The sequence below is a fragment of the Scyliorhinus torazame genome, chromosome 1 (assembly GCF_047496885.1).
Source record: "Scyliorhinus torazame isolate Kashiwa2021f chromosome 1, sScyTor2.1, whole genome shotgun sequence".
NCBI lineage: Eukaryota > Metazoa > Chordata > Chondrichthyes > Carcharhiniformes > Scyliorhinidae > Scyliorhinus > Scyliorhinus torazame.
This window is the reverse complement of record NC_092707.1, coordinates 21,863,386-23,016,818: the sequence shown is the minus strand read 5'-3', so window position 1 is coordinate 23,016,818 and position 1,153,433 is coordinate 21,863,386. Positions and strand designations below refer to the sequence as shown.

Below are 1,153,433 nucleotides of genomic sequence, written 5' to 3'. Positions count from 1 at the left end.
CACCCAACACGGAGAGCCCAACACCCACCGTCCAACACCCAACACGGAGAGCCCAACACCCACCAACCAACACTCAACACGGACAGCCCAACACCCACCGTCCAACACCCAACACGGAGAGCCCAACACCCACCGTCCAACACCCAACACGGACAGCCCAACACCCACCGTCCAACACACAACACGGACAGCCCAACATCCACCATCCAACGCCCAACACGGACAGCCCAACACACAGTGTCCAACACCCAACACGGAGAGCCCAACACCCACCGTCCCACACCCAACACGGAGAGCCCAACACCCAGTGTCCAACACACAACACGGACAGCTCAACACCCACCGTCCAACACACAACATGTACAACCCATCACCCACCGTCCAACACCCAACACGGACAGCCCAACACCCATCGTCCAACACCCAACACGGACAGCCCAACACCCACCGTCCAACACACAACACGGAGAGCCCAACACCCACCATCCAACACCCAACACGGAGAGCCCAACACCCACCGTCCAACACCCAACACGGAGAGCCCAACACCCACCAACCAACACTCAACACGGAGAGCCCAACACTCACCGTCCAACACCCAACACGGAGAGCCCAACACCCACCGTCCAACACCCAACACTGAGAGCCCAACACCCAGTGTCTAACACCCACCATCCAACACCCAACACGGAGAGCCCAACACCCAGTGTCCAATATCCAACACGGACAGCCCAACACCCATCGTCCAACACCCAACACGGATAGCCCAATACCCACCGTCCAACACCCAACACGGAGAGCCCAACACCCAGTGTCCAAGACACAACACGGACAGCCCAGCACCCACCGTCCAACACCCAACACGGAGAGCCCAACACCCATCGTCCAACACTCACCACGGAGAGCCCAACACCCAGTGTCCAACACCCAACACGGAGAGCCTAACACCCACCGTCCAACACCCAACACGGACAGCCCAACACCCATCGTCTAACACACAACACGGACAGCCCAAGACCCAGTGTCCAACACCCAACACGGAAAGCCCAACACCCATCGTCTAAAACCCAACACGGAGAGCCCAACACCCATCGTCCAACACCCAACACGGAGAGCCCAACACCTACCGTCCAACACCCAACACGGAGAGCCCAACACCCAGTGTCCAACACACAACAGGGACAGCTCAACACCCAGTGTCCAACACCCAACACGGACAGCCCAACACCCACCGTCCAGCACACAACACTGACAGCCCAACACCCAGTGTCCAACACCCAACATGGACAGCCCATCACCCACCGTCCAACACCCAACACGGACAGCCCAACACCCATCGTCCAACACCCAACACGGACAGCCCAACACCCACCGTCCAACACACAACACGGACCGCCCAACACCCACCGTCCAACACCCAACACGGACAGCCCAACACCCACCGTCCAACACTCAACACGGACAGCCCAACACCCACCGTCCAACACCCAACACTGAGAGCCCAACACCCACCGTCCAACACCCAACACGTACAGCCCAACACCCACCATCCAACACCCAACACGGAGAGCCCAACACCCACCGTCCAACACCCAACACGGAGAGCCCAACACCCACCAACAAACACCCAACACGGAGAGCCCAACACTCACCGTCCAACACCCAACACGGAGAGCCCAACACCCACCGTCCAACACCCAACACTGAGAGCCTAACACCCAGTGTCCAACACCCACCATCCAACACCCAACACGGAGAGCCCAACACCCAGTGTCCAACACCCAACACGGAGAGCCCAGCACCCACCATCCAACACACAACACTGACAGCCCAACACCCACCGTCCAACATCCAACACGGACAGCCCAACACCCACCGTCTAACACACAACACGGACAGCCCAACACCCAGTGTCAAACACCCAACACGGACAGCCCAACACCCATCGTCCAACATCCAACACGGACACCCCAACACCTACCGTCCAACACCCAACACGGAGAGCCCTACACCCAGTGTCCAACGCACAACACGGACAGCCCAACACCCACCGTCCAACATCCAACACGGACAGCCCAACACCCAGTGTCCAACACCCAACACGGAGAGCCCAACACCCATCGTACAACACCCAACACGGACACCCCAACACCTACCGTCCAACACCCAACACGGAGAGCCCAACACCCAGTGTCCAACACACAACACGGACAGCCCAACACCCACCGTCCAACATCCAACACGGACAGCCCAACACTCACCGTCTAACACACAACACGGACAGCCCAACACACAGTGTCCAACACCCAACACGGAGAGCCCAACACCCACCGTCCCACACCCAACACGGAGAGACCAACACCCAGTGTCCAACACACAACACGGACAGCTCAACACCCACCGTCCAACACACAACATGTACAACCCATCACCCACCGTCCAACACCCAACACGGACAGCCCAACACCCATCGTCCAACACCCAACACGGACAGCCCAACACCCACCGTCCAACACACAACACGGAGAGCCCAACACCCACCATCCAACACCCAACACGGAGAGCCCAACACCCACCGTCCAACACCCAACACGGAGAGCCCAACACCCACCAACCAACACTCAACACGGACAGCCCAACACCCACCGTCCAACACCCAACACGGAGAGCCCAACACCCACCGTCCAACACCCAACACGGACAGCCCAACACCCACCGTCCAACACACAACACGGACAGCCCAACATCCACCATCCAACGCCCAACACGGACAGCCCAACACACAGTGTCCAACACCCAACACGGAGAGCCCAACACCCACCGTCCCACACCCAACACGGAGAGCCCAACACCCAGTGTCCAACACACAACACGGACAGCTCAACACCCACCGTCCAACACACAACATGTACAACCCATCACCCACCGTCCAACACCCAACACGGACAGCCCAACACCCATCGTCCAACACCCAACACGGACAGCCCAACACCCACCGTCCAACACACAACACGGAGAGCCCAACACCCACCATCCAACACCCAACACGGAGAGCCCAACACCCACCGTCCAACACCCAACACGGAGAGCCCAACACCCACCAACCAACACTCAACACGGAGAGCCCAACACTCACCGTCCAACACCCAACACGGAGAGCCCAACACCCACCGTCCAACACCCAACACTGAGAGCCCAACACCCAGTGTCTAACACCCACCATCCAACACCCAACACGGAGAGCCCAACACCCAGTGTCCAACATCCAACACGGACAGCCCAACACCCACCGTCTAACACCCAACACGGAGAGCCCAACACCCATCGTCCTACACCCAACACGGAGAGCCCAACACCTACCGTCCCACACCCAACACGGAGAGCCCAACACCCAGTGTCCAACACACAACAGGGACAGCTCAACACCCAGTGTCCAACACCCAACACGGACAGCCCAACACCCACCGTCTAACACACAACACTGACAGCCCAACACCCAGTGTCCAACACCCAACATGGACAGCCCATCACCCACCGTCCAACACCCAACACGGACAGCCCAACACCCATCGTCCAACACCCCACACGGACAGCCCAACACCCACCGTCCAACACACAACACGGACCGCCCAACACCCACCGTCCAACACCCAACACGGACAGCCCAACACCCACCGTCCAACACTCAACACGGACAGCCCAACACCCACCGTCCAACACCCAACACTGAGAGCCCAACACCCACCGTCCAACACCCAACACGTACAGCCCAACACCCACCATCCAACACCCAACACGGAGAGCCCAACACCCACCGTCCAACACCCAACACGGAGAGCCCAACACCCACCAACAAACACTCAACACGGACAGCCCAACACCCACCGTCCAACATCCAACACGGACAGCCCAACACTCACCGTCTAACACACAACACGGACAGCCCAACACACAGTGTCCAACACCCAACACGGAGAGCCCAACACCCACCGTCCCACACCCAACACGGAGAGACCAACACCCAGTGTCCAACACACAACACGGACAGCTCAACACCCACCGTCCAACACACAACATGTACAACCCATCACCCACCGTCCAACACCCAACACGGACAGCCCAACACCCATCGTCCAACACCCAACACGGACAGCCCAACACCCACCGTCCAACACACAACACGGAGAGCCCAACACCCACCATCCAACACCCAACACGGAGAGCCCAACACCCACCGTCCAACACCCAACACGGAGAGCCCAACACCCAACAACCAACACTCAACACGGACAGCCCAACACCCACCGTCCAACACCCAACACGGAGAGCCCAACACCCACCGTCCAACACCCAACACGGACAGCCCAACACCCACCGTCCAACATACAACACGGACAGCCCAACATCCACCATCCAACGCCCAACACGGACAGCCCAACACACAGTGTCCAACACCCAACACGGAGAGCCCAACACCCACCGTCCCACACCCAACACGGAGAGCCCAACACCCAGTGTCCAACACACAACACGGACAGCTCAACACCCACCGTCCAACACACAACATGTACAACCCATCACCCACCGTCCAACACCCAACACGGACAGCCCAACACCCATCGTCCAACACCCAACACGGACAGCCCAACACCCACCGTCCAACACACAACACGGAGAGCCCAACACCCACCATCCAACACCCAACACGGAGAGCCCAACACCCACCGTCCAACACCCAACACGGAGAGCCCAACACCCACCAACCAACACTCAACACGGAGAGCCCAACACTCACCGTCCAACACCCAACACAGAGAGCCCAACACCCACCGTCCAACACCCAACACTGAGAGCGCAACACCCAGTGTCTAACACCCACCATCCAACACCCAACACGGAGAGCCCAACACCCAGTGTCCAACATCCAACAAGGACAGCCCAACACCCACCGTCTAACACCCAACACGGAGAGCCCAACACCCATCGTCCTACACCCAACACGGAGAGCCCAACACCTACCGTCCCACACCCAACACGGAGAGCCCAACACCCAGTGTCCAACACACAACAGGGACAGCTCAACACCCAGTGTCCAACACCCAACACGGACAGCCCAACACCCACCGTCTAACACACAACACTGACAGCCCAACACCCAGTGTCCAACACCCAACATGGACAGCCCATCACCCACCGTCCAACACCCAACACGGACAGCCCAACACCCATCGTCCAACACCCCACACGGACAGCCCAACACCCACCGTCCAACACACAACACGGACCGCCCAACACCCACCGTCCAACACCCAACACGGACAGCCCAACACCCACCGTCCAACACTCAACACGGACAGCCCAACACCCACCGTCCAACACCCAACACTGAGAGCCCAACACCCACCGTCCAACACCCAACACGTACAGCCCAACACCCACCATCCAACACCCAACACGGAGAGCCCAACACCCACCGTCCAACACCCAACACGGAGAGCCCAACACCCACCAACAAACACTCAACACGGAGAGCCCAACACTCACCGTCGAACACCCAACACGGAGAGCCCAACACCCACCGTCCAACACCCAACACTGAGAGCCCAACACCCAGTGTCCAACACCCAACATCCAACACCCAACACGGAGAGCCCAACACCCAGTGTCCAACATCCAACACGGACAGCCCAACACCCACCGTCCAACACTCAACACGGAGAGCCCAAAACCCATCGTCCAACACCCAACACGGATAGCCCAACACCCACCGTCCAACACCCAACATGGAGAGCCCAACACACATCGTCCAACACCCAACACGGACAGCCCAACACCCAGCGTCCAACACCCAACACGGAGAGCTCAGCACCCACCATCCAACACACAACACTGACAGCCCAACACCCATCGTCCAACATCCAACACGGACAGCCCAACACCCACCGTCTAACACACAACACGGACAGCCCAACACCCAGTGTCAAACACCCAACATGGACAGCCCAACACCCACCGTCCAACATCCAACACAGACAGCCCAACATCCACCGTCTAACACACAACACGGAGAGCCCAACACCCATCGTCCAACACCCAACACGGACGCCCCAACACCTACCGTCCAACACCCAACACGGAGAGCCCAACACTCACCGTCTAACACACAACACGGACAGTGCAACACACAGTGTCCAACCCCCAACACGGAGAGCCCAACACCCACCGTCCCACACCCAACACGGAGAGCCCAACACCCAGTGTCCAACACACAACACGGACAGCCCAACACCCACCGTCCAACACACAACATGTACAACCCATCACCCACCGTCCAACACCCAACACGGACAGCCCAACACCCATCGTCCAACACCCAACACGGACAGCCCAACACCCACCGTCCAACACACAACACGGAGAGCCCAACGCCCACCATCCAACACCCAACACGGAGAGCCCAACACCCACCGTCCAACACGCAACACGGAGAGCCCAACACCCACCAACCAACACTCAACACGGAGAGCCCAACACTCACCGTCCAACACCCAACACGGAGAGCCCAACACCCACCGTCCAACACCCAACACTGAGAGCCCAACACCCAGTGTCTAACACCCACCATCCAACACCCAACACGGAGAGCCCAACACCCAGTGTCCAACATCCAACACGGACAGCCCAACACCCACCGTCCAACACTCAACACGGAGAGCCCAACACCCATCGTCCAACACCCAACACGGATAGCCCAATACCCACCGTCCAACACCCAACACGGAGAGCCCAACACCCAGTGTCCAAGACACAACACGGACAGCCCAGCACCCACCGTCCAACACCCAACACGGAGAGCCCAACACCCATCGTCCAACACTCACCACGGAGAGCCCAACACCCAGTGTCCAACACCCAACACGGACAGCCCAACACCCATCGTCTAAAACCCAACACGGAGAGCCCAACACCCATCGTCCAACACCCAACACGGAGAGCCCAACACCTACCGTCCAACACCCAACACGGAGAGCCCAACACCCAGTGTCCAACACACAACAGGGACAGCTCAACACCCAGTGTCCAACACCCAACACGGACAGCCCAACACCCACCGTCTAACACACAACACTGACAGCCCAACACCCAGTGTCCAACACCCAACATGGACAGCCCAGCACCCAGCGTCCAACACCCAACACGGACAGCCCAACACCCATCGTCCAACACCCAACACGGACAGCCCAACACCCACCGTCCAACACACAACACGGACCGCCCAACACCCACCGTCCAACACCCAACACGGACAGCCCAACACCCACCGTCCAACACTCAACACGGACAGCCCAACACCCACCGTCCAACACCCAACACTGAGAGCCCAACACCCACCGTCCAACACCCAACACGTACAGCCCAACACCCACCATCCAACACCCAACACGGAGAGCCCAACACCCACCGTCCAACACCCAACACGGAGAGCCCAACACCCACCAACAAACACTCAACACGGAGAGCCCAACACTCACCGTCCAACACCCAACACGGAGAGCCCAACACCCACCGTCCAACACCCAACACTGAGAGCCTAACACCCAGTGTCCAACACCCACCATCCAACACCCAACACGGAGAGCCCAACACCCAGTGTCCAACACCCAACACGGAGAGCCCAGCACCCACCATCCAACACACAACACTGACAGCCCAACACCCACCGTCCAACATCCAACACGGACAGCCCAACACCCACCGTCTAACACACAACACGGACAGCCCAACACCCAGTGTCAAACACCCAACACGGACAGCCCAACACCCATCGTCCAACATCCAACACGGACACCCCAACACCTACCGTCCAACACCCAACACGGAGAGCCCTACACCCAGTGTCCAACGCACAACACGGACAGCCCAACACCCACCGTCCAACATCCAACACGGACAGCCCAACACCCAGTGTCCAACACCCAAAACGGAGAGCCCAACACCCATCGTACAACACCCAACACGGACACCCCAACACCTACCGTCCAACACCCAACACGGAGAGCCCAACACCCAGTGTCCAACACACAACACGGACAGCCCAACACCCACCGTCCAACATCCAACACGGACAGCCCAACACTCACCGTCTAACACACAACACGGACAGCCCAACACACAGTGTCCAACACCCAACACGGAGAGCCCAACACCCACCGTCCCACACCCAACACGGAGAGACCAACACCCAGTGTCCAACACACAACACGGACAGCTCAACACCCACCGTCCAACACACAACATGTACAACCCATCACCCACCGTCCAACACCCAACACGGACAGCCCAACACCCATCGTCCAACACCCAACACGGACAGCCCAACACCCACCGTCCAACACACAACACGGAGAGCCCAACACCCACCATCCAACACCCAACACGGAGAGCCCAACACCCACCGTCCAACACCCAACACGGAGAGCCCAACACCCACCAACCAACACTCAACACGGACAGCCCAACACCCACCGTCCAACACCCAACACGGAGAGCCCAACACCCACCGTCCAACACCCAACACGGACAGCCCAACACCCACCGTCCAACACACAACACGGACAGCCCAACATCCACCATCCAACGCCCAACACGGACAGCCCAACACACAGTGTCCAACACCCAACACGGAGAGCCCAACACCCACCGTCCCACACCCAACACGGAGAGCCCAACACCCAGTGTCCAACACACAACACGGACAGCTCAACACCCACCGTCCAACACACAACATGTACAACCCATCACCCACCGTCCAACACCCAACACGGACAGCCCAACACCCATCGTCCAACACCCAACACGGACAGCCCAACACCCACCGTCCAACACACAACACGGAGAGCCCAACACCCACCATCCAACACCCAACACGGAGAGCCCAACACCCACCGTCCAACACCCAACACGGAGAGCCCAACACCCACCAACCAACACTCAACACGGAGAGCCCAACACTCACCGTCCAACACCCAACACGGAGAGCACAACACCCACCGTCCAACACCCAACACTGAGAGCCCAACACCCAGTGTCTAACACCCACCATCCAACACCCAACACGGAGAGCCCAACACCCAGTGTCCAACATCCAACACGGACAGCCCAACACCCACCGTCCAACACTCAACACGGAGAGCCCAACACCCATCGTCCAACACCCAACACGGATAGCCCAACACCCACCGTCCAACACCCAACACGGAGAGCCCAACACCCATCGTCCAACACCCAACACGGACAGCCCAACACCCAGCGTCCAACACCCAACACGGAGAGCCCAGCACCCACCATCCAACACACAACACTGACAGCCCAACACCCATCGTCCAACACTCAACACGGAGAGCCCAACACCCACCGTCCAACACCCAACACGGAGAGCACAACACCAACCGTCCAAATCCCAACACGGAGAGCCCAACACCCACCGTCCAACACCCAACACGGACAGCCCAACACCTACCGTCCAATACCCAACACGGAGAGCCCAACACCCAGTTTCCAACACCCGACACGGAGAGCCCAACACCCAGTGTCCAACACTCAACACGGACAGCCCAACACCCACCGTCCAACACCCAACACGTACAGCCCAACACCCACCATCCAACACCCAACACGGAGAGCCCAACACCCACCGTCCAACACCCAACACGGAGAGCCCAACACCCACCAACCAACACTCAACACGGAGAGCCCAACACTCACCGTCCAACACCCAACACGGAGAGCCCAACACCCACCGTCCAACACCCAACACTGAGAGCCCAACACCCAGTGTCCAACACCCACCATGCAACACCCAACACGGAGAGCCCAACACCCAGTGTCCAACATCCAACACGGACAGCCCAACACCCACCGTCCAACACTCAACACGGAGAGCCCAACACCCATCGTCCAACACCCAACACGGATAGCCCAACACCCACCGTCCAACACACAACACGGACCGCCCAACACCCACCGTCCAACACCCAACACGGACAGCCCAACACCCACCGTCCAACACTCAACACGGACAGCCCAACACCCACCGTCCAACACCCAACACTGAGAGCCCAACACCCACCGTCCAACACCCAACACGTACAGCCCAACACCCACCATCCAACACCCAACACGGAGAGACCAACACCCACCGTCCAACACCCAACACGGAGAGCCCAACACCCACCAACAAACACTCAACACGGAGAGCCCAACACTCACCGTCCAACACCCAACACGGAGAGCCCAACACCCACCGTCCAACACCCAACACTGAGAGCCCAACACCCAGTGTCCAACACCCACCATCCAACACCCAACACGGAGAGCCCAACACCCAGTGTCCAACATCCAACACGGACAGCCCAACACCCACCGTCCAACACTCAACACGGAGAGCCCAACACCCATCGTCCAACACCCAACACGGATAGCCCAACACCCACCGTCCAACACCCAACATGGAGAGCCCAACACACATCGTCCAACACCCAACACGGACAGCCCAACACCCAGCGTCCAACACCCAACACGGAGAGCTCAGCACCCACCATCCAACACACAACACTGACAGCCCAACACCCATCGTCCAACATCCAACACGGACAGCCCAACACCCACCGTCTAACACACAACACGGACAGCCCAACACCCAGTGTCAAACACCCAACATGGACAGCCCAACACCCACCGTCCAACATCCAACACGGACAGCCCAACATCCACCGTCTAACACACAACACGGAGAGCCCAACACCCATCGTCCAACACCCAACACGGACGACCCAACACCTACCGTCCAACACCCAACACGGAGAGCCCAACACTCACCGTCTAACACACAACACGGACAGCGCAACACACAGTGTCCAACACCCAACACGGAGAGCCCAACACCCACCGTCCCACACCCAACACGGAGAGCCCAACACCCAGTGTCCAACACACAACACGGACAGCCCAACACCCACCGTCCAACACACAACATGTACAACCCATCACCCACCGTCCAACACCCAACACGGACAGCCCAACACCCATCGTCCAACACCCAACACGGACAGCCCAACACCCACCGTCCAACACACAACACGGAGAGCCCAACGCCCACCATCCAACACCCAACACGGAGAGCCCAACACCCACCGTCCAACACGCAACACGGAGAGCCCAACACCCACCAACCAACACTCAACACGGAGAGCCCAACACTCACCGTCCAACACCCAACACGGAGAGCCCAACACCCACCGTCCAACACCCAACACTGAGAGCCCAACACCCAGTGTCTAACACCCACCATCCAACACCCAACACGGAGAGCCCAACACCCAGTGTCCAACATCCAACACGGACAGCCCAACACCCACCGTCCAACACTCAACACGGAGAGCCCAACACCCATCGTCCAACACCCAACACGGATAGCCCAATACCCACCGTCCAACACCCAACACGGAGAGCCCAACACCCAGTGTCCAAGACACAACACGGACAGCCCAGCACCCACCGTCCAACACCCAACACGGAGAGCCCAACACCCATCGTCCAACACTCACCACGGAGAGCCCAACACCCAGTGTCCAACACCCAACACGGAGAGCCTAACACCCACTGTCCAACACCCAACACGGACAGCCCAACACCCATCGTCTAACACACAACACGGACAGCCCAAGACCCAGTGTCCAACACCCAACACGGAAAGCCCAACACCCATCGTCTAAAACCCAACACGGAGAGCCCAACACCCATCGTCCAACACCCAACACGGAGAGCCCAACACCTACCGTCCAACACCCAACACGGAGAGCCCAACACCCAGTGTCCAACACACAACAGGGACAGCTCAACACCCAGTGTCCAACACCCAACACGGACAGCCCAACACCCACCGTCTAACACACAACACTGACAGCCCAACACCCAGTGTCCAACACCCAACATGGACAGCCCATCACCCACCGTCCAACACCCAACACGGACAGCCCAACACCCATCGTCCAACACCCAACACGGACAGCCCAACACCCACCGTCCAACACACAACACGGACCGCCCAACACCCACCGTCCAACACCCAACACGGACAGCCCAACACCCACCGTCCAACACTCAACACGGACAGCCCAACACCCACCGTCCAACACCCAACACTGAGAGCCCAACACCCACCGTCCAACACCCAACACGTACAGCCCAACACCCACCATCCAACACCCAACACGGAGAGCCCAACACCCACCGTCCAACACCCAACACGGAGAGCCCAACACCCACCAACAAACACTCAACACGGAGAGCCCAACACTCACCGTCCAACACCCAACACGGAGAGCCCAACACCCACCGTCCAACACCCAACACTGAGAGCCTAACACCCAGTGTCCAACACCCACCATCCAACACCCAACACGGAGAGCCCAACACCCAGTGTCCAACACCCAACACGGAGAGCCCAGCACCCACCATCCAACACACAACACTGACAGCCCAACACCCACCGTCCAACATCCAACACGGACAGCCCAACACCCACCGTCTAACACACAACACGGACAGCCCAACACCCAGTGTCAAACACCCAACACGAACAGCCCAACACCCATCGTCCAACATCCAACACGGACACCCCAACACCTACCGTCCAACACCCAACACGGAGAGCCCTACACCCAGTGTCCAACGCACAACACGGACAGCCCAACACCCACCGTCCAACATCCAACACGGACAGCCCGACACCCAGTGTCCAACACCCAACACGGAGAGCCCAACACCCATCGTACAACACCCAACACGGACACCCCAACACCTACCGTCCAACACCCAACACGGAGAGCCCAACACCCAGTGTCCAACACACAACACGGACAGCCCAACACCCACCGTCCAACATCCAACACGGACAGCCCAACACTCACCGTCTAACACACAACACGGACAGCCCAACACACAGTGTCCAACACCCAACACGGAGAGCCCAACACCCACCGTCCCACACCCAACACGGAGAGCCCAACACCCAGTGTCCAACACACAACACGGACAGCTCAACACCCACCGTCCAACACACAACATGTACAACCCATCACCCACCGTCCAACACCCAACACGGACAGCCCAACACCCATCGTCCAACACCCAACACGGACAGCCCAACACCCACCGTCCAACACACAACACGGAGAGCCCAACACCCACCATCCAACACCCAACACGGAGAGCCCAACACCCACCGTCCAACACCCAACACGGAGAGCCCAACACCCACCAACCAACACTCAACACGGACAGCCCAACACCCACCGTCCAACACCCAACACGGAGAGCCCAACACCCACCGTCCAACACCCAACACGGACAGCCCAACACCCACCGTCCAACACACAACACGGACAGCCCAACATCCACCATCCAACGCCCAACACGGACAGCCCAACACACAGTGTCCAACACCCAACACGGAGAGCCCAACACCCACCGTCCCACACCCAACACGGAGAGCCCAACACCCAGTGTCCAACACACAACACGGACAGCTCAACACCCACCGTCCAACACACAACATGTACAACCCATCACCCACCGTCCTACACCCAACACGGACAGCCCAACACCCATCGTCCAACACCCAACACGGACAGCCCAACACCCACCGTCCAACACACAACACGGAGAGCCCAACACCCACCATCCAACACCCAACACGGAGAGCCCAACACCCACCGTCCAACACCCAACACGGAGAGCCCAACACCCACCAACCAACACTAAACACGGAGAGCCCAACACTCACCGTCCAACACCCAACACGGAGAGCCCAACACCCACCGTCCAACACCCAACACTGAGAGCCCAACACCCAGTGTCTAACACCCACCATCCAACACCCAACACGGAGAGCCCAACACCCAGTGTCCAACATCCAACACGGACAGCCCAACACCCACCGTCCAACACTCAACACGGAGAGCCCAACACCCATCGTCCAACACCCAACACGGATAGCCCAACACCCACCGTCCAACACCCAACACGGAGAGCCCAACACCCATCGTCCAACACCCAACACGGACAGCCCAACACCCAGCGTCCAACACCCAACACGGAGAGCCCAGCACCCACCATCCAACACACAACACTGACAGCCCAACACCCATCGTCCAACACTCAACACGGAGAGCCCAACACCCACCGTCCAACACCCAACACGGAGAGCACAACACCAACCGTCCAAATCCCAACACGGAGAGCCCAACACCCACCGTCCAACACCCAACACGGACAGCCCAACACCTACCGTCCAATACCCAACACGGAGAGCCCAACACCCAGTTTCCAACACCCGACACGGAGAGCCCAACACCCAGTGTCCAACACTCAACACGGACAGCCCAACACCCACCGTCCAACACCCAACACGTACAGCCCAACACCCACCATCCAACACCCAACACGGAGAGCCCAACACCCACCGTCCAACACCCAACACGGAGAGCCCAACACCCACCAACCAACACTCAACACGGAGAGCCCAACACTCACCGTCCAACACCCAACACGGAGAGCCCAACACCCACCGTCCAACACCCAACACTGAGAGCCCAACACCCAGTGTCCAACACCCACCATGCAACACCCAACACGGAGAGCCCAACACCCAGTGTCCAACATCCAACACGGACAGCCCAACACCCACCGTCCAACACTCAACACGGAGAGCCCAACACCCATCGTCCAACACCCAACACGGATAGCCCAACACCCACCGTCCAACACCCAACACGGAGAGCCCAACGCCCATCGTCCAACACCCAACACGGACAGCCCAACACCCAGCGTCCAACACCCAACACGGAGAGCCCAGCACCCACCATCCAACACACAACACTGACAGCCCAACACCCATCGTCCAACACTCAACACGGAGAGCCCAGCACCCACCGTCCAACACCCAACACGGAGAGCACAACACCAACCGTCCAAATCCCAACACGGAGAGCCCAACACCCACCGTCCAACACCCAACACGGACAGCCCAACACCCATCGTCCAACACCCAACACGGAGAGCACAACACCAACCGTCCAATACCCAACACGGAGAGCCCAACACCCAGTGTCCAACACCCAACACGGAGAGCCCAACACCCATTGTCCAACACTCAACACGGACAGCCCAACACCCACCGTCCAACACCCAACACGTACAGCCCAACACCCACCATCGAACACCCAACACGGACAGCCCAACACCCACCGTCCAACACCCAACACGGACAGCCCAACTCCCACCATCCAACACCCAACACGGACAGCCCAACACCCACCGTCCAACCCACATCACGGACAGCCCAACACCCATCGTCCAACACCCAACACAGAGAGCCCAACACCCAGTGCCAAACACCTAACATGGACTGCCCAACGCTAACTGTCCAGCAGCCAAGACTCAACTTCTATTGCAGATTTCCTAACACCCAGCAACGAACAACCACTGTCCACCGCCCAACACTGACCACCCAGAATCCACTACGCTACTGCAACTGCTCAGCACTCGCTGCCAACACCTGCTGCCTCACACCCAATACCTGCCATAAGGACCTATGGATCAATTATAATTGATTTTCATCAAAGAATAATTAATTTTGAATTGTAACATAAAGTCCTTCATTCCCCCCTCCCACCCATCCTTCCTCCTCAATTTCTCCCCGTCCCTCCCACCCATCCTTCCTCCCCAATTTCTCCCCCTCCCTCCGATCCTCCCGGTTCCTCTCCCTCCGATCTTCTCCCATTTCTCCCCCCTCCCTTTGCTTCTCCCTCTCTTCCTTCTTCCCTCCCTCCCTCCACCCATCCCTTCTTCCCCCCTCCAGCCATCCCTTCTTCCCCCCTCCAGCCATCCTTTCTTCCCCCCTCCACCCATCCCTTCTTCCCCCCTCCACCCATCCCTTCTTCCCCCCTCCACCCATCCCTTCTTCCCCCCCTACCTCACTCCCTCCATCCATCCCTTCTTCCTTCCCTACCTCTATCCCTCCTTCCCTCTGGTCCTGCTCTCTTGCCTCCTGTCCTTCTTTCTATCCGTCAAAGCAGAAAGATGTCCAAAAAACAAGAACCATTCATAAATGTGAAGCTGCACTTGAAAAGGCTTCTCAGGGACTTCTTGTTACTTTCCTTCCGAGAAACTCAGACTTACTTTAATTCCATGAGATGTAGCCTTCCATCCACTGAGGCAAGCTGTGAAATTGTGCCTACTGCACATGCACAGTTGCTTACATTCGTGCATCAGTTGATAGAGTGACAGTTCTGGAAACAAAACCGACTACGAGCTCTTTTACAAAGAAGCTTTTCCCCACAGATAAGAACATTAATCAAAGTACTTAATCATTAGAGTAAAAAAAAACAGTTTTGTTTTGAAGTTTCACCATGTTATTACAAAATATGTAAATCTGGAACATCCTTAATGTGTTACAAATCTCATTTTCATTTACTGTGGAGGAACATTGGCTGTGGACAGATATATCTGATGACTTTTTCAAAATGGTCTTTTGTGTGACTCGATTGATGGTTCACCTTCTCCTGGCTATGAAATTTGCATTTGCTGAATTCCAATTTGCATATTGTAGAGGAACCTGACTTCAGGTGGGTGAAATTCAGCAACTTGTGGAGCACAAACTTGCGTTAGTCTGTGTGTGACTGACATCTGGGGCGAGATTCTCCGCCCCCCGCTGGGTCGGAGAATCGCCGGGGGCTGGCGTGAATCCCGCCCCCGCCGGTTGCCGAAGTCTCCGGCACCTGAGATTCGGCGGGGGCGGGAATCGCACCGCGCCGGTTGGCGGGCCCCCCCGCTCGATTCTCCGGCCCGGATGGGCCGAAGTCCCGCCGCTAAAATGCCTGTCCCGCCGGCGTAAATGAAACCACCTACCTTACCGGCGGGACAAGGCGGCGCGGGCAGGCTCCGGGATCCTGGGGGGTGCGCGGGGCAATCTGGCCCCGGGGGGTGCCCCCACGGTGGCCTGGCCCGCAATCGGGACCCACCGATCCGCGGGCGGGCCTGTGCCGTGGGGGCACTCTTTCCCTTCCGCCTCCGCCACGGTCTCCACCATGGCAGAGGCGGAAGAGACTCCCTCCACTGCGCATGCGCGGGAATGCCGTCTGCGGCCGCTGACGCTCCTGCGCATGCGCCGCCCGGAGATGTCATTTCCGCGCCAGCTGGCGGGGCACCAAAGGCCTTTTCCGCCAGCTGGCGGGGCGGAAATTCGTCCGGTGCCGACCTAGCCCCTTAAGGTTGGGGCTCGGCCCCCAAAGATGCGGAGCATTCCGCACCTTTGGGGCGGCACGATGCCCGTCTGATTTGCGCCGTTTTGGGCGCCAGTCGGCGGACATCGCGCAGTTTCCGGAGAATTTCGCCCCTGAATGGTGAAGAACAGAGGATGACACAGCGGCTTTGACTGTTCGCTTCTTGCCATAATAATATTACATTAACACTGCAATGAAGTTACTGTGAAAATCCCCTAGTCGCCACACTCCGGCGACAGTTCTGCTACACAGGGCGAGAATTCAGAAAGTCCAATTCACCTAACAAACACGTCTTTCGGGACTTGTGGGAGGAAACCGGAGCACCCGGAGGAAACCCACTCAGACACGGGGAGAACGTGCGGACTCCGCACGGACAGTGACACAAGCCGGAAATAGAACCTGGGACCCTGGCACTGTAAAGCAACAGTGCTAACCACTGTGCTACTATGCCTCCCATTTGTTGTAGCTGAAACAAAGAGGAAAATTTAACAGAGGGCATTGAGGTAAGTTCGATGGCATGCTGGTTTATCATGACAAGGTCATCATTGCATGTTGTGTGATTCTCCTTAAAGTGAAACTATGTGTAGCCTAGCCGACTGTTTAATCTCATAAAGTCTAACTGTTGTATATAAGAGCATCTGTCATGTTGAGCAGACAAGAGAATCTTGCAAACTGTTAAAAACCATGTTTCTTTTGAAAATGGATATTGCTGGGCTTTTAAAATGGCTGCCAGAGATCACCTGACGTCTTTTGGAACTTCAAGTTGGACAAGCTTCAGGAAGCTTCTCATTGGGATCTACCGGCGGCGCTGCTCTTTGGGATCTACCGGCGGTGCTGCTCTTTGGGATCTACCAGCGGCGCAGCTCTTTGGGATCTACCGGCGACGCTGCTCTTTGGGATCTACCGGCGGTGCTGCTCTTTGGGATCTACCGACGGTGCTGCTCTTCAGGAGCTACCGGCGGCGCTGCTCTTTGGGATCTACCGACGGTGCTGCTCTTTGGGATCTACCGACGGTGCTGCTCTTCGGGATGTACCGCCGGCGCTGCTCTTTGGGATCTACTGGCGGTGCTCCTCTTCGGGAGCTACCGGCGACGCTGCTCTTCGGGATCTACCGGCGGCGCTGCTCTTCGGGATCTACCGGCGGCGCTGCTCTTCGGGATCTACCGGTGACGCTGCTCTTCGGGATGTACCGGCGGTGCTGCTCTTCGGGAGCTACCGGCGACACTGCTCTTCGGGATCTACCGGCGGTGCTGCTCTTCGGGAGCTACCGGCGGTGCTGCTCTTCGGGATCTACTGGCGGCGCTGCTCTTTGGGATCTACCGGCGGCGCTGCTCTTTGGGATCTACCGACGCCGCTGCTCTTTGGGATCTACCGACGCCGCTGCTCTTTGGGAGCTACCGGCGGCGCTGCTCTTTGGGGTATACCAACGGTGCTGCTCTTCGGGAGCTACCGGTGGTGCTGCTCTTCGGGATCTACCGGCGGCGCTGCTCTTTGGGATCTACCGGCGGCGCTGCTCTTCGGGATCTACCGGCAGCACTGCTCTTTGGGATCTACCGGCGGCACTGCTCTTTGGGATATACCGACGGTGCTGCTCTTCGGGATCTACCGGCGGCGCTGCTCTTCGGGATGTACCACCAGCGCTACTCTTCGGGATGTACCGCCGGTGCTGCTCTTTGGGATCTACCGGCGGTGCTGCTCTTTGGGATCTACCGGCGGTGCTGCTCTTCGGGATCTACCGGCGGCGCTGCACTTCGGGATCTACCGGCGGCACTGCTCTTTGGGATCTACCGACGGTGCTGCACTTCGGGATCTACCGGCGGCACTGCTCTTTGGGATCTACCGGCGACGCTGCTCTTCGGGATCTACCGGTGGTGCTGCTCTTCGGGATCTACCGGTGGCGCTGCTCTTCGGGATCTACCGACAGCGCTGCTCTTCGGGATCTACCGACAGTGCTGCTCTTCGGGATCTACTGCCGGTGTTCCTCTTCGGGATCTACCGGCGGCGCTGCTCTTTGGGATCTACCGGCGGTGCTGCACTTCGGGATCTACCAGTGGCGCTGCTCTTCGGGATCTACCGGCGGCGCTGCTCTTCGGGATCTACTGCCGGTGTTCCTCTTCGGGATCTACCGGTGGCGCTGCTATTTGGGATCTACCGGCGGTGCTGCTCTTCGGGATCTACCGACAGCACTGCTCTTCCGGATCTACTGCCGGTGTTCCTCTTCGGGAGCTACCGGCAATGCTGCTCTTCGGGATCTACCGGCGGAGCTGCCCTTCGGGATCTACCGGCAATGCTGCTCTTCGGGATCTACCACGGGGCTGCTCTCTGGGATCAACCGGCGGCACTGATCTTCAGGATATACCGGCAGCACTGCTCTTTGGGATCTACCGGCGGCACTGATCTTCGGGATATACCGGCAGCACTGCTCTTTGGGATCTACCGGCAGCGCTGCTCTTCGGGATCTACCGGCGACGCTGCTCTTCGGGATCTACAGGAGGCGCTGCTCTTCAGGATATACCGGCAGCACTGCTCTTCGGGATCTACCGGCGGCACTGATCTTCGGGATATACCGGCAGCACTGCTATTCGGGATCTACCGGCGGCACTGATCTTCGGGATATACCGGCAGCACTGCTCTTCGGGATATACCGGCGGCGCTGCTCTTCGGGATCTACAGGAGGCGCTGCTCTTCAGGATATACCGGCAGCACTGCTCTTCGGGATCTACCGGCGGCACTGATCTTCGGGATATACCGGCAGCACTGCTCTTCGGGATCTACCGGCGGCACTGATCTTCGGGATATACCGGCAGCACTGCTATTCGGGATCTACCGGCGGCACTGATCTTCGGGATATACCGGCAGCACTGCTCTTCGGGATATACCGGCGGCGCTGCTCTTCGGGATCTACCGGCGACGCTGCTCTTCGGGATCTACAGGAGGCGCTGCTCTTCAGGATATACCGGCAGCACTGCTCTTCGGGATCTACCGGCGGCACTGATCTTCGGGATATACCGGCAGCACTGCTCTTCAGGCTATACCGGCAGCGCTGCTCTTCAGGCTATACCGGCAGCACTGCTCTTCAGGCTATACCGGCAGCGCTGCTCTTCGGGATCTACCGGCAGCGCTGCTCTTCGGGATCTACCGGCGATGCTGCTCTTCGGGATCTACCAGCGGCGCTGCTCTTCGCGATCTACCAGTGGCGCTGCTCTTTGGGATCTACCGGTGACGCTGCTCTTCGGGATCTACCGACGACGCTGCTCTTCGGGATCTACCTGTGGCGCTGCTCTCCGGGATCTACCGGCGGTGCTGCTCTTTGGGATCTACTGGCGGTGCTGCTCTTTGGGATCTACCGGCGACGCTGCTCTTCGGGATCTACCGGCGGCGCTGCTCTTCGGGATCTACCGGTGGCGCTGCTCTTCGGGATCTACCGGCGACGCTGCTCTTCGGGATCTACCGACAGCACTGCTCTTCGGGATCTACTGCCGGTGTTCCTCTTCGGGAGCTACCGGCAATGCTGCTCTTCGGGATCTACCAGCGGAGCTGCCCTTCGGGATCTACCGGCGGTGCTGCTGTTCGGGATCTACTGCTGGTGTTCCTCTCCGGGAGCTACCGGCAATGCTGCTCTTCGGGATCTACCACGGGGCTGCTCTCTGGGATCAACCGGCGGCGCTGCTCTTCGGGATCAAACGGTGGCGCTGCTCTTCGGGATCTACCAGCGGCACTGATCTTCGGGATATACCGGCAGCACTGCTCTTTGGGATCTACCGGCGGCGCTGCTCTTCGGGATATACCGGCAGCACTGCTCTTCGGGATCTACCGGCGACGCTGCTCTTCGGGATCTACAGGAGGCGCTGCTCTTCAGGATATACCGGCAGCACTGCTCTTCGGGATCTACCGGCGGCACTGATCTTCGGGATATACCGGCAGCACTGCTCTTTGGGATCTACCGGCGGCGCTGCTCTTCGGGATATACCGGCAGCACTGCTCTTCAGGCTATACCGGCAGCGCTGCTCTTAGGGATCTACCGGCGACGCTGCTCTTTGGGATCTACAGGAGGCGCTGCTCTTCAGGATATACCGGCAGCACTGCTCTTTGGGATCTACCGGCGGCGCTGCTCTTCGGGATATACCGGCAGCACTGCTCTTCAGGCTATACCGGCAGCGCTGCTCTTCGGGATCTACCGGCAGCACTGATCTTCGGGATCTACCGGCGACGCTGCTCTTCGGGATCTACAGGAGGCGCTGCTCTTCTGGATCTACCGGCGGCACTGATCTTCGGGATATACCGGCAGCACTGCTCTTCAGGCTATACCGGCAGCGCTGCTCTTCGGGATCTACCGGCGGCGGTGCTCTTCGGGATCTACCGGTGACGCTGCTCTTCGGGATGTACCGGCGGTGGTGCTCTTCGGGAGCTACCGGCGACACTGCTCTTCGGGATCTACCGGCGGTGCTGATCTTCGGGAGCTACCGGCGGTGCTGGTCTTCGGGATCTACCGGCGGCGCTGCTCTTTGGGATCTACCGGCGGCGCTGCTCTTTGGGATCTACCGACGCCGCTGCTCTTTGGGATCTACCGACGCCGCTGCTCTTTGGGAGCTACCGGCGGCGCTGCTCTTTGGGGTATACCAACGGTGCTGCTCTTCGGGAGCTACCGGTGGTGCTGCTCTTCGAGATCTACCGGCGGCGCTGCTCTTCGAGATCTACCGGCGGCGCTGCTCTTCGGGAGCTACCGGCGGCGCTGCTCTTTGGGATCTACCGGCGGCGCTGCTCTTCGGGATCTACCGGCAGCACTGCTCTTTGGGATCTACCTGCGGCACTGCTCTTTGGGATATACCGACGGTGCTGCTCTTCGGGATCTACCGGCGGCGCTGCTCTTCGGGATGTACCACCAGCGCTACTCTTCGGGATGTACCGCCGGTGCTGCTCTTTGGGATCTACCGGCGGTGCTGCTCTTTGGGATCTACCGACGGTGCTGCACTTCGGGATCTACCGGCGGCGCTCCTCTTCGGGATGTACCGCCGGTGCTGCTCTTCGGGATGTACCGGCAGTGCTGCTCTTCGGTATGCACCGGCGGTGCTGCTCTTTGGGATCTACCGGCGGTGCTGCTCTTCGGGATCTACCGACGGTGCTGCACTTCGGGATCTACCGGCGGCACTGCTCTTTGGGATCTACCGGCGACGCTGCTCTTCGGGATCTACCGGTGGTGCTGCTCTTCGGGATCTACCGGCGGCGCTGCTCTTCGGGATCTACCAACAGCGCTGCTCTTCAGGGATCTACCGACAGCACTGCTCTTCCGGATCTACTGCCGGTGTTCCTCTTCGGGAGCTACCGGCAATGCTGCTCTTCGGGATCTACCGGCGGAGCTGCCCTTCGGGATATACCGGCAGCACTGCTCTTCGGGATCTACCGGCGGCACTGATCTTCGGGATATACCGGCGGCGCTGCTCTTCGGGATGTACCGGCGACGCTGCTCTTCGGGATCTACAGGAGGCGCTGCTCTTCAGGATATACCGGCAGCACTGCTCTTCGGGATATAGCGGCGGCACTGATCTTCGGGATATACCGGCAGCACTGCTCTTCAGGCTATACCGGCAGCGCTGCTCTTCAGGCTATACCGGCAGCACTGCTCTTCAGGCTATACCGGCAGCGCTGCTCTTCGGGATCTACCGGCAGCGCTGCTCTTCGGGATCTACCGGCGACGCTGCTCTTCGGGATCTACCAGCGGCGCTGCTCTTTGGGATCTACCAGCGGCGCTGCTCTTTGGGATCTACCGGTGACGCTGCTCTTCGGGATCTACCGGCGACGCTGCTCTTCAGGATCTACCGGTGGCGCTGCTCTTCGGGATCTACCGGCGGTTCTGCTCTTTGGGATCTACTGCCGGTGCTGCTCTTTGGGATCTACCGGCGGCGATGCTCTTTGGGATCTACCGGCGGCATTGATCTTCGGGATATACCGGCAGCACTGCTCTTCGGGATCTACCGGCGGCACTGATCTTCGGGATATACCGGCAGCACTGCTCTTCGGGATCTACCGGCGGCACTGATCTTCGGGATATACCGGCGGCGCTGCTCTTCGGGATCTACCGGCGACGCTGCTCTTCGGGATCTACAGGAGGCGCTGCTCTTCAGGATATACCGGCAGCACTGCTCTTCGGGATCTACCGGCGGCACTGATCTTCGGGATATACCGGCAGCACTGCTCTTCAGGCTATACCGGCAGCGCTGCTCTTCAGGCTAAACCGGCAGCACTGCTCTTCAGGCTATACCGGCAGCGCTGCTCTTCGGGATCTACCGGCAGCGCTGCTCTTCGGGATCTACCGGCGACGCTGCTCTTCGGGATCTACCGTCGCCGCTGCTCTTTGGGAGCTACCGGCGGCGCTGCTCTTTGGGGTATACCAACGGTGCTGCTCTTCGGGAGCTACCGGTGGTGCTGCTCTTCGGGATCTACCGGCGGCGCTGCTCTTCGGGATCTACCGGCGGCGCTGCTCTTCGGGAGCTACCGGCGGCGCTGCTCTTTGGGATATACCGGCGGCACTGATCTTCGGGATATACCGGCAGCACTGCTCTTCGGGATCTACCGGCGGCATTGATCTTCGGGATATACCGGCAGCACTGCTCTTCGGGATCTACCAGCGGCACTGATCTTCGGGATATACCAGCGGCGCTGCTCTTCGGGATCTACCGGCGACGCTGCTCTTCGGGATCTACAGGAGGCGCTGCTCTTCAGGATATACCGGCAGCACTGCTCTTCGGGATCTACCGGCGGCACTGATCTTCGGGATATACCGGCAGCACTGCTCTTCAGGCTATACCGGCAGCGCTGCTCTTCAGGCTATACCGGCAGCACTGCTCTTCAGGCTATACCGGCAGCGCTGCTCTTCGGGATCTACCGGCAGCGCTGGTCTTCGGGATCTACCCGCGACGCTGCTCTTCGGGATCTACCAGCGGCGCTGCTCTTCGGGATCTACCAGCGACGCTGCTCTTTGGGATCTACCGGTGACGCTGCTCTTCGGGATCTACCGGCGACGCTGCTCTTCGGGATCTACCGGTGGCGCTGCTCTTCGGGATCTACCGGCGGTTCTGCTCTTTGGGATCTACTGGCGGTGCTGCTCGTTGGGATCTACCGACGCCGCTGCTCTTTGGGATCTACCGACGCCGCTGCTCTTTGGGAGCTACCGGCGGCGCTGCTCTTTGGGGTATACCAACGGTGCTGCTCTTCGGGAGCTACCGGTGGTGCTGCTCTTCGGGATCTACCGGCGGCACTGTTCTTCGGGATCTACCGGCGGCGCTGCTCTTCGGGAGCTACCGGCGGCGCTGCTCTTTGGGATCTACCGGCGGCACTGATCTTCGGGATATACCGGCAGCACTGCTCTTCGGGATCTACCGGCGGCACTGATCTTCGGGATATACCGGCAGCACTGCTCTTCAGGATCTACCGGCGGCACTGATCTTCGGGATATACCGGCGGCGCTGCTCTTCGGGATCTACCGGCGACGCTGCTCTTCGGGATCTACAGGAGGCGCTGCTCTTCGGGATATACCGGCAGCACTGCTCTTCGGGATCTACCGGCGGCACTGATCTTCGGGATATACCGGCAGCACTGCTCTTCAGGCTATACCGGCAGCGCTGCTCTTCAGGCTATACCGGCAGCACTGCTCTTCAGGCTATACCGGCAGCGCTGCTCTTCGGGATCTACCGGCAGCGCTGCTCTTCGGGATCTACCGGCGTCGCTGCTCTTCGGGATCTACCAGCGGCGCTGCTCTTCGGGATCTACCAGCGGCGCTGCTCTTTGGGATCTACCGGTGACGCTGCTCTTCGGGATCTACCGGCGACGCTGCTCTTCGGGATCTACCGGCGGTGCTGCTCTTTGGGATCTACCGGCGGCGCTGCTCTTCGGGATCTACCGGCGGCGCTGCTCTTCGGGATCTACCGGCGGCGCTGCTCTTCGGGATCTACCGGTGACACTGCTCTTCGGGATCTACCGACGGCACTGCTCTTCGGGATCTACTGCCGGTGTTCCTCTTCGGGAGCTACCGACAATGCTGCTCTTCGGGATCTACCGGCGGAGCTGCCCTTCGGGATCTACCGGCGGTGCTGCTCTTCGGGATCTACTGCTGGTGTTCCTCTTCGGGAGCTACCGGCAATGCTGCTCTTCGGGATCTACCACGGGGCTGCTCTCTGGGATCAACCGGCGGCGCTGCTCTTCGGGATCAACCGGTGGCGCTGCTCTTCGGGATCTACCAGCGGCACTGATCTTCGGGATATACCGGCAGCACTGCTCTTTGGGATCTACCGGCGGCGCTGCTCTTCGGGATATACCGGCAGCACTGCTCTTCGGGATCTACCGGCGACGCTGCTCTTCGGGATCTACAGGAGGCGCTGCTCTTCAGGATATACCGGCAGCACTGCTCTTCGGGATCTACCGGCGGCACTGATCTTCGGGATATACCGGCAGCACTGCTCTTTGGGATCTACCGGCGGCGCTGCTCTTCGGGATATACCGGCAGCACTGCTCTTCAGGCTATACCGGCAGCGCTGCTCTTCGGGATCTACCGGCGACGCTGCTCTTTGGGATCTACAGGAGGCGCTGCTCTTCAGGATATACCGGCAGCACTGCTTTTTGGGATCTACCGGCGGCGCTGCTCTTCGGGATATACCGGCAGCACTGCTCTTCAGGCTATACCGGCAGCGCTGCTCTTCGGGATCTACCGGCAGCACTGATCTTCGGGATCTACCGGCAGCACTGATCTTCGGGATCTACCGGCAGCGCTGCTCTTTGGGATCTACCGGCGGTGGTGCTCTTCGGGATCTACCGGCGACGCTGCTCTTCGGGATCTACCAGCGGCGGTGCTCTTTGGGATCTACCGGCGGCGCTGCTCTTCGGGATATACCGGCAGCACTGCTCTTCAGGCTATACCGGCAGCGCTGCTCTTCGGGATCTACCGGCAGCACTGATCTTCGGGATCTACCGGCGACGCTGCTCTTCGGGATCTACAGGAGGCGCTGCTCTTCTGGATCTACCGGCGGCACTGATCTTCGGGATATACCGGCAGCACTGCTCTTCAGGCTATACCGGCAGCGCTGCTCTTCGGGATCTACCGGCGGCGGTGCTCTTCGGCATCTACCGGTGACGCTGCTCTTCGGGATGTACCGGCGGTGGTGCTCTTCGGGAGCTACCGGCGACACTGCTCTTCGGGATCTACCGGCGGTGCTGATCTTCGGGAGCTACCGGCGGTGCTGGTCTTCGGGATCTACCGGCGGCGCTGCTCTTTGGGATCTACCGGCGGCGCTGCTCTTTGGGATCTACCGACGCCGCTGCTCTTTGGGATCTACCGACGCCGCTGCTCTTTGGGAGCTACCGGCGGCGCTGCTCTTTGGGGTATACCAACGGTGCTGCTCTTCGGGAGCTACCGGTGGTGCTGCTCTTCGGGATCTACCGGCGGCGCTGCTCTTCTGGATCTACCGGCGGCGCTGCTCTTCGGGAGCTACCGGCGGCGCTGCTCTTTGGGATCTACCGGCGGCGCTGCTCTTCGGGATCTACCGGCAGCACTGCTCTTTGGGATCTACCGGCGGCACTGCTCTTTGGGATATACCGACGGTGCTGCTCTTCGGGATCTACCGGCGGCGCTGCTCTTCGGGATGTACCACCAGCGCTACTCTTCGGGATGTACCACCGGTGCTGCTCTTTGGGATCTACCGGCGGTGCTGCTCTTTGGGATCTACCGACGGTGCTGCACTTCGGGATCTACCGGCGGCGCTCCTCTTCGGGATGTACCGCCGGTGCTGCTCTTCGGGATGTACCGGCAGTGCTGCTCTTCGGTATGCACCGGCGGTGCTGCTCTTTGGGATCTACCGGCGGTGCTGCTCTTCGGGATCTACCGACGGTGCTGCACTTCGGGATCTACCGGCGGCACTGCTCTTTGGGATCTACCGGCGACGCTGCTCTTCGGGATCTACCGGTGGTGCTGCTCTTCGGGATCTACCGGCGGTGCTGCTCTTCGGGATCTACCAACAGCGCTGCTCTTCAGGGATCTACCGATAGCGCTGCTCTTCGGGATCTACTGCCGGTGTTCCTCTTCGGGATCTACCGGCGGCGCTGCTCTTTGGGATCTACCGGCGGTGCTGCTCTTCGGGATCTACCAGTGGCGCTGCTCTTCGGGATCTACCGGCGGCGCTGCTCTTCGGGATCTACTGCCGGCGTTCCTCTTCGGGATCTACCGGCGGCGCTGCTCTTTGGTATCTACCGGCGGTGCTGCTCTTCGGGATCTACCGACAGCACTGCTCTTCCGGATCTACTGCCGGTGTTCCTCTTCGGGAGCTACCGGCAATGCTGCTCTTCGGGATCTACCGGCGGAGCTGCCCTTCGGGATCTACCGGCAATGCTGCTCTTCGGGATCTACCATGGGGCTGCTCTCTGGGATCAACCGGCGGCACTGATCTTCGGGATATACCGGCAGCACTGCTCTTTGGGATCTACCGGCGGCACTGATCTTCGGGATATACCGGCAGCACTGCTCTTTGGGATCTACCGGCAGCGCTGCTCTTCGGGATCTACCGGCGACGCTGCTCTTCGGGATCTACAGGAGGTGCTGCTCTTCAGGATATACCGGCAGCACTGCTCTTCGGGATCTACCGGCGGCACTGATCTTCGGGATATACCGGCAGCACTGTTCTTCGGGATCTACCGGCGGCACTGATCTTTGGGATATACCGGCAGCACTGCTCTTCGGGATCTACCGGCGGCACTGATCTTCGGGATATACCGGCGACGCTGCTCTTCGGGATCTACCGGCGACGCTGCTCTTCGGGATCTACAGGAGGCGCTGCTCTTCAGGATATACCGGCAGCACTGGTCTTCGGGATCTACCGGCGGCACTGATCTTCGGGATATACCGGCAGCACTGCTCTTCAGGCTATACCGGCAGCGCTGCTCTTCAGGCTATACCGGCAGCACTGCTCTTCAGGCTATACCGGCAGCACTGCTCTTCAGGCTATACCGGCAGCGCTGCTCTTCGGGATCTACCGGCAGCGCTGCTCTTCGGGATCTACCGGCGACGCTGCTCTTCGGGATCTACCAGCGGCGCTGCTCTTCGGGATCTACCAGCGGCGCTGCTCTTTGGGATCTACCGGTGACGCTGCTCTTCGGGATCTACCGGCGACGCTGCTCTTCAGGATCTACCGGTGGCGCTGCTCTTCAGGATCTACCGGTGGTTCTGCTCTTTGGGATCTACTGCCGGTGCTGCTCTTTGGGATCTACCGGCGGCGATGCTCTTTGGGATCTACCGGCGGCACTGATCTTCGGGATATACCGGCAGCACTGCTCTTCAGGCTATACCGGCAGCGCTGCTCTTCAGGCTAAACCGGCAGCACTGCTCTTCAGGCTATACCGGCAGCGCTGCTCTTCGGGATCTACCGGCAGCGCTGCTCTTCGGGATCTACCGGCGACGCTGCTCTTCGGGATCTACCGTCGCCGCTGCTCTTTGGGAGCTACCGGCGGCGCTGCTCTTTGGGGTATACCAACGGTGCTGCTCTTCGGGAGCTACCGGTGGTGCTGCTCTTCGGGATCTACCGGCGGCGCTGCTCTTCGGGATCTACCGGCGGCGCTGCTCTTCGGGAGCTACCGGCGGCGCTGCTCTTTGGGATCTACCGGCGGCACTGATCTTCGGGATATACCGGCAGCACTGCTCTTCGGGATCTACCGGCGGCACTGATCTTCGGGATATACCGGCAGCACTGCTCTTCGGGATCTACCAGCGGCACTGATCTTCGGGATATACCAGCGGCGCTGCTCTTCGGGATCTACGGCGACGCTGCTCTTCGGGATCTACAGGAGGCGCTGCTCTTCAGGATATACCGGCAGCACTGCTCTTCGGGATCTACCGGCGGCACTGATCTTCGGGATATACCGGCAGCACTGCTCTTCAGGCTATACCGGCAGCGCTGCTCTTCAGGCTATACCGGCAGCACTGCTCTTCAGGCTATACCGGCAGCGCTGCTCTTCGGGATCTACCGGCAGCGCTGGTCTTCGGGATCTACCCGCGACGCTGCTCTTCGGGATCTACCAGTGGCGCTGCTCTTCGGGATCTACCAGCGACGCTGCTCTTTGGGATCTACCGGTGACGCTGCTCTTCGGGATCTACCGGCGACGCTGCTCTTCGGGATCTACCGGTGGCGCTGCTCTTCGGGATCTACCGGCGGTTCTGCTCTTTGGGATCTACTGGCGGTGCTGCTCATTGGGATCTACCGACGCCGCTGCTCTTTGGGATCTACCGACGCCGCTGCTCTTTGGGAGCTACCGGCGGCGCTGCTCTTTGGGGTATACCAACGGTGCTGCTCTTCGGGAGCTACCGGTGGTGCTTCTCTTCGGGATCTACCGGCGGCACTGCTCTTCGGGATCTACCGGCGGCGCTGCTCTTCGGGAGCTACCGGCGGCGCTGCTCTTTGGGATCTACCGGCGGCACTGATCTTCGGGATATACCGGCAGCACTGCTCTTCGGGATCTACCGGCGGCACTGATCTTCGGGATATACCGGCAGCACTGCTCTTCGGGATCTACCGGCGGCACTGATCTTCGGGATATACCGGCGGCGCTGCTCTTCGGGATCTACCGGCGACGCTGCTCTTCGGGATCTACAGGAGGCGCTGCTCTTCGGGATATACCGGCAGCACTGCTCTTCGGGATCTACCGGCGGCACTGATCTTCGGGATATACCGGCAGCACTGCTCTTCAGGCTATACCGGCAGCGCTGCTCTTCAGGCTATACCGGCAGCACTGCTCTTCAGGCTATACCGGCAGCGCTGCTCTTCGGGATCTACCGGCAGCGCTGCTCTTCGGGATCTACCGGCGTCGCTGCTCTTCGGGATCTACCAGCGGCGCTGCTCTTTGGGATCTACCAGCGGCGCTGCTCTTTGGGATCTACCGGTGACGCTGCTCTTCGGGATCTACCGGCGACGCTGCTCTTCGGGATCTACCGGCGACGCTGCTCTTCGGGATCTACCGGCGGCGCTGCTCTTCGGGATCTACCGGCGGCGCTGCTCTTCGGGATCTACCGGCGGCGCTGCTCTTCGGGATCTACCGGTGACACTGCTCTTCAGGATCTACCGACGGCACTGCTCTTCGGGATCTACTGCCGGTGTTCCTCTTCGGGAGCTACCGGCAATGCTGCTCTTCGGGATCTACCGGCGGAGCTGCCCTTCGGGATCTACCGGCGGTGCTGCTCTTCGGGATCTACTGCTGGTGTTCCTCTTCGGGAGCTACCGGCAATGCTGCTCTTCGGGATCTACCACGGGGCTGCTCTCTGGGATCAACCGGCGGCGCTGCTCTTCGGGATCAACCGGTGGCGCTGCTCTTCGGGATCTACCAGCGGCACTGATCTTCGGGATATACCGGCAGCACTGCTCTTTGGGATCTACCGGCGGCGCTGCTCTTCGGGATATACCGGCAGCACTGCTCTTCGGGATCTACCGGCGACGCTGCTCTTCGGGATCTACAGGAGGCGCTGCTCTTCAGGATATACCGGCAGCACTGCTCTTCGGGATCTACCGGCGGCACTGATCTTCGGGATATACCAGCAGCACTGCTCTTTGGGATCTACCGGCGGCGCTGCTCTTCGGGATATACCGGCAGCACTGCTCTTCAGGCTATACCGGCAGCGCTGCTCTTCGGGATCTACCGGCGACGCTGCTCTTTGGGATCTACAGGAGGCGCTGCTCTTCAGGATATACCGGCAGCACTGCTTTTTGGGATCTACCGGCGGCGCTGCTCTTCGGGATATACCGGCAGCACTGCTCTTCAGGCTATACCGGCAGCGCTGCTCTTCGGGATCTACCGGCAGCACTGATCTTCGGGATCTACCGGCAGCACTGATCTTCGGGATCTACCGGCAGCGCTGCTCTTTGGGATCTACCGGCGGTGGTGCTCTTCGGGATCTACCGGCGACGCTGCTCTTCGGGATCTACCAGCGGCGGTGCTCTTTGGGATCTACCGGCGGCGCTGCTCTTCGGGATCTACCGGCGGCACTGATCTTCGGGATATACCGGCAGCACTGCTCTTTGGGATCTACCGGCGACGCTGCCCTTTGGGATCTACCGGCGGTGCTGCTCTTTGGGATCTACCGGCGACGCTGCTCTTCGGGATCTACCAGCGGCGGTGCTCTTTGGGATCTACCGGCGGCGCTGCTCTTTGGGATCTACCGGTGGCGCTGCTCTTCGGGATCTACCGGCGGTGCTGCACTTCGGGATCTACCGGCGGTGCTGCTCTTCGGGATCTACCGGCGGCGCTGCTCTTTGGGATCTACCGGTGGTGCTGCACTTCGGGATCTACTGGTGGCGCTCCTCTTCGGGATCTACCGACGGCGTTCCTCTTCGGGAGCTACCACCGGCGCTGCTCTTCGGGATCTACTGGTGGTGCTCCTCTTTGGGAGCTACCGGCGGTCCTGCTCTTCGGGATCTACCGGCGACACTGCTCTTCGGGATCTACCGGCGGCGCTGCTCTTCGGGATCTACCGGTGGTGCTGCTCTTTAGGATCTACCGGCGGCACTGCTCTTCGGGATCTACCGGCGGCGCTGCTCTTCGGGATCTACCAGCGGTGCTGCTCTTTGGGATCTACCAGCGGCACTGCTCTTCGGGATCTACCGGCGGCACTGCTCTTCGGGAGCTACCGGCGACGCTACTCTTTGGGATCTACTGCCAGTGTTCCTCTTCGGGATCTACCAGCGGCACTGCTCTTCGGGATCTACCGGCGGCACTGCTCTTCGGGAGCTACCGGCGACGCTACTCTTCGGGATCTACTGCCGGTGTTCCTCTTCGGGATCTACCGGCGGCACTGCTCTTCGGGATCTACCGGTGGTGCTGCTCTTCGGGATCTACCGGCGACACTGCTCTTTGGGATCTACCGGCGGCGCTGCTCTTTGGGATCTACCGCCGGCACTGCTCTTTGGGATCTACCGGCGGCGCTGCTCTTTGGGATCTACCGGCGGCGCTGCTCTTTGGGATCTACCGGCGGTGCTGCTCTTTGGGATCTACCGGTGGCGCTGCTCTTTGGGATCTACCGGCGGCGCTGCTCTTTGGGATCTACCAGTGGCGCTGCTCTTCGGGATCTACCGGCGACGCTGCTCTTTGGGATCTACCGGCGACACTGCTCTTTGGGATCTACTGGTGATGCTGCTCTTTGGGATCTACTGGCGACGCTGCTCTTCGGGCGCAGCATGACTGATAGATCTCGCCCCTAGTTATTGAAATCTAACCGTTTTACCGAGCCACAAGGATTAAAGTTTATGGCCTCCTCAAAACCTGATTCCAAAAGACCCCGCGTGGGTTTCTCCGTAGCCCGATGCCGAAATCAGGATGGGCGATTGGGCAGAGAAAGGCTTTCGATGCTGGAATCGGGGCAGGCGCTGGTCTGAAGCCTGTTCCCAATGCCCCCCCCAAATCGGCATCATCGGGGTGTGCGCTGCGCACAACCACAGCCCCGTTGGCATGACATCAGCCAGCCCCCCGGAAATGCTCCGCCCCCAATGGGCTGAGTTCCCGATGGCGGGAGCCATGTGTGGGCCCAGCGGTTGGGAACCTGCCGTGCCAGCTGAAGAAAGTGTCCAGCGCCACCACACCCGCCTGGGATCTGTGCCGCTGACCGCGGGGCTCATGCTAGGGCTGGGGAAGTGGTGGGGGGTGGGGGGGCGGGTGGCCAGGGGATGGGCTGTCGGGTCGGAGTGGGCAGGTGCGCAGTCCAGCACGGCCTGCACCATGTTTCCAGCGTGACCGGTGGGGGCGTAGGCGTCCGCGGCTGCAGCTTGTCAGCCCAGCACCTGCGTGGCCCGGGACCCCGAGATCCGCCGGCCGTTCACCATGCGATCCGCGGGTGTTCCACACTGCGCCGGTGCTGGCCCCTCACTGCACCGGAATCGGTGAGGGGTTTGCGCCAATATTTATGTCGTGGAGCACCACGGATTCTCTTTTGGCGTCGCCGTTTAGCCTCAGAAACGGAGGTCCCAGTCCCCTAGATTCACCTGGAAAAGCAGACAGGTCCTCTGGCTGTAAATATTCTCAACATGCTGCACATCGCTTATTCTGAAGGAAACTTCACAAAATCCTGCCTCCAGCTGCCTGAATTGTAAATCCGGAGGAAAAAACCCCTCTCACTGGACGACTAACTATTCTGTTCGGTTTTAATATTCACAGAGTAGAAGTGAAACTTCTTTCTCTTACCGATACCTTTTGCGTGTGTGTTACATGTGTGTGTGTGTTGCATGTGTACACGGGCAGGCATGAATGTATTGCGCGGACGCATGTAGTCGCAACAAAAACCTTCTTCTGAGACATTGGACTGGATTCTCCGATTTTGAGGTTATGTCCTGACGCTGGAGTGGGAATGGTGCCGTTTTCCGACCGAACATTCGGCGCAAAATGGCTACCCATTCACAGTGTTGCTTGGGGCTAGCAGGCACGCAGCGTAGAACCCCCGGCGCTAGCTGCCGATACCGCCGGAGAATTGCCGGGTCCGTGGCCGCGCAGGCGCACGGCGGTGGCCTTCAGCGGCCGCATCGTGCAACGTGCCTCTGGCCACGCACGGACCCGGCCTGCAAAATAGCGCCCCCTTCCCTTGGCCAGCTCGCGATCCCCGGACCATGCCCCCAACTGTGCCCCCAGTACCGACCAAAGTCCCCCTGCCCGCGGATCGGCCCTCGCCCTCCTGTGACAGCGCTGGACTGACTCCGCAGCCGCCACGCCGAGTTCCCGACTAATAATAGCACGAGAGAACCACGCTGTCGGGAACTCGGCTGGTCGGGGGCGGGGCCTTGGGGCACGGCCTCAGGCATCGTCCTAAAGTACGCCGCTTTGGAGGGGGAATTTCGTCGGAAACCGATATTCTCCAGCCAATCGGCGAACGCGATTTCGCCATCGGCGACCGGAGAATTGCGCTCGGTTATGAGAATAAATTATGCTTCTGCCTTAAAAATACAAGCGAGTAACTTCATAAAAACTGATCGCACACCAAAAGGCTTGTGGGAAACCTCAGGCTTATCAAAATTAAGCCACTCTGGTCACGGACAGGTTAGCAGAATTAAGGAGTTCAGGCTGCCTCTCTACACTGTCCGTAACAATCTTAAGATCAAACAGAGCCCAATTGTTGTTGCTGGCTCAAATCTGTAGATTGGCAGCAACTTGAAATTCTAGCTCCAGGTCAAAAAAAACTACCAGGAAATTATTACCTTTCTTTATCTGACACTTTTTCTATTTATTTAGCTGTTCTTAGTTGTTGTTATTTTTATAGGAAATCTTTCATGGTTGGTATTTATTACTCATCCTTAGTCAGCTGAGTGGCTTGCCAGGCCTTTCCAGGAGCAAATTAGGAGTCCATAAGACCATCAGACAAAGAAGCAGAATTAGGCCACTCGGCCCATCGAGTCTGCTCCGCCATTCAATCATGGCTGATATTTTTCTCATCCCCATTCTCTCCTGTCTTCTCCCCATAACCCCTGATCCCCTTATTAATTAAGAACCTATCTATCTCTGTCTTAAAGGCACTTAGTGATTTGGCCTCCACAGCCTTCTGCGGCAAAGTGATCCACAGATTCACCACCCTCTGGCTGAAGAAATTCCTCCTCATCTCTGTTTTAAAGGATCGTCCCTTTAGTCTGAGATTGTGTCCTCTGGTTCTAGTCTTTCCTACTAGTGGAAACACCCTCTCCATGTCCACTCTATCCAGGCCTCTCAGTATCCTATAGGTTTCAATAAGATCCCCCCTCATCCTTCTAAACTCCAACGAGTACAGCCCCAGAGTCCTCAACCGTTCCTCATACGACAAGCTCTTCATTCCAGGGATCATTCTTGTGAAGCTCGTCTGGACCCTTTCCAAGGCCAGCACATCCTTCCTTAGATACGGGCCCAAAACTGCTCACAATACTCCAAATGGGTCTGACCAGAGCCTTATATAATTTTGGAAGTTAAGGGTCAGAAAATGGAGTTGCTTTTCCATGTTGTCCAAGGAAACTTTCCAGTATTATTTGGTAGATTATGGTTGAAGAATATTAAGCTCAACTGGGCTACCATGAACCAATCCATTGATTCTAATTATGATCTACAACCGCTTCTGAATAAGTACGCTGTGGTATTTGCAGTCAATTGGATCCATGAGTGGAGTGGAAGTGAAACTCAAGATCAAGTGCCTAAGTGTCTTAAAGCACGTAATGTACCATATGTTATCTGGTCAAAAGTGGAAAAGGAGCCTGAGAGGTTAATTGAAACAGGAGTCATTGAGCCTGTTACCACCAGTGACTGAGTGACACCAATTGTTCCTGTGCTATAGAAGGACGGATCAGTAAGAATATGTGGGTATTTCAAAACCTCAGTCAATCCAGAATTGTGTGCTTGACCATTATCCTCTATTGATTATTGAAGATTTGTTCACTGGACTCTCAGGAGACCAAACATTTAGCAAAATAGTTATTTCTCAAGTACCTCCACAGATAAATGTGGCTGTAGAGTCACAACCGTTGCTTACCATTGTGACACATAAGGATCTTTTTCTTTATCGGTGACTCCCATTTGGGATAACTTGGGCACCTGCTCTTTTTCAGAGATCCACGGATCAAATTCTGAGTGGGCTATCTGGTATGTAATGTAACCTAAAAGATCCTTATTTCAGGTTCGAATGATGAAGTGAAGAACTTGGAAGGAATTTGAAGGTTACTCTTCCACGTTTGCAGAATCACAACCTTCGAGTCAAGAAAGAAAAGGGTGAATCTGATAAGTCTAACAGCTGTCTGTGACATATCATTGACAAAGATGGTTGACAGAACGAACCAAAGAGGGTGACTGAGATTCTAGAAGTTCCACAATGACAAAATGTGATGCAATTAAGGTCATTTTTATGACAATGGTTGGCACTGTTGCCTCACAATACCAGGGACCCGGGTTGAATTCCAGCCTTGGGTGACTGTGCGGAGTTTGCACTTTATCCCCGTGTTTGGCTGGGTTTCCTCCGGGTGATCTGGTTTCCTCACACAGTCCAACAATATGTACATTAGATGGATTGGCCATGATCAATTGCCCATAGTGTCCAAAGATGGAAATGGAAATCGCTTATTGTCACAAGTAGGCTTCAAATGAAGTTACTGTGAAAAGCCCCTAGTCGCCACATTCCAGCGCCTGTGCGAGGAGGCTGGTACGGGAATTGAACCTGCCCTGCTGGCCTTGTTCTGCTTTACAAGCCAGCTGTTCAGCCCACTGTGCTAACCAGCCCCTGTATGTGCAGGTTAGGTGGGGTTATGGGGTTGCAGGGAGTGGGCCTAAGTAGGGTGCTTTTTCAGAGGGTTGGTGCATACTCAATGGAACAAATGACCTCCATCTGAACCGTAGGAACTCTCTGATTCTATCATATTATGGCAAATTTGTTCCTAACTTAGCAACGAGGCTGAAGCATTTTGCTTTGTATCAAACAAACTTGGCACTGGAATGTGAAAATCTTTATCAGAATGTCAATGAAGTTTGAAAGAAGTCGGGAGTTATTGGCCCAGTACAACCCAAAGCTGATGTCACAGTTTGCTTGCAACGTATCACCCTATTGGGTTGGAGCGGTTGTCTCGCACATAATGCCCTCAGGAGAGCAATGACCAATAGCATTTGCCGCTAGAACATTAACTAGTGCTGAGTAGAACTATGCTCAACTGGAAAAATAAGCTAGAAGCATGACTTTCGGCAGATGAAGGTTCCACCATTACCTTTATGGAAGTTAGTTTACACTCCTTACTGACCATCAACCCTTAACTACAACCTTGGGGTTAGAGAAGAGTATTCCTTCTTTGGTAGTTAGTCAATTGCAAAGATGGCCTTTGATCTTGTCGATACACAATTGTGACATCCAGTATCATAAGCCAGAGAAACAATAAAATGAGGACGCGTTGTCTAGACAGCCGCTACAAATCAAATAAGATCAGGAAGTCAAACAAGAATCTGATGAAAATTTCAGAAATATCTTCTTCTATCTCTCTCACATTGAACACATACTGGTAACTTCAGCTCAAGTACAAAGTACAAGAACCGACCCAATGATGGGGAAGGTTGTGGAAGGTTATTGGCTATGCCAATCCTGCTCTACGTTAAGGAATACTCCACCCCTGCAACCTTTGCATCAGTGGGAATGGCCCACACAGCCATGGCAGAGAATTCATATTGACTATATTGGTCCAATTGAGGGACATTTGTTGGAGGTGATGGTTGACGCACACTCAAAATGGTGTGATGTCACAATCATGAACCCCGCAACAACCGGACAGACAATTGAGAGACTAGATGAGATAGTCGCAAGGTTCGGAAGGCTGGAGCAACCTGTGATAATAGGTCTCAATTTACATCAACATAGTTCTAAGATTATTTGAAGGGGACTGGTATCCGCCACATTAAATCTACGCCGTATAATCACTCAAACACGCATTAATACAGAGATTAAGGTTTTTTACCCGGATCTGTTAACAACTTTCCAATGTCAGATAAAAATTCATTTAGCAACTGTGTTGAGTGTAGGAATTTTTTATATAGATTGCAATTTTTTTCAAATACTAGTTTATCGTGCAAGTAGACTCTGTGTCTGAAAAGGGTGCAATTATGAAGTCATAAAATTGAGATCATCATTCATTCCAGCCATCTAATTATTTACCCATAGGGGGATAATATACTTTTGTTTATATAAAGAAGGTTCCCTGGAATCTAGATAATTGCAGGATTGTGGTTAGCCTTAGTCAGATGGTCATAACCCACTTAGTGGGATAGAGATGATGTAATTAATGTAAGTCCCCATCCTACAACAAATCCTGTTCTCCAGTCAACTCGGATCTCCCTGCTACTGGTCCAAGACCTCCGTCCGCTGGGACCATATGCTGGTTGGTGTGCAATGACCAGCCCATGTTAAAAGAATCCACACGCCGGCGTCTTCCACCCTAACCCCACCCCACCCACCCAAATGCATTTCAGGACCTGAAATGTCAGGATCCTCATGGACAATCCCAACAGCAACACACCTGAATGTCATGCGACTATCATAGCCCGGGAGCTCCGATGCCACAACATTGACAGAGGCATGACTGGCAGCAGTAGGCCGGCTTAAAGGACAAGGTGGTGGGTATACATTCTCCTGGAAAGGCAAACCAGAAGAAGAGTGCTGTCTCTATGGGGTTGGCTTCGTCATGAAAAACGAGTCGGTCGGACGTCTCAAGGAACCCCCTGCTGGGTGAATGAGCGACTTATTGCACTAGGGCTCACCCTGGCCCGGAAACAGCACATCACAGCTGTCAGTGCTGATGCCCCAACCTTAGATGCAACAGAGGCATTCGACTCCAGCCTCGACCAATCGCTGTCCCGCATCCCAAAGGAAGGCAAGCTGATTCTCCTCCGCAACTTCAATGCAAGAGTCGGGATGGATGCAAACCTTTGGAAAGGTGTGTGGGGAAAACAAAAGCCAATGGAGACCTCCTCCTAGCAAAATGTTCAGAACAAATCATTGGTCAGACCACATTTGAAGTATTGTGTTCAGTTATGGACAACTTATTTAATGAAGGATGTTAAAGCGCTGGAGAGAGTGCAGAGGAGATTTGCTAGAACGAAGCCAGGAATAAGGAATCGTAGATACAAGGAAAGATTGGAGAAATTGGGCTTGTTCTTCTTGGAGCAGAGAAGAGGTGACCTTATTGAGGTGTTCAAAATTCTGAACCATTTTGTCAGGATAAAGAAGGATATTCTGTTTCCACTAGTCGGTATGTTAGTGACGAGGGGGGTCACAATTTCAAGAAGATTAGTAAGAGAGCTAGGAGTGAGATGAGGAGAAACCTCTTCTCTCTGAGAGTTATTGGGGTTTGGAAAGCACTTCCTGGGCAGCACGGTAGCCTTGTGGATAGCACAATTGCTTCACAGCTCCAGGGTCCCAGGTTCAATTCCGGCTTGGGTCACTGTCTGTGCGGAGTCTGCACATCCTCCCCGTGTGTGCGTGGGTTTCCTCCGGGTGCTCCGGTTTCCTCCCACAGTCCAAAGATGTGCAGGTTAGGTGGATTGGCCATGATAAATTGCCCTTAGTGTCCAAAATTGCCCTTAGTGTTGGGTGGGGTTACTGGGTTATGGGGATAGGGTGGCGGTGTTGACCTTGAGTAGGGTGCTCTTTCCAAGAGCCGGTGCAGACTCGATGGGTCGAATGGCCTCCTTCTGCACTGTAAATTCTATGATAATCTATGAGAGTGGTGGAGACGGGTTCCATAGGAGGCTTTAAAAGAGAGCTGGATATATATTTGAAGATGATGAATTTACAGGGCTACGGAGATAGGGCGGGGGAATGGGACTCACTGACAACCACAATGTGCTTCTTCTTCAGCACAATCAAAACCATTGACGGCCCAAGTACCCAGCAGCCCACCCCACTGAGAGCCAGAACAGAGAGTTGCTTCACAGCTCCAGGGCCCCAGGTTCGATTCCCGGCTTGGGTCACTGTCTGTGCGGATTCTGCACGTTCTCCCCGTGTCTGTGTGGGTTTCCTCCGGGTGCTCCGGTTTCCTCCCACAAGTCCCGAAAGACGTGCTGTTAGGTCATTTAGACATTCTGAATTCTTCCTCAGTGTACCGAACAGGAGCCGGAATTTGACGATTAGGGGCTTTTCACAGTAACATCATTGCAGTGTTAATGTAAGCCTATTTGTGACAATAAAGATTATTATTATTAAGACAGAGAGGCAGTCAACGCCCACTGGAGAGAGCATTTCGAGGACCTCCTCAATCAGGACACAGCCTTCGACACAAGCGCTGTCGACACCATCCCGCAACACGCTACCCGTCACCATCTCAGCACAACCCCAGCTCGCCATGAGGTGGAAAAAGCCATCCGGCAGCTGAAGAACAACAAGGCTTCCGGCACAGATGGAATCCCGGCAGAAGTCCTAAACTGCAGTGGCGATGAACACTTGACAAGAATCCGCAACCTCATCACCCTTGTTTGGAAGGAAGAGAGCATACTGGGTGATCTCAGTGATGTCTTATATTCTGACCATCTTCAAGAAAGGAGACAGATCCGACTGCAGGAATTACAGAGGGATTTCCCTACTCTCCACCACGGGATAGGTCATCACAAGGATACTCCTCAACCGCCTCCCCCCAGTGGCTGGACAGCCCCTCCCCGAGTCTCTGTGCCCATCAAGGGGCTCAATGAACATTATCTTGTAGCCACGTAAAATGGCTGACTCCCGATTAGAATGGTCAAAACCCCGATTTAAAATGGCGAACGAAAGAGGCTGATGGGAAAATCAGCCAACAGGACTCAAACAGACAGCTGCAGGTAAAACAGCATATTCGCCTCTGGGGAAGTCAGTCCAGACCGATACCTGCAGCCATCAACATCACAACAACCCAGCCATCTGCATATTAAGCAGCCATCCCCGGGAACAATTGCTACAAATTAGCAATTGGAAAGCCAACCCAGACCTTTCGGCGCCAGCAGGGGCTGACACAAAGAAAGGTAAACGACCACCCCCCGATCAAGGAATCGCCCCATTATTGGAGCATATCGAACCAAGTGATTGGGACCAAGTCCAATCACTTGGAACCAGGTACGAAGTCTGCCCCGAGAGGCGGGAAGCCCCTGGGGACTATAAGAATCGGGGCCAAGTTCAAATCGGCCCTTCTTCTCCTGCTCACAACCTTCGAGACCCTTCAGCAAAGAAAACTGGAAGTGTTACTCCAGCGATCGCTACCAGATAGGCGCTCCTGACTATCGACTTGTACCAGCTTTTGAATCACGCAGGATCAGAACCAATTCGAAAGACCATTCGTTTCCCTGACCTGGTGGGTCATTTCCAAAGTTAAGTATTGGCCTTTAGTGGTAGGTAGTAGTCTAGAAGTAGGATTATTGTTTCAGTATTTATTGCTGTATATAATAAATGAGCATTGATTTAACTCTTACTAAGCGGTGTGTTGCATTATTAATCATTACTTGGACTTGAACCATGTGGCGGTATCAGAAAGATACCTGGTGACTCGTGAGCAAAGGTGACAGAATAAGAATAAAGTAAACTAAGGCTAAAACGAGCAACAATCTTCAGCATGCGACAAATCCAGGGAAAGTGCAGAGTGCAGCATCAACCGCTGCACATGGCCTTCTTCGATCTCTCAAAGGCCTTCAACTCTGTCAACTGTGAGGGATTGTGGGACATCCTCCTCAAACTCGGCTGCCCGCAGAAATTCATCGTCATTCTCTTGCCTGTTCCACGATGACATGCAAGCCGTGATCCTCTCCAATGCAACCTCGCAGACCCAATACTTGTGCAAACTGGGGTGAAACTGGGCTGTGTCATCGCACCAATGCCATCCTCCTCACAGCAGCACTCCACCCTGTCACCCTGAAGCTCCCCTCTGGAGTGGAGCTAACCTATCGGACAAGTGGGAAACTTCAACCTCTGAAGCCTCCAGGTCAGAACCAAGACCACCCCCATCTCTGTCATTGAGCTACAGTACGCAGACGATGCCTGTGTGTGCGCACGTTCAGAGGCCGAGCTTCAAACTGTTATCGACGCATTCACCGAGGCAAATGAGAGAATGGGCCTCAGACTAAACATCCGGAAAACAAAGGTTCTCGACCAGCCCTCTCCTGCCACACAAAACTGCCCCCCAATCATCAAGATCCACGACGAGCCCTTGGACAATGTGGATCATTTCCCACACCTCAGGAACCTCCTCTCGGTGCGAGCAGACATTGACGGCGAAATCCAACATCAACTCCAATGCGCCAATGCAGATTCCGGACGCCTGAGGAACAGAGTGTTCGAAGACCGAGACCTCAATCCCAGCACCAAGCCCCTGGTCTACAGAGCAGCCGTTGCCCCCACCCTCCTGTATGCACCAGAAACATGGACAATGTACAGCAGACACCTCAAATCCTTGAAGGGATATCACCAACGCTGCCTCCGCAAAATCCTGCAGATCCACTATGGGGGCCTGTTTAGCACAGGGCTAAATAGCTGGCTTTTAAAGCAGACCAAGGCAGGCCAGCAGCACGCTTCACTTCCCGTACCAGCCTCCCCGAACAGGTGCCAGAATGTGGCGACTAGGGGCTTTTCACAGTAACTTCATTTGAAGCCCACTTGTGACAATAAGCGACTTTCATTTCATTGTTCCTTTTTCATTTCACTGGCAGGATAGGCTTACAAACGTGAGCATCTGCTCCCAGGCCAATATCCCGCTTTAATTATAACATCTGTTTTAATACACCGTTTCCCTATTTGTCAGTGGAATCACTCCTGGAGCAGGAGTATCCATTCCTCATAGATTTTAGAAATTTTAAAGGAAGTGTTTGGTGTCCTTGTCCAGTACGCTGCTAAATGTTGGGAGCTGGTCCGGTAGCTCATCGGCAATGATCCTATTCAGGCAGGCCAGCAGCACGGTTCGATTCCCATAACAGCCTCCCCGAACAGGCGCCGGAATGTGGCGACTAGGGGCTTTTCACAGTAACTTCATTTGAAGCCTACTTGTGACAATAAGCGATTTTCATTTCATTCATTCATTTTCATTCAAGAGGAAATTGAGCCCACAATTCGACCTCTTGACACCATCTACAACTGACTCTTATAGGTGACAACGTCAAAGAAGAGGAAAGAACTCGTAGAGAGGAGTCTTTAACTTTTGAGAACGTGTTTTACATAAAAATTATACCACGAGTCAGAAATGGACCCCAGCCTTCATTCTCGCCCAAAAGAAGTTTGATATCTTACATAGTTCAAACTGTCAAGACATCCTTGGCTAGTGCAAGGTCAATTGCAGCCCCATTTGACCCGGAGTCGCAACACAGGTGAAATTAGGTTTTATTTAAAATACCCGAGGTCTTTGGCTGAGCCCCAATAAACTACAGTCACTAGGTTTGTAACTTTAACACATGTAACCTTTTATTATGTACAGCATTGTGATCAAATGGGCAGAAAATTTTACTGAATATCTAATACCCACCCCCTCCCTAACCTCTCTACACACACACACAGGACAAACAACACAGAGGGAAAAGGGTGGTAGAAAGAAAAAGAGGATATTGATGAAAATAAAAAGATAAAGATCTTTGGCGTACTGGGATGATTTCCTGTTCGTGTCTCTCCGAAGTTCAGTTTTTTGTTTTGATACTTCTTCCTTCTAGGTTTGAGACGGTTTTCTCCTGCCAGGTTGTCTACCTTCTCTGTAGACTCAGCATCATTCCAGGTTCACATCAAGGGATGTGCCGGGAACTCATTGGTTTCAGAACAAGAGAGCAGTTTTTTCACTTCAACAAGCAGGAGAAAGAGAGGGGCATCATTGCTTTCACATCCAAGGTATAAATGCTTCGGCCCAGTTCTCTCAGAAGGCATCGCACAGGAATCAATCACTGACCGTTGTCAGGCAGAACACCATCCCTGGCCAACCTACCAGTTGACAGCCAACCATTCAATCCAGCTCCCTCCACACCTGGTTCCTATGATCCACTCGGTACCGAGGAGTCTGATTTCTCCTTTCCAAAACCTGGGAACACAATGCCCCAGCAAGCTGGCTGCGTCAACTTTAAGTCTTCTGCTTAAAGGCACCAGAGATATTCGCATCTGAGGGTGTGAACAGTGATATGACAAACTGAAATCGAGTGCGGCAGAAGTAACTGAATCCACAGCATCGTTAGTACCAATAGAGACAGATACTGAGTTAGTGTCAGAAGATGTATCGCCAACAAGTAAACAGGAAGGCACTTCTGTGATCTCAAAGAGCCAAATTTGTGAACGTCCGATATTACCTAAATGAAGCAGACGTCCACCAGAGAGACTGTCTTACTGATGTATATATGTATAAATAATAATTATATGTAGTGTAATGGATATTGTGTTAGATCTGTTGTTTAAGTATTTGAAAATAAAGACCATGGCTGAGATTCTCCGAGCCCGCGCCGGGTCGGAGAATTGGCAGTGATGCGGGAAATTCCAGCCACTCCGCTCTGACGCCCGGAAGCAATTCTCTGGCGACTGGAGAATCGGCGCCAATCGCGCCCGCCCGGTCAACGTGGCACCGGTCGGGAGCAACCGATCGGCGGGCGCCCGCGATCTGGAGGGGGCCTACCTCCTTCCGCGCGGGCCCGCTGTAGGTCTCCGCCATGTTGCGCGGCGCTTGCGCAGAGACAGCCACCACGTGCACGCACGGCGCGGAGACGGCCACCACGCGCATGCACCGTTGCGGAGATGGCCGTCGCGCACATGCGCGGACACACACCGGCAGTGCAGGTCTGCGTATCGGCGCAAGAGCAGCACGCAGAACTCCACCATCGTGCTGGCCCCTTGAGGGCCGCTGAATCGCTGGGCCAGGAGGCCCCTTGATGCCGGCGTGTACCACTCCGGTGTTTACACCGGCGTCAATGCTTGGCCGTAGTTTACCATCTCACCCTGTAGAAGCAACATCCCTGAATAAACCTGCACTGTGTTTTTATAAACTTAAAGTGTGGCACCAGTCCTTTTTCTTCTCTTTGCGGCAACAACAAATATATAACACCTCTAATGAACTATTCTTGCATAAATGTGATACATACTTTGTGATGTCTTGGATGCAAAACATTAGATAGCCGTTGACATTGCTCATTTTAATTCAGACAATATAAGGCTGCATTCTATTTTATAATGCACAATGTATTATTTTACATAGACGGAGTATCCTTTAGGGAAGGAAATCTGCCATCCTTACCTGATCTGGCTTACATGTGACTCCAGACCCACTGCATTGTGGTAGACTCTTAAATGCCCTCTGAAATTGCTTGGCAAGCCACTCAGTTGTATCAAACTAATTCCCCGCTGGGTCAATGTCTGTGCGGAGTCCCCTAGTGACCAAAAAAAGGTTAGGAGGAGTTAGGGGATAGGGTGGAAGTGAGAGCTTAAGTGGGTCGGTGCAGACTCGATGGGCCGAATGGCCTCCTTCTGCACTGCCTGTTCTATGTTCTATGTTCTAATGCAAAGTTGAAACAAAATGAAACCAGACGGAACACCCGTTGTCAGCCTCGGGCACTGGAAACAAGAACGGCAAACCCCTATCAAGCCTGCACAGGCCTCCTTACTCTCTCTGGGGGTTGTGTGCCAAAATTGGGAGAGTTGTCCCAGACCGTTCACGGCACAGCTTTATCGAGTCACATTCACCTAATTCTACCCTAAAGACAATAGGCAGGATGTTCTGGTCCCGCAACAGGCCCCTCTTTTCCTTGCAATCTTTCACCCTCTTTCACTCACTTTGTCCTTCTTTTAGATGGCCCCTCTTTCTTTTGTCTCTCCTTCATTCCTTCTTTGAATTTTTGCTTGCTCTTCTATTTTCTCTCATACCAAAATCTTTATCTCACACTTTCTTTCCATTGTCAAGACCCCCTGGGCTTGTGTGCAGTCAATTTCAGCCCCATTTGACCCGGAGTCGCAACACAATTGACATTCTAATTCTTAGAAAAACACCCAAAGGTTTTGGCCCTGATAGCTACAGTCACCAGGTTTGTAAATTTAAACACAATTAATATTATTAATAGCAATAACTATAATTAAATATGGAACAAATACAAAAGGTTAAGAATTATCTAATTCCTAAACCCTCCCCATCACCCCCACTTAAACGCGTCCCACCCTCTACAAACACACAAGACAGACAAACACAGAGGGAAGGAGAGGGGTGTAAAAATAATAATGAAAGTGAAAAATTAAGAGCCTTAGTTTCAGATGGTTGTTGCTGGCACCTTTCTTCAATATAGGCTTTCAGTTCGGGGTTTCCACTGCAGACTCATTTGGGTCTCTGCAGTTTTAGAAGGTCAGCAGCTATCCAACGCTTCTGCAGAAAAACAAGGGAGGAAGATAGAGAGTGTCCAGGTCTTCAACTGCCTTTCCTTTAGCTCTCTGCAAATCATCCCACTCAGGCCGGACACATCACCGCCTGTTACTGTGCGGAGTGCGGCCTTTTGGCCAATTCATTGGCCACCAGCAGACCAATCGAACCGAATCCCTCCGACCTCTCGGGTGCCAAAAAGTCTGAGTTCCACTGTCCAAAACTAGCCGAGCTTTCTCTTTTGTAACTTTTGAATTCTTCATTTCCCCTGCTTGGCTTGAAGATATATGTCCATTAAGCATCCATGGACCAAAATGAAAGCAGCAAAAATAAAAGAAGGGAAACCAGGGAATCACCGGAAGGGCCTTTACACTATTTGCACGTTATCTTTCTCCCTAAACCTGTTGATTTGTAACGGGTGGCAAAAGAACACACATTGTGAACAAATATAGTCACACTTAACTATAAAACCTGCTCTTGGAGGAAGATGTCACCGTGTGTTCAAAATGCTGTACATATTTTACTTACCTGTGGTTCATACAGAATGGGGTTTACTAGCGCAGGGCTCACTTTGTCACTGACTTTGCAACAAGTGAGAAAACTTGGCTCATTGTTCATCGCACTTCCAGCTGCCCACAGACTTTATGTGGATCTTGTATGGCGACTTATGGTCAGTCAGATACAGCCAGGTGTCCTTTAGACAGGGTTCATGGAAACGATAGCACGTCTCTTCAACCAACCAGATTAAAGAATCCTTACCGAGGCATGAGAATCGAAAACAGGGAGAGTCGTAATGTTTAATAATAATCTTTAGTGTCACAAGTAGGCTTACATTAACACTGCAATGAAGTTACTGCGGAAATCCCCTAGTCGCCACACTCCGGCGCCTGTTCGGGTACACAGAGGGAGAATTCAGAATGTCCAAATTACTTAACGAGCACGTCTTTTGAGACTTGTGGGAGGAAACTGGAGCACCGGAGGAAACCCACGCAGACACGGGGAGAACATGCAGACTCCACACAGACAGTGACCCAAGCTGGGAATCGAACCTGGGACCCTGGCGCTGTGAAGCCACAGTGCTACCCTAGTTCAATTTAAAATGATGGGTAGAAAGTGGCCTAAAGAGAGGGAAAGAAAGATGGGATTAAGAGAGAAGGCTCAAAGAGACAGAAAGAAAAAGTTTTTGTTACATTTTCTTAAATCTCCAATAATAGAATCTGAAGGAATGAGACCCTACATTTTTGTGACAGTATGTTTTCAGTGCCAGAGAGGTTGGTTGTGAATAATGACTTTTCACATCATTCAGAATTCCTTTACACTTGAATGGACCAGCACTCACACTTCTGGAAGGTTCAGTGGGTACCTAGTGGGTAAGTGCTACAACCTCATGCCCTTCTCAACCTGAGGAAGGTTCGGTGCAGCTGTTGGAGGAGCAGAGCTATTTTTGTATTTGAAAAATATATTTATTGGATTTTTAACGTTTAGTAACAAGATTTTTACACGACAGAGACAGCCATTGTCAAAAGCACAACAGAAGGCACCAAACATAAGAAACATCATAAACATCTGGGCAACATGTTGTCACTTTTCCTGTGACCCAGTTTCCTGTGTTCGCATTGTCTTGTTTACATTTGTATTTACAATTAATGCCAGAACTCTTCGTTTATTTATATTTATGCTCGTTTTGATGGCCAAGGGAGTCTTCTTCTCCCCATTGAGTTTTCGAGAGAGGTTAGGATGGTCTACCTACTCAGTGTTCCATGTGTGGGAGGGGTCTATGTCCCCTCCACCGAATGGCCTTCCCCCCCTCTCTTCTGCTGTACACGGACTCCCATTTATCCTGGCGGTACTCCCTCCCCCCCCAAATCTCCGTGCCCTTCCTCCCTCCCTTCCTATCCGGCCGCCCCCTTCCTGCCTGCTCCCCCCTCCCTGTGGAGTTGATCCTGCGCAGCGCCTCGCTCCAAAGTCCTCCCCCTATCTCCATGCCTAGCTCCTCCCCCTATTTCTGTCTGGTCTCATCCAGTGAGGTCCTGACCTTTCCGATGAGTCGTCCGTAAATGTCGCCACGTTTGTCTTCCCCTAACCAGTCCAGTCCTAGCATTGTGTCCAAAAGTGTGTGTCCGGGTCTCCGAGGGAATGTTTTTGTCTCCTCGCAGAGGAAGTCACGCAGCTGCGGGTACCGAAGCTCGTTTCCTTTTGGGAGTTGGAACTTCTCCGAGAGTTCCCCCAGGGGAATGTCCCTCTCAATGTCCCTCTATCCTCCCTCCACGTCCCTCATGTGGTGTCTATCTTCGCCGGTGTGAACCTACGGTTGTCGCAGATGGGGGCCTCTATGGACTTACCACCAAGCTTGAAGCGGCGGCTGAACTGGTTCCAGGTCTTTCGTAGGGCCACTACCATCGGGTTCCTGGAGTGCGTGTGCGGGGGCCCGGTGGAGGGGGGAGGGGGGGGCGGGGGGAGTGGGGGGGGGGGGGGTGAGTGGTGCAGTTCCCAGTGCATGGAGCAATGTGCAGGAGGCTTCCTCCATTTGGACCCAGTGCACCTCCGTTCATTCAGCCACCCCCTCTTCACGTTTCCCGCTCAGTGGATAGGTTCAGTAGGGCCAGGCCTCCCACATGTCATCTCAATGCATGATGGTCTTACGTATCCTGACACGGTTCCTGTCCTGGGGCTGGATCTGTCCATTGTCGGGTCCTATACACAGTTAAACTCCACCCCCCCCCCCCCATGATAAGTGGGGGGTGTCTAGGCCGAGGATTCCGGCAGTTGTTTTATTGACAAACTCTGCTCCATCCCAGTTCGGGGCGTATATATTTACCAAGACTATCGGGACCCCTTCCAAGGTCCTGCTGATCATCACATATCACGGCCCCCCTCCCGCACCCCCACCGAGTTCTCACTCTGCTCATCACCGTGAATGATACTGTCCTGTTGATTCCCTCTTATCATGGTGTTGAAACATGAATGAAACATTTATCCCACCCAGCCCTTCCTTACCTGCAGTGGTTCCTCTCTCTTAGGTGTGTCTCCTGTAGGATGGCCATGTCCACCTCAGACTTTTGAGATAGGTGGGGACTCTGGATACCTTCACCGACCCGTTGAGGCCCCTCACTTTCCATGTTTTACATCTGGATGGAGGGGGTGGGGGGGCAGGGCTGCCGCCCCCACCCTCCCCTTCACCCACCCCCCACCCTCCCCTTCTGTGGGGTCACTCATACTCACCCTGAGGGCCTGGTCCTGTTCGTCCGGGCCTCCCCTTGCTTACGGGCCATTCAAGATGGCGGCCGACTACTTCTTCATTTTCGCCTTCTCCCCGTGCAACCTGTTGCAAACAGCTCTCTACCCTCCCCTAACCGCCCGCCCCTCTGCTTCTCCACCGGCACCCCCTATCTTTGTGCTCCCCCTCCTGGTCTCCCCCTCCGCCCTTGGCTTTGTCCCCTTCTCTACCCCCCTGCCCCCTTCTTGCGCTTTGTTTTCCCTGAAATTCTGTTTTTCCCCTCCTTCCTGCCGGGCGCTCCCTCCTTCCAGGAGGCGGGCTGCAGCCTCCTCCTTCGCTATACCTCCACACACCAGCCTGTTCACCGGTGTAGCGGCTCCCTTAACAGTCGGACTCCACAATCTAACCCCGTCAACCCCCCCCCTCCCCACTCCACTCCCCACCCTCCCCCCACACCTCTGCATGTGGTCGCCATCACCCCTCTCGGATTCTTATAGCCAGAATTCTGGCCATTGCCCTCTAGTGTTGGTTGCCCAGTCCATTTTTTTGGACAAACCTGTTGGCTTAGGGGCATCAAAGTAGTGTTCTTTACCCTGTTACGTGACCCATAGCTTGGCAGGATAGAGCATGCCAAACCGCACCCCACTTTTGTCCAGAGTGTATTTGACACGGTTGAATTCTGCCCGGTGCTTGGCCAGGTCAGTTCAGCACCAATGTCCTGGTACAGGCGGATGGAATGTCCTACCCACCTGCACCCTCTCATGCCCTTCAGCCACCTCAGCATCTGCTCATTGTCCTGGGACCTGTGGAGCCTCACGATTATCGGCCGCGGTGGTTCCCCCGGAACTGGGCCGCTGCCGAAGCGACCTGTGGGCGCGGCCCACCTCCAAGGACTTGGCGAGGCCCTTCTTGTCGACCAGCTTCCTGAGCATCGCGACCACGTATTCTGTGGGGTTTGTCCCTTCCATTCCCTCCGGCAGCCCCACAATTGTCAGGCTTTGCCGACGTGATCGGGTTTTTCGGTCGTCGACTTTGTCCTTCAACTCCTTTTGAATCTTGACCAGCCTCACCACATCGGCCTCGAGTGCCACGATCTGGTCCCCTTGGTCCATGGCGGCTTCTTCGAGTTCCTGTGTCATCATCTCCTGGGCTTCTAGCGTCGGCTCCATATTATCCATTTCTTCCCTCATGGGGGCCATCGCGGCCTCCACTGCCACCTCGATGGCCGACAAGAAGTCATCACCTCCCTATGTTTCTGGAACTTGGAGGTGATGAAGCCCGTCATTCTGCCCATCAGCGCCTGGGTATGTGCTTGGAACTCTGCGGGGTCCACCCTCGCCGGCTCTGTGCCTCCACACGTGTTTCCCCATTTCCGAAGCTGAGGCTTCCCTCCCCTCGTGTCTACTAGCTTTTCGGCTGGCTGGCTGATTCTTTCCCATCTTGGTGGGCAGTGCGGTCGATAGGGAGTTAGTTTGGGAGACATTCTGTACTTCTGGTGCCCGTTTGTTGGGGTCAAAAGGCCTTAGTCAACGTTCTTGGGCGAGAGCCACTTTGCGTGCGACCGCTCAGCTCATGGCCGCCACCTGAAGTCCGGAACAGAGCAACCTTTCACCGTGCATGTGTAGACACCCCAGAGTCGGATGGTATTGTCCAATTTGCTGCTGAACAACAGAGAGCGCTGATCGCCTCATCGCCATTCCTGACACAATATCTGGCCCATGTGCTTTTGGAATTTGATTCGGCAGACTTGTACCGGCCACGAGCTTGTTTCCGTGACTCTTACAAAAAAAAAAACCTGCCCTCGTCCTCCCAAGTTGCGTTTGCTTTAATCTTAAGTCTTGCCAGCCCTGTCTGGCAAGCTAGTGAAGCTTTGAGGGATGAGGGCCCCTGACAAACAGTTCAGAAAGGCAACACTTGAAGGGAGGTAGCGAAGAAAAGGAAACAACGGGGAATTCTGACAGAATTCCTGCTCCGACTGGGATTGCAGGCATATTGAGAGAGAGCTAGCCAGCAGCTGTTCCTCGGGGGAATTAATTTAAGTGCTAATGGACAGGCCTTCGTGAATTCAATGTAGGCTGGATAATTGAAGAATAAAACCAAAGGCTGAACAGCCCAATTTATTTGTTACTTTATTTAGCCCGCATTGCCTCACTGGGATGACAGTTTGCTCTGGGGATGGATGCAAGTGCGGCATATATACATTAGTGGTTAAAACAAATAAAAACAGAGATAATCATAATAGGACTGTGTAAATGGCATAAAAAAGCTCCGTAACTAATAACTGAACTGTAATAACAACTGCCAGTCCTGTGCTGGTACCAAATAAGCAATAAAAGGAATACAATAAAGCAAAATATAGAAAAGCAGACTGACGCATTCTGGTACAGATTTCCCAGAGATAGCAAAGCCTCAGGACGAGTATATTTGGTATGTTTATATTGGGTGCTGTTTTTCTCGAGAATGGCATGTCTGCAGTCCTTCTGGTAAGATGTCGGACTCTGCAGTCGGAACATTGGCGAGGCTAACAGCATTGACTTCTACTTGCAGGAAAATTCGACGATGTCTGGACGTGTGCGGGTAAACGTGCGGAATGTTCCTATTCGAGATAAGCCATTCTTCCGAAGATGTGCAGTACTGTGCCAGCATCCCCCTATCTGGCTCGCAATCCCAATACATAGAGTGTTGTGAAATTGCCGTATTTAACCTGATGTATTTGGATTAAACCTGCGAGAAAAAGTCAGGGTTCATCCATTTTCCGTCTAAGTATCCATTTAACAAGTGGTCATTCTTAATTCCAGCCAAGCAACCTCACTGCAGTGAGAATTCATTATCACAAGCATGGAGTCTTATTCCCTCAGATTTTAATTATTGTTGGAGAGTTTTTATTTCAAATTAAAAACATTTGTTTTCACTTTCTGCATCTCGACTAGTCACGTTAATACTGTGGCTGCCAGAGCAGGTCAAAGACTAGGAGTCCTACGGCAAGTAACTCATCTCCGGACTCCCCAAAGAATGTCCACCATCGACAAGGCACATCTCAGGAGTGTAATGGAATACTCTCCACTTGCCTGGGTGAGTGCAGCTCCAACAACACTCAGGAAGCTCAACACCATCCAGGACAAAGCAGCCCTGCTTGATTGCTTCCTCTTCCACAAACATTCAAACCCTCCACCACTGACGAACAGTGGCAGCCGTGTGAACCATCTACGAGCTGCACTGCAGTAACTCTCCAAAGTTCCTTAGACAGCATCTTCCAAACCCACAGCCGCTAACATCTAGAAGGACTAGAGCAACAGATACCTGGGAACCCCACCACCTGGAGGTTCCCCTCCTAGTCACTCACCGCCCTGACTTGGAAATGTATCGCCGTTCCTTTACTGTCACTGGGGCAACATCATGGAACGCCCTCCCTAGCAGCACAGTGGGTGCACCTACATCCTAAGGTCTGCAGCGGTTCAAGAAGGCAGCTCACCGCTACCTTCTGAAGGGCCACTAGGGATGGGCAATAAATGGTCGCCTGACCAGCCCGTAAATGAATTTTGAAAAAATCACCCTCTCAATCGATTGCTTGCGTTATTTCACTTCCTGCACCTGATTTAACATTGCCCTGAGGTGACAATTCCTCATTCAGGCTGTGCTGCTCATTAACAATTCTTCAGTTGGCTAGGTTAAGGAGTAGCACAGTTGCGTGCACTTTCATGCTGGTCCCAAATACCCCGTGGAAAACACTTCATTTTATTGGATGGATATGGATGCCAGTAACTTCCCATCCAACAGCTTATGGAATCATAGAATTTACAGTGCAGAAGGAGGCCATTCGGCCCATCGAGTCTCAGAAGTTCAATCCAGCAAGCTGCAGGTGCTCGGAGCAAAATCCATCCCAGTATATTTGCCCTTGCTTTCATAAAAGTTGCGAATGGGATAATTTTGATGCCAGTTTCAGCACCATGTGTTCCGAGATAAGGCAAGACTTGAATATTGGCTGCAGGATGAATTGCTGTTATTCTGGATCAGGAACACACTTTAATACTGACCTCAGCAGAGCCGTCCACTCACCACCAACCTGGATTTCCATATTTCTCACATCAGTCATGCTTAAAATCATTGGGGAACAGATGGAAGGGGAAACACATTCAACATAATGCCAGTGAGAATCTAACGTGCCTGTGCTACTTGACGGACACAATGAATACAGACAATGAACAAAATGAATACACAGATAATGGAAATGTGAAGAAAATCCCAAACAATAAAATGGGAGATTACATGCAGGAGGCAGCTAATAAATAACAGTTGAAATGGTAAAATTGACCCAAGATTCAGGTGACCTCCTTGAAGGTTCTGAATTCACCCCTGGAAGTTTAGAAAGTACAAGTCCCTCCCACGCCTCGCCCAAATGGCGGTGGGAGTTGTCGCACTATTTAATTGCCAACGGCATGATAGTCAATGCCACTCCCATCGCCAATCCATCCTCGGCAAATGCTGCCGACCAGAATTCCTGAAATCGGAATGCGGCTAAACGTTTTCCTCTGGCCTCAGACCAATTGGAAGGCCATTGGCATTGGCTGGGCTGATTGAGGCAAAACCATTCCACCCTTTGATTGAAAAATAGGGCAGGATTTTACGGATTGGATTGCATTTGTTTATTGTCACGTGTACCGAGGTACAGCAAAAAGTATTTTTCTGCGAGCAGCTCAACAGATCATGAAAAGAAAAGAAAATACATAGTAGGACAACACAAGGTACACAATGCAACAACATAGACATCTGCATTGGGGTGTAGTGTTAATGAGGTCAGTCCATAAGAGGGTCGTTTCGGAGTCTGGTAACAGCGGGGAAGAAGCTGTTTTTGAATCTGTCCATGCGTGTTCTCAGACTTTTGTATCTCCTGCCTGATGGACGAAGTTGGAAGAGTGAGTATGCCAGGTGGGTGGGGGTCTTTGATTATGCTGCCCGCTTTCCCCAGGCAGCGGGAGGTGTAGATGGAGTCAATGGATGGGAGGCAGGTTCGTGTGATGGACTGGGCTGTGTTCACGACACTCTGAAGTTTCTTGCGGTCTTGGGCCGAGCAGTTGCCATACCAGGCTGTGATGCAACCAGATAGGATGCTTTCTATGGTGCATCTGTAAAAGTTGATAAGAGTTAATGTGGACATGCCAAATTTCCTTGGTTTCCTGAGGAAGTATAGGCGCTGTTGTGCTTTCTTGGTTGTAGCATTGACGTGGGTGGACCAAGACAGATTTTTCGAATTTGAAACTGCTAACCATCTCCACCTCGGCCCCATTGATGCTGAAAGGGGTGTGCACAGTACTTTGCTTCCTGACGTCAATGACCATCTCTTTAGTTTTGCTGGCATTGAGGGATAGATTGTTGTTGCTGCACCAATCCACTAGGTTCCCTATCGCCCTCCTGACTCGTCATTATTCGAGAGCCGACCTACTATGGTCGTATCATCAGCAAACTCGTAGATGGAGTTGGAACCAAATTTTGCCACACAATTGTGTGTGTACAGGGAGTATAGTAGGGGGCTGAGAACGCAGCCTTGCGGGGCCTCGGTATTGAGGGCTATTGTGGAGGAGGTGCTGTTGCTTATTCTTACTGATTGTGGTCTATGAGTCAGAAAGTCGAGGATCCAGTTGTAGAGTGAGGAGCCAAGTCCTAGGTTTTGGAGCTTTGATATGAGCTTGGCTGGATTATGGTGCTGAAGGTGGAGCTGAATAGGAGTCTGAGGTAGGTCCCGCCGAAGTCGATACACGGGTCGCCACGTTTTACGGTCCCGCACCCCACCCCCATGCCGTGGCCATCAAATTACGCCCCGTAAACTTTCAACGTTCTTCCAGCCGGGCGACATTGCAGGCTTATTCCAGAATCGCAGCCTGCAAGCCAATCTTCTCTTCAGCCGCCGAACAAGTGTTAATGTTCACGGTGCACTGGTTCCATCCTGATGCAGAAGCAATGACAAATTCAGCATCAGACTGAAATACAGGTGAGGCCATTGTCATTTTGTAGCCCTATAAACTCAGACTTCCCAGCTGCAGTATCCTTTTCCATCCCAATGATGTATATGCCGGGTTAAGGTCAACTCCATAAATCGAAACCATGCCAGCCAGTCAGCTCTGCGTCGGTCAGCTCTTTTGAAAGTAAAGTCATCGGCAGCCGGCTGTTTTAATAAAATTAAGCGAAAGCATTTGAAAGGAACGCGAGTGGCAAATGAAATAATGACGGGAATTAAATGGAACCGCCGAGTTTTTTTTCTTTTTCATCTTGGCCTGCAGAAGCTTGAGAATCTGGTATCCCAGCTTTAATCTCTTTATATTCCAAATGCAGTGACATTGATGACACTTCTGCTGCTAAATATTATTGATATCCTCTGCGGAAGTCTGATGCTAATAATATGGGGATGTCTGTGCTAATGAAATCTTACTGATGTTTTCAGATCTTCTGATGACTATTAATCTTCTGCCCTTAAATCAATGCAGCAAGCATGGATGGCAGGAAAGAGTGTAGCTATTTAGAAATCCATAATCTGATTGGCGATGAGCCATTTCATTACAAAGGATCATCGTTCAAATCACGAGATGCAACAATAGAACGGCTGCACTGGAGTTACTGGCGGGCCAGGCTTCGCTATGAAAGGCTATGGGTAAGACCTTCCGGCTCTTCACGCCAGCGGCATCTTCCAGTCCCGACGATGGAGCGCCCCCGCCACAGGTTTTCCAGCGACGTGGGGTGGATCCAATGGGAAGTCCCGTTGATAGCAGAAGATGGAAGGATTATTATTATTAATGACCCCCCCCCCCCGCCCCCTCCCACATAACCCCCTCCCCCGCACACCCACCACAAGATTTCCTTATGTATTTTCTCACTAATATTGATGGTGCTGAGTCTGAGAACCCCGCGGTCGGAAGGGTTTGGAAAGGAACGTAATACCACAACGCCAGCTTAAAGCTGTCCAAAATTACTTTGTGAGACTTGGATTGGGTTGGATTGGATTTGTTTATTGTCCCGTGTACTGAGGTACAGTGAAAAGTATTTTTCTGTGAGCAGCTCAACAGATCATTAAGTACATGAAAAGAAAAGGAAATAAAAGAAAATACATAATAGGGCAACACAAGGTACACAATGTAACTACGAAAGCGCCGGCATTGGGTGAAGCATACAGGGGTGTAGTGTTAATGAGGTCAGTCCATAAGAGGGTCATTTAGGAGTCTGTTAACAGTGGGGAAGAAGCTGTTTTTGAGTCTGTTCGTGCGTGTTCTCAGACTTTTGTATCTCCTGCCCGATGGAATAAGTTGGAAGAGTGAGTAAGCCGGGTGGGAGGAGTCTTTGATTATGCTGCCCTCTTTCCCCAGGCAGCGGGAGGTGTAGATGGAGTCAACGGATGGGAGGCAGGTTTGTGTGATGGACCGGGCGGTGTTCACGACTCTCTGAAGTTTCTTGCGGTCTTGGGCCGAGCAGTTGCCATACCGGGCTGTGATGCAGCCCGATAGGATGCTTTCTATAGTGCATCTGTAAAAGTTGGTAAGAGTTAATGTGGATATGCTGAATTTCCTGAGGAAGTATAGGCGCTGTTGTGCTTTCTTGGTGGTAGCGTCGGCGTGGGTGGATCAGGACAGATTTTTGGTGATGTGTACCCCAAGGAATTTGAAACTGCTAACCATCTCCACCTCGGCCCCGTTGATGCTGCCAGGTGTGTGTACAGTACTTTGATTCCTGAAGTCAATGATCAGTGGTGAGAGTTTGAAGCGGTCTCTGAAAATTGAAATGATGGATTTCCCTTTAGGCAATTCCATTGTCTCTTGTCCTTTGCACAGCAGGGTGTTAACATGGAGGAGGGATGTATTTTGTAGCTCCATATAGGTATTGTGACCCCACACCAGGGGTGGCACGGTGGTGCAGTGGTTAGAACTGCTGCCTCACGGTGCCAAGGATCCGTATTCTATCCTGGCCCCGGGTCACTGCCGTGTGGTGTTTGCACATTCTCCCCGTGTCTGCGCGGGTCTAACCCCCACAACCCGAAAAGATGTGTAGAGTAGGTGGATTGGCCACGCTAAATTGCCCCTTAATTGACTTTTTTTTTTAAAAGGTATTGTGACCCCCATAATATGATGCAACTCCATAGGTGTACTGTCACTCTCAATAAATGTTAACCCACTGGCTGTACTGTGATTCACCACATTTATGTTGTAAAACTCCACAACTACTTCCATTGCTGCATTGTGAAACCAAAACCATTACAAAAAAACCCGTAACTGTACTCTAAAACCTCTCACAGTATTCAAAATCATAAATTATCCCCTTCCTTTATTAGCCAAAATTCTCCGTGAAGATTTCAAATACTTTTCAGCTACAATGGCAAAGGAACAGTTCTACGCTGTCAGTACATTACCAAATTTTGCAAAGCTTTAAGCCGGGATTAGTACTTATTGTCGCTATAATTTAAGATTTAATCAATACACGAGGTGTAGTATCAGAGTCTAGCATAGACATGGTTATTGTGCACAGTGTGAGATAAAGGAATACATGACCCAAGTCCAGAGGGCAGTCATGTACTGGACAGGAATGTGTGCAGAGGCAAGCATGGAGACGGTTCCTAGCTTAGACCTCGACATGTGTACATAGTTACAAGTAGTTAATAAACACTTATTGTAAAATTGTACGAGGCTCAGAATTGCTTTGTGAGATCTATTAAACTACACAATTACTGCACAAGCCAGCACGGTAAAGTGGAAATCTACTCCAGAGCTTTGAGCACATATTCTAGGCTGACGCTCCCAGTGTCGTATCGAAGGAGTGCTGCACTGCTCGTAGTGCTGTCTTTTGGATGGGGTAATGAACTGGTGCCTTGCCTTCTCTCTTGAGTGAATCTCAAAGATCTCATGGCATCATTCAAAGAAGAGCAAGTAGGTACAACTTAGTGTTCTGACCGATATCTATTCCTCAACTGCAATTAAATGGTTTAGCTGGTGGTTGTCACCTTGGTGTTTGTGGGGGTTTTCTGTGTATCACTCCGCAGGGAGAGTGATGCCTGGGACATTGTCTGCAAGGTGGGAGTTTGTGAGTGACTCGTTAACACGGTGGCACAGTGGTTAATCTTAATAATCTTTATTGTCACAAGTGGGCTTACATTAACACTGCAATGAAGTTACTGTGAAAATCCCCTAGTCGTCACATTCAGCGCCTGATCGGGTACACAGAGGGAGAATTCAGAATGTCCCATTCACCTAACAAGCACATCTTTCGGGACTTGTGGGAGGAAACCGGAGCACCCGAAAGAAACCCACGCAGACACGGGGAGAACGTGCAGACTCCACACAGACAGTGAGCCAAGCCGGGAATCAAACCTGGCATACGTGGTGCTGTGAAGCAACAGTGCTAACCAATCTGCTACCGGGCCGCCCATGGTTAGCACTGCTGCCTCAGAGTGCCAGAGAACCGAGTTCAATTCTGGCCTCGGGGGACTTTCTGTGTGACGTTTGCTCTTTCTCATCAGGTCTGCGTGGATTTCCTCCGGGTGCTCCAGTTTCCTCCCACAGTCGAAGGATGTGCAGGTTGGGGTTGGCGGGGGGGACATGGCATTCACAGTTAAGATATAAATGGTGTGAAAGGCTTTGTACAAAGGGGAGTGTTTCCTTTACATGCTGATGCAAGTCCCTGCCAGAAACAACTGCAAAATATTCCAATTGAACAGGGAGAGTTGAAGTATGTTCTGCGTTTGTCAAAAGGAAAATGTAAAAAAAATAAAAATAATATACTTTGCAATTAAAATGATCGAAGAGCAAAAGTAAATCAGTGTGAAAACAATAATTAATTTTGAGGCGAATAAAATATTGAGGCATACAAGATGATCAGAGGATTGGATAGGGTGGACAGTGAGAGCCTTTTTCCTCGGATGGTGATGTCTAGCACGAGGGGACATAGCTTTAAATTGAGGGGGGATAGATATAAGACAGATGTTAGAGGTAGGTTCTTTACTCAGAGAGTAGTAAGGGCGTGGAATGCCCTGCCTGCAACAGTAGTGGACTCGCCAACACTAAGGACATTCAAATGGTCATTGGATAGACATATGGACGATGAGGGAATAGTGTAGATGGGCTTTAGAGTGGTTTCACAGGTCGGCGCAACATCGAGGGCCTGTACGGCACTGTAATGTTCTATATGATTTTAGTTTCCCACTGTGGACGTAAGCGGTAACTCGATAGCCAGTCTTCTCGGTTCATGGGAATTGAGCTCAATGTTACCAGTTATTGAAGGATCACTTGAATTCTAACCCATTACGTATTGATTACGGCTGTGAGGGACGATGCCTCAGAAATTGGCAACACTGTTCATCTAGAAACACTCAATAGCATCTCACACTGACCCCGTTGTAGAATGCAACCTGTCACCGCGCCAATTTGGTGCTCGCCCACGTGAAAGTCTTAAGTTCTATCAGAAAATGTTAGAAATAGTCAGCCGGGGAAGACAGCATCTGGAGAGAGTAACTAAGTTAACGGTTCAGATCAATGACCTTCCAGTATTTTTTTAAAATTTGTTCATGGGACGTGAGCATCTCAGGCTGTGCCAGCATTTATTGCCCTTCCCTAATTGCCCATGAGGGGGCAGTTAAGAGTCAACCACATTGCTGCTCTGGGTCTGGAGTCACATGTAGGCCAGACCAGGTAAGGACGGCAGATTTCCTTCCTGAAAGGACATTAGTGAACCAGGTGGGTTTTAGGACTGTCGTTCCATGGTCAGCATTAAACTTTTAATTCCAGATTTTTATTGAATTCAGGTTTCACCATCTGCAATGGCGGGATTTGGAACTGCCGCCCCAGAGAATTACTCTGCTGGTACTCTGGATGACTAGTCCAGTGACAATACCACTTCGTAACCACCTCTCCATTGCTCTGGAGGAAGAGGTGGTGCGGCGGTAATGTCACTGATGACTAACCCAGAGGCCCAGGTTAATGCTCTGGGGACCTGTGTTCAAATCCCACCACGTTAGATGGCGGAATTTAAATTTAATTAATCAAGATCTGGAATCGATAATGATGATCATGAAACCATTGTTGATTCATGTAAAACCCACCTGGTTCACTAGGGAAAGAAATCTGCCACTCTTATCCTGGTCTGACCTACAATGTGGTTAAGTCACAGATGGCCTAGCTGCCATTCAGTTGTTTTAAACCAACTGTGACACCAAAAAGGAACGAACCTCATTGGCATCGACCCAGCTTCTAGAAGTGACAACGGCACACCCAGCCTGTCAACCCTGCATCTAATAAGACCATAAGACATAGGAGCAGAATTAGGCCACTCGGCCCATCGAGTCTGCTCCGCCATTCAATCATGGCTGATATTTTTCTCATCCCCATTCTCCTGCCTTCTCCCCATAACCCCTGATCCCCTTATTGATCAAGAACCTATCTATCTCTGTCTTCAAGACACTCAGTAATTTGGCCTCCACAGCCTTCTGCGGCAAAGGGTTCCAAAGATTCACCACCAAGTGTCCCGTACGTCTTTTTCACCTCTCTATTAACCTGCCCCTCTGCCTTCAGAGATCTATGGGCAAATGCTCCAAGGTCCCTTTGTTCCTCAGAACTTCCCAGTGTCAGGCCATTCAATGAATACTCCCTTGTCAAATTACTCCTTCCAAACTGTATCACCTCACACCTGGTTAATTGCCACCTGCCACTTTTCTGCCATTTGACCATCACGTCTATATCTTCCTGTACCCCAAGACACTCAGCCTTACTGTTAACCACCCAGCCAATCTTTGTGTTATCCGCAAACCTACTGATCCTACCCCCCAAATAGTCATCTGAAATGAAATGAAAATCGCTTATTGTCACAAGTAGGCTTCAATGAAGTTACTGTGAAAAGCCCCTAGTCGCCACATTCCAGCGCCTGTTCGGGGAGGCTGATATGGGAATTGAACCCGCGCTGCTGGCCTTGGTCTGCTTTACAAGCCAGCTGTTTAGCCCACTGTGCTAAACCAGCCCCTATGTCATTTATATAAATGACAAACAATAAGGGACCCAGCACAGATCCCTGCGGTATGCCACTGAACATTGGCTTCTAGACACTAAAGCAGCCTTCGGTCATCACTCTCTGTCTCCTGCAGCTAAGCCAATTTTGAATCCACCTTATCAAGTTACACTGTATCTTCTGTGCATTTACCGTCTTTATAAGTCTCCCATGTGGGACATTGTCAAAAGCTTCGCTGAAACCCATATAAACTACATCAACTGCACTACCCTCATCTACCCACCTGGTCACACGCTCAAAAAATTAAATCAACTTCATCGGGCATGACCTTCCTCCGCCAAAGCCAAGCTAAATATTCCTGATCAACCTTTCCTCTCCAAGTGGAGATAGATTCTCTTCTTCAGAATTTTCTCCAATAGTTTCCCTCCCTCTGATGTGAGACTCATTGGTCTGTCGTTCTCTGGTTCATCTCTACAACCAATCTTAAATAGTGGGACCACATTCTCTGTTCTCCAATCCCCTGGCATAGCCCTGGTGGCCAGCAAAGAATTAAAAATTTGGGTCGGAGCCCTTTCAGCCTCCTCCTCCGCCTCCTGTGACACAATTCATCCGGACCTGGAGACTTGTCCACTTTTAGGCCTGCCAACAACGTCAATGCCTTTCCATTCTGGGGCACGGCAGCATTGTGGATAGCACAATTGCTTCACAGCTCCAGGGTCCCAGGTTAGATTCTGGCTTGGGTCACTGTCTGTGCAGAGTCTGCACATCCTCCCTGCGTGGGTTTCCTCCGGATGCTCCGGTTTCCTCCCACAGTCCAAAGATGTGCAGGTTAGGTGGATTGGCCATGATAAATTGCCCTTAGTGTCCAAAATTGCCCTTAGTGTTGGGTGGGGTTACTGGGTTATGGGGATAGGGTGGAGGTGTTGGCCTTGGGTAGGGTGCTCTTTCCAAGAGCCGGTGCAGACTCGATGGGCCGAATGGCCTCCTTCTGCACTGTAAATTCTATGAATTCCCTGTGACAATTTGCTCAAGAACCTCACAGTCTCTCACCATAACTACCTCCTCATTCTCTTGGGTGAAGGTGGCAAGGTCATAGCATGAACTGTGAGTGACAACTTCAATGGCCATCACCAAGTGTGGCTCGGTAGCATCACTACCGACCGAGCTGGCTGAGGCCTAAAGGACATTGCTGCAAGACTGGGTCTGTGGCAGGTGGTGAAGGAATCAACAGGAGGGAATTTCAAATTCATGAGGGAACTGGATAGAGTAGATGGGAGAAATCCTTCCTGTTGATAGAAGGGTCAACCCTTCTACTCTATCCAGTCAACTAGATAGGAGCAGTCAACTCCAAGTTAAAGTGATTGGCAAAATTGATAAAGACAAGCAGATATATGAGGAAAAGTTTTTTTTAAATGTAGCTGAAGTGGTTAGAATCAGAAATGCACTGCCAGAGAGTGTGGTGGAGGCAGATTCAACCAAGGTTTTCAAAAGGCAACAACACCTGTACAGATATAAAATCATTGCCAGACTAACAGGAAAAAGCGGGCAAGTGGGATTAGCTGATTTGCTCCTACTGAGGGCTGGCACAGACCTGATGGGCTGAATAGGCTCCTGTGTTGTGCCCAATATATGATTCTGAAACAGGGGAGAAGGGATTTCTTTCCCTCATGAATTTCGCTGAATATAATTTAGGAAGAAGCAGATTCAATGTGACTCTAAAATTCTACAATAACTGCGAGCTGGTATTTCAGCAGGAGAAATAGGAAGGTCACATACTCCTTGGAAAGTAAGTGTCCACATCGGGTAGAGGAACAAAGAGAGCGAGGGCCACAGATACACATTTTAAGCAGCAACAGAGATTAACAGGACATAAAAGTGCAAACGAAACACTTGGGTTCATTTCCAGAGGAATATAATTGAAAAACAGAAACATTTGCCTAGAACATTGGTTAGATCAGGGTTTTCCAAAGTGCGGGTTGCGGTCCTGCAGGCGGATGTCGGGAGGATCGTGGATCGATCAGTCATGCCGTTCCCGTGATGTTCCCGATCACGGGAGACGCGTCCATCGGCCGCTACTGACTTTTACATTGAGAATGACGGCCACTGCCTCCTTTTACCTGAAAATAAATGAGGCTGTGTGCAGTCTCCTGGCCAGAAGTGGCAGCAGACAGCAGGTCACGTCCCTGCCTGTCCACTTGACGCCAAGTGTCCTCCATATACGTGCTTTTGGCGCCAAATCACGGAAAAGAGCTGCTTCCGTTTTCCAGTTGTTGGCAAGAGGATATTGAAGATGGATCATTTTCTTAAAAGTAAGAGATGGCCAGAGACACAAGTAGGCAGTGTAACAATAATCACTTATTGTCACAAGTAGGCTTCAATGAAGTTACTGTGAAAAGCCCCGAGTCGCCACATTCCAGCGTCTGTTCGAGGAGGCCGGTACGGGAATTGCACCCGTGCTGCTGACCTTGTTCTGCATTACAAGCCAGCTGTTTAGCCCATTGTGCTAAACCATCCCCTGGTTTAGCAGTGTGGGCTACCTACTGGGCAGGATCCCACAACAGAATCTGCTGGAGAAAGCTGCACAGGAGAGTCCAGGAGCAGGACAGAGCAGTGCTGGTGTTAGTTCTGTACAGAGCTCCAGGGCCTCTGGTTAATAGCCTACAAAGAAGAAAAATGAAAATTGCTTATTGTCACAAGTCGGCTTCAATGAAGTTACTGTGAAAAGCCCGTAGTCACCACATTCCGGCGCCTGTTCAGGGAGGCTGGTACGGGAATTGAACCGTGCTGCTAGCCTGCCTTGGTCTGCTTTAAAAGCCAGCGATTGAGCCGAGTGTGCTAAACCAGCCCACAGTAGCTGTACAAAACTTTGGTAAGGCCACATTTGGAGTACTGTGTACAGTTCTGGTCGCCTCATTTTAGGAAGGATGTGGAAGCTTTGGAAAAGGTGCAAAGAAGATTTACCAGGATGTTGCCTGGAATGGAGAGTAGGTCTTACGAGGAAAGGTTGAGGGTGCTAGGCCTTTTCTCATTAGAACGGAGAAGGATGAGGGGCGACTTGATAGAGGTTTATAAGATGATCAGGGGAATAGATAGAGTAGACAGTCAGAGACTTTTTCCCCGGGTGGAACAAACCATTACAAGGGGACATAAATTTAAGGTGAAAGGTGGAAGATATAGGAGGGATATCAGAGGTAGGTTCTTTACCCAGAGAGTAGTGGGGGCATGGAATGCACTGCCTGTGGAAGTAGTTGAGTCGGAAACATTAGGGACCTTCAAGCAGCTATTGGATAGGTACATGGATTACGGTTAAATGATATAGTGTAGATTTATTTGTTCTCAAGGGCAGCACGGTAGCATTGTGGATAGCACAATTGCTTCACAGCTCCAGGGTCCCAGGTTCGATTCCGGCTTGGGTCACTGTCTGTGCGGAGTCTGCACGTCCTCCCCGTGTCTGCGTGGGTTTCCTCCGGGTGCTCCGGTTTCCTCCCACAATCCAAAGAGGTGTGGGTTAGGTGAATTGGCCAATGATAAATTGCCCTTAATGTCCAAATTGCCCTTGGTGTTGGGTGGAGGTGTTGAATTTGGGTAGGGTGCTCTTTCCGGGGGCCGGTGCAGACTCGGGGGGGCCGAATGGCCTCCTTCTGCACTGTAAATTCAATGATAATCTATGATTAATCTAGGACAAAGGTTTGGCACAACATCGTGGGCCGAAGGGCCTGTTCTGTGCTCTATGTTCTATGTTAACTCAGGGACAAAGCAGCATGAAGATGATTTATTTATGTATGGTTGTGTCAATTGTGCCGATGTAAATAAAAATGCACAGCCCGTGTGTGCCATATGCAGGGAAGTACCGGCAAATGAGAGGATAAGTTTCAGATTTTGAAAGAGAAGTGGTGTGTGCTGATTAATGGGAGTGTTCCACAATGCAATCACCCATTCTGTGTTTCCAATTGCGGAAGAGGCCACATTGGGATTCCTGAATGCAGTGTACGAAACTGAAAGGACAAGTACATTAATTCTTTCTCCGGGGGTTGTTTTATTGATTTGTTTCATTACCAGCTCCTTTTGTCTTGCAACATTGTCACTGTTGCCATTTAATCTCTCTGCCTTCCACCCTATCGCAGACTTCCCATTTTGTTCTTTCCCTCTCTCTCCCTCCCATTTCCCTGCCTCAATACCCATTGCTTGTTACCTATCTGACTTTCCCCAGGTATGGTAAACCGCTCTGACACATTGAGTCAGTTTCTCTCTTCATAGAATCATAAAATTTACAGTGCAGAAGGAGGCCATTCGGCCCATCGAGTATGCACCCTTGGAAAGAGCACCATACCCAAGCCCACACCATCACCCAGTAATCCCAGCCAACACTAAGGCAATTTTGGACACTAAGGGCAATTTAGCATGGCCAATCCACCGAACCTGCACATCTTTGGACTGTGGAAGGAAACCGCAGCACCCGGAGGAAACCCACGCACACACAGGGAGAATGTGCAGTCTCCGCACAGGCAGTGACTCAAGCCGGGAATCGAACCTGGGACCCTGGAGCTGTGAATCAATTGTGCTAACCACAATGCTACCGTGCTGCCTCTTCACAGACACTGCCTGTCCCGCTGAGTGTTTTCCAGCATCTTGTGTTTATATTATGCCAATAAATCCCCTGCGTTGCGCCACATGACCAGAGATAATTGTTTTGTGCTTTGGGTAGTCAATCTTGAGCTCTATGTCTATTTTTCCAAACATGCAATTGAGGGACGTTGAAAGCAACCTCAAAGGCACATTCCAAATTCCATGAAACAAAAATATATTTTACATGTCCAAGGAACCCAAGAAACCTGTTTCACGAGGTGAAAGGTCCTTCCTCGGGAGGATGGGAGGGTGCGAGGAACATCAGGCCAGATCTTGGGGATCTTGCCTTAACGATGAACATCTCTCCCAGGGGTTGACTACAGAGTCTGCTGACTCGGCGTCAAACTCTCTCATCTCAGCCTCTGCTGGGTTTTTTTTTTGCGGCTCACATTGAATCAAATTACATTCAAGGATCAGTACACATTCCTGCCTGGCAGCCATCTTCACGGAATCATGTCAGGCTTGTCAACTGACAACTGAAGTCTGGTGACCTTTCTGCTCTCTGCGAAAATTAAACGAGAGGAATGAGTATGCATTGGCCTGTCGAAGGGAGATCCTTGTTTAAACTTCAAGGTACAATGTTGTAGCCATCAGCTCAGTGAATTGGAGCCTTGGTTTCCTCGCACCCCCCCCCCCTCCAGTTTACCTCCAACTCATGTTAGCTGTGTGGGTGGTAGCCCTCGCACATCTGATTCAGGAGACGCGGGCTCACGCTCGAGTGAGTTAAGCACAAACTTTTACGCTGGCGTTAAATCTATTGAGTGGGGGCTGCACTGAGGTGTAGTGTTCTTTGTGTTGCTTAATTCAGGATAAAATCAAAAAATTTACAGTGCAGAAGGAGGCCATTTGGCCCATCAAGTCTGCACCGGGCCTTGGAAAGAGCACCCCAGTTAATGCCAAGCCTCCACCGTAACCACAACTAACCTTTTTTGGACACTAAGGGCAATTTTGCACGGCCAATCCACCTAACCTGCACATCTTTGGACTGTGGGAGGAAAACGGAGCAGCCGGAGGAAACCCACGCAGACACGGGGAGAACGTGCAGACTCCGCACAGACAGTGACCCAAGCCGGGAGTCAAACCTAGGACCCTGGAGCTGTGAAGCACCTGTGCTAACCACTGTGCTACCGTAGGATGGTTGGCACAATGTTCACAAAGACCCCAAAATAGCATGAACTTAAACAACGCTATAAATTTATTAACACGACTAATTTGGATTTGACACGTACTCCTAAAGAATACACAGTTGATTATTAATATTTAAACTACACTCATCTACAGCTAATCTTTAAACTGATATAAACTATGATCTGCTCTCACTCACGCTATTTGTACTTCTGACTCTCTCTAGCTAACTCCTGCACACACTCTCCCACATCACTGCCTTATATATTTGTAATTGAAGCTCCCTCTCGTGGTTACTCTAGACACTTCATTAACCCATGCAGTTCTTACAGTTATGCTAATACCACATGAGGAAGAACATATTTTACACGGTGAATAGTAATGACCTGGAACTCGCTGCCCACAAGGATGTTCGAAGCAGAGGCAATCAATGATTTAAAAAATAAATTCAATGAGATCTTGAAAGAAAGAAATTGCAGAGTTTGGAGGATTCAGCGGGGAGGGTGGGGTGGGGTAGGTTTTTTGGGGGGCCGTTGGTGAGGAATTGGGTGGGGGGGGGGGGGGAAGAGTGCATGTTGCATAGATCTTTGAAAATGGCAGGAAATAGCGAGAGAGTGGGTAGCCAAGCACATGGCATCTTGGGCTTCATAAATAAAGGTGTTCAGTGCAAACGCAGGGAAGCTAGAAAGCTCGGGTTAGGCCACAAGGCGACTATTGTGTCCCGTTCTATCAGCACATGCAGGAAAGATGCGCGAGTCATTGGGAGGACGTTTACCAGAATGGTGGCAGGGACGCAGAGTTCTGCCTTCTAGCTTAGTTTGGAGGAGCCGGATTTCTTCTCCTCAGAACAGGGAGGATTGAGGGGTGATTTGATGGAAGAGCACAAGACGAATACAGTTCTAGATAAAGTAGACAAGGAAAAACTGTTCTCATTAGCGGATGGTACAAGGACCGGTTTAGCTTAGTGGGCTGGGCAGCTGGTTCATGATGCAGGACAAGACCAACAGCGTGGGTTCAAATCCCGTACCAGCTGAGGTTATTCATAAAGGCCTTGTATTCTCAACCTTGCCCCTCGCCTGAGGTGTGGTTATCCTCAGGTTAAATCACCACCAGTCAGCTCTCCCCCTCAAGGGGGAAAGCAGCCTATGGTTATCTGGGACTACGGTGACTTTATCTTCCCTTACCAAGGAGCACAGTTTCAAGGTTTCTGGGAAGAGATGCAGGGGATATGAAGTGTGGTGTTCTTTGTGTTGCTTAATTCAGGATAAAATCAAAGAATTTACAGTGCAGAAGGAGGCCATTTGGCTCATCAAGTCTGCACCGGGCCTTGGAAAGAGCACCCCAGTTAATGCCAAGCCTCCACCTTTTTTGGACACTAAGGGCAATTTTGCACAGCCAGTCCACCTAACCGGCACATCTTTGGACTGTGGGAGGAAAACGGAGCAGCCGGAGGAAACCCATGCAGACACACGGGGAGAGCGTGCAGACTCCGCACAGACAATGACCCAAGCCGGGGGTCAAACCTAGGACCCTGGAGCTGTGAATCAACTGTGCTAACCACTGTGCTACCGTAGGATGGTTGGCACAGTGCTCACAAAGACCACAAAATAGCTTGAACTTAAACAAAGCTATACATTTATTTACACCACTAATTTGGATTCGACACGTACTAAAGAATACACAGTTGATTATTAACATTTAAGCTGCACTCATCTACGGCTAATCTTTAAACTGATATAAACTATGATCTGCTCTCACTCACGCTATTTGTACTTCTGCATCTCTCTAGCTAACTCCTGCACACACTCTCCCACCAGGCTTAGCATCACTGCCTTATATACTTGTAATTGTAGCCCGCTCTAGTGGTCACTCTAGACACTTCATTAACCCATGCAGTTCTTACAGTTATGCTAATACCACATGAGGAAGAACATATTTTACACGGAGAATGGTAATGACCTGGAATTCGCTACCCACAAGGATGTTGGAAGCAGAGGCAATCAATGATTTAAAAAATAAATTCAATGAGATCTTGAAAGAAAGAAATTGCAGAGTTTGGGGGATTCGGCAGGGGAATGGGATTGATTGGATTCCTCTCTGGTGAGCCAACATAGATGCAATGGGCCAAAAGGCCTCCTTCTGTGCTGTATATGACTTTCTGGCTCTACTTCATTAGTTGTAAACGCATTTTATGATTGTAGTGCTGTGGGCCCTGTGAGCAATTGTATGCTTAGACATTGGATGGGGACAGGTTCTGGGTGAACTACACTACCCACTGGCTTCAATAAATCACCATCACTCGCTCTCCAGGTGCACACTTGAAGAATAGCCGTATGGGCGGCACGTTAGCACAGTGGTTAGCACTGTCGCTTCACAGCTCCAGGGTCCCAGGTTCGATTCCCGGCTTGGGTCACTGTCTGTGCGGAGTCTGCACGTTCTCCCCATGCCTGCGTGGGTTTCCTCCGGGTGCTCCGGTTTCCTCCCACAGTCCAAAGATGTGCAGGTTAGGTGGATTGGCCATGATAAATTATCCTTAGTGTCCAAAAAAGGGTAGGTGGGGCTACTGGGTTATGGGGACAGGGTGGAGGTGTGGGCTTAAGTAGGGTGCTCTTTCCAAGGGCCGATGCAGGTTCGATGGGCCGAATGGCCTCCTTCTACACTGTAAATTCTATGATTCTATGACAGCGAATTTGAGGACTGCAACCTGTCACTAGAACAGTACCCCAGCAGTTATCTAGGATGTGGAGAAAAAATTGAAAAGAGAAAAATATATTTAAGTCTCTTTTCCTAAAAGCTATCGAAGAACCTTTCCTCGCAGGCCGAAATTCTAGAGTCTCTCTCCCTCTCGCTCGCTCTTTATCTTGGAATATTGCCACAATTCTGGTCGCCACACTACCAGAAGAATGTGGAGGCTTTGGCGAGGGTGCAGAGGAGGTTTACCAGGATGTTCCCTAGTCTGGAGGGTGTTAACTATGCGCGGAGGCTGAATAGACTCAGATTGTTTTCATTAGAAAGATGGAGGTTGAGGGGCGATAGAGGTCTACAAGGTTATGAGGGGCATGGATAGAGTAGATGGACAGGCACTCTTTCCCAGCATGGAGGGGTCAGTCACCAGGGGGCACAGATTTAAGGTCCATGGGGCAAAGTTGAAATGAAATGAAAAATGAAATGAAAATCGCTTATTGTCACAAGTAGGCTTCAAATGAAGTTACTGTGAAAAGCCCCTAGTCGCCACATTCCGGCGCCTGTTCGGGGAGGCTGGTACGGGAATTGAACCATGCTGCTGGCCTGCCTTGGTCTGCTTTCAAAGCCAGCTCTTTAGCCCTGTGCTAAACCAGCCCCTAAATCACTTATTGTCACAAGTAGGCTTCAAATGAAGTTACTGTGAAAAGCCCCTAGTCGCCACATTCCGGCGCCTGGTACGGGAATTGAACCATGCTGCTGGCCTGCCTTGGTCTGCTTTAAAAGCCAGCTCTTTAGCCCTGTGCTAAACTAGCCCCTAGAGTTTAGCGGAGATGTGCGAGGCAGTTTTTTATACATAGAGGGTGAGTGCCTGGAACGCGTTGCCAGGGGAGGTTGTGGAAGATACATTAACAGCATTTAAAAGGCATCTTGACAACCACATGGGTAGGATGGGTATCGAGGGATACGGCACAAGGAAGTGCTGAGGGTTTTGGCCAAGGTTGGTATCATGATCGGTACAGGCTTGGAGGGCCGAAGGGCCTGTTCTTGTGCTGTATTGTTCTTTGTTCTTTGTTCTTTATCAGGTAGCCACGATGTGGAGATGCCGGCGTTGGACTGGGGTGAGCACAGTACGAAGTCTTACAACACCAGGTTAAAGTCCAACAGGTTTGTTTCAATGTCACTAGCTTTCGGAGCGCTGCTCCTTCCTCAGGTGAATGAAGAGGTCTGTGAATGAACAGACCTCTTCATTCACCTGAGGAAGGAGCAGCGCTCCGAAAGCTAGTGACATTGAAACAAACCTGTTGGACTTTAACCTGGTGTTGTAAGACTTCGTACTGTTCTTTATCAGGGAAGATTGTCCAGGGATAGGGAGCAAAATCAAGTGCATGGAGTTGAGGGCAGATCGATACGGTCCAATCGAATGGCAGAGCAAGCCCGAGAGGACAAAATGCCCTGTTCCACATCTGTACTGTTGCTGTGGTGCTTTTTCCTGCAGTTGGGAAGTATGTTCACAGCATTCCCGAGCCTCCTTCTCCTTGAGGGTAAGTAAAGGAGAGGACCAAAACTGCTGATCATGGCCGACGCCTTCACAGCCAATCACGCATTGAATACACACCCTGAGAAAGATGAAGCAACACTGTCACTCGTCAGAAGCAAAGGCAAGGTGCATCACAAACGCTGTACGTGCTGTGTTGTGAATATCAACGGCTTAAAGGAACGCCAGGAGCAATTTGAAAAGCCATTAACATCCTACCCTTCTCCTTTCGCTTTTAATGGACCAGATTATCTTGAGGTAAACTAGCGTTCGGACATGTCCTATTGGCAGTCTCTTGTAAACTGTACCTATGTGCAGCTAAATCACTGCAGTCCTATTTTTTCAGTCTGCTTCATGTTGATTGATAATTACACATCAATAGCCACAGATCTGATAATAAGCATCCACACTCAGGGTCTGTCAATAATAGTAACAAAGCAGATTAGTCTCCCGGTGCAGCCATGCTCAGTGACAGCCATGTATCATTGGCTAGGATAATGAAATCCATTCGTCAATCATGTGTTTATTGACAAGTGTCTGCGATACTCCAGTTAGTTGTAGCAAGGAAAAGAAATATGTTCCAGTCCACAGGCTCCGGTAATGGGATATACAAACCCTGGCCTGCCACTGGAAAACAATGCACAGGACAGGTCCTGGTGAGAGAGCTTCTAAACACAGTAAACATCGTTTGTGTTATTTGTGGCACCAATGAGTCAACATATCATTTGTAGCTGGCACAAAATGAATGTTTGTCTTTCGATCTTGGCTTGGAAATCAGTAAGCCCAATTTCTGCATCTGTGCAATTTTCCATACATTAGTTTTCATACACTTGGGAAGCTCTGAACTGGATGCACAGATGCACCTCAAGTGGGTTGGTCCCATACTTTATGAAATGAAAATTGAATGAAAATCAGTTATTGTCACAAGTAGGCTTCAATGAAGTTACTGTGAAAAGCCCCTAGTCGCCACATTCCGGCGCCTGTTCGGGGAGGACGGTACGGGAATTGAACCCCCGCTGCTGGCATTGTTCTGCTTTACAAGCCAGCTGTTTAGCCCACTGTGCTTTTACAAACCTGACTCAAAGGTCTTCAGTCTTGGGTCAGTGCGTCATACATCTTACCTGATGGAGGTTGAAGAAGGAGAAGGGCCGGGAAGTCAAAGCTTGGAAGTCCCATCCCAGAAGTTTGAACACAAAATCCCGACAGATCGCGATACCCTTGTCCGACAGCCCTGTCGCTGGACCTGCCCCCAAGGACCCCCGCAGGTCTGCAGAGCAACATTACTTGGAAATTTGATTATATACTAGATGACACTGTTCTAGGAATGAATACCCAGCTATCAATAGATAGTCAACATCCTTTCCCAAAGGTAGAGGAGTCTAGAACTAGAGGACATAGGTTTAAGGTGAGAGGGGAGAGATACAAAAGAGACCAGAGGGGAAATTTCTTCACACAGAGGGTGGTGAGCATCTGGAACGAGCTGCCAGAGGCAGTGGTAAAGGCGGGTCCAATTTTTTCCTATAAAAAAACAGTTAGACAGTTACATGGGCAGGTTGGGTATGGAGCAATATGGGTCAAATGGTAGCAAGTGGGACTAGCTTAGTGATAGAAACTGGGCGGCATGGAGAAGCTGGGCTGAAGGGCCTGTTTCCATGCTGTAAACATCTATGACTCTATGACCTTCGGAATTTGCTTCGCTACATCTGGCCCAAGAAAGTTATTGCTGGGATGAAGAGAAAAAATAATGTGCAGTATCTGTCATGACCACAAGATGTCCCGAAGTGTTTTCCAGCAGATGCTGTACTTTTTCGAAAGGAATTCGCCGTTGTAATGTAGAAAACGCAGCAGCCAATTTGGACACAGCAAACAGCAATAAGATCACGCCCAGGTAATTTGATCTTGGTTGGGGGGGGGGTAAAGATTGAGCAGGACATCGAGAATTACTTCCCAGCTCCTTTTCAAAATAGTGGCGGTGGGTGTTTGACATCCACCTGAGAGGGCAGGTGGGACCCTGGTTGGAAGTCTCACATATAAACTAGTGGCAGGCGATCACCTTCAGCGACGAAGCTGAGGTTTGGCCCATGAGAGAAAGTAGATGCTTAACCATTAAAATAAAATGAGATTTTCTTTCTGTTAAAGCATGTTTGGGGAGGGGGGGAATTATATTGAAGGGAAGACAGTTATGCTAAGATTGTGCTTTCCTCACTGTTTTTTACATTTCTACATTTTCCTTCTGTCATAATATGCACTCATGCACATAAAGAGATACAGACAGGCAGTGACAGACACCCAGTACAGCCAATCAACACACAGGACAGAACACAACCAATCACCAGGCAGAACACTAGAAGGTGGTCTCCCACTATAAAACACACGAGGCATCAACACTCTGCATCTTTCCACTGGTGACAACTGTAGTGACAGTCAGGGTGTATATATCAGTTAGCACCTTCTACACGTGGCTCAGAGCTAGTCTGGTCTAGTTAGTTACAGTAAGCACGCTTAGATTAGTAGAGTGTCAAACCCACAGCGAACTGTGTGCACTGCTTAACAAGTTCAATAAAGCATATTGAACCAACACCAAAGTTTGGAGTCTACTTTCAAGTACAACTGCATCCAGTTGCAGTCCGTATTACCCCAGGGTGATTAACACGACACCTTCCACCCCGCTTTTGGCTCTGTTTATACAACACCCCAGAACTGGAAGGGTTGCCAGTTCTCCTCGGATGTATTCCTGGAGATTTCGTTTCATGACCTCCTGCTCCCGGACAACCAAATTTCCCATTTCCAAAGGCGTTGTAACTAATAGCAAATTTGTTCAAAGAAAATGAAAGAAAAATTGACTTTTTAACAATGTTTTTTTTTTCCTTTGGTAGGTGTTGATTGCAGCTCTGTGGGGAATTTATCTCGAAGACTCCAGAACAATGCCGAAGGGCTGCCAACCATACAGAACGGAGCTGAATGCAATGAAAATAGAAGTGTCTGCCTTTATTTTATAACAGCTGAATTAAATAGAGACTACTTTCAGTGTGTTTGCTGCACAATAGTAGACACAAGACGTGATAAACTGATAAAAGGATTTCCTTTGTTGGCGGTGGCGTCAGTTTGACATACAGAGATGTAATTTCTTTAGAAGCCCACAGATTTCACATTAACTGCTGGATGCAGACAGCCTAGTGTGCTACCATTGAAGTAATTGGAGATCCATTGTGTAGTGTGGTTTGAAACATTGCTCCATCAGAGGGACCAGGATAAATATGGTGACCTATCCCACATATTCTCCAGCAAGTGGTTTAACGTAAGCTGAGGCTGCTTCTCAGAGCTCGGTTACCTTCTCTAATACCAGCAGAAAATAAAGGCCAACGCTTTAGCGCACAGCAGAACCTAATGTATAATGGGAGCGGTGACCAGATTGTACTTATTGGGTAGAGCTCGTGCCTGTAAGTGAGACAGTTGTGGGTTCAAATGCCACTCCAGAGCCTTGAGTACAAAGTCAAGACTGGTCATTTGGTGCCCTTCAGATGAAATTCTTCTCAAGGAGGACTTGAAAGATCCCATGGTACGATTTCAAAGGGTTTTTCCTGGTTGTCGCGGACAATATTTAGGTGGGGGCCTCCACATCTCCCACCCGTGTGTGCTAATATGCCTGTGCAGAGTTCGGTATATAGTTAGTCATGCGACTTCCAACCAGCTGGTGGCGATAGAGGTCCATCACGTGACTCAATATACCCAGCAATTGGTAGTAAGTCGTACAAGAAGTCAGTCACACTTAACGTATCTCCAGGAGAATTTACTGAATTCATTTAGTAGCCATCACCTGTACAAAGAACAAAGAACAAAGAACAAAGAACAAAGAAAAGTACAGCACAGGAACTGGCCCTTCGGCCCTCCAAGCCCGTGCCGACCATTCTGCCCATCTAAACTAAAATCTTCTACACGTCCGGGGTCCGTATCCCTCTATTCCCATCCTATTCATGTATTTGTCAAGATGCCCCTTAAATGTCACTATCGTCCCTGCTTCCACTACCTCCTCCGGTAGCGAGTTCCAGGCACCCACTACCCTCTGTGTAAAAAACTTGCCTCGTACATCTCTTCTAAACCTTGCCCCTCGCACCTTAAACCTAATCCCCCTAGTAATTGACCCCTCTACCTTGAGAAAAAGTCTCTGACTATCCACTCTGTCTATGCCCCTCATAATTTTGTATACCTCTATCAGGTCGCCCCTCAACCTCCGTCGTTCCAGTGAGAACAAACCGAGTTTATTCAACCTGTATCATAGAATCATAGAACTTACAGTGCAGAAGGAGGCCATTCGACCCATCAAGTCTGCACCGGCCCTGACAAAGAGCACCCGACTGAAGCCCACGTATCTACCTTATCCCCGTAACCCAGTAACCCCCACTTAACATTTTTTGGACACTGAGGACAATTTAGCATGGCCAATCCACCTAACCTGCACACCTTTGGACTGTGGGAGGAAACCGGAGCACCCGGAGGAAACCCACGCAGACACGGGGAGAACGTGCAGACTCCGCACAGACAGTGGACCCAAGCCGTGAATCGAACCTGGGACCCTGGAGCTGTGAAGCAACTGTGCTAACCACTGTGCTACCGTGCTGCCCCCTGCTGTATAGTAGTTCCTTAGTTATATTTCGGGGCAGCGGAGGTGGCCCGTCATTGGCTAACGGTAGGATCTTTTAGTTTGCCCTCTGTCAACCCCTTTCTGCCCCCCCCCATCCCCGTCACTGAGAAAGCTGGGTGTGGGTTCGTCGCTGGCGGGATTGGGAGCTCCACCAATGGGAAGAGTGGGAAGATAACGACCATTAACACTCTCTCTCTCCCTCTCACTCTCTCTCTCTCTTCACAGATGCTGCCAGACCTGCTGCGTTTTTCCAGCATTTTCAGTTTGTATTTTGCATTTCCAGCTTCTGCAGTATTTTGCGTTTCAAATATTGAGGTAGAGGAATTGTGAGCTGAAGATTAAATTACCTTCTCTAAAGGAATGTGAATTTGAGCCATGAGGATTTTATGTCCACTTTTTTGATTCCCACATGCTTTCCATTAATTAAAAATAAACGGATCTCCTCCTCTTGCCTGGATGGGCTCCGAGCGTGTTGGCAACCTTCCAGTAACTTACTCAAGTGGCTCGCCTTCAAGGGCAAGCCTAGCCGATGTGACTCCACTGGCAGCTTGTGACGAGTAGGAGGAGACACAGTTCGCATGACAGCAAGAGCTGTTTGTTACTGATCTGGAACAGAATTCCCGGCTCATTGTTCTCTTCCACTCCCCTTCCTCCGTGGGGGAGGGGGAGGGGAGGGGTGGTCAGCCGCCAGACCTCGCTATCGGGCAGCCCGCTCAAAATGGCGGCCCGATCGGGTGATTTGCGTTGGAATTCCTTGCGACCCTGCCAGCCATAAATTTGCACGGCATGGGGAGAGTGAATCGCTGTTGGGCACCACGCCCACCGCCAGCGCAAAATAGACGTGATTCAGCTCCAGCGGGAGAACACACCCAAACGATTAATCCGGCCCGTGATATGACAAGAGAAAAGGCTGGAAATGCCCAACAGGCCTGGAAAGGACTTGCAGAGAGAGAGAGAAAAACAGAGCTAACAGGCACGATTTAACGGACAATGATCCAAGTGTCGTTTCGGACACGATTGGCGGGGTGTTTCCCGACGGCCGCGCCTGGAGACCGCGGGCCGTATTTAACGATACTCAATGCTGGAAATTAACCCCACGAGCTTCCCGTCACTATTGGCTGTCTCGCCGTCTGATTCGCCAGGCTCGTGCCTGGCTCGTGCCTCAGTGTCTCCCCAGCAGAGGGCAGTAGAGCGGAGATGCTGATTGGCTGTTGCGGGGGAAATTTGCATACGTGCGTGTGGTCACCCTAACTTGAAGGTGTACCTGTGCAAGAGACCTTAGCTGTTCAAGTGAAGACAAGCATCCAGCAGAGGGCAGTAGTGCTGAGCTGCTGATTGGCTGTTGCGGGGCACCCTAACTTGAAGGTGGTTTGTGGAGGCGCTGTTGTCAAGTGACATTTAAACCCGAAACACTTATTCAGTGTTTCCCTCCCTACACGCTCCTCTAACCAAAAAAAAACAACCGCTGTAGAGATCAAGAGGAAGGCTCGAGGGCAGGTAGAAGTAGAAAGAAGTTGAACCGTGACATCACAGCCTGCAGGTAAGGGATTGGCTGGTGACTGGTAAGTCGTTTTTCTTTTGTTTTCCCTCAGGTGTTATCATGCGGGGCGCAGAGGATGCTGAGAAGGGGAGTAAATATTTTTTTTAAACTTACTGTAGGGAGTTTCCAGCTGAATCCGGTCGGAGTGAGGACAGAGTGACTGCTGGGTAAGTAGTAAAGATTTAAATTGTTTGCGCAGGCCAATAACAGCTGATTGCTGTTTTTGTGAGGGGTGCAGTGGTTGCTGGTTAAGTGTTTTATTTTTATTTGTATTTAAGTTGGGCAGTTTCTGAACCCTAGACACTACACTTGTAGTGTTCCCCCACCCTTCCACCTCCTTTAACCTAAGGGGTAGAGTGAGTAACAGGTAAGCTCTTTCTTTCTTTTTCTTTTTTTATCTAGAGGGGATGGCAGGGAAGGCAGTGCAATGTTCCTCCTGCAGAATGTTTGAGGTGAGGGACGCAGTCAGTGTCCCTGCTGATTTCATCTGTGGGAAGTGCACCCATCTCCAGCTCCTTAGAAACCACGTTAGGGAACTGGAGCTGGATGAACTTCGGATCATTCGGGAGGCAGAGGTGGTCATACATAGCAGCTTCAGGGATGTAGTTACTCCGAAGAATAAAGATAGATGGGTGATGGTGAGAGGGGCTGGGAGGAAGCAGTCAGTACAGGGATCCCCTGTGGTCGTTTCCCTTAGTAACAAGTATAGCGCTTTGGATACTGTTGGGGGGGGTGGGGGGACTTACCAGGGGTAAGTCATGGGGTACAGGTCTCTGGCACAGAATCTGTCCCTGTTGCTCAGGAGGGAAGGGGGGGAGAGGAGTAGAGCATTAGTCATTGGAGGCTCCATAGTTAGGGGGATAGATAGGAGATTCTGTGGGAACGAGAGAGACTCGCGGTTGGCGTGTTGCCTCCCAGGTGCCAGGGTCCGTGATGTCTCGGATCGTGTTTTCGGGATGCTTAAGAGGGAGGGGGAGCAGCCCCAAGTCCTGGTCCACATAGGTACCAACAACATAGGTAGGAAAAGGGATAGGGATGTAAGGCGGGAATTCAGGGAGCTAGGGTGAAAACTTAGGTCCAGGACAAACAGAGTTATTATCTCTGGGTTGTTACCCGTGCCACGTGCTAGCGAGTCGAGGAATAGGGAGAGAGAGGAGTTGAACACGTGGCTACAGGGATGGTGCAGAAGGGAGGGTTTCAGATTTCTGGATAATTGGGGCTCATTCTGGGGGTTGGTGGGACCTCTACAAACAGGATGGTCTACACCTGGACCAGAGGGGTACCAATATCCTGGGGGGGAAATTTGCTAATGCTCTTCGGGAGGGTTTAAACTAGGGGCTTGGGAACCTGAATTGCAGTTCCAGCATACAGGAGGTTGAGAGTAGTGAGGTCATGAGTAAGGTTTCAAAGTTGCAGGAGTGTACCGGTAGGCAGGAAGGTGGTTTAAAATGTGTCTTCTTCAATGTCAGGAGCATCCGGAATAAGGTGGGTGAACTTGCGGCATCGGTTGGTACCTGGGACTTCAATGTTGTGGCCATTTCGGAGACATGCATAGAGCAGGGACAGGAATGGTTGTTGCAGGTGCCGGGGTTTAGATATTTCAGTAAGCTGTGGTAAAAGAGGGGGAGGGGTGGCATTGTTAGTCAAGGACAGTATTACAGGTGGCAGAAAGGACGTTTGATGAGGACCCGTCTACTGAGGTAGTATGGGCTGAGGCTTGAAACAGGAAAGGAGAGGTCACCCTGTTAGGGGATTTCTATAGGTCTCCGAAAAGTTCCAGAGATGTAGAGGAAAGGATTGCAAAGATGATTCTGGATAGGAGCGAAAGCAACAGGGTAGTTGTTATGGGGGACTTTAATTTTCCAAATATTGACTGGAAACGCTATAGTTCGAGTACTTTAGATGGGTCCGTTTTTGGCCAATGTGTGCAGGAGGGTTTCCTGACACAGTATGTAGATAGGCGAACGAGAGGCGAGGCCATATTGGGTTTGGTACTGGGTAATGAACCAGGACAGGTGTTAGATTTGGAGGTAGGTGAGCACTTTGATGATTGTGACCACAATTCGATTACGTTTACTTTAGTGATGGAAAGGGATAGGTATATACCGCAGGGCAAGAATTATATCTGGGGGAAAGGCAATTATGATGCGATGAGGCAAGACTTAGGATGCATCGGATGGAGAGGAAAACTGCAGGGGATGGGCACAATGGAAATGTGGAGCTTGTTCAAAGAACAGCTACTGCGTGTCCTTGATAAGTATGTGCCTGTCAGGCAGGGAGGAAGTGGTCGAGCAAGGGAACCGTGGTTTACTAAGGCAGTCAAAACACTTGTCAAGAAGAAGAAGGATGCTTATGTAAAGATGAGACATGAAGGTTCAGTTAGGGCGCTCGAGAGTTACAAGTTAGTTAGGAAGGACCTAAAGAGAGAGCTAAGAAGAGCCAGGAGGGGACATGAGAAGTCTTTGGCAGGTAGGATCAAGGATAACCCAAAAGCTTTCTATAGATATATCAGGAATAAAAGAATGACTAGGGTAAGAGGAGGGCCAGTCAAGGACAGGAGTGGGAGGTTGTGCGTGGAGTCCGAGGAGATAGGAGAGGTGCTAAATTAATATTTTTCATCAGTATTCACACAGGAAAAAGACAATGTTGTCGAGGAGAATACTGAGATTCAGGCTATTAGACGAGAAGGGCTTGAGGTTCATAAGGAGGAGGTGTTAGCAATTCTGGAAAGTGTGAAAATAGATAAGTCCCCTGGGCCGGATGGGATTTATCCTAGGATTCTCTGGGAATCTAGGGAGGAGATTGCTGAGCCTTTGGCTTTGATCTTAAAGTCATCTTTGTCTGCAGGAATAGTGCCAGAAGACTGGAGGATAGCAAATGTTGTCCCCTTGTTCAAGAAGGGGAGTAGAGACAACCCTGGTAACTATAGACCAGTGAGCTTTAATTCTGTTCCGGGCAAAGTCTTGGAAAGGGTTAAAAGAGATAGGATGTATAATCATCTGGAAAGGAATAATTTGATTAGAGATAGTCAACATGGTTTTGTGAATCATAGAATCATAGAATTTACAGTGCAGAAGGAGGCCATTCGGCCCATCGAGTCTGCACCGGCTCTTGGAAAGAGCACCCTACCCAAGGTCCACACTTCCACCTTTCCCCATAACCCAGTAACCCCACCCAACACTAAGGGCAATTTTGGACACTAAGGGCAATTCAGCTTGGCCAATCCATCTAACCTGCACATATTTGGACTGTGGGAGGAAACCGGAGCACCCGGAGGAAACCCACGCACACACAGGGAGAACGTGCAGACTCCGCACAGACAGTGACCCAAGCCAGGAATCGAACCTGGGATCCTGGAGTTGTGCAGCAATTGTGCTAACCAGAATGCTACCATGCTGCCCGAAGGGTAGGTCATGCCTCACAAACCTTATTGAGTTCTTTGAGAAGGTGACCAAACAGGTGGATGAGGGTAAAGCAGTTGATGTGGTGTATATTGATTTCAGTAAAGCGCTTTATAAGGTTCCCCACGGTAGGCTACTGCAGAAAATACGGAGGCATGGGATTCAGGGTGATTTAGCAATTTGGATCAGAAATTGGCTAGCTGGAAGAAGACAAAGGGTGGTGGTTGATGGGAAATGTTCAGACTGGCATCCAGTTACTAGTGGTGTACCACAAGATCTGTTTTGGGGCCACTGCTGTTTGTCATTTTTATAAATGACCTGGAGGAGGGCGTAGAAGGATGGGTGAGTAAATTTGCAGATGACACTAAAGTCGGTGGAGTTGTGGACAGAGCGGAAGGATGTTACAAGTTACAGAGGGACATAGATAAGCTGCAGCGCTGGGCTGAGAGGTGGCAAATGGAGTTTAATGCAGAAAAGTTTGAGGTGATTCATTTTGGAAGGAATAACAGGAAGACAGAGTACTGGGCTAATGGTAAGATTCTTGGTAGTGTGGATGAGCAGAGAGATCTCGGTGTCCATGTACATAGATCCCTGAAAGTTGCCACCCAGGTTGAGAGGGTTGTTAAGAAGGCGTACGGTGTGTTAGCTTTTATTGGTAGAGCAATTGATTTTCGGAGCCATGAGGTCATGTTGCAGCTGTACAAAACTTTGGTGCAGCCGCATTTGGAGTATTGCATGCAATTCTGGTCGCCACATTATAGGAAGGATGTGGAAGCATTGGAAAGGGTGCAGAGGAGATTGACCAGAATGTTGCCTGGTATGGAAGTAAGATCTTATGGGGGAAGGCTGGGGGACTTGAGGCTGTTTTTGTTAGAGAGAAGAAGGTTAAGAGGTGACTTAATTGAGGCATACAAGATGATCAGAGGATTAGATAGGGTGGACAGTGATAGCCTTTTTCCTCGGATGGTATGTCTAGCACGATGGGACATGGCTTTAAATTGAGGGGAGAGAGATATAGGACAGATGTCAGAGGTAGGTTCTTTACTCAGAGAGTAGTAAGGGCGTGGAATGCCCTGCCTGCAACAGTAGTGGACTCGCCAACACTAAGGGCATTCAAATGGTCATTGGATAGACATGTGGACGATAAGGGAATAGTGTAGATGGGCTTTAGAGTGGTTTCACAGGTCGGCGCGACATTGAGGGCCGAAGGGCCTATACTGTGCTGTAATGTTCTATGTTCAATATTCTATGTTCTACCAAGGGGAGCTGCTTTTAAACGCTCCCTCACCACTCACTCAGTCAACACACAAGCACGGCAGCGCGCAGACCTGTTTCTCGCTTTGGCAATGCCGACCGGGCCAGGCTTCGACGCAGTGGATATGAGATGGGACATGTGTCCCCCCGAGGGGATCGGATGACCAGCAGCAGAGTTACTGCTCATGTAGAGGCAGGAACACCCAAAGGAGTCAGTGGTTGGAGGTCTGCTCGATCCCCGGACTCAGTCAGATGTCAAGTCTCTGGATGCAGCAGCTGGTGCCGGCAATAGGTGGCACCGAGACTAACACTGCCAGGGTGGCGACCGCAATGGAGAGCCTGGAGCATGAGGTCAGTGTCTTGAGTGCTGGTGTCCAAGGTGTGGCTCAGTCTGTGATGGCCATGGCTAAGGGCCTCTGCATCGTGTCCCAGTCGATGAGAGACATGCCCCATATGCAGGTGGACATTGCCGAGGCACTGCAGAGCATGTCCCAGTTGCGGAGGGACGTGTCCCAGACATGAGGGACATGTCCCGGATGTGGATGGAGATTGCTGAGGCACTGCAGAGTATGGCCACGTCAGAAAGGAGCAACACTATGGTGCAGACTATGTGCAGGCTCTGGGGCTGGGGGAGCTGAATAACGCAGGCCCCTGGAGTTCACTTCAGCTGCCTCTCCATCCCATGGAGCCCCCAGGGCACAACGGGCACCGTCAGGGTGGAGGAGGAGCGGGAGGCCAACTTGGGGCCTGCCACGAAGCAGACGACGGCGGACTCCAGTTCCTCCAATTCCCCCCCACCCCCCCCCACCCCCCCCCCACCCCCCCCCCCCCCCACTTCCTGACATGCCATAACTCAAGGGCCGCTTGCAGAACAGGGTGGCACGGCAACGCCTGTGACATTGGTAAATCGGCATGGGCCCTCCAGATCTAGGCCCTCCAGAGGACCTCCGCCAAGGGCATAAAAGACGATAGGGTGCGAAAAGCAGCTGGCTGCCTCCACCTCTGATGTTCATCCTGGGGACACACCTAGGCATAGCAATAGACCATGAAAGGTTTGAGCCGTTGCGCCAACTTCATGTTTTTAAAAAGGACTACTAAATGACGCCCGCTGGGGAGCCGGTTAATTCCCGGGAGACACTTACATTCAACTCAATCTCGCTAATGAGATGGAAATTGGTCCTAATTGGGGTTAATGATATACACGCAATATTTGGGCATGATCTGGAACTCGCCATTGTGAGCGGCTCGGTTAGATAGCCAACTGATTCATGTTTGGCGCGAATCTCCATTTTGGCCTTTCCCACTATTTAACCGACTGCTGCCTCACAGCGCCGAAGTCCCAGGTTCGATCCCGGCTCTGGGTCGCTGTCTGTGTGGAGTTTGCACATTCTCCCCGTGTCTGCGTGGGTTTCGCCCCCCACTACCCAAAATATGTGCAGGGTGTGTGGATTGGCCACGCTAAATTGCCGCTTAATTGTAAAACAAAATGAATTGGGTACTCTAAATTTAAAAAGAAACATTTCAGTTTGGAACTGATGAAAGAGAAATGGGGCGAAATTCTCTCGGAACTACACCGGCGCCAACGCCCACATGCACAGTGGTTGAAGGCGGTGGTTAGAGGGGAGCTGATATCAATAAGGGCACATAAAGGGGAGCAGGAGAGTAAGGAACGGGAGCGGTTGCTGCAAGAACTTTTGAGGGTGGACAGACAATATGCGGAAGCACCGGAGGAGGGACTGTACAGGGAAAGGCAAAGGCTACATGTAGAATTTGACTTGCTGACTACGGGCACTGCAGAGGCACAATGGAGGAAGGCACAGGGTGTACAGTACGAATATGGGGAGAAGGCGAGCAGGTTGCTGGCACACCAATTGAGGAAAAGGGGAGCAGCGAGGGAAATAGGCGGAGTGAGGGATGGAATGGACGGGGATCTGCATATTTTCGGCTCCATAGAGGGACAGGGCAGGGATGCCCTCTGTCCCCATTATTGTTTGCACTGGCGATTGAGCCCCTGGCGATAGCGTCGAGGGGTTCCAAGAAGTGGGGGGGTGTACTTAGAGGAGGAGAAGAACACCGGGTATCTTTGTATGCGGACGATTTGCTACTATACGTGGCAGACCCGGCGGAGGGGATGCCAGAAATAATGCGGATACTTGGGGAGTTTGGGGATTTTTCAGGGTATAAATTGAACATGGGGAAAAGTGAGTTGTTTGTGGTGCATCCAGGGGAGCAGAGTAGAGAAATAGAGGACCTACCGTTGAGGAAGGTAACAAGGGACTTTCGTTACCTGGGGATCCAGATAGCCAAGAATTGGGGCACATTGCATAGGTTAAATTTAACGATGTTGGTGGAACAAATGGAGGAGGATTTCAAGAGATGGGATATGGTATCCCTGTCACTGGCAGGGAGGGTGCAGGCGGTTAAGATGGTGGTCCTCCCGAGATTCCTCTTTGTGTTTCAGTGCCTCCCGGTGGTGATCACGAAGGCTTTTTTTAAAAGGATTGAAAAGAGCATCATGGGTTTTGTGTGGACCGGGAAGACCCCGAGAGTGAGGAAGGGATTCTTACAGCGTAGCAGGGATAGGGGGGGGGCTGGCACTACCGAGCCTAAATGAGTATTATTGGGCCGCTAATATTTCAATGGTGAGTAAGTGGATGGGAGAGGAGGAGGGAGCGGCGTGGAAGAGATTAGAGAGGGCGTCCTGTAGGGGGACTAGCCTACAGGCTATGGTGACAGCCCCATTGCCGTTCTCACTGAGGAACTACACCACAAGCCCGGTGGTGGTGGCTACACTGAAGATTTGGGGACAGTGGAGACGGCATAGGGGAAAGACTGGAGCCTTGGGGGGGTCCCCGATAAGAAACAACCATAGGTTTGCCCCGGGGGGAATGGATGGGGGATATGGAATGTGGCAAAGAGCAGGAATAACGCAACTGAAAGATCTGTTTGTGGATGGGAAGTTCTCGAGTCTGGGAGCGCTGACCGAGAAATATGGGTTGCCCCAGGGGAATGCATTCAGGTATATGCAACTGAGGGCTTTTGCGAGGGCTTTTGCGAATTCCCGCAGCTCCCGACACAAGAGGTGCAGGACAGAGTGATCTCAAAGACATGGGTGGGGGATGGTAAGGTGTCAGATATATATAGGGAAATGAGGGACGAAGGGGAGACTATGGTAGATGAACTAAAAGGGAAATGGGAAGAAGAGCTGGGGAGGAGATCGAGGAGGGGCTGTGGGCAGATGCCCTAAGCAGGGTAAACTCGTCGTCCTCGTGTGCCAGGCTAAGCCTGATTCAGTTTAAGGTATTACACAGGGCGCATATGACTGGAGCACGGCTCAGTAAATTTTTTGGGGTGGAGGATAGGTGTGCGAGGTGCTCGAGAAGCCCAGCGAATCATACCCATATGTTTAGGTCATGCCCGGCACTACAGGGGTTTTGGATGGGGGTGACAAAGGTGCTTTCAAAAGTAGTGGGGGTCCGGGTCGAACCAAGCTGGGGGTTGGCTATATTTGGCGTTGCACAAGAGCCGGGAGTGCAGGAGGCGAGAGAGGCTGATGTTTTGGCCTTTGCGTCCCTAGTAGCCCGGCGCAGGATATTGTTAATGTGGAAAGAAGCCAAGCCCCCGGGGGTGGAGACCTGGATAAATGACATGGCAGGGTTTATAAAGCTAGAGCGGATTAAGTTCGTTCTAAGGGGGTCGGCTCAAGGGTTCACCAGGCGGTGGCAACCGTTCGTCGAATACCTCGCAGAAAGATAGATGGAATGGAAAAAATAAGGCAGCAGCAGCAGCCCAGGATCGGGGGGGGGGGGGGGAGGAGGAACCAGAAGGACTCTCAGGGTTGTTAATATATACTGTATAATATGTATAGGTCGTTGCGACAGATAATTATATATTGGACTGTTAAATTATATTTTTGGAGAGTGTTACTTGTGATAAGGCAGTTGCCAATTAGGGTTAGTTTTCATTTTTGTTATTTATTATTTATTCATTTTTTGTTTATAAAATAGGTCATTGTTATTTGTGTTGTTATAATATTGTGTAAAGGATGCACAATGTACTGTGTTGGTTGACCAAAAATTTTCAATAAAATATTTTTTTAAAAAACATTACTGAGATGGATACAGCTTCACATCCCACTCCAGCACTCCTACACAAAATCTAGGTTGGCATTTCAATGTAGCGTGGGGGAGTGCTGCATTGTTGGGAGTGCTGTCTTTTGGATGACAGATTGAATCGAGGCCCTGTCTGCCCTCTCAGCTCCCGCAGCCCGCAGATTGAACGGCATTATTTTGAAGAAGAGCAGGGCAGTTATTCCTGGTGTCCTGATCAATATTTATCCCTCAATCGACGTCACAAAATTATCACAGATTATCCAGTCATCATCTCTTTGTTTCTTGTGAGAACTTGCTGTGAACTAATTGGTTGCTTCATTTTATAATAATCTTTATTATCACAAGTAGGCTCACATTAACACTGCAATGAAGTTACTGTGAAAAGCCCCTAGTCACCACGCTCCGGCGCCTGTTTGGGTACACAGAGGGGGAATTCAGAATGTCCAATTCACCTGTCTTTCGGGACTTGTGGGAGGAAACCGGAGCACCCGGAGGAAACCCACACAGACACAGGGAGAATGTGCAATCCATTTACAGGATACGGGCTTCGCTGGTTCGGCCGGCCTTTCTTGTCCATCCCTAATTACCCTTCAGGAGGTGGTGAGGAGCTGCCTGCTTGAACTGGTACAGTCCATGTCATAGAATTATCATAGAATTTACAGTGCAGAAGGAGGCCATTCGGCCCATCGGGTCTGCACCAGCTCTTGGAAAGAGCACCCCACCCAAGGTCAACACCTCCACCCTATCCCCATAACCCAGTAACCCCACCCAACACTAAGGGCAATTTTGGACACTAAGGGCAATTTATCATGGCCAATCCACCTAGCCTGCACATCTTTGGGCTGTGGGAGGAAACCGGAGCACCCGGAGGAAACCCACACAAACACGGAGAGGATGTGCAGACTCCGCACAGACAGTGACCCAAGCCGGAATCGAAGCTGGGACCCTGAAACTGTGAAGCAATTGTGCTATCCACAATGCTACCGTGCTGCCCTATGTGGTGTAGGAACACCCACGGTGCTGTTAGGGAGGGAATTCCAGGATTTTAATCCAGTGACAGCAAAGGAACGGTGATAAATTTCCAAGTTAGGAGGTGAAATTCAGGTCGAGCTGTTCCCGTGCTGCTCTTGTCCTTCTCGATGGCAGTGGTCGTGGGTTTGGAAGGTGCTGTCTCAGGTGACTTGGTGAGTTCCTGCAGTGCAGCTTGTAGATGGTGCTCAATATTGCCACATTTCGACATTATAACTGTAAAAACACTTCAAAATGCACTTTATTAGCTGTAAAGTGCCTTGGGGCATCTTGTGGTCATGGAAGGCACCATTTAAATGTAAGTCTTTGTGTCTTTTCTTTCAAAACCTCAGAGCTTTCCTTTGCAGAACTATCACTGTGGAACCATTCATCACTTAGGACCAAAGGTTGCTACTTGTCAAAATATCTTTGCAGGAATAAAGTGTCACAGTATTCGATTTTAGCATATCTCTGGATTCTTGTAATGTTTGTGTTACCCAACATGTTCAAATATGCTTGTTTACTGAACTGTGACAAAAAAGCTACATATAAACTATTAAAAAATCCCTCCTCGCCCACTTGCTGCTGTTTTAATCATTCAGTAACTCCACAGTCCGAAAGAAACCCTCTGGGCGCGATTCTCCAGAAAGATTTCTAAATGCGGTAGCGAGCGGGGAACTCGCTACTCAACGTTAATTCACCCACTTAACGAGGCCCCCACGGGCTTCTCGCCGCAAATGGAGGCTTGTCAGCTGATTCGGCAGCGCCGCGTTCGCCAGCCCCCCCGCTAACAAGGTCGAGCCGCGTTAAGCTGCACCTGCTCAGCCAACCCCAGCCAGCTCGCAACAATGGCGCCGAGGAGACCAGGCCCAAGACTCGGATGCAGGTCTCGGAGGCCAGTGGACACAGTGGAGACCGGGAGGGTTGTCCTGTTCCCCCGAGGGTCCCGCAGTGTGAGCCACAGGGCAGCCAGAGCTGCCTGGGACGAGGTGGCGGCGGCAGTGAGCTCGGGGAGTGTGACCAGGAGGACTGGCCTCCAGTGCAGGAAGAAGGTCAATGAGCTACACCGGGCAGCACAAGTGAGTAGACACCAACATCTCCGCCCCGCCCCCCCCCCCCCCTCCCCCTGCACCAGCGCAGACACACCCACCTCGGTGGGACATGTTAATGGTCAGGTTTTTGGGGCACAATCTGGTGAGCACCACACAGCTGCTGATGCACATCAGGTGGAGGCAGGAGCCCCCAGGCGAGACAGCAGTCAGAGGTCCCAGCCTAATGCTGAGCATCTGGTACAGGGTGACCCGGAGCTGATGGAGACGTTAGGGTATGGTCAGGACATTCAGAGGGAGATGTCAGTGACACTTCGGGAGGTACATAGTTGCTTGGAGGAGTCCCAGAGGCTATGGGCGCAGGAGATGGTGTCAGCGATGTGTGGCACTGAGGCCAACACTGCCAGGGTGGCGACCGCAGTGGAGAGCCTGGTGCATGTCGGCTGTATTAGTGGAGGTGTCCAAGGGGTCGCGCAGTCGTTGATGGCCATGGCTGAGGGTCTCGGCAGAATGTCCAAATCACTGGGGGATGTCACCCAGTTCCCAGGCCGACCTTGATGAGGTTCGGCAGGGCATGCTCTCAGATGGGAATAGCCGAGGCGTTGCGGAGCTTGTCCCAGTCGCAGGTCAACATTGTGCCATCAGCAAGTGAGCCGGGGCCCTCCAGCCCCAGAGCCCCCAGAGGATACCTGCCAGGGGCACTGAAGGCCACGGGACCTGATAAGCAGCTGGCTGCCTCCACCTCTGATGTACATCCTGGGGGCACACCTAGACGTAGCGGTAGAGCGAGGAGGGCCAAGCACATTGAGGATCATTGAGGGTGCCGGGGGTGGGGGCAAGGTAGGTGGTGAGGAGGATCAGAGAGTAGGGGGCACCATTGGGAGAGTGGAGAATTATATAAGACATTAAACATCCTTGAGCACAACCATTATGATGCCTCTGTCACTTTCTTCTGCAATGTGGTACGACCTCCGAACCCTTGGTGCATCAACGTTCTAGGCAATGACTCCCACATGTTATTTGGCCCGCCCACCCACAAGAATCCACTTGGGTTGTGTGAAATGCTCAATTAACCACGAATGCCAATTCGCTATTCGCGCCAGCCTTCAGCAGCACAGCCAGAGGCCTCAGCAGTCAGTGAGGGTTATGGGTGTTGCGTTAGGTACACTGGTATAACACTGGCTGCAACTGGATGCAGCATAGATCAAAAAGATACTCCAGACCTCGAAGTTAGTTCAATCAGGTTTCTTGAACTAATAGCACAGTTAGCACAGTTCTCTGCGAGTTCGGCTCTCTGCTAACTTAAGTGTGGTCACTCTGTCTGACTGAACCAGACTAGCTCTTAGCCACGTGGTGGGGGTGTGAGATTGTAACAACACCCTTGACTGACTCTCTAGATGTTCATCAGTGGAAAGAGGCGGAGTGTGAGTGCCTCGTGTCTTTTATAGTCAGATCCCACCCCTGAGTGTCCTGCCTGCTTATTGGTCATGTCCTGTTCTCTGTGTCCATTAGCTGCTTGTCTGTATATCATTATGTGTCTGTCCGCATATCATGACAATGGGTAGTCGGTGAAGCAGACGGTCAGGGACACGGGTTGCCTCTGGAATGGATACACATGATCCAGGGGTTGGCATGCTGGTTTCCCACCCATTTCCCCCCCCCCTCCCAGCGCCTCTGCCACTCCCTCCGATGGCAGTCTACCCATGCGGAACTGCCCCAGCCCCATGTGGGTTCCCCCCCCAGCCCCCCACAGCCAAGGGTCCACCTCCCCACCCTCCCTGAGCACGGCAACAATACTCTGCACTCTACCTCGGTACACGAGACCATAAACAAATCCAAATCCAAACATATTTGTTATCTTTGCTTCATCTCCGAATTCTGTTTCTTTATGTCTTTTTGAGTCTGTCTCGCTCTCCCTGATAGTTTTTATCCCTCTTTTTTTAGTCTTCCTTTTAATCTTTTTGGGAAAACGTGATCAGTAATCACTGGGCTGGATCTCCGGCCCGCCAGCCGCGTTTTCCTGGGCGGCGGGCCCTCGCCGGCAGCGGGATTCTCCGCTCCCGCCACCGGCAATGCGATTTCTCATTGCGGCCACCCCACTCTGCCGGGAAACCCACGGGCGTGGGTGCGCTGCCGGCGCTACGGAGAGTCCCGCTGGAGAAGAGCCCGCCCACTGTTCCCCACTCTATTCTCACATCGTCCCTTTTCATGGAATCATAGAATTTACAGTGCAGAAGGAGCCCATTCGGCCCATCGACTCTGCACCGGCTCCTGGAAAGAGCACCCTACTTAAGCCCACACCTCCACCCTATCCTCGTAACCCAGCAACCCCATCTAATCTAAGGGCAATTTATCACGGCCAATCCACCTAACCTGCACATCTTTGGACTGTGGGAGGAAACCGGGGCACCCGGAGGAAACCCACGCACACACGGGGCGAACGTGCAGACTCCGCTCCACACAGACAGTGACCCAAGCAGGAATCGAACCTGGGACCCTGGCGCTGTGAAGCCATAGTGCTAACCACTATGCTACCGTGCGGCCCAAAGGTGGGGCAAGACATTTCCAATTTGTTCCCCTGTGTAGTTCTCCCACCTTTTCAATATCACTTTGCTTCTATTATGTCTCTGTCTCCAGTTCTCTGTCGTCACCTATCCATCTCCTTCTTACTCTATGTAGGTCTTCTTTCATTCTCTTCATGCTAACTCTATGGCCGGAATTCTCTGGCCGCTGGATTCTCTGCTCCCCCGGCAGCGTACCCCCCCCCCCCCCCCCCCCCCCGCAGATTTCCCAGTGGCGTGGGGTATCTTCATTGAAGGCGGCAGTAACAGAGAATCCCGTCAGCAGCGAACGTCGCGCCGCCTCCTGCTGCCGAGAAGCATGCGGCTGGGAGGCCAGGGAATGCCGTCCGATGTGTTTTGTCTTTCTTCTCCCTCTTGCTTTCCCTCTCCCCCTCCACTATTCTTCCCCACTCCTTCCTCTCTCTCCTACCTCTGCCACTCGCCACTCCTCCCTGTCCCAACCTCTCTTTCCCCAACTTGCCTTCCCCTCATACCCTCTCTCTTTTGCTTCTCCTCTTTTCTCCTACACCCCTCTCTAACGCACCCGTTTCCCCCTCTCTCCATCCCTTCTGCAATCAGCACTGCAGCCTCACATTGAGGGTAAAGCATAGATACAGACCATTCAGCCCAACTGGTCTCTGCTTGCATTTGGAAACGTGGAAACACAAAAAAATAGGAGCAGGAGGAGACCATTCGGCCCTTCGAGCCTGCTTCACCATTCATTATGATCATGGCTGATCATCCAACTCAGTAACCTGTTCTCACTTGCCCTGCCCCCCCCCCCCATATCCTTTGATTCCTTCAGCCCCAAGTGCAATATCTAACTGCTTCGTGAGAACATACAATGTTTGGTCTCAACTGCTTTGTTTGGTCATGAATTCCACAGGCTCACCACTCAGGGTGATGAAATTTCCCCTCATCCCTGCCATAAATGATTTACCTCGTTTCATCAAACTGTGACCCATGTTTCTGGACACCCCCATCATCCTTCCTGCATCTACTTCATCTCGTCCTGTTAGAACTTCATAGATTTCTATGAGATTCCCTCCTCATTCTTCGAAACACCAGCGAGGACAATCCTAACCGACTCAATCTCTCTTCATCGGTCAGTCCCGCCATCCCAGGAACCAGCCTGGTAAACCTTCGCTGCACTCCCTCCATAGCGAGAGCATCCTTCCTCAGACAAGGAGACCAAAACTGCTCACTTCAGGTATGGTCTCAGCAAGGCCCTGTTTAATTGCAGCAAGCCACCTCTGCTCCTGTTCTCGAATCCTCTTGCTATGAAGGGCAATATACCATTTCTACTGCCTGCTGCACCTGCATGCTTACTTTCAGCGGCTGGTGTGCAAGGACACCCAGGCCTTATTGCACTTCCCTCTCTCAATCTATAGCCATTTAGATAATAATCTGCCTTCTGGTTTTTGCTACTAAAGTGGATAACCTCGCATTTGTCCACATTATACTGTATCTGCCATTCATTTGCCCACTCACTCAATTTGTCCAAATCACACTGAAGCAACTCTGTATCTCCCTCACAAGTTACCCTCATACCCAGCTTTGTGTTATCTGCAAATTTGGAGACATTACATTTATTTCCTCATCTAAATCATTAATATATATTGTTAATAGCTGGGGTCCTGGCACTAATCCCTGTGGTGCCCCAGGAGGTACTGCCTGCCATTAATGTCCAATCGGGGAGGAAATCTGCCATCCTGGTCGGTCTGGCCGACAAGCGACTCCAGACCCACAGCAATGTGGTTGACTCTTCAATGCCGTCTGAAAGGCCTAGCAAGCCACTCAGTTGTATTCAGCTGCTACAAAAACACGAATAAGAAATGACACCGGACGGACCACCCGGCATCGAACCAGGCACCGGAAACAACAACGGCAAATCCAGCCCTGTCGACCCTGCAAAGTCCTCCTTACTAATGTCTGGGGGCTTGTGCCAAAGTTGGGAGGGCTATCTCAACGATTAGTTAAACAACAGCCTGAGATAGTCATGCTCGCAGAATCATACCTTACAAACAATGTCCCAGACAGCACGATTACCATTCCTGGATATGCCCTGGATATGTCCTGTCTCACCGGCAGGACAGACCCAGCGGAGGTGGCGGCAGAATGGTATACAGTCAGGAAAGAGTTTCCCTGGGCGTCCTCAACACCGAATCTGGACCCCGTGAAGTCTCGTGGTTTCAGGTTAAACATGGGCAAGGATACCTCCTGCTGATTACCACGCACCATCAGCTGAGGAATCAGTACTCCTCCATGTTGAATACCACTTGGAGGAAGATCTGAGGGTGGCAAGGGTGCAGAATATGCTCTGGGTGGGAAACTTCAATGACCATCACCAAGAGTGGCTCGGTAGTACCACTACAGAGCGAGCTGGCTGGGTCCTAAAGGACATAGCTGCTAGACTGGGACTGCAGCAGGTGGTGAGGGAGCCAACAAAAGAGAAAACCATACTTGACCTCATCCTCACCAATCTGCCTGCTGCAGATGGATCTGTCCATGACAGTATCGGTAGGAGTGACCGCCGAACCGTCCTTGTGGAGTCCCCTCCTCACATTGAGGATACCCTCCATCGTGTTGTGTGGCACTAGGGGCTGGTTTAGCACAGGGCTAAATCGCTGGCTTTTAAAGCAGACCAAGGCAGGCCAGCATCACGGTTCAATTCCCGTACCAGCCTCCCCGAACAGGTGCCGGAATGTGGCAACTAGGGGCTTTTCACAGTAACTTCATTGAAGCCTACTTGTGACAATAAGCGATTATTATTATTATTAGTACCACCGTGCTAAATGGGACAGACTTCAAACAGACCTCAAGACTGGGCATCCAGGAGGTGCTGTGGGCCATCAGCAGCAGCAGAATTGTATCCAACCACAATCTGCAACCTCATGGCCTGGCACATCCCCCACTCTACCATTACCACCCAGCCACGGGAGCAATCCTGGTTCAATGAAGAGTGCAGGAGAGCATGCCAGGAGCAACATCAAGCGTACTGAAAAATGAGGTGTCAACCTGGTGAAGCTACAACACAGGACTACTGGTGTGCCAAACAGCCTCAGCAACAAGTAATAGACAAAGCTAAGTGATTCCGCAACAAACGCATCAGATCTAAGCTCTGTAGTCCTGCCACACCCAGCCGTGAATGGTGGTAGACAATTAAACAACTCACTGGAGGAGGAGGCTCCACAAATATCCCATCCGCAACGATGGAGGAGCCCAGCACATAGGCGCAAAACACAAAGCTTCTTCAGCCAGAAGTACTGAGTGGATGATCCATCTCGGTCTCCTCCGGAGGTCCCCAGCATCACAGATGTCAGTCTTCAGCCAATACGATTCACTCCACATCGTATCAGGAAATGGCTGAAGGCACTGGATACTGCAAAGGCTACGGGCCCTGACAATATTTTGGCAATAGTACTTGAAGACTTGTACTCCAGAATTTGACGCGGCCCGAGCCAAGCTGTTCCAGTACAGCTACAACACTGGCATCTATCCGGCAATGTGGAAAATTGTCCAGGTGTGTCCTGTACACAAGAAACAGGACAAATATAATTCAGCCAATTAACACCCTATCAGTCTACTATCCAACATCAGCAAAGTGATGGAAGGGGTCATCAACAGTGTTACCAAGTGACACTTACTCAACAATAACCTGCTCATGGTCGCTCAGTTTGAGTTCTGCCAGGATCACTCAGCTCCTGACCTCATTGCCAAACATGGTTCAAACATGGACAAAAGAGCTGAATGCTCGCGGTTAGGTGAGAGTGACTGCCCTCGACATCTAGGCAGCATTTGACCGAGTATGGCATGAAGAAGCCCTCGCGAAACTGGAGTCAATGGGAATCAGGGGGAAAAGTTCCGCTCCAGGACATCACTGCAGGAGCTCCTCAGAGTAGTGTCCTTGGCACAACCACCTTCAGCTGCTTCATCAATGACCTCCCTTCTGTCATAAGTCAGAAGTGGGGATGTTTGCGAATGACTGCACAATGTTCAGCACCATTCGTGACTCCTCAGATAATAAAGCAGTCCATGTCCAAATGCAGGAAGACCTGGACAATATCCAGGCTTGGGCTGACAAGTGACAAGTTACATTTGTGCCACACAAGTGCCAGGCAATGACCATCTCCTACAAGACAGGATCTAACCATTGTCGCTTGACATTCAATGGGATTACCATCGCTGAATTCCCCACAATCAACAGTCTATGGGGTTACCATTGATCAGAAACTGAACTGGACTAGCCACATTAATACTGTGGCTACCAGAGTAGGTCAAAGGCTCGGAATCCTGTGGTGAGTAACTAACCTCCTGATCCCCCAAAGCCTGTCCACCATCTACAAGGCACAAGTCAGGAGTGTAATGGAATACTGTCCACTTGCCTGGATGAGTGTAGCTCCAACAACACTCAAGAAGCTTGAACCATCCAGGACAAAGCAGCCCCGCTTGAATGCTCCCCCTTCCACAAACATTCAACCCTCCACCACCGACGAACAGTGGCAGCCGTGCGCACCATCTACAAGACGCACTGCAGTAACTCATCACAGTTCCTTCGACAGCACCTTCCAAACCCAAGGCCACTACCATCTAGAAGGACAAGAGCAGCAGATACCTGGGAACCCCACCACCTGGAGGTTCCCCTCCAAGTCACTCACCACCCTGACTTTGAAATATATCACCGCTCCTTTACTGTTGCTGGGGCAACATCCTGGGACTCCTTCCTAACAGCACAGTGGGTGCACCTACACCTCAGGGACAGCAGCGGTTCAAGAAAGCAACGCACACCCACCTTCTGAAGGGCAACTAGGGATGGGCAATAAATGCTGGCCGAACCAGCGACGCCCACATCCCGTAATTGAATTTGAAACATTGTTTTTTGAAAAAGACCTATTTATTCCTCCACTCTATTTTCTGTCTGCCAATCAGTTTTCTATCCATCTTAATATGCCACGCCTAATCCCATGGGTTTTAATTTTACACGCTGACCTCTTAATGGGACTTTGTCGAAAGCCTTCTGAAAGTCCAAATAAACCACATCCATTTGCTCCCCCTCATCAACTCTATTAGTTACATCCTTGAAGAATTGCTGTAGATTTGTTAAATATGATTTCCCTTTCGGAAATCCATGCTGACACTGTCCGATCCAATTTATGCTCCTCAAGAGCTTCCTCCAGCCCTACGTCACTTAACCCGATTATAACATATCAGCCTCCCTGTAGCGCAACAATTACTCACTCAAGTCGAGAAGTGATGAAGTCAATCGAGGCTTTATTAAGCAAGACTTGTTCCCCAGCAGCTCAGTTACAGAATGCGGCTGCTGGGAGAACACGAGCTCTTATACTCCGCCTTCTGGGCGGAGCCAGCAGGCGGCAGATCCAACCAGGACCCGGGACCCGTCAGCCAATAGCCTCTCGGCTTCACAGGTACCGTACTACCCCTAATACATACCACCACACTCCCCTTAAAGGTGCCTTTGCTATCCACTTTGACAACTGCTTGTGGCAGCAAATTCCACATCCTAACTACTCTCCGGCCAAAGGAATTTTTCCTGAATTCCCTACTGGATCTATTTGTGATTGTTGCATATTTATATTGAGCTTTGGAGCCCTCCACAAGTGAAAACATGCAGTTTCTTGGTTTGTGAATGTAAATCCACAAGGGGTTAGATTGACCCTGCTCAAACTGTCTTCAATGCCCTATTCTCAGAAGGAGCGACCATTCTATCTCTCTCAGTTGAGTCTGGCTACAAGTCAAGGGATCAAAGGTGAAAGGGCAATGCTTCACCCCACTGTGCCTCCCAGATCTCTTTAAATCAAGCCTTAATGGATTATTATCAGTGCGAATAGCAAGCTACAACAAATTCTTCGCTTGCAATGAATAATAACTGTCTTGCTTAATGAGCTGATTATATATTGTGCAAGAGTTTTATACGTGCTTCCAATCTCAATTTCAAATAATAGCATTATAATGAGAATAAAAATGAAGGGGATAAAATATATTTTTGCTCTGACTGTTTGGCTCTATATTATTTTATCATCTGCTTTTCAGCATCTGTTCTGCGTATCTTGTGCATGCCACCATGGAAATGCCATGACCGGCATGTTGGGTGCCCCAAATGCACTTTCTGTGACATTGACCATGCAGGTGAAGTCCGAAGTGGAGGCAGCCAGGATCCCACCCCCAGCTGAAAGGACCATGAGTGTTGTACAGTCTCGCTCCAGGCAAACAAACAGGGACAACAGAGAGAAACTAAGTCGCTGGTTGGGGAGTCTAGGAATAGGGAGTATGGACTATAAAGAAGCCCGCTTCTCAGGGATGGAGTTACAAAACACTTTGACACAAAAAGTATGAAAGAAGTTCAGAACTGCCCTCTACAGCTCCACCTAACCTGCAGATCTTTGGACACTGAGGGGCAATTTTGGCATGGCCAATCCACCTAACCTGCTTTCGATCGTGGGAGGAAATGGAGGGAACCCACGCAGACACGGGGAGAAAATTATGTTACCATTATATAGTTATATAGAACGTTGGTTCGGCCACATTTGGAATACTGTGTCCAATTCTGGTCACCGCCCGACACCAGAAGGACATGGAGGCTTTGGAGAGAGTACAGAAAAGGTTTACCAGGATGTTGCCTGGTATGAAGGGTATTAGCTATGAGGAGAGATTGAATAAACTGGGATTGTTCTCCCTAGAGAGACGGAGGCTGAGAGGCGACCTGATAGAAGTTTATAAAATCATTAGGGGTATAGATAGGGTGAACAGTTGGAGGCTTTTTCCCAGGGCGGAAATGACAATTACAAGGGGGCACATGTTCAAGGTGAGGGGGGATATGTTCAGTGGAGATGTGCGGGTGAAGTTTTTTACATAGAGGGTGGTGGTGGCCTGGAATGCACTGCCAAGTGAGGCGGTTGAGGTGAGCCATCTTTAAGACTTATCTGGATAGGCACATGAACCGACGGAGTATAGAAGGATATCGGAGGTTAGTCTAGATAGGACACGTGATCGGCGCAGGCTTGGAGGGCCGAAGGGCCTGTTCCTGTGCTGTATTGTTCGTTGTTCTTTGAAAGTGAAAACGCCACACAGTCACCCGAGGCCTGAATTGAACCCAGGGCCCTGGCGCTGTGAGTCAGTAGTGCTAACCACAGTGCCGCCCATGGTGCCATTGATGGCAGATTAGTTTTGAGGGACTGAATAACTTCCTCCTATATCCCTCCATTTCTGTGTTCCTCGAGGCTTCCGTTCATAGGGTGCGTGGTTACGGCCTATCTTCATGGAGCGATAAGAGTGACCCTGTAATAACAGCAGAAAGGACTCAGTAGGATGCGACATAGTTGCCCACCCCAGTCTCATCTGACAGGGGTAAGAGCTACAAATGGCCTTTTAAAAGCACCGCGAATAATAAGCTCACAAGTGTCTGAATTAAACTAGAAGGCTTACTCATGATGGAGTTTCTTTCCACAGGTATCCACAGACTATTTGGCTATAAAGGGCATCACCGTGATGACTAATCCTGCCCGATCCTGCACACATATCCACGAAATTCTAAACTCAAATTACGGATACCAATCATGAATGATACTCAATGGTTCTTTCAGGGACTTCACACCTCCACCTATACCCTGCGGCACTGAGGCCAATTAGAGCACTTGTCTCTTCACTGACGAGCTGTGGCTCTGTGGCTAGCACTCTCATCTCGTTGTCAGAAGATTGTAGGTTCAGGTCCTGCACTCCAGGCTGAAGTTTCATTGTTCTGCTGCCTATCGATTCAGATGTTAAGCGCTTTCTCTCTTGGCTGTATGTGAAAGATCCCATGACGTTATTTTGACGATGAGCAGGAGAGTTCTTCTTCCTGTCCTGTTTAATAGTTATTCCTCAAGCACTACCACGAAAACAAGCGATCACATTGTTGGTTGTGGGACCTGAACAGTACACAGGTTTGGCTGCCAACGTTTTAACAGTACTTCGAAATGAAATCATCCTCTGTGAAATGCTTTGGAGTGTCGTGAGGTTGCCAAAGGCGCTATATAAATGCAGGTCTTTCTTTCGCCCAGATAGGTGTGCTAATAATTGCTGTCAGCATCTAAAATAGGTAACTCGCACTCCAGGTGTCAGCATTTGTTTGATTCTGAGCTGATTACGAATAGATTAGATCCTTTAAGCCGCGTGCTGCGGATTAGAATTTGTACAAAATGGATATTAATATTGGGGGCTGGTGGGGAGGGATCAGCATCATCTAGCTTTTTTTTTCAATGTATTTACTCTCCCACAGCCGCCTTCTGTTGCCTTCCAGCTCGGGCTGATTGCAAAGTTCGTCAGGCCACCTGAACCTCTTACTATGAATTTTGTGTTAATTTGTGAAGATTCAACTCCCCCACCTGGCTCCATATTTAGTTCACACCATTCAGGTGATGCCCCTTTCTGTTTTAAATCGAGCATCATCGTCCTTCTCCTCAAAAGAACAAGGAATTTTCATCTTTTATGTCATTGTTTCACATTTGACATAATTCCATTGAACTTGCATTACCTGCGTTTTTATTTTTGTAATAATCTTTATTGTCACAAGTAGGCTTACATTAACACTGCAATGAAGTTACTGTGAAAATCCCCTAGTCACCACATTCCAGCGCCTGTTTGGGTACACAGGGGGAGAATTCAGAATGTCCAATTCACCTAACAGCACGTCTTTCGGGACTTGTGGGAGGAAACCGGAGCACCCGGAGGAAACCCACACAGACACGGGGAGAACGTGCAGACTCCGTACAGACAGTGTCCCAAGCGGGGAATCGAACCAGGGACTGTGCTACCGTGCTGGTCATTTGCAAGGCTTTTTGAATTTTGCTTATGAATTTCAGAGTGCATAGCTAATATCACTGTGATCAACATTTATTGAGCAAAGACGGAATCCGAGTGCTATCTTATCGTGATCATTGCTTTATCCTATAAACAAAAGCTTGTATATAATTGAACCAACATTACACTCGAATAATAACTCTCAAAAATAACCTGACACCCACCACCCCAACACCACCCCGCAGTCTGTGCAAACTACCGCCCTATTTTCAGCCTCTCATTCCTCCTCAATGTACTTCCTTCCCGGAAACTTTGGCTGGAATTCTCTGGCCATTCGCTGGCGGCGGGAATCTCTGGTCCTGCCAACAATGCACTCCCGCTTGGGGGTTTCCCAGCGGTGTGGGTTGGCTTCCATGGGAATTCCCATTGACAGCAGAGGGAGCAGAGATTCCCGCTGGCAGCAAACGGCGTGCCCCCTCCCCCTGCCGGGAAACAGATAGCCGGGGGGGGGGGAGTGGGGGGGGGGGGGGCGGAGGATCTTGCCCCTCATGTGGAATCCCTCCAATCAGGTTTGGTCCCCTGCTACAGCTCTGAAACAGTTAACAAAGTGGCAAAAGACATCCTGTGCAACTGTGACAAAGGAAAAATTTCCTTTCTCATCTTCCGCGACTTGTCCGGAATCTTTGGCACACCATCCCTCTCCAACGCACCTCGACCTTCGTCCAGCTGGGGGGCACTGCTCTCACCTCATTCCATTCTTATCTATCCAATCGTAGCCAGAGAATGACTTGCAATGTCTTCTCCTTCCACTCCCACACAATTACCTCTGTCGTTCCGCATGGCTCTACACTCGACCTCCTCCTATGCCCATCTACATTTTTAAAAATTCATTTATAGGATGTGGGCATCGCCAGTATCCATTGCCCATTCCTGCATCTTGCCCTTTGGCGACATCATTCAAAAACAGTGTTGGTTTTCATATGTACGCTGACGGCACCCAGCTTGACCACACCAGCACCTCTCTCCGTTCCTCCAAAACGTCAGACTGCTTCTCCAGCATCCAGCACTGGATGAGCAGAAATGTCCTTGTATTTAGAATTGGGAAGGCGAAAGCCATTGTTTTCGGTCCCTGCTCCAAACTCAATTCCCAGCTACCGTCTCCACCTCTCTCTCCGGCAAAATCAGCTTATTCGTAACTTTGGTGTCGTATTTGATCCGAAGCCTGAGCTCCCGACCACATATTCGCTCCATTGCTAAGGCTCCCACTTCCAGCTCCATGGCATCACCCAATTTCAGCCGTCTGCCGTTGAATTCTTCACCCATACCATCGCTACCTCAAGACTTGACTCTTCCAATGCATTCCTGGCTGTTCTCCCACATTCTACCCTCCATAAACTTGAGCTCACCCAAAACTCTACTGCCCATTTCATATCTCGTGCCAAGCCTCATTCGACCCATCGAGTCTGCACCGGCCCTTGGAAAGAGCACCCAGCCCAAACCCACCTCTCCACCCTATCCCCGTAACCCAGTAACCTCATCTAACCTTTTGAACGCTAACTGCAATTTAGCATGGCTAATCCACCTAACCCGCACATCTTTGGACTGTGGCAGGAAACCAGAGCACCCGGAGGAAACCCACGCAGACACCGGGAGAAAGTGCGAACTCCACACAGTCACCCGAGGTCGGAATTGAACCTGGGATCATGGAGCTGTGAGGCAGCAGTGCTAACCACTGTTCCACCATGCCGCCCTGTGAAAGAATAAAAACAATTCTAGCTTCCAGCACATCTCCCTTTTCATTTCTCCACCATTGAGGGCAGTACCTTCAGCTGCCTGAATCCTGAGCTTTAACATTTCCACCCTAAACTTCTATATCTTTTACCTCTCTCTTTTCAGACACTCAGTAAAACTACCTCTTTGACCAAGTGTGGTAAACCACTGTTAGTGTATTATATGTATTGTGGTAAACTGTTACTGTACTACATGTATTGTGGTAAACCACTGCCTGATGACTCCGCCCGTGGCTCCTCCCCTCGGGCTCGGTCTAAAGGTGGCTGACCTCCGGCCCTGCCCCAGTTCGGGATCAGTGGCCAGGAGGCTTTCTGTTTAGCTTATTAAAGCCACAGTTTCGTTCACTACTCATCTTGTGTTAATTGATGGCACATCACCAAGCTTTTGATTACTTTTTCGAATGCCTCCTTATGGAGCTTGAATCATGCTCCTGTGAAGATCTGTGGAAGGTTCTGCTACAGTAGAGGAGCTCAGTAAATCTGTGTTTCTGTTGTCATTTGGTATGCTCACAATTAATAGTTAGAAAAATGTTTATATCATGGAAAGAAAATGGCTTTTGATCCCATTCTTTATCATTTAAGCGGTTGCTGGAGTCCTGATTTGGCTGAAATTTCAAAATGCTTCCACTTTGATAAAGACAAGACTGAGCATTTTCTTTTAGTGTCCTTGATTCCACCCCCTCACCATCTGCATTTCCTTTTCTCCCTTCCGTCTTTCTTGGAAGTTACAGTTCCTTTCTGAGTGCTGGTTGCATCTGCTGTTGACGACAATTTGGCAAATTTCATTCTCTAAAGGATATTGGTGAGCCAGATGGGCCTTTATGACAATCAGATCGTTATATGGTTACTATTACTGATACTAACTTTCCCGCACTTCATTGAAAATGTAAGCTCCCCAGCTGCTGTGGTGGATTTCGAATTGAATGCCATTCCTCTCACATTCTCAATCGACAACAATGTGCTTCAATTTCTGGACGTAGAAACAAACACCAGCGGTTTTCCATCTTACAGTGAGAGTCTCAAACAGTTGCTAGGCTTGCTATTTTGCTTATGTGACCGCACTGTGACTCCGCGCGAGCTCTGCACAGTACGAACTGCAGCAACTCATCGTTGCTTCTTGAAAAGCAATTCTCAAAGAAGCGACCTCTGCCCCCTAGAAGGACATCCCCAAAATCATCTCCACATTCCCCTTGGAGGCAGACGCTATCCTGACTGGAACTATACAGCCATTCTTCCATCCAGTTCGCTGGGACAACAGCCGACATCTCCCTATCCTCACAGCACTGAGGAAGTAACATCACCATCTGGGCTGCAACGGTTTGAGTAAGTCTTCATGTGGCCCTGTCAGCAACATCGCTATCCCAGTAGGAATTAAATAAATGCAAAGGGATCAACACTGGTTTGGGGCATGTCATTTTATTCGGACATTACCAAGATGGTGGTTTGCCACTAGCATGCACTTCTGACCCGCCATATTCGAGATGTTGGAGACCCATTCAGTAGCTGAGAAGAGGACACTGCAAAGATGAATTTTTAACTAGTAACTTTAAGTACCTCCATCAAAATCTGAACTAGGAATCCCCAGTGAGCAGAAAGTAGAATCATAGCATCACTCTGATACAGAAGAAGGCCATTCAGCCCATCACCTCCTTGCTGTCTCTTTGTAGGTCAATCCAGCCAGTCCCAATCACCACTCTATCCCCATAGTCATCCTAGTTTACCTCACTGAAATGTCCATCTAATTTCTTTTTCAAATCATTGATCATCTCTGCTTCAACCAGCCTTTTAGCCAGTGATTTTCAAACGCAGTGCGCAGGGCTGGTAGTGCCAGTATTATAGGAGTAAATGTGTGAGTGTCTAGTTGGGTTTGAGGAGCACAAATGGCAATAGAATGTGGAGTCAATGTAATAATGAGGGCTTATAACAACAATAATTTTTGTTGTCACAAGTAGGCGTACATTAACCCTGCAATGAAGTTACTGTGAAAAGCCCCTGGTCATCACATTCCGGCGCCTGTTCGGGTACACAGAGGGAGAATTCAGAATGTCCAATTCACCTAACAAGCACGTCTTTCAGGACTTGTGGGAGGAAACCGGAGCACCCGGAGGAAACCGACACAGACATGGGGAGACTCCGCACAGACAGTGACCCAAGCCAGAATCGAACCTGGGACCCTGGCGCTGTGAAGCAATATTGCCAACCACTCTGCTGTGCTACGGCTTCAAGAGCAAACGACATGACCGTGTGAATTGATGCAGCTTACAGCACTGAATTGGGTTTGAAAAACAATGAAGAAAAGATTTTCTGCTTTCTTTGAAAAGTAACTACATTTTCCATTAGATTTTTAGCAATGTTTAACCGAGGCATTTTCCAGGGTCACCCCAGGCTGCCAGGACGTCTCGTAGGAGACGTTGGATACCCGCTGAGGTTTTGGCTGATGACGCCTGTGCGGAGGCCTAAGACCGAGGCGGAATCACGTTACAACGAGGCTCACAGTGCCCCACGGACTGTGATTGAGTGGAGTATCGGCTGACTAAAAATGCACTTCCCCCTATCTCAACAGGTCCAGTGGCGTTCCATCAGTACAGTCCCCAGAGGATCCCCGCATTATTGTAATGTGCTGTGCCTTCCACAACGTAGCGCAGCAGCGTGTCGCGAGCTTGTGGAGGACCAGGAGGAGCAGAATGTTTCATTTGATGGAGGATGTCCAGGGCGGAGTGGAGAGAGATCCTGAGCAGAACCAGGAGGATGGAGGACAAGCAACGGCAAATGTTCACATGGGCAGGAGGACCAGGGCTGCCTTCATCTCTTCCACAGTCAGAACATCTTGTTGTCTGGCAGCTCTACAACACCCCACCACCCCCGCTAAAGACTTTGTGACCACATCCCAGGACCTAGAGGGACCCGGCCAATGTAAGGGTGGCACCGGTGTAGCTACATCACCCAGTTCTGCCCGCTGCCCTGAGATGCTCCAGTGTCATTAAGAGCTGGAGATCATCCGAGTCTCCTAGTTGGAAGGCCCCGGGATGGGCTCCTGCGCTTCCTCCTCCCTTGGGGCACTCATGGGCCCTTGGATTACTCCAATTGGAGAGAGGGGCAGCTAGAATGAGTTCCATGAGCCTCAACACCATGTGGCACTGCCAGTCCTGGCAGCCCGCTATTGTCTGCACCATGGTGTCGAAGTCCTCAGCAATGATCCTCAGAGACTGAGCCATGCCTTGGAGTTCACCAGTCTTGGCTCTGACATCTTGACCCAGATTTTCCACAGCGGTCGCCACCCAAGCCGTGTTGGCCTGGGTGCCACACAATGCCGGAGTCATCTCCTGTGACTGAAGGCTCTGAGACTCCTCCAATCAGCCTTGCAGTTGCAGGAATGTTGCTGGCACCCCCGCCTGTTATTTCTGGCTTTACCTTTGCATCTTAAGCAGCTGAGGGGCAAATGTGTTCAGAGGCACGGCACCTGGCTGGGGCTCAGCTGTATCCTGGGATCCAGCAGACCTCCAAGTGCCCAATCCCTGGGATCCACCTGATGTGCATCAGAAGCAGTGCGGTGCTTCTGAAAGTGACCCAGAAGCCTGCCAGCTGGATTCACGCACCGAGGTGATGGTCTCTGCGATGGTGGATGGTATGGGTGATAGATGTGACGCGTCGTTGATGTCATCCTTGGAGATTGCCTCCAAGGTGCTGTCGAGGGTTGACCCTGCTGGTGGATGATCCGGGCTCATCGGTTAATGTTCCAGCCAGGCAAGGCACATGATTTTAGTAATTGGCAAGATCAAGGGTTTGGTCACTTAAATACTCACTTGAGACAGGTCATCTGGATGAAGATGCAGTGGGTGCTCACTCCTCTGTTGCAAGCCAACTTCATTGTCAGTGCAGACCCGCTCCTGGTCTTCCCCTGTGAGCTCCTTCGCCCTTTCTTTGAATGGAATCAAAATCCTCAAGTCGGGCAAACCCCTGCCCATCTTCTCCCTGTTATGCACTATCGTCTCCTGCTGGTACACAAAAGGGGATATTGTGTGCCTGGTGGGAAACTGGCATGTTTGGGCAACATACCTAGGCTGGCAGGGGTTCTGATGAGTAGTGTTGTAGGGGGTTGAGGATGATGTGGAGAGCTTGGGTGCTGTGAAACTGAGAATAGGTGGCATGTGGGTTCAAGGTGACATTCTGGGGGTAACAGAAGTGTCCAATGACAATGGTAGAAGATACTGACCCTTGTATATCGCAGGAGGTCCTTCACCTTTAGACGACATTGGACTCCTGTCCTCCAGCTCATGCTGCTCGCACTGATCACTGCTGTACCGCCTTCTGGGCGGGATTCGTCACATTGCTGGAGAGCCTACTGCCAACCCGTGGGTCGATCGTTTCCCACCTCTCCTCCATCGCATCCAAAAGTCTTGTTAGAGCCCCTTCCAAAAATCTTGGAGCTGGTTTGCAAACGGCCATCCTCCTGGCTTGAATGAGATCAAGTGCTGTTCAAATGCAGTGCCCCTTGATTGACGTGCTCGGATCACCCCCACGATGGGCAAATTAGATGCACTCCACCTCAGGTGCTGCATTTTTCACGTGGAAAAAAAAACATTTTTCAAAGTGCCTAAAGATCACGGGTGGGATTCGCTAATAATGGGGCTACGTCCCCACGCCAGCGTGAAAACCGGCGCCAACGACTCCAGCGCCAACGGCCCCTGAATGTGAGGAATTCTCCCCTTCCTAGGGGGGCTAGGTTGCCGCCGGAGTGGTCCCCGCAGCTCCAGCCAGCGCCGAAATGCCCGCGCGAGTCCATACATACGCGGGGGTTCCCTTCTCCGCGCCGGCCCCCGGGCAACATGGCGGAGGCCTACAGGGGCCTGGCGCGGAGTAAGTAGGCCCGCACAGAACCAGCCCGCCTGTCGATCGGTAGGCCCCGATCGCGGGCCAGGCCACCGTGGACCCCCCCACCCCCACTCTGGGTTCGGATTCCCCCGCATCCCTCCAGGACGGCCCCCGCAGACTCCCCTTCCAGAGTAATCCACGCCGGCGGGACTCGGCCAAACTCGCCGGCCACTCGGCCCATCGGGGCCCGGAGAATCGCCGGGGGGGGGGGGGGGGCAGTGGCCGCTGTCAACGGTCCCCGACTGGCGTAGCGGCGATCCAGCGGGCGCCTGGAAATCGGCGCCGGGGAATGGGAAAGGCCCCGCCACCCCCCGGGGATTCTCCGACCTGCCGCCGTGTCGGAGAACCCCGGCCCACATTCTGGATCGCACCACCAGGGGCGCCAGAATTCGCACCAAGTTTCACACCGGAAATGACACTTTGGCATTTTGCAGGGAAATTGCACCCGCAATAAGAGTTCAATATGACCTTTCTTTACGGAGTTTTAACGTTTGTTTGTGAATTAAGCATTCAAATCACAGTCAGACTTGACTTGATTTCCACCCCATGTGTAACATCACCTGGTCAGGTTATCATATCTGTGCATACGACATCCTGTATTGCGTGGCACGTTCATCACAGATCGTAATTAATTGAGTGCGGGTTATTATTGTATTGAACCCAGGACATTTTGATTAAAATGTTGCCACAGTAGAATAAATTTGGGTTTTAAAAAAATGTTTAATGTGATTGCAAGAGAAAAGGACTTTGCAGTGACTGCTTTTGTAATTCTGGGGCTGCCAATTAAGCAATTAAATGGACATTTGATGGCATTATACGAGTAAATGCGTGAGAAGATTATTGAATTAACCTGAAATGACATTGTGTTCCTATCATCCATCAGTGGATAAAGGCCATCTGGAAGTGTCATTGGATTTTGCTATTTGAACAGAATGATTGCAGCATTTACAAAGTTCTCCAAAGTGAGCAAGTGTATTGCCCAGTGTGGTACCGAATCCCTGGCACTGCATTTGGAGCTCCTGGAGGACTGGGAGCAACAGAGAATTTCAGGAGGTTGTATGCCAGAGGGGTGCCGGGCATCGCGTGAGGAAGTACAATATTAAACAGCCTGCTTGATGCACTGCGGCAGCTCGCCAAGTGCGCCTTCAACAGCGCCTTCCAAAACCGTGACCTCTGCCACCTAGACAGACCAGGGCACCCGCCACATGGGAACACCACCTGCAACTCCCCCTCCACCCCCCGCCCCCCCACCACCCCACGCCATCATGACTTGGAGCTGTTGGAGCCGTATCGCCGTTCCTTCGCTGGCTTAAACTTCTGGAACTCCCTCCCTAACTGCAGCAGTGTAGGAGTACCTGCACCACGTGGCCTGCAGCAGTTCAAGATGGCAGCTCCCCCACCACCTTCTCAAGGGGCAAGGGGCACTCCAAGTGTGTAATTTGATGACATTTTCAGTTTCCGGTTTAGCTCAGTGGGCTAGACAGCTGGTTTGCAGTGCAGAACAAGGCCAGCAACGCGTGTTCAATTCTCATACCGGCCTCCCCGAACAGGCACCAGAATGTGGCAACTAGGGGCTTTTCACAGTAATTTCGTACTTGTGACAATAAAAGATTATTATTTTAAGATAAAGATAGATAGTTTTTTGAAGAATAAAGGGATTAAGGGTTATGGTGTTCGGGCCGGAAAGTGGAGCTGAGTCCACAAAAGATCAGCCATGATCTCATTGAATGGCGGAGCAGGCTCGAGGGGCCAGATGGCCTACTCCTGCTCCTAGTTCTTATGTTCTTATGACATTTAGTGTTGGGGGACCACAGAAGGAACAGGCAGAATGGAGTCTAAACATTCAAAGGTCGTACCTTATTTTCCTGATGCCTCCCTGGATTTGCTGCTGGGGTTTCCAAGGTCCTTCTGGCAGATAATCTTCCCGACTGAAGAGACGAGGTAACTTCCATGAAACAAAGCTGGAGGTTGCACCTAAGACCAGCAGCAGGAACGTGGAGCCAAGCTCATGGATTTAATGCCGGAAATAGCTTATTGATCTGGGAAGTACAGGAAACGTGGGCGCAGTGTCATGTTCAGCTGAGCACTGATGTGAGCATCATTGCAACTCCCTCACTTCAGCATTGTCACTTACCCTCACACTGCATGGTGGCACAGTGGTTAGCACTGCTGGCCCGCAGCTCCAGAGTCCCGGGTTTGCATCCGGCCTTGGTTGACTGTCCGTGTGGAGATTGCACTTTCTCCCCGTGTGTGCGTGGGTTTCCTCCGGGTGCTCCGGTTTCCTCCCACAGTCCAAAGATGTGCAGGTTAGGTGGATTGGCCATGATAAATTGTCCTCAGTGTCCAAAAGGGTTAGGGGGGGTTACTGGGTTACGGGGATAGGGTGGAGGTGTGGGCATAAGTAGGGTGCTCTTTCCAAAGGACTGGTGCAGACCCGATGGGCCGAATGGCCTCCTTCTGCACTGTAAATTCTATGATGCGAACATACGAATCGGAGCAGGAAGAGGCCATTTGGCCCCTCAAGCCTGGTCCGTTATTCAACAAGATCAATGCTGATCTGATTGTGGCTTCAACACCACATTCCTCCTACCCCGCGATGGCCTTTGATCCCCTTGTTAGCCAAGAATTTCCGACCTCCACCTTAAAAATAGTTAATGACCCTGCTTCCACCGCTCTCTGGGGAAGAAATTTCCAAAGATTCACGACCCTCACCTCCATCTGGGGCTGTTTAGCACAGGGCTAAAGAGCTGGCTTTGAAAGCAGACCAAGGCAGGCCAGCAGCCTGGTTCAGTTCCCGTACTAGCCTCCCTGAACAGGCGCCATAATGTGACGACTGGGGGCTTTTCACAGTAACTTCATTTGAAGCCTACTTGTGACAATAAGCGATTTTCATTTTCATTCATTCTTAAATGGGAGGCGCCTTATTTTGAAACCGTTCTCCACCCGCCCATCTCTTCACCACATGCCATGACCCTCACTTGCCAGCCTCTCCTTTCCCCCTTGCAAGTGGAGAGTGTGAAGAAGAGAATACGAGGCAGAGACAGAGAGCCAGCGATGATCCTCGCTCTCTCTCTCTCAACGGACAGCTGCCGAGGACATCAGTGGAGTCTCAGCCTCACTGCCGATTGGAGATAGAGAGATGAGGATCCAGGCACAGAGAGGTTGAGGGCAGGTGACAGCCACTGGGTGCTGTTACGCATCAGGATTTGGGTGAATGCGCCACTGCACGCACCATCCTGACCTTAGAGGTCTTTAAAACTTGTGACCTTAATACTACCATATTGCTGTAAAAACCCACCTCGTTCACTAATGGGCGACACGGTAGCACAGTGGTTAGCACTGTTCCTTCACGGCGCCAAAGACCGGGTTTGATTCCCGGCTTGGGATTCCCTTTCTGTGCGGAGGCTGCACTTTCTCCCCGTGTCTGCGTGGGTTTCCTCCGGGTGCTCCGGTTTCCTCCCACAAGTCCCAAAAGATGTGCTTGTTCGGTGAATTGGACATTCTGAATTCTCCCTCAGTGTACCCGAACAGGCGGCGGAATGTGACGATTAGGGGCATTACACGGTAACTTCATTGCAGTGTTAATGTACGCCTACTTGTGACACTAATAAAGATGATTATTATTATTGCCCAGTAGGGAAGGAAATTTTTATTAGTGTCACAAGTAGGCTTATATTAACACTGCAATGAAGTTCTGCTGTCCTTGTCCATCTTTCCCAGAATTCCTGGTTTAATCCCTCCAATCAGATTACTCCCCTGTGCCATAGTGCCAAGATGGCTCTCATACGAGTCACAAATGTGACTGTGACAAGGGTAAACCTTTCCTCCTCCACCTGTCCATAACCTTGCCACAGTTGTCCCTCAACAATCCTCCACTGGCGTGCGGCTAGGCAGGGCTACTGTCACCTGGTTCCAAATCCCAGCCAGAGAATCACTTGCAATGATTGTTGGGGGTGGTTTAGCACAGGGCTAAAGAGCTGGCTTTTAAAGCAGGCCAAGGCAGGCCAGCAGCGCGGGTTCAATTCCCGTACCAGCCTCCCCGAACAGGCGCCGGAATGTGGCGACTAGGGGCTTTTCACAGTAACTTCATTTGAAGCCTACTTGGGACAATAAGTGATTTTCATTTCATTTCATTCTTTCTGCTCCTGCACCGTTACCTCCCATGCCCCTCTCGGATCTATCCATGCTCCCTCCTATTTCTCATCGACATGCTGCCCCTCAGTAACATCACCCAAAAACGCAGCACCAGGTTCCACAGGTACACTCAAGAAGCCCAGTTCTACCTGAAACGCTGCCCATCTCAACCTCTTCACAATAATTGGTGTGACTGTTTGTCTGACATCTACTGGATGAATAGACGTTTCCTGCCATTGGACGTTGGGATGGCTGAAACCATTGTCTTCAGTCGATGAGACAAACTATGTTTTCTAGTTAGTGACTCTATCCCTCTTCCAAGTATCTGCCTGAGCCCCACCCAGTCTGTTCACAACCTCAGTGTCATATTTGTCCTCGAGATGAGCTTCCTATACACATCCTCGGTGTTACTATAACTGCCTATTTCCACCTCCGTAACTGCTGATTAACTCCTCATCCATTCCTTTGTCACTCCAGATTTGACTATTCCAATGCACTCCTGGTCAGCCTCCCATGTTCTACCCTCTGTGTACTTGAGATCGCTCACCGCTGCTGTTTGTCTCCCAACTCACACCAAGTCTCATTCACCTATCACCCCAGTGAACCAGTGTGAGCAAAGCCTCGATTTTAAAATTCTCATCCTGGCTTTCAAACCCTGGACCTACCCCTCCCTATTGTACTCTCCTCCAGTCTCCCCGACCTCGATGATCTCTGTGCTTTCCCAATTTTGGCTCCTTGAGAATTCCTGATGTTAATCACTCCACTATTGGTGGTCATGCCTCGGTCCTAAACTCTGGAATTCCCTCCCTAATCCCATCAATCTTCCGATCTCTCTCTCTCTCTTCCTTTAAAATGCTTCTTTAAACAAACGTTTGGTGACTTGTCCTAAGATCTCCTTAAGCGACTCAGTGTCAAATGTTTCTGTGAAGCACCTTGCGATGTCTCACTGTATTGCAATAGCTGTATAAATGCAATTCATTGTTCTTCTGTAACTGAGTTCAGCTGGGGTAGTGATAGGGGCACTACAATTGGTGTTGATATCCCTGAGCTCGGATGCAAACAGATATGTTACTACCTGACTAACATGCAATGATACCGCCGAGTAGGGCAGCACGGTGGCGCAGTGGTTAGCACGGCTGTCTCATGACGCCGAGATCCCAGGTTCGATCCTAGCTCTGGGTCACTGTTCATGTGGAGTTTACACATTCTCCCCGACTTTGCGTGGGTTTTGCCCCCACAACCCAAAGATGTGCAGGGCAGGTGGATTGGCCACGCTAAATTGCCCCTTAATTGGAAGAAATGATTGGGCACTCTAAATTTATTTTTAAAATTGATACCGCCGAGAAATGGTATGTGTTCATTAATGACACTCCATGAGGGCGGCACGGTAGCACAGTGGTTAGCACTGTTGCTTCATAGCGCCAGGGTCCCAGGTTCGATTCCCGCTTGGGTCACTGTCTGTGTGGGGTCTGCAAGTTCTCCCCGTGTCTGCGTGGGTTTTCCTCCGGGTGCTCCGGTTTCCTCCCACAAGACCCGAAAGACCTGCTTGTTAGGTGAATTGGACATTCTGAATTCTCCCTCTGTGTACCCGAACAGATGCTGGAATGTGTGAGACTAGGGGCTTTTCACAGTAACCTTGTTGCAGTGTTAATAATATCATAATAATAATAATAACAATAATTGTTTATTGTATTATTATTATTATTTCACAGTAACTCCATTGCAGGAAGCTTACTTGTGCCAATAATAAAGATTATATTATAACTACAAGTTGTCATAAACTATAGGTGTCTTGTTAACTTGCCCAGATATTCAGTAATCTCTTCTCCCTATTGTGTTGTCAAATTTTTCAATCCCTATTGACGAACCGAAGAATAGATGTGATGCAAGGGACTTTTGAGATTGTTACGATCCCAGCTGATGTTACGACTGGACAATCAGGTCCCAGAATGGAACCCTGGCACAATGGACCGTAACTTTTCTGTTTTGTTTGGAGACATGGATGAACGGGTACAGGACTGCCAATAAACTTTGAAGAGAAAGATAAAACATTTATTGAACTATAATATAATACTCCTTCACTCCACCCATATTTTCCACAGATGAATACCAATTGTTAAGGATAATACAAGTTACAAAGTATATCTTACGCTATAGGATTCTCGGTAAGTACACAGTCCATGTAAACCAACAGGCCAACTGTGGTCAGCCACACCCCACTCTGAAACCAAAATAGGAGCCATCTAATGGAACTTCTGTGGATTTCCCAACAAATCCACCCCACTCATCCAGATACGTACCACCCTGTGAGTCAACTGATCTCACTAGAACTCTGATTTCCACATGAGTGTTTTCAAACTGAGCTCTTGAAAAACATGCCTCAGAATTTTCTCCCCAACAACAACTTCTCTCAGATGCCTTCACCAAAGATCCACTTCCAGGCGTTCAATCTCTCCTTTCAGTATTCCTTTGCCCTGGATTGCCACATGCATTCCACACAATGTCTCAGGTGCCCAGCCATACCCACAGAACACCGCTGCTTTGCAGTCTGTATTAGAACATAGAACATAGAACATAGAACGATACAGCGCAGTACAGGCCCTTCGGCCCACGATGTTGCACCGAAACATAAGCCATCTAACCTACACTATGCCATTATCATCCATATGCTTATCCAATAAACTTTTAAATGCCCTCAATGTTGGCGAGTTCACTACTGTTGCAGGTAAGGCATTCCACGGCCTCACCACTCTTTGCGTAAAGACCTACCTCTGACCTCTATCCTATATCTATTACCCCTCAGTTTAAAGCTATGTCCCCTCGTGCCAGCCATTTCCATCCGTGGGAGAAGGCTCTCACTGTCCACCCTATCTAACCCCCTGATCATTTTGTATGCCTCTATTAAGTCTCCTCTTAACCTTCTTCTCTCCAACGAAAACAACCGCAAGTCCATCAGCCTTTCCTCATAAGATTTTTCCTCCATACCATGCAACATCCTGGTAAATCTCCTCTGCACCCACTCCAAAGCCTCCACGTTATTCCTATAATGCGGTGACCAGAACTGTATGCAATACTCCAAATGCGGCCGTACCAGAGTTTTGTACAGCTGCAAAATGACCTCCTGACTCCGGAACTCAATCCCTCTACCAATAAAGGCCAACACTCCATAGGCCTTCTTCACAACCCTATCAACCTGGGTGGCAACTTTCAGGGATCTATGTACATGGACACCTAGATCCCTCTGCTCAGCCACACTTCCAAGAACTTTACCATTAGCCAAATATTCTGCATTCCTGTTATTCCTTCCAAAGTGAATCACCTCACACTTCTCTACATTAAACTCCATTTGCCACCTCTCAACCCAGCTCTGCAGCTTATCTATGTCCCTCTGTAACCTGCTACATCCTTCCTCACTGTCGACAACACCACCGACTTTAGTGTCGTCTGCAAATTTACTCACCCACCCTTCTGCGCCTTCCTCTAGGTCATTGATAAAAATGACAAACAGCAACAGCCCCAGAACAGATCCTTGTGGTACGCCACTTGTAACTGAACTCCATTCTGAACATTTCCCATCAACCACCACCCTCTGTCTTCTTTCAGCTAGCCAATTTCTGATCCACATCTCTAAATCACACTAAATTGACGTGTCATCAAACTTTTGATTTGCCTCCAGTTGATAGGTTCCCCACTTAAATCTGGTCACTGCTGCTGTCTCTTTAGAGAGCACGTTCTCTGCCTGTTACTTGAATTCTGCCAAACATAACCTTGTCAAACCTTTTTGTTCTTTGTTCTTTGAACTTAACTGTCTTTCTGAGACATTATTTTTATCCCAACTCCCTAGTTATCTGGACTTTGTCTGGTAATTTGGGAAGTTTGCTTTTTACAGTTCCGTGGTGCTGTCCTGCCTTTGCCCAGCTTAAAAATTAAACTCAAAAGTTCTAACCTAAGATGGCCCCTGGTTGCTAAGCAACAGCATAGTCTTTAATTCACCCTGTTTTCCTTTTTTTAAATTCATTCATGGCATGTGGGCATCACTGGCTCGGCCAGAATTTATTGCCCATCGCAGAGGGTGTTTAATCCACATTGCTGTGGACCTGGAGTCATATATATGCCTGACCAGGTAAGGATGGCAGAATTCCCAGATTTATTTCCCTAAAGGACATTTGTGTGCCAGATGGGTTTTTACAACAATGATTTCATGTGACAGCATTAGGCTTTTAATTCCTGTTTTTTATTGAATTCAAATTTCACCATTGGCGATGTTGGGATTCGAACCTGGGTCCCCAGAACATTACCCGAGGTTTCTGGATTACTGCCACTGCCTCCCCTCCATTTCTTTCACGTTGTAAATCCTTTAATTACAATGCCGGCACACTTTAACATGAGGCCCTTTCTCAGCACACAATTACAGGGACACAAATTAAGCTTAAACGCAGAAGGTCAGGGGAGTTGGAGTGGAATTGAAGGGTCAGTGGAGGGTCACAGGGTTGGGGTTCAGGGAGCGTTGGAGAATCACTGGTGGAGTCAGAGTGTCAAGGCTGAGTCGAAGGGTCAGGGTTAGGCAGGTCAGAGGGTCCGAGGCACCGGAGAGGAGTCAGAGGTGGTCAGAGGTCAAGGGGCAGAGTCAGAGGATCAGGAAGGTCAGACGTTCAGGGGAATCGTAGCGAGGTCAGAGGGTTAGGGGGTCAGACGGTCAGGGATGGAGTCAGATAGTCAGGGAGTAAGACAGTCAGGCGGATCGGAGTGGAACCAAAGGGTCAAGGGTCAGAGGTTCAGGGAGATGGAGGAGAGTATGACGGTTATGGTAAGGAGCTAGTGAGGAGTCGATGGGTCAGTTGAATGGTTGATTGTTTTTTCAGTCTAACAGTTCCTCAGTCACTATCCAGCCAGTAATCAGAACGCTCCGATGTCTCTGACCCTACCTCAGAGTTGGAGATTTTTTTTCCGAGAGCGCATCGGAAGTTGAACCTTCCTGAGCAGCTCCCATGGTGCTCTTGCATTGGGACTTCCAAGAGGTCCCAAAGCAGATCTTCAGGGGTACACCCAGTCTCCAACCACCCAGATAGCAGAAGATCAGGGCCCATATGTGCAAGGGACACAGATACCCAGTTAAGGTAATAGCAATAGATAAGAAAGAACTTGTATTTATGTTGAACTTTCATGTCTTCGGGACATTCTAAATTGCTTTGCTTGCCAATGTAATCAATGTTGTGCAAGGTAGGAATCATAGTAACCAATTTGTGCAGGGCTAGGTCATAGAACCAAGAATGTGATAATGACTGTTACGTTCTTCTTCTTCCTTGACATGAATGCACCAATCATATACGAGGATTGGCAAAACAATACTGTAGGGTTTATTTGAAGATAAGGCTATATACAGATAAAGTTCACTGTGAGACTGTGAGGCACATCCCTGGCCTCGATCACTGATTCTTGTGGACTGTCTGCAGGTAATGGAACTCGCCATCGTATCCTGTTGCAGTATGTAATGGTTGACAGTAGTTCAACATACGCACCCTTAAAAATATATTCACATCACATCACATCAAAGACGAGAAAACCTACTTCAGTTGACACGGTAACCTCTCGTGGTTGAGCAAGATATATTGGCCTGGACACCATGAACTCTCAATCCTCGATGACATGATGGTGCCCTAGGATCTCTAACATTTACCTGAGATTCTCTGAGTTCATCCCACCACCGCTGCCAGCGAGGACGGGGAATTTGGCGCACCGCCAAAACTCCATTCACTGCGGCAGGACGTGAAAATCCCGCCAACTTGAACAGACGGAGCACTCTGGCCAGCATTTGCAACAGTGTAGCCCTCCCCTAATATTGCGCTGGACTGGCAACCTGTATTTTTACACAACAGAGAGTCAGGAGAGGAAAAGCTGCGAAAATGTAGCCAAACTGTTGGAGAGAAAACACAGAGAATGTGACAGCTTAGTGGGTAAAAAGAGATCATTTGCGAATGAATGTGAAAGCGATGGAGGGAATAAGAACTTCAAAAAGGCAGAGAGAACAGGAAGGTAAATGGGAACCATTGCTAAATACAGAAATGCGAGAATGAGCAGCAGATGAACCAGCATTTTTCATGGAATCCTTACAGTGCTGAAGGGGGCCATTCGGCCCATTGAATCTGCACCGACGCCAGACTTCCGGTGGCGGCTATGGAGGACTAAGTCGCACATTTGGTGGCACCCGCTCTGGTCGGATTTTTGGACCATTCCCCCGGACCTTTCTTTGGTTTTGAACGATGGACTCGAAGGCTGAGGCAATTAGGCACCGTTTCCACGTATTAGTGTACGGAGCAAAGGAGCAGAAGTGCACAAAAGGGCAGAAAAAAGAAGTTAGCCACGAGCTGTGTTGAAGCTGCAGCGGGGGACTGTAAAGCCGAGGACCGGACCCCTGGGGTGGCAGCGCAGCGACCAAGAGACCCGGTGATGCAGGCCATCCAGGATGGTTTCGCCAAGCAGAAGCGGGGATGTTTGGACCCGGTTAAAGAATCGATCGCTCGGCTAGAGCGTAGATTGGGCGCCCAGGATCGGGAGATTCAGAAGGTTGAGAAGGTGCTGGATGAGCAGGAGCAGCATCAAACAGCGGTGAAGCTGGAGGTGGGGATGCTTCGGGAACAGCAGAAAAGGCTTCTGGAGAAGGTGGAGGACCTTGAGAATCGGTCCCGCCGGCAGAACTTAAGAATTGTCGGGTTCCCGGAGGGGGCTGAGGGAGCAGACGCTGGAGCATACGTAGTGGGTATGTTCTAAAAACTGCTGGGGGAGGGGGCATTCCCCCGACTGTTGGATGTGGATAGGGCGTACCGAGCGCTTGCAAGGAAGCCGCGAGCGGGGGACCCTCCGAGGGCAATGGTGGTGAGATTCCACAGGTTCCTGGACAAGGAATGTATTCTTCGGTGGGCCAAGCGAACGCGGAGCTGTAAGTGGGCCAACAGCATCCTGCGGGTGTACCAGAACCCGAGCGTGGAGGTGGCGAGGAAGAGGGCAGACTTCAACCAAGTCAAGTCTATTTTCTTCAAGAAGCAGGTGAAGTTCGGTCTGCTGTATCTGCCGCGTTTTTGGGTCACACATGAGGACCAGCCTCACTATTTTGAGTCACCCGATGAGGCGCTGGACTTTGCTAAAAGAAAAGAACTGATGGGGGTCTGAGAACTCTCGAACTTTGAGACATCTTGTTGGCCTATATTGGGCCCCTTTGTTCTGTTTTTCCCCCTTGGTTTTGGGGGTTTTGTCTTCCTGTTTTTAAATTGGTTATGCCTTCTCTTACCGTTTCGTGTCTGTTTTTGGGGCATTTGAGGTGGGGAGGATAGTGTCGGATATGGGAGGTCGATATATCATGGTCAGTGGCAAGCTGCAGGGGATGAAGGTAGTGCTGGTCAATGTATATGCGCCAAATTGGGGTGACGGGGATTTTATAAAGAGGGTGCTGGGAAGATTCCGGACCTGGACTCTCACAAGCTGATCATGGGAGGGGATTTTAATACAGTTATTGATCCCGGTCTGGACCGGTCATGCTCGAGAACGGGCAGGGTGCCAGCAATGGCAAAGGAGCTGAAAGGGTTAATGGAGCAGATTGCGGGGGGAGGGGGGGGATCATGGAGATTTAGGCAGCCGAGGACGAAAGAATTTTCTTTTTCTCCCACGTGCATAAGGTGTATTCCCGGATCGATTTTTTGTTTTGAGTAGGGCCCTGTTGGCGGGGGTGGTGGACACGGGGTATTCGGCGATTACAATCTCGGACCATGCCCCGCACTGGGTGGACCTCCAGGTCAGTATGGATAGCAAGCAGCGCCCACAATGGAGGCTGGATGTAGGGCTGTTGGTGGACCAAGCGGTGTGCGAGAGGCTGAGGAAGTGCATGCTGAACTACCTGCAGGTAAATGATACGGGGCAAGGCTCAGCAGCGGTGGTCTGGGAAGAGCTGAAGGCAGTGGTGAGAGGAGAGCTGAACTCGATCCTGGCTCACAGGGACAGGACGGATAGGGCAGAAACGGACCGACGGGTAAAGGAGATTTTACGAGTGGATCGGAGGTATGTGGAGGCTCCAGAGGCAGGGCTTTTAAGGGAACGCCAGAGGCTACAGGCGGAATTTGGCATGTTAACTACAGGGAGGGCAGTGGAGCAGCTCAGAAAGGCGAGGGGGGCGATATACGAGCACGGGGAGAAGGCCAGCAGGATGCTTGCACAGCAGTTCAGAAAGAGGGAGGCAGCTAGAGAAATAGGGAAAGTCATTGACGGGGATGGGAACTTAGTAGGAGACTTGGCAGGGGTGACCAGGCCTTTCGGGACTTTTGTAGCAGGTTGTATAAGTCGGAACCCCCTGCGGGGCCAAAGGGGATGAAGCACTTCCTGGAGGGGCTGACTTTCCCGAATGTGGATGGGGAGCTAGTAGAGGGGCTGGGGGCCCCGATCGGGCTGGAGGAGATAGTGGGGGGTTTGAAGGCCATGCAGTCGGGTAAGGCCCCGGGACCGGACGGGTACCCAGTCTAGTTCTATAAAAGGTTCTTCGGAATATTGGGGCCGGTGCTGATGAAGGTCTTTAACGAAGCTAGGGAAAGAAGGGTTCTGCCCCAGACGATGGAGTTTAAGAATAGGGAGGTTATGCTGCAATTGTATAAGGTGTTAGTGAGGTCACACCTGGAGTATTGTGTTCAGTTTTGGTCTCCTTACTTGAGAAAGGACGTACTGGCACTGGAGGGTGTGCAGAGGAGATTCACTAGGTTAATCCCAGATCTGAAGGGGGTGGATTACGAGGAGAGGTTGAGTAGACTGGGACTGTACTCGTTGGAATTTAGAAGGATGAGGGGGGATCTTATTGAAACATATAAAATTATGAAGGGAATAGATAGGATAGATGCAGGCAGGTTGTTTCCACTGGCGGGTGAAAGCAGAACTAGGGGGCATAGCCTCAAAATATGGGGAAGTAGATTTAGGACTGAGTTTAGGAGGAACTTCTTCACCCAAAGGGTTGTGAATCTATGGAATTCCTTGCCCAGTGAAGCAGTAGAGGCTCCTTCATTAAATGATTTTAAGATAAAGATAGATAGTTTTTTGAAGAATAAAGGGAATAAGGGTTATGGCGTTCGGGCCGGAAAGTGGAGCTGAGTCCACAAAAGATCAGCCATGATCTCATTGAATAGCGGAGCAGGCTCGAGGGGCCAGATGGCCTACTCCTGCTCCTAGTTCTTATGTTCTTATGTTCTTATGTCACAGGCCCTGATCTCACTCATCCTGAAACGGGACAAGGAGCCAGAGCTATGTGGGTCTTGCAGGCCGATTTCCTTGTTGAACATGGATGCCAAACCTCTGGCCAACATTTTGTCCTCCAGGATTGAGGACTGTGTACCGGACGTTACTGTGGAGGATCAGATGGGGTTCGTTAAGGGCAGGCAGCTGGTGGCCAATGTAAGAAGGCTGTTAAACGTGATCACGATGCCCCCGGAAGGTAGGGAGGTTGAGGTAATGGTCGCGATGAATGCGGAGAAAGCTTTAGACCGGGTTGAGTGGGATTATTCATGGGAGGTGCTGGGGTGGTTCGGTTTTGGGAGGGGCTTTATTGACTGGGTTAGGTTGCTGTACCGGGCTCCGGTAGCAAGTGTACGGACAAACAGGACGACTTCGGAATATTTCAGTCTGCACCGGGGGAAGAGAGAGGGTTGCCCCCTCTCCCCAATGCTGTTTGCGCTGGCAATTGAGCCGCTGGCAATTGCTCTGAGGGCCTCAAGGGGCTGGAAGGAGCTGGTACCGGGGGGGGCGGGGGGGGGGGGGAGGGTGGAGCACAGAGTCTCGCTGTATGCGGTTGACCTACTTTTGTATGTCTCAGACCCAATGGAGGGGATGGAAGGAATTATGGGAGTTTTAGGGGAATTTGGCTGGTTTTCGGGGTATAAGCTCAATATGGGAAAGAGCGAGATGTTTGTGGTCCAGGCGAGAGGTCAGGAGAGGCGACTGGGGGAACAGTCGTTCAGAGTGGTAGGGGACAGTTTCAGGTACCTGGGGAACCAAATGGCGAGGGACTGGGGCAGACTTCATAAATTGAACTTGGCCCAGCTGGTGGGTCAGGTGAAGGAGGCTTTCCGGAGGCGGGATGCGCTCCTGTTGTCTCTGGCGGGCAGAGTCCAATCGGTAAAAATGACGTTCCTCCCGAGATTCCTATTCCAATTTTTGGAGTTTTCCAATGCCTCCCCATTTTTCATCCCGCGGTCCTTTTTTAAGTGGATCAATAAAGCTATTGCAGGCTTTGTGTGGGGGGGCAAGTCCCCGTGAGTGAAAAGGGCAATGCTCGAGCGGAGTCGGAGCGAGGGTGGGCTGGCGCTGCCGAATTTCAGCAATGATTACTGGGCGGCTAATAGAGCCTTGGTGAGGAGGTGGCTAGTGGGGGGGGGGGGGGGGAGCCGGCGTGGGTGCGCATGGAGGCGGCTTCTTTCAAGGGCACAAGTCTGGGGGCGTTGGTAACAGTGCCTCTGCCATTCCCGCCGGCGCGGTACTCCACCAGTCCAGAGGTGGTGGCGGCCCTGAGAGTCTGGGGGCAATGGAAGAGACATGTGGGAGCAGAGGGAGCATCGGTGTGGTCCCCAAACTGTGATAATCACCGGTTTTCCCCGGGGAGGATGGACGGTGGGTTCCGAATTCGGTGGAGAGCGGGGATTGAGAGGATGGGGGACTTGTTTATAGAGGGGAGCTTCCCAAGTATGAGGGCGCTGGAGGAGAAGTTTGCATTGGCGGGGGGAAATGAACTTCGATATCTGCGGGTGCGGGACTTTCTGCGGAGGCAGGTACCAACCTTCCCACTCCTGCCGCTAAGGGGGATTCAGGGCAAGGTGGTTTCTAGAGGATGAATAGGAGAGGGGAGGGTTTCGGACATATATAAAGAGCTTATGGGATCAGAGGAGACGCAAACTGAGGAGCTGAAGCGAAAGTGGGAGGAGGAGCTGCGGGGAGAGATAGAGGAGGGCCTTTGGGCGGACGCATTGGGTAGGGTCAACGCGACCGCAACATGCGCCAGGCACAGCCAGATCCAATTTAAGATTGTTCACCGGGCTCACATGACAGTGGCCCGGATGAGCAGATTCTTTGGGGTGGAAGGCAGGTGCGAAGTGTGCGGGGGTGGGGGGGCAGCCAACCGTGTCCACATGTTCTGGGCATGTCCAAAACTGAGGGGATTTTGGCAGGGGTTTGCCGACACCATATCCACGGTATTAAATACGAGGGTGGCAATGAGTCCAGAGGTGGCGATTGTCGGGGTGTCACAGGATTCGGGAATCCAGGAGGAGAAAGAGGCAGACGTTCTGGCCTTTGCTTCCCTGGTAGCCCGGAGGCGGATATTGCTGGCATGGAGGGACTAGAAGCCCCCGAAGTCGGAGATCTGGCTATCTGACATGTCTGGCTTCCTCTGCCTGGAGAAAATTAAGTTCGCCATGAGAGGGTCTCTGTTAGGGTTCGCCAGGAGGTGGCAACCATTCGTCGACTTCTTCGCAGAGAATTAATCGTCAGCAGAAGGGGATGGGGCGGGGGAGGGGGTTAGGCTAGCGTAGATTAGGGGGGTAAGTAATGGTGGGACCTGTGGGAGAAGGTGGTGGTATTTGCATTATGTTAATATTTTCCTTGTTATGTACATTGTTGATTTTGTTGCTGTTACAATGCCAAAGAAATGCCTCAATAAAATGTTTATTTTTTAAAAAAGAATCTGCACCGACCCTCTGAAAGACCACCCTACCTAGGCCCGTCTCCCGCCCTATCCCTGCAATCCCATGACCCCACCTAACATTTAGACACTAAGGGGGCAACTTTGCACGGTCGATCCACCTAACCTGCACATCTTTGGACTGTGGGAGGAATTCGGAGTGCCCGGAGGAAACCCACGCAGTCATCCGAGGTTGGAATCGAACCCGGGTCCCGCGCGCTGTGAGGCAGCGGTGCTAACCACTGTGCCACCGTGCCCGAAAAGCTGATGGTTTGAGTGCAACATTTGGTCAGAACTGTCTTGTCCGGTTCCTGTGCAGCCAAGCAAACGATTCCTTTGCTCTCTCCATTTTGGCAATTTTGTGTTTTATCGTAACTTCACAATGGTGCCTTAATCTGTTTACACATCCATCAACCCCTTAGCAAAACAGTCAGCAAATCTTTGCAGTTCAACCGGCCTCTCCTTCAACTTCCTCGACTTAACTCAAGTTGAACTCACCAACAACAGCTTCTCCTTTAACTGCGCATGTTACCAGCTCGCCTCAAGTGGCCTGAGGTATCTACCGAGGCGTGGAGGTGTTGCGACAGCCTGCTCTGAAATACGATTCGCAGTATGATTAAAATACTTTTTAAATACCAGTATAGTTTTTCACATTACTACAATGCCCGCCTAATGACTAGGTGCCTTTGCAGATTAGAAAAACGGTCCTTTAAAACTCCTTCATATCACTGAAAGAGTAAGGGAAAGTGAAACACTGTTTTCTGTTGAGGGCTCCTTCCCTGCAATTGAACCAAATGTCCCCCCTTGTCGGGCAATCTAGAACGAGAGGTCACAGACATAGGTTGAGAGGCGGTAGATTTAGAACTGAGATGAGGAGGAACTACTTCTCGCAGAGGGTGGTGAATTAGTGGAACTCGCTGCCCCATAGTGCGGTGGAATCTGGGTCATTAAATGGTTTCAAGAAGGAGATAGATATATTTCTGATTTTAAAAACGGGTTATAGGGATATGGGGAACAGGTAGGGAGGTGGGTTTGTGACCAGGAAGAGATCAGCCATGATCTGATTGACTGGTGGAGCAGGTTCAAAGGGTTGAATTGCCTGCTTCTGCTCCTAGTTCCTATGAACTATTTCAATAAGAGTCCTGAACTGCCCTGCCTGCGATAAAATATACTTGTTCTGGCCCCCTGGTTACATGCATGTTTCCAATTCAAATGATAGCAAAATTAAATTTTGTACTGGCGCTCCATTTGCATTGGGTGAAGTTGTAGCTGAAACCTGACATGATTCAGAAGCAAAGCAGAGCGAAATGAAACCATTTTACCTGGTGCTATATGTTCAGGCCAATCAAAGTCTTTCACCTTAATCTCACTTGAAAGGATTCACAGTGGGAAGTGCTCTTGGGAATCTCAATTCGCTTTCTGATTGAAAAGTGTTCCAAGCCAATTTTTTTCGTGAGTGTGTGAAACAAGGAGCAATGGCTTGTCAGTCGTTGCGCTGAAAATGTAAGACCAAATTGAAAAATACAAGTTTCCCAAGTGGAGTTTGGTTCGATGAATGGAATAACGCGGCTGGTTATTGATCTGGCAATAACACCTGCGTGTCAATGCTTCTAGTTTACTGCACCCTCCAGTGGACAATTACTGTACTGCACAGAATACAACAGGATGGCTGTCCTCCATCGATCAGCATTTGCCGCATATCCCAGCTTCTTCATTGTTCGGTGCATTTACACTACAACATGTGCATTTTCTTAATGCAATTTTGCTGTGCACATATACGCAATTAAGGTCAAATAAACCTGGAGTTAGCACAGTGGTCAGCACTGTCGCTTCACAGCACCAGGGTCCCGGGTTCGATTCCTGGCTTGGGTCACTGTCTGTGCGGAGTCTGCACGTTCTCCCCGTGTCTGCGTGGGTTTCCGCTGGGTGCTCCAGTTTCCTCCCACAAGTCCCAAAAGACTTTAGGTGAATTGGACATTCTGAATTCTCCCTCTGTTTACCCGAACAGGCACCGGAATGTGGCGACGAGGGGCTTTTCACAGTAACTTCATTGCAGTGTTAATGTAAGCCTACTTGTGACAATAATAAATATTATTTATTTATTTTGGGACTTGTGGGAGGAAACGGGAGCTCCAGGAGGAACCCACGCAGACACGGGGAGAACATGCAGACTCCGCACAGTGGCCCAAGCCGGGGATCGAACCCGAGTCCCCGGTGCCGTGAAGCAACAGTGCTAACCACTGTGCTACTGCGCTGCCCACCTGCGCCGACGCTCCGAAAGAGCGCTCAACCTAAGCCGAAGACCCTTCCCGATCCCTGTAACTCTGGGAATTGATCATGGCCAGTCTACCTAACCTGCACATCTTTGGGCACTAAGGGGTAATTTAGGGGTGACACAGTAGTTAACTCTGCTGCCTCACAGCGCCAGGGATCCCTGTTTGATTCCGGCCTCAGGTGACTGTGTGGAGTTTGCACTGTCTCACCATGTCTGCATGGGTTTTTTCCGGGAGCTCCGGTTTCCTCTAGTGGTGTTCTTTGTGAATCTTGTTCTCAGGATGGATGTTGGATTGTTCACAAAGACCACAGAAGCTAAGTTCATTAACAAAGCTAACTTTTTACTTCCACTACTTATTAAAACTCAACCAAGTACTCCTACAGTAAACAATAATCTAGTAATCTACAATCTACACTCAACTAACACTAGTCTCTACACTCTATCTATAACTACACTGATCTCTCTCACTACTTCTATGCTCTCCTCTCCTGCCTTCTCCCAGAAGTCTGAGAGTTGTTGCTTCATATAGTTCTGAATTATGATATGACATTAGCCCTTTGTATTCTGAACATTTCCCATAATGTCATACCTCCCACTGTCCAAAGATGCACAGGTTAGGTGGATTGGCCATGCTAAATTGGCCGCTAGTGTCCAGGGATGTGAAGATTAGGTGGGGTTCTGGGGATAGGGTGGGAAGTGGGCCTGAGTGGGTTGCTCTTTCCGCGGGTCGGTGCAGGCTCGATGGGCCGAATGGCCTCCTTTTGTACTGCGGGGATTCTAATTTAGCACGGCCAACCCACCTAACGTGCGCAATGTCCGGGTGCCAGCGCGTAGGAGAAATACTAATATCCTTTACCATGATGAAAATAAAATTGACCAACCCGCTCCCAAACAATATCATGCACAAGCTTTACACAGGAATTAAACCCTCAGTCCAGGCGGGTTGACAGATGATTCAAGGTGAGGAGGGAAGGGATGATGTGTGAGAAAGAACAAATGTAATCAAAACTAAATCCCTTTTTTATTGTCTGCTGATTCTTGACTGAGAAAAAATTATTTTTGTCTTTGTGTCCCTGCTTTTAAAAAAAAAATCAGGCTGTAGTGTCTCATTCCAGGAAACATTTCAGATATTACAGTCAGGATCTGCCAGTCTGGGAAAGTCCACATAGGAGAAAACAGGCTTTTAATACCAATGCTTCAGGTGACAGGGGACCCAAGAAGGCAATGTTTTAAGACCATAAGACATAGGAGCAGAAGTAAGACCATTCGGCCCATCGGGTCCACTCCACCATTCAATCATGGCTGATTTCAACTCCATTTACCCGCTCTCTCTCCATAGCCCTTAATTCCTCGAGAAATCAAGAATTTATCAACTTCTGTCTTAAAGACACTCAACGTCCCGGCCTCCACCGCCCTCTGTGGCAATGAATTCCACAGACCCACCACTCTCTGGCTGAAGAAATTTCTCCTCATCTCTGTTCTAAAGTGACTCCCTTTTATTCTTAGGCTGTGCCCCCGGGTCCTAGTCTCCCCTGCCAATGGAAACAACTTCCCTACGTCGCATGTGAGAGCGAAATAACCCATATTTCTCCTCATTCCTTTCACAATATCTCCAGGTTAAATGCAACTTTTGAAATGTAATAGCTCTGGGACAGAAGTGCCTGCTTGCCTGATTTGAGTTAGAAGTTTGTGGGTTCAAAATCACCTAACCTCTTATAGTGTGAGGGTCGGGTGAGTAAGGGTTAATGTGGGACAGAGAACAGTACCGCCCACATGTGACCCAGAGCTCGGGGCATTCTGGAGATGGGCAGAGTTGAATAAAGGCCAAGGACTGAAGTCAACTCCACACCTGTAAACCACAACTTTAAATATGCAGTTACGAGTTGGGAATAAAGGCTTGGTGTTCATACGCCCAACGTTGCGAAGCCTTCTTCATGATGTCCGAGGCAGGATTCTTCAGCATATAATCTAGGCTGGCAGTTCTGAGGGAGTCCTCCATTGTTGGACGTGCCATTGTGTGGAAGAGATGCTTAACCAAGGCTCCGCTTGCTTGTCCGGCTCAATAGAAATGATACCATGCCAACATTAGCTATTCATTTCATTACTGTTTAAGCAGCTTGCAGTGAACAGATTGGCTGCCAGGCCTGCCTTCAACAAAGACCACACTTTAAAAAACATTTATTGGTTGCTTTGGGGCATCTGAGGACATGATAAGAATCTACTTCAATGAAAGTCCTTTTTTTAATAAATATTTTATGAATGTATTTAAGCAGCGACTTGTCAGTTTCTGGCGCAGCATTCTGGGGCGAGGTCTCCATGGGACGTAACTTCCATTTGCCCACAGCGTTATCGTCAGATCCCGGAGGCGCGATTCTCCAAAATGGAGACTAAGTGTTCGCGCCGTCGTGAACGCCGTCGCGTTTCACGACGATGCGAAATGGGAGTGGGGACAACCGATTCTGGCCGGCCAGCACGGCGCTGGAGCGGTTCACGCCGCTCCAGCCTCCCTTCCCGGCGCCAAATAGGCGCCGCGCCAACCCGCGCATGCGCGGGGGACTTCGTCAACGCTCCGGCCCGGACGCAACATGACGCGGTGGTTCTGGGGTCAGAAGCGGAAGAAATTAGGCCGGGGGGGGGGGGGAGAGGCCAGCCCGCCGATCGGTGAGCCCCAATCGTGGGCCAGACCCCATGGGAGCCCCCGCCCCCTCCCGAGGCCCCCCCGCCCCCCCCCCCCGGTGAAGGAGCCCTGTTCCCCGCCCCACAGGCCGCCCCCCGACCCTTCGCGCAGAGTTCCCGCCGGCAGCGACCAGGGGTGGATGGCGCCGGCGGGACTCTGCCATTTCCGCGCGGCCGCTCGGCCCATCCGGGCCGGAGAACCGGCGGCACGGCCGCGGACAGCGGCCCGTGACCGCCGCAGCGCAAAGCACGCCGGCGCAAATGGCGCCGATTCTCCGCACCTCGGAGAATCGCGCCCCGGCGTCGGGGCGGCGGGGCGCGGTTGCGGTGCTTCTCCGGCCCGGCGCGGGGCTGGGAGAATCGCGCCATGGGTGTCTACACGCGGAAGGTAGGCACCAGAAACACTTGCGGGGACTCGCGTGAGGGGCAGAGGCATCACAATAGCACTGTGCCACAACATAAACGGGCACGCAATCCTGCGCAAACTCAAAGGGAAATGGAAAACCTACCCAGCTCCTTTGTATCTGCAGGTGTTCAATAATGCCCCTTAAGAGCACGGACTGCCCAGAATAGAATAGTCATATCCAGACCCCGCACATCCCCTCCCCCCTTTATTTCCTGCCTCTACCTTTTAAAATGATGATTTTTTTTTCACGTTCCATTGCCCAGGACATTCAGTGCAATAGTGTCATCATTATGCTTCACAATTGATGTTGGTCCATTTTTATTGCACCTACCATGGAATAGAATACACTTGATGTGCTTCAGTGAAATTGTATTTGATTAGATTTTAGACAAATGGATAGTCTACAGGTCTATAGTTAATGCATTGAGAAGAGAGGGGCTGACAAAAGGAGCCATGTTAAAGCTCAGTGAGTTGTCCCAAAGGCTGTGCGCCGCGGAACTGCACAGCAAGATTCCATTCAGGCGGGATTCCACACACGTGAAGCTCTCTCCACCCAACTGTGCTTCTCTGTGAGAGGGAGGGGGAAACGTGCAGCGGATCTTGACAATCAGATGCGCACCCTGCAGTGGCTCGTCCGGGAGCAGCGTTGGAAAGTCCGCATTGCGGCCAGTCAATGAGTGAGGAGAGGTCTCGATATAAGGAGGAGAGCCGATTTTCCCCCCCGAGGTCACGACTCGGGAGAAGAGGCGTTACCATTTATCCGACTAATGTGTCTTCAGTCTGTCCTGCAGGAGAGCCCACCCAGTGTGATATTCATGACATCAGCCATTCTTGCAGTAGGCTGGCGTGTGATGGACAGATCAGTGACATCACCATGCCAAGCTGTGGGCCTTCCTCATTGCTTTGGATTCCAATCCAATTGAAAATAGGTTCTCACCAACGCAATGGTAGAACACGAACGGGAGAGACAACACGAACAGACAGTAGGGGAGAAATGAACGATTGGTTTGTTACAGGATGCACAACATAACAAAACTCTTCTCCCCGAAGGGCCCCTTCCCTGACCTGCACCCTGGTCGGGCTTTTTAGACTGAGTACTTTCCCCTTGTTAGGGAGAATCCCCGTCCCCAATTGGCAGGGGAGTTCATACTCAGCTGTGTAAGGGGGTAATCGAATTGAGCACTGTCCTTGGCCCCCAAGGGGGTCTTGGGCATCACGGTAGCACAGTGGTTAGCACTGTTGCTTCACAGCTCCAGGGTCCCAGGTTCGATTCCCGGCTTGAATCACGGTCTGTGCGGAGTCTGCACGTTCTCCCTGTGTCTGCGTGGGTTTCCTCCGGGTGCTCCGGTTTCCTCCCACAAAAGATGTGCTGTTAGGTAATTTGGACATTCTGAATTCTCCCTCCGTGTACCCGAACAGGCGCCGGAATGTGGCGACTAGGGGCTTTTCACAGTAACTTCATTGCAGTGTTAATGTAAGCCGACTTGTGACAAAAAAGATCATTACATTATTATTATAACACCGACAATCAATGAAGCCACCATCAATTGGTGAAAGGACACTTTTTAAGCTTCAGGGTTTCTTAGACTGGATTAAACATTTTTGACTTCATCCTGAGCAGTGGCATCAAATACCATGGCTCCAGACCGGCCTCCTCCCACCCTGCTCTATCTAGCTGCCTAGTTGGCATGGCTTCCTAACCCTCTCTCCCTTATGTACAGGTCGAGCTTCCCTTTAAGTGCCTCGGGTTAACTCTGCTCAAAGTTGGACCCCGCACAGGATTACTCTCCCAACAGCCTGCCACCACAAACACCAGCAGGCAAGTTGCTCCACAGGGAAAGAAGGAAGCTCCTCGTCTGGTACCTGTCACCTTTTACATTGGTTTACTGTCAATTAACCAGGGAGTTGAAGTATTGAGTGGTGATCTGTGGATAAACATAGACTGGAATACGCACCTCTGCTGTCAAAATACATTCTGCTAGCGTCTCCAAGCTTTCATTCAAAATCATAGAAACATAGAAAGGTTCCAGCACAGGAGGGGGCCATTTGGGGACTGCTATAGCACACTGGGCTAAACAGCTGGCTTGTAATGCAGAACAAGGCAGCAGTGTGGGTTCAATTCCTGTACCGGCCTCCCCGAACAGGCGCCGGAATGTGGCGACTAGGAGCTTTTCGCAGTAACTTCATTGAAGCCTACTTGTGACAATAAGTGATTATTATTATTATTGTCCATGCCAGTCCAAAGACACCCAGGTGCCCTCTCTAATCCCACCTCCCTGCACCTGGTCCACGGCCCTGTAGCTTAGAGCACTTAAGGTGCAGATCCCGGTTTAGGGTCTCTGCCTCCACCACCAACTCAGGCAGCGAATTCCAGACTCCCACTACCCTCTGCGTCAAAAAGTTCTTCCTCTTGTCCCCTCTACACCTTCTGCCACTTAGCTTGAATCTATATCTCCCTGGTTCGAGAATTCTACATCAAGGGAAACAAATTTATCCTGTGCACCCTATCTCTTCCCCTCTTGATTTTGTGCGCCTCCATGAAGTCACCCCCTCAGCCTTCTTTGTTCCAAGGAAAATAACCGCAACCTATCCAATGCCTCCTCGTAGCTAAATAAAGTCAGTAAGAAGTCTTACAACACCAGGTTAAAGTCCAACAGGTCCTTTAACCATTTCGCCGGAGGAAGCTCCGAAAGCTAGTGGTTCGAAACAAGCCTGTTGGACTTGGTGTTGTAAGACTTCCTACAGGAAACCTGGTGTTGTAAGACTTCCTACTGCACTCACCCCTGTCCAACGCCGGCATCGCCACATCACAAATAAAGTCATATCCCTCCGGACCCAGCAGCTAATGTCACACTTGCGAAAGAGCAGTGCTCCCATTCCATGAATGGAACTTGTCTGGGTTCCTCTGAATGTTCCTTTGGCCCACCCTGTCCCTGAGCGTGGGGGAAGCAATTAAACCTCGTGCAAACATAGCAGCGGTTTGCCTTCGGATTTCGGCAGAGCTTACCCTTGCCTGAGTTGTTGTGCTTGTGCTGTGAAAATCTGCATTCGCAGGGAAGGAAAATATTGTCATAAATCCACTGCCGATTGTATATATATTTTTTTTGCATTGAAGCACAGAATTCCTGCCTGTCATAAATTGTTGGTGCAGGAGCCGAGAGATCTCGGTAACATTAAAGCTGGGGACAAATCAATCCTGTCGGGCCTCTGGAAAGAGTAGGAGGCAGGATGGGCTTAAGGATAGGAAAGTAATAACATTTAAAGTAAGGTTTGGTCTCTTGTTTTTTGTAACCTTGGTAGCCCGAAGGCTGAGCTGCTTTAAAAAAAAAAATCTACAAAGAGGCAATGCGTAAAATATTTAATACAAGGAATTCATTTATTCCAATGAAAACAAAATCAATAGAAGAGAAAGCAGTAAAGCGTCCCAACAACAGCTAAATCAATCGCAATATATATTAAAACTCGACATATACTCACTTTAGGTGCCTGGGGGTGCAGATTGCCCGGGAGTGGGGGGGGGGGGCTCCGCAGGTACAACATTTCTAGTTTGGTGGGGAGAGTGAAAGTTGATCAGGCAAGGTGGGATGGTCTCCCTCTGTCACTGGCGGTCTGGGTACAGACGGTTAAAATGAACGTGTTGCCGTGATTTCTGTTTATTTTTCAATGCCTGCCGATTTTCCTGCCAAAGGCTTTTTTCAGAGAGATTGAGGGAATGATTACTTCATTCATATGGGGAGGGAAGGTGGCCAGAGTTAGAAAGGTGCTGCTGCAGACGGGAAGGCAGGCAGGGGGTTTGGGTCTTCCGAACCTGATGTATTACTACTGGGCGGCGAATGTGGAGAAGGTGCGGAGCTGGGTCAGTGATTCCCAGTGGGTCAGAATGGAGGAGAGTTTGTGCAGAGGGTCAGGATTGAAAGCACGAGCAACAGCGCCACTCCCGATGGCCCCGGAGAAATACTCAGGGAGTCCAGTAATAATAGCTTCATTGAAAATTTGGAGGCAGTTTCGCCAACACTTCGGGTTGGGGGCAGGGTCAAGGGAAAAAGAGGATCAATTATGAAGGTAGGCTAGCCAGTAACATTAGGAATGATAAGTAAAAGTTTCTTTAAATACATTAAAAACAAACGGGAGGCAAAAGTTGACATTGGGCCGCTCCAAAATGACGCTGGTAATCTAGTGATGGGAGAAAAGGAAATAGCTGAGGAACTAAATAAGTACTTTGCATCAGTCTTCACAGTAGAAGACATGAGTCATATCCCAACAATTCAGGAGAGTCAGGGGGCAGAGTTGAATATGGTAGCCATCACAAAGGAGAAAGTGCTAGAGAAACTAAGAGGTCTAAAAATTGATAAATCTCCAAGCCCAGATGGGCTACATCCTAGAGTTCTAAAGGAGATAGCTGAAGAAATAGTGGAGGCGTTAGTTATGATCTTTCAAAAGTCACTGGAGTCAGGGAAAGTCCCAGAGGATTGGAAAATCGCTGTTGTAACCCCCCTGTTCAAGAAGGGAACAAAGAAAAAGATGGAAAATTATAGGCCAATTAGCCTAACCTCGGTTGTTGGCAAGATTCTAGAATCCATTGTTAAGGATGAGATTTCTAAATTCTTGGAAGTGCAGGGTTGGATTATGACAAGTCAGCATGGATTTAGTAAGGGGAGGTCGCGCCTGACAAACCTGTTAGAGTCCTTTGAAGAGATAACAAATAGGCTAGACCAAGGAGAGCCAATGGATGTTATCTATCTTGACTTCCAAAAGGCCTTTGATAAGGTGCCTCACGGGAGACTGCTGAGTAAAATAAGGGCCCATGGTATTCGAGGCAAGGTACTAACATGGATTGACGATTGGCTGTCAGGCAGAAGGCAGAGAGTTGGGATAAAAGGTTCTTCTTCAGAATGGCAACCGGTGACGAGTGGTGTCCCGCAGGGTTCAGTGTTGGGGCCACAGCTGTTCTCTTTATATATTAACGATCTAGATGACGGGACTGGGGGCATTCTGGCTAAGTTTGCCGATGATACAAAGATAGGTGGAGGGGCAGGTAGTATGGAGGAGGTGGGGAGGCTGCAGAAAGATTTAGACAGTTTAGGAGAGTGGTCCAAGAAATGGCTAATGAAATTCAACATGGGTAAGTGCGAGGTCTTGCACTTTGGAAAAAAGAATAGAGGAATGGACTATTTTCTAAACGGTGACAAAATTCATAATGCTGAAGTGCAAAGGGACTTGGGCGTCCTAGTCCAGGATTCTCTAAAGGTAAACTTGCAGGTTGAGTCCGTAATTAAGAATGCAAATGCAATGTTGTCATTTATCTCAAGAGGCTTGGAATATAAAAGCAGGGATGTACTTCTGAAGATTTATAAAGCATTAGTTAGGCCCCATTTATAATACTGTGAGCAATTTTGGGCCCCACACCTCAGGAAGGACATACTGGCACTGGAGCGGGTTCAGCGGAGATTCACACGGATGATCCCAGGAATGGTAGGCCTAACAAACGATGAACGTCTGAGGATCCTGGGATTATATTCATTGGAGTTTAGGAGGTTGAGGGGAGATCTAATAGAAACTTACAAGATAATGAAGGGCTTAGATAGGGTGGACGTAGGGAAGTTGTTTCCATTAGCAGGGGAGACTAGGACCCGGGGGCACAGCCTTAGAATAAAAGGGAGTCACTTTAGGACAGAGATGAGGAGAAATTTCTTCAGCCAGAGAGTGGTGGGTCTGTGGAATTCATTGCCACAGAGGGCGGTGGAGGCCGGGACGTTGAGTGTCTTTAAGACAGAAGTTGATAAATTCTTGATTTCTCGAGGAATTAAGGGCTATGGAGAGAGAGCGGGTAAATGGAGTTGAAATCAGCCATGATTGAATGGTGGCGTGGACTCGATGGGCCGAATGGCCTTACTTACACTCCTATGTCTTATGGTCTTATGGTCTAAATGCCGATTCGGGGGAATCACAGATTTGAGCCAGTGAGGTGGGATGGAAATGTTTTGAAATGGGAGGAGAAGGGGATTAAGACGCTAAAAGATTTGTTTCTTAAGAGTCCTTTGCAGGATTGAAGGAGCTGGAAGCGAAGTATGGGCTGGAGCAGGGGGAAATGTTTAGATACCTGCAGGTTCGAGATTTTGCCAGAAAGGAGATAGATCTTCCCGGTGGAGCCGGCCTCCACATTGCTGGAGGAGGTGCTGACGACAGGGGGACTGGAGAAGGCACCACTGGAAGGGATCAAAGCAAAGTGGGAGGAAGAGTTGGGAGAGGATATGGAGGAGGGGTTCTGGTGTGAGGTGCTCCGGAGAGTGAATGCCTCCACCTCGTGCGCGAGGTTGGGGTTGATACAGCTGAAGGTGGTATATAGAGCTCACCTCACGAGGGCGAGGATGAGCCGATTCTTTGAAGGAGTAGAAGATGTGTGTGAACGTTGTGGCGGGGGGGGGGGGGGGGGGGTGGCGCTAATCACGTTCCTATGTTTTGGTCCTGTCCAAAGCTAGACGATTACTGGAAGGAGGTTTCTGGGGTCATTTCTAAAGTGGTACACGTGAAACTGGACCCGGGTCCCCGGAGGCCATATTCGGGGTGTCGGACCAGCCGGGGTTGGAAATGGGTGCGGAGGCAGATGTTGTAGCCTTCGCCTCGTTGATCGCCCGAAGGCGGATCCTGATAAGTTGGAGAGCAACCTCTCCACCCTGTGCCCTGGCGTTGCGGGGGGACCTGTTGGAATTCCTGACTCTTAAGAAGGTTAAGTTTGAACTGAGGCGAAGTTTGGAGGGGTTCTACAATTCATGGGCACTATTCATTATGCACTTTCAAGAACTGGAAAACATCGAACATTAGTTGGGGCGGGTGGGTGGGGGGGTTTGGGGGAGGGGGGCGGTGTGTGTTAATGGCGACTATGGATGATCCCTAATTCCTTTTTGTCATTTGTTTGTGTGAACATGCGGGCTAATGTTTGGGGGTTTGGTGGGAGGATGGGATCGTTGCTATTGATATGGGGAGTGACATTACATCCGTTACTGATTATTGTTTATTGTTGGTGGGTGTAAATTTGGGAGAAAAAGGAGGAGAATAAAAAATATATTTTTTAAAAGCTCTACTTATTCCTCCACTGGTTTGGTCTCTTAATTTGTTCCAGCTATGTGTTCGGAGGGGCCTGCAGCTGGAGGGAAATGAGGGGGGAGGGAGTTGGAGATGGTGGGAGGAAGGAGGCGGGTGGTGGGAGGGAGGGGGGTCATGTTTTTTTTAATTTGTTTTGTTCGTGGGGCATCGCAGGCTGTGCCAGCATTTGCTGCCCATCCCAAATTGGCCTTAAGGGGCAGTTAAGAGTCAGCCACATTGCTGTGGAGTCACATGTAGGCCAGACCAGGTAAGGACGGCAGATTTCCTTCCCTGAAGGACATTAGTGAACCAGGTGGGTTTTTACGACAATCGCTAATGGTTTCATGGGTCATCATTAGCCTTTTAATTCCAGATTTAAAAAAAAAATTGAATTCAAATTTCACTATCTGCAGTGGTGGGATTGGAACGTTGGTCCCCAGAGTATTACTCTGAGTCTATGGTCTACTAGTCCAGTGACAATACCACTACACCACCAGCTCCCCTTTTTTTAATGGGGATCAAGAGATGGGGCTGCTTGTAGCAGCAAATCCTTTATTTTATCCAAAAAGAGTTGCTTGTGGCTCTTCCGGGTCTGGTTCAATGGTTAATAAACATGGTTTGTTCGTAATCAGGGTCAAGAAAAGTATAGTTGATGCCTGAAGCAAAATCATTTCCGATGTCTGTAGCTGGTGCTTCACATTCCTGAAGTCTTGTGGCACTGTAATAGATATCCGATAGGTAAAGACAACTAACCGAGGAATCAGAAATACCTCACAAAATAAATCACCAGGTGCATACATTTTTAAAAATGTTTTCTGCCCTGGTTTCATGTGTTGATTGACAGGAGAGATGAGGTTTGTTTGAAGAATGTAACAATAGCCCAGATGTTAGAATGGGCATCTCACAGAGTGACCTATTCACTTCACTTTTGTTTTTCCTTCTTCAGCATAAGGAATGTTTTTTCTCCGTAGCTTGCTGGAAATGCGAGCTGTAAACAGCACAGTAAAGGCAACAGGGTATCGGAGCCCGCAGGCTTCCCAGGAAATGTGCACGACAGCTACACCCTGGGGCACTCGGACGTTCCCGGCCTCTTCAAGGACCACCGCAGGATGGGCGGCTGATTCTTGGGGGATAAAGGGTACCCGCTGATGACCTGGCTAATGACGCCAGCACGGAAGCTGGAGATTGAAGCGGAGACTCGATACAAGAGGCCCATGTCATCGGACTCCTCAATATGCGGTTCCAATGCCTCGACCGCTCTGGTGGTGCCCCCTGCAGCACACCCTCTCGAGGGTCGCCCGCTTTGTGGACCTTCTGCCACTAGAAACACTCTCTCTTTATTTACTCTTACTAAACGGTAGCACAGTAGTTAGCACTGTTGCTTCACAGTGCCAGGGTCCCAATTCGATTCCTGGCTTGGGTCACTGTCTTGTGGAGTCTGCAATTTCTCCCAGTGTCTGCGTGGGTCTCCTCCGGGTGCTCCGGTTTCCTCCCACAAGTCCCGAAAGACGTGCTGGTTTGGTGAATTGGACATTCGGAATTCTCCCTCAGTGTACCAGAACAGGCGCCGGAATGTGGCGACTAGGGGCTTTTCACAGTAACTTCATTGCAGTGATAATGTAAGCCTACTTATGACACTAATAAAGATTATTATTAGTAAAACCTCATCCAGTCTCCTGGGATTATCACTGAGATTTCACTACAGGAGCTTAATAGAAACAGTCAGTATCTTACAATATAAACATACCAGAAAGCCAAAATGCAACTCAAATATCAAATGGTTTTCCAAATGGTCTAATATTATGGCGAGGTAGAATATCAATGGAAAATATACCCCGAGAATGTTTTATCCCAACAAATCAACTTCGCTGGTGGTTTGGACCGAGAACCATTATTTTGAAAACTGTCGAGGGCAAGAATTTGTGTTCTCTTACTGACTTTGTAATAAACCTCAATTTATTGCAGGTCAGGAGTGAACCCTTTGCCTATTATGGAGAAATTGGGTAATTCTCAAGTGTCTTACAGACTATAATTCATTCTGAGTGATCGAGTGACATTTATAAATGCTTGTCATATTTTCAACCCCTCAACGGTTTATCGCGCACTTCGGAGCGTAAGAAAGAGTCAGGCCTATGACTGCCTCAGCAGCCCATCTTGTGGCTCCTGCTGGTCCCAATCGCCCATTCCCTCAAACATCTCTTCAATTCTCCCCTCAATGTTTCAACAATTTTCTGTCCTCACTGGACTGTTCATTGCACATTTGCATCCTTCACCGTGCAAAGTAATTAATGTCTATGGCCTATTCCCCCATTTAAGATTGAGACCGTGTCCCCAGTGCTAGAGAGGGCTACAACTGGGAACATTTTATCAAGGCTCAGTGCATCTGGGTCCCTTAAGAACATGTTAGATTTGGCATGTTAGGTTCAGTGCACTTGTGTGTGAACATTTACCTAATTTCATGTGTTTAAATCTTCAGCTTTGTCCTGAGGTGTGTGCGTTTATACTGGGATTGGAAGTCCCAGTATAAACGCTTCTTAACCGCAAGCTCAGTTGGCTGGACAGCTGGTTTGTGATGCAGAGCGAGGTCAAGACCATGGGTTCAATTCCCGTACCGGATGAGGTTATTCATGAAAGCCCTGCCTTCTCAACCTCGCCCCTCGTCTGAGGTTAAATCAACACCAGTCAGCTCTCCCCCCCTCAAAGGGGAAAGCAGCCTAATGTCATCTGGGACTTTACATTTGCTTGACTTTCTTTTACCTCCACTGTTCTGCCGCCACAGTCCTATCCGTTAGCAATTGGGTAAAATGCAGTAAGCACTAGCAACACGGCTAAGACGAGGTTTGACTTTTACCCAATTGTATCTAAAAGTAAGTGCTTGGCAGGTTAATAAATGGAAGAGTTTTACAAAGCACAAAGGCGAGCTGTCAGGGTCTGCCATGTACTTGGAGATGCAAAACATATGACAAAATTGGGAGGATAAACCATTAGCTGAGGAGGAATGGGTCCGGCAGCCACCTAATCTCACGTTAACTTTATACGTTGTGATTCATTGCTTTTGTCAGGTGATGTGCCATAGGCCAATGGAAAGGAAGGTCACGAGATGAGACTCACTATAAATAAAGTGCTCAATCATGATTCCTCAAATATTGCATTTAATATAAGGGTAAAGGCCATCAAATATTGCAGCAATGAAGGCATCACAGGCAATGGAAGAAAAAGGACAGAGATGTTCTCGATAAATGGAAGTTAAGCTGAGCACAAGTCAGAGGAATGACATAATTCAACTTAACATCAAATATTATTGACCAACTCAATGATAAAATTTAAGGGAAATGCTCCTGTGTCAACCAACCTATATCAATAAAAATATGTTCCAATTATGTGAGGGGATTTATATATATATGTATATTTATGTTCCGCCCTTCAAAGTGAAGAATGTCAGTGCTGGGAAATGAAATATTTTTTCCACTTTGCGCACACGGTGGCATCATCAAGCACTCCTGGGGACAGCATTATCCAGACCTCCTTCAGGTCTACTTCAGAATGTACATCAGCCCAATTTTTACAAGATGCAATTCATTCCCTGTACCAGCATTCCAGCGATATTTCTAAATTAGATTGCCAATCATTGGCAGATGAAGGGTGGTTTTGTGCGAACCTTTTGAACGAGATGTTAAATGGAGGCTCCCTCTCCTCTCTCAGGTTCACCTGGAAGATCCCAAGGGACTATTTTGAAGAGGTACAGAGGAGTTGGCCCGTTGTCTTGACCTATATTTATCCCTTAATCAACACCTAAAGCAGATTACCTGCCAATTTATTCCCCTGTTCTTTACGAAATCTTGCTGTGCGAAAATTAGTTGTTCTATTCTTATACAGCATTGCCGACATTTCAGTGGCTGTGAAGTCCATTGGGGACACCCTGAGGTTGTGAAAGGAGATAGGTAAATGCACCTTCTTTCTTTCATCTGTCTTCTAGGAACTTAGTTGAGACTACGGAGTAAAACCCCTACTATTCTGCCTCAAAAAACGTGTCTTTATCCACACAGCAACTCATTGGGTGTTTCGATTACATTTCCAGTTCCAGAAACAATCATCATTGTTGTTATTCAAGGAACAAAGGTAATATTGCAGGCCATTCAGCCCCTCGAGCCTATCCTGTAATTCAATGTCAGACCTGTGTTCTAACTCCATCAAGCTGCTCAAAGCAGGAGGAAGAGGAAGAAGGCTTTCAGCAGGAGGCCATATCCCATTCAAGGTCTTCATGAAGCTCTGAACTCAACCTCAGCGAGATACAGAGTGTGTGATGTCTCTGTTTCTGATGAGGTGCCCACAAAAATTAAGGGCGGGATTCTCCGGTCCTCCAGCCTCCTGTTTTATGACAGCGTGCCTTCGTTGGCGGCGGGATTCTGTCCTCCCACTGCTTGTCAATGGGATTTCCTATTGAAGCCACTCCACACTGCCTGGAAACTCGTGGGCGGCGGTGCGCTGCCGGCCAGAGCAAGGAATCTCAACAGCCAGAGAATTCCGGCCCAGATACCTGTTGCAGGCAGATGCTCGGTCTTGGAGAAGAGTAAGGATGGCAATGCCAGTGACTGTTAACGTGCAAAAGTGACTGTGCCCTTGTACCTCTTTGTCTCAGGCTGCTTTGAGGCTGGGGAGGATGACATGTCCAGCATCTCACAGTTCACGATCCCATTGTTGTATAAGGAAGGTCTCTAATGCTTTGCATGCAAAGAGAGGGAAATGCAGGGAATACTCTCTTCCCAGAGAGAAGGAGGCAGAGTGAGAAGAGGAGGGGAAATGGAACTGGGGCACAGCCCTTTCTGTTCTGTCGGTGGATGATCAGCTCATCCAACCATGATACCGATGGACCCAACACCAACTCTCCACTCAGCACCAGTCCCACATCTTAACCTTCCCACTGATACTGGCCATTAGTGTCCTCTTCGCCACAAGAAGTAAAGATTAGTTTAAAAAAAACAATAATTCCAAACCAACTTTATCAGTCAACCCATCTCATATTCCACCCAAGAATCAATTAACCGTTCTTGCGTCTTCCCTTGAGTTCCTGCCTTCTCTGTGACTTTACCTGGCCTAATCTTCCTACACAGTGCACGCAGCATGGCTGCCAGAAGACTTGCTCACTTTGAGTGGGGCAGGCTGTGGATGGTTTTGTAAGATGGCCTTGCTCAGTCCCAGCCCTGGCAGGCCCAGCTTTAGGCTACACCATGTCAGCATGGGCCGCTGCGGCCTGGGCCAGCTGGCTGATAGGCAACAGCGAGGGCATTGCCAGGATAGCAGTGGTGGCTGCCATCTTGAGAGAGGACGGCAAGTTTTCTTTTTATTCGTTCATGGGATGTGGGCTTCGCTGGCTGGGCCAGCAATTGTTGCCCATCCCTGAAGACGTTTAAGAGTCAACCAGATTGCTGTGGGTCTGGAGTCACATGTAGGCCAGACCAGGGAAGGACGGCAGATTTCCTTCCCGAAAGGACATTAATGAAATGAAATGAAAAAAAAAAGAATCATTAGTGAATCAGGTGGGTTTTAACGACAATTGACAATGGTTTCATGGTCATCGTTAGACTTTTAATTACAGATTTTAAAAATTGAATTCAAATTTCACCATCTGCTGTGGCGGGATTTGAAGCGGGTCCCCAGAGCATTACCCTGGGTCTCGGGGTTACTAGTCCAGTGACAATACCATTATGCCACTGTGTTCCGTGGAACAACATCCACCGACAAGCTCGAATGGAGTTGGCCAACAAATCCAAGGTGGAAATGATGGTCACCCTGCTCTGCACAAAGCCTCGACAGTGACCACGGGCTTTCTGTTCTAACCCGTCAGCCTTTTACCACCACTCCATTGGATTCCTCTGAAGGAACTCGTGTGGGGCCTCAACGTCCAGTGAACTGACATCCGCAACATTCTTTCGCCACGCCAGATTGCAGGCCACTCCTGCCCAGTGACTTGTGCCGATCCCACTCCGAGCTCCACTCCACATTATGTGCAATGCCAGCTTCTGAGTATGTGGCTGTGAGGATAAGAGCGAGCGATGGTGTTCAATCTTCAGCACTGCTTTCTACTTCTTTCTTTCTCACCACTCCCTGGCCAGGCTAAGGTCCTTTGGTATCCGAAAGAAGAAAGACACAAGCATACACCATCCACAGCTTGTAAAGTCAGAAGAGGTTGACTGATGAAACAGGAATGGACTGTGAGAAGTTGTCATCCACGGCAGTTTCAGACCTGCCGCTGGCCACAGGGTCAGTCGCAGATATATGACAATCACCGTCTTGTCCACTGGGGTGAGGGCATGCAGCCATGCCCATGCCCCACTGGTTAGATCCTGCTGACTGTCCAGCAGGAGAAAGGCTGGTCCATCAGTGAGCGTGGTGCATATATTCGGGTGATGTGGCATCACAATGGAATATTGGCCAATGGGGGCAAGCTGTGAGATGTGGGTGTGAGGTTTTGCAGCAGTGCTCACAGAGTCGTTGGGTCATAGAGGTCCACAGCACAGAAAATGCCTCTTCGGCCTAGTGTGCAAGGATGAGGTGAAGCTATCAATGTGAGGTATGAGTCCTGATTGCTGGATATTAGCAGGTGACTGATGGGAAGGTGCTGTATTGAGCAGTGTGTGAGGCTACTAGTGCAGGTAGTGGTATATGGCATTTGAGGATGCATTCTCTAACTTAGTCACCCATGTAAGGTCATTGAGCTTCTTGCTATCCAGGTCCTAGGGGTCAGACTGCCGACATTGACTGCAATGGTTTTCTGCACCCACTTCCTTCACTATGTCTGTTTGCAGGGTCTCATGATCTAAGGCCTCCAGTGGTGTGTTGGAAAACCTTGGACCTTATTCTCTCCCGGCTGAATCAAAGTCACTCTTCTTGCGGGTCAGATGAACTTCCCCAGCCATTTCCAGCATCTACTCCAGTCCAAAGACACCTCCCCTTTAGGAGGAGCAGGGCTGGCTTTAAGTAAAGCAGGCTAGCTTCCTTCTGCACTGTATGTCCTATGTTCTATTTACAGCTTGAGCTCGATAACCTCTCACAGTTTTACATCCCCAGCTCAGGCAAGCAGTGTGCTTATTCCTGGTTTCACACTGCCGTCATGTAAATAAAATGAAAATGAAATGAAAATCGCTTATTGTCACAAGTAGGCTTCAATTAAGTTATTGTGAAAAGCCCCTAGTCGCCACATTGCGGCACCTGTTCGGGGAGGCTGGTATGGGAATTGAACCCGCGCTGCTGGCCTTGTTCTTCTTCACAAGCCAGCTGTTTAGCCCACTGTGCTAAACCAGCCCCAGACGTGATTGCAGCAGGACGCCTTTCCCAGACTGAACATAGAACATAGAACATACAGTGCAGAAGTAGGCCATTCGGCCCATCGAGTCTGCACCGATTCATGGGCAGCACGGTAGCATTGTGGATAGCACAATTGCTTCACAGCTCCAGGGTCCCAGGTTCGATTCCAGCTTGGGTCACTGTCTGTGTGGAGTCTGCACATCCTCTCAGTGTGTGCGTGGGTTTCCTCCGGGTGCTCTGGTTTCCTCCCACAGTCCAAAGATGTGCAGGTTAGGTGGTCTGGCCATGATAAATTGCCCTTGGTGTCTAAAATTGCCCTTTGTGTTGGGTGGGGTTACTGGGTTATGGGGATAGGGTGGAGGTGTTGACCTTGGGTAGGGTGCTCTTTCCAAGAGCCGGTGCAGACTCGATGGGCCGAATAGCCTCCTTCTGCACTGTAAATTCTATGATAATCTATGACCTACATTAAACCCTCACTTCCACCCTATCCCCCGTAACCCAATAACCCCTCCTAACCTTTTTGGACACTAAGGGCAATTTATCATGGCCAATCCACCTAACCTGCACGTCTTTGGACTGTGGGAGGAAACCGGAGCACCCGGAGGAAACCCACGCAGACGCGGGGAGAACGTGCAGACTCTACACAGACAGAGACCCAGCGGGGAATCGAACCTGGGACCCTGGCGCTGTGAAGCCACAGTGCTAACCACTGTGCTACCGTGCCGCCCATTGTGACTGCTTCACTGTGACTCTGGCTGCAGCAGGATGCCGTTCCCTGATGGAAATGATGTGCATACAGCCTGAGGTTTGCCTCCTGCAACGTCAAAATCAATGGGCAAGGGGTAAGCGCTCATCATGATCCCTGCACCCACTTCAATACCTCTTTGAATATTGCGACCAAAGATCCCTCACCAGTACGGCAGAGTCTTCTTCAGTGGCTAGTTTCAAATAGACATTCTCAACTGGTGAAGACTTTTAATGACATGCCGTATAACAGCAATGCCTTTATAATCAGTTGTTTGCCTGCTGACATTTTGTCGCTGATGATATCTAGCGCTTCCCCTCCATTTCACCACGTCAATTAAAGAAAATACATTTGGTGGCACGGCATTGGCAGAACCTACTGAATGGTTAGCTTACCGCAAAGACCAACGGGCTAGGTTTTGGTCAGGAATGATAAACAAAAGTGGGATTTTAGAGAAAAAAGGGACAAAGATTAGGACTGAGTTCCTCCACAATGAGAGAGGCATATTTCAGTTTTTGAGAAATCCAACACACTCGGGCTGGAGGTCACTTTATTTATCTCCTTCCTTCCACATTCACTTGCTATGTTAGTGCATAATTACAGACACAACTTGCCTCTCTACAGGGACATTTCTAGTTGGACCTGAGCAAAGGCAACAATTCAAATTCCATTCAGGATCAGAATTGATAGATGATGGGCACTAAGGGATATGTAGATAAGGCACGATGATGGAGTTGGCCCAGAAGTTCACCCATGACTTTATTAAATGGTTGAGCAGTCTTGAGGGGCTCTATGAGCTTATGTTCCGGGAGATGGTGGTGTGGTGGTAATGTCACTGGACTGGCAATCCAGAAGTCCAGGCTAATTCTCTGTGGACATGGGTTCAAATCCCACCATGGTTGTTGGTGCGATTTGAATCCAAACAATAAAATCTGGAATTGAAAGCTACTCTAAGTGATGGTGACCACCAAAACCATTGTTGGCTGTTGTAACAACCCATCTAGTTCATTAAAGTCCTTTCGGGAAAGAGATGGGGCGAGAGTGACTGCCCTTGACATCAAGGAGCATTTGACCGAGTATGGCATCAAGAAGCCCTAGCTGAACTGGAGTCAATGGGAATCAGGGGGGAACCTCTCCACTGGTAGATTCATGGGCAGCATGGTAGCATAATGATTGGCATGATTGCTTCACAGCTCCAGGGTCCCAGGTTCGATTCTCAGCTGGGTCACAGTCTGTACGGAGTCTGCACGTTCTCTCCGTGTCTGCGTGGATTTCCTTCGGGTGCTCCGGTGTCCTCCCACAGTCCAAAAATGTGCAGGTTAGGTGGATTGGCCATGATAAATTGCCCTTAGTGTTCAAAAATGTTAAGGAGGGGTTACTGGGTTACGGGGATAGAGTAGATACATGGGCTTCAGTAGGGTGCTCTTTGTAAGGGCCGGCGCAGACTCTATGGGCCGAATGGCCTCCTTCTGCACTGTAAATTCTATGATTCTATGGTTGGAGTCATACCTGGCACAAAGGAAGATGGTTGTGGTGGTTGGAGGTCAATCATCTCAGCTCCAGGACATCACTGCAGGAGTTCCTCAGGGGAGTATCCTAGGGCCAAGCATCTTCAGCTGCTTCATCAATGACCTCCCTTCCATCATAAGGTCAGAAGAGAGATGTTCGCGGATGACTGCACGATGTTCAGCATCATTCGCGACTCCTCAGATAATGAAGCAGTCCCTGTCCAAATGCAGTAAAACCTGGACAATATCCAGGCTTGGGCTGACAAGTGGCAAATTACATTTGTGCTACACAAGTGCCAGGCAATGACCATCCTCTACAAGAGAGGATCTAATCACCGCCCCTTGACATTCAATGGGATTACCATCGCTGAATCCAACACAATCAACATCCTGGGGGTTACCATTGATCAGAAACTGGACTGGACTAGCCACATTAATACTGTGGCTACCAGGGCAGGTCAAAGGCTCGGAATCCTGTGGTGAGTAACTCACCTCCTGATCCCGCAAAGTCGGACCACCATCTACAAGGCACAAGTCAGGAGTGTAATGGAATACTCTCCACTTTCCTGGATAAGTGCAGCTCTAACAACACTCAAGAAGCTTGACACCATCCAGAACAAAGCAGCCCCGCTTGATTGCTCCCCCTTCCACAAACATTCAAACCCTCCACCACCGATGAACAGTGGCAGCCGTGTGCACCATCTACAAGACGCACTGCAGTAACTCATCACAGTCCCTTCGACAGCACCTTCCAAACCCAAGGCTACTACCATCTAGAAGGACAAGAGCAGCAGATACCTGGGAGCGCCACCATCTGGGGGTTCCCCTCCAAGTCACTCACCACCCCGACCTGGAAATATATTGCCATTCCTTCACTGTCGCTGGGGCAAAATTCTGGAACTCCCTCCCTAACAGCACAGTGGGTGCACCTACACCTCAAGGACTTCAGTGGTTCAGGAAGGCAACTCACCACCACCTTCTGAAGGGATGGGCAATAAATGCTGGTCTCCCCAGTGACGGCCACATCACATAAATTATCTTTTTAAAAACCTGCCATCCTTACACAGTCTGGCCTACATTGGGTTGAGGCCTAACTGCCCTCAGAAGTATCATAGCAGGGGCAGCATGGTGGCGCAGTGGGTTAGTACTGCTGCCTCACGGCGCCGAGGTCCCAGGTTTGATCCCGGCTCTGGGTCACTGTCCGTGTGGAGTTTGCACATTGTCCCCGTGTTTGTGTGGGTTTCACCCCCACAACCCAAAAGTGTGCAGGGTAGGTGGATTGGTCACGCTAAATTGCCCCTTAATTGGAAATAATGAATTTGATACTCTAAATTTTTTTTTTTTTAAGTAGCATAGCAAGTTATACATAGCATAGTTCAAGGGCAATTAGGGATGGGCAACAAATGCTGGTCTTGCCAATGACACCAACATGCCGTGAAAGAAAAATAAAATGACCTACTCCAGCTCCTATTTCTTATGTATTTATACTTTGCCCTTTGCATTAACTGGAAGCTGGGATCTGTAAACATTGGTCCTTAGGCCCGAATGATCTAACGCTAATTCCCTATGCTAATCTGCGATGAAGGTCACTTCCAATTCATTTCGACAAAGAAAAGCAAGTGAAAACACCGCAATCTCTATTTCACATCTCTGAAGCGCACTAACGTTAGGATTGCATTTCGGGGTGGCTGGAGGCATTTTTGTCACTGCGCCCTTTATCACAATGTTATTAAGAGAGAGAGCTCAAGATCTGCTGGAGCTCATCTGTTGGGATTTGACGGAAAAAGATGTTTGCAGTATTGGCCCCCGATGAACACAGGCTGCAGTTCACTTCAGTTGAATTTAAACTGTGGGATTCTGAAGATCTATGACAATAGCATTTCAATATAACCGGAGGCAATTGAAGGGGTGAGAAGGGGCTTAAATCAAAATTTATTAGCCGTTTTGGAAAGGGCAGCGGAAGAGCTTTGACATTGAAACTTGGCTGAATTTGAATGCCCTGGTACACGACACGTAAGCATCCAACACAATTTCTTGACGGTACTCTGTATGGAAAACAGAAGACATTTCTCTTCACCGTAAAGGTTTGAGTAATTGTTGCTCGCGACCAATGCAGAGCCATCCGTTCAATTAAAGAATTTCACCGTGATTCGATTGGGCAGGCATGCCACTACACGACAGAGTTCACATGCCGTACAATCAAAATCAGGAGGGTAGAAGAAAAAAAACATGGCATTTGGACAAACCTATTTTACCCAAAGGATAGTAAAACTATGGAACGAATTAGCAGGGAAGTCATTGCAATGGACAGAATTAATAGATTCAGAGATAATTGGATGCATTTTTTGGAAAGAACGAGGACTGAGGGAAAAGGTGAAGAGGCAAGTGTCTGGAACTTTCAAAAAAATGACAGGTTTATTGGCCCGATTGCAACATTTTCGGTTCATTAACTGAGCAGGTTTTGTGTACGAGTGAGTGGAAAGATGTTCCTTTGCTCCTCAGCTTCAATTCATGGTTTTCAGTACGCACAAGAGCAGGGATTGGTGATAGCTACGGTTCATGTGCCTTTCATTCTGCCAACAAGTGTCATTAGCTCTGTGATTACCCCCACTTTTTCTCTGAAACCTCCTGCCTGTCATGTTGGATGTGCGTCAGTGTTTCTTGACTACTTTAGATCAAGTGAATTGTACGTACTGACAGTGTTGCTTCTCGGGAGCTTTAATCATGAAGCGAGCGCATTTGCTCGGACTTTTGAGGGCAATGTTAGATTATGTGCAAACAGGCAGGGCTGCTTAAGAATAGAATAGAATCGGTACAGTACAGAAGGAGACCATTTGGTACGTCGAGTCTGCACTGACCCTCCAAAAGAGCACCCTACCTTGACCCTACCTATCCCCATAATTCCACTAAACCTGCACATCTTTGGACACTGAAGGACAATTGATCATGGCCAATCCACCCAACCTGCGCATTTTTGGACTGTGGGAGGAAACCGGAGCACCCGGAGGAAACCCACGCAGACACGGGGAGAATGTGCAGACTCCGCACAGACAGTGACCCAAGGCCGGAATTGAACCTGGGTCCCTGGAACTATCATAGAATTTACAGTGCAGAAGGAGGCCATTCGGCCCATCGGGTCTGCAGCAGCTCTTGGAAAGAGCACCCTACCCAAGCTCACACCTCCACCCGATCCCCATAACCCAGTAACCCCACCCAACACTAAGGGCAATTTTGGACACTAAGGGCAATTTATCACGGCCAATCCACCTAACCTGCACATCTTTGGACTGTGGGAGGAAACCGGAGCACCTGGAGGAAACCCATGCACACACGGGGAGGATGTGCAGACTCCGCACAGACAGTGACCCAAGCTGGAATCGAAGCTGGGACCCTGGAGCTGTGAAGCAATTGTGCTATCCACAATGCTATCGTGCTGCCCACGGCTATGAGGGCGCAGTGCTAACCACTATGCCACGTGCCACCCTGCTCTTTGAGCATAAGTAAAAGTGAGGAAATGAGCCATACAGATCCAAATCTCAGTCAGGATAACAGCAGAGAGCAACACAAATATCTGTGCATACCTTGGACTCTCAAAAATGGAAAGAAAATGAACATGGGTTTCCATTTTGTTGTGGCCTGCTGGAATGTACGTGAATATATATGGCGGATGGGGAGAATATTGTGCTCAGATACAATGGGCGCAATTCTCCCATCGAGAGACTAAGTCCCGACGCCGGAGTGAAAACCGGAGATCCCAGCCCCCTATTTTCCCCCGGGGGGCTAGGAGCGGCGCCGCGTCATTTACGCGTGCCGGGCCTTGGCGCCGCGTAAAAGTGGCGCCGCGTAAATGACGTGACAGGCGCCCCATAAATGGGGCACCGATCGGCACCGGTGGGCACCGATCGTGGGCCAGACCCCTTTTGAGCTCCCCCCCCCCCAACCCGGTGAAGGAACCCCCCTCGCCACCCCCCCACAGGCCGCCCCCCCCCGCACAGCATTCCCGCGCTGTTCCCGCCGGCAACGACCGGGTGTGGATGGCGCCGGCGGGGACCTGTCATGTTGGGCAGGCCGCTCGGCCCATCCGGGCCGGAGAATGGCCGCTCGCCCATTACCAACGGCAAGCCGCGATTCTCCCAGCGGCCAGCCGGTTTGGGGGGGGGGGGGGGGGGTTGGGAGAATCACGTGCGGGACTCGCACCTGTCGTGGGGGGGGGGGGGGAGAATTCTGCCCAATGTCTCTTTGAGTGAAATAGTCCACCTGCTCATTGGCTTAGGAGTATCCATGAAAGGTTTGCTAATTGTGTAAAGCACTGCCTTCAGAATGAACAAAAAGGAAATTGGAACGTGACGCAGCGTGTAAGGCAGTCAAGTGGTTGGATGGTAGCGTAACACAAGATTAGAGCGTCTGAGGTTTACAATGGCACTGGAACAGAAATATCGGGCTGAATCTTACCTCCCAAAAAGTGGGATGGGGTCACGTCAGAGGTCAGGGGAACAGCAAGTGAACCCGCTTCGAAATTGTCCACTAATAATATGCTAATAATATTGCATGCCTTCATTTAAAAAAAAATAATCTTTATTGTCACAAGTAGGCTTACATTAACACTGCAATGAAGTTACCATGAAAAGCCCCTAGTTGCCACATTCCGGCGCCTGTTCGGGTACACAGAGGGAGAATTCAGAATGTCCAAATTACCTAACAAGCACGTCTTTCGGGACTTGTGGGAGGAAACCGGAGCACCCGGAGGAAACCCACGCAGACACGGGGGGAACGTGCAGACTCCCCGCACAGACAGTGACCCAAGCCGGGAATCGAACCTGGGACCCTGGCGCTGTGAAACAACAGTGCTAACCACTGTGCTACCGTGCTGCCCAAAAAGGGGAATTTTGACAGTCATTTGATTTTTAACCACGAACGACAGCTGAAATAAAGTGAGAGGGGCCAAATCCATCAGGCATGTCTTTGAAGCACTGCTTGTGGGCCAAGAGAAGCAGGATTTTCTCTCTCAGTCCGACCTCCCTCTGCTCCACCTCCACTCCTCAACACCAACCCCCACCCCCACTATCATAACCACACCTCATGTCCCCCAATCACCATTGGGGCCGCTCAATAATCCACATGCCCCCTTCCCCCAATCAGGACCACCGCCTAGTCTCTGTCACTCCGCCAATGCAGTTTTGCGCTTTCAGTTAGGCTTTAGCTTTGTGACGCAGACTTTGAGCCAAAAAAGAAACTTCCAAAAAGGGCCCTCACAGAAATACATTTAAAGTATGTATAAAGTATGGAGTTAAATTCTGCTGGACATGTAGCAAATCCACTCTTTTGGTTTTCACAACCTCACAATAGATTGGGGTTATTTTTTGTCATTTTCTTTGAACATTTCTTTTTATCAGATATAAAAATATTGGAGCATTTGGCTGCCAGTCAAACATCCTCCAATTGGGTAACGAGTCTTTTCGTTTTCCCGCTGGCGTGGGAAAGCAGCACGTCACAGGGATGGATATTTTTGTATCCGTGTTGGCCAAATAATGGCTGCAGCATGTGGGTGGCGAGTCATGTGATGAAACCTCCAGTAATACATGTAGCCACAGTTGGCAACCCTTTCCCACACGGAACGTCAAGCTAAAATTCCAGACATTACTGTTCACCCACATACTACCAATTGAGCCCATAATCTCTGAAGTTTGGAAGAATGGGAAGTGATCGCCTGAGACATGTAAGATTCTGAAAGGGCTTGACAGGCTGGATGCTGAGAAGTTGCTTCCCCTGGCTGGGGAACCTGGGACACAGTGGCACAGTCTCGTGATAAAGAGCGGATCACTTCGGACTGAGATGAGGAGAAATTTAGAAATTTGTTCACTCAAAGGGTTGTGAATCTTTGGCATTGTCTATCTTAGTCTATTGTGGATGCTCCTTGCTCATCACTGAATACATTTAAGACTGGGATAGACAGATTTCTGGCCTCTCTGTGAATCGGGGGGGCGGGGGGGGGGGGGGAGGTGTGTGATACAGGGAGCGAATGGCAAGTGGAGTTAGAATCATAGAATCACCAGAAAGCAGAAGGATAGCATTCGGTCCATCGGGTCAGCACTGACCCTCCGAATGACCCGCGCCCCCACCCTATCCCCGTAACCCGGTAAACCCTACTAACCTTTTGGACAGGAAAGGGCAAATTTAGCACGGCCAAACCACCTGACCTGCACATCTTTGGACTGTGGGCGGAAACCAGAGCACCCGGAGGAAACCCACAAGGCAGAAGATCAGCCATGAATGACGACGCAGGGGCCAAGGAGTCATACGGTCTATTCCTGCTCCTGTCGTATGTTCTTATGAAATCACATTTATGTTCGACCCTGCCTGAGCTGTGTTTTGCCGATGATGATATGCAGCGAAGCCAGACTTGCAGTGTGTCTTAAGAGGAAGGTTGTGGTATTTTTATGATGGCCTGCGAGAGGACAAAAAATGGAAATTGTTTCATCTTGGGATGGCATCATATGGCAAGAGGGAACAGACAAGTCACAGGGGATATCTGATGACTTCGATCAAATATGCTTCACCAAAGTGTCGAAAATCCAACAGCGAGCTTGAATGTTCTTTAGCTTGACCTTCTAATTCGGGACCACCTGGCTTGTGACGGAGACTAGAAGGCTGAACACAACAATGTTATTGCTTGCTACATATATGTTCACGGAAGAGAAGAAAGCGGCTGGCATGCGAGGAACCCATCACAGTCAAGATCGATCCTGTGTCACAAAACAGTTTGCTTCTATCAACTGTGGCACATCAAACGCTTTGCGAGTGAATGTGGCAAGCTCTAATAAATTAACTTGAGATGATTGAGAAGCCTCATATAAAATATGATAAGGACGGTGGGTGACTCATCTGTTACGATAGTGTCATCTCTCATCTTTTCACAATTATTACCCCCTGATGCAGAGTGCTCTGCCATATGGAGCATGTGCAACTGAGGGGAATTAGAGTTGAGACAGGGAACTGCTGCGTCTCCTATGATAGATTTCTGAGTTAAGGATAATTGTGTAAGATCGGGACAATTTCATCTATCATACTCGATGGCTGCATATGCATGTCAGATGTCATTGGCAGGAGTTCTGCAGTATAGTTTGCTGACTTTTAGAGCAGGGCTGTGCTTGCATGGGGGGGGGGGGGCCTTGAGCAGGAGAGCGGCTCTGTTAAAGGAGGCATTGTTGGTGTAGGGATAGGAATAATTGTAATGATAAGAAGAAGAATTTTGATGAATGTAGGAATTTCTATATAGATTGTAGTATATAAATCTGTTACAGTAATATTTTTTCAAATCCTGGTGCAGATTCTGTGTCTGCAAAAGATGTAACTAAGGTGTCGTAAAGGTGAGGTCATCATTCAATCCAGCCATGTATTAGTTTACAAAGAGCGGCCTGGTGAAATTGTGTTATGATTGCTGGAGATTCCCTGGAGAGCTGATAGTTTGAGACATTGGGCTGGATTCTCCAAATATGTGGCTATGTCCCCTCGCCGGCTTAAAAACGCTGGCGTTTCACGCCAGGCTTTCCTTAAAAACCGCTATGAGGAGCGGTTGAATAAACTCGGTTTGTTCTCACTGGAACGACAGAGGTTGAGGGCTGACCTGATAGAGGTCTACAAAATTATGAGGGGCATAGACAGAGTGGATAGTCAGAGGCTTTTCCCCAGCATAGAGGGGTCAATTACTAGGGGGCATAGGTTTAAGGTGCGAGGGGCAGGGTTTAGAGGAGATGTACGAGGCACGTTTTTTACACAGAGGGTAGTGGGCGCCTGAAACTCGCTGCCGGAGACGGGGGTGGAAGCAGGGACGATAGTGACATTTAAGGGGCATCTTGACAAATACATGAATAGGATGGGAATAGAGGGATACGGACCCAGGAAGTGTAGAAGATTTTAGTTTAGTCAAGCAGCACGGTCGGCACGGGCTTGGAGGGCCAAAGGGCCTGTTCCTGTGCAGTACTTTATTTTGTTCTTTGTTCTAAAACATTCAAGAGCTATTCACCTACCTGCAGGGGGCTGGTCGGGCCCCGTGTGCTTCTTGCAGCTTTAGCTGCAGATACGGGCCCCCGCACTTCCGGTTCCAAGTCCGCGCATGGCAACGGCCTCCAGCGGCTGAGCCGAACGCGACGGAGGACTCAGCTGGCGGACCTGGACCAACAAACAAGGTTCCAACGATCTGCCAGACACCGCTCCATCTAACCCACCCGCACGAGGGTCCCGACCACCCAGACATGGTTAGAACCACGCCGTCGTGATTTCAGCCAGTCGGGACCGGATAATCGCTGGGAGAGCCTCTGGCAATGTCCTCCAAGCTGCACCGCGTAAAGCGTGCGCGAGCAGTTCTCCGGGGACTGGAGAGTTGCGGGTACGGCATTGGGCCCAATTCGGGCGTAAACGTGGATTCTCCGTCCCCGCGCCAAACCCAATTTTGGAGCGGGGCTGCGGAAAATCCAGCCCATTGTGTTTAGATTTAGGTAAGCAGATCATAGGAGCTGAGTGGGACACAGATTATGTAATTAATGGGAAGGGCCAGAGCTGTCTGTAGTTTTGCCGTTTGATTTAGGTTTGGCAGTCTGCCAAGAGTTTTTAAGTTGCGCACCAGTTTTTGCCAGATTCTGTCAGGTTGAGCAGTAGTCTGCTAACTTTATTTATAAGTAGCTTTTGACCTGTAATGGGCATTGCTTAATTGGACATAGAGAAGGTATAAGTTAGTAGTAAAAATGGCTTCCCTTTATTTTAAGAATTATTTAACTGTTAATTGAAAAATTATATTCTCTGATGTTGATATGTTCAATCCTGTGTTGATAATAAAGTTTGCTTTAATATAACATGTCCCTATTTGTCAGTGAAATTACTCCTGGAGTGAAAAAGTGTTTGTTCCGGTGTCCTAACAAATGTTGGGATCTGGTCTGGTGTCCGAACAGAAGTAAGAAGTCAGAAGAATAATTTAGTGAGGTTTACTGGAAAGTACTCGCGCCAAGTGGAATAGTTTTGAACAAGCACCTCTGGCTTGGGTGAATGAGAAAGACCCGATGTCCGTGTCCGTGGCCGCACATGCGCACGGTGGCCTGCGGCGGCCGCGCCGTGCAACAGGGCGCCGGCCGCACGTGGACCCGGTCTGTCAAAAGCTGCTTCCCCTGTAACCCCCCTCGCCACCCAGGACCAGCCCCCACCAGTCCCCCCAGTCCGCAGCCGCCATGCGAGGTCCCCAAACGTTGTGAGGATACCGCCCCCCGTTGGGGCAGAGCCTCGGGGAAGGCCTCAGGTGGCGTCCTGAGGCCATTCCGGTGGCATGCCGCACACTCCTCGAGTACGCCGTTTTGAGGGGGCGAGCACCGCAAAACCGCCGTCACCCCCAATTCCAGCATAAAAGGGAATTCTCCGGCCGACCGCGATTTTGGTGTCGCCGATCGGAGAATCCCGCTGTGGTGATATGCGTCACTGTATGTACACAAGGGGTTAATGTAAATACACTACAACTAAGTAACCACTAGAGGGATGCCCAGAGATGTCATGACATGCAGACATGCAGCCAATGGGTCATTAGAACAGGACACAACCAATGGGTAATCAGGACACCCAGAGGTGGCATTACCACAAGGGGGCACTTCACAACCCATGTAAGAGGACAGGGCACACATGCTCTGCCTCTTTCCACAGACAGACGTCTAGAGAGTGCATCAGGGTTGATCAACAGCATCACACCCAGCACGTGGCTTAGAGCAGGTTGGTAAAGATAGACTGAGTTACTACAGCTAGATTAGCAGACAGTCGAACTCATTTAAGAACTGTGTTAATAGTTCAATTAACAAGTTGAACTCATTTCATAGTCTGGAGCTTCCTTTGTCAAAGCATACATCAAGGAAGCAGCTTATGCTACACAAAGCAGCAGAACACAACACCCGCCCCAAGTCTTTTCCCCCTTGAAACGTTGGCCAGCCTCGTCCCGTTGTAAGTTGGGCTGAGCAGAACTGGCAGATTAGCTTCGGTTGTCAGCAATGGTGGAATTCAACCTACAGATACCTTGCTTGGGATTTAAACGCTGATCAGCTTCTGTCACCATTCCTGACATTGCCCCCGTTTCAAGGTGGCAGGCCAGCAACTTGTAAACTCCTACCTCACAATCAACACAAACTAGAGTCTGTGCGGGAGTCATTAAAAGTGGAGAGGGGGGTCATATAATGTGTGACCGCCCCAATTCAGGCAGCAGGGACACCTGCTGGAAAACAGCGGGGTCCTTCTTTGAATTGGCCAATCGGACTGCACTGTGATGCTATTTTAACCTGTGGCTTCCCTGCCATACCAATGCTACAGGGATCTGCACCCGTGGGCCTGAGGAAAACTGGTTTGTTTTAAGAATGTACTTTGATGTTTTTCTGTGAATCAGAGGAGCAGGAGCACTCTTGCATGCCCCATAAGGGCGGAAAGGGACTCCTGTGGCCAGTCTTCCCTCCATGTCTGCCATTTTCGCCTGCCCAACCACTTGTGTGCATTTATCGATCTGAAAAAAAAGAAGACCCATTTTAACAGCTGATTCCATAGGGGCTGGTTTAGCACAGGGCTAAATTGCTGGCTTTTAAAGCAGACCAAGGCAGGCCAGCAGCACGGTTCACTTCCCATATCAGCCTCCCCGAACAGGCGCCGGAATGTGGCGACTAGGGGTTTTTCACAGTAACTTCATTTGAAGCCTACTTGTGACAATAAGCGATTTTTATTTCATTTCATTTCATCTGACCTCCTGGCGGTTTTGGTCAGTGCCTGCTGTACCACTCCTGGACTGCGGAAAATCCAGCCGGGGGGGGGGGCCTCACCACTCTTTGTGTGAAGAAATGTCTCCTTATGTCTGTCCGAAATGGTTTACCCTGAATCCTCAGGCTGTGACCCCTGGTTCTAGACACACCCATCATTGGTAACATCTTCCCTGCATCTACCCTGTCTACTCCTGTTAGAATTTTATAAGTCTCTATCAGACCCCCCCCTCATTCTTCTGAACTCCAGCGAGAACAATCCCAACCGAGTCAATCTCTCCTCATATGACAGTCCCGCCATCCCTGGAATCAGTCTGGTAAACCTTCGCTGCACTCCCGTGACAGCAAGAACATCCTTCCTCAGAGAAGGAGACCAAAACTGCACACAATACTCCAAGTGTGGCCTCACCAAGGCCCTGTATAATTGCAGCAACACATCCCTGCTTCTATACTCGAAACCTCTCGCAATGAAGGCCAACATACCATTAGCCTTCTTTACCGCCTGCTGCACCAACATGCTTAACTTCAGCGAATGGTGCACAAGGACACCCAGATCCCACTGCACACTCCCCTCTCCCAATTTACAACCATTCAGGTAGTAACCTGCCTTCCTGTTTTGAAGAATGGTCAACCTGGTTCCTCAAACAGGATTTGAATGACGGAGTGAGCTTTGATTGGCTGAGGGTCAAGTCCGAGAAGTCTGGACTGGCTTCTCTCTCGCCTCCTTTCCGACGCTCTAACTTTTGGTTTCACATGCTGGACTTGTACTCCCAGAGAGGAACGCGGCTTACCAAGCAGGCAGTCCAGGAGTGGTGGCAGCAGGCCCTGACCAAAACCACCAGGAAGTTAGAAAGAATCAGCTGTTAAAATGGGGCTGTAAAAGGAGAATTGCGAGTTCTAGATGGTACACACTTGCTGCTACTGGACGTGGGTGGTGGAGGGAGTGAGTGTTAAAGGTGGTGGATGGGGTGCCGATCAAGCAGGCTGCTTTGTTCTGGATGGTGTTGAGCTTCTTGAGTGTTGTTGGAGCTGCACTCATCCAGGCAAGTGGGGAGTATTCCACCACACTCCTGGCTTGTGCCTTGTGGATGGTGGGCAGCCTTTGGGGAGTCAGTTGGTGAGTTACCTGTAGCAGAGTTCCTAACCTCTGACCTGCTGAACCTACAGAGCATGAAGATCCCACGTTGGAGTCTTGGGGGCCGGGATTCTCCCGGAATCGGCGGGGCGGCACGTACCGGCGCCAAAGAGCGGCGTGAACCACTCTGGCATCGGGCCGCCTGGAAGTTGCGGAATCCTCCCCACTTCCGGGGGCTAGGCCGGCGCTGGAGGGGTTGCCCCATGCGCAGAACCGCTGCCGTGATTCCTGCGCATACGCAGAGGGTTTCTTCTCCGCGCCGGCCATGGCGGAGCCTTACACAGGCCGGAGCGGAGGGAAAGAGTGCTCCCACAGCACAGGCCCGGCCGCAGGTCGGTGGGCCCCCTTTGCGGGCCAGGCCACCGTGGGCCCTCCCCCTCCCCCCAAGGCTGGATCCCCCTGCGCGCCCCCCCCCCCCAAAGGACCCTGCTCAACTCCCTCCAAGCCAGGCCCCGCCGGTATGGACCATGCCTAATCCACGCCGGCGAGACTGGCCGAACATGGGCGGCCGCTCGGCGCATCGGGGCCCGGAGAATTGCCGGGGGGGGGCTGCTGCCAACGGCCCCCGACCGACGAGGCACGATCCCCCCCGCCCCTGCCCGAAAACCGGGCTCACTCTCACTCACATGTATATGTGTGTGTGGGTGGGTGCGGGGGGTGTAATCCCGTCATGTTTACTATGTCAGTCACACAGACCTGACAGAACCGACAGGCAAGAATACAGAAAAATCCCACTACATCCCAGTTAAATCAGAGAATCTGCGAATGATGCAGCAAGGAGGCCATTCAGCCCATCTTGTCTGCTCTTTGAAAGTGCTAAGCCATGAATTTCAATCCCTTGTCAATTCCCATATTCCAGCAAATATTGTCCCTTGAAATATTTACCCAAAACCCTTTTGAAAGTAATCATTGAATCTTCTTACAGCCAACACACATGGGGCGAAATTCTCCGTTATCGGCGGAAACTCCGCCGATCGGCGCAAAAAACGGCGCAAATCCCACTTGCGTCATGTCATAAAAATGGGCCGATAGTCTGCGGCCCGAAATGGGCTAGCAGCGACGTAACGGGATCCGCGCTTGCGCAGTGGTTCACGCCGTGCAGCGTCATAGGCGCTGCACGGCGTGACGGCTCATAAGGCCGCGCAGCTCCCCCCCACCCGACCGGAACAGCCGACCGCAACACCCGACTTGATGGCTGGCCGTCGCTCAGCCCCGAGGTTCGAGTCACGCGATGTGGAGGCGCTCCTGGATGCGGTGGAGCAGAGGAGGGACGCCCTGTATCCCGGGCACGGCCGCAGAGTTGCCCCACGCCACAGCCGGCGTCTGTGGAGGGAGGTGGCAGAGGCCGTCACCGCTGTGGCACTAACACCACGGACAGGCACCCAGTGCCACAAGAAGGTGAACGACCCCGTCAGAGCAGGCAGGGTGAGCCTCCCCCATATCCCCCATATCCCCTCTCCCCCAAATCCCCCCTCCCCCATATCCCCCCTCCCCCATATCCCCCCTCCCCCATATCCCCCATATCCCCCATATCCCCCCTCCCCCATATCCCCCCCTCCCCCATATCCCCAATATCCCCCCTCCCCCATATCCCCCATACTCCCCCCTCCCCCATATCCCCCCACCCCCATATCCCCATATCCCCCCTCCCCATATCCCCCATATTCCCCCCTCCCCCATATCCCCCCTCCCCCATATCCCCCATATCCCCCCTCCCCCATATCCCCCCACCCCCATATCCCCCATATCCCCCCTCCCCATATCCCCCATATCCCCCCTCCCCCATATCCCCCTCCCCCATATCCCCCATATCCCCCCTCCCCCATATCCCCCATATCCCCCCTCCCCCATATTCCCCATATCCCCCCTCCCCCATATCCCCCATGTTCCCCCCTCCCCCATATCCCCCCTCCCCCATATCCCCCCTCCCCCATATCCCCCATATCCCCCTCCCCCATATCCCCCCTCCCCCATATCCCCCCTCCCCCATATCCCCCATATCCCCCCTCCCCCATATCCCCCATATCCCCCCTCCCCCATATCCCCCATATTCCCCCCTCCCCCATATCCCCCCTCCCCATATTCCCCATATCCCCCCTCCCCCATATCCCCCATATTCCCCCCTCCCCCATATCCCCCCTCCCCCATATCCCCCATATCCCCCCTCCCCCATATTCCCCATATCCCCCCTCCCCCATATCCCCCCTCCCACATATCCCCCTCCCCCATATCCCCCATATCCCCCCTCCCCCATATCCCCCCTCCCCCATATCCCCCATATCCCCCTCCCCCATATCCCCCCTCCCCATATCCCCCATATTCCCCCCTCCCCCATATCCCCCATATTCCCCCATATCCCCCCTCCCCCATATCCCCCCTCCCCCATAGCCCCCATATCCCCCCTCCCCATATCCCCCTCCCCCATATCCCCCATATTCCCCCTCCCCATATCCCCCATATTCCCCCCTCCCCCATATCCCCCTCCCCATATCCCCCCTCCCCCATATCCCCCTCCCCATATCCCCATATCCCCCTCCCCCATATCCCCCCTCCCCCATATCCCCCATATCCCCCCTCCCCCATATCCCCCATATCCCCCCGTCCCCATATCCCCCATATCCCCGCTCCCCCATATCCCCCATATTCCCCCTCCCCCATATCCCCCCTCCCATATCCCCATATCCCCCCTCCCCCATATCCCCCCCTCCCCATATCCCCCTCCCCATATCCCCCATATCCCCCCTCCCCCATATCCCCCTCCCCCATATCCCCCATATTCCCCCCTCCCCCATATCCCCCCTCCCCCATATCCCCCATATCCCCCCTCCCCCATATCCCCCCTCCCCCATATCCCCCCTCCCCCATATCCCCCATATCCCCCTCCCCCATAACCCCTATATTCCCCCCTCCCCATATCCCCCCTCCCCATATCCCCATATCCCCCCTCCCCCATATCCCCCATATTCCCCTCTCCCCCATATCCCCCCTCCCCATATCCCCCCTCCCCCATATCACCCATATCCCCCCTCCCCATATTCCCCATATCCCCCCTCCCCCATATCCCCCATATCCCCCCTCCCCCATATCCCCCCTCCCCCGTGTCCCCCATATTCCCCCTCCCCCATATCCCCCTCCCCCATATCCCCCTCCCCCATATCCCCCATATCCCCCCTCCCCCATATCCCCCCTCTCCCATATCCCCCATATCCCCCCCTCCCCATATCCCCCATATCCCCACTCCCCATATCCCCCATATTCCCCCCTCCCCATATCCCCCCTCCCCCATATCCCCCCTCCCCCATATCCCCCCTCCCCCATATCCCCCCTCCTCCATATCCCCCATATCCCCCATATCCCCCTCCCCCATATCCCCCCTCCCCCATATCCCCATATCCCCCCTCCCCCATATCCCCCCTCCCCCATATCCCCCATATACCCCCTCCCCATATCACCCCTCCCCCCATATCCCCCCTCCCCATATCCCCATATTCCCCCCTCCCCCATATCCCCCCTCCCCATATCCCCCATATCCCCCCTCCCCCATATCCCCCTCCCCCATATCCCCCATATCCCCCCTCCCACATATCCCCCATATCCCCCCTCCCCCATATCCCCCATATCCCCCACCCCCATATCCCCCATATCCCCCCTCCCCATATCCCCCATATTCCCCCCCTCCCCATATCCCCCCTCCCCATATCCCCATATCCCCCCTCCCCCATATCCCCCATATTCCCCCTCCCCCCATATCCCCCCTCCCCCATATCCCCCATATCCCCCCTCCCCCATATCCCCCTCCCCCATATCCCCCATATTCCCCCTCCCCCATATCCCCCCTCCCCATATCCCCCCTCCCCCATATCCCCATATCCCCCCTCCCCCATATCCCCCCTCCCCATATCCCCCATATCCCCCCTCCCCCATATCCCCCATATCCCCCCTCCCCCATATCCCCCATATCCCCCCTCCCCCATATCCCCCATATTCCCCCCTCCCCCATATCCCCCCTCCCCATATCCCCCATATCCCCCCTCCCCCATATCCCCCCTCCCCCATATCCCCCATATCCCCCTCCCCCATATCCCCCATATCCCCCCTCCCCCATATCCCCCATATTCCCCCCTCCCCCATATCCCCCCTCCCCCATATCCCCCCTCCCCCATATCCCCCATATCCCCCTCCCCCATATCCCCCTCCCCATATCTCCCCATATCCCCCCTCCCCATATCCCCCATATCCCCCCTCCCCCATATCCCCCCTCCCCATATCCCCCATATCCCCCCTCCCCATATCCCCCCTCCACCATATCCCCCATATTCCCCCCCTCCCCATATCCCCCATATCCCCCCTCCCCCATATCCCCCATATCCCCCCTCCCCCATATCCCCCCTCCCCATATCCCCAGTGAATCCAGCCCTAACCTTAACCTCTGCAATGCACGCGCAACCGATGGCGTGCATTCATATACCTGCCTAACACTGTTGCCTTTTACCCCTGCCACCACCCCCCCCCCCCACAGGAGAAGGCGCACACAACACCAGGGAGCATGTGAGGACTGGAGGAGGGCCCGCTGATGAGAGGCCACTGACCGTACACGAGGAAAGGGCCCTGGACTGCTGGGGCTGGCGGACCTGAGGACCGGGAGGTTGCTGATGCAGAGGTCGGGGCCCCACGAGCAAGTGAGCCACCAACAGCCCGTCCCCATATTCCCCCCTCCCCTATATCCCCCTCTCCCGTATCACCTGATCACTGCCTGATGTCTAACCATGCATGCTTCATTGTGTATCGCAGGACCAAACGTCCAGGCACCCATCCCCGCAGATGCAGACCGCCCGCAGGATGCCCCTCGGAGACCACGGGAGACGGAGAGACCCGCACCCTCCAGCATGCGACGCCCGCAGGATGCCTCTCGCACACCACGGGAGACGAAGAGACCCGGACCCTCCAGCATGCGACGCCCGCAGGATGCCCCTCGGAGACCACGGGAGACGGAGAGACCCGGACCCTCCAGCATGCGACGCCCGCAGGATGCCTCTCGCACACCATGGGAGACGGAGAGACCTGGAGCAACAGGGAGACGACACCCCCGTCACGTGCGGGAGCGACCACCCAGCGATGAGGGGGGCAGCCACAGGCCCCCGTCACATCCGAGCCAGGACACCACTACCCAGGACACCACTATCCAGGACACCCCTACCCGGGACACCACTACCCAGGACACCCTACCCGGGACACCACCTACCCGGGACAGCACTACCCGGGACAGCACTACCCGGACAGCACTACCCGGACAGCACTACCCAGGGACACCCCTACCCGGGAAGACGAAATACCGGACAGTGACTCAGAGTGGACGGGTGGAGACGAACCCCCACCCCAAAGTGCCATGGACTCAGAGTGGGACGAAGAGCACGACACAACGCCACTGCTGTCACCAACACCCTCCACCATCGCAGAAACACTCACCACGGTTGGGCACTTTAGTGATGAGGCGTCTGGTACACTCACTGGTGCGCACAACACAGCCGTCCCGGTACAGCAGGTGGAGGTAGGAGCAGCAGAGGGACCGGGCGGTCGGAGGGCAGCCCAGGCCAAGCGAACATCTGCCGCCCAGATGGATCCCGGGTTCCTGCAGTTACCACACCCACACATAGATCCGATGCAACACCGACACGGAGACGAGCGAATAGGGTGACGGGTGGCTTGCGGCGGCTGCGGTCGCAGGTGGAGGAGTCCACCCGCGTCCAGGAGCTGGGAGTGGTCCCGGTCATGCGTGCCACCCAGGCTGACACCGCACGGGTGGCGTCCGCGGTGGAGGCAATGGGTGCGACGGTGTCAGACATGGGGAACGGTTTGCGAGGCCTGGGGCCTTCCGTGCAGGCGGCGTCTGTGGCCCAGGAAATGGCTGCCCTCTCACAGGAGCCATGAGCCAGTGCCAGCGCCAGATGGCAGAGGCGCTCAACGCCATAGCCCAGTCTCAGCAGGCCATGGCCCAGTCTCAGCAGGCCATGGCCCAGTCTCAGCAGGCCATAGCCCAGTCTCTGCAGGCCATGGCCCAGTCTCTGCAGGCCATGGCCCAGTCTCAGCAGGCCATCGCTGAGGGCATCGGCTCCAGTGGCCATGTGCGAGCTGGCGTCGCACTGTCGCAGGACAGGGTTCGACAACCCCCTGGGCTCCATGGCTGCAAACCTGCAGACCCCTGTCGATACCAGCACGGGCCTCCAGGACTGGCAGCGCCAGATGTCGGGGGCGCGTCGGATGGCCAGTCCGTTCGCATCCCCCACCCATGTAGAGGCCTGGGGGCCATCGGGCACCCCGAGGGAGGAGGAGGTGGTGTGGTCCGTCCCGGCTCCCTCTGTAGGGGAGGTCCCGGTACACCGCGACACCTCGGACTCCCCCCTTCCGTCCCAGGTGCATCGGGTGGGCAACGGGCAGGACAGGCTGGCAGCTCGCCATCCCAGTCGCCCGGGCCGCAGCCTGGCCCATCTAGGCCAGGACGCCCCAGGAAACGGCCGCCAAAGGGATCCAGTGTCAGAGGGCAGGAATCACAGGAGTCCACCTCCAGTTCTGCTGTACCATCTGGGGAACCACGTAGACGTAGTCAAAGGGCCCGTAAGGCCAAACAATTAGACACTGAGTAAGTTGGCACGGGTGCAGGGCACAGATGAGTTTTAGGCGCTAGGGCACGTGCATGAACTCCTTTGGTTATTAAAGTCAATGTACACCTACCGAAGCTGCCTTTGTGCTCTGTCCAAAGTGTGCGGGGGTGTCATGTACGTTGAGCGCAAGTGTGTGTGTGAGGGGTGTCTTACCTCAGCCCCAGGTGAGTCTGCCCCCTTCCCCTTGGGCCGCCATCAACATCCCCCGAGCAGAAGGACGGAAAGACCGTGCGCTGCAGTGTCACAGCCGCATGCAGGGATGGTCCGGGTGGATGGTGGTACTGTGGCCATGGGTCAGACATAGTCCAACGATGTAGAGCCAGGAGCTCATCGGAGGCGGGTTGTCATCATTCTCCATGGCCTGCGATAGACACGCGTCCACCCGCAACTGGGTGAGCCCGGCCCGTTGTGCCGCCGGTGGATCGGCAATTGGGGGTGGGGGGGTGGTGTGCATGCGGGTGGGGTGTGTGGGGTTGGGGAGGGGGGTGAGGGTGCTGGGTGGGTGATGGGTGGGGGGTGTGGTGGTCGGCTGTTGTCATGGTGTGCGGTCTGTGGCCATACTACCCGATTCCCACGCCCATCTAGTCAGTGAAGCGGCGTCTATCAGTCTGTCCCGTGCCCGCTGGGCCAGCCGGTAACGGTGGACAGCCACCCGTCTGTGTCTACCCCGTCTGCCCTGACCATTGCCCCCATCCCCCTCATCTGGGGAGGACTGGGCCTCTTCCTGCTGCTCCTCCACTCCGCCCTCCTCTGCCTGCGGCACATCGCCCCTCTGCTGGGCTAAGTTGTGCAGGACGCAGCACACCACAATGATGCGGCCGAGCCCTATCTGACCGATACTGGAGGGCGCCCCAGAGAGGTCCAGGCACCTGAAACGCATCTTCAGCACGCCAAAGCACCTTTCGATCACTCCCCTTGTCGCTACATGGGCATCATTGTAGCGGTTCTCCGCCTCATTGCGTGGCCTCCGTATAGGCGTCATCAGCCACGATCGCAATGGGTAGCCCTGTCGCCCAGCAACCAGCCCCTCAGCCGGGGATGGCGTCCCTCGTACATGCCGGGGATGGATGACCGCGACAACACGAATGAGTCGTGTACACTGCCTGGGTGACGGGCGCAGACGTGCAGGATCATCATGCGGTGGTCGCAGACCACCTGTACGTTCATCGAATAGGTCCCCTTCCTATTAGTGAACACGGCCCTGTTATCTGCAGGTGGCCGCACGGCGACGTGCATCCCATCGATCGCAGCCCCTGGACCATGGGGAACCCGGCAATGGCAGAGAAGCCCACGGCCCGGGCATCTTGGCTGGGCCCGGTCCACGGGGAAGCGGATGTAGCGGTGCGCCATGGCATAAAGGGCATCTGTCACTGCCCGGATGCACCGATGCACCGATGTCTGCGATATGCCGGACAGGTCCCCACTCGGTGCCTGGAATGACCCCGTTGCATAAAAGTTCAGGGCCACCGTAACCTTGACGGACACGGGGAGAGGGTGTCCCCCGCCAGTGCCACGCGGTGACAGGTGTGCCAGCAGGTGGCAGATGTGTGCCACGGGTTCCCGGCTCATCCGGAGTCTCCTCCTGCATTCCCGGTCCGTGAGGTCCTGGTATGACTGCCGGGGCCGGTACACACGGGGCGCCCTCGGGTGCCTCCGTTGCCGTGGGGCCGCGACGTCCTCCTCCCCCTCCTCGTCCTGTCGGTCAGGTGTCCCTCCAGCCTGGGCGGCTGCCGCCTGCCCCTCTGCGGCAGCCTGCGCCGCCTCTCTGGCACGCTCCTCCTCCTCCTCCTCCTCATCCAGGGCAACATAGACATGAGCGGCTGCCACCACGGCGGCCAACATCGCTGGATGGTCTGAAAAACATGACGGCCCTGGTGGGGGGGAGGGGAACGACGACATTTCATCATTGCCCATATCCCCTCCTCCCCCAGCCAGGTGGCATGGACCGCATGGGTCCAACTGTTGGAGTCTGGCACCTGGCCAGGTGGACCAACTCATTTGCCCTCCCATCACCCACCCCGGCACGGCCCCCTCCCCAACCTCCACCCCAGCACGGACCCCCCCCCCCCCAACCTTCACCCCGACACGGACCCCCCTCCCCCAACCTCCACCCCGGCACGGACCCCCTCCCCAACCTCCACCCCGGCACGGACCCCCCCAACCTCCACCCCGGCACGGCCCCCTCCCCAACCCCCAACCTCCACCCCAGCACGGACCCCCCCCAACCTCCACCCCGGCACGGACCCCCTCCCCAACCCCCAACCTCCACCCCAGCACGGACCCCCCCCCAACCTCCACCCCGGCACGGCCCCCTCCCCAACCCCCAACCTCCACCCCAGCACGGACCCCCCCAACCTCCACCCCAGCACGGACCCCCTCCCCAACCTCCACCCCGGCACGGGACCCCCTCCCCAACCCCCAACCTCCACCCCAGCACGGACCCCCCCAACCTCCACCCGGCACGGCCCCCTCCCAACCCCCAACCTCCACCCCAGCACGGACCCCCCCCACCTCCACCCCGGCACGGACCCCCTCCACAACCCCCAACCTCCACCCCAGCACGGACCCCCCCCCAACCTCCACCCCGGCACGGACCCCCTCCACAACCCCAACCTCCACCCCAGCACGGACCCCCCCAACCTCCACCCCAGCACGGACCCCCCCCCAACCTCCACCCCGGCACGGACCCCCTCCCCAACCTCCACCCCGGCACGGACCCCCTCCCCAACCCCCAACCTCCACCCCAGCACGGACCCCCCCAACCTCCACCCGGCACGGCCCCCTCCCCCTCCCCCTCCCCAACCTCCACCCCGGCACGGACCCCCTCCCCAACCTCCACCCCGGCACGGACCCCCTCCCCAACCCCCAACCTCCACCCCAGCACGGACCCCCCCAACCTCCACCCCGGCACGGCCCCTCCCCAACCCCCAACCTCCACCCCAGCACGGACCCCCCCAACCTCCACCCCGGCCCGGCCCCCTCCCCAACCCCCAACCTCCACCCCAGCACGGACCCCCCCCAACCTCCACCCCGGCACGGACCCCCTCCCCCAACACCCAACCTCCACCCCAGCACGGACCCCCCCAACCTCCACCCCGGCACGGAGCCCCTCCCCAACTCCCAACCTCCACCCCAGCACGGACCCCCACCCAACCTCCACCCCGGCACGGACCCCCTCCCCAACCTCCACACCGGCACGGACCCCCCCCCCCCAACCTCACACCCCGGCACGGACCCCCTCCACAACCCCCAACCTCCACCCCGGCACGGACCCCCTCCCAGCACTCCCCCGGAGCCACAGCCTACTCTAACCACCCCCCCCCCCCCCCCCCCCCGCCGCACACACACACAAGCCGAGACACACCTCTCCTCAGGCAATCAGTCTGCGGCCACGCCATTTCCTGCCCAGAGCCAACCCCCAGGCCGTCACTCACCTCCTCGCTGGTCGGCCGTGAGCCTGGAGCACCGGGTCACGCCGATGAAAAGGAGGTTTGATTGACGTCGACGTGAACGGTCATCACGTCGACGGGACTTCGGCCCATCCGGAAGGGAGAATATCGGCAGGCCGAAAATCGGCTGCCTTGCGCAGACCCCGTGACATTCTCCGCGGCAGCGGCGCCATTAACGCCCCGCCGACTTTCTCCCTTCGGAGACTTCGGCGGGGGGCGGGGGGCGGGATTCACGGCGGCCAACGGCCATTCTCCGACCCGGCGGGGGGGTCGGAGAATGACGCCCATGATATCTGTGCATATTTACAAGATACCTCAGAACAGCAACAGGCCATTCAACTCCTCAATTTTCACGACTTCATAGAACTGTAGAATCCGTACATTGCAGAAGGAGGCCATTCGGCCCATCGAATCTGCACCGACCCTTCAAAAGAACACCTCGGCCCAGGCCCATTCTTCTGTCCTATCCCCAGACATGCACCCAACTCTTGGACTCTCAGGGACAATTTAGCACGGCCAACCCGCTTAACCTGCACGTCTTTGGACTGGGGGAGGAAACCGGAGCGCCGGACGGAATCCATGCAGACACGGGGAGAATGTCAGACTCCGCACAGTCAGTCACCCAAGATCGGATTTGCTGTGGATCTGGAGTCACATGTAGGCCAGACCAGATAAAGATGGCAGATTTCCTTCCCTGAGTTTTTACATCAATTAATGATATTCATTTGTTCCCTATTCCTGATTTATTAATTATGTATGAATCCACTCATGGGATTCACCACCTTCTCCCCAATTAAACATTTCATGGATCATCTGTATCTTAACTCGATCCATCCAACTTAGTACCCTGACCCTTAACGCCCGTGATTGATAAAAATCTCATTTTTGACATTTACACTTGAGCCCCTCTCATCACCGTGCAAACCCCCCCCCTCCCCCGCCGCAGCCTCAACAGCTTATTGGAGGAGAAAATTCCAGATGTCCAATGAGATCATAGAGTGGTGACACCACAGCAAGAGGCCATTCAGCCCCTCCAGCCTGTGCCAGCTCTCCACAAGACTAATTGAGCTAGTCCCAATCCGCAGCTACTTCCTCACAGCCCTGAATATTTTCCTCTCTCTCACTCTTCACACTGCCTCTTCTGTGAGGATATACTTCCTGTGGCTCCCCCTCCCTTTGTCACCCCCCCCCCCCCACCACCACCACCACCACCACCCCCACACCACTTCCCTCACCGGAGGAAATAGGTTCAGCGAAGGAATCTGCCATGTCACCAGGAGCTAATATTCCTGTTGAAATGAACAACATATTAAAGGGGGAGGGGCAAGTATGAAGACCACCCAGTGCTGAGTGGGGGCTGGTAAGGGGGATGACCTTTTCATGAAACTGATCATCGGCTTAGACTAACTTGCCATGAACAGCTCCAGGCAATGGATGACCGAGAGGGTGGCGCGACGGGACAGTCTACCCTCTTCCATGGCTGGGTGCCCCTGGAGAGGGGGGCGTGCGGTGACCACGGGCAAGCTCGAGGCCTTCCATACCCGGTGGGCGCAGCAGGGGTTAGACTGTTTCATCGACTACTCTTCCCACATTTGATGTTTCTTCGTAACTTTCCATTTCCCTTAGTGATTTTTTTTGGTGGGGGGGGGGGGGGGGGGGGGGGTTGCTGTTCTCCTATTAGGGCAGCCTCCTTTTAATTTGTCCCTGAGTTGATTTCTGTTCTTCTATTCAGTTGTGAAACCATAAAAAAAAGACTACTGAGGGGGAACATTGAGGGGACAGATCCATTGCTGGGGGTTTGGAGTGAACATTGAGGGACAGACCCATTGCTGAGAGTTTGGAAGTGAACATTGAGGGACAGACCCATTGCTGGGAGTTTGGGGAACATTGAGGGACAGACCCATTGCTGGGGGTTTGGAGTAAACATTGAGGGACAGACCCATTGCTGGAGATTTCGAGTGAACATTGAGGGACAGACCCATTGCTGGGAGTTTGGAGTGAACATTGAGGAACAGACCCATTGCTGGGGGTTTGGAGGGGAACATTGAGGGACCGACCCATTGCTGGAGGTTTGGAGTGAACATTGAGGGACAGACCCATTGCCGGAGTTTTGGGGAACATTGAGGGTCAGACCCATTGCTGGGAGTTTGGAGTGAACATTGAGGGACAGACCCATTTCTGGGAGTTTGGAGTCAACATTGTGGGACAGACCCATTGCTGGGGGTTTGGGGATCATTGAGGGACAGACCCATTGCTGGGAGTTTGGAATGAACATTGACGGACAGACCCATTGCTGGGGGTTTGGAGTGAACATTGAGGGACAGACCCATTGCTGGGAGTTTGGGGAACATTGAGGGACAGACCCATTGCTGGGAGTTTGGGGAACATTTAGGGCCAGACCCATTGCTGGGAGTTTGGAGTGAACATTGAGGGACAGACCATTGCTGGGGGTTTGGGGAACATTGAGGGACAGACCCATTTCTGGGAGTTTGGAGTCAACATTGTGGGACAGACCCATTGCTGGGGGTTTGGGGATCATTGAGGGACAGACCCATTGCTGGGAGTTTGGAATGAACATTGACGGACAGACCCATTGCTGGGGGTTTGGAGGGAACATTGAGGGACAGACCCATTGCTGGGGGTTCGGAGCGAACATTGAGCGACATACACATTGCTGGGAGTTTGGAGGGAACTATGAGGGACAGAACCATTGCATGGAGTTTGGAGTGAACATTGAGGGACAGACACATTGTTGGGAGTTTGGAGTGAACATTGAAGGACAGAGCCATTGCTGGGAGTTTGGAGTGAATATTGAGGGACAGACACATTGTTGGGGGTTTGGAGTGAACATTGAGGGACAGACCCATTGCTGGGGGTTTGGAGTGAACATTGAGGGACAGACCCATTGCTGGGAGTTTGGGGAACATTGAGGGACAGACCCATTGCTGGGAGTTTGGAGTGAACTTTGAGTGACAAAGCCATTGCTGGGGGTTTGGAGGGAACATTGAGGGACAGAACCATGTCTGGGAGTTCGGAGGAAACATTGAGGGACAGAACCATGTCTGGGGGTTTGGAGTGAACGTTGAGGGACAGACCCATTGCTGGTGGTTTGGAGGGAACATTGAGGGACAGACCCATTGCTGGAGGTTTGGAGGAATCATTGAGGGACAGGCCCATTGCTGGAGGTTTGGAGGGAACATTGCGGGACAGACCCATTGCTGGGGGTTTGGAGGCAGAATTGAGGGACAGACCCATTGCTGGAGGTTTGGAGGGTACATTCAGGGACAGACCCATTGCTGGGAGTTTGGAGGGAACATTGAGGGACAAATCCATTGCTGTGGGTTTGGAGGGAACATTGAGGGACAGACCCACTGCTGGGAGTTTGGAGTGAGCATTGAGGGACAGACCCATTGCTGGGGGTTTGGGGAACATTGCGGGACAGACCAATTGCTGGGAGTTTGGAGTGAACATTGAGGGACAGACCATTGCTGGGGGTTTGGAGTGAACATTGAGGGACAGACCCATTGCTGAGAGTTTGGAGTGAACATTGAGGGACAGACCCATTGCTGGGAGTTTGGGGAACATTGAGGGACAGACCCATTGCTGGGGGTTTGGAGTAAACATTGAGGGACAGACCCATTGCTGGAGATTTGGAGTGAACATTGAGGGACAGACCCATTGCTGGGAGTTTGGAGTGAACATTGAGGAACAGACCCATTGCTGGGGGTTTGGAGTGAACATTGAGGGACCGACCCATTGCTGGAGGTTTGGAGTGAACATTGAGAGACAGACCCATTGCCGGAGGTTTGGGGAACATTGAGGGTCAGACCCATTACTGGGAGTTTGGAGTGAACATTGAGGGACAGACCCATTTCTGGGAGTTTGGAGTGAACATTGAGGGACAGATCCATTGCTGGAGGTTTGGAGTGAACATTGAGGGACAGACCCATTGCTGGGAGTTTGGAGTGGACATTGAGGAACAGACCCATTGCTGGGAGTTTGGAGTGAACATTGATGGACAGACCCATTGCTGGGGGTTTGGGGAACATTGAAGGACAGATCCATTGCTGGGGGTTTGGAGTGAACATTGAGGGACAGACCCATTCCTGGGAGTTTGGAGTGAACATTGAGTGACAGAACCACTGCTGGGAGTTTGGAGTGAACATTGAGGGACAGACACATTTCTGGAGGTTTGGAGAGAACATTGAGGGACAGACCCATTGCTGGGGGTTTGGGGAACATTGAGGGAAAGACCCATTGCTGGGACTTTGGTGTGAATATAGTGGGACAGGCACATTGCCGGGGGTTAGGGGAACATTGAGGGACAAGCCCATTGCTGGGAGTTTGGAGTGAACATGGAGGGACAGACCCATTGCTGGCAATTTGGGGAACATTTAGGGACAGATCCATTGCTGGGAGTTTGGTGTGAACATTGAGGGACAGATCCATTGCTGGCAATTTGGGGAACATTTAGGGACAGATCCATTGCTGGGAGTTTGGGTTATATTGAGGGACAGACCCATTGCTAGGGGTTTGGGGTGAACATTGAGGGACAGACCCATTGCAGGGGTTTTGGGGAACATTGAGGGACAAACCAATTGCTGGGGGTTTGGAGTGAACATTGAGGGACAGACACATTTCTGGGGGTTTGGAGTGAACAATAAGGGACAGAGCCATTGCTGGGAGTTTGGAGTGAATATTGAGGGACAGCCCCATTGCTGGGAGTTTGGAGTGAACATTGAGGGACAGATCCATTGCTGGGAGTTTGGGGAACATTGAGGGACAGACCAATTGCTAGGGCTTTGGGGAACATTGAGGGACAGACCCATTGCTGGGAGTTTGAAGGGTACATTGAGGGACAGACCCATTGCTGGACGATTGGAGTGAACATTGAGGGACAGACCCTTTGCTGGGAATTTGGAGGCAACATGGAGGGACAGACCCATTGCTGGGGGTTAGGGGAACATTGAGAGTCAGACTCATTGCTGGGAGGTTGGAGTGAACATTGAGGTACAGACCCATTGCTGGGGGTATGGAGGGGACATTCAGGGACAGACCCATTGCTGGGTGATTGGAGGGAATATTGAGGGACAGAACCATTGCTGGGGGTTTGGAGGGAACATTGAGGGACATGCCCATTGCTGGGAATTTGGAGGGAACATTGAGGGACAGGCACATTACTGGGGGTTTGGAGTGAACATTGAGGGGCGGACCCATTTTGGGGGATTGGAGTGAACATTGAGGGACAGAACCATTGCTGGGGTATTGGAGTGAACATTGAGGGACAGACCCATTGCTGGGGATTTGGAGGGAACATTGAGGGACAGACACATTTCTGGGGGGTTGGAGTGAACATTGAGGGACAGACCCATTGCTGGGGGTTTGGAGGATACATTGAGGGACAGAGCCAGTGCTGGGGGTTTGGACTGAACATTGAGGGACAGACCCATTGCTGGGACTTTGGAGGGAACTATGAGGGACAGACCCATTGCTGGGAAATTGGCGTGAACATTGAGGGACAGAACCATTGCTGGGTGTTTGGAGGGAACATTGTAGGACAGTCCCATTGCTGGGGGTTTGGAGGGAACATTGAGGGACAGACACATTGCTGGGGGTTTGGAGTGAACATTGAGGGACAGGCACATTGCTGGGAGTTTGGAGGGGACATTCAGGGACAGACCCATTGCTGGGGGTTTGGACTGAACATTGAGGGACAGACCCATTGCTGGGAGTTTGGAGGGAACTATGAGGGACAGACCCATTGCTGGGAAATTGGCGTGAACATTGAGGGACAGACCCATTGCTGGGTGTTTGGAGGGAACATGGAGGGACAGACCCATTGCTGGGGGTTAGGGGAACATTGAGAGTCAGACTCATTGCTGGGAGGTTGGAGTGAACATTGAGGTACAGACCCATTGCTGGGGGTATGGAGGGGACATTCAGGGACAGACCCATTGCTGGGAAATTGGCGTGAACATTGAGGGACAGACCCATTGCGGGGAGTTTGGTGTGAACATCGAGGGACAGACCCATTGCTGGGAGTTGAGGGAACATTGAGGGACAGACACATTGCTGGAGGTTTGGAGTGAACATTGAGGGACAGACCCATTGCTGGGGGTTTGGGGAACATTGAAGGTCAGACCCATTGCTGGGGGTTTGGAGTGAGCATTGAGGGACAGACCGATTGCTGGGAGTTTGGAGTGAACATTGAGGGACAGACCCATTGCTGGGAGTTTGGAGTGAACATTGAGGGACACACCCATTGCTGGAGGTTTAGAGTGAACTTTGAGGGACAGACCCATTGCTGGGGGTTTCGGGAACATTGAGGGAAAGACCCATTGCTGGGAGTTAGGAGTGAACATTGAGGGACTGACCCATTGCAGGGGTTATGGGGAACATTGAGGGACAAACCCATTGCTGGGAGTTTGGAGTGCACATTGAGGGACAGACCCATTGCTGGGAGTTTGGAGTGCACATTGAGGGACAGACCCATTGCTGGGGGTTTGGAGTGAACATTGAGGGACAGACCCATTGCTGGGAGTTTGGAGTGAACATTGAGGGACAGACCCATTGCTGGGAGTTTGGGGAACATTTAGGGACAGATCCATTGCTGGGAGTTTGGGGAACATTGAGGGACAGACCCATTGCTGGGGGTAAGGGGAACATTGAGAGACAGACTCATTGCTGGGAGTTTGGAGTGAACATTGAGGTACAGACCCATTGCTGGGGGTTTGGAGGGAACATTGAGGGACAAGCCCATTGCTGGGAATTTGGAGTGAAAATTGAGGGACAGACCCATTGCAGGGGTTTTGGGGAACATTGAGGGACAAACCCATTGCTGGGAGTTTGGAGTGCACATTGAGGGACAGACCCATTGCTGGGGGTTTGGAGTGAACATTGAGGGACAGACCCATTGCTGGGAGTTTGGGGAACATTTTGGGACAGATCCATTGCTGGGAGTTTGGGGAACATTGAGGGACAGACCCATTGCTGGGGGTAAGGGGAACATTGAGAGACAGACTCATGGCTGGGAGGTTGGAGTGAACATTGAGGTACAGACCCATTGCTGGGGGTTTGGAGGGTACATTGAGGGACAAGCCCATTGCTGGGAATTTGGAGGGAACATTGAGGGACAGGCACATTACTGGGGGTTTGGGGAACATTGAGGGACAGACCCATTGCTGGGGGTTTGGAGTGAAAATTGAGGGACAGACCCATTGCAGGGGTTTTGGGGAACATTGAGGGACAAACCCATTGCTGGGAGTTTGGAGTGCACATTGAGGGACAGACCCATTGCTGGGGGTTTGGAGTGAACATTGAGGGACAGACCCATTGCTGGGAGTTTGGAGTGAACATTGAGGGACAGATCCATTGCTGGGAGTTTGGGGAACATTGAGGGACAGACCAATTGCTAGGGCTTTGGGGAACATTGAGGGACAGACCCATTGCTGGGTGTTTGGAGGGTACATTGAGGGACAGACCCATTGCTGGACGATTGGAGTGAACATTGAGGGTCAGACCCATTGCTGGGAGTTTGGAGGGAACATGGAGGGACAGACCCATTGCTGGGGGTTAGGGGAACATTGAGAGTCAGACTCATTGCTGGGAGGTTGGAGTGAACATTGAGGTACAGACCCATTGCTGGGGGTATGGAGGGGACATTGAGGGACAGACCCATTGCTGGGTGATTGGAGGGAATATTGAGGGACAGAACCATTGCTGGTGTTTTGGAGTGAACATTGAGGGAGAGACCCATTGCTGGGGGTTTGGAGGATACATTGAGGGACAGAGCCAGTGCTGGGGGTTTGGGGAACATTGAGGGACAGACCAATTGCTAGGGCTTTGGCGAACATTGAGGGACAGACCCATTGCTGGGAGTTTGGAGGGTACATTGAGGGACAGACCCGTTGCTGGACGATTGGAGTGAACATTGAGGGACAGACCCATTGCTGGGAGTTTGGAGGAAACATTGAGGGACAGACCCATTGCTGGGGGTTAGTGGAACATTGAGAGACAGACTCATTGCTGGGAGGTTGGAGTGATCATTGAGGTACAGAGCCATTGCTGGGGGTATGGAGGGGACATTGCGGGACAGACCCATTGCTGGGTGATTGGAGGGAATATTGAGGGACAGAACCATTGCTCGGTGTTTGGAGGGAACATTGAGGGACAAGCCCATTGCTGGGAATTTGGAGGGAACATTTAGGGACAGGCACATTACTGGGGGTTTGGGGAACATTGAGGGACAGACCCATTGCTGGGGGTTTGGAGTGAACATTGAGGGGACAACCCATTGCTGGGACTTTGGAGTGAACATTGAGCGTCAGACCCATTGCTGGAGGTTTGGAGTGAACATTGAGGGACAGACCCACTGCTGGGAGTTTGGAGTGAACATTGAGGGACAGGCTCATTGCTGGAGGTTTGGAGTGAACATTGAGGGACAGACACATTGCTGGGAGTTTGGAGTGAACATTGAGGAACAGACCTATTGCTGGGAGTTTGGAGTGAACATTGAGGGACAGACCCATTGCTGGGTATTTGGGGAACATTGAAGGACAGACCCATTGCTGGGGGTTTGGAGTGAATATAGAGGTACAGACCCATTGCTGGGGGTTTGGAGGGAACATTGAGGGACAAACCCATTGGTGGAGGTTTGGAGGGATCTTTGAGGGACAGACCCATTGCTCGGTGTTTGGAGGCAACATTGAGGGACAGAACCATTGCTGGAGGTTTGGAGGGAACATTGAGGGACAATTCCATTGCTGAGTGTTCGGAGGGAACATTGAGGGACAGACACATTGCTGTGAGTTTGGAGTGAACATTGAGGGACAGACCCATTGCTGGGGGTTTGGGGAACATTGAGGGACAGACTCATTGCTGGGGGTTTGGAGTGAACATTGAGGGACGGGCACAATTCTGGGTGTTTGGAGGGAACATTGAGGGACAGACCCATTGCTGGGGGTTTGGAGTGAAAATTGAGGGACAGACCCATTGCAGGGGTTTTGGGGAACATTGAGGGACAAACCCATTGCTGGGAGTTTGGAGTGCACATTGAGGGACAGACCCATTGCTGGGGGTTTGGAGTGAACATTGAGGGACAGACCCATTGCTGGGAGTTTAGAGTGAACATTGAGGGACAGATCCATTGCTGGGAGTTTGGGGAACATTGAGGGACAGACCAATTGCTAGGGCTTTGGGGAACATTGAGGGACAGACCCATTGCTGGGTGTTTGGAGGGTACATTGAGGGACAGACCCATTGCTGGACGATTGGAGTGAACATTGAGGGACAGACCCATTGCTGGGAGTTTGGAGGGAACATGGAGGGACAGACCCATTGCTGGGGGTTAGGGGAACATTGAGAGTCAGACTCATTGCTGGGAGGTTGGAGTGAACATTGAGGTACAGACCCATTGCTGGGGTTATGGAGGGGACATTGAGGGACAGACCCATTGCTGGGTGATTGGAGGGAATATTGAGGGACAGAACCATTGCTGGGGGTTTGGAGGGAACATTGAGGGACATGCCCATTGCTGGGAATTTGGAGGGAACATTGAGGGACAGGCACATTACTGGGGGTTTGGGGCACATTGAGGGACAGACCCATTGCTGGAAGTTTGGAGTGAACATTGAGGGGCGGACCCATTGCTGGGGGATTGGAGTGAACATTGAGGGACAGAACCATTGCTGGTGTTTTGGAGTGAACATTGAGGGAGAGACCCATTGCTGGGGGTTTGGAGGATACATTGAGGGACAGAGCCAGTGCTGGGGGTTTGGGGAACATTGAGGGACAGACCAATTGCTAGGGCTTTGGCGAACATTGAGGGACAGACCCATTGCTGGGAGTTTGGAGGGTACATTGAGGGACAGACCCGTTGCTGGACGATTGGAGTGAACATTGAGGGACAGACCCATTGCTGGGAGTTTGGAGGAAACATTGAGGGACAGACCCATTGCTGGGGGTTAGTGGAACATTGAGAGACAGACTCATTGCTGGGAGGTTGGAGTGATCATTGAGGTACAGAGCCATTGCTGGGGGTATGGAGGGGACATTGCGGGACAGACCCATTGCTGGGTGATTGGAGGGAATATTGAGGGACAGAACCATTGCTCGGTGTTTGGAGGGAACATTGAGGGACAAGCCCATTGCTGGGAATTTGGAGGGAACATTTAGGGACAGGCACATTACTGGGGGTTTGGGGAACATTGAGGGACAGACCCATTGCTGGGGGTTTGGAGTGAACATTGAGGGGACAACCCATTGCTGGGACTTTGGAGTGAACATTGAGCGTCAGACCCATTGCTGGAGGTTTGGAGTGAACATTGAGGGACAGACCCACTGCTGGGAGTTTGGAGTGAACATTGAGGGACAGGCTCATTGCTGGAGGTTTGGAGTGAACATTGAGGGACAGACACATTGCTGGGAGTTTGGAGTGAACATTGAGGAACAGACCTATTGCTGGGAGTTTGGAGTGAACATTGAGGGACAGACCCATTGCTGGGTGTTTGGGGAACATTGAAGGACAGACCCATTGCTGGGGGTTTGGAGTAAATATAGAGGGACAGACCCATTGCTGGGGGTTTGGAGGGAACATTGAGGGACAAACCCATTGGTGGAGGTTTGGAGGGATCTTTGAGGGACAGACCCATTGCTCGGTGTTTGGAGGCAACATTGAGGGACAGAACCATTGCTGGAGGTTTGGAGGGAACATTGAGGGACAATTCCATTGCTGAGTGTTCGGAGGGAACATTGAGGGACAGACACATTGCTGTGAGTTTGGAGTGAACATTGAGGGACAGACCCATTGCTGGGGGTTTGGGGAACATTGAGGGACAGACTCATTGCTGGGGGTTTGAAGTGAACATTGAGGGACGGGCACAATGCTGGGTGTTTGGAGGGAACATTGAGGGACAGACCCATTGCTGGGGGTTTGGAGTGAAAATTGAGGGACAGACCCATTGCAGGGGTTTTGGGGAACATTGAGGGACAAACCCATTGCTGGGAGTTTGGAGTGCACATTGAGGGACAGACCCATTGCTGGGGGTTTGGAGTGAACATTGAGGGACAGACCCATTGCTGGGAGTTTAGAGTGAACATTGAGGGACAGATCCATTGCTGGGAGTTTGGGGAACATTGAGGGACAGACCAATTGCTAGGGCTTTGGGGAACATTGAGGGACAGACCCATTGCTGGGTGTTTGGAGGGTACATTGAGGGACAGACCCATTGCTGGACGATTGGAGTGAACATTGAGGGACAGACCCATTGCTGGGAGTTTGGAGGGAACATGGAGGGACAGACCCATTGCTGGGGGTTAAGGGGAACATTGAGAGTCAGACTCATTGCTGGGAGGTTGGAGTGAACATTGAGGTACAGACCCATTGCTGGGGTTATGGAGGGGACATTGAGGGACAGACCCATTGCTGGGTGATTGGAGGGAATATTGAGGGACAGAACCATTGCTGGGGGTTTGGAGGGAACATTGAGGGACATGCCCATTGCTGGGAATTTGGAGGGAACATTGAGGGACAGGCACATTACTGGGGGTTTGGGGCACATTGAGGGACAGACCCATTGCTGGAAGTTTGGAGTGAACATTGAGGGGCGGACCCATTGCTGGGGGATTGGAGTGAACATTGAGGGACAGAACCATTGCTGGTGTTTTGGCGTGAACATTGAGGGAGAGACCCATTGCTGGGGGTTTGGAGGATACATTGAGGGACAGAGCCAGTGCTGGGGGTTTGGGGAACATTGAGGGACAGACCAATTGCTAGGGCTTTGGCGAACATTGAGGGACAGACCCATTGCTGGGAGTTTGGAGGGTACATTGAGGGACAGACCCGTTGCTGGACGATTGGAGTGAACATTGAGGGACAGACCCATTGCTGGGAGTTTGGAGGAAACATTGAGGGACAGACCCATTGCTGGGGGTTAGTGGAACATTGAGAGACAGACTCATTGCTGGGAGGTTGGAGTGATCATTGAGGTACAGAGCCATTGCTGGGGGTATGGAGGGGACATTGCGGGACAGACCCATTGCTGGGTGATTGGAGGGAATATTGAGGGGCAGAACCATTGCTGGGTGTTTGGAGGGAACATTGAGGGACAAGCCCATTGCTGGGAATTTGGAGGGAACATTTATGGACAGGCACATTACTGGGGGTTTGGGGAACATTGAGGGACAGACCCATTGCTGGGGGTTTGGAGTGAACATTGAGGGGACAGACCCATTGCTGGGACTTTGTAGTGAACATTGAGCGTCAGACCCATTGCTGGAGGTTTGGAGTGAACATTGAGGGACAGACACATTGCTGGGAGTTTGGAGTGAACATTGAGGAACAGACCCATTGCTGGGAGTTTGGAGTGAACATTGAGGGACAGACCCATTGCTGGGTGTTTGGGGAACATTGAAGGACAGACCCATTGCTGGGGGTTTGGAGTGAATATAGAGGGACAGACCCATTGCTGGGGGTTTGGAGGGAACATTGAGGGACAAACCCATTGGTGGAGGTTTGGAGGGATCATTGAGGGACAGACCCATTGCTCGGTGTTTGGAGGCAACATTGAGGGACAGAACCATTGCTGGAGGTTTGGAGGGAACATTGAGGGACAATTCCATTGCTGAGTGTTCGGAGGGAACATTGAGGGACAGACACATTGCTGTGAGTTTGGAGTGAACATTGAGGGACAGACCCATTGCTGTGGGTTTGGGGAACATTGAGGGACAGACTCATTGCTGGGGGTTTGGAGTGAACATTGAGGGACGGGCACAATGCTGGGTGTTTGGAGGGAACTATGAGGGACAGACCCATTGCTGGGAAATTGGCGTGAACATTGAGGGACTGCCCCATTGCTGGGAGTTTGGAGGGAACATTGTGGGACAGACCCATTGCTGGGGGTTTGGAGTGAACATTGAGGGACATACCCATTGCTGGGGGTTTGGAGGGAGCATTGAGGGACAGACCCATTGCTGGGGCTTTGGAGTGAACATTGAGGGACAGACCCATTGCTGGAGGTTTGGAGTGAACATTGAGGGACAGACCAATTGCTGGGAGTTTGGAGTGAACATTGAGGGACAGACCCTTTGCTGGAGGTTTGGAGTGAACATTGAGGGACAGACACATTGCTGGGAGTTTGGAGTGAACATTGAGGAACAGACCCATTGCTGGGAGTTTGGAGTGAAAATTGAGGTACAGACCCATTGCTGTAGGTTTGGAGTGAACATTGAGGGACAGACCCATTGCTGGGGGATTGGGGAATATTGAAGGTCAGACCCATTGCTGGGGGTTTGGAGTGAACATTGAGGAACAGACCCATTCCTGAGAGTTTGGAGTGAACATTGAGTAACAGGCCCACTGCTGGGAGTTTGGAGTGAACATTGAGGGACAGACCCTTTGCTGGAGGTTTGGAGTGAACATTGAGGGACAGACCTATTGCTGGGGGTTTGGAGGGAACATTGAGGGACAGACCCATTGCTGGGAGTTTGGTGTGAACATTGAGGGACAGATCCATTGCTGGGAATTTGGGGAACATTTAGGGACAGATCCATTGCTGGGGGTTTGGGCAACATTGAGGGACAGACCCATTGCTGGGAGTTTGGAGTGATCATGGTGGGACAGACCCATTGCTGGTGGTTTGGAGGGAACATTGAGGGACAGTCCCATTGCTGGGAGTTTGGTGTGAACATTGAGGGACAGATCCATTGCTGGGAATTTGGGGAACATTTAGGGACAGATCCATTGCTGGGGGTTTGGGCAACATATAGGGACAGACCCATTGCTGGGAGTTTGGAGTGAACATGGAGGGACAGACCCATTGCTGGTGGTTTGGAGGGAACATTGAGGGACAGACCCATTGCTGGGACTTTGGAGTGAACATTTAGGGACAGACCCATTGCTGGGAGTTTGGAGTGAACATTGAGGAACAGACCCATTGCTGGAGGTTTGGAGTGAACATTGAGGGACAGACACATTGCTGGGAGTTTGGAGTGAACATTGAGGAACAGAGCCATTGCTTGGAGTTTGGAGTGATTATTGAGGGACAGACACATTGCTGGAGTTTTGGAGTGAACATTGAGGGACAGACCCATTGCTGGGGGTTTGGGGAACATTGAGGGAAAGACCCATTGCTGGGAGTTTGGTGTGAAAATAGAGGGACAGACACATTTCCGGGGGTTAGGGGAACATTGAGGGACAAACCCATTGCTGGGAGTTTGGAGTGAACATGGAGGGACAGACCCATTGCTGGGGGTTTGGACGGAACATTGAGGGACAGACCCATTGCTGGGAGTTTGGTGTGAACATTGAGGGACAGATCCATGGCTGGGAATTTGGGGAACATTTAGGGTAGTACCATTGCTGGGAGTTTGGGATACATTGAGGGACAGACCCATTGCTCGGGGTTTGGGGAACATTGAGGGACAGACCCATTGCTGGGACTTTGGAGTGAACATTGAGGGACAGACCCATTGCTGGGAGTTTGGAGTGAACATTGAGGGACAGACCCATTGCTGGAGGTTTGGAGTGAACATTGAGGGACAGACACATTGCTGGGAGTTTGGAGTGAACATTGAGGGACAGACCCGTTGCTGGGGCTTTGGAGGGAACATTGAGGGACAGATCCATTGCTGGAGGATTGGAGTGAACATTGAAGGACAGACCCATTGCTGGGGGTTTGGAGGGAACATTGAGTGACAGACCCATTGCTGGGGGTTTGGGGAACATTGAGAGACAGACTCATTGCTGGGAGTTTGGAGTGAACATTGAGGTACAGACCGATTGCTGGTGGTTTGGAGTGAACATTGAGGGACAGACCCATTGCTGGGGGTTTGGAATGAATATTGAGGGACACACCCATTGCTGGGGGTTTGGAGTGAACACTGAGCGACAGACCCTTCTGGGATTTGGAGGGAATATTGAGGGACAGACCCATTGCTGGGGGTTTGGGGAACATTGAGAGACATACCCATTGATGGGAGGTTGGAGTGAACATTGAGGGACAGACTCATTGCTGGGGGTATGGAGGGAACATTGAGGGACAGACCCATTGCTGGGAGTTTGGAGGGAATATTGTGTGACAGACCCATTGTTGGGAGTTTGGTGGGAACTTTGAGGGACAGACCCATTGCTGGGGGTTTGGAGTGAACATTGAGGGACATACCCATTGCTGGGGGTTTGGAGGGAGCATTGAGGGACAGACCCATTGCTGGGGTTTTGGAGAGAACATTGAGGAACAGACCCATTCCTGTGAGTTTGGAGTGAACATTGAGTGACAGACCCACTGCTGGGAGTTTGGAGTGAACATTGAGGGACAGACACATTGCTGGAGTTTTGGAGTGAACATTGAGGGACAGACCCATTGCTGTGGGTTTGTGGAACATTGAGGGAAAGACCCATTGCTGGGAGTTTGGTGTGAATATAGAGGGACAGACACATTGCCGGGGGTTAGGGGAACATTGAGGGACAAACCCATTGCTGGGAGTTTGGAGTGAACATGGAGGGACAGACCCATTGCTGGGGATTTGGAGGGAACATTGAGGGACAGACCCATTGCTGGGAGTTCGGTGTGAACATTGAGGGACAGATCCATTGCTGGGAATTTGGGGAACATTTAGGGACAGATCCATTGCTGGGGGTTTGGGCTACATTGAGGGACAGACCCATTGCTGGGAGTTTGGAGTGAACATGGAGGGACAGACCCATTGCTGGGGGTTTGGAGGGAACATTGAGGGACAGACCCATTGCTGGGGGCTTGGGGTGAACATTGAGGGACAGACACATTGCTGGCAGTTTGGAGGGTACATTGTGGGACAGATCCATTGCTGGGGGTTTGGAGGGAGCATTGATGGACAGACCCATTGCTGGGAGTTTGGAGTGAACATTGAGGGACAGACCCATTGCTGGAGGTTTGGAGTGAACATTGAGGGACAGACACATTGCTGGGAGTTTGGAGTGAACATTGAGGAAAAGACCCATTGCTGGGAGTTTGGAGTGAACATTGAGGTACAGACCCATTGCTGGAGGTTTGGAGTGAACATTGAGGGACAGACCCACTGCTGGGAGTTTGGAGTGAACATTGAGGGACAGACACATTGCTGGAGTTTTGGAGTGAACATTGAGGGACAGACCCATTGCTGGGGGTTTGGGGAACATTGAGGGAAAGACCCATTGCTGGGAGTTTGGTGTGAATATAGAGGGACAGACACATTTCCGGGGGTTAGGGGAACATTGAGGGGCAATCCATTGCTGGAAGTTTGGAGTGAACATGGAGGGACAGACCCATTGCTGGGGATTTGGACGGAACATTGAGGGACAGACCCATTGCTGGGAGTTTGGTGTGAACATTGAGGGACAGATCCATGGCTGGGAATTTGGGGAACATTTGGGTAGTACCATTGCTGGGAGTTTGGGCTACATTGAGGGACAGACCCATTGCTGGGGGTTTGGAGTGAGCACTGAGCGACAGACCCTTCTGGGATTTGGAGGGAATATTGTGGGACAGACCCACTGCTGGGGGTTTGGCGGCAACATTGAGGGACAGACCCATTGCTGGGGGTTTGGGGAACATTGAGAGACATACCCATTGATGGGAGGTTGGAGTGAACATTGAGGGACAGACTCATTGCTGGGGGTATGGAGGGAACATTGAGGGACAGACCCATTGCTGGGAGTTTGGAGGGAATATTGTGTGACAGACCCATTGTTGGGAGTTTGGTGGGAACTTTGAGGGACAGACCCATTGCTGTGGGTTTGGAGTGAACTTTGAGAGACAGAGCCATTGCTGGGGGTTTGGAGTGAACATTGAGGGAAAAACCCATTGCTGGGGCTTTGGACTGAACATTGAGGAACAGACCCATTCCCGTGAGTTTGGAGTGAACATTGAGTGACAGACCCACTGCTGGGAGTTTGGAGTGAACATTGAGGGACAGACACATTGCTGGAGTTTTGGAGTGAACATTGAGGGACAGACACATTGCTGGGGGTTTGTGGAACATTGAGGGAAAGATCCATTGCTGGGGGTTTGGGCTACATTGAGGGACAGACCCATTGCTGGGAGTTTGGAGTGAACATGGAGGGACAGGCCCATTGCTGGGGGTTTGGAGGGAATATTGAGGGACAGACCCATTGCTGGGGGTTTGGGGAACATTGCGGGACAGATCCATTGCTGGGGGTTTGAAGGGAACATTGAGGGACAGACCCATTGCTGGGAAATTGGCGTGAACTTTGAGGAACAGACCCATTGCTGGGAGTTTGGAGGGTACATTGTGGGACAGATCCATTGCTGCGGGTTTGGAGGGAGCATTGAGGGACAGACCCATTGCTGGGACTTTGGAGTGAACATTGAGGGACAGACCCAATGCTGGGAGTTTGGTGTGAACATTGAGGGACAGATCCATGGCTGGGAATTTGGGGAACATTTAGGGACAGATCCATTGCTGGGAGTTTGGGCTACATTGAGGGACAAACCATTGGTGGGGGTTTGGAGTGAACATTGAGGGACAGACCGATTGCTGGTGGTTTGGAGTGAACATTGAGGGACAGATCCATTGCTGGGGGTTTGGAGGCAACATTGAGGGACAGACCCATCGCTGGGGGTTTGGGGAACATTTAGAGACATACCCATTGATGGGAGGTTGGAGTGAACATTGAGGGACAGACTCATTGCTGGGGGTATTGAGGGAACATTGAGGGACAGACCCATTGCTGGGAGTTTGGAGGGAATATTGTGTGACAGACCCATTGTTGGGAGTTTGGTGGGAACTTTGAGGGACAGACCCATTGCTGGGGGTTTGGAGTGAAGTTTGAGTGACAGAGCCATTGCTGGGGGTTTGGAGTGAACATTCAGGGACATACCCATTGCTGGGGGTTTGGAGGGAGCATTGAGGGACAGACCCATTGCTGGGGCTTTGGAGAGAACATTGAGGAACAGACCCATTCCTGTGAGTTTGGAGTGAACATTGAGTGACAGACTCACTGCTGGGAGTTTGGAGTGAACATTGAGGGACAGACACATTGCTGGAGTTTTGGAGTGAACATTGAGGTACAGACCCATTGCTGGGGGTTTGTGGAACATTGAGCGAAAGACCCATTGCTGGGAGTTTGGTGTGAATATAGAGGGACAGACACATTGCCGGGGGTTAGGGGAACATTGAGGGACAAACCCATTGCTGGGAGTTTGGAGTGAACATGGAGGGACAGAGCCATTGCTGGGGATTTGGAGGGAACATTGAGGCACAGACCCATTGCTGGGAGTTTGGTGTGAACATTGAGGGACAGATCCATTGCTGGGAATTTGGGGAACATTTAGGGACAGATCCATTGCTGGGGGTTTGGGCTACATTGAGGGACAGACCCATTGCTGGGAGATTGGAGTGAACATGGAGGGACAGACCCATTGCTGGGGGTTTGGAGGGAACATTGAGGGACAGACCCATTGCTGGGGGCTTGGGGTGAACATTGAGGGACAGACACATTGCTGGCAGTTTGGAGGGTACATTGTGGGACAGATCCATTGCTGGGGGTTTGGAGGGAGCATTGATGGACAGACCCATTGCTGGGACTTTGGAGTGAACATTGAGGGACAGACCCATTGCTGGGAGTTTGGAGTGAACATTGAGGGACAGACCCATTGCTGGAGGTTTGGAGTGAACATTGAGGGACAGACACATTGCTGGGAGTTTGGAGTGAACATTGAGGAACAGACCCATTGCTGGGAGTTTGGAGTGAACATTGAGGGACAGACCCATTGCTGGAGATTTGGAGTGAACATTGAGGGAAAGACCCATTGCTGGGAGTTTGGTGTGAATATAGAGGGACAGCCACATTTCCGGGGGTTAGGGGAACATTGAGGTACATACCCATTGCTGGGAGTTTGGAGTGAACATGGAGGGACAGACCCATTGCTGGGGGTTTGGACGGAACATTGAGGGACAGACCCATTGCTGGGGGTTTGGAGTGAACATTGAGGGACACACCCATTGCTGGGGGTTTGGAGTGAACACTGAGCGACAGACCCATTCCTGGGATTTGGAGGGCACATTGAGGGACAGACCCATTGCTGGGGGTTTGGAGTGAACGTTGAGGGACAGACCCATTGCTGGGAGTTTGGAGTGAACATTGAGGGACAGACCCATTGCTGGAGGATTGGAGTGAACATTGAGGGACAGACACATTGCTGGGAGTTTGGAGTGAACATTGAGGAACAGACCCATTGCTGGGAGTTTGGAGTGAACATTGAGGGACAGACCCATTGCTTGAGGTTTGGAGTGCACATTGAGGGACAGACCCATTGCTGGGGGTTTGGTGTGAATACAGAGGGACAGACCCATTGCTGTGGGTTTGGAGGGAACATTGAGGGACAGACCCATTGCTGGGAGTTTGGTGTGAACATTGAGGGACAGATCCATGGCTGGAAATTTGGGGAACATTGAGGGACAGACCGATTGCTGGTGGTTTGGAGTGAACATTGAGGGACAGACCCATTGCTGGGGGTTTGGAATGAATATTGAGGGACTCACCCATTGCTGGGGGTTTGGAGTGAACACTGAGCGACAGACCCTTCTGGGATTTGGAGGGAATATTGAGGGACAACCCATTGCTGGGGGTTTGGAGGCAACATTGAGGGACAGACCCATTGCTGGGGGTTTGGGGAACATTGAGAGACATACCCATTGATGGGAGGTTGGAGTGAACATTGAGGGACAGACCCATTGCTGGGAGTTTGGAAGGAATATTGAGGGACAGACCCATTGCTGGGAGTTTGGGGAACATTTAGGGACAGATCCATTGCTGGGGCTTTGGGGTACACTGAGGGACAGACCCAGTGCAGGGAGTTTGGAGTGAACATTGAGGGACAGACCCATTGCTGGGGGTTTGGAGTGAACATTGAGGGACACACCCATTGCTGGGGGTTTGGAGTGAACACTGAGCGACAGACCCATTCCTGGGATTTGGAGGGCACATTGAGGGACAGACCCATTGCTGGGGGTTTGGAGTGAACGTTGAGGGACAGACCCATTGCTGGGAGTTTGGAGTGAACATTGAGGGACAGACCCATTGCTGGAGGATTGGAGTGAACATTGAGGGACAGACACATTGCTGGGAGTTTGGAGTGAACATTGAGGAACAGACCCATTGCTGGGAGTTTGGAGTGAACATTGAGGGACAGACCCATTGCTTGAGGTTTGGAGTGCACATTGAGGGACAGACCCATTGCTGGGGGTTTGGTGTGAATACAGAGGGACAGACCCATTGCTGTGGGTTTGGAGGGAACATTGAGGGACAGACCCATTGCTGGGAGTTTGGTGTGAACATTGAGGGACAGATCCATGGCTGGAAATTTGGGGAACATTGAGGGACAGACCGATTGCTGGTGGTTTGGAGTGAACATTGAGGGACAGACCCATTGCTGGGGGTTTGGAATGAATATTGAGGGACTCACCCATTGCTGGGGGTTTGGAGTGAACACTGAGCGGCAGACCCTTCTGGGATTTGGAGGGAATATTGAGGGACAACCCATTGCTGGGGGTTTGGAGGCAACATTGAGGGACAGACCCATTGCTGGGGGTTTGGGGAACATTGAGAGACATACCCATTGATGGGAGGTTGGAGTGAACATTGAGGGACAGACCCATTGCTGGGAGTTTGGAAGGAATATTGAGGGACAGACCCATTGCTGGGAGTTTGGGGAACATTTAGGGACAGATCCATTGCTGGGGCTTTGGGGTACACTGAGGGACAGACCCAGTGCAGGGAGTTTGGAGTGAACATTGAGGGACAGACCCATTGCTGGAGGTTTGGAGTGAACATTGAGGGACAGACCCATTGCTGGGAAGTTGGAGTGAACATTGAGGGACAGACTCATTGCTGGGGGTATGGAGGGAACATTGAGGGACAGACCCATTGCTGGGAGTTTGGAAGGAATATTGAGGGACAGACCCATTGTTGGGACTTTGGTGGGAACTTTGAGGGACAGACCCATCGCTGGGGGTTTGGAGTGAACTTTGAGTGACAGAGCCATTGCTGGGGGTTTGGAGTGAACATTGAGGGACAGACCCATTGATGGAGGTTTGGAGTGAACATTGAGGGACAGACCCATTGCTGTGTGTTTGGGGAACATTGAGGGACAGACCCATTGCTGGGAGTTTGGAGTGAACATCGAGGGACAGACCCATTGCTGGGAGTTTGGAGGGAACATTGAGGGACAGACGCATTGCTGGAGGTTTGGAGTAAACATTGAGGGAGAGACCCATTGCTGGGGGTTTGGGGAACATTGTAGGTCAGACCGATTGCTGGGGGTCTGGAGTGAACATTCAGGGACAGCCGCATTGCTGGGAGTTTGGAGTGAACATTTGGACAGACCCATTGCTGGGAGTTTGGTGTGAACATTGAGGGACAGATCCATTGCTGGGAATTTGGGGAACATTTAGGGACAGATCCATTGCTGGGGGTTTGGGCTACATTGAGGGACAGACCCATTGCTGGGAGTTTGGAGTCAACATGGAGGGACAGACCCATTGCTGGGGGTTTGGAGGGAACATTGAGGGACAGACCCATTGCTGGGGGCTTGGGGTGAACATTGATGGACAGACCCATTGCTGGGACTTTGGAGTGAATATTGAGGGACAGACCCATTGCTGGGAGTTTGGAGTAAATATTGAGGGACAGACCCATTGCTGGAGGTTTGGAGTGAACATTGAGGGACAGACACATTGCTGGGAGTTTGGAGTGAACATTGAGGAACAGACCCATTGCTGGGAGTTTGGTGTGAACATTGAGGGACAGACCCATTGCTGGAGGTTTGGAGTGAACATTGAGGGACAGACCCACTGCTGGGAGTTTGGAGTGAACATTGAGGGACAGACACATTGCTGGAGTTTTGGAGTGAACATTGAGGGTAAGACCCATTGCTGGGAGTTTGGTGTGAATATAGAGGGACAGACACATTTCCGGGGGTTAGGGGAACATTGAGGGACAAACCCATTGCTGGGAGTTTGGAGTGAACATGGAGGGACAGACCCATTGCTGGGGGTTTGGACGGAACATTGAGGGACAGACCCATTGCTGGGAGTTTGGTGTGAACATTGAGGGACAGATACATGGCTGGGAATTTGGGGAACATTTAGGGTAGTACCATTGCTGGGAGTTTGGGCTACATTGAGGGACAGACCCATTGCTGGGGGTTTGGAGTGAACATTGAGGGACAGACCCATTGCTGGGGGTTTGGAGTGAACATTGAGGGACAGACCCATTGCTGGGGGTTTGGAATGAATATTGAGGGACACACCCATTGCTGGTGGTTTGGAGTGAACATTGAGGGACACACCCATTGCTGGGGGTTTGGAGTGAACACTGAGCGACAGACCCATTCCTGGGATTTGGAGGGCCCATTGAGGGGCAGACCCATTGCTGGGGGTTTGGAGTGAACGTTGAGGGACAGACCCATTGCTGGGAGTTTGGAGTGAACATTGAGGGACAGACCCATTGCTGGAGGATTGGAGTGAACATTGAGGGACAGACACATTGCTGGGAGTTTGGAGTGAACATTGAGGAACATACCCATTGCTGGGAGTTTGGAGTGAACATTGAGGGACAGACCCATTGCTTGAGGTTTGTAGTGCACATTGAGGGACAGACCCATTGCTGGGGGTTTGGGGAACATTGAGGGAAAGACCCATTGCTGGGAGTTTGGTGTGAATACAGAGGGACAGACCCATTGCTGTGGGTTTGGAGGGAACATTGAGGGACAGACCCATTGCTGGGAGTTTGGTGTGAACATTGAGGGACATATCCATGGCTGGAAATTTGGGGAACATTGAGGGACAGACCGATTGCTGGTGGTTTGGAGTGAACATTTAGGGACAGACCCATTGCTGGGGGTTTGGAATGAATATTGAGGGACACACCCATTGCTGGGGGTTTGGAGTGAACACTGAGCGACAGACCCTTCTGGGATTTGGAGGGAATATTGAGGGACAACCCATTGCTGGGGGTTTGGAGGCAACATTGAGGGACAGACCCATTGCTGGGGGTTTGGGGAACATTGAGAGACATACCCTTTGATGGGAGGTTGGAGTGAACATTGAGGGACAGACCCATTGCTGGGAGTTTGGAAGGAATATTGAGGGACAGACCCGTTGCTGGGAGTTTGGGAACATTTAGGGACAGATCCATTGCTGGGGCTTTGGGGTACACTGAGGGACAGACCCAGTGCTGGGAGTTTGGAGTGAACATTGAGGGACAGACCCATTGCTGGAGGTTTGGAGTGAACATTGAGGGACAGACCCATTGCTGGGAGGTTGGAGTGAACATTGAGGGACAGACTCATTGCTGGGGGTATGGAGGGAACATTGAGGGACAGACCCATTGCTGGGAGTTTGGAAGGAATATTGAGGGACAGACCCATTGTTGGGAGTTTGGTGGGAACTTTGAGGGACAGACCCATCGCTGGGGGTTTGGAGTGAACTTTGAGTGACAGATCCATTGCTGGGGGTTTGGAGTGAACATTGAGGGACAGACCCATTGATGGAGGTTTGGAGTGAACATCGAGGGACAGACCCATTGCTGGGAGTTTGGAGGGAACATTGAGGGACAGACGCATTGCTGGAGGTTTGGAGTAAACATTGAGGGAGAGACCCATTGCTGGGGGTTTGGGGAACATTGTAGGTCAGACCGATTGCTGGGGGTCTGGAGTGAACATTCAGGGACAGCCGCATTGCTGGGAGTTTGGAGTGAACATTTGGACAGACCCATTGCTGGGGGTTTGGGCTACATTGAGGGACAGACCCATTGCTGGGAGTTTGGAGTCAACATGGAGGGACAGACCCATTGCTGGGGGTCTGGAGTGAACATTCAGGGACAGCCGCATTGCTGGGAGTTTGGAGTGAACATTTGGACAGACCCATTGCTGGGGGTTTGGGCTACATTGAGGGACAGACCCATTGCTGGGAGTTTGGAGTAAATATTGAGGGACAGACCCATTGCTGGAGGTTTGGAGTGAACATTGAGGGACAGACACATTGCTGGGAGTTTGGAGTGAACATTGAGGAACAGACCCATTGCTGGGAGTTTGGTGTGAACATTGAGGGACAGACCCATTGCTGGAGGTTTGGAGTGAACATTGAGGGACAGACCCACTGCTGGGAGTTTGGAGTGAACATTGAGGGACAGACACATTGCTGGAGTTTTGGAGTGAACATTGAGGGTAAGACCCATTGCTGGGAGTTTGGTGTGAATATAGAGGGACAGACACATTTCCGGGGGTTAGGGGAACATTGAGGGACAAACCCATTGCTGGGAGTTTGGAGTGAACATGGAGGGACAGACCCATTGCTGGGGGTTTGGACGGAACATTGAGGGACAGACCCATTGCTGGGAGTTTGGTGTGAACATTGAGGGACAGATACATGGCTGGGAATTTGGGGAACATTTAGGGTAGTACCATTGCTGGGAGTTTGGGCTACATTGAGGGACAGACCCATTGCTGGGGGTTTGGAGTGAACATTGAGAGACAGACCCATTGCTGGGGGTTTGGAGTGAACATTGAGGGACAGACCCATTGCTGGGGGTTTGGAATGAATATTGAGGGACACACCCATTGCTGGTGGTTTGGAGTGAACATTGAGGGACACACCCATTGCTGGGGGTTTGGAGTGAACACTGAGCGACAGACCCATTCCTGGGATTTGGAGGGCCCATTGAGGGACAGACCCATTGCTGGGGGTTTGGAGTGAACGTTGAGGGACAGACCCATTGCTGGGAGTTTGGAGTGAACATTGAGGGACAGACCCATTGCTGGAGGATTGGAGTGAACATTGAGGGACAGACACATTGCTGGGAGTTTGGAGTGAACATTGAGGAACATACCCATTGCTGGGAGTTTGGAGTGAACATTGAGGGACAGACCCATTGCTTGAGGTTTGGAGTGCACATTGAGGGACAGACCCATTGCTGGGGGTTTGGGGAACATTGAGGGAAAGACCCATTGCTGGGAGTTTGGTGTGAATACAGAGGGACAGACCCATTGCTGTGGGTTTGGAGGGAACATTGAGGGACAGACCCATTGCTGGGAGTTTGGTGTGAACATTGAGGGACATATCCATGGCTGGAAATTTGGGGAATATTGAGGGACAGACCGATTGCTGGTGGTTTGGAGTGAACATTTAGGGACAGACCCATTGCTGGGGGTTTGGAATGAATATTGAGGGACACACCCATTGCTGGGGGTTTGGAGTGAACACTGAGCGACAGACCCTTCTGGGATTTGGAGGGAATATTGAGGGACAACCCATTCCTGGGGGTTTGGAGGCAACATTGAGGGACAGACCCATTGCTGGGGGTTTGGGGAACATTGAGAGACATACCCTTTGATGGGAGGTTGGAGTGAACATTGAGGGACAGACCCATTGCTGGGAGTTTGGAAGGAATATTGAGGGACAGACCCGTTGCTGGGAGTTTGGGAACATTTAGGGACAGATCCATTGCTGGGGCTTTGGGGTACACTGAGGGACAGACCCAGTGCTGGGAGTTTGGAGTGAACATTGAGGGACAGACCCATTGCTGGAGGTTTGGAGTGAACATTGAGGGACAGACCCATTGCTGGGAGGTTGGAGTGAACATTGAGGGACAGACTCATTGCTGGGGGTATGGAGGGAACATTGAGGGACAGACCCATTGCTGGGAGTTTGGAAGGAATATTGAGGGACAGACCCATTGTTGGGAGTTTGGTGGGAACTTTGAGGGACAGACCCATCGCTGGGGGTTTGGAGTGGACTTTGAGTGACAGATCCATTGCTGGGGGTTTGGAGTGAACATTGAGGGACAGACCCATTGATGGAGGTTTGGAGTGAACATTGAGGGACAGACCCATTGCTGGGTGTTTGGGGAACATTGAGGGACAGACCCATTGCTGGGAGTCTGGAGTGAACATCGAGGGACAGACCCATTGCTGGGAGTTTGGAGGGAACATTGAGGGACAGACGTATTGCTGGAGGTGTGGAGTAAACATTGAGGGAGAGACCCATTGCTGGGGGTTTGGGGAACATTGTAGGTCAGACCGATTGCTGGGGGTTTGGAGTGAACATTCAGGGACAGACGCATTGCTGGGAGGTTGGAGTGAACATTGAGGGACAGACCCATTGCTGGGAGTTTGGAGTGAACATTGAGGGACACACCCATTGTTGGAGGTTTAGAGTGAACTTTGAGGGACAGACCCATTGCTGGGGTTTGGGGAACATTGAGGGAAAGACCCATTGCTGGGAGTTTGGAGTGAACATTGACGGAAATACCCATTGCCGGGGTTTTGGGGAACATGGAGGGACAAACCCATTGCTGGGAGTTTGGAGTGAACATTGAGGGACAGACCCATTGCTGGGGGTTTGGAGTGAACATTGAGGGACAGACCCATTGCTGGGAGTTAGGAGTGAACATTGAGGTACCGACCCATTGCTCGGAGTTTGGGGAACATTTAGGGACAGATCCATTGCTGGGAGTTTGGGGAACATTGAGGGACGGACTAATTGCTAGGACTTTGGGGAACATTGAGGGACAGACCCATTGCTGGGAGTTTGGGGAACATTTAGGGACAGATCCATTGCTGGGGCTTTGGGGAACACTGAGGGACAGACCCATTGCTGGGAGTTTGGAGTGAACATTGAGGGACAGACCCGTTGCTGGGGCTTTGGAGTGAACATTGAGGGACAGACCCATTGCTGGGAGTTTGGAGGGAACATTGAGGGACAGATCCATTGCTGGAGGATTGGAGTGAACATTGAGGGACAGACCCATTGCTGGGGGTTTGGAGGGAACATTGAGGGACAGACCCATTGCTGGGGGTTTGGGGAACATTGAGAGACAGACTCATTGCTGGGAGGTTGGAGTGAACATTGAGGTACAGACCGATTGCTGGTGGTTTGGAGTGAACATTGAGGGACAGACCCATTGCTGGGGGTTTGGAATGAATATTGAGGGACACACCCATTGCTGGGGGTTTGGAGTGAACACTGAGCGACAGACCCTTCTGGGATTTGGAGGGAATATTGAGGGACAGACCCATTGCTGGGGGTTTGGAGGCAACATTGAGGGACAGACCCATTGCTGGGGGTTTGGGGAACATTGAGAGACATACCCATTGATGGGAGGTTGGAGTGAACATTGAGGGACAGACTCATTGCTGGGGGTATGGAGGGAACATTGAGGGACAGACCCATTGCTGGGAGTTTGGAGGGAACATTGTGTGACAGACCCATTGTTGGGAGTTTGGTGGGAGCTTTGAGGGACAGACCCATTGCTGGGGGTTTGGAGTGAACATTGAGGGACATACCCATTGCTGGGGGTTTGGAGGGAGCATTGAGGGACAGACCCATTGCTGGGGCTTTGGAGAGAACATTGAGGAACAGACCCATTCCTGTGAGTTTGGAGTGATCATTGTGTGACAGACCCACTGCTGGGAGTTTGGAGTGAACATTGAGGGACAGACACATTGCTGGAGTTTTGGAGTGAACATTGAGGGACAGACCCATTGCTGGGGGTTTGTGGAACATTGAGGGAAAGACCCATTGCTGGGATTTTGGTGTGAATATAGAGGGACAGACACATTGCCGGGGGTTAGGGGAACATTGAGGGACAAATCCATTGCTGGGAGTTTGGAGTGAACATGGAGGGACAGACCCATTGCTGGGGATTTGGAGGGAACATTGAGGGACAGACCCATTGCTGGGAGTTTGGTGTGAACATTGAGGGACAGATCCATTGCTGGGAATTTGGGGAACATTTAGGGACAGATCCATTGCTGGGGGTTTGGGCTACATTGAGGGACAGACCCATTGCTGGGAGTTTGGAGTGAACATGGAGGGACAGACCCATTGCTGGGGGTTTGGAGGGAACATTGAGGGACAGACCCATTGCTGGGGGCTTGGGGTGAACATTGAGGGACATTACTGGCAGTTTGGAGGGTACATTGAGGGACAGACCCATTGCTGGAGGTTTGGAGTGAACATTGAGGGACAGACACATTGCTGTGAGTTTGGAGTGAACATTGAGGAACAGACCCATTGCTGGGAGTTTGGAGTGAACATTGAGGGACAGACCCATTGCTGGAGGTTTGGAGTGAACATTGAGGGACAGACCCACTGCTGGGAGTTTGGAGTGAACATTGAGGGACAGACACATTGCTGGAGTTTTGGAGTGAACATTGAGGGACAGACCCATTGCTGGGGGTTTGGGGAACATTGAGGGAAAGACCCATTGCTGGGAGTTTGGTGTGAATATAGAGGGACAGACACATTTCCGGGGGTTAGGGGAACATTGAGGGACAAACCCATTGCTGGGAGTTTGGAGTGAACATGGAGGGACAGACCCATTGCTGGGGGTTTGGACGGAACATTGAGGGACAGACCCATTGCTGGGAGTTTGGTGTGAACATTGAGGGACAGATCCATGGCTGGGAATTTGGGGAACATTTAGGGTAGTACCATTGCTGGGAGTTTGGGCTACATTGAGGGACAGACCCATTGCTGGGGGTTTGGAGTGAACATTGAGGGACAGACCCATTGCTGGGGGTTTGGAGTGAACATTGAGGGACAGACCCATTGCTGGGGGTTTGGAATGAATATTGAGGGACACACCCATTGCTGGTGGTTTGGAGTGAACATTGAGGGACACACCCATTGCTGGGGGTTTGGAGTGAACACTGAGCGACAGACCCATTCCTGGGATTTGGAGGGCACATTGAGGGACAGACCCATTGCTGGGGGTTTGGAGTGAACGTTGAGGGACAGACCCATTGCTGGGAGTTTGGAGTGAACATTGAGGGACAGACCCATTGTTGGAGGATTGGAGTGAACATTGAGGGACAGACACATTGCTCGGAGTTTGGGGAACATTTAGGGACAGATCCATTGCTGGGAGTTTGGGGAACATTGAGGGACGGACTAATTGCTAGGACTTTGGGGAACATTGAGGGACAGACCCATTGCTGGGAGTTTGGGGAACATTTAGGGACAGATCCATTGCTGGGGCTTTGGGGAACACTGAGGGACAGACCCATTGCTGGGGGTTTGGAGGCAACATTGAGGGACAGACCCATTGCTGGGGGTTTGGGGAACATTGAGAGACATACCCATTGATGGGAGGTTGGAGTGAACATTGAGGGACAGACTCATTGCTGGGGGTATGGAGGGAACATTGAGGGACAGACCCATTGCTGGGAGTTTGGAGGGAACATTGTGTGACAGACCCATTGTTGGGAGTTTGGTGGGAACTTTGAGGGACAGACCCATTGCTGGGGGTTTGGAGTGAACATTGAGGGACATACCCATTGCTGGGGGTTTGGAGGGAGCGTTGAGGGACAGACCCATTGCTGGGGCTTTGGAGAGAACATTGAGGAACAGACCCATTCCTGTGAGTTTGGAGTGATCATTGAGTGACAGACCCACTGCTGGGAGTTTGGAGTGAACATTGAGGGACAGACACATTGCTGGAGTTTTTGAGTGAACATTGAGGGACAGACCCATTGCTGGGGGTTTGTGGAACATTGAGGGAAAGACCCATTGCTGGGAGTTTGGTGTGAATATAGAGGGACAGACACATTGCCGGGGGTTAGGGGAACATTGAGGGACAAACCCATTGCTGGGAGTTTGGAGTGAACATGGAGGGACAGACCCATTGCTGGGGATTTGGAGGGAACATTGAGGGACAGACCCATTGCTGGGAGTTTGGTGTGGACATTGAGGGACAGATCCATTGCTGGGAATTTGGGGAACATTTAGGGACAGATCCATTGCTGGGGGTTTGGGCTACATTGAGGGACAGACCCATTGCTGGGAGTTTGGAGAGAACATGGAGGGACAGACCCATTGCTGGGGGTTTGGAGGGAACATTGAGGGACAGACCCATTGCTGGGTGCTTGGGGTGAACATTGAGGGACAGACACATTGCTGGCAGTTTGGAGGGTACATTGTGGGACAGAACCATTGCTGGGGGTTTGGAGGGAGCATTGATGGACAGTCCCATTGCTGGGACTTTGGAGTGAACATTGAGGGACAGACCCATTGCTGGGAGTTTGGAGTAAACATTGAGGGACAGACCCATTGCTGGAGGTTTGGAGTGAACATTGAGGGACAGACACATTGCTGGGAGTTTGGAGTGAACATTGAGGAACAGACCCATTGCTGGGAGTTTGGAGTGAACATTGAGGGACAGACCCATTGCTGGAGGTTTGGAGTGAACATTGAGGGACAGACCCACTGCTGGGAGTTTGGAGTGAACATTGAGGGACAGACACATTGCTGGAGTTTTGGAGTGAACATTGAGGGACAGACCCATTGCTGGGGTTTGGGGAACATTGAGGGAAAGACCCATTGCTGGGAGTTTGGTGTGAATATAGAGGGACAGACACTTTTCCGGGGGTTAGGGGAACATTGAGGGACAAACCCATTGCTGGGAGTTTGGAGTGAACATGGAGGGACAGACCCATTGCTGGGGGTTTGGACGGAACATTGAGGGACAGACCCATTGCTGGGAGTTTGGTGTGAACATTGAGGGACAGATCCATGGCTGGGAATTTGGGGAACATTTAGGGTAGTACCATTGCTGGGAGTTTGGGCTACATTGAGGGACAGACCCATTGCTGGGGGTTTGGAGTGAACATTGAGGGACAGACCCATTGCTGGGGGTTTGGAGTGAACATTGAGGGACAGACCCATTGCTGGGGGTTTGGAATGAATATTGAGGGACACACCCATTGCTGGTGGTTTGGAGTAAACATTGAGGGACACACCCATTGCTGGGGGTTTGGAGTGAACACTGAGCGACAGACCCATTCCTGGGATTTGGAGGGCACATTGAGGGACAGACCCATTGCTGGGGGTTTGGAGTGAACGTTGAGGGACAGACCCATTGCTGGGAGTTTGGAGTGAACATTGAGGGACAGACCCATTGCTGGAGGATTGGAGTGAACATTGAGGGACAGACACATTGCTGGGAGTTTGGAGTGAACATTGAGGAACAGACCCATTGCTGGGAGTTTGGAGTGAACATTGAGGGACAGACCCATTGCTTGAGGTTTGGAGTGCACATTGAGGGACAGACCCATTGCTGAGGGTTTGGGGAACATTGAGAGACATACCCATTGATGGGAGGTTGGAGTGAACATTGAGGGACAGTCTCATTGCTGGGGGTATGGAGGGAACATTGAGGGACAGACCCATTGCTGGGAGTTTGGTGTGAACATTGAGGGACAGATCCATGGCTGGAAATTTGGGGAACATTTTAGGACAGACCGATTGCTGGTGGTTTGGAGTGACATTGAGGGACAGACCCATTGCTGGGGGTTTGGAATGAATATTGAGGGACAGACCCATTGCTGGGGGTTTGGAGTGAACACTGAGCGACAGACCCTTCTGGGATTTGGAGGGAATATTGAGGGACAGACCCATTGCTGGGGGTTTGGAGGCAACATTGAGGGACAGACTCATTGCTGGGGGTTTGGGGAACATTGAGAGACATACCCATTGATGGGAGGTTGGAGTGAACATTGAGGGACAGACCCATTGCTGGGAGTTTGGAAGAAATATTGAGGGACAGACCCATTGCTGGGAGTTTGGGGAACATTTAGGGACAGATCCATTGCTGGGGCTTTGGGGTACATTGAGGGACAGACCCATTGCTGGGAGTTTGGGGAACATTGAGGGACAGACCCATTGCTGGGAGTTTGGAGTGAACATCGAGGGACAGACCCATTGCTGGGAGTTTGGAGGGAACATTGAGGGACAGACGCATTGCTGGAGGTTTGGAGTAAACATTGAGGGAGAGACCCATTGCTGGGGGTTTGGGGAACATTGTAGGTCAGACCGATTGCTGGGTGTTTGGAGTGAACATTCAGGGACAGACGCATTGCTGGGAGTTTGGAGTGAACATTGAGGGACAGACCCATTGCTGGGAGTTTGGAGTGAACATTGAGGGACACACCCATTGTTGGAGGTTTAGAGTGAACTTTGAGGGACAGACCCATTGCTGGGGGTTGGGGGAACATTGAGGGAAAGACCCATTGCTGGGAGTTTGGAGTGAACATTGACGGAAATACCCATTGCCGGAGTTTTGGGGAACATTGAGGGACAAACCCATTGCTGGGAGTTTGGAGTGAACATTGAGGGACAGACCCATTGCTGGGGGTTTGGAGTGAACATTGAGGGACAGACCCATTGCTGGGAGTTTGGAGTGAACATTGAGGTACCGACCCATTGCTCGGAGTTTGGGGAACATTTAGGGACAGATCCATTGCTGGGAGTTTGGGGAACATTGAGGGACGGACTAATTGCTAGGACTTTGGGGAACATTGAGGGACAGACCCATTGCTGGGAGTTTGGGGAACATTTAGGGACAGATCCATTGCTGGGGCTTTGGGGAACACTGAGGGACAGAACCATTGCTGAGGCTTTGGAGTGAACATTGAGGGACAGACCCATTGCTGGGAGTTTGGAGGGAACATTGAGGGACAGATCCATTGCTGGAGGATTGGAGTGAACATTGAGGGACAGACCCATTGTGGGGGTTTGGAGGGAACATTGAGGGACAGACCCATTGCTGGGGGTTTGGGGAACATTGAGAGACAGACTCATTGCTGGGAGGTTGGAGTGAACATTGAGGTACAGACCGATTGCTGGTGGTTTGGAGTGAACATTGAGGGACAGACCCATTGCTGGGGGTTTGGAATGAATATTGAGGGACACACCCATTGCTGGGGGTTTGGAGTGAACACTGAGCGACAGACCCTTCTGGGATTTGGAGGGAATATTGAGGGACGGACCCATTGCTGGGGGTTTGGCGGCAACATTGAGGGACAGACCCATTGCTGGGGGTTTGGGGAACATTGAGAGACATACCCATTGATGGGAGGTTGGAGTGAACATTGAGGGACAGACTCATTGCTGGGGGTATGGAGGGAACATTGAGGGACAGACCCATTGCTGGGAGTTTGGAGGGAATATTGTGTGACAGACCCATTGTTGGGAGTTTGGAGTGAACATTGAGGGACAGACCCATTGCTGGAGGTTTGGAGTGAACATTGAGGGACAGACACATTGCTGGGAGTTTGGAGTGAACATTGAGGAACAGACCCATTGCTGGGAGTTTGGAGTGAACATTGAGGGACAGACCCATTGCTGGAGGTTTGGAGTGAACATTGAGGGACAGACCCACTGCTGGGAGTTTGGAGTGAACATTGAGGGACAGACACATTGCTGGAGTTTTGGAGTGAACATTGAGGGACAGACCCATTGCTGGGGGTTTGGGGAACATTGAGGGAAAGACCCATTGCTGGGAGTTTGGTGTGAATATAGAGGGACAGACACATTTCCGGGGGTTAGGGGAACATTGAGGGACAAACCCATTGCTGGGAGTTTGGAGTGAACATGGAGGGACAGACCCATTGCTGGGGGTTTGGACGGAACATTGAGGGACAGACCCATTGCTGGGAGTTTGGTGTGAACATTGAGGGACAGATCCATGGCTGGGAATTTGGGGAACATTTAGGGTAGTACCATTGCTGGGAGTTTGGGCTACATTGAGGGACAGACCCATTGCTGGGGGTTTGGAGTGAACATTGAGGGACAGACCCATTGCTGGGGGTTTGGAGTGAACATTGAGGGACAGACCCATTGCTTTGAGTTTGGAATGAATATTGAGGGACACACCCATTGCTGGTGGTTTGGAGTGAACATTGAGGGACACACCCATTGCTGGGGGTTTGGAGTGAACACTGAGCGACAGATCCATTGCTGGAGGATTGGAGTGAACATTGAGGGACAGACCCATTGTGGGGGTTTGGAGGGAACATTGAGGGACAGACCCATTGCTGGGGGTTTGGGGAACATTGAGAGACATACCCTTTGATGGGAGGTTGGAGTGAACATTGAGGGACAGACCCATTGCTGGGAGTTTGGAAGGAATATTGAGGGACAGACCCGTTGCTGGGAGTTTGGGAACATTTAGGGACAGATCCATTGCTGGGGCTTTGGGGTACACTGAGGGACAGACCCAGTGCTGGGAGTTTGGAGTGAACATTGAGGGACAGACCCATTGCTGGAGGTTTGGAGTGAACATTGAGGGACAGACCCATTGCTGGGAGGTTGGAGTGAACATTGAGGGACAGACTCATTGCTGGGGGTATGGAGGGAACATTGAGGGACAGACCCATTGCTGGGAGTTTGGAAGGAATATTGAGGGACAGACCCATTGTTGGGAGTTTGGTGGGAACTTTGAGGGACAGACCCATCGCTGGGGGTTTGGAGTGAACTTTGAGTGACAGATCCATTGCTGGGGGTTTGGAGTGAACATTGAGGGACAGACCCATTGATGGAGGTTTGGAGTGAACATCGAGGGACAGACCCATTGCTGGGAGTTTGGAGGGAACATTGAGGGACAGACGCATTGCTGGAGGTTTGGAGTAAACATTGAGGGAGAGACCCATTGCTGGGGGTTTGGGGAACATTGTAGGTCAGACCGATTGCTGGGGGTCTGGAGTGAACATTCAGGGACAGCCGCATTGCTGGGAGTTTGGAGTGAACATTTGGACAGACCCATTGCTGGGGGTTTGGGCTACATTGAGGGACAGACCCATTGCTGGGAGTTTGGAGTCAACATGGAGGGACAGACCCATTGCTGGGGGTTTGGAGGGAACATTGAGGGACAGACCCATTGCTGGGGGCTTGGGGTGAACATTGATGGACAGACCCATTGCTGGGACTTTGGAGTGAACATTGAGGGACAGACCCATTGCTGGGAGTTTGGAGTAAATATTGAGGGACAGACCCATTGCTGGAGGTTTGGAGTGAACATTGAGGGACAGACACATTGCTGGGAGTTTGGAGTGAACATTGAGGAACAGACCCATTGCTGGGAGTTTGGTGTGAACATTGAGGGACAGACCCATTGCTGGAGGTTTGGAGTGAACATTGAGGGACAGACCCACTGCTGGGAGTTTGGAGTGAACATTGAGGGACAGACACATTGCTGGAGTTTTGGAGTGAACATTGAGGGTAAGACCCATTGCTGGGAGTTTGGTGTGAATATAGAGGGACAGACACATTTCCGGGGGTTAGGGGAACATTGAGGGACAAACCCATTGCTGGGAGTTTGGAGTGAACATGGAGGGACAGACCCATTGCTGGGGGTTTGGACGGAACATTGAGGGACAGACCCATTGCTGGGAGTTTGGTGTGAACATTGAGGGACAGATACATGGCTGGGAATTTGGGGAACATTTAGGGTAGTACCATTGCTGGGAGTTTGGGCTACATTGAGGGACAGACCCATTGCTGGGGGTTTGGAGTGAACATTGAGAGACAGACCCATTGCTGGGGGTTTGGAGTGAACATTGAGGGACAGACCCATTGCTGGGGGTTTGGAATGAATATTGAGGGACACACCCATTGCTGGTGGTTTGGAGTGAACATTGAGGGACACACCCATTGCTGGGGGTTTGGAGTGAACACTGAGCGACAGACCCATTCCTGGGATTTGGAGGGCCCATTGAGGGACAGACCCATTGCTGGGGGTTTGGAGTGAACGTTGAGGGACAGACCCATTGCTGGGAGTTTGGAGTGAACATTGAGGGACAGACCCATTGCTGGAGGATTGGAGTGAACATTGAGGGACAGACACATTGCTGGGAGTTTGGAGTGAACATTGAGGAACATACCCATTGCTGGGAGTTTGGAGTGAACATTGAGGGACAGACCCATTGCTTGAGGTTTGGAGTGCACATTGAGGGACAGACCCATTGCTGGGGGTTTGGGGAACATTGAGGGAAAGACCCATTGCTGGGAGTTTGGTGTGAATACAGAGGGACAGACCCATTGCTGTGGGTTTGGAGGGAACATTGAGGGACAGACCCATTGCTGGGAGTTTGGTGTGAACATTGAGGGACATATCCATGGCTGGAAATTTGGGGAATATTGAGGGACAGACCGATTGCTGGTGGTTTGGAGTGAACATTTAGGGACAGACCCATTGCTGGGGGTTTGGAATGAATATTGAGGGACACACCCATTGCTGGGGGTTTGGAGTGAACACTGAGCGACAGACCCTTCTGGGATTTGGAGGGAATATTGAGGGACAACCCATTCCTGGGGGTTTGGAGGCAACATTGAGGGACAGACCCATTGCTGGGGGTTTGGGGAACATTGAGAGACATACCCTTTGATGGGAGGTTGGAGTGAACATTGAGGGACAGACCCATTGCTGGGAGTTTGGAAGGAATATTGAGGGACAGACCCGTTGCTGGGAGTTTGGGAACATTTAGGGACAGATCCATTGCTGGGGCTTTGGGGTACACTGAGGGACAGACCCAGTGCTGGGAGTTTGGAGTGAACATTGAGGGACAGACCCATTGCTGGAGGTTTGGAGTGAACATTGAGGGACAGACCCATTGCTGGGAGGTTGGAGTGAACATTGAGGGACAGACTCATTGCTGGGGGTATGGAGGGAACATTGAGGGACAGACCCATTGCTGGGAGTTTGGAAGGAATATTGAGGGACAGACCCATTGTTGGGAGTTTGGTGGGAACTTTGAGGGACAGACCCATCGCTGGGGGTTTGGAGTGGACTTTGAGTGACAGATCCATTGCTGGGGGTTTGGAGTGAACATTGAGGGACAGACCCATTGATGGAGGTTTGGAGTGAACATTGAGGGACAGACCCATTGCTGGGTGTTTGGGGAACATTGAGGGACAGACCCATTGCTGGGAGTCTGGAGTGAACATCGAGGGACAGACCCATTGCTGGGAGTTTGGAGGGAACATTGAGGGACAGACGTATTGCTGGAGGTGTGGAGTAAACATTGAGGGAGAGACCCATTGCTGGGGGTTTGGGGAACATTGTAGGTCAGACCGATTGCTGGGGGTTTGGAGTGAACATTCAGGGACAGACGCATTGCTGGGAGGTTGGAGTGAACATTGAGGGACAGACCCATTGCTGGGAGTTTGGAGTGAACATTGAGGGACACACCCATTGTTGGAGGTTTAGAGTGAACTTTGAGGGACAGACCCATTGCTGGGGTTTGGGGAACATTGAGGGAAAGACCCATTGCTGGGAGTTTGGAGTGAACATTGACGGAAATACCCATTGCCGGGGTTTTGGGGAACATGGAGGGACAAACCCATTGCTGGGAGTTTGGAGTGAACATTGAGGGACAGACCCATTGCTGGGGGTTTGGAGTGAACATTGAGGGACAGACCCATTGCTGGGAGTTTGGAGTGAACATTGAGGTACCGACCCATTGCTCGGAGTTTGGGGAACATTTAGGGACAGATCCATTGCTGGGAGTTTGGGGAACATTGAGGGACGGACTAATTGCTAGGACTTTGGGGAACATTGAGGGACAGACCCATTGCTGGGAGTTTGGGGAACATTTAGGGACAGATCCATTGCTGGGGCTTTGGGGAACACTGAGGGACAGACCCATTGCTGGGAGTTTGGAGTGAACATTGAGGGACAGACCCGTTGCTGGGGCTTTGGAGTGAACATTGAGGGACAGACCCATTGCTGGGAGTTTGGAGGGAACATTGAGGGACAGATCCATTGCTGGAGGATTGGAGTGAACATTGAGGGACAGACCCATTGCTGGGGGTTTGGAGGGAACATTGAGGGACAGACCCATTGCTGGGGGTTTGGGGAACATTGAGAGACAGACTCATTGCTGGGAGGTTGGAGTGAACATTGAGGTACAGACCGATTGCTGGTGGTTTGGAGTGAACATTGAGGGACAGACCCATTGCTGGGGGTTTGGAATGAATATTGAGGGACACACCCATTGCTGGGGGTTTGGAGTGAACACTGAGCGACAGACCCTTCTGGGATTTGGAGGGAATATTGAGGGACAGACCCATTGCTGGGGGTTTGGAGGCAACATTGAGGGACAGACCCATTGCTGGGGGTTTGGGGAACATTGAGAGACATACCCATTGATGGGAGGTTGGAGTGAACATTGAGGGACAGACTCATTGCTGGGGGTATGGAGGGAACATTGAGGGACAGACCCATTGCTGGGAGTTTGGAGGGAACATTGTGTGACAGACCCATTGTTGGGAGTTTGGTGGGAGCTTTGAGGGACAGACCCATTGCTGGGGGTTTGGAGTGAACATTGAGGGACATACCCATTGCTGGGGGTTTGGAGGGAGCATTGAGGGACAGACCCATTGCTGGGGCTTTGGAGAGAACATTGAGGAACAGACCCATTCCTGTGAGTTTGGAGTGATCATTGTGTGACAGACCCACTGCTGGGAGTTTGGAGTGAACATTGAGGGACAGACACATTGCTGGAGTTTTGGAGTGAACATTGAGGGACAGACCCATTGCTGGGGGTTTGTGGAACATTGAGGGAAAGACCCATTGCTGGGATTTTGGTGTGAATATAGAGGGACAGACACATTGCCGGGGGTTAGGGGAACATTGAGGGACAAATCCATTGCTGGGAGTTTGGAGTGAACATGGAGGGACAGACCCATTGCTGGGGATTTGGAGGGAACATTGAGGGACAGACCCATTGCTGGGAGTTTGGTGTGAACATTGAGGGACAGATCCATTGCTGGGAATTTGGGGAACATTTAGGGACAGATCCATTGCTGGGGGTTTGGGCTACATTGAGGGACAGACCCATTGCTGGGAGTTTGGAGTGAACATGGAGGGACAGACCCATTGCTGGGGGTTTGGAGGGAACATTGAGGGACAGACCCATTGCTGGGGGCTTGGGGTGAACATTGAGGGACATTACTGGCAGTTTGGAGGGTACATTGAGGGACAGACCCATTGCTGGAGGTTTGGAGTGAACATTGAGGGACAGACACATTGCTGTGAGTTTGGAGTGAACATTGAGGAACAGACCCATTGCTGGGAGTTTGGAGTGAACATTGAGGGACAGACCCATTGCTGGAGGTTTGGAGTGAACATTGAGGGACAGACCCACTGCTGGGAGTTTGGAGTGAACATTGAGGGACAGACACATTGCTGGAGTTTTGGAGTGAACATTGAGGGACAGACCCATTGCTGGGGGTTTGGGGAACATTGAGGGAAAGACCCATTGCTGGGAGTTTGGTGTGAATATAGAGGGACAGACACATTTCCGGGGGTTAGGGGAACATTGAGGGACAAACCCATTGCTGGGAGTTTGGAGTGAACATGGAGGGACAGACCCATTGCTGGGGGTTTGGACGGAACATTGAGGGACAGACCCATTGCTGGGAGTTTGGTGTGAACATTGAGGGACAGATCCATGGCTGGGAATTTGGGGAACATTTAGGGTAGTACCATTGCTGGGAGTTTGGGCTACATTGAGGGACAGACCCATTGCTGGGGGTTTGGAGTGAACATTGAGGGACAGACCCATTGCTGGGGGTTTGGAGTGAACATTGAGGGACAGACCCATTGCTGGGGGTTTGGAATGAATATTGAGGGACACACCCATTGCTGGTGGTTTGGAGTGAACATTGAGGGACACACCCATTGCTGGGGGTTTGGAGTGAACACTGAGCGACAGACCCATTCCTGGGATTTGGAGGGCACATTGAGGGACAGACCCATTGCTGGGGGTTTGGAGTGAACGTTGAGGGACAGACCCATTGCTGGGAGTTTGGAGTGAACATTGAGGGACAGACCCATTGTTGGAGGATTGGAGTGAACATTGAGGGACAGACACATTGCTCGGAGTTTGGGGAACATTTAGGGACAGATCCATTGCTGGGAGTTTGGGGAACATTGAGGGACGGACTAATTGCTAGGACTTTGGGGAACATTGAGGGACAGACCCATTGCTGGGAGTTTGGGGAACATTTAGGGACAGATCCATTGCTGGGGCTTTGGGGAACACTGAGGGACAGACCCATTGCTGGGGGTTTGGAGGCAACATTGAGGGACAGACCCATTGCTGGGGGTTTGGGGAACATTGAGAGACATACCCATTGATGGGAGGTTGGAGTGAACATTGAGGGACAGACTCATTGCTGGGGGTATGGAGGGAACATTGAGGGACAGACCCATTGCTGGGAGTTTGGAGGGAACATTGTGTGACAGACCCATTGTTGGGAGTTTGGTGGGAACTTTGAGGGACAGACCCATTGCTGGGGGTTTGGAGTGAACATTGAGGGACATACCCATTGCTGGGGGTTTGGAGGGAGCGTTGAGGGACAGACCCATTGCTGGGGCTTTGGAGAGAACATTGAGGAACAGACCCATTCCTGTGAGTTTGGAGTGATCATTGAGTGACAGACCCACTGCTGGGAGTTTGGAGTGAACATTGAGGGACAGACACATTGCTGGAGTTTTTGAGTGAACATTGAGGGACAGACCCATTGCTGGGGGTTTGTGGAACATTGAGGGAAAGACCCATTGCTGGGAGTTTGGTGTGAATATAGAGGGACAGACACATTGCCGGGGGTTAGGGGAACATTGAGGGACAAACCCATTGCTGGGAGTTTGGAGTGAACATGGAGGGACAGACCCATTGCTGGGGATTTGGAGGGAACATTGAGGGACAGACCCATTGCTGGGAGTTTGGTGTGGACATTGAGGGACAGATCCATTGCTGGGAATTTGGGGAACATTTAGGGACAGATCCATTGCTGGGGGTTTGGGCTACATTGAGGGACAGACCCATTGCTGGGAGTTTGGAGAGAACATGGAGGGACAGACCCATTGCTGGGGGTTTGGAGGGAACATTGAGGGACAGACCCATTGCTGGGTGCTTGGGGTGAACATTGAGGGACAGACACATTGCTGGCAGTTTGGAGGGTACATTGTGGGACAGAACCATTGCTGGGGGTTTGGAGGGAGCATTGATGGACAGTCCCATTGCTGGGACTTTGGAGTGAACATTGAGGGACAGACCCATTGCTGGGAGTTTGGAGTAAACATTGAGGGACAGACCCATTGCTGGAGGTTTGGAGTGAACATTGAGGGACAGACACATTGCTGGGAGTTTGGAGTGAACATTGAGGAACAGACCCATTGCTGGGAGTTTGGAGTGAACATTGAGGGACAGACCCATTGCTGGAGGTTTGGAGTGAACATTGAGGGACAGACCCACTGCTGGGAGTTTGGAGTGAACATTGAGGGACAGACACATTGCTGGAGTTTTGGAGTGAACATTGAGGGACAGACCCATTGCTGGGGTTTGGGGAACATTGAGGGAAAGACCCATTGCTGGGAGTTTGGTGTGAATATAGAGGGACAGACACATTTCCGGGGGTTAGGGGAACATTGAGGGACAAACCCATTGCTGGGAGTTTGGAGTGAACATGGAGGGACAGACCCATTGCTGGGGGTTTGGACGGAACATTGAGGGACAGACCCATTGCTGGGAGTTTGGTGTGAACATTGAGGGACAGATCCATGGCTGGGAATTTGGGGAACATTTAGGGTAGTACCATTGCTGGGAGTTTGGGCTACATTGAGGGACAGACCCATTGCTGGGGGTTTGGAGTGAACATTGAGGGACAGACCCATTGCTGGGGGTTTGGAGTGAACATTGAGGGACAGACCCATTGCTGGGGGTTTGGAATGAATATTGAGGGACACACCCATTGCTGGTGGTTTGGAGTAAACATTGAGGGACACACCCATTGCTGGGGGTTTGGAGTGAACACTGAGCGACAGACCCATTCCTGGGATTTGGAGGGCACATTGAGGGACAGACCCATTGCTGGGGGTTTGGAGTGAACGTTGAGGGACAGACCCATTGCTGGGAGTTTGGAGTGAACATTGAGGGACAGACCCATTGCTGGAGGATTGGAGTGAACATTGAGGGACAGACACATTGCTGGGAGTTTGGAGTGAACATTGAGGAACAGACCCATTGCTGGGAGTTTGGAGTGAACATTGAGGGACAGACCCATTGCTTGAGGTTTGGAGTGCACATTGAGGGACAGACCCATTGCTGGGGGTTTGGGGAACATTGAGAGACATACCCATTGATGGGAGGTTGGAGTGAACATTGAGGGACAGTCTCATTGCTGGGGGTATGGAGGGAACATTGAGGGACAGACCCATTGCTGGGAGTTTGGTGTGAACATTGAGGGACAGATCCATGGCTGGAAATTTGGGGAACATTTTAGGACAGACCGATTGCTGGTGGTTTGGAGTGACATTGAGGGACAGACCCATTGCTGGGGGTTTGGAATGAATATTGAGGGACAGACCCATTGCTGGGGGTTTGGAGTGAACACTGAGCGACAGACCCTTCTGGGATTTGGAGGGAATATTGAGGGACAGACCCATTGCTGGGGGTTTGGAGGCAACATTGAGGGACAGACTCATTGCTGGGGGTTTGGGGAACATTGAGAGACATACCCATTGATGGGATGTTGGAGTGAACATTGAGGGACAGACCCATTGCTGGGAGTTTGGAAGAAATATTGAGGGACAGACCCATTGCTGGGAGTTTGGGGAACATTTAGGGACAGATCCATTGCTGGGGCTTTGGGGTACATTGAGGGACAGACCCATTGCTGGGAGTTTGGGGAACATTGAGGGACAGACCCATTGCTGGGAGTTTGGAGTGAACATCGAGGGACAGACCCATTGCTGGGAGTTTGGAGGGAACATTGAGGGACAGACGCATTGCTGGAGGTTTGGAGTAAACATTGAGGGAGAGACCCATTGCTGGGGGTTTGGGGAACATTGTAGGTCAGACCGATTGCTGGGTGTTTGGAGTGAACATTCAGGGACAGACGCATTGCTGGGAGTTTGGAGTGAACATTGAGGGACAGACCCATTGCTGGGAGTTTGGAGTGAACATTGAGGGACACACCCATTGTTGGAGGTTTAGAGTGAACTTTGAGGGACAGACCCATTGCTGGGGGTTGGGGGAACATTGAGGGAAAGACCCATTGCTGGGAGTTTGGAGTGAACATTGACGGAAATACCCATTGCCGGAGTTTTGGGGAACATTGAGGGACAAACCCATTGCTGGGAGTTTGGAGTGAACATTGAGGGACAGACCCATTGCTGGGGGTTTGGAGTGAACATTGAGGGACAGACCCATTGCTGGGAGTTTGGAGTGAACATTGAGGTACCGACCCATTGCTCGGAGTTTGGGGAACATTTAGGGACAGATCCATTGCTGGGAGTTTGGGGAACATTGAGGGACGGACTAATTGCTAGGACTTTGGGGAACATTGAGGGACAGACCCATTGCTGGGAGTTTGGGGAACATTTAGGGACAGATCCATTGCTGGGGCTTTGGGGAACACTGAGGGACAGAACCATTGCTGAGGCTTTGGAGTGAACATTGAGGGACAGACCCATTGCTGGGAGTTTGGAGGGAACATTGAGGGACAGATCCATTGCTGGAGGATTGGAGTGAACATTGAGGGACAGACCCATTGTGGGGGTTTGGAGGGAACATTGAGGGACAGACCCATTGCTGGGGGTTTGGGGAACATTGAGAGACAGACTCATTGCTGGGAGGTTGGAGTGAACATTGAGGTACAGACCGATTGCTGGTGGTTTGGAGTGAACATTGAGGGACAGACCCATTGCTGGGGGTTTGGAATGAATATTGAGGGACACACCCATTGCTGGGGGTTTGGAGTGAACACTGAGCGACAGACCCTTCTGGGATTTGGAGGGAATATTGAGGGACGGACCCATTGCTGGGGGTTTGGCGGCAACATTGAGGGACAGACCCATTGCTGGGGGTTTGGGGAACATTGAGAGACATACCCATTGATGGGAGGTTGGAGTGAACATTGAGGGACAGACTCATTGCTGGGGGTATGGAGGGAACATTGAGGGACAGACCCATTGCTGGGAGTTTGGAGGGAATATTGTGTGACAGACCCATTGTTGGGAGTTTGGAGTGAACATTGAGGGACAGACCCATTGCTGGAGGTTTGGAGTGAACATTGAGGGACAGACACATTGCTGGGAGTTTGGAGTGAACATTGAGGAACAGACCCATTGCTGGGAGTTTGGAGTGAACATTGAGGGACAGACCCATTGCTGGAGGTTTGGAGTGAACATTGAGGGACAGACCCACTGCTGGGAGTTTGGAGTGAACATTGAGGGACAGACACATTGCTGGAGTTTTGGAGTGAACATTGAGGGACAGACCCATTGCTGGGGGTTTGGGGAACATTGAGGGAAAGACCCATTGCTGGGAGTTTGGTGTGAATATAGAGGGACAGACACATTTCCGGGGGTTAGGGGAACATTGAGGGACAAACCCATTGCTGGGAGTTTGGAGTGAACATGGAGGGACAGACCCATTGCTGGGGGTTTGGACGGAACATTGAGGGACAGACCCATTGCTGGGAGTTTGGTGTGAACATTGAGGGACAGATCCATGGCTGGGAATTTGGGGAACATTTAGGGTAGTACCATTGCTGGGAGTTTGGGCTACATTGAGGGACAGACCCATTGCTGGGGGTTTGGAGTGAACATTGAGGGACAGACCCATTGCTGGGGGTTTGGAGTGAACATTGAGGGACAGACCCATTGCTTTGAGTTTGGAATGAATATTGAGGGACACACCCATTGCTGGTGGTTTGGAGTGAACATTGAGGGACACACCCATTGCTGGGGGTTTGGAGTGAACACTGAGCGACAGATCCATTGCTGGAGGATTGGAGTGAACATTGAGGGACAGACCCATTGTGGGGGTTTGGAGGGAACATTGAGGGACAGACCCATTGCTGGGGGTTTGGGGAACATTGAGAGACAGACTCATTGCTGGGAGGTTGGAGTGAACATTGAGGTACAGACCGATTGCTGGTGGTTTGGAGTGAACATTGAGGGACAGACCCATTGCTGGGGGTTTGGAATGAATATTGAGGGACACACCCATTGCTGGGGGTTTGGAGTGAACACTGAGCGACAGACCCTTCTGGGATTTGGAGGGAATATTGAGGGACAGACCCATTGCTGGGGGTTTGGCGGCAACATTGAGGGACAGACCCATTGCTGGGGGTTTGGGGAACATTGAGAGACATACCCATTGATGGGAGGTTGGAGTGAACATTGAGGGACAGACTCATTGCTGGGGGTATGGAGGGAACATTGAGGGACAGACCCATTGCTGGGAGTTTGGAGGGAATATTGTGTGACAGACCCATTGTTGGGAGTTTGGAGTGAACATTGAGGGACAGACCCATTGCTGGAGGTTTGGAGTGAACATTGAGGGACAGACACATTGCTGGGAGTTTGGAGTGAACATTGAGGAACAGACCCATTGCTGGGAGTTTGGAGTGAACATTGAGGGACAGACCCATTGCTGGAGGTTTGGAGTGAACATTGAGGGACAGACCCACTGCTGGGAGTTTGGAGTGAACATTGAGGGACAGACACATTGCTGGAGTTTTGGAGTGAACATTGAGGGACAGACCCATTGCTGGGAGTTTGGTGTGAATATAGAGGGACAGACACATTTCCGGGGGTTAGGGGAACATTGAGGGACAAACCCATTGCTGGGAGTTTGGAGTGAACATGGAGGGACAGACCCATTGCTGGGGGTTTGGACGGAACATTGAGGGACAGACCCATTGCTGGGAGTTTGGTGTGAACATTGAGGGACAGATCCATGGCTGGGAATTTGGGGAACATTTAGGGTAGTACCATTGCTGGGAGTTTGGGCTACATTGAGGGACAGACCCATTGCTGGGGGTTTGGAGTGAACATTGAGGGACAGACCCATTGCTGGGGGTTTGGAGTGAACATTGAGGGACAGACCCATTGCTTTGAGTTTGGAATGAATATTGAGGGACACACCCATTGCTGGTGGTTTGGAGTGAACATTGAGGGACACACCCATTGCTGGGGGTTTGGAGTGAACACTGAGCGACAGACCCATTCCTGGGATTTGGAGGGCACATTGAGGGACAGACCCATTGCTGGGGGTTTGTAGTGAACGTTGAGGGACAGACCCATTGCTGGGAGTTTGGAGTGAACATTGAGGGACAGACCCATTGCTGGAGGATTGGAGTGAACATTGAGGGACAGACACATTGCTGGGAGTTTGGAGTGAACATTGAGGAACAGACCCATTGCTGGGAGTTTGGAGTAAACATTGAAGGACAGACCCATTGCTTGAGGTTTGGAGTGCACATTGAGGGACAGACCCATTGCTGGGGGTTTGGGGAACATTGAGGGAAAGACCCATTGCTGGGAGTTTGGTGTGAATACAGAGGGACAGACCCATTGCTGGGGGTTTGGAGGGAACATTGAGGGACAGACCCATTGCTGGGAGTTTGGTGTGAACATTGAGGGACAGGTCCATGGCTGGAAATTTGGGGAACATTGAGGGACAGACCGATTGCTGGTGGTTTGGAGTGAACATTGAGGGACAGACCCATTGCTGGGGGTTTGGAATGAATATTGAGGGACACACCCATTGCTGGGGGTTTGGAGTGAACACTGAGCGACAGACCCTTCAGGGATTTGGAGGGAATATTGAGGGACAGACCCATTGCTGGGGGTTTGGAGGCAACATTGAGGGACAGACCCATTGCTGGGTGTTTGGGGAACATTGAGAGACATACCCATTGATGGGAGGTTGGAGTGAACATTGAGGGACAGACCCATTGCGGGAGTTTGGAAGGAATATTGAGGGACAGACCCATTGCTGGGTGTTTGGGGAACATTTAGGGACAGATCCATTGCTGGGGCTTTGGGGTACATTGAGGGACAGACCCATTGCTGGGAGTTTGGGGAACATTGAGGGACAGACCCATTGCTGGGAGTTTGGAGTGAACATCGAGGGACAGACCCATTGCTGGGAGTTTGGAGGGAACAATGAGGGACAGACGCATTGCTGGAGGTTTGGAGTAAACATTGAGGGAGAGACCCATTGCTGGGGGTTTGGGGAACATTGTAGGTCAGACCGATTGCTGGGTGTTTGGAGTGAACATTCAGGAACAGACGCATTGCTGGGAGTTGGAGTGAACATTGAGGGACAGACCCATTGCTGGGAGTTTGGAGTGAACATTGAGGGACACACCCATTGTTGGAGGTTTAGAGTGAACTTTGAGGGACAGACCCATTGCTGGGGGTTGGGGGAACATTGAGGGAAAGACCCATTGCTGGGAGTTTGGAGTGAACATTGACGGAAATACCCATTGCCGGAGTTTTGGGGAACATTGAGGGACAAACCCATTGCTGGGAGTTTGGAGTGAACATTGAGGGACAGACCCATTGCTGGGGGTTTGGAGTGAACATTGAGGGACAGACCCATTGCTGGGAGTTTGGAGTGAACATTGAGGTACCGACCCATTGCTCGGAGTTTGGGGAACATTTAGGGACAGATCCATTGCTGGGAGTTTGGGGAACATTGAGGGACGGACTAATTGCTAGGACTTTGGGGAACATTGAGGGACAGACCCATTGCTGGGAGTTTGGGGAACATTTAGGGACAGATCCATTGCTGGGGCTTTGGGGAACACTGAGGGACAGACCCATTGCTGGGGCTTTGGAGTGAACATTGAGGGACAGACCCATTGCTGGGAGTTTGGAGGGAACATTGAGGGACAGATCCATTGCTGGAGGATTGGAGTGAACATTGAGGGACAGACCCATTGTGGGGGTTTGGAGGGAACATTGAGGGACAGACCCATTGCTGGGGGTTTGGGGAACATTGAGAGACAGACTCATTGCTGGGAGGTTGGAGTGAACATTGAGGTACAGACCGATTGCTGGTGGTTTGGAGTGAACATTGAGGGACAGACCCATTGCTGGGGGTTTGGAATGAATATTGAGGGACACACCCATTGCTGGGGGTTTGGAGTGAACACTGAGCGACAGACCCTTCTGGGATTTGGAGGGAATATTGAGGGACAGACCCATTGCTGGGGGTTTGGCGGCAACATTGAGGGACAGACCCATTGCTGGGGGTTTGGGGAACATTGAGAGACATACCCATTGATGGGAGGTTGGAGTGAACATTGAGGGACAGACTCATTGCTGGGGGTATGGAGGGAACATTGAGGGACAGACCCATTGCTGGGAGTTTGGAGGGAATATTGTGTGACAGACCCATTGTTGGGAGTTTGGAGTGAACATTGAGGGACAGACCCATTGCTGGAGGTTTGGAGTGAACATTGAGGGACAGACACATTGCTGGGAGTTTGGAGTGAACATTGAGGAACAGACCCATTGCTGGGAGTTTGGAGTGAACATTGAGGGACAGACCCATTGCTGGAGGTTTGGAGTGAACATTGAGGGACAGACCCACTGCTGGGAGTTTGGAGTGAACATTGAGGGACAGACACATTGCTGGAGTTTTGGAGTGAACATTGAGGGACAGACCCATTGCTGGGGGTTTGGGGAACATTGAGGGAAAGACCCATTGCTGGGTGTTTGGTGTGAATATAGAGGGACAGACACATTTCCGGGGGTTAGGGGAACATTGAGGGACAAACCCATTGCTGGGAGTTTGGAGTGAACATGGAGGGACAGACCCATTGCTGGGGGTTTGGACGGAACATTGAGGGACAGACCCATTGCTGGGAGTTTGGTGTGAACATTGAGGGACAGATCCATGGCTGGGAATTTGGGGAACATTTAGGGTAGTACCATTGCTGGGAGTTTGGGCTACATTGAGGGACAGACCCATTGCTGGGGGTTTGGAGTGAACATTGAGGGACAGACCCATTGCTGGGGGTTTGGAGTGAACATTGAGGGACAGACCCATTGCTTTGAGTTTGGAATGAATATTGAGGGACACACCCATTGCTGGTGGTTTGGAGTGAACATTGAGGGACACACCCATAGCTGGGGGTCTGGAGTGAACACTGAGCGACAGACCCATTCCTGGGATTTGGAGGGCACATTGAGGGACAGACCCATTGCTGGGGGTTTGGAGTGAACGTTGAGGGACAGACCCATTGCTGGGAGTTTGGAGTGAACATTGAGGGACAGACCCATTGCTGGAGGATTGGAGTGAACATTGAGGGACAGACACATTGCTGGGAGTTTGGAGTAAACATTGAAGGACAGACCCATTGCTTGAGGTTTGGAGTGCACATTGAGGGACAGACCCATTGCTGGGGGTTTGGGGAACATTGAGGGAAAGACCCATTGCTGGGAGTTTGGTGTGAATACAGAGGGACAGACCCATTGCTGGGGGTTTGGAGGGAACATTGAGGGACAGACCCATTGCTGGGAGTTTGGTGTGAACATTGAGGGACAGGTCCATGGCTGGAAATTTGGGGAACATTGAGGGACAGACCGATTGCTGGTGGTTTGGAGTGAACATTGAGGGACAGACCCATTGCTGGGGTTTTGGAATGAATATTGAGGGACACACCCATTTCTGGGGGTTTGGAGTGAACACTGAGCGACAGACCCTTCTGGGATTTGGAGGGAATATTGAGGGACAGACCCATTGCTGGGGGTTTGGAGGCAACATTGAGGGACAGACCCATTGCTGGGTGTTTGGGGAACATTGAGAGACATACCCATTGATGGGAGGTTGGAGTGAACATTGAGGGACAGACCCATTGCTGGGAGTTTGGAAGGAATATTGAGGGACAGACCCATTGCTGGGAGTTTGGGGAACATTTAGGGACAGATCCATTGCTGGGGCTTTGGGGTACACTGAGGGACAGTCCCAGTGCTGGGAGTTTGGAGTGAACATTGAGGGACAGACCCATTGCTGGAGGTTTGGAGTGAACATTGAGGGACAGACCCATTGCTGGGAGGTTGGAGTGAACATTGAGGGACATACTCATTGCTGGGGGTATGGAGGGAACATTGAGGGACAGACCCATTGCTAGGAGTTTGGAAGGAATATTGAGGGACAGACCCATTGTTGGACGTTTGATGGGAACTTTGAGGAACAGACCCATCGCTGGGGGTTTGGAGTGAACTTTGAGTGACAGAGCCATTGCTGGGGGTTTGGAGTGAACATTGAGGGACAGACCCATTGATGGAGGTTTGGAGTGAACATTAAGGGTCAGACCCATTGCATGGAGTTTGGAGTGAAAATTGAGGGACAGACCCATTGCTGGGTGTTTGGGGAACATTGAGGGACAGACCCATTGCTGGGAGTTTGGAGTGAACAGCGAGGGACAGACCCATTGCTGGGAGTTTGGAGGGAACATTGAGGGACAGACGCATTGCTGGAGGTTTGGAGTAAACATTGAGGGAGAGACACATTGCTGGGGGTTTGGGGAACATTGTAGGTCAGACCGATTGCTGGGGGTTTGGAGTGAACATTCAGGGACAGACGCATTGCTGGGAGTTTGGAGTGAACATTGAGGGACAGACCCATTGCTGGTGGTTTGGAGTGAACATTGAGGGACAGACCCATTGCTGGGGGTTTGGAATGAATATTGAGGGACACACCCATTGCTGGGGGTTTGGAGTGAACACTGAGCGACAGACCCTTCTCGGATTTGGAGGGAATATTGAGGGACAGACCCATTGCTGGGGGTTTGGAGGCAACATTGAGGGACAGACCCATTGCTGGTGGTTTGGGGAACATTGAGAGACATACCCATTGATGGGAGGTTAGAGTGAACATTCAGGGACAGACCCATTGCTGGGAGTTTGGAAGGAATATTGAGGGACAGACCCATTACTGGGAGTTTTGGGATCATTTAGGGACAGATCCATTGCTGGGGCTTTGGGGTACACTGAGGGACAGACCCAGTGCTGGGAGCATGGAGTGAACATTGAGGGACAGACCCATTGCTGGAGGTTTGGAGTGAACATTGAGGGACAGACCCATTGCTGGAAGGTTGGAGTGAACATTGAGGGACAGACTCATTGCTGGGGGCATGGAGGGAACATTGAGGGACAGACCCATTGCTGGGAATTTGGAAGGAATATTGAGGGACAGGCCCATTGTTGGGAGTTTGGTGGGATCTTTGAGGGACAGACCCATCGCTGGGGGTTTGGAGTGAACTTTGAGTGACAGAGCCATTGCTGGGGGTTTGGAGTGAACATTGAGGGACAGACCCATTGATGGAGGTTTGGAGTGAACATTGACGGAAATACCCATTGCCGGAGTTTTGGGGAACATTGAGGGACAAACCCATTGCTGGGAGTTTGGAGTGAACATCGAGGGACAGACCCATTGCTGGGAGTTTGGAGGGAACATTGAGGGACAGACGCATTGCTGGAGGTTTGGAGTAAACATTGAGGGAGAGACCCATTGCTGGGGGTTTGGGGAACATTGAGGGAAGACCCATTGCTGGGAGTTTGGAGTGAACATTGACGGAAATACCCATTGCCGGAGTTTTGGGGAACATTGAGGGACAAACCCATTGCTGGGAGTTTGGAGTGAACATTGAGGCACAGACCCATTGCTGGGGGTTTGGAGTGAACATTGAGGGACAGACCCATTGCTGGGAGTTTGGAGTGAACATTGAGGTACCGACCCATTGCTCGGAGTTTGGGGAACATTTAGGGACAGATCCATTGCTGGGAGTTTGGGGAACATTGAGGGACCGACTAATTGCTAGGACTTTGGGGAACATTGAGGGACAGACCCATTGCTGGGAGTTTGGGGAACATTTAGGGACAGATCCATTGCTGGGGCTTTGGGGAACACTGAGGGACAGACCCATTGCTGAGAGTTTGGAGTGAACATTGAGGGACAGACCCGTTGCTGGGGCTTTGGAGTGAACATTGAGGGACAGACCCATTGCTGGGAGTTTGGAGGGAACATTGAGGGACAGATCCATTGCTGGAGGATTGGAGTGAACATTGAGGGACAGACCCATTGCTGGGGGTTTGGAGGGAACATTGAGGGACAGATCCATTGCTGGAGGTTTGGGGAACATTGAGAGACAGACTCATTGCTGGGAGGTTGGAGTGAACATTGAGGTACAGACCCATTGATGGGGGTATGAAGGGGACATTGAGGGGCAGACCCATTGCAGGGTGTTTGGAGTGAACATTGAGGGACAGACCCATTGCTGGGGTTTTGGAGGGAACATTGAGGGAAAAGCACATTGCTGGGGTTTTGGTGGGAACATTGATGACAGACCCATTGCTGGGGGTTGGGGAACATTGAGGGACAGACCCATTGCTGTGGGCTTGGAGTGCACATTGAGGGACAGGCCCATTGCTGGGGGTTTGGAGTGAACATTGAGGGACAGACGCATTGCTGGAGGCTTGGAGTGAACATTGAGGGACAGACGCATTGCTGGGGGTTTCGGGAACATTGAAGGTCAGACCCATTGCTGGGGGTTTGGAGTGAACATTGAGGAACAGACGCATTGCTGGGAGTTTAGAGTGAACTTTGAGGGACAGACCCATTGCTGGGGGTTTGGGGAACATTGAGGGACAGACCCATTACTGGGGGTTTGGAGTGAACATTGAGGGACAGACCCATTGCTGGCAGTTTGGAGTGAACATTGAGGGACAGACGCATTGCTGGGAGTTTGGAGTGAACATTGAGGTACCGACCCATTGCTGGGAGTTTGGGGAACATTTAGGGACAGATCCATTGCTGGGAGTTGGGGAACATTGAGGGACAGACCAATTGCTAGGGCTTTGGGGAACATTGAGGGACAGACCCATTGCTGGGAGTTTGGGGAACATTTAGGGACAGATCCATTGCTGGGGCTTTGGGGAACACTGAGGGACAGACCCATTGCTGGGAGTTTGGAGTGAACATTGAGGGACAGACCCGTTCCTGGGGCTTTGGAGTGAACATTGAGGGACAGACCCATTGCTGGGAGTTTGGAGCGAACATTGAGGGACAGATCCATTGCTGGAGGATTGGAGTGAAGATTGAGGGACAGACCCATTGCTGGGGGTTTGGAGGGAACATTGAGGGACAGACCCATTGCTGTGGGCTTGGAGTGCACATTGAGGGACAGGCCCATTGCTGGGGGTTTGGAGTGAACATTGAGGGACAGTCCCATTGCTGGGAGTTTGGAGGGAACATTTTTGGACAATCCCATTGCTGGGGGTTTGGAGTGAACATTGTGGGACAGACCCATTGCTGGGAGTTTAGGGGAACATTGAGGGACAAACCCATTGCTGGGGGTTTGGAGTGAACATTGAGGGACAAACACATTGCAGGGGGTTTGGAGGGAACATAGAGGGACAACCCCATTGCTGGGGGTTTGGAGGGAACATTGAGGGACAAATCCATTGCTGGGGGTTTGGAGTGAACATTCAGGGACAGGCACGTTGCTGGGATTTTGGAGTGAACATTGAGGGACAGACCCATTGCTGGGAGTTTGGAGTGAACATTGAGGGACAGACACATTGCTGGGAGTTTGGAGGGAACATTGAGGGACAAACCCATTGCTGCGGGTTTGGAGTGAACATTGAGGGACAGACCCATTGCTGGGAGTTCAGGGGAACATTGAGGGACAAACCCATTGCTGGGGGTTTGGAGTGAACATTGAGGGACAAACCCATTGCAGGGGGCTTGGAGGAAACACAGATGAACAACCCCATTGCTGGGGGTTTCGAGGGAACATTGAGGGACAAATCCATTGGTGGGGGTTTGGAGTGAACATTCAGGGACAGGCACATTGCTGGGAGTTTGGAGTGAACATTGAGGGACAGACCCATTGCTGGGAGTTTGGAGTGAACATTGAGGGACAGACATATTGCTGCGAGTTTGGGAGGGACCATTGAGAGACAGACACGTTGCTGGGAGTTTGAAGGGACCATTCAGGGACAGACCCATTGCTTGGAGTTTGAGTGAACATTGAGGGACAGACCCATTGCTGGAGGTTTCGAGTGAACATTGAGCGACAGACCCATTGCTGACAGTTTGGAGTGAACATTGAGGGACAGGCCCATTGCTGGGGGTTTGGGGAACATTGAGAGACAGACCCATTGCTGGAGGTTTGGAGTGAACATTGAGATACAGACCGATTGCTGAGGGTTAGGGGAACATTGAGGGACAGACCCATTGCTGGGGGTTTGGAGAGAACATTGAGGGACAGACCCATTTCTGGGTGTTTGGAGTGAACATTGAGGGAAAGACCCATTGCTGGGGGTTTGGAGGGAACATTGAGGGACAGACCCATTGCTGGGAGTTTGGGGGGAACATTGAGGGACAGACCCATTGCTGGGGGTTTGGAGTGAACATTGAGGGACAGACACATTGCTGGGGGTTTGGGGAACATTGAGGGACAGACCCATTGCTGGGGGTTTGGAGTGCACACTGAGGGACATACCCATTGCTGGGGGGTTGGGGAACATTGAGGGACAGACCTGTTGCTGGGTGTTTGGAGTGAACATTTAGGTACAGACCCATTCCTGGGGGTTTGGGGAACATTGAGGGACAGACCCATTGCTGGGAGTTTGGAGGGAACATGGAGGGACAGACCCATTGCTGGTGGTTTGGAGTGAACATTGAGGGGCAGACCCATTGCTGTGGGTTTGGAGGGAACATTGAGGGACAGACCCATTGCTGGGCGTTTGGAGTGAACATTGCGGGACAGACCCATTGCTGGGGGTTTGGAGGGAACATTGTGGGACAGACCCATTGCTGGGGGTTTGGGGAACATTGTGGGACAGCCACATTGCTGGGGGTTTGGGAAACATTGAGGGCAAACATCTTGCTGGGGGTTTGGAGTGAACATTGAGGGACAGACCCATTGTTGGTGGTTTGGGGAAAATTGAGGGACAGACCCATTGCTGGGGGTTTGGGGAACATTGAGGGACAGATCCATTGCTGGGGGTTTGGAGTGCACACTGAGGGACAGACCCATTGCTGGGGGTTGGGGAACATTGAGGGACAGACCCGTTGCTGGGTTTTTGGAGTGACCATTTAGGTCCAAACCCATTCCGGGGGGTTTGGGGAACATTGAGGGACAGACCCATTGCTGGGTGTTTGGAGGGAACATAGAGGGACAGACCCATTGCTGGGAGTTTGGGGAACTTTGAGGGACAGACCCATTTTGGGAGTTTGGAATGAACATTGAGGGACTGACCCATTGCTAGGAGTTTGGAGTGATCATTGAGGGACAGACCCAATGGTGGAGGTTTGCAGTGAACACTGAGGGACAGACCCATTGCTGGGGATTTGGGGAGCATTGAGTGAAAGACCCATTGCTGGGGGTTTGGGGAATATTGAGGGACAGACCCATTGCTGGGGGTTTGGAGGGAACATTGAGGGACAGACTCATTGCTGGGGGTTTGGAGTGAACATTGCGGGACAGACCGATTGCTGGGGGTTTGGAGTGAACATTGAGGGACAGACCGATTGCTGGGGGTTTGGAGTGAACATTGGGGGACAGACCCATTGCTGGGGGTTTGGAGTGAACATTGACGGACAGACCCATTGCTGGGGGTTTGGAGTGCACACTGAGGGACAGACCCATTTCTGGGGGGTTGGGGAACATTGAGGGACAGACCCGTTGCTGGGTGTTTGGAGTGAACATTTAGGTACAGACCCATTCCTGGGGGTTTGGGGAACATTGAGGCACAGACCCATTGCTGGGAGTTTGGAGGGAACATGGAGGGACAGACCCATTGCTGATGGTTTGGAGTGAACATTGAGGGGCAGACCCATTGCTGGGGGTTTGGAGGGAACATTGAGGGACAGACCCATTGCTGGGAGTTTGGAGTGAACATTGCGGGACAGATCCATTGCTGGGGGTTTGGAGTGAACATTGAGGGACAGACCCATTGTTGCGGGTTTGGGGAAAATTGAGGGACAGACCCATTGCTGGGGGTTTGGAGTCAACATTGAGGGACAGACCCATTGCTGGGAGTTTGGGGAACTTTGAGGGACAGAGTCATTGCTGGGAGTTTGGAGTGATCATTGAGGGACACACCCAATGCTGGAGGTTTGCAGTGAACACTGAGGGACAGACCCATTGCTGGGGATTTGGGGAGCATTGAGGGACAGAACCCATTGCTGGGGGATTGGGGAACATTGAGTGACAGACCCATTGCTGGGGGTTTGGGGAATATTGAGGGCCAGACCCATTGCTGGGGGTTTGGAGGGAACATTGAGGGACAGACCCATTTCTGGGGGTTGGGAGTGAACATTGCGGGACAGAACGATTGCTGGGGGTTTGGAGTGAACATTGAGGGACAGACCGATTGCTGGGGGTTTGGAGTGAACATTGAGGGACAGACCGATTGCTGGGGGTTTGGAGTGAACATTGAGGGACAGACCCATTGCTGGGGGTTTGGAGTGAAAATTGAGGGACAGACCCATTGCTGGGGGTTTGGGGAACATTGAGGGACAGACCCATTGCTGGGGGTTTGGTGTGAACATTGAGGGATAGACCCGTTGCTCGGTATTTGGAGTGAACATTTAGGTACAGACCCATTGCTGGGATTTTGGGGGAACATTGAGGGACAGACCCATTGCTGGGAGTATGGAGGGAACATTGAGGGACAGACCCATTGCTGGGAGTTTGGAGTGAACATTGAGGGACAGGCCCATTGCTGGGGGTTTGGAGTGAACATTGGGGGACAGACCCATTGCTCGGGGGTGGAGTGAACATTCTGGGACAGACCCATTGCTGGGAGTTTGGAGGGAACATTGAGGGACAGACCCATTGCTGGGGGTTTGGAGTGAACATTGGGGGACAGACCCATTGCTGGGGGTTTGGAGTGCACACTGAGGGACAGACCCATTGCTGGGAGTTTGGAGTGAACATTGAGGGACAGACCCATTGCTGGGGGTCTGGAGAGAACATTGAGGTTCAGACCCATTGCTGTTAGTTTGGAGTGAACATTGAGGGACAGACCCATTGCTGGGAGTTTGGAGTGAACATTGAGGGACAGACTCATTGCTGGGGGTTTGGAGGGAACATTGAGGGACAGACCCATTGCTGGGGGTTTGGGGGGAAGATTGAGGGACAGACCCATTGCTGGGGGTTTGGGGAACATTGATGGGCAGACCCATTGCTGGGGATTTGGTGGGAACATTGAGGGACAGACCCATTGCTGGGAGTTTGGAGTGAACATTGCGGGACAGACCCATTGCTGGGGGTTTGGAGGGAACATTGTGGGACAGACACATTTCTGTGGGTTTGGGTGGAAAATTGAGGGACAGACCCGTTGCTGGGTCTTTGGAGTGAACATTTAGGTCCAGACCCATTCCGGGAGGTTTGGGGAACATTGAAGGACAGACCCATTGCTGGGAGTTTGGAGGGAACATAGAGGGACAGACCCATTGCTGGGGGTTTGGAGTGAACATTGAGGGAAAGACCCATTGCTGGGAGTTTGGGGAACATTGAGGGACAGACCCATTCTTGGGAGTGTGGAGTGAACATTGAGGGACTGACCCATTGCTGGGAGTTTTGCGTGATCATTGAGGGACAGACCCATTGCTGGAGGTTTGCAGTGAACATTGAGGGACAGACCCATTGCTGGGGATTTGGGGAACATTGAGGGACAGACCCATTGCTGGGGGTATGGGGAACATTGAGTGACAGACCCATTGCTGGGGGTTTGGAGGGAACATTGAGGGACAGACCCATTGCTGGGGGTTTGGAGTGAACATTGCGGGACAGACCCATTGCTGGGGGTTTGGAGTGAACATTGAGGGACAGACCGATTGCTGGGGGTTAGGAGTGAACATTGAGGGACAGACCCATTGCTGGGGGTTTGGAGTGAACATTGAGGGACAGACCCATTGCTGGGGGTTTGGAGTGAAAATTGAGGGACAGACCCCTTGCTGGGGGTTTGGGGAACATTGTGGGACAGACCCATTGCTGGAGGTTTGGAGGGAACATTGAGGGACAGACCCATTGCTGGGAGTTTGGAGTGAACACTTAGGTACAGACCCATTGCTGGGCTTTTGGGGAGCATTGAGGGACAGACCCATTGCTGGGGGTTTGGAGGGAACATTGAGGGACAGACCCATTGCTGGGAGTTTGGAGTGAGCATTGAGGGACAGACCCATTGCTGGGGGTTTGGAGTGAACATTGGGGGACAGACCCATTGCTGGGGGTTTGGCGGGACCATTGAGAGAAAGACACGTTGCTGTGAGTTTGAAGCGACCATTCAGGGACAGACCCATTGCTGGGAGTTTGGAGTGAACATTGAGGGACAGACCAATTGCTGGACGTTTCGAGTGAACATTGAGGGGCAGACCCATTGCTGGCGGTTTGGAGTGAACATTGAGGGACAGGCCCATTGCTGGGGATTTGGGGAACATTGAGAGACAGACCCATTGCTAGGAGTTTGGAGTGAACATTGAGGGACAGACCCATTGCTGGAGGTTTGGAGTGAACATTGTGATACAGACCCATTGCTGGGGGTTTGGGGAACATTGAGGGCCAGACCCATTGCTGGGGGTTTGGAGTGCACACTGAGGGACAGAGCCATTGCTGGGGGGTTGGGGAACATTGAGGGACAGACCCGTTGCTGGGTGTTTGGAGTGAACTTTTAGGTACAGACCCATTCCTGGGGGTTTGGGGAACATTGAGGGACAGACCATTGCTGGGATTTTGGAGGGAACATGGAGGGACAGACCCATTGCTGGTGGTTTGGAGTGGACATTGAGGGGCAGACCCATTGCTGGGGGTTTGGAGGGAACATTGAGGGACAGACCCATTGCTGGGAGTTTGGAGTGAACAATGCGGGACAGACCCATTGCTGGGGGTTTGAAGGGAACACTGAGGGACAGATCCATTGCTGGGGATTTGGAGTGATCATTGAGGGACAGATCCATTGCTGGGGGTTTGGAGTGCACACTGAGGGACAGACCCATTGCTGGGGGGTTGGGGAACATTGAGGGACAGACCCGTTGCTAGGTGTTTGGAGTGAACATTTAGGTCCAGACCCATTCGGGGGTTTGGCGACCATTGAGGGACAGACCCATTCTTGGGAGTTTGGAGTGAACATTGAGGGACTGACCCATTGCTGGGAGTTTGTAGTGATCATTGAGGGACAGACCCATTGCTGGAGGTTTGCAGTGAACATTGAGGGACAGACCCATTGCTGGGGGTTTGAGGAACATTGAGGGACAGATCCATTGCTGGGGGTTTGGAGTGAACAGTGAGGGACAGACCCATTGCTGGAGGTTTGCAGTGAACATTGAGGGACAGACCCATTGCTGGGGATTTGGGGAACATTGAGGGACAGACCCATTGCTGGGGATTTGGGGAACATTGAGGGACAGACCCATTGCTGGGAGTTTGGAGTGAACATTGAGGGACAGACCCATTGCTGGGGGTTTGGAGTGAACATTGGGGGACAGACCCATTGCTGGGGGTTTGGAGGGACCATTGAGAGAAAGACACGTTGGTGTGAGTTTGAAGGGACCATTCAGGGACAGACCCATTGCTGGGAGTTTGGAGTGAACATTGAGGGACAGACCAATTGCTGGAGGTTTCGAGTGATCATTGACGGACAGACCCATTGCTGGAGGTTTGGAGTGAACATTGAGGGACAGGCACATTGCTGGGGGTTTGGGCAACATTGAGAGACAGACCCATTGCTAGGAGTTTGGAGTGAACATTGAGGGACAGTCCCATTGCTGGAGGTTTGGAGTGAACATTGTGATACAGACCCATTGCTGGGGGTTTGGGGAACATTGAGGGACAGACCCATTGCTGGGGGTTTGGAGTGCACACTGAGGGACAGACCTATTGCTGGGGGGTTGGGGAACATTGAGGGACAGACCCGTTGCTAGGTGTTTGGAGTGAACATTTAGGTCCAGACCCATTCGGGGGGTTTGGGGAACATTGAAGGACAGACCCATTGCTGGGAGCTTGGAGGGAACTTAGAGGGACAGACCGATTGCTGCGGGTTTGGAGTGAACATTGAGGGACAGACCCATTGCTGGGAGTTTGGGGAACATTGAGGGACAGACCCATTCTTGGGAGTTTGGAGTGAACATTGAGGGACTGACCCATTGCTGGGAGTTTGGAGTGATCATTGAGGGACAGACCCATTGCTGGAGGTTTGCAGTGAACATTGAGGGACAGACCCATTGCTGGGGATTTGGGGAACATTGAGGGACAGACCCATTGCTGGGGATTTGGGGAATATTGAGGGACAGACCCATTGCTGGGAGTTTGGAGTGAACATTGAGGGATAGACACATTGCTGGGGGTTTGGAGTGAACATTGGGGGACAGACCCATTGCTGGGGGTTTGGAGGGACCATTGAGAGAAAGACACGTTGCTGTGAGTTTGAAGGGACCATTCAGGGACAGACCCATTGCTGGGAGTTTGGAGTGGACATTGAGGGACAGACATATTGCTGGAGGTTTGGAGTGAACATTGTGATACAGACCCATTGCTGGGGGTTTGGGGAACATTGAGGGACAGACCCATTGCTGGGGGTTTGGAGTGCACACTGAGGGACAGACCCATTGCTGGGGGTTTGGGGGGAAGATTGAGGGACAGACCCATTGCTGGGGGTTTGGGGAACATTGAGGGGCAGACCCATTGCTGGGAGTTTGGAGGGAACATTGATGGGCAGACCCATTGCTGGGGAATTGGAGGGAACATTGAGGGACAGACCCATAGCTGGGAGTTTGGAGTGAACATTGCGGGACAGACCCATTGCTGGGGGTTTGGAGGGAACATTGTGGGACAGACACTTTTCTGTGGGTTTGGGTGGAACATTGAGGGACAGACCCGTTGCTGGGTCTTTGGAGTGAACATTTAGGTCCAGACCCATTCCGGGAGGTTTGGGGAACATTGAAGGACAGACCCGTTGCTGGGAGTTTGGAGGGAACATAGATGGACAGACCCATTGCTGGGGGTTTGGAGTGAACATTGAGGGACAGACCCATTGCTGGGAGTTTGGGGAACATTGAGGGACAGACCCATTCTTGGGAGTGTGGAGTGAACATTGAGGGACTGACCCATTGCTGGGAGTTTGGAGTGATCATTGAGGGACAGACCCATTGCTGGAGGTTTGCAGTGAACATTGAGGGACAGACCCATTGCTGGGGATTTGGGGAACATTGAGGGACAGACCCATTGCTGGGGGTATGGGGAACATTGAGTGACAGACCCATTGCTGGAGGTTTGGAGGGAACATTGAGGGACAGACCCATTGCTGGGGGTTTGGAGTGAACATTGCGGGACAGACCCATTGCTGGGGGTTTGGAGTGAACATTGAGGGACAGACCGATTGCTGGGGGTTAGGAGTGAACATTGAGGGACAGACCCATTGCTGGGGGTTTGGAGTGAACATTGAGGGACAGACCCATTGCTGGGGGTTTGGAGTGAAAATTGAGGGACAGACCCCTTGCTGGGGGTTTGGGGAACATTGTGGGACAGACCCATTGCTGGGGGTTTGGAGGGAACATTGAGGGACAGACCCATTGCTGGGAGTTTGGAGTGAACATTGAGGGACAGGCCCATTGCTGGAGGTTTGCAGTGAACATTGAGGGACAGACCCATTGCTGGGGATTTGGGGAACATTGAGGGACAGACCCATTGCTGGGGGTATGGGGAACATTGAGTGACAGACCCATTGCTGGGGGTTTGGAGGGAACATTGAGGGACAGACCCATTGCTGGGGGTTTGGAGTGAACATTGCGGGACAGACCCATTGCTGGGGGTTTGGAGTGAACATTGAGGGACAGACCGATTGCTGGGGGTTAGGAGTGAACATTGAGGGACAGACCCATTGCTGGGGGTTTGGAGTGAACATTGAGGGACAGACCCATTGCTGGGGGTTTGGAGTGAAAATTGAGGGACAGACCCCTTGCTGGGGGTTTGGGGAACATTGTGGGACAGACCCATTGCTGGGGGTTTGGAGGGAACATTGAGGTACAGACCCATTGCTGGGCTTTTGGGGAGCATTGAGGGACAGACCCATTGCTGGGAGTTTGGAGGGAACATTGAGGGACAGACCCATTGCTGGGAGTTTGGAGTGAACATTGAGGGACAGACCCATTGCTGGGGGTTTGGAGTGAACATTGGGGGACAGACCCATTGCTGGGGGTTTGGCGGGACCATTGAGAGAAAGACACGTTGCTGTGAGTTTGAAGGGACCATTCAGGGACAGACCCATTGCTGGGAGTTTGGAGTGAACATTGATGGACAGACCAATTGCTGGACGTTTCGAGTGAACATTGAGGGACAGACCCATTGCAGGCGGTTTGGAGTGAACATTGAGGGACAGGCCCATTGCTGGGGATTTGGGGAACATTGAGAGACAGACCCATTGCCAGGAGTTTGGAGTGAACATTGAGGGACAGACCCATTGCTGGAGGTTTGGAGTGAACATTGTGACACAGACCCATTGCTGGGGGTTTGGGGAACATTGAGGGACAGACCCATTGCTGGGGGGTTGGGGAACATTGAGGGACAGACCCGTTGCTGGGTGTTTGGAGTGAACATTTAGGTACAGACCCATTCCTGGGGGTTTGGGGAACATTGAGGGACAGACCATTGCTGGGATTTTGGAGGGAACATGGAGGGACAGACCCATTGCTGGGGGTTTGGAGGGAACATTGAGGGACAGACCCATTGCTGGGATTTTGGAGTGAACATTGTGGGACAGACCCATTTCTGTGGGTTTGGGTGGAACATTGAGGGACAGACCCAATGCTGGGGGTTTGGGGAACACTGAGGGACAGATCCATTGCTGGGGCTTTGGAGTGATCATTGAGGGACAGATCCATTGCTGGGGGTTTGGAGTGCACACTGAGGGACAGACCCATTGCTGGGGGGTTGGGGAACATTGAGGGACAGACCCGTTGCTAGGCGTTTGGAGTGAACATTTAGGTCCAGACCCATTCGGGGGGTTTGGGGAACATTGATGGACAGACCCATTGCTGGGAGCTTGGAGGGAACATAGAGGGACAGACCCATTGCTGGGGGTTTGGAGTGAACATTGAGGGACAGACCCATTGCTGGGAGTTTGGGGAACATTGAGGGACAGACCCATTCTTGGGAGTTTGGAGTGAACATTGAGGGACTGACCCATTGCTGGGAGTTTGTAGTGATCATTGAGGGACAGGCCCATTGCTGGAGGTTTGCAGTGAACATTGAGGGACAGACCCATTGCTGGGGGTTTGAGGAACATTGAGGGACAGATCCATTGCTGGGGGTTTGGAGTGAACAGTGAGGGACAGACCCATTGCTGGAGGTTTGCAGTGAACATTGAGGGACAGACCCATTGCTGGGGATTTGGGGAACATTGAGGGACAGACCCATTGCTGGGGATTTGGGGAACATTGAGGGACAGACCCATTGCTGGGAGTTTGGAGTGAACATTGCGGGACAGACCCATTGCTGGGGGTTTGGAGTGAACATTGGGGGACAGACCCATTGCTGGGGGTTTGGAGGGACCATTGAGAGAAAGACACGTTGGTGTGAGTTTGAAGGGACCATTCAGGGACAGACCCATTGCTGGGAGTTTGGAGTGAACATTGAGGGACAGACCAATTGCTGGAGGTTTCGAGTGATCATTGAGGGACAGACCCATTGCTGGAGGTTTGGAGTGAACATTGAGGGACAGGCACATTGCTGGGGGTTTGGGCAACATTGAGAGACAGACCCATTGCTAGGAGTTTGGAGTGAACATTGAGGGACAGACACATTGCTGGAGGTTTGGAGTGAACATTGTGATACAGACCCATTGCTGGGGGTTTGGGGAACATTGAGGGACAGACCCATTGCTGGGGGATTGGAGTGCACACTGAGGGACAGACCCATTGCTGGGGGGTTGGGGAACATTGAGGGACAGACCCGTTGCTAGGTGTTTGGAGTGAACATTTAGTTCCAGACCCATTCGGGGGGTTTGGGGAACATTGAAGGACAGACCCATTGCTGGGAGCTTGGAGGGAACTTCGAGGGACAGACCCATTGCTGGGGGTTTGGAGTGAACATTGAGGGACAGACCCATTGCTGGGAGTTTGGGGAACATTGAGGGACAGACCCATTCTTGGGAGTTTGGAGTGAACATTGAGGGACTGACCCATTGCTGGGAGTTTGGAGTGATCATTGAGGGACAGACCCATTGCTGGAGGTTTGCAGTGAACATTGAGGGACAGACCCATTGCTGGGGATTTGGGGAACATTGAGGGACAGACCCATTGCTGGGGATTTGGGGAACATTGAGGGACAGACCCATTGCTGGGAGTTTGGAGTGAACATTGAGGGATAGACCCATTGCTGGGGGTTTGGAGTGAACATTGGGGGACAGACCCATTGCTGGTGGTTTGGAGGGACCATTGAGAGAAAGACACGTTGCTGTGAGTTTGAAGGACCATTCAGGGACAGACCCATTGCTGGGAGTTCGGAGTGAACATTGAGGGACAGACCAATTGCTGGAGGTTTCGAGCGAACATTGAGTGACAGACCCATTGCTGGCGGTTTGGAGTGAACATTGAGGGACAGACCCATTGCTGGGGGTTAGGGCAACATTGAGAGACAGACCCATTGCTAGGAGTTTGGAGTGAACATTGAGGGACAGACCCATTGCTGGAGGTTTGGAGTGAACATTGTGATACAGACCCATTGCTGGGGGTTTGGGGAACATTGAGGGACAGACCCATTGCTGGGGGTTTGGAGTGCACACTGAGGGACAGACCCATTGCTGGGAGGTTGGGGAACATTGAGGGACAGACCCGTTGCTGGGTGTTTGGAGTGAACATTTAGGTCCAGACCCATTCCTGGGGGTTTGGGGAACATTGAGGGACAGACCCATTGCTGTGATTTTGGAGGGAACATGGAGGGACAGACCCATTGCTGGTGGTTTGGAGTGAACATTGAGGGGCAGACCCATTGCTGGGGGTTTGGAGGGAACATTGAGGGACAAACCTATTGCTGGGAGTTTGGAGTGAACAATGCGGGACAGACCCATTGCTGGGGGTTTGGAGGGAACATTGTGGGACAGACCCATTTCTGTGGGTTTGGGTGGCACATTGAGGGAGAGACCCAATGCTGGGGGTTTGGGGAACATTGAGGGACAGACCCATTGCTGGGGGTTTGGGAAACATTGAGGGACAAACCCATTGCTGGGGGTTTGGAGTGAACATTGAGGGACAGACAGATTGTTGGGGGTTTGGGGAAAATTGAGGGACAGTCCCATTGCTGGGGGTTTGGGGAACATTGAGGGACAGATCCATTGCTGGGGGTTTGGAGTGCACACTGAGGGACAGACCCATTGCAGGGGGGTTGGGGTACATTGAGGGACAGACCCGTTGGTAGGTGTTTGGAGTGAACATTTAGGTCCAGACCCATTCCGGGGGGTTTGGGGAACATTGAAGGACAGACCCACTGCTGGGAGCTTGAAGGGAACATAGAGGGACAGACCCATTGCTGGGGGTTTGGAGTGAACATTGAGGTACAGACCCATTGCTGGGAGTTTGGGGAACATTGAGGGACAGACCCATTCTTGGGATTTGGAGTGAACATTGAGGGACTGACCCATTGCTGGGAGTTTGGAGTGATCATTGAGGGACAGACCCATTGCTGGAGGTTTGCAGTGAACATTGAGGGACAGACCCATTGCTGGGGATTTGGGGAACATTGAGGGACAGACCCATTGCTGGGTGTATGGGGAACATTGAGTGACAGACCAATTGCTGGGGGTTTGGAGTGAACATTGAGGGACACACCGATTTCTGGGGGTTTGGAGTGAACATTGAGGGACAGACCCATTGCTGGGGGTTTGGAGTGAACATTGAGGGGCAGGTCCATTGCTGGGCTTTTGGGGATCATTGAGGGACAGACCCATTGCTGGGAGTTTGGAGGGAACATTGAGGGACAGACCCATTGCTGGGGGTTTGGAGTGAACATTGAGGGACAGACCCATTGCTGGGGGTTTGGAGAGAACATTGAGGTACAGACCCATTGCTGTTAGTTTGGAGTGAACATTGAGGGACAGACCCATTGCTAGGGTTTTGGAGGGAACATTGAGGGACAGACCCATTGCTGGGTGTTTGGGGGGAACATTGAGAGACACACCCATTGCTGGGGTTTTGGGTAACTTTGAGGGACAGACCCATTGCTGGGGTTTTGGAGGGAACATTGAGAGACAGACCCATTGCTGGAAGTTTGGAGTGAACATTGAGGGACAGACACATTCCTGGCGGTTTGGGGAACATTGAGGGACGGACCCACTGCTGGGGGTTTGGGGAAAATTGAGGGACAGACCCATTGCTGGGGGTTTGGGGAACAGTGAGGGACAGACCCATTGATGGGGGTTTGGAGTGAACATTGAGGGACAGACCCATTGCTGGGAGCTTGGCGTGCACATTGAGGGACAGGCCCATTGCTGGGGGTTTGGAGTGAACATTGAGGGACAGACCCATTGTTGGGGGTTTGGAGGGAACATTGAGGGACAGTCCCATTGCTGGGAGTTTGGAGGGAACATTGAGGGACAAACCTATTGCTGGGGGTTTGGAGTGAACATTGAGGGACGGACCCATTGCTGGGAGTTTAGGGGAACATTGAGGGACAAGCCCATTTCTGTGGGTTTGGAGTGAACACTGAGGGACAGACCCATTGCAGGGGGTTTGGAGGGAACATTGAGGGACAACCCCATTGCTGGGGGTTTGGAGGGAACATTGAGGGACAAATCCATTGCTGGGGGTTTGGAGTGAACATTGTGGGACAGACCCATTGCTCGGAGTTTGGAGGGAACATTGAGGGACAGACCCATTGCTGGGGGTTTGGAGGGAACATTGAGGGACAGATCCATTGCTGGGGGTTTGGAGTGAACATTGGGGGACAGACTCATTGCTGGGAATTTGAAGTGAACATTGAGGGACAGACCCATTGCTGGGGGTTTGGAGTGAACATTGGGGGACAGATCCATTGCTCGGGGTTTGGAGTGATCATTGTGGGACAGACCCATTGTTGGGAGTTTGGAGGGAACATTGAGGGACAGACCCATTGCTGAGGGTTTGGAGTGAACATTGGGGGACTGACCCATTGCTGGGGGTTTGGAGTGCACACTGAGGGACAGACCCATTGCTGGGGGTTTGGAGAGAACATTGAGGTACAGACCCATTGCTGTTAGTTTGGAGTGAACATTGAGGGACAGACCCATTGCCAGGGCTTTGGAGGGAACATTGAGGGCAGATCCATTGCTGGGTGTTTGGGGGGAACATTGAGAGACACACCCATTGGTGGGGTTTTGGGGAACTTTGAGGGACAGACCCATTGCTCGGGTTTTGGAGGGAACATTGAGAGACAGACCCATTGCTGGAGGTTTGGAGTGAACATTGAGGGACAGACACATTGCTGGGGGTTTGGAGGGAACATTGTGGGACAGACCCATTTCTGTGGGTTTGGGTGGCACATTGAGGGAGAGACCCAATGCTGGGGGTTTGGGGAACATTGAGGGACAGACCCATTGCTGGGGGTTTGGGAAACATTGAGGGACAAACCCATTGCTGTGGGTTTGGAGTGAACATTGAGGGACAGACAGATTGTTGGGGGTTTGGGGAAAATTGAGGGACAGTCCCATTGCTGGGGGTTTGGGGAACATTGAGGGACAGATCCATTGCTGGGGGTTTGGAGTGCACACTGAGGGACAGACCCATTGCTGGGGGGTTGGGGAACATTGAGGGACAGACCCGTTGGTAGGTGTTTGGAGTGAACATTTAGGTCCAGACCCATTCCGGGGGGTTTGGGGAACATTGAAGGACAGACCCACTGCTGGGAGCTTGAAGGGAACATTGAGGGACAGACCCATTCTTGGGAGTTTGGAGTGAACATTGAGGGACTGACCCATTGCTGGGAGTTTGGAGTGATCATTGAGGGACAGACCCATTGCTGGAGGTTTGCAGTGAACATTGAGGGACAGACCCATTGCTGGGGATTTGGGGAACATTGAGGGACAGACCCATTGCTGGGTGTATGGGGAACATTGAGTGACAGACCCATTGCTGGGGGTTTGGAGGGAACATTGAGGGACAGACCCATTGCTGGGGGTTTGCAGTGAACATTGCGGGACAGACCAATTGCTGGGGGTTTGGAGTGAACATTGAGGGACACACCGATTTCTGGGGGTTTGGAGTGAACATTGAGGGACAGACCCATTGCTGGGGGTTTGGAGTGAACATTGAGGGGCAGGCCCATTGCTGGGCTTTTGGGGATCATTGAGGGACAGACCCATTGCTGGGAGTTTGGAGGGAACATTGAGGGACAGACCCATTGCTGGGGGTTTGGAGTGAACATTGAGGGACAGACCCATTGCTGGGGGTTTGGAGAGAACATTGAGGTACAGACCCATTGCTGTTAGTTTGGAGTGAACATTGAGGGACAGACCCATTGCTAGGGTTTTGGAGGGAACATTGAGGGACAGACCCATTGCTGGGTGTTTGGGGGGAACATTGAGAGACACACCCATTGCTGGGGTTTTGTGTAACTTTGAGGGACAGACCCATTGCTGGGGTTTTGGAGGGAACATTGAGAGACAGACCCATTGCTGGAAGTTTGGAGTGAACATTGAGGGACAGACACATTCCGGGCGGTTTGGGGAACATTGAGGGACGGACCCACTGCTGGGGGTTTGGGGAAAATTGAGGGACTGACCCATTGCTGGGGGTTTGGGGAACAGTGAGGGACAGACCCATTGATGGGGGTTTGGAGTGAACATTGAGGGACAGACCCATTGCTGGGAGCTTGGCGTGCACATTGAGGGACAGGCCCATTGCTGGGGGTTTGGAGTGAACATTGAGGGACAGACCCATTGTTGGGGGTTTGGAGGGAACATTGAGGGACAGTCCCATTGCTGGGAGTTTGGAGGGAACATTGAGGGACAAACCTATTGCTGGGGGTTTGGAGTGAACATTGAGGGACGGACCCATTGCTGGGAGTTTAGGGGAACATTGAGGGACAAGCCCATTTCTGTGGGTTTGGAGTGAACACTGAGGGACAGACCCATTGCAGGGGGTTTGGAGGGAACATTGAGGGACAACCCCATTGCTGGGGGTTTGGAGGGAACATTGAGGGACAAATCCATTGCTGGGGGTTTGGAGTGAACATTGTGGGACAGACCCATTGCTCGGAGTTTGGAGGGAACATTGAGGGACAGACCCATTGCTGGGGGTTTGGAGGGAACATTGAGGGACAGATCCATTGCTGGGGGTTTGGAGTGAACATTGGGGGACAGACTCATTGCTGGGAATTTGAAGTGAACATTGAGGGACAGACCCATTGCTGGGGGTTTGGAGTGAACATTGGGGGACAGATCCATTGCTCGGGGTTTGGAGCGATCATTGTGGGACAGACCCATTGTTGGGAGTTTGGAGGGAACATTGAGGGACAGACCCATTGCTGAGGGTTTGGAGTGAACATTGGGGGACTGACCCATTGCTGGGGGTTTGGAGTGCACACTGAGGGACAGACCCATTGCTGGGGGTTTGGAGAGAACATTGAGGTACAGACCCATTGCTGTTAGTTTGGAGTGAACATTGAGGGACAGACCCATTGCCAGGGCTTTGGAGGGAACATTGAGGGACAGACCCATTGCTGGGTGTTTGGGGGGAACATTGAGAGACACACCCATTGCTGGGGTTTTGGGGAACTTTGAGGGACAGACCCATTGCTCGGGTTTTGGAGGGAACATTGAGAGACAGACCCATTGCTGGAGGTTTGGAGTGAACATTGAGGGACAGACACATTGCTGCCGGTTTGGGGAACATTGAGGGACAGACCCATTGCTGGGGGTTTGGGGAAAATTGAGGGACAGACCCATTGCTGGGGGTTTGGGGAACAGTGAGGGACAGACCCATTGCTGGGGGTTTGGAGTGAACATTGAGGGACAGACCCATTGCTGGGGGTTTGGGTAACATTGAGGGACAGACCCATTGCTGGGGGCTTGGAGTGCACATTGAGGGACAGGCCCATTGCTGGGGGTTTGGAGTGAACATTGAGGGACAGACCCATTGTTGGGGAACATTGAGGGACAGACCCATTGCTGGGGGTTTGGAGGGAACATTGAGGGACAGTCCCATTGCTGGGAGTTTGGAGGGAACATTGAGGGACAAACCTATTGCTGGGGGTTTGGAGTGAACATTGAGGGACAGACCCATTGCTGGGAGTTTAGGGGAACATTGAGGGACAAGCCCATTGCTGTGGGTTTGGAGTGAACATTGAGGAACAGACCCATTGCAGGGGGTTTGGAGGGAACATTGAGGGACAGACCCATTGCTGGGAGTTTGGAGGGAACATTGAGGGACAAATCCATTGCTGGGGGTTTGGAGTGAACATTGGGGGACAGACCCATTGCTGGGGGTTTGGAGTGCACACTGAGGGACAGACCCATTGCTGGGAGTTTGGATTGAACATTGAGGGACAGAGTCATTGCTGGGGGTTTGGAGAGAACATTGAGGGACAAACCCATTGCTGGGGCTTTGGGGGGAACATTGAGAGACACACGCATTGCTGGGGTTTTGGGGAACTTTGAGGGACAGACCCATTGCTGGGGTTTTGGAGGGAGCATTGAGAGGCAGACCCATTGCTGGAGGTTTGGAGTGAACATTGAGGGACAGACCCATTGCTGGGGGTTTGGGGAACAGTGAGGGACAGACCCATTGCTGGGGGTTTGGAGTGAACATTGAGGGACAGACCCATTGCTGGGGGTTTGGGTAACATTGAGGGACAGACCCATTGCTGGGGGCTTGGAGTGCACATTGAGGGACAGGCCCATTGCTGGGGGTTTGGAGTGAACATTGAGGGACAGACCCATTGTTGGGGAACATTGAGGGACAGACCCATTGCTGGGGGTTTGGAGGGAACATTGAGGGACAGTCCCATTGCTGGGAGTTTGGAGGGAACATTGAGGGACAAACCTATTGCTGGGGGTTTGGAGTGAACATTGAGGGACAGACCCATTGCTGGGAGTTTAGGGGAACATTGAGGGACAAGCCCATTGCTGTGGGTTTGGAGTGAACATTGAGGAACAGACCCATTGCAGGGGGTTTGGACGGAACATTGAGGGACAGACCCATTGCTGGGAGTTTGGAGGGAACATTGAGGGACAGATCCATTGCTGGGGGTTTGGAGTGAACATTGGGGGACAGACCCATTGCTGGGGGTTTGGAGTGCACACTGAGGGACAGACCCATTGCTGGGAGTTTGGATTGAACATTGAGGGACAGAGTCATTGCTGGGGGTTTGGAGAGAACATTGAGGGACAAACCCATTGCTGGGGCTTTGGGGGGAACATTGAGAGACACACGCATTGCTGGGGTTTTGGGGAACTTTGAGGGACAGACCCATTGCTGGGGTTTTGGAGGGAACATTGAGAGGCAGACCCATTGCTGGAGGTTTGGAGTGAACATTGAGGGACAGACCCATTGCTGGGGGTTTCGGGAAAATTGAGGACAGACCCATTGCTGGGGGTTTGGAGAACAGTGAGGGACAGACGCATTGCTGGGGGTTTGGAGTGAACATTGAGGGACAGACCCATTGCTGGGGATTTGGGGAACATTGAGGGACAGACCCATTGCTGGGGGTATGGGGAACATTGAGTGACAGACCCATTGCTGGGGGTTTGGAGGGAACATTGAGGGACAGACCCATTGCTGGGGGTTTGGAGTGAACATTGCGGGACAGACCGATTGCTGGGGGTTTGGAGTGAACATTGAGGGACAGACCGATTTCTGGGGGTTTGGAGTGAACATTGAGGGACAGACCCATTGCTGGGGGTTTAGAGTGAACATTGAGGGACAGACCCATTGCTGGGTGTTTGGAGTGAAAATTGAGGGACTGACCCATTGCTGGGAGTTTGGAGTGATCATTGAGGGACAGACCCATTGCTGGAGGTTTGCAGTGAACATTGAGGGACAGACCAATTGCTGGGGATTTGGGGAACATTGAGGGACAGACCCGTTGCTGGGGGTTTGGAGTGAACATTGAGGGGCAGGCCCATTGCTGGGCTTTTGGGGATCATTGAGGGACAGACCCATTGCTGGGAGTTTGGAGGGAACATTGAGGGACAGACCCATTGCTGGGGGTTTGGAGTGAACATTGAGGGACAGACCCATTGCTAGGCCTTTGGAGGGAACACTGAGGGACAGACCCATTGCTGGGTGTTTGGGGGGAACATTGAGAGCCACACCCATTGCTGGGGTTTGGGGGAACTTTGAGGGACAGACCCATTGCTGGGGTTTTGGAGGGAACATTGAGAGACAGACCCATTGCTGGACGTTTGGAGTGAACATTGAGGGACAGACCCATTGCTGGGAGCTTGGCGTGCACATTGAGGGACAGGCCCATTGCTGGGGGTTTGGAGTGAACATTGAGGGACAGACACATTCCGGGCGGTTTGGGGAACATTGAGGGACGGACCCACTGCTGGGGGTTTGGGGAAAATTGAGGGACTGACCCATTGCTGGGGGTTTGGGGAACAGTGAGGGACAGACCCATTGATGGGGGTTTGGAGTGAACATTGAGGGACAGACCCATTGCTGGGAGCTTGGCGTGCACATTGAGGGACAGGCCCATTGCTGGGGGTTTGGAGTGAACATTGAGGGACAGACCCATTGTTGGGGGTTTGGAGGGAACATTGAGGGACAGTCCCATTGCTGGGAGTTTGGAGGGAACATTGAGGGACAAACCTATTGCTGGGGGTTTGGAGTGAACATTGAGGGACGGACCCATTGCTGGGAGTTTAGGGGAACATTGAGGGACAAGCCCATTTCTGTGGGTTTGGAGTGAACACTGAGGGACAGACCCATTGCAGGGGGTTTGGAGGGAACATTGAGGGACAACCCCATTGCTGGGGGTTTGGAGGGAACATTGAGGGACAAATCCATTGCTGGGGGTTTGGAGTGAACATTGTGGGACAGACCCATTGCTCGGAGTTTGGAGGGAACATTGAGGGACAGACCCATTGCTGGGGGTTTGGAGGGAACATTGAGGGACAGATCCATTGCTGGGGGTTTGGAGTGAACATTGGGGGACAGACTCATTGCTGGGAATTTGAAGTGAACATTGAGGGACAGACCCATTGCTGGGGGTTTGGAGTGAACATTGGGGGACAGATCCATTGCTCGGGGTTTGGAGCGATCATTGTGGGACAGACCCATTGTTGGGAGTTTGGAGGGAACATCGAGGGACAGACCCATTGCTGAGGGTTTGGAGTGAACATTGGGGGACTGACCCATTGCTGGGGGTTTGGAGTGCACACTGAGGGACAGACCCATTGCTGGGGGTTTGGAGAGAACATTGAGGTACAGACCCATTGCTGTTAGTTTGGAGTGAACATTGAGGGACAGACCCATTGCCAGGGCTTTGGAGGGAACATTGAGGGACAGACCCATTGCTGGGTGTTTGGGGGGAACATTGAGAGACACACCCATTGCTGGGGTTTTGGGGAACTTTGAGGGACAGACCCATTGCTCGGGTTTTGGAGGGAACATTGAGAGACAGACCCATTGCTGGAGGTTTGGAGTGAACATTGAGGGACAGACACATTGCTGCCGGTTTGGGGAACATTGAGGGACAGACCCATTGCTGGGGGTTTGGGGAAAATTGAGGGACAGACCCATTGCTGGGGGTTTGGGGAACAGTGAGGGACAGACCCATTGCTGGGGGTTTGGAGTGAACATTGAGGGACAGACCCATTGCTGGGGGTTTGGGTAACATTGAGGGACAGACCCATTGCTGGGGGCTTGGAGTGCACATTGAGGGACAGGCCCATTGCTGGGGGTTTGGAGTGAACATTGAGGGACAGACCCATTGTTGGGGAACATTGAGGGACAGACCCATTGCTGGGGGTTTGGAGGGAACATTGAGGGACAGTCCCATTGCTGGGAGTTTGGAGGGAACATTGAGGGACAAACCTATTGCTGGGGGTTTGGAGTGAACATTGAGGGACAGACCCATTGCTGGGAGTTTAGGGGAACATTGAGGGACAAGCCCATTGCTGTGGGTTTGGAGTGAACATTGAGGAACAGACCCATTGCAGGGGGTTTGGAGGGAACATTGAGGGACAAATCCATTGCTGGGGGTTTGGAGTGAACATTGTGGTACAGACCCATTGCTGGGAGTTTGGAGGGAACATTGAGGGACAGACCCATTGCAGGGGGTTTGGAGGGAACATTGAGGGACAAATCCATTGCTGGGGGTTTGGAGTGAACATTGGGGGACAGACCCATTGCTGGGGGTTTGGAGTGCACACTGAGGGACAGACCCATTGCTGGGAGTTTGGATTGAACATTGAGGGACAGAGTCATTGCTGGGGGTTTGGAGAGAACATTGAGGGACAAACCCATTGCTGGGGCTTTGGGGGGAACATTGAGAGACACACGCATTGCTGGGGTTTTGGGGAACTTTGAGGGACAGACCCATTGCTGGGGTTTTGGAGGGAGCATTGAGAGGCAGACCCATTGCTGGAGGTTTGGAGTGAACATTGAGGGACAGACCCATTGCTGGGGGTTTGGGGAACAGTGAGGGACAGACCCATTGCTGGGGGTTTGGAGTGAACATTGAGGGACAGACCCATTGCTGGGGGTTTGGGTAACATTGAGGGACAGACCCATTGCTGGGGGCTTGGAGTGCACATTGAGGGACAGGCCCATTGCTGGGGGTTTGGAGTGAACATTGAGGGACAGACCCATTGTTGGGGAACATTGAGGGACAGACCCATTGCTGGGGGTTTGGAGGGAACATTGAGGGACAGTCCCATTGCTGGGAGTTTGGAGGGAACATTGAGGGACAAACCTATTGCTGGGGGTTTGGAGTGAACATTGAGGGACAGACCCATTGCTGGGAGTTTAGGGGAACATTGAGGGACAAGCCCATTGCTGTGGGTTTGGAGTGAACATTGAGGAACAGACCCATTGCAGGGGGTTTGGACGGAACATTGAGGGACAGACCCATTGCTGGGAGTTTGGAGGGAACATTGAGGGACAGATCCATTGCTGGGGGTTTGGAGTGAACATTGGGGGACAGACCCATTGCTGGGGGTTTGGAGTGCACACTGAGGGACAGACCCATTGCTGGGAGTTTGGATTGAACATTGAGGGACAGAGTCATTGCTGGGGGTTTGGAGAGAACATTGAGGGACAAACCCATTGCTGGGGCTTTGGGGGGAACATTGAGAGACACACGCATTGCTGGGGTTTTGGGGAACTTTGAGGGACAGACCCATTGCTGGGGTTTTGGAGGGAACATTGAGAGGCAGACCCATTGCTGGAGGTTTGGAGTGAACATTGAGGGACAGACCCATTGCTGGGGGTTTCGGGAAAATTGAGGACAGACCCATTGCTGGGGGTTTGGAGAACAGTGAGGGACAGACGCATTGCTGGGGGTTTGGAGTGAACATTGAGGGACAGACCCATTGCTGGGGATTTGGGGAACATTGAGGGACAGACCCATTGCTGGGGGTATGGGGAACATTGAGTGACAGACCCATTGCTGGGGGTTTGGAGGGAACATTGAGGGACAGACCCATTGCTGGGGGTTTGGAGTGAACATTGCGGGACAGACCGATTGCTGGGGGTTTGGAGTGAACATTGAGGGACAGACCGATTTCTGGGGGTTTGGAGTGAACATTGAGGGACAGACCCATTGCTGGGGGTTTAGAGTGAACATTGAGGGACAGACCCATTGCTGGGTGTTTGGAGTGAAAATTGAGGGACTGACCCATTGCTGGGAGTTTGGAGTGATCATTGAGGGACAGACCCATTGCTGGAGGTTTGCAGTGAACATTGAGGGACAGACCAATTGCTGGGGATTTGGGGAACATTGAGGGACAGACCCGTTGCTGGGAGCTTGGAGGGAACATAGAGGGACAGACCCATTGCTGGGGGTTTGGAGTGAACATTGAGGGACAGACCCATTGCTGGGAGTTTGGGGAACATTGAGGGACAGACCCATTCTTGGGAGTTTGGAGTGAACATTGAGGGACAGACCCATTGCTAGGCCTTTGGAGGGAACACTGAGGGACAGACCCATTGCTGGGTGTTTGGGGGGAACATTGAGAGCCACACCCATTGCTGGGGTTTGGGGGAACTTTGAGGGACAGACCCATTGCTGGGGTTTTGGAGGGAACATTGAGAGACAGACCCATTGCTGGACGTTTGGAGTGAACATTGAGGGACAGACACATTGCTGCCGGTTTGGGGAACATTGAGGGACAGACCCATTGCTGGGGGTTTGGAGTGAACATTGAGGGACAGACCCATTGCTGGGGGTTTGGGTAACATTGAGGGACAGACCCATTGCTGGGGGCTTGGAGTGCACATTGAGGGACAGGCCCATTGCTGGGTGTTTGGAGTGAACATTGAGGGACAGACCCATTGTTGGGGAACATTGAGGGACAGTCCCATTGCTGGGAGTTTGGAGGGAACATTGAGGGACAAACCTATTGCTGGGGGTTTGGAGTGAACATTGAGGGACAGACCCATTGCTGGGAGTTTAGGGGAACATTGAGGGACAAGCCCATTGCTGTGGGTTTGGAGTGAACATTGAGGAACAGACCCATTGCTGGGGGTTTGGAGTGAACATTGTGGTACAGACCCATTGCTGGGAGTTTGGAGGGAACATTGAGGGACAGATCCATTGCTGGGGGTTTGGAGTGAACATTGGGGGACAGACCCATTGCTGGGGGTTTGGAGTGCACACTGAGGGACAGACCCATTGCTGGGAGTTTGGATTGAACATTGAGGGACAGAGTCATTGCTGGGGGTTTGGAGAGAACATTGAGGGACAAACCCATTGCTGGTGCTTTGGGGGGAACATTGAGAGACACACGCATTGCTGGGGTTTTGGGGAACTTTGAGGGACAGACCCATTGCTGGGGATTTGGAGGGAACATTGAGAGGCAGACCCATTGCTGGAGGTTTGGAGTGAACATTCAGGGACAGACCCATTGCTGGGGGTTTCGGGAAAATTGAGGACAGACCCATTGCTGGGGGTTTGGAGAACAGTGAGGGACAGACGCATTGCTGGGGGTTTGGAGTGAACATTGAGGGACAGACCCATTGCTGAAATTAGGGGAACATTGAGGGACAGACCCATTGCTGGGGGTATGGGGAGCATTGAGTGACAGACCCATTGCTGGGGGTTTGGAGGGAACATTGAGGGTCAGACCCATTGTTGGGGGTTTGGAGTGAACATTGCGGGACAGACCGATTGCTGGGGGTTTGGAGTGAACATTGAGGGACAGACCCATTGCTGAAATTAGGGGAACATTGAGGGACAGACCCATTGCTGGGGGTATGGGGAGCATTGAGTGACAGACCCATTGCTGGGGGTTTGGAGGGAACATTGAGGGTCAGACCCATTGTTGGGGGTTTGGAGTGAACATTGCGGGACAGACCGATTGCTGGGGGTTTGGAGTGAACATTGAGGGACAGACCGATTTCTGGGGGTTTGGAGTGAACATTGAGGGACAGACCCATTGCTGGGGGTTTGGAGTGAACATTGAGGGACAGACCCTTTGCTGGGTGTTTGGAGTGAAAATTGAGGGACTGACCCATTGCTGGGAGTTTGGAGTGATCATTGAGGGACAGACCCATTGCTGGAGGTTTGCAGTGAACATTGAGGGACAGACCCATTGCTGGGGATTTGGGGAACATTGAGGGACAGACCCGTTGCTGGGAGCTTGGAGGGAACATAGAGGGACAGACCCATTGCTGGGGGTTTTGAGTGAACATTGAGGGACAGACCCATTGCTGGGAGTTTGGGGAACATTGAGGGACAGACCCATTCTTGGGAGTTTGGAGTGAACATTGAGGGACAGACCCATTGCTAGGCCTTTGGAGGGAACATTGAGGGACAGACCCATTGCTGGGTGTTTCGGGGGAACATTGAGAGACACACCCATTGCTGGGGTTTTGGGGAACTTTGAGGGACAGACCCATTGCTGGGGTTTTGGAGGGAACATTGAGAGACAGACCCATTGCTGGAGGTTTGGAGTGAACATTGAGGGACAGACACATTGCTGCCGGTTAGGGGAACATTGAGGGACAGACCCATTGCTGGGGGTTTGGAGTGAACATTGAGGGACAGACCCATTGCTGGGGGTTTGGGTAACATTGAGGGACAGACCCATTGCTGGGGGCTTGGAGTGCACATTGAGGGACAGGCCCATTGCTGGGGTTTTGGGTGAACATTGAGGGACAGACCCATTGTTGGGGAACATTTAGGGACAGACCCATTGCTGGGGGTTTGGAGGAAACATTGAGGGACAGTCCCATTGCTGGGAGTTTGGAGGGAACATTGAGGGACAAATCTATTGCTGGGGGTTTGGAGTGAACATTGAGGGACAGACCCATTGCTGGGAGTTTAGGGGAACATTGAGGGACAAGCCCATTGCTGTGGGTTTGGAGTGAACATTGAGGAACAGACCCATTGCAGGGGGTTTCGAGGGAACATTGAGGGACAACCCCATTGCTGGGGGTTTGGAGGGAACATTGAGGGACAAATCCATTGCTGGGGGTTTGGAGTGAACATTGTGGTACAGACCCATTGCTGGGAGTTTGGAGGGAACATTGAGGGACAGATCCATTGCTGGGGGTTTGGAGTGAACATTGGGGGACAGACCCGTTGCTGGGGGTTTGGAGTGCACACTGAGGGACAGACCCATTGCTGGGAGTTTGGATTGAACATTGAGGGACAGAGTCATTGCTGGGGGTTTGGAGAGAACATTGATGTACAGACCCATTGCTGTGAGTTTGGAGTGAACATTGAGGGACAAACCCATTGCTGGGGCTTTGGGGGGAACATTGAGAGACACACGCATTGCTGGGGTTTTGGGGAACTTTGAGGGACAGACCCATTGCTGGGGATTTGGAGGGAACATAGAGAGGCAGACCCATTGCTGGAGGTTTGGAGTGAACATTGAGGGACAGACCCATTGCTGGGGGTTTGGGGAAAATTGAGGACAGACCCATTGCTGGGGGTTTGGAGGGAACATTGAGGGACAGACCCATTCCTGGGGGTTTGGAGTGAACATTGCGGGACAGACCGATTGTTGGGGGTTTGGAGTGAACATTGAGGGACAGACCGATTTCTGGGGGTTTGGAGTGAACATTGAGGGACAGACCCATTGCTGGGGGTTTGGAGTGAACATTGAGGGACAGACCCATTGCCGGGTGTTTGGAGTGAAAATTGAGGGACTGACCCATTGCTGGGAGTTTGTAGTGATAATTGAGGGACAGACACATTGCTGGAGGTTTGCAGTGAACATTGAGGGACAGACCCATTGCTGGGGATTTGGGGAACATTGAGGGACAGAACCGTTGCTAGGTGTTTGGAGTGAACATTTAGGTCCAGACCCATTCCGGGGGGTTTGGGGAACATTGAAGGACAGACCCATTGCTGGGAGCTTGGAGGGAACATAGAGGGACAGACCCATTGCTGGGGGTTTGGAGTGAACATTGAGGGACAGACCCATTGCTGGGAGTTTGGGGAACATTGAGGGACAGACCCATGCTTGGGAGTTTGGAGTGAACATTGAGGGACTGACCCATTGCTGGGAGTTTGGAGTGATCATTGAGGGACAGACCCATTGCTGGAGGTTTGCAGTGAAAATTGACGGACAGATCCATTGCTGGGGATTTGGAGAACATTGAGAGACAGACCCATTGCTGGGGGTATGGGGAACATTGAGTGACAGACCCATTGCTGCGGGTTTGGAGGGAACATTGAGGGACAGACCCATTGCTGGGGGTTTGGAGTGAACATTGCGGGACAGACCCATTGCTGCGGGTCTGGAGTGAACATTGAGGGACAGACCGATTTCTGGGGGTTTGGAGTGAACATTGAGGGACAGACCCATTGCTGGCGGTTTGGAGTGAACATTGAGGGACAGACCCATTGCTGGGGGTTTGGGGAACATTGAGGGACTGACCCATTGCTGGGAGTTTGAAGTGAACATTGAGGGACAGACCCATTGCTGGGGGTTTGGAGTGAACATTGGGGGACAGACCCATTGCTGGGGGTTTGGAGTGCACACTGAGGGACAGACCCATTGCTGGGAGTTTGGAGTGAACATTGAGGGACAGACCCATTGCTGGGGGTTTGGAGTGAAAATTGAGGGACAGACCCATTGCTGGGGGTTTGGGGAACATTGAGGGACTGACCCATTGCTGGGAGTTTGAAGTGAACATTGAGGGACAGACCCATTGCTGGGGGTTTGGAGTGAATATTGGGGGACAGACCCATTGCTGGGGGTTTGGAGTGCACACTGAGGGACAGACCCATTGCTGGGAGTTTGGAGTGAACATTGAGGGACAGACCCATTGCTGGGGGTTTGGAGAGAACATTGAGGGACAAACCCATTGCTGGTGCTTTGGGGGGAACATTGAGAGACACACGCATTGCTGGGGTTTTGGGGAACTTTGAGGGACAGACCCATTGCTGGGGATTTGGAGGGAACATTGAGAGGCAGACCCATTGCTGGAGGTTTGGAGTGAACATTCAGGGACAGACCCATTGCTGGGGGTTTCGGGAAAATTGAGGACAGACCCATTGCTGGGGGTTTGGAGAACAGTGAGGGACAGACGCATTGCTGGGGGTTTGGAGTGAACATTGAGGGACAGACCCATTGCTGAAATTAGGGGAACATTGAGGGACAGACCCATTGCTGGGGGTATGGGGAGCATTGAGTGACAGACCCATTGCTGGGGGTTTGGAGGGAACATTGAGGGTCAGACCCATTGTTGGGGGTTTGGAGTGAACATTGCGGGACAGACCGATTGCTGGGGGTTTGGAGTGAACATTGAGGGACAGACCGATTTCTGGGGGTTTGGAGTGAACATTGAGGGACAGACCCATTGCTGGGGGTTTGGAGTGAACATTGAGGGACAGACCCATTGCTGGGTGTTTGGAGTGAAAATTGAGGGACTGACCCATTGCTGGGAGTTTGGAGTGATCATTGAGGGACAGACCCATTGCTGGAGGTTTGCAGTGAACATTGAGGGACAGACCCATTGCTGGGGATTTGGGGAACATTGAGGGACAGACCCGTTGCTGGGAGCTTGGAGGGAACATAGAGGGACAGACCCATTGCTGGGGGTTTGGAGTGAACATTGAGGGACAGACCCATTGCTGGGAGTTTGGGGAACATTGAGGGACAGACCCATTCTTGGGAGTTTGGAGTGAACATTGAGGGACAGACCCATTGCTGGGGGTTTGGAGTGAACATTGAGGGACAGACCCATTGCTAGGCCTTTGGAGGGAACATTGAGGGACAGACCCATTGCTGGGTGTTTCGGGGGAACATTGAGAGACACACCCATTGCTGGGGTTTTGGGGAACTTTGAGGGACAGACCCATTGCTGGGGTTTTGGAGGGAACATTGAGAGACAGACCCATTGCTGGAGGTTTGGAGTGAACATTGAGGGACAGACCCATTGCTGGGGGTTTGGGGAACATTGAGGGACTGACCCATTGCTGGGAGTTTGAAGTGAACATTGAGGGACAGACCCATTGCTGGGGGTTTGGAGTGAACATTGGGGGACAGACCCATTGCTGGGGGTTTGGAGTGCACACTGAGGGACAGACCCATTGCTGGGAGTTTGGAGTGAACATTGAGGGACAGACCCATTGCTGGGGGTTTGGAGTGAAAATTGAGGGACAGACCCATTGCTGGGGGTTTGGGGAACATTGAGGGACTGACCCATTGCTGGGAGTTTGAAGTGAACATTGAGGGACAGACCCATTGCTGGGGGTTTGGAGTGAACATTGGGGGACAGACCCATTGCTGGGGGTTTGGAGTGCACACTGAGGGACAGACCCATTGCTGGGAGTTTGGAGTGAACATTGAGGGACAGACCCATTGCTGGGGGTTTGGAGAGAACATTGAGGGACAAACCCATTGCTGGTGCTTTGGGGGGAACATTGAGAGACACACGCATTGCTGGGGTTTTGGGGAACTTTGAGGGACAGACCCATTGCTGGGGATTTGGAGGGAACATTGAGAGGCAGACCCATTGCTGGAGGTTTGGAGTGAACATTCAGGGACAGACCCATTGCTGGGGGTTTCGGGAAAATTGAGGACAGACCCATTGCTGGGGGTTTGGAGAACAGTGAGGGACAGACGCATTGCTGGGGGTTTGGAGTGAACATTGAGGGACAGACCCATTGCTGAAATTAGGGGAACATTGAGGGACAGACCCATTGCTGGGGGTATGGGGAGCATTGAGTGACAGACCCATTGCTGGGGGTTTGGAGGGAACATTGAGGGTCAGACCCATTGTTGGGGGTTTGGAGTGAACATTGCGGGACAGACCGATTGCTGGGGGTTTGGAGTGAACATTGAGGGACAGACCGATTTCTGGGGGTTTGGAGTGAACATTGAGGGACAGACCCATTGCTGGGGGTTTGGAGTGAACATTGAGGGACAGACCCATTGCTGGGTGTTTGGAGTGAAAATTGAGGGACTGACCCATTGCTGGGAGTTTGGAGTGATCATTGAGGGACAGACCCATTGCTGGAGGTTTGCAGTGAACATTGAGGGACAGACCCATTGCTGGGGATTTGGGGAACATTGAGGGACAGACCAGTTGCTGGGAGCTTGGAGGGAACATAGAGGGACAGACCCATTGCTGGGGGTTTGGAGTGAACATTGAGGGACAGACCCATTGCTGGGAGTTTGGGGAACATTGAGGGACAGACCCATTCTTGGGAGTTTGGAGTGAACATTGAGGGACAGACCCATTGCTGGGGGTTTGGAGTGAACATTGAGGGACAGACCCATTGCTAGGCCTTTGGAGGGAACATTGAGGGACAGACCCATTGCTGGGTGTTTCGGGGGAACATTGAGAGACACACCCATTGCTGGGCTTTTGGGGAACTTTGAGGGACAGACCCATTGCTGGGGTTTTGGAGGGAACATTGAGAGACAGACCCATTGCTGGAGGTTTGGAGTGAACATTGAGGGACAGACACATTGCTGCCGGTTAGGGGAACATTGAGGGACAGACCCATTGCTGGGGGTTTGGAGTGAACATTGAGGGACAGACCCATTGCTGGGGGTTTGGGTAACATTGAGGGACAGACCCATTGCTGGGGGCTTGGAGTGCACATTGAGGGACAGGCCCATTGCTGGGGTTTTTGGTGAACATTGAGGGACAGACCCATTGTTGGGGAACATTTAGGGACAGACCCATTGCTGGGGGTTTGGAGGAAACATTGAGGGACAGTCCCATTGCTGGGAGTTTGGAGGGAACATTGAGGGACAAATCTATTGCTGGGGGTTTGGAGTGAACATTGAGGGACAGACCCATTGCTGGGAGTTTAGGGGAACATTGAGGGACAAGCCCATTGCTGTGGGTTTGGAGTGAACATTGAGGAACAGACCCATTGCAGGGGGTTTCGAGGGAACATTGAGGGACAACCCCATTGCTGGGGGTTTGGAGGGAACATTGAGGGACAAATCCATTGCTGGGGGTTTGGAGTGAACATTGTGGTACAGGCCCATTGCTGGGAGTTTGGAGGGAACATTGAGGGACAGATCCATTGCTGGGGGTTTGGAGTGAACATTGGGGGACAGACCCGTTGCTGGGGGTTTGGAGTGCACACTGAGGGACAGACCCATTGCTGGGAGTTTGGATTGAACATTGAGGGACAGAGTCATTGCTGGGGGTTTGGAGAGAACATTGATGTACAGACCCATTGCTGTGAGTTTGGAGTGAACATTGAGGGACAAACCCATTGCTGGGGCTTTGGGGGGAACATTGAGAGACACACGCATTGCTGGGGTTTTGGGGAACTTTGAGGGACAGACCCATTGCTGGGGTTTTGGAGGGAACATAGAGAGGCAGACCCATTGCTGGAGGTTTGGAGTGAACATTGAGGGACAGACCCATTGCTGGGGGTTTGGGGAAAATTGAGGACAGACCCATTGCTGGGGGTTTGGAGGGAACATTGAGGGACAGACCCATTCCTGGGGGTTTGGAGTGAACATTGCGGGACAGACCGATTGTTGGGGGTTTGGAGTGAACATTGAGGGACAGACCGATTTCTGGGGGTTTGGAGTGAACATTGAGGGACAGACCCATTGCTGGGGGTTTGGAGTGAACATTGAGGGACAGACCCATTGCCGGGTGTTTGGAGTGAAAATTGAGGGACTGACCCATTGCTGGGAGTTTGGAGTGATAATTGAGGGACAGACACATTGCTGGATGTTTGCAGTGAACATTGAGGGACAGACCCATTGCTGGGGATTTGGGGAACATTGAGGGACAGAACCGTTGCTAGGTGTTTCGAGTGAACATTTAGGTCCAGACCCATTCCGGGGGGTTTGGGGAACATTGAAGGACAGACCCATTGCTGGGAGCTTGGAGGGAACATAGAGGGACAGACCCATTGCTGGGGGTTTGGAGTGAACATTGAGGGACAGACCCATTGCTGGGAGTTTGGGGAACATTGAGGGACAGACCCATTCTTGGGAGTTTGGAGTGAACATTGAGGGACAGACCCATTGCTGGGAGTTTGGAGTGATCATTGAGGGACAGACCAATTGCTGGAGGTTTGCAGTGAAAATTGAGGGACAGATCCATTGCTGGGGATTTGGAGAACATTGAGAGACAGACCCATTGCTGGGGGTATGGGGAACATTGAGTGACAGACCCATTGCTGCGGGTTTGGAGGGAACATTGAGGGACAGACCCATTGCTGGGGGTTTGGAGTGAACATTGCGGGACAGACCCATTGCTGCGGGTCTGGAGTGAACATTGAGGGACAGACCGATTTCTGGGGGTTTGGAGTGAACATTGAGGGACAGACCCATTGCTGGCGGTTTGGAGTGAACATTGAGGGACAGACCCATTGCTGGGGGTTTGGGGAACATTGAGGGACTGACCCATTGCTGGGAGTTTGAAGTGAACATTGAGGGACAGACCCATTGCTGGGGGTTTGGAGTGAACATTGGGGGACAGACCCATTGCTGGGGGTTTGGAGTGCACACTGAGGGACAGACCCATTGCTGGGAGTTTGGAGTGAACATTGAGGGACAGACCCATTGCTGGGGGTTTGGAGTGAAAATTGAGGGACAGACCCATTGCTGGGGGTTTGGGGAACATTGAGGGACTGACCCATTGCTGGGAGTTTGAAGTGAACATTGAGGGACAGACCCATTGCTGGGGGTTTGGAGTGAACATTGGGGGACAGACCCATTGCTGGGGGTTTGGAGTGCACACTGAGGGACAGACCCATTGCTGGGAGTTTGGAGTGAATATTGAGGGACAGACCCATTGCTGGGGGTTTGGAGAGAACATTGAGGTACAGACCCATTGCTGTTAGTTTGGAGTGAACATTGAGGGACTGACCCATTGCTAGGGCTTTGGAGGGAACATTGATGGACAGACCCATTGCTGGTTGTTTGGGGGGAACATTGAGAGACACACCCATTGCTGGGGTTTTGGGTAACTTTCAGGGACAGACCCATTGCTGGGGTTTTGGAGGGAACATTGAGAGACAGACCCATTGCTGGAGGTTTGGAGTGAACATTGAGGGACAGACACATTGCTGGCGGTTTGGGAAACATTGAGGGACAGACCCATTGCTGGGGGTTTGGGGAAAATTGAGGGACAGACCCATTGCTGGGGGTTTGGGGAACAGTGAGGGACAGACCCATTGATGGGGGTTTGGAGTGAACATTGAGGGACAGACCCATTGCTGGGGGATTGGGGAACATTGAGGGACAGACCCATTGCTGGGGGCTTGGAGTGCACATTGAGGGACAGGCCCATTGCTGGGGGTTTGGAGTGAACATTGAGGGACAGACCCATTGTTGGGGAACATTGAGGGACAGTCCCATTGCTGGGAGTTTGGAGGGAACATTGAGGGACAAACCTATTGCTGGGGGTTTGGAGTGAACATTGAGGCACAAGCCCATTGCTGTGGGTTTGGAGTGAACATTGAGGGACAGACCGATTGCAGGGGGTTTGGAGGGAACATTGAGGGACAACCCCATTGCTGGGGGTTTGGAGGGAACATTGAGGGACAAATCCATTGCTGGGGGTTTGGACTGAACATTGTGGGACAGACCCATTGCTGGGAGTTTGGAGGGAACATTGAGGGACAGATCCATTGCTGGGGGTTTGGAGTGAACATTGGGGGACAGACCCATTGCTGGGAGTTTGAAGTGAACATTGAGGGACAGACCCATTGCTGGGGGTTTGGAGTGAACATTGGGGGACAGACCCATTGCTCGGGGTTTGGAGTGCACACTGAGGGACAGACCCATTGCTGGGAGTTTGGATTGGACATTGAGGGACAGACCCATTGCTAGGGCTTTGGAGGGAACATTGAGGGACAGACCCATTGCTAGGGCTTTGGAGGGAACATTGAGGGACAGACCCATTGCTGGGTGTTTGGGGGGAACATTGTGAGACACGCCCATTGCTGGGGTTATGGGGAACTTTGAGGGACAGACCCATTGCTGGGGTTTTGGAGGGAACATTGAGGGACAGTCCCATTGCTGGGAGTTTGGAGGGAACATTGAGGGACAAACCTATTGCTGGGGGTTTGGAGTGAACATTGAGGGACAGACCCATTGCTGGGGGTTTGGAGTGAACATTGAGGGACAGACCCATTGTTGGGGAACATTGAGGGACAGACCCATTGCTGGGGGTTTGGAGGGAACATTGAGGGACAGTCCCATTGCTGGGAGTTTGGAGGGAACATTGAGGGACAAACCTATTGCTGGGGGTTTGGAGTGAACATTGAGGGACAGACCCATTGCTGGGAGTTTAGGGGAACATTGAGGGACAAGCCCATTGCTGTGGGTTTGGAGTGAACATTGAGGAACAGACCCATTGCAGGGGGTTTGGAGGGAACATTGAGGGACAACCCCATTGCTGGGGGTTTGGAGTGAACATTGAGGGACAGACCCATTGCTGGGGGTTTGGAGTGAAAATTGAGGGACAGACCCATTGCTGGGGGTTTGGGGAACATTGAGGGACTGACCCATTGCTGGGAGTTTGAAGTGAACATTGAGGGACAGACCCATTGCTGGGGGTTTGGAGTGAACATTGGGGGACAGACCCATTGCTGGAGGTTTGGAGTGCACACTGAGGGACAGACCCATTGCTGGGAGTTTGGAGTGAACATTGAGGGACAGACCCATTGCTGGGGGTTTGGAGAGAACATTGAGGTACAGACCCATTGCTGTTAGTTTGGAGTGAACATTGAGGGACTGACCCATTGCTAGGGCTTTGGAGGGAACATTGATGGACAGACCCATTGCTGGTTGTTTGGGGGGAACATTGAGAGACACACCCATTGCTGGGGTTTTGGGTAACTTTGAGGGACAGACCCATTGCTGGGGTTTTGGAGGGAACATTGAGAGACAGACCCATTGCTGGAGGTTTGGAGTGAACATTGAGGGACAGACACATTGCTGGCGGTTTGGGAAACATTGAGGGATAGACCCATTGCTGGGGGTTTGGGGAAAATTGAGGGACAGACCCATTGCTGGGGGTTTGGGGAACAGTGAGGGACAGACCCATTGATGGGGGTTTGGAGTGAACATTGAGGGACAGACCCATTGCTGGGGGATTGGGGAACATTGAGGGACAGACCCATTGCTGGGGGCTTGGAGTGCACATTGAGGGACAGGCCCATTGCTGGGGGTTTGGAGTGAACATTGAGGGACAGACCCATTGTTGGGGAACATTGAGGGACAGTCCCATTGCTGGGAGTTTGGAGGGAACATTGAGGGACAAACCTATTGCTGGGGGTTTGGAGTGAACATTGAGGCACAAGCCCATTGCTGTGGGTTTGGAGTGAACATTGAGGGACAGACCGATTGCAGGGGCTTTGGAGGGAACATTGAGGGACAACCCCATTGCTGGGGGTTTGGAGGGAACATTGAGGGACAAATCCATTGCTGGGGGTTTGGACTGAACATTGTGGGACAGACCCATTGCTGGGAGTTTGGAGGGAACATTGAGGGACAGATCCATTGCTGGGGGTTTGGAGTGAACATTGGGGGACAGACCCATTGCTGGGAGTTTGAAGTGAACATTGAGGGACAGACCCATTGCTGGGGGTTTGGAGTGAACATTGGGGGACAGACCCATTGCTCGGGGTTTGGAGTGCACACTGAGGGACAGACCCATTGCTGGGAGTTTGGATTGGACATTGAGGGACAGACCCATTGCTAGGGCTTTGGAGGGAACATTGAGGGACAGACCCATTGCTAGGGCTTTGGAGGGAAAATTGAGGGACAGACCCATTGCTGGGTGTTTGGGGGGAACATTGTGAGACACGCCCATTGCTGGGGTTTTGGGGAACTTTGAGGGACAGACCCATTGCTGGGGTTTTGGAGGGAACATTGAGGGACAGTCCCATTGCTGGGAGTTTGGAGGGAACATTGAGGGACAAACCTATTGCTGGGGGTTTGGAGTGAACATTGAGGGACAGACCCATTGCTGGGGGTTTGGAGTGAACATTGAGGGACAGACCCATTGTTGGGGAACATTGAGGGACAGACCCATTGCTGGGGGTTTGGAGGGAACATTGAAGGACAGTCCCATTGCTGGGAGTTTGGAGGGAACATTGAGGGACAAACCTATTGCTGGGGGTTTGGAGTGAACATTGAGGGACAGACCCATTGCTGGGAGTTTAGGGGAACATTGAGGGACAAGCCCATTGCTGTGGGTTTGGAGTGAACATTGAGGAACAGACCCATTGCAGGGGGTTTGGAGGGAACATTGAGGGACAACCCCATTGCTGGGGGTTTGGAGGGAACATTGAGGGACAAATCCATTGCTGGGAGTTTGGAGGGAACATTGAGGGACAGATCCATTGCTGGGGCTTTGGAGTGAACATTGGGGGACAGACCCATTGCAAGGGGTTTGGAGTGCACAATGAGGGACAGACCCATTGCTGGGAGCTTGGATTGAACATTGAGGGACAGAGTCATTGCTGGGGGTTTGGAGAGAACATTGAGGTACAGAGCCATTGCTGTGAGTTTGGAGTAAACATTGAGGGACAAACCCATTGCTGGGGCTTTGGGGGGAACATTGAGAGACACACGCATTGCTGGGGTTTTGGGGAACTTTGAGGGACAGACCCGTTGCTGGGGTTTTGGAGGGAACATTGAGAGACAGACCCATTGCTGGAGGTTTGGAGGGAACATTGAGAGACAGACCCATTGCTGGGGGTTTGGGGAAAATTGAGGGACAGACCCATTGCTGGGGATTTGGGGAACATTGAGGGACAGACCAATTGCTAGGTGTTTGGAGTGAACATTTAGGTCCAGACCCATTCCGGGGGGTTTGGGGAACATTGAAGGACAGACCCATTGCTGGGAGCTTGGAGGGAACAGAGAGGGACAGACCCATTGCAGGGGGTTTGGAGTGAACATTGAGGGACAGACCCATTGCTGGGGGTTTGGAGAACAGTGAGGGACAGACGCATTGCTGGGGGTTTGGAGTGAACATTGAGGGACAGACCCATTGCTGGGGATTTGAGGAACATTGAGGGACAGACCCATTGCTGGGGGTATGGGGAACATTGAGTGACAGACCCATTGCTGGGGGTTTGGAGTGAACAATGAGGGACAGACCGATTTCTGGGGGTTTGGAGTGAACATTGAGGGACAGACCCATTGCTGGGGGTTTGGAGTGAACATTGAGGGACAGACCCATTGCCGGGTGTTTGGAGTGAAAATTGAGGGACTGACCCATTGCTGGGAGTTTGGAGTGATCATTGAGGGACAGACACATTGCTGGAGGTTTGCAGTGAACATTGAGGGACAGACCCATTGCTGGGGATTTGGGGAACATTGAGGGACAGAACCGTTGCTAGGTGTTTGGAGTGAACATTTAGGTCCAGACCCATTCCGGGGGGTTTGGGGAACATTGAAGGACAGACCCATTGCTGGGAGCTTGGAGGGAACATAGAGGGACAGACCCATTGCTGGGGGTTTGGAGTGAACATTGAGGGACAGACCCATTGCTGGGAGTTTGGGTAACATTGAGGGACAGACCCATTCTTGGGAGTTTGGAGTGAACATTGAGGGACTGACCCATTGCTGGGAGTTTGGAGTGATCATTGAGGGACAGACCCATTGCTGGAGGTTTGCAGTGAAAATTGAGGGACAGACCCATTGCTGGGGATTTGGAGAACATTGAGGGACAGACCCATTGCTGGGGGTATGGGGAACATTGAGTGACAGACCCATTGCTGCGGGTTTGGAGGGAACATTGAGGGACAGACCCATTGCTGGGGGTTTGGAGTGAACATTGCGGGACAGACCCATTGCTGCGGGTCTGGAGTGAACATTGAGGGACAGACCGATTTCTGGGGGTTTGGAGTGAACACTGAGGGACAGACCCATTGCTGGCGGTTTGGAGTGAACATTGAGGGACAGACCCATTGCTGGGGGTTTGGAGTGAAAATTGAGGGACAGACCCATTGCTGGGGGTTTGGGGAACATTGAGGGATTGACCCATTGCTGGGAGTTTGAAGTGAACATTGAGGGACAGACCCATTACTGGGGGTTTGGAGTGAACATTGGGGGACAGACCCATTGCTGGGGGTTTGGAGTGCACACTGAGGGACAGACCCATTGCTGGGAGTTTGGAGTGAATATTGAGGGACAGACCCATTGCTGGGGGTTTGGAGAGAACATTGAGGTACAGACCCATTGCTGTTAGTTTGGAGTGAACATTGAGGGACTGACCCATTGCTAGGGCTTTGGAGGGAACATTGATGGACAGACCCATTGCTGGTTGTTTGGGGGGAACATTGAGAGACACACCCATTGCTGGGGTTTTGGGTAACTTTGAGGGACAGACCCATTGCTGGGGTTTTGGAGGGAACATTGAGAGACAGACCCATTGCTGAAGGTTTGGAGTGAACATTGAGGGACAGACCCATTGCTGGGGGTTTGGAGTGAAAATTGAGGGACAGACCCATTGCTGGGGGTTTGGGGAACATTGAGGGACAGACCCATTGCTGGGGGTTTGGAATGAACATTGAGGGACAGACCCATTGCTGGGGGTTTGGAGTGCACACTGAGGGACAGACCCATTGCTGGGACTTTGGAGTGAACATTGAGGGACAGACCCATTGCTGGGCTTTTGGGGAACATTGAGGGACAGACCCATTGCTGGGAGTTTGGAGGGAACATTGAGGGACTGACCCATTGCTGGGAGTTTGAAGTGAACATTGAGGGACAGACCCATTGCTGGGGCTTTGGAGTGAACATTGAGGGACAGACCCATTGCTGGGGGTTTGGAGAGAACATTGAGGTACAGACCCATTGCTGTTAGTTTGGAGTGAACATTGAGGGACAGACCCATTGCTAGGGCTTTGGAGGGAACATTGAGGGACAGACCCATTGCTGGGTGTTTGGGGGGAACATTGAGAGACACACCCATTGCTGTGGTTTTGGGGAACTTTGAGGGACAGACCCATTGCTGGGGTTTTGGAGGGAACATTGAGAGACAGACCCATTGCTGAAGGTTTGGAGTGAACATTGAGGGACAGACACATTGCTGGCGGTTTGGGGAACATTGAGGGACAGACCCATTGCTGGGGGTTTGGAGGGAACATTGAGGGACAGTCCCATTGCTGGGAGTTTGGAGGGAACATTGAGGGACAAACCTATTGCTGGGGGTTTGGAGTGAACATTGAGGGACAGACCCATTGCTGGGTGTTTAGGGGAATATTGAGGGACAAGCCCATTGCTGTGGGTTTGGAGTGAACACTGAGGGACAGACCCATTGCAGGGGGTTTGGAGGGAACATTGAGGGACAACCCCATTGCTGGGGGTTTGGAGGGAACATTGAGGGACAATCCCATTGCTGGGAGTTTGGAGTGAACCTTGAGGGACAGACCCATTGCTGGGGGTTTGGAGGGAACATTGAGGGACAAACCCATTGCTGGGGGTTTGGAGTGGACATTGAGCGACAGACCATTGCTGGGAGTTTGGAGTGAACATTGAGGGGCAACCCCATTGCTGGGGGTTTGGAGTGGACATTCAGGGACTGACCCATTGCTGGGAGTTTGGAGTGAAAATTGAGGGACAGACCCATTGCTGGGGGTTTGGAGGGAAAATTGAGGGACAGACCCATTGCTGGGGGTTTGGAGGGAACATTGAGGGACAGACCCATTTCTGGGGGTTGGGGGGAACATTGAGGGACCGACCCATTGCTGGGCGTTTGGGAAACATTGAGGGACAGACCCATTGCTGGGGGTTTGGGGAACATTGAAGGACCGACCCATTGCTGGGCGTTTGGGGAACATTGAGGGACAGACCCATTGCTGGGGGTTGGAGTGAACATTGCGGTACAGACCCATTGCTGGGGGTTTGCAGCGAACATTGAGGGGCAGACCAATTGCTGGAGGTTTGGAGGGAACATTGAGGGACAGACCCATTGCTGGGAGTTTGGAGTGAACATTGAGGGACAGACCCATTGCTGGGGGTTTGGAGTGAACATTGAGGGACAGACCGATTGTTGGGGGTTTGGGGTGCACATTGAGGGACAGACCCATTGCTGTGGGTTTGGGGAACATTGAGGGACAGACCCATTGCTGGGGGTTTGTAGTGCACACTGAGGGACAGACCCATTGCTGGGGGTTTGGGGAACATTGCGGGACAGACACATTGCTGGAGGTTTGGAGTGAACATTGAGGGACAGACCCATTGCTGGGAGTTTGGAGTGAACCTTTAGGTACAGACCCATTGCTGGGAGTTTGGAGGGAACATTGAGGGACAGACCCATTGCTGGGGGTTTGGAGTGAACATTGAGGGACAGACTCATTGCTGGGAGTTTGGAGTGAAAACTGAGGGACAGACCCATTGCTGGGAGTTTGGAGAGAACATTGAGGTACAGACCCATTGCTGCGAGTTTGGAGTGAACATTGAGGCACAGACCAATTGCTTGGAGTTTGGAGGGAACATTGAGGGACAAACCCATTGCTGGGGGTTTGGAGTGAACATTGAGGGACAGACCCATTGCTGGCCGTTTGGGGAACATTGAGGGGCAGACCCATTTCTTGGGGTTTGGGGAACATTGAGGGACAGACCCATTGCTGAGGGTTTGGGGAACATTGAGGGACAGACCCATTGCTGGTGGTTTGGAGTGAACATTGAGGAACAGACCCATTGCTGGTGGTTTGGGGAACATTGGGGGACAGACCCATTGCTGGGGGCTTGGACTGAACATTGAGGGACAGACGCATTGTAGGGGGTTTGGGGAACATTGTGGGACAGCCCCATTGCTGGGGGTTTGGAGTGAACATTGAGGGACAGTCCCATTGCTGGGAATTTGTGGGAACATTGAGGGACAACCCCATTGCTGGGAGTTTGGAGTGAACATTGACGGACAGACCCATTGCTGGGAGTTTAGGGGAACGTTGAGGGACAACCCCATTGCTGGGGGTTTGGAGTGAACATTGAGGGACAGACCCATTGCTGGGAGTTTGGAGTGAACATAGAGGGACAGACCCATTGCTGGGAGTTTGGAGTGAACATTGAGGGACAGACCCATTGCTGGGGGTTTGGGGTGAACATTGAGGGACAGACACATTGATGGGGGTTTGGGGAACATTGGGGGACAGCCCCATTGCTGTGGGTTTGGAGTGAACATTGAGGGACAGTCCCATTTCTGGGAATTTGTGGGAACATTGAGGGACAAACCCATTGCTGGGGGTTTGGAGTGAACATTGAGGGACATACCCATTGCTGGGAGTTGAGGGGAACGTTGAGGGACAACCCCATTGCTGGGGGTTTGGAGTGAACATTGAGGGACAGACCCATTGCTGGGGGTTTGGAGTGAACATTGAGGGACAGAGCCATTGCTGGGAGTTTGGAGTGAACCTTGAGGGACAGACCCATTGCTGGGGGTTTGGAGGGAACATTGAGGGACAAACCCATTGCTGGGGGTTTGGAGTGGACATTGAGCGACAGACCATTGCTGGGAGTTTGGAGTGAACATTGAGGGACAGACCCATTGCTGGGGGTTTGGAGGGAACATTGAGGGACAAACCCATTGCTGGTGGTTTGGAGTGGACATTCAGGGACAGACACATTGCTGGGAGTTTGGAGTGAACATTGAGGGACAGACCCATTGCTGGGAGTTTGGAGTGAACATTGAGGGACAGGCACATTGCTTGGAGTTTGGAGGGAACATTAAGAGACAGACACATTGCTGTGAGTTTGAAGGGACCATTCAGGGACAGACCCATTGCTGGGAGTTTGGAGTGAACATTGAGGGACAGACCCATTGCTGGGGGTTTGGAGGGAACATTGAGGGACAGACCCATTTCTGGGGGTTGGGGGGAACATTGAGGGACCGACCCATTGCTGGGCGTTTGGGGAACATTGAGGGACAGACCCATTGCTGGGGGTTTGGAGTGAACATTGCGGTACAGACCCATTGCTGGGGGTTTGGAGCGAACATTGAGGGGCAGACCAATTGCTGGGGGTTTGGAGGGAACATTGAGGGACAGACCCATTGCTGGGAGTTTGGAGTGAACATTGAGGGACAGACTCATTGCTGCGGGTTTGGAGGGAACATTGACGGACGGACCCATTGCTGGGGGTTTGGGGGAACTTTGAGGGACAGACCCATTGCTGGGGGTTTGGGGAACATTGAGGGACAAACCCATTGCGGGGGGTTTGTGATACATTGAGGGAGAGACCCATTGCTTGGGGTTTGGATTGAACATTGAGGGACAGACCCATTGTTGGGGGTTTGGGGAAATTTGAGGGACAGACACATTGCTGGGGGTTTGGAGTGCATACTGAGGGACAGACACAATCCTGGGGGGTTGGAGAACATTGAGGGACAGACCCATTGCTGGGTGTTTGGAGTGGACATTTAGGTACAGACCCATTCCTGGGGGTTTGGGGAACATTGAGGGACAGATCCATTGCTGGGGGTTTCGAGCGCACACTGAGGGACAGACCCATTACTGGGGGGTAGGGGAACATTGAGGGACAGACCCGTTGCTGGGTGATTGGAGTGAACATTTAGGTACAGACCCATTCCGGGGGGTTTGGGGAACATTGAATGACAGACCCATTGCTGGGAGTTTGGAGGGAACATAGAGGGACAGACCCATTGCTGGGGGTTTGGAGGGAACATTGAGGGACAAACCCATTGCTGGGGGTTTGGAGTGGTCATTGAGCGACAGACCATTGCTGGGAGTTTGGAGTGAACATTGAGGGACAGACCCATTGCTGGGGGTTTGGAGGGAACATTGAGGGACAACCCCATTGCTGGGGGTTTGGAGTGGACATTCAGGGACGGACCCATTGCTGGGAGTTTGGAGTGATCATTGAGGGACAGACCCATTGCTGGGGGTTTGGAGTGAAAATTGAGGGACAGACCCATTGCTGGGGGTTTGGAGGGAACATTGAGGGACAGACCCATTTCTGGGGGTTGGGGGGAATATTGAGGGACCGACCCATTGCTGGGCGTTTGGGAAACATTGAGGGACAGACCCATTGCTGGGGGTTTGGGGAACATTGAAGGACCGACCCATTGCTGGGCGTTTGGGGAACATTGAGGGACAGACCCATTGCTGGGGGTTTGGAGGGAACATTGAGGGACAGACCCATTGCTGGGAGTTTGGAGTGAACATTGAGGGACAGACCGATTGTTGGGGGTTTGGGGTGCACATTGAGGGACAGACCCATTGCTGTGGGTTCGGGGAACATTGAGGGACAGACCCATTGCTGGGGGTTTGTAGTGCACACTGAGGGACAGACCCATTGCTGGGGGTTTGGGGAACATTGCGGGACAGACACATTGCTGGAGGTTTGGAGTGAACATTGAGGGACAGACCCATTGCTGGGAGTTTGGAGTGAACCTTTAGGTACAGACCCATTGCTGGGAGTTTGGAGGGAACATTGAGGGACAGACCCATTGCTGGTGGTTTGGAGTGAACATTGAGGGACAGACTCATTGCTGGGAGTTTGGAGTGAAAACTGAGGGACAGACCCATTGCTGGGAGTTTGGAGAGAACATTGAGGTACAGACCCATTGCTGCGAGTTTGGAGTGAACATTGAGGCACAGACCAATTGCTTGGAGTTTGGAGGGAACATTGAGGGACAAACCCATTGCTGGGGGTTTGGAGTGAACATTGAGGGACAGACCCATTGCTGGCCGTTTGGGGAACATTGAGGGACAGACCCATTTCTTGGTGTTTGGGGAACATTGAGGGACAGACCCATTGCTGAGGGTTTGGGGAACATTGAGGGACAGACCCATTGCTGGTGGTTTGGAGTGAACATTGAGGAACAGACCCATTGCTGGTGGTTTGGGGAACATTGGGGGACAGACCCATTGCTGGGGGCTTGGACTGAACATTGAGGGACAGACGCATTGTAGGGGGTTTGGGGAACATTGTGGGACAGCCCCATTGCTGGGGGTTTGGAGTGAACATTGAGGGACAGTCCCATTGCTGGGAATTTGTGGGAACATTGAGGGACAGACCGATTGTTAGGGGTTTGGGGTGCACATTGAGGGACAGACCCATTGCTGTGGGTTTGGGGAACATTGAGGGACAGACCCATTGCTGGGGGTTTGTAGTGCACATTGAGGGACAGACCCATTGCTGGGGGTTTGGGGAACATTGCGGGACAGACACATTGCTGGAGGTTTGGAGTGAACATTGAGGGACAGACCCATTGCTGGGAGTTTGGAGTGAAAACTGAGGGACAGACCCATTGCTGGGAGTTTGGAGAGAACATTGAGGTACAGACCCATTGCTGCGAGTTTGGAGTGAACATTGAGGCACAGACCAATTGCTTGGAGTTTGGAGGGAACATTGAGGGACAAACCCATTGCTGGGGGTTTGGAGTGAACATTGAGGGACAGACCCATTGCTGGCCGTTTGGGGAACATTGAGGGACAGACCCATTTCTTGGGGTTTGGGGAACATTGAGGGACAGACCCATTGCTGAGGGTTTGGGGAACATTGAGGGACAGACCCATTGCTGGTGGTTTGGAGTGAACATTGAGGAACAGACCCATTGCTGGTGGTTTGGGGAACATTTGGGGACAGACCCATTGCTGGGGGCTTGGACTGAACATTGAGGGACAGACGCATTGTAGGGGGTTTGGGGAACATTGTGGGACAGCCCCATTGCTGGGGGTTTGGAGTGAACATTGAGGGACAGTCCCATTGCTGGGAATTTGTGGGAACATTGAGGGACAACCCCATTGCTGGGGGTTTGGAGTGAACATTGACGGACAGACCCATTGCTGGGAGTTTAGGGGAACGTTGAGGGACAACCCCATTGCTGGGGGTTTGGAGTGAACATTGAGGGACAGACCCATTGCTGGGAGTTTGGAGTGAACATTGAGGGACAGACCCATTGCTGGGAGTTTGGAGTGAACGATGAGAGACAGACCCATTGCTGGGGGTTTGGGGTGAACATTGAGGGACAGACACATTGATGGGGGTTTGGGGAACATTGGGGGACAGCCCCATTGCTGTGGGTTTGGAGTGAACATTGAGGGACAGTCCCATTTCTGGGAATTTGTGGGAACATTGAGGGACAGACCCATTGCTGGGGGTTTGGAGTGAACATTGAGGGACATACCCATTGCTGGGAGTTGAGGGGAACGTTGAGGGACAGACCCATTGCTGGGGGTTTGGAGTGAACATTGACGGACAGAGCCATTGCTGGGAGTTTGGAGTGAACCTCGAGGGACAGACCCATTGCTGGGGGTTTGGAGGGAACATTGAGGGACAAACCCATTGCTGGGGGTTTGGAGTGGACATTGAGCGACAGACCATTGCTGGGAGTTTGGAGTGAACATTGAGGGACAGACCCATTGCTGGGGGTTTGGAGGGAACATTGAGGGACAAACCCATTGCTGGTGGTTTGGTTTGGACATTCAGGGACAGACACATTGCTGGGAGTTTGGAGTGAACATTGAGGGACAGACCCATTGCTGGGAGTTTGGAGTGAACATTGAGGGACAGGCACATTGCTTGGAGTTTGGAGGGAACATTAAGAGACAGACACATTGCTGTGAGTTTGAAGGGACCATTCAGGGACAGACCCATTGCTGGGAGTTTGGAGTGAACATTGAGGGACAGACCCATTTCTGGGGGTTGGGGGGAACGTTGAGGGACCGACCCATTGCTGGGGGTTTGGAGGGAACATTGAGGGACAGACCCATTTCTGGGGGTTGGGGGGAACATTGAGGGACCGACCCATTGCTGGGCGTTTGGGGAACATTGAGGGACAGACCCATTGCTGGGGGTTTGGGGAACATTGAAGGACCGACCCATTGCTGGGCATTTGGGGAACATTGAGGGACAGATCCATTGCTGGGGGTTTGGAGTGAACATTGCGGTACAGACCCATTGCTGGGGGTTTGGAGCGAACATTGAGGGGCAGACCAATTGCTGGGGGTTTGGAGGGAACATTGAGGGACAGACCCATTGCTGGGGGTTTGGAGTGAACATTGAGGGACAGACTCATTGCTGCGGGTTTGGAGGGAACATTGACGGACGGACCCATTGCTGGGGGTTTGGGGGAACTTTGAGGGACAGACCCATTGCTGGGGGTTTGGGGAACATTGAGGGACAAACCCATTGCGGGGGGTTTGTGATACATTGAGGGAGAGACCCATTGCTGGGGGTTTGGAGTGAACATTGAGGGACAGACCCATTGTTGGGGGTTTGGGGAAAATTGAGGGACAGACACATTGCTGGGGGTTTGGAGTGCATACTGAGGGACAGACACAATGCTGGGGGGTTGGGGAACATTGAGGGACAGACCCATTGCTGGGTGTTTGGAGTGGACATTTAGGTACAGACCCATTCCTGGGGTTTGGGGAACATTGAGGGACAGATCCATTGCTGGGGGTTTGGAGCGCACACTGAGGGACAGACCCATTACTGGGGGGTAGGGGAACATTGAGGGACAGACCCGTTGCTGGGTGATTGGAGTGAACATTTAGGTACAGACCCATTCCGCGGGGTTTGGGGAACATTGAATGACAGACCCATTGCTGGGAGTTTGGAGGGAACATAGAGGGACAAACCCATTGCTGGGGGTTTGGAGTGGACATTGAGGGACAAACCCATTGCTGGTCGTTTGGAGTGGACATTGAGCGACAGACCATTGCTGGGAGTTTGGAGTGAACATTGAGGGACAGACCCATTGCTGGGGGTTTGGAGGGAACATTGAGGGACAAACCCATTGCTGGGGGTTTGGAGTGGACATTCAGGGACAGACACATTGCTGGGAGTTTGGAGTGAACATTGAGGGACAGACCCATTGCTGGGGGTTTGGAGCGAACATTGAGGGGCAGACCCATTGCTGGGAGTTTGGAGGGAACATTGAGGGACAGACCCATTGCTGGGGGTTTGGAGGGAACATTGAGGGACAGACTCATTGCTGCGGGTTTGGAGGGAACATTGACGGACGGACCCATTGCTGGGGGTTTGGGGGAACTTCGAGGGACAGACCCATTGCTGGGGGTTTGGGGAACATTGAGGGACAAACCCATTGCGGGGGGTTTGTGATACATTGAGGGAGAGACCCATTGCTGGGGGTTTGGAGTGAACATTGAGGGACAGACCCATTGTTGGGGGTTTGGGGAAAATTGAGGGACAGACACATTGCTGGGGGTTTGGAGTGCATACTGAGGGACAGACACAATGCTGGGGGGTTGGGGAACATTGAGGGACAGACCCATTGCTGGGTGTTTGGAGTGGACATTTAGGTACAGACCCATTCCTGGGGGTTTGGGGAACATTGAGGGACAGATCCATTGCTGGGGGTTTGGAGCGCACACTGAGGGACAGACCCATTACTGGGGGGTATGGGAACATTGAGGGACAGACCCGTTGCTGGGTGATTGGAGTGAACATTTAGGTACAGACCCATTCCGGGGGGTTTGGGGAACATTGAATGACAGACCCATTGCTGGGAGTTTGGAGGGAACATAGAGGGACAGACCCATTGCTGGGGGTTTGGAGGGAACATTGAGGGACAAACCCATTGCTGGAGGTTTGGAGTGGACATTGAGCGACAGACCATTGCTGGGAGTTTGGAGTGAACATTGAGGGACAGACCCATTGCTGGGGGTTTGGAGGGAACATTGAGGGACAAACCCATTGCTGGGGGTTTGGAGTGGACATTCAGGGACAGACACATTGCTGGGAGTTTGGAGTGAACATTGAGGGACAGACCCATTGCTGGTAGTTTGGAGTGAACATTGAGGGACAGGCACATTGCTTGGAGTTTGGAGGGAACATTGAGAGACAGACATATTGCTGTGAGTTTGAAGGGACCATTCAGGGACAGACCCATTGCTGGGAGTTTGGAGGGAACATTGAGAGACAGACACATTGCTGTGAGTTTGAAGGGACCATTCAGGGACAGACCCATTGCTGGGAGTTTGGAGGGAACATTGAGGGACAGACCCATTTCTGGGGGTTGGGGGGAACATTGAGGGACCGACCCATTGCTGGGCGTTTGGGGAACATTGAGGGACAGACCCATTGCTGGGGGTTTGGGGAACATTGAGGGACAGACCCATTGCTGGGGGCTTGGAGTGCACATTGTGGTACAGACCCATTGCTGGGAGTTTGGAGGGAACATTGAGAGACAGACACATTGCTGTGAGTTTGAAGGGACCATTCAGGGACAGACCCATTGCTGGGAGTTTGAAGGGACCATTCAGGGACAGACCCATTGCTGGGAGTTTGAAGGGACCATTCAGGGACAGACCCATTGCTGGGAGTTTGGAGTGAACATTGAGGGACAGACCCATTGCTGGGGGTTTGGAGGCAACATTGAGGGACAGACCCATTTCTGGGGGTTGGGGGGAACATTGAGGGACCGACCCATTGCTGGGCGTTTGGGGAACATTGAGGGACAGACCCATTGCTGGGGGTTTGGGGAACATTGAAGGACCGACCCATTGCTGGGCGTTTGGGGAACATTGAGGGACAGACCCATTGCTGGGGGTTTGGAGGGAACATTGAGGGACAGACCCATTGCTGGGAGTTTGGAGTGAACATTGAGGGACAGACTCATTGCTGCGGGTTTGGAGGGAACATTGACGGACGGACCCATTGCTGGGGGTTTGGGGGAACTTTGAGGGACAGACCCATTGCTGGGGGTTTGGGGAACATTGAGGGACAAACCCATTGCGGGGGGTTTGTGATACATTGAGGGAGAGACCCATTGCTGGGGGTTTGGAGTGAACATTGAGGGACAGACCCATTGTTGGGGGTTTGGAGTGAACATTGAGGGACAGGCACATTGCTTGGAGTTTGGAGGGAACATTGAGAGACAGACACATTGCTGTGAGTTTGAAGGGACCATTCAGGGACAGACCCATTGCTGGGAGTTTGGAGTGAACATTGAGGGACAGACCCATTGCTGGGGGTTTGGAGGGAACATTGAGGGACAGACCCATTTCTGGGGGTTGGGGGGAACATTGAGGGACCGACCCATTGCTGGGCGTTTGGGGAACATTGAGGGACAGACCCATTGCTGGGGGTTTGGGGAACATTGAAGGACCGACCCATTGCTGGGCGTTTGGGGAACATTGAGGGACAGACCCATTGCTGGGGGTTTGGAGCGAACATTGAGGGGCAGACCAATTGCTGGGGGTTTGGAGGGAACATTGAGGGACAGACCCATTGCTGGGAGTTTGGAGTGACCATTGAGGGACAGACTCATTGCTGCGGGTTTGGAGGGAACATTGACGGACGGACCCATTGCTGGGGGTTTGGGGGAACTTTGAGGGACAGACCCATTGCTGGGGGTTTGGGGAACATTGAGGGACAAACCCATTGCGGGGGGTTTGTGATACATTGAGGGAGAGACCCATTGCTGGGGGTTTGGAGTGAACATTGAGGGACAGACCCATTGTTGGGGGTTTGGGGAAAATTGAGGGACAGACACATTGCTGGGGGTTTGCAGTGCACACTGAGGGACAGACCCATTGCTGGGAGTTTGGAGGGAACATGGAGGGACAGACCCATTGCTGGGGGTTTGGAGTGAACATTGAGGTACAGACCCATTGCTGGGGTTTTGGGGTGAACATTGAGGGGCAGACCCATTGCTGGGGGTTTGGAGGGAACATTGAGGGACAGACCCATTGCTGGGAGTTTGGAGTGAACATTGAGGGACAGACTCATTGCTGCAGGTTTGGAGGGAACATTGACTGACAGACCCATTGCTGTTGGTTTGGGGAACATTGAGGGACATACCCATTGCTGGGGGTTTTTGAAACATTGAGGGACAGACCCATTGCTGGGGGTTGGGGGGAACATTGAGGGACAGACCCATTGCTGGGGGTTTGGGGAACATTGAGGGACAGACCCATTGCTGGGGGTTTGGGGAACATTGAGGGACAGGCCCATTGCTGGGGGTTTGGAGTGAACATTGAGGTACAGACCCATTGCTGGGGGTTTGGGGTGAACATTGAGGGGCAGACCCATTGCTGGGGGTTTGGAGTGAACATTGCGGGACAGACCCATTGCTGTTGGTTTGGGGAACATTGAGGGACAGACCCATTGCTGGGAGTTTGGAGGGAACATGGAGGGACAGACCCATTGCAGCAGGTTTGGAGGGAACATTGAGGGACAGACCATTTGCTGGGAGTTTGGAGTGAACATTGCGGGACAGACCCATTGCTGTTGGTTTGGGGAACATTGAGGGACAGACACATTGCTGGGGGTTTGGGGAACATTGAGGGACAGACCCATTGCTGGGGGTTTGGGAAACATTGAGGGACAGACCCATTGCTGGGGGTTTGGAGTGAACGTTGAGGGACAGACCCATTGTTGTGGGTTTGGGGAACATTGAGGGACAGACCCATTGCTGGGGGTTTGGGGAACATTGCGGGACAGACCCATTGCTGGGGATTTGGAGTGCACACTGAGGGACAGACCAAATGCTGGGGGGTTGGGGAACATTGAGGGACAGTCCCGTTGCTGGGTGTTTGGAGTGAACATTTAGGTACAGACCCATTCCTGGGGGTTTGGGGAACATTGAGGGACAGACCCATTGCTGGGAGTTTGGAGGGAACATGGAGGGACAGACCCATTGCTGGGGGTTTGGAGTGAACATTGAGGGACAGACCCATTGCTGGAGGTTTGCAGTGAACATTGAGGGACAGACCCATTGCTGGGGATTTGGGGAACATTGAGGGACAGACCCATTGCTGGGGTTTTGTGGAACAATGAGTGACAGACCAATTGCTGGGGGTTTGGGGAACATTGAGGGACAGACCCATTGCTGGGGGTTTGGAGGGAACATTGAGGGACAGACCCATTGCTGGGGGTTTGGGGAGAACATTGAGGGTCAGACCCATTGCTGGGGGTTTGGGGAACATTGAGGGACCGACCCATTGCTGGGAGTTTGGAGTGAACATTGAGGGACAGGCACATTGCTTGGAGTTTGGAGGGAACATTGAGGGACAGACCCATTGCTGGGAGTTTGGAGAGAACATTGAGGGACAGACCCATTGCTGGCAGTTTGCAGTGAACATTGAGGGACAGGCCCATTGCTGGGGATTTGGGGAACATTGAGAGACACACCCATTGCTGGGAGTTTGGAGTGAACATTGAGGGACAGACTCATTGCTGGAGGTTTGGAGTGAACATTGAGATACAGACCGATTGCTGGGAGTTTGGGGAACATTGAGGGACAGACACATTTGTCGGGGTTTGGGGAACATTGAGGGACAGACCCATTGCTGGGGGTTTGGGGAACATTGAGGGACAGACCTATTGCTGGGGGTTTGGAGTGAACATTGGGGGACAGACTCAGTGCTGGGAATTTGAAGTGAACATTGTGGGACAGACCCATTGCTGGGGGTTTGGGGGGAACATTGAGGGACAGACCCATTGCTGGGGGTTTGGGGGGAACATTGAGGGACAGACCCATTGCTCGGGGTTTAGAGTGAACGTTGAGGGACAGACCCATTGTTGGGGGTTTGGGGGAAAATTGAGGGACAGACCCATTGCTGGGGGTTTGGAGTGAACATTGAGGGACAGACCCATTGCTGTGGGTTTGGGGGGAACATTGAGGGACAGACCCATTGCTGGGGGTTTGGGGGGAACATTGAGGGACAGACCCATTGCTCGGGGTTTAGAGTGAACGTTGAGGGACAGACCCATTGTTGGGGGTTTGGGGGAACATTGAGGGACAGACCCATTGCTGGGCGTTCAGGGAACATTGCGGGACAGACCCATTGCTGGGGGTTTGGAGTGCACACTGAGGGACAGACCCAATGCTGGGGGGTTGGGGAACATTGAGGGACAGTCCCGTTGCTGGGTGTTTGGAGTGAACATTTAGGTACAGACCCATTCCTGGGTGTTTGGGCAAGATTGAGGGACAGACCCATTGCTGGGAGTTTGGAGGGAACATGGAGGGACAGACCCATTGCTGGGGGTTTGGAGTGAACATTGAGGGACAGACCCATTGCTGGAGGTTTGCAGTGAACATTGAGGGACAGACCCATTGCCGGTGGTTTGGGGAACATTGAGGGACAGGCCCATTTCTGGGGGCTTGGAGTGAACATTGAGGGACAGACACATTGTTGGGGGTTTGGGGAACATTGAGGGACAGACCCATTGCTGGGGGTTTGGAGTGAACATTGAGGGACAGACCCATTGCTGGGGGTTGGGGGAACATTGAGGGACAGACCCATTGCTGGGGATTTGGGGAACATTGAGGGACAGAACCATTGCTGGGGGTTTGGGAAACATTGAGGGACAGACCCATTGCTCGGGGTTTGGAGTGAACGTTGAGGGACAGACCCATTGTTGGGGGTTTGGGGAAAATTGAGGGACAGACCCATTGCTGGGGGTTTGGGGAACATTGCGGGACAGACCCATTGCTGGGGGTTTGGAGTGCACACTGAGGGACAGGCCCATTGTTGGGGGTTTGGAGTGAACATTGAGGTACAGACCCATTGCTGGGGGTTTGGAGTGAACATTGAGGGGCAGACCCATTGCTGGGGATTTGGAGGGAACATTGAGGGACAGACCCATTGCTGGGAGTTTGGAGTGAACATTGAGGGACAGACTCATTGCTGCGGGTTTGGAGGGAACATTGGCGGACGGACGCATTGCTGTGGGTTTGGGGAACATTGAGGGACAGACCCATTGCTGGGGGTTTGTGAAACATTGAGGGAGAGACCCATTGCTGGGGGTTTGGAGTGAACATTGAGGGACAGACGCATTGTTGGGGCTTTGGGGAAAATTGAGGGACAGACACATTGCTGGGGGTTTGGAGTGCACACTGAGGGACAGACCCATTGCTGGGGGGTTGGGGAACATTGAGGGACAGACCCGTTGCTGGGTGTTTGGAATGAACATTTAGGTACAGACCCATTCCTGGGTGTTTGGGGAACATTGAGGGACAGACCCATTGCTGGGAGTTTGGAGGGAACATGGAGGGACAGACCCATTGCTGGGGGTTTGGAGTGAACATTGATGGGCAGACCCATTGCTGGGCGTTTGGAGGGAACATTGAGGGACAGACCCATTGTTGGGGGTTTGGGGAACATTGAGGGACAGACACATTGCTGGGTGTTTGGGGTGAACATTGAGGGACAGACCCATGGCTGGGTGTTTGGAGTGAACATTGAGGGACATACGCATTGATAAGGATTTGGGGAACGTTGAGGGACAGACCCATTCCTGGGGGTTTGGGGAACATTGAGGGACAGACCCATTGCTGGGGGTTTGGAGGGAACATTGAGGGACAGACCCATTGCTGGGAGTTTGGAGTGAACATTGCGGGACAGACCCATTGCTGGGGGTTTGGAGGGAACATTGAGGGACAGACCCATTGCTGTGGGTTTGGGGGGAACATTGAGGGACAGACCCATTGCTGGGGGTTTGGGGGGAACATTGAGGGACAGACCCATTGCTGGGGGTTTGGGGGGAACATTGAGGGACAGACCCATTGTTGGGGATTTGGGGAACATTGAGGGGCAGACCCATTGCTGGGGGTTTGGAAATCATTGAGGGACAGACCCATTGCTCGGGGTTTTGAGTGAACGTTGAGGGACAGACCCATTGTTGGGGGTTTGGGGAAAATTGAGGGACAGACCCATTGCTGGGCGTTCAGGGAACATTGCGGGACAGGCCCATTGCTGGGGGTTTGGAGTGCACACTGAGGGACAGACCCAATGCTGGGAGGTTGGCGAACATTGAGGGACAGTCCCGTTGCTGGTTGTTTGGAGTGAACATTTAGGTACAGACCCATTCCTGGGGGTTTGGGGAACATTGAGGGACAGACCCATTGCTGGGAGTTTGGAGGGAACATGGAGGGACAGACCCATTTCTGGGGGTTTGGAGTGAACATTGAGGGACAGACCCATTGCTGGAGGTTTGCAGTGAACATTGAGGGACAGACCCATTGCTGGTGGTTTGGGGAACATTGAGGGGCAGACCCATTTCTAGGGGCTTGGAGTGAACATTGAGGGACAGACACATTGTTGGGGGTTTGGGGAACATTGAGGGACAGACTCATTGCTGGGGGTTTGGAGTGAACATTGAGGGACAGACCCATTGCTGGGGATTTGGGGAACATTGAGGGACAGACCCATTTCTGGGGGTTTGGGAAACATTGAGGGACAGACCCATAGCTCGGGGTTTGGAGTGAACGTTGAGGGACAGACCCATTGTTGGGGGTTTGGGGAAAATTGAGGGACAGACCCAGTGCTGGGGGTTTGGGGAACATTGCGGGACAGACCCATTGCTGGGGGTTTTGAGTGCACACTGAGGGACAGGCCCATTGCTAGGGGTTTGGAGTGAACATTGAGGTACTGACCCATTGCTGGGGGTTTGGAGTGAACATTGAGGGGCAGACCTATTGCTGGGGGTTTGGAGGGAACATTGAGGGACAGACCCATTGCTGGGAGTTTGGAGTGAACATTGAGGGACAGACTCATTGCTGCGGGTTTGGAGGGAACATTGACGGACGGACGCATTGCTGTGGGTTTGGGGAACATTGAGGGAGAGACCCATTGCTGGGGGTTTGGAGTGAACATTGAGGGACAGACCCATTGTTGGGGCTTTGGGGAAAATTGAGGGACAGACACATTGCTGGGGGTTTGGAGTGCACACTGAGGGACAGACCCATTGCTGGGGGGTTGGGGAACATTGAGGGACAGACCCGTTGCTGGGTGTTTGGAATGAACATTTAGGTACAGACCCATTCCTGGGTGTTTGGGGAACATTGAGGGACAGACCCATTGCTGGGAGTTTGGAGGGAACATGGAGGGACAGACCCATTGCTGGGGGTTTGGAGTGAACATTGCTGGGCAGACCCATTGCTGGGCGTTTGGAGGGAACATTGAGGCACAGACCATTTGCTGGGAGTTTGGAGTGAACATTGCGGGACAGACCCATTGCTGGGGGTTTGGAGGGAACATTGAGGGACAGACCCATTGCTGTTGGTTTGGGGGGAACATTGAGGGACAGACCCATTGCTGGGGGTTTGGGGAACATTGAGGGACAGACCCATTGCTGGGGGTTTGGGAAACATTGAGTGACAGACCCATTGCTGGGGGTTTGGAGTGAACGTTGAGGGACAGTCCCATTGTTGGGGGTTTGGGGAAAATTGAGGGACAGACCCATTGCTGTGGGTTTGGGGAACATTGCGGGACAGACCCATTGCTGGGGGTTTGGAGTGCACACTGAGGGACAGACCCAATGCTGGGGTGTTGGGGAACATTGAGGGACAGTCCCATTCCTGGGGGTTTGGGGAACATTGAGGGACAGACCCATTGCTGGGAGTTTGGAGGGAACATGGAGGGACAGACCCATTGCTGGGGGTTTGGAGTGACCATTGAGGGACAGACCCATTGCTGGGAGTTTGGGGAACATTGAGGGACAGACCCATTGCTGGGAGTTTGGAGTGAACATTGAGGGATAGACCGATTGCTGGGAGTTTGGAGTGAACATTGAGGGACAGACCCATTGCTGGGGGTTTGGAGTGAACATTGAGGGACAGACCCATTGCTGGGAGTTTGGGGAACATTGAGGGACAGACCCATTGCTGGGAGTTTGGAGTGAACATTGAGGGATAGACCGATTGCTGGGAGTTTGGAGTGAACATTGAGGGACAGACCCATTGCTGGAGGTTTGCAGTGAACATTGAGGGACAGACCCATTGCTGGGGGTTTGTGGAACATTGAGTGACAGACCCATTGCTGGGGGTTTGGGGAACATTGAGGGACAGACCCATTGCTGGGGGTTTGGAGGGAATATTGAGGGACAGACCAATTCCTGGTGGTTTGGAGTGAACATTGAGGGACAGACCCATTGCTGAGGGTTTGGGGAACATTGAGGGGCAGACCCATTGCTGGGGGTTTGGAGTGTACATTGAGGGACAGGCCCATTGCTGGGGGTTTGGAGAGAACATTGAGGGTCAGACCCATTGCTGGGGGTTTGGGGAACATTGAGGGACAGACCCATTGCTGGGGGTTTGGAGTGAACATTGAGGGACAGACCCATTGCTGGGGGTTTGGGGCGAACATTGCGGGACAGACCCATTGCTGGGGGTTTGGAGGGAACATTGAGGGACAGACCCATTGCTGTTGGTTTGGGGGGAACATTGAGGGACAGACCCATTGCTGGGGGTTTGGGGAACATTGAGGGACAGACCCATTGCTGGGGATTTGGGAAACATTGAGTGACAGACCCATTGCTGGGGGTTTGGAGTGAACGTTGAGGGACAGACCCATTGTTGGGGGTTTGGGGAAAATTGAGGGACAGACCCATTGCTGTGGGTTTGGGGAACATTGCGGGACAGACCCATTGCTGGGGGTTTGGAGTGCACACTGAGGGACAGACCCAATGCTGGGGTGTTGGGGAACATTGAGGGACAGTCCCATTCCTGGGGGTTTGGGGAACATTGAGGGACAGACCCATTGCTGGGAGTTTGGAGGGAACATGGAGGGACAGACCCATTGCTGGGGGTTTGGAGTGAACATTGAGGGACAGACCCATTGCTGGGAGTTTGGGGAACATTGAGGGACAGACCCATTGCTGGGAGTTTGGAGTGAACATTGAGGGACAGACCGATTGCTGGGAGTTTGGAGTGAACATTGAGGGACAGACCCATTGCTGGAGGTTTGCAGTGAACATTGAGGGACAGACCCATTGCTGGGGGTTTGTGGAACATTGAGTGACAGACCCATTGCTGGGGGTTTGGAGGGAATATTGAGGGACAGACCAATTCCTGGTGGTTTGGAGTGAACATTGAGGGACAGACCCATTGCTGGGGGTTTGGAGAGAACATTGAGGGTCAGACCCATTGCTGGGGGTTTGGGGAACATTGAGGGGCAGACCCATTGCTGGGGGTTTGGAGTGAACATTGAGGGACAGGCCCATAGCTGGGGGTTTGGAGAGAACATTGAGGGTCAGACCCATTGCTGGGGGTTTGGGGAACATTGAGGGACAGACCCATTGCTGGGGGTTTGGAGTGAACATTGAGGGACAGACCCATTGCTGGGGGTTTGGGGCGAACATTGAGGGTCAGACCCATTGCTGGGGGTTTGGGGAACATTGAAGGACAGACCCATTGCTGGGGGTTTGGAGTGAACATTGCGGTACAGTTTGGAAGATTGTTTATTTTTTCGGTGTAGAGGGTGAAGTTGGAGGGAGGGGGGAGGAGGAAGGGAGGGATTGGGGGGCGGGGGGTGTCAATGCTGGGCTTGCTTTAAGTGCTGTGACTATAGAGACACCTCTGCCTGCTGAACGCTAGTGGTGCGAGTGCCGAGGAGCTGCCGGTTTGAATTCTGGCACATCCCACAGAACGGGGCTTGAACCAAGGGAGGGAGAGACCGAGAGGCTGGCAAGGAGGCGACAGCGGGCTTTGGGAGGATAAGGGGATAGACTCCCGGACAAGGCAGCTTTGCCACCTTCCAGATGTGACTGTAAATGGAGGCAGACAGCTAACTCCTGGAGACTGGGACTCTCCCTTCATCCTAAACAGGAGCCTAGATCCGCTAAGTCCCAGAACTGCTGCGGTGCCTGTTCAGAGTTGGTGCGATTGGGACAAACGGTGTGGATCTGTCTCTCTGGACAGAGGCGACTGGGATTTGGAGCGAGAGAGGTTTATTTCGAAGCGGAATCCTCGAGGAGAAGCCGCTCTCTATATCTACATATATAAATATATATTGCACTCTGTGTTTGAACTCCGAGGCTGCAGTTGCTGCGGGAATTTCCGGGAAGGTTCGTGTCTTCCAGCAGGAGCAGGTGAGAGAATTGCACTTGTTTCCAAAGCCCGGCTCCGGGGGGGGGGGGGGGGGGAGAGACTGAGCTTGAATGTGTCAGCTTGTAACACAGGGAACAGCAGCAGCTTGGTCCTACTGCATCCGCGATAGGGACACACAGACTCACAGACTGATACACACACAGACTGACACACTCACAGACTGATACACACAGAGACTGACACACTCACAAACTGATACACTCACACAGACTGACACTCACATACTGATACACTCACACAGACTGACACACACACAAACTGACACACTCAGATTGATACACACACACAGACTGACACACACACAAACTGATACACTCACACAGACTGACACACTCACAAACTGATACACTCACACAGACTGACACTCACAAACTGATACACTCACACAGACTGACACACACACACACTCAGACTGATACACTCACACAGACTGACACACACACAAACTGACACACTCACTGACTGACACACACATACACACAGACTGACACACACACTGATACACACACACACAGACTGACACACACTCACACAAAGACTGACACAGACTGACACACTCACAGACTGATACACTCACACAGACTGGCACACACACAGACTGATACACACACTCACACACAGACTGACACACTCACAGACTGACATACTCAGATTGATACACTCACACACAGACAGACTGACACACAGACTGATACACACACACACAGACTGACACACACACAAACTGATACACTCGCACAGACTGACACACTCACAAACTGATACACTCACACAGACTGACACTCACAAACTGATACACTCACACAGACTGACACACACACACACTCAGACTGATACACTCACACAGACTGACACACTCACTGACTGACACACACATACACACAGACTGACACACACACTGATACACACACACACAGACTGACACACACTCACACAAAGACTGACACAGACTGACACACTCACAGACTGATACACTCACACAGACTGGCACACATACAGACTGATACACACACTCACACACAGACTGACACACTCACAGACTGACATACTCAGATTGATACACTCACACACAGACAGACTGACACACAGACTGATACACACACACACACAGACTGACACACACACAAACTGATACACTCGCACAGACTGACACACTCACAAACTGATACACTCACACAGACTGACACACACACACAGACTGACACACTCACAGACTGACACACACACAGACTGACATACTCAGATTGATACACTCACACACAGACTGATACACACACAGACAGACTGACACACAGACTGATACACACACACAGACTGACACACACACAAACTGATACACTCGCACAGACTGACACACTCACAAACTGATACACTCACACAGACTGACACACACACAGACTGACATACTCAGATTGATACACTCACACACAGACTGATACACACACAGACAGACTGACACACAGACTGATACACACACACACAGACTGACACACACACAAACCGATACACTCGCAGACTGACACACTCACAAACTGATACACTCACACAGACTGACACACACACACAGACTGACACACTCACAGACTGACACACTCACAGACTGACATACTCAGATTGATACACTCACACACAGACTGATACACACACAGACAGACTGACACACAAACGGATACACTCGCACAGACTGACACACACACAGACTGATACACTCACACAGACTGATAGACTGACACACACACACACAGACTGATATACACACATAGATCATAGAATTTACAGTGCAGAAGGAGGCCATTCGGCCCATTGAGTCTGCACCGGCTCTTGGAAAGAGCACCCTACCCAAGGTCAACACCTCCACCCTATCTTCATAACCCAGTAACCCCACCCAACACCAAAGGCAATTTTGGACACTAAGGGCAATTTATCATGGCCAATCCACCTAACCTGCACATCTTTGGTCTGTGAGAGGAAACGGAGCACCCGGAGGAAACCCACGCATACACGGGGAGGATGTGCAGACTCCACACAGACAGTGACCCAAACCGGAATCGAACCTGGGACCCTGGAGCTGTGAAGCAGTTGTGCTATCCACAATGCTACCGTGCTGCCCCTACACACACACTAACACACCCACACACAGACTGACACACAGACTGACACACTCACAGACTGACACACACACAGACTGATATACACACACACATTAAACTGACACACACACACAGAGTGTACAGACTGATACACACACAAACTGACACACTCACAGACTGATACACAGACAGACCTACACACAGGCTGACACGCACACACACACAGACTGACACACAGACAGACACACACACAGACTGACACACACACAGACTGACACACAACCTGACACACAACCTGACACACAGCCTGACACACAGCCTGACACACAGACAGACTGACACACTCACAGACTGACACACTCATACATAGCCTGACACACACACACAGCCTGACACACACACACAGCCTGACACACACACACAGCCTGACACACACTCACACAGATTGATACACACTCACACACACATACTGATAGACACACACAGACTGATGCACATACACACAGACTGACACGCACAGACTGACACACACACACCTGATAGACAGACACAGACTGACACACACACAGACTGATAGACACACACAGCCTGACACACACACACACAGCCTGACACACACACAGCCTGACACACACACACACACACAGATTGATACACACACATACAGACATACTGATAGACACACACAGACTGATAGACACACACAGCCTGACACACGCACTCACACAGATTGATACACACACACACACAGACATACTGATAGACACACACAGACTGATACACACACACAGACTGACACACACACAGACTGATAGACACACACAGACAGATACACACACATACAGAATGATACACATACACACACAGACTGATACACGCACACACAGACTGACGCACACACACACACACACACATGGACTAATATAAACACAGACTGACACACACACACACACAGATAGACTGATAAACACACACACACTAAATACTCACCTCGCTCAATCACACCCACGCACATTAACTGTCCATCCTCTTAATTTGTCCTTCTATCTATATATGAATCAGTCCAGATTCCCTGTGTCACACAGGAGAGAAGTGGGAGGGGAAAGAGGTGATTATCGTTACTTGTAACTTTGCCCCTTATCCCCACTGCCTCCATTGCAAAGTTTGTGTTGTTGGAGAGACACGACCTTAATCTCACATTTCATGTGCAGAGGGGAGGGTTTACGGGAGTCAGGCTGATGACAGTGTGACTCTCCCCCCTCTGCCCCGTGCCAGGCAAGGGGGTGAAGAGGTGGGGGTGGGGGCAGACTGGGGCAATTGTTGGAGTGTCTGTGTGTGGGGGGTGGAATGAAGTGTGTGTGTGTGTGAGGGGGGTGGTATGGAGTTTGTGTGGCGGGGGGGTCACTGTGTGTGTGTGTAGAAGGTGGGGGTATGGAGCGTGTGTGTGTGTGGGTGGGTGGAATGTGTGTGGGGGGGATGGAGTGTGTGTGGGGGGGGGTGGAGTGTGTGTGGGGGGGGTGGAGTGTGTGTGGGGGATGGAGTGTGTGGGGGGGATGGAGTGTGTGTGGGGGGGGATGGAGTGTGTGTGGGGGGGATGGAGTGTGTGTGGGGGGGGTGGAGTGTGTGTGGGGGGATGGAGTGTGTGCGGGTGGATGGAGTGTGTGGGGAGGATGGAGTGTGTGTGGGGGGGTGGATTGTGTGTGGGGGGATAGAGTGTGTGTGGGGGTATGGAGTGTGTGTGTGTGTGTGGGTGGGTGGAGTGTGTGTGGGGGGGTGGAGTGTGTGGGGGGGGTGGAGTGTGTGGGGGGGATGGAGTGTGTGGGGGGGATGGAGTGTGGGGGGGGGATGGAGTGTGGGGGGGGATGGAGTGTGGGGGGGGTTGGAGTGTGTGGGGGCTGGATGGAGTGCGTGGGGGGGGGTTGGAGTGTGTGTGGGGGGCTTGGAGTGTGTGTGGGGGGGTGGAGTGTGTGTGGGGGGATGGAGTGTGTGGGGGGGATGGAGTGTGTGGGGGGGTGGAGTGTGTGGGGGGGTAGAGTGTGTGGGGTGGATGGAGTGTGTGTGGGGGGATGGAGTGTGTAGTGGGGGGGGGGTGGAGAGTGTGGTGGGTGGGGGATGGAGTGTGTGTGTGTGTGGGGGGGTGGCGTGTGTGTGGGGGGGATGGAGTTAGTGTGGGGGGGATGGAGTGTGTGTGGGGGGGATGGAGTGTGTGTGGGGGGGGTGGAGTGTGTGTGGGGGGGTGGAGGGTGTGTGGGGGGGTGGAGGGTGTGTGTGGGGGGGGTGGAGTGTGTGTGTGGGGGGGGTGGAGTGTGTGGGGGGGTGGCGTGTGTGTGGGGGGGATGGAGTGTGTGTGGGGGGGATGGAGTGTGTGTGGGGGATGGAGTGTGTGTGGGGGGGGATGGAGTGTGTGGGGGGAAGGAGTGTGTGTGTGGGGGGGGATGGAGTGTGTGGGGGGGGATGGAGTGTGTGTGGAGGGATGGAGTGTGTGTGGGTGGGATGGAGAGTGTGGGGGGGATGGATTGTGTGTGGGGGGGGGGATGGAGTGTGTGTGGGGGATGGAGTGTGTGTGGGGAGGAGTGTGTGGGGAGGGGGATGGAGTGTGTGGGGGGGATGGATTGTGTGTGGGGGGGATGGAGTGTGTGGGGGGGATGGAGTGTGTGTGGCGGGGTAGTGTGTTGGGATGGGGATGGAGTGTGTGTGAGGGGGGATGGAGTGTGTGGGGGAGGGATGGAGTGTGTGGGGGGGATGGAGTGTGTGGGGGGGATGGAGTGTGTGGGGGGGATGGAGTGTGTGGGGTGGGGGGTTGGAGTGTGTGGAGTGGATGGAGTGTGTGTGGGGGGGGATGGAGTGTGTGTGGGGGGGGGATGGAGTGTGTCTGGGGGATGGAGTGTGTGGGGGTGGATGGGGCGTGTGGGGGGGGGGTTGGAGTGTGTGTGTGGGGTGGATGGAGTGTGTGTGTGGGGGGGTGGGCTGTGTGAGGGGGGGATGGAGTGTGTGAGGGGGTTGGAGTGTGTGCGGGGGGATGGAGTGTGGGGGGGGATGGAGTGTGTGGGGGGTTGGAGTCTGTGTGGGGGGTGGAGTGTGTGGGGGTGTGGAGTGTGTGGGGGGGATTGAGTGTGTGGGGGGGATGGAGAGTGTGGGGGGTGGATGGAGTGTGTGTGGGGGTGGATGGAGTGTGTGGGGGGGTGGAGTGTATGGGGGTGATGGAGTGTGTGTGGGGGATGAAGTGTGAGGGGGGGGATGAAGTGTGAGGGGGGGGGATGAAGTGTGAGGGGGGGATGAAGTGTGTGGGGGGGATGGAGTGCGTGGGGGGGATGGAGTGCGTGGGGGGGATGGAGTGTGTGTGGGGGGTGGAGTGTGTGTGGGGGGGATGGGGTGTGTGTGGGGGGTGGTTGAGTGTGTGTCAGGGGGGTGGAGAGTGGGGGGGGATGGAGAGTGGGGGGGATGGAGTGCGTGAGGGGGATGGAATGTGTGTGGGGGGGATGGAGTGTGTGTGGGGGGGATGGAGTGTGTGTGGGGGGGGATGGAGTGTGTGTGGGGGGGGATGGAGTGTGTGTGCGGGGGTGGAGTGGGTGTGGGGGGGGGTTGGAGTGTGTGTGTGGGGAGGTGGAGTGTGTGTGGGGGGGTGGAGCGTGTGTGGGGGGGATGGAGTGTGTGTGGGGGGGGGGGGTGGAGTTTGTGTGGGGGGGGTGGAGTGTGTGTGGGGGGGTGGAGTGTGTGTGTGGGGGGTGGAGTGTGTGTGGGGGGGATGGAGTGTGTGTGGGGGGGTTGGAGTGTGTGTGGGCGGATGGAGTGTGGGGGGTTGGAGTGTGTGGGGTGGTTGGAGTGTGTGTGGGGGGGGGATGGAGTGTGTGTGTGGGGGGGGGTGGAGTGTGTGTGGGTGGGGGGTGGAATGTGTGTGTGGGGTAGTTGGAGTGTGTATGTGGGGGTGGAGTGTGTGGGGGGGATGGAGTGTGTGTGGGGAGGTGGAGTGTGTGTGTGTGGGGGGAGATGGAGTGTGTGGGGGGAATGGAGTGTGTGTGGGGGGGTGGAGTGTGTGTGGGGGGGAATGGAGTGTGTGTGGGAGGGGAATGGAGTGTGTGGGGGGGGTGGAGTGTGTGGGGGGGATGGAGTGTGTGCGGGGGGTGGAGTGTGTGGGGGGATGGAGTGTGTGGGGGTGGGTGGAGTGTGTGGGGGGTGGTGGAGTGTGGGGGGGGGGGTGGATGGAGTGTGTGGGAGGGGGTGGAGTGTGTGTGGGGGGCGGGATGGAGTGTGGGGGGATGGAGTGTGTGGGGGGGATGGAGTGTGTGTGGGGGGGATGGAGTGTGTGTGGGGGGGATGGAGTGTGTGTGGGGGGGATGGAGTGTGTGTGGGGGGATGGAGTGTGTGTGGGGGATGGAGTGTGTGTGGGGGGGTTGGAGTGTGCGTGGGGGGGGTGGAGTGTGTGTGGGGGGATGGAGTGTGTGTGGGGGATGGAGTGTGTGTGGGGGGGTTGGAGTGTGTGTGGGGGGGTGGAGTGTGTGTGGGGGGCGGGATGGAGTGTGGGGGGATGGAGTGTGTGGGGGGGATGGAGTGTGTGTGGGGGGGTGGAGTGTGTGTGGGGGGCGGGATGGAGTGTGGGGGGATGGAGTGTGTGGGGGGGATGGAGTGTGGGGGGATGGAGTGTGTGGGGGGGATGGAGTGTGTGGGGGGGGATGGAGTGTGTGTGGGGGGGATGGAGTGTGTGTGGGTGGGATGGAGTGTGGGGGGTTGGAGTGTGTGGGGTGGTTGGAGTGTGTGTGGGGGGTTGGAGTGTGTGTGGGGGGGATGGAGTGTGTGTGGGGGGGATGGAGTGTGTGTGTGGGGGGGGGGATGGAGTGTGTGTGTGTGGGGGGGGTGGAGTGTGTGTGGGTGGGGGGTGGAATGTGTGTGTGGGGTAGTTGGAGTGTGTGTGGGGGGTTGGAGTGTGTGTGGGGGGGGGTGGAGTGTGTGTGGGGGGGTTGGAGTGTGTGTGGGGGGGATGGAGTGTGTGTGGGGGGGATGGAGTGTGGGGGGTTGGAGTGTGTGGGGTGGTTGGAGTGTGTGTGGGGGGGGGTGGAGTGTGTGTGTGGGGGGGGATGGAGTGTGTGTGTAGGGGGGTGGAGTGTGTGTGGGTGGGGGGTGGAATGTGTGTGTGGGGTAGTTGGAGTGTGTATGTGGGGGTGGAGTGTGTGGGGGGATGGAGTGTGTGTGGGGAGGTGGAGTGTGTGTGTGTGGGGGGGATGGTGTGTGTGGGGGGGGGGGATGGAGTGTGTGTGGGGGGTGGAGTGTGTGTGGGGGGGAATGGAGTGTGTGTGGGAGGGGGATGGAGTGTGTGGGGGGGGTGGAGTGTGTGGGGGGATGGAGTGTGTGGGGGGATGGAGTGTGTGGGGGGGAATGGAGTGTGTGGGGGGAATGGAGTGTGTGGGGGGACTGAAGTGTGTGGGGGGACTGGAGTGTGTGGGGGGGGATGGAGTGTGTGGGGGGGGTGGAGTGTGTGGGGGGGGATGGAGTGTGTGGGGGGGGTGGAGTGTGGGGGGGTGGATGGAGTGTGTGGGGGTGGGTGGAGTGTGTGGGGGGTGGTGGAGTGTGTGGGGGGATGGAGTGTGTGTGGGGGGCGGGATGGAGTGTGGGGGGATGGAGTGTGTGGGGGGATGGAGTGTGTGGGGGATGGAGTGTGTGGGGGGGTGTTGGCGTGTGTGTGGGGGGTTGGAGTGTGTGGAGGGGGTGGAGTGTGGGGGGGGTGGATAGTGTGGGGGGGTGGAGTGTGTGAGGGGGTGTTGGCGTGTGTGTGGGGGGTTGGAGTGTGTGTGGGGGGGATGGAGTGTGTGTGGGGGGGATGGAGTGTGTGTGGGGGGGATGGAGTGTGTGTGGGGGGGATGGAGTGTGTGGGAGGGATGGAGTGTGTGGGGGGGATGGAGTGTGTGGCGGGGGAGGAGTGTGTGGGGGGGGGTTGAGTGTGTGGAGGTGGATGGAGTGTGTGTGGGGGGGTGGAGTGTGTGTGGGGGGCGGGATGGAGTGTGGGGGGATGAAGTCTGTGGGGGGGATGGAGTGTGTGGGGGGGTGTTGGCGTGTGTGTGGGGTGTTGGAGTGTGTGGGGGGGGTGGAGTGTGGGGGGGGTGGAGTGTGTGGGGGGGGTGGAGTGTGTGGGGGGGTGTTGGATTGTGTGGGGGGGGTTGGAGTGTGTGTGGGGGGGATAGAGTGCGTGGGGGGGATGGAGTGGGTGTGGGGGGTGGAGTGTGTGTGGGGGGCATGGGGTGTGTGTGGGGGGTGGTGGAGTGTGTGTCAGGGGGGTGGAGAGTGGGGGGGGATGGAGAGTGGGGGGGATGGAGTGCGTGAGGGGGATGGAATGTGTGTGGGGGGGATGGAGTGTGTGTGGGGGGGATGGAGTGTGTGTGGGGGGGGATGGAGTGTGTGTGGGGGGGGATGGAGTGTGTGTGCGGGGGTGGAGTGGGTGTGGGGGGGGGTTGGAGTGTGTGTGTGGGCAGGTGGAGTGTGTGTGGGGGGGTGGAGCGTGTGTGGGGGGGATGGAGTGTGTGTGGGGGGGGGTGGAGTGTGTGTGGGGGGGGTGGAGTGTGTGTGGGGGGGTGGAGTGTGTGTGTGAGGGGTGGAGTGTGTGTGGGGGGGATGGAGTGTGTGTGGGGGGGTTGGAGTGTGTGTGGGGGGATGGAGTGTGGGGGGTTGGAGTGTGTGGGGTGGTTGGAGTGTGTGTGTGGGGGGGGGGGGTGGAGTGTGTGTGGGTGGGGGGTGGAATGTGTGTGTGGGGTAGTTGGAGTGTGTATGTGGGGGTGGAGTGTGTGGGGGGGATGGAGTGTGTGTGGGGAGGTGGAGTGTGTGTGTGTGGGGGGAGATGGAGTGTGTGGGGGGAATGGAGTGTGTGTGGGGGGGTGGAGTGTGTGTGGGGGGGAATGGAGTGTGTGTGGGAGGGGAATGGAGTGTGTGGGGGGGGGGGGTGGAGTGTGTGGGGGGGATGGAGTGTGTGCGGGGGGTGGAGTGTGTGGGGGGATGGAGTGTGTGGGGGTGGGTGGAGTGTGTGGGGGGTGGTGGAGTGTGGGGGGGGGTGGATGGAGTGTGTGGGAGGGGGTGGAGTGTGTGTGGGGGGCGGGATGGAGTGTGGGGGGATGGAGTGTGTGTGGGGGGGATGGAGTGTGTGTGGGGGGGATGGAGTGTGTGTGGGGGGGATGGAGTGTGTGTGGGGGGATGGAGTGTGTGTGGGGGATGGAGTGTATGTGGGGGGGTTGGAGTGTGCGTGGGGGGGGTGGAGTGTGTGTGGGGGGATGGAGTGTGTGTGGGGGATGGAGTGTGTGTGGGGGGGTTGGAGTGTGTGTGGGGGGGTGGAGTGTGTGTGGGGGGCGGGATGGAGTGTGGGGGGATGGAGTGTGTGGGGGGGATGGAGTGTGTGTGGGGGGGTGGAGTGTGTGTGGGGGGCGGGATGGAGTGTGGGGGGATGGAGTGTGTGGGGGGGATGGAGTGTGGGGGGATGGAGTGTGTGGGGGGGATGGAGTGTGTGGGGGGGTGTTGGCGTGTGTGTGGGGGGTTGGAGTGTGTGTGGGGGGGGTGGAGTGTGTGTGGGGGGGATGGAGTGTGTGTGGGGGGATGGAGTGTGTGTGGGTGGGATGGAGTGTGGGGGGTTGGAGTGTGTGGGGTGGTTGGAGTGTGTGTGGGGGGTTGGAGTGTGTGTGGGGGGGATGGAGTGTGTGTGGGGGGGATGGAGTGTGTGTGTGGGGGGGGGGATGGAGTGTGTGTGTGTGGGGGGGGGGTGGAGTGTGTGTGGGTGGGGGGTGGAATGTGTGTGTGGGGTAGTTGGAGTGTGTGTGGGGGGTTGGAGTGTGTGTGGGGGGGGTGGAGTGTGTGTGGGGGGGATGGAGTGTGTGTGGGGGGGATGGAGTGTGTGTGGGGGGGATGGAGTGTGGGGGGTTGGAGTGTGTGGGGTGGTTGGAGTGTGTGTGGGGGGGGATGGAGTGTGTGTGTGGGGGGGGATGGAGTGTGTGTGTGTGGGGGGGTGGAGTGTGTGTGGGTGGGGGGTGGAATGTGTGTGTGGGGTAGTTGGAGTGTGTATGTGGGTGTGGAGTGTGTGGGGGGATGGAGTGTGTGTGGGGAGGTGGAGTGTGTGTGTGTGGGGGGGATGGTGTGTGTGGGGGGGGATGGAGTGTGTGTGGGGGGGTGGAGTGTTTGTGGGGGGGAATGGAGTGTGTGTGGGAGGGGGATGGAGTGTGTGGGGGGGGTGGAGTGTGTGGGGGGATGGAGTGTGTGGGGGGATGGAGTGTGTGGGGGGGAATGGAGTGTGTGGGGGGAATGGAGTGTGTGGGGACTGGAGTGTGTGGGGGGACTGGAGTGTGTGGGGGGGGATGGAGTGTGTGGGGGGGGTGGAGTGTGGGGGGGTGGATGGAGTGTGTGGGGGTGGGTGGAGTGTGTGGGGGGTGGTGGAGTGTGTGGGGGGATGGAGTGTGTGTGGGGGGCGGGATGGAGTGTGGGGGGATGGAGTGTGTGGGGGGATGGAGTGTGTGGGGGATGGAGTGTGTGGGGGGGTGTTGGCGTGTGTGTGGGGGGTTGATGTGTGTGGGGGGGGTGGAGTGTGGGGGGGGGGTGGATAGTGTGGGGGGGGTGGAGTGTGTGAGGGGGTGTTGGCGTGTGTGTGGGGGGTTGGAGTGTGTGTGGGGGGGATGGAGTGTGTGTGGGGGGGATGGAGTGTGTGTGGGGGGGATGGAGTGTGTGTGGGGGGGATGGAGTGTGTGGGAGGGATGGAGTGTGTGGGGGGGATGGAGTGTGTGGCGGGGGAGGAGTGTGTGGGGGGGTGGAGTGTGTGGAGGTGGATGGATGTGTGTGGGGGGGTGGAGTGTGTGTGGGGGGCGGGATGGAGTGTGGGGGGATGGAGTCTGTGGGGGGGATGGAGTGTGTGGGGGGGTGTTGGCGTGTGTGTGGGGTGTTGGAGTGTGTGGGGGGGGTGGAGTGTGGGGGGGGTGGAGTGTGTGGGGGGGGTGGAGTGTGTGGGGGGGTGTTGGATTGTGTGGGGGGGGTTGGAGTGTGTGTGGGGGGGATAGAGTGTGTGGGGGGGATGGAGTGGGTGGGGGTGTGTGGAGTGTGTGGGGGGAATGGAGTGTGTGTGGGTTGGGGGTGGAGTGTGTTTGGGGGGGGTGGAGTGTGTGGGGGGGGGGTGGAGTGTGTGTCGGGGGTGGAGTGTGTGGGGGGTGGAGTATGTGGGGGGGTGGAGTGTGTGTGGGGGGGATGGAGTGTGTGTGGGGGGGATGGAGTGTGTGGGGGGGTGGAGTGTGTGTGGGGGGATGGAGTGTGTGGGGGGACGGAGTGTGTCTGGGAGGGGTGGTGTCTGTGTGGGGGCTGGAGTGTGTGTGGGGGGTATGGAGTGTGTGTGGGGGGATGGAGTGTGTGTGGGGGGAATGGAGTGTGTGTGGGGGGGGATGGAGTGTGTGGGGGAGGGGTATGGTATGTGTGTAGGGGGGATGGAGTGTCTGTGGGGGGTTGGAGTGTGTGTGGGGGAGTGGAGTCTGTGTGGGGGGTTGGAGTGTGTGTGGGGGTTTGGAGTGTGTGTGGGGGTTTGGAGTGTGTGTGGGGGGGTGGAGTGTGTGTGGGGGGGAATGGAGTGTGTGTGGGAGGGGGATGGAGTGTGTGTGGGGGGGGGTGGAGTGTGTGGGGGGGATGGAGTGTGCGCGGGGGGGTGGAGTGTGTGGGGGGATGGAGTGTGTGGGGGGGATGGAGTGTGTGGGGGGGGGATGGATTGTGTGGGGGGGGTGGAGTGTGGGGGGGTGGATGGAGTGTGTGGGGGTGGGTGGAGTGTGTGGGGGGTGGTGGAGTGTGGGGGGGGGTGGATGGAGTTTGTGGGGGGGGGTGGAGTGTGTGTGGGGGGCGGGTTGGAGTGTGGGGGGATGGAGTGTGTGGGGGGGATGGAGTGTGTGGGGGGGTGTTGGCGTGTGTGTGGGGGGTTGGAGTGTGTGGGGGGGGGTGGAGTGTGGGGGGGGTGGAGTGTGGGGGGGTGGTGTGTGTGGGGGGGGTGGAGTGTGTGAGGGGGTGTTGGCGTGTGTGTGGGGGGTTGGAGTGTGTGTGGGGGGATGGAGTGTGTGGGGGGGGATGGAGTGTGTGGGGGGGATGTAGTGTGTGGGGGGGATGGAGTGTGTGGGGGGGATGGAGTCTGTGGGGGGGGGTTGGAGTGTGTGTGGGTTGGGGGTGGAGTGTGTGTGGGGGGGGTGGAGTGTGTGGGGGGTGTGGAGTGTGTGGGGGTGGATGGAGTTTGTGGGGGGGTGGAGTGTGTATGGGGGGCGGGATGGAGTGTGGGGGGATGGAGTGTGTGGGGGGGATGGAGTGTGTGGGGGGGTGTTGGCGTGTGTGTGGGGTGTTGGAGTGTGTGGGGTGGGTGGAGAGTGGGGGGGTGTGGAGTGTGTGGGGGGGGTGGAGTGTGTGGGGGGGTGTTGGCGTGTGTGGGGGGTTTGGAGTGTGTGTGGGGGGATGGAGTGTGTGGGGGGGGATGGAGTGTTAGGGGGGATGGAGTGTGTGGGGGGGGGATGGAGTGTGTGGGGGGGATGGAGTGTGTGGGGGGATGGAGTGTGTGTGGGGGGGGGGTTGGAGTGTGTGGGGGTGTGGGTTGGAGTGTATGGGGGGGATGGAGTGTGTAGGGGGGTGGAGTGTGTGGTGGGTAGATGGAGTGTGTGTGTGGGGGGTGGAGTGTGGGGGGGGTGGAGTGTGTGGAGGGGGGTGGAGTGTGTGGGGGGTGTTGGATTGTGTGGGGGGGGTTGGAGTGTGTGTGGGGGGGATAGAGTGTGTGGGGGGGATGGAGTGGGTGGGGGTGTGTGGAGTGTGTGGGGGGAATGGAGTGTGTGTGGGTTGGGGGTGGAGTGTGTGTGGGGGGGGTGGAGTGTGTGGGGGGGTGGAGTGTGTGTCGGGGGTGGAGTGTGTGGGGGGGGTGGAGTATGTGGGGGGGGTGGAGTGTGTGTGGGGGGGATGGAGTGTGTGTGGGGGGGATGGAGTGTGTGTGGGGGGGATGGAGTGTGTGGGGGGGTGGAGTGTGTGTGGGGGGATGGAGTGTGTGTGGGGACCGAGTGTGTGTGGGAGGGGTGGTGTCTGTGTGGGGGGTGGAGTGTGTGTGGGGGGTATGGAGTGTGGGGTGTGGAGTGTGTGTGGGGGGCTGGAGTGTGTGTGGGGGGTATGGAGTGTGTGTGGGGGGATGGAGTGTGTGTGGGGGGTATGGAGTGTGTGTGGGGGATGGAGTGTGTTGGGGGAGGGGTATGGTGTGTGTGTAGGGGGGATGGAGTGTCTGTGGGGGGTTGGAGTGTGTGTGGGGGGGTGGAGTCTGTGTGGGGGGTTGGAGTGTGTGTGGGGGTTTGGAGTGTGTGTGGGGGTTTGGAGTGTGTGTGGGGGGGTGGAGTGTGTGTGGGGGGGAATGGAGTGTGTGTGGGAGGGGGATGGAGTGTGTGGGAGGGGGATGGAGTGTGTGTGTGGGGGGGTGGAGTGTGTGGGGGGGATGGAGTGTGTGCGGGGGTGTGGAGTGTGTGGGGGGATGGAGTGTGTGGGGGGGATGGAGTGTGTGGGGGGGGATGGAGTGTGTGGGGGGGGTGGAGTGTGGAGGGGTGGATGGAGTGTGTGGGGGTGGGTGGAATGTGTGGGGGGGGTGGAGTGTGGGGGGGGGAGTGGTTGGAGTGTGTGGGGGGGGTGGAGTGTGTGTGGGGGGCGGGATGGAGTGTGGGGGGATGGAGTGTATGGGGGGGATGGAGTGTGTGGGGGGGTGTTGGCGTGTGTGTGGGGGGTTGGAGTGTGTGGGGTGGGATGGAGTGTGGGGGGGTGGAGTGTGGGGGGGTGGAGTGTGTGGGGGTGGGTGGAGTGTGTGAGGGGGTGTTGGCGTGTGTGTGGGGGGTTGGAGTGTGTGTGGGGGGGATGGAGTGTGTGGGGGGGGATGGAGTGTGTGGGGGGGATGGAGTGTGTGGGGGGGATGGAGTGTGTGTGGGGGGGGTTGGAGTGTGTGGGGGTGTGGGTTGGAGTGTGTCGGGGGGATGGAGTGTGTAGGGGGGTGGAGTGTGTGGTGGGTGGATGGAGTGTGTGTGGGGGGGATGGAGTGGGTGGGGGGTGTGGAGTGTGTGGTGGGGGATGGAGTGGGTGGGGGGGGTGGAGTGTGTGGGGGGAATGGAGTGTGTGTGGATTGGGGGTGGAGTGTGTGTGGGGGGGTGGAGTGTGTGGGGGGTGTGGAGTGTGTGGGGGTGGATGGAGTGTGTGTGGGGGGGTGGAGTGTGTATGGGGGGCTGGATGGAGTGTGGGGGGATGGAGTGTGTGGGGGTGGGGGTTGGAGTGTATGGGGGGGATGGAGTGTGTAGGGGGGTGGAGTGTGTGGTGGGTAGATGGAGTGTGTGTGGGGGGGGTGGAGTGTGGGGGGGTGGAGTGTGTGGAGGGGGGTGGAGTGTGTGGGGGGTGTTGGATTGTGTGGGGGGGTTTGGAGTGTGTGTGGGGGGGATAGAGTGTGTGGGGGGGATGGAGTGGGTGGGGGTGTGTGGAGTGTGTGGGGGGAATGGAGTGTGTGTGGGTTGGGGGTGGAGTGTGTGTGGGGGGGGGTGGAGTGTGTGGGGGGGGTGGAGTGTGTGTCGGGGGTGGAGTGTGTGGGGGGGGTGGAGTATGTGGGGGGGGGGTGGAGTGTGTGTGGGGGGGATGGAGTGTGTGTGGGGGGGATGGAGTGTGTGTGGGGGGGATGGAGTGTGTGGGGGGGTGGAGTGTGTGTGGGGGGATGGAGTGTGTGGGGGGACCGAGTGTGTGTGGGAGGGGTGGTGTCTGTGTGGGGGGTGGAGTGTGTGTGGGGGGTATGGAGTGTGGGGTGTGGAGTGTGTGTGGGGGGCTGGAGTGTGTGTGGGGGGTATGGAGTGTGTGTGGGGGGATGGAGTGTGTGTGGGGGGTATGGAGTGTGTGTGGGGGATGGAGTGTGTTGGGGGAGGGGTATGGTGTGTGTGTAGGGGGGATGGAGTGTCTGTGGGGGGTTGGAGTGTGTGTGGGGGGGTGGAGTCTGTGTGGGGGGTTGGAGTGTGTGTGGGGGTTTGGAGTGTGTGTGGGGGTTTGGAGTGTGTGTGGGGGGGTGGAGTGTGTGTGGGGGGGAATGGAGTGTGTGTGGGAGGGGGATGGAGTGTGTGTGGGGGGGATGGAGTGTGTGCGGGGGGTGGAGTGTGTGGGGGGATGGAGTGTGTGGGGGGGATGGAGTGTGTGGGGGGGGATGGAGTGTGTGGGGTGTGTGGAGTGTGGGGGGGTGGATGGAGTGTGTGGGGGTGGGTGGAGTGTGTGGGGGGGGTGGAGTGTGGGGGGGGGAGTGGATGGAGTGTGTGGGGGGGGTGGAGTGTGTGTGGGGGGCGGGATGGAGTGTGGGGGGATGGAGTGTGTGGGGGAGATGGAGTGTGTGGGGGGGTGTTGGGGTTTGTGTGGGGGGTTGGAGTGTGTGGGGGGGGATGGAGTGTGGGGGGGGGTGGAGTGTGGGGGGGTGGAGTGTGTGGGGGTGGGTGGAGTGTGTGAGGGGGTGTTGGCGTGTGTGTGGGGGGTTGGAGTGTGTGTGGGGGGGATGGAGTGTGTGGGGGGGGATGGAGTGTGTGGGGGGGATGGAGTGTGTGTGGGGGGGGGTTGGAGTGTGTGGGGGTGTGGGTTGGAGTGTGTCGGGGGGATGGAGTGTGTAGGGGGGTGGAGTGTGTGGTGGGTGGATGGAGTGTGTGTGGGGGGGATGGAGTGGGTGGGGGGTGTGGAGTGTGTGGTGGGGGATGGAGTGGGTGGGGGGGGGTGGAGTGTGTGGGGGGAATGGAGTGTGTGTGGATTGGGGGTGGAGTGTGTGTGGGGGGGTGGAGTGTGTGGGGGATGTGGAGTGTGTGGGGGTGGATGGAGTGTGTGTGGGGGGGTGGAGTGTGTATGGGGGGCGGGATGGAGTGTGGGGGATGGAGTGTGTGGGGGGGATGGAGTGTGTGGGGGGGTGTTGGCGTGTGTGTGGGGTCTTGGAGTGTGTGGGGGGGGTGGAGTGAGGGGGGTGGAGTGTGTGGGGGGGTGGAGTGTGTGGGGGGGTGTTGGCGTGTGTGGGGGGTTTGGAGTGTGTGTGGGGGGATGGAGTGTGTGTGGGGGGATGGAGTGTGTGGGGGGGATGGAGTGTGTGGAGGGGATGGATTGTGTGGGGGGGATGGAGAGTGTGGGGGGATGGAGTGTGTGTGGGGGGGGGGTTGGAGTGTGTGGGGGTGTGGGTTGGAGTGTGTGGGGGGGATGGAGTGTGTAGGGGGATGGAGTGTGTGGTGGGTGGATGGAGTGTGTGTGGGGGGGATGGAGTGGGTGGGAGTTGTGGAGTGTGTGGGGGGGATGGAGTGGGTGGGGGTGTGTGGAGTGAATGGAGTGTGTGTGGGTTGGGGGTGGAGTGTGTGTGGGGGGGGTGGAGTGTGTGGGGGGGGTGGAGTGTGTGGGGGGGGATGGAGTGTGTGTGGGGGGGATGGAGTGTGTGTGGGGGGATGGAGTGTGTGGTGGGACGGAGTGTGTGTGGGAGGGGTGGTGTCTGCGTGGGGGGGTGGAGTGTGTGTGGGGGGGATGGAGTGTGTGTGGGGGGTATGGAGTGTTGGGTGTGGAGTGTGTGTGGGGGGGTGGAGTGTGTGTGGGGGTATGGAGTGTGTGTGGGGGGATGGAGTGTGTGTGGGGGGTATGGAGTGTGTGTGGGGGGGATGGAGTGTGTGGGGGGAGGGGTATGGTGTGTGTGTAGGGGGGATGGAGTGTCTGTGGGGGGTTGGAGTGTGTGTGGGGGGGTGGAGTCTGTGTGGGAGGGGATGGCGTGTGGGGGGGTGGAGTGTGTGTGGGGGGGGTGGAGTGTGTGTGGGGGGGTTGGAGTGTGTGTGGGGGGTTGGAGTGTGTGGGGGGGGTTGGAGTGTGTGTGGGGGTTTGGAGTGTGTGTGGGGGGTTGGAGTGTGTGTGGGGGGATGGAGTGTGTGTGGGGGTGTGGAGTCTGTGTGGGGGGGATGGAGTGTGTGGGGGGGTGGAGTGTGTGTGGGGGGGTGGAGTGTGTGGGGGGTGGAGTGTGTGTGGGGGGGATGGAGTGTGTGTGGGGGGGATGGAGTGTGTGTGGGGGAGATGGAGTGTGTGGGGGGATGGAGTGTGTGTGGGGGGGTGGAGTGTGTGGGGGGTGGAGTGTGTGTGGGGGGATGGAGTGTGTGGGGGGACGGAGTGTGTGTGAGAGGGGTGGAGTCTGTGTGGAGGGGTGGAGTGTGTGTGGGGGGGTGGAGTGTGTGTGGGGGGTATGGAGTGTGTGTGAGGGGGATGGAGTGTGTGTGGGGGGGATGGAGTGTGTGGGGGGAGGGGTATGGTGTGTGTGTGGGGGGGATGGAGTGTCTGTGGGGGGTTGGAGTCTGTGTGGGAGGGGTGGTGTCTGTGTGGGGGGTGGAGTGTGTGTGGGGGGTATGGAGTGTGGGGTGTGGAGTGTGTGTGGGGGGCTGGAGTGTGTGTGGGGGGTATGGAGTGTGTGTGGGGGGATGGAGTGTGTGTGGGGGGTATGGAGTGTGTGTGGGGGATGGAGTGTGTTGGGGGAGGGGTATGGTGTGTGTGTAGGGGGGATGGAGTGTTTGTGGGGGGTTGGAGTGTGTGTGGGGGGGTGGAGTCTGTGTGGGGGGTTGGAGTGTGTGTGGGGGTTTGGAGTGTGTGTGGGGGTTTGGAGTGTGTGTGGGGGGGTGGAGTGTGTGTGGGGGGGAATGGAGTGTGTGTGGGAGGGGGATGGAGTGTGTGTGGGGGGGATGGAGTGTGTGCGGGGGGTGGAGTGTGTGGGGGGATGGAGTGTGTGGGGGGGATGGAGTGTGTGGGGGGGGATGGAGTGTGTGGGGGGTGTGGAGTGTGGGGGGGTGGATGGAGTGTGTGGGGGTGGGTGGAGTGTGTGGGGGGGTGGAGTGTGGGGGGGGGAGTGGATGGAGTGTGTGGGGGGGGGTGGAGTGTGTGTGGGGGGCGGGATGGAGTGTGGGGGGATGGAGTGTGTGGGGGAGATGGAGTGTGTGGGGGGGTGTTGGGGTTTGTGTGGGGGGTTGGAGTGTGTGGGGGGGGATGGAGTGTGGGGGGGGGTGGAGTGTGGGGGGGTGGAGTGTGTGGGGGTGGGTGGAGTGTGTGAGGGGGTGTTGGCGTGTGTGTGGGGGGTTGGAGTGTGTGTGGGGGGGATGGAGTGTGTGGGGGGGGATGGAGTGTGTGGGGGGGATGGAGTGTGTGTGGGGGGGGGTTGGAGTGTGTGGGGGTGTGGGTTGGAGTGTGTCGGGGGGATGGAGTGTGTAGGGGGGTGGAGTGTGTGGTGGGTGGATGGAGTGTGTGTGGGGGGGATGGAGTGGGTGGGGGGTGTGGAGTGTGTGGTGGGGGATGGAGTGGGTGGGGGGGTGGAGTGTGTGGGGGGAATGGAGTGTGTGTGGATTGGGGGTGGAGTGTGTGTGGGGGGGTGGAGTGTGTGGGGGGTGTGGAGTGTGTGGGGGTGGATGGAGTGTGTGTGGGGGGGTGGAGTGTGTATGGGGGGCGGGATGGAGTGTGGGGGGATGGAGTGTGTGGGGGGGATGGAGTGTGTGGGGGGGTGTTGGCGTGTGTGTGGGGTCTTGGAGTGTGTGGGGGGGTGGAGTGAGGGGGGTGGAGTGTGTTGGGGGGTGGATTGTGTGGGGGGGTGTTGGCGTGTGTGGGGGGTTTGGAGTGTGTGTGGGGGGATGGAGTGTGTGTGGGGGGATGGAGTGTGTGGGGGGGATGGAGTGTGTGGAGGGGATGGATTGTGTGGGGGGGATGGAGAGTGTGGGGGGATGGAGTGTGTGTGGGGGGGGGGTTGGAGTGTGTGGGGGTGTGGGTTGGAGTGTGTGGGGGGGATGGAGTGTGTAGGGGGATGGAGTGTGTGGTGGGTGGATGGAGTGTGTGTGGGGGGGATGGAGTGGGTGGGAGTTGTGGAGTGTGTGGGGGGGATGGAGTGGGTGGGGGTGTGTGGAGTGAATGGAGTGTGTGTGGGTTGGGGGTGGAGTGTGTGTGGGGGGGGTGGAGTGTGTGGGGGGGGTGGAGTGTGTGGGGGGGGATGGAGTGTGTGTGGGGGGGATGGAGTGTGTGTGGGGGGATGGAGTGTGTGGTGGGACGGAGTGTGTGTGGGAGGGGTGGTGTCTGCGTGGGGGGGTGGAGTGTGTGTGGGGGGGATGGAGTGTGTGTGGGGGGTATGGAGTGTTGGGTGTGGAGTGTGTGTGGGGGGGTGGAGTGTGTGTGGGGGTATGGAGTGTGTGTGGGGGGATGGAGTGTGTGTGGGGGGTATGGAGTGTGTGTGGGGGGGATGGAGTGTGTGGGGGGAGGGGTATGGTGTGTGTGTAGGGGGGATGGAGTGTCTGTGGGGGGTTGGAGTGTGTGTGGGGGGGTGGAGTCTGTGTGGGAGGGGATGGCGTGTGGGGGGGTGGAGTGTGTGTGGGGGGGGTGGAGTGTGTGTGGGGGGGTTGGAGTGTGTGTGGAGGGTTGGAGTGTGTGGGGGGGGTTGGAGTGTGTGTGGGGGTTTGGAGTGTGTGTGGGGGGTTGGAGTGTGTGTGGGGGGATGGAGTGTGTGTGGGGGTGTGGAGTCTGTGTGGGGGGGATGGAGTGTGTGGGGGGGTGGAGTGTGTGTGGGGGGTTGGAGTGTGTGTGGGGGGGATGGAGTGTGTGTGGGGGGGATGGAGTGTGTGTGGGGGAGATGGAGTGTGTGGGGGGATGGAGTGTGTGTGGGGGGGTGGAGTGTGTGGGGGGTGGAGTGTGTGTGGGGGGATGGAGTGTGTGGGGGGGTGGAGTGTGAGGGGGGGGTGGAGTGTGTGTGGGGGGGTGGAGTGTGTGTGGGGGGGTGGAGTCTGTGTGAGGGGGTGGAGTGTGTGTGAGGGGGTGGAGTGTGTGTGGAGGTGGATGGAGTGTGTGTGGGGGGGATGGGGTGTGTGTGGGGGGGATGGAGTGTGTGTGGGGGGGTATGGAGTTTGTGTGGGGTGGGATGGAGTGTGTGGGGGGGATGGAGTGTGTGGGGGGGATGGAGTGTGTGTGGGGGGGTGGAGTGTGTGTGGGGGTGATGGAGTGTGTGTGGGGGGGTGGAGTGTGTGTGGGGGGGTGGAGTCTGTGTGAGGGGGGTGGAGTGTGTGTGGAGGTGGATGGAGTGTGTGTGGGGGTTATGGAGTTTGTGTGGGGGGATGGAGTGTGTGTGGGGGGGTGGAGTGTGTGTGGGGGGGTGGAGTCTGTGTGAGGGGGGTGGAGTGTGTGTGGGGGGGTATGGAGTTTGTGTGGGGGGGATGGAGTGTGTGGGGGGGGGATGGAGTGTGTGGGGGGATGGAGTGTGTGTGGGGGGGGATGGAGTGTGTGGGGGGTATGGAGTGTGTGTGGGGGGGATGGAGTGTGTGGGGGGGATGGAGTGTGTGTGGGGGGATGGAGTGTGTGGGGGGGGTGGTTGGAGTGCGTGAGGTGTGTGGAGTGTGTGTGGGAGGTTTGCAGTGTGTGTGGGTGGGGGGGGGGGGGGGTTTGGAGTGGTTGGGGGGGGGGTGGCTTGGAGTGTGTTTGGAGTCATGAGCCCGAGGGGAGGGGCCACAGGCGGAGCCAGCAGGGGCAAGCCCAGGCATGTAACAATACAATACAATACAGTGGTTTACCACACTGGGAGAGAGAGAGAGACAGGAGTGCTGGAAGAGAGAGAGAGCCAGGAGCGCTGGGAGAGAGAGAGAGACAGGAGTGCTGGGAGAGAGAGAGAGACAGGAGCGCTGGGAGAGAGAGAGAGAGCCAGGAGCGCTGGGAGAGAGAGAGACAGGAGTGCTGGGAGAGAGAGAGGACTGTTGGGAGAGAGAGAGAGAGACAGGAGGGCTGGGAGAGAGAGAGACAGGACTGCTGTGCGAGAGAGAGAGAGAGAGGTGTGCTGGGAGAGAGAGAGAGACAGGCGCGCTGGGAGAGAAAGAGAGACAGGAGTGCTGGGAGAGAGAGAGAGAGTGAGACAGGAGTGCTGGGAGAGAGAGAGAGAGACAGGAGTGCTGGAAGAAAGAGAGAGACAGGAGTTCTGGGAGAGAGAGAGAGAGAGGTGTGTGGGAAAGAGAGAGACAGGAGTGCTGGGAGAGAGAGAGAGAGAGACGGGATTGCTGGGAGAGAGAGAGAGACAGGAGTGCTGGGAGAGAGAGAGAGAGAGAGAGAGATAGGAGTGCTGGGAGAGAGAGAGAGACAGGAGTGCTGGGAGAGAGAGATAGGAGTGCTGGGAGAGAGCGGGAAACAGGAATGCTGGGAGAGAGAGAGAGAGAGAGGCATGCTGGGAGAGAGAGTGAGACAGGAGTGCTGGGAGAGAGAGAGGACTGTTGGGAGAGAGAGAGAGACAGGAGTGCTGGGAGAGAGACAGACAGGCAGCGGTGCTGGGAGAGAGAGAGAGAGAGACAGGAGTGCTGGGAGAGAGAGAGAGACAGAAGTGCTGGGAGAGAGAGAGAGACAGGAGTTCTGGGAGAGAGAGAGAGGTGTGTGGGAAAGAGAGAGACAGGAGTGTGGGGAAAGATAGAGAGAGACAGGAGGTGCTGGGAGAGAGAGAGAGAGAGAGATAGGAGTGCTGTGAGAGAGAGAGAGGGGAGTGCTGGGAGAGAGAGAGAGACAGGCGTGCTGGGAGAGAGAGAGAGAGAGACAGGAGTGCTGGGAGAGGGAGAGAGATGGGAGCGCTGGGAGAGAGAAAGAGACAAGGAGTGCTGGGAGAGAGAGAGAGAGAGAGAGAGACATGAGTGCTGGGAGAGAGAGAGAGACAGGAATGCTGGGAGAGAGAGAGAGAGAGAGGCGTGCTGGGAGAGAGAGAGAGACAGGAGTGCTGGGAGAGAGAGAGAGAGAGAGACAGGAGTGCTGGGAGAGAGAGAGAGAGGAGTGCTGGGAGAGAGAGAGAGAGAGGCAGGAGTGCTGGGAGAGAGAGATAGACAGGAGCGCTGGGAGAGAGAGAGAGAGAGACAGGAGTGCTGGGAGAGAGAGAGGACTGTTGGGAGAGAGAGAGAGAGACAGGAGGGCTGGGAGAGAGAGAGACAGGACTGCTGGGCGAGAGAGAGAGAGAGAGGTGTGCTGGGAGAGAGAGAGAGACAGGAGTGCTGGGAGAGAGAGAGAGAGAGACAGGAATGCTGGGAGAGAGAGACAGGAGTTCTGGGAGAGAGAGAGAGAGAGAGAGGTGTGTGGGAAAGAGAGAGACAGGAGTGTGGGAAAAATAGAGAGAGACAGGAGTGCTGGGAGAGAGATAGAGAGACAAGAGCACTGGGAGAGAGAGAGAGGAGTGCTGGGAGAGAGGGAGAGAGACAGGAGTGCTGGGAGAGAGAGAGAGACAGGAGTGCTGGGAGAGAGAGAGAGACAGGCGCGCTGGGAGAGAGAGACAGGAGTGCTGGGAGAGAGAGAGAGAGTGAGACAGGAGTGCTGGGAGAGAGAGAGAGACAGGAGTGCTGGGAGAGAGAAAGAGAGAGACAGGAGTGCTGGGAGAGAGAGAGAGAGAGAGGAGTGCTGGGAGAGAGAGAGAGAGGAGTGCTGGGAGAGAGAGAGAGAGACAGGAGTGCTGGGAGAAAGAGAGAGACAGGAGTTCTGGGAGAGAGAGAGAGAGAGAGGTGTGTGGGAAAGAGAGAGACAGGAGTGTGGGAAAGATAGAGAGAGACGGGAGTGCTGGGAGAGAGAGAGAGAGACAAGAGCACTGGGAGAGAGAGAGAGGAGTGCTGGGAGAGAGAGAGAGACAGGAGTGCTGGGAGAGAGAGAGAGACAGGAGTGCTGGGAGAGAGAGAGAGACAGGCGCGCTGGGAGAGAGAGAGAGACAGGAGTGCTGGGAGTGAGAGAGAGAGCGAGACAGGAGTGCTGGGAGAGAGAGAGAGACAGGAGTGCTGGGAGAGAGAGAGAGAGAGAGAGGAGTGCTGGGAGAGAGAGAGAGAGAGACAGGAGTGCTGGAAGAAAGAGAGAGACAGGAGTTCTGGGAGAGAGAGAGAGAGAGGTGTGTGGAAAAGAGAGAGACAGGAGTGCTGGGAGAGAGAGAGAGACGGGATTGCTGGGAGAGAGAGAGAGAGACAGGAGTGCTGGGAGAGAGAGAGAGAGAGAGATAGGAGTGCTGGGAGAGAGAGAGAGAGACAGGAGTGCTGGGAGAGAGCGGGAAACAGGAATGCTGGGAGAGAGAGAGAGAGACAGGCATGCTGGGAGAGAGAGAGAGACAGGAGTGCTGGGAGAGAGAGAGAGACAGGAGTGCTGGGAGAGAGAGAGAGGAGTGCTGGGAGAGAGGCTGGTGTGCTGGGAGAGAGAGAGAGAGACAGGAGTGCTGGGAGAGAGAGAGAGACAGGAGTGCTGGGAGAGAGAGAGAGAGAGAGACAGGCGCGCTGGGAGAGAGAGAGAGGCAAGAGTGCTGGGAGAGAGAGAGAGAGACAGGAGTGCTGGGAGAGAGAGAGAGACAGTCAGGAGTACTGGGAGAGAGAGAGAGACGAGTCCCTGCTGATTTTACCTGCAGGAAGTGCAGCCATCTCCAGCTCCTCCAAGACCAAGTTAGGGAACTGGAGCTGGAGTTGGAAGAACTTCGGATCATTCGGGAGGCAGAAGGGGTCATAGATAGCAGCTTTAGGGAATTAGTTACACCAAAGATTGGAGATAGATGGGTAACTGTAAGAGGGACTGGGAAGAAGCAGTCAGTGCAGGGATCCCCTGCGGTCATTCCCCTGAGAAACAAGTATACCGCTTTGGATACTTGTGGGGGAGACGACTTACCAGGGGTAAGCCATGGGGTACAGGCCTCTGGCACGGAGTCTGTCCCTGTTGCTCAGAAGGGAATGGGGGAGAGGAGCAGAGCATTAGTAATTGGGGACTCGATAGTCAGGGGCACAGATAGGAGATTTTGTGGGAGCGTGAGAGACTCACGTTTGGTATGTTGCCTCCCAGGTGCAAGGGTACGTGATGTCTCGGATCGTGTTTTCCGGGTCCTTAAGGGGGAGGGGGAGCAGCCCCAAGTCGTGGTCCACATTGGCACTAACGACATAGGTAGGAAAGGGGACAAGGATGTCAGGCAGGCTTTCAGGGAGCTAGGATGGAAGCTCAGAACTAAAACAAACAGAGTTGTTATCTCTGGGTTGTTGCCCGTGCCACGTGATAGTGAGATGAGGAATAGGGAGAGAGAGCAATTAAACACGTGGCTACAGGAATGGTGCAGGCGGGAGGGATTCAGATTTCTGGATAACTGGGGCTCTTTCTGGGGAAGGTGGGACCTCTACAGACAGGATGGTCTACATCTGAACCTGAGGGGCACAAATATCCTGGGGGGGAGATTTGTTAGTGCTCTTTGGGGGGGTTTAAACTAATGCAGCAGGGGCATGGGAACCTGGATTGTAGTTTTAGGGTAAGGCAGAATGAGAGTATAGAGGTCGAGCACAGATTTGACGTCGCAGGAGGGGGCCAGTGTTCAGGTAGGTGGTTTGAAGTGTGTCTATTTCAATGCCAGGAGTATACGAAATATGGTAGGGGAACTGGCAGCATGGGTTGGTACCTGGGACTTCGATGTTGTGGCCATTTCGGAGACATGGATAGAGCAGGGACAGGAATGGATGTTGCAGGTTCCGGGGTTTAGGTGTTTTAGTAAGCTCAGAGAGGGAGGCAAAAGAGGGGGAGGTGTGGCGCTGCTAGTCAAGAGCAGTATTACGGTGGCAGAGAGGATGCTAGATGGGGACTCATCTTCCGAGGTAGTATGGGCTGAGGTTAGAAACAGGAAAGGAGAGGTCACCCTGTTGGGAGTTTTCTATAGGCCTCCAAATAGTTCTAGGGATGTAGAGGAAAGGATGGCGAAGATGATCCTGGATAAGAGCGAAAGTAACAGGGTAGTTATTATGGGAGACTTTAACTTTCCAAATATTGACTGGAAAAGATATAGTTCGAGTACATTAGATGGGTCGTTTTTTTGTACAGTGTGTGCAGGAGGGTTTCCTGACACAATATTTTGACAGGCCAACAAGAGGCGAGGCCACGTTGGATTTGGTTTTGGGTAATGAACCAGGCCAGGTGTTGGATTTGGAGGTAGGAGAGCACTTTGGGGACAGTGACCACAATTCGGTGACGTTTACGTTAATGATGGAAAGGGATAAGTATATACCGCAGGGCAAGAGTTATAGCTGGGGGAAGGGCAATTATGATGCCATTAGACATGACTTGGGGGGGATAAGGTGGAGAAGTAGGCTGCAAGTGTTGGGCACACTGGATAAGTGTTGCTTGTTCAAGGATCAGCTACTGCGTGTTCTTGATAAGTATGTACCGGTCAGGCAGGGAGGAAGGCGTCGAGCGAGGGAACCGTGGTTTACCAAAGAAGTGGAATCTCTTGTTAAGAGGAAGAAGGAGGCCTATGTGAAGATGAGGTGTGAAGTTTCAGTTGGGGCGATGGATAGTTACAAGGTAGCGAGGAAGGATCTAAAGAGAGAGCTAAGACGAGCAAGGAGGGGACATGAGAAGTATTTGGCAGGTAGGATCAAGGAAAACCCAAAAGCTTTCTATAGGTATGTCAGGAATAAGCGAATGACTAGGGAAAGAGTAGGACCAGTCAAGGACAGGGATGGGAAGTTGTGTGTGGAGTCTGAAGAGATAGGAGAGATACTAAATGAATATTTTTCGTCAGTATTCACTCAGGAAAAAGATAATGTTGTGGAGGAGAATGCTGAGACCCAGGCTATTAGAATAGATGGCATTGAGGTACGTAGGGAAGAGGTGTTGGCAATTCTGGACAGGCTGAAAATAGATAAGTCCCCGGGGCCTGATGGGATTTATCCTAGGATTCTCTGGGAGGCTAGGGAAGAGATTGCTGGACCTTTGGCTTTGATTTTTATGTCATCATTGGCTACAGGAATAGTGCCAGAGGACTGGAGGATAGCAAATGTGGTCCCTTTGTTCAAAAAGGGGAGCAGAGACAACCCCGGCAACTATAGACCGGTGAGCCTTACGTCTGTAGTGGGTAAAGTCTTAGAGGGGATTATAAGAGACAAGATTTATAATCATCTAGATAGGAATAATATGATCAGGGATAGTCAGCATGGCTTTGTGAAGGGTAGGTCATGCCTCACAAACCTTATCGAGTTCTTTGAGAAGGTGACTGAACAGGTAGACGAGGGTAGAGCAGTTGATGTGGTGTATATGGAGTTCAGTAAAGCGTTTGATAAGGTTCCCCACGGTAGGCTATTGCAGAAAATACGGAGGCTGGGGATTGAGGGAGATTTAGAGATGTGGACCAGAAATTGGCTAGCTGAAAGAAGACAGAGGGTGGTGGTTGATGGGAAATGTTCAGAATGGAGTTCAGTTGCAAGTGGCGTACCACAAGGATCTGTTCTGGGGCCATTGCTGTTTGTAATTTTTATCAATGACCTAGAGGAAGGCGCAGAAGGGTGGGTGAGTAAATTTGCAGACGATACTAAAGTCGGTGGTGTTGTCGACAGTGTGGAAGGATGTAGCAGGTTACAGAGGGATATAGATAAGCTGCAGAGCTGGGCTGAGAGGTGGCAAATGGAGTTTAATGTAGAGAAGTGTGAGGTGATTCACTTTGGAAGGAATAACAGGAATGTGGAATATTTGGCTAATGGTAAAGTTCTTGGAAGTGTGGATGAGCAGAGGGATCTAGGTGTCCATGTACATAGATCCCTGAAAGTTGCCACCCAGGTTGATCGGGTTGTGAAGAAGGCCTATGGAGTGTTGGCCTTTATTGGTAGAGGGATTGAGTTCCGGAGTCAGGAGGTCATGTTGCAGCTGTACAAAACTCTGGTACGGCCGCATTTGGAGTATTGCGTACAGTTCTGGTCACCGCATTGTAGGAAGGACGTGGAGGCTTTGGAGCGGGTGCAGAGGAGATTTACCAGGATGTTGCCTGGTATGGAGGGAAAATCTTATGAGGAAAGGCTGATGGACTTGAGGTTGTTTTCGTTGGAGAGAAGAAGGTTAAGAGGAGACTTAATAGAGGCATACAAAATGATCAGAGGGTTAGATAGGGTGGACAGTGAGAGCCTTCTCCCGCGGATGGAAATGGCTGGCACGAGGGGACATAGCTTTAAACTGAGGGGTAATGGATATAGGACAGAGGTCAGAGGTAGGTTCTTTACGCAAAGAGTAGTGAGGCCGTGGAATGCCCTACCTGCTACAGTAGTGAACTCGCCAACATTGAGGGCATTTAAAAGTTTATTGGATAAACATATGGATGATAATGGCATAGTGTAGGTTAGATGGCTTTTGTTTCGGTGCAACATCGTGGGCCGAAGGGCCTGTACTGCGCTGTATCGTTCTATGTTCTATGCTCTGGCAGAGACCGTGACAGGAGTGCTGCGGAGGAGACAGAGAGAGAGGAGCGCAGGGAGAGAGAGAGAGAGAGCGAGAGAAAGAGAGGAGTGCTGGGCGAGAGAGAGAGCGAGGAGTGCTGGGAGAGAGAGAAAGAGAAAGAGAGGAGTGCTGGGAGATAGAGGAGTGCTGGGAGAGGGAGAGAGAGAGAGAGAGACAGACAGAGAGAGAGGAGCGCTGGGAGAGAGAGTGAGATAGAGAGAGAGAGACAGAGAGAGAGGAGTACTAGGAGAGAGAGAGACATTAGTGCTGAGGAGAGAGAGGAGTGCTGGGAGAGAGAGTGAGAGACAGGAGTGCTGAGGAGAGAGAGAGAGAGAGGAGCACTGGGAGAGAGAGAGACAGAGAGACATTAGTGCTGAGGAGAGAGAGAGAGAGAGGAGCGCTGGGATAGAGAGAGAGAGAGAAACACAGGAGTGCGAGAGCAAAGAATAAAAACAAGTACAGCACAGGAACAGGCCCTTCGGCCCTCCAAGCCTGCGCCGACCATGCTGCCCATCTAAACTAAAATCTTCTACACTTCCTGGGTCCGTATCCCTCTATTCCCATCCTATTCATGTATTTGTCAAGATGCCCCTTAAATGTCACTATCGTCCCTGCTTCCACCACCTCCACCGGCAGCGCGTCCCAGGCACCCACTACCTTCTGTGTAAACATCTTACCTCGTACATCTCCTGTAAACCTTGCCCCTCGCACCTTAAACCTATGCCCCCTAGCGATTGACCCCTCTACCCTGGGAAAAAGTCCCTGACTATCCAATCTGTCTATGCCCCTCGTAATTTTGTAGACCTCTATCAGGTCGCCCCTCAACCTCCTTTGTTCCAGTGAGAACAAACCAAGTTTATTCAACCGCTCCTCATAGCTAATACCCTCCATACCAGGCAACATTCTGGTAAATCTCTTCTGCACCCTCTCTAAAGCCTCCACACCCTTCTGGTAGTGTGGCGACCAGAATTGAACACTATACTCCAAGTGTGGCCTAACTAAGATTCTATACAGCTGCAACATGGCTTGCCAATTCTTATACTCAATGCCCCGGCCAATGAAGGCAAGCATGCCGTATGCCTTCTTGACTACCTTCTCCACCTGTGTTGCCCCTTTCAGTGACCTGGGCGAGGGAGAGAGACAGAGACAGGAGTGCTGGGAGAGAGAGAGACACGAGTGCTAGGGAAAGGGAAAGAGAGAGACGCGAGTGCTGCGGAAAGAGAGGGAGATGGACGTGAGTGCTGGGGTAGAGAGGAATGTTAGATGGGGATGAATAGGTCGCAGGTGATTTCTTAATGTTTATGCGTGGACAGAGCAACTCCTCCTGTATGAACACTGCGATCAAGTGCAGAAACACATTTTTCTATTTTTAAAAAACTAATTCTAAATTTAATTTTTTTTTTAACAAATGTGAAACGATTGTTGCAATTATAAAATAAAATGCTACAGGGGAGCAAATTGGGTTGGCTGCCTAATAAACTCGTTTTGGAGAGATGGAGAGGAAATCAAGGGTTAAAGCAAAGAACTTAAAACAGAAGAGGGCATCTTGGCTCGCACACACATACTCTACACACATCCACACAAACCTAGTCTCATACACACACTGAGACTGATACACAGACACACACACAAACACTGAGACTCATACACACACACACACACGAGACTGATACACACACACACCGAGACTGATACACACACACACAGATACACACACACACCGAGACTGATACACACACACAGACACACACATAAACACCGAGACTGATACACACACGCACACACTGAAAATGGTACACGCACTCACACGCACACACCGAGACTGATACACACACACAGACACACACAAACACCGAGACTGATACACACACGCACACACTGGAAATGGTACACGCACTCACACACACACCGAGACTGATACACACACACACACAGCGAGAATGATACACACACACACACTTAGACTGATACACACACACAAACACTGAGACTGATACACACACACTGGGAATGATACACAGACACTGGGAATGATACACACACACAGCGAGAATGATACACACACACACACACACCGAGACTGATACACACACACAGACAAACACTGAGACTGATACACGCACACACTGGGAATGATGCACAGACACTGGGAATGATACACACACACACACACACAGCGAGATTGACACACACACACAGCGAGACTGATACACACACACACTGAGACTGATACACACACACACTGAGACTGATACACACACACACAGCGAGAATGATACACACACACACACTTAGACTGATACACACACACAAACACTGAGACTGATACACACACACTGGGAATGATACACAGACACTGGGAATGATACACACACACAGCGAGAATGATACACACACACACACACACACCGAGACTGATACACACACACAGACAAACACTGAGACTGATACACGCACACACTGGGAATGATGCACAGACACTGGGAATGATACACACACACACACACACAGCGAGATTGACACACACACACAGCGAGACTGATACACACACACACTGAGACTGATACACACACACACTGAGACTGATACACATACACACAGCAAGACTGATACACACAGACACACCGAGACTGATACACACACACACACAACGAGAATGATACACACACACACACACACCGGGACTGATACAAACACACATTGAGACTGATACATACACACAGGCACACACACAAACACTGAGACTGATAAACACACACACACAGACCGATACACATACACACCGACACAAATGCACACACACTAAGACTGATACACACACACACACACACACCAAGACTGATACACACACACACACACACACCAAGACTGATACACACACACTGAGACTGATACACACACACTGATACACACACACACACAGACTGAGACTGATACACACACACACATTGTCACTGTTACACACATTCACACAAACTGTCACTGTTACACACACACACTCACTGTTACACACACTGTCACACACAGTCACACACTGTCACTGTTACACACACAGTCACACTGTCACACACACCGACACACACACACTGTCACTGTTACACACACACACACACTGACACACACACTGTCACTGTTACACACACTGTCACACAGTCACACACACTGTCACTGTTACACACACTGTCACGGTCACACGCACTGTCACAAATTATTTGACACGCAGAGTTGAGGCAGGGCAGTGTTGTGCTCTGCAGTGTGTGTGAGAGCGAGAGAGTGACTGGGCACTGGTGCACCTTGCTACTCTTGGAGGAAGCAGCGTCCTGCAAAAAGGAGCGATTGAGAGCAGTTACTCTGCCGGCTGATGTGATTTTCAGGGCGGCGATGCTCCAATGCAACATTGTAAACCCAGTTAGCGCTGAAGCCGGTTGGTTGCTGCTGATTGGGGAGACAGTGGGTCACTTGCCCAAATGTCTTCCCAGACAGACGCTGACCATGAATTAAGTGGTTGCTATTTCCCCACTGCAGGCCCGTATTCAAAGTTATAACGAGGGGGGTGGGAGAGATGTATTAAAGGGTTAAAGCGTATGCCCGACCAGGACACTGACTCCGGAGTTGTGGATGTTCAAACATCAGCTTGAAGCTATTTTGTGCAACATACAGCGAACAATGTCTTGATCAACCTTCCGCTCCCCTCGCTTTCCGCAGACAAGACCCACTGCTGGCCTCGCCCACTTAAATCAACACATTTCGAAGTCATCAACCCTTTTAAAATGCCTTTTGCAGGGGGGGGGGGGGTTAAAAAAAACTTGCCCGTTGAATCTTACGGCTCAAAGGGAGGGTCATTCGGCCCATTCCGCCTGTGCTGGCGCTTTAAGAGTCGACCACCCCTTACATTGTCCTGTAAATGTCTTCCACTCTTTATCCAATTAATTCCCTTTTGAAAGTGTGCATTAAATCTGCTTCCATCACCTCTACAGGCATTCCACATCACGTTGTCTGGCTGAGTTTTAAACAACCTCTCATCTTCTCTGCTTGGCAATCTGAGTCATCCTTGTTTTCCAGTTGTACTTATCCCGGGCAGTTGTGGGGTTCTTTTGCGTTTAGTGCACTCTGGTTGGATGTCGCTGGTGTAAAATGGAATCCCGACCCAGATGGTCAAATCCAAGACACCAGTGTTTTTTTCTTGATGGTGGGTTTATTTACAGAATGCAGCATTTTGTATGTCTGCCTCCCAGCAATCTCTCTTTATAAAGAACAAAAAAAATGAAACAAAACAAATGACAGTGAGGTTGGCGCCCCTGGTGGGGCACTGCAACCACGTCACGGAAGGCCTGGGACCCGTCGGTTGACTCCGCACATGCTCCCTCTCCAAGATCACACCGCCGTGAATGTAGACGCGGTTGAGGGTCAAACAGTGGGGATCACAATCCCCTCGGCCGCCCACTGCCTGGACCTGTTAATGGCCAATACCGGTCTCTCTTTATATGTGCTCTAAGTACTTGATTAAACAATGTCCTTCACCTGTGTATCTCAGCAATATGAATAATATACCATTGACACCTGGTAAGGTCGGCATTTATTGCCATGAGTAAATGTTGATATAAGTGAAGATCTTGCGAGGCCACTGAAACGGGCAGTTAAGACGCAGCCACATGCGTCTGGAGTCACATATAGGCCAGAGTGGGTAAAGAAGCCAAGTTGTCTCTGCTAAAGAGTTTTGGGCTTTTCTGGCACTCCACCAGTTTTGTGGATGCTTTTGCTGAATCTTTGCATTAAAATTCTCAAACTACCAGGGTGGGAATTAAACTCCCATTTTCCGGATTATTAATCCAGAGCTTCTAGAATCAATGACATGACCACTACTCTGAGTCAAAATTCCGAAACTCCCTCGCTAACTGCACCGTGGGTATACCTGCACCAGGTGGGCTGCAGCGGTTCAAGGAGGCAGCTCACACCCACCGTCTCAAGGGCAATAAAATGCTGGCCGAGCCAGCAACACCCAATCCCGTGAAAGAATAAAATAAAGAACCTAACCATCACACTATTCTCTTCCTGTAGCAGTGGCCCAGTGGTTAGCACTGCTGCCTCACAGCGCCAGGGACCCGGGTTCAATTCCGGCCTCGGGTGACTGTCTGTGTGGAGTCTGCACGTTTTCCCCGTGTGTGCGTAGGTTTCTTCCGGGTGTTTCGGTTTCCTCCCACTGTCCAAAGATGTGCGGGTTAGGTGGATTGGCCATGATCAATTGCCTGTTGATGTCCAGGGATTTGCAGGTTTGGTTACGGGGGGGACAGGACAGGGTAGACTGGGGGGAGTGGGTCTGGGCAGAGTGCTCTTTCGAAGAGGCAGTGCCGACTCAATGGGCCGAATGGTCTCCTTCTGCACTGTACGGGTTCTGTGATTGCACTTCAAAAATACATCATGGGCTGCAAAGTGCTTTGAGCCACCTGACGGCTGTGAAAGGCGCTATTTAAATGCAAGCCTTTTTTTTAGTTCGGCAGTGAGTCGACATGTTTGAAAAAGGATGCAGCAGTGTTTGAAAGGAAAGGCCTATTGTGAAATTGACCCCCCCCCCCCCCACCCCCCACCCCGTCCCGTTGCAGCTTGTAACTGGTTGGCAGTTTTGCATAAAGTTGGAGATCTCCAGGGGGTGGGATTCTGACAGTGGCTGGCGGCCTTTCCGTCTCTGGAAACAACGGCTGAGGAAAAGGCTTGGTTGGTTTGCTCGTTAGCTCTTAAGTTCCTAATGTTAGAAAAAGAGGCCAATGCCTCATCATCTCTTTTTTATGTACAACGTTACAAATTCTCAGTGACAGCTCAAGGCCAGCGAGCACAGTGTATCACTTGCATTCCACCCTGAATACAATGAGCTCTGCTTCCCTGGTTATTCAGCAGCATGGGCAGTATTCCGGTTGCCAACTCCAGGTTGCATGTACTCCGTGAGGTTTTGTCACATGAACTTGCGTCACCGATCAGTCCACCACTGGGCCCCTTTGGGAACAGGGCGTGGATGAGAACTTGTCTTCGCGACTCCCCTACTTATGTCAGTGGTGGAGAAGGTCGCGATTGCCCTCCCTGTTCCCATGCCACTTGGGGCCCTCGCTTGGTCTTGCCACCACTGGTATTTTACCAGCGGCATGGTAAGAGAGGGGACATTACCACGAGGGTGGGCTGCCAGACATGAACTAGCAGACTGGGGAGATGAGCCCTCCTGTTCGGGCACCTTACCCTTCAAACTGCCCCTGCCCCTCCCCCACCTTACATTTGGGTTAGCGTGATGACCTGAATGAGTATGCCCCACTTGCCTGCACCCCCGGGGTCCCCCATGAGTGTTCCTTCTTCCCAGCCTCCTGCAATACCAGTAGTGGCCACCGCCCCCGCTGGTGCTGCTGGGTCAAAAGAGCTGCCAGTGCTCTGATTGGGCCTGCAGCTCTTGGCGACTGGATCCTTACCCTGAAGACCCAGGGAACCCTGACGGCAGGCGAGCCGGTGCCCGATTTGAGAATAAATCACATTGGGATCCCCCCCAAAAATGGCAGGATTGCCATTGACTCCCCAGCCAGCCAGGGGGCCCATTGTGGCGGCCATTAAATTCAGCCCATGCACTGCTTCCTCGTCCCCCAAATGGAAAGTGAACCGTGTCTTTGTTCTCCAACTGGACAATCCTATGAATCAAGCAGCCTTTTCCCTATCTCCCATAAAATAAATGAAGGCGTTCAATGAAAATGAAAAAAAATGCAGATACTTTTCTGAAGGCCCCGAAGGTTTTCCTTCTGGGATTTTGTTCCCAGTAGTGTCCTGAAGGTAATCTTCAATTCCTGAAGTCTCCAGTGGAATTCTGTACAGCAGTATATATAACCGGTATATAGCCGTGCTACTTACCCATAGCTGTTCTACATCTGGATATAGTGTCAAATCTTATAGCCTCTTTTACAACAATGTGCAATCAACATACAATTTAAGGATGCTTTTGTATCCAGGCATCCTTTCAAGGTTCCATACTGATCATGATATACAGCCAACAAAAGAAACTTGATGACATTGATTTATTAAACACAAAGTAGACATTTACTTGACATTTAGTTGAATGTACATGGCTATGCGAATTGACAATACTATCGAGACTACAGAGTGTACTCTTGCAAAATAAGACAGCATATTGAGATCAGGCTAATCGCCCCTTCCAGAATATCCTTTTTCACAGCTCCCATTGGGTTGCTTCTGTGAAGTTGTTTTTGGAATAGAGCCCATTAGCCTTACAGATTTTTACTGTCTTATACCATTGGGGAAGCAGAAAGTGTTGAGTTCTTTGGGTTTTTCTTTTCTTAGTCTGGTTTTGAAAGATGTAGCATTGCAGAGATTCAGGGGAATATTTTCAATCTAATCTTTGAAGCGAAAAGAGAAGCTGGATTTATATCTTTATACTAAAAGTTCGATGTGGCATACCTGAATATTCAATTGGGAAAACATAGGGCATGGAGGCATCCTCCAGGTTAATAATATAAATCCGAAACCTACTCTCTTGTGTTGTTGCAGTTAGTCAGTCAATGCGAGACCACTATAATTGCATTGGGTTGAAGCAGTAGAACAAAGACCAATACAGCACAGGAACAGGTCCTTCAGCCCTCCAACCTGCGCCCATCACGTGTCCTATCTAGACTAACCGCCTGTATCCTTCTATACCCCGTCTGTTCATGTGCCGATCCAGATAAGTCTTAAAGGTGGCTAATGTATCTGCCTCAACCACCTCACTTGGCAGTGCATTCCAGGCCACCACCACCCTCTGTGTAAATAACTCCCCCCGCACATCTCCACTGAACCTTTCCCCCCTCACCTTGAACTTGTGCCTCCTTGTCATTGTCATTTTTGACCTGGGAAAAAGCCTCCCACTGTTCACCCTATCTATACCCCGAATGATTTTATAAACTTCTGTCAGGTCGCCCCTCACCCTCCGTCTCTCTAGGGAGAACAATCGCAGTTCATTTAATCTCTCCATGGTCCCCCTTCCTGATTGCAGAACCGTGATCTCTGATAGAAAATTCATGTCTGTACAAATGTCAGAGGAGAACGGAATCAGGCTAGTTCCCCCTTCCAGCAGTCAAATAGATCCCTGATGCTCATTGCATAGCCAGAGTGGCCACTTTGTTAAGCTATAAGAGGGCTGCTGTCACATTTGAACAGTGCGGCCCACCACCTTCAAGAAGAGTTAATTTTGGGAGCTAACAGAATGGGGATAGAATACTATACCTTCCAAATAATTTGCAAAAATTACCATCGACCAATCTCCAACAGAACTCGAGAATAAATAGCTTGGGATTCATTTGTGAAACTTGTGTTTTCATCTTTGGAATCTGTTCATCTGCTGTTTCCCTGTTGTTTGACCTTTCACACCTTTTGTTCTCTCTGGGGACTGCCATTGGCACTCTTTCCCCTTGGCTTCTGTGGCCATTAGCACCCGGTTTCCCTGGGTTTCTGTGGCTATGACTCATCTTTCATTCTCACTCCACAGTATAAATATTTCCCCCTTTGTCTATTAGCTTTGACAAAGAGTCATCGGACCTGAAAGGTTAGCTCTTTTCTCTCCCTACAGTTGCTGCTAGACTTGCTGAGATTTTCCAGCATTTTCTCTTTCTGTTCTTCGCAGACTTGCTTCCTCCCACCATAGGCACTTCAGTGATCAAAGCCCAAAGTCTTTAAGATTTGCCCCTAAACCTCTCCACCTCGCCCTGCTCCCCTGATGTGCTTCTTAAAACCTATCGGCTGCATCCAACGCTGGCGTTGTCTGTTAAATCCAGCGGGTGACCTGCCCACTGCCTACTCACTCGCTTTTGCCCCACCACAATTTTACCAGCGGCAGGGTGGCATTAGACAGCCCATCTGCTTGTGGGCCAATTTATACTGTTACAGGCGAGGCGTTTTCAGAACCCCAAAATGTATCATGGAGTTCAACCAACCTCTCCCTGTAATGGATTTGTTGCTTTTCCTAGCACGCGGCTTTTTCCCTAGGTGTGGGATTACAATTATGGACACGTGGGTTTTTAAACACAAAACACTCTTTATTCCATGAACTCAACTTAACATCTGAAATAAACATTGGATCTCTTAACACCCTTTATTTTCAAAGATAACTCAGAATATATTGCAACAGTAAATAACTCCTTAAAATGTTCCTTCAAACTTCCAAGAGACTTTCAACCTGCAAAACCAAACTGCAAAAACAAAACAGCAAAATGGCTGACCTGACCTCAGCTCCACCCACTCTCTGACATCACTGTTTTCTTAAAGGTACATTGCTTAAACATCCATGTCTCACATGACAATACCCTTAAGTAGGCAGTTCAGACCAATTTATGGCCACATCCTGCCACCACTGGCATTTAACCTGAGGCGGGCGAGGCCTACACTTAGGAGTCAGCCTGAGGGTTTCCCTGCGTGAGCTGATGGTAGAGCAGGGATTGTCACCCTTAATTGAATTCATAGAATTCATAGAATTTACAGTGCAGAAGGAGGCCATACGGCCCATCGAGTCTGCACCGGCTCTTGGAAAGAGCACCCTACCCAAGCCCACACCCCCAGCCTATCCCCATAACCCAGTAACCCCACCCAACACTAAGGGCAATTTTGGACACTAAGGGTAATTTAGCATGGCCAATCCACCTAACCTGCACATCTTTGGCCTGTGGGAGGAAACCGGAGCACCTGAAGGAAACCCACGCACACACGGGGTGAACGTGCAGACTCCACACAGACAGTGACCCAAGCCGGGAATCGAACCTGGGACCCTGGAGCTGTAAAGCAATTGTGCTAACCACTATGCTACCGTGCTGCCGTTGACACCATCAAAGGGCGATACGGTAGCCCAGTGGTTAGCATTGCTGCCTCACGGTGCCGAGGTCTCAGGACCGATCCCGGCACTGGGTCACTGTCTGTGTGGAGTCTACGCATTCCCCCCCGTGTCTCTGTGGGCCTCACTCTCACAACCCAAAGATCTGCAATTTAGCGTGGCCAATTCACCTCCCCTGCACACCTTTGGGTTGTGTGAGTGAGACCCATGGAGACACGGGGAGAATGTGCAGACTCCACACCGACAGTGTCCCAGTGTCAGAATCGAACCTGGGACCTCGGCGCCGTGAGGCAGCAGCACTAAACACTGTGCCAAGAGGATTGTAATGTTGGTACAATGCAATTTGAACCTGAAAAGTGTAATTTGAAGAGTTCGCCTTTTGATGTGGGTGTGCAGTTTGGCAGGGGGTCAGGGGTACTAGCCCTCACAACCATTGCGCAAATACCACAGAATCTGGAAATATACTGCTGTGGACAATTTTCTTGCAACGACTCGAGGAACTTTTGTCGCTTTCTGCACAGCAATTATCCCAGTCTATATTTGAATAAGTCCCCCTTATAACTGCTCTATAATTCTTGCAGTTCTCTGCATCTTTCCCACTGGTTGGTGACCTATGGGCTATAGCAAGCAATTTCATTTCACCATGTTTGCTCCTCGGGTCTAACCAAGTACATGGGGGCAGCACGGTAACACAGTGGTTAGCACAGTTGCTTCACAGCTCCAGGGTCCCAGGTTTGATTCCCGGCTGGGGTCACTGTCTGTGCGGAGTCTGCACTTTCTCCCCCCGTCTGCGTGGGTTTCCTCCGGGTGCTCCGGTTTCCCCCCACAGTCCAAAGATGTGCAGGTTAGGTGGATTGGCCATGCTAAATTGCCCTTAGTGTCTAGAAATGTTGGGTGGGGTTACTGGGTTACGGGGATAGGGTGGAGATGTGGGCTTGGGTAGGGTGCTCTTTCCAAGAGCCGGTGCAGACTCGATGGGCCGAATGACCTCCTTCTGTAAATTCTATGATTCTATAAGTCTCTCTCTCCCTTCTCTGAGCAAGGACTTGCTGCAAATTGCCTTTTACTTTAAGAAGCGTACTGGCCTCAGATTTCCACCAGATGCTTTTTGATGGTGTTACGAATGTGGTTAAAATACAGGACTTGTCACCACATGGAGCAGTTGAAGTGAATGGGGAAAATTGCCTTCAGGGGAAGTCAGACAAACACGGGGGAGAACGGACTATCAGGAGAAAGGAATTGGTTCAGATTGGGTTAGATAAATTGGGATTGGAGGCCCACCTGGAGCATAAATGCTGACAGAGAGAGAGAGAAGAAAAGACTTGTACTTCTGGAGCACCAATCACAGCCTCAGCATGTTCCAAATTGTTCTACAGCCAATCAAGCACTTTTGGCTTGTAGTCATTGATGAAATGTGGGAACCAATTGAGCGAAATGGTCTCTGTGCTGCACATTCTACCTCATGTAGAGGTTTTTCTGTTGGACCTCCGGCTTTCAATCCCCAAATTCCTCACTACCGCGATATCACTGACAGAGGGGCGCCTTCAATGCCAGCCTTCCCTCTCAGTTGGTAGCAGCCTCATGTCTGGATCAGTGTCAAGCATCCCCTGCCCCCTCACCCAGAGAATTCAGCACGAAGCCAAGGCTAGTGCTCCGAGTGCTGGACTGAGGAGTGCTACACTGTCCGATGAGATTCTAAACTGAGGTCACATCTCCCTGTTCAGGTGGCCATGAAAGATGCCATGGCACGCATTCAGAGCAACGCAGGGTTGTTCTTCCCAGTGTCCAGGCAATTATTTACACCTCAACAAATATCATTAAACATGCAGCCTCTATCGCTGGCGGGCAGGGTGCAAGCAATTAAGATGATGGTCCTCCCGAGGTTCTTATTTGTATTTCAATGTCTCCCTATACTAATCACTAAGACCTTTTTTAATAAAACAGGCAGGAGCATCACGAGCTTCGTGTGGGCAGGGAAAGTTCCGAGAGTAAGGAGGGGGTTCCTTCAGCGTAGTAGGGACAGAGGAGGATTGGCACTACCGAACTTGGGCGATTACTATTGGGCCGCCAATGTGGCAATGATACGTAAATGGATGATGGAGGGTGAGGGAGCGGCGTGGGAAAGACTGGAGAGAAAGTCCTGTAAAGGGACGAGTTTAGAGGCGCTGGTGACGGCGCCGCTACTGATCTCACCTAAAAGGTTTACCACGAACCCGGTGGTGGCGGCAACATTGAATATCTGGGGACAGTGGAGGCGACAGAGAGGGGTGCGGGGAGCCCTGGTGGGGTCCCCAATCAGGAACGACCATAGGTTCGCCCCAGGAAGAATGGATGGAGGATTTCAGAGCTGGTTCCAGTTGGGAATTAGGAGGGTGGGAGATTTATTTATAGATGGGACTTTTGCGAGCTTGGGAGCATTGGAGGAAAAGTATAAGTTGCCCCGGGGAAATTTCTTGAGATATATGCAGGTGAGGGCATTTACTAGACAACAGGTGAGGGAATTTCCGTTGCTCCCGACACAGGGGATACAGGACAGGGTGCTTTCAGGGGTGTGGGTCGGAGAGGGCAAGGTGTCAGAGATTTACCCAGAGATGAGGGAAGAGGGGGAGGAGTCGGTGGGCGAACTAAAAGGAAAGTGGGAAGAAGAACTAGGGGAGGAGATAGAGGAGGGTATGTGGGCTGATGCCCTAAGCAGGGTAAATTCCTCTTCCTCATGCGCCAGGCTTAGCCTGATTCAATTTAAGGTGCTACATAGAGCACACATAACGGGAGCAAGATTGAGCAGGTTCTTTGGAGTGGAGGACAAATGTGGGAGGTGTGGCGGGAGCCCGGCAAACCACGCACATATGTTTTGGGCATGCCCGGCACTGGAAGGGTATTGGAAGGGAGTGACGGGAGTGATTTCGCGGGTGGTGAAGGCCCGGGTCAAACCAGGCTGGGGGTTAGCTCTATTTGGAGTTGCGGAAGAGCCGGGAGTGCAGGAGGCGAAAGAGGCCGACGTTGTGGCCTTTGCGTCCCTAGTAGCCCGGCGCAGGATCCTACTCATGTGGAAGGAGGCGAAACCCCCCGGACTGGAGGCCTGGGTAAATGATATGGCGGGGTTCATTAAACTGGAGCAGATAAAGTTTGCCCTGAGAGGATCGGCTCAAGGGTTCACCAGGCGGTGGCAGCCATTTCTCGACTACCTAGGGGAACGTTAGAGGGAAGACAGATGACCAGCAGCAGCAACCCAGGGGGAGGGAGGGGGGGGGGGTTAGTTTAGGTCAAAGATAAAGGGGTTTTGTTACTTGTGTATTGTTTAAAATTTCTGTATTGTTATTGTTGCGTTTGCTTTGTAAGAGGGGAAAAATTGTTGTTTGGGAAAAAATTTTCAATAAAACATTTATAAAAAAAAATAAAAAAAAAATATCATTAATAAAAAACACCCAACAGACTCACCTCTTCCCACGGCACCTTCCCATGCAATCGCCGAAGGTGTAGCCACCTCTTTGCTCATGATCCAAGGGCCTAAGCACTCTCTTCAGATGAGGCAGCACTTTTCGTGCAAGTCCTTCAATCTGGTCTATTGCATTCACTGCTCCCAATGCAGTCTACTCTATATTGGAGAGACTAAACGCAGACTGGGTGACCGCTTTGCAGAGCACCTCTGATCCATCCGCCAGCAGGACCCAGACCTTTCTATTGCTGCCATTTCAACTCACCGGCTTGCTCTCACATCCACATGTCCGTCCTTGACCTGCTGCCATGTTCCAGTGAAGCCCAGCACACACTGGAGGAACAGCACCTCATCTTCCGAATGGGCACGTTACAGCCTTCCGGACTTCACATTGAGTTCAACGGTTTCAGACTGTGAACTCTCTCCTCCACCCCCCATTTTTATTTTGACCAATTTATTTTCATTTCTTCGACCCATCTGTTTTTCCCTCACCATTGCCCCCTCCCCTCCCCCACTTGGTGCCACCCGCTTCCAGGTTGCCCTTTGACACACCACTCACCTCTGCTCTGCCATTACCACATTCTGATCTCTTCAATGTGCCACGATCAGCTCCCTTCTTATCTCCCCCATTTACATTCCCTTTGTCTTTCTCCACAACATCTTTGTCAATCTCCACCGATCGTTGGCCCCTACCCAGTCCCCCCATTACAGTATAAATCTGACCCCATTTCCAGTTCCCTCCACTTTGACAAGTCATCCAGCCTCGAAACATTAGCTCCCTTCTCTCTCCACAGAGGCTGTCAGACCTGCTGAGATTGTCCAGCATTTTTTTTTTCGTGTTTCAGATTCCAGCATCCGCAGTAATTTGCTTCTATCATTTTAAAGAAAAACAGATCCTCTGATCCTTTTCTCATGACTGTGCTTTGGGATCTTGCGAATTGTCTGCCATGTTTCCTACAATACAACAGTGACTACACTTGCCGGGGGGGGGTGGAGGGGGGGGGGATGCTTTATTGTCTGTAAGGCACTTTGGATTATTTTGAGGTTGTGACAGGTGCTGTGTAAATGCAAGTTTTTTTTCTCCCTCCCTGCTTGTTGAGTTCAGAGCTTCTTATCATTGCGCCTCTCCTTTCAATGTACTTGAACCCCCAGCTCCCGTTGTGCAGCCCGGCGACGCATCCATACCTCCTCGCTACTTTGTCGTTTGACCTCCGACAGAGAGATTGCTAAATCTGTACTAATTAATGCCAGACTTGACAAGAGTGTCACGCTGTCTACTCTGGGGCCCCGCTGGGGAATGGATTGAACTGTCCAGGTCTGCTGTATCTGAGCAGTGGCTGTGAATAATCATTGACGTGATTTCAGGAGGCAAGGCTGGATTGAGCCCATAGTCAGCCTTTGTGGAATACTTTAGCAGCTTTGCAATGAACAAATTGGATCAGCATTGGCAAAGGTAAGGAATGTCTGAGAAATTAGATTTAGGTTCTGGAGCCTACGCTCATTCTCTTACTGGTTCTCCTATTGGAATGTGCTCCAACTAAATTTACACTTGTGACTTCTGCTTTTAATTAAATTTTAACGCATTAACTTTGTTAAAAATACACATTTGCATGTGGACAGCACCACACAGTTTATCCCCTCCTTCATGTCTTGTACCTGTGAAATTAGCTTTGCAATCATTCCACTAAGTGATGGAGCCCACTGAGGTGCCTTCTTATAATTAATTCTCCTACCTTCCCCTTGTCCCCCTCTTCTCCTCCCCACCAGCAAAGTTATTTATTTGTCACGAGGCTAAAGTTTGATGAATGCTAACTTGTCCTCCCACAAATAACTCAAGCGTTCGAATCATTGCCCAGGAGCTTGGGGAAATAAGGGTTGAAGTTTTCTGAGATTTCATAGAATCCCTACAATGCAGAAGAAGGTCAATCGGCCCATCAAGACTGCACCAACCCAGGGCAGCAGGGTGGCGCAGTGGGTTAGCCCTGCTGCCTCACGGCGCCCAGGTCCCAGGTTCGATTCTGGCTCTGGGTCACTGTCCGTGTGGAGTTTGCACATTCTCCCCGTGTCTGCGTGGGTTTCGCCCCCACAACCCAAAGATGTGCAGGGTAGGTGGATTGGCCACGCTAAATTGCCCCTTAATTGGAAAAAATAAATTGGGTGCTCTAAATTTGTAAAAAGAAAGACTGCAGCAACCCTCAGAAAGAGCACCCTGACCCCCCCCCAACCCTCCCTCCCCCCCCCCCCTCCCCCCCCCCCCACCCTTGCCCTATCCATGTAACCCCACCTAACCATGTGTGACACGGTAGCACAGTGTTAGCACAGTGTTAGTCCCAGGTTCGATTCCCGGCTTGGATCACTGTCTGTGCGAAGTCTGCACGTCCTCCCCGTGTCTGCGTGGGTTTCCTCCGGATGCCCCGGTTTCCTCCCACAAGTCCCGAAAGACGTGCTTGTTAGGTGAATTGGACATTCTGAATTCGCCCTCCGTGTACCCGAACAGGCGACTCGGGGCTTTTCACAGCAACGTCATTGCAGTGTTAATGTAAGCCGACTTGTGACAATAAAGATTATTATTAGTAACCTGCACATCTTTGGATACTAAGGGGCAATTTAGAATGGCCAATTGATCCACCCTGCACATCTTTGGATCTTTATCCCAAATCAGGAATACAACATCTAGGTTGCAGGGTGTTTAGCACAGGGCTAAATCGCTGGCTTTGAAAGCAGACCAAGGCAGGCCAGCACCACGTTTTGATTCCCGTAACAGCCTCCCCGAACAGGCGCCGGAATGTAGCGACTAGGGGCTTTTCACAGTAACTTCATTTGAAGCCTACTTGTGACAATAAGCGATTTTCATTTCATTTCATAAGTGCAGTATTGAAGCAGTGGTTGAGGCTGGAGGTTGGATGAGATGTTTATGTATATGAGAGAGGAGTTCTCTCAATGTCCCGACCAATATTCCTCCCTCAGCCAACATCAATAATCCCGATTAACTTGCCATCTGGTTGCTGTTTGTGGGATCTTGCAGTGCACAAATTGCCTACGGGCACTTCCTACATTCCAACAGTGAGCACACTTTGCTTCGCTGGCTTTATGGCACTCTGGGATTTCCTAAAGTTGTTCAAGGTGCCCTATAAATGTGAGGTGTAGGGTGTATGGTGGTATGTATTAGGGGTAGTACGGTACCCAGTGATGCCGAGAGGCTATTGATGGACAGACACTGGGTCCTGATTGGATCTGCCGCCTGCTGGCTCCACCCAGTAAGGCGGAGTATAAGAACCTGGGTTCTCCCAGCAGCCGCATTCTGTAACTGAGCTGCTGGGGAACAACCCTGCGTAATAAAGCCTCGATTGATTTCATCTCTTCTCGCCTCATGAGTGATTGATTGTGCTCCAGGGTGCATTCCATGGTGCTAAACACAACTGCAACACACAAACACTTCTTGGAAAGGCAGGATTGTGTGTTGTGGGGGTGTGGGGTGGTAGGTGATTGGGAGACCACGGTGGGGGTGGGGGGCAATCAACGGTTTTACAGGTTCGATAATCCTTCCCACAAATTCTCTGGTGCTGCTGTTGCTCTCTGAGGGAATTCTAACAAAATCATCCCCTTGCATTCCTGCCTCAGAAATTCGGCAGTAATTCAGTTCGCTATTAAATCTGTTAATCTTCCGCTATTCAGATGCAGATTATCGCTTGGTCGTTCTGTTGTGATTTATGTCCCTGTTCATCCCTCCGCTACACCGTTCTGATGTAACTCGCTGCAAACAACAGAAATGGAAGCGCAACATTTCTGATTCGGGCAACAACTCTGTCACTGAGAGGAAAATACAATGAGACTGTAACAAGGAGGATGGAAAAGTACTCTTTCTTTTTTTCCGTTCATGGGATGTGGGCATCACTGGCTGCACCAACATTTATTGCCCATCCCTAATTGCCCTTGAAGGGGCAGTTAAGAGTCAGCCACATTGCTGTGGGTCTGGAGTCACATGTAGGCCAGACCGGGTAAGGACGGCAGATTTCCTTCCTTGAAAGGACATTAGTGAACCAGATGGGTTTTTACGACAATCGGCAATGGTTTCACGGTCACTTTTAATTCCAGGTTTTTATGGAATTCAAATTTCACCCTCTGCTGTGGCGGGATTCGAACCCGGGTCCCCAGGGTCTGGGTCTCTGGCTTATTAGTCTAGTGACAATACCGCTGAGCCACCGTCTCCCCTTGTGCGTTGATGTCCAAAAAAGCAGTCACCATGAGACAACAGGAGCAGGAGTAGACTATTCGGCCCCTCGAGCTGGTTCTGCTATTCAATAAGATCATGTTTGATCTGATTGTGGTTTTAACTCCACGTTCCTGCCTGATCCCCATTACCCTTAACGTCCCTGTCGTGTCCAACACAGCATCGAATGCATTCAGTGGCCTAGCCACCAGTACTCACTGGGAAAGAAAATTGCAAATACTAACCACCCTCTGAGAGGAGAAAGACTTCCTCAGCTCCATCTTAAAAGAGATACCCCTTTGCATTTAAACAGTGCCCCTTGATTGTGTGTTCCCTCACAACAGGCAACCTCCCCTCAGCATCTACCCTGCCAAGCCCCTTCAGAATCTTATATTTTCCAACACAAACGCTTCTCGTTCCTCTAAACCCCAATGGGTATCAGCTCAATCTGTTCAACCCTTCCTCAAAAGGCAACACCTTAATTCCAGGAATCATCGTAGTGAACCTCCTCTGAAACTCCGTACTATATGATGTTGTCCATATGGATTGGGAGTTGGACTTTGCAGCCAGGCTGAAGAGAGCTTCCCACAAAAATTTCGCAAGTTTGGTGACATGGATTATCCCTTTTCCGATGTCATTTTGAAGTTGGAGTCCAGTCAAGGGGGGGGCCTCCGGGTTGCCAGTGATGTCAGTCAGCAGCCAATCACATTACAGTATTCTCACAGACAGCAAAGCAGCAAGGCAAAAGCATTTTATCCTTCGTTTTGAATTTTAAATTTGACACAATAATTGATTGGGGCACTTGGATGGGATTACAGTAGGATCCAAACATGGAAAACTTCATTCAAAAATATTAGCTTAAAAATATGGGGAACTTTTTGTCAGAACGGAGAAACTAGATATTCAATAAATATAAAGTTACTCTACAGGGCCAATGAAGGCGCTTAGCAGTGATTATCAAGTTTGTACACTGCTACTAGAAACCTAGTTACACCTCATTCAACACAGTGTAACCTTTTCAAGGGCTCTTACAATGAGACAAGGGGCTAGACTTTTGATACTGAGGTGGGGGGGGGGTAGATCAAGTCAGGAAATTTCCCAACTCGGGAACACGCTTCAGTTTAAAAGGTCTCATTCAACCCAGGGGCTGTTTAGCACAGGGCTAAATCGCTGGATTTGAGAGCAGGGGCAGGATCTTGCCTGGCCTGGCCAATCCCGGAAGCAGATCCTCGGTGGTCATGGGGGTGGTGAGTGCCAAGGTGGGCTGGTTAGAAGGTCCACCTCGGTTCTCTGGGACTTCACGCATGCGCATGTTTCCTGGAGACAGCTGCCAAATAAATAAGCAGCTGCCCCCAGACAAGTTGGATGTTGGTCTCGGAAGCCCATTTGCAGAGTAAATCTGGTAGGAGCACATCTGAACATGTCATGTTTCTTTGGATAGCCAGAGCTAACCTCTCTAGAGAGGTACAGACACCCCTGTGGAATTTCCTTGAAACCTGTCCTAACTGTCCTAAATGAGCAAAAATGCAATTCAAATAGTCTGGGTTTGCCCAAGCGTGTTAGGAAAGAGGTAATGTTCCCGAGTACTTAAGTTGGAATTGGGGTTTTAATTGTTCAATAGGCTGCAATTTTTGGATAATAGACTGCACCAGTATATAAAGGGGATACAGGTGGCACTCCTTTGTTGTTGAGGATGTGATTACTGAACACAAACTCTCAGTCAAAGATGTCAAGACTTGCGTCCTAGGTCCTTTTATGGAGTTACCATTGGAGCTTAACAATGGCAGCAGACAATGGTTTCTGCCTGTAAGAAAAAAGGATTGCAAACTAAGATTCCGTCGAACAAAAGATCTGGGCCGGGATTCTCCCCTACCCGGCGGGGTGAGGGGTCCCGGCAGGATGGAGTGGCGGGAACCACTCCGGCGTCAGGCCTCCTCAAACGTGCGGATTTCTCCGCACCTTTAGGGGCCAAGCCCTCACCTTGAGGGGCTAGACCCGCGCCAGAGTGGTTGGCGCGCCGCCGGCCGGCGGGAAAGGCCTTTGGCACCACGCCAGCCAGGCCTGAAGGGACTTCGCCAGCCGGCAGAAGTCCGCGCATGCGCGGGAGCGTCAGCGGCTGCTGACGGCATCCCCGCGCATGCGCGGGGGGGGGTCACCCACGTCGGTCATAGCGGAGGCTATGGCCGAGGTGGAAGAAAAAGAGTGCTCCCACGCCACAGGCCCTCCCGCGGATCAGTGGGCCCCGATCGCGGGCCATGCCACCGTGGGGGCACCCCCCGGGGCCAGATCCTCCAGCCCCCCCCCCCCAGGACGCCGGAGCCCACCCATGCCGCCAGTCCCGCCGGTAAGGTAGGTGGTTTGATTCACGCCAGCGGGACTGGCATGACAGCAGCGGGACTTTGGCCCATTGCGGGCCGGAGAATCGCCAGGGGGGGCCTGCCGACCGGCGCGATTCCCGCCCCCGCCGAATTTTCGGTGCCGGGGAATTCTGCGGACGCCAGGGGCGGGATTCACGCCGCCCACGGTGATTCTCCGACCCGGCGGGGGCTCGGAGAATCCCGCCCCTGAATTCTAACCTGAAGAGTGATTTAGAGTAACTTGGAAAATAATTGGCTGAATCTAACGGTATAACATCGGGGTATGACTAGCATCAACCTGATGACTAATGGAAGATTGACGTTACCATGTGGACATGGGTTAGGTCCTTGCCCAAGAAAGAGCAATGGCCTTTCGCTACCATATGAAAACAAAATGAGTTGCAAGTTTGTGTCAGAATTGGAGCTGGAGTGTTTAAACTCAGATGAGGGTTTGGATACATTATTAACTTTCATGGATCAGATTTACCAAACTACTAACTTATTAAGTGCTTATAAGGCTTGGTCATATTTTAACAAATTTGGAAAGTCTGAGGATTCCTCCATAGAAGAGTACATAACAGAATTTAACACACTGTATACAGGGCAGCAAAAATTCCCCCTGGAAATTTCTCAATCGGTGCTAGCGTTCGGGTTTTCGGACTGTGTTAAAGTTACAAATATAGACATGGGCCGGGATTCTACCCAACCTGGTAGGGCGGGGGAATCCGGCGTAATGGAGTGGCGGGAACCACTCCGGCGTCGGGCCGCCCCAATGGAGCGGACGTCTCTGCACCTTTAGGGGCCAAGCCCTCACCTTGAGGGGCTAGGCCCGCGCCGGAGTAATTTGCGCTCCGCCGGCTGGCGGGAAAGGCCTTTGGCGCCACGCTAGCTGGCGCTGACAGGATTTCGCCGGGCAACACATGCGCGGGAGCATCAGCGGACGCTCACGGCATCCCCGCGCATGCGCAGTGGAGGGGGTCTCTTCCGCCTCCGCCAGGTGGAGACCATGGCGAAGGCGGAAGAAAAAGAGTGCCCCCATGGCACAGGCCCTCCCGCGGATCGGTGGGCCCCGATCGCGGGCCAGGCCACCGTGGGGGCAACCCCCGGGGCCAGATCGCCCCGCGCCCCTACCAGGACCCCGGAGCCTGCCCGCGCCGCCTTGTCCCGCCGGTAAGGTAGGTGGTTTAATCCACGCCGGCTGGCGAGGGTTGACAGCGGCGGGACTTCGGCCCATCGCGGGCCGGAGAATCGCCGGGGGGGGGGGGCCGCCAACCGGCGCGGCGCGATTCCCACCCCCGCCGAATATCTGGTACCGGAGACTTCGGCAACCGGCAGGGGCGAGATTCACGTCAGCCCCCGGCGATTCTCCGACCCGGTGGAGGCGGAGAATCGCGCCCATGATTTTCGTTTTGACACAAGTTAAAATTGCAGAAAGATACACCCTGCTAGAACAAATGTCGGAGGCTCTAAAAAATGTCCCTTCCGGCAGACTTCATGACACAAATGGGCCAATTGGCAGGAAGACAAACTATGGAAGACACGATGTTGACGAGATTTAGAGGTGGTCTAAAAACAGGCGTCAAACATCAGTCCGAAAGAAGATTTGTAACTAAAAATAACGAGAACGGAAACACTCTTACAGCAGAGGAATAAATTGGGGAAATTTCAACAGAAAACTGAACCTAAAAATGCCCAGGGTGTTGTCAGTCGGTGTTTTTGGTGTGATTCAAAGTTCCATTATGCAATAAACTGTCCTAAGCGATATAATAGGGTGTTTGGAACCAAACACGTGAGAGAAGATTCTGAAGAAAAGGAAGGTATTAATCAAAGAGAAGACCTGTAATGAGAAGTTGCAGCCCGGTGACGAAAGTGCCGGATGCAGAGCCCTTCAATTGTATCACATTTGTCAGCGGAAGTACATCTACAGTATGTGGAATAGACTGGTTGAAAGGCTACCTGGGCTCCAAAGTGACAAAGATCGAAACAAGGTTGAGGAACTTGGAGGTTCCACAAGTTTCAGATTTGGGGATAATAATACCCGTAAATTGCTGAAAAGAGTAGTGATTCCTTGTAAAATCACCAGAAGGAATCAATTTATTAGCACAGATGTTGTGCAAAGCGAAATACACTTACTATTGAACCAACCAGCGAGGAGGAAAGCACATATGACACTTGACATGAAAAACGACAAGGCCATCACATTTGGAAAAATTGTGGACTCACAATAGTGTCCTGTGTATATTGTATCCAGTTAATTCATTCTAATTTCTCTTGTAAAGAAATTAAGGAAGTACTGTCAGGATCAGAGAACAGGGGCGAAATTCTCCGTTATCGGCGGAAAGTCCGCCGATCGGCGCAAAAAACGGCGCAAATCCAACTTGCGTCACGTCGGAAAAATGGGTCAATAGTCTCCGGCCCGAAATGGGCTAGCAGCGACGTAACGGGATCCACGCTTGCGCAGTGGTTCACGCCGTGCAGCGTCATACGCGCTGCACGGCATGACGGCTCACAAGGCCACGCTGCTCCCCCCAACCCGACCGGAACACCCGACTGCAACACCCGACTGGATGGCTGGCCGTCGCTCAGCCCCGAGGTTCGAGTCACGCGATGTGGAGGCGCTCCTGGACGCGGTGGAGCAGAGGAGGGACGCCCTGTATCCCGGGCACGGCCACAGAGTTGCCCCACGCCGGCGTCTGGGGAGGGAAGTGGCAGAGGCCGTCACCGCTGTGGCCCTGACACCACGGACAGGCACCCAGTGCCACAAGAAGGTGAACAACCTCGTCAGAGCAGGCAGGGTGAGCCTCCCCATATCCCCCCTCCCCCATATCCCCCCTCCCCCATATCCCCCATATCCCCCCCTCCACCACTCCCCCATATCCCCCCTCCCCCATATCCCCCTCCCCCATATCCCCCCTCCCCCATATCCCATATCCCCCATATCCCCCCCTCCCCATATCCCCCCTCCCCCATATCCCCCCTCCCCCATATCCCCCCTCCCCCATATCCCCCCTCCCCATATCCCCCATATCCCCCTCCCCCATATCCCCCCTCCCCCATATCCCCCCTCCCCCATATCCCCCCCTTCCCCATATCCCCCCCCATCCCCATATCCCCCCTCCCCCATATCCCCCCCTCCCCCATATCCCCCCTTCCCCATAGGACCCTCTGGGGGGGTCGGAGAATGACGCCCCAGGAGTCCAGAAAACAAAGTTGATTGTGTTAAAGTTGCATCAGCAATTTGCTCGTCCGTCTTCCCAAAGATTAAACATTTTGCTCAGGGATGTGGGTATAAGCGGTGAAGAATACACCAATCTTATAGAACAGATAAGGGATAGATTTGATATATTTACAAAATCTGGAAATGCGTATACTCTTAGTGACAGATTTGAATAAAGTTGTGGCCATGGATCTTTAATGCATGGGATAAAGAAAATAACATTTTCATTTTGCACTTTGGAGACTTGGCAACGAGGTTTATACAAAGTAAAGAAAATAACAGATAATGGAAAAATGGATAGGAACAAAAGTTCCTCACTGATAATTGGCGGGGGGGGGGGGGGGGGGGGCGGTGGGGGGAATTTGCTAACGTTGAATTTCGGGAGGTGTGAGAACGTGAATATAATAGTTATGAATACAGCTACAAAAGCCCATTGAGTATCTGGGTGTGCGTGGGAAATTATGCTGTGATAGGTGAAATGCCTTATAAAATTGTGACAGATCAGCCAAATTGTAAATTAACTTCGGCTTTACCATGGGCAATCCAGGCAAAGAATTCACTGTAGGTGGTTGTGGGCTACAGTCCATATCAGTTGGTGTTTGGGATAAATCCCCAAATTCCTAGGTCATGAATGATCATCCTCCAGCTTGGGAGGGGACTATGCTTAGCTCTACCGCTTCTGAATATCTGAATGGACTACACATGGGGAGAAGAGCATTCCTTAAAGCAGGAATCTCAGAAAGAATTCAAAGAGCTTTGAGGCACAGCGTACGGCCATCGTAAACTATTTTCAAACAGGGAGACCTGGCATACTCTAAAAGAGAATGGATTTAACAAGTGGAAAGGTCTAGGAAAGGTTAGAGGTACAGATGGTAAAACAATCGTTTTGCAGCACGGAAACCCGATTGTTCGAGTACACTTGTCAAAATTATTGGGCACAGATTACAAGTTTGCAGATTCAAATAGGGTTATTGAACATGCTGAGGAACCAAGTACTTCTCATACACATATGCTACAGAATTATGAGGACCAGTTCGTGAAATTTGGCAGGGTATCTGAAGAGGGACATAATTATTCTGACGAACCAGGGGCGTCATTCTCCGACCCCCCGCCGGGTCGGAGAATGGCCGTTGGCCGCCGTGAATCCCGCCCCCGCCGAAGTCTCCGCTCCCGGAGATTGGGCGGGGGCGGGAATCGGGCCATGCCGGTTGGCGGGACCCCCCGTTCAATTCTCCGGCCCGGATGGGCCGAAGTCCCGCCCAGAAATTGCCTGTCCCGCCTGCGTAAATCAAACCTGGTATTTACCGGCGGGACCAGGCGGCGTGGGCGGGCTCCGGGGTCCTGGGGGGGGGCGCGGGGCGATCTGACCCCGGGGGGTGCCCCCACGGTGGCCTGGCCCGCGATCGGGGCCCACCAATCCGCGGGCGGGCCTGTGCCGTGGGGGCACTCTTTCCCTTCCGCCTCTGCCACGGCCTCCACCATGGCGGAGGCGGAAGAGACTCTCCCCACTGCGCATGCGCGGGAAATTGACAGCGGCCGCTGACGCTCCCGCGCATGCACCGCATTTCCGCGCCAGCTGGCGGGGCAACAAACGCCATTTCGCCAGCTGGCGGGGCGGAAATCCCTCCGGCGTCGGCCTAGCCCCTCGATGTTGGGGCTAGGCCGCCAAAGATGCGGAGCATTCCGCACCTTTGGGCTGGCACGATGCCCGTCTGATTGGCGCCGTCTTTGGCGCCAGTCGGCGGACATCCCACCGTTGGGGGAGAATTTCGCCCCAGGTGAGGCTATTTTTCCTATAAGTTGGCACTGAAGTGACATACTTGCCAGAAAGGTACAGACTGTGGAAGGAACTAACTATCATTAGCAGAGCAGATAAGGCCACCGTAAAATGTAAAAACTGGTTGACTGTACAAAATAAAGGGAAGGAGGTTAGGCCCAAGGATTGAGAACATGGAAGTACAAAACTGGAGAGGACAGGAACGTAGTGTCAATTCGGACTGTAGGTCTGGCATTGAACATGCCCACAGGAACAGATCAATAACTGTTGAAAGACCACCTCATTAAAGGAAGGGGAGATGATGCAGTAGCAGTCTGGAGCAAGATATAAGGCAGGATAGAGGATATAGGCAAGATAAAGATATATGGTACAGACTAGGGATGCTACAAAAGAGCAGAGATACAAGGAGCAGAAACCCAGATGATAGTAAGATACTAGTGACTTCCAACAAATTAGATGATAAAGTAACAGAAGATGCAAAACTGCAAATTTGTGGTGTACACGAAGGTCCCAGATAGGGGACGAGGTTGATCGCTTAAATGGCTATCGTCGGAAAAGGTGATTCCTGATGGAAATTATAAGGCCAAAGCCAGGCTGGTGGCACAAGGTTTTGGGGGTGACCAAGAAGTAAGGGTAGATTCACTCATGACAAGAAAGGCAGTGGTTAGTACGGCTGCCTCGCAACAGTCTGGGACCTGGGTTTGATTCCTGCCTCGGGTGACTGTCCTTGTGGAGTTATCACGTTCTCCCTGTGTCTGCGTGGGTTTCCTCCAGGTGCTCCGGTTTCCTCCTATAGCCCCATAATGCGCAGGTTAGGTGGGGTTACAGTGCTCGGGTCGGGGAGTGGGCCTAGGTCGGATGCTCTAGGTAGGGTCGGTGTAGACTCCATGGGCCCAATGGCTTCCATCTGCACTGTAGGGTTTCTATGGTTGTAAGTCGGCCACTGCTCCTACATCCTATGGAACAACCTATCAAATGGGTCTTTCTAAGGGCCCGCTTCCTATCTACACCAGAGTCGGGTCTGCCTCTGACCCTTCCACTATTTCTGGGGTAGCCCACCCCAGGCCCGAATACAGCCCACCCACCCCGGATCGAAGATCTGAATTGCGGTCGGACATTTAAGTTGGTTTCGCGGAGACAGGGATTCTCCCGACTCTGCAACCCGTCGCATGGATGGAAATCTAGGCCAAACAGTTTTGCCATCAATAATACAGCAAACATTCCACCATAAAATCATACACCGAAGGAGGAGTTTCTCACCCGTGTTGGGCCTACGTGGCTCTTCGTCCATTCCCACTCCCCTGCTATTTCCCCATACTCTGCAAATGTTTCCCTCCTGAAGATCAATTTCCCTTTTTAAAATTTACGATTGAATCTGTTCCCACCACCCTTTCAGGCATAGCCTGCTGAGTTTCAAATAAAACATTCTCTTGTCAATTATTTTAAATCCATGCCCTGTGGTTACTGACCCTCCTTTCAGAAACTTTTTGATGTTACTGTTTAATTAAACTTAAGCCAGGAGCAATGCAGGGTAGATCCTAGATCCAGATAGGAAGTTGCTTTCAAAATAGAGATCAGTATCAAATATTAATGACAGGTGCTACTGCGCAGAATTCTGCAGGTCTAGTGCTGGGAGATGCTTATTTCTAATTAACGTAAATGACTTGAATGTTAAAACCCTCTCTTCAATTTCCAGGTAGCACTAAACAACAACAAGAACGTTCATTTGTAGAACATGTTTTAAACAGAAAAAGATCCCAAGTTTCTTCGCAGGAACAAAAATTGACACAGAGTAACTTAGGGAGATTTCATAGAATTTACAGTGCAGAAGGAGGCCATTCGGCCCATCGAGTCTGCACCGGTCCTTGGGAAGAGCACCCTACTTAAGTCCCACAACTCCACCCCTATCCCCGTAACCCAGTAACCACACCTAACCTTTTTTGGACACTAAGGGTAATTTATCATGGCCAATCCACCTAACCTGCACATCTTTGGACTGTGGGAGGAAACCGGAGCACCCGGACGGAAGAACGCGCAGACAGTGATCTAAGCCGGGAATTGAACCTGGGTCCCTGGAGCGGTGAAGCAACAGTGCTAACCACTGTGCTACCGCTCTGCCCAGATATTGGAATGGGTGAGCAAAAGATTGAGAGAAATATTTGGCCAGTTTTAAGACAGGACTGTAGCCATTTGGCCCTTCAAACCTGCTCTTCTACCTCACTAAGTTCAAGGCTCAACTCCCCCTTCCCACACTATCCCCCAAACCCTTAATGCCTTTAAAAAATGCCCTTTAGGAAAGTATATTCTTCCTTGGGTGAGGAGACTTAACCACTTTACTCCAGGTGTGGTCTTACCAATGCCCTTTATTATCGTAGCAAGACTATTTTATTATTTTTAAAATAATCTTCATTGTCACAAGTAGGCTTACATTAACACTGCAATGAAGTTACTGTGAAAATCCCCTCGTCGCCACACTCCGGCGCCTGTTCAGGGTGAATTCAGAATGTCCAATTCACCTAACAGCATGTCTTTCGGGACTTGTGGGAGGAAACCGGAGCACCCGGAGGAAGCCCACGCAGGCACGGGGAGAACCTGCAGACTCCGCACAGACAGTGACCCAAGCCGGGAATCGAACCGGGGACTCTGGCGCTGTGAAGCACCAGTGCTAACCATTGTGCTACCATGCTGCAATGCTTACACTCCAATCCCCCTTATCACAAAAATTACAATTTGCTTTCCTCATTAACTTGCTGCACGGGAACTTTGCGCGATTCATGTCCAAGGCCACCCGAGTTGCTCTGAATATAAACTTAGCCGAGTCTTTCACCACTTACAAAATATTCTGTTTTTTTATATTTTTCTCACCAACATGGATCGCTTCACACTTCACCACATTGCATTCCATCTGCTGTCTTCTTGCCCACTCACCCACTCTGCTTACTTTGCCAACAAACTCTGTATCATCTGTTGGATGCGTTTACGCTTGGTCTCCTTAAGGAGTGTATTCGAGGTGGCGCAACGTTCCGTCTAGAATGCGCGGGTTCAGGGCTGCACAGGAATCCGGAATGCTCACTGCGCGCAAAAGAAAAATAAAGGAAACTTTGATTGAGAGTTGCGGAGGTTTGGGGAGGGAATTTCAAAATTCATAACCTTGGCTGTGGAGGCCGATACTGGCCAATGATGCAGGGTTGAAAATCGAGGATGCACATGAGACCAAAATGTAAGTAGCACAGAAACATGGGAGGATTTTAGGAGCAGAGGAGGTTGCAGAGATGAGGAGGAACACGATTTATGTAGGGAATTGGAAACCAGGATAAAGGGAAGGAAGAAACAAAGGTTCCAGTGTTGCCTCAGTTGTGCAGTTAGGCACTCGGAGGAGGAAATGCGAGGACAGATTCACCACAAGGTGACCACAAAGTTACTACCGGATGAAGAAACAAAGGTTCCAGTGTTGCCTCAGTTGTGCAGTTAGGCACTCAGAGAAGGAAATGCGAGGACAGATTCACCACAAGGTGACCACAAAGTTACTTTGGTATCTCCTTCAGTGTCTCTGCATTGTGCTACAGCAATTATAAAATCTAACCGAATGCAAAGATATTGGCCAGGGATGTCGGATAAAGGTCGATGAAATTGTGCGAAAAAGTTGACAGTGCACCAGTCAGACTGAACTTGAAAAAAGTTGGGTTTGATTCTAGTCCTCCCATTGTACTAAAAATGAACGAGTGGCAATAGGAAGGAATATGAGGTTTGCAGTCCGGCTGGAAGACATGTTATAATTATAGGTTTTAATCGCGTAAAAGTGGTGTGGGTGGAGTAAATGTGGTGAGAAAGTGGTGTTATCTGCATTGTTTTAGCATTGTTCTTCTCTCTTGGCATGCTGTTCCTCCAACAAGGAGGAAGTATTACTTGACCTGGCTTATTACGTTCCGGCCTCAAAAGTAAGAGAACAGTTAGGAGGCAGTGACTACAGTATCATTAGATTCAATCTCTGAATACAAAAATAAATTGAACAGGCAAGAAATGCGCCTGCGGTTATTCTGTTACCTTTATAAATCCTCTTGTAATATGGTTCCATTAAATGGATGAAATAAGTTATCAACAATAATAATCTTTATGATTGTCACAAGTATACTTACATTAACACTGCAATGAGTTTACTGTGAAAATCCCCTACTCGCCACACTCCGGCGTCTGTTCGGATACAAAGGGGGAGAATTCAGAATGTCCAATTCACCTAACAGCACGGGCGGGATTCTCCGACCCCCCCCCCCCCCCCCCCCCCCCACCGCCTGGTCGGTGAATCCCGCCCCCGCCGGCTGCCGAATTCTCCGGCACCGGGGATTTGGCGGGGGCGGGAATCGCGCCGCGCCGGTCGGTGGCCGCTGGCAGCGGCACCCCCGGCGAATCTCCGGACCGCGATGGACCGAGAGGCTGCCCGTTTTCGGCCGGTCCCGCCGGCGTAAATTAGAATAGGTACTTACCGGCGGGACCTAGCTGCGTGGGCGGCCTCGGGGGTCCTCGGGGGGAGCGCCGGGGGATCTGGCCCCGGGAGGTGCTCTCACGGTGGCCTGGCCCGCGATCGGTGCCCACCGATCCGCGGGCGGGCCTGTGCCATGGGGGCACTCTATTCTTCCGCGTCGGCCACTGTGGTCCTCCGTCATGGCCGACGCAGAGATGAATCCCCCCTGTGCATGCGCTGGGATGACGCCAACACATGCTGGCGCTCCCGCGCACGCACCAACCCGCGCAGGCCGGCGGAGACCCTTCGCCGCTTTTGGGGCGGCCCGACGCCGGAGTGGTTCACGCCACTCCTCGGCGCCGGAGTTGCCCGCCCCGCCGATTCCCGCAGAATCCCGCCCCACGTCTTTCGGGATTTGTGGGAGAAAACCGGAGCACCTGGAGGAAACCCACACAGATCCGGGGAGAACGTGCAGACTCCGCACAGACAGTGACCCAAGCGGGAATGGAACCTGGGGCCCTGGCACTGTGAAGCAACAGTGCTAAACACTGTGTACCGTGCTGCCCGACTATGAGCTAAAAAAGGGACTCTCATCATGTTGAAAAGCAGGAAAGGCTGATGACTAGAAACACAAATCAGTAAGGAAAATAGTGAGTGTAAAATGAGTTCCATGGATAAACAAACGGCCAGTGGCGGGATTTTTCACTCCCCCGCAGTTTGTTTTGCGGTGATGGAGACAGCCCATCATTGGCAGGATCTTCGAGTCCCGCCTCTGTCAACAGGTCGCTCAGTGGTTAGCACAGCTGCCTCTGAGCGCCAGGGACCCGGATTCAATTCCCGTCTTAGCTGCTTGTGGAGTTTGCACCTTCTCGCATGCGTTTCCTCTGGGCGCTCAGATTTCCTCAATTGTGCAGTTAGGTGGATTGTCCAGGCTAAAAATTGCCCCTAAGTGTCCAAAGATGTTCAGGGTGGGGTTAGGTGGACAGGGTGGGGAGTGGGCGTAGATAGGGTACTTTTTCGGAGGGGCTGAATGGCCACCTTTTGCACTGTAGGAACTCTAGTTTTTTTCTGTTGATCGCTCCTTCCACTGCTGGGATTCGGGTGGTGGGAATGAGTTCCCCCTCGAAGTCGCACACCATCCTGACTTGGGACGGTATCACCTTTCCGTCACTGTCACGGCATCAAAAACCGGAATTCTTTGCCGAACACCCACGCCACATGGACTGCAGCGGTTCAAGCAGTGGCTCACCTCTACCTTCTCAAGGGGCAAATAGCAATGGGCAACAAATAGAGTGATTTTCACATCCCCAAAGTAATAAAACAAACCTTCTTTAGATTTATTATCACGTGCCCTGAGGTACAGTGAACAGTATTGTTCTGCCTACAGTTCAGGGTTTATAGGATTGAAAGTGAATAAAAACACTGAATTAAATATAAAGAATATTGGAACATTATAAGAAGAGAAAATACAAAGGGTGAGAGGGCATATGAGGAAAAATATAGCTAAAAATAGAAAGGACAATAAAGACACTTTCTATAGGCACATTAGTAGAAGGAGGATAGTCCAGGGTACGATTGCAAAGAGATAGAAATGAGCATTCTGGAAATGGGTGCAAACGAATGCATGATACAGACTGAGCAACTTCCTTTATTTTCACTGAGGAGATCAGCATTGAGATTGTCGAATTGTGAGCTTGTCGAGTAGAAGAGCTTGCACAGGGTGTTGTTATTCAAGGAGGAAGAATGTTAACAAAGTTGCACAGGGATTAAGTCGATAAATCACAGGCATCTGACCGTTTGCAGGCAAGGGTCAGGAGAGAAGCTAGGACGAAATAACAGATGTTCTGACGATAATTTTCCGAAACTTGGTAAAAAGGAAGAAGGCGTCAGAGGACGGCAGGAAAGGAGAAGCCAAGAAATTGTAGGTCAGCATGTCTGTCTTCTGTTGTTTGCAGACAAACGTGATTACAGTATGGAATGGAATTATGAAACACTTGAACAATTCGCCACAGATTTCTAATGGGTATAAATCAGTCTTGATTTGAAGAAATAATAGAAAGGATAGATAAAGAACAATGGGGATGCAGTTTATATGGATTTTCTAAATGGAAGGATGTGGTGGCATTGGAAGCAGTTCAGAGGAGTTTCACCAGATTGATTCCGAGGATAAAAGGGTTGACGTATTGTTTTTGAAAACTCACCACTATTCTTAGAATTCCCCCTATACCAAAAAGGGCCAACATTGTAAATGGTGATCAGGGATTCTCACTCCCCGACTCCGATGCAAGCTTCAGTGGGTGCTATTCAGGTCAAACTATGTTTTCAAGTTATCCCCCGGTATAACCCATACCTTCCCCGAAGATTTCATCTCCTTACCACTTAGTAGCATCGATCCTGGGTCCCACATTGCTAAGTAAGTAAAGTAGACTAATAACCACTGTTTCAGGTTAAAATTTTTAAGTTATTTTATTATTTTATTTTTTCTCTTTTTAAAAGATGCAATCACTGTCTTTACAGAAAAGTAAAAAGATCGTACTTCTGGATCCTTCTGGTTGGTTGAAGGGACCTTCAGGCCCAACTTGACAATCAATCTTCTTTTTAAAATCTGGTCTTCTTTAGATGTATTCGCTGATGAGCTCGATTGCTGTGTCCTATCTTTCCCATGTACAGAGATATGAGAGCTGACTCTGCTGGCTGTCTCTGAGCTGACTCTGCCTACTTTTTAAATTCTAGTCTTCCTTAGATGTATTAGCTCTTTTAGCTCAGCTGCTTTGCCCTGTCTCTTTCCCATGACCGAGCTGACTGTAATCTGACTCTGAGCTGCTTCTCCCCCTCTCTCTCTGAGTTCTGGTTCTGCTTCTGCTTCTGCTTCTGCCTGCTATCCCCTTTCTTCGGGTTTATGTTCTCTTTCTAACAGTTACGTTTTTATGACATTATTGTAAAGTAACTCTTATTTTCTTTGATTGTAAAAAGTATCTTTGATCTAAACCAACTAAGTATTCATTTTGACATGACTTCATCTCATAGATCTGATTACATTGTGTCCTTTGTGATGTTCAAAATGCTTTGACTTCAAGAGGTGTTACTTTTAATTCCTGTCATTTCTATAGTTTTATTTTCCAATTGTGTCCTCAGCTCATAATTTTGACTTTGATTTTGGCTTTCAATTATGTTTCTCGTAGACTGATAGTCTCCAGTTTTCTTTAATTTACCTGGTATTAGCAAATTTTCACACCTAGAATTCTCACCAAATTCAACTGAACCTCATCCATTCTTTTCCAGATCCTTACTAAGATCGTTACTTTCAATGAAGGTGTGAGCCATTGTTTTTGGCTTCATTCAAAATCCTGTTTGTCTTGTTAGCTCAGCTTGCTTGACCAAGGATATCTGCATTTTACAATCCTTCCCTGACAGCTGCTGTTAACCCTTTGTGGGATCTTGCCCTGTATTCTCTCCTGTTTCTCTCAGACCAGATATTGCCAGACTTCCATGTTTCAAATGACACATCTTTCCATATTTTCAATAACAGTATGAGGAAAAATTAACCAGTTTGGACTTATTCTTGCTGGAGTTTAGAAGGATGAGAGGGGATCTAATCGAGGTATATAAAATACTAAGAGGGATCAATTACACGTAGACCAAATATTCCCATGTAGGGAAATCTAGAACAAAAGGCCACAGATCTAGATTGTGAGGCAGTAGATTTAAAACTGAGATGAGGAGGAACTACTTCTCATTTGTGGAACTCGCTGCCCCACAGTGCGGGGGAATCCGAATCATTAAATGATTCCAAGAGGGAGATAGATATATTTCTGATTTTTTAAAACAGGTTAAAGGGATATGGGGAGCAGGTGGGGAGGTGGCTTTGAGACCAGTAAGTGATTGAAAGGTGGAGCAGGCTTGAAGTGCTGAATTGCCTCGTTCTTCTAATTCCTAAGTCCCCATGAATTTGAGAAGCTGTCAGAAAGCAACACCTTGAATGTGTACAATAATTTTATCAAAGTTGAACATTCCATCGGGGGCACGGATGTGATATCTAATGGGATTTGGCAGGCATCCGCATATTAGAATAGCTAAATCGAAGCGTGGATGAAGAGGCAGATTGTAAGGAGCAGCTTAAAGGAGGAGAGGTAGAGCGGCTCTGGAAGGGCATCTGAAGCTGAAGGTGGAGCCGCCAACGCTGGCATGATTAAAACCAATTCCAAAGATTATGGCCCGGGGAGTGAAAGAGGAGGAAATTGGCCACATGGATAGAGAGGTTATTGGAGGGCAGAAAGCACCTGGGATGGAAGGAGGTGTCTTGGATTGGGAATTTCCTGAGGGTGGAGCTCGGGATCTGCCTTGCGTTCCAGTGCCATTTACTTCATACATCATAATCCGGAATTTGTCAGGCGAGAGAACACTATATTAACATTTGCTAATGACGCCACATTAAGGTTTATCGCAACATCGGACAAAGATTGTAGGAGGATGTAGAAAGAGAGACAGTCTTGGCAAAAAACATTTTAAAGCCATGGAAGGGGGCAAGGGGTGGGAGGGGGGAGAAAGATGAGAAATGGTTTTATTCTTATGAGTTGTTATGACCTGCAATCACTGCCTGGCGGGGTGGTGAAAGTAAATCTAGTAGTGTCATGCGAGTGTACCTTTAGGAAATGTTTTATCTTATCACATGACTTCAGTGATGTCATTGTGTGGGTGGAGCTGGGCTGTGGCTCTGAGTTTTACTTTAGTTTTTGAGCTGGGAGCTGTTGTGTGGCTCTGAGTTTTTTTGCTTTCATTTTCACATTTGACTGCTGTATTCAGACAGACAAGGATCTTGCAGTCTCTCTCTTTCTGCATTTTAAAAGCTGCTTCCAGATTACGTGATGACTTAAAAGTGATAACTGTTCTCTGGAAGGAATTCAAACCTGCTGTTTTGGACAGGAAACAAGAAGTACCTATACCGGGTCTTGAGTGCTGTGTGCTGGGCCACACCTTTGAAAAGGGTTTTCTGGTTTATGGAACCTTGTTATCAAATTGGAACAGCTAAAGGATAATTTATTAAGTGGTATACATAGAGTACTGTAGCTGTGTGGGGTATTTATGTTTGTAGTTGAGAAAAATGTCTACTGTGTGTGTTTATAAAAATGTTAACTAAATTCGTAGAATAAACTTTGTTTTTGATTAAAAGTGCTTAAGGCCTCTGTCGAATAACACCTGAAAGGTAGGCCCTTGTGCTCCCCACAACCAAAATTAATAAACAGTTGTAGTTCAGGTGAACCCCATGATATACTTTGGAGTTTTCTAAACCCTGGCTCATAACAGTAGTCACGTTCCAAAGGGAAATTGGGAATTGGAAAAAGGTAGCACAATGGTTAGCACTGTTGCTTCACAGCATCAGGGTCCCAGATTCGATTCCCGGCTTGGGTCACTGTCTGTGCGGAGTCTGCACGTTCTCCCAGTGCCTGCGTGGGTTTCCTCCGGGTGCTCCGGTTTCCTCCCACAGGTCCCGAAAGACGTGCTTGTTAGGTGAATTGGACATTCTGAATTCTCCCTCCGTGTACCCGAACAGGCGCCGGAGTGTGGTGACGGGGGGATTTTCACAGTAACTTCATCCAGTGTGAATGTAAGCCTACTTGTGACAATAATAAAGATTATTATTATTATAAGCACTTGGAAACAGTGAAAATAAATTGCAGGCCATGGAAAAATAGAAATGGGGAGACGGAACTGATTGCAGAGATGGCATAAGCGTGATATGCTTGACTGCAATTCTTCTATCTTGCACTATCCAATTCTAATAATAATAATCTTTATTGTCGCAAGTAGGCTTACATTAACACTGCACTGAAGTTACTGTGAAAATCCTCTAGTCAATAAATGAATATCAAACTGTACTTATTTCATTATAGAGACATGGCTGCAGGAGGACACGGATTGGAACGTGAATATTAAAGAGTGCAGGATATTTAGGAAGGACAGGAAGCAAGGCAAATGTGTGTGTGGGGGGGGGGGGAGGGGGGGCTCTGTTAATTAATGATGGCTTTAGCACAATAGAGAGGGATGACCTAAGTTCAAGAAACCAAGATGTGGAAATGGTTTTGGTAGAGATGCTAAATGGTAAAGGCAAGAAGTCACTTGTGGGAGTCATGTGCAGGCCTCATGACAGGAGCCACAAGGTAGTGTGGAGCTTAAAGGAATAAATCATATAAGCTTGTCAGAAAGGCATGGTAATAATCATGGAGGATTTTAATCTACATATAAACTGGAAAAACAGATGGGCAAGGTGTTCTGGGATAGTAGGTTGTGGAGTCAACCAGGCCTTTTTAATTTATTTGTCCATGGGATGTGGGCATCGCTGGCTGGACCAGCATTTATTTCCCATCCCTGAGGATGGGATTAATTAATGATCTCGTGGAAAAGGCACCCCTAGGTAACAGCGATCATAACATGATTGAATTTTATATTCAGTTTGAGTGAGAAACGAGTGGGTCCGAGACGAAGGCTGGAATTCTCCGGTTGTTGGAATTCTCTGTTTCTGCCGGCAGCCGCCCCCCCCCACCCCATGGGTTTTCCGGTGACATGTGGTGGCTCCAATGGGAAATTCCATTGACAGTGACAGGAGTTGAGAATCATGCTGCCAGCGAATGGCGCACCGCTGAGACACACACCGCTGGCATACGGGACAATCCCGCCCTGAGTGTTAAACTTAAATAAAGGCAGCTATGAGCTGGCTAAAGTGAACTGAAAATTAGGATAAGGGACAGGTTAATAGCGATGCGGTGGCAAACATTAATAGGAAGGTTTGCAATAGTAACAAACTTAGTGCAAAGATAGGTGGAAGGCCAGAAGATTGTCAGAATGACAAGGATGACTAAAAGACTTAAAAGGAAGGAAGTACAAGAGAAAGCTAACCCGAAATCTAAAAACAGATAGTAAGCATTACTATAAATATTTTAAAAAGGAACGACTGTAGTGTTCATCCTATAGCAAGCGGATCCGGAGAGTTGATAATGGAATGCAACGAAGAGGCAGATGAATTGAACATCAGTCTTTACTGTAGGCCTATATCCCAGCTAGTGACATCGAAACAAACCTGTTGGACTTTAGCCTGGCGTTGTAAGACTTCTTACTGTGCTCACCCCAGTCCAATGCCGGCATCTCCACATCATGTATATCCCAGAAGCAGCATTAAACCAGGAAATGAAAGGAAGGAAGAAACTCAAGAGAATTACAATCACCAGTGAAGTGGGACTGAGTGAGTTGTTGGGGTTGTGGGCTGACAAGAGCCCGGGTCCTGATGGACCTCATCCTGGGGCCTGAAAAGTGAGATCGTTAATGCATTGGTTTTAATTTTCCGAAATTCCTTAGATTTAGATTTGATTGGAAGATAGCAAATATAATTCCAATATTCATAAAGGGAGGATGACAGAGAGTGGGAGACTGCAGGCCAGTTAGCTTAACATCTGTCAGAGGGAAAGTGGTAGAGGCTATTATTAAAGAAGCTACAGGAGGGCACTTGGATAAGTTCAAGATAACCAGGCAGAGTCAACATGATATCTATGTGTAACTAACTTATTGGAGTTAGTTGAGGAAGTCACGTGCTGTGATTAAAGTGGGATCAATGGATGTACATCAATGTTTAATAAATTTAGAGTAACCAATTCTTTTCCCAATTAAGGGGCAGTTCAGCATGGCCCATCCACCTAAGCTGCACATTTTTGGGTTGTGGGGGTGAAACCCACGCAGACACGGGGAGAATCTGCAAACTTCACACACACAGTGACCCGGGACCGAACCTGGGTCCTCAGCCCCGTAGGCAGCAGCGCTAACCACTGCCCCCACCACATCAAAGGCAATTGCGGAAAATAAAAGGTCATGGTTTAAGGATTAGCATATTGGCAAGGATAGAAGATTGGTTGGCTAACAGGAAGCAGAGAGTAGGCATTAATGGGTATTTTTCAAACTTGGCAAGATGTAACGAGCAGTGTGCCACAGGGAGCAGTGCTAGCAGCACGGTAGCACAGTGGTTAGCACAATGGCTCCACAGCTCCAGGGTCCCGGGTTCGATTCCTGGCTTGGGTCACTGTCTGTGCGGAGTCTGCACATCCTCCCCGTGTGTGCGTGGGTTTCCTCCGGGTGCTCTGGTTTCCTCCCACAGTCCAAAGATGTGCAGGTTAGGTGGATTGGCCATGATAAATTGCCCTTAGTGTCCACCAAGGTTGGGTGGGGTTACTGGGTTTGGGGGATAGAGTAGAGAGTGTGGGCTTAGGTAGGGTGCTCTTTCCAAGGGCTGATGGGCCGAATGGCCGCCTTCTGCACTGCAATTCTATGATTCTATGAAATAAATATAGATAGATTAAGTGAATGGGCAAAGATTTGGTAAATGGAGCATAGAGTGGGGAAACGTGAAACTGGCGATTTTGGCAGAAAGGATGGAAGAGAAGCATGTTATCAAAATGGTGAGAGATTGAAGAGCTCGGAGGTGCAGAGGGATCTGGGAGATTGAATCGCAAAAGGCTGGTGTGTAGGTACAGTAAGTCATTAGGAAAGCTAATGGAATGCTATCATTTATTGGGAGGGGAATTGAATACAAAATTAGGCAAGGCCTGCTTCAGTTATACAGAGCAGTATTGAGACCACATCTGGAGCATTGTGTACAGTATCGTTTAGCACAGTGGGTTAAGCCATTGGCTTGTAATGAAGAACAAGACCAGCAGCGCGGGTTCAATTCCTGTACCGGCTCCCCGGACAGGTGCTGATCTAGGGGCTTTTCACAGTAGCTTCATTGAAGCCTACTTGTGTCAATAAGCGATTATTATTATTATAATGTATTGGCCACCCTATTTAAGGAAGGATGTAAATGCAGTGGGAGAGAAGGTCGATCAGAATAACATCTGGAATGGAAGGGTTGTTTAAAAAGAAAGGTTGGACAGGCCAGGCTTGTAATGCGTTGGAGTTTAGAAGAGTACGAGATGACTTGATTGGAACATCTGAGGAAGAATCTAGAAATAGGAGTTTAAAAATAAGGGCTCGTCCATTTAAAATGTAGAAGGGGCGACATTTCTTTCTCTCAGAGAGCCGTGAGTGAGTCTGTGGAACTCTTCTTGAATAGTTGGTGGAAGCAGAGTCGTTGAATATTTTTAAGGCAGAGGTGGATAGATTCTTGGAGGCAAGGGGGTGAAAGGTTATCGGGGGCAGGCGGGGTGCAGATTCGAGATTATTATGATCAGCCGCGATCTTATTAAATGGCGGAGCAGATTCGAGGGGCTGAATGGTCTTCTCCTTTTCCTTGATCGTATGTTTGACATGCATGTTGTAGTCTAGAGCTGTGGGTTGTGACCGTAGAGGCTTTAAGAATTGTTTTATTTGTCTTCTATTGATTACAATTGAAAGTCATTTAAAAGGCAATTCGTAGACAATTGAAAACTTTCAAAGAACCACAGAAATGATTTTCTTGCTTAGGCAAACAGCTCGCAATAACTTCAGAAGTCAAAGCCTGAAAATGAAATATGGAGACAGTGAATAGTTCAGATCAAAGTAGAGATGATTCATGAAAGAGAGAGAGAGAAAGTGATCCAGCTCCAGCTAAAAATGGCCGGCCGAAACTTCACAGTTATATTGTGTCATATCTGTCTTTAGCCATGTAATTACACCCCAATATAATCCTAATTGGTTTGGGTTGGACTCAAACACATCTGATTTGACGGCAAGCTGTCCATCTTTAATATGCAACATTAGTTTTAATTGTTTCGCGTCTACATACTTGTGTATGTTAAGGAATGCAGTATTGTGCTGTTATCAAAGACTATTTGAACTGGCCTTTTGCTGACAGCTGTTGTGACAATAGAGCCTTCATGTTACTGTGTCGTTGCTCTGCTGTTGCTATGGAGCCTGCCCTGTCCTTGGACACTGTCTTGAAAAATGTATTCATTAGTTCAGCTAAAGTGTTTTAATCTCTACTGCTTTTGCATGTATCAGGTTCTTTTGTGTTTCTGTTGTTTTTATGTTGTACTGTCTTGCTAGAATAATGGAACTTAGTAAAGTGAATTATGCTGTGTTATGCTGTTTTGTAAGCTGTATGTTTTGAGATGATCTGAGGTTATGAGAGTGTTGAATCCTTAATTTAAAATGGGTAAAACTGGGGCTTAATATTTATCCTAAATAGCTATCTTTTACCTATCAGGTGTATTCGGAAATAGTTGACTTCTACAGGCTTCAATTCTCTTTCCATCATCTGGCTGATGAGGAATCTCTTCCATTCTTACCAACTGCTATTGGCATAAGTTGGAAGGACTTATAGGTTGACACCCAACCGGATTGGCTGAATTATGAATGAGACTTCCTTGGTCATCAAGTGCCGAAGTGGGACTCAATCCTGTAGCTTCTTGCTCAGAGACTACCCAGCATGCCACAACACTTCCTGTAGTAGCAACGAGGGCATGCATTTAATATCACAACAACTCATAAAAAGAGAGGCTCACGGCTTAAAAAGTGGGATTCTCTGCGACAAACCTAATGAAGCAGAGTCGATAAATTATTTTTGAGAAGAAAACTGCAACCTAAAGGGAGAAGCTTCACAGGGATGAATTGCCTTTCCGTGTCCTTGACCATCGTCACCATCAGCAACTTCTGAAGCAGATCCATAGGATTGATCGCGAGGCAGAATTCTAATCTTGCCATTGGAATGGTTATTGTCAAGTATGTGTGCACATGTATATTTTAACAAACTCACATTAGGACGAGACCGGTTTTATACCTGGACTTTATAGTTTAGGACTGTTTCAGGTTTAAGTGATTCCCTGTTATACTTGGGGCTGATGGAATGCAGTGCGTTTATACTGTGCGGCACTGTGGCACAGTGGTCAGCACTGCTGCCCCACAGCGCCAGGGACCCGGGTTCAATTCCGGCCTTGGGTGACTGCCTGTGTGGAGTTTGCATGTTGCCCCCGTGTCTGCGTGGGTTTCCTCCCACATTCTAAAGAGGTGCAGGTTAGGTAGTTTGGCCACGCTAATTTTGCACCTTAGTGTCTAAAGATGTGGCGATTAGGTGGGATTACGGGGATCGGGTGGGGGAATGGTCCGAATGGTGCAGATCCAATGGGCCGAGCATCCTCTTTCTGCACTGGAGGGATCGCATGATTCTATGTATGTACTGGGCTAGATCGTTGTCTACTAGAGCCTTCACATGGGCATCACGATTATAACAAAAATAGACTTGTTACGTGAATATGTTATCCACTTGGATTCGATTTGATTTGGATTGGATTTAATTTATTTCACATGTACCGGGGTGCAGTGAAAAGTATTCTGTGTACAGTCCAGACAGATCATTCCATACATGAAAAAACATAGGACATACAATAAATACAGACACAGACATCGGGTGAAGCATACAGAGTGTAGTGCTACTCAGTAGGGAAGATGCGTGGAGAGATCAGTATAGACTCGATGGGCCGAATGGCCTCGTTCTGCACTGTCAGGAATCTGGGAACTGCGGGGAAGAAGTTGTTTTTAAACCTGTTGGTGCGTGTTCTCAGACTTTTGTATCTCCTGCCCGATGGAAGAAGTTGGAAGAGTGAATAATCCAGGTGGGAGGGGTCTTTGATTATGCTGACGCTTTCCCCAGGCAGCGGGAGGTGTAGATGGAGTCAATGGATGAGAGGCAGGTTCGTGTGATGGACTGGGCGGTGTTCTCGACTCTCTGAAGTTTCTTGCAGACTTGGGCCCAGCAGTTGCCATACCAGGCTGTGATGCAGTCAGATAGGATGCTTTTAATAACACTAATCTTTATTATTATCACAAGTAGGCTTACATTAACAGTGCAATTAAGCTGTTGTGAAAATCCCTTAGTCGCCACACACCGGCACCTGTTTGGGTACACTATGGGAGAATTCAGAACGTCCAAATTACCTAACAAGCACATCTTTCGGGACTTGTGGTAGCAAACCGGCGCACCAGGAGGAAACCCACGCAGACACAGGGAGAACGTGCATACACCACACGGACAATGGCCCAAGCCGGGAATCGAACCTGGGACTCTGGCACTGTGAAGCAACAGTGCTAACCACTGCGCTACTGTGCCGCTCATTTTCTCCGATGCATCTGTAAAAATTGGTAAGAGTCAATGTGGACATGCCAAATTTCCTTAGTTTCCTGAGGAATTTTCGGCGCTGTTGTGCTTTCTTGGTCGTAGCGTCGACGTGGGTGGATCGGGACAGATTGTTGGTGATGTGCACACCTAGGAATTTGAAGCTGTCAATCCTCTCCACCTCGGCTCCATTGATGCAGACAAAGGTGTGTGTAGCACTTTGCTTCCTGAAGTCAATGACCAGCTCAATGTCTTGCTGACTTTGAGGGAGAGATTGTTGTTGTTGTGACACTACGCCACTAGTTTCTCCATCTCCCTCCTGTATTCTGACTCATCGAGATCCGACCCACTATGGTCATGTCATCAGCAAACTTGTAGATGGAGTTGGAGTCACATTCTGTCACACAGTCGTGTGTGCACAGCGAGTATGGTAGGGGGCTAAGTACGCAGCCTTGCGGGGCCCCTGTATTGAGGACTATCAAGGAGGAAATGTTGTTGTTTATCCTTACTGATTATGGTCTATGGGTCAGGAAGTCGACGATCCAGTTGCAGAGGGAGGAGCCAAGTCCTAGGTTTACGAGTTTTGATATGAGCTTGGCTGGGATTATGATGTTGAAGGACATAAATAGGAGTCTGATGTAGGAATCATTGTTGTTGAGATGCTCCAGGGATGAGTGTAGGCCAAAGTGATGGCATCTGCTGTGGACCAGTTGTGGCGATATGCAAATTACAGTGGATCAAGGCATTCTGGGAGCATGGAGTTGATGTGTCTCATGACCATCCTCTCAAAGCACTTCATAATGATGGATATCAAGGTCACCAGGTGGTAGTCGTTGAGGCACGTTGCCTGGTTCTTCTTTGGCAACGGTATGAAGGCAGTCTTCTTGAAGCAGGTGGGGACCTCGGAGCAGAGCAGGGACAGGTTAAAGATGTCCACGAACGCATCGGCCAGCTGGTCCACGCAGGCTCTGAGTGCACGATCAGGGACGCCGTCCGGACCCGTTGCTTTCCGAGGATTCATTTTCAAGAAGGCCGATCTGTCTTTGTGACGGTAGATATAGGTGTGTCTGAGGCTCCTGGGCAATTGACAACGGTTTGTTGGTTTGCTGCTCGAAACGAGTATAGAATGCATTGAGTTCGTTGGGGAGGGGTGCGCTGCTGCCGGAGATTCTCCTCGGCTTTGCTTTGTAGCCCGTTAAATGTTTAAGCCTTGGCACAACGGACAAGAGTCCTTGTCATTAGTCTGTGACTCGAGCTTAGTCTTTCCCATTATTACACGGTCAACCCAATGACTTCACTCTTGAGGCTTCTATATTAAGCAAATTATTACAAATTGCATTATTGCAGTGCTGGAAAGATCACAATTCAGCATCTTTAATAGCGTAGGGGTACGAAAAGCAATCTGCACACCTCACCCCCTCACAGAGCAACAAAAGCAGCAAGTGAGACATCAGTAACTTTCCACACACACAGAATAATACATGCCACTCTTCTCATCTCTCAGTCGCTCAGATGAGTCAGCGGCTGGCAACAGACTTTCTCTCGACGCACCCTTCTGGTTGTTGGATGACTTGGATTTCCTTTTGGGGTATTTTTTGCAGAAGAAGGCACAGTTAAATTCTTACAGCAGATGGTGATCAAGCATGTTTAGTGCAAACATGACCTCACTCCTCTGCACCAGATTTTCCATTAGTAGAAATTAGACGGTTATTCGAAAAAGGAAGAAGGTGCAGAGTTACGGGGAGAAAGCTCTGGTGATGTGAAATATCCATTCGGAGAGCCAGCGCAGATGGGCCGAATGGCAGCGTCCTGTGGTGTTTCTGCGATTCCTCTGAATGTCATTTTCAGTTTGTCTGCATTCTGAAGTGAGCTGAGATATCACAGCAGCAGCGTCTCTGGAATTCTATAATATCTAATCTCCAGTATTATAATCTGCTTGTGAACAGTGAATGTGTCCCTTGCTTTGGCGCTGCCTCATGTGAAATGAATGAAATGAAATTCACTTATTATCACAAGTAAGCTTCAAATGAAGTTACTGTGAATAGCCCCTAGTTGCCACATTCCGGCACCTGCTCGGGGAGGCTGGTACGGGAATTGAACCATGCTGCTGGCCCGCCTTGGTCTGCTTTCAAAGCTAACGATTTAGCCCTGTGCTAAACCAGCCCCAGATGTCTTCCCTGCTTCATGCACTGCACGTGGGGAAGGCTTTGTTGAGACAGGGGTCAGCTGTAGCATTCTCACCTCTGAGTCAGAAGGTTGTGGGTTCAAATTCCACTCCAGAGACTCGGGCACAAAATCCCGGCTGACACTTCCACTGCCGTACTGCGGGGTCATTACGCTGTTGGAGGTGCTGTTTATTGGATGGGAGGCCTTATCCGCTCTCTCAAATTGGCTGATAAAGATCCTTTGGTGGGGGTCACGTGATGTGATCATGGGAGCAGCTGCATTTTTGCACGTCTTTTAACCCTTTATATTTTCCTAGCGCACATTTCACAAATTGTTTTTTGGGGGGGGGATATATGTCTTCCATTATATCCCTGAATGACCTTGATGGGAGTTTTTCGATGATGAGCCGAGTTAAATCGTGGAGAATCCTGGTTTGACCGTGGCGGTGGTTGGATTTGGCTGTGGTAGGGACCAGCTTGCTGCGGCATTGTTGCTGGCCAGCAGACATTCGCCCCGGCAGAACTGTGTGCATCGGGATGATGGCTGCCATTGAGATGTCGTCGAGCCGAGGATTTCTTGGTGCAAGTCTTTGGAGGTCACTCTTTGAGGATCTGCCAGGTATCCTTGGGAGAATGGTGGAGGCGCAGGAGGGAATCCTTCTGTTCGAGAGACCACTTTCCCTGGGAGGGACCTGCCTTCCATTTGCTGCATGGTCTGTTGTTCATCCTGATGGGTTCGGGAGGTAGGGCCCGGAGAGGAAGTGTCCGTGATCCCGGTCCCTGGCGAGGAATGGGAGGCGGGTTCTCCGATAGTTATTGAAAATTGCTTTAGTAATTTTGATCTGGAGGCTGGCTGTAAGAGGTTCGACGGAGCACCGTGTATCTGGTCTTCAAGGCCTGGGGTCGGTTTGGCCACTGACCAGTGGACCTATATTATCCTGTTCTCGATGCTCTTCGTGAGAGGCTGGAGGTGGTCAAGCATGTCGAGTCGTTCCCACCCCCACACCCACTCTGGGGCTTAGGCTGTGCATTGGGCGTCGGGAAGGTGCTTCGTTCGTTGGCATCCTCGAGAGATCCTGAGCTGTTGGGTGATCCTGTCGTGGCTTTGGCCTTTTCGAGTCAACGTAGATGGTGCTATTATCCTGCAATTCTTCAATAATCCCAGACGCGGATTATCTTGGCGATTATTTATTGTTGCCTTTTCTCCTGCAAGGGCGAGCGAGATGTGAGCCCGAGGGTGAGAATCGCCTGTCATCCTGTTCTAGCAATGCATACATTTGCATGGGGAAGGAGAGGGGATCACTCTTGGGCGCTGCTCCCTGTGGCAGCAGAGTCCAGGAGAGATTCTACTCTGGCAGGATGGAGAATCCAGCCCTCAGCCTCTGTTGAGGCAGTAGGGTCATTTCCCTTCATATCCTTGGCATGCAGTGCGTAATATTCCACGGTAAGCTCGGGCAACCTTCCCCTGAGTTTGTTTTTTCTTCTTTTTTTGATCTGGGCGAGCAGTGTGCTGTCATAAATCCTGGCCCGGTAAGGAGATCTATGGAAGGTTCCCTTTAATGAACCCGTGGGGGGGGTTGTCCAATCGTCTTGACGATTCTTCTTCTCTATGGTGATGGGGTCTCCCTGGCTGTGGCTGGCATAGTGTAAATGGGGGGGGGGTGCAGTACCCTGGCTGTGGTTGGTGAGGTGCAGGGTCGGCTGGGGTGTAGGTTTTGGGGTATGCTGGAGGCCTTGTGGGTACTGATTCCTGCATGTCAGAATGTGCTGGACTAGGCCAGGTTCAGTGCTGTGGTTAGCATCCTGTTTCCCCGTGGAGCTTGAGATGTCCGTTCTCGAAGACACTGATGAGGGACATCCTGAATGGCTGGATTGTGCATACTCTGTGCACAGGGGGCCTGGGGTTGAGCCGAGTCTGGTACTTTGGTTCATATCCTGTTGCCCCCCCCTAATGGTCGGGTAGCTTACTTGTTTGAATGAACAGCTTATTCTCTTCATCAACAGGCGATGGGCGTGCGCCGGGGGATTACGGACACATGGTGGGGTCCTGATCCTTTGTTGTCCCGTTATCCACTCCTGGGAGTTCTGGTTCTCCTTAATTTTTGTTTTCCCTGTGGGGTATTGATCATAATCCGAACATGCTGTTGCTGGTCCTCTCTGTATAAATGTACAGAGTGGTGTTGGTTCTGTACTGGGCCTGAGATAGGGGTTATGTTGCATTGTGTGATATATATGTAACACCCTTTCAGAGCTGGGGGTTCTCGTGTATTTTCGTTGCATGTTTCCTTTTTTTTAAGGGTGGGTATAAAGAATCCGTGAATGGTTCTTGCAGGGGTGCGGATAGGTCTGATATCCGAGGAGAGGGGGTCGCGTTGCGCCATAGGAGCCTCCAGAGCTGCTGGAGTTGAGGGAGATATATATTGGTACGAGCTGAATATGGCGCGAGAAATCTATCCTGAACTCTCGCGGCAATTGCGGGCAATCGCTGTGTGGCCAAGTAAGACCAGAATAAGACCATAAGAAATAGGAACAGGAGGAGCCCGTTCAGCCCCTCGAATCTTCTCCGTCATTCAATAGGATCATGGCTGATCCGACATTTTTCCCGTCCACCTTCCTGCCCTTTTCCCGTACTCCTTGATTCCCTGACTGATCAAGAATCTATCTCAGCCGTAAATATACACAAGGACTCTACCCCCTACAGCTCTCTCTGGCAAGGAGTTCCAAAGACTCACAACCCTCCGAGAGAAGAAATTCCTCCTCATAGAATTTACAGTGCAGAAGGAGGCCATTCGGCCCATTGATTTTGCCAGCCCTTGGAAAGAGCACCCTACCTAAGCCCACACCTCCACCCTATCCCCGTAACCCAGTAACCCCAACTAACCTTTTTTTTTGGACACTAAGGGCAATTTAGCATGACCAATCCACCTAACCTGCACATCTTCAAAATATCCAATTCACCTAACAAGCACGCCTTTCGGGACTTGTGGGAGGAAACCAGAGCACCCGGAGGAAACCCACGCAGACACGGGGAGAACGTGCAGACTCCGCACGGACAGTGACCCAAGCCGGGAATCGAACCTGGGACCCTGGAGTTGTGAAGCAACTGTGCTAGCCACTGTGCTACAGTGCCCTCCACCCCCCGAATCAGCAGCCTTAAAATGGCATCCCTTTATTCCGAGACGGTGCCCTCTGGTCCTAGACTCTCCCAAGAGGGGAAACATCCTCTCAGCGTCTCCCCTGTCAAGCCCCTTAAGAATCCTGCCAGTTTCAATGAGATCACCTCCCATTCTTCTAAATCCCAGTGAGTAGAGTCCCAACCTGTTTAACCTTTGCTCTAAGGCAATCCCTGCATACCAGGGATCATCCTCGTGAACCTTCTCTGAACCGCCTTCAATGAAATAATGTATTTCCTGAAATAAGTGAACCAAAACTGTCTAAGGTATTCCAGATGTGGCCTCACCAGTACCTTGTACAGCTGCAGCAAGACTTCCCGACTCTTATACTCCAACCTCCTTGAAATAAGGGCCAACATTCCATTAGCCTTCCTGATTACCCGCTGTACCTGTGTGCTAGCTTTCTGTGTTTGTGCACAAGTATCCCCAAGTCCCTGTGTGTTGCAGCTTTCTGCAGCTTTTCTCCATTTAAATATTACTCTGTTCTTTTGTTCTCCCTTCCAAAATGAATAACTTCACACTTTCCCCACATTATACTCCATTTTGCCATGATTTGCCATGATCCCGCCCCGCCGGCTGCCGAATTCTCCGGCGCAGGGGTTTTAATGGGAGCGGGAATCGCTCCGCGCTGGTTGGCGGCCACTGGCAGCGGCCCCCCCCCCGGAGATTCTCCGGCCCGTGATGGGCCGTGTGGCCGCCTGGTTTCGGCGGGTCCCGCCGGCGTAAATTACGACAGGTCCTTACCGGCGGGACCTGGCTCCACGGGCGGCCTGCAGAGTCCTCGGGGGGGGGGGGGGGGGCGCATGGGGATCTGGCCCCGGGGGGTGTCCCCACGGTGGCCAGGCCCACGATCGGGGCCCATCGATCCGCGGGCAGGCCTGTGCCATGGGGGCACTCTTTCCCTCCGCACCGGCCGCTGTCAACCTCCGCCATGGCCAGTGCGGAGAAGGACCATCCTGCGCATGCGTGGGAATGACGCCAGCACACGCTGGCGCTCCCCGCGCATGCGCCAACTCGCGCCGGCCAGCGGAGGCCCTTCCATGCCGGCTGGCATGGCGCCAAACACTCCGGCACTGGCCTAGTCCCTGAAGGTGTGGTGGATTCCAACCTTCGTGGTGGCCCGACACCGGAGTGGGGCACGCCACTCCTCGATACCGGAGTGGGTCACGCCACTCCTCAGCGCTGGAGTGGCCCGCCCTGCCGGTTCGCGGAGAATCCCGCCCCTGGAATTAAAAGTCTAATAATGACCATGAAACAATTGTCGTAAAAAGCCATCTGGCTCACTAATGTCATTTAGGGAAGGAAATCTGCCCTCCTTACCTGATCTAGCATACATGTGTCTCCAGACCCACAGCAATGTGGTTGACTCTTAAATGCTCCCAGGGGTGGGCAATAAATGTTGGCACAGCCAACATCCCATGGACAAATTATTTGTTTTTATAAATTTAGAGTACCCAATTCATTTTTCCAATTAAGCGGCAATTTGGCGTGGCCAATCCACCTACCCTGCACATCTTTGGGTTGTGGGGGCAAAACCAACGCAAACACGGGGAAAATGTGCAAACTCCACACGGACAGTGACCCAGCGCCGGGATCGAACCTGGGACCTCGGCGCCGTGAGGCAGCAGTGCTAATCACTGCGCCACCGTGCTGCCCAACAAAAACTTTTTAAAACTCCTAAATAAAATTTTTAGAAAAAAGGTTGTGTGGTACGGTTTTGAAGAGGAACTGGAGCGTTCCTTCTGGTCTCCTGGTCAATATTTAACTCACGCCCACCATCGCAAATTTGGTGCTCACCGGCACGTTGCTGTTTGTGGGCGCTTGCTGTGCGTTCATTTTCTGCATTTCCTGAAGTACTTCCATTTGACTGTAAAGTATTTTGGGGCATCTTGGATTGTGAAAAGCGCGATATAAAGGCACCTTTTTTCCGCAACTGTATGTTTATTGATGCTAAATGTGGCCGCATAAATACAAGTTCTGGTTTTTGTTTATTTTTCATTCCACCAAGTTTGCCATCTGCAGCCGCAGACTTTGTGACAAACCGTAAAAAGTAGATTGACCCAAACTGCTCCGTGGGTCCTAAGATCACCTGGGGGTTAGATTAGAGTTCAGCACCCATCAGTAAAGAGTGCAGTCGTACGCGCTTAGCTGCTCAAGATAAATGAGAGAGGAAATGTGCATTTACACAACGCATTTCACAACCTCAGGATGTCCCCGAGCACTTTTCAGTCAATGAAGTACTTTTAAAGTGTCTTAATGGAGAAAACGTGACCCACAATTTGCACTGGTCAGTGAATGTTTGAGGTTCTCTCTCTCTGAAGGTTGTGAATCGATTGAATATTTTTGGTAGATTCTCAGATTCTAAGGGAATTAAGGAAATGCAGGGGCAGGGTAGAAAAGCAGATTTGATGTAGAATTTCAGCCATGGTCTGATTGAAGTGGGCAGCAGGCTCGAGGGGCTGTATAGTCGAACCCCTACTTCTGTTTCAAAATATTTGCTTTAGTGCAGTGTTGGAGTCAATTCTTTCTCCCAATCACTGAGTCGGACTCGCTCTTTGGCCTTGGCAATGGGTGGCAACCCCAGGGTGGCGTCATGGTGACCAGTTGGCTCAGATACACCACTAAAAATAACCTCTTTTGTTTTAACCCGTCCTGTAGATGGAAATCGCATACACTGGAAACAGTAGCAGCCTCCCCAGATGGCTTCATGATCAGGTCAAAATCGTACCTTCTCCATCTGACCCCGTCATGCAGTTGGGAAAAAAGACTGCAAGTTTGCTTTCTTTGCAACACTTGGCAGATTATTTTGTTGATCAACCTGCTGAATTCCGTTGCTAGGCAACAAGCCCGTCCTCTGCTTAAAAGGCTCCGAGTGACCCTCGCTGATTGCTTAAATGAGCTACTTTTTTCATGTATTCTTGGGATACGAGTGTCACAGGCAAGGCCAGGGCCCCGCTTCCCCATTCCGGAGTTTAAGTGCTCCCGCCAGCAGAGAATCGGGACTGGTCTCTGCTAGTGCTGGGAGGAGTGCCCAGGTGGGAGTCGGTCTCCTTGAACATGCAAATATATGCAGGGTGTAGAGCTCACTGGATTCCATCAGAATCCCAGTATCGGGCCGCCATTTTGAGTGGGTGGCCCAGTCTCGAGAGCTGGCGACAGGCTGCGTTCCCACGCCCACAACCCAAACCCTGACCCCCCCCCCCAACAACAAGTGGAAGCACCCTCCCTCCCCTCCCCTCCCGCCACGGGAATAATCATCACACCCCACATCGGCGCCCCATTTGAGATCCCCATCAGCCACGCCTGCCTTAAAGCTGAAGAGCAGCCTGGGCAGCAGGGTTAAAAGTCACTGCATTTTCACTTACCCTTCCTTAACATCTGCTGCTTCAGACAAAAGTGTTTAAGGCAGCAGTCGTTACAAGTGTCGGAGGCTTCCTCGAAAGACAAGTACAGTTGATAGAGCTCCAAATTCCTCGACAGCCTTTGAAGTGCAAATCTCCCATTCAATTTCACACAGCAATAGTTGTACTAGCCAGTGATTGACAGTTTTGTTGGTGCAGAGACAGGTGCTTGGTGGATGGTTTGTCTATCTTTCCCTTCATGCTTGAATGCATCTCAAGTACTCTGCTTTGGTGCTAACCACAATGTTTATAAATACTCTTGCTATGATTGACAGCTCCTCACCACATCAAAAGGAGCTAAGTGCTTTCACTTCCCCTTATTCGCAACAGAAAGCACTTGGCTCCAATCGCGTTTTTCAGGCAATCCACCTTTTTCCACCCGATCATAAATCCTGATACCAGCATTGGGCAATGGAGACTCCACCCCCAGCAATTATTACCCCATCTTGTGAAGGCGGTGGTGATCTCCCAGTGGGTACATCCACAGAGCCAATTTGCAGTGGCTTGATTCAGCTGAGTGTCTTGCTCGGCCTTTCCAGAAGGCAGTTCAGATTCAGACACATTGCTGTGGGTCTGGAATCACCCGTAGGCCAGGCAAGAATGGCCCACCTCCTTCCCTTGGTGAACTGGATGGTATTTACAAAAATCCAATAGTTTAATGGTCCTTATTAATGAGACTAGCATTTTTATTCCAGAGTTATTAATTAATTGAATTTAAGTTTATCCCAACTGCCATGGTAAGATTCAAACTCATCCCTGCAGAGCATAGGCCATTAACATTACCACTCTGCTACCAACTGTCTGTTAAGATTAAAAATAAGATAGAAGCCCTGTGTTGGTTTTATTGAGCAGATTATATATTATTGTATTATTTCTTTGCCATATTATACTGTCCATTTCGCCCTTTCACCGTTAAAGCCTTTGCTCTGGTTGCTAATTTTGTCGTACAGTCAAGATTAATTTTCAGGATATTGCCATGAGCAACTTGGGGGGGAGGATATCACAGGTGCACTTAAAACATTTTTTTCCATTCTTTTAAACCTTCTGTTTGTTGGTTATAAAATATATTGGCAAAGCTCTTTGACTATCAGCCCAAAACCATCCAAAGAACAAAGAGAACAAAGAAATGTACAGCACAGGAACAGGCCCTTCGGCCCTCCAAGCCCGTGCCGACCATACTGCCCGACTCAACTACAATCTTCTACACTTCCTGGGTCCGTATCCTTCTATTCCCATCCTATTCATATATTTGTCAAGATGCCCCTTAAATGTCCCTATCGTCCCTGCTTCCACTACCTCCTCCGGTAGCGAGTTCCAGGCACCCACAACCCTCTGCGTAAAAAACTTGCCTCGTACATCTACTCTAAACCTTGGCCCTCTCACCTTAAACCTATGCCCCCTAGTAATTGACCCCTCTACCCTGGGGAAAAGCCTCTGACTATCCACTCTGTCTATGCCCCTCATAATTTTGTATACCTCTATCAGGTCGCCCCTCAACCTCCTTCGTTCCAATGAGAACAAACCGAGTTTATTCAATCGCTCCTCAAAGCTTATGCCCTCCATACCAGGCAACATTCTGGTAAATCTCTTCTGCACCCTCTCTAAAGCCTCCACATCCTTCTGGTAGTATGGCGACCAGAATTGAACACTATACTCCAAGTGTGGCCTAACTAAGGTTCTATACAGCTGCAACATGACTTGCCAATTCTTATACTCAATGCCCCGGCCAATGAAGGCAAGCATTCCGTATGCCTTCTTGACTACCTTCTCCACCTGTGTTGCCCCTTTCAATGACCTGTGGATCTGTACTCCTAGATCTCTTTGACTTTCAATACTCTTGAGGGTTCTACCATTCACTGTATATTCCCTACCTACATTAGCCCTTCCAAAATGCATTACCTCACATTTGTCCGGATTAAACTCCATCTGCCATCTCTCCGCCCAAGTCTCCAGACAATCTAAATCCTGCTGTATCCTCAGACAGTCCTCATCGCTATCCGCAATTCCACCAACCTTTGTGTCGTCTGCAAACTTACTAATCAGACCAGTTACATTTTCCTCCAAATCATTTATATATACTACAAATAGCAAAGGTCCCAGCACTGATCCCTGTGGAACACCACTGGTCACAGCCCTCCAATTAGAAAAGCATCCCTCCATTGCTACCCTCTGCCTTCTATGGCCTAGCCAGTTCTGTATCCACCTTGCCAGTTCACCCCTGATCCCGTGTGACTTCACCTTTTGTACTAGTCTACCATGAGGGACCTTGTCAAAGGCCTTACTGAAGTCCATATAGACAACATCTACTGCCCTACCTGCATCAATCATCTTAGTGACCTCCTCGAAAAACTCTATCAAGTTAGTGAGACACGACCTCCCCTTCACAAAACCGTGCTGCCTCTCACTAATACGTCCATTTGCTTCCAAATGGGAGTAGATCGTGTCTCGAAGAATTCTCTCCAGTAATTTCCCTACCACTGAAGTAAGGCTCACCGGCTTGTAGTTCCCGGGATTATCCTTGCTACCCTTCTTAAACAGAGGAACAACATTGGCTATTCTCCAGTCCTCCGGGACATCCCCTGAAGACAGCGAGGATCCAAAGATTTCTGTCAAGGCCCCAGCAATTTCCTCTCCAGCCTCCTTCAGTATTCTGGGGTAGATCCCATCAGGCCCTGGGGACTTATCTACCTTAATATTTTTTAAGACACCCAACACCTCGTCTTTTTGGATCACAATGTGACCCAGGCTATCTACACCCCCTTCTCCAGACTCAACATGTACCAATTCCTTCTCTTTGGTGAATACTGATGCAAAGTATTCATTTAGTACCTCGCCCATTTCCTCTGGCTCCACACATAGATTCCCTTGCCTATCCTTCAGTGGGCCAACCCTTTCCCTGGCTACCCTCTTGCTTTTTATGTACGTGTAAAAAGCCTTGGGATTTTCCTTAACCCTATTTGCCAATGACTTTTCATGACCCCTTCTAGCCCTCCTGACTCCTTGCTTAAGTTCCTTCCTACTTTCCTTATATGCCACACAGGCTTCATCTGTTCCCAGCCTTTTAGCCCTGACAAATGCCTCCTTTTTCTTTTTGACGAGGCCTACAATATCACTCGTCATCCAAGGTTCCCGCAAATTGCCGTATTTATCTTTCTTCCTCACAGGAACATGCCTGTCCTGTATTCCTTTCAACTGACTCTTGAAAGCCTCCCACATGTCAGATGTTGATTTGCCCTCAAACATCCGCCCCCAATCTATGTTCTTCAGTTCCCGCCTAATATTGTTATAATTAGCCTTCCCCCAATTTAGCACATTCATCCTCGGACCACTCTTATCCTTGTCCACCAGTACTTTAAAACTTACTGAATTGTGGTCACTGTTACCGAAATGCTCCCCTACTGAAACATCTACCACCTGGCCGGGCTCATTCCCCAATACCAGGTCCAGTACCGCCCCTTCCCTAGTTGGACTGTTTACATATTGTTTTAAGAAGCCCTCCTGGATGCTCCTTACAAACTCCGCCCCGTCTAAGCCCCTGGCACTAAGTGAGTCCCAGTCAATATTGGGGAAGTTGAAGTCTCCCATCACCACATCCCTGTTGTTTTTACTCTTTTCCAAAATCTGTCTACCTATCTGCTCCTCTATCTCCCGCTGGCTGTTGGGAGGCCTGTAGTATACCCCCAACATTGTGACTGCACCCTTCTTATTCCTGATCTCTACCCATAAAGCCTCACTGCCCTCGGAGGTGTCCTCTCGCAGTATAGCTGTGACATTCTCCCGAACAAGTAGCGCAACTCCGCCTCCCCTTTTACATCCCCCTCTATCCCGCCTGAAACATCTAAATCCTGGAACGTTTAGCTGCCAATCCTGCCCTTCCCTCAACCAGGTCTCTGTAATGGCAACAACATCATAGTTCCAAGTAGTAATCCAAGCTCTAAGTTCATCTGCCTTACCCGTAATGCTCCTTGCATTAAAACATATGCACTTCAGGCCACCAGACCCGCTGTGTTCAGCAACTTTTCCCCGTCTGCTCTGCCTCAGAGCCACACTGTCCCTATTCCCTAGTTCTCCCTCAATGCCCTCACCTTCTGACCTATTGCTCCCGTGCCCACCCCCCTGCCATACTAGTTTAAACCCTCCCGTGTGACACTAGCAAACCTCGCGGCCAGGATATTTATGCCTCTCCGGTTTAGATGCAACCCGTCCATCTTATACAGGTCACACCTGCCCCGGAAGAGCTCCCAGTGGTCTAGATAACGGAAACCCTCCCTCCTACACCAGCTGTTTAGCCACGTGTTTGTCTGCTCTATCTTCCTATTTCTAGCCTCACTGGCACGTGGCACAGGGAGTAATCCCGAGATTACAACCCTCGAGGTCCTGTCTTTTAACTTTCTGCCTAGCTCCCTGAACTCCTGCTGCAGGACCTCCTGCCCCTTCCTGCCTATGTCGTTAGTACCAATATGTACAACGACCTCTGCCTGTTTGCCCTCCCCCTTCAGGATTCCCTCTACCCGTTCGGAGACATCCTGGACCCTGGCACCAGGGAGGCAACATACCATCCTGGAGTCTCTTTCACGTCCACAGAAGCGCCTATCTGTGCCCCTGACTATAGAGTCCCCTATTACTATTACTCTTCTGCGCTTTGACCCTCCCTTCTGAACATCAGAGCCAGCTGTGGTGCCACTGCTCTGGCTGCTGCTGTTTTCCCCTGATAGGCTATCCCCCCCGACAGTATCCAAAGGGGTATATCTGTTCGAGAGGGGGAGAACCACAGGGGATTCCTGCACTGACTGCCTGCCCTTTCTGGTGGTCACCCATTTCTCTGCCTGCACCTTGGGTGTGACCACATTTACATAACTGCGATCTATGACGCTTTCCGCCACCTGCATGCTCCTAAGTGCATCCAATTGCTGCTCCAACCGAACCATGCGGTCTGTGAGGAGCTGCAGTTGGGTGCACTTTCTGCAGATGAAGCCTTCCGGGACGCTGGAAGCCTCCCGGACCTGCCACATCTCACAGTCAGAGCACAGCACCCCTCTAACTGACATTGCGTCAATTAATTAAAATTAAAATTTGTCTTTTTTTTTTTTTTTTAATACTTTTTTTTTTAAATTGCAAAGTTACTGTCAACTATCTATTTCCTAGCACTAGATTTCTACTAGAAATGCGATAGCTAACTATAATACTCTCCGATCTCTGGCTTAGATATCCTCTAAATTATAATTAAGTTATTATGTTTATTTAGTTCTCAAATACTCAAATTTTTTTTAAATTTAGGTTAGAATCCAAACCAGCCACTCTGGACACAGCTTTTCTGTGATGTCACTTCAGTTTCCACCCGACACACACAATTTGAAAAAAGGTATAAAAGTAAAAATCACTTACTTACCTTCTGAGTGTCTGAGATGTTCTCAGGTTCTCTCGCTGACAGAGACTGCTCCTCCACCTCCGATCCTTGACCTGCACAATGCTAATAATATAATAATAATATAATATGGCACTTACCTTACACCAATGGGTCTTATTATTAGGTTAGAGGAGGAGGGCGGGTGGGAGACACTACACGTGTAGTGTCTCGGGTTTCCTCTCCACCAGAATTTATTGGTTGATGGGGGAGGGGGGGGGGGGAATTGCCAGAGGTCGAACTTCCGGTTCCCGCCTTATATAAAAACAAATAAAACAGAAAAGAAGAACAGACACGCCAGGTAAGGCTTTTTAAATTCACTACTCACCTCCCAGAAGGCCCCTGCGCACCGCTGCCGCCGAAATCCAAAGGGCTGCTCCTGTAAAGGTAAGGTTTTTAAATTCACTACTCACCTCCCAGAAGGCCCCTGCGCACCGCTGCCGCCGAAGTCCAAAGGGCTGCTCCTGTAAAGGTAAGAGCTTTTAAATTCACTACTCACCTCCCAGAAGGCCCCTGCGCACCGCTGCCGCCGAAATCCAATGGGCTGCTCCTGTAAAGGTAAGTGCTTTTAAACTAACTACTCACCTCCCAGAAGGCCCCTGCGCACTGCTGCCGCCGAAATCCAAAGGGCTGCTCCTGTAAAGGTAAGAGCTTTTAAACTCACTACTCACCTCCCAGAAGGCCCCTGCGCACCGCTGCCGCCGAAATCCAAAGGGCTGCTCCTGTAAAGGTAAGAGCTTTTAAACTCACTACTCACCTCCCAGAAGGCCCCTGCGCACCGCTGCCGCCGAAATCCAAAGGGTATCCAATTGGATAACAAAGACTATTTGGGCTTTCTGATTGGCTGTGGATGCGAGGATGAACGTGCCAGCCCACGGGAGCTCTTCCAGGGCAGGTGTGACCTGTATAAGAAGGACGGGTTGCAGCTGAACGAGAGAGGCATAAATATCCTGGCCGCGAGGTTTGCTGGTGTTACACTGGAGGGTTTAAACTAGTATGGCAGGGGGGTGGGTACCGGAGCAAATGGGTCAGAAGGTGAAACAATTGAGGGAGAATTAGGGAATAGGGCCAGTTTGGCTCTGAGGAAGAGCAGACAGGGAGATGTTGCTGAACACAGAGGGTCTGGTGACCTGAAGTGCATATGTTTTAATGCAAGAAGCATTATGGGTAAGGCAGATGAACTTAGAGCTTGGATTAGTACTTGGAACTGTGATGTTGTTGCCATTACAGAGACCTGTTGAGGGAAGGACAGGATTGGCAGCTAAATGTTCCAGGATTTAGATGTTTCAGGCGGGATAGAGGGGGATGTAAAAGGGGTGGCGGAGTTGCGCTACTGGTTAGGGAGAATATCACAATTGTACTACAGGAGGACACCTCAGAGGGCAGTGAGGCTATATGGGTAGAGATCAGGAATAAGAAGGGTGCAGTCACAATGTTGGGGGTTTACTACAGGCCTCCCAACAGCCAGCGGGAGATAGAGGAGCAGATAGGTAGACAGATTTTGGAAAAGAGTAAAAACAACAGGATTGGTGTGATGGGAGACTTCAACTTCCCCAATATTGACTGGGACTCACTTAGTGCTAGAGGCTTGGATGGGGCAGAGTTTGTAAGGAGCATCCAGGAGGGCTTCTTAAAACAATATGTAGACAGTCCAACTAGGGAAGGGGCTGTACTAGACCTGGTATTGGGGAATGAGCCCGGCCAGATGGTAGAAGTTTCAGTAGGGGAGCATTTCGGGAATAGTGACCACAATTCAGTAAGTTTTAAAGTGCTGGTGGACAAGGATAAGAGTGGTCCTAGGGTGAATGTGCTAAATTGGGGGAAGGCTAATTATAACAATATTAGGCGGGAACTTAAGAACCTAGATTGGGGGAGGATGTTTGAGGGTAAATCAACATCTGACATGTGGGAGGTTTTCAAATGTCAGTTGAAAGGAATTCAGGACCGGCATGTTCCTGTGCGGAAGAAGGATAAATATGGCAAATTTCGGGAACCTTGGATAAGGAGAGATATTACATAAGAACTAGGAACAGGAGTAGGCCATCTGGCCCCTCGAGCCTGCTCCGCCATTTAATGAGATCATGGCTGATCTTTGTGGACTCAGCTCCACTCTTCGGCCCATACACCATATCCCCGAATCCCTTTATTCTTTAGAAAGGCATCTATCTTTTTCTTAAAAACGTTTAAAGAAGGAGCCTCAACTGCTTCACTGGGCAAGGAATTCCAGAGATTCACAACCCTTTGGGTGAAGAAGTTCCTCCTACACTCTGTCCTAAATCTACCTCCCCTTATTTTGAGGCTATGCCCCCTAGTTCTGCTTTCCCCGACCTGTGGAAACAACCTGCCCGCATCTATCCTATCTATTCCCTTCATAATTTTATATGTCTGAATAAGATCCCCCCGCATCCTTCTAAACTCCAATGAGTACAGTCCCAGTCTACTCAACCTCTCGTCATAATCTAATCCCCTCAACTCTGGGATCAACCTAGTGAATCTCCTCTGCACTCCCTCCAGTGCCAATATGTCCTTTCTCAAGTAAGGAGACCAAAACTGAACACAATACTCCAGATGGGGCCTCACCAACACCCTATATTGTAGGCCTCGTCAAAAAGAAAAATAAGGCATTTGTCAGGGCTAGAAGGCTGGGAACAGGCGAAGCCTGTGTCGAATATAAGGAAAGTAGGAAGAAACTGAAGCAAGAAGTCAGGAGGGCTAGAAGAGGTCACGAAAAGTCATTGGCAAATAGGGTGAAGGAAAATCCCAAGGCTTTTTACACATACATAAAAAGCAAGAGGGTAGCCAGGGAAAGGGTTGGCCCACTGAAGGATAGGCAAGGGAATCTATGTGTGGAGCCAGAGGAAATGGGCGAGGTACGAAATGAATACTTTGCATCAGTATTCACCAAAGAGAAGGAATTGGTGGATGTTGAGTCTGGGAAGGGTGTGTAGATAGCCTGGGTCACATTGAGATCCAAAAAGACGAGGTGTTGGGCGTCTTGAAAAATATTAAGGTAGATAAGTCCTCAGGGCCAGATGGGATCTACCCCAGAATACTGAAGGAGGCTAAAGAGGAAATTGCTGAGACCTTGACAGAAATCTTTGGATCCTTACTGTCGTCAGGTGATGCCCCGGAGGACTGGAGAATAGCCAATGTTGTTCCTTTGTTTAAGAAGGGTAGAAAGGATAATCCAGGGAACTACAGGCCGGTGAGCCTTACGTCAGTGGTAGGGAAATAACTGGAGAGAATTCTGCGAGACAGGATCTACTCCCATTTGGAAGCAAATGGACGTATTAGTGAGAGGCAGCTTGGTTTTGTGAAGGGGAGGTTGTGTCTCACTAACTTGATAGAGTTTTTCGAAGAGGTCACAAAGATGATTGATGCAGCTAGGGCAGTATATGTTGTCTATATGGACTTCAGTAAGGTCTTTGATAAGGTCCCTCATGGTGGACTGGTACAAAAGGTGAAGTCACACGGGGTCAGGGCTGAGCTGGCAAGGTGGATACAGAACTGGTTAGGTCATAGAAGGCAGAGAGCAGCAATGGAAGGGTGCTTTTCTAATTGGAGGGCTGTGACCAGTGGTGTTCCACAGGGATCAGTGCTGGGACCTTTGCTGTTCGTAGTATATATAAATGATTTGGAGGAAAATGTAACTGGTCTGATTAGTAAGTTTGCAGACGACACAAAGTTTGGTGGAATTGTGGATAGCGATGTGGACTGTCAGAGGATACAGCAGGATTTAGATTGTTTGGAGACTTGGGCGGAGAGATGGCAGATGGAGTTTAATCCGGGCAAATGTGAGGTTATGCATTTTGGAAGGTCTAATGCAGGTAGGGGATATACAGGGAATGGTAGAACGCTCAAGAGTATTGAAAGTCAGAGAGATCTAGGTGTACAGGTCCACAGGTCACAGGTGGAGAAGGTAGTAAAGAAGGCATTCAGCATGCTTGCCTCCATTGGCTGGGGCATTGAGTATAAGAATTGGCAAGCCATGTTGCAGCTGTATAGAACCTTGGTTAGGCCACACTTGGAGTATAGTGTTCAATTCTGGTTGCCACACTACCAGAAGGATGTGGAGGCTTTAGAGAGGGTGCAGAAGAGATTTACCAGGATGTTGCCTGGTATGGAGGGCATTAGTTGAATAAACTCGGTTTGTTCTCACTGTAACGACGGAGGTTGAGGGGCGACCTGATAGAGGTCTACAAAATTATGCGGGGGAATGACAGAGTGGATAGTCAGAGGCTTTTCCCCAGGGTAGAGGGGTCAATTACTAGGGGGCATAGATTTAAGGTGCGAGGGGCAAGGTTTAGAGGAGATGTACGAGGCAAGTTTTTTACACAGAGGGTCGTGGGTGCCTGGAACTCGCTGCCAGAGGAGGTGATGGAAGCAGGGACGATAGTGACATTTAAGGGGCATCTTGACAAATACATGAATAGGATGGGAATAGAGGGGTGAGGACCCCGGAAGTGTAAAAGATTTTAGTTTAGACGGGCAGCATGGCCGGCACGGGCTTGGAGGGCCGAAGGGCCTGTCCCTGTGCTGTACTTTTCTTTGTTCTTTGTTCAATGGTGGGAGTGGATCCATGTGATAAAACCTCCAGGAATCCATTCAACAGGGAGTTGGCAACCCCTTTACCGAAGAGGAAAGCTGACTGCATAAGGACCTCTTTGGTTTTCATTGAACCCGGTAACCGAGGGGAATGTGACACTTAAGTTTCAAAAGCCTGCATGTGAAATGAAATTGGACCCAGTGCAGACTTGTGTACTTTTCAAGACTTAGATCTTCAGTTGCAAGTGAGTCTCCAGATTTTCAATGGAGGCGACTTGGCCCTGGAGATAAGGGGCTGGATTCTCTGATTTTGAGGCTGTGTCCCCACGTTGGCATGGGAACGGTGGCGTTTTACGACAGAAGAAAGTGGCTTAAAACGGCCACCGATCCTCCGTTTGGCTGGGGGCGAGCATGCCGGCAGCACAGAGCAGCCGGCTCTAGCTGCCGATACGTCCCGCAGAATTGCCGGTTCCGGGGCCGCGCACGTGCATGGCGGCGGCCTGCGGCGGCCGCGCCGTGGCACGTCGTGTTCTTGCGGGGATTAGGTCAGCCCGAGGGAGAGTCGTAATTTTTTTTTAATGCCCTTTTGGTCGAGGTGGGGCCTATTTGGACTTGTGTGGCCTCAAACAGGTGGTCACCTTGGAGACCCTGAGGTAGGGGTCTGGAGTCTGCCTGTGAGTGGAAACCATACTGATCCCCATTCTGAGGCTGTTATCACCTAATGGTGGGCGAATAGAGTCACATTCACCCTGATATCTTTTCTGCATAATTCTGTAAATCTGAATGAGATAACTGTATTTTTAATGAGCCTGTGTCATTATCTCAGTCCGAGCAAATCATCTGAAGCTGCATCGTAAGGCTTCATTAAACCTAGCACTGTCAAATCCAGCAGATGTATCATCTCACTATTTTCCCCTAATGGATTATGTTATTCAGCTTCATGACTCCTTTGCATGGCCATGTGACAACTGAAGGTATGGTAAGCCCACCTGCTGCCTGGCATATGCTACTGCTGATTTGCTGGCCGCAGCCAGGCGGTTGGTGAGAGTTACCCAGAGCAAAGTATCCCCTGCCATCTCAACTTGGCACACACATCGACTTGTGCAGGCAGCATTGGAGAATGTCCGCCCCCCCCCCACCCTGTGAATGTGGGTCTTCACAGATAATTGGCTGCTTTTACTTTTCACTGTGGCACCCTCACACATTCACGTGCACACATACCTTGCACAGGCATACACCCATCGCATACATGCACCATGCACACTCACACACTAGTGCGCACACCGCACATGTACACTGCGTGCGTACACACACTGTGCACACAGATACGCATAAGCATACACACATCTCACAGCCACACATACACGTGCACACTAACACTGCACATACACACACTGTGTACACACTAACACCACAGGCGCATACACACCCTGCACACGCACATCTACACTGCCTATACACAAGCATGCACATTGCATGCACACTGGCACTGCAAACACACACACCACACACACACATGCACTACATGCACACACACATTCACTGCATATACACACACCACAGCGAGCACACACACCGTATGCACACATGGACAGACTGTACAGAGAGACAACCCAAAAATGTGCGTGCGTACACACACCGTGCATTGTTTTCCCATGGAACCATTAAAAATCTGGCGGGGGGGGGGGGGGGGGGGGGCGGGGCGGAGGGGGCCTTAATTTGCACCCCATCATTGGGATGTAAGTGAGGTTCATGCCAACCTCTGGTGGATTTTCCGACAAAGACGGGCACCAACGTAAGATCTCATTGTAAATTCATGCCAGTGTGAAACTGATTTCTGTGCCTCCCACCATACTATCCCCCCACACCCACTCGAACCCACTGGCAAAGGCTTGGGAGAATTCTGCTCATGCGCGTACACACACCGCATTCATGCACTTGCGCACCCAGCTCTCACATGCACACCGCACATGTACACACATACTTGCACAACACATGTGTACCACATGCACACACGCACACTGCACGCATACATACACACTGATCACACACTCAACATGCACACCAGATACATACACACTGGTTATATGCACACGCAGTGCACAGACTTGCACATATGTGCATACTGCGCACAGCGCACACGCAGACACCGCATGCACACATTCCACATGTGGATGCACATACTGCACAGATATGCACACCGCGCGCACACTGCACACACTCCACATGTACACCCATGCACACAGACTGAATACACCCTCCACATGCATACATACACCACATGCACACACTCCACATGCGTACACACATATTGCACATATGTGCACACTGCACACACGCACACACGCACACAAAGTCAATCTTGCTGACCTCTACGAATGACAGAATGACTTAAATTGTGTTTGCAATTAGTTTGTGTTTGCAACGAGTTTGTCGGTCCGGGGAGAAGAAACGGATGGTCGTGGATTATAGCCAGACCATAAACCGATTCACGCAGCTTGATGCGTACCCCCTTCCTCGCATCGCGGAAATGGTAAATCGGATCGCCCAATACCGAGTCTATTCCACGGTCGACCTCAAATCCGCCTACCACCAGCTCCCCATCCGACCAAAAGACCGCCCCTATACTGCCTTCGAAGCAGCCGGCCGGCTCTTCCACTTCCCCTTCGGTGTCACAAATGGGGTCTCCGTCTTTCAAAGGGCGATGGACCAAATGGTGGACCAGTACGGTTTGCGGGCTACATACCCGTACTTGGACAATGTCACCATCTGCGGCCATGATCAGCAGTACCATGACGCCAACCTCAAAAGGTTCCTCCTGACCACCCGAGCCCTTAACCTGTACCTTTGACGAGGGCAAATGCGTTTTCCACTCCACCCGGCTGGCCATCCTCGGCTATGCCGTGGAAGACGGGGTCCTAGGTCCCGACCCCGACCACATGCGCCCCCTTAAGGAACTCCCTCTCCCCTGCAGCCTCAAGGCCCTCAAACGGTGCTTGGGGCTTTTCTGCTATTACGCCCAGTGGGTCCCCAAGTATGCGGACAAAGCCCGCCCACTCCTAAAGACCACCACTTTTCCCCTCTCGGCTGAGGCTCAATTGGCCTTCAACCACATCAAGGCCGACATCATCAAGGCCGCTATGCACGCGGTGGATGAAACCATCCCTTTCCAGGTAGAGAGCGATGCATCAGACATCGCCCTGGCTGCTACCCTCAATCAGGAAGGCAGACCAGTAGCGTTCTTCTCCCAAACCCTCACCGCCTCCGAGGTTCGACACTCTGCAGTCGAAAAGGAGGCACAAGCCATTGTGGAGGCTGTGCGGCGCTGGAGACACTACCTCACCGGTAGGAGGTTTACCCTCGTCGCCGACCAACAGTCAGTCGCCTATATGTTCGATAACACGCAACGCGGCAAAATAAAAAACGATAAAATTTTGAGGTGGAGGATCGAACTCTCCACCTACTCATACGATATCAAGTATCGTCCAGGGGAGTTCAACAAGCCCCCAGATGCCCTGTCCCGTGGCACATGCGCCAACGCGCAGGAGGACCGCCTGCAAGCCATCCACAATGACCTCTGCCACCCGGGGGTTACCCGGCTCATCCATTTTATCAAGTCCCGCAACCTACCTTACTCAACCAAGGAGGTCAAGGCCATGGTCAGGGCCTGCCAAGTCTGTGCGGAGTGCAAACCGCACTTCTATCGGCCAGACAAGGTTCGGCTCGTGAAGGCCTCGGGTCCCTTTGAGCGACTGAGCGTGGACTTCAAGGGGCCCCTCCCGTCCACCAATCGTTATGCCTATTTCCTCACCGTGATCGATGAGTTCTCCCGTTTCCCATTCGCCATTCCCTGCCCCGACATGACCTCAGCCACTGTGATTAAGGCACTGCACAGCATCTTCACCCTGTTCGGTTTCCCTGCTTATATCCACAGCGACCGGGGTACATCATTCATGAGCGATGAACTGCGTAAGTATCTGCTCAACAAAGGCATCGCCTCGAGCAGAACGATGCCAGTGCTTATGTAGTTATATTGTATATGTTGTGTTGCCCTATTATGTATTTTCTTTTATTCCCTTTTCTTCTCATGTACTTAATGATCTGTTGAGTTGCTCGCAGAAAAATACTTTTCACTGTACCTCGGTACACGTGACAATGAACAAAATCCAATCCAATCCAATCCAATCCAGTTATAACCCGCGGGGAAATGGGCAGGTGGAGAGGGAGAATGCAACTGTGGAAGGCTGTCCTTCTGGCCCTGTGGCCGAGAAGTCTCCCAACCACCCGTTGGCAGGAGGTCCTAACCGATGCCCTACACTCCTTAGTTCACTCCTCTGCACGGCCACGAATGAGACCCCTCACAACCGATTGTTTGTCTTCCCCAGGAAGTCTACCTCTGGGGTCTCACTTCCACCTTGGCTGATGGCTCCGGGACCTGTTCTTCTCCGGAGGCACGCGAGGAGCCATAAAACGGACCCCCTGGTTGAAAGGGTCTGGCTGCTCCACGCCCACCCCAGTTACGCCTACGTTGAGTACCCCGATGGCAGGCAAGATACGGTTTCCCTCCGGAATCTGGCACCCGCTGGATCCCACACCACAGACGCCCATTCCCGCACCGCTTCCCTGCAGGACCCGGCACCCCCTACAACACACCGCCTTCCGGCCCGTTGGTGAGCACCTACCGCGCGCCCTCCCTTGCACCCTCCCTTTACACACCCCGCCGGCGCTGGCACCGCTACCCCCGGCCCTGCCTAGTCCCCCTGCCCCGACCCAGACCGAAGCTCCGACCGTTGTGCTTCCGGATGTGCCCTCAACCGGGACGTCCGTGCCCGCCGCACCACCGCCCGAATTGAGGAGGTCGCTGAGGATGATCCGGCCACCGAGACAGATGGACCTATGAAGGCACTTCACCCCCACCGGACTCTTTTTAAACAGGGGGTGAATGTGATGAACGATTACTGCCTTATCATCATGTAAGGTGATGTCCCCTTTAAGACCGGGCTTGGAACACTGGGGACTCCGCCTCTGGCTCCACCCATCTGTGAGCCATGTATAAAGGGCTGCCTCATGGGCTGTGTAGCAGTCAGCACTTGTCTCAGCTCTAACATAGTTCTTAGTCTAATAAAGCCTTCTTTACAGTTTAAACTCTAAGCTTCGTTATTGAGGGTACCTCACCCCCCAGAATCCAACTGAGGGCCACCCCCACCCCCCAGAGACCGCCTAAATAAAGAGACCCCCAGAAAAGCAACCCCCGTTAGAAAGCCCCCCCCAGAAAAATGACCCCTGTGTGGAAGCCAGAGAGGCAATGAAAGCAATTACTGTCGTAACATACACCTGGACAATACACCTGCGGATTAAGGCAGAGGAAGCGTCTCAATTCCTGGAAAGACAAAACAGTGAGATTTGACTGCATTCCAATCACCCCCTTCCCGCTTGAGTGATTTGGAACTGCTCAGCTGGAAATTGACAGCACTTAACCCTCTGCAAAGTAGTTGATGTTTGTATGCTGGCCTTCCTTGCGGGAGGATTCGAGTACAGGAGCAGGGATGTCTTGCTGCAATTCTACAGGGCCTTGGTGAGGCTGCACCTGGAATTTTGTGTGCAGTTTTGGTCTCCATATCTGAGGAAGGATGTTCTAGCTGTAGAGGGAGTGCAGCGAAGGTTTACCAGATTGATTCCTGGGATGGCAGGACTGACGTACGCGGAGAGATTGAATCGGATAGGATTGTATTCGCTGGAGTTCAGAAGAATGAGGGGGGAATCTCATAGAAACCTATAAGATTCTAACAGGACTGGATAGGGTAAATGCAGGAAGGATGTTCCTGATGGTGGGTGTGTCCAGAACCAGGGGGCACAGTCTGAGGATACGGGGGAGACCATTTAGGACAGAAATTAGGAGAAATTTATTCACCCAGAGAGTGGTGAGCCTGTGGAATTTGTTACCACAGGAAGTAGTTGATTCCAAAACATTGTATAATTACATAGAACATAGAACTTAGAACAGTACAGCACAGTACAGGCCCTTCTGTCCACGATGTTGTGCCGACCATTCATCCTAATCTAAGATCAACCTAACCTACACCCCTTCAAGTTACTGCTCTCCATGTGCCTGTCTAAGAGTTGCTTAAATGTCCCTAATGACTCTGACTCCACCACCTCTGCTGGCAGTGCATTCCCACACCCACCACTCTCTGTGTAAAGAACCTACCTCTGACATCTCCCCTATACCTTCCTCCAATCACCTTAAAATTATGTCCCCTCATGACAGCCATTTCTACCCTGGGGAAAAGTCTCTGGCTATCCACTCTGTCCATGCCTCTCATCACCTTGTACACCTCTATCAAGTCACCTCTCTTCCTTCTTCGCTCCAGTGAGAAAAGCCTTAGCTCCCTCAACCTTTCTTCATTAGACATGCCCTCCAGTCCAGGCAGCATCCTGGTAGATCTCCTCTGCGCCCTCTCCAAAGCATCCACATCCTTCCTATAATGAGGCAACCAGAACTGGACACAATATTCCAAGTGTGGTCTAACTAGGGTTTTATAAAGCTGCAGCAAAACCTTGCGGTTCTTAAACTCAATCCACGTGTTAATGAAAGCCAACGCACCATACGCCTTCTTAACAACCCTATCAACCTGGGTGGCAACTTTGAGGGATCTATGTACGTGGATCCCAAGATCCCTCTGTTCCTCCACACTTCCAAGAATCCTGCCTTTAACCCTGTATTCAGCATTCAAATTTGACCTTCCAAAATTAATCACTTCACATTTATCTACGTTGAACTCCATCTGCCGCTTCTCAGCCCAGCTCTGCATCCTGTCAATGTCCTGTTGTAACCTGCAACAACCCCCAACACTATCTACAATTCCACCAACCTTTGTGTCATCGGCCAACTTATTAACCCACCCTCCCACTTTCTCATCCAAGTCATTTATAAAAACCACAAAGAGCAGAGGTCCCAGAACAGATCCCTGCGGAACACCACTGGTCACCGACCTCCAGGCGGAATACTTTCCATCCACTACCTCTCGCTGTCTTCTTTTGGTCAGCCAATTCTGCATCCAGACAGCCAAATTTCCCTGCGTATTTCAACAAGCAGTTATATGTAACACTTGGGGCGAAGGGGATCAAAGGATATGGGGGAAACCAGGACTAGGCTATTGAGTTGGATGATCAGCTATGATTAGAATGAATGGCGGAGCGGGCTGGAAGGGCCGAATAGCCTCCTTCTGCTCCTATTTTGTTCGATGTTTTTACTTGTGGTTAGAGCACGTCAGAGTTACTCAACATGAGCATGTGTGTGTGTGGAAGCTGTGAATCACAACGCAGTGAGGGGAATGAATGAATGGTGTGCAGCTGAAAGATCTGAGGCGTTTAAACACAGGTCACTGCTTTCTCTTTCCAGGAATTGAGGCGTGGTGCATCCTCTGCCTGGACCGGGAGGTGTATTACCCAGGTGAGTGTTACAACAGTAATTCTCTTCACTGCCTCTGTCTGGACTGCTCTCTAGCTTTTAGATAGGCGTTTCTTTCCTGGTAAGCTACCTGACAGGGTCTTTTTTCTGGGGAGCCCCGATGAGAAGCGCTCAAGCTTTTTTACAGGCCAGGGATGACCTCACTTTAGACCAGTGTTTTTCAAACTTTTTTTCCGGGGACCCATTTTTACCAACCGGCCAACCTTCGCGACCCACACCGGCCGACCCTCGCGACCCATGCCGGCCGACCCTCGCGACCCATGCCGGCTGACCTTCGCGACCCATGCCGGCCGACCTTCGCGTCCCATGCCGGCCGACCTTCGCGTCCCACACCGGCCGACCTGCGCGACCCACCATTTTCTGTTACCTTGTTTGTTGCTGACAAAAATGGAGGAAATGGTTTTGGGTCCCTTTGGCCCCAATGGTCCCTTTGTCCCCCCCGAACCTGAAAAAGAAAGGCTGCGACTATATAAAGAAAAATGGGGGCGCACTGTGCAAGCATGCCCGATGATCGGGCACGCATGCGCAGTGCGACCAACTTTTAAAAATCTGTTCCTGGCCGTTTTGAAGGCCGCTCGTAGCCAGCATTATTAAAAGCAGGCTGTTGCGCACGGATTTGCGCAATTGGGAGCGCCGCGACGGACGGCTCTGCGACCCTCCCGACACCCACCGGCGACCCACCCGCGGGTCGCGCCCCTGAGTTTGGCAATGCCTTCTTTAGGCCAAGCTGCTCAATAGGCGAGGCAGTCCGAGTTTGGACTGAGAAACGGGGCTGTAGTCTGTTGCAACACCGAGGCTCTAGGTGGCTCCGTTAGCTGGGTAGGCCCAAGCGGGAAGACCGTCTTCAGCTGGGGCGGAATTGTGGGCGTCAACTGACTTTCACCCATCGAAACAGGTGCCACCAGCACTCTGGTAGTCTGACTTTGGCGTGGCATCAAGCACGTTGTTCTCCCTGGGCGAGTCTGCATGGGTAACCAAAGATCTTCAAGATATTGCAGTGGTAGGTTCGGTGATGGGAGCTTGCTGTGTGCCAATTGGCTGCCAACCTTCCGACACTACAACAGACTTTAAAAGTCCTTCATTGGCTGTAAATTGATTGTGAAGGGTGGTACTTAAATGTAAATCCTTCTTTTCCTTTCTCAAAAAATAACTGCAAATTGTTGAGTTATACAAACCAGAGGGATGCAGCTTCCATTGCAAGCCCGTTCCCAAGGTGAAGGGGCAGCTGTGGGGCTGAATCTCACATGGGACTGACACCCCCAGAAGAGGAGGGTTTGAGAGAGCAGCATTCGATAGTGGTGGAAATACTGCTTCAATCTTGAGTTTGTATGATTTTCGGGCACGTCACTGTCGAAATGCAGGGCCTATTCTGTATCGCACGTCTTAACCTATTCTCAGTAAGTAGGGAGCAGGGCCTTTTTGAATAGCCAGCCATTTTCCTGCACTCTCAAAGCCAGCATTAAGAGACAATTGAAGCAAATCACAAAGTGAGATTACTCACAGTAATGGAAACCCTTTCGGAAATTATAAGAGTTCGGTTGCTACATTCTCCTCGTTTATTCCATTGGCGGTGGCAATGTATTGAACTGGGGCTTTTGTAATCCTGCTCATTTAAGGTGACCCTTTTGTAGAGCTATGTTTTTTCTTGGCGAAGGTGGAAATGTTTATTGTGCTTGGGGGTTGGCAATGCTGATTAAATTCTAGATAGGGCTACATGGACAGTTGCTATGGAAACACAGGAGGAGGCAACACGGGGAAAGACGGCACAGCTGCCAAGGACAATTGGGTGGGTAGACACCTGCCTAGAAGGAAGTCCCCAGCTGGCAGTAGGGGCACAACTGTCAGATCTTTAGCCCAGCGGCATTGAGGGACAACACCCTCCACAGGAAGGGTGTAACCCCTGGCATCAGGAGGGCATGGGAGAGAAAAGAGAGGCAGGTGGCCAAGAGAGGCAAAACTCTCAACACAGGATTGATCGGAGGAGATGGTTCTACCTGGAGATGGCCGAGAACCAGTGTCACAGGCAACTGTTCTGAGACAACTGTTCACAGACGTTTGTGCCCTCGATCCCATAGACCTGGCACCTTGTAGCACTGGTCACCATGCCATGTGGGTAGTTGCCAATGTCATTGTGACTTTGAACCTCTTCACTTAATACTGGCTCAGTCCCAGGTATCGGTTACTGATCTTGGTGACTTCTCGCAGGTTGGTCCACATCACGCCACCCTACAAGACACTGGTGTACTGTTTGTCAGGGTGGCATCGAACATTTATCTCACAGCAGACATGGCCTCACAGTGACCATGAGCAATGGGTTTCAGTGCCATTGCTGGATTTGTCCAAGTGCAGGCCAATATCATTTGAACCCTTGTAGGCATCAAGGCGCAGACTGACTGACCGCCCTCAGTTCCATCCACTCCCTGAACGTCCAACTGGTTTGTGACCACCACAGAAGCTCCCACTCTGTGTGCGCTCACTCTCCTGGAAGCTGCCAGGATGCCTTCCCCCTCTGCCAGTCTGGGCTTTCTCAGATCTTCAACCAACCCTCAATATGTTGATGACCGGATGGACCCTCGGGGACATGGGGTAGCCTGTCAAGACATGGCACCACAAGGTGACCTCTTCCTGCCACCTTCCAGGATGACGACCTCCCTCTCCTCCCTCACAGCCTCCAACATCAGATGGATGAAGTAATCCTTGCTCCAGGTTGCTGTCCTCTGGCTCTGCTGCGACATCGCACTTCCCTCTGGTGCAATGGAAAGCACAAACCACAACTTCGTCCCTCAACCTATCCAGTAGCCTCAATGATGGCTGCAGTGGGTAACTCAGTGAATACTTCCAAATCAACGCCAATTCCTGTCCTCACTGGCTCTAAGTGGACAGAAAACCAGTTTCCATATCGATTAAGGACTCGCCCCCTGGCGTAAATCTGAACTGTTAGTCAATTTTCCACCGGGGATCTTCTGATCAGAAACAAACCCAGATTCTGTTTCATCCCTCGAGGCGGAATCTAAGCGGGACTTGAGCCCACGTTTCTCTCACTTGGAGGCTACCATTCAGCCATGGTCGACACTCATGAAGTCACACCTACACTTGCGAGTAGCATGGTGGACAGTAAGGGTAACTGCAACTGTCAGCCTCCCAGAGTTGGAAATCTACTCTTTACATTCTGAACACTTTGTCCTGAGTGAGAATTGAAATGAGTTTCATAAAAGTAGTGGACACTAGGATCTTGAGGTAATCTTTCCAATCTTATCATCAGGTCGATCCCTCTCTCAATGGTTAGTTAGCACTGCTGCCTCACAGCGCCAGGGACCCAGATTCGATTCCGGCCTCGGGTGACTGTGCGGAGTTTGCACTTCCTCCCCGTGTCTGCATGGGTTTTCCCCGGATGCTCCGGTTTCCTCCCATAGTCCAAAGATGTGCAGGTTAGGTGGATTAGCCATGATGAATGCATAGGGTTATAGAGCTAGGACGGGGGAGTGGGCCTAGGTAGGGTACTCTTTTAAATGGTTAGTGCAGACTCGATGGACCGAATGGTCTCCTTCTGCACTGTAGAGATTAATAGAATCATAGAACTTACAGTGCAGAAGGAGGCCATTCAGCCCATCGAGTCTGCACCGGTCCTTGGAAAGAGCACTCTACCCAACCTTTTTTAGTCACTAAGGGCAATTTATCATGGCCAATCCACCTAACTTGCACATCTTTGGACTGTGGGAGGAAACCGGAGCACCCGGAGGAAACCCACACAGACACGGGGAGAACGAGCAGATTCCACACAGGCAGTGACCCAGCGGGGAATCGAACCTTGGACCCTGGAGCTGCGAAGCAACTGTGCTAACCACTGTGCTACCGTGCTGCCCTATTTGTTCTATGGCCATGCATCAGGGGATAAAGATAATTGCATCAGAGTGTAATGGCAGCCAAGGCAAACACACACACACACAAACAGCCTTAAAGCAAAACCAAATAAAAACACTATAGGGGTCTGAGGTTTACCACTTTGGGTCAATCAAAGCTCATATTGGTTCCAGACATCTGTTTTTAGTGTGTTCAATGTGATGGTTACGGTGAAGGGATATTCTACTGTAATTTCTTGTGGGGAAAAAAGTGTGATAATCTGAGGGCAATTAGGTTTGTGGCCGTGTTGTATGTGGTCCCACGCTGAGGAGAGCGGGAGAGTTCACCTGATGTGACAACATTTATCCTTTATCCAACACTACAAATAGATTATCTGCGCACTTACTTCACTGCTATTAGTGGGAGCTTTCTGTGCACAAGTTGGCTACCATGTTTCCTACAGTAGTGACTACGTTTAAAAATGGGCTGACGCTGTAAAACGTGATGTATCAATGCAAGTTCTTGCTCTTTCTATGTCTCACTAACTCTCTTTCTGTCTAATTCTAATTCTCTGCCTTTAGTGTGTCTCTCTGTGTGTCTCCGTCTCTCTGTGTCGCTGTGGGTCTCTCTCTATATCTCTCTCTGTGTCTGTCTGTGTGTGTGTCTGTGTGTGTCTCTCTCTCTCTATCTCTATCTCTGTGTACCTCTGTGAGTCTCTCTCTGTGTCTCTCTCTCTCTGTGCATGTGTGTGTGTGTCTCTCTGTGTCTCTCTCTGTCTCTTTCTATGTGTCTGCCTATGTGTGTGTGTCTCTTACTCTCTCTGTCTCTCTGTCTCTGTGTGTGTATGTCTCTCTCTATATATATATATATCTGTGTCTCTCTCTGTGTCTCTGTGTGTGTGTGTCTCTCTCTGTGTCTCTCCCTATCTCTTTCTATGTGTCTGTCAGTGTGTGTGTGTGTCTCTCTCTCTCTTTCTCTCTCTCTCTTTGTGTGTCTCTCTCTCTGTCTGTGTGTGTGTCTCTCTTTCTCGCTCTCTCGCTCTTTGTGTGTGTCTCTCTGTCTCTCTCTCTCTCTGTCTCTCTGTCTTCCTCACTGCTCTGTGCTCTCTGGCCAGGATTCTCTATCGAGAATCCCAATCGGGCGTCCCATGAGAGGCGGTATCGGTGCCAGGTGCCAGACCTATTGCCATTTTCCATTGCCCCACTGCCAGCACGTTGTGTACCCCGTGCAGGATAAATGCGTGAATAAGCATGCAGTTAATGGTCTGGAAGCCCAAATCTCTTCCTCCCGCAACCCCCCACCCCCCCCCCCCCTCCCGACCCCCACAGTGGGAAATCCACTGAGTGTGTTGTGGCACTGCCCTGGCGTGGTAGAGCCCTATGGGGGTCAAGGGGGTCAGGGCACTGATAAGTTGCCTCTCTGCCAGGCTGTCAATCACAGTTTAATGGTTCAGACACAGCTGCTTGGTGGGTTGTTTATTTATCTTTCCCTTCAAGCTTGAAGGCATCTCAAGTTCTGCTTTGATGCTAACCACAATGTTTATAAACACTCTTGCCATGATTGACAGCTCTTCGCCACATCAAAGGAGCTATGTGGTTTCACTTCCTCTTTTATCACAGCAAAAAGCACTTAACAGTGTCTAACTAAGTGTGCAAAATATCCTTGGAGTTGTGGCTAAAACATCCTGCCATTTATTCAAATGTTTAAACTGTGTGGATGCAATGTCCTGCTCTGCAATCGAACTTTGTGTGTATGTGTACACTGATAAGTGTGAGGTGATTCATTTTGGTAGGACAAATTTGAATGCGGACTACAGGGTTAACGGCAGGGTTCTGAAGAATGTGGAGGAGCAGAGATATCTCGGAGTTCATGTCCATAGATCTCAGAAAGTTGCCACCCAAGTGGATAGAGCCGTGAAGAAACCCTATAGTGTGTTAGCATTCATTAACAGGGGGATTGAGTTTAAGGGCCATGAGGTTATGCTGCAACTGTACAAGACCTTGGTTAGACCACATTTGGAGTATTGTGTGCAGTTCTGGTCACCTCGTTATAGGAAGGATGTGGAAGCATTGGAAAGGGTGAAAAGGAGATTTACCAGGATGCTGCCTGGATTGGAGGGTAGGTCTTATGAGGAAAGGTTGAGGGAGCTAGAGCTTTTCTCATTGGAGCAAAGGAGGATGAGAGGTGACTTAATTGAGGTGTATAAGATGATGAGAGATAGATAGAGTGGACGTTCAGCGACCTTTTCCTCGGGTAGATGTAGCTGTTACCAGGGGGCATAACTATAAGGTTCATGGTGGAAGATATAGGAGGGATGTCAGAGGTAGGTTCTTTACTCAGAGAGTGGTTGGGGCGTTGAACGCACTCCCAGCTATGGTAGTGGAGTCGGACACTTTAGGAACTTTCAAGAGGTTATTGGATAGGCACATGGAGTGCACTAGAATGATTGGGAGTAGGTTGATTTGATCTTAGTTTCAGAATAGTTCGGCACAACATCGTGGGCCAAAGGGCCTGTACTGTGCTGTACAGTTCTATGTTCTAACAATCTAAAACCTTTCACTAATCTAAATGTTGATAGAACAAAGAACAATACAGCACAGGAACGGGCCCTTCGGCCCTCCAAGCCTGTACCGGTCATGATACCAACCTTGGCCAAAACCCTCAACACTCCCTGGTGAAAGATACTTGTTGATATGAGCAGTAGTACACATGTTTTTATGGGGATGCTAATCAAACGCACTGGGGAGGAAAGGGAATTGAAAGGTGTGCGTGGGCTTAAATGAAGCAGAGGAAGTGGAGGCTCATGTAGAATGTAGACACTGACATACACTGGCTGGGCCGATTTGGTCTTCTTCTGTGATTCTGTTATTCAGAACCCTGTGAATTCCATTGTTTTTAAATGTCATTGAATGTACAGCACAGAAACAGGCCATTCGGCCAATCGTGTCTGCACCTGCTCTCCAAACGAGCATCATGACTTATTGCCATTCTCCTGCCTTTCCCCTGTTGCTCGTTTTAGCCGTAGTTTCATTGCTCTTGTTCTATTACCTTTGCTCTTGAGTCGCCAGGTATCTTTCTGATACCGGCAAGTGGTTCAAGTCCGAGTAATGATCAGTAATCCAACACACCGCTTAGTAAGAGTTAAATCAAGGCACATTTATTATATACAGTAATCAATACTTATACATTAATTCTACTTCTAAGCTACTTCCTACAACTAACAGGCCAATACTTAACTTTGGAAATGGCCCACCAGGTCAGGGAAACGAATGGCCTATCGTATGGGTTCTGAGCCTGCGGGATTCAAAGCTGGTACAGGTCGATAGCCAGGAGCGCCTGTCTCGTAGCGAGCGTTGGAGTAAGACTTACGATTCTAGCGGCTGTTGTAGAAGGTCAGCAGAAGGGTCTCGAAGGGTGCGGAGAGGAGAAGAAGGGTCGATTTGAACTTGGACTCTATTCTTATAGTCTCCAGGGGCTTCCCGCTTTTCGGGGCGGACCCTGTACCTGGTTCCAAGTGATTGGACTTCGTCCCAATCACTTGGTTCGATATTCTCCAATGCTGGAGCGATTCCTTGATCGATGGGCGGTTTTGGGGTGGTCGTTCACCTCTCTTTGTGTAGGCTCCTGCTGGTGCCGAAAAGTCTGGATTGGCTTTGTGTGTCTAATTTGTTGCACATTGTTCCTGGGGATTGCTAATTTATATTCAGATGGCTGGTGTGTTATGTTGATGGCTGCAGGTATCGATTCTGTCTGGCCTCCCCAGAGGCGAATACACAATTTTACCTGCAGCTGCCTGTTTGAGTCCTGTTGACTGATTTTCCCATCAGCCTCTTCCGTTCGCCATTTTAAATCGGGGTTTGGCCATTCTAATCGGGAGTCAGCTATTTTACATGGCTACACCCCCCACACCCCTGCACATTGCTTCCATTCACACAATCAGCTAAATGTCCTGTTGAACGCCTCGATTGAAACCTGCCTCCACCACACTTCCAGCCAGCGCATTCCAAACACCAGACACTCGTTGCGTGAAAACGTTTTTGCCTCTTTCACAAATCACTTTAAATCTGTGACCTCTCGTTCTTGATCCTTTTAAGAGTGGGAACAGTTTCTCCCTATCTCGTCTGTGCAGCCCCCTCATGATTGTGAACATCTCTATCAAATCTCCTCTCAGCCTTCTCCTCTCCAAGAAGAACAGTGCCAACCTCTCCAATCTATCCTCATAACTGAAGTTTCTCATCCCTGGAACCATTTCTGTAAACCTCGTCTGCCCTCTCTCCACTGCGCTCACATCCTTCCTATAGTGTGGCGCCATGAACTGTACACAATATTCCAGCTGAGGTCTAACTAGTGTCTTGTACAAGTTCAGCATAACCACCTTGTTCTTGTACCCTCTGCCCCTATTAATAAAGCCCAGAATGCTATATGCTTCATTAACTGCTCTCTCCAACTGTCCTGCCACCTCTAATGACTAAACACATCAATAAATGGGAACCGAGCAAATTGGTCGAATGGATTGAAGTGGATGGTTTAAATTCCTTCCATAGCCACCGCATGTAAAGTCTGCTGATCTTCCCACTGTTCAGCCCAGGCCTGGTATTCAGCAAGCACAGCAGAACCCCCAATCATATATCAGCAAGAGTGAGATTTCAGAGAAGAGCTTTTTGTTTGGACGATGTAGTTAATCAAATAGTGTGATCGCGGTTTGGTGCAGAGGGAACTTGGCCTGTCCGCACCAGGGCGGGATTTATGACCAGAGGGAGACATTTTGCCTCATTTCCGTGCTGCAATGCAATGCTGTTTGCAGCGAATGGCTGGTGTCAGATTTTCGTATTAAATACAAGCGACTAAGGCAAATGGTGCAATAATGTCTTGCCTGTCACTCCCCAGACGTTTGAAGTGTGTCCCGCTTCAAAAGAGCACCGACATTAATGGCCATCCATGGTTGCTAGGCAACAAGATTGAAGAGGGCAGTGTTTGAAGGGGCGGTGAAAACAAAACTGGTTTTGGCCTTTTGATTGATTGATTGATTTGATTTATTGTCACATGTACCGAAGTACAGTGAAAAGTATTTTTCTGCGGCCAAAGGAACGTACACAGTATGTACATAGTAGACAAAAAAGAATTGACAGAGTACATTGACAAATGGTACATCGACAAACAGTGATTGGTTACAGTGCGGAACAAGGGACCAAACACAGCAAATACATGAGCAAGAGCAGCACAGGGCGTCATGAATAGTGTTCTTACAGGGAACAGATCAGTCCGAGGGGATGTCGTTGAGGAGTCTTGTAGCTGTGGGGAAGAAGCTGTTCCTATGTCTGGATGTGCGAGTCTTCAGACTTCTGCACCTTCTGCCTGATGGAAGGGTCTGGAAGAAGGTAATGCCTGGGTGGGAGGGGTCTCTGATAATGCTGACTACCTTCCTGAGGCAGCGGGAGGTGTAGACAGAATCAATGTGGGGGTGGCAAGCTTGTGTGATGCGTTGGGCTGAGTTCACCACACTCTGCAGTTTCTTGCGATCTTGGGCCGAGCAGTTGCCATACGAGGCTGTGATGCAGCCGGATAGGATGCTCTCTATGGCACATCTGTAGAAGTTTGTGAGAGTCGATGCAGACATGCCAAATTTCTTTAGATTCCGTTGGAAGTGGAGACGTTGTTCGGATTTCCTGACTGTTGCATCAATGTGGCTTTTCCAGCAAGCCAAATCATGCCGGAAAGGCATTGGTGTGTTAATGTCGCACACTGTTACTAATGTGCAAATCCGGCAGCCAATTCGTTCACGTTGGAGGTGCACTCTGAGTCACAAATCTCCAGAACTGATCAGTCGATTTCTGCATCTTGCCCTTGGCCGCTCAGTTATTTTTAAGGATTTAAGAATTTGGGGATTTGTGTATTAGCTGATCTATAGACTCACTGCAGTGAGCTAGAGTTGGCGATTAAGTACAAGTTATGGCATTAAATATTTTTGAGATCAACAGGTGCAGGAAGGGTACAAAAAGGCTAACTCAAGGCATTTGCCATGCGATGCCATGTTGCAGCACGATTTGGCCCCAAATGGCCTTTATTGGCTGCCCTGACTGACATCGATGGGAATCCATCCATTTGAAGTGGGAGCTGAAGATCCAGTGCTCTCAGGATGCCAAGGAAGGTTGGCCAGCATCAGATTAGCCTTATGCGTGCCCGGCCAGTGTCTGGAGTTCCAGGCGCGCAGCAGACTTCACTTTGTTTGTGCATAGCGCAGAGACTTTGAATGAAGGCTGTGTTGGCACAGATAGCTGCCCAGGGCCTGGAGAACCGCTATGCTTGATGGGGATGCTCCAGGCATTTTTTTTTGCAGCATGTTTATTCTTTACACGGAATGTCTGAATGGGTGGCAGAAGCAAGTGAGAGTGCCCGTCAGCGCAAATCATGATTGGTTCGCATCTGCAGGGTTGTCACTGACAGCGCTGTCAGTCCTCCCGGGGACAGTTCGAGGGTCTCACTATTGTGAATAATTCATGGCAAAAACCCATCTGGGCATGGAAAAAGGCAGTTCGTCGGACATTTGCTAACTCAGCAGATAGTTGCCTAATACCCATAATTGTGTATTTTCCCCAGTGGACATTATTGAAGTCTTGAATTGTGACTCTCTGAGACCATCAATTCAAATGTGTAGTTTGAAAGGCATCGCTTGACTGGTGCAAAGCGTTTAATTATTTTGATTTATACTTTGAGGAGTTCACCATCGGATCGTTCGACCAGCCTTGCTCAAGAATGCTCTTCTTCAAGCCCTCCGCCCCTCCACCTCTTTTCTGTTAAGATGCTCATTAATTCCTATCCCTTTGACCAGCGGTGATTGGTCACCTTTGAGCATAGAACATAGAACATACAGTGCAGAAAGAGGCCATTCGGCCCATCGAGTCTGCACCATCCCAGCCCTCACTTCTACCCTAACCCCATAATCCATTAACCCCTCCTAACCTTTTTGGTCACTAAGGGCAAATCATCACGGCCAATCCACCTAACCTACACGTCTTTGGACTGTGGGAGGTAACCGGAACACCCGGAGGAAACCCACGCACACACGGGGAGAACGTGCAGACTCCGCACAGACAGTGACCCAGCAGGGAATAGAACCTGGGACCCTGGCGCTGTGAAGCCACAGTGCTATCCACTTGTGCTGTCGTGCTATCCTAATGCTGCCTGCTGTGGCTCAGTGTTTGTAACAGGCCTGTGAAGAACATTGGACTGCGTTAAAGAAGCCATATCATTCTTGTTGATTGTTGCTGTTGACTTAAATCTATCTGATGCTCATTCAATGGGCTGGATTCTCCCCCGGATGGGGAAGCCCACTTCCAACGTCGGGCAGAAGGCTGCCGATCCTGTTCCGATGCTCCAGCCCCCCCCCGCTGGCGTCGGGTCGAGGTTTGCGCCCTGCGCCAGTGAGAGGATGCAGGTCTGGACACCATGGGCGAAATTCTCCCCCAACGGCGGGATGCCCGCCGTCTGGCGCCAAAGCCGGCGCCAATCAGATGGGCATCGCGCCGGCAAAAAGGTGCGGAAGTCTCCGCATCTTTGGCGGCCTAGCCCCAACATTGAGGGGCTAGGCCGACGCCGGAGGGATTTCCGCCCCGCCAGCTGGCGGAAATGGCGTTTGTTGCCCCGCCAGCTGGCGCGGAAATGCGGCGCATGCGCGGGAGCGTCAGCGGCCGCTGTCAGTTTCCCAGCGCATGCGCGGGAGCGTCAGCGGCCGCTGTCAGTTTCCCGCGCATGCGCAGTGGGGAGAGTCTCTTCCGCCTCCGCCATGGTGGAGGCCGTGGCGGAGGCGGAAGGGAAAGAGTGCCCCCACGGCACAGGCCCGCCCGCGGATCGGTGGGCCCCGATCGCGGGCCAGGCCACCATGGGGGCACCCCCCGGGGTCAGATCGCCCTGCGCCCCCCCCCAGGACCCCGGAGCCCGCCCACGCCACCTGGTCCCGCCGGTAAATACCAGGTTTGATTTACGTCGGCGGGACAGGCAATTCCTGGGCGGGACTTCGGCCCATCCGGGCCGGAGAATCCAGCGGGGGGTCCCGCCAACCGGCGCGGCCGGATTCCCGCCCCCGCCCAATCTCCGGGAGCGGAGACTTCGGCGGGGGCGGGATTCACGGCGGCCAACGGCCATTCTCCGACCCGGCGGGGGGTCGGAGAATGACGCCCCAAATTCTCCGGGCCCGTGTGATTCCCCACCTCTCTGGGCTGGACATCACATGAGAATTGGTGCAGGTCTTGACAAATGTAGACCGGACATGGTGGACCAACGGGGTAACTCTTTTCAGGGAATTTCCCCCCAAGTCCATCAGAGGGCCCTCCCCACCCACATTGCAAGACCTGCCCACCCTGCACCCAACAAACCCTCTCACCAGAACCCCCCCCCCCCGCCCAAGAATAGAGACCCCTGCCTGGAAGCTAGAGAGCAGTCCAGTCAGAGACAGTGAAAAAAGATCACTGCTTTAAAACCCACCTCTGCAATACACCTGTCGGCTCAGGCAGAGGGAACAGCACCTGTCAATTGCTGGAAAGAAAAAAGTCAGCTGGGTTTAAACCCCCTCAGATCTTTGATGTGGTTGACTCTTAAAATCCCCCGGGGTAAACGCTGGCCTGGCCAACGATGCCCACTTCTCATGAACAATTTTTAAAAAAAAATTTGCCTGATCCACGGTTTGGTACATACCAGTTTCAACTTGGCTTCCAGAGTTTAATTCTGACATTTACCTTGCGTAGGTCAGCAATTCTGCTCCCCCAGGATCATTGAGAGTCAATCGGTCCCATGTTGCAGACACACATACAAGGAAAACAGCTAATACTATTTGGGGGTCTCACAAAATGCACATGGGATAACATCAAGCTGATCCTTGAGACCATGCTGATGGTTGATAAAACCTGTGTTCCCAGCGCTTCACTGTGTTGCGGTGAAACATGGACAACTTGCAACGATCAAGAAAAGAAGCTCAGTGTTTTCCATCTTTGATTGCGGTGCATTTATGAGCGTGTTCTGAGGAGGACAACACCATAAATGCGGCAGTCCTCTGGTAGGAGATGCTCCTGAGCTTGTTACCATTTGTCAGACAGAGCTAGCTTTGTTGGCTCAGGTTATGGAAGACAGTCAGACACCCGAGGGTACTTCTGTACGGTGGGGTAGCGGGAGACAGACGACCAGCGGGACGTCCAAACCTCCACTTTAAGGAAGCTTGCAAGCGTGACCTGAAGGCCCAAGCATCGAGCATCACACCTGGGGTTCACTGGCCGATGACAGAGGGAAATGGCGACACCTCCTGTGGGCTGGCACGCACCGCCACCATGACTTTCATATAATTTACAGTGCAGAAGGAGGCCATTCGGTCCATCGAGTCTGCACCGGCTCTTGGAAAGAGCACCCTACCCAAGCTCACACTTCCACCCTAACCCCATAACCCAGTAACCCCACCCAACACTAAGGGCAATTTTGGACACTAAGGGCAATTTATCATGGCCAATCCACCTAACCTGCACATCTTTGGACTGTGAGAGGAAACCGGAGCACCCGGAGGTAACCCATGCACACACGGGGTGAACGTGCGGACTCCGCACAGGCAGTGACCCAAGCCGGGAATCGAACCTGGGACCCTGGAGCTGTGAAGCAATTGTGCTAACCACTATGCTACCGTGCTGCCCCGACCAGTGGGTACAATGGCTTGGCAACAGACTCCGAGCGCCAGAAACAGTAACCCACGACGACACCCGGCAACCTCATGCGTGGCACCCCTGGAAGAATCTGTCCCCCAAGGATCGGCCTCTTCAGCCACCAGCAAAGGTGCTCGCGAGGAGGACCACTCCAGGGGCTGGTTTAGCACAGGGCTAAATCGCTGGCTTTAAAAGCAGACCAAGGCAGGCCAGCAGCACGGTTCAATTCCCGAACCAGCCTCCCCAAACAGGCGCCGGAAAGTGGTGACTAGGGGCTTTTCACAGTAACTTCATTTGAAGCCGACTTGTGACAATAAACAATTTTCATTTCATTCATTTGAAATGGAGTTGTTTGCTGCCTGTTAATTATCTTTCGTAAACGGAAGGATGTCGAAGTGGAATTTGCATAGGCAGAAAATGCAAGCACACAAACCTACTGAACGAAAGCAGGCCGATATTGGAGGTGTTATCTTTTGATGAAACTTGCAAAAGCCCCAGGTCTGTTTAACTGTGCATAAAATATGTCAGGGTAGTATTTGAAGAGCAGCCTGGAGTCCTTCCCAGTCACTATTAATCCTTCAAGCCCTTCTTATTTACTGTCTCTCAGACCTTGCTAGCTGCAGACCAGGTGCCGCATTCCCGACATAACGGTGACTTCAAAAGTAATTTGCTGCTTATGAAGCACTTTGGGAAATCCCAAGGGCTTTGCAGGCAATCAAAGAAAGTTCTTTCCTCCTCTTCACAAACTACCCGGCGTGCAGCCGAATAAAATCATGTCCAGCGCCACTGTGTTAACTTGCTTATTTAAAGTCGATTGGTGACACCGAATGGAAGGTTGAGGTGTGCGGCACTCGTGCTCTGTAATTACTGTTTACTATGCCACTGAGTTATGGCAAGAATTTCAGGAGCCCAGCATGAAATATGGATGTGCCTGAATTGTGAAATAAATTGTCGCGCCAATTTCCCATCTCATCCCCTTATCAAAGATGCTGGAGAAAGGAAGCCAAGCATTAACCTCTATTTCCCCATAACACTATTATATGGAAAGACACAGCGTGAAGTCTTCGCAAGCACTGACTTCTCCTTTGTCGCAGGTTAACATTGCCCACCTTTTAAATCTCTTTCAATCAAAGCATTTGTGTTGGGTCAAGGGAGGGCAGGGGAAGCCTGTTGATTTGCAACACAGAATGCAAATCAATTTCAATTGCAACGTCTGAAGAAGAATTTTCATGCAAGATTCTCCTGTACTGAACTATTATATTTATGTGACAATAATGAGTTTGGTAAGATTGTTATGTTTTGGGACACTAATGCTCATAATCTTTTATTGTCACAAGTACAAAATTACTGTGAAAAGCCCCCTAGTCGCCACATTCCGCCGCCTGTTCGGGGAGGCCGGTATGGGAATTGGACCCGCGTTGCTGGCCTTGTTCTGCACCACAAACCAGCTGTCTAGCCCACTGAGCTAAACCGGCCACTGTCTATAAACTTAAGGTAAAATGAAAGGGGACCAAGTGATCCAGTCTGAAGACATTGGTGGATTGATTGTTAGAGATTAAAAGGAGGTGGGCAGGGGAGGCATATTGTTCTGCGAGGAAGCACGTGCAGGGTGTTTGAACTTGGTGGCAATGATAGCAACCTGTGTATTAACAGTGGATAGACTGTGAGTCTCCAAAGTCCCAGAAAAGTGTTGAGAATGTCAGGTTGTAAACAGTTGTGCTTTGAACTGTCCATTTCACCAAAGTAAGTTGGGGTCTCGGGGATGGCTAATCAGCATTTCTACCTGGATACAAAGTCATGTGATTCACATTGTTAGTGGTTACCCCTGCTGTCTCACAGCGTCTGGGATTCGGGTTCGATCCTGATCTTGGGTAACTGTGTGGAGTTTCCACTTTCTCCCCATGTCTACGTGGGTTTCCTCCGGGTGCTCCGGTTTCCTCCCACAGTCCAAAGATGTACAGGTTAGGTGGATTGGCCTTGATAAATTTACCCTTAAGACGGGGTAACCGGGAGGGGGATTGTGCCTAGATGGGGTGCTCTTTCGAAGTGTCGGTGCAGACTCACTGGGCGGAATGGCCTCTTTCTGCACTGTAGGGATTCTATGAATCTATGATTGTCATGGTGATGGACTTCAAGATGGGAAGGGTACAGAGGAAGCCATTGTGATATCACATTATAGATCTTCTTAAAATATCACTGAAAATATAGACAGGTTAGTCTGGTAAGGTTGTGAAGAGAAAAGGGAGAGGGTCTTTATGGTCATCACAGCTGAATACTGGTGAAAGCTGACGTTAAGATTGTAAAGACCAAAGTGTGAGGAATTAAAATAATGTTGTGAGATTCACCTAGTTTATGTTTATGCTAAAGGGAGGATCTCCAGCCATACTCTCATTGTGAAGTCAGAAGTTACCAGGCTGAGAGAGGGAGAGAACCGAAGGCCGGTCTCGACGCATTCACTCCGTTTCTCTCTCCACAGATGCTACCAGACCTGCTGAGTTTGTCCAGCATTTTTTTGTTTTTATTTTGGAACAGAAGTAAAACCCTTGTGAGCTGGCACTCACTGATTCCGGGAGAATCGAATGTCTTCTTCAAGGAGGGTGTGACAGGGCGGTGGGCAACCAGCAGTCCGCGGGCTGAATGCGGCGCACCAGAGTGCAGCCCACGAGACGTTTTGTTGGCTGTTGTTCACGTGCACGGTTTCCAGACGCTGCCGGTTTCTGACCTTGTAGATTTTTTTCCTCCTGGTATTGCCAAAGCGCCACGCATGTAAAACAATGGTGCGTGAAGTGAGGTGCGTGCCGATTGTCCACAATGGATGGGGGGGCTGTGCGTTCCCTCCGCGCCCATGTTCCGTGCTTGACGCCCAGATTTCTTTTTTTTTTACCATTTGAAGTTGATGACAGTTCTATTAATGTATGATTGGTTAAACATTTTCTGTCACTTGTTATGGAACATTTGGTGTGTATTAATTGCATTTAATCTTATTCATGGGGTCATGATTCGTGAAAAGTCCTGATTTCAATCTTGTGGCCCACTGAGGTGAAAGAGGTTCACTCATGCGGCCCACTGACCAGCCTAGGTTGCGTAATACTGTTGTAACACATATTTAATTGTATTTTTCAGTTATGCTAAAAGTCAGAGGGGGTATTCTGTTTTGTAGTTTATAGTAAATGTTGCCTACAAAAATAGTGTTTAGTCATTGGAGTTTGTAGTCTTTTATTACAGTAAAAGTCTCAATGTGAAACCTTGTCATGTAATTTATTCATCTATTAACTGGAAGTTTCAATTTCTTAAAAGTTATTGGTCTTCAAACTTAGCATTGATATATAACATGCATCGTGCATTTGATCGTCGTTGGCGCTTTAACCTGGTCGCCACACTACCAGAAGGATGTGGAGGCTTTAGAGAGGGTGCAGAAGAGATTTACCAGGATGTTGCCTGGTACGGAAGGCATTAGCTATGAGGAGAGGTTGGAGAAACTTGGTTTGTTCTCACTGGAACGTCGGAGATTGAGGGGCGACCTGATAGAAGTCTACAAGATTATGAGGGGCATGGACAGAGTGGATGGTCAGAAGCTTTTTCCCAGGGTGGAAGAGTCGATTACTAGGGGGCATAGGTTTAAGGTGTGAGGGGAAAAGTTTAGAAGAGATTGTACGAGGCAAGTTTTTTATACAGAGGGTGGTGGGAGCCTAGAACACGCTGCCGGAGGAGGTGGTGGAATCAGATATGATAGTGACTTTTAAGGTGGGTCTTGACAAATACATGAATAGGATAGAAATAGAGTGTAGATGGTCCCCGTTTCGCACCGTCTTGAAACGCGACGGCGTTCACGACGGCGTGAACACTTGGGCTCCATTTGGGAGAATCGCCCCCGTAGTGTTCAATTGTTCTGTGTTTGATTATCTGAGTCTGTTCACTCTTGATATTTGATTAGATGAGCCTGGATGTGGACTGGGGGGCGGGGGGGGCGGGAGGGAAGGGGGGTGGGGGGGGTGGGGGGGGAGGGGAGGGGGGGGGTGGGGGGGGGGGGAGGGGAGGGGGGGGTGGGGGGGGGGAGGGGAGGGGGGGAAGTAAACAAAGCTGTGGAAATATCTGGAAGCTCGAGCTAAAAGCATGGCATAGAGACTTTAAAGCATTGTTAAAGCCCTTGCAAATAAAGTTCCTGCACACATAGAAACTTGTGTCATCTGTGCTATGAACCAAGGTATATAAAATACATAACAGAAGATATTATTAGGTTACACCGATATATAAACTACAAATCTATTCTGGAATAAAGAACAAAGAAAAGTCCAGCACAGGAACAGGCCCTTCAGCCCTCCAAGTCTGTACCGTTCATGATTACCACCCTTGGCCAAAACCCTTCGCACTTCCTTGTGCCGTATCCCTCTTTACCCATCCTATCCATGTATTTGTCGAGATGCTTTTTTAAAAAATAAATGTTTTATTAAAGTTTTTCCAATCAGCGTTTTTACATAACAAAAATAGAAATACAGATGGTAATTAAAAAAAATAATAAGCGTAGCCCAAAGCTTATAATACAACTAATTACAAAACAGATTTTTTTTTTAAAAACAGAGCAAGGTGGGTTTTGTCTCCATGCCCAACTCACATGATATCAACAGTATCCCCCCCCCACCTGAACCCCCCCTCCACCCGAGGATGCTGCTGCTGCTGACACTTACTGCTCCCCTAGAAAGTCAAGGAAAGGTTGCCACCGCCGGGAGAACCCCATCAAGGACCCTCTCGAGGCGAACTTTATTTGCTCCAGGCTGAGGAACCCCGCCATATCGCTAACCCAGGTCTCCACGCTCGGGGGTTTCGAGTCCCTCCACATTAACAAAATCCGTCTCCGGGCTACCAGGGAGACAAAGGCCAGTATCTCGGCCTCTTTCACTTCCTGCACTCCCGGATCCTCCACCACCCCAAATATCACTACTGGTGGACTCGCCTTCACTCGAGCGTCCAAAACCCTAGGCATCACCCTTGCAAACCCCTGCCAGAATCCTTTAAGCGCTGGGCATGCCCAAAACATATGGGCATGGTTCGCCGGACTCCCTGCAAACCTCGGGCACCTGTCCTCCACCCCAAAAAACCTACTCATTCTTGCCGCCATTGTATGCGGCCGATGCACCACCTTAAACTGGATTAATCCGAGCCTGGCAGAATGATGAGGAGGAGTTCACCCTGCCCAGGGCATCGGCCCACAGGCCCTCATCCAGCTCCTCGCCCAGCTCCTCCTCCCACGTATCGTTCAACTCCCCCACTGAGGCTTCCTCTACCTCCTGCAGCTCCTGATATATGTCCGACACCTTCCCCTCCCCTACCCAGATGCCAGCCACCACCCTATCCTGGATCCTATGTGGGGGCAGCCGCGGGAATGTCCCCACCTGTTTTCTAAGGAAGTCCCGAACCTGAAGGTACCTGAACGCATTCCCCGGGAGCAGGCCGAACCTTTCCTCCAGCGCCTGCATGCTGGGAAAAGCTCCGAGTGTAAACAGGTCCCCCATCCTCCTAATATCTGCCCTATACCAGCCTTGGTACCCCCCATCCATCCTACCCGGAGCAAATCTGTGGTTATTCCATATCGGGGTCCACACAGAGGCCCCCTCCTCTCCCCTGTGTCTCCTCCACTGCCCCCAGATCCTCAGTGCCGCCGTCGCCACTGGACTTGTGGTGTATCGTGCCGGCGAGGACGGCAGCGGAGCCGTAACAAGTGCCCCTAGACTGGTGCCTCAACACGACGCCGCCTCCAGCCGCCCCCTCCTCCATCATCCATTTCCTAATCATGGCCACATTGGCCGCCCAGTAATAACTGCAGAAGTTCGGCAGAGCCAGTCCTCCCCCGGCTGGCTGTGCTCCAAGAATACACTTTTGTCGAGATGCCTTTTGAATGCCGTTCTGGTCACCGCATTATAGGAAGAACGTGGAGACTTTGGAGCGGGTGCAGAGGAGATTTACCAGGATGTTGCCTGGTATGGAGGGAAACTCTTATGAGGAAAGGCTGATGGACTTGAGGTTGTTTTCGTTGGAGAGAAGAAGGTTAAGAGAAGACTTAATAGAGGCATACAAAATGATCAGGGGGTTAGATAGGATCGACAGTGAGAGCCTTCTCCCGCGGATGGAAATGGCTAGCACGAGGGGACATAGCCTTAAACTGAGGGGTAATAGATATAGGACAGAGGTCAGAGGTAGGTTCTTTACGCAAAGAGTAGTGAGGCCGTGGAATGCCCTACCTGCTACAGTAGTGAACTCGCCAACATTGAGGGCATTTAAAAGTTTATTGGATAAACATATGGATGATAATGGCATAGCGTAGGTTAGATGGCTTTTGTTTCGGTGCAACATCGTGGGCCAAAGTGCCTGTACTGCGCTGTATCGTTCTATGTTCTATGTTCTATAATGTATCTGCTTCCACAACCTCCCCTGGCAACGCGTTCCAGGCACTCACCACCCTCCGCGTAAAACACCTGCCTCGCACATCTCTTCTAAACTTTGCCCCATGGACCTTAAACCTTTGCCCCCTGGTGACTGACCCCTCCACCCTGGGAAAGAGTGCCTGCCCATCCATTCTATCCATGCCTCTTATAACAATTCTGTGAACTGCATGTTCTGGATCCGAAGCAGATACAGGGATTGCACCACGGATAAAGAAAGAAAATATTTTGTGATACTAGTAATTGAAAATGAATTAATCGAAGGGAACAAAGATACATTTGACAATGATGATTCACATATTATCTTGGAGGCCTTTCTGTTTCAATATATATACGAGATAATATTTCAGCTTTCATCACTAATTGGCCACATGGGGTGGAGGGAAGGAGGTGTGTCTTCACTATGCCTCATCTGTCCTGGTGTGGGGCAGGTTTGATGGACCATCCCGACCCATCAGGTTCATACTCGACTTATCTCTTCAGCAGATGTGCTACATCAGTGATGGGAAAATGATTGTTGGGGGTCAGAGCAGGTATCAAAAGCAGCTTGTGAGGTCTAACTATGAGCATTAATCCCAGGAGATTGGTTAGTAAAGGCGGTAAGTATGAACGAAAGGCGCCCTGCACAAAGGGCTCAGTGTTTCTCTCTGCGATGGATTCGCTTTCTCTCAGGCCGCGGAGCAGCTTTATGTCTCCGCTGCGGTCTGTGACTGTGGCAGGGTTGGACGGTCAACGCGTCTTCTCCATCAGTGAAGCCAGAGAACACAGACAGATTGCGCAGCAACAGTTGCTGGTGAGGCCCAGCCCTCCTTGCAAAGAGAAGCAGCTTCTTCCTTCAGCTGTTACACGGAAGCAACAAGAAAGATTATTTGCAGGATTGATTTCGCTTGGTCCGCCTCGCGTGGACAAGGCAGCAGTGGCCTGGAAATGGTTTACCATTCCATTTCTCTCCATCACCACCACCACCACAGAGCTTGGTTCAGGCAGGAGCCGTTTGACGGTGCAGGCCCTACTCAATTTAAGCTGGCAGGAGGTAGAAGTTTCAAGTTATTATTCTGGGGCTCGGAGAAGCAGGATGGGCTCCTCTGGTTTCCGTAAGAATTATACCCCACCGTCCCTGCTCCTCACTCCAGCCTGTGATTTGCCTCCTCCAGCCCCCTCCCCGCCCTCCTTTCTCCTCGACCTATCTACCTTTTTGCTGGCCGCGTCGGCCTCCGAGCTTAATGGAGGCTCACTAAACGCCATGGCAACGAGGCCTGCTCCTCAGAATGAAGTGGACCTCCAGTTAACATAACTGATGACCAGGTTCATCAAGAGTTAAAATCCACTTGTACTCCTGTTGTACATTTTAAGCTCAGCATCGTCCCTGCGTTACTTTTGAAAGGGGCTTTAGTGCCCAGGAGAAATATTAGTACTGGTGCGTTCTTTAACCGGGCACAAATACCAGAGAGCCAGTCAATTCTGGATCCTGTGTGGTGTTGTTGCAATAATCTGGCCTTTGTGTACCAGTAAATAGCGCTGCCTTGTCTATTGATGGAGCAACGACTGAATGTCTAGTATTTGGCGACAGCTAGCATATTCAGAAACATTCTCCAGATCTCCTGGGTTGTTCGATAGTAAGCACTCTCTACAGTGTGGCTTTGAAGCAGTGAATATTCAATCTCAAAAACCCACGAATGGTGGGGGAATTCATTTTTTCTGAGCAGACGGAATTAGTTGTCGCCAGGTATTGCTTGGCAGAAAAGTTGTGCCGGTCTGCATTGACGGTGGGTGTTTGGAGTGTACCACCCTCCTCCTGAGGTTGTAGGGAAGGTCCTTGTAGAGGGTCCAAGCAATAGGCGCCTGAGCCAAATGGCCTGTTTCTGTGTTTTAAACGTTTCACAGTAATTGTAATATTTTGAAAAACGTTGGAAGAAATGAGTTGCAATTTTTTTTTAAAATGCCCCCCCCCACCCCAATTGAAATGGGCTTGTCAACTGTGGGCGTGCGGCACGGTAGCACAGTGGTTAGTACAGTTGCCTCACTGCCCCAGGGCCGCAGGCTCGATTCCCCGCTGGGTCACTGTCTGTGCAGAGACTGCACGTTCTCCCCGTGTCTGCGTGGGTTTCCACCGGGTGCTCCGGTTTCCTCTCACAGACCAAAGATGTGCAGGTTAGGTAGATTGGCCACGCGAAATTGCCCTTGGTGTCCAAAAAGGTTAGGTGGGGTTACTGGGATAGGTGTGGGGTGCTCTTTCCGAGCGTCGGCGCAGACTCGATGGGCCGAATGGCCTCCTTCTGCACTGTAAATTCTACGTCTATGTCTAACTTTCTTGAATTAGTGAAGAGAAACACCTAAAAAAGAAAAAAAGGGGGCGGAATTCTCTGACCCTGAGGCTAAGTGTTGACGGCGTCGGAAACGCCGTTGCGTTTCTCGACGCCGTCAACACGGCCTCAGGATCAGCAATTCTGGCCAGGGGGTCAGCACAGCACTGGAGTGATCCACATCGCTCCAGCTGCTGATCCTGGCATGAACTGGGCGCCACGGGGTCCGCGCATGTGCAGTGGCATCGGCGCCAAAGCGCGCATGCGCAGTGGCTCCCTTCTCCGGCCCCGACGCAACATGGTGCAGGGCTACAGGGGCCGGCGCGGAAGAAAGGAGGCCCCCAGGCAGAGAGGCCAGCCTGCCGATCAGTGGGCCCCGATTGCGGGACAGGCCACATCGGAGGACCCCCCCCCCCCCCCCCCCCCGGGGTCGGCCTCCCCCCGCCCCTCCACACAGGCCGTCCCCGGACCCTTCCACGCCAAGGTCCTGCCGGCTGAGAGCAGGTGTGAACGACGCCAGCGGGACTCAGATCTTTTTACAACGGCCGCTCGGCCCATCCCGGGCTGAGAATGGGCGGGGAGAGGGGGGGGGGGGTGGGGGTGCGCGTATTCAGCCCCGGATTTTTGAAAGTAAAAGGAGAAGAATAGATCAAGTGGGGCTTGATGGCCGGGCCGTCTTTTGCACACATGGTCACAATCTGAGAATAAGGAGTTGGCCATTGAGGACAGAGATGAAGAAAAACGTGAGCACTCAATTACTGTAAATTTCTGGAATTTTCTACCCCAGAGGTTTGTGGGTGCTCAGTCATTTATATGGTCAAGGTAAGAGACCAATAGATTTTTGGATATTAAAGGAAAATGAGAGTGATAGTGTAAGAAGATGGTGTTGAGATAGACGGTGAACCATGATTTTACTGATTTACCGGGATGTCTAGAATTGCCTACTTGAGATCACTTTCTATGGATGTTTTGCATAGAACTTCATGAAACGTTGATAAAACAATAACACCTGGAATGCCATCGTTTGTTTGCCATATTAAGAGCATTCCTTCCGTCAATGGTCGCCCTACTATGAAAAGAAGTATAGCTGCTTATGGTGATTCCTTAAGGTGTGAAAAGGAAAGAGACATATTATAGCTGAAGGGAAGAAAAATGAGAGGGGGGGGTGTGAGACCGGTCTTTCAGATGATGGAAGGTATTCATGAAATTGAAGTAAACACCCTATTTAATGTGGCTAATGTGTCTTGAAGACAAGAGGACACACACACACAAAATCACCAGCTTAGAGATCAGACAAATTTGCTTTTCCCCACAGGATCCTGAATGCACAGGGAAGGCTCCCAGACATGCCTGGTAATTCAAGGTTGATTGACTTCTTTGAAAAGAGCTGGATCAATATCTGTTGAGGAAGCAGATTGAGAGTTATAGAGATATTAGCTGGTTTGCATGCGTTTTATCTCACAGTGGAGCATCCTCAGGCCCAAGGCAGAAAACAGGCAAAGTTTGGCCCACAAAAAAAGTTCTGAAAACTGATGATTCATAGAATCCCTACAGTGCAGAAGGAGGCCATTCGGCCCATTGAGTCTGCCGGCACTAGTGCACCCTACTTACCCCCACACCTCCCCCCCATTCCCCTAACCCCACCTAAACGTTTGGACACTAAGGGCACTTGATTATGCCTAATCCACTTAACCTGCACGTCTTTAGACTGTGGGAGGAAACCGGAGCACCTGGAGGAAACCCACGGAGACACGGGGAGAAAGTGTAAACTCAGCACAGACAGTGGCCCAAGGTTGGAATTGAACCCGGGTTCTTGGAGCTGTGAGGCAGCAGTGCTAACCACGATGGCACCGTGGCGCCCTTTGTGATGTTGATTCATTAAAACCGTGGCCAGGGTACCAGCAAAGGTTCCCCTGTCTTTCTCCAAAATAGTACCATGGGATCATTAACATTAACCTGACAGGGGTCTCCATTTAACGTCTCATTCAAAAGACTGCGGGTGGGATTTTCCAGCTCCTCCTGTTGGCAGGATCTTCCAGTCGCGCCAAAGTCGACCCCCCCCCCCCCCACCACACACCCGAAGTTGATTCCCCCCGTCCCTGACAGCAGGTACCCTGGCAGTGGGGCCAGCAAGTTATGCAAATAGCCGTTGCCTTCGGCAAGCCAAGAAGATCCCGCCGGCAGCCACTAGCTTCACACCTGGGAGGCAGAAAGTCCTGGCCTGCATTTCCAACAGCACACACAGCACTCCCTTGCTGCTGCACTGGAGCATCAACCCTGGAATAGGAATTAAACAAAGAGCTGTGTAAATCAGAGTCAAGAGTGCGACCAACTGAGTCAGGCTGATCTAAGCAGTTAGACTGAGAGTGCAGTGCGATATACGTTTGTCACAACGGAAAGCAGCAAGAATATACAAAATTCCACCATTTTTTATTTGAACGTGATTGGGACCAAATTTGCAAACTCTTGCAGCAGTGGGAAACTTAGAATAAAGAGGATGTGGACATGCTGAAGGTATGATATTCACTTGTTCAGAGTCTGGGGACTCCCCTACACAAAAAAATGTTGGGCGGGATTCTTCGATCGGTGACGCTGCAATCGCGTTCGGCCGAAAATCCCCTTTTAAGCTGGAATCGGGGGCGGTGCTGTTTTTGTGATGCTCCGCCCCCTCGAACACGGAGTATTTGAGGAGTATGCCGCACGCCGTATGGGCAGCCTCAGGACGTCACCTGAGGCCCTCTCCTGATGCTCCGCCCCCCCCGATGAGCCGAGTCCCCGACGGCTTAGGACACGTGTCCTCACACCGTTCGGCGACCTTGCCTGGCGGCTGCGGACTGAGTCCAGCGCCGCCACAGTCGGCGAGGGGGAGTCATTCCGCTGGAATGGGGGGGCATCGGCGGGCGCTGGGGGCACTGTTGGGGGGTGGTCCGGGGATGGCGAGGCTGGTTACAGGGGGGCAATTTTTGGCAGGCCGGGTCCGCGGGCGGGCGGCGCCATGTTGCACGTTGCGGCCGCCGCGCGCTTGCGCGGACATGGACCCGGTCATTGCCGTATCCGCAGGTAAAGCCGGGACCTTTACATTGCGCGGCTGCTAGCCCCCCACTGGATGGAGGGTCGGTGCGGAGGCGGTGCCGACTTTCTGGTCGTAAGACCAGACAGATCCTGCAGACATAGCCCCAGGATCGGAGAACCCAGCCCATTGATTTTTGACAGTTTAATTGGCACATTTTCCATCACCTGTCGCAATTGTCTGTCAAGCTAAAAGTAATTTCTCCTCTAAACATTTCATAAACTTTAAATCTAACAGGAAAAATAATTGTCAGGATTTTTACAGAGGTGGTTCAAATGTAGCATAAATACTAGCAGAGACCAGTTAGAGTCTATGTAATTTCTGTACAATTTGTTCCTTTCATTTTATAGATCTAGAGCTGAATATGTATTAACTTATCTTTTTGCAACGCTCAACTACAATAATCCCAACCAAGTGTCTATTGTACACTCACAGGGCAAAGCTAACTCATTACAATCTGCATCACTGTCCTCAACCCATGGCCGCCTAATGACAAGCAGAAGACCACTTGAATGGGGGTACACCAATTTCGCTATTTTAAGCAAAGGTCTTTTGAAGTTGTTTCGGGATGGATAAGAGTGAGTCAGTATCGTGACAAAAAAAATATAGCTCTTGTCTGTGATAGGTCGCAGCAATGAAATATTAACCTATCCTGCCCACTCTTAGATGTTGGTTAACTGTTACAATCCCAGTTGATGTTATTGCTGGATGGGATGATCTTACTTTTTTTCTATACAACGTTGAGGTACAGAGTCACAGTACTGTTAATTTGTTTTATCAACAAGAAAAGGAACATTTATTAAATATGAAAGAAATGGATTATGATACAATATTCCTTTACTTCCCCTTAGCATAACAATTAAAGACAGATTTTAAAGTTAACACAGATTAGAAAGTACACCTTAAGCTATAAATTGCCCTTAGTGTCCAAAATTGCCCTTAGTGTTGGGTGGAGGTGTTGACCTTGGGTAGGGTGCTCTTTCCAAGAGCCGGTGCAGGCCCAGCGGGCTGAATGGCCTCCTTCTGCACTGTAAATTCAATGATAATCTATGATTAATCTAGGACAAAGGTTCGGCACAACATGGTGGGCCGAAGGGCCTGTTCTGTGCTGTATTTTTCTATGTTCTATGTTCTATGATAGGCTCATCAACACAAAGAGTCCCTTTTAAGGGAGGTGGTGGCGTAGCGGTATTGTCACTGGACTAGTAAACCAGAGACCCAGGGTAACGCTCTGGGGATCCAGGTTCGAATCCCACCACTGCAGATGGTGAAATTTGAATTCAATAAAAATCTGGAATTAATGACCATGAAATCATTGTCGATTGCCCCCCGACCAGTCGACGCCGAGTTCCGACCAGCTGAGAGCAGAAGTGGACGGCGCCGGCGGGACTCGGCTTTTTTACGACGCCCGCTCTGCAGAGAATCGCGTGCCGGATTCGGGGCGGCGTGGCGCGATTCGTGCCGGTCGTGGGGATTCTCTGGCCTGGCCCCAGGCTGAGAGAATCCCTCCCCCTTTGTTTACACTTCTTTGAATTCTTCTGTGCAAGACCTTGGTCTCTGTCCACTTAACTTCAGTCACCTCAAGACATTTTTTCTGTCCCAATTCCCTGGTTATCTGGACTGCAACTTGTTCCTAGGAAGCCCCCGGGCTGGATTCTCCACCCCGCCACGCCACATTTCTGTTTCACCCCGCCGGCAGGATGCTCCGTTACACCGGCTGGTTAATGGGGTATTCCCATTGTGCAGCTGTCCCACACCGTCGGGAAATCCCCGGGCTGCCGGCAAAACGGAGCATCCCGCCGGCAGAGAATCCAGCCCCACATCTTTGCAATGCCCTTGTCCTGTCCAGCCTCTCCTGGCAGAGTTGAGAGATTTTCACCCCCGGTGTCCTGTCTCCAACTTCAATATATCCTGCTAAAACCGAAACTTAAAAGCCTTTCCACCCTGAAACGTGGCTCCATTTGCGAAACAACGCCTGCACACTGCCACTGGCCTCCTTATTCTTTGTGCCATAGCATAATATAATCACAGTTGGAATTGAAACCAACCGCCACATATACAAACACCTTTATCCAGCATGAATCTAACCATAGGTTTTACCCTTCCACAGAAATATTGAAGTAAACCCATTTAAAACTATAATTGTATTGGAGAGAATTAAGTTTGCTTTGAGAGGGTCTGCACAGGGGTTTTACAGGCAGTGGCAACCGTTCCTAGAATATCTCGCGGAGCGTTAGAAGAAGGTCGATCAGTAGCAATAGCAACCCTGGGGGGGTGGGGGGGGGGGAACGAGAGATTGTTCGAGGGGATGGACGAGCGGGAGATAGCATGGAGGGTGGGGGGAAACGGTACGTGCGGCCAAGAGCCAGTGTATAAAGCTATGTAAATATACCATCTTGCCATGTATATATCTTGCTCAGGGAGATTTTGCGTTATTTTGTTACGGGGGTGGGGGGGGGGTGGTTTGTAAGGGGGAAAATTGTGTTGTTAAAAAACCTTAATAAAAAAATATTTTTAAAAAAACTATAATTGTTTCTAATGTTTACCAATACAAATATAAATCCTTCAAAACTACCGGGGCTGGTTTAGCACAGTGGGCTAAACAGCTGGCTTGTCATGCAGAACAATGCCAGCAGCGCAGGTTCAATTCCCGTACCAGCCTCCCCGAACAGGTGCTGGAATATGGCGACTTGGGACTTTTCACAGTAACTTCATTGAAGCCTACTTGTGACAATAAGTGATTATTATTAATAATAATATATTATTATTATTGTTTTCCTAACGTAACATGCCACATATTGAAAATGTTTTGGTTCTGAAGTTGCTGGGCTCCTGATTCTGACAGTCATGCTGGGATTTTAGCTAATGGAGTTCCCTCCTGCACTGATCCATACCAAGTTTTTTGGGTGGAGCAGAGTTGATGTTAATGGGAAGGCAGCTCGAGCGAATGTGCAGGCTATTGCCTGTGTTTCTTTGGGCATTTCCCTGGTGTTAAACCTGGGCCTTTTTCTAACCTGAGATGGGCTTTAACTCAATGGTTCTGTACCCTTAACACGACAATCATCCTATTGACTTTCTGGGCAAAGCATTGTCATTGATGAGCAGCATCATGTGAATAATACTTTATTTAGTTTCAGTCTTAACTTACAAAGTGATGCACGATCAATGACCACTAAAGCGAGGTTGTAGTCCAACTGAAGGCTTTAATAAGCTCGATGTTTCCCCCAGCAGCTCAGGTACAGAATGAGGGCTGCTGGGACGGCACGGGTTCTTATACCCCGCCTATCAGGGCGGAGCTATTATACATTCTAGCCAATAGCAAGCATATAGGTTCTACCAATGGTACTTCAGCCTCTCTGGTACCGTAATACCTATAATACCACGCAAAGTAAGTTAGTAGGTGTGGTGGTGGTCCCGTTAAGGGTCACACAGCAGATTAAGGGTCACTTGGCCTGGGGGACCAATTGGGGAGTGGAAAATTACACCAGGCTGGTGCCCACATCGGCAAATATACATTTACATTTTTGACTTGCCTCTCATTGGCTCCAGGTTCCCTGCTTACCTCAGCTGTGAGCGCCGCCCCCATTGGCGGTCCAGATCTCAGAGCTGCTGGCTATGAAAAGACCCAGCGTCCACAACTGGGGGCCTAGCACGAGGCCGCCTGCGATAAAATTGCCACGTGGGGTCCCGCTGTGTGAAAGCGCAGGCCCAGGACTCCCTTCGTCGGGGTGTCCATCTGGGTAAAGATAAAACAGATGACTGGGCCCAAATTCCCAAGTCCTGGCTGCCACTGCCAAGACTGTCCCTTTCTGAGATATCTTCCCAACGCAAACTCCATTATTGTGGGAGTGGAATGCGGAGGGTTAACACGTTGAGCATTGCTCTCCCGATGAGGAACAAAAGCAGCAATTGCATATGATGAGTGTTACGATTATCAGCAGGAGGATAGAGAATGAAGGGGGCAGTTGCCACAAAGGACTCGCCCTGCCAAGGAATGATATTTGTAAAGCTGCGCTGCAAATGAGTGAAATTAGTTGGGGAGCAATCAAAGAAAATGAAGAATAATTGTCAGTTTTGAATGGAAAGATGTGTTTTGTCTTTTAAAAGCTTGATGGATTAGCACTCTGAATTCTTTCACATCTTTATGGCATTCAATTTCTCCCGAGCCAGCCTTGGACATTTATTGTCACTTTTATGCTGGTCCTCTCTCTGAGGGACCAACACATAATTACTTCTTCGAAGGGAGCCTCTTAACAGGTCAATTCAGTGACCGTTTTAAATCTCTCTCTCTCTCAATTATTCACTGATTTGCACAGCGATGAAGTCGAGAGGTTTTTGACATCTCCCCTAGTGACCGTGCACGGCGCAGCCAAGGGGTTGGAGGGTGGGAGTGAGTTGCAGCTCTATGAAATGTCTGAATCCTGGGCTGCTGGTGTTCACATGCCAGTCGCTCTTCCGGAGGCTATGTCGCGGGTGGGGGGGGTGGGCGGGGGAGTCCCGATGGAGGTCGCTGCCAATTACAAAATCCTTTCCTTCTTTTCTTTCTTGTTTCGGAATCAACGTGAAGGTGTAAGCAAAGCCCAGAAACATGAGCTCGGATTAACCTCTGCGGGACTCCGCGTGCTTAATGAAGGCTTAAAGGCTGCAACTGCCTTTGCACACAGCTCTTGTTAGTGAGGCCTGAGGCCTGTTGGTAACTAATTATTAAATTAGTCAAACCCAATTAAGGTTAATTCACACTTTGGACAACATTACCATATATCTTTCTCCTGCACTTAAGGGATAACTTGTTAGAAATAAACCATCAGCAATATCTGAGGAGTTGTGAAAAGTGATGTGAATGTAATATTTTGTCTTGCATTCTTATCACGGCATGGTAGCACAGTGGTTAGCACTGTTGCTTCACAGCGCCAGGGTCCCAGGTTCGATTCCCGCTTGGGGCACTGTCTGTGCGGAGTCTGCATGTTCTCCCCGTGTCTGCGTGCGTTTCCTCCGGGTGCTCCGGTTTCCTCCCACAAGTCCTGAAAAACGTGCTTGTTAGGTGAATTGAACATTCTGAATTCTCCCTCAGTGTACCCGAACAGGCGCCGGAGTGTGGCGACGCGGGGATTTGCACAGTAACTTCACTGCAGTCTTAATATGAGCCTACCTGTGACACGAATAATAATAATCGCTTATTGCCACAAGTAGGCTTCAGTGAAGTTACTGTGAAAAGCCCCTAGTCGCCACATTCTGGCGCCTGTTCGGGGAGGCTGGTACGGGAATTGAACCCGCACTGCTGGCCTTGTTCTGCATTACAAGCCAGCTGTTTAGCCCACTGTGCTAAACCAGCATTATTATTCGGAGTATCACAGAAACAGCCCACTCATCCCATCTGATCTATACCAGTGTTTATTCTCTACTCGAGCCTCCTCCAACCCTATTTCATCAAACCCTGTCAACAAAACCATCCGTGGTTGTCTCATTCCTGTGCTTACCTGGCTTCATCTCGAGTGCATCTATTCTATTCGCCTCAATTGCTCTCTGAGAAATACACGTTCTAACCGCTCTCTTGAGTCATGGCGTTTCTTCTGAATTCCCCATTGGGTTTATTCGTGGCCATCTCCATTCTCTGATCCCTAGTCTTGGCCACCCCCACAAGTGAAAGCATCTGCTCTAGGCCGACATTGTCAAACCCTTTTATAATCTTAAAAGCCTCTATCGGCTGAAGGAAAGAGCCCTAACCTAACTTAATCTTTCCTGCTGGAGAACCTCTGACACCTTGCATTGTCCCAATGAGAGTTTGCTTGATCGTAGGAATCCTTCGTCAGAAGAGATCTCATCACTTTTTATGTTGTGAAAAGTGTAATCCAGAGGTCCAGAGGTTCTGGGGTAGCGGGTTCAAATCCCACTACGGCAGCTGATGGAATTGGAATTCAGTTCATAAATCTGGAATTAATAATAATTGAACGCCAACTTCAGTAAAGGTGCCCACAACCCATTGTGGATTGTCCTGAAAGCCCTTCTGCTTCACTTAATGTCCTTTAGGGAAGGAAATCTGCTGCTCTTATCTGGTCTGGCCTACTTGTGGCTCCAAATGCAGAGTAATGTGGTTGACTCTTGAATGCTCCTCTGTAATGGCCCAGCAAGTCACTCAGTTATGTCAAACTGCCTAGAATCCGAAACAAAGGATGAAACCAGAGGGTTTACCCTAAGCACCGGAAACGACCAAAGCAAACACAGCCCCATCATAGAATAGTTATCAAAGAATCCCGGCAGTGCAGAAGGAGGTCATTCAGCCAATTGAGTCTGCACTGACCCCACCGAAAGGGTGCCCTACCTCGACCCACTCCCCCGCCCTTTCTTCATAACCCCACCTAACCTTTGGACACTATGAACAAAGAACAAAGAAATGTCCAGCACAGGAACAGGCCCTTCGGCCCTCCAAGCCCGTGCTGACCATGCTGCCCGACTAAACTACAATCTTCTACACTTCCTGGGTCCGTATCCCTCTATTCCCATCCTATTCATGTATTTGTCAAGATGCCCCTTAAATGTTACTATCGTCCCTGCTTCCACCACCTCCTCCGGTAATGAGTTCCAGGCACCCACCACCCTCTGTGTAAAAAACTTGCCTCGTACATCTACTCTAAACCTTGCCCCTCTCACCTTAAACCCATGCCCCCTAGTAATTGAGCCCTCTACTCTGGGGAAAAGCCTCTGACTATCCACTCTGTCTATGCCACTCATAATTTTGTAGACCTCTATCAGGTCGCCCCTCAACCTTCGTCGTTCCAGTGAGAACAAACCGAGTTTATTCAACCGCTCCTCATAGCTAATGCCCTCCATACCAGGCAACATTCTGGTAAATCTCTTCTGCACCCTCTCTAAAGCCTCCACATCCTTCTGGTAGTGTGGCGACCAGAATTGAACACTATAGTCCAAGTGTGGCCTAACTAAGGTTCTATACAGCTGCAACATGACTTGCCAATTCTTATACTCAATGCCCCGGCCAATGAAGGCAAGCATGCCGTATGCGTTATTGACTACCTTCTCCACCTGTTTTGCCCCTTTCAGTGACCTGTGGACCTGTACTCCTAGATATCTGACTTTCAATACTCTTGAGGGTTCTACCATTCACTGTATATTCCCTACCTGCATTAGACCTTCCAAAATGCATTACCTCACATTTGTCCGGATTAAACTCCATCTGCCATCTCTCCGCCCAAGTCTCCAAACAATCTAAATCCTGCTGTATCCTCTGACAGTCCTCATCGCTATCCGCAATTCCACCAACCTTTGTGTCGTCTGCAAACTTACTAATCAGACCAGTTACATTTTCCTCCAAATCATTTATATATACTACAAACAGCAAAGGTCCCAGCACTGATCCCTGCGGAACACCACTGGTCACAGCCCTCCAATTAGAAAAGCATCCTTTCATTGCTACTCTCTACCTTCTATGACCTAGCCAGTTCTGTATCCACCTTGCCAGCTCACCCCTGATCCTGTGTGACTTCACCTTTTGTACTAGTCTACCATGAGGGACCTTGGCAAAGGCCTTACTGAAGTCCATATAGACAACATCCACTGCCCTACCTGCATCAATCATCTTTGTGACCTCCTCGAAAAACTCTATCAAGTTAGTGAGACACAACCTCCCCTTCACAAAACCATGCTGCCTCTCACTAATACGCCATTTGCTTCCAAATGGGAGTAGATCCTGTCTCGAAGAGTTCTCTCCAGTAATTTCCCTACCACTGAAGTAAGGCTCACCGGCCTGTAGTTCCCTGGATTATCCTTGCTACCCTTCTGAAACAGAAGAACAACATTGGCTATTCTCCAGTCCTCTGGCACATCACCTGAAGGCAGTGAGGATCCAAAGATTTCTGTCAAGGCCTCAGCAATTTCCTCTCCAGCCTCCTTCAGTATTCTGGGGTAGATCCCATCAGGCCCTGGGGACTTATCTACCTTAATATTTTTTAAGATGCCCAACACCTCGTCTTTTTGGATCTCAATGTGACCCAGGCTATCTACACACCCATCTCCAGACTCAACATCTACCAATTCCTTCTCTTTGGTGAATACTGATGCAAAGTATTCATTTAGTACCTCGCCCATTTCCTCTGGCTCCACACATAGATTCCCTTGCCTATCCTTCAGTGGGCCAACCCTTTCCCTGTCTACCCTCTTGCTTTTTATATACGTGTGAAAAGCCTTGGATTTTCCTTAACCCTATTTGCCAATTACTTTTCGTGACCCCTTCTAGCCCTCCTGACTCCTTGCTTAAGTTCCTTCCTACTTTCCTTATATTCCACACAGGCTTCGGCTGTTCCCAGCCTTTTAGCCCTGACAAATGCCTCCTTTTTCTTTTTGACGAGGCCTACAAGATCTCTCGTTATCCAAGGTTCCCGAAAATTGCCGTATTTATCCTTCTTCCTCACAGGAACATGACGGTTCTGAATTCCTTTCAACTGACACTTGAAAGCCTCCCACGTGTCAGATGTTGATTTGCCCTCAAACATCCTCCCCCAATCTAGGTTCTTCAGTTCCCGCCTAATATTGTTATAATTAGCCTTTCCCCAATTTAGCACATTCACCCTAGGACCACTCTTATCCTTGACCACCAGCACTTTAAAACTTACTGAATTGTGGTCACTGTTCCCGAAATGCTCCCCGACTGAAACTTCTACCACGTGGCCGGGCTCATTCCCCAATACCAGGTCCAGTACCGCCCCTTCCCTAGTTGTACTGTCTACATATTATTTTAAGAAGCCCTCCTGGATGCTCCTTACAAACTCCGCCCCGTCTAAGCCCCTGGCACTAAGTGAGCCCCAGTCAATATTGGGGAAGTTGAAGTCTCCCATCACCACAACCCTGTTGTTTTTACTCTTTTCCAAAATCTGTCTACCTATCTGCTCCTCTATCCCCCGCTGGCTGTTGGGAGGCCTGTAGTAAACCCCCAACATTGTGACTGCACCCTTCTTATTCCTGATCTCTACCCATATAGCCTCTCTGCCCTCTGAGGTGTCCTCTCGGAGTACAGCTGTGATATCCTCCCTAACCAGTAGCGCAACTCCTCTACCCCTTTTACATCCCCCTCTATCCCGCCTGAAACATCTAAATCCTGGAACGTTTAGCTGCCAATCCTGCCCTTCCCTCAACCAGGTCTCTGTAATGGCAACAACATCATAGTTCCAAGGACTAATCCAAGCTCTAAGTTCATCTGGCTTACCCGTAATACTTCTTGCATTAAAACATATGCACTTCAGGCCACCAGACCCGCTGTGTTCAGCAACTTCTCCCTGTCTGCTCTGCCTCAGAGCCACACTGTCCCTATTCCCTAGTTCTCCCTCAATGCTCTCACCTTCTGACCTATTGCTCCCGTGCCCACCCCCCTGCCATACTAGTTTAAACCCTCCCGTGTGACACTAGCAAACCTCGCGGCCAGGATATTTATGCCTCTCCAGTTTAGATGCAACCCGTCCTTCTTATATAGGTCACACCTGCCCCGGAAGAGCTCCCAGTGGTCCAGATAACGGAAAGCCTCCCTCCTACACCAGCTGTTTAACCACGTGTTTAGCTGTTCTATCTTCCTATTTCTAGCCTCACTGGCATGTGGCACAGGGAGTAATCCCGAGATTACAACCTTAGAGGTCCTGTCTTTTAACTTTCTGCCTAGCTCCCTGAACTCCTGCTGCAGGACCTCATGCCCCTTCCTGCCTATGTCATTAGTACCAATATGTACAACGACCTCTGCCTGTTTGCCCTCCCCCTTCAGGATGCCCTCTAACCGTTCGGAGACATCCTGGACCCTGGCACCAGGGAGGCAACATACCATCCTGGAGTCTCTTTCACGTCCACAGAAGCGCCTATCTGTGCCGCTGACTCTAGAGTCCCCTATTACTATTGCTCTTCTGCGCTTTGACCCTCCCTTCTGAACATCAGAGCCAGCCGTGGTGCCACTGCTCTGGCTGCTGCTGTTTTCCCCTGATAGGCTATCCCCCCCGACAGTATCCAAAGGGGTATACATGTTTGAGAGGGGGACAACCACAGGGGATTCCTGCACTGACTGCCTGCCCTTTCTGGTGGTCACCCATTTCACTGCCTGCACCTTGGGTGTGACCACATTTATATAATGCTATCTATGACGCTTTCCGCCACCTGCATGCTCCTAAGTGCATCCAATTGCTGCTCCAACCGAACCATGCGGTCTGTGAGGAGCTCCAGTTGGGTGCACTTTCTGCAGATGAAGCCATCCGGGATGCTGGAAGCCTCCCGAACCTGCCACATCTCACAGTCAGAGCACAGCACCCCTCTAACTGACATTGCGTCAATTAATTAGTATATTAAAGTTAAACGTTTTTTTTTTTTAAATCAAGTTACTGTTAACTATCTGTTTCCTAGCACTAGATTTCTACTATAAATATGAAAGCTAAATATAGTACTCTCCCATCTCTGGCTTAGATACCCCTCTAAATTATAATTAAGTAATTATGCTTAATTAGTTACCAATGCTTAATTTTTTTAATTTAGTGTAGATTCCCAACCAGCCACTCAGGTCACAGCTTTTCTGTGATGTCACTTCAGTTTCCCCCCGACACACACAATTTGAAAAGGTAATAAAAGTAAAAATGAGTAAAAATCACTTATTACCTTCTGAGGGTCTTAGATGTTCTCAGGTTCACTCCCTGACAGAGACTGCTCCTCCTCCTCCGAACGGCTCCCGAAACTAGGCCGCAATCTTTTAAAATCTCTGCTCCGACTCGCAGCTCGCGCGCTTTTTAAATCTCCGCTCCGACTCGCAGCTCCCGCGCTTTTTAATTTGGAATGGCATAACCTGCACATCTTTAGACTGTGGGAGGAAACCGTAGCCCCCGCAGGAAGCCCACGCAGACACAGGGAGAACGTGCAGACTCCACACAGACCCAAGATCGGAATTGAACCCGGGTCCCTGGCGTTGTGAGGGAGCAGTGCTAACCACTGTGCCACCGTGCCGCTCTGCAAAGTCCTCCTTACTAACATCTGGGGGCTTGTGCCAAAATTGGGAGAGCTGTCTCACAAGCTAGTGAAGCTACAGTCTGACATAGTCATACTCACAGAACATACCTTACAGACAACGTCAGCCCGTCAGCAGGACAGACTCATCAGAGGTAGCAGCCCGAAGGGAGCTCTCAACATCAACTGTGGACCTCGTGAAATCTCGTAGCACCAGGTCAAACACGGGCAAGGAAACCTCCTGCCCATTAACACCTACCGTACCCCCTCAGCTGCCTACTCGGTGTTCCTGCACATTGAACACCACTTGGAGGAAGCACCGAGGGTGGCAATGGTGCAAAATGTAATCTGGGTGGGGACCTCAATGTGCACCACCAAGAGTGGCTCAGTAGCACCAGAACTGATCGAGCTTGAGGAGTCCGAAAGGACATAGCTGCTAGGGTTTCTCTGTGGCAGGTGGTGAGGGAACTAACAAGAGGGAAAGATCTATTTGACACCATCCTCTCATCCTCCAAATTATCTGTGCCAGATGCACCTGTCCGTGACAGTATTGGCAGGAGTGACCATCACACAGTGCTTGTGGAGACAATGTCCCATCTTTACATTAAGGATACCGTCCATCGTGTTGCGTGGCACTACCATTGTGCTAAGTAGGATAGACTTTGAATGGAACTGAGTACAATTCTGCAACTGCTGACAACTCACAGTGCCTCATGGATGGCCAGTCTTGAGCAAGACAGCTACAATCTGTAACCCCGTTTGATAAGGTTCCCCATGGTCGGCTCATGAAGAAAGTAAGGAGGTGTGGGATCGAGGGAAATTTGGCCAATTGGATAAGTAACTGGCTATCACATAGAAGACAGAGGGTGGTGGTAGATGGAAAATGTTCAGACTGGACTGCCTGCTGTGATAGTGGAGTCGGACACTTTAGGAACTTTCAAGCGGTTATTGGATCGGCACATGGAGCACATCAGAATGACAGGGAGTGGGATAGCTTGATCTTGGTTTCCGACAAAGCTCGGCACAACATCGAGGGCTGAAGGGCCTGTTCTGCGCTGTACTGTTCTATGTTCTATGTTCTGTGTTCATGGCCCATCATAATACCCCGCCCTACCATTGCCACAGGCCAGGAGATCAACCCTGGTTCAATGAGGTGTGCAGGAGAGCATGTCAGGAGAAGTACAACGCATACCAAAAAATGAGATGTCAACCTGGTGAAGCTACAACACTGGACTACTTGCATACCAAACGGCATTCAATAGGTCGCTAAGCAATCCCACAACCAACAGAGCATTTCCAAACTCTGCAGTCCTGCCACATCCAATTGTTGACACCAGATTAAGGTCCAACAGGTTTATTTGGAATCGCTAGTTTTCGGAGCGCAGCTCCTTCCTCAGGTGAGTCACCTGATGAAGGAGCTGTGCTCTGGAAGCTAGTGATTCCAAATAAACTTGTTGGACTTTAACCTGGTGATGTAAGACTTCTGACTACATCCAATTGTTAATGGCGGTGGACAATTAACCAAGTAATGGGAGGAGGCTCCTCACTGTTGGAGGAGCCAAGCACATCAGTGCAAAAGATAAGACTGAAGCATTGCAGCAATCTTCAACCAGAAGTGTCAAGTGAATGATCCATCTCGCCTTCCTCCTGAGGTCCCCAGCATCACGGGTACCGATCTTCAGTCAATTCAGTTCAATTCATGTGATATTAAGAAATGGCTCAAGGCACTGGATACTGCAATATGCACCCTAACAATATCCCGGCAGTAGTAATAATAATAATAATTGCTTATTGCCACAAGTAGGCTTCAATGAAGTTACTGTGAAAAGCCCCTAGTCGCCACAGCGGTGCCTGTTCGGGGGGGCCGGTACGGGAATTGAACCCGCGCTGCAGGCCTTGTTCTGCATTACAAGCCAGCTGTTTAGCCCTGTGCCAAACCATCCCCTAGTACTGAAGACTTGTGCTCCAGAACTTGCTGCCACCCTAGCCAAGCTGTTCAAATACAGCTACAACACTGACATTGATTGGTTGGTGCAGAGGAGGTAGAGAGATGGAATGGTTTGGGGAACAATTCCGGAGTTTTTAGGGGCAGGCAGCTGGGGCCACAGTCACCACTGGTGGAGTGATGGGAATCAGGGATTCCCGTGAGGCCAGGATTGGAGGAGGCGCAGGGATCTCGGAGTGTTGTGGGCCTCTTTACATCAAGTAAACAAAACACAGAGGTGGATTGAGGCCAGCCTCTGTAAATTGTGGAGGCTTTGAGGAAATAACTAAAGTGCCCTGAGAATACCAACACGCAACGTTCCCACAGGTCACTGGGGAAAAAAATACAATTCAGGGACTGGTATTTAAAGATCAGTGCCATTAACCAGGTCAGGCTGTTAAAGGCCTTTTATATTTTTATTGGGATATCCAGTCACCTTGATTAAAATGCAATTGGAACAGAGCCAATGGGAATCCGTTTGTTTTAGAGAGGGGCGGTCGCAGAGGCTGACTTGTTACTTGAAATAAATCGACATTGACAAATCTGACTTTGAGTGTCCACCAGAATGTGTGTGTGTGTGTGTGGTGATTCTTGGGTTCCATGCTCTCTCTCTGCAGTCGCGTCGGTGCTTCTGGCTAACTCTGAGGCTGAAAAGGGGACCAGAATTCACAAAACAGGGGATTTCATACAACCGAGGGCACGGTCTTCTTGCAGTTCCTTTGTTGATGACAGCCTCGCTTTCTGCAACAGTGCAGTCGTACAGCTTTCACCCCCCATCGGATTTGCGCCAGCCTTTCCGAAAGGCAACCGGTAGTGTATTTTCGGTATGCATTATCTAGAGGTTGCAGCTGACTTCAACAACGCCTTCCGTCCTGTGACATTTAGCGCCCAGAAAGACGCGAACAGCAATGTCATGGGAACAGCATCAGCTCCAGGCCTCCCTCCAAACCACCTTCGAAGGGCAACTGTCCTTACCCATGCTTTACACACCTCGCAAACGACGTTTTAATCAGAGCACCATTTCTGTGTTGGCATTTCCAACATCTACCATGGTGCAACAGGACACAAAAGCAGTTATTCCTGGGGGGGGGGGGCATAGATCAGTTCGAACCTGGTTGATTTCTCACTGGCTAATACTTTTGGCAGGGTAGCACTGTGGTTAGCACTGTTGCGTCACAGCGCCAGGGTCCCAGGTTCGAATCCCGGCTTGGGTCACTGTCCGTATGGAGTCTGCACGTTCTCCTCGTGTCTGTGTGAGTTTCCTCCGGGTGCTCCGGTTTCCTCCCACAAGTTCCGAAAGATGTGCTGTTAGGTCATTTAAACATTCTGAATTCTCTCTCTGTGTACCTGAACAGGCACCCGAGTGTGGTGACTAGAGGCTTTACACAGTAACTTCATTGCAGTGTTCATGTAAGCCTACTTGTGACACTAATAAAGATTATTATTAAAATTGTATCATTGCACATAGTTAATCAAACATTATTAAAGATATTACTTATAACATTATTCTCAATCATTCCTTTAACCAGATCTGATTGCTAATAATTTAAGTTGTTAAAATGTATATTTTTTACTGTTTAGAATTTTCCAAAATTCCAAAATTAAGCAAGATCACTTTCTCTCATCTTGCCTGACTTCCCCTGCTGCTGAATTCCGAGTCTATGTCTTCACTTTGAGGCATGCCTTCTGGTGCTCCTCACCTCGTCTCCCTCCCTGATCCGCCACAAGCTTCAGCTCATCGCAACACTGCGGCCGTTACATACATGACATCATGTGCTCCCATCATCTTGGGCCTCTCTAAGCTCCCGGTGCCCCAGTGGGCAGTGGTGTTATGATCCCAGCTGATGTTACTACTGGAGAGTCAGGTCCCAGAGTGGAACCCTGGCTCAGTAGACCGTAGACAGAGACGAACAGAGTCCCAGGACTGCCAATTAACTTTTAACAAAAGAAGAAAACGTTTATGAAACATGCAAAGATAAATTATACTAAACTACACCCTCACTCCCACTTCACCTTTACAGGTATGTACAAATTTGTAAGGATTGCACAAGTTACAAAATAGCTTAAACTCTATTCTTTTGGTAAGTACACAGACCACGTAAATCAATAAGCGAAATGTGGTCAGACACACGACGCTCTGAAACCAATTGGCAGATGCCACCCAGCATATTTTCTGTGGATTTCTGATTAAACACCCCCAGATGCATATGTGAGCCAACTGGTTTCCACACAAGTGTTTCCAAACTTCACTCTCAAAAAAACACACCTTAGAATCTTTTCCCAAGCAACGTCTTCCCTCGGATACCCTCGCCATGGATCCATTTCTAGAATTTCAACCTCTCCTTTGAGTATTGCTCTAACCTGGATTGCCACATGCGTTCGATCTTCCAAACTTTCTCTCGGGTTCCCAGCCATGCGAACAGAACAGCTCTGCTTCACATTCTGTATTAAGGTGTCACCAAAGGTTTAATTTCCCTCGAATGTCTGGCTTCTCACTTTAACTCTGGTTCTTGCAGCTGTCTCTTTAGCTCGGAAGACATTCCCTGTTTTTTACTTGCATTCTTCCGAACAGGGCCTGGTTCAACTTGTTGATCTTTGTTCCTAGAACGTAACTGTCATCCTGAGGCATACTTTTCCCCAACTCGCTTGTTTCTGCTAATTTTTCTGTTCTTTTGGGAAGTCTGTTCCCAGCCGCTCCCTAGTCATTTCAAGCTGCTTCTGGGTCCAACTTAAAACTAAACTCAAAAGTTCTTTCCAACCTTGGGCAGACCTGGTTGCTAAGCGACAACCTAGTTTTCCTTTTCATGTTGTCAACCCTTTGATTACAATGCGAGAACAGTTTAAAGTGACCAAAACACATAGATATGCAGGCACCTTTGTTTAACATGAAGCTAACTAATGTTTTAACCCTTGTACAAAATCACAAAATTAAACTTACTTAAAGCTATATCGTGTTTTCAATACCCATAAAATAAATACAGATTGCTTGAAATTCCCTCTATTTCCAGAAAGCAGACCACAGAAATTCTCATCTGACCTTCCAAATCCTTCATCAGCTCACTCACCCTACCTGAGCGATCTCCGACTTGCCTTTAATTTTTTTTCCCATATCCTCAGCTCAGGTTAACATTGGCTTTTACCTTGGCCATTGTTTGTTTCACACCATTGGGCATCCATTTAGTCACCCTGGGCGGGATTCTCCGACCCCCCGCCGGGTGGGAGAATCGCCGGGGGTCGGCGTGAATCCTGCCCCCGCCGTCCTCCCAATTTCCCCGCCCACCAAACACCGGCCCGGCGTGAGTCGCGCCGCCCGCCTCGGAGAATGGCGGGGTCCAGCGCGACTCAATGGGGGCCGGGGCCGCCCGAATTCTCCGGCCCGCGATGGGCCGAAGTCCCACCCGCCTGTAGCCGGTCCTGCCGGCGTGAAGCAGAGTAGGTCCCTTACCGGCGGAACCTGGCAGCGCGGCGGGCTCCGGGGTTCCTGGGGGGATCTTGCCCCGGGAGATGCCCCCACGGTGGCCTGGCCTGCGGTCGGGGCCCACCGATCCGCGGGCGGGCCGGTGCCTTGGGGGCACTCTATTCCTTCTGCATCGGCCGTTGTGGTCCTCCGCAATGGCCGATGCGGAAGTGAATCCCTGTGCGCATGTGCGGGGATGACGCCAACACGCGCTGGCGCTCCCGCGCATGCGCCGGCGGAGGCCCTTCAGCGCCGGTTGGCGAGGTGCCAGGCCCCTATCCCGCCGGCCGGCGGGGCACCAACCACTCCGGGGTGGCCTAGCCCCTGAGGGTGCGGAGGATTCCGCACCTTTGGGGTGGCCCGACGACGGAGTGGTTCACGCCAGTCCGTCCTGCCGGGACCCCCCGCCCCGCCGGGTACGGGAGAATCCCGCTCCATATTCCTGCCTACGGGAACAACCTCTTTACCTCCATTCTCTCCCAGCCTTTTAAAAGATTTCCAAAAGCACTTATCCAGCACCACCCCAACAATTCCTCTTCATTTTCCCCTTTTGCCCCTCCTCATCATTGATTGTTCCAACCTGCTGATATGAAGACGTAACATACGTCTTGAAATTGTGAGGAGCATTAGAGCATCGCTTGCTTCTCACCGCTGAAAGGAACAGCCAAGACAATTTGAGATTTTTTTTTTTGTTGCAAAAATATACTTCATAATAATAATAATCGCTTATTGCCACAAGTAGGCTCCAAAGAAGTTACTGTGAAAATCCCCTAGTCGCCACATTCCGGCGCCTGTTCGAGGAGGAGGCCGGTGCGGGAATTGAACCCGCGCTGCTGGCCTTGTTCTGCATTATAAGCCAGCTGTTTCGCCCACTGTGCTAAACCAGCCCCTAAACCATCTGTAAAATGTCTGAAAGAACATTCTCAACATCTCAAAGTGACCATCACGCAAAGTGCAATAATATTCAGGTTCTCTACATACATCACGTTGCACCCTGAGATGCTTCAATAGTCAAAGAAACATTGCAGACATTTCAAAATGGTCATTACAAATTGTGCAAAGGTATTTAAGGTTTCCACACAGGTCATGTTGCCCTTTCAGGCACTTCAATACAGTTGTGATAAATATAATATTTACTGGAGACCCTCAATGTGAGTCGTACAGCCTGATGGGGTTCTATACAATTCCCCTCCCCTCGGTTCACGATAGCTGAAAGCTCTTAGACAGCGACCGTTCCCCCATTGCGCCTCTGTGGTGGTTGCCCCTATTTTAAAAAAATATTATTGCTTTCTCAGAGTTGCAAAGCCTGTGCGCAGAGTGGTCAGGGCAAGTCCTTAATCCATCTCCTTGCTTACTCCAAATCCCAATTCAAATTAAAACTGAAGCCAATTCATGGTCTCCGCAAGAGACATTCAAGATCCAAGCTGCCAAGAAAAGGTTTTGCATCTCATCTTGGTCTTGATCCATGGTTTGATCTGAATCAAAATGCCAAGAAGTGCCATCTTGGCGGCTGCCTCTATTATGACACGGTGGCGCACTGGTTAGCACTGCTGCCTCACAGCACCAGGGACCCGCGTTTGATTCCAGCCTTGGGTGACTGCGTGGAGTTTGCACATTCTCCCCCTGTCTGCGTGGGTTTCCTCCCACAGTGCAAAGATGTGCAGGTTAGGTGGATTGGCCATGCTAAATTGTCCCTTGGTGTCCAAAGATGTGCAGGTCAGGTGGATTGGCCATGTTAAATTGTCCCTTGGTGTCCAAAGATGTGCAGGTCAGGTGGATTGGCCATGCTAAATTGTCCCTTGGTGTCCAAAGATGTGCAGGTCAGGTGGATTGGCCATGTTAAATTGTCCCTTGGTGTCCAAAGATGTGCAGGTCAGGTGGATTGGCCATGCTAAATTGTCCCTTGGTGTCCAAAGATGTGCAGGTCAGGTGGATTGGCCATGTTAAATTGTCCCTTGCTGTCCAAAGATGTGCAGGTCAGGTGGATTGGCCATGTTAAGTTGTCCCTTGCTGTCCAAAGATGCGCTGGTTAGGTGGATTGGCCATGCTAAATTGTCCCTTGGTGTCCAAAGATGCGCTGGTTAGGTGGATTGGCCATGTTAAATTGTCCCTTGGTGTCCAAAGATGCGCTGGTTAGGTGGATTGGCCATGCTAAATTGTCCCTTGGTGTCCAAAGATGCGCTGGTTAGGTGGATTGGCCATGATCAAAGCGCAGGGTTACAGGGGTAGGGCAGGGGAGCGGGCTAAGGTAGAGTGCTCTTTATTAAGAACAATCTTTATTATTATGTATTTTCTTTTCTTTCCCTGTACTAAATGATCTGCTTGAGCTGCGTGCAGAAAAATACTTTTCACTGCACCTCGGTACACGTGACAATAAACATATCCAAATCCAAGCAGGCTTACATTAACGCTGCAATGACATTACTGTGAAAATCCCCCAGTCGCCACACTCCGGCCGGCGCCTGTTCGGGTACACAGAGGAGGAATTCAGAATGTCCAATTCACCCAAGAAGCACGTCTTTCGGGACTTGTGGGAGGAAACCGGAGCACCCGGAGGAAACCCACGCAGACACAGGGAGAACGTGTAGACTCCGCACAGACAGTGACCCAAGCTGGGAATCGAACTTGGGACCCTGGAGCTGTGAAGCAACAGTGCTAACCACTGTGCTAACGTGCCGCCCTTTTGGACACTCTTTACCGTGACACACTTTTGGAGTGTCAATGCAGACCCGATGGGCCGAATGGTCTCCTTCTGCACAACAGGGATTCTATAGATTCTCTGGCTACCTGCGGTGCGGAAGCCTGATCTGTTGATGAAAGAGTTCAAGGTAAAACTGGGATACTCAGCTTGCCCATTGCGTGGCATGTTATTCTGAGGAGAGCACTATATTATTCTCTGCATTCTGTGAAGAATAAAGAAAAAGTCTCATGTTTTTATGGCCACCTACCCCTAATAGCCAATTACGTTCAGTCCCAGGGGAGGAGAGTGCAGCCGTTTCTGCTATTCTCTGGCTAATGATGCTAATTACACAAGTTTGCTCCTTGCAAGGTTACCTCATTTGCATTGTGCCTATGGCTAGCTTTTGACAGGGATTTTTTTTACTTACACCAATGCTCAAAAACAGGGGGAAAAAAAGAAGCCTTCAACGTTTAAACTTTGGCACATCTGTCCACGCAGAGTTATGAATGGTGCTAATGATTATTGTCATCCAGCCAATAAGATTACCCTGTGTCAGTGCAGTGGCCTGCCCTTGAGGACTGCATGAAACCAGTTGATGAACGGTTAGTGCGTTAACCCATTCACCACCAAAATTTATAATAAGAATGCATTGATTTGAAAGTTATTGTCATTAATTGCTACTGCCCAGGAACAATGTGCTTTAAAAATAATCTTATTTGTGTTCAGTTGCCTCTATGGCCCAGCTTATCCTCATCTCTGTCACCCCTTGCAGCCCTCTCAGATCTCTCACCGGAAAATTGGATAATTATCCGAAGACAAGAAAAATTGAAAAGTAAGACAGATGAGCGGGACTCGGTGAGCTGCTCGTGCAGAGAACTGGCACTGACACAATGGGCCGAATGGCCTCCTTCTGCGCGTAGCCATTTTCTGGTTCTAAATCTCCATGCTCATCCAAGTCTGGCACATCCCCATCTTTCTTTGCTCCACCACTGCCCTTCAAACTGTCCTGGCCCTGAACTCTGGGATTCCATCCGTAAACATTATTCTACTTCCCTCTCCAACATTTGAGGTGTTCCTTAAAACCTACGTCTTTGACCCAGGTTTCTGGTCACAAGTCCTAAAATCTCCTTGAATACCTGGGGCGGGATACTCCGAAATGGAGGCAGAGTGTTCGCGCCGTCGTGAACGCCGTTGAGGTTCACGACGGCGCGAAACGGCCCCTATCCCGACCGATTCAGGGCCCGATAATGGGCTAGGAGCGGCGTCGCGTCATTTACATGTGCCAGGCCGTGGCGCCGTGTAAAGGCGGCACCGCAGACATGGCGCGGCCGGCGCCGCATAACTGGCGTCACGCGCGCATGCGTGGTTGCCGTCCTTTCCGAGTCCGCCCCGCAAGAAGATGTCAGACGGATCTTGCGGCGCTGCGGAAGAAAGGAGGTTCTCCTTCAGAGAGGACGGCCCGACGATCGGTGGGCACCGAACGCGGGCCAGACCCCATTTGAGGCCCCCCCGGTGCAGGATTCCCCCCCCCCCCCCCCCCGCAGGCCGCCCCCCCCCCCAGCGTTCCCGCGCTGTTCCCGCCGGCAGCGACCAGGTGTGGACAGCGCCGGGGGGGGACCCGCCATTTTGGGCTGGCCGCTCGGCCCATCCGGGCCTGAGATAGCAGGGGTGCCGGACAATCGCCATTTTGGGTGTCTCGGGCGATTCTCTGGCTTGCGCCGCACGGAACTCAACGGGGCCGTTCTCGCCGCTTGGGAGAATCGCGGAAGGGCGGAGGACCGGCGGCGCGGGAAAATTTGGCGACCCAGGCGATTCTCCCAAACAGCGCGGGAGCGGAGAATCGCGCCCATAGTGTCTAATTTTGGTTGGTAATGTGAAGTAATGTGGGACATTTAGAGGCACAATATTGTGAAGATGAGATAAGTCTTGTCCTCGTGAGCACTTTTAACAACCAGGCTTGGCGATTTACGCTTTGTGTACTGTCAAGAACAAAGAACAAAGAAAACTACAGCACAGGAACAGGCCCTTCGGCCCTCCAAGCCTGCACCGACCATGCTGCCCGTCTAAACTAAAATCTTCTACACTTCCGGGGTCCGTATCTCTCTACTCCCATCCTATTCATGTATTTGTCAAGATGCCCCTTAAATGTCACTATCGTCCCTGCTTCCACCACCTCCGGCAGCGAGTTCCAGGCACCCACTACCCTCTGTGTAAAAAACTTGCCTCGTACATCTCCTCTAAACCTTGTCCCTCGCACCTTAAACCTATGCCCCCTAGTAATTGACCCTCTACCCTGGGAAAAAGTCTCTGACTATCCACCCTGTCTATGCCCCTCATAATTTTGTAGACCTCTATCAGGTCGCCCCTCAACCTCCGTCGTTCCAGTGAGAAGAAACCGAATTTATTCAACCGCTCCTCATAGCTAATGCCCTCCATACCAGGCAACATCCTGGTAAATCTCTTCTGCACCCTCTCTAAAGCCTCCACTTCCTTCTGGTAGTGTGGCGGCCAGAATTGAACACTATACTCCAAGTGTGGCCGAACTAAGGTTCTATACAGCTGCAACATGACTTGCCAATTTTTATACTCAATGCCCCGGCCAATGAAGGCAAGCATTCCGTATGCCTTCTTGACTACCTTCTCCACCTGTGTTGCCCCTTTCAGTGTCAAGCACAAGATAATTTTTATTTGTTCCGGGGAGGTGGGCCAGCATTTATTGCCCATCCCTAATTACCCTTAGACTGAGTGGCATGCTGGGCAATTCAGAGGACAGTTAAAAGTCAATCACATTGCTGTGGGTCTGGATGCACTTGTAGGCCAGACCAGATAAGGGTGCAGATTTCCTTCCCTAAAGGACATTAGTGTACCAGATGGATTTTTACGACAATAAACAATGGTTCCACGGTCTTCATTAGATTTTTTTAAATTCCAGGGATTTTTGTCTAATTCAAATTTCACCATCTTCTGTGGTGGGGTGCGAACACGGGGCTCCAGAGCGTTACCCTGGATCCCTGGATTACGAGTCCAGTGACAATACCACTAATAATAATAATAATCTTTATTGTCACAAGTCGGCTTACATTAACGCTGCAATTAAGTTACTGTGAAAATCCCCGAGTCGCCACATACTGGCGCCTGTTTGGGCACACAGAGGGAGAATTCAGAATGTCCAATTCACCTAACATGTCTTTCGGGACTCGTGGGAGGAAACCGGAGCACCAGGAGGAAACTCACGCACACACGGGGAGAACGTGCAGAACTATTCCACTGCCTCCCCAATAGGAGGTAAAAATGTGGGGCGAGATTCTCCACTCCCGCGCCGGTTGGGAGAATCGCCTGGGTCGCCAAAATTTCCCGGGACGCCGGTCCGACGCCCTCCCGCGATTCTCCCAAGCGGCGGGAACGGCCCCGTCGACTTCCGCAGGCTGGAGAATCGCCGGAGACACCCAAAATGGCGATTCTCTGGCACCCCCGCTATTCTCAGGCCTGGATGGGCCGAGCGGTCAGGCCAAAACGGCGGGTTCCCCCCGGCACCGTCCACACCTGGTCGCTGCCATCGGGAACAGCGCGGGGATGCTGGGGGGGGGCGGCCTGCAGGGTGGGGTGGGGGGGAGGGGGGATCCCGCACCGGGGGTACCCCAAATGTGGCATGGCCCGCGATCGGTGTCCACCGATCGTCGGGCCGTACTCTTTGAAGGAGGACCTCCTTCCTTCTGCGGCCCCGCAAGATCCGTCCGCCATCGTCTTGCGGGGCGGACTCAGAGAGGACGGCAACCACGCATGTGCGGGTGACGCCAGTTATGCGGTGCCGGCCGCGTCATCTATGCGGCGCCACCTTTACGCGGCGACAAGGCCTGGCGCGTGTAGATGACGCGTCCCCGATCCTAGCCCATTGTCGGGGCCTGAATCGATCGGGATCGGGGCCGTTTCACGCCGTCGTGAACCTCGACGGCGTTCACGACGGCGCGGGCACTTCGGCGCGGGAGCGGAGAATCCCGCCCCCGACACTTTATTTCATGGAGTAGCACCCTGCTTTGCTCTGGAGTCGGGTTGGCCGCTAACTCTGGATTTACGCTGTCGGTTTTAGCGAAGGCGCAAAGCAGAAATGATTTTCACTTTTGCTAAACTTTCGATATACCTGAGGAAGAACAGCATTAATGCGCGTTAATTGCTGCAAATGTTTCTGCGTTAAGGATATTGTGATATGTTTGAACAGTTTGAGAAATGGGGGAGGGAGGGGCACATTAATGGTACAAAAGGATGATACGTAAATATAAATCTTTGCAAATGACCACCCCCAATGCTTTCAACACAAGTAGGAGTCCAGTATTTCAGTCTGTAACCATCGAATTGTGCATCACAGCAAAAGAAGCAGAAGGAAAAAATTGGAACTTGCTGTGTTGGAGTTGGCTTGGGAGAAACGGTCATTACAATTTATGACAGCAACCTGCAGCAACTTCAGTCCGACAGGGTGTGCAAATCTGCTCGGATGATTAGATAGCTGAGCTGTAAATTTTGCATGGGCTGCTCAGAAGAAAAAGGCAAAGTTAAGTAGGCATGAGGATAGGAATAAAAAAATCTAATTTACTCCCATATGGAAACATCTAAATTGGAAACCATGGGGAGAGGAGAAGCTTGAAATGGCGACAGGGAAAAAATATAATTACAGCATGAGTCACTGCAATGGAGAGGGACAGCATGTTAGGAAAATGAGTAAAATTAATAAACAAGGAAGTCAGTGGACGGGTGCCGGTAAATGTAATTATTTTTGTTAACGTTACAATCGCAAACAAGCGTTTGAAGCTTGAGAGGTGTGAACAGGGCGAGGACAATAGACACATGGTAAGCCTATTAGAGAATGGAAAGAGGCCATTCGGGCCATTGTATTTGGCCCCACGCTTCGAAAGTGCTATCTAAATAGCCCCACTCCCCAGCTCTTTTCCTTTAAACCTGCAATTGTTTTTCCTTCCCAAGTATTTATCCAATTCCTCTTTTCAAAGTTACCGCGGAATCTGTTTTCCCCGGTTCTTGCAGTCCGTGAGTTCCAAATCGCAACAATGCACTTTGCTTCAAAAGAAAGTCTCTTCGCCTTTTCCCCTTATAAAAATCGAGGATCCTGCACGCTTTCGGTTTGAATAGCAAAATCCCCTCAACAATTACATTAAAAGAAGAAAAGGATGTGCAAGTCGCTAAATTTCTACCAAGTGATTGGATTGGCTATACATCAACAACTACTCGTATTTATTTATCTGATCTCTTCCATGCAAAAAGGATGTCCCAAGGTGCTTCACGGCAGCATTATCGAACAAACTACGACATTCAGCCGCACAGGGAGATATTTGGTGCGATGACCAAAAACTTGCTCATTCATTGGTTTTCCAGAGTGTCGAAAAGTAAGGAAGGTGAGGTATCGAGGCAGAGAGATGCAGCAAGGATCTTCCAAAACATCGGGCCTCAGCGCAAGTCACCAAGAAGGCACAGTCACCAATAATGCAGTGTTTGAAAACGGGGATGCTGGGGCAGCATGGTGGCGCAGTGGTTATCACCGCTGCCTCACGGTGCTGAGGACCCGGGTTCGATCCCGGCCCTGGGTCACTGTCCGTGTGGAGTTTGCACATTCTCCCCATGTCTGCGTGGGTCTCCCCCCCACAACCCAAAGATGTGCAGGTTAGGTGGACTGGCCACGCTAAATTGCCCCTTAATCGGAAAAATAAATAATTGGGTGCTCTAAATTTATATTTAAAAAAAGAAACCGGGGTGCTCAAGAGGCCAGAATTGGAGGAGCGCAGGTACCTCAGAGGAAGGCAAGACCAAAGAGGCATTTGAAGACAAAGAAGAGGGAGCCGATTCTCCGATATGGAGGCCAAGTGTTCGCGCCGTCGTGAATGCCGTCCCGTTTCACGACGGCGCGAACAGGGCCCGGGCACGACCCATAGGGGGCCAACACGGCGCTGCAGTGGTTCACGCCACTCCAGCGTCTTGGCGCCACGCATGCACAGTTGGGGCAGCCCAACCCTGCGCATGCGTGGGGAACGCCTTACGCACGCCGGCCCCTCACCAACACGGCGCCGGTGTTCTGGGGCCATGCGCGGAAGGAGGTAGGCTGGGGGGGGGGGGAAGAGGCCGGCCCGGCAATCGGTGGGCCCCGATCACGGGCCAGACCCCATCGGAGGCCACCCCGGTGAAGGAGCCCCCCCTCCCTCCCCCACAGGCCGCCCCCTCCCAGCGTTCCCGCAGAGTTCCCGTCGGCAGCGACCAGGGGTGGACGACGCCTGTCGTGTCGTAGCGGTCGCTCGGCCTATCCGGGCCGGAGAATCGCCGCTCGCCGGTTCTCCGAGCGGCCCGGTGCGAGTCACGCGCCGCTGGTTTCCGGGGGGGTGGGAGTATCACGTGCGGGGGTCGGGGCGGCGTGGCACGATTCGCGTGGCGCCCCGGCGATTCTCCCACCCGGCATGGGGGGGGAGAATAGCGCCCTAGATTTTTAAAACCAAGACTGTGGTTGACCGGGAAACTGTGTAGGTCAGTCAGCATAGAGTTAATTGGGGCTCAAGACTGGTTTTGACAAGGCAGCAGAGTTTTGCATAGCTTCAGATTCATGGAGCGCAGGACGTGGGAGACCAGCCAGGGTAGTGCGTTGGAAAGGTTGAGCCCAGAGTAATGAAGGCAGGACTGAGGGTTTCAGAATCAGGTGAGCTGAGGAAGGGGTGAAGTTAGACACCAGAAGGTGGAGGCGAAAATAGTTGATCAGAGTGACGGTGAGAATATGGGAAAGAGACCTTGCCCTTGATATCTAAATGTGACACCAAGCTTGCAAACAGACTTAATCTCATTCTGTTAGCGGGGAGTGGAATGGTGTTGGTCGACAGGAAATGGAGTTTGTGGCATCAGTCTTCTTAATCTTTAATTGGAGTTTAGGTTTCTCAATCCCTCATACTGCTGACCCCCCACCCACCCCTCAAACCTTCTCGCCATGATCCTCACTTACCTTTCACCTGGCACCCCTGGTGAAGGCCCAAGTGAATTACCGGCAGCAACCACTTCCCGCAGTGGCACTGCTGGTAAAGGCAAGCGGCCAGCAGCTCTCAGGGGCAGGATTTCTCCCCAATGGGAGAAGACCTGACATTAAATACTCTCCAGGTCTTCCTGCTGCCAATTAGCGAGTTAACTCCTTCAGGGCTCCCAGAGATCAGGTCGGTGAGAGAGGGATAAGGCATCGCTGGCTCGGCAGGCATTTATTGCCAATTCATTGCCAACCTTAAGACGACCCTAGAGACGCCTCCCCCAATGCCAGCAAAGACCCCCCCGCCTCCCAATGTGAGCAACACCCCGCTATGGGGTCATCAAAGGCCCCCCCTTCATGCTTCCCTTCTCAGGCCCCCACCACGCTTCATGGCCCCCCCCCCCACTCAGGCCTCCTCCTTTAAGGCTTCCCCCTCAGGCCCACCTTATCCTTCATTCTCCACCCATCAGGCATCCCATCAGGAAGCCCCCCCCCCTCCCCACCCCACAAACCCACACTTCAGGCCTCCCCCTCGGGCTCACCTTCAGGTGTCCCCCTCAAGCCTCCCCTCAGGCAGTGTTCCCTGAAATGTCCTGGAAAGCCACTTGGTTGTATCAAACTGCTCAGCGCTGTGGGGGGGGGGGGGGGGGGGGGGGGGCTACAGCCGAGGGACTGCAGCAAGGGCAATGAGGAATGGACAATGAACGCTGGCCTCGCCTGCGACACCTACACCCTGGAAAATGAACTGAAAAAGAGCAACAGAGCAAAAGAGCAGGGTCATGTGATTGGACGTCAAATGTCCAGGATTATGTCAAACCAAAGTAGGTAACCCTAGTAACGATGAAGTGGCTGAGAGTACGGGATTCCTGACCACATGCTGTGGCCACATTGAGGTTTCTGGTTCACAGTTTTGCTGGGACAGAGGTTCTAACCTCATGGGATTAGAGCAGCTGGCTCCAGGTGAAGAGCTATCACTGGAATGAGTACGATGGGCCAAATGGCCTGCCCCCATGCTGTAATTTCTGTCTTGAGGCTGACTTATCAGCTTTATGCTGACTTAACAGGCCCTTTAAACAGATGAAGAGCAATTTCAGTGGTGTTATGATTGGTTGGTTTTATGCCCTTCCCACTATCAGTTTTGGCAGTAAAACCAGGGCCAATTGCAGCTTTGTAAAGGAAGAGGAGCTTGTTGGGCAGAGTCAGCTCTTTAGCACATTTAAGCACATCACACAGAGAAAAGTCACAGTGAGGAGGGCACGGCATTCACAGAACTTAATGGGTGGGATTCTCCGTCCCGTCGGGGAACGCACTCGGGGAACCTGGAGAATCTGGCGTTGGGGTAAAATCAGGATCGGCGCCGGGCGGCAACCCAAACGCCATGCTCCGACCCCTCGCTGGCAGTGTGAACGTGTTCCACGCCGCATGCCAGCGGGAACATGGAAATAAATGGCTTGTAACGACCCATTTAGCGGGCCCAGTCCCCATGACCGGGAATGACGTGGGCAAGGTTCACCTCTGGTCTCTACCATCGTGGTCCTGGTGTGGTGGACCTCGCGGTGGGCCATGCTCCCCCCCGGCCCAATGCGACGTCCACCACGTCAGATTCACGATTGCAGACCATCCGAACGTATTGCGCCCTCCTCCCGCCGACACCGCAAACCAGCCCCAAACTCCACCCGCAAAGCACAGCATCCCCAACCCCCGGTTTGACTTGGTGCCCCCCCCCCCCCCCCCACCCCCAAGTTGCCAGCAAGTAACTTGAAAATTATGCCACCAGTTGAAACTTCTCAATAATAGGCCAGGGGTTTCTGCTTGGTTGTGTTGGTGCTTAAGACAGAATTCCCCCTATATGTGGGTGAGGTGAGAGTGACTGACCTTGACATCAAGGCTGCATTTGACCGAGTATGGCATCAAGGAGCCTGAGCTAAACTGGAGTCAATGGGAATCAGGGGGAAATCTCTCCACTGGTTGGAGTCATACCCGGCACAAAGGAAGATGGTTGTGGTGGTTGGAGATCAATCATCTCAGCTCCGGGACTTGACTGCAGGAGTTCCTCAGAGTAGTGCCCTTGGCCCATCATTCATCAATGACCTCCCTTCCATCATAAGGTCAGAAGTGGGGATGTTTACGGATGACTGCACAATGTTCAGCACCATTCACGACTCCTCAGATACTGAAGCATTCCATGTCCAAATGCAGCAAGACTTGGACAATATCCAGACTCGGGCTGACAAGTGGCAAGTTACATTCACGCCACACAAGTGCCAGGCAATGACCATCTCCTACAAGAGAGGATCTAACTATCACCCCTTGACATTCAATGGCATTACCATCGCTGAATCCCCCACAATCAACATCCTGGAGGTTACCATTGATCAGAAACTGAACTGGACTAGCCATATTAATACTGTGGCTACCAGGACAGGTCAAAGCTATGAATCCTATGACGAGTAACTTACCTCCTGGCCCCCCAACGCCTATCCATCATCTACAAGGCGCAAGTCAGGAGTGCAATGGAATACTCTCCACTTGCCAATGAGTATAGCACCATGAACACTCAAGAAGCTCAACACCTTCCAGGACAAAGCAGCCCCGCTTGATTGCTCCCCCTTCCACAAACATTCAAACCCGCCACCACCGACGAACAGTGGCAGCCGTGTGTACCATCCACAAAGATGCACTGCAGTAACGTGGCAAGGTTCCTTTGACAGCACCTTCCAAACCCACGACCACTACCATCCAGAAGGACAAGAGCAGCAGATACCTGGGAACCCCACCACCTGGAGGTTCCCCTCCAAATCACTCACCGCCCTGACTTGGAAATATATCGCCGTTCCTTCACTGTCGCTGGGGCAACATACTGGAACTCCCCCCTAACAGCACAGTGGGTGTACCTACACCTCAGGGACAGCAGCGGTTCAAGAAGGTAACTCACCACCACCTTCCGAAGAGCAACTAGGGATGGGCAATAAATGCTGGCCTAACCAGCGACGCCCACATCCCGTAAATGAATTTTTTAAAAAATGACACAAAAGGTTGTGAAAATTTGCATGCAAACTGCGTCTGGTGCGTCTTAAATTTGCTTTGTACAATCTTTGCAGTCGATTTAAAAGCCTTGGGTGGAATTCTCCCACCTGGGGACTAAGTTGTGTGCCGAATCTGCAGCAGGGCAGCCCGGACGGTGCGTCGTCTGCCGTTCTATCTGGGCACCATATTGAACAGGTGCCAACGTCAATTAATCCACTGACGAGGAAAGAAGATAGACCCCCTGAGACAGAAGAAGGATCTCCAGGAATATTCTGAGGCTGTAAGATGGACCTCCTCCAGGAGACCAAATCCGGAATATCTGCCTGGAGATGATCCCCCCTTCCCACCACTGCTGTGGTGTTCTGAGGTCCAGGGTCACGGGCAGCCTCCAGCCTGGTCTCCGGAGGCAGCACCAGTTATTGTTCAAGTAAGTCCCGACCCCCATATGCGTGCCACGTTGTCCGAGATGTGTTTGGCACCATTGTTTATTTCCCACTGGCGTCTAGGGGGGGAGGGGGGGGGGAGGGGGGGGTATCCCATTAGCGGGATGCAAAGCAGTTTGATGCCGATTTCCAGCGGGTTTACTGACCTATCATGGCGGGCATCAGCAGAAGATACTGCGGGAAATTTATACTGGCGCAAAACTGATTTTTGGGCCAGCCACTGAATCGGTCCCCCACCACCCGCCATTGGTCCCGTTGGCAAAGCAGGGGAGAGCACCGCCCCTCATGTTAGAAGCAAATTCCACAAACAAAAATGTCCCCCCCCCTCCCCCCAGTAAATTAATCACCATTGGGAATTTCCATTAAATGCAGCTATCTGAGGAAGTTCCAATTAAATTGGACCCTTTGGCCGCAAGGGCGATATGATTTGAAAGGTTTCAGTCTTTTTTTTCCCTCCAATGTACGAAGGACATCAAATCATTGCTGCGGCCCGATCTATCGAGGAAATAGTCTAAATTGTCCAAGAGTCATTTTCAGCTATTTAAGTTCAGGGGCGTCATTCTCCGACCCCCCAGCGGGTCGGAGAATGGCCGTTGGCCGCCACGAATCCCGCCCCCGCAGGTTGCCGAAGTCTCCGGTACCGGAGATTGGGCGGGGGCGGGAATCGGGCCGCGCCGGTTGGCGTGCCCCCCCGCTCGATTCTCCGGCCCGAATGGGCCGAAGTCCCGCCGAGAAATTGCCTGTCCCGCCGGCGTAAATTAAAGTAGGTATTTACCGGCAGGAAAAGGCGGCATGGGCGGGCTCCGGGGTCCTGGGGGGCGGGGGGGGGGGGCGGGACGATCTGGCCCCGGGGGGTGCCCCCACGGTGGCCTGGCCCGCGATCAGGGACCACCGATCCGCGAGCGGGCCTGTGCCGTGGGGGCACTCTTTCCCTTCCGCCACCGCCACGGCCTCCACCATGGCGGAGGCGAAAGTGACTCTCCCCACTGCGCATGCGTGGGAAACTGTCAGCGGCCGCTGACGCTCCCGCGCATGCGCCGCTCGGGGATGTTATTTCCGCGCCAGCTGGCGGGGCAACAAACGCCGTTTCCGCCAGCTGGCGGGGCGGAAATCCCTCCGGCTCCGGCCTAGCCCCTCAATGTTGGGGCTCGGCCCCCAAAGATGCGGAGCATTCCGCACCTTTGGGGCGGCGCGATGCCCGTCTGATTGGCGCCGTTTTGGGCGCCAGTCGGCGGACATCGCGCCGTTGGGGGAGAATTTCGCCCCCGGTTACTCAGGTGGTGGAATGACAGTGTGAGTTAAGATGATTATTTTCTGTGATTAAACCCATTATCGGCTGTATTAATCAAACTGCTACCGATCTTAAATATATCAAGGAATACCTTTTGAGCAAAAAACTTTGCTAAAGAAAGTTGCATTTTAACATGCTGCTTGATTGCGCTGGTTCATGGCAAACTTTGCGTTCGATATGCAAACGATGTGGAACACAAACCTCGGCGGGGATAATGAGGGAGAAAAAAGTACTTGTTCCACCGAGCCTAATTTATGCCAGAATCGCTGATGACATGCGAGGCAGGGTCTCTACGGCAGTCATTTATGGCTCCTCCAGAAACCATTTATTTTTGGCAACTCATTGTTACCGTAGGCAGTTTTGTTGGCTCCAAATCGTTTAAGACAAACAATCCTTTGCAAGGGAATTAGTTTTGCCCCAACTCTCTGGACTGCAACACGACAACACTTCCAAGACGCTAATGATCTGCGTGGGCGGAAGATAATGCCTGGCCCCTCAAAACCACTTGAGATTGATAACGTGAATCCAATCATTGTTGTTTGCAGATTACATGATCAGAGAAGCCAAAACATTTGTCGAGGTTTAGCAGCTGGTGCATTTTAACCACCCGGGCCCTCTACACTGATGAGGAGCCGTGTGATACCACGGGACCCGGAGCTGATGCAGTTATATCATTTTACCCGCAGATTGTCATCAGCAGATTCAGTGGAGCAAAATACCGAACGCCAATATTTTAATTTAAAAAAAATTTGTTCATGGGATATAGGCGTCGTTGTTTGGGCCAGCATTTATTGCCTATACTGGAGGATATTTAAGAGTCAAGAACATTGCTGTTAAAATCTGGAGTCGCACGGGCAGCACGGTGGCGCAGTGGGTTAGCACTGCTGCCTCACGGCGCAGAGGTACCAGGTTCGATCCCGGCTCTGGGTCACTGTCCGTGTGTAGTTTGCATATTCTCATCGTGTTTGCGTGGGTTTCACCCCCACAACCCAAAGATGTGCAGGTTAGGTGGATTGGCCACGCTAAATTGCCCCTTAAGAGGAAAAAATGAATTGGGTACTCTAAATTTATTTTTTAAAAAGAAATCTGGAGTCACAGGTAGGCCACACCAGGTACGGACGATAGATTTTGTTCCGTAAAGGACATTAGTATGGGCAGCATGGTATCACAGTGGTTAGCACTGTTGCTTCACAGCGTCAGAGTCCCAGGTTCGATTCCTGGCTTGGGTCACTGTCTGTGCGGAGTCTGCACGTTCTCCCCGTGTCTACGTGGGTTTCCTCCGGGTGCTCTGGCTTCCACCCACAGGTCCCGAAAGACGTGCTTGCTACGTGGATTGGACATTCTGAATTCTCCCTCCGTGATCCCGAACAGGCGCCGGAATGTGGCGACTAGGGTCTTTTCACAATAACTTCATTGTAGTGTTAATGTAAGCCCACTTGTGACAATAAAGATCATTATTACATAGAAACAAATTTGCATCAAATTTTACAATTCTTATTTACAAGTGGAGATTAATTGCAGTGAGATGCAGCATTCCATCTCGACAGGACAGGAGCATAAGTCTCTTCTCCCTTAAAAGATACCTTTTCACAAATGGCATTCAACAGACTATATGGACCTCCTGCTGGGCCGTATCATTTTATATGACTTTCAAGTATTTATTTCAGGGCATCAGAGATTTGGGTCTAATCTCCTCTTCTACTGGTGGAGTAATATCACTTGACTAGTAATCCAGAGACCCAGGGTCATGCTCTGGGGACAGGGGTTCGAATCCTACCATGGCAGATGGTGAAATTTGAATTCAATAAAAAAATATCTGGGTGAAAAGCCTAAATCATAGAATCATAGAATGTATAGTGCAGAAGGAGGCCATTCGGCCCATTGAATCTGCTCCAGTTCTTGGAAAGAGTACCCTACTTCAGCCCACACATCCACCCTATCCCCGTAACCCAGTAACCCCATCCAACCCAAGGGCAATTCAGCATGGCCAATCCACCTAACCTGCACAACTTTGGACTGTGGGAGGAAACCGGAGCACCCGGAGGAAACCCACGCAGGCACGGGGAGAACGTGCAGACTCCGCACAGACAGTGAACCAAGCAGGAATCGAACCTGGGACTCTGGCGCTGTTAAGTCATAGTGCTAACCCCTATGCTATCGTGCTGCCACCTAAAAGGTGACCATTGTCGATTGTTGTAAAAGTGCATCTGGTTCACTAATGTCCTTTAGGGAAGGAAGTCTGCCGTCCTAACCCGGTCTGGCCTACCTGTGACTCCAGACCCACAGCAATCTGGTTGACTCTTAAATGCCCTCAGGGATGGGCAATAAATGCTGGCACAGTGACGCACACACCCGTGAACGAATAAAAGAAAAGAAATGTCATAATCCATGCAACCAATGGATTATGACAATGGATCAGTAACCAATTCTGCCCAAGATTTTTATGTCATAATCCGTGCAGTGAATTTGATGGGCTATTTGAGTTGGTAGTGCATCACAGTCAAACCTGTTCTTTCTTGATGTTCACTAACCCACACTTTCCAGTGATGTGGGCTGAAAGGTTGGACGGGGAGGGGAGTGTCAATGGTTGGTGACCAGGAGCAGTAACACTGGCTGCTTTGTTTGCTTTTAATATTTTGCGCTGCTCATGAGCCCAGAGCTCCTGAGCGTAGATCTCACTCTGACCTCACTCAGCTCGGAGATAGTATTTGGAACATTCTTGACATACTTGGCTCAACATGACATTAACAGGGTGCACTAAACCATTCGGTAGGTGCTCTGCGGAGTTGGATTTTTTTTCAGGCAATAAAACATTTAAATTAAGAATGTTTAAAAATGCTTTAAGTGCCACAGGTGAATTTGTTAGGAGAATTCTCAAAATTGGGCCAATCCTTTGATTTCATACTATTCTTGCCAGTTTTTGCGAGTTGTTTTTTTTACCTGTAATATGGCAGTGATAGAAACCCAATAAAGGAAAGGAACTGCTCGACAGAGTAGGACAAGAAACAGAGTAGGATCAAGAAACTGAGGGTACAGATTTAAGATGGTTGGCAAAACAAGTGTAACATGAAGAAAGCCTTTTTGCCCAACGAGTGGCTGCAATCTGGAATGCACTGCCATGGATGACATACACATTAGCAGCAGGTGTAGGCCATTCGGCCCCTCAGGTGTTGGCCACTCGGCCCCTCGAGCCTGCCCCGCCATTCAATAAGATCATGGCTGATCTGATGGTCGCCTCAACCCCACGTTCCTTCCCTACACCCGAGGTTATTCATGAAGGCCCCACCTTTTCAACCTTGCCTCAGGTGTGGTGACCCTCAGGTTAACCCACACCAGTCAGCTCTTCCCCCTCTTAGGGGAAAACAGCCTTTGGCCATCTGAGATTCTGGCGAGTTTACCTTTCGCCCCCTTGTTAATCAGGAATATATCTAGCTCTGCCTTAAAGATATTCAAAGGCTCTGCATTCACTGCCTTCTAAATCGTGGTGCTGGAAGGGAAGTGGATCAGCATGTGGAGGGGAAAAATTGACCATGGAGTGGGGGGGGGGGGAGGGAGGGGTGGCATGGGACAAGCTAAATTGCTCTTGCCGAGAACTGTCATAGGTGCAACGGGCTAAATGCACTCCTTCTGTGACTTCACCATATGAAACATGAAGAAGCCAAACGTTTTCCCAAATTTACTGAACTTGGTCATTCTCCACCCAGCCCGCTACTCCAGTAAGAGTCACAAAAGCTCAAGGTTGCATCCTTAAGGGACTCAACATGTTTTGGACAGAATTGAGGTGATTTTCATCAACTTCAGTCCAGTTGTGGCCTTTGATTTGTTGCTTTGTGTGCCTTTTCTTTCTAAAATACAAAATTGACGGGGGGGTGGGCGGGCGATGGATTCCATGCTGGCGGGTCCCAAGCCATTTTCGCTGAAGTTGGCGGCGGGAAGTCAACTGGTTAATGGCCTGCCAAGGCCAGGTTCCTGGAGGCAGTGAGGGACAGTTTAGTTCCCTGGTGGCTGCCCCCTGGTTGTAGAACGGGGGCAGAACACCAGGCAAGCTTAGAGGCACTCCGTGCCTGTCTGGCTGCAGGAGTGGCCACAAGCTGCCCTGTAGAGAGGTTACTGATGTGTTTTTACAATGATACAAAGGCAACAATCGCTCATGAGTTATTGGGTAAACACGTTGTGGATTCATTTATCGAAACTTGGCACAAGGGAACATATAGACAATTTGGGTGCATCAGCAGCAGAGCTGCGTGCGCTGTGTCCTGCTCAAAGGCCAAAGTGAAACTGAGACTGCATCACATGACACACTTCCTTTCTCGTGATAGCATGCTGCTATCCCTTAAAGGTATACTACAACACCACCATCTCTACCCCCCACCCCCCACCCTTCAAACCAAGACACACACACACCAGCCTGCAAAGACTATTTGTTTCACCTTCGGAAAAGATTGGACAGGAGGCATCTCCGTTTTGAAACATCCCTGCACCATTTACATGCTGTGGCACCCTGCTGCTGCTTTGAAACGCTGAGGCATCCAATTGGCCTTCCAGCTATAATGTTTAATTGGTCGGAAAACTTGCTACCTAGTCACCGATTCTAGGGTATCAAATTGAGTGACCGTTCCAGTGTGAACTTCTGACCCCCGTTTGAGCGTGAGGGTGGGGTTCAGAATCATACAGGAGAAATCCTACCGCTTGGTAGCACACTTGACCCAGATTTCTTACTATATTAACAGATGGGCACTAGACCTTGCTGGAGGGACATGTCAGTCATTGGTTGCACTGTATTCTTCCCAGAGAACCTGATGGATCCAGGTATTGTTGATCTCCATTGGCTCCCCAATCCCAAAACATTAACAATCCTCCTGTTCAAGCCCCCCCCCCCCCCCCCCCCGAGCTCTTGTCCATTTCTAGCTCTGCAATAAGCTCCAATAAACCTCCGGGAACTCAGCCCGACTCCAACTTTGACTTCTTGCCCTTCCCCCAATTCATTCGCCAACTATTGGCAGCTGGGCCTTCAGCTGCCAGACCCCTAAACTCTGGAACTCCCCACCTAAACCTCTCTGCCTCTCTATCATGTGTTCCTTCTTTAAGATGCCCCGAGATCATGTTTTTGATCCCTTGCCGCAATACTTCATTATGTGACTCACGGCCTAATACATTTTGGTGATGTTCCTGTGAAGTACCTTGGAATGATTTACCACCTTACAGGTCCTATGTAATGCAAGTTGTTGGTGCCCTGTTAAAACTGACGGCAAGTCTTCTCTCTTCTTAAAGGAATAAGGTCTGCTTATGGCTGAGGGTCAACATTTGGCTGAAAACACTTGTGTGATGCACCTTGAGACACTTCACTAATTGACGGTGCGACACAAGTGAAAGTTGGCATTGTTGCTTTCAGAGTGGCCTGAAGAAAAAGGGAACACCAAAACGGCTTTTGATTTTTTACTGTTTATTTTCCTGAAGCTAAGATTAGTCGCCAAATGAGAAAAATGTCATCCACTTAGGAAAGAAAACTGTTCAACAAATAAATATGTTTCCTGCAGGTACATGAATAATTCCAGCCAGCAGAAAATTGTGCATTGAAAACTGGTGTTTCCTTGTGTTTTAACGCTGGAAGCTCCCGCGTGTTGTAGATTGCTGTTTAGTTCAGGCCTATGTACTGAGGCTTTGCAGAATAATGTTATTTTGACGCTGTTTCTTAATTGTTCTCTTTAAACCGGCTATTGTCATGCACCCTGAGTTGTTCCGACAGACATGGCACGGTGTGAACAAACAGTTTGAAGCAGCGAGAGGAAGCGTGATCTGACAGGGAAGTATGCAAAGCGGCAGAGCAGGGAGAGTGAAGAAGCGAAGGGAATTAAACAAATATTTGGGGAAGGGGTGAAAGAGAAATGTTTCAGAGGGCTCGGGCAATGTGAACAATCGAATGAAGAAAAACGTGAAAAGGGAAAGAATTAGTTTGGGGTAGAACGGCGTAAGTTCAAAAAGACATTGGTACGTTGAGGAGATGGTTTTGTAGGAGAGCAATGTTGAGAATTAAGGGGCGGGATTCTCCGACCCCCTGCGGGAGAAGGAGGCTCCCGCGCATGCGGAAACTCAAAGCCGGCCGGCGGAGGCCCTTCCCCGCCGGCCGGCAGGGCGCAAACCACTCCGGGGCCGGCCTAGCCCCTGGGGCGGCCCGATGCCGGAGTGGTTAACGCCACTCTGTCCCGCCGGAGTTGCCCGCCCCGCCGATTACAGCAGAATCCCGCCCCTGAGCTCCAAATAATAATAATAACCTTTTGTTGCCCCTAGTCACCACATTCCGGCACCTGTTCGGGTAAGCTGGTATGGGAATTGAACCCGCGCTGCTGGCCTTGTTCTGCATCACAAAACAGCTATCTAGCCCACTGAGCTAAACCAGCCCTGATAAGGATGCTGAGGAGATGGACTTGTTACCACTGAATAATCTGGAGGAGGGATCTTTAAAATGCTGAGAAGGTCCAAGCAAGTTATTTGAGTTAGACTGAAAGCCCACAGTTAGAGGACCCAGGGCTTGAGAATCTGCCCTGGGCCTGTTGCCCTCCCCTTGGCTGCAGTGGAAGTCAGTGACCCTGAACTTCTTCCCTGCGAGGGGGAGGCTGGCAAAATTGAGTTGGGAGGTGAGAGGGTGAATCTTCTGCTTGTTTCCCACCTACCCACCCCCCCCCCCCACCCCCCCTCCAATCTCCCACCCACACACATCCCCCTTTCCACAGCAATGGGGTGCGCTGGCCTTTCGAGCCTGGGCTTTCCTGAATGTTCTGTTCAGGCCATTAGAATCCACGCTTACAGAAAGTGACTGTAATCCGTCGTGGGGAACTGGTAATGTCCCCTCCAGGCTTCATTGGAAATCAGTGATCGCCTCGCTGAGGTGGAACATTAACTCCTTTAGGAGTTGAAGAATTTGTATTAATTAAGGACAATAAGGTTTACAGAAGCAAGGTGGGGTCGATGGAGCGAAGATACAGAGCAGCCATGATCTAATTGAATGGCAGAATAGGTTGGGAGGGCTGGATGGCCTTCTCTCCGTGTTTCTGTATTTATTCAGTCCCTTTTCAACTGAGTCAATATTCGCAACTTAAGCTTTTACTGGGACTCTGGGTCCATATTTTATAGGGTGAAACTAAACCTCAAGTGAAACTAGCCATTGGAACCCCCCCCCACTACCATATCCCAAAGTATTTTCCCCGAAGGAACAGATCATTCATCCCAACTGGTCTATGGTGATGTCTTTGTTCAAATAAACCTCCTCCCACCCCTGTTCATCGAGTCCGAGAAACACAACCCTGCATAACTTTCTCCCTCATGTGTTTACTTAGCTTCTCCTTTTCACTTCAGCCACTTCATGTGGTAGCGGGTTCCACCTCCTCGCCACTTTGGACAGAGAGGTTCCTCCTGAAATCCCTCGATTGGATTTATTTGCGGCTGCCGTATATTTACAACCCATCGTTCGGGTTTTGCCTGCACGTGGATTCATCGTCTCTACATTTGGCCCATCAAACTCTTTCATAAACTTAAAGACATCTATGGTGTCATCAATCCGCCACGATGAACCAGCATCACGAAACAATGGCAGATGGAGATGGCCTGAAATGTTGTGTTACCAGCATGATGTCGGTCAGGTGACACCGCATCCAGTACTGCGGATACGTAAAGCCACAGCGAATTACAGTAAAGACAGTCATTCAACAAAGCTATCTACACGAGGCCCTGGTTACACCTCACTGGGTCCTCGCTCATTTCTGGTCAGCTCCACACTGGCCAACCCTTTATACCAGTGCTGGTAGTCACCCCGCCCATAGCGGAGGTGCTCGCAATCCCAATAAGCACAGGTAAATAATCATCCCCAGCTGGATGTGTCCCGTGCAGGTTATTACAAGGTATAACTTCTCGGTTCTGGTATATGGATCAGCGTCGCAGTAAAAGCACAAGTTAAGAATAATGATTCATTTGAAAAGGAGCTGAATAAATGCAGGATCAAAGGGAGGCCATTTACCCCCTCCAGCCTATTCCTCCATTCAATTAGATCTTGACTGCTGTGCATCGCGACTCCATCAAATGTAACTCTTAATCCTCTCAACCAACACAAATCTCCCAAGTCTCGGTTTTGAAATTTTCAATTGACTGCGATTGAGAGAATTCCAAATCCGTTTGGAAATGGAGCTGGGATTAAGCATTGACTGGGATGATGGAACAAGTCATGGGTATAAATTGTTGCCATGGGCTAATGTGTGTATGCCGTTTGAACAACAATAGGACAGGGCAAACGTGGGCATGGAGAATTATTGGAACAATTACTCGATAATCTCTGAAGACTGAGAAGTTATGAGGGCAGAATTTCCTTCGAGGGATTGCATGGGGGAGGTCAAGCAAACAAGAGGGTTAAGGGCCTGTTGTCATTTTGCAAGCTTTCACCTTCTTATCGAAGGGTTATTTTTGACTGAGAGACGGGCACAGTGGGATAGATCTTGATTTGGTGCACCAGTGCAAAATAGGTTAAATCGACTCCCCCCGCTGATTTTCCTCTCCTCCTGATATTCTTTCCGTTGCCATTTCTCAAGAGCTGTAAATCATTTCGCCAATTCTCTGTCACCCAAAATCGAAATACAGTCCAGAGGGGGAGGCGTTAATGGGTTTTTATTCAGGATAACGGTGGCAGGGGCTTGGGTACCAGATGTCGATTTAAAGAAACAATTTGTTGAGGGCAGCACGGTGGCGGAGTGGGTTAGCCCTGCTTCCTCACGGCGCCGAGGTCCCAGGTTCAATCCCGGCTCTGGGTCACTGTCCGTGTGGAGTTTGCACATTCTCCCCGTGTTTGCGTGGGTTTCGCCCCCACAATCCAAAGATGTGCAGGTTAGGTGGATTGGCCACGCTAAATTGCCCCTTCATTAGAAAAAATGAATTGGGTACTCTAAATTTTTTTTTTAAAAGAAACAATTCGTTGAAGGCCTTTTGGATGGTGCAAAAGACGACATTTAAACATCCTCAGAAAAACGGGTCTTACAGATGGTGTAGGGGAAAAGAAAAATTTTTTAATTCGCAAGTACAAAATGTTTATTTAAACCTCAATGAAGCTTCAGGTCGGAGCTTGAGGAAAGCGATTTGGGTAATGCAGTGTGCAAGAAAGAGATTAAATAAAACACATGATCGCTTCTGTTGATGTGTCGTGTGTAGGAATTATAGAGCTTCTGCAGTAATATATAATACTTGGCAATCTAACTGGCATTTGGGAAAAGTGCTAAAATTGATTATGTAATATTTATGTGGCCTGCCAAAAGTTAGAGAGAATTTCCGTGGATTTGATTTCAGAGAGCTGCCGTCTCTGGTGACCACTATGCTTACGACATCTTCAAGAGATTAACTTTAGACTTGGATTAGGGAGGTCCAGGAGGAGTTTAGCAGGAAAAGCAGGATGAGCTCTCAACTTCCATCACCTGAGCTGACATTGTGGATTGTTGGGAATTCAGTAGCCACCTGACATAGGAAAGCATGAATGGAACAAACAGGGGATTATTTGGTGAGGGGAGGCAGTGGGTTCGTGGTTTTGTCACTGATTAAGTAATGCAGAGACCCAGGGTAATGATCTGGGAACCTGGGTTCGAATCCCACCAGGGCAGTTGGTGGACTTTGAATTCAGTGAAACAAAATCTGGACTTAAAAATCTCATAAATCATAGAATTTACAGTGCAGAAGGAGGCCATTCAGCCCTTGGAAAGAGCACTCTGCTTAAGCTCACACCTGTCGTGTTGTTCACCCTGGGGTAACACGGACTGCACACGATGCAGTTAACTGATCAAGTATACACCGAACGTGGGCGTTGGTTCAATATAAGATTGATTGAGCTTCAGTAACGAAACACACAGCTGCCTGTGGGTTGACTCTCTACTACTCTAAGTAAACTAACATTAACTATCTAGACCAGGCTAGCTCTGATCCACGTGTCGAAGGTGTTGAATGATTTGTACACCCTGACTGTCACTGCAGTTCTCACCAGTAGAAAGAGGCAGATTGCTGACGCCTCGTGTGTTTTATAGTTGGAAGACCCCCTCTGGTGTACTGTCTGGTGATTTGTTGTGTTCTCTTCTGTAAGTTGATTGGGTCACCTGGGTTTCTGTCACTGCCTGCTTTTACCTCACGATGTGCATGGGTGCATATTATGACACCTCCATCATATCCCAATAACCCAACCTAACCTTTTTGGACTCTAAGGGCAATTTAGCAGACACAGAGCGAACGTGCAGACTCCGCACAGACAGTGACCCAAGCCGGGAATCGAATCTGGGACCCTGGAATCATAGAATTTACAGTGCAGAAGAAGGCCATTCGGCCCATAGAGTCTGCACCGGCCCTTATAAAGAGCACCCTACTGAAGCCCACGTATCTACCCTATCCCCGTAACCCAGTAACCCCCACTTAACATTTTTCGGATACTAAGGGCAATTTAGCATGGCCAATCCACCTAACCCGCACATCTTTGGACTGTGGGAGGAAACCGGAGAACCCGGAGGAAACCCACGCAGACATGGGGAGAACGTGCAGACTCCGCACAGACAGTGACCCAGCCGGGAATCGGACCTGGGACCATGGAGCTGTGAAGCAACAGTGTTAACCACTATGCTATTGTGCCTCCCAATCATGATGACCATGAAACCATTGCCAAATGTTGTAAAAACCCATCTGGTTCTCGAGTGTCCTTTAGGGAAGGAAATCTGCCATCCTTACCTGGTCTGGCCTACATGTGACTCCAGACCCACAGCAATGTGGTTGAGTCTTTCAGGGATAGGCAACAAATGCTGTGCCAGCCAGCGATGCCCACATCTCGTAAGCGAATAAAGAAAAAAAGCTTGCTTTGTTTATTCCTTGCAGTCTAACCCGATGCTGGATTCAACCAAATTAGTTTAATTTCTTGAGGGAATGTTCTTCACAAAGCGATCCTTAACCCTCAAAGGTCGTCAAGTAGAGTCGGTGAATATTAAATTGAAGGGACTGATCCTCGTGATCCTCTTTGAGACATCCCTGTTGGGGCACTTTAGGGTCGTGCTGAGGTGTACTGGATGGCATTTTGCAGTCGGCCATGCGCGATGGCGGACTCGGACTGCGGACCGACATCGAGAATGCAGGCCTCCCCGAGATGGCGCGCGCCCGCGAATCCGAGCTGCCCGATCGCTGCCCTGGCCGCCCATGACGCCCCCCCCCCTCGCGGTGCTTGATCCCCTGCCCCCCACCAGGACGGCCGCGGACTGAGTCCGCAGCCGCCACCCGAGGTTCCCGATGGCCAATACGTGGCTAGAACCATGCCGTTGGAAACTCGGCCAGTTTTGCCCAGGGAATCGCTGGGGGGGGGGGGGCCTCTGTCAATGGCCCCCCCAGCCATGCCGCTTAATCCGCATGCAAGATCCCCGGAGAATCGCGGGAGCGGCGCCGGCAACGATTTCTGCGTAAAGAACGATTCTCCGTCCCGTGCCAAACGCGATTTCGGCATGAGGCTGCGGAGAATCCTGCCCCAGATATCCTGATATCTCCAGCCACTTCAGCAGCCTGTGCTTGTGTCTGAGATAACCAATGAACTATTAAAGGTGTAAGGAAATAATGAAGGCAAAGAAAGACTCATTATGAGCCTGGGTTCTTCTGCCCCAATCCTTTTTTGTGGCTCCCACGCCCAGAAGCAGAAGTGCCACCTCCTGTCCAGCCTGCGCCCGCTTCCGCAGTTCTGGGTAACCACTTCCTGCAGGCAGATAGAAAACAGGATACCTGCCGCAATGGGAAATACAGAGAAGCGATGCAAGTATCTTGCCCAGGCGTCGTCTTCCAGCTGAAGATGTGGCAAGTCTTGTTTTGGTCACATGGTTGTTTATTTTGGATTGTCCCACAGACCACTGTCCAGGTATGTTGTCATAGTAACAACAAGGGGCCATGCAACAATTGGCTGTGCCCATGCATTTGGGAAGGGGGTGAATTGGCAGGAATGCTGTGCATTTCTTCATGGTGAGCCTTGGAAGTTCTGACAGCATTGTAAGGCACGTTTATAAAATTAGGCAGAAGTTGAGCACACTGAACCTTGAAGACACCTTCGTGTGCAGCCTCTTGTGGTTGGACAATCAAAGCTGCTTCCTGGATTGTTGCCATGTGTTTCTGTGCCGGCCTTATTCCTCCCTCAGCAGCAGCACAGCTTTGAAATGGGGAGGTGGGGGTTGGGGTGGCGATGTGTCCTTTAAGAGCTGCTGGCGCCAGATGAACTTGCCCTCCCAGTGCAGCAGACTCCTGTTTGCCAGGAGTGCAGTGGCGTTATCAGCCAGCTAAGAACAGTCCAGGCACACACATTGCAATGATTCTAAACCACAAACGTATTATCAGCCTTCATTGTCAAATCAGATGGATTCAATCAACCCTCACCTCTGAATCAGAAGTTGTGAGTTCACGTCCCGCTCCGGAGTATAAAATCCAGTCCGGCACTCCAGTGCAGCGCTGAGGTACCGGCCTTCGGAGAAAGCTTCAAACCGAGGCCCTGTCTGGTGGCTGTGAATGATCCCGTGGCACAATTTGAAGAAGAGCAGGAGGGGGTTATCTCCAGTGTCCTACTCTATATCTACCCCTTAACCAATGTCACACCAAAATATCTGGTCATCACCACTTTGCTGTTTGTGAAAGTTGGATGCGACGAGGCGTAAAAGCGCAGGTCCAATGTCTCAAAACCGGCAACCGTGCTGGATTTCAGATCTTGCCAGATTTCAGGTCAGGCGGTTCGGGTCAACCTAGCTCGGAGGGGGGGGGGGGGGGGGGGCGGTGGCGGTGGGTGCAAGGGGTGGTGTGAAGACTGGCGCACAAAGTGGCAAAGGTGGTAACTAGCCAGGCCCCACACCGTGAATGCCTTGTCGCTTTGTCCGGGTCGAATATTTTTTTTTAAAATTCCCACAAAATTCAAATTGAGGCACGGCACATCCTAAATATATCTGCTTTCCAGACAGTCCCAGTCTTTGGATAACTGGATTTGAGACCTTCATTCTGTTTCGTTGTCTCTAAGGCTCTTTGGAATATCCTGATATTATACGTGCCTCCACAGGAAGACGGGTTCAACTTTAAGAAATCATTAAGCTCAGTCCCGGGCAACAACGAGTCCTGTAACATCAGGTAATTGTGGAGGCTCTCAGTGCTCAGTGTACGCTGTGCGAAGCAATTCAGCAGTGCTCAGAATCAGACATACCAGCAATGATCGGGCCTGAGGCCCCAAACGATATTACCAGATGACTCCCAGACCTTGTACGTGTTTCCTTGTCTGGTGTTTGTTCGTTCTGGAATCCTTTCTTCACATTCTTCACATATATTAAGGGGTTCAAGTGAAAGCGATGCTGCTTTCGGAAGCCAAGTATGCAGTCATATATTTGGTTGAACGATTCCATACATTTAATCTCCAGTAACGTCTCCAGTTGAGCAGGAGAAGCAGCTATCCCTGCACGTGGCTTGCTTCAGTGTAATTGAGTGCAGTACTGAGGGTGTGCCCCCCTGTGGGAGCTTGCTTTGTGCAAATTGGCTGACAATAGCGACCAACGCTTTACAAATATTTCATTGACTGTAAAGCACTGTGGAATATTCCGTGGCCGTGAAAGGCCCGATATGAATGCAAGTTCTTTCTTGAAGGGCCAGAATGTACTCCTGCATTTGCTTCTAATGGTTATAGACATTATAATTAGTCTCGATCGTGGAAGTTGTACTTTCTTTTTAAATTGAGAAGCAACAGTGGGACACTCCCTCTACCCGAGCAGGATAGAGCTGGTGAAGACCGTAAGCGTGGGGAACTCCGAAACCAATCGCTGAGTCAACAACTAGATGTAGTGGACCCTCTGAAACTCGAGCTGGAGAGGGGCAGGTGAGTGTCACATCAAAACAGCACCTTACCCAAAAGGTCATCGCCATGGCTTAGTAGAGCACAGCCGTGATGATCTGCTCAAGGGCAGGTTACAAACACACGAAAGAGGAGCAGGAGTAAGCCATTCATCCCCTCGAATCTGCTCCACCATTCAAAAAGGCCGTGGCTAATTTATGTTTCCAATTCCACAATCCCATCTCTACCCCCAATTGGCGCCCTTGCCAAACAAGAACCTACCCCTACCTTAAAAATGTTCTATGATCTGCCTCCACCGCCTTCTGAGGTACAGAATTCCAAAGTTGCACAAACGTCCAGGAGAAAAGAATTCTCCTCGTCTCTGTCCTAAAAGGATGACCACCAATTTTAAAACAGTGCCCCCCTCGTTCCGGACACGCCCACAATAGGAAACTTTTCATGTCCACCTTGTCAAGACCATTCTCGATTTGATCTACTTCAACCAAATCACCCCTCACTCTTCGAAACTCCAGTGGAATCAAGCCAGGTCTGTTAAACCTTTCCTCATAAGATAACCCACTCACTCCAGGTAAACCTCCTCCGAACCGTCTCCAATGCTCATTTCTCAACTCATTCCTCCACCCTTTGTACTTCTTACTTTCCTCTCCACTAAGAGCCCCCCGTTTTCAGCTTCAATCAGCAGTGTGACTGGGGAGAAGACGGGGTGGTTTCTTGATATTTTCCTTACATGTGCTTAAAAAAAACGTGATTCCTTTTCCTGACAGATCTTCCGCCTGCAAGCAGATGTTGTCCCTCGAGGTTCCAGCTCTTCAGCCATTACCGGCAAATATTTCCAGGATCTGCCATGCCCCATAACGTGGAGCATTGTGATGTATTGGGTGTTCTGGATCACATACAGGTCACCAACAATTGAAATAGTGCAACACTATTTTATTGAATCATTAACTGTTTAACATACTCAGACTGTGGGTTCACACGATACTAGCTTTAACTAAAGACCTTTGCCTTGTCCTAACTAGTCGATGCACTCAGCACATGGTGAATGTCTGTGTTACAGGCTGTGAGCTCTGTCCTCCTAGCTAGCTGCAACTCGAATGAGCGGGAACTCTGGTGCCCCCTGTCTTTATAGTGCGTGTGCTCTAACTGGTGATTGGCTGCGGTGTTGTGTGTTTTGATTGGTCTCACTGTGTGCCCCACTGTGTGTCCACCAGTATATGTCTGCACCATGATATACTGGTGTATATTATGACATCCCCCCTTTTATAAAAAATGTACCTGCGTGGCAATAAATAGTGTATGGTGAGAATGTCCCTGACTACGTGTGTGCAAAATATTTACAGGACTATGTACATGAAAACTAAGCTATTTACATGGGAAGTTGCCTGGTGCAGAAAAACAGTGTGTCACAAGAATAACGAGATGAAAACTATATACGAACCACGTAAACGATTAAATGGAAGAACAGAACAAATCAGAAAGTCCATAAGTCCACAAAGTTCACAAATTAAGTCTCGGAGGTGGGCGATGAATTCTGGTTGACCGCCTCAAGGGTGGGTCGGGAGCCACCGACTGAGGAGCGGGCTGGACTGCGTCAGAGTGAGGAGGATGCAGAGTGATCGGAATCTCTGCATAGTCCAGGTCAAGGTCAACAAGAGGGCGAGGTAATAGTGGAGGATCACGTTGCGAGCGCGGAACGAGACGAAGGGCATGTCGATTGCAGCGCAGAATGGAGCCATCCGGTAGAAGAACCAGGAACGAGCGGGGGGCCACCTGCCGAAGAACCACAGCGGTTGCAGACCAGCCACCATCCGTAAAATGGATGCGACGTTGTCACCTGGAGCCAGAGCAGGGAGATCAGCTGCACGGGAGTCATGAGCCGCCTTGTGCTGTGCACGAGACAGTTACATTCGTTGAAGGACCGGAACGTGGTCGAGGTCTGGGACATGAATGGAAGGCATCGTCGTCCTCAGGGTGCGACCCATGAGCAGCTGGGCTGGCGACAGGCCAGTGGACAGTGGGGCCGAGCGATAGGCCAGCAAGGTGAGGTAGAAATCGGACCCAGCATCGGCAGCCTTGCAGAGGAGCCGTTTAACAATGTGGACGCCCTTCTCCGCTTTGCTGTTGGATTGGGGGTACAGGGGACTGGATGTCACATGTGCAAAGTTGTACCGCCTGGCAAAGTTGGACCATTCCTGGCTTGTGAAGCAGGGGCCATTGTCTGACATCACCGTGAGTGGGATGCCGTGTCGAGCAAAGGTGTCCTTACAGGCACGGATGACTGCAGACGATGTGATATCGTGCAACCGTATCACCTCCGGGTAATTTGAAAAGTAGTCCACAATCAGGACATAGTCTCTACCCAGTGCGTGGAACAGGTCGATGCCCACCTTGGTCCAAGGGGATGTGACCAACTCATGGGGCTGTAGGGTCTCACGTGGTTGGGCCGGCTGGAAGCGCTGACAAGTGGGGCAGTTGAGCACTGTGTTGGTGATGTCGTCATTAATGCCGGGCCAGTACACTGCTTCTCGGGCCCATCGGCGGCACTTTTCCACGCCAAGATGGCCCTCGTGTAGCTGTTTCAGGACGAGCTGCGGGATGACAATGCGGTCCAGTTTCAGGAGAACACCATCTACTACCGGCAGATCATCTCTGACGTTATAGAACTGAGGGCATTGGCCCTTGAGCCACACGTCTGTTAGGTGGCGCATGACACGCTGTAGCAAAAGGTCAGCCGCCGTCTTGCACCGAATTTGGACGAGGCGTTCATCCGTGGCAGGTAGATTGGAGGCCACGAAGGCCACATGGGCGTCAACCTGGCAAGCGAATCCCGTTGGGTCACACGGAGTGTTGACTGCCCTGGAGAGAGCGTCGGCAATGATGAGGTCTTTGCCTGGGGTGTATACCAGCTGGAAGTTGTATCGCCGGAGCTTGAGACGAATACGCTGGAGGCGAGGCGTCATGTCGTTCAAGTCTTTCTGTATTATATTGACCAGCGGGCGATGGTCGGTCTCAACGGTGAATTGTGGAAGTACGTACACATAATCGTGAAACTTAACAACACCGGTCAGAAGGCCCAGGCATTCCTTTTCTATCTGCGTGTAGCGCTGTTCCGTGGGGGTCATGGCGCGTGACGCATATGCAACGGGGGCCCATGATGAGGCCTCATCGCATTGCAGGAGCACTGCCCCAATGCCGGATTGGCTGGCATTGGTCAAAATTTTGGTTTCTTTTGCTGGATCAAAGAAAGCTAAGACCGGGGCCGTGGTGAGTTTGGTTTTGAGTTCTCTCCATTCACACTCGTGGGCAGGAAGCCATTGGAAGTCTGTCATCTTCCTGACCATGTTCCTGAGAGCCGTGGTATGAGAGGTGAGGTTAGGGATGAACTTCCCTAAAAAGTTGACCAATACAGAAATCGGAGGACCGCCTTCTTGTCCTCTGGCATTTTCATGGCTGTGATAACAGCCACCTTGTCCGCATCCGGCTGCACACCCAACTGGGAGATGTGGTCCCCAAGGAACTTGAGTTCCGTCTGACCAAAAGAGCATTTGGCCCTGTTGAGGCGTAGGCCCTGCTCACGTTTGCGTTTGAACACGTGCTGGAGGCGACTGACATGCTCCTGCATGTGGACCAAATTATTATGTCGTCGACATAGACACGAACACCTTCAATGCCTTCCATCATTTGTTCCATGATCCTGTGGAACACTTCTGAAGCAGATATGATCCCAAACGGCATCCTGTTGTAAAAATATCTGCCAAACACAGTTTCCTGCTGGATTTGTCGAGCTGGATTTTGCCAGAATCCTTTCGAGGCATCGAGTTTGGTGAAGAGCTTGGCGCGAGCCATCTTGCATGTGATCTCTTCGCGCTTGGGAATTGGATAATGCTCCCTCATGATATTGCGATTCAGATCCTTGGGATCAATGCAAATTCTCTGCTCGCCGGACGGCTTTTTTACACATACCATGGAACTGACCCAGTCGGTCGGTTCTGTAACTCTGGAGATCACTCCCTGGTCCTGGAGGTCCTGCAACTGCTGCTTGAGGCGGTCCTTAAGGGGTGCTGGAACCCTGCAAGGTGCGTGCACCACAGGCGTGACGTTCTGTTTGAGTAGGATTTTGTAAGTATATGGGAGCGTGCCCATGCCTTCGAAGACGTCACGGTGCTGGTCTATGATGGTGTTGAGTTGCGCCCTGAAGTCAGCGTCCTGGAAGGCAGACGTATCATGAGGAGAGAGAGAATGAACTCTCTGAATTAGGTTCAACAGCTTGCATGCCTGTGCGCCAAGCAGGGAGTCTTTCGAGGAGCCCACGATCTCGAAAGGAAGGATGGCTTTGCGTCACTTCAAGTTGGCACGAGCCGCTAGCAGGAATGACATTGCCATTATAATCCAATAGCTGGCAGGCCGATGGAAGGATGGCTGGTTTGACATGAAGGCTTTGGAATTCAGACCACGCCATGAGATTGGCGGAGGCACCAGTGTCCAGGCGGAATCGTATTTGGGACCGGTTGACCGTCAGGGTGGCACACCACTCATCGTCTGGATCGATGCTGTATACCGACAGCGGCTGGTGTCTTTGCTTCGGGGACACCCTGTTTTTCGTTACAACATCGACTCGAAAAGGCGCCTTCGGGTCCTCAATGTCACTGCTGTGTGGGAGGTCCGCATCGGACTCGGTGACCGTGGGTTGAATTGCCCGGACATTCCTGCGAGGCTGGCTGAAGCGATATGAATTGGAAGGCTGAGCTGCTCGACAGCAGGCAGCACAGTGGCCAAGACTGCCACATCGTAGGCATTGTCGAGATGTTGCAGGGCATTGCCGTTTTAAATGGGCGGAGCCACAGTTGCCGCATGTCGTAGCGTCAGCACGTTCGCTGCGCCACCGTGCATGCGCGGTGCAGTCGTGCATGGTGCGCGCCTGCGCATTACGTTCCTCAATGTCGCCGTCCCCTCGTTTGGTGTGCACAAGCGCGGGAGTCTGCGAAAAATGCACGAAATGGCTCATCCAGGCTGAGGCCCTGGAGGTGCTCAATCACTTAGACCCGTTCCGCCTCGTGGGGACCTTTTCCGCGCCGTTTCAGCCGTTTGTATATGTTAATACCGACTCGTGGCATTTTCATGTAAGACACAGGTGTCAATGGCGGTCGCTAGGGTGAGTTGCTTTACTTTGAGGAGCTGCTGACGTAGGGGGTCCGACTGAACACCGAAAACGACCTGGTCGTGTATCATGGAGTCGGAGGTAGGCCCGTAGCTGCAAGACTGCGCAAGGATGCGGAGGTGAGCAAGAAAGGATTGGAAAGGTTCATCCTTACCCTGCAAACGCTGTTGGAACACGTAGCGCTCAAAACTTTCATTCACCTCTACGCTGCAGTGAGTGACAAACTTGAGGAGGACCGTCTTGAACTTTGTTTTATCTTCATCATCCGCAAAGCTGAGAGAATTGAAAATGTGGATGGCATGGTCCCCGGCCGTGGAGAGGAGAAGAGCAATCTTCCTGGTATCCGAGGCGTCCTCCCGGTCTGTGGCTTCAAGGAAGAGCTGGAAGCACTGTTTGAATATCTTCCAGTTGGCCCCTAGGTTGCCGGCGATGCGGAGCGGAGGCGGCGGGCAGATGTTGTCCATGTTGCAGGATGACGGAATGCTGGCGGAAGGCAGATCACTTGCAGGTAGGTCTAAGAAGTGCTCATATCCCTCAACTCCTGGTATCATGATGTGTTGGGTGTTCTGGATCACATACAGGTCACCAACACTTGAAATAGTGCAACACTATTTTATTGAATCATTAACTGTTTAAACATACTCAGACTGTGGGTTAATACGATACTAGCCTTAACTAAAGACCTTTGCCTTGTCCTAACCAGTCGATGCACCCAGGGATGACCCCCTGAGGGCTAAAATGATCCAGCTACCCTATAATATACCACAACCAAAATGATTGCATTATATTAAAATCAAGAAAAAGTGTTTAAACGTTTTAACAGTTGCTAAGTTTGCTGATGGCACAAAGATAGATAGGAAAGTAAGTTGTGAAGGGGACAGAAGGATATGGTTAGGCGTGTGAACAAACATTTGGCAGATGGGTCATAATGTGGGAAAACATTAACTTGTTCCCTTTGGCAGGAAGATTAAAAAATGAATATTATTTTGATGGAGAGAGATTGCAGAACTTTGAGGTACAGAGGGATCTGGGTGTCCTGGTATATCAATCATAAAAAGCTCACACAAAGATATAGCAGGTGATTAGGAAGCAACATTATCGTTTCCTGTAAGGGGAATGGAATATAAAGGTAGGAACATTGTCCGGGATGTTAGTGAGACCATGGGCGGGAGTCTCCAGCCTTCCAGCTGTGTGTTTCCCGGCAGCGGGAGGCGGCACACCGTTCGCTGATGGGGGGATTCTCTGCACCTGCCGCTGTCATTGGGAATTCCCATTGAATACACCCCACACCTCCGGAAAACCCGCGGGCGGGGGTGGTCTGCCAGCGGGACCAGAGAATCCCACTTCCAGCAAACGCCCAGAGAATTCCAGCCCACATCTGAAATACTGGACGCGATCTTCCTAATAGGGATCAAAGTCCCTGAGCGAGTGCGTTTAGCCGCCAGTTTCCTGGCACTCGCCGAGAAACACATGGCTGTTCAACGCGACTCACTTTGAATAAGGGGCTTTAACAGGGAACGCGCGGCTACACATAGCCCCGTTTTATACAGTGCTGAGCTCCGTTTGCCGGAACACCCCATGTTGCGAGAGATCAGCAGTGGTGGGATTCTCCGACCCCCCGCCCGGCGTGAGACCCGCCGCCCGCCACGGTGAATGGCGGGGACCGGCGCGACTCAATGGGCCCCGGGGCTGCCCGAATTCTCCGGCCCATGATGGGCCGAAGTCCCGCCCGTCTTTTGCCGGTCCCGCCGGCGTAAATTGGAGTAGGTCCCTTACCGGCGGGACCTGGCGGCGTGGGCGTGCTCCGGGATTCCAGGGGGGGCGCGGGGGGATCTGGCCCCGGGAGGTGCCCCCATGGTGGCCTGGCCCGCGGTCGGGGCCCGCCGATCAACGGGCGGGCCTGTGCCGTGGGGGCACTCTATCCTTCCGCACCGGAGGCTGTACTGATCCGCCATTCCCGGTGCGGAAGCGAAGCCCTCTGCGCATGCACGGGGATGATGCCAGCACGCGCTGGCATTCCCGCACATGCGCCAACTCACGCCGGCCGGCAGAGGCCCTTCGGCGCCGGTTGGCATGGCGCCAAGCCCCTTTCCCGCAGGCCGGCGCGGCGCAAACCACTCCAGGGCGGGCCTAGCCCCTGAAGGTACGGAAGATTCCACACCTTTGGGGCGGCCCGACGCCAGAGTGGTTCACGCCACTCCGTCCTGCCGGGAACCCCCCGCCCCGCCGGGTAGGGGAGAATCCCGCCCGTGGACACCATTTTTAAATGATGTCCCAATCGCCAAGGTCCCCAAATAAATCCCTGACCTCCAGACCCTCCCAGCCCAAACGCTATATGAGAGGGTACCCATATTTGCACACACAGAAAATGCATGGCACCATGGCAGTGCCCCTGCCAGTGCCATCCTGGGCAGCTTGGCAGTGTCAGACTGGCACACATGTGGCACTGCCAGGGTGCCAGGCTGGAAGTACCAGGGTGCCCAAGTGGCACCAGCAGTGCCAAGGCACTACCCTGCCCAAAGGGCATGCAACTGGTGGCCTCTGCTCCTCTTGGAGACCCCCCACGAGTGACGTTCCATCTGGTCCCAGTTTGTGAGCGCCAGTACCGAACGAGGTGAGGGGATTGAATCCCAAAGCCTCAGGTACCTCGGGAATCTGCACATTACAGTAAGGCTTACTGTTTCGCTCTAATATGCAAATTAGCCTAAAAGTGATCCTTCCCATTGTGGGCGTGATTCACATCCCGACATCTCGTGAGGTTGCGTCGAATCTCAAGTGGAGTTGCGAGCCGCGTAGAACCCGGGAGTGGGGTCTCCCGGCTTTTCTCCTGGCTTTCAACGGCCGCGTGGCCGGAGGATCGCGCCCAATGTGTTTTGGTCTCCTCATTTAAGAAAGGATTCAAATGTATTAGAAGCAGTTCAGGGAAAGTTTTCACTCAATCGATTCCCAGGAGCAGGGGATTATCATTTCGAGGATAGGCTGGTCATGTCTCCATTGAAGGTTAGAGGAATGAACGCAGAACATAGAACATACAGTGCAGAAGGAGGCCATTCGACCCATCGAGCCTGCACCGACCCCTTAAGCCCTCACTTCCACCCTATCCCCGTAACCCAATAACCCCTCCTAACCTTTTTTGGACACTAAGGGCAATTCATCAGGGCCAATTCACCTAACCTGCACGTCTTTGGACTGTGGGAGGAAACCGGAGCACCCGGAGGAAACCCACGCAGACGCGGGGAGAACGTGCAGACTCCGCACAGACAGTGACCCAACGGGGAATCGAACCTGGGACCCTGGCGCTGTGAAGCCACAGTGCTATCCACTTGTGCTACCGTGCTGCCCACAGTATGGGCAAGTGACCGTGAATGGGAGGTGACCGTGTTTTTTAAAATTATAGAATTTACAGTGCAGAAGGAGGCCATTCGGCCCATCGAGTCTGCACCGGCTCTTGGAAAGAGCATCCTACCCAAGGTCAACACCTCCACCCTATCCCCATAACCCAGTAACCCCACCCAACACTAAAGGCAATTTTGGCCACTAAGGGCAATTTATCATGGCCAACCCACCTAACCTGCACATCTTTGGACTGTGGGAGGAAACCGGAGAACCCGGAGGAAACCCACGGACACACGGGGAGGACGTGCAGACTCCGCACAGACAGTGACCCAAGCCGGGAATCGAACCTGGGACCCTGGAGCTGTGAAGCAGTCGTGCTATACACAATGCTACCGTGCTGCCCTAAACGTGTTGAAACGTAAAAGATCCTGAGGGGATTTGGCAGGGCGGTGTTGATCTTCTAGAATGGCGGAGCAGGTTTGAGGGGCCGAATCGCCTACTCCTGCTCCTAATTTGTGCGTTTCTGTGGGATTGATTCCAGGGGAATCTATTATTTCCATGGACAACCATAGGGCCATTTTAAACTAATTGTGCAGGACCGTAGTTTTCCTTTATTTATTTTAATGATTACGTTCTGATGACATTTGTTCGGCTCCCAAGGACATTAGAGGCACGCATTGATAGCTGTGAAACTAAGTCTAATTAGTTATTCAAAAAGCAAAAGTGCACCTTGGTATTAATTGCACAGTGTGCTCTAATGGAAAGCAGTCTTCTGAGATCTCCCTCTCCATCCGTTCCTCTCAGGCTGCTTTATAATGGAAATGTGTATGTTTTTTTGTACTGGTTGTAATTTTGATTTGAAGTTCAGGCTGTGTGACCTGACTGGCTAACTTGCATGCCCTCTTTCTTCATACATTGCCAGAAATCTGTACTCATCTGCCAGTTTAGACTTCTGCAATTAAACCAGGCAAACACCCCTGTGCAGCACTGAGGGAGTGCTGCCTTGTTGGAGGTGGCAGCTTTCAGATGAGACCACCTTCTCAGGGGGCTGAAAGTGAACCTATTTGATCGCTGTATGTTCAGGGTGGCTCGAGACAGTGCTCTGCAGGCTTCCCGTGGCAACAGAGCGATTTATTAACGAAAGGCAAAGGCTGGTTTCTTTCCAGGCACAGAACACAATAAGATGAGTCCCAGGGCCCCACACTGACTTGCTATTGGCTGGAGTTTGCATTCTACCATGCAATTGGCTCCCAACTGGTCATGTGGCCCACCAAGCCCACTGCCTTAAAAATGCCACACTACCACATTTCGGTTTAGATTTATTGTCGCGTGTACTGAGATACATCCCTCCCACCTTAAGGCCCTTATTCCATTTTACACAATAACCATTTTACATAATAGTACAGGTCCTATACCCCACATGGCAATAAACACCAAGGGAGAAAGAGTTCATCAAAGAGTCAGTCCGTCCGGGAGTCTTTTAGTTCTCCTGGACCTCCCTATTCCTCCCACAGGCTCGACAGTCTCTAAAGCCGTTGTGTTGTCAGCGGCCGGTGACAGTTCAGGAGATACCGTTTCCTCGGTGGGGGAATTGGCCTCGCTGGCTTCCAGCGGTACAGCTGGCAGGGTTGACTCGGCAGTTCCAAGCCCCCTCTGCTCAGGAACAGGAGTGTCGACAATGCCAGTGGGACGCGTCTGCTCCGAAACGGGGGTGGCTGCCCCCGGCTCCTCAAATGGTCAATCTGCTTTTCTGACGGTCCTGTCACTTCACCAACGCCTCTGGGAGGGCTGATGTGGCTCCACCCTCCCCGCCAAGTTGGGAAACACTAAATCCAAACGGGTTCTGAGGCGACAACCCATCAGCTAGTCGGCAAGTGTCACCCCCATGGTGGTGCGGAGGTTGGGTTGTACGACAGCAGAATATTAGCAAGCCAATGGTGCAGCAGTCTGCCGGATTGTTTCCTTAAGGCATTTTAAAAAGTCTGTATGGCTCCCTCAGCCAAACCATTAGACGCAGGTGGCGTGGAGCCATCCTGGTGTGACGGATGGCATTGGCTCTAATGGAATTCTGGAAGCCATTCTGTAAATGGGTTGCCGTTGTTAGGTACAATGGTTTGGGGCAGTCCATGTATAGTAAGGCTTCCACCGTAGCCACCAACATGTGGTCCCCATCTCCTGAATAGGCCCATCGAGAACATGGCCACTCCCAGGGGTGGAGACTGGCAGATGGGGGCAGTGGTTGTTGAGTCTGACAGGGGTGACATTGCCGTACCATCTCCTCAATGGCTGTATCAATGCCTGGCCATCACATATAGCTGTGTGCCAGTGTCTTCACCTTTGTTTTGCTCTGGGTGGGCACTACGGAGCTCCTGTAAGAGAGGTCCCCTGGCTGGTGGTGGAACGATGATTCGTGAGCACCACAGGACCACACCACCCTCACAGGTGAGTTTATCTTGGTGGGTTAAATAGGGCCTCAGGTGCTTGCACCTCTCACGGTGCCATCCAGTCTGTATCATTCACTTTACTTTCGGCGATATGGGATCCGCTGGGTCCAATTCCGAATGCGGCCAGCCGACACTGGCAAGGTGTCCAAGAAATTCAATATGATCTCCTGGGGTACCAGTGGAGGTGGCAGTAGGGGTGGGGGTCAGCTTAATGCACTTGCATTGGAAATCTGGGTTCCAGGTCTGTGTTGTAGGCCACCAGCAGTAAGCTCCAAGGTTGCACCCTTGCAGACACTATTGGTGGTAATGGTTTGTTCTTTCTCAAGAGGCCCAATAGTGGCTTAAAGTCGGTGATTGTAACAAATCGCTGTCCGTACACATATTAGTGCAATTTCTTCACACCGCGTATTACTGCTAATCCCCCATTTTCTCGATTTGAGCGTAGCTTTGCTCCACTTCCAAAAGGTCCTCGAGGTAAAGGCAATGGGACGCTTGGAACCAGTCCCCATCCCATGGGATAGTACTGCCCCTCCACTGTAGGGAGACGCATCACATGTGAGAGCAATCAGTTTCCCAAAGGTCAAAGTGAACTAAAAGGTTCAAGAATTGCAAAAACCTGCTTCACCAAACAGAAAGCCTCTTTGTGTGGGCTCCCTCCATTGCCACTGTTGATGTTTCTTTCGTAGTTGGTGCAATGGTGCCAATGGAGTGGCCAAATTTGCTTTGAACCTTCCATAATAGTTTATCATGCCATGGATTTGAGCTCAATTTCATTCCTGGGTGGTTGGGCAGCACGGTGGCGCAGTGGTCAGCACAGCTGTCTCACGGCGCCGAGGACCCAGGTTCGAATCCCGGCTCTGGGTCACGGTCTGTGTGGAGTTTGCACATTCTCCCTGTGTTTGCGTGGGTTTTGCCCCCACAACCCAAAATAAGCTGTGCAGGGTAGGTGGATTGGCCATGCTAAATTGCCCCTTAATTGGAAAAAAGGAATTGGATATTCTAAATTTGTTTAAAAAAAAATTCTTGGGTGGTGGAACCTCAAGGGTTGCCTTGAATTTCTCCTTGAGGGGATGTAAACCTGTTGCATCTACACGGAATCCTAAATAATAATAATAATAATCTTTATTATTGTCGCAAGTAGGCTTACATTAACACTGCAATGAAGTTGCTTTGAAAATCCCCAAGTCGCCGCATTCCGGCACCTGTTCGGATACACTGAGGGAGAATTCAGAATGTCCAATTCACCTAACAGCACATCTTTCGGGACTTGTGGGAGGAAACGGAGCACCCGGAGGAAACCCACGCAGACACGGGGAGAACGTGCAGACTCTGCACAGACAATGACCCAAGCCGGGAATCCGGGTCCCTGGCACTGTGAAGCAACAGTGCTAACCACTGTGCTACTGTGCCGATCAGATACATCACATCTGAGGCCTGGGATGTACACTTTTCGCATTTGAGGTGGACACCCGCGTCACAAAACCTTTTAAGCACCTCTTCAAGGTCGAGACATACGCTCTTCAGGAGTGGTCAGTGTTTAAAGCGTCGTCAATGGAGACATCACTTTGGGAATCTCTTGAAGGAGGTTTCCATCCCATGGTGGAAAATAGCTCAGGCAGACGCAATGCCAAATGCCAAGCTCATGTAGTGGAATAGTCCCTTCTGTGTATTTATTGTGGCGAACCTCTGGGACTCTTCGTCCAATTCCAGTTGTAGGTATGCTTGGCTGAGATCTAATTTAGAGTAGGTGAAACCTCCCACTGCCAACTTGGCGTAAAGTTCTTCGATCCTGGGGATCGGGTACCTAGCCACCTGGACAGCCTGATTTATGGTTAATTTGTCGTCCCCACAGAATCTTATGGACCAAAATGGCTATAGAAACATATAAAATTATGAAGGGAATAGATAGGAAAGATGCGGGCAGGTTGTTCCCACTGGTGGGTGAAAGCAGAACTAGGGGGCATAGCCTCAAAATAAGGGGAAGTAGATTTAGGACTGAGCTTAGGAGGAACTTCTTCACCCAAAGGGTTGTGAATCTATGGAATTCCTTGCCCAGTGAAGCAGTTGGGGCTCCTTCATTAAATGTTTTCAAGATAAAGATAGATAGTTTTTTGAAGATTTAAGGGTTATGGTGGCCGAGCCGGAAAGTGGAGCTGAGTCCACAAAAGATCAGCCATGATCTCATTGAATGGTGGAGCAGGCTCGAGGGGCCAGATGGCCTACTCCTGCTTCTAGTTCTTATGTTCTTATAAAGGCTGAGATGGAATCTTCAGTGTCCCCGACAGCGGAATTGAACTTAACCACTGGAGCATGATCGAGGGCCAGGGGTTAAAATGTTCCTTGACCAACTTGACTATCTGATCAAAGGTCTTTGTGTCGGCGATGTGATGTTCCTTATTAAATTGTGAGTTCTGGGCCCACAAACTGTCCGAGGCATCACCTGCTTCTTATCTTCTCCTGTGATCTCATTCGTGGTGAAGAAATAATGGAGCCATTTGATGTACTGGCTCCAATCCTCAGTACTTTGTGTAAACGGGCCTGGTCTACTGACAATAGGCATTTTCACTCATATTTTGATGGTTCCCAATTTCCGTTGGTCTGTTCTTTTTCATAATTACTCCTTCCTCCCTGATGCACGATCAATTGGACAAAGACGAGAGTTGAATACAACTGAGGCTTTATTACTCTAAGATGCGTGGCCTCCCACAGCAGCTGGCGAAAGGCTGCTGCACGGAGGACACGCATATTTATACTACGCCTACTGGGCGGAGCCAGCAGGCAGGGACTACCGCTGTACCTGTAGTACAGGGTCTTATCATACATCTCCTAATATATGTACAACAGTGGTTTACCACACTCCCACCCCAAAATCATGAAGTACTGCCAGCTGTGATCAAACCTCTCCCCTCGCCGCCAATGCAGTGGCTCGACACATCATTCTGGCAGCTTCCAGTAGCAACAAAGGGATTTACTAACGAAAGACATAGGCTGGTGTATAGGCAGGCACAGAACACAACAGGATGAGTCTTATCTCTTCGGCTCCGGGTCCCTGCTCCCAGGGTCCCTCATTGACTTGCTATTGGTCGGGGTTGCATTCTCTCACGCAATTGGCCCTTAGCTGGTCATGTGGGCTGTCAGGCTGCCGCCCCCTTAAAGTATCTGTGCTGCCACACTTATTCGAAGAAGAAAAGTGTCTTGGACTAATTACGTTAAACGGGGTAATCTGGTCATTATCTCATTGCTATCTGTGGGACCTTGCTGTGTGAAAATGGGCTGCCATGGCAACAACACTTGTATGTTTTTGTTTGTGAAGTGCTTTGGAATGACCTGATGGTGTGGAAGGTACCAGATAAATGCAAGTCTTTCATCTTATCTATTTCTCACAATACGATATCCCATCAAACAATCAAACCTCCATTGTTAAATTGAGCAACGATACGATGTTAACTGGTTTTAAAGAGCAAATGCTGAATAAACATGTTTCTTATTGTAAAGTAAAACAGGCCTCCAGAGGAACCTCCACAGTTCCCAACCTGGTATCATTCAGCACAGCTCATTGAAAGTACAGGTTAGATATTTGTGGTAGTCGGTATTAGGGGTATTACAGTACCTAGGTTGAGGCTGTAAGATAATTGGTGTGGGAGGTACCTGAGACAGGAAGATCATTGGTGAAGCCTGCCTGCTGGTTCCGCCCAGTAAGGCGGAGTATAAGAGTCTGTGTCTCCCCAGCAGCCGCATTCTGTACCTGCGCTGCTGGGGAAAACATCTAGTCCAATAAAGTCTTCAATTGTCATCCAATCTCGCTTCTGGAGTCATTGATCGAGCATCAATATTAATGCTGGTAAGAGAGTTGGAATAAAGAGTTGTTGATAGAAAAAACAGTTGCATTTTCCGTGGAGGAAATGATTGAAACTGTTTAGTTGAAATTTATTCATGCAGAGTTTTTTCCTGTGTGTCTACAACTCCCTGGGTTGGAGTAATGATACATGAGAGTGATTTCTGTGTGAGGGAGTCAAGGTAGTGACCTCGAGGAACACAAACCCTAATGAGGCGGCTATAAATGGGGAGGATGACAGATGGAAGGATGTCTTTTATTTGGCCTGTGAGTTTTTACTTATTGGAAGCATTGTGCATCAATTTATTGCTTCCTGTCTCTAACTGCAGGATTTGTTTTTTAATATTCTGTCATGAGACATGGCATTGCTCGCAAACCCAACACTTATTGCCTTTGAGAAGGTAGTGATGAGCCGCCTACTTGAGCCACTGCAGGCCAGCTGGTATGTGTAGCAGTTTGGTACAGCTACGCGGCTTGCTAGGCCATTTCAGAGGTCAGATAGGTGTCGAGCACATTGCTAGAGGCCTGGAGCCGTATTTAGGCCAGACCAGGTAAAGACGGCAGATTTCCTTCACTGAAGGAAATTAGTGAACCAGATGAGTTTTTATAATTTATGATTGATGGCTGCTCCACCTCATCTCCTGTCTGTGGACGCTGCTGCTAAAGTGGGCATGCAGGGTCTCCTCCCTCTTCCTCATCAGCATCATCCCCTGCAGCTTCTGCGAGCGAAACCCTTTACACGGCGATATTACGTCGAACAAACAATAATCAGTAAATCTGGAACAAAGAACAATACAGCACAGGAACAGGCCCTTCAACCCTCCAAGACTGTACTGGTCATGATACCAACCTTGGCCAAAACCCTTAGCACTTCCTTCTGCCGTATCCCTCTATACCTATCCTATCCATGTATTTGTTGAGAAGACTTTTGAACGCCGTTAATGTATCTGCTTCCACAACCATCCCTGGCAACGCAATCCAGACACTCACTGTCATAATATACATCTATGTATACAATGGAATGCAGACAGGCAGTGATTGACACACAGGATGACCAGTAAGCACACAGAACAGAGCAACCAATCACCAGACAGGACACGACCACTACAAAGCCAGAGGGCACCAGTTTTCCCGCTCTCTAGGTACCCAGCCTCTGAGACAGTCAGAGCTCGTGAGCTAGCCAGTGCCTACACCATGTGGTAGCTAGGTTAGTCTGGTCAGGCTAGTGTCAGGTCTCCAGTCAAGTCAGCATAGTGTCAACCCACAGTTGAACATGTATAATAGTTTGGATGTTGAATAAAATCGTGTTGCATTTTATCAAGTGTTGGAGATCTGTCTCTCGCTACTCTGCATCAAGTGCAGTTCACCTCGACCCAGCCTACCCAACACATCACTCACCAGCCTCTGCGTAAAAAACTGCCTCGCACGTCTCCTCTAAACTTTGCCCCACGGACCTTAAACCTATTCCCCCTGCCAAAACTGATGGCCAGTTTCTGGGTCATCGGCATTAACATGCTTAATGATGCCACCATATGATGAATGAACACTTTATAACCCATTATTGCATTGTCAGCTTAACCATTAATGGTAAAAGTTCCTAAAACACTCAGGTCACTTTTCACAACTATGTCCCGATCATCCCTGTCATTACATTGAGCAGGGAAGTTCCCTCTGGTGCACTGACCAATATATATCACTCAATCAGTAACAAAAACACATTTTCTGGATATTCTTTTTATTGCCGTTTGGGGAATTTGCTGTTTGCATATTGGTTGCTGTGTTTCCCACAACAATGGCCACACTTCACTGTCTGAGGGCAGCACGGTAGCACAAGTGGATAGCACTGTGGCTTTCCAGCGCCAGGGTCCTAGGTTCGATTCCCCGCTGGGCCACTCTCTGTGCGGAGTCTGCGCGTTCTCCCCGTGTCTGCGTGGGTTTCCTCCGGGTGCTCCGGTTTCCTCCCACACTCCAAAGACACGCAGGTTAGGTGGATTGGCCACGCTAAATTGCCCTTAGTGACCAAAATGGTTCGGAGAGGTTATTGCGTTACGGGGATAGGGTAGAAGTGAGGGCTTAAGTGGGTCGGTGCAGACTTGATGGACTGAATGGCCTCCTTCTGCACTGTATGTTCTACGTTCTATGTATCCTGAGGTTGTGATCGGTACTATATAAATTCACGCGTTTTGCTGTACTTTGCAGAACAGCAAAGAGTGCAAATGCTCCAGCTTTTTGGCTTTGTGAACAATTATGTTGTTAACTGAGCCAAACGTGTAAGTTGCAGCTTCAATTCCCTGGATATGTTTGACTGAGCAAGAAAGTCGGATCTTTGGGACATTTTTTGAAATCTATTCACATACGACCATACGGATTAGGAGCCGGGGGTAGGTCACTCAGCCCTTCGAGTCTGCTCCGCCATCCAATAGGATCGTAGCTGATCCGTTGTACTGTGGGAAAGGCGGCAGGCAACTTACGCACAGCAAGATCACACCACAGCAACGTTATAATGACCAGATCATCTGTTGTTCGTGATGTTGGCTGAGGGGTAAATATTGGGTCAGTACACGGAGCACTGACCCCTTGCTCTTCTACGAAGTGGTGCAAGGAATCTTCCACATCCATCTGAGACGACAGACACTCTAAATAACCAATAGCAACGAGCTGGAAGTCCTGACAAATAGATGCAGCAGAGCCCAAAGTGGGAACTTCTCTTTGAACTTTGCCAGGTCAGTGCAGGATAATTTCTTTTAGCCAGGTTTAATATAAAAATCTGGAATTAACAGTCAACTGATAACCGTGAAATCATTGTCGATTATCATAAAACCCATCTGGGTCAGTAATGTCCTTCAGGAGGCAGCACGGTGGCGCAGTGGGTTAGCCCTGCTGCCTCACGGCGCCGAGCACCCGGGTTCGATTCCGGCCCGGGTGACTGTCCGTGTGGAGTTTGCACATTCTCCCCGTGTTTGCGTGGGTTTTGCCCCCACCACCCAAAGATGTGAAGGGTACGCATATTGGCCATGCTAAATTGCCCCTTCATTGGAAAAAATTTACTGGGTACTCTAAATTTATAAAAAAAAGTAATGCCCTACAGAGAAGGAAATTTGCCATCTTTACCTGGTCTGGCCGACAGGTGACTCCAGTTCCACAGCAACGTAGTTGATTCTTGAATGTCTTCTCAAATGGCCAAGCAAGTCACTCGAGTATCCTATAGATTGAGAATGCTTCAAGTGAGGGACAACATGGTGGCGGCTCACAGCACCAGGGACCCTGTGTGACTGTCTGCGCGGAGTCTGCACTTTCTCCCCGTGTCTGCGTGGGTTTCCTCCGGGAGCGCCGGTTTTCTCCACAATCCAAAGGCGTGCAGGTTAGGCAGATTGAGCATGATCAATTGCCCCTCAGTGTCCAGGGATGTGCAGGTAAGGTGGGGTTGTGCGGATGAGGCAGGGGAGTGGGCCTGTATGGGGTGCTCTTTCAGAGGGCCGGTGCAGACTCGATGGACCAAATAGCCTCCTTCTGCACTGTAGGGATTCTATGGTTCTACTCTAAGTGGTCCCATTGACCAGAAGGCTTGTGTTTTAGGAGTCAGGTATCTAGGGTCGCCTGCAGGATCAGCAGGTCTGTGTTCACCCACTCCAATGTCCAGCGCAAGGACGCCAATTGGTTTCCATAATGGTTGAATCCTTTGATGTAAAGAATTACTCTTAAATTAAATCCAGCTCACTCTGGTTTTAATACTTTACTGTATTTCAGACAGCTGTTTGAATTCCATCGCTTGCCTCTGCTGCAGTGATCAAAGTCAGATGTGTGCTCCCCTCTCTTTGTTCCTTTCTCCAAAGCTCTTCACTTGATGCCACTGTGGACCACGATGAGCCATCAGACCTGCGAGTTCCAAACCGATACGAGTCTGGTTGAAATTCCGTCTCTTGCTCATCTCAGTTTCTAAATTCCACCCTTGTTCGCAAATTCCCTCACAGCCTCACCCTTCCATCCCTGTAATCGCCCCCAGTCCTGCAACCCTCAGAGATAGTGGCACTCCTTGCATTCTGACCTGTTGACGATTCGCTTCAGCATTGGTGACCACGTCTTGGGGCCCATATCGGTGAATTCCCTCCCTCAGCCTCTCCTACCCCCTCTCCTTTCAGGCCCTCTTCAAAATGTGCCTCTTTGACCAATCCTTTTATGCCAAATTTTGATTGATGCACCTTGGGATGTTTTAAATCTGTAAAGGCGCTATTTAAATGCAATTTTCTCTTGCAAGTTGCTTGTCTTTAGTTGCAGGAGTACCTATCAGTCGCTTTCTGGGGCATCACTCAAATAGCCTTGTCCCCACTGGAAATAGCCCAGAAAGTTACTGTTGAGGAACTATCTGACCATGAGGGTATCAGGGTTGAACCAGTTATTGTTCACATACACAGGAACATTTCGGCCCTCAGTTCTGAGTCAATGAGCTCTATTTTCTGACATCCTAAAGCTGTGAAAAGTGTGAGCAAGGCTTATTTAGTATCACTCTTGCCCATGACTCAAAACGTCATGGGTTCAAATCCCACTTCAGGACTTGAGTGCAAGAATCAAGAAGGGCACTCCAGTGTGATACTGAGGGAGTACCGCACTGTCAGAGGCCCTGGCTTTCACCTGAGATGTCAAGTTAAATTCCTGTGTGTCGCCTCAGCTGGATTTAAGAGATCTCTTATCCCTGGTACCCCTTAGCCTACGTCACAAAAACAGATTACCTGTTACTAATAATAATCTTTATTGACACAAGTAGGCTTACATTAACACTGCAATGAAGTTACTGTGAAAAGCCCCTAGTCATCACATTCCGGCGCCTGTTCGGATACACAGAGGGAGAATTCAGAATGTCCAATTCACCTAACAAGCACGTCTTTTGGGACTTGTGGGAGGAAACCGGAGCACCCGGAGGAAACCCACGCAGACACAGGGAGAACGTGCAGACTCCGCACAGACAGTGACCCAAGCTGGGAATCGAACCTGTGACCCTGGCACTGTGAAGCAACAGTGCTAACCACTGTGCTACCGTGCTATTATTACACTGCTGTCCAAGGGAGCTTGATATGTGCAGGTGAGCTTCTGCATTTTCTTATATTACAACAGAGAGCATGCTTCAAAAATACCTTCTTGGCTGTGAAGTGCTTTGGGATATCTACTGAGTTGAGAAAGGCGCTAGATTTTTTAAAAAGCAAGCTCTTTGTTCCTTCCCTCCATAAATGTCCTGACTTGTGCACTTGTTCCGTCCCGCACTGTCGAACCACGAGTTAAATTGAAGAGTTTCCATGTGTTAACCCCAAGGCAGAACAAAAGATCTGGCCTTGACGTGGAAACGTTGAATATCAAAGCCAGGCTTGTTGGAAAGTCAAGACGATCGCGATTGAAGTTATTTAGGTCAACCGATACTCTCAAACCGTGCCTCCGGGAGGAAATGAAAGTGGGTTTACGTTCTGTCACGTCTTCTGCCTCCAGTGGAAAGTCCAGATCGCGGTGCCAAGAGCACTTGTTCCGGCTGGGCTGCACGTGCTGCTGAATGTTAATTCTGTGCCGCCCGCCACCTGATCTTGTTTAAACGGCGGGCCAGACTAAGCAGCTCGGCTCCAGAGTCCCAATAAGCACAATGTGCTTTGCCCAAAAAAAAACGGCTCCACTTCAGTCAGGATTACAGGGGGGGGGGGGGGGGGGGTAGGAATTCAGCCCACTCCAGGCGAAAAAGAAGCAGGGGATTTATAGACCTTTGTGACTCAGCTCACTTGGCACATTCATTTCAGGGATTCGACTGGAACAAAGATGAGAATTTTTTTTAAGCAACAACGTTTGCGTGCAGAACAGGCGAGACTGAAGTGAGCTAACATTCAGAGGTTCTGTTAGCTGCATGTTTACTCTGGTTGTCAGATCATGAAGAGCAGGGGAAATGCCTGTTTGCCTTTGAATTCTGTGTGCGTCTGCTGTTTGGATTAGAGAGAATGATTCGTGTTGATGTAGCACCTTTGTGCGAGGGTAGGAAACACATCAGCCAATTTCCACAGAGTCTGCTCTCATAAACATAAGTGTAATAACCTTGTTTGTTTCCTGATGCTGATTGAAGGATAAATATTGGTCAGGGCACCGGGAAAAGATCCCCTCCTCTCTTTCACATCGGCCTGAGAGGACAGACAGACAGCCAGGTCATTGGCTTCGCGTCTCATCGGAAAGATGCCTGCACTCCCACAGTACTGAGGGCAGCACTGGTTAGCACAGTTGCTTCACAGCTCCAGGGTCCCAGGTTCGATTCCCGGCTTGGGTCACTGTCTGTGCTGAATCTACACGTTCTCCCCGTGTCTGCGTGGGTTTCCTCCGGGTGCTCCGGTTTCCTCCCACAGTCCAAAGGTGTGCAGGTTAGCTGGATTGTCCATGCTAAAATTGCCCTCAGGTTAGGTGGGGTTACTGGTTTACGGGGATAGGGTGGAGGTGTGCGCTTAATTGGGATGCTCTTTCCAAGAGCCGGTGCAGACTCAATGGTCCGAATGGCCTCCTTCGTCACTGTAAATTCTATGATTCTATACTGCACTGGAATGCCAGCCTGGATTATAGGCTCAGATTCCCCCGGGTTGGATTTGACCCGTGACTTTGGACAGAAACTTGGAGATGGCGGTGTTCCCCAAGCACCTCCTGCCCAAGTCGTTCTAGGTGACGGAGGTCACGGAGTTGTGCCTGTGCGATTAAGCAGCTAAGTGAAGATTAGTTCTAATGAATTAATTCGAAAGGAGCACAATGGCTGAGCCGAGTGATGTCAGAAGCTGAGCCAGTGATGTGCACCGTGCGGTTAATTAAAATATCCTGCACATTATCCGGGACGAATATAAATTTGGGATCTAAACAGAGGGACACTGAGGCTGAGAGCCAGCCAGCTCCTCCCAATCCAGCATTCTTTCGGAAAGAAGCCGGGTTCTGTCAGACAAGTTCCAAATGAATTGTCACCTGACAGGGCAACAGTGAAGCAAGAAGACGGGACGAAGTTGGAAGTTTGCCAGAGGAGATGAACATTAACCAATATGCGCAATGTCCTCAGGTCTGTACTTTGCGTTAGATACATGGTTCTGAAACACTTAGGTGGAAAAGGACAGAGGTCTAAGGGAAGACAGTTAAGCACAATACTATAATACCATGGAGCATGTGAGGGTGGAGGGGGTGAGGGGGTGTTATAACCTGCCTGGATCCTAATGGCTGGGGACAATTGGTTAACCCATGCCTTTTAAGGTTAATCAACTGGTTCCACCAAAAGAAACAAACTCAGGGACAAATTGAAAGGGGTCCCTCCTGTTATGGGCATTGCCCAAACAAAACAAAGAGCAGCGGGAACTTGCCAAAGATCAAATCAAAATGTGATTAAAGGGGTCGATAATGCAATCCAACCCCTGTGGTGTACACTGGACACGGAACGCCTCAATAGTGCCCATGGACACCGCATGCCCAGGGACACCCGGCCGAGAATCTAGCCGCAGAAGAGGGACAGACAGTCTGGCCGGACACACCCCTTGGTCGCCCGCTGCCTGGACCTGTTGACGGCGAGTTTTTGCCAGGCCCACGAGCAGGTTCGCGAGGTGGTCCTCCGTTCCCCCCCCCCCCCCCCTCTTTCCGCACCGGGTGTCCATAGATCAGGAGCGCAGGACTGAAGTGCAAACAATTATTCAACAAATTCAATAAAAGGGTCGTAAAGAAACTAATAAGGGCGTGCAGCCTAGAACGTTGAATGTAGAATGGAACAAGGATTCCACAAGACCGCAGAAATGGCAGGGTTGTTGCACGGTGGTTGGGCACGGCACTGCTGCGTGCATCACCCTCCAATCCAGGTCCCCAAGATTGAGGGGAGTAGAAGGACCTCCAGTAGGGACCTCCACGACCACATGGCAAAGAGGCATGTTTGCTCCATGCCTCTTCGGGAAACGAGCTCCTCCAATGAGGGGAGGGGGGGGGGGGGTAATCGCTAACCTTTCAGCTGTATAGATAGAGCTGGCCATTGTGGTACCGTGCGAGAGGGAGAGAACCAGGAATGAACTGTTGGTGCTGTGTAAATATTGTTGTAAATAAAATTACTTACTGTTTGACTGTTAGTGCTGGATCCTTCATGGTCCTCACAGAAGTGGGTGGGGTAATGAATCCAGTCATAGGAAAGGCCACATATTAGTAGTGGGGGATTTTATTAGTGAATGAATTGCCTGCTTGGATGTTGTCCGTTGACCATTCCCAAGTATCTTGGTAATGAATGGTTCTAGAATGGGTTCACTTAGGAACCACTGACATTGGCGACAGCAGGATTGACGTTGAGAGCTGAGGTTCTTGATTCGAAATAGGAAGAGCCTAACTCAAGATCACTCCCACTGCCAAGAGGTAGGAACAGATTAAACATACCAACATTTGGCCGGATAGAAAGCGATTGGGGTGAAGGCAAATGCACAGGAACGTGTGGAGGAAGTGAGATTCGGCAGTCCAGCCCCCAGAACCTGTTCCGACGTTTAATCAGATCAATGGCTCACCTGTAAATTATCTCCATCAACCCACAGGGCGGGAGTGAAAGTCCTCCCATGTCTGGACTATGCCTCATAAATAAGATTTCCCTCCTTCCCGCCTCCATGCCACCGAGATTAAATCCACATTTATTCTCAAGAAATCAGTTCAAGATTGTCAAAAGCTTGGTTAATGAGCCCCATTATTTATTGTAGATCTCTTGTGTTATTTGAAGTTGAAAAGGAGGCAATTTAGCTGTTTCTCACCCCCAGTTTCTGAAGTTATCAAACATTCCAGTGATTTCCCATCATCCTTGCCTTTTGGTTGATGTGTCCTCAGACAGGTTTATGAAGTGTGGGCCCGGAGCTTGACCAATATTAATGGCTTAGATGTCAAGCAAAGTTAGAAGGTTGAATAGTTTTGTGAAGTTCCTGGCAGATTTCTTTGTCATGGTTCAAAAATAAAATGGTGCTTTGTTATTTTAGACTAATCAGCATTTATGATTTTCTTTTTTAAAAAGCCGTCCGTCACGTTTGTTACAGTTAGCACCACCTCTGCAATGGGATGAGATCGGGGCCGCATTAGTTTCTCTCTCATCGTCTTCCTGGGAATATATTACACATTCTGGGCTGCACAGTTGGAATCCTCTGTAACTAATCCGCACTCGCTTGGGTGACTATTGTAGTTGAGCGCCAAAGGAGAAATATTCAAAGTGCCAATTTGGAGAAACAAATAAGGTGTCCCACCCCCGGACCACCACGGGACCACCACCCCACCCGTCTATTTTACCCAGTTTTGCAGGGCTGACAGTTAATGTGTTATGTACCTGCATGCCCAATAACTTGGATCACTGTCTGTGCGGAGTCTGCACGTTCTCCCCGTGTCTGCGTGGGTTTCCTCCGGGTGCTCCGGTTTCATAGAATCATAGAATTTACAGTGCAGAAAGATGCCATTCGGCCCATCGAGTTTGCACCGGCTCTTGGAAAGAGCACCCACTTAATTCGCCCACATCCACCCTATCCAGTAACCCCACCCAACACCAAGGGCAATTTTGAATACTAAGGGCAATTTAGCATGGCCAATCCACCTAACCTGCACATCTTTGGACTGTGGGAGGAAACCGGAGCACCCGGAGGAAACCCACCCACACACAGGGAGGACGTGCAGGCTCCGCACAGACAGTGACCCAAGCCGGGAATCGAACCTAGGACCCTGGAGCGGTGAAGCAATTGTGCTAACCACTGTGCTACCATGCTTTCCTCCCACAAGTCCCGAAAGATGTGCTTGTTAGGTGAATTGGACATTCTGAATTCTCCCTCTGTGTACCCGAACAGGCGCCGGAGTGTGGCGACTAGGGGATTTTCACAGTAACTTCATTGCTGTGTTAATGTGACACCAATAAAGATTATTATTATTATGTATATTATGTATCGTGATCCTGTTAGAAAGAGTGTGGGGCTGGAAACTGGCAGGCAAATAATCCTAATGATTCCTGTGGTATCACACTGCCCAGTGTTTTACCAGTCACGTTATAACCTGTTTAATTTAACATAACGGGCGCGATTTACCGGCCTCGTCGCACCTGACTTGGTGTCAAGGCCAGGCCATTGAATTTCGCACGAGATTCATAAAACATACAGTGCAGAAGGAGGCCATTCGGCCCATCGAGTCTGCACCGACCCATTTAAGCCCTCACTTCCACCCTATCCCCGTAACCCAATAACCCCTCCTAACCGTTTTTTTTGGGTCACGAAGGGCAATTTAGCATGGCCAATCCACCTAACCTGCACGCCTTTGGACTGTGGGAGGAAACCGGAGCACCCGGAGGAAACCCACGCAGACACGGAGAGAACGTGCAGACTCTGCACAGATAGTGACCCAGCAGGGAATTGAACTTGGGACCCTGGTGCTGTGAAGCCACAGTGCTAACCACTATGCTACCGTGCTGCCCACTTGCGAAACTCAAAACAGTCTCACGAGATTCTGTTGACATCACAAACTAGATTCCCCCCTCACTGGGCAAGATCTAGATTAGCATATTTACAGGCCCCCTTAAATAGGTCTGCACTGGATTCTTCCAGGGCCTGTGAGCTAACGGCCTTGCCTGGCTGACGTTCAACACTGCTTTCCACACACGTGGGCCAGGCATAATGGCACTTGGGGGGATCCCCCAGGTCATTAGAGACCCCCGGGAGGACAGGTACAAGGGAGGGTGGAACATTGGCACTACTAGCCTGGCACATTGGCACTGCCACCTGTGCACCCTGACCGTGCCACCCGGCTATTGCCAGGATGCCAGAGTGGCAGTGCCATGGTGCCCAGGTGCCAGGTTGCCCGTGCCAGGGGGTGCCTTGCCCTTAAGAGGTGGGGTGAGGGGGACCTCGAGGAGCCCATAAGAGGTCAGTTGGTTGCAGTGGGGGGTCCGGAGGCTGTGGTGGGATGGCTGAGGGGAGGCGACAGATCGGGGCGGCATGTAAAAATGGTACTCCGATCCACGAGTGGTCTTTCTGCACTGGCGCGCTGTGCTCGTCAATGTAGGAAATGATGTAAGTGCGGCCTTGGAGGGACATTCCCCGCCGAGTCCAAAAAATGGCTAAAGTGCATTTAAATAACCGTGTCTTTCTTGGCGCTGCAGCTGAGAAACACCCTGCTAAACGCGCCTGAAACGGGACCCTGTTTTTGTTCCCTTTAAGTCGCGCCCAATAATTCATCAGCAGCAATGGTATCGGTGTTGAAGATTGTCATGGGTCTAAATATTGGATCACTGGTTGCGTTCCTGTGCCTGAAGAGTGGCACTCTTGATTTTTCATTGCCAACAATGGGCGGGATTCTCTGTCCCACTAGACCCATTTTCTGGTGTGGCACGTCCCCGCCGGCAGTGGGATCTTCCCTCTCCCATCAGCCGGCCAATGGGGTTTCCCATTGTGGGCACCCCCACGCTGTCGGGAAGTCCGCGGGCGTGAGTGCGCTGCTGGCGAAGCGGAGGAGCCCGGCGACGGAGAATCCCACCCAATATGTTTGATACATTAAAATTTGTAAAGGTGCATTATATTACAGTATAAATTTGACAACACCTAGTGCAACACCGATCAGTTTCTTTCAACACAGCCCGTAATACTCATACGGTGCCTACTCAAATGAAACATACAACCTGTGGTGCTTTGCATAGATTCCAGCCCCTTAAGTACTACGGCAGGAGGATCTTAGACTGTGGCCTTTCCTCACTCACCCTTATAGAGGCCAAACCTGAGAGATCCCCCAGAGTGTAGACATTGGACTGAGCGGGTTTCCAATACTTGCTCGGCAACAACTCTTTGTACGAAAAGACTGGATGATATTGGGGTTGCGGTGGTCAGAGGTACTGCTGCTTCTCTTAGCTCCAGATACAGATAAGTATATTCTAAGGAGGGCCTAATTCTCCTGACGGCAGCCTTGGTACCTACCACATTTTGCTCAAATAGGCGATCAGCCCATTATGCGCATACAAAGGGGCTAACGTCTGTTGCAGGCATGACTTGCTAACTTGTTTTAGTCTTTACCAATATAGCACGTTATGTACTTCAGATTCATAACTGGTGTTCTGTTCCTGCCCGCCACTTTATTATTTTTTTAATACATTTAGAGTGCCCAATTCATTTTTTCTAATTAAGGGGCAATTTAGCGTGTTCAGTCCCCCTCCCCTGCACATCTTTGGGTTGTGGGGGTGAAACCCGGAGAATGTGCAAACTCCACACGGACACTGGCCCAGAGCCGGGATCGAACCTGGGACCTGCCCGCCATTTTGATAGTTTAGGAAGCGGCTGCATGCCTGAGAAAATGTTTGCTGCAATGGCAAATCTCGAAGCCATTGACCATTAATTGTTCATTTTATGATTATTTGTAAAAGCCGATTTTCAATCGCTTTTGTTGACATTTATCTGAAATAAAGTTCATATCAAGTTCAGTGGAATTATCTGACCTTATGCCTTCTCCATCTTTAAGAGCCATCACCCCCAATCGATCTGCTTGTGTTCTTTGCATCCTTAACATTCATAGAGTTATTGAATCATAGAATTTGCAGTGCAGAAGAAGGCCATTTATTTGGCCCTTCAGGTCTGACCCGGCCCTTGGAAAGAGCATCTACTTAAGTCCACACCTCCACCTCATCCCCGCAACCCGGTAACCCCACCTAACATTTTGGACACTAAGGGGCAATTTTAACATGGCCAATCCGCCTAACCTGCACTCATTTGAACTGTGCGAGGAAACCGGAGCACCCGGAGGAAACCCACACAGACACGGGGAAGAGCGTGCACACTCCACACAGACAGTCACCCGAGATCGGAATCGAACCCAGGTCCCTGGCTCTGAGGGCAGTAGTGCTAACCACTGCACCACCGTCCACTCTGCTTCGACCTTTCTCCGACAACAGGTGTTTGTTTTATCATTGGCTGCGATGCTTCTCTTCCCCTCTGTCTTTCTCTCTCTGGCCTCTCTCTCTTTTGTCTTGTCGCTGTACCTGTGAAGGCTGGGTTTAGGAATATTCTTTTTTTTTTTAATTTAAATAAATTTAGAGTACCCAATTCATTTTTTCTAATTAAGGGGCAATTTAGCGTGGCCAATCCACCTCCCCTGCACATCTTTGGGTTGTGGAGGCGAAACCCACGCAAACACGGGGAGAATGTGCAAACTCCACACGGACAGTGACCCAGGGCCGGGATCGAACCTGGGACCTCGGCGCCGTGAGGCAGCGGTGCTAACCATTGCGCCACCGTGCTGCCGCTTGTTTAAGAATATTCTGATAGTGTGAGAGCAAGCAGTCTCTGGCACATTAAACCAGAAGAGCACTGTCCCTATTAAATCCATTATGTTTGATTGAGTAGGTTATTGTGTACTAGAGGGGGGACAGAGAGCTGATTAAAGGATGAAGCAGTAGCCAAGTGGTTTAATCAACTGGAATCCTTCTATACCAGAGTAGAGGACTCAATCATACCATACAGCCATTAGTCATTGACTTGGGCGAAACCATTTTTCTCTCTGTTTTGCAGGTAGAATAATTTTGGTGAGCGGTCGATGAATTTTTTAGGAATATCCGAGCCATTATTAATAATGCTTCTGGAATAGCTAAAGGCTGACTAAGCTGTTTATTGTTCATGTACGTTTCATACTAAGATTAGGATTTCCTCACTTGGGCTCAGTCTTCCGACCAGTCAAACATAGAACATAGAACATGCAGTGTGGAAGGAGGCCATTCAGCCCATAGAGTCTGCACTTAAGCCCTCACTTCCACCCTATCCCCGTAACCCAATAACCCCTCCTAACCTTTTTGGTCACTAAGGGCAATTTAGGATGGCCAATCCACCTAACCTGCACGTCTTTGGACTGTGGGAGGAAACCGGAGCACCCGGAGGAAACCCACGCAGACACGGGGAGAACGTGCAGACTCCGCACAGACAGTGACCCAACTGGGAATCGAACCTGGGACCCTGGTGCTGTGTATCCACTTGTGCTGCTGTGCTGCCCAAACATCTCCAATATTTTGTTAAATTAATAAATAAATAAAGATATTCAAAGAAAATGGGAATGAAACAGTTTGGTCTGCTGCCCTGTTGACTTTGCCCCTGGGTTCCCAGTAGCAGCACAGATTAACCGCATCAGTCGGCAGCCCTCGCTGGGGAACATGTGCCAAGGCCCATTGTGCAGGACACCACCAGACGGCCAGGTCTCAATAAAGTTGGCTCCTGAAGGATTAGTCCTGACTCAAACAAAAAGGTGAGCACAACTTTTTGTAAAGGACTAAGTCCCCACGCCGGCGGGAGAAACGGCGCCAATGATTCCAGCATCAACAGCCCCTGAAAGAGAGGAATTCTCCGCACTTTCGGGGGCTAGGTGGACGACAGAGGGGTTGGCGCCGCTGCAGCCGGCGGCGAAGGGGCGGCACGAGGTTACGCATGCGCTGAAGGGCCGGCGTGATCTCGCACATGCGCAGAACCGCCGGCGTGGTTCCGCGCATGCGCAGACCGGCCGGCATATTTTGGCGCATGTGCGGGGGGGGTTCTCTTCTCCACGCCGGCCATGGCGGAGCCCTACAGGGGCCGGCGCAGAAGGAAGAAGTGCCCCCACGGAACAGGCCCGCCCGCATATCGGTGGGCCCCGATCGCGGGCCAGGCCACCGTGAGGCCCCCCCCCCCCCCCCCGGGTTCGGATCCCCCCGCGTCCCCCCAAGGACCGCCCCCGCCGACCTACCTGCCAGGTCCTGCCGGTACGTGAGTTGAGTGATTCACGCCGGCGGGACTGGCCAAAAGCGGACGGCTGCTCAGCCCATCGGGGCCCGGAGAATTGCCGTGGGGGCCGCTGCCAACGGCCCCCGACCGGCGTGAAAAACGGCGGCGGAGAATACGGCAGCCGGAGTCGGGGCGGTGGCGGGGGATTCGCGCCACCCCCCCGGCAATTCTCCGACGCGGTGGGGGGTCGGAGAATCCCGCTGCGTAGGATTCCTGAACCAAGGGGCACAGATTTAGGGCAATTGTCAGCGTAACCAATGGCAACGTAAAGGAGAACCATTTTGCGAAGCGAATGCCTGGGATCTGGAGTGTGCTGCTTGCGAGTGTAGTGGAGGCAGATTGAATCTTGGCATTCAAAAGGGAATTATGTCATAATCTAAAAAGTAAAGATTTGCAGGGTTACAGGAAAATGACACGGGAGAGGCACAAAGTACTCTTGCAGAGAGATAGCACGGACACGACAGGCTGAACGGCCTCCTTCTCTGCTATAACCATTCTATGATCCCACCCTATCACCGTATGGCGGCATGGTAGCACAGTGGTTAGCACTGTTGTTTCACAGCGCCAGGGACCTGGGCTCAGTTCCCGGCTTGGGTCGCAGTCTGTGTGGAGTCTGCACATCCTCCCCGTGTCTGCGTGGGTTTCCTCCGGGTGTTCCGGTTTCCTCCCACAGTCCAAAGATGTGCAGATTGGGTGGATTGGCCATGATAAATTGCCCTTAGTGTCCAAAATGGTGAGGTGGGGTTACAGGGTTAAGGTGGATGTGTGGGCTTGAGTAGGGTGCTCTTTCCAAGGGCCGGCGAAGACCCGATGGGCCGAATGGCTTTCTTCTGCACTGTTAATTCTGTGATTCTATGACCTTCATGATGAAAAGTGGCTTCTTCCCCTGCAAGTTCAATGTGTCGTGCGTTTGAGAAATATTTCCTGCAATTATAACATATTGTGCATTTTGTTTGTGCGTGAACATTTCTGCTTGTGAACCTTTCTGTTTCCTTGTGTCCCTACGTGTTGCGAATCCACCTGCTTCGTACATTCGAATCTGCACCAGCTGTTTTCGCACTGTGAGCCATATTTAAGGCTCACTTGTGAGGATCCGTTAGGATTGAGGAGTGTGCACTGGCCGTGTGGAGTTTACACATTATAAGAATAATCTTTATTGTCACAAGTAGGCTTTCATTAACACTGCAATGAAGCTACTGTGAAAAGCCCCTTGTCGCCACATTCCGGAGCACGGGTACACGGAGGGAGAATTCAGAATGTCCAAATTACCTAACAGCACGTCTTTCGGGACTTGTGGGGGGAAACCGGAGTGCCCGGAGGAAACTCACGCAGACACGGGGAGAACGTGCAGACTCCGCACAGACAGTGACCCAAGCCAGGAATCGAACCTGGGACCCTGACGCTGTGAAGCAACGGTGCTAACCACTGTGCCACCGTGCCGCCCATTCTCCCCGTGTCTGCGTGGGTCTCACCCCCACAACCCAAAAGATGTGCAGGGTAGGTGGATTGGCCACACTTAATTGCCCCTTAATTGGGAAAATGAAATTTTTGAAAAAGGATTGTGGTGGAATTTCTCGTACTGGACTCTGTGCTGAGGCCCAGTATTGCTGTCACTGATGTCGGCTCGCAGCTTAGAATGAGAATCAGACTTTGGCATTCCTGAACTGGATGGCTGAGTAACAAACAGCCTGATCTGTCAACAGAGAGCTGCCTTCCCTCCACCAAAAGGTCAGTTGTGGTGATGTTTGCTGAGGGCTGTAGAATGCTTGGTACCATTCACAATTCTAAGCAAGTACATATGCGGCAAGGCCTGGACAACATTCACGTTTGACCTTGTGAGTGGCAAGTAGCATGCCACACAAGTGTCAGGCGGTGAACATGTTCTACAACATTCCCATCACTGGATCCCCTACCATCTGGACCCTGGGCATTACCGTTGGCCAAAACAGTTGTTTGTGCAGTGGTTAGTGTTGTGTTATGTAATTTGGAATAACACCAGCTGCCACTTGATGCAGTTTTGAGTAAAAGATGCTCCAGACTTTGAAGTGAGTTCAATGTGTTTTATTGAACTATTAGCACAGTTCTCAATGAGTTCGACTCTCTGCTAATCTAAATGTAGTAATTCAGTCTAACTGAACCGGCCTTGCCCTGAGCCACGTGCTGGGGTGTGATGCTGAGGATACACCCTGTCGCACTCTGTAGATGTTGGTCTGTGGAAAGAGGCGGGGTGTGAGTGCCTCATCCCTTTTATAGTGAGATACCACCCTTGAGTGTCCTGACTGCTCATTGGTCGTGTCCTATTCTCTGTGTTCATTAGCTGCATGTTTGCATATCATGACAGTTAGCACTGCTGCCTCACAGCGCCAGAGACTGAGGTTCAATTTCAGCCTAGGGTGACAGTCTGTGTGGAGTCTGCACTTTTTCCCTGTGTCTGTGTGAGTTTCCTCTGGGAGCTCCGGTTTCCTTCCCTTGGCCATGTTAAATTGCCCCTTAGTGTCCAAACTGGGGTTACGGGTTAGATCGAGGGAGTGGGCCTGGGTGGGGTGCTCTTTTGGAGGGTTGGTGAGAATCGATGGGCTGAATGGCCTCCTTCTGCACTGTGATGATTTTATGAATTCTGTGGTTACAACATCAGGTCAAATACTGGGAATTTTCCACCAACTAACTCACCGCCTAATTCCTGAAAGTTTGCCCATCATCTCGAAGTCAGGCGTACTGGGAATATTCCCTAATTGGCTGGATAAGTGCAGCTCCGATAATACTCAAGCAACTCAACAAAGCAACTCCCTTGATTGACACCCCATTCATCACCTTAAACATTCACTTCCTCGGCAATCAATGCACAATGTGTTGTACCATCTACAAGATGCACTATAGCAATTTGCCAAGACTCCTTTGACAGCTCTTTCTAAACCCGAGATCTAGCACATGGGAACACCACCAGCTGTAGATTTCCCCTAATTTCACATAACATTGTTATGGGCCAGGGTTTAGAGAACCCCAAAGTGTATCATGGAGTTCACCTGACCCACAACATTTAATAGATTGTGGTCTGGGGAGCACACGACCCACTCTACAGGTGTGGGACAGCAGAAATGGAAAATAATTTTTTTTAAAGCAAAACAATGTTCATTCTATGAACTCAAGTTAACCTTTTTAAAACATACAGTGAACATCTTAGCAACCATCAATTCAAATATAACCCTCAAAGAATACAACACTAAGTAATCCTTAATAACGTCCCAAACAACATCCAAAAGACAAAAGAAACACCTTTTAACAGAAGCACATTAGGTTTGCATTCACTACTGAGAACATTTAGAATTCTGAATTCACCAAATGATCAAGAGATAGTCTTTTCATGGCAGAGAGATCAACAGTACACCTGCTCTGTCTGGCATCAGCTCCAACGCTGAAAACGAAACTAAAACACACCCTGCAGCAAACAGCCTAAAACAAAAGTAAAAAGCTGACAGGCAGCCCAGCTCCACCCACTCTCTGACATCACTGCAGTAATAAACACCCATTTCTTAAAGGTACTCTCACTACAGATATTTATGTACACACCCATTTATAAACACCCATTTCTTAAAGGTGCACTCACATGACAACATTCTGACTTGAAACTATATCACTTCACTGTTACTGGGCCCAAATCCTGGAACTCCCTCCCTAACAGCTCTGTGGGTGCACCTACACCCCATGGACTTCAGTGGTTAAAGAAGGCAGCTCACCATCACCTTCTCAAGAGGAACTAGGCATGGGTAATAAATGCTGGTCTAGCCAATGAATCCTACATCCCCTTGAATATTTTTTTAAATACAGGGTTGCACTCCCTCAGCACTAACCCTCCGATGCTAAAAGGGGTTTGGTGCTCAGGGCGGGGGCAGGGGAGTACGGGAGTGTGCGGGAAGTGTCCTTGAGGATGGAATCACATCTCAGAATAAGGGGTCAGCCATGTAAGACTCAGAAGATAATCTTTATTAGTGTTACAAGTAGGCTTACATTAACACTGCAATGAAGTTACTGTGAAAAGCCCCTAGTCGCCACACTCCGGCACCTGTTCGGGTACACAGAGGGAGAATTCAGAATGTCCAATTCACCTGACAAGTACGTCTTACGGGACTTGTAGGAGGAAGCCGGAGCACCCGGAGGAAACCCACGCAGACATGGGAAGAACGGGTCGGGCGCGCGGCCGACCGATGACACTATTTAGGAGGTCCAGCTCCGCGGTCTGAATCTGCCATGGAACACGGCGCCCTCCCCCCCGCCCTCTGATTGGCCCACCCCGACCAATGCGGCCGCAGACTGAGTCCGCAGCCGCCACGCAGGTATCCCAAACACCATGACCATGGTGGTCCATGCCGTCGGGACTTCGGCCGGTCGGGGATGGAGAATGGTGGGGCGGGCATCCAGCAATGGCCGCAGGTAGGGGATACACGGCATGGCGTACGTCCCGGGCACGCCACTTTTCGGGTGCCGGAGAATCGGGGAGCCTACGTCAGTCCCGATTCCACGCGCGGAAGTGGATTCTCCGACCCGGCGCTGGACACGATTTTGGCGTTGGGGTGCGGGGAATCTAGCCCATGATCTCATTCCGCATGTGTGGAGCAGAGTATTGCAATATAGGCTTTCAGTTTGATAGGCCGATTTTTTTTTGGGTTCACTTACGGGATGTGGGCATCGCTGGTGGAACCCGTATTTATTGCCCATCCCTAATTGCCCTTGACCTGAGTGGCTTGGTAGACCATTTAAGATGGTATTAAGAGTCAACTGCATCGCTGTGGATCTGAAGTCACATGGTGGTTCAGACCAGGTAAGGGATTTCCTTTCCTAAAGGACATGAGTGAACCAGATGTTTTTTTATGACAATGGTTTCATGGTCAGCCTTTGGTTCCTGATTTTTATTGAGTTCGAACTTCGAACCCGTCTCCCCAGAGCATTACCCAGCATCTTTGAATTGCTGGCCCATTGACAATGCCACTACGCCATGACCCCTTCATTCCCAGGCCGAGGTTTGAAGTCTGCCAAAGGCGACACTTGCTTTGGCAATTCTTGCGTGTCATTATCAGACACTTCAAGAGAATATGCTGCCATGTTAAGTGAACTTATCCACTGCTGACAGATCCTGGTCTTGGACTGAAACCTTGGGTTTGAGATGGGACTTTCCTGGAGCAGGCTGGCCCTTGACTTCAGTGTCCCTCATGCTGATCGTAAGGCCGGTGTTCAGATGAAGCCCCTCTTTGGCTGTTTCTTGCGGGATAGACAAGTGCAAAACAGGGCTGTGACTTGTTTATATTGAAGCAAAGTACTGCAGGTGCTGAAAATCCAAAATAAAAACAGAAAATGTCCGAAACACTCACAGGTCAAGCAACATCTGAGGAGAGAGAGGAACAGAGTTAATATTTCAGATCATTGGCTATTCATCAGAACCTATTTATATTCTGATCTCCCCGTTAAAGTCCAAGGCTGGGATTTTCCAGCCTCCTCCCCACCCTCGGGGCATGTTTTCCGGGGAAGGCCACAGTGGTATTTTCTGGTCATGTGTCTATGGCATCTTGTACGGCTTTCCTGCTCTGTCACAGGGAGTGGGAGGGGCCTTTGGCACGAAGATCCCACTGATGGGAAGGATGAAAAAGTCCCACACTAAGCTGATGCATTTGATGATCAGATCCTTCTTGATGATCAGGTCATCACCATATTGAGTATTTTCCTCACCCAGTACCTATTGTTTCAATTCTAGATATCTGATAGGACCATCTTCTCAAGGACAATTCAGGATGTCAAAAACTGCTGGCTTCGCTCGCAACATCCAGAGCCAGTGAAAGGATAAAAACGATTACAAATGCCTCTATTTCTACTGAGTACTGTTTTAATTCTCAATATTGACAAGGTCAATGTTGTCATCATCCGCCATGATGAGTTTATTAATCCGGGCCCCTCGGAGCTTCACGTCGAAGCGAGCCGATCTCACCGAGAATAGAGCCTTTTCCTACAAGGATTCAGCTCATCTGAAATCTGAATATGACCCTGATGTTAAAGTTAGCTTCAACAGCACAATCGGCTGAAGAGTGCAAGAGACCTCTGAAACTGGGGTGTAAGCTACGTGAAAATTAAATCATGTTTTCGCAAGCTTTGCCGTGTTTTTTTAATCACTGTATAAGTTTGCGGGATGTGGCACTGGCTGCGTCTGCATTTATTGCCCATCCATGGGGCAGTTGTTTCTGGCGCTCTTGAATCTCCTCCCACTCCTCTTCATCAACTCCATCAGCACATCCTTCCAATCCTTTCCCCTTCATATGCTTTTCCAGCTTCCCCTGACATGCTATCTTCCTCTTCTGCTCCTTGTGGGAGCGAGTTCCACATTCCCACCTCTGAGAAAAGAGGTTTCTCTGGAATTCTCGATTGGAAACATTAGTGACTATCTTCTGCTTGCAGGTTGGGTTTTCTCTGTAAATGCAAATACCATCTTGACACTTTAGTCCAATGATTGACTTGTCTGGAGTTAATATTGTTTGTTAACTAATTATCAAATAGCCGTTAGGTGGCGCAAAACTTGAGTGTGGTGAATGTATTCACCATAATATAAGCTGTCTGTATAGTACTCTGGCCTATGGCCAGGGAATGGTGGTGTCCTGGTGGGCTCTGCCTCTGGCTCCGCCCCCCCACCCCCCCCGGGCAGTATATAGACCTGCCGCCTGTGGGCGGCGCTCATTGTTACAACAGTCACAGGCAGGCAAGTTCTTGGATAATAAAGCCAATGTTCACTCGTTCTCATCGTCTTGTAGTGAATTGATGGTACATCATTGAGTATTGCTGAAACAAGACTGGCGGGTTTTATCAAACAGCATGTCCCTTCCAAAGACTGTACCCAACCAGCCGGTGCTTGCAAAACACAAAACTAAGTCTCCAACGTTAGATCTGATTCCGCGATTGCAGAATATTTACCAAATAATCCTCAGTGTACTAAAAGTTATTCTGAAAATCAATTTAAGGTTGTCAGTCAGGCTTACAGTGTGGCGGATTTTGTTGTACTGGAAGCTGCATACATTAAGATACAGAGCCCTGCTCTTTGCAGACAGAAAGAACATATATACACATTGCATCTGCTTCAGCTAAATCAAAATAAATGATAGCTACTCACCAGTTAATTCCTCAGAGCAAAGTCATAACCAATCAGAGTCAAGCTACCTGGTTTAAATTTCAGATATTGATTGGCAGTTTACTGTCAGTCACCATGAACAGTCACCATGGATCTGTCCTGGTCCTCCATGTCACAGCTACAACCAAAAAGGCACAACAGCGCCTATACTTCCTCAGGAAACTAAGGAAATTCGGTATGTCCACAGTGACTCTTATCAATTTTTACAGATACCCCATAGAAAGCAACCTATCTGGCTGCAACACAGTCTGGTATGGCAACTGCTCGGCCCAAGACCGCAAGAAACTACAGAGAGCCGTGAACACAGCCCAGCCCATCACGCGAACCTGCCTCCCATCCATTGCCTCTATCTACACCTCCCGCTGCCTGGGGAAAGTGGGCAGCATAACCAAAGACCCCTCCCACCCGGGTTATTCTCTCTTCCAACTTCTTCCATCGGTCAGGAGATACAAAAGTTTGCGAACACGCACGAACAGACTCAAAAACAGCTTCTTCCCCGATGTTACCAGACTCCTGAATTACCCTGTTACGGGCTAAACTGATCTGTCCTCGCATTTTCTCCTTTGAGTAACAGTGCACTCCCGTATGCTTCACCCTATGTCTATGTCTATGTCCAGTAAGAAGTCTTACCATGCCAGGTTAAAGTCCAACAGGTTTGTTTCGAATCACTAGCTTTCAGAGTACTGCACCTTCCTCCTTCTTTGCATCTTAAGCCTGAAAAAGGCATTGCCACGATGGTGCACATAGATTTCAGTAGACTAACTATTCAGGACATCTGGTTGTATGCATCCCCTTATGTGGAAGGACTGCATAAGGATTCAGGGACAGGGTTTGATGAGAGATCTTCCTTTTGATATTGAGATGAGGGGAATTTTTATTTCTCTCAAAGGGTCATTAGTCTGTGGAATTTCCTCCTCCACAGAGCAGCGGAGACTGTGTCCTTGAATATATTCCAGGCTGAGATGGGCAGATGTTTAATGGATGAGGAGTCAGGGTTATGGTGGATCGGGGGGGTTGGCAGCAGACAGGAAAGTGGGCTGGGACGACAACCAGAACAGGCATGATCTTAGCGGAGCAGGTTCGAAGGGCCGAATGGCCTGCTCCTGCTCCTAGGTACTATGTTCCTACAATGTCGACAGGTTTACGGGTTGAGAGTTAAACTTGCGCATCTTCATTGTTTTTTGCTGCAGAGGTACTTTTCTTTCACATTGTACGTGAAAGTTTCCTACCATTGGGGAAGCAAATGGAAATAATGGAGAGTAATTTGATGGATCACCGTGATACTGTCCCTGTAACGGCTGGGTATTCCTTGTTAGATTGTTCCTCAAAGGCATGCTGACATAAAGCTGATCTTGCACATGCTGTGAGCTACTTTTTAAAAAGGATGGAAAGTAGATTGGGTGGTAAATCAGTGACTGCAAAGGTGATACTTGTGAAAAAAATTAATATGTTTAGGCCCCCGGTGTCATTTGCAGAGTATCACAAGCATGTCGTTATAATATTCCCGATCTCCGGAGGGTCATACCCGGGAAGTACACCAAAGGACGTGCTGGGGGACCCACCGATCCTGCCCCCGGATGTCCCACGCAAGGACTGTATGGGAATTGCCCTGGAATTTCAAACATCCGATGGGTAATTATACTGCACTGGGAACCGCCCAATACTCCGATTTAAATTGCAGACTTCGGATAACTCCAACTTTCCCAGTCCACTAGTTCGTAGAACGGTATCATAAATCACACAGTGCAGAAGGAGGCCATTTGGCCCATCGAGTCTGCACCGACCCACTTAAGCCCTCACTTCCACCCTACCCCCGTAACCCAAAAACCCCGCCAACCTTTTTTGGACTCTAAGGGCAATTTAGCATGGCCAATCCACCTAGCCTGCATGTTTTTGGACTGTGGGAGGAAACCCACGCAGACACGGGGAGAAAGTGCAGACTCCGACAGATAGCGACCCAGCAGGGAATCGAACCTGGGACCCTGCCACTGTGAAGTCACAGTGCTAACCACTCTGTGACCGTGCTGCCCTTAGTTACCCAGTAAATGTTGGAAGAATTAAAACCAGTTCTAATTCCTGGGTAACTTTACTACTGAACAACCCCCCAACCCTCCAGTGGACCACAGAGACCCTCATCCCCTTACCAATTACACCCCCCCACCGATCTCCTATACTAAACTACCCTCTCGACACCTTGACTGACCAACAAACCCCCTGACCCATCCTATCACTCTCAACCCGACCCCTGACCCATTCTATCACTCTCAACACGACCCTTGACCCATTCTATCACTCTCAACCTAACCCCGACCCATTCTATCACTCTCAATCTGACTCCTGACCCATCCTATCACTCTCACCCCCATCCCAACCCATCCTAACCTGACAAAATAGAAAGGACGGAATTTTCCCAAGAAAAATGACTGAGAGTCATTTTGGGCGCAAACATTGGTGCGAATCACACCAGCTGTGACAACACATTTCCCATCACGATCCTCCCGCACTATCTTTTCTTATGGAGGGGGGGCATTTGCACCAGCATTTAGAGGGGTGGGGCTTAAACACACTGGCAGGTCGAGGGACACCCTGGTCTCAGAATAATGCTACGCACCACCACCCCTCCTACCTCTCACTGGCTTCAACCTACCATCCCCCAGTCACCGGCACCAGGACAAGGGCACCGCCCTGCCATGTCCCTGACCACATGGGGGCTACAGCATATCCCACCCACGGGGTCACAGATTTCTTGTCTGCTGCCGTTTGATGTGCCTCCGCCCATCATGATTCTCACTGTTGATGGGACCTGGACATTCCGCCTGACCAAGGGCTGGACTGAATTTCATCTTTCAAAGTAACTTTTATCCCTATCTGCATTCGATCTTGATAGTATTCAGTTAGTAACTTTATTACTTTATCTTCTGAGTTGGTGTGGAGATAAACCCATTGGTATATGGTTTTACGGTTTATCGTTTTACGGTTGTGCAGGAAAATGCAATTGATTATCGTCGGGAATCTCCCACAGCATTGCTCGGTGGGTGTGTGGAAAGACCAGGTAAAGTTCCTCAAATGAAGCAGAGATGATCTTGCTAAGTGTAGGTAGGCGTATCTTTCAGGCTATAAAATGTTTCATTGCTGAGCCAAGCACTGCCAGATACCTGACCTTAACTGTGAGACAAGACAAATGATTCTGGCGAACTTAATTCCTAAAGTGCATGATTGAACAAATGTGCAAAATGATAGGCAATGTGAACAATAGGACAATGTGATCTTTTATCTTCGAAGTTACCTGGATGCAGGTGATGCCACCCTCTCTTTGCTGGCTCCTCCTCCTGTGTGCTGAGGTCCTCGAGGCCGCTACTTTTATACATCCTCCCCCAGTCGGCCTACGTTCAGATTTGCACATAACGACGTGTGACCTGGTTACCTGACCCCTTGCCCATGTGTGGCCTGGCCACCCGGGTCCGCTGGTGACATTTCTACGCTGTTCGCCATCCACGTGGCATGGAGGTCCGTGTTTGCCAGCTGCGCCCTTTGGAAAGTGCTGGTTATTTAACCATGTTCCCCTTTTTATTTCTTTCCTCATGGCCTTATACAGTCCAATCAGACACACACTATTCTAAACTTCTCCATAAAGAGCACATCAATCAGAACATCTTCATCAATGAATGAAGCAACATATTTGCTATTTATTAAAATGCCAAGCGCATTATTTATAAACTTGCTTGTTGTAGTTATTTAACACATTCTCCAATGTTCATAGCATCAGTGGCAGCATGATCTGGATGTTTTATACGAACCAATGATGTTGGTGAGGAGAACGGAAGGGGGCGGCTTTATATCCCCAACAGGTTAACTCTTGACATAATACAGAATCAGGGCAAAGACATCCTGTGATGTCTATGTGATGCAAGATTGATGAGCCCTCAAGCAAGGAACATACAGCACCAGGAAATACTTTGCATTTTATCTCACTTGGTTCCAAAAACAATAGTCAAATTCCCAATCGCTCAAATGCCTGATATTTCTTCCTTCAACTATTCCACACTCCTTCCCCTTCTTGTGCACTCCCCTCCACATAGTCGCACCCTCTGTGGATGCAGGCTGTTTCTGTTTGCGATGAGGGCACGTAAAGAAAATTAGTCCAGTTTGCCCAACGTTGGCAGATTTCATTCTGATGGTACCAGCCCCTCCACTCGCCCCCATAAGATGTGAAGATTAGATTCGCCTCTACGCAGTTATCCGGAGATAATGAAAACTGGAAATGTTGGAAACACCCAGGAGGTCGGGGCAGTATCAGTGGAGAGAGGAGCAGAGATAATGAGAAGGACTTCCCCTCAGGAGCAGGAAGCACCGGTTGGGACTGTTTCCTGCTCGCGAACCCACTTCCGGAGGAAATAGTCACTCGTTATGGTTTTCGCAGGCGCAGGCAATAAGGGTAAGATCCTGGCATGGATAGAGGATTGGCTGACTGGCAGAAGGCAGAGAGTAGGGATAAAGGGGTCTTTTTCAGGATGGCAGCCGGTGACTAGTGGTGTGCCTCAGGGGTCTGTGCTGGGACCACAACTTTTCACAATATACATTAATGATCTGGAAGAAGGAACTGAAGGCACTGTTGCTAAGTTTGCAGATTATACAAAGGTCTATAGAGGGACAGGTAGTATTGAGGAAGCAGGCGGGCTGCAGAAGGATTTGGACAGGCTGGGAGAGTGGGCAAAGAAGTGGCAGGTGGAATACACTGTGGAAAAGTGTGAGGTTATGCACTTTGGAAGGAGGAATGAAGGCATTGACTATTTTCTAAATGGGGAAATGCTTAGGAAATCAGAAGCACAAAGGGACTTGAGAGTCCTAGTTCAAGATTCTCTTAGGGTTAACGTGCAGGTTCAGTCGACAATTAGGAAGGCAAATGTTAGCATTCATGTCGAGAGGGCTAGAATACAAGAGCAGGGATGTACTTCTGAGGCTGTATAAGACCCATTTGGAGTATTGAGAGCAGTTTTGGGCCCCGTATCTAAGGATGTGCTGGCCTTGGAAAGGGTCCAGAGGAGGTTCACAAAAATGATCCCTGGAATGAAGAGCTTGTCATATGAGGAACTGCGAGGCCTGGGTAGAATGGAGGTCGGGAGGATGTTTCCACTAGTGTGAAAAACTAGAACCCGCCCCCCAACTCCCATTCCAGCTCCACAGAAAATGGCCTGGGAATGGATGAAACTGTGGCATGCCAGCAGGTGGGGCTATTTTTAGCTCCTGCCTGCCCCTATCCCCAGCCACAGTGGTGGGCCCAAAACCTTGCCCAATATTTCAGGCCTGCCTCCAACCTTTCATCTGGACTGAAATAAGTTTGAGACGGTGCAATTTTCCTACCAATTGAAGAGGCAGGGAGATCGGAGGTGGGGGGGGGGGGGGGGGGGGGGGAAGAATCTTTGCCTCTGTACTTGCTTAAAAACGATTCCATCTCTAACTTGTCCCAGTTCTCATGAAAGGTCACAGGCCTTAAGCATTGACTCCGGGGTCCCCCTCCGCGGATGCTCTCTGATGTGCTGAGTACTTCCAGCATTTGCCGTCTTTATTCCAGATTTGGAGACGCCGCAATGCTTTTCTTTTGAGTTAAGTCACAGAGCTCTCTGCTGTGAGATCTCACCACTGTAGCACTCATACTGAGAGTTCACGCTTGAGTGCATTGTATCTGCTGCCTTGTGAAACTGCGACCTCTTTGTCCTGTAACTTCCTATTGTGCAGATGTTCAAAGGAGTCTTAACCACCGTTTACTGCAGAAAAAGTCGTCGAAATAGTCACTTCACTCAAACACCAACTTCCTCTTCTGGGTTTTTGGTCCTGCCCAATTAATCGCTGAAGATTTCAGAAAAGAGAGGGAGATTTTTTATTTTTTATTTATACAGCACCTTTCACAACCCTGGGATGTCCAAAAGAACTTTCCAGCCAATTAACTGACTTTTGAAGTGGAGTCATTACTCTAATGTCGGGGACGTGGTCAGTACTGCTGCCTCACAGTGCCAGAGACCCCGGCGCCAGGGTCCGATTCCAATCTCGGGTGACTGTGTGGAGATTGCACATTTTTCCCATGTTTGCGTGGGTTTCCTCCGGATGCTCCGGTTTCTTCCCACAGTCCAAATATGCACATGTTAGGTGGGTTGGCCATGCTAAAATGCCCCTAGGTGCGGTTATGGGGATAGGATGGGGGATTGGGCCTAGGGTAGGGTGCTCTACCAGGGGGCTGGTGCAAACTCAACAGGCCAAATGGCCTCCTTCTGCACGGTGGGATTCCACGATTCTATGATAACATGGCAACAAATTTGCGCAAAGCAAACAGCAATGACATGGCGATAAGATGATCTCTTTTGGTGAGGGCGCTTGAGGGATGGATGATGAGGAAATTGCAGTGCCCTTCCCAGTTCTTCCTTGTGATCGTACCACAGGATCTTTGACATCCACCTAATAGTGGGGCTGTGTCAACTGAGCGATGACACCTCCGACACTTCAGCACTCCCCAATGATGCATTGGAACATATATATGGATTGGCCAATGCCGTGTGACAGTTGTACAATGACATGCTTACGTGAGCTCAGCACTCTGGTTGCGTGGTATATCGTGAAATAATCTCCTCCCACCTCACCGGCATTGATCCATAAGGAACCGGCAATAAAGTAAAATAAAAAGTTAAAGTCATCTTTACTGTGACAAATGGGCTCACATTAACACTGCAATGAAGTTACTGTGAAAATCCCCTCGTCGCCACACTCCGGCGCCTGTTCGGGTACACTGAGGGAGAATTCAGAATGTCCAATTCACCTAACAAGCACGTCTTTCGGGACGTGTGGGAGGAAACTGGAGCGCCCAGAGGAAACCCACGCAGGCACGGGGAGAAGGTGCAGATGCCACACAGACGGTGACCCAAGCCGGGAATTGAACCTGGGACCCTGGAGCTGTGAATCAGTGTTAACCACTGTGCTACCGTGCCGCCCTGGGTCTCGTTGATCAAAAGCTCCAGGCCGACCACGATGCCTTTCCATTCATGACTTTCTTTTTAACGGTATTGTTTGGCTGTACAACAGCGATACTATTGGCTATTGATTGTGCTCACCACCCTAATTCCTCAAAGTCTCTGAAGAATGGCTTGGGCTTTTTCAGTGTCTTTCAAGCCCTTTGCATTTCGTTCAATGAGACAATGACAGCTGATAATGAGAATGAAATGTCAACAGTGAAGCACAAACAAGTGGGGGTCATCTTGCAATACTTCCCCTTTTCTTAGAATTCGTATGAGTACTTCCTAGATTAGTTAACAAACTGCATTGTTTGCAGCAGATTGATCAACAGTAGCCAATGTTGTGGCTTTTTAAGGAAGTCTATGCTTTATCACAATGCCTGTAATTTACAACAACCTTCATGCAGTTTTTGAGTCGTGCGATAAAGATTCGGGAGGTTGCTGTGTGCAAATTGGCTGCTGCATTACAACAAGTGACTACTTTGCACATTGTAAAGTGTGTTGCGGGTCTTGAAAAGAACCACGGAAATGCAATTACTTCCTTTTGAAAAAAAAAAGAAATCTACGTTTCCAATAGTGATATAATCCCCATGGAGACCATGGAGTGTGTACCCTTTGTTTCCCCGTGACCGCCACAGAATATAAACTTCCCGTTAACAAGGGGAACCCTCACAGTCTCAAATCCCCGATCCGGGTGCAGGTCGAGGAGGGAGACCTTTCGGGGAGAGGAGATCTGTGCATCGCGAATAAACAGTATCGTTTTGCATCCTATTTGCCGGTTCATGTTTATTCTCTTGACGTGGGTACTACAAATAGCTTCCGTGGTATATTTATCTTTGTATAATCACATTCTTTCTGATGTAAACCTAGTTCATAGTCATGAGCTGTGTTCTACTGTGATGTCTAATTTTTCAATAATATTCAGAATGTACCTCGGCGAAGCTGTTGAATATTTGATGTATTTTAACACGGCTCCCCTCTGGGCTGAAGAAAATAGGCTTTTTTTTTTAAGCCTTTACTCAACTTTTTATATTTGGAATTATCCTTGTTGCTTCTCTCTGTACAACACTGTTAATTAACGTGGAGGTCATCGGGGTGACAGGATGTGTCCACGGGAAGAAATACAATGGATATCATTTGATCCTTCAGTTGATGATGATAGTGCTGGTTTAGCTCAGTGGGCTAGATGGCTGGTTTGTGATGCAGAGCGAGGCCAGCAGCGTGGGTTCAATTCCCGTACCGGCTGAGGTTGTTCATGAATGCTCCGTCTTCTCAACCTTACCCCTCGCCTGAGGTGTGGTGACCCTCGGGCTAAATCTTCCCCCTCAAGGGGGAATGTAGCCTATGGTCATCTGGCATTATGGCGATGTTACTTTATTTTGAACGTAAAGTGATCACTGGAGATCCAATTGAGAGATTCAATTTAGTAAAGCTGGATTTTATTCATTACTTGCCTTCTGACGTCTCAAAATTGAATTACTTTGAAGAACTGTGACTCTTGTGTAGCCAAGTATTGTAGTTGTTTTGTGCATAGCAAGATTGCACAAATGGAGTCAAGGGTTATGGGGGATAGGCAGGAGAGTGGAATTTACATCTCAATCGGATCAGTCATGATCTTATTGAATGGCGGAGAAACCCTGAGGGGATGAATGGCCTGCTGCTGTTCCTAATTCCTCTAATCTGGGTTAGGGTTTTAAGGTTGGCAAGTGATTGGCGCTCGCCATCCCGAAAGGCGGTGGGTAACGCATTACCATCGACTCTCAAACTCCCACTGCCATTTAATGCTCACTTGAGTGTTGATTGCAGTGTGGGGGACTTCTGCCTGCCCTTGGCAGGAGATCCCGCCTGTAAGAGCTGAGCTGTTGGACAATCAGATTGGCCGACAGCTCTCGAACCTGGCCAGGCACAGCGCTGCAGTGGCCAGAAGCGGTACTGCAGAGCTCTGCCTGAAATTCATCATAGATGAATTTCATCATAGAATTTACAGAGCAGAAGGAGGCCATTCGGCCCATCGAGTCTGCACCGGCTCTTGGAAAGAGCACCCTACCCAAGGTCAACACTGCCACCCTATCCCCATAATCCAGTAACCCCACCCAACACTAAGGGCAATTTTGGACACTAAGGGCAATTTATCATGGCCAATCCACCTAACCCGCACATCTTTGGACTGTGGGAGGAAACCGGAGCACCCGGAGGAAACCCACGCACACACGGGGAGGATGTGCAGACTCCGTACAGACAGTGACCCAAGCCAGAATCGAACCTGGGACCCTGGAGCTGTGAAGCAATTGTGCTATCCACAAGGCTACCGTGCTGCCCCGGGACCATAGAAGAGGTAAGTCCCAGGGGACGGAGGGTAGGGGATGCCATGAGTTGCCGGAAGGGGTGCAATAGCAGCATCAGGTAGAAGGTCTTGGGAGGAGGAGGTCACGGAGCACCAATGTCCTGGAGGGGAGGGCACCCCAACTTTGAGGGGGCCTGTTCAGGGGGCTGTTTAGCACAGGGCTAAATCGCTGGCTTTGAAAGCAGACCAAGGCAGGCCAGCAGCACGGTTCAATTCCCATACCAGCCTCCCCGAACAGGCGCCGGAATGTGGCGACTAGGGACTTTCTTTTCACAGTAACTTCATTTGAAGCCTACTTGTGACAATAAGCGATTTTAATTTAATTCAGAGTGACCCTGATGTTGAGAAGATGAAACTGTTGGCATGTTAAGCTGGATGTCAGTATCCTAACCCCTGTGTTAACTTGTCAGTGCATTTGAAGAAGAAAATGCTTTAATTCTCAACCACTGCCAATTTCTGCCTTCATGAGCCACTGTAGTCAGTGTGGCGAAGGTACACCAACAAAGGGAAGGAGTTCCAGGAATTCCCATTCTCGACACCGTGAGAGTAACTAGCATCGGAAATAATCAATCAATCAGGTGTCAGGTTCTCCCAATCCTAATTTCTGCATTAAACACAGCCAGAAATATTTCCCGATGAGCTGATGGTTTCTGAGAGTTGCAGTTGTAATTTATTCAATATTTGGCACTGAAGAAAATATTTGGAACAAACTAGGTTGGTTCCTTTTTTGAGATCAGGAGAAATACACCAGTTAGTTCACATCTTCATGATGATGTTACTTTATCATATTTTATCATACTTTGCATTATGCAGTAACTAGAAAGAGGCCCTGCCCTATTGGTATTCGATCATTCGCAGTAACACAGTGGTTAGCACTGTTGCTTCACAGCTCCAGGGTCCCGGGTTCGATTCCCGACTTGGGTCACTGTCTGTGCGGACTCTGCACGTTCTCCCCGTGTCTGCGTGGGTTTCCTCCGGGTGCTCCGGTTTCCTCCCACAAGTCCCGAAAGACGTGCTTGTTAGGTGAATTGAACTTTCTGAATTCTCCCTCTGTGTACCCGAACAGGCGCCGGAGTGTGGCGACTGGGGGCTTTTCACAGTCACTTCATTGCAGTGTTAATGTCAGCCTACTTGTGTCACTAATAAAGATTATTATTTCTTATTATTCAACTTCCATGGAGCCACGATGGAAATAAAGCTTGCAGCAATAAAATAAAATGACCCGTAACTTTCCCATGTCTTTATGGGGCTTATATCCGAGTTGTTTGATTTGCCAATATCTGCTGTATTGAAATCATCGGTCCCCTTTCTCCACTCCTACAGTTAGGGGCAAACTTGTTTCTCACAAGACAATAAGTAGACTTGTGTTTTTTTCTCAACTTCACCCCCATGCCCCCTTAGACAACTTTGCTACATTGGGTTGAAATGTTCATTTTATTTAAAGCGCAGAGCCAGGAACACTGGGGGTGAAAGGAAACCAGCGAAGCTGACATTAGCCTGAGGCTCCGTAACATTTTCTGAAGTGTGGATGAATGTCACAAGCAATTGAAAAAGAGACAAGGTCATTGGCTGTGACTGTGAGAGTTTGTTTACGCACTGTGATATTGGGAAGGTCTTGGCTGTGATCTTGTGGGTTAGCAACTTGCCTGCACAACTTGGTTTGATTTAGTTTAAAGAATCGAAAAGCCCTTCGGTGCTTTCCCACCCCTAATTGCCCTTGAGATGGTTTTTGCTGAGCCTCTGCACTCCATGTGGTGTAGGTACACCCACAGTGCAGTTCGGAAGGTTGTTCCAGGATTTTGAATCCACAGCAGTGAAGGAAAGACTACCGTTCCATGTTAGGATGTGGTGTGGCTTAGAGGGAAACTTGCAGTTGAGAGTGTTCTCATGCGTCTTAATTGATCTTCTGGATGGGGGAGGGGTGGTGTGGGGGAGAAGGGAGGGTTGTGGCCACAGGTTTAGAAGCTGCTGTCAAAGAATGTTTGTTAAGTTGGTGCAGTTCATCTTCTGTATGATACCCACTGCTGCTCCTTGTGCTAATGCTAGGAGTGAATGTTTAGGGTATTGGATAATAATAATAATCTTTATGTCACAAGTAGGGTTACATTAACACTGCAATGACGTTACTGTGAAAAGTCCCTCATCGCTACATTCCGGCGCCTGTTCGGGATGGAGAATTCAGAATGTCCAAATTACCCAACAGCACGTCTTTCGGGACATTTGGGAGGAAACCGTAGCACCCGGAGGAAACCCACGCAGACACGGGGAGAACGTACAGACTCCGCACAGACAGTGACCTAAGCCGGGAATCAAACCTGGGACCATGGAACTGTGAAGCAACAGTGCTACCCACTGTGCTACCATGCTTAGTGGAGCACCTTTCAAGTGGCTGCTTTACCCTGGATGCTGTCGCACTTCTTCAGTGTCACCACTACCTTGAGTTGAAGTCCATGTGGGTGGTAATCTTTCGAAATCACTGAACTAATGAGAACTTCCCCTTTCAAGATGCAATATCGCTGTTAAAACCCCTGAACAATTTTAGTCTTATTAATGGGGCGAAACCTGGTTTATAATGGGCGGCATGGTAGCACAGTGGTTAGCACTGTTGCTTCACAGTGCCAGGGTCCCGGGTTCGATTCCCGCATGGGTCACTGTCTGTGCGGAATTTGCATGTTCTCCCTGTGTCTGCGTGGGTTTCCTCCGGATCTCCAGTTTCCTCCCACAAGTCCCGAAAGATGTGATGTTAGGTAATTTGGACATTCTGAATTCTCCCTCTGTGTACCCGAACTGGTACCGGAATGCGTAGACTAGGGACTTTTCACAGTCACTTCATTGCAGTGTTAATGTAAGCCGACTTGCGTTTGATAAGGTTCCCCACGGTAGGCTACTGCAGAAAATACGGAGGCATGGGATTCAGGGTGATTTAGCAGTTTGGATCAGAAATTGGCTAGCTGGAAGAAGACAAAGGGTGGTGGTTGATGGGAAATGTTCAGCCTGGAGTCCAGTTACTAGTGGTGTACCACAAGGATCTGTTTTGGGGCCACTGCTGTTTGTCATTTTTATAAATGACCTGGAGGTGGGCGTAGAAGGATGTGTGAGTAAATTTGCAGATGACACTAAAGTCGGTGGAGTTGTGGACAGTGCGGAAGGATATTACAAGTTACAGAGGGACATAGATAAGCTGCAGAGCTGGGCTGAGAGGTGGCAAATGGAGTTTAATGCAGAAAAGTGAGAGGTGATTCATTTTGGAAGGAATAACAGGAAGACAGAGTACTGGGCTAATGGTAAGATTCTTGGTAGTGTGGATGAGCAGAGAGATCTCGGTGTCCATGTACATAGATCCCTGAAAGTTGCCACCCAGGTTTAGAGGGTTGTTAAGAAGGCGTACGGTGTGTTAGCTTTTATTGGTAGAGGGATTGAATTTCGGAGCCATGAGTTCATGTTGCAGCTGTACAAAACTCTGGTGCGGCCGCATTTGGAGTATTGCGTGCAATTCTGGTCGCCGCATTATAGGAAGGATATGGAAGCATTAGAAAGGGTGCAGAGGAGATTTACCAGAATGTTGCCTGGTATGGAGGGAAGATCTTATGAGGGAAGGCTGAGGGACTTGAGGCTGTTTTCGTTAGAGAGAAGAAGGTTAAGAGGTGACTTAATTGAGGCATACAAGGTGATTAGATAGGGTGGACCGTGAGAGCCTTTTTCCTCAGATGGTGATGTCTAGCACAAGGGGACAGAGCTTTAAATTGAAGGGAGGTAGATATAGGACAGATGTCAGAGGTAGGTTCTTTACTCAGAGAGTAGTAAGGGCGTGGAATGCCCTGCCTGCAACAGTAGTGGACTCGCCAACACTAAGGGCATTCAAATGGTCATTGGATAGACATATGGACGACAAGGGAATAGAGTAGATGGGCTTTAGAATGGTTTCACAGGTCGGCGCAACATCGAGGGCCGTAGGGCCTGTACTGCGCTGTAATGTTCTATGTTCTGTGCACTTGTGACAATAAAGATTATTAAATTATTAATGTGTACTAAGCCATGACTACTGCTTACCAACCTCTTTTTCCTGTAAAACTAAGTTTATATTTGTCTATTGCAAATTTTTTCAATTGTGACCAAAAACATTATTTTAGTGTCATAAAAATAGTTTTAAAAGTTTGTGTTTATAATGTGGCAAAGTTCTGATGGATATATCCCAATATTTACTTTGCTAGCTGTGAAATATCAGATAGGTGAACAATAATCAGCACATTTTAGTTCTTGGTTTGCTGTCTGTGAGAATTATTTTTTTTAAATAAATTTAGAGTACCCAATTATTTTTGTTTTCCAATTAAGGGGCAATTTAGTGTGGCCAATCCACCTAACCTGCACATCTTTGGGTTGACGGGGGTGAAACACGGGGAGAATGTGCAAACTCCACACAGACAGTGACCCAGGGTCGGGATTCGAACCCGGGTCCTCAGTGCCGTTGTCCCGCTAATCACTGTGCCACATGCCGCCCATCTGCGAGAATTCTTCAGTGAGATTGGCAGTTCACCCTGAGTGCTGGCATCAGTGTTGCCAGACACTTGGAGATTCCTTGACTTGCTGCCAGATTCCAATTATTAGTGGGAAAGGGGAAATCCGAGCCAAAGAGATCAGTAAGTCTTTGTCGGCCGCTTTCTCTAAGATCAGCAGGGAACACCATCACTTTGCCATATTGACCGCAAAATCCCGGCAGAGCCACCGGAACTGCAAATGTTAACCATGTTACTATGGGAACTGAGGATATTCCTTAAGGGGAAAGATGGAGGTAACAGTTCTCCCAGGGCTGCTCTTGTAACTTCCCTTGGAACTGATTTGTAGAACTGTGGGGACCGTCCTAGTAATCGTGAATGGCGCACAGTTTAGGACAGAAGGAAAGCAAGATAGAGTGTGAGGGGGGAGGATGAGAGAGGTACCTCAAAAAAGGAACCTTCTTATTCTTCATTCCAGCTCAAATCTATGAGCCTTAACATTGAAAATCATCAAGGCGTTGAATCATGGAATCACGAAAACATCTGATCTTCATCCATTACACGTGCACAATATCCTTCGGGACAACAAAACGTACTTCATTGCCTGCAAAGCATTTGTGGGCACCGTGAGGTCATGATACGTGCTACATAAATGCAAGTCTTTCTTTTATTTTCCTTTCAATGTACAGCAGGAGCTGGAGGATAATGACCAGAATAAGGGTCCATGGCTGATTTCTTTTGGCTCTCTGTATTATAAGGGTACTGGTGCCAGTCATGAATCCTCTAGTCCTTGGTGCCAACTAAAAGTGACCAACCCAATCCCACCTTGGCCACTCCTGGCCTCTGTTTCTAACCTTCACGCTTGGAGGCACATTTGCTAACTGAGGGAGTGACCACGTTTCTTTTAACAGCAGCAGGAATGACCATCTATATTTCTATAGCAACTTTAATGTGATGAAACAATCCAAGGAACTTCACAGAAGCATTATAAATCGAATCGAAGGAAGATGGATGTTTTTCCTAAACTGCGGGGTTTTAACGTGGTGCTGATTTTGCGCTTGAATAAATTTAGAGTACTCAATTTTTTTTTTCCAATTAAGGGGCAATTTAGTGTGGCCTATTCACCTACCCTGCACATCTTTGGGTTGTTGGGCGGGGGTGGGGGGGGGAGACCCAAGCAGACATGAGCAGAATGTGCAAACTCCACATGGACAGTGAGCCAGGGCCGGGATCGAACCCGGGTCTTCGGTGCCGTGAGGCAGCAGTGCTAACCGTTAGGCTACCGTGCCACCCTCTTGTGCTTGATATTTGAGTACATTTATCTCTTTAGTCACACAAGTGAGGAAGCTCAGCTCTTTAGAAATCAGGGAGGTAATCACCTCAACAACATGCAAGATGGGCTGTTGCCTTAGAAACCAGCAGACCTTTTGGCCCCGAAAGAAATAGAATTCTGCCCCCTGCACCATCTTTATGTGACAAAAAAGAACATGGAAAGGTATTTCCTCGTCTTCCCATCACTTGATTCACAGGAATATTTTTTTGAACTTTGTAAGGATGGCCAATAACAAACACGAGGAGCTAAAGGCCATTTCTTTCTGACGAGCCCACAAATAGACTTCTTTGATGTATGTGTTGAAATCATGCCTCCGGGGCTTGGGTACAGCAATGAGAAAGTGATAGCCTTTCACTGAGCTAGTATATTTATCTCTTCTGTCAGCCTAATGCACTTTATTATTCTTTGCTGCAGGAGAGGTGTAATACAATACTGATATGAAAACATTCAGCCAGTCCTCGAGGGGGGTGGAGGGGTGGCGGTGGTGGGGAGGTGCTATTGAGCACCAATTTGCAATGCAGCTTAAAGAGGTGACTTGAATGGTTAGAAAGCCGGCCCTGTTTCTGATTTGCTTAATTCTCCTGCAGGAGGTCGCAGAAAGGCTGTCAAATTTCACCTCCCCTCTTTTATATTAAAAAAGGCCCCACGATCATTTGGTTCGAGTGCGATTCATTTTTTGTCTTACGAGATGGGAAATCACAGGCCACTTCATCCCAGTTGGAAAAGTCTGGCCCTCAGCACGCGTTATGGGTCAAAAGAAAATCAGTTTTCTCTCGTCTCTCAGGGCTGTAAGGTACGAGGGCGAAGGGCAAGAAAAGTAGAGCATGTCGCTCTTGGAGAATTTGGAAAATTCTGGGTGAGCTGAATGAAGGCTTCGAGACGAGAAAGGCCAAGCACAGATTGGCAAAATGCAACTTTAAAAATAAAGAAGTTATTAATTAAGCACGAAAACCAAACCCTGTCCAGTCACCAGGTGGACTTTGAACCAACTCCACAATTCTTCAGTGGTCTATTTTGGGCTGTAGCTGTTTATGTTATTTGTAAGTGTTGCGGATGGACTTCGAGCAAAATTTAACATGCATATCCATGTAATATGAAATTAGCTGATAAGGCCAGGGGGTGGAGCTTGGGATCTGAAGTAGAGAAAATTGATCACAATGAAATTGAATAAGCGAATTAGGCAAAGGAATTCAGATTCATTTTAATGTAGGTAACGAGGAGATAATGCACCTCGCATAAAATACACATTATTTATCAATATAAAACTATATTATTTGTGTATATATATTATTTCTGGAGGTCTTGTGATGCGGTGGGCAGCATTCCTGCCTCTAAGCCAGAAGCTCTGGTTCCGAGCCCGACCCCAGGACTTGATGGCCAAAGAAGATGCGGTCATAATGCAGCCAAACAGGTCGAGTGGCAACCAGCAAAATCCTGCCGACATGTCAATGCCAAGTGGTAAGAGTGGGGAAGACTCCTGGTCAGCCACACTTGATGCCCACTGGCGCCCCACAAACCTCTGCCGTCTGGCTAGCCACCTGTTCCAGGGAAAAAGCCTCACTATGGCAACGGACGTAAGTCAGCCTTCATAGAATCATAGAGTCCCTACAGTGCAGAAGGAGGCCATTCGGCCCATCGAGTCAGCACCCATCCTCCGAAAGAGCAGCCCACCTAGGCACGTTGCCCTGTCCTATTCCCGTAACCCTACATAACCTTTGGACACAAAGGGCCAATTTGGCATGGCCAGTCCACCTAACCTGCACATCGTTGGACTGTGAGAGCAAACCGGAGCACCCGGAGGAAACCCACGCGGACACGGGCAGAGCGTGCAAACTCCCCAGACAGTCATCCAAGGCTGGAATTGAACCCGGATCCCTGGCGCTGTGAGGCAGCGGTGCTGACCATTGTGTCACTGTGCCACCCTCGCGTACCACTAGGTCTGGGAAGAGAAACTTAACAAACAAAATGTTATCCAAGCAGGCAGGCTGCCGGGGAAACAGGAAGAACCGATTCAGCCCGCTGATCAAACAGGAGAAGCCGATTGTCAGCCGGGTTAATCAAGTTCGAGGATAAACCTTAACAAAAACATTTGATCAAAGTCGAACTTAGTTTCATATAATTTTGAAGTAAGATTACGGGTGGAACCTTACGTCCCTCCCACCAACGTGAATTTCCAGTTCCACCAAAGTCAGTGGAGTTTTGACCGGCTCCCTGCGTTTTCCGGCCCAGCCCCCTCCCCCGCCCCCGCCCCCTCCCCCGCCATGTCGGGGCTATAAAACTCCCTCCAGTGTTTCAGATATTATGGAGAATTTGAATCATGGCTGATCTTCTCGCTCAACCTCACCTATTCACGTATCGCTCTCCCAAATGTGGCAATCCATCAACCTCGCCTTGGAAATGCTCAATGGAAAAGTTGCCTGAGAAGGCCTGGGATTACTCGGTTGAGTTTGGAATGATCAGTTACGTGGCTGAATACGAACTGAGAGATACGCTTAGAAGGTGGTACGCTGGGGTAGAAAATAGGCAAGCTCACCATGTCCCAGAAAGATTCTATGCTCAATGTTCTCCTTTCCAACATCAGTTCATTTTGAGGGCATCCAGATGAGACTTGAGAGTAGGAGACTGGTCTTCCTATTCCAGTGACAAAGCAGCAGGCGGCTTCCACCTCCCACCGGAAAACACCCCACAGGAAAGGAGCGAGAGAGAGAGAAAATGAGCGTGAGGGGTAATGCTAAAGAGCATTTAACACTTTCTCGGGAACGTGGCCTGCAACTATATATCAGTTGTGGTACGGAGGAAAAAAAGGACAATTCAGTTTATAGTCCTGCGTACACTTTTGACAGGTACTTGATAAAGTTCTGCACCTGAGGCCTTTAAAGAAGAATTGCAAAATTGGCTTGGCAACAGAAAGCAGAAGGTGATGATGAATGGAGACAGATCTACCGAGGGACCACTGACTGGCGCAGTTCGCAGGGGTCTATTTCGGGCTTTTGCAGTTTATGTTATTCATAAGAGCCTTGGAGTAATATGTAACATGCCAATCCATGTAATATAATAGTCTAAAATTAGCTGATGATGCCAGGTGGTGGGGCTTGGTATCCAAAGTAGATGCGATTGATCACAATGAAATTGAATAAGCAGATTAATCAAAGGAGTTCTGACAAATGGTAATGCAGGTATTTATGAGTTAATGCACTTTAGGGCAGTTAGCATAAATTAGACATAATGGACGGAATCTTGAGGCCACCCTCGCCCGCAAGGTTGGCGACGTGGAAGGAAAGTCTCGGGAGAATCGGGAAACACGTTCGTCACCGGAAGGATTGCCCTCGCAGGTGACGTCACGAGATACATGCCCACAAAGGGTGCAGCGCTGGTCGGGGGGGGGGGGGGGGGGGGGGCATTTAAAGATGCCTCCCCGACCTGTTTGGAGCTGGTTCCTGGCTCTTAGACCCCCTGCCCCACCAGAGTGACCGCAGCACTGTCGCTTCACAGCACCAGGGTCCCGGTTCGATTCCCGGTTTGGGTCACTGTCTGTGCGGAGTCTGCACGTTCTCCCCGTGTCTGTATGGGTTTCCTCCGGGTGCTCTGGTTTCCTCCCACAAGTCCCGAAAGATGTGCTGTTAGATGAATTGGACATTCTGAATTCTCCCTCTGTGTACCCGATCAGGTGCCGGAATGTGGCGACTAGGGGATTTTCACAGTAACTTCTTTGCAGTGTTAATGTGAGCCTACTTGTGACACTAATAAAGATTATTATTATTATTATAAACCGCACACACTCACTTTTGTTGGGCAAAGTGGCTCAAGATGGGAGAGAAAACTGGTCTGTGAAACGCAAGGGTTTCATGTCAGATCTCTGTGTGATCCTGACTCATTGCCAATTCTGGTAAGATTCCCCCCAATATACATAAAAATATATATTATTTATACACACACAATATATATATTTACATAGATAGATAGACCGACAGATAGATAGACTGATAGAGAGATTGATTGATTGATCAAACAATCAACCGATAGAGATTAAATGAAATGAAAATGAAAATCGCTTATTGTCACAAGTAGGCTTCAATGAAGTTACTGTGAAAAGCCCCTAGTGGCCACATTCCGGCACCTGTTCGGGGAGGCTGGTACGGGAATTGAACCGTGCTGCTGGCCTTCCTTGGTCTGCTTTAAAAGCCAGCGATTTAGCCCAGTGTCGAGACACATGGGCAGACAGACAGACAGACAGACATTGAACATAGCACATACAGTGCAGAAGAAGGCCATTTGGCCCATCAAGTCTGCACCGACCCACTTAAGCCCTCACCTCCACCCTATCCCCGTAACCCAACAACCCCTTCCAACCATTTTGGACACGAAGGGCAATTTAGCAAGACCAATCCACCTAACCTGCACGTCTTCGGACTGTGGGAGGAAGCCGGAGCACCCGGAGGAAACCCACGCAGACACGGGGAGAAAGTGCAGACTCCAAAGGCAGGCAACCAGACCAGAATGGCATAGGACAGTAGAGAACAGGTTCAGCCCACTGACCAAACAGGAGAAGGCTATGCGAAGCTGTTGCCAGCCGGGTTAATCAAGTACAAAGATTAATCGTTGGAACGTTTGATCAAAGTCAAGCTGATAAATTGGAAGTGGGATCATATTTTGGGTATTATGCCGACTCTGGAACACCACGTTGAAATGGTGTTTGAACACAGAAAAGAATTCAGGGGAGAACTTCAAGGGTGATTTTGACATTTAAAGCTGAGTTCTTGGCATCTGTTGGCGGAATGAACTATATTCTAACAGGAAAAAAGAAAAGTTGAAGTGGTCATAATTCAAGCCTTTGAAACACTGAACAGTTTGAGAAATTGGACTGTCAGTAGAACACTTCTCAAACTGGAAAAGCCACACGAGGAAATAAGGACACAAAGGCCTCAGGAAAAACGGAAGGATTTATTTACTTTTTTTCAGAATAGTGGATATGTGAAGTAGAGGTCGCACCAACAGCAGTTAACCACGATGCCAATTAACTCTAGAAATAAAACTAAAAACAAAGTGGGGAAGAAAATGCTTAAAATACAGAAGTAAGTTCAAATGCCTGAAGACTTTCAGCTGCATTGAGTTCTCTGCCTTAATGGTAATAGGAATCCAATTGGTGGGAAATGAATGATAGATATTTAAGACCATAAGGAAATAAGAAATAGGAACAGGAGTAGGCAATTCACCCCCTCGAGCCTGCCCCACCATTCAGTAGGATCATGGCTGATCCGACATTCTTCATGTCCACTTTCTTTCCCTTTCCCCATAACCCTTGATTCCCCTACTGATCACAAATCTATCTCAGCCTTGAATATACACAAAGACTCTGCCCCCACAACTCTCCTCTAAAGAACAAAGAGAACAAAGAACAAAGAAAAAGACAGCACAAGAACAGGCCCTTCGGCCCTCCAAGCCTGTGCCGACCATGCTACCCGTCTAAACAAAAATTATCCACACTTCCGGGGCCCGTATCCCTCTATTCCCACCCTATTCATGTATTTATCAAGATGCCCCTTAAACGTCACTATCGTCCCTGCTTCCACCACCTCCTCCGGCAGCAAGTTCCAGGCATCCACTACCCTCTGCGTAAAAAGCTTGCCTCGTACATCTCCTCTAAACCTTGCCCCTCGCACCTTAAACCTATGCCCCCTAGTAATTGACCCCTCTACCCTGGGAAAAAGTCTCTGACCCATCCACTCTGTCTATGCCACTCATAATTTTGTAGATCTCTATCAGGTCGCCCCTCAACCTCCGACGTTCCAGTGAGAACAAACCGAGTTTATTCAACCTCTCCTCATAGCTAATGCCCTCCATACCAGGCAACTTCCTGGTAAATCTCTTCTGCACCCTCTGTAAAGCCTCCACATCCTTCTGGTAGTGTGGCGACCAGAATTGAACATTATACTCCAAATGTGGCCTCTCTCTGGCAAGGAGTTCCAAAGACTCACAACCCCCTGAGAGAACAAATTACTGCTCATCTCAGTCTTAAATGAGCTCCCCTTTATTCTGAGACTATGCCCTCTGGTCCTGGACTCTCCCATGAGGGAAAACATCCTCTCATCATTTCCCCTATCAAGCCCCTTAAGAATCCTGTCTATCTCAATGAATCACGTCTCATTCTTCAAAATTCCAATGAGTGGAGCCCCAACCTGCTTAACCTTTGCTCATAAGACATTCCCCCCATACCGGGGATCATCCCAGTAAACATTCTCTGAACCGCCTCCAATGATATAATGATCGTTCCTTAAATAAGGGGACCAATGCTGTTAAATTTCAGATGTGGCACGTGAGTCAGCGGCCTGACTTAATGTCGGGATGGGGCCGTTGAATCTCGTGAAAAGCCTCTTGCGATATTTGGAATGCTCAAAACATCTTGCGAGATGCAACGGTCCCACAGTAGTAGGAGAGAATTCTCAGGGACAGGATTTATACCCAGTTGGAAACAAATAGACTCATTAGCGATAGACAGCATGGTTTTGGGAAGGGGAGGTCGTGCCTCACTAACTTGATCAAGTTTTTTGAGGAGGTAACAAAGATGATCGATGAGGTGAGGGCGGTGGATGTTGTTTACATGAACCTTAGTAAAGCCTTTGACAAGGTGCCTCATGGCAGACTGGTACCAAAGGTGAAGTCACACGGGGTCAGAGGTGAGTTGGTAAGATGGACACAGAACTGGCTCGGTCACAGAAGGCAAAGGGTAGTAATAGAGGGGTCTTTTACTGAATGGAAGGTTGTGACTGATGGTGTTCCACAGGGATCAGTGCTGGGGCCTCTGTTGTTTGTGGTGTACGAAAAAGATTTGAACAAAAATGTAGCCGGTCTGATTAGTAAGTTCGCGGATTACATCAAGGTTGGTGGAGTAGCAGATAGTGTTGAGGGTTGTCAAAGGATACAGCAGGACATAGATAGGTTGGAGACTTGGGCAGAGAAATGACAAATGGAGTTTAATCCGGACAAATGTGAGGTAATACATTTTGGTAGGTCTAACATAGAGGGGAAATATACCGTAAATGGTAAAACTCTTAGGAATATAGAAAGTCAGAGAGATCTGGGCTTGCAGGTCCACAGATCTTAGAAGGTAGCAACACAAGTGGACAAGGTAGTCAAGAAAGCATACGGAATGCTTGCCTTCATTGAACAGGGCATCAATATAAAGACTGGCAAGTCATGCTACAGTTGTATAGAACCTTGGTAAGGCCGCACTTGAATATTGCGCGCAATTCTGGTCGTCACACAATCAGAAGAATGTGGAGGCTTTGGACAGGGTGCAGAGGATGTTTACCAGGATGTTGCCTGGTCTGGAGGGTGTTAGCTATGCGGAGAGGCTGAATAGACTCGGTCTGTTTTCATTAGAAAGACGGAGGTTGAGGGGTGACCTGACAGAGGTCTACAAGATTATGAGGGGCATACATACATACATAGAACATAGAAAATACAGCACAGAACAGGCCCTTCGGCCCACGATGTTGTGCCGAACCTTTGTCCTAGATTAATCATAGATGATCATTGAATTTACAGTGCAGAAGGAGGCCATTCGGCCCTTTGAGTCTGCACCGGCTCTTGGAAAGAGCACCATACCCAAACTCAACACCTCCACCCAACACCAAGGGCAATTTGGACATGAAGGGCAATTTATCATTGGCCAATTCACCTAACCCGCACATCTTTGGACTGTGGGAGGAAACCGGAGCACCCGGAGGAAACCCACGCAGACACGGGGAGGACGTGCAAACTACACACAGACAATGACCCAAGCCGAAATCGAACCTGGGACCATGGAGCTGTGAAGCAATTGCGCTATCCACAATGCTACTGTGCTGCATGGATAGAGTGAATGGGCAGGCACTCTTTCCCAGGATGGAGGGGTCAGTCACCAGGGGGCATAGGTTTAAGGTCTGTGGGACAAAGTTTAGAGGAGATCTGCGAGGCAAGTTTTTTATGCAGAGGGTGGTGAGTGCCAGCAATGCTGCCAAGGGGAGGTTGTGGAAGTAGATACTTTAACGGCGTTCAAAAGGCATCTTGACAAACACATGGGTAGGATGGGTATAGAGGGATACGGCACAAGGAAGTGCTGAGGGTTTTGGCAAAGGTTGGTATCATGACCAATACAGGCTTGGAGGGCTGAAGGGCCTGTTCCTGTGCTGTATTGTTCTTTGTAACCTCGCGAGCACTGAGATCTGGAGCTTGCTCTCACTGGGCAAGATTTGGATATCAATAGGCTCATTTAAATTTAATTCACCTGCGGGGGGGTCTGGATTCACCCAACCAGGTGCCGTTTGGGACTGGTTCACAAATTTGTGATCCAGTCGTGATGGTACCTTTGGGGGGGGGGATGCGGTTTGGCTGAAGGGCTGAGCCCCCGGGTGGTCAGGAACTTGGCAGGGTGGCTGCCTGACACTCCTCTGGAACCTTGGCACGTTGGCACTGCCAGGGTGTCTGGGTGGTAGTGCCAGGCTGGCAGGGCCACTGCCAGGGTGGTAGGCTGGCAGTGTCAATGTGCCCAGTTGCCAGGTGGCTGGTTCCAGAGGTTGGGCGCCTTGCCCACAAGGGGTGTGGTGTAGGGGAGGGGGGGGGGGGGGGGGGCGCTCGTGGACCCTGGCAGAGGTAAGTTGGGTCAAATGGGGGTCCTGAGGCTGTGGTGAGAGGGGTCAAAAGATCGGGGCTGCCTTTAAAACTGGCACCATGATCTCACCAATGCAGAGAATGACATAAAAGTGTGGCGTCGCTGAAGAATTCCTCCCTGAGGCCCCCACGAAACGGCAAAGTTCAGGGGAATCGCGGGTCTTTCTTGGCACTGCAGATGCCGATAAACAGCCCGCTCAACACGCCGTTCAGCAGACTTTAACTCAAGCCAGCTGAATCGCGTCTGTGATCTCACCTCTACCTTGTACAGTTACAGCAAAACCTCCCGACTCTTATACTCACGTATTTCAAGGGGTCAGATTTAAATCCCGAAAGATGACTTTACAACATCGTGAGTTTCTAATTGGAGGCTCGGTCCATGATTATTAATTTCCCCGGGAGATTTTAAGTGGGGAAAGCCCGCAATGGAGTTAAACTCTTGTTGTATCAATCCCTCAATAATTGTTACTTTTTAAAAAGTTGTCCCTCGCAGGGTCCAGAGATGCCATGCCCATTTATTTGTTGCATCTTCCTGCACTCGGAGTGAATTCAAGATTTTTCGATGTCAAAATTCACACCTTTGCCTCCTTCAATCATCCTGTTCTCCTACATTCAGTGGCCTTTTAATTTCAGGTTTGGCATTACCTTCTGCATTCCTGCCAATGTTGATGGAATTCTGCACCGTGCACCTCAATCTTTCACCCAATTCAAATAAGTGCACATGTTCTGTTTGGACATTGTTGGGTGCTGCTTTCTTTTGGCTTCATCAGACCTGACTGGGGAAGCATAGTGAGGTAAAACAACTAGTGCCGCTATGTTTACTCTACCCCCAGAAGACCCGTGGCTTCTTGACCTACCCTCTACACCCTTCCTTGAGTCGTTGGTGTCTGGCTTTCGCCTTATTGACCTCGCCTTATTCCTCAATGATGGTGTGACACTGGCATCCCTGTGCAAGAGAGTGAGTGGAAGTGAAACCGAGTGAGTGTGAGAGACTCGCGTGTGTGTGTGTTAGTGCGTATGTGTGTGAGACTGAGTGTGTGAGTGTGTGTGAGAGACTAAAGTGTGTGTGAGCGAGTATGTGTGTGAGTATGTGTGTGAGACTGAGTGAGTGTGTGTGAGAGACTCGAGTGTGTGAGTGAGTGTGCATGAGATTGAGTGAGTGTGAGAGATTCAAATGTGTGTGTGAGCATGTGTGTGAGACTTAGTGAGTGTGTGTGAGAGACTGAGTGAGTGTGAATGAGTGTGCATGAGATTGAGTGAGTGTGAGAGACTCAAATGTGTGTGAGTATGTGTGTGAGACTGAGTGAATGTGTGTGAGAGACTCGAGTGTGTGAGAGTATTTGTGTGAGACTGAATAAGTGTGTGAGACTCGAGTGTGTGGGGGTGAGTGTGCATGAGATTGAGTGAGTGTGAGAGACTCGACTGTGTGTGAGTCTGAGTGAGTGTGTGTGAGACTCGAGTGTGTGTGAGTGAGTGTGTGTGTGAGTCTGAGTGAGTGTGTGTGAGACTCGAGTGTGTGTGTGAGTGTGTGTGTGAGTCTGAGTGAGTGTGTGTGAGACTCGAGTGTGTGTGAGTGAGTGTGTGTGTGAGTCTGAGTGAGTGTGTGTGAGACTGAGTGAGTGTGTGAGAGACTCGAGTGTGTGTGAGTGAGTGTGTGTGTGAGTCTGAGTGAGTGTGTGTGAGACTCGAGTGTGTGTGAGTGAGTGTGTGTGTGTGAGTCTGAGTGAGTGTGTGTGAGTCTGAGTGAGTGTGTGAGAGACTCGAGTCTGTGTGAGTGAGTGTGTGTGTGAGTCTGAGTGAGTGTGTGAGTGAGTGTGTGTGTGAGTCTGAGTGAGTGTGTGAGAGACTCGAGTATGTGTGAGTGAGTGTGTGTGTGAGTCTGAGTGAGTGTGTGTGAGACTGAGTGAGTGTGTGAGAGACTCGAGTGTGTGTGAGTGAGTGTGTGTGTGAGTCTGAGTGAGTGTGTGTGAGTCTGAGTGAGTGTGTGAGAGACTCGAGTGTGTGTGAGTGAGTGTGTGTGTGAGTCTGAGTGAGTGTGTGTGAGACTCGAGTGTGTGTGAGTGAGTGTGTGTGAGTGTGTGAGAGACTTGAGTGTGTGTGAGTGAGTGTGTGTGTGAGTCTGAGTGAGTGTGTGAGAGACTCGAGTGTGTGTGAGTGAGTGTGTGTGTGAGTCTGAGTGAGTGTGTGGGAGACTCGAGTGTGTGTGAGTGAGTGTGTGTGAGTCTGAGTGAGTGTGTGAGAGACTCGAGTGTGTGTGAGTGAGTGTGTGTGTGAGTCTGAGTGAGTGTGTGTGAGACTCGAGTGTGTGTGAGTGAGTGTGTGTGAGTGTGTGAGAGACTTGAGTGTGTGTGAGTGAGTGTGTGTGTGAGTCTGAGTGAGTGTGTGAGAGACTCGAGTGTGTGTGAGTGAGTGTGTGTGTGAGTCTGAGTGAGTGTGTGGGAGACTCGAGTGTGTGTGAGTGAGTGTGTGTGTGAGTCTGAGTGAGTGTGTGAGACTGAGTGAGTGTGTGCGAGTATGTGTGTGAGTCTGAGTGAGTGTGTGAGACTGAGTGAGTGTGTGCGAGTATGTGTGTGAGTCTGAGTGTGTGTGTGAGACTGAGTGAGTGTGTGCGAGTATGTGTGTGAGTCTGAGTGTATGTGTGAGAGACTTTTGTATCTCCTGCCCGATGGAAGAAGTTGGAAGAGTGAGTAATCCGGGTGGGAGGGGGTCGTTGATTATGCTGCCCGCTTTCCCCAGGCAGCGGGAGGTGTAGACAGAGTCAATGGATGGGAGGCGGTTTTGCGTGATGGACTGGCTGTGTTCACGACTCTCTGTAATTTCTTACGGTCTTGGGACGAGCAGTTGCCATACCAAGCTGTGATTCAACCAGATAGGATGCTTTCTATGGTAGGATGCTTATGATGGGATGCTTTCCCTCTCCACAGATGCTGCCCGGCCTACTTGAGTATTTACAGCATCTGCAGCACTTTAATAGCCTATTATATCTCCAGTCTCATTTGTACATGGGATTGTTGTTTGTGGTGCTTGTGAGGTTCAAGTCTTTTGGATGCTGCTGTCCAGAAGTTGTATAGGGTCAGGTTCAAAGAAGAGGACTTGGTTGTATAATATTAACGACCAAGATGTGTGTAACTAGCCAACAAAGCCATGATTGCAAAGGAGGAGTAGGGGGCCCGGAAACATCAGAAGCACCAGCGGGCACACAATTTCTCTCCCTGGCTGTCACTGTCGGAACCTGTGGGGTGTCAAGTTCCAAAAGCTGTTTTATGTTAATTTAAATACCTCCTCGGCTTCTGACTAGCTAAACCACAACTATTGATGGCCATCTTGTTAGTGGAAGTATTAGTTGTTGTCACACCGTCAGCTGTAACGCCTGATGTTCCTCCCTCCCCCTCCCTTTTTACGCCTCTTTTGCAATGATTTGAATGGGAGAAAAATAGAAGTTCAATCGAAGCTACATTTCAGTGTCACCTTCACACCGTAATTTCACAGAAATAGAAACATGATCCTTTCTCGTGCAATGATCTTTCCTCGTCCAGATGTTACAAATGGAGGAGGTGTCACGGGAAGCAATCGAGTTGTGATAAATAACTTCTCAACTGTGGTTGCCTGCTTGCTCTGGGATGCTGATAAGCCAAGTGAACCATGGCAAGCCTCAGATTGGAGACATTTGTCACATCCCTTCACTGCCCATAATACATCCCATCATTGCGTACTTGAAAATATTATTTCAAAGAGGTTTTAGTCTTGCCATTGTCACTAGAATGGCCGCAGTTCCCAACACGCAATTAGATATAATTAATAATGTGTTTCTTTGGATGTAAACAATAGTCTCCAACCTCCAGAATCATTGGACAACTGGACACAAAATTGAGGCCAATAGAACGAGATTTTCTAAGTGTAAGGGCACAATAGAGGAGTGGTGATGCTACTGAGCTGGCAGTCCAGAATCCTACGATGGGGGTTTGCAGAAACCGCAAAGCCCCCGCACCACACCGCCACCCCCCTCCCCCCCCCCCCCTCCGCCGATGGAACCTTCTGGCTCTGCCGCTGAATGTGGTGCTTTGTTGCTCGCCCATCCCGGCAGCGGAGTGCCTGCTGCAGAGGGTCCCCCCCCCCCCCAGAAGGTCCAGAGGATCTTGCTGATGAGAAGAGCCCTCCTCCCCAGACCAATGCTCTGGGGGCCTTGAGTCCAAATCTCTCCACTGCAACTGCAGCATTTCATTTCAATTAATTAACAAAACCTTTAAATATTTGGGTCGCACGGTAGCACCGTGGTTAGCACAGTTGCTGCACAGCTCCAGTGTCCCGGGTTCGATGCCCAGCTTGGGTCACTGTCTGTGCGGAGTCGGCACGTTCTCCCCGTGTCTGCGTGGGTTTCCTCCGGGTGCTCCGGTTTCCTCCCACAAGTCCCGAAAGATGTGCTTGTTCGGTGAATTGGACATTCTGAATTCTCCCTCTGTGTACCCGAACAGGCGCCGGAATGTGGCGACTAGGGGCTTTTCACAGTAACTTCATTGCAGTGTTAATGTAAGCCCACTTGTGGCAATAATAAAGATTATTATTATTAAATACAAAGCTAACCTTAGTAATGGCGACAGTGAAACCATTGGATTGGCACAAAAAATGCCACCAGCTTCACCAATGCCATGGCAGAAGATGAACCATTTCAGATCGATGCACTATTTAAATGAAGTCTAGCTATAACAGTGACGAGACCAATCCAGTCCGCCATATGCACTCCTTAGCTCTGCATCATACTCTGACTTAAGTACTTACTGAATCCTTCCTTGAAGAGGTACATTGAATATTTCTGCAGCTAATTACTGTGGTTAAAGTATATCCCAGCTTGAACAACTATGAATGTCAAGGAAATCTCCCAACTTGACTCTTCATTGTCTTGGTGCCAATTTTCAATCAGTGGTTACTTGTCACTGACACCCGGATGAAATAGCTTTTCCCTATTAATTCCATTAAAAGCCTTCATCGCTTTTAAAAACCGCAAGTCATTCTTCACTTAACCTTCCCTGCTCCAGTGGGAAAAGTCTCAGAGGGCCAAATGTTCCTGGCTGGGTGTTGGTGGACTTGGCGGCGAAGAGGGGCTGGGTAAGCGAGGGGAGACGCACTAGGATGGATCCCCAATGCCTTCCCTCCAGGGGGAACCTTAGGAGGGGCGGGCGAGGGCCCGGATCTGCTGCCCGCACCGCACAGACGGGCAGCCAATTTCCCCCTCCTGTCCGCTGGCCCCTAACCCGTTCTGCCTTTGTTATATTCCCGATTTCCAGCCATTGAGTGTGAATGGGAATGCCGCCATGGCTCCCGACACACTTCTTACGAATGGCGGACCGGGCTAGAAGGGCTGAATTGCCTACTCCTGCTCTATGTTCGCATGTTCAGCAAGCCCACATCTCCCAATGGAGCCGCTGATCCTTTAACACTGGATATCCCCCATTGGACTCGCCAGCTAGGATTGCCTACCCGCCATCCTGAATTGTGGGTAAAATAGACAAAAAGGAAATTGGAGCCACATAAGCAGTGGTAGCCAATGGTTGTTGGTTTGTTTCTTACTCTTGTCCCTTTAGAACGCGGACCTGGTGTGCAGCCAACACAACAGAGATGTTTAGTCAGTATTCGAGTGCAGGTAGACTGTCTTTCCCCATCATCCTCGATTGAAGGCCCAAGGCCCAAAGTGTTCCATGCACATGCTAGGCCATGTATCCTGTGAAGAGGCACTGTAACCTGGCTCAAGCAGTCACCTCAAACTGGTTTATTCACACTACGTACCAGATATATAAGGTTGAGTAGGCACATCTCCCCTGAGTGCTGTCCGTCAGTTGTACAAAGTCTCTGGGACATGAGTGCTGACGTCACAGATCCGTTGGCCTAGATTTCCTGGCCCTTCCTACCAGTGGGACTTTCCGGTCCTGCCAATGGTGTCCCACCCCCCCCCCCCCCCCCCCGTGGCGCATTCGCCACCGGCGGGAGTGTGCGGGGCATGCAAAATCCCGGAACCATCGGCAGGACAGGGAGATTCCGCCAGTGACCAGTGGTACAGCGCCTGCGCCGCTGGAAAGTTAGCCGCTGGTGTCCTGGAAAATCATCTCCATCATGGTCCACAGTACTCATCAGCATACCTATTCCATAAACCCGTGACACTGCATTCGCTCTGGAATTGCCGCCCTAAAAGCTGCACCTGTCTCTCTCTCTCTCCCTCCTTTTAAATAATCCTTAAAACTTACCTCAGTAACCAAGCTTTGTTTTTTATAAATTTAGTGTACCCAATTAATTTTTTCCAATTAAGGGGCAATTTAGCGTGGTCAATCCACCTACCCTGCACATCTTTGGGTGGCGGGGGCGAAACCCACGCAAACACGGGATCGAACCTGGGACCTCGGCGCCGTGAGGCAGCAGGGCTAACCCACTTTGAGCTTTGACTCACCTGTCCTGACATCTCCTTGTGTGTCTTGGTGTCAAACCATGACCGGAATTCTCTGGCTGTTGGCAGGCGGCGGGATTCTCCAGAGGTTTCCCGGCGACGCGGAGTGGTTTATGTAGCACCGTCAATATGACGCGAGGCAGGTTGAGGTAATGTCAATTGAAGGCTTTATTAAGCAGAACTTTATCCCCAGCAGCGTGGTTACAGAATGCAGCTGCTGAGGGAAATGGAGGGAAAAACTGGGTTCTTATACCGGCATTACTGGGTGGAGTCCAGTAGGTGGCAGATCCTATCAGGACCTGGCATCCCTCCACCAATAGCCTGTCGACACGTGGTGTACCGTATTACCCCTAATACATACCACCACAGTTTATATGGGAATTCCCACCGACAACGGCCGGAGCAGAGAATTCCGCCGCCAGGGAACGGCGCGTCGTCGAGGTGCAGGCATCCGGTAGGCCGGAGAATCCCGCTCCCTTGTCTGCCGACCTTCCTCTGACGTGCCTTGAGATGTGGGAAATATATTGATGCCGGTGAGCGGTCAGGCATGGTGATGGCGATTCCGGTGGATAGCAAGTTCTTAAACAGAGAATTTTCAGCCCATGTACAGGGCACACATGAGCTGAATCTCAGTATCCACTTTCACAGAGCGTACGCCTTGTAAAGGGTCTGTCACCATGTCTGACAGCTTCAAAACTCATGTGCTACACAAACACAGCTCCGGTTCTGGAGTACGCCAAACATAACAATACACTTGATTGATAGTTTTGAGGAGTGCGGGTGAAACACAAATTTGACCTGCCAGTTTTTGGCAGACCCATAGATTGTCATCGTCAACCTGGGAACACTGCTGTACTGAGAGGGTTTTTAATCAGAATTGTCCAACCCAGAGGGTCTTGGTACTACCATTGCAGGTCAGAACGATTTTAAAAAATATATTACACTGTTGGTACTCTAAACAGCAAAATCAATATTGTGTGTTCCTGCTGTACGAATCAATAAACAGTGCAGCCATTTAACCAGTTGCTGCTGCATTTTTCTTTCTCAAAAGACAAAAAATCGTCTCGAAGAGAAAGATGGTCGGCCAAACACACAAGCGAGGTCGATCACCAGTATGCACTCTGTTAGCTGATCTCAGCCAGAGTGGTGCTGGTCTGCATCTTGCAACTAGCCAGCTGTCTTAAAGGAGCCACTGTTTCCCTTCCTAAAGAGCAGGGGGAGTTTGATCCTTGATGTCCCGCACAACACTTATATCGCAGCCCTCATCATTAAAACAGATTATCTGGACATTTGTCACATTTGTGGCAGCTTACGTATCCCGGAATGGGTATGGGCGCTGCCAGGTGCCAGGGCGGGCGGGGTGGAACTGGCACCATGTTTCAATAAATAAAACAAAAGATTAAACCAAAAAAAACAGCCTTCCATCCCTCACCTCCACCCCTCCCCCCCCCCCCCCCCCCCCACTCACCATGGCCCCTCATACTTCCATGCCAACCCATGCTGCCTACTCACAACCCTTTGCTCTTAACCCCTCCATGCCAACTCACCTAGAATCCTTTGACATTACCTTGACAGCTTTGACAGTTTCTTGACTGATGGACAGGTGTTGGATAGCTGGATAGTTCTTTGACAGCTTAAAACAATTCCAATGAATTTGTGTGTAAAAATGCATAATCATGTTCAATTTTAACAATCCCAAAGGGGTGCCTTACCTCTCCCAAGGGATGCTGTATCTTTTCCAAAGGTGTCCCGGAGCCCTATCCAAAGAGATACTTTACTTCTCCAAAGGAGCACCCTGGCTATCCAAATGAACCCACCAAGTCCACCAAGTTTGGGCAGCACGGTAGCATAGTGGTCAGCACGATTTCTTCACAGCTCCAGTGTCTCAGGTTCGATTCCCGGCTTGGGTCACTGTCTGTGCGGAGTCTGCACATTCTCCCCGTGTGTGCGTGGGTTTCCTCCAGGTGCTCCGGTTTCCTCCCACAGTCCAAAGATGTGCAGGTTAGGTGGATTGGTCATGCTAAGTTGCACTTAGTGTCCAAAATTGCCCTTTGTGTTGGGTGGGGTTACTAGGTTATGGGGTTATGGGGATCGGGCGGAGGTGTGGGCTTGGGTAGGGTGCTCTTTCCAAGAGCCGGTGCAGACTCGATGGGCCGAATGGCCTCCTTCTGCACTGTAACGTCTATGATATGATAAAGTTCAGACCTCCTCTTGTCTGGTCAAATCTACACAGTCTGTGTTTCACACGCTTGGCCTTCCAAAATCCCACTTCAGTGGAGACAGCTGGTGATTTAAATGGCCAACCACCTCCCCTTGAATCATACATGTGTGAATCCCCGCCTGCGTCCATTGTCACATTGTCATGCCCGTGAAGTTGGTAAATGCTGGGTTCGGGGGCTGGACTTAGAAATTCCACCATTTCTGGGATTGCGTCATGGTGAAAATCTGCACCTGCAGCTGAAAAATATTCAACTGGCGCGTTGGGGCATCAGGAGGTCATGACAGGTATTATATAAATACATGCTGATCTTTCCTCATTGTTCTTCTTATAGAATCAGAATTTTATTTACAGCACAAAAAATGGCCGTCCGACCCGACTGCTCCCTGCTAGTTTCTAAGCTCCACATAAGGATCCTCCCATCCCTCTTTATCTCACTCCATCAGCATACTCTTCTATTCCTTTCTCCGTGCTGCGCTTAATCAGTTTCCTCTGAAATACATCTGTATCATTCACTTTTTAAAAATAATCTTCATTGTCACAAGTAGGCTTACATTAACACTGTAATGAGGTTACTGTGAAAAGCCCCTGGTCGCCACATTCCTGCGCCTGTTCGGGTACACAGAGGGAGAATTCACAATGTCCAATTCACTTAACAAGTATGTTTTTCGGGACTTGTGGGAGGAAACCGGAGCGCCCGGAGGAAACCCACGCAGACACGGGGAGAACGTGCAGACTCCGCACAGACAGTGACCCAAGCCGGGAATCGAACCTGGGACCCTGGGGCTGTGAAGCAACAGTGCTAGTCACTATGCTAACGTGCTGCCTTCAACCATTCCCTGTGATAGTGAGTCCCACATTCTCAGGATAATAAGTTTCTCTTGAGTCCCCTATTGGATTTATTAGTGACCATTCTATACTTGTCATGATCTCATTGAATGGCGGAGCAGGCTCGAGGGGCTTGATGGCCTACTCCTGCTCCTAGTTCTTATGTTCCTATGTTCTTTCGACGTTCACACCACAAATGGAAGCATTTTCTCCATGTCCGCCTTATCAAACTCTTCCATAAATTTAAACGCCTTATCACCATTTAGAAGCATTTCGGATTGAGGTTGGGATTAGATTAGGCGGCGATGCCTTCAATGGTCAACCTGCCTGCTGGCGCTCAGCAACCTCGGGGCAGGCACCAGAGGACATCTCCCATCTATCGCCAGCGCATGAAGAGAGATCAGGAGAGCAGGAGAAGGTGGCATTAAAAGTGGTGATTAAAAAGACAAACAGGTTTGAAGACATTATTGTTTCATCAATCTGTATTTCTTATCCATGTATTAAATAAATGACAAGCACTTCCACGCTTGACTAGTTGAACCCCCTCATGATTCGTTATTTCCAATCCCAGGTACCACCGGTTTTATTGACGATTCAATCTCTTGGCGGGTTGAGAAAAGAGGGGGAGAGATGAGGAGAGAATGATGAAGGTGGACAGGGTGGTCAGGGTGGGGAGTGGGTGGCAGAGAGCAGAAGAGGAAGAACGGGGAGAGGCAGGAAGATGATGGTGACAGGGTGGACCGGGAGATTGGGAAAGAGAGCGGAAGGTGAGGAGACGAGGAGGAAAGTGGGGCAGAAGGTATGAGGAGAGAGGAGGGAAAGAAGCTAAATGCTACTGAAGGATTGGAACTGTGGGGGTGGGGGGGGTTAGTGGGCGAGGGGGGGGGGGGGTGGGGGGGGGGGGGGGTTGTATGGGCTGAATGGTGTCGAAGGCCCAGAAGTGGTGAACGGAAATGGCACCCAAGACCAGTGTGCTCTTGTTGACCTGTTACATCCTGTCAGATGAGTTGGTGGCGGGGAGGACAAGGAAAGAATTTATTTGTCTTTGTGATGACTGACAGCTGATACCAGGCCATTCCCTCAACTGCAGCCACTGAAGGGCGAAGTTAAATCATATGTGGCGATGGTGACTGATGGAGACAACTGGAATCTGCGAGGAGCTGACTGGGCTCGCATCATTGTGGAGCGACATTGGCAATTTCTCCAGATTTATTTAAGGAGGCAGATTTATTTAAGGAGGCAGATTTGGACTGAATCTGGAGGCATCACATTAGATCCAGCCCAAGGTGTTCTTGGCTGCCACCACAAATTGAATTAGTGATCTGGGACAAAACAGCTAGTTTCACCCTTTATCACGATGGGAGTGTGTGGGACGGTAGGGGCAATGGAGTAGGGGATGGCAGATCAGACGACAGGTCAGCTGGCAAGTACATACTAACAGCCCAGAAAAAAATAAAGTCTCAGGCCCAGATTCTTGCTCCCATCCATGACCCCACCCACCACCCCTTGCCCTTACCCTCCCTCCTACACATCAAACCTCAGGAACCATGCTGACCTAAAACACAGTTATGTATCTATGAATAACACCACTATTTTTAAAAAATGCTCCCATTGGTATAAAAACATTCAATACGTTGAAATTCCTTCAACTAATCTCTCAGGAAAATAAACACCCCAATGTACTGTTAGGTTGTAAAATCAGTTATGCAGTACAAGTCTCATAATGATGACCCTCTGACTTATGTCAACCAACAAAGTGAAATATCAGGTACTGATTACTCCACACTTTAAAAATATAAAGCCCAGCAGAATTAAAGTCCTTGACAACTTTGACAGTTCCAATGGATTTTCACAGTTCATTGACAGCTTTAACAGTTCCTTGACATTTTGAGAGTCCCAATGAATTTATGCTTGTTTTATGCACAATCCTGTCTATTATACCCCTTACCTCTCCCAAAGGATGCCTCGCCATTCACTAAAGTTTTCCATCCCAAAAAGATACATTACCTCTCCCAAGGTGGCCCAAGACCACCCGAGATCGTCCAGTCCCACCAAAAGCCAATGGACCTTTAGCTGAGCCGCCGAAACCCCCACGGCATGTCCCCCAACAACATGGCTGGAAAATCCCGATCCATATCTAAAGGGTACCTTACCTCTCCAAAAGGGTGCCCTGGCACGCCAAACGAGACACGCTCTTGCCTGGTCTCATCTGCACACTTCGGTCTTCAGACAACTTTCTTCCCAATGTCACTTATGAGTGGAGGCAACTGCTGATTTATGTGGGCAGCTGTCTCCAGGAACCGGGGATGTGTTATTTTGAACCCTCGCCCATTTCTATCCCCCTTTCCCCCACCCCTCCCTTCCGGCAAAAATCGCTGGAGGCCGGGTTCAGGGCTGGAACTTCGGGATTTAGGCCTCTGCCGGCATTTCCAGGTGGATGGAGATGTTTTCCGTCTACGTGATAATTCAGGCCTCACATTTGTATCGTGGCATTCATGAGCCCAGCACACCCAACAAAGCACGTTTGAAGTCTTGTCAATGTTGGAAAAGTGGCAGTCAGTGTTCTGGCAGAAAACCACAAACTGCAATCCAATGATGGCCGGATGACTTTGTCTTGCTGTTTGAAGGATTAAATTGTCCAGGGTACCAGGGCTAACTCCGTGGCTCTTCTTTAAAATAGTGCCATGGGAGCTTTTCTGTCCACTGGAGAGTTCAAACAGGGCCTTAGTTAAACATCCCCAATGGTGCGCCACTCTTCCTCAGTGCTGTGCTGGCAGTGAGTCTGGGTTATGAGCTCACGTCCCTTGGAGCGAGTCTTCAGCCCCAAACATCTGACGCAGAGGTGAGAGTGCTACCCACTGGGCCGCAGCTGACACTAATGGACAGTCTATCCTGGAGGGCTACATTTCTTAAAAATTCAATTTTTCCTTTAAAACGTTCTACTTGACACTGCGCTGTTAAACCAACATGGCTGCTGCCTCACCCAGAGACGGCGCAGACAAATGTAGCCTGCCCCACAGCATCACTCGGTGGACAGAGCCTGCAATTACATGTGAGTCTCAACCACCTTTTGTGCTGTCAGTCTGCCGTGCAAGGATCTTGTGTTGACGGCCAACATTTTGTGACATTTGGTATCTCAGCCCCCATCAAAGCACAACTGTGCGCACATCCATCAAAGCACAGCTATGGGCACATGATTCACTGGGCAACTGGATGTAAGTATGGAAAACGTGAGAAAGGCTTGCATGGTATTAGCGCCTTTCATGACAGCTCAGTGGTAGAGCATTTCACTGCAGATCAAGAGGTCTCTGGTTCAAATCCAGATACCCCGTTTGGTGGCAGGGTAGCACAGTGGTTAGCACCGTTGCTTCATAGCACCAGGTTCCCAGGTTCGATTCCCGGCCTGGGTCACTGTCTGTGCGGAGTCTGCACGTTCTCCCCGTGTCTGCGCGGGTTTCCTCCGGGTGCCCCGGTTTCCTCCCACAAGTCCCGAAAGACGTCCTGTTGGGTGAATTGGACATTCTGAATTCTCTCTCTGTGTACCCGAACAGGCGCCGGAATGTGGCAACGAGGGGATTTTCACAGTAACCTCATTGCAGCGTTAATGTAAGCCTACTTGTGACAATAATAAAGATTATTATTATGATCCCAGGACGCCCCCAAATGCTTCACAACCGTTGAAGGGTTGTCAAAGTCTTGTCAGTGTTGCAATGCAGGAAACGCAGCAGCCAATTTGTGCAAAGGATGATCCCCAAATAGTCGCCTGACAATGACAGATAATTACTTTTTTTCCGTGATGGAGAAGAATTGACAGAGGGATATATGAAAGGACGCGGGTGCGAAATGTTGATTAGTACCAAAAAAGACCTGGGTTAATTGGGCATATCAGCCTAATCCTCTTCCATGTCCTCTTATCATTTCCATTGTTCCTTGTTTTTCCTGTATACATTTAACCACCTTTTTGGTTTGCTATGTGACTCACTGCCTCTATCTGTAAAACTTACTGAATTTATGCAAGTCGCTTGTTTTCATTTTGCCGGCAGTAGTTGGTGCCTGTAACTCTGCCGCGCTTTTCGTTAATCCCTTTTGGATTACAGCAGTAATTCAACATCAAAATCAGAAAGAGAATGAGATTATGCTCTCTTTCCCAATGTTTTCCTGAGCATTTAAGTGAAGATTTGAACTGAGCGCATGTGCATTGCTGTTATTCTGTATATTTACCCTTTTAAGAATGGCCCGTTTTAGCTATCGTTGTGGACTGGGGGCTATATTTCCCTCCAAGCTCCGATAAACCCGACCTTTGAACTCTTACAACTCACAAAATCCACACTTGACACAACAGGGTCGCAGGGCAGCACGGTGGCACAGTGGTTAGCACTGCTGCCTCATGTCGCCGAGGACCCGGGTTCGATCCCGGCCCCGGGTCACTGTCCTTGTGAAATTTGCATATTCTCTCCCTGTCTGCGTGGGCCTCACCCCCACAATCCAAAGATGCGCAGGGTAGGTGGATTGGCCACGCTAAATTGCCTCTTAATTTAAAGAAACAAGAATTGGGTATTCCAACTTTAATAAAAAGTGAGGAAAATAATTTTGCAGGTCGTACTGGGATGCGGGTTGAACTTGCAAAGAGGAGCTGTTTAGCACAGGGCTAAATCGCTGGCTTTGAAAGCAGACCAAGGCAGGCCAGCAGCATGGTTCAATTCCCGAAACAGCCTCCCCGAACAGGCGCTGGAATGTGGCGACTAGGGGCTTTTCACAGTAACTTCATTGAAGCCTACTTGTGACAATAAGTAATTTTCATTTCATTTTTCAATGCATGAGGAGTGTGGGTGGAGAGGTGGGCTGGTTAGCAGGCCAGCCAGCCTCTGTTCTCCAAATCAGTATCAAAGCTCCCAACCGTGTTTAAAGGTCCCCCAAAACTTCACCCCTCACCTCCCTCGCCACCCACCCCATCCAGTCCCCATGCCAGTCTATCACCCGTACCACCTCTATGCTCCCCCACATATCCTGCATAGCCACTCAACCCAGTATGCACTATGCACAGTCTTCGGATTCTGTGGAATATCATCAGGAAACATTTTACATTCCTCTCAAAGAACAAATGTTTTGATGTGTTATGTACGCTGGGATAACACAGGCTGCAACTGGATGCAGCTTTAACCAAAAGATACTCGGGACCTTGAAGTTAGTTCAATCTGATTGATTGAACCAGTTGCACAGTTAGCACAGTTCTCTATGAGTTTGACTCTGCTAACCTAAGTGTGGTTACTCTGTCTGATTGAACCAGACTAGTTCTTAGCCACGTGCTGGAGGTGTGACACTGTACATACACCCTGACTCACTCTATAGATGTTCATCAGTGGAAAGAGGCGGAGTGTGAGTCCTCGTGCCTTTTATAGTGAGATACCACCCCTGAGTGTCCTGCCTGCTCATTGGTCATGTCCTGTTCTCTGTGTTCCTTAGCTGCCTGTCTGTATATCATTATCTGCATGTCTGCATGTCATGACATGTTTTACCATCGAATAAAACCCTTTATAGGACTGACATGTAAAGAAAACTAGTGATTCTTGTAATCTTATTGGTTTGTGTCGATAAATCACAAAAGGACATCAAAGAGACAATCTGATGTTACAACTTCTTGAAACTGTCATTCATTCTCAGATGACTGGAATATCTATTGCTGAAACCTCCTAGTGCTTGAAACTCCATCATGTATTCATCACAGCGCCTGCTATCCAAACAGACTGCCATCTGTGAAGGAAAGACCAGGAGGTGCTCAATTAAATCTCAAAGCAGAGTCCATGTCAATCAATGTAAGGGAGCAGGTTACTGTGTTAACTGCGTTTCTCTCACAGAATCGTAGAAGCCCTGCAGTGCAGAAGGAGGCCATTCGGCCCATTGAGTCTGCACCAACCCCCGGAAGAAGCACCCTATTCTGGCCCATGCCCCCCCCCCCCACCCTATCCCTGTAGCCCAACTAACCTTTTCGGCATTAAGGGGCAAAGGGGCTGGTTTAGCACAGTGGGCTAAACAGCTGGCTTGTAATGCAGAACCAGGAGTCTGTGCCGAGTCTGCACATCCTCCCCGTGTGTGCGTGGGTTTCCTCCGGGTGCTCCGGTTTCCACCCACCATCCAAAGATGTGTAGGTTAGGTGGATTGGCCATGCTAAATTGCCCTCAGTGTCCAAAATTGCCCTTAGTGTTGGGTGGGGTTACTGTGTTATGGGGATAGGGTGGAGGTGTTGACCTTGGGTAGGGTGCTCTTTCCAAGAGCCAGTGCAGACTCGATGGGCCGAATGGCCTCCTTCTGCACTGTAAATTCTACATTCTACAAGGCCAGCGCGGGTTCAATTCCCTTACTGGCCTCCACGAACAGGGGCCGGAATGTGGCGACTAGGAGCTTTTCACAGTAAATCCATTGAAGCCTACTTATGACAATAAGCGATTATTATTATTATTACTATTTAGCATGGTCAATTGACCTAACCTGAACAACTGTGGACTGTGGGAGGAAACCGGAGCACCCGGAGGAAACCCACGCAGACACGGGGAGAACGTGCAAACACAGACAGTGACCCGAGGCTGGAATTGAACTCGGGTGCCTGCCGCTGTGAGGCAGCAGTGGTGACCACTGTGCCGCCGTGCCATGCCAAATACCCACTGTGCCACCGTGCCATGCCAAATACTAACGGATGCTGCCTGACCTGCTGAGTTTAGTGAGCATTTTCTGGTTTTTTTTTTCCAGATTTCCAGCTTCTGTGGTAGTTTTGCTTTTAATTAAGGGAGCAGGGGGTTAGGATTTTTCAAATGTTGATTTTTTTTCCCCCCAAGTGTCAAAACCAGTTTGTTTCCCAACCAGAGACTTTAAATCACAGTGGAAAAGATGACAGCAGAGGCTGATAAGACATTTTGTAAAATTTTTCACAGCGTTATGGGGTCTCCATGGGAAAAACACCGCAGCACATGTGAACAAATACACAAAGCTGTTTGATGGAAGGGTCAACCCCTGTATTAAATACACATATTTCTACATTACAATACAGCATCTGATAGTGTTGCTCTTAACCTTAGCCTTAGTTTAATTGCTCTTGTTCTATCACCTTTGCTCTTGAGTCGCCAGGTATCTTCCTGATATCGCCACGTGGTTCAAGTCCGAGTAATGATCAATAATCCAACACACCGCTTAGTAAGAGTTAAATCAACGCACATTTATTATATACAGTAATCAATACTTATACATTAATTCTACTTCTAAGCTACTTCCTACAACTAACAGGTCAATACTTAACTTTGGAAAGGGCCCACCAGGTCAGGGAAACGAATGGCCTTTCGTATGGGTTCTGAGCCTGCGGGATTCGAAGCTGGTACAGATCGATAGCTAGGAGCGCCTATCTCGTAGCGAGCGTTGAAGTAAGACTTACGATTTGAGCGGTTGTTGCAAAAGGTCAGCAGAAGGCAGAAGGGGTTGCAGCAGGGTGAAGAAGGGTGCGGAAGGGTCGATTTGAACTTGGACTCTATTCTTATAGTCCCCAGGGGCTTCCCGCCTTTTGGGGCAGACCCTGTACCTGGTTCCAAGCGATTGGACTTCGTCCCAATCACTTGGTTCGATATTCTCCAATGCTGGAGCGATTCCTTGATCGATGGGCGGTTTTGGGGTGGTCGTTCACCTCTCTTTGTGTAGGCTCCTGTTGGCGCCGAAAAGTCTGGGTTGGCTTTGTGTGTCTAATTTATTGCACATTGTTCCCGGGGATTGCTAATTAATATTCAGATGGCTGGTGTTTTGTTGTGCTGATGGCTGCAGGAATCGATTCTGTCTGGCCTTCCCACAGGCGAATACACAGTTTTACCTGCAACTGCTTGTTTTAGTCCTGTTGGCTGATTTTCCCATCAGCCTTTTCCGTTCGCCATTTTAAGTCGGGGTTGGCCATTCTAAATCGGGAGTTAGCCATTTTAACTGGCTACAATAGTAACACATGGAAGGTGTGAAAACATCTTGCACTTATCTTTCAGAATGTTCTAGATTCCTCAGCAGGCTTTCCATTTTCTTCACAAACTCTCAAACCTGTTGCGCTTTGAATGGGTTTCTGAAACCATGCACGCCCGACGAAAACAGTGTGTGGGAGCAATAACAATTTTGTTTCGCTCTATAAAATGGGAAACCTAGTCTCGACGGGGGTGGGGGTAGGTTTTGCTCACCTGCATTACTGACTCTTAAAAAGACCAGGGGGAACTTGCTCAGGTCAGGGATGAGAGGAACATCGGATTACCTCCAGAAAACAAAAAGCAAATGTGGCCATCTCTGACCAGAGGGAACTCAGCTGCTCTTCTTGGATGCAGTGGCATGGGATCTTTTATGCCCCCTTGTGGAGGCAAACGGGGGCCTGAATTTAACATCACAGCACCTGACAGTGCAGCACCCCGTTCATAAGTTCAGAAGATACAGGAGCAGAAGTAGTCCATTCGGCCCATCGAGTCTGCTCCGCCATTCTATCATGGCTGATATGCTCCTCATCTGCTACCTACAATGTTACAGGCCAAGAGCTGGATTGCGAAATCAGCCAGAGCATCTCCTCCCTAGAACACATGACCCAGGAGCAGGGGTAGACAATTTAGCCTTCTGAGCCTAAATATCTTCACTGTGATCATGGTTGATTCCACCCTGGCCTCAACTCCACCGTCCTGCCCGTTCTCCATAACCCTTCAACCCATTACCAATTAAAAATCTGTCTAACTCCTCCTTAAATTTACTTACTGTCCCTGCATCCACCACACTTCTGGAGTAGCAAATTCCACAGATTCTTTGGGAGAAGTAGTTTTTCTTCAAATCTGTTTTGAATTTGCTTAATCTAATCTTAATCTAAGTTTATGACCTCTTGCTTTAGAATGCCCCACAAGAGGAAACATCAGCTCCACGTCTACTTTATCGAAACCATTTAGCATCTTGTATTAGATCAATTAGATCTCCTCTCCTTCTTCTGAACTCTAGAGAGTGTCCGCCTAAACTGTTCAATCTCTCCCCATACGACAAACCCCTCATCTCTGGAATCAACCCAGTGAACCTCCTCTGAACTGCCTCCAATGCCATTAAATCTTTCCTCAAATAAGGGGACCAAAACTGTGCACAGTACTCCAGGAGCGGTCTCACCAATGGCTTTTATTGGGTGTCAGTCTAACTTTGCTCTCATGAGCTGAAGTCTTTGTGCAGTGGAGCTACACAACAATGTTACTCGGTTGGAGGGGACGCTGCAGTGAGTCACGTGGAAAGCACTTTCACAGTTAGAACACTGTCAAATCCATTAACTGAGAATACCATCCTTTGTGTTGTGTTAGACTGAAACATGGTAAGCAAAGATAATGGAAATGGGGGGGTGGCGGGGGGGGGGGGGGGGGGGGGTGATCATTTCAACAGAGCTCCACATTCACTCACTGAAAGTGATAAATTTTAAAGTTACTGTGCTCGGTTATATTTTGAGCAACATTTCCCTGCAACCTTTATTGTGGGAAATGCCAAACTAATCAAAAAGCTGCGGGATGTATCATGATTTCCTCTACACGACTGGGATGCAGAGCAGTAATATACCTCATGAACACAGTTATGGGCAGAAAGTGTTGCAGCTGAAAATTCACGGTGGTTGGTTTTGATTCCCCGTTGGTGCGTCGTGTCCATTAAAAAAAGAATTGTTTATATTTATCCCAGAATTTCAATTAGTCCTGTAATAACAAAGCTGGTATGAGGAATGCAGAATCGGGTTCGAGATAGGGCAACGGCAACCTGATTGGAATTCACACAGCAATTTCATCTGCGAGTACAGAAGTTTCAAATGCTGATTGACCAGACAGAGGAAAGGAAAATATGTGCAGAATCTAATTTGGTGCAAAGTTTAACAGACGCGGTGTTTGTCAGAATTGTCACAGAAAATCATTGATCCAAAGAGGTTGAAAAGACGGTGCAGGTGGAGGAGGAGGGACAGTCAAAGTACGTGGGAGTTTAACTATTTTCATATTTTATTTTATTTTCTCTTGGGATGTAGGCATTGCTGGCAAGGTCAACATTTATTGCCCATCTCAATCTCTTATTACCCTTGAGAATGGATGGCGAGCTACCTATAACCGCTGCAGCCCATGTGGTGTATGTACACCCACAGTGCCGGTAGGAAGGGAGTTGCAGGACCTTGACCCCAGCGATAGCGAAGGAACGACAATACATTTCCAAGCCAGGATGGTGTGTGGCTTATGAGCGTACAAAATAGGAGCAGAAGAAGGTCATTCGGCCCCTCGAGCCTGCTCCGTCATTCACTAAGATCATGGCTGACCTGTTTGCGTTGAGTTCAATGTTCCTGTTTACTCCCGATAACCTTTGATTCCCTTGCCTGACAAGAATCTATCTACGTCTGTCTTAAATATGTTCAGTGGCCCAGCTTCCCCACCTTCTGAGGCGGAGAGTTCCAAAGTCACACAATCCTCTGAGAGAGAAAAATTCTCCTCATCTCTGTCCGATAAGGAGGACTCCTAATTTTTAAAACGGTCTCCCCTAAGTTCTGGACTCACCCACAAGAGTTTTGACCCCCGTATCTGAGGAAGGATGTGCTGGCCTTAGAAAGGGTCCAGAGGAGGTTCGCAAGAATGATCCCTGGGAATGAAGAGCTTGTCGTATGAGGAACGGTTGAGGCCTCTGGGTCTGTAGTCGTTGGAGTTTAGAAGGATGAGGGGAGGATTTTATTGAAACTTATAGGATACTGCGAGGCCTGGATAGAGTGGACGTGGAGAGGATGTTTCCACTTGCAGGAAAAACTAGAACCAGAGCACACAATCTCAGACTAAAGAGACAATTCTTTAAAACAGAGATGACGGGGAATTGCTCCAGCCAGAGGGTGGTGACTCTGTGGAATTCTTTGCCACATAAGGCAGTGGAGGCCAAATCACTGAGTGTCTTTAAGACGGAGATAGATAGGTTCTTGGTTAATAAGGGGATCAGGGGTTATGGGGAGAAGGCAGGAGAAAGGGGATGAGAAAATATCAGCCATGATTGAATGGCGGAGCAGACTCGATGGGTCGAATGGTCTAATTCTGCTCCTATGTCTTATGGTCCTATGGAAACCACCTTACAACATCCACTTTGTCAATACTGTTCAGGATCTTATATATTTCAATCAAGTTACCCCTCATTCTTCTAAATTCCAGTGGAAAAAAGCCCAGCCTGTTCAACCTATCCTCATAAGATAACCTGTTCTTTCCAGCTATCAATCTTGCTAACCTCCTCTGAGCAGTGTCTTTACATCCTTCCTTAAATAAGGAGATCAAAACTGCACACAGTATTCGAGATGTGGTCTCACCAATTCCCTGTATATCTGAATGATAACATCCTTACTTTTATCTTTAATTCTTCTCATCTAGCATTCTATCAGCCTTCTTGATTACTTACTGCACATGCATACTAACATTTTGTGACTCAAGCACGAGAGCACCTAAATCCCTCTGCATCTCACTATTCTACAGGAAGAAGCCTTACAACACCAGGTGGACTGTTGGACTTTAACCTGGTGTCGTAAGACTTCTTACTGTGCTCACCCCAGTCCAACACCGGCCTCTCCACATCATCACTATTCCTCAGTCATTCTCTGTTTCAAGTAATACTCTGCTTTTTTTATTCCTCCTGCCGACTTCACACTTTTGCACATTATACTCCATCTGCTAGATGTCTGCCTACTCCGTCAACGTATCTATATCCATCTGCAACTTCCTTGGGCGGGACTCTCTGTCCCACCAGCCCCGCTTCCCACGCCATCGCTGACAGCGGGATTCTCCGTTCCCGCAGTCGGCGGGACGGAGGATTCCGCCGATGGTGAACCCCGTAACTTATGTCTTCTTCACAACATACTTTCCTACCTATCTTGGTGTCGTCTGGAAATTTAGCTGCCATGGCTGGAATTTTCCGACCATTGCGATTCACTGTTCCCAATGGAAGCGCACCCCCCCCCCCCCCCCCACCCGCGGGTTTCCCGGCGGCGTGGGGAGGATCCAATGGGAAATGCCGTTGACAAGCGGAGAGAGTGGAGATTTCCACCGTCAGCGAAAGGCGCACTGCTGAGCAACAGGTGGCTGGGAGCTCGGAGAATTGTGTGTGTGTGTGTGTGGGGGGGGGGGGGGTGGTGTGGTATAACAAGGGAAGGCGGTGGTGTAGTATTGTCATTGAATCATAGAATTTACAGTACAGAAGGAGGCCACTCGGCCCATCGAGTCTGTACCGGCCCCCAGAAAGAGCACCCCACTTAAGCCCGCGCCTCCAGTCTATCCCCGTAACCCAGCAACACCACCCAACTGTTTTGGACACTAAGAACAATTTATCATGGCCAATCCACCTAACCTGCACATCTTTGTCATTGGACTACTAATCCAGGGACCCATGTCAACGCTCTGGGGACCCGGGTTCAACTCCCACCTTGGCAGATGACGAAATTTTAATTTGATAAAATCTGAATTTGGTGTTTGTTGTAAAAACCCATCTGGTTCATTAATGTCCTTTCGGGGAGGAAATCGGCTGTCCTTACCTGGTCTGGCCTCTGTGTGACTCCAGATTCACAGCAATGTGATTGACTCTTAACTGCCTCTCTGAAATGGCTGAGCAAGCCATTCAGTTCAAGGGCAATTAGGGATGGGCAACAAATGTTGGCCCAGCCGGCGAGACCCACACCCCGTGAATGAATTTTTAAAAACTGGGCACGGAGGGCATGAACTTTTGAACTTCCCTTTCAGGTGGTCCCCTCGTGCAGACGAGGGTTCACGATTCTTCCAATGGGGCGTGAACCGCGACCCTTCTAAATCCTGGGTCCCGAAAATTGCAGAAGAGTAACTTAATTGGACAGTGAGGCCAGGAATGGCGGATGGGGGCTTCTGACACAGCCCGGGAACGGGGTCAGGAATCCTGGAACCAGCACCCAGCCGCCATTTTGTAAAGGGTTGCCGAGTCAACCCGACTCAACGAAAAGTCAGAACATTACCAGTATGTCATCTCCTCCCTACAGCAGTGTTAAAAATGGTGTTTCATCATCAGAAACTGCTTATAAAATCAGTTCTAATTCACATCATCGTTCATCCTGTCCCCGCTATTTTCTCTCACGCTTTGATCACGTGGAGTAGAGCTGAATAAACATAAACAGCTTGTAAAGATTTCAGAGCTCTGGACTGAAGAGGCTGTGCCTCTTTTCTCCAGCGAAGACAAGGCTAAGGAGTGACCTCCTGCAAGCCTTTAAAATAGGGGGACTGATTGGGGAGACGTAGAGAAGATTTTTCCACTTAGAGGGGAGCCCCAAGATAACAGCTGTAAATATCCGATAACCATTATAACATAGAACATACAGTGCAGAAGGAGGCCATTCGGCCCATCGAGTCTGCACCGACCCACTTAAGCCCTCACTTCCACCCTATCCCCGTAACCCAATAACCCCTCCAAACCTTTTTGGACACTAAGGGCAATTTAGCATGGCCAATCTACCTCACCTGCACATCTTTGGACTGTGGGAGGAAATCGGAACACCCGGAGGAAACCCACGCACACACGGGGTGAACGTGCGGACTCCGCACAGGCAGTGACCCAAGCCGGGAATCGAACCTGGGACCCTGGAGCTGTGAAGCCACAGTGCTATCCACTTGTGCTACCGTGCTGCCCAAATAAATCCAATAGGACGTTTGAGAGAAACATCTTCACACAGAGAGTGGAACTCGCTATCACACAGAGGAGTTGAGGTGAATAGCAGGTGACTTGAAGGGAAAGTTAGACAAACACACGATGGAGAAAGGTATCCACGTTGGGTTGCTTGAGGAAAGATTGGAGGAGGCCCCTGTGGAGCATAAACAGTAGCACAGATCAGTTGGTCGGACTGCTGTAAATTCTATTTAAAGTTCAAAGTATCCTGTGGGAGAATTAGAGAGAGATGTTTGAGGGAGATGAACTTGAGAAGCATTAGTTTTTTGAGATTGGCTCAGGTTTTCCCAGCCTTTTTGCTTGTGTACCTGAGATGCTGCAGTTGGTCATGTTAAGATACTTTGGAGGGACAAGAAATAACTGCCAACATACGGAGGGTTTTTACATACTGTCCCTTAGAGGTTCATGGATTTGGATTTGGATTTGGATTTGGATTGTCACATGTACCGAGGTACAGTGAAAAGTATTTTTCTGCGAGCAGCTCAACAGATCATTAAGTACATGGGAAGAAAAGGGAATAAAAGAAAATACATAATAGGGCAACACAAGGTACACAATGTAACTACATAAGCACTGGCATCAGATGAAGCATACAGGGTGTAGTGTTAATGAGGTCAGTCCATAAGAGGGTCGTTTAGGAGTCTGGTAACAGCGGGGAAGAAGCTGTTTTTGAGTCTGTTCGTGCGTGTTCTCAGACTTCTGTATCTCCTGCCCAATGGAAGAAGTTGGAAGAGTGAGTAAGCCGGGTGGGAGGGGTTTTTGATTATGCTGCCCGCTTTCCCCAGGCAGCGGGAGGTGTAGATGGAGTCAATGGATGGGAGGCAGGTTGGTGTGATGGACTGGGCAGTGTTCACGACTCTCTGAAGTTTCTGCGGTCCTGGGCCGAACAGTTGCGATACCAGGCTGTGATGCAGCCCGATAGGATGCTTTCTATGATGCATCTGTAAAAGTTGGTAAGGGTTAATGTGGACATGCCAAATTTCCTTAGTTTCCTGAGGAAGTATAGGCGTTGTTGTGCTTTCTTGGTGGTAGCGTCGACGTGGGTGGACCAGGACAGATTTTTGGAGATGTGCACCCCTAGGAATTTGAAACTGCTAACCATCTCCACCTCGGCCCCGTTGATGCTGACAGGGGTGTGTACAGTACTTTGCTTCCTGAAGTCAATGACCAGCTCTTCAGTTTTGCTGACATTGAGGGAGAGATTGTTGTCGCTGCACCACTCCACTAGGTTCTCTATCTCCCCCCTGTATTCTGACTCGTCGTTATTCGAGATCCGGCCCACTATGGTCGTATCGTATCGCCGTACTTCAGGAGATTATTGTGTAAGACCATTAGCCTTTTCCTGCAAGCCTGCATTTGTATCTAAATGCAATTTATTGTCACTGGCAACTTCAGTAGCTTTAATATTTGTGGGGATGCCCCTTCCAGGGATCTGTGCTTTTGGAAATAGAGTTGACGAGTGTGCAGGCGCTCACTTATCGAGTGGCAAACCATTTCAACCTCGTTCAAGGAGAACAGAGTTCCGTCCAATGATTTCTCGAAGTTGATGATATACTGGAGGTGTTTCAAGCAGAAAGACAATCCTTTCCTTTCACAATTTGGACTTTGGGAGGCAAGTCTTTAAATTTGTCAAGCGTTTTATTTCCAGTTTCGAATGCATTTTTTTTTTCTCCTTCAGTTTATTAGACCGGTCGATATTTAGCAATAGGTATTCGGTTCATGCTCAATGAATGGCACAGAGATGGAGACAAGACTTCAAAGAAATTCTAAGCTGTAAAGGCCCGGTTTTAAATGGGATGGTGCACCTGAAAACTGGCTTCTGGGGAGCACGGGATGGGTGGGGGGGTCCACGATGTCAAAACTGGCTGGAAGGTAGCAGTAAGACGCAGGCCCATTGGGATTGCCCTGTGAGGACAGACCGCCACTGAGTGAATTAAATTATCTTCGATGATGTGCTGGAGTTTTTTTCTGCAGTTATGTTCGCAACGGCCTCCGCGTTTTGTCTTCCCGTTATTTGTCTTCTTCGTGCAAATCAATTAAAGGGAGTCCGGGGACGATCCATGTTGTGAACAGTGCATCGAGCCTGCTGGACTCGAGAGCCTTGTCCTGTTTTCTACCTGGGCTCTTGTGAAACTTCAGTGGAAAGTTGACAAATTATCCATTAGCACTATCAATCACATTGGTGCAAAGCAGCGGTAGATAAATCCTGATTGCCATTTTCATCTTTGTCTCAGATTGAACATGCCGCTTCCCCAACCATGCCCCCTCCATCAGGCTGAGTTCAACACAGATGATACCTCGTCCATCTGAAAGCAAAGGGTGTTTGAGTGAGAGCATAAGATTCAAATTGACTAACCTTCTGCTCAGGCTTTCAATTGCCTGATACACCATTAGGAGCTTTCCGTTAGTTTAATTCTTGGCACTGATGAGCTTGAGACTTAGAGTACCCAATTATTTATTTTTTCTCCAATTAAGGGGCAATTTAGTGTGGCCAATCCACCTAAGCCTGCACATCTTTTGGGTTGTGGGGGTGAAACCCACGCAGACTCGGGGAGAATGTGCAAACTCCACGCGGACGCCCAGGGCCAGGTTTCGAACCCGGGTCCTCAGCGCCGTAGGCAGCAGTGCTAACCACTGTGCCGCCCACATTAAACATTCAAACATAATATAATAATCTTTAGTATCACAAGTAGGCTTACATTAACACTGCAATCAAGGTACTGTCAAAAGCCTCGAGTCGCCACACTCCGGCACCTGTTCGAGTACACTGAGGGAGAATTCAGAATGTTCAAATTCACCTAACAGCACGTCTTTTGGGACTTGTGAGAGGAAACTGGTCACCCGGAGGAAATCCACGCAGTCACAGGGAGAATGTGCAGACTCTGAACAGACAGCAACCCAAGCCGGGAATCGAACCTGGGACCCTGGCACTGTGAAGCGACTGTGCTAACCACTGTGTCACCGTGTCGCACGTGGAAGGAAGTATAGGAAATCCACTACCAACCGCTGTGAAAGGGTTTGTACCAAAGGGAATACTCGTGTTGCTTGAGGCATATTAAATTAATACACAATACACTGTCTCAAGCCACACACTGACTTTAAGCGTGGGGTCACGTACAGCGTACACAAGCCCCAGAGGGCAGCCAACGCAAAGAGTAGGGGACTTCAAGGCCTAACTAATCTCTCATGTGTAAATGTTCCAGGAATCTGGCCCCTGAACCACGCCAGAGCCATACATTTGCTTCAAAAATACTTTAGTCAAAAGAAACCTATTTTGTTCTACATTTGCAATAATTTCCCTTCGGACCCAATGGTACTCCATCACACATTCGGAAAACAATGCTGGTCAATTGATTTTGCGGGTTGCTTTTTCGCAGGTCTGCTTTTCCCCACCGCCTCTCATCCTTTCTCAGTTATCTTCCCCACTTTGGTGAAGTGATGAGATTAAGGGTCCAGGTGCTAGTGTTTGAACGTGAAGCACAAATTGGCCCATGTGAGCATTATTGATGGATATACCCACGTAGCAAGTGTCACTAGGCTATTGTGGATCGGGGTGCAGGGGTGGGGGGGACATGACTCCAGTCTGATCCTGCCTTCACACTTTTGACTGTTAAACAGCAATCAGGAGCAAAAGCCCTGGCTATTGATATGTTTCTCCCCCACCATCTCTCTTCAACCAGTTCAGGAGAAAGAACTTACATTTATATAGCACCTTTCATGACCTCAGGAATCCTTACAGACAATTAATTGTTTTGGAAATGCAGCCGCAGTTGCAATGTAAAAAACATGGCAGCCAAATTAGGTATAATAATAATAATCTTTATTATTATCACAAGTAGGCTTACATTATCACTGCAGTGAAGTTACTGTGAAAAGTCCCTAGTCGCCACACTCAGGCGCCTGTTTGGGTACACTGAGGGAGAATTCAGAATTCTCAGCTAGTACGGGAATTGAACCCGCGCTGCTGGCCTTGTTCGGCATCACAAACCAGCTGTCTAGCCCACTGAGCTAAACCAGCCCTGTAGTGGACTAAGATCCCACAAAGAACCACGTGATAATGCCAGACAACCTATTCTATTCTCCTCAAGGTGTTGGTTGAGGGACGGCAAAGTTACTGCAGAGAAATGTTGGGCAGGGGCACCAGCCGAGAGCCATCAATGGAAATCGTAGACCCCAGCCACTTGTTAAGGTCCTTATGGCGTAGAGCGATGATCGCACCTGCCACTTTCCAGGTTCATACAGTTGTGCCTTCCTTAATTTTCTCTTGGGTTTCACCATTTCCCTCTTTGCTCAGTTAGCTATGAGAAGCGGTTGAATAAACTTGGTTTGTTCTCACTGGAACGATGGAGGTTGAGGGGCGACCTGATAGAGGTCTACAAAATTATGAGGGGCATAGACAGAGTGGATAGTCAGAGGCTTTTCCCCAGGGTAGAGGGGTCAATTACTAGGGGGCATAGGTTTAAGGTGAGAGGGGCAAGTTTTAGAGTAGATGTACGAGGCAAGTTTTTTACACAGAGGGTAATGGGTGCCTGGAACTCGCTACTGGAGGAGGTGGTGGAAGCAGTGACGATAGTGACATTTAAGGGGCATCTTGACAAATACACGAATAGGATGGGAATAGAGGGATACGGACCCAGGAAGTGTAGAAGATTGTAGTTTAGTCGGGCAGCATGGTCGGCACGGACTTGGGGGGGGGCCGAAGGGCCTGTTCCTGTGCTGTACATTTCTTTGTTCTTTGTATCCGCTGCAATCATCCCCCAACCAGATGTTCCCATTTCCGCAAGATGGCGCAATGTTTGCACCATGTTGACATGAGTGGACCCCAGGATCCCAGCTATAAGTGGGCAGTTCTTTTCAAGATAATCATCACAGTGGTTTGCAGGACCTCTTGGGACCTGGAGAACATTACGGGTGCCGCAGGCATTCAGAGCTGGATATAGTCCAGTTTTCTTTGATTACATCATTTTTGAATTCTCAGTCCTCGGGAGGCAACCCTCCATTCTGTTCCGAGTTTCCAAGTTGGTGCAGGTGTTACCCACTCAGTTGACAAAATAACCAAAGATATAAAACCCACACACCCACAAGAGCGCAAACCCATAACCAGGCCAGCAAAGAATGTAAATTCTTGTAACGTTACCAAGAATTGGACCTTTTTTGTACGCGCATCAGGAAGCACCCAAACAACTTCAGATTCACACTTCGTCTCAGCATTATTTAACACGTGAAATTAGACTCTCAAGTGAATTGAAAAGCAGAGACAACACAAAATACTTGAGGGTATTTTTCTTCACAATTAGTTTTTCAAAATACCATCGCACTCACGGCTCGCCTCAAAGAGAATTATTATCGACCAGTAACTGCTTCTCTCCCCCGACCTCTCTTGTTTTAAATATTTTGTTGAAAGAGCAGAGAGGACATCAAGGGAAATGGCTGAGAGGGAATTTGTTCAATTATTTCGCGGGATTTAAGCTTCGCTGGCTCGGCCCAACTTTAATGCCAATCCCTCGAGAAGGTGGTGGTGAGCTGCCTTCCTGAACCGCTGCAGTCCATCTGGTACAGGTACTATGCTGTTAGGGAGGGTCTTCCAGGATTTTGACGAAGCAACAAATGAAGGAATGGTAGCGATATATTCCCAAGTCAGTATGGTGTGTGGCTTGGAGGGCAACTTGCAGGTAGCAGTGTTCCCATGTGCCTGCTGCCCTTGTTCTTCTTGGCGGCATAGGTCGCAGGATTGGAAGATGCTGCTGAACGAGGTTTGGTGCATTTCTGTAGTGCATCTTGTAGATGGGACACACTGTTGGCACTGTGCACTGGTGGTGGAGGGAGTGGCTGTTTAAGATGGTGCGTGGATTGCCGATCAAGTGGGCTGCTTTGTCCTGGATGGTTTCGAGTTTCTGGAGTGTGGTTAAAGCTGCACTCAAGCAGGCAATCAGAGAGTCATGCGTCCCACCCCTGACTTGTACCTTTCAGATGGTGGACGGTTCTGGGGAATCTTGAAAGTGAGTTACTCACCTCAGAATTTCCACCTTCCTCCCTGCCCAAGTTTCTCAAGTTGCATTACGACATGTGTGATTGTTGAAGCATAGCAGGTTCATCGCGACTAACAAAAGCTGGTTCAGCTGCCTCGCATGTGAGATGAAGTAGATTTAATTTTAGATTTTTTCATATAAAAAGGGAACCTAAACCCCAGAGTTAAAGCCATTCCTTGCGTCACTCAGCGTTGCTTCAATTTAATTAATGCCTTGTCAGCCATTTCTTTGTGTCAGGGTTTGGAACAAACTTAATTAAACAAGCTGAGTTGCCATGGCATTGCCTTCCTGTAAGGATTGTGGGTAAATTCTGATCAGTGACTGACAAATTCTGTGCAGTCCCTGCCTTTGTACCATGGGTAAAATACCATCTTTATAATTATAGTATCTTGGGGTTGTCGGAGGAACTGTTTCCAGAGTTGTGATGTTTTGTGAATAACCCTGAGAAGGAAAAAGGGCTCCAGAACATTGGTCAGAAGAGATGCTTTGTATTTCTCGTGTTTTGTTTGAGGATGTGAAAGATCCCACTGCTCTCAGTAGAACAGGGGAATTCTCCCCATGCCCAATATCAGTTATTGCATTGGGTGCTTGCTGTGCATAAATTGGCGGCCGTGTTTTCACGGTATGTGGGCATCGCTCGCTGTGCCAGCATTTGCTGCCCATCCCTAATTGCCCTTGAGGGGGCAGTTAAGAGTCAGCCACATTGCTGTGGGTCTGGAGTCACATGTAGGCCCAGACCAGGTAAGGACGGCAGACTTCCTTCCCGAAACGACATTAGCGAACCAGATGGGTTTTTACAACAACCGGCAATGGTCATCATCAGACTTTTAATTCCAGATTTTTTATTTAATTCAAATTTCAGCACCTGGGGTGGCAGGATTTGAACCTGGACCCTCAGCGCATTACTCAGGGGTTCTGGTTTACTAGTCCAGTGACAATACCACTACACCGCCGCCTCCCTGACATTACAACAGTGACGGCACTCCCACTTCTCTTCATTTCCTGTCAGATGAGGCATGACGAAGTTATGGAAGGTGCTATGTGAATGCAAATACTTTTCTTTCATTACTCTTTTCGCGGGGAAGCGAGGAACAGTGTGGGAATATGTATCGGAGAGGGATGAGGGACTTTAGTTGTGAGAATAGAGTGCCGAAGCTGGGGTTGTTCTCCTTCGAGAAAGGAAGTCTGGGAGGAGATTTGGCGGAAGGTTTCAAAATCTCCATGGATCCGGACAGATCAGGCAGGGAGAAACCATTCCCATTGGCGGACAGGCCGAAAACCAGAGGACATTGATTCAAGGTGAATGGTGAAAGGGCCAATGGTGACGTGAGGAAAAAAAGCTTTTGAACGCAATGATTGGTTGGGATCCGGAATTCACCACCCAGGAATGTGGGAGAGGCAGATTCAGCCGTGGCTTTCAAAGAGGAATCATTAGCTGAAGGGTAACAAATTGTAGGGTGAATGTGGTGCGGGACGGTGAGCGAGACAAGATGAGTTTCTTTTGCAGAGAGCTTTTGTTTTATTTGTTCATGGGACGTGGGTGTCGCATGCTGTTGTTGCTAACTTTTGGTTGGCTCTTAATTCATAATTTGCTCTGTTTGTTTAACCTTTGCTCTAGAGTCGCCAGGTATCTTTATGATACCGCCACAAGGTTCAAGTTCAAGGACTGATCAGTAAGTCAACACACCAATTAGTAAGATTCAAATCAAAACACATTTATTATACACAGTAAATAAACTCTACTTTCTAGACTATTCCTATCACTAAAAGGCCTATACTTAGCTTCGGACTGGCCCACCAGGTCAGGGGAACAAATGGCCTTTCGTTCAGGTCCTGAGTCTGCAGGATTCAAAAGCTGGTATGGACTGGTAGCTAGGAGCGCCTATCTCGTAGCGAGCGTTGACTGGAGACTTACTTGGTTGGTACGGCAGCTTGGGCAAGTTCACGCTCAGGGGTTGCTTCGCGTTGCTGAGTGACCCTGCCAAGAAAGACGATTTGAACTTGGGGGCTTTACTTTATAGTCCCCAGGGGCTTCCCACCCTTCGGGGCAGACCCCGTACCTGGTTCCAAGTGATTGGACTGCGTTCCGATCACTTGGATCGATTTCTCCAATACTGGAGTTGTTCCCTGATCGCTGGGTGGTCCCTAAATGTCCGTTGGCCTTCCTTTGTCTTGGCTTCTGCTGGCGCCATGGAGTCTGGCTTGGCTTTATTCACCTTAACTGTTGCAATTGTGCCTTGGAATTGCTCATTACTATGCAGATGGCTGCTGGTTTCAGTGCTGTCTGGTTCCTTACAGGTTTCAATACACATGATTTCTGTATTTGCTAGTCTTTGCCTGTGTTGGCTGAATTTCCCTTCAGCATTTGCAGTTCTCAATTTTAAGTCGGGAAGTGGCCAACCCAGGTGGCTACACTGTACCAGCATTTATTGCCCATCCCCAATTGCCCTTGAGACGGCAGTTACGATTTTAACCGCATTGCTGTGGGTCTGGAGTCACATGTAGGCCAGACTGGGTAAGGACAGCAGATCTCCTTCCCTGAAGGGCACTGGTGAACATGGTTTTTACGACAATGGTTTCATGGTCATCATTAGACTTTTAATTCCAGATTTATTGAATTCAAATTTCACCATCTGCAGTGGCAGGATTTGAACCCGGGTCCCCAGTGCATTACTCTGCGTCTCTAGTTTACTAGTCCAATGACAATGGGGGGGACTGGTGGGGGGGGGGGGGGGGGGGGGGCTGGGGTGGCGAGGGTGGTTACCACTACACTATCACCTCCCCTGGCATGAACAAGACTGACTGAATGGCTTCGTTGCATGCTGTAACCACTCTGTGACTCCGTAAAAGTGGTGAGAATGACGAGAGGAAAGGTGTTTTATACGGTGCCTTATCATCCTCTCAAAACATATGTCACCTCCGTCTGAAGTGTGACAAATCTGAAATTGGAGAATGTGTAACCTATCTGTGGGAATGATGTGCTGGCGCAGTGAGTTATCGACCCTTTGGGCTGAATATTCTCCGATCGGCGATGCCAAAATCGCGTTCGACCGGTGAATCCATTTTTACACTGGAATCGGGGGGCTCCGCCCCCTCAAAAATGGCGTGCTCGAGGAGTACACCGCATGCCATTGGGACGGCCCCAGAACGTCAACTGAGGCCCTCCCCCGATGCTCTGTCCCCGCTGGACCGACTTCCCGACGGCGTGGGACTTGTGTCCGCTCACTTTTCGTGAACTTGCCTTGGCGGCTGCGGACTGTGTCACAGTCCAGGGGTTGGGGGGGGTGGGGGGTTCCGCTGCAGACATAGCCGCAGAATCGGAGAATCCAGCCCGATAAGTCTGGTTTATTTTGGTGATATTAATTGAGGGAGGAATACTGAGCAGGGAGCCAGGAAGATTCTTCCTCTGAATGCTGCCATAGAATCTTCAGCATTTCCGGAACTTCGGGTGAACGTTATCATCTGAAGGACAGCATCTCTGTTCAGGGCGCTTTCTCTCAATAGCACACTGCAAGGTCAGACACAAACATATACATGGATCCCATCAAATAATCCATAGAAACGTTATGGCACAGAAAGAGACTATTCAGCCCATTGTGTCTACTTTCTGTTCCACAGGCGACGGTACCACTGTCCATGTCAGGTTGAAATGCTGAATGACACAAAAAACCTTTGAAAGGAAGACGGTACAAGTCTTTACCCAGAGAGTGTTGAGAGTGTGGAACTTGCGAGCACAGGGAGTGGTTGAAGCAATGAGCAGAGATATATTTAAGGGGAAACTACATAAGTACAAGAGGGAGACAGGAATAGAAGGATGTGCTGCTGGGGCGAAATTTAAAAAAAGGAAGACTTGCATTTAGCCAGTGCCTTTCACAGCCATCTGATATCTCAAAACACTTCACAGCCAGTGAAATACTTTTGAAATGTACTTAGTGTTGTAACGTAGGAAACATAGCATCTGTTATGGACAGAAGAGAGTCACAGGCAGACTCTCACTAACAGTCCTTATGCAGAAAGTGTTTTGAAGTAGGTAGGAAAGGGGACAAGGATGTCAGGCAGGCTTTCAGGGAGCTAGGATGGAAGCTCAGAACTAGAACAAACAGAGTTGTTATCTCTGGGTTGTTGCCCGTGCCACGTGGTAGTGAGATGAGGAATAGGGAGAGAGAGCATTTAAACACGTGGCCACAGGGATGGTGCAGGCGGGAGGGATTCAGATTTCTGGATAACTGGGGCTCTTTCTGGGGAAGGTGGGACCTCTACAGACAGGATGGTCTACATCTGAACCTGAGGGGCACAAATATCCTGGGGGGGAGATTTGTTAGTGCTCTTTGGGGGGGTTTAAACTAATGCAGCAGGGGCATGGGAACCTGGATTGTAGTTTTAGGGTAAGGGAGAATGAGAGTATAGAGGTCAGGAGCACAGATTTGACGTCGCAGGAGGGGGCCAGTATTCAGGTAGGTGGTTTGAAGTGTGTCTACTTCAATGCCAGGAGTATACGAAACAAGGTAGGGGAACTGGCAGCATGGGTTGGTACCTGGGACTTCGATGTTGTGGCCATTTCGGAGACATGGATAGAGCAGGGACAGGAATGGATGTTGCAGGTTCCGGGGTTTAGGTGTTTTAGTAAGCTCAGAGAAGGAGGCAAAAGAGGGGGAGGCGTGGCGCTGCTAGTCAAGAGCAGTATTACGGTGGCGGAGAGGATGCTAGATGGGAACTCTTCTTCCGAGGTAGTATGGGCTGAAGTTAGAAACAGGAAAGGAGAGGTCACCCTGTTGGGAGTTTTTTATAGGCCTCCTAATAGTTCTAGGGATGTAGAGGAAAGGATGGCGAAGATGATTCTGGATATGAGCGAAAGTAACAGGGTAGTTATTATGGGAGACTTTAACTTTCCAAATATTGACTGGAAAAGATATAGTTCGAGTACAATAGATGGGTCGTTTTTTGTACAGTGTGTGCAGGAGGGTTTCCTGAAACAATATGTTGACAGGCCAACAAGAGGCGAGGCCACGTTGGATTTAGTTTTGGGTAATGAACCAGGCCAGGTGTTGGATTTGGAGGTAGGAGAGCACTTTGGGGACAGTGACCACAATTCGGTGACGTTTACGTTAATGATGGAAAGGGATAAGTATACACCGCAGGGCAAGAGTTATAGCTGGGGGAAGGGCAATTATGATGCCATTAGACGTGACTTGGGGGGGATAAGGTGGAGAAGTAGGCTGCAAGTGTTGGGCACACTGGATAAGTGGGGCTTGTTCAAGGATCAGCTCCTGCGTGTTCTTGATAAGTATGTACCGGTCAGACAGGGAGGAATGCGTCGAGCGAGGGAACCGTGGTTTACCAAGGAAGTGGAATCTCTTGTTAAGAGGAAGAAGGAGGCCTATGTGAAGATGAAGTGTGAAGTTTCGGTTGGGGCGATGGATAGTTACAAGGTAGCGAGGAAGGATCTAAAGAGAGAGCTAAGACGAGCAAGGAGGGGACATGAGAAGTATTTGGCAGGAAGGATCAAGGAAAACCCAAAAGCTTTCTATAGGTATGTCAGGAATAAGCGAATGACTAGGGAAAGAGTAGGACCAGTCAAGGACAGGGATGGGAAATTGTGTGTGGAGTCTGAAGAGATAGGCGAGATACTAAATGAATATTTTTCGTCAGTATTCACTCAGGAAAAAGATAATGTTGTGGAGGAGAATGCTGAGCCCCAGGCTAATAGAATAGATGGCATTGAGGTACGTAGGGAAGAGGTGTTGGCAATTCTGGACAGGCTGAAAATAGATAAGTCCCCGGGACCTGATGGGATTTATCCTAGGATTCTCTGGGAGGCCAGGGAAGAGATTGCTGGACCTTTGGCTTTGATTTTTATGTCATCATTGGCTACAGGAATAGTGCCAGAGGACTGGAGGACAGCAAATGTGGTCCCTTTGTTCAAAAAGGGGAGCAGAGACAACCCCGGCAACTATAGACCGGTGAGCCTCACGTCTGTAGTGGGTAAAGTCTTGGAGAGGATTATAAGAGACAAGATTTATAATCATCTAGATAGGAATAATATGATCAGGGATAGTCAGCATGGCTTTGTGAAGGGTAGGTCATGCCTCACAAACCTTATTGAGTTTTTTGAGAAGGTGACTGAACAGGTAGACGAGGGTAGAGCAGTTGATGTGGTGTATATGGATTTCAGCAAAGCGTTTGATAAGGTTCCCCACGGTAGGCTATTGCAAAAAATACGGAGGCTGGGGATTGAGGGTGATTTAGAGATGTGGATCAGAAATTGGCTAGCTGAAAGAAGACAGAGGGTGGTGGTTGATGGGAAATGTTCAGAATGGAGTACAGTCACAAGTGGAGTACCACAAGGATCTGTTCTGGGGCCGTTGCTGTTTGTCATTTTTATCAATGACCTAGAGGAATGCGCAGAAGGGTGGGTGAGTAAATTTGCAGACGATACTAAAGTCGGTGGTGTTGTCGATAGTGTGGAAGGATGTAGCAGGTTACAGAGGGATATAGATAAGCTGCAGAGCTGGGCTGAGAGGTGGCAAATGGAGTTTAATGTAGAGAAGTGTGAGGTGATTCACTTTGGAAGGAATAACAGGAATGCGGAATATTTGGCTAATGGTAAAGTTCTTGAAAGTGTGGATGAGCAGAGGGATCTAGGTGTCCATGTACATAGATCCCTGAAAGTTGCCACCCAGGTTGATAGGGTTGTGAAGAAAGCCTATGGAGTGTTGGCCTTTATTGGTAGAGGGATTGAGTTCCGGAGTCAGGAGGTCATGTTGCAGCTGTACAGAACTCTGGTACGGCCACATTTGGAGTATTGCGTACAGTTCTGGTCACCGCATTATAGGAAGGACGTGGAGGCTTTGGAGCGGGTGCAGAGGAGATTTACCAGGATGTTGCCTGGTATGGAGGGAAAATCTTATGAGGAAAGGCTGATGGACTTGAGGTTGTTTTTGTTGGAGAGAAGAAGGTTAAGAGGAGACTTAATAGAGGCATACAAAATGATCAGGGGGTTGGATAGGGTGGACAGTGAGAGCCTTCTCCCGCGGATGGATATGGCTGGCACGAGGGGACATAACTTTAAACTGAGGGGTAATAGATATAGGACAGAGGTCAGAGGTAGGTTCTTTACGCAAAGAGTAGTGAGGCCGTGGAATGCCCTACCTGCTACAGTAGTGAACTCGCCAACATTGAGGGCATTTAAAAGTTTATTGGATAAACATTTGGATGATAATGGCATAGTGTAGGTTAGATGGCTTTTGTTTTGGTGCAACATCGTGGGCCGAAGGGCCTGTACTGCGCTGTATTGTTCTATGTTCTATGTTCTAAGTATTTTTAAAGTATGTGGTGGTGTGTTTTCACAATCCCTCACTTTATGTGATCCAATTTACTTAGTTTATCCCACATTCAGAACCGATACTCACGCATGCGTGCACACACACGTACGTGCACGCACACACAAGCACACACATGGACATACACGCTCATGCATGCACGCATACGCACACATGCATGTGCACACATGCACGTACAATCATGCACACATGCACACAACACATGGACTCATGCATGCACACACACATGCATGTGCACACACACACATGGACTCATGCACACGCATACACATGCATGGGCACACACACATACATACACATGCATGCACACCCATGCACACACACACATTCACACACACACGTGCACACACATATACACACAGGTACGCACACACATGCACACTAAGAAAGGGATAGAAAAAATAGCTTTACAACTATGGACAGTAATAGTATAAAAACCATAGGAATGGACTTGCAGAATCTAAGAACTCAAATTTCAGAAGGTGTTTTCTCTGTGGCCGTGTTTAGTCCCAATGAGTTTCTGGTTGGTGATGACAACATGAAAACCGTTGAAACAAACGGTATTGCAACACGACAGACTTTCTGCACTTAGAACGTTGGATAGATGTTGATCAGAAATGTTTTTAAATCCCGCAGGTTTCACGTTGTTGAGAGCTGATAGCTGAATGTTCATTCAGCTGAGAGGTTGGAGTCTTTTCCAGTTGATGTAAAAATAGCAGTCTGCCTGTGAGGTCAAAGATGCAAGTTGAAAACTATCCAAAAAGCCAGAAAAGCGGATCACGTGGTTGGGCACGTTGATGGCTAATTGGGGTTTAACAATCAGTTTCTGTGCTTCCGGCCAGAATTCCATTATCCCGTCAATGGTCCTTTTTTTGACATAAACCAGGTCAATCCCAGTTGAGAAATCAGGCTGCTAACAGATTGGCAGACAGAATGAGTTTTCATGTCCCTTTTTTGTGATTGTTCCAGTTGGGGAGCTAGCTCATCTGCACTTCCACTGTTTTTGTTGATCAAAAGAGTTCTGTCCAATTATGTGTGATATTTTACAGGCTGAGAGTAGAATTCTTGTATTCCAGGTGGTGGCTTCCAGAACGGGCCAATCCTGCGGTCATGCAACTTGTCGCAGCCATCCCTTTCGGTTCAGACACTAAGTTCATTTTTCAAATATGGCAAAAGAATAACGTGATGGATTCGTTTTCATGACATATGGACCCAACACATCCAATCTGCACATTGCAAGTTCCCATAAACAGCAACACTGTAATGACCAGATACTCTGGGATGGATTCTCCGTCGGCGGGATCCTTCATTTTGCCGGCAGCGCACACACACCCGCGGATTTCCCAATGGCGTGGTGGTGCCCACAATGGGAAACCCCATTGGCCAGCTGCCGAGACGGAGAATCCCACTGCCGGTGGGGGTGCGCAGCACCCATTTTCGGATGCAGCGGGATGGAGAATCTCGCCCTCTGTCTTTATGATGTTGATTGAAGGATGAATATCGGTCAGGCAATGGAGTAATGGCATATTTTGCATCTACCTAAGGCAGACAGGGTCACGTTTTGATGCCTGATCTGAAAGACAGCACTTGACAGTGCAGCACTCCCTCAGTACTGCATCAAGGTGTCAACCTTCATTTTTGTGCTCTAGTCTGGAGTGGAACTTTAATACACATTGTGGTGTAATAGTGTTGGGAAGAGACGCCTGACGAGTTGGCAACCATGTGTTGACCAGTTGGGTACATTCTGTGTAAGAGTCATGCTTGGCTAGACAATCAGAGGATTGGATAGGGTGGACAGTGAGAGCCTTTTTCCTCGGATGGTGATGTCTAGCACGAGGGGACATAGCTTTAAATTGAGGGGAGATAGATATAAGACAGATGTCAGAGGTAGGTTCTTTACTCAGAGAGTAGTAAGGGCGTGGAATGCCCTGCCTGCAACAGTAGTGGACTCGCCAACACGAAGGGCATTCAAATGGTCATTGGATAGACATATGGACGATAAGGGAATAGTGTAGATGGGCTTTAGAGTGGTTTCTCAAGTCGGCGCAACATCGAGAGCCGAAGGGCCTGTACTGTAATGTTCCATGTGAGTCATTAACCTGTCACCTGTCAAAAATTAATCCCATGAATTCCAAACAATTCACTGCCTCTCAGACCGTGATCTGAGAAACAAAAGAATAGACGGCCCTTCACAGCAAATGGCAGTCTTACTTCCCAATAACCAGCTTCTCAACCTGTACAAGCTGGGAATCGAACCTGGGACCCTGGCGCTGTAAAGCAACAGTGCTAACTACTGTGCTACAGTGGAGGATGACAAAAGCCTTCATGGTAGAAAAAGGAGTGGTAATGGGACCGGTAAAGAAACCAAAGAAGGTGCGACTAGTTGGATAGTGGCCAACTGAATGGCAATCGAGGGGTAAAGAAAGAAACGAAGGAAAAAATAAACAAACTAAAAAAAATGAAATGAAATGGAGGCAGACATTACGATGTAAAAACATTTCGTCACCAAAATCAACATCTGCTGCATTGTGTAAGATCTCGTGCTCTACTTAAAAATCAGAAACCTGAGTCCAATTGGTTTCTGATTCTTCTAACGTGCAAAATATATATTTTAAAAAATAACTGCACTTGATACCTTCTCTGGTATTATTTTCTCTACACCCACCTCCCCGTCTTTGGCCCCCTCTCTCGAAATACCTCCACGATTTCTAAGTCAGATGTGGGACACATTGCAGATATCTGTGCCAAACTATGCAAGTTACGTCCTGAGGATTAATATGTTTGGAGATACTTGTATTGGAAGAATTGAGGGAAGCACGTCCTGCTGATAGCAATCTTTTTAAAAATGCACAAGACGGCCACAACAGCAAATTTCTTTTAATTGTGAGATATTCGGTTTATCAGTATTAATTATTTCAAAAATTCTGTCTGGCGTACAGTGGTGGCTTCTGCTGGAGGTAAGGGGCAAATTTAATTCTGGCTCCACTTGAATAGAGTCTGGTTAGGTTGACTCAGGAAAGGGAACAGTAGCACATCGGCAATTGGATGTCCGCTTCTGTGAGACTGATCATTTCCCCTTTAAGAACCAGATGACTGACAAGGAGTTGAGAATTCGCTCTCTATTAATTCAGACTTTCGCTAAAAGCAATTCTGAATGGTATTCGGTTCTTTATAGAATCTTGTAACACAGAAGGAGGCCCCTCGGTCCGTTGTGTGTGCGCCTGTTCTCAGAAAGAGCTGTCCAATTTGTTGCATTCATTGCTTTTCCCCCTCAGCCTCTTCAAATATTTACTGAATTTCTTTTTGATACACTTCCACGACCATTTGTAATTGCAGTTTAGTTAGTAAGCCAGTTTAAACTAACATAGGTCATCATCTAGCTTGATGGCAGAGTTTGCGCATTCGCGCTCCCATTGACATTTTGCGATGTGGGGACAAGAGGCTGGCTGGTTGGAGCAATTTGACGAAGGGCAGTGGAGTGTTATGTCATTGAAAAGTATCACCAAAACTAAGAGGAGGTATCGACCAGACAGTTGTGAGGCCTGCCTTGAAATCTGGGCAACAAGAAGAGAGAGACAACGGGTGGATGTTGGTGAGATGCAGACGATGAGATGTATGTGAGGAGTAACGAGAAAGGATAAAATCAGGAACTGGCACATCAGGGTGGCACAGTGGTTAGCACTGCCACCTCATTGCACCAGGTTCGATTCCGAGCTTGGACGAGTGAGTGGAGTTTCCACCTTCTCCCCGTGTCTGCGTGGGTTTCCTCCGGGTGCCCCAGTTTCCTCCCACAGTCCAAAGGTATGCAGGTTAGGTGGAATTGCTTCAGTGAAGCCTAGGTAGGGTGCTCCTTTGGAGTGCCGGTGCAGATTGATGGGCTGAATGGCTTCCTTCAGCACTGTAGGGATTCTATGGGTCAGCGAAAATTGGGGATCCTTGCATAAGTCCCTGTCCTCTATTAACTATTAATATTTTTCAGGACTTCCGGCAAGTTATCCTCTTTTTCGACAGTAAATACTGAGGCAAAGTAATTGTTCGACATGTCTGCCATTTCCCTATTGTCACTGGCAATATCTCCATTTTCAGCTTTTAGTGGTCCTACATTGCTCTTGAACACCCGCTTTCCCTTTACATAAGTATAACATTTATTCTTATTGATTTTGATATCCCTTGCATGTTACCTTTCATCATCCCTTTTTCTAACTCTTATAAGCTGCTTTGTGACTCTTTGCTGTCTTTGTATCAATCCCATTTGTCTGGATCTGTGCTATGTTTTGCATTTTTGTAAGCCCTTTCTTGGTTGGTTTTCTTTTGTGAAGGGGAGCCTTTTCCTCTCAGGGGTATATTCTTGCACTCTATCTCGTTAAATGTTTCTTTAAATATTCACTGCTGATCTTCAGTCATTTGACCCATTCACAGTTCTTCCCAGTTTACTGTGGACAGTCTCTGTCTCATCGTGTCAAAATTAGCCTTACCCAAGTCTACAATTCTAATATCTGAATTGTGCTTTTCACTTTCAAACGTTATACTGAATTCAATCATGTTGTGATCACTGTTTGATAAATGTTCATTCACAGTTAAATTTGGCTCATTACTCATAACTAAATCTAATATTGCCTGCCCCCTGTTGCATCCAGAACATATTACTGCAGGACACTATTCCAGAAATTCACTTCCTTTCTGACAGGTGCTTGTCTGCCTCTCCCAATCTATGTGTAAGTTAAAATCCCCCATTCATACTGCCTTTATACAATCTACCACCTCGGAATTGCTGCCAGGGGGGTCGATACACAACACCCATTATAGTTTTAGACCCTTTTTTGTTCCTCACTTCTACTTATAGGGTATCCACTGGATGCTTTCCCCTCATTATATCCTCCCTCACCATTGAGGGGATAGTATTTCTAATTAGTGAGACTACTCCACCCCCTTTGCCATCTTCCCCGTACCTCCTGTAAACTTTATAACCGGGTATATTTCGTTCCCAGTCCCGAACATCCTGCTGCCATGTCTCCGTAACAACTACTACATCATAATCCTCAATTTGTATTTGCACCTGCAGCTCATCTAGTTTATTCCTTACACTCCGTGCATTTGTATATGGAACTCTTAATTGGGCTCTACCCCTGACCTGTCCCTCAGCACTGATGCTTTATTCGCTTGTTTATTATATTTCTCTTTTGGGGTTTAACCGATATACTTCTTGTGGGTTTGCCATTAGCTACAGTTCCGGAAGTTGCCTTCCTGACTATGGGCACAATTTACTGACCGCATTCCGCCGGAATCGGAATGGGTTGCAGCAGATCCGGCGTGATCTGGATCCTGACCGCAATGGGCGAGACCCAGGCTCACATAGCGAAAAGAGCTGAAAGCTCACTTAAACTCTGCTGCTGCCAGATTGAACAGCCACCCGGCGCCGAGGAGACCCCAGCCAGGCGCCGTTTGGCACTAGTCCCCACGAACGTGGACAAGGTGGAACGCCACTTGGGGGATTCTCCCAGGCGATCGGAGGCCCCCGGGGAGTTGACCTCTGGCTGGCATCCTGGCAACACTAGTGCCACCCAGGCACCTTGGCACTGCCAGCCTAGCATCCCGCAGTGATGCCATGTCAGTGCCACCTGGACAGTGCCAATGCCAACCTAGGTCTCACCCCGGTGGCTCTGCCAGACTGGCATGGGCACTGCCACGGTGTCACTGCCGAGTTGCCAGGCGGGAAAAGGGCGCTGCTGTTGTGCCAGGCTGGCAGTGCCAAGGTGCCAGGTGGCATTTATCCCGCAGTGGGAATCAGTCCTGGGGGTGCCCTGCTGGTATGTGGTGGGGTGCGGTGTGGTTCGAGGTCCGGCAACAGGTGAGTTGGGGTGCTGGAGGGGTCTGTGGGTCACGTCAGGGGGTTGAGAGATGGGGGTGCCATTTAAAAATGGCGTCCTGATCTTTTCCTGCACTGAGGAGCTCCACTTGCAGGAAATTGCAGCCCTGGTGGAGCATTCCTCGCCAGGAGCCAAAAGAAAAACAGAATACCGTTACATAGCGGGGTTCTTCCCGCTGCTATGAACGGTGGGAATGACCCCCTCGATTCCCGCCCAGGACGGACTCTGTTTTCTTTAGTTAAATTGCGCCCTATTTCTTTACTCTGATACTTGTTTTTGGAACTGTATTGAGTTCCCCCGAGGCCTCCCCCCCCCCCCCCCCCCACCCCGCCCTCAATTTGCTAGTTTAAACAGTTTAAAGGCCATGAGACCACCCTGTTTATCCTTTCCGATAGAACGCTGGTCCCAGATCGGTTCAGGTGGAGACCGTCCCAACGATCCAGATCCCTCCAGTCCCAATATGGATGCCAATGCCTCATCAAATGGTACCCCTCTTTCCCGCAGCACTCCTTTAGCCACATGTTTACTTCCCTAATTTTCTCATCCCTATGCCAATTTCCACGTGGCTCGAGGAGTAATCCAGAGATTATAACCCTTCTGGACCTGTTCTTTAATTTTGTTCCAAGTTCCTGATTTCCCCAAGCAGGTCCTCTTTCCTCGTCTGGCCTATGTTGTTAGTCCCAACATGGACCCCAGCAACTGCATCCTCCACCTCCCTCTCCAATATCTTTTCACGCCGGTTATCTATGTCTCTCACCTGGCATCAGGCGGGCAACATGCGGGACCTGCTTGCAAAGGATACTTTCAGTTCCCCTAATTATAAACCCCCCTACCACTAGCACCCGGTGGCTAGGCCGTGAATCCTGAGGTAAGTTATTTATACTCAGGGCTCCGGTGCTCCACCCCTCTAGGTCCGCTCCAGCTTCGCTCCCCGGTGTTCATCCTTCGAGGCAATGATGGCTCTCTTCACCGCCTGTGGTGTTTGGCAGGATTCCAGTGGGTACATAGGACCAGTCTGCACCTGGAAGGTTCTGCTGCACTGCTACATAACGGGTACATCCCTTCCTTCTGCCACCATTTGCAAATTTCCCGAGCTCGCAGAGTTCTTCAACAGAAGAACTGGGCGGCCCGGGGGCACAGTTGTCAGCACTGCCGCCTCACAACTCCGGGGACCCGGGTACAATTCCGGCCCCAGGTAACCGTGCGGAGTTTGCACTTTCTCCCCGTGTCTGTGTGGGTTTCCTCCGGGTGCTCCGGTTTCCTCCCACAGTCCAAAGATGTGCCAGTTAGGTGGATTGGCTGTGCTAAGTTGCCCGTTAGTGTCCAAAAGGTTAGATGGGGTTACTGGGTTACGGGTGTAGGGTGGAGGCGTGGGCTTAAATCGGGTGCTCTATCCAAGGGCCGGTGCAGACGCGATGGGCCGAATGGCCTCCGTCTGCGCTGTAAATTCTATGATTCTAGATAGTGAGTGTTTCAATCTGGTCAGTCTAAAGCTACGTTTCTGGTTGAAAGGCGTGTTTACAAACCTCCTTTTTCTGGAAGACAAACGGTGCTATTTCAAACGTGCATTTTGAGTTCGCCAGACTATTCTTTCTCCCGACAAAGTGTTTTTAGTGGCATTTTGTTATTCGCACAAGTCCACAGGGAACATTCAGGGAAAGACATGTTAATGCAATTTCGGAGAAAAACATCGCAAACGAGCCATAAATAACAGAAAATGGAGAAAACACACAACAAAAAGCTGGGGCGTTAACATACATATATAAATACAACAACTACATCAAAGAGTAACAGGTGGTGTGTTTTCATTGCCTTGATTGGTTATGGTGCAATGGTAGGCAGGTCGCTTTATTCTCTGAGCCGCTTTTCATCTCTTGGTGTTTCCTGGCCTACCTGCCAGTTCTGTGTTGCCCTTGTCTTTGCTGTGTGGGGGCCTGCACCCCTCAATATGTAGTCAGACAGGTTTTAATGATGTGCGCCTGGTCAAAGGGCATTGCTTGAGCCAGTGGCTAGTTTCTTTGCCTTTAACACCTTCCAATAATATCACACCGACAGGCTTCAACACTGATGCCACGCGACGATTGTGTTGCTTACAGATTTCCACTGTCCTTGAGAACACGCTGCCATTCGTGGATTGTACATGAAGTTGAAATAGATTGTAATTGGAAGGACAGGTTTAGTTCAGCCCTTTGGCATTGTGTTTTCCCTGATGTCTTATCACTGATGGGGAGAGCTGTAACATTAGGGAGATTTTAGAGGTGAGAATTATGTGCAATAAAAGTAAGTGGGAAAGGTCACATATGAGTTTAAACACGGGAGCCGAGCAATTATAGTTGACAGTGTCGGTCAATGAATTCATAATGCATGTGTGGCATTCTGCTGTTTTAACTTACTGAAATCAAGCAGGCAGATTCCTTTGTAAAATAATAGGCAGAGAGGAACACCATGGAGCGGCACTGTGGCACAGTGGTTAGCACTGCTGCCTCACAGCGCCAGGGACCCGGATTCAATTCCGGACTCGGGCGACTGTCTGCGTGGAGTTTGCATGTACCTGCGTGGGTTTCCTCCCGGAGTTCCGGTTTCCTCCCTGTCATAATGTACACCAGTATATCATGGTGCAGCCACACGCTGATGGACACACAGTGGGACCAATCAACATACACAACACCGCAGCCAATCACCAGTGAGAGCACACGCACTATAAAGACAGGGGGCATCAGAGTTCCCGCTCATTCGAGAAGCAGCTTAGCTAGGAGCACAGAGCTCACAGCCTGCAACACAGACATTCACCATGTGCTGAGTGCATCAACTGGTTAGGACAAGGCAACGGTCCTTAGTTAAAGCTGGTATCGTATTTACCCACAGTTCAAGTATGTTTAAATAGTTAACCTTTTAATAAAATAGTGTTGCACTACTTCAAGTGTTGGTGACCTGTATGTGATCCAGAACACCCAACACATCAATCCCACAGTCCAAAGAGGTGCAGATTAGGTGGATTGGCCATGCTAAAATTTCCCCTTAGTGTCCAAAGGTTATGTGGGTTTACGGGGATAGGCCAGGAGAGTGGGTCTAGGTAGGGTGCTCTTTCGGAGGGTTGGTGCAGACTTAATGGGCCAAATAGCCTCTTTCTGCTCAGTGGGGATTCTATGATTCTATTTTATGTATTCATCACAGTGATTTCTGATTGATAGTGTTCCAGTCTCTGTAGAGACTGATTAACATTTCAAAAGAAATTTGAACTTCCTGTTAATAGCTAAAAGAAATGGCATTTCAAGATTTTACGTTTTTGAAAGCTTTTATTGTAACAAGTGACGAAAAACACCATTAACTAAACATTATTTTCTTTTTGTAGGTAACTTGTACTTTGCATTATAGAGAGGAACATTCCCCTTTTACACTTATCACACAAAACATCAAAACATCCTCCACAGAATTGCACACCTCATAGCAAACAGTCCGAAGTTGCTCCCAGCTTTCATTAGGATCCTTTGTCCCTATTTCACAGAGTAGTAACTTTGACTGACTGTCTCCAGGCATTTTCTTCAGTGTTCAGTAAGTTTCTGAAATCCGCCATCAACTTGCCCGGATGATTCTTTTTCCCTGGCCATGCAAGGAAAAAATCTTGCAAAATCCAGAGACGACTGCAGGATGTATCTCTCCGATTAGACACCGTCTTCCTCCCATATCTGGCTGTGGTAGCTCATAAAGTTCAAGCGGCATTTCCACTCTGCTGACCACACAGACCCTCTGCTGTCTTTCTGTGGTAATCTTTGATTTATAGGGAAGCCTGTAACCCGATCTCAAAAATAGCCCCTCCGCCCCCCCCCCCCCCCACCCCGCCGCCCACTGCCCACTTCCCCATGGCAATGTGAAACATATTGGGTGAGATTCTCCGGTCCGCCAGCCGCGTGTTCCTCAGTGGCGCGCCCCCACCGGCAGCAGGATTCTTTGTTCCCCCAGCCAGCCAATGGGGTTTCCCATTGTGGCCACCCCACGCCATCGGGAAACCCGTGGGCGTGACTGCGACCGGTGGATCCTGCCAATGGAAAATTCTGCTGATTAACTTTGTATCAAGGGTGAAATACCAATGAGCTATTTTTGATCCCAGCACACCTTTAAGTAAATGGACGGCTTACAGCACAGCTGATTGCAACTCAATACCAACAACACTCATGGAGGCCCGGTGGTGCAGTGGTTGTGTCCCTGCTGCTGGACCCCAGAAGCTTTGGGTTTGAGTCCAACACCAGGACTTTTGGGCTGCAGAAGGAGCATTGAACATGGTTCAATGGGATGACAAATGGATCAGGAATCCTTCTACCGCTTCCCTCCACTATTCCCCAAAGGGTAAGAAAGCAGTGTGAGTGTGAAGATGCGCTAATGCAACAACACTTTCCTAGAATTGTGTGAGACCCAGAGCCTACCCCTGGCGCACTCAGAGACTGCGGCCATGGTCTCCAAGCGTAAATACTTTGCATCTTCTTCTCAGTAAAACAATCTGAGCCTCTGTTTAATCTCTAATTAAACTGCCCAGGCTTACTGTCAGGTAAACTGCAGATTAGGTCACATGACTCCTTTCTTTTGGAGTACAGTCCAAAATGTAATCATTTTAATAAACCTCATAATGGTTTATAAAATTCGTCAGTGCAGGTTACATTTTAAAACCAACCTGTGTGAATCTCATTCTGAATGAATGTTTCCCAGTGAGGACTGTCAAATCCTGCCATTAGGACCAATGGCATTCATTATTACCCACTCCCACTGAGGGGGCAGTAGCACAGTGGTATTGTCACTGGACTAGTCAAGCAGAGGCCCAATGTAATACCCTGGGAGCCTGGATTCGAATCCCACCATGGTGAAATCTGAATTCAATAAAAATCTGGAATTATTGATTGTTGTAAAACCCCATCTGGTTCTTTGCAGAAGAAAATCAGCCGTCCCTACCCCTTAGTGTCCAAAGAGGTTCGGTGGGGTTGCTGGGGTTGCTGGGTTATGGCTATGGGGTGGAGCTGTGGGGTTAAAGCGGGGTGCTCTTTCCAAGGGCTGGTGCAGACTCGATGGGCCGAATGGCCTCCTTCTGTACTGGAAATTCTATGTCTATGTCTATATATGTCGAGAGAGAGAAAATGCTGGAAAATCTCAGCAGGTCTGGCAGCATCTGTGGGGAGAGAAAAGAGCGAACGCTTCGAGTCCGATGACTCTTTGTCAAAGCTAACAGACAGAGAAAGTGGGAAATATTTATACTGTGGAGTGAGAATGAAAGATGAGTCATAGCCACAGAAACCCAGGGAAACCGGGGGCTAATGGCCACAGAAAGTAATTTGGTTTTATCTATATATGTCTATATCTATGTCTATGTCTAAAACACTCAGTTCAAGGGCAATCGGGGCTGGACACATCCCATGAATGAATTTTTCAAAAAACTTTGAGGCGTTCAGTGTTTTCATCAATGTTAACCTGCAGAGCCCCAGGTTTCCAAAATCTGTGAGATCTAATTCACATTCTTTCCTTACTGGTGGTTTGTGGCAAAACGGTAGTGTCGCTATCTCTGCGCCATAGGCTCGGTGTCTGAGTTCCACCCCATGACTTGATGGCGGTAGAAGGCGAGTTCATAACATGGCCAAACAAGTTCATTGCCAGCCTGTACATTCTTCCAATATGCCCATGGCAGGTGGTAAGAGTTGGAGAGTCCTTGGGCCATCCAGAACCTGCAAATGGCAATGAGCATACCTTGCCCAGCGCAACCACCGGCCAACACATTAAAGTGCAGTCCCGATGGGACGAATACCTCCTTCTGCACTGCAAATTTTATGAAAGTCCCTGGTCACCAATGCCCTCTTTGGGCATGGTACCCGAAGAGGTTGAGAGTGGGGCAGCAGGGTGGCGCAGTGGGATAGCACTGCTGCCTCACCGCGCCGAGGTCCCAGGTTCGATCCCGGCTCTGGGCCATTGCCCGTGTGGAGTTTGCACATTCACCCCGTGTCTGCGTGGGTTTCGCCCCCACAACCCAAAGATGTGCAGGGTGGGTGGATTGGCCACGCTAAATTGCCCCTTAATTGGAAAAAGTTTAACTGGGTACTCTAAAGTTATTTAAAAAAAGAAGAGGTTGTGAGTTATCTTTGTCTGGAGGTCACAACTTATACATCTCCATAACAATAAGCATTTAATAATAATAAGTAGTCTTACATTAACCCTGCAATGAAGTAACTCAGAAAAAACCCCAGTCGCCACATTCCGGCGCCTGTTCGGGTACACAGAGGGAGAATTCAGAATGTCCAAATTACCTAACAAGCACGTCTTTCGGGACTTGTGGGAGGAAACCGGAGCACCCGGAGGAAACCCACGCAGACACGGGGAGAATGTGCAGACTCCGAACAGACAGTGGCCCCAGCCGGGAATTGAACCCGGGACCCTGGTGCTGCGCCAGGTTAGCACCCATAGTGCTAACCACTGTGCTACCGCGCTGCCCACGGATCTGATGAATGTGTCACTCAAATCGCAGGTCCAATCTGGTAACAGGGCAATGACATTGTTAGATGTCAAAAGGTCGCACCACAGCATCTCAAGCTCTCTTCCAAATATAGGCAGTGTCGCTGGTTATTCTACACGGAGACTTTAGAGCACTCTGATTGGGGATTTCTGCAGCTCTCGTGCATTTCGCAGGCATCAATCCTGCATTCCCCACTGTAGAGAAAAATGACCAACAAACACACTGTAAATCTTCCTGTTTTAACTGGTGTGGGAATATGAAACAATTTGAAGTATTCAGAAGAAAAATTTGCCCACCATCTTTTAACAGTCCCCAGCATCACAGAAAGAGCAGGCTTGGCACATTGAAGTTATTGATTTAAATTAGGCTGGAAGCTTTATGTGTTCAAGGGGTACAATGCGTGGTTGATTCATAGTTAATTGATTGTAAATGTAGCCCATTAGAATTTAATGTTGGGTAGCCTGGTCTTGCTGTGCAAGTACTTGTCTATTCCCTCTGTTTTTTTATTTAGTTTTTGCACTGTACTTTATTTCCTTCCCCCACTTTTCATTTTATTGAATCCTTCACTGCCACAATCCTTCATTGGTTGGAGGACTCTCTGGAGAAATATTGTCAGGTCTTCATCAATAACTTTGTGAAGCCACTGCCTTACCCCGTGATTTATTTCCTCTTTCCACTCCTGGCTGCAGGTGGACTGTCAGTCAGTGATGGTGCATCGGAGATTAGAGCCTTGCTGGGGGACTTGTCAGAACCACCTCACCAGGTTGTCATGGAATCATGCAGGACAGAATTAATTCAGTCCGTCCTGTCTGAGCTGGATCTTTGAAGGAGCTATCCCAGTTAGTCTTGGGCCTTATTTTTCCTTTTTAAATATCTCTCCAATACCCTTGGAACATCTCTGCTGACCCTGCCTCTGCCGTCCTTTCACGTAGCACCTTCCAGAATGTAACAACTCACTGCTTGCAAATAATGTCTCCGAATTTTCTCCACCCGGTTTTCAGGGAAGACTGGGCCTCACGCGCTTGAAATGGAGAACTGAGTAGAGAGTAAATTAAGATGACTATAAACAGGGTTATCAGTGGAGCACTGCTTAAGCTTAACAGTTAGACAGAGAGGATCAGGGTTCAAACTTGTAAAACGCAGTCTGAAAACTGGACAGGAGATTTTTCCTCCTGCAAAGAGATCACCGCATGACAGGCCAGTGGAGGCAGAGCTTTCTGCAAACCCTCAAGAATCAAGTGGTGCTGTGGTGCATTTATTCGGTGGGATGGGCTAGGATAGGATGGCCAAATGGCCTTTCTTATCTTGATCGGCCTTGCAATCGACATTGTTACTATCTGTCATCAAACACCATGAGCAATTACACCACTCAGACAAAAATGATCAGCACCAACGTTGTCTGTTTGCCTGATCCCAGAGACTTCCTGCTGGCTTATTAAGAGGCCAATATTAGGCTCCTGAAGGCATAAAGGGGCATCAGCAGGCCTCAGAATAGGGATGTAAAGTTGGATAAATGTTCTGAACGTTCTTAGAAAGGAGAACAACAACCTGGGCTCCCAACCGCTGCGTTTGGGAGTTTGGCTTGCCGTGACGCCTGCCTTAGCCTTCAGAAAACCTGCGTTGATTGTCACATCGGCTTCAGAGCTCAGAGGTCACAGGGTCAAACAAGTGAGAGGGGGGGACTACAGTGCTGAAAGTCTATTGGAACATTGTAATGAGAAAGACTTTCATTCATTCAGCTCCTTTCACAGACTCCAGGTAGTTTCACAGCCAATTAAGTGCTTCTGAAGTTTAATCACTGTTTAATGGAGGAACCAGAGAAGCCAATTTGCTCACAGCAAGTTCCCTCAAACAGCAACGTGATAGTGACCAGATCATTTGTTTGGGTGATATTGGGTGAAGGATAAAGGTTGGCCAGAATATCAGGGAGAACGCTTCCCTCTTCTTTGGGAAGACGGGCCAGTTTCCCAACCCCTCCATGGCAGGACCAGCAATGGGGGACTACGGGATAGGGGGGGAGAAGGGGGGGGTGGGGGAAGGGGGGGGGGCAGCCAAGGTCTATTGACTTTTGGCAGAACGAGACGATCAGCGGGATGGGCTGAACATCACGTCGCAAGTCTGACACTGCAACACTCCCTCAATATTGGAGGGCGGGATTTAATGTCCTCGCCTTGTAGTGGGCTTGCTGGTGGGTATTTAATCAGGTCGGACGGTGGTGGGTGGGGGGCAGGCTACCTTCTCCTCTCTACCACGATAGTTGGAAGATTCATGGAAAGCCTTCCCACTGCTTATTGAGCCCCTTAAGTGGGCAATTCATTTTCACATAAGAGACCCATCCTGCCTCAGCTACTCATCACTCAGCGGGAGGTGGGTTGGGGGTGCGGGGGTTGGTGGTGGGAGTGTTCATCATCTAGGACACTCAAAAAGCAAACCCTGCTGGAGTTGCTTCCAGGCTTCCAGCAGGGCCCCTCGTTCAAAAGCGTGAGAGCCACCCCCTCCCCAACCCCACCCCCCACCCCCCCCAGCTATCCCTCTGCCCTTGCTACTGACACCGCCACCCTCCCCCCTCCCCCGCCATCACTCAATTGTGCCTGGCTCCAATGGCAATCCTAGGCTTCGGGTGAATGTAGTACCCGCAGCAGCCACTGCCTCACCAGTGGAGCTGCTGACCAATGAAATATTGCCGACCGGTCTCTGATTGGAAGGCGGGACATCCACTCCTGGGGTCTGTGATCCTGGAGAAAGTCTGCCACTGCCTGGTGTAGCAGGACGCCCCAAAAAGGAAGTGGTACGGAGCCCCTAGCGGATCTCCAGCTGTAATGTAAATGTAATGTAAATCGCTTATTGTCACAAGTAGGCTTCAAATGGCAAGCAATACCCCCATCACCTCCATTAAATGCCACCCAGAGCACATGTCAGCATAGATTATGCACTCCATGCCTCAGAGACAAGTCTATTACCATTGAGCCATGGCTGACACCTACCGATATTATTGTGTTATTTGAAACCTAGTTTCAAAGAGCCTCTCTAAGTGAGGGTAGGCAGGTCACCAGGGGAGTACTGAACATTGCTAACCTGGATAGGCCCGGGGTTCAATCTCTGGAGTGTTTAGCAAACCTCAATCAGGGCAGCAGTTGGGCAATGACAACTTGCCTTTGGGACTTCAATAATAGTTACGGGAGGGAAATCAAAAGTGGGGCAACATACATCTTTTAAAAAAAATTTAGAGTACCCAATTAATTTTTCCAATTAAGCATGTTCAATCCACCTACCTTGCACATCTTTGGGTTGCGGGGGCGAAACCCACGCAAACACGGGGAGAATGTGCAAACTCCACATGGTCTGTGACCCAGAGCCGGGATCGAACCTGGGACCTCGGCGCCGTGAGACTGCAGTGCTAACCACTGCACCACCGTGCTGCCCTTGGTCAACACACATCTGACAGCTGCCCATGAGCTCCCCTTATACAATATGAATGTGTCGTGGGAGCTGAGGTCTGGTCGCAATAACTACAAATCGGACCCAAAGTTGAAAGCTTGGAGGATCAAAGTCTCGGATTCACTAAGGGCATCACGCTTGACAATTCTCTCATTACAAACCGGGATTTCAAATTCCACAGGCACAACACACCGTGAGAAAAGCCTATGTTAATGGCAATGGAATAGGTTTATTACTCATCGTGAACAGCAGGCCCAGAGCTGCTGTAAAGTGTCACTTGAGCGGCTTCAGTGGAAGACTGAAAGATTGAAAAAGAAATCATGTACTCCCAAACTGTTGGAGTTTTAGAAGGAGAACGTTTCCATTTGTATCCAGTGCACTTTTACTGTCCCCCTAATAAACAAGATTTCTTCCTGCGCATTTTCTCAATTACAAATGAGCTTCGGGTCCCACTGTGCCCAGTAGCCTGGCAGTGAAAACGAGCTGAGAAACACTGAACTCTCTGATGTCTCCAGCAACGACATAATAGCACAAGATCACCCAGAAGACCACGCGATGTCAATAATGATTGCAGCGGTTCAGACTCTAAAGGCTGAAGGAATAAGATTACTGACAGCAACTGCATCACAAGCCTTCACTGGCTCACCTCCTTAATGACGCTTAATATAATCCAATTGTCTCACGCCAGCGAGAGCACTTGGCATCCGGCACTGGACGACTCTGGCGTCAGTGCAAATCTCGGGCAAGTGGGAATTTTAGTCTGATACGGTTCCAATTACCCGCTGGAGGAGCCGAGGATCTCAAAGGATGGGTGAGTAAATTTGCAGATGACACTAAAGTCGGTGGAGTTGTGGACAGTGCGGAAGGATGTTACAAGTTACAGAGGGGCATAGATAAGCTGCAGCGCTGGGTTGAGAGGTGGCAAATGGAGTTTAATGCAGAAAAGTGTGAGGTGATTCATTTTGGAAGGAATAACAGGAAGACAGAGTACTGGGCTAATGGTAAGATTCTTGGCAATGTGGATGAGTAGAGAGATCTCGGTGTCCATGTACATAGATCCCTGAAAGTTGCCACCCAGGGTTGAGAGGGTTGTTAAGAAGGCATACGATGTGTTAGCTTTTATTGGTAGAGGGATTGAGTTTCGGAGCCATGAGGTCATGTTGCAGCTGTACAAAACTCTGGTGCGGCCGCATTTGGAGTATTGCGTGCAATTCTGGTCGCCGCATTACAGGAAGGATGTGGAAGCATTGGAAAGGGTGCAGAGGAGATTTACCAGAATGTTGCCTGGTATGGAGGGAAGATCTTATGAGGGAAGGCTGAGGGACTTGAGGCTGTTTTCGTTAGAGAGAAAAAGGTTAAGAGGTGACTTAATTGAGGCATACAAGATGATCAGAGGATTAGATAGGGTGGACAGTGAGAGCCTTTTTCCTCGGATGGTGATGTCTAGCACGAGGGGACATAGCTTTAAATTGAGGGGAGGTAGATATAGGACAGATGTCAGAGGTAGGTTCTTTACTCAGAGAGTAGTAAGGGCGTGGAATGCCCTGCCTGCAACAGTAGTGGACTCGCCAACACTAAGGGCATTCAAATGGTCATTGGATAGACATATGGACGATAAGGGAATAGTGTAGATGGGCTTTAGAGTGGTTTCACATCGAGGGCCGAAGGGCCTGTACTGCGCTGTAATATTCTATGTTCAAAGGGGATTGTGTGTGGGTGCGGGCTAATGAGGCTGATGGGATCTTTCCACACAGCATGGTATGATGGTGGGTGGGGGACAAAAAAGGGCAGGGAAGCCTAAGGGAGATTTTAGTACACAATCAACTCATCCTCAATGCTTGATTGCTGGTTTTGAATTCTCTGGCCAACACTAGCCGTTCCCTACATTCCCCTGTCTTTTGCGTAACTGCCTCACATTGTGACAAATCCTCCTCCTGGCCCGGGTTATCTGTAATGGTTAATGGCACCTCATCTACGTGATCTTCCACAGGCGATTGGCAGGAGACTAGTCCATGGCCGCGAGCATTTGTGGTTGACCTGTATCCAAGACACGAATATTCCAGCAAGGATTGCAAGGTAGAGATCAGGAAATGGAGTTCTGCACTGTTGCCCTTTCCTCGCCCCTCATTGCCTCTTCTCTCACAGATCACTTAGCGTGCCACCCGCTCTCCTCCAGGTACTCTGGTAGTGGACTCGGTGATACAGATGGGGAGCCATTCCAGTTGTTGCTAACGTTTGGTTGGTTCAATTGGCTCTGTTTTATAACCTTTGCTCTCGAGTCGCCAGGTAACTTTATGATACAGCCACGAGGTTCAAGTTCAAGTAATGATCAATAACTCAATACACCAATTAGTAAGATTCAAATCAATACACATTTATTATACACAGTAAATCGCTACTCATGCATAAATTCTAGTTTCTAAGCTATTTCTACAACTAACAGGCCTATACTTAGCTTCGGACTGGCCCACCAGGTCAGGGGAACAAATGGCCTTTCGTTCGGGTTCTGAGTCTGCGGGATTCAAATGCTGGTATGGACTGGTAGCTAGGAGCGCCTATCTCGTAGCGAGCGTTGACTTAAGACTTATGTTCTTGGAGGCAGCTGGACAGGTCACTGTCAAGTGTTGCTTCACGTTGCTGAGTGACCCTGTCAAGAAGGACGATTTGAACTTGGGGGCTTTACTTTATAGTCCCCAGGGGCTTCCCGCCTTTTGGGGCAGACCCCGTACCTGGTTTCAAGTGATTGGACTTCGTTCCAATCGCTTGGTTCGATTTCTCCAATACTGGAGCGGTTCCCTGATCGATGGGCGGTCTTTAGGTGTCCGTTAACCTATTTTGTGTTGGCTCCTGCTGGTGCCGAGGAGTCTGGCTTGGCCTTGCTTACCTTCAATGTTTTGATTGTTCCCAGGGATCGCTCATTGGTATGTAGATGGCTGCTACATTATTATGCCGATGGTTGCTGGTATCGATGCTGTCTGGGCTTTTGCAGAGCCCAATACACAGTAAACTTGCACCTGCTAGTTTTTGCCTGTGTTGGCTGAATTTCCCTTTAGCCTTTGCTATTTTCCATTTTAAGTCGGGAATTGGCCAACCCAGGTGGCTACAAGGTTTTGTTCTTGTTTCTTTCAGCATACAGCTGTAAAGGGGAAGCGGTGGTGTAGTCGCATTGCCATTGGACTGACCGCCCAGAGACACCCTGGGTCAGATGGTGAAACTTGAATTCAATAAAAATCTGGAATTAAAAGTCTTCAACGACGAAACTGTTGTCAACTGCTGTAAAAACCCATCTGGTTTGCCAATGTCCCACAGGGAAGGAAAACTGCCTTTCAAAATGCAGGCACAGCCAGCAGTGTCCTGCCATTGAGATTCCGTTTCCCCAGGCTCTCAGCAGGGTCAGCCCAAATAAATAACGGTTGCAGGATTTATACACGAGAGCATAAAAAATAAGAGCTGGAGTAGGTGATTTGGGCCTTCGAGCCAGCTCCGCAAATCAACAAGATCATGGCTGATCTGTCACCTCAACTCCACCTTCCAGCAATCTTTCCATATCTCTAAATTTCTTTCATACCCAAATCTAACAACCTGGGTGTTGAATTAATTCAATGACTGAGTGTCTACAGCTCCCTGAGGTAAAGATTTATAAAGATTCAAGAGGCAATCGAAGAAAATTCTCATCATATCAGTATTAAATGACCAAACCCTTATTTGGAGACTGTGACCAGGGGCGGGATTCTCTCAGCCCAGGGTCGGGCCGGAGAATCCCCGTGACAGGCGCGAATCGCGCCACGCCACCCAGGCGCTGGTGCCGGCACAGAGAATCGGCGCCATTGGCGCTGGCGTTGTTGGCGCGGCGCCGGTCGAGGTCCACTCTACGCGGGCCCCCTGCTGATTCTCGGACTGGAATGGGCTGAGCGGCCGTCGTAAAAATCCTGAGTCCCTCCGGCGCCATCCACACCTGCTCTCAGCCGACGGGAACTCAGCGTGGAAGGGTCAGGGGGGGGGGGGCCTGTGGGGTGAGGGGGGTTGGGGGGGGTCCGACCCCGGGGGGCCTCCAATGTGGCCTGGCCCGCGATCGGGGCCCACCGATCGGTGGGCCGGCCTCTCTGGCTGGGGCCCTCCTTTCTTCCGCGCCGGCCCCTGTAGCCCTGCGCCATCTTGCATCGGGGCCGGCGCGTTGAAGAGAGCCGCTGCGCATGCACGGATCCTGCGGCGCCCAGTTGACACCGGGATCAGCAGCTGGAGCGCCGTGAACCGCTCCAGTGCCGTGCTGGCCCCCTGATTGCTGATCCTGAGGCCGTGTTGACTTCCAAAATGCTGCGGCCTTGTCTCATTGAATGAAAGACCAGACACGATGGGCCGAAAGGCCTAATTCTGCTTCGATGCATTATGGTCCTAAACCCAGCTGACAACTGGGGTGCTGGTTAATCGGGGTCCCTTCCAAAGTGAGCTTGGGCAGTTAACATATTTCCGCTGTACAGAGTTTCTTGCAATGTATCCCGCCGGAGGAGCATGAGTGCTGCTCTGAGGTCACCAGTAAGATGAATTATTGAGGTAAAGTGAAGGGGGCTGCTTGGTGCTAGCTCCGGTGCTAGCGTGAGGAAAAAGATCTTTGTTCTTTGACAATAATATCTTCCAGCTGGCGTATAGCGTCAGTTCCATTCTGAATCTGGAACGAGTCTAATGAGTCTCTTGGGATAATCGTATCATGTTAGCATTTGCTGAACGCATAACGCAGTTCACACTGTGGTTAAGGCTTGTGGCTCGAGTCAGAGTCTTGTATCGGTGTTGAAGAAACTCAGGGAATGCCAGTGATCTGACCGGCCCTTCCGAACTGGGAAAGAGAGGTTATCGTTTCAGATAGGAGCCCTTCATCAGGAATGCGGCGGAGACCTGACTGAGGGCACCCTGCTGAAATGCCAGACCCTCAGCTGCCTTTTATTTCAGATGGTAACGGATGGGCATTCCTTGAATTTTCTCCCCCTGTTCCTGTTAGGTTTTCACACGTCGGCTGAAAACGCGAGGGTAAGATGTTTCCGGGTGTGATCTCCGACGGGGGATGAATGCCCAAGACGCGCAGCGGGAATTGTCCGGAATGGAATCGCTGCCGGGGGAGCTGCAGTGACTGAAGTGGCTGCGGTGTTTAAATCTGCATGAGGGTAGAGGCAGGGCAGGAAGCTCTGCACAGTGTGGGAGTGAGCTCGCCAGTCGTCACCTGCTGATCTCAGCACATGTACTCTAAATGCAATCCGTGAAGGGCAACAAAATAGCAGCTGTCAGCTTTCTTCCAGCTTGCAAACCTTGCTCCATCTGCCTTATGAATTGAAAATGATTCTTGGCAATGAGCCTGAACTCGAAACAGCCCGAAAAGGCAACGTGGCAAGCAACATTTACAACAAAACAAAACCTCACAATTCAAAAAAAAATTCTATTTTTTTGCATTAAACGTGAAGTTTGTTTCGTTTTCTGCCCTTCATCCCTTGGGTGCTGTCCCTTAGATGCCTCGGGCCATAAATTGCACGGTGGTTAGCACTGCTGCCTCAGCTCCAGGGTCCCGGGTTCAATTCCGGCCTCGGGTCACTGTGCGGAGTCTGCCCGTTCTCCCCGTGTCTGCGTGGGTTTCCTCCGGGCGCTCCGGTTTCCTCCCACTGTCCAAAGGTGTGCAGGTTAGAGGGATTGGCCATGCTACATTGCTTCCCTGAATGTCCAAAAGGTTAGGTGGGATTACCAGGATGGGGTGGAGGCGTGGGCTTAAATAGGGTGCTCTTTCCAAGGGCTGGTGCAGGCTCGATGGGTTGAATGGCCTCCTTCTGCACTGTAAATTCTGTGATTCTGTAAGTGTCTATGCTATGAGCTGAGGTGACAACAACTTAGTATCGCGTTTCCATGGCCACCCAATGATTGCCAACACCCACCCAATTCCCTGCTCCCTCCCTTGACCTGGACCCTGCTTGCTTCATAGCTCTCACACACTAACTCCACCCTTGTGTTAAAACCTTGCGCCCCCCCCCCCCAAAAAAGAAAAGATGTGCAGGTTAGGTGGATTGGCCATGGTAAATTGCCCCTTAAGGTGGGGTCGCTGGAATAAATCAAGGGATTGGGCCTAGGTAGGGTGGTCTTTTGAAGGGTCAGTGCAGATTCGATGGGCCGAATGACCTTCTTCTGTACTGTAGGGATTCTGTCTATGATACAATTAATATTTATTCCTCAACGGACATCAGAAAAACAGATTATCTAGTCATTACCACATTAGCTGAGTTTTCTGTGGAATAACTTTCCCTTACCTACAATAAATGTACCCAGGACTGCTGTGGAATAACCATGAGGTGGTGGAGTGGAGTATTCGCTCTGCTCGGAGAGAAGAGCAGCCACACGAGTTAGAAAATGTTTTTCAACCCATGATTGATGCCCTCAAACCACCAGAGGTTCCTTACGTGCACAAGGCGCTAGATGGACATGGAAGACTTTTCTGGAAGGTGGACCATGTGATGCCATGATTGCGACTGGAATACGGCGCTGGCCGGAGGATTAGATATAATTTTGTTAGTTCAAGGCAGACACATTGAGGAGAGAACAGGATTAATATCTGCATGGCAGTACTTGGGTCACGCCGGAGGGGTCTTCCACTCCCGTTGCGGCTTCCACAGCAAAACGCAAAACTCCGTTGACAATGGCGGGACCAGAATGATGGGCCACCTCCGTCGCCGCGAAACACACGGTGGTTTGCATGGAAAATCCCGTCCATGTTATTTGATCCGCGTGGAGATCCATAAACCCAAAAACTAATTTACCAAATGACCCCAACAGTAAAACCTCTGGAAATGCTATCACTCTTTATAATCTTTTTACCAATTTGAGCACAAACTCCTTCAAAGATCTAATACTTCCCAGGTAGAATTCCCGCTCATTTTCTTCAAGGAATTAGCCACCAATTCACACCTGACAGCAGCTGCCATCTGTCTCAAGTTCCACGGGCATGATCTCCACCAATGCTGCACACTTCGCTACATCATCTGTTCTGCTCCTGACAATCTTGATGACGTATACCCAACAGTATCACCTTTTCCTAATCCTCAGTGTTAAACTTGTGTACAGTATGGCCGAGGTTGGTCAGTGTTACAGGCAGGAGGGCGTTTAATTTAAAATTGTCCTAATCGCTCCTCTCATTGCCAGTCTGCAAACAGAGAGGCATTTTTGATTCTCACCGTTACAAGTGTTATGGACCACGGTTTAGAGAACACCAAAGTATATCATGGAGTTCACCTGACCCACAATTTTTAATAGATTTTGGTTCCTGGGGAGCACAAGGGCCCACTTTACAGGTGTGATGCAACAGAGATCTAAACTATTTTTGAACAAACACAATTTGTATTCTATGAAGCCAGTTAACATTTTATAAGCACACAGTAAACATCTTATCAACTACCAACACTGATACTCCCCCCCCCCTAAAGTTACAGTACTCTATAGGAAACCCTTAGTAACTTTCGTAACAACATCCATAAGTCAAAGACCCTTTTTAACATAGACAGTAGGTTTGCATTCCGTACAGAAACAGCTATTACTTTGAAATCATCAAGTCATCTGGAGACATTCTTTAGCATGCAGAGAGAGAAAGAGTCCAATATAGGTCGGAGAGTCGCCAGGGCGCGGCGTAAATCCCGCCCCCGCCGGCTGCCGAATTCTCCGGCGCTGGGGATTTGGCGGGGGTGGGAATTGTGCCGCGCCGGTCGGGGGCTGTTGGCAGCGCCCCCCCCCTCCGACGATTCTCCGGCCCGCGATGGGCCGAGTGGCCGCCCGTTTCCGGCCGAACACACCGGCGTATGTTACGACAGGTACTTACCGGTGGGACCTGGCTCTGCGGGTGGCCTCTGGGATCCTCAGGGGGGCGTGGGGGGATCCCCATGGTGACCTGGCCAGTGATCGGAGCCCACCAATCCACGGGCGGGGACTGTGCCATGGGGGCACTCTATTCCTCTGCGTCGGCCGCTGTAACAGTCCGCGATGGCCGGCGCAGAGATGGACCCCCCCTGCGCATGCGGCAACTCGCGCCGGCTGGCTGAGGCCCTTCGCCGCCGGTTGGCATGGTGCCAAGCCCCTTCCGCGCAGGCTGGCACGGCACATACCACTCCGGCACCAGCCTCGCCCCTGAAGGTGCGAAGGATTCCGCACCTTTGGGGCGGCCCGATGCCGGAGTGGTTCACGCCACTCCTTCCCGCCAGAGTTGCCCGCCCCGCCAGTTCGCGGAGAATCCCGCCCCTGAGATTTCAGTTTTCCCTCCCAGTTAGGGTCTGACTCAAAAATATTTGAGTGTCGAAATCAAGGTCAGTGCACTCAACAGAACGTTTGACAAGTCATCTCCTCAGACAGCAGCTCACACACGCTCCCCCTTTGCTCTCACAAGCGTTAGATTCCATCGCAGTGGACTGAGTATCAAGACTGTCCAGTCCAGATGTAATTCATCAGGCAACAGAAGTTGAAAAATTGCAGCCTTTCCAGCAGATGGACATGCCAGCTGAGTATGGAGGATGGCACTCCTGACTGGTAACTTGTGTGGTTGGATTTTTTTTTCAACATCTTGCGCCAGTCAGACTTAAATTACAAGCTCAGGTGCCCACACCAACACCCATGGAGCCCAGTGTCCAAACTGACTTGTCCATTTGATCACTTAATGTTATTGAAATGAAAATGAAAATCACTTACTGTCACAAGTAGGCTTCAAATGAAGTTACTGTGAAAAGCCCCTCGTCGCCACATTCCGGCACCTGTTCAGGGAGGCTGGTATGGGAATTGAACCGTGCTGCTGGCGTGCCTTAAAAGCCAGCGATTTAGCCCAGTGTGCTAAACCAGCCCCTTGTGCGGTAGCACAATGGTCAGCACGGTTGCTTCACAGCGCCGGGGTCCCGGGTTCGATCCCCGGCTTGGGTCACCGTCCGTGCGGAGTCTGCACGTTCTCCCCGTGTCTGCGTGGGTTTCCTCCGAGCGCTCCGGTTTCCTCCCACAAGTCCCGAAAGACGTGCTGGTTAGGTGAATTGGACATTCTGAATTCTCCCTCTGTGTACCCGAACAGGCGCCGGAGTGTGGCAACTAGGGGATTTTCACAGTAACTTCATTGCAGTGTCAATGTAAGCCTACTTGTGACAATAAAGATTTTTAGTTTTTTCAATTGGCCTAGAAGATGTTACAACAGAGGTCGATGGATTTTCATCCGGGTATTAAATACTTTGGAACCAAAGCAGATAAATGCTCTAAAGATACATATCAGCCACAGTTGAACGGCGGAACATGCTTTCGGGCTGAATGGCCTCTGTCTTTGTTTCCGTGGAACATTTATTTGTCAAATATCAATTATTCTGGTAATGGCAGGGCTCCAGAAATCTCTTGCCTCCTTCTAATCGTGAACTTTCATTTACAACAGGAAAGACAGTTGATTTATAATAGTCCTCAGAATCCACGGGAGTTACACTTCAAATATAAAGCGTTCCCATTGGTCCTGAGGAAATTTAAATTTTACCATCCAGGAGATTAAAGTCTTAAATATGACTTACCTCAAGAACTGAAAATAATTTGACCAAGTGCTTTCGAATATTTTGTACTGCAAACACATTATACTGTGAGGATATAGCATCTATGGAGGCTACATTGTATGGGCATCTTTGATATATTCCACCTCAGAAAGCCAGGCGGTTAAGGATATAACTGGATTTGATTTGATCTGGTTTGATTTATTATTGTCACACGTATTAGTATACAGTGAAAAGTATTGTTTCTTGCATGCTGTACAAACAATGCATACCGTACATAGGGAAGGAAGGAGAGACTGCAGAATATAATGTTACAGTTATAGCAAGGTGTAGAGAAAAGATCAACTTAATACGAGGTAGGTCCATTCAAAAGTCTGATGGCAGTAGGGAAGAAGCTGTTCTTGAGTCGGTTGGTACGTGACCTCAAACTTTGGTATCTTTTTCCTGACAGAAGAAGGTGGAAGAGAGTATGTCCGGGGTACGTGTGGTCCTTAATTATGCTGGCTGCCTTTCCGAGGCAGCGGGAATTATAGATAGAGTCAATGGATGGGAGGCTGGTTTGCGTGATGGACTGGGCTACATTCATGACCTTTTGTAGTTTCCTACGGTCTTGGGCATAGCAGGCTCCATACTAAGCTGTGATACAACCAGAAAGAATGCTTTCTGTGGTGCATTTTAGAAGTTGGTGAGGGTCGTAGCTGACATGCCAAATTTCCTTAGTCTTCTGAGAAAGTAGAGTCGTTGGTGGGCTTTCTTAACTATAGTGTCGGCATGGGGGGACCAAGACAGGCTGTTGGTGATCTGGACACCTAAAAACTTGAAGCTTTCGTCCCTTTCTACTTCGTTCCCATTGATGTAGACAGGGGCATGTACTCCACTACGCTTCCTGAAGTTGATGACAATCTCCTTTGTTTTGTTGACATTGAGGGAGAGATTATTGTCGTCGCAACAGTTCACCAGATTCTGTATCTCATTCCTATACTCTGTCTCGTCATTGTTTGAAATTCAATCTTTATGTACTTTTTAAAACTTTTATTTACAGAAATGCATGTAACAAACATGCACCTCCTACTCCAACACCCATAGTTTCAGTCTGTTCCCTTATAGAGTAAACACCCATCGTTCGTGACACACGCTGGTCGCAAATTTGCTTATCCGCACAAATGTATTTATACATGTAATCACGGTTCATACATGCATTTAAACATGTAATCACGGTTTACAGCCCAAAACTCACTCATCCGTGGTTTAGAATGTTAAACTCTCACCATTCCCACGATGAAAGCGGGAACTGGGAATGTGGAGGTTTTGCCGTTCGCGATTTTGCACATTGTGGGCGGGATTCTCCGGCCCGCCAACCCCGTTTTCCGGCGCGGAGCGCCCCCACGGGAGCGGCTTCCAGCAGCCTACCAATGAAGCGGAGGATGCTGCCGACGGAGAACTGCGCTGCATGTAAATTTGCGGGAACAGATCCCCAATGAGCGGCGAGAGTTTACTGTACTGCAGCACAAGTGGATCCCCAGCTTACGCCCACCACCTGAATACAGTTGAACACAAATAATATAAAATTAAGACGTGTGATCACAACTCCACAACAAAAAACAAATGAAGGAAATCTTCTCCATTGCACTTGAAGACTATCCTCTTTCTGAGTGAGCATATGGTTTATAATAATAATAACCGCTTATTGTCACAAGTAGGCTTCAATGAAGTTACTGTGAAAAGCCCCTAGTCGCCACATTCCGGCGCCTGTTCGGGGAGGCCGGTACGGGAATTGGACCCGCGCTGGTGGTCTTGTTCTGCATTACAAGCCAGCTGTTTAGCCCACTGTGCTAAACCAGATTATATTCTGCCATCTGATCTAAGATACTAGTATTTCTGTACTCAAGATCAATGACAATCTTTTCTTGATGTATGGTGGGGTGATGGAGATTTTGTGTTGCACTGCCACACATTACCACATCACATCTTTCTATAAGTCGCATAGATTCCTCTATATTTTCCAAGAAGAATCAATTCAATGGAAATTACACAGAATCATAAACTACAAAGTACAAGGAGGCCGTTCGACCTATCGAGTTGGCACCAACCGTTCAAAAGAGCACTCTACCCATATCCACTCCCCCCGTTCGCCCCACCCTATCCGCATAATCTGCATATAGGATGGGAATAGTGGGATACGGACCCAGGAAGTGTAGAAGATTGTAGTTTAGTCGGGCAGCATGGTCGGCACAAGCTTGGAGGGCCGAAGGGCCTGTTCCTGTGCTGTGCATTTCTTTGTTCTTTGTTGTTCTATCCCTAAAGAGCTGGCCATTGACTTCAGGAAGCAAAGTATCGTTCACACACATGTCAGCATCAACGGGGCCGAGGTGGAGATGGTTCAAATTCCTAGGTGTGCACAACACTAACAATCTCACCTGGTCCACCTACATTGACGCTACGACCAAGAAAGCACAACAGCGTCTATACTTGCTCAGGAAACGAAGAAAATTTGGCATGTCCATATTGACTCTTACTAACTTTTACAGATGTACCATAGCAAGCATACCTGCATCACAGCCTGGTATGGCAACTGCTCAGCCCAAGACCGCAAGAAACTACAGAGTCGTGAACACAGCCCAGTCCATCACACGAACCTGCCTCCCATCCATTGACCCTGCCTACACCTCCCGCTGCCTTGGGAAAGTGGGCAGCATAATTAAAGACCCCTCCCACCCGGCTTACTCACTCTGCCAACTTCTTTCATCAGGCTGGAGATACAGAAGTCCGAGAACCCCACTAACAGGTTCAAAATCAGCTTCTTCCCCGCTGTTACCAGACTCCTGAATGACTCTCTTATGGACTGAACTGATCTCTTCATACATCCTTCTCTATTGAGTAGTACTACATTCGATATGCTTCACCTGAAGCCTGTGTCTATGTATTTACATTGTGTATTTATGTCTGTCCTATGTTTTCTTTTCATGTATGGAATGATCTGGCTGGACTGGACGCAGAACAATACTTTGACTTTACCTCGGTACATGTGACCATAAAACAAAGCAAACAAAGAAACAAACAAGCCTCTTTGGACTGTGGATGGAAACCGGAGCAAACTCCACACAGGCTGTCACCCGAAGCCAGAATCGAACCCGGGTCCCTGGTGCTGTGACGCAGCAGTGCTAACCGCTGTGCCGCCGTGCCGTCCTTCACGCCAGTATTAATGTTCCAACCGAATCTCCGCCCAACCCCTCTTCTAACTCCATCTGCATATTTCTACCCTTTTCACTTTCGGGCATTTGTTTAGCCTTCCCCTTCAATGCATCAATGATTGTGGTTTCAATCACATCTTGTGGGGGCAAATTCCATATCCTCACCATCCCCTGTCGAAAGATGTTTCTCCTAAAGACCCAACTGGATTTTATTTGTGACTATCTGAAATTGATGACCTCCAGTTTTGATCTCCCTGAGAAGTCGAAAAATCTTCTGACTATCCTCTGAATCCCTTTCATCTTTTTTAATACCTCTATCAGCTCACTGCTCAGCCTTTGCATTTCTAGAGAACAGTGCCCCAGCCTGTTCAATCTTTCAGATTAGTCCTTCGACGCGTTTGCATCTTCCTCAGTCTTTTCCATTTCCTTACAAAATAAAAGCTGTTAGAATATGCCAGCCTGGTGTCACCTTATCATTCGTTCACTCACCTTCTCCTGCCTTTCTTAAATTTTTATGCTGACCTGCACAGAATCATGGCATCCCTACAGTGCAGAAGGAAGCCATTCGGCCCATCGAGTCTGCACCGACCCTCTGAAAGAGCACCCTACCTAGGCCCAATCTGCCACCTTAACCCCCGCCGAGGGGCAATTTAGCATGGCCGATCCTCCTAATCTGTACATATTTGGACTGTGGGAGGAAACCAGAGCACCCGGAGGACGCGAATCTTAAAATCGAGATGTTTATTTCAGCTGAGGGACAAAGGTTACCTGATCTTGTGTGTGTGTGTCCACCCACCACCCACATTCTCCCCCTTACGAGCTGTTCACCTGTTCAGATTCTTTTTGTTCCGGCAAATGCTCTCGGTAAAAGCCAGTCTTTTTCAGTCCCCGTACCTTCAGCCGCATCTGAGCAGCTGCCGATATTTAATAAGGGCCTGTGCGGCTTATCGCCGGCTGCTGGGCGGACACACAGGACCGCAGCTTAGTGAGGACATTGGTTCCGGGCGACAGGCCTTGACTGAAACACTAAACTTTGCTTCCCTCCCTCGGATGTCGTGCCCGATTTGCCGAGTGCCTCCAGCGTTTTCTGTTTCTGTTCCAGGTTTCCAGCGCCTGCAGTATTTAAAAAAAAATCTCTGCTGCAGTTTCGCGTAGGCTTCGAAAGATGTCATCTTTCAGGAGGCTGGCTTGAGCGGGCTGGACCGGACAAGTTGCTTTGTTGATAAATTGTCAGCAGCCGATTGTTAAGGACGTGTCTTTAAATGACATGCTGCAAACGATAAGAAAAAACAGGAATAAGGAGACATCTAAAAGTGTTTATGCGCTGTTGACAATTGCACTATTGATTTATAGCAGGACACACAATATCTGGAGATGAGGGCTGTCATTGCTGTGACATGTGGCTGGACATTTTCTCCTATGGCTGGAAAATGTCAGTGGAGACCCCCCCCCCCCCCCCGTCTCCCCCTCACCTCAACGGGCTGACCATCAATCATTTTACCCTTGTCAAAACTCTCTGGGGGCTGGGGAGGACCAAGCTTTCTATTAGTGAGAGGGTCATGCGCCAGTCTGTGTTTTGTTCATCGCAACCCGCTCGCCCTTCTTCTCTTTCCTTTTGTTATAAAAGCCAGCTATTTAGCCCACTGTGCCGAACACGGATGCACCAACCACTCAACTGGGGATGGGCGAGCTCAAACGTGAGTTCGTCATTCAGGAGGATTAATCAGCAAATGTAAAATCTTGGAGAGCTCATGGTCGCACAGCTTACGTGGATGATGACACACCTCAGACTATCTACAATGTGATAGAATGTCACAGGATCCCTACCGGGCAGAAGGAGGCCATTCTGCCCATCGAATCTGCACCAACCCCCTGAAGGAGCACCCTTACCCACCCCCCCCCACCCCCAAACCTTATCCCCGTAACGCCACCTAACCTTTTGGACGTGAGGGGGCAACTTTAGCATGGCCAGTCCACCTAATCTACATATCTTTTGGACTGTGGGAGGAAACCCACGCAGACACGGGGAGAAAGTGCAAACTTCACACAGACAGTCACCCGAGGCCGGTATTGAACCCACAGTCCAAAGATGTACGATTAGGTGGATTGGCCACACTAAATTTCCCCTTAGTGTCCAAAAGGTTAGGTGGGGGTTGAGGGGATAGGGCGGGGGGAGTGGGCCTAGGCAGGATGCTATTTCGGAGGGTCGGTGCAGGCTCGATGGGCCGAATGGCGTCCTTCTGCATTGTTGGGATTTCATGAAAACCCAGCCTGATGAGGTCACGGAATGATGGCTCAACTGAAAGGGGGTCTGTGATGGTGACTATGTTTTTTTTAAGAATATGAGACCAGGGCAAATGCTATTCTGCTTCTTCATGCTCAAGGGTACTGAGGCCAGTTGTAACAACACAGCCACTGCCATGCATTTCCCCAACAATAACTTCAATTTATCAAATAAAGCAACTTGTCTGGTCCAGCCTGCACAAACCAGCTCAATAAGTCTGCAAATAGCACGGTGGGCTTTCTTGATGTTCCATAATTTAGGCAAAACATGAATTTACGTAGAATGGCACCGGACAGAAGGAGGCCATTTTGGGTCCTAGTGCGAACGTCTTGAAAGAGCTGGCTAATTTATCCCACTCCACTCCCTTTTCTCACAACCCTGCCAATTCCAAGTATCCGTCCAATTCCCTGTCAGCGTCAGCTGTGGCTATGGTTGGTCACGCGCACTTTGATCCCTGACTCAGCCGACCGTGAGCTGGGTCCAACTCCGAGGCGTGAACACAAAAACCAAAGCTGCCCCTCCAGCGCAGTGCTGAGGGAGTGCTACGCTGTTGGAGGTGCTGCCTTGAGGCTGAGATGTCAGACCAACGCACTTTTCTCTGAGGTGGACGTAAAAGCACAGTCGCACAGTGGTTAGCATTGTTGCTTCACACCAGGGTCCCCGGCTCGATTCCCGGCCTGGGTCACTGTCTGTGTGGAGTCTGCATGCTCTCCCCGTGGGTTTCCTCCGGGTGCTCCGGTTTCCTCCTACGCCCGGAAAGACGTGCTTGTTAGGTGAATTGGACATTCTGAATTCTCCCTCCGTGTACCCGAACAGGTGCCGGAATTTGGCGACGAGGAGATTTTCACAGTAACTTCATTGCAAGCCTACTTGTGACACTAACATAGATTATTAAAGATTATAGATCTCCACAACAGCTATTTTGAAGAAGGGCAGGGAGGCTATCCCCCATGTCCTAGTCAATATTCATCCCTCAAACAACATCACAACAAAATATTAGCTGCTTATTATCACTGCTGTTGTGGGAATTTACTGCACACAAATTGACTGCTAAATTTCCGATGTCACTCCAGTGACTGAAGTTCATAGGCTGTAAAACATTTAAGGGGCATCTTGTAATTGTGAATAGCGCTATTTAAATACAAATCTTTCTGGGGGTTTTGGGGAAGTTACTATTGAACTGCTCCCACCCGCCTTTCAGGCAGGGAATGCCAGGCAGTAACCATAGCTGTTCCTCAGCTTCTTATTCATCGGTACTTTTGTTATTATTATCTGGGCCGGGGCAACGCAATGAGAAAGGCTTATGATCTGTCAGTTTGGAAGGGACCCTCCAGCTCAGCGTGGAAATTGAAGGGTGAACACTACATTTAGCCTGACACTGAAGATTTTAAGCTTCTGACTGATCTATTTAGATTACCGAGTCAACCCCCTTGCACCTCATGCAAGTAGCGTCTCCTTGCTTGAATTTTGAAAATGAAACATTCTTATCTAAAGCGTTGGCAAGCATCTATCCTACTGTCCCAGATTGACAGTTCATAATTACTGCTGTATAAATTCTACCAGATACACGACACCCAGTTAAAAGCTAGTAATCCTGATAGACCCACATAGATAGACCCAGTGCAATGATAATCGCTTATTGTCACAAGTAGGCTTCAATGAAGTTACTGTGAAAAGCCCCTAGTCGCCACATTCCAGCGCCTGTTCGGGGAGGCTGGTACGGGAATTGAACCCATGCTGCTGGCCTTGTTCTGCATTACAAGCCAGCTATTTAGCCCACTGTGCTAGCATATCTGTGAAGAACGTATACGATGCAGAGGAACTAGGGGCGGGATTCTCTCAGCCCGGGGCCGTGTGGGAGAATCTCCGCGACCGGTGCGAATCGTCGGGGGGGTGGGGGGGTGTCCAACCCCGGCGGGGGGCCGCCGTTCTGGCCTGGCCCGCGATCGGGGCCCACCGATTGGCGGGCCGGCCTCTCTGGCTGACGGCGTCCTTTCTTCCGCGCCAGCTCCTGTAGCCCCACGCCATGTTACGTCGGGGCCGGCGCGGAGAAGGGAACCACTGCGCCTGCGCGGACCCCGCGGCACCCAGTTGACACCGGGATCAGCAGCTGGAGCGGCGTGGGCCGCTCCAGTCCCGTGCTGGCTCCCTGTAGGGGCCAGAATTGCTGATCCTGAGGCCCGAATGCACACATGCGCGGTAGCCCTGAGGGGGGGCCTCCACCATGGCCTGGCGGTTGGGCCTCCCAGCACCCAGCTCGAACGCAATATGGAAGGTTTCCCCCCTGCCTCCTCCCCCATTACCCATGCCGGGCAACCCCGGCCCGATCACACGCGTGCAAAAAAAGCCAGCTTGGCAGTGCCAACCTGACACATTGGCAGTGCCAGGCTGGCACCCAGTTGGCACTGTCAGGATGCCAGGCTGGCACTGCCAGGGTACCCAGGTGGCACCAACAGTGCCAGGACACCACCCTGCCCACTCCGATCCCCCGGAGTCACCCACGAGTGCCGTTCCGTCTGGTCCACCTTTGTGGGGACCAATGCCAAACAGAGCTTGCCCGAGGGCCCCGAGGCGAAGGGATTGAAGGGATTAATTATGCTGGCAGCACACCTACGCCTGCGAGTTTCCTGATGACGTGGGATGGCCACAATGGGAAATCCCATTGGCCGGCAGTGCAAACCGAAAATCTCTCTGCCGGAGGGGGTGCGTTGCGTCGGAAAATACGGCTGGTGGACCGGAGAATCCTGCCCACTGAATCTGGAATTTCCACCCGAAGATGCTCCCTCCATCCATTGCTGCAGTGTTCCTGGGACCAGAGATTCAGGTGGCCTTCATCCTGAACTTTGCACACCCCGCCACCCCATCACCACCTCAACAACATTGAACCGATCAGCTGAGAGAATTCCACCCTCAGAGTCCATGGCCGGGATTCTCCCCCAACCGGCGGGTGGGCCGTAGCCGCTCCGGCGATTCTCCGGGCCCCGATGCGCGGAGCGGCCGCCCGTTTCCGGCCGGTCCTGCCAGCGTGAAATACACAAGGTCCATACCGGCCGGACCACAGAGCGGCGTGAACCACTCCGACGCCGGGCCGCCCGGAAGGTGCGGAATCCTCCGCACTTCCGGGGGCTAAGCTGGCGCTGGAGTGGCTGGCGCCGCGCCTACAAGCGCCGAAGGGCCTCCGCCGGTCGGCGCATGCGCGGGAGCGCCAGCGTGATCTGGCGCATGCGCAGAACCGCTGGCATGATCCCTGCACATGCGCAGGGGGTTTCTTCTCCGCGCCGGCCATGGCGGAGCTTTACAGAGGCTGACGTGGAGGGAAAGTGTGCCCTCATGGCCCAGGCCCGCCCGCAGATCAGTGGGCCCTGATCGCGGGCCAGGCCATTGTGGGGGCCCCGCCGGGGCCAGATCCCCCCCGAGGACTCCGGAGGCCGCCCTCAGAGCCAGGTCCGGCCGGTATGGACCTTGTGTATTTCACGCTGGCAGGACCGGCCGGAAACGGGCGGCCGCTCGGCGCATCGGGGCCCGGAGAATCGCCGGAGGGGCCACTGCCAACGGCCCCCGACCGCGCGATGTCATCTCCACCCCCACCAAAAAACTGGCGCCGGAGAATTCGGCGGCGGAGCGGCGGGGCGGGAGTTACGCCGCCTCCCCGGCGATTCTGCGACCCGGTGGGGGGGTCGGAGAATCCCGCCCTATTTTCCCCATGTGCCTCTGGAATTTGCCCCTTGGAGTATTATCCCACATTGAGGGCATTATGCAAATTTACGTAACTATCATTGTCATCCCTCTTTCAAATCACGAATGGGCAGGAATTAGGAAGTCGAAACACAGTGGAAGGGGCGAGTCACCATCTCTCTCCATTAACTCAACAAGCTTTTGAATTTAATTGTAATCAGGCACGGCAGGTTTAATGTTGTTCGTGCATTATTAACAATTACAGTATACTGTTTCAAAGTCTGTACCGTCCACTTTTGGAAAGAATACCACAACAAGTAGAACATTATCCTTTGTTTTAACCTTTAGGACTTATTTTAGTAACACTAATTCATAATTTAAAGGAAAAATCCAGACTGCCATCTCAAATCTCATTAAAGTCTCCTCACTGGTGATTAGCCGCCTGCTAACTTACCCATATGTTGAAATCCATTTATTCTATGTGGTACATGACTGAAGATTGTATCTACAGCAGGTATTGCAATTAGCCTTGCCTCCCAGTGGCTGACTGAGCATATTCAGACCAAAATCCCATGAACAAGTTATTTGCAAATCATGGAGACCCGACAGTGCAGAAGGAGGCCTTGCTGCCCATCGAGTCTATACCGACTCTACGAAAGAGCACCCTACCGAGGCCCACTCCGCCGCCCTAATCCCATAACCATACACAGAAGCAGACATCGAAAATAGAAGCAGGAGGAGGCCATTCAGCCCTTCGAGCCTGCTCTGCCATTCATTATGATCATGGCTGATCATCAAGTTTAATACCCTGATCCCCCCCCCACCACCCACCCCCAAACCAATTAGCCCGAAGAGCTCATTCTTTCTTGAAAATGCACAATGGTTTGATAGAAACCCCACCTAACCTGCATCTTTGGACACTAAGGGACAATTTAGCATGGACAACCCACCTAACTTGCACATCTTTAGACTGTGGGAGGAAACCGGAGCAGCCGGAGGAAACCCACGCAGAGACAGGGAGGACGTGCAGACTCCACACAGACAGTCACCCAAGGTCGGAATTGAACCCGGGTCCCTGGTGCTGTGAGGAAGCAGTGCTAAGGACTGTGCCACCGTGCCGCCCCTCCCCATATTTCTGACTGCGTAGTCACATGAGCATTTTAAGGCATGCTGACTGGATGAGTTTGAATGAATTGCTGAGGAGAGCTAAACATGGTGAAGTGCTAAAAATAATCTTTCTTTCCGAGTTGATTTTTTTCCCGAGATGTTATAATCTCATGAGCGTGGATTGAGGGGTAAGATTTAATTGAGGTGTTTATGAAACAAGGAGTTGAAAGGTGTAGTACATTGTAAGAGCTGAGCATTTTGGTTTGCTGCCCTCTCTGTTCTGGAGGTGTAATGAAACCTAGTTCAACCTAGCTCTAACCAGATGGCTTTGATGTGTAGTGTTGATCAGGGAACAACGAATCTTGTAAACGAACAAAACTATTTATTTAACACTACAATTGGATTCGACACTTATCCCTAAGAATTAACAGTTTATAAAACACACATAAACTATATTCACCTAACTCATTAACTACCCTCTTGCTCCCTCACTATCTTCAGTGCTCCTAGTCAGCTCCTGCTCCGACCTCCTACTCCAACATTCTGTCCCACAAGGCTCAGCGTCATCTCTTATATACTTCTAGAATTGCTTCCTCTAGTGGCTGTCTGTAAACATTTAATTAACCCTCACATTACCTTCATGTATGATAATATCACAGCAGTGAGTCCACAAGTTGAGTCTTTACTCGGTGAAGTACACAATAGGGTGGGTGGAAATACATCATTTCCTTTGGAGGAAACTCTTGAGCTAGAGGTCGCAACCTTTAATCTAGACGTTGGTCTTTCAGGGGTGACAACAAGAAGCTCTTCTTCACACAAAAGGTAGTGGAACGTTCTCCCTCCCCAAGAAGGGGAAAAAACACTTCGGAGCAGTATTCTTATTTCCCAGCTTTCGCTATTTTTTTCCTCCTGGGAAAAGCTGCTGTCATCGGGGGAGGTGGGGAGGTCAGTTGAAAATTTCAAAACTCACATTGATTGATTTTCATTCCAAGGCTGTGAAGAATTACGGGACCAAATTATGGGATTCAGGGTGTTTTAGCAGTTTGGATCAGAAATTGACTAGCTGGAAGAAGACAAAGAGTGGTGGTTGTTGGGAAATGTTCAGACTGGAGTCCAGTTACTAGTGGTGTACCACAAGGATCTGTTTTGGGGCCACTGCTGTTTGTCATTTTTATAAATGACCTGGAGGAGGGCGTAGAAGGATGGGTGAGTAAATTTGCAGATGACACTAAAGTCGGTGGAGTTGTGGACAGTGCGGAAAGATGTTACAAATTACAGTGGGACATAGATAAGCTGCAGAGCTGGGCTGAGAGGTGGCAAATGGAGTTTAATGCAGAAAAGTGAGAGGTGATTCATTTTGGAAGTAATAACAGGAAGACAGAGTACTGGGCTAATGGTAAGATTCTTGGTAGTGTGGATGAGCAGAGAGATCTCGGTGTCCATGCACATAGATCCCTGAAAGTTACCACCCAGGTTGAGAGGGTTGTTAAGAAGGCGTACGGTGTGTTAGCTTTTATTGGTAGGGGGATTGAATTTCAGAGCCATGAGGTCATGTTGCAGCTGTACCAAAGTCTGGTGCGGCCGCATTTGGAGTATTGCATGCAATTCTGGTCGCCGCATTATAGGAAGGATGTGGAAGCATTGGAAAGGGTGCAAAGGAGATTTACCAGAATGTTGCCTGGTATGGAGGGAAGATCTTATGAGGGAAGGCTGAGGGACTTGAGGCTGCTTTCGTTAGAGAGAAGGTTAAGAGGTGACTTAATTGAGGCATACAAGATGATCAGAGGATTAGAAAGGGTGGACAGTGAGAGCCTTTTTCCTCGGATGGTGATGTCTAGCACGAGGGGACATAGCTTTAAATTGAGGGGAGATAGATATAGGACAGATGTCAGAGGTAGGTTCTTTACTCAGAGAGTAGTAAGGGCGTGGAATGCCCTGCCTGAAACAGTAGCGGACTCGCCAACACTAAGGACATTCAAATGGTCATTGGATCGACATATGGATGATAATAGAATAGTGTAGATGGGCTTTAGATTGGTTTCACAGGTCGGCGCAACATCGAGGGCCGAAGGGCCTGTCTTGCACTGCTGCCAAAGGCCCCCGTGTAGAGGGATTCCGCCACCTTGCTTTCCCTCCCTCTAGTTGTGACCTGGCTGCTTTTTTTCTGTTGTTGATTTTGAACTTATAAAAAGTTTACAGGGCACCTCCACGTTGAAGCACCCTCTCAGTTTCATCTTTACTACAGCCTGCTGCTCCTCTCAAGTTGGAAGGCCTCTGATGAGCCCGACAACTTTGGAAGCCTGCATCCCAACATGGGGAAGCTATCTCCATGACAATTTGGAGGGGGGGGCGCGTTCCCCTGTAAATTTCCCACGATTTGGGGACGAGTTCAGGAATCCCGTTCCCCATCGCAAAAGTGAAAATCAGCCCAAGAAGAACGTTCAAATGAACAATGGCTAAAGGATTAAATGGAGACGAGTACAAATTTGCAATGGAGATTCTGATGAAGAAGACCGCAGGCTGGCTCAAGTGTAATATTTTCCTTTGCCAGTTTGCTAAACCAGCCTAGCATCAACAATGTAATTGAAATTATTATTTTTTTTCATTTTGCAATTGGTTTAGATGTGCAAACTGAAACCATGCCAGTATCTATGTTTTATTCTTTCACAGAGTGCTCCAATTTCCTCTCCTTTCAATTCCCGCACTGTTTTGTTCTGTTTCTATGTTGCACTTTGGGCTTGCTTTTATACTTGCTCTCTGTGGAGGTGGTAATGCCTTGGTTTGAATGGAACGTTGGCATTCCATCCCCTGTCAGTCTCAGTGTTTAATTTGCAGAACAATTTAGTACCTGACACCCTCCTGTGTCAAATTTAGTCCCTCAAAGCCTCTCGGTGTTTCATTTCCATGTGACTGCCTCCTGTGCATTTTGGGGACCGAGAACACTCTGGGTTCCACAATTGAAGTTGCTTTTATCAATGTAACGACCATCCGACTGTGGGCGGGACTCTTCCGCAGGCTTCCAGAATCCCGTCGTAATTGCGGGTCAGAAGACCACATTGTGTGGGAAGTGGTCACTTGCTTGTGATTTTCCTCAAGTTGGCCAACGACCGACCAGAGGCCAGTTCATTGCCCAATTGAGGCCGACAGGCGGGCTCTCAAAGCTGGAGGGGCAATGGGAGGGCCAAGGGGACATAACCTTACATTTAGAGAGGGGGTGGAGGGGGGGGGGGGCGGAGTCCCTCCTAACCTGAGGGTGGCCTGTGGCTGCAACTTGAGCCAGGCAGGCGTGGAGGCCCTCTAACCCTGATCTGCTGCTGGAAAGATGCACTGCCTCCCCCCCCACGCCTGCCCCCCCCCCCAACACCTGTGGGGACCTGGAACATCCTCACTGGCCTCCAACATTTGACCGCAAGTGACCATTTACAGGCTCAGCTGGCTGCTCGCTACTTCTGGGTGGGGAGGCATCCGATTCTCCAATCCTGGCTCTGGAAAAGTAGCCGATGGTAGGATGGAGCCGGGGAAACTGGCAAGGCTCCTGGAGGTGCAAAATTCCCGTCCCGTCCCGCCCACCTCCGACAAACCCCCAGTGGAGGTTAAATATCCAGCCCCCGGAGCTTGTATATATTTAAATTGAAGCTGGTCACTTTTAAAGTCAGCCCCAACTGGGGATCACATTGCAAAGCCGATTGATCGAACCTTTACAAGCACACACTGAATCGCTATCCGGTCACTGCGCGCAATGCCATGAGGACTTTGCATAACTTTGTGAACCCGTCTCACTACCTGGCCACTTGTGCCTGGCCATTTGCGGGATCTTGCTGTGCTGAGATTGGCTGCTGCTTTTCCTACATCAGCCGCTCCATTTCAGAAAACGCTCAGTGCACCCTCAGGCTGCGAAGGCGACCCACAGATGAAGGATCGTCCGTCCGGTCCCTCAGCGATTCCGCTTAACCGGAATTCTCAGCAGGGAGCTGATGTGGCGAGAACCCGGGTAGCCGAGCTGCCTCACAAATCCTGGTGCTCAATCCTGTTGGCATGGAAACCGTTCCATTTATGTTGCGGAGTGGATTTAAAATAACTGCACAGGAACAATTGCTGTTTGTGATTATTTGATTGGAGCCTGTACCTGCTCTGTTGGTTGGGGAAGATCTAATTCTGGCACCAAAAGTAATGCGGGTTTAGCAGAACGCACCCAGGGACAGGGTAGGCGCCAGCGGGGGTAGGCTTCAGGCTTACCTGCAGCAAGTGGGCACTTGGCATTTACACTGGGAGTTCAAGTGTCCTAGACTGCTGCCTACACTGATGATCTGCACTGCCAATTGGAGCCTCTCAGGAGTTTGGTTCCAATGCGGCCCATGGTGGTGAGTAGCAGAGGCTCTGGGCGCTGAGTCGTTCTTATTTTTTAAGGCTGAAATCAATAGGCTTTGTATAGCAGTAGCTCAAGGAATTTGAAACAAAGACAGGTCAATGGGTTTACAATGGATATCAGTCCTGATCGAGTAATGGAATGGTGGAATGGGGGGGGGCGGGGGGGGGGGGGGGAGCATGTTGGCACAGTGGTTAGCACTGTGCCTCACAGCGCCAGGGACCCGGGTTCAATTCCGACCTTGGGTGACTGTCAGTGGAGAGTCCACAACGTTCTCCCCGTGTCCGTGTGCATTTCCTCCGGGCGTGGCAACGCATGTGGATAAGGTGGTCAAGAAGGCATACAGCATGCTGGCCTTCATCGGTCAGGGCATTGAATATAAAAATTGGCAAGTCATGTTGCAGCTGCACAGGACCTCGGTCAGGCCTCATTTGGAATGTCGTGTACAATTCTGGTCACCACAGTACCAGAAGGGTGTGGAGTCTTTGGAGAGGATACAGAAGCGGTTTACCTGTATATTGCATGATAAGGAGGGCATTAGCTATGAGGAGAGGTTAGATAAATCCGGTCAGTTCTCACTGGAACGACGGAGGTTGAGAGATGACCTGATAGAGGTCGACAGAATTATGAGTGGCATGGATAGAGTGGATAGTCAGATGCTCTTTCCTAGGGTAGGAGAGTCAAGTACAAAGGGACATGGGTTTAAAGTGCGTGAGCAAAAGTTTAGAACAGATGTGCAACCCACGTTTTTTACACAGGGTGGTAAATATATGGAACACGCTGCCTGGGGAGGTGGTGGGAGCAGGTACGATAGCGGCATTTAAGGGACATCTAGACAAATATATGAATCGGGTGGGAATGGAAGGATACGGACTCCGTAAGTGCATATGGTTTTAGTTTAGGCAGGTACCATGGTCGGCGCAGGTTTGGAGGGCCGAAGGGCTTGTTCCTGTGCTGTATTGTTCTTTGTTCTTTGTGTTCCGGTTTCCTTTCGCAGTCCAAAGATGTGCAGGCTAGGTGGATTGGCCATGATAAATTGCCCTTCGGGTCCAAAATTGCCCTTCGTGTTGGGTGGGGTTGATGGGTTATGGGGATAGAGTGGAAGTGTGGGCTTAAGTAGGGTGCTCTTACCAGGAGCCGGTGCTGACTCGATGGGCCGAATGGCCTCCTTCTGCACTGTAAATTCTATGATTCTATGAACCAGGTCCACCATTTGGAGTGCGCGGCCAAAAATCCCTCCGATGTGGATCTGGGTACCGGATGCGGGGTTTTAAAAAGGAGTCTGTCGCGAAGGATATTGTAGATAAACACCCAGCCCGGGTTCTGTGAATTCCACTCTCCAACCCCCCACATTGTATTTGTCAAGGGATGGCATATTTAGAAGACAGTCACCTTACTTTTTGTCCCATTACATCCTGTGAAGTGCTTTGCCATGCTTGACTGTGTTGAACGTGCTATATAAATGCACACGGCCTATTTGTGTAGAGGTTCCTGAGGGAAGGGATTGTGACCCAAATGAGTTCATTGCTTTCTCTTCAATAAATAAATCTCCAATACGCAGTGAACGGCAAGGAGGAACAACCCCGGCCGATGCTCACACACATTTGTTCAAATTACTCAAACGCACTCGATCATGAATTCTCCTCAGCTTCTCGCATTTCAATTAGGGAATAACCTTGAAAAAAAATCACCAATTGGTAATATCTGCTGACAATTTTCCACAGCTCTTAACACACTTTGATGCCTCTTGCTTAAGTGACGATCATATAACAATTGATTTCTTTTTTATTTCTTGTTGTGTTCACATATCTGACTGTGGAAAATTCTGGAACCATTATTGAAGAATGACGTGTTCATATAGCGTGTTTTAATCTATAGTGATAACTTCCAAGCAATAATCTTCCATCCGTCACACAAACTTTCTGTGTTTACATGTTTACCTCCTAAGAAGTCATTTTGTCGCTTCCCATAGAATTAGAATCCCTACAGTGTAGAAGGAGGCCATTCGGCCCATTGGGTCTGCACCGACCCTCTAAAAGAACACCCTACCTAGGCCCAATCCCCCACCCTATCCCTGTAACCCCACCTTTTGACACGAAGGGACAATTTATCGTGGCCAAGCCACCTAACCTGTACATCTTTAGAGTGTTGGGAGGAAACCGGAGCAGCCGGAGGAAACCCACGCAGACACGGGGAGAATGTGGAAACGCCACACAGTTACCCAAGGCCGGAATTGAACCCAGGACGCTGGCGCGGTGAGGCAGCAGTGCTAAACACTGTGCCGCCCCCAAATGTGATATTCTCTTTAAGTTCCTTTTGTCTAAATTCCTCATTTCTAATACCTGGTTACGATTATAGATAAGTATAGATGGAGATGATTGAAGGATATATGGAATGAGTTTGCAGTACAGAAATAGGCCATTTGACCTGTGATGGTGTTCATATAATAATAATAATAATCTTTATTGTCACAAGTAGGTTACATTAACACTGCAATGAAGTTACTGTGAAAAGCCCCTCGACGCCACATTCCGACACCTGTTCAGGTACACAGAGGGTGAATTCAGATTTTCCAAATTACCGAACAGCATGTCTTTCGGGACGTGTGGGAGGAAACCGGAGCACCCGGAGGAAACCCAAGCAGACACGGGGAGAACGTGCAGACTCCGCACAGTCACCCAAGCCGGGATTCGAACCTGTGGTGCTGGAGTTGTGAAGCAACAGTGCTCCCCACTGTGCGACCGTGCCACCCGTACCACACTAGCCCCATCAACATATCTTTCCATTTCATTTTCCCCTCGTGTACTTACCTCCCCTCCCCTTAAATACATTGATGCCATTTGCCTCAACTTCTTTCCTTGTCAGGCCAAAGCCGGAATGTTCCGGCCCTTCCCTTCCTGCTGCTGCGATCTTCCGGTCCTGCAGATGGAGATCCATCCCCGCCATGGCGCGATCCCCAGCGGCGGAGGGTGCAGAGTATGCAAAGTCCTGTCGGCATCAGAGGGACAGGAAGATCCCACTGCTGGACAATGGCGGGATAGCTTGGCCGACGGGAAAGGGGTGGGCGAGGCAGTGCAGAAAATCCTGCCCCAATATCCACATTCTTACCCCGCTCTGGGTAAAGAAGCTTCTCCTGAATTCGCTAATGTCACCACTGAACCTTGGGGGAATGAAGACACCTAAACCACTGTAATATCAGGTTATTACATCGTTATTAATACAACCTTCCTAAGGAGCAAGAAATGGATTGACTGGAATTCATGATAGCGCAGATTGTGAGAGGATTAAGCTTGATGGGTCTTTGATGACTATCAACGATTATACACCAGCTTTCCGAAGTAATGCTCAGTTAAATGACTTCAGAACTCTCTTGTCAAATGATTCTTTTTTAATGGAGCGGATCACTGCTGAACATATCACTCACCTGTCCGTAAGATTTGAATCATTTTTGTTTTAATAGCGAATGTTAGTGACATCGCTCGTAGCTACTGCCCGAGAGACGTCCGTGACCTCAGCACTGGGAGGGCTGAGTTAACAAATCGGGAAGAAACGCAGAAAGTGCTGGAAACACTGGCAGCACCTGTCGGGAAAGATACAGAGGGGTAAAGTTTCCAGTCCCGCCCGTCGTGGGGATTGTCACGGGCGAGACGGACAATTTGTCAGGCGATTGAAAGGTCTGTTGACCTCGGGTGGGAATTTCCAGTCCGGGGGGGAGAGGGTGGGGGCTGGAAAAGCCTGCCCAGAGTTAACCTTTCAGGTCTTTGGCTTTACATCCGAACTGGAAAATGTTCAACGCCTCATCAGATGGCAGAGCAGAGCTTCTTCAAGGTGCGCATCACGGTAGCACAGCGGCTAGCACTGTTGCTTCACAGCTCAAGGGTCCCAGGTTTGATTCCCGGCTTGGGTCACTGCCTGAGCGGAGTCTGCACGTTCTCCCCGTGTCTGCGTGGGTTCCCTCCGGGTGCTCCGGTTTCCTCCCACAGTCCCAAGAGGTGCAGGTTAGGTGGATTGGCGATGATAAAATTGCCCCTTAGTGTCCAGAACGGTTAGCTGGGGTTACTGGGTAACGGGGATAAGGTGTGGGTTTAAGTAGGGTGCTCTTTCCAAGGGCCGGTGCAGACTCAATGGGCCGAATGGTCTCCTTTTGCACTGTGTTATGGGCCAGGGTTTAGAGAACCCCAAACTGTATCATGGAGTTCACCTGACCCACAACTTTTACTAGATTGTGGTCTGGGGAGCACACGGCCCACTCTACAGGTGTGGTACAGCAGAAATGGCAAAGTATTTTTTTAAAGCAAAACAATGTTTATTCTACGAACTCAAGTTAACCTTTTTAAAACATACAGTGAACATCTTAATAATAATAATCGCTTATTGTCACAAGTAGGCTTCAATGAAGTTACTGTGAAAAGCCCCTCGTCACCACATTCCGGCGCCTGTTCAGGGAGGCCGGTATGGGGTTTGAACCCACGCTGCTGGACTTTTTCTGCATTACAAGCCAGCTGTTTAGCTCACTGTGCTAAACATCTTAGCAACCAGCAATTCAAATACAACCCTCAAAGAATACAACACTAAGTAATCCGTGCGCTTTCCTTTTAACATCCATAAGACTTAAAAACAAAACCTTTTAACAGAAGCGCCTCAGGTCTAACTTCACTACTGAGAACAGTTACCACATTGAAATCAGCAAATGGACACTCATAAGCTTGCAGAGATTCACACACATCCTGCTGTGATTGCAGCTTCTCCAAAACTAAAATGAAACCAAACCCACCTTGCAGCAAAAAGCCTAAAGCGAAAGTAAAAAGCTGACAGACAGCCCAGCTCCACCCACTCTCTGACATCACTGCAGTAATAAACACCCATTTCTTAAAGGTACTCTCACTACAGATATTTATATACACACCCATTTATAAACACCCATTTCTTAAAGGTACTCTCACGTGACAACTGTGAATTCCATGATTCCTGGGAAGTAAAGTGGCAGCAACACTAAAGCAAAATACCAGGGATGTTAATAATTTAAGATAAAAATAAATCTAAGGTTTTGGAAACGCTCAACAGGTCGGGCAGCATCTGTGGAGGGAGATACAGAGTTAACGATGATCGACTCCGCTTTCTTTCGAGATTTCCACCATCTGCTGAACTTTGCCCTTGTAATAAACAGGTGATGCTGCTGCACCTCGAGAGTTGATCAGGAGGTGTTCTGAAACACATTGATATTTTGATGTGTTTGTGCAGAGAAAGGATTTCTGTTTCATTTTACACTATTGTATTGCTGCACGGGGAGAAACAGCCGAGAGATAGTTAGCTCCCGCAGGTAGGCAGCCACTTAGAATATTGACGGGCATGTTCCCTGGTCAGATTCCACGTGGAACAGCCAATACAGCAAACACAGACAGGCAGCATCCGTTGGAGGGCAAAATTAAGTTAAGGATTGAGGTTGATGAACCTTCTGCCAGAACTGGAAGACGTTCGAGGTAAACAGCTTTTATGCACAAGTGAAGCCAGAGAAAAGGAGGCATGGAATGAATAAAATGGCAGATCTGTTACGTGTCTGTTATCGCTGCTGTGGGTCTCAGGTGAGGCTGTCCATGGATAGGATTTACAGATATTACTGGAGGCAAGATGGTTGGCAAATGTTACCTTTTGTTGAACGTAATAATAATAATAATCTTTATTAGTGTCACAGGTAGGCTTACATTAACACTGCAATGAAGTTACTGTGAAAAGCCCCTAGTTGCCACATTCCGGCGCCTGTTCACGTACACAAAGGGAGAATTCAGCACGTATTTCGGGACTTGTGGGAGGAAACCTGAGCACCCGGAGGAAACGCACGCAGACACGGGGAGAACGTGCAGACTCCGCACAGACAGTGACCCAAGCAGACCTGGGACCCTGGAGCTGTGAAGCAACAGTACTAACCACTGTGCTACCGTGCTGCCCTATGGCAGACGAGGGGTAGGATGAGCCCACTGGTGCAGGCTCCCAGGTAACAGCCCTCACCTTTGAACTCCAGGAAGCTGGTTATGAAAGGTGAGGCGACGGAGTGAGTCACTTTTGTCTTCAACTTGGAACATAATCCATCCTGGCTCCATTGCAGAAAGGACAGTTTCCATTGGGGGTTAAGTACTGAACAACGTCTGTACGATATCGGTGGTAAGCGTGGTGGATCTGGAAAATTAAAATGAATTACATTCAAGCTGCAGGGTTTTGCTTGGAGCTGGCTGTTAGACAACAACCTTAAAATTCATTAAACTCCCTTTCGTGTGATTCATAACCAAATGGACATTAGTATTCGTGGAATTTTCCAATGGTCTTCCCATAAATTATTGAACACTCTAAAAGAAGCAGGGCCCACATCGAAGATGCAGTTCTTGTTTCCAACCCAACTCCGTGTGTTCTCCCAATTGGTACACTTGGAACTTTCCTCAGCAATGAATCCAAGGCCCCACTCTTGCTATGGGCAGTGCACTTTCATCTATCAGCCAGCTTTGGGCATGGTAGCTAATTCTGATTGTCATTCTGTGGGAAACAAACTTAACTGGTTGCATTCTGCTCCGAGTGACTATCTCATTTTATTGTTGTGCAGCATCAACAGTGTGCATTTGTGTAGCGCCTTTAACATACTAAAGCATTCCTCCGCAGGAGCCTTATCAAAGAAAACTAGACACTCGGGGATGTTGGGGTGGGAGGTCAAACAGTTGGTCAAGGAGGTGGATTTTAAGGGCGGTTTTAAAGAAATAGGAAAGAGGGGCAGAGAGTCGATGGAGCTTAAGGAGGGAATTCCAGAGCACAGGGTCTGGCCGGCTGAAGGCATGCCCACCAAAATCAGGGATGCACGAGAGGAGAGAATTGGAGGAGCACAGGCGCCCGAGACGGTTGTGGGGCTGGGGGAGATTCCAGAGACAGGGAGGGGCAAGGCCACGGAGGGATTTGAAAATAAGAATGTATTTTATGGAATAGAAAGAGAAAATGTTGGAAATACTCAGCTGGTCTAGCAGCATCTATGGAGAGAGGGAGACCAGAGTTATATTTCAGGGCAATCAAAACTGCAATATCTTGCTCATTATTCTATGCAGAATTTGGACAGTTTGCTGAATATTTACCCAAAGCCCAACACTAAATTAAATGGCACAATAGTTAGTGCAGATTGCAGCAAAAGAATTGCAAAGGGACATTGATCGACTATATGAGGAGCAGATGGAACTCATGGCGTGTGTCATGTTATGATGATATAAAGGCACCAATCATTTAATGGTTTGTGAAAACATGGTGCGTGTTCATTTATTATTTTTCGGCATGTGTCAAAAGATGTGCATGGACAGGAAGTTTGAGGATATCAGCGGCAGAGTTTTCTGCGCTGTGTTCTGTTCCAGACCAAAATGAAACTGAGGCTGGATCGCTTCCGTTCTAATGATGACATGTTGCTATCCATTAAAGGCATATTGCAACAACTCAATGTGATGTCAGAAAGTGGGTGATGGAAATCTGGAACTCTCCCTGAAACTCTGGTGATGCTGATCCAACTGATCATATCAAAACTGAGGTTGATGGATTTTTGTTAGATATGGGTATTGGAGGTGGGGCAAGTGGTTAGCACAGTTGCCTCACGGAGCCGAGGTCCCAGGTTCGATCCCGGCTCTGAGTCACTGTCCGTGTGGAGTTTGCACATTCTCCCCGTGTTTGCGTGGGTTTCGCCCCCACAACCCAAAAGATGTGCAGGGTCGGTGGATTGGCCATGCTAAGTTGCCCCTTAATTGGAAAAAATAAATTGGATACTCTACATTTATACAAAAATAAAAGATATGGGTATTGGGGTGCGTAGGGCAAAGGCTGGGATAATTGGGAGTCAGTGATGTAGTGGTATTGTCACTGGACTAGTAATTCAGAGACCCGGGGTACTGCCCTGGGTTCAAGCCCCACCAGGGCAGATGGTGAAATTTGAATTCAATAAAATCTGGAGTTGACAACCATGAAACTATTGTCGATTGTTGTAAAAACCCACCTGGGTCACTGGTGTCCTTTAGGGAAGGAAATCTGCCGTCCTTACCCGGTCTGGCCTACATGTGACTCTAGACCCAGAGCAATATGGTTGACTCTTAAATGCCCTCTGAAATGGCCGAGCAAGCCACTCGGTTCAAGGACAATTGGGGATGGGCAACAAATGCTGGTCCAGAGAGCGATGTCCGCATCCAGTGAACGAAGAAAATACAGATCGGCCATGATCTAATTGAATGGCACAATAGGCTCGAGGGGCTGAATGACCTCCCCCTGTTCCTATCCAATAGATCAATGCAAAAAGCAAAACTACCAGGCTGCTATGATTTCCACTGGCGGTTGACCTGTTTGGAAATTGACGATGTTGACAAGGACAGGCAAAGTCGAATAGACCCTGGAACACAAAGAAAAGCACCAGTCAAAGTTAAATGGTATTCAGTGCTGGAATTTTCCTTTCATTCCTCGCAAAAGCAGAGAGTGGGGAAGTTCAAAAAGAAATACAAGTTTAGCCGCAAGCTTAGTGTCTTGGTTATTTGTCTCAAGAGATTTTGGTCAACTGAGTTTTGTCACGTGACAAAAACAGCGAAGGTTTTTAAGAGTATCCAAACCAAGCTCCATCAGGCAGGGGCTGGTTTAGCCCCGTGGGCTTGTAATGCAAAACAAGGCAGCAGCGTGGGTTCAACTCCCGTACCGGCCTCCCCGAACAGGCTTCGGAATGTGGCGACTAGGGGCTTTTCACAGTAACTTCATTGAAACGCACGTGTGACAATAATAATAATTATTACATCCGCACAGAAGTACTGCTCGCACGGCAAGGAATGCACGCAGTGTTGTTCTTAGTTATTGTCTACAAGTTTTGTCTTAATCATTGGATAGCGAACAGGAGCAGGAAACCTATCCCACTAACTGGCTCAAAGGTGCACAGACTGCACCTTCCCTTGCCTGCAGCTAACTGACTCAGCCCAAATTGGTAATCCAATCGGGGACTTGCTGATTTATGACTCGTTAACCAATTGGGGCATTTTCTTTTGCTGTCCAACACATCAAACCAACTTAGGGTTCCGATGAAAGGTTGTCGACCTGAAAACTTCAACTCTTTTTCATCTCTCCGCCCTTTGCTGTCAGACCTGCTGAGAATTTGCTGTTTTCGTAGAATCATAGAATTTACAGTGCAGAAGGAGGCCATTCGGCCCATCGAGTCTGCACCGGCCCTTGGAAAGAGCACCCTACAAAGCCTCTACCCTATCCCCGTAAGCCAGTAACCCCACCTAACCTTTTTGGACACTAAAGGGCAATTTAGCCTGGCCAATCCACCTAACCTGCACATCTTTGGGCAGTGGGAGGAAACCGGAGCACCCGGACGGAACCCACGCAAACAGAGGGCGGGGGGGGGAACGTGCAGATTCCGCATAGACAGTGACCCAAACCAGGAATTGAACCTGGGACCCTGGAGCTGTGAAGCAACTCTGCTAACCACTGTGCTACCGTGCCGCCCACAAATGGATGGGGGTGGGGAGGGGGGGGAGGGGGGGGGGGGGGGGGGGGCGGAAATTGGGCCTTTTTTTTTTGAATGATCGGAATTGTTTCTGGAATGCCACAGCTTCAAGCGGGAGAGAATAAGTCAAATTTAAGAATGACTGGCAGGATTTTTACTGGTCCCGCTGACATTTTGCAAATTTGTTAACGAGGAGAAAACTGGCTCTCGGATCCATAAAGTTAATTTCATCTGCAGGTTATAAATTGAATATTGTGGTAATTGCTGCCTCTGTCTCTCTCTCTCGCTCTCTCTGCAAAGGTCATGATTTGCCACAGTTTTGATTTTCTGTGCTGTTCTGTTTTTGCAGGAGCTGAACCCGTGCAGATGGACAAAGTGCGCGGCTGCCTGACGGGCGAAGAACGACTTGCTTGCGGCCTCGCGCTCCCACCCTGGAGCCTAGGGAGGGGGTTTTGAACAAGACCCGATTGCACAAAGTGGGTACGTGGCGGGAGCTTTGCGGGGGGAGGTTCGGGGGGGGGCGGGCGGTGGGGGTGAGGTGGTGGTGGCGGGGAGCAGGGTGGCGGCGGAAGGCGGGGAAAAGAGAAATCCCCCAAAGAGGATGCTCACAAGGAAGCTGCGATCAGGGTTCGAAAACAGATTGGGAACTGTGTCAGCTGATCCACGTCCAAACCATCTCCACAAACACTTCATTAACCTGATATCGGTCCTCTGTCACTCTTCTCCCCGGGGCCTTGCCAAAGAATTTAAATAGGGGAGGATGATATCAAAATACTCGACTGCAACTGCTCTGGCGTGAATATAAGATTACAGCTTGCTCAAGGAACTGTACCTCAGCAGGTAGAAATTTGGACCAGTGAACTATCTCTCCCTCTGGACAGGAGTGTGCGGGCAGAGTGGGATGGACGGGAAGGGGGGCTATGTGCTCCTCCCCTCTTGCTGGTGAGGAATCTAAGTGGCTCTTCATTTGCATCGACGGTGACAACGATCATCTTGGGAATTCAAGGCATTTTTTGATTACTTTTTGTATTGCGAGGAGACACAAAACCATTGAAGCACAAGTTGGGAGGAAAGAGTCGACCCGGCAAGTGAACAGTTGCGTGCTTACTCCAGCCGGAGTGTGGATTACAAAAACTTCCTCCCTTTGTATTTTTTGGGAAACGCTGTTGATTGAGATAATATTCTCTTTTTTTTTACCCTGCGGTCCTGAATTACAAAAGCACTTAAAAAGAAGGTTATGAGCTGGGAATGGCCAGATTAGCGATAAAGATCCAGCGGTATTTCCGACGGAAGCCAGTCCGGTTTTTCACCTTCATCATCATTTACCTCATGGCCGGCAGCCTGATGTTCCTACACTCGGGGTTCGTGCGGGACAGCACCTTAACGGGAAGGGCCTCGTACCCCGGCGACGGGACTGTTAACGGACCCCTGGGCGGCTCGATGGGCGCTGGGGGGCTCCAGAAGTTTGCCTTCCTGCCCTTTGCGAGGGGTTACAGGGAGGTGCCGGAGAAGGAGCCTCAGCCGTTGCCGCGGAGATACGGCCCCCCCTGGCTGAAGCCGGTCTCGCAAGACTCCGTGGACAAACTGAAATCCGGGGAGCACGTTGGGCTTTGGAGCAGGGCGCTGAAGGGGAAGATCTCGAGAGACCAGGACGAAAACAAAGGTAGGTTAGATCTATTGTTGACTGTTTCTCATGTCATTCATTGTCTTTGCCCCCACTGTGTGGATTGGAAATCTAATCCTCTGACCCTACATCTGAAGCATTTGCCAAGAGATCTTGCATTACACAAGCAGGGAAGGTTAGTGATGTTTATTTATCTCCTTAGCAACGGTTATTTTACAAACAAAACATTGAAATTAGACGGCCTCAAGTGATAATATTCAAATTAATCAAATTTTGAAATGGGGCCAACCATCCGAGCCCACGTTCTCTGGGGACATTTGGAAGAATTACCAATGCAAATCATTTACTCAGGCCGGTTTGACCTTACAATCAACCCTAGGTGAATGAGCCTTGCTATTAGCATTCCGTCCTGCTTCAGTTTGACTTAGATATTTTACCCTCTTTTCTTTTGAACCATTTCTAGTGAGGACAGTGTGGCAGAAGCAGATCTACGTGTACAGTGAATGGGAGAAATGCAGGAGTGAATTATTTTCTGAGGTGCCCTAAGTAGAGGGGAGGATGTGAATTTAAAACAGCAACCAGTTACTTAGGCCCTGTGGCGCAACCAATTACTCACGAATCGAGAAGTGATGAAGTCAATCGAGGCTTTATTAAGCAAGACTTGTTCCCCAGCAGCTCAGTTACAGAATGCAGCTGCTGGGAGAACGCGGGCTCTTATACTCCGCCTTACTGGGTGGAGCCAGCAGGCGGCAGATCCAATCAGGACCCAGTGTCTGTCTACCAATAGCCTCTCGGCACCACAGGTACCGTACTACCCCTAATACATACCACCACAGGTCCCAAAACCCAGGTTTGGAGCACCTGTATTATCCGCATTGTGGGGGGGGGGGGGGGGAGCGGGGGGATGTAATGTGGGGGGGGCACGAGTGGGGGTGGGGTGGTACCGTTTCAGGTCCAAACTGGTGTCCATGCGTTGTGTGCACTGTTCTAGTGCTCACCACCTTATCGTGCGCGTAAATTCAGGGTTCTTCAGCAACAGGGGAGCGTTCCCATACCCTCACTGTGCAAACGGTGTGCTTCCGCAGTCAGCGCATTACATAACACCCGGCATCCCGGCAGCAACCATGAGGCCTTTATCATGTGGCGGTCCGCTGTACGACCGGCATTCCAGCCCCCACGAGAAACCAGAAATAAAAACAGAAAATGCTGGGTAAACTCCGCAGGTCCGACAGCGTCTGGGGAGAGAGGAGCAGAGTTAACAAGCGAGGGTGAGTGAAGTGAGGCGTGTGCTGATTGCTCACAACATTGATTGTGAAGGAGGGTCCGTCAAGCGGCCCACTGGCCACCCGACCAGCATTGGGCTAGCACACCAATGTGCAGCAACCTTACACATGGCCGGCATGTGCACAGTGAGAGCGCTGCTGCTCGGGAAATGTAATTCAGCAGGCTATTGGGGTGCCGAAGCAATGCTTTTGCTAACCAGGCCATTCCTGAGGAGTCGTGCTGTATCCAGCAGAACCTCACAATCAGGAGGAAAAGGTCCTGGCTGCCAGAAAAACGTCTGGCAGCGGAGGACAAGGAGATGGGGAGGGGGATGAGCGACAGGGAGGGGGATGGGGAGACGGGGACGGGGATGAGGGACAGGGAGGGGGATGGGGAGACGGGGAGGAGGACGGGGAGACAGGGAGGGGGAGATGGGGATGGGGAGATGGGGAGGGGGAGGGGGAGACGGGGAGGGGGAGGCGGGGAGGGGTATGGGTAGACGGGGAAGGGGGTGGGGAGACGGGGAGGGGGATGGGGAGACGGGGACGGAAATGAGGGACAGGGAGGGGGATGTGGAGGCGGGGAGGAGGATGGGGAGACAGGGAGGGGGAGACAGGGAGGGGGATAGGGAGACGGGGCAGGGGATGAAGAGATGGGGAGGGGGATGGGGAGACGGGGAGGCGGGGAGGAGGATGGGGAGACAGGGAGGGGGAGACGGGGAGGGGGATGGGGAGACGGGGACGGGGATGAGGAGACGGGGAGGGGGAGGGGGAGACGGGGAGGGGGAGGAGGAGATGGGGAGGGGGATGAGGAGACGGGGAGGGGGATAGGGAAGCGGGGAGGGGAGACGGGGAGAGGGATGGGGAGATGGGAGGGGGAGACGGGGAGGGGGATGAGGTGACAGCGAGAGGGATGGGGAGACGGGGAGGGGGAGACGGGTACACGGGGAGGGAGATGAGGAGGCGGGGCGAGGGATGGGGAGATGGGGAGACGGGGAGGGGGAGACGGGGACGGGGAGACGAGGAGGGGAGGAGGAGATGGAGAGGGGGATGAGGAGACGTGGAGGGGGATGGGGAGACGGGGAGGAGGAGATGGGGAGGGGGAGACGGGGAGGAGGAGACGGGGTGGGGGATGAGGAGACGGGGAGAAGGATGGGGAGACGTGAAGGGGGATGGGAAGAGGGGGAGGGGGAGGCGGGGAGGGGGAGATGGGGATGAGGATGAGGAGGTGGGGAGAGGGATGGGGAGGCGGTGAGGGGGAGACGGGGACGGGAAGGGGGAGACGGGGAGGGGGATGGGGAGACGGGGGATGGGGAGATGGGGAGGGATTGGGAAGGGGGTGGGGATACGGGGAGGGAGATGAGGAGACGAGGAGGGGGAGATGGGGAGGGGGTTGGGGAGACGGGGAGGGAGATGAGGAGACAGGGATGGGGAGACGGGGAGGGGGATAGGGAGACGGGAAGGGGGAGGGGAGCTGGGGAGGAGGAGACGGGGATGAGGAGACGGGGAGGGGGATTGGGAGATGGGGAGGGTGATGGGGAGACGGGGAGGGGGAAGGGCAGACGGGGAGGAGGAGACGGGGAGGGGAAGAAGGGGAGTGGGATGAGGAGATGGGAGGGGGATGGGGAGACAGGGAGAGGGAGACTTGAGGGGATGGGGAGACGGGGAGGGGGAAGAGGTGACGGGGAGGGGGAAGGAGAGACGGGGAGGGGCATGGGGAGAAGGGGAGGGGCATGGGGAGACGTGGTGGAGGAGACGGGATGAGGAGACAGGGAGGAGGATGGGGAGATGGGGAGGGTGATGGGGAGAAGGGGAGGGGCATGGGGAGACGGGGTGGAGGAGACGGGGGTGAGGAGACAGGGAGTGGGATGGGGATGGGGAGATGGGGAGGGGGATGAGGAGACGGGGAGGGGGTTGGGAGATGGGGAGGGGGTTGGGGAGACGGGGAGGGGGAGGGGGAGACGGGGAGGAGGAGACGGGGAGTTGGATGAGGAGATGGGGAGGGGGATGGGGAGACAGGGAGAGGGACACATGAGGGGATGGGGAGACGGGGAGGGGGAAGGGGTGACGGGGAGGGGGAAGGGGGGATGGGGAGGGGGATGGGGAGAAGGGGAGGGGCATGGGGAGATGGGGTGGAGGAGACGGGATGAGGAGACAGGGAGGGGGATGGGGAGATGGGGAGAGGAATGGGGAGAAGGGGAGGGGCATGGGGAGACGGTGTGGAGGAGACGGGATGAGGAGACAGGGAGGGGGATGGGGAGAAGGGGAGGGGCATGGGGAGACGGGAAGGGGGTTGGGGTGACGGGGAGGGGGAAGGGGAGACTGGGAGGGGGATGGGGAGAAGGGAGGGGGCTTGGGGAGACGGGGTGGTGGAGACGGGATGAGGAGACAGGGAGGGGGATGGGGAGGTGGGGAGGGGGATGAGGAGAAGGGGAGGGGCATGGGGAGACGGGGTGGAGGAGACGGGATGAGGAGACAGTGAGGGGGGTGGGGAGATGGGGAGGGGGATGGGGAGATGGGGAGGGGCATGGGGAGAGGGGGAGGGGGTTGGGGAGATGGGGAGTGTGGTGAGGAGGTGTAGAGGGAGATGAGGAGACGGGGAGGGGCATGGGGAGACGGGGAGGGGGATGGGGAGATGGGGGATGAGGAGATGGGGATGGGGAGACGGGGAGGGGGATGGGGAGACGGGTAAGGAGATGAGGAGACGGGGTGGGAGATGAGGAGACGGGGAGGGGCATGGGGAGACGGGGAGGGTTTGAGGAGATGGGGAGGAGGATGGGGTGTCGGGGAGGGGGATAGGGAGACGTGAAGGGTGATGGGGAGACGGGGAGGAGGATGGGGAGACGGGGAAGGGGATGGGGAGACGGGGAGGGGGGTGGGGAGATGGGAGGTGGATGGGGAGATGTGGAGGGGGATGCGGAGACGGGGAGGGGGTGGGAAGACGGGGAGGGGGATGGGGAGACGGGGAGGGGGATGGGGAGACCGGGAGGAGGATGGGGAGACGGGGAGGGGGATGGGGAGACGGGGAGGGGGATGGGGAGAAGGGGAGGGGCATGGGGAGACGGTGTGGAGGAGACGGGATGAGGAGACAGGGAGGGGGATGGGGAGATGGGGAGAGGGATGGGGAGAAGGGGAGGTGCATGGGGAGACGGGGTGGAGGAGACGGGATGAGGAGTCAGGGAGGGGGATGGGGAGATGGGGAGGGGGATGGGGAGATGGGGAGGGGCATGGGGAGACGGGGAGGGGGTTGGGGAGATGGGGAGTGTGGTGAGGAGGTTGGGAGGGAGATGAGGAGACGGGGAGGGGCATGGGGAGACGAGAAGGAGGATGGGGAGATGGGGAGGAGGATGGGGAGACGGGGAGGGGGATGGGGAGACGTGGAGGGTGATGGGGAGACGGGGAGGAGGATGGGGAGATGGGGAGGGGGATGGGGAGATGGGGAGGGGGATGGGGAGATGGGGAGGGGGATGGGGAGACGGGGTGGGGGGTGGGGAGACGGGGAAGGAGATGAGGGACGGGGAGGGAGGTGGGCAGACGGGGGGGGGGTGAAGAGGAGACGGGGTGGAGGAGATGGGCAGGGGGATGGGGAGAAGGGGAGGGGGATGCATAGGCGGGGAGGGGGATGGGGAGACGGGGAGGGGGATGGGGAGATGGGGATGGGGAGATGGGGAGGGGTATGGGGAGACTGGGAGGGGGATGGAGAGATGGGGAGAGGGATGGGGTGACGGGGGGAGGAGACGGGAGGAGGAGACGGGGAGGGGCAGACAGGGAGGGGAAGACGGGGAGGGGGAGACCAGGAGGAGGAGACGGGGATGAGGAGACGGGGAGGGAGATGGTTAGACGGGGAGGGGCATGGCTAGACGGGGAGGGAGATGAGGAGATAGGGAGGGTCTTGGGGAGACGGGAAGGGAGATGAGGAGACGGGGAGGGGCATGGGGAGACGGCGAGGAGGATGGGAAGACGGGGAGGGGGGTGGGGAGTAGGGGAGGAGGATGGGGGGACTGGGAGGGGGATGGGGAGACGGGGAGGGGGTGGGGAGACGGGGGGATGGGGAGACGGAGAGGGGGATGGGATGACGGGAGGGGGATGGGGAGACGGGGAGGAGAAGATGGGGAGGAAGAGACGGGGAGTGGCAGACGGGGAGGGGGAGACGGGGAGGGGGATGGGAATACGGGAGGGGGATGAGGAGACGGGGAGGGGATGGGGAGATGGGGAGGAGGATGGGGAGACGGGGAGGGGGATGGGGAGACGGGAAGGGGGATGGGGAGACAGGGAGGGGGATGGGGAGACGGGGAAGGGGATGAGGGATAGGGAGGGAGATGGGGAGACAGGGGGGAAGAGGAGACGGGGTGGAGGAGATGGGGAGGGGGAGATGTGGGGGGGGATGCATAAACCGGAAGGGGGATAGGGAGATGGGGAGGGGGATGGGGAGACGGGGTGGGGGATGGGGAGACGGGGAAGGAGATGAGGGACGGGGAGGGAGATGGGCAGACGGGGGGGGGGTGAAGAGGAGACGGGGGGATGGGGAGACGGAGATGGGATGACGGGGAGGGGGATGGGGAGACGGGGAGGAGAAGATGGGGAGGAAGAGACGGGGAGCGGCAGATGGGGAGGGGGAGGGGGATGGGGAGACGGCGAGGAGGATGGGAAGACGGGGAGGGGGGTGGGGAGTAGGGGAGGAGGATGGGGGGACTGGGAGGGGGATGGGGAGACGGGGAGGGGGTGGGGAGACGGGGGGATGGGGAGACGGAGAGGGGGATGGGATGACGGGAGGGGGATGGGGAGGCGGGGAGGAGAAGATGGGGAGGAAGAGACGGGGAGTGGCAGACGGGGAGGGGGAGACGGGGAGGGGGATGGGAATACGGGGAGGGGGATGAGGAGACGGGGAGGGGATGGGGAGATGGGGAGGAGGATGGGGAGACGGGGAGGGGGATGGGGAGACGGGAAGGGGGATGGGAAGACAGGGAGGGGGATGGGGAGACGGGGAAGGGGATGAGGGATGGGGAGGGAGATGGGGAGACAGGGGGGAAGAGGAGACGGGGTGGAGGAGATGGGGAGGGGGAGATGTGGGGGGGGGATGCATAGACCGGAAGGGGGATAGGGAGATGGGGAGGGGGATGGGGAGACGGGGTGGGGGATGGGGAGACGGGGAAGGAGATGAGGGACGGGGAGGGAGATGGGCAGACGGGGGGGGGGGGTGAAGAGGAGATGGGGGGATGGGGAGACGGAGATGGGATGACGGGGAGGGGGATGGGGAGACGGGGAGGAGAAGATGGGGAGGAAGAGACGCGGAGCGGCAGATGGGGAGGGGGAGGGGGATGGGAATACGGGGAGGGGGATGTGGAGACGGGGAGGGGATGGGGAGATGGGGAGGAGGATGGGGAGGGGGATGGGGAGACAGGGAGGGGGGTGGGGAGACGGGGAATGGGATGAGGGATGGGGAGGGAGATGGGGAGACAGGGGGGAAGAGGAGACGGGGTGGAGGAGATGGGGAGGGGGAGATGTGGAGGGGGATGCATAGACGGGAAGGGGGATAGGGAGATGGGGAAGGAGATGAGGGACGGGGAGGGAGATGGGCAGACGGGGGGGTGAAGAGGAGACGGGGTGGTGGAGGAGATGGGGAGGGGGATGGGGAGAAGGGGAGGGGGATGCATAGACGGGGGGGGGGGGGATGGAGAGATGAGGAGGGGAATGGGGAGACATTGAGGGGGATGGGGAGGCGGAGATGGGGATGGGGAGGAGGAGACGGGGAGGAGGAGAGGGGGAGGGGCAGACGGGTAGGGGGAGACGGAGTGGAGGTTGGGGAGACAGGGAGTGGCGAGGGGGAGGCGGGGAGGGGGAGACGGGGATGGGTTGAGAAGACGGGGAGGGGATGGGGCGATGGGGAGCTGGATGGGGAGACAGGGGGGGGGATGGGGCGACGGGAAGGGGGTTGGGAGACGGGGAGGGGATGGGGAGGGTGAAGGGGAGATGGGGAGGGGGATGGGAGGGGGATGAGGAGACGAGGAGGGGGATGGGGAAACGGGGAGGGGGAGTTGGGGAGGGGGAGACGGGTAGGGGGTGGGGAGACGGGGAGGAGGAGATGGGGAGGGGAGGAGGAGATGGGGAGAGGGGGAGGGAGATGAGGAGGCGGGGAGAGGGATGGGGGGACGGGGAGGGGGAGACGGTGATGGGGAGAAGGGGAGGCGGAGGAGGAGACGGGGAGGAGGATGGGGAGACGGGAGGGGGGTGGGGAGAAGGGGAGGGGGAGACGGAGAGGGGATGAGGTGACGAGGAGGGGGATGAGGAGGCGGGTCGAGGGATGGGGAGACGGGAAGGGGGATGGGGAGACGGTGAGGGAGAAGGGAGACGGGGAGGGGGATGGGAGGGGGATGGGTAGACGGGGAGACAGGGAGGGGGAGACGGGGAGGGGGATGGGGAGACGGGGAGGGTGTTGGGGAGACGGGGAGGGAGATGAGGAGACGAGGAGGGGGAGACGGGGAGGGGGTTGGGGAGACGGGGAGGGAGATGAGGAGACGGGGATGGGGAGACGTGGAGGGGGAGGGGGTGACAGGGAGGAGGAGATGGGGAGGGGAAGACGGGGAGTGGGATGCGGAGTTGGGGAGGGGGATGGGGAGACAGGGAGAGGGAAACATGAGGGGATGGGGAGACGGGGAGGGGGACAGGGAGACGGGGAAGGGGAGGGGGAGACGGGATGGAGGAGACGCAGATGAGGAGATAGGGAGTGGGATGGGGAGACGGGGAGTGGGATGGGGAGATGGGGAGGGTGGTGAGGAGATGGGGAGAGGGAGACATGAGGGGATGGTGAGACAGGGAGGGGGATGGGGAGACGGGGAGGGGGATGGGGAGATGGGGAGGGTGGTGAGGAGTTGGGGAGAGGGAAGGGGAGACGGGGAGGGGGATGGGGAGACGGGAAGGGGGATGGGGAGACGGGGAGGGAGATGAGGAGATGCAGAGGGGCATGGGGAGACGGGGAGGGGGATGGGGAGACGGGGGGATGAGGAGACGGGTTGGGGGATGTGGAGACGGGGCGGGGGGTGGGGGGACAGGGAGGGGGAGATGGGCAGGGGGATGGGGAGGGAGATTAGGAGACGGGGAGGGGGATGGGGAGACGGGGAGGGAATGGGAGACGGGGAGGGGAATGAGGAGACGGGGAGGGAGATGGGGAGACGGGAGGGGGATGTGGAGACAGGGAGGGGGTGGGGAAGATGGGGAGGGCGAGGGGGAGACGGGAGGGGGAGGCGGGGAGGGTGATGGGGAGATGTGGAGGTGGATGGGGAGACGGGGTGGGGGCTGGGGAGACGGGGATGGGGAGACGGGGAGGGTCATGGTTAGACGGGGAGGGGGATGGGGAGATGGGGAGGGGGAAGTGGCGACGGGGAGGGTGATGGGGAGACGGGAGGGGGATGTGGAGACAGGGAGGGGGTGGGGAAGATGGGGAGGGCGAGGGGGAGACGGGAGGGGGATGTGGAGACAGGGAGGGGGAGATGGGGTGGGGGCTGGGGAGACGGGGAGGGGGATGGGGAGACGGGGAGGGTCATGGTTAGACGGGGAGGGGGAGACGGGGAGGGGGATGGGGAGATGTGGAGGGGCATGGGAGATGGGGAGCGGGATGAGGAGACGGGGAGGGGGATGGGGAGACGGGGAGAATGTAAATAACATGGTGCTTTCTGGCTGGTCTGTTTTGAGTGAACCATCTCTGTTAACCCCAGTTACTGTCCAACGCAGCACCCTCTCAACCCGAATTACTGTACACCACAGCACCCTCTTAACCCCAGTTACTGTACACCACAGCACCCTCTTTACCCCAGTTACTGTACACCACAGCACCCTCTTAATCATAGAATTTATCATAGAATTTACAGTGCAGAAGGAGACCATTCAGCCCATCGAGTCTGCACCGGCTCTTGGAAAGAGCACCCTACCCAAGGTCAACCCCTCCACCCCATCACCCATAACCCAGTAACCCCACCCAACACTAAGGGCAATTTTGGACACTAAGGGCAATTTATCATGGCCATTCCACTGAACCCGCACATCTTTCGACTGTGGGAGGAAACCGGAGCACCCGGAGGAAACCCACGCACACACGGGATGTGCAGACTCCGCACAGACAGTGACCCAAGCCGGGAATCGAACCTGGGACCCTGGAGCTGTGAAGCAATTGTGCTTTCCACAATGCTACCGCGCTGCCCAGTTACTTTACAACACAGCACCCTCTTAACCCCAGTTACTGTACAACACATCACCCTCTTAACTCCAGTTATGAAACGAAAGCCACCACAAAGCAAAAGTTCCAAACCAGCTTTATTAATCTAACCACAGAATATTTCATACAAAGGTTGACTAATCACTCCTGTGCATTCCCTTGTGCCTGTCTCAGATACCCCTTTCCCTGTTCTCAAACACCTGAATAGTGCAGTCCCAGTACAGCAGCATGGCTAATGGGCGGCGACTACATCTCGGTGGGCTTTGAACAGGTCAACTTTCAGCAGTTCTGCCCTATAGTCCCAGCTGCAGACTGTTACACGTGGATGGCAGCAGTCTGATCTGCCGGAGAGGCAATAGCAACAAGTGGTGGGGATGATGAAAGCTGCCAACTTTGAGAGAGGACAGCGGATTCAGGCTCCATGGCATTACTGTCACCCTGCACCCCACTCCACACCCTTGCCCCTGCCCCTGGACACCAATCGCTGTAATCTGCCGGAACACAGATAGCTGGACCACTGTGAGACCCTGCACACTCCCTTTGGAGCACCCGTGACAGCAGCATTCTGAGCTTGTGCGGAAATGGTTTCACCTCTGACGTGGAATATCCAGCCATGAGCAGGCCATTTCACCCATCTAGTCTATCCTGATGCCTGTGCTCCATGTGAGAATCAACCCACCCCATTTCATCTACCCCCATCTGAACAACTTTCTGTTCCTTTCCCTCTCACGCACCTATCTAGCTGCCTCCTCAGCGCTTCTTCACGGTTGGCATCAACCACTCCATGTGGTCGCAAATTCCATGTTGGTTCAACTCTCTTTCTCAATGGTTACCTGAATGCCAGGAATAGGATGCTGGTATCACTTAGTTTCAAAGTTATCTGTTATTACTGCTTTAATATGTATTATTCAGTTCTGTTGAGGTCATATAGTCCTGATCCCTTTCGTGTTAACAATGCATTACATATTGTTGATCCTTTCTGATGTGTACATTGAAATATTAATGATGATAATATCGCGGCTATAGTTAGTCATGTCACGTGAGCCCCTGGAGTCAGATTACTTCCTTGTAATGACTCGATTAGTCTTGCTATATTTTGCTCAGTGCTTTTAGATATTACAGTACGGATTTATATTGCATGAAAGATGAGTCTGCTATGAATAACTTGATAGAAACAATCCAGATCACTGGAGCACAGGCCTTTCTGCTCTTGATAGGTCATTTCCCAATGACCCATCTGCTCACTAAATCCCTCAGTCCTTTCTCTCGGCAACAACGCAATTAATTGCCTTCTGAGACTGTTTGTACAGCCTGTTTATGCGTCTTTCCATAACTTACAGTTAACTGGAATTTTAGTACAATCAAGTTCCAAGGTTGGAAAATGTAGATGCGATTCAATTAAATATCCAGCTTGAACTATTGAATTGCATCAAGTCAGCATCCCCGACCTGGCCCCAATTTTTGTTCGGATACTAGATGAGAAACCCAAACAATTTTAGCTCAGTGGGCTAAACAGCTGGCTTGTAATACGGAACAAGGCCAGCAGCGCGGGTTCAATTCCCGCACCGGCCTCCCCGAACAGGCGCCGGAATGTGGCGACTAGGGGCTTTTCACAGTAACTTCATTGAAGCCTACTTGTGACAGTAAGCGATTATTATTCTGACAATTTTTGAAGGATACTTCGCCTCAGGAGTGATGACTCAAACAAATAAGTGTCTTTTATGTGGAAACAAACTTTAATTTCAACACAGAATTAACCACATTAACATCGACAAAATAGCTTTACAACTATCAGTTAAACAGTTCTTAAATAAAAGGAAAAACTTGAACTTGACATTCTGAATTCTCCCTCCGTGTGCAGAGCTTCAGCTCCTGGCGGCTGGAGACAGGGCGACGAGGGAAGCGATTAAAACTGGGGCCGCGCGTGATGCCAGAATTGGAGGCCAGCAGAGACCATGAACGGTTGACAAGCCGGGGGAATGTTTAAGAGACAGGGAGAGAATGTAAATAAGGGGTGGGACTTTCTGGCCATTCCTTCTGGTGGGATCTTCAAGCACCACCTCAACATTTACCACCTATGGTTTATACAACTATGTGCTGATTTGTTACCTTGTGAGGAGATGTTACACACCTGCAGTGCGTGTGATTAAATGGAGTGTTGCTCGGCCTCCATCACCATGAATTAAGGTGGCAGGAGACTTTGCTTTAAAAATTGGAATGTAATTTTTACCACATTGGAATGTAATTTTTACCATCCACCTTTGCTTTTGTCTACTCCTCTAATTGAATGCTGGGTGTCCTTCCCGATGGGTAGCTCCACAGGCAGCACTTGTCCTCCAGGATCGTACCCAGGTGGCTATTATTCATGTGTCAGCCTTCACTGTGGGTGGCACAGTATCCAACCATGGGTGTCTCGCAGCTGAGCTCAATCCTATCCTCAATAGATGCACGCACTTCCACGAATGTCCTTGGGCAGTAATGAGGAGTCAGGATGCCTGTGTTAATGTTAATTTAGTTATATTGTTAAGGTTAAGGACAAACAGGTGGAGGGTATTAGTTGATTGAGTAGTTTGAGCACATATAAAGAGAGACTTCCCACCAGGGGGTGTCACCCCCCACTTGTTGATTTATTTATTTTGGATTTCTTGTTTTTTTAAAAAGAGCATAAATAGAGACTACATCCTCGTGAGCCTGCTTCTGGGCCTGGCCATTTCACAAATCCAGGCAGTGGGCAGACAAAGGGGTGTCCAACCTGACTGTCTACCCCTCTACCATGGATACATTCCCAGTCAAGGACCCTTGGAGAGGGACCGCGCTGTGTCCACATTTCAGGCCTTCTGCGACCAGAGAGCTTCATCAAACCCCTGGAAATAACATTTTAATTTAATCAGTTAAGTTTCCTTTCCAGGTTTTATTTTAGTTACGTTGCTCCACCAGGTGCGATGTCATATTTTGATTAATTTAGTGATTATTGCTTTTATTAAAGAGAGACTCCCTGCCAGGGCCTGTCACCCTCTCTTGTTTATTTATTTTTGACTATTTGTTTTATTAAAAGAGCACAAAGAGAGACTGCATTCTCGTTATCCTGTTGCTGAGCCAGTAAAATGTGGCCGTTAATAGGCCAGGCAGCAGGCAGTTGAGGGGGCGATCAATCCCAACTAACGGTCCCTCATTCGTGGCCATGCTCGTGTCTGGGTGTTCCTGGGAAAGGAGCACATGGTATCCACTGGAATGCTTTAGGCTCTCCACAACTAGTAGGCACCATAGGATCTGGAGTGCTTCATCATAAGACCACAAGACCATAAGACATAGGAGCAGAATTAGGCCACTCGGCCCTTCGGGTCTGCTCCACCATTCAATCATGGCTGATGTTTTTTCTCATCCCCATTCTCCCACCTTCTCCCCATAACCCCTGATCCCCTTATTAATCAAGAACCTATCTATCTCGGTCTTAAAGACACTCAGTGATTTGGCCTCCACAGCCTTCTGCGGCAAAGAGTTCCACAGATTCACCACCCTCTGGCTGAAGAAATTCCTCCTCATCTCAGTTTTAAAGGATCGTCCCTTTCGTCTGAGATTGTGTCTCCTGCTTCTAGTTTTTCCTACAAGTGGAAACATCCTTTCCATGTCCACTCCATCCAGGCCTCGCAGTATCCTGCAAGTTTCGATAAAGAATCATAGAATTTACAGTGCACAAGGAGGCCATTCGGCCCACCGAGTCGGCACCAGCTCTTGGAAAGAGCACCCTACCCAAGCCCACACCCCCACCCTATCCCCATAACCCAGTAACCCCACCCAACACTTAGGGCACTTTTGGCCACTGAGGGCAATTTATCATGGCCAATCCACCTAACCTGCACATCTTTGGACTGTGGGAGGAAACCGGAGCACCCGGAGGAAACCCACACAGACACGGGGAGAACGTGCAGACTCTGCACAGACAGTGACCCAAGCCGGGAATCTAACCTGGGACCCTGGAGCTGTGAGGCAATTGTGCTAACCACCATGCTACCGTGCTGCCCTTAAGATCCCCCCCCATCCTTCTAAACTCCAACGAGTACAGACCCAGAGTCCTCAACCGTTCCTCATATGACAATTCCACAAACATTTTCCACAAACATTTTTATTTAATTGTATAAGTTTCCCTTAAAGATTAGTGTTTGTTACAGTGTCCCTTTAAGGGGCTGTCAATTTGTTTAACTAGTTAGTCTGTTAATTAGTCTTATATTATTATGTTGAAGCCGCAAGAGTATAAAGAGAGATTGATGGAGTGCATCATAACTCCCAGTAATGTTTTTGCTTTTCATTACAATAGCCTGGAAGGGATTGTTTATTTATTTGGTGAATTTGGAAGGTACGGTCGAGGGAGCCTTGGGGAGTTCCTGCAGTGCAGTTTCTGGATGGGACACTCTGGGCATCGCTGGTGGCGGATACGGTGCCAATCAAGCGGGGCTGCTTTGTCCTGCATGTTGTCGAGCTTCTTGAGTGTTGTTGGAGCTGCACTCACCCAGGCAAACCACGTGTCCATTCTGTCTTGGAAATATACCGGCCACACTTTCACTGACACTGGGTCAAAATCCGGGAACTCCCTTCCTAACAACACAGGGAATGTTCCTACAACACGTGGACTGCAGCAGTTCAAGGGGGCGAGTTCATCACCACCTTCGCAAGGGAAATTAGGGATGGGCACTAAATCTTGGTCGAGCCAGCAACGTCCACATCCCATGGACTAATGAATAAAATAAAAAGTTGATTTACTAAAAGAGTATAAAGCGGCATTGCGGGTACATTGGGTTAGTGGGTGAGAGGCACTTGTTATTTTGCATTCCATATATGGACATAGACGAGGATTTGCATCGGGATTCATAGTTCGCCATCCGGCTTGGGATCTATTTGTCAGCCTGGGCAATATTCCCTCACTGCATTGCGAGGATGAATTGCCTTGTCGTATGTGAGGCCAGAGGTGTTCTCTTCAAAGCCATCTCCACAGCAACCATCACCATGGCGCCTCAAATCATTAGAGAAAACAAGGAGAAAACTCATCCAGTCAATCTGATAATAGGCGAGTGGTGCTGGTCGTGGACTGGTCACTTGGAGGTTGTTAGTTCAAATCCCACCATGGCTAATTAGAAAATTGAAAGCATTTAATTTGTGATGCGATGCCGGGGGGTGACTATAAAACTTGCTGGATTGTCGTAAAAACTCAACTGGTTCACAAATTATTTTTTCCAGCAAACATGCTTCATTTATAATATTTGTAAAAAATGTAGTATGTAATGTCAAATTAGTATTGTCATCTAAAGTGCAATACAGATCATTTTTTGTTCAATACAGTACATGAGGTGCCTCACTGGACTTACAATTTCAGGTCATATTTACACTCTACATTTACATTTCATGTCAAATGTTCTCTGGTGTGTACAGTCTGAGGGGTAATACATGGGTTCCTGCCTCTCGGTGCACTTTGGCAAGCCCTTCAACAGTGTCCATTACCCATTGACCCTTTCCAGGGGCGGCCCCAAGCTTTAATGATTCTCTCAGCACGCAGTCCTGAACCTTGGCATCTGCCAGTCCGCATTGCAAAGATATGCATAAGCAATCATGTATATAATGATGTAAACGACCTCCGACCAGCAGGTGGAAGTGTCGGTCTACCACTTGATTCTGTACCTTGAGGAGTTGGGAGTTAGCCGTGTTAGTGGATAGTCATACTTGCAGTATCTCTCGGATAATTTATCAGTCTTCGTAGATTGTAATATATTTCTTATAGTTAGCTTTACCACACATTTATTTTATAATAAAATACTTCAACTAGTCATGAACTAAACTTTCTTCTAATGCATCATTCCTACCGCCCAAGCACCAGAACCTAATGAGCTTCACTCAGTCATGGCCAGCTCCTTGCATGGAAAGACCCAAGAAGTTTCAGAAAGATCAAAGAGCATTGCTCACCCAGTTGATTGTCATCGAGCAACAGTTGATGTTTATCTCAGTGTGGCGCAGTGGTTAGCACTGCTGCCTCACGGCGTTAAGGACGCGGGTCTGATCCTGGCCCCGGGTCACTGCCCATATGGAGTTTGCACATTATCCCCGTGTCTGCGTGGATCTTACCCCCACAACCCAAGGATGTTCAGGGTAGGTGGATTGGCCGCACTAAATTGCCCCTTAATTGGAAACAAATTGAATTGGGTACTTTCAATTTTTTTAAAAACTGGTTGACTGATGTCCTTTCAAAGAAGGGAAGCTGCTATCTCAACAACGCAGATTGGTCAAAGAGTTATTCTAGTCCCACACATGTTATGGTGCCTGTTCAAGGCCCTGAAGGGAACCTGGGATAGGCAGTAAATATGTGCCTTACAAGATTAGGGTGGCATGGTAACACAGTGGTTAGCATTGTTGCTTCACAGCTCCAGGGTCCCAGGTTCGATTCCCGGCTTGGGTCACTGTCTGTGTGGAGTTTGCACATTCTTCCGTGTGTGCGTGGGTTTCCTCCGGGTGCCCCGGTTTCCTCCCACAGTCCAAAAATGGGCAGGTTAGGTGGATTGGCCATGCTGAATTGCCTCTTAGTGTCTAAAAAAAGGTTAGGTGGGGTTGCGGGGATGGGGTGGGAGTGCAGGGATGGGGTGGGAGTGTGGCGATGGGGTGCGAGTGTGGGCTTGGTTGGGGTGCTCCTTCCGAGGGTCGGTGCAGACCTGATGGGTTGAATGGCCTCCTTCTGCACTGTAGATTCTATGATTCTAAGAGTCACTCATTTCTCACGCTGCTTTTCTTAAATGAGTATACAGAATTTACAGTGCAGAAGGAGGCCATTCAGCCCGTCGAGTCTGCACCGGCTCTTGGAAAGAGCACCCTACCCAAGGTCAACACCTCCATCCTATCCCCATAACCCAGTAACCCCACCCAACACTAAGGGCAATTTTGGACACTAAGGGCAATTTATCATGGCCAATCCACCTAACCTGCACATCTTTGGGCTGTGGGAGGAAACCGGAGCACCCGGAGGAAACCCACGCACACACGGGGAGGATGTGCAGACTCCACACAGACAGTGACCCAAGCCGGAATCGAACCTGGGACCCTGGAGCTGTGAAGCAATTGTGCTATCCACAATGCTACCGTGCTGCCCTAATGTGAACTGAAAAAAGAACGACATGTTGCTCCCATTATAACCCAACACATAAATGCATCAAGCAGGATGGAACTACCCATGGGCTCCCTGTGCTGTGTTAGCAGATCTCAACTGCCGTTGAACAACAGGGGGATTACAATTAACTTCAGTCCTCACGTTTCACTATTGATCATCATCCAGTGATTGCTGATGGATTTGGGCCTGTTATAGACCTTGTGAGAAAATGATATTAGCTCACGAGCCTCCTGCAGTTCAAGAGCCCATTGCCTGTCAGTATTGATGTCTCTGCACGGAAAATGACCGGTTACATAGAACATAGAACATAGAACAATACAGCGCAGTACAGGCCCTTTGGCCCACGGTGTTGCACCGAAACAAAAGCCATCTAACCTACACTATGCCATTATCATCCATATGTTTATCCAATAAACTTTTAAATGCCCTCAATGTTGGCGAGTTCACTACTGTAGCAGGTAGGGCATTCCACGGCCTCACTACTCTTTGCATAAAGAACCTACCTCTGACATTCTGTCCTATATCTATTACCCCTCAGTTTAAAGCTATGTCCCCTCGTGCCAGCCATTTCCATCCGCGGGAGAAGGCTCTCACTGTCCACCCTATCCAACCCCCTGATCATTTTGTATGCCTCTATTAAATCTCCTCTTAACCTTCTTCTCTCCAACGAAAACAACCTCAAGTCCATCAGCCTTTCCTCATAAGATTTTCCCTCCATACCAGGCAACATCCTGGTAAATCTCCTCTGCACCCGCTCCAAAGCCTCCACATCCTTCCTATAATGCGGTGACCAGAACTGTACGCAATACTCCAAATGCGGCCGTACCAGAGTTCTGTACAGCTGCAACATGACCTCCTGACTCCGGAACTCAATCCCTCTACCAATAAAGGCCAACACTCCATAGGCCTTCTTCACAACCCTATCAACCTGGGTGGCAACTTTCAGGGATCTATGTACATGGACACCTAGATCCCTCTGCTCATCCACACTTTCAAGAACTTTACCATTAGCCAAATATTCCGCATTCCTGTTATTCCTTCCAAAGTGAATCACCTCACACTTCTCTACATTAAACTCCATTTGCCACCTCTCAGCCCAGCTCTGCAGCTTATCTATATCCCTCTGTAACCTGCTACATCCTTCCACACTATCGACAACACCACCGACTTTAGTATCGTCTGCAAATTTACTCACCCACCCTTCTGCGCCTTCCTCTAGGTCATTGATAAAAATGACAAACAGCAACGGCCCCAGAACAGATCCTTGTGGTACTCCACTTGTGACTGAACTCCATTCTGAACATTTCCCATCAACCACCACCCTCTGTCTTCTTTCAGCTAGCCAATTTCTGATCCACATCTCTAAATCACCCTCAATCCCCAGCCTCCGTATTTTCTGCAATAGCCTACCGTGGGGAACCTTATCAAACGCTTTGCTGAAATCCATATACACCACATCAACTGCTCTACCCTCGTCTACCTGTTCAGTCACCTTCTCAAAGAACTCGATAAGGTTTGTGAGGCATGACCTACCCTTCACAAAGCCATGCTGACTATCCCTGATCATATTATTCCTATCTAGATGATTATCAATCTTGTCTCTTATAATCCCCTCCAAGACTTTACCCACTACAGACGTGAGGCTCACCGGTCTATAGTTGCCGGGGTTGTCTCTGCTCCCCTTTTTGAACAAAGGGACCACATTTGCTATCCTCCAGTCCTCTGGCACTATTCCTGTCGCCAATGATGACATAAAAATCAAAGCCAAAGGTCCAGCAATCTCTTCCCTGGCCTCCCAGAGAATCCTAGGATAAATCCCATCAGGTCCCGGGGACTTATCTATTTTCAACCTGCCCAGAATTGCCAACACCTCTTCCCTACGTACCTCAATGCCATCTAATCTATTAGCCTGGGGCTCAGCATTCTCCTCCACAACATTATCTTTTTCCTGAGTGAATACTGACGAAAAATATTCATTTAGTATCTCGCCTATCTCTTCAGACTCCACACACAACTTCCCATCCTTGTCCTTGACTGGTCCTACTCTTTCCCTAGTCATTCGCTTATTCCTGACATACCTATAGAAAGCTTTTGGGTTTTCCTTGATCCTTCCTGCCAAATACTTCTCATGTCCCCTCCTTGCTCGTCTTAGCTCTCTCTTTAGATCCTTCCTCGCTACCTTGTAACTATCCATCGCCCCAACTGAAACTTCACACCTCATCTTCACATAGGCCTCCTTCTTCCTCTTAACAAGAGATTCCACTTCTTTGGTAAACCACGGTTCCCTCGCTCGGCGCCTTCCTCCCTGCCTGACCGGTACATACTTATCAAGAACACGCAGTAGCTGATCCTTGAACAAGCTCCACTTATCCAGTGTGCCCAACACTTGCAGCCTACTTCTCCACCTTATCCCCCCCAAGTCACGTCTAATGGCATCATAATTGCCCTTCCCCTGGACAGATGGAGAGGGCAGTCTGCAACCTTGGACTTGTACCATAGGGACAACTTTGCATTCTTTCGATTGGCTGTGCGACATTGCCCTTCGTGTCCAAAAAGGGTAGGTGGGGTTACGGGGATAGGGTGGAGGCGTCTACTTAAGTGGGGTGCTTTTTTCAAGGGCCGGTGCAGACTCGATGGGTCGAATGGCCTCCTTCTGCTCTGTAAATTCTATGATTCCATCAGTGACTGGCAAATAAAAGATTCATTTAAAGATGAGCAATTATTCTACCCTAAGAATGATCTAAGTTCAGTTCCCACTGACCAGGTACACCCGCAGCCTCCTCTCTGTGGGTTGCTGGGCCTGGCTGGACTACAATTCAGCAATGCTTTCTTGCACTCTCATGCTCCAAATTGTTACAATTCTTCAAGGGTGAGCCCCGATTCTGAGTATTGCAGAGTTAGTCAATGATTTAGAACAGGTGGGCCGCGCCTGGCTGCTGCCCAGTGGCGGCAGAGACAAAGAGCAACGCTGAGGAATTATAGTGGGTGAATGTATCGTCTGATACGGAGGCGGAGAGCGGTTTCAGGTCCACAATCCTGGAGCTGAGTTTGACATGCCAGCTGCGGCTGAGTGGGCAGCACTCGTATCTCTGAGTCAGTAAATTGTGGGTTCAAGTCCCACTGCAGAGGCTTGAACACATAATCAAGGCTGACACTTCAGTGCGGTTTTTGAGGGAGTGCTGGACTGCGGGAGGAGTTATTTTGGCAGATGAGAAGTTCGATGAGCAAAATTCTTGCAACGCCGTTGTGAAGGGGCGGCACGGTAGCACAGTGGTTAGCACTGTTGCTTCACAGCGCCAGGGTCCCAGGTTCGATTCCCGGCTTGGATCACTGTCCGCGCGGAGCCTGCACGTTCTCCCCGTGTCTGCGTGGGTTTCCTCCGGGTGCTCAAGTCCCAAAAAACGTGCTTGTTAGGTGGATTAGACATTCTGAATTCTCCCTCTGTGTACCCGAACAGGCGCCGGAATGTGGCGACTGGGAGCTTTTCACAGTAACTTCATTGTAGTATTAATCTAAGTCTACTTGTGACAATAAAAAGATTATTATTATTAGTAGCAGTACCTCATTGGTTATATCACTGTGATCATGAAAAGTGTTCTTTAAAGGCAAATCTATCTTTCTTTAAGTTATCTAATCTCAGCCAGGGTAGTGACAGTAATCGAGGCACTGGTTATAACCCGCTTGGAATTTGGAGAGCGAATGTGCCAGGCTCCATGTTCAGATTCTTATCCAGTGACCCTTCGCTGAGTGTGCGTGTGTTCACCTCAGCTGATTCTTGGTATCAAACTCGCTCCATGATTGAAAACCTTGTTTGTAGCCAGTGCCACATAACGTCCTGCTCTGTCCTTTCTGACCAACATTGGCTCCCGGTTTTCCCCAAATGCCTTATACTTAAAATCCTCACCCTTGTGCTTCAACCCCCTTCGTGCCCACTACTCTTGCCACCTCAGTAACCTTTCTCTGCTCGCTAGTCAAGCACAGCTCCCCAGCTGGGAGAGCAAAGTTGCCTCTTATGTACAAGCGAGAATCACTAGCGACAGGTGAGAAGGAGAGAATTTCACCTCCCCTGGAAATTATTGTATAACTGAAAAGCGTGAGCTGATTTTAACCGTGCTATCTAGAACGCAGTGAAAATCTTGAGTCAGAATTTAGTGAACAGAATTCTCCATTCATTCCTTCTCCCAATCACTCCCAGAGCACCATAGAATTGTTACAGTGCTGAAGGAGGCCATTCAGCCCATCGAGCCTTCACCCACCCTCTGAAAGGGCCCACTCCCTAGGCCCACTCACCTGGCCTATCCCTTTAAGCCCACCTAACCTGCACACCCCTGGACACTAAGGGGCAATTTAGCATGGCCAATCCAGCAAAGGTTTATACCAACAAAAAGGAAGGACGGTAGAAGGAGGGAAAATCGACCGTGGATATCTAAGGAAAGAGGGGAGAGTATCAAATTGAAGGAAAAAGCATACAAAGCAGCGAAGATTAGTGGGAGACTAGAGGACTGGGAAATCTTTAGGGGGCAACAGAAAGCTACTAAAAAAAGCTATAAAGAAGAGTAAGATAGATTAGGAGAGTAAACTTGCTCGGAATATAAAAACAGACAGTCAATGTTTCTACAAATATATAAAACAAAAAAGAGTGGCTAAGGTAAATATTGGTCCTTTAGAGGATGAGACAGGAGATTTAATGATGAGGAAATGGCTGAGGAACTGAACAGGTTTTTTGGGTCCGTCTTCACAGTGGAAGACACAAATAACATGCCAGTGACTGATGGAAATGAGGCAATGACAGGTGAGGACCTTGAGAGGATTGTTATCACTAAGGAGGTAGTGATGGGCAAGCTAATGGGGCTAAAGGTAGACAAGTCTCCTGGCCCTGATGGTATGCATCCCAGAGTGCTAAAAGAGATGGCTAAGGAAATTGCAAATGCACTTGTGATAATTTACCAAAATTCACTAGACTCTGGGGTGGTCCCGGCGGATTGGAAATTAGCAAACGTGACACCACTGTTTAAAAAAGGAGGTAGGCAGAAAGCGGGTAATTATAGGCCAGTGAGCTTAACTTCGGTAGTAGGGAAGATGCTGAAATCTATCATCAAGGAAGAAATAGCGAGGCATCTGGATGGAAAGTGTCCCATTGGGCAGACACAGCGTGGGTTCATAAAGGGCTGTTGTGCCCAACTAATTTAGTGGAATTTTTTGAGGACATTACCAGTGCGGTAGATAACGGGGAGCCAATGGATGTGGTATATCTGGATTTCCAGAAAGCCTTTGACAAGGTGACACACAAAAGGTTGCTGCAGAAGATAAAGATGCATGGCATTAAGGGGAAAGTAGTAGCATGGATAGAGGATTGGTTAATTAATAGAAAGCAAAGAGTGGGGATTAATGGGTGTTTTTCTGGTTGGCAATCAGTAGCTAGTGGTGTCCCTCAGGACCAGTGTTGGGCCCACAATTGTTCACAATTTCCATAGATGATTTGGAGTTGGGAACCAAGGGCAATGTGTCCAAGTTTGCAGACAACACTAAGATGAGTGGTAAAGCAAAAAGTGCAGAGGATACTGGAAGTCTGCAGAGGGATTTGGATAGGCTAAGTGAATGGGCTAGGGTCTGGCAGATGGAATACAATGTTGACAAATGTGAGGTTATCCATTTTGGTAGGAATAACAGCAAAAGGGATTATTATTTAAATGATAAAATATTAAAACATGCTGCAGTGCAGAGAGACCTGGGTGTGCTAGTGCATGAGTCGTAAAAAGTTGGTTTACAGGTGCAACAGGTGATTAAGAAGGCAAATGGAATTTTGTCCTTCATTGCTAGAGGGATGGAGTTTAAGACTAGGGAGGTTATGCTGAAATTGTATAAGGTGTTAGTGAGGCCACACCTGGAGTATTGTGTTCAGTTTTGGTCTCCTTACTTGAGAAATGACATACTGGCACTGGAGGGTGTGCAGAGGAGATTCACTAGGTTAATCCCAGAGCTGAAAGGGTTGGATTACAAGGAGAGGTTGAGTAGACTGGGACTGTACTCGTTGGAATTTAGAAGGATGAGGGGGGATCTTATAGAAACATATAAAATTATGAAGGGAATAGATAGGATAGATGCGGGCAGGTTGTTTCCACTGGCGGGTGAAAGCAGAACTAGGAGGCATAGCCTCAAAATAAGGGGAAGTAGATTTAGGACTGAGTTTACGAGAAACTTCTTCACCCAAAGGGTTGTGAATCTATGGAATTCCTTGCCCAGTGAAGCAGTAGAGGCTCCTTCATTAAATGTTTTTAAGATAAAGATAGATAGTTTTTGAAGAATAAAGGGATTAAGAGTTGTGGTGTTCGGGCCGGAAAGTGGAGCTGAGTTCACAAAAGATCAGCCATGATCTCATTGAATGGCGGAGCAGGCTCGAGGGGCCAGATGGCCTACTCCTGCTCCTAGTTCTTATGTTCTTATGTAACCTGCACGTCTTTGGACTGTGGGAGGAAACCGGAGCATGCCAAGGAAAACCCATACAGACACAGGGAGAACGTGCAGACTCCGCACAGACAGTCCCCCAAGGTCAAGATCGAACCTGGGAGCTCGGCGCTGTGAGGCAGCGTTCTAGATAGACCCAAAGTTGTGCAGTTTAGGTGGGTTGGCGAAGCAAATTGCCCTTAGTGCACAAAAGGTAAGGTGGGGATAGGCCGGGGGAGTGGGCCTGGGTGTGGATGCTCTTTCAGAGGGTCAGTGAAGACCCGATGGGCCAAATGGCCTCATTCTGCACTGTAGAGATGATCTGACTCTCTGACTCTTTTGAGGAACAGTTCTGTAGAAGGGTCCAATGGACCAGAAGCATAAATTCTGTTTCTCTCTTCACAGATGTTGCTAAGTCTTTCCACCATTTTCTGTTTTTATTTCCGATTTCCAGCATCCGCAGTGTTTTGCTTTTGCTTAAGTTTTGCAAATGGGCTGACCACATAAACACGTGGGTGTTTACCACGTGCAAGCAGTGGGTGCAAAGACAAAGACGCTGTAACGTGGAGAGACTGGGGGAGCTGGAGTGGTTGTCCTTTGAGTAGAGAAAGCAAAGCAGACAGTTGATAAAGGTGGTCAGAAACCCACACCGTTTTGATCGAGTAAATCAAGCGTTAGCGAGCAGTGTACACAGGTTTAAGGTGATAGGGAAGAGCCAGAGGCAACATGAGGAAACTTGTTAAAAAAACGAGTGAGATATTTTTTCAGGCAGCGCATACCAGATCCAACTTTCCAAAGACAAAGGAAAACATTTACAGGGTTGTCGGGGAAGGTGCAAGGGAGTGGGATTAATCGGATAGCTCGCTCAAAGAGCCAGCACTGGCATCTTGGACCAAGTGGCCTCCTACTGTGCTGTAAAAGCGGTAAAATTCAGTAGTAACCGATCACTGCTGGGCAGCACGGTAGCACAAGTGGCTAGCACTGTGGCTTCACAGCGCCAGGGTCCCAGGTTCGATTTCCCGCTGGGTCACGGTCTGCGCGGAGTCTGCACGTTCTCCTCGTGTCTGCGTGGGTTTCCTCCGGGTGCTCCGGTTTCCTCCCACAGTCCAAAGACGTGCCGGTTAGGTGGATTGGCCATGATGAATTGCCCTTAGTGGCCAATAAGGTTGGATGGGGTTATTGGGTTACGGTGATAGGGTGGAAGTGGGGGCTTAAGTGGGTCGGTGCAGACTCGATCGGCCAAATGGCCTCCTTCTGCACTGTATGTTCTATGTTTATCGATGTACCATGTGTCAATGTTCTCTGTTGATTATTCTTTTTGTCTACTATGTGCGTACTGTGTACGTTCCCTCGGTCGGAGATAAATACTTTTCACTGTACTTTGGTACATGAGACAATAAATCAAATCAAATCAAATCAAAATCGAATTTTAAATATTGAGGCACTGTAGAACCAAAATCCATTGCTGGTGAGGAAAGGAGAGGGGCAATGGGTAGCATAGACACTCGAGTGAAATCTGTGGAAATTCTTCTCCACCGCACATTTCAGCTGTCTCTGCTTGTACGAGGCTTTCCTGTTTATTTCCTTCGTTCCCATTTCTTTTATGTTATTTTATTATTTTGGCCCTTGGACACATATTCGAAATGTGCCTTCATGCAGAAGACTCAAGTTTGAAGCCGCCTGCTTGTCAGGACACTGTGTTTCCAGCGGTCACTGATTTGTTCCTGATTGATGCTTTCTCAGAGAACTGGCAGAAGTGTTTAGACCTTGGAAGTGAAAGGAAAACTCTCTCTCTCTCTCTCTCTCTCCTGCTTGCTGAAGTGAAAGAATTGCTTTATTGTTCTAAAAGCAGAGGGTGCCCGGCACATGCTTTGCTGTGAACATGGAATGACGCTGAGTATACAGAGAAGGTAGCCAACCTGGCGAGAGAAAACCGTCTGAAGCCTAGCAGGAATAAGTATCAAAACAAAAGCTGAACTTCAGAAAGACACGAACCGGAAATCACCCCAGTACATCAAAGATCTTTATCCTTTTATTTTTATGAATATTTTATTTCCCTTTCCACCATCCTTTCCCCTCTGTGTATGTGTGTGTGTGTGTAGTTAGGAAGGGGTGTTGGGAAAGGGGTCTTAGATGGTTACATTTTCTGACAGTTTAATTATAATGCTGTACGGAATAAAAGGTTACGTGTATTAAAGTTACAAACCTGGGGACTGTGGTTTAGCACAGTGGGCTCAACAGCTGGCTTGTAATGCAGAACAAGGCTAGCAGCGCGGGTTCAAATACCCGTACCGGCCTCCCCGAACAGGCGCCGGAATGTGGCGACTAGGGGCGTTTCACAGCAACTTCATTGAAGCCTACTTGTGACAATAAGCGACTATTATTATTATTCGGCTCAATCGAGGACCTCGAGTATTTGAAATAAAATATTATTTCACCTGTGTTGCGACTTCAGGTCACTTGGGGCTGGAATTGGCCGCATACTAGCCCAGGGTGTCGAGAGTGGGGAGTAATGGGAGAGGGATGGAGCTGAAGATGTTTGTGATGTTGACATTCACCCAATACATCCGCAGGGCTACAAAGCTGCCTGGCCAAGGAAATAATAGGTTTTCCTATTATTCTTCCAAATATCACAGGATCCCAGTTGACATTTCATATCAGAAATCGCTGGATAATCTGAGTAAATTAACCCAAATGATATAGGTTTAGATGCCAGAGATAAGTCAACTTAGGGTTTTATCAATATCGACACAGCGCAAACAAATTATACACCTGTACTTGCTAACGGGATATCAGTTGGGGTGGGTAATTACTACCAAATCCAGGTGAGTTCTCAGCACAGAGCATCAACGACTTGAAGGAAGTGGGCGCATTTCTTCACCAATGCCAAACAACTTGTTCTCAGCCTATCAATTCTTAGATTGCTGTCATGTGATTTTTATGTAGTTCATGTGACTGTGTCAATAGATGGCGGTGTCATGGCATTGGCTCTCCGTTCTCAGCCAGAACGTAGGTGTCATTAACGTGCAAGATGACACAATTTTGCATGGTAATAAACATTGCATCTTTCCAGAACAAGAACTGACTCGAAGCAAGCTATAACCCTAGCTACCCAATCTCTGTGGAATTGTAATGACCTTATCTAATATGTTAGCCTTGATCACTACACAGAATAGTCTCATCATGCAAGGGTATTAATCCTGGCTTCTGTTCTGACAAGCTACTTTTCCTGTTGTACACCTTCATTCAGTTATAAAAATTGTCGGTAGTGTCCACAACTTCATCCAGTTTTAGGAGAAGCGTTGGCATAATGGTATCGTCATTGGGGCAGTAATCCAGAGACACAGGGTGATACTCGGTTGGACCCTGGCTCGAATCCCACCACAGCAGGTGGTGATATTTGAATTTCAAGACAAATTCTGGAATTAAAAGTCCAATGATGGCCATGAAACCATTGTTGATTGCCATAAAAAAACCATCTGGTTCACTCATGTTCTTTAGGGAAGGAACTCTGCCGTCCTTACCTGGTCTGGTCTGGCCTGTTTGTGGCTCCAGATCCGCAGCAATGTGATTGACTCTTACATGACCTCTGAAATGGCCGAGCGAACCACTCAGTTCAAGGGCAATTAGAGATGGGCAATAAATGCTGACCCAGCCAGCAATGCCCGCAATCCCCTGAATGAATAAAAAACAAATCACAGCTTCGATGGACACCTGCTTTGACTTGTGTTAGGTATGTTCAGATGGTCTTGTAATCAGTTTTTTATGGCCAGACCATGAACATAACTTCAAGGGCAGGATTCTCCGGTTGCCAATGCCGAAATCACATTCGGCGATCGGTTGGAAAATCCTCGTCTGCGCTAAATTCGGGGGCGGTGCCACTTTTATGATGCTCCCCCCCCCTCAGAAACGGCCGCACGCCGTATGGATGGGCTCAGGTCGTCACCTGAGGCCCTCTCCCGATGGGCCAAGTTCCCAACGGCGCAGAGCACTTAAAAGTTTTTTTTCCGTGGACCCCGCCTAGCGGCTGCGGACTGTGTCCAGCGCCGCCACAGTCGGGGAGAGTTGTTCAGCTGGCAGGGGGGGCTTCGGGGGTCTGGGGGGACTGGTGGGGGTGGGGGGGGGGGTGATCCGGGGATGGCGAGGGGGTTACAGAGGGGCACTATCTGGCAGGTCGGGTCCACGCGCGGCCGGCCCCATGTTGTATGGCGCGGCCGCTGTTGGCCGCCTCCGTGCGCATGCGCGTCCTCGGACCCGGCAATTCTCCGGCCGTATCTGTAGGTAAAGCTGGGGGCTTTACGCTGCGTGGCTGCTAGCCCCCCCACCAGGCGGAGAATCAGTGCAGCTTTTGCGCCATTTTTTCTGACACAAAACACCACTGTTCCCACGCTGGGGTCAGCACTTAGTCAGCAAACCGGAGAATCCAGCCCCAGGTGTGAATTTGGATATCTCTAGGGAGGATGAATGATGGGATTGGAAAATTGGGTGTAATATGGTGACCTATGGTGACCTTTAAATTTATGAAGCGGTTCAGTAGTGTGGAGATAAACTAGTCCAAAATTAGGGGTCATAAATACATAAATAATCACTTAGAATTCAAGAGAAATGCCATTATCCAGGGAGAGATTAGGAATATAGGAATAGGAGCAGGAGTCGGCCATTCAGCCCATCGAGACTGCACCACCATTCGAACAGATCATGGCTGATCATCTACCTCGGACTTCTGCCATTTTTCTAGCAATTTATCAATCGCTGTCTTGAACATGCTCAATGATTGAGCTTCCACGGCCCTCTGGGGTAGAGAATTCCAAGGGTTCATTGACCACCCCGAGTGTAGAAATTCCTTCTCATCTCAATCTGAAATGACCTGCCCTTTATTCCGAGACTGTGTCCCCTGATTCTGGACTCACCAGTCAGAGGAAATGTCCTATCCACATCTACCCTGTCAAGCCCTGCAAATTTCATTAAGATTACCTCTGATTCGTTGAAACTTGCCTAATTTCCTCAATCTCTCCTCGTAAGACAATCTCGTTATTCATGTGGATCCTGCAAGTGTTGAACTTGCTACCAAAAGAACTAATTGAAGCAAATAACACTCATATCTTTAAGGGAAAGCTTGCTAAGCATACAAGGAAGGAATGAATGGAAGGATATGTTGATATGGTTAGATGAAATCGAGTGGGGGGATGTTGGTGTGGAGCATGAACACTACTTCATTGGCCGTAAAGTGCTTTGGAAGGTACAGGAATAGATTTTCAAGCCATACGCTGTCCTGACTTGGAAACATATTGCTGTTCCTTCGCCGTCACCAGTTAAGTCAAATATCTGGAACTCCCTCTGTCACATCACTACAGGAGAGCCTTCACCATATGGACTGTTGGGGCTTGAGAAGACTTCCCAGCATCACAGTCTCAAGGGCAGTTCGAGATGTGTAATAAATGCTGCTCTTGCCATTGACATCCATAACTCAAAAATTACAAATTTTAAAAAACTCAGGCGGATCATTGCGATCCCAGAGCTGCTGCTCATTTGGAGATCTGATCAATGGCAGGAGCTTGGTGCTTGTTCCGAATTGTAAAAAGTGATTCTTGTGCTTGACAGATAGTAGATAATATCTCGACCCACTCTTTAAACTGGCAAATCCCTTGGTTGATTTACATGGCATTACGCCTAATAAAACAAGATTTACAATTATTTGTTGGAGTTAATGGATTCGATGCTAAGTTTTGATACATGAAGATTACGAATATCTGCAAAGTAATTATTCCAGCCCAGCATCTGGATCATATAACATTTTGTCCATCAAAGTATATTAAGCTGTTCTAAGTTGAACTTGAATCCCAGACCCTCAGGACTGAGTTATTGAAAACGGTAGCCATGAACTTGTGCCCGGGATCATGAACAGAATGCCAACGAAGACTGGTAATTTTTCAATTTCTCATTTCGCAACTGTATTTATTTGCCAGCTACAGATATTAACTCATCCATTCAAGCCATGCTGTGCTGGACCCAGGATCCCATCACATCATCTTCCAATGTCTTCTACTTTGATCCATTAGCTTGCGGGGCGGTGGAGTGGTTGCAATCTTAATCTAACCCACCCCTCGTTAGGTCCATTGGATATGGTGGATAATCGGCATTACTTTTTAGAGAATTGTATACAGGAGGGGGGTCACAGGCTGGGCTAACATTTTTGCCCATTCCTAATTGCCCTCGGGAGGATGGTGGTGAATCCCCATCAAAACACGGCAGTCCTCCTTGTGTAGGCACACCCACAGCACTAAGGAGAATTTTTAGCCAACGACAGGGAAGGAACGGCCGATATATTTTTAAGTCAGGACGGTGAGCGACTTGGATGGGAACGTGCAGGTGGTGGCGTTCCCATGTATCTGCCGTCCTTGTCTTTCCAGATGGTAAAGATCACGGGTTTGGGAGGTGTTGTCTAAGGAGTCTTGGTGAGTTGCTACATCTCGTAGATGGTAGACATGGCTGTCACTGTGCGTCAGTCACAAAGGGAGCGAGTGTTTGTGGATGGAGTGCCAGTCAAGCGGGGCTGCTTTGCCCTGGAAGATGTTGAGCTTCCTGAGTGTTGTTGGCGTAGCACTCATCCAGGCAAGTGGAGAGTACTCCATCATGCTCCTGACTTGTGCTTTGTAAATGGTGGTCAGGTTTGTAGGAGTCAGAATGTTCGTTATCCAGGACAGAATTCCCAGCTTCTGACCAGCCCCTTTCGCCAAAGTATTTATATGGCGAGTCCAGTTCAATTTCTGGTGAAAGATAATCCGAGGAAGTTGATAGAGGATCAGCGATGGTAGTCCCTTAAATATTAAGGGAGATGATTAGATTCTTTCCTGTTGGAGAAGAGCATCGCCAGGCACCTGTTTGGTGCAAATGTTCCTTGGAGGGGAACTGTCAGTGGTGGTACACTCTTTTCCCTTGTTCCTTTAAGTGGATGTGAGTTTAAAAGGTACGGTTGAAGAGCCTTAGTGAGTTGCTGTGTCACATCATTTAGATCGTACACACTGCTGCCGCAGTGCATCGGGGTATTCAACCACACTTGGAATTTTGTTTTGCAGTGGAGGACTAAACCTGCCGGCCACACCAGCTCCTCAAAGATCGGGCACCATTTTTAAAGGATGCCCCGATCTCAAAATGAACTTGAGATTCCCCCCACCCACCCCCCCTCCACCGCCCAGCCACTGACAATACGACCCGCTGCAAATATGGGCAGCACCGCCCCCCCCCCCCCCGCCCCCAAGAGAGCACACCAACTATGGGGTTGCTGAGCCCCATCGCCCCCACCCACATTTGGGGCCTCCCCTGTCAGTCCTTTTCCCCTTTCAGCAACCCCCTTCACACCCCCTTTCATGGGCATGCCCCCTCAGGCCCAGCCCCTTGGCAGTGACAACCTGGTAGTGCCAGCGTGCCCAGGGGCAATGCTCTCCCTGACCAACCAGGGGGCTCCAATGGCCTTCGAGACCTCTGGAATGACCTTGACGCCAGTACTAATCGGCTCCTGGGTGAGGCCTCACCTGTGTGGCTGGGGGTCCAGATCGGGTGACCCTCACCGGGGGGGGCGTTTGTGCCGAGCGCAAAGCCCACTTTGGGCCTGTCCCGCAATGGGATTGGCGCAGGGTGCAACATGGTGGGGGAATCATGCCCATGTGCACATTGAGGTCAGCCTGGCCAGAGGTCACTGGTGTTTTTCGAGGGATAGATGCCTGGGGGGAGATCGGCCCCTACCACCGTTCAATGTGACCCTCTGTTAAAAGGTCACTTGTGACCCAGACTGCATTCTTCCCAAAACATATGTACAGGCTGCACCCTGGCCAATCACCATTCAGAACGGTTTTTGATAAGAGCACACTTTTACAAGCCCACAGAATAATCGAGCGCTGACGTCATGAAGCAATGTAAAATACCTGCGATAGAAATGAGGTGCCCACGGCCAGCTCGCGTAAACTGGACACGGGGAACGATCCCTGATTTTATCCCAAAATGAACATGGACACCTTCCAGTTTTTGGTTGGCCGACACTTGGTCCCTAGGCTCCAACCCATGTGGAGACGGAACAATTAGTTATGGGAACCATACGTCCTGCTTAAACTCAAGGCTGGAACTCGTAAGCATGTGATTGAATTACTTCTAGTGTCAGACTCGGGCACATCTCAATGTGGAGCTAGTATTGAATGTTGGACAACAGACTGCCTCACACTTCAGTAAATATCAAGGTACCTGTGTTACTAAGGACCAGAGCGTATTTCATGTTATCTTTTGGGCCTTGATATAAAATAGAGCCTTGCCAATATTTGCTATTTTGTTTTATCTTCGAGTCTTTTTCTACAAAACGTCAATATAATCATAAATGGCTGGCATCTGAAACAAAAACACAAAATACTGGACAACCTCAGCAGGTCTGGGATCATCTGCAGAGACAGCATCTGTGGCGAGAGAAGGGAACTATCAAAAAAATGGCAGATGAACTAAATACTTACGTTGCATCAGTCTTCACGGTGGAAGATATCAGTGGGATGCCAGAGCTCCAGGAGAACCAGGGGGTAGCGGTGGGTGGAGTGACCATTACTAAGGAGAAGGTTCTGGGGAAACTGAAAGGTCTGAAGGTGGATAAGTCACCTGGACCAGATGGACTACACCCCAGGGTCCTAAAAGAGATAGCTGAGGAAATTGTGGAGGCATTGGTGGTGATCTTTCAGGAATCACTGGAGACAGGAAGGGTGTCATGTGAGAGTACCTTTAAGAAATGGGTATTTAAGAAATGTACCTTGAAGAAATGAGTGTTTAGCAGTGATGTCAGAGTGTGGGTGGAGCTGGGCTGCCTGTCAGCTTTTTACTTTCGTTTTAGGCTGTTTGCTGCAGGGTGTGTTTTAGTTTCGTTTTCAGTGTTGGAGCTGAAGCCAGACAAAGCAGATGTACTGCTGTTCTCTCTGCTATGAAAAGACTATCTTTTGATCATTTAGTGAATTCAGAATTATAAATGTTTTCAGCAGTGACTGTAAACCTGATGTGCTTCTGTTAAAAGGTGTTTCTTTTGTCTTCTGGATGTTGTTTGGGAAGTTATTAAGGATTACTTAGTGTTGTATTGTTTGGGGGTTGTATTTGAATTAATGATTGCTAAGATGTTCACTGTATGTTTTAAAAAGGTTAATTTGAGTTCATAGAATAAACATTGTTTTGCTTTAAAAAATACTTTTCCATTTCTGCTGTACCACACCTGTAGAGTGGGCCGTGTGCTCTCCATACCACAATCTATTAAAAGTTGTGGGCCAGGTGAACTCCATGATACACTTTGGGGTTCTCTAAACCCTGGCCCATAACAAGGGTCCCAGAGGACTGGAAAGTGGCTACTTGTAACACCGCTATTTAAAAAGGGAAGGAGGCAGAAGATGAGAAATTACAGGCCGGTTAACCTGACTAAGATTTTAGAGTCCATTATTAAAGATGAGGTCGCGGAGTACTTGGAAGCGCATGGTAAAATAGGTCTGAGTCAGCACGGCTTTGTCAAAGGGAGGTCATGTCTGACAAATCTGTTGGAGTTCATTGAAGAAGTAACAAGACAAGTTAAAGGAGAACCAGTGGACATGATTTATTTAGATTTCCAGAAGGCCTTTGACAAGGTGTCGCATAGGAGATTGTTAAATAAGTTAAGAGCCCATGGTGTTAAGGGTAAGATCTTGGCATGGATAGAGGATTGGCTGACTGGCAGTAGGCAGAGAGTGGAGATAAAGGGGTCTTTTTCAGGATGGCAGCCGGTGACTAGTGGTGTGCCTCAGGGGTCTGTGCTGGGACCACAACTTTTCACAATATACATTAATGATCTGGAAGAAGGAACTGAAGGCACTGTTGCTAAGTTTGCAGATGATACAAAGATCTGCAGAGGGACAGGTAGTATTGAGGAAGCAAGGGGGCTGCAAAAGGATTTGGACAGGCTAGGAGAGTGGGCAATGAAGTGGCAAATAAAATACAATGTGGAAAGATGTGAGGTTATGCACTTGGGAAGGAGGCATTTAGGCATAGACTATTTTCTAAATAGGAAAATGCTCAGGAAATCAGAAGCACAAAGGAACTTGGGAGTCCTTGTTAACGATTCACTTAAGGTTAATGTGCAGGTTCAATCGGCAGTTAAGAAGGCAAATGCAATGTTAGCATTCATGTCAAGCGGGCTAGAATACAAGACCAGGGATGTACTTCTAACGCTGTTTCAGGCTCTGGTCAGACCCCATTTGGAGTATTGTGAGCAGTTTTGGGCCCCATATCTAAGGAAGGATGTGTTGGCCTTGGAAAGGGTCCAGAAGAGGTTCACAAGAATGATCCCTGGAATGAACAGCTTGTCATATGAGGAATGGTTGAGGACTCTGGGTCTGTACTTGTTGGAGTTTAGAAGGATCTTCTTGAAACTTACAGGATACTGCGAGGCCTGGATAGAGTGGATGTAGAGAGAATGTTTCCACTTGTAGGAAAAACCAGAACCAGAGGACACCATCTCAGACTAAAGGGACGATCCTTTAAAACAGAGATGAGGAGGAATTTCTTCAGCCAGAGGGTGGTGAATCTGTGGAACTCTTTGCCGCAGAAGGCTGTGGAGGCCAAATCACTGAGTGTCTTTAAGACAGAGATAGATAGGTTCTTGATTAATAAGGGGATCAGGGGCTATGGGGAGAAGGCAGGAGAATGGGGATGAGAAAAATATCAGCCATGATTGAATGGCGGAGCAGACTCGATGGGCCGAGTGGCCTAATTCTGCTCCTATGTCTTCTGATCTTATGGAGTCTGGATGACTCTTTGTCAGAGCTGGAAGGAATTGGAAGATGAAGTGCTGCTCCTCCAGGCTGCTCTGGGCTTCACTGGAGCATTGAGGCAGGCCAAGGACGGACATGTGGATGTGAGAGCAGAACGGTGAGTTTAAAAGTATAATACTTGACTTTATGGTGCCACTAAGATACCTTCATGCCTGTGAGTCAAAGGATTGGGGGTTTGAACCCTACTATGGGACTTGACCATCTGTAGAGGCTGATACCTCAGTGTCAACTTGAGGGGGAGTTCTGCATTGTTGGGGGAGCTGCCTTTTGGATGGGAAGTTAAACTGCGGACACGTTGAATCTCGTTGTGCTTTTTTGGGGGGATGACATCAGGGGTCTCTCCCAGATTCCTGGCCAACGTTCAATCCTCGAACAACACCACTTGGACTAGTCTTTCATTTCCTTGCTGTTTAATGCAAATAACCTGGAAAACAACCGACGATATTCCAAAATTAATTTGTTGGCTGAGAGGTTATTTGGAGCATCCGGCGGACCGGAGAGGTGTGATGTCACTGCGAGCCCTTTGTGATGTCACTGCGAGCCCTTCTTCTGAAATATGCTTGGATCTCAGAGGTCATTCAGAAAAACATTGCACGTTAATCTATTCCCACGTTCCATCGGTAACCCTCCATACCTCGCTGCCACTGCAGCCCAGAAATCATTTTGGCACCTCAATCTACATCCAGTGAATGCATACCTTCGTTCCACCATTCCACCTCTCCCGATAACCTTCAAATTCACTCCCAGCCAAATAGGATTATCCAGCTTTTGACTGAATGAGTTATTCGATGCACTATCAAATGCTTTTCACCAAACAGCACAGTGTGATGGCAAGGAGCTCTCTCTATGCTGCAGGATTAATATACATTAGACAGGGAGACTAACGAGAGGGCAGGAAAGTAACTAGGACATATAAAATTCATGAGCGTTAAAAGTATATTTTTAGCTCAAATAACACAAAGCCTACTTTTCTGAAACTAGAAGGCCATAACGGTTGAGCAGATTAATGGGTTATGAATTTTAATTAGATTAATTAAAAGGTTATTTTCCCCCGGATCTCCCAAGCTGTTCTATATTTATGAATGCGTAACTGTTGCGATAGACAATGTATTTGTGTATTATAAACAGAAAACAAGAGAGAGCAGCTCTGACAGTATCTGCAAAGAGAGAAGCCAGTCTAATGTTCCATGTGTCAATCTTTCAGCCGGGAAGCCATTGACAAGCGGAGGGAGTACGGAATCCCGCCGCCAGTGATTGGCGCGTCAAATTCTCCGTCCTCGCCGGCAGCGGTAGCGGGGTGAATCCGCAACGGTAAATGCCGGCCCGGGAATCTAATTCTCAAGGAGGGTCGATATATCATGTTAGGAATGGGTTAAGAGACATTCCAATTACATGTCAAAGTTATGTTAAGTATCCAATAATTGACACTGATATGTAAAGGGGTTGCAGGTGGCACTTGTGGGGTGGTGAAAGAGTTTTCTACAGAGTGTGTTCAAGGAAAATAAAGGTGTTTGGGAAAAGAGCAGAACTCTTTACTCAACGGTAGCCAGAAGCTAACATACCATACTGTTAAACCCACCTTTTACTGGCAGTGGCGGTCTCGTCTCGGAATTGTCTTTGTTTCTTTTCACATTGCCAGCTTTGGCTTTTATAATCGTGGGGCGGGATTCTCCGGTTTCGCCCGTGACGGGAGCCGTTGCGAGCGAGAATGGGAAATCTGGCGTTCCCGTCAAAACCCCATTCACTTTTCAACGGGATTGGAAAATCTCAGCCGCGAATGTGGATGGATGGTTTCGGCCATGATCACTATTGCTTATGTTCATATGGGGCTTGAGAGGGCAGATGAAACCTCGACTCAATGTCTCATCTGAAAGCTGGGACCCGCCACAGTGCAGCACTCCCGGCTTACTGCACTGGAGAGTCAGCTTCGTTTGTGTGCTTAGGACATGAGCCAATAGCTTGGAGCAAAAGTGCGACCACTGAGTTCCAGCTGAGACCAGAGGGGATAAAACTAAAGGGAGAAAGGACCTGAGGGAGGGAGTCAGAGGTGGAGCCCTGCGCTAACCTTCATTTCAGGCCCCCCCTCTGCCCCATGACATCACGCTCCTCCAAACCCTCCCAGCCTCACCCCACTGGTCCACCCAAGCGACAAAAGTACACAAATTGGTCACTGCCTTACTGCTTTGTGGCTTATAAAAATACAGCTGTATGAATATTTGCTGAATCGAAATCCAGGCTTACCTCTTATCAGAATTGGATTAATCTTTTAACAATGAAAGTGTGACTCTGGATTTCAAACAACATTCGCTCTACACTTCTCCTGCCATTCCTCCTTCACAAGCTCTCCCTCCCTCCAAAACGTAACCCGGCCCTCACACACTCTCCTTCCCTGCAAGTCTGCAACCCAGGCTAACGCCCCCCCCCCCCCCCAACCCTCCCACACATTCTCCTCACCCCCCCCCCCACCTCACATCCTTCCCCCCGCAAAGGTAGCAGGGATGGGATGGAGATATTTGAAGATGAGGAATGTAAATGTAACCTGTTGGAGGGCAGTGTCCCGGTCCAGGTGAAGGAGGACAGCGTTCAAGGATATTTGGAACCCAGTGCGGGATAGGATGGGGTTGGCACAAGTTGGAGGATTGGATGGCGGAAAGGAAACTTGTGCTCACCTTGTCCACCTGTCTTCCAGGTGCGAAGCTGAAGGAAATGATGGCTTATCCATGACTTGATGTTAGGTCGGCAGCCTGCAGGCACCTGGGAATAGTCGAGAGATCAGAAGAGGTGGTGAAGAGTTAGGCGTGAGTGTTATCGGCAAAGTTGTGGTTGATGAGGAAGAGGAAGGGTGCCAAGGAGAGAGAGTACACTGGAAGAACTACGAGGGTGACAGTGTGGAGACGAGCAGGGAAGATTTTGCTGGCGATGGTTTGTGTTTGGATGGATTAGGAATGGAATTGCCCACAGAGTGGACGACGGAGAGAGCTAATGGAGGAAGGTGGCGTGGTTCGCATAGCAAATACCCCAAAGAGGTTAAGGAAGGAGAGTGATAACACTAACCCATGGCCATGGCTGTTCATGTCCATCTTGCTGCAAAGCATTGGGCAGATTTCAGCATGCGGAGCGCTGGGCAGTGAAACAATGTCCTTGTGGCCCCAGGTGGCAAGGCATTGCTGTATTCGAGAAGCTTGAAGAAAAAAAGAAGACTTTGGTCGTTATGCTATGCAAAGCAGGTGCAGCCCCAATTATTAACTAGACCTCATTGTTAAACTTTACCTAAATTTACACAGCATAATTGTTTTGCAGCTATCCGTAGCATTCATTTTACTAATAATCCTATTTATTTACAGAAGTGAGATTAATTAAACATTGATTTTCTAAGCAACCCAACAAATCCAATCATTAGGAAGCTCAGGGAAGACTTGATGTCACACTTTAAGGATTGTAGCTTAATGGATTGTGTGAAACAAATCGAATCTAGCCGTGAAAATTGGTTATCTACAAAACAATATCTCTTTTCTTTCCAATCTTTTCCGTCTTTCCTCGCCGTGCCGACTATCGCTGGGTACACCACCAGGGGTGGCAAAAAGTCTGTTGGCGTCTCACTCACATCTTCACTCTTTATATGTGTGACCTTCATAAGTGAGCGTTGGCTGGCTATGATACCATAGAGGCATCGCAACCAAGCCTGATCTCTTCCATGCTAGGCTCAGAGGCCTGAGCAGCTGTACCTAGGCCGACAGTCCAGTGCAGTACCAAGGGAGTACCACTTTTGCAGCTGCCATCTAGGGGAGCACATCTCCAAAAAATCTGTCCTGGTCCACTCACGTCGACGCTGCCACCAAGAAAGCACAACAGCGCCTATACTTCCTCAGGAAACCAAGGAAATTCGGCATGTCCACATTAACCCTTACCAACTTTTACAGATGCACCATAGAAAGCATCCTATCGGGCTGCATCACAGTCTGGTAAGGCAACTGCTCGGCCCAAGACCGCAAGAAACTACAGAGAGTCGTGAACACAGCCCAGCCCATCACGCGAACCTGCCTCCCATCCATTGACTCCATCTACACCTCCCGCTGCCTGGGGAAAGCGGGCAGCATAATCAAAGACCCCTCCCACCCGGTTTACTCTCTCTTCCAACTTCTTCCATCGGGCAGGAGATACAAAAGTCTGAGAACGCGCACGAACAGACTCAAAAACAGCTTCTTCCCCGCTGTTATCAGACTCCGAAACGACCCTCTTATGGACTGACCTCATTAACACTACACCCCTGTATGCTTCACCCGATGCCAGTGTTTATGTAGTTACATTGTGTACCTTGTGTTGCCCTATTATGTATTTTCTTTTCTTCCCTTTTCTTCCCATGTACTTAAGGATCTGTTGAGCTGCTCGCAGAAAAATACTTTTCACTGTACCTCGGTACACGTGACAATAAACAAAATCCAATCCAATCCAATCTTCCGTTAAACCGAGGCCCTGTCTACCCTCTGAGGTCGGCACAAAAGATCTCACGGCACTATTTGAAAGATGTGCCGGAGAGTTTTCTCTGGTGTCCTGGTCAATATTTATCCCTCAACCAAAATCACCAAAAAGAACAGATTATCAAGTCATTATCACATTGCAGTTTGTGGGATTGTACGCTGTGTAAATTGTCTGCCGTGTTTGATGTTCTACTACAGTGAATACACTTCACCGATTGTAAAGCACTGAGGAACACCTTGAGATAGCGAAAGGTGTCATCGAAATGATTAGACTATTTTTCCTCCTGACGCAGCACAAATACTGAGGCAAGAGTGAGATGCCGCAGGTACTGGACATCTGAAGTAAAGACAGACATCGGTGGAAATACTCAGCAGGTCAAGCAGCCTCTGTGGAGAGAGAAAGAGGGTCAACGTTTTAGGCTGACAATCCATGATGAGAAAGAGTTGGGTTTTTACAAAAACCTTGCCGCTTCTTGTTTTCTGATGTTAGCCCACGATTGATCAAAATTACTGGAATCTTTTTGTTGGCGTGAAGTGGTGGGTATTGGTGTGGCTCGCTACACCGCTCCACCACCAACATCAGCTCCCCCCCCCCACTCCACCCCCACCCACCTCCACCCCAATTAGAAGAATCAGCGTCAAGCTGACTGACTTCAATAGACTCCGCCCTACAACTGCCAGTGGCCGCATCAAGCGGAGAATGGAGCTTCCACCCCCTCACTGGATAGAAGCCCCCATTGGCCGACAGCTCTTACAGTCCCAGCAGCGCCAGAACCCAGTGGTGGGCACTGCTGGTACTGCAAGCAATTCCACAAAGGAGAGAGCGGTGGATCCCGAGGTGAGGTGAATCTGGGCTTTTTGGGGTAAGGAGGATTTGGGCACCCGAGGGAGGGTGCAAGCGGGGTGCAGGGGTCAGGGTTTTGAGGCCGGGGGTGCCATTTTGGGGAGGGGACTGCCTGCCCCAGAAGGAGCTTTCCCTCCCTCCCACCCTTTCACAGATTGTGAAGAGATGAACTCTCACTGCCCAGTGCTTTGTGGCGTTGGACGTGGGTTGGGGGCCATCTAACTGGGCACTTAAAACCCTCAATAGGCCGAAGAGTTGGTGACCCAGTCAGCGGCTGGCCCACCCACTGTATTGGGTGGAAAGGGGTGGAGGCGGGCAAGAAGGCATTGGGACTTCCATCATGGCAGGAATTCTCCGGCCGTTGGGATTTACTGTTCCCTCCGGCAGCCCATCCCCGCCCACGGCTTTCCCGATTACGTGGGGCGGTTTCAATGGGAAATCCCATTGACAAGCGGCCGGGAGAAGGAATCAGGCGGCACAGCCGAGAAACACGTGGCTGGGGGCCGGTGAACCCAGCCCATATTTTATATGCTGTAGTAAACCACTGTGTTCCTATATTAAGGGTTGTACGGTAGAACCTGCACTACAGGTTCACCTGGGCCCCTGCATGCTCGCTCCGCCCAGGAGCCGGGTTATAAATATGCGTGGCCTCCAGCTCGCAGTCGTTTCGTCAGCTTCTGTCGGAGGCCACACTTCGGATACTAATAAATCCTCAGTTTGGATTCAACTTCGTCTCCAGCCAAATTGATTGTGCCTCAATTAGTTAGTATCTGATTCAGAAGGTGGACCTCCGGATTAAACCAGATCGACTGCAGCTGGATCCACACGCAAGCGACGCCAGAAAGGACTTTCAGCACTGGCTAGCTTGTTTTGAAGCGTATATCAATGCGGCGCCGACCCCTGTTCCAGAGGCTCAGAAGATTCAAATATCGTACTCCAGACTCAGCTCCAAAGTCTTCCCGCTGATCCAGGATGCGCCCAATTACGTTGACGCTATGACTCGACTCAAAGAGAGTTATGAGCAGAAGACGAACACGCTCTTCGCCAGACACGCGCTCGCAACGCGTACTCAACTACCTGGTGAGTCAATCGAGGACTTCTGGAGGCCCTGATCCCACTAGTGCGGGACTGTGACTGCCAGGACGTTACAGCTAAGGAGCACTCAGATCTCCTTATGAGGGACGCTTTTGTAACTGGGATTGGGTCCGATGTTATCAGGCAGCGGCTCCTAGAAGGGGCCACGTGCGACCTTGCAGAGATTAAAACACTGGCGCTTTTCCAAGACGGTCGCCCTGCGCAATGTACAGTCCTACGCCCCCAACCGCGCGGCCCTCTCCTCCTACGCTTCATGGACCCCACAGGCAGCCGCCCCAGCGGGGGCGCTGCCCACCCAATACGCCTGCGCTACGCACCAGCCAGTGATCTGGGAGCCACGATGCTATTTTTGCGGCCAACAAAGACACCCCCGCCAACACTGCCCGGCCCGCGCTGCACTTTGTAAGGCCTGCGGGAAGAAGGGCCACTACGCAGCAGTGTGCCAGGCACGCTCAACGGCTGTGGTCGCTCCCACCCCCACCCCGGTCACAGACAATGGGCGCCGCTATCCTCCCCTCCTCCCCAGGCCATGTGCGAGCCTCCTTCTCCCCCGCACAACACGTGCATTTCATGGGCGCCGCCATCTTGCTCCACCCCCGCAACGTGCGTTCCATGGGCGCCGCCATTTCGTGACCTCCGGGCATCACCATCTTGTCCACCCTGCAGCACATGGAGACCAACGGCGTTTCAGGACCCCGAAGCGGCGGCCGCCTCACTACCCGACGATCAACCACGATGCGCATCTGTGGTAATCGACCAGCCAGACCACACACTCTGATCAAAGCATCCACCAGCGTGAAAGTTAACGGCCACGTGACCTCCTGCCTACTGGACTCCGGGAGCACCGAGAGCTTTGTACACCCGAATACGGTAAGGCACTGCTCCCTTAAGGTACACCCTACCAATCAAAGTATCTCCCTGGCCTCCGGATCCCATCGCGTAGCGATCCGGGGGTACTGCACGTACACGCTCACAGTCCAAGGCGTAGAGTTCCATGGTTTTCGCCTCTATGTCCTCCCTAACCTCTGCGCTGCACTTATCCTTGGCCTGGATTTTCAGTGCAACCTCCAGAGCCTGACCCTTAAATTCAGCAGACGCTTACCATCCCTCACTGTGTGCGGCCTCGCGACCCTAAAGGTCGATCCTCCTTCCCTCTTTGCCAATCTAACTCCAGATTTCAAACCCGTCGCCACCAGGAGCAGACGGTACAGCGCCCAGGATAAGGCCTTCATCAGGTCCGAGGTCCAGCGGTTGCTTCAGGAGGGAGTCATCGAGGCCAGCAACAGCCCCTGGAGAGCTCAAGTAGTAGTGGTTAAATCTGGGGAGAAAAATCGAATGGTCGTGGACTACAGCCAGACCATCAACAGGTACACGCAGCTCAACGTGTACCCCCTCCCATGCATATCTGACATGGTTAACCAGATTGCACAGTACCGGGTCTTCTCAACGGTGGACCTGAATTCCGCCTACCACCAGCTCCCCATCCGTAATTCGGACCGGCCATCCACCGCCTTCGAGGCAGATGGCTAGCTATATCACTTCCTTAGGGTCCCCTTCGGCATCACCAATGGGGTTTCGGTCTTCCAAAGGGAGATGGACCGAATGGTTGACCGGTACGGCTTGCGGGCCACGTTTCTGTACCTAGACAATGTGACCATCTGCGGCCATGGTCAGCAGGACCACGACGCCAACCTCGCTAAATTTCTCCGCACCGCCACTCTCCTCAACCTCACGTATAACAAGGAGAAGTGTGTGTTACGTACAAACCGCTTAACCATCCTCGGCTACGTAGTCCAGAACGAAGTTCTGGGGCCTGATCCCGACCGCATGCGCCCCTCATGGAGCTTCCCCTCCCCCACTGCCCCAGGGCCCTCAAACGCTGCCTGGGGTTCTTCTCATATTACGTTCAGTGGGTCCCAAACTATGCGGACAAGGCCCACCCACTCATACAGTCCACTAATTTCCCCTGACGGCCAAGGCCCAACAGGCTTTCGCCTGGATCAGAGCTGATATTGCCAAAGCTGGAATGCACGCTATAGACGAAACACTTGCTTTGCAAGTAGAAAGCGACGCATCGGACGTCGCCCTTGCCGCAAACCTCAACCAGGCAGGCAGGCCCATGGCATTCTTTTCCCGCACTCTCCATGCCTCTGAAATTCGGCACACATCCGTCGAAAAGGAGGCCCAGGCTATCGTTGAGGCTGTGCGACATTTGAGGCATTACCTGGCCGGCAGGAAATTCACTCTCCTCACTAAAGCCCTTATTTCTATCTTCACTCTGTTCGGCTTCCCCGCCTACATCCACAGTGACAGGGGATCCTCATTCATGAGTGATGAGCTGCGTCAGTTCCTACTCAGCAGGGGTATCGCCTCCAGCAGAACGACGAGCTTCAACCCCGGGGAAATGGACAGGTAGAAAGGGAGAATGGGATGGTATGGAGGGCCGTCCAGCTGGCCCTACGGTCCAGAAATCCCCCGGCCTCCCGCTGGCAAGAGGTCCTCCCTGATGCACTACATTCCACTCGCTCATTAGTTTGCACTGCTACTAACAATACACCGCATGAAAGTCTTTTTGCATTCCCCAGGAACTCCACATCCGGGTGTCGCTCCCAACTTGGCTCACAGCTCCGGGAACCGTGCTTCTCCGTAAACATGTGCGGCTCCACAAGGCGGACGCGTTGGTGGAAAGGGTGCATCTGTTCCACGCAAACCCACAGTACGCCTACGTGGCGTTCCCCGACGGCCGCCAGGATACCGTCTCCCTCAGGGACCTGGCACCAGCAGGTTCCGCCCCCACACCGCACCCGTCGCCCCCGGCGCCACCCTCCCCTCCCCGCCGCCCCCATCACCCCCCTCGGATCGTCCGTCCTCCCCCTGCCCACCCCCGTTGATGAAGAGGATTTTGGCACGCTCCCGTAGTCAACTTCGACCACGACAGCACCATCATCGCCGGCTCCACTTCGTCGATCCCACAGGACGATCAAGGCGCCGGACCGGCTGAACCTCTGACCGGCCCGCCGGATGACCAGGGACATTTTTTTTTCACTGCTCTGTAAATATTAAAGATTGCGAATTGTATATAGTTATCCACCACCCCTGCCGGACTCAATTTTAACAGGGGGTGAATGTGGTAAACCACTGTGTTCCTATATTAAGGGTTGTACAGTAGAACCTGCACTACAGGTTCACCTGGGCCCCTGCATGCTAGCTCCGCCCAGGAGCCGGGTTATAAATATGCGTGGCCTTCAGCTCACAGCCATTTCGTCAGCTGCTGTAGGAGGCCACACTTCAGATACAAATAAAGCCTCAGTTTGAATTTAACTTTGTCTCCAGCCAAATTGATCGTGCCTCATATGCCCCCTCCCCCCAATAGGTTTGGCTAATCTTAATACCCAGTCACAACACCAATTCACCAGAGGATTTTTTTCTACATAGCAGGTTGTGATGTAGAATACACTGCCTAAAAGGCTGATGGATGCAGATTCAATCGTAACATTCAAATGGAAATCGGATAAGTATTTGAAGGGGAGAATAAAAATGTTGTGGACCAAGAGCGCGGGAGTCAAATTAAGTACTCTACCAGAGAGCTAGCAGAGGTTTAATGATGGGCTGAATGGTCTGTTTCTGTACTGTATCATTCTTATGATTCAACGTTTTGCCTTGCATCTTGTCTGTCGTTGTTTGTGAGATCGCCCCGTGACAATCCCAAGGCCTACCTCAATCCTGGGGTAAGATATGTCGCCCAATTGTTGCGGTTACATTTCCACTGCATCTGCCCCCCCACCCCCCAGGCTGCATGACACATGCGTGTATTCAGAAATTACTGCCACCACTGTACCAGCTCAGCAATGAGCGCTGGTGGAATAGAACTGTACTATGTCAGTCCAGAATCAAGCATCAATTCCAATTACGTTGCTATGGTGTTTGGGGAGCTGCACCATTATTCAGCACGTTACAAGGGATAACATTTCTATAAGTAGACGCGTTGCCGAGACAAACAGACCTGGCGTGGAGGCTCGGAAGTGTTTTGTTCCATTAAGTGCGGAATAAGTGCTTGACTGCTGCACAGGATGCCGTTATCGTGCCTTTGAAGTTCTCGTTCAAGCCGCTATTCCGCACTTTGGTCGGAGAGACTGCAAAGGGCAGGATGCTGCTGCCGGGTTTTTTTTTTTCTGCTGCCGTTTCCTGCAGGTGTCGGCAGTTTCGGGGCAAGAAGTGCCTTGTGGGGCGGACCTGGAGGCGCTCCGTTTGTTTGGGATGCGTGCGAGTCACAGCGGACAGAGCAGAACACCGCCAAAGGCTGAGGTGGTGACGTTACTGAGGTTATAGTCTTTGTGCCAAGAGTGGAAGACCTGAAGAATCGTGCTGAATATGTCATACAGGACATCCTGAAATGGAATAAATATGGTATTAATCACTGCTCAGCTCATTTTTTTATATCATTGGTAAATATCCAGCCACATTGTTATCCTTATAATGAGGGACGTCCGTGCTGGGAAGTGGAACAACATCACCTTCCATCATTCCCTCTTTTGGCCTGCCAGGTTGAGCCCACTCGGCAGCTGCTCTCCTGTCTGACTTACAGCTGGATGTTTGCATGTTGCACAATGTGGGAAACCTGTGACCAACATGGAATTTGCAGTGTTTTTTTCTCTCCCTCTCCTCTCTCTCTTTCTTTCCCTGTAATTCCCTGTAATTCCCCCCGGCCGTCTTATCCAACGAGTGACACAGCATTCTTAATAGGAACTTTCCAAATCCTTGCAAAAGAAATAGATTGCATTTGCATCGAACTTTTTCACGACCCCCGGATGTCCCAAAAGTGCTTTGCAGTCAGTTGGGTGTTGTCATTGTTGTATCATTGCAACGTTTGTATAAAATTTTCTGATAGGCTAATGAGCTTATCAGCAGTCAATACAGAACAACATTGGGCTTCAATTGGTGGACTCCCCTTTCGAGAGGGGGAAACAGTTTGCCAGACACTGAGAGGTGCTGGAGACTTAGTTCAGACATGGGTCATCTGAGCTGGTGTGGAGGTCCTGAACTTTCATTGACTAATGGTGCAACAGGTTTCTGGCATTCGGTCTGGCGGGCACCCTGAGGCAAAAGTGAGATCATCGACCTAACATCGGGGTGGGAATTTGCAAAGCCATCAGCGAGGTGAGGGGGAGGGGCTGACCACTGGATGTTGAGGGGGAGCAGCAGGGTGACTCGCGGCCTCCAGGTCAGGGCTCAGGAGAGTGGGCAGGCAACCAACCAACCAGCCGAGAGAACAGAGGCCACCAGGTCAGATAGCCAGCACTGGCAACCATGTAGGCAGTCAGGAGCACACGTGATTGTCGAGGCTCAAGGCCTGGCCACCCTGGTGAGATTGGAGGGGTGAGCAGAGCAGGAGGTGGGAAGAAGGTCAGGCAAGCACCAGCGACGTGCCTCGGGCAATTGGGGAGCAGCGGCCAGTGAGGTGACCCGACCCCTGCCAGAGGCCAGCCTGCCAGAGCTGGGCATCTTCAATACGTGTCTGTTTTGGTGTCAGTCATTTCTCTTTCTGGTCGATTGTGGTTTATGACACCCAGCTTGCCTTGACCATCGATCGGCATCACAGCTTTCCCCAGTTGATATGAAGAGACACTATGAATCTGGAAGTCAAAGACGCAGGAGGTTGCAGGCGAGGCAAGGGGATGAAGCTCGGCCTAAAGACAGTGTGTCACCTTTCCTTAAAAAGTTTGAAGTATTGAGCAGTGCCCAAACTGCACATTCATCCTCAACAGCAACATCCGCCAAAGGTTTTGGTGACGTGTCTGATGACTTTGACAGTTTAGGAGTGGTCGTGAGGGTGAAGACAAATGGCCATGACGGAAAGTAGAAATTGGTTGAATTTTTTTCCGGAAACCTCTAATTTGTTTGCAAATTATTCCCTGACCCGAATAAACAGAAACAACCATTTGTCGATAAGCACTCTGACCGTAAGAGATATTGTCGATCATGAAATTTCCAAAAGTCTTATTAAAGCTATGTGTACGTTCGTTCAAAGATGTAAATTATCTCGAAGGATTGACTCCGTGTTATTGGCTCAGTTTGAAAAGGAGTGAGCTGGATTCTGCGCAGCCCCATGGCATAAATCTCGTTTGGCGCAGGGGTGGAGAATCCAATTTGACTCCGAAATCGGGCCCGGAGCCAGTCCGGCGATTCTCCGGGCCCTGAAAATTTGCGTGTCCGCTTAGTGCTCCGTGCGCCTGGGGGGGCGGGGCATTGCCAGAGGGCCCCCGCAGTGATCCTCCGCTCCCAACCGGCTGAGGTCCCGACGGCGTGGTACTAACGGGCAATGGCCGGTCGGGGTGCTCGAATGGCGGCTGCGGACTCAGTCTGCGGCCGCCCTGGTGGGGGGGGGGGGGGGCTTACAGAGAGGGAAACAGAACGAACGTTTCAGGTCGACGATCTTTCATGAGGAACAAGAAAATGGTAGAGATTCAATACACTCTAAGCAAATGCAGATCCAGGGAGACACAAGGAGGGGAGGAAAAAGCAATGCTTTACCATTGAGGGCAGAGGCAGGGGTGATGAAAGGGTAGAAAAATGGAAAGCGCTGGAAAAACTCAGCAGTTTCCCCTCCCTCCAAAATTAAAAATTCTAAAGTATTCATATTAGACTCAAAATGTTCACTCTGTTTCCCTCTCCACAGCTGCTGTCAGACCTGCTGAGCTTTACAATCGCGTTCTCATATTACTGACAGTTCCAGCACCCCCAGTATTTTTCTTTTATTTCAGTGTTTGAATGAGAATTGGGGGTTGCAGCGAGTCAAAGGGGAGTGGTAATGAGGCAAAGAAAGAAATTAAAGATGGGTCCAAACTCCAGAGGAGTTGTGAATGGGCATCAGCTGACTGATGAATTAGGACAGTGATTGAGGCTTGTGGTTGTTGAACTCGATGTTGAGCCTGGGAACTTGTTAAGTGCCTAACCGAGAGATAATAATAGCTTATTGTCACAAGTAGGCTTCAATGAAGTTACTGTGAAAAGCCCCTAGTCGCCACATTCCGGCGCTTGTTCGGGGAGGCTGGAACGGGATTTGAACCCGCACTGCTGGTCTGGTTTTGGATTACAAGCCAGCTGTCTTAGCCCACTGTGCTAAACCAGTCTGCTTTAGAAGTGGAGTGGAGATGCCGGCGTTGGATTGGGGTGGGCACAGTAAGACGTCTTACAACACCAGGTTAAAGCCCAACAGGTTTATTTGGAATCACTAGTGTTCGGAGAGTAGCTCCTTCATCAGGTGAGTCTTATAGAGGTCTATAAAATAATGAGGGGCATCGATAATGTAGATAGTCTTTTTAAAAATAAATTTAGAGTACCCAATTCATTTTTTCCAATTAAGGGGCAATTTAGCGTGGCCAATCCACCTACCCTGCACATCTTTGGTTTGTGGGAGCGAAACCCACGCAAACACGGGGAGAATGTGCAAACACCACAGTGACCCAGGGCCGGGATCGAACCTGGGACCTCGGCGCCGTGCGGCAGCAACGCTAACCACTGCGCCACTGAGCTGCCCCGATAAGGTAGATAGTCAACATCTTTTCCCAAAGGTAAAGGAGTCTAGAACTAGAGGGCATAGGTTTAAGGTGAGAGGGGAAAGATACAAACGAGAGGTGATTCATTTTGGAAGGAATAACAGGAAGACAGAGTACTGGGTTAATGGTAAGATTCTTGGCAGTTTGGATGAGCAAAGAGATCTCGGTGTCTATGTACATAGATCCCTGAAAGTTGCCACCCAGGTTGAGAGGGTTGTTAAGAAGGCTTTTATTGGTAGAGGGATCGAGTTTCAGAGCCATGAGGTCATGTTGCAGCTGTACAAAACTCTGGTGCGGCCGCATTTGGAGTATTGCGTGCAATTCTGGTCTCCGCATTATAGGAAGGATGTGGAAGCATTGGAAAGGGTGCAGAGGAGATTTACCAGAATGTTGCCTGGTATGGAGGGAAGATCTTATGAGGAAAGGCTGAGGGACTTGAGGCTGTTTTCGTTAGAGCGAAGAAGGTTAAGAAGTGACTTAATTGAGGCATACAAGATGATCAGAGGATTGGATAGGGTGGACAGTGAGAGCCTTTTTCCTCGGATGGTGATGTCTAGCACGAGGGGACATACCTTTAAATTGAGGGGAGATAGATATAAGACAGATGTCAGAGGAAGGTTCTTTACTCAGAGAGTAGTAAGGGCGTGGAATGCCCTGCCTGCAACAGTAGTGGACTCGCCAACACTAAGGGCATTCAAATGGTCATTGGATAGACATATGGACGATAAGGGAATAGTGTAGATGGGCTTTAGATTGGTTTCACAGGTCGGCGCAACACCGAGGGCCGAAGGGCCTGTACTGCGCTGTAATGTTCTATGAGACCAGACGGGACATTTCTTCACTTTGAGGGTGGTGAGCATCTGGAACGAGCTGCCAGAGGCAGTGGTAGAGGCGGGTACAATTTTTCCCTTTAATAAACAGTTATATAGTTACATGGGCAGGGTGGGTATAAAGGGATATGGGCCAAATGCGGGCAAGTGGGACTAGCTTAGTGGTAATAACTGGGCGGTATGGACAAGCTGGGCCAAAGGACCTGTTTCCATGTTGTAATCATTATTGACTCTATGACCTCTTACTGCTTTCGAAAGGCAAAGCTTGTTGCCTCGTGCTTTTTAGCACAGCAGTTACTGCTGTCTGATTGGGGTCTGGTGTCAATCCAGGATGGGCGTGCATCCCATGTATTAAAACAGTGGGTGCATCTCGCAAGGCACCCTGGGGATCTCTTTGTACGCTATAAGAATAAAGGCTTGTTTCCCCCGAAACTCTAGTTGTAAACAAACTAAAGTCCTGAGAGTTATTGTTGATGCTGGGAGAAAGGAATCTCTGTTTGACTCATTTTCTTTTGTGCATTCAGTCTCACTCAGAATGTGAACACTGTAAGTTTTCTCTCGGCGTTCCTTGTCAGTGGTGAAGAATGGAGTGGACCTACTTATTGAAGTGTATTGATCAGTTGACTCTTGTACTTGTATCAAGAAAAAGAAATAATTGCACTCCTTTCTGATTGAGGGGCACTGCAGCACTTTACTTCTCAAGCTCCGTGATGGAACGTTAATGGTCTTTCCCAGAAGCATTGATCACGGGCTGTCTTTTAACAGCACGTCAGGCCAGCTTCCTGACTTAAAGCTTCTTTTCCTGACCACCAAGGTCGATAACCAACTGCTTCAGATACTGTAAGTGTTTCTGGAGAGGTATACATAAATATATATATTTATATCCTATATGCTGCATGCTCCTGCCTGCTCCTGTGTGGCACATTATTACCAGATTCACAGGTCCCCGTTATCAATTATTTAGTCGATTTGGCGAGATCGTGGTCATGTCACTCGGAAAATAATCCAGCGGCCCAGAGACATGATAGGGCAGCACGGTAGCACAGTGGTTAGCACTGTTGCTTCACAGCTCCAGGGTTCCAGGTTCGATTCCCGGCTTGGGTCACTGTCTGTGCGGAGACTGCACGTACTCCCCGTGTCTGCATTGGGTTTCCTCCCGCAGTCCAAAGATGTGCAAGTCAGGTGGATTGTCCGCGCTAAATTGCCCTGAATGTCCAAAACGGTTGGTTGGGGTTGCTGTGTTGCGGGGATAAGGTGGAGGTGTGGGCTTAAGTGGGGTGCTCTTTCCAAGGGCCGGTGCAGACTCGATGGGCCGAATGGCCTCCTTCTGCACTGTAAACTCTGTGATTCTATGACACAGGTTCAAATCCCAACGTAGTAGATGGTAGAATTTACTTTCAATTAATTAGTCAAATCTGGAATTGAAAAATAGTCTCAGTGACCATGACACTGAAACTCATCGATTGTTGTAAAAACCTACCTGGTTCCCGTAGTGTCCTTCAAAGCTGCTGTCTGTACCCAGTCTGACATACATGTGACTCCAGATCCACAGCAATGCGGTCGATTCTTAACTGCCCTCTGAAATGACCGAGTAACCACTCAGTTCAAGGACAATGTGGAGTGGGCAACAACGGTTGACCTCACGAGTGACACTCACAACCCACAAAAAGGGAAATGTCTGCCTGCGTATTACCAGTAGCTGCCTTTGGAAGATAACTTCTCATTGATGAAGTGCAGTAGGATGTCCTGAAGGCCTGGCGAGGTCCTCAGGAAAATGGCAGTTTTGGTAGCTAAAGGAAGTCAAATCACATTATTTGTCCGTGGCAGTTTTTCTGGGAATGAAGAGGTGACCAAAGGAAATGTTACCTCTTGCTCCGGTTTCAGTGTTACCCTGGTCAAAAGCTATGGCAATGCTGTCAGTAACGATGGAGTGGAAACTCTCATTGAAAGAGCCTCAAGAGCTTTGGCTACCTAAGGGTAACAGTGGAGCCCAACTACAAATGTAAGCTACAAATGTAAATTCTAATGTCCCAAGCTGGTACTGTCCTGAGCATTGTATCTGCCCAAGGTGTCCATGAATTGAGTTTTCCCCATTAAGAAGGACTAAATGCCACAGAATATTCGAGACCCAATTCCTCTTGAAGATGTATTGTAATAGGAAAGAGGCAGTGGGCTGGCCTGCACGCTGTGATGGTATAGGATGTGAGGCCTGGAGGGAGCAGTGGGTTTTCATGTTTCCTCTCCACCTCCACTCCCCAGTTTGAAGCCAACCTGACTGTCTCGGATGAAGCATGATATGTTTTTGGTCCTGGTACCTTATAAGTTCAATCAGTACACAAGTAGACACAGGAGGTGATTAACACAGCAGCTGTCCTTTATTGCTATCTCAGCCGAATTTAATGAGAAAAACATATATCCCACAATGCGCCGGCTTGCGGAGTACAGCCAGCCAGACCAAACATGCAATCCATAACAAATATTCCTCCTTTCTGTTGATTGAAAGGACTTTAAATAGCTCTGGGCAGTCTCAGTACACACGCTTGTGGGACCAGTTTGGCACCATGAAGCTGCCCCTCATTTGGCAAGCAGCTGGCAAGAAATCAGCAAGTACACTCGGAGAGACCTGGTAATGCAAATTGAAATGTCACTCTCGCCTTCTCCTGAGATCGGGCTAGTGGACTTTGAGCAGACAGGAGGGACTTTCATCTATAGCTGGCTGCGCTGTTACTTGACTTAGACATACCTGATGCTGGCACTGAGAACCAGAGTGTTCACTTCCATCGCTCACCTTTATGAGGCAAAAACGAAAGGACAGGCCTATCATGACATAATTTACTTCAACAGTCAGCACAGGGCTAAATCGCTGGCTTTTAAAGCAGACCAAGGCAGGCCAGCAGCATGGGTTCAATTCCCGTATCAGCCTCCCCGAACAGGCGCCGGAATGTGGCGACTAGGGGCTTTTCACAGTAACTTCATTTGAAGCCTACTTGTGACAATAAGCAATTTTCATTTCATTTCATCTAATGGCATTTTGTTTCGCAAACAGATTGAGTGACTTGCGGTGCCATCACCAAATAAAACAGCAAATGGCTTATTATATCTTCATTGGTTGAGCAAGCGTTCTGTCCTCACTCTAAACCACCTCTGGAACAGCCACTTGATACTTCACTGCTTCGGGCCGGCTTAGCTCAGTTGGCTGGGCAGCTGGTTTGTGATGCAGCGCAGGTTCAATTCCCGTACACGGCTGAGGTTATTTGTGAAGGGCCTGTCTTCTCAACCTCGCCCCTCGCCCGAGGTGTGGTGACCCTCAGGTTAATTCACCACCAGTCAGTTCTCTCCCCTCAAAGGGGAAAGCAGCCCAAGGTCATGTGACACCATGGCGACTTTACTTGCTTACTTACAGATAAACGTGCTGATTTCCCCACCTAATTATTTGGCGATCTATTTACATTTCTGAAGCAATGCTGAATTTCACTTTGACTTCAATCAAATTTTGGAATATTTGCAGGGGAATGACTATTGCTCCTGGGCTCAGTGGATTCGAAGCTTATCCAGATAATTGCTGAAAGAAGCACTCATATCACAGCTCGAAAGCAGGTTAAATGTCAATCATTGCCGTATTAAAATGATTGTATTTGGCATCTCTTTAAATGTACTGGTCATTATAGTCGAGAAAGCTTGACAAAATCTTTCTTTCTTGCAGAAGGCGTTTTAGAATATATAACAACAGAGTAGAGGTTTCAGGCAAGAGGAGATCTTTGCTCTGCTCGCCCATCTGTGAGCACTGAATTCTCAATTGTTGATGCAAACATGTCTACTTCCCCTTGAAACCCATTGCCGTTTCTTATCCCTGAGGCAGAAAGTTGTAGATTTGACCCCACAGACTGAGCACAAAATCCAGGCTGGCGCTCAATGCCAGCACTAGTGGAAGTGCCATCTTCCAATAAAACACCGACCTGAGACCTTGGCTGCCCTCCCAGCTTGGCGTGAAAGATTCGAGGTTCCTGTTTCAAAGAAAAACAACTAAGTTCTTCCCATTGACTTGGCTGATATTACCCAACATCACTGAAACAGATTGTCTCGTTATTGTATCCCTGCAGAAGGAGTCCATTCGGCCCAACATGTCCTTCAAAGATATAGACATAGACATAGAACATACAGTGCAGAAGGAGGCCATTTGGTCCATCGAGTCTGCACCGACCCACTTAAGTCCTCACTTCCACCCTATCCCCCGAACCCAATCACCCCTCCTAACCTTTTTGGTCACTAAGGGCAATTTATCATGGCCAATCCACCTAACCTGCACATCTTTGGACTGTGGGAGGAAACCGGAGCACCCGGAGGAAACCCACGCAGACACGGGGAGAACGTGCAGACTCCTCACCGGCAGTGACCCAGCGGGGAATCAAACTTGGGACCTTGGCGCTGTGAAGCCACAGTGCTAGCCACTTGTGTTACCGTGCTGCCCTCAGATCTATCCAATTAGTCGCACTCTCCTGCTCATTCCCGATAGCCCTGGCAACGTTTTCCCTTCAAGCATTTATCCAATTGTCTCGTGTTGAGCGAGTTTACACAGGGCCCAAAAAAGGAAATCCCTCCAGTTAGATTTTGCATGAGATCATTTGTTCTTTTCTTCTTCGGCAGTCCCTCGGGATCGAGGGCGACCTGTTTCCATCTGATTCGATGGGTTCTGAGATCACTGATACGTTCAATGTGCAATCTGGACATTCTGTCCCATACGAGGCAGGTGGTGCTTGAGGGTTGGGTAGATTTGTTGTTTGGAGGTTTTTTATGCACCCCCACTCCGATGCTTGCACTTCCCCTCTGCACGTTCCTGATGTAGCCTCTTGATGTGTTTGGCGCCCTCCCGAATGCGCCTTCTCCATTTTGGTTAGCCACAACCCAGGAGCACCCATGAGTTGGCGGGGATGTTTGGCCTCTTCACGGGTGCTCTGAGGGCATCTCTAAAGGGTTTCCACTGTCCTCCTGGCAGTACCCTGCTGTGGATGTGTTCTGAGTAGAGAGGCTGGTGTGAGACATACAAATTACATGTCCCGCCTAGCGGAGCTGGTTTTGAATGCTGCTGGGCATATTGGCTTGGGAGAGAATGCTGCTGTTGGACCACCTTGATCTCGGGCCCATGTAAACACCGGGAATATGTTGACGTCTTAAAGCATCTTTAATCTTAAAGTCTGATACCACAGCTAAAAGGTTAATGTGTGAAGCCACCAAGCCTCTTTTCTATCCAGCGCTCTCTGTCAAGTTACCCACTACACATATTAGGTTACACAGAGTGACATGGCACAGAAACAAGTCATTTGACCCAACTGCTCCATGATGCCATTTGCACAATCCTCCCCCTATCATTGTTATCTTTTCTCATCCTGCCCATTTCAACTGTTTCTTTGCCTGTTTCATCTGATTTACTTCCTTGTGACTGCCTGGCTTCTAATTTGTTTTATGAAGGTTTTAAGTCTTGTTTTATTGCCTCCCAAACCCTGGTGTTTCTCCAACAGTAACAGGGGAGCACAGCTTTTAAGATCTTCGTCAGGAAGACCTTGAAAGTTCGCTTGTCACTTGCGACTTTGTCGCCATTGGTTTGTGTAGCGTTCCTCGTTCAAGGCAAGACTCTCCACTTAATAACAGCGGCCTGTGTGTATCTGAAATTGTCATTGAACTGCCGGCCTTTGGCTGCTTCTGGTAGCTCCCTTGTTATTTTGTGGTTAGTCATGCAGTCCCACATGAATGTATCACTTATCACTGAATTAAAAAGGAATCGTCAAGTGGTGATTGATGGGACTGCCATGAATTTCTAAAAGTCCTTTTAAAAATGTCCTTCTTCCACTCTCGCACCTCTCGCCCCTCTCCTGGGAAAATTAAACTGAAGTACTCAGGCAGAAACGCCACATTCATCCACAAAGGCAAAATCAAAAGGCTTTCCCAAGCTTTCAAAACAATGAAAGGAAAGAAAATTATCACCCTCATCCGCAAATAGTAACTCTGCTTGTCATGATGATTTACACTGACACTTGGAATATTCCAAGCAGATGGTTAGCAAGAATTTATCGTCAGCCAGGATGGAAGTACATGCTGCATTTCATGTTTCAGGGCATGTGTGACGTGCTTGCAGCAATTAACCTTGAGAGAAATGACCTGTTACCGAAACTGATGTAAATGCATGCTGATGGCTTGTGGATTCTGGCTGGAGGAAATGATGGGCATTGTGCAAGATGACAAGTCTGCTGCTGTCACACGCTGGATATCCTTGTCACCCAGTCCTAATTTGAGGGGAGCGTCTCAGCTTTATGGTGCTATTTCTCCTTTCATTATCGAGGAACCTGGTGAATGGCCATCGTTCAGGGGACCAGCCCAGGGTTGAAATGGGGAGGTGGGGGGGAGGGGGGGGGGTGGGGGGGCATGAAGAAGAAGCAATTATGGAATGCCAACTGGGTTTTGATTGTAGGAAAATAGGAAAGAATCGCAGAATCATAGTCTGCAGCACAGGAAGAGACTGTTTGGCCCATCAAAACCATGTTGGCTTTCCGCAAGAGAACAAAGAACAAAGAAAAGTACAGCACAGGAACAGGCCCTTCGGCCCTGCAAGCCCATCATGCCCTGACTAAAAACAAAACCTTCTGTCCTTACTCGGTCCGTATCCCTCTATTTCCTCCCTATTCAGCTACCCATTCAGATGCCTCTTAAATGTTGCTAATGTGCCTGCTTCCACCACATCCTCTCTCATCGTGTCCCAGGCGCCCACCGCTCTCTGTGTGAAGAATTTAACCCACACATCTCCCTTAAACTTTCACCCTCTCACCTTGAACCTGTGCCCCTTTGTGATTGACACTTCCACCCTTGGAAAAAGCCTTTGACTATGTACCCTGTCTCTGCCTCTCATAATTTTGTAGCCCTCTATCAGGTCTCCCCCTCAGCCTCCGTCTTTCCAATGAAAACAATCTTAGCTTATTAAACCTCTTCTCATAGCCAGCACCCTCGAGACCAGCCAACATCCTGGTGAACCTTCTTTGCACGCTCTCTAAAGCTTTCTCATCCTTCTGATAATGTGGTGGCCAGAATGCAATACTCCAAATGCGGCCTAACTAAGGTCTTTTTTAGCAGCAACATCATTTCCCAACTCCTGTACTCAATGCCCCGGCTGATGAGGGCAAGCATGCCACATGCCTTCTTAATCACCTTGGCCACATGTGTTGCTACGGTGATAACTTGTTTTCTTTGCCATTGCATTTCCAACCTCAGGGTGCCATAACGCACTCTCCATGCAATGGAGCTAAGAAAGATGAAAGGAAGTAAGTACAGTAGAATATTTATCATCCAGAACACATGGGGAATGGGTGGTGCCAGTTACTGGAGAATGCCATTTACCAGGGGAATGCAGCACAAGACTTATAGTATGAACTGACATCCAAGTGCTCGGGAGTAAAGAACAGGGCGGGATTCTCCGACCCCCCACCGGGTGGGGGAATCGCCGCAGCGCCATGCGAATCGCACCACGCCGCCCCAACGCCGGGACGCGATGCACCCACCCCTGTGAAAACGGCCGCGCACGAATGGCGCCGGGCCGCAAGGAGAATCGCCCGGCCCGGATGGGCCGAGCGGCCGTCCGAAAAACTCAGAGTCTCGCCGACGCTGTTCTAACGTGCTCTCGGCCGGCGGGACCTCGGGGTTGAAGAAGGGTCCGGCAGCGGCCTCGGGGGGGTGGGGGTAGGGGGGGGGGGGGGGTCCAACCCCGGGGAGGCCCTCCGTAGTGGCCTGGCCCACGATCAGGGTCCATCGATCAGCGGGCCGGCCTCTCTGGCTGCGGACCTCTTTTCTTCCGCGCCGGCTCCTGGATCAATGCGCCATTTGGCATCGGGGCAGGCGCGGGGATGACGGCCAGTGTGCATGCTCTAGTTGGCGCCGGCCCAACTGCGTATGTGTGGACCCCGCGGCACTGGGTCGGTGCTGGGACCGGCAGCTGGAGTGGCATGGGCCGCTCCAGCGCCGTGCTGGCCCCCCCCAGGACCCGAAAAACGGGTCTCAGAACCGGCGCCGGAGTAAAGTACTCCCGTTTTGGTGCTGGCGCCGGCACTCTGGCACCGGACCTGAGAACTGCGGCCAGTATTCCTTTCATTTCTCGGGCGTCATTCTCCGCCGGCGGGAGTCTCCGTTTTGCCGGCGCCGGGGGGTTTCCTGACGGCGTAGGGCTGCCCCACAATGGGAAACCCCATTGACCGGCCGGTGTTACGGAGACTCCTGCCGGCCGGCCGGGGCAGAAATATGGCGGGGCGGGTAGGAGAATTTCGCCCCTCATCTTTAGCAGTACAGCAAAATATAAACTAAAGTATAAAATAATACACTGCACAGGTGCAGATTCCAGATAATTTAGCATTTGCTCCCGTTTGGTAAAGTGATGGTCCATAAGACCATCAGACATAGGAGCAGAATTAGGCCATTCGGCCCATCGAGTCTGCTCCGCCATTCAATCATGGCTGATATTTTCGCATTCCCATTCTCCTGCCTTCTCCCCATAACCCCTGATCCCCTTATTAATCAAGAACCTATCTATCTCTGTCTTAAAGACACCCAGTGAATTGGCCTCCACAGCCTTCTGCGGCAAAGAGTTCCACAGATTCACCACCCTCTGGCTGAAGAAATTCCTCCTCATCTCTGTTTTAAAGGATCGTCCCTTTAGTCTGAGATGGTGTCCTCTGGTCCTAGTTTTTAAGGGAACATCTGTTTTAGGGGAACATCAGAAATCCTGGTTAGGAGAGAGGTCTGGTTGGGAGAGTGCCAGATAACAGTTTACTGTAGCTAGCTCCATAACTTAGAGCGCGATCTGTTTTATTAAAGAGGTCAGTTTCAGAATCAGAGGCGCTGAACTAATGACCACCTGGCTGAAAGTCAAGCACTCAACCTATGACCTGGAGGATCCCCACGAGTGATTGTCCATTTTCTTGACTATTCTTTATCTGTCTCCTTTATATGCGTCAAAAGAAGTCTTTCTCTGAACTGACATTTCAACTTGTCAGGAAAAGTAACGATGCCATGAAAATATCAGGGAAACCCAATAAATTGGATTTTTTTTCCTCTGCTATATATTTTTTTTAAACCATTGGAAAATGCAGGGACAGTTTTTTTTCCCAATCGAGCTAGTGCTTTAGTTGTGTTGATGAGCTGAGCAAGACTGCAGATTTTTACCTAAGGCAAGCTGGTAACAATGGGAAACTGAACATAAAGGGTACCGAATAAGGTGTTTGAGGTTCAAAGGAGAAGTCAAGGTGTGAACTTTTCATTTACACTCCGAAAGGTAGACTGTCAAAGTGGAGGTAATTAAGTTTGAATTCTAAAGCAGCTAGTCAGATAAGGGAAGATCAAAAGGGAAAAGTTGTATATCAGGAGATGATTAAACATATGTCAGGGTAACTGCTTCCGACCTCAGCCACAGCAGGAAGCGCTATTTAACTCCCAACAAGCTGTGTGTGTGAAGAAAGCCATTCTTTAGAAACCAGTTTTTGTTTTACCTCAGAAGCAAACCCAAAGTGATACAACTGCCCAGTGTGGTAACTGCTACTGGATTTAAAAAAAATAGTTGTTAAAAATCTATCCGGTGTTGTGGAATGTTTGTGGAGAATTAGTTCTGCAGGTATTGAAATAAAGGTGTTTGGAACTGGGTCATGTGAGTACTACTGTTTATAACCATTGTTTCAGTTAAGGGTGCTTCTGGTTTATATTTTTTTTAATAAACAATTTTATTGAGGTATTGTAGGCATGTAGAAAAAGTGACATTGTACAGTACAAAGAAAAAGAAGTCAAGACACAAATTAAACACCGTGCAACCACGGCTCTGTTCATGCATGGACCTACCTCAATATCCCCCTACTCTACTCTACTCTATCCTAGACCCCCCCCCCCACTCCTCCCCCTGCTGACACTTACTCCTCTGCGAAGAAGTCAGTAAATGGCTGCCACCTTCGGGCGAACCCTAGTAGCGAACCTCTCAAGGTGAACTTGACTTTCTCCAGGTCAAGAAAGCTCGCCATGTCCGATAGCCAGACCTCAGCCCTCGGGGGCTTTGAGCCCCTCCATGCTAACAGTATTCGTCGCCGGGCTACCAGGGAAACAAAGGCCAGAACGTCGGCCTCTCTCTCCTCCTGGACTCCCGGGTCCTCCGAAACCCCAAAGATTGCCACCTCCGGGCTCATTACCACCCCAGTTTTCAATACCCGGGACATGACATCTGCGAATCCCTGCCAATACCCCCTGAGTTTAGGGCACGACCAGAACATGTGTACATGGTTAGTCGGCCCTCCGGCACATCTAGCACACTTATCCCCCAGCCTGAAGAATCTGCTCATCCGGGCCCCCGTCCTGTGGGCCCGGTGCACGACCTTAAACTGGATTATGGTTTATTTCATTGCTCAATAAACGTTTATTTCATTTAGTATCATCGCAAAACATCTGGGACATCATTCTCTGGATTTCAAACCTTTCCTCACATTTTATCAGCCTGTAAAATGCAGTTGAGGGCAGTTGTTTTAAGTTTCCCTTCTGAGATTTGAAATAACCCAGCGTCGACCAAACCTTTCTTTTCCTGCCGGACTGGGTGGTGGAATCGAGAATTCCGAGATGTGGAGATTGTAGCATTGAATAAATGCAAAGTGTTCGATTTTCAGGCATTGATATTCAAACTGAGCCGCCACATTGTGTGATGAAGGTAAACATGTTGAGACACGTCAAGCTGTACAAGTCACATGGTTCATTGAAGAGGGTAAAACAGCAGTAATATATTAATCTCTCTGTCTCTAAAGTTCCTTGCTCAGTCTTTGCCTTTCTCTCTCTCTCAACACTCCTTTTTCTGTGTCCTTTCTCTTTGCCGTGGTCAACCTCCAACCCTAACCCTAACCCTAACCCTTTACTTTGCTTTTCTCAATGTTTGGCTGTGGCTCACTTTAAATCTCCCATTGAGTCGGAAGGTGCATGTGTCAAGTCCCCACTCTGTCACCAAATCTAGGCTGACGCTGCAGTGCAGCGCTGAGGCAGTGCCACACTGTTGGAGGCACAGTGTTTCGATTGAGACCAAGGTCCTGTCTGCCTGGTGCGGTGGATACAAAAGGCCCGGTGGCCCTATTTCGAAGATGAACAGAGGAGGTCTCATGGTCAATAATTATCCCTCAACCAGCATCACTGAAATCAGATTATTTTGTATTTCTATTGCTGTATGTGGTACCTTGCTGTGGAGAATTCAGTTGCCTTATTTCCTTTATTTCTACACTGGCATCTCGTCAGCGAGGCGGACAAGTTTTTAAAAGGGGGAGCCAGGTGACGGGAACCAGCCAGGTGCGCACAGATACGTACAGACCCTGGAGGGAGTGGCGTCAGTGCCCTGGTGCCGTGCGGAGGGGTGGGGTACCCTCAGGTGAGACCCAGAAAGCGGGGGAGGGATTCCCAGTGGGCGGTGGGGGTGGTCCACGTGCGGGGGCGGGAGGTTTCTGTGTACGTGGTGGGGGGAAGGGTGTCTTGTGTACATGGTGGGGGGAGGGTTTTCTTGTGTGTGTGTGGGGGGGGGGGCGTTGTGGGGGCATCCCGTGTGCATGTGCCCTCTTTTTTTATCGGAGATCGGGTGCCCTTTAAAAACAACACCCTCCTCTTGGGATTGCCGTCATTGCTGTCTTTTTCAGGGCCCCACCCGTCAGCTTCGCGACATGGGCCACACCTCTCGTTTTCCTTTCCCTGCGCAATATGGCGAGAGAAGCTGGGAGAGCAGCCGGAGACAAGCATTTCACTTTCCTCGTTTGAGCACTTGGAAGAAAAAGGAGAATGTCTACCCAGAGTACCTCTGTGACTCATTGTCGATAAAATTGCAGATAAGGGCGGCACGGTAGCACAGTGGTTAGCACTGTTGCTTCACAGCGCCATGGACCCGGGTTCAGTTCCCGGCTTTGGGTCACTGTCTGTGCGGAGTCTGCACGTTCTCCCCGTGTCTGCGTGGGTTTCCTCCGGGTGCTCCGGTTTCCTCCCACAAGTCCCGAAAGACGTGCTTGTTAGGGGAATTGGACATTCTGAATTCTCCCTCCGTGTACCCGAACAGGCGCCGGAATGTGGCGACTAGGGGATTTTCACAGTAAGTTCATTGCAGTGTTAATGTAACCCTACTTGTGACAATAATAAAGATTATCCCATTATTATTATATAAAGAACAACTTATTCCATTGCCCGTCACGTTAACTTGAGCGCATCACTCAAACCTAACCATCTCTCAGTGCTCACTACTGTTTACATTCACCACAGAAAAGCTGCCTCATCTTTGGATACAAATTATCGTTGCATTTCGGGTATCGATGTACCGAAGCAGATTTTTTTTCACTTTGATTTCATGTTTATCCGATTAAAGGATACCCAGTCCCAGGAATATCAGGGACGTCAGATTCATCAGGAGCATCATTAGGACATAACAACCATTCAGGAGTGTAAGGATCTGAATCAGTGAGACAGGCCATCACAGTGGTGTTTCATGGAAAGAGCTCACTCCGACTGACAGCAGGACGCAGCATCGGCAAGCTGTGAGCAAGGCAACTATTGAGTGGAACACATTCTCTCGTCGAGGAGCCCATCATTCACAGCTTGAGGAAAGCAGTGGCCAATGTTGAGAAGATGGGGGTTATTAGGAGGCACAGCATCGCTTTCCCCGCAAGGATCGAGGCTGCAGGCAGTTCCGGAGTTCACGATCGCCCATTGAGTTAGCAGTGGACGCAGGGAAAGAAACATTTTGTGCCAACCTCACAAGTGCACACCTTAGTTCGCCATGGCAACCAACAGGCGAACTACCTGATGTTGCTGAAAAAAGAAACATGCTGTTGAAACTTTTTGTCTTGCACTTACCAGGACAGATGCAAGAATGCCAAATTCATAATAATAATCTTTATTATTGTCACAAGTAGGCTTACATTAACACTGCAATGAAGTTGCTGTGAAAAGCCCCCAGTCGTCACATTCCGGCGCCTGTTCGGGTACACTGAGGGAGAACTCAGAATGACCAATTTACTGAACAAGCACGACATTCGGGACTTGTGGGAGGAAACCGGAGCATCCGGGGGAAACCCACGTAGACACGGGTAGAGCGTGCAGACTCCGTGCAGTTATCCAAGCTGAGAATCGAACCTGGGGCCCTGGGACCCTGTGAAGCAACAGTGCTAACCACTGTGTAACCATGCTGCCCGAAGGGATCGGTAATTTATACTACATGGGAAAGGGGGTGCTGATTGGCAGGCATGTCATCTCTGCTTGGTTGAACCCGAGAGGTTGAATGCACCAGAGAGCTTCTCCCATGAAGCTGTTTATTCATAAAGGTGCGATGTCTGGACATGCTCCTATTGCCCACAGAGATTGGCCCTGCAAATGAATATATGTAATTTCGAGGAAGGGAGCCCAACTGATGATCGCAAATGGGTTGTTATTGCCAAAAATCTATTGAGGCTAAGAGGATCAGTTGAAGATTTTAAAATTGGGATTAATGTTTTTATGTTGGCCATGAGTATTAAAGCTTAAGGGAGTAAGGCAGTTAAGGGGAACATCAAATATGATCTAACTCAGCATTTTCCAAAGTGGGTTCCGTGGAACCTGGACTTTTGGAAGAGATGGAGGTGAGAGTGTGAGTGTGTGAGAGAGGTGAGAGTGTGTGTGTGAGAGAGAGAGGTGAGAGTGTGTGTGAGAGATGTGTGTGAGAGAGAGGTAAATGCGTGTGTGTGAGAGAGAAGTGAGTGTGTGTGAGAGAGAGGTGAGAGTGTGTGTGAGAGAGAAGTGAGTGTGTGTGTGAGAGAGAAGTGAGTGTGTGTGTGAGAGAGAAGTGAGTGTGTGTGTGAGAGAGAGGTGAGAGTGTGTGTGAGAGAGAAGTGAGTGTGTGTGTGAGAGAGAAGTGAGTGTGTGTGTGAGAGAGTGGTGAGAGTGTGTGAGAGAGAAGTGAGTGTGTGTGAGAGAAAGTTGAGTGTGTGTGTGTGGGAGAGAGGTGAGAGTGTGTGTGAGAGAAGTGAATGTGTGTGTGAGAGAGAGTTGAGTGCGTGTGAGAGAAAGTTGAGTGTGTGTGTGGGAGAGAGGCGAGAGTGTGTGTGAGAGAAGTGAGTGTGTGCATAAGAGAGAAGTGAGTGTGTGTGTGAGAGAGAGAGGTGAGAGTGTGTGTGTGAGTGAGAAGTGTGTGTGTGTGAGAGAGTGGTGAGAGTGTGTGTGTGAGAGAAGTGAGTGTGTGTGTGAGACAGTGGTGAGAGTGTATATATCTTTGTGTGTGTGTGTCCTTATAAAAACTAATTTATGAGCAAAGGAAGCTGTATCACCCCGCATTAAAGCCACACCTATTGTGCAAAATCATTAAATTATTGTGGTTTAGCTCTCCAGTGCAATAAGAATGTTTCTCAGGAATTCCATCAGTATTCTTGGGAGATTAAAAGGGTTTTGCAGCTGGAAAGGTTTGGGAAACCCTGATCTAACTGAATGGTGGGTCAGGCATGAGGGGCTGAATGGCCCACTCCTGTTCCAATGTTTCTTTGCTAAGTGATTGGTGGAACTCACTCTGTTTAAATACTCCCGATCCTCCTCATAAAGCTCCCAGTCATCGCTCTGCTTGTATCAGTTGACTGAATTCTGGCTCCTGGCGCTTTCATGTTGCATTTAATGATGAATTTAATGTATTAGCTCATCATAAAATCCAAAGTACTTTATCCTAAAGACCAGTATTCTAATGAAGGTTTGAGTCGATTATAACCCATCATTTTATCTTGTTCAGAGGTCGTTTATTTTTCAATGCAATAATCTGCTTGAACTCTTTCACAGCCACATGAGCTTTTGAGCCTTACCCAAGCTGTAAACTGAGTCCCCAACATTCACAATAATCAAATAAATAGTGGCCCAAAACATCCGGTCTCGGGATTGCCAGAGGCTGGGCGGGCCGATGATGGGAAGTGTACATCAAGACCCTGTAGACGTCCTGGCGCCTGGACGCTTGTGGGAATTACCCAAGACGTTTAATTTTCCAATTAAATTCCACTGCTCCCTGGGATTCCGCGTGATTGTCTCCGACAGAGTCGGGGATTTGGTCAGCTCCCCAGCATTTACTGCGGTCAGTACCTAGGAAATGTGAGACAGATTAAAACCGAGTGTCACAATCGATCCATGCAATCCTCACCCCCGCTCACCCCGTACAATCCCTCCTCATACCCACCTGACCTGACCACCCCATGACCTGTTCCAGCTACCACTCACCCACCTACACACTCACCCACCTCACCTACCTATCCCCATCACCCACCTATCCATGCGTACCATCTACAAGCTGTACTGCAGGAACTCACTGAGATTCCTTAGACAGCATCTTCCAAACCCACAACTACTACCATCTAGAAGGACAAGGGCAGAAGATACCTGGGAACCCCACCACCTGGAGGTTCCCCTCCAAGCCACTCACCCTCTTGAATTGGAAATATATCCTTGTTCCCCCAATGCTACTGGGCCTGAATCCTAGAATTCCATCCCTAACAGCACAGCGGGTGTGCCTACATAGAACCGAGGAGCAGGAGTAGGCCATTCGTCACTTGGAGGCTGCTCCCCCATTCAACATAATCATAGCTGATCCGCTATCTCAATGCCATATTCCCCTTTTCTCCCCATACCCTCTGATGCCATTAAAATCTAAAATACTATCTATCTCTTTCTTGAATTTACTCAGTGATTTAGCCTCCACAGCCTTCCGGGACAGAGAATTCCAAATGGTCGCTACCCTTAAGTGCAGAAATATTTCCTCACCTCATCCTAAATGGTCCACCCTGTATCCCTGAGACTGGGTCCCCTGGTTCTAGATTCCCCAACCATCCTCCCCTTGCATCTAACCTGTCCAACCCTTTTAGAACTTTATACATTTCAATCAGATTTCCTCCCTTCTGAACTCTACTGAATATTGGCCCAGTCAAACCAATCTCTCCTCATAGGACAGTCCCGCTAACCTCAATATCAGTCTAGTGAACATCCGCTGCATGCCCTCGCTGGCAAGTATAACCTCCCTTTGGTAGGGAGACCAAACCTGGTTGGTCTTCCCCAACAGGGTTGTTCATCAATCCTTTCTCATTGCACAGTATCCAGTCTAGAAGAGCCTGTTCTCTGGTTGATTCCACAATATATTCACCTAAAATGCCATCCCGTACACACTCCAGGAACTCCTCCTCCACTCTACCATTGCTAGTTTGGGTTTGTCCAATCTATATGTAAATTAAAGTCACCCATGAGCACAGTTGTACTCTTACTGCACACATCTCTGATTTCTTGTTTAATACCTTCCCTTGCCTCTCCACCACTGTTTGGGGGGCCTATAGATGCCCCCGGACAATGTTTTCTGCCCCCTGGTGTTTCTTATCTCCACCCATACAGATTCCACATCACGATTTTCTGAGCTAATATTCTTCGCCACTGCTGCATTGATTTTCTCTTTTTCTAACAGTGCCACCCCATCTCCTTTCCCCTTTTGTCTGCCCTTCCTCAGGAACGGCAGAGGTTCAAGAAGGCAGCTCACCACTGCCTTCTCAAGGGCAACTGGGGATGGGCGACTAATGCTGGCCTAGCCAACGATGTCCACACCCCGTAAAAGGATTTCTAAAAAATCCACCTTCCCCGCCTATCCATCTACCCATCTACAAACGTACCCACCTCATCAACCTGCCCATCCATCCATCTAACCAACCTATCCACTCATCCACCTCACCAACTCATGCACCTCACCCATTCATCTACCCACCAGCTACCCACTCACCCACCTCAACCTATGTAAGGATTCAGAGCAGGGGGAATCAAGAAAAAGAGAAAAAGACAGAAAGGAGAGTATGAAAAGTGATAGGTAGAGAAATCAAGGGCCTGTATCAGATAATGACATTGTAAAAAATAATAGGGACGGGACAAGGAACATTAAAAGGACTAGCCTTAAGGCTTTGTACCTGAACGCGCTGAGCATTCAAAATAAAATGGATGAATTAGTTGCGCAGATAGATGTAAAGAGATATGATATGGTTCGGATTACGGAGACATGGCTCCAAGGTGATCAAGGATGGGAAGCAAACATTGAGAGCTATTCAGTTTTTAGAAAGGACAGAAAGAAAGGAAAAGGTGTTGGAGTTGCATTGTTGATTAAAGAACTGATACAATATTGAGGAAAGATATTAGTACAGATAATGTGGAATCTGTCTGGGGCGAGTTAAGAATCATCAGTGGGCAAAAAAAATTTGGAGGCGTGGTATACAGACCTCCAAATTGCAGTGGTAATGTTGGGAATAGCGTTAGACAGGAAATCGGGGATGCATGTGGTAAAGGAACATCTGTAATTATGGGTGACTTTAATCTGCATCTAGATTGGGTGACTCAGATTAGTCACAGTACAAGAGAGGAGGAATTTCTGTAGTGTATATGGGATGGTTTCCTGGACCAATATGTTGAAGAACCAACAAGAGAACAGGCCACCTTGGAATAAAGGTTGTGCAATGAGAAAGGATTAGTTGGCAATCTAGTTTTGAAAGAACCCTTGTGGATGAGGGACCATCATATGAAAAATTCATTATCAAGGTGAATAGTGAGGTAGTTGATTCTGAGAGCAGGGCCTCTGAAGCTCAATAAAGGTAACTATGATAGTACGAGGCATGAGTTGGCTATGATGGACCGGAAAATATTACTGAACGGAAGGACAGCGGACAGGCAATGGCAGGCATTCAAAGAACGAGTAGGTGAACTCCAAAAGTTGTTTATTCCTATTTGGCGCAAGAGTAGAAAGGGAACTGTGGCCAAATCAAGGGAAATTAGAGATAGTATTAGATTCAAAGAAGAGGCATACAAATTAGTTAGAATAAACAATAGTCCTGAGGATTGGGAAGAGTTTAAAATTAAGCAAATGCGGACCAAGGGATTGATTAAGAAGGGGAAAATACAATTGAAAATAAACAAGCGGCGAACGTAAAAACCCACTGTAAAAGATTCTGTCGGTATGTAAAGAGAAAACGATTGATAAAAACGAATGTAGGCCCCTTACAGTCAAAATTAGGGGAATTCATAACAAGGAATAAAGAAATGGCCGAGGAACTAAATTTATACTTTGCTTGTCTTCGTAAAGGAAGACATGAATAATGTATCGGAAGCTCTGAGAAGCACCGGTTTCAGTGAGGAGCTGAAGGAAATTAGTACTAGTAAAGAAATGGTTTTGGGGAAATTAATGGGATTGAAGGCAGACAAATTGTCAGGACTTGATAACCTTCATCCCAAGTACTTGAGAAAGTGGCCCTAGAAATAGTAGATCTATAGGTGGTCATAGTCCAAAATTCTTTGGACTCTGGAAAGGTTCCTATAGATTGGAGGCTCGCGAATGTTTCACAGAATCATAGAATTATAAAATCCCTGTGGTGCAGAAGGGGGCCATTCAGCCCATCGAGTCTACACCCAACCCTTCGAACGAGCACTGTACCCATATCCACTCACCCAACCACCCCTCCCTTCCCCCGTAACCCCATAACCTAATCTGTGCATCCCTCAACATTCAGGGGAAGTTTAGCATGTCCAATCCACCTAACCATACATCTGTGGGCTGTGGGAGGAAACCGGACCACCCGGAGGAAACCCATGCAGACACGGGGAGAATAGACAGTGACTCAAACCGGAGTTGAACCCAGGTCCCTGGCACTGTAATGCAGCATTGCTAACCACTGCAACCCCGCTATTCAAAAAGAGAGGTAGAGAGAAAACAGGGAACTATAGACCAGTGAGCCTAACATAAATAGTAGGGAAGTTGCTGGAGTCCATTGTCAAAGATTTCACAGCACAACATTTGGAAAGCAGTGGTGTAATCAGACAAAGTCAGAATGGATTTCCAAAAGGAAAATCATGCTTGACAAATCTACTCGAATTCTTTGAAGATGTAACTTGTGGAGTTGGCGAGGAGAACCGGTGGATGTGGTTTATTTAGATTTTCAGAAGGCTTTCAACAAGGTTTCACAGAGCAGATTAATATGTAAAGTTAAAGCACGTGAGACTGTGGGTCGTGTCTTGAGATGGATAGAAAGCTGGTGAGCAGACAGGATGTAAAAACTTGGAATAAATGGATATTTTTGTGATTGGCAGGCAGTGACTAGTGAGGTACCGCAGGGATCTGTGTTAGGACCCCAACTGTTCACATTATGAATTAATGATTTGGATGAGGGAACTAAATTAATTATCTCCAAATTTGCGGATGATACAAAGTTGGGTGAGAGGGTGAGCTGTGAGGAGGATGCAGAGATGCTTCAGCGGGATTTGGATAGGCTGAGTGAATGGGAAAATGTATGGCAGATGCAGTATAATGTGGATAAATATCAGGTTATCAGCTTCGGTAGCAAAAATAGGAAGGCAGATTATTATTATGTAAATTGAGAGAGGTGGATACTCAGCAAGACCTTGGTGTCCTGGTGCATCAGTCACTGGAAGTAAGGGCACAGCTACAGCAGGCAGTAAAGAAGGCAAATGGTATGTTGTCCTTCATAGCGAGAGGAATTGCGTATAGGAACAGAGATGGAATTGTACAGGGCAATGGTGAGGTCACACCTGGTGTATTCTGCGCAGTTTTGGTGTCCTTGTCTGAGGAAGGGTGTTCTTGCTGTGGAGGGAGTGCAGCGAAGGTTTACCAGGCTGATTCCTGGGACGACAGACTGTCCTATGAAGAGAGACTAAGTGAATTTGGATTATATTCATTGGAGTTTGGAAGAGTGAGAGGGGATCTCATAGAAACTTACAAAATCCTATCAGGATTAGACCGGGTAGATTCAGAAAGAATTTCCCTGATGGTGGGGGAGTACAGAATTAGGGGTCATAGTTTGAGGATGAGGGGTAAACCTTTTAGGACTGAGATGAGGAGAAATTTCTTCACTCAGAGCGTGGTGAATCAGTAGAATTCGCTACCATAGAATGTAGTTGCGGCAAAAACATTGTGTAATTTCAAGAAGGAATTAGATGCAGCTCTTCGGGCTAAAGGGATCGAGGGATATGGAGGGAAGGTGGGATCAGGGTATTGAACTTGATGATCAACCATGATCAGAATGAATGGTCGGGGGCGGGGTGGTCGGGGGGGTGGGGGGGGGGGGGTGCATTTCTCCGACACCTGAGACCGGAGGACCCTGGAAAAAGTGCGCCAGCAGCATTGGGTTGGGGAAATCTTTACGAGCAGAAGCAATACACACAGCACAGCCTCTGCTCTGAGGATTCAGGTCAGTGTCTAAGCAGTACAGAAGACCCAACTTGCATTTGTATAGCACCTTTCACATGCCCAGGATGTCTCAAATTGCTTTACAGCCAATTAAGCACGATTGAAGTATAACGACTGCTATGATATCGGAAATATAAAAACCAATTTGCACATAGTAAGCTCTGACGGACAGCAGTGTGATAAATGGCCAGGTCATATTGTCTTAGTGACGTTGGTTAAAGGCTTCACGTCACTCAAGAGACCTTCCATACTCTTCTTTGAAATAGTGCCATGGGAGCTTTCACATCCACCCATTTTGGCAGACGGGTCTCGGCTTAACGTGTCGCCCAACAGCACTCCCCCAGCACTGCGCTGGTCTGCCTGCCTACATCGTATGCTCAAGAATCTGGAAATCAACTTGTTCTGACCTAAGAGGTGGGCCCGCTGTCCACTGAAGACACAGTTGGCACTGTAAAACGAACAAGCTCGTTGTCACATCGTGGGAGTTATTGAACAAAAGATAGATGGTCCAACTAGGAGCAAAAGGAAATGTTTGCCATTTGTAAGCACATTCCTGGTAGCAAGCTGGCACCTAATCCTGTCATACTGCTACGTTTCTGGGGTCTTCCCATTGACAGCCCTGACGCCAACACGTGCTAGTGATGACTCCAAAATTTAATTGATCCGGTCGAGATTTTCTGCAACTGAGTGAAGCAGACGGGACTGTGACACAAGCATCCCTGTCTCTGTTTTAAAGGCAAAAATACTTAAAGATCCTTCAGTTTTTTAATAGATCGGGATGTGTTTTACAGGAGAAATCATGTGAATGCAGCTTGGCGAAAAGTAATGAGGAAAATTGATCATCGAGGCGGGAGGAAAAGAAAATCTGGGGGTGGATTCTCCGGTCGCCGATGCCAAAACCACGTTCGCCGATCGGCCGGAAAATCAAAGTTCATGCCCAAATCGGGGGGGGGGGCGCCGCTTTTGCGATGCTCCGCCCCTCCAAAACGGCGCACTCAGAGAGTACGTCGCGCGCCGTATCGACAGCCTCAGGACATTGCTTGTAGCCCGCCCGCCGATGCTCCACCCCCCGATCGGCCGAATTACCGACGGCGTCGGTCGCGTGTGGTCACATCTGTCGGGAACTCAGTGTAGCGGCTGCGGAGTCAGTCCCGTGTCGCCACAGTCGCGGGAGCACCGGTCCGCGGGCAGGAGGTACTTTATCAGGGGCTGGAGGCACCGATGGGAGGTGGTCCAGAAAGCACGAGCCGGCCAAAGTGGGAGACTGTTCCGCGGGCCGGGTCCGCAAGCGGCCGCCACCATATAGCCCGGCGCGGCCGCTGCGGGCCGCCGCCATGCGCATGCGCGGCCACGGACCCGCCAATTCTCCGGGCCGTATCGGCAGCTGGAGCCGGGTGTGCTCTACGCTGCCGGCATGCTCGCCCCCAGCCAAACGGAGGATCGGGGGGCCGTTTTACGTTATTTTATTCTGGCGTACCGTTCCCACGCCGGCCTGGGGATACAGCCTCAAAATCGGTGAATCCAGCCCCTGGTGTTCTCTTAATTAATGCGGCAGGTTAACCATTTCAGGCAATGAAGGGGGAAAACGATTTTTGAAGAATTTGGCTGCCATTTAGTGAAATCTGTCTTTCTTTACCTTGTTAAAGGGATGTGGTCAAAGCTGGAATTTATTGTCCATCCCTGGTCACTCTGAAATGGTGGTGGGATTTCTCTTTCATCCACTGCTGCCTTTGCAGTGACGCTGCCTCAATGGTGCGAGGTGGACAAGGGGTTTCACCGACAATGGCGACAGAACAACGGCTCATTCGTTCCTTCTTTTTGATCAGGCGTTAAACCGAGTCCTCATCTCCCATCTCAGTTAGCTGCAAAAGATCACACTGCACCTTTTGCCACTCAGGCACATGTGGGTCCGATGGCCTCCTTCTGTATTAATTCAGGATCTAAACCCCAACCTAAAAGCAGTTTGGGAAAGAAGAGGAGTGATTATTGTGACTAGTGTGGAATAAAGGGAGCTGTACCCTGTCAGCCTAGCCTCTCGTGGAGTCTTTGCCTCGTCGAAAACAATGGGGTTGGTGGGACAGGGTGGGGCAGTGGGCCGAGGTGGGGCCCTCTTTTCAGGGGTCAGTGCAGACTCAATGCACTGTGGGGATTCTATGAATTCTATGAACCACCCTAAGTAGGCCATTTCCAAGACTGTGCGCAGGTAGTGACATCGGGTGGTCTGAGTCGAATGCAGTATTGAACCATCTGCTAATATCTCAATTCTTAGGCTGCAGACTGTAGCGAGAGTTCCTACCCTTTAATCAGTTCTGGTGTAGTCCTTTAGCTCCCTAGCTGCCATTTATACTGAAGAGCTGCATGACAAGCTTATTTTGCCAAGAGTTCCTGTTGCTAAGGGCACAGCATCAATCACTCCCGTGAAGGGTATTCAATCCCTTTCAGTAGTTCGTGATTTCAAGGAAAACACTTCGGAAGCCGCCGAACCCAAATGGTGTTGCATCATGGGTAGCAAGCTGACCGCGCAGTCAAAGGAAGGAGAGGCGTGCGTCGATAAAACACCTTATCCTGGCCCTCAAACACGCCAAAGCAAAGCACTTCAGACACAATCTACCTCTCAGAACTGTGCCTGCCGAAGGAAACACAGCAACCATTTTACACGCCGCAAAATCCCGAAATCAGATGCTGAGCGAGTTGAGCGGTATTTCAGTGGGTTTGGTTTGGGGAAGGACTTTTGTCCAGCTTGCTACCTCCCTGCTTCTCTTACAACCCGTATTGTTCGTTGGAAGAATAGAATCTCCCAAAACGTCAACATTCCTGCACCGTTGTACTGAAACATCAGTCCATATGTTGAAGCGAGGCTGGCAAGGGTTGTTATCCGTAGAGCAGAGAAGGCTGAGGGTGGGGGGACCTGATCGAGGTGTACAAAATTGCAAGGGACATAGAAAGGGCAGATAGGAAACAAGTTTTAGTTAAGGGGTGAATAACCAGGGGGCATACATTTAAGGTAAGGGGCAGGAGATTTAGCGTGGTCTTGAACATAGAACATACAGTGCAGAAGGAGGCCATTTGGCCCATCGAGTCTGCACCAACCCACTTAAGCCCTCACACACCCTATCCCGGTAACCCACTAACCCCTCCTAACCTTTTTTTTTGGTCACTAACGGCAATTTATCATGGCCAATCCACCTAATATGCACATCTTTGGACTGTGGGAGGAAACCGGAGCACCCGGAGGAAACCCACGCAGACACGGGGAGAACGTGCAGACTCCGCACAGACAGTGACCCAGCGGGGAATCGAACCTGGGACCCTGGCGCTGTGAAGCCACTGTGCTATCCACTTGTGCTACCGTGCTGCCCTACACTGAAGAAAAATATTTTCACCCAGAACACAGCCAACGAGAAATCCAGTTGACCAGAAATTCCCGCCTCGGCCGGCAAAAAAACACACGGGGGGGTGGTCGGTAAATCCCGCCCACAGAATCATAGAATCCCAACACTGCAGAAGCAGGCCATTCGGCCCATCGCGTCTGCACTGACCCCCTGGAAGAGCACCCTACCTAGGCCCAATCTCCCACCCTATCCCTGTCACCCCACTTAGCGTATCCAATCCACCTAACCTGCACATCTGTGGATCGTGGGAGGAAACCGGAGCACCCGGAGGAAACCCACGCAGACACGGGGAGGATGTGCAAACTCCACACAGACAGTCACCCAAAGTCGGAATCGAACCCGGGTCCCTGGCGCTGTGAGGCAGCAGTGCTGACTACTGTGCCACCGTTCCACCCAAAATCACAATGGGGTCAAAATTAAATTGTTTTGAAGCATCTCCCCTCTTCCCTTGAATGCCTTGAATTATATTGGGCTAGGATCCCTTCGGTAACCCATCAAGTGAATAATTCATCATCGCCGTGCTTGGACCGTACAGGTCAGCAGGGGAATTCATTGGGGAACGGTTTTAGCCTGTGTTCTGTGATCCTGTGTTCTGTTCTCTGCAACAATGATCATTAGACAGTGCACAGCAGCACTCTCTGATTCTTCCTTCTTCTTTCCCCATTTCCAGAAGAAATTGAGGCTAATTATAACATCCTAATTGCTAACCTGACTGCGGTAAGCTAGTTCAGCACTGTGATGAACGGTTACTGCCTTGTCATCATGTAAGGTGATGTCCCCTTTAAGACCGGGCTTGGAACCCTGGGGACTCTGCCTCTGGCTCCGCCCATCTGTGAGCCATATATAAGGGGCTGCCTTGTGGGCTGTGCAGCAGTTAGCACATGCCTCCGCTCTAGCATAGTTCTTAGTTTATTAAAACCTTCTTTACTGTTTACACTCTAAGCGTCATTATTTAATAGACTAAACTAGATCAGGATGGACGCAGGCCTAAAACCAGAGAAGCTCAACCTGGAAGCACGGACACCGGAGGCAAAGGAAATTTTTTAATACTGGCTGCGGGGCTTCGAGGCCTACCTGGACTCCGCAGAGACTCCCATCCTGGGGCCACGCAAGCTGAGCCTACTCCATGCCCGGGTGAGTCACAGAATCTCCGCCACGCTCGAAAAGGCAACGACTTATGAAGAGGCAGTCGAGTTACTCCGCAAGCGGTTTGTCAAACCCATCAATGAGGTGCACGCCAGGCATCTGCTCTCTACCTGCCGGCACCGCTCGGGGCAATCGCTAGACGAATTCGTCGAGAAACTCACCGCGCTTGCCAAGGACTGTGACCATCAGGATGTGACAGGGGAAGTCCATATGAACCTGCACATCAGAGACGCTTTTGTATCCGGCATCCGCTCGACCTACATCCGGTAGCGGCTGCTCGAAAACGGGGCAAAAGACCTCCAGAACACGCTGACGCTCGCCTCCTCGCTGAGGTGGCCCGACATACTTGGGTACGTACCCCGCGGACTCTGCGAGCCCCCGCCCCGGACTTCCTCAGACTCCGCCGTATCACAGGCCTGCGCCACGCGGCGACCCGCTCATCATGGGGGCACACCGTGCTACTTCTGCGGACAGGGCCAGCATCCACGCCCACGCTGCCCAGCCCGCTCTGCGATCTGCAGCGACTGCGGGAAGAAGGGGCATTTTGCGAGGGTCTGCCTGGACTCGTGCGAATCATGGGAGCGGCCATCTTGTCAGCGGCCATCTTCTCGACCCGACACGTGCGACCGACGGCGGCGTCCATTTTATGAGTCTGACTCGGCTGAGGACTCGGACTACCCACGAATGGGTGCGATCACCCTCGACCAAACTCGGCCAAAACACCTGCAGAACTCTATGATGCAGGTCCAGGTCAACGGGCGCGACACTGCATGCCTCTTCGGCTCCGGGAGCACGGAGAGCTTTATCCATCCTGAAACGGTAAGGCGCTGCTCCCTACGCACCCATACCGCATCCCAAACCATAGCCCTCGCATCTGGGTCCCACTCGGTACAAATCAAGGGGTACTGTATTGCGGATCTCTCGATTCAGGACGCCAAATACACCCGTTTCAAATTTTATATCCTCCCTCACCTCTGTGCCCCTCTGCTGCTCGGACTGGATTTTCAGTGCAGCCACCGAAACCTGACACTGAAGTTCGGCGGACCCTTGCCCCCCCTCACGGTATGCTGCCTTGCGACACTGAAAGTCGCACCCCCCTCGCTATTCGCGAACCTCACTCCCGACTGTAAGCCAGTCGCCACCAGGAGCCAGCGCTATAGTGCCCAAGATATGACTTTTATCAAGTCAGAGGTCCAGCGTTTACTGGGAGAGGGGGTCATCGAGGCTAGCAACAGCCCTTGGAGAGCGCAAGTGGTGGTAGTCCGGTCCAGGGAGAAGAAACGGATGGTCGTGGATTATAGCTAGACCATAAACCGATTCACGCAGCTTGATGCGTACCCACTTCCTCGCATCGCGGAAATGGTAAATCGGATCGCCCAATACCGAGTCTTTTCCACGGTCGACCTCAAATTCACCTACCACCAGCTCCCCATCCGACCAAAAGACCGCCCCTATACTGCCTTCGAAGCAGCCGGCCGGCTCTTCCACTTCCTCAGGGTCCCCTTCGGTGTCACAAATGGGGTCTCCGTCTTTCAAAGGGCGATGGACCAAATGGTGGACAAGTACGGTTTGCAGGCTATATACCCGTACTTGGACAATGTCACCATCTGCAGCCATGACCAGCAGGACCATGACGCTAACCTTGAAAAGTTCCTCCAGACCGTCCGAGCCCTTAACCTGACCTATAACGAGGGCAAATGCGTTTTCCATACCACCCGGCTGGCCATCCTCGGCTATGTCGTGGAATACGGGGTCCTAGGTCCCGACCCCGACCGCATGCGCCCCCTTAAGGAACTCCCTCTCCCCCACAGCCTCAAGGACCTCAAACGGTGCTTGGGGCTTTTCTCTTATTACGCCCAGTGGGTCCCCAAGTATGCGGACAAAGCCCGCCCACTCATAAAGACCACCACTTTTCCCCTCTCGGCTGAAGCTCAATTGGTCTTCAACCGCATCAAGGCCGACATCATCAAGGTCGCTATGCATGCGGTGGACGAAACCATTCCTTTCCAGGTAGAGAGCGATGCATCAGACATCGCCCTGGCTGCTACCCTCAATCAAGGAGGCAGACCAGTAGCGTTCTTCTCCCGAACCCTCACCGCCTCCGAGGTTCGACAGTCTGCAGTCGAGAAGGAGGCACAAGTCATTGTGGAGGCTGTGCGGTGCTGGAGACACTACCTCGCTGGTAGGAGGTTTATCCTCGTCACCGACCAATGGTCAGTCGCCTATATGTTTGATAACACGCAACGCGGCAAAATAAAAAATGATAAAATTTTGAGGTGGAGGATCGAACTCTCCACCTACAATTACGATATCAAGTATCGTCCAGGGGAGATCAACGAGCCCCCAGATGCCCTGTCCCATGGCACACGTGCCAACGCGCAGGACGACCGCCTGCATGCCATCCACAATGACCTCTGCCACCCTAGGGTTACCCGGCTCGTCCATTTTATCAAGTCCCTCAACCTACCTTACTCAAACAAGGAGGTCAAGGCCATGGTCAGGGCCTGCCAGATCTGTGCGGAGTGCAAACCGCACTTCTACCGGCCAGACAAGGTTCGGCTCATGAAGGCCTCGGGTCCCTTTGAGCGACTGAGCGTGGATTTCAAGGGGCCCCTCCCGTCCACCAATCGTTATGCCTATTTCCTCACCATTATCGATGAGTTCTCCCGTTTCCCATTCGCCGTTCCCTGCACCGACATGACCTCAGCCACCATGATTAAGGCACTGCACAGCATCTTCACCCTGTTCGGTTTCCCCGCTTATATCCACAGCGACCGGGGTACATTGTCCATGAGCGATGAACTGCGTCAGTATCAGCTCAGCAAAGGCATCGCCTCGAGCAGAACGACCAGTTATAACCCGCGGGGAAACGGGCAAATGGAGAGGGAGAACGCGACAGTGTGGAAGGCTGTCCTTCTGGCCCTGCGGTCGAGAAGTCTCCCAACCACCCGCTGGCAGGAGGTCCTACCCGATGCCCTACACTCCATTAGGTCACTCCTCTGCACGGCCACGAATGAGACCCCTCACAACCGATTGTTTGTCTTCCCCAGGAAGTCTACCTCCGGGGTCTCGCTTCCACCTTGGCTGCTGGCTCCGGGACCTGTTCTTCTCCGGAGGCACACGAGGAGCCATAAAACGGACCCCCTGGTTGAAAAGGTCCGACTGCTCCACGCCAACCCCAGTTACGCCCACGTTGAGTACCCCGACGGCAGGCAAGATATGGTTTCCCTCCGGGATCTGGCACCCGCTGGATCCCCAACTACAGACGCCCCTTCCCGCGTCGCTCCCCTGCAGGACCTCTGGCTCTGCCCACCTGTGAGCCATATATAAGGGGCTGCCTTGTGGGCGGTGCAGCAGTTAGCACATGTCTCAGCTCTAGCATAGTTCTTAGTCTATTAAAGCCTTCTTTACCATTTACACTCTAAGCGTCATTATTGAGGGTACCTCAAGCACAAACTATGACCTTCTGGTATGTTAAACTGAGTGAGTGCCATGGCGTATAGTACACTTGCCCATCGAGCTATCAAGGGAGCTGGGCGGACAAACAATAACACTAGGTTGTACAGAAACAGCATCCTGTGACATACTAAAGGTGCTCTACAGAAACGTAAATCAGTCAAGAATTTACATAAGAGCAGAATTAGGCCATTCAGCCCATTCAATCATGGCTGATATGTTTCTCATCCCCATTCTCCTGTCTTTCCCCATAACCCCTGATCCCCTTATCAATCTCTATCTTAAAGACACTCAGTGATTTGGCCTCCACAGCCTTCTGCGGCAAAGAGTTCCACAGATTCACCCCACCCTCGCCGAGCAAGTGAAGGTGACATTACGACAAGTGCTCCAAAATGTCCTCAAAGTGGTGGATTTTGAGGAGCATCTTAAAAGCGGAGAGGTTTTGGGAGGGAATTCCAGAGCTCAGGGCCTGGACCAACTTGAAGGCCGAGCCACCAATCATTGGTCAAAGGAAGTGGGGCGATGCGCAATGAAGGTGCCAGAGTTGAATATCGCAAAGTTCTTGGAGTTATGTAGGGCTGGAGGAGGTAACAGAAGTAGGGAGGGCTGAGGCCATGGGGGGCTTTGAAGGATCACTTGACGTTCTGATGAGTAGCCCTTGTTGTTGGGATCACTAATACACTGGTTAATCACACATCCCCTCTTTCCACATCGTCATATGATATCTTCACTGTCTACCACGTTATGAGCAATGGGCCTCAACAGGAGTGGTTGGGTGATTGGCCTTCAGATGAACTTACAAGTAGCCATTTGCATTTAGTGGTTCTCACCTCCCATAAATGAAGCAATTTATTCAAGGTTTTTCCTCCCGCGGTTTTGTGAATAATCATGCAAAATGAAAGAGATGATAGTATTAAATAGACATTTTATCCAGGATGCATTATTGCACAACAGTGTCTTTACATGATAGCTATAAAGTTAAGTGAGCTGTTGCTGGTTCCCATTTATAGTGTCATGATGGGTTGAATTTATATTGCATCCTCTTTCCTCCCCAATTAAAGTAAATGATAGCTATTAAACTGGCTTCGCCTTCCATTTATTCCATCAATGCTAATCTTCCAGGTTTATTTAGTGCAGTTACATTGCTAACATTGAGGAAGTGCTAATCTATCAATTGTGAGCTGTTTGTCATTAAGCAAACACGGTAAAAATGTCAGGATTTTCTACCGCTCTAGATTATTCCCCATTAAAAGAAAGTCCCCTCAGCATTGTGGACATTAGACCTACAATCCTGAAAGGCCCCAAGGCTCAATCCTCAGTATGAGCCACTGTCCAGTGGCCCCTGCTATAAAGTGTGGGTGACGACAGCTTCAGTTTACGTATAATGACTCCCATCATCGATAAGTTTGTTGATACACACTATTTAAGTTCACCCCGGGAAAGATGGCGGGTGGGCAGGATTTAATGAGTGTCAGGAAATGGCTCCATTTGTTTGTGTGTCAGTTGTTGGCGTCACCTTCTCGCAATCAGAAGATTGCTGCAAAGGCTTGAGCACAGGATTTAAGATTGCGTGACACTCAGTGCAATACTGAGGGAGTGCTGCATCGTTGGAAGTGCCGTCTTTCTACGAGACTTTAAACCGAGGTCCCTGTATTGACTTATTCCTGCTGTCCTGGCAAATACCTGTCCTTCAATCAATGTCAGTGAAACAGTTAATCTGCCGATTGCACCATTGCCGTTTGTGGGAGCATGCTCTGTGAAAATGGTTGTGTTTCAAACATTACGAAAGGGGCGACGCTTCCAAGTGCTTCATCAGCGGTAAAGCACTTTGGGACGTACTGTTGTTATGAAAGCCACTCTATGTTGATGGCGCACGGTGGCACAGTGGTTAGCACTGCTGCCTCACAGCACCAGGGGCGTGGGTTTGATTCCGATCTTGGGTGACAGTCTGTGTGGAGTTTGCACGCTCTCCCCGTGTCTGTGCGAGTTTCCGCCTGGTACAGTTTCCTCCCACAGTCCAAAGATGTGCAGGTAAGGTGGATTGGCCATGATCAATTGCCCCTTACTGTCCAAAGGTTAGGTGGGGTTACGGGGATATGGTGCGGGAGTGGGCCTAGATGGGGTGCTCTTTCAGAGGGTCAGTGCAGACTCAATGGGCCAAATGACCTTCTTCGGCTCTGTAGAGATTCTATGTAAATGCGAATGTTTTTTTAATTAACTTCAGCTTTGCAGTGAATTTCTAATACTGATGTTCTGTTAGGAAAAAGGATTCAGGTCAGATGGTGTCTCAGCTGCTGAAGAGAGGTCACAAAGTGAAAACGCACTTGCCACAGATGTGGAAAATTAGGAAGTGAGCGATGTAATCTTGTTGCAAATGAAGATACTGCAGTTAATTGGATGAATTTTATTTAAAAAATTTAAAGTATCCAATTCTTTTTCTTTCCCAATTATGGGGTAATTTAACGTGGCCAATCCGCCTACCCTGCACACCTTTTTGGGTTGTGGGGGTGAGACCCGTGCAGACACGGGTAGAATGTGCAAACTCCACACGGACAGTGACCCGGGACCGGGATCGAACCAGGGTCCTCAGTGCCGCGAGGCAGCAGTGCTAACCACTGCACCGCCGTGCCGCCCGCTGATTGGGCGAGTTAATACTTTGGAACTTATGAGGCCTCCGGTCGAGAGAGTGAAAGAAAAGTATGAAAAGAGCGGGGGGTGGGGCGGGGGGGGTTAGAATCTATACTTTGGAATTCGAAAGGGTTAATGAGACTGGTTGACTGACACCACTCAAAGTCTAATTCAGGGGACAAGGAAGGGGAAAGAAGTCAGCAATTAATACCTGACCACAACCTGTTGTAACTTATGAAGAATAGGAACATGATCATTGATCAATGAAGGGAGATCTGTCCATCTCGTTCACCTTCTACTATCCTGGCCATCACATGATAAAACAGGCGTGGGGGATATTGCCTGAGTGTAGCAATAAATCCCTGATCAATTATCCTACAACACACTCCGACACTGGGTTCAGAAAAATCCGAGTGGTGGAGGGCCTTGGGAAGCATTCGTCCAAAGTTACCTCCTCTCACGCTCCTAATAATAATAATCGCTTATTGTCACAAGTAGGCTTTAATGAAGTTAAAGCCCCTAGTCGCCACATTCCGGCGCCTGTTCGGAGAGGCCAGCACGGGAATTAAACCCGCGCTGCTGGCCTTGTTCTGCATTACAAGCCAGCTGTTTAACCCACTGTGCTAAATCCTCACACTGAGGGCGGACTTATTCCATTTTTTTTCAGAATGTCGCAGCAGACGGGAGAAGCCGCCAACCCCAAAGTTTTTTTAAGATCTGAACGCTATTTTTAAAGGCTGCCCTGATACGCGGTGAGATACCAAGTCGTAATTGAGGTTGACATGCCCTCACGCCGGTGTGAATGGATAATGTAATGGGGGATGGGGTGGAGGTGTAATTATCAGTTGTAGGAGCCTGATAATTAGATTTAAATTTATTCCAATAGGGTTCCCCGATGTTGAACGTCAGGAATCCCTTTATGCCACTGGGGGACCGCCCGTCAACGTATGACGCCATTTGGATCTCATGTGGGATTTTGCGTTGCTGTTCGCATCGGGCGGGAAGGGCGACGGGAGCGCAAACCTCCGACCTACATGCCTTAAATTGCAAATACGGGGACCTTTGTATGCTTTCTACCTGGTCAGTTTTAGGGAGTCTTCTCAGGAAGATGTCCCGTGCGGTTGCTGGTCTGAATTTGATCTCCGCGAACAGAACAGACTCAGTACTAATTATCGGCAGCGGATGCAAACTAATTATTCTTGTAGGTAATTATTGACAATGGACATTCATAGGTTTTCTTTCTGCTAACGCTAACACTGTTCCTGCAAGGTTTGTAGAAATACACAAATTAAGCTATTGTAACAAATGTTTAACAATCATACTTCACAACCAGGGTGGTCATTACACATCCTGCATTATAACGAAATGGCCTTGGCTTCATGTGACCCCCTAAGACATCTAATGGTTGAAACCTGTAAGGAGCCAGTTAGTTTTGATGGGTAATACTCTATCCTTTTGGTCAGAAGGCTGTTTAGCACAGGGCTAAATCGCTGGCTTTGAAAGCAGACCAGCAGCAAGGTACAATTCCCGTAACAGCCTCCCCGAACAGGCGCCGGAATGTGGCGACTAGGGGCTTTTCACAGTAACTTCATTGAAGCCTACTTGTGACAATAAGCGATTTTCATTTCATTTCAGAAGGTCGTTGGCCTGATATTATATAATTGCTTATTGTCACAAGTGGGCTTCAATGAAGTTATTGTGAAAAGCCCCGAGACGCCACGTTCCGCCGCCTGTTCGGGGAGGCCGATACGGGAATTGAACCCACGCCGCTGGCATTACAAGCCAGCTGTTTAGCCCACTGTGCTAAACCAGCCCCATAGATGAGCCCTCGATTTTAACATGAGCATGTCATTTAGATTGACTTCAGTTTAGTGGGCTAGGGACAGGCTCTCATTGTCTCAGAAGTTAAGCTGAGGCCTGTTCTGTGGATGCCGAAGCAGTATGGGGAATGTTATATGAGTTGGTGTCTGGAGGGATGGGGTCAAGTGGGTTGAAAGTAGCCTCCTTCATTCAAACTGGTATAAGTGGCCCGAAGTGAGTCAAACCTCTCACCTCACAAAAACTTGAGGCTGAAAAACAAGCTTTGAAACTTAATTTTTCCTCCCAGTCGACAGCCAATTGTCTTGTCACCTCTTGAACTTTCGTGGCTTTCATTGAAGCAAGTTGGGTTCTGCATGTTCATGCATGTACATTGATGCAGGATATTGTTTTCCCCAATGTGTTAGCGATGTAGAACCAGCGTAATCAAGTCCATCAGTTCCACAATGTTTTAAACTCATCCTTGTCACAAATCATTGCCTGCAGCATAACTTTGTTGTTGTAAAGTGACCTTACATTAAGTATCCTACACAGCAACAGTGGCGATACCTCATTGGTAGTATACGAACCCCAAAAAATTGGAGCAGGAACAGGCCATTTTGCCCCTCGATTCTGCTCCGCATTCAATAAAGTCATGGATGGCCTTAAAAATGTTTTGCGATATCCTGAGCAACGCTGCTCGAAGTTGTGCAGGTGCATGGTAACACAGCCATTGGGAATAATAATAATCGTAATTGTCACAAGCCGGCTTACATTAACACTGCAATGAAGTTACTGAGAAAAGCCCCTAGTCGCCACATTCCGGCGCCTGTTCGGGTACACAGAGGGAGAATTCAGAATGTCCAATTCACCTAACAAGCACGTCTTTCGGGACTAGTGGGAGGAAACCGGAGCACCTGGAAAACGTGCAAACTCCGCACAGACGGTGACCCAAGCCGGGAATCGAACCTGGGACCCTGGTGCTGCGAAGCAAAAGTGCCAACCACTGTGCTACCGTGCCGCTCATGAATGTGTCAAGCGGGGTAAAAAAGACTGTGAACAAACAACGGTCCCTTTACGATACGTATTGGTATAGGCATCTGGCAATCTTAAAGGGACTGTGCAGCAGAAGTGGTGGGCATCCAATAGCAAAGGGTCCGGTCTTTTGGTCAGAATGGCATTATAGAAATGCAAACCTATTTTCCAGTGTGGAAGTACAGTGACAATTAAGGAGTCTGTTTGTTATATAGTGGTATACTGCTAAACAGCTTAATCAAAAAAATATAATTACTGTCCAAATAGCAACTGTTCTGACAAGGCTGTCTCTGTGCTAATTGTCCTCGGGTTATTTCTGCATTCCCGTCATTTAGAAAATTTGATCGTGAAATTATATCCTTTTAAGCCTACGTTATTAAAACCATTCAGAAACTCTTTACCCTTTATTTCGAAAGTAATTAGCTGTTGCTGATGCGTGCGGGTGCATTGAATAATGTCTTGTTTGGCAGTCCACTCACCTCATGCTTTCAATAGATTATCTGGCCATTGCTTCACTCATCATTGAAGCATTATTTTGATCCAAACAACAAGGAGCCAAGGTCACCCATCAGTGTTGGACAACTTTACACACTGCAGCTCAATGATCTGAGATCGTTGTACACGCGCAGCTGTGAACTGTGTGGATTTGGATCAGTGGGATTCTAACAGGGTCCGATACCAATCTGAATTCTAAATTTACATTCGTAAATGCAGTTCTAAACTCTAGCTTTTTGTTCTTGGAATTAGCCTTTTTAGCGGGAATCTAGGGCCCTTTCCGCAGACGAGAACCCCCCCCCCGCCAATACGTGGCGGGTTCCACAGTCGGGGGCAGGGGCAAGCCATTGACCTCAGCCGGTCGGATTATCCAGCCAACGCCCATTGGCGACCCGCCTCCGCCACTAGGAAACGTGCCGGGGGGGTGGGGGGGGGGGGGGGAGGGGGATCAGAAAATACTGGCTTATTTGCAATGTGAGTGTTGGAATTCAAGGTCTGTCAGCATTTGAGAGTATTTGCATTTACATAGCGTCTTCCCCACCAGCAGGTCGGCCCACAGCTCCGTACACCAAAACAAAGTACTTCTGAAGTGTAGTCGCTGTTGCAGCACAGGGAATGCAACCAAATTGCGCGTGGTGAGTTCCCATTAAAAGCAATGAAATAATTGTCCAGCTCATTATGTCAGAGTGGGTGAAAGTATAGAGTGTTCAATAAATAGGATGACAGCCCTTTTTCGACAGCAATTCTTAACCTAAACCTGAGCAACGGAGACAAAATTACTAAGTTTACAGATGAAAACTTAGCGGCACAGCTCCAGAGTCGCGGGTTCAATTCCGGCCTCGGGTGACTGTCTGTGCGGAGGCTGCACGTTCTCCCCCGTGTCTGCGTGGGTTTCCTCCGGGTGCTCTGGTTTCCTCCCACAGTCCAAAGATGTGCAGGTGAGGTGGATTGGCCGTGCTAAATTGCCCCTTAGTGTCCCAAAAGGTTCGGCTAAGTTGTTTGCCTCAATCATTTCGTGTGGCTCCACATTCTAAACACTTCCCGTTGGGCCTGAATGGCCTATTGTTGCAGTTCCACCTTCCTAGCCATTCTGTGCATGTGCGAAGTGGTTCATTTTCGAAAGAAGAACGAGGCGAAGCTGTGTCGACAAAATGCCCCCATTTCTGAAAGTTAGCACTGCAAACTCTGGGGCAGCTCAATACCTTCCAATTTTAACCAAATCAGATCAATTTAAACTCGAGCACAACTCGGGAAAGGCAACCCTGAGGCAGCACGGTTCTGCTTTGACGGAAAAGTCACAGTTAAGGTTGCACGAATTAATCAGTTTCAATTGATTAATTGACTGGAAATTTTAATCAACAGGCGCTGACAGAATCAATTAATCATTTCTCGACTTGTCATGGGGCCAACTGGTAAGGGATTGGCGCAGTGCTTGTGCCTGCATATTGGGATGGATCTGGCTGTGTTCGGCCAGGATTGTACGGGAGAATGGTTACATTAGTGTGATAAATCTCATACACAGCCTCGGAATATTTTTGGTCAGTTTTGTGTCGGGGGTGGGGGGGGGGAGGTGGTGGTGGTGGGGGGGGGGGGTCAATTTATGGCCTCCAAAAGCAACACCAAACAAATCAAATGATCATGATGAGCTGGAGGTTGTTAATCTTGTCACAATAATGAGAGCACCCCTCAACTGGTCTCTGCCGCCAAATATCTCACCCACTGTACCAGGAGCTGGTTTAGCACAGTGGGCTAAATCGCTGGCTTGTAATACAGAACAATGCCAGCAACGCGGGTTCAATTCCTGTACCAGCCTCCCCGAACAGGTGCCGGAATGTGGCGACTAGGGGCTTTTCATAGGAACTTATTTGAAGCCTACTTGTGACACTAAGCGATTGTTATTATTATTTTAATAGCGTCTTTTATTTTAATTGCTCTGAAAATGGTAGAAATTCCTCAACTTTCTTAATGGCGCTCCATAGTTTTTGTACACAAGTTTTATTGTATCAATCATCAACAATATAATTAAACAAAGCATTTTTCACTGACAAATGTGGGGGGGGGGGTCACATGGGTAGTAAAACAATTAAAACCATTGCAGATATCTTGTCCTGTGTGCATACTTTTAGTGGAGCTTTAGTGGAGCTGGGATGCTTGTTAGAAATAGGCCAAAGGTCCCTGAGCTAGGTCTGTTGATTTTTTGGGCTGCACGTTAGTATCTTCCAAGACATGTTGCCAGTGGCGCAACTTGCTTTGGTGTTTCTGGATCAAGGCTTCCTTTCGCTGCAGCTCATTTTTCAATTCTGAAACGTCCTCTTTGATGACTTGTTTGGGTTTCTGTACAGCAAGCTGTCGCCTTTTCTGCAGAATGAAACCCTCTGTTTGTCTGGCGACATCCAAAAACCCTTGGATGCATTGCTCTACACCTGTTCGAATTTCTTCTTCATCAGTTCCATTCACATAGTCCTGACTGACCAGCGATGCAAAGCATGCCTCAAAATGAAGCCTCAAGCTCGCCTACAAGAGTGCTTGGAGTCCTTGGGGGAGCTGCAGCAAGGCCGACCCCGGTGGGTGCCGGGGGTCCGCGAGGTCCGGGAGGCGGTGGAGGCGGATTTTGCGGTGGATGTGAGAGCATCCCTGGGAGTGAGGCGGCCATCTTGTGTGGGGCTCGTTATTATTATTTTATGTGCAGTGCTCCTCTCACAGTTTCCTTCATGTAATCGGGGTAACAATAAGCGTCTAATCGGGGTAACAAAAAGTGTCTAAGTCAGTGGGAGCCAAGACGTTCGGTCGAAACCTGCTAGCGCATAATCATAGAATAGTACAGCACACAGGGAGGCCACTTGGCCCATCAAATCTGGGCCAGTTCTTTTGAAGGTTAGTCCCGCCACCACTCCACGGCTCTTTCCCCATATCCCTGCAAATGTATTCTCTTTCGAGTATTTATCCTCTTTTGAAAGTGACTGTTGAATCCGTGTCCACCACCTAATCGGGCACTGCATTCCAAATCCCAACCACCTATCGAAGAAAACATTAACTCTCTAGTTCCTTGCTGGAGTGGTGACCTTTCATAAGGTGTGAATCCAGGTGCTGAGGGCCAGTGAGCTGGTTGACTGCAGTGGGCATCACAGTGAAACTGGGTCCTGTTCCCACTTGACACTCGCACACATTCATTGGGCGGGATTCTCCGCGTTCGGCAATCGGCCGGAGAATACCCGTTTCCAACCACGTTGAGGCCGGCGGCGCTTTCGCGATGCTCCGTCCCCTCCACACCGTATCCACTGCCTCAGGACGTTGCCTGAGGCCCACCCACCCCCGACAGGCCGAGTTCCCGACGGCGTCGGTCACTTGTGGTCTCATCCATCGGGAACTCGGCGTGGCGGCTGCGGACTGAGTCCAGCGCCGCCAGAGTCGGGGGGGTGTGGGAGGGCCCTTCCGCGGGCAGAGGGGGGACTTTGCCACAGGCCGACCCGTGGGCCGGGGGGACTTTGCCAGGGGCTAGGGGCATTGTTGGGGGGTGGGCTGGGGTGTGCAAGCCGGCCAAAAGGGGGGCACTATTTCACAGGCCGGGTCCGCGAGAGGCCGGCGACATGTTGCACGGAACGGCCGCTGCAGGCCGTCGCTGTGCGTGGCCACAGACACGGCAATTCTCCGGGCCGTATGGACAGCTAGAGGCGGGTGCTCTACCCTGCTTGGCTGCTAGCCCCCAGCCAAATGGAGGATCGGTGGCCGTTTTGCGCTGCATTTCTGGCCGTAAAACGCCACCGTTCCCACTCCGGCGTGCGGCAACATAGCCTCGATATTGGAGAATCCAGCCCATTGGATTCCACCCCTCCCCACACACAAGCACGCATGCACCCACAGCAGGATATCTATCTTTTCGTTTCAAGTTTGTCACATTTCGTGGCAATCTCTCCCAGCTACAGTATGATATCCAACACATTCTCCCTCTCTTTTTAATTCTGATGAAGAGTCAAAAGGTCCAGAAACGTTAACTTTGTTTTTGCTCGCTACAGATGCTGCCAGACCTGCTGGACTTTTCCACCACTCTCTGTTTTCTCTACAGCTGCACCAAGGGACTGTTTAGCACAGGGCTGAATCGCTGGCTTTGAAAGCAGACCAAGGCAGGCCAGCAGCAAGGTTCAATTCCCATAACAGCCTCCCCGAACAGGCGCCGGAATGTGGCGACTAGGGGCTTTTCACAGTAACTTCATTTGAAGCCTACTTGTGACAATAAGTGATTTTCATTTCATTTCAGTTGAGTTCAACGACCTCGGCACGGAGGGAGGATCAAGGCAAAATCCTTCCTCATCTTTGCTGCTGAATAATTCAGCCCAACAACCCACGATGAGAGCAAACTGAGTATTTCCAAAGAATTCTAACTGACTAACCCTCTCCATTTTTCTCAGCCCCTTCTGTTCGCTCTCTGTGCGGAGTCTGCACATTCTCCCCGTGTTTGCGTGGGTTTCCTCCAGGTGCTCCGGTTTCCTCCCACAGTCCAAAAGATGTGCGGGTTAGGTGGATTGGCCATGCTAAATTGTCCTTAGTGTCCAAAAAGGTTGGGTGGGGTTACTGGGTTACGAGTATAGGGTGGAGGCGTGGGCTTGAGTGGGGTGCTCTTTCCAACGTCCGGTGCACACTCAATGGGCCGAATGGCCTCTTTCTGCTCTGTAAATTCTACGATTCTATGGTTCTGTGAAACTCCAACCCCCTCCCTCCGATGGGCTACATTCAAAATTTTAAAGCTTGTTTTTTTTTTTAACTTCTTTCGAAAAACAAGGGACGTCAACTGACGGGAAATACAAGATGTTGAAACAGCTCATAATTATTTAGTATTTATTTGTCACTTTTTCAAAATGAAAACCATTCTGTTGATGGATGGGATATTTTCTGCTTGGAGAGTGTGACACGGAAGCAAGCATTAATATCGTGGGACCAGAGCTGTTGCAAGTCATGAGTGACTTACTTACTTTAATATGAACCTTGCACAACTGAAATGCTATAATTACGAGGGTGCATTTGTTATGTAACTTGAGGAGTGGCCCAAAGAATATGGGGCAGAGTTTTGCCATAATTTGCCAGTGTGTCGGGCTCTGACTGAACATCGGCCTGTGTCTCGCCAAATGCACGGCCGAGATTTCAGAACAGATCTTGAGCCACTCTGACAGGAAGAAACCTGAGAGCGTGGTTTGCACCGTTAGATGAGCGGGCTTGATAGAGCTGGCAAGCCAGCTCCACAGAGATCGGGGTGCATTCTTTAAAGGACGACCTGATCAGCAGAGACTTAAAACCTCCCCCGGCATCCCTGCCCCCCACCTCCCCAATCCCACCATGAAGGTATCAGGGCAGTCTCCCCCATTCCCCAGTTCCAAGATCATTGGGACTCATCAACACCCCACCCCCCCACCCCTGCAACGGTCACCAACCACTGCAGCAGCATCGCCAGCGTTCCCCCACCTCAATGTCCACTCCACCGCCTCAATGCCCATTCCCCCCATAAATGGCCGCTCCATCGTCACTGCCAGTTCCCCCCATTCAAAGGTCTCAGCCCTCTCCCAGCACCACACATAACGGGAACCCCCCACCACCCCAATTGGCCCTCCTGGCATTGCCCCCTGACACAAAATACCACAGTCAGGTTGGCATTGCCGAATTTCCTCGGGGGCAGTGCCAGGACACTGGCTGTGCATGTCCCTCTCTCCACCCCCGGGAGGGATCTGGGGGGGGGCATGATAGCACAATGGTTAGTACAGTTGCTTCACAGCTCCAGGGTCCCAGGTTCGATTCCCGGCTTGGGCCAATGTCTGCGCGGGGTCTGCACTTTCTCCCCGTGTCTGCGAGGGTTTCCTCCGGGTGCTCTGGTTTCCTCCCATAGTCCAAAGATCTGCAGGTTAGGTTGGTTGGCCATGATAAATTGCCCTTAATGTCCAAAAACAGGTCGGATGGGGTTACTGGGTTACGGCGATGGGGTGGAGGTGTGGGCTTGGGTAGGGTGTTCTTTCCAAGGGCCGGTGCAGACTCGATGGGCCGAATGGCCTCCTTCTGCACTGTAAATTCTATGATCCCCTCGACTGATTCACACCTTTATATTCCTGTGTCATCGTATGAATATCAAGTGAAGGGGATCATGTGACAACATTAAAGTTTATTTGAATGTATTAAAATCAGGATCTCGCTCTTTGTGGACTGGATCCTCATTATGTCATCGACGAGGGGTGTAGAAAATCGGGGAGCACGATCTCATGGTGAGACTCGTATTTCCTGATTCTCGCCGTATTTCACAGTCTGGTCAATGTTCTCGCTGACGGCTAGCACAAAATCGCCCTTGTTTCAAATCCCACCGTGACGTCTTGACAATTTCAGTTCAATAATTTTTTTTAAATATGGAAAAGGAAACTGTTATCGACAGACATGATGCTGTCAATTTGTTGTAAACAGCCGACCTGTTCAATAACGCCTTTATCCAGCCCAGTAGCAGCCTGGCTGATTATGAACTGCCCTACTCAGGTGTATCATTCCAGTAGCAAGAGGGACATGAAAAAAAGGGCTACAATTTAATTTGGTCGGATAATACTGGCGTGCCCCTGAATGTAAGTCACCCGGGCTGTTTACTGTTGGAAGCAAGCTTCTAAACTGGTCCCAATCCCAAATATACACAGGATTTCCTCTGGCAATGCAACTCCTGATTAAATATGGGCTTGAGTCGAGTTCCTGCAGCACACACCTCAAACGAGGCTTATTCATAAACTGAGTCTCAGGCTTGTACAAGGTGCCAATTCAAACATCATTTTAGTTGATCTTTTTTCGTTAATATTTACAGTTACTTCAAATTTCAGCACACAGGAACGCCCGTTGGAATGTACAACACTGCAAAACGCCATTTTAGTAATCTGCCTAATACAACTTCACATAAATAAGATCATTCAATGCGGGCTTTTTGTAGGTTAAATTAAGTTCACTTTCACCCCAGTAGTCTGAATTAGGCTTGAACTAGACGTAGCAAAAAGGTGAACGGCCAGTGTTTAGCTCCTTGCACTATCCAGTATCAGAACCATAATGCTACCAAACCCATGGCTTAATTTACTAGATTGGATTGAGGATTGGTTGACTGACAGAAAACAGAGCGTCAGGCTAAATGGGTCTTTCTCTGGCTGGCAAACTATAAGCACCGGGGTTCCACAGGGATCAGTCCTCGGACCTCAACTGTTGACAATCTATATAAATGATCAGCAAGCAGGGACAGAGTGGGACATAGCAAAATTTGCGGATGATACTGTGGTAGTCACCACTGATGTACATATTGTATATATCGGATGTTGATATAGGTGCTTTACGGTAGGCCCTGTACTACTGGTACGGGGGTAGATCCCTGCCTGCTGACTCCGCCCAGTAGGCGGAGTATAAATATGTCTGCTCCCAGTACAGCAGCCATTTCGTCAGCTGCTGTAGGAGGCCACACATCTCAGTGTAATAAAGCCTCGATTATATCCTACTCTCGTCTTTGTGTAATTGATTGTGCATCAGATACTAAAATAGGTGGGAAGCAGGCAGTGAAGAGGAGATAAAGAGTTTACAGACAGATATAGATAGACAAGAAGATTGGGCCAAAATTTGGCAGATGGAGTTTAATGTGGATGAGTGTGAGGTTATCCATTTTGTCAAAAAAAATAAAGGCAAATTATTATGTAAATGGAAAGTGGAGTCAAGATGTGTCTGGGCAGAGGGATCAGGGTGTCTTTATTCATGAATTGCAGAAAGTCGGTATGCAGGTACAGCGTGTAATTACAAAGGCAAATGGAATGTTAGCATTTATTGCAAAAGGACTGGAGTGTAAAAGGAGAGAAGTGTTATTGCAATTGCACAGGGTGTTGGTGTGACCACATCTGGAGCATTGTGTCTAATTTTGGTCTCCTTATTTGAGGAAGGATGTGGTGGCATTGCAGGAAGTTCAGAGGAGATTCGCCAGATTGATTTCGGAGATGAAAGGGTTGACGTATGAGGAGGGATGAAACCGTTTAGGCTTATACTCGCTGGAGTTTAGAAGAATGAGATGGGATGTGATTGATGTTTAGAAGATACTAAAAGGGATTGGTAATGCAAATGTAGACCAAATGGTCTCCCTTGTGGGGCAATGTGGAACGAGAAGTCACAGATATAGGTTGCGAGGCGGTAGATTTAGAACTGAGATGAGGAGGAACTACTTCTCGCAGAGAGTGGCAAATTTGTGGAACTCGCTGCCCAATAGTGCGGTGAAATCAAGAACAAACAAAACAAAGAAATGTACAGCGCAGGAACAGGCCCTTCGGCCCTCCAAGCCCGTGCCGACCATGCTGCCCGACTAAACTACAATCTTCTACACTTCCTGGGTCCGTATCCCTCTATTCCCAACATATTCATGTATTTGTCAAGATGCCCCTTAAATGTCACTATCGTCCCTGCTTCCACCACCTCCTCCGGTAGCGAGTTCCAGGCACCCACTACCCTCTGTGTAAAAAACTTGCCTCGTACATCTCCTCTATACCTTGCCTCTCGCACCTTAAACCTATGCCCACTAGTAATTGACCCCTCTACCCTGGGGAAAAGCCTCTGACTATCCACTCTGTCTATGCCCCTCATAATTTTGTAGACCTCTATCAGGTCTCCCCTCAACCCCCTTCGTTCCAGTGAGAACAAACCGAGTTTATTCAACCGCTCCTCATAGCTAAAGCCCTCCATACCAGGCAACATTCTGGTAAATCTCTTCTGCACCCTCTCTAAAGCCTCCACATCCTTCTGGTAGTGCGGCGACCAGAATTGAACACTATACTCCAAGTGTGGCCTAACTAAGGTTCTATACAGCTGCAACATGACTTGCCAATTCTTATATTCAATGCCACGGCCAATGAAGGCAAGCATGCCGTATGCCTTCTTGACTACCTTCTCCACCTGTGTTGCCCCTTTCAATGACCTGTGGACCTGTACTCCTAGATCTCTTTGACTTTCAATACTCTTGAGGGTTCTACTATTCATTGTATATTCCCTCCCTGCATTAGACCTTCCAAAATGCATTACCTCACATTTGTCCGGATTAAACTCCATCTGCCATCTCTCCGCCCAAGTCTCCAAACAATCTAAATCCTGCTGTATCCTCTGACAGACCTCATCGCTATCCGCAATTCCACCAACCTTTGTGTCGTCTGCAAACTTACTAATCAGACCAGTTACATTTTCCTCCAAATCATTTATATACTACAAAGAGCAAAGGTCCCAGCACTGATCCCTGTGGAACACCACTGGTCACAGCCCTCCAATTAGAAAAGCATCCTTCCATTGCTACTCTCTGCCTTCTATGACCTAGCCAGTTCTGTATCCACCTTGCCAGCTCACCCCTGATCCCGTGTGACTTCATCTTTTGTACTAGTCTACCATGAGGGATCTTGTCAAAGGCCTTACTGAAGTCCATATAGACAACATCCACTGCCCTACCTGCATCAATCATCTTAGTGACCTCCTCAAAAACTCTATCAAGTTAGTGAGACACGACCTCCCCTTCACAAAACCATGCTGCCTCTCACTAATACGTCCATTTGCCTCCAAATGGGAGTAGATCCTGTCTCGAAGAATTCTCTCCAGTAATTTCCCTACCACTGAAGTAAGGCTCACCGGCCTGTAGTTCCCTGGATTATCCTTGCTACCCTTCTTAAACAGAGGAACAACATTGGCTATTCTCCAGTCCTCCGGGACATCCCCTGAAGACAGTGAGGATCCAAAGATTTCTGTCAAGGCCTCAGCAATTTCCTCTCCAGCCTCCTTCAGTATTCTGGGGTAGATCCCATCAGGCCCTGGGGACTTATCTACCTTAATATTTTTTAAGACACCCAACACCTCGTCTTTTTGGATCTCAATGTGACCTAGGCTATCTACACACCCTTCTCCAGACTCAACATCTACCAATTTCTTCTCTTTGGTGAATACTGATGCAAAGTTAAACGACTGATCAGTCGTTAAATGGTTTCAAGAAGGAGATAGATATATTTCTGATTTTAAAAATGAATGAAAGGGATATGGGGAACAGATGGGGAGGTGGATTTGAGACCAGGAAGGGATCAGCAACGGCAGAGCAGGCGCGAAGGACTGAATTGCCTCCTCCTGCTCCTAATTCCTATGTTCCGGCGTTCCTGTGTTAAATTGTCCTAGCTGCTGGTCTGTAACTAATCAAAGCCTATTTGCAAGTATCTTTTGTCAAATTTACGTAGGAGTGCTGTGCCTAGAATTTACAGTGTAGCAAAAGCCATTCATCGCGATGATCTATTCCACTCTGGCTCCAAATAAGCCTCCTCTCATCCTCACGTATCTCGCCCAACCAGCATTTTCTCTTTTTTTTCCCCCTGCTTGTTTTTATCTAGCTTCTCTTTAAATGTATCTGCGCTATTCCCCTCAGTCGCTCCTTGTGGCACTGAGTACGACGTCCTTACCACAACCGGGCTTTAAAAATGAAGCCCCTTCTGAATTCCCAACTGGATTTAATTCCTGTGTTCGTATGACAGCAGAATCTTTCACAGCATGGTCGGATCCCGAAGTGGGAAATGGCCATGAACGGGAAAGCATGGTTAAAAAGCAAGATGCGCTCTGGCATTTATTTGTAATCCATCTTGTGAAAGGGGCAGGTATTTCCTGCAGTTGCCGCTGATTGCAGATAAATAAGGTTTAGTGCTGGGTTGAATGGTATCAGAACAAACCGTTTGTATTCCCACTGTGAATACAAATCAGGATCAGCGGTAATGTGTGTGAGGGATTATGGCGCATTCCGCAGAATTGGAAAAAAATTCTCTGCTTCTGTTCTGGCCTTTAGCAGTTCAGTAAATAAGGGTACGGGTGAAACCTTGTGTTCTTGGGTTGCGAGCTGTACAAATTGCCCCTCACTTATCTACACTACTATTGAAGTCTTGTCGAGGATGAACTCTTTGTGCTGTCAGTATAGACAATGGTGGGGGTGGGTGGGGGGCGGGGGGGGTGGCGGGGGGGGGGGGGGTGGCGGCAGGGGGGGTGGGGGCAGGGGGGGGAGTGAGTTTTGCCTTTGGCTATCAATATAGATTGGACAATCCTGATTCCATTACCCTCAATCAGTCTGGAGCATTTGGTAGATGCACGTCAAGCAGTCAAGGTCAAGGTCCTCTCTGTGCTTTGTAATGGTGGAAAACAAAGAAAATTAAAAAAAAGTGTACTTGCATTCGTAATGATAGCACCTTTCATAACATCTCCCTCGGACTGATCTGTTCCCTGTAAGAACACTATTCACGACGCCCTATGCTGCTCTTGCTCATGTATTTGCTTTGTTTGGCCCTTGGTCCTTACTGTAACCAATCACTGTTTGTCGATGTACCATTTGTCAATGTTCTCTGTTGATTATTCTTTTGTCTACTATGTATGTACTGTGTACGTTCCCTCGGCCGCAGAAAAATACTTTTAGCTGTACTTCGGTACAAGTGACAATAAATATCAATCAATCAGTCAGGGCGTCCCAGGGCATCTCTCAGCCAGTGCAGTTTTGCTTTGCAATGTAGCCAGTGTTGTAATATAGCAAACATTGCAGTCAATTTGCACACAGCAAGCAGCAAATGGCCGCACAAGCTGATTTCTCAGTGTTGGCTGAGAGATAAACATTGATCAGGGATAACGTCTGGCTCTTCTTCAAAGTACTGCCCTTACATATCCCCGAGAGAGAAGCCTTGGTTTAAAATCTCAACCAAAGTGATATCCATGTCAAGATGAGCAGATAGGTGGATTGGGGCCTGGGTCAATGATGTGACCTAGACGGCACAAATAAGCAGGTGCCAAATTACAGCACCCCCCCCCCCCCCCACCACCACCACCACCACCACCATCTGGCCTGGGCTTGCAAAATCCTACCAACTGTCCTGGCTTGAGACAATTCACATCTCTTTAACCTGTGATTATCGGTCTCTCCAGTCGCACAGTCTGGACCTGTAAAGACTTAATTACCTGCAAAGAGTCGCATTCACAGTATCATCTTGCATCATTGATTTTGTATATATATGTATTTGTGGAACCCACCTCGTCGCTCACCTGTTGAAGGAGCAGCGCTCCGAAAGCTAGTGACGCCGAACAAACCTGGCGGACTTTAACCTGGTGTTGTAAGCCTTCTTACTGTGCCCACCCCAGTCCAACGCCGGCATTTCCACATCATTAAGAATCTCCATGGAGATTGAGCTTGGTTAGACTGAGAACACGCACGAACAGACTCAAAAGCAGCTTCTTCGCCACTGTTACCAGACTCCTAAACGACCCTCTTATGGACTGACCTGATTAATAGTACACCCTGTATGCTTCACCCGATGCCAGTGTTTATGTCGTTACATTGTGTACCTTGTGTTGCCCTACTATGTATTTTCTTTTTATTTCCTTTTCTTTACATGTATTTAATGATCTGTATTTAATGATCTGTTTGAGCTGCTCGCAGAAAAATACTTTTCACTGTACCTCGGTACACGTGACAATAAACAAATCCAATCCAATCCAATCGAGGGGTATTGGGGTGAACAAAAAGTAGAGTTAAGGTCACAGTCCGATCAGCTGTGATCTTATCAAATGGCGGAGCAGGTTCGAGGGGCCAAATGGCCTCGTCGTGCTCCCAACTCATCTATTCGAGAAACACTGGAACTGGGCAAAATAAAAAATATTAAGTTTGTTTCATTCTCACATTGTTTAGAACGTCTCCCACAAACATAATACAGGACGTTTCCCATGCAGATTCTTTTTTTTAAAATAGGTTCCAACAGAATAATCCTTTGTTTTTCATTTTAAAATGGAGCCATCACCCCATCCTTCCATCTCCCTCAAATGTTGTCTGAGTAAAATAACAGGTGCAATGGCCTGTTTCAAGCATGAGGTCCCCATGATATGTTGCAACTAGAAATTGGACTGGAAGCTGTGGAAACCTGCACTTCCCTCAATTTAGATGATAAACCTGATGATCGCATTAAAAGACTGTGGGCGGGATTCTACCCTACCCGACGGGACGGGCGGTCCCGGCGCCGAGGAGTGGCGTGAATCACTCCGTCGTCGGGCTAGGCCGGCGCCCGTGGGGTTGGCGCCACACCAACCGGCGCGGAAGGTGTTTGGCGGCATGCCAACTGGCACCGAAGGGCCTTCGACGGCCGGCGCGGGTTGGCGCATGCCCAGGAGCGCCAGCGTGTGCTGGCGTCATCCCAGCGCATGCGCAGGGGGGTTTGCCTCCGCACCGGCCATGGCGGAGGTCCACAGCAGCCGGTGCAGAGGGAAAGAGTGCCCCCATGGCACAGGCCTGCCCGCAGATCGGTGGGCCCCGATCGCGGGCCAGGCCATCGTGGGGGTGGCCAGATCCCCCCCATGCCCTCCCCCCGAGGACCCCGGAGGCCGCCCGCAGAGCCAGGTCCCGCCAGTAAGTTCCAGGTCTAATTTACGCCGACGGGACCGGCCTAAAACGGGCGGCCGCTCGGCCCATCGCGGGCCGGAGAATCGCCGGGGGGCTGCTGCTAGCGGCCGCCGACCACCGCTGCGCGATTCCGGCGCCGGAGAATTCGGCAGCCGGCAGGGGCGGGATTCACGCCGTCCCCCAGCAATTCTCTGGCCCGGCGGAGGGTCGGAGAAACCCGCCCTATATTTAATTAATTGCTCCAAACTAAATCGGAGTTGTTATTTAATGGAGAGCTGGCATGAATTCACAACTTTGGTAATCCTGCGATGAGCTGTTCTCAAAATAAAGCACAACGTCCCGTTTATATGCAGGATAGGGGCTGAGGGAGCAGACTGCCCCTAAATCAATGTTAAGCCACCCTGGAGCATACAGGTTAATAGGTAACACAATCCTTCACACGTTACCTCTCCCATCTCACTAGCGCCAGACTTTCAGGCTGCCTTCACTACTGTACCCCACAGCTCTCCCGGGGCTGCCTGGAGGCTGGTTTCAAAATGGCATTTAATGAGGTCTGGGGTGTGCGGTGTTCTTTGTCTTGCTTATTTCAGGATGGTTGGTGTGTGTTCACAAAAACCACACAATAGCTTTAACTTAAACAGAGCTACTAATTTATTTACATTACTAACTTGGATTCAACTCGTACTCCTTACGAATACACAGTTGATTAATAACATTGAAACTACACTCGTCTAAAGCTAATCTCACTACTTGTTTAATCTATTACTCTAGATTCACTTGCACGATCTGCTCTTCTGGCGATCTCTAGCTAACTCCTGCATACAGCCCCCCCCCCCCCACACACACACACAGGTCCAGCATCACGGCCGTATTTAGTTGTAACTGTAGCTCCCTCGAGTGGCTACTCTCGTCATTACATTAACCCTTGCAATGCTGATACTTATGATACTACCACAAGGTGCAGGTCTCTTAACTGGCCACCTGCTTTGTCAACTATTCATGGTGCATGCCACAGGAACATAGAATACGGGTTGCCCATTCAGCCCCTTTTAAGCCTGTTCCACCATTCAATTAGATTGCAGCTATTGGCCAGGATTCTCCAGGATTGGCCAGGGTCGGCCCCGCCCAGAGAATCAGCTGCCATGAATGAATGGAGAATTCCTGCCACTTAACTGTACCTTAACTCCAGCGAATCTCCTTGGTTCAATATCTTTTAATACCCTTGCTAAACAAAAATCGATTGATCTCTGATTCAAAATGCCCTGTTGACCAAGCGTCAGTAGTGGTGGGCGGCACGGTAGCACAGTGGTTAGCACTATTGCTTCACAGCGCCAGGGACCAAGGTTTGATTCCCGGCTTGGGTCACTGTGTGTGCGGAGTCTGCGCGTTCTCCCCGTGTCTGCGTGGGTTTCCTCCGGGTGCTCCGGCTTCCTCCCACAAGTCCTGAAAAGCGGGCTGTTAGGTGAATTGGACATTCTGAATTCTCCCTCAGTGTACCGGAACAGGCGCCGGAATGTGGCGACTCGGGGCTTTTCACAGTAATTTCATTGCAGTGCTAATGTAAGCCTACTTGTGACAATGAAGATTATTATTATTTTGGGGAGAGAGTTTCAAACTTTTATTTGATTAATTTATGGAATGTGGGCATCACTGGCCAGGCCAGGGCGGCACGGTGGTTACCACTGCTACCCCCCGAGGCTCAGGTCCCAGGTTCGATCCCGGCCCCGGGTCACTGTCCGTGTGGAGTTTGCACATTCTCCCTGTATATGCGTGCGTCTCACACACCCCAAAGATGTGCAGGGTAGGCCAAGCTAAATTGCCCCTTAATTGGAAAAAATTAATTGGGTACTCTAAATTTATTTTTAAAAATCACTGGCAAAGCCAGCATATATTTTTTTTCCAAAAATATACTTTGTTCGTAAAATATCTGAAAAAACATTGCAAACATTTCAAAATGGCCATCACAGAAAGTGCAATAATATTCAGGTTTTCAACATAGACCATGTAGTCATGAATCTGTGGATTAGTAAGATTAGTAAGTTTGCAGACGACACAAAGGTTGGTGGAATTGCGGATAGCGATGAGGACTGTCGGAGGCTACAGCAGGATTTAGATTGTTTGGAGACTTGGGCGGAGAGATGGCAGATGGAGTTTAATCCGGACAAATGTGAGGTAATGCATTTTGGAAGGTCTAATGCAGGTAGGGAATATACAGTGAATGGTAGAAACCTCAAGAGTATTGAAAGTCAAAGAGATCTAGGAGTACAGGTCCACAGGTCATTGAAAGGGGCAACACAGGTGGAGAAGGTAGTCAAGAAGGCATACGGCATGCTTGCCTTCATTGGCCGGGGCATTGAGTATAAGAATTGGCAAGTCATGTTGCAGCTGTATAGAACCTTAGTAAGGTCACACTTGGAGTATAGTGTTCAATTCTGGTCGCCACACTACCAGAAGGATGTGGAGGCTTTAGAGAGGGTGCAGAAGAGATTTACCAGAATGTTGCCTGGTATGGAGGGCATTAGCTATGAGGAGCGGTTGAATAAACTCGGTTTGTTCTCACTGGAACGAAGAAAGTTGAGGGGAGACCTGATAGAGGTCTACAAAATTATGAGGGGCATAGACAGAGTGGATAGTCAGAGGCTTTTCCCCAGGGTAGAGGGGTCAATTACTAGGGGGCATAGGTTTAAGGTGAGAGAGGCAAGGTTTAGAGTAGATGTACGAGGCAAGTTTTTTACGCAGAGGGTAGTGGGTGCCTGGAACTCGCTACCGGAGGAGGTGGTGGAAGCAGGGACGGTAGTGACATTTAAGGGGCATCTTGACAAATACATGAATAGGATGGGAATAGAAGGATACGGACCCAGGAAGTGTAGAAGATTGTAGTTTAGTCGGGCAGCATGGTCGGCACGGGCTTGGAGGGCCGAAGGGCCTGTTCCTGTGCTGTACATTTCTTTGTTCTTTGTTCTTTGTTCCCCTGCCCAGTGAAGCAGTTGAGGTTACCTCGTTGAATGTTTTTAAGCTAAAGATGGATAGATTTTTGAACTGTAAAGGAGTGAAGGTTTTATGGTGAGCAGGCGGGTAAGTGGAGCTGAGTCCACAAAAGATCAGCCATGATCTCATTGAATGGTGGAACAGGCTCGAGGGACCAGATGGCCTATTCCTGCTCCCAGTTCTTATCCCCTTAAAATGAATGCCTCACTCAGCGATTTCAGAGTCAACCACATTGCTGTGGGTGTGAGAATGTGTGTCAGACCAGGTATGGACAACAGGGGTGAAATTCTCCGGTATCGGCGCGATGTCCGCCGACCGGTGCCAAAAACGGCGCAAATCAGTCGGGCATCGCGCCGCCCCAAAGGTGCGGAATCCTCCGCATCTTGGGTGGCCGAGCCCTAACCTTGAGGGGCTAGGCCCGCGCCGGACTGATTTCCGCCCTGCCAGCTGGCGGAAGTGCCCCGCCAGCTCGCGCGGAAATGACATTGCCGGGCGACGCATGTGCGGGAGCGTTAAGGGCCGCTCACGGCACTCCCGCGTTGAGCTGTGGAGGGAGTCTCTTCCGCCTCCGCCATGGTGGGGGCCGTGGCGAAGGCGGAAGGAAAAGAGTGCCCCCACGGCACAGGCCCGCCCACGGATTGGTGGGCCCCGATCGCGGGGGGGGGGGGGGGGGGCCGCCAACTGGCGCGGCGCGATTCCCGTCCCAGCCGAATCTCCGGTGCCGGAGAATTCGGCAACCAGCGGGGGCGGGATTCACACCAGCCCCCGGCGATTCTCCAACCCGACGGGGGCTCGGAGAATCTCGCCCCAGATTTCCTCACCAAAAGGGGCGATAGTGAACCAAATGGAACCTGCCTCCCATCCATTGCCTCCATCTACCCCTCCTGCTGCCTGGGGAAAGCGGGCAGCATAATCAAAGATCCCTCCCAACTGGCTTACTCACTCTTCCAACTTCTTCCATCGGGCAGGAGATACAGAAGTCTGAGAACACGCACGAACAGACTCAAAAACAGCTTCTTCACTGCTGTTACCAGTCTCCTAAACGACCCTCTTAAGGACTGACCTGATTCATACCACAGCCCTGGATGCTTCACCCGATGCCAGGGTCTATGCATTTACATTGTGTACCTTGTGTTGCCCTATTATGTATTTTCTTTTTCTTTTCTTTTCATCTGCTTAATGATCTGTTTGAGCTGCTCGCAGAAAAAATACTTTTCACTGTACCTCGGTACACGTGACAATAAACAAAACCCAACAATGGACTTTTCCAACAATCAATGATGGTTTCACGGTCATCATTACTGAGACTAGCTTTCGATTGAATAATTCATGGCATTCAATGTTCCACCTGCTGCTCTGGTGGGATTTGAACCCATGTCGCCAGAGCTGGAGTCTGGGGATTACCAGAGCTGTAACTTTACCACCATCTTGCCCACTTCTGCTACCATTTCTGTGAAGAGGTTCTTCGCAGCTTCACTCTTCAGCTCTGATTGTAAGGGGCTGCCAAGGCAGTGCCAAGAATGGGGTAAGCAGCTTTTTCAAGAAATAACGAGACTGACATGTTTAAAGATAGAGACTTTCTTTCACTGGTGCTAATTTGAAAAATATGTTTTATCACTAACGCAAACATAACCTACACGCGCATTCTGGGAAATATCCACCTATACTGGCTGCTGTAAACCAAATTCAGGATATGAGAGGTTAAGGCAGCGTCATAGCCCAAGTTTAAGGGCATTAATCCTGGATATCTAGTTGTAGCGGATACTTTATGCTGAAACAAAGGCCCATGGGATTTTAAATCTCAAGTATTAGCAGTCTTCCACCTTGTGATAATCCATTTAGCAGCGATTTTCAGAGGATTGAACAATGAGTAAAAGATTAGGTCAGGACACTACACTGAATGTAGCATCAGTAATGAAGCTTCAGAATATGTTTAAAGGAGCTCTCACTTGTGCGAGACTGAATAGGATGATCTATGGCCGTGTTGATTGCTTGCGGAGGCTGAGATTTAGTACACAGCCCACCAATGCGCACTCTGACAAATTAACTCCTCTCACACTGATCTTCAGTAATACCTGACAACGGGGAATTAAGAAGACTTTATATCATGGGCCTGCCAGCACGCCAACTGATATGTAATTCATTTCCCATGCAACATTATTAATCTTTTAATGGCGAAGCTATATGTGAAGACAAAACTGACAACCGTGAGACTTAGGTATTAGAACACGGGAGAAGCTGTTCCCGATGGCTGAAGGGTCGATAATCACAGGGGCGGGCTGAAGGTGATTGGCCAAAGAACCAAATGTGAGGGAGAATGACAACTTTTCATCCAATGAATGAGTAGGATTTGGAATCATAGTGCCTGATAGGGTGGTGGAAAGTGACTCAATTCTCCCATTCAAAAGTAAATTGGACAGCTACTTAAAGGAGAAGAAATGGTAGGGATATGAGGAAACCTTGAGTGTGGGACCAAACGGATTGCTCTTTGAACGGGCCAGTGCATACTTTGTTTAGTGTGAGTGACCTGTGTTGTACTGTTCCGTAAGAAGTCTTATAACACCAAGTTAAAGTCCAACAGGTTTATTTGGAATCACTAGTTTTTGGAGAGTAACCCCTTCATCAGGCGACTTGCCTGACAAAGGAGCTGTGCTCCGAAAGCTAGTGATTCCAAATAAACCTGTTGGACTTTAACCTGATGTTGTGAGACTTCTTACTGTGCTCACCCCAGTCCAACACCGGCATCTCCCCATCATGGGTACTGTTCTGTGACACGATGATTCTTCAGCTGGTCTAAAATTCACTTGGACAGTTAATCAGAATTTTAAAAAGATTATTCATAGAAGGAAGACATTGGAGGCAATACCGTTATTATCCGTAGCTGGGCAGCACGGTGGCGCAGTGGGTTATCCCTGTTGCCTCACGGCGCTGAGGTCCCAGGTTCGATCCCGGCTCTGGGTCACTGTCCGTGTGGAGTTTGCACATTCTCCGGGTTTCACCCCCACAACCCAAAGATGTGCAGGGTAGGTGGATTGGCCACGCTAAATTGCCCCTTAATTGGAAAAAATGAATTGGGCACTCTAAATTTTTTTTTAAAAAATTATTACCCGTAGCTCCAGGCTCCAAATGCATGGAAAAGTGACTGCCGTGCGGACTCCTTGGAGGGCTGGTGTGGATCAGATTGGAGCTAACAGCATAGGGATTGGATTGGATTGGATTGGGTCCAGTCCCGACCTTGACTGTGGTGAATTCAGGGCCTGCCTCTTTGCCCTACCCATGTTGGAGGTCGTGGCGATATATCTTCGGGCAAAGCGCCGAAGAAGAATAGGAGAAGGGACAACCCCATACTGGACTTCCGTCCCCAAAGGTGCAAAGAGGGAATTAAAACTGCGAGCCAGTTAAGTGACAGAGAGCTTGTGCTTTAGACGTTGTGTAGATGGTCAGAAAAGGGAGGCAAGCCCTCAGCCAGAGCACAAGTTGAGGCTTTGTTTTTGACACAGCAGAGATTCGGGGGTGAGGGATTGGCTGTATTACAACGTGTTTGAAAGTGAAGAAAGAACGAGCATTTTAAAATCAGCTTTCATGACCTCTAAACATCTTGAATCCCTTTACAGCCAATGAAACACTTCTTGAATTGTAATCATTATTGTAATGTAAGAAACACAGCAGCCAATGTATACTCAGCCAGCTGTCACAAACAGCAATGTGATAATGCTAAGATGATTTGTTTTAGTGATGCTGTTTGAGTGATAAATATTGACCAGGACAAATTAGACAAATTCAATCTTTATTTCCTTCTTTGTTTCTCTTCTTGACTCTGATTTGACATCCTGTGTTATCCACTCTGTTCCTTATTTATCCTGAAATCCCACTGGATATGGAAATAGCCTGTCCGTCCTATCATTCATTAAGGTCGCAGATGCCTCGTTTTCCTCACCGTGCCTTTGTCAGCTCGCATTTCTGAAAATTTGCAGCACGAAAAATATTTGAGCTGAAGGATGAGGAAAATACAAATGAGGTTCCCATTTGAAAGACGGCGGCCAGAATTCTCCGGCCGCCGGGATTCGCTGCTCCCATTGGCAGCGCACCAGCGTCCGCGGTTTCCCAGCGACAGGGGGCGGCTTCAATGGGAAATCTGATTGACCAGTGGCGGGATAGAGAATCCCGCCGCCAGTGAGCGGCGCGCTGCTGAGAAACATGCGGCTGGAGGACTAGAGAATCCAGCCCAGTACCTCTGACGAAGCAGCAGTCTCTCAGTACCGCACTGGGCCTAACAGCCTGGAGTGGGTGTTGAACCCACAACATTTCTAACTCAGAAGCAAGAGGACTGCCCACTGAGGCACAGTTGACACTGAAAGTGGGCGCATTGGCAGAAACCCTGCTGCACTAAATTCTGGGCCCTTGGACATTTTTATTGTTAACTGATGGATTATGCCTGGGAGTCTTACTGTCAGCCACAGAAAACCTACGCACCTCTGTGCTCTGGTCTTTTACAACTCTTATGCTGCCACTCAATGTTTGCCGCAGCTAGTAAGGACATGTTGCAGAATTGATTTTTCTTTTGTTTCTTTTTTAACATCTCGGTCTCTGTGAATAGCAATGGATTCTGATGTACAATAAACCGGCTGTGATTAATTAAATCTATCACTCACTCCTTCTGTCAGTGAAGAAGGGCAGGCCCGGGGAAACGAGAAGGAAAGAGATGTGGACAACGCTGTAGAGTAACTAGAATAAGCAAAGGACATACTGGGGCGTTAATGCAAAGTGCCTGGAACATACTTAGCCGGACTGCTTGATGTGCCATTTATTCAAGCCCTTATTGGCTGCCTGTGGTTTATGGTCCTCTCGGTCTGGAATTTGATATTTGGTCCTGATTTAGAGTGGTACAATTAATGACACTGGGTTTTACTGGTATCTCCGCGATGCTGAATCCTCGAGCAGAAGGGAATGCAAAATGTCAGCCAGGCTGTACCTGCGCTTTAACCAATAACACTTGACTGAAGTTATGAGATTGACTGCCCCTTTCCACATTTCCTCTCAGTATGTCTGTTTACATGCAAACAAAGCCTTTGCCACCCATGATCTCATTGTGGATGATTGAGTTTGCATCCGATTTTGACAGAAGACTGACTGGTTGCCGACAACAACCACTCTGCCACCCACCCCCCACCCCCAATCACACGAGGTGGTGGCACAAAATGTGGGGATTGAATTGGGCACCTCCTTGGAGTGACCATCCCCAATTAACCGCCAGCCCAAAGAATCCTTGTTTGACTACAGCAGCATTGGAAACCCGGTGAGACAACTTCATCATTTCAGTGCAGAATAATAAGCCAGGTGATCGATGGGCCCTTGGTGCACTCGTTGTCTGGTATCTAATGATTGGATGTGCGAGGAGAGTACTCGTGTTCCGGACAGCGTGACAGCTAAGCTGTGCCACCTAGAATAAGCATTGCAGTCACTTTACAGGAGCCAGACAGTATTGCTGTCATTTGTTACTCTTAGTGCAAATTCATGCCTCAAACTAACATTCAATGGGACCTGCTCAGGTTGCACGTTTGTGTCACTTACGTTACACATTACAGGGTAATGTTGACACCGGCAATGTTCCGTATTTCACCTCAAATCTCAATGTAAATCAGTTTTAAGTTTGCACTGGCACATAAATTGTTTTTGCATAACTTTGACTTGGTATTGCCTGATCTGAGCTTAAAGAAGGCACTTAAATAGCACCATTGACGACTTGAGGCAGTGACATAGGACTTTATATCGAATAAGTAGTTTTGAAGTGGGGTTAGCGTGAAATGGTTGACGAATAAGCCTAACAACCCTGTCGGATTTAGCAGGTTAGTCACATGGATGACCTTAGTTAGTGTGCAACTGTACAGAATAAGCTCGTACCATTTTCTTGTCTCGAGGTTGCAATAGGTGAGCTTGAACCATTATCTCTCACCTGTCAGAGTGAGGAGTGGACAGGAGGGCAAAAACAAAGGAGCAGCGAAAGGGATTAATGGAGGAGACAGTGGGTTGAGGAATCTTGGCCATTTCCTGTGGCCCATGTGACAGACCGACCCAGCCTGCCGGGGTTAACTTGGTTTACTTTGTTGACACTCGTCAACATTTCAAATCCTTTGCTGACAGCCGTAAATCTCAGGCCTGGAATTTGTTCCATGTTGACAGCTCTGCTGAAGGCCCTGACGTTGATGGAGAACCCTTTGGAGATTACTACTAAGCAATGCCCTGATCTTTCACCCTGCCGACCATTTGTCAGTAAGACAAAGGCAATAAATAGGGTATAAAAATGGCTTCTACCCAAGATCCTGAGAAAGAGAATTGTCCGAACCAACAGGCAGTTTTTAGCCTTCATTAGGAATCGATACATACCACGGATCCAAAATTGGACACCGATGTGATAGATTGCTAGAGATACGGACATGAGGGCGAATGGATGGAAACATTTAAAGTGTTTGGTCCACAGTTGATCGCAAATATACTTAAGTTATTGAAAAGGTATGAAAACAAATCCTATTTTAACCAGGCACCTAAAAACCTTTGTAAGTCAAAAAAAAGGTGGCACATTTATATTCTAAATTTATATTCTCATGTTATAACAGCAATCAGGAATGGCTTGTTAGGGGGCGGCATGTGCCACAGTGGTTAGCACTGGGACTGCGGCGCTGAGGACCCGGGTTCGAATCCCGGCCCAGGGTCAGTGTCCGTGTGGAGTTTGCACATTCTCGCCGTGTCTGCGTGGGTTTCACCCCCACAACCCAAAGATGTGCTGGTTGGGTGGATTGGCCACGCTAAATTGCCCTTAATTGGAAAACAAAAATAATTGGCCACTCTAAATTTATATTAAAAAAAGGAATGGCTTGTTACAGGAATTGAGATAATAATAATAATAATAATCCGTATTGCCACAAGTTGGCTTGCATTAACACTTCCATGAAGTTACTGTGAAAATCCCCAAGTCGCCACATTCCGGCGCCTATTCGGGTACACTGAGGGAGAATTCAGAATGTCCAATTCACCTAACAAGCACGTCTTTCGGGACTTGTGGGAGGAAACCGGAGCGCCCGGAGGAAACCCACGCAGGCACGGGGAGAACGTGCAGACTCTGCACAGACAGTGACCCAAGCCGGGAATCGAACCCGGGTCCCTGGCACTGTGAAGCATCAGTGCTAACCACTGTGCTACCATGTTGCCCATCCTATGGCACCATTTCAATGAGCAGATGAGGAATTATCCTTTGTGTCCAGGACAATATCTATCCCTCACTCAACATCAAAAAGACAGGCGATCACATTGATATTACTGGGAGTTTGCAGCATACAAATTGGCTCCCTGATTTCCTACGTCAGAACAGTGACTGAACTTTGACAGGAATTATTTGGCTCCAGAGATCTGGCATCCTAAGACCGTCTAAGATGCTGTATGAATTCAAGTGTTTCGTCCTTTTCTTTCCTACATTGGAATCATTGAATTTCACACAGATTTGCCACTACTATCACCACAATGGATTCACATATCGAAAAGTATCTATTATTACACTAGTAAAAGTGAATCACAGAATTTACAGTGCAGAAGCAAGCCATTCGGCCCATTGAGTCCACACGGGCCCTTGGAAAGAGCACCCTACCCAAGCCCACACCTCCAGCCTCTCCCCGTAACCCAGTAACCTCACCCAACCCCTTTTTGGACACAAAGGGGCAATTTAGCACGGCCAATGCACCTAACCTGCCCATCTTTAGACTGTGGGAGGAAACCGGAGCACCCGGAGGAAACCCACGCAGAAAAGGGGAGAAGGTGCAGACTCGCACATACAGTGACCCAAGCCGGGAATCGAACCTGGAGCTGTGAAGCAACAATGCTAGCCACTATGCTACCGTGCTGCCTGAGTGTGATGACAATTAACAAATGGAACATTTTGCGTTCAAAGTTAGTGATAGACGGATCTAATTAGGAGCTAGATCGAAGATGGAACCACATTGAACCTAAACTATAGCACAGCAACTGTGGCTGCATTCTGGACAACAATTATGTTGTTCTCCAAGTGACTGTGCAATGGAGGTTAATCAAAACAAGAAGTGTCCATATTTTCAATTGCCTCTTTGTCACTCTGGGCCACCGAAGAGGGTGTGAACTCTGCAAAGTAATCTTTGTGGCTTCCCACAGAGCCAGAGAAGCCAGGAGCCAAAGTTCTGTGTTGAATGAAAGTGCTTCAAATGGCAGACTATATATCTTCGCATCAGTTGCTAAAAATAAGTTGCAAAGCAAAGAAGGTGCAGCTCGGGAGTCCAGTTCTCATTGGTGTGTGACTCCAGGTTAACATATGGCCTGGTTACTTTTGTGTGACTCGTGTCAAAAGGAGGCCAACATGCCAGACGGTGCCCAGATTGTATCGAAAACAGGCTCCAAACACTGCGTTCCATCACAGTCAATTTAGATTTTGCCCTGCATGCGGTAACAAAAGAGAAAGGCCATTTTGTTTTGTTGCAGTTTTGTGGGACAGGCAAATTGGAACATAGCGATAGGATGGGGCCCTCCGTGGCGATCCGGGGGTACTGCATCGCCACCCTCACCGTCCAGGGCGTAGAGTTCAGCGGCTTCCGGCTCGACTTCCTCCCCAACCTCTGCGCTGCCTTGCTATTCAGCCTGGACTTCCAGTGCAACCTCCAGAGCCTAACTCAGAAATTTGGCGGGCCCCTACCACCCCTTACTGTTTGCGGCCTCGCGACCCTTAAGGTCGACCCGCCTTTCCTATTTGCAAACCTCACCCCGGATTGCAAACCCGTCACCACCAGGAGCAGACAGTACAGCGCCCAGGACAGGACCTTCAAGAACAAACAAAGAACAAAGAAATGTACAGCACAGGAACAGGCCCTTCGGCCCTCCAAGCCCGTGCCGACCATACTGCCCGACTAAACTACAATCTTATACACTTCCTGGGTCCGTATCCTTCTATTCCCATCCTATTCATATATTTGTCAAGATGCCCCTTAAATGTCCCTATCGTCCCTGCTTCCACTACCTCCTCCGGTAGCGAGTTCCAGGTACCCACTACCCTCTGCATAAAAAACTTGCCTCGTACATCTACTCTAAACCTTGCCCCTCTCACCTTAAACCTATGCCCCCTAGTAATTGACCCCTCTACCCTGGGGAAAAGCCTCTGACTATCCACTCTGTCTATGCCCCTCATAATTTTGTATACCTCTATCAGGTCGCCCCTCAACCTCCTTCGTTCCAGTGAGAACAAACCGAGTTTATTCAACCGCTCCTCATAGCTTATGCCCTCCATACCAGGCAACGTTCTGGTAAATCTCTTCTGCACCCTCTCTAAAGCCTCCACATCCTTCTGGTAGTGTGGCGACCAGAATTGAACACTATACTCCAAGTGTGGCCTAACTAAGGTTCTATACAGCTGCAATATGACTTGCCAATTCTTATACTCAATGCCCCGGCCAATGAAGGCAAGCATGCCGTATGCCTTCTTGACTACCTTCTCCACCTGTGTTGCCCCTTTCAATGACCTGTGGACCTGTACTCCTAGATCTCTTTGACTTTCAATACTCTTGAGGGTTCTACCATTCACTGTATATTCCCTACCTGCATTAGACCTTCCAAAATGCATTACCTCACATTTGTCCGGATTAAGCTCCATCTGCCATCTCTCCGCCCAAGTCTCCAGACAATCTAAATCCTGCTGTATCCTCAGACAGTCCTCATCGCTATCCGCAATTCCACCAACCTTTGTGTCGTCTGCAAACTTACTAATCAGACCAGTTACATTTTCCTCCAAATCATTTATATATACTACAAAGAGCAAAGGTCCCAGCACTGATCCCTGTGGAACACCACTGGTCACAGCCCTCCAATTAGAAAAGCATCCCTCCATTACTACCCTCTGGCTCCTATGGCCTAGCCAGTTCTGTATCCACCTTGCCAGTTCACCCCTGATCCCGTGTGACTTCACCTTTTGTACTAGTCTACCATGAGGGACCTTGTCAAAGGCCTTACTGAAGTCCATATAGACAACATCTACTGCCCTACCTGCATCAATCATCTTAGTGACCTCCTCGAAAAACTCTATCAAGTTAGTGACACACGACCTCCCCTTCACAAAACCGTGCTGCCTCTCACTGATACGTCCATTTGCTTCCAAATGGGAGTAGATCCTGTCTCTAAGAATTCTCTCCAGTAATTTCCCTACCACTGACATAAGGCTCACCGGCCTGTAGTTCCCTGGATTATCCTTGTTACCCTTCTTAAACAGAGGAACAACATTGGCTATTCTCCAGTCCTCCGGGACATCCCCTGAAGACAGCGAGGATCCAAAGATTTCTGTCAAGGCCTCAGCAATTTCCTCTCCGGCCTCCTTCAGTATTCTGGGGTAGATCCCATCAGGCCCTGGGGACTTATCTACCTTCATATTTTTTAAGACACCCAACGCCTCGTCTTTTTGGATCACAATGTGACCCAGGCTATCTACACCCCCTTCTCCAGACTCAACATCTACCAATTCCTTCTCTTTGGTGAATACTGATGCAAAGTATTCATTTAGTACCTCGCCCATTTCCTCTGGCTCCACACATAGATTCCCTTGCCTATCCTTCAGTGGGCCAACCCTTTCCCTGGCTACCCTCTTGCTTTTTATGTACGTGTAAAAAGCCTTGGGATTTTCCTTAACCCTATTTGCTAATGACTTTTCGTGACCCCTTCTAGCCTTCCTGACTCCTTGCTTAAGTTCCTTCCTACTTTCCTTATATGCCACACAGGCTTCGTCTGTTCCCAGCCTTTTAGCCCTGACAAATCCCTCCTTTTTCTTTTTGACGAGGCCTACAATATCACTCGTCATCCAAGGTTCCCGAAAATTGCCGTATTTATCTTTCTTCCTCACAGGAACATGCCGGTCCTGTATTCCTTTCAACTGACACTTGAAAGCCTCCCACATGTCAGATGTTGATTTGCCCTCAAACATCCGCCCCCAATCTATGTTCTTCAGTTCCCGCCTAATATTGTTATAATTAGTCTTCCCCCAATTTAGCACATTCATCCTCGGACCACTCTTATCCTTGTCCACCAGTACTTTAAAACTTACTGAATTGTGGTCACTGTTACCGAAATGCTCCCCTACTGAAACATCTACCACCTGGCCGGGCTCATTGCCCAATACCAGGTCCAGTACCGCCCCTTCCCTAGTTGGACTGTTTACATATTGTTTTAAGAAGCCCTCCTGGATGCTCCTTACAAACTCCGCCCCGTCTAAGCCCCTGGCACTAAGTGAGTCCCAGTCAATATTGGGGAAGTTGAAGTCTCCCATCACCACAACCCTGTTGTTTTTACTCTTTTCCAAAATCTGTCTACCTATCTGCTCCTCTATCTCCCGCTAGCTGTTGGGAGGCCTGTAGTATACCCCCAACATTGTGATTGCACCCTTCTTATTCCTGATCTCTACCCATATAGCCTCACTGCCCTCTGAGGTGTCCTCTCGCAGTATAGCTGTGATATTCTCCCGAACAAGTAGCGCAACTCCACCTCCCCTTTTACATCCCCCTCTATCCCGCCTGAAACATCTAAATCCTGGAACGTTTAGCTGCCAATCCTGCCCTTCCCTCAACCAGGTCTCTGTAATGGCAACAACATCATAGTTCCAAGTAGTAATCCAAGCTCGAAGTTCATCTGCCTTACCCGTAATGCTCCTTGCATTAAAACATATGCACTTCAGGCCACCAGACCCGCTGTGTTCAGCAACTCCTCCCCGTCTGCTCTGCCTCAGAGCCACACTGTCCCTATTCCCTAGTTCTCCCTCAATGCTCTCACCTTCTGACCTATTGCTCCCGTGCCCACCCCCCTGCCATACTAGTTTAAACCCTCCCGTGTGACACTAGCAAACCTCGCGGCCAGGATATTTATGCCTCTCCGGTTTAGATGCAACCTGTCCTTCTTATACAGCTCACACCTGCCCCGGAAGAGCTCCCAGTGGTCCAGATAATGGAAACCCTCCCTCCTACACCAGCTGTTTAGCCACGTGTTTATCTGCTCTATCTTCCTATTTCTAGCCTCACTGGCACGTGGCACAGGGAGTAATCCCGAGATTACAACCCTCGAGGTCCTGTCTTTTAACTTTCTGCCTAGCTCCCTGAACTCCTGCTGCAGGACCTCATGCCCGTTCCTGCCTATGTCGTTAGTACCAATATGTACTAATTTGTCCTTGTCCACCAGTACTTTAAAACTTACTGAATTGTGGTAACTGTTACCGAAATGCTCCCCTACTGAAACATCTACTGAAACTTCATCGGGTCTGAGGTCCAGCGGCTGCTGTGGGAAGGTATCATCGAGGCCAGCAACAGCCCCTGGAGACCCCAAGTGGTAGTGGTGAAAACCGGGGAGAAAAACAGGATAGTCGTTGATTATCAAGCCATCCTTGGCGATGTGGTTTCAGAATGGAGTGCTAGGGCCCGACCCCGATCGCATGGAACTCCCCCTCCCCCACTGCCCCAAGGCCCTCAAACGATGCTTGGGTTCTTTGCGTATTATGCCCAATGGGTCCCAAACTATGCGGACAAGGCCCGCCCACTCATTCAATCCACCGCTTTCCCACTGACGGCCGAGGCTCACCAGGCCTTCAACCATATCAAGGCCAGCATCGCCAAGGCCGCGATGCACGCGGTCGACGAGACGCTCCCCTTCCAAGTCAAGAGCGATGCATCAGACGTCGCTCTGGCCACCACCCTCAACCAGGCGGGCAGGCCCGTGGCTTTCTTCTCCCGTACCTTCCATGCCTCCGAAATTCAGCACTCCTCCGTCGAAAAGGAGGCCCAAGCGATCGTTGAAGCTGTGCGACATTGGAGGCACTACCTGGCCGGCAGGAGGTTCACTCTCCTCACTGACCAACAGTCGGTAGCCTTCATGTTCGATAACACACAGCGGGACAAGATCAAGAATGATAAGATCTTGAGGTGGAGGATCGAGCTCCCCATCTACAATTACGAGATTTTGTATCGCCCCGGTAAGCTTAACGAGCCCCCCCGATGCCCTGTCCCGAGGTACATGTGCCAGCGCACAAGTGGACCGACTCCGGACCCTGCACGACGATCTCTGTCACCCGGGAGTCACCCGCTTTTACCACTTCATTAAGGCCCGTAATCTGCCCTACTCCATCGAGGAAGTCAGGGCTGTCACCAGAGACTGCTAGGTCTGCGCGGAGTGGAAACCGCACTTCTACCAGCCAGACCATGCGCGCCTGGTGAAAGCCTCAGCATGGACTTCAAAGGGCCCCTTTACTCCACCGACTGCAACACGTACATTCTTAATGTGGTCGACGAGTATTCCTGATTCCCCTTCACCGTCCCATGCCCCGATATGACGTCTGCCACCGTCATCAAAGCCCTCAACACCATCTTCGCTCTCTTCGGTTTCCCCGCCTACGTCCACAGTGACCAGGGATCCTCATTTATAAGCGAGGAGCTGTGCCAGTACCTGCTCAATAGGGGCAATGCCTTGAGAAGGACGACCAACGAAACCCCCCATGAACGTCTCTTTGGCTTCCCCAATATGTCCCCTCCATGGATACAAGATCCGTCTGTATCCAAGCAGGATACAGTCAACAGCACAGAGAGACACCTTACCCACAGCTTCAAATAAAAAACAGTAGAGGAATAAAACTCCCGAGAACGCCAGACCGACAGGGGAATTACACTGATACCCTCAATGCAATCCAATTCCCTCCCAGGCTTGGACAGAGCAGACAGCCATCCCATAATATGCAGTCTGGCTGGGCCTAAAGAGAAAAAAAAAGCACGGAGGCTCTGAGTCCAAATTAAAATAGAAGTAAGAGGGAAAAAAAACATGAAAACTGGTTAGCTCTAACTGGGGGGACCTTCCTGGATCACAGCCAGGCCAAGCTAAGCCTACCAACTCCAACCCTCCACTCCAGCTCCTCTCACCCTCCTTCTGGGTGAGACTGGGGGTGGGGGGGAGACAAAAACAAAAACACCCCCTCCCCTCCACCACAAGGATTGTCAGATAATTTCAGGCCCAAAAACATTTAAGATAAAGACTGTGCCCAAATCCCGCTTCAATATTCAGTTTAATAAAATATAAATTTGTCAAATCAGGATAATCAACAGGCCATCACACCCACATTATTTTTTTTATCATTGAATTTACAGTGCAGAAGGAGGCCATGCGGCCCATCGAGTCTGTACCGGCTCTTGGAAAGAGCACCCTACCCAAGGTCAACACCTTCACCCTATCCCCATAACCCAGTAACCCCACCCAACACTAAGGACAATTTTGGACACTAAGGGCAATTTATCATGGCCAATCCACCTAACCTGCACATCTTTGGACTGTGGGAGGAAACCGGAGCACCAGAAGGAAACCCACGCACACACGGGGAGGATGTGCAGACTCCGCATAGACAGTGACCCAAGCCGGAATCGAACCTGGGATCCTGGAGCTGTGACGCAATTATGCTATCCACAATGCTACCGTGCTGTAAACGTTAAAAATTGACACCATCAGGCAGACAACAGGATGATCAACAGGGAGCGAAGCCCAGGATAATAACCGGGATGCCGAAAGGCATGGCAGTCCTCAGGATATAGACTTCCCGTACCAGCCTCCCCGAACAGGCGCCGGAATGTGGCAACTAGGGGCTTTTCACAGTCACTTCATTGAAGCCTACTTGTGACAATAAGCGATTCTCATTTCATTATTCACCGAAGCACAAAGAAAGCCGAAATCAAGGCTAAGGCAGGAACAGGATCAATGGGCACTCCTCAGGATCTTCATGATCACTCAAGAGTTCCAAGGTCGAAGTACGAGACACCATGGGCTGGATTTTCCCAAAAGGGGACTCTGCCCCCACGCTGGCGTAAAAACGCTGGCGTTTTACTCTGGAGTTTCCTGCAAAAAAGATCAGCTAATTCAATGACCTGCAGGGGGCCAACAGGGACCCGGAGTAATTCACGCAGGTTTAGCTGCAGTCACAGTCCCTCGCACTTCCGGTTTTGCGTCCGCGCATCCGCACGGCGGCAGCCTCTGCCGGCCGCGCGAGCGCCATGGCGGACTCGGACCGTGGAGGCAGACTGAAAACTCAGACCCCCTCCCTCCCAGCCCCGATTGGCTGCGCGCCCGAGGATCTGACCGCGCGGATATTAAGTCCGGCCACCTATAAGGCCCCCCATCCCCCCCCCGGTGTACGATCCCCACCCCCCCCCCCCCACCACCACGGCAGCTGCGGACTGATGGCAACATGCCACGTGAGCACTCCAACCAGTGGTAGGGGGTTAGTTCCACGCCGTCTGGAACTCGGCCGGTCAGAAGCTGAGGATCACTGGGCGGGCCTCTGTCAATGGGGCCCTCAGCCGCACGGAGTACTCCACGATCACGCCGATTCTCGGGTCCCGGAGAATCGCCGAACCGGCGCCGGGCCCGATTTTGGCGTGAAATTGGATTCTCCGCCCCCGCGCCGAACGCGATTTCGGCGCAGGGCTGCGGAGAACCCAACCCCATTACTTCCACCAGCAGTCTCACCAGAACCCAGGTGGTAAACAATCCAGGCTCCAGTGGAGGGTGCGGAGTGACATGACTGGCTCAGCCAATCCCAACCCTTCACAACCGACATCCGGAACAGGACAACACAGGACCAGGGGTCGGGAGGCCACATCAATCCCAGGCCTCGAAGACAGGATTAGATGTGCCCCATTGAATTTCTTTAATGGAGGAACCTCCTCCTGCGCCTCCATTACAACACCCCACAACTCTTGGGTTGGGCCTTGACCACCTGTACCTCAGAGCCGGGAACTTCAGCCAGAACAGCATCGTCATTGGCAGCCATCATCTGTCAATACACTCCCCACCGTCAGGGTGAGGGGCCTGCTCAAAAACAACTGAACCACCAAAGGCAGAGCCCCATCTTAACCCCTTCCAGCCACCACGAGGAAAAGAGGATTTAAACATTCTAACTTGGCTCCATCATTCAGAAATACCGACCAACAATTCTCGGGGCATAGTATAAACTATTCAGCGGCCTCGTCACGCCCAACTTGGTGTCAGAGGCCTGAAAAGAATCTGGCAAGGTGTGGTGACCTGGATCTCAGTCTCACTGAGCAAGATCCAGATCTGCAGGCATGGGACACATTGGCCACACCTGAGAGACCTCACCACCAGGACGCAGTTTAGGACTAATGTTATGGGCCAGGGTTTAGAGAACCCCAAAGTGTATCATTGAGTTCACCTGACCCACAACTTTTAATAGATTGCGGTATGGGGAGCACACGGCCCACTCTACAGCGGAAATGGAAAAGTAATTTTTAAAGCAAAACAATGTTTATTCTATGAACTCAAGTTAATCTTTTTAAAAGATACAGTGAACATCTTAGCAACCATTAATTCAAATACAACCCCCAAAGACTACAACACTAAATAAACCTTTAAGCGTTCCTGTTTAACATCCATACGACTTAAAAACAAAACCTTTATCAGAAGCACATCAGGTTAAAGTCACTACTGAAAACGTTTATAATTCTGAATTCACCAAATGATCAAGAGATAGTCTTTTGATGGCAGAGAGAACAACAGTACACCTGTTTGGTCTGGCTTCAACACCAACACTGAAAACGAAACTAAAACACACCCTGCAGCCTGCTCAAAAACGAAAGTAAAAAGCTGACAGACAGGCCCAGCTCCACCCACTCTCTGACATCACTGCAGTAGTAAACACCCATTTCTTAAAGGTACTCTCACTACAGATATTTATATACACACCATTTATAAACACCCATTTCTTAAAGGTACTCTCACATGACACTAGTCCAGTCGGAATGGCGTCTGGGGAATCTCCCAGGCCATGGAAAGCTCCTGGTGGTTTGGGGCAGGGCAGGGTGGCACCCTAACACTCGCCCGGCACCTGGCATTGCAGGGTGCTCTGGCAGTGGCACTGCCAGGTTGGCCGGTCACTGCCAGTGTGCCAGCCTGGCATTGCCAAGATGCCAAAATGCCAGGTTGCCTGTGCCAGGGGTGGAGGCCTTGCCAATAAGAGGTAGGATGAGGGGGGGCTCGGGGACGCCGGAAGAGGTAAGTTGGGTGAAGTGGGAGATTCTTGAGGCTGCAGTGGGGCACTGAGGGGGGTTCGAAAGATTGGGGCTGCCTTTAAAAATGGCGTCCCGGTTCACGGGTAGTTTTCCCGAACTGGTGAGCTGAGCAGGAAATGACAAAGTGCGGCTTCGATGGGGAGTTTCTCGCCGAGGCCAGAAACACGGCAAAGTGGCGTTGAATAGCGAGTCTCTCTCGGTGCTGTGGGCACCGAGAAACACCCCGCTAAACGTGCCGTTCAGCGGACATTAACTTAAATCTGCTGAACCGCATCCTGTGTAAACGAAGAAAAGGCAACAAAGAAATGTGCACAATGATGAAAAGATGGATTAAAAGATGAGCAGAGAAAGAGCTCATCAAAACGCTACTGCTCCCACACCCACATCAGTGACCCCCCTACTTTTAAGGTTATTCCCGCTCTCTCCCCTTCCATTCTGGAAGGCTTCACCTGAGACAATGGATTTCTCAATCCGCCCTGTCAACTGCTTTAAGGTTTAAGTTTCGACACTTAAATCACATCACCAGAAATCATATATCCTCTTCCGTACATCTGACTGTCTGACATGTTCCTGGCAAAAGTGCTTCAATCCCAAAATTGAGAGAGAACCACCCCCTCCATTGTAACTGCAGTGATTTCCATATTTTACACAAGCAATGTTAATCCAATCCCAAGCTAGTTAGTGAAGCATGAAACTAGACATTAATACTTTCCTTGTTAATAGGTTTAGTCACAGAATACAGCATTACAAATGTCTGCTTCCTGCCTACCAACAAGAGTGTCTCAACGGTCTTACTTTGTAAGTGCTCTAAATACTTAATTAACCAATGCCCTTGGCCTGTGTATCTTAACAATAAAATTAACATACCATTAACAAACTATCCTGTTGGATTCTCTAAGGGACATTACCCAATCCCACGGAGTTGCCAGCACAGAAACAGGCCATGCAGCCCATCTAGGCCATGGCATTTATCCTCCCACCCTATTTCCCCTCAGCCAATCTGCACATCCTTCTATTTCTTTCTCGCTTATCTACCAATGCAGTTTCCCCTAAAAAGCACCAATGCTATGCTCGTCAGCACCTGCTGAATCGTAGGCCGTTTTAATAATAATAATCTTTATTATTGTCACAAGTAGGCTTACATTAACATTGCAATGAAGTTAATGTGAAAATCCCCGAGTCGCCACATTCCGACGCCTGTTCGGACACACAGAGGGAGAACTCAGAATGTCCAATTCACCTAACAAGCACGTCTTTCGGGACTTATGGAAGGAAATCGAAGCGCCTGGAGGAAACCCACGCAGACACGGGGAGAATGTGTGGACTCCATGCAGACAGTGACCCAAGTCAGGAATCGAACCCGGGTCCCTGGTGCTGTGAAGCAACAGTGCTAACCACAGATCTAGTAAACTGGGAATTATATTGAGATAGATTAAATTCATTTCGTTTTTGATTCTTAGACGTTCCCATATCGAGGAGGGGTAGGCTTCCCCATATTCTCGGCTAATTTAGAACCCAAGTTTAGAACAGGTACATTCAGACTGTATAGAAATCTCAGATTCTTGATGGTCCTCCATAGTGTCCTGCGATTAAAATATAATCTCATAAAAGTTCACAAGCCATAAAGTAATGACACCTGCCAAAGTCAACCTAAAAAATATGGTTCTATTTATCTTCAAAAATGCACCTTGAAAGAGAACCTTGCACTTTTATAAATAATTTCTTTCTCCTTTTTGCTCCGTGGTATTAATGGTTTTGTGCCCCATTTCGTTGTTTGAGCCCTTGCGGATTTTTCTTGTATAAATCATGAAGGCAAGCTCAGAGGGTGGAACATTAATCTTACATGTATAACACAGTGAGAGGACATTCTATTCCATGCATGATCCCTCAGCAGAAACCATTCCTCATTGCAAGGCATGGCGTGATGCAGAATTGATGCCCCAACCAAAGTGTAATTAGCGGAGTAGATTTCAGAGTTCAGTCAGAGCAGTGGATCGCCGTCGGGTTACGAACCATCACGCAAGCACTAACTGCTGATTCAGTTAGCTTGGTGCGTCAAACATCTTGCAGAATGTAGAGAGCTGATCCCAGACACAGGTGGTAGAGGCTTTGCAACTTTGAGGATGCCTGAAGGGAATTGGCTGGAGCTAGCAACTTTGCATAATTCATCAGGTTTGTTAAGAGAAGAGCAATTATTTCCATGCTGTGCTCACACACACATGTTGATTTATTTATTTTTATTATTATTATTTAAACGGCTGGAATTTCAATAAATTTGCAAGACAAAAAGATAACAAAACTGGCTATCTGAAACGGGCGGAAAATGTTGGTCATGTCTCGGGTTAGTCAGACAGCTTTCGCATTTCAGACGACAGTTTACTTTGTGAACATCTGCTGAATGTTCAAAGATAAAGTCCCACATGACCTCGGGCTGCTTTCCCCTTTGAGGGAGACAGCTGACTGGTGGTGATTTAACCTGAGGGTCACCACACCTCAGGCGTGGGGCAAGGTTGAGAAGTTGGTGGGGGGGGGGGGGGGGCATCATGAATGAGCTCCTACTTCTGACCAACCATCTGTTTTATATGAAGGGCAGTCCATGGAATTAAAAATAAACAAAAAGTACACTTATTACGACAATTTTAAAATATACCGGGGGCGATTTTTAGTACACGATCGCTGTCAGGGAGAATGATGACGACAGGGGAAGAACATCTGGAGAGAATCCGGAAACGTGACTTTCTCAGGAGAGAACCCGATTCCTGGGCTGGGATTCTCCCCTACCCGGCGGGGCGGGGGGTCCCGGCGGGATGGAGTGGCGGGAACTACTCCGGTGACGGGCCGCCCCAAATGTGTGGATTTCTCCGCACCTTTAGGGGCCAAGCCTTCACCTTAAGGGGATAGGCCCGCGCTGGAGTGGTTGGCGTGCCGCCAGCTGGTGGGAAAGGCCTTCGACGCTACGCCAGCCAGGGCCGAAGGGACTACGTCGGGCAGCAGAAGTCCGCGCATGCGCAGAAGCGTCAGCGGCTGCTGACGTCATCCCCGTGCATGCTCAGGGGTGGGTGTCACTTCCGCATTGGCCATCACGGAGGCTGTGGCCGAGGCGGAAGGAAAAGAGCGCCCCCAAGGCACAGGCCCGCCCGCGGATCGGTGGGCCCCGATCGCGGGCCAGGCCACCGTGGGGGCACCCCCCGGGGCCAGATCGCCACACGGCCCCCGCAGGACCCCGGAGCCCGCCCGCGCCGCCAGTCCTGCCGGGAAGGTAGGTGGTTTGATTCACGCCGGCGGTACTGGCGTGACAGCAGCGCTGATTCCGGCATGATTCCCGCTCCCGCCAAATTTGCGGTGCCGGAGAATTCGGTGGCCGGCGGGGCGGGATTCACGCCCCCCCCCCCCGGCGATTCTCTGACCTGGTGGGTGGTCGGAGAATCCCGCCCCATTTTCCTTGTCCCTCTCTGGTGATGTCACAAGGTTCAGGTCCACCAAGGGTGGGACCTTTATTTAAATGAATTTTAATCAAAATGTAATATTATTAACGGGCCTCCCCGCCACATGATCGCCCTCCTCCCCCACTCACTAAATATTCATACCTCACCGACGTGACGTCATGTCAGCAAGGTTTACAACAGCTTTTTTAAAATGACAACCAGTCAAGGGGATTCCTCCGAGGGTACAAAGGATGTTACAGCCCTCAGGGGAGGGGCACATGCCCGGGCAGTAACCTGGCATTTCCCCCGTCACTGCTCACTGGCATAGGATGGCACTGCCAGGTTCTCACTGCCAGATGCCTTTTGGAAGTGTCCATCCTGTCTATTTCCTTTGTTTTTATTGTTTTGGTCTATGGATCAATAATTGGGATGTGCCTTGAAGTAAAGAGAAGAAAGCAGAAGATTCAAAGTTTAAAACAGCCTACTTGTCAGGGTATTGCATTCTCAGGCTTTGTGTTTGGGAGAAGGTGAAGTCAGACTCGTTGGCACTAAGCAGATGGGAAAAACCAGTTTCGGAGGGAATTAGTTTGATTGGTTAACTGGCAAACAATGGGTTGGCCAGAGATAGCATTCTGCCTTGCAACAGTCAGTGATTGGTTCCTGCTGGGTGATGTTTCTGAGAGAATCATCCTTGAGTGTTCAAACCTCAGAAGTCAAGTATTTTTGCTTCAATGCTACTGAAAATAATAGTAAGAAGTCTTACAACACCAGGTTAAAGTCCAACAGGTTTGTTTCGAATCACTAGCTTTCGGAGCACAGCTCCTTCCTCAGGTTCACCTGTGCTCCGAAAGCTAGTGATTCGAAACAAACCTGTTGGACTTCAACCTGGTGTTGCAAGACTTCTTACTGTGCTCACCCCAGTACAACGCCGGCATCTCCACATCACTGAAAATAATAACAAAGGCAAGTAAAGATATTCCAGTAATTGTGTGAATGGCTTCATCACCAGTCATTTTCCACAGAGTGAGAAAAAGAAAGACTTGCATTTACATAGCACCTTTCACAACCTCAGGATGTCCCAAAATGTTTTATCGGCAATGAAGTACTTTTGAAGTGTAGCCGCTGTTGTAAAATAATGAATATGGCAGCCATTTTGCACCTGAAACTCCCTCAATGTCTGGCTCATCTTTATTTTTCAAACGGTGAGGGTCTTTCGTGCAATTTCTCTACTTGGGACTTGCTGTGCTAATTGTTTGTGTTGTAAAATATATCTGATAACTCCACCCCCCCCCCCCCTTGAGGTGGAGAGCTGACTGGTGGTGATTTAACCTGAGGATCGTGACACACCAGGTGAGTGGCAAGGTTGAGAAGATGAGCCCTTTATGAATGATCTCAGCTGGTACAGGAATTGAACCTGTGTTGTTGGCTTTGCTCCGCATCACAAACCAGCTGTCCAGCCAACTGAGCTACACCAGACATCCAGTGTTACTGTAGTGACTTAAATGGCTGTAAAGCACATTGAGATGCCCAGTGGTTGTGAAAGGCTCTACATAAATGCAAACCCGCCTTTCATATTGTATTAAAGATGTTTTTTTAAATTTGTTAATAGCCCTTGAACTAAGTGTATTTCAGAGGGTATTTAAGAGTCAACCGTTCTGTAAGCCTGTTGTCACACGGAGGCCAGATCAGGTAAGGCTGGCAGATTTCCTTCCCAAAAGCACATTAGTGAACCGGAGGGTTTTCACGACAATCGACAATGGCTTTGGGGTCACCGTGGACTGTTAAGTCCTCATTTTCATTGAATTCAAATTTCCGTGGCAGGATTTACCACAGTGGTTAGCACTGTTGCTTCACAGCGCCAGGGTCCAAGGTTCGATTCCCGGCTTGGGTCACTGTCTGTGTGCGGAGTCTGCACGTTCTCCCCGTGTCTGCGTGGGTTTCCTCCGGGTGCTCCTGGTTCCTCCCACAAGTCCCGAAAGACGTGCTTGTTAGGTGAATTGGATATTCTACATTCTCCCTCTGTGTACCCGAACAGGTGCCGGAGTGTGGCGACTAGGGGTTTTACACAGTAACTTCATTGCAGTGTTAATGGAAAGCCTACTTGTGACAATAAGGATTATTATTATTGAGCCGGGGTCCCCAGAGCATTACCCGGGGCCTCTGGATTACTGTTCAGTGACAATACCACTACGCCACCCCCTCCCCTCTATGGGGATAGCATTGTATAAAGGAAAATGGGATGAGCTGGTGTGGCCTTGTATGGAATCAGTGAGCTGAATGGCTTCTTATGTTGCAATCACTTTGTGGTTCTGTGAGGTTTAGAGAATGGTGATGTTCGGAGAGTGTCAACAAGAACCGTTCATTATGTGAGACACATAAAGCAATCCCTTTTAATCCTAATTCCCCGAGGTCTGGCGGTTGAATGCGTTTGTGGTACAGAAAATATTTTACATCTGGGAACTGCCTTGTTATGTAATCTATTAAACCCTTAGGTCCTCTCATTTTCCTTTACTTCACAGAACTAGAGATTGCAGTGCAAAGACCTCATGAGATAATCAGACAAAATCATATGTCAAAGGTCTTCACAAAGCATAATGGGCGCGATTCTCTGAGCCCCGCACCGGGCCGGAGAATCGGCATGCCACGCCGCCCCAAGGTGCGGAGAATCGACGCCATTTGTGCCGGCGTTTTTGGCGCGGCGCCGGTGGCGGGCCACTGTCCGCAGCCGGGCCGCCGATTCCCTGGCCCGGGTGGGCCGAGCGGCCACGCGGAAATGGCAGAGATTCACTGGCGCCATTCACCCCTGGTCGCTGCCGGCGGGAACTCTGCGCGAAGGGTCGGGGGGGCGGCCTGTGGGGGCGGGGGGGGGAGGCGGGCTCCACCCCCGGGGGGTGGCCTCCGATGGGGTCTAGCCCGCGATCGTGGCCCACCAATCGGCGGGCCAGCCTCTTCCCCCCCCACCCCTCGGGCCTACTTTGGTGCGTGGCCGGCCCCTGAACCCCCACGCCATGTTGCGTAGGGGCCGGCGCGCTGAAGACGTCCCCAGCGCATGTGCGGGTTGGTGCGGCCCAACTGCGCATGCGCCGGTTGGCGCGGTGCCCATTTTGTGCCGGGAAGGGAGGCTGGAGTGGCGTGAACCGCTCCAGCGCTGTGCTGGCCCCCCGTGGGGGACAGAATCTGTTGTCCCCGTGCCCGTTTCGTTCCGTCGTGAAACACGACGGTGCAAACACTTAGTCTCCATTTTGGAGAATCGTGCCCTAGGTTCCTGCGATATACTGGAAATCAGGCTAAGTTCATTTGGTAAGATGTACAAATTTGAGTTCCATATAGATCTGTGCCTTTGTACTTCTCTGTGTAAACAGATCAAGGCAGTGCAGGTTCAATCAATTGTCTATTTTTGTTGTGCTTTAATTTACTTTCTCTTTGAACTTCTCCAAATTAAATTTTAAAATGAAGGAGTCCTCCAGTAATTACAACTCACTTTTGTTTGAGTTGAGAAGGGTGCACGGTGCTTCCAGGTTTGCACAGAATGGCAGAGGGTAAAGCTGTATCGTAGAATTATTGGGCAGGATTCTCCATCCCGGGATGCCTGGAATGTGTTCCCGATGGGATGGAGAATCGGGCGTGGGGTGAAAATCGGGATCGTCGCCCGAACGCCATGGTCCGACCTGCCGCTGGCGGTGTGAACGAGGTCCATGATGCACACTGGCGAGGAGGATGCAAATAAACGCAAATGGGTCTTAATGACCCATTTGCATCTATTAAACGGGCCCGACGCCCAATGCTCTGCCCTCCCGTGATTCTCTGATCCCCGAGGCCGGGAATCACATGGGTGAGGATCACATGTGTGCTCAGCAGTCGGGAACCTGACATGGTGGACGTCGCGGAGTGCCTACCGCGAGGTCTACCGCGCTGGGGCTATGCTGGTAGGGACCATCCGAGGGCCGTCGCACACGCCAACAATGGACTGCCTGCCCACATCTCCTCTCGCTGACCGCCTCCCCCATGCCACCTCACAGGGACAATCTATCGAGGAGGAACCCCCCCCCCAAAGCCATGCAATCGTGGGACCCTCCCAGAACCCTATAATAGGAAAGCCCCCTAGGGACCCTTTGTAATACGGGCACACTCACAGGGACCCCTGCCTGAAGGAACCCACTCCACAGACACCCCCCCCCCCCCCCCACACACACACACACACACACACACAGGCACCTCCCCCACACATGGACCTCCCACTCCCTGCCAGAAAAGGGACCCTTGCCTGGAAGCTAGAGAACAGGCCAGGCAAGGGCAGTGGACAGCATTATAGCTGTAATGCTTACCTTGCAGCTGTACGCGTCCATTCCTCGAAGGATGATACTAAGATTGCAGGAGTTGCTGATAATGATGAAGATTGTCAGAGAATACAGCAGGATATAGATAGGCTGCAAAATTGGGCGGAGAAACAGCAGATGGAATTTAACCCAGACAAATGCATTTGGTCGATACAAATCAGGTGGGAGGTATAAAATAAATGGAAGAACCATCAGGAGCATAGAGACACAGAGAGATCTGGGTGTGCAGGTCCACAGATCCTTAAAAGTGGCAGCACAGGGGGAAATGGTGGTAACGAAAGCATATGGCATACTTGCCTTCATCGGACGGGGTATCGAGTATAAACGCTCAAAGATTATGTTACAGTTATATAGAACGTTGGTTCGGTCACATTTGGAATACTGAAATGAAATGAAATGAAAATCACTTATTGTCACAAGTAGGCTTCAAATGAAGTTACTGTGAAAAGACCCTAGTCGCCACATTCCGGCGCCTGTTTGGGGAGGCTGGTACGGGAATTGAACCAAGCTGCTGGCCTGCCTCGGTCTGCTTTAAAAGCCAGCGATTTAGCCCCGTGTGTCCAATTCTGGTCACCACACTACCAGAAGGACGTGGAGGCTTTGGAGAGAGTACAGAAAAGGTTTACCAGGATGTTGCCTGTTATGGAGGGTATTAGCTTTGAGGAGAGATTGAATAAACTTGGATTATTCTCCCTCGAGAGACGGAGGCTGAGGGACCATAAGACCATAAGACATAGGAGCAGAATTAGGCCACTCGGCCCATCGAGTCTGCTCCGCCATTCAATCATGGCTGATATTTTCTCATCCCCATTCTCCTGCCTTGTTAATGTAAGCCTACTTGTGACACTAGTAAAGATTATTATTATTATCACCTCCTGACTCTCCAAAGCCTATCCACCAGCTACAAGGCGCAAGTCAGGAATGTGATAGAATACTGCAGAAGAGTTCCTGCAGATTGATGTGTGGCTAATGTAACTCCACTATTTAAAAAGGGAGATTGAGAAAAAGCAGGGAATTATAGACCAGTAAGCCTGCCGTCAGTAGTGGGGAAAATTCTAAAATCCATGATAGAACATTACAGCGCAGTACAGGCCCTTCGGTCCTCGGTGTTGCGGTGACCTGTGAAACCACTCTAAAGCCCATTTACACTATTCCCTTATCGTCCATATGTCTATCCCATGACCATTTGAATGCCCTTAGTGTTGGCGAGTCCACGACTGTTGCAGGCAGGGCATTCCATGCCTTTACGACTCTCTGAGTAAAGAACCTACCTCTGACATCTGTCATATATCTATCTCCCCTCAATTTAAAGTTATATCCCCTCATGCTAGACATCACCATCCGAGGAAAAAGGCTCTCACTGTCCACCCTATCTAATCCTCTGATCATCTTGTATGCCTCAATTAAGTCACCTCTTAACCTTCTTCTCTCTAACGAAAACAGCCTCAAGTCCCTCAGCCTTCCCTCATAAGATCTTCCCTCCATACCAGACAACATTCTGGTAAATCACTTTGGAAGGAATAACAGGAATGCGGAATATTTGGCTAATGGTAAAGTTCTTGAAAGTGTGGATGAGCAGAGGGATCTAGGTGTCCATGTACATAGATCCCTGAAAGTTGCCACCCAGGTTGATAGGGTTGTGAAGAAGGCCTATGGAGTGTTGGCCTTTATTGGTAGAGGGATTGAGTTCCGGAGTCGGGAGGTCATGTTGCAGCTGTACAGAACTCTGGTCCGGCCGCATTTGGAGTATTGCGTACAGTTCTGGTCACCGCATTATAGGAAGGACGTGGAGGCTTTGGAGCGGGTGCAGAGGAGATTTACCAGGATGTTGCCTGGTATGGAGGGAAAATCTTATGAGGAAAGGCTGATGGACTTGAGGTTGTTTTCGTTGGAGAGAAGAAGGTTAAGAGGAGACTTAATAGAGGCATACAAAATGATCAGGGGGTTGGATAGGGTGGACAGTGAGAGCCTTCTCCCGCGGATGGATATGGCTGGCACGAGGGGACATAACTTTAAACTGAGGGGTAATAGATATAGGACAGAGGTCAGAGGTAGGTTCTTTACGCAAAGAGTAGTGAGGCCGTGGAATGCCCTACCTGCTACAGTAGTGAACTCGCCAACATTGAGGGCATTTAAAAGTTTATTGGATAAACATATGGATGATAATGGCATAGTGTAGGTTAGATGGCTTTTGTTTCGGTGCAACATTGTGGGGCCTGTACCGAAGGGCCTGTACTGCGCTGTATTGTTCTATGTTCTATGTTCTATAAATCTCCTCTGCACCCTTTCCAATGCTTCCACATCCTTCCTATAATGCGGCGACCAGAATTGCACGCAATACTCCAAATGCGACCGCACCAGCGTTTTGTACAGCTGCAACATTACCTCATGGCTCCGAAACTCAATCCCTTTACCAATAAAAGCTAACACACCTTACGCCTTCTTAACAACCCTCTCAACCTGGGTGGCAACTTTCTGGGATCTATGGACACCAAGATCTCTCTGCTCATCCACACTACCAAGAATCTTACCATTAGCCCAGTACTCTGTCTTCCTATTATTCTTCCAAAATGAATCACCTCATACTTTTCTGCATTAAACTCCATTTGCCACCTCTCAGCCCAGCGCTATAGCTTATTTATGTCCCTCTGTAATTTGTAACATCCTTCCGCACTGTCCACAACTCCACCGACTTTAGTGTCATCTGCAAATTTACTCACCCATCCTTCTACGCCCTCCTCCAGGTCATTTATAAAAATGACAAACAGCAGTGGCCTCAAGACAGATCCTTGTGGTACACCACTAGTAACTGGACTCCAGTCTGAACATTTCCCATCAACCACCACCCTTTGTCTTCTTCCAGCTGGCCAATTTCTGATTCAAACTGCTAAATCACACTGAATCCCATGCCTCCGCATTTTCTGCAGTAGCCTACCATGGGGGACCTTATCAAATGCTTTACTGAAATCCATATACACCACATTAACTGCTTTACCCTCATCCACCCGTTTGGCCACCTTCTCAAAGAACTCAATAAGGTTTGTGAGGCATGACCTACCCTTCACAAAACCGTGTTGACTATCTCTAATCAAATTATTCCTTTCCAGGTGATTATACATCCTATCTCTTATAAACCTTTCCAAGATTTTGCCCACAACAGAAGTAAGGCTCACTGGTCTATAGTTACCGGGGTTGTCTCTACTCCCCTTCTTGAACAAGGGGACAACATTTCCTATCCTCCAGTCTCCTGGCACTATTCCTGTAGACAAAGATGACTTAAAGATCGAAGCTAAAGGCTCAGCAATCTCCTCCCTAGCTTCCCAGAGAATCCTAGGATAAATCCCATCCGGCCCAGGGGACTTATTTATTTTCACACTTTCCAGAATTGCTAACACCTCCTCCTTATGAACCTCAAGCCCTTCTAGTCTAGTAGCCTGAATCTCAGTATTCTCCTCGACATCATTGTCTTTTTCCTGTGTGAATACTGACGAAAAATATTCATTTGGCACCTCTCCTATCTCCTCGGACTCCACGCACAACTTCCCACTACTGTCCTTGACTGGCCCTACTCTTACCCTCGTCATTCTTTTATTCCTGACATATCTATAGAAAGCTTTAGGGTTATCCTTGATCCTACCTGCCAAAGCTTCTCATGGCCCCTCCTGGTTCTTCTTAGCTCTCTCTTTAGGTCCTTCCTAGCTAACTTGTAACTCTCGAGCGCCCTAACTGGACCTTCATGTCTCATCTTTACATAAGCCTCCTTCTTCCTCTTGACAAGTGTTTTGACTGCTTTAGTAAACCAAAGTTCCCTTGCTCGACCACTTCCTCCCTGCCTGACAGGTACATACTTATCAAAGACACGCAGTAGCTGTTCCTTGAACAAGCTCCACATTTCCATTGTGCAGTTTTCCTCTCCATCCGATGCATCCTACGTCTTGCCTCATCGCATCATACTTGCCTTTCCCCCAGATATAACTCTTGCCCTGCGATATATACCTATCCCTTTCCATCAAAGATTATCAAAGATTTTACAGGAGAGCACATTGAAAATAGTGGCAGGATCGGAGAGAGTCAGCATGGAGGTATGAAGGTGAAATCATGCTTGATAAATCTACTGGATATCTTCGAGGATGTAACTGGTAGAGTTGATGAAGGGGAGCCAGTGGATGTGGTATATTTGGACTTTCAGAAGGCTTTTGATCTGACAAGATTAGCAGATACCTGGGAACACCGCCACCTTGAGGTTCCCCTCCAATAGTAGTATAGTAACCTTTTATTGTCACACGTATGAAGTTACTGTGAAACGCCCCTAGTCGCCACATTCCGTGCCTGTTCGGTACGGGAATTGAACCCGCACTGCTGGCCTTGTTCTGCATCACAAACCAGCTGTCTAGCCTACTGAGCTAAACCAGCGCTCAGGTGGTTTGGCAGCAAACAAGCCACTCACCACCCCGACTTGGAAATATATCGCCGTTCCTTCACTTTCGCTGGGTCAAAATCCTGGCGCTCACTCCCTCACATCACTGTAGATCTACCTACACCTCAGATACAGCAATGGTTCAAGAAGGCAGCTCACCACCACCTTCTCAAGGGCAATTAGGGATGGGAAATGAATGCTGGCCTAGCCAGCAGATCCCATGTTCCGTGAGCAAATTTTTAAAGAAGGGGCCTTTTCAAGAATTAACGGATGATTCATGCAAAGATTGTTTTGAAAACCTGTACGGTTTGGGATTGCTCGTATTTTTAAGTCCATTAAATCATCTTTCCCACTGCCTGAAATACCAAAAACCTGAGGAAACCTCTCTGATACAGCTTAGACTACAAAGCTCATCAATAATGCAACCTCTCTGCTCGCTGAATGTCACTTTCAATTATGTTTTCTTCCAATCCATTCAAACTGTGCAGACACCATATGGTGAGATTTTGGGACTGCTGTTAGAGTATCACTGGAGGAAACTAGTCTTGTGGTACATGATAAATGTCACTTTTCACTTAATGGAAGCTCACTTTTTTCCAGGGCCATAATTGTAACACACTTGTTGCTCAAGGTCTACTCAAGAATGACACAATATGGATTGTTTCTTTTATTCATTCACGGGGTGTGGGCATTGCCGGCTGGGACAGCATTTACTACCCATCCCTACTTGCCCTTCAATAGGAGGTGGTGAGCTTCCTTCTTGAACCTCTGCCGTCCCCTGAGGTGTAGGTACACCCACAGTGCTGTTAGGGAGGGGATACCAGAATTTTGACCCAGCGTCGGTGAAGGAACGGCGATATATTTCCAAGTCAGGGTGGTGAGTGACTTGGGGGGGAACCTCCAGGTGGTGCGGTTCCCAGGTATCTGCTGTTCTTGTCCTCCTAGAGGGTAGAGGGTATGAGTTTGGAAGTTGCTGCCTGAGGAACCTTGGTGAGTTACTGCAGTGCATCTTGTAGATGGTGCACACGGCTGCCACTGTTTGTCAGTGGTGGGGGGAGTGAATGTTTGTGGAAGGGGGACAATCAAGCGGGGCTTCTTTGTCCTGGATGGTGCCGAGCTTCTTGAATGTTGTTGGAGCTGCACTCATCCAGGCAAGTGGAGAACATTCCATCACCCTCCTGGATTGGGCCTTCCAGGTGGTGGACAGGCTTTGCAGAAACAGGGGGTGAGTTACTCTCCTCAGGATTCCCAGCCTCTTACCTGCTCTTGTAGCCACAGTGGGCAAGATTTTTCCTTTGGGAGGCTGCGTTCTCCCCCCGGAGCTGAATTGCACCTGGAGCGAAAATCAGGAAGCAGTTCCCAGTCCTTAGCCATGCAAAGTTACGCATGGTGAGCATCGTGGGGAGATTCCTGAGGGAATTGGGCCACTATTTTGAATGGACGGCCCGATAGCGAGCTCCCACGGTTCGCCATCACCCTCCCCCCGCGCATGCACTTTGCAATTCATCCTCCTCCCCACAGCACAATTCAGCCCCCTACCCCTTGATTTTCTGACTGCCCCCCTTCCCCCTCGCCTGAGGGTGACCTGACCTGTTTCCCCCAACCAAGACCCCTAAAAACGTGACCTCCTATATAAAGAGACCCCCCACAGAGACCCCTAAATAAAGAGATTCCCCACAGAGAGCCCCTAAATAAGGAGACCTCCCAAAGGAGAACCCCCCCCAGAAGAGAGACCCCTGTCTGGAAGCTGGAGAGCAGTCCACCCAGAGACAGTGAAAAAGAATCACTGCTTTAACACTCACCTGGGGCGGGATTCTCCGACCCCCCGCCGGGTCGGAGAATCGTCGGGGGCTGGCGTGAATCCCGCCCCCGCCGGTTGCCGAATTCTCCGGCACCGGAGATTCGGCGGGGGCGGGAATCACGCCGCGCCGGATGGCGGGCCCCCCCGGCGATTCTCCAGCCCGGATGGGCCGAAGTCCCGCTGCTGGAATGCCTGTACCGCCGACGTGGATTAAACCACCTCTCTTACCGGCGGGACAAGGCGGCGCGGGCAGGCTCCGGGGTCCTGGGGGGGTGCGAGGGGCGATTTGGCCCCGGGGGGGTGCCCCCATGGTGGCCTGGCCTGCGATCGGGGCCCATCGATCCGTGGGCGGGCCTGTGCCGTGGGGGCACTCTTTTCCTTCCACCCTCGCCATGGTCTCCACCATGGCGGAGGCGGAAGAGACTCCCTCCACTGCGCATGCGCGGGGATGCCGTGAGCGGCCGCTGACGCTCCCGCGCATGCGTCGCCCGGCAAAGTCAGTTTCGCGCCAGCTGGCGGGGTACCAAAGGCCTTTCCCGCCAGCTGGCGGGGCAGAAATCAGTCTGGCGCAGGCCTAGCCCCTCAAGGTGAGGGCTCGGCCCCTCAAGATGTGGAGACCTCCGCACCTTTGGGGCGGCGCGATGTCAGACTGATTTGTGCTGTTTTTGGCGCCGGTCGGCGGACATTGTGCCGATTGCGGAGAATCCCGCCCCTGGACAATACACCTGCTGGCTCAGACAGAGGAAACAGCACCTGTCAGTTCCTGGAAAGATAAAACCAGTCATCTGGGTTTAAACCCCCTCAGATCTTTGATCTGCAAGCCATTCATTCATTTCCCTTTGATATTGATTTTACTAAGCTGCGATTGACAGATTCCACACATCCTCTGCTGCCAGCATTGCTCCATTCATCTCCCTTCATGGTTGAGTAACTTTACAGTGGTCTAACCGCAATATTTATGAACATCAAGCTTTGATTGACAGCGTCTGGACCAAACAGAATTGTGCTTTCCACTCACCTGCCTTCACGGTTGAGTCACTTTGAAGTTGTCAACTGACAGCACTTAACTCTGTTTGAAGTGACCCAGGAGCTGTCACGTGGGCAGGTCTTGCATTGTGGGGATGAGTGTGGCCCTCCGATGAACTTTGAGGGATACTCCATTAAAGAGTTACCCCCTTGGCTCACCACGAGGTCCACCGCGTCAGGGCCTCGTTTGTTAGGACCAGTAGTAATTCTCACCCACATGATTCCTGGCTAAGAGGACCAGAGAATCACCCGGGCCGGGAGAATATGGTGCCTGGCCTATTAAGTGGATGCAAATGGGTCTTAATGTCCGATTTTAATCCTCCCGCTGGCACGGCGCGTGAACCTCGATCCCGACGCCAGCGGGGGGAGGGGGGGCGGAGCATCGGAAATGGGGTGCCAGTCCCATTTTCTCCCCAATGCTGAATTCTCACCTCATCAGTAACTCCACTACCGACGGCACGAGGCGGAGAATTTAACCCAGTTTTTAAATGACTAGTCCAGTTCAGTTTCTCATCAATGGTAATCCCCAGGATGTTGACAGTAGGAGAGTCAGTGATGGTAATGCCATTGAATGATGGGATGAGCATATCATTCTCCACACATCAGTCATTTCCATTGTTAGCAATTGCTAGTGATGGTTAATCATCTCCCCGCAGGAGAAGAAGGGAGAATAAAACTGCACAACCAGCATTTCTTTTGTATAATTCCATTTTAACCAGCGCCTGTTTGGAGGCTGGGGTAACTTTGCCTCCTCATTATGTACCTTTGCTTTCTTTAACTAATGAACAAGAAAAGGAGCAAAAATGGCACCGCCATCCTGCTGGATTAATACCTCATCACCATACAAAACATAAACAGGGGCCGAGAGATACAGAGTGACCCGTGAGATGGAAATGTGCTGCGAGAGGCCCCCAAGCTTTCTTTTCCTGGTTCACAGCAGGGTCGGAATTCTCTGGCCGTTAGTATTCTCGTTTCCCGCTGGCAGTCCATCCCCACACCCGGGTTTTCCGATTGGGTGTCTTCATGGGAAAATCCCATCGACAAGCAGCAGGAGTAGAGAATCCCGCCGGCAGCAAACGCGGAGAAACGTGCGGCTGGGTAACCGGAGAAGCCCTTCCCGGATTTTCACCTCGATGCCCACTCACCTGTGGTTCCCAGTCCTACCAACGCACCAATTTTAATATTCACCTCCTCGTGTTCAGTTCCCTCCATGGCCTCACCCTGTTTTACCTCTCCAACTGCAAACCCCTGAGCTCTTTATTCCTCTAAGTCTAACCTCTTGGCAGCACGGTGGCGCAGTGGGTTAGCCCTGCAGCCTCACGGCGCCAAGGTCCCAGGTTCGATTCCCGCTCCGGTCACTGTCCGTGTGGAGTTTGCACATTCTCCCACGTGTTTGCGTGGGACTTTGCCCCCACAACCCAAAGATGTGCAGGTTAGGTGGATTGGCCATGCTGAATTGCCCCTGAATTGGAAAAAATGAATTGGGTACTCTAAATGTAAAAAAAAATGAAATTAAGTCAGACCTCTTGTTCAGCCTTGGGGCATCATTCTCCGACCCCCCGCCGGGTTGGAGGATCGCCGGGGGCTGCTGTGAATCCCGCTCCCGCCGGTTGCCGAAGTCTCCGGTACCGGATATTCGGCGGGGACGGGAATTGGGCCGTGCCGGTTGGCGGGCCCCCCCGCTGGATTCTCCGGCCCGGATGGGCCGAAGTCCCGCCGATAAATTGCCTGTTCCGCCGGCGTGGATTAAACCACCTTTTGAACGGCGGGACAAGGCGGCGTGGGCGGGCTCCGGGGTCCTGGGGGGGGGGGCGCGGGGCGATCTGGCCCCGGGGGGTGCCCCCACGGTGGCCGGGCCCACGATCGGGGCCCACCGATCCGCGGGCGGGCCTGTGCCATGGGGGCACTCTTTCCCTTCCGCCTCCGCCACGGTCTCCACCATGGCGGAGGCGGAAGAGACTCCCTCCACTGCGCATGTGCGGGAAACTGTCAGTGGCCGCTGACGCTCCCGCGCATGCGCCGCCCCGAGATGTCATTTCCGCGCCAGCTGGCGGGGCAACAAAGGCCGTTTCCGCCAGCTGGCGGGGCGGAAATCCCTCCGGCGTCGTCTTGCCCCTCAATGTTGGGGCACGGCCCCCAAAGATGCGGAGCATTCCGCACCTTTGGGGTGGCGCAATGCCCGTCTGATTGGCGCCGTTCTGGGCGTCAGTCGGCAGACATCGCGCCGTTTGGGGAGACTTTCGCCCCTGATGTTAATCATCCCCGGACTGTCGGTCCATTTTCCGCCACCTTGGCCCAAAGCGGCGGAATTAACCCCCTCCCTCCCCTCAAGACCTCTCTGTTTCCCTGCCTCTCTCCATAGTGCTCCTTGATCATTGACCAAGCCTTTGTCTGCCACCCCCTCCTGCCTCCTTCTGCGGCTTTGCATCTGATTTGTCTGATTACACTCCGTTAAGGAATGTTTTGTCACATTAAAGCTGCTATTGGATTGAATTGGATTGGATTTGTTTATTGTCACGTGTACCGAGGTACAGTGAAAAGTATTTTTCTGCGACCAGCTCAACAGATCATTAAGTCCATGAGAAGAAAAGGGAATAAAAGAAAATACATAATAGGGCAACACAACATGTACAATGTAACTACATAAGCACTGGCATCAGATGACGCATACAGGGTGTAGTGTTAATGAGGTCAGTCCATAAGAGGGTCATTTAGGAGTCTGGTGACAGTGGGGAAGAAGCTGTTTTTGAGTCTGTTCGTGCGTGTTCTCAGACTTCTGTATCTCCTGCCCAATGGAAGAAGTTGGAAGAGTGAGTAAGCCGGGTGGGAGGGATCTTTGATTATACTGCCCGCTTTCCCCAGGCAGCGGGAGGTGTAGATGGAGTCAATGGATGGGAGGCAGGTTCGTGTGATGGACTGGCGGTGTTCACGACTCTGAAGTTTCTTGCGGTCCTGGGCCGAGCAGTTGCCATACCAGGCTGTGATGCAGCCTGATAGGATGCTTTCTATGGTGCATCTGTAAAAGTTGATAAGAGTCAATGTGGACATGCTGAATTTCCTTAGTTTCCTGAGGAAGTATAGGCGCTGTTGTGCTTTCTTGGTGGTAGCGTCGACGTGGGTGGACCAGGACAGATTTTTGGAGATGTGCACCCCTAGGAATTTGAAACTATCAAATGTAAGTTGATGTTAATCTCTTAAGATGACCTCTGACAAATGATCTTTAAAGTTGATGTTCGTTGGGATGAGTTCTGGGCTGGGATTCTCCCTTTGGAAGATTCCCGCCGGAGATGGTGGGGGTCTCCCTTACGGGAGGGAGATCTTTGGTGGACGTCACTCTTATGGAGAATCCCTGGTTTGGGTCGGCCTCATGAGGGGGTCTCTGCTGAGGAGTCTCTTTTATCGAGGGGTCTACGGTGCGGGAGGCCAATGTGGGGTATGTGGTGGGGGTGGGGTGGGCAGGATTTACATTGAGGGGAAGAGGGTGATCCTCTTACTGACTTTGGGGAAACTCTCTTAAAACGTTACCCCCTTGGCCCACCGTGAGGTCCACGCTGGGAAATACCTGCATCAATTCTCGCCAAGTGAATCCCGGCCCAAAGGTATGGTAACCCTCAGGTTAAATCACCAGCAGTCCGCTCTCCCCCTCAAAGGGGAAAGCTGCCAATGGCCATCTTGTCATTTAGGATATGGAACTCTTTACCACAAGGATTGGTTGAGGCGAATATTATACATGCATTTGGTGGCGGCAGAGGCTGGAGATTAAATAAGCACAGGTGGGAGAAGGAGTGGAAAGATATGTAGGCCGAGAAATGTGACCATTGATAGCACAAACAGGTCTGTTTGTGGGCTGTAAAATTCTCTGTAACATAAAATCCCCATTCTCTCGTATTACACAAATCCTAATAGACAACACTCGTTGATACACAGTACTTACTTGTCAAGGTGTGTGGAGAACATTTCATTTAGAATGCTACAAAATATGACATTCAAACTCAGTCGGCACATTTGTTTTTTTGTGTGGTGGTTTGGTTACAATTGGAATCAAATTTCTGGCTGCGTCCATATTGCATTCAGACAAATCCACCCTGTCTGTAAACGAAAGGTGAGAAATCATTCAGCGATTGGATTTTGTGGTTATGCCAGCAACTAGCAGTGGAGTGTGTCGCCATGTTTTGTTGTGTTAACTGAGAACATAGAAATATTGAAAATAGGAGCAGGAGGAGTCCATTGGCCCTTCGAGCTTGCTCTGCCATTCATTAATACATGGTTGACCATTCAACTCCATAGCCTAATCCCGCTCTCCCCCCCTATCCTTTGCTCCCCTTTGCCCTAAGTGCTATATCCAACTGCTTCTTGAAAACATACAATGTTTTGGCCTCAACCCCCTCTTGCCCTGTTTATATTGAATACGTGCATCCCGTGGAGCAGTTTCAATTTGTTATAATGCTATTAATTCGCCCTGTTCATGGATTTACATTGATGCGAGTATGCTTGTCAGGGTGATGCACATCACAGTTAAACAAAGGTAAAACTTGTCTTTGTCCATCAATCATTCGCATCTCTGACATCCTTCAAAGTGCTTCAAGTGCTATGGGTTATTCGGGAGTGATTTGTGTTTGCATGACAGCTAATTTGTGCACAGCAGGATCCCGCCAGGAACAGTGAGATGAACGACCAGATATGCGGTTTCTATTTGTGGTGCTGGTTGAAGGATGATTGTTGGCCAGGAAATTGGTTCTCTTGAAATAGTGCCATGGGATCTTGACTGTCTACCCGAATTACCGACCCAGACAGGTAAAGCCACAGTTTTAACGATTCACCCAGCACCAGCACTGACAGTGCGACACCCCCTCAGCACTGGACTGGAGTGTTGTCAGTGTAAATTACCTGCTGAATGCCTGGAAAGGGACTCAAACCCACAATGTTCTGAGGGATGCCTTTAAGGGGAAGCTAGGTTAAAAACATGAGGGAGAAAGGAAAATAAGGTTGTGCTTAAGGTTTGCGAGGAAGAGGAATGGGCGTAAACACCAGTATGAACCAGTTGGGTTGAGTGGCGTGTCTCTGTGCTCTACATTCTACGGAGTTCTATGCCCGGTACTTCTACAAACACTAAAACTGCAACTATCTTCTGGTCTGGATATTCCAGTCACATTGTGAATATCTGGACTGGGCTAGAATCTCTGCTGCAATTAGAACAAAATGGTGGCCTTGACCCCTACCTGACCCTTGGCCAGCCCCTTTTGCAGATTGAAATCAAGAAAAGCAAAGGGCAAGGTACCAATCACAGATTAAATACCCTGGGCGGAATTCTCCCCCAACCCACGTCAGGTGGGAGAATCGCTGGGGCGCCACGCAAATCCCGCCATGTTGCCCCGATGCCCGCACAAGATGCTCCCCCCCCCCCCCCCCCCCCCCCGCAAACCAGCGCGGCGAGAATCACAGCTGGCCGCTGGGAGAATCGCCGCTTGCCATTTGCAACGGGCGAGGGCCGATTCTCCGGCACCGATGGGCCGAGCGGCCTGCCCAGGGGCTGGTTTAGCACACTGGGCTAAATCGCTGGCTTTTAAAGCAGACCAAGCAGGCCAGCAGCACGGTTCAATTCCCGGACCAGCCTCCCCGAACAGGCGCCGGAATGTGGCGACTAGGGGCTTTTCCCAGTAACTTCATTGAAGCCTACTTGTGACAATAAGTGATTTTCATTTCATTCTCAATATGACGGGTTCCCGCCGTCGCCATCCACACCTGGACGCTGCCGGCGGGAACAGCGCGGGAACGCTGGGGGCGCGGCCTGTGGGGGAGGGGGATTCCTGCACCGAGGGGGGGCCTCAAATGGGGTCTGGCCCGCGATCGGTGCCCAACAATCGACAGGCCGGCCTCTCTGGAGGAGGACCTCCTTTCCTCCGTCGCCCCGCTAGATCCATCCGGCATCTTCTTGCAGGGCGGCCTCGGGGAGGACAGCAACCACGTATGCGTGGGTAATGTCATTTACGCGGCGCCGCTTTTACATGGCGCCAAGGCCCGCGTAAATGACGCGACGCCGCTCCAGCCTGGGGGCGGGAGAATAGGGGGCTGGGAGTGGGTTCCGACGCCGGAGTGAAACAGTCCGGTTTTCACTACGGCGTCGGCACTTAGACTCCCGATGGGAGAATTGCGCCCCCTATTCCACACACATTGCTGCTTGTGAGATCTGACTGTGTGCAAATCGGTTGCCCTGTTCCCACGTTACATCAGCGACGACATTTCAAACGTACTTCATTGCCTGTAAACTGCGTCGGGATGTCCTGAGGTCATGAAAGGGACTATTTTAATGCGCAAGGGCAGGGTTTTCCAGCCCATTCCGCGGAAGGGCCGGAAAATCTCTCTTTCTCCTTTTGAACCTGTTTTTTTTAATGTCAAAGGCGTTCGTGCTGAAACTGTTTTCAGTACTTGTGTCCATAGAATGACTGGCAAGGGATAAGGTATTGGTTAATAAAAACCAACGGTGCGCCTGTTGCGATGTACAATGGTTGCAACAGATTTATTTTTCTTAAAAGAAATGGTCCCAATTTAGCCATTGCTTTCCTGAAGATATGAGGCCAGATCCAGTGTCATGTGAAAATCTTTCGGCTGCAATCCCCCTACCTAGGATTGTAAAAGGGATAAAGGTGATTTCTGACTGCCCTTACTTTAGGGCCTGTTTCATTCACAAGAACAATACATTTCACATTGCTATTATTTACACTGGAACATTCAAAATGCATAGAGAGTGATACCTGAGAGCTCTAAGGCAATGCTTGTTCACGGAGAGCTGGTAATTAAGCTGAAATTTAATCCCCCCCCCCCCGCCCCTCTACCCCAGGCCCATTTCTGGGATTTCTTTAGTCCTGCTGTCACGTCCCTCTGACATATTTTGACACCCTCTGCCCTAATCTCACCCTGGTATGTCCTACACATTCTCTGGCGATCTTGTACCGCTCAGTGTATTTTAGGCCAACTTAGCTGATCGCAATCTCCATTCCCAGCACGTTCCATAGTCCCCACCCTAACAGTGTCAGCCTTTGCTTTGTTGGTGCACTCTGACCTTTCTTTCAGAAGGTAGGAGATACAAGTCCACTTCTGGGAGACTTGGGCATGTAATCCCGAGCGTCACCACAATTCAGCATGTATTGCATCACAGAGAGACTCCCTCCCTCATGTTCAGATACCATTTTGGGATCTTTTATGTCTGCGTTAACAGACAAATGGGGCCTCGGTTTAACACCTCATCCGATGGTGCCTCCAACTCCTTTAGCACTTCATTCAATCGTCAGATAGTTTAGGTTAAATCCTGGAGACTGCGTGGACAAATCTTGGATGTCAAATAGCATGGAAGTTTGCTGGGACAAGCATGCACGGTTACAGTCTGGATAACTCTGTGATAGACTGTAACGGTCTTGCAGTTCGAGTGTAGATGAGGGGTCCTCCAGTTCCTGGTCCTGATTAGTTAACCATATTGTTCCACTAAGGCCCCGACAACATTTCGGCAATAAATAACACTAAAGACTTGTGCTCCAGAACGAGCAGTTCCCCTGGCCAAGCTGTTCCAGTGCAGCTACAACACTGGAATCTACCTGACAAATAGAAAATTACCCAAGTATCTCTTCAAGAAAAAAAGCAAGGCACATCCAACCTGGCCAATTGCCATCACATTGATCCACTCTTGATGCTCAGCAAAGTGATAGAAGGGGCCATCGACAGTACTTCAAGTAGAACTTACTCAGCAATAACCTGCTAACTGATGTTCCTTCTAGGTTCCACCTGGGTCACTCAGCTCCTGACCTCATACAGATGCATGGGAACACCACCGCCTGCAAGTTCCCCTCTCAGCCACACAACCGTCCTGACATGGAAATATATCGGCCATTTCTTCCGTGTCGCTGGGTCAAAGCCCGAGAACACCCTCCCTTACAGCACTGCGGGTGTACCTACACCACATAGACGGTAGCGGCATGGTAGCACAGTGGTTAGCACTGTTGCTTCACAGCGCCAAGTTCAATTTCGGCTTGGGTCACTGTCTGAGCAAAGTCTGCACATTCTCCCCGTGTCTGCGTGTGTTTCCTCCGGATGCTCCGGTTTCCTCCCACAAGTCCCGAAAGACGTGCTGTTATATGAATTGGACATTCTGAAGTCTCCTTCTGTGTCCCCGAACAGGCGCCAGAGTGTGGGCGACTAGGGGATTTTCACAGTAACTTCATTGCAGTGTTAATGTAAGCCTACTTATGACAATAATAAAGATTATTATTATTAGAAGGTGACTCACCACCACATTCTCAAGGGGCAGTTCGGGACAGACAATATTGTTGGCCTAGTCGTTGACTCTCTCACCTTGTAAAAGAATAAAAAGGAGATGCGAATTCTGAGGGAGTGAGGGTGCCAACGTAACAGTTGTACATGGAAACAAGGTGATTATGCCTTTTTCTTAAATGTGTTTCCCCAGGATGCCCAGTTTATTTTTATATTTTGCTTTCAGCTAAAACTGGAAAAAAAAATTTGAGGCTAACTTCTCAGTCCCAGTTAGGATCCATGCTCACACAGAAGACGTTGCAAGACTTGGCTCCAACCCCCCTTCCGTATTTCCTTGAACCAGCTTAGTAATCTTAATGACTAATATGTACTCGCAAAAGGTATGCCTTTCTATGCAGGAGATACTTTAATAATTCCTAAAGTATTATAATTCTGATGCGATACCAAGTTCGTATGCCATGCTCCCACTGACTGGCAGCTCTTCTCAATTAGTAAATCCCTCCAGTGCTGTTTCTGATAGGCAGTGTGCTAACTGTACTCAACCAGCCTGGGGTTTCAAAACTTAAAATATAATGTCTAACATTAAATGTGGTCCTGTGGTTGGACAGCACTTGCTTAACAATCCCTGGTGTAAATTAACAACCAATTCAAGATTATCAGTCAGGCTTGCAATGTAGCTCGCCGACAATTACGAGAAGATACATTTATTCATATGCAAAGCCTTGCCTTCAGCAGGCAGATGGAACACACAACGCACCTTCTTCAAATTAAACAAAAAGCACAGGGAACAATCGTTCCCTGTTTCATTGTCCCTTTACCAATCAGAGTCAACTTGCCAACAAGCCCTTTTCTCACAAATTGTAACTGTTGCTTCCTTTGAAATTTAACATTCTTGCATCTGTCCTGATGAGTGCAAGTTGAAAAACTTTGACAGCATGTCTTATTTTATTTAGTAGTACTTCTAAAATAAGATACTCAGAGAGGGGAGCTCAATACCACAGAAAGTGGTTTGGATGGGGGTGGAGATAGCACAAAGAACAAAGAACAAAGAACAAAGAAATGTACAGCACAGGAACAGGCCCTTCGGCCCTCCAAGCCCGTGCCGACCATGCTGCCCAACTAAACTACAATCTTCTACACTTCATGGGTCCGTATCCCTCTATTCCCATCCTATTCATGTCTTTGTCAAGATGCCCCTTAAATGTCACTATCGTCCCTGCTTCCACCACCTCCTCCGGTAGCGAGTTCCAGGCATCCACTACCCTCTGCGTAAAAAACTTGCCTCGTACATCTACTCTAAACCTTGCCCCTCTCACCTTAAACCTATGCCCCCTAGTAATTGACCCCTCTACCCTGGGGAAAAGCCTCTGACTATCCACTCTGTCTATGCCCCTCATAATTTTGTAGACCTCTATCAGGTCTCCCCTCAACCTCCTTTGTTCCAGTGAGAACAAACCGAGTTTATTCAACCGCTCCTCATAGCTAAAGCCCTCCATACCAGGCAACATTCTGGTAAATCTCTTCTGCACCCTCTCTAAAGCCTCCACATCCTTCTGGTAGTGTGGCGACCAGAATTGAACACTATACTCCAAGTGTGGCCTAACTAAGGTTCTATACAGCTGCAACATGACTTGCCAATTCTTATACTCAATGCCCCGGCCAATGAAGGCAAGCATGCCGTATGCCTTCTTGACTACCTTCTCCACCTGTGTTGCCCCTTTCAATGACCTGTGTACCTGTACTCCTAGATCTCTTTGACTTTCAATACTCTTGAGGGTTCTACCATTCACTGTATATTCCCTACCTGCATTAGACCTTCCAAAATGCATTACCTCACATTTGTCCGGATTAAACTCCATCTGCCATCTCTCTGCCCAAGTCTCCAAACAATCTAAATCCTGCTGTATCCTCCGACAGTCCTCATCGCTATCCGCAATTCCACCAACCTTTGTGTCGTCTGCAAACTTACTAATCAGACCAGTTACATTTTCCTCCAAATCATTTATATATACTAAAAAGAGCAAAGGTCCCAGCACTGATCCCTGTGGAACACCACTGGTCACAGCCCTCCAATGAGAAAAGCATCCTTCCATTGCTACTCTCTGCCTTCTATGGCCTAGCCAGTTCTGTATCCACCTTGCCAGCTCACCCCTGATCCCGTGTGACTTCACCTTTTGTACTAGTCTACCATGAGGGACCTTGTCAAAGGCCTTACTGAAGTCCATATAGACAACATCCACTGCCCTACCTGCATCAATCATCTTAGTGACCTCCTCGAAAAACTCTATCAAGTTAGTGAGACACGACCTCCCCTTCACAAAACCGTGCTGCCTCTCACTAATACGTCCATTTGCTTCCAAATGGGAGTAGATCCTGTCTCGAAGAATTCTCTCCAGTAATTTCCCTACCACTGAAGTAAGGCTCACTGGCCTGTAGTTCCCGGGATTATCCTTGCTACCCTTCTTAAACAGAGGAACAACATTGGCTATTCTCCAGTCCTCCGGGACATCCCCTGAAGACAGCGAGGATCCAAAGATTTCTGTCAAGGCCTCAGCAATTTCCTCTCCAGCCTCCTTCAGTGTTTTGGGGTAGATTCCATCAGGCCCTGGGGACTTATCTACCTTAATATTTTTTAAGATACCCAACACCTCGTCTTTTTGGATCTCAATGTGACCCAGGCTATCTACACACCCTTCTCCAGACTCAACATCTACCAATTTCTTCTCTTTGGTGAATACTGATGCAAAGTATTCATTTAGTACCTCGCCCATTTCCTTTGGCTCCACACATAGATTCCCTTGCCTATCCTTCAGTGGGCCAACCCTTTCCCTGGCTACCCTCTTGCTTTTTATGTACGTGTAAAAAGCCTTGGGATTTTCCTTAACCCTATTTGCCAATGACTTTTCGTGACCCCTTCTAGCCCTCCTGACTCCTTGCTTAAGTTCTTTCCTACTTTCCTTATATTCCACACAGGCTTCGTCTGTTCCCAGCCTTTTAGCCCTGACAAATGCCTCCTTTTTCTTTTTGACGAGGCCTACAATATCTCCTGTCATCCATGGTTCCTGAAAATTGCCGTATTTGTCCTTCTTCCTCACAGGAACATGCCGGTCCTTAATTCCTTTCAACTGACACTTGAAAGCCTCCCACGTGTCAGATGTTGATTTGCCCTCAAACATCCGCCCCCAATCTATGTTCTTCAGTTCCCGCCTAATATTGTTATAATTAGCCTTCCCCCAATTTAGCACATTCATCCTAGGACCACTCTTATCCTTGTCCACCAGCACTTTAAAACTTACTGAATTGTGGTCACTGTTACCAAAATGCTCCCCTACTGAAACATCTACCACCTGGCCGGGCTCATTCCCCAATACCAAGTCCAGTATCGCCCCTTCCCTAGTTGGACTGTCTACATATTGTTTTAAGAAGCCCTCCTGGATGCTCCTTACAAACTCCGCCCCGTCTAAGCCCCTGGCACTAAGTGAGTCCCAGTCAATATTGGGGAAGTTGAAGTCTCCCATCACCACAACCCTGTTGTTTTTACTCTTTTCCAAAAAGAGTAAAAACAAGTGGATAGCACTGTGGCTTCACAGCGCCAGGGTCCCAAGTTCGATTCCCCGCTGGGTCACTGTCTGTGCGGAGTCTGCACGTTCTCCCCCGTGTCTGTGTGGGTTTCCTCCGGGTGCTCCGGTTTCCTCCCACACTCCAAAGACGTGCAGGTTGGGTTGTTTGGCCATGATAAATTGCCCTTAGTGACCAAAAAGGTTAGGAGGGGTTATTGGGTTATGGGAATAGGGTGGAAGTGAGGGCTTAAGTGGGTCGGTGCAGACTCGATGGGCAGAATGGCCTCCTTTTGCACTGTATGTTCTATGAGATGTCTCCTGGTTTTGTAGCCATCCTTAAGAATCTCGAAGCTCACATTTTAACATTGCTCAGTCACCTCTGCTCCTGTAGGATTTGTGCCATGCTCCTGCTATTTTTTTTGATTCTTTCATTGGGGCTGGCTGTCGCTGACATTTGTTGCCCGATCCTACTTGCGCTTGAACATGAATGGCTTCCTCAGTCATTTCAGAGGGCAGTTAAGAATCGACCACATTTGGGCAATACGGTGGCGCAGTGGTTATCACCGCTGCCTCACGGCGCCGAGGACCCGGGTTCGATCCCGGCCCTGGGTCACTGTCCGTGTGGAGTTTGCACATTCTCCCCGTGTCTGCGTGGGTCTCGCCCCCACAACCCAAAGATGTGCTGGTTATGCGGATTGGCCACGCTAAATTGCCCCTTAATTGGGGATAAAAAAGAATTGGGTACTCTAAATTTATTTTAGAAAGGTTTAAAAAAAATTATAAAATTTTTAAATAAGTATCAACCACATTTCTGTGGGCCTGGGGTCACATGGAGACCAGGCTGGGGAAGAAGAGCAGACGCTCAGGATACCTGAACGTTGTTTTTTCCAACAGTTTATGTCTGTTTCATGGTCACAATTACTGGCTTTGTAATTCTGAATTTAATTAATTAAATTTAAATTTCTCAAGTTATCAAGCTGGTATTTGAACCCATGTCTCCAGAACATTAGCCTAAACCTCTGGATTACTAGTCCAGTGACACTGTGCTCCCGTCGACCCCGGGTATGCCTGGCCCTGCACACCAGGCATCTCTTCTCCAGCTTGATCAGACAAAGATCAGCAGTTCCCGTAACCTCTCCATCACCTATTGCCTCTGCATATTCCACCAGAAATTGCCACATTCAGAAAGATCCCTACATGACCAAATTTACCATTACGCACTGCTTCCAAACCTTTAATCGATAAGAAAATAAGAAACAAGAATCAAATAAACCCTAAATGGGCGCTGCAAGGATGGACGTGTTGAGCGACCAATGTGAGGAGGTTGTGGGTGGAGTACTTGTTTACAGGAAGATCATGGGGCAGCACGGTAGCCTTGTGGATAGCCCAATTGCTTCACAGCTCCAGGGTCCCGGGTTCGATTCCGGCTTGGGTCACTGTCTGTGCGGAGTCTGCACGTCCTCCCCGTGTGTGCGTGGGTTTCCTCCGGATGCTCCGGCTTCCTCCCACAGTCCAAAGATGTGCAGGTTAGGTGGATTGGCCGTGATAAATTGCTCTTAGTGTCCAAAATTGTCCTTAGTGTTGGGTGGGGTTGCTGGGTTGTGGGGATAGGGTGGAGGTGTTGACCTTGGGTAGGGTGCTCTTTCCAAGAGCCGGTCCGGACTCGATGGGCCGAGTGGCCTCCTTCTGCACTGTAAATTCTATGATGTGACAATGCCGCTAGGAATATGTACAGCAGAGTTGGCAATGTTACCTGGAACTATTGGGTATATGCGGTGATCCTGTGCATGGTTGTGCTTTTTTCTGTTGTATTTTCTGTGGCTCTGGTCCAATTATGGCACTCAGCGAGTTTGCCCTCCTTTCTTTTGGATATCTATGTTCTAATGCTCAGAGTCGCCAGGTATCAAATGATACCACCACCAGGTTCAACCGGATATCGATCAAAGAGCCAAACACTAGTCAGTTAGTTCAAGGTCAAGGGTACTTTATTTACACACAATTAGTCATGCAACATAAACACTACTAATTAACTACACCTATCGACTAAGACAACTTCGGGCACCTGGCTTAGGTCAGAGAAACAGTGGCCGCTGTTCGATTCTGGTTCAATCGAGTCCGAAGGAGTAACTGCTGCTCAGCTGGGCTCATCCGTCTGGTCGCGAGCGTTGAACTTGGACTTGCTTCTGGTGTTACTACAATTGGAGATGGTCGTGGCCGGGGCGCCAGGTCCAAGAGAGGACGTACATATGGCGAACACTTCTTCTTATACTTCAGGATTTTCACGCTCTTTTGGGCGGTCCTTCAGTTTGGGCCTTACTAATTGGGTAATCTCTGATCACTCTGTTCGATTCCTAACCAATACGTGGGCAGGAATCTGGATGGCTGGGCGTGTCCTCAGCGGTCACTGACCCCGTTGTTTGCGTTTCCCTTGAACAGGGAGTGGCGCCGAAATGTCTGGGACTGTACCGGTTGCTCGAGTACCAGTCCTTTGTTTTGGTGAAGATGGGCCATCAAATGCTAATCGGCCCCATTAAAATGCTAATTGGTTGGGGTTTCGATACCGTCTGGACTTCTCGCTTACAAATATGCATTTCAGGCTCTGAGCCTGCCTGAGTCTTGCCTTGTCCATTTTACCCGCTCGGCTTTGCGAGTTTCTCTGTCCCTAGTTGTAAGTGGCCATCCCAGATGGCTACAGCATCCAGCAGTTGAAGGGGCAACAGGCCAGTGAGAATGGACTCTCTGATGAGAGGCTGTCTCCCCTCGTGGGAGAGGACAGGACCAGAGCGAATAATCGCAGAGTGAGGGGTCGCCCATTTAAGACAGGGTTGAGGAGCAATTTCTTCCCTGAAGGTAGTGAATCCATGGAATTCTTTACAGCAGGGAGTGTGGAGGCTGGGTGATTAAGTGTGTTCAAGGCAGAGATTGGACAGATTTGTAATCAGTGAGGGAGTCAAGGGTTACTGGGATAAGGTGGGAAGGTGGAATTGAGGATTATCACATCAGATCAGTTATGATCTCATTGAATGGCGGAGTGGACTCGATGGGCTGAATGGCCCACTTCTACTCCGACATCTTTTTTTTTGGTTCGTTCACTTGTTCTTATGGTCCATATGGCCGCCATTGTGAAAGGTGCCCTCATGTAGAATCAATGAATTTGCCTTATCGGGAAAAGAAGAAATGAAAATTCGAAAAAAACAAATGAGTTGTGAGGTCATTGAGAAAAATGATTAAAATATGTTATTAAACCTAAAACCGTTGGAGGACTGAATTAACATACACAATGTATTACGATTGCTTTGTCCAATGATTATATCTGCGTTGATGTTATTCCAGCTTTGTTTTACGTCGCCAAGTGGGTTCCCTTTGTGGGGTCATCGATATGCATATCCTGAAAGGCATCGATTCGAAAGAAAACTGTTAAAATTAATTATAATTCATTGCAACAGGGCTCATTTTTAATGAGCTCAAATCAAACAGAAACAGGATTTCAATTGACTGGGAGTGCGCTGTCTGCTGAGGTAAACGCTTGCAGATTTTCTGGGGATTGCTTCCGAGGTTCAGGGATTGGTGACAGTTGCAATTAATGTCCTTGAGGCAACATGAACAAACATGGCTGCCGCAGTTACCGGGGAGAGGCAGAGATCCGTGTGGAGAGTTGATCTTCCTCTTTCACTCCACAATTGGAAAAGACAAGCAGCAGCCTCAATTCCCAGCCTGTCACCTTTTGGTGAATTGTTACTTTATTGCGAGAAACAGGTTGTGAGATCGGCGTGTTTCCGTATCCTGGGCAAACCGTGTGAGGTTCTGCTTTAATATTTAAGTGCTTGTTCATTGACTCTGAGGACTGACCCTGTCCAGCCTAAAACTAAAAGGAAAGAATTTTTGTTTTTACGCTGCACCTTAAGATGTGTCAACATCAGTGGAGCATTCGGTCTCGCCTTGAGTCCTTCCCTCGCAACCCCTCGTAGAGCAGCTTATTTTTGTGCTCATGACTACTTTGGGGTGTTTCCTTGCGATAGAGGGCCTATAGTAATAGCACGTTGTTGTTGACTATGACTAGCATTGAACGGAGAGATGGAAATTTTGAATGCTCCTATTTCTATGGGAATGCTGAATTTTTGTCGGGGAAAGAAGTTTATGAGTTGGCTACAATACTAATAATAATCTTTATTATTGTCACAAGTAGGCTTACGTTACCACTGCAATGAAGTTACTGTGAAAAGCCCCTAGTCGCCACATCCCGGTGCCTGTTCGGGTACACTGAGGGAGAATTCAGAATGTCCAAATCACCTAACAAGCACGTCTTCTGGGACTTGTGGGAGGAAACCGGAGCACCACTGTGCTACCGTGCCGCCCTGCAAATGGTGGGAGCAGCAACTCGCTGAAATCATAACACACACTGGGGTGACCTAAGGAAGTGAATGACACTACAGAAATGGAAAATCTTTTTTTCCTTCACACTCTTCACACAGGAGGGGGAGGGGCACGGTAGCACAGTGGTTAACACAGTTGCTTCACAGCTCCAGGGTCCCAGGTTCGATTCCCGGCTTGGGTCACTGTCTGTGCGGAGTCTGCACGTTCTCCCCGTGTCTGCGTGGGTTCCCTCCGGGTGCTCCGGTTTCCTCCCACAAGTCCAAAGATGTGTGTGTTAGGTGGATGAGCCATGATAAATTGCCCTTAGTGTCCAAAACGGTTGGGTGGGGTAACTGGGTTACGGGGATAGGGCTTCGGTAGGGTGCTCTTTCCAAGGGCCAGTGCAGACTCGATGGGCCTAATGGCCTCCTTCTGCACTGTAAATTCTACAACTCTATGACTCTCTGTCAAGAAGGAAGACATTTATTGATATGAGGAGCAAGGAGAAGATTTTCCTGCTCCATCCCCATATACCTTAACTCCTTTTGTACTCCAAAATCTATTACTCGCTGTCTTCAATGTGTTCAACAACCGAGCATTCACAGCTCCCTGGGGCGTAGAATCCCAAAGACTCTCAATCCTTTGAATGAAGAAATTTCTTCTCATCTTGGTGAGAAATGGCAAACCCCTTATTCTTTTTATTTTATTTATTTGTTTGAAATTTTAAGTACCCAATTCATTTTTTTTTCAATTAAAGGGCAATTGAGAGTGGCCAATCCACCTACATTGTGCATACTTGGGTTGTGCAGGTGTGACCCACGCAGCCACGGAGAGGCTGACCCCTTAGTCTGAAGCTGTGACCGTGCATTCGAGATTCCCTGGCAAGGGAAAGCATTTTCATAGAGTATTCATAGTATTCATAGAATTTACAGTGCAGAAGGAGACCACTCGGCCCATCGAGTCTGCACCGGCCCTCGGAAAGAGCACCCCACCCAAATCCCCTCCATCCCCATAACCCAGTAACCCCACCTAACCTTTTTGGACACTAAGGGCAATTTAGAATGACCAATTCACCTATCCTGCACATCTTTGGACTGTGGGAGGAAACCGGAGCACCCGGAGGAAACCCACGCACACACGGGGAGAACGTGCAGACTCCGCACAGGCAGTGACCCAAAGCCGGGAATCGAACCTGGCACCCTGGAGCTGTGAAGCAAATGTGTTAACCACTGTGCTACAGGAAAAAGTGAGTCCCTGATCTCCAGGGCCCATTTCTCATTGGGGCTGAGGATTCAGGGGGCGGGATTCTCCGCCGGCGGGATTCTCCGTTTTGCCAGCGGCCGGGGGTTTCCCGATGGCGTGGGGCTGCCCCACAATGGGAAACCCCGTTAACCGGCCGGCGTAACGGAGAATCCCGCCGGCGGGTCGGGGCAAAAATGTGGAGAGGCGGGACGTGGAATCCAGCCCCAGATCTCTGGAATCCTTCCCCATGTCTTCGCTCTTTCCCGCTTATTATGGGCTATCTTCTCTTGCAGGGACAAAGAAAGGCCATTGTAAGCTTTATGGGTTCGGGGGTGGTCTATAACAGGTGGCATGTGTGGGCACCGCACCTGGACATGAAGGGGTTGTGAAGAAGTATGAAGATCGGATGTGGGGTACGTGCAAGATGTCAGGCAGTAAGTAATTTCTCACGGGAGAGGGACGTTTGGGGATTTGAGGGATGGCCGGTGGAACTGATGCCAGGAGAGAGGTGGTAACTTACTTTTGCAGCTCGGTGGAGATTGTTGGTCTTCTTCCAACATTGTACGACGGTCCTCCTGGTCATGCTGCCCGCGCTGACAGCTGCTGTCACTGCCCCCCAGGCGGCATTGCTGACGCAGCTGCTGGCCCTCCGACCCCCTGGGGGGGGCGGGGGGGGGGGGGAACAGGGTGGTCCGCTTCTCATTCACAGAGCCGAGGAGCCAGGTCAGGTCAGCATCCCCAAACTGAGGAGCAGGTCTGTGCGCTGCCGTGCTTGTGTGCTGACTGGGAGTGAGTGGCGAGGGAGCGTTGAAAGGTAACTCTTGTTAGGGGCGAGAAGCTGAAGCAATAGTCCGGCGAATCGGTCAACAACAAAAGAGTTTCTGAGAAACAAGGATGACATCTGGCCACATTAAACCTGCTATCTGCAGTCAACCCTGTACAGTTTACATTGTCACGGGCCTGTTCCCCGAGGGAGGTAAAAGTTTGCAAGCTGTGAAATATATTCCCGACTCTCAAAGGTAACTGCGCAACAAAAAAAAACCTGCAAGTGATCCATCTTACGTTACCATCCCGCGTTATTCAACCCCAAGCAAGATCCTATCCTACAAATTACAATCGCCACAATAAATCAGGTATGGAAGACGAGTGCTTCGAGCGATGGCACCGAGTTTATTGTCAATTCTTTTTAATTGGTATTGGGGAGGCAAGGCCAGGCACCCCGGTTTGCACTGACAGCTGGGCGAAATCAGCATCGGACAAATCTGCGATGCCCCCATAGCCGAACAGTCTAGTGCCATTTCGGTGGTAAGGCACCAGTGGATCATCGACGTGGATAAAGTGTCAATACCATCAGGAGCATATGAGGACAAATGAGAAGGAGAATAATAAAACAAGAAAATAGTAATACAACACAAAACGAAAGCTGAAAACGGAAAAGGTTATCTTTCCGAAGGGATTGTGTAAGCTTCTCTGAAGCCTTTCAGAATTTCTCCTTTTAAATATCACCTGCCAGAAGCATCAGCTGTAAAGCGGCATTTCAAGTCTGTTGGCAGTTTCCTACAAGAGCTTCTTTAAACAAATTTCAGATTGCACAACCGCTTTTCGTGGAAAAAAAAAAAGCATGTCAAAGCCACTTTGAGAAAGGTATAATTTTTCATCCATTAAAATTGCATTACTCCATCTGGACATTTTACGTTTAAAATTTAATGGGAAGGCTCGATCAAAAACAAATCTTTGCTCTCTCCCTGCCTTCTTAGCAGCCGCAGTTGTATCAATTTAAAGGCTTGAAGTTTTATTAAAGCTATATTTTTTCTGCCGGTGTGACCTGGAACAGAAGGTAATGTTTTCCATCACGTTTGCTCCTTAATGCATCTTTAAATCATTGTAATACATTGTGAAATCTCATGAAGTCGCCTTCGCATTCAGCAAAGTATTTGCACTCGGTATTCTTTATCACTTTCCCAAGGCTAAAATGCGTTTTCGATGCAATCAGAAAATAAGGGGAAATTTAAATTCATGGCCCTTTGCCGTCCTTGTGCAGACGGTCATTTACAGGAGTGGTGTTTGCAGTCCGTCGCATTCTAATAGCCGGTGTCCTTCCTAATTCAGCAGATTTATTCAGACAAGGCAATAGCCGTGGATCTGACTGTCGCAGCCTCAAATCATATGTTTGACAATATTTTAAATAAATATTATGGACCACCATTCACATTGAAAAATGGGCCTGAGATGCATACGCATGTAAAATGCAAATGCTCCTTAAATGAAAGGCAGGGTGCAATTATTTATTATTCTGCTGTCTGTAATGTAATAATAATGATAATCTTTATTATTGTCACAAGTAGGCTTACATTAACACTGCAATGAAGTTACCGTGAAAAGCCCCTCGTCGCCACATTCCGGCGCCTGTTTGGGTACACGGAGGGAGAATTCAGAATGTCCATTTCACCTAACAAGCACGTCTTTCGGGACTTGTGAGAGGAAACCGGAGCACCCGGAGGAAACTCAAGGAGACACAGGGAGAATGTGCAGACTCCGCACAGACAGTGACCCAGACGGGAATCGAACCTGGGTCCCTGCCGCTGTGAAGCAACTGTGCTAACCACTGTGCTATGGCCGGGAAAATGTTGCTTACAGCGCTGTTTGTCGATCACACTAAGTTAGCAGGAATGTACGAACTAGGGGCTACACTCGGCTATTCGGTCCTTCGAATCAGCTCCGCCATTCAACAAGATCATGGCTGACTTTCAACTCCAGCTTCCCGCACTATCCGCATTTGCCTTAATTACTTTAACACCCAAACATTTATTGACGGATGTTTTAAGTACAATCATCGACTGAGAATCCTCAACATTCACTACATTGAGTGTAGAAGTTCCTCATCGCCTCAGTGCTAAATGGCCAACCCCTTTATCCTGAGACTGTGACTGCCCCCCCCCCCCCCCCCAATGTTCTCGGTGTGGTGTTGGGTGCTCTGAGGTACAGACGAACCAACACGGTTGCGATTGGTACAACGCAGTTTTATTCCAACTAGTTATTTACACATCTGACTTGGTACTCAGCACGTGGTGACGGTGTGAGTGCCTTGTTAATGAGGTCCTGGCCTTGTCCTGTCTCCAGATGGACTGGCCAGCAGGTGTCGTGTTTCTTGTCTTATACTGTGTCTGCTCTTGTCTGTGATTGGCTGTCGTGTTATATGTGCTAATTGGTTTGTTGGTCTGTCTATCATGATGTGTGTGTTGTGATGTGTGTTTGAATATCATGACACTCGGTTCCTCAGCCAGGGAAACGTTTCCTCAGCACTCAACCTGTCAATTTAGTTCCAATGAGATCATCATTAAATATTCTAAACTTCAGGAATACCGGCCTAGTCTACCCCACCTCCCCTCACAGGACAGTCCCCTCGCGAACCATCTCCCTTTTCTTTGAAAGGAATGGCTCAAAATGGCCATTTCGACAAATGTACTCCACGTGAACCTGTGATTTTAAAAAATGGACTTAACCACGGTGGTGGCATGCGAGTGCTTTTAACTTTGGTTTGCTCAGTGTAGCTATTAATACACCTTACCATGTTTCTCTCTGCACTTGTCTTCTGGAAACCTGCGACACACATGTCAAAGCATTGAGACTTTCATCGTAATGACTCTGATTTAAACCTGATTGCCACTGCAAAGAGCACTGGCTTCAAAACTGTGCTGAACGGATTCACAAAGCAGGCGACCTTGGGACGTCCCAAAGCACAGCCATGTCCTTTTTGAATGAAGCGTGGTTACCGTTCGGACCCAGGGAAAGGCCAGCTCCTCGGCTAATGGCTCAGCGAGGTTGTACTGACCCTTCAGGGAGTCTCTCAGGAGCTGTTACCACGAGAGCATCTCCAGAGCGAGCTGCCTCGAGCAGGCTATTAATAATGGGAGAGAGGAACTATCCCCAGTTGCAACTAATCCCTGCAGTGCCATTTTTGGAACGGTGCAGCATGTAATTAGAAATAACACTGATAAACAACAAGAGAAGCTTTAACAAAGCACAGGGCCGTGGAGTAATAAATCACTGGCTGGCAGAGCACAATGGTAGGGCAAGATAGCTCATAAAATACATCAGCACTATCAGAATAAGCAGGGGAATGTTGCTTAAAGCCAAGGAAATGTGCACATACAATCCTCTGGGATACACCACTCTTGTCATGCAAATTTGCCATTCTTTTATTAAGGAGATAATCTTAGTTTTTTTGTTTGGGGGGGGGAACGTTTAATTATGACTGTGTGGAAAACTCATTATGCGGCTGAGATTTTGAGCACGAGAGGGTCAAAGCCATTGACTGTTGCTGTCAGAGAGTATGAAAACGCGACATACAAATGATAATTTGTTGTTACAGGGATTTCTTTCATTTGTTACTGCTGGTAGTTATCATTGAGCTGTGAGTTGGATACCTAGACATTAGAGCAATTATTATTTACGCTTGTCAAAAAAAGGAGAAAGTGCAGGAAATTGAATCCCAACCAAGGTTCAAAGAAAGCTTTTTTTTAAAAATAGTGCATGTGCGGTCACCAGTCTTTTGGCGCAGATTATATGATAGTTATGGGGCCGGACCAGAGATCCAAACTGATGATCTACAGGCACAAGTCATGGCAGGTGGGAAATTTAATGTCAACTAATGAAATAAAATCTGGGGGAGCGGTTTTCAGCCCACGATCGCCATCAGCGAGAATCGCGACGCGGGCGGAAAATTCGGAGACGATCAAGGAACGTGATCCTCTCTGAAGAGATCGCGTTTCCCGATTTACCTCGCCCCTCGTTGGCGACATCCCGAGGCTCACGCCCTCATATAAATGGATTTTAATAAAACTTAACGTTATTAACGGGCCTCCCCGCCACAAGATCGCCACCCCCCACCCCCCCCCCCCCCCCCAACCTCACTAAATATTCTACCTTGCCGAGGTGACGTCACTTCAGCGAGGTTTGTAGCAGCTTTTGCAAAACGTGTATCTGTCGAGCAGGATCTCTCCAGGGGTGCGAAGGTAAGTATAAACCCTGGGTGGAGAGGGACGTGCCTGGGAACTACCCTGGCACTGCCCCCGGCACAGGTTGGCACTGCCAGGGAGATGGATGGGAGTGCTGGCGGGTTCCATTAATGTGTGATGAGGTTTGTGGGGGGAGGGGGGGGGTAGCGATCAGGCTGTGAGGGGGGGGGGGGGAATTTGCAACCATAGGGAGGACCAGGCACCGGGGTGTGGGGGGGGGGCAGGGATATTTCCGTGGAGGGGGGAAGTGAACCCCTCACACCTCCGTGGTGGGGGCTGGGGGTCATTCAGTGTCAGTTCTGATTGAGGCGCCCTTCAAAGATGGCACCCCGATGTCTGTGGAGCCGGGTGCTGGGTCTCTTGGGCCCCGAGCCTTCGGACTGATGGTGTAAACTCTGCCCACTCATTTGTTTTGTTTAAAGAGGCTGAAGATCTGGAGTGAAAACTGGACTATGCAACTCGAGAGTTACCTGCCGATTTCCAGTCTAAGCCTGACACTTTTCAGATTCTGGTATGATTCCGTCCCTGGAATTAAAAAGTAGTGTCAGCGATGGTGGACAAATTATTGTAAAATTTCATCTCGTTCACTGATGTCCTTTGGGGAAGGAAATCTGCCGCTCTTTTCCAGTCCAGCCTGTTGACTCCAAAGCGATTGAGTATTAACTGCCTTTGGAAACTAGCCGAGAAAGCCACTCTGTTACAAACAGAATAAGGTGGCTCACCACCAACTTCTCAAGGGCAATAAATTCCAGGCTTATCAGTTAATCCTGTTAATGATTGAAGAAGGATTCTTGTTTTTTAAATTTATTTATGGGATGTGGGTTAGGCCAGCATTTATTGCCCCTCTTCAGAAGGTGGTGGTGAGCTGCCTTCTTGAACCGCTGCAGTCCTTCAGGTGTAGGTACACCCACAGTGCTGTTAGGGAGGGAGTTCCAGGATGTAGGCCCAGTGACGGTGAAGGAACGGCGATATATTTCCAAGTCAGGGTGGTGAGTAAATTGGAGGGGAACCTCCAGGTAGTGGGGTTCCCAGGTATCTGTAGCTCTTGTCCTTCTAGATGGTAGTGGTTGTGGGTGTGGTGAACACCACTAGTGGTATATTATATGTATTACGGCGCTGCACGTATAGTAGAGGTACAATGGTAAATCCCTGCCTGCCGGCTCCGCCCAGCAGGCGGCGTATAAAAGTGTGTGCTCTCCTGCTCTGCAGCCATTCTGGTTCCAGCTACAGGAGGCACAACATCTTGTTCAATAAAGCCTCGATTGTTCCACCATTCTCGTCTCGTGGTAGTTGACGGTACATCAGTGGGTTTGGAAGGTGCTGTTAAGGAATGTTGCTGAGTTCCTGCAGTGTATCTTGTAGATGGTGCACACGGCTGTCACTGTTCATCGGCGGTGGAGGAGTTGAATGTTTGTGGAAGGAGGAGCAATCAAGCGGGGCTGCTTTGTCCTGGATGGTGTCGAGCTTCTTCAGTGTTGTTGGAGCTGCACTCATCCAGGCAAATGGAGAGTATTCCATTACACTCCTGACTTGTGCCTTGTAGTTGGTGGACAGGCCTTGGGGGGGGGGGGGTCAGGAGGTGAGTTACTCATTTTAGGATTCCTAGTCTTTTTAAAAATAAATTTAGAGTGCCCAATTAATTTTTTCCAATTAAGGGGCAATTTAGCGTGGCCAATCCACCTACCCTGCATATCTTTGGGTTGTGGGGGCGAAACCCACTCAAGCACGTTGAGAATGTGCAAACTCCACACGGACTATGACCCAGGGCTGGGATCGAACCTGGGACCTCAGCGCCGTGAGGAAGCAGAGCTAACCCACTGCGCCACTGTGCTGTCCTCGTCTTTGACCTGCCCTGGTAACCACAGTATTGGTTTGGCAAGTCCACTTCAGTTTCTAATCAATGGTAAGCCTGAAGATGTTGATTGTGGGGGATTTGGCGATGGTAATGCTATATTGAATGTCAAGGGGCGATGGTTAGATCCTCCCTTGTCGGAGATGGTCATTGTCTGAAACTTGTGTGGCGCGAATGTAACTTGCCACTTGCCCAAGCCTGGATATTATCTAGGTCTTGCTGTATTTAGACATGGATTGCTTCATTATCTGAGGAACATAGAACAGTGCAGAAGGAGGTCATTCGGCCCATCGTGTCTGCACCGACCCACTTAAGCCCTCAATTCCTCCCTATCCCCGTAACCCAATAACCCCTTCTAACCCTTTTTGGTCACTAAGGGCAATTTAGCATGGCCAATCCACCTAACCTGCACGTCTTTGGACTGTGGAGGAAACCGGAGCACCCGGAGGAAACCAACGCAGACAAGGTGAGAACGTGCAGACTCCGCACAGACAGTGACCCAGCGGGGAATCAAACCTGGGACCCTGGCGCTGTGAAGCCACAGTGCTAATCACTTGTGCTACCGTGCTGCTCTAAGTTGCGAATAGTGCTGAACATTGTGCCGTCTTCTGGGAACATCCCCAATTCTAACCTTATGATGGAAGGGAGGTCATTGATGAAGCAGCTGAAGATTGTTGTGCCTGGGACACTACCCTGAGGAGCTCCTGCAGTGATGTCGAGAAGCTGAGATGATTGACCTCCAACCACCACAACCATCTTATTCCCCATCAAACACCGAGCTCTGTTTTCTGTGGTCAGGTTGCGCTAGATCTAAATTCACAATGCCCCTCTGATTCCAGAGTAATGAAGTTTGGGCAAGGGCTTTTCATGAGGAACTTTGTCAAAGGTTTTTGAGAAATCTGGTATTACCATGTGAATAGTTTAATGTCTTTGAAGAACTGAGGTTTGGTCGTCGTCAGACTGTAAAAGCTGCGTTTCAGTCGATCGTTCCAACCAAATGCCATGCTGGCTATCTACTAGGATATTGTGAGCTTCCAAGTGCTTCATGGCATCAGAATGAACAATGGGTGGGTTTCTCCGGTCGCCCAGCCGCGTGTTGCTCGGCGGCACGCCGTTCGCTGGCGACGGGATTCTATAACGGCAAACCCACAGGCGGGGATGGGCTCCCGGCTGGAAAAGTGAATTGCAACGGCCGAAGAATTCCGGCCAATATGTTCAGGCAATTTGCAAATGACGCTGTTGAGAGGTTGTGGTCGGTAGTTTTCTGACTAACTTTTATCTGCCTTTTGAAATCTGCCACAGATATTAGCTTCTCACCTGGGGCAGGAGAAACCGAGCAAACCGCCGCATGGCGGGAGGTGGCCGGCCATTGGTCGGCAGCAGGATTTTCTGGTCCCGCCATTGTCAACAGGGTTTCCTTTGAATGCATCCTCCGCTGCCAGCAAACCCAGAGCGGCGGTGCTTCATCGGTGGGACTGGAATATCCCGCAAAACGTGGTAATAAAACGTCATTGAATCATAGAATCCCTACACTGCTGAAGGAGGGCATTCAGCCCATTAAGTCTGCACCAGCCTTCTAGAAGAAAGCTCCCTACTTAGGCCCAATCTCCACGACCCCACGTTTGGACAATATTAGCATGACCAGCTCACCTAACCTGCACACCTTTGGAGTGTGGGAGGAAACCGGAGCACCCGGAGGAAACCCACGCAGACACGGGGAGAATGTGCAAACTCCACGCAGACAGTCACCTGAGGTCGGAATTGAACCCGGGTCCCTGGAACTGTGAGGCAGCAGTGCTAACCACTGTGCCGCCGTGCCTCCCTTCTTGAAACAATTGTAAATGGAACTGCATAAATGCATTGACCAAATAACATATTTACTTCTGATTTTCATATATTATTGTTGACCATTGGGGACATAAACCACATTTAGTTGAAAGGCACTTCAACAATGCGCTCTCAATTCACAGATAGTACGTGCATAGATTTCATTGATCTGTCCTTGCAGCAATGTTTAGCAAAAATTAAGTAAAAGCCTTGCATTAAAGCAGGTCAGCCTGAAAAAGACAATGTTCAAGGCTTTTCTTGGCAGAAATCTATGGCCCATTATTAATTATTGTAGTCTCCCTTTGAAACTAATTGACTGTAGCTCTCAGTTATTTTTGTGCCAATTATTCTGTACCATGCAGTGTACACAATGCACGGCAGGGGAAAATTGTAAGGATTAGTGTTATCACTGGGGTAAGATTCACAAAGGGATGACTAGGGAGATAGACATCATCTCTATAACAAGTCCCCCAGAGACCTCAGGCTATAGAACAAAGAACAAAGAACATTATAGTACAGGAATAGACCCTTCGGCCCTCCATGCCTGCGTCGATCATGATGCCTGTCTAAAATAAAACCTTTTGCACTTCCAGGGTCCATATCCCTCTATCACCATCCTATTCATGTATTTGTCAAGGTGCCTTTTAAATTATCGTATCTGCTTCCACCACCTCCCCCGGCAGCGAGTTCCAGGCACCCACTACCCTCTGTGTAAAAAACCTCCACCCTGGGAAAAAGCTTCTGACTATCCACTCTGTCCATGCCACTCATAATTTCCTAGACCTCTATCAGGTCGCCCCTCAACCTCTGTCGTTCAGTGAGAACAATCCGAGTTTATCCAACCTTTCCTCATAGTTAACACCCTCCATACCAGGCAACATCCTGGTAAACCTCGTCTGCACCCTCTCCAAAGCCTCTACATCCTTCTGTAGTGTGATGACCAGAATTGTTGGCAATATTCCAAGTGTGGCCTAAATAAGGTTCTATACAGCTGCAACATCACTTGCCAATTTTTATACTCAATGCCGTGGCCGATGAAGGCAAGCATGCCGTATGCCTTCCAGACTATCTTATCCACCTGCGTTGCCACTTTCGGTGATCTGTGTACCTGTACACCCAGATCTCTGCCTGTCAATACTCTTAAGGGTTCTACCATTTACTGCATACTTCCCACCTGTATTAGACTTTCCAAAATGTATTACATTCAAAGAACAAAGAAAAGTACAGCACAGGAACAGGCCCTTCGGCCCTCCAAGCCTATGCCGACCATGCTGCCCTAACTGAAAACAAAACCTTCTGCCCTTACTCGGTCCCTATCCCTCTATTTCCTCCCTATTCATGTATCCATCCAAATGCCACTTAAATGTTGCTAATGTGCCTGCTTCCACCACATCCTCTGGCAGCGCAGTCCAGGCACCCACCACTCTCTGCGTGAAAAACGTACCCCATACATCTCCTTAAACTTTCCCCCTCTCACCTTGAACCTGTTCCCTCTTGTAATTGACAATTCAACCCGAGGAAAAAACCTCTGAATATCCAGCCTGTCAATTCCTCTCATAATTTTGTGGACCTCTATCAAGTCACCACTCAGCCTCCGTCTTTCCAGTGAAAACAATCCTAGTTTATTCAACCTCTTCTCATAGCCAGCACCCTCGAGACCAGGCAATTCGTTCAATTAAACTCCATCTGCCATTTCTCTGCCTAAGTGTCTAACCAATCTATATCCTGCTGAATCATCTGACAATCCTCATCAGTATAGTATCCGCAACTCTACCAACTTTTGGGTCGTCTGCAAAATTATTAATCAGAACTGTTACATTTTGCTCCAAATCATTTAAATATATTACAAACAGCAAAGGTCCCAGCATTGAACCTTGCGAACAGCACTATTCACAGCGCTCCATTCTGAAAAGCACCCTTCCACTGATACCCCCTGTCGTCTATGACTCCCGAGAGGGTTAAGTGCCGTTAATTTCCAGCTGAGCACTTCAAAATCACTCAAGTGGGAAGGGCTTGATTGGAAAACACTAAAAGGCTTCCAGGCAGAAGGGGGGGGTGGGGGGGGGGGGGGGAGGGGGAGGCTGCCTGACATCGGTCTCTTTTCTGGGGGTTCTCCTTATTTAAGAGGTCTTAGGAGGGCTCTTTATTAGTGGGTCTCGGGAGCAGCTCTTTATTTAGAGGTTTTCTGAGGGGAGGTCTTATATAGGGAGTCTAGCGTAGAATCATAGAATCTACAGCACGGAGACAGGTCTTTCGGCCCAAACTGGTCCATGCCGATCAAAAAGCCTATCTGAGCTAACATTTCGGGGGCCTCTTTATATAGGCAGTCTCGGGACGGGGGCCTATGGGGGTGAGGTCGGCAGGTCTTGCTTTGTGGGGGGGGGGTTGGAGGGTGGTCCTCGGATGCACTTTGGGGGCAACTCTCTTGAGGACTTATCCCTTGGCACATCGCGAGGTTCATCCCATCAGGTATTTCCTTACCTGTAGTAACCCTCGCCCGGAGGACCGGAGAATCACGCGGGCTCGGAGAATATGGTGCCCGGCCCGCTAAGTTGTTGCAAATGGGTCATTCAGACTCATTTAGATCCTCCCACCCCTGCACGGGCATGAGCCTCGACCGCGACGCCACCGAAGGGCCAGGGCATCAGATTGATGTCCGGTGCCAATCCAGTTTTCTCCCCGACGCTGGATTCTGCGCCTCATCGGGAACTCCCCTACCAGTGGCGGGCAGAGGAACATCCCAGCCAGCAACCACACACTGAGTAAAAATGATTTTCTTCATGTCAGTTTTTTGGGTTCTTTTCCCAAACACCTTCATAACATTCCTTTGCTGCTCGATCCTTCAGCCAATGGAAATAGTTTCATTCCATCTAGATCTTGAATGATTTGAGCACCTTTAATTCGATCTGCTGTCAAACCTTCTCTTTTCTAAGAACAACCTGAGCTTATTTCTCCCTTCATCGCTGGAACCATTCCTGTGAATCTGGAGGATGTTTAGGAATTGTCTCCCAGGACTGCACACAGCCATGCTTGGGGGTACTGGCAAATGAAGGTCGGACTTCAATTGAAAACATTTTGGACTTCCATTAGCATCATCATTAGCTCATCAATGAAATCACTGGCAAATGGAACATCTCTTTTCTTTATGACCCTCCTGGTTAATAGCATCAAGCTTTCTGAGCTGAAATGCTCATTCGACATCGTCAGGAAGGACTCCTACTGTATTATGTTGGAATTCCTCAGCCTATAACGAATGCAATGGTTTGTATCAAAGTTTGTTTGAGCCATTTCAACAAAGTCATTCATGCAAATTGATTAAGATACCTCAGACAGGCACTCATGCACGCATTCACTTTCTCACATGCTTGAGCAGAAGTTTATCTTCCCCTACCAGCGGGTTTGTAGGTGGAGGGGGTTACCGTAAAATTTCTCAGATGGCCTTCCCGCCCGCCCCGACAACTCTGGGATTTAACGTTTGGGCAGTTGACTCCTGGGCCGGCCGGCCCACCTATTCGCAAATTGAGGCCCTTGAGTGGCGAATTATTCCCCACTTAAGAGCCTTTTCCCATCCAACTTCAATTTTCAGGCTGGTTGGAGTTCAGGGGAAAGGGGGAAACCTGAAAAATGCCCCTGCCCAGGCCTCAGACCTGAAGAGGTGTGTGTGGGGGGGGGGGGGGGGGGGGTAGGGGGGGGAGCGCATCCACCAGCCGCCCCTTTTAACATTGGACTTCCTCCCGAGTGAGGGGCGGAGGTTACCTGAGAAAGGACGTACTGCCGCTGGAGGGTGTGCAGAGGAGATTCACTCGGTTAACCCCAGAGCTGAAGGGGTTGGATTACAAGGAGAGGTTGAGTAGACTGGAACTGTACTCGTTGGAATTTAGAAGGATGAGGGAGGATTTTATAGTAACATATAAAATTATGAAGGGAATAGATAGGATAGATGCGGGCAGGTTGTTTCCACTGGCGGGTGAAAGCAGAACTAGGGGGCATAGCCTCAAAATAAGGGGAAGTAGATTTAGGACTGAGTTTAGGAGGAACTTCTTCACCCAAAGGGTTGTGAATCTCTGGAATTCCTTGCCCAGTGAAGCAGTTGAGGCTCCTTCATTAAATGTTTTTAAGACAAAAATAGATAGTTTTTTGAAGAAAAAGGGATTAAGGGTTATGGTGTTCGGGCCGGAAAGTGGAGCTGAGTCCACAAAAGATCAGCCATGATCTCATTGAATGGCGGAGCAGGCTCGAGGGGCCAGATGGCCTACTCCTGCTCCTAGTTCTTATGTTCTTATGTCAGGCCTCCAGTTTATTGGAGCATTAAATGTCTGGCGGGCAGGAAGGATCAGCGAAATGTTCTCCGTTGACTTCAGATGGCGGGAGAGGGAAATGTAAAAATCCTGGCCAGACTCCATTTTGCGATCTTCCCAGTAGCGTGCAAGTAATGTGCAACTTGGAAAATTACAGATGCACGGCCAATATTTTTCCATCCATTCAATTTTAGAATCACTAGGCTGTGATACTGACAATTTCCCAAGGTGCACTCGCTGCTCCCTCCTGAGAGCACTGAATTACGCCTTTAACTGGGAACATCTAAAATTGACACAGAGTGGAATTATAACTGCTTGATGTTTTAACTCTCCCAGTTTGTGAAAACCGATTACTGGAAGCTTCAAGTAGATCCTTTGTTCCAGTCGTTGAGTGAGATTGGCAATTGATTAGGAAAATAGCAGCAGAAGTTTATTTCCTTGCTTCCATGTTTGGTATCTCCTCCCTCGAAAAATGCAAAGGGATAAAATCCAGAGTACAACACCCCCCCCACCCTAAGTTTCTTCCTCTCATTGTCATTGTTTGGATTTGGATTTTGGATTTCTTGTCACGTGTACCGAACGACAGCGAAAAGTATTTTTCTGCGTGCAGCTCAAACAGATCATTCCGTAACATGAAAAGAAAAGAAAATACATAATAGGGCAACGCAAGGTCCACAATGTAAATACATAGACACTGGCATTGGGTGAAGCATACAGGAGTGCAGTATTAATCAGGTCAGTCCATAAGAGGGTCGTTTAGGAGGCTGGTAACAGCGGGGAAGAAGCTGTTTTTGAGTCTGTTCGTGCGTGTTCTCAGACTTTTGTATCTCCTGCCCGATGGAAGAAGTTGGAAGAGTGAATGAGCCGGGTGGGAGGGGTCTTTGATTATACTGCCCGCTTTCCCCAGGCAGCGGGAGGTGTAGATGGAGTCAATGGATGGGAGGCGGGTTTGTATGATGGTGGGCTGTGTTCACGACTCTCTGAGGTTTCTTGCGGTCTTGGGCCGAGCAGTTGCCATACCAGGCTGTGATGCAACCAGATAGGATGCTTTCTATGGTGCATCTGTAAAAGTTGGTAAGAGTCAGTGTGGACATGCCGAATTTCCTTAGTTTCCTGAGGAAGTATAGACGCTGTTGTGCTTACTTGGTCGTAGCGTCGACATGGGTGGACCAGGACAGATTTTTGTTGATGCGCACACCTAGGAATTTGAAGCTGTCAACCATCTCCACCTCAGCCCCGTTGATGCTGACAGGGGTGTACAACACTTCGCTTCCTGAAGTCAATAACTAGCTCTTTAGTTTTGCTAGCTGATGCACGATCAATCACTACTGAAGCGAGATTGTAGTCCAATTGAAGGCTTTAATGAACAAATAGTTACCCCAGCAGCTCCAGTACAGAATGACTGCTGTGGGTGAAACACAGACTCTTATGCTCCGCCTGCTGGGTGGAACCAGCAGGCAGGTTCCACCACTCATACTACAGTATAAGGTACATCCCACCTAGGTACCGCGATACCCCTAATGTAGCATACCACACTAGCATTGAGGGATAGATTGTTGTTGTTACACCACTCCACTAGATTCTCTATCTCCCGCCTTTATTCTGACTCGTCGTTGTTCGAGATGCGACTCACTATGGTCGTGTCATCAGCAAACCGGTAGATGGAGTTAGAATCAAATTTTGCAACGCAGTTGTGTGTGTATAGGGAGTATAGTAGGGGGCTAAGTACACAGCCTTGCTGGGCTCCGATTTCGAGGACTATCTTAGCGCGACGGAAGGGCTTTCACTGGGAGACTCTAAAAATGAAGAAAACACTTGCATTTACATAGCACATTTCATAACCTCAATGTGCCCCAAAGTGCTTTACATCCAATGAGAGTTTTTTAAAGTGTTGTCACTGTTATAATGTAAGCATGATGTGGAGATGCCGGCATTGGACTGGGGTGAGCACAATAAGAAGTCCTCCAACAGGTTTGTTTCAAACACTAGCTTTCGCAGCATTGATTCACCTGAGGAAGGAGCAGTGCTCCGAAAGCTAGTGTTTGAAACAAACCTGTTGGACTTTAACCTGGTGTTGTAAGACTTCTTATAAAGTAAGCAAATTAATAGTTAATTGGCACATAGCAAAATCGCTTAAACAGCAATGTGATATTGGCCAGGTAATCTGCTTTAGTGACAATGGACGAGGGATAAATATCAATCAAGGAGCGAGCCAAGAAAAACTCTCCAGATTTTCATCAAACTGAGAGGTTCTTATGTATTAAAATAGGTCCACTTCTAAATCTTCAATATATATTTCCCCTGCGATCAATGCATAGGATATGGGAGCACAGGAGCAGGAGTAGGCCATTTGGCCGTTCAGGCCTGCTGCACCATTCGGTAAGATCATGGCCGATCTGGTTCACAGGACGCCGCTCCGCTGATTCTCCAGTGACCGGAGAATCGGCGCCAATGGTGCCGGCGTGGTCGGCGGTCAGTGGCCGCTCTACGCAGCCTCCCCGGTGATTCTCTGCGCCCGTTGGGCCGAGTGGCTGCCAAGATAGGCCGAGTCCCGACGGCGCCATTCACGTGTGGTCCTACCCAGCGGGACCTCGGCGTGCAAACTGAGGGGATGGCATGGTGGGGGGGAGGGGTTTCCAACACTGGGGGGGGGGGCTTCCACCGCGGCCTGGCCCGCGATCGAGACCTACCGATTGACGGGCCGGCTTCTCCTGGTGGGGGCCTATTTTACCCCGCGCCGGGCCCCTATAGCTCTACTCTGTGTTGCGTCGGGGCCAGCGCGGAGAAGGCAACTAGCGCGCATGCACTTGTTCGTGCTGGTCACAGCGCGCTGCGAAGACCTGCGGCGCCCGTTTGACGCTGTTATTGGCAGCTGGAGCAGCGTGAAGCGCTCCAGTGCCATGCTGGCCCCCTGTGAGGCGCAGGATCGCTGGTCCTGGGGGCCTGTTGACACCGTCGTAAAACGCAATGCCGCTTTCGACCATGTCAACACTAAGCCTCAGGATCAGAGAATCCCGCCCCCCGATTCAATATTCCCATTTGATTCAAAATTTTGAGAACAGATTGCATTGACTTTGCCTCTACCCGTTTGAGTGCAGAAGATTAAGGGATGATCTAATTGAGGTGTTTAAGATGACCAAAGAATTTGAACGGGTAGATGGAATAGAACAATCATAGAATCGCTACAGTGCAGAAGGAAGCCTTTTGGCCCATCGAGTCTGCACACCACACCTAGGTCCATGGCCCCACCCTACCCCTGTAATCCAGTCACCACACCTAAACCTTTGGACACGACAGGGCAATTTAGCATGGCCAATCTACTGAACCTTCACATCTTTGGACTGTGGGAGGAAACTTGGAGGAAATGCGCGAAGACACGGGGAGATAGGGCAAGGAGAAACTCCAGACAGACAGTCACCATAGGCCGGAATTGAACCCGGGTCCCTGGCGCTGTGAGGCAGCAGTGCTAACCATTGTGCCACTGTGCAACCATGGAGAGGAACTGTATTCTCTGGTGTGAAGGTCTAGAACCAGGGGGCATAGATGGAGCTGTGATAGAGATCAGGCAGGATCGAATTGAATAGCAGATTGGGCTTGCTGGGGGGGGCTGCTGGATGGCCCACTCCTGTTGCTAACACTTCCCTCGTCGGATGTGACGGCTCCCTCACTGACACCGCTGTTCACCCATTAAAAAAAAAACATGTACAGTGGCCTGCTGACAGGCAGCCTGGCCTGCAGGATCAATCATTATCTCTTTAATTTTTAATGGGAAGGCTGGAATTATTTGACAGAATTCTGTTGGCGCGTTGCTTTCCATTACTAACTGGCTCTGATTTTTTTTTCCTCCTTGCGTTGCAAGACTTTTCTTTGCGAGTATTCCCTGTCTGTGAGAGCGGCCTTGCTGCCACTTGTAAATTCAGGTGCCGTTACCGAGGTGGGCAGGAAGAGAATTCTACCGGGGGGTTTTCAACGGCATTGCTAAATTTGAAGGATTGAAGGCCGGATTCCCAAGCTGGCAAGCAAGCTAGGTGTGACCCTGTGCTTTGTGCGTTCCTTACCCCAGCGACCCAGATCTTGTGACCTTTTCCTTACGTGTCAGGAGGGATCTATCTTCGGGGTTTGTGATGTACAGAGGAAGCTGCCACCAAGGCATGCCATCACCTGGAGTCAGAACTGTCGATACCAAAACCACTTACTGAATTAAACCTTTTATGCATCCTGATCTGTTCGGTAATGGGTGGCCCTGCTTACAAATTTATACAATGATAGTACTCAAAATCACTTATTGACTTTCACTGGGATTAACCATGATAGCCATTATTATCAACAATTACACATGTGCAAGTTATTATTAATAATTACATATAGGAGGGCAGCACGGTGACGCAGTGGGTTAGCCCTGCTGCCTCACGGCGCCGAGGTCCCTGGTTCGATCCCGGCTCTGGGTCACTGTTCATGTGGAGTTTGCACATTCCCCCCGTGTTTGCGTGGGTTTCGTCCCCACAAACCCAAAGATGTGCAGGGTGGGTGGATTGACCACGCTAAATTGCCCCTTAATTGGAAAAAATTAAATTTATTTTTTTTTAAATAAAAAAATAATTACATGTAGGGCTAAATTTTCCAGGAAATCTGCAAAGGCGGCTAACGAGAGGGAAAAGTGAGGTTGAAGCCACCAGCAACAATGGCTTTCTCCGCCATACAATCCCACACTTAGAAAAGGAACACCATGGGGCAGGCTTCACGACGTACCGGTGACAGGTCGACCTCTGATTCGCCCACGCCACCAGAAACGTCGTCCTGTGAGGAACGGCTCGCCATTTTGTCACGGCTGCCCCAGCGCAAAGGAGTTCATCCTGGAACTCCCCACCCCCCCACTCCTCCCCACACTCCCTGGCACAGCCCCCGACACTGTCCCTGTGCCTGGGCATGACCCTCTTCCCCCCCCCCACCCCCTGAGTGATACATTCACCTGAGCTTCCCTGGGAGATCTGCTCACCAGGTGCACGCCTTGGGAGCCCGATCGGGCTTTACGCTGTTCTGTCTCCACGCCAATGTGAATGCTTATTCAGACGCGGGTTGGCGGAGTGTGGTTTATTCATGAGTGTGGTCCTGATAATGCTATGCTAATTAATTCAATTGATGTTCCTGACGTTGAACGTCAGGACATGTGGCCCGTCACCGACAGGGTGGGGTCAATCATGTTACACGCCCGTGTCGAAGTGAAACGAGATGTGGCTCTTGTCATGAGATCTTCATGGACACATTTATGGTGCAAGTTATGAGAGAATTCAAATGTTACAATACCAAACGGCGCAGAATTCAAACTGTCAAATGCTGAAATATCTATTCTGAAAAATCTGAAATATCAAACAAAGTTACTCAACGACTACCATCCGGGGGCCTCGACATTTATCATTACCAAGTGCGTCGAGTTCCTCACGAGGTTGAGGACCCGGGTTCGATCCCGGCCCCCGGGTACCTGTCCGTGTGGGGTATGCGCATTCTCCCCGTGTCTGCGTGTTTCTAAACCCCACAACCCAAAGATGTGCAGGGTGGGTGGATTGGCCACGCTACATTGCCCCTTAATTGGAAAAAAAGGAATTAGGTACTTTAAATTTAGAAAACAAAAAAAACATTTTAAAAATAAAAATGGAGCCCAAGTGTTCGCGCCGTCGTGAATGCCGTCGCGTTTCACGAAGGCGCGAACAGGGCCCAGGTACGACCCATCGGAGCCCCCCCCCACCCCCGGGGATGGAGCCCCCCCCCCCCACAGGCCGCCCCCCCCCCCCCCCCCCCCCCCCGACCGTTCCCGCAGAGTTCCCAGCAGCAGCGACCAGGGGTGAACGGTGCCGGCGGGACTCTGTCGTATAGGCGAGGCCGCTTGGCCCAGCCGGGCTGGAGAATCAGCGGCCCCGCCGATTCCAGCGGCTCCACACTTTGGAGAATCGTGCGCCAGCATCATGGCGCGGTTGCGCCGCTTCTCTGGCCCGGCGCGGGGCTCGCAGAATCGCCCCCGAAGTACTTCGAGAGGTTGGTCATGAGATACATCAACTCCATACTCACAGAATGACTTGATCCACTGCAATTTGCATACCGTCACAACCGGTCCACAGCAGACGCGATCTCCCTGGTCCTACACTCATCCCTGGAGCATCTCGACAACAAGGACTCCTACGTCAGACTCCTATTCATTGACCACAGATGCGCCTTAAACACCATAATCCCTGGCAGCTCATATCAAAACTCCAAACCTACGACTTGGCTCCTTCCTCTGCAACTGCATCCTCGAATTCCTGATCCATAGATCACCATCAGTAAGGATAAACAACAACATCTCCTCCATGAAATTCCACAATACCGGGGCCACATAAGGCTGCGTACTTAACCCCCTACTATATTCCTTGTACACACATGACTGTGTGGCAAAATTCGGCTCCAACTCTATACAAACGTTTGCTGATGACACGTCCGTAGTGGGTCGGATCTCAAACAACGATGAGTACAACAGGAGGGAGACAGAGAACCTAGTGGCGTGGTGTAATGACAACAATCTCTCCCTCAATGTCAGCAAAACTGAGGAGCTTTTTTTATAATAATCTTTATTGTCACAAGTAGGCTTACATTAACACTGCAATGAAGTTACTGTGAAAAGGTCCGAGTCGCCACATTCCGGTGCCTGTTCGGGTATACAGAGGGAGAATTCAGAATGTCCAAATGACCTACTAGCACGTTTTTCGCGACTTGTGGGAGGAAACCGGAGCATCCGGAGGAAACCCACGCAGACACGGGGAGAACGTGCAGACTCTGCACAGATGGTGACCCAAGCGGGAATCGAACCTGGGACCCTGGTGCTGGGAAGCCATAGTGGTAACCACGATGCTACCGTTGACTTCAGGAAGTGAAGTATCGTACACACCCCTATTTATTGCAGCCAGGTGGATCATCAGAAGCATCCCCTCCCTCCCGACCCCCATTAACTACTGAGCGGGTGCACACTGACTGCCCACCCGGCGCAGCGCTCAGAATCGTCTTGAACTGCTTTAGGACCTGAATAAGATGCAACCAGCACCGTGTCTCCAGCCAATGACATCATTGGTTTACTGTGAATGCGCGGACAGTTGCACATGTGCAGACGTGTCTCGGCGGCCATCTTCAGTTGGCAGGAGACACGGTGATGTTTTTCTTTCAGGATGCTAAGCTTACATGAACAGTAACCCTTCACTGTGACTAAGGCACCTTGCATATCATTTCTGATATATTTGAACAGGTACAGAACAGCGCTACTTAATTTCAATGTTCATACTTGTCGAAGTAATCCTCATTATCTTACTTTCTTATCATCTTCGAAGCTTAGAAAACCTTCCACATTAGCCCTCGTAACTAAACCTTCTGAGGCTTGGAAACATCTGAGGCGACATTCTCCGACCCCCCGCCGGGTGGGAGAATCGCCGGGGGCTGGCGAGAATCCCGCCCCGCCGGTTGCCGAAGTCTACGGCACCGGATATTCGGCGGGGGCGGGAATCGCCGGTTGGCGGGCCCCCCCGATCGATTCTCCGGCCCGGATGGGCCGAAGTCCCGCCGATAAATTGCCTGTCCCGCCGGCGTAAATTGAACCACCTACCTTACCGGCGGGACAAGGCGGCGTGGGCGGGCTCCGGGGTCCTGGGGGGGGGCGCGGGCTGATCTGACCCCGGGGGGGGGGGTGCCCCCACGGTGGCCTGGCCCGCGATCGGGGCCCACCGATTCGCGGGCGGGCCTGTGCCGTGGGAGCACTCTTTCCCTTCCGCCTCCGCCACGGTCTCCACCATGGCGGAGGTGGAAGAGACTCCCTCCACTGCGCATGCGTGGGAAACTGTCAGCGGCCGCTGACGCTCACGTGCATGCGCCGCCCGGAGATGTCATTTCCGCGCCAGCTGGCGGGGTAACAAAGGCAGTTTCCGCCAGCTGGCGGGGCGGAAATTCCTCCGGCGCCGGCCTAGCCCCTCAATGTTGGGGCTCGGCCCCCAAAGATGCGGAGCATTCCGCACCTTTGGGGCGGCGCGCGGCACGATGCCCGTCTGATTGGCGCCGTTTTGGGCGCCAGTCGGCGGACATCGCGCCGTTTCCGGAGAATTTCCAGCTGATTTCAGCTATTAAGGTTTGAGCATTCGCACACCTTTTTTTCAAAAGTGTGGTGCTTTTACCATCTGTCTGTTTTGTGGATAAACAAGGTAATCCATCCTATTCTCAGCTGACCCTTTCAAATGTCAAATGTGTCCTGGTCATAACGTTGCTGATAATGACTCAGCTATTGGGGAGATGGTCAACTCCTTTCCATTCTCCAGCCATGTATCATAATAAGACGACCATAAATAAGATAAGACAATGTCCTTCTCAGGAAACTCCCAGATATTGCTTCTCTGGTCTGATAGCATGGTCTATTTATTGGGTGTCTGAGGTGGGCCCAGCTCTTGCCCTGCTATCAGTTCAAAGCGATTTTTCTTCATTACTTCTCTAAAGTGTTGTTAGAAGTATCCAGAATGCACTGCCGTTAGTTTCAGATGAAACGCATTTCAGGTCACTTCCAGTACAAGAAAAATCTGTGTCCATTTCACACAGAGGGCCACAGGTTGCAATGGATCTCGAAAACTGACTGAAATGGGATACAAAAGGAGAGAATGTGAAACTTGACAAATGGCCCATAATAGATGTTTTCTTCAGAGGATTGAGTCACATTCTGAGATTGCTTTCAGGTTTGTTAAATCAAGAATTAAGTTCCATTTGGCGCACACCACAGGGACATTAATTAATTAATTAATTAATTAATTAATTCTCCAGCACTTTCCAATTACCCACATCCCCAAACCAATTTCATTTAGACATCTGTCCAGGCAGTAAACAATTTTTTTTTTTTGGTGACTTCACAGCAGAGTTGAAAGCTGGGCTAATTGTAACAAGGAAAGATTTCTCACTAAATTGACCACTAATGATTGGCCGTGGAAATTGTTTCAGTGCTAATGGGCAGGCAATAGATTTCCCATAGCCTGATGCATCTGACAGGCATCTTGGTTCAGTATTGATTGTCGCATTTCTGTATGCAAGACGAAGAGGTAGTGGCACATTCCTGTTAATTGGATCCAAGCAAGATGGTGAAGTATGAAATTAAACATAGATCAGTTTCTTGATAGTACGTTTATTCATAGAATGAAGCAATATGTATCCCTGTCTCCATACACCCAGTGTCCCAGCAGTCCCCTTTTACGCTCTTTTAAATGGCACAGGTGTGACAGCCCCGGGATGGATATCAAAACGTCAAAGGAAAACTTGCCAACTGAAACAGGGGGAGGGGTGATGTGCATCCCAGCCCCCATAGCGCCTACTGATTACAGAAGGCCTGGAGTGCGCCGGTGGACTCCACGTGCTCCCCCTCCAAGCCACCCAGTGGCGAACGTAGCCGCGGTAGAGGGGCAGACAGTTGGGTCGGACAACCCCCTCGACCGCCCGCGGCCTGGACCCGTTGATGACCTAACTTGGCCAGACCAGGAGCAGGCGTACAAGGAGGTCCTCCTTCCCTCCCCGCCCTGCCCACTGCACCGGGTGATCGGAGATGAGGAGCGTGGAGCTCCCAAAGGTTGAGGAGCAGCCCTTTTAAATAGCTGAAGAGGGGCGGCAATCTACATCCACGTGGAATACAAATTACCCTTGGCTGCACAAAAGGTATGCGGCCCGCAAATCCATGAACCACCTTAGTCTATGATCACATGGCACTGCTGCACGCAACACCATCCATGCCTGCTCCCCAGCGGAAAAAGGGGAACTGGCACATAGAGAGCCAATCCCTTTTTAGATATACTCAAGATACCTAATTAACCAATAATCTCCACCTGTTTATCCTTAAACTTAACAAAACAAGTAACATAATGTTAACAAATATGAACGTCACAGATCGTTTTTTTCTATAAAGTGAGTGAAATCATCTGATCCCCATAATCCAGGTCGTTGATCAGTTGTACAATATCGCTCCGTAGGATTGCACCTGAATCCTTATGAAATACCTGTTTGTTTTCACTATTCTCCAGACATGCTTGATATTCCGAGTGATTTTTCTTGCTCAGTTACTGCACATGCTTAAGTTAAACCTTTGTGGTTAAATACATGAAAAGGATGGGAATAGAGAGTTAAAGACCTCGGAAGTGTAGATGATTTTAGTTTAGGTGGGCAGCATGGTCGGCCCAGGCTTGGAGGGCCGAAGGGCCTGTTCCTGTGCTGTACTTTTCTTTGTTCTTTGTTCTAGACTTTTTTGTCCATTTGTAACAGAAGTGGATTTATTAGACCACAATATTACACTTCAGCCCAGTTATTGGCAGTTAATAATATCAGTGGAAACAAACTCCAACAGTCCTGGGTGTGATGATGCAACAACAGCGGAATCCAACCCCTGCAGTCACTTATGAACTCGCCGGTGTGTCAGCAGGTTAGATGAATGAATGAATCCTTTCCCACACACGGAGCAGGTGAACGTCCCCTCCGCAGTGTGAGTGCGCTAGTAGTTCAGTTGATCATCTCTGCTTTTAAAGCTCATCTTGTAAGGTTAATCCTTTGAAGTGTGCAGTTAATATATTGTTACAATCTCTGTGGAACCGATAACTTGTAAAGAGAAATATGATCTTCCAGATAGTGGCTGAAATGCTGACATGTCAAGATTTCACATTAATATTTTTTACTGCAACAAATGACCAGAAAAACTACAGACTAAACAACATTTTCTCCTTTAGGCAGTTCATGGAAATAAACGGTACCTTGTTGCTCGTCACACATTGTGCTCTCCATGAAGATTATTGCTTGTAGCCAAGAGTTCACGGTTACTCCCACCTTACAATGGGTTGCTTTCTTTTTGCTTTCCCGGCCAGGTAACTTCTGATCCCAGCACTAGCTCTCACTGTGAGAGTTAGGCTGTAGATTTCTTTCTTTAGCTCTGTGGTAGACAAACCTACCAGATTCTATTTACTCCTCATAAACCTACTCCTCAATCTGAGTATCAGCTCCCACCCACCTATATGGTGAACGTTAGAGTTAGCACTTTCTTTGCTTCAGGTGCAGGTCTGGTGCTTCCTATCTCTTGCTATTTACTTCATAGAATCCATAGAAACCTGACACTGCAAAAGGAAGCCCATCGACCCTCCGAAAGAACACCCTACCTAGGTCCACTCTCCCATCCTATCCCCCTAACCCTGCGCTTTGATCATGGAGCATCCAACTAACCTGCACATATCTGAATACTAAAGTGAAATTTAGCATGGCCAATGTACCTAACCTCAGTTGGCTACACAAGAAAAAAGTGCAACAATTGTCCATCTATAATATTTCTCAGCTTATAGGGAAACCTGTAACCTGATCTCAAATGGCTTCCCCTACCTTTTCAATGGCAATGGGAAACACATTTGCTTAGATTCTGACTTTCTGACATCCTATCATAGAGGAAACATTTACAGCACAACTGTTTACAACATGATACTTACAATCCCTTCTGGTACTTTGGGAGACTTATGGGCCACTCATTGTAAACGTAGAAACTGCTGTCATTTACTTCCAATTATAAGTACCTTGCATCATCCTCTCAATAAAACAATCTGAGTCTTCCTTCTATCTTAAACAATTAAACCACCCAGACAAGTACCAGCACATGTCACATGGCGCTTTTCACCTACCCTATGTTTCAAAATACAGTCCCAAACAGTAACACTTTTAAAAACAGAAGATGCAGTCCAAAAGTGTAATAATCTTATAAACTTTGCAATTATATCACTATGTAAATTTCAAGAGCATGTGATTTCCAGTTACTGTAGACAGGAATCTCAACTGCACATTCAACCTCCCCTTCCACTGTTATGGTGGGAAGGGGTTCGTGGAGTCACACAGCCCCAAAAGGAACAAGGACATTTTAACTATCATCTTATCTTAGATCTGGTTTAGCTTAGTGGGCTAGACAGCTGGTTTGTGATGCAGAACAAGGCCAGCAGTGCGGGTTCAATTCCCGTACCAGCTTGCCCGAACAGGCGCCGGAATGTGGCGACTAGGGTTTTTTCACAATAACTTCATACTTGTGACAATGAAAGGTTATTATTATTATCTTTATTGCCTTTTGGTAGTATTTTTCTCTCTCTTTTTAGAATGTTTTTTTCTGCCTCGTTGCTTTATGGCTGCAGAGGAAGGTTGGGATTTTTCCATGGGGGACCCTAAACATTCTCATAACATTCTAGCTGTAATGGGAAAGTCCCGTTGAAGCGGAAAATGATACAAGAGAATCTGACAAGCAAAGGGCGGTGTGCATACAAATCCGAACCCCAGCTGCAGGAGCATTAGAGCACTGCAGAGCCTTGTGTCAGTTTAAAGAACAATTAAAAATTAACAGGGGGGGGTGGGGGATTTACGTTGCAAGCTCCCCAACAGCATGGTTTCATGATTGAAGTGGCGCCTGATGGAAAAAGGCACATGGGCACTTGCTTGCCTGCCTGTCACTCTTTTTGAACCCAGTCGTGCTACAGACCTTGGCACATGGCTCGAGGACATGTCTGCTTCCACAGACACCAGGTTGACGGGCAATGCTTTGTGACGTGCACACCTGCGCCGGGTAAATGGAAGCGTGGCAAGTCTTATCGTGGCAATATTGCTCACAGTGTAACATCTTCATTCAACTCAGTATTTTGCACATCTCGGATGATATCTTTTACTGCAATTCTGCCCCTGGCATCCCCTCATTGCTAGTCAACAGAAAATGGTGCCAGTGTGCTATGTCAGCCCGTCGCTTCTCGTAATCTATGTCGTCAGACTGTACCCATACTTCAGCTGTAAACGTTTATTCGCATCTACTTATCATTTTATTTTGGGCAGCACGGTAGCATTGTGGATAGCACAATTGCTTCACAGCTCCAGGGTCCCAGGTTCGATTCCGGCTTGGGTCACTGTCTGTGCGGAGTCTGCACATCCTCCCCGTGTGTGCGTGGGTTTCCTCCGGGTGCTCCGGTTTCCTCCCACAGTCCAAAGATGTGCAGGTTAGGTTGATTGGCCATGATAAATTGCCCTTAGTGTCCAAAATTGCCCTTCGTGTTGTGTGGGGTTGCTGGGTTATGGGGATAGGGTGGAGGTGTTGACCTTGGGTGGGGTGCTCTTTCCAAGGGCCGGTGCAGACTCGATGGGCCGAATGGCCTCCTTCTACACTGTAAATTCTATGATTCTATGATTCTATGATGATTCTATTCTGTGAAACTTCACATTAATGCAGAAAAATAACTTTTAATGGGCCAGAATTTAATGTCAAAGTAACGCTGAGGCTATCAACCATTATTTATGCAAAATCACCAGACGTGTATCAAACAGAGTGAGGTTCCTGTAATTATATTATTGTTAGCAACTAAATCTGCCGCATAAAGTTAGAGCTTATCTAGTTCAATCTACGCATCTGCTTTAACAGCATGTCAATTCTTTAATACTGCCAACAACCTCTTCAGCATTGAAAATTAAATTTTACAAGTGTGGAATCTCATTCATGCAGTTTCATTATTGTTGGAGCTTTTTTTAGCAGAACGGAACATTCATTTTTACTTTTTCTTGTTTTTCTCGCTTAATCTATTTTTTTCTTCCCTCTCCTTTAACTCTGTTTCCCGCTCCACAGATGCCGTACATGATTTGACTTTGAATTCACTATTTTAGGTCACGCTTATTTGTTGAGAATCTACGCTGTTTATTAAAAACCTTTCAAACTGATTGGTTTCGGTGATACATTGTTACTTGCCCTGTTCACACATATTCGCACATATTTTTTAAGTGCCCTCGAGAGGGCTGCATGCAATTTCCATCTCTTACTCACATCAACATTCCCAGGAGAAACACATGGAAATAAAATGGGCAAGGGCGAATCTAATGGGAAGTAGATGCTGACTCCATTCAACTCTGGACCAACATAGTCATTTTGGGTCACTTGAATAATTGTGAAGCAGTCTTAGACTTTTTTTTGCAAATGTGCTGAGAGAGCATGGCAGTGAGAGGTGCCGTCTTTTGGATAAGGCGTTGAACCGTGATACCACTTGCCCTATCGGGTGGGGCAAGAGATCCCATGGCAATATTTGAAGAAGAGCGACGGAGCGCTCCCCAGTTCACAGGGCAAGAGTGCCATCTGTGGGAACCGGTTGCGCAAAATTGGCGGCTGCATTTCTGACATCAGAATTGGAACAACACTTAAATGCACACAAACGCAAAATACTGCAGAGACTGAAAATCTGAAATAAAAGCAGAAAATGCAGGTCTGGCGGCAGAGAGTGAAAGTTAATGGGCAGGATCGTACGGCCGCGTTGTGGCCGACTCGGGCCGCTACGAGTCCGTCAAATCTTGCAACGCTCACGACGCCTCGTGAGATCTAACGGGATCTCACGAGACGTCGCAATCTGGATCTCGCCCTCACAATCTGGATCTCGCCCTTGCTGTGCAGGTCTAGCTTTGTATACTTGAGTGAGCAGTTAGCCTCACTTAAATATGTCTGCGCCGGTATCTCCCAAGACCCGGGATCGAACGCTTGCATCTGGGAGACATCGCCATGGCGCCGTTTAGCGTTGGTCCACGCAAACGTGAACCAGGTGCAGTGGCACCTGCGCTGGTCTCCAGGGTCATCAGAGGCTCCTGTTTGGTTGGGCTCTGAGCAGGGTGGTACCCTGGCATGCCCGTTGCCACCTGGGCACTTTGGCACTGCCAACCTGGCACCTTGCCACTGGTGGCAGTCTGGCTGTGCCAAGGTGCCCAGGTGGAAGGTTTCCCGTGCCTGGGATCGGGGCCCGGGAGAGCCCTGCCCTTATTAGGTGGGGTGAGTGGGCTCGATGACCCTATAACAAGTAAGTTGGGGCATTGGGGGGGATCCGGAAGTCACGACGGAGTATTGAGAGATTGGGGTGGCATTTAAAAATGGCGCCCCGATTTCCTCCTGCACAGGAAATTAAGTTAAGTACTGCCTGGGCGGGACAGTCCCGTTCAATTGCGCCGTCATTCTCAGCGCTGCAGGCACCGAGAATCACCCCGATAAACGCACCCAAAATGGGACTCTATTTTTCCCGTTAATCGCACCCTCTGTTTGGGATGTCCCAAGGTCCTGAAAGACTCTGTATAAATGCAAAACTTTCTTGCTTTCCAACTTTTTACTTACAGGTAATTGGACTATTGACTCACTCCTCCCCAGTTCGCTGTCAGTGTTGTGCATATATGCAGAAGTCATTCTACGTTTATATAGCGCCGCAAGACTTCTCCACCATCATTTACTTCACCAGGAAGGCTAAAGAAGTATTATAGACCATTTTCCTCAGCCTTGCCATTGTCTAGGGAACAACAGCAGTCAGTGGGCAGATCGTGACATTATGCGATAGTGAGAGCCGGGTTGGCAGTTAATTTTATATCTCCCCTGCTACATGCGTGCGAGTCTTTCGAACTGAAATAATGCACTCGGAGACCTTCACTGTGAGGTTGACCACAACCTGTTACTGGCTGTGCCATTCATAAGTTATTCAAATGCTTCACTAATGGAGATATTGATTGCTTTGCGCTGTTTCGCGCATCACATAGTCTCTCCGTGTGCATGTACATGAAGAACAGATTACTGCCGGTGATTTATTCCAAGTTTGAGCTTTGGGAAAATGGGGAAATAAAATCGGAAACAAGCACTGAAATAGCATGAGTGTTAGAAATGACAACATGATGTTTGTGATTGAGAGACTTGTGCATGTATGTGTGTGTGTTAAGGCTTTTATTTATGCCAAGGCGTCCACCCCATAAGTCAACGGTTAACCCATTGTTCATGAGTTACGTGTGTGGTGATATGCATCACTGTAAATACACAAGGGGTTAATGTAAATACACTACGACTAAGTAAACACTAGAGGGAGCACCAGAGACATCATGACATGCAGACATACAGCTACTGAACACATAGAATAGGACACGACCAATGTGCAGTCAAGACACCCAGAGGTGACGCTACCACAAGGGGGCATTACACAACCCATATATAAGGACAGGGCACACATGCTCTGTCTCTTTCCACAGGCGACACTTAGAGAGTAGGACAGGGGCAGATCAGATGCATCACACCCACCACGTGGCTTAGAGCAGACTGGTTCGTTCGACTGAGTTACTATAGCAAGATTAGCAGGAGAGCCGAACTCATAGAGAACTGTGCTAATGGTACAATAAATCACATTGAACTTACTTCAAAGTCTGGAGTATCTTTTGGTCAAAGCTGCATCGAGTTGCAGCCTGTGTTATCCCAGACTACATAACACAACACGTGACCAGGATCGCTTGTGAATATGAAATCCGTACAGTGCCAACATACTTCCGGTACCCTCAGGCAGGACATTAATTCAGAGCAGTCGTACATTGGGAATGCCTTTGAACGCACTGCTGGGATGCGTGGAGATTACTCGAGACCCGGTTTTTCCAGGCCAGTGCTGTTGGGGTAAGGCTTCATGTGATGGGTACGCAAATTGGGAATTTGCCAATGGCGAGGGGGGGGGGGGGGGGGGGGGTGGTCAGTGCGCTCCAAGAGATTATCTGTCAGTTCATGAGAAGAAAACCTCAAAGGGCAGGTTCCCCGAACTATCCAAATTCCTGTTGTGCTTCATTATCACATTGCTGATTGTGGGAGCTTGCTGTGTATCCAATTGGTTGCTGCATCCCTTATATTGCAACAGTGACCATGCTGCACAAACCAAGTATTCTATTGACTCTGAAGTATATTGACTTTGGGATGTGCTGGATTTGCTGCAATAGAAATGTCTTTCATTTTCCTTTTACAATTGTTTAGAACTCTGTTTTTGGGAAGCATGATAGATATATGGAACACAAGTGGACCTTGAATCACCTTTTCTGGCATTCAATTAAATCCTGGCTGATTTGCACCTTAATTCTATCCCACGTTGGTTTCTTAGCACTTAATACCTTTGCCGAATAAAAATCTATCAATCTCAATTTGCAATTTTTGATTGTCCCCCAACTTTGACATTTCTTTGGGGGAGAGAGATCCAGATTTCTACTACTGCAATTTAGATCCTGGTATCACCCCTAAAGGGCCTGGCACTAATTTTAAAGCTGTACCCCTAAACCCCCCCCCCCTCTCTTTTTTGACTCCATCATCAGAGGAAATAGCCTCTCTCTATCTATCCTATCGACCTGCTTAAACATCTTGAACACTAATTTCGCAATAATGGCTGCCATGTTCCCAGTCACGTATGCTCCTAAAGTCAGAGAACCAAAAATTAGTCTCCAACGCAAGCAATTGGATTTGAGCCTCCTTTCCATGATTTTCCAATGCCATGGAAACAAAGACAATTCCCTGTGTTGAAATCAAGACCATAAGAACAGAAGGAGTAGGAGACAAAATAGGCTACATGCCCCCTCGAGCTAATCAGTGATTCACTAAGATCATGGGTGATTTTCTTGCTCAACTCCACCTTGCTGTGCAATCCTCAAATCCCTTCAATCCCCTTGTGTCCGAAAATCTAGTCAGTCTTCCAGAATACTCTGCAAAAGAGAATTCCAAAGATTCACACCCCACCTGAGTGAAGATATTTCTTCTCATCTCAGTCCTAAATGGATCACCTCTTACCTTGAGACCTTGGGCAGAATTCTCCGCCCCGCCGCCCCATATTTCTGCCCCGACCGGCCGGCGGGATTCTCCGTTACACCAGCCGGTCAATGGGGTTTCCCATTGTGAGGCAGCCCCACGCCGTCGGGGAACCCCCTGGCTCCGGCATAACAGAGAATCCCGCCGGCGGAGAATCTCGCCCCTTGTTTCTAGTCTCTCCAACCAGGGGAAACAGCCTACCCTGTCAATACCTTGAAGAATTGTCCACATTTCAATGAGACCACCCCTCCGTGTTCGAAACACCAGAGAATATAGGCCAATTCTACTTAATCTCTCAACTCGTCCCAGGAATCAACCGAGTGAACTTTTGTGCCACCCTCTCTCTGGTAAATATGTTCTCCTTGAGCGAAGGAGACAAAAATTCTACAGGTGACTCATGGCGTTGATTCCAGATCGTTCTTTCTTCGCATCTCATAGAGGTGGAACGTTTCACCCCCTTTCCAGCTACAAGCCATGGGTCTTTGAAGCCTACGCTGGGTAACATCTGGCCACTACAACTGCTTTCTTTACCTCATCTTCCTTTTGGGTGGGGCTTTCTGGCCATTCCCGCCGGTGGGATCTTCAGTCCTGCCGAAGGTGACCCACCCCCCCCCCCCCCCACCCAGCAGCGGGACCACGCAAACCACCATAGATATCAGCAGGTGCCGGGAAATCCCGTCAACGGCAATGGAGAGCCACCTCTGCCTCTGGAAAATATTCCATGCAGGGGCTGAAAATCCTTCCCTTCGTCTTTCCCACATTGCCGTGCCGTTAAATTTCATCTGGGCTTCTCAATAATTTAATCAAAAGTGGACGGTAGCACAGTGGTAAACACAGTTGCTTCACAGCTCCAGGGTCCCAGGTTCGATTCCCCGCTGGGTCACTGTCTGTGCGGAGTCTGCATGTTCTTCCCATGTCCGTGCGGGTTTCCTCCGGGTGCTCCGGTTTCCTCCCACAGTCCAAAGATGTGCAGGTTAGGTGGATTGGTCATGCTAAATTGGTGTCCAAAAAGTTAGATATTGTTACTGGCTGATGGGGATAGGGTGGAGGAGTAGGCTTGAACAGGGTGCTCTTTCCAAGGGCTGGTGCAGACTCAACGGAACGAATGGCCTCCTTCTGCACTCTAAAAATTCTATGATTCTATGATTCTAGTTGAAAGTAATCCTATCAGCATGTCTGAAGGACTAGTTTATCAACTAATCTTCACAATTTGCCATAAAATGTCACACAAGTTTAATATTTAATTAGTGAGCAAACTGCCCTCGAGCCTCACATTGCATGATGCAGTGAATTTAGTTTGAAAACTAAATAGCTTCTTCGTGCAGTGTTTCCACATAAATAGGTTGGATATTTACTCTGGTCCTTGTGTGGGGGTTTTTTTGTTGGAAAATTCCAATTTAGAATTCATTGGGAATCCCAGGGATATGGTGGGATTCAATGATCCTCAATTTCATCTTCCATTAGAGATTTGCCCGTGGGGTCCCTCCAAATCATGGGACTAATTCTGTATGAGAACAATTGCAACTGACAGTGTAATCCTTTCTAAGTCATTGATTTTCTGTCTCCTTCTACTTTTGTTACCTTTTCAACGCCTCCGATTCAGTGGATTATCTATAATCAAGCTGTGAAACATGCCGTGGGGAAAAGGTTAGCAGGACACAGCTTGAGAAACACTTCTCTAAAGCGCCGACATAGAGATGGTCCCTCTCCTGGGATTTCCTGCAACGCTGCCACCTCTCCGAGGGTACCGCTGAATCCCGTAAGGATGGTGTAGTGGTCCGGGTCAGTTGACAGACCGTTTCATAACCTCTGCATTTCCCCCCCTATTATTGAATCATAAGGCCGGATGTTCATGGATGGAGAGGGAAGCTCGAGTCAGACGTTTTCCTGACCTAGCGGACACGCCTCCTTCAAAAAGGCCCCACCCCCACCCCCGCCATATTATTATGCTGGGTAGACGATGATGGGTTGGCGGCAGGAGAGGCAGGCCCAAAGTGACAATGGAAACAGGCAGATGGCAAGGCGGGCAGGCTAGAATGCCCACATCCATTTCAGGGACAGCAGCCCAGTGTTAATGATGGAGGTCAGGACTTCAAACTGTATGGCTCCCTCCATCTCCCTTCATAACTCCATTTATGGGACGTGGGCATTGCTGGCTGGGCCAGCATTCATTGCCAATTCCGAAACGCCCTCGAAAGGAATGTCGTTAGGAGGCAACCACATTGCCGTAGGTCTGGAGTCACATGTGGGCCAGACCGGGTAAGGGTGGCAGATTTCCTTCCCTAAAGGACATTTGTGATCCAGATGGGTTTTTGTGACAATGGGTTCATAGTCAAGTTTCACCATCTGCCGTGGTGGGATTCGAACCTAGGTTCCAGAGCATTACTAGTCCAGCGACAATACCACTATAACACAGTCTCCCCACCATACGACCACCCTCCCCGCACCCTCCCTCTCCCTCACACCTCGTATATCCTTCATAGCCTCTCATCCAGTGACCACTATGGGAAGACCTCAGGAGCCATGTCTTTATAGTTGAGGCGAGAAAGAATTGAACTTCGAGCAATCTCATACAGCTTGTACTCAAACTTTCTTCATACTGAAATGAACTGGCATTCATGAAACCTATTCAAAAATGTAAATCCCTTTAAATGGTCAATCTGTTGTAAAACATATTTCACTCACCACACCAATAACAGCTAATCCATCAGTAACTTCTTAAAACTGTCAATCAAAACCTGATCACAGCCCAGTGCTGAGATAAGTGGTTCTGGAACATTTGAAACTCAGCTAAGCATTCATAAAGAGTTCACCTCTAGTGACAAAAAATCCACGGAAATGGAAACAATTGAGTTTATTGAAACTGAAGAAATCAAAGTAGTCCAGGAGTAGGTGAGGACTATTTTTGCTCTGAGTGAAAGCCGCTGAAGGTTCAAAAATTTTTATTAATGGAAACCGGGCGATCCCAAGCGATGTTTTCTTCAGTTTTGAATGCGTAAGAGCACTTTTCCAAATGAGAAAAATATTCTAACGCGTCTCAAAACCTACGTGGAAGAAATGGTCAGCTAGGCTTGGAAGGACAATTAATCAATGTGTTAAAAACACATCTAAGTGACAGTACAGAATCTTACACTTGAGACTGATAAAAACAATTCTATTGTATTTAACAGGCTGCCAATGGATAAATTCCAGGGGCAGCTGGCATTTTATTGTTTTGCTTCTCCACTTACCACTGGGGTTCCCTTGTGATCCCCCCCCCCCCCCCCCCCCCCCTCTGAAAGGCTGCGAACCTATGAAGAGGCCCGAATGCATTAACAATGTGGGGGAGGGTTAAGTCAGCCACCCCGGCAAGGAAGCTGGCAAGGGCAGGAGTGCTGCGCATGGGCTGGCTGCCCACACCCTTATCCAGCACTGGCGAAAATTGCTGAAAATGGGAATGGAGGTGTGAATTCCGGAATCAAGACCCACTCGCCATTTTTAAAGGGCTCCAGAGTTGTCCCGACGCGGCAGGGTATTTGGGCCAGTCGGTTAATATGCCGCAGAAGGCGGCCATTTGACTTATAATGAAAAAAAGCTCACATTTAAACACTTCACACCAAATTAAGTACATTTAAAAAAGTTTGGTTGCTGTTAGAATGTGGAGGATAGCAAAGTTGTCCGCAAAAATTTTTGCCTATCGGGACAGCACGGTAGCATAGTGGTCAGCACTGCTACTTCACAGCGAGGGGAAAGGCTACCATTTCTTCTGCAAATGTTGTGTCAAATCACTCTCATTTATGTATTATTGGCTCTCTCTTCCCCCTCATAGGATAGCCCATCGTACGCCATCATATGTCTCATCATATGGGGGCACAGCCTTAGAATCAAAGGGAGTCACTTTAGAACAGAGATGAGGAGAAATGTCTTCAGCCAGAGAGTGGTGGGTCTGTGGAATTCATTGCCACAGGGGGCGGTGGAGGCCGGGACGTTGAGTGTCTTTAAGACAGAAGTTGATAAATTCTTGATTTCTCGAGGAATTAAGGGCTATGGAGAGAGAGCGGGTAAATGGAGTTGAAATCAGCCATGATTGAATGGTGGAGTGGACTCGATGGGCCGAATGGCCTTACTTCTGCTCCTATGTCTTATGGTCTCACCCAAGAGGCCCTGTTGCAAGATTGAGCTTGATCAGTGAGTGTTGACAGACCTGTTCACACTAGACTCTCTCCAATGTGTGCTTTCCAGCGCAGCTTTTCGTTCTCTTGCTCAAAGGGCACAGAATTTAAACTATGAATTCCCGACCTCCATGCTAATGGAGATTAGTTGGCTCAACACTAGCCAGGGATTTAGGGTTGCCAACTCTAGTTGGGTGTATTCCTGGAGAGCACATCATGTGACTCCCAAACTGTCCCAACCCTCCTCCACCAACACTCTCCTGCCATTGTTAGGTCCCACACCAATTGGAAAGTAAACGGAGCCCTGGCCAATAGACTGGAAGCAACCATTTTACCCACCTCCAACATTATAATTTTAAAAATATTTGTTCATGGGATATGGATGTCGTTGGCTGGGCCAGCATTTGTTGTCCATCCTGGAGAATATTTAAGAGTCAACAACATTGCTGTGAAAATCTGGAGTACATGTAGGCCAGACCAGGTAAGGACGATAGATTTTCTTCCATAAAGGACATTAGTGGACCAGACGGGTTTTTACGACAATCGGCAATGGTTTCATGGGGCGGGATTCTCCGACCCCCCGCCGGGTTGGAGAATCGCCGGGGGGGGGGGCGGCGTGAATCCCGCCCCCGCCGCCTGCCGAATTCTCCGGCGCCGGGGATTTGGCGGAGGCGGGAATCTCGCCGCGCCGGTCGGGGGCTGTTGGCAGGGCCCCCCCCCCCGGCGATTCTCCGGCCCGCGATGGGCCGAGTGGTCGACCGTCTTTTGCCAGTCCCGCCGGCGTAAATTGGAGTAGGTCCTTACCGGCGGGATCTGGCGGCGCGGGCGGCCTCTGGGGTTCTTGGGGGGCACTGGCCCCGGGAGGTGCCCCCACGGCGGCTTGGCCCGTGATCGGGGCCAACCGATCCGCGGGCGGGCCTGTGCCATGGGGGCACTCTATTCTTCCGCACCGGCGGCTGTAGCGGTCCGCCATTGCCGGTGCGGAAAAAAAGCCCTCTGCGCATGCGCGGGAATAACGTCAGCACACGCTGGCGCTCCTGCGCATGCGCCAACTCGCGCCAGCCGGTTGGCGTGGTGCCAAGCCCCCTCCCCTCCGGCCGGCGGGGCGCAAACCACCCCTGGGCGGGCCCAGCCCCTGAAGGTGCGAAGGATTCCGCAACTTTTGGGGTGGCCCGACGCCAGAGTGGTTCACGCCACTTCTCGGCGCCGGCACCCTCCGCCCCGCCGGGTAGGGGAGAATCCCGCCCATAGTTTTCATCAGACTTTTAACTCCAGACTTTTATTGAATTCAAACATCACCATCTGCCATGGTGGGTTTCTGAAGCGGGGTCCCCAGAGGATTAACCTCAGCCTCTGGATTACTAGCCCAGTGACACTACCACTCTCTCCCCTCATTGAATAATCAATGAGAATATTCAAAGGAAATGAAAAGAAAAACATGGTCGTAATGCCTCAGTTTCGCTCTCAGCGGCGTCCTGGAGATTAATCTTCCTGGGGACAGCATAAAAATCCTGGAGCATTCTTTGACCCAACCAGGATTCAGCCAGGAAATGCCCTGCTTCTTAAAAAGACATATTTTAATGATCCCTTCAAGACAAACAAGTGCCAGACATTCTGAGCGATAACGCGAATCCTCACCTTTTCCCCTCCCAGTGTTTCAGTAATGGAAAACCCTCATAGTTTTCACACACATCGTCTCTGCAGTTCGATAATTAAAACGTCCTCATGTGCCACAGCCCATATCTGAATCACAGTTGGCTTGTTGTACCTGGCATGTTGGAGAACAGGAGGCAGTTTTATTGATTACGTGCTGCAGTAACTTTTAGCCCCAGGCTCCATCTTGTGAATTTCTAGTCTGTGGTGTTTTATCTGTTATTATTTTAGCGTGTGCCTTTCCGTTTCTTTTCTCAGCGAAATATATTGGCTGTTATCTTGACAACACTAAACGCAGGACCTTACGGGGAACAGCATTCTTTGACTACAGAAAGATGACAGTGTTTCGTTGCCAGGACAACTGTGCTGAAAGGTAGGGTTACGGAGCTCAACCTTTGATTTTGCTTTATTTAATTATCTCCCCAATTATAACTGGTATTAAATGCTATTTTTTGGTTGCATTTCCTCTTCTTTCACCAGCTTGAAGGTCTTTCCATGCTGCCGGAAGATTCCATTGGAATTTCCAGGCCTTGATGCAGGGTTGATGGAGGGAAGCTATTTCATCTGCAGGGTGATTCCAGAACAAAGCAGGGGCGGGGTACATAACCTTAGAATTAGAGCCAAGCCATTCAAGGAGAGAACGTTCCGGATCAGCACTTCCTCACATAAAGGAGAGTGGGAATCTGGGACTCTCTCCTCGCAAAAGGTTGTTGATGCTGGGGGGTGGGGGGGGGCAATTGAAAACGTCAACACTGAGATCTCTTCGTTTTTGAGAGGTGAGGGTATTAATCTTTATGTAACTAAGGCGGGTAAATGCAGTGGACTGCACAGTTGTCCCCATTTAGCGCCATTGGTGATCGAATGAAGGAAAAAGGATTATGGGGAAAAAGGCGAGATTCGAACCAGTTCCTCAACTTGAAGGTAACTGCCAGCACAGACTGGTTAGGCCGAAGGGTTGTTCCGAATAATAATAATCTTTATTAGTGTCACAAGTAGGCTTACATTATACTGCAATGAAGTTACTGTGAAACTTCAATGTATTTCCTTAAAACCTTATCTAAATAATGAATAAACCATCTCTCAATATTCAATACTTTGTGCATTGACCAATAATACAGCTAGGAAAACCATTATAAAGTCATAGAGGTCTACAGCACAGAAAAAGCCCTTTAGTCCATCGCGTCGGCCCTGGTCAAAACAATGAAGGGTAGGTGGATTGGCCACGCTAAATTGCCCCTAAATTGGAAAAAATGAATTGGGTACTCTAAATTTATTTTAAAAAAAGCTTTACTCAGAGAGTCCTTGAGGAGGGGTAGTGATGGAGAGGGACATGTCACATTGGTGCATTTCTGCCAAACCACATCCTTGGGGTAAGAGGCCTCTCATCTATGGAGATGGTTCCCATGTACGGTGACTGCATCAGACACTGTGGCTCGCTTTACTCTACGTTATGATTCAAGTGGTTTATTTTTTGAGAGTCGCATTTGTACGACGTTGGTGAAATCCTCTTCGCTCCATGGAGAACAACCCCAGCTACCCCAACCTAATCTTGTAACTAAAGTCCCATCATTGCTTGAAACATCCTGGTCAATGTCACTTAAGGGGCAGGATTCCCTCAGCCTGGGTCCGGGCCGGAGAATCCCCGCAACCGGCGCGAATCGCGGCACGTCGCCCCGACGCCGGCACGCGATTCTCAGCAGAGCGGAGAATCGGCGCCATTGGCGCCGGCGTGGTTGGTGCGCCGCCGGTTGGGGGGCCGCTTTACATGGCCAGCCCGCCGATTCTCGTCCCGGGATGGGCCGAGCAGCCGTTGTAAAAATGCCGAGTCCTGCCGGGGCCGTCCACACCTGCTCTCAGCCGGCTGGAACTCGGCGTTGAAGGGTCCGGGGGCGGCCTGTGAGTGGGAGGGGGGACCGACCCCGGGGGGTGCTCTGATGTGACCTGGCCCACGATCGGGGCCCACCGATCAGCGGGCCGGCCTCTCTGGAACCGCTCCAGTGCCGTGCAGGCCCCCTGGAGGGGCCAGAATTAGTCCTCGGCTCAGCCCGTTCATGCCGTCGTAAAACGCGACGGCGTTTACAACAGCGTGGACACTCTGCCGTGGGATTAGAGAATCCCGCCCATGGTGTCCCATCGCATGGTGACCAGGACTGGACAGAATAATCGAGTTGTGGTCTATCCAGAGCTTTGTAAGGCGTAGCGTAAATTCTCTCTATTTATGTAGCACAAGATCCCATATAGTGGTTAGCACTGCTGCTTCACAGCGCCAGGTTTCCAGGTTCGATTCCCAGCTTGGATCACTGTCTGTGCGTAGTCTGCACATTCTCCCGCTTTCTATGTGGGTTTCCTTCGGGTGCTCCGGTTTCTTCCCATATGTCCCGAAAGACGTGCTGTTCGGTGAATTGGACATTATGAATTCTCCCACTGAGTACCCGAACAGGAGCCGGAATGTGGCGACCAGGGGATTTTCACAGTAACTTCATTGCAGCGTTAATGTAAGCTGACCTGTGGTAATAATAAAGATTATTATTATTCTATGCTTTACTCATTAAAACTGTGATTCTATTTACCCTGTGTCAACATGCAAGTAAAATAGTTCAAGTGCAGCATTTATACGATGATGTTGGACATTTTGACTTTCCAGATTATTGTGAAAGGTAAAAATCACCGTCTCTTGTTTTTCCCGGTACTTGCCCAAATGTACCATCGGTGTCCGTAGCAGTTGTGGCTCAGGGGGCAGAACTCTGGCCTCCCCCATCGGCAGACTGTGGGTTCAAGTCCCACTCCAGGATCTTTGATTTGATTTATTAGTGTCCCATGTATTAGTATACAGTGAACAGTACGGTAGCACAAGTGGATAGCACTGTGGCTTCACAGAGCCAAGGTCTCAGGTTCGATTCCCCGCTGGGTCACTGTCTGTGCAGAGTCTGCGCGTTCTCCCCGTGTCTGCGTGGGTTTCCTCCGGGTGCTCCGGTTTCCTCCCACAGTCCAAAGACGTGCAGGTTAGGTGGATTGGCCATGATAAATTGCCCTCAGTGACCAAAAAGGTTAGGAGGGGTTATTGGGTTACAGGGATAGGGTGGAAGTACAGGCTTAAGTGGGTTGGTGCAGACTCAATGGGCTGAATGGCCTCCTTCTGCACTGTATATTCTATGTTCTAAGTATTGTTTCTTTCATGCTATACAGACATTGCATACCGTACATAGGGAAGGAAGGAGAGACTACAGAATGTAATGTTACAGTCATAACTAGGGTGTAGAGAAAAGATCAACTTAGTACAAGGTAGGTCCATTCAAAAGTCTGATGGCAGCAGGGAAGAAGCTGTTCTTGAGTCGGTTGGTACGTGACCTCAAACTTTGGTATCTTTTTCCTGACGGAAGGTGGAAGGGAGTATGTCTGGGTTCTTAATTATGCTGGTTGCCTCTCCGGGGCAGCGGGAATTCTAGACAGATGGGAGGATGGTTTGCGTGATGGACTGGGCTACATTCACGACCTTTTGTAGTTTCCTGTGGTCTTGGGCAGAGCAAGAACCATACCAAGCTGTGATACAACCAGAACGAATGCTTTCAATGCTGCATCTGTAAAAGTTGGTGAGAGTTGTAGCTGACATGCCAAATTTCCTCAGTCTTCTGCAGGCATAAACCATCTCTCATACTTGCCTCCCCTCACAGAGGTTATCAATATGCAGGCCTGGAGTTTGGGGCAGAATGTTACTGCGGACACAAGATACAGGCCCGGAATACCAGCGACGCCGAGTGCAGCATGGAGTGCAAGGGCGAGAGGAGCAATATGTGTGGAGGGCCCAACCGTCTGTCCGTCTACCATCTGGAGTTGACACGGGAATCTGCCAGACGCTGTAAGCACATTATCAGGGGCATGAGAACAGCGCGGTTAGAACCAGAATCCCTTACTGTCTCTCTCTCACTCTCTTGCACGGAGAAACAAAATGGACGCAGTATTTTTCAGCATCTTGGTTTCATTTAGAGACATGACAAATCCTGATTAGAATGAAGGTGATTGGGTGATTCTGACAATCATCGACCAAACTACAGTAAGTGACTGAGATTGATTTTATGTTGTAATTTATGGAACTGTCCGCCATTCACTATGTTTTGCTCGGAAAATCGTTCCTGCTTTTATCAGAAGACTTTGCCGTGGGTTTGGTCCTGGCCTCTGTTTAAGTTAGCCCTGTGTGAATGAGCTCAGTTTGTCTAAGAAATGGACTGGGGTGAATTCTCTGCCACCCCAGCCTGTGATATTATCAGAACGATCAGCATTGCAATGGTTAATGTCGTATCATGAAAAGCCACTAGCGGGAGCTGCAGATACTACTATATAAAGCAGTTGGGCAAGACCTTAGGGGAGGACTGTATGCAGGAGATAGCTGGAGAAAATCATCAGATTTTCGTGTGAGAGGGTTAGATTATAGTTATACCAGTTAGTGAGATTAGCAGTAGGTGAGTGTCGTTTGATGTTATTGATCCATTCTGTATTCTAAAGGACTAAGTGTCGAAACCCAGCTTAGTAGTGTAAATAAAATCATAGCTTTGTTGAAGTAAAAGCTATTCTGTGGTCTTTGTGGAACACTAGGCCAACCATCCGAAATGAGAAACACAAAGAACACCTGCCCTGCACATCTTTTTGGGTTGTGGGGGCGAAACCCATGCAGACACGGGGAGAATGTTCAAACTCCACACGGACAATGACCCAGGGCCAGGATCGAACCCGGGTCCTCATGAAATGAAATGACAATCCCGGCAGCGGGATTCTCCGTTTCCGACACCCGCCAATGGATATTCCCGTTGTGGCCGCCCCAAACTGTCGGGAAACCTGGGGGGGGCAGGGGGGGGGGGGTAGGGGGGGGCGCCTTCAGCGGACCGGAGAATACCGCCGGCGGAGAACTCACCCAACTCTTTTCAGCTAAGTTGATCCTCTTTCCTTCAGGCCCCGCTGTAAGTCCCACCGCACCTCCAATTCATTGGCTGGAGCAGTGGCAGCGATAGGCCGCTTAATACATATATATCTGTAAAGGAAAGATTTACAGGGCTATGGGGGCAAGAGCAGGGGGAATGAGCCTAGTTGGGCAAATCTTTCAAGAAGCCAGTACAAGCTCGGTGGGCTGAATGGCCTCCTTCTGTGCTGTACCATTCGAGCAGAACCAGAACAGATTAAGATTCAGTGAAGAGATTTTCGCTTGAGTTGCATTTGATCCAGAACATGCCTGACATCTGTTCTAGCTCCATGAGTAATATCGAACTCAACCTGAGCATCGGGGAATAAAGTTCAGAACTACGCACTCCAACAGAAAATCAGTCCTTAGTTTCTCAAACAAACAGTCTGAGAGTTGAACATGCCTGACAGTGTTACCACCTGTCAGAATCTCCGGTGCCAGGAGTGGGGATGAGTCAGTGCTTGGGGTGGGACGACATTGAGGTGGGAGGGGAAGCAGATGACATGCAGGCTTTTCTGGCTCCACTGCTGGTTGTGGGAGACACTGCGGTTAATTGAATCATTCAGCCCACTGGCCTCACAACTGGAGCAGAGCTCAAAGGGATGGATAACTGAGCTTGCTGTCAGAAAGAAAGAAGGAAGGAGGCGGTGGGAAGCTGACCCAGTCAGGCGAGATCAGAGCATGTTTCGATCAACGCTTCTTACTTACCTTTTTTTTAATATAAATTTAGAGCACCCAATTATTTTTTTCCAATTAAGGGCCAATTTAGCATGGCTGATCCACCTAGCCTACACATCTTTTCGGGTTGTGGGATGGAACCCATGCAGACATGGGGAGAATGTTCAAACTCCACACGGACAATGACCCAGGGCCAGGATCGAACCTGGGTCCTCATGAAATAAAATGAAAATGAAAATGGCTTATTGTCACAAGTAGGCTTCAAATGAAGTTACTGTGAAAAGCCCCCAGTCGCCACATTCCGGCACCTGTTCGGGGAGGCTGGTACGGGAATTGAACCGTGCTGCTGGCCTGCCTTGGTCTGCTTTAAAAGCTAGCTCTTTAGCCCTGTGCTAAACTCAGTGCCATCAGGCTAGGTTCGATTCCCGGCTGGGTCACTGTCTATGCAGATTCTGCACGTTCTCCCTGAGCCTGCGTGGGTTTCCTCCGGGTGCTCTGGTTTCCTCCCACAGTCCAAAGATGTGCAGGTTAGGTGGATTGGCCATGATAAACTGCCCTTAGTGACCACAAAAGGTTAGGAGGGGTTATTGGGTTACAAGGATAGGGTGGAAGTGAGGGCTTAAGTGGGTCGGTGCAGACTCGACGGCCTTCTGCACTGTATGTTCCATGTATCTATGTAGAACATAAGAACATAACATAAGAACTAGGAGCAGGAGTAGGCCATCTGGCCCCTCGAGCCTGCTCCGCCATTCAATGAGATCATGGCTGATCTTTTGTGGACTCAGCTCCACTTTCCGGCCCGAACACCATAACCCTTAATCCCTTTATTCTTCAAAAAACTATCTATCTTTATCTTAAAAACATTTAATGAAGGAGCCTCTACTGCTTCACTGGGCAAGGAATTCCATAGATTCACAACCCTTTGGGTGAAGAAGTTCCTCCTAGCTAACCACTGTGCTACCGCACCGCCCTATAACTTACAAAGAACAAAGAACAATACAGCACAGGAACAGGCCCTTCAGCCCTCCAAACCTGTACTGGCCATGATACCAACCTTTGCCAAGAACCCTCAGCACTTCCTTGTGCCGTATCCCGCTATACCCATCCTATCCATGTATTTGTCGAGATGCCTTTTGAATGCCGTTAATGTATCTGCTTCCACAACCTCCCCCGGCCAAGCGTTCCAGACACTCACCATCCTCTGTGTAAAACACCTGCCTCGCACATCTCCTCTAAACTTTGTCCCACAGACCTTAAACCTATGCCCCCTGGTGACTGACTCCTGGGAAAGAGTGCCTGCCCATTCACTCAATCCATGCCCCTCATAATCCTGTAGACCTCTGTCAGGTCGCCCCTCAACCTCCGTCGTTCTAATGAAAACAGTCCGAGTCTATTCAGCCTCTCCGCATAGCTAACACCCTCCAGCCCAAACCTTTATTTCGTACTTCTAACCCAGTAAAACATCGCAAACAGCAGTGTTTAATGATCCAGCAGAATTTAACATCATGAGAAAGAAGTAGGTTCCAAAAGAGAAGGAGAGTTTCAGAAAGTCAGACAGGTTTAAGTGAGGGAGTTCAGGAGCTTAGGGCCCAGGTAGCTGAAGGCAAGGTCCCGTTGGAGGAGCGATTCAAGTTGGGGATGCACATGAGGTCATGTTTGGAGGAGCACAGAGATCCTTCGGAGGCCCCTCAGAGGACTCTCAGAGCTGGAGGAGGCCACAGTGAGAGTGAGGGTGAAGCCATTTGAACAAAAGGATGAGAATTTTAAAACTGAGGCATTGCCAGACCAAGAGACCATGTTGTTCAGTGAGAGCAGGTGTGGTGAGCAAATAGGGCCTGGTGTGAGGATACAGGCAGGGGAGTCTTGGAGGAGCTCAGATTCATGGAGGTGGAAGATGGGAGTCCAGCCAGGAGAGCATTGGAATAGTCAAGTCCGCAGGTAACACACACAGGGAGTACTGGCAGATTCTTCCCCCTGTTCCTGGATGGTGAGTGTTGCCTGCAATTGTAATTCTGGCTGAAAGGAACTAACTCAGTACCAGGCAGAGGTTGAACTTGGAAACATCTTGGTGCCTCTTCCTCTGTACCACACCAGGCAGTCACTTAATCACAAACCACAGTTTGTGGGTAATAGGTACCATTGGTAACGTGCAATTGATCGTTAAAAATAAACCCCCAGGGAGCAGTGGAGAGAATCATCATAGGAGCCACATCAGGGCAGCACGGTAGCACAGTGGTTAACATTGTTGCTTCATAGCTCAAGAGTCCCAGGTTCGATTCCTGGCAGGTACTTGGGTGAGTGTGGGGGTGTAGGGTGGCATGTAGGTGGGTGATGGTGAGGGTGGCAGGCAAGTAAATGAGGGTGAAGGGAGTAGGGTGGTAGGCAGGTGGCTGAGGATGCAGGTGACAGGTGCTTGGGTGAGGGGAAAGGGTGGCAGGTAGGTGGGTGAGGAGATAGGGTGGCAGGTAAGTGGGTGAGGGTGTAGCGGGGCAGGTGGGTAGGTGAGGGGGTGAGGTGGACAATAAATGGATGAGGGGGTAAGGTGGGTCTGGGGTGTCAGGTTTTGGGGGTAGTCAGGTCGGGGGGGGGGGGTCAGACATGAGTCAGGGAGGGGTCAAGGTTGGGGGTGTAGTTGGGAAGTGATGGGTTGTTGGGTTGGGGAGGGAGTTGGCGGGAGGGGTTGTCAGGTTTTGGGAGGTTTGTTTTGCCCAGTGGGGGTGACAGTAGGAACGTTACCCAGGAATTAGAATTGGTTGTAATTCTTCAAACTTTCCCTGGATAACTATTCCGGTAAATGAGTCGGAACCCTGCGGAAACGCCAACTCTATCTTTGAGTTGAAGACTTTTTCAGGGGCCTCCAAACGCAGCGAACTGCCCATTGGAAGTCCAAACTTCCCAATTAATCCTTGCTTAGACACCTCTAGGGTCGGAACATCCAGAGATTGGAAGGTCTGGATCACTGGTAAATGAAAGGTTTACCTCATGGAGCTGCTGGAGCTGAGGAGAATTCTCCAGAGGACTACGGCATACTTATGGGTGGTCCCTACAGAAATAAATAACCTTCAAGATTAATGATTCTTATATAAGAATTCCTGGGGAAATCAGAACTTACTCATATCTATTTTTAAAAATTTGTTCCATATGCGATAAGGTTTGTGTTTTGTTTGAAGAAAAAGTGAAATCTTCTGACATATTCTATTGGTTAAAACAGGGAGTTCAGATTTCTCTTTAAATGTTGACGGTCTCCAACCAGATCGTAACTTGGAGGGCACGGTAGCACAGTGGTTAGCACTGTTGCTTCACAGCACCAGGGTCCCAGGTTCGATTCCCACTTGGGTCGCTGTCTGTGCGGAGTCTGTACGTTCTCTCCGTGCCTGCGTGGGTTTCCTCCGGGTGTTCCGGTTTCCTTCCACAAGTTCAGAAAGACGTGCTGTTAGATGACTTGGACATTCTGAATTCTCCCTCTGTGGAATGAAATGAAATCTGTACCCGAACAAGCGATTGAGTGTGGCGACGAGGGGATTTTCACTGTAACTTCATTGCAGTGTTAATGCAAGCCTACTTGTGACGCTAGAGTAATAAACTTTAGCAATAGTCAACACATACAGCGGTGAGATTAACAGGCTCAAATGTGGTGAAACATGAGAGTATCTCAAGGAATTAATTACACGCCAATTCCCTCCCATTCAGCCCATCATGTTATCAACAAGGACAATTTGCTTGTGCTGTCAAAGCTCCAGGTACACTGCTCCTCCCAGATGATCTCAGCCCTGTGCATCTCCAGGTGAGAGGAAGAGCCTTCGGCGCTCAGCTCTCTGCATAAATAGGCGACAGACTAACATTAATCCTGTTGCTTTATTTAACGTTGGTTATTTTTGTTTGATCATCAGATTGCACTGAGATTGAACCCGAGTTTGTCAGTATGGAAACGTAGGTCCGGGGCTTCCGGATGTTTTCCCCCGGCTGGATTGTTTGGTCCCGCCGACGCTGAGCCTCCTGCCAGGGGTTCCCAGCCGGCAGAGGGCATGGACAATGGTAAACCCCGTCGACAGGAGCGGCGGCGGAATATCCCGCACTGGCGAAGGCAGGCTGGCTCTGCCTTCACAAGACATACCGCAGTGGTGGGAGTCGGGTTGGGGTGGGAAATGTGCATTGAACTTGTGTGTTCATCCATTTGCACTCTTACAGACGGCATTGGAAGTGTGAATTTTCAAAGTGACCAATGCTAAACTGGGGGGGGGGGGGGGGAAACACCTTTACTAGGGGCATCGCGTTGGCGCAGTGGGTTAGCACTGCTGCCTCACGGCACCGAGGTCCCAGGTTCGATCCCGGCTCTGGATCACTGTCCGTGTGGAGTCTGCACATTCTCCCCGTGTTTGCGTGGGTTTCCACCCCTCCCCCCCCAACCCAAAGATGTGCAGGGTAGGTGGATTGGCCACGCTAAATTGCCCCTTAATTGAATTTTTTTTAATAAAAGAAAACATCTTTGCTGCATTTCTGGCAACACTTGAGAACTTACACATCTTCTGTGGCATTAGTGTGCTGCTCTTGAAGTGAATCAGATGCTGGTAAACCAGTGATTCATTTCTGCCATAGTATATTTTTATTGATTCCCTCACAGGATGTGGGCATTGTTGACTCGGCCAGCATTTATTGTCCGTGCCTAATTATCCTCGAGAAGGCGGTGGTGGCCTTCTTGAACCGCTGCAAGTGCTGTTGGGAGGGAGTTCCAGAGTTTTGACTGTCGGGCCTGCACTGACCCTCTGAAAGAGCACCCCACCTAGGCCTACCCCCCCCCCCCCCCGCCCTATCCCTGTAACCGTGTAACCCCACCTGACATTTTGGACACGAAGGAGCAATTTAGCATGGCCAAATCCACCTAACCGGCACACCTTTGGAATCTGGAATATGGGCGGGTGTTTTTTTTTAGCCATGAGTGGTGGGGGCCGGCGGGGGGGGGGGGGGGGGGGGGGGGCGGGGGGGGGGGGTTTGGTTATGAGGACCATAGCTCTACATGAAATCCAGACCCATGTCTATTCACCATTAATCCAAACCTCTGAATTACTAGGCCGGTTAAATATTCACTTTGCTATCGTGCACATGGTAGAATCTGCGTGTCCCTTGTAGTGTGGTGACCTAGACTATCCTCATTGGATATCTGGTAATGAGAGCTATGCTGTCTCCAATGGACCACCATGCCTGGAGGGCTGTAGTATCGGCATATCTATATGTATCTCTGATGTATCTCATGGCACGAGGACCTATACTATTTCTGATGGATCTGAACACGAGAATCTCATTGAAACATTGAACAAACATATTCCAAACCGCCAAAATGTCAATTAAGTCCCAAGCCATACTCAATCATACTCAATGGGCGGCACGGTAGCACAGTGGGTAGCGCAGTTGCTTCACAGCTCCAGGGTCCCAGTTTCGATTCCCGGCTTGGGTCACTGTCTGTGCGTTCTCCCCGTGTCTGCGTGGGTTTCCTGCGGGTGGTCCAGTTTCCTCCCACAGTCCAAAGATGTGCAGGTTAGGCGAATTGGCCATTCCAAATTGCCCTTAGTGCCCAAAACAAGAAAAAAAAGATTGGGTGGGACTTAAATGGGGCGTCTTTCCAAAGCCGGTGCAGACTCGATGGGCCGAATGGCCTCCTTCTGCACTGTAAATTCTATGATTACCTTCCGTAAAGAAAAAAAATCATCCTGTCCTGTGTAAAAACCTAACTGTGGTCATGTTATTGGCAAGTGTTCCTTATCTGTATTTTGTATTTTTAAAAGTCTGCAAAATGTGGTAACGAACTTTGCCTGGAGACATGAGACGGTTATCAAAAAATGCATACATAATTAAATAGCAATAATTACAGCTGCATTCCTAATGATAATCTTATGCTCCTCGGTAATTATTTTTAATTACTTTTACCTTCGTTAATGGATTATCATTTAGTTCAAATTCCCCCTCAGTGTTATTAGTTTGATATTATGGCTTGTTTTATTTGGTTTAATACAGGCGATAGACAATGGTCTTACAGTTTCACAGTCGGCTGTTCAGTCTTCATGCGCAGGGCACTGACACGAAAGACTGGAGGGTGTTTGAGTTAACTGCATACAAGAATTTAACAGATGGAATGAGTTCAGATATAATATTCAACAGAAGTCTCTGAGCAATGCTATTCACTATCTAGCAGAAGTGGGTGTCACTAATTATCTTGCCTTGTCCCAGTTCTGTTCTCTTCCCCAGCTGCTAAATTAAACCACACAGTTCACAATCTGAATGTTCTGTCTTGATCCTGAAGTGAGTTTCAAAGCACATGGTCCCATCCATTCATTTTGTCACATCTGGATGCAATGCATTCAATGTTCTCCTCGGTGAATCACCACTCTGCACGAACTCCAACTTGCCCAAAGCTATACAATTTGTTGCCCGCCCCACACTGACTACTGTCCAAACTAGCCTTAGTGACGTCCCATCACATCCAAGTCAAAAGATAAAATAAGCAAATTACTGTGGATGTTGGGCTCCCTGTAAGGATCTACTCACACCCCGCTTCCTGTAAGGACTCCATCCCATTCCACAGTTTCCCTGCCATCGTCGCATCTGTTTTGATGACGTCGCCTGCGAAAATGGCACTTGTGGCAGGACTGTTTTTTCCTTAACCGAGGTTTCGCCCACCTGTGGTTAACAGGGTACTCAACGGAGTTTGACCCATTTCCCACACCTCTGGCCTCACCCCTTCCCCTCCGTCTGAGAACCATGATAGGCTCCCTCTTGTCCACACTTTGCACCCCACCAGCCTCTGCATTCAATTGCATCCTCCGCAATGCCTGCCAACTCCAGCACGATGCTGCCATGAAGCACATATGCCCCTCTCACCCCACCCCCCCTTCCCATCAGAATCCCTCTGTGACGCTCCTCTGTCACACCCAGCTCCCCATCCCCTTCCCATGGCGCCTTCGCTTGCAATCTCAGCAGGTGCAACCCCTGCCCCTTTACCTCCTCTTCCTGCAAGGCCTCAAACGCTCCTTTCAGATGAAGCAGCATTTCACTTGCGCCGCCTTCAATTTGATTGAGTATATCTGCGGCTCCAAATGCAGTCTCCTCCACATTGGGGTGACTAAACGAAGACTGGTTGACCGCTCTGCGGAGCACCTTCACTCGGTCCGCAAGCATGACCCCCCAAACCTTCCTGTTGTGTGCCATTTTAACCCAGCACCTTGCGCTCGGGCCCACGTGTCCGCCCTTGGCCTGCTGCAACGCTCCAGTGAAGCCCAACCCAAACTGCAGGAGCAGCGTCTCATCCTCCGATTGGGCACGTTACAGCCCTCGGGATTCAATATTGGGCACGGTAACTCTGGATGGTGACCGTTCTCCTCCATCTTAGACCCCTTATTTTTAAATATCCCATACATGTATTACCTCAATGCAACCCCGCCCACCCGCCCTTCCCCCTCTCACACCAGGCCATCTCTTTTCTGTCCTTAAAGTTGCTATTTTTTGTTGCAATCTCTTACAGCTCGAATTCTCCCTCCCTTCAGTTCCGATGAAGTCAAAGGACTCGAAACATGAACTCTGCTTTCTCTCCAAATAGATGCTGCCAGACTTGCTGGGTTTATCCGGCATCCCCTGTTCAAATCGAGACCCTCTGACCCTCTGATTCTGATCTCCTGCACACCCCACCCACCCTCTGTCGCAACTTACCACCAGAAAAAAAGCCTTCCATCTATCTCGGATCTACTTTCCTTGAATGTCATCAATAAATGGGAAACGGTGGCGCATGGCAATGTTGCTGGAGTGGTAATTCAGAAACCCAGACTAATTCCCAGAGTGCACGGGTTCAAATCCTGCCAAAGTCACTGGTGAAATTTAACTTCCGCCAGGGTGGCAACGTGGCGTAGTCGTTAGCTCTGCTGCCTCACGGCGCTGAGGTCCCAGGTCCGATCCCGGCCCTGGGTCACATTCCGTGTGGAGTTTGCACAGTCTCTCTGTGTCTGCGTGGGTCTCACCCCCACAACTCCAAAGATGTGCAGGCTAAGCGGATTGACCACGCTAAATTGCCCCTTAATTGGAAAAAAAATAATTGGATATGCTAAATTTATTTGAAAAAAAATGTAAATTCAGCGCAATAAATCTGAGATTAAAAGGTGATGCTCGATCAGTAACTCCTGAAGCGAGTTTGGAGACAATTGAAGGCTTTATTATGCTATATGTTTCCCCAGCAGCGCAGGTACAGAATGCAGCTGCTGGGGAGACACAGGCTCTTATACTCCGCCTTACTGGGCGGAACCAGCAGGCAGGCTTCACCAATGAAATAGCAGTCTCAGGTACCTCCCACACCAATGGTCTTCAGCATTATTCAGGTTACCGTAATACCCCTAATATCAACAACCGCATTCACCCCCTGTTAAAAAAAAGAGTCCGGCGGGGGGGGGGGGGGGGGGCGGGGGGGGAGGGGGGGGGGTGGTCTCGCGTTATACAGTTGTAGAGGTTGAGGTTATGGTGGTACCTGTATACATTAGCACAGTGTTTTGCCTCGTTACATGTCGCAACTATTTATAGTAATTATTTACAGTCACAATGAAGCAATTAGTCAATCGGGGGCCCTGGTTGTCCTCTGCGATTGTCGTAGCTTCGACGGTGATGCAGGCGCCGGCTCGGGCATCCGTGGCTCTGGGAGCATGGCTTCGGCTTCTTCAGCAGCTTCATCACCCCTAGATGGGACCAGTGGAAGGACCGATCCACCTGGGAGGGGGCGGCTGTGGGGTGCGCCGGTGGGAGGCAAGGTAGGATCGGTGGTGGAGGTGTGGGTGGGGATCCAGCGGGCGCCAGGTCCCATAGGGAGACCATATCCCGACGGCCGTCAGGGTACGCCACATAGGTGTATTGAGGGTTAGCGTGAAGGAGGTGGACCCTCTCGGCCAATGGGTCCGAATTGTGCGCCCGTACATGTATGCGGAGCAGGATGGGTCCAGGAGCTGCCAGCCAGGTTGGGAGCGAGGTCCCGGAGGAGGACTTCCTCGGGAAGACAAGGAGACGTTCGTGAGGGGTTTGGTTGGTCGTGGTACACAGCAGTGATCGGATGGAGTGGAGAGCATCCGGAAGGACCTCCTGCCAACGGGAGACTGGAAGATTCCTGGACCGTGGGGCCAGTAGGACGGTCTTCCAGACCGTTCCGCTCTCCCTCTCCACCTGCCCATTTCCCCGGGGGTTGTAACTGGTCGTCCTGCTCGAGGCAATGCCCTTGCTGAGCAGGAATTGATGCAGTTCGGCGCTCATGAAGGAGGACCCCCTATCACTGTGTATGTAGGCGAGGAAACCAAACAGGGTGAATATACTGTGGAGGGCTTTTATGACGGTGGCTGCGGTCATGTCGGGGCAGGGAATGGCGAATGGGAACCGGGAGTACTCGTCAATCACGTTCAGGAAGTACGTGTTGCGGTCGGTGGAGGGGAGGGGAATGTCCATACTGAGGCGTTCAAAGGGGCGGGAAGTCTTTATCAGGTGCGCTTTCTCTGGCCTGTAGAACTGCGGCTTGCACTCCGCGCAGATTTGGCAATTCCTGGTGGCGGTGCTGACCTCCTCGATGGAGGAGGGCAGGTTTCGGGTCTTAATAAAATGGAAGAATCGATTGACCCCCGAGTAGTAGTGGTCTTCGTGGAGGGCCCTGAGGCGGTCGACTTGTGCGTTGGCACATGTGCCGTGGGATAGGGCATCAGGAGGCTCTTTTAGCTTCCCGAGACGATACAAGATCTCATAGTTGTAGGTGGAGAGCTCGATCCTCCACCGTAAGGTCTTATAGTTCTTTACCTTGCCCCACTGCGCATTATCGAACATGAAAGTTACCGACCATTGGTCAGTGAGGAGAGTGAATCTCCTGCCGGCCAGGTAATGCCTCCAATGCCGCACAGCTTCTACTATGGCCTGGGCCTCCTTTTTGACTGAGGAATTGCGGATTTCTGAAGCATGGAGGGTGCGTGAGAAGAAGGCCACGGGCCTGCCCGCTTGGTTGAGGGTGGCCGCCAGAACTATGTCGGATGCGTCGCTCTCGACTTGGAAGGGGAGGGATTCGTCGATTGCGTGCATCGTGGCCTTTGCGATGTCCGATTTGATGCGGCTGAAGGCCTGGCGGGCCTCTGCCGACAGGGGGAAAACAGAGGATTGAATTAGTGGGCGTGCCTTGTCCGCATAGTCGGGGACCCACTGGGCATAATACGAAAAAAATCCCAGGCAGCGTTTCAGGGCCTTGGAGCTGTGGGGGAGGGGGAACTCCATGAGGGGGCGCATGCGTTCGGAATCATGCACTACGTAGCCGAGGATGGCTAGACGGTCGGTGCTGACCACGCATTTGTCCTTGATATATGTTAGATTAAGGATTTTTGCAGTATGGAGAAATTTTCGGAAGTTGTGTCGTGGTCCTGCTGGTCGTGGCCGCAGATGGTGACGTTATAGAGGTACGGAAACGTGGCCGAGACTCCATTTGTGACACTGAAGGGAACCCTTAGGAAGTGGTAGAGTCGCCCATCTGCTTTGAATGCAGTGTATTTGCGGTCGCCCGGGCGGATGGGGAGCTGGTGGCAGGTGGATTTTAGATCCACCGTGGAAAATACCTTGTATTGTGCAATCTGATTGACCAGATTAGATATGGGGGGGGGGAGGATACGCATCGAGCTGCGTATACCTGTCGATGGTCTGACTATAACCGATGATCATCCTGTGCTTCTCCCCGGTCTTTACAACCACTACTTGAGCTCTCCAGGGACTGTTGCTAGCCTCAATAATACCTTCCTTCAGGAACCGCTGGACTTCCAACCTAATGAAGGTCTGGTCCTGGGCACTGTACCGTCTGCTCCGGGTGGCGAGGGGTTTGCAATCCAGGGTGAGGTTCGCAAAAAGGGAAGGGGGATCGACTTTGAGGGCCGCGAGGCTGCAGACAGTGAGGGGGAGTATAGGGCCGCCGAATTTAAAAGTTAAACTCTGGAGGTTACATTGGAAGTCTAACCCTAGGAGCGTGGCAGCGCAGAGGTGAGGGAGGACGTAGAGCAGGGAATTTTTTAACTGCCTTCCCTGGACCGTGAGGTTCATAGATTTCATAGCATTTACAGTGCAGAAGGAGGCCATTCGGCCCATCGATTCTGCACCGGCTCTTGGAAAGAGCACCCTACCCAAGGTCAACACCTCCACCTATCCTCATAACCCAGTAACCCCCCCCCCCCCCCCCCCCCCAACACTAAGGGCAATTTTGGACACTAATGGAAATTTATCATGGCCAATCCACCTAACCTGCACATCTTTGGGCTGTGGGAGGAAAGCGGAGCACCCGGAGGTAACGCACGCACACACGGGGAGGATGTGCAGACTCTGCACAGACAGTGACCCAAGCCGGAATCGAACCTGGGACCCTGGAGCTGTGAAGCAATTGTGCTATCCACAATGTTACCGTGCTGCCCTAGGTTCGCTATGCAGAACCCTTTGATCTCTACCGAGTGAGACCCGGAGGCCAGGGAGATTTTTTGGTTAACTGGGTGGATGGAAAAAGAACAGCGCCTAACCGTGTTGGGGTGTATGACACTCACCGTGCTCCCGGAGACGATCAGGCAGGATGTTTTATGCCCATTGATGGCAGCACGGTAGCCTTGTGGATAGCACAATTGCTTCACAGCTCCAGGGTCCCAGGTTCGGTTCTGGCTTGGGTCACTGTCTGTGCGGAGTCTGCACATCCTCCCCGTGTGTGCATGGGTTTCCTCCGGGTGCTCCGGTTTCCTCCCACAGTCCAAAGATGTGCGGGTTAGGTGGATTGGCCATGCTAAATTGCCCTTAGTGTCCAAAATTGCCCTTAGTGTTGGGTGGGGTTACTGGGTTATGGGGATAGGGTGGCGGTGTTGACCTTGGGTAGGGTGCTCTTTCCAAGAGCCGGTGCAGACTCGATGGGCCGAATGGCCTCCTTCTGCACTGTAAATTCTATGAAATTGATGAGCAAGGTCGTCGTCGCAGTCGAGAGTGTTCGGGGCTGAGACTGGTCCAGGATCACCGAGGCAAGTCGTGGCAAAAGTTGGATGTTTTCCTTGGGCAGTGTGCGGTCATCCGGGGTCCTGAGAGTCCAGCCAAGATGGCGGCGCCACTGGTCACACATGGCTGGAGGTGTACAAGATGGCGGCGCCCATCCGTCGCACGTGGTCCCCGGGGAACAAGATGGCGGCACCCGGAGGCCGCACATGGCTCTGGAGAAGAAAGATGGCAGCGCCCGCTGGCCACATGTGGCTCGTGGAGAGAGGTGTGGTGGCGGTCCCGGTTCACCCCCGGAGACTGCTGCGTCCGCCAATGCCTGGCATACTGCCACAAAATGGCCCTCTTTGACGCACCCTTTGCAGATGGATGAGCGGGCCGGGCAGCACTGCCGGGGGTGCTTGGCTTGCCCGCAAAAATAGCAGCGGGGCCCCCCCCTAGGGTTACCTGGCAGTCTCGCAGCACAAGCTTGTGGGGGGATGGGGGATGCCTCAGAGTCGACCGCGGGGGGGGGGTTCCACGCTGCCCAAGGGGCTGCCACGCTGTCAGGGACGTAAGCGCGGGCATTTTGGGAGGCCACATCCAGGGAGCTAGCAAGGGCCCGTGCCTCCTTGAGGCATAGCTTCTCTTTCTCCAGCAATCGCTAGCGGATTTGGGAGGACAGCATACCTGCAACGAATGCGTCCCGGATCAAATGTTCTGTGTGGTCGCTGGCTGAAACTTGCGGGCAGTCACAATTCCTCCCTAACACCAGGAGCGCACGGTAGAACTCCTCCAGCGATTCCCCGGGGATTTGTCGCCTCGTCGCTAGCAGATGTCGGGTGTAGACCTGGTTGACCGGGCGAATATCGTGTCCTTTCAGCAGGATCATTGCGGCCTCGAAATCGTCCGCATCCTCGATGAGGGTGTAGATCTCTGGGCTCACCCTCGAGTGGAGAACTTGCAGTTTCTGGTCCTCCATAGGTTCAGTCGTGGCCGTCCTGAGGTACCCTTTGAAGCACGCCAGCCAATGTTTGAAGGTTGCCGCTGAGTTTGCCGCATGGGGGCTGAGTTGCGGACACTCCGGCTTGATTTGGAGCTCCATTCTATAAAATTTAGTACAATAAATTGATGCTCGATCAATAACTCCTCAAGCGAGATTGGAGACAATTGAAGGCTTTATTGTACTAGATGTTTCCCCCAGCAGCGCAGGTCCAGAATGCAGCTGCTGGGGAGACACAGGCTGTTATACTCCGCCTTACTGGGCAGAACCAGCAGGAAGGCTTCAACAATGAAATAGCAGTCTCAGGTACCTCCCACACCAATGGTCTTACAGCATTATTCAGGGTACCGTAATACCCCTAATACCGATTACCACAAAAGGTAGTCCAGGTAACGGTGGCCATAAAACTAGCATGGGCTGTCATTATATTAAAAACCCATCTGGTTCATTAATGTCCTTCAGGAAAATAAATCTGCCGTCCTTACCCGGTCTGGCCTACATGTGACCCACAGCAACGGGGCTGACTCTTAACTGAGCTCTGAAATGTCCGAGCAAGCCACTACGTTCAAAGACAATTAAGGATGGGCAACAAATGCTGGCCTTGCCCCTGACACCCGCAGGCCATCCAAGAGTAAGAAGAAACCCTTCTGCTTTGCTGGAGTCTCTATCTTTAAGACCCCACTGAACAATTTGTTTTTGCAGCCATGAATTTGGTCACTTCTCCCAACTCTTCTGTTCCTTCTCAGCATCCCCGCTTCTTCTCCGAGGTACCCGTGACAAACTTTCTCTACTCGCCGCCCTAAATAAATGAGTTGCTTTTGTTGTTGGCATGCTTCACAGAGCACAAATCTTCACATCAACCTCACTCACCTGATGTTATATCGGTGAGCGAGCTACATGACAGGTCTGAGCGGCAGGTTTTCTGCCTCTGTCGGGAGATTGCCTGGTATCGGGCGGGATGGAGACTGACTATATGGTGGTACACAAGGCCGCACAATTGTGTGGGACAAACTGGTTGGACTAGAGTGTCTTTGCCTGTCTATCATTGTTTGTCTGTTCGTAAGATGCTGGCAATAAGGATTTAGTTGTGCAGTCCCTAATTACACATTCCGTGATCCTTGTACTTAAGTAAAAAGGCCATTAACAACTAATGATATCTCTCCTATTTTCCATTTCTGCGCAGTCAGTGATGAACAAAAGTGCTAAAATGTGATGTATTATCCATTTTCTATCCATTATTAGGCCCAGTGCTTGATAAATGAAGCCAAAAGATCTTCAGAACCTGCTTGTGAAAGTAATTAAAGCGATATGTGGTTTACGTCCTCACATTTCATCCTCTTGGTTTGATACGTCTCCAGCTTGCACAGTATTTACAGCACAGAAACCGTCAGTCTAACCTGAGCCCGCATTTATGCTTCACACAAGCCTTCCTCCATCCCTCTTTAATTAACCCCATCAGTATAACACTCCCTCCACCACTGACGCACAGTAGCAGCCGTGTGCACCAACTACACGATGCACTGCTGCAACTCACCAAAGCTCCTTCGACAGCACCTTCCAAACCCCCGACCTCTACCACCTAGAAGGATAAGAGCAGCAGATGCATGGGAACACCATCATCTGCAAGTTCCCCTCCAGGCCACACACCATCCTCACTTGGAAATGTGTCGCCGTTTCTTTCACTGTCGCTGGGTCAATCTTCGGATCCCCTTCTCTAACAGCACTGTAGGTGTGCATACACCACATGGACTGCAGCAATTCAAAAAAGTGGCTCACCACCGTCTTCTCAAGGGGCAATTAGGAGTTGGCAAATGTCATGAGAATGTTGCTTTAAGAAATGGTTAGCTGCTCATGTTACTGCAGTGATGTCAGAGTGTGGATGGAGCTGAGCTCTGGTTCTGCTTTTTAGTTTCACTTTGAGAAATGCTTGGGTGTGTCTGTCTTTTTGGTTTCGTTTTTCAGTGTGTTGCAGCTGAAGTCAGCCAAAGCAGCTGTACTGTTGAGTTCTCTGCCATGAAGGACTATCTCTTAATCATTTGGTGAATTCAGAATTATAAATGTTTTCAGTATTGAATGTAAATTCTGATGTGCTTCTGTTTAAAGGTTTGTTAAGTCTTTTGGGTGTAATAGGACAGCATACAGGTTACTTAGTGTTGTATTCTTTGGGGGTTATCTTTGAATTAATGGTTGCTAAGATATTCACTGTTTGTTTTAAAAAGGTTAACTTGAGTTCATAGAATAAACATTGTTTTGCTTTAAAAAAGAACTTTTCCCTTTCTGAAGTACCACCCTTGCAGAGTGAGCCGTGTGCTCCCCATACCACAATCTATTAAAAGTTGTGGGTCAGGTGAACTCCCTGATACACTTTGGGGTTCTCTATACCCTGGCCTATAACACAATAAATGCTGGCCTAGCCAGCAGTGCTATTTAAATCTTTAGATGCATTGTTCCCTCGTGTTCTTATCCAGCTTTCCCCTAAATGCATCAAAGATATAAACCTCAATTACCCTGGTAGCAAGTTCCACATTACCATCACCGCTGGGTAAAGACTTGTGTATAACAAAGTGCGTTAAGGCGTCAGTCGCACTGCTAAATGTGGGATGAATTTACCGTAACAATGTAGTAATCCCAAAAACAATCTCAGTTCCATCATGTTGTGAGGATATGGTGCTTCTAAGATTTCTATCATCTTTTTTGGCTCCTTGTGCAAGCCATTTTTGTCAATAATGTGACCCAGGTAGTTGATAGATGTCTTGAAAAAGTTAGACTTTTCCTTTCTTAACTCTGGGGTTATGGTTTTGCAGAGGTTCCAGAATATCTTCCAAGATCTTCAAATGCCTTTGATCACTTGAGCCAGTGATGAGAATGTAATTTAGATGACATTGCACCCCTTTTAGCCCACTCAGAATCTGACCCATGAATCTCTGGAAAAAGAGCAGGAGTCATCCCAAATGGAATTCTCCTGTGATGGAACAGATGTTTGTACGCCACGATAATGAGTAGGGGCTGTGATTTTGCAGCCACATTCATTTGTAAATACGCCTATGATAGATCTACTTGATTGAATTTTTGATCTTCAGAAAGTCCAGCAAACAAGTCTTCAATCAGCGGCAGTGGAAAGTGATCTGCACACAATGCCGGGTTTATAGCTGTCTTATCTGAGCTATCTCGTTTTAATATAGAAGCTATTGGTGTAACCCAATCACTGGTAGTAGCTGGTTCCATGACTCCTGCTTGGACTAGTCTTTTTAGTTCTTCATCAACTTTTGGCCTGATGGCGGATGGTACGGTTCTGGCTTTGAGACATTTTTGGTGCACTGTTTGGTTTCATTTTCCTGAATAACGTCTTCAAACACCTTTGTGTACTTTTCCAGAAGTTGATGCAGGTCATTCTTGAATCAACCAGTTGATTCACCGCCCACCAGTTGAGTTTGATTTTTCCCAAACACGCTCTACCAAATAAATCAGGACAATGTGGGACGGCAACTCCGCTGTCTGTCCATTTATTTACACTTTTACCGTAATGTTTCCTTTCAGTGGAACAATCCTACGTCCGTAGGATGCTTGATGGTTTCAGTGGCAGATGCTTTAACTTCTGGTTATAGATTGCCTCCAGTATCAATGTTACAGCTGCACCCGTATCCATTTCCATTTTGACTTGGTTACTGTCAAATGTTGCGGATGCCCAGATACGTTGATTACTCGTACCAACAAAATGCCTGGTTTCAGCTCTTGAAGTTGTTGAGGTACACTGTCTCCTAAGGCATCTCAAACTTTGTCTATCATCTTGTAGACTCGACAGTGCGCTGAAATGTTTTATTCCTTTTACACATCTTAAATGTTAATGAAGTTAGCCGTCACCAGCACACTTTGGCAGTATGGCCTTTTTTGCCACAATGGTTGCACTTGCCTACTCTACTCCAGTAATCCCCCGCTGAATGTCCAAATTATGCACATTGATGACATGGCTGTAGTCTTGCAGGATTGTTTTTGAGTCTTCACCTTGTGGACCGTCACTTTAGTTCCTATCCGTGAAGCGTCTTTTGCTGCTAACTCCATTGACATGGCAATTCCTGCAGCTGTTTTAGGAGTTAAGTCGCTTAGAGTAAGCAGCTTCCTCTGAATAGCATTTTTGTAGATTCCACATACCAGCTGATCACAAAGGGTGTCATTTAGTGTTGAGCCAAACTCGCAGTATTTTGCTAACCTTCTGAAGGTCGCCATGAAATGTAAGATGCTTTCACCTTCTTCCTGACTATAGGGTGGAACCGAAACCTTTCGGCAATTATAAGTGGTCCTGGTCAGAAATCCTCTTCTAGAATCTTCATCAATTCATTGTAAGTCTCATCTCCTGGCCTTGCTGGATGGATTATGTTTTGCAGTAGCATCAAAGTTTTATGCCCCACCAAACTGAAAGATGTTGCAATCTTTTGGTCCTCTGGTGATAAAGTTGAAATCTCCCTTCACACACATTCCAAGTCTCACCGTCTTCATCAAATGCGTCCAGGGCACCACCTTTGTCCATCATTTTGAATGCCGACTCCCAGGGTCTATACCTCTTTCAACCTTCCTCCCCTCCATTTCTTTTTTAAGTATGAAACAAGAGGTCTCCTCATCCACAATGCAAAATAAACATGTTTTTCTTTTGCCTGGACTGTGGTTTGTCTTATTCGAGTAGTAGCTTGCACAGAACCGGAAAGACTTCTTAATCCCCCGCTGCCTATTTCACTTCGCCATGTGCGCGGTCCCTGCAACCCATGATTCTCTCCACTTTCCAGGGCAGCACGGTAGCACAGTGGTTAGCACTGTGGCTTCATAGCACCAGGGTCCCAGGTTCGACTCCCTGCTGAATCACTGTCTGGGCGGAGTCTGCACATTCTCCCTGTGTTTGCGTGAACGGCCTCCTTCTGCACTGTATGTTCTATGTTCTATGTTTTAACAGCAAGCAGACTTTTTGAAATGTTTGTTCTGCTCACTCACTGTTGTGCTTTGTTTTGCTTTGCACACCTTCCTGCGTCAGGATCGACGTTTGGATCCGGTCTTGAGAATTTACACTTTTGCCCTCGTCGCCATTTTCACTTTTCTCGGCGGCAGATTTTTCGTGCCTCACCTACTGCCTCAATCCTCGTCGGCAGTTTTTGTCTTTGTTCTTTTCTCAATGTGCCGCAAAGAGAAAGGGCACAGAGGTGCCACACGCTTGAGATTCTTCCAAATACGATGCAAGGTTTATTCAGGAGATATGCTCACACAATACAAAGATGTGCAGCTTAGGCGGATTGGCCACGCTAAATTGCCCCTTAATAGGAAAAAATTAATTGGGTACTCTAAATTTATTTTAAAAAAGGAATGTATTACTTAAATACAATTCTATAGAACCTAGGTAAGGCCGCACTTGGAATATTGCGCACAATACTGGTCGCCACACTACCAAAAGGATTTGGAGGCTTTGGAGAGGGTGCAGAGGAGGTTTACCAGGATGTTGCCTGGTCTGGAGAATGTTAGCTATGCGGAGAGGCGGAATAGGCTCGGACTGTTTTCATTAGAACGACGGAGGTTGAGGGGTGACCTGATAGAGGTCTACAAGATTATGAGGGGCATGGAAAGAGTGGATGGGCAGGCATTCTTTCCCAGGGTGGAGGGGTCAGTCACCAGAGGGCAAAGGTTTAAGGTCTGGGGGCAAAGTTGAGAGGAGATGTTTTTTACGCAGAGGGTAGTGAGTGCCTGGAACGCGTTGCCAGGGGAGGTTGTGGACGCAGGTACATTAACGGCGTTCAAAAGGCATCTTGAGAAATACACGGATAGGATGGGTATAGAGGGATACATCAATAGGAAGTGCTGAGGGTTTTGGCCAAGGTTGGTATCATGACCGGCACTGGCTTGAAGGGCCGAAGGGCCTGTTCCTGTGCTGCATTGTTCTTTGTTCTTTGTATAACATTCTTGAGGGAAAATAGTGCCAACTTTTCCAATCTATCTATGTAACTAAAACAGCTGAATGTACAGCTCTGGATTCTGAAACTGATTTTGCGTCTTATCAACATGGGGCAGATGGCCCTCTTGTGACCTCTGAGTGTAAAGCATTGCCTTGTGATTCATATAGAGGGGAATCAGGTGGGCAGGATCTATAGAATCCCTACAGGGGCGGCACGGCAGCACAGTGGATAACACTGTTGCTTCACAGCTCCAGGGTCCCAGGTTCGATTCCCCGCTGGGTCACTGTCTGTGCGGAGTCTGCACGTTCTCCCCGTGTGTGCGTGGGTTTCCTCCCGGTGCTCCGGTTTCCTCCCACAGTCCAAAAATGTGCAGGTTAGGAGGATTGGCCATTCTAAATTGCCCTTGGTGTCCAAAAGGTTTGGGTGGGGTTACTGGGATAGGGTGGAGGTGTGGGTTTGGGTAGGGTGCTCATTCCAAGGGCCGGTGCAGACTCCATGGGCCAAATGGCCTCCTTCTGCACTGCAGATTCTATGAATTCTATGATGCTAAGACAATGCAGAAGGAGGTCAGTCAGCCTATTGAGTCTACACTGACTCTCTGATCCTACCTAGGCCCACTCACCTGACCCATAATCCCACCTAACCTGCACATCCCTGGACACGAGGGGGTCATTTTAGCATGGCCAATCCACCTGCATACGGAATAAAACCTGGCCAATATTCTGTCCAAGTGAAAGAATCAAAGGTCACGTGTTCCATTCTGGGCTTATGACTCTCTCTCCCCTAATTTCCCTCTAGACATTGCACCCTGGTGATCCATTGCACCCAAACTCTGGAATTAAAATATCCATATGTTCAAAGCCATTTTGAATGATTCCTGCTGAAAACCTCTTGATTTATAGCAGGAAGCCAGCCACTGGGTAATCTTTGTCCCTGAACGTTTTTAGATCAGGAGCCTGTTTGTCAGTTCATTGATTACATGGGTTGCTTTGCCTGCTCACTGGTCTTAGCTTCCTTTGAGGGATGGAAGCCAAGAATCAATTATAACAGCACACGCAGTTTTTGCACAAAGCATGATGATCCAGTGTGACAGTGCAAGATATTGCGGGGAATTTCCCTTGCTGAACATATTTCATGCACCAGAGAGTCCTCCAATTCCTGGTTCCAGGCCTGAATCCATTTTGTAATTCCATCTGAAACGTCAAGCTAGGGTCTCCTTCATCTGAAGGGGGCTGAAACCTTTTGAGCAGCCTGCGAGCTGATCCAGAATTGCCCAATGACATAAAAACTGGTTGTTGTCTGACCAGATACGAACCCATCTTCCACTGAACGGAGTAGCCTACATCTCTGTCTGCCTCAAGCTGGAGAGAGAGAGTTGAAGAGAGCCAATCGGGTTTCGGAAAAGAGTTTCATGCGGTAGGATTGAGGGGCGGGATTCTCCGACCCCCCCGCCGGGTGGGAGAATCGCCGGGGGCTGGCGTGAATCCCGCCCCCGCCGGTTGCCGAAGTCTCCGGCACCGGATATTCGGCGGGGGCGGGAATCGCGCCACGCCGGTTGGCAGGCCCCCCACGCGCGATTCCCCGGCCCGGATGGGCTAAAGTCCCGCCGCTAAAATGCCTGTCCCGCCGGCGTAGATTAAACCACCTACCTTACCGGCGGGACAAGGCGGCGCGGGCGGGCTCTGGGGTCCTGGGGGGGGTGGGGTGTGCGGGGCGATCTGGCCCCGGGGGGTGCCCCCACGGTGGCCTGGCCCGCTATCGGGGCCCACCATGGCGGAGGCAGAAGAGACTCCCTCCACTGCGCATGCGCGGGAATGCCGTCAGCGGCCGCTAACGCTCCCGCGCATGCGCCACCTGGAGATGTCATTTCCGCGCCAGCTGGCGGGGCACCAAAGGCCTTTTCCGCCAGCTGGCGGGGCGGAAATTCGTCCGGCGCGGGCCTAGCCCTCAAGGTTGGGGCTCGGCCCCCAAAGATGCAGAGCATTCCGCACCTTTGGGGCGGCGCGATGCCCGACTGATTTGCGCCGTTTTGGGCGCCAGTCGGCGGACATCGCGCCTTTCCGGAGAATTTTGCCCGAGGTGTCTGAAGATCCGTAAACGACGGTGTTCTTTCCTCATCAGCGAAGTCACTGCCCCTGCCCTATTGCACCAAAAATGATCCATCATCTGCCAAGTTGGATGTTTTTTTAAAAGGCAGAAAATAATATGTTCGCACATGATCATCAACGCATAGGCATTTGGGAGAAGGATTATTTGAACATTTGTTATTTCCATCCTTGTTAAACATTGAGCTTACCCGGAGTTCCTCTGCCTATACGTTCTGTGGCAACATCAATTGATCACCCCTCAACATCTTGCCAGCATTATCTGCCCCGATTGCAACTTGCACCAAGTCCAATTCGCCTCGCACTCCTCTGCTCTCTGGCTCCCAGTCCAACAAGGCCTCGCTTTTAACATTCTCTTCCTTGTTTGCAAGTTCCTCCATGGTCTCACTCCTCGCCATCCCTGTAATCTCCTCCAGCCCCACAATTTACTGAGATCCATGTGCTTGTCAGGTTTGGCCTCTTGTCATCACCCCACCATTGGCGGTCGTTCCTTCGGCTACTGAGGTCCTAAGCTTCACAATTTCCTCCCTGAACTCTTATAGCTTGGTACTAGCTCATATGCCCCCAATATATCTTTCTTCACTGTCTCTTAGTCTCAAGACCTTTCCCCTGATAAGGGCGCATGGACATCACTCTCCCCACCCTCAACTTCAGCCGAGAAGCGTAGGGTCCAGCAATCCTGCGGCAATCTCATCTGTTTAGCTATTTTTGCAAAAGCCCCCAAAAATGTTCCGGCATCTTTTTCATTGAAAATTGGTGGAGCGTTTATGTATTTGAATATCTCCCCTCTTGGTTCTCTTCCAGAACCACCTTGCTCCGCCATCTGCTCTAACCTTTCATTTGCTGCTCTGTGTGTGTGAAGGTGGAAGTCTCTCTTTCTCTCTTTGCTCCCACGTGGCTTTCCCCATTTCCCTTTTAAACTCTCCGTTCCCGTCGAAATGCTCTCTCCCTCTCTTTTTCCTGCATCTCTAATTTCTTAATTTCTACGTCGCTTTGTAATTGAAGCTTCGCTAATTCAAAATCCTCACGTAAATTTCAGATACATTTAAATGTGTTGCTCGGCTTTCAATTAATAATAATATAATAATAAATCGCTTATTGTCACAAGTAGGCTTCAATGAAGTTACTGTGAAAAGCCCCCAGTCTCCACATTCCGGCGCCTGTTCGGGGAGGCTGGTACGGGAATTGAACCCACGCTGCTGGCCTTGTTCTGCATTGCAAGCCAGCTGTTTACCTCAGCCTTCTTAGTTCCTGCAGATAAGGCTTCTTCCAATTTATCTGCCAATTCCATCAATTTGGCTTCAGGCACACTTTGCAAACTTTGCACGCGTAGTTTGTCCACCTCCAGATAAGATCGGGTTAGATCAAGAGGTGTTTTCTGCAGCCCTCTTGCTGAAGATAACACATCCTTACTTGGTTCCACTTGTTTCTCACTCCAGTTACGCTCAAAAGTCATCAATTCCCTATACCCAAGGAATTAATCTTTTTTAAGATCTCGGGCACAAGGCTCCCAATTTTCTGTCACGAAGCACGCTTATTTTATCTGCGAGGGTATCCCAACTTGGAACACCGATTCGTGGGGGTGTATAGTTTTATTTTGTTTTGATGTGGGGAGACAAGCAAAACTCCAGTGAGAATAAACAGCCCAGTAACAATTATTAAAGATTATTTCTTGAAGTAAAGAGAAGACAAATACACACAAACCAGACTACTCTACAAAGGGGGAGAGGGTGCTGAGGTGAGACCCCTTAAAACCAGATAGCTACGATAACACTAGACTAGCTCTACATAAGTTAGTTTATTGAGGATTGAGATTAATCACAGAACGTACACCCAGTAATCATTATTAACTATGAAACCTGTATTTTTAGGACATAGCAGTCATAAGCAGTCAAATTCTTGCTAAAAGCAGTGGCCACAATGCATGATGGGATTTAAGCTAGCTAACTTGCCCATGTTTTTGAGACAAACAGGATTAGACAAATAGTATAGTCAGCAATAACACGGTCAGCTCAGTAAGCAGTTCTTATCAGTGCCCCCAATATCCTGTCTCTGACAATCCATGGTGTAAAGACGAACCAACTTTAGCATCCTGCCCCTAGATGAACAATGAGGTGGGCAGGAACTGGCTGTGATATGTAAAACAACTTTATAATGGGCACAGTATCCTGGTAAACAACAGATGGCAGGACGGGGTTAAATCATGAGTTGATCACAGTTATCATGTTGCTTAAAGCAAATTTCATTGGTTACTATCAAATTGACAGCTCCAAGGATTGGATCCAGTCCAACTGGGGTGGGCTATTGATTTTTGGAAAACTGTATAATTGGGGCGTCTGTACCAGTGTAAAGGACAGCAGGTTTGGCATTTATCCAAATCACTCCCCCATGTACGTGGACCAAGCTTGGAAAAATAAAACCGTCTTAATCAGAATTTATGTGTCTGCAGGTCTGTGTGTTCATCTGAGCTGTAACTAAGAGGGAGGAACCCCATGTAAAAGCTATCTCAATACTCAGTCCTTGGCAACACTCCTACACTCTACTCTCACACAAATTGAATAACCAGCCTTAGTTACCACACAATACAGGAATGATACTCAAATCTGGAAACTGTTTTTACATGGTCCAGCGAAGAAGGGTGACCTGATTGCGGTGTACAAGATTATGAGGGGCATGGGCAGGGTGGATAGGGAGCAGCTGTTCCCCTTAGTTGAAGGGTCAGTCACAAGGGGACACATGTTCAAAGTGACAAATGGAGGTTTAGGGGGGGACTTGAGGAAAACCTTTTTACCCAGAGGGTGGTGACAGTCTGGAACACCTTGCCTGGGAGGGTGGTAGAGGCTGGTTGCCTCACACCCTTTAAAAAGTACCTGGATGAGCACTTGGCACATCATTTAGTTTATGCAGCAACCTTGTGTGTGGCTTTTGACAAGGTGCCACACAAGGTGCCACACAAAAGGTTGCTGCATAAACTAAAGATGCATGGCATTGAGGGTAAAGTGGTAGCATGGGTAGAGGATTGGTTAACTAACAGAAAGTAGAGAGTGGGGATAAATGGGTGTTTCTCTGGTTGGCAACCTGCAACTAGTGGGGCCCCTCAAGGATCAGTGTTGGGCCCGCAGTCGTTCACAATTTACATAGACGATTTGGAGTTGGGGACCAAGTGCAATGTGTCAAAGTTTGCAGACGACACTAAGATGAGTGGTAAAGCAAAAAGTGCAGAGGATACCGGAAGTCTGCAGAAGGATTTGGATAGGTTAGGTGAATGGGCTAGGGTCTGGCAGATGGAATTCAATGTTGCCAAGTGTGAGGCTATCCATTTTGGGAGGAATAACAGCAGAATGGATTATTATTTAAACGGTAAGATGTTAAAACATGCTGCTGTGCAGAGGGACCTGGGTGTGCTGGTGCACGAGTCGCAAAAGGTTGGTGTGCAGGTGCAGCAGGTGATTAAGAAGGCTAATCGAGTTTTGTCTTTCATTACTAGAGGGATGGAGTTCAAGACGAGTGAGGTTATGCTGCAATTGTATAGGGTGTTGGTGAGGCCGCATCGGGAGTATTGTGTTCAGTTTTGGTCTCCTTACCTGAGAAAGGACATATTGGCACTGGAGGGAGTACAGAGGAGATTCACTAGGTTGATCCCAGAGTTGAGGGGATTAGATTATGACGAGAGGTTGAGTAGACTGGGACTGTACTCATTGGAGTTTAGTAAGATGCGGGGGGATCTTATTGAGACATATAAAATTATGAAGGGAATAGATAGGATAGATGTGGGCAGGTTGTTTCCACTGGTCGGGGAAAGCAGAACTAGGGGGCAAAGTCTCAAAATAAGGGGAGGTAGATTTAGGACGGAGTGTAGGGGGAACTTCTTCACCCAAAGGGTTGTGAATCTCTGGAATTCCTTGCCCAGTGAAGCAGTTGAGGCTCCTTCTTTAAACGTTTTTCAGAAAAAGATAGATACCTTTCTAAAGAATAAAGGGATTCGGGGATATGGTGTACGGGCCAGAGAGTGGAGCTGAGTCCACAAAGATCAGCCATGATCTCATTAAATGGCGGAGCAGGCTCGAGGGGCCAGATGGCCTACTCCTGTTCCTAGTTCTTATGTTCTTATAACATTCAAGGATACAGGCCAAGTGCTGGAAAGTGGGATTAGGTGGGCAGGTCTTTAATGCGTCAGTGCAGACTCGATGGGCTGAAGGGCCTCTTCTGCACTGTAGTATTCTGCGATTCTGTGAACTGTTCTTGGGAAGGTTTTCTGCACTGCCTTGGCTCTAAGATTTACATGTTTGTTTGCTGTAAACTTGGCCTTCAGGCGTGGTGGTTGGAAACTGGCCTACCCACTTTCTAAAACTTCTAGATGGTAACTGCCTCCCTTCCTTCTCAGGGTCTAGTCAATTATACCTTTGTTGCTCTTTGATTATGCCTTCTGTGACTTCGGCTGTCTGCCCCAAACAGCTTCCTTGACTACACATTAACATATGTATATCTCGGGGACTTTCCCAATCGTCTATAATCTGTTTCTCCTCCATTCGCTTTTCACGTTTGCTTACTATCTAAACTGTCATTCTAAACTCGTTACCAGGAGACACACCATTTGATGCCTTTGAATACTGTCTACTGCTGCCTCCAGGTGGACTCATGACAATACTTGCAAAGCACCATGAAACATTTTTACTATGTTAACAGCACAATATAAATGCAAGTTGTTGTTGTTGGTGTGGCGACAATAGGCTGCTAACAATCCCTCCAGAAGCTCTGAATGCCACCAGATGAATACAAAATAATCACTGCTAATAGCTTGTTTGTGCTGCATGGATAGAATTACTGAAGGGAGCTCATATGAGAAATGGAACATTGGATGAGTTTTGTATTAAATTCCTCTTTGACATCAATCATCGTTGTTCATTGAAATGCCATTCTAATATAGGAACAACTCATCAAATATCAGCAATCCCTTGTATCTCGACTTCCCGCCGGAATTATCCCACAGTCAGAAAGTGGTTCCAACAGTAATTTCTCTGGAGTTGTTTATAGGTCACATTAGTGACTTTCCTGTAATTAGAATTGTTGATAAATTAACAATGCATTTATTGCCCAGCGAACTTCTTGTCTTTGATGATTCGAACAGAAGACTAATTAAAGCTGGTTTAATTGCATCGTTCACATGGTGCAATTGACTCCAGACTAATTAACTTGCCATTTTCCTTAAGTATGGGTACCTTAATCCTGGAAACTATCAGAGTTGAAAGAACTCCATGCCAATCTGAGTTTCTGCAAGAGAACTGAGACCATTCAACTTTAATTAATCCGTCACTCTGCCTGTTTGTCAATTGCTGTGCGTCAGCTGTGGTTCTGTTGGTCACACTCTTGTCCCTGAGGTTTTGGCTTCAAACACCACTTCGGAACATGAATATAAATATTAAGGCTGACAACCCACTGTAATATGGAGGGAGCGATGCACTGTAGGAGCCGCTGGTAAACCAAGGCCACATGGCAACACAATGGCGCAGTGGGTTAGCCCTGCTGCCTCACGGCGCCGAGGTCCCAGGTTCGATCCCGGCTCTGGGTCACTGTCCGTGTGGAGTTCGCACATTCTCCCTGTGTTTGCGTGGGTTTCGCCCCCACAACCCAAAGACGTGCAGGCGAGGTGGATTGGCCACGCTAAAATGCCCCCTAATTGGAAAAAATGAATTGGGTAGTCTAAATTTACATTTAAAAACAACAAGGCCACAGTTCCCCGCTTGGGTGATGTAAAATATATCAAGACACCATTTTGCAGAGCTGTGAGTTATCCCTGGTGTCCTTGCTAATATTTATCCCTCAATTGTACTAATTAGGAGCAGGAGTGGGCCACTCGGCCCCTCGAGCCTGCTCCACAATTCAATAAGATCGTTTCCTTTAACCCCCGATAACCTTTAACCCCTTGTTGATCAAGAATTTATCGAGCGAAATGGACAACTATTCAAAGACTCTGCTTACACTGCCTTTTGAGAAAGAGCATTCCAGAGACACTTAACCTTCTGACAGGAAAGAAGTCTCCTAATCTTTGCCTTATTTTTAAACAGTGGTGCCTAGTTCTAGATTCTCTGCCAAAAGGAAACACCCTCCTCACATCCACCCTGTCAATGCTCCTCAGGATCTTAAAGGTTTTGATCAAGTTGCCTCTCACTCTTCTACATTCTAATGGATACAAGTCCAACCTTTTCTCATATGATGTCACAAAACAGATGACCTCGTTGTTATCATATTATTGTCTTTAGGAGTTTCCTGTGTGTAAATTGGTTGCCATGTTTCCTACATTAAACAGGGAGTACGCTTCAGTTTTTATTGGCCATAAAAAAAAATTGAGATGTCCGGTCGTCATCAAGGAAGCAGTATAAGTGCAAGTGTTTCTTGCAGCATTCTATAGACTCTGGAAGAGTTCCAATGGATTGGAGGGGAGCTAATGTAACCCCACTTTTTAAAAAAGGAGAGAGAGAGAGAAAACGGGGAATTACAAACGGGGAATTAGCCTGACATCCGTGGTGGGGAAAATGCTGGAGTCAATTATTAAGGTTGAAATAACTGGATTCGCTAAAGGGAAAGCACGCTTGACAAGTCTTCTGGAATTTTTTAAGGATGTGACCAGTAGAGTGGACAAGGGTGAACCAGTGGATGTTGTATATCTGGGGCGAAATTCTCTGGTATCGGCGCGATGTCCGCCGACCGGCGCCAAAAACGGCGCAAATCAGTCCGGCATCGCGCCGCCCCAAAGGTGCGGAATCCTCCGCATCTTGGGGGGCCGAGCCCTAACCTTGAGGGGCTAGGCCCGCGCCGGACTGATTTCCGCCCCGTCAGCTGGCGGAAAAGGTCTTTGGTGCCCCGCCAGCTAGCGCAGAAATGACATTGCCGGGCGGCGCATGCGTGGGAGCGTCAGCGGCCGCTCATTGCATCCCCGCGCATGCGCTGTGGAGGGAGTCTCTTCCGCCTCCGCCATGGTGGAGACTGTGGCGAAGTCAGAAGGAAAAGAGTGCCCCCACGGCACAGGCCCGCCCGCGGATCGGTGGGCCCCGATCGCGGGCCAGGCCCCCCCAGGACCCCGGAGCCCGCCCGCGCCGCCTTGTCCCGCCGGTAAGGTAGGTGGTTCAATCCACGCCGGCGGGACAGGCATTGTAGCAGCGGGACTTCGGCCCATCTGGGCCGGAGAATCGCGGGGCGCGGGGGGCGGCCGCCAACCGGCGCGGCGCGATTCCCGCCCCCGCCGAATCTCCGGTGCCGGAGAATTCGGCAACCGGCGGGGGCGGGATTCACGCCAGCCCCCGGCGATTCTCCGACCCGGCGGGGGGGTCGGAGAATCTCGGCCCTGGACTTTCAAAAGCCTTTTGACAAGGTTCTACACAACAGGTCAGTGAGCAAAATTAAAGCTCATGGTATTGGGGGTAATGTATTGATGTGGATAGAGAACGTGTTGGCAGAAAGGAAGCAGAGTGGGAATAAATGGGTCCTTTTCAGAGTGGCGGGCAGTGACTAGTGGGGTACTGCAAACGAGACCCCAGCTGTTCACAATATCCATTATTGCTTTGGATGAAGAATTGCATGCAATGTCTCCAAATTTGCAGACGACACTAAGCTGGGTGGCAGTGTGTGCTGTGAGGAGGATACAAAGAGGCTGCAGGGTGACGTGGACAGGCTGGCTGAGTGGGCAAATATTTGGCAAATGCAATATAATGTGGGTAAATGTGAGGTTATCCACTTTGGTAGCAAAAACAGGAAGGCAATCTGAATGGTGGCAGTTTAGGAAAAGGGGAAGTGCAACGAGACCTGGGTGTCATGGTGGAACAGTGGCTGAAGGTTGGGATGCAGGTACAGTAGGCAGTGAGGAAAGCTAATGGCATGCTGGCCTTCATAGCGAGAGGATTTGAGAAAAGGTGTCGGGATGTCTTGCTGCAGTTAAACCGGGCCTTGGTGAGGCCATACCTTGTGTGCAGTTTTGGTCTCCTAGTTTGAGGAAGGACATTCTTGCTATTGAGGGTGTCCAGCGAAGGTTCACCAGACTAATTCCCGGGATGGCAGGACTGACATATGAAGAAAGACTGGATCGACTGGGCTTGTACTCACTGGAGTTTAGAAGAAGAGAGGGGAACTCGTAGAAACATATAAATCCTGATGGGACTGGACAGGCTAGATGCGGAAAGAATGTTCCCGATGTTGGGGACGTCCAGAACTAGGGGTCACAGCCGAAGAATAAGGGGTAAGCCATTCAGGACTGAGATGAGGAAGAACGTCTTCTCTCAGAGAGGTGTGAACCTGTGGAATTCTCTACCACAGAAAGCTGTTGGGGCCAGTTCGTTGGATAAATTCAAGAGGGAGTTGGACATGGCCCTGACGGCTAAAGGGATCAAGGGGTATGGAGAGAAAGCGGGAGTTGGCTACTGAATTGGCATGATCAGCCATGATCATATTAAATGGTGGAGCAGGCTCGAAGGGCCGAATGAACAAGAACAAAGAACAAAGAAATGTACAGCACAGGAACAGGCCCTTCGGCCCTCCAAGCCCGTGCCGACCATGCTGCCTGACTAAACTACAATCTTCTACACTTCCTGGGTCCATATCCCTCTATTCCCTCCTATTCATGTATTTGTCAAGATGCCCCTTAAATGTCACTATCGTCCCTGCTTCCGCCACCTCCTCCGGTAGCGAGTTCCAGGCACCCACTAACCTCTGTGTAAAAAACTTGCCTCGTACATCTACTCTAAACCTTGCCCCTCTCACCTTAAACCTATGCCCCCTAGCAATTGACCACTCTACCCTGGGGAAAAGCCTCTGACTATCCACTCTGTCTATGCCCCTCATAATTTTGTAGACCTCTATCAGGTCGCCCCTCAACCTCCGTCGTTCCAGTGAGAACAAACCGAGTTTATTCAACCGCTCCTCATAGCTAATGCCCTCCATACCAGGCAACATTCTGGTAAATCTCTTCTGCACCCTCTCTAAAGCCTCCACATCCTTCTGGTAGTGTGGCGACCAGAATTGAACACTATACTCCAAGTGTGGCCTAACTAAGGTTCTATACAGCTGCAACATGACTTGCCAATTCTTATACTCAATGCCCCGGCCAATGAAGGCAAGCATGCCGTATGCCTTCTTGACTACCTTCTCCACCTGTGTTGCACCTTTCAGTGACCTGTGGACCTGTACTCCTAGATCTCTCTGACTTTCAATACTCTTGAGGGTTCTACCATTCACTGTATATTCCCTACCTGCATTAGACCTTCCAAAATGCATTACCTTTGAATGGCCTAATCCTGCACCTATTTTCGATGTTTCTATGTTTGAAAGTTAACTTTTAGGTGGATATTCTGAAATAAAAGTCTCTCAGAAGTACAGTGATTTTTTTTTGTTGAAATGCAATGGCTGGTGTATTTAGTGGGGTGGATTGAACTGGGAGAACATAGGTCAGAGGAGGAGTAGGCAATATGGTCCCCCAAGTGTGCTCCACCAATCAATAAAATGTTGAATTATATCACATCCACTTTCCTGCTCTGCTGCCATATCCCTTAGCCCCCAAATCTATTCATCTCAGTCATGAATATATTGAATGATTGACCCCCCTGGGGTTGAGAATTCCAAAGGTTCACAACCCTTTGAGTGAAGAAATTTCTGTTCAGATCAGTCTTCAATATTCATATTCTTGCAGCATCACCTCTAGTTCGGGCCTTTTCAGCCGAGAAAAACATTTTTTCCGAAACCTGCCCAGTCAAATCCTCCCTTTAAAAAAAAAAACCTTCATACATTTCAAAGAAATCACCTCTCATTCTTTCAAATTCCAGAAAATTATTCATTCTTACTTAAATGCTGCCATTGGGATCTTTGATATGTTCCAGGTTAAGCCTTGCTTTATCAAAAGGATAACGTGCACTCTGATGATGCAGCACTCTTTAAATGTTTCACAGTGTCAGCAGAATCTTACTATTGATTTTTCAAGGTTAAAGTATCCTTACTTTCATAGGTAATCATACACTTTGTGTTAGTCCTTCTTGATATTGCTCATTGGTAACTTTTAAGCTAGATTGCCGAGCTATTGTATATCTCTGTGCTCTTTAAAGGTTCATTCATGGGATGTCCTAGCCAGGCCTTTGTCCTAGCCCATTTGGCCTTTGAGAGGATGGCAAATCCCTGAATGTGACTGAGTGCCTTGCTAGGCCACTTCAGAGGGCAGGTAAGAGGGCAGCATGGTGGCACAGTGGTTAGCATTCTTGCTTCACAGCGCCAGGGTCCCAGGTTCGATTCCCGGCTTGGGTCACTGTCTGTGCGGAGTCTGCACGTTCTCCCCGGGTCTGCGTGGGTTTCCTCCGGATGCTCCGGTTTCCTCCCACACGTCCCAAAGGACATGCAGTTAGGTAACATGTACATTCTGAATTCTCCCTCTGTGTACCCGAGCAGAGGCCGGAATGTGGTGACTAGGGGCTTTTCACAGTCACTTCATTGCAGTGTTAATGTTAGCCTGCTTGTGACAATGAAGATTATTTAGAACATTTTTAAAGAGCCAATCACGGCAAATTCCATCCCCCAGGTGGCATATTTGTTCAATTAACTGGGAAGGGGGTGATATTGTCACTGGACTAGTAAACCAGAGACCCAGAGTAATGCTCTGGAGACCCAGGTTCAAATCCCACCACCGCAGACGATGAAATTTGAACTCAATCAAAAAAATCTGGAATTAAAATGAAGACCATGAAACCATTGCCGATTGTCTTAAAACCCATCTGGTTCACTAATGTCCTTTAGGGAAGGAAATCTGACATCCTTAGCTGGTCTGGCCTACGTGTGACTCCAGACCGATTAAATGTGGTTGACTCTTAACTGTCCCTTAAGAGCAATTAGGGATGGCCAATAAATGCTGGCCTAGCTTGCGACGCCCACATCCCAGGAGGAATTTAAAAAATGTTTTAAATACCTTTGTTGAAGTAAAAGCAGGAATGCTCCGGCCATTGGGATTCTATGTTCCCGGCGGCAGCACATCCCTACCCGTGGGTTACCCGGCGACATGGAGTGGCCTCAGTGGGAAATCCAATTGATAAGCGGCGGGGGTAGAGAATCCCGCCATGAGCATACGGCGTGCGGCCGAGGAACACGCACCTGGGGGACCGGAGAATCCCACCCAAGGGACTTGAACCCTCACATCAAGACCCTTGGCCGAGGTCTCTGGATTGCTACCCCAGTATCATAGCCAGTAGGCTAGCGTACCTCGATAGCCAAAAAGTTAAGAGGGGTATATTTTGTGAGGTAACGCTCCCTGCTTAGGCCCTCAACTAATGGAGGGTAGATTGAAAATTAGGATCCATCACTGGAAAATGGAAACGGGCATTCTTGTCTATTTGTCGCTAATTTTTCAATCTGCCTTCCCAATTATAATAATAATAGCTTATTGTCACAAGCTTGCATTACAAGCCAGCTGTTTAGCCCACTGTGCTAAACCAGCCCCTGGTTCTGATCCTTTCACTGAATGAGATTTTCGGCCTGCAGTGCGGACACCGAACAACGTCCTTCAGAGGAATTAGCCCCTCAGTCAGCTGAGATTGATGAGGAGATGTCAGAATTCCCCTCTGCCAGAATATTGCCCTCTTGTACATTCAGAAATGAGTGACCGTCGCCTGTGTGGAATAGGACCGATGTTTAAGAAAAGGGAGGGAGATTGGAGTGAATCAAGAAGCAGACAGTGGCTGCTGCCACACTGGACTTGGAAGCATCTGTAGATCGTAGAAGAAGATGAGGCTGAAGGAACTAATATCGATTGAAGGTCTCCAGAGCCCAGCTCATAGCCACAAACTGAAGGAAAGCATCAGGCGTAACGGTAGCACACTGGTTAGCACTGTTGCCTCACAGCGCCAGGGTCCCAGATTTGATTACCAGCGTGCGTCACTGCCCGTGCGGAGTCTGCACATTCTCCTCGTGTCTGCCTGGATTTCCTCCGGGTGCTCCGGCTTCCTCCCACAAGTCCTGAAAGACGCGCTTGTTAGGGTGAATTGGACATTCCGAATTCTCCCTCTGTGTGTCCGAACAGGCGCCGGAATGTGGCGATAGGAATTTTCCCAGTAATGTCATTGCAGTGTTAATGTAAGCCTACTTATGACAATAATAAAGATTATATTATTATCATAGGGAAGATGGCCAACCAAAAGAATGTATAGTGTATACCTATAGAGCATCTTTCACCAGTTCAGGATGTCTCAGAACACATTATAGCCAAAGAACTGCTTCCTGAAGTGTAGTCATTGCTGTAGCGTGGCAGCCAATTTGCGCACAGCAAGGTTGGTTGAGGGATGAATATTGGCCTGGACACCAGGGGGAGCTCTCCAGCCTTTCATCAGAATGATCCCATAAGATCTCTTGCATCCAGTTGAGAGAGTTTTGACATTATATCCAAAAGGGAGCACCTCCAACAATGCGACACTCCCTCGAGTGTCAGGCAAAATGATTTCCCCAAAGAGTGGGAACCGTACCATGCAGACTCTGAGGCACGAGTGGGACCCACAGGCAGAGGTCGCGGAATAAATTGAAAGCAAATCCAACCAAGCGCTGTGCTGCCCGAGCCACCCCACATCTTCAAAAATTTAATCAACCAACGCTGGCCTCATATGAATCTTAGTGTAAAGTATTGCACATGTTAATTTGTTTGCATGACACTGTCTAACTGGAATGTAATTTAATTTTGAATACCTTAGTTAAAGTAGATTGTAATGATTGTTATTTAATGCATCATTTTCAGTAATTTGCTTCTCCTCTGAGGCGCACATTAGCATTTATTCACTCAGTCACCAGAATGACACGATCAGCTCCTTCAATTAATTTACAGAATATTATTATAGAATGGCTCACAGGAATAGGGAAAACATTTCAATAATGTTCGGGAAACAGCTGCTGAAGACTCGAGATAGTAAAAATACTTTGTTTTTGATGCCAATAGTTCCACATGTCAAATCAAGGACATCCTCCAATGCAAATTGTGTTTTTTTCTTCGAGACAGGAAGTCGGGTTTCCAAGTAGCCTTTTTGGTGACCATCCTGCATTGGATCTTCGAGATGGAGCTGATTATACATAGAATCAGAGAATCTGCTGTAGACAGACAGGCCCTTCGGACCAAACCGCTCCATGCCAGCTAAAAAGCTCATCTGAATTAACCCCATTTTCCTGCATTTGTTCCATATCCCTCTAAACCTTTCCTCATAGAGTCATCTCTCCTGATTTTCATTCCCACTGGAAGATTGGAATTGGGAGAGATGTTGAGCAGGGTGGCAAGTCACTGTCGCCTGTTTTAGCATAATAATAATCTTTATTAGTGTCACAAGTAGGCTTACACTCACACTGCAATGAAGTTACTGTGAAAATCCCCTAGTCACCACACTCCGGCACCTATTCAGGTACACTGAAGGAGAATTCAGAACGTCCAATTCACCTAACAAGCACATCTTTCGGGACTTGTGGGAGGAAACCGGAGCACCCGGAGGAAACCCACGCACAGACAGTGACCCAAGCCGGAAATCAAACCCGGTCCCTGGCGCTGTGAAGCAACAGTGCTAATGTGCTACCATGCATTATTGCGCAAGGTCCAAATTATATTACCCTAAGTTTCGCCCCCTTCCCCCGCCCCCCCACCTCACCCAAACGCTCCCAGTGTTGGCATCAAATATGGCCAGGTTCCGGTTAGATATTGCACCTTTAGATTCAAAGTGAAACTCCTCCACATTTCCCAAACTCAGAAGAGCCTCTCCTATAGGGGAGGTACGGCATTTTTCTATTTGCTCCCCTAGTAATTCTCTCTGAAAGGGATTGCCTATTAACTATTTAGAACGCCTGAACTCGTATAACTAACAGGTTTTATCTCTTTCAGTTTGGCCGAGAGATGAGTTCTATAAATATGAACATACCTGTCAGGGGGAGGGAGAAATCAGAACACGCCTGTCATTCCCAAACACTTACTCGATTAGCGGTGCCTCAGTGGGCGGCATTATTCCCCCTTGAGTTAGCAGATTGTGGGTTCGCAGCCCTATTTCGGAGACTTGAGCAGGAGATGCAGTCTGACATTATGGGATTGCACTGAGGCAGTGCTGCACCGACTGAGGTGCTGTCCTTTGAACAAGGTGCCCCCATCTACTCATCTTGGGAGGATGTGAAAGATCCCACAGCACTATTCTGAAGATGAGCAGGGGCATTATCCCTGATATCCTAGTCAATATTTATTTATTTTCAATGCTATACCTTTCTCAGAGTTACAAAGCCAATGCACAGAGTGGATGGAGCAAACCTTTAATCCATTTCCTTGTTTGCTGCAAAAAAAAATTCAAATTCAAATTGAATCCCCACAAAAGAGACATACCAGAACATGAACAGGCATCCTACTTGACCTCATGCTTGAACCTACGCTTGATCTTAGCCAAATATTTTCATTTGCAAAAATATACTTTATTCGTAAAATACCTGAAAGAACATTGCAAACATTTCAAGGCGGCCATCACGCACAGTGCAATAATATTCAGGTTTTCTACATCATTTTGCACTCTGAGCTGCTTTAAGATAGTCAAAGAAACATTGCAGACATTTTAAAATGGTCATTACAAATTGGGCAAAAGGTATTTAAGTTGTCGACAGTAATGTTTTTCAAACACTTTTTCCCGGGACCCACTTTTCCCAGCTGGCCACCTTTTGCGGCGCAGGCCATGTCCGCTTACCTATGAAGCGAAAGTGGAGCCTGCTTGATCCTCACGATCTCACTCGAATCAGGTTCAAAAGATGAGAGGGGAATGTGCATATCAGGTACAGACTTCAGGCAGTTCCATTATGCTGTCTTCATCTTAATGCAAACGGAAAATCCAACCTTGCACATGTCGGTCATCGTGAAGGGCTAAAAACAACAAAAACTTGTTTTACTCAGCACTGGATACTCCTGGGAGATGCTACTCCAGAATGCAGACAGCTTCATCAGCTTTTGGCATGTTTTTAATGTGGTATTAGCTACAGCAGTGTAGTCTTTTCGTTAGGAGTCAGCTATAAGTTATTAACTGACTCTGGGGACTCAATCTCAAAAGGAATTTTTCACAGGCCATTTCTCTTGCAAAATCTGAAACTTCTCCTCTCATTTGTCAGTACTTCCCTGCATATAACACACATGGGGCGGAATTCTCTGTCTTGCTGCATCCGTTTACTGGTGCCGTGTGCCCCGCCGGCAGCGGGACCTGCGTTCCGGCAGCCGGCCATTGGGGTTTCTCATTGTCATCGGGAAGTCCGCGGGCGTGATTGCACTGCTGACGAAACGGAGGATCCCGCCGAAGGCGAATCCAGCTGATGGGCTCGGCATCCTTATTTGCATTGGCACAATTGACAAAACCATACTTCAATAAATCACCTTTATACTGCTTTGGCCTGAGATAAGTTTCTACTTTGTAGGCCCTGGAGCTCTGTACAGAGCTAAGATTAACACTGCTCTGTCCTGCCCTGGATTCTCCTGAGCAGCTCTCTCCAGCAGATTCAGTTGTGAGATCCTATTCAGTAGGTACACTGCCTACAGGAATCTTTGGCCGTCTCTTGCTTTTAAGAAAATGATCCATCTTCACAGACTTCTTGCCAGCAGCTGGAAAATAGAAGCAACTCTGCTCCGTGATTTGATGCAAAAAGCACGTGCATAGAGGGCACTTGATGTCATGTGATCTTATGGTCTTATGGTCTAAGATCTTATGAGGGAAGGCTGAGGGACGTGAGGCTGTTTTCGTTAGAGAGAAGAAGGTTAAGAGGTGACTTAATTGAGGCATACAAGACGATCAGAGGATTAGATAGGGTGGACAGTGAGAGCCTTTTTCCTCGGATGCTGATGTCCAGCACGAGGGGACATAGCTTTAAATTGAGGGGAGATAGATATAGGACAGATGTCAGAGGTAGGTTCTTGACTCAGAGAGTAGTAAGGGCGTGGAATGCCTTGCCTGCAACAGTAGTGGACTCGCCAACACTAAGGGCATTCAAATGGTCATTGGATAGATATATGGAGATAAGGGAATAGTGTAGATGGGCTTTAGAGTGGTTTCACAGGTCGGCGCAACATCGAGGGCCGAAGGGCCTGTACTGCGCTGTAATGTTCTATGTTCCATGACACGCACTGAAAATGGTCTGAAGTGGCCATGATGAAGACTACACCCTTGGAGAGAGGAAAAAAAAGACTGAGTGAGTTTTTGGAAGATTCGGCTACCCTGAACAACCCTGAGGCAAGGTACTAACATGGATTGATGATTGGCTGTCAGGCAGAAGGCAGAGAGTTGGGATAAAAGGTTCTTTTTCGGAATGGCAACCGGTGACGAGTGGTGTCCCGCAGGGTTCAGTGTTGGGGCCACATATGTTCTCTTTATATATTAACAATCTAGATGACGGGACTGGGGGCATTCTGGCTAAGTTTGCCGATAATACAAAGTTAGGTGGAGGGGCAGGTAGTATTGAGGAGGTGTGGAGGCTGCAGAAAGATTTAGACAGTTTAGGAGAGTGGTCCAAGAAATGGCTGATGAAATTCAACGTGGGCAAGTGCGAGGTCTTGCACTTTGGAAAAAAGAAGAGAGGCATGGACTATTTTCTAAACGGTGACAAAATTCATAATGCTGAAGTGCAAAGGGACTTGGGAGTCCTAGTCCAGGATTCTCTAAAGGTAAACTTGCAGGTTGAGTCCGTAATTAAGAAAGCAAATGCAATATTGTCATTTATCTCAAGAGGCTTGGAATATAAAAGCAGGGATGTGCTTCTGAAGCTTTATAAAGCACTAGTTAGGCCCCATTTAGAATACTATGAGCAATTTTAGGCCCCACACCTCAGGAAGGACATACTGGCACTGGAGCGGGTCCAGCGGAGATTCACACAGATGATCCCAGGAATGGTAGACCTAACATACGATGAACGTCTGAGGATCGTGGGATTATATTCATTGGAGTTTAGGAGGTGAGGGGTGATCTAATAGAAACTTACAAGATAATGAATGGCTTAGATAGGGTGGATGTAGGGAAGTTGTTTCCATTAGCAGGGGAGACTAGGACCCGGGGGCACAGCCTTAGAATAAAAGGGAGTCACTTTCGAACAGAGATGAGGAGAAATTTCTTCAGCCAGAGAGTGGTGGGTCTGTGGAATTCATTGCCACAGAGGGCGGTGGAGGCCGGGACATTGAGTGACTTTAAGACAGAAGGTGATAAATTCTTGATTTCTCGAGGAATTAAGGGCTATGGAGAGAGAGCGGGTAAATGCAGTTGAAATCAGCCATGATTGAATGGTGGAGTGGACTCGATGGGTCGAATGGCCTTACTTCCGCTCCTGTGTCTTATGGTCCAATGTGTACATGCGTGACCTGCTTCTGCTGCCACTTCCAACCGGAAGGCATGACACAACCTAATTTATTTTCATTTAAAAAGTGGCAGCAGCCGCCATTCTCAATGTAATAGCCAGTAGTGGCTGTTGGGCGCTTCTCCCACGATTGGGACCACGGCAGGAATGGCGTGACTTATTGCTCTGTGACCCCTCCCCGGACATCCAGCCGTGATCCACACTACATTGATTTTAATGGTGGTCGGGGTGGTGCAGGGTTGAGGTGCGAGCTGCAGTAATTATTGATGAATGTTTTGGGCAAAAGTGTCCGCAGAATTTTGCGAAGCCCCGGGAAATGATCACATGCCACGCATAATGACTGACTTAGTCACAGAATTTCCTGGAATCTCTGCACCATCGTAACGATCTTTGCCCCTAGATACGCCATTAAAGTTGTCAGCAACTGCAGGCTGAAATATCTTTGCCCAGGGGATTTGTGAAATGAGGGTGTCAATGGGGCAGGTCTGTAATATTGTGGGTGACGTCGGGTACGCCATGTGTTCCCAAACAGCATGGGCGGGATTCTTCGGAAACCGGTGGGGTGGGGAACTCCGGCGGGAAGGAGTGGCGTGAACCACTCCGGCGCCGGGCTACCCCGAAGTTTTGGAATCCTCCGCACCTTCAGGGGCTAGGCCGGCGCCAGAGTGGTTTGCGCCGCGCCAGCTGGCGCGGAAGGGGCTTGGCGCTGCGCCGACCGGCGCCGAAGGGCCTCCGCCAGCCGGTGCATGCGCGGGAGCGCCAGCGTGTGTTGGCATCATCCCAGCGCATGCGCAGGGGTGGTTCATCTCTGCGTCGGCCATCGCGGACCGGTACACCAGCCGGCGCGGAGGAATAGAGTACCCCCACGGCACAGGCCCGCCTGCGGATCGGTGGGTCCCGATCGCGGGCCAGGCCACCGTAGGGGCACCCCCCGGGGCCAGATCCCCCCGCGCCACCCCGAGGACCCTGGAGGCTGCCTGTGGAGCCAGGTCCCACCGGTGAGTACCTGTCGTAACATAAGCCGGCGGGACCCGCCGATAACGGGCGGCCACTCGGCCCATCGCGGGCCGGAGAATCGCCGGGGGGGCCGCTGTCAGCGGCTACCGCCCTGCGCGTCAAGATTCTCGGCCCCGCCAAATCCCCGGCGCCAGAGAATTCGGCAGCCGGCGGGGGCGGAATACACGCCATCCCCCGGTGATTCTCTGACCCGGCGGGGGGGGTCGGAGAATCCTGCCCCATAACTTTGCTTGATGGTATGTGTGGGAATTCCAAGAAAATGGCCGTTTGAACCTTTATCTTGGGGTGTCAAGGATGTTTGTGCTGAAGGTTTCCTTCTGGATCAGGAGGAACACCCCCCCCCCCCCCCCTCCCCCTCCCCCCCAACCCTGAAAATTAATCTTTTCGAAAGCGGAGGTATCGGGCAAGGACAGGTCTGGGCTCAGGCATGTGACCAAAGCTTTGGCAGTGAGCGTGTGCAGTCTTTGCAGCTGCTTTCAGGGTTCTTGTGTAAGTCCCTGGTTGTCGGGCCTGCTACTTTATGGGACGTTTGACTACATTTAAGGTGCAGTGTAAATGCAAGATGTTGTTTTGGGTCACCATGAGTGGTGGCAGTGGAGCTGACGGCGCAGGATCCGATCCTCCCATTGATCCATCATCCGTGTTTACTGCTGGATGTGGGAATAACAGGCTTTATGAACATAGCATTCAGCAGCAATATCCATAGCTGGGTTATGGAACCTCTTGTCATTTATCTGGGCTAAGTGGCTCATTAACTGGGTGAGCACTGTTAAAGAATCATTAGTACAAGAGCATTGCGATTTGTTGTGTGCATTTCCTTTCCCATTCCCACAGATGGAGTCACGTTCAGTTATTTTACAGCCAGCCATTCTGTTAGTGGGCGGCAGATAATGAGGAAATGTGAGGAATTTAACCGCTTTTTTTACGGCGGGGAAATTGGAAGGGGGGTGGGGGGTGAGTTTTATACCGGGGTGGGTGGATGGGCTTGGCTGCAGGCTGGTGGGAGTTAAGTGGGAAAACATTCCAAGCTCATCGGAACTCAGGTTCCAACTCTCCGGCCTCCAGACGTCATTGACTTTGCAAGGGGCAGGCAGCCGAACCCGCTGACAAGAGGCGAGCTATTACTCTAAACGTGTTAATGAGGCCACGGGCCTCGGGTTTAATCAGCTTTGCGATTTGAACCACGGCCAGCCGTGTTTCCCAGGCCTCAGGAAGACTGGCACATGTATTAAATGAACAAAGAACAAAGAAAAGTACAGCACAGGAACAGGCCCTTCGGCCCTCCAAGCCCGTGTCGACCATGCTGTCCGTCTAAACTAAAATCATCTACACTTCCGGGGTCCGTGTCCCTCTATTCCCATCCTATTCATGTATTTGTCAAGATGCCCCTTAAACGTCATTATCGTCCCTGCTTCCATCACCTCCTCCGGCAGCGAGTTCCAGGCACCCACTGCCCTCTGTGTAAAAAACTTACCTCGTACATCTCCTCTAAACCTTGCCCCTCGCACCTTAAACCTATGCCCCTTAGTAATTGACCCCTCTACCACGGGGAAAAGCCTCTGACTATTCACTCTGTCTATGCCCCTCATAATTTTGTAGACCTCTATCAGCTCACCCCTCAACCTCCGTCGTTCCAGTGAGAACAAACCAAGTTTATTCACCTGCTCCTCATAGCTAATGCGTATTGCATGACCTCAGAGAGGGCGGTAAAAGGCTTTCCAGCACTTCTTGTGGGCCAGGTAATACAGGAGCGCTTCCCCACAAATCACTGAGCCCTTTGTCCCTCCACACCCACACCCTACCCAGCTCCACACCATCATCTCCTCCGCGCCCCCCTCCTCCTCCCATCCCACCAGCACCAAGCCTATTTGCAAGTGAAAAGTTCCCTGATGCCTCCGATAAAGTTCGAGCTGACTGAAAATGCTGACTTGCCGAATGCGTGTCTGGGAAAACAAACTACATTTAAAAAATTTTGAGTGCAGCAGAAACTGTCACTCCATAATTCTTCGACTTGGCTTTTTCCTCACTTGCCTGTGCTTCATAAGAATGTAACCAGTCAAGAATCAATAATGCTAAGCAGGGGGCCGCTCTGCAACTTGCCCATGCTGTCAAATACCATTTCCAGCATAATATAAATGACGGAAAAGCACGAGCATATGCGTGGAAAAAAAAACAAGCTAATGTCAAGAATTTTCGCCATGTGCGCCATCTTGACGTTGAATAAAGTGTCGTTTAAAAAAAAAGGCGATTGTTGCATTTCAGCTTTAATCATAATCACTTATCTAAATCTGAAGTGCGGGGGAAGAGCATGCACAGGGCCCACTGGAAGACACCCAGCTCTTTGACTTCTCTTGCAGAAATCCATCTTTCATGCGTTCCAATGCTCTTGGCAGCATTCTTTAATTTTGCAGATGACTTATGCTGTTTCTGCTGTAAGGGCCATCCGTCAAACTGCACAATGCAAAAGGGATAATGTGTATTCAATACTGAGAGTGCAGCACAGTGTGGCGGAGAGCGGCACATATTACTCACCATTCATTTGCCCCTTTGATTTCTGATTACAGATGGGAGTGCTGTGTTCCGAGGATGCTTTAAAAGGCCTGATAATATCTCCCTGGCCTTGCCGGCAGGCAACGTCTTGCTGAACATGTCCATAGATAAGTGTGTGGATTTCTGTACTGAGAAGGTAACTAGGACAATGCTAAACTGCCTTAGATTTCTGTTTGTTTTTCTTTAACTGCAAACTCTAATGGCCATTATTTTTCAGCCGTAATCGAACCATCAGCGTTCACTGTCACTGAAACCGACAACAACTCTTGGAGCCTGTACATGCGCAGTCAAACGCGGAGCGCCAGTTGCCTTTGTCAGTGGTTCCCTGCTCCTTTGCAGGGAGCCCCGTTAAAGTCCCACGGGAGGTAATATCTGTTACAAACCGGCCAAAATATTATGCCTTTCTAATGAGGTTCAACACAGTTTATAGCAGTGTACTAAGTGGTAATTACTCTTGAACAGCCTCTCTGGCCCTGGAAAACTAATTTTATATTTGTGCAATGTCAATTTCTTTAAACAAAAAATTTTAGAGTACCCAATTCATTTTTTCCATTTAAGGGGCAATTTAGCGTGGCCAATCCACCCACCCTGCACATGAAAATGAAATGAAATGAAAACCGCTTATTGTCAAAAGTAGTCTTCAAATGAAGTTACTGTGAAAAGCCCCTCGTCGCCACATTCCGGCGCCTGTTCGGGGAGGCTGGTACGGGAATTGAACCGCGCTGCTGGCCTGCCTTGGTCTGCTTTAAAAGCCAGCGATTTAGCCCCGTGTTTGCGTGGGTTTCGCCCCCACAACACAAGGACACATTCAATGAATGGCCTGACACTGGGAAGTTCTGAGGAACAAAGGGACCTGAGCGTGTTTGTTCATAGATCTCTGAAGGCAGAAGGGCAGGTGAATAGGGTGGTGAAAAAGGCATAAGGGACACTTGCCTTTATCAATCAAGTCATCGATCACTAAAGCAGGGAGATTGTGTTGGAGTTGTATAGAAGTTTGGTGAGGCCACAGCTGGAGTACTGTGTGCAATGGGCGGCACGGCAGAACAGTGGTTAGCACTATCGCTTCACAGCGCCAGGGTCCCAGGATCGATTCCCGGCTTGGGTCACTGTCTGTGCAGAATATGCACGTTCTCCCCGTGCCTGCGTGGGTTTCCTCCGGGTGCTCCGGTTTGCTCCCACAAGTCTTGAAAGACGTGTTGCTGGGTGGATTGGAAATTCGGAATTTTCCCTCGGTGTACCCGAACAGGCTTTGGAATGTGGGGACTAGGGTCTTTTCACGGTAGCTCCATTGCAGTATTAATGTAAGCCGACTTGTGACAATAAAGATTGTTATTATTATAATAAAGCTTATTATTATTATGAGTCGACAGCTCATTTTATCTCTCTCGATCGAAGCAAATGAGCAGAAAATCCAAGCAGAGAGCCTATCCCATTGTTCTCTGAGTGGGATATGCTGAGATTGAAGCTTCACTTTCTATCCTGAAGACTGGTCAACTGATGATAGTGCAGAATGCTGTAGCAAGATGACAGAGTGTGATGATTTCCATGTTGAACTGTATCCCAGGGCGAGACAGGACCTCGGGGAAGACAGGGCCTTGGTCTAGCATCTCTTCCAGAAGGCAGCACCTCTGACCGCGTAGCACCCCCTCAGTAAGATGCTGCAAGCGCCGGCCTAGGTTGCGCGCTCAAGCCTGTGGAGTGAGATTCCTGACTCAGGAGACGGAAGCACCACCATCCGAGTCACGGGCCGACTGCCCAATTCCAACTCTGTCGGCAATCGATCTGCGAGCCACACCCCCCACCTCAACACCCAATAAAACCCCTGAAGCCGGCGGCTCAGAGGAGCATGTTCAGTATATGTTCCAGAAACCTCTGTGGCGTGGGTCACAGTGGGTCGAAGGATGAAGTAAAATTTTGAGAGAGATTAAATTTATGGCGAAGAAAGAGTGCTTTTGGAAACGCAGATCCCTGGGTAGTTTGAGCCAATCACGATAAGTGGATGGTGATGAAGTGTTTTTTTTTTGATTGACTCAAGGAGCCAATCAATTTAAGTGGACCATGGTATAGTGTTTTTGATTAACCACGCTCATCAGGAAACCTGACAGATTATTGCAATGCTCACGGATCATTTAAAGTGTGGCCCTTGTTATACACCAGACTCAAGTGTATATTATAGGTCATTTAAACCCTTCAGTTCATGTTCTGCCATAATTTTGAAACAAGTGACAGTAATTCGTAAGTCGAGCCATGTTGCTTGGGAAATGTTGAGGGAAAGAACCAGCTCAGAGCCTTTTACTCCACATCGTCAGACACATTTACACTGTGCACTGAATCTACAGAAAGAATGAATTGAGATTTATGACGAGGAGTCATAAATGGAGTTAGTTAACCTAAAAGACAGCTGCTTAGGGGCCTAGTGGCCTTATTCCATTTCTAAAAATACCTGCGGCCTTGTTTCAAATCCACTGGGGTTCCTCATTTTCATCTGGTCGCATTTCCCCGGCCCTGCTTCAGTTATTCAAACACTGAGATCTCACGCCTTTTTTTTTTGAGCGGCCATTATTGAGTCAATGTTGAGGCCTCGGTTTAAAAGTCTCATCTTCGTTTTTCAAATCCCTCCGAGGCCTTGCCCCGCCCCATCTCTGCAAACTCCTCCAGCCCTGCGGGGAATTCTGAATTCGCCCTCAGTGTACCCGAACAGGCGCCGGAAAGTGGCGGCTAGGGGCTTTTCTCAGTAACTTCATTGCAGTGTTAGCGTAAGCCACCCCGCTACCAATCCCGGTCTCTCCCTCCTCCTTTAAGATGCTCCTTAAGACCTCCTTCTTTTTGACCAGCCTTTGATTGCCTGTCCTAAATGTCTCCTTATGTGACTCAGTTTCAAGATTTGTTTTGTTCAGAGTCCGAAGAAGCACCTTGGGAAATTTTACGCCATTAAAGACGAATGCGAGTTCTTGTTGCACATTCATGTGCAATTCGATTCTGTATGAAATTTAAAAATCATTATCTTATTTGCTTTGTTTCAGTAAGTTTGGTCCGGTGCTGCTGGGTAACTCTTACTTTAGAGGATAATGTAAACGGTCCTCCATGAAACCATAAATAGGGGCTGGTTTAGCACAGTGGGCTACACAGCTGGCTTGTAATGCAGAACAATGCTAGCAGCACGGGTTCAATTCCCCTACCGGCCTCCCCAAACATGTGGTGACTCGGGGCTTTTCACAGTAACTTCATTGAAGCCTACTTGTGACAATAAGTTGTTACTATTATTATTTAAATCAGGAGAGGCGCTGGCCGGGCAAATATTGCGAGTTTCACCCTCTTGCCCGAAGTTTAGAATCGATGCCCTTAGGATAGATTCAAGCATGATGCCCTTTCCAAGAGACGATGCAGACTCGATGGGCTGAATGGCCTCCTTCTGCACTGTAAATTCTATGATTCTGTGATTCGAGCCTAACTCTTGTGTCTCCCCGTACAATAACAGTCTTACTGCCCTGGATTGCTCCCTCTGTTGAACAGCTGTGCCATTACATAATAGAATCCCAAGATTGCATTGGCGTTCGGGGTAGTGTTCGTTCACTGCGTCTCGGAGGCTGCGGCGCAAATCCGGATGTGACACCGCGAGCTGATCATGGTGCCAAGCTTGGTGAGACGTCCCACTGCAGAGAACTGCTATGAGGTTTCCCAAGCTGAGTGGGACAGGCTGGATCTCCTTCCCCCTCTCAAATTACCTCGAAGATGAAAATTCCTCTTCACTATATATGGCGTTGAAATGCACTCTTTGCTTAATGGAGCATTCAAACATTAAAAGATCTTGCTTCAGTTCATTCCTGATGTGTAAAAAAAGACACGTCCAGAGGAGTACCTGCACAATAGAATCAGAATGTGGAGTCTCTAAAGGTAACAGCCACCAGACAACGCAATATGAAGGGCGCCAATTAAGAGTTGACGAACAAGGATGAAAGAACGAAGACACCCAGTGCGACTTGCAAGATAGGAAATTGGTTCATTTTCCACCCACATAATAATAATCGCTTATTGTCACAAGTGGGCTTCAATGAAGTTACTGTGAAAAGCCCCAAGACGCCACATTCCTGCGCCTGTTCGGGGAGGCCGGTACGGCAATTGAACCCGCGCTGCATTACAAGACAGCCATTTAGTCCACTGTGCTAAACCAGCCTCGAATTACTGGAATGAAATTGTTTCTAAGTCAGCAGGAGGAGGAGGAATTTGTTGATGTTTGTCATCGTGTCCTGTTCAGCCATCTGTGCAGGATTGGTTTACTGGACCGGTACCAGGGATGAGGAACTTCAGTTATATTTAAACATTTGTTTTAGAGTTACCCAATTCATTTTTTTCCATTAAGGGGCAATTTAGAGTGTTCAATCCACCTACCCTGCACATCTTTGGGTTGTGTGGGCGAAACCCACGCAAACACGGGGAGAATGTGCAAACTCCACACGGACAGTGACCCAGAGCCGGGATCGAACCTGGGACCTCGACGGCGTGAGGCAGCAGGGCTAACCCACTGCGCCACCCTGCTGCCAGGAACTTCAGTTATGCGAAGAAATTGGAATGGTTCTCCGTAGGGCAGAGAAGGTGAAAAGGAGCGGGATTCAAAAGCGCGCACGATTTTGATAAGAGTAAGGAAGAGGAGCATTTTTCCGCTGGCGGGTAGGTCAGTCGTCACAGGTCAGGAATTTAGAGGAAGGGGCAGAAGAACCAGAGGGGTGGCTGCTGTTTTTTTGCTGAGAGTTACTCAGTTAGGAGCTGGAATGTGCTGCCCGAGAGGGTGTGGGAGCAGATTTAATAGCATCGTTCAAAAGAAATAGGCAAGGGAAGGTTTGCAAAGGTGTGGAGAAAGAGCAGGGACAGTGGGACTTAACTGATGTAACAATTCCAGGGTGCGCGGGGTAAAAGGCCAAACTGGTTTGTTTTAAACTGAATGCACAGCCGCTACCACAACACATAAAACAAACTTTTCAGACAAGACTATCGGGGACTTCCAGCCCGGATCCGGGAGCTACATTTAAAGGTCTCGCTGAGGAGACCAGCTGGGCGGGCCTTCACCCACTCATAGTCTACGAAACTCACGGGGAGATCAATAAGTGATCCCCCATGGTCTTCGTGAGGGTTAACACAACTGGATAACCCTTTCAAAGAGACAGCACAGCCAATGGGCTAAATGGCCTGCTTCTATACTGTAAGATTCATAGGAGAACACCCTCTGTGCAGAGCCCACTTAAGTAGCCAATTCTTCTTCCTTTCTTTACTGGGTGTGGGGGAGGGTGGGGGGGGGGGGGGGGGGAGACCCTGCGCTACATGAGACTGTAGGATGAACCCTGCCAAGCCTCGGGGGTGGAGTAGGGAGGGAGGGCGGGCCTCCTTTTTGGACACTCTATGGCCCAGCGAGGAGTACCCGGCTGCAATTGCTGCTCCCACAGCGACAGCACTGCCAGCCCGTGACGACCCTCGACCTTCACTGCAGCCCTGACGCCGTGGGCGGGATTCTCTAACCCCGTGGCAGAGTGTCCACGCCGTTTTACGACGCCGTGAACGGGCCGACCCAACGACTAATTCTGGCCCCTACAGGGGGCCAGCACGGCACTGGAGTGGTTCGCGCCGCTCCAGCTGCTGATCCCAGTGCGAACTGGGCGCCGCGGGATCCGCGCGTGCGCAGTGGCTCCGGCGGCAACGCGCACATCGCAGTGCCTTCCTTCAACGCACCGGCCCCGACGCAACATGGCGCAGGGCGACAGGGGCCGGCGCGTAGGAAAGGAGGCCCCCAGCCAGAGAGGCCGGCCCGCCGATCGGAGGGCCCCCCCGGGGTCAGACCCCCCTCCCGCCCCACAGGCCGCCCCCCCCGACTCTTACACGCCGACTTCCCGCTGGATGAGAGCATGTGTGACGGCGCCGGCGGGACTCAGCGTTTTCGCGATGGCCGAGAGTCGGCGGCCCAGCCGCGTATTGCGACCCCCGACCGGCGCCGCGCCAACCACGTCGGCGCCAGCGCCGCCGATTCTCCGGTCTGCGGAGAATCGCATGTCGGTGTGGCATGGCGCGGTTCGCACCGGTCGCGGGTATTCTCCGGCCCGGCCCCGGGCTAAGAATATCTCGCCCCATGTACCTGGTTATGAAGGAGCATTGCCATCGGTGTAGCCCCAGATGTGGTGCCACTCCCAGTGGCATTGTTGAGGCTGCTGAGCTGGCTGACCTCTGATCAGCTCTTTGGGCTGGACCTCTCTTATGGGCAGCAGCTCGATTGCCACTGCCGGGGTGCAGCCCCATTTCATTTGGACCGCATAAATGGATTTTCCACCACCCCCAACCACCACTACTGTTGGATCTGGCAACATGGCCTTATGTACTGCCCCTAATGATTCCCAAGTAAACTACTTAGATCTCTGGCGTAACGTTCATAGTATTGGGCGGCACGGTGGCACAGTGGTTAGCAATGCCACCTCACAGCTCCAGGGTCCCAGGTTCGATTCCCGGCTTGGGTGACTGTCTGTGCGGAGTCTGCACGTTCTCCCCGCGTCTGCGTGGGTTTCCTCCGGGGGCTCCGGTTTCCTCCCACAAGTCTCGAAAGACGTGCTGTTAGGTAATCTGGACATTCTGAATTCTCCCTCTGTGTACCCGAACAGGGGCTGGAGTGTGGCGGCTAGGGTTTTTTTTACAGTAACTTCATTGCAGTGTTGACGTAAGCCTACTTGTGACACTAATGAAGGTTATTATTATTTTATGGGGCAGGGGAGTGGGCCTCGGTTATTGTGCTGTTTCTGAGGGTTGGTGCAGACTCGATGGGCCAAATGGCCTCCTTCTCCCCTCATGATTCTTCTATAATTCTATTGTGTGTTGTTACCATCCACCAGAGTGTGACTGGTGAGTTCATGCGAAGAACCCAGTAACTCAGCGTGGCCCAGGTTATGTACCATCGACACAGCCACGAGTAAACAGTCTGCACTCTTCTCACTGACAGGCCCTATTTTGAGCTCTTGCATCTGATGGGAATTGACTGTCCAAATGAACGGATGAACCACTTGCAGTTTTGACCAGACAGATAGCCTTTGACAACCGGGCCATCTCATTCGAGAGGAAAGAATTCTTACAATTACTGAACTCTCCCGCCTCCTTCGGCACCAACCAGCCCTGTTCTCACAATGTTTGCTCTTTGCTCTCTGCTCCTCTGACTTACCAGAGAGGGTGAGGCATATTCTCTCACGGCACCAATGCAGATAGGAAAGAAGCAGTCCCGTTTACCCAGCAATTCCGTGTGAATTGAAACATCTCAGCCTACAGCACACAGTGAATATATTGGCAAACAAGGCAGCTATTCTGTGTCACAAGCTGCCAATGGTCAGCTGATTTGCTTTCTGGCGGGTCTGTTTAACGGAAGACTGTCCCAGGCTACAGGGGGAACTTGTAACTTTCCCTTGACTAGTGCCATGGGCTTCTTACTGTCGGCCAGGGTGGCACGATGACACAAGGGCGGCACAGTGGTTAGCACTGCAGCCTCACAGCACCAGGGACCTGCGTTCAATTCTGTCCGTGTGGAGTTTGCTCTTTCTCCCCGTGTCTGCGTGGGTTTCCTCCGGGTGAACAAAGAACAAAGAACAACGAACAACGAAAAGTACAGCACAGGAACAGGCCCTTCGGCCCTCGAAGCCTGCGCCGATCATGCTGCCCGCCTAAACTAAAATCTTCTACACTTCCGGGGTCCGTATCCCTCTATTTCCATCCAATTCATGTATTTGTTAAGATGCCCCTTAAATGTTACTATCGTCCCTGCTTCCACCACCTTCTCCGGCAGCGAGTTCCAGGCACCCACTACCCTCTGTGTAAAAACACTTACCTCGTACATCTCCTTTAAACCTTGCCCCTCTCACCTTAAACCTATGCCCCCTAGTAATTGACCCCTCTACCCCGGGGAAAAGCCTCTGACTATCCACTCTGTCTATGCCCCTCATAATTTTGTAGACCTCTATCAGGTCGCTCCTCAACCTCCTTTGTTCCAGTGAGAACAAGCCAAGTTTATTCAACCTCTCCTCAAAGCTAATGCCCTCCATACCAGGCAACATCCTGGTAAATCTCTTCTGCACCCTCTCTAAAGCCTCCACATCCTTCTGGTAGTGTGCCGACCAGAATTGAACACTATACTCCAAGTGTGGCCTAACCACAGCTGCAACATGACTTGCCAATTCTTATACTCAATGCCCCGGCCAATGAAGGCAAGCATGCCTTATGCCTTCTTAACTACCTTCTCCAACTGTGTTGCCCCTTTCAGTGACCTGTGGACCTGTACACCAAGATCTCTCTGACTGTCAATACTCTTGAGGGTTCTGCCATTCACTGTATATTCCCTACCTGTATTAGAACTTCCAAAATGCATTACCTCACATTTGTCCGGATTAAACTCCATCTGCCATCTCGCCGCCCAAGTCTCCAAACGATCAAAATCCTGCTGTATCCTCTGACAGTCCTCATCGCTATCCGCAATTCCACCAACCTTTGTGTCATCTGCAAACTTACTAATCAGACCAGTTACATTTTCCTCCAAATCATTTATATATACTACGAACAGCAAAGGTCCCAGCACTGATCCCTGCGGAACACCACTGGTCACAGCCCTCCAATCAGAAAAGCATCCTTCCATTGCTACTCTCTGCACTTCTATGACCTAGCCAGTTCTGTATCCATCTTGCCAGCTCACATCTGATCCCGTGTGACTTCACCTTTTGTACCAGTCTGCCATGAGGGACCTTGTCAAAGGCCTGACTGAAGTCCATATAGACAACATCCATTGCCCTACCTGCATCAATCATATTTGTGACCTCCTTGATAATCATAGAGGTTTATCATAGAATTTACAGAGCAGAAGGAGGCCATTCGGCCCATCGAGTCTGCACCGGCTCTTGGAAAGAGCACCATACCCAAGGTCAACACCGCCACCCTATCCCCATAACCCACTAACCCCACCCAACACTAAGGGCAATTTTGGACACTAAGGGCAATTTATCAAGGCCAATCCACCTAACCCGCACATCTTTGGACTGTGGGAGGAAACCGGAGCACCCGGAGGAAACCCACGCACACACGGGGAGGATGTGCAGACTCCGCACAGACAGTGACCCAAGCCAGAATCGAACCTGGGACCCTGGAGCTGTGAAGCAATTGTGCTATCCACAAGGCTACCGTGCTGCCCGTAATCTCTATCAAGTTAGTGAGACACAACTTCCTTCTCACAAAACCGTGCTGCCTCTCGCTAATATGACCACTTGCTTCCAAATGGGAGTAGATCCTGTCTCGAAGAGTTCTCTCCAGTAATTTCCCTACCACTGAAGTAAGGCTCACCGGCCTGTAGTTCCCTGGATTACCCTTCTTAAACAAAGGAACAACATTGGCTATTCTCCTGTCCTCCGGGACATCACCTGAAGACAGTGAGGATCCAAAGATTTCTGTCAAGGCCTCAGAAATTTCCTCTCTTGCCTCCTTCAGTATTCTGGGGTAGATCCCATCAGGCCCTGGAGACTTATCCACCTTAATATTTTTCAAGACGCTCAACACCTCATCTTTTTGATCTCAATGTGACCCAGGCTATCTACACACCCTTCTCCAGACTCAACATTCACCAATTCCTTCTCTTTGTCAATACTGATGCAAAGTATTCATTTAGTACCTCACCGGTGCTCCGGTTTCCTCCCACAGTCCAAAGATGTTCAGGTTAGGTGGATTGGCCATGCTAAGTTGCCCCTTGGTGTCCAAGGATGTGCGGGTTAGGTGGGGTTATGGGGTTACAGGGGGTAGCGTAGGGGTGTGGTCTTGGGTAGGGTGCTATTTCAGAGGGTCGGTACAGACTCGTTGGGCTGAATGGCCTCCTATACTGTGAGAATTCTATGGTTCTATTCTATTGTATGTTAGACCATAATTCCCATCACAGAATAATCTTTATCCAGCAGACATCTCGCTATTTAATTCTGATTACTCCAACCCAAGATTTCTCCGACTATTTCTTCACTAGCTGTGACTGTGGGACGCTCTGCAGCATCTGACTACCGCTGCCTTCCTGCTTGTCCATGGTAGCACAGTGGTTAGCACACTTGCTTCACCGCACCAGGGTCCCAGGTTCGATTCCCGGCTTGTGTCACTGTCTGTGTGGAGTCTGCACGTTCTACTCGTGTCTGCGCGAGGGACCCGGGTTCGATTCCCGGCTTGGGTCACTGTCTGTGCGGAGTCTGCACGTTCTCCTTGTGTCTGCACGAGGGACCTGGGTTCGATTCCCGGCTTGGGTCACTGTCTGTGTGGAGTCTGCACCTTCTCCCCGTGTCTGCGTGGGTTTCCTCCGGGTGCTCCGGTTTCCTCCCACAGTCCAAAGATGTGCGGGTTAGGTGGTTAGGTGAATTGGCCAATGATAAATTGCCCTTAATGTCCAAATTGCCCTTGGTGTTGGGTGGAAGTGTTGAGTTTGGGTAGGGTGCTCTTTCCAAGAGCCGGTGCAGACTCAAAGGGCCGAATGGCCTCCTTCTGCACTGTAAATTCAATGTTAATCTATGATTAATCTAGGACAAAGGTTCGGCACAACATCGTGGGCCGAAGGGCCTGTTCTGTGCTGTATTTTTCTATGTTCTATGTTCTTTGTCCCGAAAGACGTACTACTAGGTGATTTGGACATTCTGAATTCTCCCTCTGTGTACCCAAACAGGTGCCGGAGTGTGGTGACTAGGGGCTTTTCACAGCAACCTCATTGCAGTATTAATGTAAGCCTACTTGTGACAATAAAGATTATTAAAATTAAACACCGGTAACATCTTCAAGTTAAGATCTCTCACTTTAGATGCCAGGGACAGGTTAGAGAATCCGAGGGTTGTCTCTGGGAAGCCAGAAGGAGAAATTGTTTCCAATCGAGGATGGATTGGTAATGAGAAGATGCAGATTTAAAGCGATTGGCAAAATAACCTGAAGTGAGATGAGATTTTTCTTTACACGAGCGAGTTATATTGATCTAGAACGGTGGAAGCAAACTCAGAAGTAACTTAAATTGGAATCTGGATAAGTACTTGAAGAAAAGAGGTTTGCTGGGTTATGGGGAAAGAGAAACAGTCCGAAAGCTCTTTCAAAGAGCTAGCACAGACATGGTGGACCGAATGCCCTTCCTTCTGTGTTGTACGATTCTTTGAAAGCAGCCTCATGCTTGATGGGCGGGTGCAACACGGCTTCACACAAAATTGTGTCTGTGGATAAACCACCGATTTTCCATCATGTACCAGCCTCCCTGAACAGGCGCCGGAATGTGGCGACTAGGGGCTTTTCACAGTAACTTCATTGAAGCCTACTCGTGACAATAAGCGATTTTCATTCATTTTCATTTTCATTTCATTTCATTTTCATGTATTTTCCTTTCTTCTAGGATCTAGGCCTCAAAGCCCTTCTGAGTTCCACCATTAGTGCAACTCTGTGATTGTCTCACGGCAACTCCATCCCTTGTTGATAAATTTTGGCCTGACGAATCCTTCCATGTTCAGTGGCCCAGTGGTGAAGCCATGTCCGCTGCTTCAACAATATTACAAATTCTACTTCATCAATTTAAAATCAATTTGCCACCCTTCATTTTTCACCATCTTCAAAGTCTATTGCTTTCCCGAATATTGGGTTGAACAATTCAGATTAATTTAGGGGCTAAACCCCTCTGGTCAACGATGAGCTGAACATGGCCTTGCTGGAAAGAAGGAACTTGCATTCAGATGGCCCCTTTCACAACCTCGGGACGTCCCGAAAGCCTTTTACAGCTCATGAAGTGGAGTCACCGATGCAAAGTAGGAAACATGGCAGCCAATTTATGCACAGAAAGATCCCATGATGATCAATGTGATACACCACTGGATAGCCTGGATTTGGTGTTAGATGGGGATAAATGTTGATCAGGACACACCTCTCCCGTTCTGATGCCATGCGATCTTTTATATCTGCGCAGGGTGGGAGGAGCAGGGGGAGTGTTGGTTTAACATCAGGGGCGAAATTCTCCCGTATCGGCGTGATGTCCGCCCACCGGCGCCAAAAACGGCGCAGATCAGTCGGGAATCCTCCGCATCTTGGGGGGCCCAGCCCTAACCTTGAGGAGCTAGGCCCGCGCCGGACTGATTTCCGCCCCGCCAGCTGGCGCGAAAATGACATTGCCGGGCGGCGCATGCGCGGGAGCGTTAGCGGCCGCTCACGGCATCCCCGGCATGCGCTGTGGAGGGAGTCTCTTCCGCCTCCGCCATGGTGGAGACCGTGGTGAAGGCGGAAGGAAAAGAGTGCCCCCACGGCACAGGCCCGCCCACGGATCGGTGGGCCCCGATCACGGGCCAGGCCACCGTGGGGGCACCCCCCGGGGCCAGATCGCCCCGCGCCCTCCCCCAGGACACCGGAGCCCACCCGCGCCGCCTTGTCCCGCCGGTAAGAGAGGTGGTTTAATCCACGCCGGCGAGACAGGCATCCTAGCAGCGGGACTTCGGCCCATCCGGGCCGGAGTATCGCGGGGGGGGGGGGGCCCGGCAACCGATTCCCGGGGGGGGGCCCACCAACCGATTCCCGCCCCCGCTGAATCTCCGGTGCCGGAGAATTCGGCAACCGGTGGGGGCGGGATTCACGCCAGCCCCCGGCGATTCTCCGACCCGGCGGGGGGTCGGAGAATCTCGCCCCAGGTCTGGGAGACGACAGGTCAGAAGGTGCAGCCACTCCCTTATTGCTCTTGGGCGAGGTATTCAAAGGGGCAGGTGATGACATAGTGGTATTGTCAATGGACTAGTGACCCGGGCAGCCGGGTTAGAATCCCACCACGGAAGATGGTGAAATTTGAATTCAATAAATATCTGAAATCAAAAGTCGATCGATGACCATGAAACCATTGTTGATTGTGGTAAAAACCTAAAGTCCTTCAGGGAAGGAAAGCTGCCGTCCTTATCCGGTCTGGCCTACACGAGACCCCAGACCGATAACATTGCGGTTGACTCTTAACTGCTGTCGAATGGCTGAGCAAATCACCCAGTTGAAGGGCAATTAGGGATGGGCAATAAACGCTGGCCCAGCCGCGACGCCCACATCTCAGGAATGAATAAACAAAAACTAATTCACATGGAGCCCTCCAAAGATGGAGATTCTAACAAGGCTTTTAAATATTGCCTTATATATGTCATGTGCCTTTCTGGTAGCTCTGGGTTCAACCTATTCTCCAAAGTTAAGGTGAAAGCTAGTTTGTAACGACGGTGTGATCTTGATGTAAAGGTGCGGTGATTTCCTTCTACAGGAATACACTTTGGCTGTGCTGGCAGGAGCTGCCTGTCGCTGTGGATTCCCCACCCGGCACTTCACGCTGCACGAGCCAGAGGATGAACACCAGTGTGCAGAGAAATGTGCTGGTGAGGAGTACGAAAACTGTGGGAACGAAGAATACTTTGTCGTTTATCAAACGCAAGTACAAGGTAAAGTTCACATTCTAATGTTCGCTGCTTTTTAAAATTGCCATTTGGTGAAATATTGAAAGGAAAAACGTGCATTTATATAGCAACTTTCACAACCTCAGGATGAAGCAAAGCGCTTCACAGCCAATGAAGTGTAGTCGCTAGCGTGATGTGCGGAAATCAGTAGTCAGTTTGAGCACAGCAAGCTCCCGCAAGCAAAACAGCAAATAGGTAGTGAGCAAGGTGGCAGAGCGGAGAGTCTGCGCCATTGACGCCGGTGTGTTTGGTGCGGTGCCGGTCGGGAGCTGCTCTACGCGGCCGGCCTGTCGATTCTCGGGTTGGGATGGGCCAAGCGGCCGTCGTGGAAACGCTGAGTCCCGCCGGCGTCGTTCTAACCTGCTCTCAGCCGGTGGGAACTCAGCGTTGAAGGGTCGAGTGGCGGCCTGTGTGAGAGGGGGAGGGGGGGTGGTGGAGGGGGGCGCCCACCCCGGGGGGGGGGGGGCCTCCAATGCGGCCTGACGCGTGATCAGGGGGATCGGTGGGCCGGCCTCTCTGGCTGGCGGCCTCCTTTCCTACGCGCTGGGCCCCTGTAGTCCTGCGCCACGTTGCGTCAGGGCCGGCGCGTTGAAGGAGGCCTCTGCGCATGTGCGCGTTGGCACCACTGCGCATGCCCGGATCCAGTGGCACCCAGTTCGCGCTGGGATCGGCAGCTGGAGCGGTGCGAACCGCTTCAGCGCCGTGCTGGCCCCCTGTAGGGGCCAGAATTAGTCCTGTCAGTGGCCCATTCACGCCGTCGTAAAGCGCAACGGCGTTTATGACGGCGTGGACACTCTGCCACGAGATGAGAGAATCCCGCCCACTCTATCTGAATGAATGAAATATTTGCAACAAAATTGATGAACTAATATCATAGCCAGAAATTAATGGGTTTTGTTGTGTTATGCTTCTTCATGTAGCATAAGCTGCTTCCTTGATGTATACTCTGACAAAGGAAGGTTCAGACTTGGAGATAGGTTTAACACATTTATTGAACAGTTAACAATTCTCCTACTTGGGTTTGACTCTCCTGCTAATCTAACCATAGTAACTCAATCTAACTAACCAGTCTGCTCTAAGCCATGCGGTGGGTGTGATGCTTCCTGATCTGCCCCTGTCTCTCTGAGTGTCACCTATGGAAAGAGAAAGAACATGTGTGCCCTGTCCTTTTATATGGGTAGCCCCCTTGTGGTCGTGTCACCTCAGGGTGTGTCTTGACTGCCCATTGGTCGTGTCCTATCTTACTGACCTATTGGTTGAATGTCTGTGTGTCATGATGTCTCTGGTGCTCCCTCTAGTGTTTATTTAGTTCTAGTGTATTTATATTAACCCCTTGTGTATTTGCAGTGCCCTAGTGTATCTACATTAACCCCTTGTGTATTTACAGTGCCCTAGTGTATCTACATTAACCCCTTGTGTATTTCCAGTGATGCATATCACCACAGGTTTGATTTAATAGCCATTGGGAAGACATGATGGAGAGTGACCAAGATTTGGAATTAAATATTCCACAGTGCTTGACTTTAGAAGAGATCGACAAAATAAAAAAAGGAGGGTTTGTCCTGATGATTATAAAGGGGGGCACAAAGACAATCGAAATGTGGGATCTTGGGCTGGATTCCCGGGTCCCCCAGCTGCACGTTGCTCAGAGGCACGCCATTTCCTGGCGGCAGAATACTCGACTCCCGCCACTTGTCAATGGGATTTACCATTGAAGCCGCCCCACACCGCTGGGAAACCCATGGGATGGGGGTGCGCTGCCGGTAGGAAAAGAGAATTCTAACATCCGGAGAATTCCGGCCTTTATCTCCAAAAAATAAGATTAAAAATTAGTTTGGGGAGTAAATTAGGAGCCTACCCCCAACACCCTCCTCCCCGCAAAAGTAGAAACCAATTCTACTGTTCATGGTTCATGGAATGCATTCGAGATAGTTTTCGAGATTAGTATGCCAAGGAGCCATCTCGAAACAGATTGCTTTAGATTTTGTGCAATGAGATAGAGTTAGTTAATAACCGCGCAGTAATGAGTAATATGATGGAATTTTATACTGAGTTTGAGAGTGATTAAGTTCAATCCGGAAATAGGGGGTCTTAAATGTGAAGAAAGCAAACTGTATCGGTATGAGGGGTGAGAGAGCTGATTGGGAAACTAAAAGGTACAACAGTGGAAAGGAGATAGGAAAAAGATACAATGGCAGAAGGGCAGTCAAAGATATAAAGAATGAATTCAAAACTTATAATGCTGAGGCATTCCTTAAGAAAGGAAATGTGGTCCAGTGGTGGCGATTGAAAGAAGTTAAAGATGGTACTGGAAGAAAGGAAGAGATTTATATTGTTTCCGAGAAGAGTCGTAAGCCTGAGGATAGGGAGGGGTTTAAAAATCAATGAAAGGTGGCTTAAGAAACAAAGAAAGAGAAGATAGAGTGTGAGTGTAAACTAGCCAATGTGTTGGTCCTGAGAGAGACTGGGTAGACTGGGCCGACATTCCCTTGAGTTCAGAAGAATGAGGTGATCTCAATGAAACAGAAACATTTTAAAGGGCGTCACAGAGTAAGTATAAGGAGGATATTTATCCTGACTGGGAAGCCTAGAACTAGAGGTTAGAGATTCAGAATAAGGGGTGAGATGCTCCGACCCCCCGCCGGGTCGGAGAATCACTGGGGGCTGGGGCGGGGGCGGGAATCAGTCCGGCGCGGGCCTAGCCCCTCAAGGTTAGGGCTCGGCCCCCCAAGTTGCGGAGGATTCCGTACCTTTGGGGCAGCGCGGTGCCGGACTGATATGCGCCGTTTTTGGCACCGGTCGGCGGACGTCGCGCCGATACCGGAGAATTTCGCCCAAGGAGCCGGTCATTTAGGACTAAGTTTGGAAGTCATTTCTTCACTGAAGTGGTAGTGAACCTTCGGAATTCTTTACCACAACAAACTGTGGCTGTCGAGGTGATAGGTATATTCAAGTCAGAGATTGGAAGCTTTTCAGACACTGGGGAATCAGGGATATGGTGATCGTAGGGACAGGTGGAGTTGGAGGTTGAGGTTTAGCCACAACCTTATTCCAGGATTTTGACCCGGCGACAGTGAAGGAGTGACGATGTAGGTCCACGTCAGGATGGCGTGTGATTTGGTTGTGTTCCGTACCTCTGCTGCCCTTATCCTTCAAGGTGGTCGAAGCCGAGGGCTTGGCGAAAGAGCCTTTTTGCATGGTTGCAGTGTGTCTTGCAGCTAGTCCACACAATTAATGCACAATTGTTCTTTCCAGACAACCGTTGCATGGACAGATATTTTCTGCCCACTCGCTCGAAACGCCTTGTGGCCTTGGCCAGTTTTCCAGGTGCAGGAAACACGTGGGGTCGCCACCTCCTGGAACTCACCACAGGCTATTACACAGGCAGCTACTACTTTGATGGCTCGCTCTACAATAAAGGTAGGATCCTTGATAAAGAAAAATAATCTCAGGGGCATCCTTTCCAGGATTTAAACATTTATGAATCTAATATGGTCCCCTCGCTGATTGTCTTGTGTTAAGTAAGCAGAACAGCAGTTTTAAAAGAAAATGCAATGTATGTTCACTGCTGGTTGCAATGGAAAGTAAGTAATACAGTGGGTGCTTCAAAATGGAGGTGCACAGTAGCACAAGTGGATAGCACTGTGGCCTCACAGCGCCAGGGTCCCAGATTCGATTCCCCACTGGCTCACTGTCTGTGCGGAGTCTGCACGTTCTCCCCGTGTCTGCGTGGGTTTCCTCCGGGTGCTCCGGTTTCCTCCCACTGTCCAAAGACACGCAGCTCAGGTGGATTGGCCATGCTAAATTGCTCTTAGTGTCCAAAAAGGTTAGGAGGGGTTACTGGGTTACAGGGATAGGGTGGAAGTGAGGGCTTAAGTGGGTCGGTGCAGACTCGATGGGCCGAATGGCCTCCTTCTGCACTGTATGGTCTATGTTCTATGTTCTCACTTTCCTCAGCTTATCAAATCATAAATTTTTTTAAACGTCTCTCGCAGCCAGGCCACCACTGTGGGGGTGTGGAATCCTCTACAGAGTAACCTGTTTCTGCTTCTCCACCCAGGAAAACTCAAGGCCTGCCTGGACTGCTACCCCTCTCCCCCCCACCCCACCCCCCCCAACACCCAACCCCCCAACTGGGTCTGCTACTGGGAGGTAACATTCATACACTTAAACTGGCCCCCACTGTCTGCAGGATCCTGGAGTCGGCCTTCTTTGATTAACCTCGAGCGGGCCTGATCAGCCATCCGCCAAGTGTGAATGGGTAACCCTGTTGCCCCACATTCAGCTCCCAGCTCTGGTATTCAGTCCAACATGCATCATCGGATTTCACGCTTGCAAAATCTTACTTCATGTCCTCACATTTGTAACTCTTTGGGCTGGATTCTCTGTTTCTCGGCTCAAACGGAGAATTCCACGGGCGTTTTACAATGAAAAAATCGGCGGACACCCCTCACCGATCCCGGGACCGGTGAGGGGCAAGCTGTGCCGCCAGATGAAACTCCCGGCTCCCGTGCCGAAAACAGCTGGAGGCTGGGTCCCTGGCCGTGCATGCTCACAGCGACGGCCTGCAGCGGTCACGCTGTACAACATGGCGCCGGCTGTGCGCGGACCTGACCCGCCACCTGCGACCCCGCAGTCCACCCCATGGCCACCGCTCATCAGCCCCCCAGCCTTCGCGGATGCCCACCCCCGGCGAGCAGCACGGATCCCGGCCGTGTGGGACGCCGCTGGACACCGTCCGCAGCCATCACGCCGGATTCTGAACCGCTGAGACCGCAGCATGTCCCGCGCGGTCGGGAAGTCGCCCCATCGGGGGCGGAGCATCGCGGGAGTGTCGGCCGATGACGTGCTAATGGCATTGCAACGGCGCGCGGCGCAGCGATGCAATGATGTTATCTTGGAGGGGGCGGAGCATGGCTGTCCGGCATCAAACCGGCGGTGCCCCCGATTTGGGTGTCGGAGTGGATTCTCGGCCCGATCGCTGATTACGATATCGTGTCAGGCAACGGAGAATCCCATCTGAAACCTATGGGGCGAAATTCTCCCCCAACGGCGGGATGCCCGCCAACTGACGCCAAAGCCGGCGCAAATCAGACGGGCATCGCGCCGGCAAAAAGGTGCGGAAGTCTCCGCATCTTTGGCGGCCTAGCCCCAACATTGAGGGGCTAGGCCGACGCCGGAGGGATTTCCGCCCCGCCAGCTGGCGGAAATGGCGTTTGTTGCCCCGCCAGCTGGCGCGGAAATGCGGCGCATGCGCGGGAGCGTCAGCGGCCGCTGTCAGTTTCCCAGCGCATGCGTGGGAGCGTCAGCGGCCGCTGTCAGTTTCCTGCGCATGCGCAGTGGGGAGAGTCACTTCCGCCTCCACCATGGTGGAGGCCGTGGCGGAGGCGGAAGGGAAAGAGTGCCCCCACGGCACAGGCCCGCCCGCGGATCGGTGGGCCCCGATCGCGGGCCAGGCCACCGTGGGGGCACCCCCCGGGGTCAGATCGCCCCGCGCCCCCCCCCAGGACCCCGGAGCCCGCCCACGCCGCCTGGTCCCGCCGGTAAATACCAGGTTTGATTTACGCCGGCGGGACAGGCAATTCCTGGGCGGGACTTCGGCCCAACCGGGCCGGAGAATCCAGCGGGGGGTCCCGCCAACCGGCGCGGCCGGATTCCCGCCCTCGCCCAATCTCCGGGAGCGGAGACTTCGGCGGGGGCGGGGGCGGAATTCACGGCGGCCAACAGCCATTCTCCGACCCGGCGGGGGGTCGGAGAATGACGCCCATAGTTAAAATGGAATCTTGGTGTAAATCCACCCTCCCACCAATGGCATTTAGCTTTGTACCTCCTGGCCCCTCAGCCTGTGCTCCACACAAATCTACTTACCAGCTTCCCACAATGTTTGCTACTTTACTGTAAATAATAATATAAAATCAAAGTTTTACATGAAATTAAATAGAGTGGATGACTTCAACATTGGAAGTGCATTCCTTCCAACTCCATCTGAAAAGTGCAATTATTCTTGACATGTGGCAACCCATGTCCAATGAGTCAAGGAAAGGTCAAGATTTCTATATTTCGCACAAATAATTGAAGTGAGTGAGCAAATGCTGCATGGCTGGGTACTGGCTCCTATAAATCATTTCATGTCAAATACAACCTGGTTCCTCGAAATAAAAGAAAATAGTAAAATAGCCTTTGCTCAGCCCCCAAAATGAGTCTTGGTCTGAACTGCAGGAGAGCTCAAAGGCTGCTCCTGGAGTCCCGGAGAATGATTGACATGTCTACGCATAAGGTAGGTGGATCATTCGAGCTCATGTCATCCAGCCACTGGGATTGGCTATCGTCATTGCGGGTCAGAGAGGAATCCTCTTGCTGGTTTTGCATAAGGCTCTTTTCCTGCATTTTCTTTGCCTTTCCCGGGAGAATGTATGATTGCAGAGTGTGAGCTAGGGATGAGAGAGCACTGATATACAAAAATTCAACATTCCTTATTTGTCTTCTTTTTTCGACTGCTGGTTATATTTATGTCACTGCATATAGCCTTATCCCTCCCTTCCCTTGTAACTTTCTCCAGCCCAACAACCTCCCCCCCCCCACTCCCCTCAAGATATCTGCGCTTCTCTAATTCTGACTTCTTGCACATCCTCGACTTTAATCTTTCCACCATTGGCAACCATGCCTTCAGCTGCCTGGACCCTAAGCTCTGGAATATTCTCTCAGAACCTATCTGCATCTTTAAGACACTGCTACAAGGCTAACTCTTCATCTATAATCTTCATTAGTGTCACAAGTAGGCTTACATTACACTGCAATGAAGATACTGTGAAAATCCCCCAGTCGCCACACTCCGGCACCTGTTCGGGTACACTGAGGGAGAATTCAGAATGTCCAATTCACCTAACAGCACACCTTTCGGGACTTGTGGGAGGAAACCGGAGCACCCGGAAGAAACCCCTGCAGACAGGGGAGAACGTGCAGACTCCGCACAGACAGTAACCCAAGCCAGGAATCGAACCCGGTTCCTGACGCAATGAAGCAACAATACTAACCACTGTGCTACTGTGCTTCCCCGGTACAGTAGTGGGACAGTAGGGGACAGTGGTACTGTCATTGGCTTAGTAATTTTGGACTGGTGCACCTTCAGAGACATGAGTCCAGATCCCAGCATGGATGAAGGAATTTAAATGCAATTAATACATTTAGAATAAAATGATAGTATTGCATTTTGTAGCAGAAAAAGACTTTTACGCTGGGTATGTGCAGAAGTACGATTTTCGGAAAATCTGGAATCCTCTTCTACACCAGGTTGATGTACACGTAGCAATCTACAACAAGCCAAGGACACCATTGCCTGTCCTAATACTTCGATATGGGCTCGGTGTCAAATTTTGTTTGATAATGCTTCTGTGAACTGCCTCTAACTATGTTGGAGGTGCTTTATAAATGCAAGTTGTTGTCAACCATCTCACTGGACGAGATTATTTGTATAACTATTGGTGCTAATTTTCTATGTCCGTTAGCAATTAGACCGGCACTGCGCAGACTTATTGCACACAACAACCAGGGAAGTGACATTTGCACACTTAATACACGTGCTTGTTTTTTGGGGGGATCAATAAATTTACTGATCCATTGTTCTGTCCAATTTCCTCTGCTTTCTTTCCCCAAGTTTTACGTTTTGCTCCAGCACATATTCAAACTACCAGTTGTTATGTATTGTGGCACACTTTCGGCATTGCCAAAGGGACTTTGTTCGGAACAAGAGGGTGTCTATTAATAAAGAGTAACTTGGTACAGGAGGTTTTGCAGCATTAGGCTGCCTCGGATCACAGCTCCAATTCCTCACATGCTTATCACATGGTTGCTCGATGTATTCTGCCCAAGAGAGGACTCCACCCTCTGGGGTGATCACTCACTCTCGATTTCCATTGGTCCCTCAAGTCAGCTGATCCTCTTCTGCCTTACTTTCTGTGGTGTTCTTTGTGTTGCTAATTCTAGGATGGTTGGCATAGTGTTCACAAAGACCACAAATAGCTTTTACATTGAACAAAGCCATTGTTTTATTAACACTACTTAATTGGATTTGATGCCAACTCCTATATAACAAACAGTTGATAATAAACATATAATCAACACTCATCTGGTTTAGGGGCTGGTTTAGCACAGTGGGCTAAACAGCTGGCTTGTAATGCAGAACAATGCCAGCAGCACTGTTCAATTCCCGTACCGGCCTCCCCGAACAGGCGCTGGAATGTGGCGACTAGGGGCTTTTCACAGTAACTTCATTGAAGCCTACTTGTGACAATAAGCGATTATTATTATTATCTACTACTAGTTTCTACACAAATACAATAACTATGATCTGCTCTCACTCACACTATCTCTCCTTCAGTCTGTCCTCTAGCTTTCTCCTCAACCTCTCACCCACAAGGCTTAGCATTGATGTCTTGTATAGTTCTTCATCTAGCTCCCACTAGTGGCTGATTTGGACATAACATTATCCCTTGCAGTTCTTAAGAAGAACAAAGAAAAGTATGGATTTGTCAAGATGCCACTTCAACGTCACTATTGTCCCTACTTCCACCACCTCCTCCGGCAGCGGGTTCCAAGCACCCACTACCCTCTGTGTAAAAAACTTGCCTCGTACACCTCCTCTAAACCTTGCCCCTCGCACCTTAAACCTATGCCCCCTAGTAATTGACCCCTCTACCCTGGGAAAAAGTCTCTGACTATCCACCCTGTCTATGCCCCTCATAATTTTGTAGACCTCTATCAGGTCGCCCCTCAACCTCCATCATTCCAGTGAGAACAAACCGGGTTTATACAACCTCTCCTCATAGCTAATGCCCTCCATACCAGGCAACATCCTGGTAAATCTCTTCTGCACCCTCTCTAAAGCCTCCACATCCTTCTGGTAGAGTGGTGACCAGAATTGAACACTATACTCCAAGTGTGGCCTTGGAGCTGCAACATGACTTGCCAATTTTTATACTCAATGCCCCGGCCAATGAAGGCAAGCATGCCGAATGTGTTCTTGACTACCTTCTCCACCTGTGTTGCCCCTTTCAGTGATCTGTGGACTGTACACAAAGATCTCTCTGCTAGTCAATATTCTTGAGGGTTCTACCATTTACTGTATATTCCCTACCTGTATTAGACCTTCCAAAATGCATTACCTCACATTTGTCCGGATTAAACTCCATCTGCCATCTCTCCACCCAAGTCTCCAAACAATCTAAATCCTGCTGTATCCTCTGACAGTCCTCATCGCTATCCGCAATTCCACCAATCTTTGTGTCATCCGCAAAGTTACCAATCAGACCAGTTACATTTTCCTCCAAATCATTTATATATACTACAAACAGCAAAGGTCCCAGCACTGATCCCTGCGGAACACCCTAGTCACAGCCCTCCAATCAGAAAAGCACCCTTCCATTGCTACTCTCTGCCTTCTATGACCTAACCAGTTCTGTATCCATCTTGCCAGCTCACCCCTGATCCCGTGTTACGTCACCTTTTGTACCAGTCTGCCATGAGGGACCTTGTCAAAGGCCTTACTGGAGTCCATATAGACAACATCCATTGCCCTACCTGCATCAATCATCTTTGTGACCTCCTCGAAAAACTCTATCCGGTTAGTGAGACACGACCTCCCCTTCACAAAACCGTGCTGCCTCTCGCTAATACGTCCACTTGCTTCCAAATGGAAGTAGATCCTGTCTCGAAGAATTCTCTCCAGTAATTTCCCGACCACTGACGTAAGGCTCACTGGCCTGTAGTGCCCTCGATTATCCTTGCTACCCTTCTTAAACAGACGAACAACATTGGCTATTCTCCAGTCCTCCGGGACATCACCTGAAGACAGTGAGGATCCAGAGATTTCTGTCAAGGCCTCAGCAATTTCCTCCCTTGCCTCCTTCAGTATTCTGGGGTAGATCCCATCAGGCCCTGGGGACTTATCTAACTTATCTTCTCAAAATGGAGAACTGTGACCAGTGGTGTTCCACAGGGATCTGCGCTGGGACCACTGTTGTTTGTGATATACATAAATGATCTGGAGGAAGGTATAGGTGGTCTGATTAGCAAGTTTGCAGATGACACTAAGATTGGTGGAGTAGCTGATAGTGAAGGGGACTGTCAGAGAATACAGCAGAATATAGATAGATTGGAGAGTTGGGCGGAGAAATGGCAGGTGAAGTTCAATCCAGGCAAATGCGAGATGATGCATTTGGAAGATCCAATTCAAGAGCGAACTAAACGGTAAATGAAAAAGCCCTGGGGAAAATTGATGTACAGAGAGATTATCATAGAGTCATAGAATTTACAGTGCAGAAGGAGGCCATTCGGCCCATCGAGTCTGCACCGGCTCTTGGAAAGAGCACCCTACCCAAGGTCAACACCTCCACCCTATCCCCATAACCCAGCAACCCCACCCAACACTGGGTGTTCAGGTCCATTGAATCCTGAAGGTGGCTGTGCAGGTCGATAGAGTGGTCAAGAAGGCATACGGCATGCTTTCCTTCATCGGAAGTGGTATGGAGTACAAGAATTGGCAGGTCATGTTACAGTTGTATAAGACTTTGGTTCGGCCACATTTGGAATACTGCGTACAGTTCTGGTCACCACATTACCAAAAGGATGTGGATGCTTTGGAGAAGGTGCAGAGGAGGTTCACCAGGATGTTGCCTGGTATGGAGGCGCTAGCTATGAAGAGAGGTTGAGTAGATTAGGGTTATTTTCATTAGAAAGACGGAGGTTGAGGGGGGACCTCATTGAGGTCTACAAAATCATGAGAGATATAGACTGGGTGGATAGCAAGAAGCTTTTTCCCAGAGTGCGGGACTCAATTACTAGGGGTCACGAGTTCAAGGTGACTCCTTGCTTAAGTTCCTTCCTACTTTCCTCATATTCCACACAGGCTTTGTTTGTTCCCAGCCTTCTAGCCCTGACAAATGCCTCCTTTTTCTTTTTGACGAGGCCGACAATATCTCTCATTATCCAAGGTTCCCGAAATTTGCCGTATTTATCCTTCTTCCTCACAGGAACATGCCAGTCCTGAATTCTTTTCAACTGACATTTGAAAGCCTCCCACATGTCAGATGTTGATTTACCCTCAAACATCCACCCCCAGTCTAGGTTCTTCAGTTCCCACCTAATATTGTTATAATTAGCCTTCCCCCAATTTAGCACATTCACTCTAGCACCACTCTTATCCTTGTCCACCAGCACTTTAAAACTTACTGAATTGTGGTCACTGTTCCTGAAATGCTCCCCTCCTGAAACTTCTACCACTTGGCCGGGCTCATTCCCAATACCAGGTCCATCCAGCCCCTTCCCTAGTTGGACTGTCTACATATTGTTTTAAGAAGCCCTCCTGGATGCTCCTTACAACCTCTGCCCCATCCAAGCCCCGAGCACTAAGTGAGTCCCAGTCAATATTGGGGAAGTTAAAGTCACCCATCACAACAACTCTGTTGTTTTTACTCTTTTCCAAAATCTGTCTTCCTATCTGCTCCTCTATCTCCCGCTGGCTGTTGGGTGGCCTGCAGTAAACCCCCAACATTGTGACTGCACCCTTCTTATTCCTCATCTCTACCCACAGTGCCTCGCTGCCCTCTGAGGTGTCCTCCCTCAGTACAGCTGTGATATTCTCCCTAACTGCTAGCGCAACTCCTCCACCCCTTTTACATCCCCCTCTATCCTGCCTGAAACATCTAAATCCTGGAACGTTTAGCTGCCAATCCTGTCCTTTCCTCAGTCAGGTCTCTGTAATGGCAACAACATCATAGTTCCAAGTACTAATCCAAGCTCTAAGTTCATCTGCCTTACCTGTTATACTTCTTGCATTCAACCATATGCACTTCAGGCCACCAGTCCCGCTGTTTTCTGCAACTTCACCCTGTCTGCTCTGCCTCAGAGCCATACTGGCCCTATTCCCTAGTTCTCCCTCAGTTTTTTCACCTTCTGACCTATTGCTCTGGTACCCACCCCAATGCCATACTAGTTAAACCCACTTGTGTGACACGGGCAAATGTCGCGGCCAGTATATTTATGCCTCTCCAGTTTACTTGCAATCTGTCCTTCTTATACAGGTCACCCCTGGTCCAGATACCTGAAACCCTCCCTCCTACACCAGCAGTTTAGCCACGTGTTTAGCTGCTCTATCTTCCTATTTCTAGCCTCACTAGCACGTGGCACAGGGAGTAATCCTGAGATTACAACCCTAGAACAAACAAAGGACAACGAAAATTACAGCACAGGGACAGGCCCTTCGGCCCTCCCAGCCTGCGCCGATCCAGATCCTTTATCTAAACCTGTCGCCTATTTTCCAAGAATCTACTTCACTCTGTTCCCTGCCCATTCATATATCTGTCTAGATGCATCTTGAATGATGCTATCGTGCCCGCCTCTACCACCTCTGCTGGCAAAGCGTTCCAGGCACCCACCACCCTCTGCATAAAAAACTTTCCACGCACATCTCCCTTAAACATTCCCCCTCTCACCTTTAAGTCGTAACCCCTTGTAATTGACACCCCCACTCTTGGAAAAAGCTTGTTGCTATCCACCCTGTCCATGCCTCTCAGAATTTTGTAGACCTCAATCAGGTCCCCCTCAACCTCTGTCTTTCCAACAAAAACAATCCTGATACACCAACCTTTCTTCATAGCTAGCACCCTCCATACCAGGAAACATCCTGGTGAACCTCCTCTGCATCCTCTCTAAAGCATCCACATCCTTCTGGTAATGTGGCGACCAGAACTGCATGCAGTATTCCAAATGTAGCCTAACCAAAGTCCTATACAACTGTAACATGACCTGCCGATATAGCCTAGAGGTCCTGCCTTTTAACATTCTGCATAGCTCCCTGAACTCCTGCTGCAGGACCTCATCCCCCTTCCTGCCTATGTCATTAGTACCAATATGTACCACGACCTCTGCCTGTTTGCCCTCCCCCTTCAGGATGCCCGCTACCCTTCCTGAGACATCCTGGACCCTGGCACCAGGGAGGCAACATACCATCCTGGAGTCACTTTCACATTCACAGAAATGCCTATCTGTGCCCCTGACTATAGAGTCCCCTATGACTATTGCTCTTTTGCACTTTGACCCTCCCTAATAATAATATTATTATTATTTTTTCAAATTTAACAGATTCCCAACCAGCCAACCAGGTCACAGCTTGACTGTGTTGTCACTTCAGTTTTTCCGCCCCGCACAATTTGAAAAGGTAATAAAATCACTTACCTTCCCGGGCTGCTCTCTGGATCTCTCCCTGCAGATTAACAGTTACAAACCAGAAGAAAGAAGACACAACGATAGGGGGAAAAGCACCTCCTCCCACTCTGCAGGATGCCTTGACCTCACCGTTACTGAGTGTGCATTGTGTTTGCCTTTTATACAGAACTCAGCTCACCGAAGATGAGTCACACGACGTAGCTTAAAGCAGAAGAATGCATTTCAATACAATTCACACCTTTAGCCACTAATTTCCGCCATCTGCATGCTCCTATGTGCATACAATTGCTGCTCCAACCGAACCACGTGGTCTGTGAGGAGCTGCCATTGGTTACATTTGCTGCAGATGTAGTCGACCGGAACGCTGGAAGCATCACAGGTCCGCCACATCTCACAGTGGGAGCACTGCACCCCGCTGAGTGACATTTAAACTCTAATTAATTTATTTAAAATAAACACTTGAATTATTATTAGATTGAGTTACAATTAACTATATGGCCCTGACGCTAGATTTTTATTGTAAAATCAAATGCTAAATACCGATCTCTGCCCTCAGGTTTAGTTACTCCACTGTCTAGTTAATCAATTAGATTTGTTTTGCAATATTATTATTATTTTTTCAAATTTAACAGATTCCCAACCAGCCAACCAGGTCACAGCTTGACTGTGTTGTCACTTCAGTTTTTCCGCCCCGCACAATTTGAAAAGGTAATAAAATCACTTACCTTCCCGGGCTGCTCCCTGGATCTCTCCCTGCAGATTAACAGTTACAAACCAGAAGAAAGAAGACACAACGATAGGGGGGAAAGCACCTCCTCCCACTCTGCAGGATGCCTTGACCTCACCGTTACTGAGTGTGCATTGTGTTTGCCTTTTATACAGAACTCAGCTCACCGAAGATGAGTCACACGACGTAGTTTAAAGCAGAAGAATGCATTTCAATACAATTCACACCTTTAGCCACTAATCAGGCTTCAAGTGCCTGGGATTACTGCCACTCAGCGATTAGGGGTGGGGGCAGCTTTAGTCAATCAGACATTAAGCTACACATTGAACTTTCAACTGAAAAACAGGACAAATAGATTGAACTCTTACCTTTCTTGATTTCCTTCCTTGGTTACCTCACTGCACCAAATTATCAAGTTCCCATTCCCACTCTGGCTGTCTCTCACCCAGGATGTCTCGACTTCACCCTGCGCAAGCTTTACATTTATGATAATACCAACTGTCTAACGAGACAGGCACCACAAACACTACGCAAAGTGAATCATCACAGAATGGACATCCAAAATCCACCTCTCTGGAAACTGGAAATCTAGGCATGTTTGAAAATATTCCAAATCCTTCAATTGCATAAATACCGAGTTTATGCTGGTGCATTAATGGTAACTATAGGAAGAGTTTCACAGTTGGTAAATGAACAATAAAATAGCTGTTTTCTCCTGGGAAATCTGGGATGCTGTTCCCAGATCAGAATAAGGGAACAAAGAGGCCATTCTCGGGTTGATCGTAAAGGACAGATTCAGCAAGAGTTGTACAAACACAGGACCTGAGTCCATCACAGTGCTTTAGGGTCAGCCTCCAACCCTATCCCTCCTTATTCCTTGGTCACAAAGCTGCCTGATCCGCTGGTGCGATAGAGTCGGAAATTCGCTCCACACTTCTATTCGCAACATTCCCAGCCACTTTCAAGGGCAGGGATCAGGAATGATCATTTCACCCTGTCCCCCAGGAAGCCTGTGTGAAGGAATCCGTCGGTAATCTATGGCCGGGATTCTTCGGTCAACGGGCCTTTGGCTGGTCCGACAAATTTCCATTCCCGCTCACGATGAATCCCGCCACTCGCGGGACCGGAAAACCCTGGCCGCTATCTTTTTATTTTTCCAGTCAACTGATACTTGCTCCATTTTAAATGGCTGAACAGGGTTGAACTCTTGTCCAAAGCCTGGGGAAATCCGAAATGGGGCACATTCTGGGTTTCGGATTTTGGACGTGTACCGAACTAAGCTGGGGAAAAAAGGTCTATTTTGTTCCACGTCGGGTATTCGCCAATACATGAGCGCCAAGGGGAAAGGGCTTTTGAAAAAGATGTTAATACAGTAAGTCACTGACAAAATTCAATATAGCAATATAGAATGGAATCGTGGTGCACTCAGGCATTCTGAAGATGCCTTTGAATGAATATAAATGTTCCAGTTCACCTGCCCTGTAACTCAGTGAATAAAACAGTGTTACAGTAAAATTGCTGTGAAAACTTCAGCAATGCTTCTCCATTTCCTCAGCCCTTGCAGAGAAGCAAAGTGCGCCTCCGAGACTAATAGAAACTAACCTACAGCCATAAAGCACCTAGATGTTTATTTCCCCCTCTCCCAACTTGGTGCAAAAGCTATTTGCTCAAGGACAACCTGACCTAAAACGAGCAGGAGGCCGTGTTTGCAATCAATTTTGTATTTCCTCACCTTTGCTCCTTTAGTCACCAAATCTGTCACAATAGAGGGGGGGGGAATCAACACTATTTGCAGACACCTGACACTTTATTCGAAAGAAACACTATTTGCCTGACACGCTACTTGAACTACAGCAGTAAACTTCCATTTGCACTCTGAAGTGTCAACATCTTTCTGACGTCCGTTACGACTTGTCCGTCAACGGTTTAGTTTCAGTTAATTCCCGCGCGGGCTTTTAGTTTGTTTCCCGGCAATTGCCAGTTTTCCGACAGTGTGCTATTAGCTGCTGGAAAATACAAACACAGATTCGTGGTCTGCCCGAGAGCTTTCTAAAACCCGTAGCTGCAAACTCAGCGTCAATGGGAGGAGGGAGAGTGGGATTATATGGAGAGCTCTTTGAAAGACCTGGCCCAGGTATGTCAGGCTGAATGGTCTCATCTTCTGCTGTGAAATCCTGTCAGCTGCTATCATGTTTTATTTTTGTTGAAAATTATGTTTTATTTTATTTTACCTGACCCTGGCATCTAAAGTGAGAGATCTTAACTTGAAGATGTTACCGGTGTTTAATTTTAATCATCTTTATTGTCTCAAGTAGGCTTACATTAATACTGCAATAAAGTTACGGTGAAAAGCCCCTAGTCGCCACATTCCACCGCCTGGTCAGGTACACTGAGGGAGAGTTCAGAATGTCCACTTCACCTAACAAGCACGTCTTTCGGGACTTGTGGGAGGAAACCGGAGCCCCCGGAGGAAACCCACGCAGGCACGGGGAGAAAGTGCAGACTCCGCACAGACAGTGACCCAAGCTGAGAGTCGAACCTGGTACCTTGGCGCTGTGCAGCAACAGTGCTATCCACTGTGCTACCGTGTCGCCCTGTGTTCCAACCTTTCCACATATTCAGCCCAGTTCTCGTTCTCTTTCACCAACTCACTAACAGATCCAAACATAGCCATAGTGCTGCTATCTTGTCTTCCATCGGTAAACATGGCAAAACTCTGTGTTGAAAGTAAAAAGCAAATGCGGGAAAAATCTCAGCAGGTCTGGCAGCATCTGTAGGGAGAGAAAAGAGCTAACAAAGCTTTGACAAAGAATCATTGGACTCGAAACTCGCTGCCAGACCTGCGGAGATTTTCCAGCATTTTCTTTTTGGTTTCAGATTCCAGCATCCGCAGTAATTTGCTTTTATCTGAGTTCTTTTATCCTCATCGCCAAAAATATATGACCACAAAAAGGTATGTGTTGTGAAAGTTAATTTTCTCCATATAAAAAAGTTTAAAATACGTATGGACTGTAGCTAGTTAAACATCGAAATAATAATAACTGAAAAGAATCAGAAATAAGGCAGTTAAATACAAATACGTACAGGCAGCAACAACCATTGATGTCACGGCACTGACTGATGACATCAGCAATGCATTTAATTGAGAAGATGTATAATAATAACATTCTCCAACAGACAGTGATCAATGTTACCTTTACAACTTTGATTTCTTTGCATGCTGAGAAATTTGCTGTCTTGATTTTTTCCGCACTGCTGTTCATTTCCTTGCTGTTTAGACAGCTGGCTGCCTTTTCTCCGACCAACACGTTGATGTCACGAACAGAAAGGCGTAGTAGTTACAAAACACAGGATGGGGATTTCTCGGCGGCGGTGGTGGGAGTTTCCCATCCCCTTCCTGTCCGCGGGGTTTTGTGTGCCCCTCCTCCTCCATTCCTGGGGAACGCATCATTGGCAGGAGGGGAAAATCCCGCCGGCAGGTAATGCCGGAAAACTTCGTCCACAGGGTGTACAGTAAACTGTATCAATCATGAAAAGAAAGATTCACATTTGTATATCACCTTGGGCTCCCCGAGAAAGCTTTACAACCAATCAAGTACCTTCTGAAATTTAGTTCCTTTTGTAATGTAGCCAATTTGTGCGTAGCAAAGCCGTACAAAAGGCGACACGATAATGACTAGATAATCTGGTTTTAATAATGTAGATTTGAGAAGCCTATTTACTCCCCTGCTGCTTCAGTCAAAATAATGCCAGAGGATCTTTTACTCCACCTTGGATGTGGGATAGGGCCTCAGTTTAATATCTCATCCAAAAGATGGCACCTCCTACAGTGCAACACTCCCTCAGTACGGGCATAGGTTTTGGGATTTGAACCCAAAGCCTCCTGACTAAGAGGCAAGTGTGGTAAACACTGAGCCCTGGCTGATATTTGGCTCCGAACCTTTTCATGAATTTTTCAGTGAACAAATTGTTCTTCCCCCCTCGAGGAGATATCACTCTTTAATAAAGTTGTGTTTGAACTGGGGTTGTATCTGTAGTGTTAACGCTTCAGTTTGACCCACAAAACGGTTCTTTTCACGTGAACATTTATTTTGCAATGCGAATGTCAGAGATTGTGCAACAACGTAGCTTAGTGGTTAGCATAATTGCTTCACAGCTCCAGGGTCCCAGGTTCGATTCCCGGCTTGGGTCACTGTCTGTGCGGAGTCTGTACGTTCTCCCCGTGTGTGCGTGGGTTTCCTCCGGGTGCTCCGGTTTCCTCCCACAGTCCAAAGATGTGCAGGTTAGGTGGATTGGCCATGATAAATTGCCATGAGTGTCCAAAATTGCCCTTGGGGTTGGGTGGGGTTACTGGGTTACGGGGATAGGGTGGAGGTGTTGACCTTGGGTAGGGTGCTCTTTCCAAGAGCCGGTGCAGACTCGATGGGCCGAATGGCCTCCTTCTGCACTGTAAATTCTATGATAATCTATGAAAGCCAATTTAAGATTGTCAGCTGACTCGTGGCATAGCCCAGTTATGAGTGCTAGTAGCCACAAATATTCACACACAGGGGCTCAATCCCTTGCAGACAAAATGAACACGTCCACACTTTGCACTTTCTCAACAAAATCGAAGTTCAGAACATGCTCCGAATTCAAACCAGGTTCTCTCAGAATGGAACAGTTTTCTATTCGGAGGTTTTTGAAAAGATCTTGGAATGGATTCTCTGTCCCGCCACACCCGCTTTCTGGTGTGGCGTTCCTCCGTCCGCCAGCTGGCCAATGGGCATCCCCACGCCATCGGGAAACCCGCGGGCGTCAGTACATTGCTGGGTCCCAGTGACGGAGAATCCAGCCCCCTGACTTTGAAGTAGGTATCTGAGAATAGAGCAGAATCTGTGGCTGGGACTTTCCCTCCCGTTCGCGGCAGCCAGGTTTCCAGAGCGGAAAATATCGCCAGAATGTTAAAGCCGCGTTTCACGTCGTCGCAAACACGGGAAGTGATCGTTCATGCCCCCCGTCAGTGGCGGGCTGCTTTTTCCACCTTTCAACAACATCGTCTCAGAAGACATGCAGCAGGCGAGCAGTACGCCCAAAATGCTGAATTGATGGCGAGGAGGGTCAATCAGAGGCTGCGCACCAGCGATACATCTTGGATCCCCTGCCTGCCTTTCTTACACTAAGTCGTGCTCTATATGGCACAAAAAGCTGCCATTGCCGATAGCGGCCTCAACACTGCTTTTCCCACCCGGCATCGGACTTTCGCGATAACGGAGAACATCTCGCCCACTGGTATTATGTGTATTAAATAGCTGGAATGATTAGAGAGCCAAAGACAGGAAGGGCAATGGATTGTGGATTGGACAAGACCCATTGCTGATGTCTCGGTGTTGCCAGAGCCCACCAACCGATGCAGTTGTGGCGCCCACAGATAGATGGCTGGATTTTTTTCGGGGGGGTGGGGGGGGGGCGGGGGTGCATGCTGATCACCCCCACCCCAAGCTAGAAAGCTGGCCAAAAACTGACCGATGGAAAAGAAGCACCCCTCCCCTCCCCCGCAGCAACGACACATTGCGATCATCACCAACAAGAGAAGTCTGGGACGCCCTGGGGGGAAGTCCTGCCCTCGGGAGCTGCCACTCCATCAGATTGGGTGGCAGCTCTCTCAGTGCCAGCAGCACCAGAACTCAGTGGTAGGTGCTGCGGAGACTGTAAGCAAAATCCTAACGGATCCCAGTCTCAGGAAGTCAGGGATATGGGCAGCTCGAGATCAGGGTGACTGTCTGTGCGGTGTCTGCACTTTCTCCCCGTGACTGCGTGGGTTTCCTCCGGGTGCTCCGGTTTCCACCCACAGTCCAAAGATGTGCAGATTGGGTGGATTGGCTGTGATAAATTGCCCCTGGACGGGGTTACGGGGATGGGGCCTAGGTAGCATGCTCTTTCAGAGGGCCGGTGCAGACTCGATGGGCCGAATGGCCTCCTTCTGCACTGTAAATTCTATGTAAATCTATATAACATAAGAGCAAGTGAGTAAAGAATAAAAATACGCCATCCCCATTCCTGCAATGGTTAACATCTGATATAATTCTTGAAGCAATTTTTAAAGTTCTATGCTTTGCTTAAATTAAGTAAGGTGCAAAGCTCCCAGAGATTAAGTGACATAAGGTTGACAGAATAATAATGAGTTTAATAAACCTGAAGTCTGCTATCGAACAAAATTATAATCAATGGTTCAGCACATTCAACGTTCTAATAGCAGCTCTCATATGTAAAATATTTCTTTTGAGTATTAGTTTGCAAGAGGCTTAATTTCCTCTCTGAAAGAAAATTAACTGGTTGCGTGCAAGTCATAGGCGCGCCAGAACATTGGTTTAAACCTGGGGTGGGGTTCTCCGGTTTCCAGCTGCGTGGATCTCTCTTCTCTCTTCCCGCCGCTTGTCAATGGGATTTCGCATTGGAGCTGCCCCACGCCGCCGGGAGACCCTTGGGCGGGGATGCGCTATCAGTGGGAAAAGAGACCCTCAACGGCTGGAGAATTCCGGCCCCGTCATCTGAAGCATGTGCAAGGTTACGGGGAGAAAACAGGGGAGTGTCGCTAGGTGAGTTGCTCATTTGGAGAGCTAGTGCACACACGATGGACGAATGGCCTCTTCCCGCACTGCAACAACTGTGTGATTCTCAGCAAAGGTGAAGCCCAGTTCGCAGCGAGGTAGACAAGAACACCTAGGACAAGTGCCTTGCCCAGGGGAACTTGTTCGATGTGGAGCTGTTTACCAGTTGAGGCACCTGTTATGGGCCAGGGTTTAGAGAACCCCAAAGTGTATCATGGAATTCACCTGACATACAACTTTTAATAGATTGTGTTAAGGGGAGCACACGGCCCACTCTTCAGGTGTGGTACAGTAGAAATGGAAAAGTATTTTTTAAAGCAAAACAATGTTTATTCTAGGAACTCAAGTTCACCTTTTGAAAACATACAGTGAACATCTTAGCAACCATTAATTCAAATACAGCCCCCAAAGACTACAACACTAAGTAATCCATTAAGCTTTCCTTTTAACATCCAGAAGACTTTTTAAAAAACCTTTAAAACAGAAGCACATCAGGTTAAAGTCACTACTGAGAGCAGTTATTCGTTTTCAATCACCAAAGGATCGATTTACATTCTATAGATTACAGAGAGACTCATACACCTTCTGGCTGTGACTGCAGCTTTCCAGCTCTGAAAACGAAACTAAAACACAACCTGCAGCAAACAGCCTAAAATGAAAGTAAAAAGCTGACAGACATCCCAGCTCCACTCACACTCTGACATCACTGATAAACACCCATTTCTTAAAGGTATATTTCTTAAACACCCATTTCTTAAAGGTAATCTCACATGACACACCCCATCCCTGGGATACACAGAAGTGAGAGGCAGTGGCGTAGTGATATTGTCGCTGGACTTATAATCCAGAGACCCAGATTCTGGGGACCAGGGTTCGAATCCCGCCACTGCAGATGGTGAAATTTGAATTCAATAAAAATCTGGAATTAAAAGTCTAAATTAAAGGTGACCATAAAACCATTGGCGATTGTCGTAAAAACCCATCTGGTTCACTAATGTCCTCCAGGGAAGGAAATTTGCTGTCCCTACCTGGTCTGGCCTACATGTGACTCCAGACCCACAGCAATGTGGTTGACTCTTAAATGCTCGCAGTGATGGGCAATAAATGCTGGCACAGCCCATGAATGAATAAAAAAAACAAGTTGCTACAAGTTGAATATGAAATACAAGTTTGCCTTTCAGTGCACAAGGTGGGTAAAGGTTTCAGCATCGAGTTGTTCCCCGTTGAAGGTTTAAGCCGCATGATGAACCAGACTGATGTCACAATGAAGTGCCAAAGATATCCGATCATCGCTTTCACAGTCGGATATTCTCAGTTTCGAAATGCTAGAGTGTACATTTTAAGCATAACTCGAGGTTACAACGCACTTGGCAACCGAAGTTAAATTAAAAGACTTTTAAAATGTCAGATTTGATTATTTGGTTGTTCAAAAAGTGAATCAAATTAAGAAATGCTCAGCACTTCCATCTGTTTCCACTTAGCAATCATCACTGCAAATTGGAAAGCCGTTTTCTTATTCGCAACAAATGCAGTTGTGTCTCAGGCATGCTTGCCTCTATTAAGCATGGGTTTTAGCAGTTGTTTGGTCAGTGGACAGAGCAAATTCTACACGTACAACAGGCAGCTCATGATTCATTCAGTAACCTTAGCAGGAACATTGTGAATTTGCAGGTTAAACAATTGCATTTGATTGTCTATCCAGCGGTTCATAGTTATTTAGTGAGGCATGTGATCATGCAAATGCAATGGGGCCTTAATTCAGCTTATGCCCATTAATAACCAATTTTGGCAGGGATAATTCATCAAAAGGTATGATAAAAAAGACTGTGAGATTGATGTGAGTGAATTGATGAGTGTGAATTCCTCCCATAACATCAAAGGTGTGTGGAGCAACCAGTCCAGCACTTTGATTAATCATTATTTCACGCAGCAGCAGTTGTTCGTAAGCACGTTCAATCCAGGGTGAAGCTTGATGACACCGTGTTGAATGCTGGACGTGTGGTAACGGCTGGCGCAAAAGACCAATTGGCCCATCAAGCTTGCTGCAAACTCGGGAAGCATGGAGCACCCTGACAAAACACTTGCTACCCCCACCCTGAATCCCCACCCTCCACTGCCTGCAGCTACTTCCCATTGTCAGCCCGATGATATCCTGGAAGAGGAAAAAAACCGTCCACTCAAATGAGCACGGTAGCACAGTGGATAGCACTGTTGCTTCACAACGCTGGAGTCCTAGGTTCGATTCTGGCTTGGGTCACTGTCTGTGCGGAGTCTGCACGTTCTCCCCGTGTCTGCGTGGGTTTCCTCCGGGCGCTCCGGTTTCCTCCCACAAGTCCCGAAAGACGTGCTGTTAGGTGAATTGGACATTCTGAATTCTCCCTCCGTGTGCCCAAGCAGGCGCCAGTGTGTGGCGATTAGGGGCTTTTCACAGTAACTTCATTGCAGTGTTGACGTGAGACACTAATAAAGATTATAATTCTTTGGCAACAAAAGTGAAACGAGCAGCAACCAAAGTGAGTGGAGAGAATGAGATCCCGCCACACTACTTGACAAAGGTCAGGGAATTCTTCCTTGTCTGGCCAATACTTGTTCCTCAACCAGCACCATCAGAGCAGGCCTTGGCGTTCACTAGTTGGTCATCAAGCTTGCCAACTCGCCACTGGTAAGGGCACTTCAGACGTGTTTATCGGCATTGAAGAGCTCCAAGATGGCCTGACAGTGTGAAAGGCACCACATGAATGGGATGTTCTTTGTCAAAGGTTATCAGATCCCTGCTTTGCAGGAGCTTCTTAATACTGGGTAGTATTGAGCAAATCCTGGCATTCCCTAGCGCGGCTGGAGAATATTGGAAATATGTATTGTTCCTGGGCTGTCTTTTACATCACTTTATGGGTGGCCCTGGGGTTACTGATGGCAACCTTAGAGCAGGTTTCAAGTTTCAGACCAGGCAAAAATAAATGACAGGTAGGCCTGAGAGAGAAATATTTGAGTGAATCGTTATTTGTTATTCCCAGGAAGACTCAAAACCCACCGTATCTTAATTTCCTTTGAGCGCTGCCTGTAATAATAAATTATTCATAAAACTGTTCCATTCATGATAACTTAACATTTTTGAGACGAGTTAATACCTAGGCTGGTATTAATTGCAGAAGGTCTCGAACCCATCGTGCTCAGCACTACCAAGGGGAATAGAACAGAAGAGGACACGAGGCACACTAAGAAGGAGCAATTAGTTTAAGCTCCAGGGCCAATGCTACCACTCGGCTAACTCGGTTCGGGAATTGAATCCACACTGCTGGCCTCGCTCTGCATCACGAACCAGCTGTCCAGCCAACTGAGCTAAACCGACTCCAGTTGCAGAAGGACCATTGAGTCTGCACCAACCCTCTGAAAGAGCACCCTGCTTAGGCCCACATGCCCACCCTATCCCCACATAACCACATCTTTAGACACGAAGGGACAATTTAGCATGACCAATCCACCTAACCTGCACTTCTTTGGACTGTGGGAGGAAACCGGAGCACCCGGAGGAAACTCACGCAGTCACGCAGTAATGATTATCGATTGTGTAAATTGCACAAAAAAAATCACCTAGTAAGTGTTGCAGGGACAGATCATTACACTATGTGAGTCACGTTAAACATTATAATGTGCATTTCTTCCAGTGCACATCCCGTGGAAAGTGTGCAACAATGAGAATGTGCAGTCAGTATTGGAATATTCTCATTTTCCATGTAAAATAATGCAGCAATTATAAGCTTGGTTTAGCACACTGGGCTAAGTCGCTGGCTTTGAAAGCAGACCAAGGCAGGCCAGCAGCACTGTTCAATTCCCGTACCAGCCTCCCCGAACAGGCGCCGGAATGTGACGACTCGGGGCTTTTCACAGTAACTTCATTTGAAGCCTACTTGTGACAATAAGCGATTTTCATTTTCATTTCCAGAATTTTTATTAAATGCACAATATTCATGTCCGCTAATTAATTGTGGGGAGGAAGGTGCACAGTTTCTCCGAGGGCTCCTAAGTTCGAGTCAGAAAAAGTTATAGACTTTTTTTTTAAAGAAAGCCTGCTAGCGAAAAGGGATTTCGGAGTAGCAGACAACGTTTTTATTTCAGAACAGATTTGAGGCCAGCTTGATTGTGACATACCAAATTGGCAATAGGTCTTTGCTCGCCAGTCATTGAGACCTTGGGCGGGATTCTCTAATCCTGAGGCTAAATGTTGACGCCGTCGTAAATGTCGTCGCGTTTCACAACGGCGTCAACAGGCCCTCAGGAGCAGCGATTCCGGGCCCCTCAGTAGGCCAGCACGGCACTGGAGTGATCCACGCCGCTCCAGCTGCCAATGCTCGCGTGAATGTGCGCATGCGCACTGCGGCCGGCGCGGTTGCGCGCATGCGCTGTGGCTTCCTTCTCCGCGCCAGCCCCGACGCAACATGGCATAGGGCTACAGGGGCCGGCGCAGAGCAAAAGAGGCCTCCAGCCCGGGAGGCCGGCCCGCTGATCGGTAAACCCCGATCGCGGGCCAGGCCACAGTGAAGGCCCCTCGAGGTCGGACCCCCCCTACTCCCCACCAGGCCTCCCCCGGTTGGATGCCCGCCGAGGTCCCGCCGGGTAAGACCACACGTGGACGACACCGGCGGGACTGGGATTTTTTTTACGGCCGCTCAGCCCGGGTGGAGAATTGCCGGAGGGGGCCACGTAGAGTGGCCCCCGACCGGCGCCGCCCCGACCGCGCTGGCGCCAATGGCGGCAATTCTCTGCTGTCCGGGGAATCGGCGGACCGGCGTCGGGGCGGTGTCGCACGATCCGCGCCCGGCGTGTGCTGAGAGAATCCCGCCCACTTCCGACCTTTCTCATTCTCTTTGGCAACTCACTGACCCCAACCATCACTCTGACTCTTCATCCAGAAGGAAAGTCAATTCCTGTACCGGCTGAAGGTATTCTTGAAGCATTCTCCACCTCGCCTGAGGTGTGGTGATCCTCAGGTTAAACCACCACCAGTCAGCTCCCCCTCAAAAGGGAAAGTGGCCTACGGTCACCTGGGACGGTGGCGACTTTACTTACTTACCTGTCAACCCCACTTCTCTGGCCGTATCCCAATACCCCGACAAGTTAATTTACTTCAAGTGCCCATCCAATTTTCAATCAGTCATTTTCTCTACTTCAACTGCCCTGACAGGCCGACAGTTCCAAATTATTAGCACTCTGTGTGGTCACGTTCTCCCTCACAGCCCTCCTGCATCTCTTCCCCAAAACTTTAAACCGGTTTCCCCTTGTGTTTGCACCATCGGCTAATGGGAACAACCTTTCTTTATCTATATACACCTATCATAGCCTGGAACATCCTGTATCATCCCTCCCTTAAACCACCTTTTCTCTCCAACCTAACTTTGTCGTAAAAATCCCTCCTCCCTGGCACCATTCTGGTAAATCTCCTCCGCACCTTGTCATGGACTCTCACAATCTTCCAGAACGGCATGGAGAGTTTAATAAATGTTCAGTGCAACTTTTGCTGCTTTTGTATTCATTCCTGTCTACTGATGAAACTAACCTCTCTCTCAATATGGCCGGCCACCTCCAAAGGTCAGGGCACCCGAATCCCAGGTCCCTCTGTCTCTGCACACTCTTTAGAACTGTGCCTGAAGTCCACATCACCTCTCCTGGTCCTTCCTGCCAAGATGTATCATTTCACACTTCTATGTACTGAAAACACTTGGTCCTGCTTCTGCCAGGCAAGAATAATCCTGCCAATCTTTCACCAACCACCAGTTTTAACTGGGCAACATCCTCCCAGTGAGATAATTCATTGTAATTAACTGTTGCACAGAGTTACATGGAATATGGAGCTCCAATCAGAAATTGGCCATTTGACCCAACTAGTCTTCGCAGTGTTGTGTGGCACAAAGATCTTCTTCCAATTTGCCCAGGCTTGAACCATTTAGCTTGGAATCAGAATAGCCCACATGAGGCTGAGGGAATAGCTGCCATCAATCCTTCGAAGGATGGTGAAGCCTGTTTCCCAACAAATTGCCATCGCAGTTTATTACGGAAAGTTCGCCAGCTTATACATGCAGTAACCCCAGATGGGCCTTCTGCTCGAATCTTACAGTGTTTATATTTCCCAAAGTTTATCCTCTCACTATCTCCTTTGGCCAGAAACAGTCCTGATTATTCATGCAGCGTGCGCGGTGCCTGACAGCCAGCTATTTACAAACCTCAGCGTTATCCAATTGGTTACTGTGCTAATCCAGCAGGGCTGTCAGGCGAACTGAAACCTACTTACAGGCTGGCAAGCAACAATAGTTTGTTCTCGAGCACAGTTCTCTATCAAGCATTCACATCTTCAGAAACGCAAGGTGCTTTGGAGCAAATGAAGTACTTTTGAAATGTAGTCACTATCGCAATGTAGGCACCCGGAGGAAACCCACGCAGACAGGTGTAAACTCCACACAGGCAGTCACGCGAGGCCGGGGGTCAGGGGTTATGGGGAGAAGGCGCATGAGAAACCTATGGGCCAGGATTGAATGGCGGAGCAGACTCGATGGGCCGAGTGACCTAATTCTGCTCCTGCATCTTACGGTCTTAAAACATAACTAAACACAAACTATACATTCCTTTTAAAAACTATTGTTACGAGCTACAGAAACTCCTCTAATACCACTCCCATTAACTAACACGCCTTGTTCGCAGGGAGCTTTCCAACTGGAGAGTGAAAATTGTTAAACTTACAACGCCACGCAGGCGACTGAAGGTCACACCAGGCAATAAAAATGAAAAGAGAAAGTGAAAAATAGGTTAATATAAGGAGCAAACAGGAGAAATCCCTCAGATATAACTAAAGGCATCAACCAATGAACATGAATAGAAATTAAACACGGAGCCAAATAACAGATTAAACAGAGCACAATTTGTGCTTTCGGACAAAGGAGTCAGCATTGTCCGACAAATCAAAAAGTGGTCTTTTTCTTGAAATGTCACTTGAAGGCGAGCTGGATAAATCACCCTGATCTTGACTCCAGTCTTGCACAGGATGGATTTCACTCCATTAAGGGCGACTCTTTTTTAAGCTAAGTTCGCACGCATGTCCTGGTGCAGAATAATAGCGTGTCCTTCCCACACAAGTTTTGGTGTTCCCTTCCAGAGCGAAAACCCAACTACTTCTCTTTGAAACTGTGAAATCTTGTGAGCACAGCACGAGGAGGATCTCCTGCACGAGGCTTTGGTCGAAGTGAGCGATGAGCCCGGGCCCATTCTGGAGGGATATTAAAGTACATCCTCACCCACCACGTGGCCGAGAAATGCACAGTGGGGGGCTCCGGTCCTCGACTCCCTCCGGTAACCCCACTATACAAATATTTTTGTCGCCGTTAGTGTTCTGTTGATTCGACTGTGGAAGCAAGGCTGGACTCTTACAGAGATGATCCTATCACTGTGGTCCGACAATGACATCCCCATGCCCTTAATCGTAGCTCCGTGAGCTTCGATGACCTGGCTGGAACTTCCAGAACTTGATGAATGGGGGCCAAGGCCTCCTCAAGTGATCTTTTAAAATCCACTGAAGAGCTTTGTCGGTGCTTATCGAACCCTACTGCCAAGATTTTAGAAAGAGCGTCGGCCGTTAGTGGAGTGTTCAGAGAATAACCTACCTCATGGAATCATAGAATTTACAGCGCAGAAGGAGGCCATTCGGCCCATCGAGTCTGCAACGGCTCTTGGGAAGATCACCCTACTTAAGCCCACACCTCCACCCTGTCCCCCAGCAACCCCACCTAACCGAAGGGCAATTTAGAATGGCCAATCCACTTAAGGTTTGGACTGTGAGAGGAAACCGGAGCACCCAGAGGATACCCACGGAGAGAACGTGCAGGCAGTTCCCCAAGTCGGGAAACGAACCTGGGACCCTGGAGCTGTGAAGCATCTGTGCTGACCACTGTGCTGCCATGCCATCCTCCGCCATCTTAACCACCAGAGTGCCGGACCAAATCCTTTTTGGTTTTGCCTCTCTTGGGCATTTCAGTGATGGGGGAATTCTACACAGTCAAATTTTGGGGTCTTTCCAAGAGGTTAGAGACCCGGGACATGGGGGGAAACAGTGAAAAGGTCAGGTTTCCAGGAGGAGCCACCTTGTTCATATCTTGCCCTCCCGTCGCGCCACTGGAAGAGTCATTTTAATTTCTGCCCCATGATTTGACAATAACTACCTTCAGCCGTTATCTTAGATTCATTTGTATTCCATTTGAAAGTGGACTCATTAAAATTAGACCAATGTTGACATATCTATGCCTGGCCCTGGCATCTTAAAGGGGAAACACCTGACAAAATAAATGGACGAATTTAACTGAAACAATAAACAAACTGCAAATCTTGAGGGGCCACATAGACTGTATCTTACTCAGTGTAATGCTCATTGGAAAGAGAAAAACCCCATGGTGCATGTAGACAGGGTCGTCAACACCATTTATTAATGGAGGCAATAGCCCATTCACTATCAACTTAATTTTCTGTGGCTGTTCGATCCCAGCGTGCCATCCCATAATCGCAGCTTGATTTACCTTGCCTTCTGCTATTCTTTTCAGTTTTCAATGGTGTCTGCCATTATAGCTCTTGTTCCTTCAACTGGTGTCGAGTGTGCAAGTTTTTTTATTTAAAAGCTGTACTTAAATGCACATATTTCTCATGGGGTTTGCATGCCAGAGCGCAAAATATGTATTTTTATATTGAGAAATTAAAGATGAGTAAGAGTGTTTTATAACGGTACAAGGCAACTTAAGTACAGGTGTCAGAAAACATCAGATGAAATCTGAGCAATTTATACAGTTAATAGGATAGTGAAGTATGTCCGTTTGGACTACACCATGAAGTATTTTACAAGCCCAACTTTACTATTTCAAAGTCCGGCATATGGACTCTTTGGCTGTGATTTAATAGAAATGAAACAGAGTCCCATGTCGAGCGCGTTTAGCCGGGTGTTTTCCGGCATCGGGAGCGCCGAGAATGATCCCGCTATCGGACGGGACTCTGCTTCATTTTGGGGCCTGGAAGAGGAACGCCCCGCCGAGGGCGTACTCAGTCCCATTTCCCGCACGATCGAACTCTGCTCACCAGTGCAGGAAGAGAAAATGGCGCCCCGATCTCGAGACCCTGCACCGCAGTCTCCAGACCACCTCAACAAGGGGTGATCGTGCCCCCGCACCGCACTTCATAAGGTCAGGGCACTCCCTGGCCCGATCCACGGCACGGCAAAATGCCACTTGGACTCCTCGGCACTTCCACCCGAGCAGTGCCACCTGGGTGCCATCCGGGCGACACAAGGGTGCCCGATTGCTCAGGAGACCTCCCCAAGTGGCGGTATGCCTGGTCCATGTTTGTGGAGACCAGCGCGAAACGGCACCTGCTCGGGGTCTCCGAGGCCATGGGGTTAGATCCCGCACCTTGGGTAACTTCGATGAGTGAGCCTTACTGCATACTTTGAGGTGCAGATTTGGGCCCCCCCCTCTGAGGGCGGGATCCAAATTGCGACACCTCGTCAGTTCCCGTTCGATCACAAGATTTACCAGGCGGGTCGTATCCAGGGTTGAGAGCAGCGTGGCCGTTAGATTGTGCCCTTACGTTTACTTATGTACATTATGAGCCATGTTTTATCAGAAACTTCATCTGGCTTCTCATTCATAACGCTACAAAACTGAAATGAGCACACACCTCTTTTTCTTATTCTCGCATGGGATGTGGGTGCGAATTTATTTCCAATCCCAACCCTTGAGGAAGCATTTAAGAGGAAGCATTGGGGCGGCATGGTGGATCAGTGATTAGCACTGCTGCCTCAAAGCGACAGGTTCAATTCTGACCTCGGGTCACTGTCTGTGTGGAGTTTGCACATTCGCCCAGTGTCTGCGTGGGTTTCCTCCGGGTGCTCTGGTTTCCTCCCACAGTCCAAAGATGTGCAGGTTCGGTGGATTGACCATGATAAATTGCCCCTTAGAGTCCAGGGATGTGCAGGTTAGGTGACGCGATTAATAATAATAATAATCTTTCTTGTCACAAGTAGGCTTACATTAACACTGCAATGAAGTTACCGTGAAAAGCCCCTAGTCACCACATTCCGGCACCTGTTTGGGTACACAGAGAGAGAATTCAGAAAGTCCAAATTACCGAACAGCACACCTTTCGGGACGTGTGGGAGGAAACCGGAGCACCCGGAGGAAACCCACGCAGACACGGGGAGAACGTGCAGACTCCGCACAGACAGTGACCCAGCCGGGAATCGAAGCTGGATCCCTGGAGCTGTGAAGCAACTGTGCTAACCACTGTGCTACCGTGCTGCACTGGGATGAGGCGGGGTGAACATGGGTAGAGTACTCATTCGAAGGGTCGGTGCCGCCTCGATGGGCCTCCTTCCGCACTGTAGGGATTATATGATTCTATGATTGCTGTGGATCTGGGGCCATGTGTAGGCCAGGCTAGGTAAGGGCATTAGTGAGCCAGATCGACAATGTTTTTATGATCACCATTAGACGTTCCAGATTTCTATTCGATTTCAAATTTTATCATTTGCTGTGGCTGGATTCAAGCCTGGGTTCCCCAAGCATTACCCTGGGTCTTTGGATTATTAGTCCAGTGACAATACCACAATGCCACAACTGAGTCATTATCTGCTGGTTTAGCACAGTGGGCTAAACAGCTGGCTTGCAATGCAGAATAATGATCAGAAGACCTGTTAGTTGAGGGCTAACTGTCGCCCAAGACACTGGGAGAATCACCATGTTCTTCTTCGAATAATGTTATGACATCTATACTGTTCATCTGCACATGCAGAAACAGATCAGTTTAACGGCTCACCGAAAAATGGCTCCTCCAATAAATACAGTGCTCTTTTGGTAAGGCACTGTAGTCCCAGGGTGAGACCCACAGCCTTCTGACTCAGGGCTGCGTCTGAGGAGGAGCGGATCTGAAGGTCCCCCGTTGGTTCAGTGTAGAAATGGCGATAGCTATTGCGCAACTGAGGCACACAGACCTCAAGCATGCCAGAATTGATGGCTGGTCCATATTGACTTAAGGTGGCAGCCACGGAGCGGTGGGTTGGGCCCAATAGGGCGGAGGAGGGTTGAGAGAGGCTACAGGTTCAGCGACTCCAGCGGCAAAGAGTGAAGTGAGGGCAGGGTCAAGCTTCAGTGCGACGCCTCGACAATCAAACGGCCTCATTGCACTCGATGACTGGACTGACATGTGAAGAATGTCCACCTTGATAGAGTGGTACTGACACCTACGAGTCAGTACAAAACGCAAGGAGCGAGCTGGACAGCGATGAGTCCTGAACTTGTGGACAGAGAATTATACTGAATGACCTTTCTAAAGTCTTGCTGTCCTTTGTTCGAAAGTAAATTCAGATCAAATGTTCTAAACCCACCAGAATGCCCTATAGAGGAAGTGTTAAGTTTCCACCATGTTCAGGTGAAAGTGGTGACATTTTATTTTCTGTTTATTTCCCTCCCTCCCCTTAGGTTTTAAGGGAGAACGAGACCATTGGAAAAGTGGCCGTTCGATTTGCATAAAAACACATGAGAGTGGAAAGAAGGAAATCGAATTGTTCGATGCTGCAATCCTGCTTATTCGAAACCCATACAAAGCTCTAATGGCTGAATTCAACCGGAAATATGGAGGGCATATTGGCTTTGCCTCTGAAGCTCACTGGCAGGGCACAGGTATGATCTACAGTTCGTCGGGGGGGGGGGGGGGGGGGGGGGCGGTTCCGCATTGTCCTAAGACTGAAAGCCATCAGCGGAAAGGATTGGAGTGTTAGATTCCACCTCCTGCTTCTGTCTGTTGGATAAACCCAGGGGAATGTTGAGGACCCATAGTGTAAAACCGTTGACAAACAATAAAGATGTGGAGATGCCGGCGTTGGACTGGGGTGAGCGCAGTAAGAAGTCTTACAACACCAGGTTAAAGTCCAACAGGTTTGTTTCGAATCACTAGCTTTCGGAGCACTGCTCAAAGGAGCAGTGCTGAGCAAGCTAGTGATTCGAAACAAACCTGTTGGGTTTTAACCTGGTGTTGTAAAACCATAAAGAGGAAGACCTGCATTTATATGGTACTTTTCATGGCCACTAGATGCCTTGAAATGCTTCACTGCCAATGAAGTACCTTTGAAGTGTGGACACTGTTGTAATGTGGGAAATGTGGTGCCGGTTTGTACACAGCAAGGTCCCGCAAACAGCAATGTAGTAATGGCTGTTTTTGTGATGCGCGTTGAGGGATAAATATTGGCCAGGATACCAGGGATACCTCCCTTGTTTTTCTTTGAAGTGTTATCATGTGACCTTTTACATGCCCCCGAGCAGGTAGACGGGCCTCAGTTTAATGTTTGCACTGGAGGGTCATTCATGATTTTTGTGCTCAAGCCCGAGAGTGGTGGAAGCTAAGATTGTGAGCGTAAATTTCCAATTATGAAACAAAATTTGACACAGAGTCAGGTTAAGAAGTTAGAAGACAGGTGAGGTAGTTTTAAGAAGCATCCTAACGGAGAAGGGAAAGCTAGATAGGTGAAGAAGTTCAGGGAACATGTTTCAGAGCTTAGCCCGGAGGGAGTGAAGGCATGGCGGACAATGATGGAGCGATGAGAATTGGGGATCTGCACGCACTCAGAAGGTTGGAAAGAGAGAGAGAAAATGAGAGAGAGAATGAGAAAGTTTGCAGTCGCAGTATTGCCAGAGTGAGAGCCAAGTTAAGTCAGAAAGGGGTGAGGGCATTGTGATGATATGCATGAGGCAAGTTGGTGCACAAAGTTATGCACGATCTCCGACCACTAGGTAGCATTGTAAACTCGCCACAAGACCCTGTGATTGGGAAGTTGGGAGTTGGTCGTGCTGGGAGATAGACGTATTTGCAGTAGCTCCACAATAGTTGAGTGTTAGTTGTTTATTATTTCATTTATTCTAATTATCTTACCACACAATTGTCGGGCCAACAATGTGTACAAGGACAGGAAATGACAAGCTTCGGTTGTCACCTCGTAAAGTATTGACAACCCTCGATATCTCCTGGAATCACTCAATATTCATCGATTTGATATTTCAGTCCCCACTGCAATGGTGAATTACGCCAAAAGGATAGATTAAAAATCACACTGATTAAAAGTAAGATTTCAAGGCTCCACATTGCTTCAACCACTGAACTTTAAAAATAACTCTGACTGTTCAGTTTACAACATTTTGAAGAGGGAGCTCTCCCCCAGCAGTCTGCTACTGAAGCTTTGAAATGATCTGTGTGTGGTCCCTAGGCCAGCAGTATAAAATCAGCATGTAATTGATGTCATTGCAGCCTGTGTCCATGTTCAGTCTGCGGGTACTCAGCAGTGTATTTCTGTTCATGATTTGAATATGGATCTCAAAGGATAGATTTGAAACTATTGTGGATTAAAGGACGATATTATATTCTCCCAGAATATTTCGAAGTGTTGCCCCCGTGATAAAAGCGGTGAGATTCCCATCGGCACAATCCAGATGGCACACTTGGCCATTTTTTCAGAGATTGGGGAGATTTCCGCCAGGAAAGAGATGTGCAGGACCCAAAGACAGCGGCCACGCCGGGTCCTCGCAGATCAGGGTGCCGTTTTTAAAGGGGGGTCCAATCTCCAGACAACCCTACAGCCGCCCCCGGGCTCCCTCTTCCTACTCGCTGGCAGTGACCTTCCTCCCACCACTCGCAGGCATCAGCCCCCCCACCCTCCTCCCCTAAGTGACCCAGACCCTGCGATGGGGTCACTGAAGGACCTCTGTCTTTCAGGCCTCCCTCTCCCCGTTGAGGCCCCCCCCTCCATGGCCCCCCCCTCAGACCACCCACCTCAATTCCCCCCATCGCCCCCCCACCCCCCACCCACCCCCCCCCCCCCCCCATCATGGCCAAGCACCCTTTCAGGCCTTGCTCCTTGGCACCTGGCAGTGCCATGTTGGCAGAGGCAGGGCCCTGCCCTGTCCCAAACCACCCTGGGGCACCAATGGGTTTCTGGGCCCCGCCGGCGTAGTCACCATGTCTGGGGCGGAATTCTGCGGCGATTCTCCGGCCCGGATGGGGAAAATGCGTATTTAAATAGTTATTTAAAAAATGCGAACCTGGTGCACTTTCAGGCCTTCTACCTCCCACCCTCCTCAACCTCAGCTTCTGACCCACCCGCCAGGATTTACCAGCCCCCACCCCCCTTGGGTTCTGCCGAGGTCGATCCCGTTTTGTATGGCTTGCTCGTCCTGCTGGTGGGGAACCCACCGTGAGAGGGGGGAAGCTGCCTTCGGCGGGGCTGGAAGATCCTGCTGCCAGGAAGTGCTGGAAAATCCCACCCTAGATCCTCTCGCTCACAAAGACAATCTAGTTGCGAATCTTCTTGCCCGCTTGTGCCCCTGTTTCAGGTCATCTGCTGCTGAATCCCTCGCCCATGCCGCTACCATCTTCCGACTTGCCGGAATGTTCTAGTGCATGTCCTGGCTGCGGCCGCGACTTTTTTTCCCCCCCCAAATGGTTACTCACTGGGACAGATTTTTGCTGCCCTATTGGTGTGCCTCTCAGTACCCTGAAGAGCCACTCTATCAGAATGCTCCGAGTGGCTAATCAGGGACTTCCGAGGACACGCTGGGAATGAAATGAAAATCGCTTATTGTCACAAGTAGGCTTCAAATGAAGTTACTGTGTGATGCACTAACAATTACGACGAGACGAGAGTAGAGTGTAATCAAGGCTTTATTACGCAGAGATATGTAGACTCCCGCAGCTGCCGCCGAAATGGCTGCAGCTCGGAGAGCCCTCACATTTATACTCCGCCTACTGGGCGGAGCCAGCAGGCAGGGATCTACCCCCGTACCTGTAGTACAGGGGCCTTACCGTAATACCCCTCGTATGCGGTATATACAATACAACAGTGGTAACTACCACATTATGAAAAGCCCCTAGTCGCCACATTCCAGCGCCTGTTCAGGGAGGCTGGTATGGGAATTGAACCATGCTGCTGGCCTGCCTTGGTCTGCTTTCAAAGCCAGCGAATTAGCCCTGTGCTAAACCAGCCCCCGTACAAAGGAATTTCGAACGCACTTTGGCTCGTGTACGGCATAATGGACTTGCTGTTTGGCAAAAACATTGCCCTTGAAGAGCAACAGAGAGGAACCACTTGTGGAAAAAAATGATCTTGTCGGAATTTACCTGGGTAAAAAACAAATCACCGCCTGGCCACCCTTCCATGATGCACAAGATCATTGAAAGCTCTACTATTGAAACCGGTCACCTTTCTGACCTGCAATGGCTTCCGCCTCCCACCCTAAACTACTCATCTTTAAACTCTTTCTTTCAAGGCCTGGCAGCCCCCGCCCCATCTCCGTAACCTGTGGCAGCCCTGCTCACAAAGGCGGAAAAGGAAGAATGACCTTCACATTCTTCAGATGTCGCAAGGTGCTTTACAAACCAGTTAGCTGTTCCGAAGTGTCGTCACTCTTATAATATTGAAAACACAGCAGCTGATCTGTGCGCAGCAAGCTCCCACAAATAACAATCTGACATAATCTGTTGGTCCATGATGTCCGGTGAGGGATAAATGTAGGATGACGCTGTGGGAGCTTTTACCTGAGAGAAAAGCCTGGCCTTTGACCATTGCCCGCCTCGAGGAAGAAATGGAGCATCACTGTTTTTTCATTATTCATTCGTGAAATGTGGGCATCGCTTGCAAGGGGCAGCACGGTAGCATTGTGGATATCACAATTGCTTCACAGCTCCAGGGTCCCAGGTTCGATTCCGGCTTGGGTCACTGTCTGTGCGGAGTCTGCACATCCTCCCCGTGTGTGCGTGGGTTTCCTCCGGGTGCTCCGGTTTCCTCCCACAGTCCAAAGATGTGCAGGTTAGGTGGATTGGCCATGATAAATTGCCCTTAGTGTCCAAAATTGCCCTTCATGTTGGGTGGGGTTACTGGGTTATGGGGATAGGGTGGAGGTGTTGACCTTGGGTAGGGTGCTCTTTCCAAGAGCTGGTGCAGACTCGATGGGCCGAATGGCCTCCTCCTGCACTGTAAATTCTATGATATGATATCTATGATAATTAGTTGCCTATCCCTAATTGCCCGTGACCGAGTGGCTTGCCAGGCCAGTTCAAAGTCAGCCGCATGTAGGCCAGACTAGGTCAGGATGGCAGATTTCCTTCCCTGAAGGACATTCGCGAACCCCCAATTATTTTTGCAACAATCCATGTTAGTTTTATGGTCGCCAACACAACAATTAATAATAGCTCTCATTTAGTCAACATTACAGAGACTAGCTTTACATTCCAGATTTTAGAAACTGAATTTGAATTCCACCAGCTGCCATGGTGGGATTTGAAACCATGTCCTCAGAATATTAGACCGAGCCTCCAGGTTACTAGTCCAGTGACATTACCGTTATGTCATCATCTCTCCTCCCTTCTCTTTCGCCCCAATCCCCCTCCGTTTAAATGACCAGCCACCAGCAGTCCGTTCAATCAGAATTTGTGTAGGTTAGCTATGTTAGAGCAAATACGTTTCCAGGCTTCCCTGGATTTGGCTATTGAAGCACCATCAATTACACATGAGGCAAGTTGTAGAGAACAAAGTAATGGTTTTAATACTCTAAGATGTAGCCTGTCTGCTGCTGAACCCAGACTGGAGACAGGGCTACAGATCAGTGTGGTGTTGGGTGCTCTGGTGCACAGATGAGCCAACACAGTTGTATGTGGTACAACTCTATTTTATTTTAACTCTTATAATACAGTTCGTTCTGGATACTCTGCACGTGCTGTCTCCCTGAGTGAGTCTGGTAGCAGGTCTGTCCTGGTCTTCCTCTCCAGCTAATACTGACCACCGGGTGTCGTGTCTGTGCTTTTATATCTTTCTGTCATTGGTTGTGGTGTTGTGTGTTCTGATTTGTCTGTTGGTGTGTCTATCATGATGTGTGTGTTTGAATATCATGACATCCCCCCTTTTTACAAAGATATGTGCCTACGTGGTTATAAATATAATCGTGTCGTGAGTGCATCTAAGAGTGTGTGCGTGTGTTGTGTACAGCGTGTGTATATGACGTAACTATTTACATGGGGCGATGTCGGGTGCGTCACACTAACAAGGTTGTACCATAACAAAACATGGATGCGAGAAAAAAAAAAACTTGAACAGTGGTCCGGTCAGACGATATCTGGAACAATAAACAACAACAGGTTATAATACAGAAGTGTTTGACTTTTTGAACGTATGAACAGCGTTATAAGTCCAGTCTAATGGGTGACCGCCTCAAGAATGGGCTGGTCCTCAAGCCGCTTCAGCTGTGGAGATTTGGGGTCACACTGGTTCACCTTGGACTGTTGGAGGTGATGCTGTTGCCGAAGTCTCTACTTTTCCATTTGTTGTACTTCGTGCAGTGCTTGGTTTTTCATTCGTGCAAATATAACATTCAACATCTTTGTTAGTGTTGCCTTGGCTGTGGTTTGGTTCTGGTGGCGATGGAAGGGGCATGATCCGTGGCATCTCCACGAAGTCATCCTTGGGAACCAGTGGAGGATCCGGCGTGTGCGTACGGTTCAGTTGCGAGCGTGGAAGGCGGCGCAAAGCTCGCTGATTGCGCCTACGCACCAATCCATCCGCCCTGCATGCCAGGAACAAGGTGGAGTCTTTTTTCTTTTTATGTTTGTGGTGGACGGCATCTTGTAGCCGATGGGTCGTTGCCATTGAAGTAGCACCATCACTAATATCATGCAAGGCGATGACTGTGCCACATGTGGAAGTTGGCCGAGACCGTGCACGCTGGTTCCGGCCACCTGCTGTGCCGGAAGGGCGACTCCGCAGAGAAACGTCGAAGCATGTCGCCTTGGAGAGAGAATTGTTGCTCGCATCAACGTCTGGCGATGGCGCGAATTGGTGTGTCCATCTTGGACCGCCGGTGCTGGTTGCCACTGCCGACCCAGTGGGACTGCCACGCGATCCATTCCCTGTCGCCGTGGCATCCACTGTCAACCTGAGCGTGCCATCACCGAGGCCGCGACACCGCCCGTCCGGAGCAAGGTCTGGCGTGCGCGAATCAGAGTCGGCGCTTGGCTGCTCCCCATCTGGAGTCCGGTCTGCCTTCCGTCGATGCCCCCCGTCCGGAGTCCCAACAGGTTCACTGGAGGCAGCCGAGATTCCCTGAAGCTGCACTTCTGGAGTCGGAACATGCAGGAATGCACCAACCAGTGGAGAGGCTCGAGCCATCGAGGGTGGAAGCGGTGCGCCGCCACCGCAGTCGTCAGTGGTCCCACCGTGATCGTCGAGTGCCTCGGTACGCACTATGCGAGGTCTGTCACCTTGCACCTTTTGCATGGGAAGTGGGATGCTGTCGTCACTCGTCTCACACCCCGTGGATAGATCCTCATTAGCAGCTTGCTGTTCACTAGGGTTGGGTAAATTGTCAGAGTTTTCATCTGGTGGTGCACACCATGTCGGTGGACTGTCATTGTCTTGCCGTTGTCCTTCATTTGGGCTTTTCTTCTTTGGAATTTTAAATCTTCCCCCAGACATTGCAGAACCTTGTTTATTACCCCCAAATTCTCCCATATGTATGGTCTCGAATATAGGACCCAATGTTTCTATCGACATTGTACTATTTTCCAAAGAACATTCCGTTTCACTTTTCTTCTCAGGTACCTCATATGTATCTTTGTCTAATTTACATGCCTTCATGGTCTCTGGGTCTGATTTTGCTGGGACTGGCATGGTCACAGTCTCTCTTTTACTGTTCTCAATTGCCCACATTATACTCCCCATACATAACTGCTTAATCACTGGGGTTAGTGTGGTACAATGGATAATCGGGTCGACCTTATCTGCATCTTCACCATTAGTGGAAAGCACACTTGGTTCACTTGAAACTGCTGTGGGTTTTAAATTCGTTATCTGGCTACTCGATGTCGGTGTCCTCAGGATTCTTGCTCCAATGTTCTGCTCATTTATCAGTGGAGTGTGTATAGGTTCAATGCAATTAATGTTCCCCTCAAGGTTTGAGGACTCATTACTGACTAACTGCTGGTCTCCGAAGTTGGGACTTTGCGGCGTTGTGTTGAAGGGAGACATTTGTCCCTGCTGTAGATATGATTCAGGTTGTGTTATTTCCATTACCTGAGGATCAATGTCTTGTCCATTTTTTCGATCCGTACTAAAACACTGGCAATTCTCAGTCTGCTCCTTGCAAGTTAAACATTCAATTAATTTCTTTAGCAAATCCTCAGCATCCTTCTGTGGCCGTGCAGCATTATTAATCTCTGTTCGGCTATAATGATCCTGAAGGTCAGCGCATAAACCTTTTTTCTTCGGGCTTGGACGAGGCGATTCCTTTGGCTTGTCTTCAGTTGGGCTTGAACAATCTTCAGCGCTGTGCCCTTCATTGTAGCATGAGAGACCGTCATGGTCATGCTGCTGTGTAGTGGAGCATGGTAGGCTGTTATAGCCTTCTTGCTGTTCACGTGAGCATGGCAGACTTGCATCGTCTGCCGCTGGTTGGTCAGGAGAGGTTGCTAGACCCTCATGGTCTTGTCCCTGCAAGGACCGCGCTCTGGAGTCTTGCGTTTCTGCAATTGTGGAGTCTGTCCACGAGCTTGCTGTGGAGGCTTGTGACACTGGAGTCACTTCTGGTTCATGCGAGGACTGCGCTCTGGAGTCTTGCATGTCTTCTTTCATAGAGTCGGGAACGTTGAGCGGGACGTGGACCACGCTCTGTGTGGCAGCAGGGCGCTCTCCGTGTGCTTGCAGCGCTCCCTGTCTGTTAATGTCAGGCTGCAGCATCATCCGGTACTGATAAGTTGGGGCGTCATATCTGCTGGATTGAAGATCCTCAAATCCGAAAAATGAATCCGCATCTGCGTCGGATTCAATGTGGGGGCCGCCAATGTGCAACACAAAAGGTTCGTCCGAGTCATAGTCGTATAGGACCACGGAGCTATCATTGGGCTCGCGAGGTCCGGAAACACTGTAAAGATAGTCATCGAAGTATTCGAGGTCGGAATCATCGGCTTGTGCGTAGGTAACTGCTTGTCGGAGGGCTCTTCGGAGGTCAAATTCATCTCCTGGGTCAATTTGCGGCAATGTGCTGTCATTCCAGGTGAGGGAAGGTTGTCTTACAGCTTTAACAGATTTTTGTTTTTTTGATTTGGGACGTTTCCCTTTTAAATTGGATTTGGGACGTTTCCCCATTAAATTGGTGCAGTCTGGGGCCTCTGACATCCTGACGCTCGGTATGTAGCACGTAGGAAGCGACTGTGCATGCTCAGATCGCATGCGCAAACGTAACTTCCGGTTCTGCGCACTGCTCGCGCAACTGTGCTAGCGTGATACCTTTAGCAAGATGGCCGCCGACCTCGACCCAGCCCTCTCTCAGGCCCAGGATTTCGGCCTCTGGGAATTCGGGCTCCGGGATCCCAGCCACGAGGTGAGTACTGCAGCTTTTCTTACCTTTACTTGCCGATTGGATTGCGTTTTCTTCACAGTACTTGGAGAATTTGTCCAGGACTGCCTGGTAATCGTACCTTTGCTGCCTCCTGAAGAACCTGAACCTTGTGAATATTTCTCTTGCCCTTGCACCGGCGATGGTGAGGAGAAATTCAATTTTTTTTCGCTATCATCCAGGTCTTGGAGTTCAGCTGCCACCAGGAACAATTCGAACACTTGCCGGAATCGCCGCCAGTTTTCGCGGAGATCGCCGTGGCACTGGAGCGGCTGCGGAACCGGAAGCTCTATCATTTTGCCTGGGCACTGCTGGTTGTCTGTGTACACTGAGGTATGCCGGCAGGTATCGATCCACTCCTGTACCATGTGGTGTTGGGTGCTCTGGTGCACAGATGAGCCAACACAGTTGTATGTGGTACAACTCTATTTTATTTTAACTCTTATAATACAGTTCGTTCTGGATACTCTGCACGTGCTGTCTCTCTGAGTGTGTCTGGTAGCAGGTCTGTCCTGGTCTTCCTCTCCAGCTAATACTGACCACCGGGTGTTGTGTCTGTGCTTTTATATCTTTCTGTCATTGGTTGTGGTGTTGTGTGTTCTGATTTGTCTGTTGGTGTGTCTATCATGATGTGTGTGTTTGAATATCATGACAATCAGTCAACTACATACAACACCCAATGGGGCGGATCTATGCAAGAACAACAATATATAACACAGTAAGTAACAATGGAACAAACAGTAACAGAGAATATATACAGCGCTGTAAGTGACAGTGGAACAACAGTGGAACTACAATAACAGTGGTTCACCACAGCTATAATGAATCCAGCATCGCCCCGAACCTCCCCCGCGACCTCGACCCCACGGGCATCACTCCCTGTGTACCTGCTGACAGATTCCATTGTCCAACTTTTTGCATGCTACAGGCGTCACAAGCTGGAGGGTCTGAATCCACAGCTGATGTGTTTAGTGGGCAAGTCACCATAGGGAGAGAGGTACAATTTCTGTAAACTGTCACTGGATTCTGAATATTTTTACGCTTAAGCCTTTGAGGCTTTGTATTTCTATATTTATATATATATATCATGACATTACCAAGGTAACCTTGTGGGCTTGCAAGAGCAGCCTTTATTGGAGATTGAGGTTGATCTAACGTTTGGGATAAATCAAATACAACGAGCGTGGAAGTATTTATATCACATTTAGCAATTGGCTCTCAGGTCAGAAGCATTTGCTTAAGTTTAATTTCAGGATCGGAGTTCGACCCCGGATCACTGTCCGTGTGGAGTTAGCACATTCTCCCCGTGTCTGCGTGGGTATCACCCCCCACAACCCAAAGATGTGCAGGTTAGGTGGATTGGCCACCCTAAATTGCGCCTTTATTCGGAATTTTTTTCAAAAAGTTTAATGTTCCACTAGAAAGCCTTTTTGAGTGTGACTCAGGTTTTTACCGGAATAAGCAGGTGTTAAAATCATTATGACACAAACCTGCCACATTCTCGTTTGGTTCTGCCCGGAAATAAATCGCCACCTGCCGTTTTGAGAAACCGCTCCGAGGCTCACGGATTCCTGACTAATCAGTATCCCGAAACCGCGCAGGCGCCTGACCTCACACCAATCGGGAATGTGCTGTTCAGACAATAACATTTTCTTCCAGACGCTCCGAGACCAGCTGGTCACAAAGAGCAAACAGTAGGCGGAGGAGACATTGAAAACAGGGTGACCCAACCATCCCGGATGCTGTTCCGCCATCGGGCTGGCTGTCCAGCCTGCCGGGTCGGTTGTGGCCGGGACACATTTGTCCCACACCGGAGATGTTCGAGCACTGCGTTCTCCTCATCAAATCAGCCCTGATAGCGATCCCCCCCACTTTCCCTCCTAGCTTTTGGCAGAGGAGTGGGACGGGGAGGGCATTGTTCAGGCATGTCCCTCTTCCCCCTCCCCCCGCAAGCACAGTGGTTAGCACTGTTGCTTCACAGTGCTAGGGTCCCAGGTTCGATTCCCGGCTTGGGTCACTGTCTGTGCGGACTCTGCACGTTCTCACCGTGCCTGCGTGGGTTTCCTCCGGGCGCTCCGGTTTCCTCCCGCAAGTCCCGAAAGACGTGCTTGTGAGGTGAATTGGACATTCTGAATTCTCCCTCTGTGTACCCGAACAGGGGCCGGAATGTGGCAACTCGGGGATTTTCACAGTAACGTCATTACAGTGTTAATGTAAGCCTACTTGTGTACCTGAACAGGCACCGGAGTGTGGCGACTAGGGGATTTTCACAGTAACTTCATTGCAGTGTTAATGTAAGCCTACTTGTGACAATAATAAAGATTATTATTATAAAGCACTGCACTCACCAAACTCCTCTGGTGCCAGGTGCAGACGTTGGGAGGCCTGTTGTAATTCACATTGACGCCCCTTACACTGACATGAATGGATTATGTAACGGTGGGTGGCGGGGCAGGGGAGGACCATCAGGCATAGAGGCCTGATGATCAGATGCTAATTTATTGTCTTGGGGAATGCCATAATTAATTAAGTAATTAAAACTTAAAGCCGGGCTGATTTCTCCACCTTGGAGAAGGGATGAGGGATGGACCAGGCCGCTTTCCGGGCCTTTAATCCTGACATGGAATAAATAAGGCCGGACACCATTGCAGGAGATCAGTGCTGCCACCACCACCACCATCCAGGTGTGTGTAGCACCATCGATCACACACGAGGCGAAACGTAGAGAACTTCAATCGAGGCTTTATTGAGCAGACTTGTTCAGACTCGTTCCCCAGCAGCTCAGTCACAGAATGCAGCTGCGGGGAGTAAACCGGGTTTTTATACCCCGCCTATCTGGGTGGAGCCCAGTAGGCGGCATATCCAATCGGGACCCAACATCTGTCCTCCAATAGCTCCTCAGCATTCATGGTGTACCGTATTACCCCTAATACATACCACCACATTCTCCCCTTGTTAAAAAAGAACCCGGCGGGGTGGTGGGTGGTATGGTGGTCGGGGTTTACAGGGTCGGTGCCTTAACCATTGAACTATATACAACCATGCTGCTTTTACTGGCCCACTGAATTATTCACATTTTCCCCGATTAGCAGCGCTAACTATTTACAACAATGCCGCTTTACTGGGCCACTGAATTATATACATCTTAAGTCGACTTAATGAGTCGAGATGGTGCTCTGGTCGCCCTTTCCGATCGTCTCAGCCCGGGTGGTGGTCGTGGTGCTGGCTCGGGTCCGGTCGACTCTGGGAGCATCGCGCTGTCCCTCTCTGTTTCCTTACTCCTGGGCGGGCCTGGGAGGAGAACCGATCCCCCCCGGAATGGGGTGGCTGTGGGGTGCACCGGCGGGAGTGAGGGGGTGGTGATTGGTGTTGGGGGGGGGGTGGGAGCTCTGGCGGGCGCCAGGTCCCGCAGAGAGACCGTGTCCTGTCGGCCGTCTGGGAACGCCACATAGGCGTACTGCGGGTTGGCGTGGAGTAGATGTACCTTTTCCACCAGTGGGTCTGATTTGTGCGCCCGCACATGTTTCCGGAGCAGGATGGGCCCCGGGGCTGCCAGCCAGGTCGGAAGTGACGTTCCAGAAGTGGACTTCCTAGGGAAGACAAGGAAGCGCTCGTGCGGCGTTTGGTTCGTGGTGGTGCACAGCAGGGACCGGATAGAATGAAGGGCATCCGGGAGGACTTCCTGCCAGCGGGAAGTTGGGAGACTCCTAGACAGTAGGGCCAGTAGGACGGTCTTCCAGACCGTTCCGTTCTCCCTCTCTACCTGCCCGTTCCCCCGGGGGTTGTAGCTGGTCGTCCTGCTCGAGGCTATGCCCTTGCTGAGCAGGAATTGACGCAGCTCGTCACTCATGAAGGAGGACCCCCTATCGCTATGGATGTAGGCGGGGAAACCGAACAGGGTACAGATGGTGCAGAGGCCTTTAATGACCGTGGCCGCGGTCATGTCGGGGCAGGGGATGGCGAAGGGGAAACGGGAGTATTCGTCAACGACGTTAAGAAAGTACGTGTTGCGATCGGTAGAGGGGAGGGGGCCTTTGAAATCCAGTCTGAGGCGTTCAAAGGGACGGGAAGACTTTATCAGGTGCGCTCTATCTGGCCTGAAAAAATGCGGTTTGCATTCTGCGCAGATTCGGCAGTTCCTGGTGACTGTTCGGACCTCCTCGACGGAGTACGGGAGGTTGCGGGCCTTTATAAAGTGGTAGAAGCGAGTGACCCCCGGGTGGTAGAGGTCCTCGTGGAGGGCTTGGAGGCGGTCCGCTTGTGCGTTGGCACATGTGCCGCGAGATAGGGCATCGGACGGCTCGTTCAGCTTGCCGGGACGGTACAAGATCTCATAGTTGAAGGTGGAGAGTTTGATCCTCCACCGCAGGATCTTGTCGTTTTTATCTTGCCCTGCTGTGCATTATCGAACATGAAGGCTACCGACCGTTGGTCAGTGAGGAGAGTCAATCTCCTGCTGGCCAGGTAATGCCTCCAATGTCGCACAGCTTCCACTGTGGCTTGGGCCTCCTTTTCTACTGAGGAGTGGCGGATTTCTGAAGCGTGGAGAAAAAGGCCACGGGTCTGCCCGCTTGGTTGAGAGTGGCCGCCAGAGCTACGTCGGATGAGTCACTCTCAACTTGGAAGGGGAGGGACTCGTCGATGGCGCGCATCGTGGCCTTTGCGATATCCGCTTTGATGCGGCTGAAGGCCTGGCGGGCCTCTGTCGACAGGGGAAAAGTAGTGGACTGGATTAGTGGGCGGGCCTTGTCTGCGTACTGGGGGACCCACTGGGCGTAATAAGAAAAGAAGCCCAGGCAGCATTTCAGGGCTTTGGCACAGTGGGGAAGAGGGAACTCCATGAGGGGGCGCATGCGTTCAGGGTCGGGGCCTATCACTCCATTACGCACTCCGTAGCCCAAGGTGGCTAGACGGTCGGTGCTAAACACGCATTTTTCCTCGTTGTAGGTGAGGTTGAGGGCGTTACCGGTCTGGAGGAATTTGCGGAGGTTGGCATCGTGGTTCTACTGGTCGTGGCCGCAGATGGTGACGTTGTCGAGGTATGGGAACGTGGCCCATAAACCGTGCTGGTCAACCATTCGGTCCATCTCCCATTGGAAGACCCAGACTCCGTTCGTGACGCCGAATGGAACCCTTAAGAAGTGGTATAGCCGCCCGTCTGCTTCGAAGGCAGTGTACTTGCGGTCACCGAGGCGAATGGGGAGCTGGTGGTAGGCGGACTTAAGGTCCACGGTGGAGAAGACCTTGTACTGTGCAATCCGATTGACCATGTTGGATATGCGGGGAAGAGGGTACGCATCTAGCTGCGTGTACCTGTTGATGGTCTGACTGTAGTCTACGACCATCCTCTGCTTCTCCCCTGTCTTCACTACTACCACCTGAGCTCTCCAGGGACTATTGCTGGCCTGGATTATGCCTTCCTTCAGCAGCCGCTGGACATCGGACCTGAAAACGTCCGGTCCTGGTTGCTGTACCGTCTGCTCCTAGTGGCGACGGGTTTGCAATCCGGGGTGAGGTTCGCAAACAAGGATGGCGGTTCGACCTTGAGTGTCGCGAGGCCGCAGATAGTCAGTGGGGGTATAGGGCCGCCAAATTTAAATGTTAAGCTCTGGAGGTTGCATTGGAAGTCCAACCCCAGGAGAGTGGGAACGCAGAGATGGGGGAGGACATACAGCTGGTAATTTTTGAACTCTCTCCCCTGCACCGTTAGGTTTGCGATGCAGAACCCTTTGATTGTAACGGAGTGGGACCCCGGCGCCAGGAAAAATTTCCATGCTCCCCGAGTCGATCAAACACGGCGTCTTGTGCCCGTTCACCAGCACCTTTGTCGTTGTCGTCTGGAGCGTCCGGGGCCGCGACTGGGCGAGGGTCACCGATGCCAAACGTGGTTGGTGCATCAGATCGTTGTCTTCAGGCAGTGTGGAGCCGTCCACACCGGGGTCCTTGCCGGTCAGCCAAGATGGAGGCGTCCATGGATCGCACGCTGCCGGGGGTGGACAAAATGGCCGCTCCCATGGGTCGCACGCGGCCGGGGGTGGACAAAATGGCCGCTCCCATGGATCGCACGCAGCCCGTAGGTAGGAAGATGGTGGCGCCCGTCCCCCCCTCGTGGTGTCCAGGGTCCAAAATGGCGGCGCCCATTGGCCGCCCGTGGGTCGCTGGGGGGGTTGAGCCTGTGGTCCCGTTTGTTCCCTGGAGATAGCGGCGACCCCACGGGACTGGCACACTGCTGCGTAGTGCCCCTTTTAACCGCAGCTTTTACAGGTGGCCGAGCGGGCCGGGCAGCGCTGGCGGGGGTGTTTCGGCTGCCCGCAAAAGTAGCAGCGGGGCCCCCCCAGGTGGCCTGGGATTCTGGCCGCGCACGCTTGCGGAGGGGTGGAGGGTGCCGGAGGGTCGGTCGCGGCGGGGGTCCACGGAGCCCAAGGGGCTGTAGTGCGGTCCGGGGCATAGGCGCGGGCGTTTTGGGAGGCCACGTCGAGGGAGGCTGCAAGGACCCGTGCCTCTGTGAGTCCGAGAGAGTCTTTCTCTATAAGTCTCTGCCGAATTTGCGATGATGCCAAACCTGCTACGTAAGCGTCTCTGATCAGGAGGTCCGTATGTTCATTCGCCGTTACCGCTGGGCAGTCGCAGTTTCTTCCCAGGATCGTCAGCGCATTGAAGAATTCGTCCAGCGATTCCCCGGGGATTTGTCGTCTCGTCGCGAGCTCGTGCATAGACCTGGTTGACGGGCCTAATGTAGGTCTGTTTCAGCAAGTTGATCGCCGCTGGGAATTCTTCCGCGTCCTCGATGAGTGCTAGATTTCGGGTCTCACTCTGGAATGCAGCACCTGCATCTTCTGGTCTTCCGTTGTTCTGCCGGGGGCCGCTCGGAGGTACCCCTCAAAGCACGCGAGCCAGTGTTTAACCGCCGATGTTGCGTTAGCTGCTTGGGTGCCGATTCGCAGGCACTCCGGGGCGATCCGGAGCTCCCTATTCCTTTTTAAGTCTGCTCAATAAATTGTAGCACCATCGATCACACACGAGGCGAGACGTAGAGAACTTCAATCGAGGCTTTATTGAGTAGATTTGTTCAGACTTGTTCCCCAGCAGCTCAGTCACAGAATGCAGCTGCGGGGAGTAAACCGGGTTCTTATACCCCGCCTATCTGGGTGGAGCCCAGTAAGCGGCAGATCCAATCGCGACCCAGCATCTGTCCTCCAATAGCTCCTGGCATTCATGGTGTACCGTATTACCCCTAATACATACCATCACAGTGAGACCGAGAACAGTGCCTGATGGGGATTGTAGTTTCCTGGGCAGGACGCAGTTTTCGGGTCCTTCCAATTTTTGGGATGCCAGATATGGGGCCTGGTATCTATAGAATTAAGCTAACGTGTAAAACTGCGGCGCAGGCGATGTCGCTGGACTACTAATCCAGAGATCCAGGCGAATGCTCTGGGGCCGCCGGTTCGAAGCCCACCATGACAGCTGGTGGAATTTAAATTCAGTTCATTAAAAAAAAAACTCAGGAACGGTGACCATGAATCAAGTCAATTGTTGTTAAAAAATAAAACACCATCTGGCTCACTAATACCATTTTTGGAGAAGAAAATCTGCCAGCCTTACCTTTGTTTCCTTTTCCTGAGTTACAAAGCCAGGGCTCAGTGTGGTCAGGGGCCTGGTGTGTTAAGTGAGTTGGTTCAACGTTGACTGCAACTGGATGCAGTGAAACTAGAAACCGGCTTCCGACACAGGAGATGGTCCAACACTGTTTTATTGAACTTCCTGATTGCTGTACATAATCTGCTGTGAGTTGACACTCTATTAATCTAACTGATAACCTCCTTCTGGCTTGACCAGACTAACTCTCTACCACATGGAGACGGTGCTCACGGCCTTGTGCACTCTAACTATCTCAGTAGCTGTGTCCTGTGAGAGAGAGAGAGTCTTAATGCCCTGTGGGCTTTATAGTGGTGGTGTCGTGTCTGGTGATTGGTTGTTCTGTGTCGTGTGTGTTCATTGGTTATCCTGTGTGGCAATCACTGCCTGTCTGCATCTCATTATATACATGAGTGGATATTATGACAGGTCAAACCCCTAATCCAGCTCCCTGCCCGCTCCAAAAACTAACTCAAACCCAAATTGAATCCAACCCATGGTCCCCACAAGAGAGACATACCAGATCAGATACTACACTTGATCTTAGCCAAAAGGCCGAGAAGCAATCTGCCGTCCTTACCTGACCTGGCCTAAGTGTGACTCCAGACCTACAAGCCATGCAGGTCAGGGTCTTGGCAGTGCCAGTGCTGGTCTTGGCAGTGCCACCCACTACCCAGGAAGTTAAAAAATCAATCCATTAAGTCTGGAGTGAAGGATGTTTTTTATTTTTTATCGGACTGATGCGCAATCAATTACTCTCGAGACAAGGTGAGTCATAACTAATAGGCTTTAATCTGCTAGAACTGTACCCAGCAGCTTCGATACAGAAAGTGAAGGCTGCTGGGATGGCATCGGTCCTTATACTCCGCCTCTCAGGGCGGAGCTATGTACATCAGCCAATGGTAGACTCCTGGGTCTAGCCAATGGTCATCCAACTCTCAGGTACCGCAATACCTGGTATTACCACACTAACATACTAATATTTTGAAGGGTGTCGCAGGAATCCAAATCAGTCGAACCCCTCATGATTTTGAAAACTTCAATTCGGCCAGCTCAAACCCTTCCCTTTCCCAAAGGAAATGGGTAAATTTTCCTTAACCCTTTCCTCGCAACTGAAATTTCCGAAATCCATCATTAAAATCATCGACGCAAGGGGTGTCGGAGGAACCTCTGTCAGCGCACAGGGCTGTTTTATATTTAGACAGGCGTAACATTTAGGACAACACCCTCATCGCCTCCCAGAGTATTTGCGAAATTGTAAAGGACTCAGAATGATTAACGGTGTTGCCTCTGCCAAACATGCCCGGAGCTTCTCTTCTCTTGTTAGATTTGAACAAGGCCACAGCAATTCCGGTTTTCTTTGTCCTGATTTATTTCTGAGGGATCTTGCAGAAACGAAGATTTAATAGCTACAATTCCCAGAATCCCAGGGCTGCTTTGACAAATTGCCTCCACGCGACTGTGCTTCCTCCATCCTCAATAAGCCACAGTTTCAGAATAATTAAACATTTGCAGATTCAATCGGATGGAATCGCTGGGGTGGGTGTGGGAACAAACTGCGACACAGGGCAACTAATCGCCATCCCAATGCGAATGTAAAAAATTAAGAGCAAGAGTAGAACATTCGGCCCCTCAAGCCTGCTATGCCATTCAATACGATCATGGCATATCTTCTTTCTCAACTCTACTCCCCTACCCTATCCCCCATAATCCTTGATATCTTATTGCCCAAAAGGTCTTGTCAATCTCAGACTTCAATATTCTCAATCCCTAAGCATCCACAGATTTATGGCGCAGCGAATTCCAAAGATTTACAACCCTCTGCGTGAAGGAATTTCTTATGGGCAGCACGGTAGCATTGTGGATAGCACACTTGCCTCACAGCTCCAGGGTCCCAGGTTCGATTCCGGCTTGGGTCACTGTCTATGCGGAGTCTGCACATCCTCCCCGTGTGTGCGTGGGTTTCCTCCGGGTGCTCCGGTTTCCTCCCACAGTCCAAAGATGTGCAGGTTAGGTGGATTGGCCATGAAAAATTGCCCTTAAGTGTCCAAAATTGCCTTTAATGGTGGATGGGGTTGCTGGGTTATGGGGATAGGGTGGAGGCGTGGACCTTGGGTAGGGTGCTCTTTCCAAGAGCCGGTGCAGACTCGATGGGCCGAACGGCCTCCTTCTGCACTGTAAATTCTATGATAAACATCGCAATCCAAAATGGCCGACCCCTTAATCCTGATAATGCCCCCTAGTTCTAGACTCCCCGGCCAGGGGGAACAACCTCTCGTCATCTATCTTATTGTGGCCTCTCAGAATTGTACACATTCCAGTGAGATCAACTCTCATTCTACTAAACCCCAGAGACTGTGGGCCCATTGTACTCAAACTTTTCCCAAAGGATAATCCACCTTAATACTGCACTTACGTCATTGCAGAGCCAGCTGTATTAGTTGCAACTTCAATACGTCGGCTGCAAGTAGTAACAGACTCAACAGAAGATATGGTTTCGCTCAACACCTCAGGATACGGCTGCATATACTTGCACCACTCTTCCTGGCCAGAATTGAGGATGATTGGGAAATTCCTCCATTGATCACACTGGGAGGCCACAATGTGGTAAACGACTGGGATCTACTTCACACGCATCATTTGGAATGACCCGCCACTCACTACATTACCCTGGAGAAATAACCTTGCTTTCGCTGAGGCAGGGTGCAGTGGCTTCAGTCTGGAGTTCTGTTTGCTGTAAGCATGTAGAAGGTTATTTAAAAGGCCCGCCTTGGTGGTGTGCAACTTCATCCCAGCTATCATAAAAAAAGAAAGTTCCTCCAGCCGCCCCCCCCCCCCCCCCCCCCCCCCGCCCCCCCCCCCCCCCCCCCCCACTCCTCTACCCAAATGTTTTCCCTGGGGCTCAGGTGTTTCATTACTCCAATGGATGTCTGGGCTCTCAGTCAAGGAAACATAATGAGGCTTGGCGAGGAACCTGGAAATCGATTCCTCTGTTGAAACACCTGGGCTGTAGTCAAAAGGAGTCTTTTTTAAGAAAGTGAGAAGTTATCAATTAATGACATTTAAAAGAAATTTTTGATGCCTCGGAACATAGGACTCAGAAGCCGGGATTGGCAATTTGGCCTTTTGAGTTGGTGCCAGCATTCTATAAGATCATAGATAATCAGGTTGTGGTCTAAACTCCTCAACTCCACTTTCCTATCAGCATTTCTCCCCCCCCCTCCCCCCTTAACCTTTGACTCCCTTGTCTGTCAAAACCCTGTCTAACTCGGCCTTGAATAAATTATATGACCCAGCCTCCACTGCTTTCTGGAGAAGAGAGTATTGACGGACTAGCAACCTCTGAGAGAATGAAATTCTCCTAATCTCAGTCTTAAATGAGAGACCCCTAATTTTTAAATTCTGTCCTCCAGTTACAGTCTCTCCCCTCAGCATCCACCTTGTCCATTTCCCCATAAGATCTTAGATGTTTCAGTAAGGTTACTTCTCATTCTTCTAAGCTCCAATGGGTACAGGCTCAACCTGTTCCACCTTTTTTCGCAGGAAAATCCCAACATCCCAGGAATGAGTTGAGTGAACGTAATTATAGAGCTCTTGCGAGTACTGACAGGCAGAGAGATCTGGGCGTGCATGTCCACCCATCACTGAAAGTGGCAACGCATGTGGATAAGGTGGTCAAGAAGGCATACGGCATGCTGGCCTTCATCGGTGTGGCGAATGTATTCACCATAATGCATGACTCTATAACCATTGTATCCACCTAATGTAACCTTTGACCTGGAAGTGGTGATACGAGCTGCTTCCAGGTACTGTACTGTAACCACGGTGGGCTCCGCCTCTGGCTCTGCCCTCACCGGTGTGGTGTTGGGTGCTATGGTGCACAGATGAGCCAACACAGTTGTATGTGGTACAACTCTATTTTATTTTAACTCTTATAATACAGTTCGTTCTGGATACTCTGCACGTGCTGTCTCCCTGAGTGTGTCGTGTAGCAGGTCTGTCCTGGTCCTCCTCTCCAGCTAATACTGACCACCGGGTGTCGTGTTTGTGCTTTTATATCTTTCTGTGATTGGTTGTGGTGTTGTGTGTTCTGATTTGTCTGTTGGTGTGTCTATCATGATGTGTGTGTTTGAATATCATGACATCCCCCCTTTTTACAAAGATATGTGCCTACGTGGTTATAAATATAATCGTGTCGTGAGTGCATCTAAGAGTGTGTGCGTGTGTTGTGTACAGCGTGTGTATATGACGTAACTATTTACATGGGGCGATGTTGGGTGCGTCACACTAGCAAGGTTGTACCATAACAAAACTTGGATGCGAGAAAAAAAAAAAAAACTTGAACAGTGGTCCGGTCAGACGATATCTGGAACAATAAACAACAACAGGTTATAATACAGAAGTGTTTGACTTTTTGAACGTATGGACAGCGTTATAAGTCCAGTCTAATGGGTGACCGCCTCAAGAATAGGCTGGTCCTCAAGCCGGTTCAGCTGTGGAGATTTGGGGTCACACTGGTTCACCTTGGACTGTTGGAGGTGATGCTGTTGCCGAAGTCTCTACTTTTCCATTTGTTGTACTTCGTGCAGTGCTTGGTTTTTCATTCGTGCAAATATAACATTCAACATCTTTGTTAGTGTTGCCTTGGCTGTGGTTTGGTTCTGGTGGCGATGGAAGGGGCATGATCCGTGGCATCTCCACGAAGTCATCCTTGGGAACCAGTGGAGGATCTGGCGTGTGCGTACGGTTCAGTTGCGAGCGTGGAAGGCGGCGCAAAGCTCGCTGATTGCGCCTACGCACCAATCCATCCGCCCTGCATGCCAGGAACAAGGTGGAGTCTTTTTTCTTTTTATGTTTGTGGTGGACGGCATCTTGTAGCCGATGGGTCGTTGCCATCGAAGTAGCACCATCACTAATATCATGCAAGGCGATGACTGTGCCAGATGTGGAAGTTGGCCGAGACCGTGCACGCTGGTTCCGGCCACCTGCTGTGCCGGAAGGGCGACTCCGCAGAGAAACGTAGAAGCATGTCGCCTTGGAGAGAGAATTGTTGCTCGCATCAACGTCTGGCGATGGCGCGAATTGGTGTGTCCGTCTTGGACCGCCGGTGCTGGTCGCCACTGCCGACCCAGTGGGACTGCCACGCGATCCATTCCCTGTCGCCGTGGCATCCGCCGTCACCCTGAGCGTGCCATCACCGAGGCCGCGACATCGCCCGTCCGGAGCAAGGTCTGGCGTGCGCGAATCAGAGTCGGCTCTTGACTGCTCCCCATCTGGAGTCCGGTCTGCCTTCCGTCGATGCTCCCCGTCCGGAGTCCCAACAGGTTCACTGGAGGCAGCCGAGATTCCCTGAAGCTGCACTTCTGGAGTCGGAACATGCAGGAATGCACCAACCAGTGGAGAGGGTCGAGCCATCGAGGGTGGAAGCGGTGCGCCGCCACCGCAGTCGTCAGTGGTCCCACCGTGATCGTCGAGTGCCTCGGTACGCACTAGGCGAGGTCTGTCACCTTGCACCTTTTGCATGGGAAGTGGGATGCTGTCGTCACTCGTCTCACATCCCGTGGATAGATCCTCATTAGCAGCTTGCTGTTCACTAGGGTTGGGTAAATTGTCAGAGTTTTCATCTGGTGGTGCACACCATGTCGGTGGACTGTCATTGTCTTGCCGTTGTCCTTCATTTGGGCTTTTCTTCTTTGGAATTTTAAATCTTCCCCCAGACATTGCAGAACCTTGTTTATTACCCCCAAATTCTCCCATATGTATGGTCTCGAATATAGGATCCAATGTTTCTATCGACATTGTACTATTTTCCAAAGAACATTCCGTTTCACTTTTCTTCTCAGGTACCTCATATGTATCTTTCTCTAATGTACATGCCTTCATGGTCTCTGGGTCTGATTTTGCTGGGACTGGCATGGTCACAGTCTCTCTTTTACTGTTCTCAATTGCCCACATTATACTCCCCATACATAACTGCTTAATCACTGGGGTTAGTGTGGTACAATGGATAATCGGGTCGACCTTATCTGCATCTTCACCATTAGTGGAAAGCACACTTGGTTCACTTGAAACTGCTGCGGGTTTTAAATTCGTTATCTGGCTACTCGATGTCGGTGTCCTCAGGATTCTTGCTCCAATGTTCTGCTCATTTATCAGTGGAGTGTGTATAGGTTCAATGCAATTAATGTTCCCCTCAAGGTTTGAAGAGTCATTACTGACTAACTGCTGGTCTCCGAAGTTGGGACTTTGCGGCGTTGTGTTGAAGGGAGACATTTGTCCCTGCTGTAGATATGATTCAGGTTGTGTTATTTCCATTACCTGAGGATCAATGTCTTGTCCATTTTTTCGATCCGTACTAAAACACTGGCAATTCTCAGTCTGCTCCTTGCAAGTTAAACATTCAATTAATTTCTTTAGCAAATCCTCAGCACCCTTCTGTGGCCGTGCAGCATTATTAATCTCTGTTCGGCTATAATGATCCTGAAGGTCAGCGCATAAACCTTTTTTCTTCGGGCTTGGAAGAGGCGATTCCTTTGGCTTGTCTTCAGTTGGGCTGGAACAGTCTTCAGCGCTGTGCCCTTCATTGTAGCATGAGAGACCGTCATGGTCATGTTGCTGTGTAGTGGAGCATGGTAGGCTGTTATAGCCTTCTTGCTGTTCACGTGAGCATGGCAGACTTGCATCGTCTGCCGCTGGTTGGTCAGGAGAGGTTGCTAGACCCTCATGGTCTTGTTCCTGCAAGGACCGCACAATGGAGTCTTGCGTTGCTTCTATCGTGGAGGCTGTCCACGAGCTCTCTGTGGAGGCTTGTGACACTGGAGTCACTTCTTGTTCGTGCAAGGACTGTGCTCTGGAGTCTTGCGTTGCTTCTATCGTGGAGGCTGTCCACGAGCTTGCTGTGGAAGCTTGTGACTCTGGAGTCACTTCTTGTTCATGCAAGGACTGCGCTCTGGAGTCTTGCATGTCTTCTTTCATAGAGTGGGGAACGTTGAGCGGGACGTGGACCACGCTCTGTGTGGCAGCGGGGCGCTCTCCGTGTGCTTGCACCGCTCCCTGTCTGTTAATGTCAGGCTGCAGCATCATCCGGTACTGATAAGTTGGGACGTCATATCTGCTGGATTGAAGATCCTCAAATCCGAAAAATGAATCCGCATCTGCGTCGGATTCAATGTGGGGGCCGCCAATGTGCAACACAAAAGGTTCGTCCGAGTCATAGTCGTATAGGACCACGGAGCTATCATTGGGCTCGCGAGGTCCGGAAACACTGTAAAGATCGTCATCGAAGTATTCGAGGTCGGAATCATCGGCTTGTGCGGAGGTAACTGCTTGTCGGAGGGTTCTTCGGAGGTCAAATTCATCTCCTGGGTCATTTTGCGGCAATGTGCTGTCATTCCAGGTGAGGGAAGGTTGTTTTACAGCTTTAACAGATTTTTGTTTTTTTGATTTGGGACGTTTCCCTTTTAAATTGGATTTGGGACGTTTCCCCTTTAAATTGGTGCAGTCTGGGGCCTCTGACATCCTGACGCTCGGTATGTAGCATGTAGGAAGCGACTGCGCATGCTCAGATTGCTGTTCCTTTACCGATGGCCGTTTTCTTGACTGCGCATGCGCAGCATCTCGCGCATGCGCAAACGAAACTTCCGGTTCTGCGCACTGCTCGCGCAACTGTGCTAGCGTGATACCTTTAGCAAGATGGCCGCCGACCTCGACCCAGCCCTCTCTCAGGCCCGGGATTTCAGCCTCTGGGAATTCGGGCTCCGGGATCCCGGCCACGAGGTGAGTACTGCCGCTTTTCTTACCTTTACTTGCCGATTGGATTGCGTTTTCTTCACAGTACTTGGAGAATTTGTCCAGGACTGCCTGGTAATCGTACCTTTGCTGCCTCCTGAAGAACCTGAACCTTGTGAATATTTCTCTTGCCCTTGCACCGGCGATGGTGAGGAGAAATTCAATTTTTTCGCTATCATCCAGGTCTTGGAGTTCAGCTGCCACCAGAAACAATTCGAACACTTGCCGGAATCGCCGCCAGTTTTCGCGGAGATTGCCGTGGCACTGGAGCGGCTGCGGAACCGGAAGCTCTATCATTTTGCCTGGGCACTGCTGGTTGTGTACACTGAGGTATGCCGGCAGGTATCGATCCACTCCTGTACCATGTGGTGTTGGGTGCTCTGGTGCACAGATGAGCCAACACAGTTGTATGTGGTACAACTCTATTTTATTTTAACTCTTATAATACAGTTCGTTCTGGATACTCTGCACGTGCTGTCTGCCTGAGTGTGTCGTGTAGCAGGTCTGTCCTGGTCCTCCTCTCCAGCTAATACTGACCACCGGGTGTTGTGTTTGTGCTTTTATATCTTTCTGTGATTGGTTGTGGTGTTGTGTGTTCTGATTTGTCTGTTGGTGTGTCTATCATGATGTGTGTGTTTGAATATCATGACAACCGGGGCAATATATAACCTGGCCGCCTGCGGGTGGCATTCATCTGCACAACTGACTCTGGCTAGGCAAGTTCACGAGTAATAAATAGATATACCTTCAATTCACCAAGAGGCCGAGAGAGCGAGTGAACATAAGGCTTTATTAGTTGTGAACTTGCCTCGCCAGAGTCGGTTGTGCAGATGCGTGCACATTGTTTATCCCTACTGATTGTGGTCTATGGGTCAGGACGTCGAGGATGCAGTTGCAGAGGGAGGAGCCAATTCCTAGGTTTTGGAGCTTTGACATGAGCTTGGCTGTGATTGTGGTGTTGAAGGTGGAGCGTCCCTTAACAGCCTACATCTTTAACTACGCTTTTGGTCACTTTGGCCAGGCTAATTCGGATCCCATCCCACCATCCGCAGAGTCTGCAGGGAACCAACTCTGCCTGACCCGCAGCCATCTCACACGCGAATGAGCATCGATTGGCTGCAGGCGAGACCTGTGTCCCTCACTCGGGAGAAAGACCCACCTCATGGAGTTGCCGGCAGCTCACTAGTCACTGCAGAAACAGGCCCCCCACAGCGAGACCCCCCTCCCCCCAAACCCATCTAAAAACCAGCTGGCGGGGAAGCATAAAGTTCAGGCCCTGTTCCATTACCTCCATGTCAAATCGCGTAGACTAACATTCCTATGAGTGCCTTTGGGCGTTTTGTCAAAGTGTGACAGAGATGGAAGTTGATGGTGATGTGAAACATGCTTGCAATGTTAACTATTGGAAATTAAACCTCACCAGAAGCCAAGAGCTGCTTTTTGCCTTAAATGTCAACCTAGCTCAGTTGGTAGCGCTCTCATCACTGAATCAAAAGATGGCAAATGGTATGTTGGCCTTTCTTTCAAAAGGACTTGAGCACAGGAGTATGGATGTTTTACTGCAGCTGTACAGGGCCTTGGTGAGACCATACCTGTGGCCTTGTATTCAGCTTTGCTCTCCGTGGGTACGATCTAACAGATGAAGCACTGTTTAGCACAGGGCTAAATCGCTGGCTTTGAAAGCAGACGAAGGCAGGCCAGCAGCACAGTTCAATTCCCGTACCAGCCTCCCCGAACAGGCGCCGGAATGTGGCGACTAGGGACTTTTCACAGTAACTTCATTTGAAGCCTACTTGTGACAATAAGTGATTTTCATTTCAAGTATAGGGCTAATTGATGGCGGCCAGTATCTAACAAAATGAAATGAAATGAAAATCGCTTATTGTCACAAGTAGGCTTCAAATTAAGTTACTGTGAAAAGCCCCTAGTCGCCACATTCCGGCGCCTGTTCGGGGAGGTTGGTACGGGAATTGAACTGTGCTGCTGGCCTGCCTTGGTCTGCTTTCAAAGCCAGCGATTTAGCCCTCTGCTCTACCAGCCCCTAGGGCCGGAAATGACCCCCTATGGGCGTAACGGTGGAAACGGCGCCAGGCAGTTCCCGCTAACAAGTGGGAGCAGCACACAAACTGCTCCCTCCTAACACACTCCAGACAGCACACAGCCATGCCACCACGAAGACCTGCTCCACGCTTCAGTGATGCCCACCTTGCCAGGCTGCTGGATGCCGTGGAGGCGTGGCGGGGCACCCTGTTGCCAGGGGGGGGGGATCAGAGGACCAGCTACAGGGCCGCCAATGCCACCTGGGAGGCAGCGGCCGCCAGTTTGGGCAACGTGACCAGGAGGATCTCAGTCCAGTGCAGGGAGATGACCAATGACCTCCACCGGCCTCCTGGCATCAGTTCCATCTGCAACATTGCTGAACCCCCCCCCCGCCCCCACGGGTCTTTGGCTGGCAGCTCATCACCTCCCCCCACCCACCAGCATGACACCCAGCCATGCCTCGCAGCGGTGCCCACACGTCTCCCAACGTAGACCCCCCCCCACCCCCGATGCATAAGGCGAGCGCCTCACAATGCCCTTCTTTGTGCCCACAGGAGAAGTTAATATGTAACAGGCGGGAAAGGGCCCGGACATGCGGTGGGGTGGCGGACATCTAGAACAAGAGGTCCCAGCCTCAGGATTTGGGGTGGGCCATTTAGGACTGAGAGGAGGAGAAACTTCTTCACACAGAGGGTGGTGAACCTGTGGGATTCTCCACCACAGAGGCTGCGGAGGCCAAGTCACTGAATATATTTAAGAAGGAAATAGGTTGATTTATAGACTCTAAAGGTGTGACATGGTATGGGGAGAGCACTGGAGTATGATGTTGAATAGAGGATCAGCCATGATCACGTTTGGTGGTGAAGCTGGTTCAAAGGGTAGAATGGGCGGCACAGTGGTTAGCACTGCAGCCTCACAGCGCCAGGGACCCGGGTTCAATTCCGGCCTCAGGTAACTGTCTGTGTGGAGTCCTCCCCCCTGCCTGTATGGGTTTCCTCCGGATGCTCCAAGTTCCTCCCACAGTCCAAAGATGTGTGGTTAGGTGGATTGGCCATGCTAAATTACCCATCAGTGTCCAGAGATGTGCAGGTTAGGGAATGGGGTTACAGGGATAGGGCGGGGTGGATGGGCAAGTGCTCTTTCAAAGGGTCGGTGCAGACTCGATGGGCTAATTGGCCCCTCCTGCACTGTTGGGATTCTACGATCCTGCTCCTATTTGTGATGTTTCCATGTCGATGTTTCTAAAATACTTTGGATTCAAGATTCACTTGCGGAATTGAGCAGAAGGAAGTGTTCCATTGTTGCAGATGCCTTTGCTCCCCTTTGAGCCTGCACAGATTTGAACAAAGGATCTGATTGTGTTATCCAAAGAAGGACAGATCGTTCTCCCATTGTTCCGGGAAACAATCATACCTCAACCTTTCTCTCCACAAAAGGAATTAGATAACTCGGCACTAATTTATCGACTTTATTGGTCACACGTTTTGTACACATTACAACAGTGACTACCCTGCAATGTACGTCATTAGCTGTGAAGCACTTTGGGGCATGCTGACGTTTTGAAAGCTGTTATATCAATGCAAGTTCTCCTCCGATGGTTTGGTGGCTGAGTGGGTGGGAGCAGACTATTCCATCAGGCACGTCCCTTTCTGAGCTGAACAGCAAACTGAAACACTCTTCCCTCTGCCCACCACTGAACTTTATCCCCACGGTGACAATGTAACGACTGGACAAAAGCCAAGTCTGGCCTTTCTCATCGTCCGCCACCCATTGGCGCTGAAGTGATCTGAGAAGCTCCCAGCTGTAATTTAATGCCCTTCCCACATGGCAGGTTTAGTGGTTGGAGAGGTATTTAATCGGGGCAGAAAACCCGGCCTTGGGCCTTTCTGCCATGAATTTAATTGGACCAGAGGTAGGAATGCCCATGGAAAGTCTTCCCGCCTCGTCATCGATTCAGGCCGTTAAGTCGGGAAATGAATGCCCTCCCAAGAGCTTCATCCCTCTGCCATTCGCCCACAAAGTACGCAGGATTTGCCAGTCGGGAAGCCCGCAAAGTCAACTCTTTCAGGATTGCTTGCAGGTTTATAGGGGTGGGGGTGGGGAGGGGTATGGGAGGGACCTCGTTGAAAGGCATCTAGATACTGACACCCCTTCCCCACCTTGCGATTCCACTCCTGCCATCACTCACCTGTGGCCTGAGTCCCTCATGGCCCCGGGCCCCCAGTGGATGCATTACCAGCAGTAGCCACCGCTACCTTGTGGCACTGCTGAGCAATGAAGAGTTGCCAGCCCCTGGTTGATTGGCAGCTCTTGATGGGTGGGGCTTCTGCTCCCTGTATTCTTGATCCCAGGAAAGACCTGCCACTGCCCAGTTAAGTGCCTGAGTGGCAGGCTTCACTGAAAGTAGGCAGTGCAGATCTCTGGCGAGAACACCACCGCCCACCCCCCACCCCCTGCCCCATCATCTCCATTATATTCCACCCACCCCACCACCAACCACACCCCTCACCCCACCCACCTGGGAGCTACTAGACTGAGCACCCTCCTTAAATCTGGAGCTCCATGCCACAGAGCATTTGCCCACTGAGACACAGCTTCATCTGTCATTTATTTATCTGCTATAGACCATCAAACAGGACATAGAGGAATTAGGAATTATTTTAAATGTATGTTAATGGATCTGGGAATAGCGGCATGGTAGCAGTGGTTAGCACTGTTGCTTCACAGTGCCAGGGTCCCAGGTTCGATTCCCGGCTTGGGTCATTGTCTGTGGGGAGTCTGCATGTTCTCCCTGTGTCTGCGTGGGTTTCCTCCGGGTGCTCCGGTTTCCCCCCACTTTAAGTCCCGAAAGACTTGCTTGTTAGGTGATTTGGACATTCTGAATTCTCCCTGTGTACCCGAACAGGTGCCGGAATGTGGCGACTGGGGGATTTTCACAGTAACTTCATTGCAGTGTTAATGTAAGCCTACTTGTGATAATAAAGAGTAATTAAAAAAAACACCTATGAGAATCCAATAATTGGAGTTACTCTTTTTAAGTCGCAGCATTTGCATTTATATAGCACCTTTAACATGACAAAACAACTCGAGGGGCTTCACAGGAACATTGTCAAACACAATTTATTTATTTAAAAAAAAAAATTTAGAGTACCTAATTCATTTTTTCCAATTCAGGGGCAATTTAGCGTGGCCAATCCACCTATCTTGCACATCTTTGGGTTGTGGGGGCGAAACCCACGCAAACACGGGAAGAATGTGCAAACTCCACACGGACAGTGACCCAGAGCCGGGATCGAACCTGGGACCTCGGCGCCGTGAGGCAGCAGGGCTAACCCACTGCGCCACCGTGCTGCCCTGTCAAACACAATTTGACAGCAAACCTGGCGAGAAGATATTAGGGGACTGAACTTAATTGGCCAATGGGGTCAGATTAAGGAGCATCTTGAGAGGAGGACGCAGAACGAGGCAGAGAGGTTGAGAGAGGGAATTCCAGGGCTGGGCCAGTTGAAGGTATGGCTTCCACTGGTACAGCAATGAAAATCTGGGATGTGCAATCTTGTTCTTTCTTTCCTGGTGCAGTAGAACATCCCGCAGTGTCCAACAAACATCCCGTTGCTGAAGCTCAGTTGGTTTCAGAGTAGACTCCTCTCTGCCCCTCCAAAAGTAGCAGGCAGGCAATGATTTGCTTACTTGCGTAATTAATGCCACTTATAATCGATGGCTTATTGGATAACAGTGGGCCTTTGATCCTTAGATTTCATTAGCGGGAGCAGGCAGCTTGGCTGCGTGCTTTATCTGCAGCGCACAGCTAAAGGAGAGCAAATAAAAGTTACTGCTGAGAAACATCAGCCTCAAGATTTACAAAGACACAAATCAGCTGTGATCTGACTGCGGCTTACGGATATGTTATAAAATTTGAGGAGATTAAGCAGCGCTTGGAGGACATAAATCACATCCGTGCTTGAATTAAGAGCCCCTCGGTACACATTTAGAATGCTGCAGTGCAGAGAATGCCAGTGTCTCTGTGGAGCTCTGTCACAACATGACACCGGGGAGTGACGACGGTTTTCCCCTTGAAGTGTCCGGGCGGCCTCCGCATCGCCTTGCATGGTGCGGCCAACCTGTTGCCACTGCTCCTGAAAGAATACTTCTCGAGCATTGCCCGCACTGCTAATGAGAAGCTAATGTACATCTCTTTGGTCTATCTGTCTTCACCCTGAGCAGGTCAACTTACCCGCTGTCCCACCGTTCTGAATCCATCCATGGACAAAAGATTTTTTTAAATGAAGTGATTCTTTTTATAGCTGTAACTTCCTCCTTGCTCACCGGTGTTTCTGTTAATTTCTGTTGTTCATCCGCTCTTTATTTAATTCCAGCACACTGTAGCCACCTACGTTTGTCTCTAGCCTTTTTAGGCAGTCTTTCTATCTCCCCCCACTACCACCCCCCCTACCGAGCCCTCCATCTTCTCTTTCACCGACATATCTTGTATTCTGTGTATGGCTCTCACACATGTTGTTGCATTGATGTACTTAATTCAGAGTGTGCACCCGATATAAGGTTCATAAGACACCCAGTGAATTTGCAGCTAATATATCAAGGGCTGGTACAGTCAGGAGGAGACGTACCTCACAACTGGAAGAGAAAGTCGAGGAACTGAAATGAGTCGGCCGAAATTTCAGGGGTGGGACGGCAAGGCTGAGAGCGAGCAGAATGTCGGGCTTGGAATGGGGGAGAGTGCAGAAGCATGGTCACTGCCGGGGCTGAGAGGGAGAGGTTTGGTCTGGGGGCAGGGTGGGGGTCAAGATGTGGTTAATATTTAGTGCAAGTTTAACAACCTTCATGAGGCTTTGGTAAGGTTGACTAAACAGGAAAATGATGTTTTCGGGCGGAATAGGAGGCTGAATGGTATGAGGACAAGGATTCAGCCGAGGATAGAGCAAGATGGTTTGCCAGGCATATGGCAGCATGGAGACACAGAGGGGAACAGACTGCCAGAGGGATAATGTGGGGAGGAGGAGAAGAAGGCTGGAAGAACACGATGGGCTTTCATGTGAGGTAACGAGTCCAGTTGTGGTACTCACTGAGAGGCAGAGAAGACATTCAGCAGAACTGGAGCATGTGGAGCAGAGCAGAAACTGAGATGGGTCTGGGTCAGGTTAAAGTACAGGATGGAAGTTTGGAAAGTTGGGTTAAATAACCAAAAATGAAAGCTGACGTAAAGGGAAATGAAGACATATGAAGAGAATGGATTGTAATAAGATTGTAATGGGAATGAATTGTAATGCAATGAGCATGAATTGTAATGAGAATGGATTGATGTTTAATGAGTATGGATTGTAATGAGATTGTAATGAGAATGGATATAAGTGCAATGTTAATGAGTTGTAATTGGATTGTAATGAGAATGGATTGAAGTGTAATGAGAAGGATTGTAATGGGATTGTAAAACGACTGGAGTAAAGTGTAATGAAAATGGATTATAATGAGACTGTAATGTGAGTGTAATGAGAATGGACTGAAATACTGAGACCTGATTGTAATGAGGTTGAAATGAGAATGGATTGAAGTGCAATGAGAATGGGTTGTAATCGGATTGTAATAAGAATGGAATGAAGTGTAATGAGAATGGATTGTAATTAGATTGTAATGGGGGATAATGAGAATGGACTGAAGTGCACTGAGAACAGATTGTAATGAGAATGTAATTAGAATGGAGTGTAGTGTAATGAGAATGGATTCTAATAGGAATGAATGTAATTGTAACGAGAATGGATTGTAATGAAAATGTATTGAAGTGTAATGAAAATAGATTGTAATAATAATAATCTTTATTGTCACAAGTAGGCTTACATTAGTACTGCAATGACGTTACTGTGAAAAGCCCCGAGTCGCCACATTCCAGCGCCTGTTCGGGTACACAGAGGGAGAATTCAGAATGTCCAAATTACCTAATGAGGTTGCAATGAGAATGGATTGAAGTGTAATGAGACTGGATTGCAATTGGGTTGTAATGAGAATGGATTGAAATGTTATTAAAATAATTTTAATGAAAGTGGATTGAAATGTAATGTCAATGGATTGTAATGTAACGCAAATGCGATTGTGATGAGAATGGATTGTAATGAGAATAGATTGAAGTGCAATGAGATTGGATTGTAATAAGAATGGGTTGAAGTGCATTGTGAATGAATTGTAAGGAATTTGTAATGAGAATGGTTCTTTAATACCATGAACATCTGATGACCATGTGTTTGAACACATGGTTAGCATAGGCCAATCAGCAATGCTAGAGGATCATTACAATATTTCAGGAACAGCATTTTTACTAACTACGTTTATAAAGTGCACCTGGCCATGTTGGTAGCATGGCTGTTTCTGAAGCAGGTAAACCATTCCAGAGCGGAGGTACACAATCTATGTTGGCACTTTAGACGGTGCTATTTTGTTGAAAATCGAGGTCTCATCTTTCTAATCCTGTGGTTTAGTTGGACATAAAAGATCCTATTGCATTTTTCATGGAAGAGCAAATGCAGAGAGTTTTCCTGATATCCTGGCCAACATTCACCTCAGGTCATCCCAAAAATGGAATAACTGGTCTAAATTGCCACAGACTATAAAGCAATTTTTTGGGACGAGCTGAGGTTATGAAAGGTGCTGTATAAATCCAAGTTATATCTTTATCAGGACCTTCCACTGATTTGATTGGTGCTGGGTGCCTGAGATATGAAATCCACCTTCATGGCTCTGATGAAAAAGTTGTGCCAATTGGTATTTCAGGCTCAGCGTACATATTGGGGAAAGGAGTGGGGCTACTGAGCAGGCTACGTAGTGCACAACCAAGTTGACTGGCTTGAGTTGCTTTTCCGTAACTTTTGGAGAAAGAAGTTTGGCATCTCCCTTCAGATTTTTTTCCTCCCTCTGAGAAGGTGGGCGGAGTATCTCACTGTCTGCCATCTCCGCTCCTAATGATGCCAATTCAGAAGTTCATAAAATGCAATTAAGACTTGCCATCATCGTTGTTAATTCCTGTGGTGTTCTTTGTGTTGCTAAATTCAGGATGGTTGGCACAGTGTTCACAAAGACCACAAAATAGCTTGAACTTGAACAAAGCTACAAATGTATTAATACTACTAATTTGGAATCGACACGTTCTCCTAAATAATACACAGTTGATTATTAACATATAAGCTGCACTCATCTACAACTAATCTTTATACTGTTATAAACTATGATCTGCTCTTACTCACACTATCTTTACTTCTATCTCTTCTCTAGTTAACCCCTGCACTACTCTCCCCCACAAGGCTTAGCATCAATGCCTTATATACTTGTAAGCTCCCTTTAGTGGATACTCCAGACATTTCATTAACCCTTGCAGTTCTTACATTTATGATAATACCACATCCCCCTTTCTTTGTAAAAGAAAAAGTATTACAAACTATGGTTGTGGTATTTGTCCCTGCTCAAGGATGGAAGAGTCTGCTGGCTCTAGTTCCTTACCAACACACCTGCTGCCTTCCACAGAGCTTTGTTTGACAGTCAGGGTAGCACGTTGGCTACAACATCATATTCAGATCTAAATCAAAGGATATTGCTCCGCAGAAACGAATCGTTCTCCAGTATTTGGCCAGAGTGGGAATGGGACAATGTAGGACCTGATGGGCTGAAGGACCTTACTTCTGTGTTGCAAAATCCTCTGCTTTATTCAAACATTCTTTCTTCTTACACATTTGCAGCGGTACATTAGCAACAATGATCGCCCGGCCAGTGACCTCCTTCCGTGCATGCTGGCCATTTCTTAACTTCTTTATTAATAAGACTATCCTGCAGTGCCAAAGAGGGACACTTTTCTTTGCTTTATTTTGTCTGATGCGTCTTTGAAGCAGTGTTTGTATATCCTGGCCATGGCCTTTCAATGTGTAAGAATATGGCAGCTCCCGTCCCCTTCCGTTGAGTGAGAATTCAGCCCTTTAAATTCCTTGCAGCGACCACACTGCTTAAATTTGGTACAAATTTCCGGTACAATCCACTCATACAAAGAAATCACATTATTTCCCGTCGTGTCGAGGGTATCAGAAACTCCCCAATAACTTTTGTTTTCCCATCCCGTGGGACCAATCAACCCTGTCCGATTGTATGGCCAAGGAAAGTGACTTGGGCTTTTCCAAATTCACTTTTGGCTAGGTTTATCACCAAACCCGCCTCCTCTAGTCGATCGAATAACTCCATAAGATGTTTAAATGTTCTTTCCATGTCTGGCTGAAAACTACCAGATTGGTGATATATACCGCACAATTGGGTAATCCTGAAACAACTGTATTAGGTAACGGTTGAAATGTGGCTGGGGCGTTTTTCATGCCAAATGGCATAACTTTGAATTGGTATATACCATCTGGAGTCACAAAAGCTGAAATCTCCTTTGCCCTTTCGGATAAAGGTACCTGCCAGTAACCTTTAAGTAAATCCAATTTAAAAATAAAAGCGGATTGTCCCACTTTCTCAATGCAATCCTCCAAACGTGGGATAGGATAAGAGTCCGTTCTTGTAACTACATTCACCTTTCTATAGTCCACGCACAACCGTTGGGTACCGTCTGGTTTAGGTACCATCACTATGGGTGAGCTCCATTGGCTGCAACCCACTTCAATTATGCCATTTTTAAGCAGACTCTCAATCTCTTTGTTAACCTGTGTCAATTTTAAAGGATGAAGTCTATATGGATGTTGTTTGATAGGAACACCATTTCCCACATCTATATCATGTATAGCCATTTTAGTACTTCCCAATTTATCTCCACAAACTTGCCCATACGATATTAATAACTCTTTCAGGTCAGTTTGTTTTTCCTCTGGAAGGTAACTTAACATTTCATCCCAATTTTTAAGAACATCCTCATTTTCCAATTTAATTTGAGGTATGTCAAATTCACAGTCATCTGGATTTGGTTTGTCACTTTGAGTTAGAATCATTAAAACCTCCTTTTTCTCTCCTTCCCTTTCAATGTACCTTTTAAGCATATTCACATGACACACTCGGTGAGTCTTCCTTCTATCTGGTGTTTTTACCACATAATTCACCTCACTTAATTTCCTTTCAATCTGATATGGTCCACAAAACCTAGCTTTTAAAGGTTCATCTACCACTGGTAACAACACTAAAACTTTACCTCCACTGGCAAAACAATGAACTTTGGATTTCTTGTCCGCTACCCGTTTCATCACATTTTGTGCAACTTTCAAATGTTGTCTAGCCAATTCACCTGCTCTATTTAATCGTTCCCTAAAATTTGACACGTAATCCAATCGTGTAATTTCCGATTTATCACCCACTAATTTTTCTTTAATCAATTTAAGTGGTCCTCTTACCTCTAGACCAAAAATTAGTTCAGAAGGACTAAATTTGGTTGACTCATTAGGTGCATCCCTAATTGCAAACAGTATGAACGGAATTCCTTTATCCCAATCCTCTGGATAATCTTGACAATAAGCCCTCAACATTGTCTTTAATGTCTGATGCCACCTTTCTAACGCTCCCTGCAATTCTGGATGGTACGCAGTTGATTTTAATTGTTTTTATTCCTAAACTATCCATAACTTCTTTGAATAACTTTGAGGTAAAATTTGATCCTTGATCCAATTGAATTTCTGCGTGTAGTCCATATCTAGTAAAGAATTTAAGTAACTCCTCCACAATCTTTTTAGCTGTAATATTACATACTGGAATGGCCTCTGGAAACCTAGTAGACACATCCTGGCTGGGGCTGTTTAGCACAGAGCCATATCACTGGCTTTGAAAGCAGACCAACGCAGGCCAGCAGCACGGTTCGATTCCCGTAACAGCCTCCCCGAACAGGTGCTGGAATGTGGCGACTAGGGGCTTTTCACAGTAACTTCATTTGAAGCCTACTTGTGACAATAAGCGATATTCATTCATTCATTCATTTTCATTTTCATTCATTCATTCACATCCATTATAGTCAAAAGATATTGATTCCCACGTTTTGTTTTAGGAAGCAGTCCTACACAATCAATTAAGACCCTTGTAAAAGGTTCCTCAAATGCTGGAATGGGTATTAAGGGCGCTGGTTTTATCACTGCTTGAGGTTTCCCTATCACTTGACATGTGTGACATGACTGACAAAATTTAACTACGTCTTTATGTAGTCCAGGCCAGTAAAAATGTTTCTGGATTTTAGCTTGAGTTTTCCTTATCCCCAAATGACCTCCCACTGGTACCTCATGTGCCACTCGCAACACCTCTTTTCTATACCCTACCGGTAATACTGCTTCATGAACCTCTGCCCACTTGCCATCCGCCTGCATCTGTACAGGTCTCCATTTTCTCATCAAGACATCACTTTTACGGTAATAACACTCTGGTATACTCTCAGATTCCTCTTCCGTATATGCTTTCTGATATATCCGTTTAATTTCTACATCTTTCTGTTGTAACTCCGCCAATTTTTCTGAACTAAAAATATCCGCCTCATCCTCCACCAGTTCTTTTTCTTTTTCAACCATCTGATCAAAAATTGTGTCTGATAATTGCACTTCGACTTCATCTTCACGCTTTGATTTCTCCTCTTGTCTTGACCTGTGACTTTGCGAACTTGTTACTACACAATCCGGAAAAATCCCAGGATATTCGTCCTTCAACATTTCAGTTGCTGATTTTCCACTGGCTTATCAACCACAGTAGGCATCATTCCCACCTGCGACCCAGCTATATCATTACCCAAGATAAACTGTATTCCTGGACAAGATAGTTCTCTATTACTCCTACTACCACTTTACCACTCTTCACTGGACTTTCCAACCATACCTTATATAATGGAACGCTACTCCTCTCACCCTGAATTCCACATATTACCACCTTTTCTGGCAACATTCTTCCCAAACTACATAATTCCTCATCTCTTACCATTAATGATTGACTAGCTCCTGTATCTCTTAAAATTGTGACTTCTTTACCTGCTCCTCCTGATACCCATGAGTAAACTTTACCCACACAAGTAAATTCTTTAAAGACATCTGGCACCTTCTTATCAATGACTTCTTGAACAGGCTGTACAATCGTTTGCACCTCCTTCGCTTCCCTTGGGCTTTCCTTTACCACTCTAACAAACCCCACTGTCTTATCCTTTTTTACCACATCAGCCTTCCCAGTGCTTTTCTTCAACCACCAACACTGTGACTTTACATGGCCTAGTTTATTACAGTGAAAACATTTGAAACTTTTTATTTATCTCCCACCCTCCTGGATTTCTTTTTTAATCTGAGGTACACTCGCTTCATTATCTCCCATCAGATCACCTTTACCTTTATCACGAGTATTTCTCATGTCCCCAGGTCCTATCCCTCACCGTGGCCAAATACAACAGCTGTTTTGTATTCAACATGGTCCCTACGAATGTCCATCACTCTGAATTGGTGTTGAACGTATGTTTTCAGGGCCAATTCCCTTGAAACGAAAGATACACCATAGGATTTGTTATCCCAGTAGACAGTTAGGGTCTCATTGTATTATCTCACCAGTACTCCCTCCCTAACAGCCCTGCGGGTGCACCTACACCACATGGACAGCAGCAGTTCAAGAAGCAAGAAGGCGGCTCACCACCAGCTTCTCAAGGGCAATTGGCATGGACAATAAATACCCGTTCAGCCAGCGATGCCCATATCCTGTGAAAGTACCAGTACAGAGTCCATGGGCTGAATGACCTTCTGCACTGTGAAGATTCTGTGATGGAGAGTCTCTAACTAGGAAGCTCTGCCTCAGGAATGAGCTGCAGTGCCAATCCAGAGTACACGTTCAAGTCCTGCAGTGGGACCTGAACCTCACAACTTTCCGACTCTGATATGAGAGTGATGCCAGTGAGTCAAGCTACACGAGTCGTCGATGGGATCACTCACATGACCATTCCGTCATGAACTGCATGCAAAAACAGGAATTTGTATCTCATGATGGGAGCACTTCCCATTTTCTTTGAAGTCACAGGTGCTGACTGTTATATTACCGTTCTTGGTAATATGTCGCATTCTTTGTCCTTGCTTCCAGAATGATCCGATGTGTTGTTGACAAAGAATCCACCAATCAAAAGATTGAAACAAAACTAATTTATTGTAACACTATTAATTAAATGAAGTTCGCACACTCTACTGAGCTACAGATAATAATTAAGTAATATTGAATCTGTCTTCCAGTACTCAATAATCTAAATAGTCACTAACTACACTATGATCTAACCTTATGTTAACTCAATCTACACTAATCTTCTTCTAATGCTATCACCATGCTTTCTCCTTATGCTACTCCCAGAATTCCCTCAGGGTCTGACTTAAATTCAGAGAAGTGGTAACACCCTCTAGTGTTTCATTTACACAGAGATGTAATTATTAACCCTTCACTAACCTGACTATATACATTTTGTTACACAGACCAGCGCATCCTACACCTTCTCAGCCCATCACCTCCCACCATCTTCAGCAAGTAAATCAGAGACCAGGTGATTTTTATCGCAGAATTGACCACCAAGACACAAACCATTGGTTCGTGAAATGGAACACTGCGCGAAAGGACAAGAGCATTCACCCAATGGGACTGCAAATTGGAGACCCAGTTGGTGAAATTCGGCCAATGATCTGATTTAGAGATGGATCGTAATGTTGATTCACTGCAGCAGGACTGGTAGGGCAGCACGGTAGCACAGTGGTTAGCACAGTTGCTTCACAGCTCTAGGGTCCCAGGTTGATTCCCGGCTTGAGTCATTGTCTGTGCGGAGTCTGCACGTTCTCCCCGTGTCTGCGTGGGTTTCCTCCGGGTGCTCCGGTTTTCCCCCACAGTCCAAAGAGGTGCAGGTTAGGTGGATTGTCCATGCTAAATTGCCCCTTAGTGTCCAAAAAGGTTAGGCTTCCTTGTGCGGCCAGCCCGAGAACCCCGGCGCCATGTTGGTGAGGTTGCCGGAGCGCTCCACGAGGTTACCGCGCATGCACTAGTTCCCGCCGGCCCAACTGCGCATGCGCAGGACCCAAGGCGCCGCGTCTTTTACGCGGCGCTGGGTATCTGATGCCACGCCGAGGCCCCGCCCCCGTAAATCGCGCAACGCCCCTGCTAGCTCCACGGAGGGGGGAGAATAGGGGTCTGGGAACGGGCGCGGACGCCGGAGTAAAACACTCCGGTTTTTACTCCGGCGTCGGCACTTAGACTCCCATTGGGAGAATCCCGCCGAACGTCTTCGGTTCAAAGTGACGATTTCTCAGAACACTGTGGAGTCATGTCTTCTCTGGATCCTGCGAAAGCAGCTTCTTCTTGAATTCATCACAACAGTCAGGTCTCTCTTTTTTTTCTCGCCCCCATTTTGACATGTTAGTTTTGTATCAGACTGATGTGCATCATTTTAATAAACCATTCATCTTCCTTAAATTATCATGAAGTGTTTGTTGCAATTCCCAGAAAGACAGATGGCGTCTTCATCTTCTGGTAGTTTTTAAGCTCTTCCGTCAAATAAAGTGTTTCAAAATGTCAAATAAATGCTTGACGTTGTCGTAGGGAGTTGAGTTATATTCAGCGAAGGCTTTCTTGGACCATCAAAAAGAGATAATTATGGATTGAGTGCGTTATTCTGATGAAATCTCATGTTTGAGACATAAAAATCTCCAGCTGTACCACTCTGAGGATCTGTATTCGGATTGCCAGTGTAAACTTGTGTCAGATAGACTTATGAGATGTTCGTTCACTGATTCAACTCAATTAGATCCATGCATGGTGTTAACCTTTTGAGTGCTCACTATTTCTGAATATGCACACCTTCTTCAATGTTGGCTTCTCCCTATCTTTAAAGAAAGAATATGTTCATTGATTGAAAAGAGGCCATTTACTGCTGGCTTCAACGAAGAGGTCATCAAGGTTGCAAGAGACGCTTGATTGAGAAGTAATTAATTGACGACGATGATGAGTTGTGATTCCAAGCATCAGGACCAGTGATATGAAACTGTGAGACTGGGAATTTCCTCAGCATCAGCCTGGTGTCATCGAGCAGACGATGTGCCGGATGAAGCGAGGCCAATACGTTCCCATCCAAAAGTAGGCCCATGGTGGAATGGCCGCTCCACCCATTCCCACCCTCTACCTGCCATGGCGGGTCTCTAAGATAAACCCAGAATCATGCGGGCAGGGAAACCAACACTCAGGGAGTAAAATAAGGGACTGCCTGACACGGGGGTCCATAAGAGGGCGGTGGGGGGTTGCAGTCGGAGCTGTGAGAGCCCACAGACAGGGGTACTGCGTTGGCCCAAAATTTAAAGATCCGAATTATAGGATAAACAGCATCCTGGTGCCATGCCCCCCGGGACATGGGGCAGTGGACTCAGGTGCGGGGCAATCCCTGCAAAATAAGGCACAGTTGGTCACCCTGGGTGCCCACCAGGAATATTTCACGAGGGCATCGCCCCTGACATCAGGGGCACACTCACCCGAGATTGAAGCTTGCAGCATTTCTAACTCACTGGAGGTACAGGCTCGAGGGGCTGAATGGCCTGCGCTTGTACTGTCTCTGTGTCTCAGTTCCACTCTATCTGTCTGCAGTAATGATGCCACTTGCACTGTCAGTCAAAACAAACTCCAGCAGCATCGAGCGTTTTAATTTGACCAAAACCCCTGTGCACAGTCTTGAATAGAAGAGCATTTAAATGTATGGGTTACTTTCCTTTATAAAGCAGGCTGATTGAATTATATCCTGGAACAGAGCCAAACTATGCAAAACTCTCAAGGGTCTTTTCAATGATATGCACAATTGAGCTGTAAAGCTTGTTTGAAATTAACTGTAATACATTGAATGATACTTTCAGAATCCTTTTAAATGAAGAAGCAGAATATTTTATTAGGCAGACATTAAAACAAGTATTAACGGAGGGGAAATGTGTTGTTATAGCTCTAATCAAATAGGCAAAGATTAGGGGATTGGGAGTTGCAGTGGTTGGGAACATTGTTCATTTCACCTGTGGCATTACAGTGTAAATCCAGCTTACAACAATGGGGTGAGCATCGCTCTCTTGGTTGGCCACAGAGTTGTCGTGTTATGTGCTCTGGGATAACACAGGCTGCAACTGGATGCAGCTTTAACCAAACGATACGCCAGACCTTGAAGTTAGTTCAGTCTGATTTATTGAACTAGTAGCACAGCTAGCACAGTTCACTATGAGTTTGACTCTCTGCTAACCTAAGTGTGGTTACTCTGTCTGACTGGAGAGGCATAAATACCCTGGCCGCGAGGTTTGCTAGTGTCACACGGGAGGGTTTAAACTAGTATGGCAGGGGGGTGGGCACGGGAGCAATAGGTCAGAAGGTGAGAGCATTGTGGGTGAACTAGGGAATAGGGACAGTGTGGCTCTGAGGCAGAGCAGACAGGGAGAAGTTGCTGAACACAGCGGGTCTGGTTGCTTGAAGTGCATATGTTTTAATGCAAGAAGTATTACGGGTAAGGCAGATGAAGTTAGAGCTTGGATTAGTACTTGGAACTATGATGTTGTTGCCATTACAGAGACCTGGTTGAGGGAAGGGCAGGATTGGCAACTAAACGTTCCAGGATTTAGATGTTTAAGGCGGGATAGAGGGAGATGTAAAAGGGGTGGCGGAGTTGCGCTACTGGTTAGGGAGGATATCACAGCTGTACTGCGGGAGGACACCTCAGAGGGCAGTGAGGCTTTATGTGTAGAGATCAGGAATAAGAAGGGTGCAGTCACAATGTTGGGGGTTTACTACAGGCCTCCCAACAGCCAGCGGGAGATAGAGGAGCAGATAGGTAGACAGATTTTGGAAAAGAGTAAAAACAACAGGGTTGTGGTGATGGGAGACTTCAACTTCCCCAATATTGACTGGGACTCACTTAGTGCCAGGGGCTTAGACGGGGCAGAGTTTGTAAGGAGCATCCAGGAGGGCTTCTTAAAACAATATGTAGACAGTCCAACTAGGGAAGGGGCGGTACTGGACCTGGTATTGGGGAATGAGTCCGGCCAGGTGGTAGAAGTTTCAGTAGGGGAGCATTTCGGGAACAGTGACCACAATTCAGTAAGTTTTAAAGTGCTGGTGGACAAGGATAAGAGTGGTCCTAGGATGAATGTGCTAAATTGGGGGAAGGCTAATTAGAACAATATTAGGCGGGAACTGAAGAACCTAGATTGTGGGCAGATGTTTGAGGGCAAATCAAAATCTGACATGTGGGAGGCTTTCAAATGTCAGTCGAAAGGAATTCAGGACCGGCATGTTCCTGTGAGGAAGAAAGATAAATACGGCAATTTTCGGGAACCTTGGATAACGAGAGATATTGTAGGCCTTGTCAAAAAGAAAAAGGAGGCATTTGTCAGGGCTAAAAGGCTGGGAATAGACGAAGCCTGTGTGGAATATAAGGAAAGTAGGAAGGAACTTAAGCAAGGAGTCAGGAGGGCTAGAAGGGGTCACGAAAAGTCATTGGCAAATAGGGTTAAGGAAAATCCCAAGGCTTTTTACACGTACATAAAAAGCAAGAGGGTAGCCAGGGAAAGGGTTGGCCCACTGAAGGATAGGTAGGGGAATCTATGTGTGGAGCCAGAGGAAATGGGCGAGGTACTAAATGAATACTTTGCATCAGTATTCACCAAAGAGAAGGAATTGGTAGATGTTGAGTCTGGAGAAGGGTGTGTAGATAGCCTGGGTCACATTGACATCCAAAAAGACGAGGTGTTGGGCGTCTTAAAAAAATTAAGGTAGATAAGTCCCCAGGGCCTGATGGGATCTAACCCAGAATACTGAAGGAGGCTGGAGAGGAAATTGCTGAGGCCTTGACATAAATCTTTGGATCCTCACTGTCTTCAGGTGATGTCCCGGAGGATTGGAGAATAGCCAATGTTTTTCCTCTGTTTAAGAAGGTTAGCAAGGATAATGCAGGGAACTACAGGCCGGCGAGCCTTACTTCAGTGGTAGGGAAATTACTGGAGAGAATTCTTCGAGACAGGATCTACTCCCATTTGGAAGCAAATGGACGTATTAGTGAGAGGCAGCATGGTTTTGTGAAGGGGAGGTCATGTCTCACTAACTTGATAGAGTTTTTCGAGGAGGTCACAAAGATGATTGATGCAGGTAGGGCAGTGGATGTTGTCTATATGGACTTCAGTAAGGCCTTTGACAAGATCCCTCATGGTAGACTAGTACAAAAGGTGAAGTCACACGGGATCAGGGGTGAGCTGACAAGGTGGATACAGAACTGGCTAGGTCATAGAAGGCAGAGAGTAGCAATGGAAGGATGCTTTTCTAATTGGAGGGCTATGACCAGTGGTGTTCCGCAGGGATCAGTGCTGGGACCTTTGCTGTTTGTAGTATATATAAATGATTTGGAGGAAAATGTAACTGGTCTGATTAGTAAGTTTGCAGACGACACAAAGGTTGGTGGAATTGCGGATAGCGATGAGGACTGTCAGAGGATACAGCAGGATTTAGATTGTTTGGAGACTTGGGCAGCGAGATGGCAGATGGAGTTTAATCTGGACAAATGTGAGATAATGCATTTTGGAAGGTCTACTGCAGGTAGGGAATATACAGTGTATGGTAGACCCCTCAAGCGTATTGAAAGTCCGAGAGATCTTGGTGTACAGGTACACAGGTCACTGAAAGGGGCAACACAGGTGGCGAAGGTAGTCAAGAAGGCATACGGCATGCTTGCCTTCATTGGCCAGGGCATTGAGTATAAGAATTGGCAAGTCATGTTGCAGCTGTATAGAACCTTAGTTAGGCCACACTTGGAGTAATAGTGTTCAATTCTGGTCGCCACACTACCAGAAGGATGTAGAGGCTTTAGAGCGGGTGCAGAAGAGATTTATCAGAATGTTGCCTGGTATGGAGGGCATTAGCTATGAGGAGCGGTTGAATAAACTCGGTTTGTTCTCACTGGAACGACGGAGGTTGAGGGGCAACCTGATAGAGGTCTACAAAAGGGGCATAGACAGAGTGGATAGTCAGAGGCTTTTCCCCAGGGTAGAGGGGTCAATTACTAGGGGGTTTAAGGTGAGAGGGGCAAGGTTTCGAGTAGATGTACGAGGCAAGTTTTTTACACAGAGGGTAGTGGGTGCCTGGAACTCTCTACTGGAGGAGGTGGTGGAAGCAGGGATGATAGTGACGCTTAAGGGGCATCTTGACAAATACATGAATAGGATGGGAATAGAGGTATACGGACCCAGGAACTGTAGAAGATTGTAGTTTAGACGGGCAGCATGGTCGGCACGGGCTTAGAGGGCCGAAGGGCCTGTTCCTGTGCTGTACATTTCTTTGTTCTTTGTTTGTTCTTTGAACCAGACTAGCTCTTAGCCACGTGCTGGAGGTGTGATACTGTACATACACCCTGACTCACTCTGTAGATGTTCATCAGTGGAAAGAGGCGGAGCATGAGTGCCTCGTGCCTTTTATAGTGAGATACCACCCCTGAGTGTCCTGCCTGCTCATTGGTCATGTCCTGTTCTCTGTGTTCATTAGCTGCCTGTCTGTCCATCATTGTCTGCATGTCTGCGTATCATGACAGGAGTTCCTATGCAATTCTTGTTGTTAATTGTTTTATTCCCTTTAACGTTATACAGAGGATGTATGAGACAGAAACGGGCCATTTGGAAACCAGTCCATGCCAGCATTTATACACTTCCCGAGCCTCCTCCTATACTAACTTTCTGTTTCCATCTCCCTCATCAGCCTGTTAGCTTCCCCCTAAATACACTTGTTCCCTTTTCTGACAGAGGAGATGACACTTGTTGGATTACAGTTCCCCAGACACTGACAGCCTGCAGTTCAGTCCGTGCTGTTGGGCCATTTATCACGCAGGGCTCCAGAACCAACCCTGTCTCTGCCCTCACTCCTGCCCGCCCTCCTCGTCACACCTTCCATGATACTATTGACAGAAAATGGGTGTTCTCAGGTTTTTGTTTCCCCATGTGTGAAATTTAGGTGAAGGGTAAGATTTATAATAATAATCTTTTTTAGTGTCACAAGTCGGCTTGCATTAACAGTGCGATGAAGTTACTGTGAAAAGCCCCTCGTCGCCACATTCCGGCGCCTGTTCGGGTACACTGAGGGAGAATTCAGAATGTCCAAATTACCTAACAGCACGTCTTTCGGGACTTGTGGGAGGAAACCGGAGCACCCGGAGGAAACCCACGCAGACACGGGGAGAACGTGCAGACTCCGCGCAGACAGTGACCCAAGCCGGGAATCGAACCTGGGACCCTGGCGCTGTGAAGCAAGAGTGATAACCACTGTGCTATCATGCCGCCCTAAAGGATACCACCACCCTCAAGGATATCACTGAGGTTGACAAGAGGAGACAGGGGTTGACCCAACGAACTTGCACCACCTCCCACCCCACCCCCCCCCCCACCCCCCCACCCCCCCACCCCCCCAACCTCCTCTCATGTAAAGCCAAGCTCAAGGGAAATTGAGATCGCAGATTACAATGCTATCACGTTGTATCCCTGTCTCTCACTCATTGCCTTGTTTCCCGCTTCCCTGTTGGGAGTGTCCGATCGTCCCTAAATGAATATCGCTTATTGTCACAAGTAGGCTTCAATGAAGTTACTGTGAAAAGCCCCTAGTCGCCGCATTCCGGCGCCTGTTCGGGGAGGCTGGTACGGGAATTGAACCATGCTGCTTGGTCTGCTTTAAAAGCCAGCGATTTAGCCCAGTGTATAAGTGATGCCGAGACTGGGTTTTAAAAATCAAAAAGCTGGAGGTGGAGAAGATTGGAGTAGGTGGGGATTTCCACAATGTTGATATCCTGAATAGAATGTGTTAGAATAGGGGAGGCGACAGCGTAGCGGCATTGTCATTGGAAGGGACGATCCTTCAAAACAGAGATGAGGAGGAATTTCTTCAGCCAAAGGGTGGTGAATCTGTGGAACTCTTTGCCGCAGAAGGCTGTGGAGGCCAAATCACTGAGTGTCTTTAAGACAGAGATAGATAGGTTCTTGATTAATAAGGGGATCAGGGGTTATGGGGAGAAGGCAGGAGAATGGGAATGCAAAAATATCAGCCATGATTGAATGGCGGAGCAGACTCGATGGGCCAAGTAACCAAATTCTGCACCTATATCTATGGCCTTATAATCCAGACCTGGGTTTGAATCCGAATTTGACTTCAAAATAAAAACAATCTGGAATTAAGAGTCTAATATCATAGATATCATAGAATTTACAGCGCAGAAGGAGGCCATTCGGCCCATCGAGTCTGCACCGGCTCTTGGAAAGAGCACCCCACCCAAGCCCCACACTCCCACCCCATCCCCATAACCCAGTAACCCCACCCAACACTCAGGGCAATTTTGGACACAAAGGGCAATTTTAGCATGGCCAATCCACCTAACGTGCACAACATAATGATGACCATGCAACAATTGCCGATTGTCATAAAAGCTCATCTGGTTCACTAACGTCCTTTAGGGAAGGAAATCTGCCATCCTTACCTGGACTGCCCTACATGTGAATCCAGGTCCAACGTTGACTCTAAATGCCCTCTGAAATGGCCTAGCAAGCCACTCAGTTCAACGAGCAATTAGGGGTGGACAATAAATGCTGGCAATGCCCAGCGACGCTCACACATCTCAGGAAAGAATAAAGAAAAAAAAGTAATAGGGGACAGTTCAATGTTTGCAGCGACAAGTGGACGCTAGTGGGATCGGAAGTTGTTAACCCACCTTTACGCACTGTGGAGTAGCAGCCAATTCCAGTCCCCTCGTCAGCCCTCAACCCATCTGAAATTATGCAGGAGCCATTACCCCATAGCAATTGGAACGGACTCAGTGTGGGGTGCAACTGTTGAGTATTGAGCAAAAGCACACATGTACGGCGGAATGTCAGAATTAATTATGCCACGCAGGCAGCAACCCATTCAACTGGCATGTCAAGTTCTGGAAATTGACATCAAATTAACAGCTCCACAAAAGGTAGATGTTATCTTTTTAATAATCTTATTTTTCGTTATGGTTTTTAAACTCGTGTTGACTTTATAGAACAAAATAAATGATGCTCAGGAGCCCGTTAAATTGTAAACTCTCTTATGACAGACACTGGTTGTAAAAATATGCTCATTAGACCCGTCTTCACCCCAGGGAAGATCATTAATTTACAGATTCAAATCCAATGGGGGTTGCCTGATAATGAAGAGATAACTAAATTGGTGCATCGTACTGCAATTAAATACCCTGACAACTGGCTGATCTACACAGCTGAATGTCACAGGTCACTCAAAACTTGATTGCATTTTTTTGTCTCTTACGTTCTCACGGTGTTATCTTGCACATGAGACAAAATTGACTCCAAAGTGTTCTATTCACCGTGCTTCCAATTGAATTCCCAGCTTGCAACAACATCAGCGACACTCCTAACACAGGTGCGGGATGTTGGGCCGAGCTAGGATCTGGTGCAAGCTTTTTCTTCACGCCAAAGTGCTGCTCCAGTCTTGTCCATGGGAGCTTTCTCTTGTTTCCTAACACGCCGCACCCGATGATCTGTGGAGTGCGGAGATGGAAAATCGGAAAGCACATTGCAGTAAGTTGTGTGGCTGGGAAGGGGCGGTGAGGGAGGAACAGTGGAATAGTGCATCATACTTTAATTGTCTATTGTGCTTCAGGAAAGATCCACATGTGTTTAATAATAATAGTAATGGCTTATTGTCACAAGTAGGCTTCAATGAAGTTACTGTGAAAAGCCCCGAGTCGCCACATTCCAGCGCCTGCTCGGGGAGGCCGGTACGGGAATTGAACCGTGCTGCTGGCCTTGTTCTGCATTACGAGTCGGCTGTTTAGCCCACGGTGCTAAACCAGCCCTGTTTATAGCTGCAGTCCTCATGGATGCCAGAGCAGCCACATTCATGGAGAATTGCTGGTTGAATTTTCTGAAAGTGGGTATTGAAAATTCATCTGTAACTGGGGTGCAAAGGGCTTTGAATATGGGGAACATTAAGCCCTTGCACTGTTTACATACAAAAAGTTGCTCTGCATTCTTCTGACCTCTATATTTTAAAGTTACCTTAAAACCTGCACCATAATACTAATAATGTTGTCAAGAAATATTTTCGTGGCTATCTAATTTCCTTTTCCATTTTTTATTCCCCACAATGCTTTATTGCAAAGTATCGGTATTATTGAAGAGATATATTACGGTGCGACTCTGTTAATAGTTCAGCTAGTCAGTGAACAATGTTTGATTTTAATATTTTATACACAGCTTGGTAGGATTCCGACTTGGAACGTGGGTTAATGATGTAAAATGATTGCGAAGCATACAGTAGATTATTATGAAGTAGTGTTGACTTTTCATGCGATCCACAATTGACAGTTCCTATGAATAATTTAACCCCCCCGTCCCCGTCCCCCATGCCACCACCACTCCCCCTTACCCAATGGTAAGATAATAATGGAGGAATAATACATAACGGATGACGGCATGGTGGCACAGTGGTTAGCACTGCTGCCTCACAGCTCCAGGGACCCGGGTTCAATTCCGGCCTCGGGTGGCTGTCTGTGTGAAGTATGCACGTTCTGCGTGGGTTTCCTCCGGGTGCTCCGGTTTCTTCCCACAGTCCAAAGATGTGCAGGTTAGGTGGATTGACCATGCTAAATTGCCCCTTAATGTCCAAAGATGTGTAGGTTTGGTTTAGGGGTTATGGGGATAGGAGGGGGGAGAGGGCCTGGGTGGAGTGCTCTTTCAAAGGTTCGGCGTGTGGTGATATGCATCACTGTAAATACACAAGGGGTTAATGTAAATACACTACAACTAAGTAAACACTAGAGGGAGCACCGGACATGTCATGACATGCAGACATACAGCTAATGAACACATAGAATAGGACACGACCAATGGGCAGTCAAGACAACCAGAGGTGACACTAACACAAGGGGGCAACCCATATAAAAGGACAGGGCACACATGCTCTGTCTCTTTCCACAGGCGACACTTAGAGAGAAGGACAGGGGCAGATCAGAAGCATCACACTCACCATGTGGCTTAGAGCAGTCTGGTTAGTTAGACTGAGTTACTATAGCAAGATTAGCAGGAGAGTCGAACTCATAGAGAACTGTGCTAATGGTTCAATAAATCACATTGAACTTACTTCAAAATCTGGAGTATCTTTTGGTCAAAGCTGCATCGAGTTGCAGCCTGTGTTATCCCAGACTACATAACACATCAGGGTGCAGACTCAGTGGGCCGAATGGCCTCCTTCTGCACTGCAGGTTTTCTAGAATTCTATGAAATCTGTGGCCAGTTTGGATTCACCTGGCAGAGAGCGAGACTGTCAGTATTATTGCAGTGGTGACAACACCCTTGATTCAATCATCTGACCGTTCACTCTTTATTATGTTAGATCGAGGCTTTTGTTCCGCCCGTGTGTGTAGGTCAAAACAACACCACTTGGTTCTCAGTCACCGCACAATGATTAAAAGAATTGGGAGTCTTTCTGCATAAGACAGAGGAAAATACTGCATGCTGTTTCCTTTCCACAAACCATCGTCCATCCACTCTCCACCTCCACAACACTGAAATTCAAACCTACACGTTGCCTCCTGCCCTGACTCTGGGAGACCGAATAAGATGTAAAAGCAGTTATTAGGAATTGAGATTTGATTTAATCTCCTGGGTCTGAAAACCTTCAGCCCGTGGTCGGTGAATGCTCTTTGAACTCTTCAAACTGAATGCAAATGATTTACCGATTTCATGACACCAGAACAGGCAATGCTGTATTAAACTGACGCGACTATTTAAAAGCAGTGTTGGATTGGCTGTTAAAATGAGATCTCTCATTATGGGTGTCTTTTGACCTCTTTCGCCTTCTTTCCCTCACCCCAATCAATTTTTAGAAAAATGGTGAAACTACAGGCAACAATCCCCCTTTAAAAAAAATAAATTTAAAGTACCCAATTTTCTTTTCCAATTAAAAGGCAATTTAGCCTGGCCAACCCACCTAACCTGTGCATCCTTGGGTTGTGGGAGTGAGACCCACGCGGACACGGGGAGAATGTGCAAAGTCCACACGGACATTGACTGAGGGCCGGGATCAAACCTGGGTCCTCGGCGTCGTGAAGCAGCAGTGCTAACCACTACCATCCTACCATCCCATTTTGACACAAAAATCATTGTTTGCTTCACAAGCGATCAGTCATCAGATCAATCAGAGTCTCAGTCGATATGTGAAGAAATCGGGCGGGATTCTTCCTTCTGGCGGCAGAGTGTTGATGCCATCGTAAAAACAGAAGAGTTTAACGACGGCGTCATCGGACCGCTAAGTGTAGCGATCATCTGGCCTACAGGAGGCCAGCACGGCACTGGGGCGACACACAACGCTCCAGCTGCTGATACTAGCCTCAAATGTGCGGCGCGGGTCTGCACATGCGCACTGTGACTGGCGCGAATGCGCACATGCGCGGTGGTTTCCTTCTCCGTGCCGGCCCTGACGCAACATGGCGGAGAGCTACAGGGGCTGGCGCGGAGTAAAAGAGGTCCCCACCAGGAGAGGCCGGCCCGCCGATCGGTAGGCCATGATTGAGGGCCAGGCCACGGTGGAGGCCCACCCCGGGTTCGGACCCCCACCCCCACCAGGCCGCCTCCGACTGGATGGACGCCGAGGTCCCTGCCGGGTAAGACCAGATGTGTAGGGCGCCGGCGGGACTCGGACTTTTTTGGCGGCCACTCGCCCATCCCGGGCGGAGACTCGCCGGGGGGGGGGGGGGGGGGCGCGTAGAGCGGCCCACGACCAGCGCCGCACTGACCGCACCGGCGCCAATTCTCCGGTGACCGGAGAATCGGCGGACCGGCGTCGGGTCGGCATCGCACGAATCACGCCCGGTCTGGCGATTCTCCGAACCGGCGCGGGCTGAGCGAATCCCGCCCGATATTTGCAAATGATTCCACTGCTGCTCAACTTTCCTGTCGCACTTGGAACTGTTAAAACAGGTTACTCTTGCTTCAAGTCCGAGCACATAGTCTAGGTTGACACTTCAGCACATTAGTGAGAGAATGCAACATTGTTCAAAGTGTTTGGGATGTTAATTCAAGGCCCAGAGGACTTATCCCAATGGTTCAGTTGTATTTGACAAGATAATTCCAGTTTTGTCTACGTATTTATTGAATTCTCACCTGCTAATTTCAGCATTTCTTGGGGCTCTAATCTAACCAGGGGCTGGTTTAGCACAGGGCTAAATCGCTGGCTTTGAAAGCAGATTGCGGCAGTCCAGCAGTACGGTTCAATTCCCGTACCAGCCTCCTTGAACAGGCGCCGGAATGTGGGGACTAGGGGCTTTTCACAGTAACTTCATTGAAGCCTCCTTGTGACAATAAGCGATTTTCATTGATGCTCGCTGCGTCTGAAGGTAAACATTGAAACATATAAAATAGGAGTAAGAGTAGGCCCTTCCAGCATGCTCTGCCATTCAGCATGATCATGGCCGATTCTCTCTCTTAGCGCCATACTCCCGGGCTCTGCCCATACCCCTTGACACCTTTGGAGTCTAGAAATCTAGTTACCAGAAAAGGCATAGCTCAGATTGGCTAATTTACACATCACGCACCCAAACAGAAAATGCTACACCACCTTTAAGCTGTCGCGTGAATGGAGTTACTCAGCACTGAAAGAATAAAATGAATACATCTGATTGGAGGGCGAGCCCGCTCCCTGGCTTTTAATTGACTCACCATTTGAAAATAGCAGTGCGTGTGCCTGTGCAGGGCCGGGTCTCGGAACTGTCCCCATGTCAGGTCCCCAACCCTTGAATGAGAATTGAGCCCGTGGGGTCGTTATGGCACAGGAGGAAGCCCTTCGGCCTGTTGGGTGCGATTTAACGAGCGTGTTTAGCGGGGGCGGCCCATCATTGGCCGGCGGTGGGATCGTATGGTCTCCGGCCTTGTCAAAGGGGCTTCCCGTTGAATGCGCCCCGCGCCGCCGGGCACAGTCGGTGGGTCCAGAAGATCCCGCTGGTGTGAGCGGCCAAACAATCTCGCCCATTGAACCTATGCCGGCTCTCTGTCGAGGAATCTAATCAGTCCCGTTCCCCTACTCTAAATCTGAACCCATATTTTGGAGAGGGCGTTGTCGATCCATCAACAGAATTCACAGGGCAGCACGGTAGCATAGTGGATAGCACAATTGCTTCACAGCTCCAGGGTCCCAGGTTCGATTCCCGGCTTGGGTCACTGTCTGTGCAGAGTCTGCACGTCCTCCCCGTGTGTGCGTGGGTTTCCTCCGGGTGCTCCGGTTTCCTCCCACAGTCCAAAGATGTGCAGGTTAGGTGGATTGGCCATGTTAAATTGTCCTTAGTGTCCAAAATGGCCCTTAGTGTTGGGTGGGGTTACTGGGTTATGGGGATAGGGTGGAGGTGTGGGCTTGGGTAGGGTGCTCTTTCCAAAAGCCGGTGCAGACTCGATGGGCCGAATGGCCTCCTTCTGCACTGTAAATTCTATTCTATGAAAGGAATATGAGCACTTACCTGTTTACGTTGAGCATAACTGCTGAGACTTCAACTTTTTACTTTCAGCTAAGTGAAAGGTCAAAGTTCATTGTGTGGATATTGCCATGGGTGAAAGACCAGGGATGAAAACTGATGTGTTCGGCAGGTTGGTTCGATGTGGACTGCACTCGATGCAGGGAAGTTAGAAACAGACGTCTAACACAGGATCAGATCCAACACTGTTTTATTCACCTAGATGAACTGCTGTACATATTCAGCTGTGAGTCGACACTATACTGATCTGACTAGTGACCTTGTAGTAGCCTGACCAGACTTACTAGCTACCGCATGGTGTTTGCGCTCGCTAGCTCGTGGACTCTGACTGTCTCAGTAGCTAGGTCCCGAGAGAGCGGGAAACCTAGTGCCCTCTGGCTTTACAGTGGTCGTGTCCTGTCTGGTGATTGGCTGTGCTGTGTTGTATGCTTACTGGTCATCCTATGTGTCAATCACTGCCTGTCTGCATCTCATTATATACATGAGTGGATATTATGACATCTCCCCTTTTTTTTGAGTTAAATAAATACTGAGGTGTATATGCCCGACTATATACAAATGGTGATTGAACAAACGTATATACATGGGAAGGTGTCCATAGTGCAGATACATGGCAAACTAAGCAATATTTACAAGAGTTAAGTCGATGGATTCAGTCACAAAAATTTACAAAAGTTAAGTCTACAGATTCAGTCTTTGTGCTGGCGACGAATTCTTGTCGATCGCCGCAGAGGTGGATCAGGAGCCACCTGCACGTGGAGAGGTGGGATCGCTGCCATTGCGGTGGTCGCGTGGGCCGGCAGGATCGCTGGCAGATCGGTGGCCTCGTGGCAGGGTACGTCCGGAGGAAGCATGATAGCCGGCGGAGCACTGCGGTCAGGTGGTGGGCGTGGAACTTTTCGCAATGCCCGCCTGCTGCGCCGTAGCAGGGAGCCATCAGCCATGCAAACAGTGAAAGACCTCGGGGCAACTTGTTGGACAACAACAGCTGTGGCTGACCAACCGCCCTCAGGCAACTGGACGCGAACATGATCGGCTGGAGCCAGCTCAGGTAAATCCGTGGCATGAGCATCATATGTGGCCTTCTGTTGGGCCCGGGACTGCTGCACTTTTTGTAGCACCGTGAGGTGGGCAAGGTCTGGAACATGGATGGCTGGAACTGTGGTCCTCAGAGTGCGATTCATGAGCATCTGCGCTGGAGACAACCCAGTGGACAGTGGGATTGCCCTGTATGCCAGCATCGCCAGGTTGAAGTCAGAGCCTGAGTCTGCAGCTTTGCACAGCAACCGCTTGACAATATGGACCCCTTTCTCGGCCTTGCCGTTTGACTGCGGGTAGTGGGGACTGGAGGTTACGTGACGGAAGTTGTAGGACTGCGCAAAATCAGACCATTCTTGGCTGTAAAAGCATGGACCATTGTCGCTCATTACCGTGAGCGGTATCCCGTGCTTGGTGAACGTTTCTTTGCAGGTTTTGATGACCGCCTTCGATGTGAGGTCGGACAGTTTCACCACTTCTGGGTAACTGGAGAAGTAGTCAACCAGGAGCACGTAGTCACGTCCCTTGGCGTGAAAAAGGTCTACACCTACTTTGGACCACGGAGAGGTCACATAGAACATAGAACATAGAAAAATACAGCACAGAACAGGCCCTTCGGCCCACGATGTTGTGCCGAACCTTTGTCCTAGATTAATCATAGATTATCATTGAATTTACAGTGCAGAAGGAGGCCATTCGGCCTATTGAGTCTGCACCGGCTCTTGGAAAGAGCACCCTACCCAAAGTCAACACCTCCACCCAACACTAAGGGCAATTTTGGACACTAAGGGAAATTTATCATGGCCAATCCACCTAACCTGCACATTTTTGGACTGTGGGAGGAAACCGGAGTACCCGGAGGAAACCCACGCACACACGGGGAGGATGTGCAGACTCCGCACAGACAGTGACCCAAGCCGGAATCAAACCTGGGACCCTGGAGCTGTGAAGCAATTGTGCTATCCACAATGCTACCGTGCTGCCCTTAAGAACAAATAAATCTACACTATATCATTTTACCCTAATCCATGTACCTATCCAATAGCTGCTTGAAGGTCCCTAATGTTTCCGACTCAACTACTTCCACAGGCAGTGCATTCCATGCCCCCACTACTCTCTGGGTAAAGAACCTACCTCTGACATCCCCCCTATATCTTCCACCATTCACCTTAAATTTATGTCCCCTTGTAATGGTTTGTTCCACCCGGGGAAAAAGTCTCTGACTGTCTACTCTACCTATTCCCCTGATCATCTTATAAACCTCTATCAAGTCGCCCCTCATCCTTCTCCGTTCTAATGAGAAAAGGCCTAGCACCCTCAACCTTTCCTCATAAGACCTACTCTCCATTCCAGGCAACATCCTGGTAAATCTCCTTTGCACCTTTTCCAAAGCTTCCACATCCTTCCTAAAATGAGGCGACCAGAACTGTACACAGTACTCCAAATGTGGCCTTACCAAAGTTTTGTACAGCTGCATCATCACCTCACGGTTCTTAAATTCAATCCCTCTGTTAATGAACGCTAGCACACCATGGGCCTTCTTCACAGCTCTATCCACTTGAGTGGCAACTTTCAAAGATGTATGAACATGGACCCCAAGATCTCTCTGCTCCTCGACATTGCCAAGAACTCTACCGTTAACCCTGTATTCCGCATTCATATTTGTCCTTCCAAAATGGATAACCTCACACTTTTCAGGGTTAAACTCCATCTGCCACTTCTCAGCCCAGCTCTGCATCCTATCTATGTCTCTTTGCAGCCGACAACAGCCCTCCTTACTATCCACAACTCCACCAATCTTTGTATCGTCTGCAAATTTACTGACCCACCCTTCAACTCCCTCATCCAAGTCATTAATGAAAATCACAAACAGCAGAGGACCCAGAACTGATCCCTGCGGTACGCCACTGGTAACTGGGATCCAGGCTGAATATTTGCCATCCACCACCACTCTCTGACTTCTATCGGTTAGCCAGTTCGTTATCCAACTGGTCAAGTTTCCCACTATCCCATGCCTCCTTACTTTCTGCAGAAGCTTACCATGGGGAACCTTATCAAATGCCTTACTAAAATCCGTGTACACTACATCCACTGCTTTACCTTCATCCACATGCTTGGTCACCTCCTCAAAGAATTCAATAAGACTTGTAAGGCAAGACCTACCCCTCACAAATCCGTGCTGACTATCCCTAATCAAGCAGTGTCTTTCCAGATGCTCAGAAATCCTATCCTTCAGTACCCTTTCCATGACATTGCCTACCACCGAAGTAAGACTAACAGGCCTGTAGTTCCCAGGGTTATCCCTAGTCCCTTTTTTGAACGGGGCATGACATTCGCCATTCTCCAATCCCCTGGTACCACCCCTGTTGACAGTGAGGATGAAAAGATCATTGCCAACGGCTCTGCAATTTCATCTCATGCTTCCCATAGAATCCTTGGATATATCCCGTCAGGCCCGGGGGACTTGTCTATCCTCAAGTTTTTCAAAATGCCCAACACATCTTCCTTCCTAACAAGTATTTCCTCGAGCTTACCAGTCTGTTTCACACTGTCCTCTCCAATAATATGGCCCCTCTCATTTGTAAATACAGAAGAAAAGTACTCGTTCAAGACCTCTCCTATCTCTTCAGACTCAATACACAATCTCCCGCTACTGTCCTTGATCGGACCTACCCTCGCTCTAGTCATTCTCATATTTTTCACATATGTGTAAAAGGACTTGGGATTTTCCTTGATCCTACCCGCCAAAGATTGTTCATGCCCTCTCTTAGCTCTCCTAACTCCTTTCTTCAGTCCCCTCCTGGCTATCTTGTATCCCTCCAATGCCCTGTCTGAACCTTGTTTCCTCAGCCTTACATAAGTCTCCTTTTTCCTCTTAACAAGACATTCAACCTGTCTTGTCAACCATGGTTCCCTCACTCGACCATCTCTTCCCTGCCTGACAGGGACATACATATCAAGGACACGTAGTACCTGTTCCTTGAACAAGTTCCACATTTCACTTGTGTCCTTCCCTGACAGCCTATGTTCCCAACTTATGCACTTCAATACTTGTCTGACAACATCGTATTTACCCTTCCCCCAATTGTAAACCTTGCCCTGTTGCACACACCTATCGCTCTCCATTACTAAAGTGAAAGTCACAGAATTGTGGTCACTGTCTCCAAAATGCTCCCCCACTAACAAATCTATCACTTGCCCTGGTTCATTACCAAGTACTAAATCCAATATTGCCCCTCCTCTGGTCGGACAATCTACATGCTGTGTCAGAAAAGCTTCCTGGACACGCTGCACAAACACCACCCCATCCAAACTATTTGATCTAAAGAGTTTCCACTCAATGTTTGGGAAGGTAAAGTCACCCATGACTACTACCCTGTAACTTCTGCACCTTTCCAAAATCTGTTTCCCAATCTGTTCCTCCACATCTCTGCTACTATTTGGGAGCCTCTAGAAAACTCCTAACAAGGTGACTGCTCCTTTCCTATTTCTGACTTCAACCCATACTGCCTCAGTAGGCTGATACTCCTCGAACTGCCTTTCTGCAGCTGTTATACTATCTCTAATTAACAATGCCCCCCCCCCCCCCCCCCCACCTCTTTTACCACCCTCCCTAATCTCATTGAAACATCTTTAACCAGGGACCTCCAACAACCATTTCTGCCCCTCTTCTATCCAAGTTTCCGTGATGGCCACCACATCGTAGTACCAAATACCGATCCATGCCTTAAGTTCACCCACCTTATTCCTGATGCTTCTTGCGTTGAAGTATACACACTTCAACCCATCTCCGTGCCTGCAAGTACTCTCCTTTGTCAGTGTTCCCTTCCCCACTGCCTCATTACACGCTTTGGTGTCCTGAAGATCGGCTACCTTAGTTGCTGGACTACAAATCCAGTTCCTATTCCCCTGCCAAATTAGTTTAAACCCTCCCGAAGAGTACTAGAAAACCTCCCTCCCAGGATATTGGTGCCCCTCTCATTCAGATGCAACCCGTCCTGCTTGTACAGGACCCACCTTCCCCAGAATGCGCTCCAATTATCCAAATACCTGAAGCCCTCCCTCCTACACCATTCCTGCAGCCACGTGTTCAACTGCACTCTCTCCCTATTCCTAGCCTCACTATCACGTGGCACCGGCAACAAACCAGAGATGAAAACTCTGTCTGTCCTGGCTTTTAACTTCCAGCCTAACTCCCTCAACTCATTTATTACCTCCACACCCCTTTTCCTACCTACGTCGTTGGTACCAATGTGCACCACGACTTCTGGCTGCTCCCCCTCCCCCTTAAGGATCCTGAAGACACGATCCGAGACATCCCTGGCCCTGGCACCCGGGAGACAACATACCTTCCGGGAGTCTCGCTCGCGACCACAGAATCCTTGTTTTGAAGGGGAATGGCCACGAGGGATCCCTGCACTGTCTGCCTGTTTGTTTTCTTTCCCCTGACTGTAACCCAGCTATTCTTGTCCTCTACCTTGGGTGTGGTTACCTCCCTGTAACTCTTCTCTATTACCCCCTCTGCCTTCCGGATGATCCGAAGTTCATCTAGCTTCAGCTCCAGTTCCCTAACACGGTCTTTGAGGAGCTGGAGTTGGGTGCACTTCCCGCAGGCATAGTCAGCGGGGACACTGGTCACGATCTCGTGCTGTTGCTGTGTTTCCTTGGGTTGAGCCGGTTGAAACTTCTGACAGGTGGGGCAGTTGAGGACTGTGTTGGCAATATCCTGGTTAATGCCCGGCCAGTAAACCGCCTCCCGAGCTCTGCGTCGGCAATTCTCGACTCCAAGGTGACCCTCATGGAGTTGACCCAGCACCATAGCCTGCATGCTTTGAGGAATAACGATCCTGTCGAGTTTCAGAAGGATTCCCTCCACAACCATCAGCTCGTCTTTAACATTAAAGAATTGGGGACATTGTCCCTTCTGCCAGCTATGGGTGAGGTGCTGCATCACACGCTGCAGTAAAGGATCCTTGGCCGTTTCCTCACGAATTTGGACCACCCGTTCGTCAGAGGCTGGGAGGTTGGTGGCACACAATTGCACTTGCACTTCTATGTGTCAGGTGGAGTCACCTTGTTCACACGGTGTGGTGATGGACCGGTATAGGGCATCTGCAATGATCAGCTCTTTGCCTGGCGTTTAGACAAGTTCGAAGTCATAGCGACGGAGTCGAAGAAGAATTCGCTGTAACCGAGGTGTCATGGCATTTAAATCCTTCTGGATTATGTGGACTAGAGGCCTGTGGTCTGTTTCCACCGTGAACTTTGGCAGACTGTATACGTAGTCATGAAACTTGACTATTTGTATCAGGAGACCCAGACACTCCTTTTCGATCTGGGCATACCGTTGCTCAGTGGGCGTCATGGCCCTGGAGGCATATGCCACTGGAGCCCAGGACGAGGAGTCATCTCGCTGGAGTAGCACCGCCCCAATGCCGTCCTGGCTTGCATCAGTTGATGTCTTGGTTTCCTTGGTTGGGTCGAAGAACGCTAGAACTGGGGCTGTGGTGAGCTTTGCCTTCAGCTCACGCCATTCCGCTTCATGTGTGGGCAGCCACTGGAATTCCGTTGACTTCTTCACGAGATGGCGGAGGGCCGTGGTGTGGGATGCCATATTGGGAATGAATTTCCCGAGAAAGTTGATCATCCCGAGGAAGCGGAGGACCGCCTTGTCCTCCGGGGTCTTCATGGTGTTGATCGCCAAGACCTTGTCGGCGTCTGGCCGCACACCCTGCCGCGAGATGTGGTCGCCTAGAAACTTTAGATCAGATTGGTCAAATGAGCACTTGGCCCTGTTGAGCTGGAGACCATGATCATGAATTCGCTGGAAGACCTGCTTGAGGCGAGCGATGTGTTCCTGGGGCGTTGTGGACCAGATGATCACGTGATCCACGTATATTCGTACCCCCTCGATGCCCTCCATCATCTGCTCCATGATGCGATGAAACACTTCGGAGGCAGATATGATACCGAAAGGCATGCGGTTGTAACAGTAGCGGCCGAACGGGCAGTAGCGGCCGAACGGGGTGTTGAACGTGCACAGCTTGCGACTGGACGCGTCCAGCTGTATTTGCCAAAACCCCGGGAGGCGTCCAGCTTAGTGAAGAATTTGGCCTGAGCCATCTCCCTGGTTAACTCTTCACGCTTCGGGATCGGGCAGTGCTCCCGCATGATGTTGCGGTTTAGATCCTTGGGATCAATGCAAATGCGGAGCTCCCCTGGTGGCTTCTTTACGCAGACCATGGAGCTGACCCAGTCTGTTGGCTCCGTGACCTTCGAGATGATGCCCTGGTCTTGGAGATCCTGTAGTTGCTTTTTCAGACGATCCTTGAGGGGCGCCGGCACCCAGCGTGGTGCATGGATTACAGGGGTGGTGTTCGGCTTGAGCAGTATTTTGTATCGGTACGGGAGCGTGCCCATTCCATCGAATACACTGTGGTACTGCGTGATAATGTCGTCTATGTCAGCTTGCAAATTTCCATCGGGCGAGGCCATGGTGCGGACTCGCTGAACCAGGTTCAGGAGCTTGCAGGCGCGAGCACCGAGCAGGGACGCCCTGTCAGGCCTGACGATTTCAAATCGTAACGTTGCCTTGATCGCCTTGTTGGATACCCCTAGTTGACACGAGCCACTGGCAGCTATGGCATTGCCATTGTAGTCAAGGAGCTGGCAGGCCGGTGGAAGAATGCTTGGTCGGGCACGGATGGTGTCGAGGTCAGATTGTGAGATGAGGTTCGCAGACACGCCGGTGTCCAGTTTAAATCGGATGCGAGCTTTATTAACTGTGAGGACAGCACACCACTCGTCGTCGAGATCCACACTGACGATCAAGAGGTGTTGCGCAGGTGTGGTGGAGGCCAGCTCATGTGTGGTTTTGATGCCCACCCAAAATGGAGACTGGAGGCAGTCAGCATCAGGGTCCGCTGGGCTGTCGGGATCAGAATCTGGCATGCCTTGTTGTATCAGGGGCTGTTTAGCACAGGGCTAAATCGCTGGCTTTGAAAGCAGGCCAAAGCAAGCCAGCAGCACGGTTCAATTCCATAACAGCCTCCCCGAACAGGCGCCGGAATGTGGCGACTAGGGGCTTTTCACAGTAACTTCATTTGAAGACTACTTGTGACAATAAGCGATTTTCATTTCATTTTCATTTTTTCATTTCATTTAGCGGATACTTCTGCGCTGCAGCTGGGATCGCTGGCTGCTGAGCGGTGGAGTGGATCTGCAGAGGGCTGTGTAGTGGCCAAGCTTGCCACACTGGAGACATCGGCGTCCTCTTGCCGGACATTGCCGCTTTAAGTGGGCGGAGACACAATTCGGACATGTCATGACGCTGACGTCAGCGCGATCCGTGCGCCATCGCGCATGCGCAGTGCGGTCGGCCGACGTACGCACCTGCGCAGTCGGGTTTTCGGTCTTGTCGTCCAATCGGTCATGGCGCGCATGCGCAGAGACCCTGGAAAAGCGCGCGAAACGGCCACTCTCCTCGATGCTCAGGCCCTGCATCTGTGCAATGGCCTGCACCATTTCTGCCTCGTGGGAGGCCAGCTTCGCAGTTTCTGCCGCCCTGATATGGGAGTAACGATTCTTGGCATGCTCATGGACAACGCACGTCTCGATAGAGACAGAGAGGGTCAACTGTTTGATTTTAAGGAGCTGCTGCCACAGGAAGTCGGAGTGGACTCCGAAAACGATCTGATCCCGGATCATGGAATCAGCCGTCGAGTCATAGTTATATGATTGCGCTAGGATGCGGAGATGGGTCAAGAAGGACTAAAAAGGTTCATCCTTACCCTGAAGCCTCTGCTGGAAGATGTACAGTTCAAAGCTCTCATTCACCTCAATGTCGCAGTGGCTGTCGAACCTCAGTAGGACTGTTTTGAATTTCGTTTTGTCTTCGCCGTCGGCGAACGTAAGCGAATTGTAGATATGTTTGGCGTGGTCCCCCGCAGTGGAGAGAAATAGCGTGATCTTCCTGGCATCCGATGCTGCCTCGAAGTCGGAGGCCTCGATGTACAAGAGGAACTTTTGCTTGAAGATTTTCCAGTTGGCGCGGAGGTTGTCGGAGATGCAGAGGAGGAGGCTGGACGTTTTCCATTTCGCTGGATGGCTGCTTGCTGGTCGGTGCTGATTCACTCAAGGTAGGCCCGTCAAGATCAATATCACTCTGGTACCTTGATGTGTTAGGCACGTTGGTTCGATGTGGACTGCACTCGATGCAGGGAAGTTAGAAACCGACGTCTAACACAGGATAAGATCCAACACTGTTTTATTCAACTTGATGAACTGCTGTACATATTCAGCTGTGGGTCGACACTATACTGATCTGACTAGTGACCTTGTAGTAGCCTGACCAGACTTACTAGCTACCGCATGGTGTTTGTGCTCGCTAGCTCGTGGACTCTGACTGTCTCAGTAGCTGGGTCCCGAGAGAGTGGGAAACCTAGTGCCCTCTGGCTTTATAGTGGTAGTGTCCTGTCTGGTGATTGGCTGTGGTGTGTTGTATGCTTACTGGTCATCCTATGTGTCAATCACTGCCTGTCTGCATCTCATTATATACATGAGTGGATATTATGACAAAACATCTTTGCAGTTGACCCTAGGGGGGTCTTTATAAGAACATAAGAAATAGAACAAAGAATAAGGTGGCCTGGCCCAATCTTTCCTGGAAATCAATGAAGTTTTCCTTGTCCAGAGGGTACAGGTTGATGTCGATGTTAATGGACATCTGTCAAGGCTGACATCTGTATGTTTAACATGCCTGCAGAAAATGGGTCTGCTACACAGAGCCAAGCTACAAATGACAGGGTTGTTTTTCAGAAAGAAGCAAGTATCAAATCAGAGACAGTGAGCCCGTTCAACTTATTTTGGGTTTTGTGTGTTGCATTTACATGGATGCAGAAAATGGAATACTTCCTCATTCCAGACATTCATTGCTCGTGCCCAGCCCTCCAGATTACGCTATATCAGATGTTAAAAATAAATTAAGGCTCCCTGTCCTCTGCTTCAAAACCAGTGGTGTGGCACACTCTAGTTTGTAAGGACCATGAAGTCCACCTACTCAACCTCAGCAAAGCACCCATTATTGATACAGGCGGCATGGTAGCACAGTGGTTAGCACTGTTGCTTCACAGCGCCAGGGACCCGGGTTCGATTCCCGGTTTGGGTCACTGTCTGTGCGGAGTCTGCACGTTCTCCTCGTGTCTGCGTGGCTTTCGTCCGGGTGCACCGACCCTTCGAATGAGTACTCTACCCATGTTCACCCCGCCTCATCGCAGGGCACCTTGGTAGCACAGTGGTTGGCACTGTTGCTTCACAGCTCCAGGGTCCCAGGTTCAATTCCCGGCTTGGGCGACTGTCTGTGTCGAATTTGCACGTTCTCCCTGTGTCTGTGTAGGTTTCCTCCGGGTGCTCCGGTTTCCTCACACAAAGTCCCAAAAGACTTGTCAGGTGAATTGGACATTCTGAATTCTTCCTCGGTGTACCTGAATAGGCGCCGGAGTGTGGCGGCTGGGGGATTTTCACAGTAACTTCATTGCAGTGTTGTCTACTTGTGACAATAGAGATTATTATTATTTTTATATGGGACAATTTCCCACTCCAACCATTTTTTTCATCCTCAGTGCAATTGTTGCCAAATTGTGGGTATTTTAAAACTGTGGCCCAATACCCACTGGGTTGATGCTGCCCAAGCCAACCTCTCATCGGAAGCTGCTAGTTGTTAAAGATGGAGAGTTCCACCTCAACAGTCTGATGCTTCATGCTAACCAAACTCCCTAAAGTAGATCTCACTGTCCTCCAGTTGTCCTTGCCAGGTGAGTATTTGGAATGCAAGGTGAGAGCGCATGTAATTCCAAGCAACAGCCAGGATCACGGAAGACCAGTGATGGGCAAACTAGTCTGACAAATGGGCAGCACGAGTGACCCTCCCTCATCTCAGTGGCCACAAGATTTAAATTGGCACGTTCGCTAACCACAAACACAGGAATAAGTTCAAATACATTTAACACACGGCGAATATTTCATAACGAGCTATAGAAAATGCTTCATCATTTGTATATTGAAATATAAATATTGTCATGCTACAGTTGTATAGAACCTTGGTAAGGCCGCACTTGGAGTATTGCGCGCAATTCTGGTCGCCCAACTACCAGAAGGATGTGGAGGCTTTGGAGAGGGTGCCGAGGAGGCTTACCCAGTTGTTGCCTGGTCTGGAGGGTATTAGCTATGCGGAGAGGCTGAATAGACTCGTCATTAGAATGACAGAGGTTGAGGGGTGACCTGATAGAGGTCTACAAGATTATGAGGGGCATGGATAGAGTGGATGGGCAGGCACTCTTTCCCAGGATGGAGGGGTCAGTCACCAGGGGGCAAAGGTTTAAGGTACGTGGGGCAATGTTTAGAGGAGATATGCAAGGGAAACTTTTACACAGAGGGTGGTGAGTGCCTGGAACGCGTTGCCAGGGAAGTTTGTGGAAGCAGGTACATTCAAAAGGCATCTTGACAATACATGGATAGGATTGGTATTGTGGGATATGGCACTAGAAAGTGCTGAGGGTTTGGGCCAAGGGTGGTATCATGACCAGTACAGGCTTGGAGGGCTGAAGGGCCTGTGCTGTATTGTTCTTTGTTCTTTGTTCTAGAACGGTCATTAACTTCAAACAGTAAAAACAAAAGACATATTTACAGCTTGGACGCAGAGGGAGTGCACGGCTCTCACGGTCAATGTTGTGAGCAATCAGCACACACTTCACTTGCCCTCGCTTTACGTGCAAATCACTTCAGTCACACCGGTAGGGAAAAAACTACATGGATGGAAATCAGCGGAATGTGGCAATTCTGTGCTTGGGCAATGGTCAACAAAATGTCTGCTGAGCACCCCCCCTGCCACTGTCCAAGAAGAACTGCAGGGGTTGGAAGATCCCACATTGAGATGACACGAGTTGAATTAATGATATAGTGGCCAGTCACATTATGTACCTGAAGATGTTGTTCGTGATGGAGGTCAAGAGTGCTCAATTGCTCATGAAATTCTACGCAAACTATGGCAGGAGATGTTACGGTGTCTGCATTGTAATAACATTGCCACGTGAAGACCCAGCTCCAGACATGTTGCCCCAGCTGTTGCCTTTGCCAGAGACTGACGCATCTGTTAAATTGTCACACTGTTCCGTGGCATTAGTTTTATGATCTCCTCGGGGCCATTGTAAAGCAAAGTTTTATGTGCTGTGATTACACAAGGTGAATTGCCCTATATCTGCTTAATGAAACAGCTTCTCTCCCCTGATGATTCAGTGGGGACTTGGCCGCGGTTAGCTGCTTAATCAGGCATCTGCTCTGTGTATCTGACTGGGAGAACAGAACAAGGAGTTCAGACACTCGAGCATCTCTGGGCTCCCGCCCAGCTAACCAAGCCAGGAGACTGATGTGGACAGTTGAGATATGTTTGATGGCTGATGGGGCTACTTTTTCCAAGGAAAGGGTATGAAGTATTTTCAAAAGTTCTTCAACATATTGTCTTCATTATTGCATAGTGACAAAGACGTACTGCAGGCAGGAGGGTGGGGCTATGGATTTTATGATACCGCCCCTTTTTTAGGATCCGTTACGTCGGCTACTAGCTGGTCCCTTTTGGGATATTCGCCCATGTGACCATAGAGATGTGATGCAGGTGCCTTGATTACTTCACCTTATCAGCATATATTCCCCCACTATTCAGCACTTCACCGTGTCGCGCCTCCCTTTAATGTAGTGCTGTATTTGTTTATCATTGCAAGTTTCCTCACCTGTTTTCCTGAAAAGCAACAGGAGGTTGAAAACCCCCCCCCCAAAAAAATTTCTGAGTACTAATTTGGTGGATTCAGCCATGTATAAGCCGCCATGTTTATGTCACCCTGTAATGTTGTTCGAGTGATGCCATTTTAGATGAGGCAGCCATTTTGAACCGTGTCAGAAACAAGTCCAACGTCCTTGTTGACTTGCAAAGAGGTCAGGAAAACTGTGCAAGGTGAAACCTTGGACACAAAAGCAAGTGCTGGCTATCATGATATTCAGATAAACATCATGGTGCAAACATACATACACACTGATGGACAGATCAACGGACCAATCAATACACACACAACATCACAGCCAATCACAGGCAAGAGCATACACACTATAAAACGGGGAACACAGCACTTCCCGCGGATTCCAGCAGGAGACAGCTCAGGACACAAGAGCTCACAGCAAGCCACTCAGACATTCACCATGTGCTGAGTGCTTCTCCAAGATAGTGTTAGGGCTAGGTCCACAGGTTAGAGGGTAATGAACGAACCACAGTAGCCAGTTTACAGATTGTAGCGCAACAATGACGTACACAAGTCGAGAAGTGATGAAGTCTATCGAGGCTTTATTAAGCAAGACTTGTTCCCCAGCAGCTCAGTTACAGAATGCGGCTGCTGGGAGAACCCGAGCTCTTATACTCCGCCTTCTGGGCGGAGCCAGTAGGCGGCAGATCCAACCAGGACCCGGGACCTGTCAGCCAATAACCTCTTGGCCTCACAGGTACTGTACTACCCCTAATACATACCACCACACTGATGTTGTTATTGTTATTATTAAAACTGAGTTGTACCATCCACAACCGTGTTGGTATAGTTTGTCTGTGTAGCAGAGCACCCAACACGACACTGGCAACACAGCAGCGAGAGAACTGGTCACCTTTCCAATAGAAACCTTCTACCAGCACCCAACGGGGTTAAAAAAAAAAGTTCAGACCAGTGTTATTATTTCCCAGTTTTTACCCGTTTTTCCTTCTGGGAAATAAAAAAGCGAGGCGTTCATTTTCATGTTCAATGACAGACCTCAGCAACCTCATGGCTCGCCCTCAAAGTTAATGAACCGCGTGCTGCAACAGGCTCCGTTAGGAAACGCGGATGCAGTTTTAGTCCCAGCCGTACAACTTCGAGGTGGAGGCCCGGCCTTCAGCGGGTTTGTGGACTTCAGCTGAGCAGCGGTAGATAGCTTGTGTTAGGAGGGAGGGTGAGGGGAACCAGTCAGTGGTTTTCATTCCTGACTCACGCTCAGCAAATCCATGCAGAAAATGTGTGCAGGTCAATACGGGGTGAGGTCAGAACTGGGTTTGGGCATGATGTCTTCCGTTGTCAAGAGTCTGCTAACGTTCCGGGTGGATGTGATGCTCGGAGGCAGCGACATGGCACCGGGGAATCTCCGCCTCGTCTTGACGATAAATATTGAGAGTGGAAAAAAAATAGGAGCATTTATTTTTCATGTGCACTTGAGTTCAAGTTAAATTAGATGTAAAAGGGGCGGCACCGTGGCACAGTGGTTAGCACTTCTACCACACGGTGCCAAGTCCCAGGTTCGATCCCAGCTCTGGGTCACTGTCAGTGTGGAGTTTGCACATTCTCCCCGTGTTTGCGTGGGTTTTGCCCCCACAACCCAAAGATGTAGTTGGATTGGGAAAAATTAATTGGGTACTCTTAAAAAAAAAAAAAAAATTTGTTTTTAAATTTGATGTTTAAAAAAAAAAAGAAGCCTTTATGAATTTTAATATTTTATCTTTTTGTTTGACAGAGTGGCCTGAGTTTGTGAAAAACTATGGACCATGGTGGGCTTCGCACACACTCGATTGGCTAAAGTACGGCAAGAAAGTCCTGGTGGTCCATTACGAAGACTTGAAGCACGACCTCTTTAACCAGCTGAAACAAATGGTGTCCATTCTGGGCCTCAATGTCTCCGACGACCGGCTCCTGTGCGTCGAGAGCCAAAAGGACGGCAATTTCAAACGCTCCGGCATTCGGAAACTGGAATATGATCCCTACACACCCGAGATGAGGAAGATGATTGACGGTTTCATCAAGACCATTGACCTGGCCCTCAAACTGAGAAACCTTACTGGCGTCCCTGAGGATTATGCCCCCAGATGATAATGTCGGTAAACGCATTCGAAACATGGCTGTGTTTCCCTTCCCTTTCCCCGGCCAGGACTCCTTTACACCCAGTGGGTGGCTCCTTTTTAGTATTCTGCAGCTAATAGCTTTCCAGGTGCATCAACTATCTAGAGTAAAAGGTCACCAAACACAGCTGGGTTAGTAACCGCATAGCATAGACATGCCAGGAGACAATCTTTAGGAAGCAGGGAGTCACGTGGCACAGTGACCTAGTATTCATGCTACTTAAAAGGAGGAATCAGATTGTCGAATGGGCTCTGCGGCGCGAAGGGACTGAACAATACGCTTAGTTATTGCTTTAATTGTTTTGCTTGAGATGAACTGGGGCTGAGATGCAGAGGGAAGGGATTGTCCCTGAGAAATCTCAAAGGGATCTGGTCATCTCTTCATTGAGTGGAGTGAAGATGGGGGAATGGAGTAAGTGACAGCTGAAGCCTCATTGTTAATACAGAGGGGAGTGGGGAGAGGATGGGGATAAGCTGGAGGGAAGCGAATACTTTTCAATTTGAGCTGTTACCAAACGCCCGCCTATATCGATACAATGATGGCCGATGTTCTTTTAAAAATTTAGAGTACCCAAATCATTTTTTCCAATTAAGGGGCAATTTAGCGTGGCCAATTCCCCGACCCTGCTCATTATTATTATTATCTTTGGGTTGTGGGGGCGAAACCCACGCGAACACGGGGAGAGTGTGCAAACTCCACACGGGCAATGACCCAGAGCCGGGATTGAACCTGGGACCTCGGCGCCATGAGGCAACAGTGCTAACCACTGCGCCACCCTGCTGCCGCAATGATGGCCGATGGTTAACAGTGTGTGAAGCAGTTGATTTCCGCCAGCAGTCGATTCGTAGATTGAGAAAATAGCCCGTTGCCTTTTCCTCCATATGCATCTCCGAATTTGCATAGTTTTTGGGCTATCGCTGTCGTCTCTTGTTCAGGACTGTCATGGCCAGTCAGCAAGTGCACTTGATTTGGCTAACACGTCTAATGTGAGGAGACAGCACACCCAGTTCGCATACTCCTTTTCAAACTGCACTTCAGAACGCAATTAACCATTCCTGACCTCTGCTACCTGCCAGACTGTGGCAGCTCATTTTAAGATGAATCAAATATATCTTGCGACCAGACATCTGGGAATAGTAGCGGCTCTCACCTCGCTGACAGAGCAACAGACGGCTGACACTGTGATGTGTGCCATTTGCTGGCAGAGGCCCGACTGCTCTGATTGTACAATCCACTATAGCTTTAGTTTGGGCTTATCATTGGATAGGAGGATGCTGTTCGCTTCCACTGGGAAGTATAGTTCCTGAAGTATGAGAGTAATTAGGTACGTGATTGGCACCTGTTGTAATTTTGCCAAACATAACAAAAATCGCTTATTGTCACAAGTAGGCTTCAATGAAGTTACTGTGAAAAAACCCTCGTCGCCACATTCCGGCGCCTGTTCGGGGAGGCCGGTATGGGAATTGAACCCGTGCTGCTGGCCTTGTTCTGCATTACAAGCCAGCTGTTTAGCCCACTGTGCTAAACCAGTCCCAAGTGGGTTACATAGGGTTACATACAGAGGGAGTAAAATTTTGCCGTAATGAAGGTTGCTGAATTCCAATAGCTGGCCAAGTCAGTCAATTGCTCGTCTGTCCAATTTTCTGCGAAAACCTCCATTAGTGGTTTTCGCCAAAACATTAATCAAAACGATAGGACCAGGCCTTCCAGCTGTTCACGCCAGCGGGATCTTCCTCACCCACTGCAGACGCATCCCCTGCCATGGGTTTCCGGGTGCCAAGGCGTGGATTCAGTGGGAAATTCAATTGACGGTGGCGGGACCAGGAGATGCTGCTGCCGGTCACGTTTCTTACCGTCGAGAAACACGCCGCGGGGGGAACCAAAGAATCTCGCCCATAGTCATTTCCACACCATGAACGAACAAAATGTGTTTTGACATTATTTAGCTGGCAGATTGACTTGACCTTATCTCCCTCCACTTCCTTCATTACTGGCAAAAATAGGCACAGTGTGCACCATCTTGAGATGCACTGCAGGAACCCACCCAGGTTCCATCGACAACATCCTCCAAACTCACGACCTCTCCCACCAAGAAGGACAGGGGCAGCAGATGCAAGTTCCCTTCACCATCCTGACTTGGAGCTTTGTCACCGTTTCTTCACTGTCGCTGGCTCAAAATCCTGGAACCCCCTCCCTACCAGCACCGTGGGTGTACCTACACCACATGAACTGCAGCCATTCGAGAAGGCGGCTCACCACCACCTCCACAATGGGCAACAGACGTTGGCCTGACCAGCGTTACCCAGACCCTGCAAAAGAATGGAATAATTTTAAGAGTGACAGACGATTTGTTCTTTCAAACACCAGTAGCAACCATGTTAGGAATATAGAAAGGAATGCAATCAGCTCATACCCTTAAACATCCATTCTCAGAAATATCTGTTCAATGAAGTAGGTTGGTGGAATGCTGTATTCGATCAAATCGGAATAAAATGGGCAAAATAGTTACATTTCAGTTGTGGTTCAACTGCTTCCAGAGTATTGTGTTAATTTCAGGAAACACACCTCTGGAAGGATCTATTAGCCTCGGAGAAAGTACAGTGCAGATCCACCAGAGTGATATCAGCGTTTAAGAGAGTTTCAGAAGGAAACATTGCATGAACAGGGCTTCATTCCGGTGGGCAGAGGGGAAGGTTGACTGAAGTGTTTCAAAATGCTTAAAAGGATTTGTTAGGTTAGATGTATGGAGGAACTATTACTCTTGACGGGGAATCAAGAAAAAACGGGTCGCAATCTTAGAATTCGAGCTAGGCCATTCAAGGAGTGAAATTTCAAATTGTTGAACAGTATTGTAGAAACCTGAGATTCTCCTCCCCAAAATGGGTGTAGATCCTCGGGATCAATTGGAGGCTTCAAGACTTGTGATGGCTAGATTTTTGTTCAGTATTGAGGAAAGTGCGTGGAAATTGAATTGAGAATCAGAAAACCATAATCAAATTGAATAGCAGAGCATGTCCTGATGGATGAATGGCCTTTGCCAGCTCTTAATGCTCATACATTCCTATTCCTACTTTATGTTTTTCCACAGCAGCTGCCTCGAGGGGAAGTCTTTTCGCCATCCAAAAGTCCCGGTCATGAAAATCGAGCAGTTTCTGCACGGGATGAGACTTTTAAACTGGGGCCCACGGTGACACTTATGAATGTATATTTGGTCAAAATATCTACTCCTGCATAAGCAGAGTCCTTAGAGCCAAGTTGTTTTTGATCCCTGAGCTACCTTAAATAACCAACCTCTTCGACCCACTTTGAATCAATTTTAGCAGTTTATTACAGGTAAAATTAATTTTAGGGGTTGAGTTCGAGGTGGGGTGTTCCCAACAGGGAGAATGATTTTATGCAGGGTGAGTTATGGGGAACCATTTTCAACCCATTCTTAACCATGGATAGAATGTCACAAACTGGGTGATCCACCACTCCTCAGGTTCAGCTCCATATATTTTCCTCGAAAACGTCAGGTTGTGGAATCGGAGTTCCCTTGGCTATGTTCTTCAAATAATCATATTGTTAATGTCTCTGGTGTAATTTCATTACTGGGCTCACTAAACGTAACAGTATTTCAGTAATTACCGCCAAGACTTAGCCCCATCACTGTTGTAAAGATGCTGCAGTGAAAGCAGAGGATTAATGAATGGATAGGTGGTCTTGTGACGCAGTGGTAGCACCCCTGGACCGGGACCTCTGGGTTCGACTCCAACGCCAAGACTCGCTGGCTATAGAAGAAGCATTCATAATGCAGCTTGACGGTAAAAACCCATCTGGAGGGCAGCACCGTGGCGCAGTGGTTAACACTGCTGCCTCATAGCGCCGAGGACCTGGGTTTGATCAATGCGGAGTTGGCACATTCTCTCCGTGTCTGCATGGGTCTCACCCCCACAACCCAAAGATGTGCACGTTAGGTGGATTGGCCACTCTAAAAATCAGTTGCCTCCTAATTGGAAAAATTTAAAAAAAAACATCTGCTTCACTAATTCCCTTCAGGGAAGGAAATCTGCTGTCCTTACCTGGCCTGTCCTACATGTGACTCCAGACCCACAGCAGTGTGGCTGACTCTGAAATGGCCTAGCAAGCCATCCAGTTGAAGGTCTATTGGGGACGTGCAATCAGTGGAGGCCTTGCCAATGACATCCACCATCCCATGAATTTTTTTTTCAAATACGCTGTAAAATAAGGTCATGGATTCGAAAGGCACTCCATGCCCCAGACGTTCATTCTGCCTGCAGTGCATGATCCCCAACTCGTCCGAAGTTTCTGTCAGGCGTTGTCTCTTTTCTCTCCTGCAGGAAGGCAAGCTGTGCCCCAGCTCACCTGCTGCAACATGGCGCATACCTATAGCCCCAAATTCACACAGGATATGAGGACAGTGTGAAGGGTTGTGGGGGCTGGGGGGGGGGGGGGGGGGTCTCCATGCCTGGTCAGCTGAACAGGGATACCCCAAATTAGGTTGGACACTAGCATTTCCACACCTTGGCCTTTTTTACGCAACGGTTACACCAGATTCCCACCGGAGCGATGGCGAGAATCCGGTGGGTTGGGCGAGGTAATTCAATCCCCACCGCCTGGGGCAATGTCACCCAGCTATCAACCTGTGGATGCTAGAAATACCAGGCCCACACAAAAAGCACAACATTTACACTGACGTTGGGCAAAATGACAGACCAGAACAAAATAAAAGAAGTGCATTCGCATGCACACACATGTCGAGGTAAGATCACTAATGTTAGTAGTCAAATATATCAGTAAAAATTGCTTGCAGGTAACAAGCTTCCAAGTGAACCACTCAGATATTCTACCACTGTGACACAGGCATATCCCCGTTGTCAAGGGCAACCACAAGGTTCTGCGAGGAAAAAAATAGACAGTGCCTGATGGCTTGAAGTTCAAAGATTCTTGCAGTGTCCCTAATAACTCTGCATTCCACAGGTGGTAAGATAGTGCCATGGGCAATTTTGACAAATAATATCCCAATCTTTGTCAGGGCCAAGAATTCCTCTGCTTGCTGTGCATAATTATCTTGTAAATATGCACAGGAACATTACCTATCTTCAGTGTTTCTACTGAAGCTGGGGACATGAAGCCTAGAGTCGGTCTCCATTTAGCAATCCAGAGAATTCCAATCCCTTTCCTTTGTTTTTTGGTTCTGGGATTGAAATCTAGTTTATTTTTTAGGAAAGAATTAGTTGGATTAGGATTTTCTTGCTGAATTGATCGGATTGTACTGCGACTAGTTCAACACACGACTAGTAGCTCAAGAGAGCAAGACTTTGCACCAGGAGTTTTGAATTACAAACTTTACCCCCTCCCCCCCGCTGCGCCTTTGGGGAATAATAATTGGGTCGACAACCCTCCAGGCTGCCCTGGAGTCACCAACAATTGAAGATTAATCTCCGGGATACCTGTGGGAGCAAATGCCCAGAAGAAAATCATCACGACAAGCATTTCTTTATTCCTTTCCACGTTTGATCAAAATATTGTGACGTAAAGGGCTGACAATTATGACTTCCCCAACTGGTTAATAAATAGTCACCTTTCAATTGGGACGTCGAGACAGTTTAGGAATGAACGGGCTGGATGATTAACAGAGGGTGTGTGTGTGGGGATGGGGCAGTTGGATGTGTTGCAATCTCCAGGAATACATCCTGCCCAGATGTGACAATCTTTAATAACCCGGCACTCCAATATGCCAGCCAAATATATAAAATCGGCGAAGACATTTTTGAGGGAATTTCTTTTGTCTTAGTAATTTTTTTTAAAATAAAGGTGAGGGGTGGAAGCAATCGAGGGTTGTATTCAGCTGGTTTTGAGGTAATAATCGCGATGCTTTGAATGGGTTTCAAGGAAGTCCCAATGAGGGAATTACAATTCATTTGCCATTTTATACAACCTAAAAGGTCTAGACTTGTGTCATAGAGTTAACGAGCTAAGTCAAGGCATACGTTTTACTTGACTTTATGAGGAGATTCATGACAAGAAAGATGATCAAAGCCCAATGTTGGTTATTGAAGAGCTGAGCCTCAATTACCCAGTGTAGTCTTCTTTAAAAACATTGAAGGAAGCCGATGGGTTGAGACAGAAATTTCTCTCAACTAACATTGATAAGTCGTCATTCCATTCAGATCCAGCTGCAAACTCCATACTTTCCATTTCCATCCCCTTCTATCTGATTGCTTAGACTAAACTAATAAATACACAACTGCAGGGGCCTGACCCAGAGCTGCGCCTCAAACCCTGTGTCATACTTATCATCGTCTTTTCCACCAATGCAACATTGCTTATATTTCACTCTCACCGCCGTTAAAAATTTCATCCACGCCGTTGTCACATCTTACGTTCCCTGCTGCTCTCTATTCGCCGCGGTGTTCACTAATGTTCTCGTCCCTCGACACACTTCGGTTAAAGCCCCTCCAAGGCCCATCACTCTTTCCGTTTACTTTCTTCTTCACCCCAGCGCACAACCCCTTTGCTGCTCTACGTGGCCTGTCAGAGATAACTCCTTTCCTCCAGCTCCCACTGTCCTGGATAGGTGCACCTTCAACAACACTCAATAAACTTGACAGCCTCCAAAATAAATTAGCTGCCTGATCGGCACCCCATCCATCACCTTAAACATTCAGTCCCTCCGCCATCGATGCTCAGTGGCAGCAGTGTGCACCATCGAACAGATGCACCGTAGCGACGGGCCAAATCTCCTTCGACGGCACCTTCCAAACCTACAACCTCAACCACCTCGAAGGACATGGGCAGTGGGTGGCAGCGAGTTCCTCTCCAAGCCACTCACCACACTGGCTTGGAGCTGTATTACTGTTCCTTCACTGTCTCAGGGGTCAAAACCCTGAAACTCCCTCTCTAACTGTAGCGACTCAAGAGGGCAGTTCACCTCCACCTTCTTAAGGATAACTAAGAAATGGGCAATAAATACTGACCCTGCCAGCAATATTCAAATCCCACAAATGAATTAGGAACACACAACCATCCGTTCCTACACCCTGATCATTTCCCCTCCAGCTCTATGCCTTGCTACATTATCTCGACCCAGCTTTATAAAGTCCTCAAACCTACCTCTTCAATCATTGAGTCATCTCCCTAACTCTCTACTCCTTTCACCTCTGTACAGGGCCTTGGGGCATTTTTTATGTTCAAGGCGCCATCCAGATGCAATGGAAAAGCAGAATACTGCGGATGCTAGATATCGGACATAAGAACAGATAATGGTGGAAACACTCAGGAGGTCTTGCAGCATCTGTGGAGAGAGCGCCGGAGCTAATGTTTCAGGTCAACTGGCTGATGAAAGTTCATCAACCTGAAATGTTGACCCTTTCCACAGATGCTGCTGCTTGCCTTGCTGAGTAATTCCAGCATTTTCTGTTTTTGTTCCATTTGCATGCACTATTCTAGTTCAAGAACACCCATCGTTTAATGGACCATCAAATCTGCACCGACCCTCCAAAAGAGCACTCTACCCAGATGCTATCCCTGTAACCCTATGTATTGATCATGGCCAATCCACCTAGCCTGAACATCTTTGGACTGTGGGAGGAAACCGGAGCACCCGGAGGAAACCCACGCAGACACGGGGAGGAAGTGCAGACTCCGCACAGGCAGTCACCCGAGGTCGGAATCGAACCAGGGTCCCTGACACTGTGAGGCGGCAGTGCTAACCACTGTGCCACCGTGCCACCATTCTAACCATGTGTAATATGACAATCATTATTTGTACAATGACAAGGCTCATTGTATTGGAGTTTGTTATGGGTCCGAACACCTCTGCCTGGCGTATCATGCAAATTTTGTCCATCCCGTTTGTAGCCCCTGCTATCCCCACCATCTAACCTCCCTACATCATCTACCGCAGGCAGTAAGACCACAGAAAATAGCCTGGGACACTTTAAAAGTGTGTGTAGTCAGCAGACCAGAGTTATACTGACCGCTTCACCTTGCAGGGGGTTCAGTGGCAGTAGTTAGAGTGGACAATTTGGTGCCACTACCAAGTCTTCAAATGAGAATTTTGACGGCCAAAGTGGAGAAAGGTTTCATGCGAACCGCAGCTGCGCATGAATCAGTCAGTCCTCAGAGATAGGACCCTGAACCTTGAGAGTGGGAATGGGATGTTCCTCGTCTAACAGTATAAAGAATCTAAAATAAACTTGAAACACTTCCGTGAACGGCATGGTTGATTTTGTTCTGTCACCAGGTGTGAAGCCCTGAGCAAATGTAAAAACAAAGGGCGGGATTCTCCGGTCGCCGATGCCGAAATCGCGTTCGGCCGTCAGCCGGAGAATCCCCATTTCCGACTAAATCGGGGGCAGTGCCGCTTTCGCGATGCGCCGCCGCCTCCAAAGTGACGTGCTCTAGGAGTACACCGCGTGCCGTGTCAAGGGCCTCAGGGCGCTGCCTGATGCCCACCCCCCCGATGTTCCGCCCCCGACCGGCCGAGTTCCCGACGTTGTGGGTCTCTCATGGCCTTACCTGCCGGGGCCTCAGTCCAGCGCCGCCACAGTCGGGAGAGGACCGATCCGCGGGCACAGGAGACTTTGTCAGAGGCTGGGGGCACTGTTGGGGGTTGTCCAGGGCTCGCGAGCCGGCCAAAGGGGGGGGGCACTATTTTGCAGGCCGGGTCCACACAGGCCTGCGCCATGTTGCACGGCATGGCCGCTGCCGTGCGCATGCGCGGCCACAGACCTGGCAATTCTCCGGGCCATATCAGCCGCTAGAGCAGGGTGCTTTACGCTGCCTTCCTGCTCGCCCCCAGCCATACGGAGGATCGGTGGCCAATTTGCGTCAAGCCTTCGGTCATAAAAGGCCACCATCCCACGCCGGCCTCAAGACATAACCTGAGAATCAGAAAGACCTTGAGGAGGAGGATCTCACACCTTCAGCAGCCTAGTTTGGAACCTTACTCTTGCAAGACAATGGACGGTTATTGTTCCACTTGGCTTCCCATTCGCATACCAGGTGGGACTGTAAAAGCACCTGAGAGAACTGGTGAGGTGCCTCCTGCCAAGTTTCTGTGATGGGTAGATAGATTCAGTGGCCATCTCGTTCTATCTCCTGTCCAAGACTACACGTTTTTCAAACAACGGAATCTTCCAGTCCGCCCCCCCCCCCCCCCCCCCCCCCCCCACCGCCCAACCCGCCGTGGCACCTTCCGCTGTGGAGGAGGGTTTGGGGCATGCAAAAACCCCCAACATCGGCAGGATTGGCAAACCCCACTGCCGGCCAATGGCGGTCTGCCGCTGTCGGCGGACAATGCGCTGCAGGGTGGGGCGGAAGATCCCGCCCCTCTAGGTTATTGACATTCAAGGTTTCCACTGTGGAGCTCAGCCCCTTACCTGGGTTTTTTCATGTAAAAGCAAAGAGTGGAGCCCAGGGACATTGCATGGATGCCATGGAGGGAGGATCATTATCTTTCTCCACAGTAATATCTGTTAGGTGTACCTTTGGAGCAAGGTAGGAGGCTCAAAATGACACCATGATTAAAATCAACAAAGACATCTCAGTTCCTCAGGAAATGCTTCTGTCTTTTAACCACCGCATTTTGGATGTAACGTCCTCTGCAAACGTTTATTGGTGCACTGGGCCTGAAACGTCAGTGCTAAATGTCTACTGGTGCCACTCTAATTGGATGAACTCTGTTCAATAGGAACTGGCAGGAATGTACCATGAACAGGTTGAATGAACACCTGGTTGGTAGATGGGGGTTAAGATACAGGTCAAAACCTTTGTAGAGAAGTGGGTAAAGTAAATGGGTGAGGGGATAGGGTGGCAGATCAGTGAGGTGGATAGAATGGCAGGGAGGGTGGTGGCTGGGTGGGGTGGCAGGTGGGCGAGGTGGGTAGGTGGATGAATGGTAGGTGAGTTGGGGATAGCACAGTCGGGTCGGTGGCTGGTTCTGAAAGGGTGCATTTTGAAGCGTACAAATATATCCTGTATTCGAAGGGTCAAAATTAAATGAGGTTGACTGGTGATTGCTTGCTGGAATGGCCTAATGAGTTACTCTGTTGTATTAAATTGCTGGAAGGACGTTCCCCATCACATCCTCATGGCAACTAAGGATAGGCATTCGATGCCAGCCTCGCCAATGATGGTCAACATCTCTGAGAATGAATATAGGGTTGAATAGGGAAGAGAGGCCTGATGGTCTTCATCTGCTTGACGAAATGGTGTGCGAATTTGCAATCCCTCATCCCAATTTTGAGCTTTAATAGTCGGCTGGGGGTGCAGATCAGATAATTCTTTCTCATTTCCAACCCTGATCCCGGTAACCACCTTTTCCCATCCAGAAGGAGGGAGCAGATTCTGGGCTCCAAAAGGAATCACGCCTCATGTGCATCCAACCAAGACACTTAGGGTTGCCAGTGATAGCTGGATGTATTCCTGGAGGATTCAGCCATTCACATGAGGTTCCACCTCCGAGGGCTCCGCCATCGCCAAGCTCCCATCCACATACAGCCAATATTTATTTAACTAATAAACTGAAGTGTTGAAAGAAAATGGAAGCACTGCTCCGACATTGTCCTCCTGGAGGTTGCACACAACAGTGTCCATCAGCCTTCAACTCCTGGTCACTCCAGGGCAATCCTGGAGAGATGGCGAACCCGAAACATCAGCTAGCTTAACCCAGAGCCGTATTATTAATTTCCTGTTGAGTTCCCTTGATTGTGTTCTTTTCAATGTGTTTTTTATGTTTGAAAATGTGATTGCTGACGGAAAAGGCTGAGCGATTTGTTACCACTACCTCCTGGGTCACTGTCCACTCAATCCGAGAGCTGGTGAGCTGGAGGAGATGTGAGGGAAGGAAATCACGTGACATGCAGCAGGTGCAGAGGTTACATTTACAGCAAGAGGTTGTGCCGTGACACTTGTCGTAATGATAATGGCATCTGGCTGGGCAGCATTCCTGGCCTCAGGGATACTAGAATGTTCGGTTTGAGTGGGTACGAATGATCCCTGGAATCCCCAGCAATCTTGTCATCCAGACTCTGCATTTTGTTCTCTCCGTAAGACCAAACAACCATAAGATATAGGAGCAGAATTAGGCCACTCGGCCTATCGAGTCTGCTCTGCCATCAATCATGGCTGATATTTTTCTCATCCCCATTCTCCTGCCTTCTTCCCATAACCCCTGATCCCCTTATTAATCAAGAGCCTATCTCTGTTTTAAAGACACTCAGTGATTTGGCCTCCAAAGCCTCTGCGGCAAAGAGTTCCACAGAATCACCACCCTCTGGCTGAAGAAATTCCTCCTCATCTCAGTTTTAAAGGACCGTCCCTTTGGTCTGAGATTCTGTCCTGTCAGAAGCAGTGACACTTGCCCAGTCAGCTAATGCCGTTAAATCTCTTGTTTTTAAAAAAAATATATAAATAGAGAAAGACAGAAAATTGAAAATTGGCAGCACGGTAACATTGTGGATAGCACAATTGCTTCACAGCTCCAGGGTCCCGGGTTTGATTCCGGCTTGGGTCACTGTCTATGCGGAGTCTGTACATAATCCCCGTGTGTGCATGGGTTTCCTCCGGGTGCTCCGGTTTCCTCCCAAAGTCCAAAGATGTGCAGGTTAGGTGGATTGGCCATGATAAATTGCCCTTAGTGTCCAAAATTGCCCTTAGTGTTGGGTGGGGTTACTGGATTATGGGGTTACTGGATTATGGGGATAGGGTGGAGGTGTTGACCTTGGGTAGGGTGCTCATTCCAAGAGCCGGTGCAGACTCGATGGGCCGAATGGCCTCCTTCTGCACTGTAGATTCTATGATAATCTATGAAAAGAGTTGCGCAGGATAACGGTAATTCTTTACAACCAATTTACAAATGCAAATTATAATCAGAGAGAGAGAGAGAGCAAACAGTAAAAGAACCATTGTCATTTTTATTTAATTGTCTCCTGGCACCATTTCTGTTGCACCGTACTGGCAGGATTTGGTGTGGGGCGTCACACTGCACCAAATCATTGGCTCTATTGATGGCATCTTTAGGGCGAAGCTGGCATGGAGGATAATCCAGAACCGCCCAACTGAATGCAGCAAAAAAAAATCAGACTGCGGCACTAGCTGCCCCCCAAGCTTCCCAATGTTTGCGAATCAACGATTAACCCATTCGTCCTGAATTCTGTCTCTGCTGTCTTGACTGAGGTGCAAACACGCTTGAAATAGAGAAGGCCTCTGTAAAAGTGGCAGAAAGCATTATTCTCTCTTGTATGGAAACATACCGACGTTACAGCACAAAGGCAGGCCATTCGGCCCAGCCAGTTGATACTGGCGTTCACGAGCCTCCCCCCCCCCCCCCCCCCCCACCTCACTCTATCTCACCTTATCATCACATTCTTCCAATTCTTTCGCTCCCGTGTGTTTATCTAGGTTCTCCTGAAAGGCATCTATCCACTCCGCTTCGTCTGTTCCTATGGCAGTACGTTTCACGTTCTAACCGTGCTCTGGGTAAAGAGATTTTTCCTACATTCTTTATTGAACCTATTATTGACCCTATTATGTATGTGATTTTAGTATTTGGTCCCCCCCCCCTCCGCAAGTTTCAGGTGAACGTGATAAGCATCCGGGCACCTATAGCGCACGGTGTGACTTCAAGATCAGCCTATTGTGAAAGGTTTTACTTTGTGTGTGTGTATGTGTGGGGGTGGGGCGGGGGGCACAGGGTGGAATTTGAACTTGGATGCTCTGACCCTTTCTCACTCCCCCCTCACTGGCAGTGCCCCTTCACCAACCATGGGCACACTTTGTGTGCACAAAATGAATCAGGATGTTGACTTTTGTCCGCACCCCTCTACACGATGGACAAAGAAGATTTATCGAAAGGTTTGCAATCGATGCAATCGGTGATTGTATAAACTATGCTTGTTTGTCAAACAAAAGAATGGTTTCTGGCAATTTGTTGGCACGAACCGGCTTTGTACGGAATAAAGCGCCACACATATTTTGTACTCAATGTGACATGTTTTTACAAAATAAAGTATGTAAAATTTTGTTACAAAGGGGGAAAAAAAGGGTAATAATATGATGCGACATTTCTGATTTTTTTTTTTCCCGGATGTAAATTTCCTGAACGGGAATGAATGAAATTAATTCCTATTCAATTTCTTGGAAGTCCAGTTCTTGCGCTCACCTGAATTGTCCTCAGGTTAAGCATTAAAATATTCCTCTTGTGATCCTCAATTAAGTCTCTGAGTTTTTTATTCCTTCCACCAACTGTTTTATTTTACGAATTGAAGGAATTAAGAAGTCTCAGTAAAGAATGCCACGCGTGTTTCAGGCAGGAAGCTGTGCCAGTCAGACAGGGTCCCAGGTTCGATTCCCGGTTTGGGTCACTGTCTGTGCGGAGTCTGCACGTTCTCCCCGTGTCTGCGTGGGTTTCCTCCGGGTGTTCCGGTTTCCTCCCACAGTCCAAAGACGTGCAGGTTAGGTGGATTGGCCATGCTAAATTGCCCTTAGTGTCAAAATAGTTTAGGAGCGGTTATTGGGTTACGGGGATAGGGTGGAAGTGAGGGCTTAAGTGGGTCGGTGCCGACACGATGGGCCGAATGGCCTCCTTCTGCACTCTATGTTCTATCCATGTTTCAGGCAGGAAGCTGTGCCAGTCAGACAATGCACGTGAGACAGATGGGAAAGTGTAAATGTGCAAAGGGAGTCATCGTCACTAAGTCATTGAAAGCTCACATGCAGAGGTAGAAAGAAATTAGGAAGACTAATGGTATGTCAATCTTTATCGCAAGAGGATTTGAGTACATGAGTAGTGAAGTATTGCTTAATTTGTGTAGATCGTTGATTAAACCACACCTGGAGTACTGGGTGCAGTCCTGGACCCCTCACCTTGGGAAGTTATTACCATAGAGGGAGTGCTCCAGGGGGTCACCAGATTGTTCGGGGGATGGCAGGACTGTCCTATGAAGAGAGATTGGAGAAACTGGGCCTGTTGTCTCCAGAGTTTCGAAGAATGAGAGGTAATCTCATTGAAACCTACAAAATACAGAAAGGGACATATGGGGTAGATGCAGGTGAGATGTTTCTCCTGGTTGGGGAGTCTGGAACCAGGGGATTCAATTTCAAAATAAGGGGGGCAACCACTTAGGTTCAAGATGAGGAGAAATCTTGTAAAAATTCAACCACTTATGGTGTTGCCACCTTTCCATAGGGAAAAAGTTTTAAAAATTCTCCTGGGAAACACCTTCCATTATTACGTTTATTCACACTTACCGCAAAGGCTGGTCAATGCACAGTGGGCTAAACAGCTGGCTTGTAGTGCAGAACAGTGCCAGCAGCGCGGGTTCAATTCCTGTACCGGCCTCCCCGAACAGGCGCCGGAATGTGGCGACTAGGGGCTTTTCACAGTAACTTCATTGAAACCTACTTGTGACAATGAGCGATTATTATAGGGGCTGGTTTAGCACAGGGCTAAATCGCTGGCTTTGAAAGCAGACCAAGGCAGGCCGGCAGCACGGTTCAATTCCCGTACCAGCCTCCCTGAACAGGCGCCGGAATGTGGCAACGAGGGGCTTTTCACAGTAACTTCATTTGAAGCCTACTTGTGACAATAAGCGATTTTCATTTCATTTCATGCTCATGCAAGACAAATCACCTGTGATGCCTTCAAAGGTCCTGATCGCATACAAAATCCCTCATGAAGAAAGATCACGGACTAGAAAAGACCACTCTTTTTCACTCCCTGCCAGGTTTGCTGAGTACTCTCAGCATTATCTGTTTGCCTTACAAAGTCAAATGCGATGGTTATCTTCACAGCGATAGGCAGCTGCTCTCAGCTGGCTCTCTTATCTGAAGGTAAGGCTCAAATGGACATGGACCTGAGGAAACAGGGATGCCATGGCAGGTCTCCTTGAACATTCCCTAGTTCCTGTTCCTAAATCTAAAGTCTTGGACCTTTGGAAAGCTCGTCCCCTCCTGAGGTACAGGGCCACCTGCCATTGACCCCTTTGAGAACGGTTTTTCTCCATCCTTCAAATCGAGCACAGCCATTAGAAGGTACACCTCAGCCTCTCAGTCAAACACATTGGCTGCTACAGCTGGCAATGAAGCAGGGGCTGGTTTAGCACACTGGGCTAAATCGCTGGCTTTTAAAGCAGGCCAGCAGCACGGTTCAATTCCTGTACCAGCCTCCCTGAACAGGTGCCGGAATGTGGCGACTAGGGGCTTTTCACAGTCACTTCATTTGAAGCCTACTTGTGACAATAAGCAATTTTCATTTCATTTCATTTTCAGGTGCTGTCAGCAACAGTGTTGCCGCCAACAGATCTTTCCAAATAGATCACGCAGTGCAAGCTTTAGGTGGGGGGGGGTAATTCTCCACAGATAATGCAAACATTTGTGTGAAAAGGCTGAATAGTGTCAGAGCTTGCAACACGATCGCAAACTGTCACTCCCACATTTAAGGAGCCCAATTTGAAAGTCTGGAAGCACTGCATAAGCTGAAGAAACAACATCACTGAAGGAGTGGACAGCTGAGAGACATTTACGATTTCACTGAGGGACCATTTGTACATGACGGCGCACAATTAGGAGTCCTTCCCTTTTCAGGCACACTATGGTTTTCCAAAATCTTCAAAATTTTGGTTTCGCAGACTGGGCTGAATCGCTGCCTTTGAAAGCAGACCAAGGCAGGCCAGCAGCACGGTTCGATTCCCGTACCAGCCTCCCCGAACAGGCGCCGGAATGTGGCGACTAGGGGCTTTTCACAGTAACTTCATTTGAAGCCTACTTGTGACAATAAGCGATTTTCATTTCATTTTCAAATGTATTCCTCCCTCTGCATTTAACTCCTCACTCCTGAGTGATCAGAAACTGAACTGGACTCGCCATATTAATACTGTGGCTACCAGAGCAGGTCGAAGGCAAGGGATCCTACGGGAAGTAACTCACCTCCTGCAACCCCCAAAGCCTGTCCACCATCTACAAGTCACAAGTCAGGAATGTAATGGAATACTATCCACTTGCCTGGGTGTGCGCAGCTCTAACAACACTCAGGAAGCTTGACTCCATCCTGGACAAAGCAGCCCCGCTTGATTGCTCCCCCTTCCACAAACATTCAAACCCTCCACCACTGACGAACAGTGGCTGCCGTGTGTTCCATCTACAAGATACACTGCAGTAACACTCCAAGGTTCTTTTGTTTGCACTGAGTGCTGAATTTGGTGCATTTGAGTGCGATAGTGAGAGTTTGGTGACCGAGGGAGTATAAGGCTTCATTTTTATCTAAAGTTTAGTCTTTCTTTTATTTAGTTAATTAACTTAAAAGTTGCTGTTTGGTTTAGAAGAAGGTGAATTTTCAATAAGCTTTAAACAGGCTTCTACTTGTAGGCACTTGCAGCTGGAGCTTGTTAATTAGTGAATTGGATTAGGCCAGTTTTCAGAGGCTAGATTCACAGTATAAAAGTGATCCCCTACAGTGCAGACTTTGTTTGCACTGAGTGCTGAATTTGGTGCATTTGAGTGCGATAGTGAGAATTTGGTGACCGAGGGAGTGCTGAATTTGGTGCATTTGAGTGCGATAGTGAGAGTTTGGTGACCGAGGGAGTGCTGAATTTGGTGCATTTGAGTGCGATAGTGAGAGTTTGGTGACCGAGGGAGTTAGGTGAGGAGGGAGTAAGGTGCTCCTTTCATTTTGTTTCCGACATTTCCGCAAAGAGTGCGAAGAGAGCCAGGAGTTTACAGAAAGTGTAGCTGACTGGGAGCAGGGTCGGAGGGCGGACATCTAGTTAGTCCACAGGGCAGCTATATTCTGTCAGGTAAGAGGGGATGGAGGCTAGGCCAGTTACATGCTCCTCCTGTACGATGTGGGTGGTGAGGGATACCACCGGTGTCCCCACTGACTATACCTGCGGGAAGTGCACCCAACTTCAGCTCCTCAAAGACCGTGTTAGGGAACTGGAGCTGAAGCTGGATGAACTTCGGATCATCCGGGAGGCAGAGGGGGTGATTGAGAAGAGTTACAAGGAGGTAACCACACCCAAGGTACAGGACAAGAATAGCTGGGTTACAGTCAGGGGGAAAAAAACAAACAGGCTGGAAGTGCAGGGATCCCTCGTAGCCGTTCCCCTTCAAAACAAGTATACCGTTTTGGATGCTGTTGGGGGGGATGACCTACCGGGGGAAGGCCCTAGCGGCCAGGTCTCTGGCACTGAGTCTGGCTCTGGGGCTCAGAAGGGAAGGGGGGAGAATAGAAAAGCAATAGTTGTAGGAGATTCAATGGTTAGGGGAATAGATAGGAGATTCTGTGGTCGCGAGCGAGACACCCGGAAGGTATGTTGCCTCCCGGGTGCCAGGGCCAGGGATGTCTCGGATCGTGTCTTCAGGATCCTTAAGGGGGAGGGTGAGCAGCCAGAAGTCGTGGTGCACATTGGTACCAACGACATAGGTAGGAAAAGGGGTGTGGAGGTAATAAACAAGTTTAGGGAGTTAGGCTGGAAGTTAAAAGCCAGGACAGACAGAGTTGTCATCTCTGGTTTGTTGCCGGTGCCACGTGATAGCGAGGCTAGGAATAGGGAGAGAGTGCAGTTGAACACGTGGCTGCAGGAATGGTGTAGGAGGGAGGGCTTCAGGTATTTGGATAATTGGAGCGCATTCTGGGGAAGGTAGGACCTGTACAAGCAGGGCGGGTTGCATCTGAACCAGAGGGGCACCAATATCCTGGGAGGGAGGTTTTCTAGTACTCTTCGGGAGGGTTTAAACTAATTTGGCAGGGGAATGGGAACCGGATTTGTAGTCCAGCAACTAAGGTAGCTGATATTCAGGACGCCAAAGCGTGTAATGAGGAAGTGGGGAAGGGAACACTGACAAAGGAGAGTACTTGCAGGCACGGAGATGGGTTGAAGTGTGTATACTTCAACGCAAGAAGCATCAGGAATAAGGTGGGTGAACTTAAGGCATGGATTGGCACTTGGGACTACGATGTGGTGGCCATCACGGAATCTTGGATAGAAGAGGGGCAGAAATGGTTGTTGGAGGTCCCTGGTTATGGATGTTTCAATAAGATTAGGGAGGGTGGTAAAAGAGGTGGGGGGGGGGGGGGGTGGCATTATTAATTAGAGATAGTATAACAGCTGCAGAAAGGCAGTTCGACGAGTATCACCCTATTGAGGTAGTATGGGTTGAAGTCAGAAATAGGAAAGGAGCAGTCACCTTGTTAGGAGTTTTCTATAGGCCCCCCAATAGTAGCAGAGATGTGGAGGAACAGATTGGGAAACAGATTTTGGAAAGGTGCAGAAGTCATAGGGTAGTAGTCATGGGCGACTTTAACTTCCCAAATATTGAGTGGAAACTCTTTAGATCAAATAGTTTGGATGGGGTGGTGTTTGTGCAGTGTGTCCAGGAAGCTTTTCTAACACAGTATGTAGATTGTCCGACCAGAGGAGGGGCAATATTGGATTTAGTACTGGGTAATGAACCAGGGCAAGTGATAGATTTGTTAGTGGGGGAGCATTTTGGAGATAGTGACCACAATTCTGTGACTTTCACTTTAGTAATGGAGAGGGATAGGTACGTGCAACAGGGCAAGGTTTACAATTGGGGGAAGTGTAAATACGATGTTGTCAGACAAGAATTGAAGTGCATAAGTTGAGAACATAGGCTGGCAGGGAAGGACACAAGTGAAATGTGGAACTTGTTCAAGGAACAGGTGCTACGTGTCTTTGATATGTATGTCCCTGTCAGGCAGGGAAGAGATGGTCGAGTGAGGGAACCATGGTTGACAAGAGAGGTTGAATGTCTTGTTAAGAGGAAAAAGGTGACTTATGTAAGGCTGAGGAAACAAGGTTCAGACAGGGCATTGGAGGGATACAAGATAGCCAGGAGGGAACTGAAGAAAGGGATTAGGAGAGCTAAGAGAGGGCATGAACAATCTTTGGCGGGTAGGATCAAGGAAAACCCCAAGGCTCACATATGTGAGGAATATGAGAATGACTAGAGCGAGGGTAGGTCCGATCAAGGACAGTAGCGGGAGATTGTGTATTGAGTCTGAAGAGGGAGGGGAGGTCTTGAACGAGTACTTTTCTTCTGTATTTACAAATGAGAGGGGCGATATTGTTGGAGAGGACAGTGTGAAACAGATTGGTAAGCTCGAAGAAATACTTGTTAGGAAGGAAGATGTGTTGGGCATTTTGAAAAACCTGAGGATAGACAAGTCCCCCGGGCCTGACGGGATATATCCAAGGATTCTATGGGAAGCAAGAGATGAAATTGCAGAGCCGTTGGCAATGATCTTTTCGTCCTCACTGTCAACAGGGGTGGTACCAGGGGATTGGAGATTGACGAATGTCGTGCCCCTGTTCAAAAAAGGGACTAGGGATAACCCTGGGAATTACAGGTCAGTTAGTCTTACTTCGGTGGTAGGCAAAGTAATGGAAAGGGTACTGAAGGATAGGATTTCTGAGCATCTGGAAAGACACTGCTTGATTAGGGATAGTCAGCACGGATTTGTGAGGGGTAGGTCTTGCCTTACAAATCTTATTGAATTCTTTGAGGAGGTGACCAAGCATGTGGATGAAGGTAAAGCAGTGGATGTAGTGTACATGGATTTTAGTAAGGCATTTGATAAAGTTCCCCATGGTAGGCTTATGCAGAAAGTAAGGAGGCATGGGATAGTGGGAAATTTGGCCAGTTGGATAACGAACTGGCTAACCGATAGAAGTCAGATAGTGGTGGTGGATGGCAAATATTCAGCCTGGATCCCAGTTACCAGTGGCGTACCGCAGGGATCAGTTCTGGGTCCTCTGCTGTTTGTGATTTTCATTAATGACTTGGATGAGGGAGTTGAAGGGTGGGTCAGTATATTTGCAGACGATACGAAGATTGGTGGAGTAAGGAGGGCTGTTGTCGGCTGCAAAGAGACATAGATAGGATGCAGAGCTGGGCTGAGAAGTGGCAGATGGAGTTTAACCCTGAAAAGTGTGAGGTTGTCCATTTTGGAAGGACAAATATGAATGCGGAATATAGGGTTAACGGTAGAGTTCTTGGCAATGTGGAGGAGCAGAGAGATCTTGGGGTCTATGTTCATACATCTTTGAAAGTTGCCACTCAAGTGGATAGAGCTGTGAAGAAGGCCTATGGTGTGCTCGCGTTCATTAACAGAGGGATTGAATTTAAGAGCCGTGAGGTGATGATGCAGCTGTACAAAACTTTGGTAAGGCCACATTTGGAGTATTGTGTACAGTTTTGGTCGCCTCATTTTAGGAAGGATGTGGAAGCTTTGGAAAAGGTGCAAAGAAGATTTACCAGGATGTTGCCTGGAATGGAGAGTAGGTCTTACGAGGAAAGGTTGAGGGTGCTAGGCCTTTTCTCATTAGAACGGAGAAGGATGAGGGGCGACTTGATAGAGGTTTATAAGATGATCAGGGGAATAGATAGAGTAGACAGTCAGAGACTTTTTCCCCGGGTGGAACAAACCATTACAAGGGGACATAAATTTAAGGTGAAAGGTGGAAGATATAGGAGGGATATCAGAGGTAGGTTCTTTACCCAGAGAGTAGTGGGGGCATGGAATGCACTGCCTGTGGAAGTAGTTGAGTCGGAAACATTAGGGACCTTCAAGCAGCTATTGGATAGGTACATGGATTACGGTAAAATGATATAGTGTAGATTTATTTGTTCTCAAGGGCAGCACGGTAGCATTATGGATAGCACAATTGCTTCACAGCTCCAGGGTCCCAGGTTCAATTCCGGCTTGGGTCGCTGTCTGTGCGGAGTCTGCACGTCCTCCCCGTGTCTGCGTGGGTTTCCTCCGGGTGCTCCGGTTTCCTCCCATAGTCCAAAGATGTGCGGGTTAGGTGAATTGGCCAATGATAAATTGCCCTTAATGTCCAAATTGCCCTTGGTGTTGGGTGGAGGTGTTGAGTTTGGGTAGGGTGCTCTTTCCAAGAGCTGGTGCAGACTCAAAGGGCCGAATGGCCTCCTTCTGCACTGTAACTTCAATGATAATCTATGATTAATCTAGGACAAAGGTTCGGCACAACATCGTGGGCCGAAGGGCCTGTTCTGTGCTGTATTTTCTATGTTCTATGTTCTATGTTCCTTCGGTAGCATCTTTCAAACCCACCACCGCTGCGATTTAGAAAGGACAAGGGCAACAGATACCTGGGAACCCCACCACCTGGAGGTTCCCCTCCAAGCCACTCACCAGCCTGACTTGGAAATGTATCACAGTTCCTTCACTGTCGGTGGGGCAACAGCCTGGAACTCCCTCCCTAACAGCACAGTAGGTGTACCTACACCTCAAGGACTGCAGCCTTTCAAAAAGGCAGCTCACCACCACCTTCTGAAGGGCAACTAGCGATGGGCAAAAAAATGCTGGCCTAACCAGCGACGCCCACACCCCGTAAATGATTTTAAAAAACACATTGCATGCCTTGTTCAATTCAGTGGGACGTGCTTGGGGGCCGTAAGGATGTGCTGTTTGAAGACACCATTGGGTAACAGTGTATTCCATCCATCGGATGCAACCCAGCAAGTCGTCACAGCCAGCAGGTCAACAACGCCAGAACCTGAGACCCCAATCATCTCGAGGACAAGGGCAACACGGGGGTGGGAAAACCATCACTTCTAAACAACCCCTCCCCCAAATCACACAATGTCCGTACTTGGGAAATATATTGTCACTTCTTCGATAAGGCTGGGTTAAAATCCTGGAGCTGCCTACCTAACCACCATCGTGGGGTGAGCGTGCCAATCAGGACTGCAGTGGCTCGAGGAGAAAGCCCATCAGCATATCAAATGCAACCTGATACAGGCAATAATATCCCGGGGGCCTTGTGTGTGATCCCGAGATTGACTGGAAAAGCTGGCTATTGCATGCGATCGAAAGAAAAACTTTACATTGTCCGGCATCCGACAACGGCTCTTTGGCTGCATCTCAGGGATTGTGAAAACTCTCGACAGTGGTACAATTCACAATCGCATTCAGCTGAAAATGCATGGCATATTTATGAATAAATGTTAGTTAAATCATAGAATTGACAGTGCAGAAGGAGGCCATTCGTCCCATCGAGTCTGCACCGGCTCCTGGAAAGAGCACCCTACCCAAGGTCAACACCTCCACCCTAACCCCACAACCCATCAACCCCACCCAACACTAAGGGCAATTTTGGACACTAAGGGCAATTTATCACGGCCAATCCTCCTAACCTGCACATTTTTGGACTGTGGGAGGAAACCGGAGCACCCGGAGGAAACCCACGCAGACACGGGGAGGACGTGCAGACTCCGCACAGGCAGTGACCCAAGCCGGAATCGAACCTGGGACCCTGGAGCTGTGAAGCAATTGTGCTATCCACAATGCTACCGTGCTGCCCTGAAGCACTTCTTAATCCCTGTTATTTTGAAGCACTAAAGATTGCTGGACAGGTTTAACATTGCACACAAAGCTCCTTTCTGGATACTGAGCGACCGTATGAGATGTATCTGTGGCCGCAACCCTTTGCCACAGTGCTGTTCACAATGCATTGGCCACACTGCCTCGATGGACGGGATAAAAACAGTGGCGGATTGCCACTCAAAATGGTCTCACCCTCGATGAAATTCCAAAGCGGAGGTCTCGCTCAACCTTCCTCACTCAGGCTGGATGAGACAGGAGCAGCGAAGCACCCCCCCCCCCAACCCCCCCCGGCTGCATCGACGTGGAATAACTGGGGCGCTGGGGAGAATGGAACACCCCCTCCCCCCCTTTTCATAGCACCCACTGGCGTAATGGAGATGTTTAAACGGGTAATTTAAAGAGAGAAGGTAAGTTTCAACGGTAAGCGATTCAGACAATGGCGGGAGAGTGGGTGAGGAGCGGGTGGGGGAGGAAGGGCAGGTGTTGTGACACCCTGGGTGAGTGTGCGGTCAAGTTCCAGCTCCACAGACTCCGAGCCCCAATACAAGTGAACGAACCAATAATTTATGCATTTTCCTGAGATTTGTCAACCTTGACTGCTCCAATGAGTCACAGCACCAGATTTGTAAGTAAACATTTTTTAAAAAACGTTATTTATCGCAAGGGAAAAAAGGTGAGTACATATTCGTAAAGAATGGACCAATGGTCTGCTAATCTAACTATTCCCAAAACCCGGTCCCACTTTCCACCCAGACACACACAGGACAGACACACGGTGCGGCGGGGGAGGGAGGTTACAAAATAACAGGGATTAAGAAATATGAGATAGTTCTTTGCTGCTGAGATAGAGGTCTGTGTAGCCAGCGATCTTTGAATGGTGTCTTCAACGAGAACCTGCAGGCTGTAGAATGCGCTCTTTACAGCAGGTTCTACATCCACTCTGCTTTCCAACTCTGTGGAGATTCTGGCTATATCGTGAAGAGAGTTCTCAGACTGAGCTTTTCCCAGCCATTCAGACAGAGGATTAAACTGTTACAGACTGTGGTGAACACCACTAGTGGTATATTATGTGTATTACGGCGCTGCACGTATATTAGAGGTACGATGGTAAATCCCTGCATGCTGGCTCCACCCAGCAGGCGGCGTATAAAAGTGTGTGCTCTCCTGAGTTGCAGCCATTCTGGTTCCAGCGACAGGAGGCACAACATCTTGTTCAATAAAGACTCGATTGTTTCACCATTCTCGTCTCGTGGTAATTGACGGTACATCAATTTATTGAACAAGATTTTTAAATGATGGATCTCCTCTTCAAGCCTGATCGCCTGCAGCTAAGCCCTCAAGCAGCCAACGCCACGTCCACCTTCGACCACTGGCTAACCTGCTTCGAAGGCTACCTCAGAGCAGCCGCTGAAGAACCCTCGGACTCGCAGAAGCTCCAAGTCCTCTATTCACGGGTGAGCCCTGACATTTTTCCCCTCATCCGGGATGCGCCCACCTACTCTGAAGCGATGACACTCCTGGAGGGATATTACGTTCGACCAGTGAATCAAGTATACGCCAGGCACCTCCTGGCCACGAGACAGCAACTGCCTGGGGAGACCCTGGATGATTTCTTGCGTGCCCTGCAGATCCTAGGTAGGAACTGTAACTGCCAGACAGTTTCGGCAGTCCAACACACCGAACTTTTAATTAGAGACGCTTATGTCACGGGCATGAAGTCTGCGTACGTCCGCCAGCGGCTACTGGAAGGGGGTACGCTCGATCTTGCGGGGACTAGGCAGCTCGCTAATTCATTAGAAGTGGTCTCCCGTAACGTTCACTCCTACCCCCCCCCCCCGACCGCGCGGCACCCTCGTAGGCATCGTGGGCCCCACCAGCTGCCGACTCCAGCTCACCGCAAGCCTGCGCCGCGCGGCAGCCAGCCAACACTGGCGGGCCCAAGTGTTATTTTTGCGGACAAAGCAAACACCCCAGGCAGCGCTGCCCGGCGCGGAGCGCGACCTGCAACGGCTGTGGGAAGGAAGGGCACTTCCTTTCTGTTTGCCAGGCCCGGTCGGTCGCTGCTGTTTCCAGGCCCAGCATTTCTACACCCCCCACATGCGACCCAGGTGCGCCGCCATCTTCCCCTCCGCAAGCCACGTGCGGCCCGTGGGTGCCACCATCTTTGATGCCACCCGCCATGTGTGCCCCGTGGGCACCGCCATTTTCGGCGCGATTTTGGACCACGCCTCAAGACCTCTCTTGTCTGACCGTTCATCGCCTACCGCTACCTCCGCCACCGCCGATCAGCCCGGGACCCCCCAGCATCTTCCGCAGCTCGCCTCTTGATGTACGATCAATGACCACTAAAGCGAGATTGTAGTCCAACTGAAGGCTTTAATAAGCGAGATGTTTCCCCCAGCAGCTCAGGTACAGAATGAGGGCTGCTGGGGCGGCACGGGTTCTTATACTCCGCCTATCAGGGCAGAGCTATTATACACTCCAGCCAATAGCAAGCATACAGGTTCTACCAATGTTACTTTAGCCTCTCAGGTACCGTAATACCTATAATACCACACCTCTATCACCCTGGATCAGTCTCGGCCCCGCGACCACGACGACGACTGTGACGATCAATGAGCACGAGACGACCTGCCTCTTTGAATCCGGGAGCACAGAGAGCTTCATCCACCCCACTACGGTAAGGCGCTGCTCCCTCCCGGTACACCCCGTCACCTAGAAAATCTCCCTGGCCTCGGGATCCCATTCCGTTGAAATCTGGGGGTACTGTATCGCGACCCTCACCATCCAGGGCATAGAGTTCACCAACTTCCGGCTCTATGTCCTCCCCCACCTCTGCACTGCCCTGTTACTCGGCCTGGACTTCCAGTGCCATCTCCAAATCCCTACCGCCACTCACCGTCTGCGGCCTCACGACCCTTAAGGTCAATCCACCTTCCCTGTTTCCCTCTATCACCCCGGACTGCAAACCCGTCACCACTAGGAGCAGACGGTACAGTGCGCAGGACAGGACCTTCATCAGGTCGGAGGTCCAACGGCTTCTGCGGGAGGGGGTCACTGAGGCCAGCAACAGCCCCTGGAGAGCTCAAATAGTGGTAGTGAAGACTGGGGAGAAGCACAGGATGGTCATTGACTACAGTCAGACTGTAGCTGTATGGAACCTTAGTTAGGCCACACTTGGAGTATAGTGTTCAATTCTGGTTGCCACACTACCAGAAGGGTGTGGAGGCTTTAGAGAGGGTGCAGAAGAGATTTACCAGGATGTTGCCTGGTATGGAGGGCATTAGCTATGAGGAGCGGTTGAATAAGCTCGGTTTGTTCTCACTGGAACGACGGAGGTTGAGGGGCGACCTGATAGAGGTATACAAAATTATGAGGGGCATAGACGGAGTGGATAGTCAGAGGCTTTTCCCCAGGGTAGGGGGGTCAATTACTAGGGGGCATAGGTTTAAGGCGAGAGGGGCAAGGTTTAGAGTAGATGTACGAGGCAAGTTTTTTACACAGAGGGTAGTGGGTGCCTGGAACTCGCTACCGGAGGAGGTGGTGGAAGCAGGGACGATAGTGATATTTAAGGGGCATCTTGACAAATACATGAATAGGATGGGAATAGAAGGATACGGACCCAGGAAGTGTAGAAGATTGTAGTTTAGTCGGGCAGCATGGTCGGCACGGGCTTGGAGGGCCGAAGGGCCTGTTCCTGTGCTGTATATTTATTTGTTCTTTGTTCTTGTTTGGTACACGCAGCTCGACGCGTACCCCCTCCCATGCATATCTGAATGTTCAATCAGATTGCGCAGTATCGAGTCTTTTCCACAGTAGACTTGAAGTCCGCCTACCACCAGCTCCCCATCCGCCCGGAGGACCGCCAATACACTGCGTTTGAAGCAGACGGCCGCCTCTATCACTTCCTTAGGGTTCCCTTCGGCGTCACTAATGCGGTCTCGGTCTTCCAGTGAGAGATGGACCGAATGGTTGACCGGTATGGACTGCGGGCCACCTTCCCGTACCTAGATAATGTCACCATCTGCGGCCATGACCAGCAGGACCACGACGCAAACCTCCAAAACTTCCTCCACACAGCCAAACTCCTTAACCTCACAGACAATAAGGAGAAATGCGTGTTCCGCACCAACCACTTAGCCATCCTTGGCTACGTGGTGGAAAATGGAGTCCTAGGGCCTGACCCTGACCGCATGCGCCCCCTCCTGGAACTCCCCCTCCCCCTCTGCCCCAAGGCCCTGAAACGATGCCTGGGGTTTTTCTCATATTACGCCCAGTGGGTCCCTAATTATGCGGACAAGGCCCGCCCACTCATTCAGTCCACAGTTTTTCCCCTGATGGCTGAGGCCCGCCAGGCCTTCAACCACATCAAGGCGGACATTGCCAAGGCCACAATGCACGCGGTCGACGAGTCCCTCCCCTTTCAGATGGAGAGCGATGCATCGGACGTAGCACTGGCCGCCACGCTCAACCAGGCGGGCAGGCCCGTGGCCTTCTTCTCCCGCACCCTCCATGCCTCCGAAATTCGGCACTCCTCTGTCGAAAAGGAGGTCCAAGCCATTATGGAAGCTGTGCGACATTGGAGGCATTACCTGGCCGGCAGGAGATTCACTCTCCTCACTGACCAACGGTCGGTTGCCTTTATGTTTAGTAATACACAGCAGGGCAAGATCAAAAATGACAAGATCTTGAGGTGGAGGATCGAGCTCTCCACCTATAATTATGAGATCTTGTATCGCCCGGGGAAGCTTAACGAAGGCCCTTGATGCCCTATCCCGCGGTACATGTGCCAGCGCACAAGTGGACCGACTCCGGGCACTCCACTACGACCTCTGCCACCTGGGGGTCACCCGGTTCTTCCATTTTGTCAAGGCCCACAACCAGCCCTACTCCATTTAGGTCAGGACATCACCAGAGACTGTCAAGTCAGCGCAGAGTGCAAGCTGCACTTCTACCGGCCAGATAGAGCGCACCTAGATTTGAACACCTCAGCGTGGACTTCAAAGGGCCCCTCCCCTCCACCGACCACAACGCGTACTTCCTGAACGTGAGTGACGAGTATGCCCGGTTCCCTTTCGCCATCCCATGCCCCGATATGACTTCTGCCACGGTCATTAATGCCCTGCACAGTATCTTCACTCTGTTCGGTTTCCCCACCTATATCCACAGCGATCGAGGATCCTCCTTTATGAGTGACGAGCTGCGTCAGTTCCTGCTCAGCAAGGGCATTGCCTCAAGCAGAACGACCAGCTACAACCCCCGGGGAAACGGGCAGGTGGAGAGGGAGAACGGGACGGTCTGGAAGGCTGGCCCTGCGGTCTAAAAATCTCCGGGTCCACTGGCAGGAGGTCCTCCCCGAAGCGCTCCGCTCCATCCGATCACTCCTCTGCGCCACGACTAATGAGACCCCCTCACGAACGTGTGTTTGCCTTCCCCAGAAAGTCCACCTCCGGGGTCTCGCTCCCAACCTGGCTGACAGTTCCTGGACCCGTCCTCCTCTGGAAGCATGTGCGGACCCATACATCGGACCCCTTGGTCGAAAAAGTCCACCTCCTACACGTGACCCCGCAGTACGCCTACGTGGCACACCCCGACGGGCACCAGGACACAGTCTCCCTCCGGGACCTGGCACCCGCTGGGTCCCCACCCCTGACCCCCGACATGACACCACCCCCCCCCCCCACCCGGTTGCCTCATTCACCCCTGCGCCACTCACCCTCCCTCCAGCGAACCTCACCGCAGTCCCCGCCCCAGGAGGATCCGTCCTCCCACTGGTTCCACTGAGAGGTGACGAAGACAAGGACAACACGCTCCCGGAGTCGCAGGTGACCAAGTCGGCGCCCACATCAGCACCAGGACTGAGGCAATCACGGAGGAGGGTCAAGGCCCCCGACAGACTTAATTTGTAATGTTTCCACCAACCCCGCCAGACTCTTTTTTTAACAGGGGGTGAATGTGGTGAACACGACTAGTGGTATATTATATGTATTACGGCACTGCACGTATATTAGAGGTACGATGGTAAATCCCTGCCTGCTGGCTCCGCCCAGCAGGCGGCGTATAAAAGTGTGTGCTCTCCTGAGCTGCAGCCATTCTGGTTCCAGCTACAGGAGGCACAACATCTTGCTCAATAAAGCCTCGATTGTTCCACCATTCTCGTCACGTGGTAACTGACGGTACATCACAGACCTGGTGGGAGAAACTGCTTGCAGCCTTTTAAACCAATAGTTCCTTTCACAGGCTTGCAGTCATTTACACAGGACTGACATCCAGAGGTTTGGCTGGAAGCTTCTTAAATCGCCTGGCAGAGAGAGCTGAGGGAGAAAGTGTGTGTGTTTTAAAGCTTTTTCATGCCAGGATCTTTCACAGAACTGAGAACGAAATGGAGCTCTCCACATGGCCCGCCTTTCGTCCAGAAGGTTCTGAATAGCTCCACCAATCACAAGCAAGAACAGGAGTTGTCTCAGAATTTCAGACGTACAGATTGGCTGCTTGCCAAGTCCATCAAACCGATATCATGGGCTGTGCCACAGAGCATAAAGAGAAGATCTGGGCCAAGACATTAGACCAGGGGTGTTTTTGGTTTGACCAAATTGCCCAAGGTCTGCAGTTTAAAACAAAATGACAATGTTGCGGGGACAGAGATTGAAAAGACAAACACGAAACAGACAAGGACTTAACAAGTTCGGTATTGGGGTGGCAGGTTGGGAGGGTCGGGAGTGTCAGGGGGATCGGGTCAGACCAGGAGGGGGTGGATTGGGTGGGGGTGAGGGTGAGTGGGAGAGGAGTCGGGTCAGAAGGTGGGGGCAGCACGGTAGCACAAGTTGATAGCACTGTGGCTTCACAGCGCCATGGTCCCAGGTTCGATTCCCCACTGGGTCACTGTCTGTGCGGAGTCTGCACGTTCTCCCCGTGTCGGCGTGGGTTTCCTCCGGGTGCTCCGGTTTCCTCCCACAGTCCAAAGACGTGCAGGTTAGGTGGATTGGTCATGATAAATTGCCCTTAGTGACCAAAAAGGTTAGGAGGGGTTATTGGGTTATGGGGATAGGGTGGTCAGTGCAGACTCGATGGGCCGAATGGAGTCTGCACTGTATGTTCTATGTTCTATGTTGAGTCGGACCAAGAGGGGGTGTTGCATCAGGTGGGGTTAAACAGGTGGGGAGAGTGGGGTCAGGCAGGGAGGCGGTGTAGAGTCGGTAAGCGAGGGGTCAGTTTGTGTTGGACCAGGAAGAGGGGGTCGGGTCGGGCCAGGAAAGAAGTGTGTGGTAGTTGAGGCAATACTGTGGAGACGTCCAGTGTAACTGAACAAGGTTTTATTGATAATAAAGAAAAGGCAGAGTCACTAAATATGTCATCACTCTCTGGCTCCTGGGTCCACTCTGCCTGGGCCCCAGTTCCCAGGGCCCCGCGCTTTTTCCCCATTGGTTGGGGTTCACATACTCCTGCGCAGTAGGTCACAAGTTGTCACATGGCCGGAAGGTCTCACCTTAAAGGGGCCGCGCTACCACATCCCTCCATCTTAAGTCCCTCAATAGCATCCTTACAGAACTGGTTATAGACAGTACGTGTTTACAATAAAAAGCATTGAGAAACACAAGGGGAGAGAGAATCCATAACAGTTTATTACAATGTCAATCCATCAGGGGATTTCCTGGGCCTCATAGACCGCCTTCAGTTCCCCAACCGGCTCCTCCAACTCCGAGGCCGCAACGCTGTCATCCATGGACGCGCGTCTCAGAGATTTGATTGCGCTACTTCAGGAACATTCCTTCCTCCAGCCACGGGAGCACCGATGGTACCTGCTGGCCCCAACTGTTCCGAGATTGTGGATCCTCGGTTTCTTACATGGTCAGCGTTCTTCTGCACTGTCCTGCTGTTCAAATCCACGACGTACGAGACTGGGCCTGACTTTGATTCAATTCGGCCAGGTAGCCGTGAAGAGCCTGAGGCAAAGTTCCTGACGAGGACCAGGTGGTCCACTTGAAATGACCTGTCTCTTTTGTGCGAAAAGTGCTGCTTCCCTGGGAGACCTGCCGTCCCTCCGCCCTCCCTGTCAAATCTGGGAAAACGAATTTCAATTGGGTCCCCAGACAATGGCCCGTGAATAACCTGGTTGGTCTGACACCCATGGTGGCATATGAGAGGCATGCTAAAAGATGGAAGAAAGTTGGCCAATCTAAGGCCTAGTGGACCGCTGGACTGCTTCTTCATGGCTGTTTTGAACGTCTGCACAGCTCTCTCCGCAAAACCCATTGAGGTGGGGGTGAATGGGGACTGTTCGAATATGGCGGATGCCATTTGTTCAGATAAATCATTGAAACTCCTCCTCGGTGAGCGGAGGACCGTTGTCAGATATTATTACTTCGGGATGGCCAGCGGTAGGAAAGACCCACCGCAGGGACTCTACTGTGGCTGTTGAGGTTGATGCCCCCATCTCCAGAATATCCAACCACTTGGAGGGGGCGTCAATCAGGATCAGGTAATTTTGCTGAGAAAAGGGCCTGTGACGTCTGAAGCCTGTGTACCTGAGTCCCCGGACGACCATGCCATTTCAATCTGTGAAGGTTGGCAGTGGATGGCACTGCTGTATCTGGCAGGGGGCGCACCGGCCTACCAGGTGTTGAATATCCTTATCTGTACCGGGCCACCAAATGTATCTCCTGGCTATAACATTTTCATTTGGCCCGGAAGAGCACTGTGCAATTCCTGCAAGAGTGGCTCTCTTACTGGGAGTGGCACCAACACTCGGGAACCCCAGAGAACGATGCCACCTTCACAACTGTGGAGTCTGTCTTTGGGAAAGAGCTAAGACCCTAACTGGTCAGATTTACCACGGTGCCACCCGGTTAAGGTGTCATGAGTTTCACTTTGAACAGGATGAATCGCGTTGCGTCCAGATCTTCATATCACCTGACGTGGCAAGGAAATTAAATGCCAGGAGGATTTCCCCCCCAGTGGTGGGGCCAGGTTTTCCGGAAGTGGAAGCCGATTCAGTGTTGGAGATTTTATGCCCGGCCTATGATGAAAGATGTCATCGTTGGCCGCCAGCAACAAGGCCCGTCACTGTACCATGGCAGAGATGATTGGAGGTATTGGCCTGTCTTCTCATTTCAGATTAATTAAATAATTAATCTTCTATATTACAGCTAGGCCTTCTTTCTCGCTCTGTGCCTATTTCCGTTCAGCATCGGTGAGGCACGATCAATTGCACAGAGACGAGAGTTGGATTCAACTGAGGCTTTATTACTCTAAGATTGTGGCCTCCAACAGAAGCAGGCGAAATGGCTGCTGTATAGGGAGCACACATATTTATACCCCGCCTACTGGGTGGACCCAGAAGGCAGGGACTATCCCCGTACCTGTAATACAGGGCCTTACCACACATCTTTAATATATACAACAGTAATGATTACCACATTCACTCCCTGTTAAAATTGAGTCCTGCGGGGGTGGTGGAGAACTATATACAGAGCAAGTTTAATATACAGAAGCAAAAAAAAATTTTATTTCTGAAGTCCAGTACAAGGTGGTTTGATAGTCCCGAACCAATTGTAGATTTAGCCGGTCCGGGGCCTAGATGTGGCATTGGGAGCGTCGCAGTGGTGGCGGCGACTCCGGTGTTGGTCTGGTCCTCGGTGACTCCGAGAGCGTGCCGAAATCCTCTTCATCCTCGGGCGTGGGCAGGGGGACGACGGATGGTCCTGGGGGGGTTGCTTCTGGGTGCGCCGGGAGAGGAGGGGTGGAGCTGGGCCGGAGGGGTGTGTGTGTGGATCCTGCTGGTGCCAGGTCCCTGAGGGAGACAGTAGCCTGGCGGCCGTCGGGGTACACTATGTAGGCATACTGGGGGTTAGCGTGGAGTAACTGCACCCTTTCAACTAACGGGTCCACCTTGTGGAGTCGGACGTGCCTATGGAGGAGTATGGGTCCTGGAGCTGAGAGCCAAGTCGGGAGCGACACCCCGGATGTGGACCCCCTGGGGAAGGCAAAGAGACGTTCATGGGGTGTGTCGTTAGTGGCGGTGCACAGTAGTGACCGAATGGAGTGCAGTGCATTGGGGAGGACCTCCTGCCAGCGGGAGGCCGGGAGGTTCCTGGACCGTAGGGCCTCCAGACCATCCCGTTCTCCCTCTCCACCTGCCCGTTTCCCCGGGGGTTATAGCTGGTTGTCCTGCTGGAGGCGATACCCTTGCTGAGCAGGAACTGACGCAGCTCATCACTCATGAATGAGGATCCCCTGTCACTGTGGATGAAGGCGGGGAAACCGATCAGAGCGAAGATTGTGTTGAGGGCTCTGATGACCGTGGCAGACGTCATGTCGGGGCATGGGATGGCGAAGGGGAATCTGGAGTATTCATCGACCACACTGAGGAAATATGTGTTATGGTCGGTGGAGGGGAGGGGCCCTTTGAAATCCATGCTGAGGCGTACAAAGGGGCAGGAGGCCTTCACCAGGTGCGCGCGGTCCGGCTGGTAGAAGTGCGGTTTGCACTCCGCACAGACCTGGCAGTCCTTGGTGATTGTCCTGACTTCCTCGACAGATTTTGTGCCTTTATGAAAAGGTACAACCGTGTGACTCCCGGGCGACAAAGGCTGTCGTGCAGGGTCCAGAGTCGGCACATGTACCTCCGGATCGGGCATCTGGGGCTCGATCAGCTTGCCGGGGCGATACAAAATCTGGTAGTTGTAGGTGGAGAGCTCAATCCTCCACCTCAAGATTTTATTAGTTTTGATCTTGCCCCACTGTGTGTTATTGAACATGAAGGCTACCGACCGTTGGTCAGTGAGGAGAGTGAATCTCCTGCCGGCCAGGTAATGTCGCCAATGTCGCACAGCTTCAACGATAGCTTGGGCCTCTTTTTCGACGGAGGAGTGCCGAATTTCGGAGGCATGGAGGGTGTGGGAAAAGAAAGCCACGGGCCTGCCTGCCTGATTGAGCGTGGCGGCTAGGGCGATGTCTGATACGTCGCTCTCCAGTTGGAAGGGCAGCGTCTCGTCTACTGCGTGCATCGCGGCCTTGGCGATATCGGCTCTGATACGGTTGAAGGCATGTTGAGCCTCGGCCGTCAGGGGGAAAAGGGTGGACTGGATGAGTGGGCGGGCCTTGTCTGCGTAGTTTGGGACTCACTGGGCATAGTATGAAAAGAACCCCAGGCAGCATTTGAGGGCCTTGGGGCAGAGGGGGTGGGGGAACTCCATGAGGGGGTGCATGCGGTCGGGATCGGGCCCGAGAACTCCGTTCTGGACCACATAGCCGAGATGGCTAAGCGGGTCGTGCTAAACACGCACTTCTCCTTGTTGTAGGTGAGGTTCAGGAGAGTGGCAGTGCGGAGAAATTTGGCAAGGTTGGCATCGTGGTCCTGCTGATCGTGGCACAGATGGTGACATTGTCTAGGTACGGGCAGGTGGCTCGCAACCCGTACCGGTCGACCATTCGGTCCATCTCCCTTTGGAAGACTGAGGGAAACCATGGGAACCATGAGAAAATGGTAGAGGCGGCCATCTGCCTCAAAGGCAGTGTATGGGCGGTCGGCCTTATGGATGGGGAACTGTCCGTAAGGTACTGTGTGTGACCGTCTCCACCTCCAAAAACTTCAGAGCCTCTGAAAGAGCCATTGTCCACAACACACTCCCCACTTAAACTGAAATACCACACCTGTAAACAACCGCAATGTGCTCACCCCTCACTGTCTTTAAGTTCACTAAGCCAATCCAATAGATAGGCTTTTATCCCGGACGAGCCCCCAATTTCTTATGGGCCAGGGTTTAGGGAACCCCAGAGTGTATCATGAAGTTCACCTGACCCACAACTTTTAATAGATTGTGGTATGGGGAGCACACGGCCCAGTCTAAAAGGTGGGGTACAGCAGAAATGGAAAAGTATTTTTTAAAGCAAAACAATGTTTATTCTATGAACTCAAGTTAACCTTTTAAAACATACAGTGAACATCTTAGCAGTCATCCATTCAAATACAACCCCCAAAGATTACAACACTAAGTAATCCTTTAATCATAGGAATTACAGTGCAGAAGAAGCTTTCCTTTTAACATCCATAAGACTTAAAACACCTTTTACCAGAAGCACATTAGGTTTACATTCACTACTGAGAACATTTATAATTCTGAATACACCAAATGATCAAGAGATAGTCTTTTATGGCAGAGAGATCAACAGTACACCTGCTCTGTCTGGCTTCAGCTCCAACACTGAAAACGAAACTAAAACACACCCTGCAGCAAACAGCCGAAAACAAAAGTAAAAAGCTGACAGACAGCCCAGCCCCACCCACACTCTGACATCATCTGATAAACACCCATTTCTTAAAGGTACATTTCTTAAACACCTATTTCTTAAAGCTACTCTCACTACAGATATTTATATACCATTTCTTAAAGGTACTCTCACATGTCACTTGGATCACTGTCTGTGCGGAGTCTGCACGTTCTCCCCGTGTCTGCGTGGGTTTCCTCCGGGTGCTCCGCTTTCCTCCCACAGTCCAAAGATGTGCAGGTTAGGTGGATTGGCCATGCTAAATTGCCCTTCATGTCCAAAAAGGTTAGGTGGTGTTACTGGGTTACGAGGATAGGGTGGAGGTGTGGGCTTAAGTAGGGTGATCTTTCCATGGACCTTGAGGACTCGCCCCTTAAAGGGACCATACTAACACAGGCGGCTGGGTAGAGCCATGGAGTCATAGATGTTTACAGCATGGAAACAGGCCCTTTGGCCCAGCTTGTCCATGTTGCCCAGTTTCTAGCACTAAGCTAGTCCCACTTGCCAGCATTTGGGCCATATCCTTCTGTACCCACCCTGCCCATGTAACTGTCTAACTGTTTTTTAATGGTAAAATTGTACCCACCTCTATCACTGCCTCTGGCAGCTCGTTCCAGATGCTCACCGCCCTCTGTGTGCGGAAATTCCCCCTCTGTCTCCTTTGTATCTCTCCCATCTCACCTTAAACCTACACCCTCTAGTTCTAGACTCCTCTATCTTTGGGAAAAGATGTTGACTATCTACCTTATCTATGCCCCTCATTATTTTATAGACCTCTATAAGATCACCCCTAAGCCTCCTACGCTCCAGGGAAAAAAGTCCCAGCCTATCCAGCCTCTCCTTATAACCCAGACCATCAAGTCCAGGTAGCATCCTTGTAAATCTCTTCTGCACTCTTTCTAGTTTAATAGTATCCTTCCTATAAAAGGATGATCAGAACCGAACACATTATTCTAAGTGTGGTCTTACCAAAGTCTTGTACAACTTCAACAAGACATCCCAACCCGTGTATTCAATATTCTGACCAATAAAACCTAGCATGCTGAATGCCTTCTTCACCACCCTGTCCACCTGTGAGTCCACCTTCAAGGAGCTATTAACCTGTACCCCTAGATCTCTTTGTTCTGTAACTCTCCCCAACTCCAAACCATTAACTGAGTCGGTCCTGCCCTGATTTGATCGATCAAAATGCATCACCTCACATTTATCCAAATTAAACTCCATCTGCCATTCATCGGCCCACTGGCCCAATTGGTCAAGATCCTGTTGCAATCTTATATAACCTTCTTCACTGTCCACTGTGCCACCAATCTTGGTGTCATCTGCAAACTTACTAACCATGCCTCCTACATTCTCATCCAAATCATTAATATACATAACAAATAACAGTGGACCCAGCACCGATCCCTGAGGGTCACAGGCCTCCAGTTTGAAAAACAACCCTCCACACCCACCCATTGGCTTCGGTCGCCAAGCCAATTTTGTATCCAATTGGCTACCTCACCCTGGATTCGGTGAGATTTAACCTTTTGCAACAACCTACCAACCTAACAGGTAGGGTCAGGTCGGATGGGACCTTGGAACAGAAGGGAGGGGGAGGTTAGGTTGGGAGTGGGGGTGGTGGTCAGACCCGGAGGAGGGGTCGGATCAGAGGTTGGGGTGGTGCGGGGGATTCGCAGGCGTGGGGGTGGGGGGGGGGGGGTTGAATAACAAAGAGGACATTATATCATCACAGCTAGGTGTCGATCTCCTGATTAATGAGGGAGCTGGTGTTTAAGTGCTTGAATGATAATGGAACCCAGGAGTTAATGGAGGTTTCTTGTTTGGTGGGTTGGTGCCGGGGGTGGGGGGGGGGGGGGGGGAGGGCAGTGCTGACTGGTAGAACTGTCACCGACAGGAGTCTGAGGCCAGCTGAAAGTTACATTAACTTCACAACCTTTTAATGACCACGCGAGCAGGAATTAATGACTCCACGATCCTCCCACTCCAGGTCCGACAGGGAGCACGAGCCAATGGCCACGCTGCACCCCGAAACACAGCTCGCCGCTCGGCGATGGGGATATAGCCAGAGAAGTGGGGTTGGCAGGGAAGTAAATAAAGTCGCCGTAGTCCCAGCTGACAATTGGCTGCTTTCCCCTTTGAGGGAGAACAGCTGGCTGGTGGTGATTTAACTAGAGGATCACCACACTTTAGGCGAAGGGCAAGGTTGAGAATTCGGGGCCTTCATGAATAACCTCAGCCGGTATAGGAATTGAACCCATGTTGCTGACTTTGCTCTGCATCACTAGCTAGCTGCCCAGCCAAATGAGCTAAACTGGCCCCCTGTTCATCTCGACCATTCAGCTTGGCATGCATACATACACACACACACACACGCACACTTGTACAGATGGCAGAATAAATAAATGTTTAAGAATTAATTTTCCCAGTTCATGAAAAAATATATGGAGAGAATAAAGTTCGCTGTTCCTTAACTGATCTTAGAATCATAGAATTTACAGTGCAGAAAGAGGCCATTCGGCCCATTGAGTCTGCAATGGCCCTTGGAAAGAGCACCCTAACTAAGCTCACACCTCCACCTGCACATCTTTGGACTGTGGGAGGAAACCGGAGCACCCGGAGGAAACCCACGCAGACACGGGGAGAACGTGCAGACTCCGCACAGACAGTGACCCAAGCCGGGAATCGAACATGGGACTCTGGAGCTGTGAAGCAACAGTGCTAACCACTGTGCTAACCACTGTGCTACCGTACCATGTCTTGATGTACTGACTTCATTTTTGGCCATTTTCTTCAGCTGTATCCTTGAGTATTGTCATTTGGAGCAGATTTCAACATTTTATTCTCAAAAGGTTTTGGTTTTCAATAGATTTCTGTTCTCAGGATGGCTACTTCGGGCACAATATTTTTGAGAAAAAGAGAGCAGTCAGAGCAGCTGGTTTCAATACAGCATTGTCTTTCGATCTCTCTTTCCTGCTTGATAAGCAGTCCCTTAAAGTATTCTGCTGGCCATATAATTCAGAGAAATTCTATTAGTTCACCCAAGGTGCAGGACAAGAGTAGCTGGGTTACAGTCAGGGGAAGGAAAACGAACGAGCAGACAGTGCAGGGATCCCTCGTGGCCTTCCCCTTCAAAACAAGTATACCGTTTTGGATGCTGTTGAGGGGGATGACCTACCGGGGAAGGCCCCAGTGGCCAGGTCTCTGGCACTGAGTCTGGCTCTGTGGCTCAGAAGGGAACGGGGAGAATAGAAAAGCAATAGTGATAGGAGACTCAATGGTTAGGGGAATGGATAGGAGATTCTGTGGTCGAGACGAGACTCCCGGAAGGTATGTTGCTTCCCGGGTGCCAGGGCCAGGGATGTCTCGGATCGAGTCTACAGGATTCTTAAGGGGGAGGGGGGGGCAACCAGAAGTCGTGGTGCACACAGGCACCAACGACATAGCTCAGAACAGGGATGAGGATCTAAAAGGTAATGGTAGAGAGTTAGGTTGGAAGCTGAGGAGCAGGACAACCAGAGTAGTAATCTCAGGATTGCTACCGGTGCCATGTGCAAGTGAGGCAAGGAACAGAGAGCGAGTGCAGCTGAACACGTGGCTACAGGGCTGGTGCAGGAGGGAAGGCTTCAAATATGTGGATCATTGGGATATCTTCTGGGGAAGGTGGGATCTGTACATGAAGGACGGGTTGCACCTAAACTGGAGGGGCACCAATATCCTGGGGGTGAGGTTTGCTAGAGCTCTTCGGGAGGGTTTAAATTAATTTGGCAGGGGGACGGGAACCAGAGCTAAGGATCAGAGGATAGACAGTTGATAGGGCAAAGTTGCACTCAGTGGAATTGGTCAAAGTGTGTCTCTTTCAATGCAAGGAGTGTCAGGAATAAGGGAGATGAACTTAGAGCATGGATCAGTACTTGGAACTACAATGTTGTGGCCATTATGGAGACATGGATTTCACAGGGGCAGGAATGGTTGTCAGATGTTCTGGGGTTTAAATGTTTTAAGAATAGGGAGGGAGGTAAAAGAGGAGGGGGAGTGGCATTGTTAATTAGGAAGTGCATCACAGCTTCAGAAAAGGAGGTAGTCGAGGAGGGTTTGTCCACTGAGTCAGTATGGGTGGAAGTCAGGAACAAGAAAGGAGCAGACACTTTATTGGGAGTTTATATAGACCTCCCAATAGCAGCAGAGAGATGGAGGAACACATTGGGCGGCAGATCTTGGAAAAGTGCAGAAGTAACATAATTGTTGTCATGGGTGACTTCAACTTCCCTAATATTGACTGGGACCTCCTTAGTGCGAATGGTTTGGATGGAGCAGATTTTGTCAGGTGTGTACAGGAAGGATTCCTGACTCAATATGTAGATAGGCCGACTAGGGGGGAGGCCATATTGGATTTAGTGCTGGGCAACTAGCCAGGCCAGGTGTCAGATGTCTCGGTGGGAGCGCATTTCGGTGACAGTGACCACAACTCCTTGACCTTTACCATAGTCATGGAGAGGGATAGGAACAGACAGTATGGGAAGGTATTTAATTGGGGGAGGGGAAATTATACCGCTATTAGACAGGAGCTGAGGAGCATAAAGTGGGAACAGTTGTTCTTGGGGAAACGCACAACAGTAATGTGGGGGTTGTTTAAGAAGCACTTGCTGCGAGTGCTGGATAGTTTTGTCCCACTGAGACGAGGAAGGAATGGTGAGGTGAAGGAGCCTTGGATGACAAGAGAAGTGGAGCTTCTAGTCAAGAGGAAGAAGGAAGCTTACGTAAGGCTGAGGAAGCAAGGGTCTGGCACGACTCTAGAGAGTTACAAGGTAGCCAGGAAAGAACTCAAAAATGACTTAGGAGAGCTAGAAGGGGGCATGAAAAAGCCCTGGCGGAAAGGATTTGGGGGAACCCCAAGGCGTTCTACACTTAGGTGAGAAATAAGAGGATGATAAGAGTGGGAGCAGGGCTGATCAGGGATAGTGGAGGGAACTTATGCCTCGAGTCTGAGGAGATAGGGGAGGCCCTAAATGAATATTTTGCTTCAGTATTCACGAGAGAGAGGGACCTTGTTGCCCATGAGAACAGCGTGAGCCAAGTTAATAGATTCAAACAGGTTGATATTAAGAAGGAGGATGTGCTGGAAATGTCAGTCCCCTGGGCCTGACAGGATATACCCAAGGTTATTACGGGAAGCAAGGGAGGAGATTGCTACGCTGTTGGCGATGATCTTTGCATCCTCACTCTCCACTGGAGTAGTACCGAATGATTGAAGGGAGGTGAATGTTGTTCCCCTGTTCAAGAAAGGGTATAGGGAAATCCCTGGGAATTACAGACCAGTCAGTCTTATGTCTGGTGAGCAAAATATTGGAAAGGATTCTGAGAGATAGGATTTATGATTATTTAGAAAAATATAGTTTGATTAAAGATAGTCAGTATGGCTTTGTGAGGGGCAGCTCATGCCTCACAAGCCTCATTGAATTCTTTGAGGATGTGACGAGACACATTGATGAAGGTCGGGCAGTGGATGTGGTGTATATGGATTTCAGTAAGACATTTGATAAGGTTCCACATGGAAGGCTCATTCAGAAAGTTAGGGAGCATGGGAAATTTGGCTGTCTGGATACAGAATTGGCTGGCCAAAAGAAGACAGCGAGTGGCAGTGGATGGAAAGTATTCCGCCTGGAGGTCGGTGACCAGTGGTGTCCCTTAGGGATCTGTTCTGGGACCTCTGGTCTTTGTGGTTTTTAGAAATGACTTGGATGAGGAAGTGGAAGGGTGGGTTAGTACGTTTGCCGATGACACAAAGGTTGGTGGAGTTGCAGGTAGTGTCGTGGGCTATTGCAGGTTACAGCAGGACATTGACAAGATGCAGAGCTGGGCTGAGAAGTGACAGATGGAGTTCAACCTAGATAAATGTCAAGTGATTCATTTTGGAAGGTCGAATTTGACTACTGAATACAGGGTTAAAGGCAGGATTCTTGGAAGTGTGGAGGAACAGAGGGTTCTTGGGGTCCACGGATCTCTCAAAGTTGCCACCCAGGTTGATAGGGTTGTTAAGAAGGCGTATGGTGCGTTGGCTTTCATTAACAGGGGGATTGAGTTTAAGAGCTGCGAGGTTTTGCTGCAGCTTTATAAAACCATGGTTCGACCACACTTGGAATATTGTGTCCAGTTCTGGTCGCCTCATTATAGGAAGGATATGGATGCTTTGGAGAGGGTGCAGGGGAGATTTACCAGGATGCTGCCTGGACCGGAGGGCATGTCTTATGAAGAAAGGTTGAGGGAGCTAGGGCTTTTCTCACTGGAGCAAAGAAGGCAGAGAGGTGACTTGATAGAGTTGTACAAGGTGATGAGAGGCATGGACAGAGTGGGTACCCAGAGACTTTTCCCCAGAGCGGAAATGGCTGTCACGAGGGGACATAATTTAAAGGTGATTGGAAGAAGGTATAGGGGAAATGTCAGAGGTAGGTTCTTTACACAGAGAGCGGTGGTGTGTGGAATGCACTGCCAGCGGAGGTGGTGGAGTCAGAGTCATTAGGGACATTTAAGCGACTCTTGGACAGGCACATGGAGAGCAGTAAATTGAAGGGGTGTAGGTTAGGTTGATCTTAGATTAGGATAAATGGTCGGCACAACATCGTGGGCCGAAAGGCCTGTACTGTGCTGTACTGTTCTATGTTCTATGCTCACGTCTGCTGCAGTTGTTATTTGAGAACAAATCATTCGATTCTGATGCCTCAGTACAGACACATTTGAGAAGTCTCGGGGTAGTGTGAAGTTGACAGGGGTCTTTCATCTTCCCCAGGGGTTTGAGTGCATTTTCTTTCCCGCTGGCTGGAATCTACTGTATAGTGGAGCATCTGGACAGTTTCCATTGTCTTTTGAGGGTTCCAGTTTTTAAACAATTCAACTGGAAAAAGAAAACTTGGGCAGGATTTTCAACCCCCCCCCCCCCCCCCCCCCCCCCACGGTGGCAGAGGTGGCACGCCATTGGATCCTTCGGTCTTGCCGTGGTCAATTGGTTTTCCCATTGTTTTCACCCTCCACCACTGGGAAATCCGGTTGGCAAGAGCGGGTGATGCCGCCTGCGGGAACAGCTGGAAAATCCAACCTTCAAAATTGTAACTTCAAAAAGATACACACCCTCGTAACAACTTACATGGGCCGGGATTCTCCCCTACCCGGCGGGGCAGGGGGTCCCGGCGGGATGGAGTGGCGGGAACCACTCCGGCGTCGGGCCGTCCCAAAGGTGCGGATTTCTCCGCACCCTTAGGGGCCAAGTCCTCACCTTGAGGGGCGAGGCCCGCGCCGGAGTGGTTGTCGCGCCGCCGGCCGGCGGGAAAGGCCTTTGGCGCCACACCAGCCGGGGCCGAAGGGACTTCGCCGGCCGGCGGAAGTCCGCACATGCGCGGGAGCGTCAGCGGCTGCTGACGTCATCCCCGTGCATGCGCAGGGGGGGGGTCATTTCCGCATCGGCCATCGTGGAGGCTATGGCCGACGCAGAAGGAAAAGAGTCCCCCCACGCCACAGGCCCGCCCGCCGGTGGGCCCCGATCGCGGGCCAGGCCACCGTGGGGGCACCCCCCGGGGCCAGATCGCCCCACGCCCCCCCCCCCCAGGGCCCCGGAGCCCGTCCGCGCCGCCAGTCCCGCCGGGAAGGGAGGTGGTTTGATTCACACCGGCGGGACTGGCATGACAGCAGCGGGTCTTCGGCCCATCGCGGGCCGGAGAATCACCGGGGGGGGGGGGGGGGGGGGCGCTAACCGGCGCGGTGCGATTCCCGCCCCCACCGAATCTTCGGTGCCGGAGAATTTGGCGGCCGGCGGGGACGATTCACACCGCCCCCCGGCGATTCTCCAACCCGGCGGGGGGTCGGGGAATCCCGCCCATGATGTTATTTTCAATGTTGAGGTTGCACAAAGACTTGCACTTATATAGCACCTTTCCCAACCTCAGAATATCCCAAAGCAACTTATACCTAAAGATAGGTTGGAATTGTAATGTAGGAAACACAAAGGTCAATTATGTACAATGTATGTTAATGACTTGGGCGAGGGAAGTGAATGCACTAATGGCAAGATTGCAAATGGCACAACAATAGGTGGGAAGGCGTCAGGCTGACACATGGGATGGGATTCCCCACTCTGCCGGAAGTGGGGTTTTCCATCCCGCCAGCTGGCCAATGGGAAATCGCCAGGAAATCCCCAGGCGTACAATACTGCAACCATGGTTTTTGAATAATAATAATAATAAATACATGTATTTTCAAACATTGTGGAAATTTGGTATAATGTTTCAAGGCCAGTGAGCACGTTTCGCAGTAATTAAGAACTTGGTGCACTGTTAAAAACCTGGGGCTGGATTCGCTGGCCTCCCAGCCGCGTGTTGCTCGGCTGTGGGAGGCGGCGCGCTGTTCTCTGGTGGCGGGATTCTCTGTTCCCGCCGCTGTCTATGGGATTTCCCATTGAGGACACCCCACGCTGCCGGGAAATGCACTGACGAGGGTGCACTGCCGGCGGGACCAGGGGATAACGCCTTCAGCGAACGGTCGGAGAATTCCGACGTCACGTACTCTTCATTCCACAAGGTGTCACTTTTACAAATATTTTTACAGTTGACTAAAAGCGTAAGAGTGGAAATTCTCAGCAGTTCGTTGATCTATAATCGCCGGCGGACGTGGGGGAGTTTGACAGCCTCAAATGAAAGAGAGTAGGCAGACAGACGAAACTTCCGGATTTCTGTATTATCCTGCTGTTTAATGCCCCTCCCACGTGCAGCACGGTAGCACAGTGGTTAGCACTGTTGGCTTCCCAGCTCCAGGGTCCCAAGTTTGATTCCCGGCTTGGGTCACTGTCTGTGCGGAGTCTGCACGTTCTCCCCGTGCCTGCGTGGGTTTCCTCCGGGTGCTCCAGTTTCCTCCCACAAGTCCCGAAAGCCGTGCTTGTTAGGTGAATCGGACATTCTGAATTCTCCCTCTGTGTACCCGAACAGGCGCCGGAGTGTGGACTTTCACAGTAACTTCACTGCAGTGTTAATGTAAGCCTACTTGTGACAATAAAGATTATTATTATTATCTGAGGTTATACTCGGCCTAAGTTCCAGTCTTGCCCTGGGGATATCATGGTGCTGAACAACCATGTGACTTGACAAGCCTCTTTATTGAGTATCACAAGTCATTACAGGTAGACTCACAAACTGTCTATTGGCGTACCTGGGTGTCAGGACTCCTGTCCCAGGATGGTCACACCATTGAGCGAGTCCTCTTCACGTCTTCAGTGGCTGCGGTCAAACCTCCTGATGATGGCACTGACCCTCGCGAGCTCCTGATGTTCACAGTGTGAAGTTTGTTACTCACCCTGAGGTCCACATCCCCTTTCAAATATCAGGCAATGGTGATACATATTCATCTCATCTGGGGTTGTTGCCAGTCCGCTGTATCATGGGCAGAACATCCCGTTTGCCCACTCCGTGCCGCACACACACACACGCCCCAATTATGTCCATTTTGTGGCTTTCGCCTACCATAAGTCAATTTGAATCGGTTGAACTGTAAGTTCATAAAAGTCCAAACTTGACCCAGAAAAACAACTTCAGCCCTTTATTCCTTTGTTTCCCCATTTCTTCAGTCACGCTATCTTCCTCTTTGTCCATCTCGCCTGCAGTGCTGCCCACGGCCCTGCACAATTGTGAGTACCGTCTCTGACTATTTCACATACAGGCGCTAGCAAAAAAATTAGATTAAAAGAAAACATGAGTTAAAAAATGGGATTTAGAAAAAACTTGCAGTCAGTGTCAATGGGGTAATCACGGCAAACACACAGAGAGTTCTGTAATCGTTAATGCCACGATATTCGAAGACAACGAATCCTAGAAATGTTTTAATTTTTATTCAGCTGCAGACACACGTTGTCAGGCAATGAAGGTCAGAGTCCGGGAGAATGGAGGTCAGAGGTCAGTGACAAAATATGCTTCACCAAACGATGGCTGAAAATATCATGTGACGTTTCGTGCATATCAGTGTCAATAATCATCAGCTACTCTCTCTGTCCCCAGAGGGAGGACTGACCTGCTTGTCTCTGTAGGGGCGACTGTGGAGCTGGCACGTCTCTTCCTACTTGTTGTCTGGCTGTACTAAGAAACCTCCCTCCAGCAAGAGAGAGAGATATAGGGCGTCATTCTCCGACCCCCCAGAGGGTCGGAGAATGGCTGTTGGCCGCCGTGAATCCGGGCCCCCGCCGGTTGACGAAGTCTCCGAAGGGAGAAGGTCGGCGGGGCGTTAATGGCGCCGCTGCCGTCGGAGAATGGCACGGGTCTGCGCAAGGCAGCCGATTTTCGGCCTGCCGATATTCTCCCTTCCGGATGGGCCGAAGTCCCGTCGATGTGATGACCGATCACGTCGACGTAAATTAAACCTCCTTTTCATCGGTGTGACCCTGTTGCTCCAGGTTCACGCCGACCAGCGTGGAGGTGAGTGACGGCCTGGGGGGTTGGCTCTGGAGGCGAGGCGTGAGTGCCGCAGTCACTGAATGCTGTGAGGAGAGGTGAGACTCGGGTTAGTGTGTGTGTGTGTGTAGCGGCGGGGGTGGTTAGAGTGGGCTGGGCTGGCGGCGGGGGGTCTGAGGGAGGGTCCGATGCCGGGGAGGGGGATGGGGGGGGGTCCGTGCCGGGGAGGGAGGGGGGGGGGTCCGTGCCGGGGAGGAGGTTGGGGTCCGGTGCCGGGGTGGAGTTGGGGGGTCGTGCAGGGGTGGAGGGGTGGGGGGGGTGCGTGCCGGGGAGGGGGATGGGGGGGTCGTGCCGGAGGGGATGGGGTGGGTCCGTGCCGGGGAGGAGGTTGGGGTCCGTGCCGGGGAGGAGGTTGGGGCGGCCGGGTGGAGGTTGGGGGGGGGCCGTGGCCGGGGTGGAGGTTGGGGGGGGTCTGTGCCGGGGAGGGGGATGGGGGGGGTCGCCGTGCCGGGGAGGGGGATGGGGGGTCCCGTGCCGGGAGGAGGTTGGGGTCCGTGCCGGGGTGGAGGTTGGGGGGGGGTCCGTGCCGGGGTGGAGGCTGGGGGGGGTCCGTGCCGGGAGAGGGGGATGGGGGGTCCGTGCCGGGGAGGGGATGGGGGGTCCGTTCCGGGGAGGAGGGTTGGGGTGCTGCCAGGGTGGAGGTTGAGGGGGGGGGGTCCGTGCCGGCGGGAGGGGGATGGGGGGGTCCATGCCGGGGAGGGGGATGGGTGGGGTCCGTGCCGGGGTGGAGGTGGGGGGGGTCTGTGGAGGGGATGGGGGGTCCGTGCCGGGGAGGAGGTTGGGGGTCCGTGCCGGGGAGGAGGTTGGGGTCCGTGCCGGGGAGGGGGATGGGGGGGGGGGGGGTCCGTGCCGGGGAGGGGGATGGGGGGGGGTCCATTCCGGGGGAGGTGGTTGGGGTCCGTGCCGGGGTGGAGGTTGGGGAGGGTCCGTGCCGGGGTGGAGGTTGGGGGAGGGTCCGTGCCGGGGAGGGGGATGCGAGGGCAAGTGAGTTGGTCCACCTGGCCAGGTACCAGCCTCCAACAGTTGGACCCATGCGGTCCATGCCACCTGGCTGGGGGGAGGAGGGGATATGGGCAATGATGACATGTCGTCGTTCCCCTCCCCCCACCAGGCCATCATGTTTTCCGATTATCCAGCGATGTTGGCCGCCGTGGCGGCAGCCGCTAATGTCTATGTTGCCCTGGATGAGGAGGAGGAGGAGGAGAGCGTGCCAGAGAGGCGGCGCAGGCTGCCGCAGAGGGACAGGCGGCAGCCGCCCAGGCTGGAGGACACCTGACCGACAGGACGAGGAGGGGGAGGAGGACGTCGCGGCCCACGGCAACGGAGGCACCCGAGGGCGCCCCGTGTGTACCGGCCCCGCAGTCATACAGGACGTCATGGACCGGGAATGCAGGAGGAGACTCCGGATGAGGCGGGAAACCGTATCACACATATGCCACCTGCTGGCACACCTGGCACCGCGTGGGCACTGGCGGGGGACACCCTCTCCCGTGTCCGTCAAGGTTACGGTGGCCCTGAACATTTATGCAACGGGGTCATTCCAGGCACTGAGTGGGGACCTGTCCGGCATATCGCAGACATCGGTGCATCGGTGCATCCGGGCAGTGACAGATGCCCTATATGCCATGGCGCACCGCTACATCCGCTTCCCCGTGGACCGGGCCAGCCAAGATGCCCGGGCCGTGGGCTTCTCTGCCGTGGCCGGGTTCCCCATGGTCCAGGGCGCGATCGATGGGATGCACGTCGCCGAGCGGCCACCTGCAGTATAACAGGGCTGTGTGTTCACCAATAGGAAGGGGACCTATTCGGATGAACATACAGGTGGTCTGCGACCATCGCATGATGATCCTGCACGTCTGCACCTGTTACCCAGGCAGTGTACACGACTCATACGTGTTGTCGCGGTCATCCATCCCCGGCATGTACGAGGGACGCCATCCACGGCTGAGGGGCTGGTTGCTGGGCGACAGGGGCTACCATTGCGATCGTGGGCTGATGACGCCTATACGGAGGCCACGCAATGAGGCGGAGAGCCGCTACAATGATGCCCATGTAGCGACAAGGGGAGTGATAGAGAGGTGCTTTGGCGTGCTGAAGATGCGTTTCAGGTGCCTGGACCTCTCTGGGGGCGCCCTCCAGTATCGGTCAGATAGGGGTCGCCGCATCATTGTGATGTGCTGCGTCCTGCACAACATAGCCAGCAGAGGGGCGATGTGCCGCAGGCAGAGGAGGGCGGAGTGGATGAGCAGCAGGAAGAGGCGCAGTCGCTCCCCAGATGAGGGGGATGGGGGTAATGGTCAGGGCAGACGGGGTAGACACAGGCGGGTGGCTGTCCACCGTTACCAGCTGGCCCAGCGGGCACGGGACAGACTGATAGCCGCCCGCTTCACTGACTAGATGGGCGTGGGAATCGGGTAGTATGGCCAAAGACCGCACACCATGGCAACAGCCGACCACCCACACCCCCCACTCATCCACCCCCCAGCACCCTCACCCCCCTCCCCAACCCCACCCACCCCACCCGCATGCACACCACCCCCTCCCATTGCCGATCCACCTGCGGCACAACGGGCCGGGCTCACACAGTTGCGGGTGGACGCGTGTCTCTTGCAGGCCATGGAGGATGATGACAACCCGCCCTGCGGTGAGCTCCTGGCTCCACATCGTTGGACTATGTCTGACCCATGGCCACAGTACCACCATCCACCCGGACCATCCCTGCATGCGGCTGTGACACTGCAGCGCACGGTCCCGTCCTCTGCCCGGGGGATGTTGATGGCGGCCCAGGGGGAAGGGGGCAGACTCACCTGGGGCTGAGGTAAGACCACCCCTCACACACACACTTGCGCTCAACATACATGACACCCCCGCACACTTTGGACAGAGCACAAATGCAGCTTCTGTAGGTGTAACATTGACTTTAATAACCAAACGAGTTGATGCACGTGCCCTAGCCCCTAAAACTCATCTGTGCCCTGCCTTACGGTCCCTTGTTTGGCCTTACGGGTCCTTTGACTACGTCTACGTGGTTCCCCAGACGGTACAGCAGAACTGGAGGTGGACTCCTGTGATTCCTGCCCTCTGACACTGGATCCCTTTGGCGGCCGTTTCCTGGGGCGTCCTGGCCTAGATGGGCCAGGCTGCGGCGCTCGGGCGACTGGGATGGTGAGCTGCCAGCCTGTCCTGCCCGTTGCCCACCCGATGCACCTGGGACGGAAGGGGGGGAGTCCGAGGTGTCGCGGTGTACCGGGACCTCCCCTACAGGGGGAGCCGGGACGGACCACACCACCTCCTCCTCCCTCGGGGTGCCCGATGGCCCCCAGGCCTCTACATGGGTGGGGAATGCGAATGGACTGGCCATCCGACGCTCCCCCGACATCTGGTGCTGCCAAACCTGGAGGCCCGTGCTGGTATCGACAGGGGTCTGCAGGTTGGCCGCCATGGAGCCCAGGGGGTTGGCAAACCCTGTCTGTGACAGTGCGACGCCGGCTCGCACATGGCCACTGGCGCCGATGCCCTCAGCGATGGCCTGCAGAGACTGGGCCATGGCCTGCTGAGACTGGGCCATGGCCTGCAGAGACTGGGCTATGGCGTTGAGCGCCTCTGCCATCTGGCGCTGGCACTGGCTCATGGCCTCCTGTGAGAGGGCAGCCTTGTCCTGGGCCACAGACGCCGCCTGCACGGAAAGCCCCAGGCCTCGCAAACCGTTCCCCATGTCTGACACCGTCGCACCCATTGCCTCCACCGCGGACGCCACCCGTGCGGTGTCGGCCTGGGTGGCACGTATGACCGGCACCACTCCCAGCTCCTGGACGCGGGTTGACTCCTCCACCTGCGACTGCAGCCGCCGCAAGCCGCCCGTCACCCTCTTCGCTCGTCTCCGGGTCGGTGGTTGCATCGGATCTATGTGTGGGTGTGGTAACTCCAGGAACCCAGGATCCATCTGGGCGGCAGATGTTCGCTTGGGCTGAGCTGCCCTCCGACCGCCCGGCCCCTCTGCTGCTCCTACCTCCACCTGCTGTACCGGGACGGCTGTGTTGTGCGCACCAGTGAGTGTACCAGACGCCTGATCACTAAAGTGCCCAACCGAGCTGAGTGTTTCTGCGATGGTGGAGGGTGTTGGTGACAGCAGTGGCGTTGTGTCGTGCTCTTCGTCCCACTCTGAGCCATGGCACTTTGGGGTGGGGGTTCGTCTCCACCCATCCACTCTGAGTCACTGTCCGGTATTTCGTCTTCCTGGGTAGTGCTGTCCCGGGTAGGGGTGTCCCGGGTAAGGGTGTCCTGGACAGTGCTGTCCCGGGTAGTGGTGTCCCAGGTAGTGGTGTCCTGGGTAGTGGTGTCCTGGGTAGTGGTGTCCTGGCTCGGATGTGACGGGGGCCTGTAGCTGCCCCCCTCGTCGCTGGGTGGTCGCTCCCGCACGTGACGGGGGTGTCGTCTCCCTGTTGCTCCAGGTCTCTCCGTCTCCCGTGGTGTGTGAGGGGCATCCTGCGGGCGTCGCATGCTGGAGGGTCTGGGTCTCTCCGTCTCCCGTGGCCTCCGAGGGCCATCCTGCGGGCGTCGCATGCTGGAGGGTACATGTCTCTCCGTCTCCCGTGGTGTGCGAGGGGCATCCTGCGGGCGTCGCATGCTGGAGGGTCCGTGTCTCTCCGTCTCCCGTGGTGTGCGAGGGGCATCCTGCGGGTGTCGCATGCTGGAGGGTCCGTGTCTCTCCGTCTCCCGTGGCCTCCGAGGGGCATCCTGCGGGCGGTCTGCATCTGCGGGGATGGGTGCCTGGACGTTTGTTCCTGCGATACACAATGAAGCATGCATGGTTAGACATCAGGCCGTGATCAGGTGATATGGGGGAGGGGGATATAGGGGAGGGGGGATATGGGGACGGGCTGTCGGTGGCTCACTTGCTAGTATGCCCCCGACCTCTGCATCAGCAACCTCCCGGTCGTCAGGTCCGCCAGCCAGTTCCAGGGCCCTTTCCTCGTGTTCGGTCAGTGGCCTCTCATCAGCGGGGCCTCCTCCAGTCCTCACATCCTCCCTATTGTTGTGTGCGCGCTTATCCTGTGGGGGGGGGGGGGGGGCTGGCAGGGGCAAAAGGCAACACTGTTAGGCAGGTATATGAATCCACGCCATCGGTTGCGCGTGCATTGCAGAGGTTAAGGTTAGGGCTGGATTCACTTGGCGATATGGGGGGTATGGGGGATATGGGGGATATGGGGGAGGGGGGATATGGGGGAGGGGGGATATGGGGGAGGGGGGATATGGGGGAGGGGGAATATGGGGGATATGGGGAGGGGGATATGGGGGATATGGGGGAAGGGGGATATGGGGGAGGGGGGATATGGGGGATATGGGGAGGGGGGATATGGGGGAGGGGGGATATGGGGGAGGGGGGATATGGGGGAGGGGGGATATGGGGGATATGGGGGAGGGGGGATATGGGGGAGGGGGGATATGGGGAGGGGGGATATGGGGGAGGGGGGATATGGGGAGGGGGGGATATGGGGGAGGGGGGATATGGGGGAGGGGGAATATGGGGGATATGGGGAGGGGAGATATGGGGGATATGGGTTCACGGCGTTAACCACTGCGCAAGCGCGGATCCCGTTACGTCGCTGCTAGCCCCTTTCGGGCCGGAGACTTTCGACCCATTTTTCCGACGTGACGCAAGTCGGATTTGCGCCGTTTTTTGCGCCGATCGGCGGACTTTCCGCCGATAACGGAGAATTTCGCCCATAGATCCTATTTTTCCAGCAATGTTCTTATTTCTTGCCTCTCTCTGTTTTTCTTAAAGACACTTGTTTTCAGTGAGTGAGAGCACGAGAGGATGACACAGAGAGATAGAGTGACACAGAGAGAGGTGTCCTCCTTGTTTCTATGTTGCTCTTCACAGAATCTCGACTGGACAGAAGGAAGTCAATCGGCCCATCGAGTCTGCAGCAACCCTCGGAAAAAGCACTCTAGCAAGGTCCACTCCCCCACGCACCATATCCTATCCCCATAACCTAACCTGCAGGTCCCTGGACACTAAGGGACAATTTATCATGGCCAATCTCCCTAACCCGCACATCTTTGGACTGTGGGAGGAAACCGGAGCCCCCGGAGGAAACCCACACAGACACATGGGAGAATGTGCAGACTCTGCATAGACAGTCATCCAAGGCCGGAATCGAACACAGGTCCCTGGCACTGTCAGGCAGTAGTGCTGCTCTCAGCCACACTGACTGGCTTAAATTGTTGTTCAATTCTATCAGTGGTGCCTCCTCAGTTTGAGGGCATCCTAGCCTCAGTTACCTCTTGGGGCGACTCAACGTCACCCCTACCGATTTACCGAAAATAGGCAACTGGAACAGTTCTTTTTCTTTCAACTCCATACTTAAACAATTAAGCTTCAGAAACCACCCTGACGTCTAGGACGGGAGCCAAGGTAGCACAGCGGTTAGCACTGTTGCTTCACAGCACTGTTGCTTCATTTCCAGCTTGGGTCACTGTCTGTGCGGAGTCTGCACGTTCTCCCCGCGTCTGCGTGGATTTCCTCCGAGTGTTCCGGTTTCCTTCGCCAAGTCCCGAAAGACGTGAATTGTCCCTCTGTGTACCCGAACAGGCGCCGGAATGTGGCAACTAGGGGCGCCTACTTGTGACAATAAAGATTATTTAAAAAATAATGCACTCAGTTCATAATTACTTAAAAAGAATAAAATATAGGAAGAGGTATAGGCTATTCCGTCCTTTAAGCCTGTTCCACCACTCAGTCAGAAGGTTGATCTAACAGTCATTCTTAAAAACCCATTAGTATGACTTTTTGTTGCACTAATGCATATTCCATAGAATGGAGTGTTGTTGCTGCTAATCTTGTTAATTTCCCAGTTTTTCCTGGTTGTCAGTAAGACAACACAGTAGAAGCAGAGTTCTTCCTCAAAGTGAAAAGGAAAGATATTAGAGGGAAGGTTGTACTGCGTAACAATGAAAATCTTCCCAGCAACCACCCTAACAACGGCACTGGAAGAGAATCATTGGGCCAGCTGTCTATCTGGAGGTCTTTAACATTGTGAAAAGACTTGATAGCATAAACCGAAGGAATACATTTCCACCTGTGAGTCAGCCACTAACAGTCACGAATCAATTCAGTAGAGAATTCAGGGATTTAGAAAATAGTTAGAATTTGTAACTTGCTACATAAGAAGTAACTGAGGCAAACCAGATAGGTTTATTTTTTTAAAATATTTTTATTTTAGATTACCCAATTATTTTTTCCAATTAAGGGGCAATTTAGCGTGGCCAATCCACCTACTCACCACATTTTTGGGTTGTGGGGACGAAACCTGGGCAGACACGGGGAGAATGTGCAAACACCACACGGACAGTGACTGAGAGCCGGGATCGAACCTGGGACCTCAGCGCCGTGACGCAGCTGTGCTAACCACTAGACCATCGTGCTGCCCGAGAGATAGGTTTATTTAAGGGGAATCTAGATAAATATATAAGGGGCAAACGAATAGGCTATGCTGATAATTCAAAACAGCACCTATACTTCCTCAGGAAACTAACAAAATTCGGCATGTCCACATTGATTCTTACAAATTTTTACAGATGCACCATAGAGAGCATATATGGCTGCAGCACAGCCTGGGGATTAACTGCTCGGCCCAAGACCATAAGAAACTACAGAGAGTCATGAACACAGCCTAGTACATCACATGAACCCGCCACCAATCCATTGACTCTGTGTACATCTACTGCTGCCTGGGGAAAGCAGGCAGCATAATCAAAGACGCCTCCCACCCGGGTTATTCTTCCAACCTCTTCCATCGGGCAGGAGATACAAAAGTCTGAGAGCACGCACTAACAGGTTCAAAAACAGCTTCTTCCCCATTACCAAACTCCTGAATGACCCTCTTATGAACTGAATTGATCTCTCCACGCACGTTCCTTATTGAATATCACTACACTCCGTCTGCTTCACCCAATGTCAATGGGCGCGAGTCTCCGAAATGGAGACAGTGTTCGGGCAGCCGTGAACGCCATCACGGTTCACGACGGTGCGAAACGGGCGCGGGGACTACCGATTCTGGCCGCCACAGGGGGCCAGCACAGCGCTGGAGCGGTTCACGCCGCTCCAGCCTCCCTTCCCGGCGCCAAATGGGTGCCGCGCCAACCCGCGCATGCGCGGGGGACTTCCTCAGCGCGCCGGCCCCGACTCAACATGGCGTCGGTGTTCAGGGGCCGGCCGCCGATTGGTGGGCCCTGATCGTGGGCCAGACCCCATCGGAGGCCCCCCCCCCCCCCCCAGTGAAGGAGCGCTTTTTCCCGCCCCACAGCGCGTGGCCGCTCGGCCCTTAAGGCCGGAGAATCGGTGGCTCGGCTGCGGACAGCGGCCCGCGACTGGCCGATTCTCCGCTCCTCGGAGAATCGCCTGCCGGCGTCGGACTGGCACTGTGGGAAAAAATGGCGCAAACGCCGATTCTCCCATACGGTGCGGCATGGGAGAAACACGCCCTATGTCTATGTACTTACTTTGTGTATTTATCACATGGGCTATGTTTTTCATGTATGGAGTGATCTGCCTGGACTATATGCAGAACAATACTTTTCACTGTACCTCAGTACACGTGACAATAAATCCAAATCCAAATGAAGTAGAGTGGGAGAAGACACCTGTGGATAGAACTATTGGGCTGAATGGTCTTTCTGTATTGTAAAATTCTATGGGCTCTCAAGTGATAAAAGTCAGATCTGTCACAGATGGAGGTCTGAAGAGGGTTAAAACTAATTGTAAAAGTCAGTTGGCATAGTCAGTACTCAAACCAGGGAAAGCAATGGTTGTGTGAGGAGCAGTGTTGTTAAGGCAAAAGCAATCACCGATAGTTACAGAACGAGGTAATGATGGAGCAATAATAGCCTGACCTCTCAACTCCGAAATCCGCCAGGCAACGTTGATTAATAAAACATGTGTTCAGTGCTCTGTGTGGGACAAGGCAATCAATTGGAACCGTCAAGCAGCTGCAGAAAAAATAGAAAAATTGAACTTGTCGACTCAAACCAGCCGTCTGGTTTCGGTTCTCCGCGGCTTGTTCCTGCTGGCTGTACCTGGACTAAGTGGCCATTCGTGTGCAGTGGTGGCTGGCAGGATATTTGAGTGGAAAGACTTAAAGGAGCCTCAGTTTGGCTTTGCACACTAATTTATGTCAAGCCACACTCATTTGCCTACAGGTGTCAGTACATAATGGCCAGCAATGGGAAGCAGGGTGCTTTTCCTCTTTCTGAGCCCGAGAAAAATGTGGAAAATCATAGCACCCCAACCATCGCTTCAACCAGCAAGGGCAGCAAGGTCATGAGAGTTCCGTCACCTCCATGTCACAGTCCATCCTGACTTGGGCAATATCCACCTGTTACTTCTCTATTATCACTGGGGTTCACTACCTGACACCACATCGCCACAAAGGCTTCAATATTTCAAAAAGGCCTTCCATTACTTTCTCAAGACATCCACGGAAAATGGGCAAGGGGAATAACTTAAATGCTTTTAAAAAGAAAGTAGATGAGTACATGAGGGAAAAGTGAATAGAAAGATGTGCCGAAAGGCTAAGGTGAGGTACATGGAATGGAAGGAGAGTCACACGTGGCATCAACACAGACTAATTCGGCTAAATAGAACTTTTCCAGGGCTCTACAGTCTATGTAGCCATGCTCCCACACTCAGCCTCGGTGATATCTTTGACTTCTTCGCATGAGGATAACGCAATGGCCATCTCCTTTCATGGCATCAGTTGCATCGGGGTTGCAAGACTCTCTGCTGTCCGAGCCATTTTCTTGGTGGTTACACTCATCCTTCACGTATAAGCATAATATAAAGAAGAACATGAGAGGAATTCATATAACTTCCCCCAAACAACATTACTGTGACCACAAAATCTTTCTCCCAGGACCAACACTTAGGAAAGGGAATACCCATGATGTCCAGTATCGAGTGGCAGGTAGCGCTCTTGCCTCTGAATCAGTGAGTTGTGCGTTCAAGTTCTACTCCAGGACTTCAGTCTAAACATGTAGGTGCAGTGCTGAGGGAGAGTTGCACTGTCCGAGGTGCTGTCCTTGAGAAGAGGTGTTAAACTGAGACCTTATCTGGCCTCACACATGGACATAAAAGATCCCATGGCACCTATTCTAAAGAGGGAATTTCTCCCTTGTTCCAGTTGCAATTTATCTCTCAGACAACACCACACAAGTAGATTATCCGGTCATTATCGCATTGAAGGTGAAGGCTGGGTTGAATTAAGGTTGTTTACAATTATGAAGTGTTTTGATTAGGGAAGGACAATCTCCTTTGGTTGAAAAATCAAAGCGTCTTTCATTTAAAATTCTCACGAAGCGAGTTAGGTAAGAGTTCAGGAGGAAGTTTCTTTAGGTACAGTAGAGCATCATTGCACCATTGGACGGTTTGTCAGAGGGAGAGGTTGAAGCAGAGACTCGCATTTAAAAAAAACTTATAGGTGAAGATACGAGGTGGGGCAGACTGAGAGCACAGTAGTGGGATTGGGTTTGAATCTTTTATACTTTTAGTTAGACAAATAATTTTCTGCTTTCCCAACCTTGAAAAGAAACTGCACAAATACATTAAAGTGCTACAGCATATTTATGTCAGAAAGATTTGAGAGACGAATGGCCATTCGGCCCATTGATGTTTGCCCCTTCTATACTTTAACTCATTCTGCATAACACCCAACTGCATCTGGAACAACCGTAATGTTTTTTTATCTTTCTTGGTGGAGCAATACAAATATTTCAGCGTGATGGATTTCATTTCAATGCAGAAACCATTTTCAAAATGTTTTAGTTATTTGTCAAACCAGTCTTCTCATTCTACTGGATAGTCTTGTTTCAAAGCAGTATTGTCAATGAATGTCAATACTTTACATGCTCCAACTTTTTCTATCCCCACCTCCTTCTACAATCATATTTTTATTGTTCTTCTTTGTACCCAGTCCCCTTTGAAACATGGTACACATGTCCCCTTTGAAACAGGGGGACTATAACGCATGCCATAGGGCAGCACGGTAGCACAGTGGTTAGCACAGTTGCTTCACAGCTCCAGGGTCCCAGGTTCGATTACCGCTTGGGTCACTGTGTGGAGTCTGCACCTTCTCTCCATGTCTGCGTGGGTTTCGTCCCGGTGCTCCGGTTTCTTCCCACAGCCCAAAGATCTGCAGGTTAGGTGGATTGGCCATGCTAAATTGCCCTTAGTGTCCAAAAAGGTGAAGTGGGGTTACTGGGTACGGGGATAGGGTGGAAGGTGCTCTTTCCAAGGGCCGGTGCAGACTCGATGGGCCAAATGGCCTCCTTCTGCGCTGTAAATTCTATGATCTATGAATGGGTCTAGCAAAGAGGTGCACCAACAGAGACCAGTCAACTCAAACATGGACGACTCTAATGGAAAAGACCAAGTAAAAGTGATTAGTGTAGACAGCTCCAAAGATTCAAAACAAAGCATTAAAAGTAAGAAATTGAAAACAGAGCTGGAGAAACAGTTGTGTACAGAGGGTTGAGAGGTATGGGAATGCAATGGTGGGGTTAGGGATTGAAGCAGAGGCAATGTTAGCAGTTAAGAATTTGTTAAATATGTGGTTCAGGAAAGTGAATAAAGAGATATAGGAAGGGGGCGGCTAGCTAGAATTGGGACTAATATTTATTTCGAGGAGAAATACCACCATGGAATAGTTGGGCCAAACAACTTGTTTCCTTGTTGTAATTTATTTGATCAGTGAGCTCTATTGGGTCCCAGCCACATAACAGCTTGATTTTAAAGCTCTCATCCTTGTATTCAAATCTCTTCATGTCCTCACCCCTCCCCATCCCTGTCATCTCCTCCAATCCAGCCCCTATAATGAGTGGAACACGGAAACTGGATCTTTCCCCTACCCCTTCAAGTTCCTCTGCAGCCTAGATGGGATATCCTGAACCCTTGCACTAGGTAGGCAACACAACCTTTGGTACTCACGATCCTGGCCACAGGAGAAAAGTGTCTATGCTGCTAAATATATTATACCTGATTACCACTACCCCCACATGAATGGCTCATTGTACCAAGTGTCAACTAATTTAGCTGTCAGTCATTGGGAACCTTTTAAGCAATGAGATCTACACTTCTTGAACTATTTTAAGGTCCGCACGTCTTGAAGCTACCAAAGGACAGCACGGTAGCACAGTGGTTAGCACTGTTGCTTCGCAACCCCAGGGTCCCAGGTTCAATTCCCGGCTTGGGTCACTGTCTGTGCGGAGTCTGCACATTCTCCCCGTGTCTGCGTGGGTTTCTTCTGGGTGCTCCAGCTTCCTCCCACAGTCCAAAGAAGTGCAGGTTAGGTGAATTGGCCAATGGTAAATTGCCCTTAGTGTCCAAAACGGTTAGGCGGGGTTACTGGGATTGGGCGGAATTGGATCTGTGTATGCTGGTCTTTCAAATGGTAGGTGCAGACTCGATGGGCCAAATGGCCTCCTTCTGCACTGTAGGAATTCTATGGATTCTATGATTTGGTGGCAATTACATGGTTACAAGGAGACTAAGCCTGGGAGTTTAATATTCAAGTGCACTAGCTATTTTGGATGGTTAAGCAGGAAGAAAAAGGAGGTAGTGTTAGTAAAGGAAGAGATCAGTGCTGTAGCAAGAAATGATATGGGAACTGGAGGTAGAATCAATCTGGGTAGAAATAAGAATTAGCAAGGGAAAGAAGTCCCCAAACAGTTCCGCAGTAGGGCACAGTATAAACCAGGAAATACTTGGGGCTTATAAGAAAGGTACAACAATAATCAAGGGTGATTTTAATACGCATATATACTGGATTAATCAAATTGGAAAGGATAGCCTTGAAGGAGAATTTATTGAATGTATTAGAGATTGTTCCTGAGAGTAATATGTTGTGGAATCAACCAGGGAGCAGACCATTCTCGATTTGATGCTGTGCAATGAGGAGAGTTAGTTAATGATCTCATAGTTAAGGATCCTCTCGAGAAGAGTGATCATAGCATGCTAAATTTTCATACTCAGTTTGACGGTGGGAAACTGGAGGCCCACACTAGCGCTCTGGAGTTAAACAAAGATGATTACAAAGGCATGCTGATGGATTTGCCCATAATGGACTGGGCAGGAAGACTGAAAGGTAGGACAGTGGCAGATGTTTGAGGAGATATTCAATTCCTCCCAACGAAAATATATTCCAGAGAACAAGAAAGATTGTAAGAGGGGGAAAAAGATAATTTGTGTCTAAAATTGTTAGGTGGGGCTACTGGGTTATGGGGATAGGGTGGAGGCGTGGGTTTAAGTAGGGTGCTCTTTCCAAGGACCAGTGCAGACTCGATGGGTCGAACGACCTCCTTCTGCCCTGTAAATTCAATGAATCTATGAATCTATGAAATGGATATTTTTCTGGTTGGCACGATGTAACTAGCGGGATGCCAAAGGGTTCGGCCCTCAGGCACCAACGATTTACAATCAATACTAATGACTTGGATGCAGGGATAGAAGGTACATTAGTCAAATTTGAAGATGGCACTAAAATAGGTGGGATAATAATAATAATAATCTTTATTGTCACAAGTAGGCTTACATTAACATTGCAATGAAGTTACTGTGAAAATTCCCTAGTCGCCACATTCCGGCGCCTGTGCGGGTACACGGAGGGAGAATTCAGAATGTCCAAATTACCTAACAGCACATCTTTTGGTACTTGTAGTAAGTTCCAGAAAGAAATAACAAATTTACAAATGGATATGGATAGTTTAAGTGAGTGGGCCAAAATTTGGCAGATGGAGTTTAACGTGGACAATTTTGAGGTTATCCATTTTGGTTGAAAAAATGGAAAGACAACTTTTATCTAAATGGAGAGAAACTTCAGAGTGCTTCGGTGCAGAGGGATCTGGGTGTTCTAGTGGATGAATTGCAAAAAACTAGTGTTGTGGGAAAAATCAACCACTTCAGGAGTCAGACTTGCTGTGTTCAAATCAGTGCAGTTTTATTGTTACACGAAGCTTCGGGAGAAAGCGTACGTACCCCGCGGTACGGTAGCCAGCCTTTCTCGTGGTTTGAATGGCAGTCATTCATTTTATACTTTGGGTTCACAATGAGCCCAGATACAAAACAATTATCACCTTGCTATCTTTAAACATTTTATAGATTGTACATGGCTATTTGTAAGCGTTTTGCCATTTACACATGGTTATAGTTAAAGAGGTTTTACAGGTTACAGGTAGCAGCAGGAAAGCAGTATCGATTGTCCCTTTGTTTTAGGAAATGGCCCAAGACATTCGTATTAGCATATCATTGTGTAACACCTTGGCAGAAGTCAGCTTTATTCAAGTGGTGTCCCGCATTTATGCATTTCTTAATCTTCCTGTCTGGCTCCCTTTGTCCTGGATCTGTTCCTATCTGTCCCACTGGCACCCCGCTGGACTCCAGGCATCAGTTATGTCTGCTTTATTCTCTGTGTCTCCATCTTGTGTGTCAGGCAGCCATCTTATGTGCCAAGTGCCCTTCTGAACCATTTCCCATTTCACTAGTAAGCAAGTATAGCAGATAGTAAGGAAGGCAAATGGAATTTTGGCATTTATAGCCAAAGGAACAGTGTATAGAATTAGCAAAGTGTTGCTGCAAATGTATCACGCATTGGTGAGACCGTGCCTGGAGTACTGTGTACAGTTTTGGTCCCCTCATTTGAGGAGAGATGTAGTTGCGTTGAAGGCAGTTCAGAGGAGGTTCACTGGATTGATTGCAGAGATGAAGGGTTTGACTTATGAAGAGAGATGAAATGAAATGAAAATCGCTTATTGTCACAAGTAGGCTTCAAATGAAGTTACTGTGAAAAGCCCCTGGTCGCCACATTCCGACGCCTGTTCGGGGAGGCTGGTACGGGAATTGAACCCGCGCTGCTGGCCTGCCTTGGTCTGCTTTCAAAGCCAGCAATTTAGCCCTGTGCTAAACCAGCCCAGCTATTGAGCAGTTTAGGCCTATACTCTCCCAAGTCTAGAAGAATGAGGCGAGATCTAATTGAGATATATACGATGATAAAAGGTATTGACAAAGTAGACGTAGAGTGGATGTTTTGTCTTGTGGAGAAATGTAGAAGGAGAGGTCATAGTTTTCAGATAAGGGGCAGCAGATTTAAAACATTGATGAGAGATTACTTCTACCAAAGGCCTGTATATCTGTGGAATTCGCTACCCCATCGTGTGGTGGTTGCCAGGACATTGAGTAAATTTATGGAGGAGATAGACAGATTTTTAATTAGTAATGGGTTGAAGGGTTATGGAGAATGGGCAAGAAAGTGGAGTTGAGGCCGAGAGGAGAGCAGCCATGATTGTATTGAATGGCGGAGCGGGTTCGCGGGGCTCAATGGCCTAATCCTGCTCCTAGTTCTTATGAAAACAATCCCAAAGGTATTCGGTCTAGAAATTGCATAGTGTGGAAATCATATGCAATTGTAAAGCCATGCTTTCCATTGCCTAGGTCCCTATAACTCTCTGCCTCTCCATCTGTCCTCTTTTTTTTTGTTCTTTAAGACACTCCTTTGTTCTTTAAGGCACTCCTTTGTACTTTAAGATACTCCTTAAAACCTACCTCTCTGATCCAGCTTTCAGCCATTTGATCTCAGATCCCCTTATGTGGGTCGGTGACATATTTGATTTATAATGCTCCCGTGAAGGTTCTCATAATAATCATTATTAGTGTTACAAGTAGTCTTACATTAAGCAATTAAGTTACTGTGAAAAGCCCCTAGTTGCCACACTCCGGCACCTGTTCGGGTACACTGAGGGACAATTCAGAATTTCCAATTCACCTAACAGCACGTCTTTCGGGACTTGTGGGAGGAAACCGGAGCACCCGGAGGAAACCCACGCAGACACGGGGAGAATGTGCAGGCTCCACACAGACAGTGACCCAAGCGGGGAATCGAACCCGGCACCCTGGCGCCGTGAAGCAACAGTGCTAACCACTATGCTACCGTGTCTTAGGTCATTTAATTACAATAAAATATATAAATAAGTTGCTATTGTAGTTCCATGTTGTTACAGAGCCAGCACTGGTGCATGTATAAGGGGCTGAATGTTAGTTCTACTTTGCTGTAATAGCCATGATTTTGTACTTACTCAAGGGGCTACCTTCCTGACGAACTGACACCACCAAAATGATTTCAATTTTCGCTCAATTGTTACTAATTTGCCTATCTCTTTGACAATGCCCATAGTATCCGCTTGGTAGCAAGCAGAATTCTATTGATGCAGTAAGTGAATTCCTGAAGTGAAGGCTTATCGTTTAGTTAATGTAGAAGAAGCTATCTATGTATTTGAGTTGACCTCTCAATGCTGGCGTTTGTTATTGGGTGGAACATGAAAGTGCGCACACACACGCACACGCACACTATCTCCGGTAAACATGTTTAACACCAAGTGATGATTTCCACAAGCCTCTTTGAAATCTGGAATAAATTAATGTGAAGATACTGTACATTCAGTCTGAATTCTCAGTGAGCACCTATCTCACAGCGATCTCACAAAGTCCTTTACAGAATCACAGAATCGTTACAGCGCAGAAGAAGGCCATTGGGCCCATCGTGTCGGCACCTGTTCTCCAAACGAGCATTGTGACTTAGTGTCATTCCCCTGCTTTTTCCCCACACACCTGCACATTGTTTCTGTTCAAATAATGCCCCTGGAATGCCTCAATCGAACTGGCCTCCACCACACTTCCAGATAGTGCATTCCAGACCCAAACCACTTCTTGTGTGAAAAGGTTCCCCCTCTTCCAGCCTCCAAATCCTGACATTGCCACATCGAAAGACACCAACTACTGGGTTTTCAATGATTTTCAGTTTACCAGTTTGCAGCCTTTCTATCATAGAATCATAGACACAGAAGGAGATTATTAAACCCACTAAGTCTGCACTGGTCCTGATGAACAGTATTTCAGTTATTCCCACTCCCCACCCTTTCTCTATATCCGTGCAATTATTTTCTCCTTAAGTCTTCATCCAATTCTCTTTTGAAGGCTACAGTTGAATATGATCCCAGTATTATCAAGCAGTGGATTCCAAGTTCTGTTGAAGGCTTCATGCTTTTTCTTTGTTTAGAAATTTAGAGTACCAGATTCTTTTTTTCCAATTAAGGGGCAATTTAGCGTGGCCAATCCATCTGCCCTGTATACCTTTGCATTGTGGGGGCGAAACCCACGCAAACACGGGGAGAATGTGCAAACTCCACACGGACAGTGACCCAGAGCCGGGATCGAACCTGAGACCTTGGCGCCGTGAGGCAACAGCACTAATCACTGCGCCACCAAGCTGCCTGGCTTCATACTTTTAAGCACCGCCATTGTATCTGATCTTCGTCACCTCTGCTTGGGTGAGAACCAGCCCACTTTCTCCAGATTCTTCCATGTCCATGCTCCAAGGTATCTTTGCCTCACAGTTGTTCTGAAAAGGGAACAAATCTTTAACATCCTTCCTTCGATTGAAGCAGTGAAAGGCTGGAACATTCACAGGTCCGTCAAATGGCAAATCGGCCTTAAAGGCCCGTTATCCACTCATGTGTGAAATTCTAACTTGTGTCTCTGACATCTTGATGCAGGCTGTGGTTGGTTAAAATAAATGGCTAATGTTTAGGCCAAAATAAAGGACAAAGAAACATAGGACATAGAACACAGAACAGTACAGCACAGAACAGGCCCTTCGGCCCTCGTTGTTGTGCCGAGCTTTGTCCGAAACCAAGATCAAGCTATCCCACTCCCTGTCATTCTGGTGTGCTCCATGTGCCTATCCAATAACCGCTTGAAAGTTCCTAAAGTGTCCGACTCCACTATCACAGCAGGCAGTCCATTCCACACCCTAACCACTCTCTGAGTAAAGAACCTACCTCGGACATCCCTCCTATATCTCCCACCCTGAACCTTATAGTCATGCCCCCTTGTAACAGCAACATCCACCCGAGGAAATAGTCTTTGATAACTCTGATAAACTGTTGTCGATGAATCATATCAGCACTTTCCTATGCTCTTCCAGGGCCCAATGTTTTCTTTGGTTTCTTTCGATAGTCGGAGCTAGTTTTACCAACACTCATTGGAACATTTTAAGCAATGAGATCTACACTTGTTGAAGTTATCGATGAGTAATTTGAAACATGATAGGATGGATTTTGAAGTCAGCAGTAAAACAACAAGCCCCTCCTTTGCCACAAAGAAAGCTACTCGTGAAGATCTAGCGGTCTCAGTGGCTGTCTCCTTTCCTGATGTCAGATTTAATCTGGCACCAAATCAAGGGGATCTCCAAGTGTCAGTGATCTCAACGAGCAGCCAATCACTTTGAAGTATTCTCACAGACACTCATACCCGCTAATTCAGTTATGCGTCACATCCTTGATCGAAAGTTCGGAATGGGAATCACCACAACAGAAAGGGAACAAAGTAGATGGACCATCTTCTAAAATATATGGACCGGACTGGTGGGATTTCATAGAATTTACAGTGCAGAAGGAGGCCATTTGGCCCATCGAGTCTGCACCGGCACTTGGAAAGGGCCCCCTATCCCCGTAACGCAGTATCCCAACCTAACCTTTTGGGCACTAAGTGGCAATTTAGCCTGGCTAATCTACCTACTCTGCACATCTTTGGCATTTGGGAGGAAACAGGAGCACCCGGAGGAAACCCACGCAGACACGGGGAGAACATGCAAACTCCACACAGTCACCTGAGGCTGGACTTGAACCCGGGTCCCTGGAGCTGTGAACGACTGTGCCAGCGTGTCGCCCCTGGAATTGGCAGAAACAAGTATTTGGTGCACCCCAGCAATGACAAGACACGAGGTAGTCATCCACAAAACTAGAAAGGCCATTTGTTTCCAAGTCAGTGTTTCGACAATCTTTCTTTCCAAGGATGGGGCAGCACAGTGGTTAAGCACGGCTGCCTCACAGCACCAGGGACCCGGGTTCAATCCCGGCCTCGAGTAATTATCTGTATGGAGTTTGCACGTCCTCCCCGTGTCTGCGCTGGTTTCCTCCGGGTGCTCCTGTTTCCTCCCACAGTCCAAAGATGTGCGGGTTAGGTGGATTGGCCATGATAAATTGCCCCTTAGTGTCCAGGGATGTGCAGGTTAAAAGCAAATTACTGCGGTGCTGGAATCTGAAACCAAAGAGATACTGCTGGAAAATCTCAGCAGGTCTGGCAGCATCTGTAGGGACAGGAAAGACCTAACGCTTTGAGTCCAGTTGACCCTTTGTCAAGGCTAAAAGACTAAGAGGCCCTGGAGACCTCGGGCGAGCGCCGTTCAGTACTCATCTCCACACACGAGGACCAGACGGATGGCACTTGTGGGGATCGTAGCCCCCCCCTCCCCCACCACCCTGGTGCTTAGGGGCTGGTTCAGCACAGTGGGCTAAATAGCTGGCTTGTAAGACAGAACAAGGCCAGCTGCGAGGGTACAATTCCCATACCGGCCTCCCCGAACAGGCGCTGGAATGTGGCCACTCGGGGCTTTTCACAGTAACTTAATTGAAGCCTACTTGTGACAATGAGTGATTATTATTATTAGAAAGTGGGAGATATTTATACTGTGCGGTCAGAGAATGGAAGATGAGTCGTAGCCACAGAAACCAAGGGAACAGAGTGCTAATAGCCAGAGAAACCAAGGGGAAAAAGTGCAAATGGTAGTCCCCACAGAGAATAAAAGGTGTGAAAGACCAAACAGCAGAGAAACTAACATCAGAAGCTGTGAGAGATGTCGATGTGGGGGGAAGGGAATATGCAGGTTAGGTGGGTTTACGGGGATAGGGTGCCCTTTCAGAGGATTGGTGCAGACTCAATGCGCCAAATTACCTCCTTCTGCGCTGTCGAGATTCTACGATTCTATGACAATCCCACACTGGATAAGCTGCCAATGGAAATAGTCACAGCCCCATCACTTCAATCTTTCAAGATCCATCTGTTTCTTTTTAAAGCTTTTCATTATCAGGATCATCACTTCAGCAGGCCATGCCAGGTTTAACACGTGCTCATAAATGCCAGGGCTAAACAAATCTTAGTCTATAATATCAGCATCCTGGGGGTTGCCATTGATAAGAAACTGAACTGGACTAGCCACATAAACACTGTGGCTTCAAGAGCAGGTCAGAAGCTAGGAATCCTGCAGCGAGTAACTCACCTCTGTAATGATATGTATATAGTCAAGTTAGTGAAGGGTTAATTATTACAACTCTGTGTAATTCAAACACTAGAGGGCACCACCACGTCTCCGTATATAAATCAGACCACAGGGAGTGCTGGGTAGTGTTAGTGAAGGAGAAAGCAAGAGAACGGCACTAGAAGGAGATTAGGTTAGATAGAGTTACCACGAGGTTAGATCATAATATTATTAGTGACTATTTAGATTATTGCTAGACAGATTCAACATTACTTTATTATTAACTATAGCTCAGTAGCATGTGCAAACTTCATTTAATTAATCATTATACAATAAATTGGTTTTGTTTTAATTTAATGGCTGGTGGATTCTTTGTCATTAACACAACAGACCATTCTGGAAGAAAGGACAAAGAAGACAATTTATTACCACCTGTTGCTTGTTTTAGCCTTAGTTTACTTATTCTTATTCTGTCACCTTTGCTCATGAGTCGCCAGGTATCTTTCTGATACCGCCACATGGTTCAAGTCCAAGTAATGATTAATAATGCAACACACCGCTTAGTAAGAGTTAAATCAACTCTCATTTATTATATACAGCAATTAATACTTATACAATAATCCGACTTATAGACTACTACCTACCACTAAAAGGCCAATACTTAACTTTGGAAATGGCCCACCAGGTCAGGGAAACGAATGGTCTTTTGAATTGGTTCTGGGCCTGCGGGATTCAAAAGCTGGTACAAGTCGATAGTCAGGAGCGCCTATCTGGTAGCGATCGCTAGAGTAAAACTTACGGTTTCTTGTAGAAGGGTCTCGAAGGTTGTGAGCAGGAGAAGAAGGGTCGAGTTGAACTTGGCCCCTATTCTTATAGTCCCCAGGGGCTTCCCGCCTCTCGGGGCGGACCTCGTACCTGGTTCCAAGTGATTGGACTTGGTCCCAATCACTTGGTTCGATTCGCTCCAATACTGGAGCGATTCCTTGATCGGGGGGTGGTCATTTACCTTTCTTTGTGTCAGCCCCTGCTGGCGCCGAAAGGTCTGGGTCGGCTTTGAGTTGCTAATTTGTAGCAATTGTTCCCGGGGATGGCTGATTAAAATGCAGATGGCTGGGTTGTTGTGATGTTGATGGCTGCAGGTATCGGTCTGGACTGACTTCCCCAGAGGCGAATACACTGTTTTACCTGCAGCTGTCCATTTGAGTCCTGTTGGCTGATTTTCCCATCAGCCTCTTCCGTTCGCCATTTTAGATCTGGGTTTGACCATTCTAATCGAGAGTCAGCCATTTTACATGGCTACACACCAAAGGTAATATAACAAACTGCAGACTCCCCAAAGCGTATCCACCATCTACAAGGCACAAGTCATGTGTGTCATGTGAGAGTGCCCTTAAGAAATGGATGTTTAAGCAATGTACCTTTAAGAAATGCAGTGATGTCAGAGTGTGGGTGGAGCTGGGTTTTACCTCAGCCATTTTGCAGTTTAGTTTCCGTTTTTGGGAAAAGAGTTTGTGTGTGCCTGTGTTTGCAGTGAGCTGGATCTGCTGGGATCTCTGCCATGAAAGACTATCTCTGGATCATTTGGGTGATTATAAACTCATAATAGTAATGCCTTTAACCTGATGTGTTTCTGTTTAAAGGTGTTAAGTCTCTTGGATGTTGAAAGGAATATCAAAGGATTATTTAGTGTTGTATTATTTTTGGGGTTATCTTTGAAGTACGGGGTGTTAAGTGATCCAATGTTTATTTAAAAGGTTAAGTTGAGTTCATGGAATAAACATTGTTTTGTGTTTAAAAACCCACGTGTCCATAATTATGATACCACACCTGGAGAAAAAGCCGTGTGCTCTGAAAAGCAACAATACATTAAAGGGGGAGGCTGGTTGAACTCCATGATACATTTTGGGGTTCTGAAAACACCTCTCCCATAACAGGTGTGTGATGGAATACTTTCCACTTGCCCGGATGAGTGCAGCTCCAACAATATTCGAGAAGCTCACCATCCAGGTCAACGCAGCCCACATGACCGGCACCCCATTCACCACCTTCAATATTCACTCTCTCCTCAACCAACGCACAGTGGCAGACGTGTGTACCTTCTACAAAATGCACTGCAGAAACTCACCAAGCATCCTTCGGCAGCACTTTCCAACCCCATGATTGTTCATTTAGAAGGGCAAGGGCAGCAGCCACAAGGGAACATTACCACCTGTAAGATCCCCTCCGAGCCACTCACCATCCTGATGTGAAAATATATACCGTTCCTTTCCTGTTGCTGGGCCAAAATCCTGGAACTCCCTCCCTAACAGCACTGTGGGTGCACCTACACCATATGGACTGCAGTGAGGAATGAAGTCACCTTCTCAAGGGCAATTAGAAGTGGACAATAAATGCAGGCCTAGCCCGCAACGCCCACACCCCGTGAATGAACAAAGATTTACAAAATGCTCAATGAACCTAGAAACAAAAGAAGCAGAATTTCCTTCACTTCTAATCTTAAATTCTGTAGGTAGTGGGGCAGCACAGTAGCACAGTGGTTTGCACTGTTGCTTCACAGCACCAGGGTCCCAGGTTCGATTCCCACTTGGGTCACTGTCTGTGTGGAGTCTGCACATTCTCCCCGTGTCTGCGTGGGTTTCCTCCGGGTGCTCTGGTTTCCTCCCACAAGTCCCAAAAAACGTGCTTGTTAGGTGAATTGGACATTCTGAATTCTCCCTCAGTGTACCCGAACAGGCGCTGGAATGTGGCGACGAGGGGATTTTCACAGTAACTTCATTGCAGTGTTAATGTAAGCCTACTTGTGACAATAATAAAGATTATTATATTATTAGTGAAACTAATGATTGGGGCACATACATGGGATTAAGGTAGATGCTAAAAATATCAATTATTTTTTGAATACATATATATATGTGCGGGGTTATCATCATAATACAGAAATCAGACTTTCAACAAATATAAAATTACTGCTTCAGGGCCAGTGAGGCTGTTTAGTAGTCACAATGAACTTAGTACGCTGTTAAACCCAGCTACAACTCAATCAACAGGGTAACAGTGGAAATGTTTGTCAGCTTAATGGCTTCCTCTATTCTGATGAGAAGCTCAACAGCCCACTCGCTAGAAAGTGATATTCACACTTTGTTGTATATTTGTGGACTCCCATTATATGGTGGCTATAGCAACAGGTGATTTTGGAATTATTGGTCTCAAAGCTTTCCACCACTGGGGTTTACCTCACCTGTCTGGGTTTTTTTATTGTAGACGAATTGGTAGAGATTAATAGCTACCATTAGTCAACACCTGCATTACCATTGCAAGTACTGGGATGAACGAAGGTGAACCAGGTGGAATTTAACTTTTCTCGCCCAGCAATTCTGATCCTATAATTGGGCAATTACTTGTGCAGACCCAATCAGAATCAAATTAATTAATAAAGAAAAAGTTTGAATTTTTTTCTATAACAATCAGAATTTCAAATATCTTGTATGAGGTGAAAACAACCTGTGTGACAGATAAAAGATGAATAGCTTTGTCAAAATGTAAAGCTAATGATTTCATATAAACCCATTTAAGCTATTTGAATAGAACTCATATATTTCATCGGAATGCATTAACCCATTTATATTTCCCAGTAGAATATGCAATGCATTATGTAGTCTCGGCAGAACTCTTTCAAAATTAATTTACGACGAGGCGGCACGGTGGCGCAGTGGTTAGCACTGCTGCCTCACGGCGTAGAGGACCCGCATTCGATCCCGGCCCTGGGTCACTGTCTGTGTGGAGTTTGCACATTCTCCCCGTGTCTGCAGGGATCCAAAGATGTGCAGGGTAGGTGAATTGGCCGTGCTAAATTGCCCCCTAATTGGAAAAAACTTTTTTAAAATAATAATTTAGGGGTTGCGGGCATCACTGGCAAGGCCAGCATTTATTGCCCATCCCTAATTGCCCTTCAGAAGGTGGTGGTGAGCTACCTTCTTGAACCGCTGCAGTCCCTGAGGTGTAGGCACACCCACTGTTCTGTTGGGAAGGGGGTTCCAGGATTTTGACAGTGACAGTGAAGGAAAGGCCGATATATTTCCAAGTCTGGGTGGTGAGTGACTTGGAGGGGAACGGCCTCCCAAATCAGGATCTCCCGGCGAATAGTGATGCTTGCAAGAATCAGAATGTAGCCCCATTGTTTTTCCATCCATTTAAATGGACGGACATGAAATCAGACTTTGTTTCGTGACCAACTCTTCCTGTGACCAAAGGGTTTGATTGGAGAATCGTTGCTTTGTTTTGCCGTTATCTACTTGGTCTGTGGCCACTTCTGGCACAGCATTCATCCACTGGTCAGTTCATCTCCAAAAAGAGAACCCATTTCATCTTGTAGTTTGATCGGCACCTCGATTTGAGTAAACTGGGAGTAACATCCTAAACTTAATGTGCAAATCACTACCAAAGACTGGCCTGAGGACAAGAGCCAGGAAAATCCTTGGAGCTTTTCCCTATTACCAGGACAAGTAAGAGTCCAAATACATGTGTCGCCGGGATTTTTGCCACATTCCCATAAGGCTACATATTTCAGAACTCCCCAGACGAGGTAAAGGAGGTAATTAATATAGACGTGGATTCTCTGTTCTGGAGACTTGTGCTCCCTCCCGTGGAGAATCTGGGGGCCCAATACCAATGTCCGGCGGCGGGCCCCTTCCCATCCACAATGCAAATTGTGCCCATCTCCCTGCTGACAGTAGGGGCTTGCTCCATGCCTCCGCCCCTCCACAGGAATAACGGTTCACCCCCCCACACCACGCATGCATGAGGGTGACCCAACATCCCTCTCCCCCGCCAACCCTCCCAGCACCCCTCATTAGAGACCTTCAGCAGAGACTCGCCATCAGAGACCCCCATCAGAAACTCCCAGCACAAACCACCATCAGAGACCCCCCAACGGAGACCGCAATCAGAGGACCCTGCCTGAAAGCTGAGGAACAGTCCAGGCTGTAGGGTGAAAAATTGTTGCATTTTGGTTTATCCTTCCCTAACATCTGCTGCCTCAGACAAAAGTCTTGAAAGCAGCTGTTGTTAAAAGTGTCGGAGGCTTCCTCAAAATCCAAGTATGCTTAAAAGCCCATTAAATCCCCTGACAGCCTTTGAAATGCAAATCTTGTCACACAGCTGCAATTGTTAGTGATTGACAGTTATATTGGTCCAAACACAGGTGCTTAATGGACTGTTGATCTATCTTTCCCTTCATACTTGAATGCATCTCAGTTACCTTGCTTTGCTGCTAGCCACAGTGTTTATAAACACTCTTGCTACGATTGGCAGCTTCTCACCACATGAAAAGCAGCTAAGTGCTTTCTGCTGTGAAAAAGAGGGCATTCCCACGCCGTCAGGAAACCCGCAGGCAGGGATGTGCTGCTGGCAGGACCAGAGAATCCCTCTGCCAGAGAAAGGCCGGGGAATACCGACCATAGCGGTTACAGTTTTTTTTCTGGCTCGTGCAGAAAACTGGCTGCACATAACGGTCCATAAACTGAATTGCTGGGGAGTTCACATCGGGAGAGTTTGCTAAAATGAAGTACATTCTCTCTCTCCACAGGGTCATAAAACACTGACATAAATCAATTGAGCCTGGGTGCAGGTAAGACTTTGGTTCCCCAAATGTACATTGGATCCTCCATTAACCCATGCCGGCGTAGGCTTTCCCGATCGGGCAGAGAATGGAGCGTCCACCAAAAATTGGGATAATTCCCGGGCAACAAACAGGTTGTAATGGTCCCTGTCACAACCTGTGTGTAGAACCCAGGCTCCCCAGCAAATGCACGTATCAGTGGGGACTACGTCATCTCGAAGGGGCCGGGGAGGGAGCAGGTTGAGTGAGAGGGTGAGTGGTTAGGGCTCACTCGCTGGGGATGCTGCCGTACAAGGCGGGCTCACACTGCTTCTCCCATGCACTGCCACTTCTCGGTGAGGGTCTAAGCATGTGGGACATTCATATGTCATGGGCGCTCTGTTTCTCCGCCCCCTCCCCCAGCCCAGATGACCCACCCGGCCACTGCACAACACCCAGCCCCAGCCCATCCTTCACACCTGTCAGGCAGGTTTAGTGATAGGTCCGAGAAGTGGTACAAAACTGCTTCAGTGTAACTATTTACATTATGTGTGCCCTTCCCCCTTACTATCTACTCTCTACTACACCTGTGCCAACTTAAGTGTCAGCCATCTTTCTTATCTTCTGTTGCTTATCGCTTCTTCTAGATGTTACCCCAGACAGCACATCAGGAGTGGAGATGGCCTGCTGCTTGTCTCGACCTTTGCCCTGTGATGCCCATAGTGTATGTCCTCTGGAGGGTCTGGGTCTGGATGGGCCTGGCCAACTTTCAGGTGTCACAGGTGATGATGCGCCACCCCATTCTGCCCACTGCCCAGCTGATGCGCCAGTGTCGGGTTGGGGGGATTCTGAAGGGTTGAGGAGTTTCAGCGCTTCCCTTCCGGCATGGACCCCATCGCTTCCTCCTCCCTCGGTGTGCTTGATGGCCCCTAGGTTACTCCATTGTAAGAAGGGGAGGCCTGAGTGGGCTCCGGAGGCGCCACCATAACCTGGCACTGCCAGTCCTGGAGGCCCGCCCTTGTCTGAACCATGGTGCTTTTTTATTATTTTATTCATTTAGGGATAAGTGGGTGTCGCTGGTTAGGCCAGCACTTATTGCTCATCCCTCGCCACGCAGCCAAGATATTTGCAGCTCCTCTGCCCGTCACGGTGAATGCCAAGCTCATCTTGCCGAGACCTCTTGCCCACCTGCACCGCCCCCCCCCCCCCCCCCCCCCCCCCCCCAACATCATCACTACCTCTGAGTAAGTGCAGATATCTAAACTCGGTTTTTCAAAATGAAGCCATTCTTCTAGAGGTGTTTAAAAAACACCTGTCATTAAAGAGCCTCCTAAACACTGTAAAATGCTCCAAGACGCTTTGAAATGAAAATCGTGAAATGAATGCCCTCTGGTGGCATGGCACCCTGGTACTGCTGATGCCACCTGGTCACGCTGGCAGTGCCACCTAGTTGCCCGCCTGGCACTGCCAAAGTGCCCGGAGGAAACTCACGCAGACACGGGGAGAACGTGCAGACTCGGCGCAGACAATGGCCCAAACCGGGAATCGAACCTGGGACCCTGGCGCTGTGAAGCAACAGTGCTAACCACTTATTGTCACAAATAGGCTTCAAATGAAGCTACTGTGAAAAGCCCCTCGTCGCCACATTCCGGCCGGTGCCTGTTCGGGGAGGCTGGTACGGGCTGCTCCACGGCTTTACGGTAATTGAGCAATGTGTGACATTGAGCCAAATAGGGACATATCTGGGCAAATGACCAAAAGTTTAGTCAAAAAGGTAATGGTTTATGATAATTTTTATTATTGTCACAAGTATGCTTACATTGACACTGCAATGAAGTTACTGTGAAAATCCCCTAGTCGCCACATTCCGGCGCCTGTTCGGGTACACTGAGGGAGAATTCAGAATGTCCAATTCACCGAACAGCACGTCTTTCGGGACTTGTGGGAGGAAACCGGAGCACCCGGAGGAAACCCACGCAGACATGGGGAGAATGTGCAGACTCCGCACAGACAATGACCCAAACCGGGAATCAAACCTGGGACCCTGGCGCTGTGAAGCAACAGTGCTAACCACTGTGCTACTGTGGAGTGTCCTAAAGGATGAAAGTGAGGAAGAAAGATTTAGAGAGCGAATTTTACAGAGTAGGGCCTTGAAAACTGAAGGCATGTTCGCCAATTGGATTAAAATCAGCGGTTTTCAAGGCTGGAGGATATCACAAATATTGGGTGCCATCTACCCGAATGGGGACAGAGTCTTGTTCCGTGATTAGCCGGTTGCTTCCTGGTGCTCGGTTCACTGAGAAACACCCCGCTGTCTAACGCCCGTCTGGCTAGATCTGGGGCCAGGAACGCGTGGCCGAGGCCGCACATAGCCCCATTCCCTGCACTGAGGAGCTCCGCTTTTTGAAATGGTGTCCCGATCTCCCGACATGATCCCTGAACCATCCCCAAGCCCCAACTCACTAAAGGGGGATCTCAGGCCCCCCCGCAACCTCCCACACCCACAAAGGGCACTCTCCGGCCCATACCCCACACATTACACAGGCCAGCTTGGCAGCACCAGCCTAGCAACCTGGCAGTGCCACTGCCAGCTGAAAGTGCCACCTGGGCACCTTGGCAGTGCCAGGCTGGCAACTAGGTGACACTGCCAGGGTGCCAGGTGGCATCAGCAGTACCAGGGTGCCATGCCACCAGAGGGCATGCACCTGGGGTCCTCTGATCCTCTGGGAGACCCCCACAAGTGCCATTCCATCTGGTCTCCATTTCTGGCGAGCAGCACTGAACAGGGCTCACCCAAGATCTCCAAGGCAACGGGGGTAGATCCCACGCCTTGGTTATATCTCAGGAATGCATATTAGAGTGAGACTAGCTGTCCATTGTAATATGCAGATTTGCAAGAAAGTCATTCTGCCCACAATGGGCGGGAGTCACATCTCGCGAGATCGTGTTACATTCCGGAAGTGGGATCACCAGGCATCTACTGGGTGCGCCGTGCTGCTTTACGGGTGAAATGCGGCCGGTAGATCCCACCCATCGGGAGGGGCAAAGCCATAGAGCGATTTGAAAAGAAGAATGAGGTTGAGACATTGCTTAAGCGGGAACCAGTGTAGGTCAGGAACACCAGGGTGATGGATGCACGGGATTTGGTGTGAGCTGGAACAGGATGATAAGTTTACATTGGGGTGCAGTGTTGGAGCCAAGGGCACATTGGAATAGTCAAGGCTCGAGGTAACAAGATAATAAATGAGAATGATGTGATACTGGGGCAGGTGATGTTAGAGGTGGAAAGAAGCTATCTTAGTGATGGTGCAGATATGTGATTAGAAGCTCATCTCAGAGTCAAATAGGACACCAAGGAAGTGAACATTCTGGTTCAGCAAGTCTCAGACAGTTACCAGAGAAAGATGATGGGCAATATTTTAAGCTATTCAAAGTCATCCACTTACACTGGGTTAAAATCAGGCCAACCTGAACAGTGTCCCCACAGAGCTGAGTAAGGGCAAACTTCCAGCATTGGAAGTCACCATTCCTGACTCTTCCCGTTAACATCATTGACCCTGTACGTGGTGGCGAAAATGCCCATTCCTTACAATCCTAGAATTGGAATTGACCTGGGATTATCAGGTACTTGCCTTCACCCTGTGGATTCCATGAATTGAGTTATAGTTGGAATCCAGTCGAACTATTGAGTCCCAGGCTGATAGAGAGCTTAGGGGCAGGTTGGCAAAGCTAAGGCTTAGGAACACCTTTGTGTGCTCAATGATACTGTTAAAGATTAACCAGCTAAGATGTAAACCTGCTAAATTTACATGGGTTGTATAGCCACAATCCATGAGGATATTGTCTTGCAGAACAGGAAGGGTTTCAATAGGGGACTGAACTGGCTGCTCACCCAGCAGTGCACTGGAGTGTTGGGGACCTATCTGGTTTCGGTGTCAGTTTACAGCATTGAGCACAAGAGGGGTGGCGAGGTCCCAAATGTCCGTGTTGTTGCACCAAGTTTTAGGTCAGACAATATTGAAGCATCTATGGCAATGGTAGCATTTAGGCAATCGGCCCATTGTATCAATTAATGAGCCAGCTGATGCCTCTTTCATAGAATCATTGAATCACAGAATTTACAGTGCAGAAGGAGGCCATTCAGCCCATCGCGTCTGCACCGGCCCTTGGGAAGAGCACCCTGCTTAAGCCCACACCTCCACCCCATCCCCGTAACCCGGTAACCCCATCAAACCTTTTTGGACATGAAGTGTCATGATATTCAAACACACACATCATGATAGACACACCAACAGACAAATCAGAACACACAACACCACAACCAATGACAGAAAGATATAAAAGCACAGACACGACCCCTGGTGGTCAGTAAGAGCTGCAGAGGAGAACCAGGACACAGCTATTGCCAAAGACACTCAGGGAGACAGCACGTGCAGAGTATCCAGAACGAACTGTATTATAAGAGTTATAATAAAATAGAGTTGTACCACATACAACTGTGTTGGCTCATCTGTGCACCAGAGCACCCAACACCACATGGTACAGGAGTGGATCGATACCTGCCGGCATACCTCAGTGTACAGAGACAACCAGCAGTGCCCAGGCATGATGTACGAGCTCCCGGTTCCGCAGGCGCTCCAGTGCGACGGCGACCTCCACGAAAACTGGCGGCGATTCCGGCAAATGTTCGAGTTGTTCCTGGCGGCAGCTGAACTCAAGGACCTGGATGATAAGGAAAAAATTGAATTTCTCCTCACCATCGCCGGTGCAAGGGCAAGAGAAATATTCAGAAGGTTCAGGTTCTTCAGGAGGCAGCAAAGGTACGATTACCAGGCAGTCATGGGCAAATTCGCCAAGTACTGTGAAGAATACGCAATCCAATGGGGACTTAAAGGTAAGAAAAGCTGCAGTACTCACCTCGTGGCTGGGATCCCGGAGCCCGAAATCCCGGGCCTGAGAAAAGGCTGGGTCGAGGTCGGCGGCCATCTTGCTAAAGGTATAACGCTAGCACAGTTGCGCGAGCAGTGCGCAGAACCGGAAGTTTCGTTTGCGCATGCGCGAGATGCTGCGCATGCGCAGTCAAGAAAACGGCCATCGGTAAAGGAACAGCGATCTGAGCATGCGCAGTCGCTTCCTACGTGCTACATACCGAGCGTCAGGATGTCAGAGGCCCAAGACTGGATCAATTTAAAAAGGAAATGTCCCAAATCCAATTTAAAAGGGAAACGTCCCAAATCAAAAAAACAAAAATCTGTTAAAGCTGTAAAACAACCTTCCTTCACCTGGAATGACAGCACAGTGCCGCAAATTGACCGAGGAGATGAATTTAACCTCCGAAGAACCCTCCGACAAGCAGTTACCTACGCACAAGCCGATGATTCCGACCTTGAATACTTCGATGACGATTTTTACAGTGTTTCCGGACCTCGCGAGCCCAATGATAGCTCCGTGGTCCTATATGACTATGACTCGGACGAACCTTTCGTGTTGCACATTGGCGGCCCCCACATTGAATCCGACGCAGATGCGGATTCATTTTTCGGATTTGAGGATCTTCAATCCAGCAGATATGACGTTCCAACTTATCAGTACCGGATGATGCTGCAGCCTGACATTAACAGACAGGGAGCGGTGCAAGCACACGGAGAGTGCCCTGCTGCCACACAGAGCGTGGTCCACGTCCCGCTCAACGTTCCCGACTCTATGAAAGAAGACATGCAAGACTCCAGAGTGCAGTCCTTGCACGAACAAGAAGTGACTCCAGTGTCACAAGCCTCCACAGAGAGCTCGTGGACAGCCTCCACGATAGAAGCAACGCAAGACTCCAGAGCGCAGTCCTTGCACGAACAAGAAGTGACTCCAGTGTCACAAGCCTCCACAGAGAGCTCGTGGACGGACTCCACGATGGAAGGAACGCAAGACTCCAGAGCGCAGTCCTTGCAGGAACAAGACCATGAGGATCTAGCAACCTCTCCTGACCAACCAGCGGCAGACGATGCAAGTCTGCCATGCTCCCGTGAACAGCAAGAAGGCTATAACAGCCTACCATGCTCCACTACACAGCAGCATGACCATGACGGTCTCTCATGCTACAATAAAGGGCACAGCGCTGAAGACTGTTCAAGCCCAACTGAAGACAAGCCAAAGGAATCGCCTCGTCCAAGCCCGAAGAAAAAAGGTTTATGCGCTGACCTTCAGGATCATTGTAGCCGAACAGAGATTAATAATGCTGCACGGCCACAGAAGGATGCTGAGGATTTGCTAACGAAATTAATTGAATGTTTAACTTGCAAGGAGCAGACTGAGAATTGCCAGTGTTTTAGTACGGATCGAAAAAATGGACAAGACATTGATCCTCAGGTAATGGAAATAACACAACCTGAATCATATCTACAGCAGGGACAAATGTCTCCCTTCAACACAATGCCGCAAAATCCCAACTTCGGAGACCAGCAGTTAGTCAGTAATGACTCTTCAAACCTGGAGGGGAACATTAATTACATTGAACCTATACACACTCCACTGATTATTGAGCAGAACATTGGAGCAAGAATCCTGAGGACACCGACATCGAGTAGCCAGATAACGAATTTAAAACCCACAGCAGTTTCAAGTGAACCAAGTGTGCTTTCCACTAATGGTGAAGATGCAGATAAGGTCGACCCGATTGTCCATTGTACCACACTAACCCCAGTGATTAAGCAGTTATGTATGGGGAGTATAATGTGGGCAATTGAGAACAGTAAAAGAGAGACCGTGACCATGCCAGTCCCAGCATAATCATGAGACCATGAAGGCATGTACATTAAACAAAGTTACATATGAGGTACCTGAGAAGAAAAGTGAAACGGAATGTTCTTTGGAAAATGGTACAATGTCGATAGAAACAGTGGATCCTATATTCGAGACCATACATATGGGAGAATTTGGGGGTAATAAACAAGGTTCTGCAATGTCTGGGGGAAGATTTAAAGTTCCAAAGAAGAAAAGCCCAAATGAAGGACAATGGCAAGACAATGACAGTCCACCGACATGGTGTGCACCACCAGATGAAAACTCTGACAATTTACCCAACCCTAGTGAACAGCAAGCTGCTAATGACGATCTATCCACGGGATGTGAGACGAGTGACGACAGCATCCCACTTCCCATGCAAAAGGTGCAAGGTGACAGACCTCGCCTAGTGCGTACCGAGGCACTCAACGATCACGGTGGGACCACTGACGACTGCGGTGGCGGCGCACCGCTTCCACCCTCGATGGCTCGAGCCTCTCCACTGGTTGGTGCATTCCTGCATGTTCCGACTCCAGAAGTGCAGCTTCAGGGAATCTCGGCTGCCTCCAGTGAACCTGTTGGGACTCCGGACGGGGGGCATCGGCGGAAGGCAGACCGGACTCCAGATGGGGAGCAGCCAAGCGCCGACTCTGATTTGCGCACGCCAGACCTTGCTCCGGACGGGCGGTGTCGCGGCCTCGGTGATGGCACGCTCAGGGTGACGGCAGATGCCACGGCGACAGGGAATGGATTGCGTGGCAGTCCCACTGGGTCGGCAGTGGCAACCAGCACCGGCGGTCCAAGATGGACACACCAATTCGCGCCATCGCCAGACGTTGATGCGAGCAACAATTCTCTCTCCAAGGCGACATGCTTCGACGTTTCTCTGCGGAGTCGCCCTTCCGGCACAGCAGAAGGCCGGAACCAGCGTACACGGTCTTGGCCAACTTCCACATCTGGCACAGTCATCGCCTTGCATGATATTAGTGATGGTGCTACTTCGATGGCAACGACCCATCGGCTACAAGATGCCGTCCACCACAAACATAAAAAGAAAACAGACTTCACCTTGTTCCTGGCATGCAGGGCGGATGGATTGGTGCGTAGGCGCAATCAGCGGGCTTTGTGCCGCCTTCCACGCTCGCAACTGCACCGTACGCACACGCCGGATCCTCCACTGGTTCCCAAGGATGACTTTGTGGAGATGCCACGGATCATGCCCCTTCCATCGCCACCAGAACCAAACCACAGCCAGGGCACCACTAACAAAGATGTTGAATGTTATATTTGCAAGAATGAAAAAAACCAAGCACTGCATGAAGTACAACAAATGGTAAAGTAGAGACTTCGGCAACAGCATCACCTCCAACAGTCCAAGGTGAACCAGTGTGACCCCAAATCTCCACAGCTGAACCGGCTTGAGGACCAGCCCATTCTTGAGGCGGTCACCCATTAGACTGGACTTATAACGCTGTTAATACGTTCAAAAAGTCAAACACTTCTGTATTATAACCTGTTGTTGTTTATTGTTCCAGATATCGTCTGACCGGACCAATGTTCAAGTTTTTTTTTTCTCTCGCATCCAAGTTTTGTTATGGTACAACCTTGTTAGTGTGACGCACCCGACATCGCCCCATGTAAATAGTTACGTCATAAACACACGCTGTACACAACACAAACGCACACTCTTAGATGCACTCACGACACAATTATATTTATAACCACGTAGGCACTTGTCTTTGTAAAAAGGGGGGATGTCATGATATTCAAACACACACATCATGATAGACACACCAACAGACAAATCAGAACACACAACACCACAACCAATGACAGAAAGATATAAAAGCACAGACACGACCCCTGGTGGTCAGTAAGAGCTGCAGAGGAGAACCAGGACACAGCTATTGCCAAAGACACTCAGGGAGACAGCACGTGCAGAGTATCCAGAACGAACTGTATTATAAGAGTTATAATAAAATAGAGTTGTACCACATACAACTGTGTTGGCTCATCTGTGCACCAGAGCACCCAACACCCCATGAAGGACAATTTATCATGGCCAATCCACCTAACCTGCACGTCTTTGGACTGTGGGAGGAAACCGGAGCACCCGGAGGAAACCCACGCAGACACGGGGAGAACGTGCAGACTCCGCACAGACAGTGACCCAAGCCGGGAATCGAACCTGGGATCCTGGAGCTGAGAAGCAACATTGCTTTTACAACAGATCCTTGTAATTAGTTAGCGTTATGTTTGTGTTCTGTTCATGTTTATGGAATTCCTTGCCCAGTGAAGCAGTAGAGGCTCATTCATTAAATGTTTTTAAGGTAAAGATAGATAGTTTTTTGAAGAATAAAGGGATTGAGGGTTATGGTGTTCGGGCCGGAAAGTGGAGCTGAGTCCACAAAAGATCAGCCATGATCTCATTGAATGGTGGAGCAGGCTTGAGGGGCCAGATGGCCTACTCCTGCTCCTAGTTCTTATGTTCTTATGTTTATGTGGATCTTCAACTTAGCCAACGGTTCTTCAAGGGACGACTGAAGGCCGCCAACAAAAAGGTTTCTTTTTTTAGAAGTGCCGCTACCTTCACGTAGCTACAGCAATATTGCAGGATGTCCCTGGTCTGTGCTAGCCTCAAACCTCTCCGGTACGCCTCCTTTTCCTCCCAGGATTTACATGAAAGTCAAGTAGCAACCGAACAGGAGAGGAGCGAACTGCCTAGAATAGGCCAAATAAAAAATCAGAATGTCACCTTGGTAGGGCAGGTGGAGGAGTATCCTAGCTATTTGCTCATGCACTGGAACCTCAATGAAGTGTTTCAAACTGTTTCAACATTTGGTTCCAGTACAAGTGAAGCTGACATTGAAACTATCAGCAGGTCAAGCAACATCAACGGAGAGTGAAACAGAGAAAAATGTTTCAGGCCATTAACAGCCTGACCTGCTGAGTATGTCCAACATTTTCCGAATTATTTCAGATTTCCAGCATTCGCAGAATGGACCTTTTATCAAGAACCTTTGGAGTCGCTTTCAGATTCTGGCACTTCCAGTGAAGGGCCGAACAATAGGCAATAGGATGATCGATGTGATTTACGGGGAGAAGCGGAGCTTGCATATGCATCATCTCGGTGATTGTAACATTGCGTCAAGCCTAACAGAAGATGTTCTGCCTTTCCAGCTCTCGAGCCACTGCGTCCTTGAACCTACTGCATTCTCTTCAAGTCCCTGACCTTCTGCCTCAAGGGTTTCAGCTTGGAAGATGCTCTGCAGGGACATGCGCATCCACCATATCCGCTTTCAAGAAATGTTTCAGCCCTGATCAAGTAAACGTAGCAACAAGATCGAGAATACAGATATTCATTAAAGGAGCAAACTCAGAGGGAGAAAGAATGGAATTGTGGACAGCCGATCCACTCTTTTCTCAAGCTGCTCTTTCACATGGTTCACACTGAAGAGGCACAAAGAACAAAGAAATGTACAGCACAGGAACAGGCCCTTCGGCCCTCCAAGCCCGTGCCGACCATACTGCCCGACTAAACTACAATCTTCTACACTTCCTGGGTCCGTATCTTTCTATTCCCATCCTATTCATATATTTGTCAAGATGCCCCTTAAATGTCCCTATCGTCCCTGCTTCCACTACCTCCTCTGGTAGTGAGTTCCAGGCACCCACTACCCTCTGCGTAAAAAACTTGCCTCGTACATCTACTCTAAACTTTGCCCCTCTCACCTTAAACCTATGCCCCCTAGTAATTGACCCCTCTACCCTGGGGAAAAGCCTCTGACTATCCACTCTGTCTATGCCCCTCATAATTTTGTATACCTCTATCAGGTCGCCCCTCAACCTCCTTCGTTCCAGTGAGAACAAACCGAGTTTATTCAATCGCTCCTCATAGCTTATGCCCTCCATACCAGGCAACATTCTGGTAAATCTCTTCTGCACCCTCTCTAAAGCCTCCACATCCTTCTGGTAGTGTGGCGACCAGAATTGAACACTATACTCCAAGTGTAGCCTAACTAAGGTTCTATACAGCTGCAACATGACTTGCCAATTCTTATACTCAATGCCCCGGCCAATGAAGGCAAGCATGCCGTATGCCTTCTTGACTACCTTCTCCACCTGTGTTGCCCCTTTCAATGACCTGTGGACCTGTACTCCTAGATCTCTTTGACTTTCAATACTCTTGAGGGTTCTACCATTCACTGTATATTCCCTACCTGCATTAGCCCTTCCAAAATGCATTACCTCACATTTGTCCGGATTAAACTCCATCTGCCATCTCTCCGCCCAAGTCTCCAGACAATCTAAATCCTGCTGTATCCTCAGACAGTCCTCATCGCTATCCGCAATTCCACCAACCTTTGTGTCGTCTGCAAACTTACTAATCAGACCAGTTACATTTTCCTCCAAATCATTTATATATACTACAAAGAGCAAAGGTCCCAGCACTGATCCCTGTGGAACACCACTGGTCATAGCCCTCCAATTAGAAAAGCATCCCTCCATTGCTACCCTCTGCCTTCTATGGCCTAGCCAGTTCAGTATCCACCTTGCCAGTTCACCCCTGATCCCGTGTGACTTCACCTTTTGTACTAGTCTACCATGAGGGACCTTGTCAAAGGCCTTACTGAAGTCCATATAGACAACATCTACTGCCCTACCTGCATCAATCATCTTAGTGACCTCCTCGAAAAACTCTATCAAGTTAGTGAGACACGACCTCCCCTTCACAAAACCATGCTGCCTCTCACAAATACGTCCATTTGCTTCCAAATGGGAGTAGATCCTGTCTCGAAGAATTCTCTCCAGTAATTTCCCTACCACTGAAGTAAGGCTCACCGGCCTGTAGTTCCCGGGATTATCCTTGCTACCCTTCTTAAACAGAGGAACAACATTGGCTATTCTCCAGTCCTCCGGGACATCCCCTGAAGACAGCGAGGATCCAAAGATTTCTGTCAAGTACCAAGTACATCATCCTCCAGGCTGCTTTCTGATGGAACTTGTAAATTAGGCGGATGGTCGGGAACCGCTCCAAACTCCATCTCTTCTCGAGGTGCTAAATATCTGGCTTTCATTCCCCACCTCAGCCCCAAACTGCCAGAGTTTCAGCCGCAGCCTCGAAGCCTTGAGATGTAAATTCAAAATCTATCCCTGGCTGATTGATGTAACATTTGCTGGCTTCGTTGCAAAATGAAGTTGGGCTGGTTTACCACACTGGAGGGGCTGGTTTAGCACACTGGGCTAAATCGCTGGCTTTTAAAGCAGACCAAGGCCAGCAGCACGGTTCAATTCCCGTACCAGCCTCCCTGAACAGGCGCCGGAATGTGGCGACTAGGGGCCTTTCACAGTAACTTCATTTGAAGCCTACTTGTGACAATAAGCGATTTTCATTTTCATTTCATTTCAAGTTGGGCAATTTGGACACAGGTCCTGCTTGGCAAATTCTCCCTCCCCACCCCCCCACACCCACTCCTCCTGCCTCCCAGCTCTCATTAAATTACCATTTGCATCCAGGGTGGTTGCAGGTTTTCTGATAGGGAGAATGACAGACCACATATAACAATCCTTTTTTTAAAAAAAAATCTTTTCACTGGCTTTTCTCATATTTATAAACAGTTGTTACTTATATACATTACATTTTTCTTGCCCGCGCTAATCTGCTTTATTTTACAGAGAGGTTTGTTTTGTCCTTCATTTGACTAACTGTACGTACATTTTGCTGCCACTCTGGATTGGTCTATGATTCCCCCCACCGCCCCCCCCCCCCCCATTGGTTTCAGCACCCTTCCTCTTCTCTTGTGGTTTCCCCATTCCCTCCACCCCCCCACCCCCGGGTTGTGCAGTCCTTTGGTTCGTCATCTTTTTTTTTTTGCCCTGGCTCACTCCTCGTTGCTGGCCTCGAACAGGTTTTGGAACAGGCCGATGAACCAAGTATCCTCTGACCCTCGGATGGCGTACTTAATCTTCTCCAGGTGGAGAAATTCCGAGAGGTCAGCGAGCCAGTCTGCAGCTGTGGGTGGTGCTGCCGATCGCCAGAAGGGCAGGATTCTCCGGCGTGCGATTAGGGAAGCGAAAGCGAGGGCGTTGGCCCCCTTCCCCATGTGTAACTCTGGCTGCTCCGATACCCCGAAGATTGCCACTATCGGGCATGGCTTCACCCTCACCCCCACAACCTTGGACATTGCATCGGAGAAGGCTGTCCAGAGCCCAGCAAGCCTGGGGCAAGCCCAAAACATGTGGGTGTGGTTGGCCGGGCCCCTCTGGCACCGTTCACATTTGTCCTCCACCTCCGGGAAGAACCTGCTCAGTCGGGTTCTGGTCAGGTGCGCTCTGTGCACCACTTTGAGCTGCATTAAGCTCAACCTTGCGCAGGAGGAGGTGGAGTTCACCCTGCTCAGTGCTTCGCTCCAGAGTCCCCATCCTACCTCTGTCCCCAGTTCGTCCTCCCATTTTTGCCTGGTCCCTTCCAGTGGTGTTCGGGCTCTGTCCAGTAGCTGTCTGTATATTTTCCCACATAGCCCCCCCTTCTCGCCAGCTTGTGCCTATCAAGTCCTCTAGTAGTGTGCTTTCTGGGGCCCCGGGGTACCCTACTGTCTCTTTGCGGAGGAAGTGCTTTATTTGGAGGTGTCTCAATTCCTGTCCTTTTGCTAGTTTCCACTTCCTCGTCAGTTTGTCCAGTGTCGCCAGTCTGCGCCCTACGTAGAAGTCCCCGAACCTCACTGTGCCCCCATCCTGCCTCCATCTTTTGAAGGTGGTATCTAGCATGTCTGGGGGGAATCTGTGATTGCCGCAGATGGGGGCCATAGGGGACATTTTGGTTATCCCGAAGTGCTGTCTCAACTGGGTTCACGTTCTCAGCGTGGCCGCTACCATTGGGCTCGTTGTGTATCTTGTTGAGGAGGATGGGAGTGCTGCTGTGGCCAGGGCCCGGAGGGTTGTTCCTTTGCAGGATGCCTCCTCCATTTGTACCCAAACTGTGTCGGGCACATATAACAATCCTAATGCAGAGGCAGATTGTGGAGGAAGACAGACTTACATTTATATAACACATTTCACAACCTTCGAGCAAAGACTTTATGGTGAAACAGATGAGGAACAGTGGAGAACCTTCCAAGCGATTTTTCACAGTGCTCAGCAAAGGTTTATACCAACAAAAAGGAAGGACGGTAGAAAGAGGGAAAATTGGCCGTGGACCGAGGAAATAAGGGAGAGTATCAAATTGAAGGAAAAAGCATACAAAGTGGCAAAGCTTAGTGGGAGACTAGAGGACTGGGAAATCTTTAGGGGGCAACAGAAAGCTATTAAAAAAGCTATAAAGAAGAGTAAGATAGATTATGAGAGTAAACTTGCTCAGAATATAAAAACAGATAGTAAAGGTTTCTACAAATATATAAAACAAAAAAGAGTGGCTAAGGTAAATATTGGTCCTTTAGAGGATCAGAAGGGAGATTTAATAATGGGAGATGAGGAAATGGCTGAGGAACCGAACAGGTTATTTGGGTCGGTCTTCACAGTGGAAGACACAAATAACATGCCAGTGACTCTTAGAAATGAGGCTATGACAGGTGAGGACCTTGAGATGATTGCTATCACTCAGGAGGTAGTGATGGGCAAGCTAATGGGACTAAAGGTAGACAAGTCTCCTGGCCCTGATGGAATGCATCCCAGAGTGCTAAAAGAGATGGCTAGGGAAATTGCAAATGCACTAGTGATAATTTACCAAAATTCACTAGACTCTGGGGTGGCCCCGGCGGATTGGAAATTAGCAAACGTGACACCACTGTTTAGAAAAGGAGATAGGCAGAAAGCGGGTAATTATAGGCCAGTGAGCTTAACTTCGGTAGTAGCGAAGATGCTGGAATCTATCATCAAGGAAGAAATAGCGAGGCATCTGGATGGAAATTGTCCCATTGAGACAGACGCAGCATGGGTTCATAAAGGGCAGGTCATGCCTAACTAATTTAGTGGAATTTTTTGAGGACATTACCAGTGCGGTAGATAACGGGGAGCCAATGGATGTGGTATATCTGGATTTCCAGAAAGCCTTTGACAAGGTGCCACACAAAAGGTTGCTGCATAAGATAAAGATGCATGGCATTAAGGGTAAAGTAGTAGCATGGATAGAGGATTGGTTCATTAATAGAAAGCAAAGAGTGGGGATTAATGGGTCTTTCTCTGGTTGTCAGTCAGTAGCTAGTGGTGCCCCTCAGGGATCAGTGTTGGGCCCACAATTGTTCACAATTTACATAGACGATTTGGAGTTGGGGACCAAGTGCAATGTGTCCAAGTTTGCAGACGACACTAAGGTGATTGGTAAAGCAAAAAGTGCAGAGGATACCGGAAGTCTGCAGAGGGATTTGGATAGGTTAAGTGAATGGGGTAGGGTCTGGCAGATGGAATACAATGTTGACAAATGTGAGGTTATCCATTTTGGTAGGAATAACAGCAAAAGGGATTATTATTTAAACGATAAAATATTAAATCATGCTGCTGTGCAGAGAGACCTGGGTGTGCTCGTGCACCTGTAAAAAGTTGGTTTACAGGTGCAACAGGTGATTAAGAAGGCGAATGGAATTTTGTCCTTCATTGTTAGAGGGATGGAGTTTAAGACTAGGGAGGTTATGCTGCAATTGTATAAGGTGTTAGTGAGGCCACACCTGGAGTATTGTGTTCAGTTTTGGTCTCCTTACCTGAGAAAGGACGTACTGGTATGCAGAGGAGATTCACTAGGTTAATCCCAGAGCTGAAGGGGTTGGATTACGAGGAGATGTTGAGTAGTCTGGGACTGTGCTCATTGGAATTTAGAAGGATGAGGGGGGGATCTTATAGAAACATATAAAATTATGAAGGGAATAGATAGGATAGATGCGGGCAGGTTGTTTCCACTGGCGGGTGAAAGCAGAACTAGGGGGCATCGCCTCAAAATAAGGGGAAGTAGATTTAGGACTGAGTTTAGGGCTGTGAATCTATGGAATTCCTTGCTCAGTGAAGCAGTTGAGGCTCCTTCATTAAATGTTTTTAAGATAAAGATAGATAGTTTTTTGAAGAATAAAGGGATTAAGGGTTATGGTGTTCGGGCCGGAAAGTGGAGCTGAGTCCACAAAAGATCAGCCATGATCTTATTGAATGACGGAGCAGGCTCGAGGGGCCAGATGGCCTACTCCTGCTCCTAGTTCGTATGTTCTTATTTTCTTATCCCAATACTCTCATTTACAGCCAATTATAAAAAAGATTTATTACTATAATGTAGGAAATGCAGCTGCCAATTTGCACACAGCAACCTCTCACAAACAGCAGTGATAACGGCCATACAATCTGTTTTTTGTGATGTTGATTGAGGGATGAATATTGGGCCGGACACCATTGAGAACTGCCCCACTCTTCTTTGAACCCATGCCATAGTTTGTGTGATTGTCCCTTTAAGGGCAACACAGCAGGGTATGGGTCACCTGACCTAGGTGGGGAGTCACCCTAGGGAGAGGAGTTCTCCTAGATAGAGGTATTTTAGAGTCAGCTACAAACATGCTGCCCCTCTTGAAGATCAATAAATAAATTTGTTCACTAATGAAGTGAAATACTTTATTTTCATCTTGAAGTGCAGGAGGCGTGTTGGTTTAACATCGTATCTGAAAGGCAAACATCTCGGACAGTGTATCACTCCATCTGCACTGCATTGTCAGCCTTGATACTTGCGATCCAGGCGCTGAAGTGGAACTTGAACTCGGAGCCGTGGTGGAAGGTACTTCAGGCGGAATTTCTGGAAACTGCCCTTTTCCCAATTTCCCAGGCTTGATGGCATCCACTTGGAGGTCGGAAAAATATTATTCAATTTCCTGTGCGGCCCAGTGGAGTGGTCAAAGGTCAGCTGGGTTCACAGGGATGGGGGCGGGAAAGTGGGCCTAGGTGGGATGGCCTTTCAGAGGGTCGGTGCGGACTCGATGGGCCAAATGGCCTCCCTCTCGACTGTGGGGATCCTATGACCTTTGAGGGTAAGAGCTGACTGGCAGTGAGGTTATTCATGAAGGCTCTGCCATCTCCATCTTGTCCCTCGCCTGAGGTGTGGTGATCCTCAGGTTACATCAGCACCAGCCAGCTCTCCTTAGGTCACCTGGGGGCGGTGCCGAATTTAGTTACTTACTGTTTCAAACAGAGAAAATAAATATTTCTTCCCATGCTTCACACAAGGGGATGGCTCCATTATTTCAATGCAAACATGATGGCGTGTGAGCATAAACTATTTGAAAGAAGTTACTGGGAGAAGTCAGACTGAAACCTTTGTTAAAAAATGTGACTGGAGTCTCCAGCTCGCTAGGGATCAAGCGCCCTTGGTTAAGGGCTGTGTTGATTTTTTTTGTTGTTGTTGGCACCCTGGAGGCTCCAGGCCTCAAGGAAAGGATGAAAGGCACTTAACTGTTTATGTGATGGATTTAGAGAAAGAAAAATCTATACCACGGAACTGCGTTAGTCGCATTCATCAGTCAACATGAAGGGAAACGGTGAACAGCGAACACAATGTCTGGAGCCCAACACATCAGTGCTGCTTGCTTTTGGAGCTCTTTGACAGGCACCAGGGAATAAATCGAAGGTTTCAAAGCTCATTTTCATTCAGCAGCCCAGTGATCGGAAACCAGAGAGTAGCAGGCAGCACTGGGAGACTGTTTGGAGATCTTTATCAAACCACGCAGCCATAAATCATCCGCTGGCAGGTAATAGCTATTTAAAGAACATGACTTGATTTGCATATTAATGTCAGCAGCTCGGAGCAATGGGAGGGAAGTGATTGGGACGGAGACCTGAGACGCTTAGCTCCCAGAACTTAGGCAGTGCCCAACTGTGACAGCTGCGTGCAACCTCTTTCGAAACACTCCGGCAAATAAACTTCATCAAAGTGCAGCTGATTGCAACCAAAACGTGGTGAGGACTGAGAAGTGCCTGGCTCCTATTAATGAGTCGGTTAATGGTGTTTTCAGTGTAAACGTGGCAGCTTCCGCTTTGTTGAAAGTTCAATGCCTTGCGCAGTCAGGAATCCAGTTTGCTGCCGGTGCACTGATTTGCGAGTTAAAAATGAATTTGCTTCTCACATAAACTTGGGAACGCTTGTCTTTTCTGACCAGCATCTCGGAGAGACGAAATCCCCAATAATGGTCCAGAGCCATCACTTAGTTCCCTTGATAGAGGCCTATGAGTATAGGTCAGGGTCTGTCAATCCCATGCTGTAACATCTGTAAATTGGAATGAAGTGCAGGGAGCTGCACTTCGTCAATGGCGTCCTTCAGGAGAATGAAAAGATGAAAGGGCTCTCTGTGGGCTGAGACAGAGGTGGTGTTCTGACAACCAGAGAGGACAATATAGTTCTGAACATATGGGCAGGGATTCTTCAAAATCATAGGTCTCGCCCAGAATGAGCCCGCCCGCCGATCGGTTGCCCCCGATCGCGGGCCTGGCCACCGTGGAGGCCCCCCCCCCCCCCCCCCATCCCCGGAGTCTGCTTCCCCCCCCCCCCCCTCTGCCACCAGGACGGCTCCCGCAGCCAGAATGCCGAGGTCCCGCCGGGTAGCACCAGACGCAAACGACGCCGGCGGGAATCAGCGGAACCCGGCGGGCACTCGGTCCATCGTGCGCGAAGATTCGCGGGGTGGGGGGGGCGATTTCAACGGCCCCCAAACAGGGCCACGGCGGCCACGCCGGCGCGATTGGCCGGATAATCGGCGGCCTGCCTTCAGCGAAGCGTGGCGGGATTCGCGCGCCACCCCGCCGATTCTCCGGCCCGACGTGGGATTGGAGAATCCCGGCCATCGTCTACTGTACTCAAAGGAATGCCTGGAAGAAGACAAGTAAATGGTCGGAGTTATGTCAATTAAGTTACGCTGTGGGCAGCACGGTGGCGCAGTGGGTTAGCCCTGCTGCCTCACGGTGCCGAGGTCCCAGGTTCGATCCCAGCTCTGGTTCACTGTCCGTGTGGAGTTTGTACATTCTCCCCGTATTTGTGTGGGTTTCGCCCCCACAATCCAAAGATGTGCAGGCGAGGTGGATTGGCCACACTAAATTGTCTCTTAATTGGAAAAAATTGAATTGGGCACTCTAAATTTTAAAAAATAAATAAAAAATTACATTACGCTGTTGTACACGAGTTTTATATATTGTTGCATTATCTGCAAATACCTGGGAACCATTTAATAATAATCTTTATTGTCACAAGTAGGCTTACAATCGCACTGCAAAGAAGTTACTGTGAAAAGCCCCTAGTCGCCACATTCCGGCGCCTGTTCGGGTACACAGAGGGAGAATTCAGAATGTCCAAATTCACCTAACAGCACGTCTTTCGGGACTTGTGGGCGGAAACCGGAGCACCCGGAGGAAACCCACGCAGACAACGTGCAGACTCCACACAGACAGTGACCATGCCGGGAATCGAACCTGGGACCCTGGAGTTGTGAAGCAGCTGTGCTAACCACTGTGCTACCGTGCTGCCCACAGAAATCATTGTGTTCTGGGGGTTACATTTCACAGCTGCACTCGAGGCTGAAGTGATGTGTATGTAACCCCTCCAATCTGTTCTTTTTTTCTTTTGAATCACAGCCGGCAAAATTTTAAAAAATCAGGCTTTCTTATCTTTACAAACCAAAGAACAACATCTGGGAACCAAGACACCATTAACACCACACCCCTGTATGCTTCACCCGATGCCGGAGTTATGTAGTTACATGGTGTACCTTGTGTGGCCCTATTATGTATTTTCTTTTCTTTTCTTTTCATGTACTTAATGATCTGTTGAGCTGCTCACTGAAAAATACTTTTCACTGCACCTCGGTACGCGTGACAATAAACAAATAATAATAATAACCATCCATCCATCCAAAGAGTACATAGCATGGTGGCAGCGAGCATCTGAAGCGTTTAAAATCAATTTAGTGCTGATTCTGAAAATTGGCCCACATGAGTGTCAGAAGAAAGATTTGGGAATTGTGCGAAGACGAAAAAAATAAATGTTCCAAACGGCACAACCGTTGGTGGGAGGCCACAGCCCTCAGTGAATTTGGAAGCCGATAATGGCACAAAGGCATTTGCAAATTTTGATCATTAGTGCAGATTGACATTCAGTAGTTTCCTGACAGGCAAGCTCAATGAATAAAGGGTCGGCTATTTCCTTCTGCGGGCAGGGGATATAGAATTTATTTAACAGTTGGGAGCTTATGGAAGAGGACACTGATGTGTTGGGTAAGCTGGGTCTGCGAGGACTGCGTTTACTGTAGCAGAGAGAGAGACAGGCTTCCAACACTTGAGGAAATGCAACGCTATTTTATTAAACTCTTAACTACTAAACATGCCTGAACTGTGGGTTGACATTATGCTGAGTTGACGGGAGACCTGAGGCTAACCTGACCAATCTTACTACCACATGGTGGATGTTCTAGTTGTTGCTCACAGGCCCTGACTGTCTCAGAGGCTGCATCCCAAGAGAGCGGGAAAACTAGTGCCCCCTGGTTATATAGTGGCCGTGTCCTGTCTGGTGATTGGCTGCTGTGTTCTGTATGATCATTGGTCATCCTTTGTGTCACTCACTGTCTGTCTGTACACCATCATATACTTGTGTGTATATTATGACAGACACCAGGCAACGTTTGCGAAAAATTCAGCTCCCAACCCCAGCCAAAATCGAATCATCGGAGCTACAGGTGTGAATTTTATAGATCTCAGAAAGGAATTAGGTGAGCCCATTGATGATTTTGTCACACGATTTTATAAAAAATGCAGCCAGAAAATCGAAGGTCACAGATGAAAGGCTGATAGATCAATTAACTAGGAGTTCTGTACATCCTGAAAGACTAATACCAAAGTGCTAATCGGGAAGGATGAGCCTCATGCTACATTCAGCAGACGCTGCGAAAGCAGATGAAACTACGAGCAGCCAGATGAAGACACTGACTGCTCAAACAGCCGACCTGCAGTTAAGCCAAGAAAAAGGCAGCAGGTTTGATGCAGCGAAGCAGAAATAAATAAGGCACGCCAAACAGAGAAAAGCAGTACCGGAGCTGGTGGCGAGCATATGAATTCACAGGCGGATGGACATGTCCGGCGTATGGATCAATCTGCAGAGCTTGTAGAAAGGCCAATCACTGGGGGAAAGATGAACAAAACAAAAGGAGATGGACGTAGACAAAGCATCAGAGTCAGAACATCAGGGCAAGTGGACAGCAAAATTGAGAACGCCATAGGAAATAAGAACAGGAGTTGGCCATTCGGCCCCTCGAGTCTGCTCCACCATCCAATAGGATCGTGGCTGATCCGACATTCCTCGCGTCCGCTTTCCTACCCTTGCCCCTTGATTCCCTTGCTGATCAGGAATCAATCAATTCAGCCTTAGATATACATGTAAGCACAGTGGTTAGCACTGTTGCTTCACAGCGTCAGGGTCCCAGGTTCGATTCCCGGCTGGGTCACTGTCTGCATGTTCTCCCCGTGTCTGCATGTGTTTCTTCCGGGTGCTCCGGTTTCCTCCCACAAGTCCCGAAAGACGTGCTTGTTGGGTGAATTGGACATTCTGAATTCTCCCTCCGTGTTCCCAAACAGGTGCCGGAATGTGGCGACGAGGGGATTTTCACAGTAGCTTCATTGCAGAGTTAATGTAAGCCTACTGGTGACACTAATAAAGATTATTATTATTACACAAGGATTCAGCCCCCACAGCAATTTGTGAGCAGGAGGTGCAAAGACTCACAACTCTCTGAGAGACGAAATTCCTCCTAATCTCAGTTTTCAATGGCTCCCCTTTATTCTGGGACTATTCCCTCTGGTCCAAGATTCGCCCATGAGGGAAAACATCCTCTCAGCGTTTCCCCTGTCAAGCCCCTTAAGAATCTGATATGTTTCAATAAAATCACCTCTCATTCTAAATTCCAATGAGTAGAGTCCCCACCTGGTTAACCTTTGCTCATAAGACAATCCCTCCATACCGGGGATCATCCAAGTGAAGCTTCTGTGAACCGCCTCCAATGAATCTTTCCTGAAACAAGGGAACCAAACCTGCTCCCAGTGCTCCAGATGTGGTCTTACCAGTACCTTGTACAGCTGCAGCAAGACTTCCCGACTCTTCTATTCCAACCCCCTTGAAATACTGGGCTGGTTTAGCACAGGGCTGAAGAGTTGGCTTTTAAAGCAGACCAAGGCAGGCCAGCAGCACGGTTCAATTCCCGTACCAGCCTCCCCGAACAGGCGCCGGAATGTGGCGACTAGGGGCTTTTCACAGTAACTTCATTTGAAGCCTACTTGTGACAATAAGCGATTTTCATTTCATTTTCAATAAGGGCTAACATTAACCTTCCTGATTACCCAATGCACCTTTTTTTAATAATCTTTATTGTCACAAGTAGGCTTACATTAACACTGCCATGAATTTACTGTGAAAAGCCCCTCGTCGCCACATTCCGGTGCCTGTCCGGGTACACAGAGGGAGAATTCAGAATGTCCAAATTACCGAACAGCACATCTTTCGAGATTTGTGGGAGGAAACCGGAGCACCCGGAGGAAACCCACGCAGACACGGGGAGAATGAGCAGACAGTGACCCAAGCCTGGAAGCAAACCTGGGTCCCGGCGCTGTGAAGCAACGGTGCTAAACACTCCGCTACCGTGCTGCCCCTGTGTGCTAACGTTCTGTGTTTCGTGCACAATTACTCCCAAGTCCCTTTGTATTGCAGCTTTCTGCAGTTGCTCGCCATTGGGGCTGGTTTAGCACAGTGGGCTAAACAGCTGGCTTGTAATGCAGAACAAGGCCAGAAGTGCGGGTTCAATTCCCGTACCGTCCTCCATGAACAGGTGCCGGAACGTGGCGACTAGGGGCTTTTCACAATAACTTCATTGAAGCCTACTTGTGACAATAAGCAATTATTATTATTTAAATAAAACTCCATTCTTTGGTTCTCCCTTCCACAATGAACAAATTCACATTTTCCCACATTATATTCCATTTTCCAACTTTATGCCTACTTAACCTTTCAATACCTCATTGCAATCTATTTTGTATCCCTCTCGTAACTTGCTTTTCCACCTATTTTTGTGTCATCAGCAAATGTGACCACAGCGCATTCGCTTCCTCTCTCCAAGTCATTAATAAAAATTGTAAACTGTTGCGGGCCCTGTGGAACCCCACTGGGGTTAGAGGTTGACAACCTGAAAAATAACCCCTTATCCCCACTCGCTGTTTCCTGCCCGATAGGCATAGGAACCGCTACACGAAAAGACTAGATGTGAGAGAAGTCCTGGTGCATATGTACCCAGAGTGTTCGATGAGGCGGTTGCAAACTCTGAAGATTTTGAGCATCACATTACTGTTGACCGAGCAATGCAACCAATGATTCATCCCCCACATATCGTACCAATATAACTAAAAAGGAAGCTTGAAAGAGAGATCCACGAGATGAGATTCCCGTACCAGCCTCCCCGAACAGGCGCTGGAATGTGGCGACTGGGGGCTTTTCACAGTAACTTCATTTGAAGCCTACTTATGACAATACGCGATTTTCATTTCATTTCATTTCAGAGTCACGGAGCCTATAGATTGGGTAAATTCCAAAGGGAAGGAAAATAATTTGCGTGGATCCCAAAGATCTTAATCAAGCCATTAAGAAGAATCTTCAGCAAGCTCAATGTAAGAAATGGAATGTGAAACTGGGCACAAAATGTTTTACTGTTGGCAACATTCAGCACACCCTTTAAATGGTACGAATTCCTACGCCTGCCCTTTGGCCTTTCAGTGAGGCAGAATGCATTCCAGCAGGAAGTAGACAAGACAAGGGGGTGTAAAGGAGCAATTGGCAGAACAGATGTGATCCAGATCTGGTATAGGTGGAAATGGTCATGACTGCCACCTACATGAAGCCACAGAGAGAAGCAGAAAAGCTGGGGTCAAGTTAAACACAGACAAATGTATTGTAAAAGTGACAGGACAGCAGTTCTTTGAAATGGTGCATCCATCTGACGAAATCGATTCAAACCCCGAAAGAATCACGACTATCTCAGGGATGAAACGAGCGAGGTGAGAAGCCTCCTTGACTTGATGGAACACAAAGACTTTATGGTGAAACAGTTGAGGAACAGTTGAGAACCTTCCAAGCGATTTTTCACAGTGCTCAGCAAAGGTTTATACCAACAAAAAGGAAGGACGGTAGAAAGAGGGAAAATTGACCGTGGATATCTAAGAAAATAAGGGAGAGTATCAATTTGAAGGAAAAAGCATACAAAGTGGCAAAGATTAGTGGGAGACTAGAGGACTGGGAAATCTTTAGGAGGCAACAGAAAGCTACTAAAAAAGCTATAAAGAAGAGCAAGAGAGATTAGGAGAATAAACTTGCTCAGAATATAAAAACAGATAGTAAAGGTTTCTACAAATATATAAAACAAAAAAGAGTGGCTAAGGTAAATATTGGTCCTTTTGAGGATCAGAAGGGAGATTTAATAATGGGAGATGAGGAAATGGCTGAGGAACTGAACAGATTTTTTGGGTCGGTCTTCACAGTGGAAGACACAAATAAAATGCCAGTGACTGATAGAAATGAGGCTATGACAGGTGAGGACCTTGAGAGGATTGTTATCACTAAGGAGGTAGTGATGGGCAAGCTAATGGGGCTAAAGGTAGACAAGTCTCCTGGCCCTGATGGAATGCATCCCAGAGTGCTAAAAGAGATCACTAGGGAAATTACAAATGCACTAGTGATAATTTACCAAAATTCACTAGACTCTGGGGTGGTCCCGGCGGATTGGAAATTAGCAAACGTGACACTACTGTTTAAAAAAAAAAGTGGTAGGCAGAAAGCTGGTAATTATAGGCCAGTGAACTTAACTTCGGTAGTAGGGAAGATGCTGGAATCTATCGTCAAGGAAGAAATAGCAAGGCATCTGGATGGAAATTGTCCCATTGGGCAGACGCAGCATGGGTTCATAAAGGACAGGTTGTGCCTAACTAATTTAGTGGAATAATTTAGTGGATTTCCAGAAAGCCTTTGACAAGGTGCCACACAAAAGGTTGCTGCATAAGATAAAGATGCATGGCATTAAGGGTAAAGTAGTAGCACGGATAGATGATTGTTTCATTAATAGAAAGCAAAGAGTGGGGATTAATGGGTGTTTCCCTGGTTGGCAATCAGTAGCTAGTGGTGTCCCTCAGGGATCAGTGTTGGGCCCACAATTGTTCACAATTTACATAGCTGATTTGGAGTTGGGGACCAAGGGCAATGAGTCCAAGTTTGCAGACGACACTAAGGTGAGTGGTAAAGCAAAAAGTGCAGAGGATACTGGAAGTCTGCAGAGGGATTTGGATAGGTTAAGTGAATGGGCTAGGGTCTGGCAGATGGAATACAATGTTGACAAATGTGAGGTTATCCATTTTGGTAGGAATAACAGCAAAAGGGATTATTATTTAAATGATAAAATATTAAAACATGCTGCTGTGCAGAGAGACCTGGGTGTACTAATGCATGAGTCGCAAAAAGTTGGTTAACAGGTGCAACAGATGATTAAGAAGGCAAATGGGATGTTTTCCTTCATTGCTAGAGGGATGGAGTTTAAGACTAGGGAGGTTATGCTGCAATTGTATAAGGTGTTAGTGAGGCCACACCTGGAGTATTGTGTTCACTTTTGGTCTCCTTACTTGAGAAAGGACGTACTGGCACTGGAGGGTGTGCAGAGGAGATTCACTAGGTTAATCCTAGAGCTGAAGGGGTAGGATTACGAGGAGAGGTTGAATAGACTGGGACTGTACTTGTTGGAATTTAGAAGGATGAGGGGGGATCTTATGGAAACATATAAAATTATGAAGGGAATAGATAGGATAGATGCGGGCAGGTTGTTTCCACTGGCGGGTGAAAGCAGAACTAGGGGGCATAGCCTCAAAATAAGGGGAAGTAGATTCAGGACTGAGTTTAGGAGGAACTTCTTCACCCAAAGGGTTGTGAATCTATGGAATTCCTTGCCCAGTGAAGCAGTTGAGGCTCCTTCATGAAATGTTTTTAAGATAAAGATAGATAGTTTTTTGAAGAATAAAGGGATTAAGGTTTATGGTGTTCGGGCCGGAAAGTGGAGCTGAGTCCACAAAAGATCAGCCATGATCTCATTGAATGGTGGAGCAGGCTCGAGGGGCCAGATGGTCTACTCCTGCTCCTAGTTCTTATGTTCTTATGGGGGGCGATTCTCCGAGCCCCGCGCCGGGCCAGAGAATCGCCGCAACCGCGCCACGACGCCGCAATGCCGGCGCGCGATTCTCCGAGGTGCAGAAAATCGGCACCATTTGCGCGGCGCGTTTGACGCGGCGCAGGCCGCTGGAATCGGTGGGGCCACTGATTCTCTGGCCCGGATGGGCCGAGCGGCCACGCCGATATGACAGACTCCCGCCGGCGCCGTTCAGCCCTGGTCGCTGCCGGCGGGAACTCTGCGCGAAGGGTCGGGGGGCGGCCTGTGGGGCAGGGAAAAGCAATCCTTCAACGGGGGGGGGCGGCCTCCGATGGGGTCTGGCCCGCGATCGGGGCCCACCGATCGGCGGGCCGGCCTCTCCCCCCACCGGGCCCGGTTGGGGGCCCGGTGTGTTGCGCGGCCGGCCCCTGAACACCGACGCCATGTTGAGTCAGGGCCGGCGCGCTGAAGAAGTCCCCCACGCATGCGCGGATAGGTGCGGCACCCATTCGGCGCTGGGAAGGGAGGCTGGAGCGGCGTGAACCGCTGCAGTGCCGTGCTGGCCGCCGATGGGGTCAGAATCGGTCGTACCGGGCCCGTTATGCGCTGTCGTGAAACGCGACGGTCTTCACGACGGCGCGAAGACTTGGGGCGTCATTCTCTGACCCCCCGCCGGGTCGGAGAATGGCCGCTGGCCGCCGTGAATCCCGCCCCCGCCGAAGTCTCCGGTACCGGAGATTGGGCGGGGGCGGGAATCGGGCCGCGCCAGTTGGCGGGCCCCCCCCCGCTCAATCCTCCGGCCCGGATGGGCCGAAGTCCCGCCCAGAAATTGCCTGTCCCGCCGGCGTAAATCAAAGCTTGTATTTACCGGCGGGACCAGGCGGCGTCGGCGGGCTCCGGGGTCCTGGGGGGGTGCGGGGCGATCTGACCCCGGGGGGGTGCCCCCACGGTGGCCTGGCCCGCGATCGGGGCCCACCGATCCGCGGGCGGGCCTGTGCCGTGGGGGCACTCTTTCCCTTCCGCCTCCGCCACGGCCTCCACCATGGCGGAGGTGGAAGAGACTCTCCCCACTGCGCATGCGCGGGAAACTGTCGGCGGCCGCTGACGCTCCCGCGCATGCGCCGCATTTCCGCGCCAGCTGGCGGGGCAACAAACGCCATTTCCGCCAGCTGGCGGGGCGGAAATCCCTCCGGCGCCGGCCTAGCCCCTCAATGTTGGGGCTCGGCCCCCAAAGATGCGGAGCATTCCGCACCTTTGGGCCGGTGTGATGCCCGTCTGATTGGCGCCGTTGTTGGCGCCAGTCGGCGGACATCGCGCCGTTGTGGGAGAATTTCGCCCCAGGTCTCCATTTTGGAGAATAGCCCCCATGAACTCCTTCGTTCTGCATATATCAGAGCTCGCTGCAAAATTGCGGGAGCTGACGAAAGAAGGTGTCAAGTAGCAGTGGACAGAGTCACACAACACGAGTTTCAACAAACTTAAAAAGGTAATCTGCCAGGAGACAAGTCTGTTCTATGAAGACAGAAAGAGACCTATAACTCTGCAAGTGGACGCTTCCACTAACGTGTTGGCAGCTGCACTGGTACAAGAGGGAAAACCATGAGGACTCACGTCCAAAACTCGAACCTCAGCTGAGGCCAGGTAAGGCCAACATAGAAACCGAGATTTTAGCAATTGGGAATGGATGTGAGACGTTCAGTACATATCTTTGTGGGAGAAAGTTGATAGTGGGGAGTGACCCTCATCCACTGGAGCAGATCTACAAGAAGGATCTGTGCACCGCACGGACTGAGCTGCAGAGATTACTGCTGAGGCTCCCAGGATTATGCTTTCACTCTGAAATACAAGCCAGGGGGAGGAATGGGTGTGGCAGAAACTCTCAATTGTCGTCGCAGGAGAAACACAAGTTAGAAAATCCAGGTATTCAACCTCGTGAATGTCACACCACCAGACCTCTCTGCCAGCAGTGAGAGGTTGCCCTGATTAGATATGGTAAACACAACCAGCAATATGGTCATATACCAGAGGTGACATCTCATTGGAATTTGCTTTTCAACCAGCCAGATCCAGAATAACCATACCCAAAACAATGCAGGAATAACCCATCCAAAAGATGCATGGTTGCTACATGGGAGTGTAAGCTCTGGGCCATTCCAGCTGTCTATTGGATAGGCCCATTCAAAAATTGTGGAAACATTAGTCCAGATTTTGTCCCCCCCCCCCCTCCCCCCCCCCACCCCCGCACACTGTGGCGGGTTTGCCAACCTGCCATTGGCTGTCGGGTTCGCCAACGGCATGGCCGGGAAGCCATGGAAAATGCAACTTTCGGCGGGACCGGAGGTTCCAACCTCTGGCGCCTCCGCTGTCAGAAAGCCCGCCGCCAGCAGGGGGAGGGGTGAGTACAGGCTGGAAGACCCCAGCCACGGGGCAGCACTTTCCATTCTGTGCACAAAGTGCTGCCCGAGGCGAGGAAACCGCCGTTCAGGCTCGCAGGCTGCACAGTCGGGTTTTCTCTCCAAAGCATCCAGCATTCTGTGCACAAGAAATCTGGAGAGGTGGCCCATGCCACCCCACACTGGCGGGGGGCCGGAAGAATCCGGCAGCCAGTAATCCCAAGATCGGGGTACCCTTCCCATCTCCGATATAAAACAAAGGACCCGCCACGGAGGTGGAGGACCTCCCCAAGCACCAACCACAGACATGTGAGACTCCCTCAAACGGTAAGGGGAATGCCCCCCACTCCCCCCCAATGGAGGTCATCAGAGGGCCCTCCCGGCAATATGAGGGGACCCGCCCAGGCATATCCCTCTCTCCCGGAGCCTGAATTTATCTGTGTGTCAGCGACGGGTTCCCTTCGTCTGGCTCCCATTTTTCATAAGCAGCCGTAAACCTCACCGGCGTGAAGTCACGTTGGCGAGGACGGTAATTCCAAACGTGGGGTCGGCGATAAGGTGTGCAAGCCCACTAATCCTATTAAAATATATTGAAATTAAATTCCTTGGGCGGGAACCTCGTTACATCACCAGCGGGTGCTTGGGGGAGAAACGGAAAGCAAGTATCTCGCGAGATTTTGCCGCCGAATTGCCGCTTGCCCCCGGGGCAAATGCGGACGCAAAATCACGGCAAAGGTCATATAGGGCAGGGCTAAATCGCTGGCTTTGAAAACAGACCAAGGCAGGCCAGCAATAAGCGATTTTCATTTCATTTTCATTTCATCTGCGCCAGTCAAAAACAGCCACCTGACTATCCTAATCCCATTTTCCAGTATTTGGCCCATAGCCTTGGCTGCCTTGGCATCGCAAGTGCACATTGAAATATGAGGGTCTCTGTCTCCCACTGTTTCAGGCAGCGAGTTCCAGGCTCCCACCACCCTCTGGGTAAAAATGTCTTTTCTCTCATCCTCTCTAAACCTCTTGCCCTGATCATAAATCTGTGCCCCCTGGTCATTGATCCCTTTAACAAGGGGAAAGTTTCTTCCCGTGTTTATTAGTGTCACACGCGGGCTTACATTAACGCTGCAATGACGTTACTGTGAAAATCCCCTCGTCGCCACACTCCGGCGCCTGTTTGGGTACACAGAGGGAGAATTCAGAATGTCCAATTCACCTAACAAGCACGTCTTTCGGGACTTGTGGGAGGAAACCGGAGCACCCGGAGGAAACCCACGCAGACACGGGGAGAACGTGCAGACACTGCACAGACAGTGACCCAAGCCGGGGATTGAACCTGGGACCCTGGCGCTGTGAAACAACAGTGCTAACCACTGTGCTACCGTGCGGCCCGTCATAATCTTTTTCTCTCAATCATGTCCCTCGCCAGTCTCCTTTGATTCAAGGAAAACACCTGCAGTCTATCCAATTTCTCTTCATAACATGCGAGGCAGCATCCTGGTAAGTCTCCTCTGCATCCCATCTAGTGCTATTACATCTCTTCTATAATGACCTGCACACAGCACTCTATTTGCGGCCAAACCAACATGTTATACAGTTCCAGCATAACCTCCGTGCTCTTAAACTTGATGCCTTGGCGAATAAAGGCAAGTATGCTACATGTCTTCTTAACCAGAAACACAGAGCAGCAAAAGGAGATGGTAGCTACTGAGGCACTACCCAGACCCTGACATTCTGTGGGAGCTGATTTATTCACACGCAATCCAGAACAGTACCTCAAGAACAGACCACATACATAGAACATAGAAAATACAGCACAGAACAGGCCCTTCGGCCCACGATGTTGTGCCGAACCTTTGCCCTAGATTAATCATAGATTATCATTGAATTTACAGTGCAGAAGGAGGCCATTCGGCCCCCTGAGTCTGCACCGGCTCTTGGAAAGAGCACCCCACCCAAACTCAACACCTCCACCCAACACCAAGGGCAATTTTGGACACTAAGGGCAATTTATCACGGCCAATCCACCTACCCTGCACATCTTTGGACTGTGGGAGGAAACCGGAGCACCCGGAGGAAACCCACGCAGACACGGGGAGGACGTGCAGACTCCGCACAGACAGTGACCCAAGCCGGAATCGAACCTGGGACCCTGGAGCTGTGAAGCAATTGTGCTATCCACAATGCTACCGTGCTGCCCTTAAAAACAAATAAATCTACACTATATCATTTTACCGTGATCCATGTACCTATCCAATAGCTGCTTGAAGGTCCTTAATGTTTCCGATTCAACTACTTCCACAGGCAGTGCATTCCATGCCCCCACTACTCTCTGGGTAAAGAACCTACCTCTGATATCCCTCCTATATCTTCCACCTTTCACCTTAAATTTATGTCCCCTTGTAATGGTTTGTTCCACCCGGGGAAAAAGTATCTGACTGTCTACTCTATCTATTCCCCTGATCATCTTATAAACCTCTATCAAGTCGCCCCTCGTCCTTCTCCGTTCTAATGAGAAAAGGCCCAGCACCCTCAACCTTTCCTCGTGAGACCTACTCTCCATTCCAGGTAACATCCTGGTAAATCTTCTTTGCACCTTTTCCAAAGCTTCCACATCCTTCCTAAAATGAGGTGACCAGAACTGTACACAGTACTCCAAATGTGGCCTTACCAAAGTTTTGTACAGCTGCATCATCACCTCACGGCTCTTAAATTCAATCCCTCTGTTAATGAACGCGAGCACACCATAGGCCTTCTTCACAGCTCTATCCACTTGAGTGGCAACTTTCAAAGATGTATGAACATAGACCCCAAGATCTCTCTGCTCCTCCACATTGCCAAGAACTCTACCGTTAACCCTGTATTCCGCATTCATATTTGTCCTTCCAAAATGGACAACCTCACACTTTTCAGGGTTAAACTCCATCTGCCACTTCTCAGCCCAGCTCTGCATCCTATCTATGTCTCTTTGCAGCCGACAACAGCCCTCCTTACTATCCACAACTCCACCAATCTTTGTATCGTCTGCAAATTTACTGACCCACCCTTCAACTCCCTCATCCAAGTCATTAATGAAAATCACAAACAGCAGAGGACCCAGAACTGATCCCTGCGGTACGCCACTGGTAACTGGGATCCAGGCTGAATATTTGCCATCCACCACCACTCTCTGACTTCTATCGGATAGCCAGTTCGTTATCCAACTGGCCAAATTTCCCACTATCCCATGCCTCCTTACTTTCTGCAGAAGCTTACCATGGGGAACCTTATCAAATGCCTTACTAAAATCCATGTACACTACATCCACTGCTTTACCTTCATCCACATGCTTGGTCACCTCCTCAAAGAATTCAATAAGATTTGTAAGGCAAGACCTACCCCTCACAAATCCGTGCTGACTATCCCTAATCAAGCAGTGTCTTTCCAGATGCTCAGAAATCCTATCCTTCAGTACCCTTTCCATGACTTTGCCTACCACCGAAGTAAGATTAACTGGCCTGTAATTCCCAGGGTTATCCCTAGTCCCTTTTTTGAACAGGGGCACGACATTCGCCACTCTCCAATCCCCTGGTACCACCCCTGTTGACAGTGAGGACGAAAAGATCATTGCCAACGGCTCTGCAATTTTAACTCTTGCTTCCCATAGAATCCTTGGATATATCCCATCAGGCCCGGGGTACTTGTCTATCCTCAGGTTTTTCAAAATGCCCAACACATCTTCCTTCTTAATCACGATTCAAAAGTTTTTTTTTCAATCTGATGATGGAAGACCTGAGAGTCGCGGCAATCGGCTCAACGATCGGAGTTCTGCTTGCTGAGCGAAGCATTCCTGAAAGATGAATATGTGACAATGGTACCCAGTTACACACAGATCAGCTCGGGAATTGAGCAGTGTGTGTTCAATATCATCATCACCTCATGTCCCAACAGAACACGGCCTTGCAGACAGAGAATCAAAGGAACTCTGCAAAATGCTGAGATACAGAGGAAGACTCAAAATCTGCCTCATGGTCACTCCGCTTCTAGATTGGATTTGGATTTGTTTATTGTCACTTGTACCGAGGTACAGTGAAAAGTATTTTCCTGCGAGCAGCTCAACAGATCATTAAGTACATGGGTAGAAAAGGGAATAAAAGAAAATACATAATAGGGCAACACAACAGATACGACGTAACTACATAAGCACTGGCATCGGATGAAGCATACAGGGTGTGTTAATGAGGTCAGTCACTTAGGAGTCTGGTGACAGTGGGGAAGAAGCTGTTTTTGAGTCTGTTCGTGCGTGTTCTCAGACTTTTGTATCTGCTGCCCGATGGAAGAAGTTGGAAGAGTGAGTAAGCCGGGTGGGAGGGACCTTTGATTATGCTGCCCGCTTTCCCCAGGCAGCGGGAGGTGTAGATGGAGTCAATGGATGGGAGGCAGGTTCGTGTGATGGACTGGGCTGTGTTCACGACTCTCTGAAGTTTCTGCGGTCCTGGGCCGAGCAGTTGCCATACCAGGCTGTGATGCAGCCCGATAGGATGCTTTCTATGGTGCATCTGTAAAAGTTGGTAAGGGTTAATGTGGACATGCCGAATTTCCTTGGTTTCCTGAGGAAGTATAGGCGCTGTTGTGCTTTCTTGGTGATGGCGTCGACGTGGGTGGACCAGGACAGATTTTTGGAGATGAGCACCCCTAGGAATTTGAAACTGCTAACCATCTCCACCTCGGCCCCGTTGATGCTGACAGGGGTGTGTACAGTACTTTGCTTCCTGAAGTCAATAACCAGCTCTTTAGTTTTGCTGGCATTGAGGGAGAGATTGTTGTCGCTACACCACTCCACTAGGTTCTCTATCTCCCTCCTGTATTCTGACTCGCCGTTATTCGAGATCCGGCCCACTCTGGTCGTATTGTCAGCAAACCTGTAGATGGAGTTGGAACTGCTTATTGTCACAAGTAGGCTTCAAATGAAGTTACTGTGAAAAGCCCCTAGTCGCCACATTCCGGGCGCCTGTTCGGGGAGGCTGTTACGGGAATTGAACCGTGCTCTCTGCCTCTCAAAGCTGACTTGAAATCACCTGCAGAGTTGGTGAGTGGATGGAAATATAGGACTGCTCTGCCAAATACCTCAGCCTAGTTGTGGCGATCGTTGTGAGATTGACTTCAGGATGGAAAGCGCTGTGTTCACAAAGACACTTGAAACGATGTTCATCAACAAAGCGAAATTTATTTGCGCAACTTAACATTTGATACTTATTCCTATAGTAAACAAATAGATTACATTAAACTACACACACTAACCCTATCTCTACACTGTAACTGTCACTATATTCTATCCTCTCTAGCTCTACTACGTATATCACTCCACGTTCCTCTCCTCTCGTCCAATCTCTCCCCGAAGTCTAAGAGCCAGTGCCTTTTATACTACTGTAAGACGTCTTAAATCACCAGGTTAAAGTCCAACAGGTTTGTTTCGAATCACTAGCTTTCGGAGCATTGCTCCTTCCTCAGGGGAATGAAGAGGTAGGTTCCAGAAACATATTATACGTCTGAGAACACGCACAAACAGATTCAAAAACAGCTTCTTCCCCACTGTTACCAGACACCTAAATGACTCTCTAATGGACTGACCTCATTAACACTACAGCCTGTATGCTTCATCCGATGCCGGTGCTGAGTCGATTTCGGCGGGAGAACAGCTGGTGAGTCAGTTTCAGCGGGAGCAGTGCGGAAGTGGCTGCTGGGAGGTAAGTCTGTCCTTTAAAAGCACTTGTCTTTGCAGGGGCAGGCCAGTCGATTTCGGCGGGAGAACAGCTGGTGAGTCAGTTTCAGCGGGAGCAGTGCGGAAGTGGCTGCTGGGAGGTAAGTCTGTCCTTTAAAAGCACTTGTCTTTGCAGGGGCAGGCCAGTCGATTTCGGCGGGAGAACAGCTGGTGAGTCAGTTTCAGCGGGAGCAGTGCAGAAGTGGCTGCTGGGAGGTAAGTCTGTCCTTTAAAAGCACTTGTCTTTGCAGGGGCAGGCCAGTCGATTTCGGCGGGAGAACAGCTGGTGAGTCAGTTTCAGCGGGAGCAGTGCGGAAGTGGCTGCTGGGAGATAAGTCTGTCCTTTAAAAGCACTTGTCTTTGCAGGGGCAGGCCAGTCGATTTCGGTGGGAGAACAGCTGGTGAGTCAGTTTCAGCGGGAGCAGTGCGGAAGTGGCTGCTGGGCGGTAAGTCTGTCCTTTAAAAGCACTTGTCTTTGCAGGGGCAGCCCAGTCGATTTCGGCGGGAGTGGAGCTGGCCGGTTAGTCAATTTCAGCAGGAGCTGAGAATTTTTTTTTTAAATTAGTGTTTTAGGCGGGAACAGGAAGTCGACCCGCGGACGTCTGGGAAGACCCTCACCAATAAATTCTGGTGGAGAGGAAACCCGAGACACTACACGTGTAGTGTCTCCCACCCGCCCTCCTCCTCTAACCTAATAATAAAACCCATTGGTCTGAGGTAAGTACCATATTTTGTTATATTATTATTTTTTATAAAAAATTTAATTTAGTTGTTAGCCAGATCTTGGTAGAAAGTTAGAGGAATGGCAGGGAAGGGAGTGCAATGTTCCTCCTGCAGGATGTTTGAGGTGAGGGATGCAGTTAGTGTCCCTGCTGATTTTACCTGCAGGAAGTGCTGCCATCTCCAGCTCCTCCAAGACCGAGTTAGGGAACTGGAGCTGGAGTTGGATGAACTTCGGATCATTCGGGAGGCAGAAGGGGTCATAGATAGCAGCATCAGGGAATTAGTTACACCAAAGATTGGAGATAGGTGGGTAACTGTAAGAGGGACTGGGAAAAAGCAGTCAGTTCAGGGATCCCCTGCAGTCGTTCCCCTGAGAAACAAGTATACCGCTTTGGATACTTGTGGGGGGGACGACTTACCAGGGGTAAGCCATGGGGTACGGGCCTCTGGCACGGAGTCTGTCCCTGTTGCTCAGAAGGGAAGGGGGGAGAAGAGCAGAGCATTAGTAATTGGGGACTCTATAGTCAGGGGCACAGATAGGAGATTTTGTGGGAGCGTGAGAGACTCACGTTTGGTATGTTGCCTCCCAGGTGCAAGGGTACGTGATGTCTCGGATCGTGTTTTCCGGGTCCTTGGGGGGGGGGGGAGCTGCCCCAAGTCGTGGTCCACATTGGCACTAACGACATAGGTAGGAAAGGGGACAAGGATGTCAGGCAGGCTTTCAGGGAGCTAGGATGGAAGCTCAGAACTAGAACAAACAGAGTTGATATCTCTGGGTTGTTGCCCGTGCCACGTGATAGTGAGATGAGGAATAGGGAGAGAGAGCATTTAAACACGTGGCTACAGGGATGGTGCAGGCGGGAGGGATTCAGATTTCTGGATAACTGGGGCTCTTTCTGGGGAAGGTGGGACCTCTACAGACAGGATGGTCTACATCTGAACCTGAGGGGCACAAATATCCTGGGGGGGAGATTTGTTAGTGCTCTTTGGGGGGGTTTAAACTAATGCAGCAGGGGCATGGAAACCTGGATTGTAGTTTTAGTGTAAGGGAGAATGAGAGTATAGAGGTCAGGAGCACAGATTTGACGTCGCAGGAGGGGGCCAGCGTTCAGGTAGGTGGTTTGAAGTGTGTCTACTTCAATGCCAGGAGTATACGAAACAAGGTAGGGGAACTAGCAGCATGGGTTGGTACCTGGGACTTTGATGTTGTGGCCATTTCGGAGACATGGATAGAGCAGGGACAGGAATGGATGTTGCAGGTTCCGGGGTTTAGGTGTTTTAGTAAGCTCAGAGAAGGAGGCAAAAGAGGGGGAGGTGTGGCGCTGCTAGTCAAGAGCAGTATTACGGTGGCGGAGAGGATGCTAGATGGGGACTCTTCTTCCGAGGTAGTATGGGCTGAAGTTAGAAACAGGAAAGGAGAGGTCACCCTGTTGGGAGTTTTTTATAGGCCTCCTAATAGTTCTAGGGATGTAGAGGAAAGGATGGCGAAGATGATTCTGGATAAGAGCGAAAGTAACAGGGTAGTTATTATGGGAGACTTTAACTTTCCAAATATTGACTGGAAAAGATATAGTTCGAGTACAATAGATGGGTCGTTTTTTGTACAGTGTGTGCAGGAGGGTTTCCTGAAACAATATGTTGACAGGCCAACAAGAGGCGAGGCCACGTTGGATTTGGTTTTGGGTAATGAACCAGGCCAGGTGTTGGATTTGGAGGTAGGAGAGCACTTTGGGGACAGTGACCACAATTCGATGACGTTTACGTTAATGATGGAAAGGGATAAGTATACACCGCAGGGCAAGAGTTATAGCTGGGGGAAGGGTAATTATGATGCCATTAGACGTGACTTGGGGGGGATAAGGTGGAGAAGTAGGCTGCAAGTGTTGGGCACACTGGATAAGTGGGGCTTGTTCAAGGATCAGCTACTGCGTGTTCTTGATAAGTATGTACCGGTCAGGCAGGGAGGAAGGCGTCGAGCGAGGGAACCGTGGTTTACCAAGGAAGTGGAATCTCTTGTTAAGAGGAAGAAGGAGGCCTATGTGAAGATGAGGTGTGAAGTTTCAGTTGGGGCGCTTGATAGTTACAAGGTAGCGAGGAAGGATCTAAAGAGAGAGCTAAGACGAGCAAGGAGGGGACATGAGAAGTATTTGGCAGGAAGGATCAAGGAAAACCCAAAAGCTTTCTATAGGTATGTCAGGAATAAGCGAATGACTAGGGAAAGAGTAGGACCAGTCAAGGACAGGGACGGGAAATTGTGTGTGGAGTCTGAAGAGATAGGCGAGATACTAAATGAATATTTTTCGTCAGTATTCACTCAGGAAAAATATAATGTTGTGGAGGAGAATGCTGAGCCCCAGGCTAATAGAATAGATGGCATTGAGGTACGTAGGGAAGAGGTGTTGGCAATTCTGGACAGGCTGAAAATAGATAAGTCCCCGGGACCTGATGGGATTTATCCTAGGACTCTCGGGGAGGCCAGGGAAGAGATTGCTGGACCTTTGGCTTTGATTTTTATGTCATCATTGGCTACAGGAATAGTGCCAGAGGACTGGAGGACAGCAAATGTGGTCCCTTTGTTCAAAAAGGGGAGCAGAGACAACCCAGGCAACTATAGACCGGTGAGCCTCACGTCTGTAGTGGGTAAAGTCTTGGAGGGGATTATAAGAGACAAGATTTATAATCATCTAGATAGGAATAATATGATCAGGGATAGTCAGCATGGCTTTGTGAAGGGTAGGTCATGCCTCACAAACCTTATTGAGTTCTTTGAGAAGGTGACTGAACAGGTAGATGAGGGTAGAGCAGTTGATGTGGTGTATATGGATTTCAGCAAAGCGTTTGATAAGGTTCCCCACGGTAGGCTATTGCAGAAAATACGGAGGCTGGGGATTGAGGGTGATTTAGAGATGTGGATCAGAAATTGGCTAGCTGAAAGAAGACAGAGGGTGGTGGTTGATGGGAAATGTTCAGAATGGAGTACAGTCACAAGTGGAGTACCACAAGGATCTGTTCTGGGGCCGTTGCTGTTTGTCATTTTTATCAATGACCTAGAGGAAGGCGCAGAAGGGTGGGTGAGTAAATTTGCAGACGATACTAAAGTCGGTGGTGTTGTCGATAGTGTGGAAGGATGTAGCAGGTTACAGAGGGATATAGATAAGCTGCAGAGCTGGGCTGAGAGGTGGCAAATGGAGTTTAATGTAGAGAAGTGTGAGGTGATTCACTTTGGAAGGAATAACAGGAATGCGGAATATTTGGCTAATGGTAAAGTTCTTGAAAGTGTGGATGAGCAGAGGGATCTAGGTGTCCATGTACATAGATCCCTGAAAGTTGCCACCCAGGTTGATAGGGTTGTGAAGAAGGCCTATGGAGTGTTGGCCTTTATTGGTAGAGGGATTGAGTTCCGGAGTCGGGAGGTCATGTTGCAGCTGTACAGAACTCTGGTACGGCCGCATTTGGAGTATTGCGTACAGTTCTGGTCACCGCATTATAGGAAGGACGTGGAGGCTTTGGAGCGGGTGCAGAGGAGATTTACCAGGATGTTGCCTGGTATGGAGGGAAAATCTTATGAGGAAAGGCTGATGGACTTGAGGTTGTTTTCGTTGGAGAGAAGAAGGTTAAGAGGAGACTTAATAGAGGCATACAAAATGATCAGGGGGTTGGATAGGGTGGACAGTGAGAGCCTTCTCCCGCGGATGGAAATGGCTTGCATGAGGTGACATAACTTTAAACTGAGGGGTAATAGATATAGGACAGAGGTCAGAGGTAGGTTCTTTACGCAAAGAGTAGTGAGGCCGTGGAATGCCCTACCTGCTACAGTAGTGAACTCGCCAACATTGAGGGCATTTAAAAGTTTATTGGATAAATATATGGATGATAATGGCATAGTGTAGGTTAGATGGCTTTTGTTTCGGTGCAACATCGTGGGCCGAAGGGCCTGTACTGCGCTGTATTGTTCTATGTTCTATGATGTAATTACATTGTATACCTTATGTTGCCCTATTATGTATTTTCTTTTATTCCCTTTTCTTCCCATGTACTTAATGATCTGTTGAGCTGTTCGCAGAAAAATACTTTTCACTGTGCCTTGGTACACGGGACAATAAACAAAATCCAATCCAATCCAATCCACATATATAGACAAAGTCAATGATGCAAGACGATACTTTGAATGCGAGTCTTTGCATGTAATTAAGTCTTTACAAGTCCAGATGGAGCAGGTTAAAGAGGTGCGAATTGTCTCAAGCCAGGACAGTTGGTAGGATTTCGCAAGCCCAGGCCAGACGGTGAGGGGTATCTACTGTCCTTAGCTCCATCTAGTGGCTAATTGTAACATGACATTAACTCTTCACATGCTGTACATTTCTTTAGTGCCACACTAGTGACCAGGAAGGAGTGAGACAACAATTCTCTGAAGCACAGGAAAGAGGGGGTCTGCACTTCAACAAATATGTAAATTCCTGCCTGAGTTGCTGAAAGGGTAATGTGTACATGAACAGAATCCAATCATGAAAACCTGGAGCTCAGCAAAAATTGTTCCTGAAGCCGGACACATCAAGGTCATATATAATTGAATCCCAAATCGGTAGGCAAATGAGGAAAAACAAAAACCGAGTCTGTATTCGACCCACACCAGAGGTCCAGCAAGATGAACAGAAATATCGAAATCCAGGCAACAACTTCAACAGTGGCCTGGATTCTCCGCTTCACAACGCTGGAAATGTAAATCTCAGAGAATCGCGGGGAAACAAAAAATTGAGGTTCAGTGTCCGCGCCATGCGCTGGCCCATCACCGGCGGCGATACCGATTTATACCGGCGGTCCCAAGCAAAACCGTCATTTGCATGGATTTCAATATCATTAGGGGATCGGACAGTATGCTCTGCTCTTCCGCGAAGCGCCGCCCATCTCGAATGGAAGTCATGTGGGCGCAAATTGGTGCCGGTATTTACAAGCGGGGCCTGGGCGCCATGGCTGTTGATGGGGAGCAAGAAGGTAAGAAATATCTTCAAAACTCTCCAAGATTGGGCAGCACGGTAGCACAGTGGTTAGCACAATTGCTTCACAGCTCCAGGGTCCCAGGTTCGATTCCCGGCTTGGGTCACTGTCTGTGCGGAGTCTGCACATCCTCCCCGTGTGTGCGTGGGTTTCCTCCGGGTGCTCCGGTTTCCTCCCACAGTCCAAAGATGTGCAGGTTAGGTGGATTGGTCATGCTAAAATTGCCCTTAGTGTCCAAACTTGCCCTTAGTGTTGGGTGGGGTTACTGGGTTATGGGGATAGTGTGGAGGTGTGAGCTTGGGTCGGATGCTCTTTCCAAGAGCCGGTGCAGACTCGATGGGCCGAATGGCCTCCTTCTGCATTGTAAATTCTCAGATTTTATGATTACCAGGCTTGCTGGGGGTTGCTGCCCGGGCTTGGGGGAGTAGCAGGGTGCAGCTTAGGTGCCCCTTCGGGATCGGGGTGGCCTGGCTCAGATCGCCGTTGCTACAGTCTGTCTTTTAAACACGCCCCTTTGGTGCTGCTTACAGGCCCCTGGTTGTTCACTCTGCTGACTGGTCAATGTGTCCTGTTAATGTTCAGAGACCCTCCCATTGCAGCCACCTAAATTGGCCAACTCCCGATTTAAAATGGCGAACGGCAAAGGCTGATGGGAAAGTCAGCCAACAAGACAGAAACCAGCAGGTGCAGGTTTGCTGTGTATTTAACTCTGCAAAAGGCCAGACAACATCGATACCAGCGACCATCAGCATAACAATGTAGCAGCCATCTACATACTGATGAGCAATCCCCGGGAATAATAAGTAACATTTGGGACACACAAAGCAAAGCCAGACTCCCCGGCGCCAGCAGGAGCCAACACAAAGGAGGTGAACGAGCACCTCAAGACCGCCCATCGATCAGGGAACCGATCGAGTATTGGAGAAATCGAACCAAGCGATTGAGACAAAGTCCAATCACTTGGGACAAGGTACAGGGTCCGCCCCAAAAGGCGGGAAGCCCCTGGGGACTATACGAGTTAAGCCCCAACTTCAAATCGCTCTCTTCACCTCTTCGTCCTGCCCGGGTCACCCAGCAACACGAACCAACATTGACCGTGACCGGTGCAGTGCCCGCCGACAGAAGTAAGTCTTAATTCAATGCTCGCTACGAGACAGGCGCTCCTAGCTACCAATCCGTACCAACTTCGAATCCCGCAGACTCAGAACCCGAACGAAAGGCCATTTGTTCCCCTGACCTGGTGGGCCAGTCCGAAGTTAAGTATAGGCCTGTTCGTTGTAGAAGTAGCTTAGACGTAGAATTTGTGCATGAGTAGCGATTACCGTGTATAATAAATGTGCTTTGATTTGAATCTTACTAATCGGTGTATTGGGTTATTGATCATTACTCGGACTTGAACCTCGTGGCGGTATCATAAGGATACCTGGCGACTCAAGAGCAAAGGTAATAAAACAGAGCAATTGAACCAACGGAAAGTTAGCAACACCATCATTTTGGAGCTCACCCAGGCCACCCCTCTGGAAACCCTCAGGCCCCAGCAGTATCACCAACGTGATGGTCATGGCCAAGCTCAATCACTGGCCTGCCAGGCGCTGGCACTCCTCAGTACACTCAGGGTGTTGGCCCTGGGTTGGCATATTAATGCATCTTGCCCACGGGACGGAGGATGACGACGACTCGCCGTGACATGAGCTCTGGTGCTCCTCAGCATTTGACAAAGGCTGACTTCTGCCTTCAGGATCACATTCCACTGTCCGCGTGGGTGTACCCTGCATGTGTGCTGACCATGCCATCTAACGGGCCCATATATCCTTTGGGGAAGGGGGTGTGTTAGAACCATAGAATCATGCTTCTGGGATGGTGAGCGGTGGCGGGTGACTCACAGTGATGCCAGGGGCCCAGGTGTTGACTCACCCGAGCTGCCCTAAGGAGGTCATTCATCTTTTTTCGGCACTGGGTGCCAGTCCTCCTGGTGAAGCTGGCAGCACTGACCACCTCCGTCACCTTCTCCCAGGCCCTGTTGACGATGGTGGGCTCCAGTCTCCTGCCCTCCCTGGGGAAGAGGGTGTCCCGCCTCTCTTCCACCGCATCCAGCATTCGCTCAAGTCCGACCGCAGCAAATCAGGCGCCAGTGGAAATGGGGATTGCTCTGGATTCATACCGGCAGAGTGCTGGCCCATTTGCATGTCCTGACTCGCTTCCCGAACAGTGCCATCAACAGGAATGCGAAGCAGATGCAATTCAATCCCAGCAGCAACAGTTAATCTCCTAAACGGAGAATCCCTGCCACTGTTTAAACCCTACCAAAGTGACCAAGTGTTTTGTCAGCTCTTCTAATTTCACCTTCTTTGACTTAATATTTGATATTCCCGCCTGAAACACCTTGGAACTTGTTTTAACCATCTTAAAGTTGCTACATGAATGCAAATGTTCTTGTTGAGATAGAATGCCACCAATGATTCCTACCCGCATGGGTCCCAGTTTTGCCTGTCTCTTTATGGGGTATGTGGAACATTCCTTGTTCCAGTCCTACTCCTGCCCCATCCCACACCTCTTTTATCGGTACATCAATGGCTGTTTCAGTGACACTTCATTTTCCTGTCTGGACCTGGAAAAATGTGTTAACTTCATTGCCAATTTCCATCCCTCTATCACCTTCACATGGTCCAACTCTGACACTTCCCTTCCCTTCCTTGACCTTTCTATTTCAATTTCTGGGGATAGACTGTCCACTAATATCCGTTTGAAGTCCGCCGACCCCCACAGCTACCTCGACTACAGCTCTGCAAATCCAACATCCTGGAAGGACTCCATTCCATTCCGCTACTTCCTTCGCCTCCGCCACATCTGTTCCTATGATGCTGCTGACATGTCTTCATTCTTCCTTAATCATGGCTTGCCATGCACTGTGGTCGACGGGGCTCTCAACCGTGTCCGACCCATCTTCCGCACCTCTTCTCTCACCCCTTCCCCTCCCTCCCAGAACAAGGTATAGGGCCCCCCCTTGTCCTCACTTTTCACCCCACCAGCCTCCGCATTCAAAGAATCATCCTTGGCCAGTTCTGCCAACTCCTGCTTAATTCTACCACCAAATACATCTTCCCTGCACTCCTACTGTGAGCATTTCGCAGGGACCAATACCTCACCCTCTGCCCAGGTGTCACCCCCAATACCTCACCCTCTGCCCACAGCTTGCAATCCCATGCAATCACAGAAGGTGAAACACCTGCCCCTTTACCTCCTCCCTGCTCACCATCCCAGGGCCTAAACACTTTTTTCAAGCGAAGGAGTGTTTCTCGTGCACCTCCTTCAATCTGGTCAAATCCATTTTGCTGCTCCCAATGTGGTCGAATGCAGACTGGGTGGGTGCCAGCTTTGCAGAACACCTTCAGTCCGTCCGCAAGTAGGACCCAGACCTTTCTGTCGCTGCCATTTCAACTCGCCGTCCAGCTCTCACGTCCACATGTCCGTCCTTGGCCTGCTGCCATGTTCCAATGAAGCCCAGCACAAACTGGAGGAACAGCACCTCATCCTCTGATTAGGCACGTGACAACCTTCCAGACTTAACATTGAGTTCAACAACTTCAGACCGTGAACTCTTTCCTCCACCTTCACCCCATTGTTATTTCTATCAATTCCTTTTCATTTCTTCCATTGATCTGTTTCCCCCACACCATTGTTCCCCCTCCCCCCCCCTCCACTTGGGCCAACTGTTCCTCGTTGCCCTTTGACACATCGCTCCCCTTGGTTCTGCCACTCACACATTCTAATCTCTTTAAGTGCCACTATCAGAACCCTTCTTCGCCTTAATCATCTCCATTTACATTCTATTTGTCTTTCTTCCCACGGCATCTTTATCAATCTCCACCTATCGCTGGCCTGCACATCTTTGGGTTGTGGGGGTGGGACCCACGCAGACACGGGGAGAATGTGCAAACTCCGCCCGGATAGTGACCCGGGGGCGGGATGGAACCCGGGCCCTCGGCGCTGTGAGCATAACAATTCCGCCACTGTGCCGCCCGTGATGAATACATTTCTGTGGCATTTCTGGCTTTTTTTAATGTAAATTCACCAATCACACAAGATTGGTAAGTTATAAGTAGGTTTGATTTATTATAAGACTGCAACTAATATATACATGCTATAGGATCGCTCAACAAACACACATCTCGAGGGATACTGCAACCAATATTACTCTCAGCTCCAGCTGCAATTCAAGATGCACTCACAGTGTGCTGGTCACATGCTGTTTCCTCAATGCGACAGTCAGCTGGATGCTGTGATGAGGACATTGTAAAATCAATGAGATGGGGTGAATGGCTTAGTCCATCCATATTTAGCTTATAGATTGAAGCCGGTGTCCCACTGCTCACATGCAGTGCACTTTTGGATTTGGCCTGCCTGAAAAGATTTGTTTCTTTCCATTATGTACAAGATGGGCCACGGTTAACTGGGTAGCAAACTCACCTCCGAGTCAGAAACTCGTAGTCCTACCACGGAGACTCAAACATCAAGGCTGACACTTCAGCAGGCCACTGCCCTGTCAAAGGTGCTCCCTTTCAGATTACACCGATGCCCCGTCCTCCCTCTCAGATGGATTTAAATGTTGCATGCCGCTCTTTCCGAAGAAAAGGCTGTTTTCAGGATCACAGAATTGGAACAGTGCAGAAGGAGGCCACTTGGTCCATGGTGCCTGCACTGACTCTCTGAATGGACAATTCAACTGGTGATCGTCTCTCCTTAACATAGAACATACAGTGCAGAAGGAGGCCATTCGGCCCATCAAGTCTGCACCGACCCACTTAAGCCCTCACTTCCACCCTATCCCCGTAACCCAATAACCCCTCCTAACCTTTTTGGTCACTAAGGGCAATTTATCATGGCCAAACAACCCAACCTGCACGTCTTTGGACTGTGGGAGGAAACCGGAGCACCCGGACGAAACCCACGCAGACACGGGGAGAACGTGCAGATTCCGCACAAACAGTGACCCAGCGGGGAATTGAACCTGGGACCCTGGCGCTGTGAAGCCACAGTGCTATCCACTTGTGCTACCGTGCTGCCCACCTTAACCTCGAACATCTACCTTTTGGGTCAATTCCCTTTTGAATGCTTCACTTGAACCTACCTCCACTGCAATTTCTCAAGCAGAAGAATTAACCGTTCGCGGGGTGACAATGTTTTCCCTCATTGCCCCATTGCTTTCCTTGTCAATTACTTTCAGCCTGTGCCACGAGCGGGAACAGTTTTTCCCGATCGACTCTGTCCAGACCCTTCCTGATTTTGAATACCGCTATCAAATCTCCTCTCGGCCTTCTTTTATCCAGAGAAAACAGTCCCAACTTCTCAAACCTATCCTCACAATTGAAGTCCCTCATCCCTGGAGTCGTTCTCGCGAATCTTTTCTGCACTCTTTCCCACATCCTTCCTAACGCGCGGCACCCAGAACAGGGAGCAATGCCCCAGCAGAGGCCGGCCCAGGGTCTTATTCGAGTTCAGCATAATCACCTTGTGCCCCTATTGCAAAAAGCTGGGATGTATATGCTTTATTAACTTCTGTCTCTAACGGTCTTGCCAGCCACCTTCAATATGGCCTCTCTGTTACTGAACCCCCTTGAGCCCCAGTGTTCTGTCCAATATTTATGCTTTGCCCAATATTGCTAAAAACGGTTATCTGATCGTTGCCATCTTTCGCGTGCTCACGTTGGCTGCCGCATTTCCTATTTTACAACAGTGACCACACGTCAAGTATTTCACTAGTTCTAAGGTGCTTTGGTCCTCAAGTGGTGAAGAGCAAGCCTTTCTTTTTGTAACACTGGCTGCGATAGTTGTGGATGGAGACATGGCATGGCTGCCAAACATCACTATGGTACGAATACATTAAAGTCAACCAAAGGGAAAAGAAAGGCAGTTCCTGTGCCAACAGGTGAGGCCTTTGTGCCTGAGAAGCTGGATAGGAAGGCAGATTATTATTTGGATGGGTGTAAATTGAGAGAGGCGGATACTCAACGAAACCTTGGTGTCCTCGAGCATCAGTCGCTGAAAGTGAGCGCGCAGGTACAGCAGGCAGTAAAGGAGGCAAATGGTACATTGGCCTTCTTAGCAAAAATATTTGAGTATGGGAATAGAGATGTTTTACTGCAAGTGTATAGAGCATTGGTGAGGCCACACTGGAGCATTGTGTGCGGTTTTGGTGTCCTTATCCGAGGAAGGATGTTCTTGCTATGGAGGGAGTGTTGGGTGGGGTTACTGGGTTATGGGGATAGGGTGGAGGTGTTGACCTTGGGTAGGGTGCTCTTTCCAAGAGCCGGTGCAGACTCGATGGGCCGAATGGCCTCCTTCTGCACTGTAAATTCTATGATCTATGATGAAGAGAGACTAAGTCAATTCGGATTATATTCATTGGAGTTTAGAAGAGTGAGAGGGGATCTCATAGAAACTTACAAAATTCTAACAGGATCAGACCGGGTAGATTCAGAAAGAATGTTCCTGATGGTGGGGGAGTCCAGAATTAGGGGTCATAGTTTGAGGATAAGGGGTAAGCCTTTCAGGACTGAGGTGAGGAGAAATTTCTTCACTCAGAGCGTGGTGAATCGGCAGAATTCGCTACCATAGAATGTAGTTGAGGAGAAAACATTGTGTTATTTCAAGAAGGAATTAGATATAGCTCTTGGGGCTAAAGGGGTCAAGGGATATGGGGAGAAGGCGGGATCAGGGTATTGAACTTGAAGATCAGCCATGATCATAATGAATGGCGGAGCAGGCTCGAAGGGCCGAATGGCCTTCTCCGGCTTCTAATTTTGATGTTTGTATGTATGGATGACATAGCACAATGCAGGTTAAGTATGAGGTGATAATTTAACATAGAATTTACAGTGCAGAAGGAGGCCATTCAGCCCATCGAGTCTGCACCGGCTCTTGGAAAGAGCACTCTACCCAAGGTCAACACCTCCACCCTATCCCCATAACCCATTAACCCCACCCAACACTAAGAGCAATTTTGGACACTAAGGGCAATTTATCATGGCCAATCCACCTAACCTGCACATCTTTGGACTGTGGGAGGAAACCGGAGCACCCGGAGGAAACCCACGCACACACGGGGAGGATGTGCAGACTCCGCACAGACAGTGACCCAAGCCGGAATCGAACCCGGGACCCTGGAGCTGTGAAGCAATTGTGCTATCCACAATGCTACCGTGCTGCCCACAATTGCACAGTGACTGCTTGAAAGTTAAAGTTGAGAATTTTGTATTATTTTGAATAGTTTTGTTTTATTACTAAGCTATTCTTCAGATCTAAATCACACCAACAACACTCTGGGCCTTGCTGATTCAACTCCAAAGTTGCTCCTGTTAACAATAATCAACATTTTAAGACGCACCTTTCCCACTGCTTGTTTCTGCTTTAAAATAAGCACCTTTCGTTTTACTAGTTGGCCCAATTTAAATAAGACGTGTGCTGATGACAGCAATGGATGGTTTTGCGTCAATTCTTAAAATCTACCAGCCGACCTCCCGTGGCATTACTGGTGGAAAGTGCCGGCTTGGCTCATTTGGACGCACCCTTAGTTCTGAGTCAGAGGTTTCAGTTTCAAGTCTCTGCTGCATGGATTCAAGGGGGTGAGTTTTTAGCACCCGCCTCCATCCACCCAGGCGTCAAGGAGGAGGTAGCATGACCGCTACATCTAGAAGGACAAGAGCAGCAGATACCTGGGAACCCCACCATATGGAGGTTCCCCTCCAAGTCACTCACCACCCTGATTTGGAAATATATCGCCGTTCCTTCACTGTCGCTGGGGCAACATCCTGGAACACCCTCCCCAACAGCACAGTGGGCTTACCTGCACCTCAAGGACTGCAGAGGCTCAAGAAGGCAGCTCACCACCACCTTCTGAAGGGCAACTAGGGATGGACAATAAATGCTGGCCTAACCAGCGACGGCCACATCCCGGAAATGAATATTTTTTAAAAAGGTAACTGCATGGTGAGCGATAACAGACTATTGATGCAGTATCAATTACGACGAGACGAGAGTAGAGAGTAATCGAGGCTTTATTATGCAGAGATGTGTAGCCTCCCGCAGCTGCTGCAAAAATGGCTGCAGCTCGGAGAGTCCACACATTTATACCCCGCCTACTGGGCGGAGCCAGCAGGCAGGGATCTACCCCCTTACCAGTAGTACAGGGGCCTTACCGTAATATCCCTCGTATGCGGTATATACAATACAACAGTGGTGACTACCACATTCACCCCCTGTTAAAAAAGAGTCCAGGGGGGGTGGTGGAAAACTATTTATATTCAGGTGTTTAACATTTCAAGGAAAAGTTTACAAATTCAGACGGTCGGGTGCCTTGATCCGTCGTTGCGAGCGCCGCAGTTCTGGTGGCGATTTCGGCGTCGGTTCGGTCGTCGGTGACTCCGGGAGCCTGTCGACCTCATCTTCATCCCCGGGTGGGATGACAGATCGTCCTGGAGCGGGGGCTGTGGTGGGGTGCGCTGGAGGGAGGGGGGGGATGTGGGGACCCAGCTGGTGCCAGGTCCCTGAGGGAGACTGTGTCTTGGCGGCCGTCGGGCTACGCTACGTAGGCGTACTGCGGGTTCGCGTGAAGTAGCTGTACCCTCTCAACTAACGGGTCCACCTTGTGTAGCCGCACGTGCTTGCGGAGGAGGATGGGTCCTGGAGCTGCCAGCCACATTGGGAGCGAAACCCCAGAGGTGGACTTCCTGGGGAAGGCAAGGAGATGTTCATGGGGGGTTTCGTTAGCCGCAGTGCACAGGAGCGACCGAATGGAGTGAAGGGCATCGGGGAGGACCTCCTGCCAGCGGGAGGCCGGGAGATTTCTGGACCATAGGGCCAGCGATACGGCATTCCAGACCATCCCATTCTCCCGCTCCACCTGCTCGTTTCCCCGGGGGTTGTAGCTGGTCGTCCTGCTCGAGGCAATGCCCCTGTTGAGCAGGTACTGGCGCAGCTCATCGCTCATAAATGAGGATCCCCGGTCGCTGTGGACGTCGGCGGGGAAACCGAACAGAGCGAAGATGGTGTTGAGGGCTTTGATGACGGTGGCAGACGTCATATCGGGGCATGGGGCGGCGAAGGGGAATCTGGAATATTCGTCGACCACATTAAGAAAGTACGTGTTTCGGTCGGTGGAGGGGAGGGGCCCTTTGAATTCCACGCTGAGGCGTTCAAAGGGGCGGGAGGCCTTCACCAGGCATGCACAGTCTGGCCGGTAGAAGCGCGGTTTACACTCCATGCAGATCTGACAGTCTCTGGCGACAGCCCTGACTTCCTCGATGGAGTAGGGCAGATTGCGAGCCTTTATGAAGTGATAAAAGCGGGTGACCCCTGGGTGACAGAGATCGTCATGCAGGGTCCAGAGTCGGTCCACTTGTGCGCTGGCACAAGTACCTCGGGATAGGGGGGCTCGTTGAGCTTACCGGGGCGATACAAAATCTCGTTATTGTAGGTGGAGAGCTCGATCCTCCACCTCAAGATCTTATCATTTTTGATCTTACCCCGCTGTGTGTTGTTGAGCATGAAGGCAACTGACCATTGGTCAGTGACAAGAGTGAATCTTCTGCCGGCCAGGTAGTGCCTCCAATGCCGCACAGCTTCAACGATGGCTTGGGCCTCCTTTTCGACGGAGGAGTGCCGAATTTCGGAGGCATGAAGGGTCCGTGAAAAGAATGCCACGGGTCTGCCTGCCTGGTTGAGGGTGGCGGCCAGAGCGACGTCTGATGCATCGCTCTCAACTTGGAAGGGGAGCGTCTCGTCGACTGCGTGCATCGCGGCCTTGGCAATGTTGGCCTTGATACGGTTGAAGGCCTGGTGAGCCTCGGCCGTCAGGGGGAAAACGGTGGAGTGAATGAGTGGGCGGGCCTTGACGCATAGTTAGGGACCCACTGGGCATAGTACGAGAAGAGGCCCAGGCTTCGTTTGAGGGCCCTGGGGCAGTGGGGAAGGGGAGCTCCATGAGGGGGCGCATGCGATCGGGGTCGAGCCCTAGATCTCCATTTTGCACCACATAGCCGAGGATGGCTAAGCGGTTGGTGCTGAACACGCACTTCTCCTTGTTATTCGTTAGGTTGAGGAGTTTGGCAGTGTGGAGAAATTTGAAAAGGTTAGCGCCGTTTTCCTGCTGGCCGTGGCCGCAGATGGTGACGTTATTGAGGTACGGGAAGGTGGCCCGCAGTCCGTACCAGTCAACCATTCGGTCCATCTCCCGTTGGAAGACCCAGATCCCCGTTAGTGACGCCAAAGGGAACCCTAAGGAAGTGGTAAAGGCAGCCGTCCACTTCAAACGCGGTGTACGGGTGGTCCGCCTTGCAAATGGGGAGCTGGTGGTAGGCAGACTTCAGGTCCACTGTCGAGAAGACCCGGTACTGTGCAATCTGATTGACCATATCAGATATGCGTGGGAGGGGGTACGCGTCGAGCTGCGTGTACCGATTGATGGTTTGACTATAGTCAATGATCATCCTGTCTTTCTCCCCAGTTTTCACAACTACCACTTGTGCTCTCCAGGGCTGTTGCTGGCCTCGATAATACCTTCCCGTAGCAGCCGCTGGACCTCAGACCTGATGAAGGTCCTGTCCTGGGCACTGTACCGTCTGCTCCTGGTGGCGACGAGTTTGCAATCCGGGGTGAGGTTTGCAAACAGGGAAGGTGGGTCGACCTTAAGGGTCGTGAGACCGCAAACAATAAGGGGTGGTAGGGGCACGCCAAATTTCTGGGTTAGGCTCTGGAGGTTGCACTGGAAGTCCAGCCGAGTAGCAAGGCAGCACAGAGGTCGGGGAGGACGTAGAGCCGGAAGCCGCTGAACTCTACGCCCTGGATGGTGAGGGCGGTGGTGCAGTACCCCCGGATCGCCACGGAGTGGGATCCGGAGGCCAGGGAGATTTTCTGGTTAATGGGGTGTACCATGAGGGAGCAGCACCTTACTGTATCGAGGTGAATGATGCTCTCAGTGCTCCCGGAGTCCAGAAGGCAGGATATCTTGTGCCCGTCAACCTTCACTGTCGTCGACGCGGTCGCGAGGTTGTGCGGTCGGGACTGGTCGATCGTGATGGAGGCGAGACGCGGCTGGTCAGCGGCGGTTGCAGGCGATGAGCGGCCCGAAGAGATGGCCGAAGAGCAGTGGTCCTTAGGCGGGGAAGATGGCGGCACCCACAGGCCGCACGTGTTCTGAGGCAGGCAAGATGGCAGCGCCCACGGGCCGCACGTGTTGTGAGGCGAGCAAGATGGCGAGCAAGATGGCGGCGCCCACGAGCCACACGTGGTCTGAGACGAGGAAGATGGCGGCGCCCACGGGTCGCACGTGGGGGGTACAGGGACAATAGCGGCGATCGAGCGGGCCTGGCACACAGCAGGAGAGCCCACACATTTATACTCCGCCTACTGGGCGGAGCCAACAGGCAGGGACCTACCCCCGTACCTGTAGTACGGGGGCCTTACCGTAATACCCCTCGTATGCGGTATATACAATACAACAATGGTGACTACCACAACTATCCTACAGATATTCCTGACTGGGTGGAATCAATAAATTCCATCTTTCGCTCCAAGTTCTTATTCCAACAAATGACCATTTTCCATCTGCTAGAAGGAAAAGGTTTCCAGTTAGTGAGTGCAAACAGTGGTGCTTGGAAAGACTCTCCCGAAGATTCTCACAGTAACTTCATTGCAGTGTGAATGTCAGCCCACTTGTGACAATAAAGATTATTTAGAAAAAGATTGACCCAACTTCTTTCCAGTTTGTACTAATGTTTTGCCAGGCGGAACTTGGTGCCAACTGTCTGCTGTGCACCTCAAGTAGACATTGTCCCAGGCTGTGGCAACCCCACGACCTCGGGTGTCGTTATTGACTGTCATCTCCTGGCAATGTTTATTTTTTTTTGCAGGATTTATTTGCAGGAACATCAACTGAAACAAAGGGCTTTTTAAAAGGCTGAGACCTCCGCGAAGGATATGTTAATAAAGGCACTTAAAAAGTCACTCTGTAGTTCAGTGTGATTAATGTTACTGCGATTTATGTAACTTGCCTCTGACTTTTTCATGTTACAAGGCTTATTTCCATAGGTTCTAACCTTTCGAAGTCAAGGCCGGGTACCATAAAACCACAAAGTTCTTACAGCGCCAGAAGGAGACCATTCGGTCCACCAGGTCTGCACTGACCCTCCGGAAGAGCATCCCCCTAACCCCAGGACCGCTCTACATCCCCCCCCCCCTCCCCCCCCTTCCGCCCAACCTACACATCTTTGGACTGTGGGAGGAAACCGGAGCACCCGGAGGAAACCCACGCAGACACGGGGAGAAAATGCAAACTCAACATGGACAGTCACCTGAGGCCGGAATTGAACCCGGGCCCCTGGCACTGCTACCCACTGTGCCGCCGTGCTGCCCCCTTCGATGGGGTGCAAAATTTGCCGTTTGAACCAATGGATACGCATAGCACTGATAATGCCTATTGAAGCGATTTAGGGTTAGGGTCAGAAGGCGGGGAGATTCTGGAAGGAAATTCTGGAGCTTAGGGATGCTGGGGACACGGCCACCTAAGGTGGAGCAAAGAACCGGCAAAGTGCAAGAGACCTGAGCCAAAAGCGCAACTGTTGAAGTCATTCCTTACTGAGGCTCATGCCTACAGAAAAAGGGAAATACAAACTGCATTATGCATGTATTAACACGTTATAATTTCAAACACAAAGGGAGTTTGTAGACACTACATAGCACACTATGGACAAAATAAAGGAATATTCTCTTAAATAATAGCGCACAATGATTGCAATATGGAATAACAGATTACTTTTCATTAAAAAAATCAATTATTCATATGTTATAGCCATTGCACCTCTAATATACTGTGAACCTGATATTAAATATGACAGGATTTTACATGTTCTGATTCATCATAAGTGGTGGAGCAGTCATTATTATTTTTGCACCTTAATAGGGAGAGCACAGTTTCAATTCTTCCGCTGTGTTATAACATGCAGCAATCCATATTCCGTAACATTTATGATTACGCTTGCTAATAACCTACCCCAGGATATATCTGTCTGAGAGTGATTTATACACAATTTAATAACAATATAAATCACAATAAAAGGAAACAGGATTTAATGGGTTTTTTTCTGCCCTCGTGATCTAGCCATTCATTGCAAATATTGATTACTGAGTGCAATATTGCACCCAAGTAACACGAAGACACCGGGGACTCATAATAAAGGGAATCCATGGATATCCTTTTGGTTGGGTCTCTGGAGAAATATGAAACTTCTCTTGATCATCGTATTGTTTTATTTTCATCAAAACCCAAACTTAATGAAAAAATGAAGCTGAAAAGTGCAAAGGAATTGACAGTCCTTGAAATTTTCATAATACATTGAGTGACGCGATTATAGAAATATAGGTCTGTCAAAAGTAGCAAGAAGAAAGACATTGGGCTCATTCCAACTTTAAATAAAACATGAAGATTTGCATTTGTACAGCACCGACGTATCCTCAGGGTGTCGCGAAACACTTTTCAGCCAAATGAAACATTTCTAATGTTTTGACAAAGCTTTGACAAAGAGCCATGCAGACTCGAAACATTAGCTCCCTCCTCTCTTCGCAGATGCTCTCAGATCTGTTGCGATCGTCCAGCATTTTTCTGATTTGGTTTCAGATTCCAGCGTCCGCAGTCACTTGCTCTTATCTTCATTTTTAAAGTGTGCCATTGTCGGAAATGCTGAAGCTGGTTCGCACACTGCACGTTCCCTCAAACAGTAAGGACTTTTTTTTTTCAGGTCTTTCATGGGCGGCGCTTGTCATGATATCCAGGTGAACATCATAGCACATACATACATACATACTGATGGACAGATCAACAGACCAATCAACACACACACAACACAACAGCCAATCACAGGCAAGCGCATACACAGTGCAAAACATGGAACACGACACTTCCTGGGCACTCGAGGACGAGACAGCTCAGGGCACAGAGCTCATAGCAAACCACTCAGACATCCACCATGTGCTGAGTGCCACTCCAAGATAGAATTAGGAGTAGGTCCACAGATTCAAGGGTTATGATCGAACCTCAGTAAACAATGTAAATAGATGTTTGAAATAAAACTGAGTTGTACCATTCGCAAGCGTGTTGGTTCGTCTGTGTAGCAGAGTACCCAACACTTCATAGTACCAGGAGTAACTGTGGTACCTACCTACAAATCCTCCGGAATCTGCCATCCTGCGCCATGGACACCGCCAACACACCGCAGCCGCTGCAAGTCGCTGGAAACCTTGGCGTTAATTGGAAGCTGTTCAAACAGTGCTTCCAGCTCTTTCTGGAAGCCAACGAAAAGGAGAGCGCCTCGGACACCAGAAAGATCGCCATCCTCCTCACCCCGGCAGGTCAACACGCCATCCATGTATACAACTCCCTGGTGTTCGCGGAAGGCGAGGACAAGACCAAATACAAGACGGTCCTTCTCAAGCTCGACCAACACTTCAACGTCGAGGTCAACGAGAGCTTCAAGAGGTATCTCTTCCAGCAGTGCCTGCAAGGTAAGGATGAGCCCTTTCAGTCATTCCTTACGCATCTCCATATCCTCGCGCAGTCCTGCGGTTACGACACCACCTCCGATTCCATGATTCGGGACCAGATCATTTTTGGGGTCACCTCGGGCACCCTACGCCAGCAGCTCTTAAAAATAAAAGGCCTCACCTTAGCCTCCGCAATCGAAGCCTGTGTCCTGCACGAAAACACGACTAGCCGCTATACCCAATTTCAGGCGGCCGGATCGGCGAGGCAGGCGTCCTACGAGGCCGAACGGGTCCAGGCGATCGAGTTCCTCCCAGCCCGCAGCCCGGACGAGGGCGGCTATTTCACGCGCTTTTCGAGGCCTCCCGCGCTTGTGCGCGCCAAAAAACGACAGCAACACTGAGGAGCGTGATGCGCAGGCGCGCTCGACGCAAGACCGAACTGCGCATGCGTGGTGGTGCAACAAACGTCTTGACGTCACGACGTGTGGCAACTGTGGAGCCGCACATTTAAAGCGGCAATGTCCCGCAAGAACTCTTCAATGCCTCCGCTGTGGCAAGGTGGGCCACTACGCTGCCTGCTGTCGAGCAGCTCAACCTGCCAATGTTCCACAATTCCGACAAACTCGCAGGGACGTATGGACTATTTAGCCTCCTTACTACGAGTCGTGCCCAGACGATATCCAGACCAGTGACACAGACGACCGGGACACCTTCCGTGTTGCGGTCATTGATGGGAACCGAATGTCTCCAGCCAGGACCCACCAGCCAATGCAAGTTAACACTGTCAATCCGGGTAATGAATGGTGTGCCACCCTGACGGTCAACCGATTACCGATAACATTCCGTCTGGACACTAGCGCCTCCGCCAACCTCATAGCATGGTCAGCCTTCTACGCCATGAAGGTCAGACCACCAATTCGGCTGTCCCGTTGCAAGATGGTCGACTACAATGGGAATGTTATCCCGGCTATGGGATCCTGCCAGCTCCAGGTGACACACAACACACATACGGCCACACTCTCATTCGAAATAGTCGGATCATCAAAGGACTCCCTGTTAGGCGCACAGGCATGCAAGGCTCTCCACCTCGTGCAACGAGTCCACTCTCTATCTCCAGATGGCACATCCGACTTCCCGGATGCAGAGTTGAGGGCACAGCTCCAATCGCTCCTTGCCCACAACCAGGAGGCATTCGAGGGCATGGGAACACTGTCCTACATCTACAGAATTCGGCTCAAACCGGATGCCACCCCGGTCATTCACGCACCTCGCAGGGTCCTAGCGCCACTCAAAGACCGCCTCAAGCAGCAGCTGCAGGATCTCCAGGACCAAGGGAGTCACAGAGCCCACGCCATCGGTCAGCTCCATGGTGTGTGTTAAGAAGCCCTCCGGCGAGCTCCGGATCTGCATTGATCCAAAAGACCTCAACAACAACATAATGAGGGAACACTACTCCATAGTCAAACGGGAAGAGATCACGAGCGAAATGGCCCAGGCTAAAATCTTCACAAAACTGGATGCCTCGAAGGGTTTTTGGCAGATCCAACTGGATCTGTCCAGCCGAAAGCTGTGTACCTTCAACACCCCTTTCGGCAGGTTCTGCGACAACAGAATGCCGTTTGGCATCATCTCGGCATCCGAGGTCTTTCACAGGATCATGGAGCAGATGATGGAAGGCATCGAAGGGGTGTGCGTCTACATGGACGACGTAATCATCTGGTCCACCACACCACAGCAGCACATCTATCGTCTCCAGCGCGTCTTTGCGCGCATACGCGAAAACGGCCTGCGCCTCAACCGAGCCAAGTGTTCTTTCGGCCAAACCGAGCTGAACTTCCTGGGAGACCACATTTCCCGGTCAGGGGTCCGTCCGGATGCAGACAAGGTGAGCGCCATTACAGCCATGCCGCAGCCGGCAGACAAGAAAGCAGTGCTACACTTCCTAGGCATGGTCAACTTCCTGGGGAAGTTCATTCCCAACCTTGCCTCCAACACGACGGCTCTGCGCCACCTCGTCAAGAAGTCCACGGAGTTCCAGTGGCTACACACACACCAGCTGGAATGGGAGAAGCTCAAACTTAAGCTCACCACAGCACCGGTATTGGCGTTTTTCGACACATCTCGTGCCACCAAAATTTTGACTGATGCCAGCCAGTCCGGCATTGGGGCGGTACTCCTACAGCGGGATGACACTGCGTCATGGGCCCCGGTCGCCTATGCCTCGCGGGCCATGACCCCCACAGAACAGTGCTACGGCAGATCGAAAAGGAGTGCCTGGGCTTGATAACCGGGATAGACAAGTTCCATGATTACGTGTATGGTCTCCCACAGTTTACCATTGAGACTGACCACCGCCCCCTGGTCAGCATCATAAATAAGGACCTGAACGAGATGACCCCTCGCCTCCAGCGCATCCTACTTAAACTTAGAAGGTATGACTTCCAACTGGTCTACACCCCGGGTAAGGGCCTTATCATTGCGGATTACCCTATCTAGAGCAGATTTGGAGGGGTTCGTCTGTCAGTTCGAGGCGCAGGTGGCTTTCACATCGGCAAATCTGCCAGCCGACGACTCCAGTCTGGCCCGTATTCGCCGGGAGACTGCGGCTGACCCCCTTCTACAACGTGTGATGCACCACATGACGGGAGGGTGGCTCAAAGGACAGTGCCCGCAGTTCTACAATGTCCGGGACGACTTGGCCGCCATTGATGGTGTCCCACTAAAGCTGGACCGGATTGTGATTCCGCACAGCATGCACAAGCTGGTCCTCGACCAACTACACAAAGGCCATCTGGGGGTCGAGAAATGCAGACGGGGGGCCCGAGAGGCGGTGTACTGGCCGGGCATCAGTGATGACATTGCCAATATGGTGCTCAACTGCCCCACCTGCCAAAGGTTTCAACCGGCGCAACCTCCTGAAACGCTCCTGCCCCATGAGCTGGTGCCGTCCCCCTGGGCGAAGGTGGGTGTGGAACTCTTTCACGCGCTCGGCAGAGACTATGTAATCTTCATTGACTACTTTTCCAGCACAATTTGACATCGTCCGCTGTCATAAGGGCCTGCAAAGACACCTTCGCTCGCCACGGCATTCCGATGACTGTCATGTCGGACAATGGACCCTGTTTCGCCAGCCAGGCATGGTCATCCTTTGCTGCCTCGTATGGCTTCACACACGTGATGTCCAGCCCTCTGCATCCCCAGTCCAATGGAAAGGCGGAGAAGGGCGTTCACATCGTCAAGCGGCTCCTCAGCAAGGCTGCTGCTGCCGGATCGGATTTCTGCCTCACCCTGCTGGCCTATCGCTCGACCCCACTAGCTACTGGCCTCTCACCAGCCCAGCTGTTAATGGGTCGCACCCTCAGGACCACTGTGCCATCCATTCTGGTACCCACAACCAACCATGCTCCGGTACTACACAGTATGCAACAGCAGCGCGTTCGCCAGAAGATGGCATATGACACACGGGCAACTGATCTTCCCGCCCTGGCCCCAGGAGACGAAGCCCGCATCCACCTACCAGAAGGTGGCTGGTCAGCACCTGCTGAAGTTCTCTGACGCGTGGCTCCCCGCTCGTTCCTGGTTCGCATGCCTGATGGATCCATTCGTAGGCGCAATCACCGGGCTCTTCGCCTGCTTCCACGCTCGCTATGGGAACTTACACTGACACCGCGGCCTCCTGTTGTTCCTGACATCGACTTCGTGGAGCTGCCTGCCACCACGCCCCTTCCGTCATTGCCCATGGCCAGGCCCATTCCTCAGCTGGTGGTTCCAGACCCACCCTTGAGGCGGTCAACCCAAATTCGTCGCCCGCCTGCTAGACTGGACTTATGAGACTGTTTGTACACTGTGTTAATATGTTTCTGTTCTTATCGTTACAGGAATTTGTTCTGTCGTTCTACATTTCCCCTTTCTTTGTTTATGGTGCAACCTCGTTGTTATGTCGCACCCGACATCGGCCTTTGTATATAGTTTAGCCCCATGTACATGCTGTAGATGTTGCACACACACACATTCAGCTGCACTCAGTACACATCTCTATTTATGACCACATAGGCACATGTTCTTGTAAAAAAGGGGGGATGTCATGATATCCAGGTGAACATCATAGCACATACATACATAATGATGGACAGATCAACGGACCAATCAACACACACACAACACGACAGCCAATCACAGGCAATCGCATACACAGTACAAAACAGGGAACACGACACTTCCTGGGCACTCGAGGACGAGACAGCTCAGGGCACAGAGCTCATAGCAAGCCACTCAGACATCCACCATGTGCTGAGTGCCACTACAAGATAGAATTAGGAGTAGGTCCACAGATTCAAGGGTTATGATCGAACCACAGTAAACAGTATACAACGGTAAATAGATGTTTGAAATAAAACTGAGTTGTACCATTCGCAAGCGTGTTGGTTCGTCTGTGTAGCAGAGTATCCAACACTTCAACGCTCACAAGGCTAGAAGTTTTTGCTGATCCGTTGCGAGAGCATTTAGTTAAGAGTCAGCCATTTTATTCTGGCCCTGGGGACACATGTAGGTCACTGGTAAGGGCGGCAGATTTCCTTCTCTCACGGATATGGCTGAACCAGATGGACTTTTACAACAGTCAGTGATGGTTTCATGATCACCATCGCCGGGGCCAGCTTTCCAATTCCAGGTAATAATTAAATGAATCTAAGCTTCATCAGTGGTGGGATTTGAACCCACGTCCCCAGTCCATTACCCTGGGCCTCTGGATCACCAGGCCAGTGACATTACCTCAAAATCCTTTCATCCACAATCAAATATTTTTTTAGTGGTGTCGGGTGTGGGATTAATATTGGCCAGGTCACCAGGGAGAACTCGCCTGCTGCTCGCCAAGAAGTGTCACAGATCTCTTGCAGCCACCTGAGTGGACAGAGGGGATTCTGGTTTTACTGTCTCTTCCGAAACACAGCTGAAAGTGCAGCTCTCCCTCAGTACTGCCCAGAAGAGGCAGCCTAATTGTGTGCTTATCTCTTTGGAATAGGGCTTGAACCCAAACCCTTCTGAACCAAGCGGTGAGAGAGTGTTACACACAGACAGAGCTAGGGGTGAGAGGAAAATCAATAATTCCTACATCAGAAATGACGAGAAAAGAAAATGAAATGACTACGGGCAGCATGGTGGCACAATGGTTAGCACCGCTGCCTCTTGCCGCTAGGGTCCCGGGTTCAATTCCGGCCCTGTATGTGTGCAGTCTGCACGTTCTCCCTGTGTCTGCGTGGGTTTCCTCCGGGTGCTCCGGTTTCCTCCCACAGCCAAAGGTTAAGTGGATTGGTCATGATAAACTGCCCCACAGTGTCCAGGGATGTGCAGCTTAGGTGGGGTTTGGGTTCAATTAGGGGTTGATTTGATTTGATTTGATTTATTATTGTCACATGTATTAGTATACAGTGAAAAGTACTGTTTCTTGCATGCTGTACAAACAATGCATACCGTACATAGGGAAGGAAAGAGAGACTGCAGAATGTAATACAGTTATAGCAAGGTGTAGAGGAAAGATCAACTTAATATGCTAAATCTGTAAGTAATTGAATAAGAACATTGTTAGAGAGTTTAAAAGAGTTAGAATGAAGTTTTGGAAGCATAGAACGAGAGTAAAAGATAGAATTAAAGGGTATGCTGGGCACTGCTTGCAAGAAGTCGCCTTGCTCCGGCGCCATCTTGGAAATCTTTACAGGTATAGAGTGGGGTGAGGGAGGAAGTGGACCTATGAAGAGTGCTCTTTCGGAGGGTCGGTGCCGACACACTGGCATCCTTCTGCACCGTAGGGATTCTGTGATTCAATGAGTATCAGAACTTGTAGGATATGACAGCAAGAGGATTGACGAAGGTTCTACAAGTCAGTTACTATTCGGTCCTTGTGGTAAACCGCTGTGTTCTTATATTAGGGGTTGTACGGTAGAACCTGCACCACACGGGCCCCTGCATGCGAGCTCCGCCCAGGAGCCGGGTTATAAATATGCGTGGCCTCCAGCTCACAGCCATTTCGTCTGTGGGAGGCCACACATCTGATACTAATAAAGCCTCAGTTTGGATTCAACTTCGTCTCCAGTCAAATTGACCGTGCCTCAATTTATTAGTATCAGATTCAGGAGATGGACCTCCGGATTAAACCAGATCGCTTGCAGCTGGATCCACACGCAAGCGACGCCAGAAAGGACTTCCAGCACTGGCTAGCTTGTTTTGAAGCGTATATCAACACGGCGCCGACCCCTGTTCCAGAGGCTCAGAAGATGCAAATATTGCACTCCAGACTCAGCTCCAAAGTCTTCCCGCTGATCCAGGATGCGCCCAATTACGCTGATGCCATGACTCGACTCAAAGAAAATTATGAGCAGAAGACAAGCACGCTCTTCGCCAGACATGCGCTCGCAACGCGTGCTCAGCTACCTGGTGAGTCAATCGAGGACTTCTGGAGGGCCCTGATCCCACTAGTGCGGGACTGTGACTGCCAGGACGTTACAGCTGAGGAGCACTCAGATCTCCTTATGCGGGACGCCTTTGTAACTGGGATTGGGTCTGATGTTATCCGGCAGCGGCTCCTAGAAGGGGCCACGCGCACCTCGCAGAGACTAAAACACTAGCGCTTTCCATGACGGTCGCCCTGCGCAATGTCCAGTCCTACGCTCCCAACCGCGCGGCCCACTCCTCCTACGCTTCATGGGCCCCACAGGCAGCCGCCTCAGCGGGGGCGCTACCCACCCAATACGCCTACGCTACGCGCAAGCCAGTGATCTCCGGGAGGCCCCAATGCTATTTTTGCGGCCAGCAAAGACACCCCCGCCAATGCTGCCTGGCCCGCGCTGCCCTTTGTAAGGCCTGCGGGAAGAAGGGCCACTACGCAGCGGTGTGCCAGGCCCGCTCAGCGGCCGCGGTCGCCCCCACCCCCCGGTCACGGACAATGGGCGCCGCTATCCTCCTCTCCTCCCCAGGCCATGTGCGAGCAATGGGCACTGCCATCTTCTCCCCCGCACAAGTGCGTTTCATGGGCGCCGCCATTTTGTAATCTCCAGGACCTCCAGGCGCCGCCATCTTGTCCACCCGCAGCACATGGATACCAACGGCGTTTCAGGACCCCAACTCAACGGCCGCCTCACTACCCGACGATCAACCATGGCTCGCATCCATGGCAATCGACCAGACCCGACCACATATGCTGACCATCGCATCCACCAGCGTGAAAGACAACGGCCATGTGACCTCCTGCTTACTGGACTCCAGGAGCACCGAGAGCTTTGTACACCGGAATACAGTAAGGCGCTGCTCCCTTAAGGTACACCCTACCAATCAAAGTATTTCCCTGGCCTCCGGATCCCATCGCGTAGCGATCCGGGGGTACTGCACGGTCATGCTCACAGTCCAAGGCGTAGAATTCCATGGTTTTTGCCTCTACGTCTTCCCTAACCTCTGCGCTGCAGCCACCAGGAGCAGACGGTACAGCACCCAAGATAAGGCCTTCATCAGGTCCAAGGTCCAGCGATTGCTTCGGGAGGGAGTCACCGAGGCCAGCAACAGCCCCTGGAGAGCTCAAGTGGTAGTGGTTAAGTCTGGGGAGAAAAAACAAATGGTCATGGACTACAGCCAGACCATCAACAGGTACACGCAGCTCGACGCGTACCCCCTTCCACGCATATCTGACATGGTTAACCAGATTGCATGGGTCTTCTCAACGGTGGACCTGAAATCCACTGACCACCAGCTCCCCATCCGTAAATCGGACCAGCCATACACCGCCTTCGAGGCAGACGGCTAGCTATATCACTTCCTTAAGGTCCCCTTCGGCGTCACCAATGGGGTTTCGGTGTTCCAAAGGGACATGGACCGAATGGTCGACCGGTACGGCTTGCGAGCCACGTTTCCGTATCTAGACAATCTGCGGCCATGATCAGCAGGACCACTACGCCAACCTCGCTAAATTTCTCCACACCGCCACGCTCCTCAACATCACATATAACAAGGAGAAGTGTGTGTTCCGTACAAACCGCTTAGCCATCCTCGGCTACGTAGTCCAGAACGGAATTCTGGGGCCCGATCCCGACCACATGTGCCCCCTCATGGAACTCCCCTCCCCCACTGCCCCAAATTCCTCAAACGCTGCCTGGGGTTCTTCTCGTATTACGCACAGTGGGTCCCAAACTATGCGGACAAAGCCCGCCCACTCATACAGTCCACTCATTTCCCCCTGACGGCCGAAGCCCAACAGGCTTTCACCCGGATCAGAGCTAATATTGCCAAAGCTGGAATGCACGCTGTAGACAAAACACTTCCTTTGCAAGTAGAAAGCGACGCATCGGGCGTCACCCTTGCCGCCACCCTCAACCAGGCAGGCAGGCCCGTGGCATTCTTTTCCCGCACCCTCCATGCCTCCGAAATTCGGCACTCATCCGTCGAAAAGGAGGCCCAGGCTATCGTTGAGGCTGTGTGACATTGGAGGCATTACCTGGCCGGCAGGAGATTCACTCTCCTCACTGGCCAACGGTCGGTAGCCTTCATGTTCAACAACACACAGCGGGGCAAGATCAAAAATGATAAAACCTTGCAGTGGAGAATCGAGCTCTCCACCTATAATTACGAGATTAAGTATCGCCCTGGCAAACTAAACGAGCCCCCAGACGCCCTATCCTGATGTACATGTGCCAGCGCACAAGTAGACTGACTCCGGGACCTGCATGACAGCCTTTGTCACCCAGGGGTCACTCGGTTATACCACTTCATTAAGGCACAAAATCTGCCCCACTCCGTCGAGGAAGTAAGGACAATCACCAGGGACTGCCAGGTCTGTGCGGAGTGCAAGCCGCACTTCTACCGGCCGGACCGCGGCACCTGGTGAAGGCCTCCCGCCCCTTTGAACGCCTCAGCGTGGATTTCAAAGGCCCCCTCCCCTCCTCTGATCGACACACATATTTCCTCAGTGTGATCGATGAATACTCCCGGTTCCCCTTCGCCATCCCATGCCCCGACATGACGTCTGCCATCGTCATTAAAGCCCTTAATTCTATCTTCACTCTGTTCGGCTTCCCCGCCTACATCCACAGTGACAGGAGATCCTCCTTCATGAGTGATGAGCTTCGTCAGTTCCTGCTCAGCAGGGGTATCGCCTCCAGCAGAACGACGAGCTACAACCCCGGGGAAATGGACAGGTAGAAAGGGAGAATGGGACGGTATGGAGGGCCGTCCAGCTGGCCCTATGGTCCAGAAATCTCCCTGCCTCCCGCTGGCAAGAGGTCCTCCCTGATGCACTCCACTCCATTCGCTCATTACTCTGCACTGCCACTAACAGTACACCGCATGAACGTCTTTTTGCCTTCCCCAGGAAGTCCACGGGGTATCGCTCCCAACTGGGCTCACAGCTCCGGGAACCGTGCTTCTCCGTAAACATGTGCGACATCCACAGGGCGGACCCGTTGGTGGAGAGGGTGCACCTGTTCCACGCAAACCCACAGTACGCCTACGTGGCGTTCCCCGACGGCCGCCAGGATACTGTCTCCCTCAGGGACCTGGCACCAGCAGGTTCCACCCCCACACCACCCCCATCGCCCCTGGCGTCACCCTCCCCTCCCCCGCCGCCCCCATCACCCCCCCTTGGACCGTCCGTCCTCCCCTTGCCCACCCCCGTTGATGAAGAGGATTTCGGCACGCTCCCGGAGTCAACTTCGACCACGACAGCACCAACATCGCCGGCTCCACTTCATCGTTCTCAAAGGACCATCAAGGCGTCGGACCGGCTGAACCTCTGACCCGCCCGCCGGATGACCAGAGACATTTTTTTTACTGCTCTGTAAATATTAAAGATTGCGAATTGTACATAGTTATCCACCACCCCTGCCGGACTCAATTTTAACAGGGGGTGAATGTGGTAAACCACTGTGTTCATCTGGGCCCCTGCATGCTAGCTCCGCCCAGGAGCCGGGTTATAAATATGCGTGGCCTCCAGCTCGCAGCCATTTCGTCAGCTGCTGTGGGAGGCCACACATCTGTTGCCTCAGTTTGGATTCAACTTCGTCTCCAGTCAAATTGATTGTGCCTCAGTCCTCGGTCTACAGCCCCTTCATAACCTCACCCCTCGCCCCTACCCCCATGTAACTCATGATGGTGGAGCCAGTTTTTGATGCTGCTCTCTGGTATAGTTAACACCAATGCCAAGGGTGGCTGGCAGAAGCAAACACATCTGCGTTTCTCCAAGCCAGAACACGTAATGATGCAATGGCTCAATGTTGTAATGAGATCGGTGATAAGAAAAGATTACTGTAGGTCACCATCATTTACATTTGATGATGAGCGCAATTAGTTGCATCAGAATCTAACCTTCTTCAATTGATGAGAATTGGTGACGCATCAAACTCTCAGGCGACCCTAATTTCTTATTTAAATTTGGAATTGCACCAGATTTTACTTCAGAGTGTTGTTTTCTTATATATATATGAAGGCTATCAGGCCTTACAAATTGAGAAGGATGTATTTCCACGGTAGCACAGTGGTTAGCACTGTGGCTTCCCAGCTCCAGGATCCCAGGTTCGATTCCCGGTTTGGGTCACTGTCTGTGCGGAGTCTGCACGTTCTCCCCGTGTGTGCGTGGGTTTCCTCCGGGTGCTCCCGGTTTCCTCCCACGAGGCCCGAAAGACGCGCTATTAGGTAATTTGGACATTCTGAATTCTCCCCCAGTGTACCCGAACAGGCGCCAGAGTGTGGCGACTAGGGGCTTTTCACAGTCACTTCATTGCAGTGTTAATGTAAGCCTACTTGTGACAATAAAGATTATTATTGGTCTGCGGTGGGACCTGTGCATTAATTGTATTGACCTGAGGTAAATCCCTGCACGATAATTGATTGCATTTATGCATTGGGTACTATCACAAGATGTAGTGTGTCTGATTCCTGCACAACTTTGTTCATTCAGTGCTGACTGACACCTCTACGTTCAATCACTTAGTTATTCTTAATGTGTCGACCTGAACTCCAGTGTTGGTAAGCTATTGGGCGACAGCAGACAGCAGCCAGGGCCAGCAAAGCCATCAAGCCTGTGCTAGCGTTCACCCCATAGCCATTGCGACAAGAGTCAGTAGACAGCGAGCAGGGGCAAGGTCCCCGGCTCTTTCATTCCACCTCTCTGTGGGATGCTGAGTGCAAAAGGAACTCTGGCTGCGCTCGGCTAACACAGTCCAAATCAGGAATCACTGTCGCCGAAATAGAAGCTGCAAATGCAAAAAGAAAAACAGGTCAGGTAGCATCCAGGGGAGGAGAGACAAGCCTTTCAGGTCAATGGCTCATTGTCAGTTCTGATGAAAGATCGCAGAGGTGAAAGTTGACCCTGTTTCTCTCTTCACAGACGTTGCCAGTCCTGCTGAGTATTTGTAACATTTTCCACTTTCACTCCAGGCTTTCAGCATCCACAGTGTCTTATTTCTGTATGATCGAGTTTGTTCTGAGCTTGTGACCACCCCCACCCCCCCCGCCCTCCCAAAACATCTTCATCACAAAAAATGGCAAAATCGACCTCCACATCTGTTGTGTTGGGTGTTCTGGATCCGTGGAACGCATACAGGTCACCAACACTTGAAATAGTGCAACACTATTTTATTGAACCATTAACTGTTTAACATACTCTGACTGTGGGTTAACACGACACTAGCTTCAACTAAAGACCTTTGCCTTGTCCTAATAAGAACATAAGAACTAGGAGCAGGAGTAGGCCATCTGACCCCTCGAGCCTGCTCCACCATTCAATGAGATCATGGCTGATCTTTTGTGGACTCAGCTCCACTTTCCGGCCCGAACACCATAACCCTTAATCCCTTTATTCTTCAAAAAACTATCTATCTTCACCTTAAAAACATTTAATGAAGGAGCCTCTACTTGCTTCACTGGGCAAGGAATTTCATAGATTCACAACCCTTTGGGTGAAGAAGTTCCTCCTAAACTCAGTCCTAAATCTACTTCCCCTTATTTTGAGGCTATGCCCCCTAGTTCTGCTTTCACCCGCCAGTGGAAACAACCTGCCCGCATCTATCCTATCTATTCCCTTTCAAAATCTTATATGTTTCTATAAGATCCCCCGCATCCTTCTAAATTCCAACGAGTACAGTCCCAGTCTACTCAACCTCTCCTCGTAATCCTACCCCTTCAGCTCTGGGATTAGCCTAGTGAATCTCCTCTGCACACCCTCCAGTGCCAGTACATCCTTTCTCAAGTAAGGAGACCAAAACTGAACACAATACTCCAGGTGTGGCCTCACTAACACCTTATACAATTGCAGCATAACCTCCCTAGTCTTAAACTCCATCCCTCTAGCAATGAAGGACAAAATTCCATTTGCCTTCTTAATCACCTGTTGCACCTAATCAGTCGATGCACTCAGCACATGGTGAATGTCTGTGTTGCAGGCTGTGAGCTCTGTTTTCCTAGCTAGCTGCAGCTCTAATGAACGGGAACTCTGATGCCCCCTGTCTTTATAGTGAGTGTGCTCTCACAGGTGATTGGCTGCGGTGTTGTGTGTGTTGATTGGTCCCACTGTGTGTCCATCAGTGTGTGTCTGCACCATGACATACACCATGGTGTATAACAAACCAGAAAGTCCATAAGCCCACAAAGTTCACAAATTAAGTCTCTGAGGTGGGCGATGAATTCTGGTTGACCGCCTCAAGGGTGGGTCGGGAGCCGCTGGCTGAGGAGCGGGCTGGACTGCGTCAGAGTGAGGAGGATGCAGAGTGACAGGGATCTCTGCATAGTCCATGGCAGGATCAGCAGGAGGGCGAGGCGACAATGGAGGATCATGTAGCGAGCGCAGAACGAGACGAAGGGCACATCGATTGCGGCGCAGAATGGAGCCATCCGGTAGACGAACCAGGAACAAGCGGGGGGGCCACCTGCCGAAGAACCACAGCGGTTGCAGACCAGCCACCGTCCGGAAGATGGATGCGACGTTGTCAACTGGAGCCAGAGCAGGGAGATCAGCTGCACGGGAGTCATGAGCCGCCTTGTGCTGTGCACGAGACTGCTGCATCCGGCGAAGGACTGGGACGTGGTCGAGGTCTGGGACATGAATGGAAGGCACCGTCGTCCTCAGGGTGCGACCCATGAGCAGCTGGGCTGGCGACAGGCTAGTGGACAGTGGGGCCGAGCGATAGGCCAGCAAGGCGAGGTAGAAATCGGACCCAGCATTGGCAGCCTTGCAGAGGAGCCGTTTCACAATGTGGACGCCCTTCTCCGCTTTGCCGTTGGATTGGGGGTACAGGGGACTGGATGTCACATGTGCAAAGTTGTACCGCCTGGCAAAGTTGGACCATTCCTGGTTTGCGAAGCAGGGGGTCATTGTCCGACATCACCGTGAGTGGGATGCCGTGTCGCGCAAAGGTGTCCTTACAGGCACAGATGACTGCAGACGATGTGATGTTGTGCAACCGTATCACCTCCAGGTAATTTGAAAAGTAGTCCACAATCAGGACATAGTTTCTACCCAACGTGTGGAACAGGTCGATGCCCACCTTGGTCCAAGGTGACGTGACCAATTCATGGGGCTGCAGGGTCTCACGTGGTTGGGCCGGCTGGAAGCTCTGACAGGTGGGGCAGTTGAGCACTGTGTTGGCGATGTCGTCATTAATGCCGGGCCAGTACACTGCCTCTCGGGCCCGTCGGCGGCACATTTCCACGGCAAGATGGCCCTCGTGTAGCTGTTCTAGGACGAGCTGGCGCATGCTATGCGGGATGACAATGCGGTCCAGTTTCAGAAGAACCCCGTCTACTACCGTCAGATCATCTCTAACGTTGTAGAACTGAGGGCATTGGCCCTTGAGCCACCCGTCTGTTGGCGAATTTGGACGAGGCGTTCAGCCGTGGCAGGTAGATTGGAGGTCACGAAGGCCACATGGGCGTCAACCTGGCAGACGAATCCCGCTGGGTCACACGGAGTGTTGACTGCCCTGGACAGAGCATCAGCAATGATGAGGTCTTTGCCTAGGGTGTATACCAGCTGGAAGCGGTATCGCCGGAGCTTGAGAAGAATACGCTGGAGGCGAGGCATCATGCCGTTGAAGTCTTTCTGTATTGTATTGACCTGCAGCGATGGTCGGTCTCGACGGTGAATTGAGGAAGTCCGTAGACATAATCGTGAAACTTAACCACACCGGTCAGAAGGCCCAGGCACTCCTTTTCTATCTGCGCGTAGCGCTGCTCCGTGGGGGTCATGGCGCGTGACGCATATGCAATGGGGGCCCATGATGAGGCCTCATCGCACTGCAGGAGCACTGCCCCAATGCCGGATTGGCTGGCATCGGTTGAAATTTTTGTCTCATAAAAGGTAAGTTTGGTTTTAAGTTCTCTCCATTCGCGCTTGTGGGCAGGTAGCCATTGGGAGTCTGTCGTCTTCCTGACCAGGTTCCTGAGAGCTGTGGTATGAGAGGCAAGGTTAGGGATGAACTTCCCTAAAAAGTTGACCATGCCCAGAAATCGGAGGACTGCCTTCTTGTCCTTTGGAGTTTTCATGGCTGCAATGGCAGCCACCTTGTCCGCATCCGGCCGCACACCCAACTGGGAGATGTGGCCCCCTAGGAACTTGAGTTCCGTCTGGCTGAAGGAGCATTTGGCTCTCTTGAGGCGTAGGCCCTGTTCCTATATGCGTTTGAACACACGCTGGAGGCGACTGATATGCTCCTGCAGGGTGGTGGACCAAATGATTATGTCGTCGACATAGACACAAACACCTTCAATGCCTTCCATCATTTGTTCCATGATCCTGTGGAATACTCTGATGCCGATATGATCCCAAGCGGCATCCTGTTGTAACAATATCTGCCAGAAGGGGTGTTAAAGATACACAGTTTCCTGCTGGATCTGTCTAGTTAAATTTGCCAGAATCCTTTCGAGGCATCAAGTTTGGTGAAGAGCTTGGCGCGAGCCATCTCGCATGTGATCTCTTCGCACTTGGGGATTGAGTAATGCTCCCTCATTATGTTGCGACTCAGATCCTTTGGATCAATGCAGATTCTGAGCTTGCCGGAAGGCTTTTTTACGCACACCATGGAACTGACCCAGTCGGTGTGTTCCGTAACTCTGGAGATCACTCCTTGGTCTTGGAGGTCCTGCAGCTGTTGCTTGAGGCGGTCCTTGAGGGGTGCTGGGACTCTGCGAGGTGCATGCACCACAGGCGTGACGTTCTGTTTGAGTAGGATCTTGTAAGTATATGGGAGCGTGCCCATGCGTTCGAAGACGTTGCGGTGCTGGTCGATGATGGTCGATGATGGCATTGAATTGCGCCCTGAGTCAGCATCCTGGAAGGCAGACGCGTCATCAGGAGAGAGAGAGTGAACTCTTTGAACAAGGTTTAGCAGCTTGCACGCCTGTGCGCCAAGCAGAGAGTCCTTCGAGGGGCTAAATCGCTGGCTTTGAAAGCAGACCAAGGCAGGCCAGCAGCACGGTTCAATTCCCGTAACAGCCTTCCCGAACAGGCACCGGAATGTGGCGACTAGGGGCTTTTCACAGTAACTTCATTTGAAGCCTACTTGTGACAATAAACGATTTTCATTTCATTCATTTTTTCATTTCATCTCGAAAGGAAGGATGGCTTTTTGTGACTTGTGCATCCCTTCGAGTTGGCATGAGCCGGTAGCAGGAATGATGTTGCCATTGTAGTCCAATAGCTGGCAGGCCGATGGAAGAATTGTTGGTTTGACACGAAGGCTTTGGAAAGCAGACCACACCATGAGATTGGCGGAGGCACCAGTGTCCAGGCGGAATCGTATTTGGGACCGGTTGACCATCAGGGTGGCACACCACTCATTGTCTGGATCGATGCTGTATACCGACAGCGGCTGGTGTCTTTGCTTCGGGGACAGCCTGTTTTTCGTTACGGCATCGACTCGAAAAGGCGCCTTCGGGTCCTCGGTGTCACTGCTGTGCGGGAGATCGGAATCGGGCTCGGTGACCGTGGGTTGAATTGCCCGGACATTCCTGCGAGGCTGGCTGAAGCGATATGAATTGGAAGGCTGAGCTGCTGACAGCAGGCAGCATAGTGGCCAAGTCTTCCACATCGTAGGCATTGTCGAGATTATGCGGGGCATTGCCGCTTTAAATAGGCAGAGCCACAGTTGCCGCACATCGTGACGCCAGCACGTTCGCTGCACCACCGCGCATGCGCGGTGCGGTCATGCGTGGTGCGCGCCTGCGCATTACGCTCCTCCACGTCGCCGTCCCCTCGTTTGGTGCGTACAAGTGCGGGAGTCCGCGAAAAGCGCGCGAAATGGCCGCCCTCCTCCAGGCTGAGGCCCTGGAGGTGCTCAATCCTTGGACCCGTTCCGCCTCGTGGGGACCTTGCCGCGCCGTTTCAGCCGCTTGTATATGGGAATACCGACTCGTGGCATTTTCATGTAGGAGACAGGTCTCGATGGTGGTCGCTAGGGTGAGTTGCTTTACTTTGAGGAGCTACTGACGTAGGGGGTCCGACTGAACACCGAAAACGATCTGGTCGCGTACCATGGAGTCGGAGGTGGGCCCGTAGCTGCAAGATTGCGCAAGGATGCGGAGGTGCATTAGAAAGGATTGGAAAGGTTCGTTCTTACCCTGCAAATGCTGCTGGAACACGTAGCGCCCGAAACATTCATTCACCTCTATACTGCAGTGAGTGTCAAATTTGAGGAGAACCGTCTTGAACTTCGTCTTGCCTTTCACATCTGCAAAGGTGGGAGAGTTGAAAATGTGGATCGCATGGTCCCCGGCCGTGGAGAGGAGAAGAGCAATCTTTCTGGTGTCCGAGGCTCCCTCCCTGCCCGTGGCTTCGTGGAAGAGCTGGAAGCGCTGTTTGAAAATCTTCCAGTTGGCCCCGAGGTTGCCGGCGATGCGGCGGCGGGCTGATGTTGTCCATGTTGCAGGATGACGGATTGCTGGTGGAAGAGGCAGATCACTTGCAGGTAGGTCTCAGAAGTGGTAGTATGCAACCACTCCTGGTATCATGATGTGTTGGGTGTTCTGGATCACATACAGGTCACCAACACTTGAAGTAGTGCAACACTATTTTATTAAAAGGTTTAAACATACTTGAACTGTGGGTAAATACGATACTAGCTTTAACTAAAGACCTTTGCCTTGTCCTAACCAGTTGATGCACTCAGCACATGGTGAATGTCTGTGTTGCAGGCTGTGAGCTCTGTGCTCCTAGCTAGCTGTTATTCGAATGAGCGGGAACTCTTATGCCCCCTGTCTTTATAGTGCGTGTGCTCTCACTGGTGATTGGCTGCGGTGTTGTGTATGTTGATTGGTCCCACTGTGTGTCCATCAGTGTGTGTCTGCACATTGATATTCTGGTGTATATTATAGAACATAGAACATAGAACGATACAGCGCAGTACAGGCCCTTCGGCCCACGATGTTGCACCGAAACAAAAGCCATCTAACCTACACTATGCCATTATCATCCATATGTTTATCCAATAAACTTTTAAATGCCCTCAATGTTGGCGATTTCACTACTGTAGCAGGTAGGGCATTCCACGGCCTCACTACACTTTGCGTAAAGAACCTACCTCTGACCTCTGTCCTATATCTATTACCCCTCAGTTTAAAGCTATGTCCCCTCGTGCCAGCCATTTCCATCCGCGGGAGAAGGCTCTCACTGTCCACCCTATCCAACCCCCTGATCATTTTGTATGCCTCTATTAAGTCTCCTCTTAACCTTCTTCTCTCCAACGAAAACAACCTCAAGTCCATCAGCCTTTCCTCATAAGATTTTCCCTCCATACCAGGCAACATCCTGGTAAATCTCCTCTGCACCCGCTCCAAAGCCTCCACGTCCTTCCTATAATGCGGTGACCAGAACTGTACGCAATACTCCAAATGCGGCCGCACCAGAGTTCTGTACAGCTGCAACATGACCTTCTGACTCCGGAACTCAATCCCTCTACCATTAAAGGCCAACACTCCATAGGCCTTCTTCACAACCCTATCAACCTGGGTGGCAACTTTAAGGTATCTATGTACATGGACACCTAGATCCCTCTGCTCATCCACACTTCCAAGAACTTTACCATTAGCCAAATATTCCGCATTCCTGTTATTCCTTCCAAAGTGAATCATCTCACACTTCTCTACATTAAACTCCATTTGCCACCTCTCAGCCCAGCTCTGCAGCTTATCTATATCCCTCTGTAACCTGCTACATCCTTCCACACTATCGACAACACCACCGACTTTAGTATCATCTGCAAATTTACTCACCCACCCTTCTGCGCCTTCCTCTAGGTCATTGATAAAAATGACAAACAGCAACGGCCCCAGAACAGATCCTTGTGGTACTCCACTTGTAACTGAACTCCATTCTGAACATTTCCCATCAACCACCACCCTCTGTCTTCTTTCAGCTAGCCAATTTCTGATCCACATCTCTAAATCACCCTCAATCCCCAGCCTCCGTATTTTCTGCAATAGCCTACCGTGGGGAACCTTATCAAACGCTTTGCTGAAATCCATATACACCACATCAACTGCTCTACCCTCGTCTACCTGTTCAGTCACCTTCTCAAAGAACTCGATAAGGTTTGTGTAGGCATGACCTACCCTTCACAAAGCCATGCTGACTATCCCTGATCATATTATTCCTATCTAGATGATTATAAATCTTGTCTCTTATAATCCCCTCCAAGACTTTACCCACTACAGACGTGAGGCTCACCGGTCTATAGTTGCCGGGGTTGTCTCTGCTCCCCTTTTTGAACAAAGGGACCACATTTGCTATCCTCCAGTCCTCTGGCACTATTCCTGTAGCCAATGAAGACATAAAAATCAAAGCCAAAGGTCCGGCAATCTCTTCCCTGGCCTCCCAGAGAATCCTAGGATAAATCCCATCAGGACCCGGGACTTATCTATTTTCAGCCTGTCCAGAATTGCCAACACCTCTTCCCTACGTACCACAATGCCATCTATTCTAATAACCTGGGTCTCAGCATTCTCCTCCACAACATTATATTTTTCCTGAGTGAATACTGACGAAAAATATTCATTTATAATCTCGCCTATCTCTTCAGACTCCACACACAACTTCCCATCCCTGTCCTTGACTGGTCCTACTCTTTCCCTAGTCATTCGCTTATTCCTGACATACCTATAGAAAGCTTTTGGGTTTTCCTTGATCCTACCTGCCAAATACTTCTCATGCCCCCTCCTTGCTTGTCTTAGCTCTCTCTTTAGATCCTTCCTTGCTACCTTGTAACTACCCATCGCCCCAACTGAAACTTCACACCTCATCTTCACATAGGCCTCCTTCTTTCTCTTAACAAGAGATTCCACTTCTTTGGTAAACCACGGTTCCCTCGCTCGACGCCTTCCTCCCTGCCTGACCGGTACATACTTATCAAGAACACGCAGTAGCTGATCCTTGAACAAGCTCCACTTATCCAGTGTGCCCAACACTTGCAGCCTACTTCTCCACCTTAACCCCCCCAAGTCACGTCTAATGGCATCATAATTGCCCTTCCCCCAGCTATAACTCTTGCCCTGCGGTGTATACTTATCCCTTTCCATCATTAACGTAAACGTCACCGAATTGTGGTCACTGTCCCCAAAGTGCTCTCCTACCTCCAAATCCAACACCTGGCCTGGTTCATTACCCAAAACCAAATCCAACGTGGCCTTGCCTCTTGTTGGCCTGTCAACATATTGTTTCAGGAAACCCTCCTGCACACACTACAAAAAACGACCCATCTACTGTACTCGAACTATATATTTTCCAGTCAATATTTGGAAAGTTAAAGTCTCCGATAATAACTACCCTGTTACTTTCGCTCTTATCCAGGATCATCCTCGCCATCCTTTCCTCTACATCCCTAGAATTATTTGGAGGCCTATAGAAGACTCCCAACAGTGTGACCTCTCCTTTCATGTTTCTAACCTCAGCCCATACTACCTCGGAAGATGAGTCCCCATCTAGCATCCTCTCCGCCACCGTAATACTGCTCTTGACTAGCAGCGCCACACCTCCCCCTCTTTTGCCTCCTTCTCTGAGCTTACTAAAACACCTAAACCCCGGAACCTGCAACATCCATTCCTGTCCCTGCTCTATCCATGTCTCCGAAATGGCCACAACATCGAAGTCCCAGGTACCAACCCATGCTGCCAGTTCCCCTACCTTATTTCGTATACTCCTGGCATTGAAGTAGACACACTTCAAACCACCTACCTGAACACTGGCCCCCTCCTGCGACGTCAAATCTGTGCTCCTGACCTCTATACTCTCATTCTCCCTTACCCTAAAACTACAATCCAGGTTCCCATGCCCCTGCTGCATTAGTTTAAACCCCCCCAAAGAGCACTAACAAATCTCCCCCCCAGGATATTTGTGCCCCTCAGGTTCAGATGTAGACCATCCTGTCTGTAGAGGTCCCACCTTCCCCAGAAAGAGCCCCAGTTATCCAGAAATCTGAATCCCTCCCGCCTGCACCATCCCTGTAGCCACGTGTTTAATTGCTCTCTCTCCCTATTCCTCATCTCACTATCACGTGGCACGGGCAACAACCCAGAGATAACAACTCTGTTTGTTCTAGTTCTGAGCTTCCATCCTAGCTCCCTGAAAGCCTGCCTGACATCCTTGTCCCCTTTCCTACCTATGTCGTTAGTGCCAATGTGGACCATGACTTGGGGCTGCTCCCCCTCCCCCTTAAGGACCCGGAAAACACGATCCGAGACATCACGTACCCTTGCACCTGGGAGGCAACATACCAAACGTGAGTCTCTCACGCTCCCACAAAATCTCCTATCTGTGCCCCTGACTATCGAGTCCCCAATTACTAATGCTCTGCTCCTCTGCCCCCTTCCCTTCTGAGCAACAGGGACAGACTCCGTGCCAGAGGCCCGTACCCTATGGCTTACCCCTGGTAAGTCGTCCCCCCCACAAGTATCCAAAGCGGTATACTTGTTTTATGACACAACCCACTTAAGCCCTCACTTCCACCTTATCCCCGTAACCCAATAAACCCTGCTACCCTTTTTGGTCGCTAAGGGCAATTTATCATGGCCAATCAATCTGACCTGCATATCTTTGGACTGTGGGAGGAAACCGGAGCAAACCCACACCGACACGGGGAGAACGTGCAAACTCCACACAGACAGTGTCCCAGCAGGGAATCGAACCTGGGACCCTGGCGCTGTGAAGCCACAGTGCTAATCACTTGTGCTAGCGTGCTGCCCCTACTGGAAGCAGAGCAATTTGGGGCAGTGTAGATTGTTTTGCTCCCCAGTACAATCTGGAGGTCCTTAAAGCTTGAGTCTGACAATCGCAATAAAACTCTGAACTCTCTAAATGGGAGATGTCCCTATCATGGGAAAGGACGGGGTGGGGGGGGGTGGTGCAGGGAGTAGTGGGGGACCTCATATCAGCATATCAGAAACTCTACTTGGGTGGATTTCTAAGTAGCTTTGCTGAGTGGCTCTGAATGGGATGCTGGAATCAGGCACGAAGCTGACGAGGAAAGTGGTTCAGTTGAAACGGGCTAACATGCCAACCTTCCTGTTACGATTTGCCGATGTATCTTGAAGGGGGTTTATTTTTTCCTGAAACATCACCGATGACTTTTAAAACGCATTGACGCTGCCCTATAAAACTGTGACGTTGCTGGTATGGAAATCTCTGCAGCTTGATGAGCAAACAGCTTAGACAACACAATGGAGCAAAACCCAGTATTCCAACCATTTATTGTCTAAGGTGTTAAAGAGTCCTGCGATATTATAAATTCACTTTCTGACACATTGGTGCTGAGTCAGCCAAGCCTGCTTTTGCAACGATGCAGTGCTTTTTTAGTGTTCGGGTTCTGCCGCTATTTACTGCTCGCTCTGCAAAGAAAACAATGAATTATTCAGCAGCAAAAAAAAAATCATTGACTAGGCAATGCAGCCACAGTCATTCAATAACCCCTTAAAATGAACTAATAAGTTGAATGCAAAAAGAATGGTAATTTATGCATCCTGTTTTGCAAATCACTTTTAGTTATTTTGCAATAAACACCCTTTGGGTGGATTTTAATTCTTTCCCTTGAGTTTCCGGGCCCACTGCTAATATTTTTAAGGTCCTTTTTTTATGCAGAACAATTGACACTAATTTCCTCCCTTACCATATCCTAACAGAGAAGCTCATGGTTCATGTGAATAACCTAATAATAATAACCTTTTATTGTCACAAGTATGAAGTTACTGTGAAAAGCCCCTAGTCGCCACATTCCGGCGCCTGTTCGGGTAAGCTGGGATGGGAATTGAACCCGCGCTGCTGGCTTTGTTCTGCATCACAAACCAGCTGTCTAGCCCACTGAGCTAAACCAGCCTAAAGTTGTGATGTGAATCTCTGCCCTCCGGATTTACATCCGTACAACAAAACTTGAAAATGAAAATCACTTATTGTCACAAGTAGGCTTCAATGAAGTTACTGTGAAAAGCCCCTAGTCGCCACATTCCGGCGCCTGTTCGGGGAGGTTGGTACGGGAATCGAACCGTGCTACTGGCCTGCCTTGGTCTGCTTTAAAAGCCAGCGATTTAGCCCAGTGTGCTAAACCAGCCCCAACTTGCATTTATATAGCACCTTTAGTATGGTTAAACATCCCAAGGTGCTTCACGGGTATGTCAATCACAAAAGAGTTACTGAAGAACCAAATAAGGAGATGCTGGGACAAATGCTGGACTTGTCAGTGATGCCCACCTCCCACGGAAGGAAAGTGGTTCAGTTGAAACGGGCTAACATGCCAACCTTCCTGTTACGATTTGCCGATGTATCTTGAAGGGGGTTTATTTTTTCCTGAAACATCACCGATGACTTTTAAAACGCATTGATGCTGCCCTATAAAACTGTGACGTTGCGGTACAATATAGGTGGCTGAATATTCGGTCAATGTGAGAGGTTGTAAGGAGTTCCTTAAAGGAGGAGAGAAAACTTTATAAAGGCTGAGAGGTTTAGGGAAGCAATTCCAGCACATTGAAGCTAGTTTAAAAAGTCTGTGCCATTTCATCATGTGTCATCCTGAAAACCATTTCCTTTCCTGTCTTGAAACCTTTCTGACTTTGTGCCAGCTCGACTAGACACACGGTGCAGGAATTGTTCTGTTTCTCCTCTTAGCGTGTGCAATTTCCTTTTGCTGAATTAGTAGCCTCAGTTTTGCATAAGATCCACAAGGCAATGAAGTTCTAAGCAGTGACTCCAGATCGCTTGCTGTCATAAGTTACTTGATCGAAGTGCCCATGTTATGATCCCAGCTGATGTTATTACGACACAAGTTGTAATAGCAGCACGGTAGCATTGTGGATAGCACAATTGCTTCACAGCTCCAGGGTCCCAGGTTCGATTCCGGCTTGGGTCACTGTCTGTGCGGAGTCTGCACGTCCTCCCCGTGTGTGCGTGGGATTCATCCGGGTGCTCCGGTTTCCTCCCACAGTCCAAAGATGTGCAGGTTAGGTGGATTGGCCATGATAAATTGCCCTTAGTGTCCAAAATTGCCCTTGGTGTTGGGTGGGGTTACTGGGTTGTGGGGATAGGGTGGAGGTGTTGACCTTGGGTAGGGTGCTCTTTCCAAGAGCCGGTGCAGACTCGATGGGCCGAATGGCCTCCTTCTGCACTGTAAATTCTATGAAATTCTATGAAGTCAGATCCCAGAGTAAAACCTGGCTTAATAAATCCTGGGCGGCATTCCCGGGTCCGCCAGCACAGTGCACCCCCGCCGGCAGCGGGATTCTCCGTTACCGCAGTGGGCCAATGGGGATTCCCATTGTGATCCCCCCGGAAAACCTGTGGGCATGGATGCGCTGCCGGTGGACCGGAGGATCCCGCCAATGGAGAATTCCGTTGCCTAACTTTGTTCCTTTTTAGAAACCGTGGCAGAAAGATACTGAATAAGTTCACAGGAATTTACTGCTTAACTTCTAACATAAAGAATAAAACTTTTATTAAACAGAAAAAAATGAACTATATTTTACCAGACAAAAAAGGTTGGAAAGATCTCAAGACAAGCACAAGAAAATGATTCATCCCGCTCCTTTTATCCCAGCAATATCCTTCCAGACACAAAGCCCCAGTGAAGATTTACCACTATCTTAACATCAAAGGTTCTTGCTTAGGCTGGACCATTTGCAAACAATTTTCTTTTGGTGTATTTCTGAGCATTCACTAGCTGCTTTTTCCCCAGCTGGTATCTCTCCCTGTGACACCCAAGGCCACTCTCCAAACTCACTATTTCTTCAAGTACAGAGCAAACACATGAGCTTCCTAAAGTCAGCCCCCAGCAGCCTTGCAATATTTCTTGTCAGAGATCTTTGAACTCTTAACTCTCTGACATATGCACTCTGTACTTCTTTGCTGTCATTCTCTGTGTGTCACTGGATCCCAGGTGATAGGTAACAGCGCAGTTTTTTTCTACCTTTTGTATTTTTTCTCCCAAATCAACAAACTTCCAGCCCATTTTCCGCCCATTTCTTCACTTCAGGGGTCGAAACCCTCATTAAAGTTGCATGCTTTTCCCATCAAAACGTGATCTTTTGCTAAGAGGCCCTCCAAACTCCTTAGCACCAAGCTGAAAAAAAAAATCTATATATTTTAAGATAAAGATAGATAGTTTTTTGAAGAATAAAGGGATTAAGGGTTATGGTGTTCGGGCCGGAAAGTGGAGCTAAGTCCACAAAAGATCAGCCATGATCTCATTGAATGGCGGAGCAGGCTCGAGGGGCCAGATGGCCTACTCCTGCTCCTAGTTCTTATGTTCTTATGTTCTTATGGCTAAAACCATGTTCCACCTTTCTTAACACGCAAATATAAATGCAAATTATATTGTTCCTAACACACGTAGGGTGCGGTTATCTGGTCCGGAACGGCCGGAATGTGTTCCTCGATGGGATGGATAATCGGATGTTGGGGGAAAATCGTCCGAACGCAATGCTCTGCACCCGCCCCCTCCCCCCCCACGCCCCCCCCCCCCCCCCCCCCCCCGCCCCCCGCCACTGGCGGTGTGAACAAGGTCCACAATGTGCACCAGTGGGGCATGTAAATAAATGTAAATAGGTCTTTTAATGCCTTTTGCTCGGGTCTTTGGTGATTTTGCGGTTCCACATGACCCGGATGTGATGGAATCGGGGTGGGCCCAGGGTGCACCCTTGGCCCATTGCAACGTCCACCACACCAGGGCCACACTAGTAGGGACGATCAGAGTCCATCTGAGGGCCACGCCCCTCAACAATGCACTGTTTACCCACACCTCCTCTTCCAGGCACACCCCACGCCCACTCTCCCCAATAGGGACTCTGTAAAAGTGAGATCCCCCACAGGGACTCCTATAATAGGGAGACCCACCAGAGGGACCCCTGTAATAGGGGAACCCCCCACAGGGACACATAATAGGACCTCCCGAGACCCCTGTAATAGGAAAACCCCCACAGGGACCCCTGTAATCTTGTGACCCCTATAATAGGGGTACCTCCCAGACTGTGGAAGAAGATTAGGAAGAGGTAGAGGTTTTTAAAGTTATGTATGGGTTAGACAACCTAGATGTGGAAATATATTGGCCTTTATTGCAGGGAAGAGCAGAGTATAGAAGTAGAGAAGTTGTGCCACAACTGTCTGGGGCATTGGTGAGACCATACCTTGGAGTATTGTGTACAGTTTTGGTCTCCCTACTTAAGAAAGGGTGCATTTGCATTGGAAGCAATCCCAATAAGGTTCACTAGGTGAGTCCTGGGTTGAGGGGCTTGTCTTATGAGAAATGGTTCAGCAGGTTGGGCCAATACTCAGAGGAGCTCAGAAGAACAAGAGGAGACCTCATTGAAACATGTAAGATCCTGAGGGAGCTGGACAGGGTGGATGCTGAAAGGATGGTGTCTCTCATGGAGAAACGTGGGAGCACAGTTTCAAAATAAGGGGTCTCACGTTTTGAAATGGAGATGGAAAGGAATTTCTTCTCGTAGAGGTTTGTTGACCTCTGGAATCTTCTTCCGCACTGAGTACTGGAGGCTGGACCATTGAATGCTTTCAAGGTTGGGTTGGACAGATTTTTGATTATGGTGGGATAGGCGGGAAAGCGAAATTGGGGTCACGATCAGATCAGTCATGACCTTATTGAGCAGGCCTGTGGAGCCGAGTGGCCCCATCCCCATAAAGCAGCGGGAGTTCACGGAGAGAAAGTCCATAAGGCAGCGGGAGTTCACAGAGAGAGAGTCCATAAAGCAGCGGGAGTTCACAGAGAGTCCATAGTTTCGGGAGTTCACGGACAGAGAGTCCATAAAGCAGCGGGAGTTCACGGAGAGAGAGTCCATAAGGCAGCGGGAGTTCACAGAGAGAGAGTCCATAAAGCAGTGGGAGTTCACAGAGAGTCCATAGTTTCGGGAGTTCACGGAGAGAGAGTCCATAAAGCAGCGGGAGTTCACAGAGAGAGAGTCCATAAAGCAGCGGGAGTTCACAGAGAGTCCATAGTTTCGGGAGTTCACGGAGAGAGAGTCCATAAAGCAGCGTGAGTTCACGGAGAGAGAGTCCATAAGGCAGCGGGAGTTCACAGAGAGTCCATAAAGCAGCGGGAGTTCACAGAGAGTCCATAGTTTCGGGAGTTCACGGAGAGAGAGTCCATAAAGCAGCGTGAGTTCACGGAGAGAGAGTCCATAAGGCAGCGGGAGTTCACAGAGAGTCCATAAAGCAGCGGGAGTTCACAGAGAGTCCATAGTTTCGGGAGTTCAGTTTTGGGAGCAGGCCTATTGGCTGACTGTAAATCAGGAAGGATACAAAAGGTCTGGCTGAAGTGCCTTTAGAAACGGAGTGCTGGAAGCAAACAGAGTGTATCTGAGTTCGGGTAAGAGGTGAGTGAGGGCTGTGTTTTTTTGGAGTTTGGTGTTTGGGGTTGAGTTTCCAAAAAAAAAACCAATTGATTAGGAAAATTAATTAACTAGTTAAGGGAATTTGGTGCTCACCTTAAGGAGGTGCAGAGAAGCAGACCTGTGAGGGAGTCTCGGGAGCCAGCCAGCAGGTAAGTGATTGGCTTGTGACTGGTAAGTGATTTTACTATTCTCTTTTTGACTTTCTCTTAGCTGTGTAGTGTAGTTCAAATTTAACTTCAGGTTTAAGTCATGGCAGGAGAGCTCAGACCCGTGTCATGCTCCTCTTGTGAGATGTGGCAATTCAGGGACCCTTCTGGTGTCCCTGACTCCTTCATCTGCAAGAAGTGTGTCCAACTGCAGCTCCTGTTAGACCGCTTGACGGCTCTGGAGCTGCGGATGGATTCACTTTGGAGCATCCGCTCCAAATGTGGATAGCACATTCAGTGAGTTGGTCACACCGCAGATTAATATTACTGAGGCAGATAGGGAATGGGTGACCAACAGACAGAGGAAGAGTAGGAAGGCAGTGCAGGGATCCCCTGCGGTCATCTCCCTCCAAAACAGATTTACCGTTTTGGAAACTGTTGGGGGAGATGGCTCACCAGGAGAAGGTGGCAGCAGCCAGGTTCATGGCACCGTGGCTGGCTCTGCTGCACAGAAGGGCGGGAAAAAGAGTGGCAGAGCTATAGTGATAGGGGATTCAATTGTAAGGGGAATAGACAGGCGTTTCTGCGGACGCAAACGAGAATCCAGGTTGGTATGTTGCCTCCCTGGTGCAAGGGTCAAGGATGTCTCGGAGCGGCTGCAGGGCATTCTGGAGGGAGAGGGTGAACAGCCAGCTGTCGTGGTGCATATAGGCACCAACGATATAGGTAAAAAACAGGATGAGGTCCTACAAGCTGAATTTAGGGAGTTAGGAGTTAAACTAAAAAGTAGGACCTCAAAGGTAGTAATCTCAGGATTGCTACCAGTGCCACGTGATAGTCAGAGTAGGAATGACAGGATAGCTAGGATGAATACATGGCTTGAGAGATGGTGCAAGAGGGAGGGTTTCAAATTCCTGGGACATTGGGACCGGTTCTGGGGGAGGTGTGACCTGTACAAATCGGACGGTCTGCATCTGAGTGGGACCAGAACCAATGTTCTCGGGGGGGTGTTTGCTAGTGCAGTTGGGGAGGGTTTAAACTAATGTGGCAGGGGGATGGGAACCGATGTAGGAAGTCAGTGGGGACGGAAACAAAAGGCAGGAAGGGAGAGTGTGTAAAGCATGACCAGAGAAAGCAGGGCAGAGAGCAAGGAAAGTCTACATTAAACTGCATTTATTTCAATGCAAGGGGCCTGACGGGCAAAGCGGATGAACTCAGGGCATGTATGGGCACATGGGACTGGGATATTATAGCTATGACTGAAACATGGCTAAGGGAGGGGCAGGACTGGCAGCTCAATGTTCCAGGGTACAGATGCTATAGAAAGGATAGAACAGGAGGTAAGAGAGGAGGGGGAGTGGCGTTTTTGTTTAGGGAGAACATCACGGCAGTACTTAGAGGGGATATATCCGAGGGTTCGCCCACTGAGTCTATATGGGTGGAACTGAAAAATAAGAAGGGAGAGATCACCTTGATAGGACTGTACTACAGGCCCCCAAATAGTCAGCGGGAAATTGAGGAGCAAATATGGAAGGAGATTACAGATAGCTGCAAGAAAAATAGGGTGGTAATAGTCGGGGACTTTAACTTTCCCAACATTGACTGGGACAGCCATAGCATTAGGGGCTTGGATGGAGGGAAATTTGTTGAGTGTATTCAGGAGGAATTTCTCATTCAGTATGTGGATGGACCAACTAGAGAGGGGGCAAAACTTGTCCTTGTCTTGGGAAATAAGGAAGGGCAAGTGACAGAAGTGTTAGTGAGGGATCACTTTGGGACAAGTGACCATAACTCCATTAGTTTTAAGATAGCTATAGAGAATGATAGGTCTGGCCCAAGAGTTAAAATTCTTAATTGGGGCAAGGCCAATTTTGATGGTATCAGACAGGAACTTTCAGAGGTAGATTGGGGGAGACTGTTGGCAGGCAAAGGGACGGCTGGTAAATGGGAGGCTTTTAAAAATGTGTTAACCAGGGTTCAGGGTAAGCACATTCCCTTTAGAGTGAAGGGCAAGGCTGGTAGAAGTAGGGAACCCTGGACTCTGGTCAAAAAGAAGAAGGAGGCATATGACGTACATAAACAACTGGGATCAAGTGGATCCCTTGAAGAGTATAGAGATTGTCGAAATAGAGTTAAGAGGGAAATCAGGAGGGCAAAAAGGGGACATGAAATTGCTTTGGCAAATAATGCAAAGGAGAATCCAAAGAGCTTCTACAGATACATAAAGGGAAAAAGAGTAACTAGGGACAGAGTAGGGCCTCTTAAGGATCAACAAGGACATCTATGTGCAGAGCCACAAGAGTTGGGTGAGATCCTGAATGAATATTTCTCATCGGTATTCACGGTGGAGAAAGGCATGGATGTTAGGAAACTAAGGGAAATAAATAGTGATGTCTTGAGAAGTGTGTATATTACAGAGGAGGAGGTGCTGGAAGTCTTAAAGCGCATCAAGGTAGATAAATCCCCGGGACCTGATGAAATGTATCCCAGGATGTTGTGGGAGGCTAGGGAGGAAATTGCGGGTCCCCTAACAGAGATATTTGAATCATCGGCAGCCACAGGTGAGGTGCCTGAAGATTGGAGAGTAGCGAATGTTGTGCCCTTGTTTAAGAAGGGCAGCAGGGAAAAGCCTGGGAACTACAGACCGGTGAGCCTAACGTCGGTAGTAGGTAAGTTGCGAGAAGGTATTCTGAGAGACAGGATCTACAAGCATTTAGAGAGGCAAGGACTGATTCGGGGCAGTCAGCATGGCTTTGTGCGTGGAAAATCATGTCTCACAAATTTGATTGAGTTTTTTGAGGGGGTGACCAAGAAGGTAGATGAGGGCAGTGCAGTAGACGTTGTCTACATGGACTTTAGCAAAGCCTTTGACAAGGTACCGCATGGTAGATTGTTGCAGAAGGTTAAAGCTCACGGGATCCAGGGTGAGGTTGCCAATTGGATTCAAAATTGGCTGGACGACAGAAGACAGAGGGTGGTTGTAGAGGGTTGTTTTTCAAACTGGAGGCCTGTGACCAGTGGTGTGCCTCAGGGATCGGTGCTGGGTCCACTGTTATTTGTGATTTATATTAATGATTTGGATGAGAATTTAGGAGGCATGGTTAGTAAGTTTGCAGATGACACCAAGACTGGTGGCACAGTAGATAGTGAAGAAGGTTATCTAGGATTGCAACGGGATCTTGATCAATTAGGCCAGTGGGCCGACGAATGGCAGATGGAGTTTAATTTAGATAAATGTGAGGTGATGCATTTTGGCAGATCAAATCAGGCCAGGACCTACTCAGTTAATGGTATGGCGTTGGGGAGAGTTATAGAACAAAGAGATCTAGGAGTACAGGTTCATAGCTCCTTGAAGGTGGAGTCGCAGGTGGACAGGGTGGTGAAGAAGGTATTCGGCATGCTTGGTTTCATTGGTCAGAACATTGAATACAGGAGTTGGGACGTCTTGTTGAAGTTGTACAAGACATTGGTACGGCCACACTTGGAATACTGTGTACAGTTCTGGTCACCCTATTATAGAAAGGATATTATTAAACTAGAAAGAGTGCAGAAAAGATTTACTAGGATGTTACCGGGACTTGATGGTTTGAGTTATAAGGAGAGGCTGGATAGACTGGGACTTTTTTCCCTGGAGCGTAGGAGGCTTAGGGGTGATCTTATAGAGGTCTATAAAATAATGAGGGGCATAGATAAGGTAGATAGTCAACATCTTTTCCCAAAGGTAGGGGAGTCTTAAACTAGAGGGCATAGGTTTAAGGTGAGAGGGGAGAGATTCAGAAGGGCCCAGAGGGGCAATTTCTTCACTCAGAGGGTAATGAGTGTCTGGAATGTGCTGCCAGAGGTAGTAGTAGAGGCGGGTACAATTGTGTCTTTTAAAAAGCATTTAGATAGTTACATGGGTAAGATGGGTATAGAGGGTTATGGGCCAAGTGCGGGCAACTGGGACTAGCTTAATGGTAAAAACTGGGCGGCATGGACTGGTTGGGCCGAAGGGCCTGTTTCCATGCTGTAAACTTCTATGATTCTATGATTCCTCCTATTTCCTTTGTAACTTGTTGAAGAACCTTGAAGTAGAGCCTGTAAATATCGGGTAGTTACTCATAGGGCAGAATTTTATGCGCCCCCAGTTGGGTTCTGAGGTGGTGGCGGGTCTGCTGGGGGTGCGGGGGGGGGGGGGGGGGGGGGGGGGCGGTGCGGGAGTGTAAAATGAAATGGACGGGATTCCCTCTGGAATTTTAACTGCCCCGACACGGTGGGACGGGCAGGGCCTTTGGCGGTAAACCCACCCTTTCCCCTATTAAGGCTCTTTGAGTGGCCACCGAAAGAAGACCTTTACCCTCCCAGCCTCAATTCTTCGGCCACAAAATTGGGAGGGGACGGACGGGTGGGGGTGGGGCCAGGGGTGGGGGTGGGGCCTAATCTTAAGGATCTTCAGATTTGGGGCACGCTCCCTTCCAGGATCAAGGAGTTCTGGCCCCCCTTCCCCCCCACCCCCCCTCCCCTCCCCCCATGGCTTACCACCCGACACCATGATCGCTCCCCTCCCCAAGGCATCTGGGCGGCACGGTAGCACAGTTATTAGCACTATGGCTTCACAGGGCCAGGATCCCAGGTTCGATTCCTGACTTGGGTTACAGACCGTGTCTGCGTGGGTCTCCTCCGGGTGCTCCGGTTTCCTCCCACAAGTCCCGAAAGATGTGCCGTTAAGTGAATTGGACATTCTGAATTCTCCCTCCGTGTACCCGAACAGGCGCCGGAGTGTGGCGACTGGGGGATTTTCACAGTAACCTCATTGCAGTGTTAATGTAAGTCTATTTGTGACAATAAAGATTATTATTATAATCTCCTATCTTTCTGCTCCGGGACCTCTGGGACTTACCTCATGAGGGGTCGGTGCCGGTTTGTCAATTATGGCATGGGGCAGTTGGAATGGAAGGTGGCTTGTGCGGCCTGTAAATGCCAGCACAGGCTAGGTGGGCTATTTCTGTGCTCCTTGAAAATGTTATGCAATGGACTTCCGGTGGCGGCTATGGAGGAGTAAGTCACATGTTTGGTGGCTCCCGCTCTGGGCGAACGTTTGGGCCTTTCCCCCGGACTTTTTTCCAGTTTTAAATGGAAAATTTGTAGGTTGAGGCAGCTGGGCACGGTTTCCTCGCATTGGTTTATGGAAAAAGGGATCAGAAGTGTGCGAAAGGGCAGAAACAAGAAGCCAGTAGCGAGCTGTGTTGAAGCTGCAGCAGGAGACAGTATGGCCGAGGGACGGACCCCTGGGGTGGCAGCGCAGCGACCAACGGACCCAGTAATGCAGGCCATTCAGGATGGCTTCGCCAGACAGAAGCGGGAATGCCTGGACCCAATCAAAGCATCAATTGATCGCCTAGAGAGCAGACTGGACGCCCAGGATCGGGCGATTCAGAAGGTGGAGAAGGCGCTGCTGGAACAAGAGGAGCACCAAACAGCAGTGGAGCTGGAGGTGGGGATGCTTCAGAAAAGGCTCTTGGAGAAGGTGGAGGACCTTGAGAACCGGTCCCGCTGGCAGAACCTAAGAATTGTCGGGCTCCCGGAGGGAGCTGAGGGAGCAGACGCTGGGGCATACGTAGCGGGTATGTTCGAAAAGCTGCTGAGGGAGGGGGCATTGCCCCGACCGCTGGAGGTGGACAGGGCGTACCGGGCGCTTGCCAGGAAGCCGTGGGTGGGGGAACGCTCCGAGGGCGATGGTGGTGAGATTCCATAGGTTCCTGGGCAAGGAATGTATTCTGCGGTGGGCCAAGCACACACGGAGTTGCAAGTGGGATAACAGCATCCTGCGGGTGTACCAGGACCTGAGCGTGGAGGTGGCGAGGAAGAGGGCAGGCTTTAATCAAGTCAAGGCAATTTTCTTTAAGAAGCAGGTGAAGTTTGGTCTGCTGTACCCGGCGCATCTGTGGGTTACGCATGAAGACCAACATCATTATTTTGAGTCGCCTGATGAGGCGTTGGACTTTGCAAAAAGAAAAAGACTGGTGGGACTTTGAGCACTTTTGGACTCAGTGACAATACGTTGGCCGATATTGGGCCCTTATTCCTTTTCTGTTTTTCACTGGGGGTTTTCCTTTGTTTTTCTTTTCTCCCCCTTGGTTTGTTGGTGGGGTTTCGGTTGGCTTTTTCTTTCTGTTGTTAAAATTGGCTATGCCTTCTCGTATTGTTTTGTATCAGTCTTTTTTGGAGCTCTGTTTAGGGGAAAAGGAAAGGGGGGGGGGAAAGTCGATTTTCCGTTTCGATTTTGGTTCTTTTTGGGGGTAGATGTTGGCAATGTTCCTTTTGTGTTTTATTTTGGGTGATTATGCTGTTGGGCACTTTGGTGGGATGCAGACGTGCCTGTCTGGGTTTTGGTGGGTGGTGCTTTTGTTCTTTGTGTTTTCTTGCTGCGGGGTGTTTGTTTGGGGATTGTTGGATGAGGGAACTTGTTTACAGGAGCGGGGGGAGGGGAGCGAGGGAACAATGGGTGGGAGACGTCTTGGCGCCAGGGGCAGGGGTCACCAAGCTAGCTGGGTGACCTAGCTCACGCAAGCACAGTGGGGGCTGTGTATAAGATTAATTTAGTAGCTGGGTTGGGATTTAGAGTAGTGTTGCTAGGGGGGAGAGAGGGGGATGGGTTCTGCTGACGTGGGAGGGACTTCGATGGAAGGTCACTGAAGGAGTCAGGAGTGGGGGCCGCCCCGGGGCGGGGCGGAGGAGGTGCGGCGCATGGGCTAGAGGCGGGCCCAAGAAAGGGGATGGCTAAACAGCAGGGGGGGGCGGGGGGGACACTTTGCCTCCCAACTAGGCTGGTCACCTGGAATGTCCGGGGGCTAAATGGGTCGGTAAAGAGGGAGGATACTGAAGGCGGACGTGGTAATGCTGCAGGAGACACATTTTAAAGTAGTGGACCAGGTCAGGTTGAAGAAAGGCTGGGTCAGTCAGGTTTTCCACTCAGGGATGGATTGAAAGACAAGAGGGGCTGCGATTTTGATCAATAAGCGAGTGGCGTTTGAAGCGGGGAGGATAGTCTTGGATGTGGGAGGTCGATATATCATGGTTAGTGATAAGTTGCAGGGGATGAAGGTACTGCTGGTCAACGTATACGCGCCAAATTGGGACGATGGGGATTTTATAAAGAGGGTGCTGGGGAGCATTCCGGACCTGGATTCGCACAGGCTAATTATGGGAGGGGATTTCAACACAGTTATTGATCCAGGCCTGGACCGGTCATGCTCTAGAATGGGCAGAGTGCCAGCGATGGCAAAGGAGCTGAAAGGGTTAATGGAGCAGATGGGGGCGGGGGCGGGGGGGGGGGGGCGGGGGGGGGGGGGGGGGGGATCCATGGAGATTTAGGCAGCTGAGGGCAAAGGAATTTTCTTTTTTCTCCCACGTTCACAAGGTGTATTCCCGGATAGATTTCTTTGTTGTGGGCAGGGCCCTGTTACTGGGGGTGGTGGACACGGGTTGTTCGGCGATTACAATCTCGGACCATGCTCCGCACTGGGTGGACCTGCAGGTCAGTATGGATGGCAAGCAGCGCCTGCAATGGAGGTTGGATGTAGGGCTGTTGGCGGACGAAGCGGTCTGCGAGAGGTTGAGGAAGTGCATGCTGAACTACCTGCAGGTAAACGACATGGGGGAGGTCTCAGCAGCGGTGGTTTGGGAAGCACTGAAGGCAGTGGTGAGAGGAGAGCTGAACTCGATCCGGGCTCAGAGGGACAGGACGGATAGGGCAGAAACGGACCGACTGGTAAAAGAGATTCTACGAGTGGATAGGAGGTATGCGGAGGTTCCAGCGGCAGGGCTGTTAAGGGAACGCCGGAGGCTGCAGGTGGAATTTGGTTTGTTAACTACAGGAAGGGCAGTGGAGCAGCTCAGAAAGGAGAAGGGGTGATTTACGAGCACGGGGAGAAGGCCAGTAGGATGCTTGCACAGCAGCTCAGAAAGAGGGAGGCAGCTAGGGAAATAGGGAAAGTTGTTGACGGGGATGGGAACTTAGTTGGGGACTTGGCGGGGGTGAGCAAGACCTTTCGGGACTTTTATAGTAGGTTGTACAGGTCGGAACCCCCTGTGGGGCCGTTGGGGATGAGGCACTTTTTGGATAGGTTAACTTTCCCGAAGGTGGATGGGGAGCTGGTAGAAGGGCTGGGGGCCCCGATCGGGCTGGAGGAGATAGTGGAGGGTTTGAAGGCCATGCAGTAGGGTAAGGCCCCGGGACCTCCCAAGTTCTATAAAATGTTCTCCGGAATATTGGGGCCGGTACTGTTGAAGGCCTTTAACGAGGCCAAGGAAAGAGGGGTTTTACCCCAGACGATGTCACAGGCCATGATCCCGCTCATTCTGAAAAGGGACAAGGACCCGGAGCTGTGTGGTTCTTATAAGCCGATATCCTTGTTGAACGTGGATGCCAAAATTCTGGCCTCCAGGATTGAGAACTGTGTACCAGACGTTATAGGGGAGGACCAGACAGGGTTCGTTAAGGGTAGAAAACTGGCGGCCAATGTAAGAATGTTGCTAAACGTGATCATGATGCCCCCGGAAGGTAGGAAAGTTGAAGTGGTGGTTGCGATGGACGCAGAAAAAGCCTTCGACCGGGTTGAGTGGGATTACTTATGGGAGGTGCTGGAGCGGTTCAGGTTTGGAAGGGACTTTGTTGACTGGGTTAGGCTGCTGTACCGGGCGTCGGTAGCTAGTGTACGGACAAATAGGACAACTTTGGAATATTTCAGACTACACCGGGGGCCGAGTCAGGGATGTCCCTTCTCCCCACTGCTGTTTGCGCTGGCGATAGAGCCGCTGGCAATTGCTCTGAGGGCCTCAAGGGGCTGGAAGGGGTTGGTCCGGGGGGGTTGGAGCACAGAGTCTCGCTGTATGCGGGTGACTTACTGTTGTATGTTTCAGACCCAATGGAGGGGATGGGGGAAATTATGGGAAGTTGGGGGAATTCGGCTGGTTTTCAGGGTACAAGCTTAATATGGGGAAGAGCGAGTTGTTTGTGGTTCAGGCGAGAGGTCAGGAGAGGCGACTGGGGGAACTGCCGTTCAGAGTGGTAGGGGACAGTTTTAGGTACTTGGGTATTCAGCTGGCGAGGGATTGGGCCAGGCTACCCAAATTGAACTTGGCCAGGTTGGTGGACCAGATGAAGGAGGATTTCCAGAGATGGGATGCGTCCCGTTGTCTCTGGCGGGTAGGGTGCAGTCGGTAAAAATGACGGTCCTCCTGAGGTTCCTTTTCATTTTCCAGTGCCTCCCCATCTTCATCCCACGATCCTTTTTCAAGCGGATCAATAAGATTATTGTGGGCTTTGTGTGGGGGGGCAAGCCCCCGCGGGTGAAGAGGGCAATGCTCGAGTGGAATCGGGGAAATGGTGGACTGGCACTGCCGAATTTCAGTAATTACTACTGGGCAGCTAAGATAGCCATGGTGAGGCGGTGGCTGGTGGGGGGTGAGCCGGCATGGGTGCACATGGAGGCGGCTTCGTGTAAGGGCACAAGGTTAGGGGCACTGGTGACGTCGCCCCTGTCGTTCCCGCCGGCGCGGTACTCCACCAGTCCAGTGGTGGTGGCGGCCCTGAGAGTCGGGGGGCAGTGGAGGATACATGTGGGAGCAGAGGGGGCATCGGTGTGGTCCCCAATCTGCGACAACCATCGATTTGCCCCGGGGAGGATGGATGGGGGGTTCCGAATTTGGCAGAGAGCGGGAATTGAGAGGATGGGGGACTTGTTCTTGGAAGGTAGCTTCCCGAGTATGACGGCGCTGGAGGAGAAGTTTGCGCTGGCTGGAGGGAATGAACTCCGATAATTACAGGTACGAGACTTTTTGCGGAAGCAGGTACCTACCTTCCCAATCCTGCCGCTAAGGGGGATTCAGGATAGGGTGGTCTCTAGAGGATGGATAGGGAAAGGGAGTGTCTCGGACATATATAAAGAGCTTATGGGATCGGAGGAGACGCAAATGAGGAGCTGAAGCGCAAGTGGGAGGAGGAGCTGGAGGGTGAGATAGAGGAGGGCCTCTAGGCGGAAGCGTTCGGAAGGGTCAATACTACTGCAACATGTGCCAGGCTCAGCCTGATCCAGTTTAAGGTTGTTCACCGGGCTCACATGACAGTGGCCCGGATGAGCAGGTTCTTCGGGGTGGAGGTCAGGTGTGCGAAGTGTGCGGGGGGGGGGGGATAACCAACCATGTCCACATGTTCTGGGCATGTCCAAAACTGAGGGGGTTTGGCAGGGGTTTGCCAACACCATGTCCACGGTATTAAATACAAGGGAGGCATTGAGTCCGGAGGTGGCGATTTTTGGGGGATTGCAGGACCCGGGAATCCAGGAGGAGTGCGAGGCGGATGTTCTGGCCTTTGCTTCCCTGGTAGCCCGGAGGCGGATATTGCTGGCATGGAGGGACTCAAAGCCCCCAAAATCGAAGACCTGGCTTTCAGGCATGGCAGGCTTCCTTCGCCCGGAGGTGCTAACCATTCATCGACTTCCTCGCAGAGAACTAATCGTCAGCAGAAAAGGAGGGGGGATTAGGCTAGCATAGGTTAGGGGGGTAAGTAATGGCAAGAAGGGGAGAGGGTGGTGGAATTTGCACGATGTATATATTTTTCTTGTTATGTATATTGTTGATTTTGTTGCTGTTAAAATGCCAAAGAAATACCTCAATAAAACATTTATTAAAAAAAAAGAAAATGTTATGCAATTCTTTGTACAATATAAATGGAAATGTAAAGTTCAGCAGTCGCGTCGCTTTCATCATGTTTTTTCCTCTGTCAAGTACTTAGACTGTGATTAAACTCGTTCAACCATTTCCCATGACCTTATCTGAAGAAATGCAAATTAGGCTCCCCCTGAGATCAAGTATAGACAACTTGCCAATATTTTCTCCACTAATTTTCTCCGCTCCTGAAGACACAGGGCTAGATATTTAACCGTGCAGGGATAGTTCTATCGGTATTGAAAAATGAAATGGAAGTCACCATTACTCCCAGAGGACATAGGCTGGTGACGATTTAACCTGAGGGGTCACCAGACCTCAGGTGAGGTTGAGAAGGCAAGGCCGTCATGGTGACCTCAGCTGGTATGGGAATTGAACTCGCGCTGTGGGCATGGCTCTGTGTTACTAACCAGCTGTCCAACCAACTGAGCGAACCGACCTCCCAGGTCCTAAACAATGTCCTAAACCTGCAATCTGGAGGGTAGAACAGAACATACTCATTACAATTCTAGACTGCACCAGCCTTGCTTCATATTCAAATTGGGTCTCTCACTTGGGCTAACAATACAACACGGGGTTTTCCTGACTGCGATTGGGCCAGGGTGACTGAATTCAGAAAAAGGCAGTGCACTGTCCAGCATGACTGACCGTCTTTAAAACAATGCTGGCCAGTGCCGGCCACTATTCCACCCGGCATGCCCCGGAGAATCGCCGGGTCCGTTGCCGCGCATGTGCTACATGGCGGACACAGCCCGCGGACCCGGCCCGCGAAATAGCCCCCCTCCTTCGGCCGGCTCGCGCGCCCTTTACCGCCCCACCAAAGTGCCTCGAATAATATCCCGCCCCTGATTGCGTCGGGAATTTGGATTCTCCGGCCCGTCGCCGAACGCGATTTCGGCGTTGGCGACCTCAGCCCGGGGATAGTGCAGGACAATGGCATCAACATAGACAATCATTGAATGGCATGGTGGGCTCGAAGGGCTGGCTGCTCTACTCTCGTTCCTATCTCTCATCTTCTTATTTGCTAGAACATCTCCAGAAATGAGGGGCGGGATTCTCTGTCGCCCGACGCCGATATTGTCATTGGCGATCGGGCGGAGAATCGATTCCAACTCCGGAATGGGGGCCGAGCCGGTTTGCCAGACTCCGATCTCCAAACCGGCGTCATCGCGCCGGGCGCCATGAGCAGTCGCGATGCTGATGGCACCTCACCGGCCAGCCCGCCTGCGGTGCTGCGCCCCCTATGGGCCGAGTTCCTGACGGGGCGGGACACGTGTCCTCACAGAAATTGTGAACACGGCGTGGCGTGATGAGCAACCATTGGTGACAAACAGATTTGTTAACTTTCACAGCCAGAAGAAACCATACCCGACATCACCAATTTTGGAGGATTGCTGCTGCAGCTCATTCTACTCCCCCTTGGATTCGGTGGTTGCCACATTTAGCAGTGGCAATGGTCTGCATACTATTGGCATATTAATGCACACAAGACCTGGAAGAAGAATATCTGGGCAATGGGTCGGAACGTACTTTACTTCAATCTAGCTATTTATTACTTGGTCAAACTGGATAGAACACTGGATGTAGAAGTCCCTGGGGATGAAATTTGTCAATATCATTGAAGAAACCCGCACATGTGGCAGCCAATGGCGATGTGTGCCTGCTATGCAAATGAATTTATCCCTCCTTACCTCTCTGATAGACGGGAAATACCTTGTTGCAGATCACATGGCTTACGATAAGCTACACACTGCTTATTCCACGAGGGAAGGTTATGGGGAAGCAAGTGAAATCAACAAGATTGGCAAAGAATGACAGTGCAAGCGCTGAACTGGTACATTTGAACCCAGTATTGTAACAGCATTTCAGAAGGCATCTTTGCCCACTTTTGGAGGAAGCAGAATTTGAGCTCCAGGCAACTCAGAGCCACTTCTTGTTACATATTGTAGTATTCGCTACAAAGAATGAACTCTTATTTTGCAAGTGATTCGGGGACATATTCTTCAAGGCTGCACGGGAGGCTGTTGGGAGGTATAATAGAATGATTTCAAACCAAACCTTCTACTGTACAAGGCAGAATGGCGAATATTGAACATAACCAGTTCTCATATTTCTAAGTTTAAAGTGTGATTACTAGCATCAGGCAGCATGAACACTGAGCACCTCTCACTCTTCTGTTGGTTCAAACTTTTCGTGGTCCAGCTGCAAATGTTGATGTAACACTAGCCTCCGTGTTGGGAATTCCTCTGTTATATTACTTACTGTAATATATGTTACTCATTTGCTTCACACCAAGCTGCTCTTAAATGCGATGTTGATTAACACTCGTAGTTGTCCAATTAAAACATTAATTTATTGAGTAACGAGACAAAGGGGCTGTTGAGCACAGGGCTAAATCGCTGGCTTTGAAAGCAGACCAAGGCAGGCCAGCAGCACGGTTCAATTCCAGTAACAGCCTCCCCGAACAGGCGCCGGAATGTGGTGACTAGGGGCTTTTCACAGTAACTTAATTGAAGCCTACTTGTGACAATAAGTGATTTTCATTTCATTTCATTTTCATTTTCAAATAAACTTGCGAGTTTGATTTCTTCAATACTTTTACTATCTATTAAATAAACAAGATGGAATAAGAATAAACTCTGATTAACTACACTTGCACTCTAAGCTAACACTCCACCCCTCTGGTCTCTGTCACAATACACACAAAGAGAGGCGGGAACTCAGATTGAGTCTGTCTTTATAGCCCTTGTTAGTGCTGCCATCTAGTGATCACTTAGCTGTACTGACTGTACATTAACCCCTGATGTATATACAGGTAAGCAGATCACTACACCCTTGATGTTTGACCATGTGCCTGTCTCCTTTTTCGCAGTGCTATACCTAGAAATATGGGCTGGATTCCCCGTGAGGTGATGCCGAAATCGGGAAACACAATTAATAATAATTAATAATAATCACTTATTGTCGCAAGTAGGCTTCAATGACGTTACTATGAAAAGCCCCTAGTCGCCACATTACGGTGCCTGTTTGGGGAGGCTGGTACCGGAAATTGAACCCGCGCTGCTGGCATTGTTCTGCATTACAAGCCAGGCCGGAGAATCGGCTCCGATGCCGAAATCGGGCCTGATGCCGGTTTCACGCTAATTCAGCATTCTCCGGACCTTATCTATCATATAGTCATGAACTATGCCAAAAGCGTACCTACCGTCAGTGTATACATTGATTTGCTTTCCCTTGCCCCATTCCAGGTCCTTCATTAAAGCTATTAATTCAGCTATTTGTGCTGAGTGGTTCCCAGGTATCTGTTCTCCTGCAATCAACTCACCTTCACTATCCATTACAGCCCAGGCCGTACGGGGCTCTCCTCTTCTCGACTTCCTTGCTCCATCCACATATAAGTCACTCTTCTGCCAAGCCTCCACTGGTGTTGTCATGATATTCAAACACACACATCATGATAGACACACCAACAGACAAATCAGAACACACAACACCACAACCAATCACAGACAAAGACAGGAAACATATAAAAGCACAAACACGACACCTGGTGGACAGTGTTAGCTGGAGACGAGGACAAGGACAGACCTGCTACACGACACACTCAGGGAGACAGCACGTGCAGAGTATCCAGAACGAACTGTATATAAGAGTTAAAATAAAATAGAGTTGTACCACATACAACTGTGTTGGCTCATCTGTGCACCAGAGCACCCAACACCACAGTGTAACTCCTCTACTTCAACAATGCATTCATGCTCCGTTCCTTGTGTCATTAATCCTATCGTGGGATTTTGCCTTATATCTTTACAGATTTCCACATGTCTGTCCCCAGGTAAGATATTAGCTTCCCACTTTGAGCATTTACTATCCGAGACACCCTTCAGTCTTCCAACCTCCAAGAGTTGAATAATAGTATGAGGACTATGGAGGATTATCTTATCCATCAGTGCGATAGGTTCTGATACATTTATTGCCCATAAAGCGCACGCCAAGGCTCGCCCACATTGGTGCATGCCTATGGCTATCGCATCCATTTGGGCGGAGTAATATCCTACTGTTCTTAATTGATCCCCATGCCTCTGGGCTACTAGAGCGGCCTGCATTCCACTATCCTCATGGCAGAAGATGTGGAATGGTTCACGGAGGTCCAGCAAACCCAGGGCAGGTGCCTCCACCATCGCTTGTTTTAGATTGTAAAAAGCCTCCACCTCCTCCTCCCCCACTCTATTTTGTCTTTGCTGGCCCTTCTCCCCTTTGCTAGATCTTTTAGGGGTTTCGCAAGGGTTGCTTACCCTTCCACTAGATTTTAAATCATGCCGACTATTGCTGCACTATTAAAAGTCACTTATAAATTCTCAAATTCGCGAAGCTACTGCAAATCTTGTTCCACTTGAAGTTACCTAGAAAGTAAAACACAAAAGATCCATTCTGCTGGGGGCAAAATGGGTTAATTAGTCTGGACATAAGTGACAATTCAAAGTTAAAATTCTCAATTCCTGTAAAGAAAAAGCATCTTCATCTGTTAACAGGCAAGGGTTAATTCTCTGCTGTCTGAAAAGAGGCAGGGTAAAAGTTTTTTACTGGACATTGTTATGGGCCACGGTTTAGAGAACCCCAATGTGTATCATGGAGTTCCCCTGGCCCACAACTTTTAATAGATTGTGGTATAGGGAGCACACGGCCCACTCTACAGGTGTGGTACAGCAGAAAAGGAAAAGTATTTTTTAAAAGCAAAACAATGTTTATTCTATGAACTCAAGTTAACCTATTTAAAACATACAGTGAACATCTTAGCAACCATCAATTCAAATACAACCCCCAAAAAATACAACACTAAATATATATTGCTGTTATCGTGCGGTGCGCAGTGGTTGCTGAGTGAGTGCTTGCTGAGAAGGGGAGTAAATTTTTAAATAAACTTACGGTTGGGAGTTTCCAGCTGAATCCGGTCGGAGTGAGGACAGAGTGATTGCTGGGTAAGTAGTAAAGATTTAAATTGTTTGCGCGGGCCCATAACAGCTGATTGCTGTTATAGTGCGGGGCACAGTGGTTGCTGGTTAAGTGTTTTATTTTTACCTATATTTAAGTTGGGCGGTTCCTAAACCCGAGACACTACACTTGTAGTGTCCCCCACCCTTCCGCCTCCGCTAACCTAAGGGGTTAAGCGAATATCAGGTAAGCTCTTTCTTTCTTTCTTTTTCTTGTTTTATCCGCAAGCTATCGAGAGGGGATGGCAGGGAAGGCAGTGCAATGTTCCTCCTGCAGAATGTTTGAGGTGAGGGACGCCGTCAGTGTCCCTGCTGATTTCACCTGTGGGAAGTGCACCCATCCCCAGCTCTTCAGAAACCGCGTTAGGGAACTGGAGCTGGAGCTGGATGAACTTCGGATCATTCGGGAGGCAGAGGTGGTCATAGATAGAAGCTTCAGGGATGTAGTTACTCCGAAGAATCAAGATAGATGGGTGACGGTGAGAGGGGCTGGGAGGAAGCAGTCAGTGCAGGGATCCTCTGTGGTCATTCCCCTCAGTAACAAGTATACCGCTTTGGATTTTGTTGAGGGGGACGACCTACCAGGGGTAAGCCACGGTGAACGGATCTCCAGCACTGAGTCCGTCCCTGTCGCTCAGAAGGGAAGGAGGGAGAGCAGGAGAGCAATAGTTATTGGGGACTCGATAGTTAGAGGGACAAATAGATGGTTCTGTGGCAACGAAAGAGACTCACGGATGGTCTGTTGCCTCCCGGGTGCCAGGGTCCGTGACGTCTCGGACCGTGTTTTCAGAATCGTTAAAGGGGAGTGGGAACTGTCCCAAGTTGTGGTACACATTGGTACCAACGACATAGGTAAGAGAAGGGACGGGGATTTAAAACAGGAATTTAGGGAGCTAGGGTGGAAGCTGAGAGCCAGGACAAACCATGTTGTCATCTCTGGTTTGTTGCCGGTGCCACGTGCTAGTGAGTTGAGGAGCCGGGAGAGAGTGCAGATAAACATGTGGCTGCAGGGATGGTGTAGGAGGGAGGGTTTCAGGTACGTGGATAATTGGAGTACATTCTGGGGAAGGTGGGACCTGTACAGACAGGACGGTTTGCACCTGAACCAGAGGGGCACCAATATCCTGGAGGGAAATTTGCTACGGCTCTTCGGGGGGGGGGGGGGCGGTTGAACTAATTTGTCAGGGGGATGGGAAAACGAGCTGTAGTCCACAAGCCAGTGTTGAGAGTAGTGAGGTACTGAGGAGAGTATCAAGGTCTAAGGAGTGTACTGGCAGACAGGAAGGTGGGTTGAAGTGTGTCTACTTCAATGCAAGGAGCATCCGGAATAAGTTAGGTGAACTTGGAGCGTGAATTGGTACTTGGGACTACGATGTTGTGGGCATTACGGAGACATGGTTAGAACAGGGACAGGAATGGTTGTTGGAAGTTCCGTGGTATAGATGTTTCAGTAAGAGTAGGGAAGGTGGTAAAAGAGGTGGAGGAGTAGCATTGTTAATCAAGGATAGTTTAACGGCTGCAGAAAGGCAGTTCGAGGGGATCTGCCTGCTGAGGTAATATGGGCCGAAGTTAGAAATAGGAAAGGAGCAGTCACGTTGTTAGGAGTTTTCTATAGGCCCCCAAATAGTAATAGAGATGTGGAGGAAGAAATTGCAAAACAGATTATGGATAGGTGTGGAGGTCTCAGGGTAGTTGTCATGGGTGACTTTAACTTTCCAAATATTGATTGGAACCTCTCTAGGTCGAACAGTTCGGATGGGGCAGTTTTTGTACGGTGTGTGCAGGAGGGTTTCCTGACACAATACGTGGATAGGCTGACAAGAGGTGGGGCCACATTGGATTTGGTACTGTGTAATGAACCAGGCCAAGTGTTACATTTGTTTGTGGGAGAGCACTTTGGAGACAGTGACCACAATTCGGTGTCTTTCACTATCGCAATGGAGAGGGATAGGGCCATACGGCAGGGCAAGGTTTATAATTGGGGGAGGGGTAATTATGATGCGATTAGGCAAGAATTAGGGAGCATAAGATGGGAACTGAAACTGCCAGGGAAAGGCACAAATGAAAAGTGGAGCTTGTTCAAGGAACAAATACTGCGTGTCCTTGATAGGTATATCCCTGTCAAGCAGGGAGGAAATTGCCATGTGAGGGAACCATGGTTCACAAAAGCGGTTGAATGTCTTGTCAAGAGGAAAAAGGAAGAGTATGTAAGGATGAGAAAACAAGGTTCAGTTGGGTCGCTTGAGGGTTACAAGGTAGCAAGGAATGAGCTGAAAAAAGGACTTAGAAGAGCTAGGAGGGGGCATGAGAAGTCCTTGGCGGGTCGGATCAAGGAAAACCCCAAGGCTTTTTACTCTTATGTGAGAAATAAAAGAATGACCAGGGTGAGGTTAGTGCCGGTCAAGGACAGTAGTGGGAACTTGTGCATGGAGTCAGAAGGGATAGGAGAGGCGTTGAATGAATACTTTTCTTCAGTGTTCACAAAGGAGAGGGGCTATGTTTTTGAGGATGAGAGTGTGATACAGGTGGGTAGGCTGGAGGAGGTAGATGTTCTGAGGAAGGATGTATTAGCAATTTTGAAAAACCTTAGGGTCGACAAGACCCCTGGGCCAGATGGGATATATCCTAGGAATCCTTGGGAGGCAAGGGATGAGATTGCAGAGCCTTTGGCTTTGATCTTTGGGTCCTCACTGTCCACGGGGATAGTGCCAGAGGACTGGAGAGTGGTGAATGTTGTTCCTCTGTTCAAGAAAGGGAATAGGAATGACCCTGGTAATTATAGGCCTGTTAGTCTTACTTCGGTGGTCGGTAAATTAATGGAAAAGGTCCTGAAGGATAGGATTTATGACCATTTTGAAAGACGCAGCTTAATCCGGGATAGTCAACACGGATTTGTGAAGGGTAAGTCTTGCCTCACAAATTTGATTGAATTCTTTGAGGAGGTAACTAAGTGTATAGATGAAGGTAGAGCAGTTGACGTTGTATACATGGATTTCAATAAGGCGTTTGATAAGGTTCCCCATGGTCGCCTCATGAAGAAAGTAAGGAGGTGTGGGATAGAGGGAAATTTGGCCAATTGGATAAGTAACTGGCTATTACATAGAAGATAGAGGGTGGTGGTGGATGGAAAATGTTCAGACTGGAGACCAGTTACCAGCGGTGTACCACAGGGATCAGTGCTGGGTCATCTGCTATTTGTAATTTTTATCAATGACTTGGAGGAGGGGGCTGAAGGGTGGGTCAGTAAATTTGCTGATGACACCAAGATTGGTGGAGTAGTGGATGAGGTGGAGGGCTGTTGTAGGCTGCAAAGAGACATTGATAGGATGCAGAGCTGGGCCGAAAAATGGCAGATGGAGTTTAACCCTGATAAGTGCGAGGTGATTCATTTTGGTAGGAAAAATTTGAATGCGGATTACAGGGTCAACGGCAGGGTTCTGAGGAATGTCGAGGGACAGAAAGATCTTGGGGTACATGTCCACAGATCTCTGAAGGTTGCCACTCAAGTGGATAGAGCCGTGAAGAAGGCTTATAGCGTGTTAGCGTTTATTAATAGGGGGCTTGAGTTTAAGAGCCGTAGGGTTATGATGCAACTGTACAGGACCCTGGTGAGACCAAATTTGGAGTATTTTGTGCAGTCCTGGTCACCTCACTATAGTAAGGATGTGGAAGCACTGGAAAGGGTGCAAAGGAGATTTACCAGGATGCTGCCTGGTTTGGAGGATAGGTCTTATTAGGAAAGGTTGAGAGAGCTAGGGCTTTTCTCTTTGGAGCGGAAGAGGATGAGAGGCGACTTAATAGAGGTTTATAAGATGGTTAGGGGGATAGATAGAGTGGACGTTCAGAGACTATTTCCTCGGGTGGATGAAGCTGTTACAAGGGGGCATAACTAGAAGGTTCAGGGTGGGAGATATAGGAGGGATGTCCGAGGTAGGTTCTTTACTCAGAGAGTGGTTGGGGTGTGGAATAGGCTGCCTGCTGTGATAATGGAGTCGGACACTTTAGGAACTTTCAAGCCGTTATTGGATAGGCACATGGAGCACACCATAATGACAGGGAGTGGGATAGCTTGATCTTGATTTTGGACAAGGCTCGGCACAACATCTAAGTAATCCTTAGTAACTTCCCAAACAACATCCAGAAGACAGAAGAAACACCATTCACCAGAAGCACATTAGGTTTACATTCACTCCTGAGAACATTTATAATTCTGAATTCACCAAATGATCAAGAGATAGTCTTTTGATGGCAGAGAGAACAGCAGTAAACCGGCTCTGTCTGGCTTCAGCCCCAACACTGAAAACGAAACTAAAACACACCCTGCAGCCTGCTCAAAAACAAATGTAAAAAGCTGACAGACAGCCCAGCTCCACCCACTCTCTGACATCACTGCAGTAGTAAACACCCATTTCTTAAAGGTACTCTCACTACAGATATTTATATACACACCCATTTATAAACACCCATTTCTTAAAGGTACGCCCACATGACAACATCATAACGTCACCACCCTCCTTTGTTTGACTTAACCAGAAAAACGATGAGGGACCGTCATTAATCTCTACTTTACATCCATTTTCTTTCACCCTCAAAATTTGTTTCCTTTCTTCCAAGTTGTATCAGTTGTGCCAGAAATAATTATTTTTCAACCTGACCCGAAGTTTTAACACAAAATTAATCCAACGCAGGATCAGCCATAATCATTTTAGATATCCCAAACTCCAATCAATCCTATTAAATTAAAATGGTCTCATTCTTACATTTGTGAATTTGTATCCGGATTAAAATTCCCACATGTTTTTCAAGAATCTCCTGGAATCATGCCTCTGGCCAGAAAACATGACTGCAGGATTTTGTCAACTGTTTGGACTTATAGCACTTAAATGATTAAACTTCAAAAATTACAACTTCAGACAGCAAGTGCTTTGAAACAAAAATAACCAACACGAATTACATAAATGTCTTTGCGTTTTCTCCTCTACAATTCTGGTATCTGTAAGTTTAAAAAACTCAAGGTTAATTCCCCAGAAAGATAAATCTGAATGATAAAATTACTCCACGAATCTCCTCGAAACAAACGAAACACGATACATTTGCTCGTAAAGTTCACAGATAATCATCAGCCTTTTCTTGCTGCATTGCAAGCTGACACTCATTTGGCTAAAATAATAAACAAGGCTCACTACCCTTTTTCATTATAAGACTTAAATTATTTATTTGATTCATTTATCTCTTTGTTTTCATTTAAACCAATCCTCAACACCTGATTTCATAGGCACCACCTGTCCTTTAGTAAACTCAAATCTCAAAGGCATTTCACTGAAGCACATTATGAGCTACAAAACCTTTGTTCCCTAACGGGAGTAATGTGATAGCACAATAGCATTCTCACATTTGTTCCAAATTCCTATCGAGTATGATTAAAATTTCTACTTTGAACTGTATTTCCATAAATCCACAATTTAATCTTGTATCAAGTAACTTATACACATGTTTGGTTGCAACACATATTGGGGCTGGTTTAGCACAGTGGGCTAAATTGCTGGCTTGTAAAGCACACCAAGGCCAGTAGCGTGGGTTCAATTCCCGTACCAGTCTCCCCGAGCAGGTGCTGGAATGTGGCGACTAGGGGCTTTTCACAGTAACTTCATTTGAAGCCTACTTGTGACAACAAGCGATTTTCTACAGGGGCTGGTTTAGCACACTGGGCTAAACCGCTGGCTTGTAATGCAGAACAAGGCCAGCAGCGTGGGTTCAATTCCCTTACCAGCCTCCCTGATCAGGTGCCGGAATGTGGCAACTAGGGGCTTTTCACAGTAACTTCATTGTGACATTAAGTGATTATTATTATTATGTTTCAGGGCAATTTAAAAACCAATCAGTAGCATGCTGAGATAGTTAACTTTTGTGCTCCAATTTATTTTCCTTTGTCTTTTTTCTTCCAAATCAATTCAAATTCTGTTACTTCACCAAGTTTGAAAGAAATCTGATCAGTTCACTTTTCTCCACTGCTGCCTTAGCAGTGGGGTTTTAACTCTTGTTGTACATCCAGACTCAGAATAAAGACCCCAGCTTTGTCTGACTTGTCACTTAGTCTGAGCCCCCGTCCATTTCTTACTGTTCCGACACTGTCACCATAGCAGCACGTTTGACAGCTGCAATTGCTCTAAACTGCCCTGCCCACCAAGCCTTCGGCTCACTCTCAGGCCCTTCTGGATCATATCCGCTCTCAACCATCTTTTTGAATAACATCTGTGCTCAATAACAATGGTTTGTATGATACCGCCATCATGTCCCCTCTGGGGGCTCCCTGGGGGCAGCACGGTAGCACAAGTGGATAGCACTGTGGCTTCACAGCACCAGGGTCCCAGGTTCGATTCCCCACTGGGTCACTGTCTGTGCGGAGTCTGCACGTTCTCCACGTGTCTGCGTGGGTTTCCTCCGGGTGCTCCGGTTTCTTCCCACAGTCCAAAGACGTGCAGGTTAGGTGGATTGGCCATGATAAATTGCCCTTAGTGACAAAAAAGGTTAGGAGGGGTTATGGGGATAGGGTGGAAGTGAGTGCTTAAGTGGGTTAGTGCAGACTCGATGGGCCGAATGGCCTCCTTCTGCACGGTATGTTCTATGTTCCATGTTTTGGTCTCCATCGAATCGTCGGGGGGCCCAACCCTTTCTAGTCTTTTTAACGCGCGGCGGTTTATCCTGCACTGCTCATCGGCATAGTACAAAAGTCCGCCTGTCCCCATCCAGCGTTAGCACGTTCTCAGTGTTGCATGTGTCTGCCGCTACCAACTCGCAACTTTCACCCCTTGTTCGGGTCGCACAACTTAGGGATTCCGGCCATCTGATACGCAACTCCTCTATCTTCTGGGCGGTAAATTAAAATGTACTCACCTCCGTATAGGAGGTGCATCATTCTGCCTGAATCCTGTGGATGACCCTGCTCGCTGCTCCAAAATTGTAGGAGCATTTCCAAGGCCTGAGTATTGAGCCAGCCTTTAAGTGTGGTTCCTCCCTCATTGTTATGGCTTAGCTTACTAGACAGAGCAGACACACAACCTGGTTAAGACGGCTTTATTATCCCAAGCTTGGTTTCGTGTACATGAGAGATGGATTTGGATACACGCCAAGATTGATCTGCTAAACACTGATAAAAAAGCATCAATTTTACGATTTAAAAAAAATAAATAGCCCACCCCAGTTGGGCTTGATCCAATCCTTGGAGCTGTCATTTCAATATTATCCAGTAAAATTACTTTAAACAAAATGATGACTTGTGGTCAGCACATGATTTACCCCCATCCTGTCACCTCTTTCTTACCAGGAATTTGTGTCCATTTTAATGTTTTTCGGACATTGCCAATCTTGTATCGCAGTCAGTTCCTGCCCAACTCATTGTTCATCCAGGGGCAGCGTACCAGGGCTGATTTCCTCTTTACTCCATGGATTATTTGAAACTGGATATTGGGGCCACTGATAAACATTGTTTACTACATTGACTATGTAATCTGCTGACCACTCAATCCCGTCAAAAACATGGGCAAGTTAGCTACCTTAAATCCCATCATGCACTGTGGCCACTGCTTGTAGCTGGAGTTTACATGATTATCACTGCTGTATCCTAAAATACAGGGTAATGGTTAATAATAATTACTGGGTATACTTTCTATGATTAATCTCAGTCCTTAATTGTGGTAGTATGTATTAGGGGTCATGTGGGACTGGAAGCCCTAATGTCATTGGCTGACAGACCCCGGGTCCTGGTTGGCCGTTGACCTCTAGCTCCGCGCTGAAGGTGGAGTATAAGAAGCCGGAGTCCTCCCCCGCAGGCCATTCTACTATCGAGCTGCGGGGGAACAGACACGCTTAATAAAGCCTCATCGACTTCACTCTATTCGTCTCACAGAGTCTTTGTGCGCTACATTAATAAACTAACTTATGTAGAACTATTCTAGTATTATCCTAGCTATTTAGTTTTAAGAGGTCTCATCTCTGGACACCCCCTTCAGGGTGGGGCTCACTGGTGAGGCCTCTATCATGGAGGGTTTGAAACGTCACGGTGTAGATGTCCTTTGACTGGGGTGACTCCCTCTGCAATGAGGCAGTGCCTCTGAGGAGTGCCAACACCTGGGTGGGCCACTGGCCCTGCCCATCCCCTTGATGAAGCAGCTAGGGTATGAGGGTTTCCAGAGGGGCAGCCTGGGTTGACTCCCAGATGACCAGAGGCTCTCTCAGCATTCACAGGACAGAGTGAGCATTTAGCAGTGTGAGCAGCCCGGAGCCTCTAAGTAGCACCAAAAGGGTGTTTTTAAATCCACGTTCTGCAGCAATGGCGGTCAGAGCCAGACTACTCCGATCCTGAGGGGGAGACCCCAAGTCCACGGACTCGGCACCAAGTTGTTCGCCGCTACTGCCCCGCCCCTGGCCCCAGGAACCAGCCCCCAGCAAGACCGACAATCTTTAAAGCTTTTAGCCTCCAACTCCCCCTCTGCAACCATGGCCCCACTTATAAATACTTGGACTAATTGACGCCCACGGGACTTCCTCTTAAGAGAGGCGGAGCATCACGGAGGGGTGTAGCATGAAGTGTCCAAGCTGTTAATGATATTAAAATCCATGCAAATAATGGTTTTGCATGAATCCACTGGTTCGGAGCTCAAACCTCGATATCGCCACCAGTGAGGGACCAGAACATGGTGTCGGACTCGGCGCAGGGCTCAAACCTCGATGTCGCCACCAGCGAGGGACCAGAACATGGTGTCGGACTCGGCGCAGGGCTCAAACCTCGATATCGCCTCCAGCTAGGGACCAGAACATGGCGTCAGAATCAACGCCGGGCGCAAAACGGATTTTTTCCATTTCACGCCATTCTCCGGCCGATCGCGATTCTCACTTCCGGCGTCGCGATGTTGAGAATCCAGCCCTCTGTTCTCAATTCAGCATCTGACTCGAAAGGCAGAAATGTTGCACTGGAGTGTCAGCCTTGGCTTTTGTGGGGGACTTGAACCCAAAATCTTCAGACTTGGCAACAGGGGAGCTGCCCACAAACCCACTGAAAAGGTGCATGTGATTAAACTTATGCAGTCAGTTTACAGAATATGCTTAAAGTATGAATTCCAGGTTGTGCACCTTAATAGAACATAGAACAATACAGCGCAGTACAGGCCCTTCGGCCCACGATGTTGCACCGAAACAAAAGCCATCTAACCTACACTATACCATTATCATCCATATGTTTATCCAATAAACTTTTAAATGCCCTTAATGTTGGCGAGTTCACTACTGTAGCAGGTAGGGCATTCCACGGCCTCACTACTCTTTGCGTAAAGAACCTACCCCTGACCTCTGTCCTATATCTATTACCCCTCAGTTTAAGGCTATGTCCCCTCGTGCTAGCCATTTCCATCCGCGGGAGAAGGCTCTCACTGTCCACCCTATCCAACCCCCTGATCATTTTGTATGCCTCTATTAAGTCTCCTCTTAACCTTCTTCTCTCCAACGAAAACAACCTCAAGTCCATCAGCCTTTCCTCATAAGATTTTCCCTCCATACCAGGCAACATCCTGGTAAATCTCCTCTGCACCCGCTCCAAAGCCTCCACGTCCTTCCTATAATGCGGTGACCAGAACTGTACGCAATACTCCAAATGCGGCCGTACCAGAGTTCTGTACAGCTGCAACATGACCTCCTGACTCCGGAACTCAATCCCTCTACCAATAAAGGCCAACACTCCATAGGCCTTCTTCACCACCCTATCAACCTGGGTGGCAACTTTCAGGGATCTATGTACATGGACACCTAGATCCCTCTGCTCATCCACACTTTCAAGAACTTTTCCATTAGCCACATATTCCACATTCCTGTTTTTCCTTCCAAAGTGAATCACCTCACACTTCTCTACATTAAACTCCATTTGCCACCTCTCAGCCCAGCACTGCAGCTTATCTATATCCCTCTGTAACCTGCTACTTCCTTCCTCACTATCGACAACACCACCGACTTTAGTATCGTCTGCAAATTTACTCACCCACCCTTCTGCGCCTTCCTCTAGGTCATTGATAAAAATGGCAAACAGCAACGGCCCCAGAACAGATCCTTGTGGTACTCCACTTGTGACAGAACTCCATTCTGAACATTTCCCATCAACCACCACCCTCTGTCTTCTTTCAGCTAGCCAATTTCTGATCCACATCTCTAAATCACCCTCAATCCCCAGCCTCCGTATTTTCTGCAATAGCCTACCGTGGGGAACCTTATCAAACGCTTTGCTGAAATCCATATACACCACATCAACTGCTCTACCCTCGTCTACCTGTTCAGTCACCTTCTCAAAGAACTCGATAAGGTTTGTGAGGCATGACCTACCCTTCACAAAGCCATGCTGACTATCCCTGATCATATTATTCCTATCTAGATGATTATAAATCTTGTCTCTTATAATGCCCTCCAAGACTTTACCCACTACAGACGTGAGGCTCACCGGTCTATAGTTGCCGGGGTTGTCTCTGCTCCCCTTTTTGAACAAAGGGACCACATTTGCTATCCTCCAGTCCTCTGGCACTATTCCTGTATCCAATGATGACATAAAAATCAAAGCCAATGGTCCAGCAATCTCTTCCCTGGCCTCCCAGAGAATCCTAGGATAAATCCCATCAGGCCCCGGGGACTTATCTATTTTCAGCCTGTCCAGAATTGCCAACACCTCTTCCCTACTTACCTCTAATCTATTTACCTGGAGCTCAGCATTCTCCTCCACAACATTATCTTTTTCCTGAGTGAATACTGACGAAAAATATTCATTTAGTATCTCGCCTATCTCTTCAGACTCTACACACAACTTCCCATCCCTGTCCACGACTGGTCCTACTCTGTCCCTAGTCATTCGCTTATTCCTGACATACCTATAGAAAGCTTTTGGGTTTTCCTTGATCCTTCCTGCCAAATACTTCTCATGTCCCCTCCTTACTCGTCTTAGCTCTCTCTTTAGATCCTTCCTCGCTACCTTGTAACTATCCATCGCCCCAACTGAAACTTCACACCTCATCTTCACATAGGCCTCCTTCTTCCTCTTAATAAGAGATTCCACTTCTTTGGTAAACCACGGTTCCCTCGCTCGGCACCTTCCTCCCTGCCTGACCGGTACATACTTATCAAGAACACGCAATAGCTGATCCTTGAACAAGCTCCACTTATCCAGTGTGTCCAAAACTTGCAGCCTACTTCTCCACCTTATCCCCCCCAAGTCACGTCTAATGGCATCATAATTTCCCTTCCCCCAGCTATAACTCTTGCCCTGCGGTGTATACTTATCCCTTTCCATCCTTAACGTAAACGTCACCGAATTGTGGTCACTGTCCCCAAAGTGCTCACCTACCTCCAAATCCAACACCTGGCCTGGTTCATTACCCAAAACCAAATCCAATGTGGCCTCACCTCTTGTTGGCCTGTCAACAAACTGTGTCAGGAAACCCTCCTGCACACACTGAACAAAAAACGACCCATCTAATGTACTCGAACTATATCTTTTCCAGTCAATATTTGGAAAGTTAAAGTCTCCCATAATAACTACCCTGTTACTTTCGCTCATATCCAGGATCATCTTCGCCATCCTTTCCTCTACATCCCTAGAACTATTTGGAGGCCTATAGAAAACTCCCAACAGGGTGACCTCTCCTTTCCTGTTTCTAACCTCAGCCCATACTACCTCGGAAGATGAGTCCCCATCTAGCATCCTCTCCGCCACCGTAATACTGCTCTTGACTAGCAGCGCCACACCTCCCCCTCTTTTGCCTCCTTCCCTGAGCTTACTAAAACACCTAAACCCCGGAACCTGCAACATCCATTCCTGTCCCTGCTCTATCCACGTCTCCGAAATGGCCACAACATCGAAGTCCCAGGTACCAACCCATGCTGCCAGTTCCCCTACCTTATTTCGTATACTCCTGGCATTGAAGTAGACACACTTCAAACCACCTACCTGAACACTGGCCCCCTCCTCCGACGTCAAATCTGAGCTCCTGACCTCTATACTCTCATTCTCCCTTACCCTAAAACTACAATCCAGGTTCCCATGCCCCTGCTGCATTAGTTTAAACCCCCCCAAAGAGCACTAACAAATCTCCCCCCCAGGATATTTGTGCCCCGCAGGTTCAGATGTAGACCATCCTGCCTGTAGAGGTCCCACCTTCCCCAGAAAGCGCCCCAGTTATCCAGAAATCTGAATCCCTCCCACCTTGCTCCTTGTGTCAGACTATTTAAACCAGTCTATACTCCAGCTACAGATAAACTGCAACGATCAAAATGAATACAAATGAGAAAGCATCGCAACAATCTTCAGTTCGGACAGTTGTCTTTAAGAACCACACATAACAGACTGCAATCACTACAGGCCTCACAACGGACCGAAAGGTTGGTTTGACTCGAAGGTGATACCAAGCTGAGACTCTTGTACATCTTGTTTGAACAGTAAGAAGTCTTACAACACCAGGTTAAAGTCGAACAGGTTTGTTTCGAATCACTAGCTTTCGGAGCTCTGTTCCTTGCTTAGGTGAATGAAGAGGTGGGTTCCAGAAACATATATATAGACAAGGTCAAAGATGCAAGACAGTCTTGGCTTGAGACAATTCACACCTCTTTAACCTGTGACTATCCTTCTCTCCAGTTGCTCCGTCTGGACCTGTAAAGACTTAATTACCTGCAAAGACTCGTATTCAAAGTATCATATTGCATCTTTGACTTTGTCCATATAAATGTTTCTGGAACCCACCTCTTCATTCACCTGAGGAAGGAGCAGTGCTCCAAAAGCTAGTGATTCGAAACAAACCTGTTGAACTTTAACCTGGTGTTGTAAGACTTCTTACTGTGCTCACCCAGTCCAACGCCAGCATCTCCACATCTTGTTCAGAGGCTGTGCACAATATCATAGAGCAGCCAGCCATTCAGATCATTAGAATATGTGGCACAGCAGCAGGCCAATTTGGAGCATACTGGACTATGTTTGTCTTTACAGTCACCCCAGGTCTCTTTCAATCATTCCTCCTCACCAATCCAAAAACGTGCAGCTGTCCCATTGTGGTACCCAGCTTATTTTAAATGAATTCATGGATTCTGTCTCCAGCATTCCATCCATTAGTCTATTCCATCTTCTAATTACTCTGTGCGAAAAGAAAGATTTCCTCATATATATTCCAGAATTGGTTTGCACCGGTTTGAAGCTGTGACCTCTTGCTTATGTTTTAACATCGTCATATCCTGATGATGATACCTTCTGATTCACAAAGAACAAAGCCTGCGCCGACCATGGTACCTGCCAAAACTAAAACCGTCTGCACTTACAGAGTCCGTATCCTTCCATTCCTACTCTATTCATATATTTGTCTAGATGCCCCTTAAATGCCGCTATCGTCCCTGCTCCCACCACCTCCCCAGGCAGCGCGTTCCTTATATTTACCACCCTCTGTGTAAAAACCGTGCCTTGCACATCTGTTCCAAACTTTTCCCCACGCACTTTAAACATATGTTCCCTCGTACTTGACTCTCCTACCCTAGGAAAGAGCATCTGACTATCCACTCTGTCCATGCCACTCATAATCTTGTAGTCCTCATCAGGTCGTCTCTCTACCTCCGTCGTTCCAGTGAGAACTGACCGGATTTATCTAACCTCTCCTCATAGCTAATGCCCTCCTTATCATGCAACATACAGGTAAACCGCTTCTGTATCCTCTCCAAAGACTCCACACCCTTCTGGTACTGTGGTGACCAGAATTGTACACGACATTCCAAATGAGGCCTGACCGAGGTCCTGTGCAGCTGCAACATGACTTGCCAATTTTTATATTCAATGCCCCGACCGATGAAGGCCAGCATGCTGTATGCCTTCTTGACCGCCTTATCCACATGCGTTGCCACTTTCAGTGATGGGTGGACATGCATGCCCAGATCTCTCTGCCTGTCAGTACTCGCAAGAGTTCTACCGTTTATTGTGTAATTCCTACATGCATTGGACTTCCAAAGTGCATTACCTCACACTTGTCCGGATTAAACGCCATCTGCCATTTCTCCGCCCAAGTCTCCAACCAATTTATATCCTGCTGTATCTTCTGACAATCCTCTTCACTATCCGCAACTCCACCAGTTTTTGTGTCGTTGGCGAACTTAACTCTCAGTCATCTTATATTCCATGGTGAAAGGTCCCAAGTTTCTCCAGTCTGACCACGTCATCAAAGCAGATACCAGGCTTCGATATCCAAATGCATTGTACAGTCACTGGAAACCATGCAGGGTTAGATATGACAATACAAGCAGAGTGATGTTGTTTAGTTTAAGATTCAGTTGAGTGTACCTTTCCATTGTGCGATTTAAAAATTGGGGGAGTTTAATAATAGTAATAATAATAATTAACTTTATTCATGTCACAAGTAGGCTTACATTAACACTGCAATTAAGTTACTGTGAAAATCCCCTAGTCGCCACATTCCGGTGCCTGTTTGGATACAGGGAGGAGGAATTCAGAATGTCTAATTCACCTAACAAGCACATTAGAACAGGGCAGGCTCAGTGGTTAGTGCTGCTGCCTCATGGCGGCAAGGTCCCAGGTTCAATCCCCGCCCTGGATCACTGTCCGTGTGGAGTTTGTACATTCTCCCCGTGTTTGCGTGGGTTTTGCCCCCAGCACCCAAAAAGATATGTAGGGTAGGTGGATTGGCCGCGCTAAATTGCCCCTTAATTGGAAAAATGAATTGGGTACTGGAAAAAAATTTTTTTTATTATAAATTTAGAGTACCCAATTCATTTTTTTTTCAATTAAGGGACAATTTAACTTGTCCAATCCACCTACCCCGCACATATTTGGGTTGTGGGAGTGAAACCCACACAAACATGGGGAGAATGTGCAACTCCTCACGGACAGTGACCCAGATCCGGGATCGAACCTGGGACCTCGGCGCCGTGAGGCAGCAATGCTAACCACTGTGTCACCGTGCTGCTCCTCTGAAATTTATTGTTTAAAAAAAGGTTGTTAGAACAGCGGTTGACTCACGATCACAAAATTGCACAAAGTCAAGATCTATCCCATCGCCTTCGCGTCTTCCTTCTGGCAGGAGTGCAAATGTAAGTAGCCTTTATTGTCATAAGTAGGCTTACATTAACACTGCAATGAAGTTATTGTGGAAATCCCACATTCTGGCCCCTGGTCAGGTACACAGAGGGAGAATTCAGAATTCTCAGCTGGTACGGGAATTGAAGAAGCGCTGCAGGCTTTGTTCTGCATCACAAACCAACTGTCTAGCCCACTGAGCTAAACCAGCCCTGGCAAGTGTCAGACCTAGCTCTCTGCTTCACCATGTTCTTCCCTTGCTGTCCTTCTCTATCCCGCCTCATCACATGCTATCTCCACGTGTTCGCGCCAGCCTGTCCCTTCCAGTTCCTTTCCCAGCACGCTCATTCGTGCTTACTTCTCCAGCCCAGCCCATGATTTGGACAAAGGCACCGATGGTCTGGCAGCTGAATTTGCCCAACGACACCCAGAAATGTAGGAAAGTAAGTTATCAGGATGGGGTGAAGAGTCTAAAAGGGGTATCGATGGGGTTAAGTGAGTGGGTTAAGTTTTGGCAGATGGACCATAATGTGGAACCGATCACCATAATTGTTCCCTTTTACGTGACAGAGATGAGGAGATTTCTTTTCTCTCTCAGAGGGTCATACGTCCATGGAATTCTCTTCACCTGGAAGCAGTGGAGATTGGATCATTGAAATTTCTAAATGCTGAGCTAGATAGATATTTGATGGACAAGGGTATCAAGGGTTATTGGTGGCGGGGAGGGGGGAGGAGGGGGGGGGGGGGGCACCGGATGGGGGGGAGGAGGTGGGGGGACGCCAACATGAAGGTAGCGTTGAGACCACAATCCAATCAACCGTGATCTTATCAAATGGTGGAGCAGGCTCGAAGGACTGAATGGCTTACTCCTGCTCCTAAGTCCTGTGTCCTAGTTGTAGAAACAGTTGTGACAGTACTCCAGCCACTTCCCACATCTTAGCCTGTAAATTCAATAGACCTTGACAGATACTGTTGCCACAGTGAAAATGGAACTGATGAAGCAGTGTTGGATTTCTCAAAGGCTTGAAAAGATAACTAATTAATCATGTACTATGCTAATTAATTGCATACTGTATAATCTTGATTTAATTTATATTGATACAACAAACTGAAGCATTTAAAGGACTTTATATAATTTTTAACTAGTGACTATGATTGATATTCTAAGATTATCCTTGTTACATTTTATGTTTGGGAAATTGCAGCAAGCAGTAGATTTACATTTCATGCAGACTAAAAAAGTTTTGTGTTACAATCACAAAGAACCATTGAGAGATTCAGCAGGGAGCTGGGGGTGAGGGTGAGTGTTTAAGGGCGGGGTAGGGAAGCAGGTAATCGGGATTCAATAGAGCCTGAATTGGACAGAGAGAGCAGACGTTCTTCTTCAATTCTCTGCCTGAGGACAGGTTTGACACACAGCCCCATTATCTCCGCCGCTGGTGGGCCAACTAGGCAGGTCCTCCCCAGCTAGAACGGGCCTTCCGATGAGCCCGATCCAGTTTATATCGGATGGGGTCACCCCCCTCCCCCAATAGCTTCGCCAACATCGTGGCAAAGTAATCAGTCGGCCTCGGGCCTTCCACTCCTTCGGGCAGACCCACAATCCTCAGATTATGTCTCCTGGATCTGTTTTCCAAGTCTTTCATTTTGGCTCGCAGACCCTTGTTGATCTCTATCACCTTCCGCATCTCCTTCCCCATCGAGGTAAGTTGATCACTGTGCTGCAATAATGTCTCTTCCACTTCCTTCAGCGCCTCACCTTGCTCCCGCACCTCCGCCACTGCGCTCAATACCGCCGCCCTCACCGGGGCAATCGCCTCCTCCACCAGCGCTTTCAATACTGCCCCCATCTCCTTCCTCATCGCCTCCATGTGTTTTGTGAACTGCCTTTCGAGTTCCATGGCCATCATCGTAGTCATTTCTTCAGCCATGGGCAATGCGGCCTCCCTTGGTGCCCCAGCCTCCACTTTTCTTGCCGTCCCCGCGGTGACCTTTCCACTCCCCGACGGACTTTCAGCCGCTTTTTACACGGCCGTTTTTTTAACTTATTTTCGACATTTCCCTTCACTGTGCCTTCTCCCTGCTTTTGCCACCTCCGGTGTCCCTGGAACTGGGCGTTAAACCCCGAAAATGCCGTTCCCGAAAGGGGGCCCTCCAATGTGCGGCTGCCTCCCGCCCGCCGCCACCGGAAGTCCGTATTCGGGATTCTTATCTAAGTTGTACAGGGCACAATTTCAAAACCTGCAGGTGACATGAGATTTGAAAGTGTTGCGAATTGTGAGGGAGATAGTGAAAGACGCCAAGAGGCCTTTATTTTATGCAGCAAGTGGCTAGCGTCTGGAATGCACTGCCTGAGACATGGAGGAGGCAGATCCAATCATGACATTCGAAAGGGAACCAGACTGTTTTCTGAAAAGGAACAATTTGCAAGGCTATGGGGAAAAGGCCAGGTTGTGGGACTAGATGAGTTGCTCTTGCAGGGAGCCAGCGGGGACGTGATGGGCCAAATAGCCTCCATCTCTGCTGTAACCATTCTGTGATTCTATTCTATGGCAGACTGGTTGGTGGAATGGGCAGACACATGACAGCTGAAATTTAACACAGAAATGTGTGAAGTGACGTATTTTGTGAGGAAGCACAGAGAGAGGCAATATAAATCAAAGAATCAAGTTCTAAAAGGGGAGCGGGAGGAGAGGGGCCTGGAATTATATGTGCATAAATTGCACAACGTGACAGGGCAGGTTTAAAGAGCAGTTAATGAGGCATGTGGGGACCCTGGGTTTTTAAATAGAAGCATAAGGTATAAAAGCGAAGAATTTATAAAATATTGTTTGGCCTCAGCTGGAGCGTGGGGTCCAATTCTGAGCATCAGGCTTTAGGAAAGATGTGGACAGATTAGAGAAGTTGCCGAAAAGATTGACAAGAATGTTTCCAGTGATGAGGAATAAGATTGGTGAAATTGGGGTTGTTGTCTTGGGAGAAGAGAAAGGGGATTTGATCAAAGAATTCAAAATTGCGTGGCGCCGAAACTGAGTAGATGGCGATAAACTGTCTACATTCATACTTTGAGCAGAGTGCATGCACACACACGCACGCACTCACTCAGCTCTGATGGCTTCGATCTTTATACCAATGTATAAATGTTCTCATGAGCTTAGTCTTAATAAATTAACCCACAATGTGTCAACTGTGATGAATGCAGGATTTTAGATATATTAGATTATAAACATTTGGCATTTTAAGGGTTAAAAGGCTGGGTTGGAGTGTGTTTGACTGCAGTGGTTATGTTTCTAAATGAATCTTGTTTTGCAAGACCTGAAAGCGCCTGGGAGCCAGTGGTGAAATTCACCATCGTAAAGGCCTGGGCTAATGCACTGTTGCGTGACTATGGGGAGTCCCTGGAGAGTTAATGTGTTTTTAGCCTGAGGAGTTCATGTGCTTTCAGCCTGGGGAGATGGTGCCATTGCTGGATGGAGCTAAGGCATTCAGACATTTTGAGAAGGATTTATAGTTGAGTTCTGATCTGGCTAACCCGTTCGACCACAAATAAGGACAGCCGATGATGTGCCAATGCAGTTGAAATGGCACACGGCACGCGTCATGATGATGCCAGCTTGGAGGTGGTGAAGCATGATAGAATGGTGTCAAACCGGCGTGGGCTATGTAGAATCCCGCCTAAGGTTTTTTGCCCTCACAGTAGGATAGTTACAAAAAAGATTAATAATATTTAAAGCAGCGCAGACTTAACTGAGGACCATAGGAAAGCTGAAACAAACCAGTTGAAACAGCTTTTTGAAGATATCCAGCCAGAGTTTGCAGGGGTTCTAACAGGAGCCAAATCTGTTCTGGAAAGCAATAATTATTTTGTGCCATTCGGATAGAGGATGGATTGAGAGCTGTATTTTGTTTTGTTCTTGTTGTTTAATTGGTAATAGATATTGTAATTAAGGGTATTGTATTTACTGTATTTAGTAGTATTGTTTAAGGGTAATTGTAAGCGGCAGGGTCTTCACAGCGCCAGGGTCCCAGGTTCAATTGCCGGCTTGGGTCACTGTCTGTGCGGAGTCTGCATGTTCTCCCTGTGTCTGCGTGGGTTTCCTCCATGTGCTCCGGTTTCCTGCCACAAGTCCCGAAAGACGTGCTGTTAGGTGGATTGGACATTCTGACTTCTCCCTCTGTGTACCCGAACAGGCGCCGGAATGTGGCAACTAAGGGCTTTTCACAGTAACTTCATTGCAGTGTTAATGTAAGCCTACTTGTGGCAATAAAGATTATTATTATAAAGCTATTCTTCGGTGTGAGGTTGGAAGATTTTAATACTGTGTTAATTATGTTTTGTTTAAACATTCTAAATCCCTATTCCTTTGTGCAATCACTCCTCGGGCGAAGAATCCTTTCCTCACAGTTCTACAGAATAAAATTAAAAATTGGGGTTTTGGTGCAGTATCCTTGCCACTGTTGGGGTCTGGTCTGGGACTATAATATCACCCAATCCCTTCTGAGTTGTTTCTTGTACATTAAATAAGCCCAAAGTATAATATCATTATAATAACATGGTGATTTGCGGTGGTAAAAAAAGGTGGCAGCAAGATTAACTACAGGTATGACATGGTGAACAGACTTGGATCATGCTACATGTCATGCAACGACCCTAGACATTTTGGTCAGACCACAGGAAAGTTACAGCATTGGCGAGTGTTGAAGACACAGCCTGGTAACTGAGGAGAGAAGCTTTGAAGATGCAGCATCAAGCTCAAACTTGAATAAAGAGCTAGTAAGCAGGCTGATCCCTCATGGTGAGATTGTAGCGTATAGCCCACTAATGGGCAACCAAGGCTTGTGAGTGGCCCTCATGTGGAAATTCAGCATTTGCATTAATCACACCCCCATGAATAAGATATTCCATATTGATGTGTTATGTACTCTGGGTTAACACAGGCTGCAACTGGATGCCGCTTTAACCAAAAGATACTCCAGACCTTGAAGTTAGTTTAATCTGATTTATTGAACCAGTAGCACAGTTAGCACAGTTCTCTATGTGTTCGACTCTGCTAACCTAAGTGTGGTTACTCTGTCTGACTGAACCAGACTGGCTCTTAGCCACGTGCTGGAGGTGTGATACTGTACATACACCCTGACTCACTCTGTAGATGTTCATCAGTGGAAAGAGGCGGAGCGTGAGTGCCTCATGCCTTTTATAGTGAGATACCACCCCTAAGTGTCCTGCCTGCTCATTGGTCATGTCCTGTTCTCTGTGTTCATTCGCTGCCTGTCTCTGCCTGTCTATATATCATTATCTGCATGTCTACATATCATGACACATATTATTTCATAATCAGTGACAGAAGATGCTTAAATAAGCATTTGTTTATTAATAGAATTGTCATCAACTTCAAATGGCAAAAAACAAATGTAATCATGGAATCCCTACAGTGCAGAAGGAGGCCATTCGGCCCATCGAGTCTACACTGATCCTCTGAAAGAGCACCCTACCTAGACCCACTCCCCCGCCCTATCCCTGCAACCCCATAATCCCACCTTACCTTTGGACACTGAGGGGAAATTTAGCGTGGCCAATCCACCTAACCCGCACTTCTTTGGACTGTGGGAGGGAACCGTAGGTCTCGGAGGAAACCCATGAAGGCTCGTGGAGAATCTGCCAACTCAACACAGACAGTCACCCAAGTTTGGAAATGAACCTGGGTCGCTGGCTCTGTGAGGCGGCAGAGCTAATCACTGTGCCGCCATGCCACGCTCAATATTTATGCTTACATTATTGATGTGACTTCCAGTTGGATCTGTGCTCCACAGTTTTTCTCAGATTGGGACTCGGCGATGTGCAGACGCTTCGCAATGCAGCATTTTTGATAATTTCCGCTTGGTCTTCAAACCCAGCAAATAAAACATCTGCCGATTCGATGGCGAATGGGGCGGCACGTTAGCAGATTGGTTAGCACTGCTGCCTCACAGCGCCAGGGACCCAGGTTCAAGTCCGGCCTCGGGTGACTGTCTGTGTGGAGTTTGCTCTTTCTCCCCATGCCTGTGTGAGTTTCTTCCGAGTGCTCTGGTCTCCTCCCAGAGTCCAGAGATTAGCATTGTGCCTCACAGCACCAGAGACCCAGGTTCAATTCCAACCTTGGGTGACTGTCTGTGTTGAGTTTGCACGTTCTCCCTGTCTGCGTGGGTTCCCTCTGGCTGCTTTGGTTTCCTCCCACAGATCAAGTGTCCTATCTAGACCAACCACATCACTCACAGATGGGCATACATCAGACAATCTTCATCACTATCCGCAACTCCTGCAATCTTAGTACCATCCGCAAGCTTGCTAATCAGACCCGTTACGTTTTCTTCCAAGTCATTTGTACATATTACAAACAGCAGATGTTCCAGTACTGATCCCTGCGGAACACCACTAGTCCTCCATTTGGAAAACACCCTTCCACTGCTACCCTCTCTCTTCTATGGCCAAGCCAGTTCTGAATCCAACTAGCTCGATCGACTGTAAGCAAGGAAAAAATGTCACATTGAAAACCATTAAAATGAAGCAAAATCATAAGGGTTGGGGCACTGGTAGAACAGTTACGAATGACAGAAAATTAATTCTTTCTTCAATTTCTTCAGTCCTCCCTGAAGTTCCAGAGCATGGAGAGTTGGATGGTGGTTCTGGAGCAAGACCCGTTGCTGACTTTGAAATTGGTCACTTCTTGCGTGGACACGTAATTCCACATGCAATGTCATACTTCACAGGAGAAGCCATTGCAGACGATGATGATTACGACAATGATAATTACGATGACCATGATTACGATGAGGAAAGTGAAGACTCAGATGATGAGGCAGAAGAGGACGACTATGAAACGCAATTCAGTTAGTTTGGCGGGAGCGACGAGGTGATCACAAGGGACGTCCAGTCTGCGCAGGACAACGATAAGTGGGAAAGCTCTAAGGTGGCGTGTGCAGAGGCTGTAAGTGAGATTGCAGCAGCAGATACATCAGCTGAGAGTAAATCAACTGCGAACAGACTGGTAACTGAAGAAATAATCCCCATTTTGGAGAAATTGGCTCCAGAGACTTGCGATGAATCATCCCCCATGGAATGGTCCTGCAGTAGATTCCCCAATACCTGAGACCAGTCCACCAAAAAACTTGCAGCAAAGGACAGATGGATACATCTTCGTCCAGTCTCCAACAAAAGATGAAGCATGTATCGTTATATAAAATGAGGATGAGCCGCTAATTAGGCTAAAACACAAAATGAAGAAGCAACGCCGAATGTTGAGGACATTGATCCAGCTAAGACACTGGAATGCGAGGGTTTGCAGATCATTCCTGAAGTCGCAGGCTTGCCTGCAACTGTGAAAATGTCTAAACGTATGCCGACAGTGGAGGGGCATGCAGCACAGTGTTCGAGCGCAAGCACCGTGGATCAACCAAGACTCCTCAATCCAGCAAAGGCCCCAGATTCAGCGATTGTGCCAGAAGAGCCAGACTCAGCTCGCACAGCAAAAGATCCCGAAGCAGCCATTGCAACAAGGGATCCGGATCGTGGCCAAGCCCATGGCAGAGTCCAGCAGCAAGAAGGATGCCACTGGGGACAAAAGGAAAAGGAGACGCAATGAGCGGAGCATTCAAATGAGAAGGAAGGGGACGAGAAGAAGAGTTGAGGACACAGTTGGTTGACCGGGTAGCACCTGCGACAGTGAAGACACAAGCATCGGCAAGAAGGCCAATGTGCAAGAAAACACATGGAGATGGAGTAGGAAGTATCCTCTCAAAAGGTTGACAAGGTTGGTGACGCAAAAAAGACCAGCCAGAAAACCGGTCTTCGAAAGTTGAAGCAAGATCGAGTATCTGGTCAAGGTTCAGGAGGTCAACCAGGTTATGTTATGAACCTGAGAGACTGAACCTGTAGTGAACTATGTACAGTACATGTTGAAAGTCATAATGCAGATCACGTATGTAAACACAGCTACATTTGTGAGTAAATGTTAACATTTCCAAAGGAAGGGGGATGTGGTGAAATGCCTGTGCACAGTTTTGTATATAATTGTCTAGCAATGTATATAGTTATCGATGTGACCTCCAACCAGCAGGTGGAGACAGAGATCTATCATGTGACTCGAGGTATCGGGCAGTTGGTAGTAAGTCGTACGAGAGGACAGTCGCACTCGAAGTAGCTCCAGCAGAATTCACTGAATTCATTTATTTTGTTACCGTTTGTATCATAGTTCATTAGTTATCCTTCCACGTGTTCACTTTGTTAACAAACTATCTTACTCGTCAAAGAACTAGAAGTTCTGTGTGCATCTGTACTACGGCCACAACACAAAACATAACAGCCAGGTGTACCCCTTGGGAGATAAGTCGTGATTCACGCCGTTCTCTCCTCACGCCAATGTGGATGGTTTTCTAATCGGGGTGATTCAAGCGTAGAGGCCTAATATTTAGATAAATATTGGATTTAATGATGTTCCCAACTTTTAACGTTGGAAAATGCGCCCGATCGCACTGCCGGGAGAAGGGGACAATCCGATCACGTGTTTACGTCAGCGTGGAATGCAATTTGGGGGTTCTCGTGAGATTTCTCCCTGCCGTCATTGCGACCCGGAGTGGAAAATCGCAGCCGCTGTCTCCGGGAAGTCTCACTTGTTGCAGTTTCGCAGGTTGGCAAACACAGACGAGCGACGCCGAGATGAGAATTTTCTGGCTGAAGGTGGCCACCCACACTGCCCTCCAGGCCAGACGGGCAGACGGAGAGAGAGCTGAGTAATCATCCTTCCTCGAGACACACACTGAGTTCAAAAGAACACGTTCAGATAGATCTCCTCCCGTGTCAGCTGCTTTGCAGCCAATCAGCAGGGGCCCACAGCGAGGAAACAACAGCAGACTTTATTTCACCAGCAATTAAATCTCAAATACAAACATGCGGTTTTTAATCTGGTCGGACTTGATGATCATTCAGCTGAAGTCAGGCGGTTTCTTGTTAAAAGCAGTCTGCTGACAGACCACAATGAACGTATAAGCTTTGTTTAAAAACAATCCGATTCCAAACAATACAAAGGGGCACGTTACCATAGCAACTGGGGAGACCTGAGTGAACTACAACACCCCACCGCCTACTTCTTCAGCGAGATGAAAAACATCCCATGGCGTCATTTAAAGGGGTTTTCATCCCCTGTTACCAAATCAATAACCCCACCTCTGGCAATAAGACTAGAAGACCATAAGACATAGGAGCAGAATTAGGCCACTCGGCCCATCGAGTCTGCTCCGCCATTCAATCATGGCTGACATTTTCTCATCCCCATTCTCCTGCCTTCTCCCCATAACCCCTGATCCCCTTATTAATCAAGGCCCTATCTATCTCTGTCTTAAAGACACTCAGTGATTTGGCCTCCACAGCCTTCTGCGGCAAAGAGTTCCACAGATTCACCACCCTCTGGCTGAAGAAATTCCTCCTCATCTCTGTTTTGAAGGATTGTCCCTTTAGTCTGAGATGGTGTCCTCTGGTTCTATTTTTTCCTACAAGTGGAAACATCCTCTCCACGTCCACTCTATTCAGGCCTCGCAGTATCCTGTAAGTTTCAATAAGATTCCTCCCTCATCCTTCTAAACTCCAATGAGTACGGACCCAGAGTCCTCAACCGTTCCTCATAGGACAAGTTGATCATTGTTGTGAACCTCCTCTGGACCCTTTCCAAGGCCAGCACATCCTTCCTTAGATATGGGGCCCAAAACTGCTCACAATACTCCAAATGGGGTCTGACCAGAGCCTTATACAGCCTCAGAAGTACATCCCTGGTCTTGTATTCTAGCCCTCTTAACATGAATGCTAACATTGCATTTGCTTCCTAACTGCCGACTGAACCTGCACATTGCACATTGGGACACTGGCATCAGTTTTGGGACAGGGGGGACCTATACCGTTGGAATTGTCTCCACCTGAACCGAGCTGGGACCAGTGTTCTGGCGAAAAGAATAAATAGGGTGGTCAATAGGACTTTAAACTAAAGATTGGGGGGGAAGGGAAAGTCAGGGAACCAAGAGGTGAAGTAATCAGTGGGAAGCGTAGCTGCTTAGGAATACAAAAAAGCACGAAAAGACAAAACTCAGGAGAGGTTACGATAGTCCCCATCCCACAAAATATGACACAGTGTATGGAAAGGCTCAGTAAATCAAGGTCCACCACACTAAGAAAACAAAAAGGGACGGTCAATAGAGAATTAAAGGTGCTATATTTAAATGCGCGCAGTGTACGGAACAAGGTAGATGAGCTTGTGGCCCAGATTGTGACTGGCAGGTATGATGTGGTAGGCATCACAGAGACATGGTTGCAGGGGGTTCAGGACTGGCATTTAAACATCCAGGGATTCACAACCTATCGAAAAGACAGGGAGGTGGGCAGAGGGGGTGGGGTTGCCTTGTTAATTAGGAATGAAATTAAATCAATAGCACTAAACGACATAGGGTCAGATGATGTGGAGTCTGTGTGGGTAGAATTGAGGAACCACAAAGGCAAAAAAACCATAATGGGAGTTATGTACAGGCCTCCTATCAGTGGTCAGGACCGGGGGCACAAAATGCACCACGAAATAGAAAGTGCATGTCAGAAAGGCAAGGTCACAGTGATCATGGGGGACTTCAATATGCAGGTGGACTGGGTAAATAATGCTGCCAGTGGACCCAAGGAAAGGGAATTCATTGAATGTTTACAGGAGGGTTTTTTGGAACAGCTTGTGATGGAGCCCACGAGGGAACAGGCCATTCTGGACTTAGTGTTATGTAATGAGCCAGACTTGATTAAAGATCTTAAAGTAAGGGAGCACTTAGGAGGCAGTGATCATAATATGGTAGAATTCAATCTCCAATTTGAAAGAAAGAAGGTAGAATCAGATGTAAAGGTGTTACAGTTAAATAAAGGTAACTACAGGGGCATGAGGGAGGAACTGACGAAAATCGACTGGGAGCAGAGCCTAGTGGGAAAGACAGTAGAACAGCAATGGCAGGAGTTTCTGGGAGTAATTGAGGACACAGTGCAGAGGTTCATCCCAAAGAAAAGAAAGGTTATCAGAGGGGGGATTAGGCAGCCATGGCTGACAAAGGAAGTTAGGGAATGCATCAAAACAAAAGAGAAAGCCTATAATGTGGCAAAGAGTAGTGGGAAGTCAGAAGATTGGGAAGGCTACAAAAGCAAACAGAGGATAACAAAGAGAGAAATAAGGAAAGAGAGGATCAAATATGAAGGTAGGCTAGCCAGTAACATTAGGAATGATAGTAAAAGTTTCTTTAAATACATTAAAAACAAACGGGAGGCAAAAGTAGACATTGAGCCGCTCCAAAATGACGCTGGTAATTTTGTGATGGGAGACAAGGAAATAGCTGAGGAACTGAATAAGTACTTTGCGTCAGTCTTCACAGTAGAAGACATGAGTAATATCCCACCAATTCCGGAGAGTCAGGGGGCAGAGTTGAATATGGTAGCCATCACAAAGGAGAAAGTGCTAGAGAAACTAAGAGGTCTAAAAATTGATAAATCTCCGGGCCCAGATGGACTACATCCTAGAGTTCTAAAGGAGATAGCTGAAGAAATAGTGGAGGCGTTAGTTATGATCTTTCAAAAGTCACTGGAGTCCGGGAAAGTCCCAGAGGGTTGGAAAATCGCTGTTGTAACCCCCCTGTTCAAGAAGGGAACAAGGAAAAAGATGGAAAATTATAGGCCAATTAGCCTAACCTCGGTTGTTGGCAAGATTCTAGAATCCATTGTTAAGGATGAGATTTCTAAATTCTTGGAAGTGCAGGGTCAGATTAGGACAAGTCAGCATGGATTTAGTAAGGGGCGGTCGTGCCTGAAAAACCTGTTAGAGTTCTTTGAAGAGATAACAAATAGGTTAGACCAAGGAGAGCCAATGGATGTTATCTATCTTGACTTCCAAAAGGCCTTTGATAAGGTGCCTCACGGGAGACTGCTGAGTAAAATAAGGGCCCATGGTATTCGAGGCAAGGTACTAACATGGATTGACGATTGGCTGTCAGGCAGAAGGCAGAGAGTTGGGATAAAAGGTTCTTTTTCGGAATGGCAACCGGTGACGAGTGGTGTCCCGCAGGGTTCAGTGTTGGGGCCACAGCTGTTCTCTTTATATATTAACGATCTAGATGACGGGACTGGGGGCATTCTGGCTAAGTTTGCCGATGATACAAAGATAGGTGGAGGGGCAGGTAGTATGGAGGAGGTGGGGAGGCTGCAGAAAGATTTAGACAGTTTAGGAGAGTGGTCCAAGAAATGGCTGATGAAATTCAACGTGGGCAAGTGCGAGGTCTTGCACTTTGGAAAAAAGAATAGAGGCATGGACTATTTTCTAAACGGTGACAAAATTAATAATGCTGAAGTGCAAAGGGACTTGGGAGTCCTAGTCCAGGATTCTCTAAAGGTAAACTTGCAGGTTGAGTCTGTAATTAAGAAAGCAAATGCAATGTTGTCATTCATCTCAAGAGGCTTGGAATATGAAAGCAGGGATGTACTTCTGAAGCTTTATAAAGCATTAGTTAGGCCCCATTTAGAATACTGTGAGCAATTTTGGGCCCCACACCTCAGGAAGGACATACTGGCACTGGAGCGGGTCCAGCGGAGATTCACACGGATGATCCCAGGAATGGTAGGCCTAACATACGATGAACGTCTGAGGATCCTGGGATTATATTCATTGGAGTTTAGGAGGTTGAGGGGAGATCTAATAGAAACTTACAAGATAATGAATGGCTTAGATAGGGTGGACATAGGGAAGTTGTTTCCATTAGCAGGGGAGACTAGGACCCGGGGGCACAGCCTTAGAATAAAAGGGAGTCACTTTAGAACAGAGATGAGGAGAAATTTCTTCAGCCAGAGAGTGGTGGGTCTGTGGAATTCATTGCCACAGAGGGCGGTGGAGGCCGGGACGTTGAGTGTCTTTAAGACAGAAGTTGATAAATTCTTGATTTCTCAAGGAATTAAGGGCTATGGAGAGAGAGCGGGTAAATGGAGTTGAAATCAGCCATGATTGAATGGCGGAGTGGACTCGATGGGCCGAATGGCCTTACTTCTGCTCCTATGTCTTATGGTCTTATGGTCTTATTAACCTTAAGAGAATCGTGAACAAGGACTCCCAAGTCCCTTTGTGCTTCTGATTTCCTAAGCATTTCCCCATTTAGAAAATAGTCTATGCCTAAATTCCTCCTTCCAAAGTGCATAACCTCACACTTTTCGACATTGTATTTCATTTCCAACTTCATTGCCCACTCTCCTAGCTTGTCCAAATCCTTCTGCAGCCCCCTTGCTTCCTCAATACTACCTGTCCCTCTACAGATCTTTGTATCATCTGCAAATTTAGCTACAGTGCCTTCAGTTCCTTCCTCCAGATCATGAATGTATATTGTGGAAAGTTATGTTCCCAGCACAGACCCCTGAGGTACACCACTAGTCACCAGCTGCCATCCTGAAAAAGGCCCCTTTATCCCCACTCTCTGCCTTCTGCCAGTCAGCCAATCCTCTCTCCATGCCAGGATCTTACCCTTAACACCATGGGCTCTTAACTTATTTAACAGTCTCCTATGCGGCACCTTGTCAAAGGCCTCCTGGAAATCTAAATGAATCACGTCCACAGGTTCTCCTTTGCCTAACTTCCTTGTTACTTCCTCAAAGAACTCTAACAGATTTGTCAGACAGGACCTCCCCTTGACGAAGCCGTGCTGACTCAGTCCTATTTTATCATGCACTTCCATGCCCTTTGCGATCTCATCTTTAATAGAACATAGAACATAGAACAATACAGCGCAGTACAGGCCCTTCGGCCCACGATGTTGCACCGAAACAAAAGCCATCTAACCTACACTATGCCATTATCATCCATATGTTTATCCAATAAACTTTTAAATGCCCTCAATGTTGGCGAGTTCACTACTGTAGCAGGTAGGGCATTCCACGGCCTCACTACTCTTTGCGTAAAGAACCTACCTCTGACCTCTGTCCTATATCTATTACCCCTCAGTTTGAAGTTATGTCCCCTCGTGCCAGCCATATCCATCCGCGGGAGAAGGCTCTCACTGTCCACCCTATCCAACCCCCTGATCATTTTGTATGCCTCTATTAAGTCTCCTCTTAACCTTCTTCTCTCCAACGAAAACAACCTCAAGTCCATCAGCCTTTCCTCATAAGATTTTCCCTCCATACCAGGCAACATCCTGGTAAATCTCCTCTGCACCCGCTCCAAAGCCTCCACGTCCTTCCTATAATGCGGTGACCAGAACTGTACGCAATACTCCAAATGCGGCCGTACCAGAGTTCTGTACAGCTGCAACATGACCTCCCGACTCCGGAACTCAATCCCTCTACCAATAAAGGCCAACACTCCATCGGCCTTCTTCACAACCCTATCAACCTGGGTGGCAACTTTCAGGGATCTATGTACATGGACACCTAGATCCCTCTGGTCATCCACACTTTCAAGAACTTTACCATTAGCCAAATATTCCGCATTCCTGTTATTCCTTCCAAAGTGAATCATCTCACACTTCTCTACATTAAACTCCATTTGCCACCTCTCAGCCCAGCTCTGCAGCTTATCTATATCCCTCTGTAACCTGCTACATCCTTCCACACTATCGACAACACCACCGACTTTAGTATCGTCTGCAAATTTACTCACCCACCCTTCTGCGCCTTCCTCTAGGTCATTGATAAAAATGACAAACAGCAACGGCCCCAGAACAGATCCTTGTGGTACTCCACTTGTGATAATAACAGACTCTAAAATCTTACCAACGGCCGAAGTCAGGCTAACTGGCTTATAATTTCCTGTCTTCTGCCTCCCTCCCTTCTTAAACAGTGGTGTTACATTAGCCACTTTCTAGTCTCCTGGGACCCTTCCTGCCTCCAGTGATTCCTGAAAGATCATCACCAATGCCTCCACAATCTCCTCAGCTATCTCTTTTAGAACCCTGAGGTGTAGTCCATCCGGTCCAGGTGATTTATCCACCTTCAGACCTTTCAGTTTCCCCAGAACCTTCTCCTTAGTAATTGTCACTGCACTCACCTCTGCCCCTTGGTTCTCCTGGAGCTCTGGCATCCCACTGGTGTCTTCCACCGTGAAGACTGATGCAAAGTAATTATTCAGTTTGTCTGCCATTTCTTTGTTTCCTATTATTGCTTCTCCAGCCACATTTTGCAGTTGTCCAATGTCTATTTTTGCCTCTCTCCTATCTTTTATATATTGAAAAAAAACTCTTCCTATCTTCCTTTATATTCACTCATACTTCATCTTCTCCCCCCTTATTGCTTTTTTAGTTGTCCTCTGCTCGGCTTCGCAATCCTCTAGTTTCTCACTAAGTTCGCCACTTTGTATGCTTTTCCTTTAGCTTTTATGCTGTCCTTGACATCCCTCATCAGCCAAGGATGCCTTGTCCTCCCCTTAGCATGTTTCCTCCTTCTTGGGATGAATTTCTGTTGTGCCTCCCGAATAACCCCCCAAAACTCCTGACACTGCTGTTCCACTGTCTTCCCTGCTAGGCTTCTTTTCCAATCAACTCTGGCCAGCTCCTCCCTCATGTCTTTGTAGTTACCCTTATTTAATTGTAATACCATTACATCTGATTGCAGCTTCTCCCTCTCAAACTGCAGGGTAAATTCTATCATATTGTGGTCACTGCTCCAGAAGGGTTCCTTCACCTTAAGTTCCCAAATCAAGTCTGCCTCATTGCACATCACCAAATCCAGAATTGCCCGTTCCCTAGTCAGCTCTGTCACAAGCTGCTCCAACAAATCATCTCTTAGACATTCCACAAATTCCTTTTCTTGGGATCCACTACCAACTGGATTTTCCCAGTCCACCTGCATATTGGAGTCCCCCACGATTATTGTAATGTTGCCTTTTTTACATGCCTTTTCTATCTCCTGATTTATTTTCTGCCCCACATCCTGACTGTCATGATATTCAAACACACACATCATGATAGACACACCAACAGACAAATCAGAACACACAACACCACAACCAATGACAGAAAGATATAAAAGCACAGACACGACCCCCGGTGGTCAGTATTAGCTGCAGAGGAGGACCAGGACAGACCTACTACACGACACACTCAGGGAGACAGCACGTGCAGAGTATCCAGAACGAACTGTATTATAAGAGTTAAAATAAAATAGAGTTGTACCACATACAACTGTGTTGGCTCATCTGTGCACCAGAGCACCCAACACCACATGGTACAGGAGTGGATCGATACCTGCCGGCATACCTCAGTGTACACAGACAACCAGCAGTGCCCAGGCAAAATGATAGAGCTCCCGGTTCCGCAGCCGCTCCAGTGCTACGGCGATCTCCGCGAAAACTGGCGGCAATTCCGGCAAGTGTTCGAATTGTTCCTGGTGGCAGCTGAACTCCAAGACCTGGATGATAGCGAAAAAATTTAATTTCTCCTCACCATCGCCGGTGCAAGGGCAAGAGAAATATTCACAAGGTTCAGGTTCTTCAGGAGGCAGCAAAGGTACGATTACCAGGCAGTCCTAGACAAATTCTCCAAGTACTGTGAAGAAAACGCAATCCAATCGGCAAGTAAAGGTAAGAAAAGCTGCAGTACTCACCTCGTGGCTGGGATCCAGGAGCCCGAATTCCCAGAGGCCGAAATCCCGGGCCTGAGAGAGGGCTGGGTCGAGGTCGGCGGCCATCTTGCTAAAGGTATCACGCTAGCACAGTTGCGCGAGCAGTGCGCAGAACCGGAAGTTTTGTTTGCGCATGCGCGAGATGCTGCGCATGCGCAGTCAAGAAAACGGCCATCGGTAAAGGAACAGCGATCTGAGCATGCGCAGTCGCTTCCTACGTGCTACATACCGAGCGTCAGGATGTCAGAGGCCCCAGACTGCACCAATTTAAAGGGGAAACGTCCCAAATCCAATTTAAAAGGGAAACGTCCCAAATCAAAAAAACAAAAATCTGTTAAAGCTGTAAAACAACCTTCCCTCACCTGGAATGACAGCACATTGCCGCAAATTGACCCAGGAGATGAATTTGACCTCCGAAGAACCCTCCGACAAGCAGTTACCTACGCACAAGCCGATGATTCCGACCTCGAATACTTCGATGACGATCTTTACAGTGTTTCCGGACCTCGCGAGCCCAATGATAGCTCCGTGGTCCTATACGACTATGACTCGGACGAACCTTTCGTGTTGCACATTGGCGGCCCCCACATTGAATCCGACGCAGATGCGGATTCATTTTTCGGATTTGAGGATCTTCAATCCAGCAGATATGACGCCCCAACTTATCAGTACCGGATGATGCTGCAGCCTGACATTAACAGGCAGGGAGCGCTGCAAGCACACGGAGAGCGCCCTGCTGCCACACAGAGCGTGGTCCACGTCCCGCTCAACGTTCCCGACTCTATGAAAGAAGACATGCAAGACTCCAGAGCGCAGTCCTCGCATGAACCAGAAGTGACTCCAGTGTCACAAGCCTCCACAGAGAGCTCGTGGACAGCCTCCACGATAGAAGCAACGCAAGACTCCAATATGCAGTCCTTGCAGGAACAAGACCATGAGGGTCTAGCAACCTCTCTTGACCAACCAGCGGCAGACGATGCAAGTCTGCCATGCTCACGTGAACAGCAAGAAGGCTATAACAGCCTACCATGCTCCACTACACAGCAGCATGACCATGACGGTCTCTCATGCTACAATGAAGGGCACAGCGCTGAAGACTGTTCAAGCCCAACTGAAGACAAGCCAAAGGAATCGCCTCGTCCAAGCCCGAAGAAAAAAGGTTTATGCGCTGACCTTCAGGATAATTATAGCCGAACAGAGATTAATAATGCTGCACGGCCACAGAAGGATGCTGAGGATTTGCTAAAGAAATTAATTCAATGTTTAACTTGCAAGGAGCAGACTGAGAATTGCCAGTGTTTTAGTACGGATCGAAAAAATGGACAAGACATTGATCCTCAGGTAATGGAAATAACACAACCTGAATCATATCTACAGCAGGGACAAATGTCTCCCTTCAACACAACGCCGCAAAGTCCCAATTTCGGAGACCAGCAGTTAGTCAGTAATGACTCTTCAAACCTTGAGGGGAACATTAATTGCATTGAACCTATACACACTCCACTGATAAATGAGCAGAACATTGGAGCAAGAATCCTGAGGACACCGACATCGAGTAGCCAGATAACGAATTTAAAACCCACAGCAGTTTCAAGTGAACCAAGTGTGCTTTCCACTAATGGTGAAGATGCAGATAAGGTCGACCCGATCATCCATTGTACCACACTAACCCCAGTGAGTAAGCAGTTATGTATGGGGAGTATAATGTGTGCAATTGAGAACAGTAAAAGAGAGACTGTGACCATGCCAGTCCCAGCAAAATCAGACCCAGAGACCATGAAGGCATGTACATTAGACAAAGATACATATGAGGTACCTGAGAAGAAAAGTGAAACGGAATGTTCTTTGGAAAATAGTACAATGTCGATAGAAACATTTGATCCTATATTCGAGACCATACATATGGGAGAATTTGGGGGTAATAGACAAGGTTCTGCAATGTCTGGGGGAAGATTTAAAATTCCAAAGAAGAAAAGCCCAAATGAAGGACAACGGCAAGACAATGACAGTCCACCGACATGGTGTGCACCATCAGATGAAAACTCTGACAATTTACCCAACCCTAGTGAACAGCAAGCTGCTAATGAGGATCTATCCACAGGATGTGAGACGAGTGACGACAGCATCCCACTTCCCATGCAAAAGGTGCAAGGTGACAGACCTCGCCTAGTGCGTACCGAGGCACTCGACGATCACGGTGGGACCACTGACGACTGCGGTGGCGGCGCACCGCTTCCACCCTCGATGGCTCGAGCCTCTCCACTGGTTGGTGCATTCCTGCATGTTCCGACTCCAGAAGTGCAGCTTCAGGGAATCTCGGCTGCCTCCAGTGAACCTGTTGGGACTCCGGACGGGGGGCATCGACGGAAGGCAGACCGGACTCCAGATGGGGAGCAGCCAAGCGCCGACTCTGATTCGCGCACGCCAGACCTTGCTCCGGACGGGCGGTGTCGCGGCCTCGGTGATGGCACGCTCAGGGTGACGGCGGATGCCACGGCGACAGGGAATGGATCGCGTGGCAGTCCCACTGGGTCGGCAGTGGCAACCAGCACCGGCGGTCCAAGATGGACACACCAATTCGCGCCATCGCCAGACGTTGATGCGAGCAACAATTCTCTCTCCAAGGCGACATGCTTCGACGTTTCTCTGCGGAGTCGCCCTTCCGGCACAGCAGGTGGCCGGAACCAGCGTGCACGGTCTCGGCCAACTTCCACATCTGGCACCGTCATCGCCTTGCATGATATTAGTGATGGTGCTACTTCGATGGCAATGACCCATCGGCTACAAGATGCCGTCCACCACAAACATAAAAAGAAAAAGGACTCCACCTTGTTCCTGGCATGCAGGGCGGATGGATTGGTGCGTAGGCGCAATCAGCGAGCTTTGCGCCGCCTTCCACGCTCGCAACTGAACCGTACGCACACGCCGGATCCTCCACTGGTTCCCAAGGATGACTTCATGGAGATGCCACGGATCATGCCCCTTCCATCGCCACCAGAACCAAACCACAGCCAGGGCACCACTAACAAAGATGTTGAATGTTATATTTACACGAATGAAAAACCAAGCACTGCACGAAGTACAACAAATGGTAAAGTAGAGACTTCGGCAACAGCATCACCTCCAACAGTCCAAGGTGAACCAGTGTGACCCCAAATCTCCACAGCTGAACCGGCTTGAGGACCAGCCCATTCTTGAGGCGGTCACCCATTAGACTGGACTTATAACGCTGTTCATACGTTCAAAAAGTCAAACACTTCTGTATTATAACCTGTTGTTGTTTATTGTTCCAGACATCGTCTGACCGGACCACTGTTCAAGTTTTTTTTTTCTCTCGCATCCATGTTTTGTTATGGTACAACCTTGTTAGTGTGACGCACCCGACATCGCCCCATGTAAATAGTTACGTCATATACACACGCTGTACACAACACACACACACACTCTTAGATGCACTCACGACACAATTATATTTATAACCACGTAGGCACATATCCTTGTAAAAAGGGGGGATGTCATGATATTCAAACACACACATCATGATAGACACACCAACAGACAAATCAGAACACACAACACCACAACCAATGACAGAAAGATATAAAAGCACAGACACGACCCCCGGTGGTCAGTATTAGCTGCAGAGGAGGACCAGGACAGACCTACTACACGACACACTCAGGGAGACAGCACGTGCAGAGTATCCAGAACGAACTGTATTATAAGAGTTAAAATAAAATAGAGTTGTACCACATACAACTGTGTTGGCTCATCTGTGCACCAGAGCACCCAACACCACACTGACTACTGCTCGGGGGCCTGTACATAACTCCCATCAGGGTCTTTTTACCTGTGCGATTCCTCAACTCTACCCACAGAGATTCTATGCCTTCTGATCCGATATCGCTCCTTGCTATCGATTTAACTTCATTCCTTACTAACAATACAACCCCGCCCCCTTTGCTCATCTGCCTGTCCTTTCGATAGGACACATATCCTTGGATATTTAGGTCCCAGCCCTGATCCCCTTGCAGCCACGTCTCTGTGATGCCCACAACATTGTACCGGCCAATTTCAATGTGCGCAACAAGCTCATTTACCTTGTTCCGTATACTGCGCGCATTTAGGTACAACACCCTCAATCCTGCATTGGCCACCTCCCTTTTCACACTCTCCTCAGTCACTGTACCATGTGCTGTGGCCCTTTTTGATTTTTGGCTATGGCTTCTCTGCCTTACACTTCCCCCTTACTGCTTTTCGGTTCTGGCCCCGTTTTACTTCTCTCCGACTTCCTGCATCGGTTCTCATCCCCCTGCCACATTAAAACAAAACACATTAAAACGATGCCATGAATACAAATAAAGTGGCCATTCACCTTTTAGTAGGCCGCACATGAGTCTGAACTGATTTGGTAAAAAGAAAACTTGGTTCATTGCAAAACAATTATATTGACAATGTACAACGGATCCCAGCCGGGTCTGCCCCGCCAGTTCAAGACCTGGCCGACTTTATATAGATCTCAATCAGGAATATCCTTAGGCTCCCTGCCCCCTTAGTTAGGTCACTCGTATTCGCCCAGACTCATGGGGAGACTGATTACTCCAATCCCGTAGATCTCGTGGGGGTTATATCACCCCTGCCCTACCCAAAGTCCAACGACTGCAGAGTAGGAGGGTGTCAGACTCTCTTCGCCCTTGGCTGTGCTTCCTGCACTTACGGGGCTGGATCAGAGGGTGTACATCAGGCATGTATATCAGGCAGTGTATATCAGGTGGTGTATATCTGGATGGCGAACGCCGCTTCCATTCGGAACACCGTGATGGAGTGATTGCCTGAGGCTGCTGTGACATTATAGAAATGTTCAGTCTACAAAGTGTTAATGTCATGTTACAGTTAACCACTAGGTGGAGCTAGATGCAGTACTATATAAAGTACTGACTCTCAGACTTCTGGGAGAGAGAGTGAAGAGTGAGAGAGAGTGGGCAGCACGGTAGAACAGTGGTTAGCACTGTTGCTTCAAGCGCCAGGGTCCCAGGTTTGATTCCCAGCTGGGTCACTGTCTGTGCGGAGTCTGCACGTTCTCCCTGTGTCTGCGTGGGTTTCCTCCGGGTGCTCCGGTTTCCTCCCACAAGTCCCGAAAGACGTCCGGTTAGGTAATTTGGACATTCTGAATACTCCCTCTGTGTACCCGAACAGGCGCCGGAGTGTGGCAACGAGGGGCTTTCCACAGTAACTTCATTGAAATGTTAATGTAAGCCTACTTGTGACAATAAAGATTTTATTTCTGAAATGAAATGAAATGAAAATCGCTTATTGTCACGAGTAGGCTTCAATAAAGTTACTGTGAAAAGCCCCTAGTCGCCACATTCCGGCGCCTGTTCGGGGAGGCTGGTACGGGATAAAGGCTGGAGTAGAGTGCATAGGAGAGATCTAGACAGGATGGAGTACATTTAGAGTTAGAGTGTAGAGACTAGTGTTAATAGAGTGTAGATTACTATAATTATTGTTTACAATAGGAGTAAGTGGTTGAGCTTAATTTAAGTAGTGTGAATAAAAAGTTACCTTCGTTAATGAACTTAGCTCCTGTGGTCTTTGTGAACACTATGACATCCATCCTGATAACAGCATCAGGATGAACACCACGGCTGCTGCATTGCTTGTTCCCCATGAGAGACTTCCGATGCCTGGGTTTCCATGTCAGAATCCATACCTGCGACCTCTCATTTCAGGGTCGAACTCTAAATATGCATGGCTCATATTGGGCTTTGTAAATGAGTGTCCACCAGCCAGTTTTGTGTATAGGTCCTCAATCCGGGGCATCGGGTAACAATCCAACTGGAGGCCCTATTTACCATTAACTTATAGTCCCCTCACATCTGACCGTCTTATCTGATTTGAGTACTGGGACCACTGGCGTCGCCCAATCAGCAAAATTACCAGTCAAATAATCCCAAGGCCTTCGAGCCAGCTAGGCATTTGCTAACAAAGCAAAGGGGCTGGATGAACCCTGAAATACCATGGTTTTGCGTCTGAATCAATCTGAATTTTTGCCATGCCCATTCTTTTTTCCCCAGTCCGGGTTGGAAAACCTCAGGCAATTTTCGTACAGGCTCCTGGATCCCATTTGGTAAATATGCTGCCAGTCCAGATGTATGTGCTTAGCCAATGACAGCCTAGCAGGCTGGGCCGTGCTCTTGACAATGCTCAACAGGAGACTCACCGACTGTTGTCCATAAACTACTGGGATCTTTGTGATTCCTGCAATGGCTAACGGTTCACTACTAACTTTGCCTCAGTGTCCCACAGATCCAACTGCTGCACTCCCATTTTTACCATGTTAAAAATCTGCTTTCCAATAATTGAAATCACAGCTCCCATGTCTAGTTCCATGCCTAATGGATGCCCATTAACCTGCACCATTATCTTGAAGGTGGCCACTAGAGGGGCTGTAGCGCAATCCAGCTGCTTACACGCCTCATCTGGATGGTCCAGGTGGAAAGTGCAAACCCTAGGTTGGTGCCAGCCGTGAACAGGGTGCTGGGACCTCTGGCTGCCTTGTCCCTTGTGCTCCCTTCGGCTCCTCTGTCCATATGCCTCACAATGCCCGGGTCCTCCCTCCACAGACTCCGGGGAGGTATCCCATGGGGATGACCCGGTCCTTGACCAACAGACCTGGCCTGCACGGTACTCATTCCAGGGTAGGGTATGTGTCTTGGGGTGCCGCTCGCCAGGAGGGGCCACATCTGAGGGTGTTTACCTCAATCCCCTGGATCTCAGCACTTTTGCGGGAAAGCAAACTTTGTAAGGCCTGCTGAAGATGGAGGGACGGTTCGGCGAGCAACACCCTCTGGGTAGCCATGTTATTTACGCCGCGGACCAAACGGTCGCGCAGCATTTCGGAAAGGGAAGCCCGCATTCCTAATCTTCAGCTAGCTTTCGTAGCCTTGTCGGAAACCTGGTTATGGACCCACCAGGCGTCCTCTCTGCCATGTTAAAACGGTATCTCTGTGCTATATTGGACGGTATAGGTTTGAAGTGTTGCGTCACTCGGGCCACTAATTGTTTGAACATTTTAGTATCCAGAGCTGCAGGATAACTAAGGCTCTTTATCATCCATAAGTATGAGCTCCACAGGCCGCCAGCAATATCACTGCCAATCAATCATCATCTGTGATAATGTTCGCAGTAAAAAGAAACGCATGCGTTCTGCGCACTGTGTCAAATCCTCTAAACTTGTCTCGAACACACCCAATCTTCCAACACCCAAATCAAGTCCGGCGCCGGTTTGATGCTGGTCAGCCATGCTCCGCCCCCTTGGAAGTGGCGTAATCGCGTTGCGTGCCGCGCGCCATTGCAACGGCGTTGGCTCATCATCAGAAGGATCTCCCACGATGCTCTGCCCCCATGGGCTGAGTTCCCGACTGTGCGGTTGGCGTGCGGTCTGAGCAGTCAGGAACCCGACGTGGCGGCTGCGGACTGTGTCCAGCACCGCCACACTCAGCCGGGATCCATGCCTCTGGCCGTTAGTGCTTCTGCAAGGGCTGGGGGGACTGGTAGGGGGTGGCCAGGGGAAGGCCTGTGGGGCCGCGGATGGCGGGTCGGGTCCGCGCATGGCTGCCATCATGTTGTATGGCGCAACCGCTGCACGTCGTCGCCTCGCGCATGGGCAGCCACGGACCCCGCCATTCTCTGGCTGTTTCCGACGTGGGAGCCGGACATTTCACCCGGCGAACTGCTAGCCCCTCACCGGTCCTAGAATCGGTGAGGGTTCCGCGCCGATTTTGACGTCGTAAATCGCCCGCAAATTCTCTATTTCAGCCGACACTTAGCCGCTGAAATGGAGAATCCAGCCCCATATTCTTGAAAAAAAAAATTCCAACCTTAGTCCAGCAGAGAAACAGAGGTGATTCACCCGACTGAGTAGCAGCGTCAAAAGTAACCAGCCTTATCCTCGTCGCCTGTTTAGTAGGCCACAAATGAGTCCGAACCGAGTTAGTAAAAGAAAACTTGATTCATTGCAAAGCTATTATATTTACCATTTACATCAGATCCCTGCCAGGTCTGCTCTGTCTGTTCCAGACCTGGCTGGCTTTATACAGATCCCAATCATGAATAATCCCGGGCTCCCAGCCCCCTTAGCGAGGGAGCTTGTATTCGGTGAGACTCACAGAGAGACTGATTGCTCCAACTCCATAGGTCTCGTGCGGGTTATAACACAACTCAATTTCTGTTTGTGGAATCTTAGTATGTACAAAATTGCTGCCCTGTCTGCCTGCATAACAGCGGCTGCGTTTAGAAATGTGATTCAACTGGCTTTGAAGTACTTTGGAATGCACCGAAAATGAGGAGACGTTATATAACTGCAGCTTTGTTGTTTCCTGTGATGTTGAGCCAGAGGTTGCAATAACAACCTCTCTCGGCGGAGGAGAGCAGGGTGCGCGATTCTAAGGCAAGGCAAGGTCAGGTTCCGAATCGGGCGTGACATGCTCCTGAAGGGCAAGAGGTTGGTCACGTTGCTGGGGGGAGGCATACTTAGATCTTTGGTTTCTGTGAGTTTTTGTTTGCGTGACAGCGTGTTCATATCGTTATGTTCTCAGGGTGGCTTTTTTTTTTGGAAAACAATCTGGCTTTTTTTCCTCCCCGTAAAGAAACTGAATGGATTGAAGGTGACAATGCAAAGTGTCTTAAATAACAAAGTCATGAATTTGGTGTCCCTTCCTGACATGATGAATGAAGCAATTTGTCTTGTCTATATCTGCGACTTTACAAGCACACGTGCTATGTGGAGGGCCATATTAATCTTGTGGTTCTGTGAGCAGTTCTGACGATAAGTCCACAGCTTGTGATCAAGCAACAACTGCGCCTTACGAAAACAATAAAAGCAGAAAGGAGAATTTGGCAGCTCCGGACAGTAAAAGCTTCGAACAATTGGTGACCCTAGTGGCGCAACGCTTCAACCCTAAACTGTCCTTTATCGTGCAGGGATACCATTTCAACACGGCTGTGAGGACGCCTGGGGTGTCCACAACTGAGGAGAATTCGACCAGCTGCTTGTGAGAGATGAGGATGCTGGGAAATTTAAAAGCTAGGAGTGGGATTTTCCAGCCGATCCCACTGGTGGGATCTTCCCGTCCATCCGAAGGCCCAATCCCTCGCGTGGCTGGGTTCCTAGGCGGCAGGATGGGCGAGCCATACAAAACACCAAATTCCACTTCGAGCCTGGTTGCCAATCGATCTTCTTTCCCCAGGAAATTCCATTTCAGGATTGTTGAAGGGCACTTGCCAGAATTTGAGAGTGGAAAGGATCAGGCACTTAGGGATTTCGCGAAGAGAGTACAAATCGGGTGACTGCGGGTTCGAGGATCCATCCCAGGGCTTTGGCTCATCATCCAGAGCTGACACTCTCAGTGAGGCGCTGAGGGAGTGCTGCACCCTCGGATGTACTGTTTTCGAGATGAAAGGAGTCGACCAGAGACCCCCCCCCCCCTCCTTCTGCCTGTGAGGTGGGCGCCGAAGATTTCACAAGGCTATTTGTGCATGGGTTTCCTCCGGGTGCTCCGGTTTTCTCCCACAGTCCAAAGACGTGCAGGTTAGGTGGATTGGCCTTGATAAATTGCCCTTAGTGACCAAAAAGGTTCGGAGGGGTTATTGGGTTACGGGGATAGGGTGGATGTGAGGGCTTAAGTGGGTCGGTGCAGACTCGATGGGCCGAATGGCCTCCTTCTGCACTGTATGTTCTATGTTCTATTTGAAGGCGAGCGGGACACTTTACCGCGCGCGGTGCACCAGCCTCTGTGTCAACCAACAGCATCGAAAACAACAGCAATCTAGTCACTATCCCATCGCTGTTTGCGGAACCTTCCCGTGCGCCCCCGCGGCAGAATGCCGTAAACATCGGCGGGACCAGTCGATCCCGCTGGCGGGCCAATAGCGAGCTGCCCACGCCTCCGGAAAACACCCCGGAAAATCCCGCCCTCGGTTAAAGGGGGAAGGCGGATGGGAGAGATCGCTGAGAGTGAGACCGGCGGCACGTCAACATAAACTGCATTTAAAACTAGAGGGATGGAGTTCAAGACTAGGGAGGTTATGCTGCAATTGCATAAGGTGTTGGTGAGGCCACATCTGGAGTATTGTGTTCAGTTTTGGTCTCCTTACCTGAGAAAGGACATATTGGCACTGGAGGGAGTGCAGAGGAGATTCACTAGGTTGATCCCAGAGTTGAGGGGATTAGATTATGACGAGAGGTTGAGTAGACTGGGACTGTACTCATTGGAGTTTAGAAGGATGCGGGGGGATCTTATTGAAACATATAAGATTATGAAGGGAATAGATAGGATAGATGCGGGCAGGTTGTTTCCACTGGTCGGGGAAAGCAGAACTAGGGGGCATAGCCTCAAAATAAGGGGAAGTAGATTTAGGACGGAGTGTAGGAGGCACTTCTTCACCCAAAGGGTTGTGAATCTCTGGAATTCCTTGCCCAGTGAAGCAATTGAGGCTCCTTCTTTAAACGTTTTTAAGAAAAAGATAGATACCTTTCTAAAGAATAAAGGGATTCGGGGATATGGTGTACGGGCCGGAGAGTGGAGTTGAGTCCACAAAGATCAGCCATGATCTCATTGAATGGCGGAGCAGGCTCGAGGGGCCAGATGGCCTACTCCTGTTCCTAGTTCTTATGTTAAAACGCGGATACGCAACGCATCGCCTAACCCAAAGCACTTCAAGCCAAGCAACTTTGAAAGTTTATGGATCCATTAAAAGCTCTTTAGCAAAATTTATTACCCTGCTTTGGACTGAGTAGAGAAACTATATTTCAAAATGTTAGGATTCAAATGCACAGACCTCGTTTTATGCTGCAAAAAATTAAATTTGATCTGCAAAGGTTATGGGGCCATCCATATTGGCAGAGGTTTTCACTGGCATTAATGTTTAATGAGGCAGTGCTTTTTTTTTTCTTGCGAGCCACTCTGCTGCCCTGATATTGTCTGACAATTTGTGGGACACAGTAAAATTCTGACAATTTCATAGCCTCGCATGAAAGGAAAATTGTTCCGACTTACTGAAAAACCTCTGACACAGTAATCCCCTGATGCCAGGGGCACCGTTACGGAACCCTAGCGCGGTGACGGTGCAGGAGTAGGCCTTTCCTCCCGTCCTGTTCATGCTGGTTCGGTGGAGTGGTCACTCAGTTGGTGCCCCTCACTTCAGTCCCTGTGCAGTTTTCTCGCCCAGTCCCTGTGCAATTTTTTTCTTCCTCTTTACGCAATCATGCAATGCCCTTTTTAAATGCCATGATTGAATCGGGCCCCACCAGGCTCGCAGCCAGAGCATTCCAGATCCTAACCGCTCGCGGCGCAAAAAAGACATTTTCCTCACGGCAGCTTTGAGTCTTCAGCCAACCGCCCTAAATCTGCCCACGCAGCTGAAGTCCCTCATCGCAGGAACTATTCCAGTCAATCTTTTTTACACCCTCTCTCATGCCTTCACATTCTGTTATAGTCAACGGAACCTTTAAAGACGCACCCGAGTAAAAAGTGTTGTCTTAATCATCACCATAAGCTTGTTCAAGGTTGCCTTGATCTACACTAGCAATTTAGCTTCAGAATTGTTTTTCCTTATGACTATTCATTCACAAAATAGTATAGATTAGGTGCAGAAAGGCCTTTTAAGCCTAGAAAGACCAACTTTCCCTGCTTATCTTCATACTACATCCTCACTTTGTTCCTCAAAACTGTACCGAAATATTGATGTGAGTGTGGCTTGCTGGGTGCTGCACTCTTACTTAAGAGTCGGGGAATTGTATGTTCAAGTCCCATGACAAAATCCTGAGCACAGTGATCCAGGTTGATAACTCAGTGCAGCACGGGGAGAGTGCTGCACGGTAGGAGGCGCTGTCTTTCAGGCGGGATGCTTAAACTGAAACCCTGTCTGGGCTCGTACGCGGACATAAGAGATCCCAGCATCCCAGCTACCTGCAAATGGACAGAGAACCAGTGCCATAAGAGACATAATACCTGTGTGGGCAGTTGATTTCCGACATTTGTGCTCAGGGCCACAATGACCTCCATCGATTCCTCAATAGAAGCATCAGAAAACCTTGGCGCCACCCGTAGATGCCTTGACAGCGACAACCCGCACTGCACCCTCCGGCAACATGTCCTTTGTAAGAGCAAGCCCACTTGGCAGCTGCTACCCTTTCTAAAGGTGCCAAATTTCACCTTCAGTCAGTCTAATATTTAACCCGTATCTATCGGTAATTTAACTTTTCCTGCCCTTAACACTGTCAACCCCCTGCAAGATATCAAACTTCAACTGGATCACCAATAACTCGCATCCTTCAGCAAGAAAGTTAGATCAGTTAGAGATCCAGCTATGGTTCAATTGGTCGCCCTGTTGTCTCTGACACCCAAGTTTCTGGGCTCAGGTCTCATCTCAGGCCTTCAAATCTGTTACTCCAGAGTAACACTGAGAGCCTGCTGCGCTGGCAGAGGTACCACCTTTTGGATGCGATGTCCATCTGCTGAGTCTGGTGGTCGTAAAGGATCTCATGGTACTATTTTCAGACCAGTGGAGATTGGATTATTGAATATATTCAAGGTTGTGAGTCAAGGGTAATGGGGACAAGCAGGAAAATGGAGTTCAAACCACAATCAGCTCAGACATAGGAAGCCAGGAAAGATGACTCTGCTCCAGCCTCCCCCCCCCCCCCCCCCCCCCTGCCACCCCCCCACAAGATCTGCCCCTTGCAGGTGCTCCCTCAACCCCTCACCTCTCTGTCAAGATCCTCAACCTCCTCTTCCCACCTACCCTCAGGCCTCACATTCTCACCCCAGCCGTGAGACCATCTGCACTTAACCGATCTTGAACTCTGGAGCTTAGATTCTGCCTGTCATAATATCCACTCAGGTCTTTCGTTGTTCAAATGGCTGATGGCTCCATTCTACGGCGCAACAGGAGGGCGCCGCGCAAAGTTCCCTGCCCACCGCCTGGCCGCGCTTCTCCGCATGTCATCATGCCTCCTCCGGACATCTCGCCCCACGTGGCCACCGATCTGGCAGCAATCCCGCCTGTCCAGGTGCCGGCATCTCCCCCTCCACCTCGGAGGCGATCGACAAGAATTCATCATCCACCACAAAGACTGAATCTATAGACTTGAATCCTGTAAATTTTGTTCAATTTGCTCTGTATCTGCACGATAGACACCTTCCCATGTACATATGTTCATTCACTCACCACTTGTACATAGTCATACATGTATATACAGCCACATTCCAAATTTTTTTTCAAAAAGGGGAGATGTCATAATATCCACTCATTTATATAATGAGATGCAGACAGGCAGTGATTGACACACAGATAACCAATGAACACACACGACACAGAACAACCAATCACCAGACAGGACACTACCACTATAAAGCCCACAGGGCATTAAGACTCTCCCTCTTCTCACAGGACACAGCTACTGAGATAGTTAGAGTGCACAAGGCCGTGAGCACCGTCTCCATGTGGTAGAGAGTTAGTCTGGTCAAGCCAGTCAGGGGTTATCAGTTTAGATTAATAGAGTGCCAACCCACAGCAGATTATGTACAGCAACCAGCAGGTTCAATAAAACAATGTTGGACCACCTCCTGTGTCGGAAGCCTGTTTCTAGTCTCACTGCATCTAGTTGCAGTCAACGTTAAACCAACTCAGATAACACATCACTGCCGACTGCCTGTAGTTCCTTTCCTGACCACTGCTACTACTGGCGCTGCTGGGTCTAGAAAGCTGCTGGCCCATTGGAATGGGCTGGCAGTGCTCTGGGCAAGGCCTCCTCCCAAGTGAAGGGGCAGAATTTGTGTCTCTGGCTGAGGGGCAGCCAGTAACGGAGGGGATATGTTTCAGAGAGTTGTAGAGTTTTACAGCACAGAAAGAGGCCATTCGGCCCATCGAGTCTGCACCGACCCTTCGAAAGAGCACCCTACCTAGGCCCAATCTCCCGCCCTATCCCTGCAACCCCACCCAACCATTGGACACTAAGTTGCAATTTAGCGTGGCCAATTTACCTAACTTGCCTACCTTTGGACGGCGGGAGGAAGCCGGAGGACCCGGGAGGAAACCCCCGCAGACAGCGGGAGAACGTGCAAACTCCACCCAGACAGTCACCCAAGGCCAGAATCGAACCCGGGTTCCTGGCGCTGTGAGGCAGCAGTGCTAACCACTCGGCCACCACGCCGGCCCAATTGTATCTCGAGTTGTTGCCGCTCCAATTGGGGTGAGGTAAAGAAAGCTCCTCAATTTAAAACTGACACCTCGAGAGTAAGCAGAGAAATTAGGTCTTTACCCAGACAGTTGCCGATGCAAGAAGTGCTTTATCGCGGGGAATGATTGAGGAACACGTCATTTTCATCATTAAAGGGAAGAATAGGTGATTTATATTTTCGGGCTAGACACCCTAGCTATGGGGTGAACTTCTGGGGTTGCTTTAGCAAGGTTGCCTCGCGCAGGTACAATGGGCCAAGTAGCCAGATTTGCTCCAAGCTTCTGTAACACAAAATCCCATGCAGCTCAGATGAAAATCCTGCTCTGGCCCCGAAATGATGATAACCTACTGGAGTTACACAGAGGCCAGTTCTATCTGAAAGCTGTTTCTGCAATGTTAGTGGTGGCCACTACCTCCAATGCTTTTGAACAGAAGCACTAACAGAGGCCTCCAGGTGCAATGTTAACTGGATTACTCCTGACAGCAGGCTGCTGTTCAAACAATCGACAGAGAATATATATGTGAACAAATGACAGAAATGTATCACCTTTTAAATCTGGCACAAAGACTTTTCTTTTATGGGTCTAGCCCTGTACAATCCAAGGCCTTTTCTTTATTTGGCGCCTTTTCGGTGTGCTGCCAGCAGCCTGTGGTGTTATGTAATTTGGAATAACACCAGCTGCCCCTTGATGCAGTTTTGAGTAAAAGATGCTCCAGACTTTGAAGTGAGTTCAATGTGTTTTATTGAACTATTAGCACAGTTCTCAATGAGTTCGACTCTCTGCTAATCTAAATGTAGTAACTCAGTCGAACTGAACCGGCCTTGCTCTAAGCCACGCGCTGGGGTGTGATGCTGAGGATACACCCTGTCGCACTCTGAGAGTTAGACAGTTAGACAGACTCATTTACATGTGAATGAGTCTGTCTAACGTGACTGACAGAGGACAACAGAACAGAGCAAACAAAACAAACGTTCACAAGTCCAATCTTGAGGCTTGTGTCTGATCTTGTTCGACCGCCGGAGAGGTGGCGGAGGGGACGATGGCACCTTGACAGGCGGGATGGAAGCCGGACTGGTGGCCTCGTGGTGCGAGGTATCAGGAGGCGGCAATTCAACATATGGAAGTGAAGGAGAAAGTGGTTGCGGGCGGGCAACTTTGTGCAGTGCCCGTCGATTCCTTTGCACGATGGAGCCATCAGGCATACGTACAACGTAAGAGCGGGGCGCGGCCTGTTGAATAACGACAGCCGGGGCACACCACCCACCATCTGGTATCTTGATCCTGACAGTGTCTGCCGGGGATAGCATGACCAGATCAGTGGCATGGGTATCATAGCCCTGCTTTTGACGGTCTCTGAGCTGCTGCATCTTCTGCAGCACCGGGAGGTGATCCAGTTGGGCAGGTGTATGTCTGGAAGTGTCGTCCGCAGGTCCCTGTTCATCAGGAGTTGAGCCGACGACATGCCAGTGGACAATGGAGTCGCCCTGTACGCGAGCAGAGCAAGGTGTATGTCGGAAGCAGAGTCCGCGGTCTTGCAGATGAGCTGTTTCACAATGTGCACCCCTTTCTCGACTTTTCCATTGGACTGCGGATAGTGCGTACTGGAGGTGACACGCTGGAAATTGTATGCATCCCGAGGCCTTGTTCATTGTAGCTGTGGACTTCAATCAGGCCAAGCTCAAGAGCATACTACCAAGTTACCACCAACACGTCACCTGTTCCACCAGAGGCCCAAACATCCTGGACCACTGCTACACAAATATCAAACATGCCTACCGCTCTATCTCACACCCACACTTTGGCAAATCTGACTACAAGGCTGTGCTCCTGCTCCCGGCTTATAAGCAAAAACTGAAGCGGGAGAATCCGTCAAAGAAAATCGTGCATTGTTGGTCTGAGGAATCGGATGATCTCCTACGGGACTGCACAGAGTCAGTGGACTGGTCAGTATTTAAAAACTCTGCGACCAGTCTGAACGAGTACGCCACTACAGTAACTGACTTCATTAGTAAGTGTGTAGAAGACTGTCTGCCAAAGAAGCAGATCCGCGTGTTTCCCAACCGGAAACCCTGGATGAACAGGGATATCCACTGCTTGCTGAAGTCTAGGTCTGAGGCGTTCAAGTCCAGCGACCCTGACCTATACATGAAAGCCAGATATGATCTAAAGAAATCCATCAAAGATGCCAAAAGACAGTACCGGACCAAGCTCGAGTCCCAGGCTAGCCACACGGATCCCCGCTGTCGATGGCAAGGTCTGCAAGACATAACGGGCTCCAAGATGAAGGCATGTAAAATTGTCGGCTCCAACGCACCCCTACCTGATGAGCTCAACACATTCTATGCCCGCTTTGAGCAAGAGGTCAGCGAGAGCGAGCCCTCCACCCAGAAGCCGTGGATGAACTTGTGTCTGAGATCACCACTGCAGACGTCAGAGCAGCCTTCTCGAAGGTCAACCCACGGAAAGACACTGGCCCGGATGGGGTACCCGGACGAGCACTCAGGTCTTGCGCGGATTAGCTGGCGGGGGTATTCGCAGACATCTTCAACCTCTCTTTACAACAATCTGAGGTCCCTATCTGCTTCAAGAAGACGACCATCATCCCTGTACGAAAGAAAAGTCAAGCAGCGTACCTTAATGACTATCGTCCAGTGGCTCTGACATCCATCATCATGAAGTGCTTCGAAAGGTTAGTCATGGCACAAATCAACTCCAGCCTCCCGGGTTGCCTTGATCCACTACAGTTCGCCTACCGCTGCAACAGGTCCACAGCAGGCGCCATCTCCATGGCCCTGCACTCTACCCTGGAACACCTAGATAACAAAGACACCTATGTCAGACTCCTATTTATTGACTACAACTCAGCCTTCAACACCATCATTCCTACGAAACTCATCTCCAAACTCCGTGGCCTTGGCTCCTCCCTCTGCGACTGGATCCTGAACTTTCTAACCCACAGGCCACAATCAGTAAAGATAGGCAACAACACCTCCTCCATGATTATCTTCAACACCGGTGCCCCAGAAGGCACACACACAACCCTGTCATGGCAATCTCTGCAAGACGTGCCAGATCATCGACATGGATACCACTATTACACGTGAGAACACCACCCACCAGGTACGCGGTACATACTCGTGCGACTCGGCCAACGTTGTCTACCTCATACGCTGCAGGAAAGGATGTCCCGAAGCGTGGTACATTGGCGAGACCATGCAGACGCTGCGACAACGAATGAACGGACATCGCGCAACAATCACCAGGCAGGAATGTTCCCTTCCAGTCGGGGAACACTTCAGCAGTCAAGGGCATTCAGCCTCTGATCTCCGGGTAAGCGTTCTCCAAGGCGGCCTTCAGGACCCGCGACAACGCAGAATCGCCGAGCAGAAACTTATAGCCAAGTTCCGCACACATGAGTGCGGCCTCAACCGGGACCTGGGATTCATGTCACATTACATTCATCCCCCACCATCTGGCCTGCGAAATCCTACCAACTGTCCTGGCTTGAGACAATTCACACCTCTTTAACCTGGGGTTACCCCATCTCTGGATCTGTAAAGATTTAATCACCTGCTAATGGTCGCATTCCTAGCATTGTTTGGCATCTTTGAATTTGTCTATATATGTGTTTCTGGAACAGACCTCTTCATTCACCTGAGGAAGGAGCAGCGCTCCGAAAGCTAGTGACATCGAAACAAACCTGTTGGACTTTAACCTGGTGTTGTAAGACTTCGTACTATACTCCTTATACACCTATGACTGTGTAGCCAAATTCCCCTCCAACTCGATATTCAAATTTGTTGATGACACCACCGTAGTGGGTCGGATTTCAAACAATGACGAGACAGAGTACAGGAATGAGATAGAGAATCTGGTGAACTGATGCGACGACAATAATCTTTCCCTCAAAGTCAACAAAACGAAGGAGATTATCATCGACTTCAGGAAGTGTAGTGGAGAACATGCCCCTGTCTACATCAATGGGAACGAAGTAGAAAGGGTCGAGAGCTTCAAGTTTTTAGGTGTCCAGGTCACCAACAACCTGTCCTGGTCCCCCCATGCCGACACTATAGTTTAAAAAGCCCACCAACGACTCTACTTTCTCAGAGGGCTAAAGAAATTTGGCATGTCAGCTACGACCCTCACCAACTTCTACAGATGCACCATAGAAAGCATTCTTTCTGGTTGTATCACAGCTTGGTATGGAGCCTGCTCTGCCCAAGACC

At 50.1% G+C, this 1,153,433-nt stretch overlaps 1 protein-coding gene, 2 long non-coding RNA genes, 1 other non-coding gene and 1 pseudogene across 4 annotated transcripts; 2 read left to right on the top strand and 3 right to left on the bottom strand.

Annotated features, from left to right (window-relative positions):
• The first annotated feature begins 275,683 nt into the window (after window positions 1-275,683).
• Window positions 275,684-588,020, top strand: LOC140429340 (uncharacterized). Its single transcript, XR_011949044.1, has 3 exons — window positions 275,684-276,161; window positions 370,922-370,972; window positions 587,873-588,020. It is a non-coding gene; the product is annotated as an uncharacterized lncRNA (long non-coding RNA).
• A 71-nt stretch (window positions 588,021-588,091) lies between these two features.
• Window positions 588,092-939,793, top strand: wscd2 (WSC domain containing 2). Its single transcript, XM_072475405.1, has 8 exons — window positions 588,092-589,186; window positions 774,643-774,757; window positions 778,056-778,240; window positions 821,958-822,079; window positions 835,220-835,394; window positions 838,665-838,829; window positions 867,449-867,649; window positions 934,977-939,793. The coding sequence occupies exons 1-8, from the start codon at window positions 588,772-588,774 to the stop codon at window positions 935,327-935,329; spliced, it is 1,731 nt and encodes a 576-aa protein (XP_072331506.1). The 5' UTR covers window positions 588,092-588,771; the 3' UTR covers window positions 935,330-939,793.
• On the bottom strand, window positions 674,157-674,676 carry LOC140428940 (mediator of RNA polymerase II transcription subunit 28 pseudogene; annotated as a pseudogene).
• On the bottom strand, window positions 734,313-738,542 carry LOC140429334 (uncharacterized). Its single transcript, XR_011949043.1, has 2 exons — window positions 738,465-738,542; window positions 734,313-735,737 (listed from the first exon to the last, which is right to left on the bottom strand). It is a non-coding gene; the product is annotated as an uncharacterized lncRNA (long non-coding RNA).
• Window positions 884,420-884,602, bottom strand: LOC140430885 (U2 spliceosomal RNA). The gene has a single exon (XR_011949576.1). It is a non-coding gene; the product is annotated as a U2 spliceosomal RNA (small nuclear RNA).
• Window positions 939,794-1,153,433: the final 213,640 nt, after the last annotated feature.

Coding starts and splice junctions, on each gene's coding strand:
- wscd2 (XM_072475405.1), top strand. CDS start 588,772: ATGGCCAGATTAGCGATAAAGATCCAGCGGTATTTCCGACGGAAGCCA. Junction 778,241..821,957: donor ACGGGAATCTGCCAGACGCT/GTAAGCACATTA, acceptor TTCTGATTACAG/ATGGGAGTGCTGTGTTCCGA. Junction 822,080..835,219: donor TGGATTTCTGTACTGAGAAG/GTAACTAGGACA, acceptor TTCCTTCTACAG/GAATACACTTTGGCTGTGCT.